Below are 1,153,433 nucleotides of genomic sequence, written 5' to 3'. Positions count from 1 at the left end.
ACATGGGAGACCCAGATGGAGTTCTTGGCTCCTGGCTTTGGCCTGGCCCAGCCCCAGCCATTGTGAACATTTGAAGAATGAACCAACAGATGGAAAATCTCTCTCTGTTTCCAATGTCTGTCTCCCTTCCTCTCTCTCTCTGTGTGTTTGTGTGTTTCTCTCTCCTTCTCTCTCTGTCCTCTTTCTGTGTCACTTTACCTGTCAAATAAATAAATATTTTAAAAAGTAAAAGGGATTAAGAGGCCAGGTGGGTGGAATGATGGCTTTGGGTTTGTGTATGAGGCTACTTGGAAGGTAAGGATCAGTGAGGCATCCCCAGGATTGACACCTAAAGCATCCACTGGTCTGCAAGTCAGTTCCATTAGAAAGATTTGAGATCCACTTCCCAAGAGCTGATGTGGTTTTTTTTTCCCTGATGATCAACTTCTTTTTATCTTTTTCTTAAATCATTAAAAAATTTTAATTAACATATAATACTCATACATTTTATGGGATAATTATGAAATATTTCAACACATATACACAGAATAAGCTGATAAACCAGACCACTAGCCTTTCTTTGTTTTCCCCAAGAAACCTTTTATTTAAGCTATACAAACTTCACACATTTCATAAGTGCAACTTTAGGAACATAGTGATAGTGATTCTTCCCATTGCACCCACCCTCCCACCCTACTTCCTCCTTCTCCTATTCCTATTCTTATTTTTTAATAGGATCTATATTAAATTAACTTTATACACAGAAGATTATACTAAGTAAAGAGTTCAACAAACAGTATGATAAAAAACTCTTCCTCTATAGTTTTTTAATTTATCTTTTGATTTCTTTTATGACCCACTGTTCATTCGGGAGCATGTTATTCAGGCTCCATGTGTTTGTATGTATTCTAGAGATTCTTGAGTTGTTCATTTCCAGCTCCATTCCATTGTGGTCAGAGAAGATGCATGGTATGATTTCAATTTTTTTGAATTTGGTGAGATTTGCTTTATGGCCTGGCCTGTGGTCTATGCTAGAGAAAGTTCCATGTACTGGTGAGAAGAATGTGTATTCTGCAACTGTAGGATGAAAAGTTCTGTAGATATCCATTAGGTCCATTTTGTCTATAGTGTTGATTAACTCTGCTGTTTCCTTGCTGACTTTCTGTCTAGTTGATCTGTCCATTGCTGAAAGTGAAGTATTTAAGTCCCCCACTACTATTGTATGGGAATCTGTGTCTTCCTTTAAATCCATTAACATTTCCTTTAGGTAGCCAGGTGCACTGTAATTAAGTGCAGATACATTTATTGTAGTCACATCTTGTTATTGAATCGGTCCCTTAATCATTGCATAATGCCCTTTTTTGTCTCTTTGTACAGTTTTCGTGCAGCTAGCCTTTCTATTTCCTTATCGTTTCTTTGCGTTTGGAGTCTACCAGCTCCCTCCTCCCAGCCCTTTTCCAGTATATAATACATTCTTTTTAAAAATATTTATTTATGCATCTGAAAGTCAGAGTTAAACAGAGAGAGAAGGAGAGGCAGAGAGAGAGGTCTTCCATCCACTGGTTCACTCCCCAATTGGCCGCAATGGCTGGAGCTGCACTGATCCGAAGCCAGGAGACAGGATCTTCTTCCAGGTATCCCACATGAGTGCAGGGGCCCCAGCACTTGGGCCATCTTCTACTGCTTTCCCAAGCCATAGCAGAGAGCTGGTTAGGAAGTGGAGCAGCCGGGACTTCAACTGGCGCCCATATGGGCTGCCAGCACAGCAGGCAGGGGCTTTACCCGCTACGCCACAGCACTGGCACCAAGTATATAATACGTTCTTGTGAACTACGTTCAGCCTACTGTGTTTTTTTTTTTTAACTTTTATTTAATGAATATAAATTTCCAAAGTACGACTTATGGATTACAATGGCTCCCCCCCCCATACTGTCCCTCCCACCCACAACCCTCCCCTTTCCCACTCCCTCTCCCCTTCCATTCACATCAAGATTCATTTTCGATTATCTTAATATACAGAAGATTAGCTTAGTATACATTAAGTAAGGATTTCAACAGTTTGCTCCCACACAGAAACATAAAGTGAAAAATAATAGATGATTTTTTTAAAATGATGATGAAATCATATCAGACCTATTGTCATGTTTAATCCCAGTAAGAGTCAAGTTGGGAATTGTCACTGTGCACTTACTCCTCATGTAGGATCTCAATGTGCTGTGCATTGAGATTTAATGCTATAACGAGTACTCAAACAATATATTTCACTTTGTGTTTCTATGGGGGTGCAAACTGTTGAAATCTTTACTTAATGCATACTAAACTGATCTTCTGTAAAAAAAAAAAAAGAAATTATCAGTTCCCAGCCTACTGTGTTTTTGATTATGTGTTTCAGCCTACTTGTTACTTCTATGTTTTAGCACCTGTAATCCAACCTCTCTTGAACACCACTCCCTCCTTTCCTAACTTCTAGTAATCACTATTCTATGTTCTGATTAATTTTGTTTTTTAAACTTCCACATGTGAGAGAGAACATGATATTTGTCTTTGTGTGTCTGGCCTGCTTCACTTAACATAATGAGCGTATGTATTTTTTCAATGACTTTGACTGGGACCAGTTCCTTATTCTAAGAGTGATATCCCATGAGTCCCAGGCGTAGCAGAGATCACAAATCCCTAGAGCATACGCACTGTGTTACTTCCTGCCATTGCAAGCCATTCCCCTAGGCCCTGAGTCCATTCTTCTGGGCCCAGCTGGGAGCGGAGTGATGGCTGACAGCTGGTGACCATGGACAGCAATTAAGTTTTCAGTCATGGACCTGAGAAAGTGAGGGTTTGATTTGTTCTTCCCAGAATATCAGTTGGCCCCATTTCTTCAATTTTCCTTCATGCCTGACACACATTCCCTTCTCTTGCAAACTATTAGCAGACTCTTGAGATAAAAACTGAAGAATAACATGAATGGGTGACTTATAGATGCTGCTACAAGAAGCAAATTATCCAATCTAAATGATATTTTAGGCTTGCACAAAGCATAATTGTCAAGACTTTCAAATATAGAAGCAAATTCTTAAATATAGATGCTGAGTAAGTGGAATCATAGCATCATGCAGGTGTTATTAAGGTATATTCAGTGGAATAGGTGTAATTCATTGATTCATTTGATAAACAGTTATTAAGACTCACATGTGCATATGCCTTAGTGTTGTAAATAAACCTAGCAAGTGGAGGAATTCAATACTTTTTTTTCTCTGAGAGGTAGAAAGAGCTCACATTTGCTGATTCATGCCTCAAATGCTTTCCATGGCCAGGGTTGGGTTGGGTTGAAGCCAGGATCTGGGAACTCAATTGCAGTCTCCCGTGTGGATGGCTGGAATTCAGTTTCCTGGGTCATCGTTGATGCCTCTCAAGGTCTGCTGGAGTCAAGAGCCAGAACTGGGCATCAAACCTAGGCATTCCACTATGGGATGTGGTCATCTTAACCAGCATCTTAACTCCTAGGCTAAACACCTGCCACCACTCCCCTCTACCCCCCCACCTCAATCCCCCCCAATTCACATTCACATGATCTCCTTTTGATACCTAGGGACTGTTGACCTGAAGCACCAGCTGCAATTGTTTATTTTTCCCCCAGCAATGTAATTTCTTTATTTACTCCACACACCCCCCATCCCATTGATTTACTTTAATGTTGTGGCTATGTAAGAGAGGCTTAGTGGTTGAGAGAGCAGTGGAAAGAAAAATGTATATTTGATGTAAGGCATTTGTGTGCACATCTAGCTGTTGCTTTAATGAGATGACATCCAGATCTGCAAATTGAATGAGAAGCAAGAGAGCAGGGATTTACAGACTGGCTGGGTGATTACCGATTTGTTTAACTGTCACTAGAATTCCATTTCATGGGTTTGTTTTCATAATTAAAATTATTTCAGCACCGGGTTAAAACCTTATATCTTAAGTGTCAACCAGAGCATACTTTTGTGATTGAGTTATTCCGGAAAGCCTTTGAAATGCCAGGTTAACCAGGGAAATAATAAAACACAGGCACAGGAAATACAGAGGGGCAAACTCAAGGTGGTTGATTAACATGAAAGGATTATTGAAGTATGCAGTGAAATATGGGGCAATCTAGTGGACATGGTTTACTGGTGGAAATTTTAAAACACAAGGTATTTTAAAATAAATAAAACCCAGTGCTGATTAGTGTGTGCACTTTCAGTTACAGCATACATAATCTTGAAAAAATATTGGAGTTCCTTTTGAAGTACAATGGTTTAGCACAGATTTTTCATTTGAAATCGGTGTTTACTCTCAGCCACAGAAAACTCCCAGATGCTTTTTCCATTAGGCTGTGCTTTTAACTAGAAGCCATAATTACAGAACACTTTGCAATGTTCAGGGTGCTATTCCTCATATATGCACCTTGTACTATTATTAATAATCCTCAAATATTCATTAAGGATTTGTCTTGTGTTTGGCCCTGTGTTAAACACTTCGCAAACTCATTTAATTCTCAGAAAATCCCTACGGGTATTATTATATCCATTTTATAAATGAGGAGCCTGCTACCAAGTGAAGTTTGTAAGCACCTTGCCTGGGGTTATGGAGAGGGAGAGCTGAAGTCCTGGGCTGTTCTGATTCCAGAGCCTGAGCCCTTCATTGCTCCCCCTGCCCCGGTTTTTGAGTGAGAGATGGTTGCACAGGGATCTGCCCTATGCTTTGCCCTGTGTGTTGACAGTGTGCAGTGTGGCTGGAAGGAGCACCTGGGTTTCATACTCTGTAAAATTCGATTCTAGTCAATTTCAATTCCTGTTATTTACAGGGTTATTGTGAGTCTTAACTGTATTGATATAGGAAAATTAATTTTTTTATTATGTACCGAATTCATTTTTCTAATTTTGTTTAAGGAATACAACTTCATGCATTCAATATATACAGATTTGGGAACATGATGATTCTCCCCCCCATCACTCCCACCCATACTTCCACTTTTCTTTCTCCTTCTTCTTCCTTTCCCATTCTTATTTTTTACAGAGATTAATTTTCAGTTAATGTTTATACTCATAAAATTAACCTTACACTAAATATAGAGTTCACATTTAAATTTTAAGGAATCACATAAATGTCAGCCATATTCAATGTGTTATGACAATCCAATTAATCAGGCAATCCTCACTAATTCTGTGGACACAGTTATCATTCCTATATTCCAAGAAGGGTGAAGGTTTGCTGGCTTAAGAATTATTATGATTTTTTAAAAAAATCTATTTTAATTATTTGAAGGAGTTACAGGGAGGGAGGGAGGGAGGGAGGGGAGAGAGAGAGAGAAAGAGAAACAGATGTTCCATTTGCTGGTTCTGGTGCTCAATCCATGTCTCCCATTTGGGTGGCAGGACCCACCTACTTGCTGTCTCTCAGAGTCTGCATTAGCAGGAAACTGAAATGAGAAGTGGAGTTGGTAGTTGATCCTAAGTTTCTGATATGGGATACCAGCATCCTAATCCATGTCTTCACAGCTAGGTCACATGCTTGCCCAATTTTTTAAATTAACATACAATATTCATAATTCTTTTAAAAAAGATTTATTTGTTTATTTGAAAGAATTATAGAGTGAGAGGGAGAGAGAGATATATCTTTCATCTGCTGGTTCACTGCCCAGAAGGCTAAAAAGGCCAGGGATAAGTCAGGCTGAAGCCAGGAGCCAGGAGTTTCTTCTGGGTCTCCCATGTGGGTGTAGGGAACCAAACACTTGGACAATCTTCTGTTGCTTTCCCAGGCCATTACCAGGAAGCTGGATGTGAAGTGGAGCAGCTGAGACATGAACCAGCACCCATTTTGGATGCTGGCATCACAGGCTGCAGCTTTACCTGCTATGCCACATGCTATTTTTACAACTTTATAGGGTACGGTACAATATTTCAACACATGTGAACAGCATAAATTGATAAAATCAGACAATTAATATTTTTAAAATTTGAGAAGTAGGAATGCATTTATGGGTCAAATCCTTTTACCTGTCCTCCCTTCTTCCCCTGTGTTCACATTGGAAGGTCCAGGCCTCCCTGGACATGGAGAGTTTGTTTAAATGAAAAATGACTTGTTATCTGGAAAGCATTCTTTCCACTGCCATGAACATTTAAAAGCTCTGTTGTCACCGGAAGAACTTTGAGTGTCTACCACTGCATCCAGCCCTCATCCTGTGGGGAGCAACTGGGAGCAACTCGGACTAGACTGAGTTACTGGAATTAAGACTTATTCTATGCATCTGCTCTCCCACAATATGGCGCTGGGAGAGGAGGAAACAGCTTCTACACAGCTGCCTCCAGTTCAACCAATAAACTGTAGGACCTACTCCTGATTGGAGGAGAGCAGCGTACTCGGCGTGTGGGTAGCAGAGTTGGGATTGGCGGAAGAGGACTATAAAGGAGGAGAGAGACAACATGCACCAGGAACATCTAAGGGGAACATCTATCTGAAGGAACACCTGTGCAGCCCCCGAGAGAGCCGGCCGGCGGTGTGCCGCTCCCCCGCGGAAGTGGGGAAAGTGGCTAGGGGGAACCGCCCTTCCACGGAGGTGGAAGGGACGGTAGCCAACCCGGGAAGGACCAGCAGCAAACCCGGGAAGGGCCGAGCAGACGAAAGAACAGCGCAGGGTCCTGTGTCGTTCCCCCACGAAGACGGGGAGCGACACATCCTTTTTATTTTCCTTTTCCCTCCAACAACTCTAGGAATTTTAAAGAGAAATTTCAGGACTTTTAAAAAAGATTTACTTTTTTATTTGAAAGGGAGAGTTAGAGAGAGAGAGACAGACAGACAGACAGACAGAGAGACAGAGAGAGAGAGATCTTTCTAAATGGCCAGGGCTGGGCCAGGCTGAAGCCAGGAGCCAGGAGCCAGGAGCTCTTCCAGGTCTCTAACATGGGGACAGGAGCCCAAGCACTTGGGCTATCCTCCACTGCCTTCCCAGGCACATTAGCAGGGAGATGGATCGGAAGTGGAGTAGCCAGGACTCAAACTCATGTGCACATGTGATGCAGGCAGCAGCTTAACCTGCTATACTACAAAGCCAGCTCTGAAATTTGTCTCTTTCTTAAAAAAGAATACTTAATTTATTCTGAAATGTCAAATGACTCACTATAGCTAGAAGAGAGCCATTTAGGATAGTTGATGCTGTCCTCCTAAATAAATAAGAGGTGGTACTTCTGGAACAAATTCTCTTAGCATGAGCAGGCCTACAAAGAATCTTTACTCAGAGTCTGAGGTCTAAGTCTCTCAGGTCTCAGAAGCAAGAAACAAGGTATGAAGTATATATTCTTGGAACCAACTTACTAAGTGAAAAAACCACCTAAGAAGCTTCTGGACATTAATATCAATTCAGTAAATATTTTCCGAGGCCCAATTCAAAGAAAAGCACTATGTTAAGGGACTAGGGGATGCAAAGATGAGTAAAATGCAAGGTTTATTTCCAAGATGTTTTTATATTATTATAGAGGAAAAGATCAGAGTACCAGTAAGTATAAAATACAGTTCAGCACATGCTTCCTCAGACTTAACCCTAAGGGTAAAGCTAGAAACTTGCCATGGGATTCCAAATCCCATTAAGTTGGCAGGTACCAATGCCATCTCACTAGTTTAAATGATCAGTTTAAGTTCATAACTTATCATAAAGATAGGATTAATTGTCAAAGGAATCACATAAATAAGACCAGTGTCTGCTAGTAATAATTGATAGAATTAAAAAGGACAGAACACCCAACATGGGAAGTGGGATACACAGCAGACCCATAGAATGGCAAATGCCCTAAACAGCACTCTGGCCTCAGAATCAGCCCTTAAGGCATTCGGATCTGGCTAAAAAACCCATGAGAGTTTCTCAGGCATGGAAAGCCAAGACACTGTGGCAAAAAATGACATAAATAAAAGATCTCTGTAAGTGAGATCCAGGTGGAAAGAAGGGGCCATCAAAGAAGGCGGTACCTTTCAGGGAAGAGAGAACTTCCACTTTGATTATAGCCTTGTTTAAATAAGGTCAGAGTTTGTGAACTCAAGAGGCTTCCATAACCTTGGAAGCTCATGAAAAGAGCCTTGGGTGATTACTGACGTCATAAATAAGAGTGTCAATTGTTAAATCAACAACAGGAGTCACTGTGCACTTGCTCCCCATGTAGGACCTCTGTCCTTAATGTGTTGTACTATGCGAGTTAACAGTAAAACTAATCTTCAAACAGTATTTTATACTTTGTGTTTCTGTGTGGGTACAAACTGTTGAAATCTTTACTCAGCATAGAGTTATCTTCTGTATATAAAGATAATAATTAAAAATGAATCTTAATGAAGAATGGGATGGGAGAGGGTGTAGGAGATGTTGTGGTTTGTGGGTGGGAGGGTGGTTATGAGGGGAAGAACTGCTATAATCCAAAAGTGTACTTATGAAATTTATATTTATTAAATAAAATGTTTCTAAAATATTTCAATCTTTTAAAAAAACGAGTAGTAGATAATACATTTCTAAGAAAGATATGCATAGGATTAAGTGTGGTGGGGCTAGAGCTTATTAGGGTAAACCAGAGACTTCATGAAGGGATTGGGACACTGCAATAAGGAGTGGATCATCTGGTCTAGTGTGTTGGGTTCCTGGAGGGAAGGAGTGTGAAACAAGGTAGAAAGACGAACAGTTCAGGTAACCTCAGGTAGGCAATTAGTTGTAGGCCCAAGAGGGAGACTGAAAGAAGAGTTGGTCCCTAGAAGCAATAATTTTCCATATTCACTTTATGTTCTTACATAGGTAGAAGGGAGACAGGAATTTATCTTTCCCTTCTCTGAAGTTTCAAGTCTTTAGTCCTGTTGAAATAAACTGGCAATAGACCTATTAACATGAGAAATAACATACAGCTTTACTTAATGTGTGTATGTGCATGGGAGTCATATAATGAAATCAAAGAAGGGCCAGATGGTTGACATTTAAATATCCTACTCCCTGGGGAGGAGGAAATGGAAGGCTGTAGGCAATTTTGGAGAGGTAGTATGAGGAAGTCCATCTAGATGTGGTGACATTCTTCAGTCCTTCTTGTGATATGAGTTTAATCTTCCCTAGTTAGTGAGGTTTTAGGAGGGAGGTCCAAGATGATTGCATTTCTTTGATGAAGGGTTTTTTTGAGTCAGACAAGGAAACTTCAGAGATAATCCCTCACTGTGCTTGGGGAGAAACAAGAGAAAGCTAGAGAGACCTTCATTCTGAAGTAGTTTCTTAGGCCTTCCAATTTCCCTTAATTCAAAGTGCTCTGCATATCAGAGCACCACACTTTGGTGTATCATCCCCTGAGCCCCAACATAGGGTTATAGTAAACCTCTGTCTTTTGTGGGATACCTTGGGGGAGACTCCTTGTATAAGATGAGCATGACCAAATGCTAACTTTCCTTTGCTATTTTTCCTCCATTTATTATATCTAGCCTTTCCCATGCTTCAACACCAGAGCTATGGGTGTTTGATAATTGGGCTATGACTGTTGAAGGCAAAAGCATTCCTTGCTTAGCCCACTCAGAATCTCTTAATCTTGACTGCACAATCCTGTAATGATTAGAATGGATCATAGCTCACTTCACACAGCAGAAAGGAAGTTCCTTGGACTATGGGTTCACAACCTTAACTTCACATTAGAGTCACTGAAGGAGATTTAAAATATTTTGACCTTTTAGCCCTGTCTTAGGATCACTGAATTAGAATTCCTGAGGTGGATGCTAGACATTGGAATTCTAGGAAATTTCTCTGGTTGGTCCAATGTGTTGAGTTAGGAGTCAAATTTAGATAATTTCTGTCAGGAAACATAAAATTCAGTGATCAAGGAGCCTAACGTTTTCCATTGTGATATCTTTTCCTGAATTCAGGGTGAAATTCAAAGTGTAATTTCTCTGCCTGAGTTTCCATCTAAGATTTATCTAGAAGTTATGTCCAGCAGCTTTCCTGTAGGGAATAACAAAGATAGTGTGTTTGACCAATGTAGGGCCCAGGCAGGCTAATACAGCATTGTGATTTTAGACAAATCAACCTCTGCCTTTTGTTCCTTAACATTGTCTAACTAGACAGTGACTTTAGAATCTGCAAGGGAGCCAGCATATCCCTCTCCCAGCATTTAATTTTAGTCAAGCAAGTGGGATTTCTGAGCCTAGCGTCTTGAAATAGATTTCTCTGCCCAAAGAAAGACTTTTATTCAGCATGTCACAACAAAATACTAGACTCTTCACACAACTCTCTTTCAAGGCCCTCAAAATAATCAGTCTGGTTTCCAAGAGCTTGATGGGTTTTCTTTGACTTATCTGGGTAATTCCTTTAAGTACTATAGTCTGTGTACAGACATTTCCCTAGGTTGAGAAATCCATATCCAAAAATATGAAATGTCATATTTTATGTATATCCTGCTTCCTGGAGTTATAAAACGAAGGGAGTACTACTCACAAAAGCCAGCTCATGACAAAAATGTGGTCCAAAGTCACAAATTGTTTTGGCTTCACAGTTGTCATATGGGAAATTACCTTGATGTAATGGTATCATAAAAGTGCAAGCTATCCCAGAGTAATGCCTCTTCTTCCTAGACTCCTTTGCAGCTAGGTGTGGCCATGTCACTAAGAACTGGTCAATGGGATATAAACCAAAGTGATAAGGTGACATTTCCAGGTCATAAACCTTGGAAGGAAAGAGTATCCCCTTGCATCCTTCTTCCAGGCTGGGATGAGGCCATCATGAAAAGTCACCTGGGGCTGTGTGGGTGAGGTCAAATTTCATGGGATAGAGAAATACGTTTGTATCTGTTCAAAGCAGTGGTATTTTGAGTTTCTGACACACACAACTTGAGCTCATATTCCAACTCATACATTCTTCAGAGTCTTAAGTACTATCACAAAAACATTCCATAGGTACTAGGTTCTAGGAAGGGGAATTAGGATGAAAACAATGATTTTATTGACAACATTTTTGTGAAAAGTAGTCTGATTTGAGTACATCATAAGAAAACCAAATAGTTCAGAGAGGCTGCTGAAGCATAGGTGCCCTGGACTGGAGAGCCTTGAACATTCTGGAAACCTCAGCTAAGTAGGAGAGAGAAACGGATCCAAAACCAACTCTATCCCATTGAGAAGAATGGAGTGATCATCACGTTCTCAGGATTCTACAAAGGAGACATCCTCATGCTTCATGCCCAATTCACTGACCATCAGTTATTTAAAATAAGACATTAGTTAAGTCTACATGTTCAAAAATGTATCTCAGAAAAAAAAAGATCGACTTTCTGAATTACGTGCCTCAGTTGCTTTGCTGAAGTCATAAATACAAAGGAAAGAGCTAAATGTGAAAGGCGGTAAAATCCTGGGAGCACTTGTTGCCCGGACAGGGAGTCCCACACCATTCTTTATTGAGTGTGACCACCATTTGTCTCAGTATGAACTCCCTGAGCAATGATCTTTCGGCATGTCTGCTGAGAGGAGTGGCTTGACTCTATATTTCATAAGATTCGCTTCATTTTTCTCAACCCCAGAGAAGGCAGTCTAGCATATAGCCCTTTTAGGAAAGAAAGTAATGAGCTGTCAGAAAGGGCAGATTAGAAGCAAGTCACTGATTAGTCAGTATCTTCAGCCATGTTCTTGTCAAGTAGGCAAGGTTTTCTGTCCATGAATTCTTAGGAACTCGTGTGTTACCCTCCAGGTAATGTGTCCTGGCAAGTTACTTGGGTCATTTATTTCATTCACACTGGCTCCAGTTTTCTCGACACACAGGAACTGAAGACACACTTGATGTATATACATATTGCCCCGAGCCAACTCCTGTCCCCTAAGCCATCTCTTGCCTCCACTCCATGGCAAACACAGACATTTCAAAAACATAAGGCTGAAGAAAACAGATGATGCTGAATTACATGAAATGTGTTTAATTCCACCCCGAACTTTATTTGGTGGTAGTGTGGAGTTTTAAAATAATATAGTAACACAAAAATATGTGTTCTTACAATTGTTATATCTTTCCCTGTGTGCTACCTGGTTGACTCATTGTTAAATGAGAAACCCTGATTATATTGCTGTTACTCATTAACACTTTGGTGCAGGATGAATGGGGATGTCCGTCTCAGAGCTCTGAGTATAGGTCTGATACGATGGCTTGTAGACATCGGGGGTTGTGGGAGGAACATGTCCCACTGTTGTGGGATGATGAAGATAATCTCAGTTCTTGTCTCACTTTGAAGAATTTCCACAGGGACAGGGACAGTGATCAAAGTGAGATTTATTCAAAGTGAGAAGCTTCCTACTGCAATAGTCAGGAGGGAGACTTCAAGGGAGAAGTTGCCAAAGAAGCTTGCAAGTGATGACTCTTATATACATAGTAGTCCTTTCTGATTGGCCCCTTTTGGAAAAGTGAGTTCAGATTTAGGGGAGAGCAGGATAACTGAAAGTATATGCAAATGAGACATGCTGTGCAAACCAATCAGGGAACTGATATTGGAGTAGCCTGTTTTGTGCAGAAGTGTTCACAGTGCTCAATCAGGCCTGCTAGGCAGACTTGACAACACTGGATTATGTTGTATATGTTTCTCCCTTTTCCTGTCTTCCCCTCTCTCAGGGCTCTTTTTTTTTTTTTTTTTTTTTTTTGACAGGCAGAGTGGACAGTGAGAGAGAGAAACAGAGAGAAAGGTCTTCCTTTGCCGTTGGTTCACCCTCCAATGGCCGCCGCGGCCGGCGCTGATCCGATGGCAGGAGCCAGGAGCCAGGTGCTTCTCCTGGTCTCCCATGGGGTGCAGGGCCCGAGCACTTGGGCCATCCTCCACTGCACTCCTGGGCCACAGCAGAGAGCTGGCCTGGAAGAGGGGCAACCGGGACAGAATCCGGCGCCCCGACTGGGACTAGAACCCAGTGTGCTGGCGCTGCAAGGCGGAGGATTAGCCTATTGAGCCACGGCGCCGGCCTTCTCTCAGGGCTCCTAAACAGTTATACCATGTGTTTTCTTCTTTGCTGTGTTTTTCTTTCCTTCCCAGGGGCTCCTGGAGTCCCTGCCACCAGGAGGAGAGGGGATGATGAATTTACTGGTTTTTAGGGTGCTATGTAACCAATCTTCATGGAAGGATGTGGAGCTTTTAGGAAAAATAACTGCTGAGATCAGTGTCAGTGAGGTTCTCTCAGATCTGCTGGGGGCACCCAAGGTACTTCATAGGCTCCTGACACCAGCCTGCCCCCTACACTGAGAATCTCCATCCAGGGCATATTGTAATGATGCCTTCCTCTGTACCCCATAAGGAAGGAGTGGGGTGAAGGTTCTGAGAGAGAAAATGCGGGCTGTGTCTTTGATGACAAGGGGGACAGGGTCTGGGAGCTAAGGGAAGAATGCATCAATAGGAAAGGCAACTTCCATCTGGGTGACAACAAGCTGGTGGGCATGAGAGAGATTTGTTGCTTAACTGCTGTCAAAGCACCCTCAGCTGATTGTGGAAACCAGAGGCTGCTGGGAAAGGGTTCTAATGGGCAGAGGCCAGAGATTGTGCTGTGCCAACTTAGCTGATTTAGTACCCTGGGGATGGCCTGCTTGAGTGGATGGGGAGAAGTCCAAAGGCTAATGATTGAGTTTATTATTACAAATTGCCCTGAAGGCTACATGTTCTTTGCTTCATTTGATCTTTACAAATTAGTCTTTAAGGTAACTATTATTATCTCTATTTTTTTCCAAGAGGAACTGGGAAATTAAGTACCTTTGCTGAAGTTACTCATTCAGAAAGTAGAGAAATGTAGATTGATTCATTCATTCCTTCACTCATTGGCTTGTAGCTGGAGTCTCTAAGTTGGTTAGTAATTGCTAACATGAGGTAATTCCAAAAAGTTTATGGAAAGCAGAAATAAAAGATAAGTCTGTTTTGCTGTAAAAATATGAAATTAAAGCATAAGCTTTTCATGATATGTATTTTAAATATTTATTTATTTATTTATTTGAAAGGAAGAGTTCCAGAGGGCAGGGGGAAAGATTGATCTTCCGTTCTCTGGTTCACTACCCAAAGGGATGTAATAGTAAGGGCTGGGCCAAATAGAAGCTAGGAGCTTCACTGGGTCTTCCACATGGATGACAGGGGCCCAAGTACTTGGGCAATCTTCTGCTGCTTTCACAGGAGCAGAGCTAGATTGGAAGTGGAGCAGAAGGGCTTAAGGCAGCACCCTTTTGGGATTATGGTGTTGTAGGGAAAGCTTAACCCACTGTGCCACAGTGCTGGCCCCATGATATGCAGTTTTGAAGACCCCTTGCAGGGATTAAGAAGGCAGAGTAGGGAGGGAGCTTGCTGCTATAGTCTAGGAGAAGATAGTTTTAAAAAAGTAGAAAGAGTACAGTCTCATGGAAGGGTTAGAAAACAGCAGAGGAAACTCTAAGCAAATTAAAGGAACACAGTGGACCTACGTGGAGGGTAAGGACACACACAACTCATGACCCCAACAGCCCAGAGCCTCTGCAACAGCATTGGAGAGCGAGGTGAGACCAGACTGCAGCAGCTGAATCCACTGGAGAAAAAGCTGCAAGAAAAGCCTAGAGGGAAACCAGCTTGGAGCTCCATGGGGGATAGTGTACCTGCCAAGCTAGAGGAGAAAAAACAAAGCAAGGGGCACATTTTCTCTCTCCCTGGTCACCCTGCAACTGTGTCCTGTAACAAACTGATAGAGAGCAGGTGCCATTTTGGACATACATAACAGCTGCCCTACATTGTGTCTGCACCCAGCAACCAGTCAAGTAGAGACTCGGGAGGCTGATGGGGAGAACAGAGAGGGACTGGGTACTCATGTCTGCAGGAGGTTTGTGTGCCAGGACTGTGAAAACACTAAGGCTGCATGGGAGGACTCAGGGTGTGGCTGGAACTTTGGACAGTCACTGTGGGAGGCTCCACATGATCAGGGCTCCCTGGTTACTTGGTGAGGGACGTTGCTGGGGAATCTGAACATACTGAGGACTGCACAGATCCTTTTTGTGGTCCTTGTGGCAGAGCAGATGAATAATACATTCATTGGGGATAGCACCCAGGAACTGGTCTCCTTCAAGGAGAGGAACTTTGCTGAGTCTACACCAATAGACAAGAAGAAACCTCCCCTCTGATTAAAAAAAAGGAGATTTACCATGACAAACCTGGATGTGTCACCTCAGACGTGCCCTTCACCCTGGAGCACTGAACAGAGCTCCTTGGCCACACCTACCACACACCTCTAGGTATTCCTGAAAGCAGACACTCCATTAATCCACATAGACATAGTCCAAAGGTAAAAAAAAAAAAGAAACAAAGAAGAAACCAATGAGTATTTGCGAAAATGCCAAATAACAAGTACACCAATCCAAAAAACAAGAACAAGGAAGACAACACGACACCACCAAAAGAACACAAAACCTCAATACTATGTTGTGAAGATGATGAGATTGAAGAAATGCCAGAAATGGAATTCAAAACATTGATCATAGGATTACTTAGAAGTGATCAGAAGCAAATGGATGAAATAATGAAATTCATGCATGACATGAAAAAAATTTCTCCCACAAAATTGAGATCTTAAAGAGAAATCAAAGTGAAATCTTGAAAAATGAGGAATTCAATAGAACAAATGAAAAATGCATTAGAAAGCCTTAACAATAGAATTGGTAAAGCAGAAGAAAGAATATTCAACTTAGAAGACAAAGCAGAGGAAATTATGCAATCAGACCAAACACAAGAAGAAATTAGAAAACTAAATTGAAATTCAATTGAAAATAGATCTCAGTAAAAAATAAGAGTGGGAATAAGGGAGGAGGAAGTTTGTAACTGTACAGCTGTATAGTTCTGCAAACATTCCTATGTGCATACTTCTAAGGATACAGTTTAAAAACTTGTCATGGGACCCCAAATCCCGTTAAGCTGGGTGGTAAAAATGCCATCTTAAGTGTTAAAGTGATCATATTAAGTGTTAAAGTGAACATATAGATAGGATTAAGTATTAAAGTGATCACATAAATAGGATAAAGTGTCTGGTAATAATAATAGATAGAATTAAAAAGGAGAGATGGTTCCAACATGGGAAGCAGTCCACACAGCAGACTCATAGAATGACAACTGCTTTAACTAACACTCTGACCTCAGAATCAGCCCTTAAGTCTTCCTGCTCTGGCTGAAAAGCCCATGAAAGCATTTCAGGCATGGAAAGCCAAGACACTGTGGCAAAAAATGTCCTACATGAAGGATCTCATGAGACCCCAGCAGAAAGAAGTGGCCATAAAAAGGGTGTACTTTTCTCTAAAGGGAAGAGGGAACTTCCACTTTGCTTATGCCTTGTCAAAATACTGACGGATTTTGTGGATTCAAAAAGCTTCCATAGCCTAGGTAGCTCATTTCAAGAGCCTCAGGTGATCACTGATGTCATACTTAGGAGTGTTAATTGTTAAATTAACAACAGGAGTCACTATGCACTAAATCTCCATGCAGAACCTCTGTCCTCATGAGTTGTATTATAATAGTTAATTGTAAAACTAGTTCTCAAGCAGTTTTTTTTTGTGTGTGTGCAAATTGTTGAAATCTTTACTTGGTATAGAGTTGGTCTTCTGTGTACAAAGTTAATTGAAAATGAATCTTAATGGAGAATGGAACTGGCAATGGGAGGGGGAGAAGGAGGTGAGGTGGGAGTGGGGGTGAGAAGGGAAGATATGGTGGGAAGAATCACTCTATTCCTAAAATTATACTTATGAAATTTGTATTCATTAAATAAAAGATTTATTTGGGGAAAAAGACCCCTTATATGCACATGAATTTCAAAAATGTTTCTGTACCCTAATATACTGTCTTAATTTAATTCTTAAAAATTTTAAAAAGTTTTTTTTTTCATTTTCTTGAAAGGCAGTCACACACAAACAGAGAGAGAGAGAGAGAGAGAGAGAGAGAGAGAGAGAGAGAGATATCCATCGATCTTCTATCCACTGGTTCATTCCTCAAATGCTACAGTAGCCAGAAGCCTAGAAATTCCATCTGGGTCTCTCACATCGGTGGCAGGGTTCCAAGCACTTGCACCATCACCTGTTGCCTCCCAGGATGATTTAGCTGGAAGCTAACAACACCCAATTCTACATGAATTTTCTGAAGTACTTTCATATGTGCAGAGGAATATGTAGTTTCTTTTTTAAAAAAATTTAAAAACACATAAAATTGTGCATATGTATGGAATACTAGTAGATTCTTTATTGTCTATAACTCAGGACCTCTCACTGATGATCTGTGGCATGGGGTGCAGCTGAGCTACAGGGGTGCCAAGTTCTTGATGTCCTCTCTCTAGGGTGGTTGGGCAGGGGGTGGAGCCTGTCTTGTCTGATTCCCCCATGTTCTGCACAAGTCGTATCATTTTCTATCTGTGCCATGTGTGACAAGATTGGGAAGCCCTACTATAAAGTGATCTTGTGAGCCACCCTGCCAGATCAAAGGAGTGGGGAGGGTGGGAGAACACACGTATGTCCCAGTGGATGGGATGATGATCTCAGCCTTTTCCACTGGAAACTGCCCCTTTCAAGGGAGCTCGTTACCTTCCACAGAAATGCTGGGATTTGCAGACTTTCTCTGCTTTCTCCCTCTCTGCTCCAGGTTTGTTCCAAGTGCATGGGCACATGACCTTTTGGCTTGAGTTCTCTGGATCCTTGCTGGTGTTCGTTGAAGGATCTTGGCCTGTTGTCTCGGTGTCTAAGCTCTCCTTGCTGACCCACTGCTGGTGTCACTATTGCTGTCTGGCTTTTTTTTTTTTTGCACACTTCCATCAGTGGTTGCTGACAGTGGTTCTTGCTTTTGTCTTCAGATAAAGGTCCCTACCCTTGGAGGTCTCCTCTTTCTCAGCCCAGGATTAAGTCCTTCTTTCCTCTTTCCACCTGTGTCCCCCCCCCCCCCCCCAAGGGCACACGGGAACTTCTGGCTGCCTGCATGCCTTGCACTGGCCATGGGGACCCACCAGTCCTCCCTCAGGCTATGTCTAGGCCTTTCCCTGGACTTTCCTGGCTACAACCCCTCCCATAAGCTAGGGTCTATGGGTCCAAGAGGATGTGCTGTTTTGTTGGACCACACTTGAGATCAAATTCAGATACCAGGCCTCTGACTTTGCCTGTGCAAACGGCTCTCAGCCTGCTTCTGAGGCCTTAGCTGCCTTCTCCTAGGCCACCAGTGTGTGTATACCAGGACTGAAGGATGACCAAGGGGTAAAAGTTCATAGGGGTCTGTGGACACCTGATTTTGTTGCAGAATGGAACCAGGAGTGCGAAGAATCCAGAGTCAGGTCAGGGACCTTTAGGTGACTTCTTATCCAGGTGCCTCACCTGCTCCTCCCTCTGCCAAGGTGTGCTGATCTGGGTAGGACTCTGTGACAGAAGTGGGACTTCCCAGAAAGCCTGCAGCCTGCTGACAGTTGTGCTCAGGAAAGTTGGCCACATGTCCTGTGCTCTCTGCTCACTGCACGTGTGACCGTGTATTCCTACCACAGTCAGTGCCCCCTTTCCCTGCCCTGGGAGTTCAGCCTGGGGGTTATGGGTGGGTGGTACTAGAAGTGGCGGAAGTGGGGAGAATCAGGATTTGACTTCTTGTTTCTCCTTATGCTCCCCCCACCAAACCCCTACTCTTCCACTCCTTCCCAGAGTGATTTAGACCTTTCTTTGGCTCAAATTCAATCTCCCCAGACTTATCTAAACTTTTTGCTTTTGATAGCTTAAGGAAGGTGTGTAGAATCCTGTTTTATCCACAGTCTGATACCAAGTAGTGCAATTTGTCATTGCCACAATATGCAAGTATATGATTGGTGGGTGCATTTCCTTGTACTAAGTATTGACCTGTTTGATTGCTTTCAAATTCCTATGTTGACTCAGCTGTAGATACTCACATGTGAAGTAGACCACGTGGGATGTAGAGTGATAGGAAGAACAACAGAAATCACCAGTCCTTCCTCCATGGATGGTTGGACAAGCTCTTATAAATAAGACTTCAGCTTGGAGTCAAAATCTTATCTAAGATCCCTTTTCTAGGTGATATCAATCATTTCCCTACCGGGTAGAAGCATTATTGTTCCACGGCCGCTAAACTTATAAAACATAGAAATGTTTTCTTATATCAACCTAGTCAGTAATTATCACTGTGTATCAACTGTATTCCAGCCACTTCTGAGTACTTAGACTAGATGTATGTTATTCCAATGGCCATACTTATTTCTTTAAAGCTACACACCTCTGAGAATCAGGTCTACTGTAGTTCGCACTTTGTGTCTTAAATCAGATGCCTTTCAACTTTTCTCTTTTTATCTCCCTGGCCCATTTCTCCATCTGGATTGCCTTATCTGTCCTTAAACTGATAGTTTTTCCAGTCATGACCATGGCCTTTGTAGACCAGAGGCCCTTGGGTTATCTAAGAGGCTCCTGCTGTTTCCAGGTTCTGTTGTGGCACAACCACCACTGAACCTCGGTTTTCTTCCAGGTGAGTAAGTCATGTATTCCTATATTGCAAGTCAATCTGAAGATCGAGGACTCTCAATCTTAGGAGTCCAGCCCAGACCACTGGGCTTGAGATCAGATTCAGAGACTACTCTGGGCTTGGCTAAATCTGCTCTGTAGGACCCTGTACAGGCCTGTCTCCTTGAGGAAACAGTCTTTAGCCTCTGGGTAACCTTATCTGTGCAAAATAGTGTCATATAGCACAGTAGTGCTGTCTGTGCTCTCGTGGGTGCTCTGCAGAGAACTGTGGAGAGAACTGTAGCGCTGGCTCTGCCATGGTATGCTGTGCCCGCCCACCCTAGCCCAGCAGAGCAGCCATTCTGATGGTGGCTTCCATGCCAGCAGCATTCCCATTTCCAGGAAGCTGCTTAAAAATGTACACTCTCAGCCCCAGGACATGACAGGCAATGAGGATGGGGCCCCGCAGTCTGTGTGTTAACCAACCTTCCGGGCATCGTGGTGTTTCCAGTTTGAGAACTGCTCTGTAGGGAAATGATCTTGTCTGCTAGACTTGAGCTTCTCACAGGCGAGGATGAGTGGTGTTCATCTTTGTGGCCCCTGTATCAGGGAAGGTTCTTATGTGCCCAGCCTGTGATGGATAAGGACTTGGACTGTCCCTACGCTGATGGTTTCATCACCAGAGACCCAGCAGTATCCAATTTTTTTTTTTTTTTTTTTTTTTACAGGCAGAGTGGACAGTGAGAGAGAGAGACAGAGAAAAAGGTCTTCCTTTGCCGTTGGTTCACCCTCCAATGGCCGCCGCGGCCGGTGCACTGCGCTGATCCGATGGCAGGAGCCAGGTGCTTCTCCTGGTCTCCCATGGGGTGCAGGGCCCAAGTACTTGGGCCATCCTCCACTGCACTCCCTGGCCACAGCAGAGAGCTGGCCTGGAAGAGGGGCAACCGGGACAGAATCTGGCGCCCAATTCTAACCACCACAAGCACCTCTCGTCCTCACACTTGGAGAGTTTCTGAGAAAATGTTTGAAGAACTGGAGTAAAGAGCCCCTCTAGTAGTAGGGTTGTTGCCTGAAATCCAGAAGGAAGTTTGGCAAAGTCTGGGTTAGGGAACGTGTTTTGGTCTGGGACTTACGTGGTGCCTTGTACAAGGCAAAGAAAGTTTGTGGAAAATGGAATTAAAAGAGACATCTATTTGGGTGCAAAAAAGGTGAAATCCATGCCTAGTTATGTCATAATATACGTTTTTGAAGTCACCTCCTATTTAGCCCCAAATGCAGCCTGTGAGTCACAGCGCCCTCTGGCTGCTGCGAGGAGGAAAGATGTTTAGGAATGGGGCAGCAGGTAAGCCTGACAAAGGCCCTGGTTTAACCTGTCGTCCAGCAGCCCAGAAAAGTCTGGTGGCAGGGACAGGGCGGGCTGTTCTCTGGGAGTCCTGAGCCTTCTTTCCTACCCAGCTCTATGGACTCAAGGAGAGCAGAAAGAGTGAAACTCCTCAGATTAGGAGCTCACGTTTATGCAGCACTGGTTCTGTGCCAGACACTGTTCTAAATGGAGCAGAAGCAGTAATGCAATTGCCAGTTTTGTCTATGAGGAAACTGAGGCACAGAGCTCCTCACAGTTGGGGATGACCTTGTTCATCATTGAGTCAAGGTCACACAACTGGTAGGAGGCAAAGCCAGGCAGTCCTGGCCCAAAGCCTTATCTCATAACTGCTGTGCTGTAACTTGCTTCTTAGACAAAAGCACAGGGTGTCCCTGGCTGATTTTTGGGGCAAGTGGCAGGGTGTGTGTCAAGAACAGAAAAGGGGCAGGCAGACACACACACTCACACACTCACACAGGAGAGAATGAGGCCTGGGCCTCCTTGGGGCCCTGGAGTCTCCACGTCTGCCCTTCTTGTTCTAGAAGAGAGTGGTAGTAGTTGCTGTGCCCTAAGGGACCAGGTCCTGATTAAGCTCTTGAGCACACAGGAAGAGGCCAGAAGCTGGGCCTGAGAGAGAGGGGACCAGGGCCAAGGGCCTTTGATTTTAAGGCACTGAATGTCCCCTCCCACCACCTACATGGTAAACATGGCCCAGTGAATGTCTCCTGGCCAAACTGTGCAGGGGAGAAAATCCACCTCGCCTGATGAGGTGCTCAGAGGCACTGAGGCCTGAGGGAGCTGTGCTGCTGGCTGGCTGTCCTCTTAGCCACAGGAGCACAGGAAGGGAGGAGGCTCTCTGGGTAGGAGGTGTCTCAGGGGGAGTGCGCTGGGCTGAGGCTCGAGGGATTTGTCTGAGTACACTGGGAAGTAAGTTGGGAGAAAAGGTGGAAACATGGTTTGTTACCTAGTTCACATTTGGATGCTTTCAGAACTTCTGTTAAGAGGGTAAATGACAGTGGACTGCATAGAGTTTTTTTTTTTTTTTTTTAAGTAGCAAAATTTAAAAAAAATTAAGGTGAACAAATTTCATGTATGTCATATATACAGATTTAGGAGCACAGTAATACTTCCCACCCTACCCTCCTTTCCACCCATGCTCCCACTCTCCCTTCTCCTTCTTTTCCCATTCCCTCTTTAATTTTTACAATAATCTACTCTCAGCCTATTTTATACTCATAATATTAACCCTACACTAAGTAAAGAATTCAACAAATAGTAAGAAGTAAAAAACACCATTCCTCAACAGTAGAAACAAGCGCTGTAAACAATCATTGAACCTCAAAACGTCAATGTCATACACATTGCATTTTTTTGTACTCTATTAGTTACCACAGACCAGGGAAAACATATGATACTTGTCTTTTATGGGCTAGCCTATTTCACTATGGATAATGATTTCCAGTTGCATTCATTTTGTTGCAAAAGATAGGATTTCATTGTTATTATTATTTTTTACTACTGAGTAGTAATCCATACTGTATATTTATTCCACAATTCTTTATCTAGTCATCCTTGATCTGGGTTGATTCCATTTCTTAACTGTTGTGAAATGAGCTGTAAATAAATGCTGATTTCATTTCCCTTGGGTAAATTCCCAGGAGTGGGATGGCTGGGTCATAGAAGATCTATTTTCAGCTTTCTGAGGTATCTCCATACTGTCTTCCACAATGGCTGTACCAGTTTACCTTCCCACTAAGAGTGGATTAGGGAACTTTTTTTTCCCCACATCCTCGCCAGCATTCATTGTTTTTTGATTTCTGTATGAGAGTCATTCTAACTGGGGTGAGGTGAAACCTCATTGTGGTTTTGATTTGCATTTCCCTGATGGCTAGTGATCCTGAGCATTTTTTCAGGTGTCTTTCGGCTATTTGAATTTCCTCTTTTGAAAAATGTCTGCTTAAGTCTTTGACCCATTTCTTAACTGGGTTGTTTGTTTTTTGTTGTTGTTGTTGAGTTTCTTGAGCTCTTTATAGATTCTGGTTATCAATCCTTTGTCAGTTGCATAGTTTGTAAATAATTTCTCCCATCCTGTTGGTTGCCCTTCACTTTGCTTAGTGTTTCTTTTGCAGTGCAAAAGTTTTGCAGTTTGATGTAATCTCATTTGTCTATTTTTGCTTTTTTTAAAAAAGATTTATTTATTTATTTCAAAGTCAGAGTTATATAGAAAGGAGAGAGAGAGAGAGAGAGAGAGAGAAAGAGAGAGAGAGAGAGATCTTCCATTTGCTGGTTCACTCCCCAAATGGCAGCAATGGCCGGAGCTGGGCCATACTAAAGCCAGGAGCCAGGACTTTCTTCCAGGTCTCCCACATGAGTGCAGGGTCCCAAACACTTGTGCCATTTCCTGCTGCTTTCCTAGGCCATTAGCAGGGATCTAGATCAGAAGTGGAGCAGCCAACATTTGAACTGGTGCCTATATGGGATGTTGCCATTGGAGATGGCAGCTTAACCTTCTGTGCCACAGTGCTGACTCCTATTTTTGCTTTGATTGCTTCTGCTCTGGGATCTTTTCCTTTGCTTTTGCCTTGCAGAGTTTCCCCAAGATTCTCCCTTAGTTATTTGATGGTATTAGGCCATAGATTTAGATCCTTAATCCATTGTGAGTTGATTTTTGTATAAGGTGTAAGGTAGGGGTCTTGTTTCATACTTCTGCATTAAGAGAGCCAATTTTCCCAGCAGCATTTGTTACAAGATAATGATTGATTTTTTTAGCTCCTTTTTGAAAGATCAGTTGGTTGTAGATGCGTGGATTGATTTCTGGAGTTTCCATTCTGTTCTATTGGTCTACATGTCTATTTTTGTGCCAGTACCAGGCTGTTTTGATTATACTTTCCCTGTAGTATGCCTTGAAATCTGACATCGTGATGCCTCCAGTTTTCTTTTTGTTGTTTAAGATGGCTTTATATACAGAATCATGTCTGGCTGGCACCGCGGCTCACTTGGCTAATCCGGCGGTGCCGGCACCCCAGGTTCTAGTCCTAATCGGGGTGCCGGATTCTGTCCCGGTTGCTCCTCTTCCAGTCCAGCTCTCTGCTGTGGCCCGGGAAGGCAGTGGAGGATAGCCCAAGTGCTTGGGCCCTGCACCTGCATGGGAGACCAGGGGGAAGTGCCTGGCTCCTGGCTTTGGATTGGCACAGTGTGCTGGCTGTAATGGCCATTTGGGGGGTGAACCAACGGAAAAGGAAGACCTTTCTCTCTGTCTCTCTCTCTCTCTCTCACTGTCTAACTCTGCCTGTCCAAAAAAAAAAAAAGAATCATGTCATCTGAAAATAGGGAAATTTGACTTTATCCTTTACAGTTGTATCTCTTTGATTTTTTTTCTTGTGTAGTGGCTCTGGCTAAAACTTCCAAGACTATGTTGAATAGCAGTGGTGAAAATGGTCATTCTTATCTGGTTCTAGATCTCAGTGAAAATGTTCCAACTTTTCCCCATTCAATGAGATGCTGGTTGTGTCATAAACTGATTTGATTTTTTGAGGAATGTTCCTTTTATACCGAATTTTCTTAAGATTTTCATCATGAAAGGATGTTGTATTTTATCAAATGCTTTATCTGCATCTATTGAGGTAATCATATGGTTTATATTCTGCAATTTGCTAGTGTGATATATCACATTTATTGATTTTCATAGGATAAGTCCCACTTGATCCAAGTGAGTGATCTCTCTAATGTATTGTTGAATTTGATTAGCTAGTATTTTGTTGGGGATTTTTGCATTTATGTCCTTCAGGGATATTGATCTATAGTTCTCTTTCTCTGTTGTTTGTTTTTCTGGTTTAGGAATTAAGATAATGCTGACTTCATATAAGGAGTTTGGGAGGTTCTCCTCCCTTTCAATTGTTTTGAATAGCTTGAATAAAATTGGAATTAATTCTTTTGTAAAAGTCTGATAGAATTCAGCAGTGAAGCCATCTGGTCCTGGGCTTTTCTTTGTTGTGAGGGCCTTCATTATCAATTCAATCTCCACCTTGTTTGTTTGTTTAGGTTTTCTGTCTTCATGACTCAATTTGGTAGATTGTATGTGTCCAAGAACCTATCTATTTCTTCTAGATTTTCCAGTTTGTTGGAATGAAGCTGTTTGTTGTAATTCCTGATGCTTCTTTTTATTTCTGTGCTATCCATTGTTACATATCCTTCTTCATCTCTGAATTTATTAATTTTGGTTTTCTCTCTCTTTTTTTGATTAGTTGTGCCAATGGTGTATCTTTTTTTTTTTTTTTTTTTTGACAGGCAGAGTTAGACAGTGAGAGAGAGAGAGAGAGAGACAGAGAGAAAGGTCTTCCTTTTTCCATTGGTTCACCCCACAAGTGGCCAGCGCGCTGCGCTGATCCAAAGCCAGGAGCCAGGTGCTTCCTCCTGGTCTCCCATGGGGTGCCGGACCCAAGGACCTGGGCCATCCTCCACTGCCTTCTCGGGCCACAGCAGAGAGCTGGACTGGAAGAGGAGCAGCCGGGACAGAATCTGGTGCCCCAACCGGGACTAGAACCTGGGGTGCTGGTGCCACAGGCGGAGGATTAGCCTAGTGAGCTGCGGTGCCAGCCTCCAATGGTGTATCAATGTTGTTTATCTTTTCAAATAACCAGCTCTTCATTTCACTGTTATTTTGTATTTTTTGTTTTGCTTCAATTTTGTTTAGTTCTTCTCTTACTTTATTTTATGTTTTTCCTCCTACTAATTTTGGGTTTGAGCTTTTAAGTCAACAAACATGACAGTTAACTCCTTCATCAGTGTTTTCCTGCAGAGGACTTTTAAAAGTATATTTATTTATTTATTTGAAAGGCAGAATTTCAGGGAGAGAGAAGAGAAAAAGAGAGAGCAAGGGAGGAATAGATCTTACATATGCTGGCTCACTCCCCAGATAGCTGTAACAGTGAGGGCTGGGCTGAGTTGAAGCCAGAAGCCAGTAGCTTCTGGGTGTTTCACATGGGTATAGGGACTCAAGAACTTGGGCCATCTTCTGCTGCTTTTCCCAGGCCATTAGCAGGGAGCTGGATTGGAAGTAGAGCAGCTGGAACTCAAACCAGCTGCCATATAGGATGCTGGTGCTATAGGCAGCAGCTTAACTGGCTGTGTCACAGTAATGGCCCCTGCAAAGAACTTTTGATATTATAAAAACTTTTCTTGTTCAGCAAAACCACCAGTATTGGTGTTTCTGTTTGCAGTAAAGATTCATAAGTTTTCTGCCGAGCTATTAAGTTGAAAGAGAATTCATTTGGTTCACTTATTGATGTCCCATTTGAAATAGCAGGGCATGGAAAACTGAATTGCGTTATATTATAATATTTCCCAAGTACTTGAAGTGCATTAGGTGGATGGTTGAGATTTTTCTCCTTGCATTACAAATGAGGAGATAAACTTGAGGCTCAGTGCTGCCTGTGGGTGATCAGTCAGTGTCAAGGGCAGGATGAGGTCTCATTTCTCTTCTTGTGTTTCTGGCCAGCATGTTTGCCCTTGGGGATCCCCAAAACTCAGTCTTCGCCTGTGCTTTGGGGACAGTGACCTATTTCTGAGTGGGTTCATCACAGGCAGGTTGTTATTGAATTCACCCCCTTTGTGAGGGGTGAGCTCATTTCCTCTCCTTCCAAGACACACATCATAAGGGTGAAGTGATAATATCACCAACTTAATTATCCCTTTTTTCACTTGGGAGTGCACAACACTGGTGGCACTGGCTTCTACTGAAAAAAAAAAAAAATCTTTGCAGTGACAAGAACCTCCCAGTATACCCTGGAAGGGATGCAACAGAGCCAGCACATGGCCTTCAGAGGTTGCTAGCCCCCTCTAGTAGCTCAAACTGTGCATCCAAAGCAACAGTGCATTGTAGGGTGGCTCTGTTAATGCAGGAGCCTGGGTTTTCATCTTCTCCTACTTCCCAAACTTTATGAAGCACAGGGGAGTCCCTTTTGGATTTCAGAGGTTGAATGGTAGTGAGGACAAGGTAAACCACAAAAACTGAATTTATTTGAAGGGACATAAACTAGAGGCAGGAACTCCTATTCATGGCCCTGGACTGATGCACAAACCCTGGACTGAGAGCTGGATTTAAGGCTGGCTGTGAAGCTGCCGGATACTGATCTATAAATGAAAATATTCTAGAATACAGTGCTTTCCATAAGTGTTTCAATGTGAATTGATTCTAATCCCATGGCATCAGTCCAATCTCTGAGTGTCTGCAACATACATGTGAAAGTTGCATGCTTGTCTGTTCCATTGACTCTGAGACCAGCTGCTGTTGACAGTTGTGGGAAGTTGGCATCTGCTGTGATTGTAGTCTTTAGAATTCACTAATACTTGATATGGTCCTGATTATGGGAATTAGTAATTTATTTTATTTTTGTTGTTTTATGCCACTAAACCTGTGCCCCCCCACAAAAAAAAACCTTTTAGTTAAAGAATATAAACATAATGCATTTTGTAAGTACAACTTTAGGAACATAGTGATTCTTCCCACCCCTCACTCCAACCCTGCTTCCTCCCCCCACTCCTATTTCCATGCTTATTTTTTCCTAAGATCTATTTTCAATTAACTTCATATACTTGATTAACTCTATACTAAGAGCTCAACAAATAGTATGAGAAAAAAAAAAAACTGTTCCTCAACAGTCAAGACAAGGGCTGTTCAAAGTCATTGCGTCTGAAAGTGTCAATTTCACTTCTGTAGATTACCTTTTAGGTGCTCTATTAGTTGTCACAGATCAGGGAGAACGTATGCTATTTGTCCTTTTGGGACTGGCTTATTTTCACTAAGTATGATATTTTCCAGATTGATCCATTTAATTGAAATGACTGGAAACTAGGATCTAACAGGAGAGGTCAGAAAATTAGGAAAGGAGAAGGATGAGTAAAGAGTCAGGAGGAGGAGTATGCTAAGCACACTGACACCCTCCCTGCCACTTTTATGCAAAAAACTAGCCTAGGGGGCAGCTATTTATGTGAAGGTGGTGCTTTGCCGTCTTGGGGGAATCATGACCTCCTTGGAGAGAATCTGGATAAGCACAAACCCCAATGATTACGGATATATTATTTCCCTGTGTTGAATATGGGAATTATTATTTGCAGTGGATTTTTGCATTTTTCTTTTGCCGTTTACAGATTGTCAAATGTGTTTTTCAACCCAAGAAAATTCTTGAAGCCCTTCACAAACTAACATTGTTTACAGAGCAAAAACTCAGCTCCCATATTTGCAACTTAATGATGTGTTTCTATAAACCTTGGAATTTTTGTATAAAACAGGTGTCAGCTCAGGATATGTTCCATAGCTCTGTTAGGCATCTACCTTTCCCTTGAAATGACTCCCCATGTTATGTGACACAAAGACACTGAAGTGGTCATTTATTTTAAATTAACTTAATGCTGGGCTGGAAAACAGAGTTCCCAGATGATGGCAAAATTATTCCAAGAAGGTTGCCTTAGGGACTCTGAACTATAAAGTGATCTTCAGAGGCCAGTATTTTTCATACCAAGCTGCTGTGCTATGACTACATGAAAGCTAAGCATCTGGCACCAGGCAAAGGGGATGTTTGACCAGTGGGTTTTATGGGCCAAACTTCTTCAAAGTCCATTTTTTCCCTTTCCTCGCTGTATTCGCTCTTGGGACATGTGGAAAACAGACACATGGAGCGGAGCAGACATTCAAAGGTCTCCCTGTTCCAGGGGGCAAAATGTAAACAAACATGCTGGTCACTGGTTTTCAGAATTTCCCATTTATTACTTCCATCACATTCGTGTGATTTCACTACAAGATTTAGTTCTGTCTCCCATTCGGGGCTTCTGTTTAGCTGAGTGAATAAGCTGATGAGTAGAGTTCTCAGCATCAAAGGTCTTCTGACTCTGCTAGTTCATGTACTGCTTTTCCTGGAGTTTGGTTCCAAAGTCCTCTTACCCAGCACCTCTGCTTCTTGCCAGAAGAGCCCCTTACCAAGTGCTTGCCTCTTTGAGCTGTGGTGTTGGCTTTTATGACTGTGGCTCATTTTTTCTGGGTTTGCTCCTGATCTTTCTCCCAGGGTTCCCTACCTCCTGACTCCTAATTCTTAGCTCAGCCAAACAGCAGTGTGTATGAGTAGCTGAGGATAAGGGGAGAAATTGCACATCTTTCTTTATGTGCACTCTCTCCTCTTAATGTGGGTGCTCTCCCTCAGGCTGGGGTGCTTGATACTAGGTGTGCCTAAGAGTCACCAATTTAAAAACTCTTGATGCTTGGGCTGTCTTTAAGACAAATTACATTGGAATCTCTAAGGTAGAATGTAAGCATCAGTGTTTTTCAGAGCTTTTTATGCAACTCTTAGCCAAAGTTGAGAACCATGCTCATTGGCTTAGCTGTAAATTCACCTACAATCAATACTCTTCCATTCTAGGGTCATCAAAGAAGGAGACACTCTTCTCTGAAGGGAGAGGAGAACATTCTCTTTGCTTATGGCTGTGTCCAAATGACGACGGAGTCTATGGTCACAAAAGTCCTCCATTGCCCTGGCAGCTCACGACAAGAGCCTTGGATGATCACTGTCATCATAAAAAAAGAGTGTTAATTGTTAAAGGAACAACAATAGTCACTGTGTACTTGCTCCCCAGTTAGGACCTCTGTCCCTATTGAGTTGCAATATGAAAACTGACTGCAAATTCTCTCCCAAAACTGTGCTCTATATGTTGTGTGTGGGCGTCGGGGCAAATTGTTGAAATCTATGATTAGCATAGAGTTGGTCCTCTCTACATAAAGTCATACTAAAATTGATCCATAATGAAGAAGGAGATGGGAGGCGGGAAGGGAGCAGGGTGTGGGGCATGGGAGAAAGAACCACTGTATTCCTAAAGTTGTATCTATGTAAAAATGCATTCATAAATAAATAAAAATAAAAAATACTCTTCCACTCTAAAGCCAAAATGAACAAAGCAAAAAAAAAATCCAGGAAGTGTTATTTCAGCTTAGAAAGTTGTTTGACATTAGACAATTTCAAATATACTCAGATGCAGCCATGTTAGTGATCATTCTTTTTTTTTTTCTGTTGTGATTGAATTAGATTTTCTGTCAGTCAGGTTGTCAATTTCTTTATCATCATCTAAAGGAGGCTTGTAGTAGATTTGGTCTATCAAACAGTCAAAATAAATATTTGAATCCTTGATTTCCAGACAGTAGAACAAAACTTTTTGGCCAAGTGACTGGGTAAGCACAGGTTGGTTACATCAGTGTGGGCTAACGCATTGCTTATCAGCATTATTATGATGACATCACACCAGTTTTCCACCAGTTGAATTGTGAACTCTATTATCCATTCTTATTGCAAGAGGAAATCTCAGATTCAAAGAATTTTGGATATGGGACCCAAGACTAACCTAATCCTAATGGTAAAAAGATCCCAACCCGTGTGCAATGTGGAATCATTGATAGTGGTCATTGGATGATGTGTTGAGAGAGTGAACAGCAACCTCTGGGCTTAACAGGAGGAGCACCTCTAGCAATAATGGTGCCTGCAGTGAGTATGAGACAGGGGGTCTGTGGCAGAAGATGAGTCAGTTTTTCTACTTTATCCAGCCAAACTCCTTCTCCTGTAGCAATGGTTCTCAATATGGTTGTATGCTGCAGTCAGTGTTCAGGCTACAGAACATTTAATTAAAGCAGAACATTCAAGTGTAGGACCAAAGTAGTTTCAGGATCCCCCCATGGATGCCAAAATCTAGATGCTCCAGTTTCTTATATGAAATGGTAAAGTATTTGCATTACAGGGGTGGGAAAACTTTATTTTGCCAAGGGCCATTTGGGTATTTAGGACATCAATCATGGGCCATGCAAAATTATCAGCTTAAAAATTAGAGTGCTATAAATTTATTGAATTTTGAGTTCTGCCTGTCATTTCCTTGACAGGGTCAGACACAATGATTTCATGGGCCTCATATGGCTTGTTGGCTGTTTGATCCCTACCCATGTATCTTCCCAAAGACTTTAAATCATCTCTAGAGTACTTATAATACCTAATGCTATGTAGATTCCATGTAAGCCATTCTTGTATTTTTTTAAAAAAGATTTATGTATTTATTTGAAGGCCAAAGCTACAGAGAAGAGAGGGAAAGGGAGAGAGAGAGGGAGAGGGAGAGGGAGAGGGAGAGGGAGAGGGAGAGGGAGAGGGAGAGGGAGAGGGAGAGGGAGAGGGAGAGGGAGAGGGTAGGGGGAGAGGGAGAGGGAGAGGGGGGGGAGAGAGAGAAGGTAGGGGGAGAGGGAGAGGGAGAGAGAGAGGAAGAGAGAGACAGAGAGGGACAGGGAGAGAGAGGGCAGGGGGAGAGGGAGAGAGAGAGAGGGAGAGAGAGAGGGAGAAAGAGAAAGAGAGTGAGAGGGAGGAGGAAAGGGAGAGGTAGAGAGAGGGAGAGAGAGAGGGAGAGAGCTGTGGCATGCCAAAGCAAGGAGATAGGAGCTTCATCTGCGCCACCTACATGAGTGCAGGGGCCCGAGCACTTGGGCCATCTTCTGATGCTTTCCCAGGCACATTAGCAGGGAGCTGGATCAGCTGGGACTTGAACTGGCACCCAAATGGGATACTGGCATTGCAGGTAGCAGTTTGACTTGCTGTGCCATAATACTGGCCCCGATAGTTGCTGTATTGTGACAAGAGAACAATGACAAGAAGAAAGTCTGTACATGTTCAGTACAGATGCAGTTTTTTCTCAGTATTTTCATCCAAAGATTGGTTGCATTTGTGGATACAGAACACACAGATATTAGATGCCCACCCCACCTGTTCTTTGTTGAGTTCTAAACAGGGGTTCCCGACCCGTGAACAATAAGCTGTGATGTTTTAGACTAAATGAATTCACGCTTCAAAATCACAGTTTTGAAAATATAGGTAGAACTCATTCTGGTGGGTACAGCACAAATTTATTTAGAAACGCTGGTGAATCCAGAGCAGCTTTTTCATCTTCTGTGTTTTCTCAACAGATGATGCCCTCTCAGTGCTGTCATGTTAGAGCTGGGCAACACTGATTCAGACCTAAGGGGTGCAGGAAGCAGGGCAGCTGTGAGGAGCTCAGATTTTCACCAGGACTAATTAAAAGGCTCCGTGATTGCCTGCAGCAAGCTTTGACACCAGTGTTGCTGGTGTGCCTGATGTTGTTGACATCCATTAGAATGAGAAGGTTCTTTCAGGACTGTGGCTCAGTATAAGTTGACTGCCTAGATACCAGAAAATGACACACTTGGGTTTGATCCAGTGACGATGCCAGTGATACGTCAGCCTGCAGGTGTTCTGAACCCCTTTCAGATCAGCAACAAGTCACTCAATAGAGAGGGTGGCAGAGTTTGTATGTGGTTTGCCATCATTATTTCCTGTGCTTGTGCAAATGTTCATTTAGACAACTCCATTTGGATCTCGCAGGAAAACCTGTGTCAGTCATTTTCACTCTCTGTGATCTAATTTCTAAAAGCGAAGAGGAAGACATCAACGCTCCTTATCCTTAGAACAAATCATCGCCATAGTTGGATGGTCATTATTTTACAGAAAAGGACATTGGTGCCTGGAGGTGTGAAGCAACTTTCTCCAGACTACACTTAGTTATGAGAAAATGTTGGACTAGAATTAGGTCTCATGAGTTACAGATCCATCTTCTTTCCATCACCAAAGCTAAATGAAGACCCCTGGGCTTCAGTAAAATTTATCAGGATCTCCCGTAATTCTCTACACCCTTCCTTTGACCACTTAGGAACCCCGGATGATGCTCTGAAGACTGGATATGAACCCCAAAAGCATACACACTTTTGGTGATCCCAGATGTGTGTTCTTCCCATGGCCAGTGGGGCTATGGCCTGGATAATGGGACTATCCATAAGACTTTGTAGCTCATCCCTGGGGGGTCAACCCTGGAGAAGGAGCTGGGGAATGGGTTAATGCTGTAGAGCACATATTAATTGAACTCCTGTTTCTCTATGTGTCGGGAACTTTGGAGATGCAAACCTGAGGGAGAAGGGGTTTCTTTGCCTGATTAGTGACAGAGATAGTCATGTGTACAAATGATGACTGTCAGGCACACTGATTGGCCATTTAGAGCCCATATCCAGACCCCTCACCTGCCATGGTTCAGAGAAACTTTTTCTTGTTTCCCAAGCAGAAAGGTAATCATATGAATAATCTTATCAATGAGATATCAGGGGAAGTATGAGGATGTCTTCTGGGAAATTTTTAGTCTTTTTTCTTGGTAAAAAGAGAAGAAACTCATCACTAATGTCACTTCTTCTCCTTCTTATTGACTTGAATATACATGTGGTATCCTGTAGTTCAACCTCCAGGTATTTTGTAATATGAGAATGCTAAAGTTGGATTTGTTTTAGTCACTTAGGTTGGAATTGCTATTACTTGCAACTGAATGCATTTCCAGCAGATAGATATAAGGATATGCAAAGTGTTCTTGGAAGAAGTTTCTATCTTTAGAGGGATGCAGTGAAGGTGGTGTCTAAGGTCAGGGACTTGGGAGTCAGTCAGGACTTTCCTGCTTATGTACCATGTGACCTTTTGGCAAATCACTTAAACTTTTAGCTTCATTCTCTGCATTTGAAAATGTGGAAAATAATGTCAATCTCACAAAGGAGTATAAGGGTAAAATGAGTCTAAAATGTGTTTACTGTAGTGTTTGGCACATGAAAAGTGCCTGGCCAGCTTTTATTGTTAGTATTCTTGATTCCTCTTAGAGGAACTGTTAGGGAGAACTAGATTTTTTTATGGGCTTGCTGAAGCTCAGTGTTGATTATATAATAGCTGTTTAAGGAAGTTTTGTTGGAAAAGTAACCTAGCATCTAATGAATAAGAGTCTCTAACTGGAGGCCAAGTCCAAGTGTGGCTGGGAAGCAGACTACAAAGGGATCCTTGAAGTAGATGCTATTGAGCATCACCCTCATCTTTCTCTCTCAGGACTGAGACAATCATTCCCCAGCTGCTGGCCAGGTTGGCAGCGTATAGTGCCCAGCTGAGTTTTTGTTTGAGAATTGTCCTCAGCCAAAGAGAGGCACTTCACCCAAGGTCATGTCCCCTTCCCAAGGGCAGCCTCATTCCAATGATGGTCAACACAGTTTACAAAGGTCAGGCCCTTGGTTTAGTTCAAAAAGAGCCCCAAAGTCCCATTTCAGCTCTAGAGCTCCCCTAAGTTCCACTATCCACTAGGCCTCTTTTAGGCTGCGTTCAATTGCTGTTTCTGCCTAGTTGTGTCTTTCTCACTCTCTTTGGGATGTTGACCCTGAGAGCCATCCCAATAGCATTTCTGCAGGCAAATCTCTATCTCTGAGGCTGTTTCCCAGGGTAAGACTGCAACCATCTCTCTGATCCCACTGTACACACAGAAATGTAGCCAGTGGCAGCAACAACCTTGAGGAAGAAGGACAGCCTAGACTCTAGTTGTTCTCTTTGTGAAATCTCTGGCTTGCACGTGTGCAAATGTTGTTATTTATCATTCATTGGTTCATCATTCACTCCATTCATCAAATACATATAAGATTCCTGCTATGGGTAAAACCTTGTGCCAGGCTGTGCCTTCAAGGAGCTATTGGATTACTTGGGAAGATGGACACCAATCAATCAGTCACACACATTATTCATGAAACCCAGTGAGACAAGTCCTATGAAGGAGTAGGAAAGCTTTCCCAAGGATGTGATGTTCCAGATGAGAGCTAAGGGATCCACAGGACTTCACTGGCTCCCAAAGAGCAGGTAGGGACATTCAGTGACCTTGTGGTGTAGAGGAGGTGATTATAAGGAGCTGAAAGGATGCAGTGTGGCTAGAGTGAAGAAGTGAGTGAGGTTTGCATGTATCTGTATAGGAAGGTTTACTCCCATATCGCCAGGGGACTCAGCCAGGGGACTGAGAGGCTGGTCTGGGAGCACTCCTAAGGGGAAGCAGCATTTGAATTGAGTCTTGAAGACTGAGCAGGGATTTGTCAGGCACCCAAGGGAAAGAACCACATCCCAGGAGGTGAGAAGAATGTTTAAGGACAGAGTTATAGGAAAACATGATTGGGGATGGGAGAGAGAGAGAGAGAGAGAGAGAGAGAGTTGAGAGTTGCTTCCATGGCCTTTGGCTCAGGTTCTATTCCCCCATTTCATGTTTTCTTTCCCATGTTTTTGTCAACCAGGGAGGGGTGTCTGAATGTTTTCGCTGAAAATAAAGCTCAGGCTGTTTTATTTACTGCTCATGCTATGAAAAGCCTTTCGTGCTAAGCCAGATTTGGCAGAACTCAACTAGAACTGTCCCCAAAATATTTATTTCCATGGCCTGTTTTTTCTAGGTGTAGAGACATGTTTTGCTGGCACAGAGATGAGAAGCTGATCCAAGCAACTGAATGCTACATGGGTCATGCTGACTTCCCCAGGCCAGGAAGTCAAGAGCTCATCCGCAAAGAGGAGTTTAGAATGAGAGAGCCTCCAGAATAAGTCAGACCAGAAAGAAAACACTTGGGCTTCTATTTATGCCTCTGAAGAGAACTCTTGCTTCTTCTCCCTAATGTTCCCCAACCCTGTACTCCCAGGTCAGCCCCTATTGTAAATAGCCACCCCATATATAGCCGCTTAAGACTCATTTCCCATTGAACTCTAGCCACAGCATGGTGGTGTATCTCAGAAGCCATAAGCAACCCAACATTCCAGGCAGTCTCCCTCTTGTGGCCTTTATCAACATTCTCAAATTCAAGCACAACTCTCTCCAGCCCTACAAACCCTTCTACTGAGCTTTCAGTGACATAAGCAGATCCCCTTAGTTTCTTTCCTTTCCTTTTCTTTTTTTTTGACAGGCAGAGTGGACAGAGAGAGAGAAAGAGAGAAAGGTCTTCCTTTTCCATTGGTTCACCCCCCAATGGCCGCTGCTGCCGGTGCACCACGCTGATCCGAAGCCAGGAGCCAGGTGCTTCCCCTGGTCTCCCATGCAGGTGCAGGGCTCAAGGACTTGGGCCATCCTCCACTGCACTCCCGGGCCACAGCAGAGAGCTGGCCTGGAAGAGGAGCAACCGGGACAGAATCCAGCGCCCCAACCAGGGCTAGAACCCGGTGTGCCGGCACCACAGGCAGAGGATTAGCCTAGTGAGCCGCGGCGCCTGGCTCCCCTTAGTTTCAATCTATTTCTGGAATATTTTCCTCCTCTTCTTGCAGCCTACTCAGTGGTGTATTTTTCTCTCCTACTTTCTTCCTAGGTTCTACCTGGAAGCAGGAGCTCTCCACCTTTCCTCCCCCAGATGCATCCAGGACTTTGTTCTTATAATTTTCCAAAGTACCCAGTAGCACATTTGGAAGCCAGATCATGGGGCTCTGCTTAATTCTACCAACTCTTTTTTTTTAGGATTTATTTATTTATTTATTTGAAAGGCAGAGTTACAGAGAGGCAGAGAGAGAGAAAGAGAAAGAGGAAGAGAGAGAGAGAGAGAGAGAGAGAGAGTCTTCCATCTGTTGGTTCACTCCTTAATTGGCTGCAATGGCTGGAGCTGTGCCAATCTGAAGTCAGGGATTTCTTCCAAGGATCCCACATGGGTGCAGGGCCCAAGGACTTGGGCCCTCTTCTACTGTCCTCCCAGGACATAGCAGAGAGTGGATCTGAAGTGGAGCAGCTGGGACTTGAACTGGGGCCCATATGAGATGCTGAAACCGCAGATGGCAGCCTTAACTGCTACGCCACAGCACCGGCCCCTGCTCACTCTTTTGCATGGTTGACTTTCCTCCTCTTTCTACCCCTCATTTATTGATAAGTTTAGCACCACCACTTTGCTCCTTGTTTTCTGTATTCTGAATTCCTCTTGATGATTCATCCACCACTTGGCCTCTCAGCTGAGGGATCTTCCCTTTGGACCCAAGTCAGACTTTTACTCCATGGTCATATCCTAGGCTTTGTGAGTACTGCCTATTCCCTCAACATCTCAGTTTCCATTCACATCACATATTTTCTTCCCAACATATCCTATGCCAGCCCATTCCTTTTGGTATCTCAACTCCAACAAATCTTTGACTCTTCTCAGATCTTCAATCTCATTTCTTCCTATCCAGTGGACAGTCTTACATACATTTTCTTGCACGTCACTCAACCTCCTTGTCTCCCTTCTTTGTACTTGTTGGCAGAGCTCCAACCCTGTTTCAATCCAACTTTCACTGTTCTGCACCTGTGCCCAAGCAGTTGCATGTGACTTGCCAACAGCATATGGCCTGGTTGATCAGCCTTTCTTTAAAGACCTGAAGTTGGCTCTCATTCCTTCCTGGTAGAGTTAATTTACCCACCTTGTCAATTAATTCCCCACTCCCCAGAGAACTATTTCACTCTTATCCTTCCTCATCCCACTGATGATTCCTCTCCACCACTCTAAGCCTTGCTTCCTCCTTCACTGAGAAAATGAAAACAACTGAAAGAAGGGTTTGGTAGGCTTCCACTACCAAATCTATGATACTCCCTGCATCTGAACTTCATGCTTTACCTCCTTCTTTTGCTTGAATGAGAAGTCTTGCTCCTACTTATGGCTGATTTTCTACCTGTACACTGGATCACATCCCCTCTCACCTGTTACAGGTTTTACTTCTGCAATTTTCCTTGCTTCCTTCTGTATAACTCATCTCTACTATACTGTCCCAGCAACATTTAAGCAGACTGCACTACCTGCTAGGTTAACCCCATGCCTTGCTCAGCTCTATCTTGTTCCCCTTTGGAGAATAAGCTCCTTATAAGAGTTGACTCTGGTTGTGTCTCCATTTCCTCATTTGTTAGGTTAGGGTTAGGGTTAGGGGTTAGGGTTAGGGTTACTAGTCATTTGTTATTCTCCTTTTAATCTACTCTCATCACTCTCAGTACTCCACACAAACTCCACATCTACAGTGTTCATCCAGTGGAAACTCTGAGGCTTTATCTTAGCTGTTGAGCAGAGTTGCCACTTCACTCTTTCCTTCTGAGACATGATTCCTCTGGCTTGTGGAACACCACACTCTTCTGGTTCCTTTCTTACCCCACTGCCCATCCTTCCCGGTTTCACCTGCTGGATCCTTCTATTCTGAATCTCTAGCAATTAGACTTTGCTTCATCCTGTCTTGAGCCTCTTTTCATCTTTGGCTGTACTATCACTTCCTGGGCATGACTTTCAAGACTATCTAGAGGCCAATGACCTGCAAATGGAGCTCATGATGGGACTTCTCCCTGATCCTCTTTTCTTTTTTTTAACTTTTATTTAATAAATATAAATTTCCATAGTACAGCTTTTGTATTAGAGTGGCTTTTTCCCCCCATAGCCTCCCTCCCACCTGCAACCATCCCATCTCCTGCTCCCTCTCCCATCCCATTCACATCAAGATTCATTTTCAATTATCTTTATATATAGAAGATCAATTTAGTATATACTAAGTAAAGATTTCAACAGTTTGTACCTACACAGAAACACAAAGTATAAAATACTGTTTGAGTACTAGTTATACCGTTAATTCACAAAGTACAATACATTAAGGACAGAGGTCCTACATGGGGAGTAAGTGCACAGTGACTCCTTGTTGACTTAACAAATTGGCACTCTTTTTTTGTTTATGGCATCAGTAATCACCTGAGGCTCATGTCATGAGTTGCCAAGACTATGGAAGCCTTTTGAGTTCGCCAACTCCGATCTTATTTAGACAAGGCCATAGTCAAAGTGGAAGTTCTCTCCTCCCTTCAGAGAAAGGTACCTCCTTCCTTGATGGCCCATTCTTTCTGCTGGGATTTCACTCACAGAGATCTTTCATTTAGGTGTGTGGTTTTTTTTTTTTTTTTTTTTTTTTTTTTTTTTTTTGCCAGAGTGTCTTGGCTTTCCATGTCTGAAATACTCTCATGGGCTTTTTAGCCAGATCTGAATGCCTTAAGGGCTGATTCTGAGGCCAGAGTGCTATTTAGGGCATTTGCCATTCTATGAGTCTGCTGTGTATCCCACTTCCCATGTTGGATCGTTCTCTCCTTTTTAATTCTGTTAGTATTAGCAGACACTAGTCTTGTTTATGTGATCCCTTTGACTCTTTTTTTTTCATTTTTTTAACTTTTATTTGATCCCTTTGACTCTTAATCCTATCATTATCCTGATCTTATTTTCTGCCCACAGTCACATTTATGGTTGTACTAGCTGTGGTTTTCACAAATCCAGGAGCACTACTCCAGACAATTTTTTGGCAGTTTAAATAAAGTATTTGGGGGAGTAATGTACCAGGAAGCTTCAAAAATTTGTGGTAAAGTGGAATGGAAAGATAAGTTTCTTTTGGTGCAAAAATTTTGAAATCCATGCATAAGTTTTTCATGATACACATTTTCTATGAACTTTTTGAAGACTCCTAGTATTTTTCTTATTTGCACAAAGTCATTTCATGGGCTGTGGGCAGGGCTACAGCTTTATAACTTTTTCCTTTCATCAGGCTGTACCCCAGCTGTCTTCCTTGTTGGGTGTTATTTAAATGAGCCTGGTACATAAATGCCTATTCCTGTCCCCTACTCTCCCTGCCTGCACTCTGCCATCCAGGAGTATGCTTGGTTTTCCTGCTTGTTCACATGGATCTGTTCAAATATTATCCCTCTATATGGACCTCTAGCCCTATCTCCCTTATACTTTACTATTTTTAATAGAAATTCTTTTTTTCCCTTTGAACTATATTATTAATACGTTTTTCTCATTGATTTTTCTTCCTTTTCCACTAGTCTTAAAACTCCATAGGGCAGAGACTTTGTCCAGTTCATTGTTGACTTCCCAGAACCTAGAACATGGAATGGAATGTAGCAGGGGCTCACCAAACACATACATGCCAAATGGATAAATGGACAAATGAATGAATGGGCAACATTGCTTTACTTCTTCATGTCACTACATTATGTTTTGGTATTATAAAGTAGGAGTGATAATAATTCTAAACTCATGGGACTTTTGTGGGCCCTGAATCAGGTAATGGTTGTGCTTTGTGAGCTATCTACAAAGAATCTTATTGTTGCTCACACTGCAGAGAGATTAACTGGTGTATGTAGAAATTTGAATTTAATTCATCCATGTACTCTACAGTAAATTCTGATCCCCTCTTCTGTACTGTGTTCAGGGTTCTGGGAATACAGCAACGCACAAGCAAAGTCCCTGTCTTCCTGGAGCTCAAGAGCTCTGAGAAGCCCATGTTTCTTTTTTCTCCTGCTTTGCTCCATTTTCACTAGTGGAAGAAGGAACATTTAACACAGGAGTAGGTTGGTATAGAGTGCTGGGATAGAGCAGTACATGTGAGCTATCAAACCCACACACAGGGCATGGCATTTTCAAATTTCTTAAAGCTTAACAGATGGAAAAACTACCCAGTCTCTATAATATTCAATTGTCTCTCTAGTAAAATGTAGGAACTGATTGAAGCTACCTTGCTGGGCTGTTGTGAGAATCATTTATGTGATGCACTTAGCATAGAACCTAGTGAGAGTGAAGTACTCACTATACGAATAGAGCCCTTTTTGGAGAGGTTAAAGAAGTAGCAGCTCCTAGGGGAGGGAGTTTTGGATCCCAATGGAAAGAGAAAGGAGATTTTTCAGAGTGGTCTTGACTGTGGGTAGATTTGTTCACAACAGAGTATTACAAAAGCACATTGTGGCAGGAGCTAGAGTGAGAATGAGCAATTAATTAGGTCTGAGAATTTGAGAAGTGGCTCCCTAAAGATATATGGTGGAGGAGATAAATTCTGAATTCCAGGGATAAAGAAGGGTAGGGTGGATAGATGCTTGGGGCCCAAGAATGTAAAGGAAGATGGATCTGCTAGAGGGAAGTGGATTTGAGTTTATTCAGTGGACACCTTGAGTGGCTTTGGATATGCTAAGGTAGACATGAAGATGATGGTGGGAAGTTGATAGACTGAGCTTAATAGAGTGATATGAATTTGGAATTTCTGGGAGAGATTTGGAGAAATGTTTCATGGGTGTTACGAGGGGTAGGGATAGAAAATGGAGGAGAGAAACCAGCAGATGTGTGGAGGTAGAGGTACAAATGAGATCCATGATGATTGAAATAATTTAAGAACAATGAAAATTACAGTGCAATTTCAAGATGATAACCATATGTCGTGGTCATGTAACCCCTTAGCTATACAGAGTCTCATGCCTATTTGGATGCTGGCAACACACTTATTGTTCTTTTCTTGCTAGTTTTTTCTTTTTTAAAAAATGTTTTGGTTACTATAAAGAGAACAGATTTAATGTATTTCATAAGTACAGTTCTAAGAAGATAGCCATACCTCCCTCCCTCCCCTTCACATTCTCTCAATCATCCTTATTTTCTTTTTTTCTTTAATTTTTGCAAAGACACACTTTCAATATACTCTATAATCACAGGCATAATTCACCACTAACAATATTATACAACGGGTAAAAAGTAGGAATACTATACTTCCATAGGAGTATAAACAAAGGCTAAAAGCAACAATCATATAATAAGGTATCAATTTCATTCCTATACATTATTTTTGGTATTCTACATTAATTACCACATATCAGAGAAAACATAATATTTGTCTTTTTGGGTCTGGCTTATTTCACTAAGCATAATGGTTTTCAGTTGCATCCACTTTGTTGCAAAAAACAGGATTCCATTCTTCCTTTTATTGCTTACTTGTATTCCAGATTATATGTATATACCACAATTTCTTTATTAGCTAATGGACATCTGGATTGATTCCATGTATTAGCTGTTGTGAATTGAGCTGCAATAAATATGCAGGCACAGATAGCTCTTACATATGCTGATTTCATTTCATTTGGGTAAATTTCCAGGTGTAGTATGGCTAGGTCATATGACAGATCTAGTTTTACATTTTGGAAGAATCTCCATACCATCTTCCATAATGGCTTTATGGATTAGGATTTTCCCCACATAATCTCCAGAATATATTTTTTTTAGGTTTTGGATGATAGCCATTCTAACTGGGATGAGGTGAAACCTTCTGGTTTTCATGTGCATTTCCCTGATGGCTAGTTAACCTGAGCATTTTTTCATGTCTATTGGCCATTTGAATTTCATCATTTGAAAAATGCCTGTCATGTCCTTTGTCCATTTTTTAGCTCGATTATTCTGCTGTTGTTGAGTTTCTTGAAAACATTATAGATCCTGGATATTAATCCTTTATCAGTTTCATAGTTTGCAAATATTTTCTCCCACTCTTTGCTGAGTGTTTTCTTTGCAGGGCAGCATCTTCTTAGCTTGATGTAATTCCATTTGTCTATTTTTGCTTTGATTGTCTGTGCTTCTGTGGTCCTTTCCAAAAAGTCATTTTCTATACCGATGTCTTACAGAGTTACCCTGATATTTCCCTCTAGTAATTCAATGACACCAGATCCTTGATCTGATGTGAGATAATTTTTGTATAAGGTATAATGTAGGTGTCTTGTTTCATATTTCTGTATGGGTAGACCAGTTTCCACAGCACCATTTGTTGAAGAGATTGTCCTTGCTCCAGGGATTGATTTTAGCTTGCTTGCTAAAGACAGCTGGTTATAGATGTGTGGATCAATTTCGGGAGTTTCTATTCTGTTCCATTGGTCTACTAATTCGTTTTTGTGCCAATACCAGGCTGTTTTGATGATAACTGATCTGCAGTATGTCTTGAAATCTGGTATTGTGATGCCTCTAGCTTTTCTTTTGTAGATTAAGATGGCTTTATCTATTTGGGGACTCTATGTTTCCATATGAATTTCAGCATTTTTTTTCTAGATCTGAGAAGAATGTCCTTGGTATTTTAATTGGGATCACATTGAATAGGTAATTTTTTGCATCCATTTTGTTACAAATGATACAATTTTTCATTTTTTTTAACACTTATAGTATTCCATGGTATATATATTTCCATTATGACTTTATCTAGTCTTCAGGTGGTAAATATCCAGGATGATTCTATATCTTAGGTATTATGAATTGAGCTACAATAAATGTGGGCATACAGATAACTCTTTCATCTCCTGATTTCATTTCTTTTGGGTAAATTCCCTGGAGTGGGATGGCTGATTCATATAGTAGGCCTATATTCAGATTTCTGAGTTACCTCCATACTGTCTTCCAGTATGTACTAGTTTACATTCTCACCAAAAGTGGATTAGGTACTTTTTCCCCACATACTCACCAGCATTTGTTGTTTGTTGATTTCTATTTGAGAGCAATTCTAACTGGAGTGAGTAGAAACCTCATTTTAGTTCTGATTTTCATTTCCCTGATGGCTAGTGATCCTGCGTATTTTTTAAAGTGTCTGTTGGACATTTGAATTTCCTCTCTGGAAAAATGCCTGTTAAGTCCTTTGCCTATTTCTTAACTGGATTGTTTGTTTTGTTGTTGTTGAGTTTCTTGAGCTCTCTATAGCCTCTGGATGTTAACCCTTTATCAGTTGCATAGTTTGCAAATATTTTCTCCCATTCTATCAGTTGCCTCGTCGCTTTGCTGAGTGTTTCTTTTGCAGTACAGAAGCTTCTCAATTTGATGTAATCACGTTTATCAATTTTGGCTTTGATTGCCTTTGCTTTTCCAAGAAGTCTTTACCTATGCCAATGTCTTTCAGGGTTTCCTCAATGTTCTCTAGTAATTTGGTGTCACTGAGTTGTAGATTTAGATCTTTGATCCATTTTGAGTTGATTTTTGTGTAAGGTGTAGGTAGGGGTCTTGCTTCATACTGCTGCACATGGAGATCTGGTTTCCCCAGAATACTTGTTGAAGAGATTGTCCTTGCTTCAGGGATTGATTTAGCTCCTTTGTCACAGATAAGTTGGCTATAGATGTGTGGATTGATTTTGGGAGTTTCTATTTTGTTCCATTGGTCTACATGTCTATTTTTGTGCCAATACCAGGATTTTTTGACGATAACTGCCCTTTAGTATATCTTGAAATCTGGTATTGTGATGACTCTAGCTTTGTTTTTGTTTTATAAGGTTGCTTTAGCTCTTCTGGGTCTCCATATGTATTTCAGCATAATTTTTTCAATATCTGAGAAGAATGTCCTTGGTATTTTGATTGGGATTACATTGAATCTATAAATTGCTTTTGGTAGTATGGACATTTTAATGATATTGAGCCTTCAATCCATGAACATAGAAGATTTTTCCATTTCTTGTATTCTTCTATTTATTTCTTTAGTGTGTCTTAAAATTTTTATCATAGAGATTTTTGACATCCTTGGTTAAATTTATTCCAAGGTGTTTAATTTTTTGTAGCCATTGTGAATGGGAATGATATTAGAAGTTATTCTCTGCCTCTGAAGGGAGAACTTCCACTTTGACTATGACCTTGTCTAAATCAGATCAGAGTCGGCGAACTCAAAAGGCCTCCATAGCCTTGGCAACTCATGACAAGAGCCTAGGGTGATTACTGACTCCATAAACAAGAGTGTCAATTTGTTAAATCAACAATAGGAGTCACTGTGCACTTACTCCTAATGTAGGATCTCTATCCTAAATGTGCTGTACATTGTGATTTAATGCTATAACTAGTACTCAAATAGTATTTTACACTTTGTGTTTCTGTGTGGGTGCAAACTGTTGAAATTTTTACTTAATATATGCTAAGTTGATCTTCTGTATATAAAGAGAATTGAAAATGAATCTTGATATGAATGGAAAGGGAGAGGGAGCAGGAGAGGGGAGGGTTGTGGGTGGGAGGGAAGTTATGGGGTAGAAAAATCCATTGTAATCCATAAGCTGTACTTTGGAAATTTATATTCATTAAATAAAAGTTAAAAAAAAGAAGTTTTTCTCTGCCATGTCATTGTCTGTGTATATAAAGTCTATTGATTTCTGTGTCTTAATTTTATACCCTGCCTCTTTCCCAAACTCTTCTGTGAGTTCCAATAGTCTCTTAGTGGAATCTTTAGGATACCCTATGTATAGAATCATGTCTTCTCAAATAAGGATAGTTTGACTTACCTGTTCCCATTTTGTATCCCTTTGATTTATTTTTCTTGCCTAATGGCTCTGGCTAAAACTTCCAGGACTATAATGAATAGCAATGGTGAGAGTGGACATCCTTGTCTGCTTCTGGATCTCAGTGGGAATGCTTCCAACTTTTCCCCATTCACTGAGATGCTGGCCATGGGTTTGTCATAGATTGCCTTGATTGTATTGAGGAATGTACCTTCTATATAACCAATTAGCTTAAGATTTTCATCATGAAAGGATGTTATATTTTATCAAATGCTTTCTCTGCATCTATTGAGTTAATCATTTAATTTCTGTTCTTCAATTTGTTAATGTGATGTATCATATTTATTGATTTTTGTATGTTGAACTATTCCTGAATACCAGAGATAAGTCCCACTTGGTCCTGGTGAATGTTCTTTCTGATGTGTTGTTGGATTTGATTGGCTATATTTTATTGAGTATTTTTGTATCTGTGTTCATCAGGGAAACCTGTTTCAGGTTTGGGCTTTCAGGTGATGCTGGATTCATAGAAGGAGTTTGGGAGTATTCCCTCCCTTTCAATTGTTTTGAATAGCTTGAGAGAATTGACATTAATTCTTTAAATGTCTGATAGAATTCAGCAGTGAAGCCACCTGGTCCTGGGCTTTTCTTTGTTGGGAGGGTCTTTATTTATTTACTTATTTTTAATTTTTTAGAAGATTTTATTTATTTATTTGACAGGTATAATTACAGACAGTGCAAGAGAGAGAGACAGAGAGAAAAGTCTTCCCTCCATTGGTCCACTCCCCAAATGGCTGCAACTGCTGGAGCTGCCCCGATCCGAAGCCAGGAGCGAGGTGTTTCTTCCTGGTCTCCCATGTGGGTACAGGGGCCCAAGCACTTGGGCCGTCTTCTACTGCTTTCCCAGGCCACAGCAGAGAGCTGGACTGGAAGAGGGGCAGCTGGGACTAGAACCAGTGCTCTCATGGAATGCTGGTGCTGCAGGCAGAGGATTAACCTAGTGCACCGTGACACCAGCCCTGGGGAGGGTCTTTATTACTGATTCAATTTTCATCCTGGTTATTGGTCTGTTTAGGTTTTCTATGCTTTCATGGCTCAATTTTTGTAGACTGTATGTGTCCAAGGAAAGTATCCATTTCTTCTAGGTTTCGCGCTTTGTTGTCATACAGCTCTTTGTAGTAATTCCTGATGATTATTTTTATTTCTGTGGTGTCTGTTGTTGTATTTCCTTTTTCATCTCTAGTTTTATTGACTTGGGTCCTCTTTTTTTTGTTAGTTGGGCTTAAGATGTATCAATTTTGTTTATTTTTTAAAAAAACCAGCTCTTTGCTTTGCTGATCTTTGTATTTTTTGTTTCAATTTTCTTTACTTCCATATTTTTAATTATTTCTTTTCCCCTACTAATTTTGGGTTTGGTTTGCAGTTGTTTTTCTATGTCCTTGAGAAGCATTGATAGCTCATTTATTTGGTGCCTTTCCAATTTCTTGATGTAGGTACCAATTGCTATAAACTTCCCTTTTAACACTACTTTTGATGTATTTCATAAGTTCTGATATGTTGTATTTTTTTCTTCATTTCCAGAAATTTTTTGATTTCTCTTTTGATTTCTTCAGTGACCCACTGTTCATTCAGGGGTGTGTTGTTCAGTTTCCATGTGTTTACATATATTCTAGAGATTCCTGAGTTACTGATTTCCAGCTTCATTCTATTGTGATCAGAGAAGATTCATAGTATGACTTCATTTTTTTTGAATTTGCTGAGGCTTACTTTATGGCCTAGCGTATGTTCAATCCTAGAGACAGTTCCATGCACTGGTGAGAAGAATGCATATTCTGCAACTGTAGGATGAAAAGTTCTATAGATTTCTGTTATGTCCATTTGGTCTATAGTATTGAATAGCTGTGTTGTTTATTTTCTGATTTTCTGTCTGGTTGACCTGTCTATTGCTGAAAGTTGAGTTTTGAAGTCCCCATTACTATTGTATTGGAATCTATTTCTTCCTTTAGATACATTAACATTTCTTTAAAATAGCCAGGTATCCTATAATTGGGTGCATATATGTTTATTATAGTCAAATCTTCCTTTGAATTGTTCCCTTAATCATTACATATCTTTTAATGTTTTTTGTGTTAAAGTCTATTTTGTCGATTTTAGGATGGCTACACCAGCTCTTTTTTGGTTTCTGTTAGCATGGAACATCTTTTTCCATCCTTTCACTGTCAGTCTGCATGTATCTTTGTTGGTGAGATGTTTCTTGTAGGCAGCAAATAGATGGGTTTGGTGTTTTTTTTTTTTTTAACCCATTCATCCAGTCTGTATCTTTCAAACTGGAGAGTTGAGGTCCTTTACATTCAAAGTGATTATTGATAAGTAACAACTTGGTCCTGCCAGTTTATCATTTGTATTCCCTTTATACTATTACTGTGAGATTTTCTGCCTTTACTTTCTTTCACAGTGATGATCATATTTTTGTGTTTCTGTGTGTAGGACATTCTCAAGCATCTTTTTGTAATGCTGGTTGAGTTGACAAATTCTTTCAATTTCTGTTTGTTATGGAAGGTCATTATTTCACTTTCATTCATAAATGAGAGCTTTGCAGGGTACAGAAAGTATTCAGGGTTGGCAGTCTTTTTCTCTTAAGACTTGGAATATATCTTGCCATTCTCTCCTAGCCTATAGGGTTTCTGATGAGACATCAGCTGAGTCTAATTGCAGATCCTCTGAAAGTAAGCAGGCATTTCTCTTGTGCACATTTTAGAAACTTTTCTTTATGTTTTACTGTGGGGAGTATGACTACAATGTGTTGTGGCGAAGAGCTTTTCTGGTCATTTCCTTTTTTTTTTTTTTTGACAGGTAGAGTGGACAGTGGAAGAGAGAGACAGAGAGAAAGGTCTTCCTTTGCCGTTGGTTCACCCTCCAATGGCTGCCGTGGCCGGCGCACTGCAGCCGGCGCACCGTGCCTATCTGAAGGCAGGAGCCAGGTGCTTATCCTGGTCTCCCATGGGGTGCAGGGCCCAAGGACTTGGGCCATCTTCCACTGCACTCCCTGGCCACAGCAGAGAGCTGGCCTGGAAGAGGGGCAACCGGGACAGAATCCGGCGCCCCGACTGGGACTAGAACCCAGTGTGCTGGCGCCGCAAGGCGGAGGATTAGCCTATTGAGCCACGGCGCCGGCTCTGGTCATTTCTATTAGGAGTTCTATGTGCTTCCTGTAATTGGACATCCCTTTTTTTCCTCCAAATTGAGAAAGTTTTCTGTATTTATTTCTCTAGAAAGATTGTCTAATCCATTCTTTCTCTCCACACCTTCAAGTAATCCTAAGGCCTTTATTTTTGGTTGTTTCATGGTATCCCATAGATTTCCAACACTAGTTTTAATTTTTCTAATTTCTTCTTCTTTTATTTTGATCTGATTGTAAACTTTCCAGAGATTTGTTTTTTGACTCAGCTATTCTTCTTCTGTCTTACCAAGTCTGTTGTTAAGGCTTTCTATCACATTTTTTATTTCATTTATTGAATTTTTCATTTCCAATACATTGTTTTGATTTCTCTTTAAAATTTCAATTTCATGGGAAAATGTTCATTCATGTCATGTATAGGTTTCTTTAATTAATGGATTTGCTTCTGATTACTTGTGAGTAGTCATATGACTAATTTTTTGAATTCTGTTTCTGGCATTTCTTCAATATCTTCATCTTCACATTCTTGTATTGAAGTGTTGTTATATCTCTTTGAGGGCATATCATGTTGTCTTCCTTATTCTTGTTTTTTGAATTTCTGCATTTATTTTTAGGTATTTATGGAGACACTTATTGGTTTTTCTCCCCCTGTGATGGCTTTTATCTTTGGACTATGCCCCTGTGCCTTACTGGAGTGTCTTGTCTTTCAGTGAATACCCAGAGGTGTGTCTTGGTTATGGCCAAGGAGCTCTGTTCTATGCTCCATTGTTTGGGGAGTGTTCAAGGTGACACCTATGTTGGGCATGGTAAATATCTTCTTCTTTTTTTTTTAAATAAGAGGTGAGGGTTTGATTAGCTCTTTAGCATAGTCTCACCTCCTCTCCTCCAGGGTGACCAATGCCTGGGCACTAGCCCCAGTGGGCATAATATTCATCTGTGCTTCCACAAAAACCACACAATGGATCCATGTAGTCCTTGGTGTGAGCACAGATCCTGTAGCAATGACACTTCCAGGAAATCAGGGAGCCCTGAGCGTGTGAAACCACCCACACTGACTGCCTGGAGACCCAGCCACACCCTGTGTCCTCCTTTGTAGCCACAGTGTTTTCATAGTCCCAGCACACAAGGCTCCCACAGTCATGGAAAGCTGAGGATCCACTCTTCCCTGCCATTCTGTCCTGTCTACAGAGAGGTGGAAGACACTACCAGAGCCAGCTGCCTGTGGGTACTTTGCCCAGGCAGCCTAAATCCCAGAGCCCATGATGTGCTGGGAGTCTGGGGGCACCTCATAGTCCTACGTGGGCACCTAGCCCCCTATCAATTCTCTCAGCCAGACTCAGGCATCACTTCTCTGTCCATCAGGACTATAGTCAAGGGCTATAAACAATAATCAAATCCTAAGATATCAACTTCAATTATATGCATTATTTTTTGTATTCTCTATATTAGCTACCACACATCAGATAAAATATGTGATATTTGTCTTTCTGGGTCTTGCTTATTTCATTAAGCATAATGGCTTCCAGTTGCATACATTTTGTTGCAAAAGATTGGTTTTTTTATGGCTGAGTAGTATTCAGTCATGTATATATATATTTTCTTTATCCAGTCATCAGTTGATGGTTAAGAAGGTTTATTATATGTCTTTGCTATTGTGGATTGAGCTCCTCTAAACATGAGGGTGCAGATAACTATTTCATGTGCTAATTTCATTTCATTTGGGTAAATTCCCAGGTATGGGATGGCCAGGTCATCTGGTAGATTGATTTTTACATTTCTGAGGAATGTCTTCTGTGATAGTTGCACTAGTTTACATTCCCATCAGCCATGTATTAGGCTACTCCACATCCTCACCAGCATTTGTTATTTTTTGATTTTTGGATGATAGCCATTCTATCTCAGGTGAGGTGACACCTCACTGTGGTTTTTATATACATTTCCTTGATGGCTAATGATTCTAGCATCTTTTTATTTGTCTATTGGCCATTTGAATTTGATCCTTTGAAAAATGCCTGTTCATATCCTTTTTCTATTTCTTAACTAAATTGTTTGATTTGTTGTTGAGTTTCTTTTGTTCCTTATATATTCTGGATATTAATCCTTTATCAGATGCTTAGTTTGTAAATATTTTCTCCCATTCTGGTTGTTGCTCTCCATTTTGTTGAGTGTTTCCCTTGCTGAGCAAAACCTTCTTATCTTGAAAAACATAAGTCTGGTAATTGCTCTTGAGTTTGAATGACTAAAATAAAACAATTTTCTCCTTTTTGGACAACACCAAGTTAAGCTCAACCATCGAATCAGGGTTTGGAAAAGAAAATGGATTTGTAATCCAAGTGGTTTTTCTTTAAATATTTCAGTGTCTCTTCCAGAAAGTTAAAAATTACAGGTTTGGAGCAGAGGGAACTGGTAACAATAGCTCTAATTCTATTTAAGTTGGCCTATATTTATTAGTAATGTTTTCTCTAATACACTATAACACCATTGGGAACATTTAGTAGATAGAGAGATTACTTAAATCTTACTTAAGAAGCAAATCAAGTCTTCTGAAATCCCTATGTTGAGTATTTTGTTGGCTTTTCTCTATGGTTTCAAATTTAGCTTGTTAAGAATGCTGAAAAAATCAGTTAGATATACCAATCTTGTTAACCAACATCACCTTTGACACAATTGCCAAATGATTTGCTTTTTATCTAGAAAAATATGAATCTTATTACAGAGTTCATATGCGCTGCTTAGCACCCTGCCTCATAACAACCAGTAAATTTTGGAATGATACAGTATGTGGATATGATTATCTCTAATCTCTAAATAAAGTATCACCTGTCCCATGAGGTACCTTTAATATTCCTTTTGTCTGTGATACTTGGGAGAACATGTTTAGATGCTCACACCCAAGACACATAAAATGGATTCCATAAAGCACCACTATAAATAGCATCCAACTCCACCAAGTTTTCCAGTTGTATTTATTGTACTAGACTTTTTCATCCCTTACAGTGCTGTTGATTAATTCATATTGATCAATAATGTACTCTTATCTTTTTGTAACTGTTTTTAAATCAGTTATGTGATATTAAACTTATTAAATTCACCATGAATTATCTTACCACATATATCTGATATAACTGAAAGTATTGATTCTCTTGTAGAGTCAGTAGCCTCACGTTGGATTTCAAAATCTATAGCAGCCCGCTTGTTCTGTACAATGATACCGTGTTTTCACTAAGAGGAAGAATTTTAATTTTATCTTCTAATTTTTACTTAAAAATTATGCACACTGGGGTCAGCACCGTGGTGTAGCAGGTAAAGCCGCCACCTGCAGTGCTGGCATCCCATATGGGCGCTGGTTCTATTCCCAGCTGCTCCTCTTCCAATCCAGCTCTCTGCTATGGCTTGGGAAAGCAGTAGAAGATGGTCTAAATCCTTGGGCTCTTGCACCCAAGTGAGAGACCTGGAAGAAGCTCCTGGCTCCAGGCTTCGGATCATCCCAGCTCCGCCGTTGCAGACATTTGGGGAGTGAATCTCTCTCCCTCCCTCCCTCCATCTCTCTGTCTCTGTCTCTCTCTCTCTCCCTCTGCCTCTCTGTGACTCTTTCAGATAAATAAACAAATCTTTAAAAAATTATACACACTATATATATCTATACATACAGAAAGAATAATATTTTTTAGGAGCTGCATGTTCCATTTTCTCTTTTGCCATCCAATATGTAACTGTGTATGAGAATAAGGCTTCCTTATTACATGTTGTAGAATGACTAACAATATAAAAAACAAACACCGGCCGGCGCCGCGGCTCACTAGGCTAATCCTCCGCCTTGAGGCGCCGGCACACCGGGTTCTAGTCCCGGTTGGGGCGCCGGATTCTGTCCCGGTTGCCCCTCTTCCAGGCCAGCCCTCTGCTGTGGCCCGGGAGTGCAGTGGAGGATGGCCCAGGTGCTTGGGCCCTGCACCCCATGGGAGACCAGGAAAAGCACCTGGCTCCTGGCTCCTGCCATCGGATCAGCGCGGTGCGCTGGCCGCAGCGCGCCGGCCGCGGCGGCCATTGGAGGGTGAACCAACGGCAAAGGAAGACCTTTCTCTCTGTCTCTCTCTCTCACTGTCCACTCTGCCTGTCAAAAAAAAAAAAAATAAAAAAAAATAAAAATTAAAAAAAAAAAAAAACACCTATACATAATGCTATATGTAGCATTCCTTGTGGATGAGCTCTTTTCTAGAGGCTTCAGATACGCTCTCATTACAGCAACACTCTGAGCTAATTACCATTATTATTTTTATTTTATAAATAAGGAAATGAGGTACAGAGAGTAATTTTGTCCAAGGTCTCACGGGCTGTAGGAGGAAGTCCTAGAGTTCAAACCCTATGAAAATAACTTCAAAGTTTCATTCTTAACCAATACATTGAACACATCTCAAATTAGAAATTTTGTCAATAGTTGATGTCTTTTCCTCCTTATTCAAAAACTCTTGAGGGATTTATTGAAAAAAAATATAATTAAAACATCCACTGGATTCTGTCATTTCAAAAGATTTGTATGTTAGATAAAGCCCATATTTTAAGTAATCTTCATCATTAAAGTTTAAACTGACTTTTTATTTTTTAGAAAAAAACTTCAAATGAAGTTCTACTTATTGACCAGAGTCAACGTTTTGCTCACATTTTTAATTTTTAACATCCAGAGTCAGTAGTTGAACTGGCACATGGGCCCCTGTTTTTTTCATCTCATCATTGTTTTATCTTCTAATGATAAAGTAATCCATTCAAAGGACAAGTTATACTGTTTCAAAGAAAAAGTAATGATTGTTGAGAAATTTTCAAAAAATGTCCTGATGGTATCCTTTCTAAAAGATACCTTGCAAATTTGTAACCAAACCTCTACTTAAAATCTCTATAATTTTGCTGACAGGCAAAATGCAAACTATGATACAATAAAACAAAAGTACATCAAATTACCACCCCCCCACCCCACAGAACAATGACAGTCAAATTGACCATGGTAAGCTAAGGACAGGAATGAAAGGTCATTGAGCAAAAGAACAAATGACCCATTGCTAGCCATTGTGTGCATACATCATACATTACCATGTCTCTCTCATATGGGTGGGAGCAACGGGCCACAGGATTTTGTCACACTGTTGTCAGAATCACACTCAGGGGCTGCACAGCCACGTCCAGGAGTTGTGGTAGCTCCATTTCCTCAGATCTGAGGTCATACCAAAGAATGTCAGTCATCATCCTTGTCAATAATCCTCAGTGAGTAGCAGATGAGGTCATGGAGAGTCTTTAGGAACTTGGTGTGTAGAGGAAAAACAAGTTTTCTCAATATTAAACACCACTCTCAGTACCTCACCTCTGACCCCGGAGATGGGGAAGATTTTCCCACCCTGACACTTCTCCATCACCAGCTGGATGTCTGACAATTGAATTCAATTTTGACACCATCTCCCCTGAGTTAATGTGGGATCCCGCAAGTTAAGGCTCAGGCCCACAAGGCTGCTCCTATTTAAGTTGTCAGTCACAAAGACAGGCCATCCCCTGTTTTCCTAACAAACAGGCTGTACATCAGAGGCCCTACAGCCCCTCCTTGGGATCTGTCATTTGCTAGGGTGGCTCTTAGAGCTCAGAGAAGCATTTGCTGGGCTCACCAACATAGAATAAAGGATCCTATAGAGGGTGCAGATAAACAGGATGAACAAAGCATTTGGCAGAGGGTGCAGATGACGGTTCTGAGCACCACAGTCCCCCTGGTGCAACTGGGTGTGCAACTCTGCTGTCCTGTGAGCATGTCGCCAGCCGAGAAGCCCTCCATACCCTGTCTTCTTGATTTGTATAGAGGCTTGATTGGCTATTGGTAGTTCCCTCATCCCCTTCTCTGTGCCCAGAGCTATGTGAAGCAGCAAGTCCCAACCCTCTCATCACTGGCTGGTTCTCCCATAACCAGCACCATCCTGGGATACCCAGAACCCTCTGTCTCCTCATCAGCAAACACAAGACACCTCACTTCGGACAGTCCAAGGGTTTAGGAGCTTCGTCAGGGAAAAGTGCTGGTGTGCAGAGACCAATCTATGTGTTTTACGGTGTCTTGGTCTCATCTGTAGACTTCCTGTGTCTACAGGTGTGCAGATGCCGACCTGCAAACCAGAAAGAGAATTCAAGTCTTCTGCTTTCCAACACGGGAAGACGATGAAATAGGGGGAGTGGGAGATGCTGCTCTCCCAGGAAAGTTTGGATATTATTTGGAAGGCTGAGCTGATAAGAAGCTGTGGAGAAGGTGCGGGAAGACATCCTAGTGGGGAGGAGCAGCACAGGTCTAGTTTGGGGTGGAAGTGGTGAATAACTCAAGTCTGGCCAGCACAAGGAGAAGATGCAAACTGAGAAACTAGAGGGGCAGGGGCGTCTAGAAGGGGTAGTGCGGACAGATTCTCTGAGCCTCTCGGGGTGCCTAGGGATTGGGAACATGACAGCAGGAGCCCACTAAAAGCATTTCACCAACTCAGACCGGTGGAGATCGTCAGGGAGGGGCAAAAGTTTGTCACTTGATATAAGATGACTCAAGGATTGACAGCAGTGCCTGCTACTCTGATCAGATAGGTTGTGGGGACTCCCTGTTGCTGCTTTGGTGTGGGGGTGGGGCAGAGGCAGGCGATTGGTCAATGTTGAGTCTGCGGGCTGTCGAGGCAGCAGAGAGGGGATGTGCATGCTGCAGGGTGTGAGATTGCAGTTTAAGGAGGCTCAGGGATTGAGGTCTTAATTCAGTGGGAGAATGAGTGAAAGGGAGTGAGGCAGAGCTGCAATGCAAGGAGGTGAAGGATAGAGTTCAAGGTACCTGCAGTAGAGGAAAGACGTTAAGGGTGTGAATGGTGAAGCTGAAGAGGAGCAGCCATAGGTGGGGCCGGGGGGCTTGGAGCTGAAGGCAGTTGCATTGGAAGTAGCCAGGAAAGGTGAGGCATGGGACTTGGGTGTATCCTGGTGGGAGGCTGAGGTCACCAGAAGTGAGAGGGAAGATTAGCAGGCAGATGCCCGAGTCAGGGACGGTGGGAGGCCCTGGGAAGCGGACAGGTGAAGTGATGGAGATGGACACAGAGTGGTGAGCTTCCAAGGACAGGGGTTCCTATGGGGGGGAGCAGATCAAAGAGGTCTGGAAGCAACATGGGGTTACCATGCAGCCCCTGGCCTGGGCGGGGAATCCTGGGTAAGGGAGAAGAGTGCTCTGCTTTGGGAGGACCACAGGGAAGGTTGTTGTTTGAAGGGCTTGGCCTTGCAGGAGTGCAGGGGTGATGCTGTTAATGGCAGGATGCAGGTTCTGAAGGCAGGAGGAGGCAGAGGAAGCAGTGGAGGCGCATGGGGCAGGGAGAGGGGACACCTAATGGTCTTCAATTTCTGCCATTGGAACTTGATGAACTGTCAGTGCTGGAGCGGGGTGGGGTTTTGCTTGTGCACCGCTGTGGCTCCTCCTGTCAGGGACCTTAGCCCATTTGGGGCCTGTCTGGGGCATCTCGGCTGGGGGCTTTGCACAGTACCACAGGGCTCGCACAAGGGCGGGTAGGGGGGCCTCTGCCGGGAGCTGCTCCAGGAGGGCTGGGGGATCCATAAGCACTGGGTTGGCTCATGGGGGCTCACAGTCCTCGCAACACATGCCCGCCCCTTCCTTCCTTCCTTCCTTCCTTCCTTCCTTCCTTCCTTCCTTCCTTCCTTCCTTCCTTCCTTCCTTCCTTCCCTCTCTTTCAAGATTTAATTATTTTATTTGAAAGGCAGAGTTACAGAGAGGCAGAGGCAGAGAGTGAGTGAGAGAGAGAGAGAGAGAGAAAGGTAGAGAGAGAGAGAGAGATCTTTTATCTGCTGGTTCACTCCCCAGTTGGCTGCAATGGCTGGAGCTGTGCCGATCTGAAGCCAGGAGCCAGAAGCTTCTTCCAGGTCTCCCGCGTGGGTGCAGGGGCCCAAGGATTTGGGCCATCTTCTACTGCTTTCCCAGGCCATAGCAGGGAGCTTGATTAGAAGTGGAGCAGCCAGGACTCGAACCAGCGCCCATATGGGATGTGGGCACTGCAGGCAGTGGTTTTACCTGCTAAGCCACATTGCTAGCCCCTCCACTGTCTTTCTAGCCTTGAGGACAGCATTCTCTTCCCTCTTCCATGCAGGGCTTTCTCTTTTGATTTTCAGGAGTCTAGTTTGGAAGGGAAAGAGTCAGACCATCACCAGTGTCTCTCTGTGTCCATGTGGCTCAAGGACCTGCAGGTGTCCATGGCTCCTTTTAATCTCTGCTGTGACCTCAACTGTAGTTCTGCTCCGCTCAGGGCCTTCTGCTCCCTGCCTGGTCAGCAAATGAGAGCAGAAAGATAAAGCTCCAGGACTCATCTCTCAGGAATGTATTTCAACACAGGCACTATTGTTCAGGAACTGATTTCGAAGGGCTGTGCTGGCATAGGCCCTGGGAGGGAAGGGACCTTATGGTCCAGCTGCTGTCTTCATCAGGACTTTTTTAGATACAAGTGTCAAAAACTTCCTGGGGAGCATTCTTAAAGGATACAAGAGCATCTGCCTGCAATCAGGAGCATGGGGTCGGCTGGCCCCAACAAGGTCTTGTGCTTGGACCTGGAAGGCTCTTCTGGGGCATCCTCTTTGGGTCAGCTGCCTACTTTCTTTGTCCCTCTGGCAACCTGGCAGAACCTGGCCACTGGAAAGTCTTCATGTTTATATGATTTATATGATGTGGGGTCAGCCACTTAGTTGTTGCCTACCGCCCAGGATGGAATATCTGACAACTTTGTTTGGCTTGGGCACCTGCCCCTGTTTGATCATGGAGCTAGGGCAGGGGTGAGGGGAGGAAGAGGGCTCAGACAATACGGAATGGTTGTAGCGAGGCCTTCTCTGTGAGTCGGGAGGTGCCAAGCACATCATCCACTAAGCTGGGGCATCATCGCGCACAGGGCTGGTGGCCGCCACCTTTTCCAGGTGCCTTCTGCTCTCTGGAGGCCCCTTGGCAACACTCTGCCGTGCAGGCCCCTCCTGTAAAGGACAGTCCCTCTCTCTCCCACTCTGACTGCTGGGCCAAAGGCTGTGTCCTTGTACGTGCCAACCTCTGGTACTTGCTCAACCCTATGACCATCTAAAGTAAATACGGTCCCTTTTCCACTCACAGGCCCTTCTGGTATTGGAGGAGTTGGGTGAAGTGTCTTCGTCAGGGACTACTTGTGGTTAATCCCTTCAACTTTCCGTGTGGATGGAGTTCAGGTTCCTTTGCTGGGGTGAGCTCCCTCCTCTGACTGAGCTCCTGACTTGATCGTTTTCACTTTAAAGCAAAAGCTCCCACATGAATTGTTCAAGCCTGGCCCTCCGGGCTGGCTGCCGTTGTGCTGTGTGTGTAGCCTGGTGTGACACAGGGCAGAGTGGAATGCATGGGCTTCGTCTGGAAACATACAGGCCACAGTTACACCAGGTGTTTAAATGGCCTCCTGCGTGAGTAGTAGGAGGATGCTACAGCTCAACACTCTTTCCCCCACATTTTAAAGAAAAGAAACAGAGAGGGGAAATAGTGAGCATTCTTGGGCTACTAGTATTGTGTTGTTCTTCATTTGGGTGTTGGTTGTGAGTGCTCAGAAGATTTAAAAGCAATCACTGATTGGAACACTTATATGAATTTCTTGATATGTATACTGTATTTCAATGAAATGTTTGAAAAAATAATGACGCTAAGTTGCACGCCGTCTTTATAGAATCATTGCTGTTACACTGAGACAGGACAATGATCTATGCTTTCACAGGACCACTCATCGCTCAGAGGCTCAGGATGTCAGAAATGATGTGAAAGGTGGCACTTGGTCAAAACCAAAAGTCCGTTCACAGATTCTGGTTGAATTTTGAAGCTGAACTCGAACTTCAATGTGTAGTTTTTATTTGGTCATTATATAGCAATCCCACTGTAACAATATATGTGTTGTAAAACACACAAAAATTAAAAAAAATAAAGCATAAGATAAAAACTGTGAAAAAAAATAAGGTTGCACAGGTTCTCATCCTGGGGCTGATATTTACTCATGGGAATTGCAGAAAATCACAGTTTTAAATTTTAACAAATCACTTCAAAGATCTCTAAAAGTTCTCACTGGAGAGAAATCATATAAATAGGGGTAATGTGGAAACAGGATGCAAATTAGTGAAATGCTCCAGAAAACTCATAACGTGAGATGAGACAAATGTTGTAAAATTATACTGTCATTATTGGTGGCTCATTCTTAGAGGTCATCTCTGGACTAAAGATTCCTACTTCAAACTTCACACAGATAGAAAGGTGAGATAATTCTGAACAGTTTAAGGGATAGTACAAAAGTTTAATAGGTATTTTTCCATTAAATCAGTTAATAGACATTTTTCTATTTTCATTTTGAAGTTTCTTGGGTGCATGGGTGAAGTATGTTTGTTATATGTAAATAGGTTTCATATTATCATGGTTTTTAAATTGTTCTCTGTGTAAATGACCATTGAAAAACTGCATGCTGATCACTGGAGAACTTTTGGAGACTCTGTTTTCCTGCTTTGTAAACTGGGCATGGTAAGGGCCCTAACCTTATAAGATTATATATTAGATTTAAATGGGGGATAAGGTAGTCATTTAGCATAGTGCTGGTAGCTAGTACATGCTCAACAGGAGTTAGCTGTTGGTACCATAATTCTAGTAATGTTGTAAGTACCAATGCTGATGAAGCCCTGGAGCGTTTCTCACCATGGTCTCCCAGCCATCTGGATTTATACATGTGGAGTCGATTGTAAGGCTTTTTCCTTGTTACATTCCATCTTGTTAGAGTCTTCTCATTATCCTAACTCTAGCCTGCTAATTTTAGTCTCTGGCACACTGAGCCACTCTATTCTATGTCTTTCTCAAATTTGCACCTTGCCCAAAGTTCAGGGAGTTTCAGCACCAATAGGAGGGCAGCTTATATTTTTCCTTTTCCTCTCTGAGGGGTCTGGTGAGCGGAATGGAGAATGTGAATGGAGGCACACTCAGCTCTAGGAGCTCGGAAGTATAGAGTGACAGTTAGGGGGCCCTGGGCTGGAGCAGCAGCCTGGGGCTCAAGTCCCTGTGTGCTAGCTGCACAATGGCATGCCAGCTAATGGAACTCTCTAAGCCTCAGTTCCCACTTCTAAAGTGTGTGAATGCTAAGGGAGTCTACCTCCGAGGCGTGTGCTAGCATTACATGAGATGTCATGTCGGGCACATGGGTAGGGAGTGCTAGGTGTACCCAAGCTGCTGGATTCACCTGGCTGTTGTTATTCTCAGTGGCCCTGGGTATGACTGAGCAGCTAAGAAGCAGGGGTTTGGAAGAGGACTCCATGTCTGGGGTAACACCAGAGTGGTCCTTGGGAGAAGAGGGGAGGGGATGGAATGAGAGCAGGGGGCCAGGTAACAGGAACAGCAGCCAATGTCCAGCTCATACAAGTGCTCCTTTGTTCAGCCCTCTCCTGGCATGTTCTCCTCGAACACTGAGTCCATTATAAGGCAGGCCTCCCAAACAGCACGCACCATCCCCAGCTGCCAAGGTCGGGCGCACGGAGCCAACCTCCCCAGCTGTGGGCTGGCCAGCTCCCAGCTCATCAGTGGGTTAGGTGCTCAGCAGAGGAAGGGCCAGGCTGTGCCAGGCTGTGTGGAATTATGAAGATTGGATCTTTGTGTGGAAGACAGAGAAATATGAAAAAGGTATTTATTTTGAGATCTCCCACTTTCAAGCTTGGAGGTGAGGTCTCCATGGAGAGAGGTCATAAGATGGTGCTGTGACTGGCAGAGGTGGCGGCTGCTCAGGTTTCTGAAAGGTAGTTTGGCTTATTGGATAGAAGCAGTTTGTTGGGGACTCTGTGCCCTTGGAAAACTAGTGAAGTGATTGAAATCTTTGTGTAATGAAACTCCTTTATAGGGATCAAAGGAGCCTTGACAGGGAAGACATTAAGACAGGGAAGCTCCTGGCATGCACATTCCAGAGATCGGGAAGATACTTCAATGAGGCTTGCTTTGTCCAGGCTTAACAACAATGAAACTGAAGACAAATGAGACAACAGCAGAGCAGGTGTCCGAGTCTGATTCTGAGTGCCCCACAGTGGTGGGCTGTTGCTCCAGCCCTCCCACGTGGCTCATGCAGCTAAGATTCTGCTCCCAAGTCCAGCTGCACCCCAGGCCCAGGCCTCCACTTCAGGGCCTGTCCAGGTACTTTGTCCAGGAAGCAGTGGCCTGCCAGACCAACTGTGGCCTTGGGGACAGATGGAAAAACCCCGTTCTAGGGCCACAGCCAGAGGCCCTCTGTTTAAAAAGAAAAAGCAAGGTAAGCCCTTGGTTTTGCTTCTGGGCCACTTTGTAACTTCTCCAGTGGTTCATTTTGCATAGTGGTAACATCTTCTTTTCAATCTGTTCCAAAAACCACAACTCCCTATGCCTTCTGGGTTCCTGGCACTGCCTCCTCTTCCTGGGTGGCCAAGACTGCACCTGGAGAGGACTCCCCTCTCCACTGCCGCCCCACCTTCAGAGCCTCTTGCTGGAGCCCGAAACAGTTCTCTTTTCCTAGGTCTTAAGACGTCCCAGACTCTTCGGGTACTGCACATGGATTGTTACTGCAGCAAAGCTTCAACTGTATGCCCTCTCTTCTTTCTCCAGCCCGTATTTCACACTGAAACTGTTTTTCTTGAGCACAGATCTGACGGTGTTAAGCCAGGCACAAAAATCCACAATGGCTTGCCATTGACTATAGCACAATGCTAAAATTTTAAAAACAGCTTATTTATTAAAAAGAGAGAGAGGAGAGAAAGGAGAGAGAGAGAGAGAGAGAATGAATGTCTGTTGTTTTACCTCCCCAAAGCCTGCAAATGCTGGAACTGGGCTGTCTTGAAGCAGAGAGTGGGGAATTCAACCCAGATCTCCCACATGGATGGCAGGAGTGCAATTACTTGAGCCGTCACCTGCTGCGTCCTAGAATCTGCATTAGGAGTCTGGAGCTAGAGCCAGGTATAGAACCCAAGTACTTGGATACAGATTGCAGGCGCCTTAACTGCCATGCTAAATGTCTTCCCGACACAATGTTTAATTGTTGAGTCCAAATGTTCATCAGCTCCCTTAGGCTGACTCCATTCCCCTTTTTTCCATTTTCTCACTGTCGGCTTCTCTTCTTTTCTACTTTGTTCCAGCTGTGTCATGCAACTCAGTTCTATGAACCTGGAATGCATTTTCCTGCTTTATGTTTTTGCTTCTCCTAGTCTCTCTGCCCTTATTTCTCCACTACAATCTGACTTATCCTTCCAAAGATCTTAAGTACCTTCTCTGTGAAATCTGCTAAGATCCCCCCAATGTAGAATTATTTGGCCACTCTCTTTGCTTCTGCAGAGCTTTGATCGTCCCTCCTCTTTTTTGCTTATTTTTTTTTTAAAAAATATTTTATTTATTTATTTGAGAGGTAGAGCTACAGACAGTGAGAGGGAGAGACAGAGAGAAAGTCCTTCCTTCTGTTGGTTCACTCCCCAAATGGCCGCAACTTCCAGAGCTGCGCCGATCCAAAGCTTAGAGCCAGGTGCTTCTTCCTGGTCTCCCATGTGGGTGGAGGGGCCCAAGGACCTGGGCCATCTTCTATTGCTTTCCCAGGCCACAGCAGAGAGCTGGACTGGAAGAGGAGCAGCCGGGACTAGAACCCAGCGCCCATATGGGATGCCGGTGCCACAGGTGGAGGGAGGATTAACCTACTGCACCCTGGCACTGGCCCCTTATTTTTCTTTGCTTTGCATTAGCTTTTCTGCTTGCCCTCCTTTCCCTACTGTAACGTCCTTCAGGATTGGACTTTGTCCTATTCTTCTAAGTGGCTCCCAAGGTAGTGCTTTGTTTGTCTGTGGTGTGTGCTAAATATCTCCATGTTGAACTGAACAGGACTGAAGTCAGCCTGCTTCTTTTTCAATACAAATAATCTGTGGCTTTCCAAGTTTTGAATCTGCTATGAGTTCAGATTCTCCAAGTTGATACCTAACTACATTCTCATTGTTGGAGTTTGAAGGTGGCCAATTATTCACATCCATCTCCTGGCTAATTGCTGAACCTATTGAGAAAAAGATGCAGCAATCAGATTGGAATCAAAGTATGAAATTTATCTCTGATAAAAACAGGATTGGAAAATGCTATTTGTGGGCCGGTGCCGCGGCTCACTAGGCTAATCCTCCACCTAGCAGCGCTGGCACACCAGGTTCTAGTCCTGGTTGAGGCACCGGATTCTGCCCCGGTTGCCCCTCTTCCAGTCCAGCTCTCTGCTGTGGCCCGGGAAGGCAGTGGAGGATGGTCCAAGTGCTTGGGCCCTGCATCCCATGGGAGACCAGGAGTAGCACCTGGCTCCTGCCTTCAGATCAGCATGGTGCTGCCGGCCGCAGCGTGCCAGCCGTGGCGGCCATTGGAGGGTGAACCAACAGCAAAAAAAAAAAAAAAAAAAAAAAAAAAAAAAAGGAAGACATTTCTCTCTCTCTCTCACTATCCACTCTGCCTGTCAAAAGAAAAAAAAAAAAAGGAAAATGCTATTTGAACTCAAGGCTAACATGCTTCTTGGGTTGAACTTGTCCAGGCAGGCAGGGATGGAGCTATTAGTTGGGCATTGGCAGGTCCATGGTCCTGTGTCTATTCTGAGGTAGAGTTTGGCTTGGTGCTTGTTACCTGGAGGAAAAAAGAACAAATGTGTCCTGCAGGTGGTCTGGATCTAAATTCTAGTACAGAAAAGGAACACTGGCTGAGCCACACATTCTCTTGTCTCATTTCTCTGTCTAGGTAATCAGATAAATCACTTCCCCTTAGAGGTAACATTATTCACTACTTAGCAAATCTTTACAGAACTCTTCATTTACTATAATAGATTTATATACATAGGTGCATGTATACTCAGATTTTCACTACTGTAACAAAATACCTGAGTCAGGCTAACGATATAAAGAAAAGAGATTTATTCCCACTCATGGTTCTGGATGTGCAAGGTCTAGGGCCTCTCTAGCAGTGGCTGGGACTTGAACAGAGGGACTCTGATATGAGATGTGGGTGTTCCAAGAAATGACTTAATTGCTAAGCCAAATGCTCCCTTCCATTACTTTTTGACTGATGATGCCCATATCTAAGTTCTTTTGGTGTCATTTTTTTGCCTCTTGTTTCAGTAGCTTCTCATTCTTGGTGACAGATTGTGTGTGTGTTTAGTGAATTATTGGAGAAAAACTTAGCTACCTTGTGTGTGTGTGTGTGTGTGTGAGAGAGAGAGAGAGAGAGAGAGAATTCTTGAGCAGAAATAAGGTGATTCTTCCAGTGCATATTTGCTTTTGCAATGCATCTGAGGGCATCACCAGTTCAGACTATTTTAAACTACATACTTGTTATGAAACTCAAGCAAATTGTCACTTTTAAATGTATTCATTTTCAATTGTCAAAAATTTTATATACCTATCATCTATAGATAAATTATATATTTTGAAATGTATACATTGTAGAATTGTTAAGAATTTTTTTAGACAATTTCAAACATTGTGAATTTGGGCATAAAATAGTGTGTGGAAGTGGCTGGTGGGTATAACTTAAAAAATTGTTTTTTCTTTCTTCTGGGAGGATAGCCCTTTGGGTCCCTAGCTTTATGGGATGAGATTTTTCTGTTCCTCCATTTTTGGTGGATCTTGGCATTTCTCAGTTTGTAAAAGTGAAACTCAAGTAGTCTTGGTCTGGGAAACACCTTCAGGGTGAGATGCAGCATTGCCTCATCTTCTCCCTGCCCTTTGTAATTTGTCATCTGTCTCATGTTGAATACAGCTCCTTTGGTACTTGGTGCTCTTGAAAGTTATAACTCTGGTTTCCTTTTCTTGTCTCATTGCATTGACTACGATTTCGAATACAACGATGCCAGTAGATATCTTTGTCTTCTATGTGAATTTAATGGAGGGAGGCATTTAATATACAGTTTATTAGAGATTTCTGATAATTTTTTCTTGTTTAGTAAGTTTTCTTTCAGTCCTAGCTTTCTAACGTGTTTTTCTCCTATTACATCAGAATATAATTTTAATTTATCCAATATTATTTGGAATCTGTTTTTTTTTAAATGGCTTTTCATCATTAACCTTACACTGAGTTAAGTTAGGGCCCACTCAGACATCCCAAGAAAATCTTCTCATTTTACTTAATATCTTCAGCTTGGTTACCTCTGAGAAGAATTCACTACTTTATAAGGTAGCATTCACAGGCTCCAGAGATTAGGATCTGATACCTTTGGGAGCCACTAATCAGTGTACTACACGAGGGCCACTAATTACATGCAAAATAGTATTGCAGTGATGGTGTGAGGATGACAGTCTGTCTGTCATTATATTACACAGTCATTTTCAAGAGGCTCAAGTGAGAAATTTTCAGTACGTTTCAGTACCAGGACAGAGAAGGTTTTCCCCTGAGCACCTAGCTTGTTTCTGACTTCACAGATGCTGTACAGCATGCAAATGAATACATTTCCTCTTTCACTGAAAACATGTAGAACCTAATTTGCTGCTTTCTTCTACCAAGTGCTCAAGACTTCATGGGTGTATAATTCTAACTTCATCTTATTTATTTCTACCTTAATTTCTCTCTTTACTTCTTTAATGTTCTGTTTTCTTATGTACTGAATGTGATTTTTTAAGTCACCTTAAATATTTCTTGAAGTAGGGAAATTGGAGAAGCGTACAATGGTTGAGGAGTATGAACTGTTATGTCAAACTGAGTTGGGGTCAAATTTCTGTCCTCCCACTTTATACTTGTGTGACCTTAGATAACCTATTTGACCTTGTGAAACCTCAGCATCCTCATCTGCAGAATGGGAATAACAAGAGTACTGGCTGTTTAAGGCTGCCGTCAATAATTAATGGAAACATACTACAGTGACTGGCACATAGTAAGTACTGAGCCAATGCCATATAATCTGTATTCTAGGTACTAGAACCAGTGAGAAGATAAAGAAATACATGTATAAATGAATAAACCTATTTGAGGAGAAAAAAAATTGGTTCCATTTTGCTGGGGTATTTCATCTCCTTCCAAGGGTTAAAGCATCCTGGGGTATATTTTTCTATATTTTATATTTATTTTTTGGCTTAATTTCTTCAAAACTGGACATATTTGTGGGGTATAATGTGGCATTTCATAGCCTGGAATATTAACTATGGACACTCTAATGATGTTGACCTGAAGTCCTATAGAAGCTCACAAATCCCTAAGCCTCTCAGACGAATTTTTATTTTTTATTTTTTAACTAGAAAGAAATGAAGAAAGGGTTATAAAATGTTAAAGTATATTACTGACTATATTGCTGACCTGCATTATTTTCTAACAATAACTTCTAAAATTATTACCATCGCAACAATTGCAAAAAATATTGTAGCTGGTGCATATGCTGTCATCAATTTAGAAAGGGTAATGCTAGCTGCTGGTCACATATTCCAAAAACTTAAACAATAAAACAAAAATGGAACAGTAGAAGACTACAGTATTTCCGGAGAGACTGTTAATGTTACAGTGAGTAAAAATCAGATGCATTTGAGATAGCACAGTAATAGTAAGGTAGTGTCTTTATTAAGGCACTTTATAAACATGAATGCATTATGCCCCCAAGGAACTCTATGAACTAGCATAAGCACCAAACACCAGACTGAGAGCTCATTTTGATCTGGACAAGTGCTTAGCTTGTCTTTGGCTTTATTGTAGCATAACATTTACCTGGCACAAATGCTTGCAGACAGAACAAATGAATGAATAGGTTGCCTTAAGCTGTGCATGAGGTGGGGGGCACCAATGAGTAGACAATTTCCCTGGAGTCACCAGAACTGCTGGGGGATCAGTAAAGTACAGATTCATGAGTAAGCAACTGGGGCCCTTTAATTCAAGAACATGGCAGCAAGGACTGCATTCATTCACTTATTCACTCAACACACTGCCGTGGTCCTCACGTTATACTGGCTACAGTGGATCTAACAGACAAGGCAAATTCAGGTTCTGTCCTCATAGTACTGACTGTACAATAACAATGCTGTGTTGCAGGTACAACAAGGCATTCTGCAGGATGGCAAAGGAAGGCTATCAAGTCCAGATCTGGTAGCAGTCTATGAAGCTTTCATGAGGAATGGACATATGAGGGCTGAGTCTTGACCAGGTTAAAGGTAAAAGGGAGTAGGAAATCAGGGACAGCCATAAAACAAGACAGAATGGCACATGGGAAACACTGGCCATGCTATGTCAGTGTGGTGGAGCAGAAATGATGATAGGAGGATAGTGAGAGCTGAGGCTGGCAAGGAAAAGAGGGGCCATGGCAGCAGACCTTGATGCTATGATAAGGGATAGCATCTTTCTGCTGAGAGCAGTGGGAAACCACTGAATAATTTTGAGATCAGAAGCAGAAAGCAGAAGAATTTCAAGATCAGATCTGAGTTTAGGATGCTGTGGAGAATGGGATTCAGAATTGGACACTAGAGGCAGAAGACCACTGAGTATGGAAGCTGTTTCATGGATCAGCCAACAGAGGATGGATCTGAAAGGTATTTGGGGGAGAACTTAATGATTGGTTGCCACTGGGGAGAGAAAGGGGAAAGAGACCAGAGCTATCTGGAAAAGAAGGACAGTCAGATGGATGCTCCCTTTGAATACTGGGTGGATATTTTCCTCCTTTTAACTCTTTGCAAAAGTCAGCTTGTGATCCTCTAGGGAGGGTAGTGGGATCTCTGTCCGCACACAGGAAGCTAATCACAAAGTTCTCAGAGCTCTTCCACGTCATCGTCTTGCCATCATGGTGGTCTTGCAGCTGCAATCAGACTGATTGGCCTGGAAGGCTGAAGTTCCCTCTGATAGGCCTTAAGATCTTCTGACATCACTTCCCATAGGTGGGTGAGGGTTAGGAGCTACATATGAGGGCTTCATAGACAATGGGTAGAAGCCAATAAAAGGTGTAGCTGTAGCATCGGATTCCTGTGATTTGAAGTAAAAAAACCTAAATCCATTCTCTATCTGGTGTGATCTTGGGCAAGTCATTTAAATTCCAAACCAAAAAAATCATTAAATGGCAACACTAAAATTTATGATGCTCTACACAAGCCCACGAATCATTTTCTCTCCATGAATTTCCATTTTCTCCATTATAAGATGAGAATTAAAATGGTTCATAATGATTGAAATAATTCACACATGTGATAGTGCATAGGAAACTATATCATCACTATCCATGTGTTGCGTGAGACTGTGTCATTGCTGTCATGAGTACAGGGACATTATGCTAGTCAGACAGACATGGATTTGGGTTCTAGACATACTACAAATTAGTTGTTGACAAGTGTGGTAGGCTGCTTCTACAATGGCTCCCTGGTATCCCACCTTCTGATATTTTCTCCCTGTGTAACCTTCTCTTTTTGTGTGTAGGTGGGCTGTGCCTAGTTACACTAATGAACAGAATATGTTAAAAATGATGGGAGGTCACTTTGAAGATTAGGTTTAAAGACTTGACCTTTGGCCGGCGCTGCGGCTCAATAGGCTAATCCTCTGCCTGCGGTGCCGGCACACTGGGTTCTAGTCCCGATTGGGGCGCCGGATTCTGTCCCGGCTGCCCCTCTTCCAGGCCAGTTCTCTGCTGTGGCCTGGGAGTGCAGTGGAGGATGGCCCAAGTGCTTGGGTCTTGTACCCCAGGGGAGACCAGGATAAGCACCTGGCTCCTGCTGGATCAGTGCGGTGCGCTGGCCGGCGCAGCATGCGGCCATTGGAGGGTGAACCAAAGGCAAAAGGAAGACCTTTCTCCCTGTCTCTCTCTCTCTCTCTCACTGTCCACTCTGCCTGTCAAAAAAAAAAAAAAAAGACTTGACCTTTGCCTTCCTTGCATTCTCCCTCTGATGAAGCAAGCTGGAGATGCCACAGTGACAAAGACTGAGGATGGCCTGCAGCCACTGGGTATGGCACTGAAGTCTTCAGTCCAATAGGCCTTGAGGAAGTAAATCCTGCCAACAGCCATGTGAGTGAGCATGAATGCAGAACCTCCTGCATTTGAGCCTTGATGTAACTATGGTTCCTGCTGACACTTTGATTACAGCCTTTCAAGAGACTCTAAGCTGGAGGACCACTCTAAGCCCTACTGAGATTCCAGAAAGTATGAGAAAATAAATGTTGCTTTAAGCTGTTAGGTTTTGGGGGAATTTGTTTCATGGCAATATGTGACTACTAATATATCAGGTTACTCAATCTCTATGAGCTCCAGTGTCCTTGCCTTTAAAATGCAATCCTAATGTAAAATTTTGTACATTACTCAGTTGGGGTAATATTGAGATTTCATTTAGAGAATGGATCTAAGCCAAATGCAATGCCTGGCATATAGTAGGTAGGCACTTGAAAAACAATTGCTGTTGTTATTTAAAAGTCAATAAAACCTAGGGACAGTTGAATAGTACAGATGATGAGTACACTGAGTTTAGGCCAGTGGCTCCCATGGTTGCCCTGTTATGGTATAATCACAGTCCAATACTTAAAAAATTTCTTTTCAAAAATTTGTTTTTTCAAGAGGTAAGAGACAAGGGAGACACAGAGTGAGAGAGCTATTTGTTGGTTCACTCCCCAAATGCTTGTGTTGACTCGGGCTGGGACAGGCTGAGGCTGGGAGCTGGGAATTCAGTCTGGGTATTTTAAGCAGTTGGCAGGAGCCCAACTACTTGAGCTATCACCACTGCCTCCCAAGGTGTACATGAGCAGGAAGCTGGACTCGAGCTAGAGGCAGTTATCAAACCCTGGAACTCCGACATGGGATGTGGGCATCAGCTGCCAGGCTAAACACTTGCCCCCATACTCTAGTGCTGATGCTTATTTAGTTGGGTTTCTTTTCCAGGTGACTATGATTGGGTGAGGATGGAAGTGTGTATCACTATCACCATTGTATTTCCTGTGCCCAGAAAAATCAGACAGGGCTTCTTAATGAATGGATAACTTCTTGAACTAATGAGAGGGCTGAGCAATTCCTTGTCCCCTTGAGATATCTGCTACTCAAAGCAGCTGGCTTTTGTCCCAGGAGACAGCATGGGGGAGTGGATAGGATGCTGAGGTTGGAGTGTAAGGACTGACTTAATGGTCATTAGCAGACCCTCCCCTGCTGTGCAGATCACCCAGGCACAAAGCCACTCCTTCTTCCAAACCTCAGTGTTCTCATGTGTCAAACTGGAATGACAGAAGCCCCCACTACTTCATAGGATTACTGTGAGGATCAGGTGAGGACATGAATACAAGAACAATTTGTAACCTGCCAATGTAACACACAATTCGCCATTCGGAGTATTGGTGGTAACTGACTCCAAGATGGACATTCTTCTCCCATGGCCTGTTACTCAGTGAAGCATATTTTTTTTCCCTTACATACTTTAGTGCATTACTTATTGAATCCTCACAACCATTCTGCAAGTTAGGAAATCATGACTCCCATTTCCAGAATCTCAAAGAAATTAAAATGTCCAAGGTCACACAGCTATGGGCTGAGATGGGATTAAAATATTAGCTTTAATGTCATACAGACAGCAATAGTACAACTAGAATTCTTTTCATTCTCATTTCTCTGAATAGGAATAATTCACAGACACACCCTCCTTACCCTTAGCTACAAGTATGTAATAATGGAAAAGAATTACAGAAACAACTGCAAAACTTATTTCTGTTTATGTGCGAATGTACTAAATCAGCTTTTTTTTTTTTTTTTTTACAACTCATTAGGGACAGAGGTCCTATATGGGGAGTAAGTGCACAATGACTTCTGTTGTTCCTTTAGCAATTAACACTCTAATTTATGACGTCAGTGATCACCTGAGGCTCTAGCCATGGGCTACCAAGGCTATGGAAGCCTTCTGTGACCATAGACTCTATCAGTATTTGGACATGGCCATAAGCAAAGTGGATGTTCTCTCCTCCCTTCAGAGAAGAGTGAGTGTCAGGCATATTTTGCCACAAATCTGATTTTTAAAATGTGTTTGGATCATAAATAAAATTCATGAAAAAATTTCACACAGAAAGCAATATTCTGACAAGTCTGACTTTTTTTTATCTAGAATATCCTTTTTTCAATGGATAGAATACTTTATTATTCTTTTATTTTTATTTACCTTTGTGATGGCATATCTGGAGTTTATAAATGGGAACCATGTCTTTTGGTCAACGAGCAAGTAGGGGCACTGTGGTTTTGCCTTTGTAACATGTTGTTGGTTAACTTTGGCTCCAGGCATTTGTTTGGTGCTCACTGACATCTGAGTAAACATGTTTACTGGCTAAAGGAAACAGGGTTTTGAAAAGGGCCCTCACAATGTATTCAGATGGGGTTAATGCCCCCACAGAACCATTTCTGCCTCCTGTGAAACAGGCAAGCTCTGACCAGACAAGCACTTCTGCCTCAGAGAAACCCAAATGCAACAAAGAAGGCCAGGCCAGTGTCCTCATATTGGGAAATTTCAAAGTGTCTTTCCATCACACCCTACCTCCCTTTTCAAACACATCGTCCTCTGTACCATGGAAGTGTTTTCCCAGCATTTTCCAAATGGAGTTTAACGAGGGGATATCGGCTCACCATAAACCAAGGCACCATGCACCATGACTAAGAGATGGAAATCATGGTGTACTATTACTCTGCCTTGGAAAATCATAGAGCCTCTATCAGACAATTAACCTTAACTACACACTATCAACTCAGAGCTCTATGCTTACTTTGTTCTTTCTTGTATCTCTTTTATAACAATCATGCCCTTCTTTCATGATTTTGTGTTATCCACTTGGATATTTCCGTTATGAACCTAATATTATTGATAGTGGTTTTCCACCTTTGTACTTCTCCTGGGCCAAACCAGTGCTATGCATGAAACAGGTGTTTAATAAAGGCTTTTGGAATAAACCTGTAGAGTAATTCATGTTGAATCATCTAGAGTAGTCTAAATAACCAGAACTCAGGAGCAAAGGATACAGGGAGCAAAATGAGTCAACTTTTTTAATGGGCTAGAATTACAGGGATGAGGTAAAAATCTCACTTTATTCAGCTGCCTCAGGCAGGAGCTAATATCCGGGGACTCTATTTAGTCATGGCTCCAAACCATTTATTATAACCCTCATTCAGGGTCACATAAGCCTGGCTTGTTTATAGTTTCCTGTGCAGGGACAACTCTTCATCCACAAACATCCTCTTCATTTCCCCCCCAAGAGACACTGAGTTTGTTTACTGGTGGAAAGCAATTTAGAAACTGCTCATCTTGATTTGGATTTAATGAAACCAAATGCATGCCAATTTTAAATTACCAATCAGATGATCATTTCACAGTAACACTGATAGTCTGTGGCCAGGTACCAACTCAGGCTATGCTTTAAACATCTGTGTCACCAGCCACCTCTCTTGCATGGTGGGCAGAAGGTCAGCATTGGAGGCTTTGGGTACTCTCAGATTCCCCACTGCTCACCAATTTCCTTTTGCTGTAAGGACAGACATATTCAAGTGGGAAAAAGGACTTTAACTCAGACTCACCCAAGAGTCAGAATAGTGTATGTTGGATGTTGGTAATTCTCTTGTATACATTCCATCAATGGAGATTCTCTATTCTTAGTTAGCTCAGCCACATGTACCTGGGGGTCTACTATGAAAGAAAGAAACTCACTTTTCAGACCATAATTCTGGCTATCAAAACACGGTCCTTGCTAGAGGAAAGGAGGGCAGGACTGTTAGGTTGCTTCATAACCATAGTGACCCCAGGCTAACAGTGTGCATTCTGCAGTGGCTCTGACTTGAGAAGCTCAGGACACGGTTGAGTCCGCTTTCTGAAACCCGAGTGTTTTTTAAAGATTTATTTATTTATTTGAAAGGCACGGTTACAGAGAAAGAGGGAGAGGGAAAGAGGGAGAGAGAGAGAGAGAGCACTTCTATCCATTGGTTCACTCCTCAAATGGCTGCAACAGCTGGGGCTTGGCCAGTTTGTAGCCAGGAGCTTCATCTGGGTCTCCCATACGGGTGACAGGAGCCCAACACTTGGGCCATCACCTGCTGATTTTCCCAGGTGCGTTAGCAGAGAGCTGTAATGGAAATGGAGTAGCTGGGACTTGAACCAGTGCCCATAAGGGATGCCAGTGCTGCAGGTGGAGGCTTAAGCCATTATCCCACAATGCTGGCTCTACCTGAGTGTTTTCTATTCCATCTATTCCATTGTAAAGAGAGTAAGTCTAGAAGATAGGACCAGAGGAATGATAGGATCTTGCATGTATTTATCAAGGGCCATTCAGAGAATCTAGCTGTGAAGGCAGAATTGGTAAAGATGATCTTTATTAAAAGGTACACCTATTAAATTGCTAGTTATTGACAGGGATTGATAAGTGATGCCAACAACAGAAGAATCAGACTTTCTGTTTGTTGTTGCTTGCATTTTTTGACTCCATGTTGGACGGCAGTACTGGAAAAGAAGAATCAGAAACACCAAATGTCAAAGAAGAGAAGGAAACTGGAGCTAGGGACAAAGGGAGGCTTCAAATGGATAAATCAGACAGTGAATTCCTCAGGCAGACAAATGAAGCACTGAATCATTTTATGCTGAAGTTTGGTTGGAATGACTGAAAGGAGTCGAGGAGGCAAGGCAGAAAATCATTAGCAGAAATTAATCATGCACCACTTTCAACACCAAACATTATACTGACCTACCCAAACCGAGAAGAAAAGCCAGCAGTACTTCTCTGGGGCCTGTGGGTTCCTGAAGGGGCGCCATTTCCTGGCAGGGAGAGAAAGGCTGTGGCTGGTCGGGAGTTGGCCCATGATGCTCTGAAGGAAATAACACTGCCACAGATATTTGTGTCATTTTAAGAGAGAGGACTCCTGAATTCATACAAGAAGAGGAGATCAACACTGGTGGAGCCCAGAACCTTCTCAAATAACTGTCCATGAGCTCAGCTTCTGGCAAGGAGAGCTGTTTGGTTTGGTTTCCCACGCATACCCACATGGGCAGAGAAAAGGCACAGACTGAAATCTGGGGAACAGGCTGACTGTGCCAGAGGTACAGTACCATAACACCAGGAGCTAGACACGATGTGACAACACTGTATTCCTTGAGCCAGAGCCCAAAGCTGCCATATTCCCTCCAGAGTTCAGTTTCAGGATTTTGCTTGGTTGCTTTTTCTTTGGGTGTCTAGGCAGTACCTTTGTCATGAGGATCTGTCTGATAAACCGTCTTTGGGGCTGGAAAGGGTTAGGGTGGGGAGAAGCTTGGGTCCTGGCTGTCTCTCTGGACACGGTCCTGGTTAGTATCAGTGCTAGCTCCAAAATGACGGGAAGGAGTTGCATAAGGTACAAGATGTAAGGAGGCACTCATTCTCAGGATTGTGTGTGTCAAGCTGGCACCTCCTTACATCTTATGTCCTAGGTATCTCAGCTCACACTACTGCCAGCCATCATTGAGGTTAAGTGTTCTGTACTTGGTAGTGATCATGCAGTCTGGAGCCCTTGTATCTGTCTGGCATCCAGAAAATCTGTGGCCCAACCTGGAATGCAGCAGAAAGCAATCATCAACCAGTGTGAGCTGCAGAGAATCCCAAAAGGACACTGATCAACTTATTTTTTTTTTAAAAGATTATATTTTTGTAAAGAGTTATTTTTTTATTTGAAAGTGAGAGTTACACAGAGAGAGGAGAGGTCTTTCCAACTGATGGTTCACTCCCCAGTTGGCCACAACAGCCAGAGCTGTGCCCATCAGAAGCCAGGAGCCAGGAGCGTCTTCCGGGTCTCCCACATGGGTGCAGGGACCCAAGGACTTGGGCCATCTTCTACTGCCTTCCCAGGCCATAGTAGAGAGCTGGATCAGAAGTAGAGCAGCTGGGACTAGAACCAGTGGCCGTATGGGATGCCGACACTTCAGGCCAGGGCGTTAATCTGCTGTGCCACAGTGCCAGCCCCTACAGATCAACTTTGAAAAGTACTATCTATTTTTTCTCTAATTGGGAAAATAAATAAATGTTCATTTCAGATAGAGATAAAAAGTCACCTGTAATTCCAATTCCCAGAGTTACCCATTATTTTCATGTCAGTTAGTTTATTGATATTTTCATCTTCAATCATAGTCCTGGTAATGACAGCAGCAGATACGAGAATGATGCCATAACAATAAATTCTATGCTCATTGCTTTACATTCATTGTCCAATATGATGCAATTTATTCCTTTTGACAGTCTCATGAGACCAGCAGTACTATCCTCATTTTGCAGGTGAAGACCCAAGGCTTACAGATTTGAAGTAACTTGCCAGAGTGACTCAAGAGAGGCAGAGTTGGGAATTCATATCCAGATCCACCCGATCTCACAATCTGAAAGCAAGAAGATGGATTATGAAGGGTTCCTTGTTCTTCTTTACTCTGAATTCTGATTCTTTCCCATCCTCTCACAAAGGAAGCACAGATAATGAGAGCAGATCTTATTCTGGAGGTTCTTCAACCTCCCAGGAGAGTCCTCCAAATAGCAGGTGCAATATTGGTCCCTTACTTCCCTCCCCTCCAACTTCTGTAGTATCCATTGAGCTGACTCAAATCATATGATTCAAGACTTCGAAAGAAACTTCTTGGTCACTTTTGTATGTGCACTTTGATTTTCTAGCTTGTTTTGCATCTTTCTGACGCTGCATGAAGCTCAAAGCAGTGGAAAATGCAGGAGTGCATTGCCCATGTCAGATGAAAATGAAATCTAAGATGAGAAACACTCTGAATGAGATTAATAAATGATTAGAATAAAACATTACTGAGCTTGAAGATACAGCAGTGGGCAATATCTAAAATAAAACATAACAAAAAAAAAGAATTAAAAAAGCAAGAGTCAATGTTTAATGCTCTAATACGTGTGTAACCGCAGTTTCTGAAGGAGGGGCAGAGATACAGAAAGAATATTTAAGAAATAATAGCTGAGGCTGGCGCCGCGGCTCACTAGGCTAATCCTCCGCCTTGTGGCGCCAGCACACCGGGTTCTAGTCCTGGTCGGGGCGCCGGATTCTGTCCCGGTTGCTCCTCTTCCAGGCCAGCTCTCTGCTGTGGCCAGGGAGTGCAGTGGAGGATGGCCCAAGTGCTTGGGCCCTGCACCCCATGGGAGACCAGGATCAGTACCTGGCTCCTGCCATTGGATCAGCTCGGTGCGCCGGCTGCAGCGTGCCGGCCGCAGCAGCCATTGGAGGGTGAACCAACGGCAAAGGAAGACCTTTCTCTCTGTTTCTCTCTCTCTCACTGTCCACTCTGCCTGTCAAAAAAAAAAAAAAAAAAAAAAGAGAAGTAATAGCTGAAAAATTTCTGAATTTGTTGAGAACTCTAAATCCAAGGATCCAAGAAGCTCAACAAGCCTCAAGCACATGAAACTCGAAGGAAGTTCCACCAAAGGATGTCATTGTCAAGTTACTTAAAATTTGTGATAAGAAGGCAGTATTGGCTGGCACCGCAGCTCACTAGGCTAATCCTCTGCTTGTGGTGCCAGCACCCTGGGGTTCTAGTCCCGGTTGGTGCACCAGATTCTGTTCTGATTGCTCCTCTTCCAGTCCAGCTCTCTGCTGTGGCCCGGGAGTGCAGTGGAGGATGGCCCAAGTGCTTGGGCCCTGCATCTGCATGGGAGACCAGGAGGAAGTACCTGGCTCCTGGCTTCGGATTGGCGCAGCTCAGGCTGTAGTGGCCATTTGTGGGGTGAACCAATGGAAGGAAGACCTTTCTCTCTCTGTCCTCTCTCTCACTGTCTAACTCTGCCTGTCAAAAAAAAAAAAAAAAAAAGCAGTATTAAAATCAGTCACAGAAGAAAGATGTATCAAGATAAAGATGAGAGGAAATTTATTGGCAGAAACATAAAGAATTAAATATTTGAGGGAAATTTACAGTTGTGCAATTTACGTCATAAAGTACTAAAGAAAACAAAACATATCAATCTGTAATTCCATACCAATAGAAGCTATCTTTTAAATAAGACAGTGAAGTAAAGATGCTTTAATAAATGCAGGAGAAAGAGCATCAGCCAGTGTGAGCTACAGAGAAGGTAGAAGAACACATCGCCGGCCGGCTGTGCAGCAAAGCACCATCTTAGGAAATTAAATAGATTTAAGTCCATTATTTGACTTCAAGAACCCTTTGTTGAAATGAGAGAGATGAGATAAATGTGGCTGAAACCCTCATGCCGGGGTTGAAATCCACTGGGAAAGTCTAGGCGAACAGCCCACCACAATGTCTATCAAAACTTTTTTTTTTTTTTTTTTGATTAATCCAGGCAAGAATGAAAACCTGGAGAATTTAGCATCTGGGAGAAGAGGTGTAAGGTTATTCTCTTGGGAAATTTGGACAAACTGGCCTCCACTTTTCATCTCCTCTACAAGGTCTTGTTTGAGATCTTTACCCAGGGAGGAATATAGACCTGCTTTGGTGAGGCTGGAGAACACAGATTGGGTCAACTCCATAGGAGGCTGAGAGTCTTGCTCTAGTTTAGTGTTTTAAAAAATTGAATTCTCAACAGTCAAATACTGGAAGATTTTACGTAAAACTCTCGATTTCTGGCATTTCTTGAAAAATCAGACCTAGTAACTCTGGCTTGCAATGCTGTTGCTGGCAATCGGTTAGAACTGTATGGTGGCTGCCCCCTTCCGAGTAGCACTCAAGCTCTGATTGCGGCAATGTAATTGCTTCAATTATAGCATCCTTCTGGCACTCATGAGTATCTGAGTTTGTATCCTATGCCACGGGGCTGGAGCATATGGTGTGGCCCTTTTGAGAGTCCCTTGCTAGGGTTGATAGATTTAGCAAATAAAAATACAGGATGCCCAGTTACATTTGAATATCAGATAAACAATGTATAATTTTTTTTTAGTGTAAGTAAGTCCCATGCAATACTTGAGACACACACACTTAAAAAATCATTGTTTATTTGAAATTCAGCTTAACTGGGTGTCCTGTAATTTGGAGCCAGAGTAGTCTGAAGAGTGAGACTGCTGCTGTGGGAAGGCCGGATCTCTCTGCTCTCCCACTGGAAGGTCTCTTCTCTACTTCAGCCTGAGGTCTGGTGAAAGGGCAGCCTGGACCAGGTTGCCTCCTGATTTTGGAAGGAATTTCTCTCTTCCTTTCTACTTTCTTCCCCTCCATCCCGGACTGCTGTGACTGCCATCAGCTTTCCCCTGTATTGCCTTTAGCAAGATTAGAGACTCAAAGAACAATTGGGAAAAAAATGGCCAAGGGCTTGCTTTGGTTCAGTCCTACCTGGCATAGGAAGAAAAGATTCCTCCATGTGACCTAGCGTTATTGAGCTTAAGCTCCTCACTCAAAATTTTTGAACTCAAATCTTCAGCCAAAAGTAAAGCACTGTTTAGCCTTAGTTTGCTTTCCCTCATCTGGAGGCTTTGCTCTTCCTTGGGGACCTTGAGTGGAGAATTCAGAAAAATTATTCAGAACTTGGAAATAAAGCAAAAGGATTACTTCATGACCTTTCAATGTCATCTGAGGTCATGTTACTGAAAGTGTGGTTTGCTGGCTGACAAGGTCACCTGGGAGCTTGCTAAAATACAAATTCTCAGGCCTTGCCCAAGATCAGAATTTCTGGGGCCAGGGCCTTGGAATCTGCATTTTCGAACAGTTTGAGGAGGAGTTTTGATATAAAGGGCATGCCCGAGGGTCCTCTCACTCTCTAAGGGGATGCAACATAGCTTGTACCATTGGTTGGGCTCAGACCTTTTACTATACTAATAAGACAGTGATGATTTTTAATTTTCTGTCCAAATATTATGGCTTTGCTGGGCTCTTGGACATTAACCAGCCTTGCATCTGGATTTGCAATATTACTTCTTCATTCTGTTCCTCCTCATTGATGATAGGCATCCTGTTTTTTCATATTCTCTTTTGTACCATTTTGTCATCCTGCTGCTTCCCTCATTAATGAGCTGAATAAAATGTTGACATGTGCTTACTTATCTATCTATATGAAAATTAGATTCTTAATATTTTGAGAATTGTACTTCAACAGAGGATAACCACAAGACGACAGGATTCAACTCTTTTTCAGATTTCTGGCGAAATACTGTCATAACACACTCTGCCTCAATCAGGGTCTATTTGGTTACAAACAACAGAAGCCAACTCAAATTAGCTCAAGTGTAGGGGGCTTATTGGAAGCCCATGGGGAAGGCTCATTGAACTCATTTTCAGGAAGGATAGCAAGACCTCTAAAGGAGCAGGAGTGGTGAGGTGGTTTCCCTTTGCTTTTTTCCTTTCAGATGCAGAGGCTCCTGCCTCCCTCCAGACACGTGCATTGCTCTCTAGTCTCTCTCTCTCTTAAAATATTTACTTAAAAAACAGAGTTATGGGGGACACACACACACACACACACACAGAGATCAGGGCTGGGCCAGACCAAAGCCAGGAACTTCCTCCAGGTCTCCCGCATGGGTGCAGGGGCCCAAGGACTTGAGCCATCTTCTGCAGCTTTTCCCAGGCACGTTAGCAGGGAGTTGGATCAGAGGTGGAGCAGCTGGGACTCAGTTGGTGCCCTTATGGGATGCTGGTGGTGCAGGCACAGCTTTACCTGCTACACCACAATGCCAGCTTCTCTCAGCTTCTCTTTGTAGACTGGTTTCCTCGGTTCTTGTTTTCTTATTGGCATGGATGTGACTTAAAAGGGATCTGAATGACCTTCGAGCCTTAGAAGGGAGACTCTTAGTTGTCTCTGATGAACCAATAGTCAGCCGGCTTTGGGTCACTCACTAGCTGGGCAAGGTGGAGGATCACAGGATCGACTGTTGGTGCTGCAGATTAGAGCAGAAATTCTAAGAGCACCAGTGGGCCAGGGAGGCAAATCTCTGATTCTGTGCCCTTTAATAGGACGGTTCTGGAAGTGAAGGAAAGCAGATGGTGAAAGAGGTATTCTTCCGTTGGTTTCCTCCCTTGGACAGGAGAATGGCCTTGGGACCACTCTGGCTCAACCTCTCCTTGAGGGAAGATTCTCAGCCTGATGAAAGGAATATGGTGAAAGCTGGAGAAAGGGAGACTGATTTTTAATTAAAACCTTTTTAAAAAACCTAATAAAAACCACAATTTAAGGGATAGACAGTTAATTGATCTCTGAAAAAATAAGGTTACAGTGTGGCACAGTGGGTTAACACCCTGGCCTGAAGTGCCGGCATCCCATATGGCCACTGATTTGAGTCTCTGCTGTTCCTTTTCTGATCCAGCTCTCTGCTATGGCCTGGGAAAGCAGTAGAAGATGGCTCAAGTCCTTGGGCCCCTGCACCCATGTGGGAGACCCGGAAGAAGCTCCTGGATCCTGGCTTCGGTTTGGTGCAGCTCCAGCCATTGTGGCCATCTGGGAAGTGAACCAGCTATGGAAAACCTCTCTCTCTCTGCCTCTCCTCTCTCTGTGTAACTCTGACTTTAAAATAAATAAATAAATAAATAAATAAATATTTAAAAAAAGAAAATAAGGTTACATTGACTTGCATTTTCAGCCTAAACATTTGTTATTTTATATATATGTGTATATATGTTATATATATATATTTCACTAACATATCTCACAAATAAATCCCTAGATTTCATTGGTTTAGCATGAAAGAAGTTTATTTTTGTCTCAGAGTAGTAAAAAGAGTAATCCTGCCTGGTGAATGTGATTATTTTGTTTGCCTAAGTCTTTTGAAAATTTGTCAAGAATTCTTTGTGCACTTTTCCTCAAATTTACAGATATTGTGTGATTTCGATACTACTATGTAATCTTTTAAAATTTTTCATTTTCTCCTTATTTGTGGCTGGAAATTAGAAATAGAATTTAGTTTTCATATTGATTGGGATATGTTTATCTACCAATCTTGCTAAATCCACTTATTTATTTTAATAATTCAAACATGCATCCTTTTGCATTTTCTATATAATCATTTTATAGGAAGAACTGTCTATATTTTCTAATCTTTTTACTATTTAATTCTTTGTCTGGTCTCACCATACTGACTGGGACCTCCAGTATATTTTATAGAAGGATCATCTGTGGTAGTCTTTTTTGAAAAAGATTTATTTTTTATTCATTGAAAGGAAGAGTTACAGAGAAAGGAGGAGGAGGAGGAGAGAGAGAGAGAGAGAGAGAGAGAGAATGTCTTCCAACCACTGGTTCACTCCCCAAATGGCCACAATGGTTGGGGCTGGGCCAGGCTGAAGCCAGGAGGCAGGAGCTTCTTCTGGGCCTCCTACATGGGTCTAGGGGCCCAAGAACTTGGGCCAACTTCCGCTGCTTTCCCAGGCACAGTACAGGGAGCTGGACTGGAATTGGAAAATCTGGGACTTGAACCAGTGCCTACATAGGAGATGCCAGCACCACAGGCAGAGGCTTAACCTGCCACAATGCTGGCTCCAGTTTCAATTAGGACACAGAAACCACACTAGGTATTCTGAGATAGGATTTGATTTGAAGAATTGTTAACTAACTACTTGTTGGAGAAGAAGAAAGGTAAAGAGGAGATTCTAGAGATCCCAGAGGTGAAACCACTATTTTGGAGCTGGGAAAGCAAAGGGAAGAGGTTGATACTAATAAAACCGAATAGCTGTGCCAGCGCTGTGGCACAGCAGGTTAACGCCCTGGCCTGAAGTGTCGGCATCCCATATGGGCACCAGTTCGAGTCCCAGCTGCTCCACTTCTGATCCAGCTCTCTGCTATGGCCTGGGAAAGCAGTAGAAGATGGCCCGGGTCCTTGGGCCCCTGCACCAATGTGGGGGACCCAGAAGAAGCTCCTGGCTCCTGGCTTCGGATCGGCACAGCTCTGGCCATTGTGGTGAACCAGCAGATGGAAGACCTCTCTCTCTCTCTCTCTGCCTCTCCTCTCTCTGTGTAATTCTGACTTTCAAATAAACAAAGAGACAAACAAACTGAATGGCTTAGGTGAAAGTCTTCATGGACTTAGGTCAGAACTCCTGGGCACAGGTCATTACCTGACTGGTGCTGGTGCCTGGGGACCTTGAGGAGGGTCCCCTTGGAACCTGGTACAGTCCTCTGAGGAGGGGGCAACTCCAGGGCTGGTCTTAGTATTTCTGAAGGGGTAATTCCACAGCAGGGAAAAATTGCAAACTGGAATCAACAGATGCCATTGGCAACAACTGTCACCGCCAGGATGAACTTCGGATGTGTGGATACAAACAGGAACTGAAGAAAACGAGGGAGAAGGCTCCGTATTTCTTCTGTAGCCTTGCAGCCTCTCTCTCGTGCCCCCTATTAGTGCAGCTTAACCCAGGACCAGCTGCCAAAGTGAAATGGGGTTTGCAGGGTCCCTGTCCTCCATCATGCAGTGAAGAAGGGTGGGTTTGAAATTTCCAATAATCAAATAGCTTAACAACGTTAAACAACAATGGTGCTTCCTGTATATACTGTTACTAGAGAAGTCCTCTTTACAAGGAAATTTACTTCTGTGCCTAGTTGTTGAGTTTTTATAATGAATGGATATTGATTTGTATTAAATGTTTTATCTGTTTTCCATTGCGAGTAACATATAACTTTCTTCTTTATTCTGTTAGCGTGGTGAATTATGAAGACTGATTTGAAATGTTAAATCAACCTTTCATTCCTGAAATCATTCAAACATAATCATGTTGTATGATGTATTTTACCTATGCTAGACTGGATTGGCTAATATTTATGATTATATCATAGAGTGATTTTGTGTCTTATTGTTCTCTGTTAGATTTGGTATTAAGGTTATCTTGGCCTCATAACACACACACACACACACACAGTTTTTAAATTATTATCTGGAAGAGTATGTAAAAAATAATTGTTATTTTGAAAATGTTTAGATGGGCAAGTGTTGTAGTGTAGTAGGTTAAGCCTTTGATGCTGACATCACATATAGGTGCCAGTTTGTGTCCTGGCTGCTCTACTTCCAACATAGCTCCCTGCTAATGGCCTGGGAAAGCAGTGGAGGATGGCGCTGGCACCCTGGGTTCTAGTCCTGGTTGGGGCGCTGGTTCTGTCCTGGTTGCTCCTCTTCCAGTCCAGCTCTCTGCTGTGGCCCGGGAAGGCAGTGGAGGATGGCCAAAGTAGTTGGGCCCTGCACCCACGTGGGAGACCAAGAGGATCTTGGCTTCGGATCAGCGCAGCACGCTGGCCGTAGCGGCCATTTGTGGGGTGAACCAACGGAAGGAAGACCTTTCTCTCTGTTTCTCTCTCTCTCACTGTCTAACTCTGCCTGTCAAAAATAAAAATAAAAAATAAATAAACAGATCTTTAAAAAATATTTAGAAAAATTTGTTCTATCCTTCATTTAAAAATTTTGTTATATTTTTAATTTACTTATTATATAAATGAAAGGCAGAGAGGCAGAGAGAGATCTTTCTACTGCTGGTTGACCCTCCAAATGGCTCCAACAACCAGGGCTGTACCAGGCAGAAGGCAGCAGCCTAGAACTCCATTGTGGTCTCTCATGTGGGTGGCAGGGACTCTTGTACTGGAGCCACACCTGCTGACTCAGGAAGTGCATTAGCAGGCAGGTGGATCAGAAGCAGAGTGGCCAGAACTTCAACCAGGCACTCCAATATCAGATACAGACACCCCAAGAATCTCATTGTGGCACCAAACAACTGGCCCACTTCTTAAATGGGAATTTAAAAATTGTTTTATCACTTGATTTCTTAACTAAATAGAAGGCTGTTCATTGTTGTATTTTTATGTCTTTTTTGAGGGGGTCAGTTTGGTGAGTTAAAATTTTTTAAAGATTTATTTATTTATTTGAAAGAGTTACTCAAAGAGAAAGGGAAAGGAGAGAGAGAGGTCTTCCCTCTGCTGGTTCACTCCCCAGATGGCCACAATGGCTGGAGCTGCACCAATCCGAAGTCAGGAACCAGGAGCTTCTTCCGGGTCTCCCATGTGGGTACAGGGGCCCAAACACTTGGGCCATCTTCCACTGCTTTCCCAGGCCATAGCAGAGAGCTGGATCAGAAGTAGAGCCGCTAGGACTCAAACCAGCGCCCACAGTGCCAGCCCCTGCATTAAAATTATTTAAGGGCTTCATTCATCTAAATTTTCAGTTGCATTGCCATAAAGTTGTTCATAATACATTCCTTCTGCCTTTTACATGTCTATAAGCTCTGTAGTGCTGTTTTTGTTTCCATTCCTGTTAGTGGTAATTTATATTTCTTTTTTATGTTTTCTTCAATATTGCTCTAAAATCTTGCTTTATGGAGTTCATAAAGTTGTATTCAAAAGATCAACTTTTGTCCCTGTAAATTTTCTCTATTGCATACTTATTTTCTATTTCATTAATTTTTTATCTTTATGACTTTTAAAATGTTCTTGAGTTGGATCTTCAGATCATTACATTTCAAGCTTTATTCTTTTCAAATAAATGAATTTCAAACTATAGATTTCTCTGCAGGTACAGCTGCATCTTGTGAGATTTGATATAATTCTATTATTAATCAGCTAAAAATATTTTTTCTGATGTCCATTTTAATTTCTCCTTGACCCTATGGGTCAATTATAAATATATAGAGATAGTTTAATTGTATTTTTATTATTGACTTATAGCTTGCTTATATTGTGGTCAGGGAACACACTTTATATAATTTTAATTCTTAAAATGTATTGATACTTTCTTTGTAGTCCTTCTTATGGTCAATTTAAGTAAATGCTTTATATATATTTTAAAAACAAGTATACTTTTCAGATGTTGGGTGACATATTCTATATGTGCCTTTTGGATCAAATTAGTAACTGTGTTGTTGCAGTGTCTCTTATATTTACTAATTCATTATTATTGTTCAGTCAGTTACCATAAGAATTGTATTAAAGCATCCACTGTGTTGTGAACTTTTCTGTCTCTCCCCTAGGTTTTAAAGTTTAAATGTTTTGAGCTATGCTATCAAGGGCATACAAATTTGGGACTGTTATGTCTTTTTCATGGGTTGGCACTTTTTATAGTTGTAAAAGGTCTCTATTTTTGGTAATTTCATTGCCCTAACTTACATTACCTAGCATTAATAAAGCAACATCTGCTTTTATTTCATGCTTGTTTATTTATTTATTTATTTATTACTTCCATGGTATACTTTTACTTTCAACTCTATTTAATGTCATCAGCATGTAATTGGTTATTGACAATATGTCTAACAAGTTTTACTTCTAAAATATTTCATATATTACAATTAGTGTAATTGATATATTTATATTTTTTGTCTTTTTTATATTACTGTTTGTTTTCTACCTGTCTATATGTTCTTCTTCTTCTTTTTTATTTATCTATGGCCTAACCAAAGTTTTTAATTATTATTTTATTCTGTTAATGATTACCCAATAAACTACAACATAAGCAATTGACTTATTTGAGTATACTATAAATGAATACCTTTAGCACATCTCAGAGATGGAAGGAAACTTGGTTTATTTTAATCTTTTGCCACTTCCTGCCTTTGCTATTTTTGTCAAACATTTTAATTATCCATATATTCTATATCAAACATCATTATCATCTAATTTTCATTTAGATTCATTCATAAAGTTATCCTTTCCATATGTTTATTTCTATTTTTTAATTTTTTCCAGAAACCTCTTATTTAAGGAATACAAACTTCATACATTCATAATTACAACTTTAGAAACATGGTGATTCTTCCCACTGTACCTGCCATCCCCCCGACTCTCCCACCCCTCATCCTCTCCCCTCTCCTAGTCCCCCTCATTTTTTACTAATATCTATTTCCAATTAACTTTATACACATATGATTAACTCTGTGTTAAGTAGAGAGTTCAACAAATAGTATGGGGAGAAAAAAAATAAAACCTGGGGGCTGGTGCTGTGGCCCAGTGGGTTAAAGCCCTGGCCTATAGCACTGGCATCCCATATGGGCACTGATTTGAGTCCCACCTGCTTTACTTCCTATCCAGCTCTCTGCTATGGCCTGAGAAAGCAGTGGAAGATGGCCCAAGTCCTTGGGCCCCTGCACCCACATGGGAGACTGGGTAGAAGCTTCTGGCTTCAGATCAGCTCAGTTCTGGCCGCTGCAGCCATTTGGGGGGTGAACCAGTGGATGGCAGACCTCTTTCTCTCTGGCTCTACCTCTCTCTGGAACTCTGTCTTTCAAATAAGTACAATAAATCTTAAAAAAAGAAAATAAAAAAACAACCTGTTCCTCAGCAATTGAGACAAGGGCTGTTCAAAGTCATTGCCTCTCAAAGTGTCAATTTCACTTCAACAGATTGCCTTTTAGGTGCTCTATTAGTTATCACAGGTCAGGGAGAAAACATTGTATTAGTCCATTTGGGACTGGCTTATTTCACTAAGTATGATGTTTTCCAGTTTCATCCATTTTGTTGCAAATGACCGAATTTCCTTGTTATTTATCTATTTATTTTTTACCACTGTGTAGTATTCCATGATGTACAGATCCCACAATTTCTTTATCCAGACTTCAGCTGACGGGCATTTAGGTTGATTCCATGTCTTAGCTATTGTGAATTGAGCTGCAATAAACATGGGGTACAGAAACTCTTTCACATGCTGATTTCATTTCTGCTGGGTCATGTGGTAGGTTTATATTCAGCTTTCTGAGGTATCTCCGTACTGCTCCACAGTGGCTGTACTATTGTATTTACACATTCCACCTACAGTCATTGTCCTCTGCCTCCAGAATTCCCTTTATTTCTTCCCTTACTGTAGTCTGGTGACAATCCCATTTCTCTTTCTCTTTGCATGAAAACATTTTTGTCTTGGTTTCACTTTTGAGGGACACCTTTGATTTTGATTTCCATAGTTCTTTTTATGATGTGCTTAAGTATGACTTTCTTTATCCTACTTGAAATATGTTGAGCTTTAAAAATTTGTGGCTTGATGTCTTCAATTTGTTTTAGATATATCTCAGCCATTATCTTTTCAAATATTGCCTTTTCTCTATTGTCTCTATCTTCTCCTTGTGGGGGGCTAATTACAATATTTAAGCACATCGCATGTTTCTTATCCTCTGGCATTTTCTATCTTTTTTCCTTACTGTACTTCAGTTACACATTTTCTTCTGATGTGTCATTCATTTATGAATCTTTCATTTTGTTGTTTCTAATCTATTGTTAAGTTCAGTATTAGGTTCTTCTTAGTTATTGCATTTTTAAGTTCTCGAATGATCATTTTACATTTTTGTGGTGAAATTTTATATTCTATTATCTATTATCTATTTTCTCTCTTTTTTTTTTGACAGGCAGAGTTAGACAGTGAGAGAGACAGAGAGAAAGGTCTTCCTTCAGTTGGTTCACCCCCAAATGGCCACTACAGCCAGAGCACTGTGCCAAGCCGAAGCCAGGAGTCAGGTGTTTCCTCCTGGTCTCCCATGCGGGTGCAGGGCCCAAGCACTTGGGCCATAACTCCTCTGTCTTCCTGGGCCTGGAAGAGGAGCAACCGGGACAGAATCCGGCGCCCCAACCGCAACTAGAACCCGGGGTGCCAGTGCTGCAGGTGGAGGATTAGCCTAGTGAGCTGTGGCGCAGGCCTATTATCTATTTTCTTGAAAATATCAAAGGTGGTTATTTTAAAGTGTTTATCTGACATATCTAATACCTGTAGCATTGGTGCCTATGTTTCTATTGCCTAATTTTCCCTTGGATTTCAGTCATTGAGTCCTTTCCCCTGCATGTATACTAATTTTTCTTTTTATTACATGACAAAAGACATATATGAAATTTTAAAAACTCTGGTTGACATTATTGGTTTTCGAAGAGGATTAACAGAATGATCTTGATCCAGTTGGGAGTTATGATAATTCCAATTTGGATTTCAGTCTCTTTGAAGGTTAATGTTTTTCCAGTTTTCATCTACTAAAGAATGTAGCCCCAGTGGAGTCTCAATGGAAGGTCTCTGAGCTCACCAGCACCTCTTCAGCCAGGAACTCCTTCCCTCTACTGCTGTGTTCCGGCAATGTGAGTATCCTAAAAGTTCTGCTTAGCTTTTTATCTCTCAGCAGTTGTGTTGTGTATGGTGCAATTTGGGAATCAGCAAATTACTCACTGAGGAAAGTCACTCAGCTCACTTACCCAAAGTTTCCTTTTCTTCAGGATCTTAGACTTGAGGTACTGACTTATTTGTCACCTAAAACATAGACTTTAGCTTTTACAGTCCCATCGTGACATGCCAAGAGCTCTGAGAAGTTACTTTCAGCTTGGCCTCTTGCCCCTGCTTCGTTTACAAATTGGCAGAGGAGAAGTTTAGGCTCACAGAAGTACCTTTCTCTTGTGCCTGGGGTCCTGGCCTAGCAATTTTTGGCTGACTTGACTAATGATTGCTATCTTTAAGCAGCTGTGTCTAATACTATATTCAGCATTTACAATTGTTCTTAGCAGGGGAGGTGGTCTGGTAAAGGATAAGCCAGCATAGCTGGAAGTGGAGGCCCTCTCTAACCCACTGCTTGGAGTGCAGGCAGGAGGGAGGCACTATGTTCCTAAATCTGTATATATGAAATACATAAAATGTGTACAACTTAAATAATATTTAAAAAATTAAAGTTTTAATTTGTGGAGTTCAAGGTTCCAGTCAATGATGAGACAAATTTTTGATGTATGCCTCTGGGCATGCCAACTTCAAGTGTAAGGAAACAGTATGTGCAAGAGGGCTCCCTGTCTTTGTTTCGTGGAGGATGGAATGACTGCACTGAGTTTTGTGCTGCTTGGAAAATGGCAGCGATGGCTTTCATCAGGAGACCATTTCCTAAATTGCTTTGGGGAACACAAATGCTCCGTGCAGTTTTAACATGTGTTCTGTGGCAGAAGATTTTTTTTTTTTTTTTTTTTGGCTAAATGATTTGGAAAGTGATAGTACAAAGGATTCTTTACTTCACTGTATCTGTGAACCCTGGATTGTATATGCCTTGTTTGTCTCCAAGGAGTTCTAGTAGGCAGAAATCCTTAAATTTGTTTGATCAGAGAACTCTTTGAGGGACATCTCATGAGAAAACTATTATTCCACATATTATAGCTTGAAAAACACTAGTTTAAAAGGAAGGAAGGCAAAGCTAGATGATCTTTGGCTGTGGTGCTGCCATTTATAATTGGTGTGATCTGTTACAAGATATTACACCTCTGGTTGTTTTTTCATTTGTAAAGTGAAGCTATCTAAGGTCCAAGTTTTTCTCTTCTATGGAATTACCGAGCACATTTGCTGTGTCACACAGTACTCTCAACTTGCTCCACCCACCCCCATCCCACCATATCAGTACCATCTCCTTTTCTTTTGTTGTTGACAGGCAAAGTTAGACAGTGAGAGAGAGAGAGAGAGAGAGAGAGAAAGGTCTTCCTTACAGAGAGAAAGGTCTTCCTTCCATTGGTTCACCCCCCAAATGGCCACTATGGCTGGCGCGCTGCGCTGATCCAAAGCCAGGAGCCAGGTGCTTCCTCCTGGTCTTCCATGCGGGTACAGGGCCCAAGCACTTGGGCCATCCTCCACTGCACTCCCGGGCCACAGCAGAGAGCTGGACTGGAAGAGGAGCAACCGGGACAGAATCCAGCGCCCCAACCGGAACTAGAACCCAGTGTGCCGGTGCCGCAGGTGGAGGATTAGCCTAGTGAGCCGTGGCGCCGGCCAGTACCATCTCCTTTATATTTAACCATGAAACCCTTAAGTAGCATTGCATGATCAAAATAAATAAGCCCCCTCCAAATCTGAGTCCAGTACTAAACAGATTATGTCAAGAAAATCTCTGCCTAAGGTACACAGAACAGTCACTGTCAACGCAGAATGATGTGGTCTCACTCATTGAGAGCCATTGGAGGGCTCATGAGGTTTTCTGCAGAGTTGTCCATCCTGGTGAACTTAATCTTCGTTAATTCATAGCCTCATAGAAAACAGAGACCAGGAGAAAACCCAGTGTGGATGGAGCAGGGAACTAGGAATGGGACTCTCTCTTTAAAGGCTGAAATCATAAAGGGATACCTGTTCTCTTCCTCCCTCTCAGCCCAAATTGCAGAGAAAATGAGTTGTCTCAACACTTGATGCTCATCAGGAGAAAAGTCCTCCAGAATTCTTAGCTATGAGTTGGACCCTGTGCAGATTTGAAGCCTGGATTCATATGGAATTGTCAGACCAAAAAAATTAATGAAAAATTTAATTTAAAATCAGACTTGTAATGACAGATCTCCAGAAGCAAGATAGATGCCAATGTAAATTATTCCTAGAGGAGGCCATGTTCACCCTGGGCCTCAAACATTTCCCAGAAATCAATCGCTAAGAAAACTGATTAGCTCATAGCAAAAACAAAAACAAAAAGACTCCCACAAGTATACTATGCAGTAGTAGAAAAAACAAACCGCAGAAGCAGACCTATAAATAAAGGTCTAGATATTCGTAACTATGATTATTTTGTTTAAAGAAGGAATAGACAAGCTTGAAAATATGAGCTGCAGGAAACAAACTATAAAAACAGACATGCAAATTTGAAGCAGATAAGCTAGCACTTCTCAGAATAATATTATAATTTAAATTTCCATATGAATTGTATGTTAACAAATGCATTAGATATAGCTGAACAGAATTAGTGAGCTGGAAGATCAGACAGAAGATATTCTCTATTATGCAGAAGCACATAAAAGATGGGGAGAAAAAAAGAGAGGTTAAGAGGTATGATAGATAGAATTAAAGTGACTAAAATAAATTCAAATAGATCAGTGATTATAAAACAGGAGAATGAACTAAACATTCCAGTTAAAAGACAAATATGATCAGAATAGAACATAAAATCTGGTTTATTCTATCACTAGCTAGGCAAAAGTTTACATTAGGCAAATGCTAATTAAAAGAAAACTGGTTCATCTTTATTAATATAAAAATAAACCATAGGAGGAAAAGAATTCCTACTGAAAGAATATCTGTTCATTCTGAGATGGTTAGATTTAATAGAAAGACACAATAATTCAAAAATTATATGAATCTGAATAATATAGCCTCAAAATAAAGTGAAAATTTACAGAATTTCAAGCAAACACAGACAAATTCCCCATCATGCTGGGAGACTATTTTATAAAGATTTATTTATTCATTTGAAAAGCTGAGTGACAGGGAGGTGGTGGAGAGAGAGAGAGAGAGGTGTTTTCCATCCTCTGGTTCATTCCCCAAATGCCACAACAGACAAGGCTGGGCCATGCTGAAGCCAAGAGACAGAACTCCTTCCAGGTCTCCCACATTGGTGGCAGGAACCCAAATACTTGGGATATCATCTGCTGCTTCCTAGGCACATTAGCAAGAAGTTGGATTGGAAACACAAAGTAGCCAGTGACTCCAATTAGCACTCTGATATGGGATACAGGCACCCCAAATGGTGGCCTAACCTGCTGTGCCATGACACTCACCCAGGAGATTTTAATATGTCTCCTTTAGGAATAAGACAAGCAGTCTATAAAGTAAATCACTAAGGACAGATATAATTTGCATAACACAGTGAAAAAGTTCCATTTAGTTATAACTCATTTCCATAAATGGAAATTGCATCAGTTATAAGAAGCTCATTCTTTAGAGGAACACAAGGAATATTTATAAAAATCAACCACATTATCAGTCCCCAAAGAAATTTCAAAAAATCAAAGAGATTTTTATCATACATATAATATTTTCTAATGAAAGCTTATTTAAGCTAAAAATAAGAAAGAAAAATTTGACTCAAATTTTTAATTTATTTAGAAATTAAAAACCATTGCTCCCAATTCCAAGGCCAAAGGAGAAATAATGAAGAGAATGACAACATATTTAAAACAGAGTAGTGTTGAAAATAATGCTTGAGGTCAGCGCTGTGGCATAGCAAGTAAAGCTGCTGCCTGTAGCACTGTCATCCCACATGGGCACTGGTTCAAGTCCTGGCTGCTCCACTTTTTTTTTTTTAAGATTTTTTTTTATTTATTTGAAAGTCAGAGTTACAGAAAGAGAAAAGGAGAGGAGGAGGAAGAGAGAGAGAGAGAGAGAGAGAGAGAGAGGTCTTCCATCTGCTGGTTCACTCCCCAAATGGCAGCAATGGCCGGAGCTGCACCCTTCTGAAGCCAGGAACCAGGAGCTTCCTCTGGGTCTTCCCATGCAGGTGCAGGGGCCCAAGGACTTGGGCCATCTTCTACTGCTTTCCCAGGCCATGGCAGAGAGCTGGATGCTGGCACTGCAGGTGGCAGCTTTACCACTTAGCCACAGTGCCAGCTGCTCCACTTTTAATCCAGCTCCCTGTTAATGCACCTGAGAAAGCAGCAAAAGATGGTCCAAGTGCTTGGGCCCCTGCACTGATGAGGGAGACCTGGAAGCAGCTCCTTGCTCCTGGCTTCAGACTGGCTCAGCTCTGGCTATTGTGGCCATCTGGGGAGTGAACGAACAGATGGAATATCTCTCTCTGACTCTCCTCCTCTTTCTCTGTAGCTCTAACTCAAATAAAATAAACAAATCTCTTTTTTTTAAAAGGAAAAGAATGCTTAACAAAACTTCCAGGTTCCCTCTGAGGGGATAAATATATATTCTAAAAAACAGACAAGAATTAAGGCAGAAAATTAATGAACTAAGTATATATCTTAAGAAATTATAAAAAGGGCAGGAAAATAAACCAGAAGAAAGTGGAAGGAGAGAAATAACAAAGATAAAAGCAAAAAGAATATATAGTGAGGAGTAAACAAAGCCCTTTTTAAAGAAAGGCTAACAAAATTGGCACAATGAAAAATTAAAGAAGGGTGACATGAATGATCATTGCACTAGAAATGTGCAAGATATGATACTGATGCTGCAGACATTAAGAAAAAATAAGGCCTTTTGAACACCTTGATGCAAGGAGACTTAGAAATTTAGGTGAAATCAACAAATGTTAGAAAAATGTAATGCACCAACATTGATTCAAGAGAAAACAGAAAGTATGATTAGTTGTACAAGCAACACAGATACTTAATCAGTAATAGGAAATGGTCCCATGAAAAGTAATTCAGGTCTATGAAGTACTATTAAGTAGTACTAAACATTCAATGAGTAATTAATTTCAATTTTATAAAAATTATTCTAGAATATGAGTCTAGCATAGTGTTAACACAAAACTGGACAAAGGCAGTTTAAGAAATGCGAATTATACTCCAATGTCATTTATGAACATATATGCAAACAATCTACACAAAATCTTAGCAAACTGAGCAATGCATGAAAGTAATTTATCTCATGAATAAAATGGATTTATCCTGAAGATGCAAGGTTAGTTTAACATTAAAATGCCAAATACTATGACTCACTACATTAGTAAATTAAAGGGGGAAACTATAAACTTATCTCAGTACTTACAGAAAACCTATTGCTAAATTCAGTTTGTACTCATGATGTAAATTCTTAGCAGACTTAGGAAGAAACTTTATTGAATAACCTCATAAAATCTACCAAAAATATCCAAAACATAAGAATTGAAGAAATAGTGAGGATATTCCCTTTAATATCAGAAGTAAGACTACAGTGCTTATATCTCTACTTCTATTTCATGTTTCAATAGCAGCCCTAACTAGTTTAGTAAAGGGAAGAAATAAGGTTGGAAAGGAAGGATCCTAAGTATCAATATTAACAGAATATGAAATTGTCTATAAGGAAAATAAAAAGAATCTACAGATGAATGATCAGGATTAATGAACAAGGTTAGCAGTGTGGCTAGAAAAACTGAACAAAAATAAGCTCAAGAATGAGCAATATAAGGGGCTGGCAGCGTGATACAGTGGGTTAAGCTGCCACCTGTGATACTGGCATTCTATATGAGCCCTGGTTCAAGTTTTGGCTGCTCCACTTCTGGTACAGGTCCTTGCCGTTGGGCACGGGAAAGCAGTAGCTGATGGCCCAAGTACCTGGGCAGCTGCAATCCATGTGGGAGACCTGGATGAGAGCTCTGGGCTCCTGGCTTTGGCCTTCCCTAGCCTTCAGCTGTTGCAGAAGTGAGCCAGCATATGGAAGATCTTGCTCTTTGTCTCTCCCCCTCTCCCTGTAACTCTGCCTTCCAAATATAAATAAGTCTTTAAAAATGAATAAACAAGAGAATGAGCAAAACAAATGAATTTATATACACCAGCACACCCTTAAAATGGAATATGAAAATCAAAACAACACTCAAAGTTAATAGATATATAGTGGTAACTTTAATACCATGCAAAATTTTATGGAAAATATAATAAAAATGCATTGAAAGACAGTTAAAAAAAAACCGAGAAGAGAGATGGATAAGGATACGCACACACACATACCAGTGTGGGTCACTTTGGTAATGAGTGACAGAATCTTTTAACATTGCCTCTGCATACATGAAACAGTGGCAAATAACTTAAAACTGGCTGACTTGGGCTCTTGACTTTCTACCAGGGATACTCTTGGGCAGCAGAGAGACTCAGTGACCTTTGGGGGAAAGCCCCAAGAAGTTAAACATCTAACTTAACATTGTGTTGTCCCAAGCGTCTGAGCTATGCAAACCCCAAGACCTTACAGAATATTGGGCAGAATCCAGGTTTTACATCTGCCTGGAATAAAGTGTCTCTCTCCTTTCTTATAGAAAAAGAGATGCTTAGTCTTGGACAAATAGAAAATAATTTTGCAAGAGACACTACACAGAGACACCTTAGCTTTATGGCTTGCTTTCACAAGGCTGAATTAATCAAGGCAAGCATCAAAAATTGAAGGCTTAATGTTTACCTTTAGTTACTGTCAGAAAAGGTTTCATCAGGCACCAAGTTCTTTGCATCAAGCCACCTGATGAAAGGAACCCCTGCCATATGAGTGCAAAAGGGGCTCACATAAGTATCAATTTAATAAGACAGGGCCACTGTCAGGGTGAACACAAGCCTGGTTATGGTGGGCATCAAAGTCCTCTTGTGCCCTTGTGCTCTCTTCCTAGGTGGAAGTTATCAGTGTGTTATTATTACTCATTGAAAATCATCAGGAAAAAAGCCAGGAACCCAAAGCCTGAAGCCCGTTCAGACTAATCATCTCACTTGCATTTAATCATGTGTCAGCTGTAGTGTAACTGCATTCCGCACAGGCGGCAAACGGCATTTCAACAAACTTACTGTCAGGTCCTGCCTTTTCTCAGTCTCAATTGCTCATTTTCTCCCACAGCTGAGATGATCTGACCCCCACCAGGAGGCTTGACCCCCACAATAGCTTCTAGGAAAATATTACAACTATGCTTGCCATACTTCCTGCTTTCCTTTTCAAGGTTGACATCCTTAATAGACCACTCTCCTTATTTCTGCTAAACCAACATAGATACATCCTTAGGATCTTTCTCAACTCAGTTCTCCATGCAGTTATATTTAACAATCTAGGACTGGCATGCAGGAGGGAACCTATTTGGCTTCCTTGCTTTTGGAAATCCGATATAGGAAAACATAAAGAGAGCCAGCTGAAGATTGGGGCTCCCATATGCAGCCATCCATACAATATGTGTTGCCATGTTCTTAATTTTTTATGAATTTTATTAAAATATTGTATACATACAAATAAATGAACATAACTGTACAGAGTGAGGTTTTTATGTTATCACACTCATAACCAACACCCAAATTAAGAACATAACAGGGGCTGGTGCTGTCGCATAGTGGGTAAAGCTGCTGCCTGCACACCAGCATCCCATAATGGGCACCGGTTCAAGTCCTGGCTGCTCCACTTCCAATCCAGCTCCCTGTTAATGCACCTGGGAAAGCTGCAGAAGATGGCCCAAGTGCTTGGGCCCCTGCACCCATGTGAGGGACTGGAAGAAGCTCCTGGCTCCTGGCTTTAGATCAGCCCAGCTCTGGCTGTTATAGCCATTTGGGGAGTGAACCAGTGGATAGAAGATCTCACTCTTTATCTCCATCACTCTCTCCCTGTAACTCTGCCTTTCAAATAAATAAATAAATCTTTTTTAAAAAAAGAACAAAATACTAATGGTAGGCCAAGAGTCCTCAGTATTCTCCACTCTCCATTTCTGTTTTTTAAAATGGTTAAATAGGAGTATATTGTTGAACTGGTGCCCATACAAGATGCTACTGTTATATGCAGAGGCTTTAACTGCTACAGCACTTCAAATTTCACTTATTGAATATTTCATTTCTAATATTTCTGTTTGATTTTCCTTCAATATCTCTATCTGCAGAATTTCTCATTTATGTCATATACAGATTTCCTTATTTCATTTAATTGCTTCTCTATGTTTTTGAGTAACCTTGCAGTCATTCTTTTGAATTCCTTTTCAGGCATTTCATCAATCTGCCCTTCTTCACAGTCTAATATTAATGTATTATTGTGTTCTTTTTGGGGAGTCATATTGCCTTCCTTGTTCATGTTTCTTGTGCTTTTACAATGAATTTTATGCATCAAGAACTTTTCTCCTCTGGGGGATGGGTTTTTGTTTTTTGATTGAAGGCTTTATTCTTGGAAATGCACCTCTGTGGCTTGGTGGGGTACCTCACACCTATATCGGAGTTTTAAGTGTGTGTACTGGGTGCAGCCAGGGAGGTCTGGCTACTGTTTGTGGGTGGGGCAAGGTTCCAGAGTGACACCCAAGTTGTACATGGCCTAGCATTCCTGACTAGACTGTAGGGAGAGAGTATATTGGAGTTGGCTAGTGTGTCCACAGTCCCAGACCTTCTCTGTATCAAGGTGAACCAACTGATTCATAACCTAGATTGAGCTTATGGCACCTGCACTCCCAGCCACCCAGGCATGTGTTCCATACAGAGCAATGGCACATTCTGCAGTATGTTCCCTGAGACCTTGATGAGATCTATTCCAAGTGCACAGGGAAGTCTGAGTTTCTGCAGTCAGACTGCACAGCGACATAGGAACTCAGCCACATACTGCATCCTCTCAGCTCCATGACCTACGCCCAGAACTCTCACAGTCACAGGGTGCAGGGGGCGCTGCTCTCTGCGCTGTGAGCTGCTTTGTCTCCACCACAAGCTGCTTGCCATCCTGTGAGTCAGGACAGAGATCAGTTGCAGCTCCACCTAAGCAAATTAAGTCTGGCACTTTGGTGGAAGAAGGAGAGCAAACCAATATGGACTCCCTTCAAGGAGCAAAGTAGTCACTCAGGCCCTTGCCAGCTCCCCAGCTCAGACTCAAAGCCAATGAGTACTGTGAAATTATCCCTCAGTTAAAGCTGCTAGTGACTGGGACCACAGCAGCCACCTCTCCCTTTGCCCTGAGAAGATGGCAGTTCCTAGTCAGACCCCAGCCACATATATGCAGGAGTCACTGGAGGTTTGCAGCCAACAGCTGTGTGTCTGCCCTCTCACCTTATTGCTCCAGAGTCTGTTCTGTTCTGTCCATTCTCCATTGAAAATTTCTCTCAACTGGTATCCTGGGAATGTGGTCCTTCCTTTGTTTTCTTGATATTTTTCTGTGGCTGTGGTCAGGGAGGCTTCTCCATCTTCAGCCATCTCAGATCTCCTGTGAAGCCATTTTTTTTTTTTTGACAGGCAGAGTGGACAGTAAGAGAGAGAGACAGAGAGAAAGGTCTTCCTTTTCTGTTGGTTCACCCCTCAATGGCCGCTGCGGCCCGCGCCCTGCGGCCAGCGCACCACACTGATCTGAAGCCAGGAGCTAGGTGCTTCTCCTGGTTTCCCATGCAGGTGCAGGGGACAGGACTTGGGCCATCCTCCACTGCATTCTTGGGCCACAGTAGAGAGCTAGAATGGAAGAGGAGCAACCGGAACAGAATCCGGTGCCCCGACCGGGACTAGAATATGGTGTGCCGGCACTGCAGGCGGAGGATTAGCCTATTGAGCCGTGGCGCCGGCCTGTGCAGCCATTTTTATAGTGAAGCTCAGTTCTCTGCATCACCCATCCATCCACCATCCACCCATCAATCCACCCACCATCCATCCATCATCCATCCACCATCCATCCATCCATCATCCATCCACCATCCACCAACTATCCATTCATCCAATTAGCAAATATTTACTGTACACATCATCCTATAGATATGCTATTACTCTCAGCCCTAATAATATAGCATTTATATTCTAATAGAACTTATATTCTGATGGCAGAGACAGATAATAGAAAAACAAATAGGTAATAAACGCTGAGAAGAAAATTAAAGCAAGATAAATTGCCATGCATATGTGAAGACTGATTACATTAACAATTTTGATATGTATATTTTGTTCTACTTCAATTGTATCTCAATAAAGTTGAGGAGGAGGTAATTTCAGAAGAAAATGAGAGCAGGTAGCGAGAGAAGGGGGAGGTATTTCAGGCAGAATGACCATGGAAATATCATAGCTGCAGTAATCTAAGAGCAGAGCTGTGTGAAAAGAAGGAATAGAACAAGAAGACAGCTCAAAAAGAGCATCCCAGGTTGTAAAAATGGTAAGAAATAATTTGAATATGCCGGCGCTGCGGCTCACTAGGCTAATCCTCCACCTAGTGGCACCGGCTCACCGGGTTCTAGTCCCGGTCGGGGCGCTGGATTCTGTCCCGGTTGCCCCTCTTCCAGGCCAGCTCTCTGTTGTGGCCCGGGAAGGCAGTGGAGGATGGCCCAAGTGCTTGGGCCCTGTACCCCATGGGAGACCAGGAGAAGCACCCAGCTCCTGCCTTTGGATCAGCGTGGTGCACCGGCCACAGCGCGCCAGCTGTGGTGGCCATTGGAGGGTGAACCAACGGCAAAAGGAAGACCTTTCTCTCTGTGTCTCTCTCTCTCACTGTCCACTCTGCCTGTCAAAAAAAAAATCTAAAAAAACAAAAAAGAATTTGAATAACATTTATCTGTTTTTAGATAACATTTAGAGAGATAAGTAATTTTCTAAGTTATTGTATTAGTTAAGGTAATATGAGCTACTGTAACAGATAAAACCCCTCAAATCTCAACGATTTCACACAATATAAATGTATTTTTTTGCTCACTTAAAATCCAGAGCAGGTGCTCCAAGCTGTGATTCAAAGCCCAAGCCTCATCTGTCTCAGGGTTTTGCCACCCAATGGTGTAGCAGAATTTCCCCAAGTGGAAAATTCGAATGGACCCGTGCTGATTGCTTCTACTCACCTTGAGTCACATTGGTGCAATGGCTACAATGCAGTCACATTTAGTTAGTGTACACAACTAACTGCAAGGGACAAGAACTCAGGGGGAAGAGGAATCAGTTTCTTCAATAGCCACGTAGAGGTAGGCCTAGGATTCAAACTCACAGATGTTTGTTTCCAGAATCAGTTTTCCAATGCCGCCTTTTCTCTGTCCCTACTGTGAGCTTCTTGTGTTCCCATTTGAGGGCCTGCACTTACCCTGGGGCTTGGCCTGGCCTCCATGTCTGTCAACAGCCTTGTGCCTGCCTGCCTGCCTGCCTCTTTCTGACTGCAATCTGTTCCCAGACGGGTTCCCTGTGTTTTGGTCAAGGATCAGCATTCTGACTCTTTTCTTGTCTGGGCCTAGTACTCTGGATGACAAGGGTCTGTCTGCAGAGTGGTCCTGCACCCAAGGCTTGCCTTCCCTGTCCAGTTTTTGCTCCATTCTAATGAGAAGGTTTCCCTATCTGGCTTTGTAGTAGTAAATGGGCTATTTGTTCTCAGTGCTAAGCACTGACCCTGTATTTGGAAAACAAATGGTTTTGAGCTGCACAACTGGTTTGACCATTGAGGTAAAAGCAAAGGTAGGTTTTGTGTGTGTGTGTGTGTGTGTATCTGTATGGAATAAAAACAGACAACTCTGAGTTTTAAATGAATTGAAATTCATCAGAATCCCTGTATGTGGAAACTCAAGCCTGTAGTATATGAGCAAAGGAGTCCCACAATACACTGATGGCACACACACAGGACAAGACAGAGCCCAAGGTGTGGAATTATGCTCCCTTCCTATTCCGCCATCTTGCCTCCTGACCCCGACTTGCGCAGTTATTACTACAGGCTTTTTTTTTAATCTAATGTCATCTTTATTTAAAAAAATATTGTTATTTTTAAGACTGACAAAGAATTAATTTCTAGTTGCATTGAGAGGAAAAAAATTAACAGACTAACAAAATTATAACCTTAACATGATTGAACTCATTACTCTTTTTTAACTTTTATTTATACTACAGGCTTTTTAAAATCTCTCTCTCTCTCTCTCTCTCACACACACACACACACACACACACAACAGAGAGAGAGAGAGAGAGAGAGAGAGAGAGAGAGACTACTGTTTCTGAGACACTAAATGACTTCCTTCCCTCATTCTGCCTTCCTGGAGTTTTCCTTTTCCCAGCTGATCCTGGAATGAGATGGTTTTTATTATGGCGTGAAGACTCCAGAAGAAGAGGCTAAGATGGAAAAAATAAACCTCTTCTTGGAGACGATGCTCAGGTGACCTTGTGTGTTTTCATTCCTGCAAGGTGTTCTGTTATCGGTAATCATATTATTTGAGGATGTCTTAATGATAGATGAGCAAGGAAGGCCCAAAGAGCCATGGACTTCTCTACTGCCTCTCACACTGTGATTTTACCTGGAAACTAGATTTTTTAAGATGTATTTATTCACTTGAAAAATATATATGTGTGTGTGTATATATATATATATATATATATATATGAGAAGAGGGAAAGAGAGAGAGAGAGATCTTTCATCCACTTCACTCTCTAGGTGACCTCAACGGCCAGGGCTGAGCCTGGCTTTCCTATCATCTCTCTGTCTTTGCACTGGGGTGATACAGAGGCTGTACAGCAGGGGCAGAGTAAGTGCAGAATCAGGAAGCTAAAGCTTCAGGGTCCTGCACTTACCCTACCCCTTCTAAGGGTTTCAGATGGTCTCCAGCTTTGGTTTCCTATAAGTTTTTGTGAAATTTTCAAAACAGTATTTTAACCTCAATTAAGAGTACTTTCTTCTTTCTGATTTTCTCTTGGGTCAGGTGATTTTATCATGACTGTGAACTGTTGGGGATCTTGCTAAGGGGACATAAAGTCAGAGAGTCATTTAGTTTGATTTAGTGGTATATTGTTCTTTCTTTCTTTCTTTCTTTCTTTCTTTCTTTCTTTCTTTCTTTCTCTTTCTTTTTTTTTACAGGCAGAGTTACACAGTGAGAGAGAGAGAGAGAGAGAGACAGAGAGAGAGAGAGAGAGAGAGACAGAGAAAGGTCGAGAAAGGTCTTCCTTCCATTGGTTCACCCCCCAAGTGGCCACTACGTCTGGCACACTGTACCAATCCAAAGCCAGGAGCCAGGTGCTTCCTCCTGATCTCCCATGCGGGTACAGGGCCCAAGCACTTGGGCCATCCTGCACTGCCTTCCCAGGCCACAGCAGAGAGCTGGACTGGAAGAGGAGCAACCGGGACAGAACCAGTGCCCTGACTGGGACTAGAACCCAGGATGCCAGCGCTGCAAGGCGGAGGATTAGCCTAGTGAGCCACGGTGCCGGCCATGGTTTAGTGGTATATTGTTACATGGTTCGCAGGCATTTGCATGGATGGTTAAGGCCCTGTTAGAGTTCTAGGTGTTATGACTTTCTAGAATCCTCCTCTCAGGGAAATGACATGAAGGTATAAGGCCAGTGACCACACCACATTATGTATTAGATGCACGGTGTACTTTGGTGCTCAGGGTGGAGAAGCACGGTTTGAAGTGCATTCATACCCTATTCTGTGAAAATATCTTTGACTCACTAGATGTGTAAAATCATACTTAGAGAAACTAGGTGCTCATTAGCTATTAGTCAGAATGTAAGTTCTCTTCTGTCAGAAATATACTTCAGAGGCCGGTGCCATGGCGCAGTAGGTTATTCCTCTGCCTGCGTGGCTGGCATCCCGTATGGGCGCCTGTTCTAGTCCCAGCTGCTCCTCTTCCAGTCCAGCTCTCCGCTGTGGCCCGGGAAGGCAGTGCAGGATGGCCCGAGTGCTTGGGCCCTGCACCCACATGGGACACCAGGAGGAAGCACCTGGCTCCTGGCTTTGGATCAATGCAGTGCACCAGACGTAGCGGCCATTTGGGGGGTGAACCAACGGAAGGAAGACCTTTCTCTCTGTCTCTCCTTCTCACGTCTGTAACTCTACCTCTCAAATAAATAAATAAAAATCTTTAAAAAAATTTAGTTCAACAATGTAGCGTGTATGCTTATAAATACTTCTCACATTTTCCTATTGTGATGGGAATCTCTTAAGACAGCATTTATCTGAATTCCTTTGTATGACACAAACCTGCGGCAGTACTTCTAACAGCTTGTTCAGAATGTAGAATCGTGTGTCTTCTGCATGCAAATCAGATGATGTTTTTGTGAGTTTAATCTATCTTGTCCTGATAAAGTTGAGTGGTTCCAGATGAAACAGCATGCAAGGAACAGCCTGAAGAAACAAGTGTTCCACTGAATGAAACTCCTGCGTATATTCATCTCTGAATCACTGGGGTAGCATAAGAGTAATTTGTTATACAATTATGTAGCTCATTACAATATAGTGACCATTTGAAAGTGTATTTTCTCTGGTGAATGTGTGTCACGAATTCTTAAAGTATTTAAGATTAAGCAAGAAATGCACTGAAATCCAATAGTGCATTATAAAAGTAACTAGGTTAAACTTTTTCCCAAATATGACAACAACCCTGAAAACTTACATAATATTATCAATTAGAAGCTATGAAATAGAAAGTAACTTTTCTAAATTATTAATAATACAAACCATTTTTTGCTTGAAGACAAAATTTTCTGTTTTTTCTCTAGAAATGATTATTTAGTTGTTGCTATAGAAAGAGTTCATCCAAGAGCATGAAGCCAAAAACTGTAATGAAAGAGGTATTACAGGATGTGACAGGCAATTATTTGATAAAAAATATTATATATTTCTAGATTGTGTGATTCTTTTCATCAGTTTTCTTATATTTGTAATTTTAATGCTTTCTTCTCTAGTTCTAAATAAATATAGGCTTTGATGTTTAATTTTATATTTCTCACTTTGTAATCTTTTTTAAGAAGGCCTTTCCCCAAAATTATAGGCTCTGCATCACCAGAATGCGTCCATGACAATACATAATTATGATGCATATTATTTATTCATCAAGTGCTACTGAAAACTAACTTTAGGCAGAGCAATGTGGTAGAGACCTTAGAGTTGTGTGTGTCAGTGTTTTTATTTATTTATTTTTGACAGGCAGAGTTAGACAGTGAGAGAGAGAGAGAGAGAGAGAGAGAAAGGTCTTCCTTCCATTGGTTCACCCCCCAAATGGCCGCCACGGCCAGCATGCTGCGCTGATCCGAAGCCAGGAGCCAGGTGCTTCCTCCTGGTGTCCCATGTGGGTGCAGGGCCCAAGCACTTGGGCCATCCTGCACTGCCTTCCCGGGCCACAGCAGAGAGCTGGACTGGAAGAGGGGCAACCGCGACAGAACTGGTACCCCAACTGGGACTAGAACCCGGGGTGCCGGTGCTGCAGGCGGAGGATTAGCCTAGTGAGCTGTGGCACCAGCCCTGTCAGTGTTTTTCTTTTTTTTTTTTTTTTTTAAGATTTATTTATTTATTTGAAAGGCAGAGTTACAGATAGGCAGAGGCAGAGAGAGAGAGAGAGAGAGAGAGAGAGAGATGGGTGTCTTGCATTTGCTGGTTCACTCCCTAAATGGTCGCAATGGCCGGAGCTGGGTGAATCCGATGCCAGGAGCCTGGAGCTCCATCTGCGTCTCCCAGTAGGGGCCCAAGGACTTGGATCATCCTCTGCTGCTTTCCCAGGTGCATTAGAGCATGGAGCTGGATTAAAAGTGGAACAGCTGGGTTTTGAACTGGCACCCATATGTAATGCCAGCACTGCAGGCAGTGGCATTTACCTGCTATGCCACAGCACTGGCCCTGTGTCAGTGCTTTGATTCTATCATGAAACACCTGAACTGGCAAACTTACAGATAGAAAATATTTATGTATCTGACATTTCTGGATACTCAAAGTCCAAATGGCATGGTGCAGGCTTGGGCTTGGGTGAGAAGTCCATGGTGGATGATAGAAAACGTGTAGAGGAAAAATCAAAGATCACTTGATGAGCAAGGAAAAGAGTGGGTGGGTCCAAACTCAGGCTTTTATAACAACATTCCTGTGAGAATTACCTTCCAAAACCTAAGGGCCTCTCCCCACGCCCCACCTCCTTAAGGTTCCCCCTCCCTTTCAATAACACCACCCTGGGGACCAAGCTTTTATTATAGGTACCTTTGGGGGGTATTTAACATTCAGATCATAGCAATGGTATAGTGTTAAAGTGAGAAGAGCCTTGCGTAGGAGTCAGGGGTCCATGGGTCCAGTCCTAACTTTCCCAGAGGGCTACATGAGGTTAGGCAAGTCCCTTCCCCTCTTTAAAACTTGGTTTCTTCTTCAATTAGATAAAGAATTTGGATTAAATGAAGTACTAAAGCTCATCATCACTCAGTGATTTTATGAACATGCCTTTCAGAGTCAACCCAAATATTAAAATTATTTATGAACAATATAATTATCTGGCTGTTGCTGCCCTCCAGGAGTTTATGATGCAGTGAGCCAAGGTTGGCCTTAGGTTTGTTGTGACAGGCAATGTTTTTGCTGGCAGTTCTATTTCTTTGTTTCATCGGTTGGTTTACATTTTGAGCCAAATTAGCCCCTTTTCTAATGGTTGAATTGTTGAAACTGCTCCTGCTCACGTCCTCATAAGGATGAGGTTGCCTATACCAGCAGGAGTCACCACCCCTAACAGCCATGTTTCCATCTCTATCTCATTGATCCTCTGACAAGCATTGCTCTGGGGACCTGTGTCAAGAAGTGCTCTGACTGCCTGTCTGGTGCACAGTCCCATGACTGTTTTCATGGATTCTAACTTCTAATAGAGCATTCTATTTGATGTCTCCACTGTTCTGTGAAATCCTATGATTTCTGCCATGGGAATAATCTTTATTGTCACAAGGGATATTGCCATGACATTACACTGTAGTGCTTTGGTTCGTTATGGAACCATCTTCCATATAACTGTCAAAAACAAATTTCCCACCAATCAGCTAATGTCCATCCTGTATAAGAAAATTAGCAAAGGATTAACTTCAGTTGACTCTTAGCCTCTTATTTTCATGCCAAAGTTAATTCTTTGCTGTTTGATTTATTATTCATTTATTAACTTGATTCATGTCCCTCCTTTTTCCAACAAGAATCTGAGTTGGATTTCTGAATGCAATAGAAAATTCAGGCCCCATGAAAATGGCAGTTTTTGAAACTTGTAAGATCATAAACTGTATTTGGGTTTGATTTTGGTTTCCAAAGATAACTTAAGAAGGTAGCAATGACCCTTAATAAGGTCAGTTACATAAGCACATGATTAATTTGAGAACAGAATGTCAACATTGATAAAAACTGGTAATTTGGTTACTTTAAAAGGTGTTTTAGCTGTGGCACATACCTTTTAAATAAGAACTCTTGTTTGCTATGACTGTTTTTGAAGTTTACTCACAAGTCAATCAAATGATTCATGCACTGATTCCCTCAAAAAATATTTGTTAAGGCATGGGATTAGAAGCTGTCAGCCACTTTGCAGAGCTTATGCAATTGCACAGACTGAGGGTTACCATGAAGAAGATAGCAGTTGCTGGTCGAGTTGACCCAGAGAAGTTCTACCCCAAAGATAGACAGCTTGTAGATGATGCTGGGCTTGTTGGCTTGGTTGGGCATTCATGAATCAAGAGAAAAACGACTCAGTAAGATCCTTTTGGGGACCAGGAAACAATGACTGTAATGAGGAAAGTGGCCCTTTGGTTGCTGCTGCAATTGGTAAAAGACCCATTACAAAAGTAGTAAGACAAAACTTATCACAAAAGTAGTAAGACAACAACAGAAACTGCATAAAGCAAATAGTACAAACTGGCCATATAACAGGGTATGGAAGGGTAGAATTATTGGCATTAATGCAACAGTTCTAGACTATGCAGAAAGTATCCTGGACATTTTACTAAATAACTAATTCAGTAACTGAGTCATTCAATAAATTTTATTGAGCATTTGCTATACATTAAAACTTTACTAAATGTCAGATCTTCAGTCTTTTGAGGGAATAAAGGTGAAGAAAATAGCACTTGGGGCAGGCGCTGTGGCGTAGCAGGTAAAGCTGGTGCCTGCAGTACTGGCATCCCATATAGGCATCAGTTTGAGTCCCAGCTGCTCCTCGTCCAATACAGCTCTCTGCTGTGCCCTGGGAAAGCAGTAGAAGACGGCCCACGTGCTTGGGCCCCTGTACCTGCATAGGAGACCTGGAAGAAGCTCCTGGCTCCTGGCTTTGGATGGGTGCAGCTCTGGCCGTTTTGGCTGACTGGGGAGTGAACCAGCACATGGAATACCTGTCTCTCTCGCTCTTTGCCTCTCCTTCTCTCTGTGTGTAACTCTGACTTCAAATAAATAAATAATTCTTAAAAAAAAAACAGTACTTAATCTTATGGAGGTTAGAATAGGGAGACAGATATGTAAATAAAGTCCCAAAGTACAACTGGAAAAGCATGGAGTACTTAAAAGTCATGTGACTCACTCTGGTGAGGCAGTGGTGAATGAGGGACAGTATTTGAAGAATCCACGGTCAAAATTGTTTTTTTTTTAAGATTTATTTTATTTATTTGAAAGTCAGAGTTACACAGAGAGAGGAGAGGCAGAGAGAGAGAAAGGTCTTCCATCTGCTGGTTCACTCCCCAGAAGGCCACAATGGCCAGAGCTTCACTGATCCGAAACCAGGAGCCAGGAGCTTCTTCCGGGTCTCCCACGTGCATGCAGGGGCCCAAGGACTTAGGCATCTTCTGCTGCCTTTCCAGGCCATACCAGAGAGCTGGATCAGAAGAAGAGCAGCCGGGACTAGAACTGGCGCCCATATGGGATGCCGGTGCTTCAGGCCTAGGCTTTAACCTGCGCCACAGCGCCGGCCCCTCAAAATTGCTGGTAACATTATTCCCCATCCTCAAAGAGAAAGGGAAAATTGAGATTGACATATAATATTTATTATGAGGCATTTATTTGCATTGATTTGCATGATTGTGGAGGCTCAGGGGTTCCAGGAAAGGTGGTGGTGTAGATCTAGTCAAAGCCTGGAGGCCTGAGAATCAGAGGTGGGGTAGGGTGAAGGAGGGCAATGGTGTAAGGTTCAGTCTGAGTATAAAGGTTGGAGAATCAGGAGCATTGATGTCTGAGGGCATTCTAGCTAAAGAACCCATAGCAAATTTGCCCTTCCTTTGCCTTTCCCCCCCCTCTAGTCAGGCCCTCAACAGACTGGAAGAATGGTCACCCAGATTGGTGAAGATGGGTTGTCATTACTGAGTCTACCAGTTCAGATGCTAATTTCTTCAAGAAAGAATGCAGATGCATTTAAAAACAATGTTTTACCAGCTACCTGAGTGTCCCTTACTCCAATCAAATTGACAAATTAAAATTAACCATTATTGAAGAATGATGTGTACAGAGAGATTTATAACTCTAAGGAGGGGAGAAAGTTGAGGGAGACCCCTCTTTCAGGGGTGGGAATATTTTTTTCTGCCAAGGATATTTGATTATTTATAACATCATTTGTGGGCCACACAAAATTACCAACTTAAAAATTAGCCTGTTCTAGATTTACTGACTTTTGAGACATGCCTGTGGTTGGCTTGGTAGGGGTAGATCAAATGGTTTTGAGGGCCTTAAGTTCCCCTCACCAATCTAGCTTTTCTTGTTTGAGCTCATTGGGGGACAGGGAGTTGTCATTTGTGTGGTGAATTGTCTAATATGTCTGTCTCTCCTACTATACTGTAAGCTCCATGGGGACAAAGACTTCACTTGTTTTGCTCACCATTGGATTTTCAATGATAAATTTACTTTCTAGACTCTAATAGGAAGCTCTTGAAACACTTATGAATGGATTTATAAATTATTTATTTACCTTGGTATGCACAGTGGTGATCAGTAAAATGCTCAAAAATATGTTGAGGAGGCCACAGAGGTCACAGTTCATCTAGTCCTGACTTGCTTCATTAATATCACAGAGCCTAGAGACAGAAAATGGAGTGATCAATGGGTAGCCACAAAACCCTTTTACTCCTGTGGGCTAAAATGGGACCCTAGAGAGAGGAAGGAGGGTTGGAGTGGAATGTGAAGGAAGCAAGCATAATTCCAAATTTGCAAATGAGATTTTATACTCTTCTCAGCTGAACAGACCAACTGACTCATATTATCATACAGGCAACAGAAAGAAGTAGATTAACAAAATCCAGTGTCTGTTTCTTCTATTGGGTTAGCATGTGCCTCTTTGGGCATTGTTTAAACTTGTTGGTCTACTCCACCCTACCCCTCACCCACTTCACTAGAGTGTAAACTTCTCTAGATCTGCACCTGACTTTCAGTAGATATTTATTGAATGAATGAATAAGTGAGTGAATCTCACGTTATGCTTTGGCTGCTACCCCAGCACACTGTAGATTCCCTATTTGACTCCTTGGCACTTTCCCTTTCACTATAGACTTTAATCACATCTCTCTGTCATGATGCTTATGCTGGGTGTGTGTACCTTTTGTAGGTCCAGGACTCCATGAAAGTAGAGATTCCATAGAATCTCCCTCTTGAATTGGCTTTAGTAGGTGTCATAGCCCTAAGTGCTTAACAAACTGTTGACTAAATGCAGAACTCATTTGTTCAAAAAGTGTTGGCTGAGTATTTGCTAGTCCAGGAGCTATGCTAGGACCTGTCAATACTATATTGAATAAGATCCAGTTCCCTACCTCCTACCTTCAATCAGGCAGGAGGGCTGACTTCCAGAATCATATTGATGGCACTGTTAGGAGTGAGGGTGACTGTACAAAGAAGAGCAGGAGGGGTCATAGACAATGGAGCACTTCAGTCTTTGGGGTTTGGGTGTAGGATGGTTGTGTGTGGAGGGGTCAGAGAAAGCATCTTAGAGGAGGCTTTACTGGAGCAGGAAGAAAGGAGAATACCTAGTTGGAAGGCATGGTTGAGTAGGGAAGAAAATTAATTACTGTGGTCATTATGATCTCATCTCTCTCCACTCCTGCATATTTTTGTCTGATTCTGATCTATGTGAATCTGCTCTTCTCTTAATATTGACCTGTGTTTATGGCACAAGATATACTTTCAAATGATAAAGCTTGTTTTCATTGAGATAAAAAGGGTTGGAAAAGAAATTGACTATGGTGTCTGCTGAAGCAGAAAGGAAATAAACATTTTGGGATAAACATAGACATTGTAAGCCCTAAACTGTGATGTATGAGGGACATTTATATCCAAAAGGCAGCCTTGAAGACAGCAAGTGAGCAGATAATGTTTGGACTGCGAATAGTAAATGCTTCATAGAAAACATTCCTCTTTTAAAATAATCAAATTCAAAGGAAAGAGAAATGAAACTAAATCCTATTTTTTATATGTGCTAAAATCCATGTGATCAAAGTATACAATCTATGAATGAAATTGTCTTTGGCTTCTTGAACTGATATGATTACCTTCCTTAATTAAAACAGGAAAGGGAATAACCATTTTCTCAGAATACATTTCAGCCCTGAGTGGGGCCTCTGTTTAATTGGTGAGATTTTATTCCTCTAACTTAGCTCAAGTCACTTTCCTTTCCTTACAATGCTGTCCATACCAGAGAAATGGGTGCTCTGTAATGCTTCTCAGAGACCAAAAATAACAACAATAACAAAATCCAACTATGCAGGAAACCTCCCAATGCTGAACAATGAAGTGGGTTTGAAGTATGTAGACATACGTGATATGAATGGATAGGGTCCATGAAAATCTCTCTATATCCTGTAATATAAGTCATTCCCACAATTCTGCCATGGTGTCCAGAGTTCCTGTTTGATTCATTCATTTTTTAAAGATGTGTTTATTTTATTTGAAAGGCAGAGTTAGAGAGAGGGAGAGAGCAAGAGAGTGAAATCTTCCATTTGCTGGTTTATTCCCCAAATGGTCACAACTGCTGGGGCTGGGCCAGGCTGAAGTCAGGAGCCAGGAGCTTCAACTGGGTCTCCCACAGGGATACAGGGCCCTAGGCCTTGGGCCATCTTCTGCTTATTTCCCAGGCACATTAGCAGGGAGCTGGATTGAAAGTGGAGCATCAGGTACTCAAACCAGTGCACATATGGGATGCTGGCAGTGTGAATGGTGGCAATGCAAACATAATTCCAGCACCTTGATTCATACTTTTAGCAGAACATATGAGAGGACTTCAAAGAGTCTGTGGGAAAATGGAAATAAAATTCAAGTTTATTTGGTGCAAGAAAATTAAAGTCCAGGCATAGTGTTTATTTGTAAAGAGCAGAGTCAAACAGAGAAAAACATTAATTGGTTCACTCCCCAAATGCCTACAACAGCCAGAGCTGGACCAGGCCAAAGTCAGGAGCCAGGAACTCAACAAAGATCTCTCTCAGGGGTGACAAAAACACAAGTACTTGAGCCATCACCAGGATGTACATTAATGGGAAACTGGAATGGACAGTTAAAAATCAGAACTTGAACCCAGACACTGATATGGTAGGCAGAAATTAAAATCAGGCCTAAACACTATGCCAAACACCCACCCATGCCAGCCACAGTTTTTCTTTTTTTAAAATTCTACTCTTTTTGTGAACTTTTTGAAGACATTTTATACATCAGAATTTTAAATTCTTCTGTTAGAATGGTAATACCATTAGCTGTAGATGGCAGGGGCTGTCTTAGGCTTGTTTGGAACGTCCCCTTGGCTGGCTGTACAATCTTATACATGGTAAGTATTCAAGAATGACACAGGGAGAGCCAAAAGTAAGCATAGTCAACCATGAAAATTATGAGATGGTTCATCCTCCAGGGGCCAGCATTGTGGAGTTGAGGGTAAAGCCACTGCCTGTAATACTGGAATCCAATGAGAGTCCTGGCTGTTCCACTTCTGATCCATCTCCATGCTAATGTGCCTGGGAAGGCAGTGGAGGACAGCCCAATTGCTTGGGCTCCTGTCCCCATGTGGGAGACCTGGAAGAAGCTCCTGGCTCCTAGTTTTGGCTTAGCCCAGCCCTATTGTGGCCATCTGAGGAGTAATCAGTAGATGGGTGATCTCTCTCTCTCTCTCTCTGTCTCTCCCTCTATCTTTCTCTAACTCTGCCTTCAAATAAATATTTTAAAAACAAACAAGAAACAACAAAAAACCCTCCAATGGAAAGCAGTGAAATCTTAAGCTTATACAGAGAAGGAAAGTTAGATTGGGCTGGGTACTTTAGTGACTAGGAGCACGGAACAGTGGAGTCAGATACCTAGGTATGGGCCAATAGGTCAGTATGTATTAGAAATAAAAATATGAAATTAAAAATTTTCTAGTAGGCACATTCTTAAAAGGTAAGACAAAGGAGAAATTTTTTATATTATGTTTAACCACATTTATAAACATGATCATTTTCATATGTACTCAATATGCAAGTTAGTGAGTCTTTTTTTATGCAAAAATCCAGTATGCATTTTAATTCTTAACAAATCTCAATTTAGAGGAGTTGCATTTCAAAAGTTCTCAGTAGCCACATGTGGCTACCATCCTGGACAGCACAGATCTACAGGGCTATTTGGCAAAGAGGTAGAAAGGGAGGACGGGGGCCTGCTGCAGTGGGGGAGGCTTGGGGAGCCAAGGGAAGAAGAAAAAGTGGCTTGAAACAGGAGAATGGGGAGTACAGGGAAGGGGAGAGGCATCAAGGCTTACTAGGGCACTAACAATCAGCAACTACTTTCTTCTAGAACAAATCACCATCTTTTAGATGAACATGAACAAATTATCTTCTAGTTCAGGTATCCCTGGCCAAACTATATCCCCACAACTCTTTATGTTTAATGCCATGGAGATCATAGTAGAGACTGGACAAGAGTGAACAGAGAAATTTTCAGTTTTTCCTTTATCAAAATGCCAGTCATGGGGTTAGCATTTGGTGGAGCCGTTAAGAAGCTGCTTGGGATGCCTGCATCCTGTATCAGACTGCCTGGGTTTCACTGGCTGATTGCAGCTTCCTGCTAATGTGTGTCCTTGGAAATAGCAGAAGGTGATGACTTAAGTAATTGGGTCTCTGCCACTCCTGTGGGAGAATCTGATTGAGTTCTGGGCTCTTGACTTTGGGTTGGTCCAGTTCTGACTGTTGTAGTCACTTGGAAGATTGAACCAGTGGAAAGGAGTTTTCTCTGTGTTCCTCTAACTCTAACATTTAATAAATAAAATAAATAACATGAAATTTTAAGAATGCCAATCAGTCTCTCTAGGCCACTTGTCTGTAATCTACAGATTGTGAAATTAAATTCAATTGGGAGACATCTTCTATAAAAAGTTACTTATGTCCCTACTTAACAAAATTGAGGGTGGGTGTGGAACTTACACATGAAAATCATTTCCTTCATTAGAGACTGAACGTTGAAATGTTCCTGGCTTTTTTGCCAAGTTTAGAAATCTACAACAGCATCAGCCCCAGACACCAAGCCTAATTCAAAGTCTATTTTTCTCCCATCGAGCAAATTAAAACTTTGAAATTTTACAATTGTCTGTTTGTTTTTCTATTCTACTTCTCTAGATTTTGACTTCAGGGGTTTCTTATGCAGAGAGCTGAGCAGTCAAAGATTTTTGGATTTTCCCAGCACCCATTGTTCGAACAGAGTTTTCCATCTTCACTTCCATGAGGGGAACATGCCAACCTATCAGATACAGTCCCATTAGGCCAACATGTAACCCGAGGCCTACACCTGGTCTATTTTTGTCCTGCTTTCTTTCCTTCTGAAAGGTCTGTGGCTTTTTTGGTCTGAATTCCATGGGTTTCTTGGGTATGTTCTTTCAGATCACAGGCAATACTTTCATCTTCACTTACAATTAGAGTTCTACCTTGAAACTCAATAATTTTTAAGTATTTTGGTTGGATCTTTCCCTGCTGAATCTGTCTAAAGTTTTGTAATTATCTGGCAGAGCTGTTGCAGGCTCCTGTATGTGGTTTCTCTAACTTCTCCCATTATGGGCTCTTCTTGTAGCTTTAAGAGAATCCTCTCAATGGTCCCTGAACTGAGGATACCTTATTGGGTGGGGTCATCCAGATGGCTCTGTTAGATTTTATCACTTTTCTCCCTAATCTTCCTTTTATGATTAGTTAGAGCTGGGTATGGCTTCATAGCCCCTTTATATCCACCCACCTTGTTTTTAAAAGTCCAATATTTCTCCTAAGGAAAATTTTCCCTTCCTCCTGCTTAATCAGGCCATCTGGTTTTATTTGTCTTTTATTCTCTCTCTGGTGTTGTTTAAATAATAAGACAGAAACATATTTGGACAACTATTCCAGTTTCTGCCAGAGTTTCTAAGCAAACCTGCTCTCAGAAACACTGTTTATAGGCTTAGACCTACATTTTTTCTTTGATTTTGAGTTTTTAATAATTTCATTGAACTTTTCTGAGGGAAATTTTGTTTTGTTTGCTTTTCTTTATCTAAACCCCAAAATATAGGATATTCTTTTAGAAGTATATATTTCTAATTTTTTGATTGACACATAGTAATGCACATATTTACAGGGTACAGTATTCTGTTTCAATACATGGATACAATGTGTATCCAATGAGATATTCTTTATAAACAATGACTCATTCCTTTTGATGTATTCTTAGTGAAGTCCACCACCCTTTCTGAATGTCACCAAAGTTGGGGGACTCTTGTATGTAAGTTGAGGGACAAAATGTATGTAATTAACAAATTCAGAATGAACTTGAGGCCCAGTGGTTGCGGTGATTTGAGGCCGTGGATCAGCCACCTCTTTCCACATTTCCCTTCTTTGTTTTGAACACAGCTCTAAACAACAGAAATAAATAGAATGTTGGGTAGCTGAGCTAATACTGCTTACCTAAGACTGGCATGTCCTTCCCTGCTTTTCCATTTAAATTCATATTTTCAGAAACTGTTGGCTGCCCTTTCCTACCATGCTTCCAGAATGCATTTCCTTGCAAATGAAAATAGCACAAATGAGTAAGAAGGGGTGGATGGATGGGGGTAGGGGTGTTCCAGATGGAGGTGGGAAACATTGAAATGATGTGCTGTGTCCATAAGTCAGCAGATGTGCCCTGGCTCCTGGTGACAGACACCCCCATTTGCCTTATGGACAAACTGTGCTTTGGCTTCACTGAGCTAGCATGGAAGCTAAACTGTCTACCACTGAGTCAGTGACCCAGAAGGAGGGACTGAAACGATAAAATCAAGCAAAACAAAATCAGATCCTGTGCTGCAGTGGGAAAACAAGAGATGTCATCTGCCTGTTTCTGAAAATTTCACAGGCTACTGTTGCCTGGGAATGGATTTCCAATGACTGGAGAGGTAGAGAGGTGATTCTCCAAATGCATGGATTGTAAAATCTGTCCTTTTGCCAAGGAGTAAATGAAGCCAAGGCAGAAAGAATCATCACCAGACAACCTTCATCTGCTATTTATGCTCAAAGTAAAGAAGAAAAGGAAAGCCCCTGAGGTTACAAATGCTGACAGCTCAAGTAATGGAGGGAAATTTAAGGCAAGTCCTCGTAATCCTCAATTTTCTACCCTTTACTGATGCAGATAAGCTTGGAGATCATTTGAAATGTGTTGCTTTTTCATGCAAATATGAACCAAGTAAGTCTGAAACACTGTAATATGAAAATAGTAACAAAGCCTCTCTTTAGGTACTAGCCTTGAGAGAATGTGAAATTCCCTGTATCTGTGTGGTCCCAGCAGAAAAGAGATAGCATACTTAAAGCGGATGAAAGCACTATTTATGAAAGTGTGGCCAGCTGTGGATACTCTAGAAGAAACAGCACTTGTACCCCCTCCTAACTAAAGGGACAAATGGGGTAAGTGGTTAGGAACCTCTAGGAGGGTGATTGTGTGCCTTCTGGGAGCTGAGGCCTTAGGTAGAGCAAAACTAATGTTAGCAAAACTAATATTACACGGCAGAGATGGAGTCTTGGAATAGATACTCTGACCTCTGGCCTCCCACTGGAAGTTGGAAGGTAAGGGATCCTTTTGAGGTCATCCATACAGACTGACTGCTGAGGGGAGGCGAACAGAGAAGAGTAGAGAAGAATACAGAGGGCCAAACAGGAGAAATCCAGCCTACTCTCCAACTCCCCAACTTCAGTCAGGCAGGATTCATTGTAAATAACGGGTATGCTATCACCACATGGCAATGCCACTGCAGCATCCAAATGATTTTAGAACTGCTCTTGAATTGTGTGGAATTTGGGTTAGGAACCATGTCTTCCATTATGTTCAACCTTCCCTGTTGTTTTCCCTAAAATGTGACTCTTGTTTGGGGTCTCCTGTAGAAGATTTTAAACCACCAATTCACTACCAGGCTATGGAAAGAATTCTGGCTTACATCTTTTTATGCAGTTTCCGTGCTCTTGAAACAACACAAAACTGAAACTTTAAAAGTATAATTCTGTTTTTATTTTGAGGCATGAGGTATTTGTAGAGCTAAGCAGACTTCTTTTGTCCTACAACTGATTGATGGTCCAGAAAATTAATTTAAACAGAATGAACAGCTGTGTTTTCATTGTTAGGATGGTTATAAAAATTGTGGTTGCTAGAATGTATGCTCCCTGAGGGCAGGGGATGTGCCTCACTCAACAACATATCCCATTAGCTTCCAGCATAATGCCTAACTCTTCAATAAATATTTCTTGAATGAATGAATGAGTTTTAAAATTATTCATTAGATCTAAAAATGAATCATACCAACTTTTAACATATTACTTCTGTATGTTTTACTAAAAGATTTCAGAATCAGGAAACAGGATATTATCAAGACTGACTGCTTTCTCCCTGCCACTAGAATTCTGGGAACCTACAAACTAAGTATTAGTACCCAGTACTAGTACTTGTGTTATAGTCAATCATTCTGAGAATTCTCTAAAATACAAATATAATCAATAGAAAAATTTTTTCAACCAAGACCCAAAGAAAGTCAGTCATCCTTTGGGATTCCTGCCCATGTAGAAATCCCCGAATCTAGATCACATCCTGGAATCTAACCCAAAAGGTCTGGGAGTTGCTTTGGCAGTAGGTCCATTTTGCTAAGTCACCTGTTTCATTTAAACAAAGGCAAGTCTGCATTTTACCACCACAAAAGTTCAGCCCTAACTTGCTTGAAGCCTCTCTAGGATCCAACCTACATTACCTCTAATAAACAGGTATGTGGTGAAAGGGTGCTAGGTAGAAATAGGAAAGCTTTGTCCTGTGATACAGTGCTTTGCTTGGACAGTCTCTAGTCTGGCATCTCCTGATGGCCTAATTTGGGATATTTTTAATCTAGGAGATTAAATCAAGCCATTCATTAAGAAGGTAATCCATGCACTTGATTTCCATAAAGGGAAAGAGGAAAGGGTAAGTTTCTCTCCCTTTTTTGGTCCCAATTTCCCCCTTCTTTATGCTTCCCCTCCCCTGCTTCATGATGTCACTAACTTTCATGGGCTGGCTGTGGGCGTGGGTGTGAGCAGCTCCCTCTGCAAGCATTTCTGATTCATCTCAGTGAATCATCTACTTGGGTCTCTGGGCTGGGAGTGAGTGATGTCACTGTATCCTCCTCCTCCCAGACCCCCTCTCGAAAAATCTGTATGTTCACTGCAGGGGTGCTCAGCTGGGACTACCCAGGAGCCTGGGAACTCACTAATTCCCAAATTCTGGGTGATTCCAGAGAGGTAGCCCTGGGGTTCTCATCAGTGTAGGGCTGAACTCTGTCACCCTCCTCACCATAAAGCCATGTATAGATCCAAATAGCTCGGAGGGGACCAACTCCATCCACCCAAGGCAGTCTGACAAGTCAAGCTGCTCAGCCCTGGTCTGCCTCCCTGCTTTGAGGTCAATTATTATAAACTATCGTTTTTGTAGGAATGCTCTTAATTCAACTGTTACATAAACTATGGGTCTGTTTCTTGCAATTTTAATTCAGAGCCTTCCAGACAACAGTAATCCCTAGTTTGATCTTTTTTTTCCTCTCCCTTTCTTCTCTTTTCTTCTACTTCATCCCCAACCCCACCCCCAACTTAACAGTTTCCAGCTGTGTATCATTTGGCTCTGTTTCCAAGCCAGCTTTTCCTATAATATGCAGTTGGAGCCCCACCAGGTCCCAGATGTGTGTTTATTTATGCTGAAGCATCTGGCCCTCCACACAGTCCTGTCACTGCAATGTGGCAAACTTGTGAAAGATCCGACTGGCAGCTGGCTAGCAAGCTGAACCACTGTGGCAAGACAGAGAAGCATTTCAAAGGAGTAGGCAGCGAGGGATGTGAGGGACAGTGGGAAGCCAGGGGGAGCCAGGAGCTCACATTCTCCCATGCTGGGGCTTTTATGGCTACTGATGAGCCTTTGTAACATGGGAAGATGAAGGTTGGGTTTCTTTCCAAGCAGGGTGGTGCTGCTGTAAAATCCAAATAACTCCCCTGCCTCCATCAGGGAACTGGAAGTGAGGTTATCCAGTGGGAGCAAAGGGTTGCTCCCTGTCACTAACGGGCCTGTGAGTACTAAAGATGGGAACTTAGGAGCTGAGGGGTATCAGGATGCAGTGGAGGGAATACTGACTGGGAGCCAAAAGTCCTGGTTCTGATTCTGACTTTCTACTTGTTCTCTTCGTGACTTGAGACAAGCCTTTTCATATGGGCTTCTATTTCCTTTCTATGAAATAAGAAAGTTGGGTTAAACTGGGGCTTTCAACTTTTGTTTCACAAGTTTAAATGAAATCTGGGCTGGTGTTGTGGTATGGCAGGTAAAGCCTCCACCTATGATGCAGGCCTCCCATGTGGGCCCCAGTTCATGTCCCAGCTGCTCTACTTCCAATCCATCTCCCTGCTACTGGCCTGGGAAAGATGGTAGAAGATGGCCTGAGTGTTTGGGCCCCTGCTATCCATGTGGGAGATCCAGAGGAAGCTCATGGCTTTTTTTTTCCTTTAAAAAAATTAATTAATTAATTTGAAAGGCAGAGTTACACAGGGTGGGGAGGTGGACAGGAAGAAGGAGGGAGAGGTCTTCCATCCGCTGGTTCACACTCCAAATGGCCTCAAAAGCCAGGGCTGGGCCAGGTCAAAACTAAGAGCCAGTAGCTTCATTTTGGTCTCCCATGCGGGTGCAGGGGCCCAAGGACTTGGGCCATCCTCCACTGCTTTCCCAGGTACACTAGTAGGAGCTGGATCAGAAATGGAGAAACTGAGATTTGAACCAGTGCCCATATGGGATTCTGGCATTGCAGATTGTGGCTTAACCTGCTACACCATGATGCTGGTCCCATGCAGCTCTTTAAAGAGATATGATTAATCAAAACTTTGTGTGGCCTTCAGAGTCCCGGGCCCATGACAGGAATAACTTGGAGGGATCTTGGAGAAACATACATCTTGCTTGGGCCAATTCAATAGTATACCTATTTTATTTTTAATGTGAAAATTAGTGGGTTTAGTGTAAGAGATTTAAGTACAAATTCTTGTAGATAACAGGTCCAGATAAGAGCTCCTGGCTTCTGACTTTTGCCTGGCTCAGTCCTGGCCATTATGACCTGGAGAGTGAACTAGTAGATGGAAGATCCCTCTCTCTGTCTCTCTTTCTCTCTCCCTCCCTTCCTCTATAACTCTTTGAAATAAATAAACAATTCTTTTAAAAAAAAAAAAAACTTTAAGTTAAATCTGAGGTGGAAGTCTTTTAAGCATGTGCACTCAATACTGTCATGATAGAAAGTCATGGTACTTACTGCAGCTACTTACTTATTGGTAGCTAGCTATTCAAAGGACAGTGGGGTGTGCCTTTCCATATTCAACCATCCTCACCTCAGGAGTCATGGGGCTCAGTCACATGGTCCTTCCTGGGGTCACAGAGAATGCACCTTCCCTCTGTCTCTCTCTTTTGTCCTCCCCTTGTGCTTGGACTTCCTCCATCCCTTCCACTACATGGTCACCATATTCTAAGCTTCCTGCATGATCAGTCATCCGGTCCCATTTCTGAAGGAGCCTTGCAGAGTAGGGCAGGGGCAGAACCATTTATAACCTAGGGGCAGCAAATACCTGATGGATCTTCTAGACCATCAAGTTGGTGCCCTTCCTTTACAAGACAAGGAACTCTTTTATCTACTTGAATCTCATAACTGAAAGCCCCATTTCATGCTCTAGCCCTAGCTTCTGTGTATATCAAGCCCCAGCAAGGAGGGTAAGGGTGTATATGGTATATGTCCTTCTCTCTGGCTGTGTCTGAACGTTTTTATAGAACAACCAACGTTCCTTGGAGCACAGGTTTGAGAAACACTCATTGCATCTTGAGTGAAGATGTACCAATCTTTGAGTCTGAAGAACTGTCTCAGAGAAGAGTATTCTTTATCTGGATTAGAATTCTAGACTCGGGGCTGGTGCTGTGGTGCAGCAGGTTAACGCCCTGGCCTGAAGCGCCGGCATCCCATATGGGCGTTGGGTCAAGACCTGGCTGCTTCACTTCTGATCCAGTTCTCTGCTATGGCCTGGGAAAGCAGTGGATGATGGCCCAAGTCCTTGGGTCCCTGCACCCACATGGGAAACCCGGAAGAAGCTCTTGGCTCCTGGTTTCGGATCGGCACAGCTCCAGCCATTGTGGCCAACTGGGGAGTAAACCATAGGATGGAAGACCCGCCCCCCCCCCCCCGCCTCTCCTCTCCCTGTATAACTCTGACTTTCAAATAATAAATAAATAAATCTTTTTTTTTTATCTTTTATTTAATGAATATAAATTTCCAAAGTACGTCTCATGGGTTACAATGGCTTTCCCCCCCATACCGTCCCTCCCACCCACCACCCTCCCCTTTCCCACTCCCTCTCCCCTTCCATTCACATCAAGATTCATTTTCGATTATCTTAGTATACAGAAGATCAGCTTAGTATACCTTAAGTAAGGATTTCAACAGTTTGTTCCCACACAGAAACATAAAGTGAAAAATAATAGATGATTTTTTTTTAAATGATGATGAAATCAGATCAGACCTATTGTCATGTTTAATCCCAGTGAGAGTCAAGTTGGGAATTGATAGTTTCTTTTCTTTTCTTTTTTTTTTTTTTTAACAGAAGATCAGTTTAGTGTACATTAAGTAAAGATTTCAACAGTTTGCACCCCCATAGAAACACAAAGTGAAATATACTGTTTGAGTACTCGTTATAGCATTAAGCCTCAGTGTACAGCACATTAAGGACAGAGATCCTACATGAGGAGTAAGTGCACAGTGACTCCTGTTGTTGACTTTACAAATTGACACTCCTGTTTATGGCATCAGTAATCTCCCTATGCACCAGTCATGAGTTTCCAAGGCTATGGAAGCCCCTTGAGTTCTCCGACTCTTATCTTGTTTAGACAAGGTCATAGTCAAAGTGGAGGTTCTCTCCTCCCTTCAGAGAAAGGCACCTCCCTCTTTGAAGACCTGTTCTTTCCACTGGGATCTCACTCACAGAGATCTTTTTGCCAGAGTGTCTTGGCTTTCCATGCCTGAAATACTCTCATGGGCTTTTCAGCCAGATCCGAGTGCCTTTAGGGCTGATTCTGAGGCCAGAGTGCTATTTAGGACATCTGCCATTCTATGAGTCTGCTGAGTATCTCACTTCCCATGTTGGATCACTCTCCCCTTTATTTATTCTATCGGTTAGTGTTAGCAGATACTAGACTTGTTTATGTGCTCCCTTTGACTCTTAGTCCTTTCATTATGATCAATTGTGAACTGAAATTGATCACTTGGAATAGTGAGATGGCATTGGCACATGCCACCTTGATGGGATTGAATTGGAATCCCCTAGTATGTTTCCAACTCTACCAATTGGGGCAAGTCAGCCCGAGCATGCCCCAAATTATACATCTCTTCCCTCTCTTATTCCCACTTTTATGTTTAACAGGGATCACATTTCAGTTAATTTTCAACACTTAAGAATAACTGTGTGATAATTACAGAATTAAACCAGTCATATTAAGTAGAACAGACAAAAAAAATACTATGAGGGATAATGTATTAAGTTGTCCATTAGCAGTCAGGGCTATGCTGATCAAGTCACCATTTCTCATAGTGTCCATTTCACTTCAGGAGGTTTCCTTTTTGGTGTTCAGTCAGTTGTCACCGATCAGGGAGAACATATGGTATTTGTCCCTTTGGGACTGGCTTACTTCACTCAGCATGATGTGTTCCAGATTCCTCCATTTTGTTGCAAATGACTGGATTTCGTTGTTTCTTACTGCGGTATAGTATTCTAAAGAATACATATCCCATAATTTCTTTATCCAGTCTACCATTGATGGGCATTTAGGTTGGTTCCAGGTCTTGGCTATTGTGAATTGTGCTGCAATAAACATTAGGGTGCAGACCGCTTTTTTCTTTATCAATTTAAACTCCTTTGGGTAAATTCCAAGGAGTGGGATGGCTGGGTCGAACGGTAGGGTTATATTCAGGTTTCTGAGGAATCTCCAGACTGATTTCCATAGTGGCTTAACCAGTTTGCATTCCCACCAACAGTGGGTTAGTGTCCCTTTTTCCCCACATCCTCGCCAGCATCTGTTGTTGGTAGATTTCTGTATGTGAGCCATTCTAACCGGGGTGAGGTGAAACCTCATTGTGCTTTTGATTTGCATTTCCCTGATTGCTAGTGACCTTGAACATTTTTTCATGTGCCTGTTGGCCATTTGGATTTCCTCTTTTGAAAAATGTCTATTGAAGTCCTTGGCCCATCTCTTAAGTGGGTTGTTGGTTTTGTTTTTGTGGAGTTTCTTGATCTCTTTGTAGATTCTGGTTATTAACCCTTTATCTGTTGCATAGTTTGCAAATATTTTTTCCCATTCTGTCGGTTGTCTCTTCACTCTCCTGACTGTTTCTTTTGCAGTAAAGAAACTTCTCAATTTGATGCAATCCCAATAGTTGATTTTGGCTTTGACTGTCTGTGCCTCCCGGGTCTTTTCCAGAAATTCTTTGCCTGTGCCAATATCTTGAAGGGTTTCTCCAATGTTCTCTAATAACTTAATGGTGTCAGGACGTAGATTTAGGTCTTTAATCCACGTTGAGTGGATTTTTGTGTAAGGTGTAAGGTAGGGGTCTTGCTTCATGCTTCTGCACGTGGAAATCCAGTTTTCCCAGCACCATTTATTGAATAGACTGTCCTTGCTCCAGGAATTAGTTTTAGATCCTTGATCAAATATAAGTTGGCTGTAGATGTTTGGGTTGATTTCTGGTGTTTCAATTCTGTTCCATTGGTCTATCCATCTGTTTCTGTACCAGTACCATGCTGTTTTGATTACAACTGCCCTGTAGTATATCCTGAAATCTGGTACTGTGATGCCTCCGGCTTTGTTTTTGTTGTACAAGATTGCTTTAGCTATTCGAGGTCTCTTGTGCCTCCATATGAATTTCAGCATCATTTTTTCTAGATCTGCGAAGAATGTCTTTGGTATCTTGATTGGGATTGCATTGAATCTATAAATTGCTTTTGGGAGAATGGACATTTTGATGATGTTGATTCTTCCAATCCATGAGCATGGAAGATTTTTCCATTTTTTGGTATCCTCTTCTATTTCTTTCTTTAAGGTTTTGTAATTTTCATCGTAGAGATCTTTAACGTCCTTGGTTAAGTTTATTCGAAGGTATTTGATTGTTTTTGTAGCTATTGTGAATGGGATTGATCTTAGCAGTTCTTTCTCAGTCATGGCATTACTTGTGTATACAAAGGCTGTTGATTTTTGTGCATTGATTTTATATCCTGCCACTTTGCCAAACTCCTCTATGAGTTCCAATAGTCTCTTAGTAGAGTTCTTTGGATCCTCTAAGTACAGAATCATATCGTCTGCAAAGAGGGATAGTTTGACTTCTTCCTTCTTGATTTGTATTCCTTTGATTTCTTTTTCTTGTCTGATGGCTCTGGCTAAAACTTCCAGAACTATGTTAAATAGCAGTGGTGAGAGTGGGCATCCCTGCCTGGTGCCAGATTTCAGTGGAAATGCTTCCAACTTTTCCCCATTCAATAGGATGCTGGCTGTGGGTTTTTTATAAATTGCTTTGATTATATTGAGGAATGTTCCTTCTATACCCAATTTGCTTAGAGTTTTCATCATGAAAGGGTGTTGAATTTTATCAAATGCTTTCTCTGCATCAATTGAGATAATCATATGGTTTTTCTTCTGCAGTCTGTTAATGTGGTGAATCACATTGATTGATTTGCGAATGTTGAACCATCCCTGCATACCAGGGATGAATCCCACTTGGTCTGGGTGGATGATTTTCCTGATGTGTTGTTGTATTCTGTTGGCCAGAATTTTATTGAGGATTTTTGCATCTATGTTCATCAGGGATATTGGTCTGTAATTTTCTTTCAGTGCTGCATCTTTCTCTGGCTTAGGGATTAAGGTGATGCTGGCTTCATAGAAAGAATTTGGGAGGATTCCCTCTTCTTCGATTGTTCTGAATAGTTTGAGAAGAAATGGGATTAGTTCTTCTTTAAATGTCTGGTAGAATTCAGCAGTGAATCCATCTGGTCCTGGGCTTTTCTTTGTTGGGAGGGCCTTTATTACTGTTTCAATTTCTGTTTCAGTTATGGGTCTATTTAGGTTTTCGATGTCTTCATGGTTCAATTTTGGTAGATTGCATGTGTCCAGGAATCTATCCATTTCTGATAGGTTTTCCTGTTTGCTGGCATACAGGTCCTTGTAGTAATTTCTGATGATTCTTTTTATTTCTGTGGTGTCTGTTGTTACGTTTCCTTTTTCATCTCTGATTTTATTGATTTGGGTCTTTTCTCTTCTTTTTTTAGTTAGTTGGGCCAATGGGGTGTCAATTTTGTTTATTTTTTCAAAAAACCAGCTTCTCGCTTGGCTGATTTTTTGTAATTTTTTTTGGATTCAATCCTGTTAATTTCTTCTCTGGTTTTAATTATTTCTCTTCTCCTACTAGATTTGGGTTTGGTTTGCTGCAGTTTTTCTAGGTCCTTGAGGTGCGCTGAAAGCTCATTTATTTGGTACCTTTCCAATTTCTTGATATAGGCACCTATTGCTATAAATTTGCCTCTCAGTACTGCTTTTGCTGTATCCCATAAGTTCCCCCCCCCCCCCCGCCTCTCCTCTCCCTGCATAACTCTGACTTTCAAATAATAAATAAATAAATCTTAAAAAAAAAGAATCCTAGCCTTTTGGGACCTCTTTGTTCCTTCTCCCCTGTTGCTTTGAGGGAACTCCATATTAATCTAGAGTCTTACTACCTGCCAGAAATTCCCTTTGAAGAACAAATCATAACTCCTAGTAGCACACACTGTCCTTAGGTGGTATAACATTCTCTCTAAAATTATGGAGTCTTAGATGCTTTGAGCACCTGGATGAAGGAAATGTTCAGGATCTGAGAATCTCTAACAGGTGGTTTTAGTTATTTATTTATTATTTTTATTTTTTGACAGGCAGAGTGGACAGTGAGAGAGAGAGACAGAGAGAAAGGTCTTCCTTTGCCATTGGTTCACCCTCCAATGGCCACCGCGGCCGGTGCGCTGCAGCCGGTGCACTGTGCTGATCCAATGGCAGGAGCCAGGTGCTTCTCCTGGTCTCCCATGGGGTGCAGGGCCCAAGCACTTGGGCCATCCTCCACTGCACTCCCTGGCCACACAGAGAGCTGGCCTGGAAGAGGGGCAACCGGGACAGAATCCGGCACCCCGACCGGGACTAGAATCCAGTGTGCCGGTGCCGCAAGGCGGAGGATTAGCCTAGTGAGCCTCGGCGCTGGCCCAGCAGGTGGTTTTATATAGATAGGTCCAGGAGGCTGGCTGACCTGGAAGTGCGTGTTGTGCCATTAGGAAAATTCCAAATCATCTTGACTCTTTACGATAATAATAGTAATGGCAGATTATTACTTTTCCTCCCATCTCTGATGAACACAGTAGTTAAGAGCCACGGTGGAGTGTATTATTGTTTGCTGCCTTGAATGATGTTGGGCTTGGTCTTTCACTTGCTTTGGCCAATGCAATATGAGCAGAAGGGATGCACATCACTTCCAAACAAATACTCTAAAAGCTAATGTGAAGTTCCATCATCTCTCTTTGTTCTGCTGACAAACGGAAACATGGGAAGGGCAAATATCCCAGATTAGTAACTGCTTCTTCAGCCTGGGTCTCAGAATGATGATATGGACCCAAGACAGACCTCTAATGGACATGGGGCATGGGCAGAAAAGAAACCCTCATTGTTGTAAGCCTCAATATATCTGGATTGTTTCTGACTGTTTAGGAGCCAGACCGACCTAGGTTTGAATTTCAACTGTGTGACCTCAAACAACTTAATTTCTGTAAGCATTAGTTTCCTCTTTGATCAAATGGGGATGATAATGGTGCTTTCCTCATGGATAATTGGGTTGATTGGATATGAAAATGCAAGTAAATTGCTTATCACAATGGTAGGTACTAACAAAACAATAAATGCTGGCTATTGTTACTTTAAAATAAATTTAGGGCACAGGAATAAAAAGTTATGTGTGTATATGTGAGACAGAGGTGAACAATTATAAAACTTGACAATTAATCATGAATCTTTCAGCACTGCTCATTTAGAAATAACATATGAGACATAATAATGACTCTCAAAGCTGTCCAAATCCTAATAATCCTCAGATGTTGATCAAATTAAGGGTTTTGATGTGGACATTTAACCCTGGACTACCTAGGTGGACCCAAAGTAGTATCAATGATCATTGTTAAGTGAGAGGGGGAGACGTGAGCCTCTGAGTGCATGGAGGATGAATGAGCCAAGGAATTTGCACAGAGATGGAGGAGCCCAGGGGACAGATTTTCCTCTAGAGTCATCCTCAGGCACATGGGTTTGCTGATACCTTGGTTTTAGTCCAGTGAGACCATTCTGGACTCCTGATCTCCAGAAGCATAAAACAATACATTTATTTTGTTATAAGCTAATTCAGGCTATAGTTCCCTTTTGTGCTTCTTTTCAGCAGGCAGCCTTATTTTTCTGAGTTCAAAATGGTAAAGACGTCAATTGGATTTCTTTCTATCCTAATAAATACTGGCTCATAAATTAACCCCCTTGCTGTAACCACCTTTTCCTGCCCCTTCCTAACCCCACAAATAAAATATAATTTCAGAGAGCCACCAAGATGGTAGAATAGGGAGGGAGCATATTACTCTAGTCTAGGGGAAGATAGTTAAAAAAATGTGGAGAGAGTGCAATCTCAGGGAAGAGTTATAGAGAAAACAGCAGAGGAAACTCCATACAAATTAAAGGGACACTGTGGATATACATGGAGGGTGTGAACGCACACAGCTCAGGACCCCAGCAGTTAAGAGCCTCAGTACCAGCTTTGGAGGAAGGTGAGACCAGACTGCAGCAGCCCAAGCCACTGGTGTTAAAACTATGGGAAGAACCTGGCACGAGTCTGGCTTGGAGTTCTGTGGGGGAGAGTATACCTGCCAACCTACAGGGGGAAAATGGGGCATGTTTCTCTCTCCCGGACCACTGGACACTGGTGACCTGTAACTAGCCAAGAGAGGGTATGTAACAGCTGTGCCAGCTCATGTTCATATGTCCAGCAACAAGCAAAAAGGAGACACCTGATTCTGGCTGGGAGAATTGACAGAGTTGAGTGCTCATGACTGTGGGAGCCTTGCGTGCTTGGACTGTGAAAACACTGTGGCTGTGTGTGAGGACATAGGGTGTGGCTGAGTCTTTGGGCAGTCACTGTGGGTGGAAGCCCATGTTTAGGGCTCCCTGATTCCCCGGTAAGGGTCACTGCTGTGGGATCTGAGCTGAACTGAGGACTGCACAGATCCTTTGTATGGTTCTTGTGGCAGTGTTGACGAATATTGCACCCACCAGGGCTAGTGCCCAGGCATTGATCTCCTAGGAGGAGAGGGGGTGAGTGGGACACTGCACCAAAAGAGCTGAACAAATCTCCCCTCTGATAAAAAAAAAAACAGTTTTATCACACCCAATTTGGGAGCCACCTTGGATACTCCCCTTACCCTGGAACACAGAACAGAGCTCCATAGCCAAACCACAACATGCCTTGGTATTCACTGAAAGAGCAGAGTCTACTAATCCACAGAGGCATAGTCCAAAGATAAAAGTCATCACAGGAAAAAACAAAAAACCAACAAGTATTGCCACAACTGCCTAAAAATAAATGCAGCAATTCAAGAAACAAGAATAAGGAAGACAACATGATACTCCCAGAAGATCACAACACTTCAATACTAGAATATGAAGATGAAGAGATCGAAGAAATGCCAGAAATGGGGCTCAAAAAAATTGATCGTAGGATTACTCTGAAGTAACCAAAGTGAATCCATGAACTAAAGAAATCCATACATGACATGAAAGAACATTTTTCTCATGAAATTGAGATTTTAAAGAGCAATCAAAATGAAATAGTAGAAACGAAGAATTCAATTCAAAAAATAACACAAAGAAAAAATGTGGTGGGAAGCCTTAACAACAGAATCGGTGAGGCAGAAGAGTATTTGAGTTAGAAGACAAATTAAAAAAAGAAGAAATTAGAAAACAAACACAAGAGTGTTGGAAATCTATGGAATACTATCAAATGACCCAACATATGGGTCTTCGGAATTCCTGAAGGTGTGAAAAGAGAGAAAGGATTAGAAGGCCTTTTTAGTGAAATTACAGAAAACTTCCCTAATTTTGAGAAAGAAGAACAGGAAGCATATAGAACTAATAGACATGACCAGAAAAGATTTTCACCGTAACACATTGTAGTCAAACTCTCCACAGTAAAACATAAATAAAAGATTGTAAAATGTGCACAAGAGAAACACCAGATTACTTTCAGAGGATCTCCATTTAGACTCACAGTGGACTTCTCATTAGAAACCCTATAGGCTAGGAGAGAATGGTAAGATACATTCCAAGTGTTAGGAGTAAAAAAAATGTCAACCCTGAATACTGTACCTTGCAAAGCTCTCATTTATGAATGAAGGTGAAATAAAGATCTTCCATAACAGAAATTGAAAGAATTTGTTATCACCTGTCCAGCCTTACAAAAGACGCTTAAGGATGTACTACACATAGAAACACAGAAACATGGTCATCACTATGAAAGAAGGTGAAGGCAGAAAATCTCCCAATAAAAGTACAAAGGAAATCCAAAGTAAACAATAGGAATATTTGTGGAAAAATGGCAGAGTCAAGTCGTTACCAATAGTCAACCTTGAATGGTCTCAACTCTCAAGTTAAAAGATACAGACTGGCTAAATGGGAAAAAACCAAAGCCATCTATTTGCTGCCTACAAGAAACACATCTCACCAACAAAGATACACGTAGACGGAAAGTGAAAGGATGGAAAAAGATATTCCATGCTAACAGAAACCAAAAAAGAGCTGGTGTAGCTATCCTAATATCAGAAAAAATAGACTTTAACATTAAAATGGTTAAAAGAGACAAAGAAGGGCACTATTCAATGATTAAAGTATCAATTTAACAGGAAGATGTGACTATAATAAGTGTATATGCATCTAATTACAGGGCACCTGGCTATTTAGAAGAAATGTTAATATATCTAACGGGAGACATAGAGTCCAATACAGTTTCAGCTATGGACAGTCCAATACACTTTCAGCTATGGACAGATCAACCAGGCAGAAAATCAGCGAGGAAATAACAGTTAATTGACACTATAGACCAAATGGACCTAACAGATATCTACAGAACTTTTCATTCTACATTTGCAGAATTCACATTCTTCTCACCGGTGCATGGAACTTTCTCTAGGAAAGACCACATGCTAGGCCATAAAGCAAGTCTCAGCAAATTCAAAAAAATTGAAATCATACCATGCATCTTCTCTGACCACAATGGAATGAAGCTGGAAATTCGTAACTCAAGAATCTCTAGAACATATACAAACACATGGAGCTTGAATAACATGCTACTGAATGAACAGTGGGTCATAGAAGAAATCAAAAAATTATTGAGGAACAGTTTTTTGTGATATTAATTGTTGTACTCTTTACTTAGTACACAGTTAATCTTCTGTATATAAAGTTAATTGAAAACAGATCTTAGTAAAAAAGAAGAATGGGAATAGGAGAGAGAGATGAGAAAGAAGGGTGGGAGGGTGGATATGGTGTTCTTAACATTATGAAATGCATGAAGTTTGTATACTTTAAATAAAAGGTTTCTGGGGAAGATATAATCTAAAAAAAAGAAATTTTCAATTTTGATCTTAAAATGACATTTTAGCTAGTGAACTATAGGTAGTTCTGGAGGTGATTTGTCATGACAGTTTCCAGTCACTATTGAATGACAAAATCAAGGCCAGAGGCCACGCCCTTAGACAAACCAGAATTATGCCAGCATGATTCTTAGCATGCCTTTTCCCAGAAATCTCTTCTAGTATAGTAATCCTTTCATCATCAAATGAATGTCATACAAACTCTCTTGATGTGGATAGAATTCATTTACCATAATAATACACGGGGCACATGGCAGTCATTTTTAAAAATGTTCTTGGATGCTGACAGCTTGTTTGGTTATAAACAGGGAGAACTGATTGCTGTCATTTAATTCTTGTTGGTAATTTTGTTTTACTTTTTAATGGGTTTCAGTGATAGGAGGCAAGAGTCAGAGGAATGTTTGTCCTGTCTTTAGAGGCACTTTTTTTATTTTATTCCAACTCCCCCTGTAGTCAGAAGGATACCCAGGTAATTCAGGAGCCTCCAAACATTGTAAATGTTCTGCAGAAGTCTGCTTGGGGTTCACTGTCATTTTCAGGACTTTTCCTGTTGCTGTGGGATGCTGGGATTTGGAGTTAACAGAGCATATCACATAGGGAGCCATAAATCTCCTGGCCTCTGTTTAGCCACACTGGCAAGTTTTCTCTTTCTTTCTAAATAAAATAATAATCCCATGCTTAAAATGCTACTTGCTTTGTTTTTCTTCTATTGAAACAGGGCTGCGGTGTGGGAAAAATACCTAATACATTTGGGTTCCAGAAAATAGTTCTTGCAAATTTCCTTATACTTGGCCTCCTATTTTCTATGTCTTTGTGTTCCAACCATTTCAGCACTCATAGCTACGAGGCTTCCTGGATGTTAGTGTTTCCTATCTTCCTAGAGAAGGGTGACAGTTGTGGTGTATACATCTCTCTCTCAGGGTGTCTGTAAAATCCTGGTGTGCTCAGAAGATAGTATTCTCCCATTATATTTTTACCATTGTGTTTCAATTTGGATTTTGTGGTATGTGCTGTTACAAATTTCTGCTACATAATTCACTTTTATCTAATATTTTGTCTAAATATGGTTATACCCATTTTCAGCTAGACATTGTATGAATTAGTGAACCATGCCCAGGACCAGATGGAGTTTGCTTTTTCTGAGGAAGACAAAGTGTTAGGCTTTCTTGTTTTAGTTATGAAAAATGCCAGCTTGAGCAATTACCTGGCTTGTGTCCTAATTGTCTTAATGTGTGAATCAGAGGGGCCATATGGCCCACCTGATCAGTTATATAGGTATTGATTAATATGGAGGGGAAAGAATAATCTGAAGAGGCACAGTTAGTCACTCAGGCTGCCATTTGTGCTGGCGGCATGCTCGTGGCTCGGCAAAGATTGAGTTGCTGCTGCTGAGGACAGTCAGCAGTGTGGCTGGGACTCTGGACTGGCCTTGAAAAGCCTTCATATTTAGGGTTCAAGAAAATGTGTGTAGAGCCCAAATTATACATGGCAGGAAATCACAGGTAACACAGAGCCCTGTGTGTGAGAAAATAAAATACATTAAAAATAGTGATCATCTTTGAAGTTTAAAATGAAAAAAGATAAAAATCTTGACAAAAACATAATCTCTTCCTTTTGAAGGCTGTCTTCCAGCTCCTGACTGTTCCTACTGGTTTTAACAACTCCAGGCAGAGTCCTACCTTGAGCCATATTACTTCCATTTGTTTTCAAAAGCTATGTGGGAGTCATAGGACAAACATCTCTCTTCTTTGAGGGGTTCAAATGATTACCAGATATTTGTTCATTAATTCTTTTTAAACCTTAGGCTTCAAAAAAACAAGAGCATGGGACCGGGGTTACAAACTACAGCCCATGAGCAGAATTGTTTTGTTTGGCTCTCACAAGATTTTAAAAAGTCAGAAATTTTACATAAGGATGAAGATTTTTCCAAGGCAAACATTGGCAGGAGCTGAGTGACAACTGCCAGTCTTAGTTGGTGCATTCCCCATTGCACCTTCCTAAGGGTGTACACCTGCCTGCTACTGTTCATGCATACACGTGCCAGACCCTGCACCTTTACCTTGCCCTCAACAACCATCTCTGACACTATGGAGAAACTGAGGCACAGAGTCATTCTGGAAGGAAAGGAAAGCTTAACTCCATTGGGACTCAGCTTAGCCTGCAGGTGGATCTGGAAAGACTTGATGTGGCAAAACATTTTTTAAAGTGACTGAAACCATGTCTGAATACAACATCTAACATCTGTGAGGACAGCAGAGAGGGGAAATTGAAGAGACAAAAAGATGGGTCATGGGGAACAGAGGATTGTGGAAAAGAGGATTAAGCTGCCATTTGTGATGCCAACATCCCATATTGGAGTGCCTGGTTCAAATCCCAGCTACTCTGCTTCTGTCCCAGCTTCTTGCTAATAAGTCCAGGAAGGCAGTAGATGATGCCCTGAGTGCTTGCGTCCCTGTCACCCATGTGAGAGTTCCTGGCTCCTGGCTTCAGCCTAGACCTGGCTGTTGCAGGCATTTGGGGGGCGGGGGGGTGAACCAAAGGATGGATGATTTCTCCTTTTCTCCCTTTCCCTCTTGCTCTGCCTTCCAACTAACAAACTAACTAAATCTAAAAACAAAAAATATGAGCAAGAGAGGCATGGCTCTCAGGGTAGCTCTGTACCTGTTTGGTAGTAGTGAAGATAATGAAATTCACCTGTGTATTCCTTATGGGATGTTTCTGATCATAGACAATGTCCATGCCCAAGTATCCAGGCTCAGGCAGCTGACATGGAGAAAAATGTACATGGAAGAGGGCAGAGTGTGCAGAGGCTGACTCTGGGCTACATGTGCACCTTTCTCTCGAAATTCTAACAAGTGTTCCCTGAGGACAGACACATGCTGCAGAAGTTAACATTGCTGCGTGGTATGCATACATCTCATGTTCGGATGCCTGATTTGAGTTTCGATTCCACTTCTGATTCCAGATTTCTGCCAATTGTGCACTATGGGAGGCAGCAGGTATGGCTCAAATACTTGGATCCCTGCCACCCACCAGGGAGACACTCTTGTATTCTATCTGTCACAGCCTTGGCTGTTGTGGGCATTTCAGGAGTGAACCCATGGGTGGGAGATCTCTCTGTCTCTGCCTTTCAAATAAAATAAAAATAAATTAAAAGTTTCCTGAACCATGATAGAACTGCTTTCACAAAATGGTACTCACTCTCTATCCTGTGCACCAGCCTCTAAGGTGGGTGTGACAGGACATGGCCCACAGTGCTGGATTCTGTGGATTACTGGCATTTTCAATCCTAGATTTAGTATTCCTCTCTGGAGTCAGTATTGCAAATATATTTTTTTCTGAGAATCTGCTTTTTTTCTTTCCTTCTTAATATTGTGAACATCACAAATGATAGCACACAACTGATTTCTTTCTGCACTGGTGGATAAAAGGTCAGAGTCAGATCTGTGGCCTGCCTCTAGCAAATATATCAGACACAATGGAATGGAATGCATTTGGGTAATTCACTGTTTTTTTTAATACCCTGGATTTCCAAGCCCTTAATTTTCTTTTGTCCTTTTTCTTGACTATTAATTTCTAAGTGCTTTAAAAATGTCTTATTGCTACCAGGTGTTACACAAATATAGAATGAATAACCAAAGCAGGCATTGCAGAGGGCAAGCAGTGTCTTCAGTCAAATTAGTTCAGCTAAAACAAAACAGAACAATAAAACCTCATGCTTGTCAGTACCAGTTGGTTACAACATCAAATGGAACATTTTAATTCTGTAATGTTTGCCCATTAGTTTAAAATTCAACTTAGTTTTTTTTTATTTTTGCTCATTTTCCTCATGTCCTCCTCATCAATTCCTAGCTCCACAAAAACTAACAGCTTGTTTGATAAGGGAGGGAGAGTCTGGCTGCCTGGCTGGGGTCTCAGATGTGCTGAGTTATCTCAGAGGGTTCACTTCCATCATCCCCACTCCAGGACCAAACTTAATTCAGGTCCTGGCCATTTGCATCAGTTATATATTTTTTATTTTCAAAGCTGGGTGTAATCCATGCAAGATCTTACAGTGTATGGCACAGAGGTGATTAATTTTGTTTTCCACATTATCTTTCTTGTGACATCTAGAAATACCCTAAGACCCATTTTCAAGTCTTACTGGAATCTTTCTCTCCTGTTCTAGACCTGGTCCAGACCTGGCTGTTGTGGCCATTTAGAAAGTGAACAAAATTGGAGAGTGAAGCAGCAGATGGAAGACCTTTGTCTGTTTCTCCGCCTGTCTCTGTCATTGATCCCAGGCATTGATCACCTTGGAAGAGAGGAGGTGATGTGATTATGTAACAGGCATGATCATACCCTCCCACTGCTGACAACAGAGGAGATCGATCATGCCAAAATTGGGTGTCACCATGGATTCTTGCTCCACCCTGGAGCACTGACCAGAGCTCACTGACCCACCCAGCATGCACCTCTAGGCATTCCCTGAAGGAGCAGACACTCATCTAAGCCACAGAGCCATAGTTCAAAGATAAAACCCACAGTGGAGAAATCCAACAACTGTTTCCACCAATGCCTAAAAATATACACAGAAATAGAAGATAAACAAGAACAAGGAAGACAACATGACTCTGGAAGACAATAACATTTTAACATTAGAATGTGAAGATGAAGAAACTGATGAAATGCCTGAAAAGAAATTCAAAACAATGATCATAGGATTACTCAGAAGCAAATTCATCAGTTAAAGAAATCCACACATGACCAGGATGAAAAAAATTCCTTTGAGATAGAGATTCTGAAGAGAAATCAAGCTGAAATATTAGAAATGAAGAATTCAATAAGTTGAATAAAAATACAGTGGAAAGTCTTAATAACAGACTTGGTGAGCCAGAGAAGGAATATCTGAGCTAGAAGAGAAATCTTTGGAAATACATCAGAACAAAAACAAGAATAAATTAGAAAAATTAAAAAAAGTGTTGGAGATTTTTGGGATACTATCAAATGATACAACATATGGATCTTAGGAGTTCCTGAAGGTGTGGAAAGACAGAAGGGATTAAAAGGCCTATTCAGTGAAATACTAACAGAAAACTTCCATGATTTGGAGAAAGAAAGAGACATACAAGTACATCAGGCATGCAGAACTCCTAATACACATGCCCAGAAAAGATCATCACCATGATACATTGTAGTTAAACTTTCAACAGTAAAACATAAGGAAAAGATTCTAAAATGTGCATTAGAGAAATGCCAGACTACTTTCAGAGAATCTCCAATTAGACTCAAAGCTGATTTCTCATCAGATACCCAACAGGCTAGGAGAGAATGAAGAGACATAGTCCAAGTCCTAAAAGAACGAAAGTGTCAGTGCAGAATACTGTACCCTGCAATTCTCTCATTTATTATGAAGGTGAAATAAAGATCTTCAATAAAAAACAGAAATTGAAAGATTTTGTCACCACTTGTCTGTCCTTACATATGATGCTTAAGGGTGTGCTACACACAGAAACACAAAAGATCAGCTTCTGCACTGCAAAAGAAACACTCAGCAAAGTGAAGAGGCAGTTGACAGAGAAATTATTGCAAACTATGCAACTGATAAAAGATTAATATCCAGAATCTATAAAGAGATCAAGAAACCCTAAAACAACAAAACAAACAATCTAGTCAAGAAATAGGCAAAACACTTGAACAGGCATTTTTCAAAAGAGGAATTTCAAATGGCTAACAGATACATGAAAAAATGCTCAGGATCACTAGCCATCAAAGAAATGTAAATCAAAAGTACAATGAGGTTTCACTTCACCCCAGTTAGAATAGTTTTTTTTTAAAGATTTATTTATTTATTTGAAAGTCAGAGTTACACAGAGAGAGAAAGAGAGACAGATAGAGAGGTCTTCCATCTGCTGGTTCACTCCCCAATTGGCTGCCATGGCCAGAGCTGCGCCAATCTGAAGCCAGGAACCAGGAGCTTCTTCTGGGTCTTCTGCATGGGTGCAGAAGCCCAAAGACTTGGGCCATATTCTACTGCTCTCCCAGGCCATAGCAGAGAGCTGGATTGGAAGTGGAGCAGCCAGGAATTGAACCGGCACCCATATGGAATGCCGGCACTGCAGGCATTGGCTTTACCAGCTACATTACAGCACTGGCCCCTAGAATAGCTTTCATACAGAAATAAACAAACAACAAATAATGGTGAAGATGTGGTGAAAAAGGAACCCTAATCCACTGTTGATGGGAATATAAACTGGAACATCCACCGTGGAAGATGACATGGAGATACCTCAGAACTCTGAATATAGATCTACCATATGACACAGCCATCCCATTCCTGAGAGTTTACCCAAGGGAAATGAAATCAGCATTGGAAAGAGTTATCTGTACCCTAATGTTTATTGCAGCTTAATTCACAATAGCTAAGATATGGAATTAACCCAGAGTTCCATCAACTGAGTGCAGGATAAAGAAGTTATGGTATATATATACCATGGAATACTACACAGCAGTAAAAAATGAAATCCTGTCATTTGCAAAAAAATGATGCAACTAGAAACCACTATACTTAGTGAAATAATCCAGTTCCAAAAAGACAAATATCATGTTTTCCCCTGTTCTGTGGTAACTAATAGAGTACCTAAAAGGTAATCTATCAGAGTGAAATCAACACTTTGGATGTGATGATTTTGAACAGCCCTTGTCACAACTGTTGAGGAACAGTTTTTGTTTTCCATACTATTTGTTGAACTATTTACTTAGGGTAGGGTTAATCTTATGAATATAAAGTTAATTGAAAATAGGTCTTTGTATAAAATAAGGATGGGAATAGGAAAGGGAGGAGTAAGAAGGATGAGAGGGAGGGTAGAGTGGGTGGGAAAAATCACTGTGTTCCTAAATTTGTATATATGAAATGCATGAAGCTTGTATACCTTAAACAAAGGTTTCTAGGTAAAAAAAAAGTCATCATTATGAAAGAGTGTGAAGACAGAAAATCTCCTAGTAAAAGAGCAAAGGAAATCCAAAGCAAAGAATAGGAATATTTACAGAAAAGTGGCAAGACCAAAAACTACTTATCAATAGTAACATTGAGTGTAAAAGGCCTATATTCTCCAATTAAAAGATACGGATTGTGGGCTGGTGCTGTGGCGTAGTGAGTAAGGCTGCTGTCTGCAGTGCTGGGATCCCATATGGGCGCTGGTTCAAGTCCCAGCTGCTCCACTTCCAGTATAGCTCTCTGCTATGGCCTGGGAAAGCAGTGGAGGATGGCTCAAGTCCTTGGGCCCCTGAAGTTGCGTGGAAGACCCAGAGGAAGCTCCTGGCTCATGGATTTGAATTGGTGCATCTCTGGCCTCTCTCTCTCTCTCTCTCTCTCTCTCTCTCTCCCTCCCTCCCTCCCTCCCTCCCTCCCTCTCCCCTCCCGCCTCTGCCTCTGCCTCTCTGTAACTCTGCCTTTCAAACAAATAAGTAAATCTTTAAAAAAAGATACAGATTAATCAAATGAATAAAGAACAAGACCCATCTATTTGTTGCCTACAAGAAACACACCTTGCAAACAAAAATATATGCAGACTGAATGAAAGGATGGAAAAAGATATTCTATGCTAACAGAAAGCAAAAATGAGCAGGTGTAGTCCTACTAATATCAGACAAAATAGACTTTAAAACAAAAACTGCTAAAAGAGACAAAGAAGGACTTTATGAAATGATTAAGGGATCAATTTAACAAGAAGATATGATTATAACAAATGTCTATGCACCCAAGGCCAAGGCCCTTGGCTATTTAAAACAAATGTTAATGGATCTAAAGGGAGACATAGACTTCAATACAATAATAACAGGGCACTTTAACACCCCCATTCATCAATAGACAGATAAACTAGACAGAAAATCAACAAAGAAACAACAGAAATAATCTGTGGACCAAATGGACCTAACTTAATCCACAGATCATTATATTCCACAGTTGCAGAATATATATTCCCTTCATCAGTACATGGAACTTTCTCTAGGATAGACCATAGGCTGGGCCACAAAACAAGTCTCAGCAAATTCAACACAACTGAAATCATACCATGTATTTTGTATGACCACAATGGAATGAATCTGGAAATTAACAACCTAAGAATCTCTAAAAAATATGCAAACACATGGAGACTGAACAACATGCTCCAGAATAAACAATGAGTCTTGAAAGAAATCAAAAGGGAAATAAAAAAGTTCTTGGAAACGAATGAAGGTGACAATACAACATATCAAAACATAGCAAAGCAGTGTTAAGAAGGAAGTTTATAGCAATTGGTGCCTACATCAAGTAATTGGAAAGACATCAAATAAATGAGCTATCAAGTCATCTCAAGAACCTAGAAAAAAACAACAAGCCAAATTCAAAATTAGTAGGAGGAAAGAGATAATTAAAATTAGAGAATAAACAAAATTGAAACAATCAAAATACAAAAGATCAATGAAATGAAGAGCTGGTTTTTGCAAAAATAAACAAAATTGGTCCAACTAATCAAAAACAAAACAAAGAAGAGGCCAAAGACCAAAGTCAATAAAATCAGAGATGAAAAAGGAGAACTAACAATGGGTACTGCAGAAATGAAAAGAATAATCAAAAATGACTATAAACAGTTATATGTCAACAAATTAGGAAACCTAAAAGAAATGGATAGATTCCTGGACATGTACAATTGACCAAAATTGAATTATGAAGACAGAGAAAACTTAAACAGACCAATAAACAGATGGGGATTGAATCAGTAATAAAGACCCTTGCAACAAAGAAAAGCCTAGGACCAGATGGCTTCACTGCTGAATTCTAACATACATTTAAAGAAGGACTAATTACAATTCTTCTCAAAATAGCCAAAGCAATTGAAAGGTAGGGAATCCTCCCAAACTCCTTATATGAAGCCAGCCTCACCTTAATTCCTAAACCATAAAAAGACACAACAAATAAAGAAAACTATAGATCAATATCAATGATGAACATATATAAAAATCTCCAATATATACTAGCTAATCAAATTGAACAACACATCAGAAAGATTATTCACCTGGACCACGTGGGATTTATCCATGAGATGCAGGGATGTTTCAACATATGAAAATCACTAGATGTTATATACCACATTAACAAACTGAAGAATAAAAGCCACATGATTGCCTCAATAGATGCAGAGAAACCATTTGATAAAATATAACATCCTTTCATGATGAAAACCTTAAGCAAACTAGGTATACAAGGAACATTCCTCAATACAATCAAGGCAATTTTTGACAAACCTATAGCCAGCATCATATTGAATTAGAAATGATGAATGCCTTTCCATTAAGATCTGGAAACAGACAAGGATGCTAACTTTCACCATTGCTATTCAACATAGTTACGATAATTTTACCCAGAGCTATTAGGCAAGAAAAAGAAGTCAAAGAGATACAAATTGGAAAGGAAGATTTTAAATTATCACTGTTTACAGATGACATGATTCTAAATATAGGGGAACCAAAAGATTGTACTCAGAAACTATTGGAACTCATAAGAGAGTTTGGTAAAGTTGCAGGATATAACGTTAACACACAAATACAAATAGCCTTTGTATACACAGACAATGTCTTGGCTGGGAGTGAATTTGTAAGTTCAATCCCATTCATAATAGCTAACACAATTTAAATACTTGGAATAAATTTAACCAAGGAGATGAAGATCTCGACAGTGAAAATTACAAATCATTGGAATAAATATAAGAAGACTCAAAACTGGAAAAATCTTCCATGTTTGTGGACTGGATGAATTAATATCATCAAAATATCCATACTACTGAAAGCAACTTACAGATTCAATGCAATTCCAATCAAAATATCAAGGACGTTCTTCTCATATATAGAAAAAATGATGCAAAAATTCATTTAGAAACAAAAGAGACCTGAGTAGCTAAAGCAGTCTTAAACAACAAAAACAAAGCTGGAGGCATCACAACACCAGATTTCAAGACATACTACAGGGCAGTTATAATCAAAACAGTCTCATACTGGCATAAAGATAGACATATAGACCAATGGAACAGAGTAGAATCCCCAAAAAATCAATTGACGAACCTACAATCTTTGAAAAAGGAGGTAAAAATTAATCCCTGGAGAAAAGACAGCATCAAATGGTGCTGGGAAAATTGGATCTGTGTGTGCAGAAATATGAAACTTGACCTCAATCTTACACCCTATACAAAAATCAACTCAAAATGGATCAATGGAGCAAGGATCTAAATCTATGACCTAATACTATCAAATTACTAGAAGGAGAACTTTGGGGAAGCTATTCAAGGCATTGGCATAGGCAACAACTTTTTGGAAAAGACCCCAGAAGCATAGGCAATCAAAACCCAAATAGACAAGCAGGATTATATCAAACTGAGAAGCTTCTGCACTGCAAAGGAAACACTCAGCAAAGTGAAGAGCAACCAACAGAATGGGAGAGACTACTTGCAAACTATTCAACTGATAAAGGATTAATACCCAGAATCTAGAAGGAGCTCAAAAAGCTCAAAAACAACAAAACAAACCATCCAGTTAAGAAATGGGCAAAGGACTTGAACTGGAATTTTTCAAAAAAAAGAAATTTAAATGACCAACAGATAAATGAAAAAATGTTCAGGATCACTAGCCTTCAGGGAAATGCAAATAAATCACAACAAGGTTTTACCTCACCCGAGTTACAAGGACTCTCATACAGAAATCAACAAATAACAAATGCTGGTGAGGACGAGGGGAAAAAGGTTCCCTAATTCACTGTTGGTGGGATGGAAACTAGTACAGGCCATTGTGGAAGACAGTATAGAGATTCCACAGAAAGCACAAAATAGATCTACCATATCATCCATCCATCCTACTCTTGCTAATTTACCCAAATGAAATGAAATCAGCATATGAAAGTGTTTATCTGCACCCCCATGTTTAATGTAGCTCATTTCACAACAGCTAAGATACAGAATCAACCCAGATGCCCATCCATCAATGACTGGATAAAGAACATGTTGTACTTATACACTCTCAAATATTATTTAGCCACATAAAAGAATGAAATGGGGCTTTCACAACAAAGTGAATGCAACTGGAAACTATAATACTTAGTGAAATAATCCAGTCCTCAAAAGACAAATACTATATATTTTTCCTGATCTGTGGTAACTTATAGAATACAAAAAAGTAATGTATATGAGTGAAATTGATATTTTGAGAATTAATTATTGTTTACAACTCTACTGTTGTAGAACGGTGTTTCTTTTTTTCTTGCTTTTTGTTGAATTCTTTTTGTAGTCATGGTTAATCTTATGATTATAAAGAAACTTAAAGTATGTCATTGTAAAAATTTAAATAATAATAAAGGGAGGAGGAGGGGTGAGGGCACTGTTGGGAGGGAGGGTAGGGTGGGAAGAATCACTATGCTTCTAAATCTATATATATGAAATACATGAAATTTATTCACCTTATATAAATAAAAAATTGTTAAAAAATAAAAGGAAAAAGAAAAAAGAAAAACAGAACCTATGCCAACTATTTACTTTCTGAATCTTCCCCGAACTCCTCAAGCCCAGACCAGAGAAGAATCTCACTTCCCATCTGTGTGGCAAAGAAGCGGCTTTACATGTTTTTTTCTCTTTCCTGTTTTGTGTTAGAAACTCTACTCTTAGTATTCCAGGATTAACTCTGAAGAATGAAAAAATATGGATATGTATATGTGTGTGTGTGTGTGTGTATTCTTTCAATGCTATTATATGTATCTTTCCCTTTTAAGAGCCTATTTTGGGGGCCGGTGCTGTGGTATAGCGGGTAAAGCCGCTGCCACCTGCAGTGCTGGCATTCCACATGGGCACCGGTTGGAGTCCTCGCTGCTCCTCTTCTGATCCAGCTCTTTGCTGTGACCTGGAAAGGCAGTAGAAGATGGCTCAAGTCCTTGGGCCCCTGCACTTGCGTGGGAGACCTGGAAGAAGCTCCTGGCTCCTGGCTTCGGACTGGTGCAGGTCTGGCCATTGCAGCCAACTAGGGAGTGAACCAGCAGATGGAAGGCCTCTCTCTCTGCTCTCCTCCTCTCTCTGTGTAGCTTTCAAAAAATTAAATAAATCTTTTTTTTAAAAAAGAGCCTATTTTGGAATTCAAAGAGAAGAATTTGACTTGCTGAATTCTGCTTGCTGGGTTCTTTCATATTTGTCCTTTGCTAGGACAAAAGCCTTGTCCTAAAGATCTTTATTTTTAACAATGAAAACACTACAAGCAAAAAAGGAAAGGCTAAGGAGGAAGAGTACATGTGAAGATATTTTAAAATATTCAACAGTTACTTACAGAATTGAAATGACTTAGGTGGTTGACTATAATATTTTTGCTCTTTTGGGCAAAATCTTGGAAGAAGCTACGTATGCTTCTCAAGATGTTATGTTAAGTCTTGAAATTGACCATAAGAGGCAAATTTTTCCTTCTCTACATCCTTGGCTTTGAAAGTATTTCCTATGACACTACCTTCTTTTCCATGCACTTCCATAATCTGGGAGGGCTGGCTGGCAAAATTCCACACAGTAAGCTACATCACTGCCATCTAATAGACTCAAACTATCTCCTTGGGGAGAAAGAAAAAGCTCCTCGTGGCTAAAATTGTCAAGTATGAGATCTGAAATCTCTGCAAGGAAAACTGTGGGGAATGTTATTCCCTTGGATGGGAGATAGGATGGGTGACTGGAATGTCCTTGTCCCAGCTTGTTAATTTCTACTATTGAGGAAAACAGACCTTAAAAGGAACAGACGCAGCACAATTTTCAAAGAACAAAAGTGAACCCAGCTATTTTAATATTTTGAAAAGTGTTTTATAAATTCCTTCATTTTAATGACTTATTTGCATTTATTTGAAAGGCAGAGGGAGAGACAGACAGACACACTGATGTCTTCCATCTGCTGGTTCACTTCCCAAATGGCAGCAATAGCCAGGCCGAAGCCAGGAGCCTGAAGCTCTATCTGGGTCTCCACATGCACTGTACAGGACCAAGCACTTGGGCCATCCTCCACTGCTCTCCCAGGTGCATTAGTAGGGAGTTGGATTGGAAGTGAAACACCAGTCCTCAAACCAATGATCCAATATGGGATGCTGGCATTGCACGCTGCGGCTCAACCTACTGCTCCACAACTCCAGCCCCGATTTATGAATTCTTAATAAATATTTGTTAATGATAAAATATCTGCACATCAAAAAGAATCAATTAAGTGCTAACATTATCACAGATTTAAGCCCTAGATATTGGGAAAAGGTACCTTAGATATAGGAATTTATGATAGTAAACTTACATTTCTTTCATAATATCCACAGAATGCTTATGACAAATTCCATGCAAATGGAGCGGACTTATTCCTAACATGAACTATTGAAACTAAACTCATTTATGCTGAATACTGCCATGTCAGGTGTATAATATACCTCAGAGATAATTCATGATGCATCAACATACCTATGTATGTATGCACATATGATTATATGTATATAAATGCATGTCTATATATACACATATGTGGAGTATGGATTAAAAGCATGGCATTGGAGCTGGATAGCCTGAGTAGTACCATTTATTAGCTGTGTGACTTTGGGTAGCTTACTAAGCCACTCTGTATCAGTAACCTCATCTCCAAGATGGGAGCAATAATTCCACCTGCACCATGGAGTGGCTGCAGAAATTAAATGAGTTAAGACATGACTGCATAAAAGTTTATAAAAATGTGAATTTTATTATGAGAGTATATAAAGCCCTATGTTGGGTGCTTTGAGAGATAAAAATTAAGAGACATAGTTTCTACCCTTACATGTTTACCATCCAATTGGGAACCTAAGCTACATTCCCACATACATTTAAATATTAATCCCTGCAAAGAAAGCCAAGATTCAGTTCAGCAGCTCCACTCTCATAAATACAAAATTCATAGGGAATTGGTGACCTGGGCCAAAGAAGTATTTCTGCAAAAGGTATTAAGTCTTGCATTTGTTGTTTTTTCACCTGATGTTTATCTGCTTGATATGAAGACAGACAGACTGTATAACAAATGCTGTTTGCATTAACCTAGCAGATGCTAGTCCTGCAGTGGCTTAGCCATGGGTGAGCACTGAATGGTGCAGACGCTGATGCTGTATTAAGACTCCCAACAACAGAGGAGAGTTGAGGCTGAGTCCTCTGAGAAGTGGACCAGCCTGTCAAGGCCTGTAGGGGATAGAGGCATGGGACTACTGCAGCTCATTTTATTTTCTATTTTATGAGATTTACAGTGAGTTCCAGACTATGATGATCCAGCTTAAGAGGCAATTTTGCACAAGAATGGGTATAAAACAGTATGTGTCTAACTGCCTAAACAACAGTACAGTTACCAAGTGCTCTGTGAGGTCAGGATAGGACTGCTTGGTGTGGCCTGGGGTGATCATGGAAGGCCTTGGGAATAAGAGATTATAAAGAGACTTTAACAAGAATATAAACTAATCCTCAGATGAATTAAAATCCCTTTAAGGTCAAATGCTAATTCCCTAAACTTAATGTGCCACTCTAGACTTTCATCCACGGACCCTCTCTAATTGGTCTTCATGGCAAAAGATAATTTTATGACTAACTTGCGAGTTTAATAAGTATCTATGGATTGATCTGAGAATACAGCCCTCAGCTATGATATTGATTCTGCAGATGGGGAAAAAGAAGATATTATGAATTTCAGACAATTTGCAAACCCATTTTTAAAAACTGCTCTGATTTGTTCTTTCATTCAATAACTATTTATCAAGTGCTTTTGATGTGTCATGCACTACTGTAGGGACTGGGGATACATCTGTGAACAAAATAAGGATCTCAAGAGCAGGCATTTGGCGTAGCAGTTAAAGATACCACTTGGGATATCCACATCTCATACAGGAGTGCTGAGTTTGAGTCCTGGTTGCTCCACTTCCAATTCCAGCTTCCTGCTAATGCACACCCTTGGGAGCATTAGGTGATCGTTCAAGTACTTGGGTCCCTGCCATCCACATGGGAGACCTGGATTGAGTTCCAGGCTCATGGCTTCAGTCTCACCCAGCCCTGGCTATTGCAGACACTCGGGGGAGTGAAGCAACATATGCACGATATTCTCTCTCATATTTCTCTCCCTCTCTCTCCCTGTCTCTTTCTCTCTCGATCTCTCCCTCCCTCCCTCCCTTCTTCTCTCTCTCCCTGCCTTCCAAATATATTAAGCAAACCAAAGCAAAATCAAACCAGCATCATTGCCCTCATGAGGCTAGAGTTTAAAAAAAAAAGCAACAGTTAAACAAAAGCATAATAAACAATTTGCACAGTGTGCTGGTGATAAATGCTATGGATTGAAAAAGAGCAGGATAAAGGGGTGAGGGTGGGTGGCAATTTTAAATAGGATGGTCATTGAGAAGTTGACATTAAACAAAATGTGAAGAGAATTGGCCAAGGTAACTGAATACATCTGAGAAAAGAGCATTTAAGGCAGAAGAGCCAGTGCAAAGGTCCTGTGGCAGGAACTTATCTAGAGAGTATAGCAAGCAGGCTAGTGTAGATGGAGGGAGGATGAGATAAGAGAGGTAAATTGTGCAGGGATGGGGGGGGACACGCCAGAGCATATAGAACCTCGGAGGCTACTGGATAGTTTCTGAAAAAGTCAGAGATTTCTTGTATGAGACTGGCTTAAAGTAGGGGCTGCCTGTATCAAAATAATTACTCCCTTTCTCTGTCTCCATCATTTAAGCTTTAATGTGCATACTGATAATCTGAGATGTTGCTGAAATCCAGATCCTGCTTTAGCAGGCCAGGGGTAGGGCCTGTGATTCTGCCTCCTCAGCAAGGTTCTAGGGGAAGCCAGTTTGCTGGTGCACAATGACACCTGGAGTAATGAGAGTAAAGAGGCACTGAGTTCCCAGGAGCTGTGGGGCTGACCCCCTTTCATTAGCTGCCTGTAAAGGCCTTTTGGTTCCCTTTGAACCTTAAAGGACCATCTCAAAAGATTTTTTTGCTTCTAATTTCCCGTTAGCCTCGAGTTTCCTCACTACTCAGGGTCGGATCATCAGGCTAGCTCTTTGGGAACATGAGGCAGGATGTCTGGCTGCTTCCAGGATGACAGAAGCTTCTAAGCCACCCTCACCGCCACTTCGAGGGCTCTGTGTCTGCCAAGAGGCGGGGCTGACCTTTTGAAGGGAGGCAGCAAAGGAAGCTGCAGAGAGCAGGCCTGCGATGACATAGCGAGTTGTGGATATAAAGCACAGGCTATGGAGCCAGATGGACTTGGGTTTGAACTGTGTAATCTCAGAAACGGCCCTGGGTGTCTCTGCGCTGCCGTTTTCTCACTTGGAAAGTGGGAATGATAACAGTATCTCCCTCGTAAATCGAGAAAACACATAAAGCAAAGCGCCTGGTACACACAATGCGCACAAAATACTGGTTGCCTTTTTAAAAATATGTAATTTCTGTGAATAATTTCTATGTATTTATGTTTTCGTAATTTATATCGACTGAGGAGTTTGCTTGGAGGCGTGGCGTGATAGCACCCACTTTCACCCCTCGAGTGAAGGTATAGCGCTAGTACCTCGGCAAAGGTGTCCAGAGGTGAGACAGCGCGGCTAACTGCAGTTTCATCACGACAGACGTCAGAAGAGATGAGCGAAGGGAGTGAAGACGGGATGGTAGGTTAAAAAAAAAAAAAAAAAGGTGGTGGTGGGGTGGTAGTGATGGCTTCTGGCTCAGGTTGTCGCGAATGAGAGGAAGCCAGGGGCTCTAAGAGACCCTGAGGCTACATCTGAGGCCGATGGGAACGGATTTCAGTCGCGCACCTTCCAGGCCCGCCTCAGGGGAAACTTGCTAACAGGGAGCGCGAGTCAGGCAGAGGTGGGAGCGGGTACCTCTGAGGGGGGGTGGGCTCCTGCGCAGCTGCGGCGGCGGAGCCAATCACGGGGCGCAGCCCGTCCTCGCGCGACGGTACAGTCGTACAGTCGTTACGTCGACGGTTGCCATGGAGAGGCCCGCTCGGTTGGAACCGCGAGCGGGCGCCCGGAGCGTCGGGGTCTGAGCGTGGGTTTGAAGCCGCGTCCGCTACCGTCATGAGCGGCCGAAGCCGGGGTCGAAAGTCCTCCCGCGCCAAAAACCGGGGCAAAGGCCGCGGCAAGGGCCGAGGCCGCCCTGCTCCCGACGACGCCCCCCGCGACCCGGACCCCCCACAGTGCCAGCGGCTCGGGGACGACGCCGAGGCGGCACAGGTGCAGGCTGGCGCGGGTTGGGGTGGCCTGGAAACCGCTGCGCCGGCGCCGCCCCTCAGGCCGGCTGAGGAGGCCGCCTGTGGGCTCCCCCTGGACTGTGGCCTCGCGCTCCGGGCCCGAGCTGCGGGGGACCGCGGGCTGGCCGCTACCAGGCCGGCCCCCGGGCAGACTATGTCTCTATCAGAACGCCTGGCAGCAGACACGGTCTTTGTGGGAACCGCGGGAACGGTGGCAAAGCCAAAAAACGCCCCCCGCGTTGGAAACCGGCGTGTCCCTACTGGGAAGAAGGCCTCAGAGACCTGTAGTGCCGTGGGCCGGGGGCCGCAGGCCGTAGCTGGCGGGAAGACGAAGAAAGGTGCGGCCGCCGCGGAGTGTGCCCCCGCGCCAGTGGGCGAGGAGAGGAGAGCGGAGAAGGAGCCGGGGTCAGGCCCCCCGGCCACCGACGGCAGCATGGATACGCTGGAGACCGTGCAGCTGAAGCTGGAGACCATGAACGCGCAGGCGGACAGGGCCTACCTCCGCCTCTCGCGCAAGTTCGGGCAGTTGCGACTGCACCACCTGGAGCGCAGGAACCTCCTCATCCAGAATATTCCCGGCTTCTGGGGTCAGGCGTTTCAGAATCATCCGCAGCTTTCCTCCTTCCTGAATAACCAAGATAAAGAAGTGCTCAGTTACTTGAATAGCTTGGAAGTGGAAGAGCTGGGTCTCGCTAGATTGGGCTACAAAATCAAGTTCTACTTCGGCCGCAACCCCTATTTCCAAAATAAGGTGCTCATCAAAGAATATGGGTGTGGCCCATCGGGTCAAGTGATATCTCGTTCTACTCCAATCCAGTGGCTCCCCGGGCACGACCTCCAGCCCGTAAGCCAGGGGAACCCAGAAAACAACCGTAGTTTCTTTGGGTGGTTTTCCAACCACAGCTCCATTGAGTCTGACAAGATTGTTGAGATAATCAACGAGGAACTGTGGCCCAACCCCCTGCAGTACTACCTTATGAGTGAAGGGGCCCGCGGAGAGAAAGGAAGGGAGGTCAGGCCAAGTCCCACAAAGCAGCCAGGCGAGACCCCTGAGCCTGGGGTGAAACAGTCCAATTGATCCTGCCCAAGTTTCCCTACTACCTCCATGCCGGGCGCGTTGCTGGCTGACTACATGTGTGTTGGGCTGTCTGCCGTTTCTTTACGTTGGCCTCTTTGCACTGTAGCCCGTTTGGACTTTAGCTACAAGAATATGGCACTCATGATCATGTTCTTTTGCCTCCCCACGGCCTTTGCTCGTTTACAGTAGTGTCACATGTTACGCGATTTTGTCCGCACACATACTTTTCAGTTGTGTGCTGCCTTTCTCTGTACTGCTTGGACTCTCTTCTGGGCTCTGGCCTTTCCGACTTGTCTTTAACGTGGACACTCGTGGGTCATCATCCAGGAGGACCAGTTCATTTTCAAGCTCTACTGCTTCAGGGCCAGTGACTTACTGGGCTTTGTGTTCACGGTGGCCATGCGTGTCATCCATGGCACACTTTTCCATTGCCATGCCAACATGTGCCAGTGCACATGGTAGTGACCATTAGCCAGAACTCAGTGTTCATTACTCTGGGGTCACCAGCCAAGGTGCCAACTACTTTATCTCCAGCTTTGGCCTGTGATCTGTACTGCCCTGCTGGACACCCAGCAGAATGGCCCTTGACTGACGGGCATGGAAGAGGTTAAGGTCAAGAAGCAGTACGCCCTGTGTTTTATGTCATCATACGTCTCTTCTTGCGTCACAGCCCTTCTGCTGGTGAACTTTCATCAAGGTTTGGCCACTGAGTTTTGTCTAGGTTGCTGTTGACCCTGATTAGCTTCCTGATCAACAAGGACTTCGAGGATTGCCTGTGGACCTGGGCCCCTGCCAGTGCATGAAACACACTACCCTTCCCAGCTTTCCAGGAACTCTACTGGCTACCAGACTGATGGGCGGGCTGGTATGTGTGGACATGTACTCACTGTCATCCTGCTGTGGCGCCAGGTGAGGGTGGGGAATCGGGTGCACATGGAGTCCAGGTACTTTTGTCCACTTTTCTTATCCCCTCCTAGGACCTGACCACAGTGGGGTCATTGCGGAAGAGGTGTTTCTGATCTGTGAACTTCTGTCTAACTTTATTTCACAGCTCCATGCATCTTTACTTGACCTTTCTTGTTCTCCCTCTTTTTCCCCCCTTTGCTGTCACAACCCTCTCCCCTTCCATGTGGTTTTTGTTTAAATAGTACTGCAACTCATACAGAAAACAGAAAAACCCAGAGTTGTCTACATGCAGCGAGGGAGACTTCTGGGGACTTGAAATAGGCTAGAGGAAACCAGAAAGCCAGACAGGTCTGTGGTCAGACCCTGGGTGCCATTTCCTTATTTTGCAGTTTTGAAGTTGAAAATCCTTTTCAGGCCTGTGCATCCGCTGGAGTTAGAAACCCCCAGGCAGCTGTGTTGGAGAGTAGTGTTTACTAGTGTTCTGACTTTTCTGGATACTATCTTGAGACCAGATGCGTCCTGCCGTTTCCTCCTCTTTGTCGCCTCTCTGTATCCTCAGCCCCCAGCTTTGCTACTCTATGTGGTCCTTTGTTCTCATTTCTTCTGCCTTCAAATACCCATAAAAGTAGGCTTCAGTCTCCAGCATGGGGGTCCCTTGGCTCTCCTGAGGCACGGGGATGAAGGTCGTCATTCTCCACGTTATTTTCAGTGGGTATGAAAGCCAGCTGGGCTCTCTTTCCTGCTGTCATCCCTGTGGCTGGGAAGTAGGGCTTTCTACAACATGCCCTCCTCCTAACTTCCCAAGTTCCCATGCAGGGCCTCATTCTAAGTTCCACAAGGGGGTCTTTGATGCAGTTATAGTGAGGATGTACTAGCTAGGCAGAGTCAGAGCAAAAATGTGTGGGAAGCATGATCTTGGTGTGGAGTGTCCTCGAAAAAGACACATGGCTTGAAACGTTTTAGGGAGAGCAGGCCTGTCTCTGAGCGATGGAGGGGACACGCGGGTCGTCTCCCAGGGTTGAAAAAGGAGAACTAAGGTGTGCTCAAAGTTTTTTTTTTTTTTTTTTTTTTTTCCCTAATCTTTATCATCATTAGTGGGTTTTATGAATCAGACATGGACCAAAAATGATAATGTTGCTTTGGATGCTTTCTCTTTTGTTCTAGATGTGGCCTTGGGTATATGGAAGATTAATGCTATTTGCTGCCTATTTTGGCTCTAGGTAAAGTCTTACCACTTTTCCCATTTTTTGCCTATTGGGAAAACAGAGCTGTTTAATTTGCTTTTTTTTAAAGACTTGTTTTTGTTTATTATGGGCATTTTCAGACACACACAGAAATGGAGTAGGTGGTCCCTAGACCTAGTGTGCCCATCAGAATATCTTTATATGCGTGTGTGTGTGTATGTGTGTGTATATAATATATGAAGACTTGTGTGACTGTTAGGATTGTTATCAACTTGTCCTGGTTTTATAACTCTGGTCTTGGAAATATAATTGGGAAATTTTTGCTGTGTTCTGTGAAACTGAGCTCCCAAAAGTAATCAGTAACCGGTTGTTGTACTTGATAATTTGACATCCTGGTAATAATGCACTTATTTCTGTGTTCCTAAATAGTATATATAGTTGTAAACTTGCCTGCATGATGGAAAAAATAAAAACCTCTATCTCTGTTATATTTCTTATTTTCAAAAAATAATTTGAAGTGTATTAGGCAAAGACTGGGCAGTGGAGAGGAGATTCATAGATACGTATATTCATACATACATACATGCATTTTGAGATAAGGGATTCCCAAACCTGAGACTGCTGTGTGATTGGCTACACAAAAATACAAAAGAATTACATAAAATTCTGATCCTCAGGCCTTTCTCAGCGATTGCGACTCCGTGGTTCTCAGAGGAAGCTGGTTTTTAATAAGCTTTTAGCAAGGTGGTTCTAGTAGAAATTCAGTGCTTCTCAGAGTTTCGAGTGCATCTGAATCAAGTGGGGAATCCTGTTAAAATGTGGTCTATGATTTAGAAGTTCAGGGCAGTACCTGAGAGTCTGCATTGCTAATATGCTTCCAAGTGGTGACAGTGTGGTGGTTTGTGAATTGCATTTTGAGTTGCAGGGAGGTGACCTTGAAGGCCCTTTCAAATTAGAGAAACAGTGCTCAGACTTAGTTGCATGTTAAAATTATGTGGGAATCTTAACAAAGTACATGGTCCATGCTCCTCACAGAGACCAACTCTGATCAGAATAGGGGAGATCAGAATAGTGGAGTTGTTGCTTCAGGCACAGATATTTTAAAAGCTGCCCAGCTGATTTGATGTATAGCTGGAGCTGAGAACTAGACTTTGTGATAACTCTTAGTTTCAGAACCATAACAAGGATCATTTTCTATTAGTCAGGGGAAGCTATGGCTGATAACCAAGTATCCTATAAGCTGCCCAGCAGAAATTTGTTGGAACAAAATAGAGGGGTTTGTTCATTGATAAGGAAATAAAATGTGTTTGTTGGTGGAGGGCATGAAAAAAATAAATGTGCAGTGAGGACACTGTAATCTTGCCGCTGAATGAATGAATTCATTTAAAATAGGGTTTCTATTCAGATACTTCAGGGCTAGGTTGGTCAATAAATTTGTTGGGTGGATCAAGTTTGATAAGGATATCAGTATTAGTTGGCTGAGGCTCCCATACCCAGATACCGCCGACTGGGTGGCATAAACAACAGAGGTTTATTTCTTTTTTTTTATTTTAAGATTTATTTATTTGGAAGAGTTACACAGAGAAGGAGAAGGGGGGGGGTCCTCCATCCGCTGGTTCTTTTTCCAGTTAGCTGCAACAGCTGGAGCTGTGCTGATCCAAAGTCAGGAGCCAGGAGATTCTTCCAGGTATCCCATGTGAGTACAGGGGCCCAAGGACTTGGGTCATCTGCCACTGCTTTCCCAGGCAATAGCAGAGAGGTGGACTGGAAGTGGAGCAGCCAGGACTCAAACTGGTGCCCATATGGGATGCTGGCACTGCAGGGGGTGGCTTTACCCCTTTACCTGCTACGACACAGCACCAGCCCCCACAGGTTTATTTGTTCAGGAGGTGTGGAAGGGCTGGAGGTTCAGAGGTGGGTAGGGTTTGTTTCTTCTGAGAGCCTCTCCTTGGCTTGCAGATAGCTTTCTTCTCTCTGTCTTCATGTGTTCTTTCTTGTATGTGTCTGTGTCCTAATCTCTTACAAAGATACTGTCCATCTCAGTGGCCTCATATAACTCTTAGTACCTTTTAAAGACCTTGTTTCCAAGTACAGTGACATTCTGAAGTACTGGGGATCAGGACTTAGGCGTAAAAATTTATTTTGGTGGGGGATGAGGGAGACATTTCATTTCGTAGCAACATCTTTCATCGTACTCTTTGGACACATACACGGCACATGTTAGAGTAGTTAATTTTATTGAGGCTTATGGTGTACAAAGCACTACTTTACAAGGAGAATTCATTGAAGTCCTATAAGGCAAGTGATGTTATCCCCAGTGAGGGGAAAGAATGAAGAAAAGGGGTGAAAACATGTTAATTGTTCATATTCATGCTGATAATGGAAGAAGCCAGGCTTTAAACTGAGGCTTTTTGAAGAATTTACATTCATATGAGTTATACTTCTTTTTTTCCCCAAAATAAAAGATTTATTAATTTGAAAGGCAGAGTGATAGAAGGGGAGATTCTCATCTTCTGGTTCACTCCCCCAGATAGCCACAATTGCAGGGACTGGGCCAAGCCAAAGCCAGGAGCTAGAAACTCCATAGGAGACCCCCATGAGGGTGATGGGGCCCAAGTATTTGGGGGCATTTTCTGCCACTTTCACAGACTAATTAACAGGGAGCTCGTTTGGAAGCGGAGCAGCTGGGCTCCCAGCAGTGCTCTGATGTGGGATGCTGGGAGCAGCTTAACGCACTGTCACAATTCCAATCTCTGAGAGCTCTTGATTAAACACAGGAATAGTCTTTAAAATAAATAGGTCCTCACCCATTTTCCATTGTTATATGGAACTGTGTTGTAAGAAGTAGTTTCTAATATAAGGATAACAATCCAAGCCTGATGCTCAGAGGCCCAGTAAGGGGTGTGTATGTGTTTGCACACATGTGTGTGTTTGGGGGGGGGGGTTGTAAATTAGGGGCAGTGGCTCTGCAGCTCCAGCTTATTGCTTCCTTGGGGCAATGCAGGCCTGGTGTAGCTACATCTGCAAAGATGAGTACAGAGTCAGGATCTTTATGTAGAATCTCATTTTGAGCCAAAAAAACAAATTTTTTTAAACACCTAAAGTTTTTTCTCTTAGCTTGTATGTAGTGTATAAAAGGAAAGGGAGGTCAGCTTTTTTTTTTTTGGCCTGGAGTTATCAGTCTGTTTCTTTCCTGCACAGGACTGGCCAGTACTTTAGATCTGTGTATCCGTATGGATTGAGGATGGGCTAAAGGAAGCCTCCCTCACCCTTGACTTTAGGTCAGACTTCACAAAGCACTCAGACCTTTCATAACCTGGAGAGTGAGGGCCTGTGGGATCATTTTAGTTATACTAAGATTCCCTGGCCCTTTTTTCAGCTTTGAGTTTTATTATAAAAGTCCCTTTTCTGTTTGCTTGTTACCTGCTGGGCTTTTTGGAAAGTGTAGTTGGTTAGTACTATGCAATAGATGAGAGAGGAGAGAGAAAAATAAATGGTCCTACTACTTTTGGCTTATAAAAATCTCTTCCAGCTTCTGACTGTACCTTCTTACACATTGGGGTTTCTCCCTTTACTATACTGAAGTGATTTTCAGTAAAGGAAAGAGACATGCTACCCCAAGGGGGCGTGTTAGAATCACTGAGGGAGGGAACTTGGACAAATATGTTTGCCCCTCTAAAAATTGAGGTCCTCAGCCATGAGATCCAAAGCCTTGCTGAACCACTTTAACTGATAAGTAGAGTCATATCCTCAGGTATCAGATAACAAGAAAAGTATATAGTCAAGGGTATCCAGTCCATGGTTTCTTTTTTAAAAAAATGTTTTTTAAAAGATTTATTTATTTATTTGAAAGATTTACAGAGAGGCAGAGAGAGAGAGAGAGGTAGAGGTAGAGAGAGAGAGAGAGAGGTAGAGGTCTTCCATTTGTTGGTTCACTCACCAGATGGCCTCAGTGGTTGGAGCTGTGCCAATCTGAAACCAGGAGTTTCTTCCAGATCTCCCACGTGAGTGCAGGGGCTCCTTGAACTGGCACCCATATGGGATGCCAGCACTGCAGGTGGTGACTTCACCCACTGTGCCACAATGCTGGCCCCCGTCCATGGTTCTATCCCCGTTTGCTCTTAGCATCTGTCTTACACTTTTGGAAACTTCTCCAGCTATCTTTCACCATCCAGTTCCAGAACTTACCTTCTGCTGACTCATTTTCACAAACTCTCGCCTCACATTAGTTTTACTTCTCTATCCCAGATCTGCACCCTTGCTCAGGTGTCCTGCTACAAGTTATTCAGGACTCCAGCCTTGACTTTCTTCCTCTTCCTGTCTACCACTTAACAAGCTGGTTCTTAGCTGGTGTTTGACAAATATAAGTCAAAATATCTTCCATACATGTGACACTTCATTGTTTACAAAGCACATTCACTTGCATGATCTTGATTGTAATAATTGTTCAATAAGAAGGCTCAAAGAGGTCATATGGCCAGAATCACCACAAAATCAGGGGCAGGCATTGTGGTACAGCAGGATACGCTGCTACGTGGGATGCCCATATCTGATATGGAGTGCTGCTTGCTCTGCTTCCAGTTCAGCTTCATGCTAATACACCTGGGAAGGCAGCAGGTGATGTCATGAGTGCTTGGGTCCCTGCCACCCGTGTGGGTGACCCGGATAAGGTTGCAGACTCCTAGCTTTGGCCTGAATCAGCCCTGACTGCTGCTGTGGGTAGTTGAGTGAGCGGACTTATGGTTGGAGGATCTCTCTATGTTTCTTCCCCTCTGTCACTCTACCTTTGAAATATGTACATCTTTTTTAAAAAAATCACAAAATCAGTGAGTAGTAGATCTAGGACCAAATACAGGTTTCCTGATTCTTAATTCCATCCATTCATGGGATGGTGAATGTGTGGCCCAGGGCATATCTCTGGCACTATGACTGTAGGCATGCCACAGCACAGAACCTGAAATTAACCCTCTGCACTTGCCCATTAGCCAATTGCCATGTGACCATGAACCTTCCTTGCCATCCCAGATTGCAGTATATATGCTATGGAGCTCAGGAGCAGGACCAACTTGACTCAAGAAAGGCTCTTGAACTGCATTGTTCTAAGGTTAGAATGGTTCTAGACTGAGTACACCTGAAGATGGAGGTTGGATGGGGAAGGTTTTGCCTGTAAGTGTTGATACTTGCATGTGAATAATTTGGAAATGGGACATTTTCCTAGTGTTACGAGAAGCCTGGTGATAGGAGGTTACAGGCTTGCTACAGGAGATTCAGTAATATTAAGGCCTTATGCCTGCCTCTTTGCCTCTCGGCTTTTTGCTCTCGATTTCCTAGCTCCAAGAATCATATCCTCACCCAGCTGCACTTAAAGGCAGGGAAGAAAAGCTTCTTACAAGTCCCTGTTTTTATTAGGGAAGAAAATCTTTGCTATGAGTCCCTAGTGGATTTCAAACCCGAGTCAGGTCCCTTGGGCTAGAAATGGGTCAGACTCCCAGACTGTGCTTCAAGGAAATCAGCACTTTTTCAGCAACTTTCATGGGAGTGGGTTCTGTTATTAAGGAAATAGGAAAGGTCAAGGAGCTAGAGCTTAGGTGCAATTCTTAGTTCCCTGTAGGTTTTGCTCTTTTTGAGATAATTTTGCTGCCTTTGAACACCAGATAATACTCAGAGGCACCATGCTTTTGCCACCTCATCCCCCTCCAGAGCTCCTAGTTGTCTCGAGATAAGAAAGCTTTACCTTGTTGTACTCAGTGCTTTTGCATCTCCTCTATTACATGGTAAATGCTTTTCCAGCCAAGAAATGCCATTTTTGCCATTTTTTGGTTTTTGTATCTCCCACAGCACCTACCTCAGACTCCACTCAGCATGTGATGTAGGTGGTCAGTAAATGCTGGCTGAGTGAATGTAAGACACCAGTGAGTTTCTAAAATGTCAATTTGGTCATGTCAATCACTGTTCAAAACATTCAGCAGTAAGATCCAGAATCCTAAGGAGCTCACAACATGCCCTCCATTATCTGACTCTGCCTTTTTTTACTTTGAAATTTTCTATTATGAAAAACTTGAAATACACATGAAAGTTGACAGAAGGATGTAGTGATCACCCGTTTACCCACTGCTTACATTGCATGATTGTGAACTTTTTATAAAAAATAGAAAATAGTCATATAAAATATGCTTTTCTATGAAATCTGAAGATCATGATCAGATCACAGAAAATTAGTTTCCAATATCTAGTCCATATTTAGATTCCTCTGTTCTCCAGATTATCTCACAGTATTAATTTTAAAATCAGGATCTAATAATTAACATCACATTTGGTTGTTATATCACTGTAATATTTATGAAACAGATATAATCTCCTACCATTTTTTAGTTTTGAATGATAAAATATAAATAGCATCACATTAATGTCAATTTAGAGCATACAAATGTCTTTAAAGAAAATCTGTAAAAATCTTTCTGTTATAGCAATTTCAGTTTGAAAGACAATGCTCTCCCATACTTCATTTTTATTTTTCCCTCTCAATGAAGAAGTTAGGGCAGGCCGGCACCGCGGCTCACTAGGCTAATCCTCCGCCTAGCGGCACCGGCACACCAGTTCTAGTCCCGGTCGGGGCACTGGATTCTGTTCCGGTTACCCCTCTTCCAGGCCAGCTCTCTGTTGTGGCCAGGGAGTGCAGTGGAGGATGGCCCAAGGGAGACCAGGAGAAGTACCTGGCTCCTGGCTCCTGCCTTCGGATAGGCGCAGTGCGCCGGCCGCAGCGCACCGGCCGCGGCGGCCATTGGAGGGTGAACCAACGGCAAAGGAAGACCTTTCTCTCTCTCACTCTCTCTCTCTCTCTCTCTCTCACTGTCCACTCTGCCTATAAAAAAAAAAAAAAAAAAGAAGAAGAAGAAGTTAGGGCAGTTGTCACAAAGAGTGTCCCACATCTGGACTTGTCTGTTTCCTTTTGGTGTTAACTTTTCCCTCTATGTTCTGTATTTCTTGTAAACTTAAGATTTGGGGAAAACCTCTGGCCTCACCTTGGGGAGGCTTTCCACTTCATAATACACCACACGGGTGGTAGATACTATCAGATTGTCCACTGCTGTGCCCTTAAGACAAAGAGCACCAGCTCATCCTTTTGTAAAGCTAGGTTTCCTTTTCCAGTTATCAGGGACCTCTGGGATGACACTCTGTCACTGGTTTACTTTTCCAAAACTTCTCATACAGAGGTTTTAGCAATCATTGGTGATATTTGCCCAAATCAGTTCTCTCACTGATGTTCTATTCTTGGCATTCCTTTTTTCTGTTTTAGCTGGTGGGCCAGTATAAGGAAGACCTCTCATCATTATCTAACTAAACTTCCTCCTCCTAAGAAGGCAGTGTAAATGCTTCATTCCTTCCCTTTAGTTACCGATTATTGGAGCCAAAAGCTGGTGAAATAATCACTCCCAGTGGTTTCAAATAAGGGTCATTTTCCTTCTCCTAACTTTGAACTTAGATGCTTTATTTATTAATAGAGTATAGTTAACTATAGTCATCTCTCTATTTTTTTAAAAAAGATTTATTTATGTTATTGGAAAGAGTTACAGAGGGAAAGAGATCTTCCATCTGCTGGTTCACTTCCCAGATGGCTGCAATGGCCAGGGCTGGGCCAGGCTGAAGCCAGGAGCCAGGAGCTTCATCTGGGTCTCCCATGTGAGTGCAGGGACTCAAACACTTGGGCCATCTTCTCCTGCTTTCCCAGACCATTCATTAGCAGGGATCTGGATCACAAACGGAACAGCTGGGACATGAACCAGGATGCTGGTATCTCAGGTGGTGGCTTTACCTGCTACACCATGTGCTGGACCCCATTGTCTCTCACTGCTCCATTGGCTATAACTTTCATCAAACTTTTCTCATCCTTGTCCCTATCTTCTGTTGTCCCACGTACTAGTCTTCACCCATCTGAGCCACTCCTGGTTCTCTGAACATCCACACTTACACAAGCGATTCACTCAGCAGGAAAGCTCATTCAGATGTGGCTCAGACAGACTTCTCTGATGCTGTTTTTAGTCTTTTAAGACTGAATTGAGGGAGACCAGGATAAGTACCTGGCTCCCGCCATCGGATCAGCGCGGTGCGCTGGCGCCGGCCGCGGCGGCCATTGGAGGGTGAACCAACGGCAAAGGAAGACCTTTCTCTCTGTCTCTCTCTCTCACTGTCCACTCTGCCTGTCAAAAAAAAAAAAAAAAAAAAAGACTGAATTGATTCTTTCTTTCTGTTTATTCCCACACTATTATGTCCGTACTCATTTTTAGGACCTAATCTGGTAACTTGTGCTTCTCTCTTTACCTACTTTCTCCCACTGGAGACTGAGGTCCTGAGGTCACAGAATAATAATAACAAACAGTATGTCTTTGTCATTTTTGTATTGCTGTGACTCGGAAGCTTATGCGCAGTAGGTGCTCGTTAAACACTGAAAAAATGAGCAGGTGGATGGTCCCTAGAGATTTATGAAGGCATCAGTGACAAACTACAGAGGTTAGAAGTGCCCAGGAGCAGAAAGGAATAATTTTAAGCAAAGGAGAAGCATAAACCTAATACAAATAGGTTAAAAGGCATCTGGGGCGATTGAGGGGATGGGGCAGAGGTAAAGGGGTTAGGGGAGCAGTTACCTGCGTAAAGCCTCAGGCAAAAAACTTAGTGGCACCAAATCACTCTCCCAGCACACTGGACATCAAGTGGAAAAATGGGAGAGGGCAGGAAGCAAGTGAAAAATGCTGGAAATGCGCCGTGTACGCTGTGCTTTAGTAATGCTCCCCAGCACAGGAGTCTAACTGAAAACAAGAAGAAGCAAAGCTGGTGAGAGGCTGGACGATGGGGTTCCCAGGGATCTGTCTCTATCTGTTTATACACAGATGCATATATATAGTCTGAGGCCTCCGAAGAGGTCTCTGCAGTTTAAATGGGTTAGAGCAAAGGCAATCTCCGAAAGAGTGATATTGTTGAAAAGCAATCCAGACATCAGATTAAACCTGCAGAATAAAACTGAGCGAGCAGAGCTAGGGGAGAATTACCTTGAGCCTCAGCACTAAATAGCCTGAATTCCAGGGTTATGGAGAAAATAGCCATCAAAACCCAGTACTACTGTGCTCAGCACTGTGGCACCATATACTTCACAAAAAAGTTCAAGACACTTTGGTGGTGGTGGTGAGGTACAAGGGTGCAAGACGAGGCATTTGGCTTGCAGGGACATTCTGGAGAAGGTACCATCATGGAGCAGACTGTCCCTTAGGAAGCAACGTTGTCAGGCCTTGGCGTGTCATCAGAGAGCACTTTATCTTCTCCAGGAACCCATCTCACTATCAGTGCCACTTCTGGCACATTTATTATTCATCTAACATTTAGGTGAGGGATCCTGTGCTCCTGTAAGTTCACATGTCATTTTCTCGCAAGAGGTCTTAACTGACACCTCAGTAAAAGAATATTCCTACCGCTACTGGTCACTCTGCATCCCTTCCCACAGCTCCCTCTTCTACTCCTTTAGAGGATTTATCACAGTTCATGACTATGATGGTGTCTGAATTTGTTTCTTCCCTCAGGGATCCTTGCTCACTGCTGGATACCAACTGCTACATATAGGAGGTATTTGAAAAATATGTTGGACTTGTGGAAATGTTAGGCTCGCAAGCAAGCTAAGATGGCACATTGGATAGGCCATGCCTTAAAGTTGTCCTTTAGCGAGAGGAGATGTCTCTTCCTTACATGCAGTGGGATTTAGGGAGTCCATTGTATTGAATGGCTATCACATATCAAGAATATTATAGGCACTATCACAACAATTCTTTTATTATACTCATTTTTCAGATGAAACAAAAGAGCCCAAGACAGTGTAGGCAACTTGCCCAAGGTTATGTAAGTTGTGATTCCCAGAGTTAGGGCTGAGCCCTTTACCTGCTGTTCTGTGCTGCTGTCAGGCGGGGGCTTGCAGCATGCGTTGGTGAGTTAGGCTAATGTGTGCACATGCTTTCAGAAGAGGGGGGCCGACTGCAGCCATGGATGGGTTTCCAGCTTTCCAGAGTGTGAGGTACAGTGTGCCTAATTGTCAGGAAAGAGAAGTGTGTGTGTTACAGGCACATATGCAGTGTGTGTCCAGGGGAGCCTTGAGGGGAGCCAGCAAGCTGGCTGCCTCGGAACAGGGAGTACAGGCTGCCTGCTGCTTGTACCTGGGTCCATCCTGCCCTAAGGCTGCCATTTGGGCATCACTGCCCAATGAAACAGTTGATGAGGGCAGCCTGTGGGGAAGGAGACCTACCTAGACTGAGCCAACCCAGAAGACAGCAGCCACTCTGAGTAGAGGAATTGAGCAGATGGTTAGATGAGGAGGCTAAGTCATAGGCAGCATCAGGCTCAACCAAAGGCAGGAGCAGCTGCTAAGTGAGGGTGTGTGTTTGTGTAAGGCAACATAGGTGGGCTGCTAAACAGAAGCTGTGCTTGAGCTCTAGCCTCCCACATGGATAGCTGTCTCCATCGTTTCTCTTGTATCTGCATCAGGAGGGTGACGGAAAATTGTGGTTTCTTGACATCACCACAGGGGAGAGATTCCCTCATCACAAAAAAAATCACCCTTCTGCTCTACCCAGAGATTGTGGGCGAAGAAAGGAAGGCCAGGTTAGCACTCATTGAGCCTCTATTACATGCCCTACTAACATGACATATAGTCAGTCAGTATTGTATATATATATAAAAATATATATATAAAGATGTATTTATTTGAAAGAGTTACACAGAGAGAGGAGGCAGAGAGTCTTCCATCCGCTGGGTCACTCTCCAATTGGCCGCAATGGCTGTAGCTGTGCCGATCCAAAGCCAGGCGCCAGGAGCTTTTTCCAGGTGTCCCATGCAGGTGCAGGGGCCCAAGGACTTGGGCCATCCTCTGTTGCTTTACAGGTTGTAGCAGAGAGCTGGATTGGAAGTGGAGCAGCTGGTACTTGAACGGGTGCCCATATGGGATGCTGGCACTGCAAGTGGTGACTTTACCTGCTACACGACAGCGGCAGCCCCTATTGTATATATTTTTACAGTATCAAGCTTATTTAGGCTTTATAACTTCCTACATTTTATGGTGGACAATACTGAAAGTTAAGAAATTTACTCAGGGTTCCTCAGGCGCTGTCTCACTGGAGTACCATACTGTCCTTCCTAGCTGAAGGAAGACGCCATTGTTGCTCATCTTAAAGAGAGTGATATGAACCCATTAGAAATACTTTCAGCTGAAAGTACCTGAAACCCTAAGTAATGAGGCCCAAGAATAGGGCAGTTACTGTGTTCATAAAAAGGGGCCTGGTGGTAGTGATTCCATGGGGTTAGTTCTAGCCCCCAGAGTCTTTCCATCTTTCCAGGCCTCCTCTATCATCTGCTGTAGAACTTGACTCATGGCCTCAAAGTGGCTGCTTATGTTCCAGGCATCATATCCTTAAAGACAATGTCCAAAACAAGAAAGTAAGGAAGGGAGTAAATAGGCCTTCTCCTATACAGTCTTCTCTCTCTTTTGTTAGGAAGGAAAATATTTCCTGAAGCTTCCCAGTGGACTTTCCTTTGCATTTTATTGGCTGGAAATGAGTCCACCCTTAGATGAAGAGGCTGTCTCCCTGCCATGACCTGCTTGTGCTGGCCAAGACCAGTTCCTTGAGAATGCAGTGAGGAAGGGGCATGACTGTTAGGACATGAAACTAAAACCAAGAGCGCATAGGCTTTGTGACCATGATGGCATGAATGGAATCCCTTAGAGACTGAGGATAGGCACAGTTTACTCACAGGTGTAGACAGCATGTAGTTTAGCAGCACCTTGGATCTCAGGCTGAAGTCAAGAGCGCCAGGCATGGACGTACTTTATCGTCTGAATGGGACAGGGCTACATAGACGTGTAAGCAACCCAAGGAAAACAGGAAACAAAACTTCAAAGCCGGCGCCGCGGCTCACTAGGCTAATCCTCCGCCTAGCGGCGCCGGCACACCGGGTTCCAGTCCCAGTCGGGGCGCCGGATTCTGTCCCGGTTGCCCCTCTTCCAGGCCAGCTCTCTGCTGTGGCCAGGGAGTGCAGTGGAGGATGGCCCAGGTGCTTGGGCCCTGCACCCCATGGGAGATCAGGAAAAGCACCTGGCTCCTGGCTCCTGCCATCAGATCAGCGTGGTGCACCGGCCGCAGCGCGCCGGCCGCGGCGGCCATTGGAGGGTGAACCAACGGCAAAGGAAGACCTTTCTCTCTGTCTCTCTCTCTCACTGTCCATTCTGCCTGTCAAAAAAACAAACAAACAAAAAAAAACACACACACACACAAAAAACAGGAAACAAAACTTCAGTAGCAGCCAGCATATGATCAGGTGGTCTCTGGGTCAATGCAGTAGACTCTGTATTTTATGAGTTTCTTTGTCCAACTCATGATTGGACAGAAGCACTCTACATCCTTTATAACCAGCATGATTTATTTTATGTTCTCTGTTTTTGTTACTTCCTACCAAAGAAAATACATATATTTCTCGGTGATTTGGGGGCTGTTTTTGGCCAAGGAAATTACTGTTAGGTGACAAATACAATATTACTAGTTCCCTTGCAGAATGCACTTGGTGCTTCATCAAGAGAAGTGAACCAACCTGATAGCTTTACTATAGCTTTACTGTGTGTTCTTGACTTTTAATGATTTTCTTTTTCTTTTTGGTGGGCACCCTGTGAATGTAGGCAGGATTGAAATGAAGTGGTGGCACCTCCCATTCAAATTAAGTGCAAACATTTATTCAAAAGTTACAGTTGAGGCATTGAAATAATGCAAAATGCCACAGCAGAAGCTAAAACTTTAATTTGGTCTCTCATTAAAGCCAATCTTCTCCATCTGGCCTTAGTTTCTAGCATAATCCTATAAACACAGACACATGCTTCACTGATAATCATGTTTTAGGACTAGAGGTTATCATTTGAAACCCCAGATTCTACAAATGCTAACCCAGAATGTGGACTTTAATTCCTCTGCACCTCCAGCTGCAGAACGTTGCCCGTGGTCCAGCAAGCTTGCTAAGACCACCATTTGGTTGACTCATCCCTTTGTTGTTGGACTTTTGTGATGTGATCGTCCAAGCCAAGTGTAACTTATTTATCCCACTTTTTTGACTGGGGGATGAAGAGAGCAGGGAGGGCTTTTCCTTACATGGCGTGGCCCAGGCATTCTGGGAGCTTCCCTTTCACGGGGTTATTCCAAGTAGACTTGGGTGTAAGAGTTTTGCAGCCTCACTCTACACTGTTGGGTATTTTAAACGTTCCTCAGATAATGGCTGTATTGGAGCCACGGTGACCTGAGCTAACGCAAAAAGAAACGACTCTGCCAAGCAGTTGTCCATGGGTAGTTCACTTCCCTGAGTGCTCCAGTGGTTTCTAACAGGCAACTGGGGGAAAACTCTGGATCTCTTGAAATAGGGTAAAAAGCAGATTGCAGAACGTGCTCACCTTGTTGTTCACTCGAGGTCTGTGTTCAAAAGCCCCAGCCTTCTTGACCTAAACTCAAATTCCACCTGGAACTGAGGAAGGGCAGTGTGTATGGATTGTGGTCTAAGCATGGCAGGCGAGAGTCACTGGCTTTGGGTCCTTGACAGTGATGTCAAATGTTCTAGAATGGTCGATGCTAAAAAAATTTTGATCAAAGTTAGGTCTAGAGCACATTGAGGAAATAGGAGTACACTGAGAGATTGTAGAGTATGACTACCAAGACTCGAAATCAGGCATCTGTGGTTCATATCCAAAGTCTGATGCTGCCAGTGAGGGTATATGTCCTTGGTAGGACACTTAGCTTCTCTAAGATCCTGTCTTTTATCTGTAAAACAAAGATATAAGTTTGGAGTTGGGTGGAAGTCATAAAAATGCCCAAATTACAAGAATAAAAAGATTATGAATGTGTACAACTGAGATGTCTTGTGAGAATCTGGGTTCCAGATAGGGCTTGATCCAGGAGCAGATAATGCTCTCCTCATGGCAAGATGGCTTCTCCATGGTTTAAGCTCACTCATCTTACCCGTTCATCAACCTTAATAAAGAAAAAAAGTATTTCTTCCCTGCCAGTACCCTCCATTTCCTCCCACCCCGCACAATCTGACTCTCTTGGCTCATTAGGTCATTATTACGAACACTAGAACCAGTTACTAAGAACTGGGTCACTGCCCAGTCCTGGAGCCAGGAATGGGGTCAGCCTTTCCCCGCCTGCCCCAAGCTACAAGGACTGACAATAGGGAAGGGATTTTTTTCTTTTTTCTTTTTTCTTTTCTTTTCTTTTTTTTTTTTTTTTTTTTTTTGCTCTAAATGAAAAGGAATCATAGTGCTAGTATCACAGGAAGGGGGGATGGATTCTGGGCAGGCCAAAACAATAGATGCCCACTGGACCAGCAGTCCATTCCTAGGTCACCCTTGTTAACAAGGAAGCGGGAGGGGCAGGAACAACACAGCACTGTTATTTATGAGGCTGCAGGCCAGGGTCAGGCCTCGAGTACCAACAGCTCCTGCCCTGCCTTTCTTCACTGCACACCAGTGTTCGTGCCACAGAAATGCGGTTGCAGCTCGAATGTATGTGGCTCACAGCCCACGTCGCTTTAAACTCTCAAGGCATCCAGCCTTTTAAAGTTACTCTTGTTCTTCCTTTGGGGTTTTGGTATTTTTCCTCCATATTTTCTGATGTGCCCCTGGCTACAGATAATCTAGGCAGTGATCGCTGTGGACACGTGAGGTTGAGAATTCTAAGAATTGGGGCTGCAGCTGCCACTACTGACAGATGAAGAGGGCTTCCTTCAGGGGCAAAGGCGCAGGGCCAGGCAATACAGGCTGTGCTTCTGAGAATCTGCTAATAGGAGTTTCCCGGGCTCCGTAGCGCTTTCCATGTACAGTCATCCCTGGGTGTCCATGGGGGATTGGAGCCCCTCAAGGTTGCTGAAATCCGGGGATGCTCAAGTCTCTTATAGACCCAGTAGCATAGTATTTGCAGACAATCTGTGGTCATCATCCTATGTACTTTAAGTCATCTCTAGGTTGCTTATAATACCTAAACCAGTGTACCTGCTGTGTAGATAGTAGTTATACTGTATTGTTTAGAGAATAATGATAGGGGAAAAGTCTGTACAGGTTCTTTCTAGATAGGTTTTTTTCATCCAAATTTTTTTTAAATTGAGTGAATCTGTGGATAGGGACCTGCCCCTAAGGAGGGCTTGTGGGTGCTTCAGGAGAGGGTTAGGGGCTTCGCCTGCCCATTTCCAGGCCAGTGTGCTCCCCTTCTGCCCTGCTCACAGCTCCTACCCTGAGGCACACATTTGTGCAGCTCCTTCCTGGCTTCTCTGTACAGCAGCTCTGTGCCTCTGGGGAAAGCCACAGCAGGCTGCCCCTAAGCAATGCAGCTGCCATAGAGGGACACGCAGCGATGGGTGACTTCCAACACTGGACAGTGCCAATGAAGGGAGGGATGTAAGACAGGCCCCAAGGGGCAGTCCCCAGGGCTCAGAGACATGGCCGGTTTGGTGGAGCAGGCCAGAGCCAGAAGGATTTCTAACACTGTGACAGGGTTGGCACACAGGATGCGTCCCAGGAAGAGAGGAGCTGCACTTAGTAGTGGTGGTGAGCTCTGTGCCCTGGGCAGTGTTGAGCCCCGTGCCCTGGGCTGTGGTGAGGGGAGGGGGGTCAGAGGGAGTCCAGGGAATTTTAGATGAGTTCCTTAATATATAGGGGTTTGGGGTCATCTTTGAGTGGGGAACTAAGAAAAGGAGAGCCCCAGTGGGAGGACATAGAATGGGTAGAGGCTGACTGGGGTGGACTGTGTGGGTGTCCACACAGGAGTTGTGGCCCACCCCCATGCCCAGGCAGAGATGTTTCCTTCTGCAGCAGTCAAAGGAGCCAGAAGGAGGAAGAGGGAAAGATTCGCTCTGCACGTGGGGGTAGCGTGCAAGGCAGCAGAGGCCGCCCAGGAAGGGGAGCCTTCCCTGGGCCACGGCTGGAGACCCCAAGCACCGTGTGGTTATCTGGGCCTCTTGGACGCCTCGATGCCCCACGTCTGTGGTGGAGCTTCAGCTTCGCTCTGTCCTGGAGCTAGCTGTAGGAGGGCAGGCGATGAAGTGATCCTGAGGGAAAACGAGGGCCCCATGCGGGAAGCCCAGGACGCAGGACCAAGGCCTCCAACAGAGGATGCCCCTCGCCCCCTTCACACTGGAGTGGCGGAAGTCAGAGCCAACTGGGGAACCCACTGGTCAGCACTAGGAGTGGCTCCTGTGTGCCTTCCGCCTGGGGAGGGCTCAGCCTGGCCACAGCTGGGCCAGGTTCTGTGTCCCGTGTCCTGGCCTGCCCCAGGACCATTGTGGGGGGCTCCCTACACCCCGCTCCCAACCTCATACACACTTTAGTCTCCTGCTCCTGCCAAGGGCATGATTTGTTTTCTGAAGCTTTATTCTGATGTCTATAGTACAAAAAGGGGAAAAAATGGTCCAGCACAAAAAGTCAAACCATTTTTAAACAACCAAAAGTTTTGTTTGGTTATTTCTGGAAGGGCGTGTACTGGCGGGGGTTGGGGGGGGAAGCTGTCAGGGGACTGTGCATCTCTGAGGAATCCAAATCAATGAAAAGGAGGTGAAAAAGTGGCTTCTAAGGTTACACAGAAACATCTCAACCCAGAATAAATTGTGAAAGCGACATTTTCAGCAGGAAACATGAGGGCTTGCTAATGGGACTGTCCTGCGGGCTCTGTGGCCCGGCCCTGGGCGTGGCCACGCGGCTGTTCCTGGGAGGACTCCAGTGGAGCTGGAGCGGCCCTTCCCGAGGAGTGCAGTCTTTGCAGCGCCAGTCTGAACCTAAGGTACTCTTGCTGCAGCTCAGTCCTGGTGTCTTCCCTGAGCCCTCTGTATCTTTGAAAGAAGGTGCTGCTGCCTTTCAATGCCTGCCTGGGAGGCGGCCAGGGACTCATTGAAGTGAGCGGTGGTGCTGCAGCAGGTGCCTGCCCTTGGGACTTGCCTGCCGGACCCTGACACCTGCATACCCCAGCAGCGGTTTTCTGCAGAGTGGGAGCTCGGCTTCTCCAGCTGCACTCGGGCCTGGAGGGATAGCCATCTTGTTGCAGAATAGAACAAAGGAGGATGTGTGGGACTAGCAGCCAAGAGGTGGTGGGAAAGGGGAAGGGGACTAGGACAGTGTGAGGAAGTGACTGGGAGTTACTGGGTTTGAACCTGGGCCCCAGGACTAGCTGGCTGAATGGGTCTGAGGCCAATTTCCTTTAATACAGTGCAAAGCATATGTAGTCCAGATAAAGGCTCAGGACCTCTTGTGCTTCACAAAATATTGTATGATTGTGAGATCAAGGCCATGGACTCAGACCTACAGGCTGTGGTTAAGAAGACCTCAGTCTTCCAGAAGTAGGGCTTATGCTCTCGGAGACCCCTCTGTCCCAGCTGCTGGTTTGTGCTGGAGCCTGTTTTACCTCTCTATCAGCCCTCACTCAAAAACCAAGTCCTTCAGCACTTTCCACAAAAATCGGCTCATAGTGTTGCAGGATGATGAGGGTGATCTCCATTATTGCCTATGTGGACAGGGACAATGAGCAAAAGTGAGATTTATTGATGAGAAACCTCTTCCTGCAGCAGTCAGGAGGGAGAGTCCAGGGGAGGAGTTGCCGGAGAAGCTTGCCAGTGCTGGCTCTTTTATACAAAAAGTGGCTCTCTCTGACCCCTTTCTGAAAAGTGAGTACAGATAAAACCAATCAAGAGGGGCAGAATAACAACCCATCAGGAGGCCAAAAAGCCATAACCAATCAGAAGATAGGAATGACAGCCAATCAGGTAAGGAAAGTGTATGCTCCTAAGGCATCCTATGCAAACCAGTCAATGAACTGATATTGGAATAGGCTGTTTTCACAGAATTGTGCACAGTGCTCAGTCAGATCTAGTCAGCAAACTGAATAATATCTAAAGATTACATTGTATGTATTCTCTGATTTCCAGTCTCCTCCTCCCTCAGGACTCCTGGAGAGTTACACCATGAGTTTTTTTTTTTTCTTTGCTGTGTTTTCTCTCTTCTTTTCAGGGGTCACTGGAATCCCTATGGATAGCAAGAACTTGGCAAGTCTGCCATACCTATCTGGGGATATGGAACAAGTGGCTTATTGTCTCATTCTTGCTTCATCCCCCCTACATCTCTTCACTCCTATTCCCCTAGATTCCTCAGAATTGGAAATTCTGTTCACAAAGCAGTCCAACTCTTCCAAGCTCCCATTTCCAACATTACAAACCCAAAACTTTAAAACATTGAAAAAACATTATTTTACCAAATCTGAATGTTTTTGAAGGCGAGTGAAAAACCTGCCCCTAGAAAGCACCTATTTCTGAACATTTTCTTGAATACTAAATAGATGAAGTAACATGATCACCACCATGTTCGTCTGTTTTTTGTTACTCTAAGCAAAATGCCTGAGAAGAGCTAATTAGGAGGGAAGAAGGTTCATTTCCACTGATAGTTTGGAGGTTTGAAGTCCAAGGTCAGGTGGCTCCATTGGTTCAGGCAGCTGACGAAGCCAAAGGTTGGCAGGGGATTGATCACATATGTAGCCAGGAAGCAGGCACAGGAGGCATGCACTCCATCTATTCTCTGTGTGATCTCCCCTTACAATGCCATCATGATTCAATCATGGGCTCCACCCTGGCAACCTAATCCAATCCAATTACTATCCAAGTACCCACCTTCCGACATGTTGATTGCATCAAACTTCTGTTTGGAGCCACCAAAAATTAACCTGTACCCATTAAACCTTTTTTTTTTTTTTTTTTTTGACAGGCAGAGTTAGTGAGAGAGAGACAGAGAGAAAGGTCTTCTTTCCTTTGGTTCACCCCCCAAATGGCTGCTATGGCCAGCACGCTGCGCCGATCTGAAGCCAGGAGCCAGGTGCTTCCTCCTGGTCTCCCCTTCAGGTGCAGGGCCCAAGCACTTGGGCCATCCTCCATTGCCTTCCCAGGACACAGCAGAGAGCTGGACTGGAAGAGGAGCAACTGGGACAGAATCCAGCGCTCCAACTGGGACTAGAACCTGGGGTGCTGGTGCCGCAGGCAGAGGATTAGCCTAGTGAGTCACGGCACCGGCCCAACCCATTAAACCTTAACATAAGGCTTTGGAGTTTAAACATCTTCATGAGTTTGGGGAGACAAATCCCATTCCAACCCCAGCAACCACAACAGCTAGCCTATATATAGGTGGTGATCTATAATCTGTAACCACTTGACAAAAGCCAGGTGAGTATATTTGAGAATCTAAGAAAGGATATTCACATTTTGGTAGCATCAACACATCCTGCTTTAATTTCAGAGGCATTTCTGTGTCGCATCAGCACTCTGTGGTGTGGGTAGGGTAGCCTCATCATGCAGGGAGGCAGAGAGCCCTGCCCAGATTCTATGAAACCTGAACACCACACAGGTTGGGGCCTGCTGGGCATCTACCCAGTACCTTTTACCTATGTCTGTAATGATTCCTTAAGTTTTTAGCTGGAGAATATGGCTGCCCAGAAGACAGACATCATTTCCCATCCCTCTTTGACCATCTGATGGAGTTTGCCTATTGGAATGAAAGCAGTGATCCCAGTGACAGCTTCCAGGAGCCCTGCTTTATACATGGTGGTGAACACTCTGCGCTCCCTGAGTGCCTTCCCCTTTCCCTGGAGGAGAAATGGATGTGTGGATGCAAGCTATGCCCCAGCCGCTGGCAGAGCAGGAGCTGGAAGAAGTCCTGGCTCCTGAAGACTCTAGAGTCACCATATCCATCCCACACTGGTTTCCTCCTCTGGATCTTTATGTCAGAGAAATAATCACTTGCATTTAAGCCACTGCTATTTGGGGTGTCTGTTACTTGTGGCTGGGCCCTCTCCTGTCTGCTGTAGCAGATTAGCTGACCCCTGGCCCAGGGCTCCCTTATCATCACAGGCCGCCTGCAGGCCTGGTGGATGGTAGACCTGGTTCCCAGGTTCGTGTTGTTGAATGTTGAGAAGCCTTGAGTTACTTGTAACAGTTGAGATTGCTGGCATCAGAGGGGGTTTGTCCTCCAGGATGCTGCTTTTGGAGGAGCCTGGAATGGGGCAGAGGGCAAAGCTGATGCGTAGTCCCTGTGGGCAGCCCCAAACAGCCCTGTCCCAGGCCTTTCTACCCCTGCCAGTGCCGTGGAAAGGGGTGCCCTTGGGTGGAACAGATCTCTGTGGCAAGCATCTGAAGGGGACTGGTAGCTGGAGGCAAGAAGTTCTCCCTTCCGGAAGGGGAATTTGGATCACACATCTGTTCCACACATCCTTGTGTGCACAGTGTGGGGTCACAGTGGCACCAGCCTCACAGCCTCACAGCCTCACAGGGTTTATGTGAGGTAGCATGTGTGTGTCCTCCGTAAACCACTGTCAGTTATCTTCCAGGCGCTGGGAGCGCTCCGCCTGCCGGGCAGCCCTGACTGTGGGAACCCTTCCCGGCAGAGCTGGCCCCAGCTTTTTTCTGATAGGATTAACTCCCCAGGAATGTCAGGGTGGTGAGTCCAGAGCCCTCAGAGTTGGATGAGAGAACCCTCTTACTGGGTCTCCATGACCCTTCATTCAGCTGTTTCCCATTAAGTTGTAATCAGCATTCACAGCAAGAGGCCTCTGATCCAAAATAGTGAAATCAAATATGACAGAAGTCCAGGAAAAGAGGAATGCTGAAGGAAGTCACAATTCATTCCATTCTGAAGATTTAGAATATTATAGAAGGCCTGCAGCTTCCTGTTCTGCACCAGTCAGGATGGAGGAGCCATATTGGAGCCAACTCTTGAGTCGGAGTGGACCATTAGCATGGTGCCTGTAGAAGGTTGTCACAGTGATTGCCCCCCCAAGAATAGGACTCCCAGGATCATGCCTCTCTGTGGCTCTGTCACATGGGCAATGGGGCATCAGCAAATGTAGCACAAGTGCAGGTGGGGTAAGTGCCTGTGCACAGGGATCTCCTGAAGCCGACTCGCCTCCTTGAGAATGAAAGACCAGGTGGAAGAGAGGTCCCACCCTCCCAGCCACATTTCTGGCTGAATGGAACCTTGGTGAAACCAGCAGAGACCCCCAGGTTTCCCACAGGATCACTAGAGTAATAAATTGCTGTTCTTAAGATTTTTAAATTGAATTAAAATTCACATGATGTAAAATTAACTCTTTTAAAATATACACATCCATAACTTTTACACATCCATAAAATATACACATCCATAACTTTTAAAATATAACACATCCATACTGTTGTGTGTTTACCACCTTTTTTTTTTTTTAGTTCTGAAGCATTTTCATCACTCATTAAGCAGTAACTCCTCCCAGCCCCTTCCCTCTGGCCCCTGGCAACTCCAGTCTGTTCTCTGTCTCTATGGAGACAGACTTTTGCAACTGGCTTCTTTGACTTAGCATGATGTTTTTGATCTACCTTGTGGCATGTGCCACTACTTCATTCCTTTTTGTGTCCAAGCAAATGCTTGTGTGCCAGTGTTCATAGGAGAACTATTCCCAGTAGCCAAAAGGTGGACACAACCAAACATCTATCAAGGAAGGAATGGATAAGTGCCATGTGGTATAGTCTTGGGATGGAATATTATTCATCCTTCAATTGCTGTTATTTTAAGACATTAGGTTTCAGGGTAATTGTTGCTATAGTAATAGGTAGCAGAGTTTATAAAGGGGTTGGAGAATAACAAGGGCTAATAATTTTTTTTTGATAGGCAGAGTGGACAGTGAGAGAGAGAGACAGAGAGAAAGGTCTTCCTTTTCCATTGGTTCACCCCACAATGGCCGCTGCGGTCAGCGCACTGCGGCCGACTCACCACACTGATCCGAAGCCAGGAGCCAGGTGCTTCTCCTGGTCTCCTATGCGGGTGCAGGGCCCAAGGACTTGGGCCATCCTCCACTGCACTCCCGGGCCACAGCAGAGAGCTGGCCTGGAAGAGGAGCAACCGGGAGAGAATCCGGAGCCCTGACCGGGACTAGAACCCGGGGTCCCAGTACCACAGGCACAGGATTAGCCTATTGAGGCGTGGAGCCAGCCAGGGCTAATAATTCTTACACAGTCCTATGGACATGCACTTTGCATACATTGTACTTTAATCCTCACAAGAACTCTGTGGCTTGGGTACTAATATTGATGCTATTTAATAGATAGGAAAATGAGACATTGTGTAATTTGCCTAAGTTAACCCAGATAGTCCAGTTTCAGAGCTTATCCACTCACTGTACCGTGGACCAGCCCTAAATGAAAGGCCTGCTCTGGAGGATCTAAGGACACAAGTGTGTGAAAGAGACACCAGGCTCAGTGTTTTGTTTCTCATGATGAATATCACTATTAGAGATAATTGACAGCAATTAGATTCAATTGTAGTTAAAATCTGTAAAATATAAAATTCTCATCTGTGAAGTCTGACTTAGGAACATTGAACTTTGTAGAAGACATGTAAAGTAAGTGTTCAGGGCAAAAGTTATAACCATAATTTTTGATATAAATAAAGCAAACTGATCTATAGTCAAAGCTCTCTCTAGAATTTGCATGGGAAAGAATGAATACCAGTGAAAATAATTATTATGAAATTCAATACAAGGGGCTGGCATTGTGGTGCAGCAGGTTAAAGCCCCAGCCTGCAGCGTCGGCATCCCATGGGGGCACCGGTTCGAGTCACAGCTGTTCCTCTTCCGATCCAGCTCTCTGCTATTGCCTAGGAAAGCAATAGGAGATGGTCCAACTCCTTGGGCTCCTGCACCCATGTGAAGACCTGGAGAAAGCTCCTGGCTCCTGGCTCCTGGCTCCTGGCATCAGATCAGCTCAGCTCTGACCATTGCGGTCCTCTGGGGAGTGAACAAGCGAAATGGAAGACCTCTCTTTCTCTCTCTCTCTCTCTCTCTCTCTCTCTCTCTGGCTCTACTTCTCTCTGTAACTCCTATTTTTCAAATAAAATAATTCTTAAAGAAAAGAAATTCAATACAAGTAAAACTAGGAAGAATTAGAAAGGATTTAACTGGGGTATTTTTAAAAGTTGTACAAGAAATTAAATTAATGGAGTTTTCTCTAGAAAATTCTTTCAGTCCAAAAATATATCTGTGATAATATAAATGTGGTTTAAATGGGCATTATTCTTAGTTAAAATATCCTTAGGACAGAACACTTTTTTGAGTCAAAATATATTTTGTCATTCAAAAAGATTATTTAAAGAGTGAAAAATACTATCAAAATGCAGATGTGGGTTATTCTGCTGTATCAAGCCATTTATAAAATCTGAAACCCTCTGGAGAGTAAATGCATCGGGACTGAGAAAATACTAGATTCTGGAATTGGCTTATGATGCAAGGGGAGGCAATGAAGACTGCCCAGGGGAGTCAAGAATTCACTTCAGTGCAGGGAGGGGCAAGTCTAGGTGTCCCTTCTGAGATGTATGTTCTGTGGTAGGGAGGAAAATGGTACTGGAGAAGGCCGGTGCTCAAGGATCTTGTTAGAAACTCTCCACAGGGGAAGCCTAATCTGTAAGAGAAGAGTTCATTGAGGGTGTTGTCATCTCAAGGAATCACTGGACCCAACTCAACAGCATTAAGACCCAGTAGCAATATCTGCTAGATATAGCAGATCTGAGACCTGCTAGAAAGGGGATTTGGGACTGGTTAAGAATGGATGGGGAGAGAGTACAGAATTGTTTATTCATTAGTGTCGCTCCCCCTCTTTGCGGAGGAACGACACAGGACCCTGTGCTGTTCTTTTGTCTGCTTGGCCCTTCCCGGGTTTGCTGCTGGTCCTTCCCAGGTTGGCTGCCGACCCCTCCACCTCCGTGGAGGGGCGGCTCCCCCTGCCACTTTCCCCCACTTCCGCGGGGGAGCGGCACACCGCCGGCCGGCTCTCTCGGGGGCTGCTCAGATGTTATCCGGATGTTCCTGGTGCATGTTGTCTCTCTCCTCCTTTATAGTCCTCTTCCACCAATCCCAACTCTGCTACCCACACCGAGCACGCTGCTCTCCTCCAATCAGGAGCAGCTCCTGCAGTTTATTGGTCGAACTGGAGGCAGCTGTGTAGAAGCTGTTTACTCCTCTCCCAGCGCCATATTGTGGGAGAGCAGATGCATAGAATAAGTCTTAATTCCAGTAACTTAGTCTAGTCCGAGTTGCTCCCCACACATTAGTCTCCATATCTATAACCTATAAGCCTTTCAGATACTATATATTTACTAGGTATTACTATGAAAAGATTCAAAGCCAGAATTAACAAATGAGCAATTAAATTTGGTCATGTCATGATGAATTATATGTAGGTGTCAAACTAAAAACTTTGGATCATAAAAATAAAAAAATTTCTTAAGTTGCAATTTATGAAAACTGCTCATTTTCAGTGAATTATAGCAAAACAATGTTGTACCGTAGGCTATAGATACCTATATACAATTGTGTCTACGACTATCTTTCCCTGTATCTAGGCATCTGTAGATGAAGGCTGTGCTTATATTTGCATGTGGCTGACATGGTGTAGGAGTGGTCAGAGGCCTTCAGAAGTGTTCATGTGGCATCAAGAAGGCTGTGGCCCATGACTGAAAGGTACGGTAAGGATAGTTAGCCTGGTAGCAAAACTGGATGGATCTAGAGCCAGTAACCCCGTTAATTAGCCACAGTGCTTGATTATTTTTTCTTGAGGCTGGTGTGGCCATGACAACAAAAGATGAGCATTATTAGAATTCAAAAATTATTAGAAAAATACAAAGTGTGGAGAAAGAATAGATTTGGGTTTTAAAATTAAAGATGAAGACTGTGGTGCCCAATGGAATTCATAATAAAAGCCCCACATCACATTGTGGGGCCTGTGTGTGACTGGAGTACTCGAATTGGACAGCACAGTGACCCTGCCCCATGCTTGGAATCATGGAGATAGCACGTTCTGCGTTCCCTCCAAGAGGAGAGGATTCTGTGCAAGGTGTAACAGGTAGGAAGTGATCACAAGGAGAAGGAAAGAGATCCCGGGGGAGACGATGTCCCCGGGCCATGCTCATTGTGAGCTGGGGGTGACGCAGCTCTCCCTGTTCCCAGAGTTGCTGACCAGATCTGGGCAGTTGGCTGTGGGCTTAGCAGACAGGAAAGCAGAGGGCACTAATTTGTTAGGGAATCCCTGAAGCCCCTCCGTCACCAGTCGTTCCTGATGTCCTGGAAGCCTTCTTCGCAGGGACTTTTCTCTCACCCAACAAGCACATCTATAATCTTAATGCCTTTGTGTTTTAAGGGGAAGGAGCGTCAGTCAAAGGCTGTGGCTGTGGCTCCTGTCTCCCCACGTTCCACACACTGTCACTGTTTATCTTGTTTCATGCCGGCAGGTGGAAGGAAGCAATTAACTAGTGTAACTGCACTTGGGAGGGAAGTTGAAAGTTCCAGTTTCCTGCTTCAATGCCAGTTCCTCTGCGACAGGAATCCTTCCCTCTGATACCTTAAGTGCCAAATGGATAATAGAACTGCTTCCCTGAAAGCTGGTGAGGACTCGAACCCAGGCACTCCAGTTTGGGAGCAGCATCTTAACCAGTTGGACAAAGACCCATTCTCCTCCTCCTGCTGAATTTTGACGGCTGGCATATCAGGCCTGAGAAGAATGCGGAGACTGCCTTATCTGACCCCTCATTCCTCCCCCAGGGAGAAGCAAAGCCCAGAAAGATGAACAGCAGAGCTACTGGTTGTTCAGCTTAGCACTCGGTTGTGGCTAAGAGTGGTCTGTAGTGAGCAGGGCTGTTTCCATTAGGGCTTTGGGCTGCTATTCCTTGTTTTTCACCTAAGCAACTGTGGTGAAAGTCCTTTACTGAAACACAGCTAAATCCCAGACTCCTACTTAGAAATGAGTAGAGATGAACTGTTTTCCAAACTCATGGGACAGATTGACTAGGATCAAGCTTCACTGGACACAAGCCTTGCTGTGTGGTCCAAGTATGGTATGTGTATATGTGTGTGTGTGTGTGTGTGTGTGTGTGAGAACAGCTATGTGAGATCTTCAAGAAGTTCGTGAAAAATGTGTGTTATGAAAAAGCTGCATGAACTTCAAAAAAAAAAGTACCAAAATAGACATCATTTAGTTCCCTTTTCCACTAACATTTTGAAGAAAACCTTATATTTGGTGAGCACAAAACAGTTGAAGTTAAAGGAATTAAAGGAATCCTGTGAAGCAGGCTAGCATTTCTGAATCTTGTATTGGTGATAGATCTGGGTTTGGATGAAGCACGAGAATCTGTGTATTTGGATAGCATGTGAAACCTTGATCAGGTAACCTCTCCGTGTCTTTTATTTATGATAATTGCTATTCCTCAGCACCCCCCAACAACACAATTGTGAAGCTATGAAAGCGGTGTCAGTTCCACTGCCTTACACCAGTATTATCAGCAGTTTTTATGCTGCCCATAGCCTTTTGCTGATGCTCCTTGGGAAGCGGCTGCCCCGAGATCTCGAGTATAGATTCGAAGTGTGTAGCAGAGGGCCCTGCAGGTGGTTTCCCCGGTACAGAAAGTATTGCCAGTTAGAATCCCAAACAGAAAGTGTGAAAACCCAACTCCATTTCATTTGTGACTTGAACACTTGTATGCCAGGAGCTGTCCCGTGTGTGTGCAATGGAGAGCTCAGTGACGAGCCTGCCCTCTGGTGAAGGGATAGGCACAGGTGGTCCCTGTCCCAGCCCTGCCTGGCAGCAATGTCTTGACTCGGTCGGTCCATTGAGGGTAGAGCCGTTTGCCAGTAACGTCCTTTTTTTGTACTGAGGTGGTTCCAGCAGAGTCAGTCACATGTATCCTGAAGGATAAGAGGGGCAAGAGAGAGAGAGAAAGGAGTAGAAATACACAGTGACGTGGAGCTGGGATTCTGTGATGCTTAAGTCAAGAGCCTTCTTTGGAACAGTTCTTACCAAGCTCTCACTCAGCAAACAAGTGCTGCTAGCTTTCGTCTAGCCCTTGAGGCTGCATGTTCTGCAGGTGAGCTCAGGTCTTCATATTCTTCCCCTCCCCTCCGTGGCTCCCACAGTGCTGGTAACCATGGAGGCAGCACCTGGCTATGGCAACAGTCTAATATTGTAGAAAATCCCATCTGGAAAGCGCACCCTGCTTAAAAGGAGCATTGACAGATAAGCAGCCTTCAGGATGCCGTTCCTGAAAATCCGTCTCTAACGAGGCATAGCTAACAAAATGTGTATGGTGATTATTTATTCTGCCAGCGAGTCCCAAGGTGGTGGAATCGGTTGCATGTGAAATTTGCTTTGACAAAGCATCCCTGATTATGTAAGCCCTCCTCTGTGCTGTGGACTGGGGAAGCTGCACTGTTGATGGAAGCTTCTGATCAGCTCCTCCTGCACATGGCAGGCTATAGATCTTCAGTCACACCCTGTTTCCCCAGGCCCACAGTCAGAGAAGCAAGCTACTGGATACTCGGGAGTGCAGGGGGCAGCAGGATTGCTCCCCTCCTGAGAAGCAGGCTGCTGCCTCTGTGGGCGACATGTGGGGAGGCAGAGAAGTCTTGGCACTGGTTGTAGTCTTTCCAGGGTCTTGGAGACTTCTGTGAAAGCACAGCTCTGTCTCTCTGTGGGTGCCCCGGTTTCCCCCGTTTCATACTTGTCCTAGAAACCCTGGAACCTCAGCATGCTCCCGGTGTATCTGACATTACCTGTTGGTGTTTAGAGAGCAATACGTTGGGACTTGATGGATTCAGTGTTGTGATACAAAGATGCATTATCAGATATCCAGGACAGAGAGCCTGGGTCAAGGGGTAGTTTACTTTATTCAATATAATAATGTCTTTCTTAAAAGAGCTCATTTGTCTCATACCACTGTGTCTGTTAGGGTTAGATCCAGCTTCTAGGAAGAGAGACCAGAAATATCAGAGCTTAAATAACACAGAGCTCTGTCTCCTCATGCATAAACACAGCCTGATGCCTAGATAACTTTAGAGCTCAGCTACAGGTCTCTGGCTTCTGTGACCCAGACTGGCATCTGGAGCACCAGCTGTCACATCTGTATTCTAACCAGAAGGGGAAGGGAGAAGGACCAGAAGATCGCCTCTTATGGAATTCATTTTCTGACTTTTATTGGCCATTCTTAGTTGTCAAGGAAGCCAAGTTATATATTGCTTTAGCTAAACACGTTGCTGTTCAGAATATATCGGGCAGGCAACAGGCAGGCTCTGCCATGTCATCTTTTAGGGACAGCCTTTGAAGTGTAGATGGGAGAATAGCGCTTTTGCAGCTAGACATAACTGCATGTGAATCCTGGCTCCATCACTTTTTAGCGGTGTGACGATGGACAATTTATTTTTGATTTTCTGGACCAGTTTCTCTGGCTGTAAAAATAAAGATATTAATCCTATGGTATGGGGCTGTTACGAGAATTAGATGGTACAGCTGATGTGAAGTGCTCGACACCAGGCCTGGCATCTGAACAGTGGCTGTTCAGTAAACATTAGTGTCATTTCTTCTTTCCTGTCCATTTGAATAAATTATTTACCCACATGGAGGCTTTGACCAGCAGCTCCTTGGCTATGGCCCATAATGCAGATTCTGTGGCCCAGAGAGCCTCAGAGCATGACAGTTATGTTTCTAAACAGTTCCAGCAGAAGTGAGAGCTGGCGTGAATCTTGTGCCACACCACTTCGGCACCAGGCACTGTGCTGGGGTTTGACACAAGTGGTCTCATTGAACTACGACTGTGTCAGACCCCATTCTTGCTCTGTCCAGGTTCTAGGGTCTCTCCCAATGGCTGGCACCTGTGCCTGTGGCCAAGGGTTCCTGTGACTCCTTTGCCCACCCTGAAGAGAGAAAGAGAGCGAGGCTCGGCTCTCTTGCACACGAGCGACCAGTGTGGGAGTGTGGAAGCCGAGCCCTCTCGCTTGAGCCAGGATGTGAGGAACAGCTCACCCTCTGGAGTGCCTTGTGGGTTCAGTCTTGCTTGGCTTCACCTGTCCCTGGCGCCGTCCACTCCTCCCTTGGGAGGGCATGTCCTAAATAAATCACTGCACGTGAATCTTCCCCTGGAGGGCGGCTCCTGGGAAATCTGAGCAAAGGTGCACTGCAGGCCCCAAGGAAGCAGAGCCATCAAAAACCCTTGCCTGGTTTGCGGAAGGGAAAACCCGTGCTCCCACAGTTCACACAACAAGGAAGGCGGCGGAATTAGGATTTGAACGCAGGAGATCTCATCTCCCAGCTGCGTCTCTTCTCTGAACTGGGGTCTAGGACCTGGCAGGGCAGAGTAGTGGGCAGTGGCGTGGGAGGGCCTCCGCCCGTCTGCTGCTGTCTGCAAGTGCTTTGTGAAGCCTCCGGTGAGGCAGTCCTGAGGTTTGGTCCTCTCCTCAGCTTGGGGACGGAGCAGTGGTGCCATTGGAGAGAAAAGGGCACATATGTGCCTGGCAAGCCGGAGCAGCCTGTCCCCACCACGCGGTGGTGGGATTAAGAGGTGTCTGCGGTCTCTCCCAGTGCACCCTGCGCCTGGTTGGCCCCGCCAGTGTCAGTCCTGCCCAGGGAATCGGGCTGATGGCCCGGTGTTTACTGCCCGGTTGTGTTGGCCCTATCTCCTGAAGACGACGCCCCGGGCTTTGGCATCGCAGAGGGCCTAGGAGCTCACTCCTGTCCCTCCCTGGGGCTTACGGAGTCTGTCAGCACCATCTCCATGGAAGGATGTGAGGAAAGGCATTAAATTAGCAGTAACAATTCAGTAATTGTAAGAGGTCCTCGTTACCCAAGAACACTTGATATCAGAAAAAATAAACAAACCCGATGAGAGTGAATCCACTTAAAGTACTGCCCAAAGATTGTGGCAAGTAGCAAAAAAAAAATAGGGGGAAAAACTCCAAACCTCAAAAGACTTGTTTATGATTTTGCCTGGAATAGCAAAGTAAAACCTACAAAAATAAGTTTATCTGAAGTTGACAAAACTGAGGTCATAATATCAACTATCAGCAAATTCTTGAAGAATGAGTAAAATAACTTTCTGTTACATGTAGGAGAACTTTCCAATAAAATTGGGATTGCCTTATACTAAATTTTTCACATTTAACTTTTTTTTTTACTTTTTACTAATTTTAATTAGTTTTTAACAGATTCAATGTGACTTGTAGACACAATTCTAAAAACATAGTGCTATTCCTTTTCTTCTCTCCTTCCTTCTCACTTTCAGTCTGTTTTTTCTAGTTTTTGAGATAACATATTATTAAAATTACATTACAGTAAAAAGGATTAACACTTCACTGAATAAGAAATTTAACCAGCAAAAAGCAAATTTTAAAAAACAAACAAAAAAGGAAAAAGAAATGTCTGTATTTATCAGCAGTGCTGCAACTAGAGTTTTGTAAGACTTTGTCTTACACCTTTGTCAAACCGGTGGTTAAGAATGTTATACTGCTTAAAAAAAGGGGGGGGGGGCAGTGTTGTGGCTCACTTGGCTAATCCTCTGCCTGTGGCGCTGGCATCCCATTTGGGCATCGGGTTCTAGCTTTTCTTCCAGTCTAGTTTTCTGCTGAGCCGTGGCTCACTTGGTTAATCCTCCGCCTGTGGCGCCTGCATCCCATATGGGCGTCGGTTCTAGTCCCGGCTGCTCCTCTTCCAGTCCAGCTCTCTGCTGTGGCCCAGGAGGGCAGTGGAGGATGGCCCAAGTGCTTGGGCCCTGCACCTGCATGGGAGACCAGGAGAAGCACCTGGCTCCTGGCTTCGGATCGGCGCAGCGCCAGCCGTAGCAGCCACTTAGGGGGTGAACCAACGGAAGGAAGACCTTTCTCTCTGTCTCTCCCTCTCACTTTCTATAACTCTACCTGTCAAATAAATAAATAAAAAATCTTAAAAGAAAAAAAGAATGTTATACTGGGGCTGGCACTGTGGCACAGGTTAATCCTGTAGCACCGGCATCCCATGGGGCGTCGGTTCAAGTCCCGGCTTCTCCTCTTCTGATCCAGCTCTCTGCTGTGGCCTGGGAAAGCAGTAGGGGATGGCCCAAGTGCTTAGGCCCCTGCACCTGCATGGGAGACCTGGAGGAAACTCCTGGCTCCTGGCTTCGAATCAGCTCAGCTCTGGCCGTTGCGGCCATTTGGAGAGTGAACTAGCAGATGGAAGACCTCTCTCTCTGTCTTTCTCTCACACTGTCTGTAACTCTACTTCTCAAATGAATAAATAAAATCTTTTTTTAAAAAAAGAATGTTATACTACTATAGTTTTAATGATCTATATTTTTAACATTTAACTCTGGGAGTACAATCCAACGAGTCATTTTTATAAAATACTTGAGTTTCTACCATTTTCCCTGAGAGCCTCTTTTAAAGCTGTGATAATCTGATAATCAAGTCCCTTTCTTGGAGGCATCACCAGCCTTGTGCTGCTTCTCACTGTATCCAGCAAGTGGCTGCCTCTGCCCACATTCACTCACTGGTCAGTGGCCTAGCTGTCCGGATTGGGCCACCACCAACATCACTTTCATTGACCTCAGAAGATTCCTTGTTTCTTGCCAGATTTGCAATTTTATTTTGCCATACATTTGCACATATGGTCAAATTTTGTAGATCTTATCGTATCAGGAAGAAGAAGGCCTCTGTGCTTCTCAGAGGAAGGTATATTGGCTTGTACCCACTGTAAGCAAGTTTGGAGTGGGGAGTAATTGCATAAGCACTGTGCTTCAGCCCTGCATGTTTGTATAGTGGTGCCGGCATTGTGGTGCAGCAGGTTAAACCACTGCTTATGACACTGGAATCCCAGATGAGTGCTGATTCCAGTCTGGAGTACTCCATTTCCAATCTGGCTCCCTGCTGATGGCCTGGGAGAGCAGTGGTAGATGGCCCAAGTGCTTGAGCCCTGCCACCCAGGTGGGAAACCAGGATGGAGTTCCTGGATCCTGGCTTCAGCATGGCCCAGCCCTGGCTGTTGCTGGCATTTGGAAAGTGAACTAGCAGATGGAAGAGATTTCTCTCTCTCTCCGTCTCTGTCTCTCTCTTTGACACTCTGCCTTTTAGATAAATACAGTAAATGTCAAAACAAAATGTTTCCAGTATAAAATCTTTGCTGTCTAGTACCGCTCTGTGTTTTATCCATTTGCATTATGAGTCTCCCTCCACCTGTACAGTGTTTCAAAAGCTTTGTGAAGCATGGTGGCATTCCCTTAGAGCCTCGCCAGGCAGCCATCATTTTCCACATGGCCCTTCTGAGAGCCAAGGAGGTAGAGTGATTTGCCGAAGGTCCTACAGCCTGAGCGGCAGGGCTGGGGTTCGAACCCAGGCATGTTCTCTGTCAGTCCTGGCTTTTATTATTTTTTTTTCTCATTACAGTGCTGAAATCAGAGAAGACCCTCTAAAATTTACCCTGAAATGTGGCCCCTTAAAGTTCCCTAGAAATGCTATACAGGGTGCCACATGTGCTACCAGAACTTGGGGTGCCTTACGATTTCACCACGGGCTTATTAATAAATCCCTGATATTAATAAGCCCGAGAGGGTTCTTTCCTAACATTTAGAGGAGAATTCTAAATACCAGCACAGATAAACGAGGCAGCGTGGTACGTTTTAAGCTTTTATTTAGTGAGAAAGATGCATAGGAGAGTGAGAGGTAATTAGGGGTTCATACCAAGCACCAGGAACCAGCCACGTGGAAGAGCATCTAGGCCAGGAAGCCTGGAGCACATGGCCCGAAGGCCATGCGCCCTGGAGGTGCAGGGCTACAGCCAGCCCCTTCCTAGCAAGAGGCCAGGGAAAAAGAGCAGGCTGGGCACACTGTGCTCCAGGCTTTTAACCCACTTCCAAAGGGGAGTGGTTAATTAACCTGATTGGCTGGTTGGCACCTAGGTCTGGCCAGGTAGGGGGATGAGGACACACAGGGGCGTGGCGAAGGCGTGGTCTTCCAGCTCACAAACCTAATCGATTTTAACCTATATGCCTGCCCACTTCAGTGCTACGTTACTAAGAGGGGCCCTGAAGCGTGCTTAAGTCACACCTCCAAATGTTTCTTAAGAAAGACTTTGATATTTTTAAAATTTATGTCAAAATCTTCAGGGTGGGAAACATCAGAACATGTTAGAAAAACTTACGTGAATTTTATGGGGTACTACCATGTGAGGGTACTTCAAAAAGTTCATGAAATGTGGAATTAAAAGATATTTATCTGGTAAAAAATTTTTTGAACTCCACTCATATGAGGGGTCTTCAGAAAGTCTGTGGAAAGTGTGTGTTTTGAAAAAAAACTGTGCATGGATTTCAGGATAGACTGATCTTTTAATTCCATCCTTGAAGTGCCCTTCCGTTTTAAATCACGTGTTATGGACAGGCTGTGTTTTTCTGGTGTTCCCTTTCTCTAGACATTCCCACAGCCCTGCTCACCTGGGCACCCAGTAGAATAAGCACAGACCCCTGGAAACCCAAAGAGGGAGGCCCCCTTCCTGTGCCAGGAGGACTAGTGAAGGCAGAATCAACAGAATTGACACTAGGTCCTGCTCAAATCCCAGCTCTGCATCTAGGTTAAACAGCTCAGATAGCAAAACACATCCCTTAACTCTACCAAGTCAGAGTTAGCCCCTCTGCTTGGAGAAGAGTGCACCGTGGGTGGGAAGCTCTCTCTGTGCTCTGGAAGCGCTGTTTGATTCACCCTGGTAACATCACTTCAGTTGGGGTCAACAGCCCTCTTAATTATGCACTGGCCCTTAAGAAGGAAGTAATTTTATCGTCAGAATTTTATCTTCTAGTTATACTGATAGGAGTCCCTTGGGCCTCTCCACTTAAATTTTCAATAAGAATAAATCTGAGAGATCGATACTGCGGCAGCCCCATCCATTCATTAAGGCTTGTTTTATGAGTCTCCTGCAGTTGGGAGCTACAGTACGTGGGCAGTTGGCTGACCACAAAGGCTGACCTGCTACCAGCAGCCACCCAGAGAACAGTGGCCAGGCCTGTGCAGAGAGGCAGCCAGGGAGGGAGGAGGTGTTTCTTAGGAGGGTCCTGGGGGAAAGGCCTGGGGTGGGGTCCCAGGGGAGGTACAGTTAAGGAAGCCGTTTTCTCTTCCTGCAATCACTTCTAGCACTTCTCTTGCATTTCTTTCCAAGGGTGTGACCAGAGAGGCCAAGGATGCCCAAGAATCATCTGGTTCACTCTCCTGCCTCTAAAATGCTGGCTCCCACATGCCAGCCTTGAGCCTTAGGAGGACAGAGAGTTAGTGCAGGGGGTCTAGGAGGCTGGGAGTGCATTACCCAGTCCTGTAATTCTTCAGATGTTTCCAGATGCTTCTGGAGCAAATGAAATAAAAATGGTATGAAATAGGAAAGTGATGGAATTCACAGTAGTTCTGTCAGCAGCCTGCTTGAGGGGGTGGTTATCTCTTGAATCACTAAGATCGATATTCTTGGAGAACTAAGCTCCTCCAGCAAACGTGGATTCCTGGGCCTTGTTTGTACCATGTGAACTGTACCCACCCCCCTTTTTTTCCCAAGTCACCAACACTTGGAACCTGGGGCAGAAACCTTGCCTGAGCTCAGCTAAGCAGAGTCTCCATTTAGAAACTTGGGACTGGGGTTCCTAGCTAGCTTTTGGGTGCAGGTGCCTGTCCCTGAAGCAGTTGTCACGAGGAACAGTGGGATGGCAACGTTCCACCTCTGTCCCACTTTTAGCACATGGAAAGTCATGTGCAAGGGCAGAAAGGTGTTGCAAACACATGGAGAGAAGCAGAAATGGAGGCAGTGCACAGTCGGACTGGACAGCTCTCCAGCTCCGTCTTCCTACTTCCCAGAGCCCAGACGCCTGTGGGCATCCCAGGAATCCTTTCAATACATGACGAATTGATGGGCAGTAGCTTACACTCATTTCTGTGACTTCAACCCAAGAAATTTTGATTAAAAAAGTGGCTTTTTGATATTATGTGTTTTCTCAGGCAACAGATATTACAATATAACTTATTCTGATTTTTTTATACACCATAAAGGAGCCAACAACAAGAAGTTTATAACAATGTTTTAGGGGGCCTGCACTGTGGCTCAGTAGGTTAATCCTCTGCCTGCAGTGCTGGCATCCCATTTAGGCGCCGGTTCTAGTCCCGGCTGCTCCTCTTCCAGTCCAGCTCTCTGCTGTGGCCTGGGAAAGCAGTAGAAGATGGCTCAAGTCCTTGGGTCCCTGCGCCTGCATGGGAGACCTGGAAGAAGCTCCTGGCTCCTGGCTTCAGATCAGTCCAGCTCCAGCCTTTGCAACCATTTGGGGAGTGAACCAGCAGATGGAAGACCTTCCTCTCTGTCTCTCTCGTTCACTGTCAGTACCTCTACCTTTCAAATAAATAAACAAAATCTTTTTAAAAAGATGGTTTGAGAAGGTTGCGAGTCCCTGCCTTGCCTGGAAGCTCCCCAGAGAAGGAGCATCGGCTGCAGATGACGCATGCGCGGCAGGCCGCACAGTCAGGTCCTCAGGACGCGTCTGCTGTCGTCTTCTTCTCGCCAGAGTGCTCAGCTGCCAAGCCTGGAAAGACCTGCTCATGTTGATTCTCTGGCCAGCAAAGGCACTCTTCGCAGCTCTGCCTTTAGGAGAATTGCTGATGGGCATGAGGTGGTCTCCCAAGCATCACCCGGAGAGTGTGGGAAGTTAAACTTCTCCCTGCCTCGTCTCAGACCCATTGAACAGAAACTCGGTGGAGGAGCCTGGGAATCCACATGCCCCAGGTGATTCCCTTCAGGGGAGTGTGCAAAGCACCGATGTAGTAGGATTAGAAACCCTGTCTCCAAGTGGACAAGCCACAGCCGTGGGAGACATCTTAGAGGTCAAGGAATCATGCCAGGGTTTTTAATCCTAGAGATATTGTTGTTCCCACAATTACACAGTATCCAATTGCCTACCTCCTCCCACCCCAACAGCACCAAGATTTTAATTCTATTTGCTTCTTTTTCCCTAAAGGCCTGAATGCTTCTGGGAAACTGACCCTGCTACCAAGTAGCTGATTAAACCAAAAGCAATCACATTAATTTCCTGGTTCAAGTGTTTGGGCATGTGACCCCAGGTGGTCTCATATTTTAGGACTTCTCGCTTTGAATTGATGGTGTGGTATAAAGATGTGAGGTGTGACATTGCTGCAGCTATTTTGTAACCATGAGGGAAATAGCTTAGTCTGACTCTGAGATTGGAAAGCAGAGCAAATAAAAGAAAATAAATCAAGACCTTGTGGGCATTATTAAGATGCCAAAGCTTTTTACCTCTGGATTTTCCATTTATGAAAATCAAAGTTTCCTTTATTGTTTGAGTTACTGTGAATTGAGTATTTACTTGCAACAAAGCATGCTAATAGATATATTTCACAGCATCTTAAATAGGCAACCAGCATGTTTATTTTACATATTGATATAAATTGATGCAGGCATTAAACACTTGGCTGTTCCCTAAACAAGGGGAACTGGATTTGAATTTCAACATGAGGGACTTGGGTTGTTAGAAGGAAGTGAAACTGTTCTGCCCATGAAGTTTGTGAGATCTTTCAAGGCGCGTTATCCAGGAAGCTTCCCAGCCCATCCTCATCTGGAGATTTGCAAAAAGACAAGTGAATGTTCTAGGATAATCTCAGTGTTGTCCTTAGGTTAATTGACCTTGAGATCTCTTTGCCCCGTGATTTCATTTTGTCCAAACTTTATTCTGGATCCGATTCCTGATTTCAGTTACGAAATTCATCATCCCACTCTGTTGCAGTCGCTCAAGTGACACTTCGCAAACATTCTCAGGGCAGACCCACCCAGATGCCTTCTCCTGGGCGGCTCAGGAATGAAAGAGTTCTTTCTCCTCCGGCCCATTGACTAACCAGATGTGTCACTTGGCCAGCCAGGAGTATTTTTATTGCAAACGATGCTGTTTCCACTGCCCACAATTCCAAAGCCATTAGGACAAAAACAGAAAAAGAGATCACATTCTGGTTTGTTTGATTTTCTGATGTGGACTTGATGAGGTATACATGATTCCAGGCTCTTAAATCTTCCCCCACTGAAATGTCCCACGGTGTCCAAAGCATGCTCCTTGACACAATGAATATAGCAGTCGTGCAGCAGGGGTGACTTTGCCAAGAGAAAGAGTCTTTTCTCCTGTATGGAATGCAACAAGGACCAGGGTACTCTTGCTGTGTTGGTTTGGGGCAGCCATGGGCTGTAGCCCCAAGTTCATTCCTTCCTTTGACATTTTTTGTGCTAGGCATGGGCTGGTTGGAATTGACTCAGACATTTTGTCCCTACCGCCAACAAACTAAGTCTAGGATGGAGTCACACGTACAGCAGTAGGACCAAGAGGAGTGTGAGTCAACCTCTCAAGGAGTGAAGGGGACAGAGCCATGGATGTGCCAGTGCTAGGTGGCTTCCGAGAGGCGCCCTGCCCCTGTGGCCCCCCGCAAATGCCATTGGCTGCAGAGAACGGCCAGTACCTGTGGAGTTAGCACCGTGAGGCCTGTGTCCCTCCTCTGCTGGTTTTTAACTTAAGCGAGTCACTAAATGTTATTGAGCTTGTTCCCCTGACGGGGTTGTGCAGGGCTTGCAAACCTAACTTAGCACAAGAAAGTAGTTTCTAAACTCCGCCGCGTCACCGTCACCTTGCATGAGGTGCTGCCGGGAGGGGGGAGGGGACTGGGTCGGGAGACCCCTGCCATGAAGAAAGCCTGAGCTGATGGCAGAGCCTTGCATGGGAGGGAGGTGGCTTTGGGGAGGGCCCTGGGCCACTGTTGACCTCTCCTGTCCACCTAAACAGCACAAGCACTCAGCTGTCCCAGACGAAGGGGCCAGCCATTTCCAGGGGCTAGAATCAGGAAAATCAAATCTTGATTTTCCAATCCGGCCTCCCTGGTCCTGCAAAAAAGGCTCAGTTTGTCTGCCTGACTATTTTTCCACTCTCTGAGAGCTCCGTAATATTTGACAAACCAGGCTGCGTCACCATGGAGACGTGAACCTGCCAGGCAGCTGCTGGGCAGGACAACAGGCACCGTGGATGCCTGGCTCTGTGTGGCCATTTCCGAGACACCAGGAAAGTGCTGATTTCTTGCTTTCTCCAAGGCCCCGGAGGCCGGCTTTCCACTTCCTTCCCTAATCTGTTCAATAGTGTATACGTTTCCTTTAATGAGGATAAAGCACTTCACCCCTTCATTTACTCCAAGGGCTTCAATGCCATTGCCCCTAAGGGAAAAGAGGCTGACACTGACACGGAGACAGAATCCATGCCCTTGACATTCTTTGAGGAGGGTGTTGGTAGCTAGAGGACCCCAGAATGCTCCGTGATTGGAAACATAGAGCAGGACTCCCCTCCCCAAAATCTGCTGTTAGGCTGCTGCTCCCTCACAGTGTCCTCCGAGGTTGGTCTTACCAATGGTGCCTGCTCTTATTTGTGGCTGCTACCTGTCTTCTGTCAGAGACTGGCATAATGGTGACCATAGTTTGGTTTTCAAAATGGAGAAATGTTGATTTTGGAAAATGTGGTGTTTGCAGTTTGATCTCGCCTGCATGCTGGAATAGATTTCTTTGGAAGAGGTTTATGACTCCTTTCAGGGGACCCAGGGCTTGCAAGTTAGCCGACAGGGTTTGCTTAGGCGTTCACAGCTTGTAGCTCTCCTTCTTCCAGAAGTACTATCCAAAGGAAGCAATGAAGAGACATTTATAAATAAATGCATGCATATTTGGTGTGGTTAATAATAGTAAAACTGTACCCTAAAATTGAAAATTAGGGATAAGAAAGAAAAAATGTTGAAGACAAAAAAAAATGAAAAGAAAAAAATACTTTAGTATCTGGGATGATTGAATGACTACAAATAAACATGAAACTTATACCCAAGATTCCTGGGAACCAAAGCTAAAGAGTGATTGTTAGGCTCTCCTATTCTTTCCATATTTGGCAAAAAAAGAAAAAAAAAACATAGAATTGCACTGAATAGATGTTTTTAAATTTTTTTCTGGCACTAAATTCTATATGAAATTTATTGCATGAAAATTTTGTTTTACAAGGAACAGCAAGCAACAAAGTATGTTTTAAAAGGTGTAGACAAATATAATACTGATTCTCTATAAAAGCTGAAGACTTTATATTGAATCATAACTCAGTTAAGACAATTTTACAGGAAAGTGTTGTAATACAGACTAGATAAATTTCTTCAGAGTTCCTGAAGGAAATAAGTAATGTGTCCTTTGGTGCAGCTCTCTCAAATAATATCAGGTATGAAGCGGAGCTCTAGATCAGATACCCCTGACAGACACCAGGAATGCCCAAAGTCTGTATTTTTGATGATGGAGAAAGCTAAATGTTTTAGATACCAGACACATGGAAGCCAGTTTGACTTTTTTTTAAATAAAACCCCGGAAGTCCGAAAGTTCTTACCCAAAGAGGCAATGTAGTATAGCAAAACAAGAGTCCAGGATACCATTTAGATAGATGCTGTTTTACCACATCATTGTTTCAAAAATGATTGTTTCAAAAATGATGTGTCAGCTAAGTTTCTTCACTTTTCTTAACCTTGGAATTCTATTTCTGAAGTTGAACTTTGAGGCTAGTTTAAGTTCATGAAAATACGTACGCTTGGTTAAGACCGCAGAAATCAGTGCCATATGAGTAAAAGAGAAAAATGTGGCCTGAATATTAGTAAAAGCACTGTCCTTTTTAACTCCAAAGTGCTCCATCTCACCTGCAAAAAGCCCATTCTGAGCGCAGCCGTGAGCTAGTGGACCTGCTAACTGTGTTGGAGGCAAGGGCGCCTTCACGTGGTAGAAGAGGCCTGTGGGTATGGTAGGGGGAGAAAAGGGTCAGTGGACCAAACGTTTGTGCCTCCCCCAGATTCGTATGTTGAAACCTGACACCCCCAGTGATGGCATTAGGAGGTGGGGCCTTTAGGCATGAGTGTGTCCTGAAGGTGGAATTCTCATGAATAGGGTTAGTGCCCTTGTGGGAAGAGGCCAGAGAGCCAGCTTGCTGTCTTTCTGTCAAGGGAGAATACAAAGAAAAGGGGGCCACCGGGAAGCCAGAGGAGAGCCCTCACTGGAACCAGAACCAGAACCCTAGTGGCACCCTGATGTTGGACTTGCGGCCTCCTAAACACTGAGAACTAAACTTCTGTTGCTGATACACCACCCCGACTATGGTGTGCTGTTGTTGACCCAGACAGGAAGTATTTAGTCTGTTCCTTCCACACTGGCCCTCCACTGCAAATGTTTTCACTTTCACATGTTGGACATGAGAGTTGTTCATTCTACCCATAGTTAACCAAATGTCCCAGTTTCTTTTCAAGGCCACTCTGAGTTTCTGACCATAAAATTAAGTCATTAGCAAAATGGAAGAAGTCCACAAACTCTGTCACAGAGGGAGCACGAATTCATCTCAGTTAAGAGTAGAAGTATCTGGGTTTAAGGGCAAGTGGGACTAGGAGAGAGTCCTGATGTACAGAATTTAGAATTAGAATTTGCTCTGTGAAAAGACTGCTCTTAGCAGCAAGACTGTGGTAAAGGCTTTGATAAAGAAATAGCGGCCTGTAGTCTGTTAAAAATGTCAGATTTGCCCATGCTGAGGTTTTCAGATTGGCAGTGGCCTCTGAGCTGTCTGTCCTTCTGTCCCCATGCAGGCCACTCTTCAGAGTGGCAGCTCTGTATAAACTCTGTCTGAAACTCCAAAGGGCTTCTCTTTGTTAGATTAAGCCAGGCCAGCCTTTATTGTTTTACCACGCTGCAGGGGTCTGAATGGTACGCCCAAAAGATACATACACTTGCCGATTCCCTGAACTGGGAACATCATCTTACTTGACAAAAACATGTCACCGAGTTATGGGTCTTGACCAGACAAGCTTGTCCTGGATTCCACAGGTGGGTCCTAAAGGCGGTCACAGAGAAGAGGAGGAAGCCATGTGATCATGGGCGTGGAGATTGTAGTGACACAGCCACAAGCCGAAAACACCTGGACCACCAGAGACTCCCTGAGAGCCTTTGGAGGGGGGTCAGCACTGCCACTTTAATGCTGGACTTGGGGTCACAGAGCCAGGGAAGCATCAGGTTCTGTTTCAAGTCCCCCGGTTTGTGGTGATTTGTTAAAACAGTCACAGAAAGTGAATATACCCACTATGACTGTGGCAAATCAGCTGAGTTGCTGTTGTAGTCCAGGCTCTGCTTAAATGTCCCCTCCTCAGATGTGCCTCAGCTGTCTGCCCAGTCTTTGGCAGCTCCTCTGACTCTCCCAGGAAGGGGTTTTCAGGGGGAGGGAATGGCCAAGTAATGACATGCTACCAATAGGGAAGGTAAGATAGGTCATGAGAACCGAGGAAATGAGGCGCCGAGAGGGTGAATTCTATGTCCACTGTGCACAGTACATGGACAGGCCAGGAACTAAATCCAAGGCATCTGATCCCAGAGCTCGTATCCTCTTAGCAGTGTGGGGGAGATTCTGTACACAGTCATTTGAACAGGATGGTAGATGTTCTTTGGTTCCCTAGTCTACTTATAAAATCTCAGACATCCTTGCTACCTTTTATCCCTCTTGCCCTCCTCCCCATCAGTCTCCTCTCCTGTCATGCCTGTAGGCAGAGACAGGAGGCATCAGTGGAGAAAGACCACTCACTCTCATTCACAGAAAACAGCCATTCTGGAGGTTGAAGAAAGCAAAATGGGGCCCGTGGTTATTAAATCATAAAAACCAATGGCCTGTAAGGTGCATAATTGGACCTGACTTATGTGTTGGTGTGCCGCTTAGCCGTGATGAGTAAATAATGGAAGTGACACACACGTATGAGCTGGGTATTTTCTTTGCTTCAGGCAGCTAATTTTTTCTGAACAAACTGTCTAAAGAGAAGCAAGATTCGTGATCCGTGTTCTCATGATGGCTGTTTGATGAGCCACTGTCAGTTTTGGCATGCACATGCCCTTAAACTACCTGAGAATCAACATGTATTTTACAGACTTCACACTCAGAAGCATGGCGGATGATGGGGTACCCATAGTTCTAGGATGTGTGTGTGTGTGTGTGTGTGTATATATATATATATATATATTTTAAGGTAAAGGACAATAAGATGCCCTGGGAGTGGGATTGGTATTAATACTTAGAGGTATGGGTTCCCAGTTATGCAGAGTTGATCCATAATTTTCAGAGAACAGTACATTGATTGAGAGAACAAAGAGAATTTCTCCCACTGAGGGAGGGACTCTTATTGCTTTCTTTGAATCTGAGCTGCCCACAGTTACTAGCTCAAATAACTATGGTCGAAAATAATATTCTAGGACTCATGAGGTTAGGTCATAAAAAGCATTACACCTTCTACCTGTGTCTTCTGGAATGCTCACTCTCAGAGCACCCCCTATTAGAACTCTATGCCATGCTGTGAGAAACCTAAGTCCCATGGACAGGCCACCTGGGTACTACAGTTGAGCTCCCAGCCCATAGCCAGTGTCAGCTGCCAGTTATCTGAGTGAACCATCTTGAACGTGCAAATCAAGCTTCGGACAGGTACAAACCCACCTGAATTGAGCACAGTCATATGAAAAACCCCATGAGAATCACCCAGCTCTGATCTCAGTCAACCCATAAAACCATGAGAAACAATGATTGTAGTTTTAAGCCTCTAAGTTTGGGGTGGATTGTTATATAACTACAAATACTTAGAACAGGATGTAGTGACTGGAAGGTGAATGCTGTCTTAATAACATGTAGGGTGTTGGCTTTGAACCACAGCAGCAGGAGGAAGCCAGAAAGGCCCTTGAGGAAACTGTTAATAAGAACTGGAGGGAAAAGGAGGAAATTGTTGTTGGAGGCTGGGAAAAACCATCCCTTGTTTTGTAATGGTGGATAATTAGGTGCCACTGATGCTGGTGGTGATGTGAAAAAGAGAAGCTGTACCTGTGAAACGGAGATTCGGTGAAGGAGACTCCAGGGCAGAGTGTTGAAAGTGCCTACTGGTTTCTTTTAGGCAGTGTGAAAAGATGTGACTGTAGAGACATGAGCCAAAAACAGTGAACTATTGGGTTTCAAGCAAAGCTGAGATGAAATATAAAGAAGTCAGGCTCATTGGGCTTAGAAATAATGCTGCGTTTTGTTTGCAGCTGCTCTGGTCAGAAGAAGGCTCTCAAAGTGAAGCACAATACAAGGGCAATGACTATCTCAAAGCATGTCTATAAGACACTGACAGAGCTTTTAGTAAGTTTAAGGGCCTACCTTCTGGGCCATCTAACTGGACAGAAAGGCTTTGCTTGGATCTAAAGGACATTGTTCTACAGCACCTGACTCTTAACCCAAGGCAGAATTGTGCCTATCTTAAAGAGATTTGCAGCTGGTGTAGTTTGTTGTAGAGTGAGCCCCAAAACATCCTTAGGAATATCTGTCTCTCTCTCTCCTCTCTCCTCTCTCTCTCTTCTCTCTCTTTCTCTCTCTCTCTCTCTTTCTCACACACTCACACACACACATGCACACAAACTGTACATGTGGAAGCACCATAAACTTGGACTAAATAGGAAGCAGACAGTGTAAAGTGCAAACACCCTTCTATGTGTAGGAAACAGGATAAGAAGCTACTGAGCTGAAAACATGGGCATTTCTTATAGAAAAGGAAGAATGATTCAGAGAGCAGGATCAAAACCATGATGTGGTTGGGGGGGTGGGGGCAAAAGCCATAGAGCATCGCTCCAAACAGCAAGGCTGGGCACACACTAACCAAGTATCTGGGAACATGTGCCTGACTGGGTTGCAGAATTGCTGTGGGCCAGTGGTGGCCATGTGCCTCCATTTCCCTCCTTTTTTTGAATGAGAGTTTAGTGAGTTTATCCTGTCTCCAGATCACCACTGTATGTTGTATATATGGGGAACAGTGGACAGCTTGTCTTCATATTGAGAGGAGCTGTACTTAGGGAACTGCAAGTACAAGGAGTCTCACCTGCATTAGGATTTGCATGATAAAGTCCTGGACTCAAGCCCAAGTAATGCAATAATGGGATTCAGCACTTGGGTCTCAGGAGGAGAAGTGTGTATTTTCCATGTATACACTCATAGGAATATAAATAATATTGGGTCAGAGGGAGGACGAGGATAGGTTAAAGATGACTGAAAATTCTTTGGCCCTCCTAGGGGAAGGGCATATCTAACCCCCTTGCCTTGAAATCCAGGCTGGCCTTGGTGAATTGATCAAGCAATATAATCTACAGGAAGTAAATTTCTGGGACTTCTGTTGTTAGGGCAATTGGAAGCTTGCAGTCTCTACTTCAGTCTCTTCGCAACATTTGCTCTTAGAATACTCCACTTTGGAACTCATGTCATTCTGTACGAAGCCCAAATTATACAGAGATCACATAGAAGTGTTTAATCTGTGGCCCAGAAGAGCTCCTAGCCAATAGGCGACATTACTGGCAGCCATATAGTTGTCATCTTGGACATCCAGGTGAGTTGAGCCTCCAGAGGACTGCTGTCCAGCTGCCATCTGACTGCAGCCACAATGAGAGACTTCAAGTGCAAATCCCCACCTGAGCCCAGGCAGCCTATAGAGCCATGAGAGGTAACAGTATATTGTTTTCTGTGCTATTACACTTTGCAGGTGAATTGTTGTCCAGCAATAGATAAGCAGATAAGATTGAACTTTAGAGGTCAGTAGTCATGGTTTCAAATCTCAAGTTCATTGTCAGTTATGTGCTTGTGGATAAGTCACTGAAAATCACTGTCTTCCTTTTCCTTATCTATAAAGTGGGACTCAAAATAGGACCTACCTAATAGGTTTTTGTTAAAATTTATTCATTTTCATTTTTTTTGAAAGAGAGAGATCTTTCATCCACTCAAATGTTTACTTCAGTCAGTGCTGTACTGGGCTTGAAGCCTGGAGCCAGGAACTATAGTGCAGGTTTCTCATGTGGGTGGCAGGTACCCAAGTACTTGAGCCATCATCTGCTGCCTCCCAGAGCATTAGCAGAGCTAGGGCTTGAACTCAGGGACTCTGATTTGGGATGCAGGTATCCCAGGCAGCACCTTAACCTCTGCACCACACGCTCACCACTAATAGTTTTATCATAGGGATTAACAGAAAGAATGTATGAAAAGCCACAGACACGGTGAGAGGGAGAGTGTGGGTCAATAGATGTGTTCTATAGTTCATAAATCAGTGTGAGTCCTCTGCATTTGCCTAAAAGGTAGATGAAGATTGGTGTAGATTAAGATCTACACCAGGTGGAAGTAATCTAAGATTCTGGTAGTTTACTAATGACCTGAGAGTAAGGTCAGGTTACCAACATATTTGCATTTGCTATCCATTTAGCTATAAGCCAAGAAGGGATGTTGAGTCATTGGAGAAGTATCCCAAGAAAATTCTAGGGCCAGAAGAAACTTAGCCAGTTCACTTTATGATTCCATAGATGGCACTTAACACCACCATGTGAGCTGAAGCAACGACTTACTAAATAACTTGAGAGGCCAAGCAGACCTGGTCCTTATCACAGTGAGATCTGCAGGCTTCCCACCTGCAGTGGGGGAGAAGGGCTCTAAAACCCCCGGAAGCATAGCATTGTGCTGTTGTCCACTGTGTGTGTGTAGGGGTTTGAGTAGGTGGTGCTGGAATGAATGAATGAATGGAATGAACGGCTGGACTCCCATGGAGAGAATTAAGGGAATATCATAATGATTTTAACACATCATCCTTCTTATATGTTCTGTGGGAGTTCTGTTTCTCAGTCTTTTGTCCATATAGGCATTCATTTGTTCAACCATTATTTAGTGCATACCTCGATGAACCCAGTCACTGGGCTATGCTGTGGGGACCCATGATGCATATAAGTCAGTTCCATCCCCAAGGGGCTCTTGATCCAGGAGGGGAGACAGACAAGTAAACAGGAAGAATGACTAGAGGGCAAATATACACAGTAGAGGGCAGTGTGGGAGTTCAGAGGAGGGGCTACAGACCTGGCAGGCATCAAATCTGCTCCACTTTAAGATGAAGTTCTGAAAGGGAGGCAAGTGGGGCATGAGCTGTGCCTGGAAAAAAGGAGTTGATAAGGAGTGAGCAAGCAGAGGCCACAGATCAGAGGCACCAAAGGACAAGCCCACATCGCCTCCAGGGGCCATAGCACTGGCCACTCTGAGGCTCAGCTCCTAGAATCTGGCCTGTCTAGTGCATGTCTCCCGGGGGGCCTGTGAAGAGATAGCATCTCTCAGGCACAGATACAAGCAAAGCATCTCTTACTCTTTCTTGGCTCTGAAGATGACTTCTGTATTGGCGAACTGTTTCTGCATGTGTTCTATTACTTCTGTTATGCATGCTCTAAAAATATATTAAAAAAAAAAAAAAACGAAAAAAATATTCACCGGGTTCAAAATGGCAGACTGTGACTGGAGCCAATGTCCTTTTCCTCTGACACTGTCTTGTCTGCCCAGTGATCTCATCTGTACTTGGACAGACTTTGCCTCCTACACTCCCATCTTCTTCCTCTCACCTCCCCCAGTTCCCAAAGATGAGAGTTCTCATCAACATCAGCTGAGCTCAAAGGGTTAGACAGGGCTGAAACCTCACTGAATTCTCTTTGAGGCTTGGCTAAGCTACTTGACTCATATCACTCACATCTCTATTTGGAATTTGAATAGCCTACATAGGGTGGGGACTCTCGGTGACTTCTTTTTTTCTTTTCCTTTTTTTTAAGATTTATTTATTTATTTGAAAGTCAGAGTTACACACAGAGAAAGGGAGGCAGAGAGAGAGAGAGAGAGAGAGATCTCCCATCCACTGGTTCACTCTCCAGTGGACTGCAATGGCCGGAGCTGTGCTGATCCGAAGCTAGGAGCCAGGAACTTCTTCCCGGTCTCCCACGTGGATGCAGGGACCCAAGGACTTGGGCCATCTTCTACTGCTTTCCCAGGCCATAGCAGAGAGCTAGATTGGAAGAGGAGCAGCAGGGACTAGAACCGGCGCCCATATAGGATGTCAGCACTGCAGGCAGCGGCTTTCCCCACTACACCACAGTGCCAGCCCCTCACAGTGACTTTCTGTCACAGACAGTCTAAAGCTCTCTTTATTTTCCCAGCTGATTGGCTAGCCTGAGACAACATGGGCCAGGCATGACCAAGTACATTCTGAGTGTAGTGTCTGATGTCAGCGGGTGAGGGGCCCAGTTCTGGTCTGAAAGCTCCTTCGGGCAGAACCCTAACCTTCCTTCCCCATTTTCCAGTACCCAACAAGCTCCGTGACATCTGGATGGGGCTTAGCATTTGTTGAGTTTAACTCAGAAATTACAAAGGCAGGCAACGGCTCTCAAATTCACCTTATTATGGGGACAAGTGTCTTCTATACCCAAATAATAATGATGATAAAATTATCTCATGAGAACTATTAGTGTATATTGAGTCCTAATGCTTTATCAGGTCCTAGGAGAACTAGTACACATCCCGTACAATATCTAAGACTCAGAATGGCCCGGTGTATAGGTATCACCATATTTATTTTGCTGGTGGAGAAGGAGAATCTCAAAGAAATGAGAGCGGTTGCAGCAACCCGATTGATGGGGTTTGAACCTGAACCTAGGACCGTCAATTCTAAAGTCAACTCTGCAGAATTCCCTAGTTACCAGGGGGACACATTTATACCTGGGTTTCCCTTTGTCTAGGGCAGACATCCACTTCTCTCCCCCTTGTCAGGAGAAAGCCTGGGGAAGCAGGGGCTGGGCTTATGCAGTGGGAGGGCCAGTTTTTGTGTGCAAGGAGCAAGCAATAAACAGAAGTCATCTTTATTCCCAGTGAAAATAAACAAGCAGCCCTGGGGCTCATGTGAACCCAGCAGGGGCTGAAGGATTAGGTAGGTCTGTTTGTTTCAGTCTGCACTTGACCTTGCACCACCTTCTCCAAGCATCTCCCGGTCAAGGCAGAAACCTTTCCCTGCCCCGGGAGCATTTCCATACAGACAGGAACGCTTCGCGGATGACAAAAGATTAAGATGTTACAGTCCAGCTCACCTTGCTGCATTATTTAAAACAATTACTGTCTGATTTTCCCTTCACATAGCCATGGAAACCCTGCAGAAAGGATTTAATACAATTTATTGTGTGAGGCTTAAGAAGAAATCTGCTTCTTCCAAGCTGGAAAACAAAGCCAGCCGGTTCCTCCCCACCTCCCAGGAGGTGTGATGGGTGCAACTTGTGGACGGGTGATCTCACCCAGCAGGGACGAGCTTTCTGGGATGCATTCTGGAGATAAGTGAATCTGCTTGTTTTGTTTTGTTTTGTTTTGAAAGATTTATTTATTTATTTGAAAGTCAGAGTTACACAGAGAGAGGAGAGGCAGAGAGAGGTAGAGACAGAGAGGTCTTCTATCCGATGGTTCACTCCCCAGGTGGCCGCAATGGGCGGAACTGTGCCGATCTGAAGCCAGGAGCCAGGAGCTTCTTCCAGGTCTCCCACGTGGGTGCAGGGGTCCAAGGACTTGGGCCATCTTCTACTGCTTTCCCAGGCCATAGCAGAGAGCTGGATGGGAAGAGGAGCAGCCGGGTCTCAAACTGGCACCCATATGAGATGCTGGCACTTCAGGCCAGGGTGTTAACCCGTTGCACCACAGTGCCAGCCCCGAATCTGCTTGTTTTTAAGCCACCAAAGAACAAAGCAGGTGCCGAAGAACAACGGTCTCTGATGTGCCCGGAGCTGATGGACTCTTACAGGACCACAGAGCTTCGCCTGTCCTCTCACAGGCTGCCTGTACAGGCGCTTCAGGCCTCAGCCATGGGACCCTAGGGAGGAGGGTGGCTTCACACTGGGGTCTCATGAGAGGGTGGGCTCACATGGAAGCTTCCAGTGCCTGTTAGAAATGCCAGAGGAGCTTCAGAAAACTCTGATGCGGAAGCCCCAGACCTGACTGATCAGACGAGAGCCTGAGGCTGACACAGCCGTTGGTGTTTTTAAACATCTCCACTGGTGAGTCAGATGTGCTCCTAGGGCTCACAGCCACTGCTGTGGGCCTTGAACTTCTTTGGGCTGAACTTTTTTTTTTTTAATCTGCTTCCTTTCTGGTTCCCAGCAAGAGACCCAGTGCCTGACAATATATAAACCTAAAAAGGGCTCTTCTAGCATAAATTCCAGTCTCTGTGGCTTAACTCTATCCCCAGATTCAGTGGGTGGTAGGGAGAACATTTAATCGCAGAAGAATTTCCTAAAGTTGCAGAAGGATTCGCTTGACTGCTGTACTACCTTTAAAACTTCCTGTGAGCCTGTAATAATCTCCAAAGAGAACGTTCCTAAAAGACTTGAATTCAAATTCTGGATATGCTACTCTTTAAGCATGGCACTTTTGGAAAGAATAGACTCTGAACATTTGGAAGAGAAGGATAATTATTTCTGTTTGTTGTCTGATCAAATGAGATAATAGAGGTGTAAAGCCTAGATGTTAATTGGGATGTCTTTGATAGGGACTTCAGGGGACCCTGGAAAAGAAAGGATAAACATAGGAAAGAAAAAACACATAAAAAAAAAAAAAACCCACATCACTTAACTCTCCAGGAGCCTATAGGGAAAGGGAGACAGGAGATGGGGAAAATATATACAATGTAATCTTTTTTTTAAAAAAGAATTATTTTATTTATTTGAAAGACAGAGTTACAGAAAGAGTAGAGCCAGGGAGAGAGAGGTCTTCCATTCCTCCAGTTGACCGCATTGGCTGGAGCTGAACTGATCCAAAGCCAGGAGCCAGGAACTTCTTCCCAGTCTCTCATGTGGGTACAGGGGCACAAGGACTTGGGCCATCTTCTTCTGCTTTCCCAGGCCATAGCAGAGATCTGGATTGGAAGAGGAGCAGCTATGACTCGAACTGGTGCCCATGTGGGATGCCAGTGCTGCAGACTGGGGCTTTAACCCACTGGGCCCAGCACTGGCCCACAATGTAATTTTCAGATGTTGTTGAATGTGCCGGAGGGAGCTGACTGAGCACTCTGCACACTTCTGTCCAGAACAGGCTTCTCCAATGGCAGTTCCTTGATTGGTTCACATAACGTATCTCATTAGCATACATATCAACCAATCAGGGAAAATTTCCTGCTTTAGAAACTCATAAATGTCTGAGCCAGGCAGTTTGAGAAACAGCTCAGGGCAAGTAGCCCTCCGGGGCAGCCAGCCCTTTAGGACAGTTAGTCCCTTGCAGGGCTGGCCCTTCCGGCTGCTGGAGAGCTTTGCTCATTCCTTCCTTCTCCATATGCCCCATTCTTTGTGGTCATGAGACAAAGAACCCAGCACAGCCTAGAAGCAGCAACCCAGAAGAGAGCAGCATTCCTTGACGGAGCCAACAGAGAGAGAAGCTGTGACCCAGAAGGCAGCAACACTCAACAAACCTGGCAGAGGGGAGAAGCTGTGACCCAACAGAGAGGAGGGAGCTGTGACACTGAGAGCTGTCACATGAGAGCTGTGCAAACTATGCAGCTGCTAAAAGATTAATAACTAGAATGTATAAAGAGATCACGAAACTCAACAATAACAAAACAAACAACCCAGTTAAGAAATGGGCAGAATACTTAAACAGGGGCCAGCGTTGTGGCTCACTAGGTTAATCCTCTGCCTGTGGCACCGGCATCTCATATGGCCACTGGGTTCTAGTCCTGGTTGCTCCTCTTCCAGTCTAGCTCTCTGCTGTGGCCCAGGAGGGCAGTGGAGGAGGCCCAACTACTTGGGCTCCTGCACCCGCGTGGGAGACCAGGAAGAAGCACCTGGCTCCTGGTTTTGGATCAGCGCAGCTCTGGCCATAGCAGCCATTTGGGGGGTGAACCAACAGAAGAAAGACTTTCTCTCTGTCTCTCTCTCTCTCACTGTCAAACTCTGCCTGTCACATAAAAAAAAAAAATACTTAAACAGGCATTTTTCAAAAGAGGAAATCCAAATGGCCAACAGATACATGAAAAAATGATCAGGATCACTAGCCCTCAGGGAAATGCAAAGGAAAACCACAATGAGGTTTCACCTTACCCCCATTAGAATGGCTTCCATACAGAGATCAACAAACAGCCAAATGCTGTTAAGGATGTGGGAAAAAAAGGTTCCCTAATCCATTGTTGGTGGGAATATAAACTGGTACAGCCTTATGGAAGACAGTATAGGAATAGCTCAGAAATCTGAATATAGACTAAACATACGACCCAGCTATCCCACTCCTGGGAATTTACTCAAGGGAAATGAAATCAGCATGTGAAAGAGTTATCTGCACCTCCATGTTTATCCAGCTCAATTCACAATAGCTAAGACATGGAATCAACCCAAATGTCCATCAACTGAAGACTGAATAAAGACATTTTGGGATATGTACAGTATGGAATACTACACAGCGGTCATTTGCAACAAATGGATAAAACTGGAAACACCATAAGCCAGTCCCAAAAGGACAAATACCATATCTTCTCCCTGATCTGTGATAACTAATAGAGCACCTAAAAGGTAATCTATAGAAGTGAAATTGACACTTTGAGATGCAGTGACTTTGAACAGCCCTTGTCTTGATTGTTGAGGAACAGTTTTTTCTTTTTTCTTATTATTTGTTGAACTCTTTACTTAGTATAAAGTTAATCATATGTTCATAAAGTTAATTGAAAATAGATCTTAGTAAAAAATAAAAATGAAAACAGGAGGCTGGTGCCGCGGCTCACTAGGCTAATCCTCCGCCTTGCGGCGCCAGCACACTGTGTTCTAGTCCTGGTCAGGGCACCGGATTCTGTCCCGGTTGCCCCTCTTCCAGGCCAGCTCTCTGCTGTGGCCAGGGAGTGCAGTGGAGGAAGGCCCAAGTGCTTGGGCCCTGCACCCCATGGGAGACCAGGATAAGCACCTGGCTCCTGCCATCGGATCAGCGCAGTGCACCGGCCACAGCACACCAACCACGGCGGCCATTGGAGGGTGAACCAACGGCAAAGGAAGACCTTTCTCTCTGTCTCTCTCTCTCTCACCACTGTCCACTCTGCCTGTAAAAAAAAACAAAAAAAAAACAAAAAAAAAAAAAAACAAAAAAAAAACAGGAAAGGGAGGAGGAAGAGGGGTGTGAGTGTGAGTGGGAGGTTGGGTATGGTGGAAAGAATCACTATGTGCTTAAAATTGTATTTGAAAAGCATGAAGTTTGTATTCCTTAAATAAAAGGTTTCTGGGGGAAAAATGAAAATAGTGGCATTAACTGATTCATTTTTTTTTTAATTTATGAGTTTATTTGAAAGGCAGAGTTACAGAGAGAGAGAGAGAGAGTGAGAGCGAGAGCGAGAGCGAGAGAGAGAGAGAGAGATCTTCCATCTGCTGGTTTATTTCCCAGATGGCTACATTGGGCCAAACTAAAGCCAGGAATCAGGAGCTCCACCTGGGTCTCCCACATGGAAGGGGGGTTCCAAGCACTAAGGCCATGCTCTTCTGCTTTCCCAGGTGTATTAACATGGAATTGGCTTGGAAGTAGAGCAGCTGAGAATTGAACCAGCACCCATATGGGGTGCTGGCGTGGCAGGCCACAGCGCTCATCCCTCATTGACTTTTTTACAGTGGCATTAATCCCACCATCTAATACTGTTGCATTGGGCTACACTTTCAACACGAGCTTTCAAAGGGGAGAGGACACTCAAACAATGTTTTCTTGCATGACAGATTATGGAATATTCAATTCATGGGAATTTCTGAGTAATTTACATGCCTGTGGTGACCCGAGGTTGTGAGTTCCTGCTTCCACTAAATTCATTAGTTTAGGCGTTGTCTCACCCAAATGTGGAACTTGGTCATTAATTTTTCTCCCACAAACCTCTCACACAGGCATTTTTGTGTGTGTATAGATGACTTCACTGAAGGTTTGAGAAATGAAATGATTTATACCATAGCATCAGAAAAGGATTCAAAGCACAGTGTGATACCGTCTTGTTTCTGAATTATTTGGCTGCTTCCACGGGGCTTGGTCCTCCCCTTTCCCACGCCAAGCTTCTCTCCTGTGTTGTTCCTTTATCCCCAAGTTTCCGTCCATTTCTAACGTGGACCTCTTTAGCTCTGTCCTTCGTTTCCCTGGCTCTAATCCTTCCTCCAGGAAGCTTATCAGAAAGTTTCCCATCATTTACACCCTCTGCAGAACTCAAGATTCAGTAAGCAACAAAGGCTAAGGCAGGTGTGACGGTCGCAGTCAGCTCCAATTTGCTGTCCACTTCACTCCTGCACTGTTATACCGTCTCCTCACCAGCCCTGGGGAAATCACAGAGTCAGAGATGGCAGTGTATGTGAGGGCACTGCAGAAAGTTCACGGAAATAGAAGTTAAAGATAGGTTTATGTTGGTGCAAAAAATTTTGGAAATCAAGGCATGTGAGGAGTCTTCAAATAGTTAATGAAAAATGTATATTATAAAGACACTATGCATGGATTTCCATTTTTTTGCACCAAATTAAATTTATTATTAATTTATTTTTTAAGATTTATTTATTTGAAAGAGTTACAGAGAAAGGTAGAGACAGAGAGAGAGGTCGTTCATCTGCTGGTTCACTCCCCAGATGACCACAGTGGCTGGAGCTGCGCCGATCTGAAGTCAGGAGCCAGGAGCTTCCTCTAGGTCTCCTGTGTGAGTGCAGGGACCCAAGGACTTGGGCCATCTTCTACTTCTTTCCCAGGCCTTAGCAGAGAGCTGGATCGGAAGTGGAGCAGCTGGGACCAGAACCGGCACCCATATGGAATGCCGGCACTGCAGGCCAGGGCTTTAACCCGCTACACCACAGCGCCGGCCCCAAATTTATTATTCAAATTCCGTTTCTCTGTGCATTTTTTGAAGCACCTTGTATAACTCAGACTTTCTCTGATTTTCCAGGTTCAGATCTGGATCACATTTTGGACTTCAGGGATTCAAAACTCTACCATCCTTGGAACGAAAAGCATCTGGAGGCTCCTTGTACCTTGAACGAAGAGTGGCATTTTGAGGAGTGTAAACAAATCAGAAACCCAAGAGTTACAGTTCATCTAAAGTGAAGAAGCATGCAGGCAAGAAAAATACGCTGCCAAATCCCACACATTCAAGAGGAATCTGGAGGCACGTTGTTGCCCACGAGCCTCCTACTGAGAAGCCCTGGAGATAAGGAGGGACTGATGTTCTACACACAGTCCTGTCTGTTCTCCTTCCAGGGAGGGGACCAGGGTGGGCCTGCATGCTCTCTGATGACAGGGGACTCAGGGACTTGAAGCAAACAACTTGCAGCCAGAAGGGGTGAGATTGGCTCCACCTGCCTATGCATAGCTCCAGACAGTCTTCTCTCCCTGGAGGTTCTGGGGCAGACTCAGCATGACCTTGTTGGAAATGGTGTCCCTGAGAATCTGTGTAGATCAGCCTGCCCCGGTGCTGCTGTGGGCCGCTGTTCCTGTCTCCATCAGGGCTGACCAAACCCCCTGCTTGCAACTCTCGGCTTGCATATGGGCATTCCCTTTCCCCAGACTCCCTGCAGTAGCTGATAAAGTCTTCAAAGGCCAGAACCACGTCTTTGCCAACATGTACCACAGTCCCTGGCGCAGAGAAGGCAGGCGTTAGACAAGAATCAGTGAATGAATGAGGTCTCACCAAACAACAGCTCTGCACTTGCTAGGATTATTTATTTTAATATTATGCAAACCACAGCACGGGCATCCTCAACTCCTGCTCCTAAATCCTTTGTGATTGGTTAATCAACAAGGTATGTCTGAAGATCACTACAGCCTAAGGACCAAGTGAGACAGATGCAATGGTGACTGCCCGCTTTGAGAGAACTATTAATCAGCTGCATAATAATAATGCTAGCCATTTTACTAGAGGCTGCTTCTTCTAGAGCTCAGGGTTAATCTTACGGAGTGCTTTGCTTCATTAAAAAAAATCCCAGCAAAGTTAAAGGACAACCCAATTTCTAATTACTCACCAGTAATCACCAGCTGGCCTGTAATAGGGCAGGATTAAAATTCAAATCTTTAAGACTTCAGGCTCTGCTCTCATATGTTTCCTTGGAATAATACATTTCTGCATAGAGGAGCTAATTAGTTGTAATGGCAAGGGAAGTGTCCCAGCGGCAGAGAGCAGGGTTCAGTTTTCAGGCCCCACTGACTCTAGAGTCCTCTGCATCTGGCCTGTGGCATCCCAGGGCTTCCAAGTTTCCCTGTCAATGCTGGCAGTGAGGATGGAGATGGACAATGGGGAGCTGCTGAGACAGGAAGGTGCTTGGAAACATTCTGGGAAAATGGAACTTAAAGGCAAGTTTATTTTGGTGCAAAAAAAATTTGAAATCTATGCCAATGAGGTATTTTCAAAAAGCTCATGAAAAATGCATAGTATGAAGAAAACATAGGTGGACGTCAAACTTTTTTGCACCAAAATAAACTTATCTTTGCATTCCATTTTTTTTAAACAAACGTGACAATGTACCCTCACACTTGCAAAAACCTCAGTGTTCATGCCTGTTTAGTGACACCAGATCGAGATGGTATGACGTGCACTCATACTTCATGGAGAGTCAGTCCATACACACCCACGGAGTGCTTCTGTAAGCAGGTGCTGTTGCAAGTGTTGAAGATGATAGTTAAGTGGGAGAATCATGGTCCCTACCCTGATGACCTAGTAGAGAAGATGGACATTTAGCAAACAAAGGACTACAGAAGTGCGCATTGCTGTGAAACAGGAGTGCACTGAACATCCGGGGTGTAACGGGGGTGTGGTGGAGGCTGAGAGCAGGACCACCGGGAGAGGCACATGGCACAACCTGTCTGCTCAGTTCAGCAGACAGGCAGAGGGAGGCCGTGAGATACAAATTGAAAAGGAGGATGGCGATTGGCTGGGTTCAGAAAGGGAGACAAGACTCCCAGGAAGAGGGAGTGTATGTGCGTAAGTCCTGAGGCAGAAGGGAGTTGAGCATGGCCAAAGAACTGGAGGAAGACTAGTGTGGCTAAACAAAATCTGAGTGGTAGGCACTGCACAGGGCTGGGAAGGAGGGGTGGCGTCAGACAGGATCCCATTGATTACACTTGCCACGGGAAAACAGTGGAGGGTTTTAGAACTGAAAATGACATGATATGATTTAAGTCATTTTGGGTGTCACTGGGGAAGGTGACAAGATTGAAAGTGTAGAGAAGGGGTCAGGAAGCTGTTGCCAAGAGACAACTTGCAAGGGGTCTGAGCACACAATAAAACTTAGCTTCATTTTCCATCTTTCTCATAATTGTTTCATTCCTGATATGTCTCAAGGCACTTTTTATTCATTATTTCATTTGATTTCCATAATAGTCCTGGCATGAGCTTGGTCTTATCAACCTCCCTTTCACACCTGCCGTAACTGAGGTTTGAGCAGAAAAATGGTTCTCCCAAGAGGCAACAGCCAGTAACTACTGAAGTTGGTTCTGAAATCAAATCAAGGAACTTGGCCAATCCTCAACTGCACTATAACACACAATATCGAAAGCAAATATTTTTTTTCTTGCATTATCACAGTTTTATTGCAGTAGCAAAAGAACAAACTCATTTCTATCATTTAATCAAAGATTTCCATGACCCATTTTTCATTACTCCAGCTGGACCATGTATACAGCTCTATGTATCTAGTGCTCAGTTCAGGTCACATGTGCACTCCTTAGCCAATAGGGTAATATCAGGCCCCCATGACTTTTGAGATAACAAAATGTGATTTTTTTTTCCAAAGGAAAAACCAAATGCTCTTTTTTTTACATTTTGTTAAGTCAAAAATATATAATATTGGCAATTTCATATAGTTCTACCTAATATTCATTTTTTTTTGACAGGCAGAGTGGACAGTGAGAGAGAGAGAGACAGAGAGAAAGGTCTTCCTTTTTTTTTTCTTTTTTTTTAACTTTTATTTAATGAATATAAATTTCCAAAGTACAGAATATTGATTACAATGGCTTCCCCCCATAACATCCCTCCAACCTGCAACCCTCCCCTTATCCACTCCCTCTCCCCTTCCATTCATATCAAGATTCATTTTCGATTCTCTTTATATACAGAAGATCAGTTTAGCATACATTAAGTAAAGATTTCAACAGTTTGCTCCCACGCAGAAACATAAAGTGGAAAATACTGTTTGAGTACTAGTTATAGCATTAAATCTCAATGTACAGCACACTAAGGACAAAGATCCTACATGAGGAGTAAGTGCACAGTGACTCCTGTTGTTGACTTAACAAATTGACATTCTTGTTTATGGCATCAGTAATCACCCTAGGCTCTTGTCATGAGTTGCCAAGGCTATGGAAGCCCCCTGAGTTCACTGACTGATCATTTTTAGACAAGGCCATGGTCAAAGTGGAAGTTCTCTCCTCCCTTCAGAGAAAGGTACCTCCTTCTTTGATGACCCATTCTTTCCACTGGGATCTCACTCGTGGAGATCTTTCATTTAGGTTTTTTTTTCCCCCTAAAGTGTCTTGGCTTTCCATGCCTGAAATACTCTCATGGGTATTTCAGCCGGATCCACATGCCTTAAGGGCTGATTATGAGGCCAGAGTGCTGTTAGGACATTTGCCATTCTATGGGTCTGCTGTGTATCTCACTTCCCATGTTGGACCATTCTCTCCCTTTTTTATTCTATCAGCTAGTATTTGCAGACACTAGTCTTGTTTATGTGATCCCTTTGGTTCTTAGTCCTATCATTACGATCAATTGTGAACAGAAATTGATCACTGGGACTAGTGAGATGGCATTGGTACATGCCACCTCGATGGGATTTAATTGGAATCCCCTGGTATGTTTCTAACTCTACGTTTGAGGTAAGTCAGCTTGAGCATGTCCTGAATTGCACATCTCTTCCCTCTCTTATTCCCACTCTTATATTTAACAGCAATCACTTTTCAGTTAAGTTTCAGCACTTAAGAAGAATTGTGTATTGATTACAGTATTCAACCAAAAGTATTAAGTAGAACAAACGAAAAAAAAAAAAAAACTAAGAGGGATAACATATTAAGCTGCTCATCACCAGTCAGGGTGAGGGCTGATCAAGTCACAGTTTCTCATAGTGTTCATTTCACTTTAACAGGTTTCCTTTTTGGTGCTCAGTTAGTTGTCACCTATCAAGGAGAACAAGTGGTATTTGTCCATTTGGGATTGGCTTATTTCACTCAACATAATGTTTTCCAAATTCCTAACAGGGATCACTTGAAAGCAAATCTTATAATCACTTTTCAAATGCTAAGAAGTAATTTAAAATGTCCAGGGCCAGGCGTTGTGGCACAATGGGTTAAGCTGCTGCTTGAGATGCCAGCATCCCATTTCTGAATGCCTGGTTTGAGTCCCAATTCCTCTGCTTCCTTTTGAGCTTCCCGTTAATGAGCCTGGGAGACGGCAGACAATGGCTGAAGTACTTGGGTCCATGCCACCCATTGGGGAGACTCAGATATGGTCCTGCCTCCTAGCTTCAGACTGCTCTGGCTGCTGTGGACATTTGGGGAACAAACCAGCAGATGGAAAAGTCTCTCTTTCTTTATCTCTATGTTGTGCTGCCTTTCAAGTAGATGAAGATTTTTTTAAAAAAATTTAATTTCCAGGCATCATGATTTGCAAGAAGAAAAAAAGAAAAATCCCAAGGAAAGAGCTGATATTTCCTAGGACTAACCTGAGTCATCCACATTTCTGATCAGCTGAGTTGAGAACACTGTATTTCATCTGAGCCACAATGGGCCTCTCTGCTTTTCATCTTTATTTATCCCAGCGTGGCCCACTAAAAAGAATTCAGTGTGCTCCCAGTCTTACATGATATATTTTTGCTCATTAAGCACCAAACAGAGGTTAAGACATAAACAAATCAACATTATTTATACTGAATGAGACAAACATTCCTCTCAAAGACTTTCATTTCCTCTGGGAAGCAGTGCTACCTGAGCCTCAGCCACCGAAGCAAGTATTTTCTTTCCTTCAGAAGGAAATGCCTCCTCCTTGCCAAACCTCCGACACAGCGTTCCCCTTGGAAGGTGATGCTTCGGAGGGCCGCGGGGAGAAAGCTCAGACCGAAGCTCTTCGCAGCCCTCTCCAGTGGGAGCCCTATCCAGAACTGGCTGTGGGTGGTGCTTAATGTTCTGTAAATCTTATATCAAAAAGAGATGCTTGGCACAATCGCATTGTAACGTTTTCCTCCAAGACCCCTCCTCGTCTGGGAGCTAGCAGCTCGAACCTTGAACAAACCCTTCCTAGGCCTTGCTTCCAATGCCTGGTGAAGGAGGAGGCAGGCGTGGACCTATCCTGCCTTTGTCCCTGACGGCTGTGGACCACCAGACAAATTACTGTCACCTCTGCTTTGTGCTATAAGGATTATAATATGCAGTTGGTTCTCTTCCCTATTTTTTTCCTTTTTTTTTTTTTTTTTTTTTTTTTGCCAGAGTTTTGTCAGAAACAATTTACTTGGATTTGTTGTTTTGCTCAAATCTCTATGGAAATCACTAATCCGGAGCATTCCAATCACGGTCCCAATGAAAGCATGAAGCTCAGATGTGGCCACTGTGGCCCAGCAGGAAATGGAGTAAACATCAAAGTGGGATTTTTTTTTCTTTTAGTAGGCTGGGCTGGGGAGGGGGAAAGGGACTTGGAAGCCAAAGCTGCTGTGCACCCAAGGTGTGCCCCAGTGGCAGGTCTGGGCTTGGACACTCAGGGGAGGCCGCTTGTGAGGGTACGAGGCAGCCGGAGGTTTTCTTTGGCTTTGCTTTGTTCTCAGCACTTGAGATACCCCATCCTGTTTCCCCATGGCTCCTGCCCAGAGGTGGGAAGGAGGTGGTGTGCGCTGGCTTGTGCAGGGCTGCATCTGGTGATGTCAGAGCATCTCCATTCTGGAGAGGAAGCTGAGTCGGGACCTGCTCTGGCTGTCATGAGGCAGCAGCAGCGGCAGAGGGGGAGCTTGGGATGTGTTCTGCCCTCTTCTCTCCTTGCACCTGTTCCACTTGCGCCACGGGCACCCTGTCACTGTGCTTGCTCGAGTGTTAGGTCGTTTGCTGACCCCGTGAGTGCTTTTTCCAATCCTGAATGTCACCTTTGTGCCAGCTCCTTGGACCCTGCTCCTGTAGGTCGCCCCACCTCCAGCCCATTCACCATTTTTCCTCTCTTGGTGGCACTAGGTGATGCCTTTGGGCTTGGCCACATCTGCTGAGGATTATCTGTGCAGACATTCACATCCTCTAGGGTTCCTTGGTTGCAAGCAACAGAAAGTTAGGGGAAAGAAGTTTTGAGAAATGGTTCAGGCACTTGGAATTGAAGGAAATATTGGAAAACCAAGCTGGAGAGCAGGCAGGGGGTGAAGGGGCCCCCGAGGGCTGGGAACGAGAAGCTGCAGGGGTGGATTCCAGCAGGACTGTGTGCTCAGGGGCTGTCGTGGAAGTGAAGGCACCGCGTGCCTCGAGTCTTTGGGACGTGCACTCAAGACCCAAGAAGGAAAAAGTAGCTATTTAGTGAGTGTCGTCCCATGCCCATCCCCTGCAATACTGGGACACTGAGAGAAAGGAGCTTTTACAAATTTATTCTGATTTTTACTTTTTGGAAATTAGGAGAGATGGCATGAGAGAGACGTAGAGAGAGTTTCCGTCCACTGGTTCACTCCCCAAATGCCTGAAACAGCCAGGATCAGGCTGTGGATACTCAGGAAATGGGACAGAGCTTCTAGGAACCCCTGTCTCTCTCAGATCTCTGGCTGTTGCCAATCCCAGCTGCCCAGCCAATACCCAGGAGCAAGGGAGATGCAGGAGTTAGAGCAGTGGGGAGCCAAGGAGCCCACACGGCAGCTTGACCTCCCCTCGGGAATCCCATGCTATCCTAATGGCAAATGAGGCTGCCCTTATCCAGTGCCCCCCTAACAGCCCCACCCCCCAAAGCGAGGAGGATTGTGTGATTTTATTTCTGAAGGAATTTTTAAAAACACAGCACCTTGTGATGATTTAGCCCAGGGCTGAGAGCTATGTCCTAATGAGACAGCACTGGCTCTGGGATGGTGGGGCAGGCGGGTCATCTCTCTGGGCCCCAGGTCCCTCCTCTCTAAGATGGTGCAGATAGGGGGGGCAGCTCCAAGTGTCTCCCTTCTCCATGCTAAAGGCGTGATCCCACCACACAGGGTGCACAGAGCCTCATTTAGTTGGGGCTGCTCAGAATCGAGAGGCACAGCTGGTCTCCTAGGTGACTGTCACACAACACTGCAGTCATCGGTCCCCTCTGCCTGTTTGTTCCTGAAACAAGGTCTGGTAGAAGAACCTAGAGCCACTGTGGAGGGAGGAGAAGCTGGGGCTTTTCACATCTGTGTGGTGTCATTGAGGGCCCTGTCAGCACCTCCAGCCCGAGCTGAGTAGTCAGAGATGATGTCTTTGGCTCAGGTTCTGCTTCAAAACAAGACAGAAATCCCTCAGGAATCCGAACTGTCCCTCAGCAGCAAAGGAGAAACACCTGGGACAGTCAGGTGTGGTGTGGAAGGGAGGGAGATTACCATGGATACTCAGCTTGATACCCGCATCTCAGCATATGAAAGACTCCTCCCTCCAAGTCCTGTATAGACAGAGGTTCCACGTTTTATAACTGAGCACTGCCAGACTGACTTGGGCAGGCAACAGTTTCTTCTTGTGGAGTCTGTGCTAACTGCTGGCAACCTATGCTTTGCAAATATACTTCTGCCTAGGGTGGGGCACCCCAGGTAAACTGACTGCAGATCTCAGGTGCTCTCCGCACAATGCAGACACGTTTGGCAGCCTGTAAAGAAGTGACTCAATTAATAATAAGGTCATCTGGGGCCTGCGCTGTGGCTCACTTGGTTAATCCTCCGCCTGCGGTGCCAGCATCCCATATGGGCGTCGGTTCTAGTCCAGCTCTCTGCTGTGGCCCAGGAGGGCAGTGGAGGATGGCCCAAGTGCTTGGGCCCTGCACCCGCATGGGAGACCAGGAAGAAGCACCTGGCTCCTGGCTTCGGATAGGCGTAGCTCTGGCTGTAGCGGCCATTTGAGGAGTGAACCAACGGAAGGAAGACCTTTGTTTCTCTCTCTCACTGTCTAACTCTGTCAAATAAAAAAGAAAAAAAAGGGTCATCTGATACTCTTCATAAGCTCACCATGGACCAGGCAGTGTACTGGATATAAAGAAGATAAGTTTGAAAAAGAAAAAAAGTCATGATCTCTTTCCTTTTAGAAGTTTGTGTAGTCTAGTAAGAGAGACACGTGGAGAGTGGGATCGGCTTCTGGGTGGCAAGCGTTCGGGTGCAGGAGCCGATCCCCCGGGGCCAGCTCACAGGATGACCTGGGAAGGGTAACGGCTGCTCTTGGTAGCAGAGCTGGGCCAGGCACAGGCCTGTGGGCAGGTGTCCAGTCTGTGGCACCCCGAGCAGATCTAACCCTGCATGAGCAGGAAGAGGGAACAGGAAAGGCTCCGGCTGCTGCATGGGAGGGAGGGCCTGCTCAGGCAAGAGCAGAGAATGTGGAGTCAGGGAAGTGTCAGGGATGACAGCTGCGGTGAGCTGTGCCTGAGGCCTGCTGCTCACTGCCCACCCATGGGGCCACCTGTGAGCTCTGCAGGCCTTGGGGAGCCATGTCACATCTCTAGGCCTCAGGTCTTCATCGCATACATCTAGATGGCTTGAATGCTCTGGAATTACTTGGCCCTTGTATTCATTTCCTAGGGGTGCAGTAAGAAACTACCACAGGGTGCCAGCACTGTGACATAGCAGGTAAAGCCACTGCCTGCAGTGCTAACATCCCGTATGGGCACCAGTTCGAGTCCCAGCTGATCCACTTCTGGGATGGAGCTGCCCTAATCTGAAGCCAGGAGCCAGGAGCTTCTTCCGGGTCTCCCACACGGGTGCAAGGGCCCAAGGACTTGAGCCATCTTCTACTGCTTTCCCAGGCCATAGCAGGGAGCTGGATCAGAAGTGGAACAGCTGGGACTTGAACTGGCACCCATATGGGATTCTGGCACTGCAGGTGGTGGCTTTACCCACTACCCCATGGTGCCGGCCCCTCAGCATCATCTTTTTTTTCCTTATGTAAAAGCTTTTATTTTTCTTGAAGTTAGAAAACACACACATATCCACACAACTCCCAGTTACAGCAGATGTTTCATTAAGATACTACACAATTTAGAAGCTGATGAGACCTTTTCAAATTCAGAAATTAAAAATGGTAACTTATTCTGTTTCATTATTAGACTACTAGTTGGCATTAATCATTTTTATAATTATAATATGGATTTTTTAAAGTAATGGTTTTCAATAGCATAATCATATCCAGGGTAAATGGATTCTATAACAATATTGAGAAATAATATATTAAATATAAAATTCTGGCAAAAGTATGCCACATATGATCCATATAACACTATGTATGTTTCAGAATACTGACTAATTAGTAACAAGTTACTAACGCTAATACATCTAACATAAGAAATTTTTCAGTTTTTAGTGTTTGCCATATGGGTATGCCTAAGCTACATTGCAATACTAGTGATGGTTAAGAGTAAGGGCCCTAGAGGTCATTGCCTGAGTTCACATACCAGCTCTCTGGCTTTAGGTTTCTGACATAAACTGTGTATATCCCACATTGCCTCAAATAAAAATGAGTAAAACTACTCACAGAGTTGATATGAATATTAAAAGAGAATATATGTGTAAAAGGCTTAGTATAATGTAGTTTAGACCAAGTGGTTACTAAATATTAGGTATTAACAATGTTTTAAGCATAGTTTCATAATTTTCTTTGTGAAAATCAATTGTGTAAAGATGCATGAGGATACTTTAGATAGTTCATGGAAAATTGATTAAAAAGTTAGTTTATTTCTTTATAACTTTTATTTATTTGAAAGAGAGACAGAAGAATGGAGTGCTGGCTCACTCCCCAAATGCCTGCTGTACCCAGAGCTGAGCCGAACCAAAGCTAGGAGCATCATCTTTTAAAAATATATTTAGTTATTTTATTTGAAAGGCAGAGTTATAGAGAGGGAGACAGATATATACCCCCCATTCCATGGTTAACTCCCCTAATGGCTGCAATGGCCAGGGCTGGGCCAGGCCTAAACCAGGAGCCAGACATTCTACCCAGGTCTCTCATGTGCGTGCAGGGGCCCAAGCACTTGGGTCATCCTCTGCTGCTTTCCCAGGTGCATTAGCAGGGAGCCAGATCACAAGTGGGACAGCCAGTTCTTGAACCAGTGCTAATATGGGATGCCGGCACTGCAGGCTACTGCCTGTCCCTCTGTGCCATAGCGCCACTTCCTCCACACATCTTCTAGGATAAGAAGATGGAGACACAAGGAGTCAGCTCACCCAAAGCTGTTGAATCACCTTCTAGAGATTGTCAAAAGACCAAAAAGATTGATCAATATTAGCCATATTTGCAGACAGTATGCAAGTGGGAAAGTATGGCTTTAGCTCCTTATAATCTCCGTGCTGCCGGTTTCACACTGTCTTGTCCATTCTGTCCATTCTTCTGTCTGTGCTCTGTAAGGACTGTAATAGAATATACATCTAAGTATGCAACTCCTCTGTTCTAAGTTCCTGAGTGTCTCCACCTTGCCCAAATCATAAACACTTAACCCCCCTATACAACATGCTACCCCTTCATGGTTTGGTGCTGTCCAGTCCAGTGTGAATTCATGCTTTTGGTCCTCCAACTGACCAGAGCACTGGGAAGAGATGTCCAGGGGCACAGACAGGTAGGGTAGGAAGACAGATGCAGAGAACAAGGGGGTCGAGAAGAGCAGTCACCAGTGGAGGACAGATGGGTGGGGACCACGGTTGCCTGCAGAGGATGGTGGTACAGTGGGGACAGCAGTCATTAGTAGAGGACACACACGGTGGGGACAGCAGTCATTGCAGGGGACAGATGGGGTGGAGACTGGTCACCTACATAGCACTGATGGGGTGAGAGAGGGGTCACCTGCAGAAGACAGATGGCAAAGGGACTGGAGGCACCTGCAGAGCACAGATCGTTGGGGGCTGCAGGTCTGTGGAGGCTGAAACATAAAGGAGCAAGGAGGTTTGTGCAGTGGACAGCAGTAGGGTTCGTGCAGTGGACAGCAGAGGGTTCGTGCAGTGGACAGCAGAGGGTTCTGCCACAGAATCTCAACACTGAGCAACTGATGCTCAAGGTGTTGCCGGAGGTGTGGCCCCCTGGTCGGGAGTGTGTGGCCTCACCACGGTCACTAGGTGTGCAGACAGTGAGTTGAATCAGAGTGGTGGCTGTTGGGCTGGCGTGATGCCAACAACCTGGACATGGGCACTCATGCAGGAGGTGCCTCCCTACTTCTCCCTGCAACAGAAGGTGAGCACCTAAGAGAGGCATCAGAGGGTAATGGAGATTCGGTCCTGACCCGCCCTTGCCCAAGGCTCTGAGCTAGGAGCTGCGAGTCCAGTTAGCGCTGAACAGGTAGTGAGTGGGAGAAGAGCTTGGAAGCAAACACGAATGTGCCATTTAAAATAGATGGCATCAAGTTCTAATAGAGGAAAACAACAAAGAAGAGAAATCTAAGGGCTCAGAGTGACAGAGTGTGTTGCTTACAGTTGCTGACATAAACAAAACTGTGTTGTGTTCATGTCTAACAAGCGGAGACTTCCAACAGTCTTTCAGTTGGGGAAACTGGGGCAAAAAGATATTAAATAATGATCCCATTTGGTTTTGAGAAAAATTGTGCATGATTCTTGGCTCATTACCAACTGCTCAGTAGATCTTAGCTGCTGTTATGTCAAAGGGGGAGAAAAACACGAACACAAAAGCACTGCCATCAAGCAGCCGATGTCCTGAGCCTTGCCTTGCCTTTACGTTGGCAGTCATCGCGTGATGTTGCAAGGGTTGCTTAGCCTCTCTGCTTGCCTGCCTGACCCCATGAGCTGTGCCTGGCTCAGAAATGAAAGATCAATGAATAAGCAAACGAATAACGAATAAACAGACTTGGTAGATCAAATGGCATTCCTTTTTCAAGTTGCAGGAGTTAACAGGAACCTGGGGGTAGGTTTAGTAAAAATTGTGGGGACCCTGAATGAAGACAGCAGAAAGCTCAGGGTTCAGAGCCTTCCTGCTGAGGTGTGCATCATAATACACCTGGGGTTTGTGAGAGAGGAATGACAATGGTCTGCAACCTTTAACTCAGCTTGACTGACATGGGGTGCAACAGTGGGTGTGGAGGAAGGGGTGTCTCTCTGGTTCCCAGGGAGCTTTAGGATTAGATGGTGATCTGTGGCAACAGGGATGCAAAACTACCCATTTGCTTTTGGCACTTTCCTGTTTTCAAGTAATTGTGCATTAGATCTGGTTTTTAAGGGATAGACATTACATGAAAGGCAATGTTCCATGTGGGCTTATTCTGCTGCAGTAATAAATACGAAACAGCAGGAGCCCAGCTTAGCAAGGCAGAGAGCTGACTGAGCAGGCAGTGCTGGTCCAATCTGCTGAAATTCAGCAAAGCAGGGCGCTTGCTCAGAGTTTTAGACATCCTCCCAAATCCCCAAACAATGGATTCCCAAGATAGATTCCTGGAAGCAAAGGTCTTTTCTTATTGCTGGGACCCACGTCTTGCAGGCTGCACAGATACGATGGAGGAGAACCGTGAGTGGCTGTTCTACTCAGGCCTTCCAAGTCTGGCATGTGGAAGGAAGCTGCTCAGTAACTACCCATGGATTGGACTAGAAAGGAATCTGGAGTCTTCACAGAGAAAGTAGCTGACTCGTATAGGGCAGAGCTCATGGGGTGGTCTTAAAGGACTGAAGCAGTAGCAAATCGAGGTCATGACAGTGCAGAATTAAGAGGAGACAGCTCGTGCTGCGGGTGAGTCTGCCCTCGGGCCTCAAGCTTGGCCTGGTTTCAGATTTGTACAATCAGTCCTTCCCTAAGGTGAAGTGCTTACGTCCGGTCACCTCTCTCCCTTCAGCTGCTGAAATTTTATTTTGACCTTACTGTGGTACTGAAACATATTTATGTGGTTGTGGGATGAGAGCGATTTCAGTTCTTATGTCAAAAAATAATTTCCATATGGACAGGGACAGTTAGGAAAGGGAAATTTATTGAAAGCAAGAACCCCCCCTCCCGTCACAGCAATCAGGAAGGGGACCCCAAGGGAGGGGCTGCCAGAGAAGCTTGCAAGTGCTGCCTCTTTTATACTCAAAGTGGCTTGCTCTGATTGACCCCTTTCTGAAAAGTGAGTACAGTTATAACCAACAAAGGGGAGAGGAGGAAGAACAACCAACCAATCAGAAGGCAGGGATAGCCATCACGTGGGGAACTGCAAACGTATGCTAATGAGATGTGCTCTGTGAACCAATCAGGGAACTGACATTGGAGTAGCCTGTTTTGCACAGAAGTGTTCAGAGTGCTCCAGCAGTCCCCCAGGCAGACTTAACAACATCAGAAGACTACACTGTGTTTCCTCCTCCAGTCTTCCCTTCCCCCAGGGCTCCTGGAGAGTTACATCATGTGTTTTTCCTTTCCAGGGGCCCCTGGAGTCCCTTTCAGTACGAGGCTCTGTGTGGCGGGTGCTAGACAGGTGGTGTCCCCGTGTTTGCTGGGTTAGCTCTCTGGTCTGGGAGACATATGCATAAGCAAAAACAGCATAAAAGCGAATGCACAAGGAACTTGTGGCTATTTTAAATCTTCATCCAGGACAAAAATCCGTGGCCACCCAGAACCCAGCCTCATCCAAGCAGCGCCTTACCCTCGTAGCCATGCTGTTGTGTATGGCACAGTATAAAACAACTGCACGAAAGCTGAGATCCTGTTTTCAAGGCTCCCTAGATCACCCCTGCAATTACTCTGTTGGCTCTCAACAGCCCTTTGGCTCCATGGGAACTGCCAACCTTAGTCCCAAGCCATCTTTCAGCAACCAGCAATCTGTGTTCTCAGTTCCTCCCTTGCTGGCTTAGAGTCCAGGGGGCCATGTCGCCCCCTTGCCTCTCTTTCCCTCTGCTACACTCCCAGGGCAGAACCTCAGCCATGATCACTGAACCCCGCGCTGACCCTGTGCTGGTACCACACGGCTCAGCCTCCCCGGACAGAACTAAGGTTTGATCTGCGGCCTTGGGTCTGAGTGCGGGAGGGCTGGAGTTTCGGTCAGTGGAGATGAGCGTGACTTTAGAAGGCACAGTGGAGAGTGGAGCGCAGGAGTTCAGTTTTGGAGATGTGCAGTCTGAGATGACAGACACTTGGATTTCTGAGGCTGTAGCACAGAGGAGAGACGCACATCTGGAAGTCAGCAGTGCACAGATGGTCTCTAAAGCATTGAGACGGATTGGAGTCACCCAGGGGGTGACCATAGTAGAGAGCGGAGGAAGGTTCTGAGGCCTGAACCCTGGGACGCCCCTGATGGTCAGGGGTCGGGGAGATGAGGAGGAACCTGCCTGGGAAGTGAAGAATGGAAGCTCGGGAGGGGAGGGAAACCAGAGAGCATGGAGCCGTGAGATAAGGAAGAGGAGATAAAGAAGGGGAGGGAGGAGCAATCAGCTGGGCGAAAAGTGGAATGGGCTGTGGGGGCAAAGACTGAACGTGGACCTTGGGTATCACTGGAGAACAGCTTCAGCGGGAGGCCACGGCCCGCCCCGACAGCGCCCTCTGCAGGAGGAGAGGCCTCCCCTTCCCAGCCTCTTCCCACCTCTCTCTGCAGCCACATTTCACACCCAGCTTCTCGGACCTCCTCTTTGGGCATGGCTGGGATGACGCCCGACTTGGAGAAGGAGCTCCGGGTGCTAATCCTTCCACACACTCACTGGATGGCCTTACACGCTCTGTTGGTAGACGGTTGTCCTCCGGCGGCTGAATGTCAGGAAAATCCAGGCCAAGGATCGTCTTCTCCTACCCAAGGGCTGTCAGTCATCACGGTTAAGGGCACCAGCTTGGGGAATCAAACAAGCAGAGACACAAATCCCAGCTCTGCCTCCTTCTGGCCGTGTGAGGTCTCACCCAGACCGTGGCAGCCTCCGGGTCCTTAGTAGCTTAGCCCAGAGGCAGGCGACGACATTCCGCACACAGCTCCATTGTGAGACTGAAGTGAGCTAGGTAGGGCGCTCCCAGCGCTCAGTAAGCGCTGCGGAAATTGTAGCCATTATCACTACTTAAGACCACAGGATCAACATGGCACTTTTTTTTTTTTTCAGGAAAATAATTTTACTGGAAGAGAAGTTAAAGAGTTTTGAATTTTGATTAGCTTAATGGAGCAATCACATTATGCAAATCTGTTATAAATTTAAAGTGAAAATGAGAGCTTTCAGAGAAAATAAAATTGTGCTTTCTGTTTTGTCCTTTCTGAACTCGACACCCTGCTTCCTGGCCTGAGACTGGAAGATCACTCTCCTCAAGGGAGGAGGGGTGCTTTCAGTCTCCACACCAGCCCCCACCCCCACCCCCAACGCCCTACAGATCTGTAACACACAGCCTCCTGGACCCCTGATCTGAGATCCCACACAAGGCGAGCGCTTAGAGGACTTCCCCCTGGGAACCCCTAAACCAACACGTCATCTGCAGCCTCAGACCAGAGCTGATCCCCCAGGGAGGCATCAGGGAGGTGATACTGTTTCCCCACCCCGAGGATTTTCCGAGCTCCCGAGTCCGTGTTTGTGTCCCAGCATCCACACTCCCCCCATGTCCTCTGCATTTGAGCTTCCATCTGGGAAGGTGCACAGAAACGCTGAGAATGTGACCAGGTCCTGCCCCGTAGCTCTACAGCTGCATTTGTGACAAGGCCTGAACGTAAGGTTTTTGATGGCTCTTTCAGGGTAATTGGATATTAAAAGGCAAGTGAAATATATGGATGCCGGCCGGATAGCTGCTCTGTCACGCATCTCTGGGGGCTGCGCTGACAGCTCCTTACGCTAATACAGAGGGTCTGCGATGACTCAGTCTGTCGTCGCCTGGGTCTTCATGGGTCTATTTAAGGTCAATTATGACAAGCTCCAAACAAAGGCCTCATATCAATCTGACAAATCAGGTTAGAAAATGTACTTATTTTGTCAGATTTCCTGAGTGGTAGCCTTTTCCGGTTCAGGCTGAATGATGGCACTCAACATGCCTCCTTACTCATCTTGACAGCTAACAAGATAAACACGCCAGCACACACATTGCCAAATGCTTCCCTGTGCATTGCAGTTAGAGATTGCCTATGGAGCACGCTTTGGAGAAAGGATGAATGTCACATTCAAGGTAGTGGCCATGAAACACTGGTCTCCGCCTGCTCTGCCAGGGGGCGGAACCAGGATGAAGATGGCGGTGCTGGATGGCCGCTGGCAGGGGGCTGACTGTGCACAGTGGGTGCAGGCAAAAGGCGCGGCTGCTCTGGCACCTGGGGCCCTTTCTTTAGCTACGGCATTTATGAGGCCAAAGGGGTGCCAGGAAATGCGGCTCAGACAGGGCCTGGAACTGACCACCTCCAGCCTGGAGAGGACCTCCAGCATCTTGGTGGGAGAGGAAGTGTGGCCACAAAGTGGCAGTATTGCAGACAGGCATCCCCCAGGGCAGCTCCTATGATTCTTTGTGTTACCTGGCCTGCATTGGCTTGTCAGCCATGAACCTGCTCAGTTCCCCTGCATCAGGGCCACAGCAACAAGACAGGGCACTTCTGGGTTTGCTCCTTTTGCCTGACCTGTGGCCCCTATTGAGAAGTCTCTAGAGGCATTGGACGCTTCCGAGTTCTGTCCCAGTCACTGGACCTCAGGCTTCATCACTGTGCCTGATCACTTTTCTTTTCTTTCTTTTCTTTTTATTTATTTGAGAGATTGTGTTACAGACCGTGAGAGGGAGAGACAGAGAGAGGTCTTCCATCCATTGGTTCACTCTCCAGATGGCCTCAACGACAGGCGCTGAGCCAATCCAAAGCCAGGAGCCAGGAGCTTCTTGTGGGTCTCCGTACAGGGGCCCAAGGACTTGGGCCATCTTCCACTGCTTTCCCAGGCCATAGCAGAGAGCTGGATTAGAAGAGGAGCAGCCGGGACTAGAACTGACGCCCATATGGGATGCTGGTGCCACAGGTGGAGGCTCAGCCTACCTCGCTGCAGTGCCGGCCCCCGCCTGGTCACTTTTCATGCTGACCTTAGCCCACCTGTCAGCTGGGTTCTGGCAGCCCCAGAGACCCTTCCGTGGTTACAGCTCAAAGGCCTGAGGCCGTGGGCTCTGGCAGCCCTGAAGTCTTGGCTCAGGTGGAGTAATTCACAAAGTCCCACGAACCCCCAGGGGAGAGTAAAGAGAAGCAGATGCCCTGTGGGTATGGATTATTTCAGACGTAGCTTGGAGGTCCCTCTGTCTAGACCACACTGGCCACAGGTCAGAACCACCGTGGCTTCAGTTTTAAAGCATGAATGGCCCTGCGTAGGGGTGTGTGTATGGGGAGAGGTCACGGCCTTCATCAGCCTTCGCTGGCTCAGTGATGCGGTTCCCAGGGCTCCCCCACTGGGGAGTGTGGGCATGACAGGGAGATAGTGGGGGTGCAGGGACGCTGGGCAGAGAGAGGCATCCTGGGGCTCTGGGAGACAAACGCCAGGTGGGAGGTAAAAGAATCAGAAATAAACTACACTGCCTCCTTGGTTTTGCCAGAGCCCGATCTGGCCTGGGAACTCCTGGAGGGGAGAGGTGGTGAGATTCCCCTGGCTTACAGTCAACCCCTGGGGAGGTTTTGAACACACACAGAGGGTCGAGTCATAGAGGAGAACTCTCCTCACCTGGCTCAGGGCTGCAGTGCGCCTCGCAGCCCTGGGATCCCACAGCCACCTCAAGGCCTGTCCCAGCTGTGCGGCGCTCCCACGGATCATTGGTGTAGGGGGTTGGGGGACAGGCACGGTGGCAGGTGCCCCAGCAAGAGCAGCCTGGCTGGCTGTTTCTACTCCGCTGCGTAGTTCTCAAGTCGGCCAGCAGCAGGTGCTTGGAATCGCATGGGGTGGTTTGAGAGGTTGCGGTGACACAGGCGGTGGCTACAGGCACTAGGGATGTGGGCCAGAATGCTAATGCCTGGGCAGCCTGTTAAGGACAGGCTGTCCTGCCAGAATCCCCAAAGTGACCCCATGGAGAAGCATTGCTCCCTACTTTAAAGGGACAGCAGGGAGAGGGAAAGAGCACTTCCTGCCTTAACTGATCCACAACCTGGGTCAACTCTGATACTGGCAGCTTAACCTTTCTGAGCCTCCGTTCTCATTTGTGAAGTGGGGTTGCTCAGACCTCACAGGACCCCTGTGTGGCTTCCTGAAGGGGCTTGAGCCTGGACAGGCCCTACCGGGAACAACTGCTCTTATTCCACATGGCAGGAGGAGAGACCACTGGCTGCTCGCTTTGGAAGTGACCGGGGACTCGGCCGCTGCCTCTGAAGGGCACTGATGGTGACTGGCCATGTGAGAGGCAAAGCTGCCCCCTCACGCGAGCCCTGAACTGCCTTACATGGGGAAGCAGGGCTGACCCGCTGGGCCTGGGAAATGGGTGTGTCCGCGAGCCTGCCGCACCCTCCACCAGCTGCGCAGGTGGGAAAGGGGGTGGCAGGCAGTGGGGCTACGCAAGCAGGGCCTGCTCCCTTGTGTTGGCACTGACATCATTCTGTCCTGGAATGACCCTGGAGTCCGATCAGCTGGTGATCATAGCCCTTTCCAAAAGCAAGACCCGCCTTCTGCGGAGGAAGCGCCACTTGGATTCACCTGGGCGTTTCTCAGTTCCGAGAGAAGCTCTCGGGTACCTTCATCAGATGAGCCGCAGGCAGCGCCTCCACAGCATTTGGTTTCAGCTCAGTTCAGCCTCCAGTTCTGACCTCCGTGGAGAATGAATGTCCCCTGAGAGCCCCACGTTGTGGCACAGCAGGTGAAGCGGAGGCTGGCGTCGCCGGCATCCCATACTGACGTGCAGTTTTGAGTCCCAGCCATTCCACTCCTGATCCAGCTCCCTGCTAATGTGCCTGGGAAGGCAGCAAATGAGGGTTGGGTCCCTTGGGCCCCTGCCACCCTCATAGGAGTCCCAGATGGTGTTTTTAGTCCAGATGGAGTTTCAATAACCCAGCCCTGGCTGTTGGGGCCATTTTGGAAGTGTACCAGTGGATGGAAGATCTCTTTCTCCCTCTGTCTCTGTCAGTCTTTTCACATAGATACATCTTTGTAATGAAGAAAGAATGGATGCCCATTGAGCCCTGGGCACCGAGCCCTGTGGCTCCTCAGATTCCACAGCATTACTTAGGGAAAGCACTGACAAATCTCCCACCTATTTGGGCCCACTCTGGTGTGTGTGCACCCTGGCCTCCAGCTGTGGCTCTTGGAGAAATAGCTCCTCACACCTATCCCTCTCTCCTATTCAGTTGTGTGCTCTCCCTGTACACACAGGCATGCAATTTCATACTGGGCTGGCAAAAGCCCCTGGGACACATCTCAGGGGAATGTGTGTCATGTGGTGATTGGCTGAATCCAGGAATTTAGTGGCAAAAGCCCACTGATGTCCATGCCACAGAGAAGCCCATTCACCAGCCATGTTTCTGGTGCTTTTCAGTACAGTTTCTGACCTTGTTCATCTCAAAGTGGAGTCAGGCTCAGCTGGGCAGGGGCTGAGATTCACCTTGTCTCCATTCTTAGACAAGGTAGGGGAAAGCTGTGCCTCCAAGGAGGTTGTCAGTCGGTGGGTGTGCTCTCTGCTTCCTTCAGACTTCTTTTACTATGTTATTTCTGTATTTCAAACCTGAGAGAGGAGGATCAGGTTGGCTGTTATTTGTTCGCTCCAAGTCAGGTGCTGGTGTAAGGGCTTCCCATGAACTCACTGATCCTCATCTGTGCAGAGGTGGCTATTATTTTTATATCTACTTTGCAGACAGGGGATTGAGGCCCAGAACAGTTGATTGATGTGACTTTTAAATTGTGGCACTGGGACCTGGAGCCAGGGACTCCAGTTACAGGACCCATGTTCTTAACTGTGGCACTGCGCTGCCGATCAAAGAGCCCCACATCTTCTTTCTCTTTAGATTGAAGCCCTAAGTGTTTTATTCTAAATATTCCCTCAGGTGTCTATAAAACATATACGGCTTGCCAAGCACCATGATATTGCTTGTTTTTTTAAAGGATTTTTGTGTGTATGTATTTGAAAGGCAGAACAACAGAGAGAGAGAGAGAGAGAGAGAGAGAGAGATTTTCCATCTGCTGATTCACTCCCCAAATGGTTGCAACAACCAGAACTGGGCCAAGCTGAAGCCAGGAGCCAGGAGCACCATCTGGGTCTCCCACGTGGGTGGCAGGGATCCAAGTACTTAGACCATCATCCATTGCCTTACTAGGTACAGTAGCAGAAAACTGGGTTGGAATCAGAGCAGCCAGGATTCAAAAACCAGCACTCTGATATGGGATGCTGGTAACACAAGCAGCACCTTAACCTACTGCATCCATCATAATGCCAGCCCCATGCTTGTGGCTTAACACTGACCAAGTAATGCGAAGCATGTCTACCAAGAGCAAGGTCAGAATTTCAACTTTGGTGGAGCTAGACAACCACGAGGTAATGAGGATGCCATAAAGCTACACATTCACAATTTACATAAGCTCGAGTACACAGTTCACAAGAACTCATTACCATGCTGATGATCAGAGATACAAGGTTGGTGTGCTCAAGCCCTTCCGAGTCCCTGTGGCACCACCACCTTTCTCTCATGGGGAAGACAGCCGGGGGCGATTACATGCACACACACACACAGGGCCAGGAAGCCCTGGGGCCAGGTGTGGAGTCGGCATTAAGGATCTGGAGGCCCCAGCACATTGTGGAGATACTGCTGTGTGACACGGGAAGAAGCCCTAGTCCAGATCCTTGGCAGAGAAAACTCAGGCCAGGACAGGAAACAATCAGTCAGGGATGAAGCCAGGCATGACTAGAGAGTGCAGGGAGACCTGGGAAGATATAGCCTCTGTACTGCCTTTCTTCCTCCAGACACATTTCTTGGAGTGGCTATGGGGAAGCACATATGCTGCTTGTATGGTAGGAATTAGCAATGCTTGAGGCACTGACCTCTGCCCTCCAGGGGGCATTTGTGTTAAATAACCAATTGAGAGAAGGCTGGAGTTCATGCGTGTGGACATCACGGCACTACTTAGAAGTCTGGAATTGACCACCGAGCAAATTAATCCCAAATCTGAACGGCCAGCCCTCCCTGTGTACAGTCCGCTCAAATGGATGTCTCTGTTGGTTAGCAGGCCCATTGGTGATGCTTCACCAGCTCACTGCAAAGGGCAATCCAAGTCCTGCAAACAGATAGATTGTTTTAGTGAAGCTGATTACAGGAATGTTGGAGAATTTGCTGGGATCACATAGCAAACCGCTAACAAGCATTGTTTGCCAGGGTCAGGACGGTTAACAATTAAAGAAGAGAAACTCAGCAAGGGGGATGTTGTGGAAGGCGGATTAACAGAGCTGAGTATTGAAGAGAAGAGAGGCCCCTGGGACTGCAGGCCTCAGATATCCGTGCAGTGCTCTTGCAGGGGTCCTCATTATCACTGGGCTGCAAGGCAAATGAGAAGGCGCAGGTGCTGTGTTCCCACACTTAGCACACTCCCCTGATGGGCAGACTCCTGTACTCTTGTTCTCACCTCTGCTTACAGCCAGGGGTGGGACCGGAGATGGGTCCTTGTAGGGCTCCACGCTGTAGGCCCCCTACCCTGTGCTTCCTTCCTGGGCTTCTCTGGCGCTGTAGACACCAGCACTGCTCCCGAAACAAGAGTGGGTCAGAAAGGCTGGGAGTGTCAGAGGCCCCATAGACAACGCCAGCGACACAGGACAAGGCGCTGTTGGAGAGTCCTCTGGTTGGTCCCAAGCAGGATAACTCTGAGGAGCATTGTCTTCCTCCTCAGAAGGTTGCAAGAAGGCTTCTCCCAGTCATCACCCGGAGGGACCTTGGTGATGCACCCTGCATGGCATTCCTCCTTTCTCTCCTTGTCCTTGATCCCTCCCCCATGCCACTTGGGATCTCTGCTCAGCCCACTAGGGGCACACGAGGCCTCGACTCAGGCCTCACTTTATTCTCAAGTCACTCTTACATCATTTGTCAGAAAGATCTTTTCTACCATCTTTTCAGTTTGAGTTCTGACAATTAGCTCAAAGTTTTAGTGGTAAGCTACATAGTGCTAAATATGAGAGAAAATAAAATGTTTAGTTTAATTTCAACTCTACTCAATCTTTTGCTGCTATTTGTTATGGAACTTATTTGTTGGTGTTTTCAATGGATTTACTTTGGGTAATCATTTCCTATCAGATAACGGGAGCCCTATATATAGTCCCCCCCCCCCCAGAATTCTAGAACTGGTTTTTTCCCACCTGCATATCTTTCCTTTTCATCAAACCATCTTCTGAAACATACTTTCCCTCACACTGGCTATGCTGCCATTTGTATCATTGACCACTATCAGGAAGTTATTCCCATTCTTATAAATATAAATAAATGGGAAGACAGAAAGGTCCATGTAGGAACCTAGGGTAAGTTTTTAATTCTTGTGCTTCAATTTCCTTATCTGTCAGATGTGGACAAGAAGGCACCAACCTTATAGAGCTATGGTAAGGATTAAATGGATTGATAGTCAAAACAGTGCCTCCCTTGATGCAAGGGTCTGCAAAGACTTGTGTGGATGGCGCTGAAGATGACGCCTGTGTCAGTGAATAACACGGTTCACCTGTTCCCACAACTTGTAGGTTTTATGTCTTAATTTTTTAAAATACTGTGGGGACCAGGGCCCTGTGGGGAGCAGGGCCAATCTCCCACAACATGGCGAAATAAGTACTGAGACTATCGAGACTAGACTAGACTACTGAGACTATTGAGATTAATTCTATGCACCTGATCTCCCACCATATGGCACTGAGAGGGAGTAAACAAATCTTACACAGCTGCTTCGTTAATCAGCTGATTCCGGATCCAACCTCTGATTGGAGGAGAACAGCGTGCTCAGCACGTGGGCAAGCAGAGCACGGATTGGTGGGAGAGGACTATAAAGGCAAGATAGAAGCAGCGCGGGGGGGATTCGCTTATGCGCCGCAGACATCTCACACCGCGCGCCGAAAGAATAACAAGAATATGGATACACACCAAGGGAAATGCGGTTAGAATGCGGTTAGAACAGGAGCAAACTTGAGCGCACAACGCAGAGTCATTCGCTTAAATAACAGCGTCCGGTCCGGTGCCGCTCCTCCTCCGCGAGCGACAAATACATTATTGGAAAGGCAGAATGACACACACACACACACACACACACACACACAGAGGTATTTTCAATCTGCTAGTTTATTCCCCAAAAGGCTGCAACAGCTGGTACTGGGCCAGGTGAAGCCAGAAGCCAGGAACTTCATCTGGGTCCCCCACATTGGTGGCAGGGACCCAAGTACTGGAATCACCACCTCCTGCCTCCCAGGTGCATTAGCAGGGAGCTGGATTGGAAGCAGGGCAGCCAGGACTTGAACTGGCACTCTGATGTAGGATGCGGGGATCCAAGAGGCAGTTTAAGCCATTGTGGCACAATGCCTGCCCCACCTTTTAATTTTATTGACTTTCTTTACCCTTCTGCCACTACCCATTCAAGCCACTTTCCTCTCTGACTATAGTCCTGTCCCCTTATCGATCAGCCCTTGGATTTTGCCTCCTTCCAATGCATGCCCCATCTTGTAGCCCAAGTGCTTTTGGCAAGACTCTGAATAGGAACTAGCATTGTATGAGAATACTCATTTCCCAAACCTTCACTAATCTTGTCTATAATTATTTTTATTTTTAAAAGATTATTTGCTTATTTATTTGAGAGGTAGAGTTGCAGACAGAGAAAGGGAGATACAGAGAGAAAGGTCTTGTATCCGCTGGTTCACTCCCCAAATGTCCACAATGGCCGGAGCTGGGCCTATCTGACGCCAGCAGCCAGGAGCTTCCCCTGGTTTTCCATGTGGCTGCAGGGGCTCAGGCACTTGGGCCATCTTCCACTGCTTTCCCAGGCCATAGCAGAGAGCTGGATTGGAAGAGGAGCAGCCAGGATTTGAACCAGTGCCCATATGGGATGCTGGCATGGCAGGTGGAGGCTTAACTTACTACCCCACAGTGCTGGCCCCCTATAATTATTTTTAAAACATTTTAGAAAAATGATAAGCATTTTTATTTCATGTTTTTATAAGAATCAAACATTAAATAACATGCTTGCCATTTTTACTCATTCTCTTTGTGTATAGTGTCTATTCATTTCCTTTGCCTTAAAAGGTCTTTAATATTGGGTCCGGCACTGTGGCGCACTGGGTTAAAGCCCTGGCCTGCAGTGCTGGCGTCCCTTATGGGCACTGGTTCTAGTCCCAGCTGCTCTTCTTCCAATCCAAATCTCTGCTCTGGCTTGGGAAATCAGTAGAAGATGCCCCAGGTCCTTGGGCCCTTGTACCCACATGGGAGACCTGGAAGAAGCTCCTAGCTCCTGGTTCCTGGCTTTAGATCGGCTCAGCTCGGGCCATGGCGGCCATCTGGGTAGTGAACCAGTGGATGGAAGATTTCTCTTCTCTCTCTCTACCTCTCTCTGTAACTCTGCCTTTCAAATAAATAAAATAAATATTTTTTTAAAAAAAGATCTTCAATATTGTGACATTGTAAATGCTATGTGTGGAATTCATTTTTTTAAAGATTTATTTATTTGAAAGTCGGAGTTAATCAGAGAGAGAAGGAGAGGCAGAGAGAGAGAGAGAGAGAGGTAGAGTCAGAAAGAGGTCTTCCATCTGCTGGTTCACTCCCCAGATGGCTGCAAAGGCCGGAGATGCGCTGATCCAAAGCCAGGAGCCAGGAGTTTCTTCAGGGTCTCCCACGTGGGTGCAGGGGCCCAAGTACCTGGGTCACCTTCTACTGCTTTCCCAGGCCAGAGTAGAGATCTGGATCAGAAGTGGAACAGCTGGGACTCGAACCGGCGCCCATAGGGGATGCCGGCGCTTCAGGCCAGGGCGTTAACCTACTGTACCACAGCGCCGGCCCCTGGAATTCATTCTTTTTAAATGAAATTTTTATAAAGATTATTTATTTATTTGAGATGTAGATTTACAGACAGAGAGAGGGAGAGACAGAGAGAGAGAGAGAGATCTTCCATCTGCTGGTTCACGCACTACATGGCTACAATGGCCATAACTGGGCAAATCCGAAGCCAAGAGCCAGGAGGCAGGAGCTTCCTCCAGGTTTCCCATGTGGATGCAGGAGGCCAAGCACTGGGGCCATCTTCTACTGCTTTTCCCAGGCCATAGCAGAGAGCTGGATCAGAAGAGGAGCAGTCCAGACATGAACTGGTGCCCATATGGGATGGCGGCACCACAGGCAGAGGCTTAGCCCATTATGCCACAGCACTGGTCCCTAAAATAAATTTTAAAATTTATTATTTCTTTGAGAGACAGCCAGAGAGCTCCCACCTGCTGGTTACTCTCCAGATGCCTGCAACAGCTGGGGGCCAGAAGCCAGGAGCCAGGAAATCAATGTGGGTTTCCCACGTGGGTGGCAGAGACCCAACTTCTTGAGCCATCACCTGTGGCCTCCTTGATTGTGCCTTAGCAGGAAGCTGGAATCGGCAATGGAGTGAAGACCCGAACCATGGCACTCTGGTGAGAAATGGGAGCCTATTAACAAGTAGCCCAATTGCCTGCCCCCATGGAGCTCAGTTTTGGAGCAGGGTGACACTTGTTCTGGCCAGCCTTGGCTGTGGGCCTGGGGCCATACAGAAAAGCCCTGGGATTGTTCGCTATCATGTGTCCATCTGTTCTCATTTGGCCCAGCCCTGGAGGACTGCAGAACTGGACCCCCTGAAGCACATAATAACCATTTACTCCAAGTGGCCCAGTCCTTATCCCTGGCCGGCTTTCCACATCCAGCTCCTTCCGGGTTTTTAGCCAAGATGACCACGCCATTTTGAAGCCTGCGCTCGCTCAGAGGCTAAATATAATTTCTCCGGGAATGGGGCCAACTGTGATGGTTGATTTCCATTTAGCCTGTGTTTTCAGGCAAGACTGAATGTGAGAGGGAATGTGGAGCCAGCCTGGGGAAACAGCAAGGCTCTGCGGAGCGCCAGGCGCCCCTGCACACAGCCTGGTGTCCAGGGGAGCTGGAGTAGAGGTGTCTTCCCACTCTGCACCCCCTAGAAGCTTTAGGCGACTACGTGGGGACGTGCAGTCGGCCAAGCTCTTTTAGTCTGAGATGACAGGGGTGGCTGGGCGAGTGCCTATGCCTACCCAGATCTTACTGGCAGGCTCTGCCTAAATTCAGTTTCTCACGCCGCTCGGGTGAACTGGTAGAGGCCTCTGTGATCAGTGTCCCGAGGCTAATCCAGTCTTGCTGTCCCCTCCATCTAACGACTACTCTCCCCTCTGCAGCCACAGCAAACCAATCAGGCTCCCCCAGCTCTTCGCGTCCTCTCCACTTTTGCATGCGTGATTTTCTTGGCCTGGGTTTCAGCTGGAACACGTCTAGGCTTCTTTTACAACCCAGACCCGCTGCCCCTCCACCCACCCAAGCAGGGGGAGGTAGTCACTCCCGTGTTTCATGCGGTTCCCAGTTCATTTCTTTCTTGTGTTATTGCTGAATTTTCCACTCTTGTGTCTCCTCTATCGAAGCCTGAACATCTTGGGGACAGAGACTGTCTTTATTCATCCAGCCATGCATTCAACAGGCATTTTGCTGAGCCCTCCTGTGTGCTGTGTGGCACTCTGACTTAATTTTGATCTCCTCTGTGCAACAGGTGCTCACGATGGGTGGTGAACGGGATGAGGTTCTTGAGAGGGGCTACTTGACGCAGCCCTGCCATTGGTGTGCCAACCTCCAGGATTGCGTCATTGCTGACTGCAGGTGGGGTTTCTTCATGTGGACTCACTGCATGGGAGAGACGTGGCTGTGTGTCCAAGAGCTGCCAGGAAACACCAGGAGAATCACCTGAGTTTTCAACTTCTTCCTCTACGACTCATCGGCTTTCCCAGTGCAAACTGTCATGTTGCCCCCAGGAGGCGTAAAGTGTGTCCATTTCATGACACTGCTCTGGCTAGGGTCTTGGAAGCTGAGCCAGGACACCACGACACCCATGCTTGGCCCAGGCATGGTCCCCATATTTGCAGAGGCCTGCAGATGGGGACCCGTGAAGGAAAGGGAGGGAATGTATGTGTGGAACAGAGAAACCTGCCACCCGCTCTGCCCGTGTGCCACCCACAGGGGTGTGGGCCGTGCCTTGTCTTTGCACATACTTACCATCCATGTTTTCATTTTCCCTTTTGCAGACTCCTGACCCCTGTTCCCTCCCTGTATCAGATCCCTCGCTCCTTTCTGGGCCTGGACTGTTTGTTTTACAGCTTCAAAATATCCTCACTAAAGTAAACCTTTTGTCTAGAGTCTGGGCTGTGATTGTGTCTCATCTAGCCACGAGGCACAAAACAGTGTGCTATAACCATTAACTTTAGTTCCTTATTCTTTTAAAAGAATTTTGGGGAGTCTTTTAAAAGTTGTTTTTATTTGACATATGTTTTATGTTACTTCTTTAAAAAATATATTAAATCTGTCCTAATATCTGGTTATGTACTTCATTTTAAAAAGATTTATTTGAAAATCATAGGAAAGGCAGAGAGAGAGAGAGAGAGAGAGAGAGAGACAGAGAGAGGTCTTCCATCTGCTGGTTCACTCCCCAATTGGCCACAATGGCCAGAGCTGAGCTGATCCGAAGCCAGGAGCCAGGAGCTTCCTCCTGGTCTCCCACGTGGGTGCAGGGGCCCAAGGACTTGGGCCATCTTCTACTGCTATCCCAGGCCATAGCAGGGAGCGGGATTGGAAGAGGGGCAGAACCGGCGTCCATATGGGATGCCAGTGCCACAGGTGGAGGATTAACCCACTGCACTTTGGAGCTGGCCCCAATCCATTGGCTTTTGTTAGCTTCCTTCCAACTGAATGTGTGTGTTTATTGTGTGCTAATCCTGTGCCTACATCATGCTCAGTTCTCAAACTAAATGCTCAGAACTCAACAAACCCATTGTAGTGAATACATCTCTCATAACTGACCATAATTAGATGCACATTATCTCTTTCAATCTTAACCTCAACAGTACAGGTAGACTTTGTCATTCCTATTTTACACATGAGGAAACTAAGGCTCACATGGTTATTTAACTCCTCTAGGGGGGCTGGTGTTGTGGAGTATGAGTTACGCTGCTTTCAACACCAGAGTGCAGGTTCAAGTCCTGGCTACTCCACTTCTGATTCAACTCCCTGTTAATAAGCCTGGGAAAGCAATAGCAGATGGCTCCAGTGCTTGTGCCCCTGCACCCACATGAGAGACCTGGATGGAGTTCCCATCTCCTTGCTTTGGCTTGGCCAAGCTCTGTTCATTGTGGCCATTTTGGGGAGTGAACCAGTGGATCCTCATCTCTCTCTCTCTCTCTCTCTCTCTCTTGCTCTCTCGCTCTCTCTCATCTCTGTCTCTCTCCTCTCCCCAACTGCCTTTCAAGTAAATCAATAAAACCTTAAAAAATTTTTTTAAATTTCTCTAGGGTCACACACTGAGCAAAGGATAGGCCTGAGACATAACCCAGGATTGTAGGATTTTGAAGGCCAGCTGCTTTGCACTGGTCTCTGGGGTTTCCATTCACACACTGAGCTCGGAATCATCTAGACTCATGTGCTGGGCAGAAAATCAGATCTGAAAAAGCAGGGACTTAAACAGTGACTTCACTTTCTTCTAAACTCAGTCAAGGGCTTCTCCAGAGATTTGGGTCCTGAGGGGGACCACTGAGGAAGTTTGATGGGATCATCAGCAACTGGAATAGCTATTTATACTTGGTTTTGTTTTCTTAATCACACTGAACAGGCAGTACTATCGGCCAAGAGTTGGTGGCCACACACAGTGAGAGACTCTCAGGTTGGAGCAGAAATTCCTGAGGTCACAGATCTCCCACAGGATCCAGCTGGTGTGGGGCTCTGCTCACTGATAGAATGTCAGTCAGCTGAGACAGAACCACTGGGGATGCATTTCTAGCCTGTCTGCATTAAAACCATGCCAGCTACACTGACAGAGTGGGAGGCCAGAAAGCAGATTAAAATCTTTGGAAGGGGCTGATGCAGGGAGCTGGGTTCCTGATTTGATGGAGTAGCAGAGGGCGGCTCCCCAGCAGAGCCATCCTCCTGCCTCTGGCTTGGTCGAGGAGGAAGAAGGGCAAGTATGAAGGTTGAGATGCTCAGCCCAACCTGACAAGCACTGCAGGGAATTGCTGGGTGGCATCTGCTCTCTCTCCGTATTGCAGCAGTGTCCAGGTTTCAGGCTGTGAACCCGTGAGAGTGGGCATCATTATGTTGCTCCTCCAAGGCACCATGTCCCTGGGTGCTGGGGAACACAGGTGATCCCCGAGATGACAGGAGGATCTCCTAGCTCATAAGTCTCCTAGAAGCAGACCCTGAGACAAGAATTGAAGGGTAAATAGTTTTTTGGGAGGTGACTGCAAGAAACACTGGGGGAGAGGAGGGAGACAGACAGGAAGGCAGCCAATTACATCATCAAGTAAGTGACCACTGTGACAAAGCAAGCTTAATCCCACCCAGGAGGCCTGGGAGTCACTGTGCTTGGGTGTTTGGTCCCATCTGCCATCTGTGGGTCCAGAGCTTTCCCCTGTACAGTATGTGGCCATTGCCTTCTGGTAGGCTCTCCAAGGCACAATGGACAGAGAAGGTGTTAGGAGCCACACAGAGGCCTTGGACAGAGCAGGTGCTCGCTAGTAGCTGGGAGCTGGGCTGGTGCACGTGGGGAGAGGGTTGGGGCACTGACAGCATCTTCTGCAGGGCACCTCTGGGAGGAAGCATCGGAAAGTGCAGATTCAAAGGTGATGGGTCACATGGCCACTCGTGCCTGGCAAAAGAGGAAGGGGACCAGGGGAGGGAAGAGAAAGAGGGGCTGAAGGGATGGAGCAGGAAGCTACAGAGAAGGAAGCCAGGCCAGTGCAGGCCACCAGTGTCAGGGCAGAGCAAGGGTGCCAGAGTCTAGAGTTTTCTTGCCAGTTGCCCATCAATTCTCTGTGAAAAGAAGAAAGTGCAGTGGTCCATCTGCTCAGTAACTCAAGGACTCCGTGTTCTCACGCTGAGCCTTGTACTGGCCAGCGTGAAGATAGATGGCGTGCTCCTGCTTGGGAGTGGAGCTGGACATGGGAGAAAGAGTTTGCTATCTAAAAAAAATTAAGCTGCTTTTGTTGGCACAGTAAGTTCATAGATTAGGGGAAAAAGAATCTCTGAGGCCTCCTTTTAAGTGGTCTGGTAGTCAGACTGTTTTTCCCCAGTGAATTCCCAGGCCAGTGTAAACTTCTGCTGGGCCGAGTCTGGCATTCCTGCCCCAACCCCATTCCCCTAGAAGAATGAGCCCAACCGAGGCCTCTTCTGATACAAGCTCAGCTTCTGGAAGGCATCCAGCAGTCAGTGTTGGGCAGGGGCAGGGCGTCTCCCTTCAGCTCGCACCCTCAGGAGTTCATGGTAAGTCCTCTCTTCCTGTTGGTGGGACTTTGCTGTTTGCTGTTACCAGAGCATGATGTAAACTCCTCTGAACTCAGGGCATCAGCCCAGCCCTGGGAACTGGGTTACAGAAGACTGAATATGTCCCTTAAGAATTCAAGACTGGATTCCTGGAACTTGTCAATGTTACCTTCTTTGGAAAAAGTGACTTTGCAGATGTGATTAAGTTAGGTAACTTGAGATGAGAGTGTGCTACATTTTCCAGGTGGGGTCTAAGTTCCATCATCCAGGTCCTTCCATGAGACAGGCAGAGGGAAATTAGACACACACAGAGGGGCAGGTGATGTGGCAAGAACTGGAGTGGTGCAGCCACAAGCCAAGGAATGCTTGAAGTAGAAGGGGTGAGGATTACTTTCTCCCCCCAGAGCCTCATGGATTGAGCACAGCCCTACTGACTCCTTGATTCTGGCCTTCTGGTCTGCAGAACTGTGTTACAGCAGCCACAGGACACTAATACACAAGTGTGTAAGCTGACCTGGTTACAGCCACCTGTGGGTTGAGTCATGTCATGTCCTTACTGGAGCCAACACCTTAGCAGGTAGTGATGGTAGGGAAAGAAGGAGGTAGCTGTTACAGCATCCCTGGGTTGCAGACTCACTCCCAAAGGCTCATGGAGACCAAGCAGCTCCTTGCTTTGGTCTCCCAAAGGCCGTGCTGCCACCCAAGGGTCAGGATGACCCAGGTGGGGTAAATGGGATGTGGATCTGGATCTGGGATCCCACTCCAGCCTCAATAGGTCCTCATTCTATGGCAAAGTGACCAGCTCAGGATCTGGACTTGGCAAAGTCTAGATCTCCTGGACCTGCCACGGACAACACAGAGACAGGAGTATTTCTGTCTGCCAGTGAGCTGGGAGGAGCCTGTTGGTTGAGCATCCTGTTCTCTGGGGAAGCAAGGATCTTTTATGGGTGATGCTGACTGTTTATAGCACACCAGTGCTCTGAGAGCCTCACATATGGTAGTCAGGGACACATATCTGAGTGTTTTGAGAGTGAACAGTTATATCTCAGAGAGAGAGGACCTGGGTGACATAGTGGTGGAGCCCAGGCAAGTCCAAGATCTGCAGGGTAGGCCAGCAGCCTGGGCCCCAGGGAGATGTTGAGGCTGCTGCTCAAGTCCCAGCACCATCTGCTGGCAGAATTCCCTCCTCCTCTGGAGCGTTAGGTCTTTTTTTAAGCCTTCAACTCACTGGAGGAGACCCACCACATTACAGAGAGTAATCTGCTTTACTCAAAGTCTACTGATTTAAATGTTAGTCTCTAAAAACACCCTCACAGTAACATCCAATATATTACTTAAGCATTCAGGCACTGTGACCGAGCCAAGTGGACACCAAATTAACCATCACACTCCCTCCAACTCCACTTAAAAAAAAATAAAAGGAAGCTGAGGCTTAGAGAAATATAACACCTTGTTTAATATCACGTAGCTGGTGTGTGATCCAGCCCCAATATTATGCCTTAAGCACCCTGTTGTGGACATGTTGAAGAGAGAACTCCAGCTCGGCTGTGCAGGAGTCTCCCAGGTCTTCGAGCAGGCTGGTAGCGCACTCCTCCTCCTTGGTCACACCCAGTCTGGACAACAAGCCGAGAGACCTTAATCAACTGCCGTTCTTTCCCCTACTGCTGGCTGCTCACCCTTAGCTTGCCGAGATCTTGCCTTCAGCCATCTCCTGTAGCTCCCTACTTCTCTGTCCCCTGTCTGAGATCCCCGCGGTTGCTTGCTCTTTCCCACTTTCCCCATTTGCTTCTGGCACTTCTTAAAGTTTCCAGGTAACCTGCATTTACCGAAACAAATGTCTTCAGCTGCAGCAATGAGTTAAGAGAGAACATGTTCAGTTGGAGCTGATGAGGCAGCTTCTCCTCCTTCCCCCATCAATCACAAAGAAGTAAGGCAGGAGCTCCTGTATTCCTGCTTGGAAGGGCAAGGGCTAGACCTCAGCAGATTGGGAAAGTGGGACCACCTCTTAGACATATTTGCACCCTGTATCAGTGTCCCAGCAGGAAAACCAAAACATGAGAGAGTTCAAACAGAATTCAACTTGGGGAATTGCTTGAACAATTTGGAAGCCATAAAGGGAAGAGTGAGGGAAATCAGATTGGTGACGGCAGGGAGCTGCCAGTGTTGCTCAGGTTGGGGAGCAAAAGGGGAGACCGTGCACCCTGAAAGCTTCCTGTGCACAGTGACAGCTGCTGTTAGGGCCGCGTTTGTGTTGTCGCCGTCTCATCATCATCTTCACTACTGGGGCCTGTGTCCTCATGATGGTTATGGCCCCAACCAAGGGTGTTTCCATTAGAATCTAGACAGTGCAGCTTACTCCCTGGGTTTGGGGGTGCTTTCTTAGGGTCCGCCTGAAACTGATGCAGAGCAGGCGTGGTACTGAGTGAGAGCTCAGTGGATGTGCGAATATCAGTGACTGTGTGTGACCATTGCCTGCACATCGCCCGAATTCCAGTGGGTCTCCATGGCCCACTGTTCTCCCTCATGCACATGGTGCATAACAAGTGTCCCAGTAACCATTCCTAATCATTAATTTTAGTCATTGCCCATCTAGACCCCTGGTTCTGTGAAGTAAGGTCTGTATCCCCCTGCTTCCTCTTATGTCCCCTGCTCCTGGCAGTCAATGGCCGCTCAGCACACTGTATTGACCGGCCACCCAACTGGGACCTCAAGAGGTAGCATGTTTTCTTCTCAATAGAGAAGAAACTCAAGGGGCCTTGCGGGAGAGCCTGGCTTTTGAGAGGAGAGCTAGGTTTGCAGGCTGTGTTTCCACGCAGCCACGGTTGTACTTATTTAGCTTTTCATGGAGAAAAGGTGGTGAGAACAGGAAAGCAAAGTGCAGTAGACATAAAATCTGGTGGGGGGGCACACAGTCCCTTCCGGAGGTGTCTCAGAGCAGAGGCAGGGCAGTTGCTAGAAAGCAAGGGCCTCCAGGAGCCAGACCGTAGGTCCAGTCCTCACCCATTCCCCCTCAGCCGTTACTTCCAGCTGGCTGCCGCCATCCTGCAAACTCATCTTCACTCCCAAAGCGAGGAGAAGCAAAAGAGATGCAGAGAGTGCTTTCATCTGCCCGGGCATCGCTGTGTTCTGTCCATGAGCCCCCTGGGAGTCAGCATTCAGAGAGCAGCTACCAAGCCCCCAAAGAGGAGACCCCATGGTTTGGAGCATGGATCCCTGCCAGAGAGCTGCTCTGTCTCCCTCCTGACTGTAAGGGAGCAGATCGACTCCTGTCCCAGAGTTCAGCTCTAACACTGAAAGCTTACGGGTGTGACGTCAGCTCTCACTGGTGACCACAGCTTTGGCTACCCTATTTCCACGTGCATTTTAACCTTACCCCTACAACTGCAGTTAGCAGACCTTACATTTGTCTGAAGGGCTGCCATCCATCTACAAATTACTTGACCACTACAGCATAATTTTGAGATGCCCCTAAGGAACTAGTTTTTTTCAAACCATGATATTCTTTTATGTGAAGGATATAAAATGCATTTTATCCACTTGGATCATTTATTGGTGACTTTCTGGGGCATTATGTTGTGAAGTATTCTGAAGTTTCTTTCTTTCTTTTACTTTCTCTCTCTCTCTCTCTCTCTCTCTCATCCACTAGTTCACTCCCCAATGGCTGCAACAGCCAGGGCTGGGCCAGGCTGGAGTCAGGAACCAAGAACTCCATCCAGCTTTCCCATATGGGTAGCAGGGACCCAAGTGCTCGGGCCGTCTTCCGCTGCTTTCCCAGGTGCATTATGGGAGCTGGATTAGAAGCACAGCAGCTGGACTCAAACTGGTGCTCTGATATGGTATGCCAGTGTCACAAGCTGCAGCTTAACCTGCTGTGCCATAATTCTGGCCCTGATAACATAGTTTTGAACTCATTAGTTTAGGGCACCAGAATACTATTATGACTCCCTTATAAGAAATATGCAAGGGGCCGGTGCTGTGGTGCGTAGGTTAATCATCTGCCTGGGGTGACAGCATCCTATTTGGGTGCCAGTTCTAGTCCTGGCTGCTTCTCTTCTGATCCAGCTCCCTGCTAGTGGCCTGGGAACGCAGTAGAAGATGGTCCAAGGGCTTGGGCCCCTGCACCTGTGCGGGAGACTTGGAAGAAACTCCTGGCTCCTGGCTTCTATCGGCTCAGCTCTGGCTGTTGTGGTCACTTGGGAAGAGAAACAGCAGATGGAAGACCTTTCTCTTGGTCTCTCTCTCACACTTTCTGTAACTCTACCTCTCAAATAAATAAGAAAATTAAAAAAAAGAAATATGCTAGCAAGGAAAGGCCTGACAGTATGCATTCTGAAGAGTCCCGGGAGGACTTCAGCGGCTTCTCTAGAATGCACCAGTAGCTCCCTTTCTTCTTTTTGTTAGAAGCAGAATTTCCCTTCCCCTCATGCCTGCCTGTCACCGGACATGATACATTTCATGGTAGCATCAACTATTAGAGCTGCATGGTTCTTCAGACAGCATTTAGTATAGGCGTCTTGTTTTACAGAAAGTTAAAATGAGGCCATAGGAGGCTGATTTTCCAAAGGGCAAACAGCTCGTTAGTGCAGTTCCTCCTCCAATATCTTCTTTGGTCCCCCTTGCTTCCCAGGCGGCAAATCTGTCATAACCTTGGCGCTCTGCTAGTAACATTCATGGAGTTGTATAGGACTGGCACTGATGGTGTGCCCTAAGTTTTTTTTTTTTTTTTTTTTTTTTTTTTTTTTTTTTTTTTTTTTTTTTGACAGGCAGAGTGGACAGTGAGAGAGAGAGACAGAAAGGTCTTCCTCTACCGTTCACCCCCCAATGGCTGCTGCGGCCGGTGCACCGTGCTGATCCGAAGCCAGGAGCCAGGTACTTCTTCCTGGTCTCCTATGCGGGTGCAGGGCCCAAGGACTTGGGCCATCCTCCACTGCACTCCCTGGCCACAGCAGAGAGCTGGACTAGAAGAGGGGCAACCGGGACAGAATCCTGCACCCTGACCGGGACTAGAACCTGGGGTGCCAGCGCCGCAGGCGGAGGATTAGCCTAGTGAGCCACTGCGCCAGCCGGTGTGCCCTAAGTTGTAAGGACACCACCTTTGAACCACATAGCCTGGCTTTTGTCACTTGCTAGTTGAATAACCAGGAATAAGTGGCTCACTCTTGCTAAGCGTTGGTTTTCCCACCAGTAAACCAGGAATGAGGGATGTGAGGAGTAAATGAGATAATGAATGTAAAGTGGGTAGCACTGTGTCTGGCCTAACAAATGGTACTTCTATCGGCTGTAGATAATTTGGATGGCTTCAATGATGCCTTCTCGTTCTGAGAGTCTATGATTCTCAATGTCAGCTGAGAATACCCCCTCTGATGAGCTTCATGTTTCTAGGAGGTCTATCAGGTGACATCATGTGTAGCGAGTGAGCTCTGGGCTAGCAAGAAAGCATTACTCATTGTTCGTTTCAGATAGCATTTGCCACCCTTGTTATTACCATTGCTTTTAATACTGCCAAGGGAGATCTGTGAGTGTGACTCTGATTCCAATGGCAAGGTTTAAATTCACCAAGAACTCTATGAAATTCTCAGCTCCCCTAAAGAAACCGATTTTTGACCTTTTTTTTTTTTTTTTTGAGAGAGAGAGAGAGAAAGAGAGAGAGAGAGATGTTTCACTAGCTACTTCATTCCCCAAATGCTCTCAACAGCAAGGGCTGGGCCAGGGTGGTGCCAGCAGCCTGGGAATCTGGGAATCAATCCAGGTTTCCCAGGTGGGTGGCAAGTACTCAAGCACTTGAATCATTGCCCGATGTCCCCACCCCCACCTCAGGGTTGCTAATTACTAATGTGCAGTAGCAGGAAGCTGACTCAAAGCACAGGCTGGACACAAACCCAGTCACTCCCATATGGGATGCAAGCACCCCAAGTGTACCTTGACTGCTTCACTCAATTCTCCTCTTTCTGCCAAGCTTTATATTCTGACCTGTATCTTTAAGTGGACTCCTCTCAACAAGTTGGTATTTTTAGGGTGATCTTTTTATCCTTAATTAGCATCATATTTATATCTGCTTTTTACTGCTATCATGATTCTGGGCTTGCATTTATAGTCATTTTCTAAAGGATACAGAAAAAATTATCTAATAATTAAAGTATGTGTGTATATATGTGTGTGTATGTATGTGTGTGTGTGTGTGTGTGTTTACACTGAAGTCAGCACTTGCTTCTGAACAATGAGCTTTAGGCATTCATGAAGATAATGATGTCTTAAGGCAGAATCATCTCTTGTGCCTTGTGATGTTGTCTGGGCACAAGTCCCAAAATATGTCATTTCTCTGCTAATCTACACGGTGTGACCATAGTGTTCTCCATCCAATCTTGTGTTCCCAATCCACACCATCTGTATCAGGAAACTGGCTGGGAAGAGGTGATCAACATGAACTCACCCAGTGTCCCACGATAAGGTATCTCCATGAGCTTCCCAGGCTGAACATCACCCTGAACTTGTTGGAGATGAGCACGGCATACATAAATTCCACAGAGGAACTGGGAAGCATCCTGACAAGGCCTAGGAATCCCAGTTGTCCATTACAACTTGAGTTCATGAATCCATTAGGGAAAACTCACTGAGGCTCAGGTCTATTATGTTTTCTTGAAAAGGAGGCATAAAGGTAAAGTAGAAAAGTGAAGGCTGTGTGATGAGGGGCTGAGTTTGGATCCTGGTCAGACCCTACTGCAAATCAGTCATCTGCCCCCAGGGCTGGTTCCTTCATCTCCCGAGTGTCAGTTTTCTCATCTATCAACTGGAGAAGGATTTTCTTACCCTGATGATTTATGGGTTCTTAGTAAAATCACATGAGATAATAGATAGTGGAGAATGTGTACATTCTTCAGCTATTTTCAAAAATAAAGTCCTCACAGTCATCAAGATTCAAGGAAAGCCCTGCCCTATAATAAAGATCCAAGAGCAGGGGGAGAAATAGAAGAGACGTCATAATTTCTACTCTTATAAAGCCGTAGCCAGGCTGAGTGGGTGGGTCCGCTGAGAAGCCACCAACAGAGCCTGCAGCTCAGGGTTCAGTGTGGCAAGTCTCTCAACTGTGATGACAGCAGGCGTCAGCGGAAAAGGACCCATCTCATCGGGATCCAGAGGTTTAGTGTCATTAGGACTAGGTTCCTTACCCAATCTCTCAGGTCTGCTTTACTCTTTATTAGCTTTATTCTCAGAAAAAAAATCACCCGACAGTTCTTTTATCCATCCCAGCAATAAAATAACCCATTCCCCACGAGAGTCCCAGGATGGAATCTTCTCAGTCTGGCCTGGATCTCATGGGTGATATTTTCTAAAGCCAGCCCTTGGGGACAAGAGAACAGAGGATGCTAATTCATTTATTTGTTTAGTACATAATTGTTGAGCCTCTGATGTGTTCCTAGTACTTTCCTGGGAGTTGAAGATATAGCAGTAGCCAAAACCAGATAAACAAGTAAGCGCATATAAATAAAAGATAACTTCAGGTACAAATTCAAAGTCAGAGGTTCTGCATGGGAGCCAGGCCCTTGCGTTTTTAGCAAGCTCTCTTCTGCGTCAGCTGCCGGTGATCCGTGATCCACACTTTAGAGGAACCCAGCATAAAGGACAAGCTCTAGAGAGAAAGCAGCAACATCTAACTGTGAGCCCCGCTTTCTTGTGTCAGGAACGTTTTCAGAAATGAACACACTAGACAGTGACATACCAGTGAGAGGTCCAGGGTGGGCAGGAGGCAGGCTGCTTGCCTGAAGGGTGAGTATGTGAACTATGATTGTTCAAGGCATCCTTTCTCGCCTGGGAGGTCCCATTGCTTCCCCAGCCGGAGCTCAGCTCTTTCCTGCAAATATCAAAATGGGAATTCATTTCCTTTCTCTCTTTCCATCTGTGTGGGAACTAACCATTTTGTGCTCTAAGAGCAGATCTACGTGTTTAGGGTCCAATATTAATTTATGATGGCGAATTATTATTCTATTAGCTGTTCCCACTCCTTCCTGCCATCCTTGCCTTCAGCATGGCCTATGATACCCTGTTTCCTTCTTACCCCTAGGATGCAATGCCTTGTTGAAACGTTTCCATATGTGAAGCCTAGAGGCTTGTTTCTCGGAGGCAGAGTCAGAGATGCTTTGAATTTTGATGTTACAAGGCTCTCAGCAAGCTCCCAGTTTTACCTGAGGGAAGAAACCAAAGTGGAGACAGAGCACTAGCCAGACAACACTTCTAGAGCCTTTCATGTGCAAATGTCCGGAGGTTATTTCTGTGGATTCTTCCTACTCCTTCACCAGCTTCTTCTGTTTGCCTCCCCAGGAAAAAAAAAAAAAAAAACAACTTTGTGCTATGTTGAAGTTGATTTTGTTCCTGAGATGATTCGTTCTGAGAGGAGGAGCATGGTGGCGGCAAGAGGTGTGGAGTCATCACACAGACCCCCGGAGTCGGGTGAAAGCAGGCCTGAGGCGAGCAGCCTGCAGACTCATTTATTTCAGTTGGTACAGAGGCTTATATAGCCAAGGCAGCCAATCCGGTCAAGGGGTGGTTTATGCTCTAACCAATCACAGCCTGTTGCCAGGCAGGCTCTGAAACCATCCAATCACAGTCTGTTTCCAGGCAGGCTCCGTTTGCCATGTGGTTTCCAAAACCATCCAATCACAGCCTGTTGCCAGGTGGTATCCGAAGCCATCCAATCACAGCCTGTTGCCAGGTGGGTTTCAAAGCCATTCCTGAGTAACTGACGCTCGCTTGCCTGCGGCCATCTTGGTATGGCCTTCTCATTCCACCACAGTGCTATGTGACCTTCACCCACTCTGGACTTTCTATCCTGCATTTGGCCTTTGGCTACTACCTCTCCCTTTCTTGAAAGTCAGAAACTGAGCCTTCTCAGGTATTGAACATAGAATCGTTCAATAGATGTCCAATCAGCAAATGAATAATAGCTGTGGCTGGGTGTGGGAGGAGGAGGAAGGTGACTGTCATGGAAGGCATAAAGGGAGGGCATGGTACAGTTCCCAGCTGAGGACACAAGGAAGTAAGCAAATACCTGTTGATTGCATCAGGTACTACAGATGTAGAGAGGGCAACTGGTGTGATACCACTTCTGAATAATAGCGCAAGGGAGAATTTGAACTGTTGTGGGCTGGGGCTCCTGGTTAGTCATATTGCAGGATGTGCCCTCTATGTGTGAGAGAATTCAAGAGCATAGGCATAAAGATGTACAGCAAAGCAGGATTTATTTACAGCAAGACAAAAGTGCATACTCAAGAACCAAGTAGCACATGAACTAACCGTCAAAAACACAAAAAGTCCCCAAAGAAAGAGAAAAGCACCCAACAGCGAAAAAGTCCTCTACAAAGGAAAATGCCCCAAGCAGCAACAAGTCCCCTCAACAAGGTTAGGCCTTCCCTTTATACTTCTCGAGCCCTGGGGCTGATGTCCTATGTGGAGCACAATTGAATACTCAAAAGGGGGCAACTCATTTCCAAGCACTTTTTAGAAAATATGGAGAGTGTCATGGTGTCAGGTGCAATGGGAACGGGAGTACCTCTCATGTAATTTCATTATAATGATATTCTAATGACCTAAAGGTCATGAAGGGGACACATTTTGCATCCACGTTGGAGATAGTGTAGTTTGCACTACTCAGAAGGGGTGGGGGCTTGGTGGTACAGGCTGTCATATGGGCTGAATGCAGCTGTCCCATGGTGGATTGGCTGTGGCTGTCAATCACTAGCCCGCACAAGTAGGCAATGAGCTGTCCAACAGTGCTTTGGCTGGCTCTGTCAATCACCGGCCTGCCCTGCTGCATACATTGGCAGGGAGCTGTCCAGCAGCAGTATGGCTGGAGCTGTCAGAACTCAGTGCCTCCCCTAACTTTCTACATTCCCACAGCAGAATCACTACTTTAGAAGCTTCTTCTGGATTATTAATTGGAAACAGAGATTGAAGGTGGAAGCTTTCAGTCTATAAGAAAGCGTGGGGCAGGTGATGTCATGCAGCATGTTAAGTTGCCACTTGGGACTCCCACATCCCCTATCAGAGTGCCTAGGTCACACTTCTGATCCAGCTTCCTACTAATACCCATCCTGGGAGGCGGCAAGGGATCATTCAAGTACTTGGGTTCCTGCCACCCACATGGGAGACCCAGATGGAGTTTCTAAGCTTCAGCCTGCCCTAGCCATCACTATTGCCTGCATTTGGGGAGTAAACCTGAGGACACAAGATTCCTGGCAGAAAACTGAGTGTCCCATCAGTGTTCAGGCTGGGGTTTTTATGGGAATGGGGCTAACTTCTTCCCTCTGATGCCCTCCCTCTCGCAGATTGTTACTGGCTGGAAAGTCTCCTGGGTTCAGTACCTACACTACAATGTCACCTGTCACGATGTTTGATTTACAAATGTTAGGTTGCTTTGAAGACATCCAAGCATCTTCCCTCATTTAACTGCACAAACTTCCCTTTTTTCCTCTCTCTCACATACCTGGGCTCAGGTCTGTCTCACTGCCTAACAAGCTCGTGTGTGGGCCTCTGGTTTGTCCACAGTGCTGGTGGCCTTCCTATGACTGGTCAGGGATAGAGGCCAGTGTGTTTCCTTTGGAGTGGCAATGTTGGGCTCCAGCCTGTCTGCATCAAGGGGTAGCTTGTGTATTGGTTTGTTTGATCATGGGCTGTGAGTTCCTGAAAAAAAATCTGAATTAAAGTCTAATACAGGGGTGATAGATGAATTTCAAGGCTAGTCCTGCCTGTGAATACTAGCAAAAATCCTCAGACCAGAGGCTGTTATTGAGATGTTAACTCTAGGGGCATCATGTCACTTGTGAAGATCCCACCCTTTACAGAGGACTTTCAGGCTGAAGAAGAGATACTGGGACTTGATAAAATCTCCATCAAAGGCTACTGGGATGGGGCTTGGTTACACCATCTGCTGGTTCACTTCTCAAACGCCCACAACAGTTCGACTGTGGCCCCAAACTGAAAGCCAGGAACTCAACCCAGGTCTCCCACGTGGATGGCAGGGATCCATCTACTTGCACCATTACTGTTGCCTCTTAGGGTCTGTGTTATCAGGAAGCTGGGGTCAGGAGCCAGCGCCAGGAATTGAACCCAGATACTCTGATAGAGGGTGCAGGCATCTTAATCATTAGGCTGACTGCCCACCTCAGGCTACTTTTAAAAATCCTAATAATTTTTAAAATGAAAAGGTGAATATTAGTTCAAATCATATGTCATTTCCTGCTCTCAATCCAGGTAGGCCTTTACCTGGTCTACCATGTCTGCCTCTGGCTTTTCCCCATCAGTCCAAGTTACTGGTATCATTCTCTCTCTAAGATTAAATTATGTATATGAATTCATCAAGTCTGGGCAAGTGGGTTATCTGTTTTAGTATGTGAGAAATCATCTCCTTTTTCTTTTTTCTAATGGCCAGATGAGCTATTAGAATTAATGCCTCCATTATGAGATTTGAATCCAAATGAAACGGCCTGGGGAACACAGGGGAAGAAATACAGTCAGACATCCACTTTAAAAATATTGGTTTGACCTTGTGTGTGTAGGTGAATGGGGGAAGGAGTTCCTGAATCCAAGTTTGGATGTGACATCCTTTCCTAAAGGGGCCCAATTCAGACCAGACATCAAGTCTGATTTGCATGTGAAAAGGCACAGCTGTGGACATACTGGATACTTTGCACGGCAAATCATAAGGAAATGTTCTTCCTTCTGCCATCAAGCCACTGCTTCAGCTGTCTCACGGGCTGGAAAGACCTTGTTACCATTAATAATATCTGGTCCAAACCAGAAGGAGTGGAGACAGATTGGTAGTAAAATAGAATGAGGCAGAAAATCTTGCAGAAAATCTTGCCTGCAGAAAGTGCCGGAAGAGAGCAGGCTGGGGATTGCCTGTGAAGGGAATCTAGCTCTTGCGAGGGCTTGCCCTTGCCTTCTCCTCTCGTCCCCATGGGGACTGTAGTGTCTGGTGCCATAATTTCTCCACCTGTGCCTTAAATTATTAGATCTCTCTGCCTGCCCCTCCCCCCAAACCATCAATATGGTTTTTTTGGTTCCTGGTTTCTGTGGCTGATAGCACTTAGAGAGACCCATTCTAGCCGAGGTAAGAACTTGATAACCACTCAGTAAAGTCTCCAAGAGAGAGACTTCTAAAAATCCTGAACGCCAGAGCTCACTGACTGAGTGCCCAGTTTCATTGGTCTAGGTGGGTGTAGATGTCCACTTGTCTGGTTTTGCTTTATAGCTCTCCCCAGCTACGCAATGTATGGGAGGAGTGGAAACCGAATATTGTAGGGAGGTTGCTTGTTTTCCCATCACTGTGCTTGGTTCAGCTGAGAGGCCTTGGACCTCTCCCTCTGGGAAGCACACTGGACGGAGGAAGCCTGATTGCTGGGCTCATCACTTCCACTGGCCAAGAGTCTCAGCGACAGCAGGTGCAGGTGATACGCGGTAACCCAGGCTGGGAGTTAGGTCCAGGTGAACTGGAATTCTTGCCAGGTCTGCAGTGTTACTTTTTTCCTTCACCTGTCAATCTAAAAGGCTTAGCTTCCCAGGAGGAGATCCCATGATGATCACAGGGAACATAAATTCCCTGCAGAGGTACTGTAAAAATCCCAGATAGCCTCAGGTCTGCTGGATCCCACTCTGTTTGTTTTCTCTATTAAGGCACCACGTCCTGCCTCATAAAAGAGGCTGAGGACAGGAGAGAGGAGTCTTCTTGCCCCTTGGAGGTGCACTTGGGCTTACCCTTCTTTCTCTCTCCCTACAGGCAGTGCCCTGGGTCAGTCATGACAGATATTTCTCTGTGTGGGGTTGCCCACACTCACGTGTAAATGTATGGTTAGCTTCTCACTTTAAAATAAATCCTGTTCTCACTTGTGCACTTCATGCATGCCTCTGCTTTGAATTCTTCTCTCTGTGGGGGTGGGAGGACGAAAGCCTGGGTTAGGGATGAAAATACTCAGGCCCGTATCACAGCCAATTCATGGATGAAGCTAGAAAGATGGGCTGCGTTTCCACTTCCTCCAGGTATGCCGGGAGGTGATGGGTGGTGACACTGTGACCACTCCCCAGAACATAGGTTCCTGTGCCTGACCGAGGTGCAGTTAGAAAAACAGCTCTCTCACTCTGTGCTGCGTTTGGCTTAGTCAGGCTGGCAAAATGTTTAAAAGTGACCCCACTTTGCTTTCTTTTCATTTGGATTCCACTTTGGGCATCATTTTTCCTTGGTGGGTTGCATTCTGTAATCAGGAATTTGTTCCCATCTAAGTTCAAGTTCTCCTGAGATGGGCATCACCCACCCCGATGCAGGAAGAAATTATCAGGATATTAGATCCCAGCTCACAAGGAAATGCGGTCTCACCTGAGCAGCATACCTGAAACAGGTTCCTAGACCCGCGTTCTCTAGAGCCTGGCCTTCCAGATACTCCCGACTCTTAGAAACTTCTGCACTGAAAACAAAGCTTCAACTTTTTGGAGGTGCCCCTCATACCATCCCCTTCCACCACCCTGCAGCAAATCCCTAGTGCCAGCGCAAAAGGCACAAATGTCTACTTTGCCATAGAAGACTGAGTTGGTAGATAAGAGGCATTGCATGAGTTAATAAATAATAGATGGGCTAATAAATCTTGAGGACAAAATTGAAGTCAGATGAATTAGGAAGATGCAGATGACATTTTCCCTGAAATGTAGCACAGGATGAAAAATAAAATAAAAAAGGGTCTTGGGGATGAAATATGCGAAGGGCTTGCTGAACCCCAGCTGTGCACAAAGCAGTTCAAGATACTTATGTATGTGTGTACATGGTTCTTTTTTTTCCCTCTCCCTGAGCCTGCTGCTGGAATCCATCGTCCTGTCCTTTTTCATAACCTTCTCGGCGGGGTAGATGTACTCTCTCAACTGGGGCTCTATTTGCTCTGCCAAATCCCATCCTGAAAACTAGCTCTCCAAGCAGCAGCTTTAAGGGGACACAGACAAGGCTGAAAGCTAGGGAGAATCCTAAAGAAATGGCTTGACTTAGGAAATTAAAGAGAATCTGAGAAGCCCCATGGTGCGAGCTCATATATCCTGAGGATCCTGCTGGCTTGTGCCAGTTGAGGTGACCGGCCTCTCCAGATGGGATGTGTGACTTTGTGCACTGGACTGTAATTGCCCATGTCAACTGCAGTCTACTTAATGCACCAAGGAAAAAAAAGAAATAGCAACAATAGCATCCAGAGACCCACACTGCTTGAAGCAGATGTCCTATTAAAACTGTAATTGTCTCCATTAGAGAAATTCCCTACCACGTTCTCATTCTGTGTTTCATGTACTTATTTTTTCAGAAGTCCTCTGTTACCATCTTCCCCAAGTAGCCTGATGCCTCTTTTTGTGCAAGAGAAGCAAAGTTTCTCTAATCTTGACTAAACTATCCTTGATTCCTCCCACTGTTTGGAGCATAAGAAATATTTTTCTTGTGAGTTTCTCATCCTAGAGACGCTTGTCTTGGGCACTGTATTTTTGCATGCATTTATCCATCCATCCATCCATCCATCCATCCAATGTTCATGTATTCCCTGAACTCTATCAGAATTTCAGTTGTTTTTGTTTAATCCTAGCTGTTTCCTCTTCTTTTGTCAGTAACTCCATTTTCCTTTGGGGAAATGAACCCCATAAGTTTCAGTCTATATGCATCAAGAAGGACTGACCACAGTACCAGCACAAAGGGTGGGTACATCACTAGGACCAGCCACTGACCTGCCTCAATGGCTGGTTCACTGGGCAAATTCAAGTAATTCTGAGTCCTTGATCTTTGATTGGAACTCTTGGGAGAGAAAATATCTCAGATATCTGGGACTGCCAAGCAATAGACACATCATGTTAGAGTTGCCAATAGCCAACAGAGAAGAGTGTAGCCAGCAGAGCTGAAACAGAAATGGAATAGGAGTGGGTAGCCAAATCCTGGTGGCCTGGTTGAGCCCCTGGATACAGCTGCTTCAGTTCTATTTCTAGAAATTTTCAGGCATGTAAGTGAGTAAATATCCCTTTTCACTAAAGTCATTTTGAGTTGGGTTTTTGTCACTTATAGATGAAAGAGCTGTGCCTACTCTGTGTCAGGCCCTGGGAACAAGACACATCAATTCGAAGCAGCCTAGTGGAGTGGTTAAGAGAGTGAACTCCATCACTTGCTTTTGGGCTCTGGCTCCACCATTGATGAAACCTATGACGTCATACTAGTTCCTTTGTGCCCCAAATGGTGAAGATATAAACAATAGCTCCTTCCTAGGTTGCTGAGAGGATAAGCCTATCTAGAGTTTTTAGTATGGCACCTGCTCCATAGTGAGTATTTACCAAACATGAGCTATAAGCTGATTGTGATCAGTGGTACCATGAAACAATGAAAAGATTGTGGCCAAAATAATACTCTTACAAATTTGTTTTCTTATGTTTCCCCTTCTTCTATGCCACTATTGTAGATGACATCACTGTTCCTGATTCATAACAAACCTGGTCATAAGCACAGGTACTATATTGCTTGTTCCTGCGGCATTTATCAACAAAAGCTGACCAATACATCTCCTTTCTCCAGCAACCACCATCAAATGATGAAGGCAAGACATGTAGTGTAAGAAATTAGTTCCAAGAATGTGAAATGGTAGCCTCCAAATACACTATCAAGCAAGCTGTCCTAGAAAGGCTTACTGAGCAAATTGTAAATGATCAAATCACAACGTTTGTAAAATCAATTTAAAATGCCTAGCAAGAAGCAAGAAGAGAAATGTGGGGTAAATTAATGCATTTAGGATAGGGTACAAGTAGGGTGGAATAAACCTAATTTTTAGTAAAGAGTTAACTCAGTGGGTTCAAGCCCCGTACATTCCAAAGAAAAGACTGGCCCTTGACCAGCTGCTGCGAGGTAACTCTTGAGCCTTGGAATCTTGCCTGGTAAGAGTGCCTTTGGGGCCGGCACCGTGGCTCACTAGGCTAATCCTCCACCTTGCGGCGCCGGCACACCGGGTTCTAGTCCCGGTCGGGGCACCGGATTCTGTCCTGGTTGCCCCTCTTCCAGGCCAGCTCTCTGCTGTGGCCCAGGAGGGCAGTGGAGTATGGCCCAAGTGCTTGGGCCCTGCACCCCATGGGAGACCAGGATAAGCACCTGGCTCCTGCCATCGGATCAGCGCGGTGCGCCGGCCGCAGTGCGCCGGCCGTGGCGGCCATTGGAGGGTGAACCAACTGCAAAAAGGAAGACCTTTCTCTCTGTCTCTCTCTCTCACTGTCCACTCTGCCTGTCAAAAAATTAAAAAAAAAAAAGTGCCTTTGTTTGCCTGGCACCTAGACCACCTAGACCAGTTTATGCTAACAACGTGATTTAGGTGGGAGCTTTGGACCATGTGATGTCAGTTGGACCTCTAGGGGGCTTGGTTCTGAGTAGTTAAGGTAAGTTACATGGGCACTCTGTGCCTATGTGTCTGAATCCCTATGAAAACCCTGGTCACCAAAGCTTGGCTGAACTTCTTTGGCAATCATCTGTATGTGGTGTCATGCATAATTACTGAGAGGATGAAAAGTTGTCCAGACAAATGCACTGGGGGAGGACAAGAGGGAGTTTGTGCCTGGTCTCCACCAGACACTGTTCTGTGCACCTTTTTCATGTGCCGAGTTTAGTACATGTGCTTTTGCTTTAATAAACTGTAATCATGACTAGTACTACTGTTTTTCTGATTTTCATGAGTCCTTTCAACAAATCCTTACATATAAGGGTGGCCATAGTGTGCCCTGACATAGGGGTTCACAGAGGTATTGTTCTCAGTCAATAGCACATATTTTATCTGTCAGAGATATGCAGGGACAATTATATCTGACCACATTTATAGCTTGCCAGTTGGCCAAATAAGCAGCTAAGGGTCTAGAAGTATATATCTAATGTGTTATCAAATTAGGAGATCATGAATATTAAATACTAAATATATTATGCCTATCTGATGTATTATGATTGTTTAATATTAGGTGTATCATAAATGTTAGGTATTTTTGACTCTTTTGTCTGCCTCTATCTGGGTGTAACATATACATATTCTACTTGCTTACTACTTATATTATACTTAACATATACCATGAATTTTGCTTATGACAGTCAAACATTTTGCTTACTACCTATTTATTTACACTTAAGCATGTCAAGGTGGCTTGGCTTCCTTTTGTTAACTACATGCTTTTAATAGAACTGAGTATTTTGTTTTTTTTTTTTTTATTTAAAAAAATTTTTTTGACAGGCAGAGTGGACAATGAGAGAGAGAGAGACAGAGAGAAAGGTCTTCCTTTGCCGTTGGTTCACCCTCCAATGGCAGCTGCGGCTGGTGCACAGCACTGATCCAAAGCCAGGAGCCAGGTACTTATCCTGGTCTCCCATGGGGTGCAGGGCCCAAGCACTTGGGCCATCCTCCACTGCACTCCCTGGCCACAGCAGAGAGCTGGCCTGGAAGAGGGGCAACCGGGACAGAATCCGGCGCCCTGACCGGGACTAGAACCCTGTGTGCCAGTGCCACAGGCGGAGGATTAGCCTATTGAACCGCGGCGCCAGCCAGAACTGAGTATTTTCAAAATACTCATAGAGTAAAACCCAAAAGGAGAGTTAGAGAAAGAGAATCATGAACGGATCACCTACTCTAAGTAGTTCCCGAAGGTCATAGTGGTGAGAACATCTTGATTCTGAGGGTAGCTGCCTCCCCAATTTTTTAGGTGCTATTTATTATTCTTGTTGAATAATAATAATAACAGTAATCACTTATATAGAATTACCATGTTCCAGCGATTGTTATAAAAATTTACATAAATTAATGCTTTACAGGAATCTTACGAGGTAGAGGCAATTTTAATCTCATTGTTACAGAGAGCATAAGATGTAGATGAGTGATATGACTTGCTCAAGACCAACAAAAGAAGTAATGGTATACCAGGAATTGGACTCAGGAACACTGGCTTCAGAAACCATGCTCTTAACCACCATATTCTTTCCAAAAAATTTATTTATGTATTTCTTTGAGGGGGAGAAAGCAAAGGGGAGAGAGAGGAGAGAAAGGAGAGAGAGAGGGAGAGAGAGAGACAGAGAGAGAGAGAGACAGAGATTCCATCTTCTGATTCATTCCCCAAATGCCCAGAGTGGCTGAAGATGAGCCAGGCCAAAGCCTGGAGCTGGGAACTCAATCTAAGTGTCCCACGTGGGTCCCAGGAATCAAGTTACTTGAAACATCGCAGCTGCCTTCCCAGGGTCTGCTTTAGCAGGAAGATGAATCCGAAGTTAGGGGTGGGTATCAAACTCAGGCACTCTACCATGGGAAGTGGGCATCCAACCAGTGGCTTAACTGCCATGCAAAATATTCACCCTAGCCACTCCACTCTGCTGACTCCCAAGACAGTATAAGCCCTCATCTGTGCACTGCCTTGGCTGAACTCAAGTGGAAATGCCTTATAAATATTGCTAAATGTAAAATATTTGAAAGCTAAAAGTGCTGAGGCTGAAAGTTAACAAGAAATTAAAGAGTGGGGGTAGAAATGCATTAATTTTTATTAACCTGTGACAAGATTGTCACTCAGTAGGATGTCATATAATTACCTTAATTGCCAGATAGACATGAGGAGCAGAGGTTACAAAAGGTAGAATTTCATCCAGAGTTAGTGCAGAGAAGTGGATATTCTTAAAAGATCGTTTGCTTTGAGGTGTTACGAGAGAAGAAGTAACTTATCTACAGAGATATTGAAAACATAGGAGGAAAATGGAGCATCAGCACACACACCCCATTGCAGGTTGACCTGGCATTTGCTGCAAGGTTCCTCTCTGCTCTCGCTGCAAAGCTGGGAAGATTCAAAGCGCACAGTTCAGATGCATGCAGAGGGGGGGTGCGGTTGGAGGGTGTCATCCTCAGAAGCTGTAGTGGTTCTCATTTCAATGACAAGGAACCATGCAGGGATTCTGTTGTGGCACTGTTGAAGGAGGGGAAATGAGCAAAGGCAGTCAAAGGACTTGCACAGATACTAGCTCTTCTCTTGGGAGTCTGTGAACCCCAGTCTCATCATCCGCACAACTGGTGACTGTTCCCCATCCCAGGGAGGGATGAGCACTGCGGGAATTGTAGGACCAGGCTGGGAAAATGTAGCATGTGCTCGGGTAAGCACAGTGCAATCTGCAGTGTACAAATATGTTGTCAAAATGTCCCTTTTGGAGAACAGCTTCTGAATTTTATCCATTCTGAATCCTTATCTGTCCTCAGAATGTTGACAGGGATTGGGGGCTATGTTAGGAATTGAGTTTTTGACTCTAAGCCCACTTTTTGTTGACAAAATGCAAAGCTTTGTTTTCAAGTATTTCTGAAAAGAAAAAAAAAAAAAAACCTTGCATTTTTCTTGGAAATCAAGCACGTCATACAGGAGCCAGCATGTGTTAAGGCACAGCTGATTGTGGAATCACCTGGAGTAGCTGCAGGTGGGGAGGAAGGTCTTGTAAACCGCCGTCTACTCTTCATTCTAAGCCAGGTGGCTCAGGAACTCGGCCGTGAACAAAGCCTCTTTGGAGTTTTCATCAAGATCCTCATTTTATAGAATGAGAGGTCTGGCTGAATCTTGCCCACTCTTGCCCCTGTCCCTCTCCTCTCCCACTGGTTAATGAATCCCCAGGGGCAGTAATCCCTGAAGCTAGTGAACCGAACAGGCCTCCTGGTCCCCACATAAACCCAAGCTCTGCAAATGGTGTTAGACTTTCCCATTAAGCCCTGGCCTGGGAGAGGGTTGCCAGCACCGAACGTGGCGTGCTGATCAGCCCTCTCCCTGTGAGTTCCTGTGACTCCCTCTGCCTAGGCCTAGGCCATGGCGTTCTCCTCCTAATTAACCTCTCTTTTTATAGCTAATGGTTCTTACAGATAGGCCTCTAATGTAGGGCAGCTACTAATTTACCCCGAGGGCTTCTTTCCACGTAGGAAACCAAAGCATTTTTTTAAAAGTCTTTCTGCAGCACAGCAGTGGCCTAAAAGTTGCTTAGAAAGCTAATGGGAAAGGCCTTTATTGCTCTGAGCTTGGTCCCACTGGACCTGCATTTGATTTCCTTCTTTTTCACCTTCATTTATTTTTCTTTTAAACAGAAACAGTAATAAAAACCAAGTCCATCCCCATTTAAATGTGGCCTGTGCTCACAAACAATGCTCTGCCATATTCCTGGCAATCTCTGTGTAGGGATGTCCTCTCTGGGCCAATGGTGAGTGACACACTGACCTACCTCATTGTATAAGGCAGTTGATGTGACAAAAGACAATTGCAGAGTATCACATCCTTAGGAAATGTCCCTCTCCTAAGCCTGCCTCTCCAGTCTGTTCCTATTTGCCTCTCTTCAATCCTGTTGGTTTCTACATACAAATCCTTCAGCTGTGTGCAGCCAAGGGGTGAGTACGAGAGAGCATCGCTAAATGACCATGCACTGGGCTCTTGCAACGGGGAGGTCCCTGGGATACAGAGATAGAAAAGCCAAGGTCCTTGGGTTCAAGAACTCCACAGTGTAGTATTGGAGACAGATAAGTAAATAGATAATATTTACATCAAAGGCTATTTTAATAGATACAAATAACATTTTATTTTTTTTAAAGATTTATTAATTTGATAGAGTTACACAGAGAGGAGAGAGGCAGAGAGAGAGAGAGAGAGAGAGAGAGAGAAAGTCTTCCATCTGATGGTTCACTCCCCAGTTGGCTGCAATGGTCAGAGCTATGCCGATCCGAAGCCAGGAGCCAGGAGCTTCTTCCAGGTCTCCCATGTGGGTGCAGGGGCCCAAGTACTTGGGCCATCTTCCACTGCTTTCCCAGGCCATAGCAGAGAGATGGATCAGAAGTGGAGCAGCCAGGACAAAAACCAGCGCCCATATGGGATGCCAGCGCTTCAGGCCAGGGCATTAAACTGCTGAGCCAAGCACCGGCCCCAGATATAAATAAAATTTGACTGGTATCAGGTACTGTTAGCATGTCTCATAGGAATTCCTCACTGAACCCTCACAACCATCCCAAAGAGCAGTTATGGTTAATGATCTAAGACACAAGAGATCAAGCAGAGGCACAGAGTTGATGTGACTTACCTGTAAGTGCAAGAGCCAGATTCTGGGTCAAGACAGTTTGGCCCTGGGCTGACCCCAAAGACTGCACTTTTAACCCCAGTGATCCATTGTTTCTGTCCTGATGGAGACAAGCAAAGAGGACCCTGGGAGTACAAAGGAGGGATATTCTACCAAGTCTACAGGTATCAAGCAGGGAGAAGCATCCCCTGAGTTGGGGGAGGTGGTTGGGAATGACCTGGCCCTGGGGTAGCCAGGTGATCTGCATGATAAAGGAGGTCCTTTCACCTCTGTCAGCCCAGGGAACAAGCTAGTCCACGGCTAGACAAGAACAGGCTGGAGAAAAGCACACACTTCTGACAACTCACAGATGCATGGCCACAGGGTAGACCTTATGAACATAACACTGAGTGATAACAGGAAGACCTGGAATGGGACCTGTAACCTCGGGTCACATATGCAAATGAAGAATGAAATGTTTGCACACAAAACAACAGACCTTATATAAGAACACATAAAAGTAAAATGATCCCCAGCAAAGTAGAATGGTTGCCTTTGGGAGTAGGGAGGAGAATGGGAGAGAATAGGAATACAATGAATAAATAGACAAATGGATGCATTGTTATGATAATGTGAACTAAGCAGAATGATTCAGTCAACCTTGGTCCCTGAAGGAGGAGGGACAGAAGGAAGAGGACCCTTATGCGTGACCATCAAGTGCTCTTTTTGCAGGATCTGCCCTTCCCCTCACTTTTCACAGGGCATAGCAGAAGCACTTAGTTGCTTTCTTCACAGGTGATTGGCCCAGAGGTAGGTACCTAACTCATGCTCAACCAGTCCTTGTCCTGTTATAGAGGCCTTCACTGCCTTCTATAGCTGGGGCATTTATAGCTGAACGTTAAGGGCACACAGGAGCCAAATTGGAGTCAAAGTTTCTTCCACCACACATTTCATGACCTTGGGCACAATGCTTAGTAACTGTTTTTCTTATTTATAAAACGTGAAAACCCAATACCTGACTTTTAGGATTGTGTTAGGATTTGATGAAAGTGTGGAAGGCAGACATGACGCTTACAATAGTGCTTACCACACAACAGGATCCCAATAGACATCAGCCAAGACTGTTTCCTAAGCTTGGGAACGGGGCAAATAAAGAAATAACTATCTGGAAGATTGATCAGCATGCCAAGGAACAAGTTATTTTCAATTGCGTGGAGCAACCTCATGATTTCATCCCTTTGGGCCTTAGAAATATCATTTCCCATAATACTTGTGAGGTGTACAATGTTGGGAAGCACTGGGAATTGGCATCAGTCTCTGGTTCAATTCCTGAAGCCTCACTGCGTTGGAGACCTTGAGTCCATGTGATACCTCAGTTTATTTGAAGATATTTTTGTTGTTTATCTATAGAGTTCTGATTAACAGGGCCATAGAAACAGAGAAGACCCCGAAAGCAGCAGCCTCTGCGTTCATCTCCACACACAGCACTCTGCACGGTGTTTCTCATGTAGCAAGAGTCACTCACTAATGTTGACTACTTACTTAAAAATTGTTGACAATTGCTGTCACGGTGGGAAGGCCCTTGTTCATACAAATGGTAAGGTAACAACCTCAGGCCCTGGACTTTACACAGAATATGCTGGTGCAATGATGATGACACACTCGTGATTTTATGAGCTTTAAATATGTTGGTAAATGAATCAGTTCTTGCCCTTAATCATTTTTTGCAATGGCAGTAAATTCTATTTACCATTTCCTAATAAAATGTTTATACAACTCTTGAAAGTAATCATTTTCAGTCTTTAGAAATATCAGCCAAGTCTTTATGGGAAATTTAAACTTGCATATCAAACAGGTAAATTATGGATTTAAATTTCCTGGAACAGAGGTACCTCGCAGAGAATGTGAAAGTGTCTGGAAGGATGAGAAAGCAAAAAATCCCCCCTGACCTTTGGGAGTCAGAGAATAGTCAACAAATGGATTTAGGCAATTTCATCACTTTGAGGGGTTTCAAAGAAGACCAGTTTCTATTTGTTCAGCCTGCATTTGGAAGTGCAAAGATCAGGGACATCAAAAGCTTTATCTGAGCATTTGAATGTGTTTGTGAAATCACTAATGTGTCATGGAAGCACTTCCCCCAGAGCTGAGAGCATGCAGTGGCTTTTATCTATGTCAGTTGGGCAGGTGCCATCTGATCAAGTGAGTGGCCTGGGCGGCAGGCCAAACACCTTCCAAAAGCACACCAGGGAGATCAGAAAACCAGCAACTTCCTGTGATTAGGGTCGGAAACAACCAAAGGGATCTGGGGTGACTTCCTGAGATTGCTTTATTAATCACTACCATGGCCAAAACCTTGTACATGAAGCTTGTCATCTACACTTGACAATTAGTAACAATCAAACTTCAGAATGATAAAGAAGTCCAGGCACCCTGCCATAGAAAGTCGGACTTCAATGATGCTTATCTCAGGTAGTCAGTCCAGGGATGGAATGGTCTACTGTATGGAATCATGGACCCCCGTCCCTTCCTCTGAACTTCTCCAGGGTGTTACTTCCATTCCCAAATTCACTTCATTGCCCAACTCTGCTGCTGATGTGGAGCTTTCCAATACGGAGGAGAATGGGGATGGAAACATGCACTCTCAGACTCCCAAATCCCTTTCAGGAACTTTTCTGGAAGCTTCTCTTGTCACTTCTGTTAGGTAGGAAGTCAGAAACTTAGCCTATGTGTGTTTGTGAAAAAGGCCTGAAGACCAGCACCTACTGTGGAAGCTCCAGAAGCCCAGCATTTTGCACAAAGTCAAAGTCCTGGCCAGACCCTTAAAACCGCCCAGGTGGTCCCAGCCCTTCCCCCCAAGGAGAGCTCCCAGGAGAATTCTCTCTCCTCAGCACCAAATGGGTTACCTGACCTGATAACACGGGGCACTAAAACCTTCTCAGACGCCCTAAGGGAAGCCCCCTTTCTCTGCCCAGGCACCAGCAAATCTGGGAAGGAATTTGCTAAATTTTCACCCAACAAACCCCTCCACCAGGACTCTCCGTCCTTTGTTCTGGAGGAGAGGGGGAGGTGGATAAACAGACTCCCTTAAAAACCTAGGGAGTCCAAACAGACTGTGCGCTCAGCTTTCTGCCTCTCTGCTGAGCCGCCTGCCTGGATTGCCCAGGTGTATTCTCTCCACTCAACCATGTAACCTCGCAATTCTTTCTCGCGTGAAGACAAGAACCCCACAGCTTCCATGGCCTTCCCTCCAGTAACACTTCCAGCTATGATCCATTCACCAAAACTTAGCCACATGGCTATACCTAATTGCAAGATAGGATGGGAGGCCAGTGCCGCGGCTCACCTGGCTAATCCTCCGCCTGCGGCGCTGGCACCCCAGGGTTCTAGTCCCGGTTGGGGCGCCGGATTCTGTCCTGGCGCCCAGTCTGCTGTGGCCCAGGAAAGCAGTGGAGGATGGCCCAAGTGCTTGGGCCCTGCACCCGCATGGGAGACCAGGAGGAAGCACTTGGCTCCTGGCTTCGGATCAGCGCAGCGCGCCGGCTGCAGCACGCTGGCCTTAGTGGCCATTTTGGGGCTGAACCAACGGAAAAGGAAGACCTTTCTCTCTGTCTCTCTCTCGCTCACTAACTCTGCTTGTCAAAAAAAAAAAAAAAAAAAAAAAGATAGGGTGGGAGACTATAGTCTTACTCTAGCTATAATTTAGGGCCTGCATTATTATGAAAAAGGTTGGATTTTGAAGGACCAGTAGTGACTCTGTCTCATCATCCTTCAGGACTCAGCTCAAATGTCTCTCTAAAGAGACTTTAGAGAGACCACTTGTGGGGTCGGTGCTATGGCATAGCGAGTAAAGCTGCCGCCTGCAGCACTGGCATCCCATATGGGCGCCGGTTCGAGTCCCAGCTGCTCTACTTCCAATCCAGCTCTCTGCTATGGCCTGGGAGAACAGTAGAAGATGGCCCAAGTGCTTGGGTCCCTGTACCCGTGTGGGAGACCCAAAAGAAGCTCCTGGTTCCTGGCTCCAGATCGGTGCAGCTCCAGCTGTTCTGGCCATCTGAGGAGTGAACCAACAGATGGAAGATTTCTCTCTCTGCCTCTCCTTCTCTCTCTGTGTAACTCTTTCAAATAAATAAATAAATCTTTAAAAAAAAAGAGAGAGACCACTTGTAGTAATCCTGTTAGTAGTAGAATTTCTCCATGTAGGGAGCCAAGATGGCGGAATAGTGAGGGCGCGCACCGATAGTCCGGGAAAATTTAGTTTAACACAAGGGGAGTTACGGTAGCCTCAGAAAAAAGAACCAGGAAAATATTGCAGACAAAACTCTTCTGGATCCAGTGGGCGTGAATCGGAGGACCTACTGGGAGAACAAGGTCGCCCACCGCGCGCGAAAGCCGAGCCGCAGGACCGAGCCGCGGGACTGAGCCGCGGAAGACGAGCCGCGGGACTGAGCTGCGCAAGCTGCAGGGTCTGCGCGCAAGTGCTCGAAGGGGAGTGCAACAGCGGGGAGACTTGGGACGTCCAGGGCTCCGAGTCCACACATCGGCGCTGGAAGGGGAGCAGACCTGCGTGGAGAGCGTGGGAGCCCACAGTTCGGGACACCAGCGGCAGACTCAACACACCAGCGCTGGAACGCGAGGTGAGCCGAACCTCAATAACCCGAGACACCGGCAGGCAAGCGGAGAGAGGAGACTAGAGGGAACGACCCCCGGGGCGGGGGGGACTTCACCAAGCTAACTGGAAGAGAGAGAGAGGGAAAAAAAAAAAAAGGTGACTGGTACGGACACGGGTTTCTCTCTCTCCGCTCACCTCTCAAGGGCGAGCAAGACAAAGAGCAGGCGCCATCTTGGACATACGTCATAAGCAGAGCGACCTCAGGTCTGCACCGGCCCTGAGCCTAGCAGTAAAACCTGACTCTGGGTGGGGCGAATTAACAGGAGATTAGGACCTAGTAAATTTATGGTGCTACTGAACTGAGACTGTGAAAAAAGAGACGGTGGGGGAGAGAACTCACGGAATTCACGTGAGCACTCTCCAGAGACGCTACAATTCCGTAACTTTGGCAACCCAGTGGGAGACTGAAGGAGAATTTGAGCCCACTCTAAGGGCCGAACAGATTCCCTGTGTGGTCCTTGGGAAAGAGCTTCTGATCTCTGGCTCCTGTGGGTATATCATTTGCCTGCTAACTACCTCCAACTTCGTTCAGCTGTGCAGAATAACTTCCCTTTTGAATCAAAAAAAGAGAGAGAGAGAGAGAGAGAGAGGTTTACCACGCCTAACCTGGGAGTGTCACCTTTGGCACACCAAACAGAGCTCTCAGGCCACACCCATCTCAAGCCCTAAGGCTCCATCAAAAACAGATAGTCCACTTAATCTAGAGTCATAGTATAACAAGAAAAAGCACCACAGTGAAGAAACCAAATATCTCCAATATGACAAATAACAAACGCAAAAACCAAGGTAATAAAAACAAGGAAGTCACCATGAAGCCCTCAAATGAAAAAGACACCCCAATTCAAGATTATGAGGATGATGACATAGAAGAAATGCAAGAAGCAGATCTCAAAAAATTGATAAGAACATTAAGAAGTTCTCAAAAACAAATTCTTGAACTACAGAAATCCTTAATGGACAAGATAGAAAATCTCTCTCGTGAAAATGAAATATTAAGGAGGAATCAAAATGAAACGAAACAACTAGTACAACAGGAAACTGGGATAGTGACTGAAGTGAAGAATTCAATAGATCAAATGAAAAACACAATAGAGAGCCTTACAAACAGAATGGGAGAAGCAGAAGAGAGAATATCGGACTTAGAAGACAGAGAACAGGAAAGGATACAGTCAGACCAAAGAAAAGACGAGGAAATTAGAAATCTAAAACATATTGTCGGGAATCTTCAGGATACTATTAAAAAACCCAACATTCGGGTTCTAGGAGTTCCTGAAGGCATGGAGAGGGAGAAAGATTAGAAGGCCTTTTTAGTGAGATATTAGCAGAAAATTTCCCAGGTTTGGAGAAGGACAGAGAAATCCTAGTACAGGAAGCTCACAGAACCCCTAATAAACACGACCAAAAGAGACCCTCACCACGACACGTTGTAATTAAACTCTCCACAGTGAAACATAAAGAAAAGATCCTAAAATGTGCAAGAGAGAAACGTCAGATTACTCTCAGAGGATCTCCAATCAGACTCACAGCTGACTTCTCATCAGAAACTCTACAAGCTAGGAGGGAATGGCGAGATATAGCCCAGGTACTAAGAGAGAACAACTGCCAGCCCAGAATATTATATCCTGCAAAGCTATCATTTGTGAATGAAGGTGAAATAAAGACTTTTCATAACAAACAGAAATTGAAAGAATTTGTTGCCACTCGTCCAGCCCTGCAAAAGATGCTTAAAGATGTGTTACACACAGAAACAAAGAAACACGGTCATCAATATGAAAGAAGGTAAAGGAAGGAAACCAAGGAAGGAAAGCTCACAGCAAAAGATCACAGGGAATTCAAAGCATATATTAGAACTTATCTTTGGCAAATGGCAGGGCAAAGTTACCACTTATCATTAGTCACATTGAACGTGAATGGCCTGAACTGTTCAGTTAAAAGACACCGTTTGGCTGATTGGGTTAAAAAACAAAACCCATCTATTTGCTGCTTACAAGAAACACATCTTTCCAACAAAGATCCATACAGACTGAAAGTGAAAGGCTGGAAAAAGATATACCATGCCAACAGAAATGAAAAAAGAGCAGGCGTAGCCATCTTAATATCAGACACCATAAACTTTACCACAAAAACCGTTAAGAGAGACAAAGAGGGACACTACATAATGATTAAGGGATCAATTCAACAGGAAGATATAACAATTATCAATGTATATGCACCTAACTACAGGGCACCGGTTTATCTAAAAGATTTGTTAACGGACTTAAAGGGAGACTTAGACCCCAATACAATAGTACTGGGGGACTTCAATACTCCACTCTCAGAAATAGACAGATCAATAGGACAGAAGATCAACAAGGATACAGTAGATTTAAATGACACTATAGCCCAAATGGATCTAACAGATATATACAGAACTTTCAATCCTACAGCTAAAGATTATACATTCTTCTCAGCAGTACATGGAACCTTCTCTAGGATTGACCACATACTAGGCCATAAAGCAAGTCTCAGCAAATTCAAAAGAATTAGAATCATACCATGCAGCTTCTCAGACCATAAAGGAATGAAGTTGGAAATGAACAACTCAGGAATCCCTAGAGCATACGCAAACACATGGAGATTGAACAACATGCTCCTGAATGAACAATGGGTCATAGAAGAAATCAAAAGAGAAATCAAAAACTTTCTGGAAGTAAATGAGGATAACAGCACAACATACCAAAACTTATGGGACGCAGCAAAAGCAGTGTTAAGAGGAAAGTTTATATCAATAGGTGCCTACATCAAGAAATTGGAAAGGCACCAAATAGATGAGCTTTCTATTCACCTCAAGGATCTAGAAAACCTACAGCAAACCAGACCCAAATCTAGTAGGAGAAGAGAAATAATTAAAATCAGAGAAGAAATCAACAGGATTGAATCAAGAAAAACATTACAAAAAATCAGCCAAACGAGGAGCTGGTTTTTTGAAAAAATAAACAAAATTGACACCCCATTGGCCCAACTAACTAAAAAAAGAAGAGAAAAGACCCAAATCAATAAAATCAGAGATGAAAAAGGAAATGTAACAACAGACACCACAGAAATAAAAAGAATCATCAGAAATTACTACAAGGACTTGTATGCCAGCAAACAGGGAAACCTATCAGAAATGGATAGATTCCTGGACACATGCAACCTACCTAAATTGAACCAGGAAGACATCGAAAACCTAAACAGACCCATAACTGAGACAGAAATTGAAACAGTAATAAAGGCCCTCCCAACAAAGAAAAGCCCAGGACCAGATGGATTCACTGCTGAATTCTACCAGACATTTAAAGAAGAACTAACTCCAATTCTTCTCAAACTATTCAGAACAATTGAAGAAGAGGGAATCCTCCCAAATTCTTTCTATGAAGCCAGCATCACCTTAATTCCTAAGCCGGGAAAAGATGCAGCACTGAAAGAGAATTACAGACCAATATCCCTGATGAACATAGATGCAAAAATCCTCAATAAAATTCTCGCCAATAGAATGCAACAACACATCAGAAAGATCATCCACCCAGACCAAGTGGGATTTATCCCTGGTATGCAGGGATGGTTTAATGTGCGCAAGACAATCAATGTGATACACCACATTAACAGACTGCAGAAGAAAAACCATATGATTCTCTCAATAGATGCTGAGAAAGCATTTGATAAAATACAACACCCGTTCATGATGAAAACTCTAAGCAAACTGGGTTTGGAAGGAACATTCCTCAATACAATCAAAGCAATCTATGAAAAACCCACAGCCAACATCCTATTGAATGGGGAAAAGTTGGAAGCATTTCCACTGAGATCTGGGACCAGACAGGGATGTCCACTCTCACCACTGCTATTCAATATAGTTCTGGAGGTTCTAGCCAGAGCTATTAGGCAAGAAAAAGAAATTAAAGGGATACAAATTGGGAAGGAAGAACTCAAACTATCCCTCTTTGCAGATGACATGATTCTTTATTTAGGGGACCCAAAGAACTCTACCAAGAGACTATTGGAACTCATAGAATAGTTTGGCAAAGTAGCAGGGTATAAAATCAATGCACAAAAATCAACAGCCTTTGTATACACAGACAATGCCATGGCTGAGGAAGAACTGCTAAGATCAATCCCATTCACAATAGCTACAAAAACAATCAAATACCTTGGAATAAACTTAACCAAGGACGTTAAAGATCTCTACGATGAAAATTACAAAACCTTAAAGAAAGAAATAGAAGAGGATACCAAGAAATGGAAAAATCTTCCATGCTCATGGATTGGAAGAATCAATATCATCAAAATGTCCATTCTCCCAAAAGCAATTTATAGATTCAATGCAATACCAATCAAGATACCGAAGACCTTCTTCTCAGATCTGGAAAAATTGGTGCTGAAATTTATATGGAGGCACAAGAGACCTCGAATAGCTAAAGCAATCTTGTACAACAAAAACAAAGCCGGAGGCATCACAATACCAGATTTCAGGACATACTACAGGGCAGTTGTAATCAAAACAGCATGGTACTGGTACAGAAACAGATGGATAGACCAATGGAACAGAATTGAAATACCAGAAATCAACCCAAACATCTACAGCCAACTTATATTTGATCAAGGATCTAAAACTAATTCCTTGAGCAAGGACAGTCTATTCAATAAATGGTGCTGGGAAAATTGGATTTCCACCTGCAGAATCATGAAGCAAGACCCCTACCTTACACCTTACACAAAAATCCACTCAACATGGATTAAAGACCTAAATCTACGACCTGACACCATCAAGTTACTAGAGAACATTGGAGAAACCCTTCAAGATATTGGCACAGGCAAAGAGTTTCTGGAAAAGACCCGGGAGGCACAGGCAGTCAAAGCCAAAATTAACTATTGGGATTGCATCAAATTGAGAAGTTTCTGTACTGCAAAAGAAACAGTCAGGAGAGTGAAGAGACAACCGTCAGAATGGGAAAAAATATTTGCAATTATGCATCTGATAAAGGTTTAATAACCAGAATCTACAAAGAGATCAAGAAACTCCACAACAACAAAAAGAACAACCCACTTAAGAGATGGGCCAAGGACCTCAATAGACATTTTTCAAAAGAGGAAATCCAGATGGCCAACAGACACATGGAAAAATGTTCAAGATCACTACCAATCAGGGAAATACAAATCAAAACCACAATGAGGTTTCACCTCACCCGGTTAGAATGGCTCACATACAGAAATCTACCAACAACAGATGCTGGCGTGGATGTGGGGAAAAAAAGGCACACTAATCCACTGTTGGTGGGAATGCAAACTGAAAAAGCCACTATGGAAGACAGTTTGGAGATTCCTCAGAAACCTGAATATAACCCTACCACATGACCCAGCCATCCTACTCCTTGGAATTTACCCAAGGGAAATTTAATTGGCTACTAAAAGAGCTGCCTGCACCTCAATGTTTATTGTAGCTCAATTCACAATAGCTAAGACCTGGAACCAACCTAAATGCCCATCAACGGTAGACTGGATAAAGAAATTATGGGATATGTACTCTTTAGAATACTATACCGCAGTAAGAAACAACGAAATCCAGTCATTTGCAACAAAATGGAGGAATCGGGAACACATCATGCTGAGTGAAATAAGCCAGTCCCAAAGGGACAAATACCATATGTTCTCCCTGATCGGTGACAACTGACTGAACACCAAAAAGGAAACCTGTTGAAGTGGAATGGACACTATGGGAAACGGTGACTTGATCAGCATAGCCCTGACTGTTAATGAACAACTTAATACATTATCCCTCTTAGTAGTTTTTTTGTCTGTTCTACTTAATATGACTGATTTAATTCTGTAATTAATACACAGTTATTCTTAAGTGTTGAAATTTAACTGAAATGTGATCCCTGTTAAACATAAGAGTAGGAATAAGAGAGGGAAGAGATATATAATTTGGGACATGCTCAAGCTGACTTGCCCCAAATGGTAGAGTTAGAAACATACCAGGGGACTCCAATTTAATCCCATCAAGGTGGCATGTACCAATGCCATCTCACTATTCCAAGTGATCAATTTCAGTTCACAATTGATCATAATGAAAGGACTAAGAGTCAAAGGGAGCACATAAGCAAGTCTAGTATCTGCTAACACTAACCGATAGAATAAATAAAGGGGAGAGTGATCCAACATGGGAAGTGAGATACTCAGCAGACTCATAGAACGGCAGATGCCCTAAATAGCACTCTGGCCTCAGAATCAGCCCTAAAGGCATTCAGATCTGGCTGAAAAGCCCATGAGAGTATTTCAGGCATGGAAAGCCAAGACACTCTGGCAAAAGATCTCTGTGAGTGAGATCTCAGTGGAAAGAACAGGTCTTCAAAGAAGGAGGTACCTTTCTCTGAAGGGAGGAGAGAACCTCCACTTTGACTATGACCTTGTCTAAACAAGATAAGAGTCGGAGAACTCAGAGGGCTTCCATAGCCTTGGAAACTCATGACTGGAGCATAGGGAGATTACTGATGCCATAGACAGGAGTGTCAATTGGTAAAGTCAACAACAGGAGTCACTGTGCACTTACTCCTCATGTAGGATCTCTGTCCTTAATGTGCTGTGCATTGAGATTTAATGCTATAACGAGTACTCAAATAATATATTTCACTTTGTGTTTCTATGGGGGTGCAAACTGTTGAAATCTTTACTTAATGCATACTAAACTGATCCTCTGTAAAAAAAAAAAAAAAAGAAAAGAAAAGAAAAGAAAAGAAACTATCAACTCCCAACTTGACTCTCACTGGGATTAAACATGACAATAGGTCTGATCTGATTTCATCATCATTAAAAAAAATCATCTATTATTTTTCACTTTATGTTTCGGTGTGGGAGCAAACTGTTGAAATCCTTACTTAATGTATACTAAGCTGATCTTCTGTATATTAAGATAATCGAAAATGAATCTTGATGTGAATGGAAGGGGAGAGGGAGTGGGAAAGGGGAGGGTTGTGGGTGGGAGGGACGGTATGGGGGGGAAGCCATAGTAATCCATTATTCGTACTTTGGAAACGTATATTCATTAAATAAAAGTTAAAAAAAAAAAAAAAAAAAAAAGAAGAATTTCTCCATGTACTCTGTATTGCAGAACTTGTTCAGTTCTACCATAGAAAGTGAAACTGGAATTTAGGGTGTGATACAATATCTCCATATGCTTATTAATAAATTCCCAATATTAATAAGCCTGAGTGGGTTCTTGCCTAATATTCAGAGAAGAAATCGGAATACTGGATTCTGAATTCTGAATAAATGAATGAAGCAGCGTGGTACATTTTAAGCTTTTATTCAGTGAGAAAGATACATAGGAGAGTGAGGGCCCTGTCTAAAGGAGAGAGGTAGATCTGGGTTGATACCGAGTACCAGGAACCAAACCAGCCACGTGGAGGAGGAGCATCTAGCCAGGAAGCATGGGGCAGGTGGCCCAAAGGCCACAGGGGCTGCAACAAGCCCCCTACTGGCAAGAGGCCAAGGAATGGAAGGGACGGACACACTGTGTCCCAGGCCTTCAATCTGCTTCCAAAGGGGAGTGGTTAATTAACCTGATTGGCCAGTAGATGCTCAGGTGTGGCCAGTTAGGGCATGAGGTCACACAGAGATGTGGTGAAGGCATGGTCTTCCAGCTCACAAACCTAATCAATTTTAACCTGTATCAAAAGGATCCTGTTCATTTTGATGGTATCTCTTTCCCACTAGGACAAAATTCCTTGAGTGCAAGGACTTTATCTATCTTGCTACTCACCATTATACACCCAGTGCCTTGCAGTGCCTGGTACATTCTGGAAACTTAATGACCATGTGGGATGAAAGAACAAATAATTAACAAGGAACTGTTATAACAGAAAATCAATGTCATTATAGCTAAATTCATGGGCTCTTGACTGAAATAGTCTTGACTGAAAGACAGTCTTTACTGAAATCTTAGTCCGATCTCTAACTAACAGTGTGACCTTGGGTAAATGATTTAACTTTTCTAAGTTGACTTATTTATAAAAATGGAAGTGGGTGTGTGTGAGAGAGAGAATTACAAGTGTAATATATGTTAAGGAGAAGAGCTTACTTCTTTGGCTCTTGGACAGAAAACACTAAATAAATTTTAGCTTCTACCCATGGCTATTATTATAATTAGTTTTGTTACCTGTTGAGATCTATTGTACAAAGATTCAAAGGAGGCTGGGGAGAGGGGAGAAGGGACCTTGGAGATGAGTACAATAGATAGGAAGCAATTAACTAAACCAAGAAAGGAGTGAGGGAGTGAATATCACTGGGAGAGACAAGCACAAGAACAAAGGCCTTGCTTGGGGCAGGAAGAGATAGAAAAAGGTCTGTGTGGGCAGAGTGAAGAGGAAGGGAGCTATGGCATAGACTGAGACTAGACAGAAAGGCAGAGCCAGCACACGCTGGGCCTTCCATACTATGAAGTTTATTAGAAGTACAAAGGGAAGTTACCCAAGGGTCCAAGCAGGGGAGTGCATATACAGATTTGTATATACAAATATCAGTCTGGCTTCAAAGTAGAGAGGGTATTATCTCACCAGAGTGGCTCTTGTTGGGAAGAAGCCTACAGCATTACTTTCCAACCCAAGCCTGCACCTAAGGTTTGTGTTGGGCAAGGAAAGCATCAGAAACAGACCAGCCCAGGCTGTCTTTCTAGTCATTGCAAGAGAAAAACTTAAATACTTGAAAGTAGTAAGAGAAATTTAACAAAGTTAAACTACTTGTGTTTCAGCATCTTGCTTTGATAAATGTCCCTTCATAATGACCAAAAGTCAGAAAGTTATCAAAGATAGTTGAATTTAATTATTATTGCCTATACCTGGGTGGAGTTCTATTGCTGGGTCAGTAGTGTTTGTATGAATAACAAAGTTATGTAGAATTCAAACATTATTTTATATGTATTCTGTAAAACTTTATTTTCTTTATCATTTCAGAAAAATTATAAATTGTTTTTCACAAAATTTGTATTCTGTTCAAAGTAATAGAAAAGATTGAAAATAAAATGCCTTGGGGCCAGTGTTTTCATGTAGCATCTAACCTATGATACCAGCAACCCATATGGGCAACAGTTTGAGTCCTAGCTGCTCCTTGTCTGATCCAGCTCCCTGCTAATGCACCTGGGAAAACAGATGAAAATGGTCCTAGTGCTTGGGCTCCTGCACCCATGTGGGAGACCAGGAAGAATTGTGGCCATTTGGAGAATGAACCAGCAGATGCAAGTTCTCTCCCTCTTTCTGTTTCTCCACCTCGCTCTGTAACTTAGTGTTTCAAATAAATAAATCTTTAAAAATAATACAATATCTTTATTATCCCTATTAGTATTTTTTTGTTCTACTTAAAACTATTGGTTGAATTCTGTAATTAACACACAATTATTCTTAGGTGTTTAAATTTTTTTTTTTTTTTTTGACAGGCAGAGTGGACAGTGAGAGAGAGAGAGAGAGACAGAGAGAAAGGTCTTCCTTTTGCCGTTGGTTCACCCTCTAATGGCTGCCGCGGCCGGCGCGCTGCGGCCGGCGCACCGCGCTGATCCGATGGCAGGAGCCAGGAGCCAGGTGCTTTTCCTGGTCTCCCATGGGGTGCAGGGCCCAAGCACCTGGGCCATCCTCCACTGCACTCCCTGGCCACAGCAGAGGGCTGGCCTGGAAGAGGGGCAACCGGGACAGAATCCAGCGCCCCGACCGGGACTAGAACCCGGTGTGCCGGCGCCACTAGGCGGAGGATTAGCCTAGTGAGCCGCGGCGCCGGCCTGGTGTTTAAATTTAACCGAAAAGTGATCCCTGTTAAATATAAGAGTAGGAATAAGAGAGGGAGGAGATGTACAATTTGGGACATGCTTAATTGGACTTGCCCCAAATGGTGGAGTTAGAAATGTGCCAGGGGATTCCAATACAATCCCATCAAGGTTGCATGTACCAATGCCACCTCACTAGTCCAAGTGATCAATTTCAGGTCACAATAGACCATAATGATAGGTCTAAGAGTCAAAGGGATCACATAAACAAGACTAGTGTCTGCTAATACTAACTAATAGAATAAAAAAGGGAAAGAATAATCCAACATGGGAAGCGGGATACACAGCAGACTCATAGAATGGCAGATGTCCTAAACAGCACTCTGGCCTCAGAATTAGCCCTTAAGGCATTCGCATATGGCTGATGAGCCCATGAGAGTATTTTAGGCATGGAAAGCCAAGACACTCTGGAAAACAAACAAACAAACAAACAAAACACACACAACACCTAAATGAAAGATCTCTGCGAGTGAGATCCCAGTAGAAAGAACAGGCCATCAAAGAAGGAGATACCTTTCTCTGAAGGGAGGAGAGAACTTCCACTTTGACTATGACCTTGTCTAAATAAGATCAAAGTGGGTGAACTCAAAAGGCTTCCATAGCCTTGGCAACTCATGACTAAAGCCTAGGGAGATTACTGATGCCAGAAACAAGAGTGTCAATTTGTTAAGTCAACAACAGGAGTCACTGTGTACTTACTCTTCATGTAGGATCTCTGTCCTTAATGTGTTGTTCAATGTGAATTAATGCTATAGCTAGTACTCAAACAATATTTTACACTTTATGTTCTGTGTGGGTGCAAACTGATGAAATCTTTACTTAATATATACTAAATTGATCTTCTGTATATAAAGATAATTGAAAATGAATCTTGATGTAAATGGAATGGGCGAGGGAGCGGGAGATGGGAGGGTTGTGGGTGGGAAGGAAGTTACGAGGGGGAAAAGCCACTGTAATTCATAAACTGTACTTTGGAAATTTATATTTACTAAATAAAAGTTTTTTAAAAATACAATATCTTTATTCAAATATAGAAAATGTGAATATTTGATATTTAAATTAAAATAAACATCAAAAACATTTTTGTATATATTTCAAAATGTTATTTTTCTTCTAAAATATTCAAAACTAACTATTGAATCAGAGAAATTAGCAAGATGAAGAGGTAAAAGGCATCCAAATTGAAAGGGAGCAGTGAAATAACCTATTCACAGATAACATGATCTTATGTATAGAAAATCTTTTTTTAATAGATGTATAGAAAATCTTAAAGATTCTATAAAAAAATCTGTTAGAACTAATGAAGAATTCAGCAAACTTGCAGGATACAAATCAACAGAGAAAACTATTTGAAGTTCTACACACTAACAACAGCCAAAAAGGAAATTAAGAAAATAATTCCATTTGCAATAGAAGAAAAAAAGAATTACTTAGAAATAAACTTAAAGAAGAAGGCAGAAGACTTGTACACTGAAAACTATAAAACATTTTTGAAAGAAATGGACAAAGACACACATATATGGAAAGACATACCTTATTCATGAATTAAAGACTGTTAAACTATCAGTGCTACCCAGTGTTATCAACAGAGTCAACTCAATCTCCAACAAAATTCCAATGTTTTTTACAGAATTAGACAAATCCATCCTAAAGTTCATACGGAAGCTCAAGAAACACCAAATAGCTAAAACAGTCTTGAAAAAGAACAAATATATCACAATTTATGATTCCAAAATTTATTGTAAAGCTACAGTAATCTAGGGTGGGTTTGTGGCACAGTAGCTTAAGCTGTCACTTGGGGTGCCTGCTTCCCATTTCAGCATGTTAATTCAAGTCCCACCCACTCTGCTTCTAATCCAGTTTCCTTCTAATATGCTTGGGAGGCAGTGGATGATGGCTCAAGTGTTTGGGTTCTTGCCAGCCATGTGGGAGACCCAGATGGAGTTCTAGGCTCCATACTTTGTCCTGGCCCAGTCCTGGCCATTGTGGGCACTTGGGGGGAATGAACCACAGGACGGAAGATATCTCTCTTTCTCTGGTTATCATTTTGCCTTTCAAATTAATGAATCAATCAGTCAATCTTTAAAAAAGCCACAGTAATCAAAACTGTATGTATTGGTATAAAGACAGATAAATAGATCAATAAAATAGAACAGAAAGACCAGAAATAGAAAGACCATAAGCTCATGTATGCATGATAAAATGATTTTTGACAAGGATGCTTAAGGCATTTGGTTGGGCAAGGACAAACAATAAATACTGGAAAAGCTGGCTATCCACAAACAAAAATTGAAGTTGAATCTTTCTCTATAAAAATTAATTCAAAATAGATCAAAGATTTAAACATAAGAGCTGAAACTATAAAGCTCAAAGAAGGAAACATAGAGGGAAAGCTTCATAACTTTGGAGGTTGGCAATGATTGCTTGGATACAATGGTGAAGGCACAGGAAATGAAAGAAAAATAAATTAGATGACATCACAATTATAGACTTCTTTGTATCAAACGACACAACCCAGAGTGAAAGACAGCATTTGGAATGGAAAAACAGCTGAAGATTTCATTTTTAATAAGGGGATAATATTCAGAATATGTAAAGAACTTCTGCAACTAAAAAATAAATTAAAAATTGGCAAAGAACTTGAACAGAAATTTCTCCAAAGAAGAGGTACACATTGCCAATAAACACTAATCATTAGGGAAATGCAAACCAAGACCAAAATGAGACAATATGTTACACCATTTAGGGTGGCTACTATTCAAATGATAGAAAATAGCCGGTATTGTAGAAGTTGAAATCATTGTATACTGCTGGTGGGAAACAAAGCAGTGCAGCCACCATGAAACACAGTAGGTGGTTTCTCCAAAGTTAACAATAGAATTATCATGAGATCCAGCAATTCCATTTCTGAGCACATATGCAAAGGAATAGAAAACAATATCTCAAAAAGATGTTTAGACACCACATTCATAGAGGAATCATTCCTAACAGTCAAAAGATGGGAGCAAACTAAGTGTCCATCAGTAGATGAACAGATGAACAAAGGAATATTAGTCAGTTTTAAAAAGAAAGACATTGTGATACCCTAGCTCATGGATGAAACTTGAGGAAATAATGCTTAGTAAAAGAAGCTAGTCACAAGAAGACAAATGGTGCATGAGTCTACTTATATGGGGTGTTTAGAGCAGTCGACTTCATAGAGAAGGAAACTAGAATTGCTAGGGGTAGGGGGAAAGGGATGAATGGGGAGTTACTGTTGAGTGGGTACAGAGTTTAAGTTTTGCAAGATGATAAGAGTTCTGGAAATGGGTAATGGTGATGGCTATCCCACTTGAATGTACTTAATCTACTAAACTGTATACTAAAAATAATTCAGATATAAATTTTGTTATGTGTATTTTAATTACTTTTATTTCATTTAAAAATAAAGATTAACTATTGGTTGAAAGGGAATTATAAGTTATAAATAAAAATATTTAAATAAAGCAAACATTTCCTACTTAAGTTTAAAAATGTTGAATTAACAGTTTTGGCAGGAAATGTCTCCTTGTTTTTTGAGAGAGAGATTGATTTATTTATTTGAAAGGCAGAATTACAAAGAGGCAGAAGCAGAGAGAGAGAGAGAGAGAGAGAGAGAGAGAGGTCTTCCATCTGCTGGTTCTCTTCAGATGGCTGCAATGGCCAGAGCTGCACCAATCCAAAGCCAGGAGCCAGGAGCTTCTTCTGGGTCTCCCATGCAAGTACAAGAACCTAAGGACTTGGGCCGTCTTCTACTGCTTTCCCAAGCCATAGCAGAGAGCTGGATTGGAAATGGAGCATCTGGGACTTGAACCGATGCCCATATGGGATGCCAGTGATACAGGTGGTGACTTTACCTGCTATGTCACAGTGCTGGCCCTGGGAAATGTCCTTTTAATTGTCAGTGTAAGTTATGGATATTACATTAAGCCTAGACCAACACATACATAAGGAATACACATTATTTACTGATATAAACATTATATAACACAAATGCCCCCATGTACACATGTTGTGAACATTATGCTAATTCAACCTTCAGAACCGTAAATTAAAACGCCAGGAGAATCAGAAAAAGAGGTGTTTAACACCTCTGGGAAACGATACCTCATTATGCGAGAATCTCTTTCAGAGAGGGCGGATGTGAGAAGTTAATGGATTTGCCTTTCTTCTTGAGTACCTCTCTTGCTCCTCACATCTTCATGCTCTGAAGCAGCGTCTGTCCTCAGGACACTGGGACAATCTTCTCTCCAAGGAGGACCCGAGCAATAGCCTTTCTTTGGAGCCTAATTGGTATCAGTGTGAGTGTGGACCTTGGAGCCTTACCTTACTCTGTGCTGGCCCTGAATGCCAGGTCCCTGGTAATTCCTCAATAGCTTTAATGTTGGTGTGTTGTGGGGAGCCCTCTAAAGACAGGGCCCAGAGCAGGGTCCATTTTCATTTGATCAAAATGTGGTCTTATTCCTTTCAGATTCCTAGAAAGGAAAATGCATCCGTTAGACTGCATATATCCACATGGTGAAGGTGAGAAGGACCACTATCCAGAGAATTGACACTTCTTTGAGGACGTGAGTGTTAGGTCTGAATTTTCTAATTTTAACAGTTCTGGGACTGTAAAAAAATAACTCAGAAGCTGTATACCCAGGTTTTCTCACCTCTAAAGTAGGGATTAAAATAGGACCTACCTCATGACACTGGATGAGGAGCAACAAGAAAATGCATATGACTGGCCCAGGGTGGGTATTAATGATAATGGCAGTGATGATTTGGATGGCAAGGCAGAGCCTCAGAGATTATCTTGGCTAGGGAAAATTCAGGTCCCATTACAACCTCTGGGTTATACTGGCTGGTACTTATAATTAAGGGAACTAATTAGACATTATCATCAAGGTCTAAGGCATGCCTAAAAGTTCTTTAAATCTGGAAAACCATGTGGCTGGGTGGGCAGATCCAGAGTGACCGCTGTGATATTAAGAACGCACTGGTAGCTGTCAGAAATGCAAATGAAAACCACAATGAGGTATCACCTCACTCCAGTTAGAATGGTTGTCCTCCAAAATAAAAATAAATAAATAAATAAATGCTGGTGAGGATATGGGGAAAGGTTACCCTAATCTGCTGTTGGTTTGAATATAAACTAGCTCAACCATTATGGAAGACAGTATGGAGATTTTTCAGAGATCTGAAAATAGTTCTACCATATAACCCAGCATCCCACTCCTGGGAATTTACCCAAACGAGAATGAAATTAGAATATGAAAGAGTTATTTGTACCCCCATGTTTACTGCAGCTCAATTCATAATAGCTAAGATATGGAATCAACCCAGATGTTCAATGACTGATAATTGGATAAGAAAATGTGGTATTTATACACTATGAGGCCGGCACCGCGGCTCACTTGGCTAATCTTCCGCCTGCGGTGCCGGCACCCTGGGTTCTAGTCCCGGTTGGGGCGTGGAATCTGTTCTGGTTGCTCTTCTTCCAGTCCAGCTCTCTGTTGTGGCCCGGGAGTGCAGTGGAGGATGGCCCAGGTACTTGGGCCCTGCACCCACATGGGAGACCAGGAGGAAGCACCTGACTCCTGGCTTCAGATAGGTGCAGCACGCCAGCCATTTGGGGGGTGAACCAATGGAAAGGAAGACCTTTCTCTCTGTCTCTCTCTCTCTCTCACTGTCTAACACTGCCTGTCAAAAAAATAAAATATACACTATGGAATACTACTCAGCCATAAAAAATGAAATCCTGTCTTCTGCAACAAAATGGATACAACTGGAAACAATTATGTTTAGTGAAATAATCCAGTATCAAAATGCCAAAGATCATGTTTTCTCTGATATGTGGAAATTAATATAGAATACAAAAATGTATTGGAATGAAATGGTCATTTTGGGATATAATTATTATTTTTAGTCCTTGTCTCCTGTGGAACTGTGATATTCCTACTTTTTAACTGTTGAATATTATGGTTAGTGGCAAATTAAACCTATGAATATAGAGTGGATTAAAATCATGTCTTTTCAAAATCCGATGAAGGAAGGGGAAAGAGGTATAGGGGTTAGGGAGATCAGGGGAATGAGGGACGTGTGGTTGTCTTCTTGGAACTGTAGCTATGGAATGCATGAAATTTGTTTTCTTTATATTAATAAAATTTTAAAAAAGAATGTTGGCCGGTGCCACAGCTCACGAGGCTAATCCTCCACCTTGCGGCGCTGGCACACCGGGTTCTAGTCCTGGTCAGGGCGCCAGACTCTGTTCCAGTTGCCCCTCTTCCAGGCCAGCTCTCTGCTGTGGCCAGGGAGTGCAGTGGAGGATGGCCCGAGTACTTGGGCCCTGCACCCCATGGGAGACCAGGATAAGTACCTGGCTCCTGCCATCGGATCAGCGTGGTGCGCTGGTTGCAGTGTGCCAGCCATGGCGGCCATTGGAGGGTGAACCAACGGCAAAGGAAGACCTTTCTCTCTGTCTCTCTCTCTCACTGTCCACTCTGCCTGTCCAAAAAAACAAAACAAAACAAAACAAAACAAAAAAACCAGAATGCAATCGGAGCATTTTTTAATGATGTGCAGCAACATGAATCTTATCTGTTAAGCTTTAAGGCCACAGAGAGGCCCTAATGTCCAGGGAAAAGGTCTTTGCCTGGAGTTGAGTAATTGATTGGTTGGGAGATCTGATTCGATGAGCTCTAAGTTCATCTGCATTCTTTTCTATTTTTTAAAAATTTATTTATTTGTTTTTTTAAAAAAGATTTATTCATTTATTTGAAAGTTAGAGTTATACACAGAGAGAGGAGAGGCAGAGAGATAGAGAGAGAGGTCTTCCATGTGATGGTTCACTTCCCAAAAGGCTGCAAAGGCTGGAGCTTCACTGATCTGAAGCCAGGATCCAGGAGCCTCCTCCCAGTCTCCCACGCGGGTACAGGGGCCCAAGGACTTGGGCCATCTTCTACTGCTTTCCCAGGCCACAGCAGAGGGCTGGATTGAAAGTGGAGCAGCCAAGACTTGAACCAGCACCCATATGGGATTCCGGCACTGGAGATGGTGGCTTTACCCACTGCGCCGGCCCCCTGTGTTATTTTCTGTACAAGACTTCATTAACCACTGCCTTCCACTCTTCTTTTGATTAACTGTGTATCATCTAAGGGAAGGGGAAAAATAAAAACAAACTTCAAAGGTAATTTCTTTCTGTTCCAAAAACATTCCTGGGTTTTCTGGTGTAACAGAGAATTGAGAAGTAAGCATGCGCCATTAATTTCTATGCAGTATGCATTCTTCACTTCAAATGGCAATTAGTGATAACATTTCTATCTCATGTTGTGATGAGATTTTTATGCTAATCATCACACAGCTGTAAATTAATCATTTGGGCACAGTTAGAGAAGATGTATATTTCATAAGGCAGATATAGATATCAAGATCTGTTTGATATTTACTCAAGGTAAATGGAAGCATCTGAAATTATTACGAAAGGAGCACACTGAGCAGACAGGGCTGCATGGCAAGTAATGTAAGCGGCGTAGGCACGTGAGACATTTCCAAACACTCTTGGTGTCATTATCGTAATTATCATGAGGAAGGTGGAACACTCCAGGGAGCTTAAACTCCGAGTCACTCACCAGCACACAGAGCCCTCCAAACCACATCCTAACAATGCGAAGGGCACTCTCTTTTCTTTCTATTTCCTCCTCTTTCTGGTACAGAATTCACCCTTTTCATATTACACAATATTTAAATGGGCTTCTCTTCTCAATTTGCACTCCAGTCTACTCAGCCACATGAATAGAAAAGCAGCTTGCCCCAAGTCAAATTGGAGAGTGGCTGCCTGCACAGGAAGCAGGCCACCACTCAAATGCTAAAATGAATACATCTTTTAAAAAAAAGATACACCTTTTCTTAGCAACAGTTCCTTTGACAACGTTTATGGAAAATAAGAGGATTACAACTTCAAAATGCCTATTGCTATAGTTACTCAATAGCACATATCAGGCTCCAAGGCTGCTAATAGATCCTAGCAATTACAGAATGTGGGTGGAGTTGTCATGAGAAACAAACACTACCTACCTGTCTCTTTCTGCATATTTTCTTCTCCCCCCTTTCTATGTTTCCAACTCCTGCATACTTCTTCATACCTCTCCCAGTATTACTGCTGCTGATAACCACTGACCAAGACACTGCCCGTCCCCACCTATACACATTTACCTTGTCCCCTGACCTAGGCACCCCCCATACTCTTCCTGTAAGGTAGAAATACAGAGCTGATGCCAGAAATGAGCCATTTTATTGCTATTCCTTGACTTATACAATAATAATAATAATAATATCTTGTCAATACAACAGACAACTTTGTGAGGGAGAAGCAAAGAGACAAAGTAAGATCTCTTTCTTCAAGGCACTTCTACGACACAGACGACCCTAGAATTGCCCAAGTCTGTGCTGAGGGTGGCGGTGGACAAAGGGTTCAGCTTCCCAGAGGGTCTAGATGGCTGCAGTGACTCAGGTGGCGGTTTGTGCAGGAGATAAACAATCGTGCCAGTTGGTGAGAATTTGAGTTGTTCCCTTTGAAATTGTCCTGAAGTTTAAAGTTCTGGGATGAGTGTGGGGGTGGTGGTGGTGGCAGTGGGTGGAAAGTACAAACGGAACTTATTTTGGCTGCCACAACCTGCAGGGTTAATCTTAAGACAGCTCTTGGTCAAAGGGTCAAAGCTCCTGAGTATGGCGGTGTTTTTGTAAGAACCTCCTCTCTGCTATTTCTGAAGGAAATGGAAGAAACTTGATCCAGTAGGACGCAGGTGCCCCATCTTGAAAAAGAAGCAGTCAATCAACTTAAGTGTCTTCAGAGGAAAGTATGAAACTGTATAGTCTCCAGCTTATGATGGTTTGACTTATACTTTTTCAACTTTTTGATGGCGTGAACACATTCAGTCAAACATGTACTTTGAATTTTGGTCTTTTCCTGGGCTGGCAGTATGTGGTAGACTATTCTTTTGTGACGCTGGGCAGCAGCAGCTGCAGCTTCCAGCCAGCCCTGTGAGTACAAAGGGAACAACGTTTGCTCTACAGAATACCGTGTTGGATGCGCTATAGTATATCATGTGTTGCTAAGCTGGGATCTTCAGTAGGTTAGGGTGTTGAATTCACTTTAAAAAAATTATTTAATTTTGCTTGAGTGGCAAAGTTACAGAGAGAGAGGAAGGACAGAAGGGAGGGAGAAAGAGAGAGAGAGGGAGAGGAAGAGGGAAGGGGAGAGAGAGAGAGAGAGAGAGAGAGAGAGAGAGAGATATCTTTCATTTACTGGTTCACTCCCCAAATGGCTGTGACAGTCAGAGCTGGGCCAGGTAGAAGCCAAGAGTCTGGAACTCCATCAGGGTCTCCCATGTTGATGCAGGTACCCAAGCACTAGGGCCATCTTTTGCTGCTTTCCCAGGTGCACAAGCAGGGAACTGGATCAGAAGAGGAGCAACTGGAACTCAAACAAGATCTCATATGGGATACTGGTATTTCAGGCTACTATGTAGCCTGCAGAGCCACAATGCCAGCCCCTTAAATGGCTTTTGACCTGACATTTTCAGCTGACCAATGGGTTTATTGGGAAAATACTCCATTGTAAGTCAAGGAGTGCCTGCTTATCTTTTCTTAAAAATAATCTCTAAAGTCCAAGAATGATAACTGTATAAAACATGGATTATTCTTGGACAATCATAGATTAGATGAATTTTAGTTTATTCTGAACTTCCTGAAAAGAGAGAAAGTAATGAATCAAACTGTAAGTATTTAAATAAAAGTTTAAATAAATGTAAGAAAGAACATGAGTGTATGTATTAGAAAAAAAATTAGTGACCTGACATCAACTTCTAACCAGGTAGGAGTAACAGGCACCAGACTTGCCTTATGCATAAAATAATTGAAAATCTGACTAGAATATATGAAATAACAGTATTCAGGATGCTGGACATCAGGAAATATAGGACAATAATGCCAAAGAGACAGAAAGGAAATGAGGTGAGCCCTGCAATGGTTCCAACTTACTTTCTTGATAGAGTTTCCAGTTGCAGTGCAGGCCAGGGAAACCCTGGAGGAGTGCAGCAACCACTGAGTTGAAGAGAGGAATCTGCGTGGTAGGAGGCCGAGGCAGCTGGCACTCACGGCACAGTCTCAGGGAAGAGAGAGCTTTGCCGAGAGACTGGAGATCTGCAGAGGGACTCCCTACTCCATGCTCATGTCTTCAGCTCTGACTGCATGCACTCAAGGGCATGATCCAGCTGAGAGGAATGGAAGAAACACTACTAAGAACTCACACTAGGAAGATATGATTCCTGTTCTATCATTCAGAGAGGAAAACCTAGGAGCATCAGGTAGTGTTTTCTGAGGGTGGATTGAACCTTAGCACTGGGGCAGAATTAGCTGGAGACTACACAGGATTGTAGTTTCACCTCATGGAGCTTAGTGAAAGAATCCAGACATGCGATGTTTCTCCATCCAGCATGAACTGATGGTCTTTGGACTGAATCAGAAGGCCCCAGCTTGTAAGCTTCATGACTGATATATACCCCTTGGTGTCTCTCAAGGGCTACAGTGGCCAGAATTGCCCCTGTGAGTTACAGAATGGTGCTTTCCAATCCAAATCTCCACTTATGGCCACTTACCTGCTTTTGTGAAGATGGGATATGAATCGTACCACCCAAAGCACAACTGTGATAATGACTTCCCTCCTAGGCAGTTTCCCTATTCCCTGCTTTAGTGTTTTCCCTCACTTGGGAGAATTCCCAGGATTTGCATGCTGGCATTCAGGCTAGTACACTCTTGAGAGGACTCCACATCAGAAATTTTCTTGTTTCCATTATTCCTTCAAGGAAGGGAAGAAGGGAGGAATAGAAACTGATAAATACATTTGACTTAATGTAAAACTGGCCGACATCTCCCAAACGGAGGGCATTTATTGTGGATTTACTATGTACTGGGCACAGTACTTGCTGCCCTTAAATTAGGGAAACATCCTTTGTCAGCAAATGACTTGGCAGTGGAGACAGGAGCCCAATTTAATTGTTTATTTATAGTTGCTTTAGCATTTATTAAAGTCAACTTGTTTTTTTTACTGATCTTTCAGACCAACCAGATCATTAATCAACTCTTTTTGTATGTGGCCCTGGATCTGAACTCTGCTCTGATCATTGGGTCCATTAATTTATTCTTATGCTAATGCCAGGCCATCTTCAAAACTAAAGGTTGTTAATAAGTTTTGATCTGTCAAGACAGGATTAAAAAAATAAATATTGGCTACACTATGTTGTGGTAGCATATCCACAAATTATTAGTGGTTTAACACAACAAAGATTTATTTCTTGTTCATATTTTATATTTATTGTGAGTATTAGGCCATCATGCTTGGTCATTACTCTGAATCTAAGTTCATAGAGCAGGTATCATGTAGAAAATTGCCATTTACAATGTAAAGGAAAGAGTAGGTATGAAAAAACATATAGTGTCTTAGAATTTCTACTGACGTGTATAATCTGTTTGAAACATGAGTTTTTGCTCCATAGTAGGACTTTTCTCCTTTTTTAAAAGTTTCGTGGGATCCTGCAGAGAAGCTGTTTCATTAAATTGAAGTGAGGTCCAAAAAATCTGCTCAAATGCATCTACATTTCTTTGTCAAAGGTACACAGTAATAACAAACTCTGTGGGGTCAGAAAGTGCAATCTTGCCTTCAAAGAGACTGGAACTAAGGGGCAATCACATTGATGACTACTTTGATTTTCATTCTCATGAATGTTTGGCTGTTCTTAGTCCTTTGTATTCTGATTATTTCTAATTTGGAAATAGCTTTGCACATTAAACAAACAAAAAACAAACCATAAGCATGAACTCAAACCAAAAATTTCCATTGTGAAATTTTGGTTGAGAATCTATCAACTATGTAGATAAATTTGGAGAGAATGGATATCCTTTCTATTTAGTCTTCTGAAACAGGAATGTGGCATATTTATCTAATTATTTAGTTCTATCTTAATGTATTTCAATAATGCTTTATAAATTTTCTTTGTGAAAGAACTTCATAATTTTTTGTAAAATTTATTTTTATTCGATACTAATGTAAATAGTATCCTTTTAGTTGCATTTTCTAATTATTTCTATAGAAATATTTCTCATTTTTATTAATTCCTTTTTGATTAAACTTCCTAAACACTGTTTTTAACTATGCAATTTTATAGATTCTTTTGAATTTTCTTCATAGATAATCATCTTTAGCTACAAAAAACCATTTTCTTCCTTTCTACTGTGTATACTTCCTCCTACTCCTGTCTTCTATGGCAGCTAGAATGGCCTAGTACAGTATTCCCCCCTCCCAGGGGATAATATTCCAAGTTCCACAGTTAACTGCAGATAGTACTACGGATGACACTGAACTGTGGATAGTACTGAACCATATATATGCTATTTTTATAGTACTACAGACTATAAAAACATGAAATAGTACTGAAACACAATTTTAAGCATTATAATTAATAAAATGGGTACTCTGTCTTCTCTACATTACCTGTATATTAGACAATTGACAATTATCTCAATTCTTGGATGATCCATTTTTGCATTTTTTCCCTTTTCTTCTATTAGAGTTTAAATTTGGATAATTTTTACTGACTTGTATAAAAGCTCATTGATCATTTCCTCAGCTGTGTACAGTCTGAGATGAGCCCAAAAAGACAATTTTTATCTCTGACACTGCACAAAGGGCTTCAAAATGTTTGTGGAAAATGTATGGATCTCAAAACCTTTTTCTGCACCACAATAAACTTGTAACAGCTTATTACATCACATCCCAGTAGGATCTAGTTTGAGGCACTAAGGAGGATAAGACATCAGTTTGTAAAGAGCCCCTATCAGAGCAATATTAATTATGTCAAAGTTGAAGCAAGAACATCAAATTTGTGGTTAACCTTGGGTAGAAAATGGTGAAATCACTGATGCTGTATAAAAGTTTGTGGAAACAATCTCCCAAAGAAATCTACAATTTACAAATGGATAACTTGTTTTAAAAAGTGATAATGCCCTAAAGGCATTCGGATCCAGCTGAAAAGCCCATGAGAGTATTTCAGGCATGGAAAGCCAAGACACTCTGGCAAAAAAACAAAACAAAACAAAACAAAACAAAAACAAAAACAAAAACAAACAAACAAAAACAACCTAAATGAAAGATCTCTGTGAGATCCCAGTGGAAAGAACAGGTCTTCAAAGAAGGAGGTACCTTTCTCTGAAGGGAGGAGAGAACTTCCACTTTGACCATGGCCTTGTCTAAATATGATCAGAGTCAGTGAACTCAGGGGGCTTCCATAGCCTTGGCAGCTCATGACAAGAGCCTAGGGTGATTACTGAGGCCATAAACAAGAGTGTCAATTTGTTAAGTCAACAACAGGAGTCACTGTGCACTTACTCCTCATGTAGGATCTTTGTCCTTAGTGTGCTGTACATTGAGATTTAATGCTATAACTAGTACTCAAACAGTATTTTTCACTTTGTGTTTCGATGTGGGAGCAAACTGTTGAAATCTTTACTTAATGTATGCCTAACTGATCTTCGGTATATATAGAAAATTGAAAATGAATCTTGATATGAATGGAAGGGGAGAGAGAGTGGGAAAGGGGAGGGTTGCGGGTGGGAGGGAAGTCATGGGGGGGGGGAGCCAATGTAGTCCATAAGCTGTACTTTGGAAATCTATATTCATTAAATAAAAGTTTAAAAAAAAAGTGATAAGATAATATATAAAGTGAGCTCCACAGTAGCAATCAACATCAATTTATAAGGAAAAACTCATCTTGTTTATGCTTTAATTAAAGGGAATGATAAGTCACAGCAGAAACAATAGCCAGCCATAGGCATCTTAATCGGTTCAGTTTACACAATTCTACCTAAAAAGTTAAATTGGAGCAAACTTTCTGCTCACTGGGTATCATCATTGTTGCATCCTCCTGCAGAGAAAAACAGAGCTTTCAACAGAAGTTTTAAATAAGTAGGGTCAAGAATATAAAGCATCTTTTCCAAGAATTGTGACAGGAGATGAAATGCATCTTTGCCAGTATGATCCTGAGTATAAAACACAACCAAGGAAACGCCTAGTCTAGAAAATGCAAAAGTTAATTGGTCAAGAGCAAAAATCATATCAACAGTTTTTTGGGTTGCTCAAGGCATTTTGTTTGTTGACTTTCTTGATAGCCAAAGAATAATAACATCTGTTATTGAAAGTGTTTTGAGAAAGTTAGCAGAAATTTTAGCAGAAAAATGCTGGGGAAAATTGGACTAGACTCCTTCTCTTCCAAAACATTCTCCTGTCGTTGCCCTCATCAAACAAGGGCGCATTGGTGAGTTTTGAAAGGGAATCATTTGGTTTACATCTTAGGGGCTTGATTTGGCTCCTTATGACTTACTTTTTGCTCCTAATCTTAGAAAATCTTTAAAGGGCATCCAGTTTTCTTGAGTTAAAAATGTTAAAAAGTGAGCTTGCACTAATGTTATTAAATTCCCAGGACTCTCAGTTCTTTAGGAGCAAACTAAAAGGCTGGTATCATCACTTACAAAACTGTCTTGAACTCAGTGGAGCCCATGTTGAGGAGTAACATTAACAAACATTTCTTTTTATCTTTTAATTCCATTTCCCATGAAACTTCTGAAGTCTCCTCATGTATTTCTAACATTTGCATTAGACTCCTTTGCAGTTTTCACTTCTTTCCTGATTTTGTCTGTCTGTTCATGTATGTGACCCATTTTTCCTGCTGTATGTTTAATGTATTAATTGTAGTTATGGCAACACAGCATAGCTATATTAACTCCATGATAGTCCCAACTTTTGGGCTATCTCCTAGCTAATAGCTTTATCTGTTGAAAATGAGTTTATTTTTTCTTGCTTTCTTTGGTGTGTTTTGTAGTTTCTTTATCGAGTATTAGACATTGTGTAAGAAAGAATAGTAGAAATTGTATACAGGGTCAATGAGGATCAATGTCTTTGCTCTATAGGACACTGAATATTATTTACCCTTTTTAGCTTCAATCTCAGGAAATTGTGAAAATACCCCAACTTCATGGAAATGTGTGAAATATATAAAATGTAGATGTAAAACGACATTATTACTTATTTACGTATAGATCCTTCTACTCATCTTTACCAAGGCAATTGGATTATACAGATGATATATACTCATGGTTTAGAAACTATTGCAAACCACTGATCAAGCTCTGCACTGCCTACTTTGTGTGAGGAAGTATATTTTTTCCCAAATGAAAGAATATTTTCCCATTAAAAAGTTTTCACAATTATAAAAATGTACAAATTAGAAAGTCAAATGCTTCCACACATTTAACTAAAATCTTACAATGTTGGGTGTTTCTTCTACTTATTCATTAAATAACATAAACCACAAAACTGCTGTCATTGTACACAAATGAACACGTAACAAACCAGAGGTCTTTCAAATATTTATTCAGTGTTTATTTTCAAAGTAGAAACACTATTTTCAAACGGCAGTATAAAGAAATGTTCCCACCGTGACCCCTACTGTATGTTGATTCTATTTGGTGGTAAGATCATTACTCATTCTAGAAATAGAGAGTTTAAAAAGTATAAAGACAGACAATAATGGAGGATATGATATGAAGGGTTGTGCTTTGAAGATGAATCGGAGGAAGCTGTTAGGTGAAAAGTGGTCTCCCGAAGCTGCCGAGCCAGGATTTTTGGCTAGCATGCATGAAAGTGCCCTCTTCCTCGCTCTTGCTAGCTCCTGGGCAGCATTTCTTCCAAGTCTGCAACGACATAGGAGACAACTGCCCAAACAGCAGCAGCAACATTCATCTGCTTTGGATCCATGACAGTCATGGTGTCTCCTTGGGAATGATGGAAGGCGAAGTATTTGTATAAGTCATCTTGTAGACTGGCTCCTGGGGAGAAAGGAGGAAGGATTCTTAGTGGGGTGTTGTGACAGACACTGCTAATAATTGCCCACAAACAACTGTTGCTTTTACCTCCTCACTTTTGCCTGCTCCTACCACAATGATTACAATGGCAAAATAATTACTTTCCCAAGAAATCTTGCTGCAAACAAAGTTCACATGACACCATTATGATGACTAGACTTGGAGTGCAAGGTTGTGGGAAGTTCTAGGAAAGCCTTTAGTTTGCTGACAAAGAGTTGGGAAAATGTGCCTGATGCTGTGTTAGAAGTTGATGAGAAGTTCAGAGCTGCACGGGGTTGACAACACACAAGCTAAAAATGGCAGAGTGAAGACAGAAGGAGCCTGGATTTAGAACCTATTGCAAACCACAAGCTCTGCACTGCCTACTTTGTGTGAGGAAGAATAAATTATTATGTATGTAAGTAACTGAAATAAATGTCCAAATATTCAGAAAAAGACAGTATCTTCTGTGTATCTGCAAAAGTGCAAATGTTCTATCTCTCTGGATACAAAATAAAGTTCAGTACTCCTTCGCTCAAGTTTTGCTTCTCAAATCACTGACTCTGTCCCATGGAAAAGCTTTCTTCTCACTTTTTACTAGTTTGAGCTGTCAATCACAACCTCAGGTTAAGTTCACTGTCTCCTATTCCTCCTTGAACATCTATTTGGCCCATCCCGTAGATTCTAGTTGCATTTCTTTAGCCTTTAGCTAGCAAATTGACTGCTTCATTGTGAAATGTACTACACATATATAAGATTATAGAGAACGCAAACTTTTATTAAGAGTGGCAATAGAAAAATACACATATTCTCACAATTCAATGCAAGAAAGATATTTCTAGCAACTCTGAAGTCCAATTTATGATTTTCCCTTTGCTATCGTTGATCCTTTCTGCCCTCCAAAGGAACCACACCACGTCCTGCTGTGTTAATAGTTTGCTTTTCTGTATAGTTTGCTACATACACCTGTTTATTACACTGCCAGCATTTGGACAAGTACTCCAGTTAAATATCAACTTTCCTGTTCCATTCAAATATATGTAAGGTTTATCTTATGTTACCGGGTACAGTATTTCCATTTTTTATCGCTGCGCACCATCTCATTGTCTGTGTTTATACATTTTCCTGACAGGAGGTATTTAGACTATTTCTGCTTTGACTCCCAGTCCCTTCACCATGACCAACTGTGAACTGAAACTGATCACCTGGAACAGTGAGATGGCATTGGTACATGCCACCTCGATGGGATTGAATTGGAATCCCCTGGTAGGCTTCCAACTCCACCACTTGGGGCAAGTCAGCCTGAGCATGTCCCAAATTATACATCTCTTCCCTCTCCCATTCCCACCACCATGTTCAACAGGGATCACATTTCAGTTAATTTTCAACACTTAAGAATAACTGTGCATCAATTACAGATCTAAACCAGTCATATTAAGTAGAACAGATAAAAAAACTACTAAGAGGGATAATGTATTTAGTTGTTCATTAACAGTCAGGGCTATGCTGATCAAGCCACCGTTTCCCATAAAATGCTTGTTCATTCCTTGTGCCCATTTTTCAATTAATTGGTTTGTTTCTTGTTGATTTGTAGGAGTTCTTTATATATTTTCAACACTCACCTTCTGTTGGTAGTAAGTTTGTACTTATATTATTTCCTACTTTGTGGCTTGCCTTTTTACTCTGATAAGTGTGTGTTTTGATGAATACATGTTCTTACTTTTAATGTAGTCAACTTATGAATTTTTACTTTATGATTTATAGTTGTTATGTCTTGTAAGAAGTCACTTCCTACTCTAATATCATAAATATTTTTTATGTTCTATTCTAAAAATTTTAACATTTTTATTTCCATTTCCATCAATCTAAAATTGGAATTGATTTTTGTATGGATGTGAGCTAGGTTTTCATTTTATTTTTTGGCCATCCAGACATATTTATCAACTACTATACTCTCTTTCCCCACTCATTTGCATGATCAATTTTGCTACATATCCAGTTTCCTTATATCTGGACATCTGTTTTGGGGCTAATTCTGCTCCAGTGGTCTATCTGTCTGTCTCAGTGGCAGCACCACACTATCTTAGTCATTACTGTTTTCTAATCCTTGGCGTCTGGAAGGGTAGGTTCTTTCACCTTCTCTTCCTTCTCCTTTGGGAGTGTTTTATCACTATTAACCATTTACTCTTCAAGATAAATTTCAGAATCATTTAAACATTCCACAGAAAATATGATTCGATCTTGATTGGAACTGTATAAACTCATATTTGAATTTGGGGAGAAACATATTTTTATTAGAATATTATGATCTAATCCATGAAAATTGTATATTGGTATGTTTCTATTTATTTGTCTTCTGTAATGTCATTTATTTTCATAATATGGTTTTTTTTTTTTTTTTTTTTTTTTTTTTTTTACAGGCAGAGTTAGACAGTGAGAGAGAGAGAGAGAGAGAGAGAGAGGAAGGTCTTCCTTTTCCATTGGTTCAACCCCCAAATGGCTGCTACGGCCTGCGTGCTGTGCTGATCCGAAGCCAGGAGCCAGGTGCTTCCTCCTGGTCTCCCATGCAGGTGCAGGGCCCAAGGACCTGGGCCATTTCTACTGCCCTCCCAGGCCACATCAGAGAGGTGGACTGGAAGAGGAGCAACAGGGACAGAATCCAGTGCCTCAGCCAGGACTAGAACCCAGGGTTGCCGGCACTGCAGGCGGAGGATTAGCAAAATGAGCCATGGCGCCGGCCCATAATATGGTTCTTGAGCACCTTTTGTTCATGTTCTTTTGTTGGAAGCTTAAATTTTGTGTTCCTTTCGTAAATGATACATTTTTAAAAATCTGCCTTTTCCATTTGTTGCTATCTAGCTTTATTATCAAGGATATATCTGATTCATAAAATAGTGTCTGGGCCATCAAAGAAGACAGTACCTTTCTCTGAAGGGAGGAGAGAACTTCCACTTTGACCATGGCCTTGTCTAAATAAGATTGGAGTTGGTGAACTCAAGAGGCTTCCAAGCCTTGGCAGCTCATGACAAGAGCCTCGGGTGATTACTGACATCATAAATAAGAGTGTCAATTGTTAAATCAACAACAGGAGTCACTGTGCACCTGCTCCCCATGTAGCATCACTGCCCTTAATGTGTTGTACTATGAGAATTAATGGTAAAACTACTACTCAAACAGTACTTTATACTTTGTGTGTCTTTGTGGGTGCAGTCCGTTGAAATCTTTACTTAGTATATACTAAGTTGATCTTCTGTATATAAAGATAATTGAAAATGAATCATGATGAAGAATGGGATGGGAGAGGGAGTGGCAGATGGGATGGTTGCTGGTGGGAGGGAGGTTATGGGGGGAAAAGCTGCTATAATTCAAAAGTTGTACTTTGAAAATTTATTAAATAAAAGTTGAAAAGAAATAAAATATTGAAAAGAATATTCAAAAATGAAAAAATAGTTGTGGGGAGCAACTCGGACTATACTGTTACTGGAATTAAGACTTATTCTATGCATCTGCTCTCCCACAATGTGGTGCTGGGAGAGGAGTGAACAGCTTCTACCCAGCTGCCTCTCACCAACTTGACAAGCTGCAGGAGCTGATCTTGATTGGAGGAGAGCAGCGCGCTCAGCGTGTGGGTAGCAGAGCACGGATTGGTGGAAGAGGACTATAAAGGAGGAGAGAGACAACATGCACCAGGAACATCTAAGGGGAACATCTGAAGGAACACCTGAAGGAACACCTGTGCAGCCCCCGAGAGAGCCAGCCGGCGGTGTGCAGCTCCCCCGCGGAAGTGGGGAATGTGGCCAGGGGGAACCGCCCTTCCACGGAGGTGGAAGGGATGGTAGCCAACCCGGGAAGAACCAGCAGCAAACCCGGGGAGGGCCAAGCAGACGAAAGAACAACGCAGGGTCCTGTGTCGCTCCTCCACGAAGAGGGGGAACGACAATAGTGTTCTTTCTTTTTCTATATTCTGGAATGGTATGAGTAAGACTAGGCTTATTTATTAGTTATTTTGTAGAAATTTTTACAGAATCATCCAACTTTGATGCTTGCTTTATGCTACCATTTTTGACTAATGATTTCATTTCTTTCAAGGTTAGGGGACTATTTGGGCTTTACAGTTCTTGAATTAGCTTTGTAATTACATTTTGCTGGGGATTTGTGATTTTTGACTAACTATTAAAAATAATAAGAATAAAATTGCCAATGATATCCTGCTTTTATTTCTGTTAATGTCTGCCACATCTGTAGTGATGCCTTCTTTTTCCTTCCTGTTATTGTGTCTTCTTGGTCTTTGCTTATTAATCTGGCCAGCAATTTGTCACTTTTATCATTAGTCTTTTGAAAAAAAGACAGCTCGAAGGTTTCTGGGTACCTTCTATTATTAATAGTAGTCTTTCTTTCATTGAATTTTGCTCTTAGATTTTTAAATTTTCCTTCCTCTTTGGATTTATTTACATTTCTTTTTGTAACTTCTTGAACTGAATGCTCAGTTTATTACTTTGCACACTTCTCTGTCTCTGGCATAGGCAGGAATGCCCCAACCTTTCCCCTAATATAGCTGCATCACGCAAGTTTGAAAATTTTTTATTGACAATAATTATACATATTTATGGGCTACTAGTGACATTTCAATACATGTATACAGTGTATAGTGATCAAAGACAAATACTTCATGTTCTCTCTTACATGTGTGAATTACAATAAAGTCAATCTGAATATTAGTGTTGATTACTAGGAGCTGAGAGGAGGGGGAGGGGTGAAAAGAATTTGCTTACAAAAAATAGGGAAAGCTGGGTGTGGTTCATTTACTACGACAAATTAATATTAGATGTTATGGCTCGAGGAGTGTGTGGGAACTCATGGTAGTGACACCTCACAATTTTTCTTTTGTAAATTTAAAAGTAATAATTAGAAATAAAAAAAACACAGGGGCCGGTGACGAGGCTCAATAGGCTAATCTTCCACCTAGCGGCGCCGGCACACTGGGTTCTAGTCCTGATCGGGGCGCCGGATTCTTTCCCGGTTGCCCCTCTTCCAGGCCAGCTCTCTGCTGTGGCCCGGGAAGGCAGTGGAGGATGGCCCAAGTGCTTGGGCCCTGCACCCCATGGGAGACCAGGAGAAGCACCTGGCTCCTGCCTTCAGATCAGCGCGGTGCGCCAGCCGCGGCGGCCATTGGAGGGTGAACCAATGGCAAAAGGAAGACCTTTCTCTCTGTCTCTCTCTCTCACTATCCACTCTGCCTGTCAAACAAACAAACAAACAAACACAGGGTAACCAACATTTATTCTTCTGTGACATTATTTTTTAGAGGCTTGGCTTGGGGCCTCTTTCTTCTACTTGTTCACACAATAAAGGCTAACTATAGACTCCACACTATGCTGTGTAACACTAGGAACTTGATTTAATTCTGACTTGGTACCCATTATCCAAGCTCCCTTTATTCCCTCCAACCCCTCACAGCCTCTAGTTATCACCATTCTGTGTTCAAGTTCAAGTGAATGGTTGGTTTGTTAGCTTTCATGTATGGGGAAACACATGATGTAGTAGTTGTCCTTTCCTTGTTCTGGAATGGGGTTTGGGCTTCCCTCTTATTCATTAATAGCACCATGGCTGTGGGGATATGAAACAGGACACAGGCTAGTCAAGTCAACAAAACAAAAACTCAGCAATCAACATTGACAATTGATGGATTCCGTGCCTATTGGCAAATATCCCAATCACGGTGCATTAAACTGACAGTATGTATCAAACCCTTCAACTGTGTTTAGGGGCCTTTATCCCAGCAATGATTTTTTTTTCTGAACTAGCAAAACATGTTTTTAGTTACTCCAGTAGTTCAGAAAGGTTGTTTTCATCATTATAGAGCCGGGGAACACAAAACCTTTCAGGGGGTGGGCTAGGGCTGAGGTCCATAACTGTTCTGGATGTTCAGTCCAATTCAACTATACAAGTTTTGAGTCCCTACAAAAATATTACAGGCAGCAGGTTAAAGCAGGCATGAAAAAGGTGAAAAAGAAAGTCTCTCTGCTGTCTGCATGTCAAGGAAGATAAAGTGGAATAACACTGGAGTTGGGAGGCTCTAGTTAAATAGGTCTAGGGCACATCCACAGCTTAACTTTTGAGCTGAGCTACATTACACAATTGAACCTTTGAGCTGAATGTTTGAACTGTAAGTACATACCCACCTGGGTACGTGCTGACCTTGTAAACTGGGCCTAACTGCAATTTCTGGAATGAAATTCACTAAACTTTGTAATTTTTGAGTTCAACCCCCTTGCTTTCTAAAACTATACCCAATCCCTTTCTTGCAAACTTTTGCTGCACCAATCACAACTCTTGATAAACAACAAATGTAATTAACAACTTTCTTGCAGTGTAAGCTATAAAAACACCATCATCTTACAAAACCTAAGAGCACATTTTCAAGGCTGCTTGAATTTTGTGTCTCTAAGGCTGCAATTCCAATAAGCCACAAATAAATGTAATTCTTCTTTGTTCTTGACTTGGTTGATTTTATCTCAGCTGACATACTGTAGGAGCACAGCAGATGTGTACATAAGTAAGAACAACACAATCAGAATCGACTGTAAGAGCTACAAAGAAAAGGCAAAAAAATGGCCGGGTGTTCATGTCACTGAATGATCATGCTGATCCCAAACTAGTTTCCTTGCTGTGTGCTCACCAAATGTCTCCTTATCAAAATCTTCACCATCTTTTATTATAACTGCTTATTTCACATGTTTTTCCCATGATATCATAAGCTCCCTAAAGTCAAAGCCTCTGTTTTGCTCCTCATTCTGTCATCAACCCTAAAAAGTAGCACCAAATAGCACCAGATGCTATAAAGTAGCAACATTCACTGACCAAAAGAATTAAATAGCAAAAGTTATGAGAAAACTGGATCCCAAGGCTGTTGTATAAGTAAGGGTTCTTGTGGGAAACAGACGGGACTCCAAGAAGGTAACTTGGAGAATTTAATGAAAGGATTATTTACTAAGAGTGGTCAGGGCTAAGTAAAAGTAATAAGACATGCCGAAGCACCCAGAGTTCGCAAAAAATGGAGAGCTATTACCATCACCAGACCTAATGGAACAAAGGGAGAGGGAGAGGGGGAGGGAGAGGGAGAGGGGGAGGGAGAGGGGGAGGGGGAGGGAGAGGGGGAGGGAGAGGGAGAGGGGGAGGGAGAGGGAGAGGGAGAGGGATGAGGGAGAGCGAGAGGGATGAGAGGGAGGGAGAGGGATGAGGAGAGGGATGAGGCGGAGGGATGAGGGGGAGGGATGAGGGGGAGGGATGAGGGATGAGGGGGAGGGATGAGGGATGAGGGGGAGGGATGAGGGAGAGGGATGAGGGAGAGGGAGAGGGATGAGGGAGAGGGAGAGGGATGAGAGGGAGGGAGAGGGATGAGGAGAGGGATGAGGCGGAGGGATGAGGGGGAGGGATGAGGGATGAGGGGGAGGGATGAGGGAGAGGGATGAGGGGGAGGGATGAAGGATGAAGGGGAGGGATGAGGGAGAGGGAGAGGGGGAGGGAGAGGGAGAGGGAGAGGGATGAGAGAGAGGGGGAGGGGGAGGGAGAGGGGGAGGGATGAGGGGAAGGGAGAGGGATGAGGGAGAAGGATGAGGGGGGGGAGAGGGAGAGGGATGAGGGGGAGGGATGAGGGAGAGGGAGAGGGATGAGGGGGAAGGATGAGGGATGAGGGGGAGGGATGAGGGATGAGGGGGAGGGATGAGGGGGAAGGATGAGGGATGAGGGGGAGGGATGAGGGATGAGGGAGAGGGATGAGGGAGAGGGAGAGGGAGAGGGAGAGGGCAAGATGTCACACAATTACTAGAACCCAGGGAGAACAGCTATAGCTGCAGTTGTAACTGTAGGAAAGAAGCTGTGGGTGTCTGCAGAAAAAGGCAGGGACTCATCCCCTATTGGTGCCTCTCCATAACCTACTGGGCCTCTTCTTGCCCAAACTCCATCATAAGCCAGAGGGTATGGATGACTCACCAACGCAGTCCATCACAGTTCACCTTCAGAGGCACAGTGTAGGGCAGAGAAAGGTGAGGAATGACAGAGGGTGGTAAAAAAGAATATTCAGCATAGGTGCTTAGGATGTCAACTGACAGATATGAGAATAGGTATTCCAGGTAAATAGAATATATGGACATTCTACTTTGGGTGATATGGGGGTCATACTGGCCTAATGGTTAGCAGATCAAGTTACAACTGACTACTGAAGGTCCCAGGGGTAAGGCTGAAAACAAACTGAATGTAGTTCAGCATGGAGGACCAATGGACAGAAAGGTGGGGTGACTGAAGCTGCACCTTAGGAGGATGCCCCTGAAAAATGGGGAGCAGGAACTGAGTTAACAACCAGGCAGGTGGGGGAGATGGCTGGGGAAGCGGGGTGACAAGGACCAGCATTAGGAGACGGCATCTCAGTCTCTGAGATAACCACCGCACTTCCCAGTGGGAAGGCCAGAAGTCCACCTTATAATCAAAGGTTTTTGATGCCATGAGCCACAGCACACAGAGGACAGACAAACTTGCGTGTTTACTTTGGTGGGAACTGGAAGCATTCTAACAGAAAACGTGACATCGGCAGATCAGCGGAAGCCGGTGAGGAGCGCATGCTCTCCAGACTCCAGAGAGCACCAGGTGGATGCCAAATTAATGCACAAATTAAGGACGGAGTCAAGAAACTCCAAGAATGGAGGTCACAGAGGGTACGTGAAGGATGGATTGGAGTTGCGCGCGTCAGGAAACAGGAAGGGACATTTAATTCCAGGAGACAGAGCGTGGCTCACTTGGGGCTGTTTTCCTCCCTTTCAGAGCTTCTCAAGGACGCTGCACTGTGGCCAACAGAAAAGGCTCACGAGTCCATGCTGATCAAAGAGAGGCAAGAAGTGTTTGTGCATGCCCCAGTCAGGCCTCCAACATTCCCTCTGTGTCTCAGACTGAAGGAATCTGCCTGCCAGATGGGTGGATGCTTGGCTGCCCTCCCTCAGAGCCAGGCCTGTCCTCAGAGGTCAGCTAAGTTCCCATGAACGGGCCCCAGGAGGAAAACTTCTCCAGAAGATCTGACGTCACCACGGGAGTGTGAGGGTGGGCCTGGTGGCCTCCTTTCAGCACCGACTCTGCAGTTCCAAGGAGACATTTTATCAGCGACAGCCCACAGCCCCGATCGATTACTGATCTCACAGACCGCTGCGGAGAGAGATCCTGCCTCTCCGTTTCTCGGCATGCCTGACAGTGTAGGGTGGCGGTGGTGGAGGTGGGGGGGGGGGGGTGTTAACTATCCCTAGGGAACACTGCATGGTATCCTCTGACAGGCTGATGAGCTCTGAACAGGAACCCACACGCAGAGATACAGAAAGCTGCTGAAAGAGCTTTCTCTGAAGGCTGATACTCATCCCTGGAAGCAAACTAGGGCATTCTTAGGGCCGTTCCTGCTAGGAGATTATTTCCAAGCGAGATGTGGAGTTTAAGGATGTGAACACTTATCTTTTGAGAAGCAGGAACCATGCAGGGAGAAACAGTGGACAGAACATGCAGTTGGAGACAGACAGGCCTGGGTTAAAGTTCAAACTCTTTTACTGAGTAACTGGATGACTTTGAAAGAGTCAGGTAAGGCCATTCAACTTCACTTCCTCAATCATGAAATGGGGCTAATGATACTCAACTTCCAAGATGCTTGTAAGGATTAGTGAGTAGTCATTTAATTCTTCATTATCACTGTTAGGTATCTATCAGGATGGTTCCGTGATCAACTAAATACAATTTGGAGGATTTGAAATTGTAAATTTAATAAATCCAAGTTCTCATTATTCTTCTGATTGTTCTTCTGCAAGATGGAATAAGTGGATCACGAAGTCTTTTTCCTAAGGCCCCACCTTGGTTGTGGTTTGGATTATTTTCCCTCCTCCTTGTTTCTTTCTTTTGCCCCTTCCTCTCTTTCCATGAGGCTCTTTTCTTTTTCCTTTCTTCTCCTCTCCTCCCCTACTCTCCCCTTCCCTCCCCTCCCCTCTCCTCTTCTCTTCCCTCCCCTGCCCTCCCTTCCCCTCCTCTTCTTTTCTCTTTTCTCTCTTCTCTTTCCTCCCCTCCTCCCTCTCCCCTCCTCTCCTCTCCTCTTCTCTTCTAGTAAATACTCATCTCATAGAAAATACTTTCCAGCTATGTGACTGGGTGAATACTGTGAGAAATACTGAAGCTGCCCCATAAAGCTCACAGTGCATTTCAGTCTTCACAAGAATATACCACTGCACAAGATACTGGAACAAGAGACTGCATGCCTGCTAATTCCTGAAGGGATGGTCAGGCAAAGACATAGAGATCCACATAGCCCCCTCTTACTGTATGTTGACCTTCATCCGTATGCAGTCAGTGGGTTTTCATGTACACAAATTAAACAATTTGTGTTATGGGAAGTTTTTGAAAGACATCTGAAAGTTTAAATTCAGCTCTGTAACTTCAGCGCATACACTGGCTGCTGCAGAGTATGAAGGGTGCACTCACAGGCAAGCAGCTGTGGAAAATCCATTTCTCCTTTATAAACAGATCTTGAACAGTCTGGGGTATGCAATTTAATTGCAATGGAATGTATTACAGACATTCCCCTGATCATAATAATTATGGGGTTAGAGAAGAATGTTATAGTCTCAATATACTCCTTGCAAGAAAATGTAGTCTCCCTAGAATCCATAAAATGCTATAAATACATTTAAAATTTAATTAAAATTATTATTTCTTTCAGCAACATTATCAAATGAAAAAACATTATTAACAAAACAATTAGAAATTCAACTCATAGAAATTAATTCCTGACTTTTAATCTCTCTTTTCAAGGGGGCAGTTTAATCCTCACTAAATCCTATTGAAAATTAGAATCAGGAGCAGCTAATTAATAGCCTTCTAACCCATAGCTCCCCAGAAGAAAATGCAACTCACAAGAGGGGAGAAGAAGGAAAGAAAACAAAGGACAGCAAAGGAAAGAACATCTCCAATTAAACCTCCAAGAAAAGTATTATAATTTAGTTTGTAAACTTTAACCCACTCTGGAATCCTCAAATTTTAAGTTTAATATGTGACACTAAGCCCATGGAGCTTTGATCTCTTTGGAAAATTTGGATTGGCTGTCAGGATAATTTCAACCACATAGCTTAGGTCAATGTTAATGCATCTGGGGTATCTCCAGGTCACAAGGTACCTGAACTCTGATAATGAGTTTTCTTTCCAAAATGCTGAATGGCTGTATCAAGACAAGCCAATCAGTACTACGTGAAGACGGTATTGCAGGCTCTCCATATGAAGGAATAACAAAAATAACAGCATTTGTCGAGTATTTCCTATGTACTGAGGGCTTTTTGGAGAGTATTTCCATTTATTTCTCCCAGTGACCCCATGAGGGAATGATCGTCACATGTCATTAGCGGATGGAAAGCAGATTAAGCAACTTGTCTCAAGTTAGAGTAGTGAGTGCCATGCAGAGGAGTCAGATTCAGCTGTCTCTGATCGGAAGCCCATGCTCTGCACCTTCCCTCGTTGCCCTGTCCCAGCAAATGTGCTTTTTTTTCCCTTCGGGAAATGGCATGACTCACTCCACTTGCTGCTCTGGGCTCCCACTCCCATTCCAACAAGCAGCTGGAAATTTGGGTTGGAGGTGTCTTGGGACCATTTCAGAAGGTGAATGACAGTCACCAATGCTGCTACTCTGATTGGACCACACTCTGGGTTGGCCAACCCTCCTGGGATGTCCAGCCAGTTCATCTAAAGTCCACCCCTCCCTCTAGTTAATGATTACCTCCCTTACCCTGCTGCCCCCCCTCCCATTTTTTTCTCATAGTAGTTTCTACACTCTAAACTATACTATTATAGTGGCTTAATATTTGTTAACTAGAATGTGAGCTCCCTAAGAGCAGAGACTTTATCTTTTTCACTCCATGTCTCAATGTCTGGTACAAAGCAGATGTTCAACAGATATCTATTAAATCACTGAATGGGTAAATGAATGAATAATGAAACACTTAAAAGGACAGAAGTAGAGAGAAATATTTGTCTCTTTCTCCTTCTCTACAGCAATTTTTAGAAAGTAGATCCTATTTTCTGGAGATTCTACTCTCAGCTTCTGACATGGAAATAAGAAGTGGGTGCCCCTTACCAAAAAACATGTAACAATGCATTTACACATATAAGCGGAGGTCCAACACTCTGTGCAGTACCACTCAGTATATTTTTATACTTTTCACCACCATTTTTCCATAAGGCAGAAAGGTAGGCAGGACATCTTTTCAATGTGATTCAGGAGTGAAGTCCACCAAAGATTATTTAGGAGCATATTCTTCTATGGACTCACTGCTTCCTATTAATGAAAGGTCCTAGATTTAGTGAAGTCACATATGTGTTAACTTCCGGATGTCCAGAAGAGATGAAAATGATTTTTTCCTTATAGAACAGATAACCCCAGGGGCTGGTGCTGTGGCACAGTGGGTTAAAACCCAGGCCTGCAGCTCTGGCATTCCATATGGGCACTGGTTTGAGTCCTGGCTACTCCACTCCTGATCCAGCTCCCTGCTAATATGCCTGGGAAAGCAGCAGAGGATGGCCCAAGTCCTTGGGCCCTTGCACCTATGGAGGAGACATGGAAGAAGCTCCTGGCTCCTGGCTTCAGACTGGTTCAGCTCTGACCATTGTGGCCATTTGAAGAGTGAACCAGCAGATGGAAGACCTCTCACTCCCTGTAAATCTGACTTTCAAATAAATAAAATAAATCTTAAATGAAACCCATATAATCTCAAAAATTCACTGGCCTCTAAGACATTAACCACTGTATTTTTTTTATCTAGCCCAATAAGTATTTTTAGTCATATATATATGTATATATACACACACACACTTAAGTATATATATTTGTGTATATATATGTATATATATTTAAAGATGGCATTTTGGTTTTCATTGGCTTTAGCCATTTGTCTTTTTCTGTTTTAAAGATTTTTTTTATATTTCATTTTTTAAAAAAGATTGATTTATTTATTTGAAAGGCAGAGTTACAGCGAGGCAGAGGCAGAGAGAGATCTTCCATCTGTTGGTTCACTCCCCAAATGGCCGCAACGGCTGGGGCTGGGCCAATCTGAAGCCAGGATCCAGGAGCTTCTTCCAGGTCTCCCACGTGGGTGAAGAGGCCTAACGACTTGGGCCATCTCTACTGCTTTCACAGGCCATGGCAGAGAGCTGGATCAGAAGTGAAGCAGCAGGGTCTCGAACTGGCACCCATATGGGATGCTGGCACTGCAGATGGCGGCTTTACCCGCTATGCCATAGTGTTGGCCCCTAGCCTAATATTTTTATTGTAGTGTATAAATTTAGTTTATCAAACATCATTTGAATTGGTTTTAACATCTTACTCATTCTCTCAATAATTAAAGAATTAAATCTATGATTTGTGTTCAATTTGTATTTTCACAAAAAGTCATGATTTTACCTTTTAGAACATTTAACTTTATCACTACCCATCTACAAACATAAAAGGATAATAACTTTCATATATTCCTTTGCAAAAGTTAAATGACTCACAAAGTCATATTCCATGATTTTATCCATGATTACCCTAATGAACAAACTGGTTATCAATATAATGACTGGCTTTCAGTTAGAAAGTTTGCCTTTTCTCTGTACGGTGTGAATCATCTCCAAGTATGAGGAGAATTGAGGGAAACATATATTTAAATATATATATATATAAACATATATGTGTGTATGTATGTGTGTGGGTATATATATACACATACACATAAACATATGGGTACTTTGAAAAATTTGTGGAAAATTTCTTTAAAAATATGAGCTTATTCTGGTGCAACATTTTCCATAATATGTGGAAAATATATATTGTGCATGGATTTCAAAAATTTTTTGCACCAAGATAAGCTCACACTTTTAATTGCATTTTTCCATGACCTTTTTTCTTTTTTTTTTTTTAAGATTTATTTATTTACTTGAAAGTCAGAGTTATACACGGAGAGAAGGAGAGGGAGAGGGAGAGGGAGAAGGAGAGAAAGAGAGGTCTTTAATCTGCTGGTTCACTCTCCAAATGGCCACAATGGCCAGAGCTGCACCCATCCAAAGCCAAGAGCCAGGAGCTTCTTCCATGTCTCACACTTTGGTGCAGGGGCCCGAGGACCTGGCCAGTTTCTATTGCTTTCCTAGGCCACAGTAGAGAGCTGGATTGAAAGTGGAGCAGCCAGGACTCGAACTGGCGCCCATAAGGGATGCCAGCACTGCAGGCAGTGGCTGTACCCGCTACGCCACAGTGCTGGCCCCTACCATGACCTTTTTTCAAGTACCCTTGTGTATGTTTATATTTTGAGAAAAATACATGAGGGATCTTCAAAATGTTCACAGAAAATGCATTTATGACTAAAACACTCTGCATGGATTTCAAAAGCTTTTGCACAAAATAAAATTGTAATTTCTTTTTTTGTGAACTGTTTTGAAATGTCCACGTTTATATGTAGGTATGTGTGTGTGTGTCTGTATTTGTATAAAATTTGGCTCTTCCTCAATAGGTACCCACCCCTTGATACACTACACTCCTCCCTTGATCTGCCTCACGTCTGACTCTAGATTCCTTATCTTTGAGTTTATGATTTTATGTGTGCACATGTGTGTCATAAACATGCACAGCTGTAAAGAAATGCTCCTAGCTCCTTCCCACTAGCCTCTTACTTACTACCACAAGCAATGCTTCTGCTATAGGGGTGGTTTTGAATCATACTCATGTTTATATATCAGTCCTAATTTATCGTTTTTTGTTTTGTCCATACAGAATCTATCACCCACCCTTTCTTCATGGTCTCACGTCAGTAAAGTTCTTCACCTGTTTGAACCAGTGTGACTCCTTGTAAATGCTTTACTGCAGGTCTCTTCACCTGGGAATTATGAATTATGTTCACTAGGAAAACATTAGGAAAAATTGTTTCTGATAGAGCATATGTGAGAACATTCAATGCACGTGGGTATTCAGGTCTGCAAAGACTCAAAAATTTTTGTAGGATGGAATTTATAATGAAAGTTTCACAATAATCATGGTTTTGAAAATTATGTTCATAAACAGTTTTTGATTTCTTGCTACAAATATTGGGATGATACAAAGCCACTGTGCAATGGAAGGCATTTTTTTCCAGCAACTTTGATATTTGAACTGCTCCTTCTCCCTTACCCATTGATCCCCATCTCTTGTTATGTGGCAAGGAGAAACAAAGACAAGTGGAATACATTACATGGGCATACTGTTTTTGAACTAATTCTTATCCTAAACATAGAGAATTGGGCAAGGTTGGCTGACAGGTGTACTGCAGATATACTTGGGTGGCAAGGAGTTGAAGCCTCAAATTTTGCAGCCATTGTTCAGTGTTTATGGTGTTGGAGGCCAACTGGTCGGTTATGTCAGAGAGGTCATAAGGGAGCATCTATAAATCTCTGACTAGTGATTTTCACTTCTATAAGGCAAGATGACCAATTTATAAAAATCTAAGGTTCATAATTATGCATTCAAGCACATAATCCATCAAAAAAGAAGAGGTCCATGGCTTTTATAAGAGGAAACCTTGACTTCCCAATAATTTACAATCTTTGAAAAGATAAAGATAGTAGACAAGGAAGTTCTTAAAGTTCAAAAAAAAAACTTTGGATACAACTATACTAATACAAAAGGATGAGTTACCATGGGATTGAATAGCTTGCTTTGCTATTGATAGGGATCTGACTGGATATATGACAAAGATAAGAAGCAACACGCATTTCTTTTTATGAAGGTCTACTTGAGGATTAGTATTTTTTCAAATTAGAATCAGTCTTGAGAACCTGTAAAAGCCCTTCCAGTTATAAAATGTTGTGAATCTCCATTACTTTTCCAAAAATTACAGCAGGCTAAAATTGTCCTTTTAAAGGACTCTAAAATAAATTCACAGTGGTTAAATTGTACTTGGTTATGAAGAGAAATGATATTATTTTGGAGATGATACATCTAATAATTTTAGGGGTGATATCAAAGAGGGCAGCTAAGCTCTCCACAAAATGTCTCTTGGGGGCCATGGTTCATCACAGAAATATGGGTAGGATGGACCAAGAGTCTGAACCAAAATGGGTTTTCAATTCTGCAATTTCAATTCTGTCAAGGTCACAAGAAGTCATATCATACATAATAGGAGATAAATATATAGAAGAAAGTTTCACCATTTAAAAATATCATCTGAAAAGATGCATTTAAACATGACAATAGGTCTGATCTGATTTCATCATCATTTAAAAAATCATCTATTATTTTTCACTTTATGTTTCTGTGTGGGAGCAAACTGTTGAAATCCTTACTTAAGGTATACTAAGCTGATCTTCTGTATATTAAGATAATCGAAAATGAATCTTGATGTGAATGGAAGGGGAGAGGGAGTGGGAAAGGGGAGGGTTGTGGGTGGGAGGGACGGTATGGGGGGGGAGCCATTGTAACCCATGAGTCGTACTTTGGAAATTTATATTCATTAAATAAAAAAAAATAATCAGAAAAGACGCATTAAGATAAAAGCTTAAGAACCAAAGGATGACATGCATCATGTTCAGAAAAATGAGGACAGTGTCATGTGAACCGAAGTAGAGGTAGCTCAGTCCAGTGAAGAAAACTGACCTGTGTATGAGTGTCTCTTGATTCTTTTATATTTTCTGGATTTGTTTATATGTCGGATAGCATGAATTTATCCAAAATAAGTATGTCTATGCTTTTGTGTAGGGCAGCTGGTTACAAAAAAGATCACAAATTACTTGGCCAATGTCACAAAATTTCAGCTTTCCCCAAGATCAGCAAGGAGTACAAAAACAATGGTGAATACAGTCCATGCTTGAAGCCACAATTGTTGAAAATGAAAAAAAGGTTAGATGCTGGCAATGGCAGACACATCGGTGAATGTTTAACTGAATTATTATTATTTACTTATGTAAATACCCCTTTTCTTTCTTGGTCAGCTGGCAGTTCCCAATTTGGCAGCAAAATCCAACCCCTGTAACTGACTATCTGATAATGGGATGTGATTTTTTTTTTAATATCAAACCTTATAAATTATAACCTTCTAAGAATAATTAAGCAGTGAGGGAATAGGTGACCTAAACATGAAAAGCTCTGTGAATTTCAGAACAGAGGAAAAGAACTGTATAAGAAGGAGTTTGGGAAATGACTATGTGTTTAATGCAAATATATTTCACTTAAAGTAGAAGGTTGGTTCAAGGAATATCCATGAAAGGCCTAGGCCCACAAAAAGCTCCCAGCCCATGGCAATCCATTTATAGAGATGACACAAAGATGAGATGCAAATTTAACATTGAAATGCAGCTCAATTCTCAAAGCTCTTTATGATTGACCCTCATTAATGTAATTTTTAGGACAATGCTTGTAATGAAGAAACAATGATTATTCTTAGTAGCCACCCAAAATTTAATTATAGTACAGTTGATTAAATGCTTCTGTGGCAAGATAAACTGCAATTTATACATTTCTGTGTGTTCTTTAAAATAAAAAGAGAAAGGCTGCTGATGATAAAAGATGCTAATGGCTACTTTGTGGGGGTAATGTGCTTATTAGCTGTTTTGTCACTCATACTCAAACTGCAGAATGATGGGGTAAAGTAAATGGGGCTGAGATTTGCTGCTGCAGACCCTGAAAGAGTTTCCAGTGCAGAGTTTATAAATAACTCCAGGAGTTCTGCTGGTTCTCCTCATGAGTTATTTTTCCGTAAAGCATTTGGAATTCTTGACAAAGGTGGATGGGAAAATATGCTGTCTTTCACTAATTAAACTGCTAAGAAAGGCTCATTATGGAGGACATGGAACACGAAGCACGAATTATTTTCTGTTTAATTTCATGCAGTTGAGAAATAATCTTCAAGTTGTTGTGAATCAGCTCAATGTGTACTCATTTAAGGCAAGGTAGCCACTGGCAGATTCTTTCAAACATGACTTGCATACAAAGGCTGTTGAAAAGGGATCATGTTCATTCAAACTGACATCTATTTACTGTGAAGTACCAAGGGGCCTTGATGGACTCTGGGAATATAGTGTTGAACATCATTTCTTAGGAGGTACCTGCTCTCATGGAACTTTCAATCTAATGGAATACATCCTTGTAGAAACGAAGTTGACCAGGAAATAAAAGGACAAATCTAACATGGCTTGAGATTCTGCAGATGAAGATTAAAAAGAAAAAAAGGCTAATTTCCAACCAGTGGCTGATTTAATGTAATCAAGGTGTGCAGGGTGTGTCAATGGATGGACTGGGCTATTTCTATGTGAGCATGGAACAGAGATTGGAAAACAGTATTCCTTGTTTGTCTCTGAAGAAAATGCTGAAAAAAGTAACAGAATCAGAACTGCAGTCACAACCAGAATTTGCTAAATACTTTCTGTGAGCCATGGCTTGTACTAAATGCTTAGATGCATTATCATCAAATTCTCACTATGTCTTATAATTACTATTCTTTCTTTTACAGAAGGATGGACGACAGGATGTATAGACTTTTTGCCCTGTGAGGATTTCAAACTCTTTCCTCTTGTGGATGAAGGATTTAGGAGTGGGAAGCCCCAGCTTCTGGACAGAACAAGAAGGCAATTCAATGAGGCTGTCATCCTCAGATGGTCCTCAACCACACCAACATCATCTTTTCTCGCCCAGGAACTTCTAACATGAGCCTGTGCTTTTGAAATTCCTTGTACTGATTTCATGTTAGATGTGTATATTTTCAAAATTGTATCCTTCATGGCTTCCCTCCCTACTGATTTTTAGGATTATTTCTCTCTGTAGAGAAATCCTTAATCCTTTTGGGAATTTTATTTTCACAAATATCATGTTTTTTGAAGAGAACTTCTCTGGTCCATTCATCACCCAGCATATGAATCATTTCATTAAAATGAAATAAAAAACTCATGTTTCATGTTCCACATCCTTTATCATGAGGCCTTCTTAGCAGTTTCAGTAGTGAACATTCCTAATAGATGGTTGTTCCTGTTGTCTCTTGAATACTTATGTTCACAGAGAGAAACAGTAATTTCCACAGTATCTTATGCTATCCAAAAATGCATTCATTCAGTAGTAACTACATTCATAGAAGGCACTGATGGAAAAATTTTAAGCAAAAAACTACGACAGTTGCTTCAAGCCTCTGTCCACAAGGAAGCCCCAAAATGGAGAGCCAGGACTTACACACCAAGAGCTAGAACATGAGATCCAACGTTCTGTAAGAGTTTAGGGGACAGAAAGATCCATTTCAATTGTGATGCCCAAGAGATCAAGACAACCCATGCTATTGATTCATTCTCTGATTAACCACTGGAATTCACTGTACTGCAAAACCTTGGAAAGAGTAAGATGACAGCAAGTGTTAATATTGCTAATTTTATTTTGTATGAGTGAGTGAGAGTGAGAGTAAGAGAGAGTAGGAATAAGAGTGAGAGTAAGAAAGAGAGTGAGAGCGAGAGAGAGAATAAGAGAGAGAGAGAGAGAGAGAGAGAGTCTATTCTCTGGCTCACACCCCTACCCAAATGCCCACAACAGTTGATGCTGGGCAGGAGCTTGGAATTCAATCTGAATCTCCCATGTCACGGAAGGGACCTGAGTACAAGCCATCACCTGCTGCTTCCCAGGGTCCAGGACTTGGAGCCAGGCCTTCCAGTACTGGATGTTGACATCCTAAGCAGCTTCCTAACTGCTGGATCAAATGCCTATCCTGTTTCTTCTTTTTATGTATAATTTGCATAGGATAAAAAATATTCATTTTAAATGTAACTTTGAGACATGCTTTGACAAATGCACACACCTGTCTAGCTAGCACAGCATTTAAGACATTGATTTTAATTTATTAAACCAACCTTAAATTTCCAAGATAAATCCCATCTGGACATAGTGTATTATTGATTTGCTAATATTTTGTTAAGGATTTTTGTGCTTATGGTCATGAAAGATGTTGGTCTGTAGTTTTCTTAGTCTGGCTTTGGAAACTTTGTAATACTGGTCATAGTGAATGAGTTGGGAAAGATTTACTTCCTCCTCTGTTTTCTTCAAGTTTGTGTAATAGTGTTATTATTTATCTCTTAAATATTGGATAGAATTAGCTAGGGAACCACCCTGGTTTGGAGTTTTATTTGAGTGGAAGTGTCTACTTATAAATTCAATTATTTAATCCATGGGACTATTTAGGCTTTTTATTTCTTCTTGAAATAATATTAGTAATTTACATCTTTTAAGGTATTTGTGTCATCTAAGTTGTCAAATTTATTGGTGTGTTTGCTCATTCATGATTTTTTAGTATTTTTTAAATGACATGATGTAATGATGCCCTGTTTTATAACTGAAATTGGCAATTTATATCTTCTCTTTCTTCATGACCAGTCTAATAGTTTATCAGTTTTATAGACTCTTCTCAAAAACAGGTTCAAAATTCGTTAATTTTTCTCTATCATTTATTGTTTTCTATTAATTGGTTTTCAGTCTTTCTGATTTCCTTCCTCTTAGTTAGGGTTAATATATTTTTTCTTTTTGGAAACTAGATAGTTGATTTTAGAACATTTTTCTTTTTTAATACAAGCATTAAAATTGTAAATTTCCATTTAAGTACTGCTTTAGCTTCATTCCACATATTCTGATTTGGTGTATTCTTATTATCAACAAAGTTTAAAAAATTCCCAATTTCCTTATTATTTCTTCTTTGATCCCTGGTTTATCAGAAATGTGCTAATTTCCATATTTGGAAATATTCTTGATATCTTAATGATTTTCATTTTTTACCTAATTCTGTAGTGGTTAACAAACATACTGTCTATGATTTCAACTCTTATATTTACTGAGACTTCTTTTATGACAGCATATGGTTCATCATACTGAATGCTTCATGTCTACTTAAATTTTCTTTAAGATTGATTTTATTTATTTGAAAAGCAAAGCTACAGAGAAGCAGAGGCAGAGAGATAGAGGTCTTCCATCCGCTGGTTCTGTCCACAGACAGCTACACTGGCCAAAGTTGCACCGATCCAAAGCCAGGAGCCAGGAGCTTCCTCCGGTCTCCCACGTGGGTGCAGAGGCCCAAGCGGGCTCAAGTGGGCCCAAGTGGGCCATCCTCCACTGCTTTCCCATGCCATTGTAGAGCTGGAATGGAAGTGGAGCAGCTGGGACTCAAACAGGCACCCATATGAGAGTTGGCACTGCAGGTGATGGCCTTACCTACTACGCCACAGTGCCAGCCCCTCATGTCCACTTAGAAAGGATTATATACTGCCATTGCTGTATGTAGAACTCTCTGCAATATGAGTTGATCAAGTTGGTGGATAGGATTGTTTGAATCTTCCACAATCAGACTGACTTTTCATCTACCTGTCCTAACAGTTGCTGAGAAATGAGTATTTGAAAACTATTGATTTGTCTAGTCTTTCATCCTCTCACATATTTTCTCCACATATTTTTGAAGATCTGCAATTAGGCACACTCATAATTAACAGAACTATGTCTTATTGACAAATTGTTATTATGAAATCTCCTTCATACTGTTAATAATATTAATTTTGAAGAATACTTTTTCAGATAGTTCAGGTATGGTAAAATTTGTATGTTCAAAATTTGCTGTACATCCCGATTATTTACTTGCAAACTACCTGTGTTTTGATATTTAAAAAGCATTCTTTTAATAAACAGCATATAGTTGGATCTTCCTAATTATATTCTTTTTGACATTTTCTCTCTTTTAACTTGGTGGCACTTAATCTATATATGCTTAATTTATTAATGTTATGCTTGAGGTTAAGCCTCCACCTTGATACCTATATTGATTTTTTTTGTTCTGTTACCTACCTCCCATATTTTTTCCAAATTCTACTTTATCTTCTTTATGGTTTATTTATTATATCTTTTAAAGTGATTATTCTATCATTTACCATACATTTTAAATGTGTGGTAAATAGTTATTATGCACTTCATGTATTTAAAAATTTTGTAACAATATACTTATATTTTTTCTCTTTGACCTTTAAACTGTTGATATTATACATTTATCTGTGCATATTTTGCTTTTTAGAGGTATTTTAAATAAAATATCTTTTATATTTCTTTTCATTTGTCAATTTACAACTCCCACCCCCCTCCATTTTTTTTTTTTTTTTTGGAGATCTGAGTTTCCATTTGATGTCATTGTATTTTGACTTGATAAATCTTTTTTAACTTTCCTATAGTTCAGTTCTTCAGATGAATACTTACTCATCAAATTTTCATTTGACTAAAATATTCTTAAATTTATTCTCTTTTTTGAAGAAAATTTTTTGCTGATTATGAATTATAGGATGTGAGTTTTTCATTTGAGCACTTTGAAAATGTCAATCAATGTCATTACTTGATATTATATTTTCCCACAAAAACAATGATTATTTTTATCTTTTTCTTTTTAATGAAAAGTTTTTATTATCTCAAAAGCTTTTAGGTTTTGCTTTTTATTTCTCGTTTCCAGCAAGTTGATGATAATGATTTTCTTGCTCTTTATATGTTTTGGATTTTATTGAGTTTCTTGGATATGTGAGTTTATAGATTTTTTTTATTTTTTTTTTTGACAGGTAGAGTTTTAGACAGTGAGAGAGAGATACAGAGAGAAAGGTCTTCCTTCCTTTGGTTCACTCTCCAAATGGTCGCTATGGTCCGTGCTGCACTGGACCGAAGCCAGGAGCCAGGTGCCTCTTCCTGGTCTTCCATGCAGGTGCAGGGGCCCAAGCACTTGGGCCATCCTCCACTGCCCTCCCAGGCCACAGCAAAGAGCTGGACTGGAAGAGGATCAACTGGGACTAGAACCTGGCACCCACATGGGATGCTGGCCCTTGCAGGCGGAGGATTAGGCAAGTGAGCCATGGCGCCGGCCCAGATTTTTATTATATTTAGAAAACAGTTGAAATTAATTCTTCAGTTTTTTTCTGTCAGCACCCTACTATTTTCTGGGACTCCATTTACATATATGTTAAACTGCGTGATGTTCCCATCAAACATGTTTCTCAACAGTATAGATAAGGGTTTAAAAATAGTCAAATCTCAAAATGTCAACTTAGCTCACATACATTACACTTTTTCTATGCTATTAGTTACCACAGAACAGGGAAAGGGCTGTTCATCCATATTAGTTTCTTGGATTTTATCTTCAGTTTGAATTGCTTCTATAACTATATTTCAAGTTCAAGTTCAATCTCTTTAATTTCTTATTTGTATTTTTTCTGAGATAGATTTGTATTTGACACTTTATAAAAAGTTTCCATTTCTCTTTTCATTATGTTTATTTTCTGCTTTAATAAAAATTTTAATTAAAATATTTAATTGAAATATTTATTTTTTGAGGTAATGTATTTTTTTGACAGGTAGAGTGGACAGTGAGAGAGAGAGAAAGGTCTTCCTTTTCTGTTGGTTCACCCCTCAATGGCCGCTGCGGCCAGCGTGCGGTGGCCAGCGCACTGCGCTGATCTGAAGCCAGGAGCCAGGTGCCTCCCCTGGTCTCCCATGGGGTGCAGGGCCCAAGGACTTGGGCCATCCTCCACCACTCCCAGGGCCACAGCAGACAACTAGACTGGAAGAGGAGCAACCGGTACAGAATCCAGTGCCCCAACTGGGACTAGAACCTGGGGTGCTGGTGCCACAGGCAGAGGATCAGCCTATTGAGCTGTGGCACCAGCCGAGGTATTTTAAATTTATATTTATATTTATATATGAATATAACAGCAGTTTATATTCCTTATCAATCAATTTCATCATCACTATCATTTCTTGGGCTGCTTTTAAAAAGTTTTCATTTATTTATTTGAAATTGAGGGAGAGATAAATACAAATGAGAGACAGATATATTTCTATCTATATGTATATAGCTATGCATATAGATACACATATGTATCTATATATGCACATGTATATGTATATAAATGTATATCTATATATATCTACATATAGATATATGTATATGGATATATCTATATGTATATAGATAGAATTGTAGAAAGATAGATAGATAGGTAGATAGTTAAACTCTATGTCTCATCCATGAGATCACTCCCAAATTTCTACAACAGCCAGGGGTTGGCCAGACCAAAGTCAGGAGCTGGAAACTCAACTCAGGTCTCCCTTGTGAGTGTCAAGTACCCAACCACTGGCCATTATCTGCTTCCTCGGTGTACATTAGCAGGAAGCTGGAATCAGGCGAGGATTCTAGATTGTACCCATAAGGGATGCAAGTATCCCAGGTAGCATCTTAACCATTATGCCAAAAGTTCACTCCATGAATCTGCTGCTTTTTTAAAGGTGAACAAATATTGTGTATTTCATATATGCAAATTTAGGAGTATAGTGATACTTTCCACCTTAACCTCCCTCCCACTCTACCTCCTCCTTCCTTGCTTATTCTTTCTTTTAATTTTTATAATGGCATATTTTTAGTATATTTTATAATCATAAGCTTAACACTCTACTACATAAAGAGCTCAACAGATAGCAACAAGAAAAACAAAACAAATCAGAACAAAACAAACTAAAAAACACTGCTTCTCAACAGTATAGACAAGGGTTTTAAAAATAATAAAATCTGAAAATGTCAACTTAGCTCATATACATTACACTTTTTCTAAGCTATTAGTTACCACAGATCAGGGAAAACATACAATATTTGTCTTCTTGGGACTGGCTAATTTCACTAAGTATAATGGTTTCCAGTTGCATCCTTTTTGTTGTAAGATACAGGATTGCATTTTTTCTTACTGCTGAGTAGTATTCCATTGTGTATATATATATATCACATTTTCTTTATCAAGATGGACATCTTGGGTGATTCCATACCTTAGCTATTGTGAATTGAGCTGCAATAAAGATGGGGGTACTCCTAAATCTTTCATATGTTGATTTCATTTCATTTGGGTAAATTCCCAGGACTAGGATGGCTGGGTCACAGGGTAGATCTATTTTCTTATTTCTGAAGGATCTCCATACTGTCTTCCATAATGGCTGAACTTGATTGTTTTCCTAACAAGAGTGGATTAGGGTAACATTTTCCTCACATGCTTGCCAGGATTTTTTTTAAATTTCTGTATGAGAGCCATTTTAACTGGGGTGAGGTGGAACCTCATTGTGGTTTTGAATTGCAGTTCTCTGATGGGTAGTGGTCCTGAGCCTTTTTCATGTGTCTGCTGACCATTTGTATTTAATACATTGAAATATGCTTGTTCAACTCCTTTGCTCATTTCTTAACTCTATTGTTTGTTTTAGTTGAGTTTCTTGAGCTCTTTATAGATTCTGGATATTAATCCTTTATCAGTTGCATTCTTTGAAAATATTTTCTGGGGCTGGCGCCATGGCTCACTTGGCTAATTCTCCACCTGCAGCGCTGGCATGCCATATGGGCACCAGGTTCTAGTCCCGGGCTGCTCCTCTTCTAGTCCAGTTCTCTGCTGTGGCTTGGGAGGGCAGTGGAGGATGGTCCAAGTGCTTGGGCACCTGAACCAGTGTAGGAGACCATGAGGAAGCACCTGGCTCCTGGCTTCAGAGGACCTTTCTCTCTGTCTCTCTCTTTCACTGTCTAACCCTGTCAAATAAAAAAAAAATAAAAAAAAATAAAATATTTTCTCCCTTTGTGTTGGTTGCCTCTTCACTGTTTTGAATGTTTGCTTTGCAGTGCAGACGCTTCTTAACTTTATTAATCTTCTTTGTGTATTATTGTTTTGATTATATGTGTTTCTGGGGTCTTCTGCAAGAATTCTGCTTATGCCAATACTTTGCAGAGTTGTCCCAATGTTATCCTCTAGTACTTTGATGATATCAGGTCACAGATTTAGATCCTTGATACATTTAGAGTAGATTTTTGTATAAAGTTAGGGTAGGTGTCTTGTTTCATATTTAGCACGTGGAGATCCAGTTTTCCCAGCACCATTTGTTGACAAAACTGTCCTTCCTTTAGGGACTGATTTCAGCTCCTTTGTCAAAGATTAGTTGGTTGTAGATGTGTAGATTGACTTCTAGGGTATCTATTCTGTTCCATTGGTTTACATGTTTATTTTTGTGACAGTATCAGGCTGTTTTGTGTATAACTGCCCTGTAGTATGTCTTGAAATCTAGTATTGTGATGTCTCCTGCTTGTTTTTGTTGTTTAAAATTGCTTTAGCTATCCAGGGCCTCTTCTGTTTCCATATGAATTTTTGGCATATTTTTTCCTAGATCTGAGAAGAATGTCATTGGCATTTTGATTGAGATTGTACTGAATCTGTAAATTGTTTTGGTAGTATGGATATCTTCCAATCCACAAAATGGAAGATTCTTTCTTTAGTTCTTCTTCTATTCTTTTTAAAATATTTTTTAATTTTCATTGTAGAGATTGCTTACCTCCTTAAATTTATTGCAAGGTATTTAAAATTTTTGTAGCTATTGTAAATGGTACTGATCTTACAGGTTTGTTCTCTTCCATAGCACTGTCTAAATATACAAAGGCTATTGATATTTTTTTGTTGATGTTATAACCTGCAACTTTACGAAACTCTCTTATGAGTTCCAATAGTTGCTTAGTAGAGTTTTTTTGGTTTCCCTACATATAGGATCATATCATTTGCAAAAAGGGATAATTTGATTTCCTGCTTTCCAATTTTTATTCCACTTAATTCTTTTTTTTCCTAATTGCCCCGGCTAAAACTTCCATAACTATATTGAAAAGCAATGGTGAAAATGGACATCATTGTCTGGTTCTTGATCTTAGTGGAAATGTTTCCAATTTTTTCCCCATTCAATGTGATTCTGGCTGTGGGTTTGTTACATATTGCCTTGATTGTGTTGACAAATATTCTTCCTATACCCACATTACTCTGGTTTTTATAATGAAAGGATGTTGTATTTTTTCAAATGCTTCCTTAGCATCCACTGATAGAATCATATAGTTTTTATTCTTCAAATTGTTAATGTGATGTCACATTTATTGATTTGTATATATTGAACCATCCCTGCATGCCAGGCATAAATTGCACTTGGACTGAGTGAATGATCTTTTTGATAATTGTTGGCTTTGATTAGCTAGTATTTTGTTCAGGATTTTTGCATATATGTTCATAAGTGATATTGATCTATTATTATCTGCTTTTTTTCTAGTTTTGGAATTAAGGTGATGGTGGCTGCAAAGAAGGAGTTTGGGAGGATTCAATTGTTTTGCATAGTTTGAGCATAGGAATTCAATCTTTAAAAGTTTGGTAGAATTCATCAGTGAAGCCATCCAGTCCTGGGCTTTTCTTTGTTGGGAAAGACTTTATTATTGATTCAGTCTGTGCCTTGTTTATTGGTCTAGTTAGGTATTCTATGTTTTCATGATTCAATTTTGGTAGATTGTATGTGCCCAGAAATCTATCTATTTCTTCTAGATTTTCTAATTTCTTGGCATATAACTGTTTGTTGTGATTTGTGATGATACTTTTTATTTCAGTATTATTCATTATAACATCTCTGTCATCTCTAATTTTATTAATTTGGGTCCTTTCCCACTTTTTTTTTTTGGTTAGTTGGGACAATGATGTATCAATTTTGGTTATCTTTTCAAAAGGTCAGCTCTTCATTATGCTATTTTTTTTTGTATTGCTTTTTGGTTTCAATTTTGTTTATTTAATTTGAATTATTTACTTCCTCCTACTGATTTTGGGTTTGGTGAGTAGTTTTTTTTCCTAGGACCTTGAGATGCACTGATAGATCATTTACTTGATGACTTTCCAATTTCTTGATATGGGCAATAATTGCTATACACTTCCCTCTTCACACTGCCTATGCTGTATCCCATAGGTTATGACATGTTTTGTTGTTATGTTCATTCATTTCCAGGAATTTTGATTTCTTTTTCTTTTTTGACAGGCAGAGAGGACAGTGAGAGAGAGAGACAGAGAGAAAGGTCTTCCTTTGCTGTTGGTTCACCTTCCAATGGCCGTCATGGCCAGCGCGCTGTGGCTGGCACACTGTGCTGATCCGAAGCCAGGAGCCAGGTGCTTCTCCTGGTCTCCCATGGGGTGCAGGGCCCAAGCACTTGGGCCATCCTCACTGCACTCCCTGGCCACAGCAGAGAGCTGGCCTGGAAGAGGGGCAACCGGGACAGAATCCAGCACCTTGACCAGGACTAGAACACGGTGTGCCGGTGCTGCAGGCGGAGGATTAGCCTATTGAGCCACGGCGCTGGCCAATTTTTTGATTTCCTTTCTGATTTCCTTTCTGATTTCTTCTATGACCCATTGTTTATTCAGACCCATCATTGTTCAGTCTCCTTGTATCTGCATATTTTCTGGGGTTTCTTAAGTTGTTCATTTCCAGAATTTCATTGTGGGCAGAAATACTACATGGTATGATTTCATTTTTTTTGAATTTGGTGAGGCTTGCCTTATGGCCTAGCATATGGTCCATTGTAGAAAAAGTTCCATGCACTGATTAAAAGATTGTGAATTCTTTATCTGAGCAATGAAGTCTTCTCATAGATATCAATTAAGTCCATTTAGTTCATAGTGTCAATTAGCTATGCTTTTTCCTTTTTTTGCTTAGCTGATCTGTCCATTGATGAAAATGGGGTGTTGATGTGCCCAACTATTGTACTGGAGTCTATGTCTCCCTTTAAATCCATTATCATTTCTTTTATTTAGCCAGATGCCCTGGTAATGGGTGCATATACATTTACTATAGTCACATCTTCCTTCCCTTCATCATTACATGGTGCCCTTCTTTTTCTCTTTTAACAGTTTTTGTGTTAAACTCTATTTTGTCTGATATCAGGATGGTTACCTCTGTTGTTGTGTTCTTTCTACTAACATGGAATATCTTTTTCTATCCTTTCACTTTCAGTCTATGTGTATCTTTGTTGGTGAGGTGTGCTTTTGGCAGACAGCAGATTGATGGGTCTTGTTTTTTAGTCCATTCAGCCAGTCTGTATCTTTTCATTGGAGAATTTAGGCCATTTACATTCAAGGTTATTACTGGTAAGAAATAACTTAGCTCTGCCATTTTCCCACAAATATTCCTATTGTTTGCTTTGGATTTCCTTTGTACTTTTACTAGGAGATTTTCTGTCTTTTAATTCTTTTATAATGACGACTATCTTTTCATGTTTTTCTGTGTTGCACATCCTTACGCATCATTTGTAAGGCTGTATGAATGTGATAAATTCTTTCAATTTCTGTTATGCAAGGTCTTTATTTCATCTGCATTAATAAATGAGAGCATTTCAGGGTTGACAGGATCTTTTTAATTTTATTTTAAGCATTGGAGTATGTCTCGTCATTCTCCCCTAGCCTGTAGAGTTTCTGATGAGAAATCAGCTCTAAGTCTAATTTGAGATCCTCTAAGGTAATGTGATATTTCTCTGGTGCATATTTTAGAATATTTTCTTTATGTTTTACTGTTGATTTAAAGTATGACTATATTGTATTGTGCTAAAGATCTTTTCTAGTAATTTCTGTAGGATTTCTATGTACTTCCTATGCTTGGACGTCCCTTTCTTTCTCCAAATTAGGGAAGTTTTCTATTATTTTTTTTTTTTGACAGGCAGAGTGGACAGTGAGAGAGAGAGACAGAGAGAAAGGTCTTGCTTTTCCGTTGGTTCACCCTCCAATGGCCGCCGCGGCCCGCGCACCACGCTGATCCGATGGCAGGAGCCAGGAGCCAGGTGCTTTTCCTGGTCTCCCATGGGGTGCAGGGCCCAAGCACCTGGGCCATCCTCCACTGCACTCCCTGGCCACAGCAGAGAGCTGGCCTGGAAGAGGGGCAACCGGGACAGAATCCGGCGCCCTGACCGGGACTAGAACCCTGTGTGTCGGTGCCACTAGGCGGAGGATTAGCCTATTGAGCCGCGGTGCCGGCTGAAGTTTTCTATTATTATTTCACTGAATAGGCCTTCTACTCCTTTCTCTCTTTCCACATGTTCAGGAACTCCTAAGATCTGTAATGTTGGATCATTGATAGTAACTCATAAATCTTGAATACTCTTTCATTTTTCTTTTCTTATCTTTTCTTTCTTTCATTCTTTTTTTTTTTTTTGGTCTGACTGAAAGATTTTCAAAGATTTTTCCTCTATCTCTGATAATCTTTCTTCTGCCTCATCAAGTCTGTTGCTGAGGCTTTGCACTGTATTTTTTATTTAACATATTGAATTCCTCATTCCTAATATATCAGCTTAATTTCTCTTCAATATCTTTATCTCATGGGAAAATTTTTCATCCATGTCACATATGGATTTGACTCTTGAATTTGCTTCTCATTGTTTTTGAGTAATCCTATAATCATTTTTTTAAAAATTTCTTTTTAGGCATTTCAACAACCTCTTTGTCTTCACATTCTAATATTGAAGTGTTGTTGTTTTCCTTTGGGGAGCTATATTGTTTTCCTTATTCATGCTTCTCATGTTTCTATGTTTATTTTTTTTTTTTTTTTGGTATTTGTGGGACTGCTTGTTGGCTTTTTCTTCTGATGGCTTTCATCTTTGAAACATGTCTCTGTGGGTTAGTGGAAAGTCTGCTAACCCAGTGCTATTCACAGGTATGTGGTGGGTGGGGCCAGGGAGCCCTGGTGAATTTGGGTACAGTCAAGAGTCCAGGGTGAGACCCATGTTATGCTTGGTAGATCTCCTTTTTCAGCAATGTTAAGGTATGATCTTGTCAGCTAATGTGACCCCTGCCTCACCCCCTCTCTGCCAAGGTGATCAATGCCCAGGGTGAGCCCACAGTGACTGCACACTTCACCCTTGCATTTGCAAAAACTACACTAAGGATCTGTATGGTCTTCAGTGTGAGCACAGAACCATCTGTCCACACGCAGTGCAATCTAAGCCTCCGAAGCCAGACACAATGATTGCCCAGAGACCCAGCTACATCTCATGCTCTATCTGTAGTCACAGAATTCCCACAGTCATAGTGTGCAGGGTTCTCACAGTCACTGGGATCAGTGGATTTACTCTCAGCCCACAATGCTGCTCTGTCCATGGAGATAGCCTAGGCATTCCCAAATCCAGCTGCCTGTTGGTGTTCCATCTTGGCAGTTTCAGTAGAAATGCCAGTGATAAAAGGAAAAGGGAGAGCCTCACAGGCTTAAGTGGGCACCTTGCCCCCTGCCAAACTTCCAGGTCATACTCGTCCAGTGGGGACGGTGGATTTATCCCTCACATTGAATCTCTTAGCCACCTGTGTAGGAGTCATGGCAGCCTATATTCATCTTTTAAGGTAGTGCTTCTTCTCTATGATTTGCTTGGAGCCCTTGTGGGGAGGGGGGATGGGAAGCAGGCAATGTGTTCTCCCTTCCAGAGTTTAGGTGGGCACCCTGCTCCCTACTCGCCTCCAGGCCTTATTCAAAGTCTATGTTGTCTGCAAGATTCTCCATCGTGCAATATCATCAGGGACACTGGCTGCTGCAGTCTCCTCTCATTTTGCTTTAAGAAGATGGTGTCTTCTCCTGGTGCTGATTCTGATAGTGGTAGGGGCCGAACAGAGGAGCACTGGCCGACTTTTTGCTGCTGGACAATGGTGCTCTGCAGGAATGGGTGAGGAAAAGAAGCTAACAGACTTTCCTGCTCCAAGACTGGCAGTTGCTCAGACCCCAGTCAGCTCTCCAGGCTGAAGTAAATGTCTGTGGGTGACTGTGGAATTCTCTGTCAGCTAAAACTGTGAGTGGTGGAGTGTGCAAGGCATGCAGTAATTTCTGCATACCTTATTGAGGTATGAGGCAGCTCATAGCCTGCAGCTGGCTGAGCTGCACCCGACTTGATGCAGTGGTGTTCCTATCCTCTCTCCTCCTGTCCCATGGAGTCTTCACTCCTTTTTCAGTTCTTTGCTGAAAATTTCTGTCACTGTCACTGACGTCCCTGGAAATGTTGTCCTCCCTTTGTTCTTTTCATATCCCAGAGCAGCTGAAGTTAGTGTGGCTGTATCCTATTCTGTCATCTTGGACCTCAATCTGCTTTTTTGATGAGTGTTCTGACTATGGGTCACATTTTCTTGCTTCTTCACATATCTAGACATTTTGATTGAATGGTAGATATAAATTTTATACTATTGAGTGTCTGGGTTTTCCTTTCCTCCTTTAAAGAGTCTTGAATATTGTTTAGGCAGTTATAGATATGTTTGGTTCTTTTAAGGCTTTTAAAAATAAGTCTTCCTGGAAGGGTTATGGTCTAGTACAGTCTTGATCTAGGGCTAGTTTTGCTGGGATTCTGTTGAATGTAGGACATAATCAACAAGTTCTTTCTATTTTGCTAAAAAGACCTCATGATTTTTTCCAGCCTTGTAGACTCTTTCAGCCTCCAGTTCTCAGCTCACTGAGTTTCACAGAATTTTATCCAATGTTTGCTCAGTTTAGTATTCAGCATAAGATTTAAGGGGACCTTGATGAGGATTTCTGGAATTTTTTTTTCTATGTAGCTCCCTCCTCTCTTGTACTCTGTGCCACAAAACAGTTGTCTCAGACTTGCTGAACTCTAATCTCTGTTTCTACAGTTTAATAATAAGACCACTGTGTTTTGCTTGAATTTCCCTTCTCTGGGGCATGGCCTGAAATGTGCCTCCAGGCAGAAAACCAGGGCAACTACAATGGTCATCATTTTTTTTTTTTAATCTCAGGGATCAAAGTCCTTTATATTCCTGTTGCTCAATATATGAAATTAGCTGTTTGACATATTTTGTCCAATCCTCTCACCCCTTATTTTTGGCAAAGGACAAGTTCAATACCACTTTCTCTCTTACAGCCTGAGGCAGAAATTCTTATTAGCTTTTTAATGGTCATATGTTGTTCTTGCTACTATATTTTAGCACCTGATAGTTGTTTTACTTGTCAATGTAGCACTGTGGCTAATTGCACAAATTATAGAGCAAGCCTTGCTGAGTTTGAATCCTGACTCTGCATGTATTAGCTTGTGACATGGGATTGGATATTTAACTTCTTTGTGCTGTAACGTCCCCAACTATAATAGAATATAGGAATGGTAATAATTGTACCCACCGCTTAGGTTTGTGTTTCAGTGAGTTAATGAGTTATAATGTTGTTTGGCACATGATAGTGCTCAATCTGGTAGTTATTGCTAATATTATCACTAGTAATAGTCAAAAGTCCATAGCTTATGCTTCTGTGACCCTTCATTTTCTTCTTAAAATCTCATACAATCAGAACAAGTTAGCCATTGAATCATGTAATGTTTTTAAATTGTTATTTTAAAGAATCCTATACCCTGAAATCAGCATGTGAAAGAGTTATCTGTAACCCCATTTTTATTGCAGCTCAGTTTACAATAGCTAAGACATGGAATCAACACAGATGTCTGTCGGCTGAAGACTGGGTAAAGAAATTATGTTTTATATACACTATGGGATACTATACAGCATTAACAAAAATGAAATCCTGTTATTTGCAACAAAATGGAGGCAACTGGAAACCATTATACTTAGTGAAATATGCCAGTCTCAAAAAGACAAATACCATATGTTCTCTCTAATCTGTGGTAATTAATAGAGTACTGAAAAGGCAATCTATGGGAGTGAAATTGACACTTTGTGATGCAATGATTTTGAACAGCTCTTGTCTTGACTGTTGAGGAACAATGCTTTTTGTTTTTACATTTTTCTTCATACTATGTATTGATCCCCCTACTTAGTGTAGGGTTAATTTTATGAGTATAAAGTTAACTGAAAATAGATCTTTGTAAAAAATAAGAATGGGAATGAGAGAGGGAGGAGGAAGAAGGGTGGAAGTATGAGGGGGAGAGGAGTGATAGAGTGGGAAGAATCACTATGTTATTAAATTTGTATACATGGAACGCATAAAGTTTGTATTCTTTAAATACATTTTTTATAAAGGAAAAAAAAAAAAACAGGAATCCTATACCCCATTTTTTTCCAGACAGTCATAGGTAGAAAGTAACGTTAAGCTCTCAGGCTTAGAACAAAAGATTTTGACTAAAGCCACATCTTAAAATCTAAGGGGATTATAGGTTTATCCTGCTTTTTATCATTCTATACAGGTTAGCAATGAAGAAGTTATGTGTGCACTGGATCTCTAACAATGAGATTTTATTGCCTGTGCAAGTAACAATATCACATAAAGAAACATTGAAGTGAATCTGCTTATAAACTGAAGAATCTTTTTATAAAGAAAATTATTACCTACTAATTTACTGTACCATGAATCTTGAGTTCAGTATGGGTCTTTAAATGGGTTGCACCTGGGCCAATGTCACTTTCAAAGACCAGGTATGGTCTCCATATGGCTGCTTTTAGTCATATGAAGGGCTGTTCCTTCAGAGAGATCCTTCATGGAGGATCGAGGGGGCTCTTGGGACTGAAGAAGTCCTAATATTTACATGTGTTAGGCAAAGGTTTGTTAATCACTGGTATATGTGCTTAACTAGCCTGGGTATCAGTCAGGCACCCAAGAATCAAATATAAATTAAAGTTTTAACATAAACAAATGTCTTTGGTATTTGCTCTGCAAACCACTGCTGCCACCACCACTGTTCTTCAGTCTTGGGAGTAATTCTTCCTCATGTGCCCAGAGGCCCCTCTGTCTTGGTCCTGGACTAAAATGGCCAGCTGCCAGGTGACCTCAGCAGAGATGTTTGCATAATCTGAAGTTCATGTCTTGTAAATGTTTAATGACATTCTTCAGAGGATACAGGGATAAAAAAGCAATTAAAACTCACACTCCTGAGTGGATACTGTGATTAAATTAGATTCTTGTGCAGCATTTGAGCTTTTGATGTAGTACCACAGTGTAGAGGTCTATGTGCTATCACTGATCTAAGTAATCCCCCACTGAGGTGCAGGAGAGAACTAACAGCAGAGAAGAACAATGCATTAGTCACCATCTCTGCATCGCCTAACAACATCCACCATGCGAATAGCACTTTAAATTTCAATAATCTTCTCTGCAGAAAAAAAATCAATGCTTTTATTGTCTTTTTTCCCCTTATCTTTCTTAAAAACATTTCTATGAGAAAAGAAGGAGTTGGATTTGTATTCCCCTTGTATACAGTATTAGAAGACAGAGCAGAGAGAGTAAATGATTTGCTTGACATCATGTACTGACACAGAACCCAAGAGAACCCTGGACCTTCGATACCGATTTGCAACCCTTTTGCCCAACCAGGGTCAGCCGAGTATTTTTGAGAAGGGCCAGAGACCAATTATTTTAGGTTTGGCAAGCCACACAGTCTCTGTTACAAGAGCACTACTCAACTTTGCCGTTGTAGCATGAAAAAGAAAAATCAAAGAATGTAGAATCATAGACAGCACAATAATAGTGCAAATGTAGCTGGCACAACCATAGATAGCACATGTGTAGACAGTACAGCCAGAGACAGCATGAGCATAGCACAACTGTAGACAGGAGACAGTATTGTTATAGCATGATCACAGTATAATTGCAGTTAGTAAAAATGCAAACAAGCATGGCTGGACATAAGTCTAAGTCTATATATTATATATTTATGTGTATGTTATGCTGTATATGTTTACATGTGGTGTATTTGTGTATATATGTAGTTCTATACAACATACATTTGGAAATATATATAAAATACAAATACATTTTTTTCTTTTTACAAAACAGGCAATAGGCCAGATTTGGCCCGTGGGCCACAGTTTAATAACCCTTGTACTAAATTATAATGTAGGCTAAATGCTACCTTAAACTATAATAGCCATTAAATTTCAGTAGACATTTGTACATACTTCCCACATTATCACTTGGTCTTACAAAAGCTCTGCTTATACAGGCTTTTAATGAGTTTCCACCTTATACATGAGGCCTCTAAGAAGCTCACAAAGGCCTTATGGTTGTAAATGAAGTATGAAAGCTATAGCACGAGTCTCTTGACTTCTAATATTTCTCTTCTTCTAGCTGCTCCATGGGAAATTATTGCTTATATTTTTGATAGTAAGTCCAGTGTGGACCATTGTTTCAGTTTCCTGAAATGATACAATTTTTAAAAAGTTCAGTTGTTTATTTGAAAGGCAGCATTTGGGGGGAGAGTGAGTGAACTTCCATCCACTGCTTCATTTCCCAAATGGTTGCAATGGCCAGGGTTGGACTAAGCCAAAGCCAGGAGCCTGAAACTCCATCTGGGTTTCCATTGAGAATGGCAGATCCCCAAGTACTTGGGTCATTTTCTGTTTTCCAGGGCATATCAGCAGGGGCTAGGTCAGAAATGGAGATGGGACTCAAACTGGCACCCTGATAGGATGCCAGCATTGTATGTGATGGTCTAAACCACTCTGCCACAACACCAGCCACCAACGATACCATTTTATAAATTATCTCTTTGATGTTCTAAGAAGTATCCAGATACAAAATATATGATATTTTATTTACTCTTTTTGACTATCTAATTTTCAAATTCTAGCCTGTATGATAAGATCCTTATTAGTACAATATAATACATTAATTTTATTGCACATTTTTACATTTATTTATTTATTTACTTGAAAGTCAGAACTGGGGGGAGGAGATACAAAGGTCTACCATCTGCATTCCCCAAATGGCTGCAGTGGCTGGGGCGGAGCCAGGAGCTTCCTCTGGGTCTCCCATGTGGGTGCAGAGGCCAAGCACTTGGGCCGTCCTCTCCTGCTTTTTCAGGCACATTAGCAGGGAGCTGGATCAGAAGTAGAGCAGCCGGACCTCGAACCAGTGCTCATATGGATTCCCATATGTGTTCCCAGCATCGCAGATGTCTGCTTAACCAAGTATATCACAATGCTGGCCCCTAATTTTATTCTTTAATATAGTCTTCAGATAAAATCTTTGATCATAGTATTTAATTATCTTCTAGTACAAGGAATGTGTGAGTCACAAGAAAAGTGAATTGATAAAGAGGACTCCCGGGCTTCAGCCAGGCCTTTAAAATGAGTGGATGGGATCATTATGATTTGTAGGGACTTCTCCAACTCTAGCAGAACACAATAAATGTCAGGGTGACCAACTGTCCTGGTTTATTTGGGACTGAGTGTGGATTGATGGGATTTGGCTCAAGCAGGTGTTTAAACTATGTAGTCTCATGTTGATGGTTGACGGGTTAAGGGTGGATGGCCTCTGAGAGGTGGGCCTGGTGGAAGGTCTTGGGTTCACTGGGGCTTGTCCTCAGAAGGCAGTTCTCAGGAGCAGATTGACTATTTAAGTCAAGTTCAGCCCAGCCTCTCTCTCTGCTTCCTGACTTGCTAAGAGATTGTTCCTACACACAACCTCTGCCATGGCCAGCCTTTGTCAGATACCTGATCCTCCAAACTGTCGTCCAGAATAAACCCTTTCCTCACAAGAAGCTCCTCTCAGTATTGTAAGTTATCAAGAAGCTGACTAATACACCTGGCACGTGGAACGCTCACTGCTGAACTCAGAAGCATCCTAGGTGAACTGGAATGAGCTGGTCACTCTCCCCGTTGAATGAACCAACCATTGTCATGACTCTGCACTCCTGGAGGTGAGGATCCTTATCTGGAACAGTGACTGAGGAACGGGAGAGGGGAACAGAGGGGCTGTCTAGTTTCTAGCAACACTTGAGCCTAAAAGGGCTTCATGGTTTTTTAGAAAACCAGGCCAGACCCAATTCTATTAAATATATGAAAGACCGCCCAAACACAAATATAAATCCATCTGGATAATTACTGCGCCGTCTCCCACTCACTGTTGAAGATCACTTACCCTAAGAAACATACACAAATGGGGCATATTCCAGCCACGGCAGAAGGCAGCTGAGGGCGCGTAGCTGCAGTTAGTGCTGACGTGGAGAACTACCCATAAGTGCCTGGTGAGCATCAAGTCCTGCCCTCAACAGAGCAGGCCTCAGAGGCGGAGCTGTTTCCAGACTCTGGTCTGAGCTCACAGGCCAATGACACTTTCCCTGGATTCCTTCGAGGACTCGCATCCTGTCTGCTTCCTCAGAGAATGTTGGTCTTGCAAACTGGGATTGGTTGAGACGACCATCTCTGGATTTCCCAGCTCTGGCAGAAGGAGTTGCTGCTGGTCCTTTACAAGTTCCTTTGTTTCTGATAAGGTAAGGACACTGTCCATGTTCCTGCCAGAGGACTTCATTCTCCCAGCCCAGGAAAGGGTTAAAAGTAAATACCAAGAGGAGCCTCATCATCCAGCAAGGCTCAGTTGCTCACATACTAGCTAGCATCAAGAACCACAAATGACTGAAAATTTTGGGAAACAGCAAGAGGAACGATTTACAGACTTTTCCTATAGAAACAGTCATCAGTGCATTCTAATTTTTAGTTACAGTTTGTGACTGTATTTAAGACTGGTTAACAACATTCAGTTTAAGTATGCATCAGCGAATTCTATTGCCATTACAGGCTGGCCAAACACAGTAATGAGTCTGGCTAGGAGTCTTAATTATCATACGCAGGGGACACTGTCCTGAGGAATCCAGACCTCCAGCGTCATAAGGGATGTATCTAGCCCCTCTCCACTTCCTCCCCTGGCCACTGACAACCTGTAATTGTTAAAGACCTAATGTCTCTGACTTTTCCCTCCATAATTCTTACACTGAATCCATTACTCAAGTCCATGTCATTTCTTTTTCTTTCTCTTTCCTTCCCTTCCTTTTCCTTGACTCCCTTTCCATTTCCAACCTGACAACTTCTGTCAACCTCATCCATTTTTCCTTGTTAGTCTACTCTCTCAAGAGTCCTTTGTCTTTATTCCCTAATTCTTCTTCCTCTTTGGCAACGTGTACCTTGTTTTTCACTTGGAATTTCCTTAAGCATTTTTACAACCAATTATTACCATGCCATTTTATTTTTTCATAAACTTGATTCTTAGAGTAGAAATTCAATTTCCTCCTTGTGCTACAGCACACAGGTAAAGGCATAAATTAACTAGAGTTGCTGAGATGGGAACAGAGAGCCATTTGTAGCTCTGCGCCAGAATGAACATGAAGCAGGTAGCAATGGGCATGAGCACATATCTACATCAGACTTAGCACACAGTGTCCCCACCAAATGCGCACAGCCTGTCCATGCTCAGAGAAAATCAATTTATCTTCCACTGAATGCCAAATGAAAGCTAAGTCAGCAAATGATCAACCATTTGGAGAACAAATTCAACATTGGCATGGAGCTTTTTTGAAACTGCCGTGAAGTCCAGTTTCAGCAACACGAGCGCTAGACAAGGGTCAGCTGAGGAGGTCTGTACCCGGTGACTCATGGCTCTGTGCTCGCCAAGCTGCTCCGGTGTTTTCTCCAGATCCTCAAACAGCCTGGTAACAGACTCTGTGCAACACAGGCCCAGTGGCTGGAGTAAAACTGCCTCAGGTTGATAAGCCTTCAGTAGCTTCCCTGAGTTCCAGCGGGTTCAGACTCACACCTGCCAATATAGTTTTGATTACAAAGCACAACAGTTGGGCAGTGCAGGTAACAATAATTATCTCGGTAATTAGATTCTGTCATGCACTGTGTGCTCAGGGCCTTGGGCTTTGTGCAAATAGGAGGGGCACCCTGGCATCTTTTAGAGCTCTCGGTCTCTTTCAGTGAACAGGATGGTAATAAGCTCTTCCTGAAACAATGAGGAGGCAGATTGCTGCTCTTCTCATACCTCTTTCCTCCCCTTTCTGGTTCAGCAAATTTCAGACGTGTTGCAAATGGAAAAGAAGGGAGAAGGCTGTAAAGGAGGGCTGCGGATGGAAACTGCCCAGGAAGAAATCCAAGTTCTGCCTTCTGCTCTGTGCATTTCAAAAATGGAAATGCTACACTCATTAAACTGCCCATTAAGCAAACAATACAGGGAAACAAGAAGAGGTTTAGGAAACAGGGAAGGAGGAGGAGAGACAGGTCAGAGAGAGGAAACAAAACGAGGGCATTGTTTTCACAGGAGATTGCAAAATGTTCAGCCAGAGAAAAGAAAAGGCCTGCACACATTTCACTGCCAAGTGAAGGAGTGCACCAGTTCAGTAGTGACAGCCAGCAATAACGTCTCTATTGCAGTCACCCAGAGCTCTCCTGGTGCCTGAAAAGACAGCAACGGGTTTGGGTGATGGTATCACATTCATGCAGTGGGGGATGACTGAAGACTTGACTTGACAGGAGGAAATTTATGAACATTGTTATCTAGTAGTCAAAACAGGGACACAGGTTAGGGAGCAGAAAAAACACTGCATACCTACTGGGTGCCCGGCACATCCACACACTGTCTAATTCAGTCCTGAGTCGGTGAACTCATAAGGCTTCCATAGCCTTGGAAACTCATGACAAGAGCCTAGGGTGATTACTGATGCCATAAACAAGAGTGTCAATTTGTTAAGTCAACAACAGGAGTCACTGTGCACTTACTCCTCATGTAGGATCTCTGTCCTTAGTGTGCTGTACACTGTGATTTAATGCTATAACTAGTACTCAAACAGTATTTTTCACTTTGTGTTTCTATGTGGGTGCAAATTGTTGAAATCTTTACTTAATATATGCTAAACTGATATTCTGTATATAAAGAGAATCAAAAATGAATCTTGATGTGAATGGAGCGGGAAAGGGGAAGGTTGCGGGTGGGAGGGACGTTATGGGGGGGAAGCCATTGTAATCCATAAGCTGTACTTTGGAAATTTATATTCATTAAATAAAAGTTTAAAAAAAAAAGACACACTGGTTGGTGGCAAGCATCAGGCTTCATTCACAGGTGAGTACAGAAAGCTCAAGACGATAGGTCAAAGCCCCAGTTCAAATGGTTGCTCAACAGTAGAGTCAAAAAGTGAGGGCAAATTACATGTTCTTATGGCTTCCTCCCTACCATATTGTTTTATGAGAATATAGTCTTGGCACCTTCCAGAAAGGAAACCAGCACTTAGGGGTCACCAACCATGTGCCAGCTATTTCAGAACATACCCTTGCATTTCTCTTCTCCTATAATTTCAGCTCCACTGACATGGACATGTAGGTGTTTGACAAACACATGAGGCCTCTTTGGAAGACAATTCAAATCATCACCACTGCAATTACAAAGAGCTGGCGCCTGAGGTTGGGAGCGCTGTGAAATTCTCAGCATTTGGCATCCCTCCTGAACAGGGACATCTCATTTGAAAACCAGATGGAAAGCTCTGGAATGAAACAGGGTAGGAGCCCAAAAGACATTTCTTGGTTGTGCATGCACCATACCGCCTTCATGATGGATGCTGTGTTGCCAGTGCTGGGGCCAAACAGGACAAACAGAAGTGTTTCTACAGACGGAGCTGGCAGGTCTGGCTCATAAGGACAGATCTGAGTTTCAACAACTTACAAAACAACAGCACAAGGTCATGGTTTCAGTATCTTTAGCAGCCTGGTTGAAAAGTTCCCAGCTAGTTTCTTTCCCTCTACTTTGGGCTCTGATAGATGATGAAGGCTAACAGTTCCTGAGGATCTGCCTCACTGGGAGGCAGGTGGGATTCTCTCCATTTCTTGTGGAGAGATTACATAACCTGCCCAAGGCCACCCTTAGCTAGCAAAAGAAAGCAGGGGTGTGCTCTAGGACCTGCCTGCTATGCTGCCTCCACCACATGGAACTGAATTGTCTCGTCTTTTTCCAAACTGGTGTTTGGCCCACTGTCATAGACATCTGTAATTAAGTGTTCATATTCTATCATATATCATGCCTATATTCTCAGTATTTGCTTTGTATCCTATTTAGCTTTTCACCACAAATTTCAATCATTCATCCTTTTACCTCATTCTGAAACTCATTAAGGTTTTGCCTATGTTTCTTGTATGTTTAAAAAAGCATTCTTTTATTCCATGCTGTTCTTAGCTATTGCTCTTTATGTCTCCTCCCTTTACAGTCAAACCTTTTGAGTTTCCTTGCTTGCTCTCTCCTCTTCCTTATTTCCCACTCATTTTTCAATCTGTTTCACCCTCATTATCCCCTGCAATTCCACTTGCCAGCCTCACCTTTAAATGTGTCCATCTGGGAAACTGGACTTGGTTAGCCATCTGAGCTCCCCTGAGCTCCCACCAAGATGATTTCTTCTCCTGGCTGCCCCTGCTTCCTGGCTGCCCCCCTTCAGTCTTCTCTCTGGGCTTCTCTCCATCTGCCTGTTTCTCAGTGGTCTTGGGCCCTTTCTACTCCTAGGGTACCCAATCCACTACTAGGGCATCACTGCTATCAAAGTACTGATGTCTTATGACCCCACTAGCCCAGACCTCTGCCAGGCTCCAGATCCATATCAAACTACTTGAAGGATGGCTTGCCCCCACCCCCAAACCTGAAGCTCCTTGTTTTCCCTACTTCTGTGAATTCTCCAGAAAGCCTGAGAGGTGAGCTAAACCCTCCACCTTCTCCTCTCCCGTGACCTTGCTCGTCCATCCATCTTCTTCTGCCCTGTCTCCTCCAATGAGGACATCATCTTGTCTTTCCTTGTCTTCCTGCCTGTTACACGTTTTATTTTTAATATTTATTTACTTATTTGAAAGTCAGAGTTACACAGAGGGAGAAGGAGAGACAGAGAGAGAGAGAGAGTGAGAGAGAGAGAGAGAGGTCTTCCATCCGCTGGTTCACTCCCCAATTGGCCGCCACTGCCAGAGCTGTGCCGATCCAAAGCCAAGAGCCAGGAGATTCTTCCAGGTCTCCCATGTGGGTGCAGGGGCCCAAGGACTTGTGCCACTTTGTACTGCTTTCCCAGGCCATAGCAGAGAGCTGGATTGAAAGTGGAGCAGTCGGGACTCGAATCCGTGCCCATATGGGATGCTAGCACTGCAGGCGGCAGCTTTACCAGCTATGCCACAGCGCCGGCCCCTGTTCCATGCTGTTAATCCTACTTTCCAAGCACCAAACAGGCCCTCTTGCCTCCCTACTTAAGCTTCTGAATGGCTGCCCTTCGCTATGTCAAGTTCAGAACTTACCGGAAGACCCAGTATGGCAACATGTTTTTAAACATACTTGCTTTCAAGCTTCACATTCCCCATTCCCTCCTGTGTTCTGCTTTCTAAACACAATAGATTGCTTTTGTCTCCTTCCTGTGCCTTGTTCTCATAGCTTCTGAGTGTCTCCACCTATGAGAGTACTTCAAAAAGTTCATGAAAACTGTGTATTACGGAAAAAAAAATCTATGTAGGATTATCACAATTATTTTGCACCAAAATTAACTTATCGTTTAATTAGAATTTTCCGTGAAGTTTCTGAAGTACCATTCATTGTACATCCTCTGCATGCACTACCCCACTCCACCTTCCTGTCTCTTTGGAGTTCTGGCAACTCTTCTCAGCTGATAGGCCACCTCTTTTTTTTTTTTTTTTTTTTTTTTTTTTTTTTTTGAGGCCTCCCCAGACCTCCTGAGCCTGGACACAATGTTCTCTCTTGTGTCCTCACAGATCCCACACTTCTACTAGGGAGCAATCTAGACAGCATTTTCTAGTTGCCTCTTTGTGTTTCCATATTGCCAGTAAAATACAAGTCCCAGAAGTACATGTTATATCTGTCTTGGCTATTTTTTGACTTCTAACTCCTACCAGAGTGTCTAGCAAAAAAACTTGTGAAATATTTTTTAATGAATAAATGGATTTTTGTGGTGAATAGGAGGTAGGGAGGCAGTGGAGGACCATAATGAGAAGGGCAGAATAAGGAGACATGGGAAGGTGCATTTTCTAGGATTAAAGATGCAGGATTTTCTGGAGTCCAAAGTGGACAATGGGAGTTGTAAGAAAAGACTCTACTTTCAGTAAGACACCTGGGATACCAGACAGGGTGCTGGCTGGTTTTGAGAGAGCAAGAGAAAACAAAAGCTGTGTGTTTGTACCCCACCCTGGTCTTGTTCAAGATATTTGCAAAATGTAAGCCAAATATTTCTGTGTCTCCTTTGGAAAATGAATTGCCCATGCTGACGACATAAGGCAGAGCCCTATTACTCAGTGCCTTCCCACATGCCCAGAGATCTGAACATTTTAACATGTGCTCTTGAACACAACTTGGGCTCTTGACCAGCTGGTGAGTGATGAAACATGGTCTGAAGCAATTTATTGCTTCAAGATGATGGCAGGAGGCTGATGGTGCTGGCAAGAAGTGGAGTGGCTCATTTTGAACAAGGGACATCAAAAGAGAGGCTTGAATTGCAGCTGGCTCTCTGGGACACAGCCACATACATTTTAGGGTACACTTGTCATGTAAGGAGTTCTCTTCTGCCCTGGGGTGCTTCTATTATTCTGGAGACCCTGGAAGATAGGATGGGTACCATCACCCCGGCCTGGGAAGGTTCTAATAATTCATGGGTGAGAACAGTTACTGAGAGACAAAGCAGCTGGGAAAGCTTCAGAGAGATATTGCATTTGTGCCAGGCCTTGGTGATTTAGCATCTAGGAGTGAAAAAGGGAGGGCATTTGAAGCTAGGATCTTCCTCATCCTGTAGGAAAGGCATGAAGGAGGATATGGGCAAGAAACGTGCAGGGAATGATGATTGGGTCAGCATGGCTGGAGAGGCAGGCTCTCATCATAGAATATTGGAAGTTAAGACAGGACAAAAATACCCTGCAGTGTTCCACAGGTAAGATCAATGGCTCATTTACCCAGTTTCAAAAGGCTGCAAATAGCTATTTTTTATGTTGGAAAAGAAATCCAATAATTTGTATCACTTGCCACTATGAATCTGATAAAAAGCCTTTCCTGAAGACTGTAACGAACGGCCACAGGAGCCAGGCATTCAAACTGCAGTACTGTAATACACTTCCAGAGGAGTCCGACCATATTGATTTTCTTGGACCACTCAGCTGTCTCTACAGAATTCTCTGGCCCTGGCTCCCTTATAGGGTTCCGTTTCATTCTGTTCTATACAGATTTAGGGGAACCATCCCTTGAGGAGGACCAGTCATGGGGTACAAAGATGATGGAGGCTCAACTGCAGCCTTCCAAAGTTCAAGTGGAGGAGGAGATGAAGTAAGATGCTGCAAGCTGCAGGAAGACAGAGCAACAGTGTCCAAGAAAAGCATTAAGTGAGGACACACAATTAAGAGGCACGCAGAGGAACTAGAATCCACACGCACCGCTGGTGGGGAGGCAAAGAATGAAAACAGGGTAAAAATCACCTTGGAAAACAGCTTGGCAGATTCTTACAGAACTAAACATACATCATCCTCTGACACAGCAATCTCACCTCTAAATATTTTCCCAAGAAAAAAAATTAAAACATATGCCCATGGAGACCTTGGATAAGAATGAGCTTAGCACTTCAATGCATAAATGCTGAAACGGGGAAAACAAGCTACACAGAAAACTGGGAAAACAAACTGTGGTATATTTATACATTGGGATGGCACTTAGCAATCAAAAGGAATGAAGTACTGACAAATGCAAAACCATGGGTGAATTTCACAGCCAGGATACAGGGCTGAGACATGACAGAGGGGGCCAACACTGTGGTAAAGCCACTACCTGCAGCCCTGGCATCCTACACGGGTATCAGTTTGAGTCCTCGCTGCTCCACTTTTGATCCAGCTCCCTGCTCATTTGCCTGGGAAATCAGTGGAAGACGTCCCAAGTCTTGGGGCCCCTGAACCCACATGGGAGACCCAGATGAAGCTCCTGGCTTCGGTCTGGCCCAGCCCTGGCCATCGCGAACCAGGGAATGGAAGATCTCCTTCTCTCAGCCGCTGCCTCTCTTCTATAACTCTGTCAAATAAATAAATAAATAGATAAATAAATAAATAAATGGAACATGACACAATGAACCACGTAGGGTTCCATCTATGTGAAGTTCATACACAGGCAGTATTGATCTCTGAAGATAAATATCAGAATAGAGGTTGCCTTTGGGTGAGATTAGGGATTGATGGGGAAACAGAATGAGGAAAATGTCTGGGGTGCTAGAGGTACTCTATTTTGGCTGGAATTGTGGGTACACAGCCCACAAGATTATCAAATTGGGTGCCAATTGTTTCTCAGTAAAAAAGAAATGGAGGAAAAAAACACCTAGGAATTGGGTAGAAGGACAGCATTGCTTTGTCGAAGGGCGGGGTTGAGTAGGCCACATAAAGAGTGACCCTTAGAGAATGGCTGAGGGAAAGACAGTGGGGGCATGAAACAGAGGGAGAAGGCAGTGAACTGGGAAGTTCCTGTAGTTTGGGAAGGGTTGTGTGGGGAATGAGAGGTAAATCCAGAAGGGTAGGCCGGGGTCACAAGAGTGAGTGGAGTAAGAGGAGCCAAAGCTCTGACTACAGATTCCATAGGATCTACCAATGATCTAGAATCATTTAAGGAGACTGAAAAGCAGAGAGAATTTTCTGAAAATAGCATTCCTCTGCAGCATGTTGTAGACCAAAGGCAGAATCACTGAGGAAGAGATACGGAACAGAGATCATTCACAGAGCAATATTGTGGTAGCCCTGGGCTGTGCACCGTTAGGAGGGGGAAGGAGCATGGAGGACTAAGTGATTCTGTGAAGGCCAGTGGAGAGAAAAGCATGAATGCTCATGAAGGCTGTTCTGAATGTCTCAATACATCAGGAGGAACATGGTACAGAGGTGGGGCTGTGCTGTGAGGAGCATGACGTGGCACAACAGAGATCTGGAAAGGGGGTTTGCCTGAGATGGATGGAGAAATTCCGAGTGTTATAAAGCACAGACCAATAATGCAGATGGTTGCAAGGCTGGGGACTAGCGAGGTATGGAGAATAAAAGTATGTGGTGGCTATGAGAACATTTGGAATGGGTCCTGGCCAGAGGTGGGGATGAAGTGAGGGGGAGGGTCAAGGGTGTGGAAGTCAGAGAAAAGAGGATTAGGTTCTGGAGGCACAAGAAAGTTGATCATTGTAAGTCCACATTGGTCAATAAAAGGAGTTTTAGAGCAGAAACCTTGGAGCCTTTTTGGAGTTAATTTTCACTCTTCCAGTTTATCAGGAAACATCAGCTCTGTATACAAATATATCCAAACATGACCATTTCTTTCTTTCCACTTCCACTGCTATTGCACCCTGTTCCAAGCTCCAATCAGGTCCTCTGTGGACTATGCAATAGTCTTCTTGCAGGTCCCTCTAATCAGTCTAGTGCCATCCCAACAGGACAGCTCATGTCACTGCTCTGCTCAAATCCTGCAGTGGGCTGCCTTGTCACTCAGAACTGTAAAAGCCATTAACTGTGTTCGATGGCCTACACTGACTAGACCCTGTAACTCTGCTCTCTTCTTTTGCTATGTTTCTTCCCTTGCTCACTCAGTCGAGCTATTTTGGTCCATTCCTGAAACATGTCAAACACATTCCTGACGTAGCATGTTGCTCTGGCTGTTCAGTCTCCCTGGAACACTCCTCACTCAGTATCTGCACAACTGACACACTAGCCTTCTTTAAGTCTCTGCTTAAATCTCACCTTCTCAGAAAGACCTACACTGACCACTCTGCTTAATACTACAACCACCCTTGCCACTCTGAATTCACCTTATCCTTTTCCTCTACTTTTCTCATTTTTTTATATCATTTTCAATATTGCATACTTATTACCTGTTTTCCCCATATCATCATCCAATAGAACTTTCGGTGATGACAGAAATGTTCCGAATCTTCACTGCTCAAGAGAATAGCCATCAGTCACATGTGGCTACTGAACACTTGAAATGTGGCTAGTGCCAGAGAAAAAAATGAATTTTTAAAAATTTTACGTAATTTTAATGAATTTATATTTTAATTTCTATAGCCACATGTGGCTAATGGCTACCATATCAGAAACAGCCTTAGATTCTGAGAGCCATGAAAGCAGGAAAGTTTGTTCCATTCACTTGGGCATCGTGTGCCCCTTAAGAGTACCTGACACATAGTACATTCTCTCAATAAAACTGTTAATCAATGTATGATCAAAGTCAAGGCCTTTCAGTCCATCACTGGAAGAGACAGGGTCAGAACCCAGGAACTCATCTGGAACATGCCAAGGACAGGTCCAGAAGTCTATGCAGAGGCTTTCTGACAACGTGTACGTAAGCACAGTGCCTTGCCCTTGGTTTTCTTAATATCGCAGATACATTTATTCACACATGTAAATCAAAGAAACAGCCAATCTGTGGTGTGCAGAATCCAAACCCTCCAATGTCTGCTGCCATGCAATCCATGTGGTTCATTTCTAGCCATCACCAGAGTCCAGGGTCAACACTTTCCGCAGTCATGGTCTTACAGGGAGAGATTAATATAAATCTAGACTATTGTGCCTTCTGAGCAGTGAGGAAGACGAGGTCACATTTCAGCACATAGTGATGAAGGTTGAGGGTTGCAGAACACACTATTTAATGCAACTGTATCCTGGAAACCAAGCACAATGACCAAATATCTGTGGAAATTTGTCTGATTCTTGCAGCATGAAAGTGCCTTATGGGAACCTAAACAGCTATAGGATGAATAATATTTTTAGAAAACTATTTGGGATCTGAAATATAAAATCTGTCTTATAATGCTAACAAAGAATTTCATTCAAACTGTTTCTTTCTGAAATCCTGTTAGACAATGTTTTCAGCTGTACTGAAGTACAGAAGTTACACGTGCCTTACTAAACTGCAATAATACTAAGTGTGAGGCCATATTCTGCTTATATTATCTGCCTAGTTACTTAAGTTCCTAGTAAAATCATCAGATTTTTATGTTTGCAATTTCCTTCAAAATTTTTCAGCATGTATTTGTACACCAGTGTTTATAGCAACTATTCTAATGCTCATTGATAGATTAATAAACAAAATGTGGCATTAACATACAATGGAGTATTATTTAGTCTTGAAATGAAATTCTGATACACACTACAACATGGATGAACCCTGAAGACTATACTAAGTGAAATAAGCCAATGGCTAAGAGGGTAAAATGTATGTCATGTATATTTCACTGCAATTAAAAAAACACTAACACTTCAGTATTTGAGTGTGATACTATTAAGTCATTACTTAGGTTAAGCCACAACCTGGAGGTACTGCCTACATGCTAATCAGGAAAGCAGAAAGAAAGGGTGGTTTTGCTAATTGCCTGCCATGGGTTTCTGTTATCTGTATCTCAACCCCCAAGCAATGCTTTGCCAATTAACATATTAAAAATAAAATTTTTTTTCTGATGAAATTAATAGTCTGTTGTGTGGCTGAGTGAATGTTTGAAAAGGGCTCTCGTTAGTGAAATTGAAAGTATTCATTATATGTGAATTGGCCAGAAGTATTTCAGAGACATTCTCCATAACAGCTTCACCAGGGCAGAAGAATCCAACTAGTCCTGTAACCTTTTCTCCCAGGGATCGTGACCTGGGCTAAATCCCTAAAAGGTCCTGTGCCCAGCCAAGAACATTGGATCCTGAGCCCCTGATGCTAGCCATAGGGACAGAATCCTGTCCCTGAAATCTGCATGAAGGTCATCAGTGACTATTTTGTGCAATACAGGGGTCAGAGCCTCTAAAAATATAGACCTGGTTGGCCGGTGCCGTGGCTCACTTGGCTAATCCTCCGCCTGCAGCACTGGCACCCCGGGTTCTAGTCCCGTTTGGGGCACTGGGTACTAGTCCCGGTTGCTCCTCTTCCAGTCCAGCTCTCTGCTGTGGCCTTGGAGGGCAGCGGAGGATGGCCCAAGTGCTTGGGTCCCTGCACCCACATGGGAGGCTGGGAGGAATTACCTGGCTCCTGGCTTTGGATCGGCACAGCGCCGGCAGTGGCGGCCATTGAGGGGGTGAACCAACAGAAGGAAGACCTTTCTCTCTGTCTCTCTCTGTCTATAACTCTCTCTGTCTCTGTCTCTCTCACTGTCTAACTTTGCCTGGCCAAAAAAAAAAAAAAAATTATAGACCTGGCGAAGGCTCAAGTTTACTAAACAAGTCACCTCTATAATTACGCTCACTTGCTAATAAATGCTTACTTAAATGGATGCCTTACATGTGATAATCTTTGTCTGAGATTTCTGTTCATTATATCCTAGGTAAAGAAGTTGTCAATCAACTAAGTAACTTACCTCAAAACTCCTTCAGAGGCTACCATCATTTGCCAAAAAGGACCTAACAGTCACACATGAGATCAACTGAAGTCAGCTCATGATCAACAGCACAGAGACCAGTGGGAAAGTCTAGTACCAGAGGACTTGAGGAAGCAAACCATGAAGTAGCAGATTATTGATCGTAAGAATTTACATGGAAATGACATGGATTATTTACCATCCTCCCTGATTTTAGAGAGAAAAACTTGGGCATAGAAATGTCAAGTCATCATTCCAAGTGCAAACTAAATTCACAAGCAGGAATCAAAAGGAAACCTTCAATATCATCATTTAACTGCCACCAGATATTGAGTGATTACTGTGTGTCAAATATACTATTAAGTGTTTTAATACATGATCAACGATTCTCATGAAAATCCCTGCTGGTGAGTATGAAGGTCCTCTGTTTTCAGAGCAGTCAGCCAGCAGAATCCAGGGACAGTCCACTCACAGGCCTGGGGAACTCAGCGTTCATCCCAGAAAGCTGTACATCCTTGGGGCAAGTGGGGAGCAAGCTGGAAGTGCCGGAGACAAGGCCTTGGAAGACAAGTTTCCCCCCTGCAGGTGGAGCACCTTTGAGGCTGTACTAATGTCGCTCCCCCTCTTCATGGGGGAACGACACTAAACCCTGCCTAGGCTTCCTATCCGAGTCACGGCACCATTATGTCGCTCCCCCTCTTCGTGGAGGAACGACACAGAACCATGCCTAGGCTTCCTATCCGAGTCACGGCACCATTATGTCGCTCCCCCTCTTTGTGGAGGAACGACACAGAACCCTGCCTAGGCTTCCTATCCGAGTCACGGCACCATTATGTCGCTCCCCGTCTTCGTGGAGGAACGACACAGGACCCTGCGCTGTTCTTTTGTCTGCTCGGCCCTCCCCGGGTTTGCTGCTGGTTCTTCCCGGGTTGGCTACCGACCCTTCCACCTCCGTGGAAGGGCGGTTCCCCCTGCCACTTTCCCCACTTCCGCGGGGGAGCGGCACACCGCCAGCCGGCTCTCTCGGGGGCTGCACAGGTGTTCCTTCAGATAGATGTTCCTCTTAGATGTTCCTGGTGCATGTTGTCTCTCTCCTCCTTTATAGTCCTCTTCCACCAATCCCAACTCTGCTACCCACACGCCAAGTACGCTGCTCTCCTCCAATCAGGAGCAAGATCAGCTCCTGCAGGTCATCACTCAAGTTGGTGAGAGGCAGCTGCGTAGAAGTTGTTACTCCCTTCTCAGTGCCATATTGTGGGAGAGCAGATGCATAGAATAAGTCTTAATTCCAGTAACTTAGTCTAGTCCGAGTTGCTCCCCACACTAAGCTGTTTCCCAGATCCCATGGCCCCCAGGAAGAGTCTGCTTGATAGCACTGTGTGTTTGCTTCCTTCTATTCCTCTACTCATTTCCTTACTCCCTGACAGTGCCTTCTCAGATCCCTCAAAATGCTTCTGGGGAATAAACCCAAGGTAACCACGCAATTTTTCCCAAGATAACCCAGATAGTCATCAGGTTGCAGAGTTGGAATGTGAACCCAGGTCAATCTGAGTTTTAGGATCATTGTTCTTCTATTCCATGTTATTGAATTCCATCTTCTTTCCTAAAGAAGTAGAGATAAGATAGAGGTGGAAAGAGAAAATGGATGTTACAGAAAAAAGCTCTTGGGATTTCTAAACTCATTTGTTTATTAGCATCTCAAGCTCTCATGTCCTTGGAGTTTATTCTCACCACTCTTCATGATAGCAATATGGAGGTTATATTGACTGTGTTCTATGATCTGATTAGTCAATGTTGTATGATGGCTCCCAATGATGTTTATGTTCTAATCCTCAGAGCCCATGAATATTAGCTTATCCTTTTATGACAAAAGGGACTTTGCAGATGTGATGGTTAAAAAGTTTGTGATGAGGCCCCTTTGACTCTCCTCCCCCACCACTCCAGGCCCTTTTGATTACCTGCAGTGTCTTGTACCATGGCAAAAAGAAGGTCTGGTTGGACTCCAATGAAACCAATGAAATTGCCAGTCCCAACCCCTGTCAGCCCATCTGGAAACTGATCAAATACAGGATGATCATATGCAAGTCTGTGACTGTTCGAGGAAAGGCTCAATGCTGGAAAAGCATCTCAACACAAGGAAAAGGCAGGGATGTAGGCATAGGTTAGAGAAAGGGAACAGCCAATGCTCAAATGCCAGATGAGGAGGATGCAGATTCTGCAGCAGCCACTCAGAAGGTACTGTGAATTTAACAAGTTTGACAGCCACGTGCCTCACATCCTGTATCTGAAGGTGAAGGGAAACGTGTTCAAAAAGAAGTGGATTCTCATGGAAAACAACCATAAGCTGAAAGCAGACAAGGCCTACAAGCAGCTCCTCACTGACCAGGCTGAGGCCTGCAGATCTAAGACCAAGGAAGAACACAAGTGCCATGATGGGAACCTTCAGGCCAAGAAAGAGTTCATCAAGACTCTGTCCAAGCAGGAGGAGAGCAAGAAATAAAGTTCCTCTTCTCCTGTCTGTACATAGGGCCTCAGGGATTGAAGTGGAGCAAGTACCTAAATAAAACAAGTCTTTAAAAGTTTTTTGAGATGGAGGATTATCCTGGGTTATCTGAGTAGATCCACTGTATCCACAAGGGTTCTTAAGAGGGACTTAGGAGGCAAAGAAGGCGGCGATGTAATGATGAAATCAGAGATTGGGCCGAGGCACTGGGTATGGAGGGAGGGGCACAGACATCAGAAGCTGAAGAGGGCGTAGAAATGGATTTTCCCTCAGGCTCTCCAAGAATCTACCCCAGCTAACATCTTAATGTTAGCTCAGTGAAGCTGTCTTCTGACTTGACCTTCAGAACTGTAAAGCAACAAATTTGTGTGATTTAATGCTCCTGTCTGTGGTGATTTGTTGCAGTGGCAACAGGACACTAGCACAGTCAGCTGAGCTTACGAGTAATCATCCTGGACAGAATCTGCCCAGCCCTGACCATGTCTAGGCACAGTGCTGGTACTCTGTAGACCATCTGGCTTATCCCCCTCAACCCTCTTGAAGAACCAAGACGGCAACTGAGTAAGAGGCTCTGGTAACCTCCTTCCTGGAGAGACACCAATGTGAACAGCTGTACACACACCATGGCACTTTCACAAGAGCTAAAAGAAGCCAGGTGAGAAACCAGTGCCTCTCTTTGTGATAATCACAAGAAAAGTCATTTTGAAGAAAGCAAGAAAGAAAGGTGCCTGTGGCACCCCTGCCAAACTCCAACAAACACAACGTGGAAAAGGAGGGTGAACTGAAATCCCTAACCTGGTCCACTGAGAAAAATTTCAGTCAGGCTGGGCCTCCCTGCCTCTGCCTCCACCCCCAGACCCACACTTGTGGAGCGAGTACTTAGAGCCTCCACTGCCAGCTGGCCTCTGCCATCCCTGCCCTAATGGTTCATAGAATGTAAAACTCCAGCCAGGTAGAAGATGTCTCTGAGCTCAGAGCTTTGCCTACCATGCTGAGATTGGGCACTGATAAAGTCAAAAGGCCTCTGGCCCCCAGCTGGTGCTACAGCCTGAGCTTCCAGACTTGCCTGGCATCAGGCTGAAACGTAGGCTCTAGGGGGTCAGACTCATTTTGACATGGGTCACTGTGGGCTTTTAATGGGCTTGCTGTACCCTCTTGAGACTTCGTAGGGACCTACACCTAAGGAAACCTGGTGTAACCAGCCTGGGGTCAATTGGAATGACCAGAGGGCTGCCTTTATCACTCTCCAAACTTATGAAGACAGCAAAAGGCCATGGGACTGTGCCTTAGTACTCAGTACTGAGGCCCAGTTGAATATTCAATAGCAGGTGTTGGGACAGGGCTGAGCATTGCTCTTTTTCATTTCCTTTTTAGGAAAGGTCTGGTACATGATGGGAGTCAGTGTGTCCCTCAACAGTAATGTTATTACAATGACCAAAAAGGTTATCAAGGGGACACGTCCTGCAGTCATGCTGGATATTTCCAGTTAGGCTTGTTGGAAGTTCTCAACACTGTGGAACTTGGGTTCCCACTACTCAGAAAGGGGTGGGGCTTGTATGGGAGGTGGGCTCGCATGGTGCACAAAATGGGAGGTTTGGCTTGTGCAAAGAAAGGGAAGGGAATTTGGATGTTTCACAGAAGGGGATTTGTCACGTGGGCTGAGCCAGGCTATCCTGTGGTGTCAGCTGAGGCTGTCCAAAAGCGAATTGCTTGGAGCTGTCAATCACTGACCCCCACAGGTCTATGAGGTGCTGTCAACAGCAGGTCTGACTGCAGCTGTCAATCACGATTGTTGGTTGGCAAGGAGCTGTCCAGCTGGAGCTGTCAGACCTCAGCTTGGCTGGAGGTGTGAGTCATTGACCCATGAAGTCCTGGGGGTTGGTAAAGAATTTAGTTCCTTCCCCAATTACCTATGTTCCTGTAATGTAATGAGGACTCAGGTGGAAAGAATTGTGATTGATTAGCGATGCCTACTTTGGACTCAGTATAGGGAAGCGATAGGAGTGCTTTATATTTGCTTAAACTGTATCCAATTTGATCAACCATGGGCAAACTGTACTGACCAAATTTGTTTTAAGACAATGCCATCATTTCCAACCATCTCTACTTTATAAATATGAGATTTCCACCTCTGCTTCTTCAGTAGTTTTTTTTTTAATGTGACAAGCAGCAAATCTTTCTGCTTTTAGGCATACTCGGAAACAATGACTTTAATTTGAGAATATGCTTGAAAAGTAGTTTAAAATCAATGCTTGTCAAGTTCTCTGAAGATGAGGAATATCACACATGCCAAGAAACATTAATAATAAGGCTTTGCCTAACTTTCCTTAAAAACCCAAATGTAGTTGAGTATTATTTTAATCAAGTTTCTTTTTGCTGACTCAGTGAATGAATGGATTCACTTCCCACACAATAACTTTGTGAAATGAATGCATACAGTTCACAATAATTTAAATTAATTAATCACACAAATTTAACTTGAGTTGTTACTAATACTTAAGAATCTTAAAAATTTTTCTTACTTGTCCTGTCTTGAAATTATCCAATAAGCACTAAGTCACTAGATTTCATCTTTTTAACATATTTTTTCCCAAACATGCATCCCAGGGCCATTTTATGTACCATTTTTTTCCTCTCAGATAACCACAAGGATCAAAAGGCCAATCAGAATATTGTCATCATAAATTATAGCAATAATAATGCCATTTTAAAAATAAGGCCATTTTAAAAATAAGGCCATTTTAAAAATAAGACTTTTATACATTTTCACCTGTAATATCCTCTGGATTTTTATTTGATATATGTTTGATGTATTTGCTCCAAATTATAGATATGAAATGATGCTAAAAGAGGTTATTTATCTATTTCCTCAGTAAATGACAGAGTGGGATGCCAACCCAGAAAATGTGTCTAAATTTATACCCCAACACTGGACCTACTGGTTTCTAATTCTCTACACAGGAGTCAAGCCCATCTTCCCACTGCATGCTGCTCAATGCTTCCAGAGCCACTTCTTCCATCTTTTGTCTTTGCTTGGTTTCCCCACTCTTCTGCTCTCTACCATTCTTCATGGCTCTGCTCAACTTTCCCATCTTGGGAGAGGCTTGGATATTCTTGCTATCCTTAAAGTTTTAACACTTGATGACACATTGCTCCGTGCTTTGATCTCCATTCACTCAACAAATTGTTCTTGAGGACTTTACCATATAACAGATACCGCTCTAGGCAATAGGGATTGAGTGGTGAATGAGGCCGCCTCAGGTAGAGCTTACATTTCAATCAGAGCTTCTAATTCTAGATTGTTAGCTCATTGACAATAGTAATTATGCTTGTGTTTGCTTTATGTCTAAGAAGGGCGATGTAATTTCACTGTTGTGCAGTTTATCACTAAACAAAGTGGTTGTCTTGGTGGTGTAAGTATATAGATAGCTAATGTTGGGACTACACAAGTAAACATTCTCGAGATACATGCTCATGCCATTCCCCCATAACTTTCTAACTGGGAAATCTATATGCCTCTTGAGTAAGGTACTTTAGGAATTCCTGAGGAGGAAACTTGTAAAGGAATTATAAGAAGGAATACCTGGAGATTGGTTTCCTGTGTAAGATAAAGCAAGATCAAAAATATCCATTTCTCAGAGATTTTCCTGGAAAGTCCCTCCATACTTGGGGACATTTTAAGAGGTTTTGAATTATATTGTACTCATTGATAGGTTTTTCCCTTCTTTGATCTCTTCCTTGAGGACAACTGTAGCTTCTCTTATAATACTTTAGATGTAGTGAGAATTTAGCATTCAAAGGAATTATGCAGAAAAAGATATTTTAAGAATTTTTAATATATTCAAAATGAAGAAGGGTAGAGGTACACTCACTGAAATAAAACATCTCCTCCTTCCCAGTTTGATAGGGAATGATTGGAGACAAAGTTTTGAGACTTCTTCCAGAAAATTCATTTGGAGATACTTGGCATCTTTAGTGTTTTAAAGACTTTGTTTAAAAAATGTGTGTTGCTCTGGTAAACTTATTTTAAACAGGCTTAAGTCATTCTGTTAAAAATGCTTTACAATTTCTTGTTTCATGTATATGAGCATATATAAAATAGAAATAAATAAATCTATACATGTGTTAAATTTACATATAAATTTTCATTTTACACATCCATATACACATATACAGTCTGTGTTTAAATGAAGATGATAGCTACATTCACACACATATACACAACCTCAGGTTATTACAAACTTTAGTTTGCATTTCTCCTGTGGGGAAAAGAGGTATCAGGGGCTGGGTTGGGAACCTGATTTGCACTAAGTGCCTCTTTTCTCTAAGGGGAACTTAGGGCTGTTGAAAAATCTAGTTACTCAGGAACAGATTCCCTTAGAAAGCATGCAACGACTTTCACTGTGAGCCTCAGGACAATCAGAGGAACTCAGGAAATAGGAGACTTTCCCTTGTGCTAGGGAACACCAGTGAGACTGGGTCACACCTTAGGACACAATCTAGAGAGAACCTCCGTAACATGAAGGATGTTGTGCTGGGTAATGTTATCTAGACTTATCTCTCAGAGTTAATTCCAGTGATATTTGAAGAAGGAATTTGGAAAAACTAGTGTTGTTGGAAAAACCATTAGGACTCCACTAGCAGAGAGTTGCTGTGTAGAGCTGGTAGGGAAAGAGATGACCTATTTTCTCTGAAGGAGCTTGGAGATGTTAAGAGGGGGAAAACACCAGAGAAGACCTTTGGAGTCAATGTTTGGTCATGGGTAGGAGAGGATCACACTAGACTGGGCATCTTGAAGACAGAGACTGTCTTACTCATCATGGATTCCACAGGCCCTAGGACAGTGCTTGGATTGTGGTAGGATCTCAATGAATGTTTTCAAAATGAACTGAATAGGAAACAGCTACAGAAAATCATGGGCAAGGAAAAAGTGGGCAGTGCAAGATGTGAAAACTGCTATTATTTGTGTATCCCCAAAACTCTCCTCTGACCTAGTATGCAGCTCCTTGACATCTAAGAATTGTAGAGGCTTTGAAACTTTCAAAATACTCACACTAATAGAAATAAAGAAGGGGATAAAGGCTATAGTGGAGACAATGGTATACATTCACTAAATCATTTCATTTTTCTGCTGGACACACAAGAAAACAGCATTTCCTGGCTCCCTTGCACTTAGTGCCATATAACTCGTTCTAGCCAATGGAATTTGGGCAGAGGTCATATGTGCTACTTCCAGGCCTGGTTCTCAAAATCTCCCTTGCTTATTCAAATTCATTTATTCTCATAATCTCTCTCTCTCTCCCTCCCTCCCTGCCTCCCTCTCTCCTTTCCTCTACTTGTCTTCTCAACCACATGCTGAGTTTCAAGTGGAGGACTTCAAAACTTTGAAGCCTTATGCAAGCAAGGGCAGTAGATGGAAGAAGTCTGGGTTCCTGAATAACTATGTGTTACACAACATACTCCCTCCCAAAGTCCTCTCACACTGATCCGTGTTGAACTGTAGCAAGAACAAGAAGCAAGTGTTTGTTTTGTAAACCCTCTGAGATCAGATTTGGTTTGTTGCAGCTGCCAGAATTACTTATACTGAATAATACAGAGGAATCTTTAATTCTCTTATTCCTAACAGAGAGTAACACTAGAAAAGGAAGTTTTCAATCAAATACTTATTTGTATGTGTGTTTACTGAATTACAAATGCTATTTATTAAGCATCCTCTATATGCAAGGCATCAAAAAAGTGGTAAGTCAGATTATTTCAATACAATTTTTATGTACTCATAAATTAAAAGGCATTTTTATGAGGTTGACATATTCATTAAAGTAGCCACATTGGAGCTGGCCACTTCAGATCGTCTATGATCATTAGTTATTTTACCTAAAAATATATGCAAAAATAGTTTTATATTAAAATAAAGGGATATAAAAACTGAATACAAGCATTTGAGTATTCCGAAAAGTCTGCAGAGAGTTAGGGTTACTGCTCTGCTGTCTGGGCAGGAGCAGCACTGAATAGCCATTTCAAGACTAGAACCACACTGTGTTCAAATATAAAGCATCAGGATAGCTGACTCTAATTTGGGTTATTAAGCTACCATTCAAAAGACTCAATTCTTTGTTCATATAAGTAGATATAGATAGAGAGTACCAACTAATATGAGAATGGGCTGAACTTGGTGGAGAGAAACATGTCAGTTTGAAGCTTGTTGGGCATCCCTTTCTTAATTCCACAGATGCCTGCATGCCAGCAAAGAGATCATGAGTCACAAGTCAATGTACTCCCCTCTTCCCTTCCTGTGGGAAGAAAGGCTCTGCGGAGGTCTCTTGCTTTTGTTTTCCTTTACCATGAATCTTTGTAATAACAGGTTGTTGCTCTATTCCCTACATGTACCTTTCAAATCCCATACACTCTTCATCCTTCTGCTATATTCACCCATTAGGACTCAGATGCTCAGGCACATATCAAATGCTATCTCCTCCAAAATAAATTCCCTGGGCTTTCCTAAGCAAGTCAAACTCTATCTTTTCAATTTTCACAGCAGTTGTAAGTTTAAGCACTTAAACTTGTAAATTTAAGCATTTATAATGTCTTTCCTAGTTACTGAGGTATGCTCATATATTATTTCCTTTTCTAGGAGGTTAACTCAAGGGAAGACTATTTTAATTCAAATACCTAATTCATGGGGCCGGCACTGTGGTGTAGCAGGTAAAGCTGCTGCTTGTGGTTCCAGCATCCCCTATGGGCACTGGTTCGAGGCTTGGCTGTTCCACTTCCGATCCAGCTCTCTGCTATGGCCTGGGAGAGCAGTAGAAGATGGCCCAAGTCCTTGGGCCTTGCACCCACGTGGGAGACCTGGAAAAAGCTCCTGGCTCCTGACTTCGGACTGGCATGGCTCTGGCCTATTGCGGCCATCTGGGGAGTGAACCAGCAGATGGAAGATTCTCTCTCTCTCTGCTTCTCCTCTCTCTGTGTAACTCTGACTTTCAAGAAAAATAAATACATCTTTTAAAAAAATACCTAATTCAATCCGAAGCAAAGTGTATAAATAATAAATGTTTTGAATTGACATTCCAGGCTTCCTCCTTCATAAAGTAATAGGAATAGGGCCAATATCAGGACATGGAGAGTAAGTTCCCTATTTTGTGGTCTCTAAAGTCCTAGTTCATGTATTCAGGTCCTGGCTCCACCAATCATAATGAACTAGGTGAATTGGCTATGGTTCTTAACTTTCTTGGTTTTAGTTTCCCCAACCATTAAATTACATTAGTAATAAGATTATAATGGAAAACATTTAGAGGATACCTAACACATAGAACTTAATAAATGCAGCTGTCAGTGTTGTTGTTTTCATCATCATCATCATCCCCAACATTGCCATCATTTTACTGGAAATTGCTGATTATTTTAAACAGAAATTATTATTATTATTTTAAACAGAAATGGCAAATCCAAATTCCCTCAGGGTCTCGAAAGATAAATGCAAGTGAGAAAAGCAGAATTCTGATCTTGTTGGTAAGAAAAACCACAGCGCGCCGGCCACGGCGGCCATTGGAGGGTGAACCAACGGCAAAGGAAGACCTTTCTCTCTGTCTCTCTCTCTCACTGTCCACTCTGCCTGTCAAAAAAAAAAAAAAAAAAGAAAGAAAGAAAGAAAAACTGGTAGTCAATTACAATATAGTACGATGAATGCTGTGTTACAGGTTTAGTATGAAAACGCAGAGGAAGGGTACCAAATAGCCTGAGATACTGAAGGGGAGACAACAACAAAACAGCAATAATAATGACTGCTAACATTTCCTGAGCAATCTAAGTGTATTAAGAAGCTATCAACTGAGCCAGGGGAACTAGAATGGAAGAATATTAGAGAAAGAGGGAATAGCACATAAAGTGAGGATCTGTGTAATAATCTGGTGCTTTAAGCAACTTCCAGTAAGCTGCTATGGAGTGAAGTCTACATGGAAAACTGCAAGAGATGATATTGGAGAGCTTTGCAGTTGTCAGGGCACAAAGAACCTTATATTCTGGCTCAAGAATTTGCCTTGAAAGCAATGGGAACCACATTTTAGGAAGATAACTAGGAAGGCTGCAATAATGAGAAATTATGAGTGCCTCACAAAGAGAGTAGCACAAGGAATAGAGGAAAAGATGGACAAATCTTAGAATATTATTGAATGAGGAAGCATTAATGAGAAGGTAAGAGCTAAATCAATGCCAAGCTTTCAAGTTTGAGTGACCAGGACAATAGTTTGCTATTCTCAGAGATGGGTTGGAATAAGGTTGAGAGAGAAGTTCAGCTGGAGATGTGTTAACTTTAAGTAACTATAGGACATCCAAATGGATTTTCTAATACCTGGAGATACAGATTGGAAATCTATATACAGGGTTGTTTTATGGAAACACTGACTTGAATAAATAGTCCAAGGATGATACTCCAGCATGCAGTAACACTTAAGGGAGGGACTGGTGCAAAAAATGGAAGCTACAAAGTCATGAGCAGAGGGAGACACAATACCAGGGAAGAGCAGTGTTCAGAACCAAGGGAGTGAAGTTTCAGGAGGTGGGTAGTGGTCAGTGGCACCCATGTTTCTGAAAAAAAAAAAAAAGGAAGGAAAAGACTGAGATGGGCTCATTTTATTTGTCAAAAAGGAGGACTTTTTAAATCCATTGAAAAGCAATCCAGGTGGAATTGACACTGTAGTATGCAGGGGGATGAGTGAGAGGAGAAAATGTGTGGCAGCAAGGAAAAGAGTGAGCTGAAGATCATGAAGTTAAATGAAGGTGTTTATATTCCTTAAAGAAAAAGACTTGAGATTTTTATATTCTTGAGGGAAAACTTTAGTGAAGAGAGAATTGAAATATCAAGTTTGATGTAATTACCAGTGTCAGGTGCTTGAGGGCATAGAGGAAAACAGGATCAAAACTATAGCCTTAGAAGAGAAGGGACACACATCCTGGCACTCGAAAGGCCCTGGGGATAGGTAGGGAAGGACTGCCTTTTTGCTGAGCAGAGGGCAAAATGGAAGGTAGGAGAATAACCTAAGTGTGACAGTTTGGGAGAGGCACTGACTGAAGACAGAGCAGGATTATGAAGCTTCATTGAGGCCAGCTGAGGTTTCAGGTCATGAATTTGCAGTGGCCCCAAGCTACCAAGCTACTGTGTATGTGACTTTCTCAGACAGCCCTTGGCTGTCTGGGATGGTAGAGGCAGATGAGGTAGATGAGTGCATTGATCCAAGATGTCCAGACCTCTGGGTGGAACGCTCACGCCATGAGCTGTTTAGTGATTTCCTCAGCCTGAGATTTCATTATGAGTCTGAACAATTTGCAAACTTGCAAATCATCGGAGATTTTCCTAAAGCTGTGTTGAATACTAATTTATCTAGATAGACAGTGTAACCTGCAAGGGAATTGGAGCCTTTAAACTCAATTCTCTCTTGACACTTGAGAAATGAATGGAGAATTATGTGTTCAATTCTTAGTCTTTGGAGAGTCAAGCATAGAAGCATTGTATAAGAGCTATCAGAGAAGACATTTGTTCTTGGCATGCTCATTATGAAAATAGAAAAAAGAAAAGAGAGGAAGAGAAAAGAAGAATCAAGGAGGTTTTCCCATACCCTTAACAGGACAAGACCTGGGACTGGCATTGTGGTGCGGCTGGTTAAGCCACCACCTGTAACACTGACATCTCATATGGGTAAGAGTTTAAGTCCTGGATGCACCACTTACAATACAGATCCTAGCTAATGCACCTAGGAAAGCTGTATAAAACGGCCCAAGATCTTGGGCCACTGTACCCATGTGGGAGATCCAGATGGTGTTCCAGGTTCCTGGCTTTGGCCTGGCTGAGTGCATGCTGTTATGGCCATTTAGGATGTGAAGAGTAGATATAAGGTGTCTCTCTCTCTCCCTCTCTCTGTGTAACTCTGTCTTTCAAATAAATAAAGAAATCATTTTAAAAAATCAAGACAAGACTTACAAAGGGCATTCCCTATTTTGTGATACCTCAATCTATAAGGGGCTCCTACAGTAAGTAACATTCCGTGGACTTTAGTGCCTCAAGTACGGCCCCACTCATGACACAGATTCAGAGTACTGGCTATGACAAACCTTTCAGTCTAAAGTAAAAGACAAGAAAATAGCAAGCACATGAGTTTTCTCAAAGATTTCAGATTTTGAATGATGGTTTAACCTCTCAGTAGGCCTAATCTTTACAAAGAATATAGAAAGCAAGTGTTTTCCCTATCTAATTAGTAAGCATCAACTGTGAGTTCAGCTTCAAAGTTAGCTATGGCATTCATGCGTAACAACTGGGTCCTCTCCTAGACCTCAGTATATCCCTCTCTATTGAGTGGTTCTGCAGAAACACCTATTGACAAACTCTGACTCCACCCTATGTTTATATGAAAATGGACATTTCATAGCCTTTAAACCTTATGATTATGAAGATTACTACAACTGACAACAGATTCCTGACAGATTTAAATGGGAGTTAATAAATGTTGAGGGGCTGGCGCTATGGCACAGTGGGTTAAGCCATGGCCTGCAGTGCTGGCATACCATATTGGCACTAGTTCATGTCCTGGCTGTACTACTTCCGATTCAGCTTCCTGCTGATGTGCCTGGGAAAGCGGTAGGAGATGGCCTGAGTTCTTGGGCCCTGCACTGATGTGGGAGACCCAGAGGAAGCTCCTGGTCCCTGACTTTAGCCTGGTCTGGCCCTGGCCATTGTGGCCATTTGGGGATTGAGCCAGTGGATACAAGACATCTCTCTGCTTCTCCCTCTCTCTGTATCTCTGCCATTCAAATAAATAAATACAAAACATAAATGTTGCACACAGTTTTCTATGGAGTTTTTATCCCACATATTCCTCCCTCTAATATTTATGAAGCAATGAAACTCCTGATACTTTAGCTGTACTTTAACAAAATTTTAGCAGTCCATAATTTCAGTATTATGTGTCATACAGGTACAATACGTATACAGCTATGTTTAGACATGCAAACATAAATACATAATTGAATGGAAGGAATCATATGCTCTGTTGGTTAATGGTTCTACATCTATTCACAATAATTGCAGTTTCTCAGGGGGAAGAAGTTCAAAGGAACCTGATATTTCTTTCTTTCCTCTCTCCCTTCCTCCCTCCCATCCACCATCCCTCCCTCCCTCTCTCCTTACATTCCTCTGTTTATATATCTAGTTAAATAGCTAGCTCTCATCCATCCACCCATCTATCACTTAAATGAATAGACTTTGGCAACCATTTCATTCCATTTGCACTACATTCTCACTTCCATAATGACCTGTTACTTCATAGGAGAAGACCTTATTCACTGTTTTTTATGTTTTTTAATCCCTACATATTCCATTGTATAATTTCTGAAACGCTAGGGATCTGCATCTGGAGGTCAGGTCAATCAATCATAAATAAACAATGGTGAAGTTGAAGGCTAATTTAAAACACAGAACCTACCAGGAGAAGCTGAAATGTTCACTATGAAAAATCAAGCAGCCTCAAAACTGATTTTAGATTATAAAGACATGTGATCTAAAAAGAAGAATTTAGTCCCTGACATATGGGAGCTGGCCTGACATTAACAGGAAGTCTCCAGTGCTATTAAAGACACCAGGTCATCGTGTTCTCCTGCTGGACACATAACCCATCTCAGGAACACCAGCATTAGAGAGGGTCACTGTTACTGTGGAGAATGATGGAGTGAGTCAAAACAAGCAACTTCATAATTTTGTCTAAGCACAGTCTCTGTACAAGACACAAAACATCAAACATCCTCTTTTCTGACTGGTAAGAGTGGGTGTTGCTTCTTTATCGATTATAACTTTAGTCTTTACCTGGTCTATCCTCCTTGTAGATGTCATTTATTAAGCCAGCACTTCTTAAGATATACCACTTGCTGATAGCACCCAATCGAGAGCAAACCCTGGCTTCCTTGGACCCTCCCCCAATCCCTCCTCTATTTTGAAAATCCATACCCTCCAAGTTCTCTCTAACTTTCTAATACCCTTTTGCTGAGATGCCTCAGGGTTTCCCATGGTGCATGCTCTCCCTCATTGCATAATAATCCCCACTTGTTTAACCACAGACATGCTTCTGGTCATACACAAAGTACAGGTTCAAGGTCTATGGGCTCCTTTGTTCACTGTTCTAATGTGAAGGTGCATCACAGTGTTCAAAGATGAGGTGGATCAAAAAGAGAGAGGTGTCTCTAATGAGGCAGGGCAGAGATGCTTCCTTGCAAAAATTTTGATTATAAAGAACGACTTGAGGGCTTTTCCCAACTCAGCATCTTCTGCTCTTGTTTGAGTTCTTGCATGGAGGCACCCACACACTGACTCATTATTGGGAAAGGTTTTGTGGTTTAACCTGATTTTTTTATCCCATACATTATCCCAGGCTAGCTCAGCAGCTGGTTGTTATTTTCAGCAAGTCAAATATGGTTGACCTCCTGGGTTCTGAGTGTGGGAAATGTAGGATTTTCAATGACAGGCGTTAGAGGGTAGTTTAAAAATGTGACATTTAATCTGGCATCTCAATATCTTTACAGAAATGAATTGAGACAGGATGAAAGTAAAGTAGAGAGTTATAGGAAAGTCTCTGAGGAAGTGATTTTACAAACCATCATGTAAAACTGAGGGAAATGAATATAAAACAAAGAGATTGCTGGGTTTTCTACTGGTGTTTGTTTTCTGGAAATCTGTTACTTATATAACTATACTACCATGTAGAAATGAGCTTATTTTAAAGATCTGGATCAATATGTGTCAGAGCATTGGCATTATGTGGGTAGGAGGCAAAGATGATTACCTCCGCTCACACACTGGAAAACCAAGTCATGGTAATAATTGTATAACATTGTCAGAACATTGGCAACAGGGTTTTGGACCTCATCCAGGTCTCCCTGCTCCACAGTACTCCTTGTACCTACCACACTGCTCAACATCTTGTTCTGAATCTGCTAATATTGATAAATCTTGGAAATCACTGCCTGGATCACATAGTTCTTGGGTGGTTATGAAAGTTCTATGTGAATAAACAAGGACTCAGAGCCCTCCTGTTTGTCAAAGAAAGGTTCCCAAACACCTTGCATCTTAATTACCAGGGGACCACAGGAAAAATGAAGGTTCCAAGTCCCACCCCAGACTCAGTATATGGAGCATAAGACTTAGGAATCTGTACTTGCAATAAGCTTAACTATACTGCTTGAATATTATTGGTCCAGGATAAAGTTCATACTTCCAAAAGGCTACTCAAAGTAAGAGAAAGGGTCAGCTCTCTCCATCTTATCCTAAGTTGAGTTCAATACCCATAAGAGATATGCTGGTGGCAAACATTTAGGAGTCAGCATGCAAATTTTTCAGAAGGGGTCTTCTTAGTCTTTACTGACTGCAAAAATAAAACATCTTGAGCCTAAAGAGATTCGAATTCTCTTTTTCAGATCTTTTTATAACAAAGCTGATGCTCTTACGCCCTTTGGAGTAAGGGAGGGGAATCTTGTACTCAAAGAGGGTGAAAGGGAACCAACAGACCATTCTGATGTTAACAGCATCTGTGGCCTTAGGTCTGGTCTGGCTTGAAAGGGAGACTGTACCCTGGTCATTAGAGGTGCTTCTAAGTCTGGGCTTTGGGAGAGATGTAAAGACATCCAAGAAAAGATAGAAGGAATGTGATTTTCTTAATAGCAATAGCTACCTAGGCATTTTAGGAGTGGTAATATACTTTTTTTTTTTTTTAACTAGGCAGGTCACCTATAAAAGTTATTTCAAGCTCAGCTTGGATTTCCTGTTTTATAGCTAAGCTACAAGCAGTCTACTTCTGTTCTTATGGTATATGTAATCATTTTAATCAAACTGTTCTTTTACACTACCTGTGGATAAAATTAATCAAGTTTGATAAAAATAATGCTACAAACCAGTCTATTACCATAAAGGAGAATTTTTTGAAAGTCAGGCCATAGGTTTTAAATGCGAAAATCTCCCATAAATTAATAAAGGCCACATAGGGAGTGAGTGTCCTGTGTAATACAACACATAGGAGAACCATTAGCTGCCAGCCACTCAAGCACTTAAATCCCAATTATTTTCATTTTCACTGTAGAAACTGATAAGTTTCAGTTCTTCAACAGCTGAATAGCATTTGAAAACTCATAGTGAAATCACACATGCTGGTTTGTAAGAAGCCGTTCTAGGTTATGCAGCATATAATAAGCAAAGGTAAGCAATCTGTGTAAAATTTCTTTTTAGGAAGGTCCCATTTGGGATTTGAAGGAATATATAGAACCTAGCAACGCATATTAAGTAAAGCCAATAAACATTTTCCCAAATGGTCATCTTGAAAACAGATGTTTAAAATGTGCTACAGATGTGTAAGTCAAGGCATACAGCAATTTATACAATTAAAATTCCATTGATCAAAGATGAAACACATTTTTTTTCCTCTACTAACCAGCTTGGCAACTAGCTTGGTGAAAATGAACTATACTTAGATGAAACTTAATACCAGTGGTTTCATCACTACCATTTCTTCTCCACTATTAACATTTCTAGGATAAACACAAAGTGTGAAACATTATCAAAGAAGCACTTTCTCCTCTTTTGAACTTATATCATGAAGAGAAAGGGTGGAAAAATACCTTCCAGTTTCTTCTGTTTCTCTGTAACTTCTGTTTGGATGTTAAATCTTTATTAACTGGAAGTCAGATATCCTTTGGTAACCAAAAAATTTCCATATTATCTTATAAACTGTGCTTGTAGGTAGCAAAAACAAATGATAATATTTCAATTTGATCAAATGCTTTAAATGTGTGACTTCTTTTTAACCCAGATACTGTAAGTAGCCTTGTTTTAAAAACCATGTACCAGCTATGAATATAAAATATCCCCTGTTAACAATAACATTTTGTATTTTTTAGTGAGATCTTTTCAAATTAATCTTTCAGCACTCACATTGTGAAATCCCAGTTCTTGTCAGTTCTCAAATTTAATGACAGCTTTCTGCATTTGTGATGGTGAAGATCAGAATGAAGTAATGAAATGCATAAAGTTGGTTAATTTAACTCACCTTCAGTTCACAAAATTAATGCAATTGGAGATTGGATTCTTAGCAGGAAAGTGTTTTAAATTTAAAATTCTTTTTGTATTTCTTAATTTACTATTCAAGATATAACGCCAATCACTATAACAGCAAAAAACTACAATAAAGGCAAGAGCCCATCCTTCACTGGGGAGGCGATGACTTGCTGAGGGAAGACTGCCCCTTGGGCAGGGGGTTGCCTGTGACCTCAGCACCGGCATCTGGAGGAGGTGAGCTCAGCAAGGCAGCTGCCTGCCAGAGCAAGGTGCCATGGGCTGCCTTGCTTCCCCTTCTGGTTTTCACAATGTAAGGTCAGTGCTTCTGAACCATGTCATCTTGTGGCTATTATCATGGATTTAGACATGGAAAGAGTTGGCAGGTCACCTAATTCCTCAGCTTTTCCACGGAATGATCCTGTTGAATATTTATGAGGCAGTTGTTAGTCGAAGCCTGAGGAAGTCAGTCCATTAGCCATCAAGTTCATTTACTATCAGGGGGAGAGGAGGGAAGCACAAATAACAAGAAGAAAAACTTAAAACATTACCTATAAGTGGAAAAAGAAATAGTGAAGAAATGCCATATTCTAGACAACTGACTAATTGTCAAATAACAAGGTTTATTAAAAACTTCCATAGAGACAGCCAGTGGGGCTCGATCGAGTCTGAGTACGGGCTCCTCCCGGGTTTGGAGTGTGGGAGTCCGTCCCCCCCACCCCCCGCATCCTGCCTGCTCCCACCAACAGGGTCGATGAAATGACCAGTAAGAAGTAGACACCCAGATGCAACAGTGATGAAGCAGCCCATTTGTCACAAAGTAAGATTCAGCTGTGGCTTTTCAATCAGATTAGAGCAAAACTCTGTCTGCTTTTCTGAGAACGCCACAAGGTTAAGTCAGCAAACAAAGCAAATGTTGTATTTCGAAGTATGATTCAACTCCTAATGCTGCAGCAGAGGCTAAGAATATTAATGGCCAGATCTAGTGCTCACATGGTCTTCTCAAGAAGCCATGGGGAGCTGCTGTAGCTGTCCAGATAAAGAGGCTGTCCCAGATAACCATCAGAACAAATTTAAGATGCTCAGCAGGCTAAGACTTCTCCTTACATGAAATCTGTGCTGACACTATTCTGGTCTCTTTGAAAGGTCATTAATGTGGATGATGATGAGAATGAATTAGCTTCTGGCATAATGGAACTTACAGACAGAAATATGACTTTATATACTCGCAAACGGGATTCCGTCAAATGGCACTACCGCTGCCTGTGACGCTATGGCTTTGAGTCCAATCTCTTTTCTTTTGAAAGTGGTCGAAGGTGTTGAACTGGACAAGGAATCTTTTTCTTTAAGTGTGCCCAAGCAGAATAGTTATTTAACACGTTGCAAGAGATTATGCAAAACAATAGTATAAACGTGGTGGAAGAGCCAGTTGTAGAAATAATCATTAGACAGCATTGGAAGTCCCCAGAACACTCGAACACCTACAACTCTAGGGTTTGCTGCTCAGAACTTACCTAATGGATATCTCCACTACCCCTCCTGTGGATGCTTCATCCCACCCTTCAAGCCAGGATCCTTCCATGGGTAGTGCTTGCCTGCCTTTGGTGGGGAAAGAATCCACACATCCAGGGTTTGTGGCCGAGAATGAAGTATGTATCTATGTCAACACTACAGGTGTGCAGTGAGAGCCGAAAAACTGCACCAGCATGCATGTCCCATTGGAGGCAAGGGTTTTTAATGCTGAAAGCAACACACCCAAAGAGGAGCCAAGTAGTACTGAAACCCAGGACCCTCAGATCTTTCTTGAACCCAAAGGAGTCAAGTTTATTTTGGGGCTATCCCTGTTCAAAAGCAATTAATGGATAAAGAGAAATTGGAGCAACTTGGGAGAGATTAAGTTAGTGGCACTGGTGTGAATAACACAGAATGAGACACTGGCTATGACAGTGATGATCAAGAGACACACCTTCTGTTAACTGGTATATGAAAATATAAATGGGCTGTCTATACTAAGGGCCTCAGGGGTCAGGAGGGGCTGTCTGACATCCACTAGTGCCTCAGATACCCAGAATATCAACAACTCAGCTCAGAGAAGAACTACATTATTAAATTATGAAAATTAAAAAAATCTTCTTTAGAAAGCATATTCTGTCAACAATAGGAGTCACTATGCACTTACTCCTCATGTAGGATCTCTGTCCTAAATGTGCTGTACATTGAGATTTAATGCTATAACTAGTATCAAACAATATTTTATGCTTTGTGTTTCTGTGTGGGTGCAAACTGTTGAAAGCTTTACTTAATATATGCTAAATTAATCTTCTGTATATAAAGATAATTGAAAATGAATCTTGATGTGAATGGAAGGGGAGAGGGAGTGGGAAAGAGGAGGGTTGCGGGTGGGAGGGAAGTTATGGGGGGAAAGCCATTGTAACCCATAAGCTGTACTTTGGAAATTTATATTCATTAAATAAAAGTTAAAAAAAAGAAAGCATATTCCTCTTTTGCTTTGGATCAGCTGAAAGGACACTGAATGGTACCTTGAGGTGGTTTTCTTTACTTTTGTGTAGGAAAACTTCAAAATGGGATCTTCCCGTGTCAGAGATATAGCACGCTTCAAAAGCCAATCTGAAGGATTCTTGATTTAGTTTTTGCAAATTTAATTAACATGAAACTCGCAGAACTTATTTGCTCAATGTGAGACAACATTCTTAGTATTCTTCTGGGACAATGTGGGCTTTGAGACATGGCATTTTAAGTTGGCTACAAAGCAGGGACTGGAGAGAGGATCTAGCACTATTCGATATATGGGATAATTCAGACACAAATCCAGGTAATTCAGCCCACAGTGAATTTTGGTGTGTGAGGCAGAGTGTGTGTCTTTGGTGAATCAGCTGCACTGACTGCAAAGGCTTCATGTGTAAGAAGCTGCCGCTCTTTGCTCTGTTTAACATGATCCCAGAGAGGTAAAGACAGCGGAGAAGAAAAACAGGCTTTATAGCCAAACAGAGCAGGTTTCAGATCTACCCTGCTCTTCATCCCACTTGCATAACTGCTCCTAGCTGGTCTTAGCCTGTTTCCTCATCTGTAAATCAGAAAGAGCAATGCCTACACATATGGGTGGTCAGAGGAATAGACAAAATAAATAATGCAATATATGTTGTAGCTCGTAGTGAAGCCTCACTTTCTCCTCTGAGCTCTCTATAGCTCATTTAATTTTTACTTCTAGAAAGCATGAGTTAGGCACCCAGAAAAAAATTTATTACAGGTAAATTTGTGTGGCTCTAAATGCAATCAAATTTTACAAATATTTCTAACTCATTGAACAGTAGAGTAGGCCTTTTAAGTGCCAAGCAATTAAAATTGCTTCCTTCCCATATCCTTGAGTTTAATAGCAAACCGGTGTGAAATTTAATGCTGGAGAAGAGACAACTCATCCTATTTTTCCCATTTGAAGGACATCATAGCCTAGAATTTAATAGCTTCCTCTCTTCTGCAGAATTCTCAAAACCCCTAAAGGTTCTCCTTCCTTCAATAAACACTAAAGGACTTGTAGGTCACTTCCTCTTTTCTCCAATATGGTGGTAACTCATTTAGATATTCAGGATAATTAAATATTGCAACACACTTGGTACTTAAAGATTAAGAAACATCATTAACCACCATGATGAAACCACTGTTGTCTTTATCCTCATTCTCAACATTTTTCCGTCATTCAATAACTCCTTCAGGTGGTTCTTCTACTAGAATTCAGTTAATTATCCCTGCTGTTACTAAGAGATGCTCACCATGTCCAAAAGCATTACCTCTCTTTTAAATGAAAAAAAAAATAAAGTTTCTATGGTCATATATACCCAATATTAACCATTTGGATGTAAATGGAGAAAATGGTCAATATTCTGGATATTGTGATATATCTCAGGTGTTAGATTAAATATCTGGATGGATGACTTAGATCCAGCTTTGTTTTTCCAGGTATTAGATAAATACTTCCTGAACAGTACAGCTTGGCATGAAAATGCTGTGTGGGGAGCAACTCGGACTAGACTGTTACTGGAATTAAGACTTATTCTATGCATCTGCTCTCCCACAATATGGCGCTGAGAAGGGAGTAACAACTCCTACGCAGCTGCCTCTCGCCAACTTGAGTGATGACCTGCAGGAGCTGATCCTGCTCCTGATTGGAGGAGAGCAGCGTACTCGGCATGTGGGTAGCAGAGTTGGGATTGGTGGAAGAGGACTATAAAGGAGGAGAGAGACAACATGCACAAGGAACATCTATCTGAAGGAACACCTGAGCAGCCCCTGAGAGAGCCGGCCAGCGGTGTGCCGCTCCCCCGCAGAAGTGGGGAAAGTGGCAGGGGGAACTGCCCTTCCATGGAGGTGGAAGGGTCGGTAGCCACCCGGGAAGAACCAGCAGCAAACCCGGGGAGGGCCGAGCAGATAAAAGAACAGCGCAGGGTCCTGTGTCGTTCCTCCACGAAGACGGGGAGCGACATAATGGTGCGGTGACTCGGATAGGAAGCCTAGGCAGGGTTTAGTGTCGTTCCTCCATGAAGAGGGGGAGCGACAATGCTGTATTCTTATTAAGAAGCTATCCTGATGAAAGAGTTCATAGCTCCATAGAGGGTCCCAATACCTTATTATCACATTATATATCATACTGACAAAGCTGACTCAAGTGTTGACTGAAGAACATGAGGATATGAATTCAAAATTAAACAACAGTCAAATAAACACAAAATATCGAGAGAAGCCAAGAAATACACTGTTAACAAAAGATAAATAAAAAATAAAACAGCAACTTGCAAGTATTTGCAGGTGAATAGAGGAAAGTCTTGATGCTCATATTCTCTCTCTCTCTCTCTCTCTCTCTCTCTCTCTCTCTCTCACATACACACACACACACATACACACTCAAAGGGAAGGCAAAATGGAATAACTAGCTCCTTTACAAGTCACATAAACACATTCTCAGGCAAAATTAAACTCTTTAGTTCCAGGACAGTTAAAAAGTACACACTTTGTAAATGACCCTGAGGGCCTCTGAACCAAGGCACAGGGACACATGCCATGCTATGAATGGCACTGTATGTTCCTCTGTAATTGTCACCAGATGTGGCATGCCAAAGACAGGAAACTCAGTTTCCACTTACCAAATGCTTTCTGGTAACTGACAGGTTCGGAGTCTGAGAAAAATGAAGGTTTGATGAATGAGGCACCTTGCTTAATTGTGCTAAACTGTTTAGTTCAGATTTTCATAAATAGATTCAACAGTTGGGAGAAATAGGAAACCTCTTCCTGATTCTCTCAAGAAAGACATTGGAGAGAAATATGAATGAAATAAAAAAAGAAGCAAAGATAATATTGCTATGGGATACATAACTCATAAAAAGCATATATTTATGAGGTTACATTGGCAGAAATTGAAACAAAATTGATTGCAAGACCACATGTTAAAAAAATCAATGAAATATGTTCCTTTGCATCCATGATATTCCCTTCAATTTGATTCTTATATTTTAGTGATGTTAAGTATGAACCTTCTGAACGATTTTAAGGCTATAGTTGACCTTTATTCATGTTTGCTTGAAAGAGGCAGTTTTGTGCTATTTTATCTCTTGCTCTTGAAATGTAGGAGTTCATGATTAGACTCATATTGAAAACACTCCTGTTTTTCATGGAAAGAAATTTTCACTTATGGAAAAAAATATGAGCTTTGATTATAAAATTTTTACTCTGAAGAGTCTTACTGAAGTAATTGTCCTATTTCCAGGTTAGAAAAGATGCACACTATGTGCTGCCTTTTGATATGTACTGTTTACTATCGCTGCTTGCGATGGGACTCCTTGCATATAGAGAACACAGTCAGACCATAATACATAATCTAGAACTCAGTTACCAAGCTCTGTCCTTGGCTGTGCATGTTTATACATTCACTCACACAATCCTTCCACCAACTGCTGTCACCCACAGTCAACTTATGCTTCCTGAATAAAAATTATAAAGAGACTCAAGATCCTTAGAAGCATGTTAAAATAGAAGATCCTGTAATATTACTAATCCTTCATTCTCTGAGGTGTGGCCTCACTGTGGTGAAGTGAGTCAGGGTGCTTTCCTAGGTGAGGCTACTCACCAGGACAGTGGCAGGGTATTTAGATGAATGCCAGCAGCTTCATCTCTGATGTCTATATCCACAAAGTGTTCTGAAGACTCGAAGGTCAGTGACTGCTAATAATTCTCGGGCATCTTTTACAATGTTTCTTAGAATAGCCAAGTATATGCTCAGTAATCCTCTCTACTGGGATAAACACATGAGGTGATATTCATGGCAAGCCTTCTTTGATAATTTTTAATGCATAAAATTATTCAAAAAAAACAGATTGCGTATCAACTGTAGAGCATATAATTGACTTTCAAATACATTATTAATTTATCAAATATTTTCAGTTCTCACAATTGACCTCTGAAACATTATTGTCTTCATTTTACAGATCAGGAAAGTGAAGCTCCAAGAACTTAAATAATTGATCAAAAACACATAGGTACAAAGTGATGAGCTCTGTTTCTCTTTCCCAACATTTGCTGCCTCTCCACCACAAATGTAACTAAGTGGTTAGAACAACTCCAATGTTGCAGGGCGTCTCTGGGCATTTTGTGTTTGTTTCTCCTTTTTTGCTTTATTGCTGGATAATGCACACAATAGAGTAGCTGTAGAGTGTTTCTATAAATAACTCTGCTTTATTTTCCCACTTGTATGGGCATGGAGGGACTTTAGGGAGGAAAGGGAAGAGAAGGCACTTTTAGAGAATATAGACTGCTGAGGTTGGGGCAGGAACTGGTCCAATTTCTCATCCGCCTGCCCATCTTAATATCTATGGTAAACTGCCCTCCAGGAGATGAGAAATGCTCTTAGTATTGTGAGCTCATCTTAGGGCATGGCCATCAAGTATCAGTTGTAACTGAGAGAATTCAATTCCCTAAAATTCCCATGATTTTCTCAGCTGGATGTCCCCACTGGTGCAGCAGAGCCTCCAGTCTGCACAAGCCCAGGGGGTCTCGTTCATACAGAATCCTGTTGAGTTGTGTCCGGGAGGCTGTGGTGCTACTTGGCAAATGGTGCTTTATAGATTTGTGTGACTGTTGTGGCCCTTCAGCCCGGCAAGTTAAATCTGAGTGATTGGGAGTGAGGTCCCAGAATTGAGACAGTTTTAAAAGCCTCACAGGTGATTTTAAAGTGCAGTCAAGATTATGAACTAAAACTCAAACCTAAACATACATAGTGGGTTTATATGGGCTTTGACTGGGCCTATACTAGCACAAAATAAGACAACTTGAGCTTATGGGAGACAACTGAAACAGACATGCTAAGTAAATACAATTATAAGGTAAAATCTTCTGTGAGAGGGCCGGTGCTGTGGTGTAGTGGGTAAAGCCTCTACCTGCAGTGCCAGCTTCCCATACGGGCACCTGTTTGAGTCCCAGCTGCTCCACTTCTGATCCAGCTCTCTGCTTTGGTCTGGGAAAGCAGCAGAAGATGGTCCAAGTGCTTGGGTCCCTGTACTCATGTGGGAAACCTGGAAGAAGTTCCTGGCTTCAGATCTGTCCAGCTCCAGCCATTGTGGCCATTTGGGGAGTGAACCAGTGGATGAAAGACCTCTCCCTCTCTCTCTCTCTCTCTCTCTGCCTCTACCTCTCTGTAACTCTCTGCCTTTCAAATAAATAAATAAATAAATCTTTGAAAAACAATCTTCTGTGAGTCTGGTTTCACTGATCTATCTGGATAACGGCTTTATTCCTGTAGTGCACTTTGCAGTATAGAGCAAACATGGAAACAATGTCTATGAATAGCTTCATTCTGTAAATATGACTTTAGCAATATTTAATGAACTACTTCTGAGAAAAATGTATATTTTCTAAAGATGAGTTCAGCAAACATTTCTCACCTAGGCTTATACCTCCAAAAGCTGAACAATTTCGAATGCATGTCTGACTCCTATGCAAGATCCTATTGTATCATATGCCAGGGAATTACTTAAGCTATTAAATAACGAAAGAAAAGAGAGAAAGAAAAAAAGGGGGGATAAATAAATACTGAAGATGCACTTCATATATAGTCCTGTTTTAGGCAAATCATAGGTCTCAAGGGATTCAAAAGTAATAGATTTAACAGAGCTCAACCATATTTGATTTGTACATTTTGAACTGGAAAGATAATTAAGATATCAAATGTTACATGAGAAAATAAACTTTAGTTACTATGAATTAAGCAATACAACATTTTATTATAAATAATGGGATAATATGGAGACTTAAAAGTTCACTGTTACAAATCTGCTTGAGGAGAATATAAAAGAGTGTCAGGTTAGGGGCTGGAGTTGTGGTACAACTGCAGCCTGAAATGCCTGCATCCCATATGAGCACTGGTTTGATACCGGCTGTTCCACTGGTGATCCAGTTCTCTGCTAATATGCATGGAAAAGCAGCGTAAGATGGCCCGAGTGCTTGGGCTCCTGCTTCCTGGGTGGAAGACCCAGATGGAGTTCCAGGTTCCTGGCCTGGCCTGGCACTAGCCCCAGTTCTTGAAGTCATTTGCAGAGTGAAGCAGCTGGTGGAAGATCTTTCTCTCTCTGTGTCTCTAATTCTAACTTTCAAATAAATAAATAAATTTTAAAAAATAACATCAGGCTATGTTGTCATTTTTTAACTTTAATACTGAGCAAAAGAAGATCTGAAACTATTGAAATGACCCAAACTAGAGTGTATGTTGCACACATTGAGATGTAATAATAGAGATGTAACTCATCTTAACAGCAAAAATCTTTACCTAATATGAAATCAATTTTGCCAGAATTTCTTCCATTGTGATGTTTTGCATAATGTTTCCACAATCCCATAACTACTAAGGTAATTAAATTGATAAGCATATTTTTAGATTTCTTATAAGAATTCAATGAAATGTAAAAATACTCTAAGACTTCTTTTGACTTAAAGATTTAGCAAGCAGATTGGGTTTGTCCAATTAGTCAGACTTGGTTTGTTGATATCTGAGAATTTAGTACAGCCTCTGCCAATCACAGTACAAAGATTCATGGGACTATTTCTTATCTTTCCAACTGGAAGGTTTAATTTGGCAAAATTTCTAGTGGCAAAACATCAAAGAAAATGAAATGAACCAAGAAATTCCTAGAAGATATGCAAACAGTGAGATCTGTGGATCCACGAAGCTTGAGTCTCAAAGAAGCGGGATTTGCATGAGATGGAGCTGCCCAATGGTTGGGACTGGGTCTCACCAGTCTCATTCTTGCTTAAAATCTTCAAACATTTTTGGTTGTCCTAAATCCTCACAATGGCATTTAGGCCCCAACTGGGGTCCCAGGCAACTTTTTCAGTTTTATCTCTATCTCCCTAAATTATCCTAAACTTTGGCCAAACCAGACTACTTATCATTTCAAAAACCCATTAAATGTTCTTATTTACAGAATTTTACTCATCCTCATCTTTTGGCATGGAATGCATACTGTCCAGCCAACAAAATTCTATTCTTGACTGTAAATCCAGTGAAAGTCCAACTTTTTTTTTGTTATGCCAGCAATGTAATGCCTCTCTTTCCTAAGCTTTTGTTAAACTTTACTTTTCCTGTGTCTATGCCCTTCATTAGTCCCTTATTATATATAACATTGAGGTAAAATATGCCTTATGTGCTAATTCTGATTTCTCCACTTAATATATTTGATCAAAAGGAACCACCTGAGCACCACTTGCTTCATCTAAAATTTGGTTATAGAATACTAATGTATACTTCAAAAGTTCCTTATTAAATATGTAAGGTAAAGTACGTAAAACACCTCGTAATATCAGACACACAGGAGACATTCAATATACATTAAATTCCCTCCTTACACTTCTTGTCTAGTTGCCACATAGAACTTGCTAGGTATTTATTAAATGCATGAATGAAATTGTGAAATGTTCTGAGTCATATTTAAGAAAAAAGAACAGGCAATTTCATCATGTGGACACAACGATAACACTCTAAGGTCTTTTCTTTAACAAACTCCATGACCCTTGTTATTTGCAATTTCTCTCTCTCTCTAATTTTATAAATAAAAATTAGAAATGGGCATTTAAAAATGTGAGTAATCCAGTTTCAGGTTTTAGAACAAAATACAAAAAAGGTAAATGATGCATCATAAGTTATCAGAAATTTGTATATCACACTCTAAAAAATAAGCTTATTTTAAAAATTGTTTCCTTTTATTTGAAGGGAAGAGGGGGCGGTATCTCCCATCTGCTGGTTCATTCCCCCAAAGCCTGCAACAACCTAGGCTGGGCTGGGCTGGGCTTAAGCCAGGAGTCTAGAATCCAAATACAGGTCTCCTATATTGGTAGCAGAGCTCCAATTATTTGAGCCATCACCTGGAATTGGAAACAAAACCTAGACTTGAACCCATGTACTCCGATACGGGTTGTGAGCATCCCATGTGGCATCTTAACCACTGTGCCAAATGCCAGCCCAAACACTAGCTGAATATACATACCAAAGACAAAAATAACAGAAAAACCAAATTTTTTTTTCAGCATTCTGTTGGTGATGATGTTGGTATTCTTTTTCAGAGACTACTACATGTATTGTGGGACACAGCAAATGAGTGATTATGTTGTCTCATAAACAACCAGGAGTTTTGGCAAGGGAAAAAGCAGATACAGATAAAACATCAGTGAGGTTAGGTACAAATTTGTAGTCCTGAACTTGAGTTGGAAACATGATATAATTAATAGATCTTTTGAGATAAAATTCGTATTTCCTAATTCCGTCTGCTGAAAAGACCTAGGAACAACGACCAATCAGGTAGTAATAAGCCCACTGGATGCTCAGATTGTGGACTCTAAATACCATGACCAAGTTAAAGAAACTGGGCTCATTGGGGAAACAGCCAGTTCCAGATCCGGCAGGAAATATACAACATGGCCTGGAACAATCTTTCATATCAGAAAGTTAGGGCTCTATCAGCCACCATGAGGACCCTGTCAAAAGGGATAAGGAACCAACTTAAAGAAGCTTCTACTGGCCAAAGATGAGACAATTTGAACATCAATAAAAATAATCACTTCAATGGAATTAGAAACATCAAATATTTTTAAATCCATTAATTAATAATGACACAAAAAACCACAAGTGATCATCTCTGGAGGATGTCAGGGAATGAACTGGTGCATTTTAGGATAGGTAAGTAAAGGGAAAGAACAGAATGCTAATCCTATCTTTTTACATGGAAGTATCTAAGAGTAACCATACAGTTGAGGAGGGGAAAGTTCTTTTCTATAGAATTATTTCAGGGCCAGTGTTGTGGTACAGCAGGTTGAGTCACCACCTGGAGCACTGGCATTCCACATTGGAGGGCAAGTTACTGCCCTTCTGATCCTGCTCCCAGCAGATGTGCCTGGGAAAGCAGCAGAGGATGGCCTGAGTGCTTGGGCCCCTGCCACCAACGAGGGAGTTCCAGGCTCATGGCTTTGGCCTGGCTCAGCCCTGGCTATTGCAGCCATTTGAAGAGTAAACCTGTGAGTGGAATGACTCTCATCTCCATCTCTTTCTCTGTCTCTGTAGTTTTTGAATAAATAAATAAATCTCAAAAAATAAAGGTTCAGAAAGACACCTATTGTAAACTTTCCATCTTCATTAAAAAATTATTTCAAGTAATTAACAAAGAATGAGTTATAGAATTGAAATATACCATTTATAATACAGTGAAATGAAATGATGGAGCTAGGCAATAAACTTCAAGCTGCTAACATCATCAAAGAGAGACAAGTGGACATTACTAATGGAAATAAAGAGCAATATTTAGAGAGTATTCTTGTTCAGTACCCCTTGACTCCACATCAAATTTGAATCAGAGTAGCCCTTATAACAACTAATCCACAGGAAATACAATGGTAGAGGCACATGGTCAGTAATGCCATGGGAATGGATTTAGGACAAATTTCTTGGTCTCTGTAGCACATAAATGTCAAGAAAAAAAAGATTAAGGCAGAAACTATTTATTGGAAAAGACTGAAGAGAAATACTAACAAATTACATTATTTGAACCTCAGTGGAATCTAAATTTAAATTAGAAAATTATTTTTCAAAATGTGGAGACAATTGGAAATATTTTAAAGCTGGCCATATATCATAAAAGATACTAAGAAATTATTGAAAAACATTTTATGTAGATAAATAGTATTAGAGTCATGCATATAAAATGAGTCATCACTTTTTAGAGACAGAAATTAAAATATTTACATTGATATGATGTGATCTTGGTGATCTACTTTAAAATAATCTGGTGTGTGGGGGGGTCAGGCTGTGGTGTAGTGGGTAAAGCTGCTGCCTGCAGGGCTGGCATCCCATATAGGCGCCAGTTTGAGACCTGGCTGCTCCACTTCCCATATAGCTCTCTGCTATGGCCTGGGAAAACAGTACAAGATGGCCCAAGTCTTTGGGTCCCTGCACCCATGTGGGAGACCTGGAAGAAGCTCCTGGCTCCTGGCTTTGGATTGGTTCAGCTCAGGCTATTGCAGCCAACTGGGGAGTGAACCAGCAGATGGAAGATTCTCATTCATTCTCTCTCTCTCTCTCTCTTTCTCTAACTCTGTCAAATAAATAAAGAAATTTTAAAAAAAGAAAACCTGGACTGTGTTCTGGACTCCTGGTTTAAAAAAAATAATCTGGGTGTGGGAGAGAAGTTGAAGTATAGGTGAAATGAGACTGCTCTTGGGTGAAAAATTTCTTAAGTAGATCAGTGAGGGTTCATTATACTATTTCTCTACTACTGTATATATTTGAAGTTTCTATAACACTTTTAAAATTGTACTTATAATCACCTGATATAATAAAACAGGTGAAATTAAACTTTATATTCTCTAATTATTTAAAGCTGGGATAGAGAATGTTCATATGGCCAACAAGGAAACAAATTTTGAAATCTTACTTCCTTACAATCCACTGGCTTTTGAGTAATTTTATATTTTTTTTAGAAATTTTTTAGAATTTCAATATAGCTTTATTTAGTTTTCAATAATGAAGCATTCTTGCCCAGAATATTATATCCTGCAAAGCTATCATTTGTGAATGAAGGTGAAATAAAGACGTTTCATAACAAACAGAAATTGAAAGAATTTGTCGCCACTCGTCCAGCCCTGCAACAGATGCTTAAAGATGTGTTACACACAGAAACACAGAAACACGGTCATCAGTATGAAAGAAGATAAAGGAAGGAAACCTCACAGCAAAAGATCACAGGGAATTCAAAGCATATATTAGAACTTATCTTTGGCAAATGGCAGGGCAAAGTTACCACTTTTCATTAGTCACATTGAACGTTAATGGCCTGAACTGTCCAGTTAAAAGACACCGATTGGGATTTGCTTTTTAACCTGATGCAATTTTAAATGATGCTTAATTTTGTTTTTAAATTTCAAATCCTAGCTCTTACCCATACATGGAACAACAATTAAATTGTACATGTAATTCGCCACTTTGCTACACTAACATTGTTCCAGGGGTACTTATGATGTACTTTTGAATTTTCTATACATGCAATAATGACATTTGCTAGCAGTTTTATGTCTTCCTTCCCAATATGTATGCATTTTGTATCCTTTCTTTGTGTTACTGCACTGTCTAGTAATTCCACCATAATATTGAAAAGTAGTGGTGAGAAAAAGACACTTCCCCCTTTCCCCAACTTAAGGGAAAACTGTCCAATTTCACTATTAAAGTTGGTTTTGGTAGATATTCTTTATCTAGATGAGGAATTTCTCTTCTGTTTCTTGTTTGCTCAGTTTTTTTATGCCAAATATCTTTTACAAAAGTTGATGTAACCATTTAACATTTTTGCAGTTTGTGTAGTATGTCCAATTTATTGATTTTTTAAAATGCTGACAGCCTTGCTTACGTGGGATAAATACCACTTGCTTGTACTACATAAAATTGTTGGATTTTACCTATTATTTAAAAAAAAGAGAGATTTCTAAAGGCAACCCAGAGGAATCCTTAATCCAGTTCTTCATTAGAAGAGATGTGCAATTCGGGACATGCTCAAGCTGACTTACCTCAAACGGTAGAGTTAGAAACATACCAGGGGATTCCAATTCAATCCCATCAAGGTGGCATGTACCAATGCCATCTCACTAGTCCCAGTGATCAATTTCTGTGCACAATTGATCATAATGATAGGACTAAGAACCAAAGCATCACATAAACAAGAATAGTGTCTGCAAATACTAGCTGATAGAATCAAAAAGGGAGAGAATGATCCAACATGGGAAGTGAGATACACAGCAGACCCATAGAATGGCAGATGTCCTAAACAGCACTCTGGCCTCAGAATCAGCCCTTAAGGCATGCGGATCCAGCTGAAAAGCCCATGAGAGTATTTCAGGCATGGAAAGCCAAGACACTCTGGGGAAAAAAAAAATGAAAGATCTCCACGAGTGAGATCCCAGTGGAAAGAACGGGTCATCAAAGAAGGAGGTACCTTTCTCTGAAGGGAGGAGAGAACTTCCACTTTGACCATGGCCTTGTCTAAATATTATCAGAGACAGTGAACTCAGGGGGCTTCCATAGCCTTGGAAACTCATGACAAGAGCCTAGGGTGATTACTGATGCCATAAACAAGAGTGTCAATTTGTTAAGTCAACAACAGGAGTCACTGTGTACTTACTCCTCATGTAGGATCTTTGTCCTTAGTGGGCTGTACATTGAGATTTAATGCTATAACTAGTACTCAAATAGTATTTTTCACTTTATGTTTCTGTGTGGGAGCAAACTGTTGAAATCTTTACTTAATGTATGCTAAACTGATCTTCTGTATATAAAGAGAATCGAAAATGAATCTTGATGTGAATGGAAGGGGAAAGGGAGTGGGAAAGGGGAGGGTTGCGGGTGGGAGGGACGTTATGGGGGGCAAGCCATTGTAATCCATAAGCTGTACTTTGGAAATTTATATTCATTAAATAAAAGTTTAAAAAAAAAATAATGAAGCATTCTTATCTTCATGATCATTAAGGGACACAATCACAGTTCTGGATTGTGAGTTTTTAGAGAGAATCATTTTTTAATTTTCACAACATTCATAACTTTTAGATAACAAAGCTACCTGTTGAAGGAAGGGTATACACAGGGTCAGTTAGAGTATCTGTGTACAGTACAAGTGAAATGGATGGAGAGTCAAGTGCCTAGGAAGGAGAAGTCACAAAAGCTAACCTTGGGATGCTGAAAGGAGCAGATAGAGGAGTAAAACTTTTCTGAGCTACATTGTTAGAAGGTATGGGAAAGGAAGGATAGAGAAAAGTTAAGTCATAGTGTTTTGTGGGTCATTACAACACATAAAATAGACAAAACCTGTAATTCCATCCTCGGATCTTTCACATAATTGTTTCTGATCCTCGGCTACATCCTGAGGTTCCCATTTCACTGCAGGTGCTGCTCTCACTTGAGGCTCCCCGCTGAGTGATCTGACATCCCTTGGCATGAAGTTTATGGACTCCATCCTAGAACACAGTTTTCATCAAGTCCCTCCCCTTAAGATTCCTGGTGGTTTTGCATCATCTACAAGAGTTTTCTATCTGAAATTTATGGCTCTCCTTCCTTTGGCTCAGAGATACTCAACTGTTCTTACCGCCCACTGCTCTCCAAGATGAATTGCACAGTGAAGTCACTTCCCTAACTGTCCTCCACAAGGACACCTGCCTTGTTCATATTATTTCTCACACCAGGAAGGCCCTCCTCTATCCCTCCTGTCCATTCCGATATGACTTATCTTTCAACATCTACCTTGAATTCTCCTCTTAACAGGTCTTTCCTGTCTTCTGTCCTGTGAGTTTCTGCAGTTAATCTGAATGTTATTTATCTTGGTACTATACTTAAAACCACCTTTTACTGTCACTTAATCTTCAAATCAATACATTTAATCAGTAAATATTTACTGTGCCTTTAATGTGCCAGCTAATAACAGATATTGTGGGTATATAAATAAGAATAAAATAGCTTCTTGGTCTTCAGTCCAGTTAAGAAGATAAAATACAAAATATGCTACCTTTAAAATAAAGGGTGTGTTTTAAATAGCAGTTAAAGGTATAATACAAGACTTCCCAAAGCAAGGTGTGGTCAACAGCTCAAAGGTATAAACAATGTCCTCTCTTCCTCCTAGTCTACAGTCATCCTACAAGGAATGAACCAGGTCTACTTTGGGCAAGATGCTCAATGGATTCTGTTCAAGATGAAGGAGGTCTACTGAAATGGAGAAGTGCAGGAGAAGCTTATTAGCTATTCTTATTAGCAAATTCCAATAATGATCATTGATGAGGAGGTTACACATACCTATCTAGCATATAGAAGTCATGGAATATTAAAACAAGAGCTCTGACCCATATGACTTTAAAGAGGTAAGTGGCAGCCACACACTAAAATCAAAATAATTCTCTAATGTTTTTAAAGATTTATTTATTATTTGAAAGGGAGAGAGAGAAAGAGAGAGAGAGAGAGACAGAGAGAGTCAGTCTTCCATCTGCTGAATCACTTTTCAAATGCCTACAACAGCCAGGACTGGGCCAGGCTGAAGCCAGGAGCCTGGGACTCCATCCAGGTCTTCCCTGTTTACAAGGGACTCAAACACGTGAACCATCACCTGCTGTCTCTTATCTTAGAGGGACATTAGTAGGGAGCTGAATGGGAAGTACAGAATAACCAGGACTTGAACCAGGCACTCTGGTTTGGGATATGGCATCCCAAGTGGAAATTTAACCTGCTGTGGCACAATGCCTGATCCTACTAATGTGTTTCTCTGTTCATGGTGTATTTATTTAGTTGCTGCAGTCTGTCTCCTCCCACATCTTATCCCTTTTCTACAATATAAACTCCACAAGAGCAGATACCTGCTAAATCTTATTCATGCTCCATCCTCATGTCTAAACAGTGTGTTGTTTATGGTAGGCATTCAATACACGCTTGTTGATTAAATGAAACTGCTACAGATCTTTAAATGAGGGTTTGAGGGCGAGAGTCACAAGTAAGAGTGCCCTTTTCACATTCCCTGTGGGGTGAGGTCTGCTCACCATGCAGCATCGATCCCTTCAAACACCACTGCACAGTGTTTTTCCTGTAAGGGAGGCATCTTTAAATTAGGGACAGCAGGGGACACAGGACTGCAGTATTCCATCTGGTCATCAGAAAACAAGTGAGTCCCGAGTCCAGATGCTGAACATTTGATTTACTTTACATGACCATTCTTGTGTTATGATCATTTCTATTTCTTGGAACATTTTAGAAGATATGCAGAAAAGGAAAGTTTTCATTTAGTTCTGCCTATTGCCATATGAAATATTGGACAGAAATAAGCAAGCTGGAAAATATGTGAAAATCTGATAAATCTGTATATTTGGTACTTTACCAGGGAATCTGAACTATTAGGAAAAAGATAGAAGAAAACTAAAATATGGCTTTTAAAACATTATAATCTTTTTTAAAAAGATTTATTTATTTATTTGAAAGTCAGAGTAAATAAAGAGAGAGGGAGAGGCAGAGAAATCTTCCATCCATTGGTTTACTCTCCAGATGGCCACAACAACTGAAACTGGGCTAGGCTGAAGCCAAGAGCCAGGAACTTCTTTGAAGTCTCCCACATGGGTAGCAGCAGCCCAAGGCCCTGGACCATCTTCCACAGTTTTTCCTAGGCCATCGGCAAGGTGCTAGATCAGAAGCAGAGCAGCAAGACATGAACCACTGCCCAAAGGGGATGCTGGCATCACAGGCAGTGGCTTCACCCACAATGCCACAGTGCTGGCCCTGAGCAGTATTATTTTTAAAGTAATAATAAATTATGGCTGTGTAGTACATTACAGTTAACAAACTTCTTATATTATCTTCTTATTCTTCCTAAACACTTAGACTCCACTTCCTCAGCATTTGATTCTTAGACATCTTGTCATGGCCAGATACTGCTTCTCAGGTACTGAGACTTCTCAAGAATCCACAATTGGTCAAAGTTATAAGAGCAGGGTAAATGTTATAGAGACGTAAGCATAAGGAATGTTGGGAATACAACCAACGGACACTTGTCCAGGTTGTAGGAGATTATAGAAGCCTTGTGAAGCAGAAAAAGGAGATGCATCATTGAAGACAGGGGAAAAACGAGGGCAAGTTTAATGGGAAGGAAGAACAAAAGCGCGCGCTAGGAGTTGATTTCAACTAGAACTGTATGACTGGGAGATGGGTAGAAAAGAGTGGAGAAGTTGTGAAGGAGGAGGCAGACAGAGAGAGCCTTGAAGCCTAGGATAAGTAAACACTTTAGTAATGCATTAATAACATACGGGCCATGGAGAGACACTGAAGGATTTTAGGTCAGGAGGAGAGATGATTGGATGTTACAGGCAATTCTAATTTTTGCATAACAAAATCTTCATCTTCTTTCTAAAGAATCTCAATTTTTCTCATATCAAGAACTATGTTTTTCAAGGGAGAATAGGCCAATCCTAGGTCCAGAGAGTCAATCTTGGTAGTGCCACTCCATTGCTGCTGCATGGTTTAGGCACAGATAAGTGTCACACTTTTGATTAATAAAACTGAGGAGAAACTGGTCTTAAAGTTCCTAGAAAAGATTTCTTACTCTTTTTAAAAAAATATTTATTTGTATTTTATTTGAAAGGCAGTGTTACAGAGAAAGAATGAGAGATGCAGAGGGAGAGGGAGAGGGAGCGAGGGAGAGAGAGAGAGAGAGAGAGAGAACTTTCCATCTGTTGGTTCATACCCCAAATGACCACAATGGCCTAGGGATGAGCCAGACTGAAGCCAGGTGGCAGGAATTCTTTCAAGTCTCCTACATGTGTACAGCAGCCCAATAACATGGGCCACCCTCTGCTGCTTTCCCAGGTGCATTAGCAAGGAGATGGATAGGAAGTGGAGCAGCTGGGACTTGAACCAGAGCTCATATAGGATGCCAACATTCTAGACAATGGCTTTACCTGCTATGCTACAATGCCAGCCCAGGATTTCCTACTTTTAAAAAGGCATTTAATGCTGGCACTGTGGCATAGTAGGTAAAAAGGCATTTAAGTATGGACATTTTATCTTCTGCTACAGCATAATATGTGAGAATGTGTGGCTTGGAACAACTACAGACATCTTGGGACCATGAGGGACAAGCCTGAAGACAAAAGTCAATATGCCAAAGACTGCAATGTGTCAGGATATAAAGAACCAAGGTCCTTGATGTGGTTGGATGACGAAATTAAAGCATTCTGCAACCATCCACTCCAGAATTCTTTTAAAGTGAATTAAAAAAAAAAACTTACTGTTGTTCTTAATTTTGGAATTCCATGTTCTTTTGCAGACTAAAGCATCCAGACTGATAACATTGATTTTCCAAAACTCTGGAAGCAGTGAACGAGTTGGTGGAAAGCGACAAGGAAAGCAGGTTGGTCTATTAGTAGGCAGGTGCAATAGGTATCAGTGAGACAAGGTCTGTGGGATACAGAGGAGGGAATGGGTTCCAGAAATAGGAAAGATTCGGAGTAAATAATAACTGGAAAACATTTGATTGCATGCCCTGGATGATTCTGAGGTTAATGGATCATGGTACAGTTAATGAGACAGGGGACAAGGGCGGAGAAGGAACCCAGTGAACGCTTAGTGGAAATACCTGGGGGGTTACCATTCTCATTTTGTAAATGAGATAACCAAGTCTCACCCACTGGACTGTGTTGTCTGTGCAGACATTATCCCATCTATCTTTCTTTGCTACTTATTCCACAGGGTCATATAGTAGTTGATTACTAAGGATGCTTGATAATAAATGAGTGAGGCTTAGAAAAATTACATCATTTGCACATATAAATATACTTAGAAGTTGGGCCGGCACCGTGGCTCACATGGCTAATCCTCCACCTGCGGTGCCGGCACCCCGGGTTCTCGTCCTGGTTGGGGCACTGGATTCTTTCGCAGTTGCTCCTCTTCCAGTCCAGCTCTCTGCTGTGGCCTGGGAGGGCAGTGGAGGATGGCCCAAGTGCTTGGGCCCTGCACCCACATGGGAGACCAGGAGGAATACCTGGCTCCTGGCTTTGGATTGACACAGCGCCGGCTGCAGCGGCCACTGGGGAGGGAATGACAGCAAAGGAAGACCTTTCTCTCTGTCTCTCTCTCTCACTGTCTAACTCTGCCTGTCAAAAAAATATACTGTGAAGTTATGAATCCAGAACAGATATTCAAAGCCTCTGACTCTTTCCAAGACACTATCTACTGCAAACCAACAGCATCAGAAGACAGTTCAGTCTCAGATTCTGAGGCAGAGAGGAAATTCTTATTGGCAGTTATGGAATAAGAGTAGGCTCACCTCCTTAGGTCACTTTAAGAGGATATCTAAGGGGCTGGTGCTGTGGCTTAGTGGGTTAAAGCCTCAGCCTGCAGGGCCAGCAACCCATATAGGTGCCAGTTTGAATCCAAACTGCTCCACTTCTGATCCAGCTCCCTGCTGATGCACCCGGGAAATCTGAAAATGACAGTCCTAGTGCTTGGGCCCCTGTACTCATGTGGGAGACCCAGGAGAAGCTCCTGCCTCCTGGATTCAGCCTGGTTCAGTCCTGGTTGTTGCGGCCATTTGGGAAGTAAACCAGCAGGTAGATTTCTCTCCTCTCTGTAACTCTGTCTTTCAAATAAAATAAATATTTTTTTAAAGTGGGTATCTAACTTTTTCCCACCAGTGTATATTTCATGGAAGAATTTCTAGGGGCCTGCTCTGTGGCATAGCCGGTGGGGCCACTGCCTGCAGTGCTGACATCTCATGTGGGAGCTGGTTCAGTCTAGACTGCTTCACTTCTGATCCAGCTCTATGCTGTAGCCTGAGAAAGCAGTGGAAGATGGCCCAGGTCCTTGGGCCCCTGAACCCATGTGGGAAACCTGGAAGAAGCTCCTGGCTCCTCGCTTTGGATCAGCACAGTTCCAGCCATTTCAACCAGTTGGGGAGTAAACCAGCAGATGGAAGACTTCTCTCTCTCTCTCTCTCACTCTCTCTCTCTCTCTCTGCCACTCCTTCTCTCTCTGTGTAATTCTTACTTTCAAATAAATGGATGGATCTTTAAAAATAAAGAGAATTTCTAAAGAAAGGTGTTCAAGAATAATACATTTTGGGACATCTGAATGCCATGATTATACCCCATTAGTGACATATTCAGAATGAAATGGACTCTAGTCTTCTGTATCTGAAGCTGATATTTAGAGAATCAGGCATTTACACAGGGAGCCTTTTCAGTATTCTGAATTGAATAGAGAGTACACAGCACTGCAAATCATTTCTGGCATTGTTTTTGGAAGTGTCAGGAAACTGCTGCTTACCATTTTATGTGTGGGAATCACAGGGTACTAGAAGTCTTATTCAACACCTTCTCTTAGTCTTTGGGCTTTTAAGAGAAATGATCCTGATTGCTCTTCCTAAGTTATATAATTCTTCCAACATTTTTATAACTTTGTGGCTCTTTTCCCAACATTCTTTATTTTCTCTATGCTTAAGTGGAGGGACCAAAAGCTTGCAATGTTATTTTCAATGTTTTATTTTCCTTCTCTCAGGTCAGATTTACAGAGATGTAAATATTACCAACCATTAAACTGAAAGTGATGCAAGAGACAAACAAGTATAAATCATTGACTTTGACCTCAAAGAAGCGATCATAGGGTATAGGAGTCAGGATGCACATATAAATAATAATTCTAATAACCCAAGAGCACAATCACAGATTTAACTCAAGTGCCAGATTTCCAGATATAGACTAGAAAGTGTTCTGGAAAATTAAAAAGGCAATAGGGCCCCATGTGGGTAAAGTAGGATTCATCAACACCAGTAAATATAATACATGGTGTGCCTCAAGGAATATCCAGGCTTTGGAGGGTGAGGAATATTGAAGGAGATAGAAATGGGAGCAGGCTGGGGTATAATGATATAGAACAGAAAGTTTACAGAACAGAGGTTTTAATGGCAAGTATATCCAAGATACTTAGTTTCAAATATCCTCTCAAGAGATTCCAAGATAGTGGAATAGGGACAGGGTGGTCTGCTCTAGGCTGGGGGAAAATAGTAAAAATAAAATAAAATAAAATAAAATAAAAGTGGAGAAAGTGCACTCTCAGGGGAGAGTCGGAGGGAAAACTACAGTGGAGATTCTGCAGGAGGAGAGGTGCTGTGGATCAATGTGGAAGGCACAGACCACAGCAAGGAGCACAGACATAACACATGCCCTGAGCAGTCCTGAGCCAGAGGAAGTGCCAGCTTTGGAGAGCAAGGTGAGATAAGACTGCCACAGTCCATGCCTTGGTGATGTACCTGGAGGGAGAGAATGGCGGTCTATACTGTATTTGAGTCTGGCCCACAGCCCTGAAGGGTATGGGGTGACCGCTCACCCAGGGAAAAAGAAAAAGGGCACATCTCTGTCTCCTCCCATCCCTCCCACAATAGTGCCCAGAGGTTTTAATGGCAAGTTCATCCAAGATGAGAGAGGGCGGGTGACATTTTGGACATAAGTAGATAGCAGCTGCTGCAGCACTTGTACAAAGCCAGCAAGTTGCAAGGCAGTTGCCATTTTGTCGGCAGAGGTAACCACAGCAGCTCTGGTACACATGCCTGGCAACAGGTGGGGAGAAGAAGCCATTCTGACATTTGTACCGGCTGCAGAGATTCTTATATGCACACAGCACAACTGTGAAATGAGTAGGGCTGCAGCCAATGCGTATTATGCACATATGTGATCCAGGGATTTTACCAGAAGGAAAAGTCGATATTCCCTATTGAATTTTAGTCTGGTTTGGCAGATTGACAGAGGGCTGGGTACACCCATATGACTGTGAGGTGTCCCAAGCCTCTCAACACATCACAGGCTCCGGGGTTTCAGGGCTCAAACCACCTAGGTAACCACAGGCAGCTGGCTCAGGGAACATCTCAGCCTCTGTGGACAGGGAAAGCTAGTAGGATGAAGTGGATACTCTACACCCTGTTACTGTGGGAGCCTTGAGTGCTAAGACCATGGGAACTCTGTGACTGCATAAGAGGGCACAGGGTGTAGTGGGTTCTCTGGCAATCACTATGTGCAGCTCCACTTGCTCAGAACTGATTGCCTGGGGTGGGTCACTGCTGCAAGATCTGAGCTCACACTGAGGGCTGCACAGATCCTTTCAGCCGTTCATGTGGAAGCATGAATGAGTACTGCACCCACTGAAGGCTAACACCCAGGCTTTGATCACCTTGGAAGAGAGGAGGTGAGGGTATTATTACACCAACAGGGGTGACCATGCCCCATCTCCTGTTAACAAAAGGAGATCTAACATGTCCGACTTGGGTGTCACCTTAGCGCACATTTAGCACACACCTTTGAATATTCACTGAAAGAGCAGACATTCTACTGAGGTATAGTTCAAAGATAAAAGCCATCAGAGGTAAAAACCAACAGGTATCTCCAAATGCCTAAAAATAAAATCATAAATTCAAGAAACAAGAATAAGGAAGACAACATTCCTGCCCCTCAAAGGAACATAACAACATTTCAATATTAGAATGTGAAGATGAAGAGATTGATGAAATTCTGGAAAAGGAATTCAAAAGACTAATCATAGGATTACTCAGAAACAATGAGATGCAAATCCACAAATTAAAGAATACATATATGACATGAAAGAAAAATTTCCCCACAAAATTGAGATGTTAAACAGAAGTCAAAATGAAATTTCAGAAATGAAGAATCCAATATGTCAAATAAAAAATGTGGTGGAAAGCTTTAACAATAGAATCAGTGAGGCAGAAGAAAGAAAATCTGAACTAGAAGACAAATTTTTTGGAAAATTTTCAGTCAGACCAAAAAAAAAAAAAAAAAGAAAGGAAATTGGAAAAATTAAAAGCAGTATTGGAGATTTATGGGATACTATCAAGAGACCCAACATATGAGTCTTAGGAGTTCCTGAAGGTGTGGAAAGAGAATAAAGTAGAAGGAAGAGAGTGAAATAATTACAGAAAACTTCCCTAATTTGGAGAAAGAAAGGATGTCCAAGTACACAGAATTCCTAATAGACAAGACCAGAAAAGATCTTCACCACGACCCATTGTAGTCACACTTTCAACAGTAAAACATAAAGAAAAGACCCTAAAATGTGCACAAGAGAAATCCCAGATTACTTTCAGAGGATCTCCAATTAGACACACACAGATGACTTCTCATCAGAAACTCTACAGGCTAGGAGAAAATGGAGAGACATAAGTCCAAGTCTTAAGAGAGAAAACTGTCAATACAGAATACTATATCCTGCAAAGTTCTCATTTATGAATGAAAGAGAAATAAAGCCCTTTCATAACAAACAGAAATTGAAAGAATCTGTCACCACTCATCCAGGCTTACAAAAGATGCTTAAGGATGTGCTATACACAGAAACACAGAAAGAGAATCATCATTATGAAAGAATGTGAATGCAAGAAACCTCCCAGTAAAAGTACAAAGGAAATCCAAAGTAAAAAATAGGAATATTTAAGGAAACATGGCAGGGCCAAATCATTACTTATCAATAGTAGCCTTGAATATAAATGGCCTAAATTCTCAAGTTAAAATGGCTAAATGCATTAAAGTTCAAGACCCTATTTGCTGCCTACAAGAAACACACCTTACCAACAGAGAAACATACAGACTTAAAGTGAAAGGATGGAAAAAGATATTCTATGCTAACAGAAAGCAAAAAAAGAGCAGGTGAAGTCATCCTATTATCAGACAACATAAACTTTAACACAAAAACTGTTAAAAGAGACAAAGAATGGCACTACGTAATGATTAAAGAAGCAATTGAACAGGAAGATGTGACTATAAAAATGTATATGCACCTAATTACAGGGCACCTGGCTATCTAAAAGAAATATTAATGGATCTAAATGGAGACACAGACTACAATATGATAGTAATGGGGGACTTCAACATTTCATGTTCATCAATGGACAGATCAACCGGACTGAAAATCAACAAAGAAACAACAGAGCTAATAAACACTATGGAGCAAATTGATCTGATATCTGCAGAAATTTTCATCCCACACTTGCAGAATACACATTCATGTTTATTGCAGCTTAATTCACACTAGCTAAGATATGGAATCAACCTAGATGTCCATCAGCTGAAGACTGGATAAAGAAATTATAGTATATATACACTATGGAAAACTACCCAGGCATTAAAAAAAATGAAATTTTGTCATTTGCAACAAAATGGATGCAACTGGAAACCGTTATACTTAGTAAAATAAGCCAGTCCTAAAAAGATAAATACCATGTTTTCCCTGATCTGTGTTAGCTAATAAAGTACCTAAATGGTAATCTGTAGGAGTGAAACTGACACTTTGAGATGTGATGATTTTGAATAGCCCTTGTCTCAACTGTTGAGGAACATTTTTTTTTTTTTTCTTCACACTAATTGTTGAACTCTTTACTTGGTGCAGGGTTAATCTTATGAGTATAAAATTAATGGAAAACAGATCTTTGTAAAAAATAAGAATGGGAATAGAAAAGGGAGGAGGAAGAGGGGTGGGAGCACAGGCAGTGGAAAGTATCACTATGTTCTTGAATATGTATATAGGAAATACATAAAATTTGTACATATACTTTAAATAAAATTAAAAAATAAAAGAGCACGGTGGAATATAAAAAAATTTCCCCCAACAAAGCCTTACATTTGTTTTGATAGCTATACTATCTGTTATAGATTTCACCTAGATGAGTGAAGGCTAACCCTCCTTCTTCAAACATTATACTTTCAGAAATTAATGTTTGTCTTTTATAATTAATGAAAATCATGTTGAATTTTAATTCTTTATGTGCTCTCAATTAATGTGTCAGTATTCAGTATAAAAGGAACATCAAAAAAAATTGGGACCTGGTCATCAAATACTCCATATGGTGACCTCAGATTGCAGAAATGTAATAGGCATAGAGTATGATAGGCACTCAATAAATGCTTATTGAATCAATGGAATAAAGAACAGAAAAAGGAAAAAAAGGATGGATGGGATTTGGAAATATCATTTATCACTAACTTTTCAATGGTTAACTGCAGTTATTTAAATCATAACTTATTAAGTATTTTGGATCTTATCCTCAGGTTTAAGTTCTAATGATGTGCCTGGTATTCAAGAGTACAGAGGACACAACAGGTTTATTCTTTTCTTTTTCAGATCAACTGTGGGTCTTAGTATTTTCTAAAGTTCATGAAATGTTCAGTAAGTAACAAGTCATAGCACAAACAGCTTTATTGTTTCTTCTAGGAATGGTCAGAACTTGAAATATCAAAATATAGCCCAAAAGCAATAAAGAGAAGACAGCAATAATTGGGTTCTATCTTATAATCCTCTAACGGAAATAAAGAATTCCAGGAAACATTCCTGGTAGTCTAAATGAATTACTGACTTTATATAACCCTTTCTGATCTACAGAGGTAGAGAGGGGAGTGGAACAAGGAATGTGGGAAGAAATAAGAAGTTATTTACAATAACAAACTCCTTTCTCCCAGAGGTAAATTATTCTTCTGGAATAGGAATGAACTTAAATCCTTTGCATAAGCAATAGCTGAGTAAGATAAACATTTCAGACACTGCCAGAGACTTGGAAGGCCATCTTCGCATTCCAGACTCCCCTGTGTTGTTGCATATTGTGGGAAAAGGGCCACCAGCCTGGAGGCCCAAATGGCCCATTCTCAGGCTGATTTCTGCCCTAATATCAGGTAGTTATTTATTACCCACCCACCAGTCTGTTTATCTGCAAAATAGGGCTACTTGTATCTCCTTCATAGGATGGCTAACAAAAATACATTGTCTGCAAAAAACTCACTGATCAGACTAAATCAGTTTATGCCCAATCTCTTGAAAGGCATCTTTACATTAAGAAAAAATAATTAGCAGGAAATACCCCTCAACCCCTGCAAAGAACGTGTCTTTAATGGTTACATTTCAGATAATACAGTATCTGGTTAGGAAACGTATTTATGCATAGCACAGGGCTAGAACCAGAAGGATATCATTAATAACAGTTGCCTCTACTTTATTTTCCAAATGGTTGTGAGGCCACTTGTGCTAAAACCACAAAGGTACCTCTTACAACAAACAACACATATTATGATAAGTGCTTTTATCCCAAATTTGGAAATCATCAGATTATACATTATAGACAAAAGCTAAAGATTTCTGCATATGAACTGGCTCCCTGGTATCCATTGTGCTATAGAATGAATAGAAATAAGATAGAAATTTTATTTTAAATCAGTATATTAAGAGCGTTAATTTCATCTTTTGTCCTTACCAGGTACTCCATCTTGGATCCAAAAGTTAATGTCTGCACCTTCTCCACCACTGAAGACCTGGGTGATGTTGAGGGGCTGCAGCAGGCTCATGACCTCCTGCATAATGGCTCTGGCTTTTTCACTGCCAGTGAATTGCAGCCCAGTGGGTAAAAAAGTTCCTGAGTCAGACTCCATCACAAGACTGTAGTTGGAAATATTTACCTAAACAAAAGAGAAAAATGTTTTATTCCTATCTGTATCTTCTGTGCTTTCTCCTTGGGAATGATCAAATACCCAAGGCCAAATACCTGTCTCCTCATAAGTTGTTGTCAGGACACATGTTGCTCTGCCTGGTTTTGAGTCTGGTCTGTGTATTACCTAACAAGTCTGAGATGCACATTTACTCATGTTAGGATTTGCCAAAATCAGAGTTGACTTATAAGCATTTAAAATCTATAATGAAGGGGGAATATAAAGCTTCTTATTAAAGTTGCTTAAGCATTTCTACTAACAATAATACTCTTTCAACTGGTTTTCTTATGTGTTCACTGGGTGCTAGTATACAACTCCTTCAGAATGGCAGGGATCTCCAAATTGTGTTAGTCAGCTCAAACAAAAGGGGATATGCTCTGTGGATTTACTTCTTTGCACCTTTTCCTTCTAAACAAACATTGTATCTTATTTTAATTGTGAATTCTGCCAAAGCTTAAAGACATCAAACTGGCAGGTTTGTCTTGGGTTTCTGATTTTGTTGCTACTCCATCTGCTGAATCCCCAGGGAAGGTGGTAATAGACCAAGACATGAAACACTGCTCTCCCTAGTGTAAAACCACAGCCCCCTAATCCCAGGCAACTCTGCCAGGCCACTAGTTTGTAAACCCTTTCTAAATAAAGTCTGGTAAAATAGTACACAGTGATTTCATGTAGCTGGTATTGTTAACCCAAGAGTTTAGAAAATAACAGGCTGTTGACAGGTTGCACAGATAAATTACTACCCAGTTATAAGACTTGCAGGTTTAAGGCCCTTCAAGCTAGCCAGATCATCTGTTTCCCTGGAGCCATGCCTTTCTTCAAGTTGAGTTATTCCCAAGCTCTCCTTGGTCAGCTCTACAACTCATTCCTCATTATTCACCTAGTAAAAATCAATAATAACATTTGTACAGTACTTCCAGAGAGCTTTCACAATTGCAATATCCTTTGGTCTTCTTTGACAACCCATAAAATAGACAAAGCAGGTTTACGGTTGATGTTTTACAGGGAGACTGGAGAATCAGAGTGGTCAACTGATTCGCTCAGTATCACATATTTGGCAAATGGTAGAGCTGGCTCTGAAATTCTGTGCTTTCCAGAAGTCCACATTGCCATTGCCAGTATGGGACTGAGTGGTAAGTAACACTTGTTTTACATTAAAATGGATTTTCACTTACATAACAACTTGAAGCTTACATAAGTAATTTTTTTTCTAAAGCAGATTTCCTTTTACAAGGATTTCCTAACTCCTTGTGGTGCAGGAAGAAGCATACTGCGATTACAAAGGCAAGGGCAGTGAGGGTTCTAAGGAAGGATGTTGGCAGCATTTAAAGGTCAGAACCCAGGGCCCCAGGACACCACCACGTTGTGGTGGTGTTATTAATGATGAGAAAGTTAAAACAGCAGAAGTCTGCTCTCATTTCCACTCTTGCTTCTAAGGGATTTCTGTCTTTGTGATGATTTTCAGTCAAAGACTCAAGACATTCATAATAAAGGGCCACCCCAGCTTTCAGCTGTGGCTACTGCATTATGTAGCATGATTAGAGTTAGTAACATGCAAGATGTCTGCTTTCATGTCTTCCATTCAGTGCTCATCTAACAAGATCATGGATGCCAGGTCAGCAAGTAGACATGTGATTTGGCAGTCTTTCTCTTTACTGTATGCCTTGCTATACCACCCACCCCGCAACCCTGAACTCTTCCTCTCCCCTACAAAAAACAGAAAAAAATTGCAATTGATCTTGCAAATGAAAACAGAATTGGGAAATCTTGGATGTGAGGTTTCCCATACCACAGAATCCATCCTTGCAACAAGAACATCAGGCAAAATGCTCTTAATTATGTATTATTTTGGTTAAAAGGGGAGCTAGTTAGCAGTTTGGCTGTCAGATACAACAGTATTGCATTTCTTGGTTAGATGGACACAACCCTGGACCCCTGTTTTATTCCTGACTAAGCTACTGACATACTAGGCTACTGAGGTGGGTGACTGACCTCTCCCTCTGTCCCCAAGGCATTTAACCTTGGCCCCTGCTTCCTCCACTGGTTGGGATGATGCTGTTTCCAAAGTCTGAATGAGCTTTGTGCTCATGAGCCTGTGCTTATGGAGCACTAGACACCTTTAAAGAAAAGACTTTTGTGGACCAAAGTGAACAGGGACTGGGGAGTCTGCAGTTTGTGAATGTCAATGTGCACTGTCATAGGATATTGATAGGAACACAGTGAATAATTTGAAAAAAAAAAAAAAACTTTCAAAGGCACATAAATATGGCACCCATTTTAACAGGGAGATAAAGAATATTGGCTTCAGAATTACCCACACTGGGTTTGATCCTCCTCCAAACCAATTTTTAGCTGTGTGACTTTGTGGACAGTCCCTGTAGCCTCTCAGTTTCTTCATGAAATGGGTATGACCATGGGGCTTAGCTTATTGGAGTTGAAAGAAAGAGTGCATTGTAAAGCCTAACACACAATTAGTGCTTGATAAACAGCAACATAATTTCCATTACTATTGTTATCACTAAACATCAATATTGTTCAGATGGTCAAGGATGCCAATATACACCACAATGTTTCCTGATTATAATGAAGATAGGAAGCATTTTTGTAGTGCTTCCAACAATCCAGGCATAATTGTGAAATGCTTTTTTTACTCAAATGCTCATTCCCTTCAATTTTCACAGTTGTTCTATGAGATAAGAAGTATTATATGAGTGTTTCTCTTTTCACAGATGAAGCAACTTAGGTTTAGTCAGGCTATATAACTTTCCCAATGTTACCTAGTGTGCAGCCAGAATTCAAACCAACAGGTCTGCCTCTACCAGTGTGGACATTCAGCCCCTCTACCTACTGCCTATCTCTTAAGGGTCATTCCCAACCATCTGGTCACAAGTTTTAATGTTTAATTCTGAAAGAGGGAGACTGTCATTCAACCGATGTAGGGATTAAATTTTTTTTCATGATCATAACAGAAGTTCTTCTTGTACAGAATTAATGGTCTTCATTAACAAAGCAATTTAATTAAGCAGAGAGGAATGAAAAAAATACAAAAAAACCCTCCAATTTCCTACCAAATAGGAATAAAACACCTAAAATAATAAACCATCTTTTCAAGCCAAATGAAACAGAATGTGTGGATATCAGTAAATCAGAATGCTGGCATAGGTGGAGAAATGTTGCATTTCCATTCACATAGAATAGTATTAGCTGCTGCTAATGTGACGGCAGCATTCTATTGCTTTCTATTTATATACAAACATCTCCATATGTTTTCAATAAAGAGCTAAGGAAACAAACCACCCACCGTCCATGACACTGCCTTACTCCACATTTACGGAGTCATTATCTAATTGCTAGCACATGGTGAATGAGTTGGGCAAACAAAATGTTTCTGCACAAAGAAACTGGAAAGAACAGCCAGGGCCCTGGGCTATTAGAACTGCTGCTCCTCCTAAGGGATGTGTTGTCACAAGCATCCTGTACTTTAGTTTGTCATGAGTTGTTGGGGACACACTCAACGTGGATTTGAAATGCTGATTGTAGCTATTGACAGGGCGCTGAGCTGTGCTCCTTTTATTCAACCCATTTTAGCAATTGGAATGAGATACACATCCTCTTGTTTACTGTGTATGGGAAGAAACCTGCTTCTAGAGACTCAGTGTTTTGTGGCTGAGATAACAGCACAGAGACAAGCTGAGGCAAATATGAATAGAAGAGGAGGCTCAGCAGCCCCATTTTTTGTGAAACCCCCAGTTTGTTTTCTTAATAAAGAAACACCCCTTTACTAAGGGCCAAGGGACTGCCTGTCATCCATTGCCAGATAATGGGCACAATGTGGTGTAGAGGAATGCTCTTAGGTAACCTCCTAGTTAGGATTTCAGATCAGTTAATATCTGCTCAGTGTTAAGGATTCATAACTATGTCTTTTGTTACAGTCACATCTTACAACACTTCTCTTTATTTTACCCTGTTTTTAAAGGGTCAGGCTACTCTGCCAAAAAACAATTTGGTAACCATTAGCATTCTTTGAGTACAACGTAAGATTTAAAAGAAGGGAAGTATTTAAAATACATATTGCATGTTCTAAAATGTTTGCTTGTTAATGTAAACACACGGATAATGTTTGTGTTCTTTACTTTTTGAAAATCCCAGAAACATGGATCCAAGTTCAATAACATGTATTCTCCTAAGTTTGGTTTCTTTGTTTAAAAGCTCTTATTTTCTCAAGACCCAGAAAAAATAACCTATGAGCATACCACGGGAAAATAAACTCATGAATATGTCATTGGTTTTGGCCTAGAGTGACATACACATTCCAAAATTATGAAAAAAGACATTCCTAATTATTTTAATTATTCATGTAGCCTCCTCAATTCAGTATTCAAGGAAGTACACTCCACAGTGACATAGGGCCAAACCTCAGTACCACTTTTGTGCCCCAGAAAAATGTTACTATTTTACAGATGATGGTGGTGATGTTGTTTGGTCAGGTGTAGGTTCAAAATAAGCTCTCAGGAGCAAATCATCTTATGATGGGTATACTAAGTTGCTGCAATCATATTTTGCAGCTGTGCCAGTGAGGGTGGAATCCCAGTTTCTGGGGGTAAGGGTCATGGTTCTTCACAGAGCTTCAGCTCAAACAACTGTCATGATTGGATTATAGATGGACCTGTTTCTCCTGAGGTACAAAGTAAAAAAACAAAAAACAGAAACCCCAAAATGACTTTCCTGTCTGGACAGGTCTACCCTGAAGTTCAGGCTTTTATTTCTGACAGTGAGCAGCATTCAGTTTTGAATGGCCTTGAGTATACCCAAAGGAGGGTCAGGAAAGGGATGATGACAAGGTGGGGTGCCATAAGTTATTTTTATTTGACAGCTAAACTGGCTGTAGCCTGGGGAAAAAGGGCAGTCCTGGGCCAGTTACATTAGTACTAAAATTACAGACAACTATCGTGGTTCCATACCATTGTGCCTGAAGAGGGGAACAGAGTGAGTATCTTCTGGAGATCCCCTGAAGCCCTATCATTCAGGTTGTGTACAGAGGCATTCTGTTGAGAGACAGATCTGTGCTCTCAGGCCACCCAATTTTTACAATGTCTTTGAAGCACTCTAGATCTCAGAGAACTTTCTTTCTAGGCTAGTTAATGTCCAGGGTTAGCTCTTAAGCTTACTGAAACACATGATTCTGCTATAAATGTCACCATGGTAATGACAGAGCTCAAGAAGGCTAAACATATGACATGAGTATTGGTTAAAAGAAGTATTTCATTTATATCGTATAGGAAATACCACTGTATTTACTTTGCTTTTGGGGAAAGCAGAATGCCATATCCAGGGTATCTGAGGAGCCAGGAGCTTCATCCAGGTCTTCCATGTAGAAGCAGGGGTACAAGTACGTGGGCCATATTGCATTGCTTTCCCAGGTGCATTAGCAGGGAACTGGATTGTAGCTGGAGCAGCTGAGACTCGAATTGGTACCCATATGGGATTCTAGTGCTACAAGAGGAGGTTAACTGGCTGCACCACAGAGCCCCCCCGCCCCCACATTTCTTTCTTTAATGTTTTATAATTTTCATTGTGGAAAATTTTCACATCATTTATTAAATTTATTCCAAGTTATTTAAATTTTTTGTAGCTCTTTTGAATGCCACTGATATTACAGGTTTTTTCTCATCCATGGCACTGTCTGTGTATATAAAGGCTATTAATTTTTGTGTGTTGATTTTATACACGGCAACTTTACCAAATTCTATTATGAGTTTCAATAGCCTCCTAGTAGAGTCTTTCAGTTTCTTTAGAAAGAAAATCATGTCATTTGCATACAATGATAATTTGACTTCCTGATTTCAAATTTGTATCCCACTGATTTCTTTTTCTTTCCTAATGGCTCTGGCTAAAACTTCCATAAATATATTGAATAGTAATACTGAGAGTGGGCAACCTTATTTTATTCTAGATCTAAGTTGAAACACTTCCAACTTTTCCCCATTCAATAGGGTGCTGGCTGTGGGGTTGCCATAAACTGCCTAGATAGTGCTGAGAAATGTTCCTTCTCTACCCAATTTGCTTAAGGTTTTTATCATGAAAAAATGTTGTATTTCATCAAATGCTTTCTCTGTATCCACTGAGATAACCATATGGTTTTTGTTCTTTAATTTGTTAGTATAATGTATCACAATCATTGATTTACACATGTTGAATCATCCTTGCATACCTGGGATAACCCCATTTGGTCCAGGTGAATGATCTTTCTGATGTGTTGTTGGATTTGATTAGCTAGTATTTTCTTGAGGATTTTTGTGTCTATGTTCATCAGGGATATTGGTCTATAGTTCTCTTTGTCTGTTGGATCTTTTTCTGGTTTAGGAATTAAGGTGATGCTGGCCTCATAAAAGGAATTTGGAAGGATTCTCTCCCTTTCAATTGTTTTGAATATTTTGAAAATAATTGGAATTAGTTCCTCTATAAAATTTTTGTAGATGTTAGCAGTGAAGCCATCTGGTACTGGGCTTTTCTTTATTTGGAGGGACTTTATTACTGATCCAATCTCTGTCTTGGTTATTGGTCTGTTTAGGTTTTTTATGTCTTCATGACTCAATTTTGGTAGATTGAATATGTTCTGAAATCTATACATTTCTTCTAGAATTTCAAATTTGTTGGCATGTAGCTGTTTGTAGTAATCCCTGATGATTCTTTTTATTTCTGTGTATCCTTTGTATAATTTCTTTATTCATCTCTGATTTTATTAATTTGCATTTTCTCCTCCCCCCTTTTTGGTTAGTTTAGCTATTGGGGTATCAGTTTAATTTTTTTTAATAAAAGGCTCATCATTTCACAGATGGTTTACATATTTTTATTTCAATTTTGTTTATTTTCTATTTTAATTCTTTTTCTTTTCCTATTAGTTTTGGGTCTCGTTTGTTCTTGCTCATCTAGATCCTTGAGATGGATTATTAGATAATTTATTTGATGTCTTTCCAATTTCTTGATGTAAGCAGCAATTGCTATAAAATTCCATCTTAGCACTTCTTTTTGCTGTATCTCATAAGATATGATATGTTGTGTTGTCTTCATTTTTTTCCTGGAAAATTTTTTTGATTTCCTTTATGACTCACTGTTCATTCAGGAATGTGTTGTTTAGTCTTCATCTACTTGTATGTTTTCTAGAGTTTCTTAACTTGTTAATTTCCAGGTTCACCCCATTGTGGTTAGAAAAGATACATGGTATGATTTCAGTTTTTTTTTAAGTTGTTGAGACTTACTTTATGGCTTAGTGTATGGTCTATCTTAGAGAAAGTTCCAGGTACTGATGTGTATTTTTCAATTGTGGAAACATATTCTGTAGATATCAATTTGTATCAATGCGTATTTTTCAATTGTGGGAACATATTCTGTAGATATCAATTTGGCCTATATGGTCCATAGTATAGATTAGTTCTGTTGTGTCTTTGTTGAATATTTTATCTAAATTCATGTGCTCATTGAGAAAATGGGGTTTTGAAGTCACCTATTATTATTGTATTTGAGTCATGTCTCTCCTAGATCCATGAACATTTGTTTTAAGTAGCCTGGTGCTCTGGTATTGATTGGGTATATACACATTTATTATAGTCACATCTTCTTGTTGTATTGATCCCTTGATCATTACATAATGTCCTTCTTTGTCTCTTTTAACAGTTTTTGTGTTAAAGTCTATTTTGTCTGCTATTAGGATGGCCACTCCTGTTTATTTTTGCTTCCTGTTAATCATGGTACATCTTTTTCCATCCTTTCACTTTCAGTTTGTGTGTATCAATGTTTCAATGTTGATTTTTTTTGCAGGCAGCAAGCAAATAGATGAGTCATGCTTTTTAATCCATTCAACCTATCCATATATATTTTTTTTGACAGGCAGAGTAGACAGTGAGAGAGAGAGACAGAGAGAAAGGTCTTCCTTTGCCGTTGGTTCACCCTCCAACGGCCGCTGCGGCCGGCGCGCTGTGGCCGGCACACCATGCTGATCCAATGGCAGGAGCCAGGTACTTATCCTGGTCTCCCATGGGGTGCAGGACCCAAGTACTTGGGCCATCCTCCACTGAACTCCCTGGCCACAGCAGAGAGCTGGCCTGGAAGAGGGGCAACCGGGACAGAATCCAGCGCCCGACCGGGACTAGAACCCGGTGTGCCGGCACCGCAAGGTGGAGGATTAGCCTAGTGAGCCGCAGCGCTGGCCCTTGTCCATATATTTTAATTGGAGAATTTAGGCAATTTACTTTCAAGGTTATTATTGATAAATAATGAATTGGTACTATCATTTTTCCTATTGTTTGTGTTGGAATTCCTTTGTACTTTTACTAGATTTTCTGCCTTCACATTCACTCATAATGACTATTTTTCTCCATGTGCATAGCATGTCCTTAATATTTGCAAGGCTGGACACATGGTGAGAAATTCTTTCAATTTCTGTTCGTTTGGAAAGGTCTTTATTTCACCTTCATTTATAAATGAGAGCTTTGCAGGATATAGTATTCTGGACTCACAGCATTTTTCTCTTAAGATTTGGACTATGTCTCTCCAGTCTCTCCTAACCTGCAGGGTTTCTGAAAAGAAACAGTTATCAGTCTAATTGGAGATCCTCTGAAGGTAATCTGGCATTTATGTTGTACATATTATAGAATCTTTATATTTTACTGTTTAAAGCTTGACTGTAATGTGTCATGGTGAAGATCATTTGTGGTCATGTCTATTAGGAGTTCTATGTGTTTCCTGTACATGAATATCCCTTTCTCTCTCCATACTAGGGAAGTTTTCTGTTATTGTTTCATGGAAAAGGCCTTATGATACATTCTCTCTTTCCACAGCTTCAGTAACCCCTAAGACTTCTGGTGGTGTTTCCTCAAATACTATCACCTCTATTAAATCTTCCTTGTGTTCTCAATCAAAAATCAGTCACCTTCTCACATACCCCACCTATGCTTCCCATATTATTTTTCTCTTTAGTAGTTATCTTCACATAACTTACTTTTTTAATCCAATGTATGATCAATCTTGATCTACTAGAATGGAAGTAAGAGGAGGGCCGAGCTTAAATCAGTGTTTACCATTTATAAGACTGTTAATAAACTTGTGCTGAATGAATGAATGAATATGTATACATATGTTCAATCTTGTGTGAATATTTATAAAGGTAAACTCCAATAGGCACACAATTAAATGCCATTTTGGTTGTTGATGGTGAGACAATGACGCAGTGTTGGTGATCATTTAACATCAATTTTTCAGAAGCTATTTTTGTCTTTTTCAAATTTTCTCAAGAAAGCAGAGTTTAGTTCCTAACGGTGAAAGCTTAATCTTTAGTGTACCTTTTATAAAGCTCTTAAACATATACAAGTTTTTATAACATTCATTAATAAATACCAAAATAAATATTCCCCAGAAGGCCATATAGAGTGAGTGATTTTTTTTTTAAATGGCCATAAGTTTATCAAAACACAAGTGAAACTTCTAAGGTTCCTTCTACATAATAAGAAGATATTCTTATTTTGAAGTCTGTGTAGCAAAAGCAATGTCCTCCTTAGGGGAAGACAGGGATGAATACTTCCTCAGTAGTCCCTCTGTCACCCTCTTGCCAGAATGTAATAATAGATGCCACTGATAGGAGGAGAAGGGGTGGGTAACCATAACTGACTTCCAAGTTGACTTTCAAATAGCATATTTAAGATATTAAGATATTATATATCTCTCTAGATATCCATATTTAAAAAAATCTTAAATTTTTTTTTGCTAAAGTTAGTGCAACATGAGGCTAATAATGCATGGTGTAGTCAGTAAGACTCAATTACAGAAACTAATAAATGCATTCTAGGACTACTTAGAGCTCTAACAATTGCTTCACATACATTTTAAGTTCTAACGTATTCAGGCAAAATGAGGGAAAATAATAAACAGATGAGGCAATTTAGCTTTGAGAAGAGTTAAGATAATTTAATAGGCATAGTTTAGATAAAACGAGGCTAAGGAATTATAGCTATTACAGGGAAAAAAAACTAAATAGCTACCTGCAATAAGCTAAGGGAGGTGAAGAAAAACAGTTTCCCTCATCTGAGAATAGTAATAACTAGCAGCAGTAATCACCAAAGATAGAAGGGGAAAATAGCTATGGTAGGAAATAGCATCAAATATGTTGGAAATAACGATCATTCTAGGAAGCCACCTGAGGACCACTTACGGGAGACTGAACACGAGAAATGCTCAAGCAAGTTAAATAAAAACAAACTTGCAACAAACCTCTCCCCCAATTTCTCTTTGGCTATCTGAAGAATGTGCAGGCTATAAGGTAACAATACTGAAGAGGCTGTCAGATTATGGTGTACATGACAACTCCCACTTCTAGACTTAGAAAGTTTCTGTGAACTTGAGTAGGAAAAACTACATTTTCATTTTCACTAACCTCTAGCTGAAATTTAGAATCTTCAATTATGACTCTAAGCTAAAAACCACAGCAGTATTAGCAGAATGTTTAGCTTCATTACCAATGGAAATCACCAACATTTTCCTATCGTGTTAGACTTATTCTAAGAATCTTAAAATAATCTTTATGCTCCTCACTATTTGGAAATTATAATGATAATTAAATAGTACTTCAGGTTGGGGTAGGTGCTGTAGTGTAACAGGGTAAAGCCACTGCCTGCAGTGCTGGCATTCCACATGGGCACCAGTTCTAGTCCCGGCTGCTCCACTTCCAATCCAGCTCTCTGCTACGGCCTGGGAAAGCAGTAGAAGATGGCCCAAGTCCTTGGGCCCTGGCACCCACGTGGGAGACCCAGAAGAAGCTCCTGGTTCTTGGCTTCGGATTGGCACAGTCTTGCTATTGCATCCAATTGGAGAGTGAACTGGTAGATAGAAGATCTCTCTCTCTCTCTCTCTCTGCCTTTCCTCTCTCTGTGTAACTCTGACTTCAAATAAATTAATGAATCTTTAAAAATAATACTTCAGTTTATTATCTAATATATTTAAAAAACCACATATATAACTATTTCCCAAAGTTAGTTTAGAACAATGTGTGAACTGTCCTTTTAATAATATGTATTTTATGTCCTTGTAATAATATGTATTTTATTTTTCACAGTCAAAAAATATTGAGAAGAGGTCCACAGGTTTCACAAAATTGCCTAAGTGGTCATGGCCCAAGCAATGGTTAAGAATGTTTTTGGGCAAATGGTAACTTTATTAGTAAGATAATGTGATGATGATGATGATATTGATTCCTAATATTATTACTGTTAATAAACTCACTAGAGTTAGTTTGCTCTGGACATCTGGATTGGACTCCTGTTCTGTAACATAGTAGCTAAATGACCCTGGCCACCATGTAATATCACTGAGCTTGGTGTTCTCTTCAACAATGGAAAGACTTACTTAATAGGATTGTTCCGAGGGTTGCATGGATTTATTATATGTATTCACAGGTATATCATATGCCAAGCTATTCTTACCAGTAACAGAGACTAATCAGTAGACTAATCATTTAAATTAACCTCCGAGCCAGGGCACTTTGAGAGTGAAAGTGGTTGCTATCAATAATTATGGCAGGACAATGGATAGACACTAGACTACATCAGGCAACTCTAAAACCAAAAGTCTGTTTAACAACTATATTTTGGATTTTTTAATTCTTATTTTTATCACTATAAAATTCAACAGAAAACATTGATTATAAGAATCACATGTTCTCCTATTTTAACGTTTTGCAAATTGGACTGTATCTTGCTCTTAATGCATTCCATAAGAAACTTGCCAAATACAAGGCAAAGAAACAAATTGTGCCATAAATTAGTTGTCATGCTTGTTCAGATGCAAACTTGATTATATAGAAAGGGCCTCGCATAATTCATTTTACACCTCACTTAAGTTATTTGCCCTGGTATCCCCATGGATCATTAAATTTAAAATTCTAGTCCCTAATTATTTATTAAAATTCTTCATAAAGTTTTGATGCACACAGAAGATTGATTTTCATATGTGAGACAAAACAACTAAAAGTGGTAAAAGTCAGCAAATCTTCAGAATAGATCCAAGACTGTTCAAGGTTAGCAGAGACTGGTGTCAACACCTATATATTATGGAGGCCTTCACTTAAGTTACTGAACAATCTGTCAAAACCTACTGTAGAATTTCTGAAGAATTTAAATGACATTTAAAAACACTAAAATTAAGGTGGAAAACTTACCTAAACTGAAGAAATAACATTATATTCAATATGCCTCATGATCATGCTATCAATCCTAAATGTCCATCTTTAGCACTTTTCAAAACAAGGAGCACAGGTTACACAAGGTGGACTCACAGCCTGATACTGAGGCTTCTATGCTAATGACAAGAAGGTATGCAGAACAACCATGTGACTCTGAATTGAAGATATTTCAGACATAGATTCGAAATAAAAAAGTGTTTGATATTACATGCAACTGGCCCTTTTTAAAACTTCACTTAATATAGTTTTATTTTCTTGAAAATCTTCATAACCCTAATTGCTCTCCTTAGAACTTATATTCCCTAAATCAAAAAGAGAAGTGAATACTTTCTAAGCAATTTCACTGTGTCTCTCCTCCCTCAGGCTTCACTACATTGTTTGCTTAAATCAGAAAATGCAATATTCGACATTCTGTTGTTCTAGCTGTCCATGTGTCAGCAGTTGTGTTTTTCAAAATTAAAAGGGAGTTTCTTTCACCACTCATCGTGAGTCAACTGTCTGAACCACGTTTAAGGAGAGGGGTACAGGTTGTACTGTTGCAGCTGCTGGTAGCTCTAGCCTCCCTCTCACCCTCCCTCACGTCCATTAGGTTTTCTAGTCAGTATATTTTACAGGAATTGCACTATCCTATTTTCACAAAAAAGATCAGCTAAAGTGGGAGGCAAATGATACACATCAATATAGAAGGCATTTTTCATTTATAGTCACAAGAAAAATGCACTTCATTCCAGCTGAAGATCTCAATATTAAAGTCCACAATTGCTAGCTCTTCTGAACACAATGTTATTACTGTACACATCACTTCTATATAATGAAATAATTAGCTAAGAAATTATATTTGCATTCTTAACATTTCTGTACAACAGAATTGTCAGTCTAATTAGGCATTAACTACCATTTTCAAGAATTGACAGAGGAGCTTTGTGTACTAGGGGATTTTTTCCATATTCATTTGCACCATTCTTATCTAGGTGATTCACACAAAGATAATTAAATAGAGCCTTGCCATGGCAGCTATCACTACAGTGTGCCATATTAAGGTAATTACTTAAAAGATGAGAAGATAAAAATCACATGGGTGGTCAAGGCCTTTCTGCCAACTTCTTTGGAAGCCAATAGGCTTAGTGCTATAAGGCGTCAACACTTCGTTATGCTCCTGGGTTTGTCTTTCATTCTCATCTCCCACTCTACTGTTGAATTAGATGTTGGCAGGCTGAAGGAGTCAAGGGAGCAGCTCTTGATGATGGACACTTTCCACTGAAGAAGATCAAACACCAATCCATTTTGGCAGCTGCAATTTTCCAACACATTCAGAAAACAGTTGGCCAGAGGAAGTACTGAGAAACCGAGCTTTCAATTATGAAGAAAAGAATATGTTAGAGGTTACAGCTTATTCTATCTCCTAGCCAAGGAAATAACAGAGTCCACTTTCTTAAAAGCAAAAACAGAAAGCCAGAGCAAGTGTTAAATCATTTATGCTTTTGGCTTACAAATAATGTTTAAATTTCTCATTTGCAATTCATCGTTCATGCCCCTGGCCCCAGTTTGTGTTCACATAGAACTCCTCAGGCAGGTGGGATTAAGGGACATTAATCCTGTGGAGACTGACAGCTACTTCTTTTATAATTGTTCTCCTAGTTTTCTACGTTGCTTTCTTAAATTAAAACTTCACTAAGTGGCTCATTGTCTGAAAATATGGGCCCAAGTGAAATCTTTGTACTAAGAAATCTTTTAAAATACAGCAGGCCCCTAGAGATCCATCCTTACGTATCCCTGCATTTGGTATATTAGGCACAGTTACCTTGAAGAAGAAAGCTGTACTCAATTTTTGGAGGGTCTTGAATATTTTCCTAGGTATAGTTTCTTAGTTCTACAAATATAAAAAGGATACAAACAGACATATGCACATGTTATTTCCATCTCTCAAGGCTTAGGGTTCTGTGTGGCTTTTTAGTTTGTTTGTTGGTTTTGTTTTTGTCTTTTAAGATCAAGGCAGTGGGAAATGTCCTTTGGTAGAATTCTGGGTGTCCTCTGACCTAAAGATATTATTTTAAATAATGAGATTTGAAATTTATTTCTATGAGAAAGTTTCACGTAATTTAAAGATTTGTATTTTAAAATTTTTACCTATTGTTTGACTAAATTTACTTAGAAAATGTCTCATCTAAAGAAAAATTATACTTAAAATTGAATTATTGGGCCGGCACTGTGGCGTAGCAGGTAAAGCTGCTGCCTGCAGTGTGCCATCCCATATAGGCGCCAGTTCGATTCCCGGTTGCTCCATTTCCAATCCAGCTCTCTGGCTATGGTCTGGGAAAGCAGTAGAAGATGGCCCAAGCCTTGGGCCCCTGCACCCACATGGAAGACCTGGAAGAAGCTCTTAGCTCCTGGCTTCTGCACAGCTCTGGCCATTGCAGCCAACTGGGGAGTAAACTTGCGGATGGAAGACCTCTTTCTCTCTCTCTCTCTCTCTCTCTCTCTCTCTCTGCCTCTCTGCATCTCCTCTCTCTGTGTAACTCTTTCAAACAAATAAATAAATCTTTAAAAATTGAATTATTATTATTATTACTACTGCTACTACAGTATTGTTGTAGCAGGATTTGGAAAGTTAATATCATGAATAACTCCTTATATTTATTTTTATACTCTCCAGAAAAGGTACTAATAGAAACATTGATAATTCCTAGGGAAAAGTATTGTCTGCATGGTTATACAATATTTATTGACTTTTTATTTTTTAAAAGGTTTATTTATTTATTTGAAAGTCAAAGTTACAGAGAGGGAGAGTCAAAGGCAGACAGAGAAAGAGAGAGAGAGAGAGAGAGAGAGAGGTTTTCCATTTGCTGGTTCACTCCCCAGATGGCCACAACAGCTAGGGCTATGCTAGGGCGAAGCCAGGGTCCAGGAGCTTCTTCTGGATCTCTCACATGGGTGCAGGGGCAAAGGATTTGGGCCATCTTCTGGTGCTTTTCCAGGTGCATTAGCAGAGAGCTAGATTGGAAGTGGAGCAGCCAAAACTTGAAATGGCACTCAGATGGCATGCCGGCACTATAGGCAGTACCTTTAATCACTATTTCATAGTGCCAACCCTGGCTTTTTATTCTCAAAGCATATGAGATTTATCCTGTGCTATATGTGTTTTAATTTAACCACCTTGAAGTTACTTCTCCATTTACCTATTCGTGTATTCCTGATTATCCAGTATTCCTCAATATATTGGTGTTTATATCCTTCTGCCTATAACAAATTGTATACCTCTGTTCAGGATAGGTGACAGAAACATGCATGATCATAGAGGCCATTATGGCTAAAATCTGGAGACAGGAACGCTAGGCTCCAGTTCAGTCTCTGTAGCCCACTGGGTACGCTCTTGGTTCTTTGAGTCTCTGTTTCTTCATGGGTAGAATAAGAAAAATAATGCATGGCTGGCAGCTTCCAGAATCATTACATTTATCAATTAGATGATGTCTGTGAAAATATACTCTACGATCACAAAGATTTAAGAGATTACAATGAGATGTTGTAAGCAGTAAGATCTTGATGTGTATTTGGGGAAGAGATTTCAAAATTTTTAATGGTTTCATTTCTCTCTATAAGCCCATTTAAATATATTTCTCTATAGGTCCATCTAAAATATTTCTAGTATTGGATTTTCCGATTTAATGAAAAGAACAAGTTACTTTGCCTTACATAGAAAAAATGGACAATTTTTTACAAAGCACATTTCCCTCTTGTCTACAATTATGTGTTCTTCCCTTTGACCTTTCCTAATTCAAATGACAAAACAGCTTGATTGCCTTCCATTTGGCTCTGCAGGGTATAACATTTTCTTGGTGAAGAAGAAAAAAATAAAGTAGCCAAGGTGGTGAGGGAGAGATAGAGGCAGGCTCTGCATTCTCTCAGCCCTCAGCTAACACCTGGAGAGTTGCCTGGGACTTGTTTACAAGTATTTACCACAGCCTTGCTTCTGGTTTCAGGAGTCCTGCATATCATTCGGGGAGTTTTACTAAATGAAACTATAGGAATCCATAAAAGCAAATTACATTCCTGTTTTTAACTCAGAACAGAAACTCTACTTAATCTCAAAATAACTCATGTTATGAAACCACTTTAAACCTTTGTTGAAAGGCCTTGTTAAGCTCTCTAAATTTGTATTGTTGTTTATGTATGTCTGGCTGTGTGGGGTATAAAAGCTCCTTAGAAATTGATTTTGAGGAACTCTCCTTTAAGAGAACTCTGGAACTCCAGCAGTTTAGACAAACTGCTAGTTGCTAGGGGCAACCTTAGCTTCTAGAATGAGTAGTTGTAAATGCAGGACAAGAATCTGATAAGTTCAAACAGGTGGGACCTCTTCTGAAAGAAAATAAGGAGCAAAAGTGCTAATCTTCTGGTTAGGAAAAGAAATTACACCTTTGTGTTTTTTATACCAATAAGTGAATCAGCAGAAACAATAGATGTGATGTGATGGGTAAATCACAATTGTGTTTCACAATTCTGCTACTCAGTTCCCTGCCAGATATCGCACCCTTATGGTGATGTGGCTTCAGTACTGCCCATTGACTTCGGGACCCTGCTTCTCGGAGGACAGGATGAACTCACCACTCAGGACTGACCTTGCAGGCAGACCTGGCACTTTACTCTGCCCACTCACACCACTAAGCATGCGGGAGGGACCATTCTTTCGGGTATATGTGTTAGAGTAGTAGAATTATAAAAACACTAATGTATCCAGAAATAGAGGATAAACTTCCATAACAGCTATTCTCAAAATATACAATATTGGGGGCCTGGCATTGTGGCATAGTGGCATAGTTGGTGCCACCTGCAACACCAGCACCCTACAGAGTCCCAGCTGCTCCGCTTTTGATCCAGCTGCCTGCTAATGTGCCTAGGAAAGCAGTGGAAGATGGCACAGTGCTTGGGCCCCTATACCCATGTGGGAGACCCAGAAGAAGCTCCTGGATCCTGGCTTCAGCCTGGCATAGCCCTGGCTGTTATGGCCATTGGGGGTCTGAACTAGTGGATGGAAGATTTCTATCTCTCCCTCTGTCTCTCTGTTAACTCTGCCTTTCAAGTAAATAAATAAATTTAAAAAAAGATCTAATATTCTTTGAAGCTCTTGCATAGAGTCTCTCCTGGACAATAATCCAGGTTAAAAAAAATACTGTAGGGAAGTATATGGATAAAACTAGGATGTGGTTAAATAGTGAATGACAATTGCTAGGGGTCAGTAGGAAAGTTGACAAGAGGTACTAAAACACCCAATTCTTTCAAAGATCCTTTTATATGTCTAAACATTTAAAAATAGACCCTGTGAAATATATTTGCAAATATTGTTACCTTTAGCCATCTTGATAAAGGGTTCTGTTCTTCCTTTAAGAAATGTGGGAGAAATATGTGACCCTTTCCTCTGATCAAATAACTATGTCTGTAGTATGGGTCACTGGATTATACCTAAGAGACCCTAGATTGACCTTGTGATGGTTTGTTTTGATGGCCCGACACCTCAGAGGAACCACTGCAACCTCATGAGTGTTGAATTTGCAAACAGTCATATGATTAGGTCACTGAGACACAATCTTTAAATGCTTTATTCTAACCAAGCACCACAAATCTCTTTAACACAAAACTATGATTTGGGGGCCAGCACTGTGACACAGCAGGTTAATGCCCTGGCTTGAAGTGCTGGCATCCCATATGGGCGCCAGTTCTAGTCCTAGCTGCTCCTCTTCCGATCCAGCTCTCTGCCATGGCCTGGGATATCAGAAGATGGCCCAAGTCCTTGGGCCCTTGCACCTACATGGGAGACCCGGAAGAAGCTCCTGGCTCCTGGCTTCGGATTGGCGCAGCTCCAGCCATTGCAGCCATTTTGGGGAGTGAAGATGGAAGACCTTTGTCTCTTTCTACCTCTCTTTGTAACTCTGTATTTCAAATAAATAAAATAAATCTAAAAAAATAAGAAAAGGCTTCAGAAGAAAGTTTTCTAAACTTATGCCCAATAAAATTTAGAATAAGGGTCAGCAAAGTATTAAATCTGTTTTTTTTTTTAATAAAGTATTACTGGAACATAGTTCTACTCATCTGTCTAGTATTGTCTATGACTGCAGTATACTGGCAGAGTTGAGTAGAGAAAACATACGGCTTGCAGGCCAAAATATTTTCTATCTGTATATTGCAAAACATTTTTGTCAAAGGCTGGTTCAGAAGGCAGAGGTAGAAGACAGCTGCAGGCAAATTAAAAAAGTGCTGGTAACTCAAAAGTGGTTTGCTGACCCTGTAACTTACTAAGGCTCAAGACGTAACAGGATAATTTATTCTCCAAGGCTCTGATCTATACAGGTCATTTGTGAGCCCAAGGAATGACACTGCAGTTCAAATTGTGTATGTATTCTTATATACTATGATTTCCTTAGAATGCTCATGCCCTAGATATGCTATGGGTCCTTCAGGGCCAGATCATGACTTGCTTAGGAATAGGAAGGTACTGAGGCAGAAAATATTTGTGTGTAGTAGGAAACCTTTGGTAAGCTGAAAAATGGACTAGCTACAAAATGAGTATAAATGAGATAAGAAACCAATCACTATAATTCACAATTAATCTCAGTTACGGTCCCTTGTTTTCAGAATGAGTTTTATAAGGTAATTGCACTCTTTAGGTTGGTAATTATGGCAGGTAAGTCAGGATGTGTTTCTGAGCACTGGGCTAAAACCAACACTCAAGCCAAACTTGCCTTTCATCTCCAAATTATAAGACACTATGTGATGAATATTACCACAAGATGGGAGGCAATGTTTTGTCATCTAGGAAATTGGAAAAATTCTACTCTATTTGTCACAGATTATCTTTTTATAGGAAACATTTCTTGTATACAGAAAATAGCCATAAAAGCCAATGGGATCCCTTACAAAAAACATATTAAAGGAAAGAGATGAGTAGAAGTGTACTCATGTTCATTCACAGGTGGAATGTGGGTCTCCTACCATCAAAGGAAATATCTGAATAGCTCTGCCCAGCTAACATATATCTATATATAATTACCAAACATACATAAGATCCAGAGTTCCCATAGTCATTGAACTAACAGGAAAAAGCAAACAAATGCAGAAGACATTTCTTTCTTTTTAAAAATAAAATCTACAAATTCTAATAATTTCCTTAAGAGTTCCTGGGTGTGCTGTATAAATCATGTGAATATTGGAACTACAAGGGATCCACACCAAGAAAACACTGAGATAAGTGAAATTTAAACCAATTTTGTGATATGCCTTACAGATTAACACAAACTTCTAGGTACTGAAAGAAAAATATAGGGTTCATAAAAGCCCAGCAGTAATGATTGTGATCATAACCTCTGATTACTATGTCTATATTGCACGGGACATAAAGGTATAGGAAGACTTCGCTGGAGATGCAGACCAGACACAGTTATGCTGAATGAACACATCAGCTCTATATTTTTATAATCATAGGTGAACATGAGTGCAATGCTGTCTCATTCTAGCAGTGTCACCTTAGCTGCATTAGCATATTATAGAAACAAGAGGGTTAGCAAAACAAAAATGGCAAAGAAACCCATTTGCCCAGACGACATGAAGAAGTCTCATAGTATTTCTAATATACAAGAAATTCTCAAAAATTCATGGCAAGTGTGTATAATGGAAAAACCATGAAAGAATTTCAAAAACTTCTGGCATCAAAATAAACTTACATTTAGTTCCACTTTTTCCCATGTGTTTAAACATTTTTAAATTTAAGAGGCAGAGGGAGAGCAAGCTCCCATGTACTGGTTCACTCCCCAGATGCCCACAATGATGGGACCAGGCTGGGGCCAGAGGCAGGAGCAGAGAACATAATCTAATTTTCCTGTGCGGTTGGCAGGAACTCAAATACTTGAGCTATCACTGCTCCCACCAAGGGTTTGCATTACCAGGAAGGTAGGTTTAAGGAACCAGAGTTGGGACACAAACCCAGGTACTTTTATGTGGAACATAAGTGTCCTAACCACTAGGCTAAATGCCCATCTCCCATGAACTTTTGAAAGTATTGGTAGTAGGTATCATAGTATTAATACCATCATATTCCTTTATTTTATAGTGAGACATGAAATTTAATGTGGGGTGAAAAGTTGTCAAGAACTTTACTACTAAAATAAGGTAATGTTTTTGTATATTTATATCAGTAAATTGGGAATTTTGTTTCTCAACATGGCAACCAACACAGGACATTCAGAGAAAATATTATACATACTCATTTTAACTTCTTCTGCTTTAGAGTGAGCTGGAATTCAGATAAACTGATGTATATAGAATGATCATACATCCCATCCCTCATTTAATAAAGCCTATTTAAAACCTTGCCCTTATTAATGACTATCAGAACACAGCAGTGTTCATTATCCTGCTAATTCAATTGCCAGAAGTTTGTGCAATAAATCAGAAAAAGGTTAAAATATTTTTCATGCCACAGTAGAACGTATCAATCTATTTTATTTGATTACCTTGTGTAATGAGGCTTTCTCAAGGCCAGATTACCTTACTCATTATAATTATGCCAAATCATATTTTTGCTTAAAATGGAAGAAGATGAAAAAAAAATGCCAGAAATACAGTTGAAACTAATCTAGGATTTTTTCTTCTCCTTTGTAGATTTCAGCAAAATGACATCCTGCTCTCTTTCCAAGAGAAGGGAAGAATGTCACATTGTTCCCATGAAAAGCAGATTAGGGAAATGGCATCTGGACAACCCTCATTTTATACAATGATTTAAAAATTCAATAAAATAATCTGTGATATTTTTAACTCAAAATTCTAATCCTTTAAGCAAACTCTTTTTCACTAGAGCACAATAAGATGTGTCTTTGTGTGGTGACATTTCCTTCTAAGTGAATGCATTCTGAATTCAATCAATCAAGGAGCTAATTATTTCTAAAAATAATTTTATCAAGAAATAATGATAGGTATTGCCTTAAGCCTCCCCTCTCCCCCTCTAAAATTACCTCTTTTCAAGCAGAAGACAAGTTTCCCTCCTTGTGCCCTCTGAGATCATCTACCCCATTTGGGCTCCAGTTAAGTTCCCAGAGCCCCACTCTGTGCTTTAATCAATCGTGGTCATTTGCAGGGTGGCATTTCTGTGTCCTGCTCTTGCCAAGCATTCCTTCTAATTGAACAGTCACTCCTACCTCAGCTACACTAGGAGGGCCTGTGGTCTCCCTTATGCACTAAAGCAAAACACCAGAATGAAAGTGTCCCAGGAAAGGATTCAGAGGAGGACAAAGGATGGTGACCACTAGAGATGGAGGCAGAACTTGTCTTATAATTCATCAGAGTCGTACCTTGAAAAACAGAAAAATGTAACACTGACAAGATGGCCAAAAATACAGACTAACTGCCATATACTGGGAAGGATGAGGAGCAACTAGGACTCCCATCCTGCTGGTGGGAATGTAAATGGCACAACTTCCCATCTCTGCAGCAGTTTCCAACATAGGTAAACATGACCCAACATATGACCCAACAAGTATCATTCTAGAAAAGAAAATAAATGTATAATCCATGAAAGGATTTGTCTAAAAAGTTCAAAGAAGCTCTACTTACAATAGCTTAAAATGCAAAGAGCCTTAAAGCCTATCAACAGAAGTCTCACACACCCTTTGTCCAGGAGGAAGGATGAAGAAATTATGATGTGTTCATATAACAAAAAACTACCCAGCAATAGGAAGGGACAAACTACTGTTAAAGCAACAACATGGATGAAGAGTAATGCCATCAATCTGTGGACAGAGAAGGCTCCTTGTTTTTGTGGGTGCACTGGGTATTATGACTGTGGGGATTTTGTAACTGCATGATAAGGTGTGGGGTATAGCTGGGTCTCTGAGAAATCATTGTGTCTGCTCCAGAGGCTCAGAATTCCCAAATGCTTGGGGTATGTCATTAAAGAGGGTTCTGTGCTCACACAGTTCTGCAGAGATCCTTTGGCGGGATCATGCAATTGTATGGTGTGGTATGTAGCCAATGTGGGCTTGCCCTAGGCATTGAGAATTACGGTAGAGAGAGGATGAGGCAGTGATCACACCAGCTGATGTGATCATACTCTGCTCCCTGCTGTCAATAGAACAGATATACAATGTCCACTTGGTTGTCACCCTGGACCCTTGCACCACTCTAGAGCACGGACAGGAGCTCCTTGGCCCAACTTAGCTCATACCTCTGTATATCCAATGAAGGAAAAGATACTACATTAAGCCACAGAGGCATATTTCAAAGATAAAAGCCACCAGAGGAGAATCCCAAAAAGTAGTTCCAAAAATGCTTACAAATGTAGAAATATGAGAAGCTTAAACAAGGAAGACAATATGACTACCCCAAAGGAACACAACAATACTTTAATATTAGAATGCAAAGACCAAGAGACTGATGAAATGCTTAAAAAGGAATTCAAAAGAATGATCATAAGATTAGTCAAAGACAATAAAAAGCAAATTTACAAGTTTAAGAAATCCATACATGACATGGATGAAAAATGTTGCCAAGAGATAGAAAGACTGAAGAGAAATTGTTCTGAAATATTAGAAATGAGTAATTCAACACACTGGATATCTGGAAAGCCTCAACAACAGACTTAGTGAGTCAGAAGAAGGAATATCCAAGCTAGAAGAGAAATCTTTAGAAATATGTCAGTCAGAAAAAAGACAAAAACAAAACAAAATAAAACGAAAATAACAACAACAACAACAACAACAACAACAAAAAAACAGAACAAGAAGAAAGAGGAGGAAGAGGATATCAATTAAAAACAGTGTTGAGATTTATGGGATACCATCAAATAACCAAACATATGAGTCTTAAGAGTACCTGAAGGCATGAAAGAGAGAATGGATTAGAAGACTTTTAGTGAAATAATTACAGAAAACTTCCTCAATTTGGAGAAACAAAAGGATGTATAAGTACAGAAAGCACATAGAATGCCTAATAGACCTATAAGAAAAGATATTCACCATGACACATTGTAGTCAAACTTTCTATAGTAAAACATGAAGAAAAGACTCTAAAATGTGTCTGAAGAAATTCCAGATTACTTTCAGAGCATCTCCAATTAGACTCACAGCTGACTTTTCATTTAAAACCCTACAGGATAGAAGAGAATGCCAAGATATAGTCCAAGTCTTAAGATAAAAATACTGTCAATTCAGAATACTGTAACCTGCAAAACTCTCATTTATGAATGAAGATGAAATAAAGACCTTCCATAACAAACAGAATCTGAAAGAATTTGTCACCACTTGTCCAGTCTTACAAAAGATGCTTAAGGATCTGCTACACACAGAAACACAGAAACATAGAAACATAGTCATCTCTATCAAAGATTGTGAAGGCAGAAATCTCCCAGTAAAAGTACAAAGGATATCCAAAGTAAATAATAGGAACATTTATTGGAAAATGGGGGGCCAATTCACTACTTATTAATGATAACCTTGAATATAAATGGCCTCAACTTTCCCATAAAAAGGTACAGACAGGCAGAATGAATTAAAAAACAGTATCCATCTATTGCTGCCTACAAGAAACACATCTCACCAACAAAGATACACACAGACTAAAAGTGAAAAGACGGAAAAAGATATTCCATGCTTACATAAACCAAAAAAGAACAAGAATATCCATTTTAGTATCAGACAAAATAGACTATATCACAAAAACTGTTAAAAGAGACATAGAAGGGCACTATGTAATGATTAAGGGATCAATTCAAAAGGAAGTTGTGACTATAATAAACATATATGCATCCAATTACAGGGCACCCATCTATTTAAAAGAAATGTTAATGGATCTAAAGGTAAACATAGACTCCAATACAATACTAATGAGGACTTCAACACCCCACTTTCAGCAATGGTCAGATCAAAAAAAAAAAAAAAAAACACCAAAAACCAAAAAACAGAAAATCAGCAAAGAAACAATAGAGTTAATTGATACTATAGACCAAATGGACTTAACCAGATATATACAGAACTTTCCACCCCATAGTTTCAGAATACACATACTTCTCATCAGTGCATGTTATTTTCTCTGGGATAGAAAACACAGAGCAAATCTCAGCAAATTCAAAAAATATAAAAGTCATACCATGCCTCTACCCTGACCACATGTAATAAAGCTGGAAATCAACAACTCAAGAATCTCTAGGACATATACAAACACATGGAGACTGAACAACATACTCCTAGATGAACAGTGGATCATAAAATAAATTAAAAGAGAAATTAAAAAATTTCTGGAAATGAATGAAGATGATGATACAACTTATCAAAACAGGAACTTGATGTAGGCACCTATTGCTATAAACTTTCCTCTTAACACTGCTTTTGCTGTATCCCATGAGTTTTGGTATGTTGTGCTGTTATCCTCATTTACTTTCAGAAAGTTTTTGATTTCTCTTTTGATTTCTTCTATGACCCAGTGTTCATTCAGAAGCATGTTGTTCAATCTCCATGTGTTTGCACATGCTCTAGGGATTCCTGAGTTGCTAATTTCCAACTTCATTCCCCTATGGTCTGAGAAGCTGCATCGTATGATTCTAATTCTTTTGAATTTGCTGAGACTTGCTATATGGCCTAGTATGTGGTCAATCCTAGAGTAGGTTCCATGTACTGCTGAGAAGAATGTAAATTCTTTAAGTGCAGGATGAAAAGTTCTGTAGATATCTGTTAGATCCATTTGGACTATAGTGTCATTTAAATCTACTGTCTCCTTGTTGATCTTCTGTCTGGTTGATCTGTCTATTTCTGAGAGTGGAGTATTGAAGTCCCCCAGTACTACTGTATTGGAGTCTAAGTCTCCCTTTCAGTTTCTTAACATATCTTTTAAATAAACCTGTGCCCTGTAATTAGGTGCATATACTTTGATAATCATTATATCTTCCTGTTGATTTGACCCCTTAATCATTATATAATGCCCCTCTTTGTCTCTCTTAACAGTTTTTGCGGTAAAGTTTATTTCGTCCGATATTAAGATGGCTACGCCCACTCTTTTTTCATTTCTGTTGGCATGGTATATCTTTTCCCAGCCTTTCACTTTCAGTCTGTATGCATCTTTGTTGGAAAGATGTGTTTCTTGTAAGCAGCAAATAGATGGGTTTTGTTCCTTAAGCCAGTCAGCCAATCTGTGTCTTTTAACTGGACAGCTGAAGCCATTAACGTTCAGTGTGACTATTAATAAGTAGTAACTTTGCCCTGCCATTCCCCAAAGATATTTTCTAATATATGCTTTGAACTTCCTGTGATCTTTTGCTGTAAGGTTTGCTTTCTTCACCTTCTTTCATATTGATGACTGTGTTTCTGTGTGTAGCACATATTTAAGCATCTTTTGCAGGGCTGGATGAGTGGTGACAAATTCTTTCAATTTCTGTTTGCTATGAAAGGTCTTCATTTCACCCTCATTCACAAATGAGAGCTTTGTATGATATAATATTCTGGGCTGGACGTTTTTCTCTCTTAGTACCTGGGCTTTATCTCACCATTCCTTCCTAGCCTGTAAGGTTTCTGATGAGAAGTCTGCTATGAGTCAAATTGGAGATCCTCTGAGAGCAATCTGACATTACTCTCTTGCACATTATAGAATCTTTTCTTTATGTTTCACTGTGGTGAGTTTGATTACAACGTTTCATGGTGAGGATCTCTTTTGGTCATGTTTAGTAGGGGTTCTATGAGCTTCCTGTACTAGGATGTATCTGTCCTTCTCCAAACCCAATCAAAATACCATGGACATTCTTCACAGATATAATCAAACTATTCTGAAATACATATGGAAACACAACAGACCCCGAATAGTTAAAGCAATTCTATACAACAAAAGCAAAGTTGGAGGCATCCCAATACCAGATTTCAAGACATTCTACAGGGCAGTTATAATCAAAACAACCTGCTACTGCCAAAAAATATAGACATGTGGACTCATGGAACAGAATAGAAATCCAGAAATCAATCCATTTATCTACACACAACTTAGCTTTGACAAAGGAGCTAAAATAAATCCCTGGAGCAAGGACAGTCTCTTCAACAGATGATGCTGGGGAACTGGATCTCCACGTGCAGAAGCATGAGGCAAGACCTCAACTTACACCTTACACAAAAATCCACTCAAAATGGATCAAAGACCTAAATCTGTGACCCAGTAACATCATATTATTAGAGAACATTGGGAAAATCATGCAAGATCTTGAATAGGCAAAGTTCTTGGAAAAGACACCAGAAGCATAAGCAATCAAAGCCAAAACTGGTTACATTAGAAAAGTGAAGGTGGAACCCAAGGAATGAGAAAAAATTAGCAAAATATGAAACTGATAAAGGAGTTTTAGCCAGAATATATAAAGGGCTCAAGCAATTCAAGAAGAACAAAACAAACCAGTTAGGAAATGGGCAAAGAACTTGAATAGGTATTTTTCAAAAAAGGAAATTCAAATGACCAACAGACAGAGGAAAAAATTCTCAGATCACTTGCCATCATAGAATTGCAAATCTAAATCACAATGAGGTTCACCTCATCCCACTTACAATGGCTTTCATACAGAAATCAACAAACAACGAATGCTGGTGAGGATGTAGGGAGAAAGCTACCCTAATCTGATGTTTGTGGGAATGCAAATTCATATAGTTACTGTGGAAGACAGTATGGAGATATCTCAGAAATCTTAATATAGACTTACCACATGGGCCAACTATCTCACTCCAGGAATTTACCAGAAGGAAATGAAATAGGCATATGAAAGAGTTATTTGGATCCCCTTACTTATTGCAACTCAATTCATAATAGCTAAGGCATGGAAACAACCCCAATGTTTATCAGTTGAAGACTCGATAAAGAAAGTTTGGTATATGTACACCAAGAATACTACACAGCATTAAAAAATGATATCCTGTCATGTGCAACAAAATAGATGCAAATAGAAACCATTATACTTTATGAAATAATCTAGTCCCCAAATGACAACTACCATATATTCTCCTTGATCTGTGGTAACTGACAGATTACCTGAGAGATATCAATAGAAGTGAAACTGACACTTTGAGATGCAAGGATTTTGGACTGCCCTTATCTCCACTATTGAGATACAGTTTTTTATTCATATTATTTGTTGAACTCTTTACTTGGTGTAGGGTTAATCTTATGTGTATAAAGTTATTTGAAAATAGATCTTTGCAAAAAAATAAGAATGGGAATAGGAGAGGGAGGGTAAGGTGGGTAGAATCACTACATTGCTAAATTTTTATGTATGAAATACATGGAGTTTGAATACCTTAAAAGGTTTCTAGGTAAAAAAAAATGATACAGGCTGGCTAAATGGATTTTTTTTTAAAAAAAGACCAACCTATTGGCTGCCTTAAGAAACACACCTCACTGACATTAATACACACAAATTGGAAGTTAAAGGATGGAAAAACATATACCATAACAACAGAAAGCAAAGAAGAGCAGGAATAGCCATTCTGATATCAGACAAACTAGACTTTACCACTAAAACTGTTAAAAGAGACAAAAAGAGGCATTAAGTAATGATTAAGGGATCGATTCAACAGGAAGATGTGATAATAATAAATATATGTGCATTCAATGCCATTTTCCAGGCTATTTAAAATAAATGTTAATGGATCTAAGTAGATATCTAGACTCCAATACAGTAATAATGGGGGACTTCAACACCCTACTTTAATCAATGAACAGATAAACTAGACAAAAATAATCACCAAACAACAGAGCTAATCTACACTATGGACCACATGGATTGAATTGGTATTTTCAGGACATTTCATTCCACGGTTGGAAAATATACATTTTTTTATCAGTGCAGGAACTTTCTCAAGGATAAACCATAGGCTAGGCCATAGAGCAAGTCTCAACAAATTTAAAAAATTAAAATCATACCAAGTTTCTTTTCTGACCACAATGGATGAAGCTGGAAATCAACAACTTAAGAAACTGTAGAAAATATGCAAACACATGGAGACTGAATTCCATTCTCCTAAATGAACAGTGGGTTACAGAAGAAATCAAAAGGGAAATTCAAAAATTCCTGGGATTGGTAAAGCTAACAACACAATATATAAAAACTTATGGGATACAGCAAAAACCATGTTAAGAGGGAAGTTTATAGCAATTATTGCCTACATCAGGAAGTTGGAAAGGCATCAAATAAGTGATCTAACATTGCATCTCAAGGACACAGAAAAAAAGAAAAAACTAGATTTAAAATTATTAGGAGAAAATAAATAATTAAAATTAGAGAAGAAATAAAATTGAAGGAAAAAATGATACAAAAGATTAGTGAAATGAAGAGTTGTTTTTTTTTTGAAAAAATAAACAAAATTGATGCATTTCAATCCAACTAACCAAAAAAAGGAGGTGGGCAGACAGAAGAAGAAACAAATTAATAAAATCTGAGATGAAATAATAGATGTTACAACAGGTATTACAGAAATAAAAACAATCATTAAGAATTACTACAAATAGCTATAAGCCAACAAATTAGATAATCCAGAAGAAATGGACAGATTTAATATATAATCTATAATTGAATCATGAAGACAGAAAATGTAAATAGATCAATAACTAAGTCAGAGACTGAATTAGTAACAAAGTCCTGCCAACAAAGTAAAGACCAGGACCAGATGGCTTCACTGCTAAATAACACCAAACTTTTAAAGAAGAACTAATTTCAATTCTTTTTAAACTATTAAAAGCAATTGAAAGGAAGAAAATCTTCCCAAACTCCTTCTATGAGTCCAGCATCACCTTAATTTCAAAACCATAGATACAACAAAGGGAACTATAGACCAATATTCCTGATGAGCATAGATACAAAAATTATTAATAAAATAGTGGCTAATTAAATCCAACAACACATCAGAAAGATCATTCACTTGGACCAAGTGGGATTTATCATTGGTATGTAGGTTGGTTCTACATATGCAAGTCAATAATATGAGGCATCACATTAACAAATTAAAGAATAAAAACCATATGATTATCTCAATAGATGCAGAGAAAGCATTTGTCAAAATACAACATCCTTTCATGATAAAAACCTTAAGAAAATTGTGTATAGAAGAAACATTCATCAACACAATCAAAGCAATATATGACAAATCCACAGCCAGTATCTCATTGAATGAGTAAAAGTTGGAAGCATTTCCATTAAGATCCCAAACCAGGCAAGGGATGCCCACTCTCAAAATTGTTATTCAACATAGTTATGGAAGTTTTAGCCACAGCCATTAGGCAGGAAATTAAATCAACGGGACACAAATTGGACAGGAAGAAGTCAAAATATCCCTATTTGCAGATGAAGTGATTCTATACCTAGGGAAAACAAGACTCCACTAAGAGACTATCAGAACTCATAAAAGAATTTGGTATAGTTGCAGTCTATAAAAACAACAAACAAATATCAATAGCCTTTATATACACTGACAATCCCATGGCTGAGAAAGAACTTGTAAGATCAGCACCATTCATTACAAAAAATGTTAAATATTATGCAATATATTTAAACAAGAATATGAAAAATATCTACAATGAAAATTAAAAAAAATTAAATTCACATTGTACATGTGAATAAGATTTGCCAGTTATTTTGGAAAAGGACTGCTGTGGATAGCCGGGTCAAGTATACCTGTCTTCTTTAGAGACCAAATATGAAAAATCCCTGGGAACTTGAAGCCTATAGTGAAATGGTATTATAAATTTTTAATAAAGAATGCTTAATTTTAAATTTAAAAGGAAATAGAAAAAGACACTAAAAATGGAAAAATCTTTCATGTTTGTGGATTGGAAGAATAAGTATTATCAAAATGTTCATATTACCCAAAGCAATTTACAGATTCAATGCAATCCCAATCAAAACACCAATGACAGTCTTCTCACATCTCAAAAAAATGATGCAAAAAATCATATGGAAACACAATAGACCTCAAATAGTTAAAGCTATTACTGTCTTCCATAATGGTTGTACTAGCTCACAATACCAGATATCAAGACTACTACAGAGTAGTTATAAACAAAACAGCCTTGTGCTATACATGTAGAATAATGGAACAGAATAGAATCCCCAGAAAATAATCCACATATCTACAACCAACTGATCTTTGACAAAGGAGCTAAAATCAATCCCTGGAGAAAGGACAGTTTTCTTACAAAACGGTGCTGCGATAATTGGATCTTTGCATACAGAAGTATGAAACAAGACCTTTACCTTAAACCTCACACAAAAATCAACTCACAGTGGATCAACAACCTAAATCTATAACCTGATACTCTCAGATTGCTACAGGAAAACATTGGAGAAAGTTTGCAAGACATTGGCATTGGCATGCCTTACACCTTACAAAAAATCAACTCACAGTGGATCAAGAATCTAAATCTACGACCCTCAAATTGCTAGAGGTAAGCATTGGAGAAAGTCTGAAAGATACTGGCATAGGCAAAGACTTCTTGGAAAATATGTCAGAAGCACAATTAAGGCAAAAAATAGACAAATAGGATTACATCAAGCTAAGAAGCTTTTGCACTGCAAAGGAAACAGTAAACAAAGTGTGGAGGCAACTGACAGAATGGAAGAAAATATTTGCAAACTATGCATTCTAGAAAGAGCTCCAGAAACAAAAACACAACAAAACAAACAATTCAGTTAAGAAATGAGCAAAGGACATGAACAAGCATTTTTCAAAGGATGAAATTCAAATGGCTGGCAGACACATGAACAAATGCTGAGGGTAATTAGCCACCAGGGAAACGCAAATCAAAACTACAGTGAGTTTCACCTCCAAAAATCAAAAAACAGTAAATGCTGGTGAGGATGTTTGGAAAAAGGTATCCTAATCCACTACTGGTATGACTATTATGGATGACAGCATGGAGATTTCTCAGAGATCAAAAATACATTTTCCATATGACTTGGCCATCCCACTCCTGGGAATTTACCCAAAGGAAATAAAATCAGCATATAAAAGAGTTATCCCCATGTTTATTGCAACTCAATTCACAATAGCTAAGATAAGGAATCAACTCAGATGTCCATCACATGAACTGGATAAAGAAAATATTGTATATATATACTCTGGACTATTATTAAGCCATAAAAAGAATGAAATCCTGTCTTTTACAAAAAAGTGGATGCAACTGGAAATCATTATGCTTAGTGAAATAAGCTAGTCCCAAATATCATATGTTTTCCTGGTTTGCTGCAACAAATATACAGAGTACAAAAAATGCATGTATATGAGCAAAATTGACATTTTGAGATTTGATTACTGTTTAAGCCCTTGTCTATACTCTTAGGATCAGTGGTTATTTTCTACTTACTACTTGTTTAATTCTTTAGTGGAGGGTTAAACTTATGATTCTAAAATAAACTGAAAATATGTCATCATAAAAGTTAAAAGAACAGATAAAAATGGAGGGGCTAGGAGTTTAGGCAGGCTGGAGGGTAGGGTGGGAAGTAACATTATGCGTTTAAATCTGTATATATGAAATATCTGAAATTTGTTTACTTTATATAAATTAAAAAAATAAGAGATTATAAAGCCACGTGTTCAGTTAAGGAAGACAGATTCAAGATTATATACTGTATGATTCCATTTATATGAATTTCAAGAACAAGAGATGTGATAATAATAATAATAATAAAAACATAGTTCTCCTGGTGGAGTCAGTTTGATTACAGGAGGTATAAGGAAATTTTCTAGGATAATGGGAATGCTTTGTGTTTTCATCTGTGTGATAATTTCCCATATTCATTTTCCACATATACATTTAGAAGTATATTTAAAATCTCTGCATTTAAAGAATGCCAATTAAATATCAAAAGTAGCATGAAAAATAATTTACTATATCTGAAAAATCAATAAGCATAAAGCAAAAGCAATGTCCATATAGCTAATCCTCAAGTCATGTTCTAACGTGGACAGTGAGAGAGAGAGAGAGAGAGACCTTAAAACCAGGAGAGAAAATTTTATCTTTTATCAAAAATGAAACTTAGCTCTTTTTTAATAAAAGAAAAATACATATATAAATCATTTATGAGATTTTTCTGCCATGAGCAATAATGGGCTTGGTGGATGGACTTCAAGGATGATTTTTGTTGTAATTAGTCCAAAATATAGTGAAAAGCCCATTTCTTTTTTCAATTATTTTATCTAGTAACTGCCACCAAAATACTTATCGATCTCTGAGAAAAAGTTTGTTTTCTTGGAGAATGTGTTTTAGACATTATTATACAGTTGCATATAAGCTTCAAAATGTGTACACAGCCACAAATAACTTCACATATTTCACTATAATTCAGAAAATTGCTTAGTAATTGTTTAGTATGTTTAGCAAATTCTAGCAGTTGTTATAATAATTGAGCTAGTATTTACAAGAAAGCATAATTATGAAGTAAAGGTAGCTATTCATCTGAATACAATTTTGAAAGGTAGTTTGACAAATTTTGTCATATAATTTTAAACCATGTTAATTTATATTTTCTTTGCATATATTACTAAAAGTATATTATAAACAAAGATGTATTTAGGAAGAAATAGGTAATGAATATTAATGTTAATTTTATTCCCACAAAAGTTTAGTTAACTATGTCCATTAAAATCAATTTTGTAGAAATTTTATTGTCGAAAAATTCTGTGAGGGTGAAAAAGTATACTTCTAGAGCAACAACAATAAGAAATAACAATTTTCTACATACCGTTTTCTCCATAGCATGCACCATGTAAGTTTAGTGAACTTTACTATAAATTCTATCAAATTAGAATGCAAAAAATTATTCATGCATGTTTCTATTAGTATAATCAAAATGCTTCCTGAAAAAATACTTATACTTGAAAACTATATGGCTCAAAATAAAATTTATCTTCTATGTCCTACAAGATCATAAAGAGATTATTGTATGTAATGTGAAAGTATGATTTTTATAATATAGATCAGAGGTCAGAAAACATTTTCTATAAGGAGCCAGATAGTTAATATTTTAAGCTTTGTGGTCTACACAGAATTTCTATTGCATAACCAGCAAACAACATATAAACATTCTTAGATTGTGTCTATGCATAAACAAGTTGCAGACTGGATTTGGTCTATAGGCCAAAATTTGTTAATTCCTGATGTAGATCACTATAGCCATCACTGTAACATGAAATCACTGGAAGAATCATCTAAAAATTTCAAGCCTTTCATTTTTACAGTCACCAAAATAGATTCTCCCCTCTAAAATTTCTTTTCTTGTTTGGTATCACCACTCTGACGCCAAGGGCAAACCTCAAGACTCAGTCACAATCAATATGAAGGGGAGGGGCTGTCCCTTCTCTCCCCTCCTGGTCACTCCTTCAAGTCCAGTTACTTTGCAAAACATCAGACCTCAGTCCTCCCTCATGAGTAACATGCCATAGTCACTTCTCCCTTTTTAGCCTCCTTTATTCCATTCAGCACTCTGACAATAACTGAGTCCTTCAGAAGAATAAAACACTGTAAGTAAATAATTTAGAATTTCTCTGTATATTGCTTGTTATACTAGATTTCTTCTGTTTGAGTTTAAAGTGAGTTTTGAGTACAATGTAAGGGCCTTATGGTCAAGGACTGGCTTCTTTTTTTCTTCCTGTGTACTGACGACAGCAAATGTCTCCTGCTCATGCTGGCTGTGTGCACTTGCAGGCAGCTCATGGAGCTGATTTCACTTTGAGCGCCATGGGAGATGAAGACTGCAGGGCAGTTGGTCTCTTGTGCTGTTTGAAGTATTTGGGAAGTGAGAACAAAGTGAAATGGAGACCTCAGAGTGGGCTGCCTCTGCCAAAGATGTGTGCTCCCCTTGTGTGGTGCAGAGCGGATGCTGTGAAGTGGCCGCACAGCCAGGAACTGTATTTCCCAGCCTCTTATGAACTTGAACTATGTGACTAGTTGTTACTAATGAAATGTGAGTGGAAATGAGGTAAGCCACTTCCAGAGCTGTCCCATGAAAGGCTCCCCCTATCCTCCCACCTGCCAGCTGGGTGTTGATGTTCAGGCCATAGTGAAAATCATGTTGGTGAAGAGTCCGTCAACTTGGATCCCTAAATAACTATGTGGAGCAGAGCTACACTGTAGATTGGGTGTTAAATGAGGAAAGAATCAATTTTTAATTGTGTTGAGCCATTAAATTTTGCAGGCTTATTTGTTTCAGCAGTTATCATTACCTTACTTAGAACAAAGGTTCTCTCTGTTACCACTGGAATGAACAGGACTCTGTTAGTCTGTTGGCTTTCAATAATGCTACAGAAAAGTCTAGAGACAATCTCATATATTTCTCTAGTTTGGGACTTGTTATATATTTACTTTTTTATCTATTTTTTTTTTTGACAGGCAGAGTAGACAGTGAGAGAGAGACAGAGAGAAAGGTCTTCCTTTTCTGTTGGTTCACCCGACAATGGCTGCTGCAGCCGGCGCACCACGCTAATCCAAAGCCAGGAGACAGGTGCTTCTCCTGGTCTCCCATGTGGGTGCAGGGCCTAAGGACTTGGGCCATCCTCCACTGCCTTCCCAGGTCATAGCAGAGAGCTGGCCTGGAAGAGGGGCAATTGGGACAGAATCAAGCACCCCAACTGAGACTAGAACCCGGGGTGCTGGTGCCACAGGTGGAGGATTAGCCTATTGAGCTGCGGCGCTGGCCTAAATATTTACTTTTAAGTTAAATTCACTTCCCTAGAAATAACTGGGGTCTTGACAATGCTTTTATCAACATGTTAATCATAAAAATGCTTAACAAATCCTTTGAAATCGGCTGTATCATGCACAACATGCAGTTTTTTTTTTTTTTTTTTTTTTACAGGTGAGATAAGGAACAACTGTAAAACAAAAAGCTGGTGTTTCGCCTTTCTGGGGATTTGTTCTTTCTCTCCCTGAGTATGCAGTGTAGACTCGCCATTTGCATGGAGGCACAATTGTATGAAGGCTACACGGATATCAGCAAGATGAACCAGTTCTGTCACTGTGTATGTGTATCTCTGCCAATCTTTTAGAAGTTTAAAATCAAGTCATTTCTGATTTCATCCATGTATTTGATATGCTACAATGAATGTCAAAACCTTATGGAGAAATCAACCTTCTTTCAGATCTAGGAATTTCAATGGTGAGAAAATTTCAAGTTGGAGCCACTGAAGTTTAAATCCAACCAGACTTTGGAGTAAAGTATATTACAGTGAATGAAAGAGCTTTAGAATACTTCTTTTAGATATTGTAGGGTTTTTTTTTATAAAGTCCAAGATATATAGAATTCAAAACTCTTCCTTAAAAATAATTCAGTTACTCTTTCTGCCCTGAGGGCGAAGCCCAAACTTCAAAGCAAGATTGATATGCCCTGTTCAGACCCCTGTTCACCCCTCTATAGTCTATGCCCCTGCCATCATGCATCTTGCCTTCCATGTAGTCACCCTCAGTTCTTTCCTGTTGCACTAGGATGCAGTATTGTCTCTCATCTCCAGCTGTTGCACAGACAGTTCCCTCTACTAAGGTGTAACACTCACCTCCTCCCTCCTGCCTCTTTTCTTTAGCTTATTTCTACTCAGTTTTCAGGTATCAGATTGCGTGTCACTTCTTCACTTGAGAAGCTTATTCTGATTGTTCTTCAAAGCCAGGTTAGGTAAGCTTCTGGTGTCTTCCAGCAATATTTTACATGATCAGAAGATTTAACATCTTATATTATAATTCAGTTGGTCCATAATATTTCTGATCTCGTACATTTTGCTCTATTAATGATTACTCTTGGGGCTGGTGTTATGGCACAGTGGGTTAATGCCTGCAATGCTGGAATCCCATGCCAGCATCTCATGTCGGTACTGGTTTGATTCCTGGTTGCTCTACTTCTAATCTAGCTCCCTGTTAATGTATCTGAGAAAGCAGCCGAAGATGGCCCTAATCCTTGGGCCCCTGCACCCACATGAGAGAGCCGGATGAAGCTCCTGGCTCTTGACTTCAGTCTGGCCTATCCTTGCTTTTGTGACCATCTAGGGTGTGAATCAGAAGAGAGAAGATCTCTGTCTCTTCCTTTCTCTAGAACTTTGCCTTTAAAATAAATAAATACATACAAAAATAAATCTTTTTTCAAAAGTTCTTTTTGTGTGTATGTGCTATTATTCTCCCTGTCCCCTATGTTAGATATGGTCTTGTATTGCTGAACATGATCCTCCACAATCACCTTTTTGCTTCAGGCTACACACTTGCCTAATGCTAGTCTGTATCAAGCCAGGCTCTCTCTCTATTTTCCCAGGTATGAGACCCCTGGATGCTGCCACTCTCAGCACTGTTACAGCAATGATCTTGGTCGACGCAAGGCCTCATGACTTGGTTCTCAAATTTCAGGACTTCTAGGGAGATCTGGGACACTGAGGTATGGAGGAATGGAAGTGGGCTTAGTGGGGAGACACGATGTTTACCTATTAGTAGTTCCATGTTACACATGGGTACAGCAAAACTAGAAAGACTAAGAAAGAGAGAGCTTGGCAGCTGGGATTTTCTAAGGCTACAGAGAGAGAATTAGAAGTGAGAAAGCCCTTAGCTCCAAACTGCAGAATCCTCAGTTTACCAGTGTAGTCACGGTTACAGGGCCAGAGGAAGCAGTTTTATGTAAGGGGTATTTGCCAGGGTCAGCCAACCCCAAGTATTGTTGAGAGTCTCAACTGGGATAATTAATGGGAAATTTTTTATGCTGATATGACAAGTGCAAATGCCCAGTGAGCCAGGGCAGAGTTTTTACCTTGTGTAACTGATAATACTGGGAAGCACCAATTCCACCTTGTTCCTCTGCGGTCCACAGCACCAGGCGCAGAGTCCTCTTTGGACGCAGACCTGGGAAAAGTAGTAAAAAAAAAAAAAGAAGGCATATTTCAGTTGATTTGATTTTTTTAAACAGCAGGGTCTCTCATCTCTTCCTGCTTCAGAGTAAAGCTGACATAGCAGGGGAGCAACTTCAGGGCTGATGTCCACGGCAGGTTAGTGGTAAAAGAGGTTGTAACAAATGCTATCTGCAGGCCATGAAGAGACAGCATCAAATCCTATTCTTAACTGAGATTTCTGCTCAGCAGGACCCAATGTATGGTCAAGTTCAGTGAGATATTAGAATTGTATCCAGAGCCGGTGCTACGGCTCAATAGGCTAATCCTCTGCCTTGCGGCGCCGACACACTGGGTTCTAGTCCCTGTTGGGGCGCCGGATTCTGTCCCGGTTACCCCTCTTCCAGGCCAGCTCTCTGCTGTGGCCAGGGAGTGCAGTGGAGGATGGCCCAAGTGCTTGGGCCCTGCACCCCATGGGAGACCAGGAGAAGCACCTGGCTCCTGCCTTCGGATCAGCGCAGTGCGCCATTGGAGGGTGAACCAAAAAGCAAAAAGCAAAAAGGAAGAGCTTTCTCTCTGTCTCTCTCTCTCACTGTCCACTCTGCCTGTAAAAAAAAAAAAAAAAAAAAAAAAAAAAAAAAAAAAAAAGAATTGTATCCAGAAGATACAGTTAGGAGAACCCTAAGCAGACCATGGGACCTTCCAATGATCTTAACTGAAACCAAATCATTTAACTGTACTTTAAAATAAATAGTCCGAGTCCACAAGTATAGCTATCTGTCCATGCTATCCTCAGGAAAGTAATAACTGAAAAACAGATGAAACATTTATGCTTACCTAAGTCAGCTTCTACTTGGAAATATAAGGTCATTTGTGTAAGGTCAATGAAAATTAATTGGATGGGGATGACATTTATTCACCTTATTATTGCACAAACAGCTTGGTGGCAATTTCATTGACTTGTGATAAACAAATTTGTATAGACAGTCACTAAATTATTATGGTTCAATTTACATTTTTTAAAACTTTAGGATGGTATGAAAGTCAAACACATTCAGTAGAAAGTATACCCGAGATTTGAATTTGAATCATTTCCTAGGTTAGCAGTTTGTAGTGCCACAGCTCCTACTCAGCCTCCAGCCACAGGAGGACACAATGACTCCCTGCAGGGTACTGTGTTGCTAAGCAGGGTGTGCTGTACGTTAGGTGTATTACAGGCATTTTTGACTCATGATATGTTCAGTTAAGAGTGGGTTTATCAGGATGTAATCCCTATCGGCAGCAGAGGAGCATCTGTGTCTTGAGTTATTGAAGTTAATGGCAAATCTGGAAGATCTAGAATTATTCTTAAAATAATTATTTTATTATCATTGTTGAGTAAAAGTTAAGTATAAGGAAGCTATGCTTTCTGAATATAAAATATCTGGTAAGACAGTGCAGTAAAAATGCCCCTTTGTGACCAAGAATTAAAATGTGCTCTATTCAATGGGTCATCAAAGAAGGAGGTACCTTTCTCTGAAGGGAGGAGAGAACTTCCACTTTGACCATGGCCTTGTCTAAATATGATCAGAGTCAGTGAACTCAGGGGGCTTCCATAGCCTTGGCAGCTCATGACAAGAGCCTAGGGTGATTACTGATGCCATAAACAAGAGTGTCAATTTGTTAATTCAACAACAGGAGTCACTGTGCACTTACTCCTCATGTAGGATCTCTGTCTTTAGTGTGCTGTACATTGAGATTTAATGCTATAACTAGTACTCAAACAGTATTTTTCACTTTATGTTTCTGTGTGGGAGCAAACTGTTGGAATCTTTACTTAATGTATGCTAAACTGATCTTCTGTATACAAAGAGAATTGAAAATGAATCTTGATGTGAATGGAAGGGGAGAGGGAGTGGGAAAGGGGAGGGTTGCGGGTGGGAGGGACGTTATGGGGGGGGAAGCCATTGTAAAAAAAATGTGCTCTATTCAGATTGGATGATGTCATTTCTGAGAAATATCAAAGGCAGGAAAGGTGAAGCTGGACTTAAATCTTCAGAAGAGGATCTATCTTCCCACTCCTTACTAAGGAGCCTTTGGGAAAGACTGAAAAGTGATTTGACTGGATTTGAGATGGACACCCCACAAATCTCAAGGATAACCTGTACCTGCTGGGAACTGTGGCCTTAATGGCAAATACCCCCAAGACATGGAGCTCTCGTGCTGTCCACTCTAGGCACTGACAGACATTCTCCTTTCATAACCCTGGTACCAGGGAGCTGCAAACAGGAGCTACGTTTTTCACTACATTAAATATAAGTCATGAATCACATTATGCTGGAGCCCTTTAGCATCACTGAAAGAGCACAGGTATGGGACACAGGCTGGCCCATGTTCCAGTTACAGCTTTGACAAGTCCTTTCTACCTCCAATGCCACAGCAAATCCCACTGGCTTTTCTGAGTAAGTCCAAGCAGAATCCAAGTTCTCAACGTTGTTATCACTTTTTTCCAGGCCTCCACTCTCTGTTGCCTGGACTGGACTGGTGCAGCTGCCTCTTAACTGAACTGGTCTTGCTATATCCTCTTCTCTCTGCAGGGGATGTTCCACGCTAACAAGAAGCACCTTTGTGAAGCTTAAGTCAGATCCTTAAGTCAGATTCCTCCCTTTTCCTTTTTTTTTTTTTTTTTTTTTTTGTTAAAAAAGATTCTATTTTTATTTTATTTGAAAGGCACAGTGACATAGATGGGGGGAGGAGTGGTAGATCTTCCATCTGCTGTTTCACTCCCCAAATGGCTGCAATGGCCGGGGCTGGGCCAAGTTGAAGCTAGGAGCCAGGAATTCCATTCAGGTCTCCCATGAGGGTGGCAGAGGTCTGAGTACTTGGGCCATCCTCTGCTGTTTTTCTTAGGCACATTACCAGGGAGCTGGATTGGAAGCAGAGCACCTAGGACTAGAACCAGAGCCAATATGGATACTGGCATTCCAGGCAACAGCCTAACTACTGTGCCATGATGCTGGTCCCCCAGATCATGCCCTTTCTCAGCCCAAGAAGTCCAACCACTAGAAGTAAAGTAGCTGAAAGGCAAAGATTTATGCGTTCTAATTCACAGGGATGTATGCTCAGTATCTAGATTGTTTGGCACGTATTAGGTGCACCTGATGAATAGCTACTTACAAAATAAATGAATACAAAGCTTGGAATCTTGACTAGAGTAAAATTCAAAGCCATTTCCCCAACCTCATCTCCTAAAACGTCTGATACCTCATTCTCAGGCAAGGCGTTATATTTGAAAAAGGAAGACAGATCTGGTGAATCCTTCTGTTATCAGAGACTAGCTGTGTAACCGCCACATTATTGATCTACCTATGTTTCAGCCTCCTTATCGAAGAGTGGAAATATTAAAAGCCTATGCCATAACTCTTTCATGGGGTGGTTGTGAGGATTAAATGAGATGTGATAATATATGTAAGACAACTTTGTGCCTAGCATGCAATCAACACTGAATAAATGAACTACAAAACTACATGATGAATATCCAGGCACAGAGCACACTTTTGCATGTACAGAGAAGGGGCATCTACCTGCCCAGGCAGGAAATCCTTTCAAAGGCCTCTGAGCACGTGGAGAAGACTCTAGGAGTGCCCATTCTGCTCTGCATTCCCATTCCTAGCACAAACTTCAACAATCATTTGAGAAAGGAATCTAATCAGGTTTTCTACAGATCTCTAACTTTGTTTTTTCTAGAAGAAATCTGCTTAAAGTTGATTTAAATCAAATGATGTTTGTGGCACTTGAAAAAATGGCAAAGGATAATGCACAATTGTCATACGCCATAAATGAAAATTCTAGGCAATTAAAAAAATCTGTAGGAAAGAAAAAGAAAAAGACATACTTTTCTTTTACATATCTCTGCACCTACCAGCCAAAGAGTACTGAAGTACTACAGTGATGGAATTCTCTAAACAAAGACAAACGGTTCAGGCCATAAAAATCTACTTTTTAAAAGCAAATGCGTTGACTATTTCTTTAGATTTTGTGTGCTGCTTGACAGTCATTATCACCCAGGAATACTCTCCTTCACCTTTCAAATCTTCCAGGTGGCATGATGTCATTGTAAGACAACAAAGAAGTAATTGACTTGTAGTGGGGAACGCTGCAGCCTCCAAACAGCAACAGCCTAACTGTCAGGTGCTAGAGACTAACAGAGCCTCTCAAACCCATGAGAACCTCAGCACCCATAATCTCCTACTCCATGAAGTGAGGTGCTTGGCAGAGGTGAGGAACCCAGTGGTTTAGCAAATACTTAGCTGAGCCCAAAGTCTCTCTTTTCACTCTGACAAACTCATTGTCCCAAAACTTAAGAGAAATCTGACTTCGTTCAAGGACCAGACCCTAAACCTAGTGTGGAGGTGTGGTCCCCAGGCCTTCAAAGTCCACAATGACAACATGGATCTTAGAAGCATAGGCCATAGCGTCCCACTGAGCTGTGTTTCATTTGTGGCTCTGTCACTTCTGGTTTTGCAACATTGGGTTAGGTAATCCATCTCTCTTGGCCTAAGATTCTGCAATTATACATTAAGGAAATTGAAAACTGCCTCAATGGAATGTTAAGAAATTTAAATGAGACAAGGTATGTAGAAGGCACATGGGCGCAGCAGGTTAAGCTGCCACGTATGATGCCCACATCCCATACTGGAGAGCCAGTCCAAGTCTCTGCTGTCTGCTTCCTATTCAGCTCCTTGCTAATGTCTCTGGGAAGCAGTGGATGATGGCTCAAGTACTTGAATTCCTGCCACCTCCCTGGGAAACCTGGACAGAGTTCTTGGCTCCTGGCTTCAGACTGACCCAGTCCCAACTGTTATAGCCATTTAGGGAGTGAACCAGCAGATAGTTCACTTTCTCTTTCTGTTGCTCAGCCTCTCAAACATATAGATAACAAATAAATTTAAAAAACAAATGAGATAAGGCAAAAATAGATATATACTAGCACAGTGGCACACAGTAGATTTTCAAGAATTGTTTATTATCTCCTCGCAATATCACTGTAGACAACTTTTCAGTCTGTGCCAACATCACCAGAGAGAGCTTGTGGGAGGAGAAGGACGGGAATCATGCTCCTGCTGCTTCCTTTGCAGGAGCTCAGAATACCTCTGTTTACACAGAACAGAGAAAGACATGCGACCTCTTTCAGTGTAAAGTGTTCCCTCATTCCAGCACATGGCATATCCAAATCCACATACACTGGGGCAGACTCCTCACTTCTCAAGTGAGAGCCAAGACGACGTTTTATTTTCTGGATTAACTGAAAGACTAACTATACTGGAAAATTGAAGGAAATCACTGTAAGGATATTAATATTTTAAAATGCTAAACTTATTGTGTAGCTGAAATTTGAAGTGTTTTTTTTTTTAAGATTTATTTATTTATTTGCAAGTCAGAGTTACACAGAGAGGAGAGGCAGAGAGAGGGAGAGAGGGAGAGAGGGAGAAAGGGAGAGAGGGGGAGGGGGGGAGAGAGAGAAATAGAGAGAGAGAGAGAGAGGGTCTTCCATCCGTTGGTTCACTCTCCAATTGGTTGCAACAGCTGGAGATATGCTGATCTGAAGCCAGGAGCCAGGAACTTCTCCCGGGTCTCCCACGCGGGTGCAGGGGCCCAAGGACTTGGGCCATTTTCTTTTGCTTTCCCAGGCCACAGCAGAGAGCTGGATCGGAAGTGGAGCAGCCAGGACTCAAACCTGCGCCCATATGGGATGCCGGAGCTTCAGGCCAGGGTGTTAACCTGCTGTGCCACAGTGCCGGCTCCTCTAAGTAGTTTTAAAAGTCAGGAATTTTAGGTTTATAAATAACAACAAATATAATAATAAAGCAATAACAGTAGCAAAAAAGCAAAAAACCAAATTGATAGGAGCTCCAATGAAGGGAATTCATTTTGTGGTAGGATTGGAGTACATAAATAGCTCAGTAGTAATTCTAGTTCCTACACCTGGCCCTGGGTTGTGTGATAACAGGTCCAGTCCAAGGTATGCACATGAAGGAAAGCTTTAGAATTGGAGGAGAGGGGGAGGCCCTACCTAGTTTTAGCTGGTTAGGAGTCAGGTTTCAGTGAGGTTAGGCTAAGGAAAAGCAATTTGTTTAATAGAATAATGAAATTACCCAGAGAGCCCTTGACTTCATGAAATTTCTATTAAGACAAACAGTTCATGGCATCATGATTCTCCTCTAAACAAACAAAAACTACCAATAACATGTCTGACCTTTGTTTTGGTTTATGAAATATGATGTATGTGCATTTCATTCACATTTCATCCAGAAGAATAACAATGCTGGGGGCAAACAGTGCCTATGAGATAAGATGAAAAATAAGTTGAGACTTTTTTTCCTTATGCTTGAATTTAAAGGCAAGAGGCTAAGAGAAGACTATAATTAAGCTGATAAACTGGAAAAGCCAGTTGATTGCCTTACCCTTTCACCAAGAGAAGGCAAAGCAACATAAACTTGACTTACAGCAGGAAAACTCCTATTAATCCTGCCATGTAGATCATTTTCCCTAATCATGAATTCTAAAGAACACTATTTGTTAATGCATATTGACTCACACTGCCATTTACTATTACATTTCTAGCACTCTAGAACTATGTATAAGTTCTGTTCTCTCCCTTTTGTGACTTAAGTTTGCAGAGAAAATGACTTTTCCTTAAATATACTCATTTTCCACAAAAGTGCACTAATTCACAAATACATTTGTTGTCCAACCCTCTTTTAACAACAGTTTGGAAGAGAATGCCTACATTTAAAGAGAGTTCTATTCCTGCTATAAACTTGACTAATACAAGTGTGTCATCTGAGTTACAGAAATTAATAATGACATGGTGGCATATGAATTGAATGAGAAGACATACCAAGACATACTGGTTAAATGTGTCAGGGTTGAGACCTATTTCCACTTTGGGCAAGTTACATTATTTGTCATATTACATATGAGCCCAATATCATTGATTTTTTTAAATAGGGAGGCATGGTTAAACAAAGATTATTTTGGTGAAGTAAATTTCAAGTATTTCTCTTTATAGGCAAGAACAAAAAAATCACATCAAAGAAGACCTTCATTCGTGGAATCAGTATCTTTCTGAGTTATACAAATACAAAGAAGCTAGGCATTTTTATGGGAGCACTGGGCTCCCATATCAACAAGTGTTTTCGAAAGTCCTTTGTGCAGAGGTAGGTATTGTGGTTCAGCGGATTAAGCCCCTGTGTTCCATATCAGAATGCTGGTTTGAGCCTCGGCTACTCCACTTCTGATCCAGCTTCTTGATAGAAGCTTCCTGTACCTAAGAAGGCAGTAATGATAGTCCAAGTATTTGGGTTTCTGCCACCCTTGTGGGAGAGCCAAATGGAGTTTCAGATTCATCGCTTCAGCTTGGCCCAACCCTGACTATTGAGGCTATTTGAGGAGTAAACCAAAGGAAATAAGATCTCTTTCTCTCTTTTTCTGCCACTCTGCTTTACAAACAAACAAATAACTCTTAAAAATAAAATGAAGCCTTTCTTGCAAGCTGCCACTCTTGGGTCCCCTAGAGAAACTACCTAGACACTGGGCAGGAGAACAGTGTGACAAAGGAGCCTGGCATCTTCTGGGAAGACACTTGTTTCCTAGCATTGTGGGCTGGCGATGAGAGACTTGTTGGGTCTGGGTGACGTGGACTAGTTGACAGGCAGCCTGTTTACTGGACAAAGACTCAGCTTTTTTCCACAACAGAACAAACACACACACAAACACACAAAGATTTATTTCAGAAGCTCAACCGGCTTGTGGGGGGGGGGGTAGAAGTGGGAGAAGAGAGAGGTGTGGGGGTGACAGCTCTCCCTTCACCCACCTAGTGCATTCTTAATGGGTGTGCCCCTGACAGACGTGGCCAGGAAGGGGCTCTGGACCCCACACCACATGTTGGTCTGGGCTGTTGACCCAATCATGTTTAACATGATTGCCTAAGTTTCTAGGGGGAGGACTAATTTCGGCCTAGCCCAAGGCAAACTCCAGAAGCAGCCACCCTGACACATGGATTATGATTTAGGAAACAATGGCAGAGGACAGAAATATAAACAAAGGGGGTTGTAACCCTGTTGTTCCAAATAGGCACCGGTGTGACATGGATGTAAAATGATGCCATGCCAAAGCCAGAGACCTTCAGTCCCAGGTGATACGGGGGGAACTAGGGAGGATGGTAGGGATAAATAAGCAAGATTTTCCTACAACTTCTGTCTCTGCAGCCTTGTACTGTAACTCTATCCCCTTATGTGTATGTCAATCCAGTATGCCTATTTTTCCATGATGTACTTGAATTTCATCCAGGATTGAGAAAGAGGGGACACCAGGATGGTCATGTGCCAAAAATCTCCCAGAAAACCCCACCTCAAACCTACTCCCCACCCCATAAAGAGAACTGTTACACAAAGGGGTGGCTCTTTTGGTTTTTGGCTCTTCCTTTGCCTCCTCCCATGCTCTCTCCTCATAGGCAACTCCCTGGCACTCTCATGGGTGTCTCCTCATGGTATTTCCTCATGGGGTTGCTCACGCCCATGTGTAAATGTGTTGTGACTCTCTCTCTTTAAATAATTCTTGCTGTCATCTGCGCACCTTACTTAATGCATCTGCTTTGAATTCTTATCTCATATGTGGGCAGGAACTTGGAATAAAACCGAGAATCACATTCCCATAATGCAGGCAGATCCAGCTACAGATTCTGGAGGACAACTGACCTATTTGGCTTGAGTTAAGTCCCAGGGTTCAGGGACAATTCAGAGGCAGAGGGAGGGACCTTGAGAGGAGATAACAGACTTCCTGTTAATAAGCCCTGTGGAGGCTTGTGTGATTAACTGTAAAGTAGATTAAAGAGATGTGATAATATTTATAATCTATGTTTGTGGAACAGGTCATAACCATTGTAATTTCCATAATTCAAAGGGAACAGTCCTACCTCATTATGATGATGAGGATTCTATTAGCAAGGAAAATCACTGTTAATCATTAGTGAAGCAGAAACACTGTGATTATAAGTATGTGGAGGCCATTCTGGCCTAACCCAATTTTCCACACTCTTTTGCTTCGGCCTCTCACCCTGAGCTCTATCTATACACTTCCCTCCTGACGGTTCCTGAACATGGACGCTAACTTAGATTTTTGGTCCTTTATCTCTGCTCTTCTTCCATCTAGAATGTTGCTCCGCCTTTTCCCCCTGGCAAAATCTTACCATTGCAGTATCACTTTCTCTGCTGAGGCCTCCCTAACTCAAAGGCAAGGCAGGCTGCTTCTTTCTCAGTGATCTAGAAATTCCCACACACCTCTCTTCATTTTCTAGCAGACTGAAATGTTGCTCTTCCCACTAGACCATTAATTTTTGGAGATGTACTCACTCCTCTTCTTTAATAATCTGGACCAGTACCTGACATTTAACATGTGCTGGACAGACGTTTATTGATTGACTGACCGAATGAACATGAATGCATTTATATAAGCATAAATAAAAAGTACTACTTTTCATCTAATCTATCGCATACTGGTACCTATACAGTTCAGAGAGGTAGGTAAGACACGTTCTTTTTGTAAGACTAAAGCCCAATAGCACAAGTGAAAACACAGCAGTAAAGATAATTAAATTTCTTTCAACTTCAACGTTTGCTCAAGTTACTATTACATTGCCTACTTTTGTAGCACAGCTTGGGTCTTGTCAAACTTTAGTACATCACAGCTCTTGTTGAGAGAGTCATTAAATAAACATATAATAGTTACAGAAATCTTTCCAAAAGCTAACTGAATGAAATTATAGGTATCTGTATTTGTCTGACAACTCTTTTGGTACTTTGAAAATTTTCTGAATATAAAAATAGCATATGCTTTTAAAATATAAAACTAAGAAATAACAAGGAAAAATAACCTATAAGCATATTGTATTTCCTTATAGTTTTGGCATACAAACATATGCATACAAATATGTTTACAGAAATTATATATATATACACATATATACACAGTGACACTTTTTAAAAAATATTTATTTATTTATTTATTTGAAAGTCAGAGTTACACAGAGAGAGAAGGAGAAGCAGAGAGAGAGAGGTGTCTTCCATTCACTGGTTCACTCCCCAGTTGGCCATACTGGCCGGAGCTGTGCCCACCGAAAGCCAGGAGCTAGGAGCCTCTTCCCAGTCTCCTATGTGGGTACAGGGGTCCAAGGACTTGGACCATCTTCTACTGCTTTCCAAGGACACAGCAGAGAGCTGGAGAGGAAGTGGAGCAGCCAGGACTCGAACCAGCGTCCATATGGGATGCTGGCACTGGAAGTGGTGTCTTTACCTGCTATGCCACAGTGCCAGCCCCTCAGTGATACTTTATAAATAGTTTTGTATAAGGGAACTTTTAAAACTTCATGAAAAAGTGCATTTTATAGAAAAACTGCATGGTCACAAAATTTTTTTGCACTAAAATAAGCTTATTTTAAAATTCCATTTTCCCATTAATTTTTCAAATTATATTTGTACCAATTTTTTCACTTAAAATCATGTCAGTATGGTCTTTCTATACTATAATCCATAACCAGTTATATAATATTATATACTAGTGCATATAATACTTAATCAATATATAATAATAAATTATACTCAATAATCAATTAAAAATGGTTCTTAATTTTTTTACTAGTCTCTTATTATTGGACATTTCAGATTTTTATTGTTAAGGTGAGTTTTTTTTAAGATTTTATTTATTTATTTGAAAGGTAGAGCTATAGACAGAGATAGGGCAAAACAGAGAGAAACATCTTCCATCCTCTGGTTAACTCTCCAAATGGCTGCAACAGCCGGAGCTGAGTCAATCTGAAGCCAGGAGCAAGGAGCTTCCTCCTGGTCTCCTATATGGGTACAGGGGCCCAAGTATTTGGACCATCATCCTCTGCTTTCCCAGGGCATAGCAGAGGGCTGGTTTGGAAGACGAGCAGCAGGACAGAAGCTGGCACCTATATGGGATGCTGGCAAGGCAGGTGAAGATTTAATCTACTGTGCCACAGCACCAGCCTCTAAGATGAGTCCTTAAACAGAGAATTACTAAGTCTAATGTTATAAGCATTTTAAGGCTCTTGACACATGTAACCAATACACTAAGAAAGGTTACCATTTTATAATTTTTTAAAAGATTTATTATTTATTTATCTAAAAGGTATAGTTACTAATAAGGAGGAGGAGGAGGAGAAAGAGAGAGAGGAGAGAGAGCGAGAGAGCGAGAGAGAGAGCCTCCATCTGCTGGTACACTCCCCAAATGGCTGCAATGGCCAGGGATGGGCCATGCCAAAGTCAGGATCCTGGAACTTCATCCATGTCTCCCACATAGATGCAGGGGCCCAGGTACTTGGGCCATCCTCTTCTACCTTCCTAGGTACATTAGCAGGGAGCTGGATCAGAAGTGGAGCAGAAAGGTCTGGAACCAGTACCCACACAAGATGCTGGCATTGTGGGTGGAGACTTAACCTGGTAAGCCACAACACCGGTCCCCAATTTATATTCTTACCAGTACTTTTACTTATTGCAGAGCTTTAAATATTATTGCTTTTGTTTTAAGTGTCATATTTTATATTTTTCTCTACTACATTCTACTCATTTTCTTTTTATTTATTTATTTTTTTGACAGGCAGTGTCCACAGTGAGAGAGAGAGACAGAGAGAAAGGTCTTCCTTTTCCGTTGGTTCATCCCCCAATGGCTGCTATGGCCGGCGCACCATGCTGTTCCAAAGCCAGGAGCCGGTTGCTTCTCCTGGTCCCCCATGTCATCCTCCACTGCACTCCCGGGCCACAGCAGAGAGCTGGCCTGGAAGAGGGGCAACCGGGACAGACTCTGGTGCCCCGACCGGGACTAGAACCCGGGGTGCTGGTGTCGCAGGCAGAGGATTAGCCTATTGAGCCGTGGCGCTGGCCCATTCTACTCATTTTCAATCAAGACAATTACATATGCACATGCATATACAATCTACAGTGTATTTTAACTTGAGAGAAATGTTAAGTTTATATCTTATGCCTGATTAGAGTTAAGACATGTAAACTTATTTTTCTTAAATTGCCTGAGTAGGGATCTTTTATCAATAAATTTCTTATATATAGTTAGATTCATGTAGTGATCGCAAGCCTGATCTGGTATGTATGTATGAGTTTATTTATTTTTAAAGTTTATTTACTTGAGAGGTAGAGAGAGAGGAGATAGAGTTCCCACCTGCAGCTGTTGGGGCTGGGATGGGGCTGGGTTGGGTCAAAGATAGGGGCTTGAAAGGCAACCCGGGTCCCTGACACAGGTAGCTGGGACTCAGTTATTTAAGCCACCACTGCCTTCCCAGGGTCTGCACTGGCAGAAAGCTGCAATCAGGAATTAGGAGCAGAGACAGGAGTCAAACCCTGGTACTCCAACATGGGATGCAGATGTTTCAGGACTTCAAAATATATTCTTTTTCCCTGTCATTATTTATAGTGCTTTTAGGTGGAAGGAGAAATTGAGAAGGCTGGTAAATGATAGATTTGAACTCCAGTCACACTTTTATTAAGAGCAAAAACATCTACTACTGAGAAGTTCAAATAAACAGTGCAATTTTTAAGAAAATGATGGTAAATCAAGCACAAGTAGTATCTAACCCCCTTTTAAAAATTTACATTCACCAATGTGGCCCTTTAAATTGTATTTCTTGTGAAAATGGAGCTGTGTGAGGAAGAATAACAATGATTGTACTTGAATCAGGGGTTATCAAAAAGTAATGCATCTCCAACAAGCAACTGAGATGAGAAATTTTCTGGGATCCCCTTTTCAATGCCAAACAACAGATGTGAAGCATCCACTGTTTTACAAACAGCCTCCATCATTAAGTTGCTTCTCTTAATAATTTGAAATGTTCTTTTTTTGTGGCTATAGTGGAGAAGTTGTCTACATTTTGAAAGACTTTCCATATGTTTAAAATTACTAATGAGGTAATTGATACATTACATGAAGCTTACGATACTTTATAATAAAGGATTAAACCTTGAGTCCTGTATTATTTTGAGTAATAAATTGTAATCTTTTTTGTTGTTGTTTCCATTTATGTTTCTGTTTTCAGATCACAACACATTTGGCAGTACTAATCCACTTAGTTTTGAACAAAAAAACACATTTTCTTGAACCCTGCTCCATTCTTATCTCTCAAAGTGATGGCTGAATACACTTGCTAAGCGAAAATGTCCCTGTGAAAACAGCAAAATCATCAGAATGTCTCTAGAACTTCCCCCTTCCTCCCCATCCCTGCTGTGGCTGCCATAATTTAAGCTTTCGAGTTGCAGCAAGTGCCAACTAACTGCTTCTTCCAATCCTGTCCATGAAACACAGCCAGATTCAGCTTAGAATCTGCTTTGGACATGTCAGTGGCTGCGTGGAAACCTAGACGCACTCCCTATCTTCTATGGTAATAGTTGGCCTCCAACTTTTTGAATATGCATTTCTATCAATAAAACAATTTTGAACATGAATCACAGATGTATACTTATATATAAAATAACACATACACTATTAGTATACAAGAAATTACCGGTAAAATTGAATGCTTTTATGTAAAGAAGAAGTATTTTTCTATACTCAGATTTTCCTATGCTCTGGGAGGCTACTGCTCTCTGGGATAGACCTTCCTGTTCAGTGTGGCATTTCAAAGCCCTGTTGCAATCTGCCTCTCCAGATGAACTTCAGTTTAACTACTCCCCTTCCCAGGGCCCTATTCCATGTAAGTTGGCCCCCTCACTTGCTTCCCATTTTTGTGTGTGTTTTTTTTTTCTGATTATTTTTACCTCCTTGCTTGTCCTTCCTTTTTATCTCAATTTTCTTAAATACTAACTACCATTGAAGATCTAGTTCTAATTTCTCTTGCTCCTCTCTTTCCTTCCTCTGAACTTCAAAGCTGTCATTTTCCCTTTTGTTCATTGGGAAGTTAATCATGATTAATGCACTCTCTGCTTTTGGTATTCACACACAGCCCCTGGCAAATCAAAGAGCCCTATGTATATTATAGTCATTTTATAGATTAGAACACCTAAGAGAAATTGTTTTAAGCTGCAACAACAGAGATACAGATTAGATAAACAAAAAGAACTTGTGGGCAGAGGATGTTTTTAAACATTAAACCAGTGATCAGTTTCATTTGTCACAGAGTAAAGCCTGGAAATGAGGCTAGCCTTGGGAGGTGGGGTGGTGGAAATACACTGGGACATCTGAATCCTTGTGAGACCTGCTATAGTATACATGGTCAGCCTACCAATACCAAGCTCTGCCCACAGGGATGTGGGGCAAGCATTTCTTCAAGAGAAGTATATAACCTCCCACAGGTTTATCTCAAACATTTCATTCTTCAATTATTGAAAGTGTATTTTCAAGGTAGATGAAAACTTAGAGCAAACTCAGGGGTGTTTACATGAAACTTCAATGGTTCAAAGTTTGTGACTCACATAGGCAAGGTAATGGGTTCTCCAAACTGTGGGGCATTAGCTTTTTCAGGTCATTCTGACCCATCTTATTTATAAAAGTGATTAGGGTAAGGCAGAAATGTTATATAGTCTGTTGAAAGTATTTATGGAAGCTTGTAAAACTTAACTTAAAATCTCCGGGGATTATTGCTTTAGAGAGACTCCCCAAGTTTATCTGCTGCCCTCCCAGGGTCACGTTTACAAGGGTGTCTTCAAGTATGTGGACATTCCACTTTCAAAATGAACCCAAGTCCATGCAGAGTTATGGTTTTAGTGTGGGAAGGAATGTAATGTCTCCATTCTTAGCATTTTCCCAGGACCCCCTGTCCTCAAACCTCAAAATCAATACACTAGACTTTTCCCTGTATAGACACTAACATTTCAAGAACATTATTTCCCACATTTACACTTAGTAAAACATATCTCTGTCCATCTTGAATGCAAAAGCACACACTTAAAACTTTTACTCCATAAAAGAAGTAAAAAAAAAAAATGTAATAGGACACATGAACCCATAAACCAACAATATCCATTTGAACTAACTGAAATTAAAAAATCATTAAAAAGAAATAAAAAAGATTAAATGGAATGAAGTTACTCAAAATATCAGATTCATTTATCCAACAACTATTCCTGGTCCAAGAACTGAAGGATCTGGGGCTCTAGAGAACAGAGAGTAAGAAGTGCCCACATTATCTTACCATTACCATCACAGTTATTGTTGTTGTAGATGCTTTGAATTCATCCAAAGGAAAGGTGATTGTTTAAAAATTCAGTCACCATGTTCTGGAGAGGGGGAGGGACACACACACAGAGAGAGAGGGAGAGGGAGAGAGAGAGAGAGAGAGAATGAATGAGTGGGGTTTAAGAGGAAAACGGAAAAGTAGAGGTAGAATAGAAAAGCAATAATGAAAAGGATTGGAGAGCAACAGCATAGTGGGGAAAGCACATGCAGCCTCATCAGTGCAAGTTTAGAGATGACCAGCATTCCGGGCAAGATGAGGGGAGAAGGAAACAAAATGGACCACGCATTTGGTACCTGGCCAGCTACAGTTCTGTGATGTTTCTGGACACTATCTCATGTAATTTAGAAACAGTAGCTCATTTAATTCTGCAAAGCAAATAGTATTGGTTGCTCTCTTAGAAATTATGAAACTGAAATGCGGAGAAACTGAGTCATTTGCCCCATTCTACGTGGCTCATAGGAAGTGACAGAGCTGGGAGGCAAACTCGGACTGTCAAAGGTCTAACGCATTCCCTCAACTGTTTCATGCCACTGCTTTTACAGAAGAGAAGCTGCATGGAAGGTTCTGACCAGTCCTGTGCAAGCTCTACCTTCCTCTGTCATTTGTATTTGAAACTCTCACATTACAGACTGTCAAATCACAAAGCCACTGTATCTGTCCCTGTTACCCAGGAGGCCATGTTAGCGCCTATTAGATTCCATACTAAACTGTCCAATTTGAAAGAAACAAAGTAGCAAGAATATGACTTGTAGATATTAGGTTGGGAGTATGTGTTTGAACAGTGGGTTGAAAGCTGGGAGCAACAAAGGATACTTTCCATGATCATGAAAATTAGCAATCAGTCCCCAAAACACTCAGAAGTTGACCACTGGAACATCTAGACTTACAGCCACAAGAAGGACAAAACCTTGAATCATTAGATCTAAAAATTATTAACTTAAAGTAAGTAGGAGACAGAGAAGACCTATTTTCCAGCTTGGTTTTTCAAGACTCACTTGCATTTCAGCAGATTGAGCTCCAGAAAAAAAATTAAAAATGAATCTATAAACTGGTAAGCCTACCATCTACTTAGAACAATCAAATGCATTCTGGGCACAGAAAAATCATAGAAATACTATTGTCAAGATTTGATCAAGCTCAAAATAAGCTCCAAAGGGGTGCGTATATATAAAATTCATTGTCAAAAACAAATCCCACTGGAAGCCCAAAACTTGTCATAGTAAGATTATAGGGGACTTCAATTCTTTTTTTTTTTTTTTTTTTGGACAGGCAGAGTGGATAGTGAGAGAGAGACAGAGAGAAAGCTCTTCCTTTTTGCCGTTGGTTCACCCTCCAATGGCCGCCACAGCCGGCGCGCTGCGACCTGATGCACCACGCCGATCCGAAGGCAGGAGCCAGGTGCTTCTCCTGGTCTCCCATGGGGTGCAGGGCCCAAGCACTTGGGCCATCCTCCACTGCACTCCCTGGCCACAGCAGAGAGCTGGCCTGGAAGAGGGACAACCAGGAAAGAATCCGGCGCCCAGACCGGGACTAGAACCCGGTATGCTGGCGCCGCTAGGTGGAGGATTAGCCTATTGAGCTGTGGCGCCGGCCAGGGACTTTAATTCTTCTAAGGAAAAACTAATTTTGAACATCAAGGTTTTACTTTTCTCTGCCAAGAGGGAATTATACTAAAGGTAGAGTCATCACTGAGTTTAGGAGCAGATCTTGAAGTAAGGCAGGTGCTCAAGGAGTGGACTTATGAAGAACGACCTAACTGTTAAGGTATTTATGGTTCCACCGATGCTGCACTGGATGCAGCTGGCCAAGTGGAGAGGAGGTGAGGCTGGAGGGAGGAGGATCAGAGTTTACTGGGTACTTAACACTATGCCAGACACTATGCTATGTTCTTTCCAGACATTATCTCATTTAATTTTCATAACAATTCTCTAATACTTGAGAGTATTATGATGCCTGGGGGTATTACCCCCATGTTACAGAGAAGGTTAAAACTGTACAGTGTCACAGAGTTAGTCAGTGCTGGAGGCTGGATATGTATCCCAGTTATCCCAGTACCTGCACCCTTCCAACTAGACAACCCTGACTCAGGTCCCGTTAAACAGAGAATATTCTCTGACAGATGACTAGAATAATTTAGGACAAATACTAAGAGATGGGTGGACCATAGGGGCTGGACTTTAGAACAATGAGGAGGTACAGGAATGAATTACTGTACTGAGACATCAGTGTCCGATCACAAGGCAGCAGCAGCAGCTCAGCAGGCCACAGGCTCTGTTCTCAAGTCTCTTTAATGGAATTGATCATGATCCCACCTTCTACCCCTCCTCATGTGTCCAAGACAGTCTTCCCAGGGAAAATTGATGACTGAGGATAAGGCATAGTGTGAGGAAGGAAAGAAGCAGTATGAAGGCAGACACAAGGTACAGCACAGCAAAACAAATTCCACCATACTGTGACATGTAGAAATCACAAAACTTGTACAAATAACATTGTGAGCTGAGGCCATAAGGCCATTATCTCCCTTCCTCCACTACACCCTATTCACAGCCTTCTTATGAAAGCTCTCAAACTGTTCCAAACTGAGCAGGGTCACTCTCTGCCCAGACTGACTGACTGAATGAAGGAAAATTGGGAAGAAAATTCACAAAGAAAAATGACTTGAGATATAGATGATATAAATACAATATAGACATGCTTAAGACCTATTTCAAATGGTGAAAGGGAGCAATCTGTATCTTTTCAAAGAATATATATAATAAAGATAATCTTTTTAAAAGGATATTAAAAAGAGGATTTTTTATATAGATGAATAATCCTTCATATAAAAATCAGTGGCCATACACAGCACTACCACAGACTGAAGGAAAGGTATGGACCCCTTACTCTGCTACTTCCTGCACTTCTTGCCAATACCACTCTGGTAGACTAGACTCACTTCTCAGACTCTACCCACCTTCTACATAAGGAAAAATCAGATACAAAATGGAGGAGAGGTGGTGGAAGGTAGTAAGATGAAGTAGAATGAATGCTGGAACTAAGACTAAGCATAGAATCAAAGAATCCAGAGAGGAAGGTGTCAATTTTGCCTGGCTCTCTGGGGCAGCAACAGGTGCACTGTGGTTGCTAGGGGCTAGCACAGAGTTCATGCCGAGAGAAAATAATGCCACACAGTGGATGCACTGGGACCTCAGTGGCAGGCTGTGCGGAGGCTGCTGGTACAGACTGAGCAGAGTCTGTCATGGATGGTAAAGCAGTCTTGCCACTGACACTGTGTGTAGGATCAGATGGGATCAAAAGCCGGGGTCAGTACATGGCTGAAACCTCAGTAGACCAAGCCAGCAGCAAAGAAACAGTCATGTGAACAGCAGACAACAAAACAAACCCGACCTCATGGTGTCTTGCTGACCTGGATGCAGACAGGAGGATAAAGACATTCGGTAATAGGAAAAGAAGGATAGCGTTTGCTGAGTACTAGTACATGCCAGGCCCTATGCTGAATTCATGGCATGAAGTAGTTCCTTTAACTTTTCTTGGCTGGATTTCACAATAATATGATAATGTAGTTTTTACTATTTTTGGGACTTTACTGATCAGGAAGCTGAGGCTCAGGGAAGTGAGGTAACTCAGTCATGGACCCATACATAATAACAGGTAGAGACAGGTCTTGAACCTGTGTCTTCCGAGCCCCTGGTTTAAGCCTCTATTCTCCATGTGGGTCTCCTCAGTGGGATGACTCATGTGGGGATAAGTCCTGTGGGAACCTGGCACAGAGGAAGATGATAACAATTTCACTGGAGTCGCACCCACAAGACTCCAATGAGAACAAGTTCATTCTTGGCCAGTCACAAAACTGGAAAATGAGGAATCCAGTCCAAAGGAAGAGCTATTCTTTTGGCACCAGGTTCATTCTGGCTGCAAGTTGAAGATACATGTGTTCACATTTGTATAAACAGATACTGTAAAGTGTCCAAGCATAAACTGACACATTATCAGAGATGACTGGGCTGTCAATTCCAGTTTCCTGCCTCTCCTTGGCTCGATTCACCACCACATTGCTTAAATCTATTTCTGAGTACTGGGGATCGATAGCACCAAGCATCTAATTGTTATGAGCAAATGATTTCATCTTTAAGTTCTTCAAATGATGGCTAGCATTAAAAAGAGTTTTAAATAATAAAGACATCAGATCATTTCCTCAAGCCTTGGACTTCACAAGAAACTAACACCCCACCCATCCCAACACACATATGTTCAAGTACTCTGTACAGTAACAATGTTGATTTATTCATTTGTGAGCCTTGAACCTGGAGTATTTTGGGTCAACTGCCTAATCTAATCTGAGCCAGACTATTTTACTGTTCCAGTACGAAATAATAGCACCAGAGTAAGCCTCATTGTGCCTAAGAGACTGCAGGTATTAAATGTTAAATAAATAAGACTTAACCCCACCAGTGTTCCTCAGCCCACTTATTTTTAGCATTAAAATTGTTCCTTCACTCTCCTGAAGTTCCCAAACAAGAAAAATGGCCCGTTCTTTATTATAAGCAATAAGAAATTCTTCTCCCAGCTAGAAACGCATGCCATCACCCAAAGTGAAGTTTTATTTCAAGAATTAGATCACCATATGCTCTAAACCACAACTGTGTCCTGGCTGCCTGTGTTTTTTTGGGGGAAGTAATAGTGCTTTGAAACTTTACACACATTTATCATTTGAGAGAGAGTTCATTGCGTTGGCTTTTGAGTAAGTAAAGGATTTTTCTAAAGACAGTGTCAAATAGCCCGTGATTACTCCCATTCTGCAGTGCTAATCATTATCTGCCATTACCAGGCTACAACAGTGTCAGCCTTGAAAACAGCCACTTTATGAGTCAGGAGGCAAGCAGGTTTGCAGTGGCATTTGCATGTGTCATTTTATTGTGGGCAGTACCTGTGGCATCTCTGCATGGCAGGCCTGCTTTTATCAGCTGCCAGGGGCTTTGTGGGAAGTTACCAGCACTCAAGGCTCTAACTGAAAAAACACTACACAGCTTCTGTTAAAATAGCCAGACGTCAAAAATCAAACCATGCAGAAAACTGTTGAGCAAAACTCCAAATGAAATGGAAGATGCATTTCTCTTAATAGAAGCTCTGCTTTGTCTGGAACTGGCTGTTAAAGACATTGGTGTCTTTGGGGCACATACAGAGTTCTACTGAAGAAAACTCTTCAAACAAATAAACTTTTGGAGGGATGGGAGAAAGCAAGATTGGGAACAGTAGTGTGCTTTTTAATGATTGAGGCTGAATATGCCTTCCTCCGGTTTTCTTTTATGTGTTTTCATAAAACATTTTTCATGTTCTCCTACTATTTTGCAGAGGCTTTTTTTTTCTAATATACTTAGGATGCCAAACTAAAAAGAGACTCTCTGCCCCCGTGTACTCTATTTAGTTGAAAGACAAGTTTCAACTCTTCCACACAGGAAAGTGAGCCAGCAAGCTGCCACAGGAGTCAGGTAACAAAGGGCTCCCTTCAGAGCCTGTCAATTTCCAGGCTCCTGGGCTTCATGACCAGATAAGTCAGTTCTGGTGCACCTGGGTCCTCGTGGGCTGCCAACAAGGACTCTCCAAAACACATCAGAGATCCAGCCACTGCATTTACATTTTAATAAGTATTTTGTTCTCATTACTTTTTTCCTATTCGTTCACAGGGCTTCTAAGAAAGGGAGAGACAGTAATAATCAACTTAAATAGCGTAATCAGATAGGGCCAATTTTTAAAATGCTACAAATGTGTTTGGTATAATTTTGATTTCTCTTGCAATTTGTATACTGAGCAATGAAGGTACAGTAGGGTAAGAATCCCCTCTAAGCGTATCCAGTGAAGACTAATTCCTGAAGTCCTTTCCTGTGATCAAGGCTGGGTAAGTCTAAGGAAAAGTAGCACATGTACAAGTGAAGAAACTCTTTGCAAAGGTAACTCTGGTGCTGGTGTCGTTGTTAATGTGCTGGTTGTGCCTGCAATGCTGACATCCCATATGAGCATGGGCATGGGTCCTGTCCACTCCATTTCCAATCCGGTATCTTGCTAATGTGCATGGGAAATCAGAGGAAGAAGGCTCAAGTATTGGGCTGCTGCACACACATGGAAGATCTGGATGGAGTTCTAGGCACCTGGTTTCGGCCCGACCCGGCCCTTGTGTTATGGTCACCTTGGGAGTGAACCAAGGTATGGAAGTTCTCTCCCTCTCTCTTCCTAACACTTTCAAATAAATTAAAAAAAAAAAGGCAATTCAACTTTTAGATTTTTTTCATCCTATTTTAATCCCACTTCTATGCCTTATGCAAAGCATAACAGTTTCTCAGTTTCAAAACTGCCTCCTCATGTTCCCTGGGATTTCTAGGGCATCTGACAGGGACAAAATAGCCCCTCAAAGCACCACAGAGCCACGTACTCACCCAGCTGGCAGACGGAGCAGACTGAAACCTGAAGACCTCCAACTTGCTACCCTCAGCACATGTTTCTGAGGAAAATGTTGAGGATTCTAAACTGTGGAGGGTATGGGCACACTGGTGGTTACTGACAGCACATGTTGGTGAGCATATAAAGTAGGCAGTATTTTTTCTTTTTTTAATTTTAGGTCTTCAATATTCAGTGTAGTTTTGTGTGCACATGTGGAAAAAATATATTTCAAGTGAGAAGATTAGCCCCAGAAGGCTACAAATTTAGATTAATATTCAGAACAACAAAGCACAATTATATACACTCATACACATTTGGATTTCATCCAATTAAACTGATAACCTCTTCAATGAAGAGATAAAGTTCATTGGAAATTAGTACCATTTAAACACAGTTTACAGGTTAAAGCCCATCACCAACCTGCTTAGCATAATTTAAGATCTAAGCTATGAGAAAAACGTGGCTTGCAATCATCACACTGTTAAATGCTAGCTTAGAAATTGTGTTTGCTGGCTATTCAAAACAGAGTGTAAATCATTCCACATGATGATTTATTTATAAATACTCAGTTGCAAGAGAAAAAAGTCACAAGTCACATTTATAGAAACCCTTTTTCCAGACCCATAAGAAATAGGTCTGATTATATCTTTCTTACTTTAAAAAATAAATTTCTTTTACTACTAAAATACATGTGATCTTACCCAAAAGGCCAAGAAGTAATTTACTATTTAAACAGAAGCAACCACATTCATTCTCATGAAAAATTTGGAAAATTAGAAAAAATAGTTAAACTCCTCTTAACAAGAGATGATCGGCCGGCGCCGCGGCTCAATAGGCTAATCTTCTGCCTTGCGGTGCCGGCATACCGGGTTCTAGTCCCGGTTGCCCCTCTTCCAGGCCAGCTCTCTGCTGTGGCCAGGGAGTGCAGTAGAGGATGGCCCAAGTACTTGGGCCCTGCACCCCATGGGAGACCAGGATAAGTACCTGGCTCCTGCCATCGGATAAGCGCGGTGCGCTGGCTGCAGTGCGCCTGCCGCAGCGGCCATTGGAGGGTGAACCAACGGCAAAGGAAGAGCTTTCTCTCTGTCTCTCTCTCTCTCTCACTGTCCACTCTGCCTGTCAAAAAAAAAAAAAAAAAAAAAAAAAAAAAAAAAAACAAGAGATGATCTTTGTTAGTATTTTAGTATTTTCAAACTTTTCTTTTAAATCATAGTTTTAAATTTATTAAAGTTTATCCAGGGGTGAGCATCAGGCCTAAGCTGTTAAGAAACCCATGTTGGATTGCCTGGGTTCGATTCCTGGCTCCAGCTCCTGAGGCCAGTTTCCTGCTAAAGCAGACTGTGGGAGGTAACAGTGATGGGTTCAGTCATTTGGTTCCTGGAACCCACATGGGAGCTCTGGTAAACATGGATTGTGTTCAAGGCTCCAGGCTCCAGCCCAGCTCAGCCTGGGACATCACATCCATTTGAGGGAGTGAACCAGTAGATGGGAGTTTTTTTCTCTCTCTCCCTTCCCCACCAATGTCTTCAGATAAAGCTGATCCATTGCACGTATTATGTATGTATATTTCTTAGTTCACATTACAACTAAGATAAAACTGTGCTATTGCACAGTCTCCCTAAATTTCTATTTGTATTATCTGCTACCTATTCCATTTGAAGGATGAAGCAAATTTTAACTGTTCTTCAATTATTATACTTTCATTTGTTTACCATTTTAAATACTACAAATATACATTGGGACAACTAGCTTAAAACATACACCTTTTTCAGATATTTGAAATTTTTTGAGAATAGATAATGAAAAGTAAAATTAGTCAAAAGGTAATTTTAACAGCTCTTTATATTGCAAAACTGCTCTCCAAATACTTGGAAATAGATTTTTCCCACTGTATGAAAATGTTCCGAAGAGCTTTGTAGTTTGTTTAAATCACTGATTTAAAAGACTTTTTAGATTTTCATTGTTTTAAATTGACTATACTTCATTGCTACTGGGGTTTAACTTTTTTTTTCTTTTTTTTTGCAAACTAAGTATTATGGAGGCTTCTTTCTTTGACTACTTGATGTGTTGAGGAAATTATTGATTATAATTTCATTGGAATTTCTTAATGTATTTTAAATAAAATTTATGACTTCCTTTTTTATTTCTTAATCCTCTGTCTTTCTGCTGACATTTCAAAGGATGACCTTGAATCTAAACATATTAAAAGTGAATAGGGGCCGGCGCCACGGCTCACTAGGCTAATCCTCTGCCTTGCGGCGCCAGCACACCGGGTTCTAGTCCGGTCGGGACGCCGGATTCTGTCCCAGTTGCCCCTCTTCCAGGCCAGCTCTCTGTTGTGGCCAGGGAGTGCAGTGGAGGATGGCCCAAGTGCTTGGGCCCTGCACCCCATGGGAGACCAGGAGAAGCACCTGGCTCCTGCTTTCAGATAGGCGCAGTGCGCCAGCCGCAGCGCACCAGCTATGGCGGCCATTGGAGGGTGAACCAATGGCAAAGGAAGACCTTTCTCTCTGTCTCTCTCTCTCTGTCCGATCTGCCTGTCCAAAAAAAAAAAAAAAAAGTGAATAGGAGAATCAAAGGAAAAGATGTCAAGATAGTTGGATCCAAAACACAACTGTACCTCTAAGGTAATACATTCAATATTGTTATTTCTGAATACATGTCAAAATTTCACCCTAAGTTTGAGTAGTAAAGATGGTGCACATGTTCTAGAGGATACTGATGGTAGTCAACAAAGCTTACAATAATTCTTGATTTTGTGATGAGACTCAAGGTATCAGATACTCCATAAACGTCAAATGAGAAGCATCTTCAGCCATCCACGCCCTGCCAGTTGGTGTGGCATGGTGAGGATGAGTGCAATTTAAAGTGTCTACCCAAGCAAAGGATGTCACCATGCACCTCAGGCCCTTAGACCCTTCTGCCATCAGAGTCACCTCCTCTCATTGAATTATTGTTTCTCAGGTTCTGCAAAAGTTCTTCTGTATCTAAAACCTTGGTTGTTATAGAGTTAATAAAAGACTACCTTTCCCTCCAAGCACGTTTCTGGTGGATATGCATCTTCTATTGTGTCTTTCTGTATGACCCCAGCTAGCCTGTCCTGGCTTAGGGGAACCTCCATGGAGAGCTGCACGGGGGTGGCTATAAGCAAGGAAGTCTGTCCCCAGTCTGTCGTACTTGCCTGATGACCAAGGAAGTATGGCCTTCTCTGGTCTACAGTCTCTCCAGAAATCAAATCTGAATTGTAAAATTCAAAAGTGAACCAGCATCTGCTTTCTAGAGAAAGACATATGGGTAACCTGGACATGTCTCTCTCTTAGAATCCACTGGAAAGCTTGGGAGGGCCTACAAATTCTTGTAAGAGAAAATTCCTAGGGCTCTACAAAAGGCAGGGAATTTCTATGCCACAGAAGTCTGAAGGGTTTCTGATTGTCTCAGAAAAATATCACAGGGATAAGAAGACTGGCTCAGAAAGTATTTAGGATTATGCAACCCAGAGGGTCTTGGCCACACATGGATCTGAAAATGTTAAACATTTATAAAACAACCAGTCACCTGTCTAAGGATCTGAATTCCATCAACTATAATATTCCAGAATATTACCCCACAGGGATGGGGCATTTGTCTTAGCAGTGAAGATGCCCACATTCTGAAACAGAGTACCTGGGTTCAAATCCTGACTCCAACTCCTGACTTCACCTTCCTGCTAATGCAGATTATGGGATTCAGCAAGTGATAGCTCAAGTAATTGGGACTTCGCCACCCCACTGGAGACCTGGATTGAATTTTCAGCTGGGTCATTTCAGCCAAGTCCAGCTACAGGCCACTGTGGATGCTTGGAGAATGAACTAGGTGATGGGGAGCATCTCTCTCTCTCTCTCTTTCTCTCTCTCTCACTCCTTCCCTCCCTCCCTACCCCCCCAATTCCATGCAGAATACAACCCTATAGGAGAAAGACTGCTGATTAAAGACTGCTCAAAGCTACAGTAGCTTTCCTTTATAAAGTATTGTCTTTTTCATAAAAGAAAGCATCATAAAATAGTCATGAGGAATCTGAGCTTCGGAGTTGACTGTTAAAATCTAGGATGTAGCACTTAATATATCAACTAAAACACTGTGACCTTGTACAAGTGATTCTACTTCTCTAACTTACTCTCAGTTTCTTCATCTGAAAAATGGGGACTATGCAATAGTAACAGCCTTATGGTGATATTGTGAGGGTTAAATAAGAAAAACTTTGTAAAATGGTCTAGTAGAAATATCCTGAGGTATAATATTTTGTTATGTTAGTAATATCATATATCTGTTTCAGATTCAATCCTTTATTCTTTATTTATGGGAAGTCTTTCAATAGGGATAGTTTTGGTGTTTCCAGCACACAGCAAAGAAGAGCAGTAACTAAAATGAGTTGGACATCAACACAGAGACTGCACAAGTGACAACAGATAATTAAATCAGTATAGAAGAAAGCTGTATCACAGTAAAATGCAGTAATAGACTTCTGTAACCCAAGAAGGCTTCAGCAGTATTTCATATCTCCCCATTCCAAAAAAAAAAAAAAAAAAAAACAAACATTTTGTCCTTGGTGATCTTTAACTTCAACAGAATATAGACATAGAAAGAGGTTTTTAAAATGTAATCTTGATTGTTCTTTTTTGAATGTAAAATTTCTAATTTCACTCTAATTCAAGAGAATGTTCAGAAATTTCCTCCCACTACAACTAGTTACTGATGCTTAACAGAACTTATGTTTTGAAATCTTTGATATTTCAATGATCTTTTTTCTCTTTTACACACCTCAGTAATTTTCTCATTTCTGTGATTCATTTCATAAAGTCTCTCTTTGACAGTATTCTCTCTTATACTATTCCTTCCAATACTATTTTTTAAAAATTTAAATGTCTGAACATTTTTTATTCCTAGTAATTTAAACCAGCTCTCTTTGGCATCTGTATGTCATAATTTCATTTTTTAAAACTTTTATTTAATAAATATAAATTTCCAAAGTACAGCTTTTGGATTACAGTGGCTTTTCCCCCCATAACTTCCCTCCCACCCGCAACCCTCCCTTTCCCACTCCCTCTCCCATTCCATTCACATCAAGACTCATTTTCAATTATCTTTATATACAGAATTTAGTATATATTAAGTAAAGATTTCAACAGTTTGCACCCACACAGAAACACAAAGTGTAAAGTACTGTTTGAGTACTAGTTATAGCATCAATTCACATTGAACAACACACTAAGGACAGAGATCCACATGGGGAGTGCACAGTGACTCCTGTTGTTGACTTAACAAATTGACACTCTTCTTTTTGGCGTCAGTAATCACCATAGGCTCTTATCATGAGCAGCTAAGGCTATGGAAGCCTTTTGAGTTTGCCAACTCTGATCATATTTAGACAAGGTCATAGTCAAAGTGGAAGTTCACAATTGTGAAGTTTCAGTTCACAGTTGATCATATTGATAGGATTAAGAGTCAAAGGGATCACATAAACAAGAATAGTGTCTGCGAATACTAACTGACAGAATTAAAAAGGAGAGAACAATTCAACATGGGAAGCAGTATACACAGCAGACTCATAGAATGGCAGATGTCCTAAGTAGCACTCTGGCCTCAGAATCAGCCCTTAAGGCATTCAGATCTGGCTGAAGAGCCCATGAGAGTATTTTAGGTATGGAAATCCAAGAGATTCTGGCAAAAAAAAAAAAAAAAAAAAAAAAAACTTAAATGAAAGATCTCTGTGAGTGAGATCCCAGTGGAAAGAACAGGTCTTCAAAGAAGGAGGTACCTTTCTCTGAAGGGAGGAGAGAACTTCCACTTTGACTATGACCTTGTATGTCATAATTCCATTACCACATAGTTACTTAATAAACTAGTTTTAAAAAATTTATTTTAGAATATAATGATATTCCCTTCCTCCTCCCTCCTCGTCTTCCTACCTTCTCTCCTCCCTATCTTTCTTTTTTAGTTTTCTGATAAAATTTTAAATTTATATTACAATAAAAAGGCTTAATACCTCAACAAATATGAAGTTGAACAAGAAAAAAGTAAAAAAAAAGAGAGAGAGAGAAATCCTAGTTTAATGGGAATATAGGCATCAGCTATAAACAATAATTGAATGGAAAATGCCCATTTCATCCATGTGCAATAAATTTTAAAGTTAATTACAGATCATTAAAACTATACTTTTAATGGATGTTATTTAATCTTTTTAAAAGATTTTTAAGCATACTTCTTTTCATGTTTTCTCTATCTTAATAATGCTGATCCATAATGAGTGATTTGGCATAGCATACCATGATAGACATAAACTTTAGTTGATGAACAGTAAAAGAATGAAAGACTGATGTTACAGTGTAAAGGAAAGAATGAGGTAATGGACATTATGGAAAAATTCCATTTCTACTTTAACAAGTTATATTTGAGGACAGAGAAAAATCTTGAATCCCTTTAAGAAATATGGTAGATTAAATCAATTAAGACATAATGATAAATGTCTCAATCATTCAAATTCCAAATGCTTACTAGGACCAGATAGGCTTCATTGTCCATTGTTTGGCCAAAAAGCTTAAGACTTATTACTGTTCTCAGCTGTGAGCTGAATGGATGAATCAATGTTGCTCTCAATAACTGTAAGCTGCAGAATAATAGATGAATATTAAATAATGCTGAATCTTACAAACAAAAAGGCACAATCCAGTGAACTGACCATTGGTGCCACTTCTCTTCAACCCCAAAAGCATTTCTAAAACTATAGTGATCCTATGATCAATATATATATTTATTGAGAAGGGATTTTTCTCTTGAAACTCTTCTCTCATATCAAAGGTGTATCTTTATGTTATTTGGAATGAAGCAGGATATTTAATATAATTATGAAAAAGTTTTGAATATATACAAAGAAACAAAATGAGAAGAACAGTTTAGGAATTTTAAATTAAACTGGAACAACAGAGATCAAGCCCTAACTGAAATGGATAGCAAAAATCTGAGCTTGGTCAAAACCAGAGGAAAATTAAATTATTGGACTTGAACTCTTTGGAGAAAAATAACCTTTTCCTAGTTCCCTAGGGTTGGTCTATATGAAAACTTTGACTCTTCTAGCTCAAGTGAGTTTTCTAATAAACCAGGAAAACCAAGTTTATGAGCTTTAATCTACCCAGCTAAGAGGACCTTAATTGGTAGAGAAAAAAGTAAAAGGGGACTTGTGAATGCTTTTGATCAAAATTGAGGTATATCTTGGAGAAACTTTTCCCTTGAGGCTAAGAAAACATTTGAAGAGGCTTTCCAAACAGAAGATCCCAGATGAAAGGCTGTAGCACAGAATTATGATGCAGTTATAAATTCTGGTTCTCTTATGCACTAGCAAGACTGGGGAGGTGAGTGATAGGAGACCTGGGACTTTTCAAAAACAAGGCCATTGGCTCCTCCTGGTAGAACATTTCCAGATGCTTAGCCTACCCTGCCTTATTGCACTTGTAGCAAACTAATTTTTCTATAGTCAATAAAACAACCAAAGCTCCAGGGAGAAATGTTAAAGTCTTTGAAAAGAATTATCATTAAGCAAAATTCCTCCAAAGTTATAACCCAATGATTTAATAATTATTCTTTGGGAGAAGCTGGAAACAGGTATTAAAAAAACATGGAAAGATATATTATACACACACACACACACACACACACACATATATATATATACAAGCAACTAGTTGAAAAGGGGAATCAATTACAACATAATTTATGAGGAAATTCAATGTCAGTGATACTAAAAATTAGGAACATTATTCATAAATATACTATGTATGGATATACATGTTGACCCCTGAAATACATTTTATTATAGACTTGCATTATGACATTAAACTGTAACTTAAATTTGTCAGGATGACTGTTTTATGCTTTGTCTACAGATATCAATCTATGAAAAAAGAAAGCCAAATCTAGGCACTTATTTAGTAGAGAATTACGAATAATAAAACACTTTGAAATGAGAAGACTAAAGGTCACATAATCCAAAACGTTTCCTGGTTGGCAAATTTTTGTGCAACTCTGGGACCAAATGATCATGCAGACTTCTTATTTTAAAAAGCTCACAGGGCCAACGCTGTGGCGTAGTGGGTAAAGCCGCCACCTGCAGCGCCAGCATTCTATAGGTGCACCAGTTTGAGTCCCGGCTATTCCACTTCTGATCCAGCTCTCTGCTATGGCCTGGGAAAGCAGTAGAAGATGGCCCAAGTCCTTGGGCCCCTGCACCCACATGAGACTCAAAAGAAGCTCCTGGCTTCAGATTGGCGCAACTCTAGCCGTTGTGGCCACTTGGGGAGCAAACCAGCAGATGGAAGTCCTCTCTCTACCTCTCCTTCTTTCTCTGTTTAACTCTGACTTTCAAATAAAATAATCTTTAAAAAAAAAAAAAAAAAAAAAAAAGCTCCCAGCCACTAGCTGGCTCTTTCTTTCCTTCACAATCAAGCATTTTGATTAAAAGATTAATATTTTGTGAACTTACCTGTCCTCTTTTCTCATTTTCACCTCTACCTTTCATGATCTGATCAGATTTCCACCTTCCCTAATTCATTGACTTTATTCTTACTAAAATCACCAATAGTCTCAAATTGCTAATTTGTGGAACTATTTTCTGTTCCTATATCCTGGTTTTTCTTTGGTATTTAACATAGTTGGCCAACTCTGTTCTTCATGACTTCTTCTACCTTGCCTTCCTGCATATCGCCTGCATGCTTGCTTCTGTTTCTATGGTTATTCCTTCTTGTATTTTCATGCAATTCTATTACTCTGCTTTAAATAGTGGTTTACCCAGATATCTGCTAATGGCCCCTTTCATTTCTCACTCTGAACACTTTAATTGATCTCCTTTGTTTCTTTGGCTTCGACTACCATTTATATCTTAGAAATTCACAAATCTAGATTTTAGCTCAGAACTCTGTGCCCAGAAACAAGATACTCAGTTGATTATTAAATACTGTCATTCGTATACTTCAGAGGTCTCCTCACTCAATATAATCAAACCAAATGCATTACTTTCTGTATTTAAATTGGATTTTCTTATATTTACTGTTTTAATAATCCAAACAATCTGCATTATTTCCCCCATATAAATCAGCTTTCCCTGCATTTATTATTTTACACAACCTTAAATCAAAGCATCTTGTCAGATCTATTTTTCTGAAGACAGTTATCTGATATTCAAACATTACCAAAAAATGTAACAATTTCTCACCCATCTCTTTACTTTCCTTTCCTCCTTCTTTATCCTGTCCATAACCATCAATTTAGTATTTACTATTCATTAAGCACTCTTACAAGCTTTCAAGCACCTTGCTGCCAGTCACTCACTTTGGTGCTATGGGCAGCTGAGATTATTGATGACCGTATCCTCTAATTCCTGGGCTTCCGCATTTTCTGAAGACTAGTAGTTGCACCCCTGATTTTCCCTCTTTGAAGCCTTTCAATGTTTTTATAAGTCCCAGTATTTGTAAGGTAATTAGCCCTACCTGCCTCAATAGATAAAAATTCCAAATTTCCCAGTGAAAGTTGACTTTCTGCTCCAGTGAAATCGATGCACTTTGGTGACTCAGATGACCAGGATTCAGCTAACTTGTTATTTTTCAACATAGAGGTCCCAAGGTTGCTCCCGTGGGAGTATGGGTTGGAAGAAGCACATAGACCATAGTCAGACTGGCTGGAGAATTTATACTTCACTCCCTTCACAGTCCTTCAGCCAGGACCATCATAAGGTCCCAAACAACAAGAGCTTACTGTGTTTTGATAAACGTTAACTATTGCTGCCATAGTCTCCAATTCCTTAAATTCAATTTCTTCCTAGTTGAAATAACTGTAGTAGTTTCTGGTCTTACTGATATGCTATGAGATAATACATAATTATAGGTATTGTATATATTAACATTATGAAACAAACACTATTTGTTTCTACACCTAAATATGTAAAACTTGGGTTTTATAGGAATATAAGCATATAATCTTATATAAAATTCCACAGAAATGATTAGTGTTTAGCTCATCTACCTACTGATAGATATTATTTGAAATAGATTGATGGCCGGCACCATGGCTCACTAGGCTAATCCTCCGCCTGTGGCACCAGCACCTCGGGTTCTAGTCCTGGTCGGGGCGCCGGATTCTGTCCCGGTTGCTCCTCTTCCGGTCCACCTCTCTGCTGTGGCCCAGGGCAGTGGAGGATGGCCCAGGTGCTTGGGCCCTGCACCTGCATGGGAGACCAGGAGGAAGCACCTGGCTCCTGGCTTTGAATTGGCACAGCGCACTGGGCGCAACATGCCAGCTGTAGCGGCCACTTTGGGGGTGAACCAACAGAAAAAGGAAGACCTTTCTCTCTGTCTTTCTCTCTCACTGTTTAACTCTGCCTTTCAAAAAAAAAAAAAAAAAAGAAATAGATCGAATACTAAAGTCTAAATTGGGACTAATGTTTTTAACCAAGAGAACAAAAATTTGTTGACTAGAATCTATTAATACACAAATCTAATAATATTTACATGAAAATAACTTACATTTTAGTGAGTGAAGTGCTTTTGAAATTTACAGTTATAGGACTATCACCTATGGAACCTATAAATACCAGAGCCCATGCCATTATTTTCACATACACCATGCCTGATGATGCTTAAGTTTGTATTAAAGTAAGAAAGAGTGGATATGAAATAGGACATTGAGTCTTGAATTTGTTAATCATATATTTTCACATAAAACTATTAGCTTCTCTTCAGCTCATATTCAAGAAACAAATAGTACATACACAAATCCACTCATGCAATACAGTATTTTAAAACACTAAGCCATAGAGTTAGAATAAAGCAACATTTCACAGTGTTACTGATGAGGATGCACAGTGGACCCTCTGCTAGACTTCCAGCCTTTCCATCTGAAGGTGATTTTCAGTGGATATGTACTTGCTTCCATTCCAATGACGATGGTGAAGATGCGTTTATTTTCAGGGATGATGTATCATCAGCGCAGGTGGCAGAGTCAGCCTACCCAACAAGCAACATTCAGTTCCTGCCTGAATTGAGACATTCATCACTGTGTTCTGCCTATTTGTGTCTGTCAACAAATGAAGGTCATGTTACTCCCTCCAATTTGTGTTAACAGGTGATATGGGTACAATGAGCAATCTGAAAGATGGATATGAATTGAGAGGATGTGCTTTGGGTGAGCCATTATAGGACTAAAGTCTAATTCTGCCATGTTTCATTTCTTGTTAATTTATGGAAAAGAGACTGAAAGGAAGAAAGTAGATGAAAACTCACCCTTACTGAATACTTTCTGTGGCCAGATTTCTGGGCCAGAATCTGTGGCCAAATTTCATGTGTATTTTCTTAAGGATTCATTGCAACATCCTTTGAAGAATGCACTATTATTGCCCCTGTTATACAATAATAAGGCCTAACTCTGTCACTTTTTCAAAGACTTTGAGCATAGCTTCTTGTCTCTCTCAGACTTGGCTTTCCCTTCTGTTAAATGAGAATAATGCTTTATCTTATTCAGGCATTCTTCACCACACATTTTCCATCCCTACTAGATTTATAGTTACATGGGATTTCAAAAGCAGTGCTGTCTTATGTCAATGGTCCTGGTCTTTCCTGTGCTCCTTGGACCTACCTGTAAAAGTGGTTTTAGAACAAAGCTCACCTGGACTATCCATCACCTGGACTATCAGTGCTCCTCAGATGCACTACATCGTTAGGCAGAAGTCACATTTAGAGCAGTATCATTAAAACTTAGATTTGCAACTAAAAATACACACACATCAAAGACCAAACAATGAATTTACAGAAGAAAAGTGGCCAGGGATGATACACAGAGAAAGTCATCTTGCTATTGATGATTGTTAATACACATCCAGCAAGGTACACAGAATAGTCTTATGTAAAGATCAAACCCATCCAGTGTGTGTATTGGGTACTGAGATTAGGAAAGAATCTACAAAGAAATACCATGAACTTCTGAAGTAACCCATATCACCAATGTCAGTAGTTGGGATCAGCTGACTCAATGTGGGTGCTACTATTTTTTTCTCACTCAGTTTCTTCTTGCTAGTGGAGACAGAAAATGAAACCCAGCTAAAACTACCATGTTCCAGAGAGCTAGAACAGTAAGAGCAAAGATGACAAAACTCTTGCTCTAAATGTCTCCCTGTCACTCGATCAACCAGCCAATGAACGGAGCATATGCCTTATGATGGGCCAAGTTCTGGAGACGTAGTAGCAAATAAGACATATATAGGCCTTGCCCTCATATAACTGACAATCTCTAAGTGAAGGAAATCTTAAAGAAAGCATTGCACTTGTCAAGGGTGTCTATATGCAGGGAAGTTGCCATTACTCACATTTAACAGCCAAGAAGTTGGAGTTGGAATCATTAAGAGGCTTTTCACCAAAATTTTGAGACAGTAAGTGGCACCGTCAGGCCTCAAACCTGGGTCCTTGTATTTCCAGCCTAGAGTTCTTTCTACATTTTTACATTGCTCAAATGGAATGTGGTAAATGGAGAAAGATTAAACAGATGACAAATGATATTACAGAGGTGACCTCAAATCATCTTTCTTAACTTTCTATGAGTGGAGAACGTCTGGGTCATGGGCCATATAAGGCCTGTGGAAGCATTTGATCTATCCCTACCAAGACAACCAAAAGCAGGATTCAAAATTCAATAAATCTATAGCAGGTTAATTTTTAATTTGATAATTTTGTATGACCTACAAATGATGTTATAAATATCCAAATAGCAACTGGCAGAAATGTCATGGGGCTATTTTTTTTTAAAGATTTATTTATTTGAGAGGCAGAGTTTCAGAGAAAGTGAGAGAGGGAGAGACAGAGAGAGGTCTTCCATCTGCTGTCTCACTCATCAAATGACTGCAATGGCCAGAGCTGGGTTGATCCAAAGCCAAGAGCCAGGAGCTTCTTCAGGGTCTCCCAAATGGGAACAGGAGCCCAAGCACTTGTGCCATACTCTGCTGCTTTCCAGGCCATTAGCAGAGAGTTGGATCAGAAGTCGAGCAGCTGGGACTAGAACTGGTGCCCATATGGGATGATGGTGCCACAGGCAGGGGTTTAACTTACTATACCACAGTGCTGGCCCTTTTTTTTTTTAGATTTATATTTATTTAAGATGCAGATTTACAGAGAGAGAGGAGGAGAGACAGGGAATGGTATTGTTTTAGGAGAGATTTTAAAAAGGAACTAGAAAGCATGTCTATGAATTGCACCATGAGTCACAGGAGCACCTTTTGTTAGGATAGCTGTGGTTATAGTTTTGAAAGCTATGCTTTTCCTAGAGCTCGCCTGCTACCGTCAGTAGATGTTTGTGTTGATATCTATCAGGAAACCCATCCTGTGGGTTCCATACTTCCTAAATGCGGAGCTACAGATGAAACTGTGAATCTCAAAACTTTAATACTGGCATATTGTTTGGGAGTTAGGAAGTTAACTCTTGCTTGAACTGCCTCTAGAGAAAGGATAAGTAGAGAGGACCACTGGTGCAGGTGCTGGAAACACTGACTCACTGAAAGCTAACTCTGAGGGATACCCAAGTAGCTGTGCATTCGAGTTCTGTGTGCTTGTCTTTCTTTGCCCTTCTACTTGCTCAAGAGCTCAGAGTTCCCAAACAGAAGACTGTTCAATATGCCTGTCAGTGAACTGGGCGTCTGTTCATGTACTTAACCTGGCATTTTGTGCCCTGCAGACTGAAGTGAAGTGACAAAGCCTTAGATTTAGAAGAGCACAGTCTGGTTGGAAAATTGAGATAAAACACAAAACCGAGAATGAAAAGGGCCTTGAACGACTTCAAGGAGAGAGAGGTCAATTGGGTTGGTTATCCTTAGACATGAGATTTTGCTGAGCACTGTAGGATGTGATGGGATGAGGAGAGCAGCTGGAGAAGAAGGGCACACTATGCAGGGCACACAGCATTGGTGGAGGTGCAGAGCTGAAAGTGAGGGTGGCTTGTGGTTGACACAGTGAGAAGTACTTGTAGCAGAAGATGTATCTGGAGAGCATGAGGTTCATTTGACTTGTGAGTGCTCACCTGGGCCTGAAACCAACTGTAGTATATGTCCATACATTAGCCACATTCTCTCTGGGTTTCAGTTTATTCACATGATTAGACTGTTCCACCAAAGGACCTTTGCCATCTTTCTGGCTTCAGCAACAAAGATTCTTTGATCCTCATAGCAATTGGGAAAGAGAGCTAAAGACTAGGGGAGACAGAGAACCAAGGGCGTGGAGAACAAATTGAAATATGTCCTATGAATTTTAGCACAGCTGAGATCCCCTGGAATGCCTTAAACCAGAAGGAATGCTAACTTCTGTAGGTGGTTTAATGCTAAATTCTGAGGCCATTATTTTGTTCCCTGGTCCAAGGTTGCTGTGATGTGAGGAAATCTAGTTCACATGTCCATTCCTTTTCCCTTCTTCTGTACATGGTTTTTATAGGGAGGCAAGCCCCACCAGTCACATAATATCACACCCTATAAAACTGGTCATGCACATTTTTTTCTTTAGAATCATTTCCTGTGGAAGATGCTTCCTCTCAATCTCGGTACTTGATGGTTACTGTGGCAGCTTTCCTGCAGTGTCTCAGTGCCTGGGCCTGCAGAGGGCCTGGCTCCTATGGGCAGCCCTCACAGTGACAGGAATACCCTTTGCCTCCTGGAAGACGAATAGAATCAATGTGCAGAAGGCATGGCGAGAGCCTCTCTCCCACAAATGTAATTCACACAGCAGATAATCTTGTCTGAGTCACAACAAAGCTAGGGCAAACATGGCATCTCAAACAGGCTTTTATGAGTCCAGTGTTTTACAAAATATATTATCATGTAGATGTGTTCCCCTCAAAGAGAATAAATACATAAGAAAATTAATCTTTGAAGAGCAAATAAAAATAAGGAATTATATACACATTATCAAGGGAAAGCTTCTACGACTTTGATTTTATTACTGCAGTGCATAACCTAAGCTCATATTTCAATGGAGGAGGAGGCAGGCCTGTTTGATCATTTTTATCTCCTCCCCCTTAACAAGTGTCTGTGTTTTACATTGCCAGCTGTTTTTAACAAAATGCAGAACGACCAAAGTTTCCTATGCCTGATGGTGTCTGAGGAGGTTTTAACTGCTAATATTATGGCTTCCACCATTGAATCACATAAGATAAATCTTTCTAGGTTTGTGAGGTCAACACACAAGGTTTTGTCAAAGCCAGAGAAGACTGCCTGTACTTGAATGTTTCTCATGGTTTCAAGTAGTAAATCACAGGGAGAGAGAGAAATAAAAAGGCACTTATCCAAATTAAATCATCTGCTTACAAATAGTACATTTTCCTAAAGTCTGTAAGATGTTAAAAGAAAATAAATTCCTTGGATATGTATTTAGTAGAAGGGGAAAATGTTGATCAATCTCAAGACATATAAATCAAAATTGTCAGAAGTAAGAATTGTGTGGAGGACTAGGTATCCAATTTATTAAAAATGAATGCAAAATGTTAATATCACTAAGGAGCAGTAAAAGTTTATTTTCCCTCTGTATCTTTCAGTAAGTCAAGGGCAGGAAAAAGGATATGTATAAACTGCATATGAATGTAAAATTTCAGTGCAGATCCACACAAAACTATTCCACAGTGGACTAGTGAACAGCAACCAGATCCCCCAAAATAACCAAAAAATGTTTGAATTCCTGAGTTGTAGATCAACTAATCTCACACATTTCTGAATCTAAAACAAACCCAACATAGTTGCTGACAGACAATGTGGAAATAAATAACACTTTCAAAGATGATCATAGCAATTCACAATGACTGGACAAGTCCCATCATGGGAATTCAATATGCAGTTACTCTTTTATAGAACTTGAAGAATTACTAAATATTTTCCACTGTCACCACAAGTCATCTCTCCACTTTAAAAATTATTAAATAAAATCTGTCTTCCATAAGAGGAAATAACTGTCACTTCAAATATGGGTATATCCAAAGGGACTGAGGGTAGCTTACCTACAGACTTCCTGGCTAAAAGTTTTCTGAATTAACACTAATTTGATGTCTGGATGATTCTAAGAGGTAGATTAGGGAATGACATACTGTGCTAGGCTAGGGATAAATAGTTTTTAAAAAAAAGTGTAGAAAGTGCACTATCAGGGGAGAATTGGCGAGAAAACCACACTGGAAATCCCACAAGAGGAAGAGGAACACTGTGGACATGTGTGGAGGGTACAGATGCAAAGCATGAACACAGGCATAATGCATGGCTGCTGCAGCTCAGATGAAGATAGAAGTGAGACTGGACTGCAGCAACATTTGGTGATATAGCCAGAGGGGGAAAATGGCTTGAGTCTGGACTGGAGTCCTAGGGACTAGCGGTTGCATGTAGACCCAGTAGAAGTAGAGGGGGCACATTTATCTCACTTAAAATTCCCCAAAACAGCACCTGCTACCTGGCTGAGAAAGGGTGGGAGCCATTTTGCATTTGACTGGGAGCTGCAGAAGCTTTTGTGCACATGTAGAGCAACTGGCTGGGACAGGATGCCATCTGCTCAGCAGCACTGGTGGCAGTGGCAGGACAGGGCAACATTCAGCTGGTGGCTCTTGTGTACACATGTGATCCAGAGATTCTAGTGGAGGTAAAAATCCACAGTCCCCACTAACTTTGAGCCTGGCTGGGCACCCATGTAAGACCATAAAACCTAGTGGATAAAAAAGATCTCCCTATTTGCTGCCTACAAGAAACACATCTCACCAACAAAGATATGTACAGACTAAACATGATAGGAAGAAAAAAAGATATCCTATGCTAATGGAAAGCAAAAAAGGTCAGGTGTTGTCATCTTATATCACAGACACTAAAGAAATAAATAGAAAAAGACATACACAAAATGGAAAAATCTTCCATGTTCATGGTTTAGAAGAATAATGGCATCAAAATGTCTATACTACCAAAAGCAATGTGATCCCAATTAAAATATCAATGACATTCTCCACAGTTCTAGAAAAAAATGATGCTAAAATTCATATGGAAACACAAGAGACCCCCAAATAGCTGAAGCAATATTATACAATAAAACAAGGTCAGATGTATCCCAATACCTGATTTCAAGACAAACTACAGGGAAGTTATAATCAAAACAGCCTGATGCTGGACAAAAACAGACATATAGGTAAATGGAACAGAATAGAAACTCCAGAAATCAATCCATACATCTATAACCACCTTATTTTGATAAAGGAGCTGAAATCAATTCCTGGAGCAAGGACATCTCTTCAACAAATTATGCTGGGACAACTGGATCTCCATGTGCAGAAGTATATAACTAGACCGCTACCTTACACCTTATACAAAAATCAACTTACAATGGATCAAAGATATAAATAAATGACCTGATAACCTCAAATTACTAGAGGAGTACATTGTGGAAACAATGCAAGACACTGGCATAGGCAATGACTTCTTGAAAAAGACCCCAGAAGCACAGGCAACCAAACCTTAAATAGACAAATGAGATCACATCAAGCTGAGAAGCAAAAAACACTCAGCAAAGTGAAATAGCAAAGGAAAGAATGGAGAAAATGTTTGTAATGTCTGCAAATGAAAAAGAATTAACACCCAGAATGTATAAAGAGCTTAAGAAATTCAACAACATAAAACCAAACAATCCAGTTAAGAAATGGGCAACAGATTTGAATAGCCATTTCTCAAGAGAGGAAGTTCAAATGGCCAACAGAAACTTGAAAAAGTGCTCAGGATCACAAGCAATCAGGGAACTGCAAATCTAAACCATAATGCAATTTCACCTCACTGCAGTTGGAATGGCTGTCATATAGAAATGAACAACATTCTCTTTAGTCATATTATTCAGATTTAAATATAGTAACCATAAGTGCAGTCATTAATAACCTCATCCTTAACTTAATGTCTGTTTTTCATAATGTAAAAAAAAAAAAAATAGAACACAGGAGTAGATGAGGTAAGTGAAAGGCTAGAAGTGTGATACAAAGGTATAGATAATAGAACTGTATTGTTGATCACTCCAGCAAAATCTATTCTAAAAACATGTTCCCTCTAACTATAGATAGCAAATTTATCTCAGATATTTCCAAAGATTTGTCTTTTAGTTTGGATAGTCTTTCTTCTGCTTCACCAAGTCTGTCGTCACAGGGTTCTACTGTATTTTTATTTGACATATTGAATTCTTCATTTCTATTCATTTCTCATTCATGTCATATGTAGATTTCTTTAATTCATGTATTTGCTACTCTGTGTTTGTGAGTAATCCTATGATCATTCTTTAGAAATTATTTTCAGGCATTTCAACAATCTCTTCATAGTTTAATATTGAAGTGTTTTGTCCCTTTTAGGGAGTCATATTTTCTTCCTTTTTCATGCTTTGGTATTTCTATGTTTATTTTATGCATCTGTAAAAACACTTGTTGGTATCTCCTCTGAAGGCTTCATTCTTTGAAATGTGCAACTATGGCTTAGTGGAATCTTGTTCTGCTCCTTCTGAGGAAATCCAGAAGTATGTGCTAGCTGGGGCCAGGGGACTCTGGCTGATCCTTGATGGTGGTGCATGAGTCCAGAGTGACACCCACATTGGATGTGGCAAATGTTCTTTATAGTCAGCAGGGGGGAAGGTATGATCATGCTGGCTGGCGTGTTCAGGGCCCCAGTCCATCTGCCAAGGAAAAACAACTGCCGAGGGTGAGCTCTGCATACCCCACCCACTCAAGCGCACATGAACCACACAAAAGATCTATGTGTTCCTTATTGCGAGGGCACAGCGCTCTGTGATCGTCTTCCCTAGCATTCACAGAGTCCCAAGCTTCTGGAATCAGACCTAGTGGTTGCCCAAAGATCTAGCCACACTCCATGCCTTTCTCAGTTTTAGTCTATCACACATTCACAGTGTGCAGAGCTACAGTTACAGGAGGCAGGGGATGCACTCTGCCTGTGAGCCTCTCTAAGAACAGAGCACCCTGTCTGTGGAGCTAGCTACCTGACTGACAGAGTATGTCAGTGCTCCATCTCAGCAAGCTGAGAATGTGATTTTCGTGAGGGGAGGGGAGGGGGGCGGTATGACCACCATTCATGAACCTAAGGGGGCACCCTGTACCCCCTAAATTCTTCAGTCCAGACTTAAAGTTAGTGGGGGACTATGGATTTATCTGTCAGATAAAATCCACCAACTGCTTGGACCCTTTCCACCCATGAGGGAGGCCTGAATAAAGTTCTAGGCTCCTGGCTTCAGCCTGGCACAACCTTGTCCATTGTGGACATTTGCATAGGGAACCAGCAGATGAAAGATCTCTCTCTCTCTCTCTCTCTCTCTCTCTCTCTGAGTTCTCCTTCAGGGAGAAGGCTATTTAACCAGAAGAAAGGAATAATAATAAATAAAATTTCAGTAACTGTTGAAAATTTAATAAGCCTCAACAAAATAGCAGCTAGAATTCATTGAATAGTTATTAATTGCCATGAATTGAAACAGCTTACATAATTATCATAATAAACCTATAGGTAGATAATATTGCTACCTCCATTATATATGTATATATAATGAGAACTTATATATATATGTGTGTGTATATATGTATGTGTGTGTATATATATATATATATATATATATGAGAACTTTAAGGCATAGGTATACTTAATCAGCTTGTAAGATAACAGAGCTGGTAAGGGGCAAAGTCAAAACAAACAAGTACTCCCCAATCTGGGGGGAGTTTTTAAACAAAGGTATGATGAAATCACTAGTTAACAATAATATATAAGATAATATGTGTGGTGGAAAGGGATATTTTTGAGTAATCTCTGCTTGCTTTGTAATTTAATGAACACAAATGTAATATTAACACAATATTCTACTAGTAACTACTTAAGAACATAAATAAAACATGTAAGTTTCCAAACACTGAAAGGAGAATGAATGGAGAGGAAAATAAGAACCAATTAACCCAATGGAAAGCAGAAAAGGAGAAAAAGAATCAAAAGCAACTTTAGTAGAAAAATTTTATCAGGTTGTTAAACTATAAGAAATCACAGTAAAAAGAAAATAAATTTCATGTCAATTGTTCTTGAATATTACAAAAATCTAACTCTACACTGATTGCAAGATAATCAACTAAAATGCAATGATATAGATAATTCTGAAAAAAAGAATAAGAAAAGTAATCAAAGGAATTCATTCTGTGATATTAATATAAGATAAAACGGACATGCAGGGAAAATCATTATTAAGGATAAAAGAAGGTCTTTGGGCTCAGCTACATAAAACAAGAAAGCCTCAGACTACATAAAGCTAAGCTGATAGAAATTCAAAGAGAAATTTATAAAATCACACTCCTAGTGGGATATTTTAATTCACTTCTTTCAAAAATTGATAGATCAAGTAGATAAGAAATTAGTAGGGATATAGAAGTTTTGAATAGCACAATTAATAAGTTTTGCATTGATAAATATATGCAGAACCAGATTCCCAGGAAAATGAAGTTATCTATTCTTTTCAAGTCAACACAAAACATTTTTAAAATTTCAAAGTATTAAACCATAATTAGCTCTGAATAAATAAATATCAAAGGAGTGATATGAGTATTCTGTAGACCAGTAACTTAGTAACTTAATAGACTCAGTAACTAAGCATAACTCTGTATATTTGGAAATCTAAAGAATGTTGTGATAGAGTTAAAGATGAAATCATAGTGAAAAATTCATAATATTTAGATTTAATGGACTGAAGGCAATCTTTCAAAAATTGCAGAATACAGCTAAACCAGTGTTTGGAGACGGAAATGAAGCTTTGAAATGAATGTTAGGGAGAAAGGCTGAACATTAGTGAACTCAATGTTCACCTTAAGAAGATAGAAGTTACAGACAAACCTAAGTATAGAAGAAAGTAATAGTATTTTTGTAAATTAAAAAGTCATAAAAACATATGATTCTGGTTTAGGTTATCTAAACCTACAGAGTAACGTTAAAGTAATCTCAAAGCATTGGATATATCTGCACAGGAAGAAGTTAATGGATTTTGAGGAGGTACAAATCAGGTTTCAATCATATCTGTAATTTTTTATTTCATTTAAATTAAGGATCCAAAATTATTAACACTCATGAAACCTGGATGAGCATCTACATGCTAATTATTCTATGTCATTTTAAAATATCTGAAATATTACCTAGCTTAAAAAAAAGGGAAGTGAATTGAAGAGCTGGTTTTTGAAACAGTAAACAAAACTGCTGCACCACTGGCCCAACTAACCAAAAATAGGGGGAGAAGACCAAAATTGATATAGTCAGAAATAAAGGAGATATAAATGGACACCAAAGAAATAAAAAGAATCATCAGAAATTATTACAAACAGCTATATGCTAACAGATTGGAAAACCTAGAAGAAATGGATAAATTCCTGGACACATACAACCTACCAAAACTGAGCCACGAAGACAGAGAAAACCTAAACAGACCAATAAACAAGACATAAATTGAATCAGTAATAATAAAAACCCTCCAACAAAGAAAAGCCCAGAACTGGGACAGCTTCACTGCTGAATTCTACCAGACATTTAAAGGAGAATTAATTCCATTTCTTTTCAAGCTATTCAAAACAATTCAAAGGGAGGGAATACTCCCAAACTCCTTCCATGAGGCCAGCATTACCTTAATTCCAAAACCAGAAAATGATACAACAAAGAAAGAGAACTATAGATCAATATCCCCAATGAACATAGATGCAAAAATCCTCAACAAAATACTAGCTAGTCAAATCCAACAACATTTCAGAAAGATCATTCACCTAGACCAAGTGGGATTAATCCCTGCTATGCAGGGATGGTTCAACATCTGCAAATTAATAAATGTGATGTATCACTTTATATAAACTGGAGAATAAAAACCAAATGATTATCTCAGAGGATGCAGAGAAAGCTTTTAACAAAATAAAACATCCTATCATGATAAAAATCTTAAGCAAATTGGGAATAGAAGGAACATTTCTCAACACAATTAAGGCAATTTATGACAAACCCACAACCACCATCATATCAAATGGGGGAAGGCTGGAAGCATTCCACCTAAGATCTGGAACTAGACAAGGATGCTCACTTTCACTACTGTTATTCAATATAATCCTGGAAGTTTTAGACAGAGCCATTAAGAAACAAACAAAAAAAAAAATCAAAGGAATACAAATTGAAAAGGAGGAAGTCAAACTATCCCTATTTGCAGATGACATGACTCTACATATAGGGGAACCAAAAGATTCCACTAAGAGACTAAGGGAACTCATAAAAGAGTTTGGTAAAGTGGTAGGATATAAAATTAACACACAACAATCCATAGCTTTTGTATACACAGACGATGCCATGGTTGAGACAGAACTTCCAAGATCAATCCATTCAAACTAGCTACAAAAAATTAAATACCTTGAAATAAACTTAACCAAGGTTGTCAAATATCTCTACAATGAAAATTATAAAACATTGAAGAAAGAAATATGAGAAACACAAAACATGAGAATAATCTTCCATGTTCATGGGTTGGAAGCATATCATCAAAATGCCCATCTACACAAAGCAAATTAAAGATTCATTGTGATCCCAACCAAAATACAAATGACATTCTTCCCAGATCTAGGAGAAACTATGGGAAAATTCATATGGAAACACAAGATAACTTGAATAGCTAAAGCAATCCTAAACAATAAGAACAAAGCTGGAGGAATAACAATACCATATTTCAAGAAATACTACAGGGCAGTTATAATCAAAACAGATTGGTACTGGCACAAAATAGACATGTAGACCAATGTAACAGAATAGAAACTCGAGAAATCAATCCACACATCTATAACCAACTAATCTTTGACAAAGGAGCTAAAATCAATTCCTGGAACAAGGACATCTCTTCAACAAATTATGCTGGGAAAACTGGATCTCTGCATGCTGATATCTGCTTGTCTGAAACAAGACCCCTCACCTTACACCTTATACAAAAATCAACTCACAATGGATCAAAGATCTAAATGTATGACCTAATAACCTCAAATTACTAGAGCAGTACATTGCGGAAACTATGCAAGACACTAGCATAGGCAAAGACTTCTTGGAAGAGATCCCAGAAGCCTAGGTAACCAAAACTTAAATAAACAAATGGGACTACATCAAGCTGAGAAGCAGAAACACTCAGCAAATTGAACAGGTAACCAACAGAATAGGAGAAATTATATGCAAACTATGCAAGTGATAAAGGATTAATATACAGAATCTAGAAAGAGCCCATGAAACTCAGAAACAACAAAACAAACAATCCAATTAGGAAATGGGCATAGGACCCAAACAGACATTTTTCAAAAGAGGAAATTGAAATGGCCACCAGACACATGAATAAATGTTCAGGATTGTTAGCCAACAGGGAAATACTAATCAAAACCACAATGTGGTTTCCCCTCACCCCAGTCAAATGGCTCTCATACAGAAACCAACTAACAATAAATGCTGGTGAGGATGTGGGGGAAAAAGGTATTCTCATCAACTGCTGGTGGGAATGTAAACTAGTACAGCCATTATGGAAGACAGTATGAAAATATTCTGAAATCTGAAAACAGGTCTACCATATGACCCAGCAATCCCACTCCTGGGAATTTACTGGAAGGAAAGGAAATCAGCATATGAAAGAGCTGTGAATATTCCCCATGTTTATTGCAGCTCAATTCATATCAGCTAAGATATAAAATCAACCCAGATGTCCATCAACTGATGCCTGGATAATTAAGTTGTGATAGATAGATAGATAGATAGATAGATAAAATGGAATACTGCTGGGCTGCTAGAAAAAATGAAATCCTGTCTTTTGCAATAAAATGTATGCATCTGAAAATCATTATATTAGTAAAATAAGCCAGTCCCTAAAAGACAAATACCATATGTTTTCCCTGATCCGTGTCAACTAAGAGGGTACCAAAAATGTAATGAATAGGAATGAAATTGACATTTTGAGATTCAATGACTGTGTAGAGCCCTTGTCTCTACTGCTGGTGAATAGTGTTTTTTTTTCTTCATAACTATTCATTGAACTCTTTATTTAGTGTAGGTTTAATCTTACAAGTACAAAGTAAAATGAAAGTAGATCATTATAAAAATTAAGAGAGAATAAAAGGCCGGCGCCGCGGCTCACTAGGCTAATCCTCTGCCTTGCGGCGCCAGCACACCAGGTTCTAGTCCCAGTTGGGGCGCCGGATTCTGTCCCGGTTGCCCCTCTTCCAGGCCAGCTCTCTGCTGTGGCCAGGGAGTGCAGTAGAGGATGGCCCAAGTCCTTGGGCCCTGCACCCCATGGGAGACCAGGATAAGTACCTGGCTCCTGCCATTGGATCAGCATGGTGCGCCGGCTGCAGCGCGCCAGCTGCGGCGGCCATTGGAGGGTGAACCAACGACAAAGGAGGACCTTCCTCTCTGTCTCTCTCTCACTGTCCACTCTGCCTGTCAAAAAAAAAAAAAAAAAAGTAACCTTAAGAAAAAGGGCCTTAGGCCCTTCATGCATAGATATATAATAAGTTCTACATTCTAGATCCAATTAAAATCATATATCTAGCACTTAGTTCAGAGCTAGGAACTGCATGTTCAAGAATGCTAACTGCCATTGTTACTTCCTCCTGAAATCAGAACTACACTACTCTCATACTCACATCTATATTGGAAAATCTGGGTGGGTAATCTTATTTGACCATATTTCATGTATGCTAAAGCAAGGAATAAGTATTCAATGCTACTATCCATCTTAAAAAAAGAAGTCATGAAATTTTATACATTTGCAATTAGTAAAATAATGCTACTCTTATCAAATGCTGTAGGACACTGAAGAAGTTTTTCCTCGTCATAACCACTATAAAGTTTGTCTTGCCTCCTTATATACCACATCATTATTCCACCAAGTGTCTCCATTTGCACCCCAAGCCAGTGAAGATGAGCACGGTGAATGGCAGCAAAGCCATCGTTTCCTTCAACATTATGTGCCATGTGTTTTCTATCTTTGCAACTCTGATGGATGTATGTTTTGTTCATGTTATGTTTGAGCCACATAACTGCCAGTCAAGTATATTGTCTTCTACTTACTGATAAAGATCTAAGGCCTAGGTAGTACAGTGGCCTACCAGAGGTAATAATGCATGTTTGAGAGGGCTGTTGGGAGTACTTGAAAAGATCATGGAAAGTAATGAGCATGTAGAATATATTCAATAAACATTGTTCTTTTCCTCTTTCTCCCAGGTGTTCAATTAATGTTTGTTGGAAATAAAAATGAAAATATAGGACATGAATCCTATATCTGGTAAGATACTTTGCATTCATCAAAAACCTACGCTTTACAATAAGTTTAACAACTTTTTTTTTACAACAGATTGTAAGATACCAGAAAGGTAATCAGTTCAAAAATTCCTCCATCAAATTCATTTGTGACCAAAAATAGCATTCAAATGACTTGAACTAAAATCATTTAAGTATAAAAGGTTAATTTACAGTTCCTTCTTTCAGAAAAGTAATAATTCCATTATGAAGCACTTCATAAAATATTTCTTTGTTCTATAACGTGCTGCCTGAAACAAGTGAATATGGGTTAGCTAAATGTATCTATGGCAATGGTGATGAGAGCAGAAACACAACCTTTGAAACATTTCTTTATGTTTTTCACACACATTCATCAAAGAAATAACTCAGGGTAGTTGCAATTACATTTTAAATATATTCCTTTTCAAATATGTCATTATTACAGAATCCTTTTTTAAAAAAGATTTATTTATTTGAGAGGCAGAGTTACAAGGAGGCAGAGGCATAGGCAGAGAGAGAGAGAGAGAGAGAGAGAGAGAGAGAGAGAGAGAAAGAGATCTTCTGTCCTCTGGTCACTCCCCAAATAGACACAATGGCTGGAGCTGGACTGATCTGAAGGAGCCTGGAGTTTCTTCCAGGTCTCCCACGTTGGTACAGGGGCCCAAGGACTTGGTCCGTCTTCCACTGCTTTCCCAGGTGCATTAGCAGGGAGCTGGATCAGAAGTGGAGCAGCCAGTACTCAAACTGGTGCCCATATGGGATGCTGGTCCTGTAAGCAGTGGCTTTACTGTAATACTACGCCACAGTGCCGGCCCCATAAAAGGACAATTTTACAAGCACTGGGGTCCACTATCCTTGGTCTTTCATGCATGAATATCTTCTGGGAATGCTGGAAACTCAGGTGTTTTGACTATACTAAAAGCAGAGGGATTTCTTGGGAATTTAGTAAGAAGGGTAAACAGTAAGCACTAGGTCTGATTCTTTGTTTCCTCTATCCCAATTTTTTCTACATGTCAAAGAGTTTACTTTGCAGTAAATTATGCTCCCCTCTACAGCTATTTCCTGTTTTTACTAGTCATTTCTTCAGGAATATTATAAACCTTCCTATATCTAGTGTTACTTAGGTTAAAGACATAGAGAGAGCAAAGAGGATGGGAAAAGATGAAGATCTTTCCATCTCCCTGTCTCAGGAGTGTTCTTTTAATTCTGTGTAACATGTATGAAGTGTCTTTTACATATACTCATGATGGAATCTATATAGGGGTGAAAGCCTATGAGTTTGGTTCATCAGAACCAGCTACTGTTCTTTTCTTACAAAGGATTCTCTGCTGTGGGAATGGCCCTGATGAAGCTGAACTGTGCAGTGGGTACAGATGCGAGAGTTGAGTCACATCTAGGGACTGACAGCATGTTGTACCAGGTAAAACCACTGCCTATAATGCTGGCATCCCACATGAGCACCAGTTTTGTGTCCCAACTACTCCATTTTTCCAATCCAGATCCCTGTTAATGGCCTGAGAAAGCAGTGGAGGATGGCCCCAGTGCTTGGTCCCCTGCACCCATGAGGGAGACCGATAAAAGCTCCTTGCTCCTGGCTTTGGCCTGGCCAAGTGCCGCCAGTTGTGGTCATCTGTGGAGTGAACCAGCAGATGGAAGATCTCTCTCTCCCTGTCTCTCCTTCTCTTTATGTAATTCTTTAAAGAAAAATAAATAAATTTTTAAAAAAAAGTATCATGTCTGAGATTATGTCTCCTGGAACATTGCAGACTCATTATTTTGGCACAATTAAAAATTAATAATGATTACTGTATTACTTAAGGTTTAATGGTGATCTGGTGCTGTCTAAATGATCCTACAAACTATTTAATATAAACTGTCCCCACAGTTAAGAATAGGAAACTGAGATTTAAAAAACTGAATGATTTGGAACCATCATTGTGATGTAATGGGTAAAGCGACCATCTGTGATGCCAGCATCCTATATGAGTGCTGGTTTTTGTCCTGGCTGCTCCACTTCCAATCCAGCTCCCTGGTAATGGCCTGGGAAAAGCAGTGTAAGATGGTCCAAGTGCCTGGGTCATGCTACCCTCGAGGAGACCTGGATGGATCTCCTAGTTTGTTATCTGGCCCAGTCCTGACCATTGGGGGCCATCTGGAGACTGAACCAGCAGATGGAAGATCTGTCTCTCTGTTTCTCCCTCTCTTTCTGTAACTGAGTTTCAAATAAATAAATAAATCTTTAAAAAATAAAAAAATTTAATAATATTTCCAAGGTAACACAGCTACTTAATACACCCAAAATTTTGAACGGAAGATATTTCCACATATAGTGCATGCTTATTCTACCATCCATGCTGCCGCTTATTTATCTCCAGATTTGAATTAGGGTTAAGAGAGTAAGATTCGCAATAAGATCTAAGTCACATCTTACAGGCTGGAGATTCTGGTATCAAGAGGGGTGTTGTGGGGAGCAGCCTGGACTAGACTGAGTTACTGGAATTAAGACTTATTCTATGCATCTGCTCTCCCACAATATGGCGCTGGGAGAGAAGTAAACAGCTTCTGCACAGCTGCCTCCAGTTCAACCAATAAACTGTAGGACTTGCTCCTGATTGGAGGAGAGCAGCGTACTCGGCGTGTGGGCAGCCGAGTTAGGATTGGCGGAGGAGGACTATAAAGGAGGAGAGAGACGGCATGCACCAGGAACATCTAAGGGGAACATCTAAGAGGAACACCTGTGCAGCCCCCAGAGAGCCGGCCGGCGGTGTGCCGCTCCCCTGCGGAAGTGGGGAATGTGGCCAGGGGGAACTGCCCTTCCACGGAGGTGGAAGGGATAGTAGCCAACCCGGGAAGAACCAGCAGCAAACCCGGGGAGGGCCAAGCAGACAAAAGAACAGCGCAGGGTTTTGTGTCGTTCCTCCACGAAGAGGGGGAGCGACATAATGGTGCCGTGACTCGGATATGAAGCCTAGGCAGGGTTTAGTGTCGTTCCTCCATGAAGAGGGGGAGCGACATAATGGTGCCGTGACTCGGATATGAAGCCTAGGCAGGGTCCTGTGTCGTTCCTCCATGAAGAGGGGGAGCGACATAATGGTGCCGTGACTCGGATATGAAGCCTAGGCAGGGTCCTGTGTCGTTCCTCCATGAAGAGGGGGAGCGACAGGTGTTAGCAGGATCACAAATATGTATTCTTATAATAGTCAACTTCTTTTAGTACTTGTTAGTCTGTTGTTTCTGTCTCACATTCAGTAGCTCTCTATTGCTAGTGTTTGCTGTAGAGAATGTTCACAAGAGTGGAGGGGCCCAAGAATGGACTAAGTCAAATCCTTATTCTACAGGACAATTTTTAAAACCCAGTTAACCATAAAGGTCGGATCAGATGTACATAGGATGTTTTCTTGTTTCTTTGCAGATCTCTGCTTTTATGCAAGTTTACTGGAACAGAATTCTTTGGAAACTGGGTAAACCACAACTTTTGCAAAATGCAAGATTAGCATGATGCAGAGAAGTATGTAGGCAAAGAACACAGCATCCCTGGAAACCCCATAACTTCCTCTTCGGTATATTTAGCATACAGAGGTAGAAGCTGCTTCATCCACCACAGAGCAAATAAAATTTACTTAGTAACTCTAAGGCTGTGGTTTTCTAGGCTCAGTATAACTGGAAATTCATCCACTCTGTTTTTCTGCGTGTCTCCCTTCTATTTACCACACTACTTTACAAGTTAAAAGAAGACATAGCATAATAATCTCATGAATCTCATGCTTAGATTGTCAATAGCACTTGTTGCCTATGGCATCAGCTCCAGATTTTAGCTTTCATTCAATGACCTTCACCTCTCATAAGATTCACTTTCTCTTAATCCTCACTCCCTTACTGCTACAGATTTACTAACATTCTCTACTCCTCAAACTATACTTTCATGAACACCAATTTTGTTCTTTCTTGTCCCACTTTCCAAGCATTAGCTCTATGTCTCTGTCCATGTGAATCCACTGCTGCTGCTCCATAAGCTCCTTGATGTCCTTCTATCTATAAAAGAGTTGTTCAACACTTATCATCAAAATAGCACAGCTCATGTGAGCCAAGTCATGCAGAATTAAATGATACTGTTTTAATGAGGTGGTCCAGGTTTGCTCTTTAGACTTGTATGTATCCCATTCTTGCATGGAAGGAAATCTACTGGGGCACTAAGGATAACGTTATGTACTCTTTTCCATGGCCCCATTTCTCCAGGATAAATAGTATCAGCCTCTTAATATTCCAGTTCCTTTATAACCCAATTTCCAGATTTTATTGGGTCGTATAGGCCAAATCAGACTAGATGTGGGCGTGGGGGGATCTGAGTATGCTATGAATAAAAGGGGCCTGGAGATTCTTCCTCTGCCAGCCTTCATCTGCCACCCCTCTAGACTCTACCAGACAGGAAGCGATTGGTTCTGGTGCTCTAAGCTCCTAGGTCTAAGCTGTGTCTGCCTTTGCACAGAAATGGTGTATCTCAACTAGCAGATAAAGTAACAACAGTAATATTCATGGTGCCTAACGCTTTAAAATAATTAAGGAATCTCCCATACCACATCCAAACTAAAAATCAAACCACATTTTATGTGATTCATTTTTAAATCTTCATCTCATGGATATATTTTGCAAATAAATCTGCATGCCATTTGTCTTTTTATATATGCCAGTAGAAATCTCCCATGTTAGCTAAATGAGATATAAAGGTGCTAAGGACATTTGTGAAATTTAAAAATACATTCATATCTCAGGGAAAATTCTCAAATGAGGGAAAAAAAAAGCCTGTTTTCCTTCCTTCCTTCCTTCCTTCCTTCCTTCCTTCCTTCCTTCCTTCCTATCTATATATGTATCCAGTTTGCCACTAGAAAGTATTTTTTTTTTGACAGGCAGAGTGGACAGTGAGAGAGACAGAGAGAAAGGTCTTGCTTTTCCGTTGGTTCACCCCTCAATGGCCACTGCGGCCTGCACACCACGCTGATCCGAAGCCAGGAGTCAGGTGCTTCTCCTGGTCTCCCATGCAGGTGCAGGGCCCAGGGACTTGGGCCATCCTCCACTGCACTCCTGAGCCACAGCAGAGAGCTGGACTGCAAGAGGAGCAACCGGGACAGAATCCAGCGCCCAGATCGGGACTAGAACCCCACCGCAGGTTGAAGATTAGCCTATTGAGCCCCGGCGCTGGCCGAAAGTATTTTTAAAAATACTCAGGACCAGTGATTTGAATCAAAGGTTTCTTCAGGGCCATCAGTCTCCCTACTTGTGTTCAAAAAACAATTGCAGGCCGGCACCGTGGCTCACTAGGCTAATTCTCCGCCTGCGGCACCGGCACCCTGGGTTCTAGTCCCAGTTGGGGTGCCAGGTTCTGTCCTGGTTGCACCTCTTCTAGTCCAGCTCTCTGCTGTGGCCCAGGAAGGCAGTGGAGGATGGCTCAAGTGCTTGGGCCCTGCACCTGCATGGGAGACCAGGAGGAAGCACCTGGCTCCTGGCTTCAGATCGGCGCAGCGCACTGGCCATAGCAGCCATTTGGGGTGTGAACCAAGGGAAGCAAGACCTTTCTCTCTGCCTCTCTCTCTCACTGTCTAACTCTGCCTGTCAAAAAAAAAAATTGCAAAGGAAGAACATACAAAATGGGAGTAGGGAGAGTTCATAGACTGTTTTAAGATAAAAATTCCTTCTAGAAAAAAAAAATCTTACCAAATTCAATTTCATGTGAGGCCGCAGAAAAAAATGACAAAATCTTCAACAAAATTCACATATTTCTGATAATACTACATTGATTTTTCAATAAAAAGAATCAGATATTGTGGATTAAAAAACAGGTTGTTGTGCAGAGTTTGCACCTGAATGAACACAAGAGCTCATCAAAAAGAAATATAAGAATAATAGCTGTAACACCAAGGAACTCTCGCATGGTTCTACCTTCTCAATATTCTGACAACCACAAGTCCCTAAAACGTATCTGACAATCTATAATGAAATCAAATCCAAGGCCATTTGTACTCAGTTCCATGAATGCATCCAAGCAAGTATTCTTGGATTCTTCTTTAATCTGCCACCACTAAAAAGTATGTCCCTAAATGTACCCATGGAACATTCTTCCAAATAATGTTTTTGATGAATAAATTATGCAGAATGAATCTCCCAACCTTATTTGACTGTAGGGTATTTTTCTTTGTTTCTATATAGGATCTCTTGTTATCCATAGCATGAGTGTTCCTAAAGACAGACTGGGATGCTGTTCCAATAAAACACTATTCATAAGTACTTAAGTGAACAAGTTGGAGTCAGGCTGCCTGGATTTACATTTTTCACATAATAGTTGTTGACAATGTCAACAACAGTTCACATTGGGTGGGGTTTTTAGCTTTTCTCTGCTTCAGTTTTCTCTTTAGTAAAAAGGACATAACAAAAGTTAGCTACTGCTTGGGGTGTATTTTGGGGACCAAAGAGATCCTATATATGGTGGAGTGCTTAGCACAATGTCAACACCACATTAATATTCAGTGACTGATAGCTAGTGGTAATTTTATTATACCCAGTGGTATGGCTAAGCCCTCCGTGGGAGATGTTGTTTCTAACTGGGGTCTCCTTTCTGGAACTAGGCTAACCCTAAATTTTTTTTCGGGGCTCTTGCTATTTCTAGCTTTACCCATATGTCTCCATTTCCTTAGAAGCTGGTCATTTCCTTTCCCCCAGTTATTCTAGATTGGATTTTGTGGGACTTTTCCAAGCCAGACTTGATCAGGGTTTGTGAGAAGCAAACCCTCTTCTGCACCTCTAAGAGAACCCACTACATGGCAAGTGGATGAATAAAGCTGTAGGGACAGTGAAAATTTTAAGAACATTTTCTTGATCACTCAAGTAACACACCCACTGAATAAAAATCCAACATTATGTAAATATGTCAAGTAAAAGTAGGCGTGTCCTATAATTCTGTACCATTTCCTCCCCTCACAATCTCAAGACTGCTACTGTCAACAATTTTCTCCCAATTTTAAATATGTGCTGGACTAAAAGCTCTTTCCTTTGCTGCAAACACTTTCTCCATCCCCTTTTTGTTTCAAGAGTTCCTATTTGTCTACATAAAAGAAAGTTCAAATATCACCTCAGTGAAGTTGCCCTGATCTAGCCAAGCCACGCAGGTCCCTCCTTCCACCAGATGTCCCAAATAATTTACATACACTACATTGAGAGAATTTATAACGATTCATTTCAATGCTTGCAAGAAATGTCTGAAATGCCTCTCCCAATTCATGAAATCTAGGGCTATGTCTTCTTCCTCTTTGGTAGAAAGCATTTGGTATACATATATGCAGCCCACGCAGAACAAGCATTTATTTGGTGAATGAGTGAAGGAATATACAAAACATAGTTTTTTCCAAGAGATCTTCAAGCTCTATAATAATCACACTTAGCATGCTCACATTAAATTTCTGTAAAAAGCTGTTTCTTTTTTAAACATATTGATTTAATTGAAAAAGTTAGGAGGAGAGAGAGAGGAGAAGGGGTGGGGGAGAGAGAGAGAGAAAGAAAGAAAGAGAGGTCTTCCTTCTGCTGGTTCATTCCCCAGATGGCCCCAACAGCCAAGGCTAGGCCAGGCTGAAGCCAGGAGCTTCTTATGGGTGTCTCATGTGGGTAGCAGGGCCCCAAGCACTTTGGCCATCTTCTATTGCTTTTCCCAGGCCATTACCAGTGAGCTAGATCAGAAGTGGCACAGCCAAGACTCAAATTGGCACCCATATGGGATATCAGCATCACGGGTGGTGGCTTCACCCACTAGGCCATAACACCAGCCCCAAAAGGTGTTTCTTATGCAACCCATATTCCAACAACCAAGTGATACTTTTAATTATATATCTTGTCATTTTGCTAGGTCTAAAAACTCGAAATTCTAACTTCACATAAAAAATAAAGTTGGGAAAATTTTGAAAGGGAGAGTAGTTTATTCTTCAAGTGCCAAATTAACATTTTGAAGCACAACATCTTCAGCCATAGGTTTTGTCCACTAACGCTAGAACATTCCAGGAAATGTCATTTCAAATAAACAGTTTCATGTCCAGTAAACCACAAATACAAAAAAGTATTCAACAGCACTTCACAGCAAATAGCCTTCTGGTGACAGTTGCTCAGGAATGACTGATTATATTTACAAAGCACAAATATCTTTTCTGTTAGGTTAATTGAATCTAATTTAAGCTGATGACTTGAGCATAAGAGTGAATCAATAAGAGTGGTGAAAGAGGACAACAAAAGAGCAGATACCAGAAGGATGAATCTTAAAAAAAGATTCCCAAATATCAGAAAGCCCCGCTGGACCAACACTTCAAATTAACAAGCTCCACTGAGGGCCTCTGACATGCATGCTGCATGACACATCATTCAAGGAACAGCATCCAAAAGGAATCTCATTACTCTTGGAAAAAGAGATTGCCAGAGAGCCTTCATATTTCATCAATTAAAAAGTTTGTGCTTAATGTAATTAAGTAATACAATTATGAGTCCATTTCTTGGCCTTAAGCCCAAGATCCTATTTCTTATTTAAGTATATCAAAAAATGTTTTCCCAGTATTTATATGTCACTTGTTGGAACTTCTTTTCATCTTAAAATATACAGGCAATCTACAAATAGAAATCCACAATCAACTTTAAAATGAGGAGTAAGGCTCAGTGGGTGAGCTCACAGGAAGTGTGGACAGAGTCACCACTCAACATCAGCAGAACATGGGTATAGAAGTGAGTATGAGAAATTCAAGACTCCATAAATACAGTATGAAAATGGAAACACAGAGGTGTCTCTGAGTTTTCTTTACACAAAGGATGGTTATAGGGATACCAGAGAAGTTGGCTCTGAGTTAACTAGTGTCACTAACATACTCAGTTAGGAGGCAAACTAATCACTAACGGGGGTGGAGGTAAAACACCCAACACCACCAACAACATAGCCATGTCTTCTCATATAGAAAAAGTTCTGTGTCAGAAACGTCAGAATCACATACATTATGTGAATAGCTCATTTAATTTACAAAGCAACTCCATAAGGCAGAAACTATTATTACCCTCACTTCACAGATAAGAAAACTGAGGCACAGAGAAGCAAAGTAACTTACCTGAGACCATACAGTTATAAAGTTGCACAGCCAAGATTTGAACCCAGGTAGTCTGGCTCCAGAGCCCTGTGTTCTATGCTTACTATGCTGCTTCCTTACACTAATTTCAAGGGCATTACTCTTTATTTTAGAGTTTTATTCATATGTTTATGTAGGTTTTCAGAAATCTTCTGGAGATTTGAGCCCTGAATTGAAAAGATTGATTGCTATCAAAAGCAACTGAAGTTCATGAACTTTCAGAGCTGGAAAAAGATACTTAATTCACCTTTGCCTAGTGTTTGACATTTATCCATGCAATTGAATTCAACTCAATTAACAATGATTTAAGGGTCCCATGCTGAGTGCCAAAGCAGTGAGATTCAAAGCATAGAGAAGACACAATTTTATCTCAATGTAAAGCAAATGAAGTCCTCTGGAAGCTTGCAGATGAATAGAGATGAGGACACTGATGTCCAGAGTACAAAAGACCTGCCTGTGGCCAAAAAAGGAGCTTGTAACACAGGGACCCCGATTGAAATTCAGATGGGCCTAGTGTCTGCTTTTACTTCACCTTTCCAAGCTGATTGAACATACTGAAGTAAAATTAATTTCCAAAGTAATTTTTTTCTCTCTTCAGAAGAAAAATGTTTACCTTCTGCCTGCTTTACTCTAGAACCCACTTCATTCAGGAATGAAATGAGAAACGGAAGACAGTCCAGGGATATTTTGAACATAGTGAAAGAGGAAAGAATTTAAATAGTGTCTCTCAGACCTGCAAAATAATGCTATTTTTTGGTCTTATGTGTTGGACAATTTCTCTCCAAAACATTACCCAATATTAAAAGTGGGAGCCGGCGCCGTGGCTCACTAGGCTAATCCTCCGCCTTGCGCTGCCGGCACACTGGTTCTAGTCCCGGTAGGGGCGCCGGATTCTGTCCCAGTTGCCCCTCTTCCAGGCCAGCTCTTTGCTGTGGCCAGGGAGTGCAGTGGAGGATGGCCCAGGTGCTTGGGCCCTGCATCCCATGGGAGACCAGGAGAAGCACCTGGCTCCTGCTTTCGGATAGGCGCGGTGCGCTGGCCGCAGCAGCCATTGGAGGGTGAACCAACGGCAAAGGAAGACCTTTTTCTCTGTCTCTCTTTCTCACTGTCCACTCTGCCTGTCCAAAAAAAAAAAAAAAAAAAAAAAAAAGTGGGTACTGACTATGTCAGTGCTGATAACCATGTGTGTGCACAGGTGTATGTGTAGGTCTACAGCTGTCTTCTGAAGACATGCTTTAACCTCTATGTTCCAGATTTTAAAAATTGTTCTATAAGAACCAAAGAAGGTGCTTAGTGCATCTTTTCTGTCATGTATGAAAATGATACTAAAATATAAAATCTAAGATTTTCAATGAGTTTGTTTTCTTGTTACATAAAGAATTTTTATTAGTGTATTTTAGTGGTTCTCAAACTGGTGTAACTCCTTCTCTCTCCTCCCTAAGGGCACATCTGCTAACGTCTGGTACATTTTTGATTGTCACAACTTGAGAGGTTTAGGGGAGAGAGTGCTATTGGTATCAGTGGTTAGTGGTCAGGGATACCCCATGTCATCCATGGGATAGATTTTACAAGGAAGAATGATCTGATCCAAATGTCAATAGTGCCAACATTGAGCAACACTGGCACTATTTAAAAATAAAAACATGGGAGGCCAGCATTGTGGCTCACTTGGTTAATCCTCTGCCTGCGGCGCAGGCATCCCTTATGGGTGCCGGATTCTGTCCCAGTTGCTCCTCTTCCAGTCCAGCTCTCAGCTCTCTGCTGTGGCCTGGGAAGGCAGTGGAAGATGGACCAAGTGCTTGGGCCCTGCACCCACACAGGAAACCAGGAAGAAGCACCTGGCTCCTGGCTTCGGATCAGCGTAGCTCCGACCATAGCGGCCATTTGTGGGGTGAACCAACGGGAGACTTTTCTCTCTGTCCCTCTCTCACTGCCTGACTCTGTCAAAAAAAAATAAATAAAAGTAAAAAACATGGATGACCACCTTTCTGTATCTCCATTTTAAAACCCACATAAGGTTTACATTAGAAAGTTTTGCCCCAAACAAGAGAACTTCCACAACCACCGTTAATAAGATGAGTTGTTTACAGAATTCGAAGGATGGGAGGACAAGCATGACTTTAAACACTTAATGGCTTAATAAGTGATGGAATGTCCTGATCTTAGCACATCTGAAACTGGGATTATTTCATAGTATGCTACAAGACAATCTATTGATGAGATATTTTTCAAATCACCAATGGCTTGATTCAGACATGGAACTGTCCCTTCAGACTATCTCATTACTTTTAATAACACCCAAAATTCAACTTTTTGAACAGCATACAAAGGTAATGTATGTTGTTTTCTTTTCAAATATGGTCAGGAAAATAAATTGCGTTTACTATTAGCCCTTCCTTTTTTTATTTTATTTTTTTAACTTTTATTTAATGAATATAAATTTCCAAAGTACGGCTTATGGATTACAATGGCTTCCCCCCCATAACGTCCCTCCCACCTGCAACCCTCCCCTTTCCCACTCCCTCTCCCCTTCCATTCACATGAGGATTCATTTTCGATTCTCTTTATATACAGAAGATCAGTTTAGCATACATTAAGTAAAGATTTCAACAGTTTGCTCCCACACAGAAACATAAAGTGAAAAATAATAGATGATTTTTAAATGATGATGAAATCAGATCAGAACTATTGTCATGTTTAATCCCAGTGAGAGTCAAGTTGGGAATTGATAATTTCTTCTTCTTTTTTTTTTTTTTACAGAAGATCAGTTTAGTATACATTAAGTAAAGATTTCAACAGTTTGCACCCCCATAGAAACACAAAGTGAAATATACTGTTTGAGTACTCATTATAGTATTAAGCCTCAATGTACAGCACATTAAGGACAGAGATCCTACATGAGAAGTAAGTGCACAGTGACTCCTGTTGTTGACTTTACAAATTGACACTCCTGTTTATGGCATCAGTAATCTCCCTATACACCAGTCATGAGTTTCCAAGGCTATGGAAGCCCCTTGAGTTCTCCGACTCTTATCTTGTTTAGACAAGGTCATAGTCAAAGTGGAGGTTCTCTCCTCCCTTCAGAGAAAGGTACCTCCTTCTTTGATGACCTGTTCTTTCTATTGGGATCTCACTCACAGAGATCTTTCATTTAGGTTTTTTTTTTTTTGCCAGAGTGTCTTGGCTTTCCATGCCTGAAATACTCTCATGGGCTTTTCAGCCAGATCGGAATGCCTTTAGGGCTGATTCTGAGGCCAGAGTGCTGTTTAGGACATCCGCCATTCTATGAGTCTTTTAATACCTTTCCATCTTCCCCAAATCTAGTTTTACTCTCTGATTTCTATCAAGGAAAAACCACTGACCTTGATGAATTATCCTCCTGGACTTATAATGTCTTATGATGAATAAGGAAAAGGAAGCAGGAGGGTGCTGATCTTAGTCTGTGTTGATCTTGACTTCTTTACATAGTCCTTACCTGATGCAGCTACATTTGCTTCAGTTTCAGTTGCTTGTTCATTTTCCCCAGTGGCTGATAATATTTGATACTCTGAATACCTGGAGTACACTTGAGTAAAAATTTCTTTCTTTAAGGGGATAAGTTGGTTTTTTGTTGAGAACAAACTGATAAAAATTATATATATATAGACCTCGTGAGGGTATTTGGATACACCACAGTAAATAATGTGTTAAGTATTTTGTGTATTGAGTTAAACACATCACTTCTGAGATTCTCACACCTGAGTTAATTATTTTCTAAATATTTACCGAGATCTTTAATAAGCGAGAGTGCTTCCCAGGATATAAAGGCTCCACCACCATCATCCATGGCACCCTGCCCAACATCCCAGCTGTCCAGATGTCCACTGACCAGTACAACCTAGGACAAATAACAAAAGAGAAAACCAAAAAAAAAAACTAAACAAAATGACATCAAAGAAGAATGATTCATAGGAATTCCAAATACAAAAAAGACACTTTTCTATTTTCTGGGTTTTTTTGAATCTTTTAAGATATATGTCATTTCTAGTGAAAAAGTTGGATGTACAGACAATACCCTTAAAGGGTCTCAGGCCATTCTTTTTTTTTTAATATTTATTTATTTATTCAAAAGTCAGAGTTACAGAGAGAGAGGAGAGGCAGAGAGAGAGAGAGAGAGAGAGAGAGAGAGAGAGAGAGAAAGGTCTTCCATCTGTTGGTTTAGTTCCCAATTGACCGTAATGGCCACAGCTGTGCTGCTCCGAGGCCAGGAGCCAGGAGCTTCTTCCGGGTCTCCCACGCAGGTGCAGGGGCCCAAGGACTGGCGCCATCTTCTACTGCTATCCCAGGCCATAACAGAGAGCTGTATCAGAAGTGGAGCAGCCAGGTCTCGAACTGGCACCCATATGGGATGCTAGAGCTTCAGGCCAGGGCGTTAACCTGTCTGTGCCACAGCGCAGGTGGCCCCTCAGGCCATTCTAATAGTGATAAAAGTCCTCTGCTTGTGCTTCTCTCTTTTAAAGCAGTGAATTTAAATTTTTACTTTTAGTTACCTTTAAAATATTAAAAATTTATTAACAATAATTGAATATGTTTCTAGGTTATGAGCAACATTTCAATGTATGATTACAGCCTGTGTTGATCAAATCAGGGTAATTAACACTTTCCCTTCTTTGTCATTACTTTATGACTGGAGCCTTGGAATTCCTCTCTTTTATTAATACAATTTTAAATACTGACGATGTTGGTTTATTACTGACAGATGTTAGATTATTATATGGCTTAAAATCTAAATGATATAAAAGTGGAGTTCAAAATTTCAAGCATATTCTCAATTGTCCCAAATTCTAGAAGACATACAATAAACATGTGTTAGATTAAATTCAATTGAAAAATAAAAATAATTTATTTTTTACATGATTTTTGGGCACTGTAAATTATTCTGAAGTTGAATAAATAAATATTTCTGTTTAAAAACTAGATCTAATTGAGCAAGAGAGCTTTTAAACGAGGTTTTAATTTACATTAGTGTTAAATAAATCTAGAGCTATTATAAATTTTAAATCACCATAGGTTTAAATGCTTTCCAATAACTCTTCCTAAGAAAATATAAGCATATATTTTACTGGACCGAAGTTACATGGACACATTTCAAACAAGTTAAAAACTAGTTTAGGTGCCGGCGCTCTGGCACAGCAGGTTAACGCCCTGACCTGAAGCGCCGGCATCCCATATGGGCTCTGGTTCTAGTCCCGGCTGCTCTTCTTCCAATCCAGCTCTCTGCTATGGCCTGGGAAAGCAGTGGAAGCCCAAGTGCCTGTGCCCATGCACCCACGTGAGAGACCCAGAAGAAGCTCCTGGCTCCTGGCTTCGGATCGGCATAGCTCTGGCCATTGCAGCCATCTGGGGAATGAATCATCAGATGGAAGCTCGCTCTCTCTCTGCCTCTCCTCTCTCTCTGTAACTCTGACTTTCAAATAAATAAATGAATCTTTTAAAAAAACTAGATTAAAATGATGCTGGGGCAATGTAACATCAAAATGCAAAAAGAAGTACTTTGATCCAAACATAATATAATCAATATAAAATTTTGAGTCTGATGGATTACAAATCTAAATAATTTGAAATTTAATAAAAGAATAAAAAAAACTTTAGAAAAAGGACACCTTTGCCAAGTTGCAGTAGGCAAAGATTTTTTTTTTTTTTTAATTTGGACACAGGGAGTAGCATTGCAGCATAGTAGGTAAAGCGCTGCCTGCAATGCCAGCATCCCATATGGGTACTGGTTTATGTCCGGGTTGTTTCACTTCTATTTTTTTATTTTTTTATTTTTTTTTATTTATTTATTTTTTTTATTTTTTTTATTTTTGATAGGCAGAGTGGACAGTGAGAGAGAGAGACAGAGAGAGAAAGGTCTTCCTTTGCCGTTGGTTCACCCTCCAATGGCCGCCGCACCTGGTGCGCTGCGGCCGGCGCACCGCGCTGATCCGATGGCAGGAGCCAGGATCCAGGTGCTTTTCCTGGTCTCCCATGGGGTGCAGGGCCCAAGCACCTGGGCCATCCTCCACTGCACTCCCTGGCCATAGCAGAGAGCTGGCCTGGAAGAGGGGCAACCGGGACAGAATCCGGCGCCCCGACCGGGACTAGAACCCGGTGTGCCGGCGCCGCAAGGTGGAGGATTAGCCTATTGAGCCACGGCGCCGGCTACACTTCTTATTGAGCTCTCTACTAATGGCCATGGAAGATGGCCCAAGTACTTGGGTTGCTGCTACCCAAGTGTGAGACCTGGAAGAAGCTTCTGGTTGCTGTCTTTGGTATTGCCTGGCCCCGGCCATTACAACCATCTGGGGAATGGACCAGTAGATGAAAGATCAACCTCTCTCTCCCTCTCTCTCTGTAACTCTGGTTTTTAAATAAATAAATAAATTGCTTAAAAAAATAAAGCCAGACACAAATAGCACAAAGCAGAAGAGAAAAAAATAATAATAAATTGGACTGTTTAAAAATTCGGAATATCTGTTTTTCAGAAGACTCCACTAAGATGGTTAAATTGTTGCCTATGGTGGCAGGCAAAAGTATTTACCATACATATGAGGATATATGATATACACTGATATCCAAATAACAAAAAACTCCTATAGCACAGTAACAGAAAGAAACAACTGATTTAAAAAATGGACAAAAGACTTGAACAAGAAAATTCACCAAAAAAGACAAATTACTAATCATCATGTGAAGAGGCAGTCAGGTTCATTATCACCAAGGAAATATAAATTATACCATATTCCCTACCTATTCAACAGAATGACTAAATGAAAATGACAAAATTCCAAATATTGGTAAGCAGGTAGAGCAACTGGAACTATCAAACATTGTCAATGTGAGTGTAAATAGCTACAATCATCTTGGGAAATTCTCTTACCCATTATATTTGCACACACACATGCACACACACCATGACCCAGAAATTCCACTTCTAGCTATATATTTAACAGAAGAGTGTGTGTGTGTGTATGTGTATGTGTGTGTCGGTGTGTGTGTAGGGCTGAGTAGAAGCTGCTTCCTCAAACCTCATGCAGATGTTTAAACTCTGATGTCTTAATGTTAATAGATCAAGGGTAGAGTCTTGATCTAATTATGGTGCCTGAAAGTGGGTCTAGTGGGTGGTCTGTAGCTTGTGGGGCTGTACCATTGGAGGGTGGTGCCCTCAAGAGCATTGGTTTTTAGTTGTTGTCTCTCTTTCCTGGCTCACCATGTTATCATTTCTGTGTATCCACTCTGACATGGCCAGCCTCCACCACATACTAGATTAATGGAGCCACCTGATCCTGAACAGTGAACCTCCAAATCATAAACAAAATGAACCCCTTTCTTCCCTAGAATCTTCACTTGGTATTTTACAGTAGTGAAAAGTGGACATATATACTACACTTTATCCAAAAGAGATCTACTAGAATATTCATAATACAGTATTTATAAAAGTGCTAGCTTCTGCCAAAAGGAAACAATTTAAAGAAACTATTCTATTTGAAAGTAGAATGAATAAACTGTGTTGTATCTCTTAGTGGAACACTGCACAGGGGTAAGAATGAACAAATATAATACATGATAAATTTGGAAGAAGCTCATAAATATAATGAAGAGTAAAAAAAAACTGACACAAAGTAACACCTCATGTATAATTCCACTTACATGGTGGGTGGTCTTCAAAAAATTCACAGAAAATGCATATTATGGAAAAAATCCAGCATGGATTTTAAAAAAAATTACACCAAAAATAAACTTATCTTTTCATTCTCCTTTCCATGAGCTTTTTCAGCAGACCAGGAGAGTGACCTTCCCCTTATTAAGGATGGCTAGTGACAGGAAGGGAGATTCCTGGGTGGCAGTTACGCCCTGTTTCCTGATCTAGGTACTGGGTAGGCAGATGTGCTCAGTTCTATCAAAGTCTATCAAATCATGCACTTAGCCACTGTGCTCTTTCTCTGATAATACCATACCTCATTGAAGTTTTTCTAAATATTCAATAGATGGTTAATCTGTACTCAGCACATAGTAAGTAAACCAAAGTTGAAACCTTTTTCTTGATAGCTAAAATGAAAATTCCCAATGACTTCGGGAAAGCAGAATCTTCGGTCTAAAATATCAGTGTGACCCTTTGTACTGCCTGCTTCACTGAACAGCTGCAGGATCTCTTGACTTATACCCAGACCCAGCCTAGTATGACTTCATCACAGTCACAAACAAGCACAATGCCCCAGCCTGATAAATGGCCATGTAATGAACCCGAGTGGATTGTTTCTAAGGATAACAACAACAACAAAGAATAAAGAAAAAACATGTTGTAATAGCAGGAACTTTTGATTTACAAAGTGGTGTAATCCCATGGGGGACAAAGGGCTCAATTAGTCAACATTCTCACTGCTCTCAGAAGCATTTTCCCAATGAAGTTCCATTGGATTACAGTGCCAAAATTGTTTTGATGAACATATCTTTCTTATATAACACATATGTGTAACTCAATAAGGTAGCTATTATTTTAGCCTTCAGACTCCCTTCAGAATAACTGAGATTGTTTTATAATCAGACTTTTTTGTATTTTCTTAAATCCTCAATTTTTTCAATCTAAAATTAATACTTAAGAAAAAATAGGCAGTTTAATGATAGAAAAGATGATTTGAATGATATGGAACTAAATGATATACCACAGGATAAGGTATTTGGCACAGTGCTGTGGAAGAATAATTATCTATTGTTTGGATTATGATACTTTAATACTTTTTTCAAATCAGAAAAACATTGGGAGCCATAATGACAATGTAGTTGTAATTTTAATACCTATTGACTAATGACAAAAGACACTTCTAATTCAATAGCATTTTAAATGAAATTGAATTTTTCTAATCAAAATAGCTTCTTCATTCACTTAGAAAACAGTAGAGCAGGAGGTCTTATTGTAGCATTCCTTAATGCAGCCTCACAAAAGATAATTCAGAAAAATAAATTCACATGGCTATTGAGAATCTGCCTTATGACAGGGTTAGGCATAAATGAACAATAATTATTGCAAAATCGGATTGGATTTAAGCAAACTGAACAAAAACAGATTACCCAAAGGTATAGTAAACTTATTTCATAAAAATATAAAAGACAGGAAAATACATAAGTCCCTTCACTGCCTCTGTTGCCAGTTATGGGGCCCCTGGAGTAAAAACCTGACTGGAACCAACAGAGATATGGGCACCTGTTCATCTACTTGCCTCATGTGGCGCTGCTTGAGGCAAGCAGAGCACTGACCTATTCCTTTCCCTCAACCTGCTTTCCTCATCATCTTTTCTAAGTTCAATAAAGAGTAAAAACCATTAAAAACAATGGCAATGGCAATGGCAACAGCAGCCACCACAAAATGAGCAAGGAGACAGAATGGGAACTCCTGTGCTCTGAAATGTAGGGATCCTTAATTGTGACAAATATGTTAGCACTAAACAATAAAGGCCCAGGCCTTGGGAATGGGGAAAGCCCCACATAGCAATGCAGAGATGTACTGCATTTGAGAGCTAAGATCACACGTTAGCTGGCAATGGCACACAACACAATGCAGGCTAGCTAAGGGTCTGTGAAAGGAGATGGACAAAATGCAAGGTGAACAGAGAGTAGCCCCAGGACAAGCCCCTCATTTCTGCATCACCCACACCTAACACTGAGTCCAAATGAATCCAGATGGGATGGATGAAAAACATGCCAGAACAGGGGAGAGGAAACAGCCTCAGAGAAGGCACCTTCTTAGAAAACAAGCTGATGCAAGATACTAGAGAACATTTTATAACGCTTGGCATTCATTCGTGACTTCTTCCAACAATTTTTTCAAAGTTCCCATTATGTGCCAGAGATACAGAAACGAACAAAACAAGCACATATTCTGCTTTAATGGAGCGTATGTTCCAATGTGGGAGACAGAAAATAAACATGGTATAATGATCGTTTTCAGTACTATGAAGAGAAATAAGCAAGAAACAGAAAGACTATAGAGAGTGACAGTGGCAGGAGGGGGATGGAAAACAAAGTTATTTTCGTTAGAATTGTCGTGGAGGAGTGGACAACTGAGTAGAGACCTGAATGAAGACAGGAAGTGAGGCATGTGAAATCTTGGCAAGGATCATTCCAACTAGTGAGAAAACACATGCTGAAGCTCTTGGTGGGGACAATCATGACATGTTTAATGACAGGTGAGCTGGTCTGCCTACGGCTGAGATGGTGGTGAGGCAGGGAGCGGCCACAGAGGCTGGAGGAGCTAGCACAAACCTGTGGGCCTCGGGGAGGAATTTGGATTTTACTTTCCCTGCAATGAGCAGCTGGGGGAATGACAGGATCCAGCCCACGTCTTTGAAAATCACCAGAAATAGAGAGAAAGAGTGAAGGATGAAAGGAAAATGGGCTGATTTACTGAAACAATACATCAAAGATCAGTCTGCAAGGAAAAAAAAAATCAGTCTACTACCTCTTGAAATATGGATAGCCACAGTCTGCCCCCAACAATGAGGGGAAGTTGGATAACCTATAAAATTATACCTTCTTTTTTAAAGCCCATCAAAGATTTGAAACAGTATTTCCACTAAAGGAGCTGAATTCCAAGGGATGACAAGCCCCTCCTAGAAGTGAGATACACGAGATGTTGTGTTTTGCAGTGAAAGAAGTGAAATATGGCAGTCATAAAAGCAGAAATAAGGAAACTGAAATGTTAACAAACTCATTAAGGACCATGAAAGTTTACGATCCCTGGAAACCTCCTGCATAAGCACATTAAGTGCCCACCTTTTGGATTTTCTCCACAAGTCTTCAGTGCGTGTTCCACAGAAAATCTAGGTGCAGGGCACAAGTCCTGAAAAAGCCCACCTCAGTGGCATGAGAGTGCAGATTGAGGACCGGATGCTGCTGGGAGTTAGGCTACAAACATGCCTGCCTCTGGGGCCCCTTCTTTATGTAGCAGGAACCACCTCCCTTGGGGAAGAAAGCAGAAAACTGTCCTGCGGGTCACTTTCAGGAAAAGTCAGTGACTGTGGGGAGAGGGGTAGAAAACTACACTCCTACCCTGTACTGACAACAGGAAAATCACCCCTGTCTCTAAGGCAGAGCAGGATACCCACTCATGGCCCATATCCTGCATTGATACAACACAGAGTTTTACTGTCAGTGGGTGATAAAAGACACAGGCTTCCGCAGGAGAAGGAGAAGAAATGTTAAGAAAGCCTCATTGTGAACTCAGGCACACAGGGCCTGGCTAAGACTGAGTGGCAGCAGAACCAAGAAACCAGGAGAACGAGCAGCACCTTCTCTGGTGCAGATATACAGTCTGATGAAACATGAGGGGGAAGCAAGGGTACTGAGGCAACTCTTCCAGAAACCCAGACCCTGTACGAAACACAGAGTCAGCTCCAGCCTGTGAAGTAGGGGATCACTCAAGAATGGAAACAACAAATCCAAGGTAGCTCCATGAGGAAGCTGCAAACAGTTTGACTCAACAACCTCACATGAATAGCTTGACAAAAGAAGAGGCATTCTCATTTTTGGAATACTTGTCAATACTATTTATCTCAGGCTATTTTGTTCTCTTACATACAATGTCTAGGATCTAATAAAAGTCACAATATACAAATGGAGCAAAAAGTAAAAAAAATATATTGCAAAACATAGTATCGAACATAACGGATCCAGATATTGTCCAGATGCTTAAACTAGTAGACAAGGAATTTTTAAAAATTATGATTAAATGTTAAAGGATCTAGTTAAAAAGTTGGCAAATCTCGTTGAATGTATTAGAACTATAAAAAAGTTAAATATTAAATGTAAAATTGAAAAGTACAATACAGTTATTTATAAATGAACTAAATAACTATCAAAGTCAAAAGTTAAAACTTCTGAAATAAAATTAAAACTTCATTGCTAAGTTTAGAATAGAAAGTTTTTTCAAGAAGTTATAAAAAATATAAAGAATGAAGAGAATAAACATAAATTTAGCTATAATAAAATGAAACCTTTACAATCATTAAGATAAACCATAGTATCAGAAGAATGGCTACAAACTGGGAGAACATATTTTCAATATATAATCAAAAAGTGATTTATATTTAAAATGGATTGATAATTCCTGTAAACCAACAAGATAAATACAAGCAACCCAAGTGTCAAATGGACAAAAGATATAAATAGATATTTCACAGAAAAGAACTTGTAAATACATATCAAACATCTGAAAGATTATCTGTCATTATTAGCAGGGAAATATAAATCAAATCAAGAAGTACCACTTTACATCTATCTAACTGGTAAAAAATTAAAAATCCGATAATACCAGGTCTTAGCAGGGATGCTGAACAACAGGATTTCTCATCTACTCTTTGCAGGGGCAAAAAGTTGTTAAAAATCATTTTGGAAAACAGACATATATTTGTAAAACTGAACAAAAAATCAAGTTTCATTTTAGGTGCATAAATTAAAGGACTTCCAGCAGTTCATTTCCAGTAGACCCATACCAAAATGGTCATATAGAAGCAATACAAAGATCTCAGATTGAAAACCCAAATGTCGGGGCCGTCGCTGTGGCACAGCAGGTTAAAGCTCTGGCCTGAAGTGCTGGCACCCCATATGGGCACAGGTTCTAGTCTTGGCTCCTCTTTTTTTTTTTTTTTTTTGCGGCCCGTCTGCCGCCGTCATGGGTCACGTGCACGTCCTGTGAAGGGCCTGTCCCAGTTGGCCCTGCCCTGTCCCCACCTGACTGAAGCTGACGGCTGAGGATGTGAAGCAGCAGATTTAGAAACTGGCCAGAAAGGGCCTGGCTCCCTCACAGATTGGTGTGACCCACACAAGTGCATTGTGACAGGCAATGAAGACTTTTTTTTTTTTTTTTTTGACAGAGTGGACAGTGAGAGAGAGAGAGAGAGACAGAGAGAAAGGTCTTCCTTTTGCTGTTGGTTCACCCTCCAGTGGCCGCCGTGGCCGGTGTGCTGCGGCCGGCACACCGTGCTGATCCGATGGCAGGAGCCAGGCCCTTCTCCTGGTCTCCCATGGGGTGCAGGGCCCAAGTACTCGGGCCATCCTCCACTGCACTCCCTGGCCACAGCAGAGAGCTGGCCTGGAGGAGGGGCATCCAGGACAGAATCCGGCGCCCCGACTGGGACTAGAACCTGGTGTGCCGGCGCCGCTAGGCGGAGGATTAGCCTAGTAAGCCGTGGTGCCAGCCTGCTCCTCTTCTGATCCAGCTCTCTGCTATGCCCTGAGAAAGCAATAGAAGATGGTCCAAGTCCTTGGGTCCCTCTACCCACATGGGAGACGCAGAAGAAGCTCCTGGCTCCTGGCTTCAGATCAGCGCAGCTCTGGCCATTGCGGCCATCTGGGGAATGAACCAGTGGATGGAAGATCTCTCTCTCTGTCTCTACCTCTCTCTGCAACTTTGTCTTTCAAATAAATAAAATAAATCTTTAAAAAATTGAAAAGAAAAGAAAATCTAAATGTCCATCGACAACAGAGTGTATAAATAAATTGTGAAATGGATAGACAGAGTAAGGTATAGTCTACAGAATACTATAAAGGAGTGAAAATTACCTATAGTTTCACTAAATAAAAGTGACTCTTGAAATAAAATATAGAAAAAAATAAAATTTCAAAATAAAAGGACATTGTAACAAAAATTTTGGCCGAATTAAAAAATGTAATCTATAATAACACATATGAAAATGATAAAACTAAGAAGAAACAAAAAGTACATAATGGTAAACCCAAATTAGCATGATGTTTATATGACATAGGGGATGTAGCAGATAGGAGAACGTGAGGAGGGGAGGATATGTGGAGGGCTTCTGAGGCATTGATAGTGTTCTGCTTTTCACACTGAGAAGCAGGAACTGTGTAATTGCTCCCATTATTGCCTGTAGATTGTCCTTAGATAAATAAGTAAATTCTATGGTATGTGTGCTATATCAAACAATGGCAAGAGTAATCAAGGGTCTATTTTGGCCTGAGGCTCAGATTCACTAGTGAATTCAACCCAACAGTAAAGGTCAGATTTAGCTCACCCTATTTTAAATGCTCTAAAACAAACAAAAATATATATGAAAATAGGTTTACATTAACTTACAAAGATTTAATAACCTTGATGCTACAACATGACAGAGTATCACCTATGAAACACAGTTTTATCTAACTGATATTGTAATAGTAGCTGAATACTCTCCACTAGAAGCTATCTATGTATGGGAAATACTAAGAAAGGGCCACTGTTGGATCATGCTTACCTTCTTGGGATGTCTAGCATTTAACATTCTTCATTTAAAATTATGTGAGTTGTATGGGTGTTTACCTAAACCTTATTACATTCTTCTTGGTCAACTGTCAGTACAGGATGTGCATCTGACAATAAAGCAGGCTTAATTTCCCAAATATCTTGCTCAATCAAAAACCAAAAAGACTGTTTGTGTTTTTCACTTTTGTGATGTTTTATTTGCAGTTGCTTCACTCTCTTAGTCTTAATTTTATTAGATGCATTTTAAGAGGTGGCACAGTAAGTCTCAAGGCTACAAATTTCAAGGCCTAATGCATTTCCAGACACAGGAAATCCCCATTCAAATTTTCAGCAACCAGGATAATTAAATGATTGAAAAATATGACATATAAAAAGGGTGAAAATATGTCTCATTATTTAGTCTTAGAGAAAAGGCCAAAGAGTGATTTAATAATGTGCTTCAGCTAAAACAGGTCCCCTTGTGAAGGATATGAACATGAATAGCTAAGAAAAAGCCAGGGAAGCCAGCCTTGGACTATGCAGTGAGCATCAGGGTTATAGAAGCCGATAATAATTTTCTGACAGGCTCTTGTAGAAGTTAAGAAAAAAATAATAGGGGAAAAGTTATGGAAGGTTTCCTTTCTTGAAGGGTTTCTAAACAGGATACAATCTTAGGTATTAGATGGAAAGCTCAAAGAGAAAGGATAAATAAAACCTTTCAAGGTTCTATCTAGTATAATATTCCATGACAGCGCTCAAGAATTCCTCTTCTAAGCACTTTAAATGGGTAATCATTCCTTTGGACAGTCTTTGTAACCTCAACAGAATTTTCCCGGGGCACCTCCTTGCTGGTTGCCATGCATCTTCCCACAATATAGAACCCAAACCTAGGTGGGCAGTCATATCTCACTGGAGCCAAAGGCTTGGCTTTCAGGGAGCAGTTGATGAACATATTGTGCTATTGCCCAGCACCACTAAAAGGGGACTATGTTTGAACAAGCATCTTCCTCCTTAACAAATCAGACCGTGTTTTTCACAGAATAAAGCTAAGCTTCTGATAAACAGAATGCGTTCAGACAGAACACAGCACATATCTGGACACCTCTTGAACTGATTTATCTTCAGTTTTTTTTTTTTTTCTTTTAGTATTGGATGTTAGCCTGTAGGACACAGACTTCTTTCACAAGAAAAGCAGCCGTAAGTCCAAATGCTCACGTATCACCACAGCTGCTCCTGAAAGGAGTTGTTTGTACTCCCAGGCTATCCCTTTTGTACTTATGCAGGGACACTCAGATTAGATCAATAAAATAAAGACCATACCTATTACTGGTAGAATTTTCTGAACACATTACTAGATTGACATGCGAGGATAAAACAAGGAGGGCCTAATTTTTCTGCAGCCCATAAAAACCAAACCCTGTGTAGATTATAACATGTGATTGCAGTGTCTTTGGAAGAAATGGCTGAAACTGACTAAACATTTATTTGAGGATAGTAGCACAACAGAGAATGTCTATAGGAGGCAGGCATTCTGAAGAGAAGGATGTAGTGAGGTTTCATCCAGAAGGCATGCAGTGGTTGAAACCAGAGATGAACTATTTTTTAAGTCATAGAACCATACTTCTGAATTCCTTCTTCTTTATACTGAACAACCAAGGAACAGGTTTTCTCATTTGAGAAGATGAGAGGTATAAAGCAGTTACATTACAATATTGCATTTGAGCTTCTTGAGGTGAGTAACGTACACAGAGTTTAGCTAACTTCTGTCTCAATAATGATCATCTTTCCCACAGTTAAATCTGAGCATGGTACAGTACTCAGCCATAGGTTACTTTTTCTTACAATCATTTACTCACTACTACATCTCAGACTTTGGAGATATTGGTAATAGGATTTTTAACGAATTTAAGCCTCTAGTATCCTACAAACCCAATTATAGTTCAATTTAAATAAGCTAACAGTGATATCATCAACGTTTCATTGCAGAAAATGGGGGTCAAGGGTGAAGGTACTTCCAGCAAAAGAAACTTTCTTTAAGATTTTGACCACTTAGGTTTATAAACTGAAGGACTTTATTCATCCTTAATGGTTTTTAAAATCTTAGAAGTCTACATAGCTTTGAGAAATACCAAGTCACGATAGTCTGCATAGTTCAAAGTTTACTTAAAGCATTTCAACCTCAATCATTCAAGTTATTCCATTGATTCCTGTCTGCTGTGTCTCTGGAACACTGAAGTCATGGGAACCTGGACATCAAAGATCTGGAGTCCCAAGACTTGACAGTGAATTTTGGGGTAGCTGCATGGCTTCTGATGATGGCAGCACTTATAAGTTTTTGATGCATAATTCTAGCTTATATAGATGGCAGTCAACCAATATTGCAGACGTGCCTAATCCAGGACTTCTCAATGACCAGATTCCCAGCTTCAACAGACTTTCAAGGAGCCAAGCTTACTTTGAAATTTCCATGTCGGCCGGCGCCGCAGCTCACTAGGCTAATCCTCCACCTAGCGGCGCTGGCACACCGGGTTCTAGTCCCGGTTGGGGCGCCGGATTCTGTCCCGGTTGCCCCTCTTCCAGGCCAGCTCTCTGCTGTGGCCAGGGAGTGCAGTGGAGGATGGCCCAGGTGCTTGGGCCCTGCACCCCATGGGAGACCAGGAAAAGCACCTGGCTCCTGGCTCCTGCCATCGGATCAGCGCGGTGCGCCGGCCGCAGCGCGCTGGCCGCGGCGGCCATTGGAGGGTGAACCAATGGCAAAGGAAGACCTTTCTCTCTGTCTCTCTCTCTCACTGTCCACTCTGCCTGTCAAAAAATAAAAAAAAAATAATTAAAAAAAAAAAAAAGAAATTTCCATGCCAACACAAGCAGCAGGCTTGCTATCCAAGGACAGTACCTTCAAGTCTTTAATTTGATCTCATTATCATCTAGGCCATTACAATTAATAATCTCTGTATTTAGACTGTGCAGAACATGCCAAATTTTCATCTGTACACTTTGTCTTAGAACAGAGATGCTACAAATTTTAAACATTTCATTTCTTATATCCTTGTTCAAAGGATATTGTTTTTCTCATTAAGTCTGATCTTATTTTTATTAGAATTTACATGGGAAAAAAAGAATAGACATATTCACTAGTATTCACTAGTACCCAAGAGAAATACTATGTTAGCCAAGGAAAAGTACAAGGGGACTTAAAAAAATTTCGTGGAACATGGAATTAAAAGATGTTTACTTTTTTACTTTTTAAAGAAATATTTTAAAATTAATTCTTATATAGTATCTTCAAAACGTTTATGGAGGGGCCGGCGCTGTGGCGCAGCAGGTTAAAGCCCTGGCCTGAAGCACCGGCATCCCATATGGGCACCAGTTCTAGTCCTGGCTGCTCCTCTTTTAATCCAGCTCTCTGCTGTGGACTGGGATAGCAGCAGAAGATGGCCCAAGCCTTTGGGCTCCTGCACCCATGTGGGACACCCAGAAGAAGCTCCTGGCTCCTGGCTTCAGATTGGCTCAGCTCTGGCCATGCGGCCATTTGAAGAGTGAACCATTGGATCTAAGACCACTCTCTGTGTGTCTCTACCTCTCTCTGTAACTGTCTTTCAAATAAATAGATTAAATCTTAAAAAAAAAAAAGCTCATGGAGAGGGCATATCATGAAAAAAGTGCATGAGCGGTACTATCTTGCTGAATAGTTCCACATCTACCTTGAATTATGATTAGAATTTTTAAGATGATAAAAATACAAAAGCAGGGGCTGATGCTGTGGCATGGTGGATAAAGCCACCACCTGCAGTACAGGCATCCCATATGGCAGCCAACTAGGGTCCTGGCTGCTCCATTTTTTTTTTTTAGGATTTATTTATTTATTTGAAAGGCAGAGTTACACAGAGAGAGGAAAGGAAGAGAAAGGGAGAGAGACAGGCCGTCCATCCAATGGTTCACTCCCCAATTGGCTGCAACGGCCGGAGTTGCGCCGATTTGAAGTCAGGAGCCAGGAGCTTCTTCCCGGTCTCCCATGCAGGTGCAGGGGCCAAAGGACTTGGGCCATCTTCTAGTGCTTTCCCAGGCCATAGCAAAGAGCTGGATTGGAAGTAGAGCAGCCGAGACTTAAACTGGCACTCCTACAGGATGCCAGCACTTCAGGCCAGGGCATTAAGCTGCTGCACTGCAGTGCCAGCCCAAGCTGCTTCACTTTTGATCCAGTCCTCTGCTGTGATAACCCATGATGAACTGTCATTTATACATTTACCTAAATTCTCTCCAAGTTATTTTTACATTTTCCCATTCATGGGTAGAACATTCCATAAATTTATCACTCAGAACCTGTGAACAGAACTCAGAACTCCTTATACAGAGTTGAGGGTTATTTCTATCATCTACTTGTGCTTGCTTTATAAAATACAGTGCAGAATCTACTTTTGATTGCTCTTCTTTAACACATTACCTTCTATTCGACTATAATAAATAGTAACCTGCCACTTTTTGCCTACATACATAGTGTAATAGTGATCCCAACAATTTATCCCTATCAGCTTGCTCTAAACCTTGTTTCCTAGTATTGAATAATACTAATAATACTGTATTGAATAATCCCTGTATTGAATAATAATACTAACTTACCTTCAAAGTGTTGTATGAACTCAATGAGATGACTTGTTTATCACTGTCATGTTCTCTGGCACATAGCACAAACTCTTTAAATGCTTGCCATTATGGATTACACCATAATTATCATAAGACGACCTCAAATCATGCAAGCAATTCTCTCTATGAAAGATTAACTTGGGAAGTTGGAGAGCATAAGTAGATTTCACACACTGCTTCAGGAGGCATTGGTTTAGGGTACTATGTGCTGCCAGTTTGAATTAGAGGGAGTATCAATCATAAGCACATGCTATTTAGAAATGTGAAAAATATTCTAAAAGTGTTGTTTGGTGAGCCTAATTTAAAACAGCATGAACTTATTCCATTTGAAAACATGCATACACCACGGAATAGCAAAGTTACATTTTCCTTTCAATAATAGATTGCAAATGGGAAAAAAGTTATAGCTCAAGCAATGACATATAAACAGCCTCTCTAAATAAGTTTAGAGTTACTAGGTAACCAGGCAGCACTGGGTGAAGATGAATTCATTTGCTTGAACTGAAGCTTCCCACACACCTGGGATTAGTTTTGACCTGGTGATGGCTAATCTTGTGAATTATTCTGCTGTCAAATGCATTTACAGATTGGATAATGCTGGCCACAGAATGGCTCCCTAGGAGGGCCTTGAATACAGGAAGAGGGGTCTAAAATAGGGCTTGGAGAAAGCATCAAAAGTCCAGAATATTTCATATAGAAATGAGAAGCTTAAGCCATGGACAAAAAGCATTTCTTTACATCATACTTGAGCATAATCTCTCTGGTGAAGGTGTTAAGAATGCAAAGAGGAAGATAAAGAGCAAATTTCAATTTTTCATGCTATTTTAGGTAAGTTTAAGTATAGCATTGTTAATGATAAAAGGAGAAATCAGAATGGCCTGTCAAAGGGACATCATTTCATTTGTTTTAACCCTATACTCTAAGAATTTATGAATTTTAATCCCCATCTGTTCCTTCAGTAAACTGCGCCATAAGGTAGGGAAGTTTCAACCTTGTGTTTGTCCCTCTATTGCAACAGAGCAAGACCACTGACTTTAAAGGCAGATAGATGATTTGAAGTCCACCTCTTTCATTTACTAGGAACTGTCAGCAAGCTGTATATCTATTTATAAATGAACTTCAACATCAGTTCATGGTGTTGTAGCAATGGTGATTGCATGGAAGTGCATGGTGCATGGCCTAGCATCTAGTCCATGCTCTCTATCCATCTAGTTTCCTAAACCGTATTAGAATTTTATTATTTATTTCATCATTATCACAATACCCAGCTGATATGGGGCATGCTTGCAATAAATTGTGATCGTCTCTGTTGGCAATTGTCAAGCAGTTAGAGGGCTCAAATAAGGACATAATGTGCATAATTTGAAAGTAAAAAGCGTTCCATCTTGGATTCTGATAGACTTATTTCTAGTAGGTCTTCCATTCTCTGCCTTCAGCTGAGAAACACAAGATTTCCTAGTGCCAAAGATCTTTTTTTTAATTTTCTTCCATGCATTTCTTATGAGACCTGGCATATAGCAGAGTCAATAAATCACATTTGTTTCTGTTTGGTAATAAAGTATGATTCAGAGTCAAGCTTGTTTAGTCCTTTAAAGAAAATAATATTACTTTTTGTGATCAATGTACAATCAAAACTAATTTCCCAATAATTATTGTGACCTTTACAGGTTTAGTCACATAAATCCATTAAAGAAGTTTACATTCAGCTACTGAATGTAACTCACTTTCTGTCAGTGATGAGTATAAACAATGAATACATTTTAAAGAGATTAACTATTAGTGTGTTCTTCAAAGGTCAAGACCATATAGAGCTATGTACAAGAAATGAGAACCAGAAATAAAATAATTATCACTTAAAAGTAAGTGATAAGATTTCTAATCAACCTGGCACAGCAAACTCACATTGTTATGGGGTTCTTCTGTTCCAGACATATAGCAATTAGAAGCGAAATGTAAAAAGTGAAAACCAAAAGGTTATAATTTGGTTCCAAGACCAAGATAAGCTTTTCTGTGTGATGGAAATGGATTAAAAACCCCAAGTAGTGAGTAGGTCTGATGCCAGGGGAACCATAGGACCCCAGATCCAGAAGCCAGTGCTGACTGCTGGGCATTCTGGTCCCACAGAGAAAGAGAATCTAAAATGTTTCTGTGCAGATAAGGATCCTAAGCCTGGTAAACTACAATAACAAGCACAAGGTTGAGAAGGATAAAAACCAACCAAGTTGGCAAGAGGCAGACAGAGCTTTATAAAAAGTCTGAGCCCGTGGAAGAAAAGTAGAAAAAGATATCAAAACCAGATACTGCATCAAGCCACCTACTTGGTAACAGAATGTGTGATATCTCCAATATTGGTACTGTCAGTGGTGGATGATACAGCATAGTAAAACCTTGTTCTAGACTAAAACTGTCACAGAATAGGTGAAAGTGATCTCAAAACTTCTAGAGAAAAAAAAGAGTGAGTCCAAATGGAGAGAAAATAGCACCAAATGAAAACTTTAAGTACTCAAGTAAGTCAATAAACTAAAATTCCAAAACATATAAAGAAGTCCAATAGTTAAAATATCAAGAAATACAACAAAGAGCAATACAAAAACATCAGGCATGGAAAGCCAAGACACTCTGGGGGGGTGGGGGGAACACCTAAATGAAAGATCTCCACAAGTGAGATCCCAGTGGAAAGAATGGGTCATCAAAGAAGGAGGTACCTTTCTCTGAAGGGAGGAGAGAACTTCCACTTTGACTATGACCTTGTCTAAATATGATCAGAATTGGTGAACTCAGGGGGCTTCCATAGCCTTGGCAGCTCATGACAAGAGCCTAGGGTGATAAACAAGAGTGTCAATTTGTTAAGTCAACAACAGGAGTCACTGTGCACTTACTCCTCATGTAGGATCTTTGTCCTTAGTGTGCTGTACATTGAGATTTAATGCTATAACTAGTACTCAAACAGTATTTTTCACTTTATGTTTCTGTGTGGGAGCAAACTGTTGAAATCTTTACTTAATGTATGCTAAACTGATCTTCTGTAGATAAAGAGAATAGAAAATGAATCTTGATGTGAATGGAAGGGGAGAGGGAGTGGGAAAGGGGAGGGTTGCGTGTGGGAGGGACGTTATGGGGGGGAAGCCATTGTAATCCATAAGCTGTACTTTGGAAATTTATATTCATTAAATAAGAGTTAAAAAAAAAGAAAGTAGCAAGAAAGAAAAAGACAAAAGGAATACAGACTAACAGAGGAAAATAAACAAAATGGCAACAGTCTTTCCCTTATCAATGATTACATTAAATGTTAACAGATTAAACTCCCTCATCAAAAGACAGAGAGGCATAATGGATTAAGAAAACAAGACTGAATTATATACTGTCTACAAGAAACTCACTTTAGACTTACTGATATACACAGAATTAAAAAAGTAAGGGGACAGAAAATGATATTCTATCCAAATAGTAATCAAAAGTGAGCATGAGTGGTTATACTTATCAGACATAATAAACTTCAAGTCAGAAGCTATCATAAGAGATACAGAAAAACATTTATAGTGATAAAGAGCCAGTCTACCAGAAATATATAACAATTATGAATATATATGCATCCAACCTCATATCAGCTAAATATATAAAGCAAATATTGACTGATGTGAAGGGAGAAATAGAGAGCAGCACATAAAAAAGGAGGCTTCAATATCCTACTCTCAATAATTGACAAAACATTAAGTTAGAAGATCACCAAGGAAACAGAGGAGTTAATAACACTACAGACCGAATGGTCCTAATAGATATATACAGAACATTTTAACCCAGTAACAGTAGACTACTCATTTCTTCTCATGTGCAAATGGACCTTCCTCTGGGGTTGATCATATGCAAGGTCACAAGACAAGTCATACCAATTATCTTTTCATGTCTGATCACCATGAGATGAAACTATAAATCAATAGCAAAAGGGAAACTGGAAAATTCAAATGTATTTGAAAATCAAACAACACACTTGTGAACAATCACTGGGCCAAAAAAGAAATCAATAAGAAAATTAGAAAATACATATAAATAAAATGAAAACTCAATAAATTGACATTTAGTATAGTCACATCTTGTTGTTGAATTGATTCCTTACGCAATGACCTTCTTTGTCTCTCATAGGTTTTTACTTAAAATCAGTTTTGTCTGATATGACTACAGCTATTCCTGCTTTTGATTTGCCATTTCCATGGAATAGCTTTTTATATACTTTCATTTTCAGTCTGTGTGTATCTTTATTGGTGAAGTGGTGAAGTGTGTTTCTTGTAAGCAGAATACAGATGTGTCTTTTTAAAAATTTTTTAATTCCACTGGGATCTCACTCACAGAGATCTTTTGCCAGAGTGTCTTGGCTTTCCATGCCTGAAATACTCTCATGGGCTTTTCAGCCAGATCCGAATGCCTTTAGGGCTGATTCTGAGGCCAGAGTGCTATTTAGGACATCTGCCATTCTATGAGTCTGCTGAGTATCTCACTTCCCATGTTGGATCACTCTCCCCTTTATTCCATCGGTTAGTGTTAGCAGGTACTAGACTTGTTTATGTGCTCCCTTTGACTCTTAGTCCTTTCATTATGATCAATTGTGAACTGAAATTGATCACTTGGAATAGTGAGATGGCATTGGTACATGCCACCTTGATGGGATTGAATTGGAATCCCCTGGTATGTTTCTAACTCTACCATTTGGGGCAAGTCAGCTTGAGCATGTCCCAGATTGTACATCTCTTCCCTCTCCCATTCCCACCACCATGTTCAACAGGGATCACATTTCAGTTAATTTTCAACACTTAAAAATAACTGTGTATTAATTACAGAATTAAACCAGTCATATTAAGTAGATCAGACAAAAAAACTACTAAGAGGGATAATGTATTAAGTTGTTCATTAACAGTCAGGGCTATGCTGATCAAGTCACCGTTTCCCATAGTGTCGATTTCACTTCAGGAGGTTTCCTTTTTGGTGTTCAGTCAGTTGTCACCGATCAGGGAGAACATATGGTATTTGTCCCTTTGGGACTGGCTTATTTCACTCAGCATGATGTTTTCCAGATTCCTCCATTTTGTTGCAAATGACTGGATTTCGTTGTTTCTTACTGCAGTATAGTATTCTAAAGAGTACATATCCCATAATTTCTTTATCCAGTCTACCGTTGATGGGCATTTAGGTTGGTTCCAGGTCTTAGCTATTGTGAATTGAGCTGCAATAAACATTAGGCTGCAGACCACTTTTTTGTTTGCCAATTTAAATTCCTTTGGGTAAATTCCAAGGAGTGGGATGGCTGGGTCGAACAGTAGGGTTATCTTCAGGTTTCTGAGGAATCTCTAGACTGACTTCCATAGTGGCTTGACCAGTTTGCATTCCCACCAACAGTGGGTTAGTGTCCCTTTTTCCCCACATCCTCTCTAGCATCTGTTGTTGGTAGATTTCTGAATGTGAGCCATTCTAACTGGGGTGAGGTGAAACCTCATTGTGGTTTTGATTTGCATTTCCCTGATTGCTAATGACCTTGAACATTTTTTCATGTGCCTGTTGGCCATTTGGATTTCCTCTTTTGAAAAATGTCTATTGAGGTCCTTGGCCCATCTCTTAATTGGGTTGTTGGTTTTGTTTTTGTGGAGTTTCTTGATCTCTTTGTAGATTCTTGTCTAAACAAGATAAGAATCAGAGAACTCAGAGGGCTTCCATAGCCTTGGAAACTCATGACTGGAGCATAGGGAGATTACTGATGCCATAGACAGGAGTGTCAATTGGTAAAGTCAGCAACAGGAGTCACTGTGCACTTACTCCTCATGTAGGATCTCTGTCTTTAATGTGCTGTGCATTGAGATTTAATGCTATAACGAGTACTCAAACAATATATTTCACTTTGTGTTTCTATGGGGGTGCAAACTGTTGAAATCTTTACTTAATGTATACTAAACTGATCCTCTGTAAAAAAAAAAAAAAATTATCAACTCCCAACTTGACTCTCACTGGGATTAAACATGACAATAGGTCTGATCTGATTTCCTCATCATTTAAAAAAAATCATCTATTATTTTTCACTTTATGTTTCTGTGTGGGAGCAAACTGTTGAAATCCTTACTTAATGTATACTAAGCTGATCTTCTGTATATAAAGAGAATCGAAAATGAATCTTGATGTGAATGGAAGGGGAGAGGGAGTGGGAAAGGGGAGGGTCGTGGGTGGGAGGGACGGTATGTGGGGGAAGCCATTGTAATCCATAAATCGTACTTTGGAAATTCATATTCATTAAATAAAAGTTAAAAAAAATTTTAATTGATATATTTACATATAGAGTTAGATAGTGAGAGAGAGAGAGAGACAAAGGTCTTCCTTCTGTTGGTTCACACCCTAAATGGCTGTTACAGCCAACACGCTGCACCAATCCGAAGCCAGGAGCCAGGTGCTTCCTCCTGGTCTCCCATGCGGGTGCAGGGCGCAAGCACTTGGGCCATCCTCCACTGCCTTCTGGGGCCACAGCAGAGAGCTGGACTGGAAGAGGAGCAACTGGGACTAGAACCCGGCGCCCAGATGGGATGCCGGCACTGCAAGGTGGAGGATTAACCAAGTGAGCCACAGCTCCAGCTCCCTTTATTATTTTTTTAAATACATCAGCTAGTCTGTATCTTTTAATTGGAGAATTCAGTCCATTTACATTCAAGTTTATTATTGATAAGTAATAACTTGGTCCTGACATTTTTTCATAAATAATCCTATTGTTTATTTTGAATCTTATTTATTCTTTTATTAGGAGATTTTCTGCCTTCACATTCTTTCATGATGCTCATTGTCTTTCTCTGCTTCTGTATGTGATGTATCTTAAGTATCCTTTGTAAGGCTGGCCAGATGGTGACAAATTAGTTCAATTATTGTTTAACTTGTAAGGTCTTTATTTCATCTTCATTTACTAATGAGAGCTTTAATGGGTACAGTTTGCAATTGTGGTTTTTTTGTTTTGTTTTGTTTTGTTTTTTTCTTTTAGCACTTGGACTATATCCATTCTTTCCTGGCCTATAGAGTTTTTGTTGATTTATCTGCAGTCAATCTTATAGGTGTTCCTTTAGAAGTGATCTGGCATTTCTCTCTTTTTGGGATACTCTTTTTATATTTTAGTTTTAACAGTCTGACTATAACTTGTTATTCTGAGAATATTTTCTGATCATACTTATTTGGGGCGCTATGTACTTCCTGTATGTGGATATTCCCATCTTTCTCCAAATTGGAAACATTTTCTGCTATTTCACTGAACAGGCGTTCTGAGTCATTCCTTTTTTTTCCCATACCTTAGGAACACCTAAGACTCCCATATTTGATCATTTTATGATATCCTATAGCTCTCAAACACTGTTTTTGGTCTTCCTAATTTTTCTTTTATTTTGTCTGAGACATTTCAAAAGATCTGTATGCTAGATCAGATATTCTTTCATCTGCCTTGCCAAGTCTATTGTTAGAACTTTCCATTGTATTTTTATTGGGCTTATTGAATAGTTCATTTCTGATATTTCTGTTTAGTTTTCAGTATCTCAATCCCTTTGTAGAATTTCTTGTCCATATCCATGTGTTTCTTTAATTCACTTAAGTGTTTTTCTGTGTTTTTGAGAAACCTTACAATCCATCTTTTGAATTACTTTTTAGGTATTTCATCCATCTCCCTTTTTCACAGCCAATATTAATATATTGTTGTTTTCCTTTTGGGGAATCACATTGCCTTCTTGTTCATGTTTCTATGTTGTTTTTTGCACATCTTGAAGATCTCTTGTTTCTATCTCTTCTGAGGGATTTTTTTTTTTAATTGAAGGTTTTATTCCTGGACATGTGCCTCTGGGGCCCAAATGGAGTGCCTCAGGCTTCTATATAAGCTCCAATGGTGTATGCTGGGTGGGGCCAGGGAGTTCTGGCTACCATTTGTGGATGAGGCAAATCCAGAGTGACATCCAAGATGGGCTTGGGGAAGTTCCTCTGGCTATATTCAGTGGGGAGACAGTACAGTGACAGTGCATCTCACCCACCCAAACATACATACTGTCCAGAGCACTAACTCATTCTGCAGTGTGTCTGTTGACCCCATCATGAGATCTGCCCTCAGTGTGCAGGGACTCTCAATCTCTGCAGTTAGACTGGGCAGCTGCAAGGCAACCTAGCCACAACCCATGATCCTTTAAGCTTTGTAGCCGACATCTGTAACTCCCACAGTCATAGAATGCATGGGGTCTACTTTCTGCCCTTCAAAGTGCCACATCCATGGCCCCAGTGGTCTCAAAGCAGCAGGATTTCCTGCTGTTCCCTGAGTTGAAGCAGAGTTCAGCAGTGACTTGACTCTACCATAGCAAACTGAGTCCAGTGCTTTGGTAGGGGGAGGGGAGTGAGGGAACATGGTCCCCGTTCACTGACTAAAGTTGTTTCTGAGACTCCCAGCAGCTTCCCAGGTCAAATTGAAGACAGTGGGAACTGTAGAATTCTCCCTCAGTGAAAGCCATCAGTGGTAGGGCTGCAGCAGACTCCTCCCACTTTACCCCTCCAAGACAGTATTTCCCAGCCAAGAGCCAGCCGTAAAGATGCAGGGGTGGCTGGCAGTGTGGCCAGCAGTGGCTTTCTGTCCTTCCTCTTTGCTACCCCATGGGTTCTGTTCTGTCTTTTCTCCACTGAAAACTCAGTCAGTCCCCTGGAATGCGGTAATTCCTTTATTTTTCTGGTTTCTTTCTGTGGCTGAGGTCAGTACAGCCTCTTAGTATTCGGCCATCTTAGATCTCACCAAGGAATTAATCTTACAAAAAGAAAAAAAATAAGCCTGAAGTTTGGAGAAAAGTGATATAACAAATATCAGACATAAGCAAAATAGAATCTAGAAAAACATTAAATTCAACTATTATGGTTTTTTTTGAAAAAATAAAGTTTAAAATCTCTCAAACTAAGAAAAAAGACTCCAGTAAAATCAGCAATGAAAGGAGAACATTAAAACTAATGCCATTTTTTTCTTTTTTTGACAGATAGAGTTAGATAGTGAGAGAGAAAGAGACAGAGAGAAAGGTTTTCCTTCCATTGGATCACTCCCCAAATGGCTGCTACGACCAGAGCTACACCGATACAAAGCCGGAACCAAGTGCTTCCTCCTGGTCTCCCATGTGGGTGCAGAGGCCCAATTACCTCCCAGGCCACAGCAGAGAGCTGGACTGGAAGAGGAGCAACCAGGACTAGAACCTAGTGCCCATATAGGATGCCGGCGCCACAGGCGGAGGATTAACCAAGTGAGCCACAGTGCCTGCCCCACTAATGCCATTTTAATAAAAAGGATAGTAAGAGGCTATTATAGCCGGCGCCGCGGCTCACTAGGCTAATCCTCCGCCTAGCGGCGCCTCGCTGAATTCTTTCCCAGTTGCCCCTCTTTCAGGCCAGCTCTCTGCTGTGGCCAGGGAGTGCAGTGGAGGATGGCCCAAGTGCTTGGGCCCTGCACCCCATGGGAGACCAGGAGAAGCACCTGGCTCCTGCCTTTGGATCAGCGTGGTGTGCCGGCCGCGGCGGCCATTGGAGGGTGAACCAATGGCAAAAGGAAGACCTTTCTCTCTGTCTCTCTCTCTCACTGTCCACTCTGCCTGTTTAAAAAAAAAAGAGGCTATTTTTTGTCTGTTCTACTTAATATGACTGGTTTAATTCTGTAATTAATACACAGTTATTCTTAAGTGTTGAAATTTAACTGAAATGTGATCCCTGTTAAACATAAGAGTGGGAATAAGAGAGGGAAGAGATGTACAATCTGGGACATGCTCAGGCTGACTTGCCCCAAATGGTAGAGTTAGAAACATACCAGGGGACTCCAATTTAATCCTATCAAGGTGGCATGTACCAATGCCATCTCACTATTCCAAGTGATCAATTTCAGTTCACAATTGATCATAATGAAACTTCTAAGAGTCAAAGGGAGCACATAAACAAGTCTAGTACCTGCTAACACTAACCGATAGAATAAATAAAGGGGAGAGTGATCCAACATGGGAAGTGAGATACTCAGCAGACTCATAGAATGGCGGATGTCCTAAACAGCACTCTGGCCTCAGAATCAGCCATAAAGGCATTCGGATCTGGCTGAAAAGCCCATGAGAGTAAGAGTATTTCAGGCATGGAAAGCCAAGACACTCTGGCAAAAAAAAAAAAAAAAAACCAAAAAACAAAAAACAAAACAAAAAAAAAACACCTAAATGAAAGATCTCTGTGAGTGAGATCCCAGTGGAAAGAACAGGTCTTCAAAGAAGGAGGTGCCTTTCTCTGAAGGGAGGAGAGAACCTCCACTTTGACTATGACCTTGTCTGAACAAGATAAGAGTCGGAGAACTCAAGGGGCTTCCATAGCCTTTGCAACTCATGACTGGTGCATAGGGAGATTACTGAGGCCATAAACAGGAGTGTCAATTTGTAAAGTCAGCAACAGGAGTCACTGTGCACTTACTCCTCATGTAGGATCTCTGTCCTTAATGTGCTGTGCATTGAGACTTAATGCTATAACGAGTACTCAAACAGTATATTTCACTTTGTGTTTCTATGGGGGTGCAAACTGTTGAAATCTTTACTTAATGTATACTAAACTGATCTTCTGTAAAAAAAAAAAAAAAAGAAGAAGAAGAAGAAGAAGAAATTATCAATTCCCAACTTGACTCTCACTGGGATTAAACATGACAATAGGTCTGATCTGATTTCATCATCATTTAAAACATCATCTATTATTTTTCACTTTATGTTTCTGTGTGGTAGCAAACTGTTGAAATCTTTACTTAATGTATGCTAAACTGATCTTCTGTATATAAAGAGAATCGAAAATGAATCCTCATGTGAATGGAAGAGGAGAGGGACTGGGAGAGGGGAGGGTTGCGGGTGGGAGGGACGTTATGGGGGGGAAGCCATTGTAATCCATAAGCCGTACTTTGGAAATTTGTATTCATTAAATAAAAGTTAAAAAAAAGAGGCTATTATAAATAATTTCACATTAATCTAGAGAAATATAGATAAATTCCTAGAAATGTACAAACTACTAAGTCTAAATATGAAGAAATATGAGCCTGAACAAATTTATAAGTAGTAGAGAGACTGAATTGATAACAGAAAACCTCCCAACAAACAAAAACTCAGAACCAGATAGCTTCACTGGTGAACAATATCAAACATTTAAAAAATTGATGTGGGCTGGCGCTGTGGCTCACTAGGCTAATCCTCCGCCCTGCAGCGCCGGCACACCAGGTTCTAGTCCCTGTCGGGGCGCCGGATTCTGTCCCGGTTGCCCCTCTTCCAGGACAGCTCTCTGCTGTGGCCAAGGAGTGCACTGGAGGATGGCCCAAGTCCTTGGGCCCTGCACCCCATGGGAGACCAGGAGAAGTACCTGGCTCCTGCCATCAGATCAGCGCGGTGCACCGGCCGCAGCGCGCTGGCCGCGGCGGCCATTGGAGGGTGAACCAACGGCAAAGGAAGACCTTTCTCTCTGTTTCTCTCTCTCGCGCTGTCCACTCTGCCTGTCAAAAAAAAAAAAAAAAAAAAAAAAAAAAAAAAAAAAAAAAAACTTAAAATATTGATGTGATCCTTTCCAAAAAAAAAAAAAGCTTCCAAAAACTGAAGAGAAATGAACATGCAAAATTTAGTTTATCAGGCCAGCATCACCTTGATACTGATGCCCGGCAAGATACCACAAGAAAAATGGGAACTATAGGCAAGCATATGTAAAGACCATGGATGAAAAAGTCCTCAAAAATACTAGTAAACTAAATCCAACAACATATTAAAAAGATCACACATCATCACAAAGTGAGATTTATCCGTAGGATGCAAGGAAGGTTTAATAAACAAAAATCAACTATTATATCATATTAACAGAATAAATAATAAAATCTGAAGACTCCATTAAAACAAACCTAAGTACTAAAAATGAATTCATTAAAGTTTTAGGATACAAAATCAATATACAAAATTCAGTAGTGTTTTGGGCGTTTGGTACAGTGTCATGACTTAGGACACCCACATCTCATGTCAGAGCACCTTGTTCAAGTCCTGGCTCTTCTGCTTCCAAGCCAGACTCCTGTTACAATACATTCTTGGAGGCAGCAGACAATGGCTCATGGAGTAGGTTCCTGCCACCCACATCAGAGACCCAAAAGTATTTCCAGCCTCCTGGATTCAGCCTAGCCCACCTCCCACTGTTCAAAGAATTTGGGGCGTAAACTAGCAGATGGACGATTTCTCTCTCACACTCACTCTTTCTCTCTGTGTCTCTATCTCACATTCTGCTTTTCAAATTAATAAGTCTTTAAAAATGAACATACACACAAGTTCTTTGAAAAAAAAGAGTCCTAATGCAGTTTCTAAATCCCATGGCATATTTAAAAAATACATTTGAAATAATCCTAAAGTTCTTATGGAACCACAAAAGACCAAAAGTAGCCAAACAAATCTTGAGGACAACAAAGCTGGATGCATCATGCTTCTTGATTTAAAAATATACCACCAAGCTACAGTAATTAAAATAGTATGATCTTGGTACACAGAAAGATGTATTGATCAAAGGAACAGAATACAGAGTCCAGAATCACTGGACATATGGATTTTCATTAGAGGTGCCAAGAATACAGACTGTGGAAAGGATAGTTTCTTCAATAAGTGGTGTTGGGAAAATTGGAAATCCACATGCAAGAGAATTAAATCCTTCAGCTTCACTACCCAAATCTAGAAAGCTTAATAGCATTTTACCCTAACACTATAGTTTGAAGACTAGTTTTACCATTAATTCTCATAGCACAACACATTAAGGACAGAGATCCTACATGGGGAGCAAGTGCACAGTTACTCCTGTTGTTGGTTTATCAATTGACACTCTTATTTATGATGTCAGTGATCAACAGAGGCTCTTGTCATGAGCTGAAAGGCTATGGAAGCCTGTTGAGTCCACAAACTCCGACATTATTTAGACAAGGCCATAATCAAAGTGAAAGTTATCTCCTCCTTTTCAGAGAAAGGTATCTCCTTCTATGATAGCCCTTTCTTTCCAGTGGTATCTCACTCACAGAGATCTTTCATGTACGTCATTTTTTTTTTTTTTTTTTTTGCCACAGTGTCTTGGCTTTCAATGCTTGAAATGCTCTCATAGGCTTTACAGCCAGATCCAAATGCCTTAAAGAGTGACTCTGAGGCCAGAGTGCTATTTAGGGCATTTGTCATTCTATGAGTCTGCTGTGTGTCCTGCTTTCCATGTTGGATTCTTCTCTCCTTTTTAATTCTATCAATTATTATTAGAAGACACTTGTTCTTATTTATGTGATCCCTTTTTAATCCTATCTTTATGATCAGTTAAACTTAAAATGATCACTTTAACTAGTAATATGGCATTGGTACATGCCACCTTAATGGGATTTGGAGTCCCATGGCAGGTTTTTAGCTTTACCCTTAGGGGTAAGTCCAAGTGAGTGTGTGCTGAACTGTACATCTCCTCCCTGTCTTATTCCCACTCTTATTTTTAACAGGAATCAATTTTCAATTGGATTTAAAAACCTAGAAATAATTCTGTATTAAGTAAAGAGTTCAACCAATGGTATTAAGAAGAAAAAGAAAGTACTAAAAAGAATAAAATAGTAAGCTGTTACTCAACATTCAGGACAAGGGCTGATCAAGTCATTGCTTCTCTTAGTGTCAGTTTCACTTCTACAGGCTTGCTTTTAGGTGCTCAGTTAGTTGTCACACATCAGGGAGAATATACAATATTTTCCCATTGGGACTGGCTTATTTCACGCAGCATGATGTTCTCCAGATTCCTCCATTTTGTTGCAAATTACCTGATTAAATTTTTTACTGCTGTGTAGTATTCCATAGAGTATATATCCCATAATTTCTTTATCCAGTCTTCCTTTGATCGGCATTTAGGTTGATTCCATGTCTTAGCTATTGTGAATTGAGCTGTAATAAACATTGAGGTACAGATAGCTTTTTTGTTTGCCAATTTAATATCCCTTGGGTGAATTCCAAGGAGTGGGATGGCTGGGTTGTACAGTAGGGCTATATTCAGATTTCTGAGGAATCTCCAAACTGTCTTCCACAGTGGCTTTAACAGTTTGCATTCCTACCAACAGTGGATTTGTGTGCCTTTCTCCTCATATCCTCACCAGCATGTTGTTAGCTGATTTCTGTATGAGAGTCATTCTAACTGGGGTGAGGTGAAACCTCATTGTGGTTTTGATTTGCATTTCTCTGATGGCTAGTGATCCTGAGCATTTTTTCATGTGAAGATTCTCTTTTATTAAAATGGTCAATGAGGGAAAACTGGAGAAGTATTGATTGCTGAAAATGGGATAAAATCAAAAAGGAGTTGAATAGCAGGGTACATAGCAGAGATATATATTTTCACAAAGGGTTCTGGGAGGTCAACATCATGGGAAGTGACTCTGATATGAGCAGTTGATGACAACTAGAAACACTAAAAAGTCAGCATGACCCAGGGATACTGCAGCACATAAAATGAGCAGCTACTGCTTAAGGAAAGTCAGCCTGGAAGTCACCTAGGCTGAGTAAAACTCTTAGTGTCACCATTTGGGGCAGACAATTCAGGGGACTCTGAAGAAGCCTTCCTCAATAAGAGGGCATGGTTTAGGAGCAAGTGGAAAGCAGTTAAGGGATAATTCACAAGAGGCAAATATGATTAAATGGGGACAGGTAAACAACTTGGTAAGGGGGGTCATGTTTTAGTTCTAAATGGACTATCATATAATTATAACAGATTTTTTTGCAGAAAGTTAAGTAGCTCCAATTTCAAATCTTGCTAGAAAGAGTTGCTAAATTGGGTATTAGTGCTGTTGGATGCTCTTTCATCTTGAGAAAAAATAGACTCAATCAAATCTTTTATGGAATTAAGTGTTCTGATTAATTGATTTCCTGATTAGATAGATTAAATTTTAAAAATGTAGTTGTCAATCTTTCTTAAAAACATCAGTTAAGATCAAGGGAGGAGAATACACAGCCCTGAAGCTCACCTATGCATGAGTACAAAATAATTAGGTTTATTATATAAAAGATGTAACATAATACAAATATACCTTGTGTGTTATGAAACATCCACAATAGAAATTTAAAGTGAGATAAACTTTATTTTTATTCACAAATCCTCATAAATCTCCCCATATTGGCAGACCATTATACTAGTCTGCTCACATTGGTTTTGGCTAGACTGCTACTGTCACCCCCAGGAGGACAGGGCCCACGGCTGCCTTGCTTATCATCCGATGCCCAGAGCCTACCAGTGTTGGTGACTCCGAGTCCTTTTCTTCCTAGGAGGCTGACGTTGAAGATACAGATATACAGATAAACTTCTCTATTTGCTTAAAGCAATCCAATTCTATACCCTCTGAAAACATGGAAGAGAACTTGACACTGTTAAGAGAAGGATGAATGCTGAGGTATAAAGTTGAGTCCCTTAGCCCAAGGCTACTGCAGGAAGAGAAGGGGACTTTTTTATACCATTTTTGAAATATAATCCATGAAAAGAAGAATTCAAGGTATTTCCCCACTACCCATGCCACAAGAAGAATTCTTAAAGTTGGAAAGAGTAAATATGTGAACACTATAACCTTTTAGAAGTACAAATGTTTAAAAAGAGTACACTGGCAAGCTGCTCAAATATTCTGAAACAATGGGAAGCTTGACATTTTTCAAACAAATACTTTAAAACAGGTCCACATGTGCACTGGAAATTAATGCCATTTGTTCTACAATAATAGACTTTTGATTCATATCCACTCTCATATAGTGGATTATATTTGCTGATTTCATTAAACCTTCAAAAGGTTACAGCTGGTTGACATATGAACAACTCCACACCTCTAGAAGAGGGAATTTTGTGCCAGTCATTTTTTATAAAACTACTGCTCACAAAGAAATGGTACGACACAGGGCTCTGCTCTTGATCATCACTGACTATATATACAAAACTTATTATATCAGGATAACAAGGTGACAGAGCAGGTTTTTGTGGACAAACTTGAGACCAGGCCCATGAGTGATACCTTTTGGAACTCTGGAATTGCTTTGGGGGACTTGGTGGGAAGGCATGGAGATCTGCAGCTCTGCATGTCTGCATCACAGAATTCAAACCTGGGCATGAACAGTAACGAGACCACCTCTGTACTCTTGGTTGATGAATTAGGGGATATTTTGATCATAGACAGCACTGTGGAATTCAGTCTAAGTAGTTTCAATTGTCTTTTTCTTATCAGGAACATACATACGCATGTGTGCACATCCACACAAATTCTCCAAAAGGATTCTACCATAACTAACAGAAGGGATCTGTACCCTCAGACAGACTGAAGTTAGTCTTAAATACGCTTTGTAAAACTCCTTGAATCAAGAAAGAAACCTCTTGACCATGCCAAAAATGTGAATAATCAATGTGGGTTAAACAGAGCTTCTGTAATTATGACAGAATTTCTGCAGTAAGATCTTTAACAGCTACTAATGTACAATCCTTCTAGCCTAAAAGATTTTGTGACACAAATAGCCATTACATTGTCAAATCCTGGGTGACAATAAAAGTCCTGAGATTGACCTCAATACACATTAGAGGCTAAAGCTGGTGTGCCTAGATACATTTCTGTAAAAGTTTAAAAAAAGAAAAAGCTACAATATTTCTCACAAGTAGCTGTGTTTCCCTAAAATGCCCTTAACATATTTACTTCCTTTCTTTTTTAAAAACAGCAATATTTCAGACTCCTTGCTTCCTCAATGATTACATTTTACTTATAAAAACCAAGCCTAGTTTGTTATATTTTTTGCTGTAAAACATTATGCAAGTCACTTAATTTCCCTTTGCCCTGATTTCTTATCTATAAAGGTAGGATTATAATACTTAAAATATTGATAATTATGAGAATTAGCTGAATATATACCAATCATGTACAACAAGGCCTAACTCATAGCAGTTAATTATAAATTATTTGTATTATTTCAGGGGCATCTGTCGACTGTATGAAAACAGACTCTATTGTGATATACAAGGGAACCTTTCAAATTTTTGATAATTTAGTTCCAGGTGTTCAACTATCCTTTCCAGTGTGTGAGTAGCTCTTATTTTACATTGGTGTGCTACAGGGGTTTTCAGATGAAGAAGATCTGTGGAGGTCTGAAAAGCTAGCCCTGATTCCAGGTTTCTATAATTCACACCACTGGATATTACCTGAGTGGGAATCTTCAAGAAAGCTGAGTCTTCAGAAGAAAAATTCCCTAAAGTCCTCTCAGATAAAGTTCAGCCAGATCATATCAAAGTCCATCATAGGAATTTCTGGCTCCAGGTCCAAGCGGTGACATTAAAACAGTCACTTTATGAAGCAGAGGGAAGGAGCCAAAGAGATGGCAAGAGGCACTACATTGCTATTTCTCAAGTGTAGTCCTCAGAATACCAGCAGAAGAAATATCTGTGCTATCTGCACAATGCAGATTCCTGGGTCTCACCACAGACCTACTAAATCAGAATCTGAATATGGGTTCCAGAAATCTACATTTTTATCAATCACTCAAATAAATCTTCTAATTCAAGAATTGCTCTAGGAAATTCGACTCAGGTCATGGGACTGAGTTATAAACCTGTGCTGTTGGTGATGGATTTTTCACTTAGATACAGGAACTGGAGGCTATTTGATCTTTGGTTCACTTCGTTTACGCCCACTGGTATTTCTCATATTTGCTTTGCACCTACACTCCAACTAAACCTCAAACAGAGAACACACCTTTACAGTTCACATTGTGACCAAAGGAGGCGTCTGGGCAGAACTGACTACCCTGAGAACTTGGCTCCAAGAACACCGCCTTTGTAGGATTCCTTCTTTAATGTGGCATCTGGTAAGATTATCCAATTCCCATTTAAAAACAACTAGGTGGTTTAGGCTAAGACTAAGTTTGCAATAAGTGATTCAGTCCTTTATTATGGAAATAAAAGAAATGAAATATGACAAGAGGCATCAGATAATTGCTTTTTGTGGTTTATTTGGAAGAACAGTGCTATCTGGGCTTCTGCTAACAAGGATAGTCAAACTGTTTCTTTAAATTATGAATCAGTATATACCCTTCTCAGTTATTTAGACATAGTAAAATGTGTTAATCTTTAGAGAAAACAAAGAGGAGAAAAGATAAGGATTAGTATTCGAATATGTGTGAGTGTATATGTGCATGTATTGCATCATTAAAGAAATTCAGCATTTCAAGTGGTTCCAAGATGGCAGAATAGGGAGGGAGCTTACTGATCTAGTCCGGAGAAGATAGTTTAATAAAACCAAAGATAGTGTAGTCTCAGGTAAGAGTTAGGGAAAAACCAGCAGAAAAATCTCTTCCATAATTAGAGAAACACGGTAGACCTATGTGGAGGGCATGGGTACCCCACGGCTCAGGACTCTAGCTGCCAAGAGCCTCCACACCAGTGCTGGAAAGTGAGGTGAGATGAGACCGCAGTAGCCTGAGACACTGGCAGAAAAGCGGCAGGAAGAGCCTAGAGGGAACGAGGCTTGAAGCCCCGTGGGGGAAAGTACACCAGCCTAACTAGAGGAGAGAAAAAATAAAAGGGATGGTACAGACATGATTCTCTCTCTCCAATTACCTTACAAAGGCATACAAGCCAAAAGAGCAGGTGCCATTTTGGACATATGTAAAAGCTGCACCAGCTCATGTCTGCACCCTGCAATCAGCTAGGTGGAGAAACTTGACTCTGCTGGGGAGTAATAACAGGAGGCTAAGACCTAGTGACTCTCTGGAGCTTCTGAACTGGGACTGTGAAAAAAAAAAAAAAACTGAGGGTGTGTGGGAGAACTCACAGTGTGGCTGAGATGTGAGTAGTCTCAGTAGGAAATGCCACAAGCTCCGGCAGCCCTGGGTACCCAGAGAGAGACATTGCAGGGCAATCTGAGCTTACACTGAGGACTGCACAGATCCTTTATGTGGTCCTTGGGACAGAGCAGACAAATATTATACCCACTGGGGCTAGTGCTCAGGCACTCATCGCCATAGAGGAGAAGAGCTCAGCTGAGCAGAATTACTTCCCTTCTGAATAAAGAAAAGAGAGAGAAGATTTACCACACCAAACCTGGGTGTGCTGCCTTAGTCACACCCTTAACCCTGAAGAACTGAACAAAGCTCTCTGGCCACACCCACCACAAGCCTCTGGAGATACACTGATAGCAGACAGTCCGCTTATCTACAAAGTCATAGTATAACGAGAAAAGCCACCACAGCTGGGGGGGGGGGGGGGGACAAATGAGTATCTCCACAAATGCCGAACAACAAACGCAAAAACCAAGGAAACAAGAACAAGGAAGACATCATGAAGCTCCCAAAAGAACATGATACTTCAATACAAGATTATGAAGACGATGAGATAGAAGAAATGCAAGAAACAGAACTCAAAAAATTGATAAGAATACTTAGAGGTAATCAAAAGCAAATGCATGAACTACTGAAATCCATGCAGGACATGAAAGAAAATCTCTCATGAAAATGAAATCTTAAGGAGGAATCAAAATGAAATGAGAAATTTAGTAGAACATGAAATTGAGATACTGAAGAGAAATCAAAATGAAATGAAGAATTCAATGGAACAAATGACAAATGCATTTGAGAGCCTTAAAAACAGAATCAGTGAGGCAGAAGAGAGAATATCCATCCGACTTAGAAGACAGAGCACAGGAAAGTATACAGTCAAACCAAAGACAACAAGAAGAAATTAGAAATTAAAAAATATTGTTGGGAATCTACAGGATACTATTTAAAAAACCAACATTCAGGTTCTAGGAGTTCCTGAAGGCATGGAGAGACAGAAAGGATTAGAAGGCCTTTTTAGTGAGATACTAGCAGAAAACTTCCCAGGTTTGGAGAAAGAAAGAGTGGCTTGGAAAATTTTCCAAGGTACCACAGGGTATATGCTGGGAACTATTCAGGCTTGAGCTGCCTCAATCACTCCATCTACTAAATTTCATACTGAACCTCAATAACAACTCATTACTATGAATAGCAACTACATTGTGCAGTGTTAAGACCTGCTGCCTCACTCTGGACAGGCGCCTACAAAGAAAGAACTCTTTACAGAGTGTGAAATGGGGCAATATACGTCTGAAGTTGATTTCCATGTAAGCCAACCAGGACAAACCATAAAGAAACCAGGGGCCCAGCAAAATTCAGCTGAACTCTGGCATGCAAATAAAGTTTACAAATGAGAAAGACATCAAGATTATAATAGTAAGAGTGCAAGGCCAGCATAAGTTCAGCCAATCCCAGCAGCTTGTTAAATCAGTTCTCCCTTTCCCCACTGAATCTGCTACCTGATATCAAAGTTACATAACCCCATCAGCAGCAGCAGCAGCAACAGCACCAGGCACTTCATCCATTACATTCCACCCAGCTAATTACCAAGCACAGCCAAGCTTCCACAGGAGAAGGCTGAGAGCAATTTTGTAAGTCCCTGTGTTTGCATTAATGTGAATTTCTCAACCTTTCTAGGTCATAGAAACATTGGGTGATTACAAGCTTATACTTCTATAAAAGGGGGATGAGCATGTTGGTATTTTAAGGGGTTGATGTCAATTTTCAAGATTTGGGAAAAGAAGTTGGAACACCAGAAAAAATGAAAAAGGTGTTTTTAAAAAGCAAATCAGTAGAATGTTTTATATCTACTAAAGGAATCAACCAAGAGATTATATAAGCCACTCTGTGCATTATATTACCAAAGAACACTAACTACAGTAATAAAAGATGAAGAAGTTAGTTTATAGGAAAAAAATTCCAAATAGCTCTTTCTAAATCACAATCAATACAGAACTGAAACTTCTTTATAGCACTGATCTACTTATTCATTTAGCAAAACTCATTGTAAGCTACTCCATCTTGGGACTGAAGTGGACTCAAGAAACACAGAGGTCAAGACTTCTTCTCTGCACTCCAGATCCCATCTGTCCATTCTTTACCACCCCATTTGAAGGCCTTTAAATATATTTAGAATGTGTCATGATAGATGATAAAGAACTCCAGGCAACAATGAGTCACATAAAATAGAGGGAAAGGGAAAACAATCATTACAGAGAAAAAAATAGTACTCATTTTTTGGGATAGGCAGGTTAAAAATATTATAACAGAGTCAGACTCTTGTTAAGCTTTCACTTGGCATCCCTGAAAAGAATATTAGACAGCTATTATTAATTAATTAAGACATCTGGAAATATAAAGCATTGAAAAGGACAAGAAAGAACACAAACTCATATGTATTTATGGTGGGAATGTAAATTGGCACAATCCATTGATAATAATTTGGCATTACCTACCAAAGCCAAATATGTCTAAACTCCATAACCCAGAAATTCCACTCTAAGGTATATGTCCTAGAGCAACTCTTGCATGTATGTTCTAGGAGACATGGACAAAAATATTCATAAGCAGCACTGTTTGAAATAGCATAAACTGCGAAGGATCTAAGAGTCCTTCAACAGTTGAAGGGGGAGGTGAGTTGTGGTATAGCCACACAATGGAATATTATAAACCATGAAAACAAATGGAACACAGCTGTACCCAGCAAAAAATGGATGCTGTGTTTTTCAAAAAAGAAAACTGTAGAAGACTCTATATAATTAAATAAAATTTAATAATTCTTTATAAAAGTAAAACTGTATAATACATTATGGATATATTTATACATATATATGTATATGCACACAGGAATACAGAAAAACTATTTTAAAAACATAAGGGTAAAAGAAAAAAGACCCAGACTAGCATTTCCAAGATATGAAGACACAAGTAAGACAATATAGGAGAGAGAACTGAGTGATGATCTTGGGTTTAGAGGTGAATTTAAGGATGATAATTTTTAGGCTTCATAATATCCATATATGGTGCATAGTGTCGCTTCCCGTCTTCGTGGAGGAACGACACTAAACCCTGCCTAAGCTTCATATCCGAGTCACGGCACCATTATGTCGCTCCCCCTCTTCGTGGAGGAACGACACAGGACCCTGCACTGTTCTCTTGTCTGCTCGGCCCTCCCCGGGTTTGCTGCTGGTTCTTCCCGGGTTGGCTACCGACCCTTCCACCTCCGTGGAAGGGCAGTTCCCCCTGCCACTTTCCCCACTTCTGCGGGGGAGCGGCACACCGCCGGCCGGCTCTCTCGGGGGCTGCACAGGTGTTCCTTCAGATAGATGTTCCTCTTAGATGTTCCTGGTGCATATTGTCTCTCTCCTTCTTTATAGTCCTCTCCACCAATCCCAACTCTGCTACCCACACGCCGAGTACGCTGCTCTCCTCCAATCAGGAGCAAGATCAGCTCCTGCAGCTCAGTCAATCAAGTTGGCGAGAGGCAGCTGCATAGAAGTTGTTGCTCCCTTCTCAGCGCCATATTGTGGGAGAGCAGATGCATAGAATAAGTCTTAATTCCAGTAACTTAGTCTAGTCTGAGTTGCTCCCCACACATAGTCTATTGTATGCATCAACTATCACATATACAACATTTTAAAAATCTGAAATAGCATAAGACAAAATATTACACAGCCAATGAATCAAATAAATTAAATCCACATGTAGTGATAGGAAAAGATTTCAAGACAAATTGTTTAAGCCAACAAAAGAACAAATCATAGTACAATACCATAGTACAATCTCATTTCTGTAACAAGCAAGCAAATAAAGTAAAAACTCATGAAACCATATGACATATCCACATTTGTACTGGAAACCATGTGTTTGCCCATTCAACCCATTCTCCAGCCTTCTCCACACTGCTTTTGGGCCCAGGAGGCAGCCCCATGTGCATTACATCAACAGGTTCTCTTACACCATGGCTTCCTATAGGGTTCAGTCAACATGTAGCTTCAACAGGGGAATGGAAGCAGTGTGCTTCTCCCCATGTACTTCCCCATAGTCTACAGGACTGGTTGTATCCACCAGAGGGCCCTCCTCGTTTCTGTGGTCACTCCCTTTCTGTGCCCTTCAGATCTAGGCCTAGTACACACAATCTCCTTACATCCTTCCCATCACTTGTAAACAGTTCTCTTGTTAGACTCACCTTAAATTTTCCTTAATTTAAATGCACCCTCTGCTTCCTACTAGGACTCCAATTAATAGACCTGTCTATGTATTTGCAAGCATAGAAAATGGATTAGATAGGTACACAAGGAAAGGTTATCAGTGACTGATGCTAGTGAAAAGAGTCACATCAAACAGAAGAAAGAAAATATTATTGGCCTTTATCTGTACTACTGCAAAACATTTCTAAGTGGAGAGTAGTCATGTATTATTTAGGCAAAACAAAATATTTTAAGAGTAGCAAATACACACACACACACACACACACACACACTGTTTAGTTAAAAGAACAAACTAGGAATTTTAGTCTCTATGCCTAGCATAGTACCCAAGGATCAGAGCATAACAGGTGCTAATAAGTGATGCTGGCACTGTAAGCTAATTAATCTGAAAGGATTTCTCAGAAGCAAGGTTAGCTTATATGAGGGCTAGTAATGAGAGAGAAAGGAGAGATATTTCCTAACTCATCAAAGGCCTCCTATACTGTTTGGCAATGGAGATTCCTATTGACTGTAGGTGAAGAAACAATTAGGCTGTTAGCCTGGCTCCTGGACTATACTATATACACATGGCTGAGGATTCAGACCCTCTGCAAGCATATGGCTGGGGATTCAGATCCTATGCAGGCTGAACTGCAGCATGGTCTCTGGGTATGACAGCACTCATATATATATATATCTCTACTAAGGTCTGAGAGATACCCAGTTCTGCTATAACCTTTCTTGCTAGGAATAGCCTGTATGCTTCTCTAGACTATAAACCCCACAGCTAAACCCTTAGCTACCATACTATGACTACTGGATTGGACTCTAAACATCTATAGCTGAGGGGTGGCTACCAACACCTGTCTTACATCATGGAGCATTAACACTAGGCCAAGGCTCTTCCCATCTAGCCCACTCAGCCATGGAAAACTAGATCTGCTTAACTTGTTCTAGGAAACTCAAACCACATGACCCTTCCTCTAAGAAGCGTCTTCTCTTGATTTCCCCAGTTTTAGTGCCCAGGCATGTGTACTTCCTTCATCACAATATTTATTATCCTATATTGAAATTACCCATTACTTTGCATTTAACCTTTCCATGAACTCAAGTTCTTTGAGGCAAGGACTACACCTTATTTACCTATGTATCTTAAGGCACACTGACACACAACAGGGAATTCATTAAGCACTGGAAGGAAAAATGAAGGAAGAAAGAGTTGGAGAAAGAAGGGAGAATTGTCCAAGGAGAAGGGAAAGGAGGAGGGATAAAAGGAAACAAAGGAGGAAGGAAATACATTAGATGCTGCTGGGTCCATAAATATGATAATGTATTAGTCAGCTCTCATTACTTTAATTAAAATACCTGAGAGGAGCTAATGTATCAAGTTGGGTTCACAGTCCAAGAGCGGGAGGCCCCTTTGGTCTGGCATCTGATGAGGGTGAACACTGACAGAGAAAGAAGCCATTGCATAGCCAACCAGGAAGCAGAGAGAAAAGAGCCAGGACAAGCTTAGTTTATATAACCAGAACTACCTTCCAAGGGTAGGCCTGAAATGACCTCAAGAGCTCCCTAGGCCTGCCTCCTTGAATCCCAGGACTGGATCAAGCCTCCACAATTAATCCATCAACCACTGATATTAATTTACTAACTGAAAACATAAGACTTTGGGGACCATGTCTCCCATCCACAGACCTCTGTGGGACACCCAAACTATTATTTAAACCATAACACAATACAAATGGACCACTCTGTTTTACCTGCTGTGATGATCTTTAAAGTCATGGATCTACAAGAATCAATGCCCAAATGAGGTCACATATTCATCATATAATTATTGCGAACCTTCTCTTCACCAATTGTTGTACTAGGGGCCAGCCATGTAATAGTGAGAAAAAAAAGACTATAGTCCCTTCCCTATTTCGATGCTTATTTGTGAGAATACTTTGTTTCTCAAACATCTGATGTTTCTAAATGTTCTGAAACATTTTCCAAAGATCTCTTGTATGACTTTGGAGTATCAGATATTTTTGTGTATTTCTACTAATTGTCAGGCAAGAGATTTTGTGAAAGTGAGTTAATGAGCACTAGGTACAGCTATCAAAGATCTGTACTGGTTCTTCTGTGCTGAATTATCTCAAAAAGCCTTTGCCAAAATAATGAAAATGAATGTTTAATGTTGGCCCCTTCTGTCTCTCTGATGGCTTTACAGAATTCTATGGCATTTGAAAAGCATCAGAGAAAGTAAATAACAAAGATTCCCTATTCCCTTTTTAAATACAAATGAAACCATTAAGCAAATGAGTTAGAAATCATGTAAGAGAAATTTAGGAACTAAAACAAACTGTAGAAGAATTTCTAAAAGGCGTTAGGTGTTTGGTGCAACAGTTACTACACCTCCAGGGGCGACACCTATATCCCATACTGGAGTGCGTGGTTCAAGTTCTGGCTCCTGGTTTTGGCCTGGCCCAACCTTGGCTGTTGCAGGCATTTGAGGAGTAAACCAGGGGATGGAAGATATATCTGTCTGTCTGTCTGGATGCCTTTATTAAATAAATAAATAAATAACCCAAGACAAAATTTCTATGCAATTCAGTCCACTGTGCCCCATCCCCATACTGCAACTGGGTGAGGGTAAGCAAGCACTTAATTCCAAAAACCCTTCTCTACCTACACGGGCACTATCCAAAAAGACTGAAAAAGGAGAAGGAATGTACATAAATAATTTCTTATTAGGTGTTCACTACTTGAGTTGAACTCATCAAACCTTGGTTATGTTTATGAGGAGATAATATATAGTAAAAAAAGAGATAGATCAAATTGAGATGCATAGTTGCGAGGATGACTAATTAGCATCAACTTTCAACCATCCATATGTGGAAACCTTTTCATCACAGACCAACTGCCTAGTGAACATCAGTATAGGGTTTGTGAATAGAGAAGACAGTTATTTTGTAGTATGATTTGGTGGAGCCTAAACAAACCTAAAAATCCAAATTCTCTACCTTGTCCAATCTCCTTGGCCCTTCATGGGATGAAAAAATTTCCACATTATCATGATACGGAAATTTCCATGTTAAACTGTTATCAGTTTGTGGTGGGTTCTGTGTGAGTGATGTGTGTATGGAACACACAGTAGCTCAGCATCTCTTTCTTTTGAAAACAGAAACTCAGTTACTTCTTGGGAGTCACCCATTCCCCATCCTTAATTTGTGACTCTTGGTTCCCAGCAGTGAGTACCTGACCTAGTTCTAGGCAGTCACAACTCTCCAATGCTGACTACAATGAAAGTGGGCTCATGGCTCCAATCAAAAGAATTGTGCAATGGTTCTCTTTTCTCTACTCCTCACCAGAAGTTGTTACATTTTGCTTTTTTAAATGATGATATCCAATCTAACTGGAATGAAGTGACACCTCACTCAGGTTTTAATTTTTCTGTCCCTGATGATGAGTGATGCTGAGTTTTTTTCCATGTACCTGTTATCCATCTGTATGTCTTCTGGAAAATATCTACTTATATCTATTGTCCATTTTAAAATTGGATTATTTTGTGAGTTTTTTTTCCCTATTAAGCTGTTTGCATTCTTTATACATTCTGGTAATTCACACTTTGTTATATGTATAGTTTACAAATATATTCTCCTTTCTTTTATTTATTTAATGCTATTTATGTGTTTTATATTGGAGAGACAGAGAAAAGAAAGAGAGGGAGAGGGAGAGGGAGAGGGAGAGGGAGAGGGAGAGAGAGAGAGAGAGAGAGAGAGAGAGAGAGAGAATATCTCTTCCTATCTCTTCCATTCATTGGTTCATTCTCCAAATTGCCCACAACAGACAGAGATGGGCTAAGCCAAAGCCAGGAGCCAGGAAATCCATTGATGTTTCTCACATAAGTGTCTGGAACTCAAGTCTTATCATCTGCTGCCTCCCAGGCACATTAACAGGAAGCTGGACTGGAAGCAAAGGTGGAAGTGGGACTCAATTCCAGGCACTCTAATTTGACATGCAGGACTCCCAAGGAGCAGATTAACACTATCACACTGTGCCACAACATCTACCCCTCTTTTTGTTTGCTTGTTTCTTTATTTGAGAGCCATAGAGAGTGAGAGCTCCCACTGACTGGTTCACTCCCCAAGTGCCCACAAACAGGCAGAAATTGGCCAGGGTCAAAGCCAGGAGGCAGAACTCAGTCCAGGTCTTCCATATGGGTGGCAAGAACCCAATCACTTGAGTCATCACTGTTGCCTCCCAGGGTCTGCCCTAGCAAGAATTGGAGTAAGAAACTAGATCTGAGCATCAAACCAAGGTATTTCAAAATGCCATATGGGCATCAACTGGCATCATAATTGCTAGGCTAAATGCCTGTCCCTGTTCTCCCATTCTGTGGGTTCTCTCCATTCTGTGACCATTGCCTTTGCTATACAGATTTTTAGTTTTATAAAATCCCATGGCACTAGGAATGTGTTTGAAGATGGCAAGAAGAATCATAAAATAGCTGCTATATTACACAGGACACATTGGCTTGCAAAGTGGACTGTGAGTTGGGGGTTTGGTTAGCCAAGCTGGCAGGAACACACAGGCAAAGGAAGGCAGTTGCTGACATGCTCCTGTTGCTTTTTTCCAAATGTTCACTTCTACTCTATCCTTCAACTCTTAGTGAACGCTCCCCATATGATAGGCACTACATTGAATTCCTTATGAGAAGGTTCTGTGGCTACTGTGATTATCTGGACATACCCAATACCATTCCAATTCTACAAATGTGGCCAGAGAGGCTGGCTGACTTGCTCAAAACCATAGAATTAGGAATAGAAAAATCTGAGATTTGAAACCAGGGCTTTCTAGTTGTGAAGTCAGTTTTTTCCTTCTCTATCGTATCACCACCAACACCACATTTCATCACTGCTCTTACTAAGGAAGCAACAAGAAATGTAAAGACATTGATTAAGTTCTCTCTACCTTGCAATGTGAGTACTGATGTCATTTAACAGATAAAGTCAATTCCTCCAGGAAGTCTTTGGTGACCTCCACATCTTTTCTGCAGTGGGCTGTTGTTCCTCGTAAGTGCTCCTACACCATCCCGTTTTTCTCCCTACTTGAGTATTTATCCAGTACCTAGAAAACCAGCTTTTTGTCTCCTCTTCTATAAGAAGCAGCTTAAGAGTGGTGCCAATGTGCTATTAATTGCTTGTTCAGTAAATAATTGTTGGATGAATCAGATTGACAAGCCCACAAGGAGACTTTACCATAATGGTATAGAATCACTTTGTATTTCACTCTGGCCCCTCCAACCCACCACATCTACTTCCAAACAGACCATGAACAAACTGGTCCTGGGCTGCTAAAAAAAAGAAAAAAAATGCATTGCAAGCAGGAGATAGTCTCCCATTGACTGGATCTACACATTTGGCATTTTCTCAGCCAATATGGCATGGGTGACCTTGTTAGGCCTTCTCAAAGCCAAATCAAAACTATTTCCAAGAGACAGATGGCAAGAGTATAACATCTGCCAGGCCTTTCAAATCACCTGTTCCCCATGACAGTTTTCAGTGGCTCTTTACAAACATCCAGGGGAGTCTAACAGACTTTAGAGAGTTGATAGAAATTATCTCTTTAATTTACAGAGGAATTTCTTGAAGAACCAACCAACAAGCAAGAAATCAATGGTTACTGGAGGTTGCTTTGAGTATTTTAGGACAGTTCTTAATATCCTCTTTCATGCCCTTGGAATCACGGCATTAGAAGTTTCTTGCACAATCATGTGCTCTCCCTAACACAGGCATTCAGCCAACAAGTATTTATTACAAACCTATTACAAATCAAGCACTCTCCTAGGAACTGGAAAGACAATGGTGAATAAGGAAAATCTGGAATTTTGAACTCTTACCTAGAAGAAGCTACTCATGAGGCTATTTGTGCTCACTGGGGTCAAAACACAATCAATTTACCAGATTAAATCATTATTTATTATTATTATTATTATTATTATTATTATTATTTGGAAAAGCAAGACTTAGTGGGAATGGGTCCAAAAACATGCAATTCATGATGATTGGAAAGGAAATTATGGGCCAAGTTGTAAAGACAAATGGAAGAGCATAATCTGCTTTGTAAATAAGGTGGTATTTAGAGCAAAAATGTTTAGTAAACTTTGGTTGGTTCATATAGTTGAAATGCATGGACGAGAACTAGATATACAATATAAATGAGTATTTCAAAATTAGTAATGGTGAATAAAATGAAGTTTCAAAAGGATGCATACTTTATAATACTGGTTTGTTTAAATCATAATACTAAAAACCAATTGCCTGTGTGCTTTATAGGAACATGTATATATAATAAAAAATAATCAAAATATGCATGGGAACAATAAACACAAGTGAATTCTATGGGGAAGAAAGGGAATAAACTAGGGAAATCTGAGCAGATTTTTAACTATATATACATTATTTTTGTTTAGTTTGCCTTCCTTTCTTCCCATCTTCCTTCCTTCCTTAAGGAGGACTCTAAAGCAGACACAGCAAAGTATTACAGCTCTTCAATCTGGGTAGTGAATATATCCATTCATGTCCTTTTCTGACTTTTTTTAATGCATTTGAAACATTGCTTTAATTAAAAATGATAAAATTTAAAAAAATTCGGACAGATTATAAACCCAGAAATCCAGAGTAAAAGAGCCCAAGTTTTTCCCTGGGGAAGGTACTGATTGGCTAGAAGGAAATAGTTCAGGAAGACCTATAAGACTAGCTAGGCAATAGGACTAAATTAGCACCAGGAAGATCTCAGTTATGATATACCTCTCACCACACCCAGACACAATCTGGGCCTCTTTACCCAGTCCTACCAAATAAAGCCATCTTGCTTCCAGAACTGTTTCTGGAAATGAAGTAAGCAGGCATACAGCCTAAAATTGATTATATTTGTGAAACTTGGAAGACCACGCCTTCGCCACGCCCCTGTGTGACCGCATACCCCTAACTGGCCACACCTGGGTGCCAACCAGCCAATCAGGTTAATTAACCACTTCCCTGTGGAAGTGTGTTAAAAGCCTAGGACATGCTGTGTCAGGGCCACTTCTCTTCTTCCCTGGCCTCTTGCCAGGATTGAGCTTGCTGTAGCCCTGAGTCTCCAGGGTACATGGCCTTCAGGCCATGTGCTCTATGCTTCCTGGCCTAGATGCTTATCCACGTGGCTGGTTCCTGGTGCTTGGTATGAAACCTGATTTACTTCTCTCTTAAGAAAGCTCTCACTCTCCTATGCATCTTTCTCACTAAATAAAGCTTTAAACGTACCATGCTGCCTCGTTTATCTGTGCCGGTATTTAGAATTCTTCTCTAAATATTAGACAAGAACCCTCTTGGGCTTACTAATATTGGGGATTTATTATTAAGCATATGGTGAAATCGTATGGTACCCCAAATTTTGTAGCATATGTGGCACCCTAAATGGCACTTCTAGGGAACTTTAAAGGGCCACATTTTTGTATAAATTTTAGGGGGTCATGTCCAATTTTAGAAAGATATGGAGGGTATCTGGGGTTGGCACAGAGAATAAAGCAAGCCACAGAAACTCAGACCACTACCTTGTTAGTCCCAGGGCTCAACTATGACAAGTTACAGCATAGGTGGAGGGAAGTCCTCTAGTTGAGGAAAGGGAGGTCAAACTAAAGGGAGCTGTATCCTTCTGCTATGTCTACCCTTTCCGCAGATCCAGTTTCACTCAGCCTAGGTGATCATAGGAACTGCATAGGACCCAGGAGAATTAACATTTCAAGTTGGTAAATAAATGAAAAGCAAAAAAAAAGAGTGAGACTATAGTAAAAACAAACAAGTAAGCAATGGTGTTATAGAAACAATAAAGCAATTCTCTAGTGCTACTAGAACCAAAAACTTCACTTTTGTTCCAACTTCTTTAGATAAGCAAGAGACATACTTGTCCTTAGTGGCTTAACAGAAAAGTAAAAGAAGGAAAAAAAAAGGAATGAAGTTAAATACCAAACCCTTTTAACTTTTCATGTTTGAAACTTAGAAAGCTATACGGTTAAAAGGTCAGCCTTAATCCCTGCGATATTCCAGAAGTGAAAGCCTGTTTTCTACTTGATTCAACAAGTCATCTGTGGGGAAGGCAGGGAAAGTGGCCTCAGGCCTGCATGTGTATTTGATTAAAGGTCAATGTGCCTTTGGTGTATAAACAACCATACAAAAAAGACAGAGGAAGAACACTCTTGCATTGCGTCTCAATCCTGTGCCTCAGATGGTCAGCACATCCTGGAGCACCAGTCAAGATAGTCAACGGAAAGGAAGTTCACAAGAGTTTGCATATTAATGTCCATCTTTGCTCTCTGATCCCTCTGTGTGGGGCAAACATTCCATTTCCTGGCAGTGCAGAAAGACCCAAGACCAAGGAGAAGTACATCCATCTGACATCCCAATTATTCACCAACATTTCTTCCTTATCCTGGAGTGCAGCCAGATATAATTATCTCCATTGCTACCCTTCCTCAGGCATTTGAGCACCTATCTGTTTGTGTTCCTGTGAAGTTCCTATGATCTGAGAAGTCATTGGTGGGAGAACCAGGAGAGTAACAAGACTTTCTATACTATCACTGGGAAATAGGTATATACAAATTATGCCTCCAGTAAATTATGTGGCTTAAAATTAAAAATCTCCAAAGAACACCATCCTTGCTGCCAGGAGTAAACTTTCGGTAATAGCGTTTGTAAGGGTTTGGCGCATATTTTGCAAATGTGTAGTCAAATAATCCAATTTTTGAAATAGCAATTCTATAGGCTTCTTTTTTTTCTAAGATTTATTTATTTATTTGAAAGGCAAAGTTACAGAGAGGCAGAGGCAGAGAGAGGGAGGGAGAGAGAGGGGAGAAAGAGAGAGAGAGAGAGAGAGAGAGAGAGAATCTTCCATGTGCTGGTTCACTCCCCAAATGGCCGCAACGGCTGGAGCTACAGCGATCTAAAGCCAGAAACCAGGAGCTTCTTCTGGGTTTCCCATGTGGGTGCAGGGGCCCAAGGATTTGGGTCATCTTCTACTGCGTTCCCAGGCCATAGAGCAGAGAGCTGGATCGGAGTGGAGCAGCCAGGACTCGAACCAGTTCCCATATGGAATGCAGGTACTACAGGCGGCAGCTTTACCCGCTGCACCACAGTGCCGGCTCTTCTATGGACTTCAATCCTATACATAGCTAGCAAATAAGAAAATTCTCTATTCTAAACAAAACTGCACAAGTGAACAGAATTACCATTTCTTTCTAAAAATTTCTGTAGAAAAATAAAGAATTATAACAGTTCTCTCTATTCCTTATCCAGTGAAGATTTTTCTAAGCAATTGCAGCTTCTGGCCATGTGTAGGGCTAAAAGAACCTATGTAATTCTTTGCCCAGTGATTTTTCTACATATTTGATTCCTTGATCATGGGCTCATGTGAAGCTGAGGAAATTTAAGAAAATGACACTATATTTTCATTTCTTTTGCCATAGAAACTCCTATAGTTTCTGAATATATCTCAGAGCAGTGAGACATATTATCCCTCTGATCTCCCAATGGTGAGATCAAGATAAGATTCTCCCCTCTTGGTTTTATTTATTTATTTGTTTTTATTTATTTGACAGGTAGAGCTATAGACAGTGAGAGACAGAGACAGAGAGAAAGGTCTTCCATCTGATGGTTCATTCCCAAAATGGCAGCTACGGCTGGAGCTACACTGATCTGAATCCAGGAGCCAGGTGCTTCTTCCTGGTCTCCCATGCAGGTGCAGGGCCACAGCAGAGAGCTGGACTAGAAGAGGAGCAACTGGGACTAGAACCTGGCACCCATATGGGATGCCGGCACAGCAAGTGGAGAATTAACCAAGTGAGCCATGACGCCGGCCCCGACCCTCTTGGTTTTCAGCTGTCCCAGTTAAAGATATTTCTTGATATACCTCACCCCGAACTTTGACCTGAAAGCAGTGTCTTCACTTTAGTTCCCAATACATAGAAAAGGCTGTTTTCAAAGCATAGCCTTTAACAGAAAGAAACTGTTGCCTACAAGATGCTCTAACACACAGAATTGTTGAATTCTCCAACCAATTTTCAGCATATGCTTTTAGTTAAAAGCAAGCATGGGCAATCGTCCCTCACAGTGTAATACCATCGGATGCTCACATATATATTTATATATTCCTGAAAATAAGGGATGCTATTGAGAGTATATTTTCAAGCCAAACTCCATGGTATAAAGTTAGGTATATGAAAATGTAAGTATATTTCAAAGAGTCAGTCAGTATTGGTGAGAAGGCATGATTTGAACTGTGCTGAAAACACCTGGTGGAAATATCTAACTAGATTTATGAAATTAAGTCACATAGGTATAATAGGAGAGGGGCCCCCGTTCAGTCACTCTGGAGCTGTGAAACCTGCACTGAGGGACACATATAAGAAAGCCTAGAAAGACTAGTACCTTTGTTCAATCTTATAAAGCAGGTCAAAGAGTCAGGAGCAAATTTTCTTTACAGAATGGCATTGCTAAAAATACACATTGAAGCAGAGCAAAACGTCTTATCTTCCAGCACTCCTACTAATACATTTGCTCACCAAGACTTAAAGAACACCTTACTTATGCTGAAAAAACACAGCGTTACAAGCCATGTTTATTCCTTTGACTTTGAAAGGTTCTCTCCACACAGTTTTGGTCCTTCCTCTGGTCTACATCAACAGACATAAATAAAGCACCTGAGATTTTAAACTATCACTCATTTAAATCAGGACAATCTTCCATCACTCAAAAGCCCAAGCAAACACTTAATATAGATGCTTGTCAACAGCTCATTAGAAAGCCATGTACAAACGAAGTCAGAAGTGGAGAATTTTCTCATTGGGAGAAAGGTATAATAAAAACACAGGTTTATGTCATATGTTCCTTAAAAGAGAACTGGGTTGAGGAGTTTGGGTCCTGCTTGTTTTCAGGCTCCAAACTCCTGAAATTAAAACCAGACCCAAATCCAAACAAATTATTTCTTCTCATTTGCAGCCCTGAGATCAGAAGTATAATTCATCAGAGTGTGAAATTCGGAACCCATCCTGCAAGCAGCTTTCAGTCCACAAGCAAAGTGAACATGTCTCTGCTTTGCACTGGGAAAGCCAGTGATGTGGATAATCTGGCAGCTCTATAGAGCATAGTCTGGCGGGTGCAGTCTAAATACACTAGGCTGTTTGTTTTCTGTTCAGGAGCTGTTGAGCACAGAGGTAAACTGCTTACTGTGTTTGCCTGCTCAGAATACCACGGGCAGGAGGACCTGATTAAGAAGAGACAGGCATGTGATAAACATGCTTCATCCACAAGTCGCAAGTCTGCCTATCGGCTGCTAAATACAAGGTCAGCCTCCCCCATCCTCAACCCCTCATTTATACTAGTGCCACATTTTTTACTTATTCCTAATTCAGATTAGGCAGATTCTGGAAGTTCATGAGAAAGGGATGATAGTCTGTTAATACTGAGTTTCTTGACATTTGATTTACACTACCATGCCAATGTTAACTCCCTTTAACTTAATTGCTTTGGCTTACAATCTTTTGAAAAGCAGAAAGGAGGGCGGTTATTAGTGCATAAATGCCCTGGGGTTTGGAACTGAAAGAGTACATCCCCCTAACTCCCTGTCTTAGGATATTAGAAAATTCTTCCTGCGAGTAAAAGATGGACACAGTCAGCCCATAAAACGAAGTGAGTAATTGCTTGATTGTAAAACACCATGATGAACTTGAGCTGTATGAGACCTGATGGTTTGACCCTATGAATTTGCAGTGATTGGGTCCGCTTTAACACTGATGCACTTTTGGGAGGGCACAAGTAAATCACAGTATAATGTATGCTACAAGATAAGACAGGGTAGAGTGAAGGAATAAGCCAGCACTATTAACTAGAGTCAAAATTTTTCACCCTGAGATTAGAAGGAGCTCAGATCATTTCAGGACTGGGTATATTTGAAAGAAGAGAGGATATGAGTCTAAGCAGACAAAAGAGGGAGGTGGGAATATCTTAGCCAGTTTTGTGCCTGGAGTATAAAAGACCTATCTGATGTCTATGTTGGAGTAGTCAGAAACATTTCTAGGTCCCAGGAAAGAGTCACCAGGATCCTGTCCTTTCCCTCTGATGGGACAACACAGAGCTCCTAACACTCTAGGACAAGTTCTTTCATAATGTGCTCAACTCCAACTGAGTCCCAGACCCAGGGCCACCTCATCAAACTCCTGCAGGCATCATTGCTAGTGACGTCTCTGAAGTCTACAAAAGCAACCACTGGGAAGCACAACAATGTGAACAGAGTCCCTGGAACTTGGTGTTCCTCACTTTAGAAAACTACATACGCTTCGAGTTCCACACTTGATCTGCTTTTATACCCCAGTGACCCTTCAATTTCAGAGGAAAGGCCCAACCAAGCACTGTTAAACCAAGATTCTCCCCATATGGCTGCTTGAATTATGGAAGACAACAATAAGAAAGCAACTATGTTCATTTTCCCCAAAAAACATCATCAGGAAGTCACATAAGCATCTTAATCGCTCACTCTGGCTTTCCCAGGGCTGTCTCACTTACAGACTTGGAATGACTCAGAAGGAATTCTGAGAAACACTGTAGGGTATTGCCCTCTGTCCACAAGCAGCATGTAAGAGCAGTCAAATGAAAGCATGTCATATTTAAAGCCTCAAGAAAAGATTCCACAACATTACTCAGAAAATGGTTCTAAAAGTTTAATAGTCATCGCTCTAATACCTAACTTTCCCATGTTGAATTTTAAGCCCATTCGCTTTTTAACTGTTACAGCTTGGGATAACTTTTTATGTTAGGAATGCTGCAGATTAAATAAAACATCAACAAATAGAATTTATTTATAGAAATCACAATTGACTTTCAAATTCTCCTAGGAATCTATGACTTTATTTCTAATGAGGCAGTTCAGTATCTAATATGGTGTAAGCATTCCACAAATGTTTGTTGAATAGTTCAAACATGTTTAAAAACTTGTTAGAGGGGGAGGTCCAAGATGGCAGAATAGGAAGGGAGCTTACTGATAGTCCAAGAAAAGATACTTTAATAAAAGTGGAGATAGTGTAGTTTCAGGGAGAGTTAGGGGGAAAATGGCAGAGGAAACACTTCTGGAATTAGAGGGACACGGTGGATATACGTGGAGGGCACAGGTACCCATGGCTTGGGACTCCAGCTATCGAGAGTGAGAGTCTCCACTGCACCAGTGCTGGAAAGAGAGGGGAGGCAAAACCGCAGTAGCCCAAGACAAAAAGTGTCAGGAAGAGCCTAAAGGGGACGAGGCTTGAAATCCCATGGGGGAAAGTACACCAGCCTAACTAGAGGGAAAAAAATAAAAAGGATGGTACGGACATGATTCTCTTTCTTCATGCACCTGACAAAGGTGTGTGAGACAATAGAACAGGCACCAATTTGGACATATGTAACAGCTGCACCAGCTTGGGGCTGCGCCCGCCCTCAACCAAGCAGAAAAACCTGACTCTGGTGGGGAGTAATAACAAGAGACTAAAACCTAGTGAATGTGTGGAGCTTCTGAACTGGGACTATGGAAAAAAAAAAAAACTGTGGGAGAACTCATGGTGTGGTTGAGACTTGAGTAGTCTTAGTGGGAGATGCCACAAGCTTGGGTGGCCTTGGCTACCCAGTGACATTGCAGGGCAATCTGAGCTTACACTGAGGACTGCAGAGATCCTTTGTGTGGTCCTTGGGACAGAGCAGATGAATATTATACCCAGTGAGGTTAGTGCTAAGGCACTGATCACCATCAAGGAGAAGAGCTCAACTGAGCAGAATTACTTCCCTTCTGAATAAAAGAGACAGAGAGAGAGAGAGAGAGAGGGAGAGATTTACCATGACAAACCTGGGTGTGTCACCTTTGGCACACCCTTAACCCTGAAGAACTGAACAGGGCTCTCTGGCCACAGCTACCACAAGCCTCTAGAGATTCACCAAAAGCAGACAATCCATTTAATCTAGAGTCATAGTATAAACGAGAAAATACCACAGTGAAAAAAAAAGAAAAAAAAACGAGTATCTCCACAATGCCGAACAACAAACACAACAATGCAAGAAATAAGAACAAGAAAGACATCATGAACATGAAACTCCAATACAAGATTATAAAGATGATGAGATAGAAGAAATGCAAGAAACAGAACTCAAAAAATTTATGATAAGAATATTTAGAAGTAATCTAAAACAAATGCATGAACTACTGAAATCCATGCAGGACATGAAAGAAAATCACTCCTGTGAAAATGAAATCTTAAGGAAGAATCAAAATGAAATGAAGAATTTAGTAGAATATTGTTGAAGAGAAATCAAAATGAAATGAAGAATTCAATAGAACAAATGAAGAACACATTTGAGAGCCTTAAAAACAGATTCAGTGAGGGAGAAGAGAATATCGGACTTAGAAGACAGAGCACAGGAATGTATACAGTCACACCAAAGATGAGAAGAAGAAATTAGAAATCTAAAAAATATTGCTGGGAATTTATAGGATACTATTGAAAAAACCAACATTCAGGTTCTAGGAGTTCCTGAAGGCATAGAAAGAAGGAAAGGATCAGAAGCCCTTTTTAGTGAGATACTAGCAGAAAATTTCCCGGGTTTGGAGAAAGAAAGAGACACTCAAGTACAGGAATCACATAGAACTCCCAATAAACAGGATTAGAAGAGATCCTCACCACACTACATTGTAATCAAACTCACCACAGTGAATCATAAAGAAAAGATTGAAAAATGTGCAAGAGAGAAACGTCAGATTACTCTCAGAGGATCTGCAATTAGACTCACAGCAGACTTCTCATCAGAAACCCTATAGGCTAGGAGGGAATGGCAAGATAAAGCCCAAGGACTAAGAGAAAAAAACTGCCAGCCTAGAATATTATATACTGCAAAGCTCTCATTTGTGAATGAAGGTGAAATAAAGACCTTTCATAGCAAACAGAAATTGAAAGAATTTGTCACCACTTATCCAGCCCTGCAAAAGAGGCTTAAAGCTGTGTTACACACAGAAACACAGAAAAATGAAAGATGGTAAAGGAAGAAAATCACTCAGTAAATGATCACAGGAAGTTCAAAGCATATATTAGAAATATCTTTGGGAAAATGGCAGGGCAAAGTCACTAGGTATCAATAGTCATATTGAATGTAAATGTCCTCAACTCTCCAATTAAAAGACACAGACTGGCTGAATGGATTAAAAAACAAAACCCATCTATTTGCTGCTTACAAAACCACAACTTTCCAACAAAGATGCATGCAGACTGAAAGTGAAAGGTTAGAAAAAGATATTCCATGCCAACAGAAACCAAAAAAGAGCTGGCGTAGCCATCTTAATATCAGACAAAATAAACTTTAACACAAAAACTCTGAAGAGAGACAAAGCGGGGTACTATATAATGATTAAGGGATCAATTCAACAGGAAGATGTAACTATTATGAACGTATATGCACCTAATTACAGGGCACCGGGTTATTTAAAAGATACACTAAAGATCTTAAAGGGAGACTTAGACTCCATTACAATAGTATTGCGGACTTCAATTTCAATATTCCACTTTCTTTCTTTTTGTTTTCTTCTTTTTTTTTTTTTTTTTTTTTTTTTTTTTTTTGACAGGCAGAGTGGACAGTGAGAGAGAGATACAGAGAGAAAGGTCTTCCTTTGCTGTTGGTTCACACTCCAATGGCTGCCACGGCTGGCACGCTGTGGCTGACGCACCACGCTGATCCAATGGCAGGAGCCAGGTGCTTCTCCTGGTCTCCCATGGGGTGCAGGGCCCAAGCACTTGGGCAATCCTCCACTGCACTCCCAGGCCACAGCAGAGAGCTGGCCTGGAAGAGGGGCAACCGGGACAGAATCCAGTGCCCCGACCAGGATGAGAACCCGCTGTGCCGGCGCCGCAAGGCAGAGGATTAGGCTATTGAGCCGCGGCGCCGGCCCCAATATTCCACTTTCAGCAATAGTTCAAACTAGACAGAAGATCAACAAGGAAACAGGAGATTTAATTGACATTATAGACCAAATGGATCTAACAGCCATCTATAGAACTTTTCATTCTACACTTGAAGAATACACATTCTTCTCAGCAGTACATGAAACCTACTCTATGACTGACCACATACTAGACCATAAAGCAAGTCTCAGCAAATTCAAAAGAATCAAAATCATACCATGCATCTTCTCAGACCACCATGGAAAAATTTTTGCAGCTTATGAAACCAATAAAGATTAATAACCAGAATCTACAAAGTGATCTAGAAACTCCACAACTACAAAACAAACAACCCACTTAAGAGATGGGCCAAGGACCTAAACAGACATTTTTCTTTTTCTTTTCTTTTCTTTTTTTTGACAGCAGAGTGGATAGTGAGAGAGAGAGAGAGAGAGAGAGAGAGAGAGAAAGGTCTTCCTTTTGCCATTGGTTCACCCTCCAATGGCCGCCACGGCAGGCGCACTGAGGCCGGCGCACCGCGCTGATCCGATGGCAGGAGCCAGGAGCCAGGTGCTTCTCCTGGTCTCCCATGGGGTGCAGGGCCCAAGCACTTGGGCCAACCTCCACTGCCCTCCCGGGCCACAGCAGAGAGCTGGCCTGGAAGAGGGGCAACCGGGACAGAATCCAGTGCCCCAACCGGGTTAGAACCCGGTGTGCCAGCGCCGCTAGGTGGAGGATTAGCCTTGAGTCGCGGTGCCAGCCCAGACATTTTTCAAAAGAGGAAATATAAAAGACCAACTAACACATGAAAAACTGTTGAGGATCACTAGCCATCAGGGAAATGCAAATCAAACCACAATGAGGTTTTACCTCTCCCTGGTTAGAATGACTCTCATACAGAAATCAGCTAACAACAGATGCTGGTGAGGATATGAGGAGAAAGGCACACAAATCCACTGTTGGTGGGAATGCAAACTGTTAAAGCCACTATGGACGTCAGTTTGGAGATTCCTCAGAAACCTGAATATAGCCCTACCATACAACCCAGCCATCCCACTCCTTGGAATTTACCCCAAGAAAATTAAATTGGCAAATAAAAGAGCTGTCTGCACCTCAATGTTTATTGCAGCTCAATTCACAATAGCTAAGACATGGAATCAACCTAAATGCCCATCAACAGAAGACTGGATAAATAAATTATGGGATATGTATTCTATAGAATACTGTACAGCAGAAAAAAAAAAAACAAAAAACAATGAAATCTGGTCATTTGCAAGAAAATGGAGGAATCTGGAAAACATCATGCTGAGTGAAATGAGCCAGTCCCAAAGGGACAAATATCATACATTCTCCCTGATTGGTGACAACTAATTGAGCACCTGAAAGGAAAACCATTGAAGTGAAATGGACAATATGAGAAACAATGACTTGATCAGCCCTTGCCCTGTCTGTTGAGGAAGAATTTACTATTTTCTTCCTTTTAGTATTCTTTTGTTCTACCTAATACTATTGGTTGAACTCTGTAATTAACACACAATTATTCTTAAGCATTTAAATTTAACTGAAAAATTATCCCTGTTAAGTATAAGAGTGAGAATAAGACGGGGAGGAGATGTACAGTTCAGCACATGCTCACTAGGACTTACCACTAATGGTAGAGCTAGAAACATGCCAGGGGATTCCAATTCAATCTGATCAAGGTGGCATGTACCAATGCCATCTCACTAGTAAAAGTGATCAGTTTCAGTTCATACTTGATCATAATGATAGGATTAAGTCTCAAAGGGATCACATAAACAAGACTAGTGTCTGCTAATACTAACTGACAGAATTAAAAAGAAGAGAACAATCCAACATGGGAAGCGGAATACACAGCCGACTCATAGAATGGTAGATGTCCTAAATAGCACTCTTGCCTCAGAATCAGCCCTTAAGGCATTTGGATCTGGCTAAAAAGCCAATGAGAGTATTTTAGGCATGGAAAGCCAAGACACTGTGGCAAAAAAAAAAAAAAATGACCTAAATGAAAGATCTCTGTGATTGAGATCCCAGCGGTAAGAATGGGGCATCAAAGAAGGTGGTACCTTTCTCTGAAGAGAGGAGAGAACTTCCACTCTGATTATGGCTTCATCTAAATAAGGTCAGATTCTGTGGACTCAAGAGGCTTCCATAGCCTTGGCAACTCATGACAAGAGCCTCGGATGATTACTGACGTCATAAGTAAGAGTGTCAATTCTTAAATCAACAACAGGAGTCACTGTGCACTTAATCCCCATATAGGATCTCTGTCATTAATATGTTGTACTATGCGAATTAATGGTAAAACTACTACTCAAACAGTACTCTATACTTTGTGTGTCTGTGTGGGTGCAGTCTTTTGAAATCTTTACTTAGTATATACTAAGTTGATCTTCTGTATATAAAGATAATTAAAAATGAATCTTAATGAAGAATAGTACTGGAGAGGTAATGGGTGATGGGATGGTTGCGGGTGAGAGGGAGGATATGGGGGAAAGCCGCTATGATCCAATAGTTGTATTTTGGAAATTTATATTTATTAAATAAAAGTTAAAAAAAAAAAAAACAAAAAAAAATTAAAAAAATATAAAAACTTTTTAGGGAGGTCCCCTCTTTCCTATCCCACAGTGGTAGAGACAGGAAACATAGCTTGAAACTACAAAAAGTCTTGTAACTAAATTAGTAAGAGTCATCCAAGGATGGCCTAGGCTACATTAGGGAATGATTTCAATGTCTTTTTTTGTTTTTTTTTTTTTTAAATTTTTCATTTAGTAAATATAAATTTTCAAAGTACAGTTAATGGATTACAATGGCTTCCCCCCCCATAATCTGTGGATAATCAGTCTGTACTGTCAGAGACTGGCAGAGGTCATGAAATGCACTAGTTGATTTTCAGAGCACCTCAAACTAGAACACAAAGTCAATTACAACTTTCTTTAAGAAAGACAATCAAGTTTTTCTGGATCTTCAGAGAAGACAGCAATCACATCCAGGCAGGGTGTTAGTTCTCAACCTTGGTTGTACATTGTAGCTACCTGAGTTTTTAAAAATGCAGAGGCCTAAAAAAATGCTGAGGCCTGAATGCTACCCTCATATAGTCCTTCTGAATTGATCAGAATATAGTCTGGGCAAAAGCATTTTTAACAACTCCCCAACAGCAGTCAAGTACAGGAAGCCTCGAAATGGAAATGGTAGGGAAGCTTCATAAAGAAGAAATTATCTCTGGGCCTTAAAGGTTGAAAACGATTTGAATAGAGAGAAGAGAGGCATTCTTATCATAACTTGATATGTATTAAATAAGTAAATATAGAGCAGCTACAAGTGAGCCCCAAAGAAGCTTAAATTACTAATTGTTATTATAGTTCATAAGCATTTGCTCTTAGATGTAAACCTTAAGTGAATTTCTCTCATTCATTCAATAATGTTTTCCATAAATAGACCACTCATTTTATCCCCAGCCTATGGAGGTGTAGAGTAGAAAGAATTATTCAAAAGAGTTTTTTTCTATGTAAAAAGCAGAACAAAGTGAATTTAATTATGATGGGCTAATGGAGATCTTTTTAATGAACCAAAAGTAGATGGCATTTTGACTTGATTATTGAAATTATTTAAATCAAGAGAAGTTTCTTTATTTTTCAATCAATTCAATTCTACCTTGTAAATTAAACCCATCAAATCAAGTACACAACAGGTTACAATATCTAGTCTGCTTTTATACCCATCTGCTTTTCTCTTAAAGATGGTCTGAATCAAATGCTTTCTCTCCACTTTACAGGTACAGTGTCTGCTTACTAACACACCATAATTAAGGAGTGAATTGGTGATGAAACAAACTGCACTAGTCATTAGAAGAATTATGCTACATGGATGCAATCATTCTTGGTTTTTGGAAAGATCATTGCACAAAACTTGCAAAATCTTCTTTTCAAATGATAGACAGTAAATCAAATGGGTATGTTAAATGTCAGTAGAGTCAAATTTCCAGTGGTTCATTGGGTTACAATATTTTTCTTGCCTGCATAAATCTGCTGAAAAGAGACTGAAGAGAAAGAGAAGCGATATATAGCCAAGAAATGAGTAAGTCTAATTCTAAACATGGTGCTGTGTTTCTGCACACAAAACAGAGTAAATACCTACTCTTATACTCTTCATTTAAAAATGGAAAACTACAATGTGCTTCCATTGAAGGCAGCTGAGATGGCCATAGAGGTTGAAGAAGGGCTATGAATGCCCTTTGAGACCAAATCTGAGTTCACTTGCAGCCTGCATGAACACAGCCTGTGCTTGCCCCTATACTCTGTCTTAGGCCTTTCTTCATTGTTGAGGCTTGCAAAGCCTACTGGTAGGGCATCCCAAAAATGCCAAGCATTTAATACCCTCAAGATAATTCTCAGTCAACGAGGATAGGAGTTAATGGATAAACATGACTTTTCCCTTTCTTTCAAGGTAAAATTCAGAGCCATGATCTATATAGCTTCTCAAAATATCCCCAACAGTACTGAGCCCAGTTGCCCACAGCACTTCCCCATTTCTTAATGCATCCTTTATTATTGTTTTCCACCCTTCTCCATCTTTATCTCACTTTTGCTTCCTAAAATCACCTATCAAATAATCTACTTACATCAAATTTCTCACTATAGGATCTGCTTTTGGAAAAACAGTCTAAGTGGGGGTGGTGCTGTGGCACAGCGAATTAATGCCCTGGCCTGAAGTGCCAGCATCCCATGTGGGCGCCGGTTCTAGTCCCAGCTGCACCTCTTCCAATCCACCTCTCTGTTATGGCCTGGGATAGCAGTAAAAGATGGCCCAAGTTTTGGGCCCCTGCACCTATGTGGAAGACCTGGAAGAAGCTCCTGGCTCCTGGTTCCTGGCTTCAGATCGGCGCAGCTCCGTCCATTGCGACCATCTGGGGAGTGAACCAGCGGATGGAAGACCTCTCTCTCTGTCTCTACCTCTCTGTAACTTTGTCTTTCAAATAAATAAAATAAATCTTTTAAAAAAAGAAAAAGTAAAAACAGACTAAGAACATCTAATCTTTTATTATCTTCCTTCACTTAACAGGGAAATGGTGCTTTGAGAATATGCCTTCCATGCACATAATAAATGCTCAATAATGGTTGGTTGGTTGAGTGTATAGATGGATGGACAATGGAAAAATAAGAGTGTGTTACTGGGGAAGATAGACAAAATAGGAAGAAGATTAAAACTAGATCCATGAGAAACAATCACTTTTGAAGGAGGTGGAGGAGAAAAATATAGTTGAAGGAGGAACTGAATTATCATCATTGGCCAGGTTCTAGGGTATAACTGAATAAATCTGATAAAAAGATATATGCCAATGTAAGGATGCAAAGGATATATTTCATCTCCAGACCATTTGTTTAACTATGTAGTCCTGAGGATGTAATCTCATATTTCATTGTTTCGTTATATGTCTTTGTATTATCATCTCAAATATTTCATGTTAGTGCATTGCTTTTAATCTCCAGGTTAGAATTAAAATTTGAAGAGAGATATTTTAAAAATCAGCAAGGATAGTATAGAGGCCAAAAGGAAGAGAGAATACTAGAAAGACAATCTGGCTCAGTGCTAGTATTAGGTCTGGAATGATCTTAACAACAAAGTCATTATCTCTGCATCTGAACCCCATCCCTGCTAAAGTGACTTCCATCCAGTGGCAAGAGCCTATAGAGATATGGTTAAACAGTTTTCAGCTCACTGCCTTCTATTTATTGATGGCCCAAGGGTAATTGGAGCTAATATGGGAGGCAGCTCTTACAACTTTCCTATACCTCCAGGGAATTAATTCCCAATGAGACAGATGAAATTAGATTGAGGGGAGAGGCCAATGTTCAGGTGCTGTCAATTGTGCAGTCCTGCCTCTGCCTCTGTCTTGAAGACCATCTAGTTTCATGGAATATGCCACTCAATTAAGTTCTAGAGGACTATTCTGATGCTGCTTTGGACATCTTCAGCTTTGGGACACAATGGTTTAATCCAAACCAATCATGTACACATTCATTCTAAAGACATGAGCTGTTTAAATACATTAGGACATTTGTTATGTATTCACTTTAGAGGAGTTTCTGCACTGGAGTGCAGGGAATTACAAGGAATTTGTTTAACATTGCTACAGAGAAGTAACATCATTCTGTTCTATCAGAAAAGGATACCATAAAAAAAACTTTCAGATTGATGGAGATATCAGTTTAAAAATTATATTTCATTTTCTTTTAAACAAAATAAGATAAACCATATCAATTAGGGTAATGAGGAACAGTAAAACAATGTCTTGTCTATGCCTCATATTTCAGCCACCAGTCAATCAAACAGTTTCCAATCATTGGCAGTTCAGGCTGAGTATATGGGAGTCACAGTACTCTATCTACTTCCAAAAGTGAAATGAGAAACAAATTAGGGGGTTAATCCCTGCTGTCCGATGAACTCCCATTGTCTGAATCACATGCTGCTTAACAAACAAACTTATAGGCTTTGTTTGCAAAAAGCATTTGGTTCTCATCCAAAGGTTTTTTTTCTTTCCTTTCGTTTTTGTTCAAACCCTCTATTTATGACATCTTGTAAAAACAGACAGTTGGGAAAGTATTGGGGGTTGAGCATGGTTAAGAAGAATGGGTTGTCATAGTTACTGTTTATAAACATAGGCTCTGGACCAATTCCAATGCTGATCATACTTTGAAAACATCTTTCTAATTAGATGGTCAGAAACCTTAAAGTTGCATACTCTGTGTTGTCACAAAAGAACAATCAGGGTCTCTGAAACTACAAGTTTAATTTAACTTAAAAACATAACTATAAAATTATTGTAATTCTAATGGGGAAAAATTGAGAACATTTTCCATCCCATGAAATAAATTTTTTGGTGAAACAATATAAATTTATTTAAGTTGCAGTCTGAAAGTAATATAGAACAAATCCCAAATTAAAGTTATTAATTGGACACTTCTTCCTAATCTATTTACTTTGTCCTCAAAATACTTCCACATATCAGCAAACATTTATAACTTTAGTTGTGAAAAAGTATGACAATAAACTAAGATTACATAAAATCAATCATGTAAGATTGCTGACAATATTATTTTAGGAAAACTTTTCAAGATTTCTATAAAAAATATTCTAAGAATGAAAAAGAACACTAAAAGTTGAACTTGGGGGTGGGGAAAGGTACATTTTCAAAATAGAAAAAGATGCTACATTGCTCACACAAAGGCTTTCCTGGGCCAACACCAATAGATTTTTTGCTCAGCTCCCTGCCTCAAAAAGTGGTGTCCAACCTCTAAGATCATAAGAGGTATTCAGTATATATTTGTGGAATTAATAAACACTTAAAAGTTGATCAAACCACTTGGAATCACTTAAAAGCAAGGAAAAAAACCCAAGGGTGTATCAACATTGCATTTTTCGCTTTCAGTGAAAGTTGAAATGCACTAGATTCTGGAAACAGAGCAATAAAAATGCTGTCCTTTCAGATTTCACAAATTTTCTGTTTTCTTCAGCCTAGCAATAAGTAGCAAGTCAGTGTCCAGTGGTAACTTGTGAGTTACTTTAAGTCCATAACCTATCTTAGGAAGAAACAGGTGCAGACTCTACATGCATGGCAAGGTCAGGGAGAAGTGAGAAAAACAATGGAAAAGTAAAAAGAGAAGAGGATTAAAACCAAATAGTGTTGGCTTAAATTCCATCTTTCACCTGAACAGCTATTTGTGTAGATTCTCTCTCCATTGCTTCATATGCAAAATGGAGTTAATAACCCTCTATAAGGCTGGGTGGAGTACAGGGGATCTGCGTGATAAACAACAAAGGATCAAATAAACTCAGAAATTCCATTCTACATTTTGCTCCTCAACGCAAGCTTTTTAGGGCTGTCCTAACAAAATGCCATAGGCTGTTTGCTTAAACAAGACATTTATTTTCTCACAGTTCTGGAGGTTGGCAGCCAAAGATCAAGGCGTTGGTTTCTACTAAGGTCTCTCTCTGTGACTTGCAATGGCTGCCTTCTCTCTGTCTCTTCACATTATTGTCCCTCTGTGCTCACTCATCCTATGTGTGCTCAACTTTCTTTTTCTTATAAGGACAACAGTCACATTGGATTATGGTCCACCCTAATGGCCTGATTTAACTTAATCACCTCTTTCAAGACCCCCATTGCTCAATACACTCTTATTTTAAGGTACTGGAAGCTAGAGTCTTTATGGATTTGAAGAAAACAAAATTCAACCTATAACACCAACTCAATATAAGCTTTATATGGGATATTGAAGCAATGCTAACGGCTGATTTGACTAATTAGCAGAATGCCACAGTTAAATTATAGCATCTAGAGAAAATAATATATTACAATTGTTAAGAAAACAAGTCCATTACCAAATAACACATTTATTTACAACAGTGTCCTCACAAAATTAACAGCTAAATAGAGTAGCTAATGGACATTAGATCACAAGAAATTATTCGTAGAGCTTCTTTTCTTGTATGCTGGAGCACATTCTTTCAATTTAATAGGACTCAGTGAAGAAAGCACCATTGCTACTCTAGATGGCTAACTTTTTTTTCTTTTTTTAAATTAATTAATTAATTTATTTGACAGGTAGAGTTACAGACAGTGAAAGAGAGAGAGACAGAGAGAAAGGTCTTCCATCCAATGGTTCACTCCCAAATGGCTGCAACAGCTGGAGCTACGCTGATTCGAAGCCAGGAGCCAGGTGCCTCTTCCTGGTTTCCCATGTGGGTGCAGGGGCCCAAGCACTTGGGCCATCCTCCACTGCCTTCCCAGGCCACAGCAGAGAGCTGGACTGGAAGAGGAGTAACCAGGACTAGAACCCAGTGTCTATATGGGATGCCAGTGCTGCAGGCGGAGGATTAACCTAGCGCACCAGGGCACTGGCCCCAGCTAACTTTTCTATGCCCAAGCCCATCACCCCACCCAATTTTTTTTCACAACTTTTTCAAGTGATTTAAGACAACCATCAAATGTTTGCTTGACATTTTATTGCCACCACAATAGATAATAACAAATATAGTTAATCTTATTGAAAGCTTACCCATGAAAGGAAATATACATATGTTATCTTGTTTAATACTTGTATAATCCAACAATGTAGGTATTATTATCCCAATTTTAATATAGAGAAACAGAAGCTCAGAGAAGCCATGACATAATGACTTTCATAAATGAAAGAACTAAGAGTAAACTCAGATCTAATTCCAGAATGCATATTGTTTTTAATTATTTCTTCTTTTAATATATATACTTTATTTATTTTTATTTTATTTGAAAGGCACAGAGATAGAGAGATAAAGAGAGATCTTCCATCCACTGTTCACTTCTTAAATGTGCATAATAGTGATGGTTGGGTCAAGCCAAATCCTAAAGTCTAAAACTTCATCTGGCTTTCCCATTCAGGTGGCAGGGATCCAAGTACCTGAGTCACCACGTGCTGTCTCCCTGGGTGTGCATCAGCTGGAAGCTGGATGGGAAGTCAAGTATCTAGGATTTGAACCAGGTAGTTCAAGCACTCTGACATGGGATGAAGCATCAGCAGCAGCATTTTAACTGCTCCCTGCCCCCCGCCCCAGAGTACATATTGTATGTCATTATTCCATGTGGCCTTTTTATGTTAACATCAACTGGCTTTCTTAATTCCATTGCTAAAATCATTATTTCAAAATTTGGCCAGGGTAAGGTCACAGCAAATCTGAACAGAAATAAAATATGACAGGTGCTTCGATCTAATTGGAAAAACTTTTTTTTTTGGGGGGGGGAACCTCCTAAATTACAGAGTCTTCAATTTCCTCTAATTCTTCCAGATCAACCAAAAAAACCATTACAGGCAACATAGTTGTCAGGCATAAATTTAGGCTAAGATTTGGAAATGTGAGATTCCAAATCAGTTCAACAACATTAAGTAACAACTAAAATGTATCAGAATTTTCAATGTCTTTTCAGAGTTATTATAACAAATGGTGCTTTTAACTCATTCTTAGATTCACTAAGCAGGTACTAGTACACCTGACAGATTCAGGCCAGCATAAGTCTGGCTCATGGTACGTATACATTAGTTAGATGTGGTCTCTGCCCTAGATGGGCCCATAGCCTAGTGGGGGAAATGAACAGATGTCTTGGAGTAGAGTGTGGCATGTGTCCTAATGGTGGAACTGACAGAAAGCAGTGGAAGCAAAGGACAAAGCAGCTTGCTTTGCTGGGAGAATTCAAGGTTACCTCCTCCAAAGAGATTAAGTAAATTGAGATTAACAAGGGTCACAGAAAGTGCAGATTGGGCATGAAACTTCAGGAAAGGGTGTTGGAACACCCTTTTCTTTCCAAAATCACCCCTTCAACAACCAATAGCACAAGAAATATAGGCTCCATCTATAATGAAATTTACAGCCATCACTAATACTGAACCACACAAGGTGAAGACTGGGAAAAAAGAAAACATGAATTCTTATTGACTCAGCATATAAAAAATAACCCATGTGCCCAAAGAATATATGCCTAGGAGAAACAAACCAAATACTGCAGAGAAACTAAGGGAAGTACAGAAATTAGAGGTTCCACAGGATTGAAAGCAGAAAGTTTGTTGAAAGTACCATGAAAGAGTACATAAACCCTCACATCTCTACTCCCTACATGATCACCTAAGCAACTGCAACCCACAGTCTCCCTATTCTGGGAGTTATAAGTCTCATAAGAATTTGATGATTCCAAGATGGTGGAAAAGGGAAGGACATCCTGTACTAGGTTAGGGATACATAGTTTTAAAAAAAAGTGTAGGAAGTGCACTCTGAGTGGAGAATTAGAGAGAAAACTGAAGTAGAAATTCTATGGAAGGAAGAGGAATGTTGTGGACCCGTGTCAAAGATGTGGACACACAGCATAAACATGGGCACAACACACAACTCTAGCAGCCAAGAGACAGATGGCTCCAGCTTGTAGATGGAGAAGAGGTCAGACTGTAGAAACCTGTGGTGATATAGCAGGATGGAGAGTACAGCATGAGTCTGACCTGGAGCCCTAAGGGCTGGAGGGCCTGCGGACCTAGTGGAAGTAAAAGGGGCACATTTCTCCCATTCCGTTCTCCCCACAATTGTGGCTGGCACCAAGCTGAGAGAAGGCGGATGTCATTTGGGGCAAAAGCAGGAGCTGCAGAAGTCCTTATACATGTGCACAGCAACTAGCTGAGACAGGACTCTGTCTTCTCATCAGTACTGGCAGCAGCAGTGGGTAGAGGGCAACATTTGACCAGTGGCTTTTGTGTACATGTGTGATACAGAGATTCAAATGGAGGGAAAAATCCTCAGTCCCCACTGATTTTGAGCTTGGCTGGGAGGATTGACAGGTAGCTGGGAACCCACATAAAATGTGAGACACACCAGTTTCCCAACAGACCACAGACTCTGGGGCTCAAGCCACCTAGGTAGAGTACCCATACAAGATATGAATGAAAAATTTTCCCATGAAATTGAGATTTAATCCATTCAGCCAGTCTGTGTCTTTTAACTGGAGAGTTGAGGCCATTTACATTCAAAGTTACCATTGATAAGTAATGATTTGGCCCTGCCATTTTCCCATAAATTTGCCTATTGTTTATTTTGGATTTTTTTTGTGCTTTTACTGGCTATTTAAAAGAAGTCTAAATGGATCTAAATGGGGACAGAGACTTTAATACAATCTTAATGGGGGACTTCAACACCCCACTTTCATCAATGGATACATCAACTAGACAGAAAATCAATAAGGAAGCAACAGAGCTAATTGATATTATGGATCAAATGGACTTATGATATCTACAGGCCATTTCACCCCACAGTTGCAGAATATACATTCTTCTCAACATTGCATGGGACTTCTCTAGGATGGACTATATGCTAGGCCATAAAGCAAGTCTCAACAAATTAAAAAAAAAATTACACCATACATCTTCTCTGACCACAAAGAAATGAAGCTGGAAATCAACAACTCAAGAATCTCTAGATCATATGTAAACACATAGATACTGAATAACATGCCCCTGAATGAGCAGTGAGTCATAGAAGAAATCAAAATAATAATCAAAAAATTTCTGGAAACAAATGTACATGACCAATCATGATATCAAAACTTATGGGATACAGCAAAAGCAGTGTTAAGAGGAAAATTTATAGCAATAGGTTCCTACGTAAAGAAATTTGAAAGGTACCAAATAAATGAGCTATCAATGCATCTCAAGGATCTAGAAAAACAACAACAATCCAAACCCCAAATTAGTAGGAGGAAACAAATAATTATAATTAGAGAAGAAATAAACATAATTGAAACCATAAAACAATACAAAAGATCAGTGAAATGAATAACTGGTTTTATGAAAAAATAAACAAAATTGATATATCATTGGCACAACTGAACAAAAAAGAGGGAGAATATCAAAATCAATAAATTCAGAGAAGAAAAAGGAGATGTAACAAGAAATACCAAAGAAATAACAAAGAATCATCAGTTATTACTACAAAGCTGAATACCAACAAATTGGGAAACCTAAAAGAATTGAATAGAATCCTTAACACATACAACCTACCAAAATTGAGTCATGAAGACAGAAAATCTAAACAAACCAATAACCAACTGAATATCACTGAATCAGTGATAAAGACCCTCCAAACAAAGAAAAGCCCAGGACCAGATGGTTTCACTGAATTCTACCAGACATTTAAAGAACTAATTCCAATTCAAAACAATTGAAATGGAGAGAATCCCCCCAAAGTCCTTCTATGATGCCTGTGTCACCTTAATTCCTAAACCAAAAATAGATACAACAGATAAAGAGAACTACAGACAAGTATACCTGATGAACTCAGATGCAAAAAACCTCAACAAAATATTAGCTAATTGAATGCAACAACACATCAAAAAGATCATTCACCATGACAATGTAGGATTTATCCCTCGTATGAGCATTCAGGGATGGTTCAGCACTCACAAATCAATAAATGTGATAGTCACATTAACAAACTGAACAAAAACCATATGATTATCTCAACAGATGCAGAGAAAGCATTTGATAAAATACAACATCTCTTCATGATGGAAACTCTAAGTAAATTGGGTATAGAGAGAACATTCCTCAACACAATCAAGACAATTTATGACAAACTCACAGCCCACATCTTATGAAAGAGAAAATGATGAATGCATTCCCCCTAAGATCCAGAACCAGACAAGGATGTCCACTCTCACCATTTCTGTTCAATATAGTCCTGAAAGTCTTAGCCAGAGCCATTAGGCAGGAAAAAGAAATCAAAGGAATACAAATTAGAAAGAGGAAGTCAAATTATCCCTATTTGCAGATGACATGATTCTATTCATAAAAGAACCAAAAAACTCCATTAAGAGACTATTGTACCTAATAAAAGAGTTTGGTAAAGTTGCAGAATATAAAATTAACAAACAACAATCATTAACCTTTATATACACAGACAATACTACTATGACTGAGAAAGAATTTCTACAATCAATCCCATTCACAACAGTTAGAAAAAAACTAAATAACTCAGAATAAATTTAACCAAGGATGTCAAAATACAATGAAAATTACAAAACATTAAAGAAACAAAGGAAGACAAAAATGGAAAAAATATTGCATATTTCAGGACTAGAATAGTCAATAACATCAAAATGTCCATACTACTGAAATCAATGTATGGATTCAATGCAATCCCAATCAAAATACCAACAACATTCTCAGACCTAGAAAAAATGAAGTTAAAATTTATATGGAAGCAAAAGAGACCCTGAGTAGCTAAAGCAATCTTATACAACAAAACAAAGCCATCACAATACCAGATTTCAGGACGTATTACAGGGCAGTTATAATCAAAACATCCTGGTATTGGCACAAAACCAGATGGATATACCAATGGAACAGAAACTCCAGAAATCAATCCACACATCTACAACAAGTTTTTCTTTGACAAAGGAGCTAAAATCAACCCTTGGACCAAGGACAGTCTCTTCAACAAATAGTACTGGGAAAATTGGATCTCCACATGCAGTAGTATGATACAAGACCCCCACCTTACATCTTACACAAAAATCCACTCAAAATGGATTTAAAAAATGCTCAATAACTCTCGGGTATGACATTTGTTCACAGTCATTTCTATGATCTGTCCAGTGTATACTATCAGATGACTGGGAATCATGCATCCTAATACAAAGATGCTCAGCTAGTGTCCTTTCATGTCCCCTGCCTTGCCTGGGGGCAGCATTTCTGTAGTCAATGAAAGTGGAGGCTAAGAAGATGTGCATTGAATTGGGGTGGGTTGGGATCCTGTTCTTGCTGTAAAAACAGGACTGTCAATGGTGGGTCCTGGACACAGGGAAAAGCTCATGTTGGGGTCTCCTAAGCCTGCAGTGGTGGGGTAGAGGGTCTCCTGGTCTCAGGAGAGCAAAAGTGTGAATGCGCAGCAGTGGCCCTTGAACGAGGATACCAACCACTGAGGTGGGTTTCCATCTGCATCCCCCTGTGTGCATGTTTTTCCCAGTGTCCTCTGGTAATGTTCCCACAATAAATACCTTTGCTGTGTCAAAAAAAATGCTGGTGAGGATGCAGGGAAAAATGTACCTGAATCCACAGTTTGTAAGAATGTATAATGGTGCAGCCATTAAGACAATATGGAGAAACCTCAGAAAACAGAAAATATTACCCCAGCAATCCTATCTCTGGGAATTTACCCAAACAAAATAAAATCAGCATATGAAAGAATTATCTGTACCACCATGTTCACTGTAGCTCAATTCTCAATAGCTAAGATATGGAATCAATGCAGATGTCCATCAACTGATGATTGGACAAAGAAATTATGGTGTGTGTGTGTATGTGTGTATATATCTCCTGTGAAATACTACTTAGCAGTAAAAAAAAAATTGCAATCCTGTCTCTTGCAACAAAATGGATGCAACTGTTAATCATTATATTTAGTGAAATAAAGCAGTACCAAAAAGACAGATATCATACATTTTCCCTGATCTGGGGTAATTACTAGAGTACCTAAAATGTAATGTACTGGAGTGAAATGGACATTTTGAGATTCGATGATTGTTACAGCCCTTGTCTCTTGTGTTGAGGAACAATTTTATTTCATACTATTTTTTAAGTCTTTACTTAGTGTAGGGTTAAACTAATGATCATTAAATAAAGTGAAAATAGATCTACATAAAATTAAGAGTGTGAACAGGAAAGGTAGGAGGAAGAAGGGTTGGCAGGGTAGGGTAGGAAGTATCACTATGTTCCTTAATATGTATATATGACATACATGAAACTTGTATAACAAATATTTTTTAATTAAAATAAAAAAATTTAAAAAAATAAGTTCACTCAGAAAGCTTGGGACTCAGTGAGTTGAGCACAGTAGAAGGAGGAGTAAGGCACTGCTCTGAGAAGAGGAAGATTAAATGAAAGCCTATGTTACAGGTTGAGCAGGAGATCTTAAAAATCACACAGATGTTTAAACTCTGATTTCTTAATGTCAGTGGTTGATGGACTAAGGGTGGAAACTTGATCTAATTATGGTATGAGAGAGGTGGTTCTGGTAGGAGGTCTTTTGGTAATTGGAGGTGTGCCCTTAGAGTATGATTCTTTTGACAGGGTGGATTATTTGAGTTCCAGTTCTGCCTAGTTTCTCTCTTCCTTCCTCTACAATCACCATGACCTGCCTTCAGAGACTGCAGACTATGGGGCTATCTAGACCTGAACTACAACTTCCAAGCCATAAGCTGAAATAAACATTTTCCTGCCCAACAAGTTCCTTGCAGGTAGTTTAAAGTAATGGAAGGAGGACTAAAACAACCTGCATATAAGACAATGAGACCCTGAAACTCCTCCCCCATTCATTCTCAAATGCCAGCAGCCTCTTTACTGGCTATACATACTGATTCTCAATAGAACAGCTCAAGAAAACAGGGAGTCCTGAGAGAAAGGAATAAAAAGAAACTGAAAACTAGTAGGTTCGATCATGTGGGGATAAATGTAGAATGGGAGATAGTAATAGCTACAAAAAGTAAGGTAGCTATTGATTCCAGGATTTTAAAAAATCATCAATAAGGTAAGTAATATAAACATTAAAATGTTGATTTAATAAAAAAGATGAAATAACTATGTTGGGAAGAAAGATCAGGGGAAGGAGGTGTAATAAACCTAAATCCTCACCTATAATAATAGGAAATCAACAGATAATGTTTAAAATTTATATTTCATGAAACAGATAAAAGTACATTATTTAGATTTTAATTGAATACATGTAAACAGCTAAAAAGTAAAAGTGTCACTCTTGGAACAGGCCAAAGTGGTGTGAGAATGAGAGAAGGGGGCTGCTAGTTTTCACAGTATGCTTATCAACAGTATTGTCTTCTTTTGCAATGTTTATCCCCTGGATAAATAAAAATATTTTTAAAGATAATGATATGAAATAACTTTACTGCAGAGGAGAGGGACATAGGGTTCTAATCTAAGTAACTCTGGGAATGACTAGACTCGCTAAGGCTCAGGGTAAAAGGAATAGTATACTAGATGCTCTGTAGCCTAGTTGGTAAAGTTGTTTCCCCTGGGGTATGAGTTAATGATTCTGAAATGATGCTTATATCCTGAAATTGAACAATCAAATAAACAGAACTAGAAAATATGTAAATGGGTGGTAGGTGGTAGACTCCGGGCTTCTCACTGTTGTGGTAAAAGGTTACAGACAAGCGACAGGACAAGGCTAGAATGTGGTAGAGGATTAGAGTTGGCGACACCAGTATGGGCTTGTATTTAGCTCAACACAGATACAGATGTTGCATACAGAAATATTTATAGACATGTGTATACAAATGGATTAGCACATACACATACATCTCCTTGCTCCGCTTGCCAAGAGGACCTAGATGCAATGACACTCTGATAGTAATGAGCTTCCTTAGCACCAGATCTTTTTTTTCTAATGTCATTCTCCAATTGAAAGAACTAGTATTCCTACAAGAAATGCTTGATTGCAGGACTGGGCAGAAATATTCCATATAATTTAGTAGCATCTTAGAAGGCTAGAAAGTAAAAAAAAAATGTTACAGACAACAAAAATACTCATAGTAATAGGAATATGTCAAATGGACACAAAAGCCAACTGAAAGAGCTCCCAACAGCCAAAGCTGGAACAATTTAACAACATAATAAATAAACTAGTATAGGTTTACCCAAAGTATAGATGTTTATGTAACCCTATGAATATAAACAAGTGGTTAAATAAAGGAAAATACACACTTTTTTGTACAGAAGAATTACAAGTAATTTAATATAGATGTCACACACTTAAGGAGGTAGGGAATAATTCTTCAATTCTTTAATTGTGGGTTGTATGTAGTGACTTCCTTCCAAAGAGTACACCATGTAAAGAGAAAAAAGAAAGAATAATTTTACAGTAGAGACATTTGACAACACTCCCTCAGTCAGGTGAGCTAGGTTAACATCTCCAGTGATCAAATGTATCCTTGATAAGGTACATATCATATGAGAGTGACAATTTACTTCTGTGGTCTTCCTCTCCAAAATATATTACCCCAGTTCAATCATTAGAAAAACATCAGACAAATCCCAAGGGGAGGTGCTCTACAAAATACGGGTACTCATCAAGACAGTGAAGGCTGTCAAAACCAGGAAAATCTGGGAAGCCATCAGGGTCCCAAGAGATGTGATTTCTAAACAGAATGTGGTGTCCTGGATAACATCTCAGGAAAGAAAAAGGACATGGGGAAACCCAGAAGTATGAATAAAGGATGAAATTTAAAGTAACGCAAGAACAGTGGTTCATTAACTCTGAGAACTGTACCATATTGATGTAAGACGTTAATAATAGGAAAACTTGGGTGTGGGGTTATGGGCACTCTGCAGCATTGTCACAATAATTGCACAAACTTAAAAGTTTTAAAAATTTAAAAAGTACTTTATAAAAGGTAGTAGTCATAAATTTCCAGCTAATTTCTGCTCTCTCAATTTTAAACACACAATTTTCTAAAACTCCAGGAAGAAATGAAGTATGATACAGAATAATTTTTGTTGTGGTTCATATCTATAATTCAATTCTAGAACTTTCTGAACCTTAGGCAACAACTTTCACTATACTTTCAAACTGCCACAGACCACCGTGACACACAGAGACTAAAAGAGGCTGTTATCAGGATATTTTGTCTGCCATTAACTTTGGACAAATGAGACAAAATAAAGCAATCTTTTGGAAAGATAGGTGGCAACTTACAGAATTAAATGAAAGTTACCAGCCACACCTCATAAAAGATGCCAAGTAGGTACACTGAAGGCAGGCAGCAGGGTATCCTGCCTTGTCTTCAGAGAATTCCTTTGAGAAGAATCAGCTGTAGCTCTTTTTCATTCTTAGAGAGGTTGTGCTCAAAGCTCACATTCCCAGATCAGCGACTAGGAATCTGGATAGCCTCACTGAATCATATGACCATCTGCCAGCAGAGAACACAACATCTTAATTGGAAGGCCTCATGAGATGGCATGCAGAGCGGGAGAGTCCATTCTCCCCAGTGAGGAAGGTACTGTTTCCCAAAGAAGACAAAGCAGCTCCTGGGTAGGCCAAAGCATCAGGTAACTTACAACCCAAAGGGAAGATCAAGACAAGCAGCATGTTGCGATCCAAATATACTGAATGAAATAAAGGACAGAGAAGGCAAGTTACAAAGCAAAGAGGGGGCTGACCTAAAGAAAGGAATATTCAATTCCTGCCTTCAATACTGGGAGTGCTGTGACGGAGGACACGAGCAGACACCTGCACAGTCTTCTGGGAAACAAGTATGCAAAAACTTAAAATTCATGACAGTAAAGAACCCACTTTGTGTATGTGAGTGGATGTCTAGTTTTCTCTTATTTTCTGTGATGCAAATCTTATTTTTAGAGTGTTTTTTAAGAATATACACAAATCCATGAATGAACAAGGAAAAGTATGTCAAGTCTCGGGCATGCTTCCACTGATCAGCTATAATTATTCTGGTTTTCAGCATCTATACACCATGTACATGAAGCAGAAAGTTATGGATGCCTCAGCAGATTTGGACACAGTAGAGACACTGACAAACTTCCCAAGATTCGAACTCCAAAAAGAAAAAAGGCTCTGAAGTGGCAGGGCAGAAAGGGCATTTGCAAGACTCAGCTATCACTGGGCAATTAGTGTCAAGAAATACTGACATCTTCCTCAATCTTTTGTTCCTCCCCTATACAAAAAGGTTTCACATCATGTGAGACAGGTAAAACAGGTAACACAGAAAACCAGCATCTTATGTCACAATCTATCTTTTCTGATAAATTGGAACACTTCTCTCTGATTATTCCATCAGTGATTTTAATGCCAAAGAGCCAGCTGCAGTAAGTCATTTTCCCATTTTTGACTGTATCATGGACCATAATATGCAGAAATGCATCCCATAAGTCACTCTCTAACCTACAATTTCAGTTTCCATCAACAAATTCTTCCAAACTGCCAACTGTTATTCCATCTGAGCAATCGCCTGACTCCTGGCTTCCTAACATGCCACTTCCTGTTCTGCATGCTGGAGGTGGGGATCATTTATGGTTTAGTTGGAGTCAGCAAACTCAGGTTGAAATTAGCCTGGTGGAATTCTGACCCCAAAGCCCTTATTATAATTTTAAAATAAATCATCCCTAAATGTCAAAGCAGGATAAAGGTGATATAATCCTCAGTGAAAACTAAGATGTTTAATGGAGAGAAAAATGTCAAAGCTGCAGGAAAAATTTCTATTACAGAACAACTGTATTTCAGGTTTCTGAGCACAAAGTCAATTATATTTCCTAAACCTGTTCAAGGAATAGATAAGATGCCAGCCAACCTCGTGGTGTTTACATGTATTAATTTTCTACCAACAATACTGCTGAAAGTACTGCAGGAGAACTCTTGCAGCTCTGTAGAGTGCCCTATTCTTTTCCTTTAACAATCTTACCACTATTGCTATAACCTGCTCTGAGGGAGACATTCAAAAAAGGAATCAAAACTACTTTTTTTCTCATATCCAAGTTGTAGTGAGTAACCACACTTTTTATAACTGAAAATTTTTTGGTTGGTGTCTCCTTTCGAAAAAAATTAAAAACTTCACACTCAAAGAGAGGTGATTTCCTTATGACACATTGGCAGTACTCAATAATTGTTTTCAAATTGACTTTAAAATGAAAGTATATGAGCTATTAAAATCATTTTGTTTATTGGACAACAACTGAATCTGTTTTGGCCATGACCCTCACATCACTACCACAATCTCCCAACACATATGTGACAGTTATTTAGAGGAGCTTGAACACAATGAAAGGAATAGGAATTACTTGCCTTAGAAGCCATTTATAGTTACTTTGTAAACCCAACATGTATTTATGAAGAATTATCCTGCCATTTCTTTTCAGTGGTATTCAAAGTAATCATGTGGGTGTGAAAACAGTGAAGTGATGGCTGAGAACAAAATGACCATGATAACCTAGGTTTTTTTTTTTATTGTAAATTGTTCATCAATCAAGACTCTTGAATGAACAATAATAATAATTTATAAGTAGCTAGACAATCAAAACAACTTTCCTTAAATTGGCTCTTTGAAAACTTGAGCTGATAAGGAATTGAGAGATGGGAAACAGGCTGCTTACAAAACACAATTAACTCCTCATCCTGAAATCACATGTTGGAGCCTCGGCCAGAAAGAGAATTACAGAGTATTGTCCCATGAAGCTGAAAACCTTATAATGGGTCAGTGTCCAAAACACTGAAAAGAAAAAGCAAAGTCTAACCTCTTTAATGTCCTCTTCCTACACATAGCATCTGCCTGTCACCCTTACTCCTAGTGAATTCACTTATCCACCACCTTCCACACGTGGAAACACATAGAGTTCACAACTCAAGAGCAGACAGATACTTGCTATCTCAGAAGCATCACAGTGATAATACGGTTGAGTCAGCTTTGGAAGGCTTTGGAAACCAGAGCAAAAAGCAAGTGACCATATGTGTCATAACAATTTTTTTTTTAAATGGCACTAGTCCCACCGGCAGTGAACAGTAGTCCATATGTGTGATACATCTGCAGCTAAATGTGGTGGCCTGATTGCTTTGCACAGTGCTTCTGCATATCTAGAGTTAAGGGAGATAATATAGATTCCTCTTCTTGTCAGACAGTAATGGTACTTCTCCCCCCAAGAACATCCTTGATGAGTGCAATGATTCACAGGAGCTCCTGGGTGTGTGTGTGTGTGTGTGTGTGTGTGTGTGTGTGTGTAAGTAAGGCAGAGGTTTAAAGAGGACAGAACCAAGGAGAAAGGAGAAGAGCAAGCAGCTGGCCATAGCCCCTCCAGAAATGAGGACATCAGTGTCCCATGCATGTCTATGTGGTGCATTTTGTGCATTCTCTTCTGCAGATGATTTCTGTTCTGCTGCTCCCCTTACCTAGGCTCTCAACAGCCCCATTTAGAGATAAACAGAGCACTTTAGGGGAAAGCATATGGAATCACTCTGTGTAGCTGTGGGAGGTTTGGTCTTTGAGACTATCACAAGATTATAGGCTCAGAGCACTATAACTGGGTTGTTTCTCTTTCTGAAAGTTTGTTTATTTGAAAGACAAAGTGTCAGAGAGAGGAGACAGACAAAGAGATTTTCCATCCACTGGTTCACTCCCCAAATTGTTGCAAAAGCTAGGACTGTGCCTGGCTGAAGCCAGGAGCCTGGAACTCTATCCAGCTCTTCCATACAGGTGGAAGGGGCCTAAGCACTTAAGTCATCTTCCACTTGCCTTCCCAGGAACATTAGCAGGAAACTGGATTGGAGGCTGAGTTGCTAGGATTCAGACCAGTACTCTAATATGAGATGTTGGCATTGCAAACAGCAGCTTAACCTACTGCTCCACAACACTACCCTTTGAGGTTTATTTTTTTTTAATGCTCCTCTTGGTAGCTAGATTCTACCTTTACTTTTAAAGAACTGGCAAAGGAATTTACATTCTCATTTTAGCATTATTTCTATAAAACTCAAAAAAGAACTATATAAAGTCATGCTTTTGGTTAGTGCATGCCTAATTTAATACAATTATGAAAAAATAATAACTTTATATGCCCCTGAGTCATCAAAATAGCTTTATTGTTTTATGTACTTTTTAATAAGCATTTTTAGTCATTATTATTTTACTGGAACTTTGAGATTCTTTTTGATGTTAAAAGGCTAGATTAAAACAAACAATATGCTCACAAGATGTACTTGGCACATACAGGATATTTTCACATGCATATGGAAGATAACGGAACCCCATGCCTTTCTGTCATCTCACAATGAAAGGATGAGAAATTAAAGTAATCTGAAGTGAAAACTTACTTCTAAAGTAAGTTTAAACACAATATTTCTTATCTCTTTCAATAAAGTGAAGGCATTTCATATGTTACAGGAATCCTGAATGACCTCTGTCTAGTTAAAGCTTCCTAATGAGGGAAAAACACTGCAAACGAATTATTCATGTGGTTCTGGGGAGGGCACTCAGGAAACACTGCTCTGTAACTAAGCACTTCACAGGTGGTGGCTCATTTGCTCCTCACAGCTCCAGCTCTTGGGTGAGCACCATAATTGTCACTTTACAGAAACGGCCAGGGAGGCCCAGAGAATTCCTATGTGGTCACATAGTAAAGCTGCGGAGCCAGGACTCAACCCAAGGTCTGGCTGACTCTGCAGTAGAGTTCTTCCCTTTTGTCCCATGCTGCTCTAGAAACCTGGACTCAGCAATAACAGGACCACAGAAACAGCAGGAATAATGGGCAAATCAGACTAAATCAGGTTACATGGGAAAACCTCGGAATGTCAATATTTACGTTTTTAAAATTTGCATGGTTTTCTACGCATGGTCAATGGTAGTGCTCCTGAGATTAAAAGATTTGGTTTATTGCCGGAAAGGATTGGTTTTCAGGAAGCCTGCTTATTATATAGTGGGCCTGGCTGGCTCAGCAGAGGGATGTAAGTCAAACTCCTTGTGATGCTATTGTCACCAAGAATCATGAAACCACACTGGAAGGAGCAGACAACACACACAGTCCAGAGGCTGGGAAAGTGCAAAGGGGACTGCTCCTTTGGATGGGGCTTTGTATGGAAAGACTGGCACAAGGCCCACAGAGCTCTGAGGCCCCTATTTGAGAATATGCACCCGTTTAGACCCTTACTAGCCTCAGCGTGAACTTGGCTAAAACAAATAATTCAAACGGTCTCTTCATTTATGGGCTGCATTTTTTTAAAGTAGCAGACTACACACCTATATATTGAAATTAGGGGCCTTTTTTCATTGTTGCCTTTTATGTTTTGCTTTGTTTCCATTCCCAATGTGAACCTCCTGTGTCTTATTCCACCTCTGAAACTACACAACACAAGGGAATCTTCTGGTTGCTAAAAACCACATGCATCGCTAAAATATTAATATAAATCAGGGAAACTGTTTTGGTGTTACCGTGTCCTCATCCTAAAAAATCCTAATTGCAACTACTAAATTATAGATAATAATCTTGGCTCCTCTCTCAGTCTTCTCCCACACGTACTGGTTTAACAGTGACAGTCCACTCAGAATACAGTGAAGCCCACACAGCTGAAGTTTTACAAGCCTGGATTCAAGTCCTGACTCAGCCTTCAGTCTGACCTCAACAGGATGTATGACCTTTCAGGGTTTCAGATTCATCAGCTATAAAAAAGGAGCAAGGATACCATTATAACACTGCTTCAACCACTGCATGTTAAGTAGAAATAAATGTTTTAAAAAGTACGTTAGAGATTTTAAAAGCACCATAAAATGCCAATTATTATGGTAATTTATTGATAGAAAGTCCAATGGATGACAAGGATGGAGAAAGATAACACAGGTCTAGAAATGACTCAATATGAAAACGTCCTGAAGAAGAGTTTTAGAAAACATTACTTGTAGTTCCAGGGTGCCTATTAACTGGATGGATGACCTTGAACCCAGCATGGAACCCCTGTGGACCAACATTTCTTCATCTATCATAAATGTGAATGGAGAGAAAGGAAGAAAACCATGGCCATACAATGTCTGGGTCTGACTTGTTCTCTCACGTAGAATCCAAACAGTAAGCTTCTTCTTTTTTTTTTTTTTTAATTTTTTTGACAGGCAGAGTGGACAGTGAGAGAGAGAGACAGAGAGAAAGGTCTTCCTTTGCTGTTGGTTCACCCTCCAATGGCCACCGCGGCCGGCACGCCAATCCGATGGCAGGAGCCAGGTACTTCTCCTGGTCTCCCATGGGGTGCAGGGCCCAAGCACTTGGGCCATCCTCCACTGCACTCCCTGGCCACAGCAGAGAGCTGGCCTGGAAGAGGGGCAACCGGGACAGAATCCAGCGCCCCGACCGGGACTAGAACCCGGTGTGCCGGCACCGCAAGATGGGGGATTAGCCTAGTGAGCTGCGGCGCCAGCTCACAGTAAGCTTTTTGAGAAACGTTATGCTGTCTACTATAATTCATGAAGACAACTCAGAGCACACAGTTACGGGTCAAAATTCAAACTGTGTTCTATCAACTCCAAATCCCTTGTTGGACCTGGTTAAACATCATGCAACAGACAGAAGAATGACCACAGCTTTCATCAAGGTGATTTCTAAGGGATTCTTTTCACTCTGAAATTTGACAATTCTAGGATTAGTTTATCCAGTTAACCAAAAACAAAAGCCTAAGTAATGTGATTTAAAACTTCACTTTCTACATGACCTCCCTCTACAAATGTTGCCACATTTTTCTCAGGCAGGCTGGCTACTAAAGTTCCTTGGATGTCCACTCCCAGTTCTTCCCTGGGGGTGGACATGACTCATGTCATTGGGTATTGCAACTCATCTTTCTTTTCACAAAAACTCAGGCCAATAACAGCAGGACAATCACATCACTGATTTCCAGTACTGTGAGAAAGAGCTGCCCACACATCCACAGCTCCATGAACAGAAAACAAACACAGCTCTCCTTCTCATTAAAAGGCAATTGTTGAATTTGTAGCATAATACTTTTATGGTAAGTATATTTAGAAGGCAGGGAAGAAACTGCTAAGAGATTCTTCTCTCTGACCAATGCCTGCAACAGAAAAAAATATTAGAGGAAGGCTGCCTTATGTTAAGTACAAGACCTCTAACTCCGTTTTATTTCCACCGTTGCTGATGTAATTGTGAATTCCTGCTGCATTTATAATTAAGAAAGAAACAGATGTTAATGCTTAGTATTAAGCAATAAGGAGTGGCCATTAAAACAATCTAGGATGCCAGTAGTTTATATGATATCAGAGGTTTAGTTTACCATAACAAAATTTTATATCCATGGGAAAAGGGAAGAGGAATTAAAGCCCTTTTTTTCTCCAAAAAATCCATTCACACCACAGCTGTACGCTCATTGAAGGCATAGTACACATCACAGGCAAACTCCAACTTTTTCTATTTCTGGTCACCAAACAGGTCCTATCATGATTTTATTATAAATTGTATCACAAGTGATAAAACACGAAAACCAAGGCAGAACAGTCACCATGCTGTAGAAATGCAGTTGGTAAGCTAGTGGAGAATCACTAAAGTCACACTTGGATGCTGGGGCAGACTAAGCACAGAGGGAAAACTCCAGAATCCTGTGAGAACATAGCCAACACCCTAGATCTCCTGGAAATATGAGAAACTATTAAATAATGATACAAGAGTGAAACATAAACTTCTTTCCCAAATTATATGGGTATGTGAATGTGTATGCATGCACTGCAAAACACAAACTGGCTGTATGATTTTTCTAGTAAAGCAAACTTTAGTTGACAATGTCAACTACCTTCCATTCACCCACTTACACACGGAACTGTTTTTACCTTTCATAATATGAGCTTTCTAAACAATTTCTTAGCCCTCAAATCTGACTTAAATTTTTGAGGTATTTCCTCTCACTGGAGTTGTTCACGGGTATTTAGTTCTCATGGTGAGAAGACCACTCTCCAAGCAATTTATCTAACCCGCTAGCAGCTCTCACTGATCTCAGTCGGCTTGTATCCTCTTCAGTCTCTGCCACCTGCCACCTTCCTGTTGACATCACTGATCTGGCAAGATGCCTTTAGAACACCCCAAGGCAGCTAATTATTAGAACATTCTGTTGTGAAGCATGCTATACATCACAGAATAATGCAGAGGAAGCCTTAAGAATTCTGAAATATATCGTCCAGTGGGACATTCTTTCCCTTAACATCACTCCCACCCCCATCTCTCTCAGTCTCTCTCTCTCTCTCTCTCACACACACACACACACACAGAGCAGGAAATCATGGAAGAAAGAGACAGAGAGGGAAAGCAGGATAGAAAAAAATAAATAAAAAGGCAGCATAGAACAAAGTGAGTATAGGAACAACTGGAGTCTTGGGAACCCTCAGTAAAAATGCTGAAAATCTAAGAACTAATTTTCTGTCTGGATGATCCTTAAGAAAATGTTCTTAATGTTCAGGGCTTCTGATTATGTGACAATAGTCAAACTTGAGATTCTTTATGTCACAACTGTAGTAAAAGCAAATGGAAGATAATTCATACAGGCACATTTGCTAATGTTTCAGCCAATAGCACACTCATTAACTATATAATAAGACAAGACTTTGCACAGAACACAGGAGGAGAACCCCAAAATGGAGAGGAGGGAACAGTAACATCCACATTGCCCAGCATAACTCACAGGCCTAGGTGGGTACCAGAAAAAAAGCTCTAGAGCCAGTGTGAAAATAGCATACCCAAGAAAATGCTGATACCCCACAGCATATTAGTAGCTCTGGCCAATTAGTGAAGTCATGAATGGTAGATATTAGCTACATTTCAAAGTCCCATATGTCCTTCCCATGGTACAGATGGCCAGCTAGTCACCAACTGTCCCTTTCTCCTTCTTTGACAGCTTTAATAATAGAGGATTACAGTTGGTTTAAGGACAGCCAATGAAATTATGTTTCCCAATTCCCCTTTCACCTAGGCATAGGAATGAATGGTTTGTGAATGGAAGTGATCTGTGGCATTTCCAAGCCTGAAATATAAGGTGTTCTATGTTCTCTTTCCCTTTTCCAGGTGACAAGCCAACTTTCACCATGTAAATGCTGACAGTATAGGAGGTGACAACAGAGCAACAGGGAGGAAGGAACATGCCCTGAATGCCCATGAGGAACAGAGCTACTCATCAGGCATAGACAACTTGTACCATGACTGAATAAGGGAATCTATAAGTCCATTAGTATTTGAGACACTATATTGTTGAGGCTCTTAATTATAGCAGCTAGACTTCATCCTAATACATTTCCCAAATAAGAACAAAATGTACTACAAATACAAAATATATCATGAATAGAATTCATTAGTCAATATTTGTCTTTATCTACTGAGCTCTATCAATATACCTGGATAAATTGTCCTTCTATAGTACTTTGGCAGATTTTATTTTCCAACAGGCACCAACAGCAGTTCTGTCATTTTGATTTTCTAGAAATCTTTCAAAGGTTCTGCTATGGTCTGAATGTTTATGCCCCTCCTCCCAAATCATGTTGAAACCTAATCACCAAGGTGATGATATCAGGAGGTGGGGCCTTGGGAAAGTCTTAGGTCATGAACACAGAGCCCTCACGAATAGGATTAATGTCTTTATAAAAGAGACCCAAGAGAGTTGCCTTCCCTTTCCACTATATGAGGACATGGGAAGGTGCCATCTATGAAATAATAGGGTCTAAGCAGACACCAAGTAAGCCAGTGCCTTGGTCTTGGACTTCCATGCCTCCAGAACTGTGAGAATGTTCTATGTTTATAAGCTACCCAGTTGACAGTATTTTATTATAGCAGTTCAAATAGACTAAGACAGGCTGCTTAGGAACCTCTATCAGACACATACAGGGTACCTTCCTGTGGTAGAATGAGAAGATTGTGCCAAGATGGTGCTGGCAAGCGAGAATCAGTTACTCAGGAATGGCTTCAGAACCCACCTGGCAAAGGAGCCTGCCTGGCCACAGGCAGTGATTGGTTAGGGCATAAACTGCCCCTTGACCAGATTGGCTGCCTTGGCTATATAAGCTGCTGTACCAACTGAAATAAATGAGTCTGCTGGTTGCTCGCCTCTGGCTTGCTTTCACCTGACTCCCGGTGTCTATGTGGTGACTCCACACCTCTTGCCCCCACTGCGCTGCTCCTCCTCTCAGAATGAATCCACCTCAACACCTTCCTATGCATATTCCTGTGGTAAGTGCTGGGATGGAGATGAGTTTACAGACATCCATGACTATAGATCTTTAGTAATGTAAGGGTCTATTCTAATTTGCACCACCTCTTTATATCCATGCAGTTTGGTTTGAGTTATTAATCTGAGAAAAGTATCATTATCTATATTATAGGAAGGGAAACGGTCTTAGAAGATTCCATACAGTTCCCAAGGAACTCAAGGTTCTATTTTGAGAGAGTTCTCCATTTTTACATTCAATGTCTAGGATAGCATTCTCAAAGTGAGGTACATGGATGCTCACATAAAATGCAAAGAGAACAGGCACATTCTCCACACCCAGTGAGTCAGAGTTGACTGGAGGCAAGGCAGGAATTTGCATTTTTTGACAAGTACCTCAGTTGATTATCATGTAAATTGAGCAAAGTATTGTTCTAGAAAATAGACATATCTCAAGTCAGCTCAGTAACATCTCACTGTCTTGTAAGAAAAATTCATTTATAACAACCCCAACTCTCTTCCCCCAGAATTTTAACATTTTATCTGCCTAAATACTTTCTACTCTTTTCCAACATTTTACCAACATAATCTGGCTTCTGGTAACTTCTGTAACATTGCTGTATAGGTTTACATGTGAACAAATATTTTCTTTTTTCTTTGATTTAGTTTGTGAACTATCAACCATCTCCTACCAAGGAGAGGGTACATGCTCTTAGGCACCAAGGAGCCTACAAGCTCTAGCAGCTATGTTTGCTTTTGGAGCAAATTAGAACAAAGGAAATAAGACAATCTTGTGCTGTGTTTTCTCTGTTCCAGATAGCTTCTTTTGCAAGAGAACTTAGCAGAAGTCAGCAGTTTTCAGTTTTGAGTACAGGCTTCTGAGTTAGGCAGACCTGGGTTTGAAATCACTCAAGTATTTGGCAGTCACTTCTCTGAGTGCCAATTTTCTGTCCCAAAGTAAAGACGAAAACACACAAAAAGTACTTATCATGATGTGAGGCATGTGTTTGAATGTTTAGAAAATGGTGGTCATTTTTGCTACTGGTAACATGAAGAAGGAAACAGGTGTATTAGGCAGCAAGCAAATCTGATATACAGTCCAATCAGAGAGTTCTTCCCTCCTAAAATTGCCTCCTCCTTCTTTATTAACACTCACATTAGGGTAACTTTTTATTAACTATTGAAACTTACCCACTAGTCATAATATCAACTTCCATCTTACTCTAGATTTATTTTTCAAACAATCTATGTCCTTTCTTGCATCTGAAGAATGAAGTGTTAACACCTGTGTCCACTACTTCATTTGTTTCTACTTTTTAGCAAAGACTCACTTTTTTCAGTTTGGGCTTTAATTATTAATCAGGGCAATTCCAGGGCAGCAAGGATTGGAAGGAAGAATAGCCAAACAAGCAGGCCAAGTGAAGCATCACTGTGCCACCTACTGTTTCCCAATAAGCCATAGCTACTCAAAGGTGTATCCACTAGACACAAGAAAAGGATGAGCTGAAAAGAAAACCCTTGGCTCTGAGTAGTTAATGGGGAACAAGAAGATGTCGAATTTATTTAGCCACTGCCCCCGTTCTCTGTTTTCCTCTGTTCAAATTTCACCCCACAGGAAGTTAACTCTTCTGGAAGTTTACTTTCCAAGTTGTTTCACTTGGCTTCTTCTGATATCTGTGGGGCCATATGCCATGCCCCATGGCTTCATATCTCTTCCAAGTCCTAAACTGGCAAGAAAGCAGGAAACTCCAAGCAGGAGACTGACTACATAAATTAGACAGGGGTAGGATAGGGCAAGAGCCGTGTGCTCACAGGGTAAGTGATTGGGTATTTTCCTGGGTGGGCTAGTACTAGATGCAGTTGGCCCACATCTTAGCATATAAAATGAATTTATGTTAAATCCTTTTCCCCTCAACCACACATACTGAGCCAATCTTGGTCTTTCACCAAGAAAATTTATAGTAGATAAGAACTGGCCATATAAGCAATAAGCAGTTTTCAGAAGACCTTGAAGGTCTGGAAAATCTGACTTGGATTTGAGCCAGGCTCAGCCACTTACTATGTGACACAGGACAAATTATTTGACCCCTTTGCACCTCAGTTATTTCATCTTCTAAAGAGGTTTGATAATAATAGCACCTACTTTGTAAACTTTCTGTGAGAATTATTTTTAAACATATGAAATTATCAGAACAGCACCTGACATATAATGTGACACATAATACATATTTGTTACAACCTAATCTCTGATTTCCTAGGTTCTCTGGCTTGGAGTCCTCAACTCTTTCTGCTCAGGATTCTAACTGGATTCTGACCCTGAGATGAGTTTCCTGAACTAAACTCAATCCATCACTCTATTCCTCTTTGCCCTACCTGACCTTCCTCTCTCCATGCTTTGGACATCTTGTCTTGAAGTATAGCTCTCACCAGCCTCTTCCTTTTTTTTTTTTTTTACCAATCTCTTAATCTTGGTATTCCCAGTCCTATTAAGCCAAATTCTGGAGGTGACAAGCATGAAATTGTTGACATGCTTTGCTGGACAGTGTAAGTACTACCAGGACAATTTCATGAGTATCAGGACTCAGAGCTCTTCCAAAGTAAATAGAAATGCTAATTTTCTGTCTGACTACATTGCTCAACTCTCTTGGAGAAAGCCCATAGTTCTGCTACTTGGCCACCAAAGAAAAGCTCATTAGAAATCTTCCAATGAAGAACTATGACCAATCATTTCAGTGGCTAAGTCACACATAAGGGACAGTGATTCCTACAGAGAATATCATGCTATAAAACTGTCTTTGTCCATACAATAAAAGGTGGTCCTTCATTTGGATTCCAAGACAAGCCCAAGATCCCTCTTGCTTCACATCTCAGTTTCCTAATAAACCATTACATGGATTACCACCATAAGTGTCAAATCTATGTGACATCTAATATGCAGTGGACACAGTGGGCCAGATAAACGAAAATCATTCAATAACTCATACACAAACCATTGTCAAAATACTTGGTAACAATTATCCACTCTTGTTAGAAAAGCCTAAGGGTACGTGGGCTTTTCTGTAGTGCTTTCTGTGATTTCTCCTTGTGATATTCTACTGTATGTAAATTTATCTAGCCAAGATCAGTAATTCATTCATGAGTGAGCACAATGCTTCACTGAATCAAATCAGAAAAGTCTAATCATCAGAAAGTCTCTATTTCTCATGATCAGATGAGTTTGGCAATAGTTCTGTAGACATGTTAGGAAAGAATCAGGTTCAATGCATTTTGCATTTTGCCTTTCATGAAGAAATTCCTAGAAACATAATGTTACTGTTTATGGCTATCCCCTTATATCAGTCCCCTCTTATGCCCTGTCACATCCTCTCGGTCCAACTTTTTACTCTAACCATTGCTGCAGCAACCACTTTCGCACAGAGGTAACCTGAAAATACCTTGCCTTGGCATCTTTCATTTTCTGCAGAGATTTCTGTCAGGTACTCAGCTGTTCTGAGCCATGTGCAAACTTGAAAATGCAAGAAAGTGAACACTTTGTGGGGCAATGCTTGGCCAATTGGGATAAAGAGCTGATGGATAAATACTTTCCTCTTCCATTCTATGGCAGACAGTTCTACATGACTTTTCATAATGTCCTAAGTGGAACAGTATCCCAACTGCCCTCAGCACTAAGTAGCTTAATAAGAGACTCAGATTAGGTTTCCTTCCTCTGCTCTTTCCATACTTTCACTTCTACTCTTTGGGAAGATTTCTAGAAATAACCACTTATATGTAAGTTTTTGTCTCAAGCTCTACTTTGGAGGAGAAACATAAGTGAAGATGCCCCCACTGAAAAATTTTCTTCTTCTACTCTATGAGTTTTACATTGAGGGCTCATAATGATGAAGCTTAATTTAAAAAACGAAAGGCATTATGATTACATAGGACATTACACCTAGGAATCCATGTACTCAAACAGCCAGATCAGTATCTTAATCCATAAACAAACTGGAATGGTTTCATGGGAGACTTGAAGCCAAATGTTACAAGTTGATTTACCCAGGAATCATATTCTGAACTGGAGTTTGGCATGCGGAATGTTTAGGCCCTTGAGATGAACATAGGAGAAAGAGGATTGGGGGGAAGGACACAAGAAGGGACAAAAGTGGAAGTCAAGTTGTAATGCAGTCTAACAACAGCTTGGATGACCTCATGAGAAGTTGATACTGGTTTATCAGAGTTGTCACTAAGTGGATTGAAATGACCTGAAATGACTGGGCTTTGGCATCCCTATGTGAATCAGTCACTGGGTGTGGACCACAAGAAAAATAGCGTGAGCTTGGATGAGCAGATCTCTGTCAGGGAGAAAATGACTGTGGAAGATGACAGTGAGCCTTTGCTAAGTCTCTTCCTAAAACCCGGGCCAAGGAATCGTTCCCTGAGGGAAGATACCCCTGAAAGAACCAGTGAAGAGGTGGAGCAGAAGTTCACGCTAGTGAAGAGAAAACCAAAAGATATGGGTACTGTTTGCAAAAGTGCAATGAGCTCTCACGTAGAAGAGATACTGGGATTTGTCTTTTGTGGGTAGAACTAGAAATAACTGGTGAATACCTGCTACAGGGAAGAAGAACTTACCTCAGAAGTGAAGCTTTTCATATAGGGGGAGCTAGTTAAAGTACTAGAATGGGTCAGTCAGGACCTCATCAAAGTGAAAAGCAAAGTCTGATTATAGAACAAATCCAAGAGAGAATATTTATTAAGTCCCCACCTAACCTTGAGATTCTATGATTCTGAGTCAGAATAATGCTCATAATACAAAATTGTCACTTATGCATCATTCATAGGCAGCACTATCAGCCCTTAGGCATAAAAATAAATATGAAAGTTCCATTTGTCATGGCTGCAAGAGGAAATAAAGTTGCTAGGCAATAGGAATACTGACTGGCGACTGCAGATGTTTCCCAATTTCCAAACACCCAACCTACTAACGATCGTCTGTGTCTGTTTTTGTACCTACCTATTCTTCACTAAATCTGTAGCAAATAAGACACTCAAAGTTTACCCATCTCAAGTACTGGGCATAAAGCCAAGATTTCTCTTCAAGTGGACAGCAAAACATGGTTATCCCAAGGCAGTCCAAAATCAACATATCTAAAACCAAGTTCATTTTCCCTGCTCCATATTCCTTCTGTGTTTATTTATTTTGTTTATGTTTTATTAACATATTCCAAACCAAAAATGTTGTAGTTCATGAGTATTAGAGACATACTTGATTATGAACTTGGCTTCCTGTTGACTTTTTATATGGACATGAGCAAGCTACATGAGCCCCTCTAAGTTTTATTTTTTCTCAACAATATCAGAATAATAACCATCTCATCAAGTTGTTTTGCAACAAGAGATTTCCATTAGGAAGAAAAGTTTCAGGAACTGGGAGAATGGTACAAAAAAAAGTGTCATTAAAGGCAATATCATCTAATTTGTTCTTCGTTTTGCAAAGAGTTGGCCCAAAGTCCCCAGATGATAGAAGAAAAGTCTCTTCCTCCATCATTGTGTCCCCCTCAAACTGACTCTCTTACCTTTATACTCTGTTGAGGCACACCTGATACTAGAATGAATTAAACTGATATTTGTAGCTCCATGTCTATGTGAAAATGAATCCCAAATTCCAAACATTTTGTGTGACTGACAATTATTCAAACTTGAAATCACGAAAGTAGTATTTTAAAATAGATACTGTTGGGGCCAGCACTGTGGCATAGTGGATAAATCTGCCTCCTGCAGTGCCAGCATCCCATATGGGTACCAGTTCAAGTCCTGGCTGCTCCACTTCCAATCCAGTTCTCTGCTAATGCACCTGGGAAAGCAGTGGAAGATGTCCCAAGTCCTTGGGACCCCTGCACTCATGTGGCAGACCCAGAAGAAGCTCCTGGTTCCTGGCTTTGGCCTGGCCGAGCCCTGGCTGTTGCAGCCATTTAGGGAGTGAACCAGCGGATGGAAGATTGCTTGCTTGCTCTTTCTTTTTCTCTCTTTCTCCCTCTTCTCTTTAACTCTCCCTTTCAAATAAACAAATAAATAACATTTTAGAATAAAATAAAATAGGTACAAGGCTGTACCTATGGCTTTTAATCCCACCCCCCATATTAAATATCAAAGACACAGTCTTTGTCAGAACTCTCCCACCTCCAGCTAACAGGATCCTTTCTTCATGTACTGTGGCACTCTAATTTTACCCACACGCTTTCATTGGCTAGAATGTACATCTCATTTATAACTCTTTATCTTCTCCTTATGAAATCCAATATGCACTGCTTCACTTTTGAAGTTTTCACCATCCATAATGGGACATGTATTAATATGATAGACCCTCATCATAACTCTGTTCACTAAAAGAGGGACCTGTTGGATAGCTGGATGTCAGTTCCTTAATAGACTATCACCACCACCACCCCCTGCCGTAATCCTTCCATATCTACCATCAGCTTCCCCACAATGAGTACTGAGTTTCTTTAGTACCATTGATTTCTTTCAGAATGAAGCACTATGGATTTCAACAGCTGCATTTGAATTAAGCAGCATTATCCCACAGTTCACAATCTCCTCGTTATCTTTTGCTAGTTCATCATTTTATTAGGTGGATTTTTTTCTCAAGTACCTTCAGTGATTTTGCATTTGCTACCACCTCAGTGGAAATTCATACTTTTGCGTTTCCTTCTTTTAGGGTAGGAAGGAAAAGTTGTTCCAAGGATTACTAACCTTAAGGAATGGAGACTAGAATATACTGTGTAACAATACTGTGTCAGATCTGTCATCATAACCCTGATCCTCAAACAACTCAGTGAGGCATATGATTCCCATTTTGCAGAAAGGAAACAGAGACTCAGAGATCATGAACCGCCCAAGGCTTACTTGTGGACGATTTAGGCACCGTGTTCCTCATCTCTGTCTCTGTTCAAGATTCTTGTTCTTAGGAGGGGGAGTTGGCAGCCCACCAGAAGAACACATGTTGGGACAGGGGCAATTTCCAAAGGAAGGTCTACAGTTCTGTCATTCCATATGAGTTACAATTTGAATCCTGACTGCTCCAGTACTAATCTCACTTCCTTCTAATGCATCTGGGAAAGCAGAAGATAGCCCTAGGGCTTGAGGCCCTGCCACCCATGTGGGATATTTGGATGGGGTTCCAGGCTCCTGATTTAGGCCTGGCACAGCCCTGGTTGCTGTGGCCATTTGGGGAGTGAACCAGTTGATAAAAGATAGCACTCTATCACACTCTCTCCCCCTCTCTTTTTGTAACTCTATCAAATAATATTAAAGAAAATTTTTTAAATAATCAAATTTAAAATATAAAATTCAATGCAATATAAGATTTTTAAAGGATCTCTTGAGAACAAGAGTCATTTTTATTGTGCTTCAGAATATTGTGCAGATTAGAAAGAGAGATCCAAGATGGCTGAATAGGGTATACCCACACTAACTTCAGTTGCTCAGGGGTATGAAAAGAACAAAGGAAGGACTAAATTTCCAGGGATCTGACTGATGGAAATTTTCAACTGAAATGTGATCCCTGTTAAACATAAGAGTGGGGATAAGAGAGGGAAGAGATGTACAATTTGGGACATGCTCAAGCTGACTTGCCCCAAATGGTAGAGTTAGAAACATACCAGGGGATTCCAATTCAATCCCATCAAGGTGGCATGTACCAATGCCATCTCACTATTCCAAGTGATCAATTTCAGTTCACAATTGATCATAATGAAAGGACTAAGGGTCAAAGGGAGCACATAAACAAGTCTAGTACCTGCTAATACTAACAGATAGAATAAATAAAGGGGAGAGTGATCCAACATGGGAAGCGAGATACTCAGCAGAATCATAGAATGGCGGATGTCCTAAACAGCACTCTGGCCTCAGAATCAGCCCTAAAGGCATTCCGATCTGGCTGAAGAGCCCATGAGAGTAAGAGTATTTCAGGCATGGAAAGCCAAGACACTCTGGCAAAAAAAAAAAAAAAAAAAAAACACCACTAAATGAAAGATCTCTGTGAGTGAGATCCCAGTGGAAAGAACAGGTCATCAAAGAAGGAGGTACCTTTCTCTGAAGGGAGGAGAGAACCTCCACTTTGACTATGACCTTGTCTAAACAAGATAAGAGTCGGAGAACTCAAGGGGCTTCCATAGCCTTGGAAACTCATGACTGGTGCATAGGGAGATTACTGATGCCATAAACAGGAGTGTCAATTGGTAAAGTCAACAACAGGAGTCACTGTGCACTTACTCCTCATGTAGGATCTCTGTCCTTAATGTGCTGTACATTGAGGCTTAATGCTATAACGAGTACTCAAACAGTATATTTCACTTTGTGTTTCTATGGTGGTGCAAACTGTTGAAATCTTTACTTAATGTATACTAAACTGATCTTCTGTTAAAAAAGAAAAAGAAGAAGAAGAAATTATCAATTCCCAACTTGACTCTCACTGGGATTAAACATGACAATAGGTCTGATCTGATTTCATCATCATTAAAAAAATCATCTATTATTTTTCACTTTATGTTTCTGTGTGGGAGCAAACTGTTGAAATCTTTACTTAATGTATGCTAAACTGATCTTCTGTATATAAATAGAACTGAAAATGAATCCTCATGTGAATGGAAGGGGAGAGGGAGTGGGAAAGGGGAGGGTTGCAGGTGGGAGGGACGTTATGGGGGGGAAGCCATTGTAATCCATAACCCGTACTTTGGAAATTTATATTCATTAAATAAAAGTAAAAAAAAAAAAGAAAAAAAAAGGGAAGACTCCATGGGACAAGATGAGAGAAGACACTGCTGCAGCCAGCAGCATGGCGTAGCCAGCTATTGGCTGTGAGCTGCCATCTTACAACAAAGTAGAAAAAAATTGCCACATGCTCTGCCACTCACAGCTTTAGCTCAGACAGAACTCCACAGTCACCGACTGACTTTTTTTTTGGACAGGCAGAGTAAACAGTGAGAGAGAGACAGAGAGAAAGGTCTTCCTTTTCCGTTGGTTCACCCCCCAAATGGCCGCCACAGTCGTTGCACTGTGGCAGGCATGCTGCACCAATCCGAAGCCAGGAACCAGGTGCTTCCTCCTGGTTTCCCATGCGGGTGCAGGGCCCAAGCACTTGGGTCATCCTCCACTACCTTCTGGGGCCACAGCACAGAGCTGGACTGGAAGAGGAGCAACCGGGACAGGACCGGCGCCTCAGGCGGAACTAGAACCCGGAGTGCCAGTGCCGCAGATGGAGGATTAGCCAAGTGAGCCAGGGTGCTGGCCCACCCGCTGACTTTCACTTCAGCTGGAGAGCTGACTGGGGTCTGAGCAACTGTTGAGCTTGGAACAGGGAAACTGACTTGCTTCCTTCCCCTCCCCTACTCCCACAGAGTACTACATTCAGCTGCAGAAAATCACCCAGCCTGCATCTGTTCAACTACAAGCATCAGAGTCAGAGACGGGGCAACGTGTGGGGTAAAGAACAGATCACTTGGATCCTGGAACTGTGGAAGTCTTCGGACATTTGCCTCAGAGCTATGGTAATGCATTCTCTGAGAAAGGAGGAATTTACCTGAGCTTCTGGGGGCTAACACCAGAAGCAGCCATTAAAAAAAGCCACTCCCAATTTAAGACATCTGGGTAATGACTCCACTATACCCTGCAACACTATGACTTTAAAAATACGTTCTAAATTTCTTCATGCCACTGAAATCTACCTGGTGGACATAAGGAAAAACCCTCCTGTATTCCATCTCTCTTGACTCATGAGTAAAATCTGTATATCTTGCAGTCACCCTGTAGGAATAGAACAGGGTTCAGTTCACACCCTCTAGCTCTATGACCAGAGTTAATGGTACTATAAGCCACAGTACCAGTTAGACTCTCATAGTAGGAACTGAGGAAAGGTCCATCCATCTCATAGTCCTAGAGCCATAGCGATTGGTGCCACCGACCCTGACATCACTCAGCCTCCCTTATCTCACTTAGCACCAAGAACAAGGCCCTGGCTACCACAATTGTCATGGAGACTGACACCAACCTCTTTGTGGACTAAAGACACACATCCAAGGAAACCCTTATTTATCTCAAAGTCACACTTCTATCCCTATGAACTGGAGAGACTACAATCCTGAGATTATGCAAAGCCAAAGCTAAAGCAAGAAGCCAAGTGGTATCTTGTATTCTAGCTACACCATAAACTATTACACAATAAAACTACCCATAAGGAAGGGATATGGAAGACATGAAGAAGCAAGGTAGCATGACGCCTTCAAAAGAACACAATACTCCTCCAGAATTAGATCTTGAGCTGAAGAAAATCTATGAAATGACAGATATAGAATTCTAAATAATGATTATAAATAAATTCAATGAGATATAGGAGAATAAATATAGGCAGATTAAGGAAATGAGGAAATCAATGAATGACATGAATGAAAATACTATTAAGGAGACAGAATTCATTGAGAAGCATAAAGTAGAAATGTTGGAGATGAAATCTTCAATCAGTGAAATAAAAAATATGATTGAGAGCTTTAACAGCAGAATAGACCAAATGGAGGAAAGAATTTCTGAACTTGAGGACAAGAATTTTGAAATAGCCCCATCAGACAAAGAAAAAGAATTAAAAAGAATGAAGAAAATCTACTCAAAATATTCAATGACCAAATATTCATAGTATAGGTATTCCTTAAGGAGAAGAGGAAAAAAGCATTGAGAACCTGCTAAATGATATAATAGTTGAAAATTTCCCAGGTCTTGAAAGAGACAATGGCATCTGATACAAGAAGCTCAAAGAGCACCAAGCAACTCAATCAAAAAAGGTCTTCTCCAAGGCATATTGTTGTCAAATTGTCAAAAGTTAAGACAAGGACAGAATCCTAAAGACAGTAAGAGAAAAGCATCAAGTTATATGTAAAGTAAAATCAAATTAACATCAGGCTTCTCAGTGGAAACGCTACAGGCCAGAAGAGAGTGGGAATATATATTGAAAGTCTTAAAAGAAAAACAAAAAAACAAAAACTTCCAACCAAGAATATTATATCCAGTGAAGCCATCCTTTAAAAGTGAAGGAGAAATAAAGTATTTGCCAGATAAGCAAAAACTTAGAGAATTCATCACCACCAGACCAGTCTTACAAGAAATTCTGAAGGGTGTCCTGCATTAGCAATAAATATAATGAAAACACATGACACCACCAAATTCACTAACAGAGCAGGTAAAGTCATTATCCAATCAATAAAATGACAGGTCTTACTTCTTATCTATCAATACTAACCTTAAATGTAAATGGATTAAATTCACCAACCAAAAGACTTAAGGTGGCTGAATGGATAAAAAACTACCACCGCACTATATGCGGCCTACAAGAAACTGACTTCACAAACAAAGATACACACAGACTGAAAGTGAAGGATTGGAAAAAGATACACCAGGAAAATGGAAGCCAAAAGTGAGCAAGTATAGCTATCCTGATGTCAGATAAAACATATTTTACATCAAAAACTGTAAAAACAGATAAAGAGGGACATTATGTTTTGAAAAAAGGTTCAATTTAGCAAGAAAACAGAGCATAAATATATATGCACCCAACACAAGACTATCTAGATATATACAGAAAGTACTGTTAGACCAAAACGGAGAGATGAAGTCCAATACAATGATAGTAGGTGACTTCAACACCCATCTCATTAATGGAAAGACCCAAAAAAAAATAACTAAAGATGCATCAGAGTTGTATTATCAAACAATGATACAATAGACATTTACAGGACATTTCATCCAACAGCTACAGAATAACACTCCTCTCATCAGCACATGGAACATTTTCTAGGATAGGCCACATATGAGGCCACAAATCACGTCTCAGCAAATTTAAAAAGACTGAAATCATACCATGTATCTTCTCAACCCATAAAGGAATAAACCTAGAAATCAACAATAGAACACTCATAAATAGTTGGAAATTAAGCAACAAGCTACTACATGATCAATCTGTTATTGCAGAAATTAAAAAGGAAATTAAAAAGGAAATAAAAACTTTCTTGAAGTAAATGAAAATGAAAACACAAGATATCAAAATCTGTGGGATATACCAAAGGCAGTATTTATAGGGAAGTTTATAGCATTAAGCACTTACATTAAAAAAGAGAAATGTTTCAAATGAAAGATCTAATTATGTATCTTCAAGATAGAAAAACAAGGGAAAAAACCAAACCCCAAATCAGTAGAAGGTGAGACATAATAAGGATCATAGTAGCAGTAGATGAAATTGAAACAACAAAAACAAAAAAAATACAAAAAAAACAAAAAAATAAAAATTTGGTTTTTTGAAAATATAAGCATTTGATAAGATTTAGCGCCCTGTCATGATAAAAACCTTCCACAAATTAGATATAGAAGGAATATTCTCCAAAATTGTATGTTACATATAGCAAAACAACAGCCAATATCATACTGAATCAGAAAAAAATGAAAGCATTTCTCCTCAAATCGGAAACTTGACACGGATGTCTATTTTCATCTTTCTTATTCAATATAGTAGTGGAAGTTTTAGTTAGAGCAATTCTGGAGGAGAAAGAAACAAAGGGCATCAAAATTGGAAAAGAGGAAGTCAAATTATCCATGTTTGCAAATGATATGATGTTATAGAAGGAAAAACCTAAACACTCCACCAAAAGGTTATTAGAATTGATAAATCAATTCAGTAAAGTTGCAGGTTATAAAATAAACATACAAAAAAGAGTAGCTTTTCTGCATGCTAATGATGAACTCACAGAAAGAGAAATCAAGAAAGAATTCTCATTCACAACAGCCACAAAAAATATTTAGGAATAAATTTAACTAAAAAATTAAAAGATCTCTATACAATGAAAATTACCAAACATTGATGAAAGAAATCATCAAGGACACAAAAAGGAGGGCTATTCCTTGCTCATGGATTGGCTCAATATCACTAAAATGTCTACTACCTAAAACAATTTACAAATTCAAAGCAACCCCCATCAAAATACCAATGGCATTCTTTACAGAATTAGAAAAAACAATCCTGAAATTCATATGGAATCACTAAAGACTGAGTAGCCAAAGTGATCCTGAGAAGAAAAATCAAGCTGGAGGCATAATACCTGATTTTAAAGCATAGTACAAAGCTATAGTAATTAAAACAGCATGGTGCTGGCATAAAAACCGATGCATAGATCAATGTAATAAAATAGAGAACTCAGAAATTAATCCACATACATACAGCCAACTGGTTTTCCACAAAGGTGATCAGACCATACATTGGAATAAGGAGAGTCTCTTCAACTGAACTTATATATGTAGAAGAATGGAATTAGATCCATACCTTTTACCCTATATAAAAACCAACTCAAGATGGATAAAAGATCTAAATTTAAGTCCTGAGACTATGAAGCTGCTAGAAGAAAATGTAGGGAAACACTCCAAGATACTTGTATAGGGTCGACTTCTTGAACAAGACCCCAAAAGTACAGACAACAAAAGCAAAACTAAGAAAATGGGACTATATAAAACTCAGAAGCTTTCACAGCAAAGGAAATGATCAATAGAGTGAAGAGACATCCAACAGAATGGGAAAATATTTCTAAATCCTATATGACAAAGCATTAATATCCCAAATATATCAGGAACATAAAAATCTCAACAACAAAATACCAACCAATCCAGTTGAGAAATGGGTAAAGGACTTCAATAGACGGTTCTGAAAAGAAATACAAATGGCCAACAAATATATGAAAAAATGCTCAACATCACTAGCAATCAAGGAAATGCAAAATCAAAACCACAATGAGATATCACCTTACCCCTGTCAGAATGGCTAAAATTCAAAACACAGAGAATAACAAATGCTGACGAGGATGCTGATAAAGGGGAACACTTATACACTGTTGGTAGGAACAAAAATTAGTGCGTCCATGGTAGAATTTAGTGTGGAGGTTTCTTAAAAACCTAGAAATAGACTTGCTACATGATCAAGCAACCCCATTACTGGGTATATACCCCAAAGACTTGAACACAAAGTATCAAAGAGATACCTGCACCACTATGTTTACAGCAGCACTGTTCACAATAGGCAAAATCTGGAACAAACCAAGGTGTCTATCATCAGATGAATGGATAAAGAAAACACACATATACATATACATATACATATACATATATATATATATATACACACACACACATATAAATATATACACAATGGAATATTGTTCAGCTATAAAAAAGAATGAAATTCTATCATTTGCAACAAAATGGACTCAAACTGTAGGATATTATGTTGAATGAAATAAGCCAGACCTAGAAGACAAATATTGCATGTTCTCCCTTGCATCTGGGAGCTAAAATTTAAAAACAAAAACAAAAAAAAAAGAGAGAGAGAAAAAATGTCTATTTGTATCAGTAATGATGTAAATACATTTTTGTAAAACAGTTTTCTACCTTTGTCAAATCAATGGTTAATAATATTAAACTACCATACTTTAATGATCTGTAATTACTTTTTTAAAACATTTATTAATTTACTTGAATGTCAAGAGTTACACAGAGAGAGAAGGAGAGGCAGAGAGAGAGAGAGAGAGAGAGAGACAAAGACAGAGAGAGAGAGGTCTTCCATCTGCTGGTTCACTCCCCAGTTGGCCTCAACAGCTGGAATTGGGCCAATCCAAAGCCAGGAGTCAGGAGCTTCTTCCGGGTCTCCCACTTGGGTGCTGGGGCCCAAGGACTTGGGCCATCTTCTACTGCTTTCCCAGGCCAGAGCAGAGAGCTGGATCAGAAGAGAAGCAGCCGGGACTAGAGCTGGTGCCCATATGGGATGCTGGCACTGCAGGTGGCAGCTTTCCCACTACACCACAGCTCCAGCCCTGATCTGTAATTACTTTAAAACTTGCTGTATTTGGATGAAATAATCACATTCCCAATCAATCATTGTTTACTGCCATTGTTTATATTCCCACTAAACTAGGGTCTGTTTGCTTTTTACTTGTGAAATTTACTTGGTGAACTCTTGAGCCTTTTTAACTGTAATGTAAATTTTAAAAATGTGATCTCAAAAACTAAAAAAAAAGAAAAAAGAGAAGGAATGAGTGTGGAAGGTGGCAGAGAGAAGAGGGACAAAGAGAGGGATAAAGAGAATATTATGGTTTTCTTTTTTTAAGATTTATTTCATTTATTTGAAAGACAGAGTTACACAGAGAGAGGAGAGGCAGAGAGAGAAAGAGATCAGTCTTCCATCCGCTGGTTTACTCCCCAACTGGCCACAATGACCAGAAATGTGCAGATCTGAAGCAAGGAGCCAGGAGCTTCTTCTGGGTCTCCCACATGGATGCAGGGGCCCAAGGACTTGGGCCATCTTCTACTGTTTTCCCAACATAGCAGAGAGCTGGATCAGAAGCAGAGCAGCTGGAACTCGAACCGGCACCCATATGGGATGTTGGTGCTGCAGGCCAGGGCTTTAACCCACTGTGCCACAGCGCCGGCCCCAAGAATATCATGTTATTAGAACTGTGCCTACAATTCATGACTAGAGCCTAGGGAGATTACTGACGCCATAAACAAGAGTGTCAATTTGTTAAGTCAACAACAGGAGTCACTGTGTACTTACTCCTCATGTGGGATCTGTCCTTAATGTGTTGTCCAATGTGAAGTAATGCTATAACCAGTACTGAAACAGTATTTTACACTCTGTGTTTCTGTGTGGGTGCAAACTGATGAAATCTTAATATATACTGAATCGATCTTCTGTATATAAAGGTAATTGAAAATGAATCTTATGTGAATGGAATGGGAGAGGGAGCGGGAGACGGGAGGGGTGCGAGTGGGGGGGGGAAGTTATGGGGGGAGGGAAGCCATTGTAATCCATAAACTGTACTTTGGAAATTTATATTTACTAAATAAAAGTTTAAAAAAGTATTTAACACACAAAAAAAGAAAATTTTATGTTAACAAAAATTCACCCCTCCAAAAAAATAAAGACATTTATTGAAGTTTAAAAAAAAAAAAAAGAACTGTGCCTACAAAGCACATTGGCTCTGTTAAAAAATAATTAAAAATAAAATAAAAAATTTTAAGAAGAGAACTTCAGAGCAGGCATTTAGCCCAGTGGTTAAGATAGCACATTGCATATTAGAGTACCTGGGTTTAATACCCAGCTCTGGCTCCTGATGCCAGCTTCCTGCTAATACAGACCTTGGATGGCAGCAGGTGACATCTCAAGTAGTTAGGTCCCTGCCACCCACACAGAGACCTATACGGAGATCCTGGCCCCTGGCTTTGGCTTGGCCCAGTCTTGATTATTGTGGGCATTTAGAGTGTGAACTAGCATATGGGAGATCAATTCTCTCTCTATTTCTGTTTCTCAAAAAGAAATTTAAGGAAATTTCCAGCCACTGGAAACCATACATTTTTTTAAATGTCCATTCTCTGTGGTTTCAACAAACTCCTTCCCTCACCCTGCTGCCCAATTTCAGGGTCTAACATTGTGGTACAGCAGGCTGAGCTACAGATTGTGACATTTGTATCCCCATATCAGAGTGCTAGTTTGAGTTCTGGCTCCTCTCTTCCCATTCAGCCTCCTGCTAAGTCATCCAGGGAGTCAGTGGACAGTGGCTGAAGTGCTTGGGCCCCTGCCATCCACATAGGAGACCCAGATGGAGTTCCAGGCTATGTGCTTCAGGTTGACCTAGCCATGACTATTCTAGACATTTGGGGAGTGAACCAGCAGATGGAAGATCTCTCTGTCCCTCCCTTTCACCGAGATGAAACTAAAAAATAAACATAGTTTAAAAATTAAACCCCAACATCTTTTTCCTCTTTTAAAGAGCTAGTGCAGAAACAACTAAGTAAGTAGAAATCCTTGCAGGTATCACTGTCATAGTCCACACATATTCCAGTGTCATGAAAAGATAAAGAACAACACAGAGGTTGCACTCCCAGGCTCTGGAGATGGAATGACTAAGTTTGAGCCTGCTCAGCTCCAACATTTAAAAGTACCACCATTGGCACAGACAAGATAAAGCCTATAGAACTACCCAATTCAAAGAGCTGTTTTGGATATTAAATGAAAACCTGGACAACAAAGTCCTTAGTATATGGGAAGGACAAGCTGCTTGTTCTGATTACTGTTTTGCTGGCTGATTTCTGCCAAGAACAAATCAAGGTCTCTGTCCTTAGTGTTTAAAATAGATGATCTTTCAAAATTTCTTAATCTGCTGAGCTTTTTCACCCCTCAGGTTTAGATTTTTTTTTCCCTCTTGAATGTTAAAATAAGTTATGGGACTCTGAAAGCAGCAGCTTCCTATTTAATGATGTCCCCAAACACTATATCTTATAATGAAAAGCAATGACAAAGTTTAATACTGCCTTTGATTTTGTTTTTAAATAGGGAAAACTAAAACAGCTTGTGAGGAAAGAACAATGATCTGGGGTGGGGGTTCAGAATATGAGGATTCCAGGCCCTTCTCTGTTGGATGATATAATAAGTACACAACACCCATAACAGTCTTCAACTTCTATTCCACTTCAATCATTTTACTTTAGTGATTTCCTTCTGCTGGAACAGAAGGCATTACTTGTATTTCATTCATTAGTTCTTTCACCTATTCATTCATTTTTTTCTTTAATTTAAAGGGTATTTTGAATGCCTACAATCTGAACAGACATATGAAACTTGTAACAAAGGAGAAGAATAAAATAGGCAAATTGAAGTCCTGAAGAGAGAAACATCGTATGTGGGTGAGTGGTTAGGAAAGGCTTCTTGGGGGCAGTAGCATTATTTTAAAAATATTTATTTCATTTATTTGAAAGGCAGAGTAACAGAGAAGGAAAGACAAAAAGAGAAAGAAGTCTTTCATCCACTGGTTCACTCCCCAAGTAGATGCAATGTCTAGGGCTGGGCCAGGCCGAAGCCTGGAGTCTGGAACTCCATCTAGGTCCCCCACATTGATAGCAGGGCCCAAGCACTTGGGCCGTCTTCTGCTGCTTTATCAGGTTCATTTAACAGGAAACTGTATCAGAAGCAGAGCAACAACAGGAGTCACTGTACATTTACTCCCCATGTAGGATCTCTGTCCTTAATGTGTTGTACTATGAGAATTAATGGTAAAACTACTACTCAAATAGTACTTTCTTTATACTTTGTGTGTCTTTGTGGGTGCAATTTGTTCAAATCTTTACTTAGTATATACTAAGTTGAACTTCTGAATATAAAGATAATTAAAAATTAATCTTAATGAAGAATGGGATGGGAGAGGGAGTAGGAGATGGGATCGTTTGCAGGTGGGAGGGTGTTTATGGGGAGAAAAACTGCTCTAATCCAAAAGTTGTACTTTTGAAATTTATATTTATTAAATAAAATTTAAAAAAAATAAGCAGAGCAACCAAGACTCAAACCAGCATTCTGATGTGGGAAGCCAGTATCACAAACAGTGGCTTAGCCCACTGTGCCACATTATCAACCCAAAAGGAGGTGGTATTTGAGCAGACCACTGATCAATATCTGACATGAAATAAATACTTAGCAAACACTTACTAAGCAAATGAATTTAACTGAAACAGTCAACAAATAAATGAACAAAGAGAGTGTAGGTAATATTTTAACAGATATAGAAAATAGATCAGTATAGGAAGGCACAGTAACAGGGAAGCTTATTGAACAGAGTCATCTGGGCTTCTGGAACATAAGCTGGCCAGTATAGTAATAACTTGTAGATGATGGGCTTTGGATGCCATATTTAAAGAGTAATGGTTATCCCTAATAAGAACCACCATTGGAATTAAAATATAGGGTTGGGGTGGGTGTTTGGTATAGTGGTTAATATACACTTGATCAGCCCTTGTCCTGACCATTAGGAACAACTTACTACTTTATTCCTTTTAGTATTTTTTTTTGTCCTACTTAATACTATAGGTTGAACTCTTTCCTTAACACACAATTATTCTTAGGTGTTTAAATTTAACTGAAGGGAGCTCCAAGATGGTGGAATAGTGAAGAAGCACATTGATAGTCCAGGAAAAGATAGTTTAATAAAAGTGGAAATACTGACTTGCCCCAAGTGGTGCAGTTGGAAGCATACCAGGGGATTCCAATTCAATCCCATCGAGGTGGCATGTACCAATGCCATCTCACTATTCCAAGTGATCAATTTCAGTTCACAATTGATCATAATGAAAGGACTAAGAGTCAAAGGGAGCACATAAACAAGTCTAGTACCTGCTAACGCTAACCGATAGAATAAATAAAGGGGAGAGTGATCCAACATGGGAAGTGAGATACTCAGCAGACTCATAGAATGGCGGATGTCCTAAACAGCACTCTGGCCTCAGAATCAGCCCTAAAGGCATTCCGATCTGGCTGAAAAGCTCATGAGAGTATTTCAGGCATGGAAAGCCAAGACACTCTGGCAAAAGATCTCTGCGAGTGAGATCCCAGTGGAAAGAACAGGTCTTCAAAGAAGGAGGTACCTTTCTCTGAAGGGAGGAGAGAACCTCCACTTTGACTATGACCTTGTCTAAACAAGATAAGAGTCGGAGAACTCAGAGGGCTTCCATAGCCTTGGAAACTCATGACTGGTGCATAGGGAGATTACTGATGCCATAGACAGGAGTGTCAATTGGTAAAGTCAACAACAGGAGTCACTGTGCACTTACTCCTCATGTAGGATCTCTATCCTTAATGTGCTGTACATTGAGATTTAATGCTATAATGAGTACTCAAACAATATATTTCACTTTGTGTTTCTATGGGGGTGCAAACTGTTGAAATCCTTACTTAATGCATACTAAACGGATCCTCTGTAAAAAAAAAAAAAAAAAAAAAAAAAGAAATTATCAATTCCCAACTTGACTCTCACTGGGATTAAACATGACAATAGGTCTGATCTGATTTCATCATCATTTAAAAAAAATCATCTATTATTTTTCACTTTATGTTTCTGTGTGGGAGCAAACTGTTGAAATCCATACTTGATGTATACTAAGCTGATCTTCTGTATATTAAGATAATCAAAAATGAATCTTGATGTGAATGGAAGGGGAGAGGGAGTGGGAAAGGGGAGGGTTGTGGGTGGGAGGGACGGTATGGGGGGGAAGCCATTGTAATCCATAAGTCGTACTTTGGAAATTTATATGCATTAAATAAAAGTTTAAAAAAAATGAAATGAAGAAATAAATGGAACAAATGACAAATGCAATTAAGAGCCTTAAAAACAGACTCAGTGAGGCAGAAGAGAGAATATCAGACTTAGAAGACAGAGCACAGGAAAGTATACAGTCAAACCAAAGAAAATAAGAGGAAACTAGAAATCTAAAAAATACTGTTGGGAATGTACAGGATACTATCAAAAAACCACAAAATTCGGGTTCTAGGAGTTCCTGAAGGCAAGCAGAGAGAGAAAGGGTCACAGGGCCTTTTTAGAGAGATATTAGCAGAAAAATTCTCAGGTTTGCAGAACAACAGAGACATCCAAGTACAGGAAGCACATAGAACCCCGAATAAACGTGACTAAAAGAGATCCTCACCTCGACACATTGTAATCAAACTCACCACACATAAAGAAAAGATTGAAAAATGTGCAAGAGAGAAACATCAAATTACTCTCAGAGGATCTGCAATTAGACTCACAGCAGACTTCTATCACAAACCCTATAGGCTAGGAGGGAATGGCAAAATAAAGCCCAAGTACTAAGAGAAAAAACTACCAGCCCAACATATTATATCCTTCAAAGCTCTCATTTGTGAATGAAGGTGAAATAAAGACCTTTCATAGCAAACAGAAATTGAAAGAATTTGTCACCACTCGTCCAGCCCTGCAAAAGATGCTTAAAGCTGTGTTACACACAGAAACACAGAAACATGGCCATCAATACGAAAGAAGGTAATGGAATAAAACCTCCAAGTGAAAGATGACAGGAAGTTCAAAGCATATAATAGAAACGTCTTTGGAAAAATGGCAGGAAAAAGTCACTACCTATCAACAGTCACGTTGAATGTAAATGTCCTCAACTCTCCAATTAAAAGACACAGACTGGCTGAATGGATTAAAAAACGAAACCCATCTATTTGCTGCTTACAAAACCACAACTTTCCAACAAAGATGCATGCAGACTGAAAGTGAAAGGTTAGAAAAAGATATTCCATGCCAACAGAAACCAAAAAAGAGCTGGCGTAGCCATCTTAATATCAGACAAAATAAACTTTAACACAAAAACTCTGAAGAGAGACAAAGAGGGGTACTATATAATGATTAAGGGATCAATTCAACAGGAAGATGTAACTATTATAAACGTATATGCACCTAATTATAGGGCACCGGGTTATTTAAAAGATACACTAAAGAACTTAAAGGGAGACTTAGACTCCATTACAATAATATTGGGGGACTTCAATATTCCACTTTCAGCAATAGACAGTTCAACCAGACAGAAGATCAACAAGAAAACAGTAGATTTAATCGACACTATAGCCCAAATGGATCTAACAGACATCTATAGAACTTTTCATCCTACACTTGAAGAATACACATTCTTCTCAGCAGTACATGCAACGTACTCTAGGATTGACAACATACTATGCCATAAAGCAAGTCTCAGCAAATTCAAAAGAATTAGAATCATACCATGCAGCTTCTCAGACCACAGTGTAACGAATATGGAAATTAGCAACTCAGGAATCTGTAGAGCATATGCAAACACATGCAGACTGAATAACATGCTCCTGAATGAACACTGGGTCGTAGAAGAAATCAAAAGAGAAATCAAAAACTTTCTGGAAGTAAATGAGGATAACAACACAACATATCAAAACTATGGGATACGGCAAAAGCAGTGTTAAGAGGAAAGTTTATATCAATAGGTGCCTACATCAAGAAATTGGAAAGGCACAAAATAAATGAGCTTTCAGTACATCTCAAGGATCTAGAAAAACTGCAGCAAACCAGACCCAAAACAATTGGGAGAAAAGAAATAATTAAAATCAGAGAAGAAATCAACAGGATAGAATAAAAAACATTACAAAAGATCAGCCAAACGAGGAGCTGGTTTTAGAAAAAATAAACAAAATTGACACACCATTGGCCCAACTAACTAAAAAAAAAAGAGAGAAAAGACCCAAATCAATAAAATCAGAGATGAAAAAGGGAATGAAACAAAAGACACCACAGATAAAAAGAGTCATCAGAAATTACTACAAGGACTTGTATGCCAGCAAACAGGGAAATCTATCAGAAATGGATAGATTCCTGGACACATGCAACCTACACAAAATGAACCATGAAGACACAGAAAACCTAAAAAGACCCATAACTGAGACCGAAATTTAATCAGTAATAAAGTCCCTCACAACAAAAAAAAAGCCCAGGACCAGATGCATTCACTGCTAAATTCTAACAGACATATAAAGAAGAACTAACTCCAATTCTTCTCAAACTATTCAGAACAATCAAAAAAGAGGGAGTCCTCCCAAGTTCTTTCTATGAAGCCAGCATCACCTTAAATCCTAAGCTGGAAAAAGATGCAACAGTGAAAGAAAATTACAGACGAATATCCTGATGAACATAGACGCAAAAATCCTCAATAAAATTTTGGCCAATAGAATGCAACAACACATCAGAAAGATCATCCACCCAGACCAAGTGGGATTTATCCCTGGTATGCAGGGATGGCTCAATGTTCACAAATAAATCAATGTGATACACCACATTAAAAGACTGCAGAAGAAAAACCATATAATTTTCTCAATAGTTGCAGAGAGAGCATTTGATAAAATACAACACCCTTTCATGATGAAAACTCTAAGCAAATTGGGTATAGAAGGAACATTCCTCAAAACAATCAAAGCAATTTATGAAAACCCACGGCCAGCATCCTAATGAATGAGGAAAAGTTGGAAGCATTTCCACTGAGATCTGGTACCAGACAGGGATGCCCACTCTCACCACTGCTATTCAATATAGTTCTGGAAGTTCTAGCCAGAGCTATTAGGCAAGAAAAAGAAATTAAAGGGATACAAATTGGGAAGGAAGAACTCAAACTATCCCTCTTTGCAGATGATATGATTCTTTATTTAGGGGATCCAAAGAACTCTACTAAGAGGTTATTGTAACTCATAGAAGAGTTTGGCAAAATAACAGTATATAAAATCAATGCACAAAAATCAACAGCCTTTGTATACACAGAAAATGCCATGGCTGAGAAGGAACTTCTAAGATCCATCCCATTCAAAATAGCTACAGAAACAATCAAATGCCATAGAATAAATTTAACCAAGGACGTCAAAGATCTCTACGATGTGAATTACAAATTCTTAAAGAAAGAAATAGAAGAGGACACCAAAAAATGGAAAAATCTTCCATGCTCATGGATTGGAACAATCAATATCATCAAAATGTCCATTCTCCCAAAAGCATTTATAGATTCAATGCGATACCAATCAAAATACCAAAGACATTCTTCTCAGATCTGGAAAAAATGATGCTGAAATTCATATGGAGACACAGGAGACCTTGAAGCTAAAGCAATCCTGTACAACAAAAACAAAGCTGAAGGCATCACAATGCCAGATTTCAGGACATACTACCGAGCAGTTGTAATCAAAACAGCATGGTACTGGTACAGAAACAGATGGATAGACTAATGGAACAGAATAGAAACACCAGAAGTCAATCCAAACATCTACAGCCAACTTATATTTGATCAAGGATCTAAAACCAATTCCTGGAGCAAGGACAGTCTATTAAACAAACAGTGCTGGGAAAACTGGATGTCCAAGTGCAGAAGCATGAAACAAGACCCCTACTTTACACCTTACACAAAAATCCACTCAACATGGATTGAAGACTTAAATCTACGACCTGACATCATCAAGTTATTAGAGAACACTGGAGAAACCCTTCAAGATATTGGCACATGCAAAGAGTTTCTGGAAAAGACCCGGGAGGCACAGGCAGTCAAAGCCAAAATTAACATTTGGGATTGCATCAAAGTGAGAAGTTTCTGTACTGCAAAAGAAACAGTCAGGAAAGGGAAGAGGCAACCGACAGAATGGGAAAAATATTTGCAAACTATGCAACAGATAAAGGATTAATAACCAGAATCTACAAAGAGATCAAGAAACTTCACAACATCAAAACAAACAACCCACTTAAGAGATGGGCCAAGGACCTCAATAGACATTTTTCAAAAGAGGAAATCCAAATGGCCAACAGACACATGAAAAAATGTTCAAGATCACTAGCAATCAGGGAAATGCAAATCAGACCACAATGAGGTTTCATCTCACCCTGGTTAGAATGCTTACTTACAGAAATAAACTAACAACAGATGCTGGCGAGGATGTGGGGGAAAAGGGACACTAACCCACTGTTGGTGGGAATCCAAACTGGTAAAGCCACTAGGGAGTCAGTCTGAAGATTCCTCAGAAACCTGAATATAACCCTACCATACAACCCAGTCATCCCACTCCTTGGAATTAATCCAAAGGAACTTAAATCGGCAAATAAAAGAGCTGTCTGCACCTCAATGTTTATTGCAGCTCAATTCACAATAGCTAAGACCTGGAACCAACCTAAATGCCCATCAACGGTAGACTGGATAAAGAAATTATGGGATATGTATTCTATAGAATACTATACAGCAGTCAAAAACAATGAAATCCTGTCATTTGCAACAAAATGGAGGAATATGGAAAACATCATGCTGAGTGAAATAAGCCCGTCCCAAAGGGACAAATATCATATGTTCTCCCTGATTGGTGTGCAAATAACTGAGCACCAAAAAGGAAATCTGTTGAAGTGAAATGGACACTATAAGTAACAGTGACTTGATCAGCCCTTGTCCTGACTGTCGAGGAACAACTTAGTAATTTATTCCTTTTAGTATTTTTTATTCTACTTAATACTATTGATTGAACTCTGTAATTAACACACAAATATTCTTAGGTGTTTAAATTTTACTGAAAATTGATCCTTGTTAAATATAAGAGTGGAAATAAGAGAGGAAGGAGATGTACAATTTGTGACATGCTCAATCGGACTTACCCCTAATGGTAGAGTTAGAAACATGTCAGGGAATTCCAATTCAATCCCATCAAGGTGGGATGTATCAATGCCATCTCACTACTCAAATTGATCAATTTCAGTTCATACTTGATCATAATGATAGGATTAAGTCTCAAAGGGATCGCATAAACAAGACTAGTGCTACTAATACTAACTGATAGAATTAAAAAGGAGAGAATAATCCAACGTGGGAAGCGGAATAGAATGGCAGATGTCCTAAACAACACTCTGGCCTCAGAATCAGCCCTTAAGTCATTCGGATCAGTCTAAAAAACCCATGAGAGTTTCTCAGGCATGGAAAGCCAAAACACTCTGGAAAAAAAAAACTAAATGAATGATCTCTGTGAGTGAGATCCCAGCAGTAAGAACGGGCCATCAAAGAAGGAGGAACCTTCCTCTGAAGGGAGGAAAGAACTTCCACTTTGATTATGGCCTTGTCTAAATAAGATCAGAGTTGAAAAACTCAAGAAGCTTCCATAGCCTTTGCAACTCATGACAAGAGCCTCAGGTGATTACTGACATCATAAATAAGAGTGTCAATTGTTAAGTCAACAACAGGAGTCACTCTGCATTTACTCCCCATGTAGGAGCTCTGTCCTGAATGTGTTGTACTATGTGAATTAACGGTATAACTAGTACTCAAAGAGTACTTTACACTTTGTGTGTCTTTGTGGGTGCAAACTGTTGAAATATTTACTTAATAAATACTAAATTGATCTTCTGTATATAAAGATAATTGAAAATGAATCTTGATGTGAATGGCATAGCAGAGAGAGCAGGAGATGTGATGGTTGTGGGTGGGAGGGAGGTTATGTTGGGGAAAAGCCACTATGTTCCAGAAGTTGTACTTTGGAAATTTATATTTATTAAATAAAATTTTTTAAAAAAATTTAGAAATGATATACTTGGGATATCCACATCCTGTAACAGAGCACCTGGGTCTGAATCCTGGCTCCACTCTTGATTCCATCCTCCTGCTAATGTACACTCAGTAAGACTGCAAGTAGCTGGGTCACTGTCACCCATGTGGGAAACCCAGGAGGAGTTTTGGAATCCTGGCTCCAATTTGGCCCACCCCCAGCTGTTGCAGGCATTTGAGGCATGAATCAGAATATGGGGGTTCTCTGTCTCTAACTCTCTGCTTTTCTAATAAAAATAAATAAATGCCAGTAAGATATCGGATTTGTATAACCGTACTTCTACACAATTGCAAACTTAAGAAATATTGGTTGGGTGGTGGTATGCAAGACAGATGGTGAAGGAAAAGGCTCCAACAGAGTTTCTTCAATGGCACCTGAGTTGTCTACATAAGGTCCCTTTAAGAATGAAGAAAGTTTTTCATCCAGTTCCCTAATTCACATGGATTCTAGCACCCTTACATCAGGATAGTTTCTTTGGATTTATTATGAAAATACAAAAATGAAACTTTACAGTATAAACTCAAAGGTTTTCTGATATAAACACAGAGAGAAAATAAAGAAATGCTACCTACAAACCTGGTTAGAAAAAATTTGGAGAAATGAGGCATGACTAAAGAAGAATATGCATTAACTGCCCATAATTGCTGCTAAAATATTCACTCGACACTAAACTAATTTAACTTTAAATTAAAAATGAAGAATGTACATAGAATATCTCATTCTTCATCCAATGATTCACACTTAATTTAACTCACAGCACAACTACTATGCCACATTGGGCTCATGGGCTCAAAGGTCATCTTGTAACTTTACAAAGGTACTCCTGGGAGGGAGAGAAACCATGTTAACTTCTTCCTAAACTTCTCATTGATTACTCCATAAAATCATTTATTCATTACAAAGTTCATAAATGGTTCAAAAGACAAATTCAAACTTCACTGGATATGTTTGTATTTAGATGAGACACCATTTAAAAATTCGATTAATACCGAGAGAACAGATTTCACATATTGCATAGGTACAAATCTAAGGAAATAATCATATTTCCCTCCCTTCCTCTTCCCCTTTCTTCTTTTTTTAAATTTTTGCAAAAACATAATTTTAGTCCACTTTATAATCACAGGCTTCATGCACCACTAACAATAATATTCAACAAGTAAAAAGCAGAAAAACAACAGTCCCACAGGAGTATAAACAAGGGCGAAAACAACAATCAAATTACAAGATGTCTGTTTCATTCTGATACATTGTTTTGTATTCCATATTAACTATTATATATCAAAGAAAACATATATTCATCTTTTGGGGAATGAATTCTTTCATTAAGCGTAATGATTTCTAGTTGCATCTATTTTGTTGCAAAAGACAGAGTTGCATACCATAGTGTATATATACCACATTTTCTTTATCCATTCATCAGTTAATAGACATTTGGATTCATTCTATATCTTAGCTATTGTGAATTAAGCTGTAAAAAACATGGGGATGCAAATAACTGTTTCAGACACTGATTTCATTTCATCTGGGTAAATTTCCAGGGGTAGGATGCCTGGGTCATATGGTAGATCTATTTATAGATTTCTGAGGAATCACCATACTGGCTTCCATAATCCTTGTACTAGTTTACATTCCTACCAACAGTGTATTGTGGTACCTTTTTCCCATGTCATCGCCAGCATTTATTGTTTTTTAATTTTTGGATGACAGCCATTCTAACAGGTTAGGTGGAACCTCATTGTGTTTTTTATTTTCTTTTCCATAATGGCTGGTGGTCCTCAGGATTTTTTCCTGTGTCTTCTGGCCTTTTGAATTTAATCCTTTGAAAAATGCCCATTTCATAACTGGGTTGTTCTGTTGCTGTTTTTTGAGATTTGTATGGACACTGAATATAAATCCTTTAACAGTTCCGTAGTTTGCGAATATTTTCTCTCATTTTATTGGTTGCTCTTCTCTTTGTTGAGTGTCTCCTTTGCAGTGCAGAAGCTTCTTAGGTTTGATGTAATTCCATTTCACTATTTTTGCTTTTATTGCCTGTGCTTCTGGGGTGTCTTTCAAAAAGGCTTTGCCTATGCCAATGTCTCGCAGAATTTCCCTGGTGTTTTCCTCTAGTCATTTGATGGTATCAGGTAATAGATTTTGATCCTTGATTCAACATGAGTTAAATTTTGTATAAGGTATAAGGTAGGGGTCTTGTTTAATACTTCTGCACGTAGAGATCCAATTTTCACAACACCATTTGTTGAAGAAACTATCTTTCTCTAGGGAGTATTTTAGCTCATTTGTCAAAGATCAGTTGTTGTAGATGCATGGATTAATTTTTGGAGTTTCTATTCTGTTCAATTGGTCTACATGTCTATATTTGTGCCAGTACCAAGCTGTTTTGATTACAACTGCCCTGTAATATACCTTTTTTTTTTTTTGGACAGGCAGAGTGGACAGTGAGAGAGAGAGACAGAGAGAAAGGTCTTCCTTTGCCGTTGGTTCACCCTCCAATCAGCCAGCGCACCGCGCTGATCTGATGGCAGCAGCCAGGTACATATCCTGGTCTCCCATGGGGTGCAGGGCCCAAGCACTTGGGCCATCCTCCACTGCACTCCCTGGCCACAGCAGAGAGCTAGCCTGGAAGAGGGGCAACCGGGACAGAATCCGGCACCCCGACTGGGACTAGAACTCGGTGTGCCGGCACCTCAAGGCGGAGGATTAGCCTAGTGAGCCGCGGTGCCAGCCTGTAATATATCTTGAAACCTGGTATTATGATGCCTCCAGCTTTGATTTCGTTGTTTAAGATTGCTTTAGCTATTGGGAGTCTCTTCTTTTTTCATATGGACATTAGCATTGTTTTGTCTAGATATGAAAGGAATTTCTTTGGTATTTTGATTGAATCAGTAAATTGCTTTGGGTAACATGGACATTTTGATTAAATTAATTCTTTCAGCCCATGAACAGAATGATTCTTCTATTTTTTTCATCTTATTCTATTTCTTTATTTAAGGTTTTATAATTTTCATTGGTGAGGTCTTTCACATTCTTGGTTAAGTTTATTATTTACATTTTTTCTAGTTATTGTGAATGGCACTGATCTTACAAGTCCTTTCTTAGCCATAGTATTGTTTGTGTATACAAAAGCTATTGATTTTTGTGTGCTGAGTTTATCAAACTCTCTTATGTGTTCCAACGGCATCTTAGTGGAGTTTTTTGGTGCCCCTAAATATAGGACCATGCCATATGCAGAGATAATTTGAATTTCTGCTTTCCAATTTCTATCCTTTTGAATTCTTTTTTTCACCCAATGGCTCTGGTTAAAACTTCCAGAATGAAATTGAATAGCAATGGTGAGAGTGGGCAGCCTTGTCTGGTTCTGGATCTTAGTGGAAATGCTTCCAACTTTTCTTCATTCAATATGATGCAAGTTGTGGACTTGTCCTATATTGCCTTTTTGTGTTAAGGAATATTTCTTGTATACCCAATTTGCGTACGGTTTTCATAATTAAAGTGATGTTGTATTTTATCAAATGCTTTCTCTGCATCTATTGAGATAACCAAATGGTTTTTATTCCTCAATTTGTTAATGTGATATATTTATTGATCTGCATATGTTGAACCATTTCTGCATACCAGGGATAAATCCCACATGGTCCGGCTGAATGATCTTTCTGATGTGTTGGATTCTATTAGCTTGTATTTTGTTGAAATTTTTTTGCTTCTTTACTCATCAGGGATGTGGGCCTACAAGTTCTCTTTCTTTGCTGCATTATTTCCTGGTTTTGAAATTAAGGTGATGGTGGCCTCATAGTAGAGTTTCGGAGGATTCTCTCCCTTCTAACTGTTTTGAATAACTTGAGAAGAATCGGAATTAGTTCTTCTTTATAAATTTGGTAGAATTCATCTGTGAAGCCATCAGGCCCTGAGCTCTTCTTTGTTGGAGGGTCTTTATTAATGATTTCATCTCTGTCTTAGTTATTGGTTTCTTTAGGTTTTCTGTGTCTTCATGATTCAATTTTGGAATATTGTATATGTCCAGAAATCTATCCATTTCTTATAGATTTTCCAATTTGTTGGCATGTAACTGTTTGTAGTAATTCCTGAAGATTCCTTTTGTTTCTGTGGTATCCACTGTAACATCTGCCTTTTTAACTCTTTTTTATTTATTTATTTTGGCCCTCCCCCACTTTTTTTGTTTAGTTGGGCCAATGGTGTATCGATTTTGTTTATTTTTTCAAAAAAATCATCTCTTCATTTCATTAATCTTTTGTATCACTTTTTTGTTTTCAATTTTGTTTATTTCTTTTCTAATTTTAATTATTTCTTTCCTTCTCCTGATTTTGGATTTGGTTTGTTGTTGGTTTTCTAGGTCCTTGAGATGCATTGTTAGACCATTTATTTGTGTCTTTCCAATTTCTTGATGTACATCAGTTTTTACCAGAAATTTCATGTATAATCAAAATACCTAATAGCCAGTGAAGAGAATTGAAGAATATCCATTTCATACAGCAATCGATATATTAAAAATGCTGTTCAAAATTATACTTTTTCTGATGTTAATTACAAAGACAAAATATGATAATTATTTAAAAGTATTTATAGAGGAAAACAAAGTGAAGCAATGTAGCAAGATGGTAAAAACAACTTTCTTTGAGTTAGTGCATTTCCTAGTAAAAATTATTTTCATTTTTCTCTATCTTTTAAATGAGTAGCTATTAATTTTCTATTAAAAACCTCTAACAATAAGTATATTATTTTTACCAGCAACTGCTATTAACACTAGGAAACAGTAGAGCTGGGACTGGGATGCAAAGAAATTTTTGCAGCTATAAAAGCTTGGTTTATAGGCCTATCACAGTGGGTAACACATAGAAAGCACTCAATAAATAGTCAGTTGATGAATGAGGTATGGCATAGAATAACAAGTCAGTTTGGGCAATTCTTTCTGAAAAATTCAGTTGGTTAACATGATGCCAAGTAAAACACATAATTGGTTATAAAATGTTAATTTCTACCTGATTGTTATAGCAGAACTGATGCCATGAAAGCCTGGGGAAAATTCAGGTGTTCTTCATTAGTTATTTCTTGGCTCTATATTTAAGCCGAAATACTCAAAATGTGGGCCCAGACAGTCTAGTGAAGTAACGTCACAAGGAGATTTCTATTCTGGATATCCTTGACTCCACAGTGAAGATTTATGCAGTACTTTGTTAATTTATAATTTTTAACTAATAAAATTTTGCATATTTATGGAATATCATGTGATATTTCATTGTGTATCTACAACATGTAATGGTCAAGGCAAGGTAAATATATCTCCAAACATTTCTCATTGCTTTATGATGAAAGCATACAAAAGTTTTCTTCCATCTTGTTTGGGATACAAGTATATAGTACATGATAATTATATATAAATTATCTTACTGCACAATAGAACACCAGAATGTCTTTGCCCCATTCATTTGGGACATTATGTATGGAACTGGATGTGATTATGTTAAGTGAAATAAGCCAGGCACAAAAAGACAAGAACCACATGGTTCATTAATAAGTGGAATACAAAAATTTGACATTATAGAAGCTGAGTATAGAATGGTGGTTACCAGAGGCTGGGAAGAGGAGGGAGGGAGAACCAGGGAAAGGCTGACTAAATGGATACTAAGTTACAATTAAATAGAAGGAAATTCTGGTGTTCAATTATACAGTAGAGTGGCTACAGATAACGATAATGCATTGTGTATTTTTGTATGAATGTTGAAAGTTACTATTTCATAGAATTTTTAATTTTTTTCCTGCCTTCTTAAATAGTCCATATGGAACTTAACTTCTTGCAACCTCAAAGTCACTCTTACTAACATTAGTTGTTACATTATGGTATCATAAATTCTTTGTGAGAATTTCAGACTCAAAATACTATGCTCTCTGTGTTGTGTGATTTTTTTTTTGCCCTGTAGTGCGCTGTTTCTTTCTGAAATGTGCCACATGACTCACTGTTCCATGCATTCTTGATACTCTTCGCCTGAAACATCTCCCAGTAAATTCTTTGTCTACTTATTAAATTGCTACTCATGTATCCCACTTATTAAGGACTCAGTTTTTGGGACAGCTCAGAAACTGTTATACCTTTCTGGATACCTTGTCCTCTTTGGTTGCTATACTAGTTCACCCCTAAACTTACTGGCTTGAAACAGTAAACATTTATTAGCTCACAGTTTTTGCAGATTAAGAATCAGAGTGGCTTAGTTGAATGGTTTCGGCTCAGGGTCTCTAACAACGTTGTAGTCAAGATTTTGGCCAGGATTGACTTATTTTCAGAATGCACTGAAACTGTTATTTATTTGTTGGCTAGTTTGTGCTTTTGTGCTGGGTGACAACAAAAAAGTCTCAGTTCCTTCCCAAGTGAACCTCTCCAAAGGGCTGCTTGGATATCCTCACAACACAGCAGCTGGATTCTCCCAGAACAAGTTATTAAAGATAAAGAGCAATAAGGAAGCCACACTGTTTTATATTCTGATTTTGGCCATCAAACACTATCATTTCCACCACATTCTGTTATTAGAAATAAAGTACTAAATGGAGCCTACATATAGAAGAAAATTCTGCCCCATTTTTAAAAGGAGGTCAAGAAACCTGTGGACATAAAACCACTAGTAGTGCTATTTATTTCCATTTGTCATTTTCTAGGTTGTGTCTCAGGACATCTTTAGAGCATTTATTTTATGATACATAAAATTGTAGGACTCTGGGCATTAACTATAGCAAGTTATAGAGGAATCACACTTTGAATCTCATCTCCTATCCATTAGTTCTGTGTCTGAGTTTGGTCCAGTTATTTAAACCCCCTGAATCTCATCTTCCTCATCTTTAAGGTGGAAATTAAAATTATCAGACCTATTTTGGAGACTAAATGTTACAAAATAGGCAAGAGTACACTGCAAATTGTTAAGGACTGGATGCATATCTCAGTACTGAGCTAGCCAGGATCCAGCAACGCAAGTTCTCCAACAGTACTGTAGAGTCTTGAATTCCAGAATTGACTGCCTAACTAATTTATGTGCCAACTATGGTTTCTTATATCTTCTTTCTTTTCTGCCTCAGAATACTTTCCAAGTTTGGGGGATAACATCCTATACACAGCCATGTTCAACAATCATTTGTTGCTATTGATATTGGTAGTGTTTTCATTAAGGGTAAAACAATGGAGAAACCCTTTTGGTAGCAGTACTTCAAAGTGGAAGAGAAAGGGATTAAGAAATCTAGAATGATACATTGTTAAGAGTACAGGTTCTGTGAAAGGACAGGCTTAAGTTTAAATCCTACTCTGCTCCTCAGAAGCTCTGTGAAGTTTGTGATGTCTCTAGGCCTCAGTTTCCTCATATGTTACAGGGATAACAGCATTCATTGCTTACTTGACAAGGTTGTAGTGAGGATTAAAGGAGATAATGTATGAGAGGCATCTAGAATACTGACTGTCACAGAGTAAATATATATGCACATTATCCTTCATCTTATGATTCTGATTATTAAGTAGCTCCATTTTATTAATAAGGGCAAGGTGTCCAAATCTATTAAAGATCACTAGGATACACACTAACATGACATGAGTCCAGGAAAAAGTATCACCAAAGTTGGCCTTGCCTCCCTGGGTGGCTATCTAGCTAAAACAACATGTCTGGCTTGAGCTATTTCCATTTGCTGTCTTTATGAGCCCAGAGGCATGCACAACTATGAGCATGTTTCACAAATCTGAAAAATCAACAATGACTGTCTCATGCTTGCCACACATGTATTTTTCCTTCCATGGTTTATGTTGGCTGGTTCTAAGCCATAAAAGTTTATAATGAGAAAGAAAAAATAAAGAATGTATTTGCCTGCTTAAAATCTTTTAACTCCATCCCCCCAAACTTTATGAGGGTTAGGATGTGAACAAATGTTTCAACCAATGTGTTCATGAAAGATTTAATAATTTACTTTGCTTATGAAAGTTTAAACAGCTGCTTAAGTTAGTAAAAAAGGTTCCCACCCAGGCAGAATAACCTGCTGTCCCCACTAGGAAGGTTTTACAAAGCCACAGACAACATATTCAGATGGAAGGCAAAGCTGCATTTGGTGAACACCCTCTAACTACTCAATTATGTATGGAATGAGGTTTGTCTACTAGGTCAATCAGGTTTTGTTTATTCCTTTGACAAGTATCTTGATGGCATCAACATTAAAGCAGTTTCCATAAGAATTGCTGAGCTTTTCAATAATTTATTTTTAAAAACACTTATACATAGACTAGGACATGCCTTTTTCCTAAGATGTTTTGTGACATAACTCTATGACAACAGGGTTCATTATCAAATGGATCTGGATATTACAGGTGGTCACATCACATTCCTTAATAAAGCCTAACAGTGTAGATTTTCATATGTACCACTTCCTCTGCCTGGACTATATACCCCATCCCTATACCCTTTGGCAAAGGTAACTTCTGCTGCTGGAGGAAGAAACTGAACCTCTTCAGAAAACCTTTGGCCTCCCTGACTGGTATGCTCATTCCTGAAATTAATCCCCGGAGAACCATGTAGCTTCCATATGGCAGCACTGACCATTGTATGTTCTATTTGCTTGTTTGGATGCCCAAGCCTACCATGCCTCTCTCTGTGCTATAAGAGCAATTTGATCCACCCAGGATATAATAGGGACTCAATAAATTCTCATAGAATAAATGAAAAAAAATCCCCTAGACATTGAAACCGTACCTCTCTCTATCCTTTTCTCTCCTATATCCAAACTTTGACAAGTCCTGCCAATTTTGTTTTCTAAACATTCCTGATACCTTCTCCTATTTTCCAATACGATTTCAGTGGACTCAGTTCAAGTTCTATTATATTCCTACTGAATTGTGCTCTTTGCCTACTTGAATGCATACAGTGAACTAAATGCAAATCTGCTACTAAAATTTTTCAGTGACTCCCTGTTATATACAGGACAAAGCCCCAGCCCTTCATGAGACATGCCAAGTCCACTGTGGTCTGCTCCTCTACTGTGTCTCCTACTTCTCAACCCTTTGCTTTTACACAAGCTCTCTCCTCTCCAGGAAAAGCTAATATCCAGAAAGGCGAAATAACCTACCAACAAAATATATGAGACAAGATTTGTATTCTATGTTCCTATGACGGAGCTATACTGCTCATCCAAGGCTATTGCATTAACCTTAGTGTATGACACATATCAGGTACTCATTAGCTGCGTGGGGAATTAATTAGTGAGTAACTGAAAACAATATAATAAAAAATATCAAAACATAACCTACCCAGTGAATCTCATGTCTCTACCCTATTGTTTCTCAAAATGTTAAAACTCTTGCTGATCTCTGCTGTGGTCCAGGAAGGCAGTGGAGGATGGCCCAAGTGCTTGGGCCCTGCACCTGCATGGGAGACCAGGAGGAAGCACCTGGCTCCTGGCTTTGGATCGGCATAGTATGCCGGCCGTGGCAGCCATTTGGAGGGTGAACCAATGGAAGGAAGACCTTTCTCTCTGTCTCTCTCACACTGTAACTCTGCCTGTCAAAAAAAAAAAAATAAAAATAAATAAAAATAAAAAAACTCTTGCTGAAAAAAATATCCTGCAATCAAAAGTTTGGGGAATACTACCCAGCTACCTCTTAAAGATTACCAATTCACACCAGCACATGAAAGGCCAAGGAAGTGCAGATGCACGCGTGCACACCCACAGTCATACAAAGAGTCTGGTTAACTTTTTGAATAGGAGAGTTCCTAACTATATTTGAACATAGAATTGTTATAAACAGCAACACTTCTACCCTGTGAATTATGCTCTGCTCCAGCAGTAGCTTTAGACAAGGCCCCTACTCTGTCTTGTTACTATCTAACAAGGCAGTGAGTACCACTAGTATAATGATAAATTTCATCTCCAAAGACTTTTAAATTGCTTTAAGTTATTTGTTTTATTTATTTGAAAGGCTGAAAAAGAAAGAAATCTTCCATCTTCTGGTTAATTTTCCAAATGTATGCAACAGCCAGAGCTTGGCCAGGCAGAAGCTGGGAACCTGGAACTATATCCAGGTGTCTCACATGTGTGGCAGGGATCAGAGTAATTGAGCCCTTATCTACTGCCTCTCAGGAAGCTAGAACAGCCCAACTCAAACCAAGCACGCTGATAGACCAGCTCCCAAGGGGCAACTTAACAACTGCACCAATATAAGGTGCACAGTACCCATGTCCCAATTACTTTCTTTAAATAATGGAATTTTAGGGCAGGCAATGATCTAACTTTCCTTAACAAGGTCCCTCCTTCTATAGACAACTGTCCAGTTAATTTGTAGCAGAAATAATATCAGAACCAATGTCTCATAATACCCAGCCGGCCTTCTTTCTATTATTCTGCATCAGTGATTCTCAGTATGGGGTGACTTTTGTCCTTCGGGGGCATTCAGCAATTCCTGGAGACATTTTCAATCGTCAAGACCTTGGGAGGTGGGGTGGAGAGTGATCCTAGTGGTAAAAGACCAGCGGCATCATTAAACATCGCACAGTGCACAGGACATCCCACACAACACATAATCATCTGACCCCAAGAGCTGACAAGTGATAATGCTGAGAAATTTTACACCACACTAAAGAAAAAAGAAAGAAAGAAAAATTGAAACATTCACTTATTCAGAGCTTTGTTTTGATGTTTCCCACTAGCCTTCATTATGCTGCATTATATTTGAAAGAATACTGCCATATGAAACTGCAATTGTGCTTTGGATCCACGAAAATAACTTCTTTAGGAAAAAGGTATGTATACATTAAAAAAAATTCCCTCATCAAGGCTTTATCAAAATGGATTGTGACATAATCAACTCGCCCAAAAATAACTAAAACACTTCTCTTTTCCATATAATCCCCTCAGAAGAATTCTTAAAACTTTAAAATATTGCACATGCTAAGCTACCTCAGAATAAGACTGGGACACCATTGATGATCAAAAGAAACGGGTCTAACTCAAGTGTCAACAATTGCTGCTGATGAGAGAGTCTCTCCTACAAGTGTAGTTAAACTGTAGTTTAAGGTTAGTCTGCCCTCTCTCTGGTTAGGCCAGATGGAACCCAGCTCTCCGTGTGTGTGTGTGTGTGTGTGTGTGTGTGTGTGTGCGCGCACGCGTGCGTGTGTTGCAGAACCATAAACTAAAGCCTGGAAAAAGATTAACTGAGTTAATGTCAGAACAGGGTCCATCCTACTCTGGGTACACACAGAAGATGCCAAGAATTTTCAAATGCAAAGTAGTTCTTTCCTAAATGGTAGTGGAAATAACATTGCTCTTTTAGTGCCCATGTTTTGTTTGGTTTTGTTTTCCTTCATACTATTTGTTGAACTGTTTACTTAGTATATGGTTAATCTTCTGAGTATAAAGTAAACTGAAAATAGAACTTTGTAAAAAAATAAGAATGAGAATAGGAGAGGGAGGTGGAAGAAGGGTGGGAGAGTAGGTGGGAGGGCAGGCACAGCGGGAAGACTCCCTATGTCCCTCAATCTGTATAAAGGAAATATGTGAAATCGGCGAACTCAAAAGGCTTCCATAGCCTTGGCAGCTCATGACAAGAGCCTAGGGTGATTACTGATGCCATAAACAAGAGTGTCAATTTGTTAAGTCAACAACAGGAGTCACTGTGCACTTATTCCTCATGTAGGATCTTTGTCCTTAGTGTGCTGTACATTGAGATTTAATGCTATAACTAGTACTCAAACAGTATTTTTCACTTTATGTTTCTGTGTGGGAGCAAACTGTTGAAATCTTTACTTAATATATGCTAAACTGATCTTCTGTATATAAAGAGAAATGAAAATGAATCTTGATGTGAATGGAAGGGGAGAGGGAGTGGGAAAGGGGAGGGTTGCGGGTGAGAGGGATGTTATGGGGGGGAAGCCATTGTAATCCATAATCTATACTTTGGAAATCTATATTCATTAAATAAAAGTTTTAAAAAAAAATAAAAAAATAAAAAAAAGTATTGAATGTAAAAAAAAAAAGTCAGCTTAGAATTCAAAAAATTCATTCTCATTTGCTCAGACTCAAATACAGCTGAGCCTCAAAGACACCTAGAAGTTCCAGGGGTTCACAGGGAGAGAAAGGAGTTCAGAGGCCAACTGTGAGATACGCCAGAGGAATCCAATGAATGGCACACACATATCTGGACTCCAATGACTCTAGACACACCTCCAATGAAAGGCACTCCCTCCAAAGTCCAAGGTGAGCCGACACCACATACCCACATCCCAGAGGAGCACTTTCTGACATGGTCGGGATAGAAAGAAAATTCTAGGCAGGGAGGAATCAAAAGGTGCTGTTGTGGGCTCTTTGGAAACAGAGTAGGGTTTGTGTATATAACACCCTTGCAACCTGTACATATTGAAACTCAATACAGTATTTGCATTATTGGCAGTTTTTTAAAGTCTGTGGTTGATTCACTTCAGGCTTGCGGCTGGATTATGCAAGAGGGATTTGAAATGCGCCAATACTTCATCAAGCACATATATAGCTTTCCAGATCTGAAGTTCATCAAACCTTGTCCATGGTCTGCGGGCAAAAACTGAGGGATTCTTAGTTTGGCAACTCGTTTAGTTTGATTAAGGTTCTATGCACACATGAGATGTGAGCAGCTGTGCTGGCATTATCACTGGGGAATCCCAATCAGCCCTGCTCAGTGCGAGCCCACCTTCCTACCCCTGCCTGCCCTCAAGTCACCCAGGATGCTCTACCTGTGGCAGAAGAACAGTAATCTTAATGCACCTTCTTATTTCTCAAAGATAATTTCCACTGCAAGTAATTTGCTAAGGGTTATTATGTAGAATCACTTTTAGCATGCTACAGAGCAAAGCAGCAAGGATGCTTTGAGCATAACTTAGTCAACTTAAACTAGCAGAATCAACATCTATGTCATCATTAGCATTACTGATAATTTTTAAAAAATAGGTTGATGATTTTAGGAATGTTTGCCAGTCTAGGAGAGCCACTGGCCTATGAAAGAACAGCTGTTATTTGGCCTTGAATCTCCAACCTACATTTCCTACCCCCTTTCCTCCCACCGTTTTTCTGTCCACTTATAGACAGACCCATATCCCTTATTCTAACTGCCTACCATGTAACCCTCCCAAACACTCCTCCTCTTTGTCTTCATTTCTTCTGACTTCTCATCTCTGACCACTCACCCTAGCATTTATTTTCATCACAATCTTTATAGCATATGGAATAGGAGAAACAGAGAACAAGGAAACATCTCAAGATCATTGCTTTAAAAGATAACTTTGAGGGGCAGGCATTTGGCCTAGCAGTTATAACACCCATGACCCACATTGTGTGGCAGGGTTCAACTCCCAGTTCTGCTTCTGATCCAGCTTCCTGCTAATATGCACCCTGGAAAGGAGCAGGTGATAGCTCAAATACTTGTGTCCATACCACCCACATGTGAGACCTGGATTGAGATCCTGACTCCTAGCTTCCATGTGGCCTAGCCTGGAATGTTAAGTGCATTTGGGGAATGAACTAGTGCGTGGGAGTTCTCTGACATCCTTTCTCTGTCAAATACATACATACATACATACATACACAAAGACTTGGAGCTTCATTGCAGAGAACAGAAGAAAAAAATTATGAGGGGAATAGTAGACCTGAATTAGGGCAGTAACCAGCAGTATAGGCAAGGTAAGAACAGGCTTTTTCAAAGATACGCTGAAAATAGACTCAATAGTATGTGATACCTGACTTTAAGATAGTGGCAAAATGGAGGGATTAAAAAATATCTTGAAGTTTTGTAATCTGTTGATAGCTAGATATGGTTCTATCTTTTACATCTTGGTAACAAAGTATTTATGCCAAACTCTTTAAATACTAAACAAAACTATGGCAGAAGTTAAAAATTAATTCTGAGAGTCAAGATCTCTGAAATTGTCCATCCACACAGCTGGAGAATGAGCTACTCCCAGAGAATATGGGAATACAGAGAATGTGGCACTTCATCTAGGGGGCTTAAAAAATCTAGGTTGATTGAACAATTTCAATTCAAGGCATTTACCCCAAGTAAATAAAACACAAATCTATCAAAAGACTAATACAATAATGTTCATAGATGGCTTCTTCATAACACGCAAAAAGTAGAAAGCACCCACATGTCCACCAACTTCTGAAGGGATAAACAAAGTGTAGAATATCCATACAATGAAATTTGCAGAGCAATATAAAGGAATGAACAATGAATATCACAGCCCAAATAAATCTCAAAAGCATTATTCTGAGTGAAAGAAGTCAGGCAAAAGAATTCAGATTATATGATTCTATTTATATATGAAATTCCACAAAAGGGGGGAGGAGGCAAGATTGCGGAATAGGAAGGGAGCACACTGATAGTCTGGGGAGAGACAGTTTAATAAAAGTGGAGATACTGCAGGTTCAAGGAAGAGTAGGGGAGGAAACAGCAGAAGAAACTCTTCCGGAACGCGTGATTCACAGTGGACCTGCCGGGAGAGCGTGGGGGCCCACAGTTCGGGACACCAGCGGCAGACTCAACACACCAGCGCTGGAACGCGAGGTGAGCCGAACTTCAATAGCCCGAGACACCGGCAGGCAAGCGGAGAGAGGAGACTAGAGGGAATGACCCCCCCGGGGGGGGGGGAGTTCACCAGGCTAACTGGAAGAGAGAGAGAGAGGAAAAAAAAAAAGGTGACTGATACGGACACGGATTTCTCTCTCTCCACTCACCTCTCAAGGGCGAGCAAGACAAAGAGCAGGCGCCATCTTGGACAAAGGTCATAAGCAGAGCGACCTCAGGTCTGCACTGGCCCTGAGCCTAGCAGAAAAACCTGACTCTGGGTGGGGCGAATTAACAGGAGATTAGGACCTAGTAAATTTGTGGTGCTACTGAACTGAGACTGTGAAAAAAGAGACGGTGGGGGAGAGAACTCACAGAATTCACGTGAGTACTCTCCAGAGACGCTATAATTCTGTAACTTTGGCAACCCAGTGGGAGACTGAAGGAGAATTTGAGCCCACTCTGAGGGCAGAACAGATTCCCTGTGTGGTCCTTGGGAAAGAGCTTCTGATCTCTGGCTCCTGTGGGTATATCATTTGCCTGCTAACTACCTCCAACTTCGTTCAGCTGTGCGGAATTACTTCCCTTTTGAATCAAAAAAAGAAAGAAAGAGAGAGAGAGAGATCTACCATGCCTAACCTGGGAGTGTCACCTTTGGCACACCAAACAGAGCTCTCAGGCCACACCCATCTCAAGCCTCTAAGGCTCCATCAAAAACAGACAGTCCACTTAATCTAGAGTCATAGTATAACAAGAAAAAGCACCACAGTGAAGAAACCAAATATCTCCAATATGCCAAATAACAAACGCAAAAACCGAGATAATAGAAACAAGGAAGTCACCATGACGCCCCCAAATGAAAAAGATACCCTAATTCAAGATTATGAAGATGATGACATAGAAGAAATTCAAGATACAGATTTCAAAAAATTGATAAGAACATTAAGAAGTTCTCAAAAACAAATTATTGAACTACAGAAATCCTTAATGGACAAGATAGAAAATCTCTCTCATGAAAATGAAATATTAAGGAGGAATAAAAATGAAACAAAACAACTACTACAACAGGAAACTGTGATAGTGACGAGAAATCATAATGAAGTGAAGAATTCAATAGATCAAATGAAAAACACAATAGAGAGCCTTACAAACAGAATGGGTGAAGCAGAAGAGAGAATATCGGACTTAGAAAACAGAGAACAGGAAAGGATACAGTCAGACCAAAGAAAAGAAGAGGAAATTAGAAATCTAAAAAATATTGTCAGAAATCTTCAGGATACTATTAAAAAACCCAACATTCGGGTTCTAGGCATGGAGAGGGAGAAAGGATTATAAGGCCTTTTTAGTGAGATATTAGCAGAAAATTTCCCAGGTTTGGAGAAGGACAGAGAAATCCTAGTACAGGAAGCTCACAGAACCCCTAATAAACATGACCAAAAGAGATCCTCACCACGACACGTGGTAATTAAACTCTCCACAGTGAAACATAAAGAAAAGATCCTAAAATGTGCAAGAGAGAAACGTCAGATTACTCTCAGAGGATCTCCAATCAGACTCACAGAAGACTTCTCATCAGAAACACTACAAGCTAGGAGGGAATGGCGAGATATAGCCCAGGTACTAAGAGAGAAAAAATGCCAGCCCAGAATATTATATCCTGCAAAGCTATCATTTGTGAATGAAGGTGAAATAAAGACTTTTCATAGCAAACAGAAATTGAAAGAATTTGTTGCCACTCGTCCAGCCCTGCAAAAGATGCTTAAAGATGTGTTACACACAGAAACACAGAAACACGGTCATCAATATGAAAGAAGGTAAAGGAAGGAAAGCTCACAGCAAAAGATCACAGGGAATTCAAAGCATATATTAGAACTTATCTTTGGCAAATGGCAGGGCAAAGTTACCACTTATCATTAGTCACATTGAACGTGAATGGCCTGAACTGTCCAGTTAAAAGACACCGATTGGCTGATTGGGTTAAGGAACAAAACCCATCTATTTGCTGCTTACAAGAAACGCATCTTTCCAACAAAGATCCATACAGACTGAAAGTGAAAGGCTGGAAAAAGATATACCATGCCAACAGAAATGAAAAAAGAGCGGGCGTAGCCATCTTAATATCGGACAACATAAACTTTACCACAAAAACTGTTAAGAGTGACAAAGAGGGACACTATATAATGATTAAGGGATCAATACAACAAGAAGATACAACAATTATCAATGTATATGCACCTAACTACAGGGCACCGGTTTATCTAAAAGATTTGAAAACGGACTTAAAGGGAGACTTAGACCCCAATACAATAGTACTGGGGGACTTCAATACTCCACTCTCAGAAATAGACAGATCAACAGGACAGAAGATCAACAAGGATACAGTAGATTTAAACGACACTATAGCCCAAATGGATCTAACAGATATATACAGAACTTTCAATCCTACAGCTAAAGATTTTACATTCTTCTCAGCAGTACATGGAACCTTCTCTAGGATTGACCACATACTAGGCCATAAAGCTAGTCTCAGCAAATTCAAAAGAATTAGAATCATACCATGCAGCTTCTCAGACCATAAAGGAATGAAGTTGGAAATTAGCAACTCAGGAATCCCTAGAGCATACGCAAACACATGGAGATTGAACAACATGCTCCTGAATGAACAATGGGTCATAGAAGAAATCAAAAGAGAAATCAAAAATTTTCTGGAAGTAAATGAGGATAACAGCACAACATACCAAAACTTATGGGACGCAGCAAAAGCAGTGTTAAGAGGAGAGTTTATATCAATAGGTGCCTACATCAAGAAATTGGAAAGGCACCAAATAGATGAGCTTTCAATTCACCTCAAGGATCTAGAAAACCTACAGCAAACCAGACCCAAATCTAGTAGGAAAAGAGAAATAATTAAAATCAGAGAAGAAATCAACAGGATTGAATCAAAAAAAAAAATTACAAAAAATCAGCCAAACGAGGAGCTGGTTTTTTGAAAAAATAAACAAAATTGACACCCCATTGGCCCAACTAACTAAAAAAAAGAGAGAAAAGACCCAAATCAATAAAATCAGAGATGAAAAAGGAAATGTAACAACAGACACCACAGAAATAAAAAGAATCATCAGAAATTACTACAAGGACTTGTATGCCAGCAAACAGGGAAACCTATCAGAAATGGATAGATTCCTGGACACATGCAACCTACCTAAATTGAACCAGGAAGACATCGAAAACCTAAACAGACCCATAACTGAGACAGAAATTGAAACAGTAATAAAGGCCCTCCCAACAAAGAAAAGCTCAGAACCAGATGGATTCACTGCTGAATTCTACCAGACATTTAAAGAAGAACTGACTCCAATTCTTCTCAAACTATTCAGAACAATCAAAAAAGTGGGAGTCCTCCCAAATTCTTTCTATGAAGCCAGCATCACATAATTCCTAAGCCTGAAAAAGATGCAGCATTGAAAGAGAATTACAGACCAATATCCCTGATGAACATAGATGCAAAAATCCTCAATAAAATTCTCGCCAATAGAATGCAACAACACATCAGAAAGATCATCCACCCAGACCAAGAGGGATTTATCCCTGGTATGCAGGGATGGTTTAATGTGTGCAAGACAATCAATGTGATACACCACATTAACAGACTGCAGAAGAAAAACCATATGATTATCTCAATAGACGCAGAGAAAGCATCTGATAAAATACAACACCCGTTCATGATGAAAACTCTAAGCAAACTGGGTTTGGAAGGAACATTCCTCAATACAATCAAAGCAATCTATGAAAAACCCACAGCCAACATCCTATTGAATGGGGAAAAGTTGGAAGCATTTCCACTGAGATCTGGCACCAAGCAGGGATGCCCACTCTCACCACTGCTATTTAACATAGTTCTGGAAGTTCTAGCCAGAGCTATTAAGCAATAAAAAGAAATTAAAGGGATACAAATTGGGAAGGAAGAACTCAAACTATCCCTCTTTGCAGATGATATGACTCTTTATTTAGGGGACCCAAAGAACTCTACTAAGAGATTATTGGAACTCACAGAAGATTTTGGCAAAGTAGCAGGGTATAAAATCAATGCACAAAAATAAACAGCCTTTCTATACACAGACAATGCCATGGCTGAGAAGGAACTTCTAAGATCAATCCCATTCACAATAGCTAAAAAACAATCAAATACCTTGGACTAAACTTAACCAAGGACATTAAAGAACTCTACGATGAAAATTACAAAACCTTAAAGAAAGAAATAGAAGAGGATACCAAGAAATGGAAAAATCTTCCATGCTCATGGATTGGAAGAATCAATATCAACAAAATGTCCTTCTCCCAAAAGCAATTTATAGATTCAATGCAATCCCAATCAAGATACCAAAGACCTTCATCTCAGATCTGGAAAAAATGATGCTGAAATTCATATGGAGGCACAAGAGACCTCGAATAGCTAAAGCAATCTTGTACAACAAAAACAAAGCCGGAGGCATCACAATACCAGATTTCAGGACATACTACAGGGCAGTTGTAATCAAAACAGCATGGTACTGGTACAGAAACAGATGGATAGACCAATGGAACAGAATTGAAACATCAGAAATCAACCCAAACATCTACAGCCAACTTATATTTGATCAAGGATCTAAAACCAATTCCTGGAGCAAGGACAGTCTATTCAATAAATGGTGCTGGGAAAACTGGATTTCCACGTGCAGAAGCATGAAGCAAGACCCCTACCTTACATCTTACAGAAAAATCCACTCAACATGGATTAAAGACCTAAATCTACGACCTGACACCATCAAGTTATTAGAGAACATTGCAGAAACCCTTCAAGATATTGGCACAGGCAAAGAGTTTCTGGAAAAGACCCAGGAGGCACAGGCAGTCAAAGCCAAAATCAACTATTGGGATTGCATCAAATTGAGAAGTTTCTGTACTGCAAAAGAAACAGTCAGGAGAGTGAAGAGACAACCGACAGAATAGGAAAAAATATTTGCAAACTATGCAACAGATAAAGGGTTAATAACCAGAATCTACAAAGAGATCAAGAAACTCCACAAAAACAAAACCAACAACCCACTTAAGAGATGGGCCAAGGACCTCAATAGACATTTTTCAAAAGAGGAAATCCAAATGGCCAACAGACACATGAAAAAATGTTCAAGATCACTTGCAATCAGGGATATGCAAATCAAACCACAATGAGGTTTCACCTCACCCCGGTTAGAATGGCTCACATTCAGAAATCTACCAACAACAGATGCTGGCGAGGATGTGGGGAAAAAGGGACACTAACCCACTGTTGGTGGGACTGCAAATTGGTTAAGCCACTATGGAAGTCAGTCTGGAGATTCCTCAGAAACCTGAAGATAACCCTACCGTTCGACCTAGCCATCCCACTCCTTGGAATTTACCCAAAGGAATTTAAATTGGCAAACAAAAAAGCGGTCTGCACCCTAATGTTTATTGCAGCACAAGTCACAATAGCCAAGACCTGGAACCAACCTAAATGCCCATCAATGGTAGACTGGATAAAGAAATTATGGGATATGTATTCTTTAGAATACTATACCGCAGTAAGAAACAACGAAATCCAGTCATTTGCAACAAAATGGAGGAATCTGGAACACATCATGCTGAGTGAAATAAGCCAGTCCCAAAGGGAGAAATACCATATGTTCTCCCTGATCGGTGACAACTGACTGAACACCAAAAAGGAAACTTGTTGAAGTGAAATGGACACTATGAGAAACGGTGACTTGATCAGCATAGCCCTGACTGTTAATGAACAACTTAATACATTATCCCTCTTAGTAGTTTTTTTTGTCCGTTCTACTTAATATGACTGGTTTAATTCTGTAATTAATACACAGTTATTCTTAAGTGTTGAAATTTAACTGAAATGTGATCACTGTTGAACTTGAGAGTGGGGATGAGAGAGGGAAGAGATGTACAATTTGGGACATGCTCAGGCTGACTTGCCCCAAATGGTAGAGTTGGAGACATGCCAGGGGACTCCAATTTAATTCCATCAAGGTGGCATGTACCAATGCCATCTCACTAGTCCAAGTATCAATTTCAGTTCACAATTGATCATAATGAAAGGACTGAGTCAAAGGGAGCACATAAACAAGTCTAGTACCTGCTAACACTAACCGATAGAATAAATAAAGGGGAGAGTGATCCAACGTGGGAAGCGGGATGCTCAGCAGACTCGTGGAGTGGCGGATGTCCTAAACAGCACTCTGGCCTCAGAGTCAGCCCTAAAGGCACTCTGATCTGGCTGAAGAGCCCATGGGAGTGTTTCAGGCATGGAAAGCCAAGACACTCTGGCAAAAAAACAAAACAAAACAAAACAAAACACCTAAATGAAAGATCTCTGTGAGTGAGATCCCAGTGGAAAGAACAGGTCTTCAGGGAGGGAGGTGCCTTTCTCTGAAGGGAGGAGAGAACCTCCACTTTGACTATGACCTTGTCTAAACAAGATAGGAGTTGGAGAACTTAAGGGGCTTCCATAGCCTTGGAGATTCATGACTGGTGCATAGGGAGATTGCTGATGCCATAAACAGGAGTGTCAATTTGTAAAGTCAACAACAGGAGTCATGGTGCACTTACTCCTCATGTAGGATCTCTGTCCTTAATGTGCTGTACATTGAGGCTTAATGCTATAACGAGTACTCAAACAGTATATTTCATTTTGTGTTTCTATGGGGTGGAAACTGTTGAAATCTTTACTTAATGTATACTAAACTGATCTTCTGTAAAAAAAAAAAAAAGAAGAAATTAGCAATTCCCAGCTTGACCCCCACTGGGATTAAACATGACAATAGGTCTGATCTGATTTCATCATCATTTAAAAAATCATCTATTATTTTTCACTTTAGGTTTCTGTGTGGGAGCAAACTGTTGAAATCTTTACTTAATGTATGCTAAACTGATCTTCTGTAGATAAAGAGAATTGAAAATGAATCTTGATGTGAATGGAAGGGGAGAGGGAGTGGGAGAGGGGAGGGTTGCGGGTGGGAGGGACGTTATGGGGGGGAAGCCATTGTAATCCATAAGCTGTACTTTGGAAATTTATATTCATTAAATAAAAGTTAAAAAAAATAATCACAATAGCTTAAAAATATGTCATAAGCCCTTGTTTGATTTTAAAATAATCTTTACCAGTTTCTACAAAAAAAAAAATTCCACAAAAGATAAAACAGCAGGTCTATAATGGAGATCAGTAACCAGCAGTGGCCAGGGAGATAGAAGAGAAGATGGACTACAAAGAGGCATAAGGAGAATATAGAAACAATTCTAAATTACAATTGTGGTATAGGTTACATTACAATACACATGTTCAAAATTCATCAAATTGCACACTCCAATTTGGTAGATTTACTTTATATAAATCATACCTCAACAGAGCTGATCTTAAAAAAGAAAACATTCAAATTGAGTTGAGATAAAGAATAGACCTGAGCTGACTCTCAATAATTTATTTTTAATCTAAATGCTTCCGCCTCAGATCCTGATACCCCAACTGCTTCATGTTAAAGATCCCAGTAACTCATGCTCACCCTGCCACCCATCCCCTGAGAGCAGAATTAACTTGCCCCACCCCCAAAGCTGACACTACAAAGGTACTTTAAAAAGTTCATGGGAAATGGAATTAAAAGTAAGTTTGGGAAAAGCATTGTGGTATGGCAAGTTAAATTGCTGCTTGGGGCCCCACCATCCCATAGCAGAGGGCTAATTTGAGTCCTGGCTCTTGTGCTTCTGAGCCAGTTCTTGCTAACGTACCTGAAAAAGCAGTGGAATATAGACCAAGTACTTGGACCCCTGTCACCCATGTGGAAAATCAGGATGGAATTGCTACTCCTGGCATGGACCTGGCCCAGACCTGGCTATTGTGGCCACTGGGGAATTAAACAGCAGATGGAAGCTCACTCGTTTTTTATATCTCTTCTTATCTCTTTCACTCTGCCAAATAAATAAACAAAATTTTAAAAAAATTGAATATAGGGGGCTGTCATTGTGGCACAGAGGGTTAAGCTGCCACCTGTAACATCAGCATCCCATATGGGCACTGGTTCATGGTCTGGCCACTCCACTTCCAATCCAGTTCCCTGCTATTGTGCCTGGGAAGGCTGCAAAGGATGGTCCAAGTCCTTGGGCCACTACACCTATATGGGAAAACCGGATGAAGCTACTGCTTTCTGGCTCCTGTCTGGCCAAGCCTTGGCCATTGTGGCCATTTATGGAGTGAACCAGCGGATGGAAGATATCTCTCTCTCTGCAACTCTGACTTTCAAATAAATAAAATAAATCTTTAAAAACATTTAAACCTAAGTTTATCCTGTTGTAAAAAAAATTTTGAAGTCCATGCATGTTTTTCTCATAGCATGCATTTCCATGAACTTCTTAAAGATCCCTCCTATATAATCCTAAACTCCAAACTCTGGACTAGGAACTTGAAGATCACAAAACTTGATCTTGGAACTGCTCACTCGGGAAAATACCTGGTTAGGAAGGCACTTTAAGAATAGAGTCCGAATAGTGAGTCAGCTCTTTTCTTGTTACTAGTTTCCTAAAGGAGTGAAGGTCCTGGCTTATTTGTTTTCTCAGCATTGAAATCATAGCTATAGCCTTCTGCCTCCCTAGATCTACTGGGGGGTCTTTCTTTTCCATGATTCCTGTGGTCACAACCCCACAGTTGATGATGCCCATGCACTGGAAGTAGGAGATTTGGGAAGGTACAAAATGGTCCTGAACTGAAAATGTACTTTGAGTATGGGACAAGTCCTACATCAAGACTTGTTTTTCCTTCCTCAAACTCCATCACTATGCACTTGTTACTTCCTCTCATTGATGTCATTAAACAAGATAAAAGTCTGAAATGCCTGAAAATTTATTTTTAATTTATATTTTCAGAATTTTTATAACTAAGGGAGATTTTTCACCAGAAATATTCTAAACATGTTTTTTGGCACATTTTATATTGTATCAGTGAGCACCCTGGGATGTACCAAAGGCTGTACTAGGCTATTAGACTGATATGCATTATTTAATCTAGTCCTAAGAACAATTCTTTTGTCCCATATACTATGGCTTTCTAGGCAGATAACTTTTCTGAGATTCAGAGAATATGTAACTTGCCTAAATTATTCAACATTTAGCTAATATAGAGATTGGATCTGCCTCTAAGACTATTTTAAAAAACTAGCAATTGCATGTCAACTATGGTTTAAAATAAAGCTTGATTTAATATTTACAAGGTGAGTTTTTGCAAGTAAGTTTCCCTCTAGGTGAGATCCTACTTCATTGAACTTTCAGGATAAAATAGATAATTCACACAATAAGCACAATATTAGCTACTGGTACGATCTCAAATATGAAGCCAGCTGCAAATGTAATAAATATAACACATAAGTACATATACTTCTTTCAACATTCAGAAGTTTAATTTCTACACCATGGATCCCATTCTTCCCTTCAATTAGCCTTTCTCTTCTTCAGTCAATGCAGAAAAAATTTTGACGGGGAAAAATGCATAGTAAGCATGTGTGCATTCTGTATCCATGTATCAAAATAACCATATATCAAAAATATCTGGGGAAAATTGTGTCTGTACAAAAAAGGTGCTGACACTCTTTCTTGCAATTATTCCCTAAACAGTATAGTATATTAACTATCTACATTGTATTAATGATTATAAAAAAGCTGCACATGATTTAAAGTACTTGGAGGATATGAGAAGGTTATATACTAAGCGACTTAAGCAGCTATGGATTTGGGCATCAGAAAGGGATCCTGGACATGGTACCCTGCAGATCCTAGGAGACAAACACATGAAGCTTCTCATTTAACGCAGGGCCATCTCTGCAGATTCATGTTCTCTCTTTGTAAACTATCTCTTAAAAACACAAACTTCATCAAAACTTACTTCCATTATTGGAAGACCCATCCCCCTCCGTCACTCACCTGCTCTGGAAACTTGCTCCCAGTGATCTCAGCTACAGTGTTGAAGGACTCAGTATCACAGTAAGTCTTTGCATCCATCTTTAACTGAATGACAATTCTGACCCCTCGAGAAGCTAGTCTTGACATCATTTCTGCATCTTCCACTGTAATACAGGCTGTTGGGATCTTGGGCACGCCATCCTGGTATTCCTGAATACCTGTGTGAGGACTTGAGAAAAGAAGCCACCAGTTACCTTGAAAGTAAAATATGACCCATATATATTTTTAAATGTCCCTGTATATTGACATTTCATTTTCACTAATATTTGGTCATCAGGAATTGGGGATGGGCAGTATTGGTTTGTTTTTGTTTTTGTTTTGTTTTTTTGCTTTTGATGTGAATACAATTTTTAGCTTTGTCAAAAAATTTAGAAGCATCAACTTCACAATCATCTCACTGAAAACATTACACAAAATTTCTTTTTAAAAATATGCAGGTGATCCTTTAAATTAGCAAACTGTCATGAACTATGAAGGATACAAATAGTGCCTCCATGTCCAAGAGGTAAGCACATCTGTACAAGGAGACAAGGCAGTTCTCAAGTCAATGAAAGCTACAAGCCAGAAAGTTCTTAATCTGGAAGAAACTGATCCAGATACACTCAGCTCTGTGCCCACTGATAGACTTCTCCTATCTAAACACAGAGATCCAAATAAATGGTCCTGCATCACAGGTAGAACTCTGTGCAGGAAAACTAGAGAATAACGTCTAGGGAAACAGCTATGCTCCCATGAGGAAAAGTGCTTAATAAACCCACATCCATAATTTTGTTGCCGTAAGAGAAAGAAAACTAATACAATCTTGGCACTGAAAGAGACACTATTCCAACTGGTCAAAATTTTCCTACTAATCTCCAGATGCTTCTTTAAATGGATACACTTACAGCTGACATTTATATTAATCCACTGTTAACTCAACATCTGTATCTGCTAAGAAGTTTATTAAAAAAAGATTTTCTAAAATTACTTTTATATTCTTTTTTTTTTTTTTTTTTTTTTGCAGGCAGAGTAGACAGTGAGAGAGAGAGACAGAGAGAAATGTCTTCCTTTGCTGTTGGTTCACCCTCCAATGGCCACTGCAGCTGGCGCACTGCGGCCGGCGCACCGCGCTGATCCGATGGCAGGAGCCAGGTACTTCTCCTGGTCTCCCATGGGGTGCAGGGCACAAGCACTTGGGCCATCCTCCACTGCATTCCCTGGCCACAGCAGAGAGCTGGCCTGGAAGAGGGGCAACCGGGACAGAATCCGGCGCCCCGACCGGGATTAGAACCCGGTGTGCCAGCGCCGCAAGGCAGAGCCTAGTGAGCCTAGTGAGCCGCGGTGCCAGCTTATATTCTATTTTTTATAATTTATTTCTTTTACATTCTTAGAATTGCATCACTGGCCAACATTGAATCTGTTCTCTTTGTATTACTATTACATTAACATAAAAATAAATATAAGCAAATTTCAAAAAAATAGGAGGCCTCACAGACCCAGTGAACCTCAATAGTAAGCTCTAAATGTTGGCTGTGGCATCCCTTAGATAGTTTTTAATATTTTTTAACCTAGAAGCCTGTTATTTAAAGTATACAAATGTCATGCATTTCATACATAAAAATTTAGGAACATGGTGATTCTTCCTAACCTAACCTTCCTCCTGCCCTCACTCCTACCCTTATTCCTCCTCCCTCTCTTATTCCCATTCTATTTTTTTTACAAAGATCTACTTTCACTTTACTTAATGACCATAAGGTTAACTCTACACTAAGTAAAGGGTTCAACAAACACTTAAAAAAATGTTCCTCAACAGTTGAGGCTAGGATTGTTCAAAAATCATCACATCTCAAAGTGTTAATTTCACATCTATAGATTACCTTTTAGGTACTCTATTATTAACACTAGACAGGTAAGAACATGTGGTATTTGTCTTTAGGGGACTGGCTTATTTCACATTTGCACATTGGGTGCATATCCATTTATTATAGTTACATCTTCCTGTAGAATTGATCCCTTAATCATTACATAGTGCTCTTCTCTGTCTCTTTTAACAGTTTTTGTGTTAAAGTCTATTTTTGTCTGTTATTATGATGGCTACACCTGCTTTTTTCTGGTGTCCATTAGCATGGAATTTCTTTTTTTATTTATTTATTTATTTATTTTTTTATTTTTTGACAGGCGGAGTGGACAGTGAGAGAGAGAGACAGAGAGAAAGGTCTTCCTTTTGCCGTTGGTTCACCCTCCAATGGCCGCCGCGGCCAGCGCGCTGCGGCCGGCGCACCGCGCTGATCCGATGGCAGGAGCCAGGAACCAGGTGCTTTTCCTGGTCTCCCATGGGGTGCAGGGCCCAAGCACCTGGGCCATCCTCCACTGCACTCCCTGGCCACAGCAGAGAGCTGGCCTGAAAGAGGGGCAACCGGGACAGAATCCGGCGCCCCGACCGGGACTAGAACCTGGTGTGCCGGCGCCGCAAGGCGGAGGATTAGCCTAGTGAGCCGCGGCGCCGGCGGAATTTCTTTTTCTATCCTTTCACTTTCAGTCTGTGTGCATCTTTGTTGGTGAGATATGTTTCTTTTAGGCAGGAAATAGATGGGTCCTGCTTTTTAATCCATTCAGCCAAAAAATCAACTATGTTCCCATCAAAAATAAAATTCCTCTTTCAAACTGCCCATTTTTACCCCCGAGGTACATACAGCACCAAACCCTTCCAGACCACGACATCCTCCAGATCACACAGTCATACCACAGCCTAACAATTTCTATGAGTTAAACTCTTCCCTTTAAAATGTTATTTTCTATTTCCAAATTCATTTTGGTTTGTGTTGCATTTACAGGACAGCCTTTCTCCTCCTATCTGCCACAACACATTTCTCTCTACGTGATAGCTTAATGCTTCTCTCTTACAGTGGTGACTCCAATCTCCACATGCACAAACACAATTATCTGGTCTTAACTGTCACTGCTTTGTTGATATGACAATACCATGTGACTGTATTTCAGGTGACTGTTCACTTAAAGAAACTGCATAGTTAATTGGCTAATAACAGAGACTCTGAAGTAGGACTGCTTGGGTTCCAATCTGTACTATACCATTTATTCCTAAATGGTCCTTAAGCAAGTTACCCAAATTTTTTTGCTGCAGGGGCTTCATATATAAATACAGGTAATAATAATAACTATCTCATAGAGTTATATTAAAGAATCAATTAATTTATTCGAGTAGATCATTTATCCTGGAACAGAGTCATCACTTAATAAATGCTAAATGTTTCATTCATTTACTTGCCAATTACATCACCTCTGGAGAGGCTACCTAAGCTCAAGTTGTTGGTGCCATCTGAGTACAATATGTGTGGGTATTTCTTAAACATTGAATATCAATTTTATTCTTCATAATAACAGATACCAAAGGCTTACAAACTCAGAATATGGAATACAGAGATCCTGAATCTGAATCTCTGCAACTTAGATTACCTTCTTGTTTCTGTTTCCTCCTTTGTAAAGCAGAGAATATTAGCACAAACTATAATATTGCCATGAGGAATAAAATACTATATATAAAGAATTTAAAAGTGTTTGGCACGTACTAATTATTTAGTAAACATTAGTTATTGTTATCTTTTCAGTGCTAATTTTTCCCACTGAGTTGGCAGAGTGATTAATGACCAAAAAATGTCTTGCAACATGTAGGGAGACAATCTAAAGATGTATTACTCAAATTACCTTACGTGATGTCTGAGATTCAACAAACTCTCATTGTTCTCACACTATAACTCAAGGAAAGGTCAGTATGATACTTCTCAATAGGTTATCTTAAATACCATTTAAGACAAGCTTGCATTAATAAGTTACAGCTAAGAGTTCTTAAAGTGGAGACTTTGCTGCAGGTATGCACCCATGGCTCCACTTGGGGGAATAGCACTGAAAGGGATCTTCTAACTGTAGTTCTAAATTCAAAAAATAAAAGGCTTTGAATTTATTTCTACAATGAACCATGCGATCTAGTGGTGGAGCATCCATTATTGCTTGGCAGATGGAGGCAAAATGAACACTCAGCAGTTTTACTTAGAATCCTGAAGTAAAATTGTCCTGGAAGAAATAATCAACATATATTTCACCTCCCACTACTCAGCATTGAAAGAAAAAATAAAATCCTGTCATTTGCAACAAAATGGATGCAACTGGAAACCATTATACTTAGTGAAATAAGCCAGTCCTAAAAAGACAAATACTATATATTCTCCCTAATCTGTGGTAACTAAAAGAGTACCTAAAAGGCAATCTATAGATGTGAAATTGACACTTTGATTTGAACAGCCCAGGTCTTGACTGTCGAGGAAAAAAATTTTTAATACTATTTGTTGAACTCTTTACTTAATGTAGGGTTAACCTTATGAGTATAAAGTTAATTAAAATAGATATTTGTAAAAAATAAGAATGAGAATAGGAAAGGAAGGAAGAAGAGGGGTGGGAATGCAGGCAGGCAGGAGAGCAGGGTGGGAAGAATCTGTATTTTCCTAAATTTGCATATATGAGATACCTGATGACTGCATATTTTAAATAAAAGGTTTCTAGGCAAAAAAAAAAAAAAATCCACCCACAGTTAATACCATACTAATGGTGAAAAACTGAATGCTTAGGCCGGTGCCACGGCTCACTAGGCTAATCCTCCGCCTTGCGGCGCCGGCACACCAGGTTCTAGTCCCGGTCGGGGCGCCGGATTCTGTCCCGGTTGCCCCTCTTCCAGGCCAGCTCTCTGCTGTGGCCAGGGAATGCAGTGGAGGATAGCCCAAGTACTAGGGCCCTGTACTCCATGGGAGACCAGGATAAGTACCTGGCTCCTGCCATCGGATCAGCGCGGTGCGCCGGCCGCAGCGCGCCGGCCGCGGCGGCCATTGGAGGGTGAACCAACGGCAAAGGAAGACATTTCTCTCTGTCTCTCTCTCTCACTGTCCACTCTGCATGTCAAAAAAGAAAAAAAAAACTTAATGCTTTTTAATGCAATCAGGAATAAGACAAAGATGTTTCTTCTCCTCATTGCTATTCTAGAAATTAAACAAGAAAGAAAGGAATCCAAATGGGGAATGAATAAGTAAAACTATTTCTAGCTACAGGAGAAATAACCTTGTATGTAAAAAAAAATCTAAGTAATCAAAAATGACAAAAAACTATTATAACTAATTAACAAGTTCAGCAATGTTGTAGGAAACAAGATCAATATACAAAAATCCATTGTATAATGGCAATAATCAATAAAATACAGCAGTAAGAAGCAAAGGTTAATCTTAAAATTAATTAAGGAATTCCATGTACATTAGTAACTAAACCAATGAAAGACTACAAATACATTTAACAAAATGAGTATAAGACTTGTACATTAAAAACAATAAAAACTTACTGAAATAACTATCTAAATCATATCTGATAAGGCACCTGTAACTAAAATATATGGAATTCCTATGAATTCAATAATAATAAGGCAACCAAACTAAAAAAACAGACAAAGAATCTAAATGGGCATTTCTCCACGGAAGACATATAAACAGGTTGTAAGCACAAGATGCTGAACACCCTCAGCCAAAAGGGAAAAGTACATCAAAACCACAATGAGATGCCTCTTCTCAAGTAGGAGGATGACTACATCCAAAAGAAATTTAAAAAAAAAATATTGCAATAGAGGAAGAGACATTTAGACCCTTCCATAATGCTGATGGGAATGTAAAGTGGTATATAGCTGCTTTGAAAATTAATTTGACAGTTCCTCAAAACATTAAATATGCACTTACCATATTAGCCCAGCAATTCTACTCCTTGGTATATCCACAGGTACTTCAAAGAGTTCATGTACAAATGAAATTAAAACTATGTTTTCTCTGGTATGAAAAATCTTTGAAACCAATGCATAGTTTTCTCAATATTCATTTTCTATTAAGTATTTGAGGATCCCTTATATTATCAAGAGAAATGAAACATATGTTCACACAAAAACATGCACATAGCAGCACCATTCATAATAGTCAAGAGAAGGAAACAATTCTAATACGAATCAACTGATAAATGGATAAACAAAATGTAGTATAGATGTATAATGAAGTTATGCTCAGTAATTAAAAAAAAAATCTACAACACAGATGAACCTTGGAAACATCATCCTAAAGCCAATCACAAAAATTCACATATTGTCAGAGTATATTTATAAATGTGGAACAGGTGAATCTCTAGGGACAGAATGTAAATTTTAGATTGCCCAGGATTGGTGAGAGAGATGGGGATGGGACATCAACATTAGTAGGTATGAGATTTCTTTTATGAGTAATGAAATGTTATAAAATTAGATAGTGATGATAGTGATGGTTGTAAAACCTACAGAATTCTGCAAGCTGAAAGAAGTAAATTTTATCGTATGTGAATTATATGCCAAATAAAACTGCTATACAGAATATCAGGTTCCAGATTTTCTTTAAGGAGTGAATCTTGGTGTCCTCCTCATTCAAAAATCATGCTTCCATATACCTGGGTTTATGAGATATCTAAAAACAAAACCTACTGGTGTTTCTGCTTGCAAGACAGACAGTATGCTTCAAATATAATTTGAACACACAGAGGAAAAATATGGTATCTGTAAGCATTGAATAAGTCTTTCCAATTTCATCAAATTTCTTGTGTGTTTATGAAAAGCGATGCAACTTGAAGCCAGCTAAATAATTTACTTTTATGTACATAAGGTAAGTGCAATGTTTAAACTTATTTATTTGAAATTTCCCACCTGATTACCACACTTCAATCAAAACTCTTTTTATTTCTAGTCACTTCTGACTAGCTCTTTATAAAAGACACCAGGCACTTCACATTTCGGAATATTTCAAAATTTGCAAAGCTTAACTTAATACCTGAAAGCAGGTGTCAGCTCATACGTTAAGTATCCAGCAAGAGAACAGTTATGTATTTCTATGAGGAATATGGAGGTTTTTGCAAGGACATTGACTAAAATGAAAATCACAGCACTAAGAAGTCACAGAATATCTACTAAAGACAGGGTCTAGAGGTGAGAATGGCTGTGAGGACTGTGAGCCTATGAAGCCTACAGTCCACTGTTTCTATAATTTTGTAAACGAATCTTCATTAGTAATTATTATGTTTATTAGTAAACCTGGTTTGATTTTTTTAAAATCAGTTTGAAAATAATTCTATTGGAAAAAATTACAATTGATTATATTAATTTCTTTTAAATTGCTTATTTTAAGAATTAATTCTCCTTAGATTTTCACTGTCATTAACAAAAAGAGCAAATTCATCTCAAATGATTGTGCTGTCACTAACCACACTGAGGCAAAGCATTTAATTTATGTAATAATGTCACAAAATGGTAACACTAAAATAGTTCAACTCACAGGTGAAGAACAAAAACATCTGCTTGAGAAAAGAGACGGAGGCATTAATTTTCATTCCTAAGTTCTAAGATTCAGGTGAAATGGCAGGAGAAAGATAGGGAAAAGTCAAATTTCCGAATTCTGTTCCACATGGATGATCCGTAGGAATAGAACCCAAGCAATGTGTTCATGATCTCATGCTCATCTGAAGAGATGAGTGAGAAGGCTATCACAGACCTGTGACAAAGAGATGCCACCTCTTCCAAAAGAGAGGAACACGCTCAGCGCCACATGAATGTGGGCAAGAGAGAAGACAGAAAAATGCCCAGGGGAACAAAACTGATTTTTTTTTCAACTTTTATTTAATAAATATAAATTTCAAAAGTACAACTTTTGGATTATAGTGCTTTTTCCCCCTATAACCTCACTCCTACCCACAACCATCCCATCTCCCACTCCCTCTCCCGTCCCATTCTTCATTAAGATTCATTTTTAATTATCTTTATATACAGAAGATCAACTGTCGCTCCCCCTCTTCGTGGAGGAACGACACAGGACCCTGCGCTGTTCTTTCGTCTGCTCGGCCCTCCCCGGGTTTGCTGCTGGTTCCTCCCGGGTTGGCTACTATCCCTTCCACCTCCATGGAAGGGCAATTCCCCCTGGCCACATTCCCCACTTCCGCAGGGGAGCGGCACACCGCCGGCCGGCTTTCTCGGGGGCTGCACAGGTGTTCCTTCAGCTAGATGTTCCCCTTAGATGTTCCCCATAGATGTTCCTGGTGCATGCCGTCTCTCTCCTCCTTTATAGTCCTCCTCCGCCAATCCTAACTCGGCTGCCCACACGCCGAGTACGCTGCTCTCCAATCAGGAGCAAGTCCTACAGTTTATTAGCTGAACTGGAGGCAGCTGTGTGGAAGCTGTTTACTTCTCTCCCAGTGCCATATTGTGGGAGAGCAGATGCATAGAATAAGTCTTAATTCCAGTAACTCAGTCCAGTCCGGGCTGCTCCCCACAATCAACTTAGTATGTAATAAGTAAAGATTTCAACAGTTTGCACCCACACAGAAACACAAAGTATAGAGTACTGTTTGAGTAGTAGTTTTACCATTAATTCTCATAGTACAACATATTAAGGACAGAGATCCTACATGGGGAGTAGGTGCTCAGTGACTCCTGTTGTTGATTTAACAATAGACACTCTTATTTATGACATCAGTAATCACCTGAGGCTCTTGTCATGAGCTGCCAAGGCTATGGAAGCCTCTTGAGTTCACAAACTCTGACCTTATATAGACAAGGCCATAGCCAAAGTGGAAGTTCTCTCCTCTCTTCAGAGGAAGGTACCTCCTGTGGGGAGCAACCCGGACTAGACTGAGTTACTGGAATTAAGACTTATTCTATGCATCTGCTCTCCCACAATATGGCGCTGAGAAGGGAGAAGCAGCTTCTACACAGCTGCCTCCAGTTCAACCAATAAACAGCAGGACCTGCTCCTGATTGGAGGAGAGCAGCGTACTCGGCGTGTGGGTAGCAGAGTTGGGATTGGTGGAAGAGGACTATAAAGAAGGAGAGAGACAACATGCATGAGGGAACATCTAAGGGGAACACCTGTGCAGCCCCCGAGAGAACCGGCCGGCGGTGTGCCGCTCCCCTGCGGAAGTGGGGAATGTGGCAGGGGGAACCGCCCTTCCACGGAGGTGGAAGGGATGGTAGCCAACCCGGGAAGAACCAGCAGCAAACCCGGGAAGGGCCGAGCAGACGAAAGAACAGCGCAGGGTCCTGTGTTGTTCCTCCACGAAGAGGGGGAGCGACACCTCCTTCTTTGATGGCCCGTTCTTACTGCTGGGATCTCACTCACAGAGATCTTTCATTTAGGTCTTTTTTTTTTTTTTTTGCCACAGTGTCTTGGCTTTCCATGCCTGAGAAACTCTCATGGGTTTTTAGATGGATCCAAATTCTTTAAGGGCTGATTCTGAGGCCAGAGTGTTGTTTAGGACATCTGCCATTCTATGAGTCTGCATTCTATGAGTCCCACTTTCCGTGTTGGATCATTCCCTCCTTTTTAATTCTATCAGTTAGTATTAGTAGACACTAGTATTGTTTATGTGATCCCTTTGAAACTTAATCCTATCATTATGATCAAGTATGAACTGAAACTGATCACTTTGACTAGTGAGATGGCATTGGTACATGCCACCTTGATCGGATTGAATTGGAATTCCCTGGCACGTTTCTAGCTCTACCATTAGGGGTAAGTCCTAGTGAGCATGTGCTGAACTGTACATCTCCTCCCTCTCTTATTTCTACTATTCTATTTAACAGGGATCACTTTCCCAAAACTGATTTTTAACACCCATACATACAGGAAAGATTTTTTACTTTTTTTCCCTCAAAAACATGACACACACACACATGTAACGAAGATTTAAAAACATAAGGATTCATCAGCCTGGAAGATACTTAGAGATCAGCTAACCCAGATCATCATCCTTTCATTCAGAAATTTCTGTTAACTCTGCTATTCTATGCTGTTCTCTCATTACCCTCAGAGCCCAATATCCTCCTGTTAGAACAGACATGAACTATAATTTATTGCACATTTAATTGGAAATGAAGCAGGATAAAAACACTGGAAATGAAGCAGGATAAAAACTTAACAGAATTCTTAATTGTAACTGGAAAAATTGGAATTATTTCCTTCTTGAGATAAAGAAAGCGTATTTCAAACAAAGCAGCGGTTACATGCTTAATGGAGAAACACTGGAGCTGTGTTTTCAGTGTGTGTGCCACAAAAAATAGACCTAAGAAATACTGTAGGAGGGAGAAGATTGATTGTTAATAAATTAATAAAACACTGGATACTATTTCCCAGTGTCTGGGGGCATCATACTGTGTATTCGCCTTTCGTAGACTCTGAGAATAACACCGTTAAGCAGAGTACTTGACTAAGAATTCTTCAAACTTTACTGAATAGAGAACCTGTTTTCATAGATCACTCTTACTGTCTCACAGGCTAATATGAGGAATCCATTTTCTGAAACATTGTTTACTCTTTTAAAGAAGACCAAGACAAGAACACCACCCGCGAGTGTCACAATACAGGTTATCAAAAATAATGCTTGTATCAGTATTTCCCACCAACTCATTGTAAAGTTCTTCTGGTCCCCTGCTACCAGAAAGGAAGTTCCAAACCTAAGTGTCCAGTAGAAAATCTTATAGTCTGGCCCTGTTTTGTTTCTTTCTTAGAAAAAATGTTTATTCATTTTAATTTATTTGAAAGGCAGAATGACAAAGCGAGATATATTCTATTTTTTGCTTCACTCCTCAAATGACCATAATAGGCAGGGCTGGGCCAGGCTGAAGCCAGGAACCAAGAGCTCGGTCTAATTCTCCCATAGCAGGAACTCTGAAGAACCTTAAAAATCAAACCAAGATGGAGTGACCTAAGCCAATACCATTAAAAACAAGAAGTCACCTTTGCCCCAAATAAAAATTAAAGTTTAAAAATTATAGCCCTAAACTTTTTCCCCCAAAGCTAAAATTAGCTGCAGCTATAAAAATAAGGGACCCTATGCTTAGCTAGCTGCGACACTTGTGCCTGGCTGTGCTAAGACCTAACCCAGTTTGTATGCCTCCTAATACTCAAATAACGGTGTGGGAAGCAGGACACCGCTCTCCCACAAGGGGAACAAAGGGAGCGAGACGTCATCACCCTCAGGGTGAACAAGATGGCGCTGGCAGGGAAAGGAACTACTAAAGAAGTAAACAACAAAATGGCGACGAGGTGCATGCCTCCCATGTGATCCCGTAGCTGAATGGATAGAAGACGCATGCCCTTCACATGATCAGCTCGCGGATTGGACTGCTGTGTGCATGGACACAGCACTTTTGATCAGTCACTGCGGGTATATAAACCATGTGGCTTTGTACTGGGGGCACTCTCTGGACTCCCGAGTTCAGGAGGCCCATCTGCGCAGATGCCAAATAAATCCTCTTGCTTTTGCATCAGCTGGTCTGGAGTCTGAGTTTTTGGGGTGTGCCTCTCGACATGTTAGCATCCTCACTCCGAGGGTCTAACAACTCAAATATTTGAGCCATCATTTTCTGTTTCCCAGGACCTGTGTTAGCAGGAAATTGGATGGCAAGTGGAGCTGAGATTTGAGCCCAGGCACTCTAATATGGGGATGCAGATTGCAGACATCACAAGCGGTGACTTAACCCTCTGTGCCACAACACCCTCCCGATTCATTTTTTTCCTCATCTTGTACTGCTGACCTGAATCCTAGTATATTCCTCTAACAGGCACTGACTTCTTAGCATTCTCAGAGGACATCTTTCTGTTTCCCAGCATGGGCCTTGACTCATGCTGCTCCCTGAATGAACTGCTAACTCCTGCGAATTGCAGCACCTGGCCATTTTCCTCCAAGGTTCATTGCGATCCAAAAGCCTTTCAAAGCATCTGAGCAGAGCTGGAGACTCATTCCCTTCGGTACCCCTGCTTCCATGTCCACAGCTCTGTCTTCAGCCCTTAGTACAATACGCTATATGCATGTGTTGAGAAGCCTGTTCCAGATAGCAGCTCCTCAAAAGTCAAGACTTGTCTAATTCTTCTTTGTATAGCAAGAACTTACAAATTAGATGTGTTTTAGGTGTTTATAGGTTCTACTACATCTTTGTGTTCAACAAATACTGTATTTGATATGAAATGCATCCAAAGAATACACAATAAAGAATCTTTTAATATAGTAGCATTGCCTTGTTGGATTGTAAAATATGTTACAATTATTGAAATACTATAATAAACAAAATATAGATTCCAGAAATAAGTTTAAATTATAAGACTAGCTAGAAAATGCACAAAAGGAAAAGAGTAAGTATATAATAATGATGGATATAATTGCATTTATTTTAAAATGTAAAATATAAGCAAGGACATAATATATGAGACAAATTGAAATAAACTGTTTTTCACATCGCTGCAGCCATTTGGGGAGTGAACCAGCAGATGGAAGATTGATCTCTCTTTATTGTTCTGCCTTTCAAATAAATAAATAATAAAATATGTGATATTAAAGTTTCTAAAATAATGTAATATCATAGTATAAGTATAAATTTGAGATTTGTAGCTAATTAATAATTAGCATACAAAATATTTTGAAAAACAATATACAAAATCTATGCTTGCATTCTACTTGGTTAGAAGTTGTGACAAACAACTCTAAGGTAATTCATCCCAAACTTTGTCCTTCACCTTGTCTAAATAAAGGTTGAATAGCTACTTAGTCTCCCAGTTTCCCTGGGAAGTAGAAGTTGGGCAGATGACATTCTCCATCAGTTTTTCTGGGTCTCCAGTTTGCTGACTGCAGTTCGTGGGATCTCTTAATCTCCAAAATCACACAAGCCAATTCCTTACAATAAACCCTTTCTTGTTCTCTTTCCTCATATGAGGTTATTTCAAAACATTTAAGGAAAAGTGAAGTTAAAAGATAAATTTATTTTTATCTATCCATGGGCTTTTAATAGTATGAATTTTCCCAAGCTTTTTGAAGAACCCTTGTTTATATAGATGTTAGTTTTACTTTACTAGAGAACACTAAAATTTGTCATAACTAGTCAAATTTTCTTTTATTTCCAGCCAAATGTATTCCCAATGTTTACCTAGATTAAAATAGAGAAATCTGTGCATTATATTCAAAAATTATAGATATTAGGCCTTATCTTTTACAAATACATGGTTTCACATAAAGTATATGAATCTTAACTTAAATTACTATACAAGGCCATTTACACACCTAAATTGAAACTAAATCTACTATTGTATTAACTGTGGGGAAAAGAGTACTTATATCCCATGGTGATGGTACTACAAATCAGTTTGATCTTTTCTGAGATCTCATTTCCCCATATGTAGCAAAATCTATAAAAATTCTTTCTTACTATGTTGTGCTTTTTGTACTTCAGAGAAAAAATTCCTTGGCAATAACATAAAAAAATAAAAAAGTATACTTAGATGTTCTTTGAATTTCTGTGTATACATGTGAAAATTTAGAAGCAATCCAGCAGATGGCCTTCAGGAGATGTAGCAGGAAAATGGAAGACTTCTATAGTATACAAATGCACAAAAACAATATATGAAGCCATGCTCATGAAGTAAGGTACAGTTAAAAGAACTAACACAAGTATGCATATGATAAAGATTGAACATGAATTTGCAATGAAATAAGCTGAGTTAATACTCATTTGGTTTTTGAGAAACTAGTCATCTTGTTAAACTGTAATCAAGAAAATTGCAATAGGACCAATAAACAGAATTATATTCTTAAAAATATGTGCCACAACCTATAAAAACCAGGAAGGAAAGCCTGAAGCTATCACAGTAGTGATATGAATCCCTGAAATTTAAGCACTTGCGACAAAATAAAAATTAAAAAAAAAATTGTTGAATTTTTTTTTTCTTCCATCATCAGTTACATGAAATACTTGCAGGTGAATCCTTCTGTGGTGCCAGTTCATCAGTGGCACATCTACGCAGAATTACACAGCTAACATTTTCTTGATGTCAATCGCATTTGTGCTCAAGGATTCTCCCTATACATCTGGTAATGTTTAAAATGTTTATCCATATGTGTGTACTTTTTCTAAGCCTCACAGGCAGGAGGTACATTTTTTAGTCTTCTAATCATGTATGTGGTCATACACAGGGTCTCTTTCCCACACAGTAACATAGAGGGGCACAGAAATCATTCTGAAAAAATTGCTGGCACAGATAAGAAATCGGTATTGAGTTTTCAAATGAGGAAAACAGTGTATACAAACAGCATCTGTGCATAATTATCAGTATTTTTGCTTATATACTTCCATGAAATTTAAACAGATGAGCTTTGATTTTTAAAGTTTCTGCCCCTTACCATTTTTTATGCATTAGTGTAGTATCAGTGTTTTTTTTTCTTCTTAGTCCTACACACCATGTAAAAGCCTTTACCCAATTATCTAAGGAGCCCTAAACCCCACAGAATTAAGAAAGGTGATATACTTGTTCCATAGACCCCTCAATCACACACCATTCCACAAATCCACAAAATAATGCAGAGAAATATTAATATTTCTGACAGAATCCATAGAATAGTCCAGAGAAATTAATGACAATCAGAGCTAGCACTTAACTGAGCATTTACTATGCACCTGCTAGTATACTGTTTATCTGTACCCACTCATTTGCCAGTTACCACTATACTATGAAGTAAGGACTCTTGCTGTCTCCATTTCACAGATGAGGAGATTGAAACACAGAGTGGCTAAGCCTTTGGTTTCACAGCTAGAAGTTGACAAAGCCAGGAGGGAACCCTGGAGCCCTGGGAAGCTGGTTCAAGTCATACTCCTAGCCTCAACATCTATGATATTTTGCCACCCACCACTCTAGTAACAATGATGATGAATACTGTCAGTAGCAGTAAAAATTACTATCTATGAAATACTGATGTCATACAATAACTAATTTCACACACAACCTTATTGAATTTCCGTATCATTTCTGAGGTAGGTGCCAATATACCATTTCTGAAGTGAACTAACACAGAGTCCACAAAAAAGTAAAGTTCTCTTGGCAAGAAATAGTGAACTTAGAGACCAAGCTTTTATTTTTCCCACAGTTAAGAGAACCTATTCTAGCCACACAGTATTTTTCAATTGTTTATATCTGTGACTAACAGAGATGCATGGTTATAAATGATAATTATTATCACTACTCAAATTTTGCATACATGTATATTTTGAAGTACCATCCAGCACTGAGTTTATTCACATATTTAGCATCCATTATATATCTGTATCTCTTCTAGCCCATCAGCTCCTTGAGAACAATAACACTTTTTTACCTTTGTGTACTTAGTGTTTAAAGCACAATTCACGATTCATAGCAGGTGCTCAGGAAATAATTTTTGAATGCGGTAACCTGTGACCTATAACATTAACTTTCTTTTACCATCTTGTCATTTTATTTCAGTTTCCCCCCACACTTTGCCATTTACTGATCTTGTATTATGTATGTCAGAACAACAGAGAGGGCTTGCTGAAGCAGATTTCTGGTCCAACCTCTAGAATTTGCGTTGTCCAGGGTGGAGCCAGGAAAGTATTTAGTCAGTCAGTCAGTTAGTTAGTTAGTTTTCAAAGAGTTACAGAGAGAAGGAGAGACAGAAAAGGGAGGGAGGGAGGATGGAAGGGAGGGAGAGAGAGAAGAGAGAGAGAGGAAGGGAGGGAGGGAGAGAGGGAGAAGGAGGGGGAGGGCAGGGGGAGGAAGGGGGAGGGGGGAGGGAGGGAGGGAGGGAGGGAGGGAGGGAGAGAGAGAGAGAGAGAGAGAGAGAGAGAGAGAGAGAGATCCTTTATCCACTGGCTCACTCTTCAAATGGCTGCAATGGCCTATACTAGGCCAGGCTGAAGCTGGGAGCCAGAAGCTTCATCCAGGTCTCCCATATGGGTGGCAAGGGGCCAAACACTTAGGAACAGGTGTTCATTGTTACAGAACAAATCACAAATATGCATTTATGGAGGTGCCATGAGCTAACCAGTCCCTGTTCTCAAGGAACTGACATTTATTTGGAACAATGTTAGATTCATGACAACAATGACTATGGAGTCATGGACTCAATGGCTATAGTAAGAAACCTACTGAAGCCACCTTACAAAAGGAGTATTATCCCTCCAAACCAATCACTGCAGTGGGCTGCACAGTTACTGCAGTAATTGCCTGTTGCTCTAAATAATTTTGGAACTTTTCCTCTGAAACTGCCTTCAAAGCACTTCGCAGGCTTATAGATGGTCTCAATGGAGGCAAATTTGGTACTTTAAAATTAGAATTGATTTTTGAAACAGTCAAAATATGAATAAAAGTAATAAATAATTTGGGGTCCAAACTAAAATACGTTATAAAATAATGAGACTAATTTCTAATTTGTGGCTCATCAATCGGTCCTAAAGACAATCTCAAAATGTAAGTCCAAGATATGATTATGTTCAATGGCACCTGTTTTAGAATATATGTTAAGACTTATTACTTATACATTATTTATACAGTAATACTGATTGTATGTATACATTCTATCATTTTTGCAATGCTTCAAAGGTTATTTATCTCAGCAGTATTTTTTTTTAAAAAAGTGCATATGGTAGGGGCGGATGTTCTGGTGCTGTGGTGTAGCGCATTAAGCTGCTGCTTGGGATGCCTGACTCTCAGATCCCAGTGCTTGTATGTGCCCAGGCTTCACCATCTCTGATTCAACTTCCTGCTAATGCATGCTGGGAGGCAGCAAAGTACTTGCGTCCCTGCCACCCACATGGAAAACCCATATAGAGTTCTAGCCTCCTGGCTTTGGCTTGGAATAGCCTTGGCTGCTGTAGGCATTTGGGAAATGAACCAGATAATAGAATATCTGTGTGTGTGTGTGCGTGTGCATGTCTCTCTCATTGTTTTTCAAGTAGATGAAACTAAACATTTGAAAAAATCTCCTTGGACCCTTTCCATTTAAAACAAACATGCCAAAATCTGAAAATTCAATAATAAGGAAATTTTGGTATTAATTATAGTGTCCTATTTCAATGGAACCTTAAAAACCATTAAAATATGAATTAGGAAGGCTAGAGAATAACATGAAAATTTATATAATAGAGAAATTTTATAATGCTATATTAACTATGATAAGCAATATAACATTTATGCATATGAAGTAGAAGAAAATTTAGGATAGTAGAAATAGGTTTAGATGGCAGGGAAAATGACAGAACATTTTTCCTTTGAACTTCTAATTTTCATAAATTTAAAATAATCTATTTTTACCTTAAAGGTTATTTTTAAATATTTGTCAAGGCAACAAGAAGATATGGACAAGACGAATCATAAATATTGTGAAAATTAAAGTATGAGAATGTTTATATATGTATATATATATATATATATAATGAGTTATCAATCATGGTTTAAGTCAGCTAAAGGAATACTGTTAAGACAGATGCATGGGGTAAATATTCCGATGTGTAGAAATCTGAAGGCATGCACAATGACCTGATACATAATTCATGGGTACAAAGGTGAGCATGAGTTCACTTGAGGACCAAGTTTCTTATCGAAATATACTTGTTCAGTGTATCAGTCAAGATAAGCTAACATAGCCTATAACAAACAGCTCCTGGGATTTCACTCCTTAAAGCAGTGAAGGTTTATTTTTGGTTCAAGTTATCTGTCCATCCCAGGTCAGCTAGGTGCTCATCTTGGCTTCACCCTTACTCAGAGATCCAGACTAATGGAGCAGCCACTCTCTGGAATAATGTCAGTTACTGTAGCACACAGAAGTTCTCTCCGAGCAGTAATTAAATGCTTCACCCACATTTCAATGACTAGACAAAGCTACATGGCCTTACCCAAACCCAACAGGACCAGGAAGTACAGTCTTGTTTTATGTGCAACAAGTGAAAAGCCAAAAGTACCCAGTGACCAACGCAAATGACTACCATACTAAGAGTAAGTGAAGGCCAAGTGCATGGGAATTGTCCTGAGACTGAGACCGGGTACCTTAAAAGATAGGAAAGACCAAATAAATTACTGTAAACTCATAACAGATAATCTTGTAGCTGCTGAAATCATTTTTAAAAATATGTAATGCCGGCCGGCACTGCAGCTCAATAGGCTAATTCTCCGCCTGAGACGCCGGCACACCAGGTTCTAGTCCCAGTCAGGGCGCCGGATTCTGTCGCTCCTCTTCCTGTCCAGCTCTCTGCTGTGGCCCAGGAGTGCAGTGGAAGATGGCCCAGGTTCTTGGGCCCTGCACCCGCATGGGAGACCAGGAGAAGCACCTGGCTCCTGGCTTTGGATCAGCGCGGTGCACCAGCCGCAGCAGCCACAGGGGGGTGAACCAATGGAAAAAGGAAGACCTTTCTCTCTGTCTCTCTCTCTCACTGTCCACTCTGCCTGTCAAAAATTAAAAAAATAAAAATAAAAATATGTAATGCCACAAGAAAATGGTTAGAATATATTTCAAAATGGGACATATACACCACCCCATTTTTTATATAGGTAAATTTATGCATTATGAAAATGATTAAAAAATAGAGGAAAATGTAAAAGTGATTTTGACTATGTGGTAGAATAACTAGTGAGTTTAATGTTCTTCTTTATGTTTCTATATTTTCGAAATTTGTAAGGAGAGTAACTTTCAGAAAATCAGAAAAATATGAGCCATTCATAAATTAAAGATTTCAGCAATCTACATAATGTCCTTAATTTTTTTAAAAGCTGCAAGTTTAGCTGCTATTTAAATCTTCCAATCTGAATGAAAAAAAATGCCAGCTTTATTTTTAAAAACAGTTATTTAGATTTTGAAAGGCAGAGTTAGAGAGGAGGAAGAGACATGGCAGTGGAGTTGGGCGGAGATCTTCCACCTACTCCCACAATAACCACAATGGCCAGGGTTGGACAAGGCTGAAGCCAGGAGCAAGAAGCTTATCCCAGGTCTCCCATGTGGGTGTTTGGGACATCTTCCACTGCTTTCCCAGGTGCATTAGCAGGGAGCTAGAAAGGAAGCGGAGCAGGTGGGACTCAAACCAGTGCCCATACGGGATGTCAGCATTTTAGGCAGCAGCTTAACCCACTACACCACTATGCCAGCCCCAAAATATCACCTTTAATACTGATTTATAACCCAAGTTTTATCTATGGAGGTACTCCAGTGAGTTTATGCAAAATGGAATTAAAAGTTTATTTTGCCCTGATTGCACATTACACAATGTATACATGTACCAAGATAACACAAAGCAACCCCTTAATATGTACAACTTTAAATGTGTTAAATTTTTCAAAAATGTTAAAAATAAAGTCTATTTTGGTACAAAAAATGAAATCCATATAGTTTTTTATAAGATTTGACATGTTCATGGACTTCACACTTTCTTGCACTCCAAATAAACATTTTCAGTTCCATTTTTCCAGATTTTCAAGCATGTTGTATTTCTTTTTCTCAGTATCTTTTTCTAAAATAGCCTTACACTGATGGGCAGTGATGAGTTAAACACATTTTCAAAGATTTGACTTGCTGCTAAGTTAGGTGGAATTGGCTGATATCCCTCCATTTTGCTTAGTTTTAACTAATAACCTGCTGCAGGAAATAAATGAAACATCTTTCAAAGATAAATTTTTTAGGCAAAATGAAAGATTCAGGAGAAGCATAAGAAGCATTGACGAGAACTTAATATTCATATGAAATTCCAGAACACAGACTGAATTCTTGTCACATATCATGGAGAAAATAGATGATGAGAGAGAATAAGTCTCTTTCAGGCAGAAGAGGTGGAGGCAAAGGGCTGTTGTTGGACAGCTCAAATGTAATATTTAATTGATGTAAAATACTTTCTTCTGGTACTCTGAAGTAGGCAAATGTTTTGTTTTGTTTTGTTTTTAACCACAAAGGCCAGGTATGAAAAGGACATTAGTAAAATGGAACTTTATAAACATCTGGATAATGTACTCTTAGGACCTACGCCTAAAGATTGGGGAATCAGCTGGCAATGAATCCAAACTGACCACTGATTAAAATACTTTCCAAACATCAAACCTCCATTACTTGCTATAGTTTCTGATTGCATTTGATCATTCTATAAGATTTAATCTGCTTCATAAACACTATGGTGAGGGATAGCCTTAAATTTAGAGTTTGAATTTTAAGAGGAAAGTGTAAGTAAAATCACCTAAAAATAAATGAAAACTCACTCTAAAAAATTTTAGTAATCAAATGGAAATTACTATTTATACATTAAAAGCTATAATTTAACTTTTGTGAGAAGTTAGAGAAGTTAACACCATAAATATTTATGGATCATATAAAAGTGTCTTCAAATATCTAATCAATTCTCCATAACCAGTTCACTTTCCAGGTAATTTGTACTTTTAAGTAGCAAAATGGATGTAATTTTTAAAATTATTTTCCTTGCAAGAATATTATAAACCCTAACAGTTTTCATTTACTGAGAAATTTTCTTAAGCTACCCTGGTGTAATATCTTAAAACTGCCAATAGATTTGCTGAGCTTGTCATGAATTTCCTTCTTTTATTAAAAATAAATCATTCATCAAAACTGTGACTAAGCATGTTCACCAGGTACCAGAATTTAAAAATTTGGTTATCAGGTTGATTTTGGCAACCAAAATTTTCAGGTTCAGTGAAAGGAGTAAAAAGGACTCATGAGTTAAATTAACTCATTGTGGCCACATAATCATGCAACTAAAAATACTAAGATAATTTTTTTAAAAAAGAAAAATGTCTACTGAGTGCTTAGTGGAGCTAGATTCTGTGCCAGGCAATAGAGATATATTATATCTATGAATAAAACAAATGAAATTTATGCCTTATAGAAAAAATTTCAAATTTTTTCAAAAGCTCGTTGAGATTTATATCCCAGATGAGCCTCTCTGCCACCACAAGACTCTCCATCCCATCCCCTAGTACACGCATGATTTATATATCTCTCTCTTGTCTATGCACCATATTATATACAGAGTAGGCTCTTAAACATTTGAGGACTGAATGAGACGTGATGACATGTATTATTTTTCCACTATTAACATCCATTACTGGGGGTTGATAACTTTAATACTCAGAACTTGAGTTTAGAAAAAATGTGACCTCCTTCTCATCTGCACTCTAACTGTTCTCATGCCCTCAAAGATCTGTATAAAATCAATACCATCTGAATTTCTAACTAAACCTGACAAAGAATTAGTCACAGAACAACTCTAGGGGAAGCTCACCTTAAGAGGCAAGGGCGTGTTGTGAGCCCTCCAAAGTAGAATGAAATGAAGTTGAATGGAATAGGAATTCAATAAATGGCCACCCTTGGTAGAATGATGTATCGACCAGACACACCTGGAAGTGATCTGCTGGGCTTCTGCTGGATTCACTTGCATAAGGAGTTAGACACCTTAATATGTATCTCCTATGTGCAGCTCAATATTAAGTCAAACTGGAGCACAGAGGCTCCTTCTATGCTCTTCTCCACAACAGAGACAGCTGCAGTGGTTTAATCGCAACACCTGCATATCCACTCCACATAGACCCACAGGGTCTCACTGAGAGAGGCAGCTAGCCTTTTCAAGCATTCAGACTGTTTAGAACTCAGCTATTATTCAGAGAACTGTTGACTTGTTGTTGAGTCCTGTAGATACAGGATGACAGTATGAGGCCGAGAAACCAATGTCTAAATCCAGCTTTGACACTAAGTCTTCATAACAAGGCTAAGTAAGCCTCAGAGTCTTTCTCTGCAACATGGAGATGATCTTTAGCTCAAAGAATTGCTAAGTTTTCCAAGTAGCTTACACAAGATAGCTGGTATGCTGTAATTACAAATTAATTAATGCTAGACATTATTAATAATCTTTGTGGGGTCAACTGACTTTCATCTATGCATTCAGAGGTCCGGAGCACATATATTCTTACTACTACTTCTACTCATATCTTCTTCCACAGACCCTCCACACCAATTCTTACTATTATGATCACTACATATCAATAATAACACCAAGCACTTTAAGCTGTCCCTTTGGTTTTAAGATTTATTTCTTTATTTGAAAAGAAATAATTTGAAGAGAAACAGAGAGATGGGGGGGGGGGGTCTTCCATCCGCTGGTTCACTCCCCAAATGGTCACAACAGCTGGAGCTGGGCTGATCTGAAGCCAGGAACCTGGAGCATCTTCCAGGTCTCCCACACGGGTGCAGGAGCCCAAGCACTTGGGCCATCTTCTACTGCTTTCCCAGGCCATAGCAGAGAGCTGGATTGGAAGTGGAGCAGCCGGGACTCAAAACAGTGTCCATGTGAGAGGCCAGCACTGCAGGCAGCGGCTTTACCAGCTACTTCACAGCCCCGGCCCCTATGCTGTCACTTTAAATTTACCACACATTCTCATAATTTTTTTTTTTAATTTTCACAACAATCTCATACAAGTAGGTAATGTTACTCAGATTAACATGAGATACTCTGGCTCAAATTTAAGTAATTTGCTCATGTCCTTCTAAGTAACATCAAAAGAATTGGAATTGGGATCTGGATTTTACCAACACCTACAATAAAGGTATGATGTGACCTACATGCTGTCTCTGACTCCTCTCCCCAAGCTATGTTTCACACCCCATCCTATGCCTCCGATTAGTTATTTGTGTTTATTTCCTTGCCGAAAAATACAGATGCCAGGCAAATTTAGGACACATTTTAAATACTATGCCTCCCCCCCAACACACACACACACACACACACACAAACACAGATATTTACTTAAAATTTCTTAGCAAGAATTTATTCAGGCACTGTCCTGGGTCAGCAGATATCACAGTAGGTATGATATTTTGTTATCAAAGTTTGTGCCTTTCTGGGATTTTTTATGATCCTGTACTCAGTATTGTTTTATCTTCGAAAATATAGCCATAGAAAATGTAGTTGGTTTTGATACCATTGCTCTGGTCAGCACCTGGTCCTAGATTCCTATAACCTGTAAGAACTTAGACCTGACTGTTTACACTCCTCATGAGCCCAGACAACCATCCTTGAAATGTCTGTGGTCTTCATCCTCCCTCTCTCCTGTTGGGAAGAAGAAGCAGCTTTAGATGGGATCTCAAAGAATTTCAGGCGATCAAAGAAACCCAGTGGCAGAGAGGATATCTCCTTTCCAATGGAGAAGATACGGCCACATGGCCAGTGGATTTGCCAGCCCTGCAGAGTGGCAACTGGAGCAAAGTAAATACACTAGAAGCTAGGGTCAGCTTGACAGGGGAAAGGCCCTCTATGCCTCAAGCTCCAGAACAAGGAAGGCTATACATGTCACCTCAACCCTTGCTCTTGGTATAAACTATTCTTTACATTCCTCAATACCGTTCTTACAGCTATACTCACAAATGTCCAGGTAAAAGTAATCCTGGCCATTACTATAGTCCATTGCTATATGACCTCTAATCATGAAGAAAAACAATACTTCTGCATACTATTAAAATATGTCACATCCATTCATCAGTTCAGTCTTCAAAGTTTGTTTCTTAAGTAGCATGATCATTTGCTTACCAATATGAAAGCCATTAAGTGACTTTCCAACCGGGACCACAAATTCCCGAGGAATTCTGTCACTGAGACACTTTGTTGTACAGTTGCTCACCTGAAAACAGCCTAACAAAGCTATAACCAAGCATTAAAAGTGTAAAACTCTATGAACTAGAATCAAAGCTTAGTCTAAACTACTAAATCAAATAGCAAAGTATTAATGAAACGGACACATATAATCACTCCATTCTTGAGCATGAGAAAACTGGAATACATTTTCCTCATCCACATTTCCTTCCATGTGCAAAATAAGCTTCTCTCATTAAGTTGAACACTTCTTCCTTCTACTCTTCACCTCTGACATGTATTTCCTCCTAACTTCACTATCTCTATTTTCTCCTTTCTCTGTATTAACAGACACCTAGCCCAGGCAAATCTTCACTTTTTTGAGCTCTTTTACACTTTTATCCCTGGACAATTTCTTCCTCTATCATACATTCAACCATCAGAGCTATTAAGGCCTGCTTCCTATCTGAATTCTAAACCTCCAACATGGGCCTCTCTGAAAAGTTCCTAACACTTGTTTCTAATCACCAGACACGTCTACTTGGATTGGACCCCAAGCCCAAACCATCATTCCTCCTTACTACAAACATGTTTCCTTTATATTCCTTGTAAGGAGGCATACTATTGTAATTCTAGAAACTAAGATTCTATTCATTTACTCATATTTTCTCTACCTCTAAATCAGTGAAGATTAGATTCTACTGCTATTATCAGGCTCTCAAAATTTCAGTGGCTTCAACAACAAAGTAATTTATTCCTCTAACACATAGCAGTCTGGTGGAACTTGATCTAGGGACGACATTATAGTTCTGCTCCATGGAGTACTCTGGGATGTAGGCTTCTTCCAGCTCATCATTCCAATATTCCAAGTTCAAGATGGCAGATGTTGGAGGCACCAATATGAAATAAGTAACAAATAAAAAGAGGTAAAGATGTGTGCCAATCACCTTTCAGGTATGCTGTTGCATGATACTTCTACACAGAACATAGGCACATAATCAAGCAAAGATACAAGGAAAGTAGGGAAATATGATTTATATTTTAGATACCAATGTTTCCTGTTAAAACATCAGGGTTTTTATAATTGTGAAAGGGCACCTCACATCATGTTTCATATCTAATTATCCTAGCCTCTTTTGTTTTTATCTCAACAATGAGGCTAGTCAGTGCTGCTATCAGAATGTAAGCCAGGGAAGAGAGAGACCAAAATGGTGGGACAGGAAAGGAGCATACTGTACTAGTCTAGGGGAAGATAGTTAAAATTGTGGAGAGTGCAATCTCAGAGAAGAGTTGGGGAGAAAATGTCAAGAGAAACTCCACGCAAATTAGAAGGATATTGTAGATCTATGGGGACGGTATGTACATGCACAACTCAGGACCCCAGCAGCCAAGAGCCTCAGCACCAGCTTTGGAGAGTGAGGTGAGACCACACTGCAGCAGCCTAAACCACTGGCAATAAAACTGCAGAAAGAGCCTGGTGGCATTCCAGCTTGGAGCCCTGTGGGGACAGTGTAGCTGCCAACTTAGGGGGGAAGAAGAGGCGGGAGACACCTCTCTCTCTCTCTCTCTCTCTCTCTCTCTGACCACCCAGCACTGGCAGCCTGTAACTAACCTAGAGGGAGGCAGGTGCCATTTTGACATATGTAACAGATGTGCCAGCTTGTGTCTGCAGGCCCAGCAACCAGCAAAGAGGAGATACCTGTGTCGAGCTGGGAGAAGTGACAAGGGGATGGGTACTGTGACTGTGGGAGCCTTGTGTGCTTGGACTCTGAAAACACTGTGGCTGCATATGAGGACACAGGGTTTGGCTAGGTCTTTGGGTAGTCATTGTGGGTGGCTCCACACTCATTGCTACAGGATCTGTGCTCACACCAAGGATTGCATGGATCATGTACGGTTCTTGTGGCAGCACAAATGAGTATTATACCCACTGGAGCTAGTGACCCAGCATTGGTCTCTTTGAAGGAAAGGAGGTGAGTGTGAGACTATGCCAATAGACCAGCTTAAAACTCCCCTCTGATAATGAAAAAATTGAGACAGTACCAATTTAGGTGTCACCTTGGACACTCCCCTCACCCTGGAGCACTTAACAGAGCTCCTTGGCCACACCCAGCACACACTTCGGGGTATTCACTGAAAGAGTGGACACTCCACTAATCCACAGAGGCATAGTACAAAGATAAAAGCCACCACAGGGGAGAAAACAATAGCAACAACAAGAAGTATCTCCACAAATGCCCAAAAAATAAACATAGCAATTCAAGAAACAAAAATAAAGAAGACAACATGATGCCTCCAAAGGAACACAACAACACTTAAATACTGGAATGTGAAAATGAACAGATTGAAGAAATGCAGGAAACAGAATTCAAAAAATTGATCACAGGATTACCTAGAGGTAATCAAAAGAAAATCTATGAAATAAAAAATCCATACATGATATGAACGAACATTTTTCACATGAAATTGAGATTTTAAAGAGAAATCAAAATGAAATATTAGAAATGAAAATTTCAATAGGTAAAATAAAAAAATGCAGAAGAAAGCCTTAATAATAGACTCAGTTGTTAACAACAGACTCAGAGGCAGAACAAAGAATATCTGAGTTAGAAGACAAATCTCTAGAAATTTTATAGTCAGACCAATAAAAAAAGAAGAAATTAGAAAACTAAATTAAAAAAACAGTGTTGGAGATTTATGGGATATTATCAAATGATCCTACATACGGGTTTTAGGAGTTCCTGAAGGTGTGTAAATAGAGAATGGATTAGAAGGCCTTTTTAGTCAAATAATTACAGAAAACTTCCCTAATTTAGAGAAAGAAAAGGCCATCTAAGTACAGGAAGCACATAGAACTAATAGACATGACCAGAAAAGATCCTCACCAGGACACTTTGTAGTCAAACTCTCCACAGTAAAACATAAAGAAAAGATTCTAAAATGTGCATGAGAAAAACACTGGATTACATTAAGAGGATCTCCAATTAGACACAGCTAACTTCTCAACAGAAACCCTACAGGCTAGGAGAGAATGACAAGATATATTCCAAGTCTTAAAAGAAAAAAAAAAAAACTGTCAACCCAGAATACTATACCCTGAAAAGCTCCCATTTACTAATGAATGTGAAATAAAGACCTCCCATGACAAAAAAAAAAAATTGAAAGAATTTGTCACCACTCATCCAGCCTTACAAAAGATGCTTATGGATGTGCTACACATAGAAACACAGAAACATGGTCATCACTATGAAAGAAGGTAAAGGCAGAAAATCTCCCAGTAAAAGCACAAAGAAAATCCAAAGTAAACAATAGAAATATTTATGGAAGAACATCAGTAACAACATAAGTCGTTACTTATCAATAGTCACCTTGAACGTAAAAGGCTTTAACTCTCCAGTTGAAAGACACAGTCTAGCTGAATGCATTAAAAAACAAAACCCATCTATTTGTTGCATACAAGAAACACATCTCACCAACAAAGATACATACAGACTCAAAGTGAAAGGATAGAAAAAGATACTCCACCCTAACAGAAACCAAAAAAGAGCTGATGTAGCCATCCTAATATGAGACAAAACTGTCGCTCCCCCTCTTCATGGAGGAACGACACTACACCCTGCCTAGGCTTCATATCCGAGTCACGGCACCATTATGTCGCTCCCCGTCTTCGTGGAGGAACGACACAGGACCCTGTGCTGTTCTTTTGTCTGCTCGGCCCTCCCCGGGTTTGCTGCTGGTTCTTCCTGGGTTGGCTACCGACCCTTCCACCTCCGTGGAAGGGCGGTTCCCCCTGCCACATTCCCCACTTCCGCGGGGGAGCGGCACACCACCAGCCGGCTCTCTCGGGGGCTGCACAGGTGTCCTTCAGATGTTCCCCTTAGATGTTCCTGGTGCATGTTGGCTCTCTCCTCCTTTATAGTCCTCTTCCGCCAATCCCAACTCGGCTGCCCACACGCCGAGTACGCTGCTCTCCTCCAATCAGGAGCAGGATCAGCTCCTGGAGGTCATCACTCAAGTTGGCAAGAGGCAGCTGCGTAGAAGCTGTTTTCTCCTCTCCCAGCGCCATATTGTGGGAGAGCAGATGCATAGAATAAGTCTTAATTCCAGTAACTTAGTCTAGTCCGAGTTGCTCCCCACAAAAACAGACACAAAAACTGTTAAAAGAGACAGAGAAAGGCACTATGCAATGATTAAGAGATCAATTCAACCAGAAGATGTGACCATAATAAATGTATACATTTAATTATAGGGCACCTGGCTATTTAAAGGAAATGTTAATGGATTTAAAGGGAGACACAGCCTCTCATACAATAGTAATGGGGTACCTTAATGCCCCACTTTCAGCAGTGGATAGGACATCCAGACAGAAAATCAGCAAGAAAACAACAGTTAATCAATATTATAGACCAAATGGATCTAACAGATATCTACAGAAGTTTTCATCCTACAGTTGTGGAATACACATTCTTCTCACAAATGCATGCAACTTTCTTTACAGTAGACCACAGGCCAGGCCATAAAGCAAGTCTCAGCAAATTCAAAAAATTGAAATGCACTGCTAGTCATTTAAAAAAGCTGCTCTTTTTCATGATTTTCCCCATTCTATTATTTCATCCAAGGTGCCTGTATCTTCCATCCTGCTGAGATTTCATCACTGCAGACATTTAAACTATCTTTGAAGGTCAGTTACAATACTCTCCTTCATGAAAGCTTACACAAATTGTTTCCTCCTTCTCTCTGTTCCCATCCCCCTAAACCAAAAAAAATTCCCTAAATACTCAAAATATTTTGTTTGTGTTTCCTTAATGTCTTAACCATATTCTATCTTCTCTCATGGTTGGCTCCCTCCCAGACTGCTCTCTAGGCTTCTTACTCCAGTGTGCTTGTCATAAGCATGCCACTGTGGGCAGCACTTGCTGTCAGGTATTCTGAGTAATCATCTAATTTTTGTTTAATGAATAAATCTGAATTTAAGCATATCACATTTATTAAGAATAGACACATCTGTTTTAGATATCTCTCCACACTCTGTTGAGCATGTCCTCTGCAAAAACTTCTACTGCCAGAATTAGCAAAGGGAAGTGATAATGTGAAGGATTTGTCACATCCTAGTGATATCCTCGTCATGTACTTACATCTTCAAGGTCATAATGTACTAATCGAAAAAAAAAAAAAAAAAAAGATTTGGCATGTTTAGAGACCTAAACCACCTTCCTCAATCTTTGCTGCTTTTTCCCTCTTCCATTCAAATGTTATTCTTTCAGTTCTGACCACATTCTATTAACTTCTTGCCCCTTTCACTGCTCTTCCCAATTTTCTACTTAGTCTTTGTCATAAGCTTCTAAATTAATGGTAACAAAAAAAGTACTTTCTTAGGAATCAGTTTTGCTCCTAGCTATAATATTTGATCTCAATTTTTACACTTTAAAATGTTCAGCTGGTTTAGAATTGCAATCTAGACAATTTATATCATGCAACACCAACAAAAATATCACAATTTTGTTCAGTTTTCTATTACCAATACAAATTCCAATATCAAATGCAATTGCTTAATGAAGAGTGAATAAATGAACGAGTTCAGAAGATTGCTTTGTTTTTGACCTGCCCCCCACCGCATCCCATTATATTTCAAAGGGTTAAACTTGCAGCACAAAATCAAAACAGAGATTTTTAAATCAAAATAAGCCAGCACTAATTATTAAGATATTCACCTTGGGGCCAGCACTGTGGTATAGCGGGTAAAGCCGCTGCCTGCAATACTGGCATCCCATATGGGTGTCAGCTCGAGTCCCGGCTGCTCCTCTTTTGATCCAGCTCTCTGCTATGGCCTGGGAAAGCAGAAGAAGACGGCCCAAGGACTTGGGCGCCTGCACCCGCGTGGGAGACTGGGAAGAAGCTCCCGGCTCCTGGCTTTGGATTGGCACAGCTCCTGCCATTGCAGCCATCTGAGGAGTAAACTAGTGGATGGAAGACTTCTCTCTCTCTCTCTGCCTCTCCTTCTCTCTCTGTGTAACTCTGCTTTTCAAATAAATAATTAAATCTTTTAAAAAAAGATATTCACCTTACAAATCCATTTACTAGTTTTGAAAATAAGCACTACAGCTCCTTGATTCAGCAAAATTGATAGTATATTAATACTGCTTAAAGGTAAGCTACTGAAAAGACAAAAAAAAAGAAAAAGAAATTTTACTTTAAAATTTTAGGCTAAATGTCCAGAGATCTAAACTTTATCTTTTACCTACTTACTTAGCCAACAGCTTAATTCCAACCTAGATGAAAGGAGCACCACGACCATCCCAGTAGTACTAACCTATGAACATATTTGCACACCCCATATTCACTAGCTCCATCCCTTCCCACTGCTCCGTACCCATAAATGATTATCTAGAAAAAGAAATCTTCCTACACCCTGTGACCTGGCAAAAGGGAACTGCTTCTGGATAAGGAGCTTCAGGGAGTTGGAAAAGGAATTCAGGGGCTGGCACTGTGGGGCAGCACGTAAAGCTGCCACCTGCGGTGCCGGCATCCCATATGGGCACTGGTTCTAGTCCCAGCTGCTCCACTTCCAATCCAGCTCTCTGCTATGGCCTGGGAAAGCAGTGGAAGATGGCCCAAGTGCTTGGGCCCTGTTACCCACATTAGAGACTCTCTCTCTCTCTGTCCTCTCCTTCTCTCTCTGTGTAACTCTGACTTTCAAATAAATAAATAACTCTTAAAAAAAGGTATTTAAATACACAGAGTGACCATCCCAGGGAATGATTTTATACATACAAAAGGGAGAAATCACTGATGTTAATTAAAAGCAGGGACCATAATTTTGAAGCTGTGGTCAGTATTCTCACAGTACAATAACAGCTAAAATTTTGAACTGGTAAACTGACTATATGGAAAATATGCTATTCTTGGTGTGTGTTTTTTCTAATAAATGTCTCCTTGGTGCCCACAACACTACTCTGAGGTCTGAGAGAATTAGTTGAACTCTTATAATCCACTATGTCATCATTTAACACATTAAAAGTCTAGATGTACCATTGAAAAGGCCTCCTGATGACAGTGGAAGGGGTAATATGGCAGGTAAGCCATCAGTGCCTTCAGAGACTCTGAAACATTAACAGGCCTCCCAGTTCCTAGTATAACTGCTTGGTGCTAGGTCAAAAATACTACAGCAAACACAGACCTACATTGTAATGGTTAATGGTTAACTTGAAGAGAAGCCTCAATCATTCAGATGAAAATTTCTTAAGATTCATTTACTCATCTGAAAGACAGCTGAGAGAGAAAGAGAGAGAGAGCTTCTATCCACTCCCCAAATGGCCACAATGGCCAGAACTGGGTTGGTCCAAAGCCAGGAGCTTTCTGTGGGTCTCCCACATCAGTGCAGTGGACTAACAACTTGGGCCCTCCTCCACTGCTCTTCCAGGCTTGCCATCAGGGAGCTGTTTGGGAAGTGGAACAGCCAAGAATTGAACTGGCAACCACATGAGATTCTGGTGTCACAGATGATGGCCCTACTGGCTACACCATAACGCCAGCGCCAGAGATTGAAATTTAAGCCTATTTTTGAAAAAAGTTTATCAATCTCTGCTAAAATCAAAAATTTTATCTTTTCAATCTGGAAACTCCAATTTTAGTAATTATCATAAATGAGTGCACAAATACGCATGTGCTTACATTTTAATAGCAAAATTGTAGTGAAAACTGGTAACAGCATGTTCATAAATATGGAAATTGTTAAATGAACTACCATATATAATACATTACTCAATAAAAATCTATAGGAGTTACAAACAATGAGGGAGATGTTCAATTAAAATGGAGTGTTCACTGCAGGCCAATATTCACACTATAAAAAAGAAATGACAAAAATATTTTTTAAACCATGTATTTAAATAAATTAAAGAGTTATTGAATCAAAGAGAATTAAAAGTAGATTCCAGAAAGAAGAGCATTCAGAGGTGAGCCGAGGACAGGCAGCTACTCAAGGGGCCATTGGCCACTCATGAGCTGGCTCACTCTGAAGGATACAATCCAGGACAGACCCAGGCAGAGGGAAGCTGTTCAGACTGAGAATCCAGCATATCCTCTGGCAGCCACGTGGAACTTCAGGGACACAACTGGAGGTGCAAGGGGCCTGGAACACAGAGTTGATCTCCCTGTCGAGTTATTTATCAAGTCCTGAAGCTACCCTTGGCAGATGAGCTAAACCAGAACTCTGTCAAAAGCAGCCCAGTAATTCTGCATCCTCTCCGTGCTGAGGAGACAAAGACCAACAAGGCTTTCAATCAAAAGCCCTGGAAGGCCCTGCTCCAGAAATAAGAAAAACCAGCAACAGTCTTCTGACAAAATCGTAACCTAGCCTGCTGCAACTTAGTTTGTAGCTGGACCAAGGTGATCAGATCCTCAATTTGATCTACCTAGCAGAGAAAAGGAGCCTCTATAGTTTTTTTTAAAACTATGTCTAGCATTCAAACAATAATTTTTAGGTACACAAAGAGAAATACCTGAATGACAGTCAAGAGAAAAAAAAAAAAAACAAGAAATTGAAGTAGTGCCATATATTAACATAAAAATATTTCTAATCTGAATTGTTAGATAAAAACACAACACAACATACACAAATGTATACATATGTCAGTGCATGCTGGTGGAGGAGTCAAACTCATGTCATTGATTGTATCTAAGTGTATTAACTAGAAGAAGTTAGTAGGAGTTAGTCAAGGAAAACATTTATCTGTGTTGTTAAATTCTTTTATTTTTACTTTAAAAGTAATTAACACTTAAAAAAACTAGCTGAATGGTTCAATCACCTTTGTGGCAGGAAGATACACAAAGCTTTCTACCTCACAGGGAATGAGGCACTGATTGCAACAGCTGGGAAATTAGTGAGCCAGCAACCTATTTGCCTTGATAAGACAGAAGCTATGAGACTAGTAGGAGCAGAGCAAGTGGACAACCTCTGCTTATTAACCACCCCAGCAGTTGTTAATTTATTCTTATCCATTTTACTAACATAATTTTGCATGAGTGATTTTCAGCTGAGCAGAAAACAAACAGGATGAGCATTCAGGGTATCTGACTGCTGTGCAAATAAATCAGAAGCAAGGAATTAGAAGCAAAGGGTAAATTCAAAGCAGGCAGGGGACTATCTGATTAGAGTAAATATAGACACACAAACCAGTCCTGATGAGACCCTCCTTGAGACAGAGAACACCAATAATCCAAGAGGAAAACTCAAATTTAGCTGCTTGGAGGAAGTACACAGAAGGATCCTTAGTAATTCCTGGATTCCTCCAAGAAGTATTAATATTTCCCTCCTCTGTGGCTTCCACAGGATGTTTTAATTCTATTATTAATATTTGCACAGTATTTTTTTGAGATATAATCATCAGGTACTCATCTTAACACTGAGTCCCTAGAGGACAGGCACTATACAGAATTGGGTGTACCTCAATATCATATTTTACTCTCAGCAAAGTATCCACACACAGTAGGTCCTCCACACATATTTATGCTCTAAGCCAAATGGAACAGGCCTCTGATTGTGATGCTTGTTAACAAGTAAACAATCAGATGTTCACATTGATTGGAACTGAAGTTTACAATTGTAAACCAAAGTTTACAAATCTGAATTGAGTATCTACTGTCAATTTAGCATTATGCTAAACTCATTTTTTCACAGCAAAACAAACATCACAACCCATCTCTTCCCAGTCTGCTTCCAGGTCAACCTTGCTTTTCCATACCTCCTCAATGGGTCAGCAGTTTTGACTCATGAGGAACACAGGAGCATGAAAATTAACAAGATGGCAAACCTTTAGGAATATTTCCCAAACTGGAGGACCAGTATACAGAAAGTATATACTAAATGTTTATTGACTACCTGAAAACAAAAAGTCTTTTCTCAGCTAAAACAAGTGCAGTATTTGTAAAATGATGACTGAACACTGCTGTGCTATGAAAGCATTCTACACTTACTCCAGTTAGAGAAGATTTCACATTTTTCATTTTGATAGCCGACCGACAACCCAGTGAATTCTTTCCCTGATTGTTCATCCTTATCTGAGAATAAAACTGCTTAAGGGCAAACAAAGATCTTTTGAAAATCTTCTGTTCAAAGCAGATGCTGTGGAAGAAGTGACTTCATAAGAGGAGATCTAAATGTGTTCCTTAAGTAGAGGAGGAGGCAGTATTTTCTATTTTTTAATAAACATGCAGATGCTCCTCAGAGCCCTCTGGGCACTGCTTTCTGGAATTCCATGCTTATTGGCCTTCGTTTATTCCCTGTACACAGTTAATTCTTCCCCAGTGACCTTGAGGCACTATCTGCTGCTAAATTTGCAGCAAAGCTGTGTGTAGCTGTGCAAATCCATAGGTGGGCTGCCCAGGCTTATTAACAAGCAGAGCCAGGGGAGCAGTTAAATTACAGGCCTGCCTAGGCAGAGGCCCATGATCTAGGCATTTGCAGCCTACACAAGAAAGGAGGGACTTGGACAATTTTCAATGCAGATAACAAAGCATCACCCAGATAACAAAGCAGATACAGAAGGTACACCAGGAGCGCAGCATGGCTTGTAGGCATGGCCAGCCTACCATGGTCTCCTGGGTACACACTATCTTCACACTATGCAAAGAAAATAAGACCTTGTCACAGAAGTTACAACCTAGTACATACATGGACAACAATGGAACAAATAGAGGAGAGGTTTGTCCTTAACCACTCTCTGTCCTTTTCCAGCACAGTGTTTATCAGCATCTCAAACACCCTGGTTCATGGGTCTACTTGCTATCTCCTCCACTAGGATGCTGGCTCCGTTACTGTTTCTGCCTTGCTCTCCTCCCCCTTAGCAAAGGCCTTGTCTATACTAAGTAACCTATCAGTATTTATATACCCATGCAACCATGATGCCAGTCAATGCTCTAGATATTGAAGCTAAAGTTCCTTCTCTCACTGTACCTATAAACTAATGGGAGGATATAGACAGCAAATACATACCCATTAAATAAGATAACTTAAAATCAGTGCCATTGAGAAAACAAAAACTAGTTACCACCCTTGAATCCTTTATTTTTCTCACCCCCATCACTAATTCACCAACAAATCTTGAAGGCTCTACCACTAAACAGTCAAATGTGCCCACTGCCCACTACTTCCATTGCTAGTCCTCTCTTCCAACTATCATAACTCCTCACCTGGACCCTCGAAACAGTCTCTTTTATTATTTCTATTTCTGTTATCTAAAATCTGTGTCCCACCCGATGGTCAGTGATCTTCCTGCAGCATAAATTAGATTATGTGATTCTGCTGAAAATTCACTTCCTTTAGGAGAAAATGCAGTCTCTGAGTCACGGCCTATACAAACTTCCATGAAGATCTGGCCTTGCCAATCCCTCCACTCATTTCTCTCTCCCCTTGCTCACACTGTGCACCCACACTGGCTTTCATTCTGTCTCTAGAACAGGCCAATTAGTTCTCTGTGTTGTCAAACGAGCTGTCCTTTGTCCAAGAGGCAATGGACAGTTCCTCCTCATCATTCAGACTCAACCTGAGTGTGGTCATCCAGAAACAACTTCCCCACCAGCACAGCTAGTGTAACTATTCCCTGACTTAATCTCAGCACTCTATTGCATTACTCTTGTAATTTATAATAGTTATTGCTATCTAAAATTACCTTTTTTATTTGCTAATTTAGTTCCTTTCTGTACCTAGTAGTAAGGAAGAGATTTTGTTACTTGCAGTCATTTCTGAGTCTTCAATGCCCTTAAGAGAGTCAGACCTTAATAAATTTTTGTGAATAAAAGAAAGCTGCTGAAAAGACTACTTTAGACAATTTCTAGGAACATTATTCTGCCTTATAAAAAAAGGTAGCAAATTTGATATTTGGATTAAAAACTGAGTGGAAAAAAAATCGATGAAAGAGTTATGGCCATACCTTGGAAGTTATTTCACCTATTTCTGAGAACCAGGCATTCTCCAACCAGGGCTAGATTTATTGTCTCTACCCTGTAAACATGAGCCCATGACATGATGCAATCAATGTTCTATTCTTGGCCTTTATCAGCAGTTACCTACTGTCTACAGATAGGAAAAGTATCTTCTTTCAAGTGATTTGAAATAAGGCTGCATGATTAATTTTATTTGTCAACTTGACCACAGGGTGCCCAGATATTGCTCAAACATTCTGGGTGTTTCTGTGGGTATGTTTTTGCATGAGATTAATACTCAAATCTCCAGACTGAGCAAACTACATTGCCCCTCCTCATACGAATGAGTCTCATCCAGTCACAGGCCATACTAGAACAAAAGCCTGATCCTCTTCCAAGTAAAAAATAAATTCCTTCTGCTGACTGCTTTCAAACTGGGACACCAGCTTTTTCCTGTCTTTGAACTCCAACTGAAACACTGGCTCTTCTTAGTCCTCAGACTGGAACTACAATGGTCAGCTTTCCTGGATTATAGGCCTTCAGACTCAGACAGGAACGAAGCCACTAACTCACCTGAAAGATCTTGGGTCTTGCCATCCTACTCAAATGAAGAGAATAAAACTTTTCTGGGTGACATAACATTATCCTAATGAATTTCTAACACTGTAGGCTATGACAATCTAGTCTGGTAGCTACATTTTAGCTTTTTCTGACTCCTGCTTGAATGATAAATGTCCTGTAGCATTCCTATATATGATAACTTGATATGTCCTCAAAATCCAGAAATGCTAATATGTTAAAAATGTGCTAAAGCACCAAAAGATTTTGGTTGGAAGTGCAGAAGTCCTATGTACTACCTTGCTACCTAGAGGGTTATACATAACCAGCTCAGAGGTTATGGCTGGCCCAGAATCCTTTTTCTCTGTTTTTCACCTTAAGTTGTTGATGAATCTTCCACCTCCAGATAAGTATGGCATTGCCATAATTGATTTTTCCCTAATTATAGAATTTCTAACACCAAGAACACTGGATGATTTAATAGAAAATTAAATAACAAAAATGTGTTTGCTTAAATGATTTGATACTTTCCTTCTTCACTTGAAAAAAGCCATTTCCATGAATAGTCTTCATCATTGAATTATCAATAATATCAAACCCTCAAGACACACGTAAATTCAGAATCAAAGCATACAGGCTAGAAAAAATAAAGCTTCACATGTGAACCAATGTTGACCAAGAAACAGAAAAAATATCAATCAATGCCCAGCATCATAAACATCTGCCTTGTTTGTGTTCCCAAAATATCAACTGCGGTTCTCTTTCAGAAGATCTGTTAAGTGACCAGTAACAGCTTGACAGGAAAAATTTCACTGCAAACATAAGCAAACAGTGAATGTCACATAAATAACCAGTGCTCAGAGGAGAAATTCTGTCTGTGTCTATAAAGGTTGATCTCTCTCTTCCTGTTCTCAGGGTATGTTAAGAACATAATGATCATAGATTAGATCCTGCCACAGTGCCCTGGCCTTGAAATTAAAATGTTTTACATGAACGACAGAAAAAAAAAAATCTCACCTTCAAACCAAATACCTTCCATGGCATTTATGGACATAGGTTCCTTTTCTTGCACGTGAGAGTCAACAAAATCAGTCACGCTGAGTGGAAAATGGAGAATGTTTAAGAATACTTCTGTTCCTATAAGCAAGAATTTCCAAGCCTTAGTTGAGGCTGGGGACAAATTTTTTGCAGCTTATGTAATAGACTCTTTATTAAACAACTACTAAAGCTCCTAATTGTGGCCTCTTCAAATGTGTACCCAAATAGGTCTGGGAAACATGAAAATTAATAAGCACAAATAATAGTATGTAAGTGCTGGTTATTCTTTTGAAGGGAATTTAGCCATCTTATGCTGAGTCACTGTCAACTATTTTATTGGCAACTTCCAAGAAGAACTTCATTTGTGTTTCAAGGTTTCCATTTGGATCAACCATGAGCAAATAACAAGGGACAGAGACAGAGAAAGAGGCCACCTGGAACGTGAGCTGGGAGGCTGATAAGAATTTCTCCAGGAGTACCATCTGGTATATCATGGCACTTGTCATCCAAATTGCTCTTCTCCTGAACAAATTTAGTTCCCCAGACAGTTCAGCTTAAATGAGCTCATACTGTCTATCTGACACCTGTCAAAAGAAGAGTGAAAGATTTCTCTGTGTTCTGAATTGAATGAGAGATGAAGGGAGAGAGAGAGGTGAGAACAAATAAGGAAGAGGGCAAAAAGATGGGATGTATCCAGAGCAAAAAGAACTCTTTCTTGGAGGATCAGGGTATTTTAATATTCACCTATAAACCCAATGCTATAAGATGGAGAAGGAAAGAAAAACACCACTTCTAATGATATTTTCTAAGAGAAAAATGACAACATACGAAATATGAAAATGATACAAGCTACCTTCACCTTCATGTAGTGTCAAATGTTTTTGGTCTATTTGTTGTGTATGTGTGGTGTTTTGTTTTGTCTTTATTTAAGAAGGAAGGAAATAGCAGTGGTGAAATCTGATCTGCTCTTGACAACATGACCAATTCGCTTTTTTCATCCCAGCTGGAACAGGATTCAGTGACAGGCAAGGGAAAGTGGAGCAGTGATTTCACCTACGTCTTGGTTTTGAGGTTTGTGTATCTGCAGATCTTTTTCTTCCCTGGGTATTGGGGAATTGCCAGTGTGGGCAAAAGAAGCAATGATAATGGATTGAAGCTGCCATAGGGCAAATCTCTGGAAGGAGAAATATCATAAATTACTGCCAGGAGGGTACTGCCTGTGCTTTGCTTTTCAAGATGGAAAGGAACAGAGAACCTAATTTAGTAACTGCTGTTTGCCACTGGAAGGAACTGAAGAAAGGGAGAAAAGCAAGATGAAGGAAGGGTAGGAAACAAAAAGGCCTCAAAAAAGATGCCTTTCTAACCCCACCTTCCAGATAAAAGGGCTCAAGCTTGTAGATTTCTCTTCTTACCCACCCAAATGTTAATTCTGCTGCTGGTGCGTTTGTTGGCAGTTTTCCTCCTTTAATTTTCTCTCTAGTATGGCTTGCCTATGTCCTCTTCAAAATTCAGGTACTGTAATGTAATGGCCAATGTAATGGTATTAAGAGGAGACTGGGTGATGAGGGCTCCTCTCTTCACGAATAGGATTGAGGTCCTTTCCATCCACCTCGCAGCGTGTGAGAACCCACAGTCCTCCTCCCCCATAGATACAGCATCAAGGCTCCATCTGGAAACAGCAGTTCTTACCAGACAACCAAATCTCTAGCACCTTGATCTTAGACTTCCCAACCTCTGAAATCTGAGAAATAAATTACCTAGGCTGTAACATTCTATTATAGAAGCACAAACTAAGACACTCTACCTGGTCTTCTCAGTTGAAATACACTGTGTAGTTTTGTTTGCAAATCTTACTAAAACAGTCTTACAAAATATTTTATATTTCTGGTTTTTTTTTTCAATTTCCAATTTAGTTACACCAAGACTCTTACATTTTAAAACAAATTATCAAAAATATTTTTAAAATGTCCTACAATACAATCTTGATCAAGTTACTCAAATATAACTCATAGCTAGAGCTTCTTGTCACCTAAGACACTGGTAAGAATTCAATTGAGATGATATTTATAAAATATCTAATACTAACAAGCTGTTGAGAAGTAGACATTTGGTGCAGCAGTTAACACACCACTTGGGATAGAGGAGTGCCTGGGTTCCAGTCTTGGCTCTGCTTCTCATTCTAGCTTCCTGCTAACATACACCCTGGGGGAAAAGTGGGTGACAGCTCCTTGGGTCCCTATCACTCACATGGGAAACCTGGGATTGAGTTTCTGGCTCTTGGCTTTGACCTGGACCAGCCCTGGCAATTACGGTCATTTAAGGAGTGAAATAACATAAGAGAGCTCTTTCTGTCTGTCTCCCAAATAAAATATGTAAATAAAATTTTACACAATTGCATATGTGTTAGTTCTTTCCTCTTCTCAAATTAAAAGATTCTTAGAATTTATAGCATAAAAATTCAAATCCATTATGGTCAATATTTAAGCACATATCTGTAAACTTTAGTTTTCTAAAAGGAGTAAATCTTATTAAGATAAAAGTGTAACATCACAATGCCTCTTGGGGGTATTAATGAGCATCAGAATTGCTTGTACAAAGTGTTCCGAGGAGCAGCATTTTAAACACACCAGGGTATTACGGATCCAGCCAGCACTGAGCAACTTGAGGCACGGAAGCAATGAAGAGCTATTTCACAGCTTCCTCCCTTAGCAGGCAAGCAGATGACATTTTGTAGGCCTTGCCTCCCTGGAGTTTAAAAACTGAGTCCCAGAGGAAAGCCAGACACCTTACACAGAGGCGCTCCCCCTGCTGAGGAAAGGAAACCACAAAGCCTGTGGAAAGCTTGCTTTTCACTAAGTAAGTTTCTATCTCCTGGGAGAGCGTTCAGAATACAGTTCCCTTTGCTAAAAGTTTGATCAAAATGAGCAAGATAACAGTAATTCACAGCATTTTAGAAGCATAATGAGTTTTCTCACTCTTAAAACTTCAGCGGGGAAGGGGGGCTCAAGGATTAAATAAATGTGTGCCTAAATTAACTCAACGTTTAATCTTGGAGGCTGAGTGGAATCTGATGGTGCTCTAGGCTCCCAGACTTGAGAGAAAAGAAGGAAGCCTATCCTTATTCTGTCTTTAACCAGCTGAAGGACTTTCAGCCCCCAACTTGTTCATCCGTACAATAAAGGGGTAGAACAGGTATTCTAAGAGCTCATCCAGCTCAGATATTTTGGAAATTTGGGTTCTAAAAGTGAAAGGTTGGTAGGCATTGTGGCACATCAAGTTAAACTGCCACTTGCCACGCCGTCATCCCACATCAGAGTTCCTGGTTCAAGTCCTGGCCACTCTGTACTTCCAATCTAGCTCCCTGCTAATGCACCTTGAAAGCTTTTGGTGACTGCTCAAGTACTAAAGCTCCTCCACGTGGGAAACCCAGAAAGGTTTCCTGGCTCCTGGCTTTGGCAGCCATCTGGGGAGTGAATCAGTAGATGGAAGATTTTTCTTTGTCTCTTTATATTTTCTTTTCTTTATAGACAATAAACTAATTTGAATGTTGTCAATTCACTGTCAATGTACAACAAAACATAATGTCCTGAAATTTTATGGCTCATACATGAAAGAAACTTGATAGGAGCTTCCCAAATTTTCACATTAATCTCAAAAATGTATATGATATTGCAAAGGAAAACATATATGATCATACCAATAGAAAGCTATAAAGCTGAAAAAAGCCTTTCCAAATTATAATAAAAATTAAATTTTTATTAATTAGACTAAATTCATTTTTATTCTTTAGAAAACAGAGCACAAAAGCATTATATAAAAACAACCACAGAATATGCAAGCAAAGAAATATAGGAAAAAACATAGTGGCTTGACAGGTAATAATTTAATAAAAGCAAAATTTTTTTGAATGTTGTAATATTTGTAGTATTTGGTAGGTTTTTTAAATTTGCAATTTACCACAATTTCTTATTTCAAATAAATGTTGATTTTCTATCTAAAAGCGTATGTGCAACTCTATATTCTTTTTATTAAAGAGGCCCAAAATTATATAAGCACCTCCTTCAACCAAACTTGGGTCCTCTCCTGGCCTGGACACTTAATAAGTGTTTATTGAATCAATGAATGAATAAATCTGGAAAATGTTAAAAATTAAGTTATTCTCCTAGATGTCAAATATTTACTTTACTGAGTAGCAACCAGTGCAGCAACAGCTATTCACTGAGCTATTAAACTACTGATTCCCATCTGATTCCCTGGCAGAGGTTGGTTACCCATCACAGTTACTGATGGTGTGTGGGGAGGATGGAATAGGTGGGTAACTTTTTAAAAAAAGATTTATTTATTTATTTACTTACTTACTTTTTTACTTACTTACTTATTTGAGAGGTAGAGTTACAGACAAAAAGAAAGATCTTCTGTCTGCTGGTTCACTCTCCAAATGGCCTCAATAGCCAGTGCTGAGCCAATCCAAAGCCAGAAACTTCTTCCAGGTCTCTCTTGTGGGTTCAGGGGCCCAAGGACTTGTGCCATCCTTTGCTTCCTTCCCAAGCACACTGACTTATTTCACTAAGAATAATGGTCTCCACATGCATCCATGTTGTTATAAAAGACAGGATTTCACTAATTTTATGACTGAATAGTATTCCATCATGTATACATGCCACAATTTATTTATCTAGTCATCAGTTGATGGACAACTGGGTTGATTCTATATCTTAGCTATTGTCAGGTGACCTGCTATTAACACAGGGTAGGGATAATTCTTTAATATGCTTATCTCATTTACTTTGGTTAAATTTCAAGAAGAGTGAAGGCTTGGTCATATGGTAGATCTATTTTCACATGTGGTAATATATAGAGTACAAAAAATGTAATATAAATGAGCTAAATTGACATCTTGAGATTTGATTATTGTTTATGGCCTGTGTCTATACTTTTGGGGAACAGTGGTTTTTTTCCATGTTTTTTTTTAAAGTTTGTGGAATAATTCCATATTAAAAAAGAATAAAGCCATATGGCAACTAAATGTAATGTCATTGATTAGGTTATAGAATCTAAAATGAAAAGAGCAAAGAATCAAGGAATCCAGAACATAAATGGTCTAGTTAGGATTTATATAACAATGCTACATTTCTTAGTTTAGATAATGATAACTACAGTTATCTTAGAGAAGTCCTTGTTCTTCCAAAGTATATATTTATAATGGGTTAAGTATCTTCATAGCTGGACCAATTTTACTGTCAAATTATAAAGAAAGTGAGAGAAAGAAGAGGAGAGCAAGAGAGAGAGAAGGTAAATATTTGGAAAAATGTTAAATAATGAATGTAAATGAATATAAATGAGTAAACACAGAAAACAACTAAAGATTGACAAATTAGATTTCATCAAAATTTAAAATTTCTACCCTTCAGAAAACACTATTAAACAGAGGTATAATTATATAAAAGAATAATCAACAGTTAGAAGTAAATATTTGCAAAACATGTATATCTGACTATGGAATTGTATTTAAAATACACAAAGAATGCTTACTACTCAATAATAATAGTAGTAGTAGTGATAATAATAAACAACTCCAGTAAAATACTCCTCACAAAGGAAGATTAAGAATTTAGGAAAATGAAAATAAAAAATTCAGTGAGACATTAAATATACTCAGAGTGACAATGTGGAACACATGCTGATGGGAATGTAAATCACATAACTCTCTGGAAAAAAGTTGGGCAACTTGCTACAAAGAGTATATGAGTTATTAAAGATTCTTCCTGATTCACCATAGATTGATATTATTCCACAAAAAATGGAAATAAAGTATGTGATGCTTCAGAATATGAGAATAGCCATGTCATAACTTTATTTATAGTTGGTTTTATATTTTTAAAAATATTCATTTAATAAATATCTTGAGTACCTATCATGTACCAGGCAATATCCTGGGTACCAACAATATAATGTTGTACAAGCCAACTGTTGTTCCAGTCTCCCTTGCAACATATTAATCTCCTGAGGAAGTATATGTAAACAAGTAGAAAGGCGATAGAAGATACCAAACATCATTGGGTCTCTAAGTCTACAGAGAAGTTATATAAGGGAACTTGAAGGAGAGGGCTACTCAGGAGAGTTGGGAGAGTCCTTTGGAAGAGAACCTTTGAGATGATATCCAGTTAAGAAATGGGCAAAGGACATGAACAGGCGTTTTTCAAAGGAAGAAATACAATGGCCAGCAGACATATGAAAAAATGCTCAGTGTCACTAGCCATCAGGGACACGCAAATAAAAACCACAATAAGGTTGCATCTCATCCCAGTCAGAATGATTATCATTCAGAAATCAAAAAATAAAGAAATGCTGGTTAAAATGTGGGGGAAAAAAAAAGATACCCTCCTAATGCTCTGTTAGTGGGAATATAAACTACTACAACCATAATGGAAGACAGTATGAAGATGCCTCAAAAATCTGAAAGCCATCTCACTCTCGGCAATTTACCTAAAGGAAATGAAATCATTATATGGAATAGTTTTATGTACTCCTACATTGGTAGCAGCTTAATGCACAGTAGCTAAGATATGGATAAAGAATAATGTGGTACGTATACATGATGGAATACTACTAAGCCATAAAAGAAGAATTAAATCCTATTTTTTGCAACAAAATGGATGCAACTGGAGACCATTATGCTTAGTGAAATAGTCTAGACATAAAAAAAAAGACAAGCATATTTTCTCTGAGTTGTAGTAGCTAAAATATAGAGTACAAAAAATGTATATGAGTAAAATTAAGATCTTGAGATTTGATTATTGTTTATAGCCCTGTCTATACTCCTGTGGAATAGTGGTCTTTCAACTTTCTACTTGTTGAATTCTTTAACTAGTTAAGAATTAGGCCTTGGGGGTCCAGCACCGTGGCGTACTAGGTTAATCTTCCGCCTGTGGCACTGGCATCCCATATGGGCGCCAGTTCTACTCCCAGTTGCTCTTCTTCCAGTCCAGCTCTCTGCTGTGGCCTGGGAAAGCAGTGGAGGATGGCCCAAGTGCTTGGACCCCTGCACCCATGTGGGAGACTGGAAGGAAGCACCTGGCTCCTGGCTTCAGACCAGTGCAGCTCTGGCCGTTGCGGCCACTTGCGGAATGAACCAACTGAAGGAAGACCTTTCTCTCTCTCTCTCTCTCTCTCTCTCTCTCACTGTCTGTAACTCTGTCAAATAAATAAATAAAATCTTAAAAAAAAAAAAGAATTAGGCCTGTGATTATAAAGTGCATTGAAAGTATGTTAAAACAAAATTTAAAAGGAAAAAAAAAAGGAAAAATCGGGGGAGGGTGGGAAATATCCTAATGTGTTTAAAATTGTATATCTGAATTTCATGAAATTTGTTCTCTTTATAAAACTAAAAAGAAAGATGAGATCTGTTGTAAAAAATGGAGGAGTCTGGGAGTAAAAGGCACAAGGTGAAAAAAAAGCTCGATAGTGCTTAAAATAAAACACTTGCTGCATTCTGGTGAGCTGGCCACAATCATTGGTTTGGCTCATCACAGCTTTAGTATTGCCTGCGAGAACAGCTCTAAGCATTTAACGGGAAGCCAGAGAGAGTGGCAGAGACAAAGGGGTGTTATCATTTTAAGTCAAAGACTGAAGGAAACTAAAGACAGCAGGTTCCCGAGGTTGAGAGATAAACGGAACTAAGATCTCTGGAGCCCACACTGAGAAGACATCTAGAGCTGCTGCTTTTTCAGATAAATCCATTCTCGTCAACCTACCCATTACCTAATGATACTAATGATGGTAACCATCACTATTAACATGTCAGTTACAAGTCACTGATTGCTACCATGTGTCAGGTTTTGAATTAAGTATTTGATACGTTATTTTCTCAACAACTCCATGAGGAAAAAATACTCTCCAAGTATTACAGATAGGAAAACAGACTCAGCATGGTTAAGGAAGGCGCATAAGGTCACAGTATCTAACTGGCGGAGTCAGAATTAGAATTCAGTCTGTCTGATTCCAAACGCCACTCCATGTGTTGTTATTCTTGTTAGTCTCCAAATTTGCCTGGTAGTACTTTCGGTGGAGCCTTTTCTTAGGGGGTTAAAGAAACCAAAGGGTCATGTGGATGCAAGAGGATTTTAAGAGTCATCTTTAACCTGATGAGACAAATGAGACAGACAGATACACACCCACACCCACACATATACCGACACGCGCGCGTGCACGCACAGAGAGAGAGAGAGAGAGAGAGAGAGAGAGAAAAGAGTATGTAACAGATTGGCTTGAAATGACCCAGGATTCTTGTGGTTCATATGTTCCACTAGACATTTTTCAAAGGGAAATGCATAAGCAAACAACATCGTCATAATCCTGAAACCTGAATTCAAAACACATTAATTTCTTTTTACCACTAGAGATTCAGAAAAGTATGCCATGGTGATATGATTCTTAAGCTTGTACCTTCAATAATCAAAAAGCTGCAAAATAGAAAGTGAACATTTATACATATATTCTAAAATTATGAATGCAAAATAGAAGCCAAGAATAAATATTTATATCAAGGTTACAGGCAGATGAAACATGCAGTCTGTACCAAAAATGCAAACAGACTATTAATTATAGAAACCCCACAAAAACACCATAGTAATATGCAGTTTGCAATACTTTACCAAAATTTACATAACTATACAGTCTGCTCTCAGATTCCAGAGATTCTATTTTTGATAAGTGGCAATTCAAAAGGTTAGCCCTCATCCATATTATTCAACATGTGTGAATGCAAAATGGTGAAACCTGGAATTTACAGGTTAGTAAACTTGATGGCCTGTTTCTGACTCTGTCCATTCATTCCAGCACTACCTGTGTGCACAGACCTGGGGATGCCTAGATGAATAAGACATGCTGGCTGTATCTAGGAAAGCTGCCAAGCCAGAGACAGAGAGAGAGACTAGTAAACACATAACCCCAGCAGAATCTGACAAACTAAACACACAGTGATCCAGATGGGTTTGTCCTTACAAGAGTGGCATGAATAAATTAACCTCTTATTTCTTCTTCCTTCCTCTCTTCTTCCTATCCTCCCCTCCTTCTTTCTCACTTTCATTCAAAAGGTCATTAGTTAGCAAGACTATAATTATAGTAATTTACATATATTGAAAACTTACTATGTGTCAGGCTATAATATCATCTCACTTAAGCCCCACAAAACTCCAGGAAGAAGGTCCAGTCATTTCCTTCATCTTACAGATGCTGAGGCATACAGAGTTTACACAATTTGTCTCTAATAAGTGGCCGTATAAAAACCCAGGCGCTGTGACTGCAGAGTACCTTGGCCTGGCCCAGTCCATTATGAGGTAGTATGCCTGTCACACTACATGAAGCAGTCAGTATCAGCAGTGGGAGAATATTTTGGAATTTCTAACAAAGGCTTTTCAAATAAACACTCTTTCAAACATTGAGCAGGGTGGGGGCGGGCAGGGGAGAAAAGGCTGATGAGAATAAAATACTGCAGTATGCAGTGTGTGGGTCTTCTCTCGCTTTCTCCATCGGGAGCACAGTGGCCCTCCACCTGCACTGATGATGAGAGCTGGCAATCTGCTTGATTACTGGGCATCTGTTAGGAGCCTCGAAGTGAATTAAGCCAAAACAAAATAAGAGAAGGAAAGAGTCTACTCAAAAGAGTCTTCTTATCGAGGCTGGCCTGGTTGTACTGTTTAGAGTCACAGTGCTCTTCTTGTTTTTTACTCTCCCTCCCATTGATACAATATTTCAAAACAATTTACAACAAGCTTGATAGCTAATTATCCTAAGGTCACACTGAAGAACCATACCACCAGGACACCAAAAAATCCAAGATGACCTAAATGTGTAGCATGCAGCAATACTTTCCTGTTTAGAATGGGACAGGGGTAGAGGGTGCCTTTTTTGTTCCCTTAGAATAACTGGCTTTCAAAAATCATCCAAAATAGACCTCGTAAGACATTTCACCTCTGCTCTGGATGTTTTAAGCTGGCCCTCTGATTACAAAATGTTCATGTAAAAATCTCATCAAGATGCTTTCTTAACATGAAGAATGTTCCATAAATTATAATGGCTTTAATCAGAGCCCCCTTTGAAACTATTTAATGCCACGATGTAGCCCAACCAGTGCTTCAATTATGTCATTTATTGACTCTGTATTAATTAAGTATCATTATGGAGATTGATTTATATACTTTGTCACATCTCTCTCAGCAGATGGTATGGCATTCTCCCGCCGTGACACTCCACAAACATCACCTGGATTCCCTTATCTCTCTCCTCATGAATGCTTAATCAGTTTTCAGTCATCTTCAAACCGATTGCTCTGTTCCTCCACCTCTTCACTACATCAACACAGTGCACAGGGCCAAGCGATGTAGAACATGAGCCAGTAGTATTCACAAAGCCAACCCCAAGGTGTGCTGATGCGACTTCACAGTAAAGTGAAGGGAGAGCCTTTTGCGTCCCTCATTGAGTAAAATTTACAGTCTGCTCAATTATCGAGGGCAACAGAGAAAACAACTAGGAAAAAATGTGTGTTTGGCAATGGGAGTACAGCAGACAGCCTGACCCTCATAGAGTTACCTTCAGAATTATATTTCACTTGGACTAATATAAAAATCACTTTGCATTCTCGCAGGAGGCAGCAGTTCCAAAATTTGCTACATTGTAAGAAAGGCAGCCTAGAATTTAAAATTGGCTTTGGATGATCCAAAAAGTGGATAAGAGAGATGAAAGTTCCAAAATGGTTTTCTCACAACATATAAAGACCAGACTAATGTGATTATCTCACAGTCACCTCAAACTCAAAACATCTAAAAACCAAACTGGTCATTTTCCCCTCAACACATCTTCACCCAACCTCCATATTTCTCATTACTTTTCAGTCCCTATGTTGGGATCTTTACAGCAGACATCATGAGCTCAAATTCCTATGGGGCCCAAATAGGTAACATAAGTGAATAAAGCATAAGAAAAATGGGGGGAGTAGGGGTTGGTAAACTGTGGCAAATTAGAGAGAACACATCCCAGCAACAACAAGGATTTGAAGACTAACGTGCTTGACTACCGTTTGCCCTACACAATATACTAGACATGCCAACAGATCTGGCTTTTTCTCCAAACTCTGTAAGCCCATACTGTTATCTAAAACATAAGATTTTCAATATTGTACTGAACTGAACATAGGCATCCCATACATTTTGATCCCTGTTAGCATTTGACTCCTCCTCACTCCCCCTTTGAATCCAACCAGTTCCCAAGTTATAATACTTTTTTTCATACTATCCTTTTTGCTTTCTCTTTTTCCCATTCTCATTGTCAACTTCTATGCCTTCATCACTTCACAACTGTTAGAGGGGATCCTATCTTTCCTTTGCCAATGGCTGCTATGCACAGATATGAGACTGATCTTTCTAAAACAGTTCTTAAACTTCAATATGTGCCAACGTCACATAGAGGAATTATTGAATCACCCCAACCCTCTCTGATTTTACTGGTCTCCAATGGGCCCTAAAATCTGCAATATCAGGAAGCACGCATGTAAGGGTGATGATACTGTTCTAGGAATCACAATCAGAACCACTGCTCTCAACTATCACCCCCCACCTCTAACATACTCCATGGTTTTCCATTTCTTCCATAATGAACTTAAACCTCCCTAATCTGGTACCCTGGATTCTTCAAACCTAAATTGTTTCCCTGATCCCCTATGAGACCTGGTTCCAGTCAAACTTTTCTACTCATGTTACTGAAATACATCATATACTCTTACCTTCTTGCCTTAATCTTGTAAAGAATGTCTTCTCTTTTCTCTTCTTCAATTTCTACCATTTCATTGAATACATGTAAAATCCACATCCTCAATGAAACCAGCCCTAAGTACACTTCTGTTAACCCTCTAGACTCCTACAGCACAAGCTCTCTAGGTTGTTAGGTGCAATGAAAAGAACATGCAATTTAGAACCAGAGACTCTGAGTTTGAATACCAGTTCCTCATTAGCTGTGTAACTTTATGAGCCATTTAACCATTTGGAACATATTTCCCTTCAGTAAAAGAGAGATACCAATATCTATCTCTACTGAGTTACTTAAAATTAATTGAAACAAATTCTTTAAGCCTTTAGAGAAGCAAAGGCAAAGCATGTGCTTAATAAATAGTGATTTTCTTCTCTCACCCATTTTCTGCAGCCATGTATTTCACAGTAAATATAAAATATATTTTACACTCATCACTTACATCCTAACTTTACTTCCTTCTCTACTGCCCAGATAGAAAATTTCTGAAGGACAAAAACCAAACCAAACCAAAACAAACAAACAAACGAAAGTTTCTAATTCATCTTAGCATCCCTAGTGTCTGGAAACTTCTGAGCAATTGGTGAGCTCTCACTAAATATTTATTTATAAAAGTGATGGATTTGAGAAATAATGGAAGACACATGGTTCCATAAAGAAGCTTTCCTCTAGATATGAAATATCTAATTATCTTTATTCTTAAATTATTCCCAAGACAAAGGCAAGAGGTATTTTATGTTCAGAAAAACTGAAATACCACAACAGGTGATATTTAAGAGTGAATGAGTGGGCCAGTGTGGTGGTGCAGCCGGTTAAAGCCCCGGCTGCAGCACCGGCATCCCATATAGGTGCCAGATTGAGTCCTGGCTACTCTGCTTCCAATCCAGCTCCCTGCTAATGTGCCTGGGAAGGCACAGAGGATGGTCCAAGTCCTTGGGCCCCTGCACCCACATAGGAGACCCAGAAAAAGCTCCTGGCTTCAGATAGGCTCAGCTTCAGCTATTGTGGCCATTTGGGGAGTGAATCAGCGATGGAAGACCTCTCTCTCTCTCTCTCTCTCTCTCTCTCTCTCTCTCTCTGCTTCTCCCTCTCTCTCTGTGTGTGTGTGTGTGTGTGTGTGTGTCTACCTCTCTCTGTAACTCTCTTAAATAAAACTAATCTTTTTTAAAAAGTGAATGAAAGAATGATCATTATAAATACATCAATAAAGAAAACATCTTCTATCTGAAGTAAATCTTAGCATAAAAAAACATTAATAAAGACAATACAGGAAAATCATAGTTAATAACCTGGAGATAACATTGACAATAAGTAGTGGATTTTATTTTTGAGTTCATATGTCATGACCACATTATTTTTGCAATCCAAAATTGATTATCTTGATGCTGACACTGATAAGTGTCAACTCAAACTAGTAAATCAAACTGTCCCCCAGGGGTTCTCTAGTTTTGAAGGCAAGCAGAAACAGGTTAAATATACGTTCTTTTAATTTTTTTTATTTGACATGTAGAGTCATAGACAGTGAGAGAGAGAGACAGAGAGAAAGGTCTTCCTTCCGTTGGCTCACTCCCCAGATGGCCACTATGGCCGGTGCTGCGCCAATCTGAAGCCAGGAACCAGGTGTCCCTACCTGGTCTCCCATGAGGGTGCAGGGGCCCAAGCACCTGGGCCATCCTCCACTGCTCTCCCGGGCCACAGCAGAGAGCTGGACTGGAAGAGGAGCAACCAGAACTAGAACCCGGCGCCCATATGGAATGCCGGCGCTGCAGGTGGAGGATTAACCTAGTTATTCACAGCACTGGCCAATATATATTCTGATCTCTAGTGTTACTGACTTCCTCAAGTTTGCCAGACAGATCCAGTATCACCTCCTCCTATGTAGATAATGGTCAAATGTTTGCCAGGAAGAAGGAAGCTATTTTCTTTAATCATCAACTCAAAACATCATTATTTATAAATGTTATAGCAGAAGAAATACATAATTTGGCATATTGGGAAAGTGAATATTTTCTTCTGTATATAGATTAAAATGCTCTAAAAGTTCAAGTTATTTTAAACTTGCGATTTGTTTGGTCAGAGAGCATAAGGAATGAGGTCACCTGGCTTCTCATGAGAGCATTACCACAATTTACTAATCAAAATTCAAAAAAGCTCATTCCTTAAAAAGACATTTCCTGAGTGACTACTATGTATCAAATATGAAAGGAGTACAGAGGTAAAATATCTGTATGTACAGAATCAATGTCTTTCAGGAAATTATAGTCCAGTGTATATAGTCAGGTAACTGGGAAGACTGGATAATTTTTTTTAAACCAATCCTATTTTCCTTTCATGTTGGGCATTAAAATTGATCAAATTTCCCAGCCTCCACATAATAGCATTCTGGCCAGTAGCATGAGAGCAGAAGTGAGGTATTCCCTATACAGGCCTGGAAATGGATAACCATGGGCAAAGCTCCCTTTCGGCTCTCCACAGCCTATTTCTTTGCTAGATGGATGCAGAGGACTCTGAGATGTAAAGGAGCAGAAGGGCATTTGCAGAACACACCCTTGGAGCTATGAGGGGATTCCAAAAGGCTCAGCGGAAAGAGAATCAAAATGTTTGTTTAAGTGCAATTTTTTAAATACACACATGACATTTTTCATAACTGTATTTTCCATGAATTATTTTAACTCACTTTAGAACAAAAAAGTGATCCTTGTGTTAAATTCTAAGATTGAAGTTGTTTATTAAAACAGTTAATCTACCCTGCAAAAGCAAAAAACCAAAACTACCTCCAAGAAATTATGATACAATAAAATTACATGTGAACACCGCCCACTCCCCTTCCCCAAAAAAAAGCATACCCACCTGGGCTGCAATAACTCCTCAGAAGAAACTCTTTAGATGGCTCTCCAAAGAGAATGAAGGGTAGCAAAATAGAACACATATACCAAGTTATGGAACCTGGAGGAAATGTAGTGTACACTGGGAAAGTGTTAATGCTTCCTAACTACTGGAATGTGCTATGATGCTAGGAAACAGAATGTAAAAATACCTGCTGGGGCTGGTGCTGTGGCACAGCAGGTAAAGCTGTCACCTGCAGTGTTGGCATACCATATGGGTGCCGGTCTGTGTCCCGGCTGCTCCACTTCCAATCTAGCTCTCTGCTATGGCCTGGGAAGGCAGTGAAAGATGGCCCAAGTCCTTGGGCCCCTGCACCAATATGGGAGACACAGAAGTAGCTCCTAGCTCCTGGCTTCAGATTGACTCAACCTCGGCCATCTGGGGAATGAACCAGCGGATGGAAGACCCCTCTCTCTCTATGCCTCTGCCTCTCTGTAGCTCTGCCTTCAAGTAAATAAATAAATACTTTTTAAAAAAGTATTTGCTGTAATTCAAAAGAATTAGAATCATACGATGCAGCTTCTCAGACCATAGAGGAATGAAGTTGGAAATTAGCAACTCAGGAATCCCTAGAGCATATGCAAACACATGGAGATTGAACAACATGCTCCTGAATGAACACTGGGTTATAGAAGAAATTAAAAGAGAAATCAAAAATTTTCTGGAAGTAAATAAGGATAACAGCACAACACATCAAAACTTATGGGATACAGCAAAAGCAGTGTTAAGAGGACAGTTTATATCAATAGGTGCCTACATCAAGAAATTGGAAAGGCACCAAATAGATGACCTTTCAGTACATCTCAAGGATCATTTCCACTGAGATCTGGTACCACAGGAATGCCTACTCTCACCAATGCTATTCAATATAGTTCTGGAAGTTTTAGCTAGAGCTATTAGGCAAGAAAAAGAAATTAAAGGGATACAAATTGGGAAGGAAGAACTCAAACTATCCCTCTTTGCAGATGATATGATTCTTCATTTAGGGGATCCAAAGAACTCTACTAAGAGACTATTGGAACTCACAGAGGAGTTTGGCAAAGTAGCAAGATATAAAATCAATGCACAAAAATCAACAGCCTTTGCATACACAGGCAATTACATGGCTGAGAAAGAACTGCTAAGATCAATCCCATACACAATAGCCACAAAAACAATCAAATACATTGGAATAAACTTAACCAAGAATGTTAAAGATCTCTATGATAAGAATTACAAAATCTTAAAAATAAGAAATAGAAGAGGATACCAAAAAAATGGAAAAATCGTCCATGCTCATGCATTGGAAGAATCAACATCATCAAAATGTCCATTCTCCCAAAAGCAATTTATAGATTCAATGCGATACCAACCAGAATACCAAACACATTCTTCTCAGATCTGGAAAAAATGATGCTGAAATTCATATGGAAGCACAGGAGACCTCGAATAGCTAAAGCAATCTTGTACAACAAAAACAAAGCTGGAGGCATCACAATACCAGATTTCAGGACATACTACAGGGCAGTTGTAATCAAAACAGCATGGTACTGGTACAGAAACAGATGGATAGACCAATGGAACAGAATTGGAACACCAGAAATCAACCCAAACATCTACAGCCAACTCATATTTGATCAAGGATCCAAAACCAATCCCTGGAGTAAGGACAGTCTATTCAATAAATGGTGCTGGGAAAACTGGATTTCCATGTGCAGAAGCATGAAGCAAGACCCCTACCTTTCACCTTACACAAAAATCCACTCAACATGGATTAAAGACATAAATCTATGACCCGACACCATCAAGTTATTAGAGAACATTGGAGAAACCCTTCAAGATATTGGCATATGCAAAGAGTTTCTGGAAAAGACCCGGGAGGCACAGGCAGTCAAAGCCAAAATTAACATTTGGGATTGCATCAAATTGAGAAGTTTCTGTACTGCAAAAGAAACAGTCAGGAAAGGGAAGAGGCAACCGACAGAATGGGAAAAAATATTTGCAAACAACACAACAGATAAAGGATTAATAACCAGAATCAACAAAGAGATCAATAAACTCCACAACATCAAAACAAACAACCCACTTAAGAGATGGGCCAAGGACCTCAATAGAAATTTTTCAAAAGAGGAAATCCAAATGGCCAATAGGCACATGAAAAAATGTTCAGGATCACTAGCAATCAGGGAAATGCAAATCAAAACCACAATGAGGTTTCACCTCACCCCGGTTAGAATGGCTCATATTTAGAAATCTACCAACAACAGATGCTGGCGAGGATGTGGGGAAAAAGGGACACTAACCCACTGTTGGTGGGAATGCAAACTGGTCAAGCTGCAATGGAAGTCAGTCTGGAGATTCCTCAGAAACCTGAATATAACCCTACCATACAATCCAGCCATCCCACTCCTTGGAATTTACCCAAAGGAAATGAAATTGGCAAACAAAAATGCTATCTGCACCTTAATGTTTATTGCAGCTCAATTCACAATAGCTAAGACCTGGAATCAACCCAAATGCCCATCAACAGAAGAGAGGATAAAGAAATTATGGGATATGTACTCTCTAGAATACTACACAGCAGTAATAAAAATGAAATCTGGTCATTTGCAACAAAATGGAGGAATCTAGAAAATATCATGCTGAGTTAATTAAGCCAGTCCCAAAGGGACAAATATCATATGTTCTCCCTGATCGGTGACAACTAACCGAGCACCAAAAAAGAAACCTGTTGAAGTGAATTGGACACTATGAGGAACAGTGACTTGATCAGCCCTTGTCCCAACTGTTGATGTACAATTTAATATTTTATCCCTTTTAGTATTTTTTTTATTCTACTTAGTACTATTGGTTGAACTCTATAATTAACACACATTTATTTTTAGGTGTTGAAATTTAACTGAAAAGTGATCCCAGTTAAATATAACAGTGGGAATAAGAGAGGGAGGAGATATACAATTTGGGACATGCTCAATCGGACTTGCCCCAAATGGTGGAGTTAGAAATGTGCCAGGGGATTCCAATACAATCCCATCAAGGTGGCATGTATCAATGCCATCTCACTAGTCCAAGTGATCAATTTCAGTCACAATTGATCATGCTGATAGGTCTAAGAGTCAAATGGATCACACAAACAAGACTAGTGTCTGCTAATACTGATAGAATAAAAAAGGGAGAGAATGATCCAACATGGGAAGTGGGATACACAGCAGACTCATAGAATGGCAGATGTCCTAAACAGCACTCTGGCCTCAGAATCAGCCCTAAAGGCATTCCGATCTGGCTGAAGAGCCCATGAGCATATTTCAGGCATGGAAAGTAAGACACTCTGGCAAAAAAAAAAAAAAAAAAAAAAGGACCTAAATGAAAGATCTCTGTGAATGAGATCCCAGTGGAAAGAACAGGCCATCAAAGAAGGAGGTACCTTTCTTTGAAGGGAGGAGAGAACTTCCACTTTGACAATGACCCTGTCAGAATAAGATCGAAGTCAGCAAACTCAAAAGGCTTCCATAGCCTTGGCAACTCATGACTAGAGCCTAGGGAGATTACTGTCGCCACAAACAAGAGTGTCAATTTGTTAAGCCAACAACAGGAGTCATTGTGCACTTACTCCTCATGTAGGATCTCTGTCCTTAATGTGTTGTTCAATGTGAATTAATGCTATAACTAGTACTCAAACAGTATTTTACACTTTATGTTTTGTGTGGGTGCAAACTGATGAAATCTTTACTTAATATATACTAAATTGACCTCCTGTATATAAAGATAATTGAAAATGAATCTTGATGTGAATGGAATGGGAGAGGGAGTGGGAGATGGGAGGGTTGCAGGTGGGAGGGAAGTTATGGGGGGAAAAAGCCACTGTAATTCAGAAGTTGTACTTTGGGAATTTATATTTACTAAATAAAAGTTAAAAAAAAAGTATTTGCTGAACTGATTGATAAAGAACTGATCCTAAGAGACTTAGTAACTACTAGAAATGATAGACAAGAGGATAGAAAAACAATCAAGACACATCTAATTGACAAGTCAGAACAGATTGTTACCTTCAATGAAACAGAAAATAATGAACAAAGTGTTGAAAGGATGAGTTCAATTTTGAACAAAAACCTAAAACTGAGATCCATGGAATACCGTCAAAAGGAATCAACAAAGAATTGGAAATACAGGCTTAGAATTCTCAAGAGTGGAATGGAATACTGAGTTGTGGGGAGAGGCTAGTGGTAAATTGCCCAAGTAGAAGGTGATCAAAGCCACAGCATGATGAGATTACTCAGACAGAACTTTCAGAGTGGAAAGTAGGAGAAATAGGGATGAGAGAGAGAAAGTACTACATTACAAGAGGGAAAGCAAGAAACAGACTAAGAAGAGACCATTTCTCCCTTTTCCTGCACCAAGAAAACAAGAGAAAAGTCAGGGAAGCTAAAGTGAAGTACTGAACTGGCAGTCAACAATGATGAATGTGCTTGTGTGCTTTGGGGCAGGGGGCAAGTAAGATGATGGCCTGAAAAGTGTCCATTCCATTTGAAAACCAGATAGCACGAGGGTACCTCACAAAGTTTGTGGAAAGATGGAATTAAAATATACGTTTATTTTGGTTTATTCATTTTTTTTTGAAATCTACGCATAGCATTTTCATGAACTTTTTGGAAACTCCTTGTATTGGAGGTCTTAATAAGTATTATTAAGATTTCAGTATTAGCAAAAGTCAGTTAAAATAGTCTGCAGAGTGACTGAGAGATTTGCAATTACAGACAGGAATGCAGAATACTCTGAAAGGAGACTTGGTTCTAAAAACAATAAGGTAGAAATGAACAAGAGCTTCATTTTGCTTTTTATTTTTCAGGATATAGGAATTAAGCATGTAAATATTGCTGGTTCTTTAAATTTTTATTTCACTGTGTAAAAATAAGGACAATGATGCTCCTCCATGCGTGGCTCATTAGCTTGATGTGAAAACAACTAAGATGATGTATATTGAAGATTCTAATGTACTATGTAAGAGTCAATGTATGTTTTATAAATATTCAAAGAATGGAGTTATGAAAGTTAGCAGTGAAATACAGTTGGTTATAAAATCAGTGAAAAATTATGGTCTCGATCTAAAAATACTAAGAAGTCCTTTTAACACTACAAGTTGCTGACCCCAAAGCTTAGATGCTTACAGAGATTTTAAGTTACATGATAGACCATTCTTCTGGGACTTCTAGGTTGAAGTCTGGGTTTCCAGATGTCTTCATTATGCCAAAATAAAAAAAAATGCCAATGAACCTTGGCAGATCCTATGCATTTGGGAATTTATTAGCCCTATAAGTAGTAATTCTTAAATAAAGATTTTTGGCAATCCCTCAGTTTCACAATGCACCAGACTAGCTTTATAATTGAAGTCTCATGACCAATGAAATCATGGTAAAAGGCCACAGCTTGCTGAGTATGTTATTCCAAGGGATGACTGAGGTATTAAGCTGGGAAGTGAGTTAGCCATTTTAGGGCTTCCCTCATGGGAAGCTGAACCGTCCAAAAGAATATGATCCAATCATTATTTCACCAGTCAAGAAACCTTTAAAGACTTTACAAAGAATGCTATTTTTAACATTATGACATCAGTGTAACTAGCTTTTCTTCCATCAAGCTTCTAACAAGTAGTTTCAACATGCCCCATCTTTCTCCCCTGGGAAGCTATCTTATCCCTCTTAAAGTTGTCTCTTTCCTTTACACTTCTGTATAACTCCCTCTCACTGGGTTTCCTGGCTGCTGACATCTCCTCAGTTATTTTATTTTCAAGAGCATAGGGTGTTAATTAAGGTCAAACAGCTGTGTCTTCAGCTCCAAGCAATGGGGCAAAATAAACTCTCCCTTACAATAGATACCAGAATTCCTGTCTCAAGACCCTCCCTCCCAAGAAAATCTTATCTGAAATTATTTTTTAAATTTTTAAAATCTTAAACTAGACAACAACATGAAAATGGTGTTTTCATCTATATTTTTGAAATATTTTAAAGTTATTGTGTGACACTACCATGTATAGCTATTAAACTAGGCCCATTGTCTACGAGCTAACATTTAGGCCTTTTATCCACTGCAATATTGAATTTCATTCTAGGACTGAGGATCAATAAAGCACTTTGGTATTTGCCTCAAACAGGACTATAAAGAAAAAGACAAGTCTCCTGTTGACCTTAAACAATACCACCAAACATTTATATGGACTTACACAGTTAAGTATATTAAAATAATTTTATACTTTTTTTATTCTTGATCAATACTGGTTGGTAGAGAAGAATTATGAGACCCAGAGATAAAACATTCCCAGGAATGGGTGTTTTGCCTAATTGTTAAAGATATCTATGTCCTGGGGCCGGTGCTGTGGTGTCGCACCCACAGGGTGCTACCTACAGTGCCAACATTCCATATGGGTGATGGTTCGAGACCTGGCTGCTCCACTTCCAATCCAGCTCTCTGCTATGGCCTGGGAAAGAAGTGGAAGATGGCCCAGGGCCTTGGGTCCCTGTACCCGTGTGGGAGACCTGGAGGAAGCTCCTGGCTCCTGGCTTCGGATCAGCACAGCTCTGGCCGTTGTTGCCAATTGGGGAGTGAATCAGTGGATAGAGGACCTCTCTCTCTCTGCCTCTCCTTCTCTCTCTGTGTAACTCTGACTTTCAAATAAATAAATAAATCTTAAAACAAGATACCTATGTCCCATATCAGAGTGCCTGGGTTTGATTCCCAGCTCCAACTCCTGTCGCCATCTTCTTCCTCATGCATCATAGGAGGCAGTGGTGATGGTTCCAGTAATTGAGCTCCTGAAACCCACACAGGAGACCTGGATAGCATTCCTTGGTCCTAGCTTTGTCACCAGCCCAGGTCTAGCTACTCCAGGCATTCAGAGAGTGAACCAGAAGACGGAAGCGCTCTGTCGCTGTCTGCCTCTCAAATAATCAATTAGTTAATTAAAAAGAAGCATTCCAAAGTCCACACAGTTTTTCAGAAGCAGGGCTAGGACCATATCCACAGAACTTCAATTCCATGACTTTTCTCACTACACCATATATGGATTCCATTATGGTATCCACTCTTTTTTATTTCACCTCTCTAGCAACATGGAAAACGCCTGGCTTCTTCTGAAGTCATTAGGAATATTTGAGGAAACACAGCTGTGTACTCAGTTCTACCTCCAATGAAAATACATAATACATTATTTATATAAGGAATGTTATGGGATCACTGTTGATGCGTAAAGTTTTTTTTAAAGAAATACACACATGATGCTTGGAATTTTGAAAAGGACAAAGAAGATCTTACAAATAAATAGTCAAAGGTGCAATGAGAAGAAATGCTATGAACAATCTGTATTTTCATTGGAATAGCTTGTTTTTTTTTTTCATAAGGACTTCCCTTTCATGGAAAACCCAGGCATACCAGCTTTAAAGGATTTCAAATGAACAACATGACCAACCTGTAGATGGAGAAGGAAGCCACCGATCGAATGAGGGATGCCAAAGCCCCAACCTTAGCAGCTTCCACAGCACCCCGGACACGGTATTGTACTGTCATAGGGTAGTTGACATAGGGTTGGTTATAAACTACAATCTTCCCTCTTGCTTCTGGGGCCCTTTTCTGCAGTTCTTCAAAAGAGGTCACCACCAGAACTTCTGCTGTAATGCCTAGAAATAAAAGTCATACAAGATTAACTTATAGTTTGCCAATAGCCAGGTAGAATTAACGCATAAAAGGTCACACATGCTGTATTTGCCACATCTGGTTTTAGAAGATCAAAGTTTTAGAGCCACTTAGCATGGGAGAAAGCTTGTGGGGTTGGCCAGCTTCCCAAAAGAGAGAAAAGGTATTCAAAATAATAACATACAACTTAAAGTTTTTCAACTCACTTAACCAGCTGGCATTAAATCACAAATTGCTTGAAAAGATAGCTTCTTTTCTTTTCCTTCTTTCCCACCCTAAGGAGTCATGAATCTCATAGAATAACCATTCACTTAAAAATGCATTTCAGAAAGCTCCCCCTTGGGATTAATGAAACACATGTTTATCTTTTCCAGGAACTATGGATATTTTGCTAAACAAACTTTAATGACATCACACAAGAATGGCACTGTATGATATATACTCATAGAAGCAGCATTCTTTATAAATTCAATTTTTAATAAATGGTTAATGTTAACATCTTCTAAGACCACAAAAAGCTTATTTTTTCCCACTTGTACAAAAATACTCTGGAAGGATGTGCAAACTTCCTATGCCTCTCAATTTTCTGTACTTGCTTACCACTAAACATAGTACTACTCTTCACATAAAAATTCTTAAGACATGTATAAGTGTCCTATAGTCCTGATGCCTTGCTTAACATGTGCTTTCTTTCTTCATACAAGACTTTCCCAAATCTTTCTGATTAGGGAACAGAGTTTCACATCTTCCAAGAAGTCATTTAAAAACTGCCAGACCACTAAAGATTCAATTTGATTGAGTACTTAGAGTGACAAGGAACAAATATTTAGTAACAAAAGCTAAATGCAGTGGCTAAATATAACTATCTAAAAGAAAGTGGTGCCTACTGTTTTGTGGTTTTAGCCATGCAGTCATGAAATTTGTCAGTAAAAACTGAAGTATCAACATACACTTTACATTTTGGCATACTTCCTTAATATTGCAAACTAGAGGACTAGTTTTTGTGGTTCTTTTTTTTTTTTTTTTGGAAACTTGACAGATGTCATTAAAATATTAACTGTTGCTTAGAAAATCCTTATAAAATGCACTGTAGGTTTTAGATAATTCTTACTTTCAATATTTGACCCTATCATGATGGACCCTCTAGGCTGTCTCCTCTCCTACTTCTGGTCTCACCATTCAGACTGATTTTGTACTTTTACTTTAAAGTGATTGGGTACAAATCCATAAGCATGCTTCCACCAATACTCAGAACACAGAACTTAATTTATAATCTTAAAAAAAGTAATGTACAGTTATGGAAAGTGTGAAAACTTCTAGCTTTTCATATAAATATCCATAAAAACCTAAGTAAAGATTTGGCTAGACAGTTTTGAGATTCATAACTTTTTGAAACCTATAGATACCTTGAAATTTGACTGGTGTTATTGTTGGCATAGTATGGGAATTTTACTGATGGTTTTCAGTTCTTTCTAATGAGTTACAGGTTCAATGGTCCACCCAAGAGATGTCCCAACAATGGAGTAATTTGGGTGTCTGGATTGGAACCATTGGAAATGAAGCCAAATTTCTTTAAATTTCTATAGACCACTGCAAAATTAAAGTCATACGAGGGTGGTACTATGGTCTACACTTCAAATTCTTTTAACAAATAAGAGAATGTAGCTCTGAAGAGAACAAACCTAACTTAGACACCACAATCACCAATGCATAGCAATAGTACCAGCTATAAATCAAAATCTATCACCATGAACTTGTATATGTTTAACTTACCCTGTTTTTTCTGAAAGCTTAGAGTCATCTCTGATTCCTCTGTCTCCTTCATCCCCTATATCTAATTAGTTGTCAAATACTGGTGATTTTATTCCTTAAAAATCAAAATTGATTGGACCCTTGTCTTCCATTCCACCCCATTACACGGTCTCACGTCAGACCCTCTCTTTTGGACTGTCTCTCCTCCTCAATTGTTCCACAGCTGCTTGCATCCCAGCCTCCAGCCCAGCTCCCTCAAGTTTAACTCCTATAGAGGTGCCAGAGTGAATTATCTGAACTTCTGAAAAGTCATGTCTGCCTACAGCAACAACCCTCCCTCCCCTTGGTTCTTTATTTTTTTTTTTAATTTATTTGACAGGCAGAGTTATAGACAGTGAGAGAGAGACAGATAGAAAGGTCTTCCTTCCGCTGGTTCACCCCCAAAATGGCCGCTATGGCCGGCGCTGTGCCAATCTGAAGCCAGGAGCCAGGTGCTTCTTCCTGGTCTCCTATGCAGGTGCAGGGCCCAAGCACCTGGGCCATCCTCCACTGCACTCTTGGGCCACAGCAGAGAGCTGGCCTGGAAGAGGGGCAACTGGGACTAGAACCCTGTGCTCATATGGATGTCAGTGCTGCAGGCAGAGGATTAACCAAGTGAGCCATGGCGCTGCCACCCCTACCCCAGTTCTCCCCTCTCTGCCAAAAAATCCATCATTTCAACATATCCCTCAAATCCTGTCTACATCTACAGCCACTGGCTCCTTTTGGTTGTACACTTCATCAATACTAAATTTAAAGTTCTCATTTTCATACCATGCTATTTCATCCCTCAGTCTTTGTTCACATTATGGTACACTGTGTCTTGTTGACTCCATTCTACTAACTTCATTAAGTGCCTAACACTTATTCACCCCTCAGGAAGCACTTCAAAAACCATTCAAGAACCACTTATTGGGGTTGGAACTGTGACACAGCGGGTTAAAGCCCCAGCCTGCAGTGCCAGCATCCCATATGGGTGCTGGTTTGAGTCCTGGCTGCTCCACTTCCAATCCAGCTCTGCTGTGGCCTGGGAAAGTAGGGGAAGATGCTCAAGTCCTTGGGCCTCTGCACCCATGTGGGAGACCGAGAAGAAGCTCCTGACTCTTGGCTTCAGACTGGCTCAACTCCGGCTGTTGTAGCCATTGGGGAGTGAACCAGCAGATGGAAAACTATCTCTCTCTCTCTCTCTCTGTATTTACCTCTCTGTAACTCTGTCAACTAAATAAAATAAATCTTTTTTTTAAATGAAATAATCACTTCTTTATGGCACATACCCTACCATCTGGACTCCTGTCCCTTCTCCCTATCCCTACCTTTGGGAGGACTGAGTCATGAAACATTCTCTTTTGGACTTTCAGGGTGCCCATGGAATGTCTAGGCACTGCACAAACGAGTCTCCCACTATTTATGGCTCCCCCTACCAAGAAAATTGCAATCTCCGTGTTTCCAACTATATCCGTTTTGTTTTGTATCTCCAGCAACTAATACAACTCTTGGCGTTTGTGTAGAGTCGGTCACTAAATACTCCCTGAATGGCACTGCTCCAAATAAGGAATGATTGACGGAGTTCAGAGTTTTCCATGAATGTGCAATTTTTACCTTTAAAGCCTGATAGGTTTTTCTCCCATAGTAACTCAGCAGTCTGATTCTTTTGCCACTTAGAGTACAGTTGCAAAGCAATAACCAAGCAAAGAGACCTTGAAGCAATCAGAATATAAATCTAAACACCAAGTGTGAAAACTCAGGTACTCAAATATAAGAAAGCTCTTCTGCACTCCCTTAGAACTCAGTTATTCTCACTGTACACAAAATTCTACCTATAAACTATGATAAACACAAATCAAAACAAGGACATAGGCCTGAAAATGGACAGCAGCACCACACACACACACACAAAAAGAAAACAATCTCAGAGACAGAAAACCAACTAATAGAACTTTCTGCAATGATGGAAAGGTTTTCTTTTTTTTTCTTTTATTTGACAAGCAGCAATATCATGTTTGTCATTTTAATGTAGATACAATTATTAGGTTATCTGTCATATTACAATATTTAAGTTTTTATTTTATGTCCTTTAAGATACATTAAAAAAAAAAAAAAAAACACACATCAACTGCAAACATGAAGGGGAGAAGAAGCATGGCACCCAACCAGATTTCTACACGTCAGCGACGCTTCATTCCCTTTTTCAATAAAGTTTTAAGAAATGTCCTAATGACATGAGCCTCAAATATTCTCTAGGCATTTTCTTGGACGCTCATGACGTGGCACTGGTGATGTTGTAAACAGCAGAGAAACAGGGGCTGCCGAGTGACCGGATGATGGGGCCTTCCCACAGGACACACCCAACGGCGACGTCCACCCTCACGCAACGTAGCTGTACTCGTCCGCAGATGCCTGGCTGCGCTCCATGTACTGCCTGTCTTTATGAGTGCGTTGGATAAGGCCCTCACGTCGGTTGTCAACTATAGAGAACCCAAGTCTGTTTGCAGAGCTCCTGAGCTGCTTGCTAAGTACTGAGACAGTTAACTGAAGAAGTCAGTGAAAGGGATGACCGAAATGTTTTCTATCAGTGCTAATTAATTCAGTAGTCAGTTGTTAGCCACACATAGCTAAGAGCATGTAAAATGTAATCTGTTTGAGAAACTATATTTTAATGTCATTTTATTTTGATTATTTTACATTTAGATTTCAACAGACAATGTGGGTAGAACTCACAATAACCACCAGCTCAGATCCCTGCAAAGGAATTGCTGGCCCTCATTACAGTCCCAACAATGGATGCAGCAGTAGTGGTGATAACTTCAGCGGTCACCAGCCAGGTGATGGCATTCAGCAGCCATCATTTGGGAAGACAGGGCATGTTTAAAACATTCTTGTAAGATTTTTGCTCAAATTCAATAAAATAAAACAAGGCCATCTGGAAAACTTCACCTTTCTGTATTGGTTTGTGTTTTGACATGCTACACCAAAGAAAATCCTCATGCTCTCCCACAAGTCAGAAGGCATTTATTCTTGGCCGGCGCCGCGGCTCAACAGGCTAATCCTCCGCCTTGCGGTGCCGGCACACCGGGTTCTAGTCCCGGTCGGGGCGCCAGATTCTGTCCCGGTTGACCCTCTTCCAGGCCAGCTCTCTGCTATGGCCTGGAAGTGCAGTGGAGGATGGCCCAAGTGCTTGGGCCCTGCACCCCATGGGAGACCAGGAGAAGCACCTGGCTCCTGGCTTCGGATCAGCGCAGTGCGCCGGCCGCAGCACGCTGGCTGCGCCGGCTATTGGAGGGTGAACCTACGGCAAAGGAAGACCTTTCTCTCTGTCTCTCTCTCTCACTATCCACTCTGCCTGTAAAAAAAAAAAAAAAAAAAAAAAAGAAGAAGGCATTTATCCTTTTCTAACTCTCCCCCTTATTCCTATGCCTCCATTCTGAAAGGCAGTCCACAAAAACCTCAAAGAACACAAAACCAGTGTCATATTCACAATAAGGCCTACATTGACATTTCTATTTATAATTGTAACCCAATCCCAACCTCCTCTCCCTCTTAGTTTGCCAAATTTTCCACAGCATTGATCAGTATCCAGCTCTATCCATCACAATAACATAATATACACAAGGAGGAGAGGAATACAATTTTTGTCTGTTTTATTCATTAATACTACCCAAATATCTGAAATGGTGATTAACATATCCAACACATACACATGCTGAACAAATGAAGAGAAACAATAAAAAGGATAACACTTCACCCCTATGACTCTTCTGAAGTGTGTACTTTCAAGAAACATGCATATTTCTATAGGTCAGAATAATTGATGATAATCCCAATAGACATATTTGAGTGTCCAATGTTCACAGTAACTCCACAAAGTAGTCGTGGGGACACTAAGATGGAGAAAATTCAACTAAGACAGCTACCGAGTGCTGTAGTTGAGAAGTGAACTACTGGTTGTCTGAATCTAAGAGCCATGATCTTAATCACATTGCTATCTTCTCTTACAAATGTAATATATCAAATGACAGAGTCAGTGTTTTCATTTTGTGAGGAATAGAAGAGAAAGTAAATGGGTCTATAAAATCCTGCCTAATTATCAGTTATTATCCTTAGTCTACCCAGGATCTTGCTCATAAGCCAGGGTGCTATCATCATCTTGGGTCCCAGACTACTACAAGGGAATTAGTAGGGGGTCTCGTCTAGGAAAAGAGACTCATCCGACTCTGTTAGAGTAATTCAAAGGATTATAGTAGTTAATTTCTGAAGAGAGCATGATACTGAAACTAAAAATATCCATAAAGTGACTCCTTTATATAGCCTATTATATCACAAAAAGAGCACAAAAATCTCCAGATTCCTTTTTATCTTCCATATCTCCCTTTCAGAATTAATCAATTCATTTGTAAGCTACTTGCCCTATGCATAATTACCACTGCAGTGTCCTTGCAGAGACAACAGATGCTGACTACTGTGGAACTGGCTCAGATAAACCATTCTATGATGAGTTTGATAGAGACACCAAGCCCACTATTCCCTTCTTACTGATTCTTCATAAGAACAGTTAGGAATAAGAAGATAGAAGAGGGATAGTGTTGTAATGTTTTCCACCATTAAGAGTAAAAGAATACAGACAGAAAAATGTGTCTCTGGGGTTCAATTCAAAGTGGCATGCTTTAGGAAATTGGTTCTGATTTCAGAAAAAGGTTTAACCCTGAACAGGAAATAGTCTGGCCATAGGCAAAAAGCAGCCAACTTCTTTTTCTTATCACATAATCTTCCACTGTGTGCAAGATAACTAGGTCTTTGGAATGGTTGATTTTTCCTGAATTCAGAGTTACAGAGAAAGGAAAACAGTTGTTCTTGGAAACTCAATGTTTTGGCCTGAAGTGGTAAGGAAATTGCAAATTCGTGGTAAGGCAGATAAAAGAACATCAGAGCAGTTCTTTCTGAGTCTGTTTATGGAGAACATTGCGAATTGTGCAATGTCCTCTGCATGGAAGAGCAAGTCTTAAAGACTCACATAAATTCAACAAATATACAGCCCTCCTTCTGGGCCAGGACTCCATAATGGCATTGAGAACAATCTGAAGATGACTAATTTCCAGTCCTGTTCTCAAGGCTGCATTGTTTAAAAGTAAACAATAACTTGTAAAAGAACACAGAATGTCACAAGCACTAAATGAAGTACAGAGTAAAATGTCATGAAATAATAACATAAACCAGTATTAATTCTGACTGAAGGAAGCTCAGGAAATTTCCTAAAAGACGTCAAGTAGCATTTCGAAGACCGCAGTCACCCAGAAATGAAAGTCCTTCCCAGGTAAAGACTAAAGAAGGGAAGAGACAAAGGGATGAAATATCTACTCATTCACAGCGAACAAGAGGCTTCCTGCCAGGCCCCAAACAGACAGTAGGACATTCTGCAAACTTCCAGTTTGTAATCAAAGTATAAATGGTCCTCTATGCTCATTTTGTGAATTCCAGGAAGGGAAGTAGAAAACAGTCGCCTTGAAGAAATTTTCAGGGAAAAATATTAAAACTCATTGATTGAATCCAAGTTAGACGAACAAGGAGCAAAGCACAGCTCTAAATGACAAGCCAGAAGCATGGGGCCCATCCTCTCTACACTGTCAGCTGAGATCTGGCTCAAATTAAACCCGGTCAGTCAGCCCTGGAACGGAGCCTGAACTGACTGCATTGCCATCCACAGGCACATTGAATTATCACCATCCTTAGACAGGCAGCTGTCTGCCTGCCTGAGAAGGTGTGCCAAATGCCATCCTTCCATCCTGATACCTGAGGACCAGACACAAAGCAGCTGATCTACTTTGACCTCTAAGATGTAGAACTTATATGGAGATGTTTGTTGTTTAGTGGAGAGGTACCCACCACAGGACCATCATGTTTAACTCAACAACAATGCAGGACACTGAGGTTTTACAGGGATGCAGCTCAGTGACACGGACACGCAACAGCAATAGGCACAGAACAGTCTCGTCCCTGTCTTAGCACCTAGGCCGCTTTCACTGTTCCTGCAGCAGCATGGAGAGGCAGTCAGACTCTGGGCATCTTGATTACTTTTAGCAGCTATCACAGAGAACATTTAGCCTTTACAGCGTGAGGTGGGCCCTTTTCAAAAACAACTTGGATGCTTTGAAATGTGGTTCTTTTGAACATGCTTCCTTTCTCTCAGAACCCTGGTGTTCCTCTGTAATGGCAAGCAGCATAGGTGAGTGAGGGCTTTCACAAAAACCACTGTCACCTAATATGAGGAGACTTCAAAGAGTTCATAGAAAATGGAATTGAAAAATTAGTTTACTTGCACTGATCTCAAAATTGTTTTGCACCCACAGTTTTTTCACAATACACATTTGTGCATGAACTTTCTGAAGACCTTTTTGTACGCCTATGTGACAGTCAATAGCATACAATAGAGCAGCTGAGGCAGGGTGGATGTTTCTTCATCAAAGTTAACTTTCCATTCTGGGCATACAACAGACCAAGCTTCCCAGCCTCCATAAAACAGCATTCTAGGAGGAGTGAGGTAGTCCCTGTCCATACCTGGATATGGATAATCATGGAAAAACCTCCTGCTGGTATTTGACTTTCTACCACTGATTTGCCAGCAGGAAACAGAGGACCCTGCAGGGGACCCTGAGACCTCAGAGTCCAGGAGATGGAAGGCAGCAGAAGGCCACTTGGAGAATACCTCCATAGAATCAGCACGAGCTGTGAAAGTGGTCACAGGAAGACACGATGCACCTCAGTCATCTTCAAGTGGTATTGAAAGGGGACAATCCATGGACCTTACTGATGGCCAGGATAATACACAGGAGAGTTTCCTATACAGTAATCACAGAAACGTGGTTTAGGAGCCATGGGCAGCTTCTCTGGGAAGGTGGACTATAAAACGTGAATGGTAATTGACTAGGAGCCATTGGCAGGGAAGGCGGAGAGGAGAGAGAGGACTGAGACAGAAAATGACATGAGAGAAGCTAGTACAGTTAGCAGGGAGGGAGCACTGGATCTGTATTAAGGAATTTGGTTATGGATAGAGAGGTCAGGCAAATTCAGAATCACATTTTGAAAATATCACTAGTTTAGTGTTATGCAAGGCTTGGAGGAGGTACAGAAAGGTGTGGAAGGCTGCTTAAAGGGCTATTACCACATTATGGAAGAAGAGATTACAGGGGTTTAGACTAGGGTGCAATGGAAGGTGATAAAGCCTAGTGGACCACTTTAAGGAGCAGTGTGAATAGCAAACAATTTACTGTGGTGAGGAACTTGGCTGTGTGGACATTTGTGCCCACAAACCACAAAGCCAAGTCTGTGTCCTGATGATTTTCCTGGGGAAAGTTTTATGTATACTGAAATTTAGTGATCAGATTGTTCAAAACAAAGAAGACATTTTAAAAAGTTTAAGGTGAACCTTTACAGTAAAACGATCAACCATTTTATCTATTTCTTTAAAAAAAAAAACAAGGTATTTATTATATTGCATAATGTATTCTTCAAGATATGCCTAAAGCAGGGCGTTTCTTCATTAGTAATAAGGAATGTCTGTCATTACAAATGTTGGCTATAAAAATCACTAGTTTTAGATTGTGAAAACATTGCTTAACTTTCCCTAGCTATAAAATGAGAATCACAATAATGTTGGCATCATGGCTTCCATTGAGCATCTTAGAAGATAAGGGTAGTGAAATTACCCTGCGTGTTATAAAGCACTAAAAAACAGAAAGGATGAGTAAGGATGGACATTCACTTAATAGGTACAAGCAGAAATATGGTTTATTCAAAATTTCACTTCAACTCAAATTACCAGGAAGAAGAGAGTAGATGTGACTTCAGTAAATAGTGAGCTTCTCAGGTTCAGAGAAGAGCTAGTTCCCTAGTGCCATCAGACATACTAGCTTTTCCTCAAACAATAATGAGGGCACCATCTCAGAAAGGCCCCACGTCAGAGTGCATGTAACCACCAAGGAGGCTCCACAGATGTACTTGGCAGCGAAGGAGGGAGGGTGAGAGAAGAGGGAAGGGACTTTTTGGAAGCAGTAGCAGAACATGGCATGAGAGCAAAAGACACAGGGTCCTGTACAAAATAGACCTATGAAAGATTGTCTTCACACCTCTCCCCTTCCTTCTAAGAGCAAAACACCTGCTGCAAATCACCATGGAAACTACAGTGTCTCTGTTGAAGACACTGATACTGGACTTGGCCAAGTGACACACTCTGGCAGACAGGATGTGAATTGGATATGATATGTGGTCACAACTGAGCAGGGGCTTTAAGAGCCATTGCAAGGTTTGATTTTGTCCCTTCAGAGCTTGTTGCCTTCAGCCATGAGAATGGGTCATCAGGATCAGAACAGCTCCTTCAGTCTGGGTTATAGCGTAAAAAAGACACTTGAGGCCGGAGCTAAAGTACTAACAACAGACAGCTGATACATATATATAACGTGAACAAGAAAGAAACCTTGTAAGTCACTGATTTTGAAGGTTGGTTGTTACCACATCATGACTGAGTGAGAACTGATGAATACAGGGGCCCTGAATTTAGTTTCTATCAGATTATTCACAATCTGTGGCTGATAGATAAGATACTGAATGAACATATTTGATACCTTAGAGAAGATTGTTCAGAGATAATTAGATAACTACTTTCCTCTTCCTGTCATATATCAAAGTGATCAAATGATTAATACCAAACAGCAGAAAATAAACAAATCTGAAGAATTTAGCAAGTGTCAGTGAATGAACACATGCAAACCAAATATCAAAGAATCTTAAATAACAGAAAAACTCTAAAGATCATTTAAATACGGTTTTATTAGCTTTACCTAGCTAATCCATTGGATGTCATCTCTAAAGAAAACAAGCAGTCATGTCATAATGTTAAATAATTCTGTGCACTTTCAGTAGATTTCACTATTTCATCTCTAAATGCATTTTCTCTGTAAACTCCATCTTTACAAACCAAGGGCAGAAATGACAGCAACTAGTGTGTTTATACTTGTATCAACAACAAAATAATGACATTGCAGTGTTATATCAGAGAGATAAGATAGCTCTGTGACAATCTGGTATTCCAAAATGGGCTTCTTTATTTGGCTGTGTTTTGAAAAGTATCCTATACTCTTTTGAGAGAAGTGAAACTAGATTGAAAATATTGTAACATAACAAAATTCCTTCCTCAAATAATAATAAACTTGGTTCAGTTTCCTGATTCAAGTTGACATAATTTGCCACTAGAAGATTCTGGAAACATGTAAATATCAGAAGCACATGACTTTCATAATACTTTACAAGGCAGCTCAGATGCCATTTTATGACAAGCCACTAGCTATACGGACAAAAACCCAATGACTGATGTTATTCCATCATAATGAAAAGCTGTCACCTTATGGGTTGTAAGGACTTAGCCACATTTCATAAGGGAGAAAACCAAGGCACAGGAGGGCTCAAGCATCTTACTAGAAAGTGGCAGTGTTTGGGTTAAATGATTCCAAGCTTATTTCAATAAATGTTTCTCATTGATGAATTTGTTTCCATAGTAATTTCAACTCCAGAGTCAAGTTTTATTATAAATATTAATCAGTATTCTAGAATAATGTAACACTTGACTTGCAACTATTATAAATCCTTTTTCAAAACTGCTAAGATCAATGAACAAGTGGACTCTTGCAAATGATAGAAAATGCCACTTCAATGGGCATGGGAATGTACTGGGGCCATGTGACCATTCGCAGGGCTAGCTTCAGGCACTTTCTGGTGCCACGCATCACAGTGTCACCTTCATCTTCAGTGTCTGTGTGGTGTTTGACTCTCCCAGACCTCACATCTTTACTATGCTGCCCGGGGAAAGAGAAATTGTCTCATCCAGCAGTTCTCAGGGCTAAGACAGAGAAAACTTCATTATTTCAGAGGCCCCAACAAACCAGTCCATTGAAACTAAATTAAGTTAAACTAAGTGAGTTAAATTTGCCTGCTCAGGATCCAATGCTAAAGCCATGTGGATGGGCTATGCTAACAACCTTACAACGTCCAAGGCCCACCCACCTCTAGACCTGGATAAGGACCTAAACCTATCAAAACACATGGCTGTGAATGGTCAAAGGTTGTAATTCCCAGAGACAAGAAAATGGATCTTGGGTAGCAAACAGATCAGATCACCAGAGAGATATCCCTTGACATTGCCACAATACATAGTGCAATGTTTTTTCCCATATTCTGAATGTAATATGTTTGCTGAATTGCACTACATTGACGACATTATTCATGATATATTTTAGCAGGGTGGTTCCCAAAAATTCATGTGAGCCATTTCATAGTCTTAAATTGTAATTGAAACTACTATTCTTGCCAGCGCCATGGCTCACTAGTCTAATCCTCCGCCTTGTGGCGCCGGCACACGGGGTTCTAGTCCCGGTCGGGGCGCCGGATTCTGAACCGGTTGCCCCTCTTCCAGGCCAGCTCTCTGCTGTGGCCAGGGAGTGCAGTGGAGGATGGCCCAAGTACTTGGGCCCTGCACCCCATGGGAGACCAGGAGAAGCACCTGGCTCCTGGCTTCAGATCAGCGTGGTATGCTGGCCGCAGTGGCCACTGGAGGGTGAACCAACGGCAAAGGAAGACCTTTCTCTCTGTCTCTCTCTCTCACTGTCCACTCTGCCTGTCAAAAAATAAAAAAATAAAGAAACTACTATTCTATACAACTTTAAGATAGAAAAATAAAACATCTAAGCATTTGCAGAATTTCCATCATATTGTATGGCAGAGTTTTCAAATATTTAAAGAAGAAAACCACCAGATTAATATAATCTCAATATAAGTCCAACAGTCAAAAGATGCTAACTCTTCAGTTTAAAAGATATGTATGAAACTATGATAATAGGAATAACCACTATTTGCACACTCTGCACAGGCTTCATGAAAAATTCCTTATTGAATTAGTTCATTGACTCCTTAAGACTCTGTGGTAGACATCATTGCTGCCCCATCAGTAAATACACCAATGTGAAAAAGTAAAACTTGCCCAAGGTCACAGCATTTGGTTAGCTTTAGAATGAAGATTTCTAAACCCAGACCTATCACTAACATAGAAAGATGTGGAGAGTAAACAATAGTCTTTCTGGTTATTGACTCTTCATCTGCTTAGTCACCCATATATTTTATCTATAAGATATCCACATATCAGATGTATTAAGTGTCTTAGAGATTATCTCTAGTAAGATTTCTAACATGTTATCTTGCATAGCATAATGTATTTACTAGCTGATATATGGGTTATAATATGCATAGAATAATTGTTGTCAAGTTACCCTCAAGTACATTTTTATTTTTTCCTTCATCATTTAGCATTGTTGGAAAGAGTTAGTGAGACTGTCACTTCCAATAGGTTTATCTGATGGTCACTTCATTAAGATTTGATTCTACAATGAAAATAAAGAACTAAAATTCATACAGGTCTTAAAATGTGCCAACCAATGGTTAAAACGCTTTTTTTTTAATTTATAGACATCAGCCTCTCAAAAGCAATATGATGTAGGAATTTTGATAATGCTCATTAAATACAGGATATTTTATTTATTTATACTTGTGTTTTACTTATTTACTTCTTATTAGCAAAAGAATTAGCAGAAATTTGGAATGAAAAATGAAAAAAGTTAGAATGAAATGAAATGAAATGAAAAAAGTAAGAGTATATGTAGAAAGAGAGTAAATACAGGTATATTAAGATAAGATATAAGATAATGCTATTGTTAATACTATCGGTAAAATATGTTTCAGAAGATTTATACAATTGCCAGAGAGGGCAATAAGTTTAGCCACAAACTTCCTGGAAAACAAAGCAAATGTAAAATCTTAATCAGGCACAAAATACACAGTGTCCATAATAGGAAGCAAGCCATCTGCTCGTAGAAGCACACATTCCCTACAGAAAAGTAATGTTGTAGCTCATTTTAAAGAAAATGTTACATGTTACAATAATAAATTAGAGTCTATTGTATAAATAAATATAACATATAGAGTCAGGATTTCCCCAATCTGGCCCACCATATCCATTCTATCCACCAGTAATAAAACTTTTTAATCCTACTAGTAGCATGACTATGTAGAAAAAAAAACTCATTTTCGAACTGCTATGTAGTTATATGTAACATGTTACTAAATAGAGAGGCATATTTTCACTCTTTCCTGGTCACCCACATGCAGATGATCACTCCATACCACCATTATGGAAAACATGGGGGTTCCTCAAAGAATTAAAAATAAAACTACTACATGATCCAGCAATCTCGCCACTGGGTATATATCTAAAGGAAATAAAATCAACATACCACAAAGGTGCATGTACTCTTCTGTTTATTGCAGCAAAACACATGATAGCCAAAATATGGAATCAACTAAGTATCTAACAAGAGATGGCTAAAGAAAATGTAGTACACATTCACAATGGATTAAGTTCACTCACAAAAAAGAAGAAAACTATAATTTGAAACAACATGGATGACCTGGATGCCATTATGTTAAATGACATACGCCAGGCACAGAAAGACAAATACCACATGATCTTATTTATATGTGGAGTCTAAAAAATTCTAACTCATAGAAACAAAAATGATGGTTACCAGAGACTGAGGGATGATGGTATTGGGGAGATGTTGGTCAAAGGACAAAAAAATTGAGTTAAATGAGAGAAATGTATTCAAGAGATTTTATAAAGTATATTATGGTGAAAACAATTAATGAAAATATATTGTATACTTGAAAATTCTGAGTGTAGATTTTAAATGCTCTCACCCCAAGAAACAATATGTAAGTTAAGGTATATGATAAATTGCCTGATTTAGCCATTCTATAATATCTAGGTATATCAAAAACATCACACTGTTTTACTTGTCAGTTTAAAAAAAAATGAATTAACTTTAAAACCTGTAAAACCCAAGACTAAAAGGAAAGAAGTTAGAATATGTTCTATAGCCAATGAAAGAACAGCATCCAGCAAAGAGTAAGGCCCTCATTTGCAGAATGAGTTTTTAGGATATATTTTAAAAGATTAGTGTGTGATAATTTTTTAGGCAGGAGAACCTACAGGGAACCATAAGATAGAATGATCAGCTCTTGTCCTGACTGTTGATGTACAATGTAATACTTTATCCATGTTAGTATTTTTTTTGTTCTAGTACCATTGGTTGAACTCTGTAATTAACACACAATTATTCTTAGGTGTTTAAATTTTAACTGAAAAGTGATCCCTGTTAGGAATTTGGAAAACATTATGCTGAATGAAATAAGCCAATCCCAAAGGGACAAATACCACATGTTCTCCCTGATAGGTGACAACTGAGCACCAAAAAGGAAACCTGTTAAAGTGAAATGAACACTAGGAGAAATGGTGACTTGATCAGCCCTCGCCCTGACTGTTGATGAACAACTTAATACGTTATCCCCCTTAGTATTTTTGTTTGTTTGTTCTACTTAATACTTTTGGTTGAATACTATAATCAATACACAGTTATTCTCAAGTGTTGAAACTTAACTGAAAAGTGATCGCTGTTAAATATAAGAGTGGGAATAAGAGAGGGAAGAGATGTGCAATTCGGGACATGCTCAAGCTGACTTACCTCAAACGGTAGAGTTAGAAACATACCAGGGGATTCCAATTCTCTCCCATCAAGGTGGCATGTACCAATGCCATCTCACTAGTCCAAGTGATCAATTTCTGTTCACAATTGATCAGAATGATAGGACTAAGAACCAAAGGGAGCACATAAACAAGAATAGTGTCTGCAAATACTAGCTGATAGAATAAAAAAGGGAGAGAACAATCCAACATGGGAAGTGAGATACACAGCAGACCCATAGAATGGCAGATGTCCTAAACAGCAGTCTGGCCTCAGAATCAGCCCTTAAGGCATGCGGATCTGGCTGAAAAGCCCATGAGAGTATTTCAGGCATGGAAAGCCAAGACACTCTGGGGAAAAAAAAAAAACTAAATGAAAGATCTCTGCGAGTGAGATCCCAGTGGAAAGAACAGGTCATCAAAGAAGGAGGCACCCTTCTCTGAAGGGAGGAGAGAACTTCCACTTTGACCATGGCCTTGTCTAAATATGATCAGAGTCGGCAAACTCAGGGGGCTTCCATAGCCTTGGCAGCTCATGACAAGAGCCTAGGGTGATTACTGAGGCCATAAACAAGAGTGTCAATTTGTTAAGTCAACAACAGGAGTCACTGTGCACTTACTCCTCATGTAGGATCTCTGTCCTTAGTATGCTGTACATTGAGATTTAATGCTATAATGAGTACTCAAACAGTATTTTTCACTTTATGTTTCTGTGTGGGAGCAAACTGTTGAAATCTTTACTTAATGTATGCTAAACTGATCTTCTGTATATAAAGAGGATCGAAAATGAATCTTGATGTGAATGGAAGGGGGGAGGGAGTGGGAAAGAAAGAGGAGGGTTGCGGGTGGGAGGGACGTTATGGGGGGGAAGCCATTGTAATTCAGAAGTTGTACTTTGGAAATTTATATTCATTAAATAAAAGTTAAAAAAAAGAAAGAAAAAAAGAATTTTCATGAAAAAATTATAATTATCACAACTGTGAGGTAGAAGAGAGATCAACATGAAAGCAGTGAGATCAGCTGAGAATATGAAAACAAAGATGGGTTAGCCTGTCCTGATTTCATACTAAAGGAAAAATAGGTGGTTAAATTCACTATGTATTTTAGAAACAGAATCAACAATACTCACCAAATCATTTGGTATGAGAAGGTATGTGGGTTGCAATGAGAAAAAGGAAAGAAGGATTTTATGAGAAATGAATAGGATAATTCAAGGATGGACTCTCAAAAACTAGGGGTGAATTTGTATTCCATCTCATCAATTTGGTGGAGGCAAGACATTTTGGCATTGCCACTAATATCCTCTTTTGTGATTAAGAGACAATTAACAAAGACATATGTCTGACTCTGTGGCCACCACACTTCTACTTGTTGTTTTCCAATAAGTTCAGACTTTTCTTGGAATACAGTTGCCCAGCATGGGGAAATAGGTAGTCAACTCCTCAAACACACCCCTAGAAGAATCAGAATGATAGACATCCTTTCCAGAGTAATCTAAAATATAAATACTTAATTAGTTTAATATATTAGCCCAGAAAATAATAAAAGTAAACAGTGTTAAAATAGGATTTAGATTGTAAGAGCTTTTAGGATCATAAAATTCAAAATGATCATGTCTTCACCTTGTCCTTCTTCCTAAAATTTCAGTAGACAACGTTTCCCCCTTTTCTGATTCAACCCCTCAACTGTTCTCTGCCTTCCTAAAGCCTGAGCTAAATTATACATTCTGTGCCTTAAGTTGTATGACTTCTGGCAACTCCAGTTCTCCAAACTTGTTTGTTTTGTCTGTATAATAAATAAATCACAGCAATATTCTGAGATTAAATGAAAAATCTTCCCGAGACTATTGTATAAATTAGACAACCAACATAGAACCAAAACACCCTAGTACTTCCCCTAAGTGACAAATATGTGAAAGGTCTATCTACTTACTCTATTACTTCTCTCAATATCTCCCTCTCTCTCTCTCTCTCTCTTTCTCTCTCTCTCTTTCTCCCCATACTTTTAAAATAACAGTTTCGCTTAAATTAAATTCACATACAATTCACCCATTTAAAGTTCACAATTCAATGGTTTTTAGTATATTCATACAGTTATGCAACCATTACCACAATTGATTTTGGAATATTTTCATCTATGCCAGGACAAACAATGACCCATTAGTAATCACTCCCCATCTGTCCTCTTCATCCCAGACCCTAAGACTCTGATCTAATTTCTGTCCCTATACATTTGCTTATTCTGGACATGTTATACAAATAGAATCATAAAATCATAAAAATGCTGAGATTGCCCACACTCTCATAATTAGTTTTTCACTTATCCTAATGTTTTTGAGCTTCAACTACAAAAGGGACTTGAAAAATTTGTAGAAAATTTAATTAAAAGTTGAGTTTATTTTGGTGTGAAAAAACTTGAAATCCATGGGGTTTTTTTTTCATAATATGCATTTCCATGAAATTTGTGTTTTTTAGTGTACATCCGTATTCAATTCATTTTTGTTGACAAATAATATTCTATTGAATAACTCTATCACGTTTAAATATCCATACATCAATTGCTTATGGATTTATCTTTATTTTCTATGTAGCAGTTTACATGATACCAGTGAGTCAGCAACTATGTTTTTACTCACTTCTATATGGATAGTACCCACACCTCAAATGGCATGTAGCAGATGTTCAATGAAAGTATGTTGAATGAACAAAAGAATGGTGGCTCAAAAATAACTTATTAAAATAATACACATGCAGGCACTAGTGCTGTGGCATAGTAGGCTAAGCCTCTGCCTGCGGCGTTGGCATCCCATATGGACGGTGGTTGTGTCCCAGCTGCTCCTTTTCTGATCCAGCTGTTTATGGCCTGGGAAAGCAGTGGAAGATGGCCCAAGCGCTTGGGCCCCTGTACCCACACGGGAGGCCCAAAAGAAGCTCCTGGCTTCAGATTGGCTCAGCTCTGGCCATTGCGGCCATTTGGGGAGTGAACCAGCAGATGGAAGACCTTTCTCTCTGTCTCTCCCTCTATTTTCTGTAATTCTACCTCTCAAATAAATAAAATCTTTAAAAAATAATATACATGTGGAGAGTAAAATTTATTTAGAGAATTGCAATCATGTAGTTTCAAATAAATATACTTTACTCATTAACTTTTGAAACTAATAATTTTCCAATGCAAATAGATTACTTCCTTCAATGTAGCCTGAATTTTTTTTAATTTTTATTATAATTATTTGTGAGGGAGAGACACAGACACAGAGGGACCTCCTATCTGCTAGTTCCCTTCTCAAATGCCAACAGAGCCAGAGCTGTCTGTGGTCCGGAGGCAGGAATTCAACTCCGATCTCCCACAAAGGTGGCAGGGACCCAATTACTAGAGTCATTGCCTGCTGTTTCCCAGGGTGTGAATTGGCAGGGAGCTGGAATTGGAAGCAGGGCAAGATTCAATTCCAGGCACTGTAATATGGGATGAAGGTATCCCTGCCTGGCCTTCAAAGCTGCACCAAAAGCCTGATCCTGAATTTCTTAGCTTGGAGTATAGGTTCTCCTAGAGCATCTGTTTTTTCAGAGTCTCTGCACAGTTTTACCAAAAGACTTTGACTTTCCAGCTATCTGTTTCCAAGATAATCAGAAAAGGAAAAGGCACTTAGCTGTTTTCAAAGTATTCACGATTCCCAATCTGAGTGATAAACAGTTCCTGTGGACTTGTATTCCACTGACAAGGAAGAAAATAGAGCTCAAAGAAACTAATCAATTGACTTTCTATCCACTGAAAAATATTCGAAACACAAGTTATCTGAAATTGGGTTTATTGTTTGTATCATGTCTTATTCATTCAAAAAGTGCTTTATACTTTGGTAAGAGAATAATTGACAAATAAATAAATATAGGACATTTCTCAGTCTGAAGAAACATAAATTAATTAGGATTGACAAAAATTAATCACATGCACCATAAAGAGGCCTGTAATAATGTTGACGGAATTCAGAGAAAGCAGATGTCATTCCCTAAATAACTTGTTCTGCCCAGCTGTCAAAATAGAAAGCCAGGGCCAGCGTTGTGGCACAGTGGATTAAGCTGCCATTTGCAATGCAGGTATCCCATATTAGCTCTGCAGTTCAAGCTCCAGTTTCTTCATTTCTGATTCAGTTCCCTGCTAATGCACCTGAGAAGGCAGATGATGATGGCATGCCACACACGTGGGAGACCTGGCTCCTGCCCTCAACCTGACTAGCCCTGACTGTTGCTATCATTTAGGGAGTGAACCAGCAGGTGAAAGATAATTTTCTCTCTCAAATAAGCAAATATATATTTACAAAATTAAAAACCTGTTACCTATGGCTTTTGCCCTACCCAGAGTCCTTGGAGTATGCCAGAGAAATCTCTAGAATAGAATGTTGCATGTTTTCTGGTTTCTGATAAGCCATGATTATAGTAATAACACTGTGTGTACAAACTGCATTGCTATGTATGGAGTGCTTTCAAATATAACCTCTCATTTATATCTCATAGCAATTTTATCTGGTAGATAAAACTATTTTCCTCATTTTTTATCTGAGAAAACTGAGACCGATACATTAACCAGATCTGCCTAAGTTGATACCCTAACCCCAAATGAGAGGTTGGAATTCAAGTTCATCTTCCTCCCCTTTCTTTCTTGCCTTAGTCTCACATGGCCTCACCTCTCCCTTCAGGATTCCCCATTCATTTATTCTTTCATTCAACATTTCTTTATTGACTATCAGCAACGTATTAGGCACTGGGGATTAAAAGTATAAGATATGGTTCCTAATCTCTAGAAGATTATGGGTTTATCTTCCTGAAAAAACTATAAAGAGCTAACTATAATGTAACCTGGCAAATATAATGATAAAGCTAATGGCCAAGAATGCCCAAAGATGCCCAAACATACAAGGAATGGGCAAGAAATCAAGGAAAGCCTCCCAGAGAAGATGAATTCTAAACTGATCCTTCAAGCATAAGTAGCTAGATGGGGAAAAGAAGTGGGAGTCCCAGGTAGGAGAACAGAGGAGGGAGCTGTCCCAGGCAAGCTGTCCCAAGTGTTCTGCATTTGCAAATGATAACACAGAGAAACAATAAGGTATGTATAGAGGATTGCTTAGCAATTTGGGTTACTAGAGACTAACGTTCAATGCAAGGGATGACACTGTAAAATTGATTACCCGAAAGCTAAACATATAACCTATAAATAAGATTATTTTGTCTCTTTCAACATCACATTTTCTATTTTGTTCATGAACAAACTTTTTATCTTTCATTTTTTAATCAGCTTTTATTGTATAATTTGCATATAGCAAAATAAATTCATTTCAGTTTTATCAAATAGATATATAAACATATATATACTCATGTAGTCACTACCACAATCAAGATATAGAATATTTCTATCACATCATAAAATTCCTTCATATCTCTTACAACCCCTCCCCCAAATCCCTGGCCTCTAGCAATCAACTGTCCACTTTGCTTCCTGTTACTAACATTTTATCTTATACAGAATTTTACATAAATGGAATCATATGGTATGCAATGTTTTATAGTTTATTTCACTTAGCATGATGATGATGATTATTATTATTTGAGATGCAGAGAGATACACAAAAGACAGAGATCCTATCTGCTGGTTCATATCCCAAATGCCTGCAATGGCCAGGACTGGGCCAGGATGAAGCAGGAGCTGGGAACTAAAGCCAGATCTCCTCTGTGAGTGGCAGGAACCAAAACACTTGGTTCCTGCAGAGCATCGTCTGGTGCTCTGCATTGGCAGCAAACCAGAGTCAGGAACCAGAACTAGGAACTGCACCCAGACACTCTTATGTAGCATACATGTTATTCACTAAGCCAAACAACGACCCCATCATGATGCTTCTGAGGTTCATCTCTGCTGTTGAGTCCATTAATTTGTTTTTGTTTTACAACTGCATAGTATCCCAATGTATGGATACACCACAGAATATTTATTTACTCACCAGAAAGTGGAAATGGGAATCCCTTACCATATTTTAGCTCTTATAAATGAAACTATAATGAATATCCACATACAAGCCTTTGTGCAGACAGTGTTTTCATTTCTCTCAGGTAAATACCAAGTTGATAAATTGTATAATAAGCGTATGTTTAAATTAACTGACATCATGGGCCAATAATTTTTCATTCTCAGAAAATTTTAGGGGTTGAACAGCTCAAAGCACTTCTCAAACGTCCTGAATGCTAGGCCAGCACCACAGCTCACTTGGCTAGGAAGACCTTTCTCTCTCTCTCTCTCTCACTAACTCTGTCAAAAAAAAAAAAAAAAAAAAAAAAAAGTCCTGAACGCTCCATGTAGTTTGCATTAAAAGTACAAACTTATGTCATCTCCTCTAAGTTTTCAAAGCACATTCACATTCATGATCTGTTTTTACCCTTAAACAACCCTGGTTTACAATCAACTGTAAGCATTTGGCACAACCTTACAGGATGCAAATGCCATCTGTTGGATGACAGCCAGGTCATATTCCTGTCAGGTATTTGGAATTTCAATTCTAGGCGATACTATTGGACTCATTTGACAATAAGGAAAACAAGGCTTAAAGAAGTTAAAATTGTGACCACCATGTGACCTCAGAAAAGGATCAAGGACAACACCTAGAAACTGTGGAGCCCCTGCCCTTCCCACACTTATGGGCACCAAGAAGGAGTGAACAGATGGATAAAGGGCACATTTGAAACATAGCTAGATTGATAAAAAGGATGTTTTTCCTCTCACATGTTTTATAGGATTTTTGTCCTCTGATGTTCCCAAAGTCAACTGTAGAGACATTTTGAGAGTAGCAAGCTGCAAGCCAAAGACTGTGATGACAGGGATGAGGGACTGTCCAGGCTCTTCACTGTGCTCCCAGATCAAACCCCTGCTCAACCACCAAGCTCCACCCCACTATTTCATGGATTTTATTTTTCTTTTTTTAGCTCGATAAAGAGCTTAGTCACTTTATTTTTAATGTTTTTAACACTTTAAATTATTTAAGAGAGAGAGAGTGTGTTCCCATCCTCTGGTTCACTCCACAAATGCTAGCAACAGCTGGGTCTGGGCCAGGCCAAAGCTGGGAGCTGAGAACAGTTCTCCGGTCTCCCACACAGGAGTCAGAGACACAACTATTTGAATCATCACTGCTGCCTACCAGGGTTCACATTAGCAGGAAGCTGGAGTCAAGAGCCAGAACCACGAATTGAAACCAGGCACTCAGATGTGGGATGCGGGCACCTAAACCACTAGGCTAAATGCTAACTCCCCAGGTTTAGGTATTTAAAGGGACAATATTTTCCTCAATTTTTTCATAAAATATAGCTATACTGTCACAATATTACTAACCTTCCTAAAAATCAGCAAGTAATAAGCATTTATATGGCAAAAACTGAACAGAATACAAAGGTGGACAAAACTAATATGTGGATTCAACAACAACCCAAAGGTGCAGTTATGATCTTGTTAGGTTGATTTGTAAAAGAAGTAGCAGCACTAAATCCCAGATTTTCCCAAGGTCACAGAGAGTATGCTTTTCTTTGGCGATATGACTCCCTTACATATGTTCACCCTGACATTGTTTCTGGTTCCACGATTAATATATTCAACTGTTGACAAACTGAAATGAGAAAATAGTCTTCAGGTATGAATATAAATATACTTTGTCTCAAGATGGGTCTGGATCTAAGTACAATCTGTCCTAAAAATTTACTACCTAAAATTGATTCTCCATATTCTAAAGTACAGATTTCAAGAAAAACTATGCTTATATTTTCTTCATTAAGCAAAACTTTCTCAAGAAAATAAAGTCAGATATTTTAGGAGGAATGATCTTTGAGATATATGAGGGTACTTCATAAAGTTCATGGAAAATGGAATTAAAAGTTTAAAGGCAGACATTTGGCCGGCGCCGCGGCTCACTAGGCTAATCCTCCGCCTAGCGGCGCCGGCACACCGGGTTCTAGTCCCGGTCGGGGCTCCGGATTCTGTCCCGGTTGCCCCTCTTCCAGGCCAGCTCTCTGCTGTGGCCAGGGAGTGCAGTGGAGGATGGCCCAAGTGCTTGGGCCCTGCACCCCATGGGAGACCAGGAAAAGCACCTGGCTCCTGGCTCCTGCCATCGGATCAGCGCGGTGCGCTGGCCGCAGCGCACCGGCCGCGGCGGCCATTGGAGGGTGAACCAACGGCAAAAGGAAGACCTTTCTCTCTGTCTCTCTCTCTCACTGTCCACTCTGCCTGTCAAAAATAAAAAAATAAATAAATAAAATAAAATAAAATAAAAATAAAGGCAGACATTTGACACAATGGTTAAGATCCTGCCTCCAACTCCCACAATCAATATCAGAAAGCCTGGAACAGGTCCCAGCTCTGCTCTTGACTCCAGTTTCCTACTAATGCACAACCTGGAAGGCAGGAGTTGATGAATCGAAAATGAGTCTTGATGTGAATGGAAGGGGAGAGGAAGTGGGAAAGAAAGAGGAGGGTTGCGGGTGGGAGGGACGTTATGGGGGGGAAGCCATTGTAATCCATAAGCTGTACTTTGGAAATTTATATTCATTAAATAAAAGTCAAAAAAAAAAAAAGAGTGGTTTTCTTGGGCAATGGGAACAATGGACCAGGGAGTATGGTACAATAAAGACTTAGTTCCCCTTTCACTGATAGAATTTCTCATTATTGTGGCCATGTATAAATTTCCTCTGCTCCTATTTTACAAAGTCATAAAATATGTTAATCATATAAAATAGAAAAAAAAGTTTAGTCTCCTGAAATCTCAATATTTTGTCAATGCTGCACTAGCATTTTTTCTTAAATAAATACCCATAGAATACAAATATTTGATATTTTATCATGTCATTTTCATTTTGTTTCTTCTCTAAAAATCATACTAATGACTTAAATGTAGTATGCAAAATATGCATGCATTTAAACTTTCACTACATATAAATTCATAAATATTATTTGCATGTTCTTTGACTTAACATAAATTATTTTCACTGTACCAATAATCCCTCAACTCACAACTTATGATTTTTAAATAAAATACTGTTTAATTCAGGCTGATATTTGTAGATCTAGTTCATCCACTTTTAACTGCTTTCTGGTATTTCATTGTGTAAACCTGACTTAATTTACTTACCACTGTCCTGTAGTAATAATTTCTAATTATTATAAACAATACTGCAGTAAGTAATCTTTCACAGGTTTCATTAAGTACTGTGTGAGAGCTTTTTAGGGTGTGTGTCTAGAATCAGCATATGCTCATTTGCATGTAGTAGCTCTGTGAAGTGTTGCAGTAACAACTCAAACTCACAGGAGCACTTACAGTTTCTGCTGCTTCGAAACACTTTGCCGGAGTTAAACTTTTAATTTTTTAAATCTTAACTGTGGTGGAATGAGAAGGCCATGCCAAGGTGGCCACTGGCAAGCGAGCATCAGTTACTCAGGAATGGCTTTGAAACCCACCTGGCAATGGAGCCTGCCTGGCAACAGGCTGTGATTGGATGGCTTTGGAAACTGCCTGGCAACAGGCTGTGATTGGATGGCTTTGGAAACTGCCTGGCAACAGGCTGTGATTGGATGGCTTTGGAAACTGCCGGGCAACAGGCTGTGATTGGTTGGGGCATAGACTGCCCCTTGACCAGATTGGTTTGTCTTGGCTATATAAGATGTTGTACCAACTGAAATAAACGAGTCTGCGGGCTGCTTGCCTCAAGCCTGCTTTCACCCAACTCCCGGGGTCTGTGTGGTGACTCCGCGCCCCTTGCCCCCACCACGCTGCTCCTCTCAGAAACAAATCCACTGCAACATTGTTGAGAAATCAACAGCAACACTTAACTACATCAATTTTATAATATTTTCATTAAGTTGGAGAACACAGTAGGATGAGATTCTATGATATCACCAAGACACAAGAAGACAAGCATTGCTGAATCAATATCACCAACTGAAACACTAGCCAATTCATTAAAGCTGTACTAGCTTTATCTTCTCATCAGTTCCACCTTGAGCTGATGACACCTGAATACCTACTTGAAATCCCAATGTGTTTCATCTTCAGACTTCAGTATCCTGTTTAAAAGAGCCCCAGAGATCACACATAAGAAATCCTATGGCTAATCCCACTGCCAAAAGTAACCAAGAATCACATGCTAGATTTTCCCAGAGGGTTCTATGAAGGTGTTATCAGCCCCATTCAGTCAATTTTCATTCCTACCTGGTCCAGTTGTAGAGGGCATGTGGACAGTGTCATCTCTACAAAAATAAACCTCGTGGCAATCAAGTGAGATCATCTAGTGTGACCAAAAGCACATATATGGGGGAACAAATGATGGAAACAAAGTTTCAGAAACCATGGAAAAATGCACTGAGGATAACTAATCAGAGAGTGAGAGACTCAATAATCTTAGTGCAATGGAACCAAACTCACGGATCAATAATCGAATGGTAATGAATTTGATAGTACCAACTGTGCACAACTTAGCAAACACCTCATCCAGGAATGACTGCAATATTCAGTAATGTAAGTAAGGACTCATATAATAAACTGTCATGTGCTAAGCATTGGATAGTTTGAATGATTATCTTATTTTGTGCTGACTCTAACCCAATTAAGTAGACACTATTATTTCCATTTTACAGAAAACCAGAGGCTTTGATAGGACAAATAGGTTGTGAGGGGATGGAGTAACTACATTTTGAAAAAGCACCTCCATCTTGAGAGGCAGGCCTGACTTCCTATAAAAGCAGCCGTCAGGCTGGGGAAACCGAAACTTACACCAGAACTCGAAACTTACTACAGAACAGCTTGCTAGCATTCACCATGTAAGGAAATCCCCTGGGTCCAAGCCAATCAGGAATGACCGCGGTGACCCTAGCTAATCGGCTGTTACCCCACACCCCTCGATGACATAACCCTGCTTTAAAAGATGCTCCTGAGCACGGCTCAAGGCCTTCCCCTGCCTACCGCTGCGTAGTTGGTTAAACAGGGTCCCTGTCGTGCAGCTTGTACTTCTGAAATAAAACCTAAACCTTGTTTTTGCTTTTCAGTGTGTTCAAGCCTCTGGCGGCGTTTGGGGATCCAACTATCTGAGCATAACATCTTGGGGGCTCGTCCGGGATCCCCAAAAGCCCCCCAGAGACCTCGAACCCAAAGGTTTGCTCCAGTCGACTGGGTGAGTTTGTTAGTCTCTTTGTTGTCCAAGTGTATTTTATTGTTAACTGTTCTGTAGTGTGGCCATCGCATCTGAAGTCTGAATCTGAGGGTTTTGCCCAAGTGGATGAGCTCACAGGGCAACCCTGGAGGAAACAGGAGATGTCCTGACTCCTCATCTGGGCGAGGATTCCAGTCTCAGAATCCTCCCATCCAGGACCTGGGAAGGTCCACTCTGTAACTCTGGGGAGAAAGAGGAAACTTTGTTGCAGCTGCAGAGTTCTCATCCCATCCATAAGGTCTTTGGTCTCCTTCAAACTCCCGGAGGTTCACCCTCGGAGACTCCTGGAGGTTCGCCCTCAGAGGCTCCCGGAGGTTTGCCCTCGGAGCGATCGAGATCTTCTGTAATAAGATCATCTGAATCTGTCCACAGAAATTCTGTACAGGCCCAGTGTCTAATTGTCTTTTCGTTAATTAGTGTTTGTCTCATTCTATTTTTGTGGACGATTGAATCAACGGGATGGAAAATGGGGGCAACTCCTTCCTCTCCGTTAGACCTGACCTTTGTACATTGGAAAGATGTTTAAAAGGTGGCTCATAACAACAGTGTAAATGTTAAGAAAAACAATTGGGTTAGTTTTTGCACCTCGGAATGGTCCACTTTTGATGTGGGCTGGCCGCAAGAAGGGACGTTTAACTTGACTATTATTTCCAAAGTTGAAGATTTGATCTTTCAGCCTCGAACCAGACATCCAGAACAGGTACCCTACATTGTAACCTGGAGGAGTCTTGTCGAAGGGGTAGACGGACCCCTCCCCTGGCTCCGATCCTTTCTACCAACTTCCCTAATACTGGTTTCTAATCTGTCTACTCCCTCGCAGGTGCTCCCTGATAAAACAAAAGAAAAAGAAGAACAAAAACCACCTGTTTTCCAAGGAGGAATGGATGAGTCCAAACTTTTTCCCCCACCCTACTCCCCTCTGATGGGGAATGCACCCCCGCCCCTAGAGGAGGAGGGGCAGTGGGAGGAGCTCCCTCAGGGGCTGACTCAGTCCACCCAGAGCCACAGGGGAGCCCCTCCTCAGCCCGACACCACGGTAACCCTGCCCCTAAGACTGTCAGGGCTGGCAGACGCCGATGGCAACCAACTCCTCTGGTATTGGCCGTTCACAACCATTGATCTGTACAACTGGCGAATACAAAATGCCCCTTTCTCTAAGAATCCCCAAGAGCTTATTAACCTTTTAGAAACTGTTTTGTTCAACCACCAGCCCACCTGGGATGATTGTAACCAACTTTTAAGTATCCTTTTCACCACGGAGGAGAGGAACCAGACCCTGGAGGCAGCCCGAAAAGCAGTGCCAGGACCGACCAGGGCCCCTTTGAAAGATCCTGCGATCATTAATGCTTATTTTCCCGCCACCCGTCCTGATTGGGATTACAATATGGCACAAGGTAAGGAGACTCCAAGTCTATCACCAGGCTCTGCTGGCGGGTCTCAAAGCAGCAGCACGCAAGCCAACCGACATGGCCAAATTTTATGATATAAGGCAGGGAGAAAACAAGAGCCCCACAGCTTATCTAGAAGGGCTGTTAGAGGCTTTTCACCAATATACGCCTTATGACCTTGAGGCAGAGGAATCGGCCCAAATTATAATGTTTGCATACATCAATCAGGCAGCGCCAAACATAAAAAAGAAACTACAGGCACTAGATACATTATGCGAAAAACACCTTCAAGAACTAGTGGCAGTGACAGAAAAAGTTTTTGACAAAAGAGAAACAGGAGAACAAAAAGAAGAGAGACAAGAAAAGAGACAGGAAAAGAGCTTAGCGAGGCTCCTAGGACAGCAACAGGCACAACACTGGGAGGAATTACTCGAGATTCTCATTCATGCCAGCACTGGAACAACTAAGCCACCTTCAGGAGAGAGCAAAGGACCACAGAGCCGTAATCCTAAAGTGGGGAAAAATCAATGCGCCTATTGTAAGGAGGAAGGGCACTGGGTCAAGGATTGCCCCCTAAAAAAGGGGCAGCCCCTGCCAGCTTGGGTCCTCCCAGCAACCCTGGAGGAGGACAGTGACTAGGGGAGACGGGGTTCATATCCCCTCCCTGAACCTAGGGTAACCCTAAAAGTGAAGGGGAAGCCAGTAAAATTCATGGTAGACATGGAAGCTGAAAACTCAGTTCTCTTAACTCCTGGATAGCCCATGTCTGATAAAACAATTGGGGTCCAAGGGGCCACGGGCACCAAGCCCTATAAATGGACTACCCGAAGAATGGTGGACTTGGGAGTGGGACGGGTAACCCACTCGTTCCTGGTCCTACCTAAATGCCCCTACCCCTTGTTGGGCCGTGATCTCTTGTCTAAAATGAAAGCTGAAATTCACTTTTTGGACCATGGGGCGCGACTGCTCCATGGTGATGGGCAGCCAATTCGGGTACTTGTTACCAGTGACTTAACTGAAGAATACTGACTTCACCAGGAGTCTCCCACCCCGGAGACAAAAATAACAAACTGGCTCCAAGGATTTCCATTAGCGTGGGCCGAGACCGGGGATATGGGACTGGCCAAGCACCAACCTCCAGTTTATGTGGAGCTCAAAGCAGGTGCCAACCCGGTAAAGGTCCGCCAGTACCCAATGCCACTACAAGCAAAGGAGGGAATAACTCCTTACATCAGGAGGTTGCTGAAATTGGGGGTCTTAAAGCCTGTGCATTCCACCTGGAACACCCCCTTGCTGCCGGTAAAGAAACCATACTCCAATGACTACCGGCCAGTCCAGGACTTACAAGAGGTAATTAAGAGAGTAATAGACATTCACCCTACAGTTCCAAATCCTTATACTCTCCTTAGTACTCTGCCTCCAGACAGGAAGTGGTACACCGTCCTGGATCTAAAGGATGCCTTCTTCAGCCTGCAATTGGCTCCCAAAAGCCAGTTGTACTTTGCTTTCAAATGGCAGGACCCTGAGATTGGTATAAGTGGCCAGCTGATTTGGACAAGATTACCCCAAGGATTCAAAAATTCTCCGACTATTTTTGATGAGGCCCTACATGAAGACCTAAGTGAGTATCAAACCCTAAATCCTAATGTGAGTCTGTTACAGTACGTGGATGACCTGTTAATAGAGGCTGCAGACCGGGAAACCTGCCTGACAGGAACTGAGAACTTACTGCAGACTTTGGGGGACTTGGGATATCGAGCCTCTGCCAAAAAGGCTCAGATTTGCAGATCTAAGGTGACATACTTGGGATACTTGCTTGAAGATGGCTGGTGGTGGCTCTCCGATGCGAGAAAAGAAACAGTGTTAAAAATTCCAACCCCCACCACCATCCAGCAGGTAAGAGAATTCCTGGGCACAGCAGGGTTCTGCCGCCTCTGGATTCCTGGGTTCGCAGAAATAGCTAAGCCCCTGTATGAAGCCATCAAGGAGGGGCTGTGTTTTAGTTGGACTCAGCAACAACCAAAAGTGTTCAACCTCCTCAAGAGAAAACTCCTGGAGGCCCCTGCCCTGGGACTCCCTGATGTGACTAAACCCTTTTACTTGTTCGTGGACGAGCGAAAGGGTGTCACGAAAGGGGTGCTTACCCAGACTGTGGGGCCATGGAAAAGACCAGTGGCCTACTTGTCAAAAAAACTGGATCCGGTAGCTGCCAGATGGCCTCCGTGCCTCCGCATCATAGGCTGCAGTGGCCCTCTTGGTGAAGGATGCTGATAAATTCCCTCTGGGACAGAATTTAACTGTGGGCACCCCTCATGCCTTGGAGGGCGTCCTCAAACAACCACCAGACCGGTGGCTAAGTAATGTGAGGGTAACTCATTATCAAACCCTGTTACTTAACCCCGCTAGAATAACTTTCCAGGTTCCCGCTGCTCTCAACCCTGCTCAAGCAATACGACCTGAGAATACCTGATGGCAACGACCTTATCAAAGAAATTGTTTCCAAGTGCGGCGCCTGTCGGTTGACTAATGCTTGCTTGGCCCCCAACAGTTCGGGTACAAGAATTAGAGGAACCCGACCGGGTACATATTGGGAAGTTGACTTTACCGAAATTAAGTCAGGAAAATGTGGCTATAAATATTTATTAGTGTTCATAGATACTTTCTCTGGATGGACTAAAGCCTTCCCCACAAAACATGAAACTGCCAACGTGGTAGCAAAAAAACTGGTTAAAGAGATCATGCCCAGGTATGGATTTCCCACCATGATCGGGTCAGACAATGGCCCAGCCAGGGAACAGAACTGCACTGGGGGCAAATTGGAAATTACATTGTGCATACTGGCCCCAAAGCCAGTAAAAAGAATGAACAGAACTCTAAAAGAGACCTTAACTAAACTGGCCTTAGAGACTGGCGCAGACTGGCTAACTCTCCTTCCCTTTGCTCTATTCTGGGTTAGAAATTCCCCCTATCAGCTAAGCCTTACTCCTTTTAAAATTATGTATGGCAAACTCCCTCCCCGATACCTAGTTTACAGTCTGATTTGATTGCTACTCTAGATGACCCGGATGTCCTGGTCGGCCCCAGCTAACACACCAGGATATTTGGCCTAAATTAAAAGCTGTATATGAAACTTCTTCTCCTCCTACCCCTCATAGATTCCAACCAGGGGATTGGGTTCTGGTTCGGAGACATCATCGCAAGAATCTCGAGCCTCGATGGAAGGGCCCCTTTGTCGTCCTCATGACAACTCCCACGGCTCTCAAAGTAGACGGGGTCGCCGCATGAACCCACTACTCTCACGCCCGGCCAATGGACCTGCCCGCTCCTCCAACAACGGAGCCTCAAGGAGAAACCTGGAACATCCTCAAACATCTGTCTGGCCCACTGAGACTCAAATTGCACAGAGATGGGGGCCAATCCCAAAACCCTCCCAGCTAGCTTTGATTTTGCTTTTGCTCTTGTTTTTCTTTTCCTTCTGTCAAGCTTCGGCTGTAAGTAACCCTCATCAACCATACCCATGGGTGCTGAGTAGAAACAGCAAAGTTGTACAATCACAGACCAGACCACTTGGTGGGCCAGCGACACATCTTTTGTAACGACCCTTTGTGCTCTAGCCCCTCTTGACTGCTGCTTAAATGCTAAGGACTTCTATATGTGCCCTGCTTCAGGACTGACCCACTGTAACAATCCCAGTCACTACTGCTGTGCCTATTGGGGTGTGAAACATAGCATCAAACTGGATACTGAAACCAGGAAAAGATCCAAATATCAAGGTACAATGGTGGCCGGAAAATTGTATACCTAACTGCCCTTTTGGGAGTGCAAGGTGGAAACAAAATCACAAGGTCGGCAACCGGCTATGTAAACAAATCCAAATTAATGTAACCGACCCCAGTGACCCTAGATGGGCCTATGGAAGGAGCTGGGGTGTTAGATATTATATGGAAGGTACGGATCCAGGAGGGATATTTTCCCTCAGAGGTTTCTGACAGAGGAGTCAGTGGCAATAGGCCCCAATCAGGTAGTAAATCCTCAACCAACCCAAAAGCTGACCCCCAGTATGGCAGGCCCCATTATCGCCTCTAAACCAATGCAATAAGCCCTACCATTTGCTCTGGACTCACAAGGGTTACTAATGCCCCCAACACCCTTGATCTTCAGTTTCCCATAAAACACCCGCTATTAGATTTGCTTGCCCAGTCTTTCCAGGTCCTAAATGTCACCAACCCAAATTTAACAATGGCTTGTTGGCTTTGCTATGATATAATCCCCCCACCCCTTATTATGAAGGTTATGCAGTAACCACCGTGTTTTCTAACTCTACCTCCTCTGCTAACTGTAGATGGAAAAGCTGTAACCAGGGTTTAACTTTAGGACAGGTTACGGGGCAGGGACTCTGCTTGGGAAAAGTCCCCCACAGAAAAAAACATCTCTGTAGTTCTATTCTTAAAGTATACCCAGCAAACCGGTATGTCATACCTCACAATGATACCTGGTGGACTTGTTCTACCGGTCTTACCCCTTGTGTCCATCTCCAGGTCTTAAATCAGACTGATTATTGCATACTGGTTAGATTGGTCCCCAAAATTCTGTACCATACAAATAGTGAATTCCTAAATAGAGTCCAAGACAAACAGGAAATAAATAAAACCCACAGATATAAAAGGGAGCCCATAACTGCCCTAACTCTGAGTTTACTAATAGGAGCCAGCCTGGGGGTGGGGGGCGCTGGGCACCGGGGTGTCAGCCCTAGTAACCCAAAACCAATAGTACTCCAAATTAAGGGCAGCTATAGACATTGACATAGAATGCATAGAAAACTCGATTACCCACTTGGAACAATCCCTCTCCTCTCTGGCTGAAGTTGTGTTACAGATGAGACGGGGACTCAACCTAGTGTTTTCACAACAAGGAGGGTTGTGCGCTGCACTTGGGGAAGAATGCTGCTTTTATGCCGATCACTCAGGCCTAAGAAAAGATAATATGGGACAGCACCATTGCTCAATAGGCTAATCCTCTGCCTGCGGCACTGGCACACCAGGTTCTAGTCCCGGTTGGGGTGCCGGATTCTGTCCCAGTTGCCCCTCTTCCAGGCCAGCTCTCTGCTGTAGCCCGGGAGTGCAATGGAGGATGGCCCAAGTGCTTGGGCCCTGCACCCGCATGAGAGACCAGGAGAAGCACCTGGCTCCTGGCTTCGGATCAGTGCGCTGCTACCTACAGTGCCAACATTCCATATGGGTGATGGTTCGAGACCTGGCTGCTCCACTTCCAATCCAGCTCTCTGCTATGGCCTGGGAAAGCAGTGCAAGATGCCCCAACTCCTTGGGCCCCTACACCCACATAGGAGACCTAAAAGATGCTCCTAGCTCCTGCCTTCCGATCAGCACAGCTCCAGCCATTGTGGCCAATTGGGGAGTGAACCAGCGGATGGAAGACCTCTCTCTCCACCTCTCCTTCTCTCTCTGCGTAACTCTGACTTTCAAATAAATGAATCTTTTTTTAAAAAAGTCTATATGGAACTTCTTATTTGCACATCATTTTCTACTGTTTATTCAGACCAGGTAGATCCACAAATAAGCTTAATAAATGTTCTTAAGGCTGAAAATAATGTGTAAAGGCAGTGTGAAGACAGATGTCCTATTCTATGAATTGAAGGAGAGCCAAAGAGCCTTCTCAGAAAACAAAGCACTAGATGTTTTGGGGCAATTTCCCTCAAGTTAAGTACAGAAAATACACTCAAAAGGAAGGTTCAGGAACAGCAAAATAAGGCAACAGGAATTTTTAAAAACTGCAAATAATTAGATCTGTCACTAAAAGCCTTATTTGCTTTATAGGTATTTGAATCACAGTAGGACTGACATCAATAGTTTAGAAAATGGTAAAGGGAAGAATGAAGGTAGAATTTGTAGGTAGTGAGGTTCATAGGCCCTGTGAAGGCGAGACTAGAAATTATTTCATTAATGCCAATATGATCAACCAAGAATGGACTGTAATTTGGTTTGATTTTTAAAACTCAAAGAATAAAAAACTCACAATATAACTTGCTGAAAAACAAAGCTTTCAGAAATTCTTGTATCAAATATAAAACATACTCATAATAATACACTTCTAAGTAACATAAACTGACTCCATTGAGTTCAGAGAATTTTTATGCATTTGTCCTAGACATATTATTTAGTGGCAAAGATTAAAACTCAAAACTCCCTATCTACAGTTTTATGATCTTCTACTAAAGGATAACAAACTGAATTACTCCAAATCTCCCTCTTTTTCTTTTCTTGCCCTAGAAATAATTTCTGTCCGAAATAACACATAAGGTAGGTAGCCTGAGGAAGGTTTTTTAGAGTTCACACTTGTATCCTCCAGCTGTATCACCATTCACTTATTTCTCCTCCCTGTGAAACAGTTCCTCCAGTCATTGGGCAAACATATCTAACTATCTCACACTGTCATACCTTTGCTATTCTTTCTCATCCTCCAATACCATGACAATTTAAATTCTCATTCAACTTCTAGACAAAAATATGTCTCCCTGTCCCATGTTTCTACCTTATTACACCAGTGCTTTCTCTCTGTCTGATCCATCTGTGTATCACACCACCACCTGACCATATTGTGGTGCGCATAGAGTGGACACCAGTGTAATAGCCAAACAGTTATTAACTGCTATGTGTGAGGTGCTATCTTAGAGACTGGAGAGACAGAGTATAGACAACTGTCGTCATAATCAAACTCACAGAATGTAGTTATGTGACCAGATAAGTAAACAGGAGTCACTATTACGGCAATACCAGTAGAGGATATTGACAAGCTTGTATGATTTAACTGTAGAAAATGATAAATGTCACTTGAGTAGGATCAGTGACTACTCTGGTCCATTGTTAGCTAACACTTTGTGATGTGTGGGGTTGTTGTATAAGCACCAACCTGTTTTGATTATAACTGCCCTGTAGTAGATCTTGAAGTCTTGTATTTTGACGCCTCCAGCTTTGGTTTTGTTGCTTAAGATCACTTTAGCTTTTCAGGGTCTCGTGTTTTCATATGAATTTTAGCAATACTTTTTTCCAGATATAAAAAAAATGTCATTGGAACTTGTATTAGGATTGCACTGGGCCAGCGCCGTGGCTCAAAAAGCTAATCCTCCGCCTGCGGCACTGGCACCCAGGGGTTCTAGTCCCGGTCGGGGTGCCAGATTCTGTCCCGGATGCCTCTCTTCCAGGCCAGCTCTCTGCTGTGGACAGGGAGTGCAGTGGAGGATGGCCCAAGTGCTTGGGTCCTGCACCCCATGGGAGACCAGGAGAAGCACCTGGCTCCTGGCTTCGGATCAGCGCGGTGCGCCGGCCGCAGCGCGCAGGCCGCAGCAGCCATTGAACCTATAAATTGCTTCAAATAAAATGGACATTTTGATGATATTTAATTCTTCTAATCCATGAATATGGAAGATTTTCCCATTGTTTTTGCCTACTATTTCTTTAATGTTTTGTAATTTTCATTGTAGAGATCTTTCACATCCTTGATTAAACTTATACCAAGGTGTTCCTATGGTGAGTGGCACCGATTTCACAAGTTATTTTTCAGCAATGGCATTATTTGTGTATACAAAGGTGACTGATTTTTGTGTCTTGATTTTTTATCCTGCAACTTTACCAAGCTCTCATATAAATTCCAATAGTTTTAGTCTTTTGATTCCCTGCATATAGGATAATTTCATCTGCATTCAGGGATAACTTGACTTCCTCTTTTTCTGGCCTAATGGCTCTAAAACTTCCAGCACTATGTTGAATAGCAATGGTGAAATTGAACATCCTTTTCTAGTTCTGAATCTTAGTGGAAATGCTCCCAACTTTTGCCCATTCCATATGATGTTGGTTGTAAGGTTGTTGTTTATTGCCTTGATCATATTGAAGAAGTTCCTTCTATACCCAATTTCCTTAGGTTTTGATAAGGAAAGGTGGTTGTATTTTTATCAAATGCTTTCTCTGCATCTATTGAGATAATATGATTCTTTCTTCATTTGTTAATGTGATGTATCACATTTATTGATTCGTGAATGTTCAACTATCCCTGCATACCAGGGATAAATCCCATGTGCTCTGGGTAAATGATCTTTCTGATGTGTTCTTGAATTCTATTAGCTCATATTTTGATGAGGATTTTTGCACCTATATTCATCATGGATATGGATCTATAAATTCTTTCTTTGTTGTAAATTTTCCTGGTTTTGAAGTCAAAGTGATAATGACCTTATAGAAAGCATTTGGGAGGATCCCCCCCTTTCAATTATTTTGGGTAGTTTCAGAAGAATAGGAATTAGCTATTTAAAAGTTTGGTAGAATTCAGCAGTGAAGGTGTCAAGCCCCGTGCTTTTCTTTTTGGAAGGGTCTTTATTAACAATTCAGCTCCATCTTGGTTATTGGCCTATGTAGGTTTTCTGTGTCTTCATGATTCAATTTTGGAAGACTGTATGTGTCCAGAAATCTTTCCATTTCTTCTAGATTTTCCCATTTGTTGGCACACAACTGTTTGCAGTAATTTGTGATGATTCTTATTCCTGTGGTGTTCATTGAAACATTTCCTTTTTCATCTCTGATTTTATTAGTTTGGATCTTCCCTTGGTTAATTGGGCCAATGTTGTATCAATTTTATTTTTTAAAAAAGCTTTATAATTTCACTGATCTTCTATATTTTTTGTTTCAATTTTTTTTCTTCTCTAATTTTAATTTCTTCCTACTAACTTGGGGTTTGGTTTGTTCTTATTTTTTATGTTTTCAGATATATTATTAGATAATTTATTTAATGCCTTTCCAATTTCTTGATGTAGGCGTTAATTGCTATAAATTTTCTTAACACTATTTCGCTGTATCACTTAAGTTTTGAAAAGTTGTGTAATAATCTTCATTTATTTCTAGATATTTTTTGATGTCTCATTTGATTTCTTCTATGAACCTCTGTTCATTCAGGAGCATGTTGTTCAGCCTCTATGTGTTTGCTTATTTTCCAGAGTTTCTTATGTTGTTAATTTCCATCTTCTTTCCATTGTGGTCAGAAATGATACATGATATGATTTCAAAATTTTGAAATTTGTTGAGACTTGTTTTATGGCCTAGAGAAAGTTACAGGCACTGATGAAAAGAATGTGTATTCTAACAGCTATGGGATGAAATGATCTGTAGACATCAATTAGGTCCATTTGGTCCATAATATACATTATCTGTGGTTTTTTTCTTTGATGTTTTACCTAATTTATCTGTTCACTGATGAAATTGGGGTGTTGAAGTCCCAAACATCCTGGTACTTGCACAAAAATAAACATGCAGGCCAACAGAACAGAATAGATAACCGAGAAATTGATGCAGCTACAACCAACTTATCTTTGACAAAGGAGTTAAAATCAATCCCTGGAGAATGACAATCTCATCAACAAATGCTGTTTGGAAAACTGGATCTACATGTGCAGAAACATGAGACAAAATCCTACCTTGTACCTGATACAAAATGTCAACTCACAATGGATCAAGGATCTAAATTTATGACCTGATTACATCAAATTACTAGAGGGAGACCTAGTGGGAATGTCTGCAAGACATTGGCATAGGCAATCAAAGCAAAAACATAGGCAATCAAAGCAAAAATAGGATTACATCAAGCTAAAAGACTTCTGAAATGCAAAGGAAACACTCAACAAAGTTAAGAGGCAACCAACAGAAGAAAATATTTGCAAACTATGCAACTGATAAAGGATTAATATCCAGGATCTATAAAGTACTCAAGAAACTAAACAATAACAAAACAATTCAGTTAGGAAAGGGGAAAAGGATATGAACAGGAATTGTTCAAAGGATGAAATTCAAGTAGCTGACAGACACAGGAAAAAATACTCAGGACCACTAGCTATCAGGGAAATGCAAATAAAAACCACAATGAGGTTTCACCTCACCCCAGTTAGCATGGCTATCATCCAAACTTAAAAAAAATCAATAAATGCTAGCAAGGATGTGGGAGAAAATGTACCCTAAAACACTGTTGGGAATATAAACTAGTACAACCATTATGAGTACAACATGGAAATTTCTCAGAAATCTGAAAATAGATCTGCCATATGACCTGGCCATCCTACTCCTGGGAATTCACTCAAAAGAAATAAAATCAAGGCTGGCGCAGCGGCTCAATAGGCTAATCCTCCACCTTGCGGTGCCAGCACAGCGGGTTCTAGTCCTGGTTGGGGTGCCAGATTCTGTCCCGGTTGCCCCTCATCCAGGCCAGTTCTCTGCTGTGGCCAGGGAGTGCAGTGGAGGATGGCCCAAGTGCTTGGGCCCTGCACCCCATGGGAGACCAGGAGAAGCACCTGGCTCCTGGCTTCGGATCAGCGCGGTGCGCTGGCCGCAGCGTGCCAGCTGCGGCGGCCATTGGAGGGTGAACCAATGGCAAATGAAGACCTTTCTATCTGTCTCTCTCTCTCACTGTCAACTCTGTCTGTCAAAAAAAAAAATTATGGGATATGTACTCTATAGAATACTATACAGCAGTAAAAAAAAATGAAATCCGGTCATTTGCAAAAAAATGGAGGAATCTGCAAAACATCATGCTGAGTGAAATAAACCAGTTCCAAAGGTACAAATATCATATGTTCTCCCTGATTGGTGACAACTAACTGAGCACCTAAAAGGAAACCTGTTGAAGTAAAATGGACATTATGAAAAACAATGACTTGATCAGCCCTTGTCCTGACTGTTGAGGAACAACTTACTATTTTATTGCTTTTAGTGTTTTTTTTTTTTTTTGTTCCACTTAATACTATTGGTTGAACTCTTTATTTAACACACAATTATCCTTAGTCATTTAAATTTAACTGAAAAGTGACCCTTGTTAAATATAAGAGTGGGAATAAGAGAGGCAGGAGATGTACAGTTCAACACATGCTCACTCGGACTTACCCCTAATGGTAGAGCTAGAAACGTAGCAGGGGATTCCAATTCAATCCGATCAAGGTGCCATGTACCAATGCCATCTTACTAATAAAAATGATCAGTTTCAGTTCATAATTGATCAAAAAGATAGGATTAAGTGTCAAAGGGATTACATAAATAAGACAGTGTCAGCAAATAATTGATAGAATTAAAAAGGAGAGAATGATCCAACATGGGAAGCAGGATACACAGCAGACTCATAGAATGGCAGGTGTCCTAAACAGCATTCTGGCCTCAGAATCAGCCCTTAAGGCATTAAGATCTGGCCAAAAAGCCCATGAGAGTTTCACAGGAATCAAAGCCAAGCCACTGTGGCAAAAAAAAAAAAAAATGACCTAAATGAAAGATCTCTGTGAGTGAGATCCCAGTGGAAAGAACGGGCCATCAAAGAAGGCAGAACCTTTCTCTGAAGGGAGGAGAGAACTTCCACTTTGAATATGGCCTTGTCTAAATAAGATTGGAGTTGGTGAACTCAAGAGGCTGCCATAGCCTTGGCAGCTCATGACAGGAGCCTCAGATGATTACTGACGTCATAAATAAGAGTGTCAACTGTTAAATCAACAACGGGTGTCACTGTGCACCTGCTCCCCATGTAGGACCTCTGCCCTTAATGTGTTGTACTATGTGAATTAATGGTAAAACTACTACTCAAACAGTACTCTATAATTTGTGTGTCTTTGTGGGTGTAGTCTGTTGAAATCTTTACTTAGTAAATACTGAGTTGGTCTTCCGTATATAAAAATAATTGAACATGAATCATGATGAAAAATGGGATGGGAGAGGGAGTGGGAGATGGGATGGTTGCAGTTGGGAGGGAGGTTATAGGGGGAAAAGCCACTATAATTCAGAAGTTGTACTTTGGAAATTTATATTTATTAAATAAAAGTTGAAAATAAATAAATAAATGAGATGTTGTCCTATCTCCTAGAGGTTAAGAAACTAAGAACTGCAATGATAAAGATACATATTAACTGAAAGCAAAAGAATATATAATTGGTAAATAAATTACATTGTAATTATTCTGTAAAAGCTAAATCTAAACGAATGTCTTAAAATGGTGTGTAAAGGGAATTAAATTTTTTTAAAAGAGTAAAAGACAAGTTGCTGCTTTTTCTCTTAAAAAGATGAAAATTCTCCAAATATCTACTTTAACCTCAAGACAGCATGGATTTTCTTTAATAACTGATACAATGTGTTCAGTTAAATAGGCTTATTAAAGTACAAAACCATCATTAGCCTATGCAAGGTCTCTTTCCTTCAATCGAACATTTTAAATATTTCTTTATTTTCCTTTATCCCCATTCCATACTCCCTCCTCCCATGTCCTAAGCAGGTAATCATTATAAGATGCTTTTTGTTGATATGCCTTCTTGCAAAATATGAAATATTTTTGTGTTAATTTAAAATACCTTTTATATGTAAGCAACTATGTAACATATCATCCTTTTTTTTTACTTTCTAAAACATGGTTTTATGTCTAATGAAATTCATCCAGATTGCTTTAAACTGCTGCATAGTATTCCATGGATGGGGTGCAGCCACCACATTTCACATGTCCACTGTTCTAGTGATGGACTATTAGCTGGATCCTGTTCCCACAAAAATGTCATCAATATTTACCCTTGTATATGTTCCCTTGGGGAAATGTGTGACAATTCTTTGGGAAATTACCTGGAAATGAATTACTGAGATACAGAGTATGAAAATATATTGGAGTGACCAACAGATCACTCTCCAGAATAGCAGCACCAGACTTCATGTCCATTTATCAGTGCACAAGGGCACCAATGTCCTCCCAGCTCCACCGACACATTTTACATTTCTGCTATAAAATGATCTCATTCTTTTTTTTTTTTTTTAACTTTTATTTAATGAATATACGTTTCCAAAGTACGAATAATGGATTACTATGGCTTCCCCCCCCATACCGTCCCACCCACATCCCTCCCCTTTCCCACTCCCTCTCCCCTTCCATTCACATCAAGATTCATTTTCGATTATCTTAATATACAGAAGATCAGCTTAGTATACATTAAGTAAGGATTTCAACAGTTTGCTCCCACACAGAAACATAAAGTGAAAAATAATAGATGATTTTTTTTAATGATGATGAAATCAGATCACATCTATTGTCATGTTTAATCCCAGTGAGAGTCAAGTTGGGAGTTGATAGTTTCTTTTCTTTTCTTTTCTTTTTTTTTTTTTTTTTTTACAGAGGATCAGTTTAGTATGCATTAAGTAAAGATTTCAACAGTTTGCACCCCCATAGAAACACAAAGTGAAATATATTATTTGCATTTGCACTGCTCTGATTATTAATGAGTTAAAAATCTTTAGACACTTGTTAGCTTTTAGGCTTCCTCTTTTTTAAGCTGCCAGTTCAGAGCCTTTGCTCATTTTTCTGTTAGCGTCACTGCCCTTTCCTTATTGATTTTTAATATTTTCTAGATTATATGTTAATCCCTTAACTATTTTAGACAATGCTAATATCTTATCCCATTTTGCTATCTTAACAACACTGTTCATATTATCCTTCAAGGAACAGAAATTCTTGATTATTCATTAAATGCTTGCTTATTTTCATTTTATGTGAACGAGACAGAGACAGAGAGACAAAGATAGATCTTCCATCTGATGGTTTACTCCTCAAATGCCTGCCACAGACAGAGCTGATCCAGGCTGACACCAGGAGTGCAGAACTCAATTCAGATTTTCCACATAAATGACAAGGACACAAGTACTTACATCATCACCTACTCCCACAATGTTAAAGGAAGCTTGCTTAAGTATGAATGAGTTTTCAAAGATCCTTTTTAAATTTGCAAACCTTCTTCAATCAGTCATCATTTAATCAGTAAATATTTAATATGCACCTATTATACACCAGGCATGAAAGTACACCCTTAATAACTGAAAACATTAAGCAGGGAAGTGACATAACAATATCCACATTTTACATAGATAACTAAAGCAGCATCATGAAAATAGATTAAAATCAGACTGGAGTCAGTGATATCAGTTAAGAGTAAATTATAACACTGCAGGCAGGAGATGTTAAGTCTTGAACTGATGTGATGGCAAAGGTGGAAATAAAAGTATGACTACATTTGGCATTTCATGCCTGGTTACCAACTGAATGTTGCAGTGAGATAAATGGATATTGCACAAATATTTCTTGAAACTCTTCTGCATCAGAGACACTATGCTAACAACTGTGACAGCATTTTGCAGTGCCACAATTGTTGCCATTACGGAATGGATAGTTGTCTATTAGAGGGCTGGAGTGGCATGTCTTATGTATTGTAGGATGTTTAGAGCACTCCTGACTTCTACCCACTGGAGGCGAATAACACCCTAGTTGTGGTCATTGAAAACATATCTAGACTTTGCCAAATTTACCTTGGGGAGGAAAACTGCCTCAATTTTTGAACCTGAACATACTGGCTATGACTTTAGGAGGTTTAGAATCTAGGAGATAAATACTTATGATATAATCATGTTCCAAGTACAGGAAAACGATATGGGAGGATGTGAGTAATACCTCTTTAGGGATGAACCAGTATAGTAAAAGCTTCTATAGAGGAGACATTTGAACTGAATATTTAATCAAGTGTATTCCACACATAGGACAAAAACATGAAAGCAAGATATCATATCAGATATTTGGAAAATGTTATTTCCATTTAGTTCCAGAGTGCATAACAATGACATTAACAAAGATGAGAAACATAAGAGAAACAGGATGCAGAGTTTGTTGGGACATCCAATAGTTCATATAAACACAAATAAATCAATGATACATAAACACACACACACACACACTTAAAATCATAAATATATAATTGATTCTTAGAGTCACAGGGCAGGGGCTGGCATTGTGATACAGCAGGTTAAACAAACTCTTGCAATGCCAGCATTCCATATCAGAGCTTCTAATCCAGCTTCCTGCTAATGTGCTTGGGAAGGTATCAGAAGACAGCCCCTACTACATACATCGGAGACCAGGGTGCAGTTCCTGGCTCCTGACTGGCCTGGCCAAGCCTTGGCTATTGCAGCCAGTTGGGGAGATCTCTGTCTCTCTGGACCTCCCTCAGTCTCTGTGTCACTCTGCCTTTCAAGCAAATAAATAAATCACTAAAAACAGTCATGGGATTGTATCATGTCATTTAAGGAGAATGTTCATAAATAGAAGATAGAAACTGAAAATGCCAGCCTTTAAGGTAAGGTCTAGTAAAGAGAAGCATGAAAAATAAATCAGGGGAGGAAGATAGAAAAGATTAAGGACAATCCACTTTTAATTGATTTGGAAAACTTCACATATAGCATAAAACAATTTTCCTTCAATCTATCAGGATGCCCATGGACATGGGGCCTCCTCCATTTCATGATTACTCTCTTTTGTATTCTTTTTTGCACCATTAAATCCACTCTAATCCAAAGCTACAGAGAACCAAAATGCTAGTGGTGGTATTATTAAACTATGTACCCAATAGCTATCTTTTCTAACTTGTTGTTTACAGATACAAAAATCATATACTGTTGATAAACAGGCATAATGAAATTATCTTCTTTTTAGATGTGGATATCTGGCATTTAGTATCCAGTCCTTAAAATGTGCCTTTCTGTATTAAAAAAAATTTTAAACCTAAAATCTACATTTCTGGAATTCCTACAGCTAGGGTTCTGGAAGTAAATTAAGCATCACTAATTGGATACCCTGGACAAGATCTGGAAGGCAAAGATGAGGTGGAGGCTGTTGCTGTTTCCAGGGTTTCAGAGACAAAGCATCATTGTAGAAATGTCTGGATTTTTCTACAGCAGCTTTCTGATGAAGGCCATTGCTTCATGGCAATCTCAGGCACCTCATTTTACAAAATTATTCTCACATTCATTGCTGAAAACCCTCAATTTAAAGGTCTTCCTTTAAATGATTAGTCTTCCCAATGATTTTGTAAGCCAATTAAAATCCTGTAAGATGCACAGTTCAAATGTATTCTACACTCTAAAGGTAGGCATTAACTATTCAGTCAATTACCTCTAGCAATCACAGTGTAGTGCTGTCTCTACCTATTATTCCTCCAACTCGAAAATCATTGCCATAAAGGAAATTCGTGATGTACACATTCTTTGACATGAACCAGAAATACCAATCAATACACACAAATCAAAATACAAATCCCGCTAGACTGGGACCATGTACAAATGCAGTTTCAAAAGGATGCTGCCTGCCAAGCTGCAAACAATGATAGTGATGTTCTGAAGTCCTAAGACAAATTTAGATCTCAGTTTCTTAGAAGCACTTTGAGAGGGTAGAGGATGAGAAAATTACTTTACTTTGCTATTTTTCACCCTTAAGCACACTCCAGTAATCCTGTTTTAGAAATATGATTTTAAGAAATGATGAAGGAGATGGACCAATGTAAACCACAGCAGATTTTTTTAAAAAAACAATCAAGTAAAATCTTTAATATATAATGTTCTCTTATACATCAATCAAAATCATTAAAACACAGACAGAAAAATGGGCAACTGATATGAATAAAAATTTAAAGAAGGAAAATGTAGGCAACCAGTAAACATAAGAAGGAAAATGCAAGCAACCAATAAGCATGAAAATATTAACCTCACCATCAAGCAAATGAATGCAAAGTAATGACAGTTCATCAAGTTAGCAAAGATGAAGAAAAATATCTTTGCAGGTAGAGATGCAGGGACTGGCAGATAAGAAGCAATTAAGAAGCAGATGTGAATAAGCTTTCTGGAAAATAATTTAAGAAAATCTATCAATAGCCCAAATATACCAATATTTATATTAAATTTTAAATAATTAAAATATCATTAATTTATTTGATATCACAAGTAACAATTTTCTATGTAATTCTTACACTAACATTTTGAATAACCAAAAATATTAAACAGAAAAATGGTTTCTAAGATTTTTTACTGGCATTTTTACCACTATAGAAGCAATTTCAAAACTATTTTGCCATCCTCCTACACCTCCTTAGAATATACTGATAATTCCTCCTTTTCTATGTTATTGATTAAAAATTTTAAAACTATTCCCTTTAAAATGTATCCTATTTTAAAGGATTTTTCATAAGCTATGCCATTTAAAGGAAGAAGAAAAAATCTATATTTGAACAACAGGGCTTTGGTTATATTATTGTATATCTGAATTTTGTAACCATTAAAATTTATTGGCCGGCACCGCGGCTCACTAGGCTAATCCTCCGCCTTGTGGCGCCGGCACACCGGGTTCTAGTCCCGGTCCAGGCGCCGGATTCTGTCCCGGTTGCCCCTCTTCCAGGCCAGCTCTCTGCTGTGGCCCAAGAGTGTAGTGGAGGATGGCTCAAGTGCTTGGGCCCTGTACCCCATTGGAGACCAGGATAAGTACCTGGCTCCTGCCATCGGATCAGCGCAGTGCGCTGGCTGCGGCAGCCCTTGGAGGGTGAACCAACGGCAAAAGGAAGACCTTTCTGTCTGTCTCTCTCTCACTATCCACTCTGCCTGTCAAAAAAAAATTTATTTACAATGCTCTTTATTAGTATGTGATAAATGTTCATGATACATATAAAACAGTGATACATGTGACATCTACTATGATATGCATAGTAGAAAAAGAAGTGATAGCAATGACCCTCTGGAGAAAAAGGTTAGATTATTTAATTATTTTTGTATTTATATACATGTTTTTCATAACATGCAGGTATTATATTCATAATCAGAAAAATCTCTAAGCAATGATGGTGAAACAGTATCATCCTTCACTATGTAAAAGAAAGCACTATTTTAAAATTGCAAAAAATCCCCCAAAAAAGAGCTACCTAAAAAATAGACTGTTCCTCAAATACTGAATGAGTGACTACTACTTATCAAAGTGCTAAATGATAAGGATACAGAAATGGACAAGATTGAGCTGAAGCCTTCATAAGCTCTCATACTAATATAAAACATAAAAATTTACAACACATATTTTGGGAAAGCCCATACTTTTCTGTGATGTGTTTCACAAGGATTAATATGTACTCAGTGATTTGAGGTGTGGTCTTGGAGACCACTAAGACTCAGAGTTACGTCTGCACACATAGAGGCCACACATTCTAATCAAGTTCCTCTTTTTTATGTATGTTTGATTTTTTTTTCCTGAAGAAAACTTTTATTTAATGAGTACAAATTTCATAAGTACAATGTTAAGAATATAGTGATTCTTCCCACCATACCCGCCCTCCCACCTCTACTCCCACCCCACCTTTTACTACTTCTCCCATTCCCAGTTCCAATTTCCATTCAGGAAAAAAAAAAAAAAAAAAAAAAACCTGTTCCTTGACAGTCAAGATAAGGGCTGTACAAGTCATTGTTTCTCGAAGTGTCAATTTCAGTCTATAGATTTCCTTTTAGGTGCTCTATTAGTTATTACAGATCAGAGAGAACATATAGTATTTGTCCCTTTAGGACTGGCTTATTTCACTAAGTATGATGTTTTCCGGATTCATCGACTTTGTTGCAAATGACTGGATTTCATTTTTTACTGCTTTGTAGTATTTCATAGAGTACATATCCCATAATTTATCCAGTCTTCAGTTGACAGGCATTAGGTTATTTCCATGTCTTAGCTATTATAATTTGAACTGCAAAAAACATGGGGGTACAGATAACTTTTTATTTGCTTATTTCATTACCCAAGGGATGGTAGGTCTATATTCATATTTCTGAAGTATCTCCAAACTGACATCCACAGTGGTTACTGACCATATATCAACCTGTTCTGAATCTGATCATTGATTCTGATTCTTTTATTGGTCCAATCAAATCAGATATTTCCTCAGGTCTGACTGAATTCTCCTGCCTCACTTCTAAGATTAACCATAACTTTGCATCTCTTCTTACTTGGCCTGCTCATATATATACCTTCTTCAAATTCTCACAGATAGCTGACAAACCTTCAACCCATCACACAGATAAACATATACTGTAATACTCAAGCCTAGAATTCGAAAGTTGGAAAATCACCTTTGGTTATACAAGGAATCTGCTCCATTTCATGTGCTTGGGAGAAACCAGATCTTGTGATTTCTAGCTTCTCCAATCCCATGTAGAGTCTCATAATATCACTTTTTTCAATGTGGAAAAGACCTTACAGTTTCACATTTCAACCAATCTCAGACATCACTCATTCTACAGGTCACAAAATTAAGGCTGTGGTGATAAAATGACTCAGCCACAATAATTCAACTAGTTAGTGGTTAAGCCAAAGTCACAGCATGGCTTCCTGGGAGCATAGCTAGGAGATGGCTCTGTATTTGCCTACCATTCAACTAGAGGTCCTTTTGTACAGACTTTATATTACCTCCTGTGGGAATTTTCCACACCTGGCCCAGCCTTACTCTCTAGTCTCCTCAGAGCTTAAAATAGTCAAGTTGCCAGACAACTGTTTATCTGCTTTGAGCACCGTGGAATGAGGGGTGCGGTGAAAGCCAGTCCTGGAACACCAGAACATATTCCAGGGAGTCAAACTCACTTTCCGGGGGTCTTAAAGGCCCCAGGAGCAATCAGTAACTTGGCTTAGTTTTCTTTTTTTTAACTTTTATTTAATGAATATAAATTTCTAAAGTACAGCCTATGGATTACAATGGCTTCCCCCCTCCTGTAACTTCCCTCCCCACCTGCAAACCTCCCCTTTCCCTCTCCCTCACCCCTTCCATTCACATCAAGATTCATTTTCAATTCTCTTTATATACAGAAGATCAGTTTAGCATATATTAAGTAAAGAATTCAACAGTTTACACCCACATAGAAACACAAAGTGAAAAATACCATTTCAGTATTAGTTATAGCATTAATTCACAATGTACAGCACATTAAGGACAGAGATCCTACATGAGGAGTAAGTGCACAGTGACTCCTGTTGTTGACTTAACAAATTGAAACTCTTGTTTATGGCGTCAGTAATCTCCCTAGGCTCTTGTCATGAGTTGCCAAGGCTATGGAAGCCTTTTGAGTTCTCCAATTCCGATCTTATTTAGAAAGGGTCATAGTCAAAGTGGAGGTTCTCTCCTCCCTTCAGAGAAAGGTACCTCCTTCTTTGATGGCCCGTTCTTTCCACTGGGATCTCACTCGCAGAGATCTTTCATTTAGGTTTTTATTTAGTTTTGTTTTTTTTCTTCCCCAGAGTATTTTGGCTTTCCATGCCTGTAATACTCTCATGGGCTTTTCAGCCGGATCCGCATGCCTTAAGGGCTGATTCTGAGGCCAGAGTGCTATTTAGGACATCTGCCATTCTATGGGTCTGCTGTGTATCTCGCTTCCCATGTTGGATCATTCTCTCCCTTTTTTATTCTATCAGCTAGTATTTGCAGACACTATTCTTGTTTATGTGCTCCCTTTGGCTCTTAGTCCTATCCTTATGATCAATTGTGAACAGAAATTGATCACTGGGACTAGTGAGATGGCATTGGTAAATGCCACCTTGATGGGAGTGAATTGGAATCCCCTGGTGTGTTTCTAACTCTACCGTTTGAGGCAAGTCAGCTTGAGCATGTCCTGAATTGCACACCTTTTCCCTCTCTTACTCCCACTCTTATATTTAACAGTGATCACTTTTCAGTTAAGTTTCAACACTTGAGAATAACTGTGTATTGATTACAGTATTCAACCAACAGTATTAAGTAGAACAAACAAAAAAAATACTAAGAGGGATAACGTATTAAGTTGTTCATCAACAGTCAGGGCAACGGCTGATCAAGTGACCATTTCTCATAGTGTTCATTTCACTTTAACAGGTTTCCTTTTTGGTGCTCGGTTAGTTGTCACTGATCAGGGAGAACATATGATATTTGTCCCTTTGGGACTGGCTTATTTCACTCAGCATGATGTGTTCCAGATTCCTCCATCTTGTTGCAAATGACCAGGTTGCCTTGTTTTTGACTGCTGTATAGTATTCTATAGAGTACATATCCCATAATTTATTTATCCAGTCTACTGTTGATGGGCATTTGGGTTGGTTCCAGGTCTTAGCTATTGTGAATTGAGCTGCAATAAACATTAACGTACAGACAGCTTCTTTGCTTGCCAATTTAACTTCCTTTGGGTAAATTCCAAGGAGTGGGATGCCTGAGTTGAATGGTAGGGTTATATTCAGGTTTCTGAGGAATCTCCAGACTGACTTCCATAGTGGCTTAACCAGTTTGCATTCCCACCAACAGTGGGTTAGTGTCCCTTATTCCCACATTCTCGCCAGCATCTATTGTTGGTAGATTTCTGAATGTATGCCATTCTAACCGGGGTGAGGTGAAACCTCATTGTGGTTTTGATTTGCATTTCCCTGATTGCTAGTGATCTTGAACATTCTTTCATGTGCCTGTTGGCCACTTGGATTTCCTCTTTTGAAAAATGTCTATTGAGGTCCTTGGCCCATCTCTTAAGTGGGTTGTTTGTTTTGATGTTGTGGATTTCTTGATTTCTTTGTAGATTCTGGTTATCAACCCTTTATCTGTTGCATAGTTTGCAAATATTTTTTCCCATTCTGTCGGTTGCCTCTTCACTTTCCTGACTGTTTCGTTTGAAGTACAGAAACTTCTCAATTTGATGCAATCCCAAATGTTAATTTTGGCTTTGACTGCCTATGCTTCTGGAGTGTTTTCCAAGAAGTCTTTGCCGGTACCTATATCTTGCAAGGTTTTTCCAATGTTCTCTAGTAATTTGATGGTGTCAGGTCGTAGATTTAAGTCTTTAAGCCATGTTGAGTGAATTTTTGTGTAAGGTGAAAGGTAGGGGTCTTGCTTCATGATTCTGCACGTGGAAATCCAATTTTCCCAGCACCATTTAATGAATAGACTGTCCTTACTCCAGGGATTGGTTTCGGATCCTTGATCAAATATGAGTTGGCTGTAGATGTTTGGATTGATTTCTGGTGTTTCAATTCTGTTCCATTGGTCTATCCATCTGTTTCTGTACCAGTACCATGCTGTTTTGATTACAACTGCCCTGTAGTATGTCCAGAAATCTGGTATTGTGATGCCTCCAGCTTTGTTTTTGTTGTACAAGATGGCTTTAGCTATTCGAGGTCTCCTGTGCTTCCATATGAATTTCAGCATCATTTTTTCCAGATCTGAGAAGAATGTCTTCGGTATTTCGGTTGGTATCGCATTGAATCTATAAATTGCTTTTGGGAGAATGGACATTTTGATGATATTGATTCTTCCAATCCATGAGCATGGAAGATTTTTCCATTTGTTGGTATCCTCTTCTATTTCTTCTTTAAGGTTTTGTAATTTTCATCATAGAGATCCTTAACGTCCTTGGTAAAGTTTATTCCAAGGTATTTGATTGTTTTTGTAGCTATTGTGAATGGGATTGATCTTAGAAGTTCTTTCTCAGCCATGGTATTGCCTGTGTATACAAAGGCTGTTGATTTTTGTGCACTGATTTTATATCCTTCTACTTTGCCAAACTCTTCTGTGAGTTCCAATAGTCTCCTAGTAGAGTTCTTTGGGTCCCCTAAATAAAGAATCATATATGCAAAGAGGGATAGTTTGAGTTCTTCCTTCCCAATTTGTATTCCTTTAATTTCTTTTTCTTGCCTAATAGCTCTGGCTAGAACTTCCAGAACTATATTGAATAGCAGTGGTGAGAGTGGGCATCCCTGTCTCGTACCAGATCTCAGTGGAAATGCTTCCAACTTTTCCCCATTCAATAGGATAGTGGCCATTGGTTTTTCATAGATTGCTTTGATTGTGTTGAGGAATGTTCCTTCCATACCCAGTTTGCTTAGAGTTTTCATCATGAAAGGGTGTTGTATTTTATCAAATGCTTTCTCTGCATCTGTTGAGATAATCATATGGTTTTTCTTCTGCAGTCTGTTCATGTGGTGTATCACATTGATTGTCTTGCGCACATTAAACCATCCCTGCATACCAGGGATAAATCCCACTTGGTCTGGGTGGATGATCTTTCTGATGTGTTGTTGCATTCTATTGGCTAGAATTTTATTGAGGATTTTTGCGTCTATGTTCATCAGGGATATTGGTCTGTAATTCTCTTTCAATGCTGCATCTTTTTCAGGCTTAGAAATTAAGGTGATGCTGGCTTCACAGAAAGAATTTGGGAGGATTCCCTCTTCTTCGATTGTTCTGAATAGTTTGAGAAGAATTGGAGTTAGTTCTTCTTTAAATGTCTGGCAGAATTCAACAGTGAATCCATCTGATCCTGGGCTTTTCTTTGTTGGGAGGGCCTTTATTACTGTTTCAATTTCTTTCTCAGTTATGGGTCTGCTTAGGTTTTTGATGTCTTCCTGGTTCAATTTAGGTAGGTTGCATGTGTCCAAGAATCTATCAATTTCTGATAGGTCCATGTTTGCTGGCATACAAGTCCTTGTAGTAATTTCTGATGATAATTTTTATTTCTGTGGTGTCTGTTGTTACATTTCCTTTTTCATCTCTGATTTTATTGATGTGGGTCTTTTCTTTTTTTAGTTAGTTGGGCCAATAGGGTGTCAATTTTGTTTATTTTTTCAAAAAACCAGCTCCTCGTTTGGCTGATTTTTTGTAATTTTTTTTTTTGGATTCAATCCCGTTGATTTCTTCTCTGATTTTAATTATTTCTCTTCTCCTACTAGATTTGGGTCTGGTTTGCTGTAGGTTTTCTAGATCCTTGAGGTGAATTGAAAGCTCATCTATTTGGTGCCATTCCAATTTCTTGATGTAGGCACCTATTGATATAAACCTTCCTCTTAACACTGCTTTTGCTGCATCCCATAAGTTTTGGTATGTTGTGCTGTTATCCTCATTTACTTCCAGAAAATTTTTTATTTCTCTTTTAATTTCTTCTATGACCCATTGTTCATTCAGGAGCATGTTGTTCAATCTCCATGTGTTTGCATATGCTCTAGGGATTCCTGAGTTGCTAATTTCCAACTTCATTCCTTTATGGTCTGAGAAGCTGCATGGTATGATTCTAATTCTTTTGAATTTGCTGAGACTTGCTTTATGGCCTAGTATGTGGTCAATCCTAGAGAAGGTTCCATATACTGCTGAGAAGAATGTAAAATCTTTAGCTGTAGGATTGAAAGTTCTGTATATATCTGTTAGATCCATTTGGGCTATAGTGTTGTTTAAATCTTATGTCTCCTTGTTGATCTTCTGTCCTGTTGATCTGTCTATTTCTGAGAGTGGAGTATTGAAGTCCCCCAGTACTATTGCATTGGGGTCTAAGTCTCCCTTTAAGTCTCTTAACAAATCTTTTAAATAAACTGGTGCCCTGTAATTGGTGCATATACACTGATAATTGTTATATCTTCCTGTTGAATTGATCCCTCAATCATTATATAGTGCCCATCTTTGTCTCTGCTAACAGTTTTTGTGGTAAAGTTTATGTTGTCCGATATTAAGATGGCTACGCCTGCTCTTTTGTCATTTCTGTTGGGATGGTATATCTTTTTCAAGCCTTTCACTTTCAGTCTGTATGCATTTTTATTGGAAAGATGTGTTTCTTGTAAGCAGCAAATAGATGAGTTTTGTTCCTTTACCCAATTAGCCAATCAGTGTCTTTTAACTGGACAGTTCAGGCCATTAACGTTCAATGTGACTATTGATAAGTAGTAACTTTGCCCTGTCCTTTGCCAAAGATATTTTCTAATATATGTTTTGAACTTCCTGTGATCTTTTCCTGTGAGTTTTCCTTCGTTTACCTTCTTTCATATTGATGACCGTGTTTCTGTGTTTCTGTGTGTAACACATCTTTAAGCATCTTTTGCAGGGCTGAACGAGTGGCGACAAATTCTTTCAATTTCTGTTTGCTTTGAAAGGTCTTTATTTCACCTTCGTTCACAAATGAGAGCTTAGCAGGATATAATATTCTGGGCTGGCAATTTTTCTCTCTTAGTGCCTGGGCTATATCTCGCCACTCCCTCCTAGCTTGTAGGGTTTCTGATGAGAAGTCAGCTGTGAGTCTGATTGGAGATCCTCTGAGAGTAATCTGACGTTTCTCTCTTACACATTTTAGGATCTTTATGTTTCACTGCGGTGAGTTTAATTACAACATGTCGTGGTGAGGATCTCTTTTGGTCATGTTTATTAGGGGTTCTATAAGTTTCCTGTACTAGGATTTCTCTGTCCTTCTCCAAACCTGGGAATTTTTCTGCTAATATCACACTAAAAAGACCTTCTAATCCTTTCTCCCTCTCCATGCCTTCAGGAACTCCTAGAACCCGAATGTTGGGTTTTTTAATAGTATCATGAAGATTCCCAACAATATTTTTTAGATTTCTAATTTCCTCTTCTTTTCTTTGGTTTGACTGTATATTTTCCTGTGCTCTGTCTTCTAAGTCTGATACTCTCTCTTCTGCATCACCCATTCTGTTTATAAGACCTCTAATGTGTTTATCATTTGATCTATTGAATTCTTCATTTCATTATGATTTCTCTTCAGTATCTCAATTTCATGTTCTACTAAATTTCTCATTTCATTTTGATTCCTCCTTAAGATTTCATTTTCACTAGAGAGATTTTCTATCTTGTCCATTAAGGATTTCTGTAGTTCGAGAATTTGTTTTTGAGAACTTCTTAATGTTCTTATCAATTTTTTGAGATCTGCTTCTTGCATTTCTTCTATCTCATCATCTTCATAATCTTGAATTTGGGTGTCTATTTCATTTGGGGGCGTCATAGTGTCTTCCTTGTTCTTGTTACCTCGGCTTTTGCGTTTGTTGTTTGGCATATTGGAGATATTCTTTGGTTTCTTCAGTGTGGTGTTTTTTCTCATTATACTGTGACTCTAGATTAAGAGGACTGCCTGCTTTTGATGGATCCTTAGAGGCTGTGATGGGTGTGACCAGAGAGCTCTGTTTGGTTCTTCAGGGTTAAGGGTGCGCCAAAGGTGATTCACCTTGATTGTTCTCTTGCTAACTCTCGCTCTCTCTCTCTCTCTCTCTCTTTTTTTTTTTTTTTTTGACTCAGTTGGGAAGTAATTCCACACAGCTGAGTGGAATTGAGATTAGTTGATGTATGAAATCTGGTCCCTGTGGGTATCCCTTTGCTTACCGCTGGGACCACACAAAGAGTTTACGCAGCCTTCAGTGTGGTCTCAGATTTCACCACTGTCTCTCACCAGGCTGCCCAGGTTACGGAGTTTCTGTACTTGGTGAGTTCTCTCGCCCCCCCTCAGTTTTTCACAGTCTCAGTTGGTTAGCTCCACACTTTGATTAGGTGTTAACCTCCTGTTATTTCTCCCCACCAGAGTCAGGTTTTCTGCTTGGCTAATGAGGGGCACCCGCTTTACATATGCAAAATGGCACAGGGCTGCTTTATTTACGTAAAATGGCACCTGCCCTTTGTCTTGTTCAGCTTTGTAAGGTAAGTGGAGAGAGAAGCTAATGTCCGTGCTGGTTCCCCTTATTTATTCGATTTTTTCTCTCCTCCAGCCAACCTGGTGAACTTTCCCCAGTGGGGTTTCAGGCCTCGTTCTCTGCAGGCTCTTTCTGCCTTTCCCCGCCAATGTCTCGGGTTACCGAGAGGTTTTTGTCTCACCTCCCCTTCCAGCCCTGGCGCGCAGACTCTGCGGCTCCCATGGCTCCAGCGGCTCCAGCGGCTCGGCTTCCATGCGGTGGGCGACCTTGCTCTCCCCGTAGGTCCTCCAAGTCATAGCCACTAGATCCGGAAGAGTTTCCTCTGCAACTTTTTCCTGATCCTTTTCCTGAGGCTACCGTAACTCCACTTTTATTAAACTATCTTTTCCCGGACTATCGGTGCGCGCCCTCACTATTCCACCATCTTGGCCCTGCCTCCCCCCCCCCTTGGCTTAGTTTTCAATTCCAGGCAGACACATATGGAAGAGCAGGCCCAACTTTAGTGTGAGAAATTAGTATAAGAAATCAGAAAGAATAAAGAAACATGTCCGAAGAGAAGATGCAGAAACTAATATAGTCTGCTATCAGCAACCTTTGTTTTTAATTTATTTTTAAGGAATACAAATTTAATAACTACAGTTTTAGGAATATAGTTATTCTTCCCATCATACCTGCCCTCCCTCTCCACTTCCACCCCTCCTCCTCCTCCCTCTCCCCTTGCCAGTTCCATTCTCCATTAAGATTCACTTTCAATTAACTTTGTACACAGAAGACAAATGCTTTTTTTTTTTTTTGACAGGCAGAGTTAGACAGTGAGAGAGAGAGACAGAGAGAAAGGTCTTCCTTCCATTGGTTCACCCCCTAAATGGCCACTACAGCTGGCTCTGCACCCATCCAAAGCCAGGAGCCAGGTGCTTCCTCCTGGTCTCCCATGCAGGTGCAGGGCCCAAGGACCTAGGCCATCCTCCACTGCACTCCCGGGCCACAGCAGAGAGCTAGGCAGAAAGAGGAGCCAACGGGACAGAATCCGGCACCCCGAAAGGGACTAGAACTTGGGGTGCCAGTGCCGCAGGTGGAGGATTAGCCAAGTGAGTAGTGGCGCCGGCAGAAGACAAATTCTATACTAAGTTAAGATTTCAACAATTTGCATACACACACACACAAACTGAGAACTAGTTTTACAGTTAACTCTAATAATACAACTCATTGAGGACAGAGGTACTACATGGGGAGTAGGTGTACAGTGACTCCTGTTGTTAATTTAATAAATGAACAATTGAAAAATCTCCTAAATGAAAGTAACAATACAATATTTGTATGTAAGGCAATGTAGTCTAAAGATTATGAGCATAAACTCTAGAGTTGGACACTGGTCCATCCTTGAACATGACCTCTTCCTAATTGTGCAACCAGTGTAAATTACATAAACCTTTTAGAGTCATGTTTTCTCATATGTTAAAAAAAGAACAAGAACTAGGTCTATATTTCAAGGCTGTTAGGAGGACTTAATGTCTGACAAAATAGAATTTAACACAAAAACTGTTAAAAGAGAAAAAGAAGGGCACTATCTAATGATTAAGGGATCACTTCAACAGAAAGATTTAACTATAATAAATATATATGCACCCAATGCCAGGGCATCTGGCTATTTAAAAGAAATGTTAATGGATCTAAAGGGAGACATAGACTCCAATACAATAGTAATGGAGAAAACGGGCAGATCAACTGGACAGAAAATCAACAAAGAACCACAAAGATAAAATACACTCTGGACCAAATAGACCTGATATTTACAGGACCTTTATCCCACAGTTGCAGAATACACATTCTACTCATCAGTACATGAAACTTACTTTCTTTTTTGTTTTTTTTGTTTTTTTTAGGATGATATTTTTTATTTTTTTAACTTTTATTTAATAAATATAAATTTCCAAAGTACAACTCCTAAATTCAGTGGCTTTTCCCCCCCATAACCTCCCTCCCACCCACAATCATCCCATCTCCCGCTCCCTCTCCCACATCCCATTCACATCAAGATTCATTTTCAATTCTCTTTATATACAGGAGATCAATTTAGTATGTACTAAGTAAAAATTTCAACAGTTTGCACCCGCACAGAAACAAAAAGTGTAAAGTACTATTTTGAGTACTAGTTATAGCATTAAATCACATTGTACAACACATTAAGGACAGAGATCCTACATGGGGAGTAAGTGCACATGACTCCTGTTGTTGACTTAACAAATTGACACTCTTATTTATGGCGTCAGTAATCACCCTAGGCTCTTGTCATGAGTTGCCAAGGCTATGGAAGCCTTTTGAGTTCATGAATTCTGATCTTCTTTAGACAAGGTCATTGTCCAAGTGGAAGTTCTCTCCTCCCTTCAGAGAAAGGTACCTCCTTCTTTGATGACCTGTTCTTTCCACTGGGATCTCACTCACAGAGATCTTTCATTTAGGTTTTTTTTTGTTGTTGTTGTTGTTGTTGTTGTTGTTGTTGCTGTTGTTCTTTCTTTTTGCCAGAGTGTCTTGGCTTTCCATGCCTGAAATTCTCTCATGGGACAAAGAAAAGCCTAGGTTCACATAAATCCTATTAAAATTTTAAAGAATTAATATGAATAATTCACAAAATTTTCCAAAGAATAGCAGAATGAGGAAATACTTTCTGATGGATTCTATGTTTGCCAATATTACTCTGATAACAGACAAATATATGAGAAGAAAAGAAAGCAACAACCCTTAAGAATATAGATGCAGAGGCTGGGGCTGTAGCATAGCGTTAAAGCATTCCATATGGGCACTGGTTCAAGTTCCAGCTGCTCCACTTCTGATCCTAGCTCTCTGCTGTGGCTTGGGAAAGCAGCAGAAGATGGCCCAAGTCCTTGGACCCCTGCACCCATATGGAAGATCTAGAAGAAGCTCCTGGCTCCTGGCCTTAGCAGTCATTTGGGGAGTAAATGAGAGGATGAAGGACCTCCTTCTTTCTCTTTTCTCTTTCTCTCTCTGCCTCTGCCTCTCTGTAACTCTGCCTTTCAAATAAATAAATAAATCTTTTTAATACAAATGCAATCTACTCAGCAAAATAACAGCAACTGAGGGGGAGGGATGTAAAGTGGTGTGAGGGACATAGGATTTCTTTTTGTTTTGTTTTGTTTTTCTCCCAGAATCCTTTTATTTAAGGTATACAAACTTCAGGCATTGCATAAATACAGCTTTAGGAATGTACTGATTTTTCCCACCCTCCCACCCACACTTCCATCCTTCTATCTCCTCCTTCCCCTAGTCACATTCTTATTTTTCACTAAGATCTATTTTCAATTAACTTTATGCAGGTAAGATTAATTCTATACTAAGTAAAGAGTTCAACAAATAGTATGAGGGCATAATATTTCTTTTTGAAGCAATTCAAATGCCATAAGATTAAATTTTGTACAGCTCTGTTAATATACTTTACATTTTGAAAGAGTACAGTGTAGAGAATTTACTAAGCCAATGGTATGTGAACTTATGCTTTCCTTCCTAACTATAGTATGAGTCATGCATACTGTGATGAATTATTTCAAATAATATTAGTTTTATAAAAGACACATGAATCTGAAAAGACAACAATACCTTCTGGGGGAGTCCCAACGCTGCTACCGAGACCCAAAATAGCCATCTTGTGCATTCGTGGTGCCAGCATCATAGCAGATTCTTCTCCCCTTTCCCAGTGGGGTATTTTGACTGGTTCCAGGTGGACATTATCCAGCCCATTTTCCTGAAGGTTTCTGTACATGATTTGGATGGCTTTTTCGAGGTTCTTGGAGCCACTCAGTCTGGGTCCAACAGTATCTACCAGAAGTGCCAGTCGCTCATAGGATCTGTTCTGGGATTGACCGTAAACAGCAAGATTGATGATTTTTTTAGCAACATCTTTGTAGCTGGCTACTTCTTCTTTTATTTCTTGAAAATTCCTCTGAGGGATGTTATTCTTGTGTATAGCTCTCCCAAAGCCCAGGGACACCAGGTGAACAACGCCAACAATTGTGAAGATAAAGAACTTCATTTTTTTTAACAGTTGATTTTCTTCCTAAAATAATCTATGAAAGTAAGAAAACATGTTTTAGGAAAAAAGAATCTCATAGTCTCTAGTCATAACCCAGGGACTGCTTTTCAAGGAACACTTCTCTTTCCTTCCCAACTGGTGCCAAACCTCCACAATCAAATTCAGGTACTGTAAATCCCATGAATGACAAATAAACAGCACTGATTGGCCTTATTAATAAAGAAGCATTTATGGCCGGCGCCGCGGCTCACTAGGCTAATCCTCCGCCTAGCGGCGCCGGCACACCGGGTTCTAGTCCCGGTCAGGGCGCCGGATTCTGTCCCGGTTGCCCCTCTTCCAGGCCAGCCCTCTGCTGTGGCCAGGGAGTGCAGTGGAGGATGGCCCAGGTGCTTGGGCCCTGCACCCCATGGGAGACCAGGAAAAGCACCTGGCTCCTGGCTCCTGCCATCGGATCAGCGCGGTGCGCCGGCCGCAGCGCGCCAGCCGCGGCGGCCATTGGAGGGTGAACCAACGGCAAAAGGAAGACCTTTCTCTCTGTCTCTGTCTCTCACTGTCCACTCTGCCTGTCAAAAAAAAAAAAAAAAAAAAAAAAAAAAAAAAAAAAAAAAAAGAAGCATTTACTAAAACCATAGAATCATGTTACCTAGCAACAATTCCTGCTTAAAATATTCCAAACAGTAAAATGATAACTAGGAACAGGGAAAAGAAGTAGTGGCATCAGCAATAGGATTAAGTATTCTCTGCTGCATCTCCTTTTTTTCACTTTGATTTAAAAAATATAAATTTTCAAAGTACAGCTTATGAACTACAATGGCTTCCCCCACCCCCATAACTTCCCTCCCACTCACAACCCTCCCATCTCCCACTCCCTCTCCCATTCCACTCACATCAAGATTCATTTTCAATTCTCTTTAAATACAGAAGACCAATTCAGTATATACTAAGTAAAGATTTCAACAGTTTGCACCCGCACAGAAACACAAAGTGTAAAGTACTGTTTCAGTACATGAATTCACATTGGACAACACAGTAGGAACAGAGATCCTACATGAGGAGGAAGTGCACAGCGACTCCTGTTGTTGACTTAACAAATTGACACTCTTGTTTATGGCATCAGTAATCACCCTAGGCTCTTGTCATGAGTTGCCAAGGCTATGGAAGCCTTTTGAGTTCGTCGATTCCGATCTTTTCTTTTTTTTTTTTTTTTTTTTTAACTTTTATTTAATGAATATACGTTTCCAAAGTACGAATAATGGATTACTATGGCTTCCCCCCCATACCGTCCCACCCACATCCCTCCCCTTTCCCACTCCCTCTCCCCTTCCATTCACATCAAGATTCATTTTCGATTATCTTAATATACAGAAGATCAGCTTAGTATACATTAAGTAAGGATTTCAACAGTTTGCTCCCACACAGAAACATAAAGTGAAAAATAATAGATGATTTTTTTTAATGATGATGAAATCAGATCAGACCTATTGTCATGTTTAATCCCAGTGAGAGTCAAGTTGGGAGTTGATAGTTTCTTTTCTTTTCTTTTCTTTTTTTTTTTTTTTTTTTTTTTTTTTACAGAGGATCAGTTTAGTATGCATTAAGTAAAGATTTCAACAGTTTGCACCCCCATAGAAACACAAAGTGAAATATATTATTTGAGTACTCATTATAGCATTAAATCTCAATGCACAGCACATTAAGGACAGAGATCCTACATGAGGAGGAAGTGCACAGCGACTCCTGTTGTTGACTTTACCAATTGACACTCCTGTCTATGGCATCAGTAATCTCCCTATGCTCCAGTCATGAGTTTCCAAGGCTATGGAAGCCCCTTGAGTTCTCCGACTCTTATCTTGTTTAGACAAGGTCATAGTCAAAGTGGAGGTTCTCTCCTCCCTTCAGAGAAAGGTACCTCCTTCTTTGAAGACCTGTTCTTTCCACTGAGATCTCACTCACAGAGATCTTTTGCCAGAGTGTCTTGGCTTTCCATGCCTGAAATACTCTCATGGGCTTTTCAGCCAGATCTGAATGCCTTTAGGGCTGATTCTGAGGCCAGAGTGCTATTTAGGGCATCTGCCATTCTATGAGTCTGCTGAGTATCTCACTTCCCATGTTGGATCACTCTCCCCTTTATTTATTCTATCGGTTAGTGTTAGCAGGTACTAGACTTGCTTATGTGCTCCCTTTGACTCTTAGTCCTTTCATTATGATCAATTGCGAACTGAAATTGATCACTTGGACTAGTGAGATGGCATTGGTACATGCCACCTTGATGGGATTAAATTGGAGTCCCCTGGTATGTTTCTAACTCTACCATTTGGGGCAAGTCAGCTTGAGCATGTCCCAAATTATATATCTCTTCCCTCTCTTATTCCTACTCTTATGTTTAACAGGGATCACATTTCAGTTAAATTTCAACACTTAAGAATAACTGTGTATTAATTACAGAATTGAATCAGTCATATTAAGTAGAACAGACAAAAAAACTACTAAGAGGGATAATGTATTAAGTTGTTCATTAACAGTCAGGGCTATGCTGATCAAGTCACCGTTTCCCATAGTGTCCCTTTCACTTCAACAAGTTTCCATTTTGGTGTTCAGTCAGTTGTCACCGATCAGGGAGAACATATGGTATTTGTCCCTTTGGGACTGGCTTATTTCACTCAGCATGATGTGTTCCAGATTCCTCCATTTTGTTGCAAATGACTGGATTTCGTTGTTTCTTACTGCAGTATAGTATTCTAAAGAGTACATATCCCATAATTTCTTTATCCAGTCTACCGTTGATGGGCATTTAGGTTGGTTCCAGGTCTTAGCTATTGTGAATTGTGCTGCAATAAACATTAGGCTGCAGACTGCTTTTTTGTTTGCCAATTTAAATTCCTTTGGGTAAATTCCAAGGAGTGGGATGGCTGGGTCGAACGGTAGGGTTATCTTCAGGTTTCTGAGGAATCTCCAGACTGATTTCCATAGTGGCTTAACCAGTTTGCATTCCCACCAACAGTGGGTTAGTGTCCCTTTTTCCCCACATCCTCGCCAGCATCTGTTGTTGGTAGATTTCTGTATGTGAGCCATTCTAACCGGGGTGAGGTGGAACCTCATTGTGGTTTTGATTTGCATTTCTCTGATTGCTAATGACCTTGAACATTTTTTCATGTGCCTGTTGGCCATTTGGATTTCCTCTTTTGAAAAATGTCTATTGAGGTCCTTGGCCCATCTCTTAATTGGGTTGTTGGTTTTGTTTTTGTGGAGTTTCTTGATCTCTTTGTAGATTCTGGTTATTAACCCTTTATCTGTTGCATAGTTTGCAAATATTTTTTCCCATTCTGACGGTTGTCTCTTCACTCTCCTGACTGTTTCTTTTGCAGTACAGAAACTTCTCAATTTGATGCAATCCCAATAGTTAATTTTGGCTTTGACTGCCTGTGCCTCCCGGGTCTTTTCCAGAAACTCTTTGCCTGTGCCAATATCTTGAAGGGTTTCTCCAATGTTCTCTAGTAACTTGATGGTGTCAGGTCGTAGATTTAGGTCTTTAATCCATGTTGAGTGGATTTTTGTGTAAGGTGTGAGGTAGGGGTCTTGCTTCATGATTCTGCACGTGGAAATCCAATTTTCCCAGCACCATTTATTGAATAGACTGTCCTTGCTCCAGGAATTAGTTTTAGATCCTTGATCAAATATAAGTTGGCTGTAGATGTTTGGGTTGATTTCTGGTGTTTCAATTCTGTTCCATTGGTCTATCCTTCTGTTTCTGTACCAGTACCATGCTGTTTTGATTACAACTGCCCTGTAGTATGTCCTGAAATCTGGTATTGTGATGCCTCCGGCTTTGTTTTTGTTGTACAAGATTGCTTTAGCTATTCGAGGTCTCTTGTGCCTCCATATAAATTTCAGCACCAATTTTTCCAGATCTGAGAAGAAGGTCTTCGGTATCTTGATTGGTATTGCATTGAATCTATAAATTGCTTTTGGGAGAATGGACATTTTGATGATATTGATTCTTCCAATCCATGAGCATGGCAGATTTTTCCATTTCTTGGTATCCTCTTCTATTTCTTTCTTTAAGGTTTTGTAATTTTCATCGTAGAGATCTTTAACATCCTTGGTTAAGTTTATTCCAAGGTATTTGATTGTTTTTGTAGCTATTGTGAATGGGATTGATCTTAGAATTTCTTCCTCAGCCATGGCATTGTCTGTGTATACAAAGGCTGTTGATTTTTGTGCATTGATTTTATACCCTGCTACTTTGCCAAACTCTTCTATGAGTTCCAATAGTCTCTTGGTAGAGTTCTTTGGGTCCCCTAAATAAAGAATCATGTCATCTGCAAAGAGGGATAGTTTGAGTTCTTCCTTCCCAATTTCTATCCCTTTAATTTCTTTTTCTTGCCTAATAGCTCTGGCTAGAACTTCCAGAACTATATTGAATAGCAGTGGTGAGAGTGGACATCCCTGTCTGGTCCCAGATCTCAGTGGAAATGCTTCCAACTTTTCCCCATTCAATAGGATGTTGGCTGTGGGTTTTTCATAGATTGCTTTGATTGTATTGAGGAATGTTCCTTCCAAATCCAGTTTGCTTAGAGTTTTCATCATGAAAGGGTGTTGTATTTTATCAAATGCTTTCTCGGCATCTATTGAGAGAATCATATGGTTTTTCTTCTGCAGTCTGTTAATGTGGTGTATCACATTGATTGTCTTGCGCACATTAAACCATCCCTGCATACCAGGGATAAATCCCACTTGGTCTGGGTGGATGATCTTTCTGATGTGTTGTTGCATTCTATTGGCGAGAATTTTATTGAGGATTTTTGCATCTAGGTTCATCAGGGATATTGGTCTGTAATTCTCTTTCAGTGCTGCATCTTTTCCCGGCTTAGGAATTAAGGTGATGCTGGCTTCATAGAAAGAATTTGGGAGGATTCCCTCTTCTTCAATTGTTCTGAATAGTTTGAGAAGAATTGGAGTTAGTTCTTCTTTAAATGTCTGGTAGAATTCAGCAGTGAATCCATCTGGTCCTGGGCTTTTCTTTGTTGGGAGGGCCTTTATTACTGTTTCAATTTCAGTCTCAGTTATGGGTCTGTTTAGGTTTTCGATGTCTTCCTGGTTCAATTTAGGTAGGTTGCATGTGTCCAGGAATCTATCCATTTCTGGTAGGTTTCCCTGTTTGCTGGCATACAAGTCCTTGTAGTAATTTCTGATGATTCTTTTTATTTCTGTGGTGTCTGTTGTTACATTTCCTTTTTCATCTCTGATTTTATTGATTTGGGTCTTTTCTCTTCTTTTTTTAGTTAGTTGGGCCAATGGGATGTCAGTTTTGTTTATTTTTTCAAAAAACCAGCTCCTCGTTTGGCTGATTTTTTGTAATGTTTTTCTTGATTCAATCCCGTTGATTTCTTCTCTGATTTTAATTATTTCTCTTCTCCTACTAGATTTGGGTCTGGTTTGCTGTAGGTTTTCTAGATCCTTGAGGTGAATAGAAAGCTCATCTATTTGGTGCCTTTCCAATTTCTTGATGTAGGCACCTATTGATATAAACTTTCCTCTTAACACTGCTTTTGCTGTGTCCCATAAGTTTTGGTATGTTGTGCTGTTATCCTCATTTACTTCCAGAAAGTTTTTGATTTCTCTTTTGATTTCTTCTATGACCCATTGTTCATTCAGGAGCATGTTGTTCAATCTCCATGTGTTTGCGTATGCTCTAGGGATTCCTGAGTTGCTAATTTCCAACTTCATTCCTTTATGGTCTGAGAAGCTGCATGGTATGATTCTAATTCTTTTGAATTTGCTGAGACTTGCTTTATGGCCTAGTATGTGGTCAATCCTAGAGAAGGTTCCATGTACTGCTGAGAAGAATGTATAATCTTTAGCTGTAGGATTGAAAGTTCTGTATATATCTGTTAGATCCATTTGGGCTATAGTGTCGTTTAAATCTACTGTATCCTTGTTGATCTTCTGTCCTGTTGATCTGTCTATTTCTGAGAGTGGAGTATTGAAGTCCCCCAGTACTATTGTATTGGGGTCTAAGTCTCCCTTTAAGTCCATTAACAAATCTTTTAGATAAACCGGTGCCCTGTAGTTAGGTGCATATACATTGATAATTGTTATATCTTCCTGTTGAATTGATCCCTTAATCATTATGTAGTGTCCCTCTTTGTCTCTCTTAATGGTTTTTGTGGTAAAGTTTATGGTGTCTGATATTAAGATGGCTACGCCTGCTCTTTTTTCATTTCTGTTGGCATGGTATATCTTTTTCCAGCCTTTCACTTTCAGTCTGTATGGATCTTTGTTGGAAAGATGTGTTTCTTGTAAGCAGCAAATAGATGGGTTTTGTTTTTTAACCCAATCAGCCAAACGGTGTCTTTTAACTGGACAGTTCAGGCCATTCACGTTCAATGTGGATTCCGATCTTATTTAGATAGGGTCATAGTCAAAGTGGAAATTCTCTCCTCCCTTCAGAGAAAGGTACCTCCTTCTTTGATGACCTGTTCTTTCCACTGGGATCTCACTCACAGAGATCTTTCATCTAGGTTGTTTTGGGTTTTTTTTGTTTTTTTGTTTTTGTTTTCGTTTTTTGTTTTGCCAGAGTGTCTTGGCTTTTCATGCATGAAATACGCTCATGGGCTCTTCAGCCAGATCGAGTGCCTTAAGGGCTGATTCTGAGGCCAGAGTGCTATTTAGGACATCTGCCATTCTACGAGTCTGCTGTGTATCCTGCTTCCCATGTTGGATCGTTCTCTCCCTTTTTGATTCTGTCAGTTAGTATTAGCAAACACTAGTCTTGTTTGTGTGATCCCTTTGACTCTTAGACCTATCATTATGATCAATTACAAACTGAAATTGATCACTTGGACTAGTGAGATGGCATTGGCACATACCACCTTGATGGGATTGAATTGGAATCCCCTGGCACGTTTCTAACTCTACCATTTGGGGCAAGTCAGATTGAGCATGACCCAAATTGTACATCTCCTTCTAAACAGAGTATAATCCAAATTGGTGCCAGTGCTCCTCTGCTCCATGTGCTCTTCTCTCTGCCTGTCAAACTCATGAGGCCTACTTCGATGTCATCTTTTCTCCATTGTTTCCTTATTACCCTTTTCAATAAAATAATTTTTGTTTTACCTGTGCTCCAAGAGCAGGTGTTTTTTTTTTTTTTATTCTACCAAAGCAATGTGGTTCTTTCCAAAAAATGTTATTTATTTACTTAAGGGAGATGGAGTGAGGGGGAGGGTACAATCCCACCCACTGGTTCACTCCACAAATGTCCCTAACACCTCAGACTGGTGTTATTTTGAAGCTGGAAGTCTCAAACTTAACCTAGGTTGCCTTTAGGTGTCAAGGACCCAACTATTTGAGCCATCACTTTTGCTTATCACAGTGCAAATTATTAAGAAGCTGGAATTACGAGTTGAGCCAGGACTTGAACACAGGTACTCCATTATGGAATGCAGCGTCTCAACCCCAAGCATCCATCCCTGCTCCAAGAGAAATTTACACCTATGTTCAAAAGATATTGAGGAACCGATGTCATGGCACAGTGGGTCAAGCTACTGCTTGTGACACCAGTATCCCATAGGAATGTGAGTCTGTGTCCCACTGGTACTCTTCCAATATAAATCCCTGATAATACACCAGAAAAGCAACAGAAGATGGCTCAAGTACTTGGGACACTGCACCCACATAGGAGACCCAGAAGCAGCTCCCGGCTCTTGGCTACAGCCTAGCCTAGCCCAGGCTGTTGTGGCCATTTGGGGAGTAAACCAGTGGATTGAAGATCTCTCCCTCTCTCTGTAACACTGTCTTTCAAGTAAATAAATCTTCAAAAAAATTTTATTATGTTTCAACTATATATCAGGGACTGTGAAACAGTTGTAGAAGGAAGAAGTCTAAATTACTACAGAAAGAATTTTGTTGCTATTTAACTATGTGATATTCATCACCAATAACAGGAAACACTTCTACTGCTTGGTATGTGTGAGACAGTGTTCTAAGTACACTGCATTCATTAATGCAGTTAATCTTCATAACAGCTCTATGAAGTAGTTTCTTATTACATTTATTTTACAAATGAGCAACCTGGAGCACCTGCAGATTAAGTAACTTGCCAAAGACTCACAAAGGTTTTCTAGTTCTATAGTCCCAAGTTCTAAACAGTGCTATTTAAACTATAGTTCATGGACCAATGCCAATCCACAAACTGTTTCATTAGTCCACAAGGGGTAGTATAGATATTCAGAATAAATGTATCCATTGTTATTCAATCTAGTACCCAATAGTCTTGTGTGCCTACTTAAATTAATTAAACTAAACTAAGGACTCAGTTTATCAGTCACAGATTAAGTGCTCAAAAGCCACAGGTGGCTAGTGAATGTCATATTAGGTAACACAGGTAGAATGTGCCTAACATTAAAATGTTCCATTGTTTAGCTCTAGATTAGATGTTTTTACAAACTGTACATCAAATACAGTTTTAAATGTTTATCTATTGTAAAACTCATTTTGTAGTTTAATTGCCATTGTGATGGTATTTGGAAGAGGAACCTTTAAGAGGTGTTTTAGATGTTTCTGTCATGATATTATGCAGCAGAAAGGTCATCACGAGATGAGGCCCTTTGATCATGGACTTCCCAGCATCAGAACTTTCAGCAAATAAATTTCTGTTCATTGTAAATGACCCAGCCTGTAACACTCTGCTATAGCAACATAAAATGAACTAAGACAACATTTGTCAAATATAATGACTTAAAAATGGAACCTTTTTTGTAAGCCTTTTTATTTCATTTTTCAAATTCATTGTTAGCCATATTTTATATAAATATTAGTACCCAACTAATGAAAAAACATTTTAGAGATTTATTTGAAAGAGAGTAATAATGAGAGACGTAGATATCAGAGAGAGAAAGAGAGAGAGAGAGAGATTTCTTTCATCCACTGGTTCACTCCCCAGATGGCCACTACAGCCAGGAAGGGGCCATGCTGAAGTCAGGAGCCAAGATATTCTTCTGGGTCTCACACATGAGGAGCATCTTCTGCTGCTTCCAAGGCACTTTAGCAGGGAGCTGGATAAGAAGTGGAGTAGCCAGGACTTGAACTGGCACCCATATGGGATGCTGGTGTCACAGGCAGTGGCATTACCCATTACGCCACAACACCAGACCCAAGTTCAAATTCTTTAGAGTAGCCCTCAAACTACTTGCTTTCTTTCTCTCATCTTCTTTCTCTAGCCTTGGTCTCAGTCTTGAGCTCTTGTTTGTCATGATGATCTTTTCCAATTTATCAAATGTACCACGATCTTATTCGCCTCCTTGCCTCTGCACATATGGGATTCCAGCATCAAAGTAGGGGCTTTACCTCCTATGCCACAATGCTGGCTCCTTATAGTAAGGAAATTTTAAAAGCTGATTCACCACAAAAACTTTTGAGAAGTACAGTTGTAAACTACAAACTTTAAGGATAAATTCCAAATTCAGCTGTCAACCCAGGGCTTTCAAATCATTGTTCCAACAACTACTTTTGCCTTAGCACTCCTCTTCTCCTATAGAGCACACATTTGCATCGTTGTTCTCATTCTCTACCTCTCTCTTCCTCATGTGTACGTATTCACATGCACACACGCACACCAACATTCACTCTTAAGTTGCTAGATATTGAGTACCTGAAATGTGTTTGGTCCAAATTGGGATTTTTTGGTAGTAAGTAAATATATACATAATCTAATACTTAAGTATTAAAAAAACAACCTGAACACTCAGATTTATTGAGTTAAATATATATTAATTTTCTGTTTCTTTTTACTTTTTAAATATGGTTATTATATTTATATTTATATTGGACAATAATGTTCTAGTTGCAATTGAAACTCACATTTACTTTCAAGTTCCAGGTGCTTCATAACTCTGGGTCTCTATCTACATGCAAGGCTTTTCTCCTCAACCTACTCTCATTTTTCTGGCAAACGTCTTCACTCATTCTCAAAAATGCCTTAAAACTCACCTCTTCTGTGGTACCTCAGCAAAAACCATGCCAGAGCTATCTGTGCCATCTCTATGTTACCACCATAGCTATGTTATTAGCTCATATATTTGCTTACAAATCTATCTCCCCTTATTGTGTAGTCAAGGAGGGTAATTTATTCACCTCTGCCTCTTCGATTGTTGTACTGAAAAATAGGGGTTCAATGCATTTTATTTAAGAAATGTATGAGTCTTTAATATCTCACATCTTAGCTTCTCTAGAGCATAAGAGTACCAGCCTTGCCTTCTTCACAAGGAAACTGTAAAAATAAAAAGTTGCTATCATATTAAAAATTTTTTTAAATTATGCAAACTATACCCTGCTGTTGTTCACCTTTCTATTACAATCATTTATGTGAATAGGTTCTTGCTTTCTACAGTTGCCATAGGGATGCTTGTTTTTAAAAGCTAAGTTTAGTTAAGCAACCAAAATATTTCACCAGATTGCAATTTATTCTTGAGAGTACTTTTTTAAGGTATTGTTAATGAAAAAAATACAAAGAAAAAATAAAGATGCATAAGCCATCTATTCATTAACACTAACCACAAGTATCTACTTCTCATTAAAAATTCTGTAGGCAATCTGCAAACATTAATTAACTATTTCACAATCCATTTCTAGTGAGAGATTATAATCATAATAGAAACAACATCGTAGAGATACAGGCAAGCTAGAAATTTTTAGACCATACCCTTTTTTGTAGAAAGTTAATCAAGCCTGTATCGTGATTCCCAGGTGGCAGATAAACAGGCAACCATAATAAAACAAGTAACTGGACTGACAGACTTCTTAGAGGATTAAAAAAAATTGTAAGAAGCTGTAGGAATTTACATATAATAGAAACTCAATGAAAGATAACAAAGTTTGAGAAGCAAACAACTATAATAAAATCTACATGCATAGAGTTCCATGGGAACACAGAAGAACAAAGGGGATCATAAAAATCTATAAAGACACCTCATCTGAAGACAATCTCAAAGAACAACTCAGCAAGAAGGGAATAGAGAAAAGTATCCCTCACAGAGGAACCACCAGAGAATCTCTCTCAGGTTCTGGTCTAGTTTTTTTTAACTTTTATTAAATAAATATAAATTTTCAAAGTACAGCTTTTGGATTACAGTGCCTTTTCCCATCCTCATAACTTCCACCCACAACCCTCCCATCTCCTGCTCCCTCTCCCATTCCATTCACATCAAGATTCATTTTCAATTCTCTTTATATACAGAAGATCAATTTAGTATATATTAAGTAGAGATTTCAACAGCTTGCACCCACACAGAAACACACTTAGGGAATCCAAAGAACTCTACTAAGAGACAATTGGAACTCATAGAAGAGTTTGGCAAAGTAGCAGGGTATAAAATCAATGCACATAAATCAACAGCCTTTGTATACACAGGCAATGCCACAGCTAAGAAAGAACTGCTAAGATTGCTAAGATCAATCCCATTCACAATAGCTACAAAAACAATCAAATACCTTGGAATAAATTTAACCAAGAACATTAAAGATCTCTACAATGAGAACTACAAAATCTTAAAGAAATACAAGAGGATACCAAAAAATGGAAAAATCTTCCATGCTCATGGATTGGAAGAATCAGTATCATCAAAATGTACATTCTCCCTAAAGCAATTTACAGATTCAATGCAATACCAATCAAGATACCAAAGACATTCTTCTCAGATCTGGAAAAAATGATGCTGAAATTCATATGGAGACACAGGAGACCTCGAATAGCAAAAGCCATCTTGTACAACAAAAACAAAGCTGGAGGCATCACAATACCAGATTTCAGGACATACCACAGGGCAGTTGTTTATCAAAACAGCATGGTACTGGTACAGAAACAGATGGATAGACCAATGGAACAGAATAGAAACACCAGAAATCAATCCAAACATCTACAGCCAACTTATATTTGATCAAGGATCTAAAACCAATTCCTGGAGCAAGGACAGTCTATTCAATAAATGGTACATAATTACTTTAAAACAGAAACTTATACCCATAGATAGAAGATAACTAAACTTATCTTCAATTGTCACAAATGGAATGCTTATTTTAAAAGTAGTTAAATTTAAAAGATGATGGTATAATGGTTAAAATGTTATACTACTATAGTTCTAATGATCCTGTGATTGCTTTAAAGTTTACAGAATATAGGTGAAATGGTTATTTTTTCATTCAACTATTATTTATAGATATTGTCTATACTCCCACTAAATTAAGGTATTTTGCTTTTAACTTGCTAAACTTCTTATTCAGTTACGTTTTAAGACTTTTTATGGTAATGTAAGTTTAAAATATATTATTTCAAAAACTAAAAAATTAAAGGGAGAAGAAAGGAAAGTGTGAGGAAGATGGGGAGGGGGGAAGGGAATAAAATTCTGTTCTTAGAATTGAACCTACAAACCACTTTGAATCTGTTAAAAACTAATTAAAATTTCAAATAAATAAATAAATAAAAGTGATGGTTTGTTACCTTTTAAAGGATCAGTTTTTCCCTTAATGTAACATGTGCATTTTAAAATTACTGAGATTAAAGGCACAAAGCAATGAAACTACATGAGAAATCAACCAGAACCCTGGCTTTAGTAAATACTGAATACACATTAGCAGGTTCAAAATCTAGTTTTTCCTGGAACATAATTTGAAAATTGCTGCTGTAATTCTTGACTAGAATGTATAATTATATATCTCTCCACCAAAGAACTATAATCTTTTATTAATATTATTTTTAGAAAGTTATATTAGCCTAAGATGATTTTTCATTAGTAATATAAAATAGCAATTATTACTAACAGTCTATATTTAGGTAAAGAAATCAAATCATGTTGATATCATATTCCACTTAAGAAAAATACTATGAAATACATTATGTAATTTTAAAACTTGGAAACTAAAGTCTACTATTTGTGCATTCTAAACAAGGAATAGACTTATAAATTAAAATAATGAAGTATATACAGACAAAATAAGCTCTGGGCTCCCTGGTTGCCTGGGGCAGGTCATTATCGTGGGATCCGTGCTCAGAGTGAGGACTGCACAGATCATTTGTGTGGTTCATAAAGTGCAGTGGATTAGTGTTGCACCCACTGGGGGCTAATACTCAGGCATTGATCACCTTGGAGGAGAAGAAGTGAAAATTCCCCTCATCCTTCTGTTAACAAGTAGAGATCAATCATGTTCCACTTGGGTGGTTCCCTGTATACTTGTTTTGCCTGAGAGCACTGACCAGAGCTCCCAGGACACATCTAACACATACCTCTTGGTAATCACTGAAAGTGAAGACACTAAACCACGGAGGCATAGTTCAAAGATAAACTACATCAGAGAAAAAAAACAATAAGTATCTCCACAAGTGCCTAAAAATAAATGCAGACATTAAAGAAACAAGAATAAGGAAGATATCATGACTCCCCAGCCCCCAAAGGAACACAACCACATTTCAATATTAGAATGTGAAGGTGAAGAGATTGATGAAATGTCAGAAACAGAATTTAAAAAGTTAATCACAGGATTCAAAAGCAAAGAGAAGCAAATCCATGAACTAAAGAAATTAATTCATGACAAAAATGAAACTTTTTCCAATCAAAATGAGATTTTAAAATTTCCAATCAAATTGAGATTTTAAAGAGAAATCAAAATGAAATATTAGAAATGAAGAATGCAATGCAAATTTTAAAATGCAGTGGAAACCCTTAACAACAGACTTGGTGAAGCAGAAAAAAGAATATGCAAACCAGAAGACAAATCTTTGGAAATCTTTCAGTCACAACAACAACAAGAAAAAAAAGAAATTTCAAAAATTTAAAAACAGTGTTGGAGATTTATGAGACACTATCAAATCTAACAAATGACCTAACATATAGGTCTTAGGAGTTCCTGAAGGTGTGGAAGAGAAAGTGGACTAGAAGGCCTAATTAGTGAAATAATTACAGAAAAAAAATTGCCAATTTGATGAAATAAAGAGACATCCAAGTACAGAAAGCACATAGAACTCCTAATAGACATGACCAGAAAAAGATCTTCACTACAACACACGGTAGTCAAACTTTCAACAATAAAACATAAAGAAAAGAATCTAAAATGTTCACGAAAGAAATGCCAGATTACTTTCAGAGGATCTCCAATTAGACTTACAGCTGACTACTCATCAGAAACTCTACTGGCCAGGAGAGAATAGAAGGACAAGTCCAAGTCTTAGGAGAAAAAAAACTGCAAACCCAGAATACTGTCCATGCTAAGCTCTCATTTATGAATGAAAGTAAAATAAAGACCTTCCAACAGAAATTGAAAGAACCTGTCACCACTGGTCCAGCCTTACAAAAGTTTCTTAAGGATGTGCTACACACAGAAACACAGAAAGATAGTTATCATTATGAAAGAATGTAAAGGCAGAAAATCTCCCAGTAAAAGTACAAAGGAAATTCAAAGTACACACTAGGAATATTTATGGAAAAATAGCAGGATTAAGTCATTACTTGTCAATAGTAACCCTAAACTCTCTAGTTAAAAGATATAGATGGTCTGAATGGATTAAAAAAGAAGACCCTACAACAAACACACCTCATCAACAAAGATACACACAGACTGAACGTGTGAAAGGATGGAAAAAGGTATTCCATGCTAATGGAAAGTAAAAAAGAGCAGGTGAAGCCATCCTAATATCAAACAAAATAGGCTTTAACAGAAAAATTGTTAAAAGAGACAAAGAAGAGCACTATGTAATGATTAAGGGATCAATTCAACAGGAATATGTGACTATAATAAGTGGATATTCATCCAATGCTTGAGCACCTGGCTATTTAAAAGAAATGTTAATGAATCTAAAGGGAGACATAGATTCCAATTCAATAAGAACAGGGGGATTCAACACCCCACTTTCATCAGTGGACAGTCAACTAGACAGAAAATCAGCAAAGAAAAAACAGAGCTAATCGACACTTTGGACCAAATGGACCTAACTCACATCTACAGAGTGTACCCCACAGTTGCAAAATATACATTCTACTCATCAGTACACAGAACTTTCTCTATGGTAGACTATATTTTAGGCCATAAAGCAAGTCTCAGAAAATTCAAAACAATCAAAATCATACAATGCATCTTCTCTGAACACAATGGAATGAAGCTGGAAATCAACAACTCAAGACATTCCACACTATATGCAAACATATTGAGATTAAACAACATGATCCTGAATAAACAATGGGTCATGGAAGAAATCAGAAGAGAAATTACAAAAAAAAGCTATGTTAAGAGGGAAGTTTATAGCAACTGGTGCCTACATCAAAAAACTGGAAAGGCACCAAATAAATGAGCTATCAATGCATTTCAAGGACCTAGAAAAACAACAAACCCAACCCAAAACTGGTAGAAGGAAAGAAATAATTAAAATTAGAGAGGAAATTAACAAGATAGAAACAAAAATTGCAAAAATCAGTAAAACGAAGAGCTTTTTTGTTTGATAAACCAAACAAAATTTATATATCATTGGCCCAACTCATCAAAAAAAAGAGGAAGAAATGGATAGATTACTGGACACATACAATCTGTGAAAACTGAGTAACGAAGATACAGAAAACCTAAACAGACTAATAACCAAGGCAGAGACTCAATCATAATAAAGACTCTCCCAACAAAGAAAAGCAAAGAACCAGATGACTTTACTGCTGCATTCTACCAGATATGTAAAGAAGAACTAATCCCAATTCTTCTCAAGCTATTCAAAACAATTGAAAGGGAGGGAATCCTCCCAAACTCCTTCTATGAAGCCAGTATCAGCTTAATTCTTAAACAGAAAAAGATACAATAGAGAAAGAGAACTGTAGACCAATATGCCTGATAAACATAGATGCAAAAATCCTCAACAAAACACTACAATCAAATCCAAAAACACATCAGAAAGATCATTCACCCTGATAAATTTACATTTATTCCTGGTATGCAGGGTTGGTTTAACATTCACAAATCAGTGTAATACAGCACATTAACAAACTGAAATACAAAAACCATATGATTCTCTCAACAGATGCAAAGAAATCATTTAATAAAATACAACATCCTTTCATGATGAAAACTCTAAGTAAATTTGGTATAGAAGGAATATTCTTCAAAATAATCAAAGCAATTTATGACAAACCATGGCCAGCATCCTATTGAATAGAGAAAAGTTGGAAGCTTCCTCCCTAAGATCTGGAACCACACAAGGATGTCTGGTCTCACCATTGCTATTCAAATAGTCCTGGAAGTTTTAGCCAGACCCATTAGGCAAGAAAAAGAAACCAAACGGATACAAATTAGGAAGGAGGAAGTCAAACTATCCCTATTTGTAGATGACATGATTCTATATATAGGGATCCAAAAAGATGCCACTAAGAGACTATTGGGGGGGGGGGGGCTGTGCTGTGGCATGGCGGGTAAGGCTGCCACCTGCAGTTCTGGCATCCCATATGGGCACTGGTTCAAGACCCAGCTGCCCCACCTCTGATACAGCTCTCTACTATGGCCTGAGAATTCAGTGGAAGAGAGCCCAAGTCCTTGGACTCCTGCACCCACATGGGAGAGCTGGCAAAGGCTCCTGGCTCCTGGCTTCGGATCAGTGCAGCTCCAGCGACCAGTTGGGGAGTGAACCAGTGAATGGAAGACCTCTCTCTCTCTCTCTTTCTCTCTCTCTGCCTCTCCTTCTCTCTGTGTGTAACTCTGACTTTCAAATAAATAAATCTTTTTAAAAAGAGAGAAAGACTATTGGAATTCATAGACTTTGGTAAAGGAGCAGGATATAAAATTAATACACAAAAACCAATAGCCTATGTATACACAAACAATGCCATGGCTGAGAAAGAACTTTAAGATAAATCCCATTCACAATAGCTCCAAAAAGAATTAAATAACTAGGAATAAATTAAAGCAGGTATGTCAAAGATCTCTACAATGAAAATTATAGAATATTAAAGAAAAATAGAAGACATTAAAAATGGAAAAATCTATGTTCATGGATGGGAAGAATCAACATCATCAAAATGTCCATACTACCAAAAACAATTTACAGCTTCAATGCAATCCCAATCAAAATACCAACGACATTTTTTTTTCACATCTAGAAAACATGCTGAAATTCATATGAAGACACAAGAGATATCTAGGGCAATCTCATACGAAAAAACAAATCCAGAGGCATCAGAAAACCAAATTTAAAGACATGCTACAAGGTAATTATAATCAAAACAGCCTGGTCTTGGCACAAAAACAGAATGTAGACCAATGGACCAGAACAGAAACTCCAGAAAACAATCATTGCATCTACAGCAAACTTACCTTTGACAAATGAGCTAACTCAATTCTTCAAGCAAGAACAGTCTCTTCAACAAATCATGCTGAGAAATTTGGATCTCCACATGCAGAATTATGAAATTAAACCCCTACCTTTACCTTACACAAAAATCTACTCAAACTGTATCAAAGATAAACCTATGACCAGATACCATCAAATTACTAGAGGAGAACATTGGAGAAACTCTGCAAGACATTGCCATAGGCAAAGACTTCTTGGAAAAGACCCCAGATGCATAGTTAATCAAGCCAAAATTGACAAATGATATAAAGCTGGAAAGCTTCTGCACTGCACAGGAAATACTCAGCAAAGTGAAGATGTAACTGACTAGAATGGGAGAAAATATTTGCAAACTATGCAAATGATAAAGGTTAATATCCAGAATTTATAAAGAGCTCAAGAAACTCAAGAACAATGAAATGTGCCAGGGGATTCCAATACAATCCCATCAAGATTGCATGTACCAATGCCATCTCACTAGTCAAAGTGATCAATTTCAATTCACAATTGATCACACTTATAGGTCTAAGCGTCAAAGGGATCACACAAACAAGACTAGTGTCTGCTAATACTAACTGATAGAATTAAAAAGGGAGAGAACGATCCAACATGGGAAGCGAATACACAGAAGACCCATAGAATGGCAGATGTCCTAAACAGCACTCTGGCCTCAGAATCAGCCCTTAAGGCATTGGGATATGGCTGAAGAGCCCATGAGCGTATTTCAGGCATGGAAATCTAAGACACTCTGGGTAAAAAAACAAAAAAAACAAACAAAAAAAACCACACCTAAATGAAAGGTCTCTGCGAGTGAGATCCCAGTAGAAAGAATGGGGCCATCAAAGAAAGATGGAGGTACCTTTCTCTGAAGGGAGGAGAGAACTTCCATTTTGACTAGGACCTTGTCTAAATAAGAGCAAAGTCAGGGGAAGATGGTGGAATAGAGAGGGAGGGAGCACAGCGAAGCTCCACTAAGGGAAGGTTCAAAGAGGGATGAAAATTTGTAGTTTTTAAGCCCTTCCTCAAACTGGGGTGTTAGGGTGGATACGCGAGGAGGACGCGGACGCCTGAGACTCAGGACACCAGCAGGAGCGTGTACGCACCAGCGCTGGAAGCCGAGGTGAGACGGGGCGCTAGCCCAGCACCGCGGCACAGCTGCCGCCGCCCCTCCCCAACACACCCTGGGACGGACACTGAGACATGCACGACTGAGTGGGGGAGGAAATAGAAAACGGAACAGAGTGAGTGGCGCCGGCGGAGAGAGTGCACGATTCAGGGACACTAACTGAGAGACTGAGTAAGCCAGTATCTCTTGGCGCCTCCCCGGAGCTCCAGTGGGCGGGAAGCAGCCATTTTGTTTGTTTACATTTGGGCTTAAAGGAGAACTATCTTTGCCTCCACACTAACCTTCGGAGGCGGAGCCCAAAGGTGGAGCTGAGGGTACTCGAGGGAGGGCAGCCCAAAGTCCTGAGACCCGACTACTCAAGTTACTGAATAGCGCCTCCTGGTGGGGAAAAAGCGCAGGATCCAGAGCTGCAGTGGACAGAGAGCAGCCATCCTGTCTGTTTACCTGCGGGCTGTGTAGAGCAGCCTGGTTACACTGGATATTGGTAGAGACTCACAGCAGCCTATAGTAGAGGGAAATCAACCCGAAAAATCACCCAGACGGAATGCCAAAAAACAAAACCAAAAACCAAAAAAATATAGAAGATAATATAAATTTGCCAATGGAGCAGGCTAAACCAACCATAACAGAGGCAGAAGAAGAAGAAGTTGAAAACATGCCAGAAAAAGAATTCAGAAAATTAATAATCAGAATACTTAGAAATAATGAGAAACAGTGTCAAGAGCTGAATGAAAAACAAGCCCAAGGATTAGAGATCTTAAAGAGAAGCCAGAATGAGATACTAGAACTGAAAAACTCAATTGACCATATAAAAAACACCGTGGAATCCCTCAGAAATCGAACAGATGAAATAGAAGACCGAATATCAGAATTCGAAGACAAACTTCCAGAAATAATACAGTCAGTTCAATCGCAGGAAGAAGAAATTAAAAAATTAAAAAACACGGTCGGAGACCTACAAGATTCAATCAAACGGTGTAATGTTCGGATAATAGGAGTCCCTGAGGGGGTGGAAAGAGAGAATGGATTAGATGGTGTCTTCAACGAAATAATATCAGAAAACTTTAAACAAAGGCAGCTGTATAACAACACACAAATACAACAGATAACCAGGACTCCGAACAGAGTAGACCAGAAGAGAAATTCACCACGACACATTGTGGCAACACTCAGTTCAGTGACACACAAAGAACAAATCCTAAAATGTGCCAGAGAAAAGCGACAAATCACATTCAGGGGTAAGTCAATCAGACTCACCCCAGACTTCTCATCGCAAACACTACAGGCAAGGAGACAATGGCATGATATATTTCAAGTTTTAAAAGACAAACAATGCCAACCTAGAATACTATATCCTGCAAAGCTATCATTTATGAATGAAGGGGAAATAAAGATCTTCCACGACAAACAGAAACTGAAAGAATTTGTATCCACGCGTCCAAGCCTACAACACTTGCTCAAAGACGTGCTGCACACAGAAATACAAAAACAAGAACTTCACTGCAAAAAAAAGCGAATGTAGAGTAACCCACAAACAAAGTTCAAAATACATAAACAGCTCGTTTCAGGAAACATGAAGGGAAAAAGACAGTACTTAACAGTAATCACATTGAATGTGAATGGTCTTAATTCCACGACAAAGAGGCACAGACTAGCGGATTGGATAAAACAAGAGGATCCAACTATATGCTGCCTTCAGGAGACACACCTCATCAGCAAAGATGCACGCAGACTGAAAGTGAAAGGATGGAAAAAGATACTCCAAGCTAATGGAAATCAAAAAAGAACTGGTGTGGCCATCCTAATATCAGACAAAATAGACTTTAACATAAAAACTATTAAAAGAGACAGAGAAGGGCACTATATAATGATTAAAGGATCTATCCAACAGGAAGACATTACTATTATAAATGTATACGCACCTAATTACAGGGCGCCTGGCTACCTGAAAGAATTACTAAAGGATTTAAAGGGAGATATAGACTCAAATACAATAGTAGCAGGGGACTTCAACACCCCACTCTCACCAATGGACAGATCAACCACACAGAAATTCAACAAGGAAACAACTGAGCTAATTGACGCCATAGACCAAATAGACCTAATAGATATCTTCAGAACCCTCCACCCCACAGACACAGAGTTCACGTATTTCTCCCCAGTACATGGAACATTCTCTAGGTTGACCATATACTAGGCCATAAAGGGAGCCTCAACAAGTTCAAAAAAATTGAAACTATACCATGCAGCTTCTCAGACCATAGTGCAGTGAAACTTGAAATCAACAACCCAAGAATCTCTACACCATATGCAAATATATGGAGAATGGACAACATGATCCTAAATGAACAGTGGGTCATCGAAGAAATTAAAAGAGAAATCAAAAGATTTCTAGAAACAAATGAAAATGATAACACAACCTATCAAAACCTGTGGGACACAGCAAAAGCAGTGCTAAGAGGAAAGTTTATAGCAATTAGTGCCTACATCAAGAAGCTGGAAAGGAACCAAACAAATGAACTCTCCATGCACCTCAAGGAACTAGAAAAACAGCAGCAAATCAAGCCCAAATCCAAAAGGAGGAAAGAAATACTAAAGATCAGAGAAGAAATAAACAGAACTGAAACCAAAAAAACAATACAAAAGATCAACAAAACCAGGAGCTGGTTCTTTGAAAAAATAAACAAAATCAACACACCATTGGCCCAACTAACCAAAAAAAGGAGAGAGAAGACCCAAATCTGTAAAATCAAATATAGTAATGGAAATGTAACAACTGACACAATAGAAATAAAAAGAATCATCAGAAACTACTACAAAGAGATGTATGCTAACAAATTGGGGAACCTGGAAGAAATGGATAGATTCCTGGACAAATGCAACCTTCCTAAACTGAGCCGTGAAGATATAGAAAATCTAAACAGACCCATAACCATGGAAGAAATTGAATCAGTAATAAACGCACTACCGAAAAAGAAGAGCCCAGGACCGGATGGCTTCACTACTGAATTTTACCAGGCATTTAGAGAACAACTAACCCCAGTTCTTCTCAAATTATTCCAAACGAATGAAAGAGAGGGAATCCTCCCAAATTCCTTCTACGAAGCCAATATCACCTTAATTCCTAAGCCCGGAAAAGACACAGCAGAGAAAGAAAACTACAGACCTATCTCCCTGATGAACATAGATGCAAAAATACTCAATAAAATTCTGGCAAACCGAATCCAACTACACATCAGAAAGATCATACACCCGGACCAAGTGGGATTTATCCCTGGTATGCAGGGATGGTTCAATATTCGAAAGTCAATCAACGTAATCCAGCACATTAACAAATTGAGAAACAAAAATCATATGGTTATCTCAATAGATGCAGAGAAAGCATTTGACAAAATACAACACCCCTTCATGATGAAAACCCTAAGCAAATTGGGGTTAGAAGGAACATTCCTCAACACAATTAAGGCAATCTATGATAAACCAAAGGCCAGCATCATATTGAATGGGGAAAAGTTGGAGGCATTTCCATTGAGAACTGGCACCAGACGGGGATGCCCACTCTCACCATTGCTATTCAATATAGTCCTAGAAGTCTTAGCCAGAGCCATCAGGCAAGAAAAAGAAATTAAAGGGATACAAATGGGAAAGGAGGAAGTCAAACTATCCCTGTTTGCAGATGACATGATACTATATATAGAGGACCCAATAAACTCCTATAAGAGGCTACTGAAACTCATAGAAGAGTTTGGTAAAGTAGCAGGATACAAAGTCAACGCTCAGAAATCAACAGCCTTTGTATACACAGACAATGCCAGGGCCGAGGAAGAACTACTAAGATCAATCCCATTCACAATAGCCACAAAAACAATAAAGTACCTTGAATAAATTTAACCAAGGAGGTCAAAGACCTCTATGATGAAAATTACAAAACACTAAAGAAAGAAATAGAAGACGACACAAAAAAATGGAAAAACCTGCCATGCTCATGGATTGGAAGAATCAATATCATCAAAATGTCCATTCTCCCAAAAGCAATTTACAAGTTCAATGCAATACCAATCAAAATACCAAAGTCATTCTTCAAAGACCTAGAAAAAACGATGCTGAAATTCATATGGAGAAACAGGAGACCCAGAATAGCTAAAGCAATCCTTTACAATAAAAACAAGGCCGGAGGCATCACAATTCCAGACCTCAAGGCATACTACAGGGCAGTTATAATCAAAACAGCCTGGTACTGGTACAAAAACAGATGGATAGACCAATGGAACAGAATAGAAACACCGGAGATCAATCCAAACATCTATAACCAACTCATATTTGACAAAGGACCTAAAACCAACCCCTGGAACAAGGACAGCCTCTTCAACAAATGGTGCTGGGAAAACTAGATGTCCACATGCCGCAGTATGAAGCAAGACCCCTACCTTACACCTTATACAAAAATCCACTCAACATGGATCAAAGAACTAGAGTTGCGCCACGACACCATGAAACTAATTGAGAGCATAGGGGAAACCCTCCAAGATATATCGGAATAGGCGAAGAATTCCTGGAGAAGACCCCACAGGCACGGGTAATCAAAGATAAAATAAACAAATGGGATTACCTCAAATTGAAGAGTTTCTTAACAGCAAAGGAAACAGTCAGGAAAGCGAAGAGGCAACCAACAGAATGGGAGACGTTATTCACAAACTACACAACAGATAAAGGATTAACAACTAGAATCTACACAATGATCAAAAAACACCACAGAATCAAAACAAACAACCCAATAAAAAAATGGGCCAAGGACCTTAACAGGCATTTTTCAAAAGAGGAAATCCAAATGGCCAACAGGCACATGAAAAAATGCTCAGGATCCCTAGCCATCAGGGAAATACAGATCAAAACCACAATGAGATACCACCTCACTCCGGTTAGATTGGCTTACATACAGAAATCAACCAACAACAAGATGCTGGCGAGGATGTGGAGAAAATGGGACACTAATCCACTGTTGGTGGGAATGCAAGCTGGTAAAGCCACTATGGAAGACAGTCTGGAGAGTCCTCAGAAACCTGAACATAGCACTACCACAGGACCCAGCCATCCCACTCCTTGGAATATACCCAAATGGAAATAAAGGGGTGAAAAAAGCCATTTGCACCTCAATATTTGTTGCAGCTCAATTCACAATAGCTAAGACATGGAATCAACCTAAATGTCCATCAACGGATGACTGGATAAAGAAACTATGGGATATGTACTCTATGGAACACTATACAGCAGTAAAAAACAACGAAATCCGGGCATTCACAACAAAATGGAGGAAGCTGGAAAACATCATGCTGAGTGAAATAAGCCAGTCCAAAAGGGATAAATATCACATGTTCTCCCTGATCCATGGCAACTAAACGAGCACCTAAAATGATACCCATTGAAGTGAAATGGACACTATGAGAGACAATGACATGAGCAGCCCTTGTCTAGACTGTTGAGGAAAAACTTACTAGTTTGTTCCTTTAGTATTTTTGTTGTTGTTGTTGTTGCTCAGTATGCTCTACACAAGACCACTGGTTGAACCCTGCAATCAATGCACAACCATTCTTAAGCGTTTAAAAATTAATAGGAAATTGATCTCTGTGGAACATGGGAGTGGGAATAAGAGAGGGAGGAGATATATAGGATGGCACATACTCACTCAAACCTACCTCCAATGGTGGAACTGGAAATGTGCCAGGGGATTTCAACTCAATCTTACCAAGGAGGCAGGTACAAATGCCAGCACACAAATATAAATATAACAAATATAAATACACAACTGATCCAAAAGATAGGGTAAGTGTCGAAGAGATTACACAAATAAGACCAGTGTAAGCAAATAATGAAGGATAGAATCAAAAGGGTTGAGAATGATCCTGCGGGGGAAGCAGGTCACACAGCAGACTCATAGAATGGCAAATGCCCAAAACAGCACTCCTGTCTCAGAATCAACCCTTGGGACATTCGGATCTGACTAAAAGGTCCATGAGAGTCTCTCAGGCATGGAAAGCCAGGACACGGTGGCAAAAAACAATCTAAATGAAGGATCCTGGTGAACAACACTCCAGCAGAAGGATCAGGCCATCAAGGAGAGAGGCGCCTTTCTCTGAAGGGAGGAAGGAACCTCCACTGTGATATGGCCTTGACTAAACAAATTCAGAGTTGGTGAACTCAAGGGGCTTCCATAGCCTAGACAGCTCATAGCAAGAGTCTCGGGTGATTGCTGACGTCATAAATAAGAGTGCCAATTGTTAAATCAACAACGGGAGTCACTGGGTTCATGCTCCCCTCGCAGGATCTCTGTCCTTAATATGTTTATCTATGAAACTCAAAAACACTACTAGTCGAACAATACCCTATACCTGGTTCGGTTGTGTGAGTGCAACCTGTTGAAATCCCTGCTTAGTATATACTAAATTGATCTTCGGTATATGAAGGTAACCGAAAATGAAACGTGATGAAGGGGGGGGAGGGGAGAGGAAGTGGGTGAGGGGAGGGCCACGGGAGGGAGGGAGGTCGGGGGGAAGCCACAACAATGCAAAAGATGCATTTTATATTCTACTTAAAACTATTGGTTGAGCTCTGTAATTAATACACAATTACTCTTAGGTGTTTAATCAATGCTATAACTAGTACTCAAATAGTATTTTACACTTTATGTTTCTGTGTGGGAGCAAAATGTGGTAATCTTTACTTAACATACGCTAAATTGATCTTCTGTATATAAAGATAATTGAAAATTAATTGTGATGTGAAGGGGAAGGGGAGAGGGAGTGGGAGAGGGGAGCGTTGTGGATGGGAGGGAAGACACGGGGAGTGGGGGGGGGGGAGGCTATTGTGGTCCATAAGCTGTACTTTGGAAATTTATGCTCATTAAATAAATTTAAAAAAAAAAAATAAGAGTGAAGTCAGCGGACTCAAGAGGCTTCCATAGCCTTGAAAACTCATGACTAGAGCCTAGGGTGATTAGTGACGTCATAAACAAGAGTGTCAAATTGTTAAGCCAACAACAGGAGTCACTATGTACTCACTCCTTATGTGGGATCTCTGTCCTTAATGTGTTGTCCAATGTGAATTAATGCTATAACTAGTACTCAAACAGTATTTTACACTTTATGTTCTGTGTGGGTGCAAACTGAGGAAATATTTACTTAATATATACTAAATCAATCTTCTATGTATAAAGATAATTGAAAATGAATCTTGCTGTGAATGGATTGGGAGAGGGAGCGGGAGAGGGGAGGGGTGCGGGTGGGAGGGAAGTTATGGGGGGGAAAAGCCATTGTAATCAATAAACTGTACTTTGTAAAATTATATTTACTAAATAAAAGTTTAAAAAAAAGAACAATCCAGTTAAGAAATGGGCAAAGGATGTGAAGAGACATTTTTCAAGAGAGGAAATTCAAATGGCCAACTGACACAAAAAAAAATGTTCAGGGTCACTAGCCCTTAGGGAAATGCAAATCAAAACCACAATGAGGTTTCACCTCAACCCAATTAGAATGGCTTTCATACACAAATCAACAATGGCTTTCATTGAGCAAACTGTTGAAATCCATACTTAATGTATACTAAGCTGATCTTCTGTATATTAAGATAATCGAAAATGAATCTTGATGTGAATGGAAGGGGAGAGGGAGTGGGAAAGGGGAGGGTTGTGGGTGGGAGGGACGGTATGGGGGGGAAGCCATTGTAATCCATAAGTCGTACTTTGGAAATTTATATGCATTAAATAAAAGTAAAAAAAAAAAAAAAAGAATGAAAAAAAAAAAAAAAACAATGGCTTTCATACACAAATCAACAAACAACAAATACTGGTGAGGATGTGGGGGGAAGTATCCTAATCCACTCTTGGTGGGAATGTAAACTGGCGAAGCAACTGTGGAAGACACCATGGAGATACCTTGGAAATATGAGTTGGCAAACTCAAGAGGCTTCCATAGCCTTGGCAGCTCATGACAAGAGCCTTGGGTAATTACTGACGTCATAAATAAGGGTGTCAATTGTTAAATCAACAACAGGAGTCACTGTGCACTTACTCCCCATGTAGGATCTCTGTCCTTAATGTGTTGTACTATGTGAATTACAGTATAACTAGTACTCAAAGAGTACTTTATACTTTGTGTTTCTGTGTGGGTGCAAACTGTTGAAATCTTTAGTTCTTATATACTAAATTGGTCTTCTGTATATAAAGATAATTGAAAATGAATCTTGATGTGAATGGAAGGAGAGAGGAAGCGGGAGAGGGGAGGGTTGCAGGTGGGAGGGAAGTTATGGGGGGAAAAGTCACTATAATACAAAAGTTGTACTTTGAAAATTTATATTTATTAAGTAAAAGTTTTAAAAAAGTGAAAAAAATAAAATATTAATTATTAAAAAATGTATTGTGCCCCTACAAAGCACTTGAGACATAAATGTATAGTATAATATTCAGGCTCTCAAAGAGCAGTCAGAAGTAAACAGCTCTGTAAATGCAGTGGCCACAAGGTTTTATGATAACAAAGAGAGGAGGGGATTCAGAGAACATAATGCTTGAGCTGAGATTCGAATTGTAAGCAGGAGACTACTGATGGGAAATGGAGATGGTAGAGATGCCACTGGAGAAAAGATAACACTAATCAAAGAGACTTTTAACACATGGTCCTACAGAACATAGGGAAACAACTAGTAGGTGAATGGTGAGTGGGAAGGATGGTGGAAGACACAGCAGCAACAGGAAGGAAGAATTTCCTAAGTTTTGCCTGAAAAGGCCTGCTGTGCAAAGTGGCAAACCCTTAGGAACAACTACCCAGCAGTGCAGTGACAAGGGACACAATGAATGCTTCCTGCTCCCTCATGTAGCCAGAAGAAGGAAGGGGAGAAAATTTTCTGTCTGATATTCTCTACTCTCTGTGTCTTTAGTGCAGAGAATATACCCCATACCACATGAGGACAAGGACAGCATGTGAAGTTCTTCAAAATCCCCATATGAGCCATTACTTATCATCTATCTGGTGATTCCTTAAAATTTTTACAAATTGATGAAAATAATGCCACAAAAGTAATCCATGTCTACCAAACATGCATGAATCAAGCAGTTTATTTACAAAGACACTCCAGATTTCCTCCTATTTAAAATTCCTAAAATACTAATAGCCTGACTGACAAGAATTCTAGCACTCCCTCAAGCAGTTATAGGACTATTTCAAATGTCTTAACTTAAACTGTGAAACATTTTTAAAATGTCTTTATTCTCATATAAAAAGGGTTAAAGTCATTGTTCCTTCACTTGAATTCAAACTATGGAAATATTAAACATTATACACTTCAAAATGTTAAACAACCATTTAAAAACGCATGCTATATCAGGCCTTTGAATTTAGAATGTTATATATTCAAAGGCAACTTAAGAGCCTGCTTGAAAATTCTTTGCTTTTCATGTATTGTTCTTCACAGTCTATAGCTAGATTTTTTTACAAAGAGATAAAATTATTTATAATGTCTTTTTTCCTCCTTTTCTACTTAAATCTGGAAGCAAAATAAATGTTTTTCATACTGTGGGTTATATTCTAATAATAGGTTTATATTTTGGGGAAAAAAACCTTTGTTTCTATTCCTAAATATTTTTCCTGAAAAAATTATTGTTTGAGGGGCCAGTGCTGTGGTGTAGCATATAAACCTGCCCCCTGCATTGCCTGCATCCCATATGGGTTCCAGTTTGAGTCCCAGCTGCACCACTTCTGATTCAGCTGTTATGGCCTGGGAAAGCAGTAGAAGATGGCCCAAGTGCTTGGGCCCCTGCACTGCATGGGAGACCCACAAGAAGATCCTGGCTCTTAGCTTCAGATCAGCCCAACTCCGGCTATTGTGGCCATTTGGGGAGTGAACCAGAAGGTGGAAGACCTTCCCCTCTCTCCTTCTCTCCCTCTCTCTCTCTGTGCCTTCTCCTTCTCCTCTTTCTCTGTGCCTCTGACACTCTGTAACTCTGCCTTTCAAATAAATATTTTTTTAAACTTTTATTTAATGAATATAAATTTCCAAAGTACAGCTGATGGATTACAATGGCTTCCCCCCCATAACGTCCCTCCCACCCGCAACCCTCCCTTTTCCCACTCCCTCTACCCTTCCATTCACATCAAGATTCGTTTTCATTTCTCTTTATATACAGAAGATCAGTTTAGCATACATTAAGTAAAGATTTCAACAGTTTGCTCCCATTTTAGTATTTTTTTGTTGTTCTAGCACCATTGGTTGCACTCTGTAATTAACACACAATTATTCTTAGGTGTTTAAATTTTAACTGTAAAGTGATCCCTGTTAGGAATTTGGAAAACATTATGCTGAGTGAAATAAGCCAATCACAAAGGGACAAATACCACTTGTTCTCCTTGATAGGTGACAACTAACTGAGCACCAAAAAGGAAACCTGTTGAAGTGAAATGAACACTATGAGAAATGGTGACTTGATCAGCCCTCACCCTGACTGTTGATGAACAACTTAATACGTTATCCCTCTTAGTATTTTTTTTGTTTGTTCTACTTATTACTTTTGGTTGAATACTGTAATCAATACACAATTATTCTTAAGTGCTGAAACTTAACTGAAAAGTGATCACTGTTAAAAAAAATAAATATTAAAAAAAAAAAAAACTATTGTTGGAAAATGACTCAGGTTAAGATAGAAATGCCAGAATGAATAGACTAACAGAAGTGGGAATGAATAGAATGAAAAGAAAATGTGTTAAAAACCAAGAGAAGTAAGATTTAGGGCCTGAGATTTTTACTGACTTTTTTATTGTGTTAGTTATTTTTTCTTCTAAAGATTAAATATACTATTTACATGAAAACTTAAATATTTTCACCTAGACATTCCCTTGCTGCATATATATATGCTGATATAAATTGATTTATGAATGATATAAATTTATAAGTTTTAGTCTTCAGTTTAGAGCTTTTAGCAAAGCTAAAGATCAGAAAGGCTAAATCTTAACACAGACACTGGTACATCAAAACGTATTCCCAACTCCTGATAATATTCCTGAATTGGCAGTTAGTTCTTAAATCATCTTAATGAAGATTTTGGCTTTTATTAACTTTGAAGGTCAAGTAACAATAAGTTTCCATTTCCCATAGCTTATACTCCATTATTTTCAGCTATTCAAGAATGCTTACTGATAACCTACTATATGCCAGCAACTGTGATAACTGTGTGGGAAGGATACAAAAAAAAAAAAAGATCCAGTTCTCACTATTAGCAGACACTGTTAATTATCTACCCACTGTCCTGCTTCCTTGTCGATCAAACCTCAATTCTGTTTGGAGTATAATGTGTCCAGTATCATTAATCTAACTGGCTTTTCTCAATATGGTTCTAGGACATTTTGAATATGTGTGGTAGGGAATTTTCGGTTGTCAAGAGGTGTGAGGATCCTATTGGTGATTAGTTGGCAGAAGCCAAGGACACTAGACATATCGCTACCTAGAGGACAACCTGTGTGTGTCCTAAAACCTCTCCCACATGCCACACAGCTTTTGTAAATGCGAAAATACTGTTATCTGAGACTTGAACTTAACTCCTACTATAAATACAAATACAAAATAGTTTTTTGGATAGTTTTCATGCTAGTTGACCTTTTCAAGAGGCAACTACCATGTGTATGAAGGGAAGATTATCCTGTATTTTGATCAGAACTTTGCCAAGACCTAGTAAAACACCACAGACTACTATGCTTTTGGTATTGAAAGCACAAATACCACTCCTGTGTGCCATCTGCATTTGTTGCTGTCACATTAACAATACAACCATCTAACTACTTCATTATGTCTTCTACTGAAGTCATACCAATGCAATTTACATTTTTAATACTTTATTACAAAGTGCTTCCATTAATTCTTTCTGCATATTATACTTAGGAAAACACATTGATTTATTAGAAAAAACATATGGGTATATATAAGCAGATTGTCTATGATATTTATTTCATAATAATAAAGCAGGCATTATAAATTATTTGTTTTAAGGGAGCATGGAGCTACTGATTTAAGTGAGTTCTGCAATTCTCTCCCTACTCTTACAGCCAACCACAGCCAGAGAAAGCACTTGACCCAGTTCTCCCAAAGAAAACCAGATAGAAGTACCTAACGGGAAAGTAGCCGCAATCTAGAACTGCATCTCTCATTTGCAGCCAAGAACTGGTCCTGCCACCCTGAGCAGCTAAACCAAGACCATACCACCAACCTTCCTGTTAGGTGAGAAAACATCTTTTTTAGCCATTGCCTGCCAGATTTTCTGTTTCTTGCATCTCTAAATATTTTTCCCAACTGATACACCATTTTAGGTGCTTCTTGGGGATCCATATGATAGATATAGTACATATTAAATAACACCAATAGCAAGGCCTAGGATATCAAGTATGATATTCCTGAGCTTCCCAATGCACCCAAAAATGTAGCATCCAACACTAAACTCAGACTCTTGCCTCACTATTCTTCTTTCCCTTTATTCCTTACCCCTCGAAAGTTGGAAACTGCAGTATTTTAAGAGCTTCTCTCTTCCTCAGGGATAACAGGTTAACCGGTGGCAAACACTGCCTGTAACCACACTTTCAAATTCTTACTGTCTAATTCCCCTCCTCTCTACCCTTATCATCACTTCCTAGCTCCAAACCTCATTAACCCTCATTGGAAACACTGCCTCACAAATCTCACTGCATTAAACCCAGGTGCCTTTCCAACTCATCTTCTGTATTGTCACTAGATTTCTCGTAAGCTCCAAATAAGTGATTCCTTGGCTTAAAGTATGTTTCCCCACTATTTACTGTCCAATGTTAGGGCAATACACCCCTCATCTCTCTGTCTTTCCCTCTCTCTCTCTCTCTCTTTCAAATAAATAAATATTCTAAAAAATAGATAGATGTGAGGCCTTTGGGATGTGATTAAGTCATAAGGGCTCTGCGCATGGGATTAACATGCTTTGAGTTCAGAGTTGAAGGGAGCATTCCACTGCAGGTCCACCAGTTACACATATTCTTTATACTTCTGACTTGGCTCATATTGTTCCCCTCTGCCAAAAAAATGCCCTTTCATCCTTTCTCCATTTGGGGAAGTCACAATCACTGAGCAAGGTCCAGCTCATCAATCTCCAACCCTTTGGCAGAACTACTCACTGCCTTTTCAATAACACACTGTAACCTACTCTTTTTGTGTCTGTAACCCTGGTAGACTACAGATCACTTAATGGTGATGATATTTTACTTTGATAAAATTGACCATGCATATTACCTGCAAAGAATGTGGTTTGTCTTTGTATACTAAGTAAATCACATAATACCTGTCAATAAATATTTATGGAATATATGACTAAATTCATCAAACAAGTAATTATGCTTCATAATAGAAATATATAGCTCTGGCCGGCGCCGCGGCTCACTAGGCTAATCCTCCGCCTAGCGGCGCCGGCACACCGGGTTCTAGTCCCGGTTGGGGCGGCGGATTCTGTCCCGGTTGCCCCTCTTCCAGGCCAGCCCTCTGCTGTGGCCAGGGAGTGCAGTGGAGGATGGTCCAGGTGCTTGGGCCCTGCACCCCATGGGAGACCAGGAAAAGCACCTGGCTCCTGGCTCCTGCCATCGGATCAGCGCGGTGCGCCGGCCGCAGCGCGCCGGCCGCGGCGGCCATTGGAGGATGAACCAACGGCAAAGGAAGACCTTTCTCTCTGTCTCTCTCTCTCACTGTCCACTCTGCCTGTCAAAAAAAAAAAAAAAAAAAAAAAAAAAAGAAAAAAAAGAAATATATAGCTCTAATTCACCACATCAACAATTACTTTTTCTGAGTAACACATCAGTTTGCTCCTTTAAACCATAGTACACTCACAAGTTTCTTTTATGAAGGGAGTCAAAAGGCCTGGCTGTTCCTCTCCAGATGCATGACTTTGAATAATTTATTTGAAGTCCCTCTTTATATGTAAAAAAGGGGGTGCCTTTCATCTCTAACATTTTACTATGGATTTCCTTAAACATTCAATATCAATTGAACTTCTCTCTACACCCCATATTAGCACTAAACTAAATCAGCATATACCAAACCCTTAATTGGTTCATATTTTTAAATTCACTACTCAATCTACTATTTTGGAGGGTGTCTCCTCCAGTCAGTTGAAATTCAACTCACAAAGGCCATTAAGGACGCCCTTGTTCCTAAATGCAATGAAATATTTCAATTTCTATCACATCTGAAACACTGGACATTGTTGACAACCTCTCTTTTCCAAACACTGTTCTTCTCCTATGTCTGTTCCCTTTTCCAGTTTTTCAGGGCCCTTTCCTCCATCTGTCCTTTAAATTTCATGGACTCCTAGGACTTTCTCCTTGACCCTCTTGTCCTACTTACACTCTTTAATTCCAAGGTTTCATTTACCATCTGTAATTAGAGCTCATCTCTGGGTAATGAGTGCTCTCAGTTTTGGCATCCTGTGGGCTCCTCAGACTCAATGTATCCACACTACTCTCCTGCCTGAACTCCACTTATGGTGCACAGCGTTTCCACCACCACATCCTCTAAGACCATTCTGGATACTGCAGCCAGTTAGTCAATACACATTGTCAAGTTTATCTCCAAGAGAGCCCTCAAAACCATCCTTTCCATCTAAGCTTTCCTCACTACCTGGGTTTCTGGATGTCTTACCTACAAAAAAAAAAAAAAAAACAAAACAAAAAAAACAAAAAACTGTCACATGACAACCTCCTATCTGTTCCCTCTGTCTCCAGTCTTTTTTCTCTCAAACATTATCTTGTTATAGCTGCTATTTTTCTGTAAAAGAAATTCTACCACTTCCTAACTCTGTTAAAATCCTTCAGTAGCTCCCCACAGCCTTCAAGTGCCAAACCCAGTATGCAACATCTCTGCCTCCTTCTCTAGGTTCATCACTTGTTTCTCTTCCCCCTATAGTCTATGGACCACCAAGATAACAGCCCAAAGCTCCTCAAACATACCCTTGTTTACGGCTTTGATGCCTGGATTAGTTTTGGAAAGCTTTCATAGAGTTATCAGGCACAGGAGTTGGGCAAGAGGAATGGATGTATATTCTTGACTGAAGAGGAGGTTTTTTTTTCTTTATAACCTAAAGAACTGTGCTGATATATCTATGTACTTTGTAAATATGTACTGTCTGGCACTGAACCTTTCTGTATAAGCAGATGATTCCCAGATGAAGAAATTTTTTTTATTTTAGATATTCATATCCTCCTTGCACCTGTCATACTGTACTTACTTGCTGATATAACTTGCAGAGTATGCTTCACACTGGACTTATTCATGTAACCTTTCTTATACCTATTTTTTTTTTTTTTTGACAGGCAGAGTGGACAGTGAGAGAGAGACAGAGAGAAAGGTCTTCCTTTGCCGTTGGTTCACCCTCCAATGGCCGCCGCTGCAGCCGGCGCACCGCGCTGATCCTGGCAGGAGCCAGGAGCCAGGTGCTTTTCCTGGTCTCCCATGGGGTGCAGGGCCCAAGCACCTGGGCCATCCTCCACTGCACTCCCTGGCCATAGCAGAGAGCTGGCCTGGAAGAGGGGCAACCGGGACAGAATCCGGCGCCCCAACCGGGACTAGAACCCGGTGTGCCGGCGCCGCAAGGTGGAGGATTAGCCTATTGAGCCACGGCGCCGGCTGTCTTATACCTATTTTTGATATGCTGGGAGACTGGAGGGTAACTGAGGAAGAAAAGGAAAAGATCAGATAGGAACATTTGCTCCCTCTGCACATGCTATTCTATCTGCTTAAAAGAAAAAAACCATAGAATTTGGAATTCATAGAAAGTCCCAACCAGCAACAGCTAGTGAAACCTGAATAAAGTATATAGATTGACCCAATGACAGCTTCCTGGTTTTAACATTATGCCATATTTCTAGAAATGGGGAAGGCTGAGAGCACAATAGAATCTCACTGTAATGATTCTGCAACTTCCATGCTTCTGTAATTATTTTAAAAGGAAAAAGTCCAACCTACCTGACTTTTTGCGGAGTTCTAGAAGTTAGTACAGTGAGAGCAGGCTGATGAGATGAAAAGAGCAGGGTAAATAGTATACCAATTCCTCCTCAGAGGGAATCCCAGGAACTCTGGGTGAAGAGGTATGAGGGTGACAACCTGTTGGGAGAGATCCTATAGCAGGACCCTCTCTCACTGGCCACACCAAATGGCTCATGGCCTCTTCCTCTGTGAACGTCAAGAGACCTTCTCTCTGCCTTCCCTCTTCATCCCATTAGCACGAACCCCTAGGCTAACTCATTTTGTGTTCCTCACATTCTACTGTCAGTGAGAATTTCTGAGTTTACCTTCTTAGAGAATTAATTGGGATCATTTTGCTACTCTTTTTTTTTCCCATATACCTTTTATGCTTCTCAAGGCTCCTGAAACAAAACCTAAATTCCTATTGTTTAAAAGGTGGCACCAATGTAGGTAGACATTGACTTCCTAAGATAAATACATATGAAACTGCTTGAGTAAAACAATATGCTGCTTGAGTGATATACTGTGATTAAAATTCCAGGCAACAAAAATCAACTACGGACCCAAGTACACACTCTGTATTCTTGGGTTATGAAACCTATACAGAAATTCAAAGCAGATACGAGATAGCTTAGGCTCGCTATGTCAACTGAGTATTCTGGGCTGACCATGGTGGGGTGGGGGGCTGACCCTGACAGCAAGGCTATTTGATCTGTGATTGTGTCAGAAGTGCAAATACACACAATCAGTGGCCATAATCAAGCACACATAGTCAATCACATCACACATAAATCATGAAAAATGAAGTTTACACTCTTAGGAGCCAATCGGCAATTCTAGGCATGAGCATTTCTGAAGTTCCAATATCTGAAAGAACATAAAAAAAAGAGGAGAAATGAAATTCTAGCCTCACAAACTGCTAGTTTTCCAGGACTTGGAATCCCCCAACATAAGAGTAATAGGAAGTACTTTATGCCTGCCAATAAAATCAGTGAATCATTTGTCTTCAATCTGGCAATATTAAAAAGCTATTACAAGGCATAGCAGCTCTTCCAGAGGCAGCAGAGAGAATATGGGCTTCCTTGAATCGACAAAGTGCAGAGGCCTTCCAGAGATTCTGCTGCAGAAAACTGTGAAGCTGGAAATATATAGGTTTAATTACCACTCAGCAATATAGGGTTACAGTAAGCTGACAGTATTCGTGTATTTTTATTGCTAAACAGTATGTTTCCCCATGTTATCTTCCCCTGAACCAGTTAACAAGTTCCAAGGAACACACTGGTAGATATATTAGTAGTTTCCTTTGGAACACGCCTTTCAGTTTCCCTCATTTTAGCCACGCTCTGCCATAAACACAAAAGCAGAAAGAGCCTCAATGAATCATGCTGCAAACACAGTTCTTGTTACAGCTCAAACCAGGAAGGCCTGTGCAGCAAGGCACTACAAAATTTGCTTTTAAACCTGTCAAACAGGCATATATGAAAATACTGCTTCACTAAACAGCTGTTAAGTTTCATGAGCTTAAAAAGAAAACACCATCTAGCTATACACTGTTAACTCAACAGAAATTCACCGTTCAGTTTTAAAATCTGATATGCCTGTTGCACTTCTTTCTAAATCCTAACATTTGCTCTTGGCTATGAAATGGCTGGTCCCCAGCACCATCAGCAAACAGTGGCTGTGAGCGCACCCACACTTATTTGCAGCAGTGTGCACCACCCTCCTCTTCTGCAATGGGAGCACAGAGCATCTGTTGCTTCAGGCTCCTACACAGGCAAGAGACCACTTCTCAGTGGTGTCAAGGGGAAATTAATGTGCTGATTCCTCTCTTTCCCAGTGGTCAGACATTAATCAAAAATTACAAAAGGAAAATGTTAAGGCGAATAGATTCACAGTAATGAAGCTAAAACAATTACTCAAAATGCTTCATCAATGTAAAATAAAACCATTGTCGAACTACATCAGTGCACAGCCAGCAAAATTACACTGAGGAGAAAGAACATTCATAAAACAAGTTTGTTATGAAGTAGAGGACGCAAGGTGATAAAAACAGATGCCTGACAGTGGGGAATTAAAAAGATAACTAAAAAAAATTAAAAATGAAGTAGGGAGCCACGTGGAGAGACAAGCTTGGCATGTGGAACGAAGACCATGGTGAAAAGCACATTCCAGGCCCAGAGGTGAGGAGGCATAAGAAAAGAACTAACAAGAGACACAGGAAGTCAACAGACCATGATTTTTCCTTATGGTGCAATCTCTAAATCTAAAATGCAATTCTTGAAAAGAAAATCACATTTATCAGATTACTTGTGTATCTAAAAGATTCCAAAGATGAGCCTAAAGAAAAAGCTTCCTAGATCCCAGGGAGAGACTGTAAAAGAAAGGGGAAAAGAACTTGCTACCTCTGGGGAGAGACCAAAAAAAAAGGCTTGGGAGAGAGGTCAGAGAGAAATCAAAGGTAGCACAGCTCATCTTGATTTTTGTGATTTATTTCCGCTTGTCTCACTTGAAAGATGAAAAGCTCATAGTCAGGTCACTCCAGTCGTTGTTTCGGGAAATGAGGTGAGGAAACACTAAGTTCGGAATAATCACCCCATAATTGCCTAGAGGTCTACTAAATCTGTGAAGGATAGTCCTATTTCCTAAACTCAGTGCGTTTGATTTCCCTCCAGAGAATGCAGGAAATTGTACCCTTTGAAACAGATGAGAAGTTTTGGATAACATCAGATTCTATTGGAAAGCCCCGGGGTAATGAGTCGGCAACTCGCAGCCTGCACAACAGTGTCTGATACATTTAGTAGCAGATGAGGGGAAGTTTGTTGTGACAGCTGTGCAGAAAAAAAATCTTGACTGTTGGGTGGATTTGCAATATGAGAAGGTGATTTGGAAAAAGCAACGTCTTCTTAGGAAGGGAGAGCGCAGGGAAAATGAACAGTATAGAGCTTCGGAAAGCAAAGTGACCCAGCTTTTGGCAGAGTTTTCGGCACTGCTTCTCTGCACAGTCAATGCTGGCTGGCCAGTCAGAATGCCCCCTATAAGTAGCTGCACCATCTGCTTCTAGAGCAGGTGAGGCCTGGCCAAGAATAGGAGTGAGGTATTAATTGCATAATATAGATATGGAGTAAACCTGAGTTATACTTGAATGTGATTGTATTCTCTTTGTCCTCCCCAGAGAGGACACATTCAGCTCTTATTTCTCAGCTCAGTTACTGAAGCCTTCCTCTCTCCCGGCTACCCACACACATAGGCCTTGACGATAGAGGATGCCCGCACTCACACACACCCAGGGCCACACAGGTGTTCCTGTCAACACAGTCCTACAGATGGCTGCATTTGTTTCCCATCCTCCATCAGCCTCCACCACTTGCTCAGAGGGCAGCCACCTCCCCTAATGAAGTGTCACAGGCAGCACATGAAAGACATGAGACAAGTCAGGCCATCATCAGAGGGAAAAGACCCTAATGAATCGGAAGCAGCAAGATAAACACCAGTGACAGAGATGACGAGTGAAAACCCTGTGACGATGCCCTCCACGTAGTCTGCTGTGGAAGTCACATTCCACACCTGATGGAGGCGGCAGGGGCGGAAAAGACAACCCCTAGCTGGTGAAGGACCAAATGCCTTCATGTGTCTCATCTGATTTCATCTGCACGAGCAACCAATCAAGGGCATCATGAGTCCAAAACAGGCTCAGAGAAAAGTGTTTTGCTCAGTCAGAGGTAATTAGATGTAGAAGCCTTTTCCCCATTTTCTTGAAGAGGTAACTCTGATTCATCCTTTGGGAAGCCTTGCCTGACAGTGGGGCTAGGTGGTCCTCCTATTGGTCCCAGTACTACTCTGAGTACTTTCTCCGTGGTACATGTCATTTAATTTAACTAAGGGCTTAGCAAAATGAAAACGAGTGTTGAGAAGACTACAGATTTCCAACTTTGACAATCCTATTGGATGGTCTCCATGGTACTAATGCTAATATGTGGAACGTGGTTATGGACTTGTTAGTAAAACAGGATGTTTAAATGCAAGTGACTCTACAGCACTGTAGTATTCTCTATGCCTTGATAGGAAATGAATTTCAGGCTAAAATGTGCATGTCTCATGGCAGGCTTTTTTCCAGGTTCTTTTCTGTTTAGTAGTAAGAAGCACCGGTAAGCTCTGCTTTCACCCTCAGTGTTCCATAGACACCAATTATTCACACTCAATGTCATCACTTCAAAATATTTAAGATGTTCTGAACTTGAGAGGTTTTTTTTCTAGAGATGCGAATGAAACATGGGCCAAGCCACTGTAGCCCATGTTTTTGGAAGTCACTGCGGTTTCTGCATCACAGAACCCTGCAATCCTGTTCCAATGTCTGTCTCCATATTAGAAAATACACGACTTCACCACGAGGAATGTTTGTACTAAGTCCAATTCCAGAGCAGGGCAATGTTTCCTGGGCTATCACCCTGATGTCCCTCCAATTAGCAAAAAATCATCAACACACAAATCCAGCAAAAACAGTCAGCCAAACAACTAAGTCCAGACTGTAATAAATATGATTCTAGTTACTTTTTTTCTCTTGTTCCAAACACACACAGGTACATGTTTTGTTTTTTTTTTTAAAGTGTAAAAGTTGATTTTATTAAATTTCACACCCAATGGGTAAGAATCAAAAAAGTAGCCTCTAACAACTAGAACCAAAGAAGAATATGTATTTAATTCAAAAGTACTGAACTCTATGAAAAGTCAACCTTTCTCAATTTTTCACGGCCTCTGTGTGGTCCCAGCCTGCGTTTTTAGGGCTACCAACACTGTAAGGAGTCTCTTCTGAGTCTCCTGACTGCCTGCATTGTATACTTCATAAAGTATATAAGAATAATTGCTGATTAAATGTTATAGGATAGTAAAAATCCTAATAGGCATGAAAGTTGATCGTTAATACTCTTGCATTTTTTCACTTTATTATTTGATTTTTCTTACTACTGGTCCAACTGTTTTCAACCACTATTTATACCACCTTTGTCAAAGTATAAGTAACATATGGTGGACTGCACTTATTAAAAATATTTAATTTGATAAATTTTGACATACGTTAACAGCCATGAAACCATTACCATCGTTAACATATGTTCATTAGCCTAATTAGTATATATTCATTAAGTAAAGATAAGGAATATAATCATGAACACCCCCAAGTTTGGTAATCTCTTCCTCCTAACACTCCCATGTACACTTCTGCCCCTGGCACAAGGAAACCATGGGTCTGTTTTCTGTTACTATATATAGTTGGCATTTCTTGGAATTTTATATTAGTGGATTCATACAGTATGTACTCCTCTTCCATCTGGCTTCTATCATGCAGCATAATTATTTTGAGTTCCATCTAGGCTGTGACAGGTATCAATGGTACACTGGTTCCTAAATTGCTGAATAGTATTCCATGGTATGAAATGCATTCACCTATAGATTGATATTTGAATTGTTCCAACTTTGGAGCTATAAAACTCTTATGAACACTTGTGTACAATTCTTTGTATAGAGATATGCATATGGTTGGGCTACAACATATGATATCACACAACTGGCCCATATGATAAATACACATTTAGCTATTTTTAAAAACTGAAACTTTTTTCAAAGTTTTTGTGCCATTTTTACATTCCCCCCAACAGTGCATAAAAGTCTTAGTTCCTCTATATTCACCAACACTTGATATGGTCAGTCTTTTTATTTATCTACTAGGTTTTATTAACATTTCCCTAACGACTGCCAATGTTGAGTGTATTTTCATGTGCTTATTTGCTATTCACATATTTATGGCAAGTATTTATAATTTCTTATTATTTAGATATTACAGTTATTTAGTTCTTTATATATTATGAATATAATTCCTGTATCAGCTATATAATCTCCATATATATATGTATATATATATATATAGAATTTTTCCTTCCCATCTGTGACTTGCCTATTCATTCTTTTAATGTCTTTTGAAGAGGATTTTTCAATTTTAAAGAAGTTCAACTTATCAATTCTTTCTAATGCATATAATAAAAGTAAAGTAATGAAGAAAGTATGTTATTGAAAGAAAGATTGATCACAAGAACAGAATGAAGAGTCAGAAGTGTCAGTCCATTTATATGGACAACTGCTTTTTTTAACTAAGGCACAAAGGCAATGTAGCAGGAATGGAGATTGTTTTCAGCAAATGGTGCTAGAATAAATGAATATCCATAAAGAGGAAAAAATACTTTGATACATATGTCATAGGCTCAGTCATATCCCCCCAAAATTCATATATATGTTGAAATCCTAACTCCTATTATTTATAAATGTGATTATATTTAGAGACAGTCTTTAAATTGGTAGTTAATTTAAAATGGGATCACTACAAATGGATAGGAACAAGTGGTAAAGTGACCATATAGATAGGATCAAGTGTTAAACTGATCATACAAATAGGACTATGTGTTTGGAAACAATAATAGACAATTAAAAAGGAGTGAAGGCTCCAACATGGGAAGCGGTCCATTCATTAGACTCATTATCAAATGACAATAGCGGCTCACTTGGCTAATCCTCCACCTGTGGCACCGGCACCCCGGATTCTAGTCCCAGTTGGGGCGCCGGATTCTGTCCTGGTTGCTCCTCTTCCAGTTCAGCTCTCTACTGTGGCCCGGGAAGGCAGTGGAGGATGGCCCAAGTGCTTGGGTCCTGCACCCGCATGGGAGACCAGGAGTAGGCACCTGGTTCCTGGCTTCAGATCAGCACAACGCACCAGCTGTAGCAGCCATCTGGGGGATGAACCAAAGGAAGGAAGACCTTTCTCTCTGTCTCTCTCTCTCACTGTCTAAACTCTGCCTGTAAAAAAAAGAAAGAAAAAAAAAAGAATGACAATAGCTTTAAGTAGACTCCAACCTCAGAATCAGCCCTAAAGGCATTCCAGTCTGACTGGAAATCCCAGGAGGAGCATTTCAGGCATGGAAAGCCAAGACACTCTGGGAAAAAAAAAAAATGCCTACATAAAGGATTCCTGTGGGTGCAACCCCAGTGGGAAGAAATGGCCACCAAAGAAGGATGTACTTTCCTCTGAAGGGAGGAGAGAACTTCCACTTTGCTTATGGCCTTGTCAAGCCAGTGGATCCAAAAGGCTTCCATAGCCAAGGCAGTTCACATCAAGAGTGATTACTGATGTCATACATAAGAGTATTATTTGTTAAATAAACAAGAGTCACTGTGCACTAACTTCCAATGCATGACATCTGTCCCCAAAGAATTGTATCGTGATACTTAATAGTAAAACTTGTTCTCAAGAATCACTTTGATTTACTATGTCTCATAAGTTTAAGTTATGTCTAAGAGTTCACAAGATATGTACAATCCTTGAGTTCTTCTTTAAAGACAATTAAGTTCTAAAAGGAAAGATGAGGGAAGAAGGAAGGGAAAGAGGAAGGGGGCTAAAAAAAGTCAAATCACCTTTGAGAAGCAATAACACGGAACAGACCTTGTCTGGAGTGATGAGGAACAGTTCTCTTAGTTCTTCTATTCCATTTTTTCTTTTTCTTCTCTTTCTTTCTCAAACTAAACAGGAGGGGGGGTAGGAGGGTAGGGACGGTGGAAAGAATTATGTTCCTAACATCATAGTTATGAGATTCATACAAATATAAAAATAAAAATAAAAAATTGGATCACTAGGGTGGGTTCCAATCCAATATGGCAGGTATCATAAGAAGAGAGGATTAGAATACACACAGTACAGAGGGAAGAGACCTCTGTATGTATGTATGGCAACACAGGAAAATAATGACAATGTTTAGGAGTGCGTTAAGGTTAAACAAATAGTGAAGAGACTGGGCCCAGATTAGGCTTAAGGTATAATGCCATTACTGGAGATAACAGTTATATCTAAACCCTATCATGTCATAACAATTTAATATTATCTCAGTTCATTCCCATGATAATCTTGAGTTTCAACTATCAGTAAAAGTGTTAAAGATGAGAAAAAAAGGCTTAAGATATGACAAATATAGTCAAAGTCACACAGGAAATAAGATACACAGCCACAATATGCACTGAGATCTGTGACTGTAGAGCCAGTTCTTCGATCTACCATGGTAATCTACTACTACTCAGAAGAGCAAAAAAAACCAAGAAAACTCTGGAACCTGCCTCCTCTTTAAGCCCCTCTTCCCTGCCCCCGCCCCTGACCACTCCTACCAAAACCCCCACCCTGTTTTCAGTTCTCTGGAACAAGGCAATCACTGTATCCATCACCTCCTGAGCCTGACAACAGGGTATCCTCCATAGAGAAATCAATCCAGTACTGCTGGGAGAGGAAAACTTGGGGTGCTCAGACCACAGGTGCCGAAAATACTGGCTCCCAGAGGAAGCAAAGCCACATTTGTAAGGCAACTTTTCTGTATCTGTATCCAATGAGAATCATAGAGCTCAGGCAGGCTTTAGCATGTCAGAATCTGATGTGCAGCTTTCTTCCCAGGAGCGAAAGCACAACTAGCACAGCCTTCCACATTCAGAATCATCTTGGTCCAAGAAGGCTCAGAAGGAGAGAATGCTCATCGTGCACCATTTCTGTAATTTGGCATCGGGGCATTGAAGATTTAGAAGGAAGGTGTTTACCTGAAAGTCATTAAAAACCACTCATTCCCTATTAAGTGCCAGGCAAAATACTAAGTCACACAATAGTTTAATCAACACACATCCTAACTGAGATTTTACAGCGTTAGTTTTTCTAGTTACAGGATTTTGCCTCTCTGACATAATTACAAGTTCCATATTTTTGCCCTAAGGCTAAAATGTAAATCATTTCCTGGTATATCAAAACTTCCCAGCACTGACTATACAAGGCAAGGCTGCATAGCATTTAAAATTAAAAACATCATTTTCCTAAATGTGTGTGTCATTATGATGTTTACCATTGTGTTTTTGCTGGTTAAGTCCCAGTTCTCGTATATTTCAGTCAAATGCCTGCTGGCATTGTGATATAAGCTAAGTAATGCAGCCTAAAACATGCCAGTTTTTCTGTTATTTGGGTTCTCTTATGAGTTCCTTCACAGCATACTTTGTGGGATTTCAGAATACCCATTATAATGCCTTATACCAGCAGGAGCCAAATTCATCTCTATTGATTAAAGTCTTCCTTAGGCCCCTGAGACATGAATACCGTTCCTCCTCATTAGCCCTCAGAACATTGCCATCCAGTCTAGTACTGATGCAGCAGAGGAGAAAACATAGGCTGTGAGATCTGACAGACCAGAATAAAAACCCTCACCCTCTAAGCAGTATTGCACAAATTTCTTCACCTCTCTGAACCTGTGCTTCCTCCTCCATAAAGCAATTTAAAAGGTTCTTGTTGGTTTCTAATAACTCCTGGGCATTTAGTAAGTGTTCAGTAAAAGTTAATCCCCTTCACTTTCTCTGCCCATCTTATCTATGCAGCTCTGTTCTATCACTCACAATAGACTCCAGATTGGGAAGAGTCACAAGGAGGAAGATGAGGTTTCTAAGCAAAGCTCAGAAAATCATAAGAAATGGAAGCCATTTAAAAGCTATGCTGTGTTGAACATCTTTATACATTCAGTCCAACAAAGCTAAGAGAGCGCCACGTCACTGGGAGCTGGGTTTCTAAAACAAGAGAAACTTGGGTTCCAATTGCAGCTATACCAGAAACAGCTGTTTGACCTTATTCAAGTTATCTAATACCTCTAAATCATAGTTTCCTTGAGTGTAACTGGGGGAGGCGAGAATTTGGTGGTTACTTTTCAGGGTTATGAAGAGTATTAAATGAGAAAAGGTACACAGTCACTAATACAGTTGCCGGTGTGTTGTAAATACTCAATCATAGTGATCATTTGTTTTAACAGTTACCAGAAGGGTGTCCTTGCCATAACAGCCAAAAACAGGGCTCCTCCATCGGCATTCAGCTGCCTTACTCACTGCATGACTGCAGACAAGTCATGGAAATGATCTGCACTATGGTCTCCTCATCAACAACAAAGGAATGATAACAGACTACCAACATGCTTTGCACCATTATTGGGAGCATCAAATAAAGTAGAGAGTGTGAAACCACCATGAAAGATATTGTGTAAAGATTTTCAAGGCTGGCGCCACGGCTCAGTAGGCTAATCCTCTGCCTTGTGGCGCCAGCACACTGGGTTCTAGTCCCAGTCGGGGCGCCAGATTCTGTCCCGGTTGCCCCTCTTCCAGGACAGCTCTCTGCTGTGGCCAGGGAGTGCAGTGGAGGATGGCCCAAGTCCTTGGGCCCTGCACCCCACAGGAGACCAGGATAAGCACCTGGCTCCTGCCATCTGATCAGCGCGGTGTGCCGGCTGCAGCGCTCTGGCCACGGCGGCCATTGGAGGGTGAACCAACGGCAAAGGAAGACCTTTCTCTCTGTCTCTCTCTCTCACTGTCCACTCTGCCTGTCAAAAAAAAAAAAAAAGATTTTCAAAAGATATTATTGCGATACAGAATTGCTAGTGGATGCTTAGCCTAAGGTCCTTAAGTCCATCCAAAAAGCAAGTTAGCTTCAATGGGACTTAATTGAGTGAAAGAAAAAAAAATCAGCCCAGAAGCATCCGTTAGCCAGGAAATCACACTTCAAAGAAGGGTTTTAACATTTTGTACATATTTATGTAGTCTATTTCTGATTTTGGAATTCAACAGCCCATTTATCTAAGACTAAATTCTCTTCTCTCACTGAGGTTTGGGGGAAAGGGAAGAATGGAAACGGGAAAATAAGTTGATGCTCCTGAAAGCAGATGAAAGGTAGGGCAGAGATAGAACAAAGTGTGTAGGTGAATAAGTCTATTGTACAGAGCCCTGAGCAAAACATTTATATAATGGCATGGTGGCAGGAGATAAGATCAGGTAGCTCATTGATTACCACACTACCACATGGGTAGACCAAGGAACCAAGGGATGAGGCCCCCAAAGTAAGCATCTAGATTGCAAATTCTCATTAGAAAACACTACTCAAATCTTGCTCTTTTCTAAGGTTTACCTTCAGTGGAACAAAGAGGATTAGACCTCATACTTATCCCTTCCATGAAGCTGACCAACTTATCAGTAGATATATATTGAATGTGTACCATGCGGGGAATACAAAGAGTAAGACTTGGCTCTGCCATCAAGGAAGTGACTCCCAATCTAATTGGTCATACAGTAGTTGAGATAATTATCAATGTAGGAGGTAACATGGATAGAGACAGTAAGAAGATTCATAAAGGAATTCCAGTGCAAAAAGGCTGGGAGAAAACACAAGATGAGTTAGAGAATTCAGCCCCCATTGAATTAAAATAATAAAAATAACTATAAAACAGTAAAAATAAAATAATAATAACTACACAGAAAACAAAAAGGGCCACTTTAAATGTCCAGCTCACCAAAATTCATTAACAGTTGGACATTTTACCAGCAGGCTAGATATACGTGACAGGGGTTCTCTCTTGCTTCCCAATTAAAAACAACAATAACTCACACACACACACACACTCTTTAACAAAGTACAAAAAAAAAGATAAGAAGTCATTTACTTTGAGTATGAAAACATGCATTCAATATAGCATTAATGGGAAGGAGCTGGGAAATGCTTTTTCAGACACATAATTTATCTCTACAACCAGACAGAAAGGTGGCCCCAAAGAATGCACAATGGGATCTTGACCATCCCCATAATCTACACCAAGTTTCAGAACACAGGGGTTGTAGTGATCACAAATGTGGTGACCAGCATTGGCTTTTTTGTTTTTGTTTTGTTTTGACAGGCAGAGTGGACAGTGAGAGAGAGAGACAGAGAGAAAGGTCTTCCTTTGCCGTTGGTTCATTCTCCAATGGCCACGCGGCCAGCGCGCTGCAGCCAGCGCACCATGCTGATCCAAAGGCAGGAGCCAGGTGCTTCTCCTGGTCTCCTATGCGGGTGCAGGGCCCAAGGACTTGGGCCATCCTCCACTGCACTCCCGGGCCACAGCAGAGAGCTGGCCTGGAAGAGGGGCAACCGGGACAGAATCCGGCGCCCCGACAGGGACTAGAACTCGGTGTACCGGCGCCGCAGGCGGAGGATTAGCCTAGTGAGCCGCAGTGCTGGCCCAGCACTGGTCTTATAGGAACTTTCTTTCCTACTGTCATGGACTCCTACACCAATGAGTTTTCCTATTCCTTATTCTCTTTTGCTAAGTTCTCTTAATGAACAAACATAATGAGTACAGGGGGAAACACACTTTTTTTAAGAAACAACTTCAATATAAACAGGAACAATGAGCTCACATTCTTGGAGCGCATGTGACAGGGTTTTTAACATCTTACACGATTAAAATATGTTCAAACTGCATTCAATCTTACAGTTTAATGATGCAATGATTGTATTAAGAGGTTGCTATCTGCAAGACAAATGAATTCTTGATAAATTAATGCCTATTAGACACAAAAAGAAGAAAGAGTATCAAATTAAGTTTTTAGTTTAACTTTGAGCAGAACATGTGAACAGTAGTAAGAAGGGTAAAAGAAAGATTGATCTACTTTTGTTTTTAAATAAAGACAAAACCTGAAAGATTTCATACAATTCAAGAATAAGGCAAAAAAGAACCAACAGTGGAATTATGGGGAGAAAAAGGTACTCTAGCAAAAAATGAAAGCAGATAACAACCTAAAATCTCTATGAAAAACCTTTTACAAGTGAAAATTTAAACCATATTTTGTTTTCATCTTCAAGGATGTAAAAGATTGCAATCTCTATGAAACAAGATCAGAACAAGAACAAGCTGGCAAAAGAATTAGCTAAAATATGAAAAAATAAGGAAATGCAAATGCAACCAGGAATTTAAAGCATATTAACAACAGTGAACAGAATGAAACTGGAAAATAGAATTTGTAACTAATCATTGTTTCTCAAAGTTTTGTGTGTTTATAAATCATTCAGTAATCTTATTAAACTGTAAATTCTGATTCAGCAGGTTTGGCATAGGGCCCAAAATCTGCATTTCTAATAAGCTGTGCTATTGATACTGAAACTACTAGCCCCTGGACCATGAGTGTAGTGAAAAGAGAACAAGCTTGAGTTAGCGCTCCTAGAATGTAGAGAGGCAAAAACTATGAGCAGTAGAATGAAAAACAGGATGAATTTATATATATATATATATATCAATTGTATAGGTATGCTAGGGGAAAACAAATAGGATTAACAATAAATACAGCATTTATCAACTTAAAAAGTTGATCAAATGAATAAACAGTGTTCCAATTTAAACAGAAACATTGAGAGACTCATACTAGAAAAATAAAGAATTTCATTGTAAAACACACTCACAGAACCAAGGCAACAAAACAATTGCTACACTTAATGCACACTAAACCGATCTTCTGTATATAAAGAGAATCGAAAATGAATCTTGATGTGAATGGAAGGGGAGAGAGAGCTGGAAAGGGGAGGGTTGCGGGTGGGAGGGAAGTCATTGTTGGGGGAAAGCCATTGTAATCCATAAGCTGTACTTTGGAAATTTATATTCATTAAATAAAAGTAAAAAAAAAAAAAAACAATTGCTACAAAGGGAAACAGGGAGGAAGAAGGGAAGAATGAAACAAAAGGTTGATCTCACACACTAAACACCAAGATGAAAGGGTATTACTTCTGTACATATTTTAAAGGGGGAAAAGAGCTATGCCCAAAGAATCTCATACTCAGTCAAGTTACTGTGCCTGTTCTGATATTATATCATATATAAATATACCATTATATCTATATATAATTAGCTACATATATATAACTATGTGTACATGTATATACATACATGTTACTGGGGTTTTCAAGAGGGAAAAGAGTTATAAATGAATATCAATATGCTCCCTGAATTAGAAAGCTACTTTATAAATTTTTATAAATATTTGATCACTCTCTTTTTGCTATTTAATTACCTTAGACTTAAATGTCCTTATGTTTTTCATCTCAAATATCTTCTTTTCCTTATTTTTGTCTCCTTTTCCCTGTTATAGTTTTGTTTAATATTACTTAATTTATACTTTATTCATTTAGGTTTGTCATTTCAATGTAGTGTTGAATTAAATTTAATGCTCCTAGCCAGTCCTTTAATACTGTAACTTTCCTAATTAGAGGTTCTTAATTTTGATTAAACTCTCTAGGCAGAATGTCATTAAGAAATATTATCAAGAATTGTGGAATGTGGCTCACTTGGTTAATCCTCTGCCTGCAGCGCCGGCATCCCATGTGGGCGCCGGGTTCTAGTCCCAGTTGTTCCTCTTCCAGTCCAGCTCTCTGCTGTGGCCCAGGAAGGCAGTGGAGGTGCTTGGGACCCTGCACCCACATGGGAGACCAGGAGGAAACAACTGGCTCCTGGCTTCGGATCAGTGCAGCACAGAGGCCATTTGGGGGTGAACCAGTGGAAGGAAGACCTTTCTCTCTCTCTCTCTCTCTCTCTCTCTCTCACTGTCAAATAAAATAAAAAAATTTTAAGTTAAAAAAAATTGTAGAATATCATAATCGTTTCTGAGTATATTTACATTTGAAAATATATACATGAAAATACATGTTTCATATGTATTGTATATATGCAGAAAACAAAAGAAGAAAAAAACTGAATATATAATAGAATAAAAATTTTGAAACCAGAAGATATCAGTCTTCGGATGGAAAGAGTTGCTGGAAAATTCATGAGGACAAATAGAAAAAACTAATTCTTAGACATATTTGGTGAAATTTCAATGTACTGCTGTTAAAAAAAAAAAAAAAACTTAGAAACTTCCAGTAGGAAAAATCAAATTATCTATAGAATAAAGAGACTTAACTTGGCATCAGACTTTTATCAGGAATGATGAATGCTAAGAGACAATGGAGCAATACCTCCAATGCCTCCAACTTGCTAAAATGAAATTAAATCTAGAATTCTATACCTAGCAAAAGTATCAAACACTAAGCCAAAATAAAGACATCTTCAGACAAACAAGGAGCCAGCAGGGTGACCTTCTATGTATCTTTTCTGGGAGGAAAATTACTTAAATAAGTACTGAGAGGAAGCAGGGGAAGGGAAAAAGGGAAGTATACAGAAAGCAAGAAACAGAACTGATTCAGAAATGAAGAGACATTCCAGGAGGGTATCTCTCAGAGAGGTCTAAAAATAGGGCAATACTAGGGCATTCAATAAATACTATAATTAAATAGTAGCAAAATATGGATAATATAGTAGTAAGGCATGTGGGTTTTTCTGGTCAAAAGAAGACAATTAGAAACAAATAAAAAAATTGATCCATACAAATATAAAACAAGTTAAATCATGGAATGCATCTGATAAATAGATGAAATTAATATTAGAAGAAAGTCCTGGGCCAGCACGGTGGTGCAATAGGTTATGCCTCCACCAGTGGCGCCAGCATCCCATATGGGCACCAGTTCCAGTCCCAGCTGTTCTGAATCCGATCCAGCTCCCTGCTGATGGCCTGGGAAAGCAGCAGAGGATGGCCCAAGTCTTTGGGCCCCTGCACCCACGTGGGAGACCCAGAAAAAGCTCTTGGATCCTGGCTTTGGATTGGCCCAGCTCCAGCCACTGCAGCCATTTGGGGAGTGGACCAGCAGATGGAAAACCTCTTTCTCTGCCTTTCCCTCTCTCTGTCTGTAATTCTGTCTCTCAAATAATTAATAAATAAAATTTTTAAAGAGAGAGGATCCATTTTTTTCTCTAAATGGTCAATATTCCTACAAAATATTAAGTGACTACATAATAATTATATTAAAATCCAATTTATCAGCTTTTGATTTCAGAGTTAACCTACAGACAAAGCATAGAAGTTTAATTAGATTAGAGAACAGAATTCTCTAAACATTCCTCACATAAAAGTGATAATACAGCTACTAGAAGTTGGGTAGTAGAGAAAGGGAGACACAAAAAATACTGAATCAGGAAATTAATTTTCCCATCCTAAATAACAAAAGTCAAAAAACATTTAAAGCTGATGAATCAAGAAATTTAAATTAAAATAATACTTCCAAAAATTACAAACATACTTAATGTAAGAAAAATATCAAAATTGGGAAGGATTTGAAAAGGAAATGTAAGGATAATACATATAACTTAACACTTGGTCTTTCATATTTAAATAATATTCACAGTTAATAATTTAAAAGTGAAATATATAAATATATTATTCAGAATTACACAGGTAACCACCAGAAGAAATAAAAATAATAAAAAATATTTAAAGTAATTCCTACTGACATGTGAGATTGGAGGGGGAGAGTCTAAAGAAAGATTTTACTTTTCTTTTGACATCCTTCTGGACTTTTCCAATTCTTAAAACCAAACATTTCTTACTCTTAGAATATTATATTTATTTACTTATTTTTATTTGAAAGGCAGAGTGACAGGCCAGAGGTGGGGAGACGAGGAAGAAAGAAAGAAAGAAACAGAGATCTGCCAATAACTAGTGCACTCCTCAAATGTCTAACAGCCAGGGCTGGGCAGGTCTGGGCAGGAGCCTGGAACCCCATCCAGGTCTTCACATGGAAATCAGGAACCCAAGTACTTAAGATATCATCTGTTGCCTCCAAGGATAAGTAAAAAAAAGGGGGGGGGGGCTTGAATCCAGGCAGTCTGATATGGAATGCTGATGTCAAACTACTAAGCAAAATGCTCAACCCAAGAATTTTTGTAAGCAAAAGTTATAATACAGAGTTAATGTATGATAATCATATATTTAGGCCATAATATATAAACCACAAAAATAATCAAGAATATAAATAAAATGAATAACATTTCTATTTGAAAAGGAAACAAATCTATCACCTTCTGTAATGCATCAAGAAAGCCACAAGACATAAAAATTATTTTAGGGGCTAACACTGTGGCGCAGCATGTAAAGCCACTGCTTACAAGGTGGGCATCCCATAACAGAGTACTGGTTTGAGTCCTGGCTGCTTTGTTTTTAATTTAGCTCCCTGCTAATGCACCTGAAAAAGCAGCAGAAGATGACCCAAGTACTTAGGCCCCTACCATACACGTGTGAGACCCCAGCGAGTTCCTGGCTCCTGGTATTGGTCTAACCCAGGCCCAGCCATTGTGGCCATTTGGGTAGTGAATCAGCAGATGGAAGATTTCTTTGTAGCTTCCTCTCTCTGTCTCTCTATCTTTCAAATAAATAAATATTTTTTTAATTTTAATTAAAAATTAGGTGTTTTGTACCCTTTAGCAATTATACATTTTAAGTATATATGAAATATGTATAAGACATAACCATGTAATTGATTACATTATAAATTTCAGGATTTTCTGTAAAGTAAGATTATAGATGATATTTTCTAATCAAGATACCATAAAACTAGGAATTAATAACAAAATAATTTGATATTCAAAAAATATGCATTAAAGCTACATTCCTAATTATTGTGTCAAATGAGAAATTAAATTAAAAGTAAAGCCTATTTTAAAACAATGAAAATAAGAACCAAAAAAAAATGTATGCCCTATTGACAACACCATACTGAAAAGTCAATTCTACTTAGAGTAGCTCTGGAAGGAAACACAGGAACCTGGTAATTGTGGTTACCTCCTGGTGAGAACTGGCTGGCTGACCATGGAAATACAGGAACTCATTTTTCTCTGTAAGCTCTTTAGGATACTTTGAATTTTGTACCATGTGCATAAAGGACCACAAAATACATTGCTTGGAATCAAATTGGCACACTTAAATGTTTTCATTACTAACCAAGAGTTTTGTTTTAGATGAACTCTTCAATAAACTCAAGAAGCTAGAAAATGAAGAAAAAGCAACTGCAAATAAAGCAGGAAGAATAAACTTAAGATCTAGGGAGAAAACTAATAAATTTTTAAACAATAAAATAGATAATGGATAGATAAGTAAGTAGGTAAAAAGGTAAAGAAAAGAGGTAGTTATGTGGGGGAGTGGGAGATTCTAAGTTGACATAGTTTTGACATTTCTAAATAAAAAAAAAAAAAGTAGAAAAATGGTATAGAATAAAGGAGTGCCCCATTTACTACATGCGTGTGCTGTTTTTCAATCATTTGCACACAACAGCTTATCTCATTTTACTTACTAATTAGGACATATTTTAATAATTAAAGAAAATTATACCCATAATTATACCTTAATAAGTTTAGAAATGTCAAAAAAACACTTTTCTAGAAATATGAAATAAAATTGATTCGATGGGAGCCATGACAAATGTCTGAAAGGATGATGTGCAAAATCAGTTCCACTCCCAGACAGTGCCATGGGCAAGGCCTTTCAAGTTTTCAAGAAATTGATAACATCCTTGCTGTATAATCTATTCCAGAGCACATAAAATTATAAAAGGCTACCCTAACTCACTTTATGAGGTTAACACAATCCTGATACCAAACTATGATAATGACTAGCATTTTCTTAAATGGGCTGTGTGGACATTAGTGTCACTTTGCTGGTGATGGTGGGGGTCTCTGGTGGACTTATTTAAAGAGCACTGAAATTTCTGCATCTATTAATCTTACAGTCTCTGTGAAGCCTGAAGCAAAGAAAGTTCTTAAGATGTTTTAAATCTGCCTTTCTCAAATGTTTTCAACTATGGAGTAGTTTTTCCCATAATAATCCTTTCTAAAATACACTTCAAGAAGTGCTGCTCCAGACAAACTTCCTAGATGAATACCGTTGTGAGAATCCTAAGTAAAGAACCAATAAAGTTGTTAAGAGTATATGCCCTTAAGGCATGCGGATCTGGCTGAAAAGCCCATGAGAGTATTTCAGGCATGGAAAGCCAAGACACTCTGGGGAAAAAAAAAAAAAAAAAAAAACCTAAATGAAAGATCTCCGCGAGTGAGATCCCAGTGGAAAGAACGGGTCATCAAAGAAGGAGGTACCTTTCTCTGAAGGGAGGAGAGAACTTCCACTTTGACCATGGCCTTGTCTAAATATGATTAGAGCTGGTGAACTCAGGGGGCTTCCATAGCCTTGGCAGCTCATGACAAGAGCCTAGGATGATTACTGACACCATAAACAAGAGTGTCAATTTGTTAAGTCAACAACAGGAGTCACTGTGCACTTACTCTTCATGTAGGATCTCTGTCCTTAGTGTGCTGTACATTGAGATTTAATGCTAAAACTAGTACTCAAACAGTATTTTTCACTTTATGTTTCTGTGTGGGAGCAAACTGTTGAAATCTTTACTTAATGTATGCTAAACTGATCTTCTGTATATAAAGAGAATCGAAAATGAATCTTGATGTGAATGGAAGGGGAGAGGGAGTGGGAAAGGGGAGGGTTGCGGGTGGGAGGGACGTTTTGTGGGGGGGGAAGCCATTGTAATCCATCAGCTGTACTTTGGAAATTTATATTCATTAAATAAAAGTTAAAAAAAAGAGTATATTAAAATAATAGAAGCACAATCAAGTAGGGATTATTTCAGAAATGCAAGGCTTATTTAACATTAGAAAATATATCAGTATAACATATTGCATCATTAGGTGAAAAAAAGGGCACATAATTATTAAAACATACAAAAGATCATTTGATAAAATTCACACACTTTTTGATTTGTAAGCCTTCCCAGTGAAGGAGGGAACACACCTTATGTCCTAATGTCTTTCAGACCAATGACCAGTACCTCCCTGCTGCAGAGTACTAATGCTGCTCCCATTAAAATCAGGCAGAAGGTTAGAATGTCCAGGAACACTTCCAACAAGAAAAAAAAGACAAGACTATTTGAAAGGTGGATGAAAATTCTAAGTAGTTGCACAAAATGATATGTTCAAAAAAATTTAAGAGAACCATAAAACTATTAGAATACTAGTATTCAACAAAATAGCTAATTATAAAATATATATTCTATTTTCCATACACTAGAAATAATCAGAAAATATAATGAGAGGAAAGTCTAATTCACAATATTTGTGAACCACCAATTAAGCAAAATCTTGAGAGATGAAAGAAGAAAATTTAAACAAATGGAAAGATCAAACATACTCCTGGAGGGATAGACTAAATAATGAAAAAATGTCAATTATTCCCACATTAATTAATATTTGAGACAATGTTAAGAATTTTTCTTGGCAAATATTGTGTGTAGAGACAGCTTAGTTAAAAATATACAAGTAAAATCAGCGGAAATATACCCAAGCTGAATATTAAACAGCATTTTAATCCTTCAATAATTAAGTCTAATGTTGGCACAGGAATCAATAGATAGGAATCAACAAAATCAAAGGAATCAACAAAACAGGCCTGAAATAGACCCTTGTATGTAATATAACTTAATATTTGATACAGTAGATCTCTCAATGGATTACTCCATTAATGGTTTGTATAAAACTGGTTAAGTATTTTGGAAGAAAAATATTTATAGTCTCATTTACAGCACAGAAAAAAGGATTTCAAATAAATTTCAGCATTAAATGAAAATATATTTTAAATGCAGAATCAGTAAACATTTGCCAAATTTTAGAAAGGAAGAGTTCTCTTAACATAATAGAACTGGAAGTACTCCCAGTATAAAATGGTGGAAAAAAATTGTAATGTGACACTTGGCATTCAGAATCCTCCAGCCAGAAATTCACCAGCAGCACTGAGACAGAGGAAGGAGCATCACATCACACCAAGGAAGGGATGCAACTTCAAAGCATGGAGTCTGGAAAATGAAAGCCAGGGTGGGCATTGTGGCAGATGGCTAAGCCACGACTTGGGACTCTGGCATCTCATATTGGAATGTTTGGGTTCAAGTCTAGGCTATTTCCTGCTAATTCACACCCTGGAAAGCAGCAAATGGAGGTACAAGTAGCTAAATCCCTGCTACCACATAAGAAACTTGCATGGAGTTGCTAGTTCCTGGTTTGACCTGCCCCAGCCCTGGCTGTTGCAGAAATTTGGGAGAGTGAACCAGTGGACAGATCTCTCTCCCTCACTACTCCCAGCCCCCTGCGTGTGTGTGTGTGTGTGTGTCCCCTTCTCTCTGCCACTCTGCCTTCTAAATAAATGAATAAACTTGCTTTTCCTTTTTAATGTACAACTGAAACATCTTTCAGATGGATAAGCAAATCTTAAAAAATAATAAAGAAGAAGTGAAGGGCAAGTGTGTGACATAGCAGATTAGGCTAGCTTGTGACACCAGCATCACATACTGAAGTGCTAGTTCGAATCTCATCTGCTCTATTTGCAATCTAACTCCTTGCTAATGGCCCTGGGAAGGCAGCAACAGATGGTCCAAGTAATTGGGCCCTTGTCACCCATATGGGAGACGTGGATGGAGTTCCTGGCTCCTAGCTTCAACCTGGCCCAGGCCTGGCTGTTCTGGCTACTTAGGGAGTGAACCAGTAGATGGAAGATCTCTCTCTCCTTCTCTTCCTTTCTCCCTCTCTTTCAAATACATCTTTTAAGAAAATGAAAGCCATAGAAATAGAAAGGATCTCAGGAATCAAAAAGCAGCTATTTCTCAAATCAGTTCCAATGGAAGAAGACATATGGAGAAAATTCTTTCCAGAAAAACCTAACACCACCAAGTCTGAAATTTTTTGCCTACTGTTCATATACAACACTTGTACCCTTTTTTGCTCAACCAGGAAAATACCAATCTAAGGAATTGTGCTTTCTATAGATAATTTTTAAATAATTATTTAATAATTCAAGTATGTTCTCTAAGAAAATTTTTGACGTCAAGACAAACAAAAAACTCTCAGTAACAAGTCTTATTAATTTTTGTTGCATATACCTATGTTTTATACAACTCACAATATATGATTTCATAGATAGCTTTTGTAAACTGACAGCATATCATGTACCTCTTTCCTTTTCTAAAGGAAATATCTAAAGAACATATCTCCATATCATCATCTGAATGTTTGTGTGATATTCCCTTGTACAGATGAATCGATTTGATCAGTTCCCTATTTTGGGACCTTTAAATCAGTTCTAAATAAATATCCTTATACAAACAACTTAATACACTTGTCAGATTATATCACTAAGAAAAACTTTTAGAAGTAGAATTGCTTAGGAAACAAAGTATAAACACCTTTAATTTTTTTAACTTTTAATGCGTATTTCAAAACTGCACTCCATAAAGATCACCAATTTATATGTCTATCCTCCTCGCCAACAGTGTTAAGTACCTGTTTCTTTATACCCAAGACAACTCCCAGGACAATACTATTTTCTTGATTATTGTGCCCTTGTATTTCTCTTATTCTCAAGTTCTTTGTCAAGCATGAGCTAAGGTTCTTTCATAGTTGACATTCCCCAGGTGATAGAAGTCCACCCCTTCTAAGCCCTAGGCTTCTTCTCTTACATCCAACCCCAGAAGGTCTTTGTTGTTTATTAACAAATCATTTCAGCAGTTTTCAGAGCAGAATGAAAGATTCTGAATTCCTGACTTGTCATCCTTGCTGACTGGGACATCAAAGCACTGGGCCTAATCCATATTTGAGATTGACACAGACTATTAGTCTAAAAGGGTAGTTCCAAGTTTTTCAAATAGCCATCATCATATCACCCTCAATAAATGAACATTTCTTGACTGTTCTTTGACAGAGTTGAACTACTTCCCAGAGCAGAGAAAAAAAGCATACTGGGCCAGTCATCACTAAACGGATGCATAAAAGATCCTGTGTTCCGGGTGCTACAGAACAAAGAAAAGGAGGAGGAGGTTCTTGAAGAACACGTATCTTTGTCAAAATGAGACTTTCATGAAAACATCAAATACTGAACATCAACATTGCAACAGGATCTGCATAAAGGCACATGAACGTAAAACTGAATGAGATAAAACCTAGCAAAAAGAGACAATAATGATTACTACTAAGTCAAATATAGATGACGAAAGAGTACAAACATCCCAAGTAACATGAGAAAACACAGGAGAGCAGTTTGTTAGTAGTGTAGGAACCAGAAAAGGCTTCACAGAGCTGGCAATTATTTACATGATCTTAAAAAATTAGTAGTTTTCCAGTGTGCCACCAACAGTCAAGGTATTTTACTGGGTAAATCATATAATTTCAAGCTGTTATGATCAAATCCTTTCTAAAACATACGACATAGTTTCTTGATCTAAATTATCCTTACACAAACATGCCTTTGTTATGTGTCTTCACTTTTCTAACAAGAGGCAGCAAGCAATAAGAAAAGACAGAAAAATCAAATAAAAATTCTTAAGGAGCCAAACTAAATCCATTCTTATTTTCCTTACTAATAAGATGCTTTGGTATAAAGTTTTATCACATTGTCATTTTTATCGATAATACTTGTCCTGATCATACAACAGAATAAAATAAAAGCTATTTCAAATTAAAAACCAACCAAACAGGAACAAGATGATTCTAGGCAATCAGCTAGCTAAATTCAGAAGGGAAATGCAAACAGAGAACGAGATGACAGAGGCGCTCCCTGTTACCCCAGCAGTGTTCACAGAGAACACCACTGTGCCACCAACAGTCAAGATATTTTACTGTGAAAATCAGATAATTTCAAGCTGTTATGATCAAATCCTTTCTAAAACATATGACATAGAGTTTTCTTAACCTAAATTATCCTTACACAAACATGACTTTGGTTTGTGTCTTCACTTTTCTTTTTTTTTTTTTTTTTTTTTTTTTTTTTTTTTTTTTTTTTTTTGACAGGCAGAGTGGACAGTGAGAGAGAGAGACAGAGAGAAAGGTCTTCCTTTGCCGTTGGTTCACCCTCCAATGGCCGCCGCGGCCGGCGCGCTGCGGCCGGCACACCGCGCTGATCCGATGGCAGGAGCCAGGAGCCAGGTGCTTTTCCTGGTCTCCCATGGGGTGCAGGGCCCAAGCACCTGGGCCATCCTCCACTGCACTCCCTGGCCACAGCAGAGGGCTGGCCTGGAAGAGGGGCAACCGGGACAGAATCCGGTGCCCCAGCCGGGACTAGAACCCGGTGTGCCGGCGCCGCAAGGCGGAGGATTAGCCTAGTGAGCCGCGGCGCCGGCCTGTGTCTTCACTTTTCTAACAAGAGGCAGCAAACAATAAGACAGAAAAATTTAAATAAAAATTCTTAAGGAGCCAAGCTAAACCCAATCTTATCTTCCTTACTAGTAAAATGCTTTGGTATAAAGTTTTATCAAATTATTGCTTTTATTTATAACACTTCTCCTGTTCATACAATAGAATAAAATAAAAGTTATTTCAGATTAAAAACTAACCAACCAAACAGGAACAAGATGATTCTAGGTTATCAGCTAGCTAAATTTGAGAACTAAAAGATGGGTAAGAGTGAATATTTGGGACATAAAACTACAAAGATATGATCTAATACTAGGAATAACCTAGTAAGTTATTCTGAGAAATTAAGGAATTTGTAATGCAAAGAAATAACAATTGAGGATGAGAGTTTTCTTGCATTTGTTTTTACAGGCCCCCTAACTTCCCCTCCAAAAAAACTCTGATGATAATATAAAAGGATGGACTCAATTGAGAAGGATTTGAAAATTGTTGTAGTAATGCAGGAAAGAAACTGAACCAAAGTAGATATAAATAAAGCAAACATAAATAAAAAGCAAACATAAATAATGAAAATAGCATATTGTCATCACATGCTAATTAGTTGATCTCTGACAAATTTAAAATCACTGGAGGCTCTGACATTAAAGAATAGTAAAGAAATGAGCCAAAACAAAGTCTATAATTGCTGTCTTTCTATGTTTTGCTCAGAGTCTCACAGGCCATCAGCAAAAGGAACCCTAGCAATTACATCCTCCAAAGGCGCTCAAAGGTTAGTGCGCATTATTGGCCAACTTGCCAAAAGGCAGAAGCATGAGTGCCACTCCTAGAGATTCCAATTCAGTAGGCCTCTGGGAAATCCAGGAATCCAGACTTTTAACAAGTTCCAGAATCAGACCCCAGGGCTCCTAATCTCCAGTGATATTTATGCTACACATCTCTGGTCTTCCCAGAATATCTACAGTCAGCTTGGGGCCCACTGGATATCTAAAATGCATGGCCAAAGTCTAAAAGCAAGAGTTCTTAGTGTGTTTTTCTGGCCTTAAATATTCAAATTACAACACACTCACCTTAGAAGTAGGTCCTTTTCAAAGACTATTAACATTCTATTAGGGATTTAATGTCCTCCTTTGCACTAAGTATTGGTTATCACTAGCTTGACCCATTTAAATAACAAGGCAAGCCAACTGGAAATATACCAAATCTCAAGTATCTGGTATGTCATATAACTTAAAAATGCAAGAGTCAGAAACCCACGGGAAAGATTTTGAAACACAACAACATTTGGCTGGATGAGCTGTGGAGCTGAAGGATGCTAAAACCCTACCACTAAATACACAGCAGGTCACAACTTCTTTATGCCTCAGCTTCTTCATGTGCTGCTTGCTAGGCTATAATGAGATCTTCCCTACCCACCTCAGAGAGATGATACAGAAAGCAGTGCAAAACTGCTTTTACAAGGTTTAAAAGGACTACTCAACACAAAAGTAAAGATTATGCTGTGTTTAGACTGAGTTGCATTTTGTTTTCTTTTAGCTTCCATTTATGAGGGAGAACATATGGTATTTGTCTTTCTGTGTTTGGCTTCTTTCACTTAACAAAATGTTCTCCAGTTCCATACATTATGCTGCAAATGACAAAATTTCACTATTTGCTATGATGAAATAATATTCCATTGGGTCTGGCATTGCATAGTGGGAAAGGATGCTGCCTGCAGTGCCAGCATCCCATATGGGCACAGGTTCGAGTCCTGGCTGCTCCACTTCGAATCCAGCTCTCTGCTGTGGCCTTGGAAAGCAGTAAAGGATGGCCCCTAAATTCATGTGGGAGACCCAGAAGAAGGTTTTGGCTTCTGGCTTCAGATTGGCAAAGCTCTGGCTGTTGCAGCCAACTGGGGAGTGAACCAGCGGATGGAAGACCCCCCTCTCTCTCTCTCTCTCTCTCTCTGCCTCTCCTTATCTCTCTGTGTAACTCCGACTTTCAAGTAAAAATAAATCTTTTTAAAAAATTCCATATATGTATCATTCACATTTTCTTTATCCATTCATCTGAAGGTAGGGTGACTGTAGTTCACAATAAACTGTTATATACTTTATGAACACACAGAGGAGAGGAGCTCTATCATAAAATATCACAGGGAAATGCTCACTACCTTGATTTGACCAGCATACATTATATACATGTTTTGAAATGTAACACCACATCACATAAATATGTATAATCATTATTAACAATTTTTTAATTAAAGAGTACTTTTGTTTTCATATACTTCAGCAGCCACTATTGGATATTTAGAGAGGCACAATACAGGGAAAGGCACAGGACAATGGAAGCATCTAACAAAAATGTGCTTTTACTTGGACTTTATTAAAAGGAGAAGTGGTCATGTATAGAGTAACTATGGGGATAAATAAAAATACACAGTCAGAGATAGAGGTTACAGAAGGGCCAGCCTGATGAGACCACTGCTAACAGAAATGAACTTTTTGTAAAATTCTTACAGGCTCTTGGCTTTCCGAGGGTAGAATGTGTCAGCAAAGCAAGGTATAAAGAACATACTCCCCCTAGTGTACCCACTCTAGTGAATTCTGTCTATTCACTAATAGTTATCTATAAAATGGGATTACATTTTTAGAATATTACTTATACTTAAAATTAGCTATTAATTTATTAAAGTTTTTAATACAAGGGCTGGCATTGTGGTGCAGCAGGTAAAGCTGCTGCCTGCAACACTGGCATCCCACATGAGTGCCAGTTTGAGTCCCAGTTGCTCCACCACTGATCCAGCTCCCTGCGAATGCAGCTGGGAAAGCAGCAGAAGATGGCTCAAGTGCTTAGGCCCATTGCTTCTCAACCTTTTGGCTAAGATCAAGTCAAGTGCTTAGGCCTACTACCCACATGGGAGAACTGGATGAAGTTTTAGGTTCCTAGCTTCAACCTGGCCCAGCCCTGGCATTACAGTCATTTGGGGGAGTGAACCAGCAGATGGAAGATCTCTCTAACTCTGCCTTTCAAATAAATAAATAAATCTTTAAAAGAAATTTATAATATGATATTAAATGGAGTCATTTACCTTTTGTATTTCTTGGTTCAATCATTTCAAATTAATGACCCTTATGCCTCTCTCATGTTATCATTTTATTATTTTTCTCCTATATAAATAGGCCAGACTTTCATCAAGTCATCATCAAATAACACTAACTACACATCTGTAGACACATTCTAACACTGCAGTAAGATAAGGGTACCAATGAAGAAAGGACAAGTTCAAATGGCCCTCAGGAAGAAGAGAGAGTTTGAAAAGCACATACTTGTTAAGCTCTAGCAGTTTCAGTAAGCTGATGGAAACTGAACTAGACCTTAATGGTCATCTGATCTAAGCCCTCTGTTTCACAAGACAACTTCCCAGCCGAAGTAAAAGGACAAGTATTACAGCCCTGGCATGACCACACTGTCTCTGCTTGGAAATGTCCAGTGAAGAAGTACTAAATAACTACCTCAAATAATAATTCATTACATTTTTTATCAATTTTAATTATCAGAGGGCTCATGCTTTCTTTGGTATTATCAGTCCATTTCCCTATGATACACTTCTAATTCAATGGAAAGAGCAGAGTTTGAGAGTCATATAGAATGGCGTACGATTCTCCATTCTGCCATTTACTAGTGGTTTGACTGGGAATATCTTCTGAAATCTCTCTGAGCCTCAGTTTCCTCACCTATAAAACAAGGATAATAAACCCTTCCCTCAAAGGATTGCTGTATTCAGTTATTTGTGAAAAGTATGCAGCAATTTTCCTGAAATACAACAGTTGCTCATTTGTTCTATCTCTGTCACTTCCTGCTTACATTTTAATTCCTCTTTACTATGCATGTGACAGACATTTAAATATGGGATGATGGTGACTTCTTTCTTCCCGAAACTGCTCCTTACTTTGATAACTATATCTCTAATTCTTGCACCCTTTTATGGGTTCTGGTCAACTTCAAGTCACTATGCTTTTCAAGGGTCAAAGGTAAAGTCCAACATAATAGGTTATACATGGGGGGCCAGCACTGTGGCAGGTAAGGCTGCCTCCTGCAGTGCCGGCATCCCCTTTGGGCTCTGGTTCAAGACTCAGCTACTCCACTTCCGAACCAGCTCTCTGCTATGGCCTGGGAAAGCAGTAGAAGATGGCCCAATTCCTTGGGCCCCTGCACCCATATGGGAAACCCAGAAGAAGCTCCTGGATCCTGGCTTCAGATCAGCACAACTCCGGCCATTGTGGACAACTTGAGAGTGAACCAGCAGATGGAAGACCTCTCTCTCTCTGCCTCTCCTTCTCTCTGTATAACTCTATATTTCATTTTTTTAAATTTTTTTTAACTTTTATTTAATGAATATAAATTTCCAAAGTACAGCTTATGGATTACAATGGCTTCCCCCCCATAACGTCCCTCCCACCCGCAACCCTCCCCTTTCCCACTCCTCTCCCCTTCCACTCACATCAAGATTCATTTTCGATTCTCTTTATATACAGAAGATCAGTTGAGCATACATTAAGTAAAGATTTCAACAGTTTGCTCCCACACAGAAACATAAAGTGAAAAATACTGTTTGAGTACTAGTTATAGCATTAAATCTCAATGTACAACACACTAAGGACAGAGATCCTACATGAGGAGTAAGTGCACAGTGACTCCTGTTGTTGACTTAACAAATTGACACTCTTGTTTATGGCATCAGTAATCACCCTAGGCTCTTGTCATGAGCTGCCAAGGCTATGGAAGCCCCCTGAGTTCACTGACTCTGATCATATTTAGACAAGGCCATGGTCAAAGTGGAAGTTCTCTCCTCCCTTCAGAGAAAGGTACCTCCTTCTTTGATGACCCGTTCTTTCCACTGGGATCTCACTCGCGGAGATCTGTCATTTAGGTGTTTTTTGTTTGTTTGTTTTTCCCCAGAGTGTCTTGGCTTTCCATGCCTGAAATACTCTCATGGGCTCTTCAGCCAGATCCACATGCCTTAAGGGCTGATTCTGAGGCCAGAGTGCTGTTTAGGACATCTGCCATTCTATGGGTCTGCTGTGTATCTCACTTCCCATGTTGGATCATTCTCTCCCTTTTTTATTCTATCAGCTGGTATTTGCAGACACAGGTCTTGTTTATGTGATCCCTTTGGTTCTTAGTCCTATCATTATGATCAATTGTGAACATAATTGATCAATGGGACTAGTGAGATGGCATTGGTACATGCCACCTTGATGGGAGTGAATTGGAATCCCCTGGTATGTTTCTAACTCTACCATTTGAGGTAAGTCAGCTTGAGCATGTCCTGAATTGCATATCTCTTCCCTCTCTTAATCTCACTCTTATATTTAACAGGGATCACTTTTCAGTTAAGTTTCAGCATTTAAGAATAATTGTGTATTGATTACAGTATTCAACCAAAAGTATCAAGTAGAACAAACAAAAAAATACTAAGAGGGATAACATATTAAGTTGCTCATCAACAGTCAGGGTGAGGGCTGATCAAGTCACCGTTTCTCCTAGTGTTCATTTCACTTTAACAGGTATCCTTTTTGGTGCTCAGTTAGTTGTCACCTATCAGGGAAAACATACGGTATTTGTCCCTTTGGGACTGGCTTATTTCACTCAGCATAATGTTTTCCAAATTCCTAACAGGGATCACTTTTCAGTTAAAATTTAAACACCTAAGAATAATTGTGTGTTAATTACAGAGTTCAACCAATAGTACTAGAACAAAAAAATACTAAATTTTACATTGCACATCAACCGTCAGGACAAGAGCTGATCAAGTCATTGTTTCTCATATTGTCCATTGCACTTCAACAAGTTTGCCTTTGGTACTCAGTTAGTTGTCACTGATCAGGGAGAACATATGATATTTGTCCCTTTGGGACTGGATTAATTCACTCAGCATGATGTTTTCCAAATTCCTCCATCTTGTTGCAAACGACCAGGTTTCCTTGTTTTTGACTGCTGTATAGTATTCGATAGAGGACATGTCCCATAATTTCTTTATCGAGTCTACTGTTGATGGGCATTTGGGTTGGTTCAGGTCTTGGCTATTGTGAATTGTACTGCAATAAACATTAGGGTGCAGACAGCTGGGTTGAATGGTAGGGTTATATTCAGGTTTCTGAGGAATCTCCAGACTGACTTCCATAGTGGCTTAACCAATTTGCATTCCCACAACAGTGGGTTAGTGTCCCTTTTTCCCCACATCCTCTACAGCATCTATTGTTGGTAGATTTCTGAATGTGAGCCATTCTAACTGGGGTGAGGTAAAACCTCATTGTGGTTTTGATTTGCATTTCCCTGATTGCTAGTGATCTTGAACATTTTTGCATGTGTCTGTTGGCCATTTGGATTTCCTCTTTTGAAAAATGTCTATTGAGGTCCTTGGCCCATCTCTTAAGTGGGTTGTTTGTTTTGATGTTGTGGAGTTTCTTGATTTCTTTGTAGATTCTGGTTATCAACCCTTTATCAGTTGCATAGCTTGCAAATATTTTTTCCCATTCTGTCAGTTGCCTCTTCATTTTCTTGTTTCTTTTGCAATACAGGAACTTCTCAATTTGATGCAATCCCAATAGTTGATTTTGGCTTTGACTGCCTGTGCCTCCCGGGTCTTTTTCAGAAATTCTTTGCCTGTGCCAATATCTTGAAGGGTTTCTCCAATGTTCTCTAATAACTTGATGGTGTCAGGTCGTAGATTTAGGTCTTTAACCATGTTGAGTGAATTTTTGTGTAAGGTGAAAGGTAGGGGTCTTGCTTCATGATTCTGCACGTGGAAATCCAGATTTCCCGGCACCATTTATTGAATAGACTGTCCTTACTCCAGGAATTGGTTTTAGATTCTTGATCAAATATGAGTTGGCTTTAGATGTTTGGGTTGATTTCTGGTGTTTCAATTCTGTTCCATTGGTCTATCCATCTGTTTCTGTACCAGTACCATGCTGTTTTGATTACAACTGCCCTGTAGTATGTCCTGAAATCTGGTATTGTGATGCCTCCGGCTTTGTTTTTGTTGTACAAGATTGCTTTAGCTATTTGAGGTCTCCTGTGTCTCCATATGAATTTCAGCATCATTTTTTCCAGATCTGAGAAGAAGGTCTTCGGTATCTTGATTGGGATTGCATTGAATCTATAAATTGCTTTTGGGAGAATGGACATTTTGATGATATTGATTCTTCCAAACCATGAGCATGGAAGATTTTTCCATTTCTTGGTATCCTCTTCTATTTCTTTCTTTAAGGTTTTGTAATTTTCATCATAGAGATCCTTAACGTCCTTGGTTAAATTTATTCCAAGGTATTTGATTGTTTTTGAATGGGATTGATCTTAGAAGTTCTTCCTCAGCCGTGGCATTGTCTGTGTATACAAAGGCTGTTGATTTTTTGTGCACTGATTTTATACCCTGCTACTTTGCCAAAATCTTCTATGATTTCCAATAATCTCTTAGTAGAGTTCTTTGGGTCACCTAAATAAAGAATCATATCATCTGCAAAGAGTGATAGTTTGAGTTCTTCCTTCCCAATTTGTATCCCTTTAATTTCTTTTTCTTGCCTAATAGCTCTGGCTAGAACTTCCAGGACTATATTGAATAGCAGTGGTGAGAGTGGGCATCCCTGTCTGGTACCAGATCTCAGTGGAAATGCTTCCAACTTTTCCCCATTCAATAGGATGTTGGCTGTGGGTTTTTCATAGATTGCTTTGATTGTATTGAGTATTGTTCCTTCCATACCCAGTTTTCTTAGAGTTTTCATCATGAAAGGATGTTGTATTTTATCAGATGCTTTCTCTGCGTCTATTGAGATAATCATATGGTTTTTCTTCTGCAGTCTGTTAATGTGGTGTATCACATTGATTGTTTTGCGCACATTAAACCATCCCTGCATACCAGGGATAAATTCCACTTGGTCTGGATGGATGATCTTTCTGATGTGTTGTTGCATTCTACTGGCCAGAATTTTATTGAGGATTTTTGCATCTATGTTCATCAGGGATATTGGTCTGTAATTCTCTTTCAATGCTGCATCTTTTTCCAGCTTAGGAATTAAGGTGATTCTAGCTTCATAGAAAGAATTTGGGAGGATTCCCTCTTTTTCGATTGTTCTGAATAGTTTGAGAAGAATTGGAGTCAGTTCTTCTTTAAATGTCTGGTAGAATTCAGCAGTGAATCCATCTGGTCCTGGGCTTTTCTTTGTTGGGAGGGCCTTTATTACTGTTTCAATTTCTGTCTCAGTTATAGGTCTGTTTAGGTTTTCTATGTCTTCCTGGTTCAATTTAGGTAGGTTGCATGTGTCCAGGAATCTATCCATTTCTGATAGGTTTCCTTGTTTGCTGGCATACAAGTCCTTGTAGTAATTTCTGAGGATTCTTTTTATTTCTGTTGTTTCTGCTGTTACATTTCCTTTTTCATCTCTGATTTTATTGATTTGGGTCTTTTCTCTTCTTTTTTTAGTTAGTTGGGCCAATGGGATGTCAGTTTTGTTTATTTTTTCAAAAAACCAGCTCCTCGTTTGGCTGATTTTTGTAATGTTTTTTTGGATTCAATCCTGTTGATTTCTTCTCTGATTTTAATTATTTCTCTTCTCCTACTAGATTTGGGTCTGGTTTGCCGTAGATTTTCTAGATCCTTGAGGTGAATTGAAAGCTCATCTATTTGGTGCCTTTCCAATTTCTTGATGTAGGCACCTATTGATATAAACTTTCCTCTTAACACTGCTTTTGCTGCGTCCCATAAGTTTTGGTATGTTGTGCTGTTATCCTCATTTACTTCCAGAAAATATTTGATTTCTCTTTTAATTTCTTCTATGACCCATTGTTCATTCAGGAGCATGTTGTTCAATCTCCATGTGTTTGTGTATGCTTTAGGGATTCCTGAGTTGCTAATTTCCAACTTCATTCCTTTATGGTCTGAGAAGCTGCATGGTATGATTCTAATTCTTTTGAATTTGCTGAGACTTGCTTTATGGCCTAGTACATGGTCAATCCTAGAGAAGGTTTCATATACTGCTGAGAAGAATGTAAATGCTTTCTGTGTAGGATGAAAAGTTCTGTATATATCTGTTAGATCCATTTGGGCTATAGTGTCGTTTAAATCTACTGTCTCCTTGTTGATCTTCTGTCCTGTTGATCTGTCTATTTCTGAGAGTGGAGTATTGAAGTCCCCCTGTACTATTGTATTGGGGTCTAAGTCTCCCTTTAAGCCCCTAACAAATCTTTTAAATAAACCGGTGCCCTAAATTTCAAATAAATAAATATTTTTTAAAAATGGGTTACAATTGTGAACTGAAATTGATCACCTGGACTAGTGAGATGGCATTGGTACATGCCACCTTGATGGGATTGAATTGGAATCCCCAGGCACATTCCTAACTCTACCTCTTGGGGCAAGTCAGCTTAAGCTTATCCCAAATTGTACATCTTCTCCCTCTCTTATTCCCACTCTTATATTTAACAAAGATCACTTTTCAGTTAAATTTAAACACCTAAAAATAACTGTGTGTTAATTACAGAGTTCAACAAATAGTATTAAGTAGAACAAAATAATACTAAAAAGGATAAAATATTAAGTTGTACATCAACAGTCAGGAAAAGGGCTGATCAAGTCATTGTTTCTCATAGTGTCCATTTCACTTCAACAGGTTTCCTCATAATGAGAGATCTAAGAGTCAAAGGGATCACATAAACAAGACTAGTGTCTGCTAATACTAACTGATAGAATTAAAAAGGGAGAGAACGATCCAACATGGGAAGCGGGATACACAGCAGGCTCATAGAATGGCAGATGTCCTACACAGCACTCTGGCCTCAGAATCAGCCCTTAAGGCATTCGGATCTGGCTGAAGAGCCCATGAGAGTATTTCAGGCATGGAAAGCCAAGACACTCTGGGAAAAAAAAAAACAAAAACAAAACAAAAAAAAACACCTAGATGAAAGATCTCTGCGAGTGAGATACCAGTGGAAAGAATGGGCCATCAAAGAAGGAGGTACCATTCTCTGAAGGGAGGAGAGAACTTCCACTTTGACTATGACCTTGTCTAAAGAAGATCAGAGTTGGCGAACTCAAGAGGCTTCCATAGCCTTGGCAACTCATAAAAAGAGCCTAGGGTGATTACTGATGCCATAAACAAGAGTGTCAATTTGTTAAGTCAACAACAGGAGTCACTGTGCACTTACTCCTCATGTAGGATATCTGTCCTTAATGTGTTTTTCAATGTGAATTAATGCTATAACTATTACTGAAACAGTATTTTACACTTTTTGTTTCTGTGTGGGTGTAAACTGTTGAAATCTCTACTTAATATATACTAAATTGATCTCATGTATATAAAGAGGATTGAAAATGAATCTTGATGTGAATGGAATGGGAGAGGGAGTGGGAGATGGGAGGGCTGCGGGTGTGAGGGAAGTTATGGGGGGGAAGCCATTGTAATTCATAAGCTGTACTTTGGAAATTTATATTTATTAAATAAAAGTGAAATATAAATAAATAAAAAATGGGTTACAGATGGGTGACTGGGTGACTCAGTGGTTGGAATATCTTTCAACCAAGGATGTGGAACAATCCAAATAAACACTTCCATCCAAATCTTCACAAGATGATATAAATGAACCCAAATATAACATTAATCACAATCAATGTAAATGGATTTGATTATTTCCTTGAAGACAAATATCAGATTGGTTTAAAAATAAAATACAATTTTAAGTTATTTGCAAGGAACACATCTAAAACTTAACACATGAAAATTTAATGTGAAATGTAGGAAAATTTGCATCAAGAAAATATTAATAAAAAACTGGTAAAATTTTATGAGTATCAGACAAATTAGACCTAAAAGAAAAAGGATCATTAGACATAAAGAGGAGCATATAGTTCACCAAGAAGTTATAACAATTTCACATGTGTATGCACTTAACACAGATTCACAGAGAAATGGACAAAACTACGTTAATAATGGGAGATTCTAACATATACCATCCATAAGATACATCAAGCAACAATAATAAAAAATTATTAAAAATTTAGGGATTGGGATTGTAGCACACGGGCTAAGCCTCGTCTTGGGATGCCCATATCCCATACTGGAGTGCAGATTCAAGCTCTGATTACTCCAATTCTGATGCAGTTCCCTGCTAACATGCTGGGGATGGATGCAGCAGATGATGGTTCAAGTTCTTGGGTTCCTGCCATTCAGAGTGGAGACCCAGATGGAGTTCCTGGATCCTGACTTCAGCCTGGCCCAATCCTGGCTATTGTGGCCATTTTTGGGAGTGAACCAGCAATCTGAATCCCTCCCTCTCTCCCTTTCAAACAAATGAGTTTTTAAAATAAATTTGAACAAAATCTAAAATGTATCTATGAAACAATGAACCCAACAACTTTAGAATAAGCATTCTTTCCAAACATACTTTATGAAAATTCACTATATCAGGTCATGAAATAGATCTCAGCAAATTTCAGAGAATCCATATCTCAAGTTCTACATTGTCTGACCAAAAAATGGTTAAATCAATCATCAGCATCTAAAATAACTATCAAAGAAAATTATATACTTGAAAACTCAAAAACACACTTCTAAGTTACTCCCAAACAATGGCATAAAAATTAGGCCAAACACAGAAATGAAAGCTAACAAAAATACCAACAAATCAAGCAGCTGGAGATGGATTTACAGCTCTTACAACTTAAATATGTACAATCCTAAAAATCTAAAGGAAAAAATATTTACAGCCTTAAATACCATTAACAAGAAATAAGAAAAGTTGAAAATTAATGTGTTAAGCATCTATTTTAAGAAATTGGAAAAAGAACCAGAATAAACATAAAGATTGAGAAGGAAAATAAAGATAAATAAAACAGAAAGCAAAGTTACAATAGAAAGAAACAACAAAACTAAGCGTTGGTTCTTTGCAAAAACTAATAAAATTGATATACCTCTGGCAAAAGTGAATGAGAAAAATAGAAACAGGGCACAAGTAATATTAGGAGTAAAAAAGGGATACAACTATAGATGTAGCAAATATTACAAAGTTAATAAGAGAAAGTTATGAAATCCTTTTGATTAAATGAACATATTTCTAGAAAAGTATAAAGTACCAAAAACAGACTCAAAGATTTAGAAAATCTCTAATGCCTATCAATTATTAAAGAAACTATAACATTCTACAATAACTAAGTAATAGCCACAATTGCTGCTACTAATCCAGATATAGTACTTTGCTACGGCAGATTAACACACCTGGGATATGGTATGCAGCCATTTAATTGGCAAATGCATTATTCTCTATCCTTAATAAGGAAAATCACAAGTACCCATTTACATAGGTTAGGTAACAGTACACATTTGCTATCTATGAGTGGAGCTCAAAACAGCAGCAGGTCCAGGCTGTGGAAAAAAGCCTCACCTGGTAGAACCTTTGTTATTGAGGGTTTTTTTTTTTTTTTAAGTTTTATTTTTATATTTAGAAGGCAGAGACAGAGAGGCAGAGGCAGAGAGAGAAAGGTCTTCCATCCACTGGTTCACTCCCCAAATGGCCACAACAGCAGGAGCAGGGCTCAATCCAAAGCCAGGATCCAGGAGCTTCTTCCGGGTCTCCCACACAGGTACAGGGGCCCAAGCACATAGGCCATCTTCCACTGCTTTCCCAGGCCAAGGCAGAGAGCTGGATCAAAGCAGAGCAGCCAGGTCTTGAACTGGTGCCCACATGGGATGCCAGCACTGAAGGCAGTGGTTTTACCTGCTATGCCACAGCACCGGCCCCATGTTGTTGAGGGTTTATGATATGAAAAGACACTACGGGGCCGGCACTGTGGCATAGCAGGTAAGGCCACCACATGCAGTGCCGGCATCCCATATGGGCGCCAATTTGAGTCCTGGCTGCTCCACTTCCTATCCAGCTCTCTGCTGTGGCCTGAGAAAGCAGTGAAAGATGACCTTGGGTCCCTGCACCTTTGTGGGAGACCTGGAAGAAGCTCCTGGATCCTGGCTTCAGATCAGCGCAGATCAGGCCATTGCAGCCTATTGGAGAGAGAACCAGTGGATGGAAGACCTCTCTCTCTCTCTGCCTCTCCTTCTCTCTGTGTAACTCTGACTTTCAAGTAAAATAAATAAATCTTTAAAAAAAAAAGATACTATACGGATTTTACAGAAAGAAGCAATAGGAGAATAAAATATAATTTAGTGCCATTTGTTTCTAAAATAAGGCCATATCATCTTCAGCAAAGAACTACACACCACTCAAAAAGCATCTCATGGATACTATTGAGCCCTGGTAGAGACTGACTACACAGGACATCAAGTTACCCTATGGGAAGAGATGGCCATCATGATCAGAGTTCTATACAATCCACAAAATCATACGGCTAGACTGGGCAGTTTCTCGTCATAAGATCCAGGATTGGAAAAAGCAGGGAAAGTGCACATGAGCAAACTGTATGACCCTGAAGCCCATATCAACCACTTCTCTCCAAATACCTGACCACATGGAGGATCTCTAATGAACAGCTGGAAGAAAACCAGTTCATAAATGAGTCAGTTCAGTATAACACTGTCCCCCTAGAATGGACTGCTGCCATACAACAATCCTGCTCAGAGATGGGCTCAAAGGGCAACAAAAAGGAGAAATCCTCCCAGTGCACAAAGCTCCAGGCAATGTGTGTAGTTATGTGGAAAAGAAGTGGCCTGCATTGGAAGATAATAAGGATTAATACTGTGAAGAACAGCTTGGCTGATTGGTCAATGGTCTGTAAGAAAGAAGACTGAATTTTAGGCATGGAAGCCAAATCAATCTAGAAAAAAAAAAAAAGAAGACAACCTAAATGAAAGATCTCTGTGAGTGAGATCCCAGTGGAAAGAACGGGCCATCAAAGAAGGAGGTACCTTTCTCTGAAGGGAGGAGAGAACTTCCACTTTGACTATGACTCTGTCGGAATAAGATCGAAGTCCGCGAACTCAAAAGGCTTCCATAGCCTTGGCAACTCATGACTAGAGCCTAGGGAGATTACTGACGCCATAAACAAGAGTGTCAATTTGTTAAGTCAACAACAGGAGTCACTGTGTACTTACGCCTCATGTGGGATCTGTCCTTAATGTGTTGTCCAATGTGAAGTAATGATATAACTAGTACTGAAACAGTATTTTACACTTTGTATTTCTGTGTGGGTGCAAACTGATGAAATCTTTACTTAATATATACTAAATCAATCTTCTGTATATAAAGATATTTGAAAATGAATCTTGATGTGAATGGAATGGGAGAGGGAGCAGGAGATGGGAAGGGTGCAAGTGGGAGGGAAATTATGGGGGGGGAGCCATTGTAATCCATAAACTATACTTTGGAAATTTATATTTACTAAATTAAAAAAAAAAAAAGAAAAAGAAAAATAGTTCATCCACCATTAAAAAAAAGAAGAAGAAGAAGAAGAAGAAGGAAGACTGAAATACCAGGCACAAGAAAGTCTGGAATAAAGCCCTGCCTATATATGGACCCATGGAACTGACCACAAAATATGAATATTTTTACATCACATGTTAAGATTCACAAAAAAGTACCTCACAGTGAAAACACTCAAGAACAAGGAAGGCCAGCGCCGCGGCTCACTAGGCTTATCCTCTGCCTGCCGCGCCAGCACACTGGGTTCTAGTCCCGGTTGGGGTGCCGGATTCTGTCCCGGTTGCCCCTATTCCAGGCCAGCTCTCTGCTGTGGCCCGGGTGTGCAGTGGAGGATGGCCCAAGTGCTTGGGCCCTGCACCCGCATGGGAGACCAGGAGAAGCACCTGGCTCCTGCCTTCGAATTAGCGCAATGCACCGGCCGCAGCGGCCATTGGAGAATGAACCAATGGCAAAGGAAGACCTTTCTCTCTGTCTCTCTCTCTCTCACTGTCCATTCTGCCTGTCAAAAAAGAACCAAGGAGACAGAGCAACACAGTCAGTTGACAGGACCCAGGCTCTTTGGACACACCAGTACTAACAAAGTATACGTTCAAGTAACTATTGTGGCAGGGATAGGGACAATCAAAGGATCCAACTACATGAGTTCTCAACAAAGTTGATCTAGATATGATTATTGCTGAGTGTCCAATCTTGCAAGCAGGAGAAATCAACCCTGAGTAATCCTAGAAACCTTTTGCCAGGCATTGAGATGCTGATCACAAAGTCATCAATTAGCCTTTCAAAGTAAGCCTATCTTCCCCAGTCTCTCCTACTAGCTTATGTCTGTAGCTCATAGGTATATGCATGTTCAAATGTTACCAATTAATTACAAATTGGTTTTGCCAATTGTGTAGGAATTCCTGTTTTGTGTCCTCCCCCATACTTATTATACTTTTTTGTTTCTTAATAAAGAGATACAATCTAAAATCTTTTTTTTTTGTTTCTTAAGAAGAGATACACTCTAAAATCTTCTCAATGAAACAGATGTTTCTAACACCTTGAAAAGCCTTTTAAAGCTATCAAACAACCTGAGCAAGTGGCTCTATGGATTCAGCTGGAATTTACTGAAGTCTTACTCTATACCAGGTGCTAGACTGGTACAACAGATTTAAAGGGCAAAAACAAGGGACTTTCTCACGAAGTTTACAGTAGTGGAGATAGGTAAGATATTAAAAGTACACAATAATCATATAGATAAAATTATGATAACCGTTGTGAAGGAAACACAGTGGAACTATAAGAACACATAGGATGAGATCCAAGCATCAAGGAAACTATAGAAGGTGCTCCTGAGAGAGTCACATTTAACTAGGATGATAAAAAGAAGACAGGAGCACTGCAGGTAAAAGTAGGAGTGTGTGTGAAAATCTTCCCAGGAAGAGAGAAGCATGGCAACACAAGGAAGGAAAGAGCAATAGATTGACAGGAATCAGATCACAAAGTTCGTATAGGCCACATAGGATTTTGGAAAGCCTGGGGGCCAGTCCTGAGAAGCAGTAGGTTAATCCTCTGCCTGCAGTGCCGGCATCCCATATGGGTGCCAGTTCTAGTTCCTGCCACTCCTCTTCTGACCCAGCTCTCTGCTGTGGCCTGGGAAAGAAATAGAGGATGGCCCAGGTGCTAGGTTCCCTGCACCCGTGTGGGAGACCCAGAAGAAACTACAGGCTCCTGGCTTCGGATCAGTGCAGCTCCAGCCATTGTGGCTCTTTGGGGGAGTGAACCAGCAGATGGAAGACCTTTTTCTCTGTCTCTCCCTCTCACTGTCTGTAACTCTACCTCTCAAATAGTCTTTAAAAAAAAAAAAAAAAAAAAAAAAAAAGCCTGGGAAGCTGTTAGATGATTTTAAATAACAGAGTTGCATGCTCAGCTTCCCTTTAACAACACAGGCTGCAGCAGAAGATGGCCCAAGTACTTAGGCCCCTACCATCCATGTGGGAGACTGTATGTAGCTCCTGGCTCCTGGCTTTGGCCTAACTCAGCCCTAGCCATTGCAGCTATCTGGGGAGTGAACTAGTGGATGGAAGATGTGCTTCTCTCTCTCATTCTCTCTGTAACTCGTTCAAATAAAACAAATAAATCTTTTAAAAAAAACACATTTGACCTGCTGGATTAAAAAGGAATATATTTAAAAATATATTTAATCTATTTCTATTTTTAATGTGGCTACTAGAAAATTTAAATTATATATGGGGCTCATATTTCTATTGAGCAGGGCTATTCGGAGAAATAGCTAAACCATGCATTCATTGGTAACTTTATCTTCATTAAATAATGATGGATTGAAAATGTTCATTGGTAAAACGGAGAGAGGGAAATAAAGATGTTACTCAGGCTGAAAAGTCATATAAATGAAGTAATTTATTAACTGAATGCAATGGGAAGAACTGAAATCTCTAGTCTACTAATTTTACCTCTTTTCCAATACCAAGAAGTTACTATTTAGGCAGGAGATGATAGGAATGGAAGGGACTTTTGAGTGTCCTGGCAATGAGGAGATAAGAAAAAGAGAAATCAGTGATATTAAGGTGAAACTTAGATAGTTATAGTCTTTAGATTAGAAATGAGTAATGATTTGCATGAGATTTAAGGCAGGTCTATGTAAAAGATTATACACCATTCTGCCCCAGGCACCAAATCTATACCTGAAATCCTTAAAATGACTTTGTGTTTATATGAGCTTGGATTTACATGAAAACCCTTTTGAAATGTACAAACTTGGGGCTGGCATTGTGGCAAAGTGGGAAAAATCTCCACCTGCAATACTGTGATCCCATATGGGAGCTGGTTCATGCCCCTGCTGCTCTACTTCTGATCCAGCTCCCTGCTAAATGGCTTGGGAGCTCAGAAGATGGTCCAAGTTCTTGGGCCTCCACTACCCACATGGAAGACTAGAAGATGCTCATGGTTCCTGGGTTCAGCCTGGCTCAGACCCAGTTGTGTGGCCATCTGGGGAGTGAACCCGCAGATGAAAGATACCTCCCTCTCTCTCTCCCCCGCCTCCCTTTCAAATAAATAAATAAATAATTCTTTTAAAATGTACAAACTCATATCAGGGAGAAAAAAATCAAGTCCTACTATTGATAAGTCTCTCAAATATGTCTTTACTTCCCCTACATGCATCAATTTATTTCCTCAGCTCACCGACACTGAAGCCTAAAAAATATACAGAAATTTGGAAATTTTCATCAGACTGGGAAATAAAATACGACATAGAGTTACAGGTGGTACTCTCAGTGGCATCAGACAAGCAAACTCTGAGGAACACAGAGCCACATGGGACCTCCACTCAACTCCTGGTTATGCATGGAGGCATACCAAAAAAGAAAGCAGACAGACAGTATTCCTATATCACCATCAATTCTATCAGTCTCAATTGTAAACTGAAAACTTTATTGTCACAAATAAGCATTTTTAACTTTTTACTTATGGGGAGTTTTTTGGGTTTTTTTTCCACATATGTCTATTAAGAATGTAAATTAAAAATGCTTCCAAATTAAAATGCAGTAGCAATAAAATCCAGTCATATTTTAGATAATAAAATGTAAATAAGATAATCCCCTTCCAAATTCTCAAATCCTAAGGATTACCCCCACTGAGCCCATCAAACAATCCTAACTGGTCCAAACACCTACTCCTGGGTGCTATACCTCCGTTTATGCAGATACCAGAAAACAAAATGCTTCTTTGGAAATTTCTTCACCATGAATGTTGAAGAAACTAAAAAGCGTTTTTCATTCTGTAGGGGTTGAGAGTGTGCAAAGAATATGATGTGAAAATTAATTCCAAGTTTGTGAAAGATAAATAGGAAATACCAACTATGGCCATTTTTAATATGAATCACTAGTTCAACACCAGACACAGAACAGTTGTACCTCTAACAGATTTTAGACCACTTATGATTTGTGCATTCTACTTCATATTCCTCAATTACAGATCATCTACCTGTGTCATTTCCTAAGCCTCTGACTTCTCTGCTGTTATCTCCCTGAACATTGGTAATCACTTCACTATTTACTCATGTCTGAGTGGGAAAAGGAGAATGAAAAAAAGATTTATATCAATCAATTTCACTTCTTACCAACACTGATAAAATATCAGAAAGGGGAAAAGCGAGGTGTCTGTATTATCTGGGCCTTTTGCTTAAACATATTGGAACATCAAAATGGGAAAATATATGCTCATGTTTCACCAAGTCTGCTTAAAATTCCACTGTTCTTAAATATCAAAAATTCCTCCCTTAGTCATGAATCTGCCCCTGAAACTCTTTCCACCTCAAACTCTCAGCCCCTCCAAAACCACATTACAGACCTTTGTACCACCTTCATTGAGTCATTTTCCTAACAACGGACTTTGGTTTGATGCCCTCTCTATTGATTGTCCCAGTTGATATGGGTTATACAGCATTTTTTGAAAGCCTTTATTTAATAAATATAAATTTCATAGGAACAACTTTTTGGAATATAGCAGTTCTTCCCCCTATACCCTCCCTCACACCCTTAAACCATCCCACCTCCTACTCCCTCTCCCATTTCATTCTTCATTAAGATTTATTTTTAATTTTTATATACAGAAGATAAACTCTATACTAAGAAAAGATTTCAGGCCGGTGCCGCAGCTCAATAGGCTAATCCTCCGCCTGCGGCAGCAGCACACCAGGTTCTAGTGCTGGTCGGGGCACCGGATTCTGTCCTGGTTGCTCCTCTTCCAGTCCAGCTCTCTACTGTGGCCCGGGAAGGCAGTGGAGGATGGCTCAAGTGCTTGGGCCCTGCACCCTCATGGGAGACCAGGAGAAGCACCTGGATCCTGGCTTCAGATCAGCGCAACGTGCCAGCCTTAGCGACCACTTGGGGGATGAACCAACAGAAAAAGGAAGACCTTTCTCTCTGTCTCTCTCTCTCACTAACTCTGCCTGTCAAAAAAAAAAAAAAAAATTTCAACAGTTTGCACCCAGACACACAAAGTATAAAGTACTGTTTGAAGAAATGTTTTACCATTAAATCTCACAGTAAAATTCATTAAGGGACAGAGGTCCTACATGTGGAACAAGTGCACAGTGACTCTTGTTGTGATTTAACAATTGACACTCTTATGTATGACATCGTAGAGCATTTCTTGAGTCATTTCATGGAAGCTCCTGGCTTTTCCCTTATCAATCATTAGTGAACAAACTCCCAACCCAATCTTCTCCCATGATGTTGGGAATCAATCTGGAGTTTTTAGAACCAAAATGGATGAAAGCAAATAATCTTCACCCCATAAGATAAGTACAAGTGTAATGAAAGCTTCCCCAATTAAACCAAACCATTAGTTCTATAGTAGAACCAATGTGACAGCTTAGAGCAGCCTCAAGGAAAGCCTGACTCCAAAGAAACTAATCTCTGTCGAGTACACTAATCTATCATACTTTAGTCATCATTACAACTTGTGAGATAGGTATTCTCTCCAATTAAGATATAAGTGAACTGCGGCTGAGATTTTAGGTGACAGAGCCAAGGTTCTAATCAAGGTCTAGAAAGCCAAAACCCAATAAACCATAGACCAGTCATTTTTCAAATGGTGCTCCTCTTAAAACCCACTTCTATAAAGATGCCGCTATAGAGAGAACGAAAGGTTCTGGAAGGAATGGGAAATGGGGGTGGTAAATGAGGCCCACCAAGCAAGGTTGTAGGACCATCTTAATTAAAGCACCTTCATTTTTATCTTTTTTAGGCATTGTGCTTCCATAGGTTTAATTGGGAGGAGGTGGGGCAGGGGAGGGGAGTTTGAATGTATCTTTAAATATATCTATAGCCATATATGCACATACATACATATATATAATTGATATAGTCAGTGGCTCTCAAACTTACATGATCACAAGATCATCCAGGTGTCTTTAAAAAGAAAATAAAAAGACTGGAAGCCAGCACTGTGGCACAGCAGGTTAAGCTGCTGCCACCTGCAATGCATCCCATATGGGCACTGGTTCAAATCCTGGCTGTTCCAATTCCTATCCATATCCCTGATAATGTGCCTGGAAAAGCAGTGGAAGGTGATCCAAGTGCTTTGGTGCCTGCTACCTACCTATGTGGTAGATCCGAATCAGGGCCCTGGCTCCTAGTTTCAGCCTGGCTCAGTCATGGCTGTTGTGGCCATTTTTGGGAATAAACCAGAAGACAGAAGATATTTCTTCCTCTCTCTGTCACTCTTTAAAATAAACAAATAAGTCTTTAAAAAAAAAAAAGATAGATTGAATATGTGTGTGTGTGTGTGTGAGAGAGAGAGAGAGAGCGAGAGAGAGAGAGATCTTCCATTCATTAGTTCACTCCTGGTTACAACAGCTAGGTTTGTGCTAGGCCAAAGCCAGGGATCCAGAACTATATCAAGATCTCCCTTGTGGCTGGCAGGTTCCCAAGTATTCGGGCCATAATTTGCTGCCTCTCTGGTGCATTAGCAGAGAGCTGGATCTGAAGTGGAGCAGCAAGGACTCAAATAAGCACTCCTATATATGGCATGCAGGTGTCCTGAGCTGTGGTTTAACCCACTGCACCACAGCACCCATCCCTGGGAGTCTTTTTTAAAATACTTACATATTTACTTGATATGCAGGGAGAGAGAATCCCCATCTGCCTATTCACTCTCCCAAATGCCAGCAGCAGCAGGCACTAAGCCAAACAGAAGCCAGGAGCCAGGAATTCAATCCAGGTCTCCTACGTGGGTGGCAGAATCACAATTACTTGAACCACCACTGCCTCCCAAGGTCTGCATTAAGCAGAAATTTGGAGTCAAAAGCAAGAGCTGGATATTAAATCTGTGTACTCTTCTAAGATACTCTCACTAGGCCAAATGCCTGCCCTTGGGAAGTCTTTTAAACAGCCTGTTGCCTAGCCACACCTGAGACTAATTACATCAGCATTTCTGAGGACCCAGGTCCAAGACCCAGCTATCAGTGATTTTTAAAGCTCCCAGATGATGTCAATGTGTACTGAACTTTCAGAATCTGTGCTCCAGATTAAGCATGCTAAAGACTGAGTCTTCCAAAACACCTTTAATTTCATAAACGATTTGGCTGGCGCCACGGCTCACTTGGCTAATCCTCCTCCTGCGGCGCCAGCACCCCGGGTTCTAGTTCCTGTTGCTCCTCTTCCAGTCCAGCTCTCTGCTATTGCCTGGGAAGGCAGTGGAGGATGGCTCAAGTGCTTGGGCCCTGCACCTGCATAGGAGACCAGCAGGAAGCACCTGGCTTCTGGCTTCGAATTGGCACAGTGCACCAGCTGTAGTGGCCATTTGGGGGGTAAACCATCAGAAGGAAGACCTTTCTCTCTCTCTCTCTCTCTCTCTCTCTCTCTCTCTCTCTCTCTCTCTCTCACCGTCTAACTCTGCCTGTCAAAAAAAGAAGAGATAATCTGGCCACTCTCACTGTTTCCTCCCTGTACTAAGTTTCCTTCTATGCTTGTCTTCTTCCTGAATTTATCTAGTGCCTGTCATCAGCTTCTCTCAAGACACTTGGTTCTCTCCAGCTGTTGATTTCAAATCTGTTGTCTCTGTACGCCTCAGAGAGTGGAATGGATTTTAGGATAGGAGAACAAATGTAAGATGTCAGGTCACTGGGAATGTTCTATGACCTTCCTATAGTCTTAGTTTCCTTTAATTTTCCTTTTGTGTTTACCTTGTTTTATTCAAGATGCATTATTCAACGGAATAATCATATCCTTAAGCTGTGTTACGGCTTAGCAAAGAGAAAAAGTGACCTGGTTCTTTTGGAAAGGACAATGGCCTTTGTGTTCACAAGACTTCATGTCTGTCAGCCCTGGTGGGAAGCAAGACATAGGAGCACAGAACACTCCTTTTGTATTTGTGTTTACTTTTTTATTTTTGGAAGTTTATTTTTGGAAGCCCTCTTTGTATGAGGCCATTTGATCATTCCCAATTTCCAGACCCAAATTCATTTTCAACACCAGTTGAATGCATCAAACCTCACCCTACCAAACCAGATGAGATATATTACAGAACAACTGGATTGTCTATTCAAGAAGTCCACATCACATGTTCACACACACACACACACACACACACACAGCAGAGGTGAGGAAAAATCAGTATAAGATAAAAGTGACTTAAGAGACAAAGCCACCAATAAAATGCATTGTCCTTGATAGGATTCTGAATAATCTTGGAACAACTGGAAAATTTGAATTTATACTAAATATTAGGCAACATTAAGGAATTATAATGAGTGATAATAGTATTGTGTCTATGTAGGAAATTTTTTTAAGAGAAATACATATGGGTGATATAACACTAGCAAGTATTAATAATAATAATAATCAAGCAGGAGTAAGCATTTGGCACAGTGGTTAAAGCTGCTGCTTGGAACATCCATGTCACATTTGAGTGCCTGGAATTGAGTCCAGGCTCCACTCTCAACTCCAATTTCCTACTAAAGTGCACCCTGGTGGTGGGGTAGGGAGGCCCCACAGGTGATGGCTCAAGTACTTAGGAGACCTAGACTGGGTTTCCACTTCATGGTTTTGACCTGGCACAGCCTTAGCTGTTGAAAACAGCTGGGGAGTGAACCAGTAAATGGGAGACATTCTCTCTCTCTTTTTAAAAAAAAGGGATTTTTAATTAATAGTGCCAAATGTTGACAAATGTTAAACCCAGATAATATGTAGATTGATGTTCATTATTCTATCCTCATTACTTTGGAATTGTTCATGGTAAAAAATAATTTTAATATCTCAAAATAGGTTAAAAATAGGTATAGTTAGAAAGTACTACTCATCCCATAATGAAGATTTCCATGGCAAAGTATTGAGGAAATGTGAAACCAGAGTGTGCTTACAAGGTACATAAGACAGCCAAAGGAAAAGTGTCCACAACCTTAGGCTCACACACAGTCCTCTCAGCCTGTGTGAGATAAAATTGTCCTAGGGTACAAGGGTGTGGCTTCACACCAAATAAGGAATCATGACACCACCCTAGCTCTGTTAGCTATAAGACTTCTTTCTTTCTGTATTTTTTGGAAACCACCACAGTTCACATTTGTTATTTAACCTCATATAATATATGTTTGGAGATTTCCTGGTATACAAATGTTCTTTGTACATGTAGGTAATACAGGTGTTAATTCCAACCACAGATGATGTTATTTACAATTTCCTACACACATGTGCTTTGTGTTTTGTCTTTCCCTGACGATAAAGGATTTGCTGACTCTCATCTAATCATCTTTGCGCCTGAGACTATACATTTTCCAAACAGGATAAGCCAGGAGTTCCTTCTTGAGCTAACAGACATGTGTGAAGATCAAGTCCATAATCCTTTTCTCTCTAAGCACTCTACTAGCTCAGTCTCAGAGAACTAACCCAAACTCCCACACCTGGCAGACCAGCAGGCCTGACTCACAAAATATCTGTGTCTGATACTGACTTAAGAACAGAGAAAATTGTGATTTGTAAAGCACCTTTTGGTTTCCCAACTTGTTATTGTCAAATAACCCCAAGGAAAGCAAAGGTTATCAATTTAAGAAAGGACATGATCAAAGTGCTAAAAAGCTTAAAATCCATAAATAAGAAAGTAGTGAACATTTTTAAGACAGTGGAAGGTCAAAATCAAAACACTGAGTACTGTTTTAGCCCACAAGTCTATTAGAATGGATGGGAGAGTGGTGAGGGGGTTTGGGGAGGGGGGGGATCCAGCATCTAATGGAGTCAGGACCACTTGATTAATATTAGCCAGAACAAGACTTAATGAAATGGGTTTGAGAGTCACTAAATAATAAAATGTTGGACTCCTGTTATATTTACTTTTTCAACAGGAAAAAAACCCTTCCATATGAAATTTTTCTTCTATTAAAATTATCCAAACAAGGCAGGCCTCTGAAGTGCCAATGTTTGACAGAAGCATTTAACGCAAGTCATGAGGGCAAGCCTAAGTAATCAGGCATTGCCATGCCTGCACTCAGTGAGATCACTTAAAAGTCAAGGCTAACCTGTCAGGCAGTACAGTGAAGTGTTCCCCTAAAGAGTTGGTGACACCTGGTAAGAACAGCCAAATGAAGCAATTTCCAAAGTAAAAAACAAACAAGCCAAGCTTGAGGCAAAGTTCACAAACAAGTGATCTGTGGGCTGCTTCAGGTCGGGTATATTTTGTTTGGCCTACACAGTGTTTTTCCAAACAGCAAGTAAATTGCTGACACTAAAAGGTCAAGATATATATATAAAAAAAAAAACCCACCTAGATTTCTATGTGTTTTTTTTGTTTGGAAAAATCAGAAGATCTGGGAACAGCCCAAAGAAAAGAAGCTACCCTGCCATCAGGCCACTGTAGTTCCTCTCCAATAGTGTTATACTAATCCTAGGATCCTGAGTTGCTCATTAATGTTCCCATAATGACCTACATAAGCATTTGTAGCTGCCAAAGAAGAGAAAAGACCATTGCTTCTCTGCCCTTTGGCTAACATCAAATGAAGAAAACAAAAGACCAGGGGCATAGAAATCAGAGAGCCCAAAGAGTTATCTTTCTTCAACATTTAGCTGCAAGCTTTGGGTCTTAAAGCCAGAAAGCTAGATAAGACGTACAGGACGTGTCAGAACTCAAGCAGATGGGAAAAATCAAGATGGCAGCACCACAGAACACAAGGCTGAGATGAGACTAAACCTGAAGTAGCCCTGACAGTGATGTTATACCTTATGTCAGGAGCAGTAACTCCTAACCAGGCAAATGATAACTTAAGGTGAAGCAGGTGATGGATCACACCTGGGACCTAAGAAGCACTTTAATGCAGGTCCTAGCAGAGGAAATGGAATGGGGATTTTAGGGACAGACCTAAATAAAAAAGAATTTGATATTACTTCCAAAATTGGAAAACACCTATTCTATGACCCAATAATACAGCTCTTAGAGTATATACTCCAAAGAAACTCTTACCCATGTACAAAAAGAGACATGGTCAAGAATAAAAGTAGCTATCACTATACTCAACAGAAAGAACCCAGAAAAATCTTGATTTCCCATCAACAGGATAGTGGATGAATAAACTCTAATATTAACACAATGGATTATTACATAAAAGTCAAATGATTGAATGCTGTGAGACAAAACAGATGATTTTGAGAAAGATACTGAATTTTAGAAAACACAGAAAAGATTGTAAGAAGTACTATGCCCTATTTTTTAGTTAAAATAACAGAAACAGAAAGTATCCATTCAGAAATAATAAAAACATATACAAATAAAATCAAGGGAATGAGAAAAAAGACTCAGAATGATGATTAGTTCAGATGGGGTAGGCAGGGAGAAAAGTTAGTAAGTGGGCCGGCACCGCGGTTCATTTGGCTAATCCTCTGCCTGCGGCGCCGGCACTCCGGGTTCTAGTCCCGGTTTGGGTACCAGATTCTGTCCTGGTTGCCCCTCTTCCAGTCCAGCTCTCTGCTGTGGCCCAGGAAGGCAGTGGAGGATGGCCCAAGTGCTTGGGCCCTGCACCTGTGTGGGAAACCAGGAGAAAGCACCCATTTGGGGGGTGAACCAACTGAAGTAAGACCTTTCTCTGTTTTTCTCTCTCTTACTGTCTAACTCTGCCTGTCAAAAAAAAAAAAAAAAAAAAAAAAAAAAAAAAAAAAAACAACTTGATAAGCATAAAGGTATATTACTGTCCAAATCCCAGCTTTAGTTTTGTGTGTTATGGTTTGGGGTGCTTATTATTTTATTAAAATTTTAAATTAAAAAGTAAAAATGCTGAAAATGCTCTTTGGAATGTACTTAGCTATGAATTATGGGGTCTTAATCTAATGTAAGAGATATCGGGAATAATAGCATGTTGAGTGCCTTAGAATTATTTTTGTTTGAGATTATCCTTCTTTTTCAAAGACCTGGCACACAGGTTGATTGTTGTCCAGTACTTCCATATTGTTCTGTACTGTTATCCAACACCTACGAAATAATAGCTAGATTACAGCAGGTATTCCCTATATTCCCTTTGAGTCCTAGACACCTGTGCTTCTATAATTCAAAATTCCACGCTACAGACATCTTAAAACAGTGATTTTTCACTCCTCAAGGATACTACAAAGGTGCTCATTTAGGAAGGGAGAAATGGGGGTAATAAAAGAGAGAATGGGTCTAAATCTAGTCCTCTTCAACCAGAGAAGCTCCCTTCTGTTTTTTATAAACTGAGATTTCTCTTAAGATTTCATTGATTGAAAGGGTTCCATTGCTTAAGGTAAACAACAGCAAGAAAAGAGCACTTAAAAGCTACTTTTCTATAATAATTTCCCATTAGTAGGACAAGTGTTCAGTCTACATGGAAGGGTTTATGAAAAGGATTCCCTTGTGTCAGGGAGATCCTTCAAGCCATTCAAAATATGGCTATATTTCATTTACTTTTGATGACTGATATATTCTCAAACAATTATGTCAATGGAATACCTTAAAATGAAATAAAATCTTTAAAAAGCAGGGGTCTAAAATAAAGTAGTTCTGAATTTTCTTTTTAATAAAAAGCCCTTCTTACTTTTAATGAATTTCAATATTTTGAATATAGTTCCTATAAAACAAAACACAGTTTTAATGTGGGGCCCAGGAAGAGTACATCTTCAAAATAACTGAAGCTAAAAATGTTAAGTTGAAAAAATTTCACACAAAGTATTTTTAAATTGTTTTAATGCAGTGTTTTTTGTGACAGAGACACTCACTATTCAGCAAACACCTATGTACTCTTCCTCGTTTTCCAGCCCCCTTCCACTGGGGGTGGATGGTGTTTATGACTACTTCTGGCCAGCGGGCTATGAGATGAAGTGATACTATCACTTCCAGGACAAGAATTACAGGCCCTCTAGCTTCCTCTGCCTGCCAGGGCAGTCAGGAAGGTGGGTGCTTTGATGGAAACAAGAAGGAAGCTGCCTGCATCTCTGGGTCGCGGTATGAAGAGTGGTATCCTGGAAAATTGTCCAAGCAGCACAGGAATTTGCATGAAAGAAAAATAAATCTTTATTGTGCTAAGCCACTGAGATTTCAAGGTTAATTTCCTACCTCAAATTAGCCTAGTAAATCATCTACAAGATCTCCTCTAGCATGGGTTCCCTTGCTTCCCCATGTAAATAAATTGAGGATGCTGTATACTAGTGCTCAGCAAAAAAAACTTCTGTAAAAGATCACAAAGCAAATACTTCAGGACTCAGAGGTCCTTTGTCTCTGACATAACCACTCAACTTTGCCGACATAGCACAAAAGCAGACATAGACAGACAATGTGAAAAGAAATGAGCATGACAATCATTATTTTATTTATTTTTTTACAAAAGTAGATAGCAAACCAGATCTAGCCCAAAAACCATATTTTTTCCAAGCCCTACTACAGACATTTAATTCTTTCTTTTATGATCTCTGGATACATAGCCTAGAGTAGTACAGACTAAGGAGCCAATAACAGTTATATATTTGCAGAGTGGTCTTATGTAAAAGGGAGCAAACCTGATTTCTGCTTCCTCATTCAGTTAATAAATAGTAATAGAAATACTAAGCATTGTACTATGGAAACAGTTCGAAACATATAAAATCCTTGCCTTTATAGAGTTTATTCCCTGAGTATAAGGGAAGAAAAAGAAAACTTTCAAATAATTATACTAGGTTAGTGTACAGAGCAAAAAGCAAGGGCTCTATCCTGGTACAGGCCTCTCAGAAAACTTAAAGTCTGTGCTGTAACCTAAAGGATGAACAAGAATTAGCCAAGTAACACAGGGAATCAGAAAGTGGGGATTCCAGGAACAGAAAAATAAATGTATAGAAGCAAGGAGGCAAGTAAGATCATTGTACATTCGATAAACTGGAAAAGATCTGCATGACATACAAGGGCTCAAGACTAGAGAAGGAGATGGGACAAAGATCATAGGAGAAATTTTGAGGGCAACTCTAAAGAATTTGAACTTGGGCCCAGCATTGTGTTATAGGAGGTGAAGCCACTGCCTGTGAAGCCAGTATCCCATATGGGTGCCAGTTCAAGTCCCAGCTTCTCTACTTCCTGCCCAGCTCCCTTCTAATGGCCTGGGAAAATCAGTGAAAGATGGCCCAAGTGCTTGGGCCCCTGCCATCCATGTGGGAAACCCAGATGAAGCTCCCGGCTCCTGGCTTGGGCCTGGTGCAGCCCTGGGCATTGTGGCCATCTGGAGACTGAACAAGCAGATGGAAGATATCTATCTATATCTGTTTGTGTGCACTTATATGTGTGTGTCTGTTTCTCCCTCTCTCTGTTATTCTTTCAAAAATATAAATAAATCTTTAAAAATAAAAGAATTTTAACTTTATCCTAAAGGCAAAAGAATGCCAAATAGGGGAATGGTAAGATGAGATGTTTCAGAAGGTTCACTATGGAGGCGCAGAGGCTGAAAGTAAGGAGACCTGTTACAAGATTGCTGTGATTCTGATAGGAGAGTTATCACCTGTGCTAAGTATGGATGGGAACTAGAATAAGAAGACTTAAGTATCCCAATAAAAGAAAGACTGGAGTTGTTGGTATAGGGCTAACCCTTTTACTGTATATGACCACAGAGCCATAAAACTAGACTAAAACAGGCAACTATGGTAAGGCATTGGCAAGGAGGCAGCGCAAGACTGCAATCTCTGAGAGAACAAAAGCTCGAAGGTGATCCAGTTGTCCAGCTCTTGGCCTCAGGACAACTTCCTAACCACAATCAAGTTGGTTGGGTCTAAGCAGAGCACAGCAGTTTCACTGAGCTGAGAAGGCAGAGCTGAAATATGCAAGGCAAGACATCAGAAAAGTGCTACACAATCTGAGGTCCCCTGAAAGTCCATTGTGTAGGATAAGGGTGACTTCTATAGGGTTGAAAAAGGAAAGGTATTGGTGGAAGATACTGGCATTCTGGCATAGCCACGGAAGAAAAAAGCAATTCCATTACTGCCTCATTAATCCCATGGGCACCCAGGAGAGATTAGAAAGTCCTTACCTGAGGAATAAGGACCATACCCTAGAGCATGAAGGGGTGATATCATCCCCAAAGGGGTAACAATTATTTAATTATTTCTTGGTGGAGAGGGGTGGAGTAAAAAGAATCTTAGCTATTACAATGCTTTGTAGCCCTCATAGTGCATAAACAGATACACAGATGCTCTTCAACTTATGATGAGGTTACATCTCAATAAACTGATCATAAATTAAAATTAAGCTAAATCTGCATTTAATACAGGTAACCTACCAAGCATTATAGTTTTTATTATTTTTTTGTAGCAATACAACACTGTAAATTACTGGTTGTTTGTCGCTCCCCCTCTTCATGGAGGAACGACACTGAACCCTGCGCTGTTCTTTCGTCTGCTCGGCCCTCCCCGGGTTTGCTGCTGGTTCTTCCCGGGTTGGCTACTGTCCCTTCCACCTCCGTGGAAGGGCGGTTCCCCCTGGCCACATTCCCCACTTCCGCAGGGGAGCGGCACACCGCCAGCCGGCTCTCTCGGGGGCTGCACAGGTGTTCCTTCAGCTAGATGTTCCCCTTAGATGTTCCTGGTGCATGCCGTCTCTCTCCTCCTTTATAGTCCTCCTCCGCCAATCCCAACTCGGCTGCCCACACGCCAAGTACGCTGCTCTCCTCCAATCAGTAGCAAGTCCTACAGTTTATTGGCTAAACTGGAGGCAGCTGTGCAGAAGCTGTTTTCTTCTCTCCCAGCGCCATATTGTGGGAGAGCAGATGCATAGAATAAGTCTTAATTCCAGTAACAGTCTAGTCCGAGTTGCTCCCCACAGTTGTTTACTTTGAGATTGAGCGATTGCCTGGAAGCTTCATCTTGCTGCCTCTACCCTGTGCCATGACAGAGCACAATGCTATATATTACTTGCCCATGAAAAGATTAAAATTTAAACTATGAGGTGTGCATTGTAGCACAATGGTTAAGATACTACTTGAGATGCTTGCATCCCTTACTGCTATGCCAGGGTTTGAGTTACTGCTCCATTTCCAACCCAGCTTCCTGCTAATGTACACCCTGGGAGATAGCAGGTGATGGCTCCAATATACTTAAATCACTGTCGCTGATGTGGGAGGTCCAGATGGAGCTCCAGGCTCCTGGTTTCAGCCAGGCCCAGGCCAGCTGTTGCTGGAATTTGGAGAGGAGATGGGATCTCTCCCTCCTCCCCTCTCCTTCTCCCTCTCCCCCCTCCTTCGTCTTCTTCTTCTCCCCCCTCTCTCTCCTCTCTCCCCTTCCCTCCCTCTCCCTCTCCCCCCTCTCTACTCCCTCTCCCACTCTTCTTGCTCTCTTTACCCCCTCGCCCCATTCCTCTCTTTCACTAACTCCCCCACTCTTCTCTCCCTCTCCTCCCTCTTCCCCCTCCTCTCTCTCCTCTCCCTCTCCCTCTCACCCCCTTCCTTTCCTCCCTCTACTCCCTCCCTCTCCCTTTCCCTCTCCCTCTCCATCTCCATTGCCCTTTCCAAAAATAAAAATAAATTTAAAGAATTTTAAGTGGAATAAAACTAGAAGAGTCAGAAAGATGTTACTATGGGAGAAAGGGACAAAGAGATACAGCACTGATGTCTTCCAAGATGAAGGAAGAGGACAATTAAATAAGGAACATGGGAACCTGTTAAAATCTCTAAAGAGCAATGAAATGAACTCTTTGAATCCTCCAGAAAAGAGCAGCTCTACTAGTACCTTGATGTTAGCCCAATGAAACCTATGCCAGTCTTAACAAATCAATCCACAGCACTGTAAAATAAATTGTGTTTAAGCCACTAATCTTGTGATAATTTTAATAACTGCCATAGAAAATTAATATAATGATCTAGAACTGTGTCATTTAATATAGTAGCCACTTTCTGCATGTGATTATTTAGCTTAATTAAGCTGAAATAAATTCAGTTTCTTAGTTTCAATAGCCAATTAAGTTAGCTATTTCCAGGGCTCAGTAGCTACCTGTCACTAATGGCCACAATACCAGATAGGGCAAAGGAACACTTCCACCAGTGCTGAAATTTCTATTCCACAGTAGTGATCACTTCAGTCCCTCTCCTCGGTTATGCTTTAGGACCTGTTACTTTGTGCAAGGCTATTTTTATAGCTATAATCCTCCTTTCCTTTCTGAGATCAAAAGTAAAAACTGCAGGTTGCCAGGAGAAAATAAATACAATGCCACAGAGATAACTAAATCAAATGGGTTCTAGGCCTATAATAAGACAGAGATGCCATTCTGATTTTACTGAGTCAAGTTGTGCTCTTTGTGGAAGGCATTCATACTGAACTTAAAGGCTTTTTACTTCAGCTTACTCCTACCTTTGTGTCTATTCCATACGATTATAGTTTTACAAAACAGGAAATGTGAACAGCAAGATCATTACTATAAAATCTGCAAAACTGTAAAAGAATATAAATAATGACTATTGAACTAAAAATTCAGAATCATTTCCTCCTCTTTATCTTTTCTGGGTTTTATTCATAGTGCTAATACAATGAAACCTAAGGAGCTAAAGCAGCTCATGTCAACGAATAAGGTCATGTTACTCAAAATTATACTACTGCTTGTGAATCATAACTTCCCATTTGAACATTAAGCTGTCATCTTAAATGTATGGCTTCAGATGTCTTAAAAATTGGTCTTCACTCATGTAGACAGACTGTCACATTCGACCTGACTTGGAATTAATGAAATTCTTTTGTTGAAAGTCTCCCTCCAACTTAGCCCCATCTCACCTGGACTCTCCACTGTGATACCTTCTATTCGCTCACCCGTGAACTTCAAGAGCTGAGCCCACTAGTCTCCAGTCACATGCAGGTCATGCTGATGCTTTTCCTTCCCAAAGCTAACAAAATGTTCAGTCAGTCACGTCAGTTGGAGACGAGAAAAATAACAGGCAGCACAAAAGATAACAGACACCAGCTAGAAAGCATAGCTACCTTAAAATAACAAACCCATTGGCTCAAAACTAGAGACTTAAGAAAAATTCCACAGGTCAAGAAAGCATAAAATTCCACAGGTCAAGAATAAACAGTAAGTCCAGAAAAAAAGAAAAGGCAGGCAGCAAAGATCATGAATCAAAGCAGAATCCAGGCAACAAGGGCTGGATCACCAACTGTCAGTAAGGCTTTAACAGCTCAGCCCTTTACCTCATCCCAGGGATAAGAACCAACCCTCAGACTCAAGGGCAATAGGCTAACCTAGCAGAGGCCCCCAGCGGAATCAGAAATGACACAGAGGAGAGGAAGGCCCAGTGACCTTCACACACTGGTCACATTAGCATTACATCTATCATGAAAGAGAATACAGAAACCTCATTAACAAAGATAAAAGTTATAAGAGATGGGAAAATGTATTTCAGAATGGGAAATGGGGAAGAAAGGTGGTAAATGTATGACAATATTATTAAGTTCTGAGTAAAATAATGGTAATAATTATGAAACATGCCCGTGGGATTCTTTAGGAAGAGGAACAGAGTGATTGGGATGAAGTTAGGGGAGGTGAGTAGTAGGCAATCAAAAAGGAGAAGAAAGACAGGGAAAGGGCCTATTGGCAGACCTGGGCAGGCTAGCTCCAAGCCGGTGAGTCAAATGTGAATTCTCAACTACCGTAGCTTCTGGAAATAAATTCTAGCATCCACTGGTCTAAGGGTAGGAACAAATCCATGAACAGATACCACTGGCTGGGGCCTGCACTGTGGCATAGCAGGTTAACGCCCTGGCCTGAAGTGCAGGCATCCCATATGGGTGCCGGTTCTAGTCCAGGCTGCTCCTCTTCTGATCCAGCTCTCTGCTATGGCCTGGGAAAGCAGTAGAAGATGGCCCAAGTCCTTGGGCCCCTGCACTCGGGTGGGACACCCAGAAACAGGTCCCGGCTCCTGGCTTCAGACTGGCACAGCTCCAGCAGTTGCAGCCATCTGGGGAGTGAATCAGCAGATGGAAGACCTCTCTCTGTCTCTACCTCTCTCTGTAACTCTTTCAAATAAATAAAGGGACAAATATCATATGTTCTCCCTGATCGGCGACTACTAACTAAACACCAAGGGGGAAACTTGTTGAAATGAAATGGACACTATGAGAAACAGTGACTTGATCAGCTCATGTCCTGACGGTTGATGTACAATGTAATACTTTATCCATTTTAGTATTTTTTCTTGTTCTAGTACCATTGGTTGAACTCTGCAATTAACACACAATTATTCTTAGGTGTTTCAATTTTAACTGAAAAGTGATCCCTGTTAGGAATTTGGAAAACATTATGCTGAGTGTAATAAGCCAATCCCAAAGGGACAAATACCACTTGTTCCCCTTGATAGGTGACAACTAACTGAGCACCAAAAAGGAAACCTGTTAAAGTGAAATGAACACTAGGAGAAACGGTAACTTGATCAGTCCTCACCCTGACTGTTGATGAGCAACTTGATATGTTATCCCTCTTAGTATTTTTTTTGTTTGTTCTACTTAATACCTTTGGTTGAATACTGTAATCAATACACAATTCTTCTTAAGTGCTGAAACTTAACTGAAAAGTGATCACTGTTAAATGTAAGAGTGGGAATAAGAGAGGGAAGAGATATGCAATTCGGGACATGCTCAAGCTCACTTACCTCAAACGGTAGAGTTAGAAACATACCAGGGGATTCCAATTCAATCCCATCAAGGTGGCATGTACCAATGCCATCTCAATAGTCCCAGTGATTAATTTCTGTTCACAATTGATCATAATGATAGGACTAAGAAACAAAGGGATCACATAAACAAGAATAGTGTCTGCAAATACTAGCTGACAGAATCAAAAAGGTAGAGAATGATCCAACATGGGAAGTGAGCTACACAGCAGACCCATAGAATGGCAGATGTCCTAAACAGCACTCTGGCCTCAGAATCAGCCCTTAAGGCATGCGGATCTGGCTGAAAAGCCCATGAGAGTATTTCAGGCATGGAAAGCCAAGACACTCTGGGGAAAAAAAAAATAAACCTAAATGAAAGATCTCCACGAGTGAGATCCCAGTGGAAAGAATGGGTCATCAAAGAAGGAGGTACCTTTCTCTGAAGGGAGGAGAGAACTTCCACTTTGACCACGGCCTTGTCTAAATATGATCAGAGTTGGTGAACTCAGGGGGCTTCCATAGCCTTGGCAGCTCATGACAAGAGCCTAGGGTGATTACTGATGACATAAACAAGAGTGTCAATTTGTTAAGTCAACAACAGGAGTCACTGTGCACTTACTCCTCATGTAGGATCTTTGTCCTTAGTGTGCTGTACATTGAGATTTAATGCTATAACTAGTACTCAAACAGTATTTTTCACTTTATGTTTCTGTGTGGGAGCAAACTGTTGAAATCTTTACTTAATGTATGCTCAACTGATCTTCTGTATATAAAGAGAAACGAAAATGAATCTTGATGTGAATGGAAGGGGAGAGGGAGTGGGAAAGGGGAGGGTTGCGGGTGGGAGGGACGTTATGGGGGGGAAGCCACTGTAATCCATAAGCTGTACTTTGGAAATTTATATTCATTAAATAAAAGTTTGAAAGCAAAAAATAAATAAATAAAATAAATAAATAATAAAAAAAGAATTGATGCAGAATTTAGACTCCTTTGCCCTTAGAAAATTTCCCATCTTTTTGCTGATACCTCAAAGCAACCATTGCATGGACAGAGTCTTGAACCATCTTCCTTAAGAAGGATCTTTATTCCCACTCAATCACAGGCACATTCTGTGTATACTAAACAGGCAGTTGCCAGATGCTAGGGTTTCAAGCAAGATTTTTAAAAGGAAAGTCCATGCTTTCAAGGACAACAGGAAGAATAAAGAAAATAAATGATTAAAAGATGACAAATTAAATAGAATCTATTAGAAGGATATGCTTGGGCAATTGACAGAAAAGAAAAAAAAAAACATAGAAATAAGCATAAACAGTATAGCTCGTCTGCTTTTCCGTATTTACCCTTCTTTATCAAGTCTTTAAAGCTGAAATTCCTCAAGGCTCAGTCTGAAAGAAGCCCTCTGCTTTTCTTACTCTATATTCTCTCCCTAGATAATTTCATCAATGTCCTTGAATTCAAACACTATTTACAATGCTGTCACTCAAATATGTATATTCATTTCAGACCTCAACTACTTGACATCTCCAATTGTATGTTTCACAGGTACTTTGAATTCAAGATTTCTTAAACTGAATGTCTAACTTCACAACTAAGAATAGCTGCACTATCCACTCAGTAGTCACCTTCCAGTGCATACAGCACTTGTTCTTTAGAGTTTTACTCAATCAGTATTTCCTTAAAGAACTATTCCTGATACCCTGCACTAATTCAAAATCTCCAGGAACACACTTCATAGCATTACCCTTAATTAAATGAGAACAAGTTTTTTTTTTTTTTTCACAATTAAAAAGTGAAAGTTTAATGGGCACTAAAGTTTGATTCAATCGAAGAGACAGAAATTTCAATACAAGAAGTCTGAAATGTTTTTCTAGAAACCCATGTCATGATTTATTTATTTATTTTTTGTTGTTACTGTGATTGTCTTTTTTTTCTTTTTATTATTTAATAAATGTGAATTTACAAAGTGCAGCTTTTGTATTGTCGTGGCTTTCCCCCCTCCAACCTCCCTCCCTCCCATGGCCCTCCTCTCTCCCACTCTCTCTCCCATCCCGCCCTTCATTCAGTTTCATTTTCAATTACCTTCATATACAGAAGATCAACTTGGTATATACTAAGCAAGGATTTCAACAGGCTGCCCTCACACAATCACACAAGGTATTGAGAACAAATATTTATTAAGTAGCTATTATTGAACCAAACACTATTGTAGGTGACAAGAGATTCACCATCAGGAAGATAAACCAGATCTTTGCTCCTTTGGAACTACATTCTTGTCACGAGGAATGGCAGACAGGAAGAAAATAAGAAAAAAAAAGATCATTTCATACAAGAATAGGTAATATAAGGACAATATAGTAGGTGCTAGAAGGTGGCTGGGTAAGCAACAGGCCAAAGAGGAACGTTCAGAAGGGGAAACTGCTTCATGACTGCTTTTCCTGAACAGGGGCTTTGTCTTACTATTATATTCCAAGTAGCAAGGACATTAATGGGTGTCCCATGAATATTTACAGAAGGAAGATGCTGCTTCTAAATAGGACTAGTTTCCAGTATGCCAAAGAACCAGCTCAGTACTGTCACATTTTTATATTACAAATTACATAATCTACATTTTTAAAATAACTGTTGAATAGATTAATAAATAAAAACCTACTAACATAGGTCCTCAGGAATATGAAAGACCCTCAGTGGATCAGAATCCTCTTACACAACATAAGCCTCCAGGTCTTTGATTCTTGTTTTCTTAACCACACTACAAACACGCTATAAAGTACCCACACAAGTGGCTGATAACCTCTTTGTATATCAAAGTACTCTTGGTAAATAAACAGTACATGCTTATACAAGACAGATAGATTTTAATCTTATTAGACAGGAATAAGGAAAATAAATAATCTATATACCAAAATTCCTGTTTGAAAATTCTAATAGTTAGTGTTCCATTAGAAGTCAGCTTGGAACAACTTGCTTTTCTCACAGGTTTTATGGCTTTACTCAAAGAGTAAGTAAATACTGCTTTCCAGGTACAAATATTTCTTAAAATGTAAAACACTATATTAATTATATATTTTCTCATTAATTTAATCATTTATTCGCTCACTAAGCATGTTCTGAGCACATATTATTTCCCAGGCATCATGTAAGATACTGTGTACAGGATTTTACAACCTCAAGAAACCAAACTGAAATGCAGAGTGATAGTGTTTAGCAAGTGGGCATGCTGCTTAGAAAGATGACTGTGCATCTACCAAATTCACATGACAAGAGATTTTATTATCATATTTGGCCCCTAAAATACATGATTGAGTCTCATTATTCATAGTAGTTACATTCCATGAAGTTGCCACAACCACTAAATTAGAGAATACTGAGTTATGGCTCCTAGGGTAATATACAGTTAGGTTCCTACAGACCTGTGGTCACAATATTTTTATCATCTTACCAAGACATAACCTTGTTTGATATGTGCTACTATTATAGACACCATTTTAACATCTGTTGATTCATTACCATTGCACTCACAGCCAACAGGCCTGTAACTCAAGCCTAAAATAAAGCTTATCTAAAACACATACTTTCTGGGGCTGGCCTTATGGCGTGGTGACTTTAAGCCACTGCCTAAATGCCAGCACCCCATATGAGTGCCAGTTCATGTCACAGCTGCTTCACTTTTTATAAAATTAATTTATTTATTTGAAAAGCAGAGTTACAGAGAGAGGAAAGACAGAGAAAGGTCTTCCATCTGCTGATTCACTCCCCAAATGGCCGCAATGGCCGAATCAGGGCCAATCTGAAGCCAGGAGCCTAGATCCTCTTCCAGGTCTCCCATGTGGCTGCTAGGGGCCCAAGGACTTGGGCCATCTTCTACTGCTTTTCCAGGCCACAGCAGAGAGCTGGATTGGAAGTGGAGCAGCCAGGACTCAAACAAGCGCCCATATGGGATGCCAGCACTGCAGGCGATGGCTTTACCCACTGTGCCACAGCACCAGCCTTTGCTCCACTGCTCATCCAGCTCCCTGCTAATATGCCTGGGAAAGCAGTGGACGATAGCCCAAGTACTTGGGCTCCTGCCACCTTGTGGGAGAACTTAAAGAATCTCTTGGATCCTGGCTTCGACCCGGCCCAGTCCCTGCTGCTGTGACCATTTCTCCCTCTTTCTCTCTCTCTCTATAACTCTGTGTTTTAGATAAATCTTTAAAACACATACATTCTTCACAAAGCACATCACAATCTTCTTGCACTTAGGAGCACTAGACGGCACTTCAGCACTTCACTTGGGGACCATTTCAAACAGCAAAATCATCCAAGTAAGGCACGAAAAATGCAAAAAAAAAATGTCACTAAATGGCAAAAATGATACTTGCTTATAACATGAGAGAAATGGAGAAGAGGAGATGGATGAAGAGGTGGAAAAAAAATACAATTCCTGGTTTTGAAACATGACTCTACCACTTATAAGCTATGTAGTCTTCAGAAAGTTAAATAACGGTTCCATGCTTCAGTTTACCCATCTCCAAAACCATTACCTACCTCATGACTTTGTCATGAAGATTTAAAGACTTCTTACATATAAAGTGCTTAGGACATTACCTGGGACATAATAGGTACTATTTTAAGTGTCAGCTATCAGAAAAACAAAACCAAAACAAAGGGTATTATCTTAAATTTTCTGTGAAAATACGATACATACACAATGGATACTGAATAGCTATAGTTTTCATTCACCTTTCCCCTCTTCCTTCCTTCCTTACTGCCTCTTTTCTTCCTCATCTTCACTGCTTCCTTCTGTCCCATGTCTCAGACCCCCTGGAGACTCAGACAAGGTGTTATTAGATCCCCCTCTCTCAAAGAATTTGCTCCGGAGGAAATTTGCTATCATTGTAGAATTAACATGACATTTCCCTCAAGTAAAGACTTGACAGCTTCTGGAATGAACACCCTTTCCTGCTGTAATCCTGCTGGCTGCTGCCAAAGATAAAGGGACCATATGCATACAGAAGGGGCCTTCTCAATAGCTCTATGACTCTGAGTAACTGCCTCTTGTCAAGCCACCAAGGAAATATATGGTCTCCATATTGCTAACACAACTTTAGTTTTTGATAGGTCACCAAAGAAGGGAGGCTTGAACAAAGTGACAGAAAGACCGGGGGCCAGATAAGAAACTGATAATGACAAAGCTGGAGCTTTCTCAAAGCAAACCTCCCATGAGCATATCCAAGTTGAGAAATATGAAGAGAATGTCAGGGCCAAAGCCAGTGAGTATAAGGGATGAGATACAATGGTTGTTGCACAAACAATAGCTTTTTCAGTTGGGGATAGAGAAGAAATTGGGAGCAGAGACCCTGAAGCAAGCCCAGAGTGGCAGGGCTTTGGCTGGGTGCATGAAAACCACTTCCTGCCCAAGTCTCCAAAGAACATACTCACAAGGCTGAGGGTATGTTATTCAAAGCATCTTCCCAGCAAAATGTGTGTGGCACACTTTGGGGCTGAGGGAGGCTTGCCTCAGATCTCTGTGGAGCTTCTTCATCTTTCTGATCAGGACAAGAAGTCCTCCCTCATGGCTTTCATAGTAGCAGCTTCCAGCTGAACTTCTAAATTAATCCAAAAAATGCTTAGAAAATGTACTGACTTCATTGAAAATATTTGTATTTAAAAAATATCTAATACTTATCAGCCTTAATGCATCTAGTCACTGCAAATTACATTTGATAGTGACATTGGCCATCACCAGATTCGTCTCCAGTTGAAGTTACAATCATGCTCCCTTTAAAGGACATATACCTCAGGCATCAGTTAGACACTTCTTAGAATTTACTTCATTTTATTTTTTCCCAAATCCCTGGGAGACTTATGTCCCCCATTCTACAGTTAAGGAAACTGTGGAAAGTAATTTGTCAAAATTCCTATGGAAAGTAAGCAGCTGAGCAAAAATTCAAACCCAAATCAGTATGTCTTTAACACTTATATTCTTTCCACTACTTTGTATATAACCAAGGTATTGTATTGTCTGCATTCAATAGAATATCAACTTGAAATGGTTATGCTTTCCCCAATTCCTGCTGCAAGCTGTGTTACACTGAATCACATTTTACTGTCCTTTAATAACATCTGGGAGATTCCACAACTTTCTAATCACTTTGTTTTTAAAATACTCTCATTATAGCCAGCGCCACAGCTCACTAGGCTAATCCTCCACCTGCAGCACCGGCACCCGGTACTAGTCCCGGTAGGGGCGCCGGATTCTGTCCTGGTTGCTCCTCTTCCAGTCCAGCTCTCTGCTGTGCCCCTGGAAGGCAGTGGAGGATGGCCCAACTGCTTGGACCCTGCACCTGCATGGGAGACCAGGAGGAAGCACCTGGCTCCTAGCTTTGGTTCGGCGCAGGATGCCGGTTATAGCAGCCATTTGGGGGGGGGGGGGGGGAACCAATGGAAGGAAGACCTTTCTCTAAAAAAATGAAAGTATAAAAAATAAAATACTCTCATTGCAGTATTTAAGACTCTAACCTATTTATTTAGTATTAAAGAGGTAGAGAGAGAGAGAGACATTCCCCTGTTCATTCACTCTTCAAATGTTCACAACAGCCCCCAGCCAGGGCTAAAGCTGGGAGCTGGAAACTCAGTTCACATCTCCCACATGGTTGGTAAGAAACCAATTACTTGAGCCATCACTACTGCCTCCGATATCTGCATTAGCAAGAAGCTGAAATCAGGAACCAGAAATGGGTATAGACCCAAGTACTCCAAAATGGGTCACAGGTGTGTTAATCAGCATCTTAACTACTAGGCTAAAACTCACCCCTTCGAATCTATTTTAAACTCAACATTAGAATATAAATACGGTTCAGAGCTCATCTTCCTTTCTCTGAGGCCAGACAAGCTTCAGGTCAGAGCTTGGAAGGAGGAATGGGAAGATCCTGCCCTTCTCTCCCGATTCTTCCATAAGAGAGAGGTGCTCTGTGTCTGATGTACCTCCTTCCTTCTCCATCTTCTGGTTCTTAAGTCTACCCGTGCACTACAGCACAGAGGTGGCAGAGGTTGGTCTATGAGACTGGCTGCCTAGGAGTGGTCGGGGCTCTTCTGGTTTCTCACTCTACTAGTTCTGGTTCTCTCTGATACATGGTGGTATTTCCTAATTTGGTGGTTTCTACCCATGTGATTTACCTGGAGAGATGTTCTGCTTCCCTCTAGCTCCAGGACTGAACTCCATTTGTTGTCTCTGCCACTGATTCATGCCCTGAACTCTCTCACCAGATGGGTCATCTGGTAGCTACATGCCATCTGATCAGTCCCCAAACCCAGGCTCTACATTCTACATTCTATTCAGTATCTGCAGCACCATGGGAACCAGGGAAATTCTTTAGGTGTCTTCATCTTAGCTTGCCCTTGAGTCCCTTCCCTGTCAGCTTTGGCAGACTCTCACAGCCAGGCAAGAAGCAAGAGCCAATCTCCAGGCTTAAATATGCCCCTACACATCAGGGACCCATGTCAATTTCTCTCCTTCCCTCAGCACATTTAGTTCCACCTCATGCTAATGACAGCACAAAGCAGAGATTCTCCTGTCTCACCTTACCTAACATCTACCCAGGAGCAAGAAACCAGTCTTTTATAGACACTCTTGTCTATAGCCTACTTTCTGAGAGCTTTCAAGTCCCCGTGAGAAAGGGAGGAAAGGAGGAAAATTCCTCCTCCTTTCTACTTTACATGTTTTATTAATAGGGAAGGGATTGGGGAGGCCTCTAGTCATAGTTTAGAGTAGAAATAACAATTTGGCAACCTTTAGTAACCTTTGGGAGAGGTATCTGACACCAGTTCTTTGCAGCTCCCTTTGGAATAAGTGCATTCCATAGTTCTTTGTTCTCATCTTGTACCCTGATCTATAATTCAAAGGCAAATAGGAAAAGTCTCACTCACTACATTTGCAACATGAATTCTGTACAATTGTCTCATAAGTCTAGTACCTCAGTGAAAACTCACAACCTATAGAAAGCTCACCCTTTATTACAAGCTACAGTTTTATTCAGAATAGTCCTATTACACACTGACACACAAGGTACATCTTGCTTGTACTTCTACTGGAAGCTTGCCACAGACTACTCCCTTGTCTCAAGCTTATCCTAGGTAGATTCCTGTCTTTACCCATGCCATGCCCAATGATACAATGCTCTCTTTCTCAATCACATCCCATCCTGTCTTTAAGATTCAGTCAACATGCACTCCCCAGAGACAACTCCAACTATAGAGACCTTCCCATTCTTCAAAACTGTGCCATTTATTAATAGCATTGCTATCTTTTTATATATTTCATTATTTTTTACTTATTTAAGATGACATACAGTAATTGTACATACTTATGGGATGCTTCAACACATGTATACAATGTATAATAAAATCAGGATAATTGGCATACATATCACCTCAGATATACTCATGGTATATAATGTATATACCCATGGTATATAGTATATACGGTAGCTCAAAAACTTCATGGAAGAATAGAATTAAAAGATAAATTCAGGGGGAGGCACTTGGTTTAGTGGTTAAAACGTTGCTTGGGAAGCCTACATCCCATCTGGAGTGCCTGGTTGGAATTGAGGCTCCTCTGTCTATGATTCAGTTTCCTGAGAATACACACTCTTGAGAGGCAGCGAAAATGGTTCAAGTACTTGGGTCACTGCCACCCATGTACATGACCTAGACTGAGTTCTTGGTTCCTGGATTTCGTTGGCTCAATTCTGGCTATCATGCAGTTAAGGAGTGAACTAGTGGATGGTAAATGGAAAAATCTCTCTCTCTCTCTCTCTCTCTCTCTCTCTCTCTTTCTCCCCTCACTGCTTTTCAAATACAATAAAATAATTAAAAATTTTTAAAGTGTATGTATTTTGCTACAAAGAAATTTTGAAATCCACCTGCGGTTTTATAATAACATATATTTTATAGATTTTCTATTTGAGGACCTCTCATATAATTTATTTTGCTGGTAACATTCAACATCCTCTCTACTACCGATTTTTAAATATTCAATTAATTATTATTATACATAGTTATCCCACTATGCTATAAATATTACAGGTTATTTATCCTGCCCAGCTAAACTCTGTACCCAATAACTATTCTCTTTCTATCCCTCCCTCCCTCACAGCCTTCTCAGGCTCAGGTAACAACTATTCTATTCTCTACTTCTATTTTCTACTTCTTTGAGATCAACTTGTTAGCTATCAACTATAAGTGATAATATGTAACTTTTGACTTTCTGTGCCTGACATTTCATTTAAGATAATGTCTTCCAGTTCCATCTATGTTGCTGCAATTGAGAAAGTTTAAATTTTTATGGCTGAGTAACATTCTATTAAGTGTAAAAGTGTGACATTTCAATACATGTGCACAGGGACTGGCACTGTGGCATAGTGGGTAAAGCCACCACCTGCAGTGCTAGCATCCCACTTAAGAGATTAACTCAACAAGAGGAAGCAACAATTGTAAATATGTATATACCCAAATCTGGAACACACAATTATATAAAACTAATATTATTAAACATAAAAGGAGACACAAAAACATCAACTAAGAAACACTGGGGGCCAGGTCTGTGGCGTAGCAGATAAAGGCACCACTTGCAGTACCTGCATCCCATATGGGAGCTGGTTCAAGTCCCAGATACTCCACTTCTGATCCAGCTCTCTGATATGGCTAGAAAAGCAGTAGAAGATGGCCCAAGTCATTTAGCCCCTGCACCAATGTGGGAGACCCAGAAGAAACTCCAGTCTCCTGGCTTCAGGTTGGCCCAGCTCTGTTCACTCGGCTATTTGAGGAGTGAACCAGAGGATGGAAGACACCTCTCTCTCTCTCTCTCTTTCTCTCTCTCTGACTCTGCCTTTCTGTAACTCTGCCTTTCAAATAAATAAATAAATAAATATTTTTTAAAAATACATGTATACAATGTGTACTGATAAGATCATGGCAATTGACACAAACATCACCTCAAATTTATAAAACAGTACTTCAAAAATTTCATGGAAAAATAGAATTAAAAGTGGTAGGCACATTTTGTGTGTGTGTGTGTGTGTGTATAATCACATCTGTATTCATTCATATATCAAAGGACACTGATGTTGATTCCATATCTTGGCTATAGTAAATAGTGCTGCCATATGCACATGCAAATGTAAACTGATTTCTGTTTCTTTGAATATATACCCAGTAGTGGAATTGCTGGATCATACAGTTCTATTTCAAGGTTTTCTGAGGAACCTCCATACTATTTTTCACAAGTGTTTTATTAATTTACATTTCTACCAACACTGTATGAGAGTTCCTCTTCATCCACATCCTCATCAGCATTTCTTATTTTTTGACTTTTTAGCTTTATTTATTTTTGTATGTATTTATTTGAAAGGCAGACTGACAGAGAGGGAGGGCCAGAGAGAAAGAGATTTCTTCTACCTAATGGTTCACTTCTCAAGTTGCTACAACAGCCAGGGCTGAGCATACAAATTTTCAATTTTTGCTTTTGTTGCCTGTGCTTTGGGGGGTCATATTTGCCCAGATCAATCAATGTTCATCAAGGCTCTCCCTGTATTTTCTTATAGTCGTTGCTTAGCTTCATATCTTATATTTAAGCCTTTGATGGTCCATTTTGAGTAAAAATTTTTATATAGTGAGAGAAAAGAATCTATGTTCTCCTGCATGTGGATACACAGTTTTCCCAGCACCATTTATTAAAGTGATTTTCCTGGATTGTATTAAGATGGTGGAGTAAGGCAGGCGCTTGCTGCTCAAGTCTAAGAGAAGATAGTTTTAAAAAAGTGGAAAGAGTGATGTCTCAGGGTGAAGTTAGGGAGAAAACAGCAGAAGAAACTCTACATAAATGGAGGAACACAGTGGACTTACGTGGAGGGTGAAGACTTACAATCCTAGCAGCTGAGAGCCTCCACAACAGCATTGGAGAGTGAGGTGAGACAAGACTGAAGCAGCCCAAGCCACTAGCAAAAAAGCTACAGAAAGAGCCTAGAGGGAATCGGGATTGGAACCCCATGGGGGATAGTGCACCTGCCAAACTAGAGGAGAAAAAACAAAGCGAGGTACATTTCCTCTCTCTCAGATCACCCTGCAAAGGCATCCTGTAACAAGCTGACAGAGAGCAGGTGCCATTTTGGACATATGTAACAGCTGTGCCAGCTCATGTCCACACCCAGCAATTAGCCACACAGAGACTCCTGAGTCTGGTGGGGAGAACAGGCAGGGGGCTGGATGCTTGGAACTGTGGGAGGCTTGTGTGCCAGAACTGTGAAGACACTGAGGCTGCGTGGGAAGACTCAGGGTGTGGCTGGGACATTGGGCAGTCACTGTAGGAGGCTCCACATGATCAGGGCTTCCTGGTTACCTGGTGAGGGACATTGCTGGGGAATCTGAGCTTACAATGAGAACTCCACAAATACCACAGATTCTCTAAATAACTCAGAAAGGTTAAAAATGAAATGAAGGGCAAAGGCTCTAACAGGAACTAGCAAGCAAAAAGAAAACAAAGTTCATATACTAATATGAGATGAGTTTGAATGCAAAGTAAAATACATATACATTAAATGAAAAAGATAGATAATGTGGACAGAGATTCCAAGATGGCAGATTAGGGAACAATATACTGTGCTAGGCTAGAGATAAACAGTTAAAAAAAAAAAAAGTGTAGGAAGTGAACTCTCAGCAGAGAATTGGAGAGAAAACCACATTGGAAATCCTACAAGAAGAAGAGGAATGCCGTGGGCCTGTGTGGAGGGTGCAGATGCGCAGCACAAACATAAACATGATGCACAACTGCAGTAGCCGAGAGTTGGAGTGGGCGGCAATTTGGAGACAGTGGTGAGACTGGACTGGAGCAAACCATGGTGATATAGCCAGAGGGAGAATGTGGTGTGAGTCTGGACTGGAGCCCTGGGGCTAGTGGTTGCTTGCAGTTGCCCACAGACCCAGTGGAAGTAGAGGAGGCATGTTTATCTCACACCAACTTCTCCACAACAGTGCCTGCTGCCTGGCTGAGAAAGGGCGGGAGCCATTTTGGGTTTGTAGGGGAGCTGCAGAAGACTTTGTGCACATACACAATAACTGGCTGAGACAGAACACCATCTTCTTAGCAGTACTGGCAGCTGTGGTGGGGAGAGAGCAACATTTGGCCAGTGGCTCTTGTGTACTTGTGTAATCCAGAGATTCTAGCAAAGGGAACAATCCACAGTACCCACTAACTGAGTCTAGCTGAGAAGTGGCTGGACAAGTATGCAGGACGGTGAGGCACCTGCAGCCTCCAAGGATCACGATACCTAGGTGGAGCTGTCTTGGGGAACATTTGCCTCTCTGTTGACTGGATAGGCTGACAGGGCAGAGAGAAACTTCTGCAACCAGTGACTGTGGGAGCCTTGTGTGCTGAAACTGTGGTGCTGAAACTTGTGTGCTGAACTTGGTAGTTACATGAGAAAGTGCTGGGTGTAGCTGGGATGCTGGGCAATTACTGGGTGGTGCAGTTCCACATACCCCAAGCTCCTTGGTTGCCTACAGCAGGTCACTACAGTGGAAACTGTGCTCACAATGAAGACTGTGCAGATCATTTGTGTGGTTCATACAGTGGTGCAGAACACACTGGGGGCTAACACTCAGACATTGAAAACTAAAATATCCACCTTGGGTGTTACCCTGGATACTTGCCCCACCCTTGAGCACTGACCAGAGCTCCCTGGCCACATCCACCACACATCTCCTGGTATTCCCCAAAAGTGCAGACATTCCACTAAGCTACAGAAGAATAGGTCAAAGATAAAAGCCATCAGAGGAAAAAAAAAAAAAAAAACAAAAATCAACTCCACAAATGCCTGAAGACAAATGAAATTAAAGGACCAAGAATAAGGAAGACATCATGACCCTCCACAAAGGAACACAACAACATTTCAATATTAGAATGTGAAGAAAAGAGATTGAGGAAATGCCAGAAATGGAATTCAAATAAAAGATCATAGGATTACTCAAAAGCAATTAGAAGCCAATCCACAAACTAAAGAAAACTATACATGACATGAATAAAAATTTTTCCCATGAAACTGAGATTTTATAGAGAAATCAAAATGAAATACTAGAAATGAAGAACTCAATAGATAAAATAAAAATGCAGTGGAAAGCTTTAACAGCAGACTTGGCAAGGCAGAGGAAAGAATATCTAAACTAGAAGACAAATCTTTGGAAATCTTACATTAAAAAAAAAAGAAGGAAATAGAAAACTTAAGATGGTATTGGAGATTTATGGGATACTATCAAGCAACCCAACATACATGTCTTAGGAATTCCTAAAGGTGTGGAAAGAGAGAACAGACTAGGAGGCCTATTTAGTCAAATAATTAGAAAAAGCTTCCCCAATTTGGAGAAAACAATATATTTAAGAAATGGACAAAGGACTTGAACAGGCATTTTTCAAGAGAAGAAATTCAAATGGCCAACAGACACTTGAGAAAATTCTCAGGATCACTAGATGTTAGGGAAATGCAAATCAAAACCATGGTGCAGGGCCAGTGCTGTGGCTTACTTGGTTAATCCTCTGCCTGTGGCACCGGCGGCATCCCATATGGGTGCCAGGTTCTAGTCCAGGATGCTCCTTTTCCAGTCCAGCTCTCTGCTGTGGCCCGGAAGAGCAGTGGAGGATGGCCCAGGTGCTTGGGCCCCTGCACCGCATGGGAGACCAGGAAGAAGCACCTGGCTCCTGGCTCTGGATCGGCGCAGCGCTGGCTGTAGCAGCCATTTGGGCAGTGAACCAACGGAAGGAAGACCTTTCTCTCTGCTTCTCTCTCTCACTGTCTATAACTTTGTCAAATAAAAATAAATAAATAAATAATAAAAACCATGGTGCAGTTTCACCTCACTCCATTTAGAATGGCTCTCGGGCCGGCGCCGCGGCTCACTAGGCTAATCCTCCGCCTAGCGGCGCCGGCACACCGGGTTCTAGTCCCGGTCGGGGCGCCGGATTCTGTCCCGGTTGCCCCTCTTCCAGGCCAGCCCTCTGCTGTGGCCCGGGAGTGCAGTGGAGGATGGCCCAGGTGCTTGGGCCCTGCACCCCATGGGAGACCAGGAAAAGCACCTGGCTCCTGGCTCCTGCCATCGGATCGGTGCGGTGCGCCGGCCGCAGCTCGCCGGCCGCGGCGGCCATTGGAGGGTGTACCAACGGCAAAGGAAGACCTTTCTCTCTGTCTCTCTCTCTCACTGTCCACTCTGCCTGTCAAAAAAAAAAAAAAAAAATAAAAAAAAAAAAAAAATAAAAAAAAAAAAATAATAGAATGGCTCTCATACAAAAATCAATCAACAAATGCTGGCAAGGAAGTAGGGAGAAAGGTACCCTGGTCCACTGTTGATGGGAATGTAAACTGGTACAGCCACTGTATAAGACAGTATGGAGATATCTCAGAAATCTGAATATAGACCTACCATATGATCCAACCAGCCCACTCCTGGGAATTTATCCAAAACAAAAGAAATCAGCATCCGAAAGAGTTACCTGTACCCCCATGTTCACTGCAGCACAATTCACAATAGCAAAGATATGGAATCAACCCAGATGCTCACCAACTGTTGACTGGATAAAGAAATTATGGTATATATACACTATGAAGTACTACTCAGCTGTTAAAAAAAAATACATAATCCTGGGGCCAACGCTGTGGCATAGCGGGTAAAACTGCCACCTGCAGTGTGGCATCCCATAAGGGTGCCAGTTCAAGTCCCAGCTGCTCCACTTCTGATCCAGCTCTCTGCTATGGCCTGGGAAAGCAGAAGATGGCCCAAGTCCTTGGGCCCCTGTACCCGCATGGGAAGACCCAGAGGAAGCTCCTGGCTCCTGGCTTCAGATCGGCACAGCTCCAGCCATTGCAGCCAACTGGGGAGTGAACCAGCAGATGGAAGACCTCTCTCTCTCTCTCTCTCTCTCTCTCTCTCTGCCTCTCCTTCTCTCTGTGTGTAACTCTGACTTTCAAATAAATAAATAAATCTTTTAAAAAAGAGAGAGACACAGAGAGAGAAAATTCCCATCTTCTGTAACAAGATGGAAAATAACAACTGGAAATTATTATACTCAGTGAAATAAGCCAGTCCCAAAAAGACATATATCATATATTTTCCCTGATCTGAGGTAACTAATAGAATGCCTAAAATGTAATGTATAGGAATTAAATAGACACTTTGAGATTCAATGATTGTTTACAGTCCTTGTCTCTTCCATTGAGGTACAGGTTTATTGTTGTTTTTTGTCTCCATACTATTTGTTAAACTCTTGTACTTAGTTTAGGGTTAACTATATGATCATTAAATAAACTGTAAATAGACTTCTATAAAAATTAAGAATGGGAATGTGACAGGGAGGAGGAGGAAGAGTTGGAGCACGGGCAGAAGAGAGGGTAGGAGGGGAAGTGTCACTATGTTCCTAAACATGAAATACATGAAACTTGTAGAACTTAAATAAAATTTTCAAAAATAAAATAAGTAAAAAAAATGTTTTGTAATGTTAAAAGACACAATCCAAAATGCAAATTGTAATGAATATGTAAGTACCAAATATTACAGCATCAATAACAATACAGAAAAATGTACAAGAAACACAACTCTTAAACCAGGTAATAAAATCTCCACAACAGAAAACTAATCCTTTCCTCTCCATACCTGACAGAACAAGCAAATACAATATATGTTTGAATATAGAAAACCTAAGTAAAATAAAGTATTTCCAAGCAATATACACTGAAAATAGAAAGTACACCTTCTTTCCAAACACCCATGGAACATTACAAAGCTATTTAGGAACAAAGGAAACTACAGCAAATTCCAAAAAGAAGAATCAATATAGGCATATATGCTCATAATGCAATAAAACTCAAAATAACAAACTAGAAAATAAAAAAAAACCTACCCTGAGGAAATTTTTAAATTCTATGAACTTTCGCATCAAAGAGAAAATCAAAACTGAAACTGCAGGATCTGAAAATAATGATCAAGAAAAAAATGAGACATGTATATCATTATCTCAGGGATACAGCTAAAATATTAATGAGAAAAGAATGAAAGAGATGATTTAAACACCCAATAGAATAGAAGAAAAGAAAGGGAAGACCAAAGGAATAAGTTAACAAAACTAAAAATGATAATGAATTAATTAGACAAACAGAATATGGGAGAATTAATAAGCAAACCGGAGGGATGTCTCATGGGTTAAGATGAAGGGAGGAAAAGAAAAGACTTACCCCACCAATACTTTTTATTTAAGAAGAAAGAAAACACAAACAAGACACAATGATGAAGAAAATCACAGAAACAGAAGAAATTAAAAGAATCCTAAAATACCAATTTCCTCAATGCAATTTGAGTAAATTTATGAACAAAGATGAAATGAGTTATTTTCTATGAAATCTCACCTTGGATGAAATAACAAATGTAACATACCAATGTCCATGGAAAAAATAGGACACATTATCAAATATTTGCTCCTAACAATATAGTTCAACACACATTTGGTTTCACAAGAGGAACCCTGACAAATCTTTAAGAAACAGATAACCCTAATGGCATTCAAAGTGTGTAAGGCATAGAAAAAAAGAAAAATTATATTGAAGACATAAATCCTTCAGAAAAATAACACAGAAGGCTGTATTCCAAATTCACTTATGAACATTGATGAAAAAATCCTGAATAGGGGCCGGCGCTGTGGTGCAGTGGGTTAACGCCCTGGCCTGAAGCGCTGGCATTCCATATGAGTGCCGGTTCGATACCTGGCTGCTCCACTTCCCATGCAGCTCTCTGCTATGGCCTGGGAAAGCAGTAGCAGATGGCCCAAGTCCTTGGGTCCCTGTACCCGCATGGGAGACCAGGAAGAAGCTCCTGGCTCCTGGCTTCGGATCAGCACAGCTCTGGCCATTGAGGCCATCCGGGGAGTGAACCAGTGGATGGAAGACCTCTCTCTCTCTGCCTCTTCTCTCTCTGTGTAACTCTGACTTTCAAATAAATAAATAAATCTTTAAAAAAATTTTAAGAAAAGAAAAAATCCTGAATAAAAATTTGCAAACAGAATCCAAGATCACATTAAAGAATAATATGCAGCCGGCGCCGCGGCTCAATAGGCTAATCCTCCGCCTAGTGGCGCCGGCACACAGGGTTCTAGTCCCGGTCGGGGCACCGGATTCTGTCCTGGTTGCCCCTCTTCCAGACCAGCTCTCTGCTGTGGCCAGGGAGTACAGTGGAGGATGGCCCAAGTGCTTGGGCCCTGCACCCGTATAGGAGACCAGGAGAAGCACCTGGCTCCTGGCTTCGGATCAGCGCGGTGCACCAGCCGCAGCGTGCTGGCTGCGGCAGCCATTGGAGGGTGAACCAACAGCAAAGGAAGACCTTTCTTTCTGTCTCTCTCTCTCTCACTGTCCACTCTGCCTGTAAAAAAAAAAAAAAAAAAAAAAGTGTTTTTAATTTAAAAAAAGAATAATATGCCATTATCAAGTTGTATCTATTCCCAAAATAAGAGATTCTATAACAGCCTATTAATATAATTTTCCACATTAATTATAAAAGGAAAATTAACATCTCCATAGATTTTGAAAAGGTTTTGAACAAAAGAGAAAGACAAGAAAGTAATAAAATTGCTTTTTTTAATTAATTAATTTATTTATTTATTTGACAGATAGAGTTAGACAGTGAGAGAGACAGAGAGAAAGGTCTTCCTTCCGTTGGTTCACCCCCCAAATGGCCGCCACGGCTTTTTGAGGTTACTCAGCCAAAAATTTCTCCAAGGTACAAAGCAAGTTTGTCAAGTTACAGAGCAATCTCTAATGACAGGGATCTCTTTCTAACTACACAAAAGGTAAAGTCCCTTTAACTCCAGTGTCCAGTCACAACTGAACCAAATTAGCAGAAGAACTATCATCCCGCACCATTATACAAAGATTGCTACCAAATGCCAAAGACATCTCCAAATTCCAAACCAAATTCAGACCTAGTTTCTTCTAACTGTAAAAACATCTTAGGCCAGTGATGCATGGCCAACAGTTAGAAACTGTCCCTAAGGCTAACAGGCACTCAGGCAGCTGCAGGAAGGCTCACAAGGGCGTCTGCTAACTAGGGCCCTGTGTGCCACAAGCAAGACATCCACTTGGGACTAGAACCCCTTCATGGCTGCCTAGAAATTCCCAAAACTGATTGAAGGCATTTCTACAGACCACCAAAATGATCTGTTTACCTGATGTGCAAGAAGCCAATTAATGACAACCAAGACGTAGAAGACAGTAGGAGTTTATTCACCATACAAAGAACGAGGAGTCAGGCAGCTACCACTCAGCTTCCAGACTTCTCATTGCATAAAGATAAATGGATTGTTCCATTTCATGACAAAATAATTCTACTTCATCTCAAAAGCCAGCATATCATGTTTCATGGAAAGACTATTAACATGCCTATTAAAGCCACGTCAAAGAAATATACATCTACTATGACCATCGTTAGTTGTCTTGAAGGTCTTAGATAACATAACTAGGCAATAAAAATAGGTATAAAACTTAAAGAATATGATAAAATTATCATTATTTGCAGACAATATGATTGTTTAACAGTAACACACAAGAGAATCAACTGAAACACTAGAAATAAGAAAAATATTCAGTAAAGCAGATGAACACAAAAATAGTACAAAATACAAAAAATTAAGACTTCTTGAGTCTTCATATACACAAACAACATTCATACGAGATATTAAGAGAAAGGAGCTTGCATTTACCACAACAACCAAAATATTAAGACAGCTAAAAATGTATAACAAAAAATATATATAAGCTATATGAAGCAAACTTAAGCACTATTGGCGGACACACAGGAATTGAAGTTTTCCAGGTGAAGCATGTCTTGGGTAAGAAAATCCATCATGTTTAAAATGCCCTTTCTCCCTAAGTAATTCTATAAATTTAACATAATCATACACAATTAACATAGTTTGAAGCTAGACACATTAATTTCATTCTGAAATTCACAGGAAAAATAAAAATAGCCAGGAATATCCTATAAACAAAGACAAAAGCACAGAGAATAGCAGTGCAAGATATTTTAATAATCTACTTCTGAATATACTGAACGAAAAAACAAATTAAACTCAGTTTCCCCTAATATAACCCATTTACAACACAGATCACTATGATACCAGATGTGTGGGGTGTGACCCCAGGCGCAAAGCAAGCAATCAATTCTGTAGTATGCACACCAGCTAGATGTCTTTGAATCTAATTAAGTTCTAACATTAAGTACTAGGAGATAGTGTCAGATCTCACAGGTTGAGGGCTCAGTCCCCAAAGCTGCTCCCTTCCACTTTAGTTGCTAGTCACAAGCCCAGGTTGTTTTACCTATGTTCTGACCTACCCACTAAAAATCAGTGTTCCCACAAGCCCCTCCTTGAGCTCAACTAACTTGCTTGAGCAGCTCACAGGGATCAATGAAATAAATATTACTTACATTTTCTGGTTTTTCTTAAAGGGTATCATAAAAAAAAACAGATGAAGAGATGCTTAGGGTGAGCTATGATGGCAGGGGCACAGTGCCTCTGTGTCCTCTGGGCACACCACTCTTCAAGCACCTGCCAGTGTCCAGCTGCCCAGAAGCTCTCTGAACCGTGTCCTTTGGGTTTTTATGAAGACTTCAATGCATAGTTATTGAAGCATGGACAACCATGTAGAAATGTTACTGGACAAAAGCGTATTATCTAATGTTGACAGACTACATGGGGAACCCAGTAAGGCCTGTCTGTTCAGATTCTTCAGCATTCCTTCTCAAGGGCACGGAGAAGGATTGCTTCTCTTATGGGAGTTTTACGATCTATTTTCAGACAAGGATGGTCAGAGAATTTCTTCATGGCCAGCTCAGAGAGAAGGAAGAAGGGTTTTTATGATCTGCCTTCAAGAAGGTTGTAAGCTGGGAACCACGGATGAAACTAACAGAATATCATACTATGTAAAGCTATAATATTTTAAATGGTAAGCTACTGGTTCATAAATAGACAAACAGTTCAATGAAACAGAATAGAAGGTCCAGAAATACACCCAAATACAATTATAAATTCCAACTGTGACAAATGAATTTGAATCTCACAAAGTAAACTGTTTAGTGATATAAAAGCCAAAAAAAAAAAAAGTACCTGATAGCACAAAAGAAAAAAAAATAAGTTGGATCTTATCTCACACCCCACACTAAAATAAATCCCAGACAAGGCAAACATGTAAACATAAAAGCCAATAAAGATAACTAAAAAAATATTTACACCAGCTAACTTATGAATTAAGAATTCTCACAAATCAATAAGAAAAAAGACCAATAATGTGTTTAGACAGAGACAAAGATATAAACAGTTCAAAGAAAATATAAATGACTCTGTAATTAACACACAATTATTTTTTTATTCTTAGGTGTTTAAATTTAACTGAAAAATGATCCCTGTTAGGAATTTGGAAAACATTATGCTGAGTGAAATAAGCCAATCACAAAGGTACAAATACCACATGTTCTCCCTGATAGGTGACAACTAACTGAGCACCAAAAAGGAAACATGTTAAAGTGAAATGAACACTATGAGAAATGGTGACTATATCAGCCCTTGCCCTGATTGTTGAACAATTTAATATGTTATCCCTCTTAGTATTTTTTTTTGTTTGTTCTACTTAATACTTTTGATTGAATACTGTAATCAATACACAATTCTTCTTAAGTGCTGAAACTTAACTGAAAAGTGATCACTGTTAAATATAAAAGTGGGAATTAGAGAGGGAAGAGATGTGCAATTCGGGACATGCTCAAGCTGACTTACCTCAAACGGTAGAGTTAGAAACATACCAGGGGATTCCAATTCAATCCCATCAAGGTGGCATGTACCAATGCCATCTCACTAGTCCCAGTGATCAATTTCTGTTCACAGTTGATCATAATGATAGGACTAAGAACCAAAGGGATCACATAAACAAGACTAGTGTCTGCAAATACTAGCTGATAAAATAACAAAGGGAGAGAATGATCCAACATGGGAAGTGAGATACACAGCAGACCCATAGAATGGCAGATGTCCTAAACAGCACTCTGGCCTCAGAATCAGCCCTTAAGGCATGCGGATCTGGCTGAAAAGCCCATGAGAGTATTTCAGGCATGGAAAGCCAAGACACTCTAGGGGAAAAAAAAAGAAACAAAAAAAACCTAAATGAAAGATCTCCGCGAGTGAGATCCCAGTGGAAAGAATGGGTCATCAAAGAAGGAGGTACCTTTCTCTGAAGGGAGGAGAGAACTTCCACTTTGACCATGGCCTTGTCTAAATATGATCAGAGTTGGTGAACTCAGGGGGCTTCCATAGCCTTGGCAGCTCATGACAAGAGCCTAGGGTGATTACTGAGGCCATAAACAAGAGTGTCAATTTGTTAAGTCAACAACAGGAGTCACTGTGCACTTACTCTTCATGTAGGATCTTTGTCCTTAGCGTGCTGTACATTGAGATTTAATGCTATAACTAGTACTCAAACAGTATTTTTCACTTTATGTTTCTGTGTGGGAGCAAACTGTTCAAATCTTTATTTAATGTATGCTAAACTGATCTTCTGTATATAAAGAGAATCGAAAATGAATCTTGATGTGAATGGAAGGGGAGAGGGAGTAGGAAAGGAGAGGGTTGCGGGTGGGAGGGACGGTATTGGGGGGGAAGCCATTGTAATCCATAAGCTGTACTTCGGAAATTTATATTCATTAAATAAAAGTTAAAAAAAATAAATTAAATGACACATGGCAAAAAAAAGAAAATATAAATGACTCAAACTTAGGAAATGTTGTTCAACTTCATGTATGATAAAAATGTAAACTAAGACATTTCCTTCTAATAGATTGTTAGACATTAAGTTTTGATATACATTGTGGTGGCCAGGGATACAGGGAAATAGACACATTTAGAAATCACTGCTGAAAGTGTACAATTTCTATGGGAAAGCACTCCACAAACATGCATGTATTCTTTTTTTAAGATTTATTTATTTATTTGAAAGGCAGAGTTACAGAGAGCAGAGGCAGACAGAGAGAGAAGTCTTCCATCCACTGGTTCACTCCCCAATTGGGCACAGCAGCCAGAGCTGCACTGCTCCAAAGCCAGGAGGCAGAAGCTTATTCCCATTCTCCACACAGGTGCAGGGACCCAAGGACTTGGGTCATCTTCTACTGCTTTCTCGGGCCATAGCAGAGAGCTGGATTGGAGGTGAAGCAGCCAGGACTCGAATCAGCACCCACACGGGATTCCACTACTTCAGGCGGCAGCTTTACTCACTATACCACAGTGCTGGCCCTGCCTGTATTTTTTTTTTTAATTTTCTTCTAGAAGTTACCTCACAAATATATTCACACAAAATTATCTATGTACAAGGATTTCATTGTTATATAGTTTGTAACAGCAAAATTTTGGAAAAGCCGAAATGTCTATGGATAATAGACTGATTAAGTAAATCATGGTACATCCTTAAGTTAGAGCATAAGACTCACAAAAACTAAATAAATAAATAATGAAGTGGCTTTCTACATACAAATATCAAACAACTTCCAAGATAAAATGTTAGGAAAACAAAATGCAGAACAAAATGTATAATAGTAAGCTACTGTTTTAACTAAAAAGAAAAAAGAATAGTTTATCTCTTGAAGAATACACAGAATATTATTAGCAGTGGTTTTCTCTATGGAGGGTAACCAGTGGCTTAGAACAAAGAAGGAAGAAAGGGAAACCAACATTTAACTACATGTGCCTCCCCCACCATCACCTTTCTGAGTTGTATTCTACTTGCACAGATTACCCCAAAACTATTAAAAACTTTTTAAAGCCTTTTATATGATATCTTTTATCTGTCTCATATATTCTCAGATTCTCAACAAATATTCACTTAGTGTTGATAAGGGTACTTCAGAGAGTTCACAAAATTAAAATATAAGTTATTTTGGTGCAAAAACATTCTAAATACATCAATGTTTGTTCAGGACATGTATTTTCTGTGAATTTTTTGAAGGAAGGCCTGTCATATTCTAAAGAGAGTATCACATCTGTGGGTATTCTGGCTTTATAGTAAGGACAAGCAAGGTAAGTTGAGCCTTTAAGGATATCAGTGCTTCCATTTTCAATGATTATGATCATTAGGAAAAAAAACAGACAACTCTTTTTTGTTTAAAGTCTTTTTTTTTATTGCTAATGACTAGATTTATTTATTTATTTTTTACCACTGTGTAGTATTCCATGGTTTACATGTCCCATAATTTATTTTTTTTTAACTTTTATTTAATGAATATAAATTTCCGAAGTACAGCTTATGGATTACAATGGCTTCCCCCCCAATACCGTCCCTCCCACCCGCAACCCTCTCCTTTCCTACTCCCTCTCCCCTTCCATTCACATCAAGATTCATTTTCGATTCTCTTTATATACAGAAGATCAGTTTAGCATACATTAAATAAAGATTTGAACAGTTTGCTCCCACACAGAAACATAAAGTGAAAAATACTGTTTGAGTACTAGTTATAGCATTAAATCTCAATGTACAGCACGCTAAGGACAAAGATCCTACATGAAGAGTAAGTGCACAGTGACTCCTGTTGTTGACTTAACAAATTGACACTCTTGTTTATGGCCTCAGTAATCACCCTAGGCTCTTGTCATGAGCTGCCAAGGCTATGGAAGCCCCCTGAGTTCACCAACTCTGATCATATTTAGACAAGGCCATGGTCAAAGTGGAAGTTCTCTCCTCCCTTCAGAGAAAGGTACCTCCTTCTTTGATGACCCATTCTTTCCACTGGGATCTCACTCGCGGAGATCTTTCATTTAGGTTTTTTTTTTTTTTTTTCCCCCAGAGTGTCTTGGCTTTCCATGCCTGAAATGTGATTGGAATTAAGTCATAGAACAAATGACAGCCTCTTTTTATCCTTTTCAACGTTGGATCATCACCATATTTAACCCACATTTATCTACCTTATTGGCAGTCCAACCCAAGCTATGGTCTTGTACAACTAGCACACCAGGGAGAACATTTTTGATGAGAGAGAACACAGACACCCAAGCAGCATATTCAATCACCAACAAATGCACATGTCTAGTCAGACAGTTAACACATTTGAAATAAAAGTAGATACTCGTGAATAAGAATAGAGCCAGTTAAATACCAAAGTCATAGTAACCAAGAATCCACAAATTAATTTAATACCAAATCTTTTGACTTTGTATTCTTAACACTGAATACTAAGGTGCCAGCATTGTGGTGTAGTGGGTAAATGCTCTGCCTGTGACACCAACATCCCACATAGGCACCTCATGTCCAGCTGCCCCACTTTCAATGCAGCTCCCTGTTCATGGACTAGGAAAAGCAGCAAAATTTGGGTCAATTGGTTGGGCCCCTGTTACCTACACAGAAGACCTAACTGAAGCTTTTGGCTCCTGATTTCTCTCTGGCCCAACCCTAGCCATTGTGACCATCTGTGAAGTGAACGAGTGAGTGGAAGATATTCTCTCTCTTTCTCTCTCTCCATCAATTAAATAAATATTTTTTAAAAACCTGAATATTGAATATAGGCTTATTTGGGAACACCCAACATAGGAGCATTTTTTGCTTCTTGTACATTTTTCATACATGTTAGCATAGTTGCTTTTATTTTAAGTCACTAAGCTTTAATCAAATAAATTGAAAGACATATATTTCTTGAAAATTCCTATTTTCCTTTTAGCTCTCATCAACAATTTTTTGGTTTGCTACATCTACATACTCCATTGCTTCTGAGGAGATGGTTACTTCCGTTCTGCAATACTCTCATGGGCTTTTCAGCCAGATCCGCATGCCTTAAGGGCTGATTCTGAGGCCAGAGTGCTGTTTAGGACATCTGCCATTCTATGGGTCTGCTGTGTATCTCACTTCCCATGTTGGATCATTCTCTCCCTTTGTTATTTTATCAGCTAGTATTTGCAGACACTAGTCTTGTTTATGTGATCCCTTTGGTTCTTAGTCCTATCATTATGATCAACTGTGAACAGAAATTGATCACTGGGACTAGTGAGATGGCATTGGTACATGCCACCTTGATGGGATTGAATTGGAATCCCCTGGTATGTTTCTAACTCTACCGTTTGAGGTAAGTCAGCTTGAGCATGTCCCAAATTGCACATCTCTTTTAAATCATCTTTTCTTAAGCAAATCTGTTACCAAACATCAAAAGGTTTTTATACCCTTTATACCCAAAGATAAACTGTTTTTCAAAGGCACTTCTTATTATACTGAAAACAAAACTAACATAAGATTCCCGAAATTTTATAAGATGCAGCTGAATCAAAGTATGAAGGGAATTTCTCCTTCAAACATAAGGAAGAAAAATTTTGTTCATATTTTGTTTAAACCTCTTTCCCCTTTAGAGCCACTATGCCAAGTTTCAACCTGCAAATATGTGCCTGTAATGGAGGTGCTGACAGACCTTTATCTGAAGAGGTGGGAATGTCATACAATCATTGCTAGCCAGGTGTGTTACATACTTTTCATGATTTTTAGGTATCCAAAGCATTTCTTAAGGAAATGTATACTCTTACAGACACTAATTCATGATAATTTACTCATGAAGTCTTCCGGATTAGAGACCATCAAAGTATTCTATTCAGCCATGTAGATCTCACATTAATGAGATATAAATGGCTGTATTTATTAAATAAACCCACAAAAGTGTGTTAAGCACAATAACATTAAGGAAAGGGCAAAACATTCAGGAAATACATGCATTTCAAGTCCTTTGTTTCTCAGAGTCCCTCCCTCTTCAACCTTCTCTGTTTCCAACTGGTTCTTCCAATGGGAGGAATCTCTAATATCAGATTTGTGTATTTTTTTTCAGTGTTGAAAAATTCAAGATACCTTGACAATGGTTGATATATTGTGTTACTCACAAAAACACGTCCTCTGTGATCAATTTTATTGTGCCCAGACAAAACAAGCACCTTTTAGAAATAAGACTGAGCTTTTTTTTTTTTTTTTTTTGCAAGGATTATTTTTATTTATTTTTTTTTTCTTTTATCTTTTATTTAATGAATATAAATTTCCAAAGTACGACTCATGGGTTGCAATGGCTTCCCCCCCCATACCGTCCCTCCCACCAACAACCCTCCCCTTTCCCACTCCCTCTCCCCTTCCATTCACATCAAGATTCATTTTCGATTATCTTAATATACAGAAGATCAGCTTAGTATACCTTAAGTAAGTATTTCAACAGTTTGCTCCCACACAGAAACATAAAGTGAAAAATAATAGATGATTTTTTTAAAATGATGATGAAATCAGATCAGACCTATTGTCATGTTTAATCCCAGTGAGAGTCAAGTTGGGAATTGAAAATTTCTTTCTTTTTTTTTTTTTTTTTTACAGAAGATCAGTTTAGTGTACATTAAGTAAAGATTTCAGTCGTTTGCACCCCCATAGAAACACAAAGTGAAATATACTGTTTGAGTACTCGTTATAGCATTAAGCCTCAGTGTACAGCACGTTAAGGACCGAGATCCTACATGAGGAGTAAGTGCACAGTGACTCCTGTTGTTGACTTTACCAATTTTGTTGCCTACAAGAAACACATCTCTCTAACAAAGAGGCATGCAGACTGAAAGTGAAAGGTTGGAAAAAGATATTCCATGCCAACAGAAACCAAAAAAAAGCAGGTGTAGCCATATTAATATCAGACAAAATAAACTTCAAAGACTGAGCTTTTATACAATATTCTCCCCTGTTCCACCTCCACCCTTTCTAAAGGATAGAAAGTCTTATCAGAGGGTTTTGTTGGTAAGTTGTTTGGTCGATTGTTTGTTCCTAACCACTTTTTTCCCTCAGCTGCAGTTTTTTATTGGGATTGTACATCAATTTAATATTTAAGCCACTTCCTAACTAATCAGGCAATGTAGTACTCATATTACGGTTATCTGATCAGATCATTATTCCCCATCTACATCCCTCAAAATGTGTTCCATCTTGCTCTAAAAACAAGTCAAGTCCTCTGGACAAAGACAGCCCACAGGCCCCTGCTACATGCACACCTCATCTCCACCACTCCTTCCTTTGGCTTCAGCCCCTCTGGCCTCCTTGCTGAAGTGCAGCATTCTCACTTCAGTATCTTGCACTAGACTTTCTGTTCAGATCTCCTACCTTAAGAGAATACAGCACCTTCCAGTCTTTGTTCAAAATTCACTTCTTCTTTTTCTTCCTCCTTTGCTTTATCTGCATTGAACATGTCACCTCCAAACATACTACAGGTTGAGCATCCCTACTGTGCAAATCTGACACTCAAAATGCTTCAAAACAAAAACCTTTTGACTTCCAACAAGTAGGAAGTTCTACACAAGGAAACTTTGTCTCAAGCACAAAATTATTGAATACCTTATCTAAAATTACCTTTAAGGGGACTGGCGCAGCGGGTTAACTCCCTGGCCTGAAGCGCAGGCATCCTATATGGGTGCCGGTTCGAGACCCGGCTGCTCCACTTCCTGTCCAGCTCTCTGCTATGGCCTGGAAAAGCAGTAGAAGATGGCCCAAGTCCTTGGGCCCCTGCACCCGTGTGGGAGACCCCGAAGAGGCTCCTGGCTCCTGGCTTTGGATCGGTGCAGTTCTGGCCTTTGTGGCCAATTGGGGAATGAACCATCAGACAGAAGATCTCTCTCTCTCTCGCTCTCGCTCTCGCTCTCGCTCTCGCTCTGCCTCTCCTCTCTGTGTAACTCTGACTTTCAAGTAAAATAAATAAATCTTTTTAAAAAAATTACCTTTAAAGTCAGTGTATTAGGTATATATGAAGCACAAATGATTTCATGTTTTGACTTGAGCCGCATCTCCAAAATGCCTCACTGTGTTTATGCAAATATTGCAAAATCTGGAGAATAAAAAAAAACCTCAAACTTCAAAACACTTTCGGTCCCAAGAATTTGAAATAATGGATAGTCAACCTGTGTGAAATTACCTACCTTACCTGTGTAGCTCACCATCTCTATTTGCAGTCTAGAATGGAAACTCCATGAAGGCAAGCTGGGAATTTTTTCCATGTGTTTTGTTCACTGCTGCATTTCCCAGTACCTGGTATTGTGTCAGACACTTAGTAGGTGCCAGAGCTGTTGCAAAGAGTCCAGCTAACGGTACACTACCCAAACCCAGAGGATAACATTCACATGGTATTGGAGAGGTTTGATGATGCAGCCCCATCAAGGTGCAAGTATTTGTTAATGACCTACTTTGCAATCTGTAATATAGCAACTTTCACAAATGGCCTAAAAAGCTTGAGCTGCTTTATTTTTAATTCCTTTTCACTTCCATGGTTTCATTTTTACTACATTGTAAGCTGGTATCAGACAGTGCATAGAGCTTAATTATCTGATTCAATTAAAGCAGAAACCCTCATCTATTTCAGCTAACTCTGTAAGAATCCTCTAATCTATAAGATCAGATGGGATCTATTTTCCTGCCAGTCTCCCAAATTCTATTAATGAACTATCACTTAAGCTAAACACTTTTCTTAGATGTCACAAATATTAAGTATTTTCCTCAAATTCACATAAATGTGAAAATAGTTCTTCAAAGAGATTCTATAGGCAGATTGTTGGATAATTAATAATTAACTGGAAAGAATCTAAAATACCAAGCTTTCATATGCTGCATGAATACAAACCAAGGGAAAATCAGAAAGATTTTTTTTCTTTCTTGTCCAATCTCTTGGAAACGAGTTGCAAGCTCTTTGTATTATTCAGTCATTTCAAACACTAAAATTACTTGAAGACTATCCTTTTAAATTCAATGCACTACAACAAACCTCAAATTGATAGGTTCCTTGTTGCAGCTGCCAAATCTTAGCAAGGCCATTTGTTTTTCTTTTGTTTTGTATAATTCACATGGATTTGACAATACAATGGTTGGTAGTGTAGTAAAGCTACATATCCTGAGAGAGGATATGCTTCTTGGCAAGTTAACAGTTGAATAGGATTACAAATGTCAGTTTACACTACAGTTCTTACAATTTACAGTGGAACATTAGAAATATTGAAAGAGGAGAGTTATGGCCTCTTCCTTAGACATGCTTACACATGCATTTCATTCATATACACACAGTTTTTTTGGAATGCATTCTAAACCTTGTGTTTTTCTATATTCCTAATGATTCCAGTCAACACACAGTGAAACGCAGGAATTCAGAATAGTATTTGTAGACCATGGTATCACGGTTGACAAAAAGATTTAAGATGTCAACCACATGGCAAAAAGCAGCACTAAAATAAGCTAAGTTTTTTTTATCACTGTTTTTATTTTGAGAACTCTGTAGGTTCACATGGAGTTATAAGAATACAGAGAGAAGCCAGGTATTCTCTCCCCAGTCTCTCCCAATGTAACATATTACACAGCCACAGGATCAGAACCAGGATAGCACCATCGAACATTTCCACCACCACAAGGATCTCTCTTGCTGTTCTTTTACAGTTACGTGACCACTCCTCCCATCTTTCACCGACCCATTCCTTAAATCTTGGCAACCACTAATCTATCCCCCATTTCTACAATTTCAAGAATTTTAAAGAAATGGAATCATACAATATATGATCTTTTAGGACTGGCTTTTTTATTTATTTTTTTTATTTATTTTTTTTTTGACAGGCAGAGTTAGACAGTGAGAGAGACAGAGAGAAAAGTCTTCCTTTTTCCGTTGGTTCACCCCCCAGTGGCCGCTGCGGCCGGCGCACCGCACTGATCGGAAGCCAGGAGCCAGGTGCTTCTCCTGGTCTCCCGTGCGGGTGCAGGGCCCAAGGACTTGGGCCATCCTCCACTGCACTCCCGGGCCACAGCAGAGAGCTAGACAGAAAGAGGAGCGAACGGGACAGAATCCGGCGCCCCAACTGGGACTGGAACCCGGAGTGCCAGCGCCGCAGGCGGAGGATTAGCCTATTGAGCCCGCGGTGCCAGCCCTTAGGTCTGGCTTTTTAAGCCTCATCAGAATTCCCCAGAGATGCATCCAGGTCATCACCTCTGTCAATAATAATTGACTATTGCTCCTTTATAATAATGCTTTAAAATAATGCTCCTTTATAATGCCAAGTAGTATTCTATAGGATGAATATTCCATGGTTTATTTAGCTACTCACCATTGAAGAATGTCTGTGTTGTTTTTAGTTTTTGACTATTACAAATAAAGCTTCTATGAACACCAGTGTATGAGTGTAAGTCTTTATGTACTGGAGAAATCCACAAGAATATAGTTGCTGGGTTTCATGGTAGTTGCATGCTTAGTTGTGTGTATGTGTGTGTGTGTGTGTGTGTGTTTAACAAACTGCCAAATTCTTTTTCTAGAGTAGCTCTACCATTTTACATTTCCACCAATAGTGGATGAGTGATCTGGAGCCTCCACATCCTTCCCAGCATTTAGTGTTGTCACAATTTTTATATTAGTCATGGTCACAGGTGTGCTGATTTCCCAACTGCGTTATTTTCTTCAGTAAAATGTCTCTTCTCAACTTTTGCCGAAGTTGTAACTGGATTATTTGCTTCCTAATTGTTTAAGAATGTATGTATTCTAGATACTAGTTGCTTTGTTAAATATTTTATCTCAATCTGTATCTCATCTTTCCATCTTCTTAACAGTCTCCCAATGAAAAAAGTTCTGAATTTTTATTTAGTCCAATTTATCACTTTTTTCTTTCATGGATCATGCCCTGTTGTCATGTCTAAGAACTCTTTGCCCAGCTTTGGATGCTGAAGATTATCTCCTTTGTTCCTTTGGGGTTTTTTCTAAAAGTTTTCCATTTTACATTTATGATTCATTGTAAGTTACTTCTCATATAAAGTATGAGACTTAAGCCAAGGCTCATAATTTTGCTGACTGTATCCAATGTTCCAGCACTAGTTTTTGGAAAAAGTCATCTGGTGGGACAGCCTCATTACTACTGGAGAATGATGACAGTCCTGACTCTCCTTTAGGTCTTCTCTAACAATATATCAGCAGGGAGGGGGAGAAGTGCATTGTTTCCCAATAAACTACAAATTTAAACTCCTTAAATTGTCTCTACTGATACCCCAGAAGGGATGTGGTAGAGCTGAGAGAAGGTTCATGACTGGCTCATAGGTGTGAAAATCCTGGCAGGAATATTGGGAAACTCATCACAGCCTCATTAGGGTAGAAGTCTAGGGCACCTGCTCAGTCTTGGTTAGCTTAGGCACTTTTTCTCTGGTGCTTGGAGGAGAGTGGTTACTTCTAAAAGTTTTCTGTACAGGATGATATTGTGGTATAGCAAATTGAGCCATAGCCTGCAATGCCAGCATCTCAAGTGGGCATTGCTTTGAGTCCCAGCTGCCCCACTTCCAATCTGGCTCCCTGCTGATGTGCCTAAGGAAGCAACAGAAGATGGCCCCGTTGCTTGGGCCCCTGCTAACCACATGAGATACCTGGATGAAGCTCCTGGCTTTGGCCAGGATCAGCCCTGGTTGTTACAGCCACCTGGAGTTGGAGCAGATGGAAGAGCTCTCTCTATGTCTCTCCTCTCTATATAACTCTGACTTTTAAAATAAATGGAAAAAGCAAGAAAGCAAGAGAGAAAGAGAAAGGAAGGAAGGGAGGAAGGGAGGGAAGGAGGGAGAGAGAGAGGGAGGGAGGGAGGGAGGGAGGGAGGAAGGAAGGAAGGAAGGAATCTCTTGGCCTTAATAGAAACTGATGCGTAACCATAGACCATCAAAAAAATTTAATTAAGTAAAAAATAATAATAAAATTTTCTGTCTTTCTATAATATTCATTTTCCTGTTCCTTTGGCCAGAATGACCAAGCTTTTCATGGGGCTTCTTCTTGTATTTATTTTTGTCTGCACTCATTGGCCTTTCCAAGTTGCCAGCTTCTTCAGTCCCAAGTATGAGACACACAAGACAAAAAGAAAACCCAGGGAACTCACTAACATGTCATTCCTCATGTACCAAGATCCCCAGCTGGTCTGCCTCCTTCTTTCCCATCTTCCAGATATTTGTTTTGTATGTATAATGTCAAGGGGTTTTAGTTGTACTTAGTGAGATGAATAATGGAAATTGTACATACTCTGCCTAGAAATGGAAACACTGTGGCATGCTAATTTTTAACAACACCCTACATAAATTTTCACAAAGAAAACATGAACATCAATACTTCCTTCCTGACTGCTTCAGTTTCTATGAACCCTTTTATGAACTAGCTGAATCACAGTGAGTTACTCTTTCTTCATACATGCAGAAGCACACCCCTCACCTTTCTGTAATGTTTTATATTCATCCAATTGTATCATAATTGATCCTGTAAGTAAAGCCAATTAAAGATGAGGACAACGTCAGATTCATGTTTAGATTTTCAACATTTAAATCTCTACTAGTAGTAATACCCTGCATGGAGAAAATAGTGGGCATTCAATAAGTATTTATTGACTGAATAAGTGAGCAAATGAATACTTATTTAGCACTTATGCATATGCTCTGGATTTTGATAAGAATTTGTTTAATCGAACAAAATTGTTTCAGCATCTGTCAGTCTAATCAGTCCAAAACTATTTTTACCATGGGGAAAACAGAAGCTAATAAAATACACCTAAAATGAAATTCTTGCAAAATAATATTTTCCCAATTAATCAACTGGCAACTGTTTATTTAAAATTATATGCCCAGAACTGTCCATGGTACAAAATAACTTCTGTTCTCAGAAGTCTAAAACATCGAGATTAAATGGTATGTAATACTTAGAAAATAAATAACTGGTACTGAAACAGAAATGTAAGGAGAACATGAGTGATCCGAATAAATCAGAAGACTTCATCAAAGAGGCTGGACTTCAGTTACACTTTGAAAGTCAGTTAAAATTTAGTTGGCAGGGCCAGCTCTGAGGCGTAGTAGGTAAAGCCACCCCCTGCTGTGCCAGCATCCCATATAGGCACTGGTTCAAGTCCCAGCTGCTCCACTTCCGACCATATGGGATTCCGACACTTCAGGACAGCGCGTTTAACCTGCTGTGCCACAGCGCCGGCCCCATGAACTTCATGACACTTTATAAATAGTTGTCAAGCATGCATTTTTCTCATATAACCCATTTAATATCACTAATAAAACACAGAGGAGGAATACGAAGTGACTTGAAACTAGGTCTGCCAACATTCACCCTGTGCAATGTACATACCAATCTCCCTGTGCAGTGTTCAAGTGACTGGGCTATTCGGGGGGAGAAGGGGGGAACCTGACAATGTTAAGAAAGATGGATTTAAAAGGAGAGAATAGAAAGGTAACAGCTAATATGGTAATGGAAGGAGAAAATCTGAAAAATAATTCAGGGAAAAAATACAGATGATAGAGGGAGAAGCAAGAGAGCCTAAGAAAAAGCTAAGGTTTTTCTTACAGACATTGAGGAAAACACTGACACCTCTCAGGGGAACTGGAAAACTTAAGTGATACCGAAAGCTACAGTTTGCTTTTGAACACTTAAATTTCAGGAACTGTAGGTTTGTAGAAATGCAGAACAAAAGACAGACAAAAAGTCAAAGAGCAGAGAATGTTGTGCAATGAAGCTGCTATGCAATGAGCCCTAACTTCTCTGACGTCTAAACATCAAGAACTGCATTTGGAGTCCCACCTGCGCATCCCAACCCAAATGTCTCCAGGAGCCCTGCAGTAGACTGCAAGATACTTTCCGACTTGCCAGCATACTCCCCATTTTCTGGTTTTGGTTTTTGGTTTTTGTTTTCAGCCTCCATGATTCCCACAATGGGGTCTAGACTGACGGTCAATCACAGTACCATTCCTCACCCCACACTCCACACCAGTCTATAGAGATGTAATGACCCACAGAAGGCCAAACAGAATCTTAACTGTTACTGATATAAGGTATACTAACCATACTTTTGATTTTCTATATTCCCAATGAATTGGTATCTGGGGCCTAATTGGCCAGGAGAGACTCTCCCTCCCAGTGTTAGCTAATACCTATAACAGGACGTGTGCCTTTCATATACAAACAAGCCAATCCAAAGCCCTTGCAGCCCTAGTCACTTCCCATATCAAACCCCCACATGCCAAACCCACATTGTTTTCCTGCCATAACCACGGAGGAACAGATACCAGAAAAATTCGAACAGCCTCCACATACCCATAGGCCACTAAAATTATTTAAACTAACTAATCCTAAACCTGCTTGCCCTGCCTCATCCTTTCCTTTTCTGCAAAAAATAAAATAAAATAAAAAATATATAAGGCATTGCCTGGGACCTCCTCTTCACTTGCTCTTAACCCCGACTGACCATTGTGCTTCCTATATACGGCATGCTGCCCCTCTTCTTGGAAACTGTAACAATTTTTTCGATGGCAATTATCTCCTGATCTGTTGGGCTCACCATATATGAATAGTAACAAAACTATATCTTAAAATATGGATGTTGCAAAGAAAAGTTGTTTCCACTGGAATTGCTCAAATGTGAACCTGGAACATGCCAACAGCCTGTCTTCCAAACGAAATCAAGCAAGACAAGCTGAACCAAAAGACACAGAAATAACAGGGAAAGAGGCCCATATTCAGTCATTTGAAATCAGGATCAAACCATGCCTATATAACCTGTCCTTTTATGAATGTTAAAATTTTTTGGTTTTTTTAATTTGTATTTATTTATTTTCAATTTATTTGAAAGGCAGAGAGAAACAGAGAGATACATATAGAAGTAGAGAGACATTTCCATCCACTGGTTTACTCCCCAAATGCTCACAACAGTAGAGGCTGACGCAAGCTGCATCCAGAACCTGAAACTAAGTCCAGGCAGGGCCATGTGGGTGGCAGGGCCCCAAACACTTGGGCCATCAACACTGCCTCCCAAGGTGCACATTAGCAGGAAGTTGGACTTTGAAGCAGAACCAAGACTCAAACCCACACTCTCTCATGGAATGAGGTGTCCCAGGTGGTATCTTAACCATTCCTCAAATGTTCACACTTCTCTTTGGGTTTAATCTCATGTTAGTTAACTTTTATTTGTAACCAATGTTCTGATTCAACATCACCAAATTCATCATCCTCCCCAAAATCTTCTCTAACTTAGGATTCCTCTCTTCCATTAGTGAAACCATAACATCCCTATCATTCAGGCTCAAAGATATAAAAATCACCTATTCACTTCTCCACATGTACAATCAGTCACGGAATCTCATCATTCTCTTCTCCTAATGTCTCTTTTCTTCTGTTCCTATGAATAACAATGTTACAACTTCAATTCAAGTCTTCTCTCTCTCTCCCTTAGCAATAGTATCATATGCAATCTATCTTGATTGTCACCTTGTCTAGAAAATCCTTTATCAGCTATGGCCAAACCAATCCCTTAATCTGCTTTTTCATTCCTCTGTTCCTTGCCTTGTCATCTCCCTTCTGGCTTTCCTCATCCTCATCCCATTGTCTGGCAATCATGTCCATTCAATTCAAGTAAGATCTTTCCCAGGATGCTTTTCCCATCTGGCTCTCTACTCCCCCAGGTTGTGTTAAATGTCCTCGTCCGTGGTTTCCTAGCACCTTCTGCTTCTCTCTTTCAAAATACTCCACAATCTGAATCTAAATTACTCAGAGGGGCCGTGACACAGTAGGTTAATCTTTCACCTGTGGTGCCGGCGTCCCATTTTGGGTTCTAGTCCCTGCCACTCTTCTGATCCAGCTCTCTACTGTGGCCTGGGAAGGCAGTGGAAGATGGCCCAAGTCCTTGGGCCCCTGCACCAGCATGGGAGACCAGGAGGAAGCATATGGTTCCTGGCTTCAGATCAGCGCAGCTCCAACCATTGCGGTCATTTGGGGAGTGAACCAAGGGAGGGAAGACCTTTCTCTCTGTCTCTCCCTCTGTAGCTCTACCTCTCAAATAAATAAATAAAATCTTTAAAAATAAATAAAATAAATTCTTCAGAGTATGTCACTAAATTTAAAGGGAAAGATCACTGTCAAACGGATGATCTACCCAGTATATACTAGGAACTCAATAAATGATTATGAGCTTCTAATGTGAAATGTTTCCTTCATTCTTGTAATCCCATCATTCAGCATTTGTGTGGTACACAGTAGAATCTAAATTGATACTGGCTCAGTGAAGAGCTCCTCGTGTCCAGTCTGCCTGCACTTCTACACACCAAATCACCATTTCAGATTAATCTGGGCTCACAATCTATTTATGGCTAATGCTTCCAATAATATTTTCATTTGCACTGTTGAATGTCTTCGCCTTTCCTCCTCATCTTCTTTCCTATTCCTCAAAATTTTTCTGCACTTCTTCCAGAGTGTAAAATCCCACTGTCCAACATTCACATAATTATGACTAACATCTCACTAAAACTAAGGTTACCTGATTTCATATGTATCCTCTACATTACTGGGCAACCCTTAAATTCACCTTCGGTTTACTCCTATCAAATTCCCCACAGCAGCTGCTACACAATTCTTCCACTCTCCTTAAGCCCCAAATTCCACCCCTACTCCTGCTCATACTCCACAAAAGCCCTCCTCTTCTACTTAACCAAGGAGATAATTGGATGCCCATGGGATGCTCTGTAGTTCATCATCATTTTAAAACTTTTCTATCCCTTTTCTATACAGTCCTTCTCAGCACCTCTCCCAGTGAAAGAGCTGCCAATCCTCCTTTCTAAGGCCAAATTCTCTATCAATACTATTCCAATTTTTTTTTGTTTTTTCTCTCTCTCCTTTGTACCATAAGAATTATTGAATTTCCTGAGTCCAGTAAGTTATGAACATTTCATTCTTATCTAATATTTGTTAGATATCTTCAGTCGAGCAAGTGCAATTGTTAGCAGCTTATATAGATCATTATATTTAATCCTGATAGTAACTTTTGTTCTTGATATTTTATTTCCTAATTTATAGATTAGAAAATTGAGGCCTAATATAACTTGGAAATTGCTCAAGGGCACAGAGTTTTTCCTTCTTTATACCCTACAACTTAATCAAAGAATAACCAAATTCTTTTAATTCTTCTCCCCTATCTCCTTCCTCTTTTCCTCTGTTTCAACAGCTTTAGTAGCCTAATGTATCCCCAGGGCCCACAGCTTGGCACAGTCTCCATGGCTTTCAAGAGGAATTTTGTCTTAACAAGGACAAGATCAGACCCAGAAAGCAAGAGCATACAACAGTATCAGCTGAAACTACTTCCCCATTAGAAAGACCAAGGCTGACACCAGGTCAGCTGAGGAAGCAAACATTTCTTCCATTGACAAGTGTTTAATTGGACATTTTGAGAATCTAATGTCATGTATGCAGATGCAAATGCTTGAAGAGCTGTTTACAGAGTAGTTTGTGCCAAATAAGATCCAATGCCAAGGCAGCACACAGCGTTCTATTCTTCTGCTGGATTCAGCTTCTAAAGACATTTCAGACTTCTTTGAGCTCTGTAAATTTCCACATCCAAAGACTCATCTGTGCTTTCAAAGCAGAGCCCTTCTTCCCTCCAAAGTAGATAACAATCCTTCTCCTGCCAATATTTACTACTGCCTCTCCTGATTCAGAACAGGCTTTGTAGAAATGACGCTTGGAGAGGTAATTACTCCCACCTCTAGAAAGTTGGGGTTGAAATTTTAGTAGTTTTTGGAAAACCAACAAAACGTAAACACCAGATTCCAATTCCAGGAATTGGTTGTTAGGAGAGTTAATTATTTTAAGAATGGTTTCTAATAGATCCATCTTAACAGGCCAGCTGTACAGAAGCAGTTTTTGATTGGAAGTGTTAGGTAGGAAGTCATATATGAGCTTATGTGTGTGTAACAGGCCTAAAGAGAAGATGTCTATGTCCGGCATATGCATCTGCATCTCAAAGTCATCCTGTATCCCAGTATCTGCATCCTGCCCTGTCCCCTTCTACCCGATAACATGCCAGGTGGGGGGTCCCCACCCCTTCTGCCTGACAGTCTTCCACAATCTCCCAGATGCAGCCCAGTATCTGCATTTCAAATACCCTGCTCCAGATCCGGATTCTCCAGGGGGTCTTACTCACCCTTCCTCTAAACTCAGGACTGTGGGGAGCAACTCGGACTAGACTAAGTTACTGGAATTAAGACTTATTCTATGCATCTGCTCTCCCACAATATGGCGCTGGGAGAGGAGGAAACAGCTTCTACACAGCTGCCTCCAGTTCAACCAATAAACAGCAGGACCTGCTCCTGATTACAGGAGAGCAGCGTACTCAGCGTGTGGGTAGCAGAGTTGGGATTGGTGGAAAAGGACTATAAAGGAGGAGAGAGACAACATGCACCAGGAACATCTATCTGAAGGAACACCTGTGCAGCCCCCGAGAGAGCCAGCCGGGGTGTGCCGCTCCCCCGCGGAAGTGGGGAAAGTGGCAGGGGGAACTGCCCTTCCACGGAGGTGGAAGGGACGGTAGCCAACCCGGGAAGAACCAGCAGCAAACCCGGGAAGGGCCGAGCAGACAAAAGAACAGCGCAGGGTCCTGTGTCGTTCCTCCACGAAGAGGGGGAGCGACACAGGACGGCTCCAGCTAGGCTTCCTCCTGTCTGATACCTTCAGGGGAAAACTCAGATAGGAGCTTCTTAATATCTACATCCACAAAATCCTTTGTTTCAGGAGGAGATGTGTGAAGACAAAGACCCATCTCCTCAAAAACCCCCGGCCTCAACCAGACTATGCGCTCAGCCCTCTACCTCTATACTGAGCCACCCGCCTGCCTGCCTGCCCAGGTGTAATCTCTCCACTCAACCATGTAACCTCGCTCCTCCCCCAGTCCCAGCGACTGCGCACTCTCTCTCAGGTCCTGTCTGGAGAGGTGCCCATCCATTCTTATGGATGTCCCTTCCCTAATAAACTTTGCTATTTTACTTTTCCACTACTCTCTGTCTCACGCCTGAATTCTTTCTTGTGCAAAGACAAGAACACCACCATTCTCCGGTAACAGGAGGATAAAAAGGATATACTACATACGGACATTGAGGAGTCCATGTATCTTTAAGAATTAGATCACTAATACTGTGCCTTGAAAAACACAACACAGGAAAAGATGCAATTATCACAAATTGTTACAATACTTTTATTCTGTCCTCCTATTGTCATACAGCTTCTTTTAAAATTTTTTTACTTATTTTTATTTATTTGAAAGGCAGAAAGTGAGGAATCTTTCACCTACTCTTTTACTCTCCAAATGCCCACAACAGTCAAGGCTGGGCCATATTATACAAATAACTCTTAAAATTCAACAATAAGAAAACAAATAGTCTTACCTTATTAAAAAGATGTATCAAACATCAGCAGATACCTCACCAAAGAATACATATAGATAACAAGTGAGAAAGATGCTCCATATCATATGTCACCAGGGAAATGCAAAAGAAAACAACAGTGAAACACCACCACATACCTATTAGGATGAGCAAAATCCAGAACACTGCTAACATTAAATACTGGCAAGGATATGGAGCAACAGAAACTCTCAAGCACAGCTCAGCGGAATGCAAAATGGTACAGCCTACTCGGAATACAATGTAACAGGTTCTTTAAAAACATACTCTTAACATACAATCCAGCAACCAGGTGCCTTGGTATTTTCCCAAAGGAATTGAAAACATGCCCACACAGAAATCTGCACATAGGTGCTCAGCAGAATAACTTCAAAATCTGGAAGGAATCAAGACAATCTTCAAAAGTGAATGGATAAATAAATTGTGGTATTTTCAGACAATGGAATATTACTTAGCATTGAAAAGAAATGAGCTACTAAGCCAAGAAAAGACATGGAGGAAACTGAAATACATATAACTAAGTGAAAGGAGTTCATCTAAAAAGCAAACATACTATATATGATTCCAGTATTAAGACATTCTGGAAGGGAAAAAATTATGGGAAGAGTTAAAAAAAAAATGAGGTTCACAGGGAGGTATGAATAGGCAGCGAATGGAGGATTTTTAAGGGAGTCCAAACACATAGAGTACAATATTAAGTGAAATCTAATGTACACTATGGACTATAGGTGATTATGATGGGTCATTGTAGGTTCACCAACTACAAGAAATGTACTACTTAGTGGAAGGTGATGAATATAAAGGAAGATTTGCAAGTAAATTGCAGGAAATATCCTGTACCTTCCTCTCAATTTTGCTGTAAACCTAAAACTGCTCTTAAAGTCTTTAAAAAAAATCTTCTACTTGTTTTACATTCAATAATCTTAATTTTTAATCCACTATCTCCACTGTATTAAGATCATAAGAAAAATATCAGCATTTATTAATGCATTCATTCATTTATTCATATTTCAAGCATTTGATTGATTGCCTATTATGTTCAGAGTAATTGCCATGGTTTCAGATATAAAGAAATAAAGAAGATGTCATAGTTGGCCTTAGGAAGCTAGCAAATGAGGAAGACAAATGACTATCATACAAAAGGAAATTAATTCTTAAGTTCTGATAATAAAGTTATGATAAAGTACTATAGGTTTATCTTTAAAGAGAATAAGGAACAATTAAGACAGATTTTGGCTTTGAAGCTTCTAAGATAAACCTATTTTCATAGTTATATAGCAGGAGGGCTATTTTCAGTTACAGGACAATCATGAATAAAGGTATGAACATCTAGGACATGTATCAGAAATAATAAGGAGTCTGCTGGTATATTATAAAAGACTGGAGACGCACACAAACACACATACACGCACATACGTAAACCCAGACCCATTTCAGACCTACTGATTCAGACCCTATAGGGAGCTGGGCGGAACCTAGGAATCAGTACTGTATAAATCTTCCTATGTGAGAATGTCAGATGTCCTGAACGGCAATCTGGCCTCAGAATCAGCCCTTAAGGTATGCGGATCTGGCTGAAAAGCCCATGAGAGTATTTCAGGCATGGAAAGCCAAAACACTCTGGCAAAAAAAAAAAAAACCTACATGAAAGATCTCCGCGAGTGAGATCCCAGTGAAAAGAACGGGTCATCAAAAAAGGAGGTACCTTTCTCTGAAGGGAGGAGAGAACTTCCACTTTGACTACGACCTTCTCTAAATATGATCAGAATTGGTGAACAAGACTTTCATAGCCTTGGTGACTCATGACAAGAGCCTAGGGTGATTACTGATGCCATAAACAAGAGTGTCAATTTGTTAAGTCAACAACAGGAGTCACTGTGCACTTACTCCTCATGTAGGATCTCTGTCCTTAATGTGCTGTACATTGTGATTTAATGCTATAACTAGTACTCAAACAGTATTTTTCACTGTGTGTTTCTATGTGGGTGCAAACTGTTGAAATCTTTACTTAATGTATGCTAAACTGATCTTCTGTATATAAAGAGAATTGAAAATGAATCTTGATGTGAATGGAAGGGGGGAGGGAGAGGGAAAGGGGAGGGTTGCCGGTGGGAGGGAAGTTATGGAGGGGGGAAGCCATTGTAATCCATAAGCTGTACTTTGGAAATTTATATTCATCAAATAAAAGTTAAAAAATATCTTCCTATGTGATCTGTTATGCATTCATGAGTTTAGAATGCATGGATTGATACATTAGGTGTCAGGGGATGAATTGTGTTCCCCAAAATTCATATATTGAGGCCCTATCCCCAAATATCTTAGGATGTGACTTTTGGAACAGGGATTTTAAAGAGATAATAAGGGCAAAATAAGGCCATTAGAATGAGCCATGATATAATCTGACAGATGTCAACACAGGAAAAGGAAATTTAGACACACAAAGAGAAACCAGGAATGAGTGTGTACAGAGAAAATACAACAATACAAGGTCACAGCAAGAAGTTGATAAACTGCAGACCAAAGAGACAGGCCTCAGGAGAAACCAAACCTCCTGACACCTGGATCTTGTGTTTCTAGCCTCCAGAACTGAGGAGATAAATTTCTGTTGTTTATCCCATTCTACTGTATTTTGTTATGGTAGCTAGCCAACTAATGTAGCAAATGCATACACCAAGAATGCCCCTAGAAATACACTATAACATCAGCTCTCTCAGAACTTTTCATATTAGGAGTTTAGACTATTTTCCACAGATAATTCTTAAAATTTAGGTCTTTTGAAAAGATAAGTAACATAGCTCAGCTTAACATGATCCAACTCTTGAGTCAGTGTAGAGGATGAACTGGTTTAAGAGATTCTGCCTGGCCAGCGCCGCGGCTCAATAGGCTAATCCTCCGCCTGCAGCGCTGGCACACCGGGTTCTAGTCCTGGTCAGGGCGCCGGTTTCTGTCCCGGTTGCCCCTCTTCCAAGCCAGCTCTCTGCTGTGGCCAGGGAATGCAGTGGAGGATGGACCGAGTCCTTGGGCCCTGAACCCCATGGGAGACCAGAAGAAGCACCTGGCTCCTGCCATCGGATCAGCATGGTGCGCGGGCCGCAGCACACCGGCCGCAGCGGCCATTGGAGGGTGAACCAACGGCAAAGGAAGACCTTTCTTTCTGTCTCTCTCTCTCACTGCCCACTCTGCCTGTCAAAAAAAAAAAAAAAAAAAAAAAAAAAAAAAAAAAAAGATAGAGAGAGAGAGATTCTGCCTGACTACAGCAAATGAAAACAAGAGGTAGGTCTAGGGCAATGACAGAAAGGAAGGAGGGAAAATAACAGGCAGATACAACAAACAGGATGTGGTGGGATCAATTGTAGAGGATAAGGAAAAGTGCAGAGTTAAGGATAATCTCCCAGAGTCGGAGCCAGTTCTGTAACCCCACATTTGCAACACATCACATTACCTACTATCTCATAGACTGAGATGTCATTAGCCAAAACAGAAAACACAGAAGTATTTGGGAATGAAACTAGTAGAGTGAAAACTAGAGAACAGAAATCATAAGGAAATGAAATGTAGAGGGATTATCTTACAAGTACAGATCATATACTGAAAGCTATGGAGAAAAGAAAGTATTGCCTGTACTTCCAATGCCAGCCCCAACATACAAAGAGCTTGCAAGTCATCACTCCTATCCTCACAACAAGTAAAATGGAACAAACCGAAAATCAAAAACTTCCCTTTGACTCATCAAAGAACTGAGGTCACAAAGCAAACCACTACCCTAAAATCTAGAGAGAGGCGAATCCAGAGTCACAGCACAGCTGCTCATCTAGAACCGCAAGGACAATGGCAATTTTGACAAAACAATGGAGACTGAGTATAAACTACTGTAAGAGTGAGAAATTCCTGGAACCACAGTTTCAGTTGGGCCTGTTTTTATAATTTTGGGTACTTACAAGACAACTACAAAAAGAGGGGCAAGTACAAAGAGAAACTAAAGTATTAATGAATAATAATTGTGATTAATATTGACCCAGCACTCACCATGTGGCAGACTTGTCCTAAATCTTTATATGTTTACCCTTTACAGCAAAACTATAAGGCAGTGTATTTGTTTTCTATTGCAACTGTAAGAAATTACCACAAACTCTGTGTGTTAAACAGTACCAGTTTATTATCTTACAATTCCATAGGTCAGAAGTTCGACATTGGATCCAGGTCAAAGCAAGGTTCAGCAGAGCTACATCCCTTCCTCAAGACTATGGGAGAAGATCTGTTTCCTTGCCTTTCCCAGTGTCTAGTGGCCACTAACATTCCTTGGCTCACGGCCCACTTCCTCCACCTTCAAAACCAGCACCTCTGTGACTATTCTTCCATAGTCACATTTCCCTGCTTTTCCTCCCCTTCTGCATCTCCCACTTTTTAAGAACCTTTGTTCTGAACCCATCAAGACAACCTAGCATATCCTCCCTATTTTAAAGTCAAAAGAAAACAATATAACTCCATCTTCAAACTTAATTCCACAATGCCAGGTAACCTAACATATCAGTTTCCAGGAATTAAGCCATGGGCACCACTGGGGTTGGAGAACAGGTATTACTAGGCCTATCACAGTTATAATTATTATCCAAACTTCATAGATCAAGGAACTGAGGCATAGAGATGATATGCAATTTCCTGAAGTCACACAGGTGGTGGTGGCAGAACTCAGATTGAACACAGAACACTGGCTCTCAAGTTCATGCTCTTAAGTACTATACTAGAGAAAACATGTGTCGCTCCCCCTCTTCATGGAGGAACGACACTAAACCTTGCCTAGGCTTCCTATCCGAGTCACGGCCCCATTATGTCGCTCCCCCTCTTCGTGGAGGAACAACACAGGACCCTGCGCTGTTCTTTTGTCTGCTCGGCCCTCCCCGGGTTTGCTGCTGGTTCTTCCCGGGTTGGCTACTGTCCCTTCCACCTCCGTGGAAGGGCGGTTCCCCCTGGCCACTTTCCCCACTTCCGCGGGGGAGCGGCACACCGCCGGCCGGCTCTCTCGGGGGCTGCACAGGTGTTCCTTCAGATAGATGTTCCCTTAGATGTTCCTGGTACATGTTGTCTCTCTCCTCCTTTATAGTCCTCTTCCGCCAATCCCAACTCTGCTACCCACACGCCGAGTACGCTGCTCTCCTCCAATCAGGAGCAGGTCCTGCTGCTTATTGGTTGAACTGGAGGCAGCTGCGTAGAAGCTGTTTGCTCCTCTCCCAGCGCCATATTGTGGGAGAGCAGATGCATAGAATAAGTCTTAATTCCAGTAACTTAGTCTAGTCCGAGTTGCTCCCCACAGATCCCCCTTTCTTTTTATTTTTGGCGTTGATACGCGCCTGTCTTCGGTGCCCCGTGGCACACACTCTGCTCTGCTTGCTAGAGTTGCCCACAGGTGCTTATAAGCCCTACCAATCAGGCAAACCGAATCCGGGTCCTCTCTTCACCATGTTGTGAGGAGGTTTTTAGGCGCTGATGCGTGCCTGTGTTCGGTGCCCTGCAGCGCATGCTCTGCTCTGCTAGAACTGCCTGCAGGTGCTTACAAGCCCTAGCAATCAGGCAAACCGAATCCAAGCCTTCTCATTGCCGTATTGTGGGGAGACTTATTGGTGTTGATTCGTGCCTATCTTCGGTGACCTGCAGCTCATACTCTGGTTGAGCTGCCTGCTGGTGCTTATCGCCTTACTAATCAGGCAGACCGAATCCAAGCCTTCTCATTGCGGTATTGTGGGGAGACTTATTGATGTTAATTCGTGCCTGTCTTCAGTGACCTGCGGTGCATAAGCTGCTAGCCGCCCGCAGGTGCTCACCACCTCCTTAATCAGGCAGACCGAATCCAAGCTCTCTCATTGCCATGTTGAGGGGAGGCCTTATTTTTCTCTATTTCTCTATCTCCGGGCATTCCTATCTCTCCCATTTTACTTCTACCTGCCAGCATTCCTATTTCTCTCATTTTACTTCTAAATTTCTGTTTCTCTTATCCCTGCGGCTTCCCGGCGCCCGCCCCGAGGCTGCTTCTCGGCGGCTTCCCGGCTCTGAGCCGCTTCAGCCCGCGCTTCTCTCATCTGCGCGGCTTCCCGGCGCCCACCCTGCTGCGGGCTCCCGGCTCTGCGCGGCTCGGCTTCGCACGCACACTCCGCGGTCTCCACGCCCTTCGCGCCCGCACCACGGCCTCGCGCCAGCCCCGCGTTCCCTATCTATTCACGCCCCGTGCTCTCTCTGCACGCAGCGGCTTCCGCGAATCACACAGCGTAGCTCACGTTTCCGCCGCCGGCATTCAGTCCAAGTTGCCCGGACTAACCTGGCGAATTCCAACCTGGCGGCCCACGTCTCTGCCTCTGGTTCCAGATTTTCGCCTTTTGCTCCCTGGGCTGACTTGAAGAATTCCAAGCTGGCTTACGTCTCCGCCTCGGCCTGCACTCGCGGCTTCATCCTCCCTAACATTTTTCTCTACCCGGTATGTTTCCCTAAGTTTTCTTCCAACAATATTCCTCCCTCATTTCTCCTGGCCTCTCCCCACAGTCCGTATCCAAGTCTAAGTTTCTTATAGGTTTCACTTTCACTTTCAACCTGCAGTCCGTATCTGAGTCTAAGTTTCTTCTTGCTTTCACTTTAAATCCTAACTTCTTTCCCACAGTCCATATCTGAGTCTATGCCTAGGCTTTCGATAGCTTCTTCCGGCACCTTTTCTGTCCGGCTTTTCCCTAGGCTCTTTGCTAGTCTCTCTCTCCGGTATTTTCCACTTCTTCCCGTTTCTTCCCTCCTAAGTTTCCTATCCCTCCTAGGTTTCCGATCCGAGTCACGGCACCATTATGTCGCTCCCCCTCTTCGTGGAGGAACGACACTGAACCCTGCCTAGGCTTCCTATCCAAGTCACGGCCCCATTATGTCGCTCCCCCTCTTCGTGGAGGAACGACACAGGACCCTGCGCTGTTCTTTTGTCTGCTCGGCCCTCCCCGGGTTTGCTGCTGGTTCTTCCCGGGTTGGCTACTGTCCCTTCCACCTCCGTGGAAGGGCGGTTCCCCCTGGCCACTTTCCCCACTTCCGCGGGGGAGCGGCACACCGCCGGCCGGCTCTCTCGGGGGCTGCACAGGTGTTCCTTCAGATAGATGTTCCCTTAGATGTTCCTGGTGCATGTTGTCTCTCTCCTCCTTTATAGTCCTCTTCCGCCAATCCCAACTCTGCTACCCACACGCCGAGTACGCTGCTCTCCTCCAATCAGGAGCAGGTCCTGCTGCTTATTGGTTGAACTGGAGGCAGCTGCGTAGAAGCTGTTTGCTCCTCTCCCAGCGCCATATTGTGGGAGAGCAGATGCATAGAATAAGTCTTAATTCCAGTAACTTAGTCTAGTCCGAGTTGCTCCCAGTTGCTCCCCACACCATGGTCTGCAAGTGGGTGATTAGTTTAAGCAATAAACTCTAAAATTGGGACTGAGTAGGCACTAAAATGGAGTACAGATAGTACTGAATCTGCTTCTCAAAGAACTTAACTGCCTCCATTCCTTTTCTAGCCTTCCTATGGTCCTCTAGTGTTCTTTAAACTTTAGCTCAGGAAAGCAAATGAAAAGAAAATTCCTGTGAAAAAGCAGCCAGATGTTTTACATAGTAAATTTTGTAATACAATACATAGCATTAATGATTTAAAATACTCAAAGAAATATAGTAAATACAGCTTCAGATTAGCTGTGGAAAACACAGATCCAATATATTTTGATAACAAAAAAATAATCTCAAAATGATCCTCTGGGCACAAAAGGGACAAATTTATATGTATATGCACATGAAAGGTTAATAATACAAGCAGACTGAGAGCATCTTGAAATAAGGAGATATGATTGCTTTATGTTCCATCCAACCTACTACAAAGCTAGCTGAAAACACGGGCTAAAAAAGAGGACTAAGGCACAGGGCCAGTAAGAACAGCAGCAAAAAACTGCAATTCACAGAAGTCTTCATTTAACTTTTTTTTTTTTTACAGTCTCATAAATATCACAATGAGAATAAATTTTCTACTAATATACAGAAGTGAAAACAGCAAGATGGCAGAACAGGAGGAAATCCCAGGCTTCACTCCCCACCACATGAAGTCCAACTAGCAACTACCCTCAGATCAGAATACCTTCGTGAAAACCCCTCAGTTTGGGAATGAGACCAAGACACTCTTCAAGGACCACAGACTGGATAAAAAATGCATTAGAAAAGTTAAGAGGACATCATTTTGACTATAACGCCCCACCTCAGATCAGCACAGCAAAACCACAGGGGATTTCCCGAAGTCCATAGTTTCTATAGTGAGATAAGAGAATCAGAGGTGAATGTTCAATTTTTAGAACATTCCAAGACACTTCCCCATTAAGTTCACTCCTGTTTTGTTTCATAGGTAACATTAGTGGTAACAGTGAGGCTAGACCTCTTGTTTCAAGTAGAAACAAAGAATGAAAAGAAAGCTGACAGCAACCAATGTGCAAATCTTGGCAGTAACTTTTTCTGTCAAGGGCAGCATCTAATCAGATGTACCAGCCAATGATATAGCTCACCCACAAAGCTGGTCACTCCCAGAAGTCAACAGTGGGAAATCAGTCTGGCTTGAGTCCCTTGAGATCATCCATGATCAGCTTCTGTGGTCACCCCAAGGCCCTTCCTAATCTGGGAGACCTCCATCTCAGTAGCATGTATGGACTAAACGTGTCTGACCTAGGAATCTAAATAGTGGTCCAGCTCCAGCTTAGTGCATACTCCAACATCCCACCCAGGAATCAGGGCATTTCTATGAAGCACAGGGGTTGGAAACGCCCAACCCAGGAGTCCAAACAATAGCTCATCCCAGAGGCAGAGTCTACTCCAAGGCCTAGCCCAGGAAGAAATGCAAGCCTCCATTGTGTAATTCTATGTGGCATAGCTTCTGGACACACGTTTCCAAAGCAGTGAGTCCACTTAACCTGAGTCCATCTTGTGGTCTCCCCTTCCCCACCACCAAATGCAGAATCCAAACAATTGTACCAACCAGCCAGGGAATATACCCTGAAACCCTGCCCAATCAGAGTTTATCTCAGTGCACAAACAAAAGATCAAATTTCAGAACCAAGCCAGGAGATTTGCCTGGAGAGGAGCCTACAGAGTGGCCTGCTCAGCCAATTAGAGAACCCAATAGCAAGTCCTGCCTGCCTGGACTGTTATCAGTCAGCCTGACCAGAAATCAAGGCAAAACTAAGTAGTACAAAATATCTCAAATACACAACCTAAAGTTCCCCCGCAAGGAACTAGAAGGAAGGAACTGGAAGGAAGGAAACAATAAGCAGAAATAAATAAAATAGGGGCCAGCGCTGTGGCACAGCTGGTTAAAGCCCTGGCCTGAAGCACAGGCATCCCACATGGGCACCAGTTCTATTCCTGGCTGCTCCTCTTCTGATCCAGCTCTCTGCTATGGTCTAGGATAGCAGTGGAAGACAGCCCAAGTCCTTGGGCCCTTGCACCCGCTTAGGAGACCCAGAAGAAGCTCCTGGCTCCTGGCTTCGGATTGGTGCAGCTCCGGCAGTTGCAGCCATCTGGGGAGTGAACCAGCTGATGGAAGACTTCTTTCTGTTTCTACCTCTCTCTGTAACTCTGTCTTTCAAATAAATAAAATAAATCTTAAAAAAAAGAAATAAAATAATAGAGACTAGAAAATGAATAGAAAAAAATCAACAAAGATAAAAGTTATTTTTTTTGAAAGAATAAACAAAACAGACAAATTCCTAGTTAGATTAAGGGAACAAAAGGGGAAAAGAGTTTGAAGGAGGAGACATTACAATTGGTACCATAGAAATGTAAAGGATAGGAGATAACCATGTTAGATTATACATCAACAAATTGGATAACCCAGAAAAAATGTATAAATTTCTAGAAACACATGATTACCAAAACTAAATCATGAAATAAAAGATTTGAGCAGTGCAACAACAAGCAAGGAGATTTATTAGAAATAAAAAATATCCCAACAAAGAAAAGTCCAGGACAAGATGGCTTTGTGGGTAAATGTTATCAAACATTTAAAGAAAAACTAACACTATTCCTTCTCAAATTCATCCAAAAACCAGGATAGTATCCAAAATCATTTTACAAGACCAGAATTACACTGAAAGCAAAGCCAGACAAAGGCATTACAAGAAAAGTAAATTCAGGCCAACATTCCTGATGTACACAGAAACAAAAATGTCAACAAAGCACTACCAACCTGAACTCACCAGCACATGAAAGGGATCATTCAATATGATCCAGTGTGATTTCCCTCCAGAATGCAAGGATTGTTCAACATGCACAACCAATAAATCTGATGCATCACAGAAAGGACAAAAACCATGATCATAACAGGCATTTAGTCTAGCAATTAAAAACCACATAAGGAGTACCTGGTTCAATTCTTGATTCTGGCTCTTGACTCTAGTTTCTTGCCAATGCAAAACATGAGAGGCAGCAGTGATGGCTCAAATAACTGAGTTCTTCTCACTCACAGAGGAGATCTGGATTACATTCCCGTATCCTGATTTCTACCCCGGCTCACTCCCAGCCCCAGCCATGGCAGGCATTTGGGGAGTGAACTAGTGGATATAAGTGCCTCTCTCTGTTCCCATCTCTCTCTCCTCTTCTACCTCTTCTTTTCTGTCTCCAATAAATAATTTTTAAAAATCCATGTGGTTATCTTATTAAATGCTGAAAAAGCATTTGACAAAACTCAATATTCTTTTGTGATTGAAATTCTCAACAGATTAAGTACAAAAGAATGCACCTTAACACAATAAAGGCCATGGATAGTAAGCCCACAACTAACATTTCACTAAACAGTGAAAAGTTAAAAAACTTTTCTTCTACATCAGAATGAAACAAGGATACTCTCTCTTGCCACTTATAATCACACAGCAGTGGAAGTCCTTGACTGAACAATTTGACAAGAGAAAGGGGAAAAAAAGCATCTGAATAGGAAAGAAAGAGCAACTGTCTTTATTTACTAATGACATGACATTATATGGGGGTATTTCAAAAAGTATGTAGAAAAATATAATTAAAAGTTGTTTATTTTGGCACAAAAAGTTTAAATCCATGTTTTTTTTCATAATACACATTGTCCATGAATTTTTTTTTACATCTCACATATAAATACATATGACCACTAAAAATCCCACCAAAAAAACCTACTAAACTAATAAATTAATACAGTAAAGTGTAGGACACAAAACCAACACACAAAAAGCAACAGTTTTTCTATATATTTAAAACAAGCTATCTGAAAGAAAAATCAAGAAAAAAAATCCAATTTTCAATAGCCAAAAACTAATCCAAAGAGGTAACATGTCTATATAGAGAAAAGTACAAACTTTTCACCAAAGAAACTGAATACACAAATAAATGAAAAGACATGTTGCACTCATGAGCTGAAAGAATTAATATTGTTAAAATGTTTATACTATCCATAGCAATCACATAATCAATGCAATTCCTAGCAAAATTATAATGTAGGGGGGAGAGCTTTGGGTACAGTGGTTAAGATACCACTTGGGATACTTATATCACATATTGGAGTTCATCAGTCAAGTACCAATTCTGCTTCTTTTTTTTTTAGAGTATTTTTTTTTAATATGACAGAGTTAGACAGTGAGAGAGAGAGAGACAGACAGAGAGAAAGGTCTTCCTTCCATTGGTTCACCCCCTAAATGGCCACCACAGCCGGCACTGTGCCGATCAGAAGCCAGGAGCCAGGTGCTTCTTCCTGGTCTCCCATGCGGGTACAGGGGCCCAAGCACTTGGGCCATCCTCCACTGCCCCCACCCCAGGCCACAGCAGGGAGACGGACTGGAAGAGGAGCAACCAGGACTAGAACCCAGCGCCCATATGGGATGCCAACACTGCAGGTGGAGGATTAACCAAGAGAGCCACGGCACCAGCCCCCCAGTTCTGCTTCTAATACAGCTTCTTGCCAATGCATACCCTGGGAAGGGAGCAGATAGTGCCTCAAGTAATTGGGTCCCTGCCACCCATGTTAGAGACTCATTGAGTTCCTGGCTCCTGGCTTCTGTGTAGTTTAACTCAGGCTTTTGTAGGCATTTGGGGAGTGAACCAGCAGACAAAAGATAGATCTCTCTCTCTCTCTCTCTCTCCCTCCCTCCCTCTCTCTCCTTCTCTCTTTCTCAAACAAAAAAAAAAATGGAAATAAATAATTTTAATTATAATTTTTATAAAGTAGAAAAAACAAAAATCATGTGGAACAAAAAACTCAAATACATAAGACAATCTTGAACAACAACAACAAAAACAAAGCTGTAGGCAAAATACTACCTATTTTCAAACTCTAATTTTTTTTTTTTTGACAGGCAGAGTGGACAGTGAGAGAGAGACAGAGAGAAAGGTCTTCCTTTTGCCGTTGGTTCACCCTCCAATGGCTGCCGTGGCTGGCGCGCTGTGGCCAGCGCACCGCGCTGATCAGATGGCAGGAGCCAGGTACTTATCCTGGTCTCCCATGGGGTGCAGGGCCCAAGTACTTGCTAACTATTGAATTTAGTTACTAAGGACAGTAATTAAAACAGCATAGGACTGGCATTAAAAATAATCACATCAACCAATGGAACAAAATAGAGAGTCTAGAAATGAATGTCTGCATTTTAGGTCAGTTGATCTTTTTAAACAAGCCTTATTTATGTTTTTAGGAATTCTGTATGTATGTATGTATGTATTTGTAAGGCAGAGTGATAGAAAGGGTGAGAGAGAGAGATCTTCCATTTGCTGGTTTACTCCCCAAATGGCCACAACACCAGGTCTGGGCCAGGCTGAAACCAGAAGCCAGGAACTTCATCCTGGTCTCCTAGTTGGTCAGCAGGGTACCAATTACTTGGGCCATCTTCCACTGCCTCCAGTGTACATTAGCAGGATGCCAGATAGGAAGCAGAGCAGCTAGGACTCCAAGTAGCACTCTGATATGGGATGACAGCATTGCAAGTGGTGGATTAACCTGCTGTGCTACACCATCAGCCCTAGGTCAGCTGATTTTTTAAAAAGGCATAAGAACACTTAATAGAATCTCTTCCAGAAAGAAGTTGAGGAAACTGGATATCCACATGCAGAAGAATGAAATTGGATCTTTCTTTCACACCATGTATTAAAATCAATTCAAAATGCATTACAGTCTTAAACATAAGATACTTGAAGGAAACACAGAGGGAAAGCTAAATGAGATAGATCTAAGCAAAGAATTTGTGGATTTACCCCAAAAGCCCAGGCAAAACAAAAACAAAAACAAAACAGAAATAGACAAGTGGGATTATACCAAACTAAAATCTTCTACACAACAAAAGAAACAAGAGAATGAAGAGACGATCTATAGATTGGGGGAAAATATCTGCAAGCCATACATCTGAAAAGGGGTTAATATCCAAAATATATAAGGAATACAAACAACTCAATAGCAAGAGGATAAATAACTCAATTTAAAAATAAACAAAGAGCCGGCACCGCGGCTCACTAGGCTAATCCTCCACCTTGAGGCACCAGCACACTGGGTTCTAGTTCCGGTCGGGGCGCCGGATTCTGTCCCGGTTGCCCCTCTTCCAGGCCAGCTCTCTGCTGTGGCCCGGGAGTGCAGTGGAGGATGGCCCAAGTGCATGGGCCCTGCACCCCATGGGAGACCAGGAGAAGCACCTGGCTCCTGCCATCGGATCAGCGTGGTGCGCCAGCCACAGTGGCCATTGGAGGGTGAACCAATGACAAAGGAAGACCTTTCTTTCTGTCTCTCTCTCTCACTGTCCACTCTGCCTGTCCAAAAAAAAAAAAAAAAAAAAAAGATAAAGAACCTGAATAAACATTTCTCAAAAGAAGATACACAAATAGACCACAGATACCTAAATAAAAAATCAGTATCTCTAATCAGTAAGGAAATGTAAATTAAAGCTATAATGATTTATCACTTCACATTTGCCAGAAAAATATTATCAAACAAGAAGAAAAAGGGGTGGGCAATCGGCCTATTGGTGAAGCTGCCACTTGAGATACCCACATCCTATATCAGAATTTCTGGGTTCAAGTCCCAGCTCTGCTTCCAAGTTATATCCCATATTCCTGGTAATGTGCAACCTGGGAAGCAGCAAGTAACAGCTCAGGTAGTTGGGTACTTGCAGCTCACGTGGGAGACCTGGATTGAGTTCCCAGCTCCCAGTTTTAACTTGGCCCAGCCACAGCCATCTCTTTCTACCCCATCCCATCTTTTCCCCTTTCTGCCTTTCAAATGAATAATTAAAGAAAAAAAAAAAAGATGAGGGGCTGGTGCTGCGGCATAGCAGGTAAAGCCACCGCCTCTGGTGCGAGCATCCCATATGGGCGCTGGTTTGAGACCTGGCTGCTCCACTTCCAATTCAGCTCTCTGCTATGGCCTGGGAAAGCAGTAGAAAATGGCCAAAGTCCTTGGGCCCCTGCACCAATGCAGGAGACCCGGAAGAAGCTCCTGGCTCCTGGATTCAGATCCGCACAGCTCTGGCCATTGCAGCCATTTGGGGAGTGAACCAGCAGATGGAAGACCTCGAAGACCTCTCTCTCTCTCTGCCTCTCCTTCCCTCTCTGTGTAACTGTGACTTTCAAGTAAAATAAATAAATCTTTAAAAAAAAAAAAGATGAAAAATAAGTGTTGGTGAGAATGTGAAGAAAAGGATATCCTTATACACTACTGGTAAGGATATAAATTAGTACAGCCATTATGGAAAACTGTATGGAGGTTCCTAAGAAAACTAAAAATAAAATTGCCATATATCTGTGGGGAGCAATCCGGACTGGACTGAGTTACTGGAATTAAGACTTATTCTATGCATCTGCTCTCCCACAATATGGCGCTGGGAGAGGAGAAAACAGCTTCTACCCAGCTGCCTCTCACCAACTTGACAAGCTGTAGGACTTGCTCCTGACTGGAGGAGAGCAGCGTACTCGGCGTGTGGGCAGCCGAGTTAGGATGGGCGGAGGAGGACTATAAAGGAGGAGAGAGACGGCATGCACGAGGAACATCTAAGGGGAACATCTGAAGGAACACCTGTGCAGCCCCCGAGAGAGCCGGCCGGCGGTGTGCCGCTCCCCTGCGGAAGTGGGGAATGTGGCCAGGGGGAACTGCCCTTCCACGGAGGTGGAAGGGATAGTAGCCAACCCGGGAAGAACCGGCAGCAAACCCGGGGAGGGCCGAGCAGACAGAAGAACAGCGCAGGGTCCTGTGTCGTTCCTCCACGAAGAGGGGGAGCGACATAATGGTGCCGTGACTCGGATATGAAGCCTAGGCAGGGTTCAGTGTCGTTCCCCCACGAAGACGGGGAGCGACATATATCCACAAATCCCACTTTCAGATACATATCCAAATGATTTTAAATCAGTATGTCAAAGAGATACCAGTTCCAGATTTATTCACAATAGCAAAGTGGTAGAAACAACCTAAGTACCCACAAACAGATGACTAGATAAAAAGAATGTGCTATATATACACAAAGGAATAATATTCAACCTTTAAAGAATAGGAAATTCTGTCATTTGTAACAACATGGGTGAACCTAAAGAATATTATGTTAAGTGAAATAAGCCAGGCATAGGCACAGAAAAGCTAACAATGACATGATCTTTGAAATCTAAAATAGAAGAACTCAGAAGCAAAGAGTAGGACTGTGGTTATTAGAGGCGAGTAAGCAGGGGCAATGGTGAAGGTCAAAGAGCATAAAGTTTCAGCTATACAGGAAGAGTAAGTTTTTTGACATGTCTTATACAACATGGTGACTATATTTACTAATGCTTTTACATTTCAAAGAGAAAATAAATTGCCAATATTCTCACCACAAAAATAAGTAATTTAGATACTGGGTATTCCCTAGCTTAATTTAATAATTCCACAGTTTACACACATAATATCACTGTGTACATCATGACTATAATTATAATTTGTTAATTTACAGTAAAAAGAAAACACACCATATACAAGGAGATTTAAAATTTTATGGAAATGTAATTAAAAGATAAACATAAAAATATAAACTTTCTCAACATAAGCTCCAACAAGTTCAGGACAATTTTTGTACATGATGGCACCGGCAATTTAGTCCTTTTCTTAAAAATGGAGTGTCCTGGAATTTTAACTAGTCAATGCAATTCTTCTTATACTATTAACTGAATTAAAATGGGTGCCTTTAAAGACTCTTTAAGAATAGGAAACAAAAAGAAGTCAGCAGGAGCCAAATCAGGACCATAAAGTGGAAGCTTAGTGATTTCTCTTCGAAACTGCCAAAATTGCCCTTATTTGATGAGGAAGGAACAAGAACATTGTCATGGTAGTAAAAAACTGTGTGCTGAAGCTTCCCTAGGGGTTTTTCTGCTAAAGCTTTAATGAATTTTGTCACAACACTCTCATAACAAGCAGATGTTATTATTCTTTGGTCCTCCAGAAAATCAACAAGCAAACTGCCTTGAGCATCCCAAAAAATGTTGGCCATAACCTTTGCTCTTGACCAGTCCACTTTTGCCTTCTTCTACCTCTTGATAATCACTGCTTTAATTGTGCTTTGCATTCCAGGATGTACAGGTAAAGCCATGTTTCATCTTCTGTTGCAGTTCTTCAAAAAAATGCTTCAAGATCTTCATCCCACTTGTTTAAAATTCCCATTGAAAGCACGGATATTGTCTACAGCTGATCTGGATGCAACAGTTTTGATACTCATTAATCAGAAACTTTGCTCCACTTTAATTTTTCAGTTAGAATTAAGTAAAATACACCAATTTAGATGTCTATGGTGCTGCCTATTGTTTCTGCTGCTAATCATTGGTCTTTCTCAATTATAGTACACACACATTGATTAATAATTCTTTCCACTCAAATTGATATGGATGATCTGTTATGGGCTTTATCCTGAACACCATGTCTTCCCTTTAAACAAGCTATCCATTCATAAACTAATGATTTCTTTGGAAAATTCTCTCCAGAAATTTCATAAAGCATCAATGATTTCACCATTCTTCCACCCAACTTTCACCATAAATTTGATGTTTGAACTTGCTTCAATTTTAGCAGAACTCATGTTGCTCTGATAGGGGCTCTTTGATGTCTTATTTTTCTTATTGCCTCAAACTAATTCCTGTTCAGACAAGTTACAACAAGTTAGTATAAGTTTATTTTGGTGCAGAAAGATTTTGATCCATGAAGATTTTTATCATAATATGCATTTCCACAAACTTTTTGAAGACCCCTCAGATATATCACACAATATATATTCATATATAATATCTAAAATAGCATTTTGTATTAATGTTAACATGGCATACCACTGAAATGTTTCATATTCCTATTCACTCTTATACATTACATTCTTCAACCTCATTAGTTATATTACTCTAATCTTTTGTATGACCATTTGGCTTTATCTACTTGATCTGTCCTATAAAACAATAGATATAAGTTCTCCTACAAATTGATTTGCTTATATTTTCATATTTCTAATCACTCACTTATATATTTTGAAAACAGGCATTTTTAAAGTTTGACCCACAAAAAGTCACAACTATACCTTCTTCCGTATAGATTTTATATTTCATCAACACAAAATAACCTTGGATCTAGTATAATGACTTCTGATTTGAAATATACTTGGTTTCATGTCAATCCTTATGGGGAACTCAATTCTGGGGTCCAGCTTCAGATCTCCCTCTTAATATTCAATACCAATGTTAGAAAAAAATCACATAAAATAAAATGTATATACAGCCTACTATGGTATGGATGTGTCTAATTTTAGGAAAACCTCATATTTGAAATTTTAGATTTACTGAGGAAATATATCAAATGACTGTTCACTTTAAAAAGGAGTTATTTGCCTCATAGATTTATTCATAAGATTGTTTAGATTGCGAACACAGATACTCTCTAAATACAACCCTTCATGAAGATCCCTACTGCGTGTAGCAGAGCTCTTGCTAAGAATCCTTCCTATCTCTGCTTCTCTCCTCAGAGACCTGGGCTCTGTTGGCCTTCAAATATCATCTGCCTTACTTTTATTTTTCCTTTCATGTGACATGATATGGTGGGAATGGAGGAGACACTACAAAGGGCCAAGGACGCAAGGCAAAGCAAAGCTCTGATACAATGGACAGAGTAGAAGACTAAGAGTCAGAAGGCTAGAAGTTCTTGCCAGCCTGGGATGTGATGCAAACTATAGCTACCTTACTATCAGACTTTTAGTTGATAAAAGAAAGGTAATAGTGCCAGACTGCACCTATTTCTGAGGGTTCATGTAATAATCAATTATAAGATGGTTTTTAAGACTTCAAGTTCTGTGCTAATATCTCCATACCAAGGCAACACTGCATCATCCACGTTTTCTCTGTTTATCAACTATTTGTCTTAGAATTTGTTAAATATTTTGCAAAAAAAAGTTTCTCCTAATCATTACCCTTTTCATGTTTATCTTACTCTCCCTGTTATTTTTCATTTATTCCAAAGTGTGGGGAGCAACTCGGACTAGACTAAGTTACTGGAATTAAGACTTATTCTATGCATCTGCTCTCCCACAATATGGCGCTGGGAGAGGAGGAAACAGCTTCTACGCAGCTGCCTCTTGCCAACTTGAGTGATGACCTCCAGGAGCTGATCCTGCTGCTGATTGGAGGAGAGCAGCGTACTCGGCGTGTGGGCAGCCGAGTTGGGATTGGTGGAAGAGGACTATAAAGGAGGAGAGAGACAACATGCACCAGGAACATCTAAGGGGAACATCTATCTGAAGGAACACCTGTGTAGCCCCCGAGAGAGCCGGCCAGCGGTGTGCCGCTCCCCCGCGGAAGTGGGGAATGTGGCAGGGGGAACCGCCCTTCCACGGAGGTGGAAGGGACGGTAGCCAACCCGGGAAGAACCAGCAGCAAACCCGGGGAGGGCCGAGCAGACCAAAGAACAGCGCAGGGTCCTGTGTCGTTCCTCCACGAAGAGGGGGAGTGACATAATGGTGCCGTGACTCGGATATGAAGCCTAGGCAGGGTTTAGTGTCGTTCCTCCATGAAGAGGGGGAGCGACATAATGGTGCCGTGACTCGGATAGGAAACTTAGGAGGGAAGAAACGGGAAGAAGTGGGAAAATACTGGAGAGAGAGACTAGAAGAGCCTAGGGAAAGCCGGACGGAAAATGTGCCAGAAGAAGCTATCGAAAGCCTAGGCATAGACTCGGATATGGACTGTGGGAAAGAAGTTAGGATTGAAAGAGAAAGTGAAAGCTTTCATAGACTCGGATGCGGACTATGGCGGGGAAGCTAGGAGATTGAAAGCGAAAGTGAAACCTGGAGGAGGCTTGGACTCAGATGCGGACTGTGGGGAGTAGCCAGGAGAAATGAGGGAGGAATATTGTTGGAAGAAAACTTAGGGAAACATACCGGGTAGAGAAAAATGTTAGGGAAATTGAAGCCACGAGGGCAGGCTGAGGCAGAAACGTAAGCCAGCTTGGAATTCTTTAAGTCAGCCCGGGGAGCAAAAGGCGAAAATCTGGAACCAGAGGCAGAGACGTGGGCCGCCAGGTTGGAATCCGTCAGATTAGCCCGGGGAGCAAAAGACGGGAAGCCAAACCATAAGGCGGAGACGCATAAGCTAGGTTGAATTTGCCAGGTTAGCCCGGGGAACTTAGATTGAATACCGGTGGTGGCGGAAACGTAAGCTACGCTGTGTGACTCGCGGAAGCCGCCACGTGCAGAGAGAGCACGGGGCGTGAATAGATAGGGAACGTGGGGCTAGTGTGAGGCCGTGGTGTGGGCACGAAGGGGCACGGAGACCGCGGAGTGCGTGCGCGAAGCCAGGAAGCCGCGCAGATGAGAGAAGTGCGGGCTGAAGCAGCTCAGAGCTGGGAAGCCGCCGAGAAGCAGCCTCGGGGCGGGTGCCAGGAAGCCGCAGGGATAAGAGAAACAGACATTTAGAAGTAAAATGAGAGAAATAGGAATGCTGGCAGGTAGAAGTAAAATGGGAGAGATAGGAATGCCCGGAGATAGAGAAATAGAGAAAAATAAGGCCTCCCCTCAACATGGCAATGAGAGAGCTTGGATTCGGTCTGCCTGATTAGGGAGGTGGTGAGCACCTGCGGGCGGCTAGCAGCTTATGCGCCGCAGGTCACCGAAGACAGGCACGAATTAACATCAATAAGTCTCCCCACAATACCGCAATGAGAAGGCTTGGATTCGGTCTGCCTGATTAGCAAGGCGATAAGCACCAGCAGGCAGCTCAACCAGAGTATGAGCTGCAGGTCACCGAAGATAGGCACGAATCAACAGCAATAAGTCTCCCCACAAGACGGCAATGAGAGGGCTTGGATTCGGTTTGCCTGATAGGGCTTGTAAGCACCTGCAGGCAGTTCTAGCAGAGCAGAGCATGCGCTGCAGGGCACCGAACTCAGGCACGCATCAGCGCCTAAAAACCTCCTCACAACATGGCGAAGAGAGGACCCGGATTCGGTTTGCCTGATTGGTAGGGCTTGTAAGCACCTGTGGGCAACTCTAGCAAGCAGAGCAGAGTGTGTGCCACGGGGCACCGAAGACAGGCACGTATCAACGCCAAAAATAAAAAGAAAGGGGGATCTGTGGGGAGCAACTCGGACTAGACTAAGTTACTGGAATTAAGACTTATTCTATGCATCTGCTCTCCCACAATATGGCGCTGGGAGAGGAGGAAACAGCTTCTACGCAGCTGCCTCTTGCCAACTTGAGTGATGACCTCCAGGAGCTGATCCTGCTGCTGATTGGAGGAGAGCAGCGTACTCGGCGTGTGGGCAGCCGAGTTGGGATTGGTGGAAGAGGACTATAAAGGAGGAGAGAGACAACATGCACCAGGAACATCTAAGGGGAACATCTATCTGAAGGAACACCTGTGTAGCCCCCGAGAGAGCCGGCCAGCGGTGTGCCGCTCCCCCGCGGAAGTGGGGAATGTGGCAGGGGGAACCGCCCTTCCACGGAGGTGGAAGGGACGGTAGCCACCTCGGGAAGAACCAGCAGCAAACCCGGGGAGGGCCGAGCAGACCAAAGAACAGCGCAGGGTCCTGCGTCGAGCGACACAAAGTTTCCCAACACTTTGCAAAACAAAATAAAGCCCTCTGCCCAGCACCCATACCTCTAAACAATCTCCTGTTTGTTTTTTCCTAACAAAATGAGTATGATGAACATTCAAAGCTTGTGATATCCATACCATTAAAGAACTAGTTATTTGGAAGTCAGCTCAAATTTCTTCTTTGTATTCCAAATCAGCCTATACCCGTGTCCTTAGCAATCCTTTGTGTTGCACTCCTATCATTTCCCTATCATTGTTTCTTCGAACTACTCCTGTCTGTTTCTCAACTTCAGTTTCTCTTGGTGCCATATAATAACCCCTCACTGTTTGAGTCTCCAACCTTTTTATATTCACTAAAACTTACATAAGGATCAGAGTTCTAAGAACTCACCTGAAAAACTGATGTATCAGTCATTATCCAAGTTAAGTGAGGGTTTTCAATTCTAATTGACTTATTAAATTGATGTGTCTTTTTAGACTGAGGACCTGTCATAATGTTTGGCAGAGTCTCAACAATGAGACATCTTAGCACAGCTAACATCAAGGCAAGATCCCGGGGATCCCCAGCTGCTATTTCAGCTACCTCTACTTACTGTCTTCTCCCCAAACCTCTTCCACATCATATTCTCATCATCCTCATTAGTGGCATCTTCATTCGGCCAGTTAAGTAATTCCAGAACCTCAAAAGTATTTTCAACCTATTTCTCATAGCCAACTTGTCATTAAATCCTGCCGTATTTTCTAAAACCTCTCAAATGCATCCTGGTTGAGAGCCCTGTCCTGTCTCATCTGGACTACAGCAACAGCATCCTCATTTTCTGCTGCCCTTCTGGCTCTACCCTCTCCAACTCCTCCAAAACATTATTGCTTGAGCTGTTTTCTAAGGGAAATCCAATCATACGGCTGCTCTGCTTAAAATTCAGCTTCCAAACACTAAACATGATTCTCTCTGCTGTGATAAAGCTGAAATAACATGGCACTCAAGGACCTTCACCGTCTGGCTCCTGCCTCACCAGATATCTCACCACGGCCTCAGTGAACCTGTTCCTCCTCCCTGGGAATGCCAGAGTCATACTCACCTGCTTTCCCTCACCCTTGCAGTTATCTCTGTTTGGAATTCTCTTCTCTTTCCTCTTAGCCTTTAGGTATCAAAACACAACTCAGAATTCACCTGTTCTTCCTAAACTCTCACTGGGAGAGCGAGAGGCCACTACTTCTATATCGCCTGCGGCACAGTTCTTTGTGGTGGGGACTCTCCTACTTAACTGCTGTCTCTCATTCATCTTTATCTGGCACATGGTACATGCCACTCAATAAGTGGTCATTGAAATTAATGTTTTCTGAATAAAACAATAATTTTAAAAAAATTCCAGAGACCTAGAAGTCCTCCTATTTCAGTGCATTAAAGACATGGGCCCAGGAACACAGAAAGGACTAATAATCTAACTGCAGCAAACCAATGAATGGGTGGTTTGTTTTTAAAAGCTAAGTGGTTTAGGGAGGGTAGAGGGGAGAAGAAAGTACATTTTAAAGCTCTAGCTCCAGGGCAAGTAATAAAAATTGTTGCTTTAATGTTTTTTTCATAATATTCCAGCAATGGGAAGGTCTATTCCATCAAACCAGCCTTCAGGGCAGAAAGTTTCAGCCTCTTGAGCTAAATCAAACTGGCATCAGCTCTCAGTTTTTCAGGCAACCACAATTGGTCTCTGCATTCTGTGAGGCTAAACCTGCCTGACAATTATTTTTTGGGCCCCTCTTTTCCTCTTTTGCTCCTGTCAATTAACTGCAAGAGTCCTCGAACCCATCTTGCATTCTTGCCCCTGGATTACAGAGACGCAGGCATTGTACTTTGCACAGGGAGCTGCCCTCCTTATAAAGAAGGAGGCTGGACGATAGTGTCTTACCAAGGACACAAAGCCAGTTCAAGAAACTGCATTTCTTAGTACTTGTGGTTCAGAATCCTTAAGAAACACTCAGTGACGACAGCTCTCATTGCCACCCATTTTGTACTCCCTAAATTGTTAAATCTTAATATTTTAAAATTAGGGAGCAAGAGCATCTAGGTCAAAATAGGCCGGCCCCGCGGCTCAATAGGCTAATCCTCCACCTAGCGGCACCGGCACACCGGGTTCTAGTCCCAGTCGGAGCGCCTGTCCCGATTGCCCCTCTTCCAGGCCAGCTCTCTGCTGTGGCCCAGGAAGGCAGTGGAGGATGGCCCAAGTGCTTGGGCCCTGCACCCCATGGGAGAACAGGAGAAGCACCTGGCTCCTGCCATCGGATCAGCACGGTGCGCCGGCCGCAGCGCTCCAGCCGTGGCGGCCATTGGAGGGTGAACCAACAGCAAAAGGAAGACCTTTCTCTCTGTCTCTCTCTCTCACTATCCACTCTGCCTGTCAAAAAAAAAATATATATATATATATATCAGCACCTACTAGAATTCCAACTCCTCTTCTAAACTCACTTACCCACAGTGCCCTAGAATTTACATATATATATATATATATATATATCCTGGAACACACACATGGGTCACAGCCTTTAACGTCACACAGACTCCTAGCAAGGATCCTCTGTGTCTCTAGGAGAAACCCTGCCTCTCTGCTTGTGTTTTGAATCCTTATTTTCCCATTTTCCAAGCACTGTTTCTATTTAGGAAGGCCAAATAGGAATTCCGATTGTATCTATCCCTTACGTTTTTAGTGATAATTAAATGAGAGCAATATAAGTTAAAAAAGATTAAATATAATACTGTATGGTGATGGTCAGTGCCCTATAAATATCTACTCTATTACATCCCATGCCTTAATGACACATGGCCCCATAATCAGCTCCTCATGAAAAGAGTCTAAGAAAGTCAGCCTGTTTCACCAAGTAATGCATTTGATCCACACTTCCCAACAGACCTGAAATAACTGAAGTTGGTAATGTTCATTCTGTTTTATTCAACACATTTGGGGTTTTGTGTTTGTTAAATATTTTTTTCTAAGAACATTAGCATGCAAGAAATATTTTCAATACATATGTAAATGACTTTTTAAGTACTATTAAAAAATCTCCCAGGTACTCCCAGTTCCATATCATGATCTATGGTAACTAATTAAAGAGGCATGTCAATCACCAGTGGCTCACTTCCCTGGATGTACTGAAAATACATGGCATTGTCTGAATGAGTTGCACTGTTAACAAGTTAGACCCAGAACTGGAAGCCTATGACAAGGTAGAAGAAACTCTTCCTTCTTCTCCCCACCAGCCCAAGGTCTTCTCTTCTTATCTTGAGCTCCCAGGTCCCCTTGCTGCAGAAGTGAATAGGAAGGTAAAAGAGCTAGAATTGGCAGAGAACAAGGAAGAGACTAAACTCCACATAGTCCCAAGCTGAGCCTGAGCAGTGAAGTAAGCAGAACTCTATGAAATCATCTGCTGTTTCCCCTCCTTTAACTCTGATAAGAAAGAATCCCAGAAGTTTAACTCATGAAGCTCAAATTAAAACCCAAAAATATCAAGTGACAAGTCCAAGGTCATCCAGCTTTTCTGGAATCTGGGTCCAAAAAGCCTAAAGCTTCTGCAGTGACCAAGTATGTTACATCAGTCTTAATCTATATGTCCACACAGATAAATGTCTCTTTTCCTCTCTGGGCCACATTCTGGCTTCTTCTACTCCAAAATCAGCCAGCACCGTCTCAGGAAAACAAGATTTTTCACGATCTGTAATTCAAGAGAAATGCCTGATTCTACAAACAAGTCAAGAGTCATACCTAATATATTACGGTGGCAATGATTCTCTAAAAGTGCAAAGTAGAAAAGCACAAAACATGAGCAAGAAAAAACCTACGCATATTTTAAGCAAACGCAGATATCAAAATCCACTTAAAGTGGGAATACCAAGGGTTGTTTCTGGTGATTGATTTTAACAACTTCTTTTAAGAAATCATAGTCAGGATAACTCTTTTAAAAGGTGGGATTTTTTTGTTAATGCAACTTTTTGGTAAACTATCAGAAAGCAAGAGTTGAAAGCCTGTGTGTCCGCTGCCTCCACCGCAGGAGTATCGCTATCCATTCACAGATGGGTTCATTCAGCTCTTCGTATTTCTTACACACTCAATCCTTTACTCACTGGTTAATGCATTCAGTTTTATTCCACAGGTTCTCACTCATTCAATTACTTATTGAATACACAAGTCTGACCCGGCTGGACTCCAATGCGACTTAAAAGTCTAGTAGTGGGGCCTCGCCGCACACCAAAGAGGAAGTACCAGGCAAAATAAGAAAGAGGCCTCCAAAAAATGCCCCCATAAAACACCCTAGACGCTCGGGCGAGCCACGAATATTCCACAGGCGGGACAGAGAAGCTCCCTGGGACTCGGCGCTGGGCCTTGGGGCTGGGGGCAGGACGGCTGTAGGCTGCCCCCTACACCCTCCTCCAGCACCACCCCTGCCCCGGGTCCCATTTCTAGGCCCGGAGCCTCAGTGTCACAGAAGGGGCAGGGCCGCGGCCCGGGCTCCCCAGACCCGCCCTTCAGTCGCTCCTACGAATGAGCGCCGTTGGCCAGCCGCCCCTCCCCCGGGGCGGCCCCGGCCTCAGCCCGCCAGCCTAACCGCCGGCCGGGAGGAGCACGGCCTCGGCCTAACGCACTCGGGCCGGGCCAGGCGAGCGGCGAACGCACCTTGTCCGGAGGCTCCAGCGGCGGAGGCGGCGGCGGCGCTCGGGGCCAGGCTCGAGGCCGGCCTTAAAGTGCCGGCGGCGACCACACCCCGGGCGAGGCGCCGTCTCGTGACTGCGGCCCTGCCCCCCGGCACTGTGGGTCGAGAGGCGGGACGGGAAAGGCCCGGCCTCGGGGCCGGGGGACGCGGGCGCAGAGGCCTGGGTCCCACCTGCAGAGCCCCTGCGGGTCTCGCCTGGACTCTGGCAACCTCAAGGCCACAGACTGGGCCGGATGGGCTCCTCAGCTTCTCTGAGTTGTGATAGAAATTGAGGGTTACACCAGGGGCATGGGCACTTGGGGCCGCGGCGGGGATAGGCTCGCGGGCGTGGCGCCCAGTCCACCGTCGCCTTCCGGGCCTGGGCGGAGGGCTGTTCTGAAGCTGTGGGCTCAGGGCAGGCCCGCGCGGGGGCACAGGGCCGCGCCGGACTCGGGCCTAGGTGTCCTGTGGTTCAGAGGGTGGCTGCGCAGGTCGGGGCTGACGCGCCAACTTGAAAGGTTTGTGTCTGTTTCCAAACTGGCTAACTATGGCTACTCCACCCTTGGGAGCTGCGGCTCGCCTCTCACCAGGAGGCCCCGATTAAACCCTTAGGATCCTGACCTGCCCGTTGCAGGCAGTGCTGGACGCGGTATTGTTGGAAGGCAAACCAGGAGATGAGAACTTCTTCGCGTTCTTTTATGAGTTGGTTGGGTGCCCAAGAAGGCAGAAACTCACAGCTTTTGTCCACAAGTCACTCTCTGGTCTGCAGTATGTGCTCACGTATTTTCCATGTGCGACGTTTGCCCAAGTTTAATGGCTTTTTTTTTAACAGCGTTTAACAGATGTTGTGTTTGTGAAACATGGAGCAATTCTTAACCAAACATATACTAAACACTTTTCATTAAAAAAAAAAAAAAAAGAAAGAAAAAGAAAAATCACATGCTCACTAAAAAAAAAAAAAAATGACGGAAAACAGGCAAAGTCCACTCACCTGTGTCCGCCGAACATAGGTAACAACCACTGTAAATTTTTGCTTGCCTAGTTGCCTACCGAATACTGTCCATTCCATAAAGCAATCAAGGATCCCCACCATGGCCCCGGCCTATCTTTCCAGGCTCCTCTCCAACATGCCCTATCCAGCCCCATTTAGGGATTTTTTTGGAGTAAAGGGCCGTATTTTATTATTTCTAATCTGACATAGATGGTTATTTACAATTAAAAGCATGCCAACTTAAATGAAAAAAGACAAACTATAAACCCCAGTTTTTCTTAAGTATACAAATGTGCAACAAATATAAAATTCTCTTCTGATTTGTTTTTTAAATTTCTAAAAACTTACTCTCAATTTCTGTACTTAGCACAGCATGGGCCAATAAAAGGAAGGTTCCTAGGTTAGCACTGATGAGCAGACTTCAGGTTAAACTGACTTACTATTTTTTATGTATGTTCAAAGGCCTTTTGATCTCTGGGCCTTGTTTTTGTGAAATTCCTAATGTGATAATAATAGTGGAACATTATGTTTGTTTATGTTTATTTTCATCAGAATGTGTATATATGAAAAAGAGAGAGAAAGAAGCAGAGACTATATCTTCCGGTTCACTCCTCAACTGCCTATAGCAGCCAGGATGGGGCCAGGCTGAAGCCAGGGGCTAGAACTCAATCTGGGTGATAGGGACGCAATTACTTCATCCATCATCTACTGCCTCCCAGAGTACATATTAGGAAGCTGGATCAGAAGCAGAAGTGGGACTTGAACCCAGGCATCCAGTGTGGTGTGCAACATACCAAATGGCGGCTTGACTTGCTATGCCACAATTCCTGTCGCCTAAGAGTTTAATATTTATTGAGTCCTCTTTGCTGAGACTTTAGATAGATTAACTGGATTTTTATCAATCCTATACACTAAATGTTATAATTATTTCCACTTTACAGATGAGGCAGTTGAGGATTATGAGGATTAGCAAAATCAAGTCCCACAACTAGTGAGGTGCAAAGGCAGGGTTCTAAACTGAGTGGCCTTGATTCTGGAACCTATGCAGTCATTGGCCATCATGCTGGGCCCTTCTCACTGAAACTTCCTCTAGTATAACAGAAAACCCTTTGGTTTACACTCATGTCTAATCCATTCAAGCTGTTTCCAAAGCTGTAAGCTTCTGCTACTGTGACATTTCTGTATTTCCATGGCTCTTGGCACTGTCATCTCCCAACTGGAACATCCTTTATGTCCATGACTCCACCCACACAGGAAGCTGAGTTCACTATCATCCTTGGGTTATCAATATCCTTTGCACTTACTAATGCTATCATTATTTTACATCTGCATACCCTATCAGACCCTAGGTCACTCACTACACCCAGAGTTATCTAACCAAAGGTTTTTTTTTTTTAATTTATTTAATTGAACAAACACTTCTATAGCATTTATGATGTGCCTGATGTTCTAAAAGCATTATAACCTCACAAAGAGGAAAAGGGGGCACAGAAAGCTTCCTAGTGAGTTGCTAGCAACTTACTATTACTAGCAGAGCCAGAATTTCAAGCCAGGAAACCTAGATCTAGTGTCTGTTTCTGAACCACCTTTCTGTGCTGATTTTTTCTACGTTGTGTGTTCTTCCTGCCTAAACATTTAACAGCTTCCCACTATTCCTAGGATAAAGGCCAGTCTCCTTAGTAGAACCTGCAAAATGCTGTGCAAAACCCCTAGCTCTCTCGCTGTCTTCTAGCCACACTTGTTTTCGTTCCTTGCTTGAGGGAATCCCATTCCCTCTGACCACAGCATATGTTGTTCTTTTGGCTTGGACTGCTGTTTCCTTACCTTGTCCTTCCTGAACTCAAGATAATCCTTTGGATTTTAGTTCAGGAAAACTTTCCTAGACTAGGTCAAATATCCCATTATACATTTTTAGTCCTTAATGATAACTATTAGTTTATATTGCATTGGTGTGACTATTTGACTAAGGTTTGTCTCCCCTTCTTTATTATAAGCCCTGTAATAGCAAGAACTCTCTTATTTGCCCTCATTTATATGCCCAGCACCTAGTACAGATGTAGCAATCAATCAGTAAATACATTCAATGAACAAATAAAGAAATAAATTATATTCAGTGTGTTATAAAATTATCGGGGCAGATTGGTGTTCTGGTGTAAATGTTTACTAACCAACTAAAAATAACCCTCACTTTACCACTTGCTGATTTCTGTGGTATAAATATTTAAGCATGGCCAATTTCAAGATGCCAATGTGACATCACACAACGTGGTACCATGCTGGAGTTGAGAAGTACTGAGAGCCCGTACCAGCCGGCTCCAGCACACTGCGGGAAGGGCATGGAGATTGGTGGGGCAGAGAGGGACCCACAAAGCCAGGTACTTCCCAGTGATCTCAACTGAGCGAATACAAGTTTGGGAGATGGCAATGTGTATGGGGCAACAATGGGTAAGGACAGAGGAGGTGGAGGTTGGACAAGGAAGAGAGAGAAAGTTTAGTAGGGCTAAAGTGTGCATTTGAAAAGAAGGGCTTTGTTTTTCAAGAATAATGTATTTATTTTGAAAGAGTTACAGAGAGGGACAGAGAGAAGGATATCTTCCATCAGCTGGTTTTACTCCCTAGATGGGTGCAGGGTTGGGCCAGGCCAAAGCCAGGAGCCAGGAACTTCATCCAGGTCTCTGACATGGGTGGCAGGTTTCCAAGCACTGGGGCCATCTGCTGCTGCTTTCCCAAGCCCTTATCAGAGAGCTGGATCAGAAGTGGAGCAGCTGGAACACAAACCCCTGCCCATATGGGATGCTGGCATCATGGGTGGTGGCTCTACCCACTATGCCACAACGCTGGCCCCGGAAGGGTTTGGTAAACCTTGTTAAGAGGTTAGAACTTTATCCTCCTGGGAAGCACTGGACTGGCTTAAGCAAGTGGGTGGCACAGTGAGGTTGGCAATTTAGAGAGTTTGCTCGAACTGCCTTTGCTGAGTGGATTGGTCACCCAGGTAAGAGATGCTAGTGAGTGGAACCAGGAGAGAGATGAAGAAAAAGTACAGACAACTGTGGAGGGAGCCCGGTAGGCAAAGGGGAAGTCTGGCAAGGAGTGAGCCTAGAAACGAGGCCTGGTTTCAGGAGGTAGGGGTGCATACCTCAGGGAAGGGAAGCAACGCAAGGCAGTGCTCACCCAGAGATGAAACCTTTATTTCAAGGATGGGCTCAGAAACAAGGCCAGGGCTTGGGCTTTGGTTCATTATCTTACTTGTCATTTCTAGCCAAATTAAATTCTCTAGCCTTTCAATTTTCTTATCTCTTAAAAAAGTAAGGAGGAGGTACAATGAAAACATCTCACATGAGGGCAGGCATGTGGCACAATTATTAAAATACACACATTCCATATCACAGTACATAGGTTTGAATTCCAGTTTCCATTCCTGATTCCAGCTTTCTACTAATACACACCCTGGAAGGCAGCAGGTGATGGCTCAAGTAATTAAATACCTACCACTCACATGGGAGACCTGGATTGAGTTCTCACTCCTGACTTCAGCCTGCCCAGCCCCAGATGTTGCAGGCATTTAGAGAATGAACCAGCAGATGAAAGATGCTCTCTGTCTCTGTCTCTTTTTCTCTCTGAAATAAATAAAATAAATAAATTTTAAGTACCCACATGGTATTCTGATGACAATTGAGATAATATATGTCACAATGCCTAATATAATGTGTGGCCCATAATAGGTAATCCTATAAAGATTTACAATTTTTAAGCAGAGAAAAAGAAACAGGACATAATTCAGGCACCCCTTGGTTTATAAAAATGGTCTTTAAATCTTAACATATGTTCCTCTGGGGAACTGGAAGAGAAACTCAGTGGGGTAACCTATAATTTATCATCCAATCTGACCTACCCAGAGACAGGAGGTAGCAGTGACCAAGTGGAGTGTGAGACCATCTTAAGGCTCATGCACTTTCCAGAGGACAAGCAGGCCAGGAGAATTTTCAGGCACCAGTGTTCCTCTTGCACATCTCAGGAACCTGAAGTTTTGTCAGGATTTAGGAGTAATTCTTTGTTTACATATGTCACTCTTCTCTCTGATGGGGCCCCTTATAATTATCTCTTTCTGTTGCTAAATTTCCAACTCTTTTCATGTCACTACACAAAAAGAATATGGTATCTGTAAGGGTCAGTGGGATGAAGTTTGTGGCATCTCATTGCAGGAGGTCATCAGTACAGTGATTTCAGTACTAGCCAAGGTGGACTACTGCGATGGTCAAGTAGAATCCGTGCCTTCACAGTCATGTAATTCATTACCAGGGCCCAGCCTGCCAAGGCTCACAGGTTAGGGAGTTCTATACCTTCTGTTTCCTTTTATATGGACCAACAGAACTACCTGATGATCTCTTATTTTTCCAGTTATTCTGCTTAGCTTAGAATTACAGGAAAGTACTTTCTTGTCAAAGTTGATATGACCAGAATATTATAATTAAGAAAAGTATTGTAGTCAAAGCCTATCTCTAAGCTAACATAAGTCAATGGCACCTTAATCCACCTAAAATATAATAGGAAGTAGGGGCTGGTGCTGTGGCTTAGCAGGTAAAGCCACTGCCTGCAATGCAAGCACCTCATATGGGTGATGATTCATGTCCCAGTTGCTCCACCCCCTCCCTCCTAATGGCCTGGGAAAAAGCAGCGGAAGATCGTTGGGCCCCTGCCACCCATGAGGAAGACCCAGATGAAGCTCCTGGTTCCTAGCATCAGCCTGGCTCAGTGCTGGCTGCTGCAGCCACCTGGAGAAAGATGATGATCTCTGGGGATGGAAGAGTCTCTCTCTCTCTCTCTCTCTCTTTCTCTCTTTCTTTTTCTTTCTCTCTCTCTCTCTCTATATATATATGCATTGCTTTTACTCTTTCATTGCTCATCTCTAACTACTGTCCCAGTTATGTGAGAAAAGAAGTTTACCAGAATGTGAATGGCTAAACTTTCACTGAGATATTTATTTTCTACTAATTGTGATCCAGTGGGAAAAGACACATACACACACATACCCATAATATGAAATGGGCTTTGATCATATTTCTCTGTTGATATGTAACAGGTTTTAACTAAGATTGTGTTAGGTACCACAAAGATTCTGGTAGTACTTACAGTGCTAAATGTTTGTAAATAACTCAATGGATTTTCACAAAGTAAACACACACATATAATTAGCAGGTATATCAAGAAACATAATATTACCAATATCTCTCAAAGGCCTCTTCATATTGCCTATCCCTAGCCCCCTAGCCCAACTTTTAATACCATAGGTCAAATTTCATTTTTTTGAACTTTATATAAATAGAATCATATAGTGTTACTTTGTGCCTGAATTCTTTAGGTCAAAAATAACTTTAATAGCATAAAGGTAGACCAACAGAATAAACTGAAGCGCCCAGGAGAACAAAGAGCCCAGAAATAAACCCTTGTATATATAGTCAAGTGATTGTTTTTCTTTTTAAAGATTTATTTATTTATTTGAAAGAGTTACATAGAGAGAGGAGAGGCGAGGGTGGGGGGGTGGGGGAGGGTGTTCCATCTGCTGGTTCACTCTCCAATTGGCCACAACGGCCAGAGCTACACCAATCTGCAGCCAGGAGCCAGGAGCTTCTTCTGGGTTTCCCATATAGGTGCAGGGGCCCAAGGACTTGGGTCATCCTCCACTCCTTTCCCAGGACATAGCAGAGAACTGGATCAGAAGTGGAGCAGCCAGGACTTGAACCGGTGCAAATATGGGATGCCAGCACTACAAGCAGCGGCTTTACCTGCTATGCCACAGCGCAGATCCTCCAAGTGATCTTTAAGAAAGGTACCAAGACTATTCAATGGAAGAAGGACAGTCCTTCCAAAAATCATCTTGGGGAAACTCTATTTACACATGCGAAAGAATGAAGTTGGCCTCTCACCTTTCACTATATCCAAAATTACCTCAAAATTTATTAAGGAACTAAACAGAAGATGTAAAATTAAGAAACTCCTTGAAGAAAACAAAAGGGGAAATCTTCATGACACTGGGCTTTGTGCTTTCTTGGACAGGACACTAAAAGCACAGGCAACAAATGCATAAATAGCAAAAGGATGGATCCATCAAACTTAGAAACTTCTAGGCATTAAACTACATAATTAGCAGTATAAAAATTTCTCCCTATAGAATAGGAGAAAATACCTATTAAGCATACATCTGAAAAGATATTAAAAACCAGACTATAAAGGAGCTTCAGAAAGTTCATGGCAAAATGGAATTATGAGATAATGTGCATTATATAAGGAACTCCATAACTCAACAACAACAAAAAGGTTTTTTTAATTAGGCAAAGACTTAATTGAAATTTCCCCATAGATGATATGCAATTGTCCAAGAATATGAAGATGTTCAACATCACTAATCACTAGAGAAATAAAAATCAAAACCACAATCAGATTCTACCTCATAATCATTAAAATGACTATCAAAAGAAAAAGGAAAGAAAAAATATAGGGGAAGGCATTGTGGCACAGAAAATTGCCCTGCTGCTTAGGATGTTCACATGCCATATTGGGGAGCCTAGTTCAAGTCCTGGCTACTCCATGGTTCTGGTCCAGCTTCCTGCTGAATGCCTGGGAAGCAGTGGATAATGGTTCAAGTACTTGGGTTCCTGCCACCCATGTTGGAACTCCAGATGGAATTCCTGGCTCCTGGTTTTGATCTGGCTTATCCCTGCCTATTTCAGGCATTTGGGAAAGCTGGATGGAATAGATCTCTGTCTCTCCTGCTCTCTTTGTCACTCTTTCAAATCAATAAATCTTAAAAAAAAAAAAAACAAATGTAAAGATGTGGAGAAATCAAGATTTTTGTCTGCTGATGGTGGGATTGTTAAATGGTACAGCTACTATGGAAACACAGTATGGTTGTTTCTCCAAACAATATAAATAGTATTACCATATGGTCCAGTAGTCACATGCCCAAAAGAATTGAAAGTATGTCTTAATGAGATATTTGCACATTCATGTTCACAGCAACCTATTTGTAGTAACTAAGAGATGGAAGGAACCCAAAGACCCATCTACAGATGGATGAATGAAAAACAAAATATGTTATATACATACTATGGCATATTATCCAGCCCTGAAAAGAAAAGAAATTCTGTCACATGCTACATGGATGGACCTTGATCTTACATAAGTATAATAAACCAGTTATAAAAAGATGAATGCTGTATGATCCCACTTATATAAGGTATGTAAAGTAACCAAACTTTGTAATAATAAAAAATAGATTGGTGGTTGCTGGGGCTGAGGTAAAGGGGAAATGCAAAGTTGTTGAATGAGCAGGGAGTTTCAGTTTTGCAACATGAAAAGAGCTGGAAGTCTGTTGCACAATGAGGTGAAAATACTTCACATTACTAACTTTTACAATTAAAAGATGATTAAGATGGTAAATTGTATGTCATAGGGTTTTTTTTTAACCACAATTCAATTTTTAAATGGGAAGTATTTTTGAGAGATTCACTCATGTTATCATAGATAGTTATGTAAGACTCATTCTTATTACTTTGTTGTATTCCATTATGCATGCTTCATTTTTTATCCTTGTACAAAAGTATAAATTTTACCCTAAAAGGAATTTATTGCTTATACGATAAAAAATAACTTCCCTCAAACACATCAATAAGTTCAATTAGTCCTTGGAGGACTGGTGATGAATCCTGGAAAAGGAAGGTCAAGCTTCCGCATGTACTCTGCCTCTCGGGAGACAGAAGATGAAGAAATAGTCAATAGTCAATGGCACCATTCTTGGCTCCCTGCAGGGCTGGCTGGTACAGGAACCCATGAAGATTAGGTGTCAGGGAGTAGAGAGCACCAAAGAAGCATCATTGAATGACATTGAAAAAAATCTCCAAAATGCTGGAATAAGGCCTGAGCTCTGAGCATCCTACCAGATTCCCCTTTTGCACTTCTCTTTCTTGTGATAAGGGGCAGAAATATTGGAAGCAGAAAGGAGGACCAGGCTTTTCCTTATAGCAAGGAGGAAAGCCTTTTTAGCCACACAAAGGTAGCTTGTTAGAGTAGAATAGTAATTGGATTAACAATCAGAAGACAAGAGTGTTGACTCTAGTGCTAACCACTACTTGTATGGATCCAGCTCTAGTTTCAATTCTGAATTGCTCATAGTCCTCCAGCATCACACAGTGCTTCATGCCCCTGTGTCTTTCTTTCCCTAGCTTCTGGGAGTACTGCCAGCAAGACAATCAGCACTCAGTTGGTAGACCTCTTCCAGAATTTCCTTTGTTATAGGGTTGCTTCATTCATTGAAAACTTCTTTACTTTTCAACACAGGAAGAGGGTGTGATCCATTAGAAAAATACAGAGACAGTCAAACTTATAAAGACATTGGAATTCAGTGGCAGTACTGAGGCAATCAACAGTAGATGAGAGTGATTTATGTACAGTTAAAAAGCTAAGCATGAATGCTACAGAACTTCTTCAGTGGTGCATAAAGAGGCTTTCATCTCCTGCACAGAAAAGCAGAGGAAGCTAACAACTGTTCTTAATCATTAAAACAGAGTTTCAAAGAAGGCACAGTGCTCAGTCTAGCTAGTCTAATATACAAAGGCCAAGAACCTGGTTGGGGCTCTGCTATGTCTGATAAGGAAGATTATAATCCAAAGTTTCTACAGGATCTAGCTAACTGTGCATCAGCAGGAGTTCAGAAAACATTGTGAGCCTGTCCCTGAAGGTGGAAGATCAAGGGTGGTGGAACATATGGTTTGATAGGAGAATTTGCATGATATCAACTGGCAAGGACCTCAGGAGATGACACTAACATGTTCCTAAGTGGACTCATTGGGAAACCTGGAGAAAGTGATGTCCACTAGGTAAAGGTAGTACAAATGCCAGAACTTCCAAGGCCAGATGACTAGGAAATGATCAAATGCTTCAGGGATGTGGGCATACAAAATAGATCATCTATGGCTATAAAGCCTGCCAACCAACCATGAGAGGGTCCTATAGACACCTGAACCCTCCATTTATCAAAGCAGTAAGGAAGCATTTGTGTCAGAGAGTGATAAAAGGACTCTCTTATGTGAAGCTCAGAAGTTACTCTCTGTGGGCCAGATCTGATGGTTGGAAATGCTGTTACAGAACTGAGCTCCCTAAAAGGAATCCCAAGCTGGTAATAGAGACCAGGCAATAGTGATTACATGTCTGAAGAAGGAAGTACAATTATCACAATGTGTAAAGCATAGGGTCAGAATGATACTTTATGATTTATAAGAAGCAAGGATGATGGTCCCTATTCTCCATTTCATTTATCAGTCATGTCCCCTAAAAACTTGAATGCAGGGGCTGGCATTGACCACAACAGGTTAAGCTGTTGCCTGCAACACCAGTATCTCATGTGAGCACCAGTTTGAGTCCCAACTACTCCACTTCTGATCCAGCTCTATGATAACACACCTGGGAAAGCAGCAGAGGATGGCCTATGTACTTGAGGTCCTGTATCCATGTGGGAGAACTGGGTGGAGTTCCAGGTTCCTGGCTTTGATCTGGCCCAGCCCTGCCTATTGAAGCCATTTGGGGAGTGAACCAGTGGATGGAATCTCTCTTTCTCTCTGTGTGTGTGTGTGTGTGTGTGTGAGAGAGAGAGAGAGAGAGAGAGAGACTCTACCTTTCAAATAATTAAATTGTAAAAACAAAAAACCCATAAATGCAGTTAGAGGATGAGTGTGTACTCATAAATTCTACCTAATAGCAGTCCCCATTAAAGACACTGTTCCATATGGTACCTAACTAGAGAAGACTAACATGGCCCCACACATGGTACACTGCTATTAATGTGATAAATATATTTTCTTTCATCCACATTATAAAAGAGGATCTGAAATAAATCACATTCACATAAATAGTCTTTTTTAAAAGATTTATTTATTTACTTATTTAAAAGGCAGTGTTACAGAGAGATAGAGGCAGAGAAAGGTCTTCCATCTGGTTCACTCCCCATAATGGCCACAATGGCAAAAGCTGGGCTTGATCCAAAACCAGGAGCCAGGAGCTTCTTCTGGGTCTCCCACATGGGTACAGGGGCCCAAGCACTTGGGCCATCTTCCACTGCTTTCCCAGGCCTAGCAGAGAGATGGATCAGAAGAGGAGCTTCTGGGACTAGAACCAGCACCCATATGGGATGCTAGCACTGCAGGCAGAGGATTAACCTACTGTGCCCCAGCACCAGCCACAGAATAGATGGTCTTGCCCAGGACTATTTAACTTCTGCTATTCCCTGTCATAATGAAACTTGAGCCAGCTGGACATCCCAAGGAACATTACATTGGTCCACTACACTGACCACATGTTGCTAACTGGAATAGATGAGTGAACAGTGCCTCACAGAGATAAGATACAGGAGCTCCAGAGAATGAGAAATAATCCCTACTAAGATAGATAAAGGGACCCACTACATCAGTGAAGTGTTTAGGTATCTGCTGGAACATCCTTCCCAAGTAAAAGACAAACTACCGTATCTTGTACCTCCCATCACAAAGAATAAAGCACAATGCTTGCTAGGCCTCTTTGGTTCCTTGAAGCCAAATATTTCTATACATGGAGATTCTATAATTCATATACTAGAAGACAAAACATGCCGCCAGGTTGGGGTGGGATGCAAGGCAAGAAGAGATTCCTTGGTAGATCTGGCCTTCAGTAAATTAAGACCTGCCATTGGACCACAAAACCCAGCAGGCCTACTGGAACACATCACTGATTAGCAGTATCAGTAGGGGCCAGCACTGCCCCCGTGCAGCAGGTTAAGCCTCCACCTATAATGCTGGCATACTATACGGGCACCAGTTCTAGTCCCAGCTGCTCCACTTCCAATCCAGCTCCCTGCTAATGTGCCTGGAAAGGCAGAGAATTATGACCCAAGTGTTCAGGCCCCTTCCAGCCACATGGAGCTGTTGGCTCCTGGCTTTGGCTGGCTCAAAAGTGAGGAATACTATAGTAGTCCATTTTCTGTTACTATAATGAAATGTCTGAGGCTGGGTAAGTTATAATAAAAGAGATTTATTTAGCTCAGTTTTTGGAGGTTCAAGGGCATTGCGCTGGCTCTGGTGAGGATTTCATGGCAGATGATATCATAATGGCAGAGTGCATATCAGAGAGAAAGATCACATAGTGAGACAGGAAAGAGCTAGTCTTACTGTGGCCAAGAAAAAAGTCCTACATGAAGGATCTCCATGAATGCAAACCCAGTGGAAACAAGGAGCCATCAAAGAAGGAGGCACTTTTCTCTGAAGGGAGGAGAGAACTGCCACTTTGCCTTTGGCCCTGCCTAAAAATTGAGACGGTGGTCTCAAAAGGCTTCCTTAGGCCAGGCAACTCATGGCAAGAGCCTTGGGTGATCACTGACATCATACATAAGAGTGTTAATTGTTAAATTAACAGCAGGAGTCACTGTGCACTTACTCCCCATGCAGGACCTCTGTCCTATATGAGTTGTACTATGAGATTTAACTGTAAAACTTGTTCTCAACAGTTTTTTATATTTTGTGTGTGTGTATGTGTGTGTGTGTGCAAATAGTTGATATCTTTACTTGGTAAAGATTTGGTCTTCTGTGTATAAAGTTAATATAAAGTTAATTGAAAATGAATCTTAATGGAGAATGGGACTGGGAATGGGAGAGGGAGAAGGAAGTAGGGAAGGAGTAGGGGTAGGCAGGTGGGTATGGTGGGAAGAATCACTGTATTCCTAAAGATGTACCCATGAAATTTATACTCATTAAATAAAAGGTTTCTTAAAAAAAAAAAAAAAAAAAAAAAAAGAGCCAGTCTTGCAACTTCCTGCTAGGCCTCACCTCTTAAATGTTGCTCTAGCTATTGACATTGTCGCACTGAGGACCAAGCTTAATATGTGACCTTTGGTGGGGGACACATTCAAACCATAGCAGCCTTTCCAGCTTCAGAATTCCCCTTCCAGTTACCTTTTCTAATCCTCTAACTCCTCTGCCTTTTTTTACATAGGTATTTATCCCTTTAGCGTAGTATGACCTTTGTGCATGCTAATATCTTAGTGTTTGCTTCCCAGGAAGCCCGAGCTGAGAAAGGTCTTGTAGGTTTGTTTTACACATATTATATGATTTCATTATAACCTTGGCAAATGATTACAATTAGGACCTGGTTGAACAAACAAATGCATTTTGATTATTCTGCTTCCTTTCAGAATTCTCTATGGACACAATGCCATTAAGTCCAAATAAAGAAGTGTTTAAAATATAGTGGCAACTACCTCACACCCATGAGAATGGCTACTCTAAGAGAGAAGAAGAAAGGATAGAAGGAAGGAAGGGAGGAAGGAAGGAATTAAATAACAAGTGTTTGTGAGAATGTGAGGAAATTGGAATTGTTTTACACTGTTGGTGACAATGTAAAATAATGCAGTCACTATGGTAAAAATGTATAGTGGTTCTTCACAAAATTAAAACCAGAATGACCATATGACCCAGCAATCCCCTTTTGGTTGTATATCCAAAAGAATTGACATCAAGGATTCCAAGCGATGACTGTATATCTATGTTCATGCAACATTACTAGCAACAGTCTAAATGTGTGAACAATGGAAGTCCATCAACAGAAGAATGTACAAACCAAAAGTAGTGCATACATACAATGGAATATTAAGCCTTTAGAAGGTGAGAAATTATGGTGTGTGCTACACAGATGAACCTTGAGGGCAATAATCAAATCGCAAGCCAATCACAAAAGGACAAATATTATCTGATTCCACTTATATGAGATATCTACAGTAGTCAACCCCATAGGAATATACAATAGAATGGTGGCTTCTAAGTGGCAGTGGGGAAGGAAAATAGGGAGTTATTGTTTAGTGTGTTTCAAAGATGAAAAACACTCTATGGCTAGATGGTGAAGATGGCAATACAACCATATTTAATACTGTTGAGTTGTACACATAATTTTTAAAATTTTACGTGTTGGGACTGGTGCTGTGGCACACTGGGATAAAGCCCTGGACTGAAGCGCTGGCATACCAGATGGGCACAGATTCGAGACCTGGCTGCTCCACTTCCCATCCAGCTCTCTGCTATGGTCTGGGAAAGCAATAGAGGATGGCCCTACACCTGCGTGGGAGACCTGGAAGAAGCTCCAGGCTCTTGGCTTCAGATCAGCGCAGCTCCAGTCGGCGCAGCTCCGGCCGTTGCAGCCAATTGGAGAATGAACCATCAGATGGAAGACCTCTCTCTCTCTCTCTCTCTCTGCCTCTCCTCTCTCTGTGTTAATTCTTTCAAATAAATAAATAAATCTTTTAAAAAAAGTTTTATGTGTATTTTACCACAATTAAATAAATAAATAAAAAAAAAAACATAATGACAGCCCTTACCCTTACATAGTTGGTAGACAAAGATCTCTCTAGGGAACCATATATATAGTCAAAAAATCTTTCCTACTGAGAGAAAAGAGCCTTTTCTTGGAGAAATGGCAAGGTGTAGATGGATTTCTTAGTGTGGGAAGGTTTAAAATAATTGCTTGATTCTTCATGCTTTCATTTAATATCCATTTCCTATGGAGTGTGTCCTGTGCTAGATTCTAAGAATCAAAGATAAGTGAATCACTGTCTCTAATCTCAAGAAGTTTAGAGGTGGGTAGGAGAGACAGACATGCAAATGGATGGTTTTAACATGGAATGGTAAGAGCCAGACTACAAGTACACATATCTAATGGAATATCTAATCAGACTGGAGGGCAGAGAAAACTTCCTGGAAGAGGTAATGTTTTAATTTCATTTTGGAGACTGATTAGAATTAATGTGACAGAAGATGACAAGGCATTCTAAGAAGAGGGAACAAAGACATGGAGATACAAAACAGCATGACCTGTGTAGGGATCCAAAGTAATGGCTATGTGGCTATGCAGAGGAGATGAAGTAGACAATATTTATGGTCCACACATTGGCCAGAACTGGTGTAGGCTTGGTAAGGGTAGGCTGCTCTATTTCAATCTGGAGCTCAGTCTGGCCCTAGTTGCTTGCTGTAGGTTGAGCTCAGATCTGCTCCACATATGCTCAGCCTGGGGCTCAGGCTAAAAAGGAAGCAGTTCCCTAAGGAGCATTCATCTCATTCTCCTTGGGCAAGTGACTATCCATAGCATATTTATTCTCGTGGAAATGGTAAAAGCCCAGAGGGCAAGTAGAAATCATGATACCTATTAAGGAACAGGTTCAGAATAGGCATACAGTGAATTTCCCTCACATCCTGTTGAGTCAAAGCAAGTCATGTAGCTGAATCCAAAGTCAACAGCAAGGAAATACATGGTGCCTGCAGGGCACAACTGAAAACTCACTTGTAAGAGCATGGATAATATGGAACAGTGAAAAATTAGGACCAACAATTCAATCTATCATAGAGGCCATTGTTACTCAGTACTTCAAAGACCACACACTGTGGATTCAGACTATTACTTAATAAGTATGCCCTTCAAGTGTGACTTCTAATTTTCCAGATATAAGTTTTCTCATCAATAAAACCTATGTTGATACCCCACAACCACCATCTAAGTGATGGTAAGAATTACATATTACTTTGTGCTTTGGGTACCAGTCCTAGGTAGGGCTCCGCTGACTGCTAGTTCATCAAATATACCATGACTCTATTAGTAAAAGCTATAGGAGGAAAATCAAAGGTAAGATTTTGGTTCTGTAATGTCACCATATTGGAGAAAAAAAAACAAAAAAAACAAAAAACAAAAAACAAAAAACAATGTGGGGCCGGCGCTGTGGCGCAGCCGGTTAAAGCCCTGGCTTGAAGCGCTAGCATCCTATATGGGCACCAGTTCCAGGTCCCAGCTGCTCCTCTTCCGATCCAGCTCTTGGCTATGGCCTGAGATAGCAGTAGAAGATGGTCCAAGTCTTTGGGCCCATTTACCCATCTGGGAGACATGGAAGAAGTTCCTGGTTCCTGGCTTCAGACTAGCTCAGCTCCGGCCACTGCAGCCATTTGTGGAGTGAACCATCGGATGGAAGACCTCTCTCTCTGTAACTCTGTCTTTCAAATAAGTAAAATAAATCTTAAAAAAAAAATTAAAAAGCCACAATGTACTAGGACTCAGTATACAGCATTCCCTGTTAAAAGAAAACTGATGCCAGTCAAAATGAACAAAGTTTACTTTGGCAAGAAAAAAATTCTAGAATCAGTCAGCACTCCAGAGCAAAGAAGGTTCAAAAGACCTCATGCATTATATGTGCAGGTTATATTTACAACCAGAAAAAAGGAAATGATATGCAAAAACAATCTGATTGGCTGCAGTCATCATTTGTCTTATATGGACGTTGTGCAATCAGTTGGCAGTCTGTGTTTGGCTGAAATCTGATGGCTGTGATTGGTTGAGACTGAGTTACTTGGTTACAATGTATACTCTTACGGATAAATTACGTTTTGTTTATACATAAAGCTAGGGTACAGTTCACTATTAGGAAGGCTGCCCTGGGCGTAAGGAAACAGTCTTAGGCCAAAATTATTTAAATTTAATACCCCTTCCTTTGGAAACTACAGCTATTTGTCCTTAGGGAAATATGTGTCTCCCAGAAGACAGACCAGACTTTTGCTAGTATGCATTTGGCCTAACAATTATTTTCCATCAATTCTTTGCTCACTGGCAATTTGAATTTTTGGTTGATGGATAGGAGAGGTATTTTTCCCAAAAGGGCCAGGGACAAAACTGGGGAGGAGGCATGTGGAAAAAGTGCCCCTTGGCAAATCTTTAGAGTTTGTTCCTGATTGAAGTTGTTGCTCTGCCCATGTGGCTTCCCTTAGTTCAAGGATTGTGCCAAAGACAATACCCAAAGTATTCACATTTATCTTCTCAGATTGAAACCAACTTGCCCAACATCACTGCAGCTCTTTGAACTTCAAGCCTTTTGAGTGCCACATTGCTGTGGAATTTTAGTTTTCTTTTATCTTCTTGCTTCAATATCCTTAAGCCATCCTTCCCGGTGCAATTTTCTGGAAAGATTTAAGACTTAATGTTTTAAGGTATTCATTGTGGTAATTAATTAGCTTTCTTCCCACGTATCTAGAATAGTATAGCTTTGTCTGTCTTTGGAATGATGGAGACAAGAATTAAATCATTTTCTGTGAGGCTTCTCTTACAGGAACCCCAGATGAAAATATTAATCCCTACAGTTTGGTTTTTACCCCATGTTGGAAATTCTGGTGGACTCCAACACTCTATGCTTATATTCCAATCTATGGTATGTGGGACAGAAGTGGGGGCAGGGAGACTTTTTTAAATAATACGGACTTGAAAGTGCATATATTACTTCTGTTCACATCTGATTAGACAAAACATAATTGCATGGTCAAATGTAGTCAAAAAGTATACTGGGAAACATAATTTCTATCCTGGTAGCCAATTGCATAGTTAAAATTTTTAGGTATTCTATTAACGTTTACAGGAAGTTTAGAGTAAATAGGAGCATGGTTATCAATCTGTCTGATTTGACTACTATTAACAAGATAGTTTATGATAGTAGGAACTATGTCTCACTAAACACAAGCGAGTTGAATATATTTTGTAGCACATTATTTTCCAACATAAAAGACCCTTTATAATTTCAATTGAATTAAATTCATGTATATTACTTTAAGGTAATCCATACAAGTGTCTTGAATGACAATTTTCAGAAGACACAAGGACTAAACCCTTCAGAGAATACCTAAGTAACATTTTTCCTTCCTCCCTCCCCCTCCTCCCTGGCTAACCTTTATTAATTCTGAGCTAAGTTTCTCTTTGTTAGTCTTAATTGTTGATTACTTTGATTTTCAAATTTTCAGGACCAGTTTGTGGAATTTTATAAACATGCAGAATAAAATTTCTCTATTTAATGAGGACACTTAGGATATAAAGATTATGTAGCATAAAGAAATTGGTGTTTGAAAGAAAAAGGCATTTAGAATGGTTCCTGCATATAGTGAGGGCTATATAAGTGATATACATATGTTAAAGGATGATACATCATGGGGCCGGCGCTGTGGTGCAGCGGGTTAATGCCCATATGGGAAGTGCCGGCATCCCATATGGGCGCTGGTTCTAGTCCTGGCTGCTCCTCTTCCGATCCAGCTCTCTGCTATGGCCTTGGCCCAAGTCCTTGCACCCCTGAACCCATGTGGGAGACCCAGAAGAAGCTCCTGGCTCCTGGCTTCCGATTGGCGCAGCTCTGGCCATTGTAGCCAATTGGGACTGAACCATCAGATAGAAGACCTCTCTCTCTCTCTCTCTCTCTCTCTCTGTCTTTCAAATAAGTAAATTATAAAGGAAGAAAATAAAGAGGTCAATGCTATAGCAAGAACTCCAGGATGTATGATGGAGCCCTCAGGTCTCCAGTGTTTTAGGGTCATTCTCTTACATGTTAAGGCTAAGCTGGCATATTGAATAGTGCAGGACAGGAATTATCCTGGGCATAGAGAATGGATTCCCTGGTCTGGGCAGAAGTGTCTGGAAAGATGATGGTTTTTCCCACCATGAATTCACAGTCTCTGTTTCTGGTAACAGCACTTTGCTTCTTTCCTAGGGATATTCTGTTCTCCCTTTCCACATGATTCTGCTGCAGCTGCTCTCCATCCACTGACTCATAATGACCAATCAGAGCATGGTATCTCATTGACCATGTGGTTGGGTCAGAAATGGTTATATTACCCAATCTGAGCCAGAGCCTTCCTTAAGAATTATCAGAGACTCTGGTAGGAGAAGTAAAGGGGAAACTGTTTTGTTTGCAAACATCTTTCTAAATACCAGGAAAGTCACGTGTAGTGAAGGATGCAGCCAAACTGAGGAGAAGGGTAGAGCTGGGCAGATTGCAGACGGAAAGTGCTGATACCCTGTGAACCCCAGGATCCAGCTGAGCTTGGAGCTAGACTTGCTCCCTTCCCGCTACATGCACCAAAAGATTTCCTTCTCTATTTAGCTTGTCTGAATTAGTATTTGAGTCTTGATTTATAGAATGCCTGAGGTGGTTTGGTTATCCTAACACGTCCCTCATCACCCATAGCTAAAGCCCTGGAGGCCCTATAACAGCTAGTTATATCCAAGTGGCTCAGAAAATTGCTCCAGGTTTCACTTGGTACTCTCCTTACTAAACTGGTTCCTTATCTCTACTTCTGTGCAACAGCCTGGTAACACAACCTCTGGATAGACACTTCATGATACATTGAAACTCCTTGTTCAGTTTCACCTTGCATGCAGTCCCTGTAAAAACCTTGAGAGTCATGCTTTTTATCCCATTAGGCAGTGTCTCTGACCTTTGCTCCTAGCCTGGGCCCCCTGGACTGGAAGATGAGCAACTGGCACTAGAACCCGGTGCAACCAGCACTAGAACCCGGTGCCCATATGGGATGCCGGCACCACAGGTGGAGGATTAACCAAGTGAGCCATGGCGCCGGCCCCTAGATACCTTTCTATAATCAAGTACCCTAAGTCATAGTGTCTGCCATGTGGGCCCTATAGTGAACCTTGTAGGTCCCCTTAACAGACTCTTCTTTTCTTTTGCTGTCCTGTCCCTTGATTTTAATTTACATGGCTCAGAAAATTCAATGGTCAAAACTTGCTCTATAATTCACCAAACTATTCAATATTTTGCTGAGGTTTGGTAAGAGAAATTTTTGCTTGGGAAAGATAAGAAAGAATAAGATTTTCTAAGGTTACTCATTCAAATAAGGAAGTCCTAAAAACTTAAATTGCATAAGGCACTCTCATCACACAAGGAAGAATGCAAGGCTTTTTGCCCTCTGGGAATACTTTCTTGTTATGGACTGAATTATGTCTCTCCAAAAGCATTCATATGTTGAAGTCTTAACCTCAGTACCTCAGAATGTGGCTGTATTTGGAGATAGTTTTTAGAGAAGTAATTAAGTTAAGATGAAGTCATGTTGGTGGGCCCTCCTCCAATATACGTGGTGTTTTTAGGAGTATAGAAGGAAGGAGACACAGAGGGAGAAAACAGCCCTCTGCAAGCCAAGCGGAGACGCCTCAGAGGAAACCAGCCTCACCAACATTAATCTCAGACCTCAGCCTCCAGAACACTGAGAAAATGAACTTCCATTTTTCTGTATTTTTTTAAGACGTATTTTATTTACTTGAAAAGCAGAGTGACAGAGAGAGGGGGAGAGACAGAGAAAAAGAAAGAGATCTTCCATCCACTGGTTCACTTCCCAAATGGCTGTACTGGCTGGGGGTGGGCCAGACTGAAGCTGGGAGCCCAGAACTCCATCCAGGTTTCCCACATGGGTCCCACCGGGCTATCTTCTGCCACCGTCCCAGGAGCGTTTGTAGGAAGCAGTACCAGAAGTGCAGCAGCCAAGGTGCAAACTGGCACTCTGATATGGGATGCCGTTGTTGAAAGTAGTGTCCACTCATTGTGCCACAAATGCCAGTCTCCTGAACTTCTGTTTTAAAGCCCCCCCCCCAAGCTGCAGCCCTAGCAAACTCATAGTGCCTCCCACTAATTATTATCCAACTGAAATCACACCTTTGGGAAAGATCAATAGGAATCCCTTCCTGACTCCCTTGCCACCCACCCTCCTCCATAAAAGAGAAGAGTTTACAGAAAACAATCACAGTACTTGGGGAATTATCACTGCACACTTTCATATCCAGCCAATAATTAAGGAGTGGACCTGAGGGGCTAATGGTAAAGTGCCAGGGTGTTCTTCCTCAAGGGCCTACAATGATTCCTTTTCTTCTTTTTCTTTCCTTCCTTCTTTCCTTCCTGAACAGTTTGTGCAAAAGTCCTCAGATGGAGTTGAGCAAGCAAAATTTGTGTGTGTGTGTGTGTGTGTGTGTGTGGTGGGGAGCAGGGTGGGGGCAAGACATGCTGGCACTTAAGTGGAATGCAGAGGGCATCCACAAGGGTGGCTTGGCCCGAAGCCACCTGTCCCTAAGAGTGAAGTCATCTACACTCATGGGCTGCCTTGTGTGAGGTATTGAAGGCTAAGCAGGTTGAGACAAGTCTCCATGTGGGAGGGTGGTCCTATGCAGGTGTCAAAGGCAGACTGGGGCCGGCGCTGTGGCTCAATAGGCTAATCCTCCGCCTGCGGCGCTGGCACACCAGGTTCTAGTCCCGGTCGGGGTGCCAGATTCTGTCCCGGTTCCCCCTCTTCCAGGCCAGCTCTCTGCTGTGGCCCGGGAAGGCCGTGGAGGATGGCCCAAGTCCTTGGGCCCTGCACCCCATGGGAGACCAGGAGAGCACCTGGCTCCTGGCTTCGGATCAGCACGATGTGCTGGCCGCAGCACGCCGGCCGCGGCGGCCATTGGAGGGTGAACCAACAGCAAAAGGAAAACCTTTCTCTCTGTCTCTCTTTTTCTCACTGTCCACTCTGCCTATCCAAAAAAAAAAGGGGGGGGGGGCAGACTGGAATGACAAGAGTACAGCCTAGGATGTCCAAGCAGAAGGAAAACATCCACATGGCAGGGTGGCTCAGCAAGGTGTCAGAGGTCAGCGGAAGTGAGAAAGGCATCCACTTGGGATAGGGGAGCTAGCATGGTGTGTTGGAGCCCAGACTGGGTGATGAGTATTCTGTTTAGATACAGTTACCTGGCAGCTCTTGAGCAGGGTGAATAAGGCATCTACATGATAGATTGACCCAGTGTTGTATACTGGGGCCCAAGTAATATAAAGAGGGCAGATAGGAAGTTGGTTACATACAGGAGGATTAAGTGAATATATTAAAGAGAATGAGTGCAGCAGTTAAGATACTGCTTGGGACACCCACATCCCACATCAGAGTACCTGGCTTCATTTCCAGTTCCAGTTTCTGCTAATTCACATCCTGGAGGCAGCATGTTATGGCTCAAGTAGCTGAATCCCTGTCACCCATGTGAGAGACCTGGATTGAGTTCCAGGATCCTGGCTTCAGCCTGGCTCAGCCCTGGCTGTTGAAGGCATTTGAGGAGTTAACCAGCAGATAGAAAATTTCTCTGTATCTGTCTCTGTTTCTCTGCCTTTCAGATAAAATGAAAAGGAATAAATTAAATTTTAGAACATTAAAGACAATGAGAGCTACATATCTCATTGATGGAAAGTGAGTTAGAAATATGAAAAACAGAAAATTAGAATGAACCTTGTAGACTTGGAGATAATTATGTAAGTGTATAATTTTCAAAATGTAGCTATAGCTAGATTATAGATAGAAAGACAGGTGATATGTAGATAGCTAAAAATAAATATAAAGGAATCCACACAGAGATTCTTAAATATTCCCTAGCTCTATGTACTATGAAAACCTGGGAGCAATGACACTCCCAAAGTATTGAGTATACTAAGTGCCTGGATTTTGGTTTCTAAATGCCATTCTCCACTAAAAGATACCAGGAATCATTGAATAAATGACTGATGCCAGAGTTAAGCTATGGAAAGTACAAGAGAAGCCTATAACCTTATCGTTTTATAGGAAATAATAGCAAAGTGCTTAGTGAATTTAGAGATATGTCACATCAAATGATGCAGAACCAACATTAAGGGACTTCTAGGGCCAAATAGAGGACACTACAAGCATGAAAATCAATGGTGACAGTAATGAATTGTGATCCCTTAAATAAAATAGGAATTCATGAACCCCTGCTAGTAAAAATAAACAAAACAATTGAAAGCATGATAAGAAACAGATTATTGACATAGTCTCAGAGTACTTCCCCACAAGATACTTACTAGCTATAAAGGGCAAGACGCCTAGAAAATGCCACCTTAATCAAAGATCAATGTCAACATAATCAGTAATGAGACAAATCTAAATCCTATGCTCCCTAATGGGATGCAATGAGGATGTATTACAGCACCAGTTCTGTGGTATTTCTGCCAGAGATGCTTAGCTTGAGTTTGTCAGGGAACTCTAAGTTGAGAGACATTGTATGAAATAGCTAGCCTTTGATCTCCACAAGTGCCAAGGTCATGAACGTTAAGGAGAGACTGAAGAAGAATGTTCCAAATTGAAGGAGACTAAAGAACCAGGACAACAAAACTCAGCGCATTATTCTACAATGGCTCCTCTTGCTGAAGAACTCGACTGGGACAACCAGAAAAGCTGGAAGAAGTCTAAGGGATAGAGGGCAGTGATGATCAGCTTTAGTTCCCTGATTGGATGTCGATGCTGTGCTGATGTAGGCAAGTGCCCTTCATGCAGGAAATACACACTTAAAAGCAACTTAATCTCTCTCACATACTCCAGAAAAGAAAAACAACAACTTGTACGGAAACTTCTCTAGAAATTTAGGACTGTTTCCAAAATGAAAAAGAAAATGGTCAAAGGTGCAGGAGCAGTAGCCCTTCAATAAGTCTGTGTCAGGACAGGTTTTTGGCACAGCCATCAGGATGCTGCTTAGCCCACACCACATATCTGAGTGCCTGGCTTCCAGTCCAGTTCCACTCTCATTGCAAATTTCTGCTAATGTGCACCCTGGGAGAAATCAGTTGATGGCTCAAATACTTGTGCCCCTGCCACCCACATGGAAGACCCAGTTTGAAATCTGGGATCCTGACTTTGGCCTGCCCTAACCCTGGCTGCTACAGTCAGTTGGGGGATAAAGCAACAGATGACAGCGCTCTCTTGACTGTCACTGTTTCTCTCTCTTTTTCACTCTTGCTCTCTCACTCTGTTTGCATTTCAAATAAAATGAAAAATAAATAAAACTTTAAAAAATAAGTCTGTGTTATGAAAAAATGGATAGGTTTAAAGAGGCTTATGTGACATAAAAATAACTGCAAATGTGGTCTTGCAGAGGATTTAGGCTTGCATAAACCACTGATAAAGCACATTTTGGAGATAATTGGGAAATATATATATGATTTGTGATTAGATAAGATAAGATGTGTTGAAATGGAAAGGCGATCACTGAGTAAGATAAAAAGCTAATGGAACAGTAGTAGGCATCATGTAATCTCACTTTGTGGAAAAGAGAACTATAAATAACATTCTGGAAGGATAAATACTAATCCTCACACTGGTACTCACTGAGTGCTGGGAATACTTTTTTATTCTCTTGTTTTTGCTTAACTTTATTTTCTAATATATAACAATGTACATTCCCTGTTTCTGTATGGTAAAAGGTAAATTTTAAGGTAAAATGCAAAAACATAATTAGAGAAAAGGAATCAGTGAGGTCAGCACTCACAACCTTATTAACTCACACTTGTGCCAGCCAGGACAGGTCCGTGTTACCGAAGACTTCTGGTGCAGTCCCTGAAGCATCCCCCTGCTTGTGACCTAGGGTCACTGACTTTGCTACATGTTCCTGAGAGGTTTTTCAGGAGTTTGTATGGCTGCACCTGTGTCCTTTAACACCCCGTAGAAATGCCTCAGTCACTTCACCTGTAAGATAGCATCTAGTACCCTGCCTCAGAAGTCTATTGGGAGTACACGAGTTCACACATCTGCAAAGGATTACAAGTGATTAACAGATGCAAATAGCATATCACTTACAGAATAGAAAACTTGTGATTGTCTTTGTTTTTTTTTTTTTTTTTTTCATGAAAGGGACTAAGGAAACACATAAAGCCTCCCAGTTCAGATTAGAACATGGAATTTCTCTGTTCCATAAATTCTTATCTTGTATCTGCTGTATGCCAGGTGCTGTTCTAAATGCTTTATAAACAATACATTTTAAAGCACCATAATAATCATATTACCTTCTCATTTTATAGATGAAAGAGGGAGCTACAGAGAGGTGAATTAACTTGCTGAAAGTCACACAGTCCTCAGAGGCCAGGCCAGGGTTAGAACAAGGCATCCTGTGCTCACAACCTGAACTCATGCTGTTGTTCCTACTCACATGGCCAAGTACAGAAAAAGCCCAATGTATGTGCCAATTGCTCCCTCAAGTTCCAAATGTGTTTCCCTCCCAAAGCAGTATTGCAGCTTAGATTTGGTTCTTTATGACAAACTATTTAAATAGACACATCCTATTTAGCTCACAACACGGCTGATCCAGGAAAACTATGGCTTCAAGGCTGGTGTCTCTCCAGGCAGAGAATGGTGAAGAGGTTTCACCTCAACCTGATTCTAACAGATTGTACAGGAGAGCACACTAGGATCAACTGATGATGTCTGCCAAGGATGGAGATAAGGAAGAGAGGACCAGGAACCAAGTCATTACCATCTCTGCTCCAGATCCTTTAAAACCCTGATGTTAAACTAGAAGGCAAGGCTCACAACCTTGTCTCTGAGTACCCCTCAATCTTTTGCCCAGAGGAGCACAGGGCGTGAGGGAAGAGGACAGGGCAGGGATTGCAAGAGTAGAAAAGAGGCTTCAGTGACAGTGTGGGAGGGCCTGATGAAGCTGCTGGCAGGAGCAGCTCTGATGGGGTGATAACAACTGCTCAGGACTGCGGGGGATTTAGAGGTCTGGTGTTCCCACGACACGGACGCCTGCCAAGCCAGTCCTCACACACCATGCACACCACCCCGATGGTGTTCTCAGTAGTGAGGTCTTAGTCTTTGTTGCTGTAACCGAATGCCCCAATTGGGTCATTTATAAAGAATAGAGGCTTATGGAGCCCACAGTTCTGGAGGCTGAGAAGTCCGAGAGCCTGGGGCTGTTGTCTGGGGAGAGCCTTCTTGCTGCTTGGTGCTGTGATGGAGGGTGGTCTTAGAGCAAGACAGAACAAGCCCACCAGTGCAGATCTCTCTTCTTATAAAGCCACCCATACCACTGTGGGAGGCCCGCTCCCATGATCTCATCCAATTACCTTGTGAAGGCCCCCACCTCCGAATACCGTTAACCTATGAATCTGGGGCTCAAACATGAAATTTGGGGAAAAATCAAATCACAGCAAGAAAGCATAAGGAAGGCATCAGCATCATCTATGCTGTTGCATTTCGAGAAGTTGGACTCTGAATGGTTAAAAGACTCTTTCTAGGTCACACAGTGAGGCCCAGAACGTCTGTCATGAGTTATATATAAAAGCAATGTCATAGTAGAATGAAAATAAGCACATACAACCCAGCAAGGCAGTCCCACAAACCACCAGCTTACGTGCAGGACTGTTAAAGGAAGGTTTGGGATGGGTGGATCCTTGTTCATACCGCTGAGGTTTTCAGAGGGGATGTGAGGATGCCAAATGGACTTTGCATGCGGTTTGCTGAAGACTTGTTTTTCAACATAAATGAGAAAAAAAAAATCATTTGAAGCTAAAAGGGAGTCCCAAGCTAGGTTGCAATTGAGAAAATACTGGAGCCCAGCAGGCCCCCTGAATGTCATGTCAGCTTTTGAAGGCCTTTCACAGTTGCTGCAACAGCACCCGTGGAACAAAGCCAAACCGCTTTAGAAGAAGCCCCGGCCCTTAGACATAGATGATGCTGCCAAGAGCAAAATAAAAAAGGGCCATTGCCTAGCTTGGCATCTGGGTCCTGCAGCTGCCAGATCATATCTACTACCCATGCCAAAGTAATCTGTGGAGAAATTCCCAGTGGGAGGCCCAGCTAGGAAATGGCCTATGATCTAGGCACGCAATGGTTTCTAGTTCACCAGTGTCTGTTGAGATTGCCAGGTAACTTCAAGCACATCAGCAGAAAGATTTCGGCTCTTGTCTCTTATTTGTAAAGTGTGCACTTTGTGTGTGTGTGTGTATGTGTGTGTGTGTGTAGGGAGAGAGAGAGAGAGAGAGAGAGAAGAAGCTGTGAGAAAAAAAGTCACTCCCTCATCCCTTCTCCTAGTATGACAGAACTGCAGAGTTGAAATGAAGGAAAGTCATGCCTACCCTGTTAGGGAGAGAGAGAGAAAAACAGTAAAATCTCACAAACCTTGGCCAAGCCAGACAGCCTCTCTTCTTCCACCTGCACATCTGCCTTGGGTCTTTCTTCTTTTCAGATTGTTGCTAGAAAACAGATGGCTGCAGAAGCCCGAATTTTAAATTTATGAATGGAAATTTAAACAGATGTTAGCAATCAAGATGGCATAGAAGAAGTTTTTTCATACCACGTTTACAGCCCAGCCTCCTTCACATAAATGAGAGTTTTTGATCTCAGGGACAGCCTGGATCCAGCAGGGTGATTATATGGCACAATAATGGAAATACTGAAAGAACAAGGGAAGAAAACACTAATCAGCTCCCTGTATAAATGCTAAATATTTATCTGCAAAATGCTAAAAAAATCTATAAGAAAACCTTCAACCCATCAGAGCACTGTCTATATTTTAAGGACATGAGATGGAAGCCCAAGTTTATAAGAAATAACTGTGGCCATCTACTGACTTGAATTTTGTTTAGACGTAAGACAAGACATAGGTTGTTTGCTTTGTTTCACTTGGATAGAGGTCTCCATATAGGGTTTTACCAAGTTTCACAGATGAATTAAGAGGCTAGTAAGAGCCATCTGGTGATGCATGCAAGACTAGGGAGGGACTGGGCTAGTTCTAAAGGCAGGCATGGGAGTGCACCATGGTGGGTGGTGGCAGAACGGATGAAACCTGAGCTTGGTTCTCATTGCACTTAGAACTGAAGGTGAAAGCAGGTAACTATTTAGGTATCTAGAACAGGAGTTCTTCTTATCTATGGTGTTGGTTTCAGTTACTCCTGGTCAATGGTAGTCCAAAAACATTCCTTGGAAAATTCTAGAAATAAACAATCCATAAGCTTTAAATTGTCATTCCGAGTAGCATCATAAAACCCTGCACTGTCTGGCCCATTCATCCCTTTGCCCTGTGTATCCACACTGTATATGATACCTGCCCAAGAGTCACTTAGCAGCTGTCTCAGTTATCAGGTTGATGGTCATAGAATTGTAGTACTTGTTTTCAAGTAACACTAATTTTATTAATAATGGCCACAAAGTATAAGAGTAATGATTCTGGTAATTTGGATATGCCAAAGAGAAGCCATAGAGTGCACAGTGTTTCTTTCAAGTAAAAAGATAAAACTTCTTGACCTAATAAGAAAAGATAAAATCACATGTTCAGGTCGCTAAGATCTACAGTATAAGGTATTTTGAGATAGAGACCACATTCACATAACATTGCATTGTAATTATTGTTCTATTTTATTATTAATTATTGTTAAGCTCTTACTGTGCCTAATTTACAAGTTAAATTTTATCATACATATGTATGCTTAGGGAAAAAAACAGTGTATATATAGGGTTTGGTACTACCCATGATTTCTAACATCCTCTGGCAGCCCTGGACTTCTCCCCTTGGCCCCTGCAGATGAGAGGTGCTACTGTAGATGTTGAAGGTTATAAGAGTGAAGACAAAGGAGTGAAGTTGATTGGGGGACCGGACAATTTGTGATATCTTGAGAAGAAGGGAGAGTTCTGGAGCTTGTGGCTGTCTGGAAGAAGAATCACTTAGGATTATAGTGCTGTTGATATACTTTCAAAAACTGATCATAAAATCTAGAAAAATGGATCTGCTATTTTTAACACATTGAATAAAAGATTTTATTTATTTTTTTGAAAGGCAAAATGATATGGAGGAACAGAGAGAGAGTGGGGGCAGGGTGGAGAATTTTTCTGTCTGCTGGTTCCCTCCCCAAATGGCTGCAATAGCCAGAGCTGGGCCAGGCTGAAGCCAGGAGCCAGCAACTCCTTCTGGGTCTCCCATGTGAGTGGCAGGGACCCAACCACTAGGGGCATTATCTGCTGCCTTCCAGGTGCATTAGTAGGGAGCTGGAAGAGAAGTGGAATAGCCAGTACTCAAACTGGCACTCTGATAGAAGTGCCAGCGTTGCAAGAGGCAGCTTGGCCTGCTGTGCCACAAGGCAGGTCCCACATTATCAGCTGTTGTAATGTAGTGTTAACAAACCATTTACCATGTTTTCACCTTGCTTTCCAGACCTGGAGGCTAGAGAGCTCTGTAGAATCTGACCAACTCCATCCACCATGCCTGTCTTTCTTGAATACTACAGTAGCGTCACTAGTTTCCTTGCTTTATTTGTGCCCACATGCACCACCCGTTAGAAATCATCACAAAAATCCCCGTTGAGGGGCCAGCACTGTGGCGCAGCAGGTTAACAAGCTGGCCTGAAGCACCGGCATCCCATATGGGCGCCAGTTTGAGACCAAGCCACTTCACTTCCGATCCAGCTCTCTGCTATGGCCTGGAAAAGCAACAGAAGATGGCCCAAGTCCTTGGGCCCCTGTACCTACGTGGGAGACCTGGAAGAAGCTCCTGGCTCCTGGCTTCGGATTGGTGCAGCTCTGGTCATTGCAGCCAATTGAGGAGTGAACCAGTGGATGGAAGACCTCTCTCTCTGCCTCTCCTCTCTCTGTGTAACACTGACTTTCAAATAAATAAATCTTTAAAAAAAAAAATCCCCCTTGAAACAATGATTCCTGAAGAGGAGTTTTCTGGACTAGCAGCTGCAGCCGTATCTGAGAAACTTATTGGATATGAAAGTTCTCAAATTCTACCCACTTACCAAATCAGAAACTCCAGGAGTGAATCCCAGAAATCTGTGTTTTTGCAAGTCCTCCTGGTGACTCTGTGCCTGCTGAAATTGAAGAACAAATTTTAAGCATGCATCAGATTGCGTTACTCCTTCACTCAAAATCCTGCTATGGCTCTCCAAGGTCATTGCAATGGCTATGAGGAGATGAATATACTATTACTCTTGGCCTGTGGGTGCTTCACTGACTGTCTACCACTCTACTCAGCTCACTGCTCCTCCCACCCCACCCAATGCCTTGCATCTTGCTGTTCCTTCTGCCAGGAATGCTTCTTAGATCCCCAAATCCCCAGCCTCCCCTCCTCCACCCACCATGGTTCAATCCCTCACCAACTCTGCTCAAATGTCACCTTCTCTCTGTTATTTTACATACTTTCTTATTTTGTGTCTCTTCCCAGTACCTACAACTGTGCCTGACAAACAGTAAGTGTCCAGGAAGCATTATAGGGATGAGTGAATGAGCTCTCTTGTGTAGAGGATCTCTACTGCCAAGTGCATCGCCCCATTGCTTCCTTGAAGTCCCACAAGTCAATGTGATAGGTGGTACTATCCTTCCCACATGTGAAGTAAAGAGTCACATAGAAAACAGGATCATGCTGTGGAGGTATCAGCAAAGGAAACCTCTCATGATCCCTACACAGAACCAAATCATCTATCTTTACTGCATTTCCCTCCAACTGCTCTTGACAGAGGAAATATAAGCTTACTCTGGTATTTACCTAAGCAGAATGTCATTAAGGAGACAAAAATCCTGCTTTCAATGACCTTAGGACAAGGCTACAAGTGGAAGAATTACTTATTGCTTTGCTTGCTGACATATTCCCATTGTAAACACAGATATTTCCTGGCTATGCACAGAGCTCTTAGTCTTCTGCCCAATTACTTCGTTCTGTTTTAAAAACAGTTCATATTTTATGTTATTAATGACCAGAAAGAAGTGGCTACTTTAATATGTTTATAATTTTTTTTCAAAGATGTGATCTGTGTGGTGCAGGCTTTGTTAAAGGCAGTCCCAGGACCATCCTCTTTCTCTGTCTCCTTAGTCTACAAATAATCTCATCCATTGTCATCGCTGTCTACATGCTGTTCATTTCTATGCTGTTAGACTGGGTCCAGGAAGGAAAATAGGACTTATGTTGTGTAATGCAATGGAGAGAATTAAATACCGGAGTCAGTTGCACAGGTGTTGGAAAAACTGTGATGAAAAACTGGAGAGACTCAAATGTCCCAGAAAACAGCAACACCAGGAATTTGCTACTGTCCCTATGGCTAGAGAGACAGCAAAAGTGGGGTGATGAGGGTTTAGAAACAGGGGGCTCTGGGACCATGGAGAAGGGGCTGAGTAGCAGGAAATCTCCACAGAGGAGATGCACTGATGCTGTCCACAGCAGAGGAAGGGGAAAGTGCCCTCTGGCTTTTCTCACTTTCTTGCCTGAAGTCTTCTGCCAGTGCCTCTCATTGGCCAAATTTTCCATAAGTCTGTTGACAAGGACTTGTATTGGTCGATCTTGTGAACCCCATGTTCCCTTCATTCCAACCCTCCTTCCCTCAACCCACACAAAGCAGAGCAGGGAGGAGTAGGGAATGAATCAATGCCAAGAGGCAACTGATGGACACTACTCCTAAATTACTATCAGACCTCATCCTTGAGTTCCAATTTCTTACATTCAATTGTTTACCTGTCATCTCCACTTGGGTATCCAATAGTTCTTCCTAATGTAACATGGGCCAAAATGAACTCTTGATTCAAGAGCCAATTTCCTTTGGTATTCCCCTTCTCAAAACATGAGTCACCACCCACTCAACCAAAAATGTGGGTGTCATCTTTGATTTTTTTTTCCTACTCCTTATAACCCTTTCACAAAACCCTACCCCCCTCAACAGTTCCTCTCCATCTTTACTGTGATCATCTTAGGCCAAACCACCATCCTTTCTGCCCTAAGTTACTATAATGACCAAAGTGGCCATGATGCCCTCTCTTAGTCCCCTTATCATACATTATCTGGAGGACAGTTACTGTAGACCAAGGATAAAGAAGCAGGGACTTTCTTCTAAGTGCTGGGGGAACCATTGATGAAAGAAACATAAACTGATTTATATAAGATCAGTCTAGATTCTTTATTGAAAAAAATATTTGTTAATCTGAAAGGCAGAGAGACACAGACACACACACACACACACACACACACAGAGAGAGAGAGAGAGAGAGAGAGAGAGAATGAATCTGGTTCACTTCCCAAATGCAATAGCCAGGCATGGGCCAGCCTGAAACCAAGAGCCAGATCTCCCATGTGAATGGCAGGAACTCAAGCACTTGAGCCATCACCCACTGCTTTCCAGGTGCATTATCAGGAAGTTGGGCCAGATATGGAGCAGCTGGGGTTCAAACTGGTTCTCCAACACAGGATGTTGGCTTCCCAAGCAGCAACTTAACCTGCCAAGACACAGTGCCTGCCCCAAATCCAGCTTCTTTGTGGGAATAAAAGGTAAAAGAACAAAAGTGGAAGAATGAAGACCAGTTAGGGAATGATTCGACTTTTTAATCCCTGTTTCCCCATTCACCAGCCACAGTCTTCTCCCTGCTCTTCAACATGCCAAGCTTGTTCCGCCCCTTAGGACCTTCCCATAGTGGTCATTGTAGCTTTCACAAATATCCTCTCTCTCTCTGCTAGGGCACAAAAGTAGGTTTGTACTACTTGGCCCCCTGGAACTTAGGTGTGGCCCCATGACTAGCTTTGGCCAATCAGTTGTGGGTGGGTGTGACATATATCAGATCTGCTGATGGGAGGAAAGTTTAAGAGCCACTGTGTATTTCAGAGCTTCTCCTTCTACCTCCGTGACTCACATGTTCCTGGAAATAGTTATCCCATTGGCCGGTGGCCCTATGGACATATAGTGAGAGTAAGAAAGCAAGCTTTGCAGCTCTAACTTACTGAGACTTTGAGATTGTTAGCACAGCACACCTAGTTCACCTGGGCTGTTACAAGCCTTCAGACCCTTACATCAGCCCATATTACGTCTATCCACAGCAATCACCACCAACTGGACATTTCCACTTGTTAGTTTCATTTATTTATTTCCCTAAATCCATGAAAGCAGAATGAAGACAGGGTGTTTGTTTATATATTCACCACTAAACCCCTTTCTTGAAGTGACCAGGGCATAATCAGTAGGCAAATATTTGTTGAACTTGTGATGTGCACATACAAACATTTGTGGCTTGAATGCTGTTTTGCCAACAGATGTCAGATGAATGTATCTTGTGCTTGGGGTATTTGAAGCACCAAAATCTAAAGCTTCATTTTGCTACTTGTGAGTCAGATGGACAGCTTGGGTTACCACTCCCAGTTACTCACAGGAAACCAAGTAGCTCCCACAGCCACTGCAATTCCTTGGTCAAAGCCCTGCTGAAGAACAGAAACAGCAGATAGACAAACAAAAAGGAATGCAATCTTAGCACCCTAAATCCTAAGGGCGACACCATCCAGAGTTAGGAGACAGACAGGGACAGGATTCATGTTGACAGTGTTTTTACCACTGAAAGGCAGACAGAGATTCTACCCATTTTAAAGTTTCCTATGCTGGCTGAACCTAACTCCCCAGAAACAGCCAAATCCCAAATGTCATTACTGACAGAAACTATCAGCACTGAAAAGAACTTCAGTGGTCACTCAGTTTAGACCACTCTGTTGACCTTTTGGCTTAATTAATTAGATCTCACTCTTGTGTGCTAGAGGCTCAGAACTTGGACGTTCACGCCAGGGACTGTGTGCCTTACAGTCATTACCCATTGCCGCCTTTAACCCAATGCTTAAAAATATTTTTTCTTACCACTCCATTATATAATAAGGGTTTTGAAGAAGCTGCTGGTTATAAAATTAAGCTTACAATTCTTTTAGCTTTTATATTTTTGTTCCTCACTTGAAAAGTTTCCTCAACATTTCAAAATGTCTAAGAAGCGAGTGCCTAAAAACTACAAAGTTATTATTGTCTTTTCTGGTAGGAACCAACCCCTGTGTAGGCATATTAATTTCTTTACCGCCATCTGAGTAAGGTAATTATGTTCTTATTTAGCTTATCTTCCTAGATTCTCTATCAAACAAACTACAGGGGTACTTCAAAAAGTTCATGGGAAATGAAATGAATAGATGTTTATTTTGGTACAAAATTGTTAGAAACCCATGAAATTTTTTAAGACAACCTCATATGCAGAGTTCAAAAAATTTTTTGCATCAAAAATAACTTATGCCTTAATTTCATTAACTTTATTGATGTGCCCTTGTATACCCTCAATAAGCAAGGGCATTTCATCTAATTTGCCAAGAAAAGAGTGCACTACCAAAAATCTTAATTCCCTAAACATCTGATGTGAAATAACCAACTTTTAACATTAAAAGGTTGGCAAGTTCTAAAATCATGTTCATCCTAAATTCACTTTCATTCACCAAGTTCTAACCCAAAGTTCAACTACTATGCATCTGCACACACAAAAAAAACCTTTTAAAAAATATAAAAGCTCATCTTATTTCCCCCATAATGGGTGGATTTTGAAAATCTCTCAAGCACAAAGCCATATGCACACAAGGGAAAGCATTTACATGTGGATAAGGAAACAGGACATTTTCACATTGAGTTTAATATTTATATTTTACCAAAATTTTCCTGGACTCAGTAATCATAACTAACACTTTTTATAGTATTTACTGAACCTAAGAAATCAAAATAAACTGAGCAAAAAACGTACAGTTGAAGAAAACTGGATGTCAGTCTATACAATGATTTACTTTCGGCATGACAGACTTTATTTTGGCACTTTAACAAATATTTTGCTTTACAGCAGTGACAAAATATTTGCCAGAAATTTTCTTTTCCTGGCATGGATACTCCAAGCAGTTGTTATTCTGTGAATTGAATTTCACTCTGCCTTTGCACAGTAAGAGGTATACCCACTACATTCTTCTCAGCCTCTGCAATTGAGGGACATTGTGTGGCTTTTAAAATCACTCTAAATAAAATGAATTGATTCTGTAAGTGATGGGGTGGGACTCTGAGATTTAAGGCCATTCAAGATTTAAGTAAACGCTGTTCCAAGTGTTGCCAAAAAAAAAAAAAAAAAAAAGGGTCATTTTAAAAATGAGTTCTGGGGCAATTCTAGAGAATGTTCTCTAAATGAAGTAGTCAAATTTTATTAAAGGCAAGTTGGAAAAGTTGCTGCTTTTGCTGTCTTCTTCCTATTACAGTGGCTCATAGTTGAAAACAAAATTAAAGGTAAAACAGCAAAAGGAAATATTCGGTACAGGTAAGTGCCCAGCCAAGGTGCCCTCACACTTCCACCTCCTCCTCAGGCATCACTCTTCCCAGTCACTTCCCTCCTACACAGCAAGGCCCTCATTTAAGCCACAGAGCTCCTCTGCCATCTCTCCTTCCCCATAATGTGAGCTATGGTATGCCATCTATTCGTTCTTCAGTTAAGCTTCAGGAGAGATTTGGAGCACAGGCTCAAAGGTAAATCAGTCTGTGAGACTGTCAGAGATTGGCTTCCAGAAAGTCTCCTGCAATTCTTTGGAATTTATGGTCTTCAGCGTGGTTTGCAAAAGCAGGCATCTGTCTCAACATTGCCATCAGCTATCCTATAAAGGTTGTAAACTTCAAAATTCCCTGGTAGCCTTCCCATAACTGTACCCAAACACACAGAGGATGATACACTCAGATTTCCTCCGGCCAGTCCAGAAGTGAATCTGGTAATAAACAGCCTCACTGATGGGCTCTTTGGTTTTGATTTACAGACACCATGGAACACTTAGAAATCAAACCCACATCATCCTCGAGGGCAGACATTCATTAGCAACAGGGAGTTGTACATTTGATCGAAAATGTACAAAATGTATAACAGTGACATTTTCAATATGAGGCCACATGATTTATTCAGTAGTTTTTATGTTCCCAAATTACAATTTTTGTCTATTCATAAGACTACAAAAGTTACCATTAGAATTGTCTGTGCTTATAAAATACCAACTTTTTTTTTAAACTGTTATATATACTCATTTAACACCAGTCTGCGACGAGTTACATAGAATCATAGGCACTTCAAAGGCTTAAAAAGATGTTTACAACTTAAATGCATTTTTTAGAACAAAAACTGGTTTTTTCTTTAAACCCCTACTCGTACCTTCAAATTGCAAGAAATTAACAAATACAGTGGCCAAAGAAATCTGCAGCAACTTCTCAAAATACTGTTAGCATCTTTGGATTTGCTGAGTAACTCCCATCCAATCCTCCCAAGAGAAGATCTGATTGGACAGATGTGACTAAACAGTTTTGTAGTAATAATCCAATTTTACACATTAACTTGCTCTTGCAAATCTGCCTGAAGCTACAGGTAATGAAAAATAAAGCAAGTGTAAAATGGACAGTCTGACACTGAAAAATTTACACAAAGTGGAAGTTAAAGTTTACATATTTGAAAATCACATATACACTAAATTACCATTATCTGAATTCTCCAAAGACAAATTGCACCATGACAGCTACAAAAGGCATAGGATTTGGTTTTGGTTTTAAGGGGACAGAGGGCAGGGCAGAGGAAAAGAGGGGGACAACAGATAAATTAACAAAATAAGACCCACTTGGTAAGGTCAATCCCAGACATGCTGACACAAACAAAAACAGCTCTCATCTTCAATCCATAGTATAAAAACAATCTTTTCATATTTGCACATAAAAGTTTAAACCAATTTCATGGACATCGAAGGTTTTCATAACATAATATTTTGCCACTGCTATTCACAGAACACTGCAGATGTTAAATTTTAATTTTATGTTGTTCTAAAGAAATACATGAAAAGTTTTAAATACAATGGGATTTTATCATTAAAGTGCCAGAATGGCTCTTTAATGAAAATAAAAACAAAAACAAAAAAACAAAGATCTTCATTATTCTATGCAAAAGCTTTATTTTGAAAAGTTCAGTGATCTCACAAATAGAGACACTAAGTGGAAGTTTTATGCATAAAACTCCTTAGTAGGTGCCTTCTGATAAGCAGCACTGGATGGTTTGCGTTCTCCAAGGTCATAGCTGCCTTCATCCTTCTTTCTCATGCGATACACCAACAGCAGGATAAGGAAGATTGCAAAGAGAAAGCCGATGACTCCCCCGGCAATGACAGCTGAAACATGCCAGAAGAAAGATTGCTTTTAGAAGAGATTCAAGGCTGCAGAACTTTACTTTGTCAAGCCCAATCTATTTACACTTTTATAAAAGGCTTAATTTGAAAATCTAAACTTTTTTAAAAACTGGATTCAGTAAAGTAACCAGGTAATTATGCAAATCTGACACTCCTCAGGAAGGTACAATACTTTCTTTGATTAGTATTAGTATTACCCAAAAGCTTCAATAAGAAAAATCTGCCTGTGACCTCAACTAATCCCGCACTTAAAATGCCGTCATCTTCTCAGTATTCACATTTCATATTTCCATCACCCCACTGCTTTTTCAGTGAAACACAACACAGGATATCATTGACTCAAAAGTTTTAAGTGTAAAGATGAAAAAAGCATGGAAATTCTTTCTAGTCTGGCTTCTGAGTCTATCCTTCCAAGGATTAGGTATTGCTTTATCTTGCAAATATTCCCCTTTGAAACCTAGTGTTAGTACTTATGCAGGCTACATATAGAGTCAACATTCTTAACACTTTGGGTTGTATTTCTGTCAACCACCTCCCACTTGTGCCCTCCACTCCCGAAGACCTTTATCTTTCTCTTTATTTTGAAATCAGGATGACCTGAAGCAAGACTGACTGGTCTTCATATCCTGCCAACCTGCTATGCCCTGCTGTTCTGCACCATTCAGTTCTTAACTTTCCTCTTTGTGACTTCCCACTCTCCACTCCTACCCAATGGGTGATGCTGCTGGTAGAAGACAAACAGGATGCTTGCCAAATCTTTCACCATGCAATAAAGGGCTCTCAAGACTGCATTCAGCAGGAAGGTGCCACTCAGCAAGCTTGGCCGCCCCTCTGAACATCACTTACTCAGCCTGTCCCCAGATGGCCACCAGCCACTCACCTGCAAGGACTTCTGTTCGTTTAAACAGATTGTCTGAGTGTTTCTCGGTGAACACGTTTGTGCCCTCTTCAGCTGGGTCCATTTTCCTTTCTGAGTCAGAGAGGTGAACTTTTTCCTTATCAATTTCTTCCGGTGACTGGGATGGGAGAAAGAGAAACATTATATCAATTTTTAAGCATATGCTGGAAAGAAAGGGCTACCAGAAGACTAGATTCTGGAGATCCCTTTCTTCCAGTCATGCACTTAGGAAGTCACTGGAATAATCACTTCATTGATGTTTACTCCAACGTGTGAGTTCCAAGGTGGATTCAAGGAGCCATGGATTTGCACGACACCCATCACATGAACAGGCAAGATGGACGGCCAGTGATTTTTATCATAATTCCAATGACATTGTTTGGTTGACATCTCCTATGATCTCTAGTTTCTTGCCACTCCTCTGACTTCAGGCTAGCGTCTCCCTTTGGCTGCTTTAATCCAATTGCATGGTGCTAATTTTCCTTACTCCTTCATGTCTTTGCTCCCCACAGCAGTGTGATGATAGTTCCTGTAGAGGCCCCCTCAGTCTTATTCTGTAAAGGTTTACTCTACTTAGTCCTGTACCTTCAGTGAAGCCTGGACAAGAACTTCAGGGGGACCTGGGCTCTCCATGTAGCTCTTGTGGGACTCTGACCAAACCATTCTACTTTTCTGCACCAGTTTCCTCATCTGAATAATTAAGGACATTCTCAGGCTTTTGGAAGTTCCACAATACAAAACTATAAATCTATGTAACTCTCACAGCCTCATCTCCAGTCAGCCTTTACTCCTACCTGGCCAGCAGCCCACAAGACATTTACCCTCAGCTGTATCACTTTTCACCCTACATGTCAAATCTAAAAAGTAATTTCTCAATCAGATCAGCTCTCTTTTCTAGTTCCATTAATGGGACCATATTTGAGGGGGTGGGGGAACTAATTATTCTCTAGCACATTTCATATTTTATGTTTTCCCATATCAATTTAAGAGAGTCTCTATTCTCTTAAATTTCTCCCTTGGAGTCTCATTTCTTTTTCTGTTCTTTTTTTTTTTTAAGAATTATTTTTTCCAAAGTGAGTTTTAAGAAAGAGAGAGAGAGAGAGATCTTCCATTGGCTGGTTCACTCCCCAAACGGTTGCAATGGCCAGGGCAGGGCCAGGCTGAAGCCAGGAGCTTCATCCGGGTCTCCCACATGGGTGAAGAGGCCGAAGGACTTTGGGCCATCTGCTGCTGCTTTCCCAGGTGCATGAGCAGCACTCCCCACAAATTCCCTCCCACCCATGCTCCAACTCTTCCTCCACCTTCCTCTCGAATTCCTACTCCTAATTTTTACAATGATCTTTTTTTTATAGTATACTTAATAGTCATATGGTTAATGCTACCCTAAGTAAAAGAGTTCAACAAATAATATGAAGAGAAAACAAAACAAAATATTGTTCCTCAACAAAAGAGACAAGAGCTAAAAACCATCATTGATTCTCAAAAAGTCTGTTTTGCTTCAATACATTATATTTTACCTCTAATCAGAAAAACATGTGATAGCTGTCTGACCATCTTTTGCAAAAGGCATGATTCCTTCCTTCCTTGCTTCCTTCCTTCCTTCCTTCCTTCCTTCCTTCCTTCCTTTCATAGATGAGCAGTACTCCACAGTGTATGTGTGTATATATACCATGATTTCTTTATCCAGTCATCAGTTGATGGACATCAAGGTTGATTCCATATCTTAGCTATTGGATGACACTGATTTTTATTAGCTATTTAAAGTTTTCCAAAACATTCTATGGGTTTGAGAATGACTGGGTGATGGAAGTCCAGTTCAAATGTGGTGTCTGTTCTCTACCATACTAAAGTTCTTATCGGCCAACACTATGGATGAAAACACTGTCAACTCTACTGGGCGGTAAAGACAATAATCCTTTTTAGCTCTACTATTCTTCCTAAGAGCATCCAATCATCTCCACTAGGACTTAACATGCCACAGCCCAGTCATGTGATTGATTTCTTGCTGAAGGCTGGAGTTCATCAAAAATGGTAGCCTGCTTCTTAAGTCTAGAGGGTTTAAGAACATAAGAAGACCTCACCTTCTTTTTTAAAGATTTATTTATTTGAAAGTGAGAATTACACAGAGAGAAGGGGAGGTAGAGAGAGGTTTTCCATCCACTGGTTCACTCCACAGTTGGTTGCAACGGCTGGAGCTGTGTTGATCTAAAGCCAGGAGCTTCTTCCAGGTCTCCCACATGGGTGCAGGGGCCCGAGGACTTGAGCCATCTTCTGCTGCTTTCTCAGGCCACAGCAGAGAACTGGATCGGAAGTGGAGCAGCCGGGAGTTGAACCGGCCAGATGGATGCAGGAGGTGGCTTTATCCACTACACCACAGTGCTGGCCCTGAAGACCTCACCTTCTTAGGTTGCTTTACAGTCAGCCTCATTTCTAGGAAGGATCACATTCTATACAAAGTATATTCATTTGAACTCTATGTATGCAAGAGCAGCAGGTCCCTGCCTCAGTGGATGAGAACCCAGGTTTCCACTGAAGATGGTGTATGATAAAGAATGCCTTTTTTCCCAAGCACAAGAAAACTTACACTGCCTAAACTTCAACCTGTCATGATTACAAAAAGCAGAACCCACAGAGGAATTGTCAATCACTGTTGCACAACATGAACCCAAAGTTTTACTGTTCTCTCTGTTACTATGATAGAATAAAATAGGAAAGGTAGTCTCAGGCCTTCATGTACTAAGGTAAATCAGAGGCCTGAGTTTTCTCCATTCTTTTCATGGAATGCCCATCACTAATTGGCTGTCCGGTAGGAGAGACGAGGCACCAGAGAATAGATTACCTGCATTCTAACCCAGGGAACTTTTCTCTGCTCATTAACAGTGCTTTGTAGGGCTGGTGCTGTGGCGTACTAGGCTAAGCATCCACCTGCAGTGCTGGCAACCCATATGGGTCTCAGTTTGTGTCCAGGCTGTTCCTCTTCCAGTCCAGCTCTCTGCTGTGGCCTGGGAAAGCAGTAGAAGATGGCCCAAGTGCTTGGGCCCCTCTACCTGTGTGAGAGACCCAGAAGAAGCTCCTGGCTTTGGATCGGCTCAGCTCTGGCCGTTGTGGCCATTTGAGAAGGGAACCAGCAGATGGAAGACATCTCTCTCTCTCTCTCTCTCCCTTTCTCTGTCTATAACTCTACTTCTCAAATAAATAAATAAATCTTTTTTTAAAAAAAAGCTTTGCTAGTAGAGATTAGGAAAAGGAAGAGAGAAATCAAGTGGTAGATGAGGTTTGTGAACAGGAAAGGGGGTATGCAAGTTCTGATGGGAAATGAGATGGACATAAATAACCTCTGTAACACGAGAGGTTTCAAAAAGTGCTTGGAAAATGTGTATCACAAAAAGTCTAGGCTAGGTGAAGACACCACTAGGGATACTTGCATACCGCATTGGAGTGCCCAGGTTTGGAGTCTGGGCTCCACTCCCAATTCCAGCTTTCTGCTATTATGAATCCTGGAAGGCAGCAGGTGGCAGCTCATGTAGTTGGGTTCCTGCCACCCACCTGAGATACTCAAAATTAGTTCTCAGCTCCTGGCCTTAGCCTGGCCCAGCTTTGGATTTTTGAAGGCATTTTGGGGGGCGTGAAACAACAGATGGGAGATTTGCGTATCTATTTGTCTTTTTACCTTTCAAATAATTAAAAATAAGCTTTAAAAAAAATCTGCATTTGGATTTCAAAAAGCAATTTTGCAACAAAATTAATTTTTATCTTCCTTGAACTTTTTGAAGTTGTATTTTTGTTATAAAAAAATTTAACTTTTTGAACTTTTATATTTGAGATTGGGCTTAATTTACCTGTATCATCTTTGTCCATTATTATGAAAAATCACATGGTATCATCTCAGATTTTTTTGAGTCCCTAAAGTCATTTAAGACCCATGTGATTCAGCTTTTGATTGAGTAGGAGGCTCAAAGAAGCATGCATCCTGGGGATCCAGGGCATGGATGGAAGGCTCCCCAGGGCTGGGGTCACTCCGCACTCGGAGGAATAGTCCACAGTGCACAAGCCTCAGGGTGCCTCATGGAACAATCATTTATTTTTTATTGAAAAGTTTTATTATATGGAAGCAGAGGCTTGACTAAGAAGAAATCATTCTACTGTAGAGATCTAATCTGAAATACCTTACATTTGTATACATGAACAAAATGAAATTTTACAGAGGCAGCACCAAACACTAAATGAAACTGATTAAAGATCTGTCATGTCCATGTCTGATTGTTTGGATGCCATGGACATGAGTTAGAAGTCAAAGATGACAAGTGATGATCTGCTTGAACCAATAATTGTCTCTGTTTAATTTTTAGTCACATAAATTTACTGCAGACTAGAGTATCTAGAATGGTGACATTAGTGTCACTGTGAGACCCATTCAACAGCAACATTTACACTAATGGTATCCTAGAGGCAATGTTTAATTCAGTTGTATCATGTAACTGTAAAATGGAAAATTGAATCCCTATCTTCATTTTTATTCATTATCAATATCATCCTAATCAGGGCCTAGAACAAGAGTTTGACACATAATGAAGAGCACTCAACAAATCTACCATGAATGGATGAATTTTTATTACTATACTGAACACAATTTGGTAGTAGGAATATAAATATATTAAGATGTTTTGGAATCTTCAATTTCTAAACTCATCTGCCAAATATCTTTTATTCTCCATCTTGATCTTATGCAATTACTATCTTAAAGCCAATTTTTAGAAAATTTAAATCAATTTCCAATTCACTGTCATAAACAAATCCACAAAACTCCATGTCAAATTAGGTTTTGCTTAGAATTCAGCTATATCACTAAAAGCCAAAATTCTCCCAGCAGAGTTCCTTGCCTCAAGCTAGGGAGTCCTAATGGTCACTGACTTCAAGAGATTTCATCATAAACGTGGTCAAACAAACGTCGTATATTTAAAAAAATGCATCTTTCAACAGCCATACTGCATAACTATACATATACACTCTGGCAGGCAGCCATCCTACTACGAGTTGCACTTGATGTTTCTCATTTCTCCACTTTTCCCCTCTTACACTGATTCAGTTTAGACACTGATGGAGGAGCTTCCATGCAGGGAGCCATCATCATATGCTAGGGATATCCGCCATGGTCCTCAAAGAGTGTTTCTTTCCCTATCTCCCAGCTTGTGAAATCAGTTTGCCACTAACACTGACTAACCCTTCTGAATCCTACAGAGAGCACACCAGTCTGGATAGGGCTGTTGCCCTGGCAGCTCCACATCAGCATAAACCCATCTGGCTGTGTCATTCATCAGGCTGGTCGCAGGCACTGGGGACACTGAAGATGAGGAGGGAGAAAAAAGGTTTGGGTAAGGGTATGAAAAGCCCACTTACGTTTCTGCCTGCAGAGAGGCACTCCCTGCTCCAGAGAAGGCCCCTCACTACCTGTATAAAACAGCCTTCCACAGACTTCCTGTCTAATCAGAAATATGGGAGCATTCCAAAAGAGGACACTTGGGTTTGTATGTTTTCAAAAGCAGTATGCTACCCCCGAACTGTCTGCAAACTCCACCACTGCACTTATCACACATGCTCATTTGGTGAACTGGCTTGGTCTCTTCTGCTCTACCAAACGCAATCAGTGCTTACAGAATGCTTACTAGGTCTCAAGTGCCAATGCTACAAGCACTCCCATTTAATCTTAATGACCCATAAGGAATGGCACAGAAGCTAAGAAATTTGACTGGACCCATGATGTAAAACTTAGGCTTTCTCCAGACTTTTAAAATGCATTTTCCAACTTAAATAGTCTACCTATTAAAAAATGGTCAGCTAACAGCAATATAATAAGGCCAAAATCTAATAAACTAAAAAGGCCAAAATCATGAACTCAGTTTTCATTTGCTTTATATTTGGTCTGTTCTAAGGCCAAAGACCTCATTCTTAATAAGTCAGGTCTCAAAGTACATTTATACAGATGTGCCCAGGTTCGTCATTATTGTAAGAGATCAAAGTTTCCAAACTGCTGATGGGGTCTCAAGGAAACTTTGAGAAATGACTTACTGAGGTAAGCACAATTTCAAGATGTAACTTGGAGTTTCATTCCACTGCCCACTTCAACATATGTAAAGTTCACAGTGGTTTAAATCAGAGCACTCTCTAGGAAATGGAGAAATGTTTTTTTCTTGGCTTAAGCCAAATCAACAAGGTTTTGCTTCTTAACTGGACTTAAGAAGGAGTGCCATGTGAAAAATATTCATATATGTTAGGCATGGGTGATAAAAGTAGTTAATTGGCTAAATGCCAAAATAATCATAAAGAATAAGAAAGAGTCATTTACACTTACATGAGGGTATTTCAAAAAGTTCATGTAAAATGGAATTAAAGACATTTATTTTTGGGCAAAAAAATTTTGAAATCCATGTATATAGGGAGTCTTCCAAAAGTTCATGAAAAGGGCTAGTGTGGTAGTACAGCAGGTTGAGCTGCCACCACCTGTGATGTCAGCAGTCCACATGAGTGCCAGTTTGAGTCCTGACCTCTGTTTCTGATCCTACTCCCTGCTAATGTGCTGGGAAAGCAGCAGTGGAGATGCCCTGAGTACTTGGGCCCCTGCAACCCATGTGGGTAATCTGGATGGAGTTCCTGGATCCTGGCTTTGGCCTAGCCCAGCCCTGGTCATTATGGTCATATGGGGAGTGAACCAGCAGATGGAAGATCTTTCTCTCTCTCTCCCCCTTCCTCCCTCTCCCTGTCTATCTCTACCTTTCAAAAAAAAGTTCATGAAAAATGTGTATTATGAAAAAATACTACATGTATGTCAAAATTATTTTGCATAAAAACTACCTTTTACTTCCATTTTTCATGAAGACTTTCAAAGACAGGTTGGGCCAGCATGTGGCACAGCAAGTTAAACCATTGCCTGCAATGCCAGATCTAATATTGGAGCACCAGTTTGAGTTCTGGCTGCTCCCTTTCAGATCCAGCTGTCAGCTAATGTGCCTGGGAAGGCAGCAGGTGATGGTTCAAATACTTGGGTCCCTGCCACCCACATAGGAGACCCAGATGGAGTTCTAGACTCCTGGCTTTGGCCTAGCTCAGCCCTGGCCATTGCAGTCCTTTGGGTAGTGAACCAGCAGATGGAAGATCTCTTTGCCTCTGTCTCTCCTCCCTCTCTCTCTGTTGTTCAGCCTTTCAAAGAAATAAAGTAAATCTTACAAAAAAAAAAAAAATCATTTGCCCCTAACTTTAAACAGCACCTTTTAAAAGGACTGTTCTATGCAATTAAAAAAAAAAAAAAGAAAGAAAAAAAAAAAAAGAGAAAAGAGGAGCATTTACAATGACCTGATGACCTGATGACACAAGGCAAGGAAAAACGCACCTTCGTCTGGGCGGGCATCTTGTTTTGTATCTTTAGTGTTGTGGTTTCCACTTTGGGAGCAGCACTAGTGAATGGTATCTTTAGAAATGGTCGAGATGTTGTCAGCTCTGGACTCTCTATGTCCTCATCAGCTCCTGGAAAAATAAGGGAAGTCAAGCTGATTTCTACATGATCGAAGGTTGTTACTGACAAAGCCATGTTCTTTGAAAATACTGACTCCTTAAGAAACTAGCACAAGCCTTTCTCTGGTCTTTACTGCCCTGAAGAAACTGACTTCAAAGGCAGCTAGAGGTGCCCTGGAGTTTTTTTCTAGAATGCTGTTATTCTGAACATCTCAAGTAGCTCTCTTTTCACTTGCCATGTTCAATTTCTCCTGTTCAATGAGATATCTTCTTGTCTATACTGACATATGCTCCCTTTCCCATTCTAAAAACACAACAAAACAAACATAGGAAAGGAAAACTTTCTCACAACTGACTCCTTGTCTCATGGTGAGCTCCTGCCCTCTCTCTTTTCCAATGAACATGTGGACACTGGTTTGCTCCTGTCCCCATCAACTGCTCCACTCTGCTTTTCTCCATCCAGTTGGCGTTTCCCTATCACCACACTGGTCATCCTGTTTGCCTAAAGTCACCAAATGTCCACTACATTGCCATATGTAATAGTAGTTTCAGAGTGCTCCCCAACTAATAGAATTTCCTGGACCACTGGACACTGCCAACTGCCATCTCCTTGACACTCCGTATTCCTCTGGGCTCCTGTGACTTCCTGGCTTTCCCCTACCTCTCTGGCTATTATAAGTCTCCTTTGCAGGTTTATTCCCTCTCTACCTGGACATCAGTTATCAGAGTTCCTGAAGGTTCAGCCATAGGCCTCTTATTTTATACTTTCTCCCTCACCCATGCTCACGGCTTCAATAAACCATCTAAAAACAGATTAACACAGATTCATATATCCAAAAGCCTACTTGACACTTTCACTTGAATGACTCAAAATATTATACACCTCTAACTTGTCCAAGACAGAATTTAGGCTCTCTCCTCCTCAACCCACACAAACCAGTCTTCTCCCCCTGGCAGAGGCTGGAACTCTGTTCTTACATATTCAGACTCTAACTTCCCCTTCACCCAGTCCTACTGGCTGTACCTTCTTAATATCTCTGCACTGTAACACCTTTCTACAGTTCTGGGACATGAATCTCCATATCTGTCTTCCACCTAACAGGCCCTTATAGTCCAGTTCACTGCTCACAAACTGACTGTGTGGCCCCATCACCCCCATTTAAAACTCTTACATTGGCACCCAATGGTTCTTAGGATACACAGAAAATGCTGCAGCCCAGCTTTGTGTAGTCTGGCCCCAGCTTCTTTATTCTGCTTCCTTGAGCACCACTGTCCTTGGTGTCGTCTAAGTTCCCTGATCGGCTGAAGCCCTCATTTAATTCATTCCTAATTCACACCAGATGTCGGGGAAGACCTGCCTTCTGTATTAGGTCAGAGTTCTTTATCATATCATTTTTAGCATTATCTTCCTTACCTTAATTGCATTTAACACAAATTTGTAATTACTCACTTATTTGTTTACTGATTAAGCAGTTAGACAAATAACTCTCCTACCAGACTGGAAACTCCATCAGGCCAAAGGATGGTTACCTGTTTTGCAGCTAGAGCACCAAGCACAATTTCTGAGACATAATGGACTCTGATCTGGTTTTTGTTCAACAAGTGATTAATTAATGACTTTTCACCCAGGCACTTTTTGATTTTTTACCAGAACAGCATTTAAGAATTCTAACATTCAAATAAATACAGCTTTTAAATTAATCATTTGTCAGAAATGTAACAACTCAAAATAAACTCAAACTAACCTGCTTCCTCACACAAGAATAAATAATGAATACCTCTAAATTCTTGAAAAGAATGAGTATTTTTCACAGAATCGCCTCAACACAATAAACAGTTTGGAAGCAAGAGATAACATGCTGGGAACAGTGCAATGGCCATGGTTCATTTCTTAATTTGTTGACTGTCTTCTTCACATTCAGAATATAGTATTTTTTATTATGTAGAAGAAATGGCAGGGCATATTGGAATAAATATAGGGTTTGTTATTAGAAAAAACAAATACAGTAATGGTTCTGGCATTTATTAGCTCTATAATCTTGGGCAAGTATTAATTATTTGAGTCTTAGTTTCTTCACCTGTAAAGTAGTATAATAACAACTCAGAGTTGCATGTTACCAAACAGACATGATATATATTTGGAAGTACTCTGTGCATATATAATGTAAAAACAAGTCATTAACGATAGTTCCAGAAATACACTGTTCTTTTTATATTAGCCTGATTATCCATTCACATTTTGGACATATATAACATACTTGACTTGTTCCTACAGTGAATGTTTTTCTACAAAGAGTGAAATTTCAATGAAAAATAAAATTTTCCAATTAAGGGCTCTTAAGAGCACATTTTATTTATTTAAGAGTGAAAGCAAGGGGTGGGACAGAGTGATCTCATCCACTGTTTCACTCTCCTAATGCTTCACTCCCAGGCCAAGGCTGGGAATTCAATCTAGGTCTCCCATGTGGGTGGCAGGGATCCAACTACTTAAGCCATCACTGTTGCCTCCCAGAGTCTATATTAGCATGAAGCCGGAGCTGGGTACTGAATGCAGGTGCTCCGATATGGGATGCAGGCATCTTAACTGCTAGCTGAACACCTGCTCCAAGGACTCCTTGCTGCCCAAGAGTTCCAAATGTGAGTCAGAAAACTAGGACTGGGGATGATCTATGTGCGAGAAGAGACCTGTAAAGCCAAAAATTCTTCAAGTTAGCCTTGTTAAGTTTGAGCCAGTGGAGCAATCTGCATCAAGGAGCTAGGCTACTGTTTTTACTAATGTTAAGAAGAAAAGTAACCCTCTTGCCCAAACCAGAAACCTGGGAGCCCCCCTAGATCACTTCTCCCTTCTCCCTATCTTCTAGCTCTTCTGTCTGAAATATTCACCACAAAGCCTGTCTTCCCCTTTGAAGTCCCTGCTCATCCCATCAAGGCAGCTCTCTCTGAAGCTTTCTGTCATCTTTCCAGCATAGAACTGCTCATTCTATTTCATCTCATTATGGTTTAAAAACATTTATTTATTTATTTGAAAGGCAGAGAGACAGAGGATCAGATGGAGATCTGGTTCAAACCCCAACTGCTCCAACAGCTGAGGCTGAAACTGAGATCCAGGAACTCCACCCAAGTCTCCCACAGGGGTTGCAGGGATCCAAGTACCTGGGACATCATCTGCTGCCTCCCAGGCACATGAGCAGAAGCTATGTTGGAAGTAGAGTAGATAAAACTCAAGCTAGGAAATCCCAATATGGCATATGCTGTACCACAATGCTTACCTCCTTTTTATTGTTTTTAAATAACATTTTCTTCTGCTTATGCTATGGTCTGAAAATGTTGGTGTCTGCCCAAAATCCACATGTTGAAACCTAATCCCCTTTGTAGTAGTATTAGGACCTAGCGCTTAAGACGTCTTCATCCCACATTGGAGTGCCTGGATTCAATTCCCAGATCTGGTTAATGACTCCAGCTTCCTGTTAATGCGGATAGTGGGAGATGGTGGTCAAGGTTCAAGTAATATGAAAGAGTTCTTGGCTTCAGTCTCTGTGCAGTCCCAACTGTTGTGGGCATTTGGGGACTGAACCAGCAGATGGGAATGCTTCTATCTCTCTCAAATAAATATTTTCTTAAATATTTCTGGAATCTTGGATAATGGAAACAATAATACCGGTTGGAGATCCCTCTTGCGAAAACCTCAAATGCTCCAAAATTTGATACTTTTTGAGTACCAGCATGATGTCACAATGGAAAACTGCATGCCTATCTTCATGTGACAAGTCATGGTCAAAACACAAGTGCACTAAAAGCATTGACAAAATACCTTCAGGCTTTGTGCATAATGTGTATATGAAACATAAATGAATTCTTGTTTAGACTGGGGTCCCAGCCCCAAGATATCTCATTGTGTACATGCAAGTATTTCCCCCGCCCCAAAAAAAAGACAACCAAATCTGACATACTTCTGGTTGCAAACATTTTGAATAAGAGATACTCAACCTGTAGAACCTACCCTTACAGGGATGCTTATAAGGATTAGAGCAGTGCCTGGCACACAACATCTCATGTATTATAGTCATAGCTTTGTAAGTAGTAAGCTGAAAAGCAATATCTGGCATACAGCACAGGTGCTTTCCAATGTCAAGGATGTTCACTTTTTCACAATCACCATCTGCCCTAGGCTAGAGCTGTAACAGAAGCAACCTTGGCCCACATGTAAGCCACAGGTTGATCTGACTACAAATCCTGGATTTCAAATGATCCACTCCAACTGCCTTTCACCTGCATGAGGGGGAAGGGCAGGAGAGTTTTCTTTAAATTAAACTTCAGAACATCAATAAAGTCATTAAAGTGACTTAGACAACCTTTACAGATCCCTAATAACTCTCAGAACCTAAGATTTAAGAAGTACCTGTATTTATTATTTCCTAAGATATTTTGAAAATGACAGTTACACAGCACTTTTGAGGTGATAAAATTAAAGAGGTGCCATGAGTGAAAGATATTAATAGGCTTGTGGGCAATAGAAAACAACTCTTCTCACACTCACACTCACTGCGTGTGTGATATATATCACTCTCCCAGGAATAACTGGGGCTATTTTTACATTAGGATTGCATTGTAAACTCATCGTTACTAGGTCAGCCACCACCACGCTTGTCTTTCTCAGACTTGCCATTTTCCAGCTTAAAACATTCATTTGTTATATGGTTAGATCTCTATCAAAGACACAGTTGTTTTAATTTGTTCTGGGTCATTCTGAGCCTAGGTCAATCTGGTTGCCAGACATCTAAGCTCAGACTAGCCTTTAGCATCTGTCAAATCTGTAATAAAAACCCCAAGTATGGAAGGTCTGGATAGGGGCCAGTTTGCGGCTCAGGTTAAGCCACCACCTAAAACACCAGCATCCCATATAAGTGCTGGCTGGAGTTCTATCTGCTCTACTTTTGATTCAGCTCCCTGTTAAGGTGTCTGGGAAAGCAGCAGATGGTCCAAGTGCCTGGGATCCTGCCGCCTACACTGAAGACCTAGGTGGAGTTCCTGGCTCTTGGTTTCTGCTTGGTCCAGCCCTGGATGTTGTGGCCATTGGGCAGTAACCAGCAGATGGAAGATATCCCTCACTCTCGCTCTGTCTCTCCTTCTCTGTAACTCTGCCTTTCAAATAAATAAACTTAAAAAAAGAGGAAAGTCTGGATAAACTTCCCTGGAATGCTGCTGACCACAAATTCCCAGCCTGACCACTAATTAAACAAGTGTACAAGCTCTCCCTTTTTCTCAGCTTCTTGGGGGCTGTTTCTGGCACAGGTAAAATATTTACCAAGTATGGTAGATGGCAAAATGACCAGAAGTCTTTATCCCTCCTGTACCCACTGATTCTACATGTGACTTTGTAGTGTCCTCCACTGAAATGTGGACCTTCCAACTTGCTGAGACCTATGAAACACAGCAGAAATGACACCGGGCCAAGTTATAAGCCCAGGCTACAAGAAGCTTTGCACACTTCCACTTGCTACCTTGAGGTACCCGCCTCTCTCCCTGTGAACAAATGGCTGGCCACCTGGAGGATGAGACACTATGTCGACCAGTGCCAAGTCTGCTCAGCAGTCCCAGGGATATGAGAGAGTCCGGCCAAGAACAGCAAGGCTGCATATCCGACCTGCAGCTGACAACCAGCATGTGAAGAAGCCCTGTGAGCCCAGCCTACATCACCAGCATGAAGAATAATGAATTAGATGAATGAATCTTGCTCTACGCCATGAAGTTCTGGGTGGCTTGTTCTGTAGCACTGCAAAGGTAACAGATACCTAATGTGATGGATACTTTAAAAAGTTCATAAAAATGTTTATTTTGGGAAAAAAATTTTTTGAAATCCATTTATTGTTTTTCCATAACATGTATTTTCCACAAACTTTTAAAAGATCATGGATTTCAGGGCTACTGTTGTGGGGCAGTAAGTAAAGCCAATACCTGCAACACATCCCAATTCATGTCCTGAGTGCTCTACTTCCCATCCAGCTTCCTGCTAATGGCTGGGGGAAAGCAGCGGAAGATGGCCCAAGTGTTTGGGTCTTTGTACCACATGGGAGACCTAAAGGAAGCTTTTGGCTCCTGGTTTCAGCCTGGCATAGCCCAAGTCATTGCAGCCATCTGAGGAGTAAACCAGCAGATAGAAGATCTCTCTCTCTCTCTCTAACTCTTTCAAACAAATAAATAAATCATTTTAAAAAAAAATAACACAGATGGCCAGTAACCCGCTGGTGCAGCGGGCTAAAGCCCTGGCCTGGGGCACCGGTATCCCATATGGGCGCCGGTTTGAGACCCGAGACCCGGCTGCTCCACTTCCAACTAGCTCTCTGCTATGGCCCGGGAAAGCAGCACAAGATGGCCCAAGTCCTAGGGCCCCTGGGCCCTTGTTGGAGACCTGGAAGAAGCTCCTGGCTCCTGGCTTTGGATCGGTGCAGCTCTGGCTGTTGTAGCCAATTGGGGAGTAAACCATCAGATGGAAGACATCTCTCTCTCTCTCTCTCTTTCTCTTTCTCTCTCTCTCTCTTTCTCTGCCTCTCCTCTCTCTGTAACTCTGACTTTCAAATAAATAAAATCTTTAAAAAATAAAAAATAAAAAAGATGACAGATTTCAAAACATAATTGCACCAAAATAAACTTGTATTTTAATTCCATTTTCCAGAGTTTTTGAAGTACCCTGGTACACCAAGCAAGTTGAGAATATCATTGTATTAACATTTTACTTGGCTGCTACATTTTCCCTCCTACTTTAGAGCATTGTACTATGTGTGTGTGTATATATATATATATATATATGCAATATGCAATGCATAATGTATAGGTCTCATCTATAATCTTTAACATAGGGTAAGTAAGTGGTTTTATGAAACTAGTGTTTGAGCCATTGCTTGAAGGGTTTCCATGACATCCTTCTGAAGTTCTCAATAATAAAATTAAAAGCTGGCACATGGTCTTTGCAGCCTAGTAGTTAAGATGCTTGCACCCTATGTTGGAGTACCTGGGTTCAAGCCCCTGCTCTGGCTCCTGATTCTGGCTCCCTCCTGAGGCAGGAAGTGATAGTTCAGGGAGTTGGCTCCCTGTCACTCATATGGCAGATCTGGATTGAGTTCATACATAGCTCTTGACTTCAGCCTGGTCCTGCTCCAGCTATTGTGGGCATCTGGGGTATGAAACATGGGACCGGAACTGTGTCTGTCTGTCTGTCTGAAGTTTCTCTCTCTGTTTTTCTCTGTTTTTCAAACCAAACAAACAAACAAAAAAAAAAAAAAAAAAAAAACCATAAAAAGCTAGAGCTAACATTGGTAGAAAACAGTGTACCAAGCACCCAAATTCTAATTCAATTCCTTTTATCATCGTAACAGCTCTATGTGACAAGGATGCTTATTACTTTCCATTTTATAAGTGAGAAGTCGGAGGATCAGTGAAATCCAGCCCAGAGAGGTGGAGAGCGAAAGTTCACTGCTGGCACTTTGGCAGTGCTTCCTGCCCGTCTCCCTGAGGGAGGGACAGTGAAATGTGTGTGCGTATAGACAGAATGGCGCCCAGCAGTTCGAAGGAGCCAGCCTTACCCGAGCCAGACGCAGAAGCATAGTCATCGTCATCAATAGGATACACTCCCGACGCTTCTTCAATGGAGCTGTTGTCAAGGTACATGTCTTTATCAGATGTCAGCTCTGCTCGCTGAGAAAGGAAAGATGAGGGATTCAGGATGGTGAAAGATTAAGGGACCTGCCTGTTTATCTCCCTGCTCAGGTGGAAACTGTAGTGATTTCTCTCCATTCCTCTGAATCCACATCTCCGATCACTGCCTTCCCCAGGACACCCTGACAACTGGCATTAAATCTAGGACTAATGCCCATGAGGCCTAACCCAGTGGAATGGAGACAGTGCGGAGACCGGAGCACCCACCAGGAGCCCACTCTGTTCCACTCCACTCCTCTCGTCTAAGTTTCTATCATCCCCATGCTGGTTATAAGCCAGCTCAGGCATTCTTTCTGTTGCAGATGGGGTTCCTTATCTGGAAACACTATAAGAACACTGAGATCGCTTAAGACTTTCTTGGGCATGGATATAAAGGCTAAATAATTACCTAGGGATCCAACAAGGGATACCAAAAGCTCCCGGGCCTGGCTATGCACAGGGCTTTATCACTACAGATGAGTGCTCCCTTGTTGCTCGGCAGTCAGGAGCTTTCTGCCACAGCCCAGATCCATGCCGACACCAGGCGTGACATGGTGTGCAGTGCCTGCAAGGCTCATCTGACAAGGGCAAGAGCCCTGGTAAGCCCGCATTAAGGGCTCATGAGCTTAGCGGAGCCTTAATGACAAAAACAGATAAACCCAGAGAGCACATTCTTCTTGCATTACTGGTACTTGGTCACTGCATATGAAGAGGGATCAGCTGCTAAGTAGAGCAGCTCCATAGTTTCTTTACTCTTCAGCAAGAGTTTATCGAAATTCAACCCAATCCTGCCAAAGGAGTCACTTCATTGAATTGCAGACAGAGGTATAATTTTTAAAGTCATTTTAGTAAGTACACTTTTATCATCAGAACCTCACAAGAGCCCAGAAACAAACAAAGCAAACTGGCAGCACTTAAATGACATTTGTGTTTAGAAACAGGCAACATTCATTATTGTCCTATTTTTAAAGACCATATTGAATGTGTATTCCTAATAGAAATTATTTTTAAAGTGTTTTCCTGACTACATTGGCATCGAGTAGATTTCTTCTTAAAATAAGACCTTCTGTTCCAGCAACGGTTGTAATTGGACCTTCCTGGGAGGATAGAGGCCCGGCCCTCCCACCACAGCACCACTTTATTCTCTCACTCTTGGGCAGCTGGCAAGACAGGCTGACATATCTTTAAGCCTGAGCCCACTAGGCTAATGACAGAAAAGCATGGGAGGCTATTTCGTTGGTGCTGTCACACCAACAGGTTCTTAGGGACTGCTGTTCTAGTGGCTTGGTTTGCAGCCACTGAGTGACCACCCTGAGCCAAGAATGTGCTGGAACAGGTGGAGCTCAACTCTGCAATCGGTGGCTGCCCTATGTGCCATTTCCAAGGATAGCACCATTCCAGACTGTAATTCCCAAAGCTTGTAAATGGAGACACCTGTGTTCCAAGATTGGCGACCAACTTAACTCACCCCTGTTACACTGTCAGCGACTTGGAGGCTGAGGACTGTACCTCATTCATCTTTAAAGCATGGTGCCTGCTGTGCAGTGGCTGCTCAGCAAACACTACTCAGATTGAACCACTGTTTGTGCTCCCATCTAAAAGCCAATCTCAGTGCTGCTTGCTTTGAACTGTGTCCTGTTGGGGCCAGCGTCGCGGCACAGTGGGTAAAACCACTGCGTGTGACACCGGCATCCCATATTGGAGTGCCAGTTCCAGTCCTGGTTGCTCTGATTCTGTTCCAGTTCCCTGTTAGTGTGCCTAGGAAGGCAGCAAAAGATGGGCCGAGTACTTGAACCCTTGCACCCATGTGGGAGACCCAGTTCCAGGTTCCTGGCTTTCAGATTCCTGGTTCATTCGGGGGGTGAAATCAGCCAATGAAAAATCTCTTCCTCTGTCTTTCCTCTATCTTTCTCTCATTCTTTCTCTGTCATTCATTAAAAATAATAAACTATGTCCTGTTACCTTCACCTGGAGGATCTTCTTGTTTTCTCCCTCAAATCTTGTCTTTCTCTCAAAACAGACTTCTGTAGCCCTGACATGTCCTGCAGTTACAAACTGTGCTAGTTCAGATTTTGTGCATATGAACAGTTTAAGACATAATCTTTCACTATTATTTGGAATTGTTTCATGTGTCTTTGTCTTGCCTCTTCGCCAAGATAACTCACGGACAGCAGGTCTGTGTTCTCTGTTCCTCTCAAAGTGCATGGCATGCAATAAATACTGCCATAATTGCCAGCTGCAATTACTTAAACCAAACTGGCCTTTGGCTTTGGCTTCTGAGTTGGCACATGTCCCAAGACTGCTAGAATTCCTACAGGTAAAAATCTCCCGATTTTTAAGTCAGAAATCATCTGTTCTGAACTTTCAGACGTTGTACCATATCTAATAAAGTAACCTAATCCAAATTAACAAGGGATTCTCTTTACATATTAGAAATCATTTTCCCCTGTCTTAACACTGAGTGACTTTATTTTCCCCTTGCTTCTGTCAAAGAAGCTGTGGCAAGGGTAACAATGAATAGTTAATCCCTATGTGTAGACTGAATTTCTACTCATCAGATGATCCAGTTGTCTGAACTAACACATTTGTTATAGCAACAGACAAATGGGCCAAAATGGCCTCCCAGAGAATTCTAGTCACCTCACACTTCAACCACACTGGGCATCCTGACAAGCCAACCAACTTCCCCAGGACAAGCGGCTCCTCAGGGGGTAACTGCCAAGCCTAGGGAAGCCAGCTGGCTGCTAGCCACTTAGGGTCTGAGGAGTTCCAGGGTGGTCCCGGGGCTGACTCTTACGTTTCATGTGTTTGAGGAAAGCTCCGTATTTGTTTCTCTGAATCCAATGCAGTGCAAATAATTTTGCCATCAAACTAAAAAAGTTCTCTCCCACTGTCATTTCAGGAGCACCAAGAACATGGCATCACCAAAATCATCCCCCAGGAAATCCAATTTAATAGTAAGCAGGGGCCTTTGCACTCTGAGCATACAGTGCTCAAAGAATAGCTCTGTTATCTTTCCCCTAACAACAACAACACTTTTCCAATCATGACAAATTCATTTTATGAAGACTGTGCACTCTGGACTGAAAGGATTTCTGTAGTTAACATGCTTGGAGAAGAAAATCATGCATCAACATTCCCTTGGGATAACAGGATGTGCCTTCCTGAAGGCCATAGACAGAGATGGCTCACAACTATTGATTTACACTTGGCCACATTTGTGGTTGGCCCCACCGAGCAGAAAACCCTGGGACACGGACTGCACTTTCTCACTTGTTCAACAGAGCATGGCTGCTGGACCAAAACAAGTGGGAGGAAACACTCAGAGGCACAAAGCCACAGCCCACCTGTAGGATTTCATAAGGAGGTTGTTTAATTTGGGACTGACTGTGACCATGAGGCAGTGCCAATACTGTTGGCTAACAGGGTTCAGAGTACAAGTTGGAAAAAAAACAAAGCTGATCTTTCAGACCTCCCCCAACCTTGGCTGATGCAAGACAGGAGTACAGGAGAGCAAAGGGAAGCTGTGGACAGCAGCAAGGCAGGGCAGAGAAGACAACCCAGTGCCGACAGAGAGAGGGAGCCCTGCTTTATGCCATGTTCAGCCCTTCCGTGCCCCTAAGACTACATTCCTCAGTCTTCTATCCCCACAACATCCAGAAAGATGGCGAGATACATATTTATCTCCTAATCCCACCCCTCCTCTGGACCCCACAGCATCAGCAATCTCATCATATTGGGCTGGACCATTGCTCAAGCCTTCATACTTAACTTCTGTCCAGGTTGCTGTCTTTGAATCCACTCTTAAATTCCAACACAGTCACATCAGCTCTTGTGACAAACCCTGTACTGGCTCCATGTCGCCTACAGGATGACATAACCTCCTTAGCTGGGAAGGAAGTTCTCTGACCACAAGGTAAGTTCTCTTACCTGCATTTTCAGTGTTGCCACTCCCTCTACCCAAGCCCTAATCTCCAAGTCACAAAACACTGAGAGATTTGGTGACACCAATATCCTTCACAACCTCCCCCCGCCAAGAGGAAATAAATTCCTTCAAGTATGGGAAATTAAGGAAAGCAAGGTGAACTAGGTCTTCCATGCTGCAGGATAAAACTAGGTTTTGATAAGCAGATTTTGACCAAACTTACAGGGTGTCTGTAATAAAAACAAAAAGAGAAAAAGTTGTTTCAATGCATAAAAGATCAAGTGTGCCTATTTCGGTTTTAGTGATGAGAAATATCACAATCCTGTCCATTTTCTCAGCAAAGACAATTTGTGGGAAAGCAACTGTACAAATCTAGTTTGATTTTTCTCATGTAGGTACAGCCTACTTAGAACAAATGTCATGTTTCCAACTGCCAGTGTGGAATTCTGTGTTTTAGAAATCTGAGGTCTTCCGTGAGAGGCATACAGCCTCTCCCACTCAGTAGATGCCCTCCAAATGCCTTCAAGACAGTTAAAGCTCAAAGCAGTAGCTGTTAAATTTACTTGATGGCTTAAACTTGGATTCAAAACAAAACCAGAACTAGAAAATCTAATATCGGAGACTGTAGACCCCAAGATCCAACATTCAGAAAATCTGCCTTTGAACCTAAAAATTAAATAACCATGTGGCCTAATAAAAAAAATTCTGCATCAGAGCAGAGAAGATGAGCCACCTAGATGATGCCTTTAGATTTAAGACAGAGACAGGCCCAGCCTTGATTTAGACTCAGCTATGAAAACTTCATGGTGATTAGAGTTCCAGGCAAGCTGTAACTTCACTTATCTTTCTATAAGTGACTTAGTAAACCATTTTACTAATAGCTAACATACATTATAAGGCAATAATGATCAGCTAAAATTTTCTCTTGCCCATATAGTCACCCAGAGAAAATATACCCACCCTTAAGCTGGACTTGCCTATACAGGCATTAAGTATAGCCCAAAGGAACATATAATCTTGAACTTGACTAGACAATGTGGGCATCAGGATTATCTCTCATTCAAAATGAACAAATGGAGCTGCATGGGGGCAAAGAGGTTGAAAATAATCTGGTCCAGGTCATGGCCAAAGTTAAAGCTTGGGCTCCTTCCGCTGCACTGCAATGGCCCACAACATGGGTGCTATGGGACTATTCAACCTCAGGTTCACAAGGATTAGCTGCAGCTAACTGTCAAGTGTTTATTATGTGCCAGGCACTTTATGTTAAGTGTTTTACAAGAATTGGCTCATTTAATCATCTCAGCAATGTCCACTGCAGACCAAGAGGGGAGTCTTGCCTGAAGTCACATAGCTCAAGAGTGAGGAGTCTGGACCTTGGAGTGTGTGCCACTGAGAATGTTCAATGCCCTGGACTCTACCTCCTTCCTGTGTGTTTTTGTGATTCACACATAGTCTTAATAAAGGCCCTGGAAGAACTGCAAGGAAGAGCCATGTTGAACTTTGCTTAATCCAGCATTTTCAAACTCTGACCACGGACGGAAATTCTCTCCCTGGACTATCCATTTAGCATCTTTCAGAATTAGCATTCTTGGCATCACAGATGGAGAAAAAAACCCTGAGTTATCTGTAGAGTTCTGGCTTAACAGTTTCTTCTCTGCCTCACATCTTGCACATTCCCCACATGGAGGAGGCCTGAAGCCAGCTACACCAATTGCCATTCATTAATTTTAGAAACGCCTTCATCTCCAACAAGCAGGTGCCCCATCCAAGCTGAAAAGGTAACCAAAGGAAAGAACCCTGTGTTTATTGTTCCTGACTATGGAGATAAGGCTGAGTTACCAGAACAGAAAGCTGTACCTACAGGCACTTATTTTAAGAGTTCGTTTACAGAGAATTATCTGGTACCTAACAATTTCCTTGGCTTACCCTACCGTCCTGGACGTGCTTGGACTACATTCAAATCATCCATGGAAAAAAGCCAAGGTCAAAGATGAGGTCACACATGAAAGAAAAATTCTTAAATCCCCTACTTAAGGAATTCTTAAGAGAGGTCTTAAGTTCAGAACTCTTTCAAATGACTGTAATAGTCCTTAATTAACTACCTAGAAACTGAATAAAGCCTCCTTAAGAAACACTTTATATACCTTCCAAGAAGTGGAGAATGACGTTCCTATTTACTCATACGCGTCAGGAAAATAAATCCAATTCTGGGGTGTGGGGAGGGAACCAAATAACCACAGGTTATATGAAGGCAGAATCCTATCTGGGTGTAAAATGTGAGGCACAAGGATGCCTGGACTAGCCATAAAAACATCAATTCATAGGCAATTTTGGAGAAATCTCATGACTTCCATGAAACTTTTGAAACAAACCATGGTCTGGAAGATGGCATAATTCCTACTGCATTTACAGAAATGCACTACGTTAATATTTCGCTCAATGGCAGACACACACATACAACAGTGGTTTCATCAGATTGTAACAGAGCTGAAAATGCTCCCAGTGACACTACAGCTAACATCATAATACCAAAATGCAATGTACTACACGTGTCTGTGGTGATTCTGGTGTAAACAAACGTATTTCTCTGCCATAAGTGATGCTGTACACTTGATAATGACAATAAATGACTGTGCTACTGGCTTATGTATTTAATACACAGGCACTTTTTAAAATCATTATTTTGAAAAAAAAAAAACCTGTAATTATTTAAAAAAACAAAACAGTATGCTGTGTTTTGCAGGCTGCAGCCCTGTACATCTTGTTCATGCATCTCTTGATTGTATTATGGAGCAACATGGAGTGATGGGCTCTATACCATCTAGACTGTCCTAAGAATACTTTGATATCTGTATAATGCATGAGATCACCTGAGGATGCCTTTCTCAGAATGTATTCCTGTCACCGAGAGACACATGAGTGTATTTACAGGCCTTAAAGTCTCAACTAGTCATTTGGAACTCAGCCCCGACATTGCATTTTCCTGTTGGATGCCTCACGCTCAGTAGGTGTCTTATCTCTCCTCTCACAGTGAGGGCTCCTCACAGAGGCTCCAGACGCAGGGGCAGGTCTGATGCCATGGGCCCTGTCCCCCCATCCTCTAGGAACCAGCATACAGCACAGAGTCAACAAAGAGCAGAAGTCCTAGCTCTCTGAAGGCTGAATCCAGGCTTAGGGAAACGAAAAAACCATGCCCTTTAAAGAAGTTACCTGGTTATCCCCCATCTGGCAAGAAGACATCAACATTCTCTCACTTAGTCTCTCTGAAAACTGCAAGCTGGAATTCAGCCTTACCCTGTAAGGAAGACTGCCAGGAAATTTAAGTGTGACCTTGGAACAAACTTCTGACTGCTTAAGAATGTCACCAGAGATGGCATGTGGCCTGGCTGTTAAGATGTCCGTGTACTATATTGGACTGCCTGGATTTGATACCTGGCTCCAACTCCTGACTCCAACTTCCTGCCAGTGCAGACCCTGAGAGGCAGCAGGTGATGGCTCAAGTAGTTGAATCTGCCACCCATGTGGGAGAATTGGATTGAATTCGCACATCCTAGCTTCTGCCTGGCCCAGCCCTGACTATCACAAGTATCTGGGAAACGAACTATCACACAGGGGCTCTCTTTGGCTCTCTGCCTTTCAAATAGATAAGTAAAAATTAAAAAGAAAAAAATAAAGTCCCCAGTGGGCTAGGCATGGCACTAGTCTTGAAGAAATTTAAGTGGCTCGTGTTTTAAAAAGCTAACACTGAGTTAGTGTACTTAACTGTAGAAAATTTCCTCTTTGTTTAAAAAAGATCTGAATTGGACCAAAGTGATCATATATCCTAAGCCAATAAAACTCAGAAAAAAAATCTTCCTTAAATAAAATGTTCAATGTAACAGATAGCACAGTAACCCCCCTCACCATAGAAAATCATGCCAGAGAATGTGGCTCATAAACTGGTATGGATGACTCAATATAATCAACTTCAGAAAAGGTGCCTCCCTGTATTTCTACTGGTGTATCTGCTACTACAAAACTATTTTCTTCAAAGCGTCTACATATTCTACAGAAAAATTTCCTGCTTAGTCAGTGGTTTGTAGGGTAATTTTAGAATGGTGTGTCAGATATGATGATCAAGACAGATTTTATACAGTTATGTAACAGAAGGAGGCATCCTTCTCCCATTCCCAAGTATTAAAACACACAAAGCGAGATGTGAATCACCCAGTCTCATTTCTCTGTAACCTAGAACTTGGTAACAATGAGCAGCCCTAATCACATACACTCACTGAGTATACAAGGGTACTTCAAAAAGTTCTTGGAAAAATGGAATCAAAACATAAATTTAGTGGTTAATACATCTTCATCTCACATCATACATGGATTCTACTCCCAGCACCACTCCTGACTCCAGCTTCCTGCCAGTGTAGAACTTAAACTTAGCAGGCAACAGGTTACAGCTTAAGTAACTGGGTTCGTGCAACCCATGTGGGAGACTTGGATTGAGTTTGGCTTTGGGACGCTGTCCCACTCAGGCCCACCTGTTGTGGGCATTTAGGCAGTGAACTAGTGGGGATGCAGCCTCTGTCTCTGACTCTCAAATAAATGAAGCTTTAAAAAAAAGTTTATTTCAGGGCAAAAAAAAAGTTTGAAATCCATGCCTAGTTTTTTCATAATATGCATTTCCATGAGCTTTTAAAAACCCTCTCATAAGCATGAATTTCAGATTTTTGCACCAAAATAAATTTTTAATTCAATTTTTCAGGAAATTTTTGAAGTATTTTCCTATGCTTATCTACTAGTAGTCACATCACTGGCCTAAATCCCTTATGATTCAGTTTCCTCATTTTTTACAAACCACCATCTCATGGTGAAGAGCTCTTAACTGAATAAACCAAACAGAAAGAAATCAAAACCTTTGCACCCAAATTCTTGACACATGTCATGCTTTGTAGCCTAGACTAATTACAGAGATAACTAATTAAAAGCAAAACATGCCAGCTGAAGAGAATTTCCACCTTCTGCTCTTTTGTAACTTTCAAATGTCAAAACAAGTGCATTACAAAATTCATCAATATGTATTTATGAACAAATACCCTTCCATAAATTGTTCCCCTTCAGCAATAAGGAAAAAGGCAACCACAGAAAATCCCCAAAACAAAAGTTGAACAGACTGACAATCCTGACTTCTGTGTGCAGTGTTGGACTCAGACTCCTGATCCAGAGAGAGGGGAGCAAGCTTTGTCCTGAATTAGGTTTGTTGGCAACAGAATCAGGACTCTCTGAAGCCACGTCTATTAAAACAAGCCCGGGGACTATGAGTGGATTCTGTGGAATATGCATGACACACAAAAAGAAAATGTTCATCACTTACAGATGTGTTCCACGTTGTGCCTTCTTCCTTTTTTGGAATATCAAACAGAGGGAAGCAAGAGGTTTTCAGCCATGTTATTACAAGCACTGCTGCCTCTCCCCCTTCCAAACTAGAATAGTCCAGCATTTATTTTGCTATCCATACGACCACAGTTTAGACTAGAGTAAAAATAGAAGCTGTATGAGCCTAACCTGAAAAGTTCCCAGTGCTGGAGAGGGTCAGTATTAATAAATTCTACCTCAAGTAATGAGATTCTGTTTCCTGGTGGAGTTTGGCAGGAGATGGGGGATGGGGGTGTGAGATATTTGGAATTTATTTCTTATTCAGTAGTGTTTTGTAAAAACTATCATAAAGGAACAGACTTCAAGTCAAAAGCATAGGAAGCCAATAGGCTCTGGCTTAGATTTAATAATTCACTCTAAGGGTTTTTCAGCTGCTACAATTCTAGGCTTCACAAATATTTGCCACATTAGGGTGGGGGAATGGGGCTGGCAGACTGCCACAGGAAACTTATGGGACAGGGAGCTGGAAAGGACCTTGGGTGCAGAGAGCAGACTGTGGCTTCACAGCTGGACAAAAAACCTGGGATTGAGGCTTGCCTTAGTCCTTAGTCAGATGGATGGAATCTCCAACTGGGCCTGAACGGCACAGGCTGAAAGTATAGGGACAGGGGACCCTCTACAGCTGGCCTGTAAAGACAAGCCTGATGATTTAAAAGATCTCAAATAATAGAAATTGGTACAGCCCCTTTGGAGATCACATTGGTAGTGCATTTTAAGAAGCTGTAAAAGATCAGCACTGTGGGCAGCAGGTTAAGCCTACAATGCTGGCATCCTATATGGGCACTGGGTGAAGACTTGATTGCTCCACTTCCGATTCAGCTCTCTGCTAATGCACCTGGGAAAACAGTGGAATTCGGTCTAAGTACTTGGACCCCTGCCACCCATGTGGGAGACTACAGTGGAGTTCCAGGCTCCTGGCTTTGGCCTGGCTGAGCACCATCCTTCCCAGGAACGCGGGGAGTGAACCAGTGGGTTGAAGACCTGACTCTCTGTAACTCTGCCTTTCAAATAAATAAATACACCTTAAACAAACAAACCAAAAAACAAAAACAAGCAGCAGCAGCAGCTATAAAATCTTTTATATCATTAGGCAAGCATTCTTCTCTCAGGTAGTATCCTACGGAAATACTCTAAAAAGAAGTGGGGTGGGCATTTGGCCCAGCAGTTAAGACATTGCTTGGGGTGTCCACATCCCGGACAGGCGAGCCTTGGTTCATGTCCTGGCTCCGCTCCAGATTCCAGTATCCTGCTAATGTGAACACTGGGAAGCAGCAGGTGATGGCTCCAAATAGTTGGGTCCCTGCCACCACATGGGAACCCAGAATGAGTTCTAGGCTCCTTGCTTTGACAGGCCTAGCTGTTGCTGGCACTTGGGGAGTAAACCAACAGATAAGAGATCTCTGTATCTTTGTGCCTCTGTCTGTTAAATCAATAAAAGCATTTTAAGTATTTAATTCCAGTTAAATAAATATTTTTTAAAGAAAGAAGCAAAGTTTAGGTGTTTACTACCACATTAAATTATTCAGACATCCTAAATATAGGGGGTAGCTATAGGTGATGATTAGGCCTAATACATTAATTTTCTCAACATGGTCATTAAAAATCATATACCACAGAGCACTAAGGAAAACCTTTATATTAACACATTAAATTTTAAATCATAAAAATATTTTCTAATATTTAGATTTCTTAAAAATTTGGCCAAGCATTAATCAGTGGATAGAAAATCTCACTGTGTCTCTCTCTCCCTCCGTAACTCTGCCTTTCAGATACATAAATCCTTTTAAAAGATGAAAAAGAAGAAAGGTAACTGGTTAGCGCAATAGGTTGTGGGTGACTTCTTTCATAACTGGTATAAATGTTATACTTTTGCAACATATAAGGGTACTTCAAAAAGCTGTTGGAAAATGGAATTAAAAGATGAGTTTATTTTGGTACAAAACCTTTTGGAAACAGGTGTGTAGTTTTTCATGGTGTACATTCTTCATATGACTCTTTTGAAGGTCTCTCACGTGTGTGTCTATACATACCTGTTGAAAGACTCAGAGGACCTTTTTTTTGGCTAAGGGCCATCTGGGTGTTTATAATATCATCTGCAGGCCATACAAAATTATCAACTTAAAAATGAGCCTGCTACAGATTTATTGAACTTCAAGTCCCGCCTGCGGTCGTCTTGGCAGGGCCAGACCAAATGATTTTGTGGGCTTTTTACGGCCCACGGCCCGGACACTCCCCACCCCTGCAAGAAACCATCATGGAAGTACATGGGTTATGGGAAGTACTTAACATAACTTCAGACTTCAGGAAAGTGCCAGTGAATCACAGAATAGTCCTCAGGCACAGCTGATCCATGTCCCCTGGGGTCACAAAGGCAAAAGGTCTAATAAAATGCACATTTAATCATAGGATTCCAGGTGCTACATTTTCCTGAGACTGATTACCCATCTTCACTGGCTACCCCCCTTGCTCCTGGATTATGCCAAGTGGAGGCAGCCACTCCAGTTCAAGGTGGGGTTGCTTGACTTCCCAGTGAACAAGCACTCTTCCGGCTTAACACCAGCCAGGAGAGGCCAATGGCTGCCCTTGAGCCCTGTGCCCAGACACACCTGCAGGTGTCACACACTGTTCCAGACGGTCCACTCCACTGACCTTGTCTGCCGGGAATGGGAGCCTCTCCTGCTGACCACAGGAAAGCCCGTAAGTTGACACAGTGACTATGTGAGCCAAGAGGGCTTTTAAAACAAAGAAGATAACATTTTCTAGTTGTTTCCTAATCCTCGAAGATTGAAAATGTGTCAGCACTTTCAACAAATCTTAAAGAAAAAAAAAAAAAAAAAAACAACTCTCGAAAACCCTAAACAAAAGCAACAAAGCTAGAACAGAGAGGATCAATCCAAAGGTGATGAGACCCTGATTTCCTGATTTCAAAGCTGGAGTTTAGAAAAACTGTGAATGGTGGGCCATCAATACCTGGTGCCAAGTCACCCAAAGATGTGCCCAAAGGATTACTCACATTCCTGAGATCTACTGGAAAGACACCCGGACTCTGCCCAGGACTCACAGCCCTAGGCCCTGCCTTGCCTCTTACTGAATAAAAGAATTGCCCTTGGGACCGTACTGTAGAGCAGTGGGTTAACGCCCTGGCCTGAAGCACCAGCATCCTATATGGGCAACAGTTCAAGTCCCGGCTGCTCCACTTCTGATCCAGCTCTCTGCTATGGCCTGGGAAAGCAGTAGAAGATGGCCCAAGTCTTTGGGCCCTTGAACCCACGTGGGACACCCGGAAGAAGCTCCAGCCATTGTGGCCAATTGGGGAGTGAATCATTGGATGGAAGACTTCTCTCTCTCTGCCTCTCCTCTGTGTAACTCTGACGTTCAAACGAATAAAATGAACCTTTAAAAAAAAAAAAAAGAATTGCTCTTGATCAAACTTTTAAACCAAGTAAATGAAGAAGGGCAAACAGCTTTTAAAGAAATGGCTTCCTTGATGGAGGAAGCAGAAAACTACGGACAGGGATTAGAGTCTGTTACGAAATCTATCAGAAATCCTGCATGAAATTCCCTGGGAAAGGGAACCTCCCTCAAGCTGCACTGCTGGGCTTGGGGGCAGGGCATAAACTCTTAGGCACATGGATGCTCTTCCCACGGAGGAGTTTATTGATAATCACACAGGATACATTACAAATGCCTCACGTCAAGTGCTGCTGTTGGTATGCTAACATAGAGAAATACTTTATCTGAAGATCACAGTTATGGGCTAGCCAAAAGAGAAGGAAAGGACAGTGGTGCACAACAGTATTTTTTTCCACCAACAATAAAGACTGGATCAGCTGTGCAAACTGGCATGTAGCCAAAGACTTCAAAAGTCTAAGGGGAACCCAATCCGTGCCAGCTCTGCTTTCTTTCTGATCCATCTGCATCAGAATGTACACACGAAGACATTTTGAAATCGTGGTGACAGAATTGTATACAGGTTGAATATGCCTTATCCAAAAACGTCGTCGCGACCAGAAGTTTTTCAGGTTTTGAAATATTTGCATAGACTTTACCAGGGGAGTATTCCTATTCTGAAGATCCAGAATCTGAAACGTCCCCAAATCTGAAACCTTTTGAGTATCCTATCAGTGGATTTCAGAGCATTTCAAACCATTTTGTAGCTCATATTTTGCTATTAGGGCAGTTCAACTTGCAATACTACTATCCTTAAGGGCTGCGGAGAATGATGGGGAAAGCGGAACTTGAACACAGAAAATCACAAGCTCAATTCAAAATTAATAATTAAGATGTATTTTTGACAACTGGTAACACAAAGAGCATGTAATATATCATTATTACTTTTCCCCAAATATAGCTGATTTATGGTAATTTACTAGTGATAGAAGTGTCCACTGAAACCCACATTCCTATGCACCATTTCATAAAAGACACATTTGTGTTCTAAATCCACGGAAGATAAAGAAAAGCAAACTGTTGTGAGTCCAAAACACATTCAGATCATCTCAAGGATTTTTTTCTTCATGGAAATCCAACAATAAAATACGATTATTCACTGATTCCATCCGTTTTGTAGTAAGCCATTAAGGCCTTTGTGGTAAACTGAATACCGTTTTCTACAAACGTCCACTGTCTAGGATCTTCATCCTTCCTAAATTAATGGACCATCCCACTCTTGTCTGTTCTGTAAAGCAACTAGTGGCAAGGTTTGCATGAGAAAACCCCTCTTTGGGGGGAATGCAAGCCACCTGGTCTACCTGCTATGTCTTAATTTCCTAGTGAGTGCACGGACTTACTGAGAATTCACCTGTGGCAGTCCGGTCCACACTAATGATCTCTCACTTGGGTCCCATCGCAGGGCTTGTGCTGATCAGACCAACTTCTAACAGACTTAAGTGCCCCGGGCACATTCACCTCTCGACAGTGCCTCTGCCCACAGAAAGGGGTTTACTATTTAATTGTCACAGATCAAGATGCAGCCTTAGAAGAACACGGAGCGGCCCTCATGTGCGTGATGCCAAATGAAGACACGTCCCATCCTCACGGGCTGCCAGGCAGCAGACCAGGGAGCTATCTGTGACTCTTAGCCCTGGTCATACCTGGCTTCGGCCGCTGCCCTGGAACAAAGACAGCCTTCCGACGCTCCCTTCCTGCTGCTTAACCTTACACACCACTTGCAGAAAAATGACTTGTTCTCGACCCTCCCGCTCTGAAGGCTGAAGAATGCGGCGGAATGACTGCAGCTGCCAAGGTAACCCCCTTGGCATGCGTGCCAGCAAGCCCTCACCTAAGAGCCTTCCCTGCCTCCCTGCCCTGGCCCACCGGTGAGGACCACAATCCCCTCAAGTGGTCACATTGCAGGGCAGCCCCCATGGAAACCCATTTGGAACTGCTCAAGCTCATACCAAAGAATGATGTTTTTAATACAGATTGTTCTTTTTAAATCCTTGACAAAAGCAGCTGTAATCAATCGTGCGGGGGGGGGGGGGTGTGCTCAGAAAAAAGCTGCCATTCAGAAAGCCCTAATATTGATTCTTTTCCTCTCCACAGCTTTGAAGAAAACAATCCCCCAAAAAGAAATCATCAATTTTTTTCTAAATTTTGCTCACACGAAACGTTATCTAAATTAAAATATATATTTTAAAATGACATGAAACAATGGCAGAAAAAAAGAAACCTATCTTTTACTGCCCTTAATTCAAGAGATAGCATATTTCTTTTTTTAAAGTCAATTGAACCAATTTAATAAGTAAATACTGATTAAACCTCAGCAGTTCTTGTAAGAGTTGTTTAGAAGGTGACACCAGTTTAAAGATCCAAGGGAAAAATCTGTCTTCATTTGAGGTCTGGCATTTCCAGTTCTTAATTTGCAAGATAATATACTATTTTCTCCGCGCCTATTCTTAGAGAAAACTATCAATTCTAAACCTGTGTTTATAGAAAGTCACAATTCCAAGTGGTCACATCCTGACTGAACTTCCAAATTCCTGAACTTTTTTTTGGCCTTTTCACAGGAATTATGGTAGATATATTATGCTGTCAAGTTTGCCTTTTCACACTAGACCTCTTGGAAATTCAAGCCTTTCAAAAAAAGCAAAAAGTCAATACTTAAAGCTACAAGGAACACACAGGACAACTGGGCATTTTCACTTAAAGCATTACATTAAAACCCCTCACCCGCACAAGCAGCCAATTTCCAGATTAGACATTAAGGAAAAGCATGAAATAACATAAAGGTTGTTATCAGTACCTCTATTTAGAAGTGGGGGGTAAGACTTTATTAAAATGCCAAATGCAAACTACATAACTGCAGTCCACGTAGACTGGCAACCCATAATATGCTGTGTCCGCATGGCATGTACCACGTGAATGAAATCAGATCCCACCAAATCCAAAGAGCTCTCAGAAAGCCAGAAGGCTTCACTGCAGCCATGGCTTCCCTCTCACATCAGGGTGATTTCAAGGGAGCGAGCTGCCGTGTCTGTGGCAAATATCTGATATGCATTCAGCTTTCACATTCCTGGGACTCGAGGACTGTGGGAGTTCACTGAAGGGATGGGTGGACAACTTGCAAATTTACTGGTGAAAAGTTTAACTCCCTCTCCACACCTCCTCCATCCCCTCAAATTAGGGAAGGCCCCTGCATTTTCACCAGACTAAATAAGCAAGAGCTGAGAGCTCTGTAAAACCCCTGAACACCAGCTGATCAAGGGCCTAAACCCTTGTCAACCCTACCTCCTGTGGCGGTCCTACAGGAGGCATTTCACTGCTCCACTGGCCTGGACAGCCTTTTGATCCCCAGCAGGTCATTTTAAGCAAATTTTTTTCCCCCAGCAAACAAATCCCTGGGCTTGGTCTCTCCCATTGTAAAATGGTCGTGGCACAAAAGAGCTCAGCACTAAAGAGAAACTGGAATCAGCCTGGTCGACTAATTTCAATCCCATCCTGCTTTTATCTGAATCAGGGCTGTCCAGGAACATTTTCTGCGATGACAGAAATGTTCTGCGTTGTCCAAATCGGTAGCCTCCAGCCACAGATGGCTATCAAACAGCTCAACTGTGGCTAGTGCAACTGAGGCACTGAATTATTGAATGTTACTTATTTTTTTTAAAAAAACTTACTTATTTGAAAGGCAGAGTTAGAGAGAGGCAGGGGGTGGGGGTGGGGGTGGGGGGTGGGGAGGTCTGCCATCCTCTAGTTCACGCCACAACAGCTAGAGCAGATCTGAAGCCAGAAGCCAGGAGCCTCTTCTGGGTCACCCGTGCAGTTGCGGGGCCCAAGAACTTGGGCCAACGTCCACTGCCCTCCAAGTCCACAGCAGACAGCTGGATCGGAAGTGCAGCAGCTGGGACTTGAACCAGTGGCCATATGGGATGCCGGCACTACAAGTGGCGGCTTTACCGTCTACACCAAAGCACCAGCCCCTTTATTATTTAATTTTAATCAATTTAAATTCACAGAGCCACCTGTGTCACTAGACAGTGTAGCTCTTTTTAAAAAATATTTATATCATTTGAAAGGCAGAGTGACAGAGAGAAAGGGAAAGAGAGAGAGAGAGAGTGAGATCCTTGATCTGCTGGTTCACTCTCTAAGTGTCCTCAATTGCTGGGGCTGTGTCAGACTGAAGCCAGGAACCAGGAGCTCCATCCAGGTCCCTCATGTGACTGACAGGAGGCCAAGCACTTGACCACTTTCTGCTGCTCTCCAAGGCACATCAGCAGGGAGCTGGATCCAAAACAGAGCAGCAGAGACTTGAACCAGAGCTCCAATTTGGATGCCAGCACTGCAGGCCCAAACAGTGCAGTTCTAAGAATTCTTAAACTGCTGCTGGAAGCCTGGACACATCAGGGCCACCTCCCTCTGCTGGACTAAGCTCCTTCTAGGCCAAACATTCTCTCCTTGAACAATACCTCATTTGCAAAATCAGCACCTAACAGCATAACTGCCTTTTCCATTTCAAGTCTCCCTTGGCTCTCGACATCCAGCAGAAAACTTAAGGCTTCTATCTAACTAGGTCACTGACTGACTATCAAACAACTGCTATACAGTTTGAAATGTTTGGTCCTTTGAAACAGCAAACCCCGCAACTAAACAAACGCTGGTCCAGCCATACAAAGGAATATTATTCAGCCACAGAAAATGAGCCATCAAGTCACTGAAAGACATGGAGAAAACTTAAATGCATGTTGTTAAGTGAAAAAAAAAATCACTATGAGAGGCTACATTCTGTATGATCCCAAGGATCTAACACTTTGGAAAATGGAAAAACACAGGAAGTAAAAAGATTAGGAGTTGCCAGAGGTTCAGGGGAAAAGAGGACAGCACAGGGGATTTTAGGGCCCAGAAACCCTTCAGCATGATGTTGATAGGGTGGCCATGTGATATTATGCTTTGTCAGAACCCCAGAATTGTACAACACACAGCGTGAACTTCGTGTAAACCATGAAGCCCGGCTAATAAAAATATTACCACCAATAGCAGTTCCTTGACTGCAACAAATGCACCACACCAATGCCAGATGCATTTGTGTATAAAAACAGAGGAAAAAGAAGAAGGTTGAGGCAGGTACATGGAACCTGATGTACTACCTGCACAATTGTTCTATAAATCTAAAACCATATCCTAAAAGAGTCTATTGATAATCACGAAGTCCAAATCCCCGGTGCACTCCTGGCGTTTGCCCATATTCTCCTCACTGAATAAGGGTCCCTTCTGCAGGGACAACGAGGTTTTTGGCATCAGAGTCCATTAGATTAGGCAAAGAAGTGATACAGTCTCGTACTTCTGGATGTTACAGGCAGCCCATTTACAGTCGAGAAGGGTGTTCCGCATCCATTTCCATTCATGCATTCTTGCCTCACTGCTGCACCACGCAAGAAACAAAACTGCCAACAGAGACAGGAAAGTGCCGTCTTCTCCAGGAAAAGAGTGCAACTGTCAACATGTCTTAACTAACAATCGTATCACTGTGCCATCCACTCTGTCAACACAAGCCCTGGGACAGTCTGATGCAATAGTACACTGCAGATGGCAACAACTCCAGCAGAGCCTGTTTCAGGAAGACAACTAGAGAAGACATTCTCGGGACATCTAGGAAATCTGTATATGAGCTGACTATTACAGAATATTATAGAATTATCACTATCTTAGGTGATATTGTGTTTTGTCCTTACTCATCGGAGACAAAGTCTGACTTTTTCAGGGGTGCAGCATTCTGATGACCACAACTGACTATAAATTAAACAAACAAACAATCACCTATTCCATAGATAGAACAAAGCAAATGCAGTGCTGCTTGAGAGGCCCACATCCCACATTTGAGGGCCTGCTTCCAGTCCCAGCTTCTCTGCTTCCAATCCAGCTTCCTGCTAATGCACACCCTAGAAGGCAGCAGATGATGCCTCAAGTATTTGGATCCACCCATGTGGGAGACCCAGATAGAGTTCTGGGCTCCTGGCTTCAGCCTGGCCCAACCCTGACTGTTGCAAGCATTTTGGGGAGTGAATCAGCATGTGGAAAATCTCTCTCTCTCTCTCTCTCTCTCTGTGTGTGTGTGTACACTTTTCACAATTATATACATTTATAAGACACAAAGCAGGTGGATCTTGTGTTCCTTTTCCTGGCACCCCTAGATACCTAAGCACCAAAGTTGGAATGGATTTCAACACTCAGGAAACATATTTAGAAGAGTCTACATTTTATAGGAGCCAAGTAAATTCTCACAAGTTTTCATGAAGGAGAAAGATTCGGATTTCCAGTTGTTTAGAATATACATGAACTGCAGTAAAACTGACACAGTTCTTGTGTTTTCCAAGCAAGTAAAGCACAAAATAATGGTGGAAGGTGTTAGATGTCTTCCTCACAGAACAAGAGCAAGGCTAGATGACAGCCTCAAGCCCTTCAATAGCTGTCAGATGACTGCGGACAGGTGTGAGTCCCATCACAACGCGGCAAGGTCCTGCCAGCTGTACAGACGACAGCCTGGCTTTGGCACTTCTCAGCTAATGGAGATTTTGCACTTGCAAATTACACATAACCACTGTTACCTCAATGCTGCTGCAGGGGAAAGACAGTTGTTTGCAGGGAATATTCAGAGGCAGTAACGTTTTAAATTCTGAATAGCCAAATGGCAGCTCTCAATACATTCCTGAAGGGACAGCTGCTGCTGCACACAACTGAATTCTTAAAAAGCACAGTTCGGCTTTCTTGCTGCTGATAAAGCCGATGGGTGGTGGTAATGAGGATCTCATTTCTCTTCGCCACATTTTCCCAGGGGCAGACTCCAGATTTGGATCTCCTGGTGGCTCTGCAAGCAGCCCAGGTCTTCCCCTGAAGATCTAGCCCGTGTCCAGCCTCACCAGTCCCCTTAGGGCTGGAGACTTGAGGGACTCTGGGGGCTAACGATGCTGGCCACACCTCACCCACTTGAGCCAAGAGGTAATGCGGTGTCGTCACTGAGCACCTCTGAAGAGCAGCTGACAAGTGAGAAAGCAGAACGTGCCAGCAGGGTTACTAGCCTCAGAATCAGAAATGACAGCTGTCAGGAATGTTTTCCCACTCATGTTCGCTTCTTGTAGTCTTTTTGGCCATGTGCAACATGGTAGTTGGAAGGCGTGGAGAAGAGAATCCAACCTGAAGTCAATACACCTGGACTTACTCTGGGGTTGAGGCCGTCTATACGCAAAATGAGAAAGGAGGCCAATCTCTTGGGTTTCATGTAAAGATTTAAGAGAGGAAATGTGCGAAGCAGTTAATACAAACTGCAAAAAGAAAAGAAAAGTTTTCCAACAAAAAACCCAATATTTATATTTGAACAGATGCTTTTGCTCTTAGGTAAGGTATCATGTCCAAAAAATTACAGTTTTTAGAACTCAACCCGCCTCCAAGGAGGCCAGTGTCATGAGTAAACCCGTGGTCACAATGATCTGGCTAATCCTAATGTGAAGAAAGTGAATGAGGGGAGCCAACACTGCGGTGCAACAGGTAACAGTTGCCGCCTGAGACACCAGCATCCCATATGGGCACCAGTTCACATCCCTGCTGCTGCGCTTCTGACTAGCTCTCTGCTAATGGCCTGATAAAATCAGAAGATGGCCAAAGTACTTACTTGGATCCTTGCCACCAACGTGGGAGACCCAGATGAAGCTCTTTGCTTTGGCCTGGCTCAGTCCCAGCCATTGTGATTATCTAGGAAGTTACAGTGGATGGATGATCTCTCTCCCCCAACCCCAATCCCTAACTCTGACCTTCATATAAATACATAAATCTTAAAAAAAAAAAAAAAAAAAAAAAAGAAAGCACATGAGGCTGATCAGGACAGAAAAGTAATGACAATATCCATAGCTAAGCCCAAACCTATCCCCACCTCCAAATAAACCTATGGAAATAAGCAGCTCCTTGAGATGAGAAAGTGTCTTGTTAATCTAGCTAACGACTGGCAGGACTGGATATGAAACACAGACAACATAACAGGTATCCTGTAGCATATCACAATACAGGCAGAACTGAGAAAGCTTCTAGAACTTGTAGACGGTTCCTGGGCATCCATTTCTGGCTTGTGGCTCAGATATCAATAATTACATAACAGGGGGTAGAACAAGCCTTTGTTGGTTTTAGCAAGTTAGCTTATACAGCACCAAGGTTATGAGGAAACAGCCCATCATGCCAGGGGAGCACAAAGGATCCAGGCAACGTTCAAACTCAACACAGCCTGGGAGGCTGCAGTCACATCTCCACTTCCTGCCACCTGAGGGGCCACCGGAACCATTTGCCTAGGGACAGAGCATCTCCACAAAAGACCAGAGCACAGGCACTGAGCCTTCTTGCTGGTTGCCTTCACTGGTCCCCAGCAGGCAGCCAGAAATGTTTCAAAGCCCAGAAAAGGTTTGTGTAAAATTAAAGATTTGAGGCACTCACTGTTTTCCCCTTTAATAGGATCAAACATTTTCTACCAGCAGCTCTGGAGTCAGAAATTATGAACCAGATTCGTTCTGCAGCACCGCCTATGGGGCTGCATCCCTTTGTCCCAGGCCCAGCGGTAATAACACACAACGAGGCCGCCTAGGTGGACTCAGAAAACAGAAACGGGTGGCAGCTGCCACCACAAGACTGCTTGAACCACACAAATGGCCTTTGACAGGATAAACAAACCCCAATTTACCTTCCTAACAAGCCTTCCCTGTTGAGAAAGTCAACCCTTCAATTTACTTCAGCCAAGACCTTCTCAGTATGAAAAAAAATCTACCTGTGCAATCATAATAAGCGGTCCCAGGGACTTGACAGGGCCTAGATCCAAAGGTGCTAACGACACTAGTGTCTCTCCTTCTGGGTTCCAAAAGCTACCAACCAAAGACGGAGCTCTGTGAAATAAGCCATGTTCCAAATACTGCCTTCGAGCTTTATTATCGCTGATGGTTGTAGTTTGTGAAAAGCTATGTTTCTATCCATTTCAACCCAGATTTGTGGTCGGGCATTGTGCCAGACAAACCAGCAGGATGCCCACCTGATAGCAGCAATTAGAAAACAAAAAATACACTCTTAATTAGCAGATAGGGCAGATCACAGGGGAAATGACTATTCGAATCCCCAAACTACAAACACAATTATTTGATTGAATCACATGAAATTGCCATTTTGTAGGTCAGAAATACTAGCAATTTCATATGATTTAGAACATAGGGGAATTTGAACTTTTTATTGCTAGTCTCAAGTTTAATGAAGAGCAGTAGTATCTAAACTCTTCACCATGGTCCACAAGACCTGTATGATCTGGACTCTGCCTCTTTCTACCCTTAAGTCATCCCATCTCCCTAAACATCCAAACTTTTCCCACTCCAGGATCTCTGCACTAGCTGAAACTCTTCCCTCAAACAAGCTCTTGTGTGGTCAGTTCCTTCTCATTGCATAGGGCACAAATCTGACCCCCTCCAAAAAGCCTTCTCTTGGTCACGTGTACTTTTACCTTCTATCCCAGCACAACCCAAAAGAAACAGAATTTTAGTCACATATGTGATTTTAAACATTTTAGCATTCACATTTAAAAAAAGAAAGTGAAATGATTTTAGTTTTTTAAAATTCTGATAAAATATACATAACATAAAATGTATTACTTTAACCAGTTTTAAGTGTCCAGTTCAGTGACATTAAGTATATTCACACTGCTGTGCAGCCATCACCACCATCTCCATAATGTTTTCTTTATCCCAAACTCAAAGTTTGCATCCATTTAATAAACCCTGCCTCCCTTCTTTCCTCCAGACTCTGGTAACTACAATTCTACAAGCCTAACTCTTTCAGGAACTTCACACAATATTTGCCCTTTGGATCTTGCTTTTTTCATTTAGTACTCATTTTACTAGATTCTACTTAACCCAGTATATTTTAATTATATATAATATATTATATAACAGGTTATATTATATAAATATTATATATTTATTATATATAAAAACCCATTCTAAAATGTAATCAATGTAACAAATTATTGATGAGGTCTCTTTATTTTTACACTCAGTCTCCAAATTCTAGTGTGTATTTTACTCCGACAGCCTTCTTCAATCTGGACTGGCCATATTTCACTCATGTATCATTGGACACATGTAGCTAGTAGTTTTCATAGTGGACATGGGTCTGTTACAGTACTTTGTTTTAGCTTTTTAATTTGTCTTTCTCCTCTATACAAAATTATTTTTTTAAAGATTTATTTTATTTCTTTGAAAGACAGAATTATAGAGAGAGGTAGAGACAGATAGAGAGGTCTTCCATCCACTGGTTCACTCCCCAAATGGCCGCAACAGCCGGAGCTGTGCCAATCCGAAGCCAGAAGCCAGAAGCCAGAAGCTTCTTCTGGTCTCCCACGTGGATTCAGGGGCCCAAGGACTTGGACCATCTTCTACTGATCTCTCAGGCCATAGCAGAGAGCTGGATCAGAAGAGGAGCAGCCAGGACTCGAACTGGTGCCCATATGGGATGCCAGCACTGAAGGCCAGAGCTTTAACCTGCTGTGCCACAGTGCCGACCCCATAAAGATTTGTTTATTTATTTGAAAGTCAGAGTTACAGAGAGAAAGGGAGAGAGACAGAGATTTTCTACCTTCCTGTTCACTCCTCAGATGGCTTCAATAGCTGGAGCTGGGCCAGGCCGAAGTCAGGGTCCAGGTCTCCTACATGGGTGGCAGGGACCCAGGCACTTGGGCCATCTTCTGCCGTTTTCCCAGGCCATGAGCAGAGAGCGGAATTGGAAGTAGAGCAGGAAGGACTTGAACTGGTGGCCATATGCAATGCTGGCGTTGCAGGCAGCAGATTTACCTGCTGTGCCACAATGCTGGCCCAAACAATTTTTTAAAACTGATGTTTTTGGAAGTGGAAAGATCTTTCTCCCAATACCACTGTGATTCTGTCTTATCTGGAACGGGAAACACCACTAGAGCCTAGTAGTAATCTAAGCAGCAAGGTGGAATACTAGTTAAAAACCTGGCATCAGACCAGCCTGACTTGGGCACCTGCCAGCTGTCGGACCTTTCTGAGCCTCAGTTTTCTCATCTAGAAAATGGGGATGAGAGTTACTAGTGTCTACCTCTTAAGACTGCAAAGAGCATTGAAGCCATTAATATTGTAAAGTGCTTTGAACAGGGTCTGAATTTTGTAAGTGTCCCATGTGTTTGCTGGATCAATCAATCACAGTAACACGTTTTATTGTTGCCATTTCAGGGGTGACTTTGTATTGATTGAGGTCACTCTCCCCTTCCTACAACCCATCAACACAGCTGAGTCACAAATCCCATCCCAAGGAACACATACAGGGTCCCTGTCAGCACTAGTGACAACCCCCACTGCTCCAGAAGCCACCTCTGAACTCCCCAGCAGGGTGCGCTAGAGGCAGGGAGCAAAGTAGATAAACTCTAAGAACACACTCAACTTCCGTAAGGTGGAGTAATTACAGTACTTGCTTTATGGGCTGTTGAAAAATTAAATGTGTTAATATGAGCAAAACACTTTTTATACTGCCAAACACTTAGTAAGTTCTCAACACATATCATTTTGTATTATTATGAGGCCCCTCTACAACTGGACTCCAACTTTACAGCTTCATTTTAATTCACTTAGCAAATATTTAAGTATTGCTGATGTCCTAGGTAAACTGTGTCTACATGGCTTTTCCTCTCACAGGAGTTTACAGGCAGGTGGGAGAGACAGGTAAGAGCCAGTTAGGATGCCTGAGGTAGATGCTCTATTAAGAGTGGTACACCACATTCAAGGATCCCACAGCAAGGGAGCCTAATCCAGCCCTGGGATGGGGGCTAGGGAAGGCAAGGCAAGGAGCAACAGGTATTCAGGCTGAGAGTATAAGGAGAAGAGAGGGGATGGAGCAAGAAAGACCAGTGTACCATTGGTGTCCAGGAACCAGCCAAAGAAACTCAACACTTGCCTGACTCCCAATGACTTTTCATTACCCTTCATGCCTCTTGTATCACACTCTGACTATGGCTGTCAGCCTACTTCAGATGGACGGGCCCCCATTTACCTGTTTCCTCTACCATGGGATAATAAATGTTTTTTGAATGAATTCCCTTTCTCCATAGTTTCCTTTAGCAGTAAAGACCCATATTCCCAAATGGTGGCCTGAGCTATGGTCCTAGACCAGGGCTGCAGTAATCAGCTCTTGGCTTCAGCAAACTCACATTCAATTTATGGCACAATGTGATCAGTTCACATTCTACAACTTGCAGATACAAGAAAGGATGGCTCAATGTCTGTCTCGGTGGTATTTATTTCTGACTACGAACCAAGAACTCCAAGCCAGATTTCCACCTCCAGGTTTTGCCGTCAGCAAGTTATTGCACCTCTTTCTCCCCCACGCATCACCTCCCTAACCAACTTGCCTGTCTGACTAACATGGACAGAGCTACGGGATTTCATCACCAGGCCCTATTAGGGCCATTTAAGCAACTAGACAGTTGTTTAGCATCTCTGTTTAGGTTCTGCTTCAAAGGCACATTATGAAAACCAAATTCATTCAAGTTGCTTCCCCTTTTTGTTTAACCCAACTTACAGGGCTGGCCAACAATTTCATTCATTATGGTTCACATTTCATTTGCCACCCCCACAAGACATATTCTTTCACCACCAGACATGCCAAGGGTAATTAACAACTTCTGAGGAAGAGAAGAAAACCCCGTAGGCTTTGCTGGAGACACAAGTTTTACCTGGCTCAGAACTCGTATAACTCTGTAACACAAAACAAAGAAAATTGAGGCAATTCTTCACGTTTATTGATGCTAAAACACAAGAACAAGCCTAACTGCCATTCACTAGGTAAACAGCTGGTAATTATGCCCCATGTGGAAACAGTCCAGAAAAATATGGACCTTATGCGTACAGCAGACCTGAGTTCAAATGACAGCAACATTTTATAGACGTTTTCTCTTCTAAAAAGTGAGAATACTACTGCTACCTTGTATGGCGGTTATAAACGCCGCCCACACGTGAAGTGTCTAAGTATGCCTGGCACTTAACAGGTTGTCTTAGTCAATTTTCTGTTGTGATAACAAAATACTTGAGAACAGATAATATATAAAATATAAAGCTTATTTGGCTGTGAGTTTGGGAGGCCAAGAATTCCAAGAGCATGGCGCCAGCATCTGCTTGGCATCTGGGGGCGGGGGGGGGGGGGCTTGCTCTATTGTCACACGGCAGAGGGCCCTGTATGATGACAAAGCAACCATGCTAGTGAAGAGCTCTCTTCTCCTTAGAAAGTCCCTCATGCCCTCATCAATTCCTGATTGCCTTCCAAAGGCCTCCCTTCAAATAGCATCAGTGATAAGAATTTGTGGCTTACGTTTCCAACACATGAACTTTGGGGGGACACATTCAGACCACAACACAAGATGTTATTTCCATTCTACTTCTCAGAATATTTGTGGGTAATGAGGCCTTTATGTTAAAAATAAATGTAGGGAAATACAGCTATGAAAACGAAATTACTGTTGTGAATTCTTATTCAGATTAAAGACAGCAGAATATGCCAATATTTATGACTTTTACAGTAAAATGCCATTTTCTTTTCAACTGAAATTAAGAAATGAAAATTCTTCCTTATCCTTCGGCTATAGAATTTTTGAACTAGGTTTTGATTGCTTTTTAATGGAAACTGTTATAACCATGGGAGCTTACTAAAGCAGCATCACAGGTAAACTCCAGGAAACAAACATATGCTTGAACATACATACACAAACATAAACATACCCCTTCCTCACTATCAATGCTTAAAATGGGATTAAAGTATGAAAATAGGGTCCATGTTTCTTAAATACCAAGGTGAGGACTATTTTTAAAAAGAAGGGGGGAAAAAGACCACCCATCTCAGAAAGAAACTAAGAAAAATCAGCAAAAAAATTTTTTTTGGTATGGGGTACATGCTTACTAATTTTATTTAATATAAAACTACTAAGAGCTTCTTTAGGGGCTGGGGTTGTGATGCAACAAGTAAGCTGTCACTTGCGATGCTGGCCTCATATCGCAGCAACAGTTTGAGTCCTAGCTGTTCCACTTCAGAGCTAGCTTCCTGCAAGTGTGCCTGGGAAAGCAGCAGACAATGGCCCATGTGTTTGGCCCCTGCAACCCATATGCAGTTCTGGGATGGAGTTCTGGGCTCCTGGCTTTGGCCTGGCCCAGCTCCAGGCATTGCAGCCATTTGGGGAATGAATCAGCACATGAAAGATCTACTTGTCTCTGTCTCTAAGTGCCCCCATCTCATCATTCTGCCAATAATCAACACGCTCAATTAAAATCTGTTATGGTTCATATTTAATTTTTCCCAGATATGCAGGGAATAGAATGTTTGAAAACCCTTGCAGAATATTCTTTATCTCTAATGAGTTAGCTGCAGTGCTTGCCTCCAGAGTTATAATACCATTAATGGTTTTATAACTCCATAACATTAGGATGAATTAAATGTTCTTAAGTAATCAAGAAATATTTAAAGGCCATGAGAGAGTTCAAGTGTTCAAACTCATGAATTTACCAAAGCCAATTCCAATATCCTTACATGAAATACATTTTTAAATTAAAACTCCACATTTCTTTAAGAAAAGCATTAAAGTAAGTCAACATCTGTAAGAATCATGATAAATCACCAGACACGGCAGTTTCCTGCTCCCCATGTCTGGCGTGCCTTCACAGCATTCCAGCTAACACTGCCTGTGCTAGGGCAGCCGGCATTAGTGATCATACTTTACAGATGGGAAGAGCATGGCAGGTCTCAGCCCTGCTCCAAATCAGGCAGCTAACAAATGACACAGGGGCAGGCAAACATGAAGAGGCAAGCCCAGGTCCACCGGGTGGCATGGCCACTGTATCTGTCACTCACAGCTTAAATTTCCGAGGGCCTAATGGGCCAAGCAATGTCAACCGACTGCAGAACTCTAATTCCGCAACTCCCTGGCCATGGATCACTCCACCGCCCGTCCCAGCACTGTGCCCCTTCCACCACAGCGGGAAACACCATTCTACCTGAATTGTACCCAGTTTCTTCGCTGCAGTAATCTGTGTGGCCTCTCCAATCAGACACTTCTGGGGCATGAGTAGGGAATGCAGTCTCTCTCAATCCAGATGCAGCCACAAAGGCCACATGCTCAACACTATGGCTACTGAACTTACAGCTACTGGGGTCCCCTCACGTCGTACTTTTCATCTTGTCCCTATTCTGGTACAGACCCCATATACATACAGTGTTAGGCTTTCTATGGTAAACAGTATTTATCCAAAGCCCCACCGAACTAGGACCTAAATTCATTTCTCCAGTGCCGATAAACAGTGCAGATTCTCTTCAGCACAAAGCTCTCAGAACCTTGAAAATCTCCTGAGGCCAGTGTGATTCAGCAGGACCTCACTTCATTCACCTATAAAATCAGAGTCTAGACTGGAAGATCTGCAATAAAACTTGCAACTCAGCAAATCGCTCTTAATCGAATTAATACTAAACAGACATCTTATTTCTAACTTCAGAATAAGAGCTTATACTACTCATGCTTATTCTTGTTTGAGGATAAGTATGAAACTAAACTACTCAACATGGTTCTGCTTTAAATGTACACTTTCAACATTGCAATTTTTCCTAACACTTACTTTTCTCCCCTCAATGTAAATTTTAGGGTTTTTTTTAAAACTCATTTATATTCATTTGAAAGGCAGAGAGGGAGAGAGAGAATGAAAGAGAGAGATTTTCCCATCCAGTGGTTCTCTGCCCAGATGCCTGTAATAGCCAGGGCTGCGCCAGGCTGAAGCCAGGAGCCCAGAAGTTCATCCAGCTCTCCCGCATGGGTGGCAGGGATCCAAGTACCTTGAGCCATCATCTTCTCTCTCCCAGGGTGCATAAACTTAGCAGACAACAGTGTCAGAAGCAAAGCTGGGACTTGCACCCAGGCACTCCAAAAAACAGTTGTTCAACTATACTGTGCCATAACACCCAGCCCTCAATTTAAAATTTTAAAAGAATAAATGCAGCAAGGCAGAAAAGGACAGCCAATTGCTAACTTACCAAAAATTATGAAGCAGAATGAAGAATGTACTAAAATGCAACAGCAGCCAATCAAGTTAATTTTCTCAATGACTACCAGGTTCAAGTCTCAGAACAGTGGGCAGGGTGGTTCCCCAAATCCCTGGCAGGGCGACTTCATCATCAACCCTTCTAAGATGCAGCACAGAAACACATCTGGAATCTCAAGGCATTTCTCTGGAAAGTTTTATTCTAGGTCAGATATCAAAAGTGCAGTAGAGTCTAAGGGAATCATCCATTTACCAATCAGAAAGCACTTCATACTTTCACTTTAGAACCCTTCATAAGAGATGTTCCATTAAATTAGAGTTCCTACCTCTGCAGGGCTACAACCCTGTGCCAGCGACACACACAGCTCCGTGCTCAAGGGGCTTTGCACAGAATGCAACCACAATGAGAAGTGAAAAATCTAGTAGGCACTGATTAGCTTCTAAAAGAGTTCCAAATGCCCTACTCAAATCACATGCCCCCTTAGAAATCCCAGATCTTGCAAAACTAAAAGTACCAAAGTGCCTCTAACAGGCTATGGCCCTAGGCAGAATTCATGTGCTGGTGGCCCCAGCAACTTCCTACCCCTCTCCCTCCTTCCTACCACCGATGGTAGAAGTGGCTGGCACATTTTGAACAAGGCAAGGAAATAACCCCTACATTGAATAATAAGACTAAAATGTAAAACCTCCTCACCAACACAGCTGGGAACATCTGCATCATTAGAAGGGTTCAATTACCAAGTCACCAAGCTACAAGACTACGCCTGGGCCTGGTAACAGGCAGAACAGCTGAGATGCTGGCAGAGTTTGGCTAAACCACCTTGACAACACAGGCCTGTAGCTTGGTAATTAGCAGTTGAGTGGCCACAGGGCCTATTGGTCTGTAATGACAGAGTGTAGCTACCAGTAGCTCACAGCTAAATATAGCAAGTGTCCTCATCTAACTTAGACAGGAAGTAGAAGTAGAACCCTCAATTCAATTGTGCTTTTATGGACATGGGCCTGTCAGCTGGAACAGAAGAGGAGCTCAAAATGTATTTAAATCCAAACCACAATTTTAGCCCTGCTGTACAAAAAACCCAAGGCACAGATCTGAATAACTTAAGGCCTCCTTATGAATTACATGTGTCTCTTAACCAAAAATGGCTTAAATACGGGCTTAACGCTGCCACACCGGCTTTCAAAATTGCTTAGGAGAGGTTCTCAAGGTGGGGTCCCTGGACGAGTGCATCAGCACCACTTGGACACCTGTTAGGACTGTAAATTCTCAGGCCCCATCCAGACCTCCTGAATCCAAAGCTCTGGGGCCTGGGCCCAGAGATCTATATTGTAACAAGCCCTGTAGGTGAGTCTGGGGAATACTTAAGTTTGAGGACCAGTGGCTTAGAAGTCTGAGAACAAAGACATGAAAGTGAAAAAGTGCAAAATATTTATAGGAAATGGTGAGATGAGAAGAGCACTCAGCTTAGGTAACAAAGAACCTGAGAGAAGATACTAAAAACAAGAATGAAAGTTAGGTAAAGGCCTGGAAAATTAAGATACTGAGTGCAGGCTAGGCAAGCTCTGATTCTAATAGGAAACTGGGAGCTCTTGAAAACTCTGGAGGAGATCATTAGAATGATGGGTTAGGAAAAGCTAGGAAGACTGGGTGGAGAGTTGACCCAGTGTATGGTGATAGATACAGCAAGGGAGAGACTGCATAAAGTTGCTGAATGGGAACCGTCAACAAGAGACATCACTCTTGGCAACAGAGACATCTTGCTGACACCATTTATAGAAATATCAGAGGCAAAGCTAAATATAAGAGAAACCCAGGAGAGCCTTCTGTTGGTGTCTGGGTAATAACAGGGTTACATCCATCCGGTGGGGGGAACAAGAGAACGAAAAATGGGGAGAAAAAGAATATACAGTCAGATAAACAGATTAGAGTTGATGTGTGTGTGTGTGTGTGTGTGTGTGTGTGTTTGTGAAAATGATAGTCTGACATCACCAAATAAATCAAGTGATATTGCCAAGGAAGAGGTCTAAAGAGGAAGAAAAAAAGAGTAGAACTCTACTGTGAACACGTCCCCTCTGCCACACAGGAGAGCCAGCCAAGTCCCCAAATGGGAAAGCAGAGATTTAGGGCAGCCTGGAGACAGGAGAGAGAAATGCAATCATTTTTGCACAAAAGCTCTGCTTGAAAACAATCCTAATTTTATTTTAGGTTTCACTGCAATGAGGAACTGAAAGTGAGGATTAGCAATTATAATTGTTTCAATGGGGTTCCTGGCTCTGGTAGTTACACCACGTTTTGCTCTAATTATCTTATCCATTAGAATGAGAGTATTGGGAATGAGGAGCCTGCAGAGGAGGAGAAAATGAGAAAAGGACTCACTGCTATTCCTCTAATTCAGAGCTCATCACGTTCACTCTGCTGATAGTGCGTCTCTTCCTCATAAACTCCCGTACCTTCCCAGATGAGTGTCCAGGTGAGTGCCCTGCACACCTGCTCCCTGCAATCCTGACTCCCCGACTGACCACAGCCTTCAGACACCCTACCAAAGGCAGGCGAGGGAGGCTGCTCCAGTGAAAGATGCCATCCCTTTTCATCTTTAAGTCACTAAAAGGTTGTGCACCAGAAATAGACCTGCATAAATATAGTCAATTGGTCTTTGACAAAGAAGCAAAGTCAATAAAATGGAGAAAGGATGAACATCAACAAACAGCACTGGAACACATGGACATACACGCAAAAAGACAAAAAAAAAAAGAATCTAGACCACGTTTTACATCCTTCAAAAAAAATTAACTCGAAATGGATCATAGACCTCCACATAAAAGGTAAAGCCATAAAACTTAGAAAATTAACATGCAGGAAAATCTAAATGACCTTGGGTATGGCAATGAATGATTTTTAAGATATGAGTGCAACAACAAATGCATGAAAGAAATAACTGATAAGCTAGACTTCATTAAAATGAAAAACTTCTACTCTGCAAAATACACTGTCAAGAAAATGAGAAGACAAGCCACAAACAGGGAGGAAATATTTGCAAAAGATGGATATCTGATAAAAGACTGTTACCCAGCCAGTCACTCTGTACAACAGTATTACTGAGCTCTCAACTCATTTTTTTCTCCCTTTCCCAATCTCAGCTGGTTCCTTGGACCACTGGGACCCAAATAATAATTAAGAGATATAACTAGGAAAACAGATTTGGTAAGGAGGGATGTGATTGTATGAGTATGATTTGTCCTCCACCAAAACTGGGGTTGCAGCTTAATCCCTCAATGCAGGCAGTGTTGGGTGGTGGGGCCTTTAAGAAGCATTTAGGTCACAGGGCCCCCAGGAACAGATTCATGCTTTTCTCCAGGACATGGGTTGGCTGTCATGGGAGCCCAGCCCCCTTTCCTCTCTTCTGCACCAGGCTCACCCTTCTGTTTTCCTAGCAAGCACAGAGCAGCATGAAGTCCCCTCATCAGGAGCTGAGCAAATGCAGCCACCTGGTCTTTGGACTTGCAGGCTGAAAAACAGGCAACTAAATAAATGTCTTCTCTTTATAAATCATCTGATCTCTAGGTCAGTCACAGAAAAGGGACTAATATTGCTCTTCAGACACCGTTAAGAACATGTTTGCTAACTGTATTGAGGGATGCCACCATTTAACAACTATGAAATAAACAACAGTGGTGTCAAGTGGCCTGTGAGTTAACAGCTGCCTGGAGACTAAGCTCCCACAAGGCTGCTCCACACACCCCGAACAGTAAGGCTGCCGTGAAGTCCCACATCCCCTAGGACCTTTGGGAATCCAATACTGTTAACAGGAGGGGTCTAACATGTGCAGACCCAAGTTGCCCCAGTTGACAGCTCTGTCTTTCAGGGGTGCCAGTCCTCCAGTCTACTCCAGGTAAGACACATATGCGACTTCATATCCAGAAGCAAATCTCCCTTGCGTGGGCAAGCACACACTGGACACACTCTCGCATGGACAACAGAACATTTGAAAATGGGAAGGTAAACAGACCTGCCTGAGGCTCACCGGCTGTGCTTTGCTGGCAACAGGTGGGGCTGTTTGGCCCAGCTTGGAGGAGCTGTTTTCTCTCTCTGTCTAGATGCAGCTGGGAGGACTGTATGGATAGATTTACAGGGCCCATGAACCTCCTGATTTTTTTTCTTTTGTAAAATCAAGTTATGTCCACAGTTTTCCTCAGATTCTAAAGGGATTCATGATCCCAGAATAGCTTATGTACTACTACACTAAGTCCTACAGGGAAATCCAGAATAACTCTTTCATCTTAAGTCAAGCCATAAAAATCACATAAATAATAAAACTATGGCCTTAAAAACATAAATTGTTCTTTCCTAACCAGACATTTATTATGCATTTTATGTTTCACCAACTGTTTGGAAGGATTAATATGGGACCATTTAATAAAATGATTCCGTTGCATACTTCCTGTAGAATAATTAACTCACACAGTATTTAACAAAACACTGCCACATAACTATCCTTTAATCTTCACAACAGGCTGTGAAGTAGATATAACAAGGGTACTTCAAACAATTTGTGGGAAAACAGATTTAAAAGATAAGTTTGTTCTGGTGTAAACAATTTTTGAAATCCATACATAGGACAGATCTTCAAAAAGTTCATGAAAATGGATATTATGAAAACAAATTACATATGGATTTCAAAATCTTTGCACCAAATTCTTTTATTTCTACTCTTATGCATGTTTTATAGAGACAAACTTTTCAAAGTTCAGAAATTTTCCCAAGATCCTAATACCCGTAAGCTGGTCTTCTGATGCCCAAATCCATGGCAACGTTCTGTAAAACACAGCTTAGAAAGATACTAACTGGACCACAGAGACAGAAATAAGACTAACGGTTGCCTGGGGCTGAGGGAGGCAGGTGCAGAGGTGAGAGGGCAGCTGAGAACTACAGGCTGGGAGGAGAGGTGACTGCTAACCGAGGTCTTCTAGGAAGGTACTGCAAAGCTCCACAATTAGATCGTGGGGATGGTTTCACGACCCTGAATATACTAAGAAGCTATGAACTGTAACACATAAATAAAGGATAGCACAGAGTATGAATTACATCACAATAAAACTATTTTAAAAATCAATTGAAAATTTAGGGAAAAATGAATTTAACATTTTTCTCATCTGTAGGAACACCAGCTTAAAAATGAACACTGTCCAGCTTCCTCTTCTGAGTGTTGACAATCCATTTCACATCAGGATGTCCAGGAGTAACTGGGAGAGGACAATGGGCTGACGGCTGCTGGTAGATTTCCACTCGGTTAGAATTCTGCAGAGGAACTCCTCAGCCTCACCTGCCTCCCTTTCTGCACAACGGGGACTATAATACACATTTCCCTTCTATGATTCCCAAGGGCAGAAAACTCAAGACAAAATCTAATACTTGGAAAAGTTTAATGACTAAATCATTACTGGTCATCCCCTTTAGGCTAAATAGGTAGGCACACATGAGAGTATTTCAGGCATGGAAAGCCAAGACACTCTGGCAAAAAGATCTCTGTGAGTGAGATCCCAGTGGAAAGAACAGGTCTTCAAAGAGGGAGGTGCCTTTCTCTGAAGGGAGGAGAGAACCTCCACTTTGACTATGACCGTGTCTAAACAAGATAAGAGTCGGAGAACTCAAGGGGCTTCCATAGCCTTGGAAACTCATAACTGGTGCATAGGGAGATTACTGATGCCATAAACAGGAGTGTCAATTGGTAAAGTCAACAACAGGAGTCACTGTGCACTTACTCCTCATGTAGGATCTCGGTCCTTAACGTGCTGTACATTGAGGCTTAATGCTATAACGAGTACTCAAACAGTATATTTCACTTTGTGTTTCTATGGGGGTGCAAACGACTGAAATCTTTACTTAATGTACACTAAACTGATCTTCTGTAAAAAAAAAAAAAAAAAAAAAAAAGAAAGAAATTATCAATTCCCAACTTGACTCTCACTGGGATTAAACATGACAATAGGTCTGATCTGATTTCATCATCATTTAAAAAAAATCATCTATTATTTCTCACTTTATGTTTCTGTGTGGGAGCAAACTGTTGAAATACTTACTTAAGGTATACTAAGCTGATCTTCTGTATATTAAGATAATCGAAAATGAATCTTGATGTGAATGGAAGGGGAGAGGGAGTGGGAAAGGGGAGGGTTGTTGGTGGGAGGGACGGTATGGGGGGGGAAGCCATTGTAACCCATGAGTCGTACTTTGGAAATTTATATTCATTAAATAAAAGATAAAAAAAAAATAGGTAGGCACAAAAATCCTGTTGGGGGCAACACCTGGTATACAGATACATAAACATCAAGTTCTACCAAGGGGATGTGGAGTACTCAGGAACTTGACAAAGCAAGCATTCTCCATGCCACAGTTTCCTTTCTTCTTCAGAAATCTTCACTGGCTCCCCAGGACCTGTTTTATGAAATCTCAACTCTCCTGCCTGACCCACAGCCCCACCTCATCGTCCATCCTGGACCAGCAGCAAAAGGTGGGTCCACTCTTCACCGTGCCACACTCAGCCCCAGCTCCAAGTCAGTACAGGTCCTACAGAAGCCCTGCCCATCTCCCCATAACTGTCAAAATCCTAACTCTTTGAAGCCACACTTTAAGTTTCACCTCCTCCCTGGTTGTTCAGCCCTGAATCTCCAGGGTCCCCATCCTCCACACATCCCAGGTGGCCTCTGTGCCAAATCTGGCAACCTTGTCTCCACCATGACTCCCCGGGGATATCTCAGTAGTAAGCACTCAGCCCAGAGTTAAGCATGAAGGAGGTGACTGAGTAAATTTTCTCCCCAGTTGAAGTGAGTCCTGCAAAAACAAGCCAGTTCCTGCACTAATAATCCATGAAACAATCAGGAAATTATCTAGATAAGGTCTGATTTAGGAGATTTTCATTCAGGCGCTTTACTGAACACATCACTTAGTTTACTATTCCACACTCACAATGAAAAGAACTGGTTCTTCTAAGCTGGGGTTTATTAAAATGCTTCAGAAATGGATATTGACTTACATGGGCTTATTCCATGTAAAAGTTACATTCAGTCATCAGCATGTCTGAGCATTGACTAAGGTATCAGGAACCCTACGCCAACCTCTGTAAAACACAGAAATACTCCATTGTTACACTTACCTTGAAAAGTTTTCCCCCACACAAGTCAAAGGCATAATTGAAGACAACAACCACACTCTCACCTACACAGACAACGCACTTATCAAGGAAGGCCTGTCAGGTGCATGCCACAAAACACCAGGAGCCACCTCCCTTGCTTATGCATCATTCTTGGCTACCCAAATTTGAGACAAAATCACAAATTCCCTTCTCCTTGTCCAAAAACCAGGGCAAATCTAGCTCCTTGCTCCCTCACTCCCATCTCCACCCACCAGAGAGGCAGCATGCCTGAGAGCTAGTGAGCCGCATCAAAATGACACACAGCCCTACCCCACACTTAGAATCTTCTCAACCGCCAGGAACAGAATGGATCCTCCTCTCATTCGGGTTTCATGCAATTAGAACTGCTCTAACTACTCATGTGTACCAATTATGGGCTTGGCTTGCAAAGAACACTGAATGTAGATGTGGGTTTGGCACAGCCTAACATCTATCTTCGGGATCAACTGAATGGATGTGTGCTCTTTCTGAACTTTTATATCGTCCTTAAAAAAAAAAAAAATAAATAAATCCTCCACCCAGAGTTCTAGGCCCTTCCTACCTCACAGCAGAGCTATTGTGCTCCTGGGTTTAGGACAAGTCATCAAAGAGAATAGAAATAAATAAGTAAAAATAATGAACAAAAATATTGTTCAGCAAGAAATAGCACCATGTGAGGTTGGCATTATGGTGCAGCAAGTTAAGCAGTCATCTGTGACACTGGCATGCCATGTGAGTGCTGGTTAGAGCCCTGGTTACTCCATTTCTGACCCAGCTCCCTGCTAATGTGCCTGGGAAGGCAGTGAGAGGGCCTGGACCCCTGCCACACATTTGGGAAACCTGGCTTCAGCCTGGCCTACCCCTGGCCATTGTAGTCACTTAGGGAGTGAACCAGAGGATGGAAGGTCAATCTCTCTCTCTCTCTGCCTTTCAAATAAATAAATCTTAATAAAAAAGAAATTTTAAAAAATAAATGGCACTATTCTCATTTGAAGACACCAACTGACCAGAAATGTGACAAAATATTTAACTGATAGAATCCCAAAAGTTAAGTGTGGGGTAGGGATGAAATGCCAGAGGAAGAGTAATTTCCCAAGTTTATTTCTTTGTCTTTTCAACATAATACAACCTCTCACTGAACCTATTTCAAAGCATTTGTGGAGAAATGGTATTAAAAGATTATTTTGGTAACAAAAATTCTTGAAATCCATGCATTTTCCACCAACTCTTTGAATTACCCTCATATGTAGTTAACTTCTCAAACTATCAGCCCAAAAGAAGGAGAATGTAAGATGGGAAATATGAAATAACATTATAAAAATAATCCAAATTAATAATCATAATCATAAATTTCCAGTCAAATTTAACTTTCAAGTATGTCATCTAATGACATTGAAGTACATGTATATGTGCAATATTGTGAGAATTCACTCTACCTATATTTTAGCAATCAAGCTTAAGAAGAAGTGAAAGGTATAACTTTCAGTAAGTTTAACAATTTATTATAGCTCAGGCTGGAAACAGCCTATTCTTAGACTAGGAGAAAATTTTCACTATCTTAAACTTCCCCTGCAGCAGGCAAAGAAGTTAAATACATGGATTTGTACATGTGCCTCAACTTGCAGGTTCAATAAAGGGAGCCTGAAAAATGAACAAAGGAGAAACACTGATGCTATGACATTTGAAGAATAAGTTTTATCTGAAGCTACGGAGAAATAGTCCCATTTCCTGAAAACTTTCAACACCATGAAGTAGCCCACATGCAGGGAACATTTTAAAATCCAGCCTGATCTATTCAATTCTGCCAGTGATCTATGGTCTGCATTTAAATGCCTGTGTAGCTCCCTCACTGTGCCATGTATCACCTGCACACTTGTACCTGGTGGCTTCCAGGGGCTACCTGCTCCTGCCTTGTATACAGGAACAAATCCTAAGACACAGAGATAAAGAAGGCAACAGAGCAAAAGCACTCCATGCCCTGCCTTGCACTCAAGGATCATTCATTGGAGTTGGGACAGAAAAAAAAAAAAACAAAAAGATTCATAATTTGTCCAAATCTAGCCAAGTGGTGTGCTGCGGCCGGCGCACCGCGCTGATCTGAAGGCAGGAGCCAGGTGCTTCTCCTGGTCTCCCATGGGGTGCAGGGCCCAACCACCTGGGCCATCCTCCACTGCACTCCCGGGCCACAGCAGAGAGCTGGCCTGGAAGAGGGGCAACCGGGACAGAATCCGGTGCCCCGACCGGGACTAGAACCCAGTGTGCTGGAGCCGCAGGTGGAGGATTAGCCTAGTGAGCCGCAGCGCCGGCCAATGGATGCTTCTTTGTAACACTCATTCCTTCATCCACCCCTCTGAATACAGAAACTCCTCTTAGGCATTGGTTTGCATGGTAGGAGCTGAGAATACAATGGGTGAAAAACTGGCCGAAGGCCCTATCCTTGCAGGGCCAGGTCTAATGCAGACAATCAAATTAAAATACAGGCAAAAAGGAACTCCCACAGAGAGGAAAGCATGTAATGGGGAGAGAGTATGTAATGGGGGGAGAGGAGGAAGCACCAAGAAGACTTTGACTTTGGCCTGCAATACCTGGGCCTGGAGTAGGGGAAGAAGGAATGAGGAGCAGGAAGAGAGAACGGTCTACTCTGAAAGAGGGGCTTAGGCAAAAGCACCTGGAGAGAGCAAGTGAGGCCCAGGGGCCAAAGTGCCCAGCAGCCTGTGCTGCACAGGGCAGGTCAGGGAACAGGGGAGACAGCACAGAGAAGTAGGCGGCAGCCAGGCCTGTAGCCCGGGTGAAGGATTCCTTTTTAATAGAAAAACAAGGGAAAACAAAACCTAAGAGCTTCCCGTGGCACAGTAGAAAGGGGACTGGATCCCAGACCAGCCAACCTGAACTTGAGTCCAGGTGCCAGTCCAGCCACTGGAGGGTGCCAGGCACCCTTGTGGCGCATCTAGGCCCCAACAGTGTGTCCACTGAAGACAGCAGCACCTACCACGGAGCGCCGCCAGGTGGTCTGGGTGAGATAAAACAATGTGAGATTGCTTTGTCAGGATGAAGTTCAGCAAATTAACAGGATAAGAAGAATATGGATTCCTTGAAAGAAAATTGATTTTTGAAAAAATAAAAACTAAATGCTGGAACATAAACCATGATCTTCTTAAAGACCTACTTTTTTCCTTATAAAATAAAAAACAAATTAAGAGACATACGCCAAAAGATAATAGCTTTGAATGAATACCCTACTACTTGAGTGTCACTGAAGGGAATGGCATTCACAAAACTCAAGACTTCATTAAAATTCAGAAGTTAACTTACAGTATAAGTTTACAGATGGCAGCTGCTCAGATACTCACATATTTCAACATCCCAGAATCTTACATGCTAAGCAATCACCACTTTCATTTCCTTAGGAAAAAAATATCCCTGGCCTGAATCCAGAATTATATGCCATCAATCAATTAACTTATCACACAGACAGCCTAGAGCTAAACCAGACAGATTAAAAATCTTTGTATAAAATTAAACATAAATGAAGTACAAGTGGTTCTCATGGTTTGAGGCAATAATAAAGCAAAAGAAAAGAATAAGCCTTATGGTTGTTTAACATAGAAAAATGGCTACTGGTGTGTGCACTTCTTGCTGCCAAAAACAAAACAAGAGCAAGGTAGTCTAAAACTAATGTTGGTATAAAATCAGCCTATTTTGTTAACTTCTCAATAAACTCATCTCTTCCTACAAAGAAGACACTAAAGCAATAAAATTAGCAAGAGTGATGACTCAGTAGGTTAAAAAAATTATAAAAATATTTAATTTTCTAAAACAAAGTATAACTTACTGGTCATGTATAATTACAATATGCTGTAGCTATTTTCAAAAGTTACCTTAAAATCAAATAAAATACTGAAATTCTGTAAAAATGCATTCTCAAATATAACCTGTACAGATAAAATATACGGATCAACTATCAGAATGGATCGCCTTAAATGAGTATCTTCTGAAATCGCCACCAACACCACATACACTGGTTCTTAGGGGTTGAGTCTTCCTTTTAAAGTGATGCCCCATAAACAAGTCCAGCCAAATGTGTATTAGCAAAACTTTTGTTTTTTGCCTTTAAGTAATTTCTCTTTCCAAGTCAAAGGACATTTGGTAAAGTAAGGGTATTAGCTTCTTGCATCATTTTTAAAGTCTGACACTCACATTACATATAAAACACCAAACCTAAAACCACTTTCTTTTCATGGGCCTGGTTATAAAACAGCTATTCAGGAATTCCTGAAATACCTACAATTCTTTTTCATTCAATAACAGAAAACTCTTAGAAGCTTAATGAATTGGAGAAACATTACTCTCTAACAAGATGCTTCAAGACACCACAGGAATTTCAACATTCAGAATTTCCTTATGGGGTTCAGGGGAATACCAGTCTATGAAATATTAAGTAAAAATACTGGAAAGATTGTAAAGCATCCTTTCTAAACAACAGCTTAACCAAGAAACAAAAATGAGTCTTCAAAACAATATGAAATATAAAACTACATGAATTATGTGCCATTGACCAGCGCCAACAACCTAAAATCTCCTTTGTTCTCCTCAGTCTTGAATGCAAGGAAGGCAGCCTGTACAAGGGACTATTAAACAGTGTTGCTAAATGTAAAATGGAGGACTTCCCACTGCTGCTGAGTCAAAATAAAGTCTACACAGGACACACACCAAATGTATATAACTGATCAATGGCTTAAAAAGGCAAAGTGTTAGGACAGGGATTGTGGCACTGCGGGTTAAGCGACTGCCTGCAATGCTGACAGCCCATTTGAGCACCAGTTTGAATCCCAGCTGCTCTGCTTCCAATCCGGCTCCCTACTAATGTGCCTAGGAAAGCAGTGGAGAATGGCTTAAGTACTTGGGCCCCTGCCACTCAGGCGGAGACCCAAATAGAGTTCCAGGCTCCTGATTTTGGCCTGGCCCAGCCCTGGCTGTTGTGGCCATTTGGGGAGTAAAAGAATGGAAGTTTTCTCTGTCTGTCTGTCTCTCTCTCTCTCTTTCCTCTCCCCACCCTCAAATCTGTAACTCTGCCTTTCAAATAAGTAAAATTAATCTTTAAAAAATAAAAAGGCAAAGCATAAACTGACTTTATATGAAAAGACTGGGGCTGGGAATAGAATCCCTTTCCTTTAGAGGCTAGAAATAATTCAGCCAACTGCACGGAAACAACATAGCGCCATTTCCTTCTCTCTCAATTCGGAAACCCACATTTGCCAAGATCAATAACGTGGGATATAATTCAACAACTTTAATATATCAAACAGCAGAGGCAAAGAAGTTTCTCAGTGCCTCCGGACAGAATATAGTCCCAGGATGGAGCCCAGATAAAAACAGGTTATGGTTTTATATTAGATACCACAATCCATATTTCGTTCATAATTTTACCTGGAGACCGAGAATGTTAACTCCAACATTTGGGTAAATCAGGGGTTTGGGCCCAGCCTAGTGAGAGAGGAACAACAACAAATCAGACACGAGTCATACACAAGCCAGTGGGACCCAGCTTCTACTGCGGGGCAATGTGTCTTGTGCTTCTACTCAAAGCTCCAGACGCTCAAGCCATCCAGGGAGCCTGAACCAGCCCCACTCCCCCACCCTCCCACCAAAAGTAAAGAGACTGATTGTGTTTCAGAAAAAGGAAAGAGGAATGGAAGAAAAGCTTAGAAGGAAGAGGGAGGTGTCTGAGAAAAATCTATCCAAGAAAAAGGAAATAGGAACAAGAGGCCTTGGCACTTAAGTTCCCAGGAGCAGAGTTCAGACGGCAAGTGGAGAAGTCCACAATGCCGAGGCCTGCCAATGGGCTGAGCTAGTGAGGTCTCTCTTGGTACAAGAGAGTGCTTCAAAAATTTCATGGAAAATGGAATTAAAAGATAATTTTTTTGATGCAAAAAGTTTTGAAATCTCTGCAGTTTTTCACAATATGCAATTTTCTTGAATTTTTTGAAGACTACTCATATACCTAGCTTTCAAAATGTTTTATACCAAAATAAATTATCTTTTAGTTCCACCTTCCACAAATTTTCAAAGTCCCCTTGTATCTCCTCCACAGATTCAGAAAACAATCTACCTGCTCTCATAAATGACCGAATGCAATCAACCTGAAAAAGCTATTGGAATCCAACATTAACCACCCTGAAATGACATAGCTCTTAGTGATAAGAGATAGGGGCAGAGCCTCGGAACTAGGAGGGTTATTCCTGGGTAAGTCAGACCTGAGCAAGTTACCAAACTGCTCTGTGTCTCTGGCTTCCTAGCCTGCAAGTGAGAGTCAGGAACAGTACAACTGCTTATGAGATTGTCCAGAAGACTCCCTGACAAAACACACAGAATGCTGACAGTAAGTGCTTGGCACATAGCAAGTCAGCGGTACATACCTGTGAGTTATTAGTCACTATTTACTGTGGAAGTGGACTGTTTTACACTGTGCTGTTAAAAAACAGTGAGTTTTGACTAGGAAAAGTGTCGACCATGGGCAAACTGAATCCCATAGTGTGGATGAGAAGTGGCTTTCTTGAGGCTTGCAAGAGAAATGGAATACAACTCACGGCAAGGAGGTGACAGGTATTTGGGCACCTACACCACCTGCCTAGGGGAGACGTGGACCAAAGAAATCCTCCCCCACAAATAATGGAGCTCGAACCAGGTCAAGCTCCCCAAGAAGAGCCACCTACCATTCTGGCAAACCCAACTGGAAGCAGGGACTTGTATGAACACGCTAACCACTGGAAGCGCAGGAGACAAGCCCCAAAGTCCCCTCCACAGTAGCTTGGGAGCTGTGGACACCTGCTGACCTTCTCAAGGCAGATGATCACAGAGACTGTGGGAAGGAATGAAGAGTTAATGATACTCAACATAGAAAAAAAAGAAAAAGATAAGAACACCCATCAGCAGGAAGCAATTTGACTTGTGCTGATGGACCTACACACAAGAGGCTCCTGGGACTTTCTCTATTAATGAAGAGCAACCACAGAAGGGCACTGGGCTAGTGACAAACTATGTCCATTTACCTAAAAATCGCTGTAATATACATGGGCTATCTTACTCAAGTATTTCCCCAGGGTCCTAGGGGTCTGTGTGTTGAATCAGCTCAAGCCACCAGACATGGGATACATATGTGCTGATGAACAAAAAGCTTGTTGGATAAGCACCTTTGAAACACTTGCTGCCTCCACAATGATAACAATACTGTTGGCCATTGGACTTTTGGGTACCTCTGGGAATTTGGCTACCTCTGGGAATGACCACTAGCACCTCATCAAGTGCTTAGATCATAATTCTTAATGCAAAATCCTTGAGAGAGATGGGACAACATCTGGTTTTCATTCTGATTTTATTTCTATATTTCACATTATAATTACACACTTATCAGTATGAGATCTTTGGGCCGGCACTGTGGTGTAGCAGGTAAAGCTGCTGCCAGCAGTGCCGGCATTCCATATGGGCACTGGTTTGAGTCCCAGCTGCTCCACTTCTGATCCAGCTCTCTGCTCCCATAGTTGAGCTGAGTTTAAGGTTCAACACTCAAAGCCAATGACTTAGAAAGGGTATTCTAACTATTCTTCCAGGTAGAGGAAGAGTACGTACTTGTGTATCATTACATTACAACAGCTTCTAGGTTCGAATAAGAGACAGTTTTTATTTAAAATATGTTCATTAAATTTTTGAAAATCAACTTCAACAGAAAATATTGAGTTCCTAAACAAAGGCACTTGGAGGTATGCAAAAGTAGGAGAAGAGAAATTGATATGAAGACTTTCAAAACTCTATTTTCCCTGATAGGAGGGACCACGGGAACATAGCCTGCACAAGGTAAGCTGAACACAGAAAAACAAAAGCCCAATTAATAAACATCCCCCAGATTCCTGGCTCCAGTTAGCCTACTAGGTGGAAGAACAACTGCTTCTATGTACCAGCTGGATTCTGCTCCTGTGGTACTTTTGTTGAGATCCAACTTTCCCCTTCTCCAACAGCTCAGAAGCCACTTACTTATTTTACAAAATGCTCAGTTCACAGCAGTCTGGACAGTTCTCAAAGACAAAGCCGGCAGCCCCACTTTCAGGGTTATCTGCTACATAGATAAGGTTTCTGTTACTCACCCTCCCAGGCTAGTAGGAGAGCCTCTAAGCCACCAGGCTGCTCAGGAGGCTGTAATTCAAGAGCAGAAAACGGGGGAGGAAATGTGAAGGACAAAAAAGAGGGGAAAAGTTTGGAAATATGCACAATTTTTAAAAAAGATTTATTTATTTGAAAGAGAGAGAGAGAGAGATCTCCATCCTTTGGTTCACTCACAATGGGAGGGGCTAGGCCAGCACACAGTCAGGAGCCTGGAGCTCCATCCAGGTCTCCCACCTGGGTGGCAGAGGTCCATGTACTTGGGTCATCCTCTGCTACCTTCCAGGCACATCAGCAAGGAGCTGGATCAGAAGCACAGCCGCCAGGAACTGAACCAGCGCTCCTATGGGATGCCAGCATCGCAGGCAGTGGCTTAAACTAGTGTGGCACATTGCCAGCCCCCCACCCACCCAATTTTTTAAATAGCACAATTATCTAACTTTTCCTGAGGTACTAGGTATCTCAATTTTAGTACAAAAATGTTCGATTAAACACTCGGTTTTTAGACTATATACTCAGACCACCCAATAAAACTGCTGCTGACAGACATTTGCTGTGGAAGAGATAAAAGGTACAGGGGCACATTTGAGCTCAATTTCCTGGAATACAGCAGTAAGAGGAAATTTTACACAGCATTATGCTGCCAAACCCCATTAAAGATGGCGTGTGCTACATGTGTACAAGATGTGCTAGGACACTCTCGCACACAGAATTAGGGTCAGTTATTATCTGTTTAATGCCATGGTCTTACTTACCACCAAAACTGACGTCAAGTCAGTGAAGTGCCCAGCCCTCAAGGCTGCCCATTCTTTATTTCACGTTTATTGCAAAGCAGCAACTCAGTATTAAAACTGGGATTTTAAGGCCGGCGCCACGGCTCACTAGGCTAATCCTCTACCTTGCGGCGCCGGCACACTGAGTTCTAGTCCCGGTCGGGGCGCCGGATTCTGTCCCGGTTGCCCCTCTTCCAGGCCAGCTCTCTGCTGTGGCCCGGGAGTGCAGTGGAGGATGGCCCAAGTCCTTGGGCCCTGCACCCCATGGGAGACCAGGAGAAGCACCTGGCTCCTGCCATCGGATCAGCGCGGTGCGCCGGCCGCAGCGCGCCGGCCGCGGTGGCCATTGGAGGGTGAACCAACGGCAAAGGAAGACCTTTCTCTGTCTCTCTCTCTCTCTGTCCACTCTGCTTGTCAAAAAAAAAACAAACAAACAAACAAACAAACAAAAAACTGGGACTTTAAACACAAGGCTCAGCCTAGGAATTTCATTGGTCCATTGGTGGTCATAGCCTCTTCCAGTAGCTCCTCGCTTGTCCCTAAGATTTGTGCCCCTCAGGGAAAAAGAAGGCACTGCAGTGATGGGGTAAAATACGGGTTAAAAATGAGCTGAAAGGGTGGTGCCTTGCTCACTCTGGTCTGAAGATGGAAGAATCCCTCCCAGGATGAACCAGAGCAAGTTTCTGTAGCAAAAACACTTGCAATTCTTAGGACATTCTTTCTCCTTTAGTCTTCATGTTTGAGGACACACCTAGCAAACGGGAGATTTCTAAAAGTCCCTTATTGTTTGTCATTATTATTATTATTATTATTTTTGGAAGTAATAAACATCTACAAAAGCTCAAGAGGCTAAAAGTATTAAGCCAGGAACCATACCAAGTCAGCTCAGATGTTAAGACAAAGAAAGCATTCTTAATTTTTTTAAAGATTTATTTTTCTATTTGGAAGGCAGAGTTACAGAGAGGCAGAGACAGAGACAGAGAGAGGTCTTCCATCTGCTGGTTCACTTCCCAAATGGTGGCAATGGCCGGAGCTGGGCCCATCCAAAGCCAGGAGTCAGGAGCTTCTTCCGGGTATCCCACGTGGGTGCAGGGGCCCAAGAACTTGGGCCATCTTCTACGGCTTCCCCTCTAACCGGCGTCGATATGGGATGCAGACACTGCAGGCAGAGGCTTTACCTGCTACAACACAGGACTGGACCCAAGAAGACATTCTTTAAACCTAGACCTTGCATTTTTGTACAAGAGCCACCCGTGTACCCTCTGCAGATAGGTAAAAACTCACAGCACTCAAGTACAATCAGACATGGTTTATCACCATCTGTAACTCTTATGAAGAGTCCAGATCAGCTTTAAGATTTGAATATGTGATGAGGCAAATGAATACATGCCATGTAGGCCAGGCATACAGAGCCACCTACCAATTCCTGATGACTTCTTCTGTAAACAGCCCTGTGGTGAGCATTGGTGGGGAGGTGGTCCCCAAGTTTACGGGTGAACTTGAGTCATAATTAAGCCTTCTGGATCCATATTTACTGACTGTGATTCACATCGTAAGTGGAACTACGGAAGTCATTTATAGTGTAAGGTAATGAGCCAGATTTTTACATGTATCACCAAGGCCTGAGATGCAAGGAGACTTTTCAACAAGAGGCAAGCATCCCCACTGAAACACTGTCAACTCAAAACTTTTAAGACACAATCATAAATGAAAAATAACCTGCATCTTTTCCCTCCACTCAGATATGAGACCATTCAACTTGACACAAAAAGGTTTTGCAAATCAATAGGCCATTTGGAAATAGCCTGTTTTCATTCTAGCACCGTGGCTTTTTAAAAATTGTCACACCCAATATAGCAGCCTACAGGCTGCATGGAAAGTGCCAGTTCAGGACAGCTCTGCTCATTGTGATGGCTACCATCAGCACACAGAAATCACAGCAGGCTGCTCTGCTGTGTTCATTAATCAATATATGAAAATGCAAACAAAAGGCTTATTTAGCCCTTCTTCCCCAAAGCATTTTTAATTCCACAAAGGAATCAGAAGCCAGAGACTGCAACACGGTTAGAGGGAGCAGCACTCTCAGAAATCTTTAATGAAACACTTGAGAAAGCATTCACACATGGTTCTGTTTCACACACCAGCTTGTCCTTCAACTCCAAACCCAATAGTAATCCACCTCCTTGTGGTTAAGAGAGAACCATTCTTCCTATGTCAGCCGACACCACTGAAATTGCTCCACAAGGAACAGAAAAATCTATCACACTCTCTACAAGAAGCTTTCCCATCCTTTTCCCCACTTTATTACCAACAAGGGCACGGCCACTCACACAGGTACACACGAGTCTATAGGAGAGTCTGGGGCTCTTCTATGGCTCCATCCAACAGACTGAAGCCTTCTGTGTGTGTGTGTGTGTGTGTGTGTTGTCGTTTTCCACTCGTACAATTTCAGAGAAGGCCAGCCCACAAACAAGCCAGCCGAACCCTGAATCCCATTAGGGCTCCTTTGGGAATATAATCAACACTATAGACCCTCTCCCCCCTGAAAGCTCATGTCTACCCAAAATTGTACAGCTTCAGAAAGAAAGATCCATGGGCCCTCACATCCATTCACAGGTCCCATGCCACACCCTCACCCTCCAAACCTGACTCTCTCTAGACCAATCTCTGATGGTAGGTAGCCCGGGTGTCTGAGTGGGAACTTTTAGAAAGGTTACTTTTCTAAAGAGTTGCAGAGGATTACAAGTGGGAGATATCTCAGCAGTTCACAGAAGGCTAAACTCTTTTCAAAACTGTCTAATACCTTCTTTGAGATAAAAAATTTGGGGGCCAGCACTGTGGTCCAATGTGTTAACCCACCAATTGAGATGCCAGCATCCCGTATCTGAGAGTTAGTTCCAGTCCCAGCAACTCCATTTCCAATCCAGCCTTCTGTTAATGCACCATGGAAGTGCATTAATGAAATAATGCAGTGGAGGATGGCCCAAGTACTTGAGCTCCTGCCACCCTATGGGAGACCAAAACAGGGTTTCCAGCTTGGCTGCAGCCTGACCAAGGCCTGGGCTGTTGTGGGCATTTGGGGAGTGAACTAGTGGATGAATGATCTCTCTCTTTCTCTCTCTCTCTCTCCCCCCACCTCTATCTACCTTTCAAATAAATAAATTAAACAAAAAACTAAAAATAAACAATTTTATTTGAAAGGCTGAGCGACAGAGAGACAGAAACAGATTTTCCATCTGCTGGTTCCCTCCCTAAAGGTTCTCAACAGCCAGGGCCCAGTCTTCCACATGAGTGACAGGCACCTAAGTATTTAATCACCTGCTGCCTTCCAGGCCCATCAGCAGAAAACTGGAGGGAAGCAGAGCCAGGGCTCAAAGCAGGCACTCAGATACGGAATGCAGGCATCCCAAGTGATGGTTTACCCACTGTGCCAAACACCAGCCTCTACACCTTCTTGTAGGGAAAAGTCCCACCCTTTCACTCCTTCCCAAGACTGTCCCTCACTGCTCAGATCGCCTCGCCGGGATTACTCAGCAGCCCTGCGACTAATCTTCCTGCTAGAGCTCTAGTCTCCCCAGCTGCTAAGGATTGAGCAGGGCTTGGCTCCCCAAACTCACACAGACACTTCAACCTGAAAGTCTTACATTAACTGTCGATGGATTAGGGTGGAGATTTGATCTAATTATGGCAGCTGGGAGGTGGGCCTGGCGGGAGGTCTTCAGGTCACTGTGGGCTTGTCCTCAGATGGCAGAAGCCGAGTTCAGCCTAGATTCTCTCTGCTTTCTGCCTCACCATGTAGTCAGCCCCCAGCACCTGCTCGTTGCCAGCCTCCAGTAATGGGGCCACCTGACTGTGAACTGTGAACCTTCCATCCGCGAGCTGAAATCAACCTTTTCCTTCCCAAGAAGCTGCTCTCAGGTATTTCAGCTAAAGTAATACAGCAGCTTAAGCCAGACTTCATCCCAGACTGTCAGCACTGCCAGAAGGCACACCTGCTAGCTGATCAGCAGAGCCTCCTCCCTTCCACCAAGCAGGGGCTCCGTCTTTCCAGTATTCAAGGCCAGCCGGCTGTTGGAAATGCAGATTCCCAGGCCACAACCCAAGGCTACAGAGCCTCCGAACTCACAGGCTCTCAGGCTGGGGGAGAAACACGGGGATGCAGCTGTTCAACAGGCTCACTAGACACTCCCAATGCACCCACAGTTTGAGAATATTTGCTCTGTAGTCACCTTCCAGTGAAACCTGGTTGGAATCCTTATTGCTGGGCCTCCCTCTAACCTAACAGGCTCCTTCTCATCTTACACTATGTTCTGTTTCTTATCTCTAGAAGGAAAAAAGTCTACCTGAATCTCGTGCATTTAAAACAGCCTATCTAAAAGTCCTTCTGGCCCCACCTCTGATCCAGTCTGGTACCTCTCTCTTGTGGCCAATTTTTCTCTGAACCCTGACATCAAAATTACTTTGTTGGAGGAAGGAAGGGTGAAGAGGTTAATAGAAACGTCAGTTCCTAGGCCAGCTCAAGATGTACAGAATTGAAAGAACAGGGAAATGTAAACACTTAGAAACCCAAATTTACATAAAATAGCACTCTGAAAACCACCCAAGTCTTGTCTACTTCTCAGAAATCCTCCAAGGTATTTCTGAAACTCAGGCAGGCAGAGAAGAGTTAAACTCTTAAAACCTGTTCTCCACACTAATGCAATGCGAGAGCTATAGGAGCAAAGCTAGTCAGGTGGGGACAGCTGTGCCCCGGCTTAGTCTAACTGGATATACTGACAGCACAAGGAGCCAGCTCATTGAGCTCCTGCAAAAGACCTCAGTTCTGTGCTTCTTCACTGTAGCATTCTCAAAAGCACCTGTGCACTTTCATTAACTGGCAGGACCATTAAAAAAATAGTATAGATACAGACGGGACATGATAACCTATTGCATAAAAATATACAATTATGTTTTTTAATTAGGCACAAACCAGGTGACGATTACACCAATATAAGGTTCCCTGTAATATCCACGTGCTTTAAAAATCTATAATCACCTTACATCTAATGAGTAGGCATAACCATCTCTCAACCCACTCATTTATTTTACAAATGAACTGCACATTTTCCTAAGGATATGGCACAGCGCTACGTGCTTCAGGGACTCCGAGATGAATGAGGAATGGCCACTACCCTTGAAGAGTAGGGAGGAAGACAATAAAGACAAACAGCTATGGTGTGAAGCAGTGTGGGAAAAGGGTTGCAAGGGAAATTCAGTAAGCAGGAGAGAGAGCGTGCAATTACTGGAATAAATAGAGAAACCATCACTGAGGCAGTCGTCCTTCAGCTGGCTCCTGAGAGGTGACGAAGCCTGGAGTAAAGCAGTCAGGAAGCAGGCAGGAAGGGCAAGGGCTGTGGAACACAGATGGGGGCAGGCATTTGGTGCAGGGTTAGGATGACACCTGGGACACCCACATCCCGTATCAGAGTGCCTGGCTTTGAGTCTTGGCTCAGGTAGTTGGGTCTCTGTCACCCACATGGGAGACCGATATTGAGTTCCAAGCTCCTGGCTTCAGCCGAACCTGGCTAGCACAGTCATCTGGGAAGTCAATCAGTGCACAAGATCTCTGTCTCTCCCCCCACCCCATCTCTTCTATTTCAAGTAACTAAATGAAAATTTAAAGAACCAGATGGAGAAATGCCAGTGCTAGCATGTAACAGAATAATGAATGAGGCAGAGATGGCTAAAAGAGGCGTGTCCTGAGACTCACTGGCTTCTCTCGGGTCCACCTGTGGGTGATAATTTTGAATCAAGAGTACACTTTGCAGATGTGTATACACATCCAGTCAGCCCAAAGGCACCCAGGTTCTTTCTAACAAAGAATAGTATGGCATAACCTCAGACTTCAATGGAAAGGAAATTGGGAAAAAAAAATTTCTGGAATACACTGGACAAGAAGAAGTAAAAATCAGCATGGCTAGAGCAATGGACATAGAGCCACAGACCTGGGTTGTCCAAGTCCGTCCTGCCATCTGCAACATATTGGATAAGTTGCTCACACTTCAGTTTTCTCATAAACAAACTACCAATAACTTCTACTCTGCAAGACACTGGTCCAACAAGCTGGATGTGAACATCCTCTGTAACCGTGTAAGGTTCTTTCAAAATCAACAGCAATATTATCAGACGACTTTAGAAAATACACGAGTAATGAACATCTCATAATACACCCACACTGTCATGAAGGAAAAAAAAAAAAACTCAGACAATCCATGGCACAAGGTTCGGGCTTACCACAGCAGAGAAATGGAGAGAAACAGTGTAAGGACTGTTGAGTGGCTGATCAACCAACCTTAAGAGTTTTCATGTATTTAAACCACCACATCTCCTTCCAACAAAACCAGCTCAAACCGGTTACAAGTGAAATTTGCCACATAAAAGAATTCCTTAATGATATCTGATTTTAAAAAGTACTTGTTTTGTTCAGATTAAATGATGTTCTCTTAACAAATATGAAGAAATTAATATGGACCTACCCAATTTCCTCATGACTAGCCTGGTTTTACTTAATAAAGCTCATCAATATTGAATATCCACCATACAATTTTCTAAACCAAATACATATGAAAAGAATTTTATCAAACTAGAGTTCATTTCATCATTAAAGGAACGAATGGGAGACATATACACATATTATAGAGAACTCTTCTATCATTAGTCATAAAAATGTTTGAAGCTCTAACACATTAACCTGTACTAAAAGATCCTATACAATGACTAATTGAAATAAATCTTCTGGGGCTGGTGCTGTGGCGCAGCAGGTTAACGCCCTGGCCTGAAGCGCCAGCATCCCATCTGGGCGCCAGTTCAAGACCAGGCTGCTCCGCTTCTGATCTAGCTCTCTGCTATGGCCTGGGAAAACAGTAGAAGAAGGCCCAAGTCCTTGGGCCCCTGCACCCATGTGGGAGACCTGGAAGAAGTTCCTGGCTCCTGGCCTTGGATTGGCGCATCTCTAGCCGTTGCGGCCATCTGGGGAGTGAACCATCGAATGGAAGACCTCTCTCTCTCTCTTTCTCTCTTTTTCTCTCTTTCTCTCCCTCTGTGTGTGTGTAACTCTGACTTTCAAATAAATAAATCTTTAAAATCTTTAAAAAAAAAAAAAGAAAGAAATCTTCCTTTGATCTCTCAACACTTCCAAATGTATACCATACTATGCTAGCAGGTCTATAATTGAAAACAATTTTTCCCACCCAAAGAACATCTACCATGCCAGACTACACAGCTACTTCCCAAATTCCTCACCTCCGGAATCTCTGGCAGTCCAGGATTCCTTTCCTCTTTGTCACCAGATTCCCTGATTCTTCATGTTCTCTCTGATAACTAGAGTAGCAATAAAATTTATCAACTAAACCAGGGCACTTGTGAGAGTAAAAGGGCTGCTATGTAATTAAGCCAGGCAAACACGTATTAAAAACAGAAACATATGGTCATCTTACTTAACAAGCATTATTTTAGGCAGACGAAAAAAATCTGTTCACTGAGAAGAGAAGGAAGATCTCATACATAAAAAGTACAAAAATATTGTGATCTAACCCCGTCCTGAATTCCCATCTTAGAACCATGCACATGGAAGGGAGGAATCTTGCCTTCTCAGTAGGATCAGCCCCAACTGCTTCTCTCATTCTTTCTGAGATGCTAAGTCCAGGTCAGTTTGTACAGTAATAGGGCAGTACCCGACTCAAAGTTTCTGGGACCACTGGAAAAACCTTAAGGGTTTGCCTGTTCTGTGATGTAAACAAAAGATGATCCTTCACTGCTAAAGAGGCATTAATAACCTTCAATTAAATAGGCATTAGCCATGTCAGCTTCCAACATCAGAGCCTCGTCTTCGCTCAAAACACTCATTAAGTATGGTTTACTGCGCCGGGTGCTGCAAAGGTCAAAATGCACAGCCCACATCCTCCCTGAATTTATAGTCCAGGTTGGAAAATGACATGCGCTGCCATGGGAGATACACACACACACACACACACACATCCCAAATGAGGGATTTAAAAGTGCAGGCCAAGTAATAGAACAGAAAGCAAACCAGTTAAAGGAGAAGCTGGTAAAAATGACCCACAAGCATTGGTTTGGGATGCGCTAATGAGGCAGTACTACATGTTGTGAGGGCCAAGCTGGGCAGAAGCAAGACTTACAAAAAGGATCATTTCTGATCTGAGGACCAAATCATCCATCCATAACCATGACATCACCTTGCGTTCCCCTTTCCAGCCGCATCACACTCTCCCTACACACTCATCGACCTAGCAGCTCTGTCAAATCTGGGTGTTTTTGTGTCAGTCACTGGAGTACAACTAGAACCAAAAAAGAGATGCTTAATCCACATTTGTTAATAAAAGGCAAGGGCATTTGGTACAGTGGTTAAGTCATCTGGGAGTGCTGGCATCCCCTATTAGAGTGCCTGGTTGGAGTCCCAGCTCCTCTGCTTCCTTTTTTTTTTTTTTTTTTTCTGACAGGCAGAGTGGGCAGTGAGAGAGAGAGAGACAGAGAAAGGTCTTCCTTTGCCGTTGGTTCACCCTCCAATGGCCGCCGCAGCCTGCGTGCTGCGGCCAGCGCACCGTGCTGATCCGATGGCAGGAGCCAGGTGCTTTTCCTGGTCTCCCATGGGGTGCAGGGCCCAAGCACCTGGGCCATCCTCCACTGCACTCCCGGGCCGCAGCAGAGAGCTGGCCTGGAAGAGGGGCAACCGGGACAGAATCCAGCGCCCTGACCGGGACTAGAACCTTGTGTATCGGCGCTGCTAGGCGGAGGATTGGCCTATTGAGCCGCGGCGCCGGCCTCCTCTGCTTCCAATCCTGCTTCCTGCCAGTGCATACCCTGGGAGGCAGCAGGTGATAGCTCAAGTACTTGCATCCCTGCCACCCACATGGGAGACCCACAGAGCTCTGGGCTCCTGGCTTTGGCCTGGCCTAGCCCTGGCTTTTGAAGCATCTGGGCAGTGAGTCAGCAGATCTCTCTGTGTATATCTCTATCTTTCCCTCTCTTTCTTTCAAATAAAATGAAAATTTTAAAAAAGTGATATATTTATCACATATGTATCATATTTATGATATAAAATTTACTATCCTATCCATTCTAAAGCAAGCAGTTCAATGGCATTAGATATATATTCACATGGTTGTACAACTATCACCATATTTACATCCAGACCCTTTTCATCTTGTAAGATGGAAACTCTGCACCCATTAAACATTGATTCCCTACTCTTGTCTCCCCCACTCCCTGGCAGCCACTGTTTTATTTCTTGTCTTTATGGATTTTTAAGTTTTTATTTATTTGCAAGGCAGAGAGAGACATGTCCTATTTGCTAGTTGACTCTCCAAATGGCTACAACAGCCAGAACTGGGCTAAGCCACAGTCAGGAGCCTGGAAGTCCATCCAGGTCTCCCATGTAGATGGCAGGAACCCACGTATTTCAGCCATCACCTGCTGTCTCCCAGGATGTGCATTAGAAGTGACCTGGAATCAGAAGCAGAGCCAGGACTCAAACCCAGGCACTCTGATAGGGATATGGGTATCCCATGTGGCATCTTAACCCCTGCACCAAATGCCTGCCCCTATCTCTATGAATTTGAATATTCCAGTACTTCATAGAAGTGGAATCATATAGCATTTGTCTTTTTATTTGGTTTCTTTCACTTAGCATGATGTCCTCAAGGTTCACCCATGTTGTAGCCCATGTCAAAATTTACTTCTTGTTTGAGGCTGAGTACTATTCTACTGTATGTATATACCACATTTAGTCTGTCTGCATTAAGTACCTTCTGAATCAATGAAACAAATATACTTCATAGACTAGTATACAATCTCCTTAAATGTAAAAGAATTTCAAGTCTCTTTCTTGGATTAGAACGTTTGAAATTTCTTACAGAGATGAACTGGCAATTAAAAAAAAAATCAGGTAAGAAAACCCTTCCCTGGGGCTCTCTTCTAATTCCTAACATTCAGCGAGACGGCACAATTCAATAACCCACTTGTTCCGTGCAAACTGAGACTTTCCCAGTAAACTGCCTTGCTTTTATCAGCCTATATTTTAACGTTTTCGTTTCAATGCCCGAGTAAAATCTATTTCGTGAAGGCAAGAGACTAGCCTCTTCACCTGGAAAGAGAAAGCCACTACAGAACGAATAAACACTGCTAATCTTTTCAAATCCCGACTTCCACAAACCACAGCAGTCTGAAAAAGAAGTGCATATCGCAGATGCGGGAGCCCAGGACAGCTGCTGACTCCACCCAAGGTCGGGAGTATTCAAGGCTGTGCCCATAGCAGCTTCCTTTTCCCTTCGTTCCCCCTTCCTCCCTGAGAGAATGAGCAAGCATCAGAAAGGCACAATCACAATGATCTTCACAAGGAACAATGCCCTTTGTCTTCCTATTCCCTAGACGTTCTCGGAGGCTTCACTGGATTATTTCAATAAAGCCAGAGTTGTTTTAAAGGCGTTTCTTCTGTCAGGATGGCCCCGTTTTCTCAACTGAGCTAACTGATCAGAACTGCTTCAGTTAATTTCCATCATATGATGGCCTCAGGGTAGGACAGGGCTAACTTATACCTTGCTCCAGAAATGACACCTTGGAAAATGGGAACCCTGAGTAGGGGAATGACCAACAAAGACTACAAGAAAATAGAACGAATTGGGGGAAAATCTGAGCAGACTGCAAATGAAAACCTAATTCACTCATGGCATGTTGCTTTTCACCTCTAATAAATGGTCAGGATATCAGGGGAGGCAACTTAATGCAGGAAGCATTTCTTACATTTCCCTTTGATCCTTGTGATATAGCACAAGGCACTAGAGCAAGGAATACATGTTGACTTGCCTACTGGCAATATTGACTGATGTTAACTTGACTATTGACAATAATGCAAGATTGTTGCTTCTCCTCCTTTCTTAACCTAATAATTTTTAAAAAAATTCAAATTCAACCAGAAAACAAGTGTCAACATATCATGAATCCACAAATACTTAAGTACATTACCATGTATGCAACCCTACAAAGCATCAAATCTAGTCAAGAAGATCAGTAAGAAAAAAATAAGTAATGAAAAATGAAGAAAATGCTTTTGAATCATCTCATCCACACTCAGATGTAGTTCATCTTTGAAAACGTGAGAGAGAAAAGGTCTTCCTTTGATGTCCTTTCTTTGGGAACTCCAAAGGTTCATGTAGCCATAGACAAAAATTCTATGCTCAGCAGTCCTGGTTATTGTGCAATGATGCCAGGCCCTGCTTTGTCCTGAAATAAAAAGTCTTCCTTTAATGTCTTTCCTTCGGGAACTCTGGTAGCTCACCTAGGCACAGAGACAAATTCTTCGTTCAGTCCTGGTTATTGTGTGATAATGACAGGCCTTGCTTTATGCCCTTATTTAAAAAGAAAACCAGAAAATGGTTATAGTATAAATTGGATCTTTTAGCCAAAATCTGTATTTTTACTTACTTTCATGAGACACATGTAAGTCATATTCCAACACCTACAGGTTTGAGGAACACATCCTAACGGTGTTCAGGCATCAAAGGCAACCAAAGACACTCAACCTGTGACTGTCTCTCTTGAAGTCATCCCAGAGATAAGCAAAACTGGACAGCTCCTAGTCCTAAGAATCATGTCCCAAGTTACTGGCTCAGTGAATAGATGGCAAGGATGACTTGGCTGGGGACAGGACAGGCTGCTCTAACTGCACTTCAGGCAAATGAATTTCTCTAGCAATTGCTCTTCACATTCTGGAGATCTGATCGAATTCTTAATATTGCATTCACAGCTCAGTAAAGAGGGATCCTTCTGAAGTATCAGTGCGCCTGTGGCTGAAGAGGTTACCATGGAAACTGCCCCTCCTTCAACTTCTAGCAATTAGGAAACTTAGCAGCTTCTCTACACTTTGCTAGGCCACAGAATTTGAGGCAGATAACTTCTTTTTTAAACACAATTTGAAGGTTCTTGAAATAATGGAAAAACGCTTTTATCTGCTTTAGGGAGATTTAACATTGGACTCTTAGAAGCTTCAGTCAATTCAGCCTAAGCAGAAAAGAATTCCCCCAAAGTAGTATTTACAGCAAAACTCATAATCTTTAGTATATTTGGTTTGAAATATTTAATAAATATTTGTTTTGAACAACTTCATTTGTATTTTTGTTTCATTTTCATTTGTTTTTATATTACAATAAAAACCTCCCAGGAATGGAAGCCCAATATACAACATATGCTTTACATATAACACAGCCTATAGAACATAAGAGTTTGTGTTACGGCTGTTCAAGACTAAATGTTCAGGAATCAATTAGGCCTGACATCAAGGGTCACTTGTATATAAAAGATGTTAAAGACAAAGCTGACAGATACGTTAAAGTGCATTTGCTCTTAAAGAATGGAAGAATGAATTTTTTTTTCCTCTAAATTATCCTTAAATTTCATGGTCCTACCACAAAATACTGGGCTCATTAAAATAGCATTTGAAACCAATTACAAAATAATCAAAATATTCTAAAGCTAAAGTCTTTCATAAGAAGAGTTATGTCTTTCAACTTCTCTGAACACTAGTCACTGATTTCTATACTGTCTTTTCGACATGATAACACCTCATTATCGCCTGGTTTGCTATTTCCCCAACAGAGAACTTTGTGACCCCCAAAGAATAGTATCCTGCATGAACTGCTCCTTGAGTATATTGTTTCTTGAATTTTATGAGAACTCTGTGATGGCTCTCAGACACCTAGACACTGTAAGATCCTGTAAACCATAGACTGGAGATCCCAAGCAATGCACAGAGCTTACAGAAACCAAGCAGGAGTTTACATTCCAAGGGGCTTCAAAATCAGGATGTTGGGTCTTATCTTTAAAAGAAAATGGAACTGCTCAAACCACTAGCCTTCATGCTCTTTCTGAACCATTAAGAAATTCTTTTAATAGGAGTGAAAACCTTTACTGCCACAAGATGATCTTTTTAGTCTCCTAAAGTTGATCAAAATGTCAATAGGATTAATCAAGTTCTACTATTTTTCACAACAGTAGACCCCCACACCAAGGTACTGACAATGCACCAATATTAGGAGGCCTTCTGTTGGACAAGAAATGGAATGTGAATTCATTATAAGATGGGAATGTATACTGATTGAATAACTATTTCACTAAAGCTTGCCATTGTCAGCTTGGATTGGCTACTCAAGATTCTGATTTGCAAACTCCTCAGTCAGGAACCTGAATAATACTATTCTAATGAGTTTTGCAAACAATGCAGTTACTGCCAGGAATCCAATCTCTGGCTAACAGTGGACTCTGCCTCGAATCACTGCAAAGGGAAAGAGTAGAAGTAGCTCCTAGAGGCCAAGGTTCCCTCCTACCTGTTATTTCTCTGTGTTTCTCAAAGCACCCACCAGGATACAGCAGGAGTTCCATACAGCAAGAACTGTGTCCTTCTCATTCACTGCACACACGAGCACATACAGGCACTCAGGTAGGAAGATGATCTACAGCCAGAAGGTACTCAGGAAACACCACTGAATGGCTCATGCATCCTCCACCTGGGAGTGCCCTGGTCATTACCAACCATCATTTGATTACTGCTATCCGCAGCTGCAGCTAGCCTAGTTTCTGTCTTGGGAAGGGGGTTGGGGATTAAAAGAAGAAGCAAAGAGAAGAAAAAAAAAATTTGGAGTATTTTCAAATTACTCACCCATAAATTAAATTCCCCTGGGAACAAGTCCATGTCATCTGATTACTTCAGCATTCCCATGTTCACAAGTGCACAAACACAAATCATTCTTCTTTGCTTTCCCCCCTTCAGCATCATGCCCCTGGGCTGCATGAAAAAGCCATTTCTTCATTTCATAAAGCTGCCTAACTTAAGACTTAACTGGTACGGCCATCTTGTTACATTACCTCTCAAGTCTCTACCCCAAAGACTCACACCCACCATCCTCCAAAGCAGATTTCCTGCTCTGTTCAGTTAATGCCTGTTCACTGGGGTTGTTAATAATATATGGAAGACAAGATTTTTCTGTTTTGTATTGAGGGGGAGTGGCAAGTAGATATAAAACGTCACTTTCACCTACATACAAGGTTGACATTCAGCCTAAAATACGGACACCCTACGTGTACCAAGTGACTTCCTGAGTCAAAGCCAATGCACGTCTACGCCTTGAAATCACAGAATCAGTCTAGGTTTCCAGAATCTCCTATGAACCTGCAGGCATTTTCGTTTTGAAAATTCAGCAAAATAGGACCTTGGGGAGTACCTGGGAAACCACTCTTCTTCCTTGTGGCATTTTTAAGGCCAAGTTATGCTGCTGTGGGAGTAAAAGTTGTAACAGCATAACAGGGACCTATAACTGTACCAATGCCAGACTTGCAAATAAAAACACAGGATGTTCAGTTAAGTGTGAATTTCAGATAATGACAAATAATTTTTAGCATGTCACAAAATGTACATGGGACATACTTGGGCTAAATAGTTTTTGGTACTTATCTGAAATTCCATTTTAACTATGAACTTTATTTGTGGTGGTTGGGGGAAAGCAAACCCACCCATGAGAGGGCAAGGAGCATGGTGAGGCTTAAGAATGTGATAGGGGCAGAAGTGACAGAAAAGTCTCAGATGACAAAAATGAAAGGATCTGAGCTAATGCAAAATGGAGCTGACATGTTCAGAGGGGAAGAGCTTTATTTCATTTATTTCTAATATGCCTTATTCTTAAGACTGCATTAATTTCCTTAATCTATGCTCCACTCCCAACTGATAGGTACTATGAGTATTATGCCCCACTATACAGCTGAGAAAATGGAGGCAAAGAAAAAGATTAAGGAACTTCTCCAAGGACACACAGCTGTTAATGCTAGGTCATATTCACTGTGGTTAAAAAAAAAAAAGAGAGAGAAAGAAAGGAAGAAAGGAAGAAAGGAAGAAAGGAAGAAAGGAAGAAAGGAAGAAAGGAAGAAGGAAGGAAGGAACCTAAATGAAAGATCTCTGTGAGTGAGATCCCAGAGGAAAGAATGGGCCAAAGAAGGAGGTACCTTTCTCTGAAGGGAAGAAAGCACTTCCACTTTGACTATGACCTTGTCTAAATAAGATCGGAGTTGGCGAACTCAAAAGGCTTCCATAGCCTTGGCAGTTCATGACAAGAGCCTCGGGTGATTACTGACGCCATAAACAAGAGTGTCCATTTGTTAAGTCAACAATAGGAGTCACTGTGCACTTACTCCCCTGTAGGATCTCTGTCCTTAATGTCTTGTATTATGTGAATCAATGGTGTAACTAGTAATCAAACAGTACTTTACACTTTGTGTTTCTTTGTGAGTGCACTGTTGAAATCTTTACTTAATATATACTAAATTGATCTTCTGTATATAAAGAGAATTGAAAATGAATCTTGATGTGAATGGAATGGGAGAGGGAGTGGGAGATGGGAGGGTTGTGGGTGGGAAGGAAGTGATGAGGGGGAAAAAGCCAGTGTAATCCAAAAGCTGTACTTTGGAAATTTATATTTATTAAATAAAAGTTAAAAAAAAATTGGTAGGTCATGTTAGTCTAGAACTACCCCTAGAGGTAATGGCACAATAAGTCAATCCAATGTTACAACCCTAGCACACTCTACACTGTCCTGGATTGGCACATGGAGTTTGTGATTCAAACAAGGCACTGAACACACATGCACGAACAAATATAAGGCTGACAATACATCAGAATCAATGAGTCATAGCATGACATTGAAGGAGAACTTAAAGGTGAACAGAACTGAAGTATGAAACCACACCAGGTAACCGTGGCCTCCCACTCTTAGTGGACTTAGTTGATGTCTAATTAATCTAAGGATGGTGTTACTAGTGGTTCATTATGATAAGGAAAAGTTTAATCTTCTTTTTCATCATATTTTCATCTCCTAAATTCGTAAAAGTAAGGTAACAGCCAGCATATCAGTTTTATATATTGTGAGTACATTCTTGTTTTAAGTAAATAAAAATATTTTAAAATGGTTCAGTTCTTTGTGCAAATACTAGACCATGTTTCGTGTGACAACCTAAACTTTTACTCAAATTTTGCTTTTTAGTCTTTGGGTTGTCCAAAAGATTTCTAAAATTTACTGCTTTTAAGCATAAACTTCCCATATAAAATAAAGAAACCAGATGAACCTTTTGGAGAAATACGGTTTTGTAAGGATTGTATGGTCTTTAATGTCCTAGGAGAAGCGCACTGTGAGGTATGCTATGTAAAACCGAGGTCCTATTAGCCGCCAGCTTGTGAAATGTTCAGATTCTATTTCCCACACCACCCCTAGCTCAGTGCATCTTTAGCAAGCTATTTCACCTGTCTGGGTCTCATGGGTAAATACAGATGTGACTGTCAAATGGGAAGGTTGCATTAGACCAGTTTCCCAGCAGGAATACCGTGACTCCGCTGTGGCAAGCTTCTGACAGTTTGCAGCCCATAATGGAGGCCCCAGATCCATCACTCTTGCTTCCCCGACAGAGCTCTGTGCAACCCTGTACAGAGCGTGCCACAATGTGAACATGATTGGGAAACTCTGGACCAGGTGACCTTGTGACACAAACTGGCTCTGAGACTGTGTCACCCTGTCAAGTCTTCCTGCCTTACTGCCTACAGAAAACTACAAGGTGGACCTATCATCCGCAACTTAAGTTAGTAAACACTTGAAACCTTGCTACAACCGCTCAAATTGCAAAAGCGTCACTAATAGAAGTCAAAAACACTCTCAACACTGAACAGAACTACAGTGCTGTTCACTGGTTCTCTATCGACTGGAAATTTCTATTTTTTCTTATCTTCACCTATTATCTGTGCTCAGGATAAGGCACAGTGTAAGATCCTAAAGTGTTATATAAATCAAAGTAATCTATATTTAGTACAGTTTTAATACAAACAATATTAGGGAAGGTTCTGAGGCTTATCAGTAATGACTATACAACACGGTACTCCAATTATTCATCATTCTAAAACTTTGCCAAAGAATTGTTACAGCACTTTAATTCTTCAGATGCCCTTCAGCGCCAGCACCAGGTCAAAACAATCACACTTCAGAGAATTAAAATGTTAGGAGTAAATGAAAAATAACTGTTTAAGCAGTCAGAGAAAACAGGGTATTATAACACCTTTGACGTGTATAGTGTTTACATCAAAGTAAAACAAGACCCACAAAGGGCAGAAAAAGCCCCCCATTCTTTCTCCCCAGATCTGGTTAAAACTAAGAGGTTGAAAAATTCTAGGCATCTCATCACCAGAAAGATGTAAATAGGCAGGAGCGGGGAGCTGGGGGTAGGGGGGCAACTACACTGAGTAAGGAGTAGATGGGCGGGCAGAGGAGGGACCAGTTGAAAACACCATCTCCATCACCTAGCTGAAGTGGGCACAAGGGTCATCTAATACAGGCTCGGGGGACTGGGAAGAAGAATCACTGGGCAATTCCTGGGAGCGCAAGGAAGGGAGAGCGAGGGGAGAAGGCTTCTCACTCACTCTGGAGACAGGCCTGCAGTTCAAAGGTTGTCACACCTGAACCCAGCCTTGAAAAGAAGCAGTGACTGAGAAACCCTGCGATGGAACGCCCCAGGTTGGTTATCTAAGGAGAACAGGGCCCATGTGTGGTGCCTGATTCTTGACAGATTCTTACCCCTGACAAGCCAGAGTGGTCACTCATACTCAGGGAGTGTTTTGGTTTGTTTTGTTTAACTCATGGAATTTTGGAATACAATGATGTGGACACGTGGGGATTTGCTTGCTTTTACTAACTTCTCTTATTTTAAACTTAGTAAGTCCTTAACCCAGGAATTTTAAAGATACAAAATATTATAAAATAAGAAAATAAGAGTTACCCATCAACCAGTCTCTAGAGATAAAAAGTAACATCTTGAAGTATTTTCTCCATTCACATTTTACCATGGCTACTGACTGAGTGGGAAGGATGGTGGCTCTTTGTATTTCAAATGATCTCCTCTCTGACCTAGCTGTTACCTCTTAAACATAAAACAAGTTGCTGTGAGATATATGTTTTGTACATTGTGATTTATGGCAGTATTTTCACAGCTCAGTGGGAAAACAGCTCTTGCTGGAAGTGACCGACCTGGGGCCTTCAACCCATCTCTGTCCAGCTGTGTCCCAGGTGGAAAGCCTCAGAATCTTGGCATAGCCGTGCCAAGTCATCCCAGGTGGAAACTGCCAGATCAGGGTGCAGGCACCACCAGACACAGGGAAAACAGTCAGGGGCCTCTTGTAGTATCTGGGCTGGAAGAGCAGTGACAAGGACAGTGGCAATGAAGAACAACGAATAATCTGAGCGGTATTTATGATATTGCAGTATTGCCCCTACCAGTACCAAGGATGCATTCAGACTCCAGAGGTGGAAATGGCAAAGCTCATGAACCTGTCCCTGAGCAGGGTCTCTCTCCCCACCAGGTAGGCTGTGCTGCCCTTTCCCCCTGCAGAGTGCATTCGCTCAACTGGTATTAACCGAGCATCTGTGATGGACCAGCCACCATGCTACCCGCTCAAATCAATCCTAGACAAGTCAAATTCCAGCACGAGGCATGGAGAATGAAAAACACAACCCTGACACCAAAAGCCAGAGCCAAGTAGCAGGAACCAGCGCCACCCAGACACCAGGAAAAGACGTTTTGTATGGAGCCACCTCCCCCCAGGGCTCTTACCTCTCCCCACCCCCCAGGCCAGTGGACAGGGCTCCCAACTCCCCGGCAGATGCAAGCCCCTCCTACATCACACAGCTGGATCATCTAAAGCAGCAAAAGCAGAAGCCTGGCCACAGCTACACACTTGGTCAGTAACGGAACCTGATTCCTGACTTCCTGCCTTGACCCTCCGTGCCTAATTTTTACTCCCCGGCCCCTCGGTGGGAGTTTCTACAGCTCTCTGGCCCAGTCCAGGCTGGCACCCCTGAAACCCAGAAAGACTTTCCTCTGTCTCCTGCATCTCACTCCAAATAACCTAGAGACATCTCACCCACCTTTTTAAATGTCAAAGATGGGAGAGAAGAAATTTCTGTAATTATAAAATATTTAGTTATGCCACTTACTGGGAACACACTGCATAAGAAGCAAACGATGTCATATAATAACTGAATGGTTTTTGCAGTGCCTTTAGGATCAGCCCTGTAAAACATGCATTTAAACTGCTGTTTTTCTTTTGCCTATGTATATAGCCAGCCCTCTGCATCTGCGGTTTACACAGCCACAAATTCAACCAACCATGGATCAAAAAATGTTCCCAAGAAAAGAAAAATTGCACCTGTACTGAATATATACAGGCTGGTTTTTCTGGCCATCATTTTCTCAACACTATGGTGTAACTATTTACACAGCATTTTTATTGCACTAGGTATTGTAAGTAATTTAAAGATGATCTGAAGTATATGGGAGGACGTGCTAGGTTCCATGTGAACACTTGCCCTTTTGAATAAAAGAATCCGGCATCCATGGGCAGTCCTGGAGCCACCCTCCCCCAACACAATAATCAATGACTGTAATGATTTTTAAGGCTTCCATTTTCTACAAAGCTTAAAAGTTAGCACTACCGTTAAAGATGCCTATGCTTAAATCCGGAATCACCAATAATTAGCATACATTCACAGAATTCCAACCTCCCTAGACTCAAAACAAACAAAAGGGACAACAGGGGAGGCCCCCAAAATTGAACCATCAAGAAAGAATTAGAAGGTGAAGACCTTGTTGACTTCCAGACAGTCTGGCAGTCATGTCGGGAAGCCCTGACTGTATCATTTGATGCTTAACACACATCACACCAGGGCTCCGTTTTGATAAGCCCCCTTCAGCCTCTCTGGGACTGACTTGCCTTAGCCCTGACAACCTGGGGCAGCGCTCCACAAGCTCAGCCTAGGCCCTTTCCTCTGGAAGCTCTCAATATCTTCATTTTCCCTGAGGCCATCCCCTTCGATCACCTTACCACCACCAAATGAGTCGTCTTCTCATTTTATACATGGAGAAGACACTTAACAGCCCAGCAATGCTTTTTCCAGGGCCGGGGAACACAGGCAACAAATCAAGGCAAAACCCTTAGAAATCAATAACAACTGGGGAATCCAGTTCACCAGTAAGGCAGGAGGTCAGACAAGTCTCCTAACCCTTCCAAGCCCCAGTTTTCTTATCTGAGCTCTGCCACCCTGCTTGGAGGGTAGCCCAGGTGAAGAAGGTATTGTAACCAGACAGCCTAATAGAAGACAAAGACTGGAGAAATTGGACCTTCTAGTCCCCAGGGCAAGAACATTCTCCCTGCTCCCAAAGCAGTTTACAAACCATAGTCCAAGGAGATGGAGAAAGACAAGAAGGAGTGCAGCTCACTCCAAGGGGAAAGGGTGACCTTGGCACACCACTGCAGAGTCTCAGAAAGCAAGGCCTGCTGGTATAACCCAACAGAGGTGGGAGGCTGAGGATGGAGTGCAAAGGAGGCCGCAGCAACACCCAGGTTTTCAAGGTGAGGAACAGCATTAGGACAGTGTGGCCAGGATCAAGACACTGTCCTTGGTGACATCATATGCTGCCCAGAAGCCTCATCACTTCTTGCCTAGGGACTGCCAAGAAACAGACAGAGAATACCATCAATTCCCTAAACCTAGGGAAGGAAACGAGCAGCCACAAACCCTCAGGAACACTTGCTCAGAGCCTGAAATCAGGACTGGGATTTGAATGCAGACATGAGGAAGAGCAAGGGTTCCAGGTACTTCTCTGGAGTTAGCCGAAGTGCAGACTACAATTCTGTCATTGGGATCTGAGTCAAAGCTCATGTCTATTAAATAACAGCGGCCAGTCTCATCCCACTCAACTTCTAGTTCCACACGTAACTTGTCATGATGGAGCAGAAAACCACACAAATGTAAGAATGACCCACCAGCGTGTACAAATGGCACTACATCAGGTGCCATGAAACAGCCCAGTGATGCCTGCAGTATCCAACAGGTGTAACCAAAGTCATGTCCCGACTTCCACTGGAAAGGGGAAAGAGGCAGGAGGAGTGATTTTTGAATATTAGTTGGGCACACTGACAACAAGCTCTGCAGCCCTGGTTCCTCTTCCCAGCCACGCTGCAATCATTAACATTAAGACAAAGAAACCTAGTGCCCTACACAAGGAGACTTCCTGATGCTGCCTTCCAGAAGAACTATAGGAAGCCATAACTTCTACATCGGAAACCAGAAGAGTTGTAAACTGGAATATCTAACTGAAATTAGTTCTGACTGGTTTTCATTAAATCTTTCCAGCCAGTTGTCAGTGTGCTTCAGAGGGAAACACACACACACACACACACACACACACACACATCACATGCTCAACAGATGTGGGTGGGAATCAAAGCAGAGCCAAGCAGTGCTGCACAGACAGTGAGCGGCAGCTCCCCCCAACAAAAGGTCAGCCGCTTATAACGACATCCCCAGAGTGATCTATGTGCACATTAGAAAGTTAAATCTCATGAAAAGAATGTCCAATAAAGTCATCAATTTTATTTGGGGTTCATCTGGCTGCAATTTCTGCCTGCAGTCATTTCACTCTGGAAAAACTCCGCACCGTGCAGGCACCTGGCTTCACTTCGGGGGTCTCTGGTCCGTGAACTCTAACATTCCACACATAGTTTCCCAAAGCCAGCACTGAAATGCCTGCTCCCGGCTTCCTAGCTCACTGTCTGTACACCATTCCCTGCCTTTGATGTGAAAGAAAAATACTCCATTCTAGAGCATTGCTGGGGCCTGGGCTGAGACAAGCTAAAACACCACCACCATTGTGGCCACCCTGAGTGTTCAGGGAAACAGCTTTAGAGAGAGGACTGACTACCTAACAGTCACAAACACGGTGATGGAGTTTCCTTTACCAAAATTCTGCTCCCCCCTGTAGTATTTTGAGAGACAAAGAACCAGGAGCAGAATTTCCCACAATTATCCCTAAAGAAAAAAAGCCCACTTCTTTGGGGGTGGGGAATGGATTCTTATACCAAACAGTTAAACTTCTTTGTCCTTAGAATGCCCAAGTAATTCATTCCTAAATTCAGTTTAAACCAATGTTTGATAATAGCAGCTACTGTTGAGTCTCCTCCCCTTCCTACCAGGCATTTGGGGCTATAATAGCTGTCGCACAGTCACCTCCTACTGAATAATTATAACAGCGGGCCAATTAAACTAATCACCTTTCCACATATTTTTATCCGGCTTACAGATGTAAATCTCCCCCAGAATGTGGGGAATGAAGGACTCCTCTCCAAAAGCACCTAGGACTGACTCCAGGAGTCCTCCTGGAAAAGCCCAATCCACAGAGGCGGGCTTAACTTCCAGCCAAATTAACACCACTGTCAAATATGTGATGTCCATGTATGCTGGGAAAGAGAATTAAAAGATAAGTCTGGATGCAAACATTTTGAAATGCATGCATGGGTGGGCGGGGGTGGGGGAGGGAAGGGGGCTTCAGAATGTTCATGGATAATGTGCTTTCTGAAAAAAAAAACGAAGCATGGGTTCCAAAATGTTTCTGCACCCAAATCAACATCTTATAATTCTATTTGTCCACTAGCTTCCTGTATTGCCCTCCCATTGTCACTATACATCCATCTTTCTTCTTCAAGGAAATCTAAAGCCCTCCCCCATTATAATTCCTGAGCTATTTTTCCACTTCCAAAGTCTCACTATCACATTAGCATGGTGTAGCTTAAGCAGCAAAATAGCAAATCCCATCAAAAGCGAGGACAAAGAATGACAGGGATATGTCATGTGGGATTTTAGCTGCTCAGCAACCCATCACACCCATTTCTTTTAAGGGAGGAAAGATTTTGAAAAGATTTCAGATTCAGAGGTTTATCACTGTAGTGTGAGTCATTTACTAGGGAACAACTGAATTAGCAACTCCTCGGAGAAAATGTTTTGATGAATCACACAGAACCCTCTGGCTCTGAAGAGGAGGACACATTTCTATCCAAACGCCAAGTGACAAGCAGTGAAAAGGAAAAATTCCAACCTCAGGCAAAAGCAGCAGGTGGGAAACACATTTCATCTGGGTACAGCCAACCCACCAACAGACAGCCCCTTCCTGGGGAAAGCATCCACTTGAGGCACATCGCTCTCAAACAGGTGGCAGTGTGGAGGCAGCTCATGGACCAGACCCAGCCCTACACCTTGCATCTGGAAATTGCTCCTTTTGCTCTCTCTCTAAAAAGCCAATTAGACAGCCTAATGACTAGTTCAAATACAGATCGCTGATCCTCAAGCTGTTTCCCTTACCCGAGTCGTTCACACAATCATCTTCCCCCCAAATTTTTAAAGTCTCACATAACTAATTGCCCACCGAGAAAATCACTTTAGTTGCCTCTAATGCCCTCACAGCATAATAAGAAAGCCCTTCTCAGCTGTGTGAAGACCGTGCTATCAATTACAGAAACAAAGAAGGAAGGGGTTAATGACCTTCTAAGACCTTCTCTTCCCAAAGAGAAGACATGGAAAACTGGGTCTTCAGTGACCGTCGTCAAAATGGCACATGGCTTTCCCTTCTGTCCTAACTGCTCAGGTAAGCGCTTGAAAAATTCACTTTCAGGCAAAAGGTCCTTCAAAAGCTCATCAATCAAGAACGGACTCGGCAGGTCCTGATGAGGCTACTAAATAAAATACAGCTCCCACGGCACAGCTCCAAGTGAAGATGCTCTGTTCTATTGGAATTTCTCATCCTACCTCACTCTCCAAGCCTGCCTTTCCCCTTTGTTTACAGCTAAAGATCCCACAAGAATCTCAGAAAAAGAACAAATACAAAGACAGACACTGCACTGTATCTCAATAGGGCAGCCCAAACAAAGCATTTTCTTCTAAGCTTTATGGAAAAGATGGTGAAACTACAGAAAAAGATACACACTCAGGTCACATGCAAGTTTTAAAACTGAGTAAAGCCATTAAAAACCCTATTACTAAAAAATGTAAGAATAGATTCCCAAACCACTTGGAATTTTAGCGCCCAAGACCATCCTGATTTTCATCTCTGGCCAAAACCCTTGTAAGTCAATGATGTTCAATACGTTCCTCTGTATCAAGAAAAACCCTACCAGCTCAATCCTTTAATTGGGCCAAAAAGAGAGCACATGTGTTTTGATGATATCTTTGGATTTAATGTGTTATTTCCTACAAGAAATTAGCCTCCCAACCTTTCAAAGGAAAAAAGCTGAGGATCTTGTTACAACCACAAAGCAGGGAAAATTTTCAATACCCAACACAGATGTGAAATAAACAGCAACATATTACTCAAAGAACTCAGCCATCTTTTTGCACAAAGCCTTTTGTTACCTGGACAGCCTTAGGCTCAAAGACCCCACACATGTTCTCAACACAGATAATGGGAGCCCACCTACCTTCTCCAGCCTGGAGGCCATAAATCCTGCAGGGTTGCAGTCCTGCTCCAGATATCGCCATGGGTGAACAAAAGTGTTCGTTCCATTAAACATCCTTCCTGCTTTCCAGGCCTGCTTCCCGCCCCCCATCCCCCCAGTCTGCCAATTCTGCCTTTAGGAATCAAACCCAGAATTTAAGGGAATGTTCTAGTTACTGGCCATTTATTAAGATGTCCACTCTGATAAATGCAACTTGAAAGGTGAATCTGAATAGGCTTGGACAGGCCATAAAAAGCGATGAATACGTAATTCCAAGGCGCTTTTTTAAAATTTGTTCTCTCTTCCCCCAACCTCACAACACATTATCTATACAACCAGGAGAATCATGTTCCCAGGGTTATGCCCCCCCACCCCCAATAGCTCAGTATCCTGGGAATGAAGAGACCCTGACAGCAGTGCTGACGGCTTCTCTTTGGGCAAATCACTTAACTGCTCCGGGCCCCTGCTTCCTCACCTGTGTAATTAAAGGGGGCTTAACAAGCACTTGCACTTCCAAAATCCTACATCAGTTTTCTTCCTAGCTGGTTCTCTCACAGCCAGTGTTCAAGGACTCCTTCTTTTAACCTCCATATTGTTCTGGCTTTTGCCCTTGGGTGTCCAGGAGAAGAGTCTTTTGTTTAAAAGACAGCCCAGGGGCTCCCCAGGGGCCAGCGGGTTAATGCAGGTCTCCTGAAGCAGGATGTGCAAAATCAAACTCAGACAGCAGCTGCTGCGTTGCAGCTAATCCTTAGAGGATGGCCCCAGACCTCCCTTCTCTCTCCAAGTGAAACTGCCTGGCACCACGCCTGCTCCGGCTGTTTGGACCTTATGTTTTCAGCACACTGCAAACAACATCTTCTGTAGATTCAACTCTCAAAATGCCAATGGGTTTTTCTGTTTTGCTTTTCCAGGCTAGCTCTCCAGAAGAAAGCCCTTCAAATAGAAGCAAGCACAGTGTTCACACACTGAACGTCGTCTACAAACAGCCTGAGCTGGGCCGAGAGTCCCCTCAGAGGGCAGAGAGGTACTTCTCCCCGTTAGTGGAGTCGCAGCTGCCCCTCTAGTCCCTCAGAAGGACCATGTGTCAGAAACAGTCCAAGAGAGTGAGATGGCAAACATCGCCAATTTAGAAGCCACTCCACTGATGGATCTCACACCAGTCTCTCCGACGGATCTGGGGCTTCCATGAAGTCGTAACCTCTCTCTGTTTCAATCCCATGGTCTACTTCAGTAAAACAACTACACCTTGTTTTCTGGGAAATATAATGTGACTAACAGCTTAGCTGTGGTAAAACGGGTTCCATTTATAGATTCGAGAGCATGTTTGGCAATGTGCACACTTTTAAAAGTAAAAAAGGCTGTCATTACAAAGTTTTCCAGGCAGCTTTCTTCTCCTAACCACAGCTTGTTCCAGAAAGTCCACAGAGAAAAGCAAAGAAGACATAGGATGAGAAATTCTTAGTTCCAGGTAATAACTATTTACTAAATTAGTGGCCGGCATAAACCATGAGAGGCTATCAACTTATTTCAAATTTGTATTTATTTTACAGCAGACCTCCCATCTGCTGTTTCACTCCCAAAAGCCGGCAACAATTGGGGCTGGGCCAAGTGAAAGCCAGGAGCCAGGAACTCAGCCTGGGTCTCCTACAAGGGTGGCAAGGACCCAACTACTAGAGTTATCACAGCTGCTCCTAGGGTGTGCATTAGTAGAAAGCTGACATTGGGAGAGGAGCCAGGACTTGAACCCAGGGACTCTGATATGAGATGCAGGTGTCCCAAGAGGCATCTTAACCCCTATCAACTTGTTTACGTAATCAATTGTATACTACTACTTCCAAATAAATAATATAAAGTTCATTGGAATCAAAATTTTTTTCACCTCAAGCATCAAATTAAGATTTTCTTCTTCCCATGTTACGCAAAATAAAAAAGCATCATTCAATAATGTGATATAATCACATGATATCATAAGACATCTATTTTGTTAAGTTTCCTAGAAAATAAGCTCCATTCATATCACTCTTGAAGAACACATGGTTTGTTCTTTGTGTTTATTCTCTAACAAATATTGATCACTTTGAAAAATTTATCTATGAGGGAACATTAAGAAACCAAGGAAACTCCACCAACAAACTGATTAATGCCTGGGAATTTGAGGACTTTACGAAAAATGAAATTAGCCCTCCCTGCTAACTAGGCTCCTCCCCCTACAGAGGCCCAGCCTGGAGACGGCATGCTCCCCAGGCACCACCGACACAAGCTTCCCATACTTGTTGCTTCTGCCCAAGGGCTCTGCAGGGAGGATGTCTGGGTGGATTTGGTTGAGTGTGGGCTGGCTTTTGTGTGTTTGTTTTAGGTGAAAGGCATTAAAATGAAACCATCAAAATCAATAACAAATTAGCAGGACAAGACAGACTCACACTTCCTGAGAGAAAACCAAGATGGATCTCTTCCAAAGGGTTCCACTTGAAGACTCTGCCAGACTTCAGATCAGAAACATGTAGTGGATTAAAATGAACAGCTTATGAGGCAAGCCATATTACTTCTAATTATTATTACCGCTCTATTCCTGCACCAGCTGTGAACAATTAGCAGCCTATACTGTATTTCTCAAACCTGCGGACCCAAGCATAAATCTGAGACATGTCTGCAAGAAGTTTCACCTATGGATCCATGGTCAGTCTCTCCATATCCATCTCTCCATATCGATAGTCACAGTCTCTCCAACTGTGTCCACAAACCAGAAGCACACGGTAACACAGCAAAGTCTACGGTTTTTCTTTTTTCTGTCTCAGGCATTTTATCCCTACAAATTAAATTTACCAAGGAACATGAGGAAGACCACATGGCTAGGACTTTTATATCACAAAACCAAATAACTTAAGAGATGGGCCACTTGAGGATGGAAGGCACTCACAACTCACTGAATAACTTAGCCAAGTCTTTACTGCAGGGCTAAGCTGAGGACTAGAGAGAGCTACAATGTGCTCCGCTCCCAAAGATTCTGTGAGGCCTTCCAGTTCAGGGAGGATGAGGAGAAAAAGAACTCACAACAAACCAACCACTCTACCATTTTACTCTTTGTATTCCTGTTGGAGGCAGGAGCTACCCCATGGCCAAGTCTCCTCATGTACTTGATGTCTTAAGTTCGTATTATTTTTTAAAAGATTTATTTATTTGAAAGGCAGTTTACAGAGAGAGAGAGAGAGAAAGGAGATCCTACAACTGCTGGTTCACTCCCCAGTGGCTGCAATAGCCAGAGCTGGACTGGTCTGAAGCCAGAAGCCAGGAGCTTCCTCTAGGTACCCCACATCCTCCAAGCACTTGGGCCATCCTCTACTGCTCTCCCAGGCACATAAGCAAGGAGCTGGATAAGAAGTGGAACAGCCGGGACTCTAACTGGTGCCCATGTGGGAGGCTGACATCGTAGGCAGAAGCTTTACCCACTATGCCATAACACCAGCCCCAAATTCCTATTTTTTAAAAAAGTTGTATTTATTTATTTATTTATTATTTGAAAGGCAGCAAAACAGAGATCTTCCATCCACTGGCTCACTCCCCAAATTCCCCTAACAATCATGGCTGGGCCAAGCCAAAGCCAGAGCCTGGAACTCAATCCAGGTCTCTCACATGAGTGGCAGGAACCCAGCTATTTGGGCCATCACCCGCTGCCTCCCAGGGTGCATATTATCAGGAAGTAGGAATCATAAGCAGAGCCAGTACTGGAACCCATGAATTCTGATATGACATGCAGGCAGTCCAAGCAGAGGTTTAACTGCTGCACAGCAGTACATGCTCCTTAAATTCCTACCTTTTATCTTGTCCCATCTCTCCAGTCACCTAAATTATGGCCAAAAGAAAACATCCATCACAGCCAAGTTTGGTTTTAAGAGTCATACATACACACAGATACATATACAGTAGTGTATATAATGCCACAGAAAAATGGGACAGAATTGAGAGTCCTTATATTTATGGTCAACTGATTTTCAAAAGGGGTGACAAAACAATCCAATGGGGAGAGACTATTCTTTTTTAGCAAAAGTTGTTGAACAACTGGACACCCCATGCAAAATCAGAAAAAAATGAAAATGCTCCCCTCTACCACAACATAGGCAAAAACTAATTTAAAGTAGATTACAGACCTGATTGTAAGAAATAAGACCATAAAATCCTTAGAAAGAACCCTAACAATAAACCTTTGCAACATTCAGTTAGGTAGTTACTTACATGATACCAAAAGCACAAGCAACAAAAGGAAAAAAAAAAAAAACAAACAGGTAAACTGGACTTAGAAATTAACAATCTTTGTGCACCAAAGGACACTATGAAGAGGATGAAAAGTCAGCCAACAGAATGAGAGAAAATACCCACAAACTGTGGATCCAATAAAGAACCTGTATTCAGAATAAAGAACTCTAAAAATCAGTAATAAGACAAATAATCCAATTTAAAATTAGGTAAAGGATTTGAATAGATTTTTTTTCAAAGAGGAAATACAAATAGCTAGTAAGAACACAGAAGACATTTGATCAACACCATCAGTCAGTAGGTAAATAAACTCCAAAACCACAGAGATGCCCCTTCACACTCGTTAGAATGACTCAATCAAAAGGATAATAACATGTGCTGATAAGGATGTGAAAAACTAGAACTCTTGTGCATTGTGGATGAGAATGTACAATAGTACAGCCACTTTGGCAAACAGTGTGGCAGGTCCTCAAAATCAAACAGTTCTCCCATGATCTAGATATTTCACTCCCAAATAGATACCCAAGAGAAATGAAAACAGCTGGACACAAAGGCTGTTAGGGCAACATTACTCCTAACAGCCAAGAAGTTGGAACAACCCAAATGTCCATGAACTAATGAGTGAACAGAAGGTGGTATATCAATAAAGTATAAGGAAGTACTGACATATTCCACAACACTGATGCACCCTGCCAACATCCTAAGTGAAAGAAGATGAACACGAATGACCATAAAGTTTATGATTCTACTTACACGAAAGGTACAGAACAAGCAAATCTGGAGAAACAGAGGTAAATAAATGATTCCTAGGACTTGGAACAGAATGAGGTTTTTGTTTGTTTGTTTGTTTAGGAGGCAATAGAACTGTCCTAAAATTCCATTGTGATGACTTTTACACAACTTTGTGAATACACTAAAATCCCTTGAACTGTGTGCTTCACATGGCTGGAATTTTGTGGTAGGAGAATTGTACCTCAACAAAGCTGTTAAATATTATATACACACACATCAACTGCAGGCGTAAAATATTTTTTGACAGTTAACCAACTGCAGGGCTAAATAAGTTATTTTAAAAGGAATAAATAATTTCTGGATAATGTTAAGTATATTTTGATCCTTAGCTTGGTGCTAAATTTTCCATTTTGTAGAGGACCTTAGATCTAGAACTAAGAACACCATTAATGTTAGCACAAAGGCAGAGTCTACAGAAAGTCCATCCAAGGTTCCTGGTTTCTCAGCCGATAACGGGGACTGTATATTTTCAGTATGTTTAGGTCACATTCAAATGCAGGGGACACCAAGAATGTGCCATTTTGTAAACAACTGCGCCTGGATTCTTGAGTTGCTCCTGGGACAATGGAGTCTGCTGATTGTGTCATGATCACTGTTAGGCAGCATTTTCCACCTGTCTCTAACAATTCTTGCCATCCATAGGCTTTGGAAATTCTTTTCAAATTTAAGGATTTCTGGATAGATCCTGCTGAATAAAAGATCAGCCTCCAAAAAGTTTCGATTCATCAAATGTTTGAGACCACCCCCTCCCCAGAATGCAACGCTCCCAGCCTCTTGATTCCTTTGGAGTGCACTCACTTGCTGCAGTTTGATGAGAACTCTTACATTCCAGGACAGCAAGACCATACATCCAGCGTGTAATATTCAGGATGTAAAATGCCAGAACAATCTGCTGGGAATTTTCATCCATAAAACATAGACAGCTGGCCTTCACACCTCAGTCGTTTCCTACCTCTGCCAGATGGACAACATTTTCCCTCACAGTGAGAACTTTACCTCCCACTCCAACGTCTATGTCCCGTATCAAAAGCAACCTCTGTCCTCCTGTCTGGGAGGAAGAAATCCCAGCCACAGCAGCTAGATGAGGTGGCATCTCTGAGAAAGGAAATGGATGCTTATGAAAGATGCCTGTATCCTAAGTAACAACTTCACTAACTACTTAGTTGGCAAAGGAGAAGGAGAATAGAGGATAATATTAAAGTCTGGCCTGCAATTTTAAAACCTTTATTCCAAAGCAATAGGTATAAGGTAGAGGGAAAAAAAAAAAAAACAACAAAGCATGACTTCCTTAAGAATAGCATTGCTATTGTAGAATTAGTCAATGTTTGACTGCAGAGAACTTCTGGTTTTTACAAATAGGAAAACTGAAGCCAAAGTGCTTGAGTAATTTGACAGAGGTCACCGCTGGCTACTGGCACAGAGGGGACAGCCTATCAGAACCTGTCTTCTGGCTTACCTGCTCAGCATCCTCTTGCATCACCCAGGATAAGGAAGGAAACACTCAGGGAGTCTACTGGGGAAAAAAGGAAAGTGGAGAGAAAACCGGTTTATAACCAAGAGTCCTCCTGCCCTTCATTTGCTTCAGTGACACACACTGAAGCCTCATAAGGAATGCTTTGCTCTATGACCCATGGGTCATAGGTGATCATGGCACACAGGTCGAAGAAGGTTACCTGCTCCATGTGCAAAGTGAGGAGGAGTAAACGCTTAGGAAACCGAGAACTGCCCGTGCCCCTTTCCCTTCATGCTCTTCCAGCTGGCTGGGAGACCTCCACCTTCCCTGCTCCAAGTCTCTCCTCTTTTTGCCTCCCAGCTGTCTTCCCACACTGTGTCTTGACATGGCAGCCTCTCTGGCTCACCCAGGCAGCACCGTTGAGTTGGCCATTCTACCCGACTGAAGTTTGAGGCAATGCCAAATCCCAATGGTTACACAGTGCCCTAAATTTGGCAGCTACAAAGTTGGTCCCTGACTGTCATACTCCTTGAACTGAGGACAGCAAAAGAGTTCCAGTCTGGGTCAGACCAAGTTATCAGGAAAGAAAACAAAATAAATGTTACGTAGCTCTACACTCAACTTCAAAATATTTTAAGATCAACAGAACCTTTGGAGGTTAGAAGGAAGCTGCGAAGGTTGGCCAATCTCCCCAGCCGGCTGACAGTTTGAGTCTCGCCTAAAGATCCCGCATGAGTGGGTCATCCACACAGGTTCCCTCCAGACATGGGCCTGCACCACTAATCTGGTGAAGGGGCCTCTTCCATCTCTGATGGCCTTTTACCAAATTCTTCCTTTTATTCAATCAAAATCGGTCCCTCTGGAAGACATTCATTATTGTCCAAAAGAATGCAAGACTTTGGATGACGAGGGGTCGGGTGGAAATCATTAAAATTTTATCTTCCTGGGGCTTTCGAGAAGGCGATACTTCCAGGCGATGTTTTTATTATTGTTTTTTTAAATTTCCAGTAAAGTAAAAATGGAACCTTTTGCACATAAAGAATACTAAAATAGCTTCACATTAAGCAAACTAAATGTCCTATTGAATGATTATTGAACACATCTGTAAACAGTTTATGGGATGGGACTTTCCTGAAACTTCCTGGTTTTCTGTCTCTATTTACACCTCAAGGCACAAAACAACAAAAGCAGGCTGGGGAAGACTCAGAGGAGACTCACAGCAAATGCCAGGAGGCAGATCACAAATGCTCTCTTCATATTTATTAAACCAACAATAGTGTTTTGGGTAAATCTTATTAACAGAATACACAACATTCCGGGTAAATGAAATTTTAATTCATTTATATCACATGTGCCTCACTCCACATTTTTATTGAAAGGACAATAAGTGTTCGGTTAAGAGGCTTGGAAATAGCATGCTATTTTGAATATTACGCATTAAATTTCTATCATTTAAGACTGTCAAAACCTTTTGTTAAAAATAAGACTGACAAAACTTTTTGTTAAAAGCATTACCCGGTATGCTTTTAGAGTGCTCTGGTTGCATACGTGTATAATTCAACCACTGATGTCATTTCTTTTAAGTTTGTGGACAAGGACTTCAGTTGTGGACATAACCACAAATACTTCGGGCGATAAGTTAGGTAGGAAAATGATATTAAAGGAAACCAAACCTTGGAAAGGATTTGGTAAACACAGGTCCAAGTTATCATTTATATACCAGTCATCATTGTTTGATGCACTACAGGCCTCTGTTTATATTTGGCTTAGCACTTAAATATTCAAATCATGGAATGTAGGACATTTTAAAGAAGAATTTACCCATCAACAACAATTCTCCCTTTATTCATGTGTATGACCCATTAAAATAAGAGATCAGAAGATCAAAAGTACATTACTGGGGCCGGTGCTGTGGCACAGTGGGCTGCCTGTGGTGTCAGCATCCCATAGGGATGCCAGTTTGAGTCCTGGCTGCTCCTCTTTAGATCCAACTCTACGCTATGGTTTGGGAAACAGTGGAAGATGGCCCAAGTGCTTGGGCCCCTGCATCTGCGTGGGAGATCCAGAAGAAGCTCCTGGCTTCAGATCGGCTCAGCTCCGGCCATTGCAGCCATTTGGGGAGTGAACCAGAGGATGGAAGGCCTTTCTCTCTGTCTCCCCTCCTGTCTGTAACTCTACCTCTCAAATAAATAAAAAAATAAAAAAATACATTACTAATCCCCTGTTTATAAAACTCAACAAATGAATTTTTCTCTAAATGCCTTTTATCTCATAAGATAATAATTTTCAAATATTCCATACTACACTAAGTTGACACCTCCACACTTTAGCCCCCCACATTCTCCACTTTCCTCTCTTGTCTCGGGTGCAGCTCACTCCCTATACACCTGCTACTTAATGTGTCAGCAAACAAATGGACACAAAAAGGGCAATGCCTGAACCCAAATCCAAGATGGGTCCTCAGGAGCCCAAGGTAAAAGGGCTTTGGCTATGAGTGCCAAACACTGTATCCTGGCAAAATCAGGTAAAGTTAAGATGTGTTGACAAGGAAAAGTTATAATGAGGCAGCCAGAGCCCAAATGATGGGAGGAGATGGGACATGGTATCCAGCCTCCACTGAGTCCAATCTCCTCCCTCAGCTGATAGTCCATTTCTCTTTAGGGAACCAGTCCTTCCCTATTCCAGTCCGTGGGATCAGGTGATGCTTCCTCCATGTGCAGCGAGAGAGTGCATTGAACCCAGGACTCGTCAACCACCAGTCAGTGAGAAGCTACTCTGGGATTCCTACTGGAACAGCAAGAAGAGAGAAACTCTTCCTGTGGCAAGTGCTGAGAGGAACACTGTTAGCCAGAGTTGCCAGACTCCACCTTGCCGTCAGCAGGGAGAGGTTGCCTCTGACTGTTGCCATTATCTAATATCCTCCTTTGTGCAGTCAGGTAACCTCTTCAGATTCCAGCTGGATACATGGCTGCCCATGTACAGACTACATTTCCTAGCCTGCATTGCACTTTAACTGGCCATATGACTCTGTTCTGACCAATGGGGCACAAGGCTTTGACCTTAAAGGGAATGGGTATATCCCCATGGATTCCTTCGCCTGGATGGGAGGTAGTAAGGGTGCAGCAGCTACCTGGATTCACAGGTAAAAGCTGCCTGCGGGCCAGCGCCACGGCTCACTAGGCTGATCCTCTGCCTAGCGGCGCCAGCACACCGGGTTCTAGTCCCAGTCGGGGCGCCGGATTCTGTCCCGGTTGCCCCTCTTCCAGGCCAGCTCTCTGCTGTGGCCAGGGAGTGCAGTGGAGGATGGCCCGGGTGCTTGGGCCCTGCACCCCATGGGAGACCAGAAGAAGCACCTGGCTCCTGGCTCCTGCCATCGGATCAGCGCGGTGCGCCGGCTGCAACGCGCTGGGCGCGGCGGCCATTGGAGGGTGAACCAACGGCAAGGGAAGACCTTTCTCTCTGTCTCTCTCTCACTGTCCACTCTGTCAAAAAATAAAAAAAAAATTAAAAATAAAAAAAAAAAAGCTGCCTGCGAATGAGCATGGCAGAGCTATCCAACCAGCCCTATCTTTGGACTCTTATGTCAAACAGAAATAAATCTATTTTAAGCCACTATATTTGAGGATCTCTTTTTAACAGCTTTCTGTTATCTTAATTCTATAAGGCCTGGGAGTGAATGGAACAAAGGGAAGTTGAGCTAAGAAAGATATAAAACCTGAGGTCTGATAAGATCACATAAGACTCTTGATGTAGCCAGACCTAAAGACAGCATTTCTCCAGGGACTTTCCATTATCTGAGCCAAAAATTCCTTTTTATTGCTTAGCCAATCTGATTTGTAATTTTGCTACTTGTACCTGAAAGTATCATCACTGATTTTCTTAATAATTTCTATTTATTTTGTTTATTTGAAAGCCATATAGAGGTGGGAGAGACATAGAAAGAGCAACCACTTGCTTGCTACCCAAATGCCTGCAACAGCCAGGACTGAGTGTGGCTGAAGCCAGGGACCACAAACTCAATTAGAGTCTCTCATACAGGTGACAAGCACCCAAGTACTTGAGTCATCACCTGTCTGCCTCCCAGGGTGTGCACTAGCAGAAAGCTGGAATTGGAAGTGGAGCCAGGACTGGAACCTGGTATGGGAAGCAGGCGTCCCAAGTGGCAGATTAACCTCTGCATCAAACACTTATCCTATCACTTATTCGATGATGGTTCATGGCCATTGTTACACACTTAATGGTCCTAGAGCCTTCCAAGCAGTGGCTATTGAAGCTATCCCTTTTCCCCCCAATCACTGCTTCCCTGAGTCACCACCAAGCAGAAGCCAAAGCAGCTACTTTGCCCCTTCACAAAAGTTTCCAATTAAGGGTATTCTAGGGATCGACTTCTACAAAGGAAACACACTATTTCTATAAAGCACTGTTTCACCAACTCATAATGTGCTTATGAGTCACTGGGAGTCTTGTCATAATGCAAACTATGATTCAGTAAATCTCAGGAGGGGCTTGAGATTCTAGGTTTCTAACAAGCTCCCAGGTGATGCCCACGCTTGCCGATGTGGGCTGCATTTTAAGCAGCAGGTTCCTACAACAGTGCAGCTGTGCATTAGAATCACCAAAGTGGCTCCAAAAATAGACACAACTGATATCTGGGCTCCTTGGCCAGACACTCTCGGGGACGAGAACCACTACCTGGCAACTTTCAAACTCTAGCGAGCAACAGAATCTCCTGGAAGACTTTTGAAAAGTCAGATTGCTGGGCACCCTCCCCACTCCTCTCTCCAGGCTTCTGCCCACCATTAAGACACAGTGGATCAGGAGTGAGGCCCACAATCTGAATTTCTAACAAGTACCTGGGGGACACCTGTCTCATCCATTTCCCTTTGAGAACCATGAGCCTCTTTGTAAGAGATCTCCATTTGCACTGAGAAAAAAGCCCTTCTATCTACCAACCGTGCCATTATCAATGTTCTGGAACCTCTATCTATCAGGGATGTGCTCCTGACTGTAGGCAGCAGGGAGAGAATTCACATTTCCAGTCCCTTAATTTCTAAGATTAGACTCCGTGTGCATACTGCAGGCTTTGTAAAACAGACTTAACCCCATCATCACCAAAGTAATAAGCAGTAATATTGGATTTTCTTCTAGATATAAGAGATTTATTGGGTTGAAAAGCTTATGTATCACAGTAAATGGATTGTTTTAACAGCTTTCTCAGAATAATCCGTCTTCCAATTCTACTGCAGGACAGATACATGTTGAGTGGCAGTTTCTAAATGGTCAGCATTTTAATGCTATCCAGTAGAGCAAATTTTAAAAGCTTTGAGAATTCTTAAACAAGGTCTCCCCACCCCCAGAGTCAATTAAAGATATTCCCCTTTAATCCCCTCCAATTCATTGAATGGAAAATTGTGTTTTTTAGAGTGGAGTGAGGGCAAGCCTGCTCCCAAATTAGATATCTGAACAAAGTAAACCATGGCTAGATTAGATAAAGGGCTGCTGCTTTTTTGCTCAAGCAAGAACTAAAGAGGACTCAAATGTCTTGTTCTCAAGACAGCCTAAAGCACTCTCTCTTCCTACTTTAAGCGGAAACAACACAGCCTACAGATTTAATGTCATTTGAACCAGGTCCAAGTTGCTAAACTCACGTGTGGTTATGTTAAGAGGACCACCATGAAGACACACATGCAGGACTTCCAAGTGAGCAGTAAATCCACACAAGTCCTAGAATACATTTCCAATCAGTCAAACACACAGTTTCTTGGTTCAAAGCATAAACGCTGGCAAATCTAATAAGCTGACCAAACACGCTTTTCTACAACCAGACCAAGAGGACAAGTGCCCTTTGTTCCACTAAGGCAAGTTTTCCTTCAGAAAGGAAATGGCTCCATTTTTTTTTTTAAAGACATTTCAGATTAAATTAATTTCTAGAAATCTAGTCTTTTGTCTGAAGAGCTCTCAAATATATCATAATCTACCAAAGCAATCAAAACAAACCAAAAATAAAAAAAAATGAGCCAGAAAAAGGTGCTGGAGAAAGGTTTAAAAGGGAGAAGACGGGGCTGGAGCTGTGGTTAAACCAGTTTCAGTCCCAGCTGCTCTACTTCTGATCCCGCTCTCTGCTAATGAGCCTGGGAAAGCAGTGGAAGATGGCTGAAGGCTTGGGCCCCTGCACCCACATGCAAGACCTGAAAGAAGCGCCTGGCTTCAGCCTGGCCCTGTCCTGGCTGTTGTAGCCATTTGAGGAGTGAACCAGTGGATGGAAGATCTCTCTCTCTGTAATTCTGATTTTCAGATAAATAAATAAATCCATAAATCTATTTTTTTTTTAAAAAAAAAAAAAAGGGTGGGGAGAGAAGCTGGAGGGGAGCACGCATTTCCAGGTTCTATACAGTCCGGATTGTGAGGGGCAGTGGATGAGTCCTACAGAGCCCCTGCAGTCCATAGGGCTTGGTCACCAGCAGTAGAGAGCACCTGCCAGTAAGAACTCTATTGGGCAGAAACTGCTTGGAACACCCGCATCCCATATCAGAATGCCTGGGCCGAGTCCTGGCTCTGTTCCCAATGTGTACCCTGAGAGGCAGCAGGTGATGGTTCAAGTAACTGGGTCCCTGCCGCCCATGGGAGAGACCCAGATTGAAATGTGGGCTCCTGGTTTCCACCTGATCCAGCCTTGTCTGTTGCAGGCATTTGGGGAGTGAATCAGCAGGTAGAAGATATCTCTCTCTCTCTCTCTCTCTCTCTTTCTGCCTTTCGAATAAAATAAAAACAAAAAGTAATAAATAAAAATATTTTTAAAAATCTGAAAATCTGTGAGCAGGAGTATTGGACCAACCAGTGCAGAAGAAGGCCTGACACTTTGTCACTGAGAGTCCTACCTAGGAGATTATATTTAAACAAGTTGAAACTTTTAAACACTTTCACTTTTTTCTTGAAAGATCACAGTATAGCAAGACTATTTAAAGCTGAAAAATCTGGCATCTAACATGTGTTGGGCCACATAAAATACAGCCTTGACAAATAATGCCACCTAGCAGTTTTGGGTCAATTATAGATAAAGAATGGAAAGTACCTATCATAAGTCCACTATAACTTGGATCAGAGTAGCAATTTTAATATTTTTTTTAGGTTCCAAGAAGGAAGAATAGGGAGGGAGCTTACTGCTCTAGTATAGGGGAAGGTAGTTTAAAAAAAAAATGGAGAGAGTACAATCTCAGAGAATAGTTAGGGAGAAAACTGAGAGGAAACTCCATGTGAATTAGAGGGACACTGTGGATCTACATGGAGGTTGTGAACACGCACAACTCAAGACCCCAGCAGCCAAGAGACTCAGCACCAGCTTTGGAGGAAGGTGAGACCAGACTGCAGCAGCCCCAGCCACTGGCAATAAAGCTGTGGGAAGAGCTTGGCGGGGGTCTGGCTTGGAGCCCTATGGGGGAAAGTGTACCTACCAACCTAAAGGGAAAAAAGGGGGCATGTTTCTCTCGCTGACCACCCAGCACCAGCATCCCGTAACTTGCTGAGAGAAGGTGGGTGCCATTTTGGACATACATAACAGCTGTGCCACCTTTTGTCAGCATGCCCAGCAACCAGCCGAGAGGAGACATCTGAGTCTGAGTTGGAGAACTGACAGGGGGCTGGGTGCTCATGGCTGTGGGAGCCTTGTGTGCTGGGACTGTGAAAACACTGTGGCTGCGTGAGAGGGCTCAGGGTGTGGCTGGGTCTTTGGGCAGTCACTGTGGGTGGCTACACACGCATACACGGGGTTCCCTGATTCCCGGGCGAGGGTCATTGCTGTGGGATCCATGCTCACACCAGGACTGCATATATCCTTTGTGTGGTTATTGTGGCAGCACGGATAAGAATTGTACCCACTGGGGCTAGCACCCAGGCATTAGTCTCCTTGGAGGAGAGGAGGTGAGCATGAGACTATACCAACAGAGCTGATAAAACCTCCCCTCTGACAAAAAAAAAAAAAAAGAGGAGATTTAACAAGCCCATATTGGGCTGGAACACTGTACAGGATTCCCTGGCCAACCCAGTCCACACCTCTGGGTATGCAGGGAGGGTTGAATATTTGCTAATCAATCAATGTGATACACCATATTAACAAATTGAAGAACAAAAGCCATATGATTCCCTCAAGAGCTGCAGAGAAAGCACTTTTTGAAATACAACACCCCTTCATAATGAAAACTTTAAGCAAATTGGGTACAGAAAGAACATTCCTCAACACAATCCAGGCAATTTATGACAAACCCATGGCCAGCGTCATATTGAATGGGGAAAAGCTGGAAACATTCCCACAGAGATCTGGTACCAGACAAGGATGCCCTCTCTCACCATTGCTATTCAATACAGTCCTAGAAGTTTTAGCCAGAGCCATTAGGCAGGAAAAATAAATCAAAAGGCTACAAATTGGAAAGGAGGAAGTCAAACTATCCCTATTTGCAGGTGACATGATTCTATATATAGGAGATTCAATAGACTCCACTAAGAGACCATTGGAACTCATAAGAGTTTGGTAAAGTGGCAGGATATAAAATCAATACACAAACATCAATAGCCTTTGTATACATAGACAATATCATGGCAGAGAAAGAATTTCTAAGATTAATCCCATTCACAATAGCTACCAACCAAGGTCATCAAAGATCTCTATGATGAGAATTACAAGATGTTAAAGAAACAGGAGACACAAAAAATGGAAAAAATCTTCAATGTTCATGAATTCAGTGAATCAATATCATCAAAATGTCCACACTATCAAAAACAATTTAAGATTCAATGTCATCCCAATCAAAATACCAAGGACATTCTTCTCAGATATAAAAAAATGATGCTGAAATTCATATGGAAAAACAGGAGATCCTCAAATAGCTAAAGCAATGTTATACAACAAAAACAAAGCCAGGGGCATCATTATACTGATTTCAAAACATACTACAGGGCAGTTATAATCAAAACAGCCTAGTACTGGTACAAAAACAGATGGCTAGAATAGTGGAACAGAATAGAAACTCCAGAAATCAATCCATGAATCTACAACCAACTTATCTTTGATAAAGGAACTAAAACCAACCCCTAGAGCAAGGAAAGTTTCTTTAACAAATAGTACTGGGAAAACTGCATTTCCACATGCAGAAGTATGAAGCAAGACCCCCACCTTACACCTCACACAAAAATCCACTCAAAATGGATTAAAGACCTAAATCTATGATCCAATACCATCAAATTTTTAGAGAACATTAGGGAAACCCTGCAAGACATTGGCGTAAGCAAAGAGTTCTTGAAAAGATCCCAGAGGCACAAGCAATCAAAGCTAAAACTGACCAATGGGATGACATCAAATTGAGACGCTTCTGCACTGCAAAAGAAACACTCAGCAAAGTGAAGAGGCAACCAACAGAATGGGATAAATTATTGGTAAACTATGCAACTGATAAAGGATTAAAAATCAGAATATATAAAGAACTTGAGAAACTCAACAACAAGAAAGCAAACTACCCAGTTATTAAATGGGCAAAGGACTTAAACAGGTATTTTTCAAAAGAGGAAATCCAAATAGCCAAAAGACACATGAAAAAATGCTCAGGATCACTAGCCATCAGGGAAACTGAAATCAAAACCACACTGAGATTTCACCACACCCCAGTTAGCATGGCTCTCATACAGAAATCAACAAACAATAAATGCTAGCAAGCTTGTAGGAAAAAAGGTACCCTAATCCACTGTTGGTGGGAATGTACTGGTACAGCCACTATGAAGACAGTTTGGAGATACCCCAGAAATCTGAATATAGACCTACCATATGACCCAGCCATCCCACTCCTGGGAATTTACCCAAGGGAAATAAAATCAGCATCGGAAAGAGTAACCTATACCCCCGTGTTTATTGCAGCTCAATTCACAATAGCTAAAATATGGAATCAACCCAAATTCCTGTAAACTGAAGACTGGATAAAGAAATTATGGGATATGTACACCATGGAATACTACAGAGGAATAAAAACAAAATGAAATCCTGTCACTTGCAACAAAATGGATGAAATTGGAAAACATCATACTTAGTGAAATAAGCCAGTCCCAAAAGGACATACACCATATCTTCTCCCTCATCTTTAGTAACTAGTACAGCACCTAAAAGGTAATCTATAGAAGTGAAATTGACACTTTGAGATGTGATAACCTTGAATTCACCTTGTCTCGACTGTTGAGAAACAAGTTTTTTTTTCATACTATTTATTGAACTCTTTACTTAGTAAAGAGCTAATCTTATGTGTATAAAGTTAATTGAAAATAGATCTTAGTAAAAAAATAAAAATGGGAATAGGAGAGGGAGGAGGAACAAGGTACAGTGGGAAGAATCACCATGTTCCTAAAGTTGTATTTATGAAATGCATGAAGTTTGTATACCTTAAATAAAAAGTTTCTGGGAAAAATATTTATTTATTTGAAAGGCAGAGGTACAGGCCAGCGCTGCGGCTCACTAGGCTAATCCTCCACCTTGCGGTGCCGGCACACAGGGTTCTAGTCCCGTTTGGGGTGCCGGATTCTGTCCCGGTTGCCCCTCTTCCAGGCCAGCTCTCTGCTGTGGCCCGGGAGTGCAGTGGAGGATGGCCCAAGTGCTTAGGCCCTGTACCTCATGGGAGACCAGGAGAAGCACCTGGCTCCTGCCTTCGGATCAGCGCAGTGCGCCGGCCACCGCGGCCATTGGAGGGTGAACCAAATGCAAAAGGAAGACCTTTCTCTCTGTCTCTCTCTCTCACTGTCCACTCTGCCTGTAAAAAAAAAAAAAAAGAAAAGAAAAGAAAGAAAGAAAGGCGGAGGTACAGAGAGAGAGCGGGAGATAAAGATAATGAGGGAGGGAGGGAGTGAGGAAGAGAGAGAGAGAGAGAGAGAGAGAGAGAGAATCTTCCATATGCTGGTTCACTCCCCAGAGATGGCTATAAGGGCCACAACTGGGCCAGGACAAAGCCAGGAGCCTGGAAAATCATCTGAGCTTCTCATATGGGTTTAGGGGCCCAGATGCTTGAGCCATCTTCTACTGCCTTCCCAGGTGTATTAGCAGGGAGTTGGAATGGAAGTGGGACACCAGGACTTAAATCAGCACTCATATAGGATACTGGCATCACAGCTGGTGACATAATGCTGGCCCCGATGCGATTGCCTTTTAATAAAATCTTTTTCTTAAGAATATCATTTTCTGAAAAAACTTGAGTTGACTCAAAGATATTTGTTATGATAAAATTTATAAAAGTGGTACTCAAGAGGAAATTCTTGGGGCCGGTGCAGTGGCGTAATAGGTTAATCCTCTGCCTGCAGCGTAGGCATCCCATACGGGCGCCGGTTCTGGTTCTGGCTGCCCCTCTTCCAATCCAGCTCTCTGCTATGGCCTGGGAAAGCAGCTGAAGATGGCTCAAGTCCTTGGACCCCTGCACCTGTGTGGGAGACTGGCTCCTGGCTTCGGATCAGCACAGCGCCAGCCGTAGCAGCCATTTGGGAAGTGAACCAACAGAAGGAAGACCATTCTCTCGTCTCTCCCTCTCACTGTCTGTAACTCTACCTCTCAAATAAAGAAAAAAAAGAGGAAATTCTTGGGAGAAAAGATGAATCTAGGCCCAATTGTGGCAAAAGGAATTGGGTAAAAAGCTCTTCCACTTTTAATCCAGCTCCCTGCTAATGGCCTGAGAAAAGCAGCAGCAGACGGCCCAAGTGCTTGGGCCCCTGCCACCCACGTGGGAGACCCAGATGAAGCTCCTGGCTCCTGGCTTCTGCCTGGTGCAGCACTGGCCTTTGCAGCCATGTAGGGAATGAACCAGCTATGGAAGATTCTCTCCCTCTCTACACCCCCCGACCTCCATCCCTTCAACCACCCCGCATAACTCTGACTTTCAAAATAAAGAAATCTTAAAAAAAAAAAAAAAAAAGAATAAAAATCCAAGGAATGCTCTTTATCCCTCAACCTACAATAGCAGCCTTTTGGCTGCCAGAACACACAGTATCAATTCATGAAGATTTTGCTTCTAGTCCTGATTCTTATCTCAAGGAAGCTTTTATCTCCTTTTCTGCCCACAAGTCTCCACAATCTTCCTAAGATGTACAAATCAACTTTATTTCAGTCTCTCATCTCTCCGGGTCCTCCAAATCTGGTGCACTGGACTCTCCCCATAATTAGCCAGAAGATTCAAATAAAGAAATTAGTGGGCACACAGTTTTTGTTGGAAATTGAGAAACTACCTCAACATCACCTTAAATTATTCATTTTGCACAAAACACATAAACCACATGGATGCTGAGCATATAAGCTAAATGCATGCTCCACTTAGAACTTCATTTATTCATCACAAACATGCCAGAAGTAAGTATATTATGTGCTAATCAATAATGTGAGGAGTACAGGAGAAGCAGGAGCCAGAAAACAATAAATCAGATGGCTTAGGTGCAAGTTCTATCTGCAGCTAACTAGTTATGTGAAGTGTTTCCCTTTAAAAATCAAACCCAGCTTTAAAATCCATTGTTAGAAGGATTGAAAAAGAATCCCTAAGAACTCAGTGAGAATCAGCCCTAGACTTTTACACCTGTATCATTACTCGGCTAGGGTTAATCTTCTCTGAACACAGAACTTAAGTTCCGGCTCTCAACCTTTGGGATCCCAAGGCTCACAGTGTGTGGGGAATCAGAGTAGATGAAATGTGAGGTTTCCTCTCCCCTGATACAAACACCCACAGACTGTTCAGGTTCTAAACAATTCTTGCTCTTTGTACTTTTGGACATTTTATTATTTAGAAATTTTACCTTGGAGAGCAGATGGGGAAAAAGAGAAAAATATGAAAACCAAGTCACTTCAAAACGAGATTTTGGTTTTGTTTTTCTAGAAAGCAGTTGCTTCTCTCCCCAACAAGGGCTCTTCCTATATTTCTTGATTATAGTTTTCATCAGTTTAGAATGCCAGATATATCCAACTAAATTCAGACAAAAAAAGGAGTCATATTTTACATATTATTCATATGTGACATATGGGCCAAACTCCTCTTCAAGCACCCTAAATAATTAAAGGGTAAGTAACAGTTGCTTGAAAGTAGGCAACACGTAGCCTGTTTAGCTTGCAAGACCAGCCAAGGGATTTGCCCTTGCTACTGTACAATGCTGTGAATCAACTGTTAAGTTGGTTCAATAACTAATCAGGAAAATTATAAAGTTTAATCAAATCTAACAAAATCCAATCAAAAACATTACTCTCACCTAAATGTGTTTAGAAGGGGGACGTAATTTAAGATTTTAATTCATTATTAAACTTAAGATTAATCAGTGTTTAAAATTTAAGGCTCCAGCATGGACTTTCTTCAAACATTTTGCAATAATTATCCCAAGTACTACCATAGATTTTCAAGTCTTCACTAAATGTCCAAGTTGTACAAAAAAAGTCCATTGTACACTTCACCTAAGCCTAATTCAGGAAGCCTAGGAGGTAGAGGGAAGGATATATTTCAGCATCACCCTGTCTGGTAAAAAAAAAAAAAATCAACTGATTTTAAATTTGTGAAATGCTATTTCCTTTCAAATCATCAATCAGAATGCAACTGAGAAATATGAAATGTATGCACACACACACATTAACATTTTAACATATTCCGGATCACAAAACCTGAAGCTGGAAAGAAAGAAAAATGTGTGAAACACTTACTATGGATCAGGTTTTATGTCAGAGGTTTTTTAGTCATTATTGAGGCTAATCATCAAAATAACCAAAATATTATAAACTCCAGTTTCACAATAAGGAAACTTGCTTGTGGATGATAAGAAACTTTACTAAGGTTGCAGAGGTTTTAAATGGTAACGCCACAAACTGAACCCTAATTTAGCTAATCCCAAAACCTTCAAACCATCCCCTGCATTATGTTAAGCCAGGGGAATATACAACTCAATCTTGACAACACTAGAACTTCAACACCATATAAATTAAACTCTATATATGTTGTGACCCAGACTTCACTAGGCTGTCACACACCTGTCACCCATGCAACCAGAGACTGTTGCCTAACAACTCAGTAAACAGTCGCCTTTTCGTTCCTAAACATGTCGAGAGAAATGAGTCTTCAGCACAGGTGCACTAGCCTTAATATAGTAAACTTTACTGAACAAGACTTAAAGACCTTTATATTAATATTTTATAGGCTTTTATCAGATGCTTTTCTGCATCTGTTGAGATGATCATATTATTCCTTTTAAACTGTTAATAACTGCACTGCTTTTCGAGGTTGAAGCAAATCCTACTTGGGTTCATCATTACTCTTTCTATAAGCTGTTCTATTCAATTTCATAATACTCTTTAAATTTTTGGTATCTATGATAAATGAAAATAACCTGTGATTTGCTTTTTGTGCTCTTCTTGTCTGATTTTGACATGGAGTAGCTAACTTCATAAAAGAACGGCCTTGCGGCAGGTATGTGGCACGGTGAGTTGCTGCTTGAGACACCCACATCCCACCATCACAGTGGCTGTTGGAGTCCCAGCTCTTCCACTTCCAGTCCACTCCCTGTTAATGCTTCTAGGAAGGCAGCAGACAATGGCCCAAGTACTTCAAGTACTTGGGTCTCTGCCACTCATGTGGGAGACTTGATTGGAGCTCCTGCCACCAGGCTTTGGGTTGGTCCAGTTCTGGCTGCTGCAGCCATCTGGGCAGTGAATCAGTAGATAGAAGATATATCTCTCCTGCTCACTCATGCTCTCTTTCTCTTTGCCTTTCAAATAAATAAATAAATAAATATATCTTTTTAAAAAACAGCTTTCTATCAATCATTTCCTAAGCTCTGGAACAACAATGATCTGTTCCTTGAAGGATCTCAGTAACTTATAAAATCATCTTGGACTGATGCCATTTTTTTTTAATTGAAACTGTTGTGGAGATAATAGTAGATTACATGCAATTGTAAGGAATAACTGAGAGATCTCTGACCGTTTACCTAGTTTCTCCTGACTAGGTACTCGTGTGCAGGTATGTATGTGTGTATTTAGTTCTACAAAATTCTATCACATGTGGAGGTTTGTTTATATATTATCTTTATATATATGTATATATATAAAGATATATATGTATGTATATATATATTAAGAGTCTTCTTGCTCATGATCTCCATATATATATGTATATATATATTTCATATAACCAAAGTTTTGCAATGCATAGTTCTATATCCCACTTTTACTCTATTATGTTTCCCAGTTAAAAACATCCTTCAAATATATTTGAATGGCTGTATGATATTTCATTTTTAAACTTATATGCCCTTCAACTATATTTGAATGGCTGTGTGATACTGAATGTGTGAATTAGAATCTTTTCTTTAACCACTGCTCTATTATTTTACATTCAGCTTATTTCCATTTTCTAAACTGTTGCAAGGTTTCAATAAACACTTTGTAAACACTGTTTATCCAGCAGTGACTGCTTCCTTTGGATAGATTTGTTGAGGTAAAATTGCCAGACAAGATGGGCTTTTCACACCCTAACACTTACAGCTTCGTCCAGTCCCCGTAAGGAAGCTTTCATCAGGCAGAAATAATGAATGGCATATTTCCTCACATCACCCTCTTCTAGAGAAGAGCTGAATACAAACACATGCCCAGTATCTTCACAGTGCCAGTCCACCCCAAGATGGCGAAGAAAGTGGCAGCTATGAAAAAGCCGGCTCTAGCACACATACCCTGAGCCACTTCCTGGGCTGGATGAGACCATGTAGTGTGTTTGTGCACCTACTTTTTAGGGAGGCAGAAAACCAGAAATTACAACCAACACATGACCTAGAGCATGGATACACCATGGTGCTCAAAGCTTTACCTATTTTCTCTCACATAATCCTCAGAATCCATTTTAGGATATTGCATCTTACAGATGAGAAAATTGTGCAGAGAGATGTGAAAGACTTATTCAGGGTCACACAGTATGTGCATTGAAATCCAGGCAGGTCTTAACTCCACAGGCCAGGTTCTGGGCCACCCTACACAGTACCTACTCACTTAAGAGTCTTCTTGCTCATGATCTCCATAATATTCAGACCAACTCAAGAGCTCTCAAGAGGAACCAACAGGAAGGCACCAGGTAAAAGGCCCCATTCTGGAAAGGGAGATCCAGCAGGAGCCCAAGATGATTTATGGGACTTAAGCTTTAAGGAGCCCTCCAATTTGAACAGTAAGTCGTGTTGTCTTCTCTGTAGAATCAAAGTCTTTCTGCTACATCAGCTGGCCTTGATGCTAAGCTGGTTGGTGTCAGAAAAAATATGGGAAAACACTAGACTGCATCACAAGTATCAGAGCTCTCTATCTGACCCTAGTACATGACAAATACCCAGCTGAAGTTAGCATCAGTTACTAGAAACAACTTACCATTCTGTGGTGGGAATGAATCTCTGGATTCATGATAAAATCAGAACTTTTTTATTTTAGGACAATAGGTTATACCTGATAAAGATATAAAATTTTTCTTCGTAATCAAAACTAAATGCAAGTAAATCTTTAAGAAATATTTGGCAGGGGCTTAACAATTACTTATGGATTTGGTTAATCATTACACTCCCCCAATCACAGCCTGAAGCACAGAAAAAAAAAAATATTAAACGCAAAACTTTCTACTCCATCATTTTATATATGCAAGAACTGAGGTCCTACAGAGGGTAAGGTAGTTCACTACATGTGTGCAAACCTGACTTCTGCTTGACTAAAAAATGTTATGTCTCTACTTTCTGTATATTTAATAAGTTACACTCCTTTTGGGAAGAACTTAAAAATGTCTAATGAGAGGGAGGAGATGTACAATTTGGGACATGCTCAATTGGACTTGCCCCAAATGGTGGAGTTAGAATCGTGCCGGGGATTCCAATACAATCCCATCAAGGTGGCATGTACCAATGCCATCTCACTAGTACAAGTGATCAATTTCAGTTCACAATTGATCACACTGATAGGTCTAAGAGTCAAAGGGATCACACAAACAAGACTAGTGTCTGCTAATACTAACTGATAGAATCAAAAAGGGAGAGAACGATCCAACATGGAAAGCGGGATACACAGCAGACTCATAGAATGGCAGATGTCCTAAATAGCACTCTGGCCTCAGAATCAGCACTTAAGGCATTTGGATATGGCTGAAGAGCCCATGAGAGTATTTTAGGCATGGAAAGCCAAGACACTGGGGAAAAAAAAAGAAGAAGAAGAAGACCTAAATGAAAGATCTCTGCGAGTGAGATCCCAGTGGAAAGAACGGGCCATCAAAGAAGGAGGTACCTTTCTCTGAAGGGAGGAGAGAACTTCCACTTTGACAATGACCCTGTCGGAAAATTTATATTTACTAAATAAAATTAAAAAATAAATAAAAGTTAAAAAAGAAAAATTTCCAAAGTACAGTTTATGGATTACAATGGCTCCCCCCCCCATAATTTCCCTCCTACTCGCACCCCTCCCATCTCCCACTCCCTCTCCCATTCCATTCACATCAAGATTCATTTTCAATTATCTTTATATACAGAAGATCGATTCAGTATATATTAAGTAAAGATTTCATCAGTTTGCACCCACACAGAAACACAAAGTGTAAAATACTGTTTGAGTACTAGTTATAGCATTACTTCACATTGGACAATACATTAAGGACAGATCCCATATGAGAAGTAAGTACACAGTGACTCCTGTTGTTGACTTAACAATTTGACACTCTTGTTTATGGTGTCAGTAATCTCCCTAGGCTCTAGTCATGAGTTGCCAAAGCTATGGAAGCCTTTTGGGTTTGCCGACTTCAATCTTATTCTGACAGGGTCATTGTTAAAGTGGAAGTTCTCTCCTCCCTTCAGAGAAAGGTACCTCCTTCTTTGATGGCCCGTTCTTTCCACTGGGATCTCACTCGCAGAGATCTTTCATTTAGGTCTTCTTCTTCTTCTTTTTTTTTCCCCAGTGTCTTGGCTTTCCATGCCTAAAATACTCTCATGGGCTCTTCAGCCATATCCAAATGCCTTAAGTGCTGATTCTGAGGCCAGAGTGCTATTTAGGACATCTGCCATTCTATGAGTCTGCTGTGTATCCCGCTTTCCATGTTGGATCGTTCTCTCCCTTTTTGATTCTATCAGTTAGTATTAGCAGACACTAGTCTTGTTTGTGTGATCCCTTTGACTCTTAGACCTATCAGTGTGATCAATTGTGAACTGAAATTGATCACTTGTACTAGTGAGATGGCATTGGTACATGCCACCTTGATGGGATTGTATTGGAATCCCCGGCACGATTCTAACTTCACCATTTGGGGCAAGTCCGATTGAGCATGTCCCAAATTTGTACTTTGGAAATTTATATTTACTAAATAAATAAATAAAAAAGTAAAGACAAAAACAAAAAATAAAATAAAATAAAAATGTCTAATGAACTTAAAAGTGTCTAACTTAAAATGACTTTTGCTTGACTAAAAATGTTATGCATCTACTTTCTGTATATTTAATAAGTTGCACTCTTTTTTGGGAAGACCTTAAAAAACGTCGAATGATTGGATACCTTATTCCAAGTGTCATTCTTACCATGAGACTAAATTCTACTAATTGTACATACTCCTTTGATATTAATACTATTTGTGTTGAATATATATAATCACAAAGAAAAAATAAACATGAAAATGCCTTAATTTTTACACATTTTTCACATTTACTGTATTTTTATAACATTTTTTCCTGCAACAGAGTCAATGATAGAAAAAGGAATGTGAAAACATACATCTCATCTGTATTTTTCTATAGCTTGGAGTACCAGATTACAAACTGGCCAAGCTGTCGCCAAAGACATACTAGCTGGCTGCACTGTGCTGCTGTGAAATTCAAGTGAAAAATCTCCAAAAATGTCAAGGCTTCTCTCCTCCACCCATCCTACCACTTTTTTCGGACACTTGAGAAAAACATTCACAATTCTGTTTCAACAATGTCCTTTCCTGTTCAGAAGCCATCACCCTCTCTAGCCTTGTTGCTAAAGCTAATGCCGCCCTAGAAACAGACTTGTCAAAATGCGATCAGGGTTTTCAATAGGAGGACTAGAAGCTGAAATGGCTTATTTTCATGCATTTGTACCCTGACAAAATAAAAATACTCCTTTTCTCTGTCCTCAGCCTGCCAATATTCACTCTCAACCCCCCCAGCCCCATTCTAGCGGTCCAGCAGGCTGGGACACAGAGCTAACCCTCTCCTGCCAATGTCCTGGCATCTCAATCCAGCCCAAGGAAGCAGGAGGAAGTCAGGTGTGCCCAGCTGATGTGCTGTGACTTTCCATCAACGTCATTCCCTGCAATGCTGATGAGGCTGAGTTTGAGAGGAGTCAAAACTAACAAATTTTCCCAATTCCATGAAGGGCTACTCGGATCCTAGAGCACACTGCCACCAGTGGCTGCCCGCAACAGAACTTCTAGTGGGAGTACCCTCTGACCCAGCAAGCCTAAGCCCATAAGTACCTGCACTTAGGATTGCAGCATCAACAGGTGTTAACCCAGCTCCTTGCATGCACTCAGCAATGCTCAGGGGTCACAGATCTGGAACCATGGTTCCTCCCCTCAGACAGTGCCAGCCTTGATCAGTGAAAAAATTCACCTCTTAGAATGTCAAGGAGGTAAAGAGGCCTTAAAGGACATCTTTTATAGCCAAGGAAACAGAGGCCTAGAGAGGAAAGGGAAACACACACACACACACAGTACCTGGTGTACTCAGGCACCATTCATCAGCTCTCTCATTTTATCCTTGCAACAGTCAGGCTGCAAAGGCACCCTCAGGTCCAATTTACACACACACACACACACACACACACAAAGTATACACAAGTGTGTGTGTGTACTTTTTCAAGCAACTTGGAGCTTCAAGTATCTTGTCCAAATTCTGACACACTAAGTGCAAAATACCACCATTGAAACCCAAACTTTTCCACCTTCCAAGCCTTGACCTATGTGCTCTAACCCCAGATACTGCTCAGATCTCTAGTAACAATACAGAATAGCATGTAATTAAGGGGTGACGAGTGTTCTAGAACAGTGACTTCCAAATGAGGCTGACTTGTACAATCATCTGAGATGCTTTATAAAATTACAGATTGTTCCCCCATCCTCCATTGTCATTCAGGCTTCTGATTATGTAGCTCTATGATGAGGCCCTGAAATCTACATATAACATATATATACTTCCAGTTATACTGATCATCCATCTGTCTGACTATTTGAAGAGGAAAAAAAAAAACAGGTTGGATCAGTCATGAAGAGTCACAGGGAGCTCAGATTAATGGACACAATTTAAAAGGGAAAACACTGAAGAGCTGACTACCTCCAGGGAGTGTTGATGACAGTGACCAGACCGTAAAGGCCAGGAGACATGACAGAGAGAGAACAAGTGGGATGACCAAGAGGGAACCCTCTTAGGGAACAGCTTGGAAATTCAGCACAGGCACACTCCACACATGGATAACAAGCACACTCTTCTGGGCCATTAACAAAGTGGGAGGGGACAAACCAAATAGGCAAATGTCTGGGCCAAAAATGGCCACTAAAAGGCTGATGACATACAGACACAAGCTGTAAGTTCCCAGGAAAGACAAAACAGAAGGAGGCAGCTCTCTGGGTCACTAGAATCTAAGTTCCAAGAAGGCAGGAGGGATCTGTCTGGTCTGCCGACTGCTGTATCCTGAGCAGGTGGATTTGGAGGCAAACGAATGTGGAAGTCAATGAGGGGAGTAAGTCAAGGTTTTCTTCAAGACTCAAGTCCAAAGGACTAGAATAAAATGACGGTGCTGGCACAGTTCACCCAAAAAGTAAAACAAGAGAAGCATGTTTTCAGCAAAAGCTCTTCTTCATGACTTCTTTTTTATCTCTAAGATTCTAAGTTGGCTTCTGGAGGAAGCATTTGGTGATTTGGAGACACTGGAATGTGCTGCTGGTGGTGGCATGAGTGACGGACACGGGTGGGTAAGATCTTTGGGTTATGTTTGGCAATGGAGGAAGGCCCATCTAGTAAGAATCCCAAGCAGAATGGCATCCCTCATAGGACCTACTGGGTCATGACAAGGAGATGTGCCAATAGCACAGTGGCTTGACCGGACTCCCTATAAATCTTAATGACAGAGCTAGTCCGGCTCTGTACGGCTGGGTCAGGAGCCTTGCCAACCCAAAGAGGCCCCGAGCCATCTGCAGCCGGCCAATATCTCCGAGGGCTTCTGGAACCCTGTGAACAAGTTCCACCAGGGAAAAATGAGCTGACCTTTGGAAATCCTTTTCAAAGTAATGATTCTCCAAGATGCCCTTTGAATCATCACATGACATGAGCCCTCGAGGCTGCCTTCTGAATGGTGGGCACCATTAAAACTAGACAAACCGAATCCCAGGAGCAGGAGGTGACGGGCATACTCAAATTCCTTCCTGGACACACATCTTCCCTGCCAGCCCGATCTACTAAGATCTTTCTTTCGTAAATGACATCTCCCTCCTGCTCATATCCAGCTGACAGAGAAAGGGCCCTTGTCTCTACACAATTCCCTAACAAAAGTAATTTGTTTCATAACCACCACAGCCAAAATATATTTTTTCAAATAACTGCAAAAGGTTATATGACTTCCATCTGATGTTCCCCTCTCATGTAAACTTTCCGGAGCCTGCCTTTTATAACACACTGAGAGGTAACGCATGGTTCCAAATGACTTGACAGTTTCTTTTAATTTACACACATCTAAGCATGTTTATAGAATTCCACTGGTTCAAAATGCTTCCTTTTCTTAAACATATTTCCAGATCAAATTAAGTGTTTATAGCAGTCTGCAATATATTATTTCTAAAGATAAACAGTCATGTTAAAAAAAAAAAAAAAGAAAAAGATCGAAAACCAGCAGCATATCGCTACTGCCACACTCAGTCTGTCTTTGCCTCTGCCCAGAGTTCCCGCAGAGTCCAGACCTGCCAGCAGAGAGCATGAATGGATCACTGTGAACAGGCTTTCCTGCTGTCTCCAGCATGCATAACGGAAGGGCCACACGTTCTTTCTCACAGCCCTGAGCCTGAGTCCCTGAGAACCTTTGTGCCCCTGAGCTAAGTATAATATTCAAGAATTCACAAACTGCAGACATTTCTCCTTTCTTCCAAAAAGAAGCTTTAGGATCAGACGATGTCCACCTCTAAATCCCCAGAAACTGTTGCTGTTTTCAAATTATGATGCAAAGGATTGGAAAGAACATTCTATAACAGCTAAATGTTTAGGAACCAAGTCTTGCAACTTCATGTACATTTATGCAATTATCCAGGAAATGCACAGACACTGAAAAGTAACTCAAATGGACTATTGGCCACGCTGGGCCTTGAAACAGCCTCTACTGAAAGACCAACTTACTGCTTCCCTGTCGATCTCCAAGTCAATGTGCTTTAAAGATCAAAATCACCTTTTGGGGCATTATTCAAATACTGAAAACCTGTGTCTTCCACAACGACGCACCTGACTTGGAAACCATCCGATCTGAGTTCAAATTAGGAAACATGAGAACCTCAGAGAAACATATTCGAAGGAAAGCTATCACGGGGAGACAGGTACAGTTCAGCCAGAAAACTTAGGGAGTACTGTCAAATTCATGCAAATATCCCAGAGGGGCAGGCGGCAGTGGGAAACACATTTTCTCTACAATTCCAAGCCAGTGATACTTCCTAGCAAATCTCCGGACAAGTCCGGAGAAACACACAAACCCTTCCTAACCCTTTGAAGGCAGGCAGCCTTTGAAAAGCGCACTAGATGAAATTCTCCCTTTGCCCTGTTTTGCAACAAGAGGAGCAATATTTTTTTTCCTGAAATAAACACGAGAATCCACTCCCCTTTGTGTACAATGAGTCAAAGTTCAGAACTGGTTGGGAGAATACTAACCCCATGAGATTCAGCCATCCTTTGCCAAGCAGAAGTGCTGAGAAGCAGAGGGTTCTACCTCCCAGCCGCCGCACTCCCTATTGCGATAGTTTCCTATCCTACTTGCTCTCCAACTCCAAGTCCTTACCGGGACCTGCCAGCATACACAGGGGCTCCCGCACTGATTACCAATGTCCTTCCGTGGCTCGACGCCAAAGGTTTCCCAATCCTAAACTGCCTGGCTCAAAAGTCAGTGAATAGATAAATAAGGAAGGGAAAAACAACTCACAAAACTAAAAATGACACACAGTAATCTGTCTTGGAAAAGACAGTTCATTAGAAATAGACAAGCTATTAGGTGGCAAAGAGAGAGGACATGGGGCACTAAAAAGGGAGTGACAGCCTTCCTGCCTGACCGAATGAGGGGTGCACTGGCTGCCGCCTGGCCTTCCAAAGCTCCCCGAGCCCAGGTAGAGGCAGCGGCAGCGGCGCACAGGGGAGGCCCGGGAGGCAGCTCCCATTAGAGGGCGCTCCTTAGGCTTCGTAAGGAAACAAGCTCCAGCCCCTGAAACGCGACCCAGAGGAGAAATCAAGTTCTCACTGCCAGGGCGGGGGAGGGAAGCCGGGTGCCCCGCAGGCGGCCCCGCCCGGCTGGAGACGCCTCCCGGCCCAGAGCGCAAAGGCGGGGCCGCAGAGAGCGAGTGCGGAGTGAGGGAAGCCCCTGAGCCCGCGAGGCCAGGCGACCCGAGGCCGAGCGCAGTGTCACACGCACCCCGCCTCGCCCTGGCGGCCGCGAGCCAGTGCAACCCGACTAAAATGTCCTCCTGCCCCCTAGGCCTCGCGGGCTGCCCTCCGCCCCTGCACGAGGGCCGGGGCGCTGCGAACCGGGATTTCAGCGGCCGGCGCCTAGGCATTTTGGAGGACGCACCCCCGCATCCTCCAGCGAGGCCGCGGACTGCACTTCCATCTGGTGTCGGTTACCTCGCCCCTGCCACAGGCAGCGTCAAACAAAAGAACTTTTGCAAACTTTCCTCTCCGGATACTCACAGGTTTCTTAAATCTGGGCCCCATCTCCCCAGAACTTGCATTCCACGTCGCGGGCGTGGGGGGATGGTATGCGGAGGAAGGGACCCCAAAGTTTCCAGGTCATCCCTGGGTCTCGGGGGACGCGCAGAGCGGATCCGATGCCTGGCGTGCCCTGCCCGGGCTCCTGTCCCGGGCCACCCTTTCCTCTCCGTCCCTCCGACCACGCAGCAAGACGCCCTGAGCCGAAGAAGTTGGGAGTGACTTCAGGGGCCCTCGCGGTTAGGTAAAAACTGCGAATTCTCACGGCTCCATCACTGGGGACCGCAGGGCAACTCCCCGCAAGCTGTGCTTTTCTGCGGGAAGGGCAGGAAGCTGCCCGCGGAAAGGGGTGGCGGGGCGAGCTCATTCGCCCCAGCAGCTCCCCAGGGACCGAGAGCAGTATCAGGACTGGGGGGCGGGGAGGGAAGGGTCCCCCAGGTGGCGCTCCCCATTCCCCGCGGGCGCCTCAGACTTCTCGCCTGGCCCCGAGCCCCCGAAACGGTGAGCGTGACTCCCGCCTGGCCCACTCACCGACTCTGCCGACACGCAGGCCACCAAGCCCAAGGTGAGCAGGATCCACGCACGCCGCATATTCCCCGGGGAACGGCTGCTCCCAGCCTCTGTTTTCAACCAAGGCGAAAAAAGCCTGCTGCCCAGCGCTCCGCGCAGCCCGCGCAGAGGGATCCGGAGCGAAGCACCGCAGCGACCGCGGCTCCTCGAGCTCGGGGGCTCGCGCTCGGGGGCACTCGGGGGGCTCGGGGGCGCTCGCTTCTTCCTCCGGCGCCTGCTCCCGCCGCCCGCGCTGCGCCCCGGGAGCGCGGCGCCCTCTCACTTGTTGGTTCCCGACGCGGAGTTGGTGCTCCCGGGGAGGCTGCTCTCTGGAGCTCTCCGGGCTCGGCTGTGGTTTGGACTCCCCCGCGGACTCCTTCCTGGTGGGGCGGTGCAGTTTCTGGATTTAAGGATGAAATGCGACGGCTCGAAATGCAGCTGCAGCTGAAGTTTGGGGTGGGAGGCAGAGCGGAGGGGGCGCGCGACTCGCGCGGCTGCAGCTCCCGGAGTATCTGGAGAGGAGCGCGTCCGAGCCGGGCTAGTGCCTCCGCCGCTGCGCCCCTCCTCCTCCTCCTCCTCCTCCCGCGCCGCCGCCTCCCTCCCCGAGCCCTCCTCCTCCTCCTCCTCCTCCTTTCCTCCCACTCCCCCCTCCCTCCCTCCCTCCCTCCCGAGCCTGCTTCTCCGGGCTCCTCCGGGTGACTGGGGGAGAGGAGGCGGCAGTGTGACTCCCAGATAAACCCGGGAGAAATTCCTACAGGATTACACCCCGATTGGCAGCTCCGAGCGCCAGTGGGCGCCAGGGGCCCCCGCGCTGGGTCTGCTCCGGGTCCGCGCGCCCCTACACCAGTGCTCCTTCGTTTTCTCGCTCCGCCTTGAACCTTCTCTGCCTTCTTTTTCCCGCTGTCCTCCTCCAAGCTCTTTTCTACTCTTTCTTGTTTTCTTTTTCTGTTGCTTCACTTTCACTTTTCTGAAGACAGATCGGAAAAGAAACGACCAGCGGACGAGTATTTCGCTTTTGTGCGCCTTTTGGAAGAGACAGCTGTGGAGGGTCAAGGGGGAAAAAGTTTCCTTGCGGTGATATGTTGATACCGCACCAGTTCGCCAAGACTGCATTGTATAAGAGAAGACAATAAATGTAGCAACCGCTTCTGGAGAGGATTTCCCACCGCTGAATCGCTCCCTAGCCCCCCGCACAAGGGAAGGGGAGGAGGGCTCCTATAAGCCCAGATGCAACAGTTTTCAAAGCTCCTCGTTTCATTAAGAGCTTAAATCCAGTCTGCCTCATACAGTTGTACGCCCCTAAAGCATTTTATAGGCTCCATTTCCGCACGGAGGTATTAACGTTTGGAAGCTACAAATAGGGCAATTTGATGAGAAATGGGATAGACTCGGAATAATAATAGATTTGAGAGAATTTCAAAGAAGAGAGGGATAAAGTAATTTCTAGTTTGAAGAAAATAATGAACGTGTATTTCCTGAATGGAAGAAACAGATCTGAAATATTTTGTCATGAAGTTCTTTTTTCTTTTAATCAGTGTCTATGTTCGCTGCAGGACATGGCAAATGCATATTTCTTTCCAATTTCTACCATCATTTTTTTTCTCTGACTCATGGAGTAAGTGAATTCTAAAGACATTCTACCCCTTCAATGCTCACTCCAAGAGGCTAAGCCCTCTGTCTTTTTTCACCAATTTGTTCTCACACAATAATTTATTTTTGAACAAATGCTTGTTCTAAAGTCCAGTGTGTGCTGCCGAAGTATTGTGAGCCTGTAGTATACACAGATCTAAATACAGGTATAGTGCCATTGCAATTTCTGAACTCAGTGCTAGAACAACACACGGGCCTACCCTAAGTGAGAATTAAAATGTCTTAGTGACATCATTGTAAGAAGTGTCAAAGAAGGAAAGTTAGAGAATTACAGTGCAAAGTTGGAGATATCCAGCTTTGCAGTTTTGTCTGCCAACTATCAAATACAAGGGCCCATGGGCGCATCTAAGTCATTAGCAACCATAAAGGTAATGTGGAGAAACAAGAAAGTGGGCAAAGGGAGAGAAGGAAGGTGAAAAGAGCAGGAGGCTGCTCTTTTTTTTTTTTTTTTCAATTGTAACATTGGCTTCTTCCAATTCCACAGCCATTGAGCTGGCACCTGTGCCAGTGTGGGTCTCACTTTGTTTTTGAATGAATGAACCATGGCCATGTTCCTAAGACGGACTCTTTGTGGATTGAAAAATTGCATGGTATGGGGAGAATTCTGAAAGAAGGTTCAAAACAAAAATGAGCAGCGTGGGAGAAATATTAAGAGCCACGCACACATCATCTCCAGCCCTAAAGGAAGCTCTGTTTCCAAAAGGGACCTGGTCCACTCTCCAGCCTTCTCCACATGCCTTTTTCCCCAAGAGTTAAAAATCCATCAAATGAATCAGAATTCCAAGAAAGTGGGGTAATGCACTCCCTCCCTGGCTGTCATGGTTATTGCTGTTTATTGGGGCATCTGCCTAACAAGAGGCCTGGTGTCTGTCTTCTGATTCAGCCTGAGTAGGCAGAGATGAAAAAGAATAAGCAGATGTGTCTGTTGAAGGGATGTATCTGTTCCGCCCCTGAAGATGTACCCAAGGCTCTAGGTCTTTATGAAACTCTCAGTGACTTGTTTCTTTAAGGATGATAATGCAGCATTGAGAATATACATAATCAGAGAATTGGTGCCATTTGGAGAGTCACACAATATCAAATATATAAAAGCAAATACATATGCAAGGTCTTGTGTTCCAGTGCATTGACAGGAGAGGCAACAAAGGTGCTGTCAGAGGATGAAGAGCACTTCCTCTCGGGTTGGCTACAAATCGATTGCCTGTGCTGAAAGGGGAAGGGAGGAGTGGATAGTAGGTGTCCACTGGTCTTAGTGGTGTGGCTAAATTTGTAACCAATTAAGTCTTGTTTGTGATTTGCTAATTTGACTTATTCAAAAACTGAGGGAAACTCAATTTTGGTAGAACTTTGTGGACCGTGTCTAATACACTAAGTATAACCTGTGACTGAACCAAAGCGTCTTTTCAAATACATTTTCGGGTACTCCAGTGTGATGGCTGTGCTTTGAGGGACACAGTAAGTAAAACAACTTCCCCATTATCTCCAAAGATTTCTAAAAGAACGAACACCCTACTTCAAGAATCTCAGAAGAAAATATATAAATGAGCAGAATATGGAGGCTACATTGGGGAAATGCAAAAAAAAAAAAAAAAGGAGTCAAAAACAGACAAATGAAAAAGTTGAAGTGAAAGCCACTGAAGACAGTTTTCAACCTAAGCTGACACGTTGGACTCTGTCAGGATGGGATCTAATGATATCCATTACAACCATGCACTAGCAGGTGCAGTCTCCCAAGGTGAGCCATCAGAATAGGGAAACCACTAAAGGAAACAGATGCCACTCTGTTGTTCTCGGTTGTTCTTCCACTGGCTACTACCTGGAATGTTATCAGGGTCCAGGCTGGAAATCAATTAGGTGGGATGTGCCTTGACTACATTCACTTGAAAGGTAATAGGACCTGAGGGTAAGAGGACAGCCAGCCAGCCAGCTATTAATTACCCACTGCTAATCAAGGCGAGTGAGCTGAGGCCATGACGAAAATCTACAGGCAATCCAGAAAGTATCTAATTTTAGCCTCAAACTTTCCACTTCATTCACCTCTAGCAACCTTTTGCCAGGGAAATTGGCTGATTTGAGTTTTGTAAATTGATGTGGTGCTAATGTTGAACAAAATTGCCACATTTTGGACAGCAGGGCACAGGAAAGTCAAAGAGCTATAGAACACATCAATGATCCCGTAATAAGACAGGACAAAGCATTTACATCAGTTTTCCTAATAGCATGGTATGGTGTTCAAAAGACTGGCAAAACTTGACATTCTTCCAGTCAACAAACAGGTATGGGTCACCTGCCACATGGCTGATACTCACTGGGTAGGTATGTGATTTTTCTTGAAATGTGTTGGACTTAAGGGACAAATACCATATGTTCTCCCTGATCGGTGACGACTGACTGAACACCAAGAGGGAAACCTGTTGGAGTGAGGTGGACACTATGGGAAATGGTGGCTTGATCAGCATAGCCCTGACTGTTAATGAACAACTAAATACATTATCCCTCTTAGTAGTTTTTTTATCTGTTCTACTTAATATGACTGGTTTAGATTTGTATTTGATGCACAGTTATTCTTAAGTGTTGAAAATTAACTGAAATGTGATCCCTGTTGAACATGGTGGTGGGAATGGGAGAGGGAAGAGATGTATAATTTGGGACATGCTCAGGCTGACTTGCCCCAAGTGGTGGAGTTGGAAGCATACCAGGGGATTCCAATTCAATCCCATCGAGGTGGCATGTACCAATGCCATCTCACTGTTCCAGGTGATCAGTTTCAGTTCACAGTTGGTCATGGTGAAGGGACTGGGAGTCAAAGGGAGCACATAGACAAGTCTAGCACCTGCTAACGCTAACTGATGGAGTAAATAAAGGGGAGAGTGATCCAACATGGGAAGTGAGATACTCAGCAGACTCATAGAATGGCAGATGTCCTAAATAGCACTCTGGCCTCAGAATCAGCCCTAAAGGCATTCGGAGCTGGCTGAAAAGCTCATGAGAGTATTTCAGGCATGGAAAGCCAAGACACTCTGGCAAAAGATCTCTGCGAGTGAGATCCCAGTGGAAAGAACAGGTCATCAAAGAAGGAGGTACCTTTCTCTGAAGGGAGGAGAGAACCTCCACTTTGACTATGACCTTGTCTAAACAAGATAAGAGTCGGAGAACTCAGAGGGCTTCCATAGCCTTGGAAACTCATGACTGGAGCATAGGGAGATTACTGATGCCATAGACAGGAGTGTCAATTGGTAAAGTCAACAACAGGAGTCACTGTGCACTTACTCCTCATGTAGGATCTCTGTCCTTAATGTGCTGTACATTGAGATTTAATGCTATAACAAGTACTCAAACAATATATTTCACTTTGTGTTTCTATGGGGGTGCAAACTGTTGAAATCCTTACTTAATGCATAATAAACTGATCCTCTGTAAAAAAAAAAAAAAAAAAAAAAAAAAAGAAAGAAAGAAATTATCAATTCCCAACTTGACTCTCACTGGGATTAAACATGACAATAGGTCTGCTCTGATTTCATCATCATTTAAAAAAATCATCTATTATTTTTCACTTTATGTTTCTGTGTGGGAGCAAACTGTTGAAATCCATACTTAATGTATACTAAGCTGATCTTCTGTATATTAAGATAATCGAAAATGAATCTTGATGTGAATGGAAGGGGAGAGGGAGTGGGAAAGGGGAGGGTTGTAAGCCGGCGCCGCGGCTCACTAGGTTAATCCTCCGCCTTGCGGCGCCGGCACCCCGGGTTCTAGTCCCGGTCAGGGTGCCGGATTCTGTCCCGGTTGCCCCTCTTCCAGGCCAGCTCTCTGCTGTGGCCAGGGAGTGCAGTGGAGGATGGCCCAAGTGCTTGGGCTCTGTACCCCATGGGAGACCAGGATAAGTACCTGGCTCCTGCCATCGGATCAGCGCGGTGCGCTGGCCACAGCGCACCGGTCATGGCAGCCATTGGAGGGTGAACCAACGGCAAAAAGGAAGACCTTTCTCTCTCTAGTAACCCATGAGTCGTACTTTGGAAATTTATATTCATTAAATAAAAGATAAAAAAAAAAAAAAAAAAAAAAAAAAAAAAGAAAGGGGAGGGTTGTGGGTGGGAGGGACGGTATGGGGGGGAAGCCATTGTAATCCATAAGTCGTACTTTGGAAATTTATATGCATTAAATAAAAGTTTAAAAAAAAAAAAAAAAAAAAAGAAATGTGTTGGACTTAATACATTTTGTAAAAGATTTTTTTTTAATTTGTTTGAAGGGGTGACAGAGTGTGAGACGAGAGAGAAAGAGAGAGAGACAGAGAGAGAGAGAGAGCGCATTAATCTGCTGGTATACTCCCCCGATGGCTGCAACTGCCCCATGTGTGCTGCGCCAGGTGCATTAGCAGATAGCTGGTTTGGAAGCGGAACAGTGCTTTAATATGGGACACCACCATCACAGGTGGCAGCTTAATCCACTGTGCCACAACTCTGGCATTGCTAGTTAATACATTTTTAAACTAAGAGTTGTTCTAAAATCATAAGTCTGTGACTAAGATACATGACAAATTTTATCCTAAAATCAGATATGATATTCTAAAGAAAAGCATTGTTTGTAGAAGACATTGTTCTGGAGCCGGCGCCGTGGCTCAATAGGCTAATCCTCCACCTTGCGGCGCCGGCACACCGGGTTCTAGTCCCGGTTGGGGCGCCGGATTCTGTCCCGGTTGCCCCTCTTCCAGGCCAGCTCTCTGCTATGGCCAGGGAGTGCAGTGGAGGATGGCCCAGGTGCTTGGGCCCTGCACCCCATGGGAGACCAGGAAAAGCACCTGGCTCCTGGCTCCTGCCAGGATCAGCGCGGTGCGCCGGCTGCAGCGGCGGCCATTGGAGGGTGAACCAACGGCAAAGGAAGACCTTTCTCTCTCTGTCTCTCTCTCTCACTGTCCACTCTGCCTGTCAAAAAAAAAAAAAAAAAAAAAAGAAGACATTGTTCTGGGCAGAAAACTCTTTCCTAGGAGTCATATATGGATATATAAATTTAGGGAGATGCCATAGATGTATCGTCAAGTTATTTGGGTTGCATTTGTGAATATCCAGTTGGACAAGGGAAGCTAAGATGTAGGATGGTGCTTTTCTAAAAATTGACAAATGCATGTATATATTTATGGTGCACAGCATGTTATTTTGAAATATGCATATATTGGAGGATGGCTAACTCAACCTAATTAACGTGTGTGTTACATCAGAAACTCATTATCTTTTTGATGATAAGAACGCTGAAAATATATTAGCAAATTTCAAGGATACAGTATGTAAGTATTATCATCACTTAAAGTCACCATGATGCACAATACATCTTTGGAACTTATTCTTGTCTAAAAAAATTTGGTATCCTCAACTGCCTCCTCACCCTCAGTATCTTATTAACCCCATCTAACTCTCTGCTTCTTTGTTTCCATGAGTTCAACTTTTTAGATTCCACATATAAGTGAAATCACGTTGCTTATTTCACTTAACATAATTTCCTCCAGGTTCATCCATGTCCTCACAAATGACAAGATTGCCTCCATTTTCATTCCCTTTTTAATGGAATTGTATTCCATTGTGTACGTATGCCACATTGTCTTCATAATCCATTGAGTGGTGCCATTTTTCTTGTTACTACTTCCTGTACACCCTAATAGCAGCCAGCCTTAACCCCATTCCCTGTTCTCAGAGATCCATGCAGGACCCTGGAAGGGATTCCTGGGTGTACTACATGCTAAATGACACCTGCCAGCCTCCTCCCCGTTCTCAGTGGTATAGGTCAGGGCCAGAGGTGGAGGGAAGCGACTTCTTAGCAGGCCAATAGCCAATCAGATTCACCCTTCAGATGACTTTTGAACCATGGAACTGAGTCTAACTTGATGGCACATTGACCAGGGAGTCATTGAAAACTGGTACGTGACCTTGTGTGCCAAATGGAAAAGGTTGATCTGCAGTGGAAAGAAGAAAGCAAGTGAATAGAAAGAGATAGCGAACGTGTGGGTCTAGAATAATAGGGTTTCTGATTTTTTTCTTTCCAATTCTTTTTCTAGCCTCTTTGGAGACCTAGATCAACTTTCTCCCTTCGGGATCTACAAGATACTCTGGTGTCCCGAGGGCCAATTTCTCATTTTTCATTCAGCTAGTTTGAGGACTTCTGTTTCTGGTAAATAAGTGATTCCAGACAAAGGCAGAGATGAAGACCTCCTTCCTCCAACTAGACTGGAATTCCAGCTCCTGCTTTATGAGGCAGGGACAGGTGAGGGACAGTCTTAGGGAAGATGAACTACTATGAAAATTATGTAGACTTTCAGAAAAAGGCACAAGTTTTAAAGAAAAAGATGTGTTAGTTATTGAATTACCTTGGGAGAAGTGTTTTCCATTTTAAAGACTCTAAAAGCATAATAGAATACAGAGGTACTTCTCTGAATACAAATGTGGTAAGGCAGATTTAGGGTTTGGTGTGGACACATGGGGAGAACTTGATATCCATGACTGGGGAGGGGCTGCCGCCTGAAAATACTGGCATTGCTCAGGTACCACTTGCTGGAGTTGCCAGAGGCCCCGGGATGGTGGGGCAGCAGGCAGAGGAGGACCATCTGGTATACCAATTCTCCAGGCTCCTACTGCATTGGCGGCCTCTGTCCAAGGAGTTTGGGGCATACCAGCAGGTAATGACTCCACAGGGAAGGGTACTGTTGCAGCTGCTCATGCTGCTGTGACTGCCAGCATGGCCGCGGCCTCAAAACAGTACCTATCAGGACAGGAGACTCCGTCCCCACCTGAAAGAAGAAAAATCCTACTCCCAGGCATGGTGGCTCCTCTGCCTCCTGTGATATACCTACAGGCCCACCAATTAGACACCAATAGGCACACCTCCTGCAATGAGACTCCCTCCCCAAGGAATGCACTCACCAAGACCCTAGGACACTGTTGACCCATCTCTGTCACTTTTTCTCCTGCAATATGTCTTGTAAATCTGTGTAGAATGAGCTCTTTGTCCCCTTTTGCCGAATTAATAATACCTACTATCAAATGCATAGGGCAATTAAACTGTGAAAAATGTATTAATACTGGAAGCATCTACAGGTTAATGCCGGGGATTGCTTCTTGAACACATTTCTAAAACAGCTAGAAGGCAAATTGCATGTCCAGGTGTGAAATCATTATTTAATTCTCTCAGCTAGTGGAATGAGAAACAGGTAGCATAGTCACCCCTGGGTGAGCTGTGAAGTAACCCAATATGTTAAGGAGACATAACGCAGGCTGGTGCACCTGCTGTTAAGGACGGTTGTACCCTGCAATGGTTAAAACCTCAGGCTTTGTCCACAGGCAGTCTGGGCTTTGAATCTTAGTTTTACCTCTTGCTGCACTCTAAAAGGCCTTGCCACCTAAGGGGTTGCTAAACAGAGGCCTCCCTTTCCTCATCTGTAGATCGGACATATCAGAGTTAATGTGTAGACTCTATGAGTTAGCAATGCGTGGAAAGTATTTAGCAAGTTACTTTTTCACATACTGAGCTTTTTGTAAATGCCAACTCTTGTAAACACCGGTTGTGGTTATTGGTATTTTCCCTCAATAAATGCCAGTTGTTACAGATGCCAATAGACTTGCATTTTCTCTTCCTGGAATAACCTATCTGATCTCTCTACTCTCTGAGCCTGCCTAATTTCTACATGCCCTGTAACAGTCAGCTTAGGAGTGGCCTTCATTAGCGAATATCTGACTGCCTGCTGTGTGTCACACACACCTCCTTCAGGAAGCCTTCCCTGATCCACATAGATTGGATAAATCTTTGTGACAATTCTCATCTATTCACTGCCACCTAGGAGAGAAGATTTGCATTGTTGTAAAATTTGCTCTTAGAAACACTTTCTATTGTAGGCAAAAGTAGAAACAAATCACTGAATAGCATAAAGAAAGGCACAGGAAACAAGAGTATATACCACTTTTTTTTTTTTTAAGTACCATAACAAGTTTAAGTCTAAAGGAGAAAAACTGAAAGAGTATAAAATCCTAAAATTGCAAATTGTGAAATAGAAGAAAAAAGAATTGAATTGTTTTTAAAAAATCACCCTTTTGAGTTTAGGTAGAAACAGAGGTACTTCTGGGAAGGAGGGAGGCAGTCTCTCACAGAGATTGTCACAACTCAAAATATCTGGGCCAGCACTGCAGCTCACTAGGCTAATCCTCTTTCAGCACCGGCACCCTGGGTTCTAGTCCCGGTCGGGGCGCCAGATTCTGTCCCTGTTGCTCCTCTTCCAGTCCAGCTCTCTGCTGTGGCCTGGGAAGGCAATGGAGGATGGCCCAGGTGCTTGGGACCTGCACCTGCATGGGAGACCAAGAGAAGCACCTGGCTCCTGGCTTCAGATCAGCCAGCCGTAGCAGTCATTTGGGAGGTGAACCAACAGAAGGAAGACCTTTCTCTCTGTCTCTCTCTCATTGTCTAACTCTGCCTGTCAAAAAAAAAAATATATATATATATATATATATATCTGCTCTCCGCTCTTTTTCTTGCAGTTATTAGTAAAGCAAATGACAAAGAACTGGAGCAAGGTCTCTGTGGACTTCATTCCAGTGTTGTGTCCTAAAAGCAGGTCTTCCCTCCAATCCCACCCCCACTCCTAAGCACCACAGCCCCACCCTCACCCCGGGATGTAAACAGCCCAGCATGAATCAGCTTTTTCCCCTCTACTCCCATGACCCTATATGGAGACACAAACATACATGACATTGTTTTGCTTGTTTGCTTTTATTTGTTTCACAAAAAGGGATCCCATGAAATACCTTTCTGGAATGGGCGTTTGGTGCAGTGATTTAAGTCATTTGGAATGCCTCTATCCTATATCAGGATGCCAGTTAAAGTTCCATTTCCTCTGCTTCCAATCCAGCTTCTTGCTAATGTGTACCCTGGGAGCCAGCAGATGATGGTCCCTGCCACCCACGTGGGAGATCAGGCTGGAGTTCTTGGTTCAGTTCCAGCTGTTGAAAGCATTTCAAGAATTAGCCAGCAGATGGAAGATCTCACTCTCCTCTCTCTCTCTCTCTCTCTGCCTTTCAAATGACACAAAAACAAACAAAAAAATCTTTAAATCATACTTTCTTTTATCTTGTAGAAATCCGTCCACATTAGCTGACAGAACTTGCATTCACGTTCCTAATGCCTGCCTCTCACCCCTGCGGTGGTACTTCATTCTTGATAAGCATTTCCTTCTAATGAGCACCCCTTCTGTTTCCAGTTGGGTTTCTTCCCCCACTCCAAAAATATCACAGGGAATACCTTTTGTGCATTTCCTTAATCACTAGCGATTTCCTTTCTGTGGCTAGATTCTCAAGACTGGGACTATTGGGTTGGACAGCGCGAATATTTTTCATATGATGAGATGTTGCTAGACAGTTTTACAGTCAAAGTGCTCACACTCCTACCAGTGACACTGGCCACATCCATTTCCTTTCTCCACACCCCTGCCAGCAGCAGGTGTTAGCTTTCTCCCTAGCCCGTGTGGAAACCTGAAGGGACAGCTCATTGCTCAAGTTATGTGTGGTTCCCTCACCACTCGGCCTGAGAGCACCAGTTTGTGTGTTTGTTTTATTTGGAGTGGGTCTTCTGTGAATTGTCAGTTCATTTCCTTTCCCCAGATTTCTTCTACATGCTTATAGTATTTGTCTTGGAACAGCTCTCGTACTATTGCTATTAATATTACTCTGCTATTAATCCATTTTACATACAAGGGGACTTCAAAAAGTTGAATGGAAAAACATGAAATTCAAAGGTGAGTTTGACACAGAAAATGTCAGAAATTCATACATAATTCTTTATATATGTATGCATTTTCTGTCATCTTTTTGAAGACCCTTATATATTCTACATCCTGCAACCATTTCCAGTGTCCTGTGCTATCCACTGATTTATTTGCTTGTTCCCATGTCACAGCGTGATATATCTGATTGTCAAGACCGCCGAGTCCCCTGTGTTTTCCAAAGTCAATCTCCCTACTCTCTCTAACCACACTCTACTTGGTGTTGTTTTTTTCCACGCCTTTCTTGGATATTTTTGGGCATTTTTTCCATACATATAAATTCTGAAAATATTTTAGACAATTAAAAGTAAACCATTTTAGGATACTACTTGGAATTGAACTAAATTTGTGTATTGGTTTGGGAACAATTAACTTTTTTTATGGTAGGACTTCTCATATCAGAAATGTTATTTTCAAATCTGTTCAGATATTTTACACACATCTATGCACAAGACTTTGCAGTTTTCCCATAGATATTGTGAATGTTTTATTAAATATTTTCTCCTATTTATATAGACTGTGTTGCTATTATAAATAGAATTTCTCCCACTTTCATTTAGGAGCGTACTGTTAGAGCAGAGAAACATTGTCTTTTAACCTTTACTTTATATACCACTGTCTTACCAAATTATGTAATGAATTTTGTGAGTGCAGTTTTTGCTAGGGCCTCATGGATTTCCACGTATATAATTATATCCTCTGCAACAAATGTACTAACATCCTTTCTAACGTGCATACCAGATATTTAATAACTTGTTCCTGGCTTTAATGGAAATGGTGTGGTGATTGTGTTTTCTAATTTGGATGGCATTTGTGCTTTGTTTGCAGATAGTCTTTAGTAAGTTAAAACATTTCATTGTTTATTCTGAATTTTTATTAGAAACAGTTGTTGAAATTTATCAGACTCCTTTCAGAATCCATTTGTCTAACTGTGGATTTGGCCCTTTGTTGAGTTAATGTAATAGGCTCTGTTGACATTCTCTGAGGGAGATTTTCTCATAGCAAATCACCCCCACATTGCTTGGAGGAACCTTGTTGGGGGACAGGTGTTCAGACACAGCAGGTGCCGTATCAGAGTGCCCGTTCAAGTCCCAAGTCCCAGCTCCTTTGCCTTTTTATTTTAATTTAGTTTATTTATTTGAAAGACAGAGTTACAGAGAGAGGTAGAGACAGAGAGAGAAGTTGTCCATCCGCTGGTTCACTCCCCAGATGGCCACAATGGCCGGAGCTGTGCCAATCTGAAGCCAGGAGCTTCTTCTGGTCTCCCACGCGGGTGCAGGGGCCCAAGGACTTGGGCCATCTTCTACTGCTTTCCCAGGCCACAGCAGAGAGCTGGATCAGAAGAGGAGCAGTGGCGCCCAAGTGGGATGCTGGTGCTTCAGGCCAGGGCTTTAACTCACTGCATCACAGCACCAGCCCCAGCTCCTCTGCTTCAATCCAGTTTCCTGTCGACGCACTGTGGTAGGCAGTGGTTGATGGCCTGAGTGCTTGGGTCCCTGATGCCCTGTAGGAGGCCCAGATGAAGTTCTGGGCTCTTGGCTCCAGCCTGGACCAGTTCCAGCTGTTGAGGGCATTTGGAGAGTGAATCAGTGGATGGGAGATCTCTGTCTGGTCTCCTGCCTCTGTCACTCTACCTTTCAAATAAATACTTAATTTCGTAACTCTTAAAACAAATGATACAAAGCACCTAAAAAAAACTTTCTTGGTTGTGGAGCATCATTTGGGGAGAATGTGCTGATGTCTACTTGCTAATATTTTGTTGAGAATTTTTCATTTTATTTGAAACTGATACATAGATTTACTTTTATAGAAATAAACTTTCGGGGCAGCGCTGTGGTGCAGCGGGTTAATGCCCTGGCCTGCAGTGCCGGCATCCCATATGGGCGCCGGTTCTAGTCCCGGCTACTCTTCTTCCGATCTAGCTCTCTGCTATGGCCTGGGAAAGCAGGAAGATGGCCCAAGTCCTTGGGCCCCTGCACCTGTGTGGGAGACCTGGAAGAGGCTCCTGGCTTCGGATCGGCACAGCTTCGGCCAATTTGGGAGTGAACCATTGGATGGAAGACCTCTCTCTCTCTCTCTGCCTCTCTTCTCTGTGTAACTCTTAAATAAATCTTAAAAAAAAGAAAAAAGAAAAAAAAACTTTCTTGTATGACTTAAACATTTCTCCCAAACGCTTTCCTTATTCCCTATCTTATCTCTTTGGCCCCTTTTCTCAGCAGGCTATGAAGTATTTATTCTTTTCTAATATTAACCTTTTTGAAAGATTTTACATGTGCTTATCCTTACTCGTTTTGTGTTTGTTTGCTCCTTTTTCTTTGTTAATTCTTATTCTTCTGTTTTTAAGTTGACCTCTTCATAATTCATAATTTCTTAAATGAAATAATAGGTTCTTTTATGTTTGTCTTTTTTAATAACTGCGTTTGAGGCTGTGTTTCTCTCGGACGTTGTTTGCTCTTTGTGCTTAGGTGCCTGAGGTGCCCGTGACTTCTCTTCCATGGGTCTTTCAGCTTCCACTCAGGGCTCTGGCTCTCTCGCCTAGTGCAAGCTTTCTTGTTTGTTTAGGGTTTTTTTTTTTTTATTGTTTTCTCAACAATGTACATTTTCTTTCCTGGAGCTCTTAGATATTTTTAATGGTTACTAATTGGAATTCCTTATCTTTTCTGTCATGATTTCCAACTTCTCCTATTTTTGCTCGATTATGTTGAACTTCCAGGTCACTCATTCAGATCCTGACCATAATGACCATTCTCTCCTTTAACTCACTTTCTGAATTTTCAATTGAGAAATTATATGCTTTTATTGTTCACTAGTGATTTTTTTCCCTGTATATGAACTTGGGCTCTTTAAGTGCTTCTATTTTGGTTTTGTTTTTTTTAGACTTATGTTTCCACCTGTCTAATAATTTTATTTCCTTGGATGTGTGTCCTAATTTTCTCTGTTCTCCCTCTCTCTGTCTTTGGGCTGTCAACAGAGGGGGTGTTATTTTATTTTAGTTTAGTTTTGGTTGGCTGGATGACACACCATTCCATTGTCCAGCTGCACTTGGTTTATCCATTCACCTACTGAAGACACCTTGGCTGCTTCCCAGTTTTGGAATTAGGAATAAAGCTGTTGTAAACATCCACAAACAGGTTTTTATATGAACATAAGTTTTCAACTCTACTGGATAAATACCAAGGAGTGTGCTTCTTGGATCATATGTTAAAAATATATTTAATTTTTTAAGAAACTGCCAAGCTGTTTTCCAGTGGCTGTACTATCTGTGTTCTTCCTGCTGAGTTTTAAGAATTCTTTTTGGCTGGAGCCACGGCTCAATAGGCTAATCCTCCACCTAGCAGCGCCAATACACAAGGTTCTAATCCCGGTCGGGGCGCCGGATTCTGTCCCAGTTGCCCCTCTTCCAGGCCAGCTCTCTGCTGTGGCCCAGGAGTGCAGTGGAGGATGGCCCAAGTGCTTGGGCCCTGCACCCCATGGGAGACCAGGAGAAGCACCTGGCTCCTGCCTTTGGATCAGCGCGGTGCGCCGGCCGCAGCGCACCGGCCGTAGCGGCCATTGGAGGGTGAACCAACGGCAAAACGAAGACCTTTGTCTCTCTCTCTCACTATCCACTCTGCCTGTCAAAAAAAAAAAAAAAAAGAGTTTAAGTTTTTTGTCAATATTTTGTCACAGTCTTTGGTTTATCTTTTCATTGTCTTGACAATGTCATTTATAGAGCAAAAAATTTAATGAAGTTCTTTGACTTTTTATCAGAGTTTTATAACTTTACTCATATAGATTTTCTGCATGTTTTTCCAGGTTTATACATAAGTATTTAATTTTGGTGGTGATATGAATGTTATTGTATTTTTAATTTCAAATTTTACTAGTCCCTTGCTGGTATGGAGGAGAGTAATTGACTTTCATATCTCAACCTTTTATCCTGACCCTTATTCTAATTACTTACCAGTTCAGGAGTTTGTCAGTTTATCATTTTTTTTTTTCTTTCTTGAATTGTATCTTTGGTGTTGCATCTGAAAAATCATTGCCACAGCCAGCTCTGTGGCAAAGTACATTAATCCTCCGCCTGGGGTGCCGGCATCCCATTTGGGTGCCAGTTCTAGTCCCAGCTGCCCCTCTTCCAGTCCAGCTCTCTGCTATAGCCTGGGAAAGCAGTAGAAGATGGCCCAAGTCCCTGGGGCCCTGCACCCGCATGGGAGACTGGGAAGAAGCACCAGGTTCCTGGCTTCGGATTGGCACAGCTCTGGCCATTGTGGCCATCTGGGGAGTGAACCAATGGAAGGAAGACCTTTCTCTCTGTCTCTCCCTCTCACTGTCCGTAACTCTACCTCTCAAATAAATAAATAAAATTTTAAAAAATTTTAAAAAATCATTGCCAAACCTTAGATTATCTAGATTTTCTCCTATGCTATCTTCAAGCAGCTTCATAGTTTTGCATTTTACATGTAGGTCTACAGTACATTTTTTAGTTAATTTTTGTGAAGAATATAAGGGTTGTGTCTAGATTTATTTCTTTTCACATGTGGATGTCCAGTTGTTCCAACGCTATTTGTTGAAAAGACTATTTTTTCTTCATTTTATTGTGCTTGCTCCTTTGCCTAAGATAAATTGGTTATATTTATGTGTAGCTATTTCTGAACTCCATTATGTTGTACCAATCTATTGTGTCTTCTTTCATCAACACCACACTGTTTTGATTACTGTAGCCTTACAGTAAGTCTTGAAGTTGAGTGTTGCCAATCCTCCAATTTTGTTCTTCCCATTCAATATTGTGTTGGCTGTTTTAGGCGTTTTCTTTCCCTGAATAAATTTTAGAATCAATTTGTCAATATCCACAAAACAAGTTGCTAAACTTTTTAAATTGGAATGTCATTGAATCCCTTTAAATCAAGTTGGGAAGAACTGATATCTTCATAGTATTGACTCTTTCTATCCATGAACATGGAATAGCTCTCCATTTTTTTGGTTCTTTTTTGATTACCCTCATCAGAGTTTCATAGCTTTCTTCATATAGATTTACTACATGTTTTTTCCATATTTGTACATAAGTATTTAATTTTAATGGTGCTAATGTGAGTTTTATTGTATTTTTTAAATTTCAAATTATACTTGTTCCAGGGCCGGTGCTGTAGCACAGCAGGTTAATGCCCTAGTCTGAAGTGCTGGCATCCCATTTGGGTACCGGTTCGAGACCTGGCTGCTCCACTTCTGAGCCAGCTCTCTGCTATAGCCTGGAAAGCAGTAGAAGATGGCCCAAGCCCTTGGGTCCCTGCACCTGCGTGGGAGACCCAGAGGAAGCTCCTGGCTCCTGGCTTCAGATCAGCACAGTTCCAGTCATTACAGCCAATTGGGGAGTGAACCAGCAGATGGAAGACCTCTCTCTTTCTCTCTCTCTCTGCCTCTCCTCTCTCTGTGTAACTCTGACTTCCAAATAAATAAATAAATCTTTAAAAAATTATATTTGTTCCTTGCTGATATAGAGAAAGACTGACTTTTCTGTATCAACCTTTTATCTTGCAACCTTATTATAATTGCTTATTAGTTCAGGCACTTTTGTTAGCCCTTCCAGATTTCCTACATAGATGATTATGTCATCTAAAAACTATTTTATTGTTTCCTGTTCAATATGCCTATCATGCTTATCAGTATACCTTTTATTTCCTGATGTTACTGCATTAGCTAGGAATTACAGTACAATGTTTGCTGCTTCACTCCCTAAATGACCACAACGGCTGCAACTGGGCCAGACTGTCAGGATCTAGGAGCTTCTTCTGAGTCTCCTACAAGGATGCAGGGGCCCAAGCACTTGGGCCATTTTCCACTGCTTTCCAAGGTACATTAGTGGGAGATGGATTGGAAGTTGGAGCAGCCAGGAGTTGAATTGACACCCATATAGGATGTTGGTGCTTTAAGGAGTTTTAATCCGCTATGGCACAGTGTCAGCCCCTTGAATTGATTTTTGTATAAGGCTTAAGGTAGGGATCTTGTTTCATACTTCTGCAGACGCAGATCCAATTTTCCCAGCATCATTTGTTGAAGAGACTGTTCTTTCTCCAAGGATTGATTTTAGCTCACGTGTCAAAGATTAGTTGATTGTAGATGAGTGGATTAATTTCTGGGGTCTCTATTCTGTTCCTTGGCCTACATGTCTTTTTTTATTATTATTATAACTGCCCAGTAATATGTCTTGAAGTCTGGTGTTGTGATGCCTCCAGCTTTGTTTTTGTTGTCTAAGATTGCTTTAGCTATTCAGAATTTCTTGTGTTTCCATATGAATTTTAGCATCATTTTTTCTAGTTGTGAGAAGAATGTCCTTGGTATGTTGATTGATATCACACTGAATCTGTAAATTATTTTTGATAGTATGGACACTTTGGTGATATTAATTCCTCCAATGTATGAACATGGAAGATTTTTCTTTTTATGTGTGTCTTCTACTTTTTTCTTTAATGTTTTGCAATTTTCATTGTGGAGGTCTTTCACCTTCTTGGTTAAATTTATTCCAATACCTTTAATTTTTTATAGCTATCAAGAAACATAATTTTAAATAACCAATGTATTCAGAAGAAATCACATGGTATATTAACATTTTTAATTGACTTAAAATGAAAATATTATATTGAAGCCTGTAAAATATAACTACAGCAGTGTTTAGAGAAAAATGTATAGCTTTCAATGCTTACATTACAAATAAAATTTCAATTCTACTCCCTAGATTTCCATCTTAAAAAGATATAAAAGACAAAAAAATAAACTCAAATAGATAAAAAGAAAGAAACAATAAAGTCAAGATTAATAATACAGAAAATAGACAGTAGAGAAAACAAACAATGAAAAAAGTCAGTTCTTGGAAATGATTGGTAGAAGTGTTAACTTCCTACTGACTGATAAGAAAAAAAAAGAGATAAAACAGAAATAACAAGAAAAAAATAGACATCAAGTAGATTCTATAAAGGAGAACAAGAAAATATGAACAGTTTTATGTCATAAGATTTATTAATTTTAAAAATGACCAAATTTCTTTTAAAAGTTACTATGACTCACAAAGAAATAGAAGTGTTAATAGACCTATATCTATTACAATATTAAAAAAAAAAGCTGACTTTCCCACAAAGAAAATTCTGGCCTAGATGGTTTCACTAGTGTATTTTATCAAACATTTCAGGATGTCATATAAATGTTACACAAACTCAGAAATTAGAAGGGAAGGGCCATTTCTCAATGCATTTTATGATGACAGCATATTATTCTTGATAACAAAACCTGGCAAAGACATTACAAAGAAAGAAGACTATAGACCAATATCTCTCATAAGCATCAACACAAAAATCCTTTAAAAATTTAGGAAATCAAATCCAGCAATATATTAAAATAAGAAAAAGGAATGCAAGGATAGCTTTATATTGAAAAAGCAATCTATACATGTTACTGAAAATAGATACTTAAATAATAGATTGTTTATTTTGTGTATATATATATATCGAATTTGTTTTTTTCCCTCGATATCATGCTGTTAAAATCCATCCATGATATTTTGGGTGCCTTTGCTCACTCATTCTATTGAGTGAATATGCATATAGTTTTTTCTAGTCCCAACAACAGGAATAATCAGATAGTGTACAAGAATATGCCTAGAAGTAGAATTGCTAGGTCTTAAGAAGTGAGAATGTTCCGTTTTACAAGATAATACCAGATTGTTTTCCCCAAAACAGAATAGCAATTTGTACTCCTACCAGCAATAAACACATTTTCTGTTGACTCACATCTCTCCAGTATTTGTTTTTGTCAGATGTCTTCATTTTTGCCACTTGAAAGGTACAAAATGATTCCTCACTGTGAGCCTGGCTTGTGTATCCCCTCTTACTGATAAGACTGACCATATTTTCAATTGTTTTTTGCTTGTGTTACCTCTTCTGTAAAATGCCTGTTCATTCATTTTATTTAGTTTTATATTAGATTATCTTTTTTCTTATTAATTTAAAGAAGTTCTTTGAATTTTCTAAAAATAGTATTTTCTGTTGTATGTGTTACAAATGTCTTTTCTCCACAGGAGACCTTGAATAGCTAAAGCAATCTTGTACAACAAAAACAAAGCCGGAGGCATCACAATACCAGATTTCAGGACATACTACAGGGCAGTTGTAATCAAAACAGCATGGTACTGGTACAGGAACAGATGGATAGACCAATGGAACAGAATAGAAACACCAGAAATCAACCCAAACATCTACAGCCAACTTATATTTGATCAAGGATCTAAAACCAATTCCTGGAGCAAGGACAGCCTATTCAATAAATGGTGCTGGGAAAACTGGATTTCCATGTGCAAAAACATGAAGCAAGACCCCTACCTGACACCTTACACAAAAATCCACTCAACATGGATTAAAGACCTAAATCTATGACCCGACACCCTCAAATTATTAGAGAACATTGGAGAAACCCTGCAAGATATTGGCACAGGCAAAGAGTTTCTGGAAAAGACCCGGGAGGCACAGGCAGTCAAAGCCAAAATTAACTATTAGGATTGTATCAAATTGAGAAGTATCTGTACGGCAAAAGAAACAGTCAGGAGAGTGAAGAGGCAACTGACATAATGGGAAAAAATATTTGCAAACTATGCAACAGATAAAGGGTTAATAACCAGAACCTACAAAGAGATCAAGAAACTCCACAACATCAAAACAAAGAACCCACTTAAGAGATGGGCCAAGGACCTCAATAGACATTTTTCAAAAGAGGAAATCCAAATGGCCAACAGGCACATGAAAAAATGTTCAAGATCACTAGCAATCAGGGAAATGCAAATCAAAACCACAATGAGGTTTCACCTCACCCCGGTTAGAATGGCTCACATTCAGAAATCTACCAACAACAGATGCTGGTGAGGATGTGGGGAAAAAGGGACACTAACCCACTGTTGGTGGGAATGCAAACTGGTTAAGCCACTATGGAAGTCAGTCTGGAGATTCCTCAGAAACCTGAAGATAACCCTACCGTTCGACCCAGCCATCCCACTCCTTGGAATTAACCCAAAGGAAATTAAATTGGCAAACAAAAAAGCTGTCTGCACCTTAATGTTTATTGCAGCTCAATTCACAATAGCTAAGACCTGGAATCAACCCAAATGCCCATCAACAGTAGACTGGATAAAGAAATTATAGGACATGTACTCTACAGAATACTATACAGCAGTAAAAAACAATGAAATCCGGTCTTTGCAACACAATGGAAAACATCATGCTGAGTGAAATAAGCCAGTCCCAAAGGGACAAATATCATATGTTCTCCCTGATCGGTGACAACTAACTGAGCACCAAAAAGGAAACCTGTTGAAGTGAAATGGACACTATGAGAAACGGTGACTTGATCAGCCCTTACCCTGACTGTTGATTAACAACTTAATACTTTATCCCTTTTAGTATTTTTTTGTTCTACTTAATACTTTTGGTTGAACTCTGTAATTAATATACAATTATTCTTTTATTTATTTTATTTTATTTTTTATTTTTATTTTTTGACAGGCAGAGTGGACAGTGAGAAAGAGAGACAGAGAGAAAGGTCTTCCTTTGCCGTTGGTTCACCCTCCAATGGCCGCCGTGGCCGGCACGCTGCGGCTGGCGCACTGCGCTGATCCAAAGGCAGGAGCCAGGAGCCAGGTGCTTTTCCTGGTCTCCCATGGGGTGCAGGGCCCAAGCACCTGGGCCATCCTCCACTGCACTCCCTGGCCACAGCAGAGAGCTGGCCTGGAAGAGGGGCAACCGGGACAGAATCCGGCGCCCCAACCGGGACTAGAACCTGGTGTGCCAGCGCCGCTAGGCGGAGGATTAGCCTATTGAGCCGCGGCGCCGGCCAATATACAATTATTCTTAAGTGTTGAAACTTAACTGAAAAGTGATCCCTGTTAAATATAAGAGTGGGAATAAGAGAGGGAAGAGATGTACAATTTGGGACATGCTCAAGCTGACTTGCCCCAAATGGTAGAGTTAGAAACATGCCAGGGGATTCCAATACAATCCCATCAAGATTGCATGTACCAATGCCATCTCACTAGTCCAAGTGATCAGTTTTAGTTCACAATTGATCATAGTGATAAGACTAAGAGTCAAAAAGATCACATAAACAAGACTAGTGTCTGCTAATACTAACTGATAGAATAAAAAAGGGAGAGAACGATCCAACATGGGAAGTGGGATACACAGCAGACTCATAGAATGGCAGATGTCCTAAACAGCACTCTGGACTCAGAATCAGCCCTTAAGGCATTTGGATCTGGTTGAAGAGCCCATGAGAGTATTTTAGGCATGGAAAGCCAAGACACTCTGGAAAACAAAACAAAACAAAACAAAACAAAACACCCTATATGAAAGATCTCTGCGAGTGAGCACAGGTCATCAAAGAAGGAGGTACCTTTCTCTGAAGGGAGGAGAGAACTTCCACTTTGACTATAACCTTGTCTAAATATGATCAGAGTCGGCAAACTCAAAAGGCTTCCATAGCCTTGGCAACTCATGACAAGAGCCTAGGGTGATTACTGACGCTATAAACAAGAGTGTCAATTTGTTAAGTCAACAATAGGAGTCACTGTGCACTTACTCCTCATGTAGGATCTCTGTCCTAAATGTGTTGTACATTGTGATTTAATGCTATCACTAGTACTCAAACAGTATTTTACACTTTGTGTTTCTGTGTGGGTGCAAACTGTTGAAAGCTTTACTTAATATATGCTAAATTGATCTCCTGTATATAAAGAGAATTGAAAATGAATCTTGATGAGAATAGAAGAGGAGAGGGAGCGGGAGATGGGAGGGTTGCGGGTGGGAGGGAAGTCATGGGGAGGAAAAGCCATTGTAATCCATAAGCTGTACTTTGGAAATTTATATTCATTAAATAAAAGTTAAAAAAAAAAACAAATGTCTTTTCTCCATGTGTGGCTTATCTTTTTCACTTTTGAGAGGCCTTCTTCATGAGCCAAAGTTCTTTACTTTAATGTAACTGAATTTATCAAACTTTTATTTTATGGCCAGCACATATGATATATTATATAAGAGATTCATGGTCAGAAAAATATTCACCTCTACAGCTCTGAAAGTTTTTAAAGTTTTGCATTTGACTTATAAATTCTTAATTCATTTAGAATTGCTTTTGTATTTGGTATGAGGTAGGGATCCAATCTCAATTTTTTTCTTTATAAGTAATTGTGCCTTATCATTGCTTTCAGGTAGGAAAAGTGACAAGGAGAGACTAAGAGAAAAACCTCTTGGGGTTTGGCTTTGTGGTATAGCAGGTAAAGCTGCCACCTACAACACCAGTATCCCATATAGGTGCTGATTTGTGTCCTGGCTGCTCTACTTATGATCCAGGTGCCTGCTAGTAGCCTGGGAAAGCAGCAGGTGATGGCCCAAGTACCTGAGCCTCTGCCACCCATGTGGGAGAACTAGATAAAGCCTGTGGCTCCTGGCTTCAGCCTTACCAAGCACTGGCTGTTGTGGCCATCTGGGAAGTGAAGCAGTGGATACAAGATCTCTCTCTCTCTCTCTCTCTCTCCCTCGCCCTCTCTCCTTCCTCCCTCTCTTTCTCCCCTCCCTCCTTCCTCCCTCCCTCCCTCTCTCTCTTTCTCTGTAATTCTGACTTTCAAAATAAATAAATAAATAAATAAATCTTTAAAGAAACAAACAAAGCCTCTTGACCTCTGTTTTTCTCCTTAGATTCCCAGGGGAGAAGGCCAAGTCACCTGCTTGTGAGGCCACAGGCCAATGTACTGCCCAAAGAGTTATCATCTAATTGTAAAATGGGAAGAGACTTCTGACTTACTGAATCCATCACAGAGAAGCTTCAGCTGAATCACCCAGGACAAACAAGCCCGGGGCTCATTTTTAGGTATCTCTGCGGAAAGGTTTTTTATTCCACCCCTTGACTGCTTTTCTTAGAATGTTGTCTTGCTATGGAATCATGCTTTCTTCTTTCACATTATAATAGCTTGTTACAGGGCCGGTGTTGTGGCGTCGCAGGTAAAGCCACTGCTTGCAATGCTGGCATCCCTTACGGGTGCCGGCTCAAGTCCCGGCTGCTCCACTTCTGATCTAGCTCTCTGCTATGGCCAGGGAAAGTAGCAGAGATGGGTCAAGTCCTTGGGCCCCTGCACCCGCGTGGGAAACCTGGAAGAAGCTCCCGGCTCCTGGCTTCAGATCGGCATGGCTCCAGCCATTGTGGCCAATTGGGAAGTGAACCAGCGGATGGAAGATTCTCTCTCTCTCTGCCTCTCCTTCTCTCTCTGTGTAACTCTGACTTTCAAATAAATAAATAAATCTTTTAAAAAATAGCTTGTTACAGTTATAACTTGCATGTGAATCCCAAACCTTTCCGAAGATTAAAAGCCAAAATACATTTGAATTAGTGTTGCAAATAAGGATTTTGAAGCTAGCTTTTACCAGCCTATAAAACATGAACCACTTTTTTTGGACCACATTGCAACATTGCTCTGCTCATGGTCAGGGTCCTTAAGCATAGAAAATATTGATAGCTTTTTTTTTTTTCTCAGTTTGAAAAATATCGAGTTCAGTTTCATGTTTTAAAGCTTACCCTAATCTAACTTTTACTTCTAATGAACATAGGGAAGAGAATAACTACACTGATGGCATTCTGAATAGGAATTTCTCTAAATAATAATAATAGCGATGGCAACCAAAAAACAAAATACCAACTGTGAATTAAAATCTAATTCTCAGGAATTTGAACTTCTTTAAGAAACAGGGAAGCAATGGGCAAAAATACTTAACTAGGCTATGGTTCAATTTTAGCAATTACATGCTAAAAATAGAACAACAGGAAGGCCCTACCAGCAGCAAAATCTCCAAAGGCAACATAGGGACAAGGAGAGAGAAACCTCACTACCTTGATTTTATCAGAACGCCCTGTCTACATTTATTCCAATATCATAAATATATCTACATTAAAATAAGAATAAAGAAACAAGGATGCCCTTTTATAATTCAAATACAAGATCATACTCTTGGATAGCTATTTTATCTGGTAATAAATGTGATAAGTGTCTTCTTATTTGTAAAGTATTAAGATGAAAATAGGAAATTTACCCAAACCTAATCTTCTTTAAGAAAAGTCATAAATGCTTTAATTTCTTCCTACTAGATTTGGATGCTCTTCTTCCCAGGTAAAATTTTCTTCTAGGTACCCATCAATTTGCTTGCCTTTAATATTCTCACCACAGACCCTTTGTTGTAAGCTGAAGGATATTGTTTTTCTAGGTAGAATTTGAGTTATAGTACTTCTTTTCCTCTTTAGTGGTCTCAAGGTGGATATCCAAGAGATGAATCAAAAAGACACACAGCAGTGTAGGTGGAAGTTGATGATGATGGCTTCACTGCTTTTATGTACAATAAGAAACAGTGATGCACATGTAGGGGTGCGGATGGGAAAAAGATATGTAAGATTTAATTTCTTGTTAGAAAATCTCTGGCATAGTAATGTCGCTAATAGAAATCTAGATGAAATCTTAATTGAAGCTAGGGTTAAAGCCACTGAAATGGTGAAACAGACTTTTAAACTAAAATTGGATGCTGCCTTCTTTAAGAATTAATCAATAGACTGGAAGTTATATTTCTGTTTTCGTTTTATGTTCAAAGATGTGTACTCACAATTCCTTTAAACTGGACGCTATAGAAGCTCTTTGGGGCTCAGATCAAAAAGTTCTCGGTTTCTTGCTTTGCCTATGCCACAAATGTCATGAATTTTGAACTCACTCTATTTTTTCTCTTTTTAAAAACATTTATTTATTTATTTGAAAGACAGAGTTACAGAGAGAGAGAGGCAGAGGCAGAGGCAGAGAGAGAGAGAGAGAGAGAGAGAGAGGTCTTCACTCCCCAAATGGATTCAATGACAAGGTGGCAAGGCCTGAGCCAGATGGAAATCAGGAGCCAGGAACTTCATCTGGGTCTCCCACGTGGGTGCAGGGGCTCAAGCACTTGGGCCAACTTTTGCTGTTTTCCCAGAAGCATTTCCAAGGAACTGGATCAGAAGTGGAGCAGTGGGGACTTGAACCAGTGCTCATGTGGGATGCTGGCACTGCAGGCGGCAGCTTAATCTGCTACACACAGTGCCAGCTCCGTTATCTGTTTTTTTTTTTTTTTTTATGTAGTAAATGGAGATTACCGACATATTTTTCAAGACTTTGTTAAAAATAAAAATAGTTCAATGTGATGAAATGTTCCGTGCTGTGTTTACTAGCCGAGTCCTTCACTTCCTCTGGATGTAATGCACAAGACATCTGGGTTCTGCTCTATGACCATGCTCAGCACAGACCTACAAAGCAGAAGGCAAGTGTTTACAGAAAACATTCTGCCACTGAAAGTCCCAAAGCATAAAAGATGAGAAGTCAGAAGAAATCAAAATATCTTTTCTGTCCTTTCCTTCCAACTTTCAACTTTATGCCCCCAAAAGGCAAAAATCAAAGAATTACTCTAGAGACCGCCCATGTGGGAGTGTTTATAATATGTATATGCTGCTGTGACGCTAAGTGGGAAGCCGGCAGAGGGTTGTGCCTTCCCTCCTTGTTCCACCTGGGGGGAAACGGCAGCTTGGCAGCAGGCCGTGGCCATGGCAGCATCTCCAGGCAGGGCCTGGGGAGCCCTGTTTCCTCAGTCGGCTCAGGAAAGTTCCCACAATTCAGCTTGGTTCGTGTCTCATGTCTGGTTCCTGGCAACTGTTCAGAAAGCTCAGAAAGGCAATGGGTAAAAAGGAAGGGGATAAAGAAGCAAATGGGTGGTGGAGAGTCCCTAATGGCCATTTTTCTTGTCCTCTTCAGGGGCGAATGATTGGTCATTGTTGGTTGCTCCTTTCATTGCACACTTTTATGTCCCTGGAGGATGCTGTCCTTTAGATTTATTGTCTGGACCTCCAACAGAACATAGAGTCAGTGTGTTTTTCAGTGAATCTGTCCAATTTTTCAGTGAATCCAAGAAGTGGTGTTCTTACAGCTCCCAGGGTAGTTTGCCAATGGCCATCGTTCTTTTGTTCTTTTAAAAGGAGGTATACGGGGGCGGGGCGGGTGGCATTTGTATGGATGGTGTGACAGAGGAGAGTTTAAAGGAGGCAGGAGTTGTCTGCAAAGTCGGGGAAATCAGGAAGGAACATAAACACGAGAACTACAGAGATGCAGTGAAGTAAAATCATAAAGCACCCAGACACAGTGGCAATAAATGCTTACATATTAAGCAATATATCACCTAAAGGGAGAAGAAGATATGGATTACTGAGCTGTCTCAGATTTAATGGTTTATTTGGTCTTTTACTTTTTTTTATCTTTTCAGTAAAAACTACAAGCATAATTTTACTTAGAAACTTTTCATTCAGTTTCTAGTGCACCGGAAATTTGAGCTTTTAAGTTTTACTTTTAAGATCCAAGACATAAGGAGGCCTTGAGGGGTAGAAGTCTTTTTTCTTTTTTCTTTCTTTCTTTATTTTTTTGGGGAAAAAAAGGTGGACTTTGTGACAACTAAGGTTGGGTTGAAAATAGCATTACATATTCTGTGTGCACAGGATGCAATGACATCTGAAGGTGGCTGATGGAACAAAGTCAATGTAAGCGAATGCTTTTTCCTTCAGGTGCATACATGGTAAGTGCTGGCTCAGCCAGTTTCATGAGGTCTTCCCTCATTCACTCCTAATCACACCTGTGGTGACTTCAGACTCACCTGGATTATCTATGCTAATCCCCTACCTCAAGATCTGTAACTTAATTACATATGCAAAGTCCGCATTTTGCCATCTATGATAACATATTCAAAGTTCTGGGAATTAGTACATGGGCACCTTTGGGGAGCTGTTATTCTGCCTACCATGGGGCAGCAAGGACTTGTCTTGGATTTAATTCTGACTCCGTGAACCAGCAGAAAAAAGTTCAAACACACACACACACACACACACACACACACACACATGTTTAACTATGTAAGGTATATGAACGTTCTTTTATATCTCAGTTGTTGAGCCAAGATTCATATCTGTTATTATGGTTTGTGTGAGTCAACTTATCTTATAAGCCATATACATTCATTCACTCATTTAAAAAACATTCGTTTATCACATCCCATGTACAGTGACACAAGAGAGAAATTATCCTCCATTGTGTTTTAGATATTCAAAATTTTTTTAGATTTATTTATTTGAAAGGTAGAATTACATACAGAGAGGGAGACACACACACACACACACACACAGAGACAGACAGAGAGAGAGAGAGAAATCTTCCATCCTCTGATTCAGTCTCCAAATGGGCACAACAGCTGTGGCTGGACCAAGCCAAAGCCAGGAGCCTGGAACTCCATCCAGGATCTCCCCTATGAGTGGCGGGGGCCCAAGCATTTGGGCTGCTTCTGCTGCTTTCCCAGGTGAATTAGCAGGGAGTTAGATCATCCCAGACTTGAACCGGTGCTTATATGGGATGCTGGCATCACAGCTGGCTTAATCTGTTGTGCCAAAATGCTGGCCCCAGTCATTTGAAATTTTAAGGTCAACTTGCTACTGGGCTCTAACTTAACTACTACAACCAAGTTTGAGAATATGCTTTTAAATGTGAACAGATGGAGGTTACTCAAAGTCAAGTCTTCTTCTGTATGGCAGATTGGCTCACGGGAATTTTAAAAATTATAGTAAGAGACACTAACATGAAAGTTACCATTCTAGCCATTTTTAAGTGTGCAATTCAGTGGTGTTAATTCACACTTTTGTGCAACAAATCTCTAGAACTTTTCACTTCACACAACTGAAATTCTGTATCCAATAAAAAATGATATCGTACTGTCTCCTCTCCCCAGACCCTGGAAATCACTCTTGTTCTGAGTCTTTATCAAATTTACTACTTAGGGACCCCACACTAATGGAATTGTACAGTACTTACCTTTCTTGTGACTTTCTTATTTCACTTAGCATAATGTACTCAAGGGCCATCCACACTGTAGCATGTGTTAGAATTTCCTTCCTTCTTAATGCTAAGCAGTGTTCTGAAGTATGTATATTTTATTTATTCATTCATCTGTGGATGGGCATTTGGCATGCTTATCTGTAATTCTTTGTTTTTAAAGATTTATTTATTTATTTGAAAAGCAGTTACAGAAGGAGGGAGGGAGGGAAGGAGGGTGGGGGAGAGAGAGAGAGAGAGAGAGAGAGAGAGAGAGAGAAATCTTCCATCTGCTTGTTCATTCCTCAAATAGTTACAAAGGTAAGGACTGGGCCAGGCTGAAAACAGGAGCCAGGAGCTTCATCCAAGTCTCCCACAAGGGTGCAGGAACCCAAGCACTTGGGCTATCTTCTACTGCTTTTCCAGATGCATTAGCAGGGAGCTAGATAGAAAGTGAAGCAGCTGGGACTCGAACCAGCACCCATATGGGATGCGAACATCACAGTCCGTGGCTTTACCTGCTATGCCCCAATGCTGGCCCCATCATCTGTAATTCTTTGAGTCTAGGATCCTTCTGTACAAAAGGAGGGCCCCATCAGCCTTGTATTTCTCCACCTCCAACTGACCTTCCCCTCCCATTTTGGAGAATAGTTGAATCGAAAGTACAAAAAGGTGTAAAGCAAGATAAGCACAGCACACACTTGAGGATTCTCTAGTACATTTCTCCCATGTTTTGCTGTACCGTGTAGAAAAAACAGCTGTAAAAATAAATTGAAAATAAGAATAATGAAGGATACTACTACAAGATGTAAAGCTTGATGCTGACACCAAAACACTGAAAATTATATTCATTAGTATGAAATTTTTTATTTGCCTTATGTTGAGGAACAGAATAGAATTTTATAGTTATGCTATGATTACACATAGTTCTTAGTCTACCGCCTATCTTTAAAAAGCTGTTTTTCATTAAAAACATACCAGGGGATTCCAATTCAATCCCATCAAGGTGGCATGTACCAATGCCATCTCACTATTCCAAGTGATCAATTTCAGTTCACAATTGATCATAATGAAAGGACTAAGAGTCAAAGGGAGCACATAAACAAGTCTAGTACCTGCTAACACTAACCGATGGAATAAATAAAGGGGAGAGTGATCCAACATGGGAAGTGAGATACTCAGCAGACTCATAGAATGGCAGATGTCCTAAATAGCACTCTGGCCTCAGAATCAGCCCTAAAGGCATTCGGATCTGGCTGAAAAGCCCATGAGAGTATTTCAGGCATGGAAAGCCAAGACACTCTGGCAAAAGATCTCTGCGAGTGAGATCCCAGTGGAAAGAACAGTTCTTCAAACAAGGAGGTACCTTTCTCTGAAGGGAGGAGAGAACCTCCACTTTGACTATGACCTTGTCTAAACAAGATAAGAGTCGGAGAACTCAGAGGGCCTCCATAGCCTTGGAAACTCATGACTGGAGCATAGGGAGACTACTGATGCCACAGACAGGAGTGTCAATTGGTAAAGTCAACAACAGGAGTCACTGTGCACTTACTCCTCATGTAGGATCTCTGTCCTTAATGTACTGTGTATTGAGATTTAATGCTATAACGAGTACTCAAACAATATATTTCACTTTGTGTTTCTATGGGGGTGCAAACTGTTGAAATCTTTACTTAATGTATACTAAACTGATCCTCTGTAAAAAAAAAAAAAAAAAAAAAAAAAAAAAAAAAAAAGAAATTATCAACTCCCAACTTGACTCTCACTGGGATTAAACATGACAATAGGTCTGATCTGATTTCATCATCATTTTAAAAAAATCATCTATTATTTTTCACTTTATGTTTCTGTGTGGGAGCAAACTGTTGAAATCCTTACTTAATGTATGCTAAGCTGATCTTCTGTATATTAAGATAATCGAAAATGAATCTTGATGTGAATGGAAGGGGAGAGGGAGTGGGAAAGGGGAGGGTAGTGGGTGGGAGGGACGGTATGTGGGGGAAGCCATTGTAATCCATAAATCGTACTTTGGAAATTTATATTCATTAAATAAAAGTTAAAAAAAAGCTGTTTTTCAGCTTTATATTGAATCAGAAAAAGGAATGTTTCAAAAGCAGTTCAGGTCAGAAGTTAGAGTTGTTTCATCAACTCAAAAATTAACAAATCTTGGACTTTGATTCTCTAGAAAAGAATTGTTACACTTTGCTTGTGGTGTCTGTCTTACAGGAACACTGGCAAATGCACACAAAGTTGCATAAACAAAGATGATCAATGGATTATTGTTTGTATAAAGAAAACAGAATGTCTTAAACATCCAATCATATGAGAATACTTCAAAAGTTTCATGAAAAATGCAATTAAACGATAAATGGCCAGCATTATGATATAATGGAGCCAATTAAGCTGCTGCTTGCACGCCAGCAACCTGGCTACTCTGCTTCTGACCTAGCTCACTGCTCCTGTACCAGGGAAGGAACGAATGATGGCTCAAATGCTTAACTTCCTGCCACCTGTGTTGGAAACCTGGCTGGAGTTCCTGGCTCCTAACTTCAACCCAGCCCTGATTGTTAGGGCAATTTGGGGAATGAGGCACCGGATGGTGGATCAAATGCACTCTCTCCCTCCCTACCCTTTTGTCTTCCATTTCCCCCTTTCTGTCATTCTAACTTTCAAGTAAAGATTTTTTTTAGGAAAAAAAAAAGAAGATAAATTGAAGGATGGGTGTTTGGTGGAGCAGTTAATCACCATTTGGGACACCCATATCCCATATTGGAGTGCCTGGTTAAATCCCAGCCCCTCCACTTCTGATCCACCTTTCTGCTAATGTGCAGCCTGGAAAACAGCAGATGACGACTCAAGTACTTGGCTCTCTGCACTCACATGGCGACCCAGATACAGTTCTGGGTTCCTGGCTTTGGTCTGGCTCATCCCTGGCTACTGCAGGCATTTGGGGAGTGAGCCAGTGTATGGAAGATCTCTCTCCCTGTATCTCTGTGTCTTTCCTTCTCTATTTCTCTGCCTTTCAAATAAGAAAGCAAAATAAAAGTTGAAAGAGAAGGTTATTTTGGTAAAAAAAAAAACCTTGAAATTTATGCATAGTTTTTTTCTTAAGCATTTTCCATGAACTTTTTGAACTCCCTCTTATAGGAAAATAGCCATATAAACCCTTATACATCAATTCTACAAAGTAATATGTAATCATTGAAAAGAATGTATCTGGGAATGGTGTTGTGGTGCAGTGGGTAAAGCTGCCGCCTGCAATGCTGGCATCTCATATGGGCACTGGTTCATGTCCTGGTTGATTCACTTCCAATCCAGCCTGCTAATGGCCTGGGAAAAGCAGTGGAATATGGCCCAAGAGTTTGGGCCCCTGCCACCCATGTTGGAGACTTGGATGAAGCTTTCAGTTCCTGGCTTCATCCTGGCCCAGTGCTTGCTGTTGCAGCCATTAGGGAAGTGAACCAGAGGATGGAAGATTCTGTGTGTGTGTTTGTGTGTGTGTGTGTGTCCCCCTCTCTTTCTCTCTGGTTTTCAAAATAAATAAGTCTTTGAAAAAAGAATGTAGCACATTACTATATAGTCACCTGAAAATATCGATATGTTAAATAAAAGGCAAGTCACAGATTAACAGATATGGTACTCATGGATAAAACCCATCTTTGTGGAAAGTCAACTACCTCGTAGCTACTTATAAGCATTCAACAAGGTATAATTCATGTAAAGCCTACTTAGAATACAGCTAAGCACATACATTAAGTGCTCCAAAGTGTTAGCTGTTTTACCAGATAATATTCTGCTTATAAAGTGAGAACAGTAAAATAAGCAGAATAATCTCCAAGAGTAAGCCTGTAAGATGTAGCTCTTCCATTTGCTTAAGCAGGGGCAGCCTCTGTGAGGTTATGGACTTGGTTTTATGCACTGCCTTACCCACTTTGCACACCTGCTTCTCTCCAGACTCCCAGAGTCCACAGACTGTCACACCCCTATCCCTTCATGTTCCATCACTCCACCCATGCAGGATGCCCTGTGTGGCCCTTATACAACCACAATATCTTTGTTCCAATTTTAGTATATGTGCTGCTGAAGTGAGCACAAGCCACAATATCTTTGGACAGAAGATAAAAATATTTGTCTGTCCTGCATCCCATCCCCACACGATGCTGACTGAATTACTGGCTAACCTGAAAAGCCAGTCTGTATCAGATCTAGAAGTCCTGGCCAAGGATCCTCATTTTCCATGGAAGTCTCCACTGAGCAGTGTGCTTTGGAGATTCTCTCCTCCCATGGCACTTGTGCTAGATGCCTTCCACACCTTGTGGTTCATCAGAGTGCAGGGACGACTGGCACGTGGTCTGGGTTCTGCAGTCGTGTAGCTTGGTGCAGAAACCCAAATCCACCACTTATTCTTAGCTCTGTGATCTGAGGCAAATTATTCACTTTCCCAAATTTCAGTTTTTCCAATTATAAGTTAAGAATAATCCAGTCTTTTAAAGATCATTGGAAGGATTACTGAGATAACTGATGTAAAACACTTAGGCTAGTGTGGGGCTCCTAGAGTGCACACACCAACTAGAGGAGAAACGGCTGTCTCGCTAAGTCAGTGGATATCTAGACAGTCAGCTTCATGTCCATGCTCTCGTTAATGTACATGCTGGTTTTATCTGTTGCTAACAGCTCTAAGCTCCTTGAAGATACCACTCTGCCTTATATTTAAAATTCTCCCCACTCCCCCACAGTCAAGGTGACTTGGTTCCAAGATTTTCCCTGGAATCTTTCCTGTTCTCTTTGAAAGACCATAGTCTGGACCATGCATTGGCTTTTCTGGGTTGAACAGTATGGTCTGCAGAATAACATGAAAGTTAAGACTTCCCTCATTGGAGTCTAAAAGACATAAATCTGTCACATAGTCACTGTGTGGTCTTAGGGAGATTGAGTAACACCATTAAGATCCCGTTTCCCAATATGTATGACTAGTTAAACATTCCTACTTCACACAGGTTGGCGTGATAATTAAATATGAGCATTGTGCAAAAAGGAAAGCAGGTCTCCTAGCATATAATACGTGCTGATAAATGTTAACTGATGATATCATCATCTTCTTCTTCCTTTTTATCTGAATGTGAGAAAATCTAACCCTAATGCTTAGTATGTGGTTCTCATTCCTTCATGTTGGCAGTTGCTTAATGAATGCCAATTCTAACAGCACCTGGGAAAGGTACTTTAGAATTAAAGATGAGCGTGTTCCTGTAATCCTATTGCTCATCACACAATGAAGGCAACCGACACCTAGGCAACGTGGTAACGTGGTAAGTTAAATAGTAGGGGTGGGGAAGCAGATGGGAGGAGAGAAGAAATAAACACATCTTCTGGATGAATTCAGCAGGCATAAATGTACTCATTGGAAAGGCTGACCCACCACTGCCTTTTCCTTCCAAATGGAGAAACTGAATTTTGTCCATGGAGAAAACAGTCTACGTTCACCCTCTGGCTGTTAGCAGACTCTGCTTGGCAGGGCATTCAGGGAAGGTGGGAGGGAACAATGACATCTTGACACAGGAAGAGAGGTTCCGGAACAGGCAGGACCCTGTGTTTACCCTTTGAGCCCTTATGCTGACCATGCTTTGCTTGGGACTGGGCAGATTCATTGATTGATTCATTCAGGGAGTGAATGAACCACCTCTGGGTCACTCTCCCATTATCCTACAAAAGCGTATGTATGCCTCGCATGTCCCATGTTCACAAACACTCAGAACCTTTGGACAACTACTTCCTTTTAAAGATTTGTGTATCTTCTATGTTTACATATTATGATGCTTTATGGGCTTTCATGTGTCGAGGAGAGAGTACATGATTCAAGTCATAAAGCTTAGGCTTTCATCACAGGCCTACCTCGGATGTCCCTTTAACTTTCTGAGCCACGCTGTTCTCATCTGTAAAATGGAAGTGATAAGACTGGCCCTACCCTATTCCCAGACCCATTTGAGAATTAAAAGAAGGTAGCATATTCCAGAAAAAGAGAACTACATCTGAATTGGTTATTGTTACTATAAAACAGAATATCTTTTAAACTTGTAGCTGTTTATTTTTCTGAAAGAACAGAAAGATCAGTAAAAAAAATCAACAGAAAATTCTTGCTGTTCCAGCTGCTTGTCAGTATGCGAGTTTGGCACACGCTGTAAACATCTTGTGCAAACCAAGATGCTCCCAATGTTTATCAAGGATGCACTGGGAGCCCCAGAGTGCAGGGAGACATTTGCCAGTGAGTGTTGGCATTGCATGGAGACCTCATGTGTGCAATGATATGGCACTTTGTTAATGCTAAATGGAAGCACTGATTAAAGACATTCTGAACGTAGTTTTTTAATAAAGCAGACAGCTGGCCTCTGTTAACCAGACAGGGGGACATGAGTGGGTGGTGACTTTGATCTTTGAAGAAATTTATAGAGAGGGATAAAAAAGGAAGAAGGGGAAGCAGCAGCAGTATTAAGGAAAGGAACAACAACTAACAAGAAATTAAGGCAAAAAAAACTGGATTTCAAGGTCTAGTTCCCTATGTCTGCCCAGAAAAACAGTTTTAAATGCAATCACAAAAGCACTATGGTGAGACATATTAATATTTTTGCCTTACCAGAGAACTGCTGTAAAAGTTGTAACTCTATCTACCTTGATTAATATATTAATTTTTGATCACAGAAAGGTTCAAATTATTTTTTATGTTTATATTACATACATATCCAATTATGAGATAAAATTTGTATTTGAGGAAATAATAGAATCTTATGATCTGGATTTTAATTCCTCTACAGTCTTCAGGTCAAGCCCACACTTTCCCCAGACCGCTCCCGAACCAATGCCTAAGCACAGAGGAGTCCCAGAGCCTGGTGCTTCCTGCCCAACAGGATCTCCTATGGAAAGTGCTTGCTCTGAGGCTCCCCCATAACCTTGGCTAAGTCTGAGTCTCTTCTTATTCAAGCTTCCTTACTTGCCCCCTACTTTCACAGGTACCAGATCAGACTCACAATCTGAAATAGTTCTCTGCTTAGCCCAGATTCCTCTCCTTTTTATCCTCTGTGATCATCCCCCTACTAAATCCATTGTGTGTCTAAATCCACCTGGACATCTGCTTCCTGATGAACACGGGTTGACACACATCCTCAAAAGTTCATTGTGAAGACTAAATGAAGCCATTCATTTAGAGTACTTGGCATGATATTGGACCCATAGCAAAAGCACATTGAAAACTAGTTGCTGGAATTTTGAGAAAGAAGGGTACAACTGGAGAAATCAACATTACTTGATTTTAAGATTTACTATTAAGTTGCAATAATCAAGACAGTGTGTGTGTTGGCAAAAGGATACAGACACATAGATCAATGGAATGGAATCAAGGGTCCAGAAAAGTACCCACACAAATAGAGTCAATTTTTGACAAAGGTGAAAAAGCCATTCGATGCAGAAAGGGTGGGCTTTTCAACAAATGCTGTAGAAACAACCAGATGTGCATAGGGAAAAAATTAGCCTTGGCCTAACTTCATATACCTCATACAAAAATTGCACATAGATATATATGTAAAATCTCGAAGTATAAAACTTTGAAAGAAAACACAGGGGCAATCATTGTAGTGCAGCAGGTTAAGCCACTGCTTGGGAGGCTCATGTCCCATATCGGTGTGCTGGTTCAAGTCCCTGCTCTTCTGCTTCTGGCCCAGTTCCCTGCTGTGGCTTCAGGGATGCCACCTATGTTGCCAATCCTGATAGAGTTCCAGGCTCCTGGCTTTGGCCTGGCTCAGCCCTGGTTGTTGTAGGCATTTAGGGAGATAGATCTCTCTTTCTGTCTCTTCCTCTTTCTCTGTCCTTCTGCCTTTCAAATAAATAAATAAAGCTTTAAAAAAATAAACACAGGGTCAGGCATTGGATGCAGCAGTTAATGCACTGCTTGGGACACCTGCAGCCCATATCACAATGGTTAGGTTTCAGTCCCAGCTCCACTTCCAATTCCACTTTCCTGCTAATGCACATGATGGAAGGCAGCAGGTGATGGTTCAAATACCTGGGTCCCTGCCATCCATGTGGGAGATCTGGATTGAGTTTTGGACTTTCTGACTTCAGCCTGGCCCAGCCCTGGCTGTTGTAGGCATTTGAAAAGTGAACCAGCAGATGGAAGAGTTCTATCTGTCTCTTTCTCTGTCACTCTGTCTCTGTGCCCTTCAAATAAAATGAAAATAAATAAACCTTTTTAAATAAAAAATGGGATAAAATATTTATAGCCTCAGGTTATTTCTTATAAATGACACAAAAGCATTATTTATGAAAAAAGACAATTATAAATTAGACTCCATAAAAATTTTGCCTATGAAAGACACTAGTAAGAGAATGAAAAGACAAATTACAGATTGGGAGAAAATATTGGCAAATAAATATTCTACAAATGACTTGTATCTGGAATATGAAAGAATATTTAAAAGTAAACAGTAAGAAAACACATGGGGTTGGCACTGTGGCATAGTAGGTTAAGCATCTGCCTGTGGTGTTGGTATCCCATAGGGGCACCAGTTCCCATCCTGGCTGCTCGACTTCCCATCCAGCTCTCTGCTGATGGCCTGGGAAAGCAGTAGAAGATGGCCTAAGTCCTTGAGCCCCTGCATGCACATGGGAGATCTGGAAAAAGCTCTTGGCTCCTGACTTTGGATTGGCCCAGCTCTGGACCATGTGGCCATTTGGAGAGTAAACCAGCAAATGGAAAACCTCTCTCTCTGTCTCTCCCTCTCTCTTTCTGTAACTCTGCCTCTCAAGTAAATAAATAAAATCTTTAAAAAAATAGAAAAGAAAACATATTAAAAATAGGCAAAGACTTGAGCAAATACTTCACTGAAGAAGATATAAGCACAGCAAATAAACACACAAAAAGATGTTCAACATCATTAACCAATGGGAAATGCCAATGGAAACCACAGTGAGATATCACTACACACTTAGCAGAAGGGTGAAATAAAACATACTGACAACATTGAGAGCTGCTAAGGGTGCAGTGCCACTAGAATTCTTCTGTGTAGCTGGTGGGAATGAAAAATAGAACAGACACTCTTGCACTTTTATATAAAGTTAGCTATAGGCTGATCCTATGACCTAGGAACACAACTCCTGGGCCTTTACCCTAGGGAAATGGAAATTTGTGATCATATAAAAATCTGTACTCAAATATTTATAGTGGCTCTATTCTCAATTACCCCAAACTGGAAACAGTTTCAACAAGTAAGTGCACAAATGATGGTACATGCTACAGTGGAATACTACCCAGCAATCAAAAGGAGCAAGCTGGAGCCAGCACTGTGGTGTAGCAGGTAAAGCCACCACCTCCAGTGCCAGCATCCCATGTGGGCGCTGGTTCACATCCCAGCTGCTCCACTTCTGATTCAGCTCTCTGCTATGGCCTGGGGAAGCAGTAGAAGATGGCCCAAGTCCTTGAGCCCTTGCACCCATATTAGAGATCTGGAAAAAGCTCCTGGCTCCTGGCTTTGGATTGGCACAGCTCCTGCTGTTGTGGCCAATTGGGGAGTGAACCAGCAGATGGAAGACCTCTCTCTCTCTCTCCTCTCTCTCTCTCTCTCTCTCTCTCTGTGCTTCTCCTTCTCTCTCTGTGTAACTCTGACTTTCAAGTAAATAAATATTTTTTTAAAAGGAGCAAACTATTAATATTTTCAACAACTTGGGTGAATATCAAAAGAAGTCTGCTGAGTGAAGCAAGTTAGCATCAAATGTGCTTATGTGCTGTATGATCTATTTATGTGGGATGTTTTAAAGAAAAGAAAGGTCTACAGGGATGGATGTTGGCATAGTGGTTAAGAGGCTGTTTGGGTTGCTGGAATCCCCTTTTGGAGTGCCTGGGTTTGAGTCCTGGCTTCTCTTCTAATTCCAGCTTCCTACTAATGTATACAGCCCACGCATTGGATGTATGTATGTACGCAGCCCAAGTATTGGATCCCTGACACTCATGTGGGAGACCTAAACTGAGTTCCAGGCTTCTGGCTTTGGCCTGGTCCAGCACTGATTCTTGTAGGTATTTGAAGAGTAAATCAGCAGATGAAAGATTTTTCTCTCTCTCTTAATATATATATATATATATACACACACACACATATGTGTGTGTGTGTGTGTGTGTGTGTATACATATAAAGTTTTTTAAGACAAAGCTGGCTGGCACCGCGGCTCACTAGGCTAATCCTCCGCCTTGCGGCGCCGGCACACCAGGTTCTAGTCCCGGTTGGGGCGCCGGATTCTGTCCCGGTTGCCCCTCTTCCAGGCCAGCTCTCTGCTGTGGCCAGGGAGTGCAATAGAGGATGGCCCAAGTGCTTGGGCCCTGCACCCCATGGGAGACCAGGAGAAGTACCTGGCTCCTGCCATCGGATCAGCGCGGTGTGCCAGCCGCAGCGTGCTGGCCGCGGCGGCCATTGGAGGGTGAACCAACGGCAAAAGGAAGACCTTTCTCTCTGTCTCTCTCTCTCACTGTCCACTCTGCCTGTCAAAAAAAAAAAAAAGACAAAGCTACAGTGGAGAGAACTGATTGGTGGCCGAGGACAGGAGTGGGGGAGGGTATGACCACAAATGAGTAGCACTAGGGACTGTACTGCGTTGATGGAATCGTTCTGTGTCCTGACTGTGGTGATGGTTCCATTAATCCATACATACACTAAAATTCATAATACTGTGCACCCCAAAAGTGCAATTTCACTACATGATAATTTAAAAAATTAATAAAATATATCATAAATATAGATATTGTTAACAATGAGTGTTTTCATGTAAACAGTAGTTGTTATTGATACCTAGTTGTTTTATGTATTCCTAGCTTTCATTCTGCCCACTCTGCTAAATCCCCCATCAAGTTCATGACAGCTCTTTCTTGCTGTTGCTATGCTGAAACTTCATTCAATTCCACAGTGAGTCTAGGAAGATTTTGTTCAGAAAATTGTTTCAGCAAAGGGTAGCTATAAAATGCCTTGAAGATTGCAGTCAATTTGCTTGAAGTCAGTAATGATGACAATGGTGATGATGATGATGCCAATTATGATAACAGCATTCTGAAACACTGAAGCAGTTCCTCAATGGTTTATCTGTGTGGGATGAGCCTAACAGATATTAACAGTAACTCCTCTCCTTGGCAAGAAAGTCAGCAAGTCATGGCTCAAAACATGGCGAGGACTTCCTGTGGGATGCCCAGAGTGACACATCACTGTGACTCTGAAGCGGCAGTTCAACTTCCTGGGAAGACTCTCAAAGAGTCTCCTAGGGAGAGAGACCCAGAGAGATACCTATGGGGCTTGTTTCACCCCCCCCCCCCTCATTTGCTGTTTGCTAAGCAAGCCCTGACTCTTCCTCAGTGGCTGACTCTGCTTCTGAAACCAGGCGATCCTGTCTGCCAGGTGTGACTGCCAGATGGTTGATGACCCTGGGTCAGTGGTGGAGCAAAAGGTAGCCATGGAGGTTCCTTGGACACAAGGTGCATGTGGCGAGTGTGGCCAGAGGGCCACCTTGCTTCCTTTGGAGAGCCAGTTTTTTCTCCAGAATCACCTACAGGAATGCTCTAACTTCTGAGTCTCTGTGTTAGGCTATCAGTTCTCTGGGGGGATGCAGAGTCGCACACACCTCATTTATGTATCCACTGGAGAAACAGCCAATGAACAGCCACTTCTTACAGAAAGATCACCAGATCTGGAACGTGTGACTTTGGTGTGTGCAGAGAACTCTGCGGGGGCCCCACTTGATGAATCATTCTCTATGGTGGATGACTGACAAGTCCATCAACAGTAATCAAATGCACACAAGTTAAATAACACTGATGTGCGTTCTTTTCATTTGTCAAATTGGCAAAGAGTATGAAATGCCTTTGTTCATGCACTTATTCTGCAAGTTCATGGCTGACTTGATTGGATTTATACTCAGGGCCTCATGTCTGATCTGTGCCTCTGTGCACATACAGACTCATATATTTTTTAAAGATTTATTTTTTATTTAGTTGCAAGGCAGAGTGACAGAGAGAGAGTGAGGGAGAGACAGAATGAGAAAGAGCTCTTTCATCACTCCCCAAAAGGCCACAAAAGCAAGAGCTAGGCCAGGTTGAAACCAGCGACCTGGAATTACATCTAGGTCTCCCGAATAGGTGTCAGAGGCTCAAGCAATTGAATCATTGTCCACTGCTTTCCCCGGGTGCATTAGCAGGGAGCTGGATCAGAAGCAGAGCAGCCATACCAGTGCTCTAATATGGGATAACAATGTGGTGAGCAGTGGCTTAACCCATTGCACCACAATGCCAGCCTCCCATATTAAAGTTTGTTGTTACTCTTATTTAATAAAGGTTATTGCTCTTCTATTGTGAAAGCAATATGTGTTCTGTCTAGAAAATGCTTGATCCCTAAAAATGCAAAAGCAAGCAAAACTACTAACCTGTTGTCTCAACACGTATTGATAATTCCTGTTGAAAAGTAGGTGACAATGGGGCTCGCACTGTGGCATGGTAGGTTAATCCTCTGCCTGTGGCACTGGCATCCCATATGGGTGCTGATTCTAGTCCTGGCTGCTCCTCTTCCAATCCAGCTCTGTGCTATGGCCTGGGAAATCAGTGGAAGATGGCTCAGGTCCTTGGGGCCCTGCACCTGTGTGGGAGACCGGAGGAAGCTCCGGCTTTGGATTAGCCCAGCTCTGGTCATTGCAGCTATTTAGGGAGTGAATCAGTAGATGGAAGACTTTCTTTCTTTCTCTCTCTCTCTCTCTCTCTCTCTCTCCCTCTGCCTCTCTGTAACTCTGCCTTTCAAATAAAATTAAAAAAATCTTTAAAGAAAAAAGAAATAAGAAGAGTTAGCAGGCTATTACATACAGTCTTCTACAGCTTACCCGTGTTTTACTTACCTGCATGGCAAACACAGCTTTCTGTTTGTACCTGTTCATTCACTTCATTTAAGCAGGGCAGTCCTCAGTTCAACAATTCTCATCTCAAATGATAGCTTTATTGCCCCATCATAAAAAAATACCACCGCTTATGGCGCTCCCCTGCCAGGGTACATTTCTTACTCTCTTAAAACTTCTGCATGTGCTGTCTCCCTCATTCTAGATCTCTTTTTGTCCTCTGCCATAGAGAACTCCAGGGAAAGAGAGAATCACTGTTTATGTGGGTTTTTTCATTTCTGGTCAAGAGCTGTATGCCTAATAAACCTCTCTCTATCTCTCTCTGAAAGGGCCTCTTGAGATCTAATTCTGTTTCTTAGAAAGCTTAGGATGTGTCCATGCAACACCCTGGATTTCTTCCAGTAACTTCCCAACTCAGACAGGAGAGACTCATCTGCTGCTAGTGTTACTGTCTTTATTAATCCTTCATTTCTTCTCTGGAATAAATCCACCTGCCACAGATTACAGTGTTGTCTTATAAACCCCTCCTCAATATTCCAGGAGTCCTTGAGGAAAACAAACACACAATTACCACAATCTTTCAAATCTGCTTCCACCCAAAGAACCACAGCAGATGGAACAGAGGGTGCCAGCTGCTCCACCACGTCTCAGAAAGGACCTACACTTTTGGAATCTCATTTAGACCTATGCTCCAGAATCAAACAAAGAATAAAATGATAAAACTTCACTGCACAAGCCCAAGATAGTTTAGAAAAACACTAAGCATCCTGAATTTACAAACAGGGTAAAGGATCCTCAAGGGCCAACCTAAGCATTCTCCTTCAGGTAAAGGCTTTGCCTTGGAAGAGGCAATTGCTCAACCAAGGTTTGAAGACTAAGCAGGTGTCACCCAGGATGCAGCAGGGGCAAAGGGTGGGGCCATCTTGACAGAGAATGAGACCAATAATGGCACGGAGACAAGAAGCTGGGAGATGTGTGTTCAGTGTTCTGCTGTCAAAGCTTCAAGCTCAAGTTGCTGGGGCAGGGACAGAAGGAATGCAGTAAAAACAGGCTGGAAAGCTAGGGAGGAAACAAGTCAGTGGGAAGACCCCCAACCAGCCCAGAGTGGAAGTCAAACATTGCTTCCTGCTGGAATCCTGCAACAGCAGAATCCCATTTTAGAGCACCAGTTCAAGTCCTGCTGTCCTGCTTCTGATGCAGCTCCCTGATAATGTGTCTGAGAAAGCAGTGGAAGATAGCCCAAGTACTTGGGCCCCTGCCACTCAACTGGGAGACCTGAATGGAGTTCCAGGCTCCTGGCTTTGCTGTAGCAGTCATCTGGAGAGTGAACCAGCAGATGGGAGGTAGCTTTCTGTTTCTGTCTCTGTCTCTCTAGGTGGCTCAGCCTTTCAAATAAATAGTTTTTTTAAAAGTTCATGCACTGTTAAAATCCTAACATGTAAACTGACCTAGAACCATGATTTTTTTAGCAGTGTTTACTCCTGAAATCCCTATTTCACTCTTCCTTCCCAATCAGAAATTATATCTGAATAGTTTCTATTCTTTGTTTTCTTTAATTTATAATTTTATTTTTAATGGATATGTAGTAATTGTATATATTTCTGAGACATTGTGTCATGTCTCAATACATGTGTACATTTTGTGGTGGTTAAATAAGGGTAATTAGCATATCCATCACCTCAAACATTTGTTATGTCTTTGTGGTGAGAACATTCAAAATTCTGTCTTCTTCTAGCTGTTTGGAAATATATAATGCAACCCCAATGGTACAAGCAAACACCAGAACGTATGCCTCCTGTCTAACTGTAACAATATCCATCAACCAAGAGGTTTTAGGTAAGTTTAGCTATTAGGAGCAGTCTCACCCTAACAGTAGAAGATAAACTGCTTATATTTGAATTATGATATATGTGTTTATACAGGTGTGGGTGCAAGGTGACACCATAGACATGCTTCATTTATTGAACCTCATTCCTTAAATCCCTTTTCATAGCCAATGCCATTTCCCAGAGCCAGAATGCCTTTCCTGCTTTGTCCTCGCATCTGATAAAAATTCTTGCTCATCTTTCAAATTCAGAACCTGCTCCTACTTTTTAAGGATTTATTTATTTATTTATTTGAAAGAAAGAGTTAGACAGAAAGAGAGATCTTTCATCTGGTGGTTCACACCCCAAAAGGCCACAATAGCTGAGGCTGGGCCAGGCCAAAGCCAGGAGCCTGGAACTGCATGCCAGGTCTCCTTGGCAGGGGTCCGAGTACTGGGGTCATCTTCGGCTGCCCTCCCAGGTGCATTAGCAGTGAGCTAGATCAGAAGTGGAATAGCTGGGACTCGAACTGGCACCCATATGGGATGCCGGCATTGTAGGCAGCACCTAAACCTGCTGCACCATGACATGGACCCACAACACCCATAACCTGAACCCATTCGCAACTGCTCAGGTGATGTCAGCTGTTCCCTCTGTCCTGCCAGAGCATTCTCTATCACCGTTTGAACACTTGAGAGAGTCATCTTCAACTGTAGCTGTGCTCTGAAACTGATTTGGGCAATGAATTTATCAATTTTCAATCCAGGGTCTTGCCTCCCGTAGAAATAGAAATGTTAAGTGGAGACCAGTATCATGTGTATATAGGAACAGAGTTTAAAGGACAGTGAGAGAATAAATGTATATTCACACATTGATGTGGGATGCCCCACACTGAGAAATACCCAACGTGAGAGGGCCAAAGAATTGTCCGTAAATGAGGGAAGAGAAAAATCGAAGACAGTGCCTAGAGAGCTTCACAGCAGAAGAGTAGTCCGTCTGAGTGCTCTGCAGAGGCAAGAGAGAACACAGGAGTGGTGCTTCTGAACAGGGTCCCTGGCAGAGGAGAAAGCTCTCCCCCTTCCACCTCTTTTTATAAGGAAGGAGGGGGTATCCCAATTGCATATACTAATGAGGTGGGGTCCCGGGTGTGATAGGTGCACCCTGTGATAGGGCGTAACAAACTGCCAGTTAAAGGAACAGCGTCACTACCCAGGAGTACAAGAGTTCCAGGTTGCCTAAGCTAACTTCCTGCATACTTATCCCACATCAAGACCATGGAGTTGCTTTGTAAAAATATTCTTGCCTTGGCCTCATCCCTGGTGATTCTGATGTCACTGGTCTGGGATGAGGCTCAGGAGCCCATGTTTTCAAACAGGTCCTCAGATAATTCTAGTGTGAGTCAAGATTGAGAATCAAAAAACAAAAACAGAACAAAGAAATGACTGTGTATGTCAATATTGCTGCAAATATGTCAAACTTTTATATCTTTGTCAAACCAATGGTTAAGAATGTTCTACTATAGTTTTAATGATCTTTAATTATTTTAAAATATGCTGTATACAGGTGAAATGGTTATCTTTCTGTTTGACTATTGTTTATTGCTCTTGCCTATATCATAGCTGAACTAGGGTCTTTTTAATTGTTGATCTCTTTATTTAGTGGGACATTAAGCCCTTGACCGTAATGTTAATTAAAAATCTGTTATCTCAAAAACTGGAGAAGAAGGAAGGAAGGAGGAAAAGTAGGAGGGAAGTGCGGAGGAAAGAAAGAAAAAAAAGAGAAGAAAGGAAGGTAGGGAATACCATTATATTGTTAGAATTATATCTATGACTTATATTGAATGTGTTCTCTTTGTATTAATATTACATTAACACGAAAAAGGTATCAGAAAAATAAATAAAAAAACCTAAATTACACCATGGAAAGAACCACCACTTATCTATCTGTTGTCTATCACACTTTGTGATGATAATTTGTTGTGTCAATTTGGTACAGCTATGGAACTTAACTATTTGGTCAAATACTAATCTAGATGTTGCCATGAATGTATTTTGTAGATGAAAATGAAGTCAGATTTTGAGCAAATCAGATTGCTCTCCATAATGTGGATGGCCCTTTGTCTTATCCCTAGTAACTCATTAACATGTCAAGTTACAGAGAAGTTAATGAGTCCCTGGTATTTGTCTGCCACATTACCATACGAATGGCATTTCAACACAATAATATTAAAGATTACATGTTTGGAAAACATTTAATTTACTGCTACTTGTAAGTTTCAGGGTTGGAATTTAATCTCCATTAATTCCTGTGGAACAACAACCTCAAGAAAGCTCCAGAGTCTCAGCTCCCATTATTACCACCCACCGCCCTCTTTTACATCTTGGCAGGTAACACGGGACTGGGTGTAAAAGAAACAGCCTACATCTCAATGCCAGTCTGTTTTATTTCTGTGACTCTATCAGTAGCCATGAGGCAAGATAGTGGCTGTTCCAGCATCAGACAGGAGGGCAGTAATAGCACTATGGAATTGAGCCTTCTCTCCCATAATTTGCAAGGTCAAATTCTTCATTGATATTGCCTGTTTGATATTTGTCAGGATTTTAAAATTTTATCTTCCATGTGCTTATCTTCTATATTTTTGATTTCTGCTCAATATTATGTTCTAGGTAATTTGATCATATCAGTCTTTTAATTTTAATTCTTCCTCAGAAGCAACTGAATCTAGTCTAATCCAGTCTTTTAAAGCATTTGTACTGTTGGATTCTCCCCAAAATAATAATGACTAGATGTTATCTATTCTAACAAAAACAAAGCATGGAGATCTCTCTACTAAGCATGTATTTGTTATTTCAAAATAGAAAAGTTGTAGGGTGACAACCTTATAACAATCAAAAGGAAACAGAATCAAAGCAATCATGTAACACTTTTTTTTCTTTTCTAGGAAACTAATCAATGCTAACAAGTATGTGTGTAAAATAGATATTTTCATATATATAGCTGATGCTGGCATAAATTAATGCAATGATGTTGAGAAGCAATTTAAATTGTAGTTATCAAGAAATTTCACCTACTAGTTTAAGCTCATAAGCTAATGTAACATAGTACTTTGGAAATAACATGAAGCATGAAAAGAAAAGAAAATATTTAAAATGAATTATTACTATGGAACATAAATTTGAAAAAAATACAAGCCATATTTGGTTTTGAGTGTGGATATGTAGGATAATGTTTTTTTCTTTGTTTATCTCCTTTTATAACTTTTCTTGTTCTTTTCATTTAGGTAGAATTCATAGAGCATAGAATTAAACATTTTTAAAGTATATAATTCAGTAGCATTAAGTACATTTACATATTGTACAACCATCACCTTTATAGTTTCAAAGTATCTCATTACTCCTTTAGAATCCCTGTACCCAATAAGCATTCTCTCCCACTTCCACCCACTCTCCAATCCCTGGCAATTAATCTACTTTCAGTCTCTCTGTATTTATCTGCTCAGGAAATCTCAAATGGAATCCTATAGTATGTGTTCTTTTGTGGTGCCATCTTTTACTTAGGGGTATGTTTTCAAGGTTCACCCTTATTGTAGCATGTATCAGTACTCCACTCTCTTTTATGACTGAATACTCTTCCATTGTATGGATATGCCAGATTTTTAGGTTATCTATCCAATTTAATTGAAAAGCAGAGATACAGAGACAGAGATCTCCCATGCACTGGGTTACTCTCCAAATGTCCACAACAGCCAGGGCTGGGCCAGGCTGAAACTGGAAGCTTAGGACTTGATCTGGGTTTCCCTTGTGGGTGGCAGGGACTCAACCCCTTAAGCCATTACCTGCTGCCTCCCCTGAGTGCAAATAATCAGGAAACTGGATCAGGAACAGAGGTGAAACTTGACCCCAGTCACTGTGACATGAGATGTGAGCCTCCCAAGTGGTATTTTGAATGCTGCACCAAACACTCATCATGGATATACCATATTTTGTCTCTTTACTCACTCTTCCAATTTATATTGTTTCCAGCTTTTGGCTGTGATAAGTAGTGCTGCTATGAACATTCATGTGCTGTTTTTTTCTTTGTAGCCTATTCTCAATTTTTTGAGATATAGTAGTGTTTCTAGAGAACTAGAACTAGTGTGCAGCATCTTGAATTTTATGAGTATATGAAAGGAAAAACAGTAAATTTTCATGTCACTGCAGTCCCAAGTGAAAGTCACAGTAAGGGGGTGAGCCCTTGTGGGCTGCAACCATGGCCCTAAGGAGCAGGTGCTGTGGACCAGTGATGCTCAGAGTGCAGTCCAGGAAGCATCCTGTGGACAATCTAATTCCAATCAATGGACTGGTATTTTGGGGAGTGCTGCTCAGCACTGATAACATGCTAAGCACTAATAAACATCAAGTTTTCTAACAAGATTAATAGAGGTCCAAGAATTGTTGAATGAGAGTTAAGGAAAGAGATGTCTTAGGTTGATAGGAACTTGACAGTAGGCTTCCCTTGATCTTGTATGGCAGCTGTGGGCCACATCTGGAGACCAGGAAGCACCACACGTGTGTGTGTGCTGCCCTCCATTCCAGCAGTCCTTCTACTCTCCCTGTTTATGACTCAAGGCTGGCTTGGGAGATTGATGGTTACCCTGGCAACACATGTTGTATGGCTCTCCTCAAAGGTTCTGCTCTGTGACAACTTGGTCAGGAACACTGGGCTTTGCAATGTTCTTTGGGAACAATTGGCGCTCTCATCTCTGATTTGCTTCCTTTTCCATTAGAAGAGAACTGATCCCAAAGTTAGAAATATGATCTGAATGTACCTCTTCTATTTCCTGCAATAAGAAGAAAATCCTAAAAAGATTGCAAATGGAGAAAACAACTCCCTCGATAAAATGGATAGAAGTTCATTTACATATTATTTTTTGAATGTCATATATTTAAGCCCACAGGAGTCCCTGGAAGGATATTACAAAGATATTGCAGACAGCAAAAAAACTACCTGAGAAAGAGTTGTTCCCCTTAACAGAATATGGAGATTAATCCCAATTGGGCATCAAACATCAGCCAAATGCTCAAAAACTGTTGAGGCAGAAAATGTTTCAGGTTTTTTTTTTTTTTTTTTTTTTTTTTTTGACAGGCAGAGTGGACAGTGAGAGAGAGACAGAGAGAAAGGTCTTCCTTTTGCCGTTGGTTCACCCTCCAATGGCCGCCGTGGCCGGCGCGCTGCGGCCGGCGCACTGCGCTGATCCGATGGCAGGAGCCAGGAGCCAGGTGCTTTTCCTGGTCTCCCATGGGGTGCAGGGCCCAACCACCTGGGCCATCCTCCACTGCACTCCCTGGCCACAGCAGAGAGCTGGCCTGGAAGAGGGGCAACCGGGACAGAATCCGGCGCCCCAACCGGGACTAGAACCCAGTGTGCCGGCGCCACTAGTTGGAGGATTAGCCTAGTGAGCTGCGGCGCCGGCATGTTTCAGGTTTTTAATCAAAGTTCTGACTGGGTCACAGGGTTGTTCCAGGTTAGTCCAGTCTAACATCAATGTTTGAACCAAAGTTGGATTGCCATTCACATTTTTCCTTAATGACACTCAGCACACTTTAATCAAAGAGATGAACAAAGCCAGTAGCTGGTGTGAATCTGTTTGGTTGTTACGTTTTCTATACAAAGCCCAGTTTTGAGCATTTCATACCATACTTTCAGGGCCATTCTGGAATCTAATGTGGCATAGTCAACAAATGTTTCAGGGTGGCTAATGGTGAGAGTCCAGCACCAGACAAAGAAAAGCCATCCTACCCTTGAACTCTGATCCTGTTCCTTGTGCAAGCATTCTCCTTAACATTTTTGCAGTCGAATTTTTAGGTTAATAAATTTTTCCTTCCTAAGGCAACTGAGAACTTAAGGAAAAGCATCCCTCATGAAGCCAGGTTCTTAGAGTCTCCTTTAGCATTCTGGTGGCTCTCCCAGATCTGTTCCCATGACCCCATCTAGCAGGTGTTTCGGCCTGGCTCCATGCTGGTCCTACAGTGCTGCTTGAGAACAATTCTAAGGCCCCTTCTAGGCTTGGTAACAGTGCCATGTGCTGCCACAGGCCTGGGAGAGAATTTCTACACTTGCTGTTTCTGTGAGTCTCTAACTTCACAGTTGTTTCCACCATGGGGCTGGGCTCTTCCCCTCATCTAAGATCCCACCCCCTACCCATCTGCCCAGCCCTGCATTGAGATGGAGTGGAATGGGTTTGGGTCCAAACTGACCTTGACTTAAACCCTAGCCCTGTTACTTATGTGTGACTTTGATGAGAGAATGAATTGGAATCATTTAACTTCAATATCCAGTGCAGGATCCAGTTTTTGTAGGAACTCAAGTATACTCTTTTACAATGAGTCTTGTGCTTGTTTTTGAAAGCTATTTCTTTATTTTAAAGAATATTTATTCACTTGAAAGGAAGAGTTACATACACACACACACACACACACACACACAGTCTGGGGGGATCCTCCATTCACTGATGATTCACTCCCCAAATGGACACAAGGGCTGGGGCTGGGTCAGACCAAAGTCAGGCACCTGGAACTCCATCTGGGTCTCCTACATGGGTGGTAGGGGCCCAAGCACCTGGGCCATATTCTGCTGCTTTCCCAGGTGCGTTAGCAGCAAACTGGATTGGAAGCAGAGCAGAAGGGACTCAAACTGGCAGTTGTATTGGTTGCTGGTATCACAAGGGGCAGTTTAACCTGCAGCACCACAATGCCAGCCCCTGTGGAAGCTGTTTCTTTCATTCTCAGCTCCCATGGTCTCCCACATACTCTCTTCTCCCACACAGTTTGCCAACTTTACCATGATGGCCATTTTTCCTCATTGCTCTCCCCCACTAGACTGAGTTACTGTTTTGTTTCTCTCTGTATCTCCAGCAGCTAACATTGTGTCTGGCATGTAAGAAATACTGCTTGCTGTTAAAGGCTTCTAAACTACAGGTCCTACCCCATCTGTTTTAACAAGTTAAGTTATTCCAGTTTGAGTAACAAAAGAAATTAGATCACAGGACTTCTTTCAACAATGTCAAGGACAAAGGAAGCCCAACAGTATCCACTCTCCCCAAAGAGAAATGAGCCAGCAACACAGAATGCAAATAGAGCCTTAGTCCTTTCCCAGACCATCAATCTACAGGAAAGTTCTTCCCAGCCACCACATGGCTGAAACCAAATGCATCCACTGGTAACACACTGAGCCATGCAACTCACAGAGTCATTGGTGGTCAACAGATAAGACTTTCAGTGTGGCTTGGGTCAGAATATTAAAGGAGTGTGGAAGTGGAATAGCTGGGTCTTGAACCTAAGTCTGAAATGGGATGCTGGTGTTGCATCAGGTGGGTTAAGCCATTGTACTACAATACCTGTCCCAGGAAAGTACTTTTGCTAAACTCATTTTACAAATGAGGAAATTGAGATACCAAAAGCCATGTAAACTTGCTCAAGTTTCCACTTTTAGTAAGGAACAAGGGTGGTATTTAGTCCCAGGCAGTGTGGTTCGCAAGCCTACACTGTCACTGCTGTGCTAACGACCCCATCAGCAATGCTGGATCGGCTATTCTCTGCCTGTGGCTGCTGATTCTTTAATTAGCTTGGGGTCATCATAGGCCCAGGCTATGGGCTTGATCTCTGATAGCAGTAGTCTGCACCTTAATCCTAACCAGATGTCTTGTGAGCATCTCACAGATCTAGGCCCTTAGTTACCAAGGAGACCAGGTGCGAGAGTGGCAATGGATCAGTATCAGTCAGCCAACTCTGCAGGGAAAACTGTGCTGTCGACAATAGGTCAGAACTCACTTCTCCATGTCATTGAAATACTCGTTGAAAACAAATTAGGCTTACTTGTGTCTCCAAACGCTAAACCTATCCCCGACTGGTTTTAAACACACAGAACATTGGCTCTCACAGCCATGATTTGTTGAAAGGGTCAAATTCCACTCTGTCCATTTCATCAGAAGGGTAAATACTGCATGTTTAGATATCTGATGTGCTCGACTAAGAGCATTTTCCAGTGGAAAGCTTCAGAGGTTTACAGGCAGAGCCTAGAGTCACAGGGACATGAGTGCTGCCAGGGGCTTTAGGGATCAAAGTCCAGCCCGTTTTTCCAGATAAGGGAGTCCAAATTGCCAGCCTGTATCCACATAGCTAGCAGTGGCAGAACTAGAACCAGGCCTACCATCTGCCACCAACAGGCTGATGGAGATTGTGAAATTTTTTTTACTCAGACCTCTTCTGAAATTTATTTTGGCTTTGTTGGCAAGGCTTTGGAATTTTTTTAAATTTAATTTTTTATTAACATAAACAACAGATTTCATGTCGTTCATAGATACAGTTCTAAGAATAAAATGATACTTCCCTTCCTCCTTCCCTCCTCATTCTTTTCTTTTTTAAATTTTGCAATAACATGTCATCACCTGTACATGTAATATACTGTATCATCACAGGCTTAATGCTCCACTAAATGAATTCAACAAATAAAAACTAGAAAGACCACTGTTCAGAGGAGTCTAGAAAGGTGTTATAAACAATTCTAAAATCTCAAGATGTCAATTTCAGTCATATGCCTTAAATTCTTTTTTTGTACTCCATATATTTGCTGCAACAGAGAAAACATTTGATATTTGTCTCTTGGGTCTGGCTTATTTCACTAAGCATAATGGCCCCTGGTTGCTTCCATTTTATTGCAAAAGACAGGATCTCATTCTTTTTATGGCTGAGTAGTATTCCATTGTGTGTGTATGTATCACATTTTCTTTATCCAATCATCAGTTGATGGACATTTGGGTTGATTCCATACCTTAGCTACTGTGAATTGAACTGCTGTGAACGTGGGGGTATGGGTAACTTCATATGCTGATTTCATTTCTTTTGGGTAAAATTTCCAGGACTGGGATTCCTGGGTCATATGGTAGATCTCTTTGTAGATTTCTGAGGACTCTCCAAGGTTATTCCACCATTAGCAAAGGAAGAAGAATGTGCTATTGGGCATTAACATCTCTACAGTCAGGTTGAAGTATATAATTAATCCACTTTCTGACTAATTTGATCAATCAAAGCAGTTAAAAGGAAATTAACTCAAATACCCAGGTTCTATATTTGAATTAACTACTACTCTATGTCTGCTAATTCTATGTAACCCTATGTAATTACTCTAGGTATTTTACTGTTTATTGGTAAAAATTATATTGAAATTTTCTTTGCTATAAAAATCTTAGTTATTAGGAAAATTGTCACACTACTCAGTAGATTTTGTACTCTTTTATAGGAGAACTGAGTCTGTCACCAGAAGTAAGTTTGTTTTACAGTCTCCATTTCTATGATGAAAAAGCTCTGGAACTAACTACTAATGGTGGCTGCACAACATCATGAATGTACTTAATGGCATAGAATTTACACTTCAAAATGATTAAACTGGCCCATTTTGTTACGTGTGTCTTCAATAAAAAAGTGAAAGATACCTAGTTATTGGAAATAGGAAAACATAAGCTCAGTAGCAAATATTATATTTTATTGATTTATTCAATAAACACACATAGAGGACTTGCTATGGGTCAGGTACAGGTATGAAAAAGTTCTGAAAATACCAAGTGTAAGGTGTTATGAAAATGTAGGGGGTGTGTGTGTGTTATGGGTGTGTGTGGAGCGTGTGGATGTTTCCCATTCCCTCCTGTGGTTTCACTCTCTACACTTCTCCACCTTGCGTTGTGTTTTCAAGGCTTCCCGGAATGGACTACAGCAACAGGTTCCCTTACCATCTAGCTTCCGGGTTTGGTCAAAGAAGGAGAAGAAAGACAGGGCAGAATGTGAAGTTGGGGAGCTTATTTCCTCATCCCCCTTCCGGCTGGGTGGTTGTAAATTGGTTGTATCCCTGGACTAATGGCCAAGCTCCCTGTGGTTAGCCTTCTCTGGCAGCTACTCTTGGCTCCCAGGAAGTGCCTTCTCTCCTTTCCCCTTCTGGCCTCACTGTGGTAACAGCCACCAGCTGCTGCTAATCACTGAGTGCTACAACAGTCCTTCTTAACTCCCTTTAGCTCTACCTACATAGTCACCAGTGAGTCTTTTCTCAAATTGTTTTCAAGTATCTTTAGTGAGTGTGCCACCTGATTCCTGCAGGAACTCTGAGCAGTCCGGTGCATATGTGTCTACTTGTGTGTGTATAATGTGCTGTGTGTAACATTTTATAGTGTGACTGCTGTCAGAATAGAAATATTCATGTTAAACCCTTATCAGTCAATCAGGCTGGGGGGGAGGGATCCTAAAGAGGGAGATCTCACACACATGTGTTTCATGACAAGAACTATCACAGAAGACTCCTCTGGAGCCGGAGCCTTGCACAAAGGCCACACCAACCTTACACAGAAAATACTTCCGCAAGGATGTCTGCCCAGCAACGCCTGCATAACCTTGGACTGGTGCCACCCTTGTTACGATTATGTAATTACAATTATGTAACCCTCCCCATATTGCCTTTATAAACTCCTTGCCTCAGCTTCCTTGAATACACTCATTGTTTACTATGTCACATGTATTCCCACTGCAATGTTCATTCCCAGATAAAATTATTATTTATCTAAAAGGCAGAGAAAGAGAAAGACAGGAAGAGATCTTCCATTCATTTGTTCATTCCCCAAATGCCTGCGACAGCCAGGGAACAGCCTGGCTAAAGCTAGGAACCCAGAGCTCAGTCTGGATCTCCCCTGTGAGTGTCAAGGACTCAAGCATTTGAGCCATTCCTGTTGTCCCTCAGGGTTCCCATGAGCAGGAAATTGGAATCAAAAAGTAGAGTCAGGACTTGAACCCTGGCATGAGATGTAGATATCCCAAACAGCAGCTTAACTTCTGTACCAAACACCCATTTCCCAAATAAACTTATTAATCTCTGGAGAATTTCTATCTGCTTGTTATTTAGGCTGACAGTAGCAAATAGTAGATATTTTCTTTGCCCCAATTCACCTTATCTAAAGTACTTGTAAATATATAAACTTTATCATACCCCAGAAACACAGAATAGAGAAAGGAGTTTAAAGATTGTCTACATAAGGTTGTTTCTAGGTTTTCTTTCTTAGTATTATGGCTCATGATTTAAAAACGGATCATCTCTCTAAGCAGGTTAATATCCAAAAACATCCATTATTTTAGAAAAAAATGGAGTTCCAATGAGTAGAATTTGGGGTATTCAATATAGGATTATAAAACAAGAAGGCACCACTTCAACTAGGGAATACGGGTTGCTGAAAACTGCACTTGTTTGAATAAACCTATATTAGTTTAATGAAGTTTTCCTGTGATTAGTATAATTTACTGCAGTTGTATTCAAACCCCAAATTATGGGTATTATACAGATGAAATACAGCACTGGTTTAAGGCAATTAGTTTAATCACTTTCCTGATGGGAAAGGCAACAGGGAGCCACAGAGCTGGGCTGCCCATGAGTGCTGATGTGAGGAGGTCGGCTCTCATCCCTGGTCGCTGCAGGGCGAGTCCTTCCTCTCTGGCCTGCCACTGCCCTGTCCTCCCGCAGCCCGCGGCATTTTACAAAGCCACGCCCCACACAGTGGTGGCTTGTTGTGTTGATCAATATCCTCAAGTTGTGCCGTCAGGCCTTCCCCATCACTTACCCCATGAATCATGGCTTTGCTTTGGGTGCTCGTGTGCGGTGTTCACTGCAGGAGGGGGCCTGGGTCCAAGGGAGAGCTAAATCAGCCTGCACTCTGCTCACCACACCTGTTTGGATTGCTTACACCCAGAAGGGACTTTTTGTAGCGTGTTCAAATTTGAAAACAGCAGCCCCATTGCCCACGTCTCTTCCTCTGCTCTTGCATTCTTCTTACTCATCCTCCTACTACTAGAACAAACTTCTCAAGTGTGGGTTTCACCATGCTGCTCCTGTTTAAACCATTCAATGGCTACCCATTCTAAACAGCAACTCCCCTCAAACTTGTATGTTCACGTGAATCACCTGGAGAGGTGGTGGGGGTGGATCTTGTTAAATACAGCTGATAATTCAGCAGATCTGGGGTGGAGCCTGAGAATGTGAGTTTCTCACCAGCTAATGCTGCTGGTCTTCTTACCACTGTGAATAGCAAGGGTCTCAGGCAGCACTGTCCAGTGGAAGACTCTGATGGGGGGAAGATTCTTTGTCCAAACTGTCCAATATGGTAGCTACTGGTTACATGCAGTCATTGAGCATTTGAAATGATTTAATTTTAGTTAATTTAAACTTAAATGGCAGCAAGTGACTGGTGGCTACCTATTGGACAGCTATAGATCATAGTATGACTTAAAGGTCCTCTGATGGTCTTTTGCTACTTCTTGCCCCTCATTTCCTACCCCTCCCTGTCTATTAGTTTGTAGTTTAACATCACAACACTACTGTAATTTTCCAAACAGGCCAAGTGGATGTTATGCTCCCACTTTGCTTGTGCACATTGCATACCATGCTAGGAATTCCTTTCTTCATGTTATGTGCCCAATGATGTGATACCTTCTTTTCTGGCCCAGGTACAGAGTCTCCTCTGTGAATCTTTTCCTGACTGTGGCCTTACTAACAGCAACAATTTTTCAGGGTTGTCTGTGTAATGCAAGGGTAATTCAGAATAGTTTATGGAAAATGGAATGAAAAGTTATGTTTGCTTTTGTGCATTAAAAAAAGTCCATGCATATGAAGGCTCTTCAAAAAGTTCATGGGAAAAGTATATTACGAGAAAACTAGGCATAGATTCAAACAATTTTTTTTACCAAAATGAGCTTATCATTTACTCTCATTTTCTATAAACTTGTTGAAATATCCTTATGTATAGAAGACCCTTTGCATACTTTATTTCATTCAATCTGCACATTAAGTTTGGTATATGGAAATGGAAGCTTTGATTGGCTTATCTAGGGTTGAAAAAGTAGAAAGTAGAAAATCAAACTCAAATTGAATCTGCCTGATTCTGAAGTCCGTTCTTTTTTGAAACAAAAAAATGTATTTATTTGCAAGGTGGAGAGACAGAGAGGGACAAGACATACAGAGATCTCCCATCCACTTACTTGCTTCCCAAATGCCTGCTGGGCTAGGCTTAAACTAGGAACTTGGAATTCAACCCAGGTGTCCCTTTCAGGGACAGGAATCCAAGTACTTGAGCCACTGCAGCTGCCTCCCAGGGTACCCATTGGCAGGACACTGTAATTGAAAGCAGAGGCTAGACTTCAACCCAAGTACTCTGAGATGTGGGATGTGGACAACCCAAGCTGCATCTTACCTGCTGTGCCAAATGCCCACTCCCTGAAGCTTTTTCTTTTCCCACCTCACCATGGTGCCTACTGTTTACACAGGAGCATGCTCTGTACAACATTAACTGTGTGATGGTGAAATTATTAGTCTATGTCCCAGTGTGAACCTTCCCTGTGGGAACATAAGTTCCTAGAGGTCACAAAGTCTATATTATTTATTACTGTAATCCTAGGGCTGAGAACATTATGAGTGTTTGATGAATGTTGTTGAAACATATATGCTTCTTCCCTCGAACTCCATTGCAACATCTTTGAGTGCAATGACTATATTTTATTTCACTGATGTGCTTTCTATTCAAAGGGCCCCTAATACAAGTTTGAACAAACACATGAATAAGCAAACAAGTAGTAGAGTATGGCAACATAAGCAAGGATTTTCTTAGGAACTCAAGGGTAGGGATTCTTGCTATGCAACTTTTGGACTTCAAAACTGTACTTCCCATTCTCTTCATTGAGTATTTTAATCTCTTGAGCTACTTTGGATCTATATTATACATTTTAATTCAACAAATATTTGACAAATGCACAAAGAAGTTGTGCTAGTCCATAAGGGGTATAGACAACATCAATTGGATAAGACCTGTTCCTTACCCTCAAAGTAGCTAAGACTTTCATTCAAGAGACAGATGGGTCCCTAAATAATGCCAAGGAGAAAACATGGGGAGAGGCGGAGGGGTATGAGAAGAGCTGAGCAGAGGAGAAACTGGAATGATAGGGTTGTGATATGTGTTTCCCTTCAGATCTGCTTAATCAACATAGCTGAAGTTGTCCTGAATTAACATCATGAAAGGTATACTTTATTGAAAAAGAGAGAAGATGGGACTGCTTCTGTGCTGCTAGTAGGACCCAGGAGTATGAATTGGGATGACCTTTTCAGGGGGAATTCAAAATACCATTCAAATTATTTAAAACAAGCATAACTTTGGTTTCAGCAATTCTACTTGCAGGAATTTATCCAAAAACAAACATCATGGCTATGTACTAAATTTTATTGACAAATACCTCATTGTAACATTATTTATAATGATTTAAAAATACAAAATGACAAGTTTCTAACCCATGGGGACCAAGTAAATTATTCCAAGTCCTTGTGATTGAATACCATTTAGTCAATAGATTGATACAAAACAATATGTGTTGGTCTGGAACATCATTATATATTTGTAAGCAATAAAAACAGGCTACAAAATAGAATACTCCCTATTATTTCTCAGTTTGGGGAAAGTTTGATACCATATGTGTATGCACAGTTGAAACAAAGATCTAAGGATATACCCAAAGAGGCTTTTAATGTGTGCTTGAGGATGGGAATAAAATTATTTTTGTTCTTATTTGTCTGTATGTTTCACTTTTTAAAATTTGAATAGCAGAGAAACAGAGAGAATGAGCTCTTCCATCTTCTGGGTTGCTCTGTAAATGCTCACAACAGCCAAGGCTCAGCCAGGTTGAAGCCAGAAGCCCAGACCTCTATACTGGTCTCCTACATGAATGGAAGGAACCCAGGTACTTGAGCCAGCATCTGCTGCATCTCAGGTGTGCATTACTAGGAAGCTGGAATTGGAAACAGAGCCAAGATTTGAACCCAGGCACTCAGAGATAGGATGCAAGCATCCCAAGCAGCGTCTAAACCATTCCTGTTCTACTTTTTATAACCAGAAAAATACATTTTGAAAAATGAAGAAATCAGTCTGTTCAGTGGTTCCATTTTAGCCCAGGACCTAATTATCAGTATCTTCTTGAAGATCAGAGTATCTCCCAGGAAATCTATAGGTGGCCAATTGCTTTGAAATGTCTCCAGCTTGAGGAAGTCACACTCTCTCATTGTCAGTCAATGCCCTCACTCCTTGATTTCCAATACCCATTATTTTCCTGACTCTGGTTTCCAACTCTGTTTAGGTTGGAGCCATCTCAGCTCTGTCTAGCTTTTACTTGATCAATGTCCCACACAGGTGGGCCCTCTGTAGTGGAAATGAAGCTTCTAGGGCCCAAAGGCCAGTGGCCCAGGTATACAAAGTGGTCTTTAAAATGATCATGGAAAATATGCAATCTTTTTCTTTTTTAAGATTTTATTGATTTATTTGAAAGGCAGGGGGAGAGAGAGGGAGAGGGAACCCACTCCTATTTGCTGGTTCAGCCCCAAATGTCCACAATGATCAGGACTGGGCCAGCTTGCAGCCAGGAACTGGGAACTCAATCCTGGTATCCCATGTGGGTGGCAGGAACCCAACCATTTAAGCCACTACTGCTGCCTTCAAGGTTCATTAGCTGGGTGCTAGAATAAGGAGACAGAGACAGGAAACACATCATCTTTTAATTCTACTTTACTAAGAACTTTTTTTGAAGTACCTCCATATTCCTTACCTCCCAGGTTCTTTTGTTTAGTGTGCATTCTTGACATTCAGCATCTTAATCCCTGTTGCCACTCTCATCACTTGCTCTTTTATTTGAGAGATGTTGTTGTCTTTCCTCTCCTCTGCTGTCCCTTCCTGAGCTTTATAGATGGTGAGGACAGGGATCATAGGTTGGGTTCTATGGAAATCCACTCACCAGGAGCCTGAAAGTCTTCAATGAAACACAAAAAAGTAATTAGAGCCTATTCTAGCATCTAGACATCACTTCTCCGTAAAGCAGAGCTTTAGAAAAAGGGAAACACACTACATAGTAGCTCCCTGGTTTGTTCCAACAAGCACAGATAGGTTTTAGAAGGATTATATGAAATACTTCAAGGAAAATTCATGTCATCATACTAAAGAATTTTTCAACTCTGCATTAGGAAGTGAGAGATTCTTAATAACAAAATTAAGAAGTAATTCAGTCCAATTTTTTGACTGCATGAAGATTGTGGATTAAGCTATCTGCATGCATTTTTACAATATTTTTATAATAGATTCTATCTCCCTAATATCTCTCTATCTTTCTGAGTGTGTAGCAAAGGCATCCATGAAATAGCAGCACACCATGGACATGAAAGAAAGCCGGGCACAGAGAAAGGACTAGAAAGACCAGAGGGGTGGGACCACCACCTCTTCCAGGGGCTCCTTCAATCAAAATAACCAGCAAATAGAAAGCAAGTGGGTAGAGAGAGGTGGTGCCACTTGAAGACAGCACAATCTGCCCTTAACAGGTGAACAGGTGCAGACAGGCTATCCCTCCCACAGTAAGTGCAAGCTTCTGCCTCACTCATCAGCCAACAGTCCTCGGCTTCCCATGTCTGCAGTCTCAGTTCTCTCCACGTTGCTCCTGCTGCCCACATTGCAACCAGTCCTCTGACAGGAGGCCCCATTGTGCAGGCTGCTTCAGAGCCTTGAAAGCGCCCTTCCCACTGTCAGCTATGCTCCTGTCCGTCATCTTCACCTGGGCAACTGCTACCCATCCTTCAGAATTCAGGTGCACCACCTCTACACCTGTGCCTATGTCTATGTCTACATCTAGCTTTATATCTAGATGGAGATGTTCCAGACAAGGTCATGAGCCCTGTTGTATGCCTCATGGTAGTCACTGATCTCCATTACGTGCTCATCACAGGATAATTAGAAATATAAGCCCTGGACCTGGTGCTGTGGTGTAGTGGGTAAAGTCACCACCTGCAGTGCCGGCATCCCATACGGTCACCGGTTCGAGTCCTGGCTGCTCCACTTCCAATCTAGCTCTCAGCTATGGCCTGAGAAAGCAGTAGAAGATGGTCCAAGTCCTAGGGCCCCTTCACCCATGTGGGAGACCTGGAAGAAGTTCCTGGCTCCTGGCTTTGGATCAGCACAGCCCGGGCTATTGTGGCCAATTGGGGAGTGAACCAGAGGATGGAAGACCCCACTCCCCACCTCTCCTCTCTCTGTGTAACTCTGCTTTTCAAATAAATTAACTAATTTTAAAAAAGGAAATATAAGCCCCACAAGGGTAGGGATTCACTGTTGTGTCCCTGGCATCTAGAACAGTTTGGCATAATCATGGATAAATGGTGCTGCCGTGTTGTTTGGATTCATAGCTATCTTTCCAGTCAGACAGTAAGTTCCCTAAGTATAGATAACATGTTTCTGGTCAGATTTGTTCCTGTACCTACTACAGTCTTGGCATGTAGGATGCATTCCACAAATATTTGTTGAGTGAATTACTAACCTCTCTACCATGCAGAAGAAACGGGCCCCTCAGCTTACCTGAAGCAGCCTGCAGGGTGGTGATGTAGTAACGACAATGATGAACTTTGTGCAATTTAGCGGGAAAATGACAAGTGGACCATGGCTAGCCAGCATGAACTGTGAAAAGAGATAGCAGGGCACTAAGGAAAACACAGGAGGGGCATCTTACCCCGTGAGGGTTTGGGGAAGGTGGATTGGGGATTGATGGGTTGGAGAAGACGCTCAGGAGGAGGTAGTATCCAAGACAAACAGGTGAGGGCAGGAAGACCTGGGCAGAGTGGTTCCTGGCTAAGGGAGCACCACTGAGACCCATAAAGAGAGCTGGGGCAAGGGGAGCAGAGGCCTAAGAGGTCAGTGACAGATGAACCCTGGGACATTGAGAGGCAGTGAGGTTCCCCCTTGATTCCATTTCTTTTGGGAGAGGGAGATCAAGTATTGCCTAATCCTTACAAAAATCCCACTGCATGAAGTAGACATTATCCATGAAAGCATTTCATCACCAAAAAATGTTTCAAGATTGGTTGAATACACCCAGTGCATAAGTGGGTGAGAGCCCACAAGGCCCCCTGAGAACATCCCCAGGCTCCCTTAAGGGTGTCTCATTAGACCAGTAGAGATTCTACTGTAGGTCCCATGGGGCTGGTACCCTCTCTCCCAGAGAATTGGGGCTGCTGGTTGGTGACAAGCAGTGGAAGGAATGCTTTTCTAACAGGATCAGCACTTGCCCACATTTCCTCCACCCAAAAGCCAGCTCTGCTCTTGAAGGGCCCAGGTCCTGTGCCTCTGCAGGTGATGACGGAAGAGCTACTGCTGGTTCTGCATTGCCTTGCTCAGGCCTCACAGTGGCCCTCATTCCTTCAGGAGATGTGTGTGGGCTGCTTGCTCCAGCTCCCAGTCTATTGGAGGGAAATCCACAGGATTTGAGTTCTTAGGTACTGGCAACTGGCTTAGCCCCTGCTATGAGAGATAGGAAGGAAAGTAAAAGACATAATCTTTCATGTCAAAGAGTTGACCAGTTAGTTGAGGATATAAGATGAATGTGCCTGAAACAACTAAGGTATGGTATTCATGAATTTTTTTGTTGTTGTTGTTTACAAGAAACAAACATCAGATCTTCCCTTGTAAGCTAAAAGGGAACTTTCTGAGTAGAGATAGCACAACAATAGTAGAGTTTGACATGCCAGATGTGGGATATAAAGAACCCAGGGCAGCTCAGAGATCTTAGCAGCAGAAATGTGTGGGTCTGTCATCCAAGGAATTCCAACAGAGTAGACGTGGACTGAGAGGTTACTCCATCAGGATTATAGGAAACTTGGAAAACATAAAGAAGAAAATTAAAAGCACACAATATACCATCTGTTGTCTTTGTTCTTTTCACCTAACATTGTGCCTAAAACTCATCACTAATGTTTTTTGAACATAAGACTTTTAGTGACTGGATAATTTTATCATGTGGATGCATTATAATTTTATTTACTAGTTCCCATGGTTTGTCATTTAAATCATTTTCAATGTTTCATTATTATAAACTACACTGTAATAAACATCACAGTCAGTCTGAATCATTGTCTGAATTTCTGATTAGGAAAAAGCCTTTGACCAAGGATGTGAGATTTTAAGTGCCTGCGATAACCTGAAAGATTCTACCAAGCCAGAATGCTGTTCCATTAACTGCTGTTTTATACGGGTGTTCACTCTTTCACACCACGAACAAGACATTAATCTGTAAATCACTGACTTCTTAGTGTTCCAAATAAAATGTCTTTGTCACTAGGAAGAAAGAGTGACCCCAAAGCCTTATCAGTATCAGGCCAGTGATTTATTCTCGAACCCTGGAGATGAATCTATGTCATGGAAGTGATAGAGAGTCAACTGAGGCATTCTGGTTTTAGTAGGCTTTTTTCCCACTGGGTAAGGAAAGGATGGGAGCAGATATATTCTGGAGAAGGGGATAAAACCTAGGAGAACATCAGCCATCCCAGAAGCCTCTAGTTTTCAATTTTTTATTCAATGCTTATCATATGTCAGGGACTGTTAGAAGAATTTTACAAATATTCAGACATGTGATCTCCCTGCCCATGCTGGAGGTAGGTATTATTATTATTCTGAATCACAGAGGTCAGAGTAGGGATAGAACTGCGACCTAAACTCAGGAGGACTGGCTCTCGACAACTTCCTCTTGCTTCCAGGAGTAATTAAAGATCACGCTTGGAAAGAGAATGTCAGAAAAATGCCCAAACACTACAATCAGCAAAGAGCATCATTTCGATTCAGGGATTGTTTCAGACCCAAGGAGTAGCCAAGGTCAAAACTTGCATCTTCTGCGTACAACATCCTGCTAAACAGCCCAGACTTTCTTGCGTTGTCTTATTTCATTCATCTTCCTGGGCACCTGACCCTCATCCTCTCTAGCTGTTCTTCCAGAACAAAATATCTTCATTTCATTTGCAAACTAGTTCAGCCGTCCTTTGTCCTGTCTTCTTCCTAACAAATTCTCTGTTTCATTTCCCAACCTCAATAAATAAATCAAGATGTTTTCCAGACAAAAATCTTTTAGCTCCTTAAATGAAATTCTATTGTGGCCTTCAGCCTTTAGAATTTTTGGCCCAACTTGCACAATTAAAGAAAATATGATTTGCCTTACCCCTCCAAAGGCCTCTGCCCTGAGTCCCACATCCTGTCAGCCAGGACATCCTACTGACTCACTGGAAACAAAGCTGATTTATCCACATGCAAAAAATGGAGTTGCCTCCTTACTTTACATCAAAAACCAAAGTTAATTAAAAATGGATAAAGAAACCTAAATATGAGAGCTAGAACTCCTACAAGAAAATTTTGGGAGGGCCGGCACCATGGCTCACTTGGTTAATCCTCCGCCTGCAGTGCCGGCATCCCATCTGGGTATCAGGTTCTAGTCCCAGTTGCTCCTCTTCCAGTCCAGCTCTCTGCTGTGGCCTGGGAGGGCAGTGGAGCATGGCCCTAGTGCTTGGGCCCTGCACTCACATGGGAGACCAGGAAGAAGCACCTGGCTCCTGGCTTCCGATAGGCACAGTGCTGGCCAGCCATAGCAGCCATTTGGGGAGAGAAGCAATGGAAGGAAGACCTTTCTCTCTGTCTCTCTCTTACTGTCTATAACTCTACTTGTCAAATAAATTAAAAAAAAAGAAATAAAATTTTGGGAAAAGATTAATTGACATTGAATTTGATAATGATTTCTTAGATATGACACCAAAATCATGAGCAGCAGAGAAAAACTAGATAAACTGAACTTCATCAAAACTGAAAACTTTTATATATCAAAGGACACCATCAACAGTGTAAAGGCAACCCATGGTACAGGAGAAACATTTGCAAATTACAAGCCTGGCACTAGAAATATTTAAAGAACTACAATTTAACACAAAAAACTTAATTTAAAGATAGTTGCTTAATATGTGTCTCTCTGAAGATACATAAATGGCCAATAAACACATGAAAAGATGTTCAATATCACTAATCACTGGGCTATACAAATCAAAACCACAGCAAAATACCACTTCATATACATTTAGAGAGCAATTAGGAAAAATATATATTGGTGAGGATATAGGAAAATTGGAACCTTTGTGCATTGCATGAATCACACAACGCCAGTTCAGTCTTGCTCTATTAGTTGCATGTGAGTAATTGAAGCTAGCCCACACTCAACAGGAGGAGCTTATTCAAGAGTGAATACCAGGGGCAGGGGTCATGGGTTGCGAGGGGGCAGCTGGGAGACTGGGTACCATGAGCCCACTTTGTGTTGGTACCTTGCTAGACACTTTCTGTTTGTCTAGTCCTCACAGCACTGCTGTCAGATAGATATTATTATCATTACTATTTCAGAACATAAAGAACAACAACTGCTAATGCGAAGGCCATGAAAATGCTCTGTTCAGACCCACTTCAGGCAATTTGTTCCAACAGGGGCAGCCACAAGCCAAGAAAAGCCTGACACCACCAGAAGCTTGAAGAGGAAAGAAAGGATTTTCCCCCTAGAGCCTTCAGAGACAGGCTGGTCCTGCCCAGTCACCTCAGCTTCAAATTTCTGGTCTCCATATTTGAGAGGATATGTTTCCACTTTTTTAAAAAAAGATTTATTTATTTAATTTGAAAGGCAGAGTTACAGAGAGGCAGAGGGAGAGAGAGAGAGAGAGAGAGAGAGTGTCTTTCATCCACTGGTTCACTCCTCAATGGCTGCAATGGCTGGAGCTAAGCTGATATGAAGCCAGGAGCCAAGAGATTTTTCTGGGTCTCCCATGCAGGTTCAGGGGCCCAAGGACTTGGGCCATCTCCTACTGCTTTCCCAGGCCACAGCAGAGAGCTGGAATGGAAGTGGAACTGCCGGGACTTGAATTGGTGCCCTTGTGGGATGTCCATACTGCAGGAGATGACAGCTTTACCCACTACATCACAGTGCTGGCCCCACATTTCCACTGTTTTAAGCCACCCAGTTTGTGATAATTTGTTATGGACCACACATAAACTAATATAATTTTTTAGTATCCCTCTTTAGAGTTATCATGATGCCTGGCATATATCAGATGTTTTAAAAGAGTGAATTAAGTACTTGATTAATACATGAGGATGATGAAACTAAGCTTTAAATTTTTCCCAAGTGTCTTGGATGGAACATTATAACATTGTACTTGATGATAGATTTTCCAGTTTTAGGGTTAGCTAAGAAGGGAAGTAATATTTGATGGCTTGCTGTGTACCAGGCACCAAGATAAGTTTCATTCATAAATCACATCACAGGGGCCGGCACTGTGGTACAGTGAGTTAAAGCCCTGGCCTCCACTGCGGGCATCCCATGTGGACACTGGTTCGAGTCCAGGCTACTCTACTTCCAATCCAGCTCCCTGCTAATGCACCTGGGGGAGACCAGCAGAGCATGGCCCAAGTCTTCGTGCCCCTGCACCAACATGGGAGACCCAGAAGAAGCTCCTGACTCCTGGCTTCAGATTAATTCAGCTCTACCCATTGTGGCCATTTAGGGAGTGAACCAGCGGATGGAAGACCTCTCTTTCTTTTCTTTTTTTAATAGAAAACTTTTATTTAATAAATATAAAATTCAAAAGTACAACTTCTAGATTATAGCAGTTCTTTCTCCCATAACCACCGTCCCACACACAAACCATCCCATTCTCCCATCCCATTCTTTATTAAGATTCATTTTTGGCCGGTGCCGAGGCTGACTAGGCTAATCCTCCGTCTGTGGCGCTGGTACTCCGGATTCTAGTCCCGGTTGGGGCACCGGTTCTGTTCCGGTTGCTCCTCTTCCAGTCCAGCTCTCTGTTGTGGCCCAGGAAGGCAGTAGAGGATGACCCAAGTGCTTGGCCCCTGCACCCCATGGGAGACCAGGAGGAAGCACCTGGCTCCTGGCTTCAGATTGGCGCAGCACACCGGCCGTAGTGGCCATTTGGGGGGTGAACCAACGGAAGGAAGACCTTTCTCTCTTTCTCTCTCTCAATGTCTAACTCTGCCTGTCAAAAAAAAAAAAAAAAGATTCATTTTTAACTAGCTTTATATACAGAAAATCTACTCTATACTGAGTAAAGATTTCAACAGTTTGTACCCACACAAAATATAAAGTACTGTTTGAAGATTGGTTTTACCATTAATTCTCATAGTACAACACATTAAGGACATGGGGAGTAAGTGCACAGTGACTCCCATTGTTGGTTTAACAATTGACACTCTTATTTATGACATCAATAATCAACCGAGGCTCTTGTCATGAGCTGCCAAGGCTATGGAAGCCTCTTAAGTTCACAAACTCCGACCTTATTTAGACAAGGCCATAATCAAAGTGGAAGTTCTCTCCTCTCTTCAGAGAATGTTACTTCCTTCCTTGATGGCCCCTTCTTTCCACCTAAATCTCACTCATAGAGATCTTTCATTTAGGTCATTTTTGCCAAAGTGCTTTCCATGCCTAAAATACTCTCATGGGCTTTTTAGCCAGATCTGAATGCCTTAAGGGCTGATTCTAAGGCCAGAGTACTGTTTAGGGCATTTGTCATTCTATGAGTCTGCTGTGTATCCCACTTCCCATGTTGGATCATTCTCTCCTTTTTAATTCTATCAGTTAGTATTAGCAGACACTGGGGAAGACCTCTCTTTCTGTCTCTCTGGCTCTACCTCTCTTTGTCTTTCAAACAAATAAAATAAAAATTTTTTTAAAAAAATCACATCACAGTGGGAGGAAGTATTATTCTAAATTATAACAGCAAAAACAAGGTCTTTGGAGTCAAATTTGGTCTCTGATTTTTAGTAACATGTTAATTAAGATTTCTTTGTCAAAATTTATTTATCTGGAAAGTGGAGCAATGATTCTGATTGTCCTGCCCTTTTTAGAAGATTAAAAGAGAAGATATATGAATTAGCTGAGCACAGAGCCTGAACCATAAAAAATATCCACAAACATGAATTATTATGAGTGAGCCAGGGTGGTAGATGCAGAGGGAGTGTTGGAAATGGGAATTAGGGCCCCCACCTGAGAACAAGAGGTGCTAAGCACCCCCACATCCCCCACTTTTTTTTTTGGATTTTATTTATTTATTTGAGAGGTAGAGTTACAGACAGTGAGAGGGAGAGACAGAGAGAGAGGTCTTCCATCTGCTGGTTCACTCCCCAAATGTCCGCAACAGCCAGAGCTGTGCCGATCTGAAGCCAGGAGCCAGGAGCTTCTTCCGGGTCTCCTACAAGGGTGCAGGGGCACAAGGACTTGGGCCATCTTTTACTGCTATCCCAGGCCATAGCAGAGAGTTGGATTGGAAGAGGAGCAGCTGGGACCAGAACTGGCACCCATATGGGATGCTGGCGCCGTATGTGGAGGATTAACCTAGTGCGTCACGACGCTGGCCCCAAGCACCACACTTCTAATAGCTCAGAGAACCAGGGTACTTGGGGCCAGCCAAGTTCCCACATCTCTGTCGAGTGGAAGAGGAATGGCAGGGTAGGGATTATAGTGAGTCCCTGCCTATACTAATTTGGAAACTGTAATTGTCATAGGGAAGTTGCCAAGCCCCTGGACTGGCAACTTTTCTGAGCTTCTGGAGTAAAAAGAGAAAGGAGAGACTTGGGAGAAGAGGTTCCTCCCTCCAAGCTTCAATATTTCAGAAAAACCCGAGAATCCTGGGAGTCAGTTGGGCCCTGCAGAAGGTTCTGGACTTTATGCTGTCTTGTCAGTATCTTCTCCATTCCCCAAACTTGCCCCTAATGGGGAATGGGGCTTTCAGCATAAAGAAATGGTAGGGGGGTTACTTCTAGCAGAGAGCACATCTGGGAAAGAAAATTGAAGTTTGCTCTCTCACACCAGGACCAGGCAGGAGGGAGAGCCTCACAGTGCCCTCCCAAGAACCAACAAATGGCTTCCCAGGAGAGCCCGTATTGGATGCCTGCTGTACACTGGGAGCAAATGGTCTGCTGGTGACAGAGGAGCTATGTTGACCAACAGAGAGGATTGCAAGCTTGCAAAAGGCAGTCAAGTCAGATGAGACCTGCTTTCCGTTCAACCTTTCAGGATTACATAAGAAAGAATGTGGAAGAATCAGGCTAACTCTCTACTCTGCCACATTGGAAGCTAGCAGAGTAATGTGGACCTTTGACAAGACATACATGCTAGCTAAGATTCCCATTGTAACCAGGATAACCTTCCTCCATCTGTGAGAAGGGGAGATAATGGAGGTATTATCATTGGGCAACATCCAGGGAATATATTATTCCCTTGCCCTAGCTAAATAAAATATTAAGTCAAAGACTCTAACCAAACAACATATGACTCAGAATAGAAAAGTCAAGATCAGGGAAGAAGAATGAAATAGGAGTCAGTAGTGAGCTATGATGCTTGCCATTTATGTAAACATGTATGATATCTAAACCCATAATGATAGACTGTCTGAGAATGTGTCATCTAAGTTCTAAAGAAGAATTTTGAAATAGGCAAGGAAATCCCAGTAATAATCTAGAATTAAAAGTTCTTGTATTCATTGGCAAAAGTTAGAAGTGGAAGAGGGATGGGGCAATAAAGCAAGAGTAATTTTATGTCTTCTGTGGAGAAGGAGGAAGGGAACGTGATCCAAAGGAGAATTAACAAGATGAAAGCTGAGTGACTAAAAGAGAAACTAAAAAAACAGGACATGCTGTAACCAAATCTAAAGGCTAGTTCTTAAAAACTACAACTGTACTGATAAACTCCTCTCTAGTCTAATTGAACAAAGGAGAAGGCAAAAAAGGGGAGGGGGGAGATTGGAAATGAAAAAGAGTCATTGTCACAGATCCAGAAGAGATTTGAATAATTATAAGAATTTATTATATGCTAACTCCATGACAATAAAGTTGAGGCTCTAGAGGAAATTACCAAAATTAATCAAAGAAATGGAAATCTGGAGCCGGCGCCGTGGCTCAATAGGCTAATCCTCCACCTTGCGGCGCCGGCACACCGGGTTCGAGTCCCGGTTGGGGCGCCGGATTCTGTCCCGGTTGCCTCTCTTCCAGGCCAGCTCTCTGCTATGGCCAGGGAGTGCAGTGGAGGACGGCCCAGGTGCTTGGGCCCTGCACCCCATGGGAGACCAGGAAAAGCACCTGGCTCCTGGCTCCTGCCAGGATCAGCGCGGTGCGCCGGCTGCAGCGGCGGCCATTGGAGGGTGAACCAACGGCAAAAAAGGAAGACCTTTCTCTCTCTGTCTCTCTCTCTCACTGTCCACTCTGCCTGTCAAAAAAAAAAAAAAAAAAAAAAAAAAAAAAAAGAAATGGAAATCTGAATAACTAATTACAGTGAGAAAGCAGAGAGATTATTAAAGACCTACCACTCAAAAGGGTATCAGGACAGATGGTGCCATAGCTCAGTTTTCTAATCTTCAAAGAATAGATATCAATGTTAATGTATTCTAGGCCATGGGAAAAAAAATGAAAGCCTCTCCATGTATTTTATAAAGAAACATAATTTTCATACTAAAATCTGATAGAGGTGGTACACAAAATGAAATGCAACTATAAGTCAAACTTACTTATAGCTATAGATGCAACAAATAAATAAAATAAAATTTTAAATAGAACCTAGCAATATGGAAAAAGAATAGTACAATATAATGAAGCAGAATTTATTCTAAAATTATAAAGCTAACATCAAGAAATCTATCAACATAAATGTCTTAATCAATAAGGCAAAAGGCCATATGATCATATCAATAGTTGCTGAAAATGTGCTAGATAAAATTTAAAGAATATTATTAATAAAACTTTAAGGAAAATTAGAATGGAATAAGTGGTTTTGGCTATAGTAAAATCTTTTTTTTTTTATTTGACAGATAGAGTTATAGACATTGAGAGAGAGAGAGAGACAGAGAGAAAGGTCTTCCTTCCATTGGTTCACCCCCAAAATGGCCTCCACAGCTGGAGCTGCGCCAATCCAAAGCCAGGAGCCAGGTGCTTCTTCCTGGTCTCCCATGCGGGTGCAGGGCCCAAACACTTGGGCCATCCTCCACTGCCCTCCTGGGCCACAGCAGAGAGCTGGCCTGGAAGAGGAGCAACAGGACTAGAACCCGGCGCCCATATAGGATGCCAGTGCCGCAGTAGGAGGATTAACCAAGTGAGCCACAGCGCCAGCTCCTATAGTAAAATCTTTTAATAAAAAGCCAACAGCCAATATAATTCTCATCATAAAAATACCAACATTTTAAATAAAATCTAGAGCTGAATAAGAATGCCCACTACTGCAATTTTAATGCAAGTTTCCTTAGATATTTAGAAAATCCAATAAAAGTAAAAGAAAACTAAGTGCTTCCTGTAAACATTTTAAAAAAGAGACAATATATTAGAATATTTCCTTTTGCTCATGATCTGTCTCTTCTCTTCCAGATTTATGCCTGCTAACACCATTACTATTAAACATTACCTTGGAGATTTTTAGGAAATACAGTAAGAATATGAAATTAAATAACTGGCATAAATATTTGACAATATTTTCTTTCACTAATGACACAATTCATAGAAAACCAGAAAACTCATTTAAAAAAAATAAGGAATTTGGTAGGATGGTAAGATTTATCAAAAATGCATGCAAAAGATTTCTCTCTAGGCTATCATGTTCATCTAGAAATAGGAATGATAAATTATTCAATTAATTATAGTGAAAAAATATAAAATATTGTAGGATAAATATAAGCAGGACTATGTGGAAATAATCTTATAAAAACATCAAACTATTGAAATTAACATTTATTGAAATTAATTTTATTGAAATTAATTTTACAACTTATTGAAATTAATATAACAAAATTCCTTCTCCCCCAAAATACAAATGTGATATAATCTTAATTAAAAAATTTTTTTTTATCGTTTATTTAATGAATATAAATTTCCAAAGTACGACTCATGTGTTACAATGGCTTCCCCCCCCATACTGTCCCTCCCACCCACAACCCTCCCCTTTCCCACTCCCTCTCCCCTTCCATTCACATCAATTCTTAATTAAAATTTCAGTGGGCTTTTAAAAAAGTTTTAGTTATTTGACCAAAATAAGTAGACAGACACATCTTCCATTTGTTGGCTCACGACCTAAATGCCCGAAAACAACCCAGGTGGACAGGAAGGGACAAGGTTGGGAGCCAGGAACTCAATCCAGATCTCCCATCAAGGGTGGTAGGAACATAATTACATGGTGGGCTCTTTGTATGAAAATTCTGTGCTGAATTGTAACATACATGCAGAAAAGTGCACAAGCCATAGAGTGCCCATGTGACTAGCATCCCCGTTTTTTAAAAAAGATTTATTTATGTATTTGAAAGGCAGAGTTACAGATGCAGAGGCAGAGAGAAAGAGAAAGAGAAAGAGAAAGAGAGAGAGAGAGAGAGAGAGATCTTCCATCTGCTGGTTCACTCCCCAGTTGGCCACAATGGCTGGAGCTGCGCCGTTCCGAAGCCAGGAGCTAGGAGCTTCTTCCAGTTCTCCCACATGTGTGCAGGGGGCAAAAGACTTGAGCCATCTTCCATTGCTTTCCTAGGCCATAGTAGAGAGCTGGATGGGAAGAGGAGCAGCCAGGACTTGAACCAACACCTATATGGGATGCCAGCACTGCAGGCCAGGGCTTTAACCCACTGCACCATAACACTGGCCCCAGCATCCCCATTTTAAACAAGAATATAACCAGTACCCCTGAAGCCCCTGAGTGCCCTTCCAGTCTCTGTCCCTGCCAGAGGGACCTACAATGCCATTTTCTAATACCACAGAGTTACTTTTCCCCAGTTTTTTCTCTAATTGGATAAAAATGTGCTTAAAACAAATGTCCAGGAAAGAGAAAAAATGGAGGAAAAAAAAAAAGAATAACAGTAAGGGAGGCCTAATCCTAACAGATACCAGAGCATTCCAAAAAAGCCATTGCAGTCAAACCATTGAATTGGAATAGGAACAGAACAACCAATGGGAGACTAGAAGACTGAACAGGAGATGAACAAATCAATCCCAGGACAGGGACATGAGCATTTCAAACATGATCAAGTTGACAGCTGGAGTCAGGGGGCAAGAATGGATTATAAATGATGCAAATGATGAATAATGCTAGCTCATCTTACTATTCCCTACAAGAAAAAGTTGAATCCTATTTTACACCATTACAGGAATAAATTCTAAACATATTAAGGAATTTTCACATTTAAATAAAGTTAAACAACAAATAGCTAAGATGAAAATCTAGGTTGGACAGAACTTATCAGTGTAGAAAATCCTAACCTCTGAAATAAGGATACATTTGATTTATTTAAATTAAAAACTCTTTGCCCGGGCCGGTGCTATGGTGCAGTGGGTTAAAGCCCTGGCCTGAAGTGCCGGCATCCCATATAGGCGTTGGTTCAAGTCCTGGCTGCTCCTCTTCCCATCCAGCTCTCTGCTATGGCCTGGGTTAGCAGTGGGAGATGGCCCAAGTCCTTAGACTCCTGTACCCACATGGGAGACCTGGAAGAGGCTCCTGGCTCCTGGCTTCAGATAGGCTCAGCTTCGGCCATTGCAGCTATCTGGGGAGTGAACAGGCAGATGGAAGACCTCTCTCTGTGTCTCTACCTCTCTCTGTAACTCTGTTTTTCACATAAATAAAAATAAATCATTAAAAAAAACCACTTTGCCAAAGATTATAGACAAGTGATTGATTTGGGGCACAGTGTACAGATGTACAGATATCCTCCTACAAATTGGCAAGGAAAACTAAATATCCTAATGGAAAAGTGGGCTGAGGATATGCATAGGTAATTCACAGAAAAACAAATTCCAATGCCCAGTGACTATGCTGAAGATGCTGAATCTCATCAGGAGTCAGCAAATTGCAAATTACATTTACAATGTGATGTGGCTTTGTGACTATCAGAATGGAAAAAATTAAAGCAGGAGGGATAGCAACTGTTGCTATGAGGAATGTATTCTCCATATTTTGCACTGAAAACATGCTTCAGCCCTTTTTAAAGCAATGTCAAAAATGCAATGAATTTTAAAGTACACATACCTTTCTACTCCAGATTCCGTTTGATGGAAGTCAAAGCATCAATATTTAAAACATATCTATGTGAATATGCTTTGTTTCATTGTTTGTAGGAACAGAAACTTAAAACAAAGGAAATGTCCATCAATAGAGACTAAGGGTTGGATAAATTATGAGACAGCCTTATCATGGATTATTATGCAGCCAACACAGATACTGAATGACAGCCATAGGAGGGGACTAACAGGGATTTCCATAAGGTAGTTTTGAAATAGGAATAAGAAATAAGAGAATGTGTGATCCATTTGTTCTGAAGTAAGCACCAAATCTTTAAAAAGAAAATCTAAACATATAGACACATACTTGCATGTGTGCGTGCATGTGCGTGTGTGTGTATGTGTGTGTGTGTGTTCATGCACATGCACTTAGGAATCTATAAAACATGGAGAAAGTTAGAATACTATTAGCCTTTGGTTACCTGAGGGTAAGGAACTGGGAGCAAGAGCTGGGGTAGACACTTGGAAGGAGAAAGATGGGAAGTTTCAGGGGATGTCTCGAAGAGAGTGAATAGTTCTGCTTGCTTCGGGGGTATTTCCAGGATTCTGGGTACCTCAGAGCTCATAGTGCAAGGTTGTCTTGGAGAACACTCAAAGCCAGACACTCCTTGAAGGATGTGGGTGCATAACACTTCACATTCTGTGCCTCCACGCCCTTCCACCATCTGACCTGGTGATATCAGGTCACTAGGAATAGCAAGGTTATCATAGAGAACCAGGGAGCGTAGAGCCTGTTGGTGTGCAGGTGAGCACTTCACAGGTCTCCATCCTGGGGTGTTGGGTAACCATAAGACCACTGTACAGAACCCAAATTAATCCCAGAATCCCTTGGCCCACCTTTGAAGGTCAACATCTTGACACAGTCTACAAGGCAGAAGTTATTAAGAATATTCTCCACATCTCTTTAAGGGACCCAATTCAAAATCTGTGTTAACTCTTCTGAAGATACTTTTTCTTAGGCTTTTACTTTGGAACAATGGAAGTGTTTTGGAATGAGATAAAGTGGTTGGTTGCACAATATTGTGAATATACTAAATATCCCTGAGTTATTCACTTTAATAATGATTAATTTCATGTGATTTTAATTCCACATCAATAAATGATTTAAGAGGGGGAATTTTTTTTTCTCTCCCAGCCTAAGATTGCTTTTGTTTTTCACTCTCAACTCCATAAAAAATATCCCTCAAAGCCCAGCCCAGAAGCCAAATTGGTTTAAGTCCCCTCTCCCTCCCCTCCTATATTTCTAATCCTATCTCTGCATCCATTCTTATCCTACATCTCCAAATCCCAGGAAACAGGCTGGCATATGGGCAAGGAAAAAGGGAAGCAGGCGGTGGGGGGAGGGAGATGGTTCTCTTTAACAGGTGGTGGAAATGGGCAAGGCAAAGAGACTGGCAATACTATTAGTAAGTTTTGTTCCTTTCACATGTGTGAGCCTAAGGTAATTTTTGGACTGGCTGCCTTCTGCAGCCTGTCTCCCCATATACCCTGACTTTCTGTCCCCACCTGTCATGACATCTGTTCTGGGTTCCTGAAAGCCAAGAACCTGCAGTTGGGACCCCCAGTTGAAGAGTGACTTTAGAGTGGGGACAGGGTCGCTTTCATTGATGCAGTCCCAAGCCAGAGTCTTCTCCAGCCCTCTCCTTGAAAACCAGGAGAGGCAGAGAGGGACGGGAGAGCTCCAAGCTTGGCAGCACATGGTCTCACAGAACAGGTGGTTCTGTTTATTTTTCTCCTTTTGATTTGCAAAATTGTACCCTTTACTGAAACAGCCTTGGGGCTTAAGCACAGCAAGTACAGGCACAATGAGATGACATTTAATTAAAATACAGCCAAAGACATCATGACAGAGCAGCAGAAATTGCCACCAAATAAACATTCAAGCAGCCACTGACATTCAGCTGCTCAGCAACTAAAGGACAAGGAGACAGACCTGTCTCTGGCTCAGCCTCAACCTGTCACCTAGGGATGGTGGCAAGGCCAGGAATGGGACCCACCTATTTTATAAGGGTCATTTTATAAGGGTGTCCATTTAAATAGGTTTCCTTCCCTCCAGTAAAATTAAGATTTTAGATTAACACACTTTTTTTCCTGTAAGTATGTCTCATACAATACTTTTATTTTTATTTGTTAAATTGGTGACCCTATACCTTCCTCTAACCACAAGCCACTACTCTGGCTTTAGAGAAATGACTTCAGAAAGTTCAGCTTTGTTTCAGGATATCAATGCACTGGTATTACAAGTTGAACATCTGAAAAAGTGAAATCCAAAATCTGGAATGTTTTGAGCACTGACATACCGCCACAAATGGAAAATTCATTGCTTCACTTCACAGAATAGGTCACAAACTGAAGATGCACTGAAAATATTGTTTAAAATTACCTTCAACTTATGTGTACAAAGTATATAGGAAACATAAATGAATTTTGTGTTTATACTTAAGTCCCAACCCCAAGATATCTCATTATGTATATACAAATATTCCAAAATTCAAAAATATCTGAAATGCAAAACAATTCTGTTCCCTAGTATATAAAATTAAGAGTACTAAATCTGTAGCAATATTAAAGTTTTGAAAGTCAATATGGTACAATAAAAGAACTTTGTATTTGCTTTTTTCAGAGTCAAATTGACTTGAATTCAGATCCTGATTCTGTCATTCTCCAGATGTGTTGAACTTGTACAAATCTCATAAATGTGTTCATCTCCCAGGCAAGGTTATTGGTCAACACAACGTAACTGGTTTACTGGCTGTCTCAACTCACCTGAGGCAGGCACATAAACTGGTTTTTATTTTCCCTGCAACTGTCCCCAACGTATGCTCATGTCAAATATCCCCATTTCTCACTGGTTAGTAATTCCTCTGGTGCCATGTTAACCCAATTACATAATATTTCAGTCATAGTTACTTTGGATCCCTAAGACTCTGCCATGTTTTCAATTTCAATCTTCTATCCTGTTCAAATATCTTTTTCCTCCTCTACCAATATTGTTAGATAAAATAAACTGCTCAGAAAACAGAATTGTGCACAAACAAGGGGTCAGCTTTGTGGTATCGTGGATTAAGCTGCTGCTTGTAACACGGACATCCCATTTCAGACCACCATTTGGAGTCCTGGCTGCTCTGTTTCCAACTGAGCTTCCTGCTGATGAACCTGGGAAAGCAGTAAAGATGGCCCAAGTGCTTGAGCTCCTGCCATCTATGTGGGAGACCCAGATGTATTTCCTGGCTCCTGTTTCAGACCTGGCCCAACCCTGGCATTTGCAGCTATTTAGAGGATTGAACCAGTAGATGGAAGATGTCTCTCTATCTCTACTTTTATCTCTACCTCTACTTCTATGTCTATCCTTATCTCTATCTCTGTTACTCTGCCTTTCAGGTTAATAAGTGAATCTTTAAAAAAAGAATTTTAGAGAAATAATTGGTACTCTAAGTGTATCTCATGCAGTAATTTTATTTTTACTTGCTAAATCTGACAACTGTACACCTGCCTCCAAGCACAGGTGATTTCCTGGGCTTTAGAGAAGTGGCTCTTAGTCACAGCTTCTCATAAGAAATATCAATGCCTGCATTCTATTCCAGATTGGTTATATCAGAATATACAGACATCTTTAGAATGCTTAGAAGTTTCCCAGATGCTTCCAAGGTACACCCAAGACTGAGACCACCGCAGAGCCTTGGAGGGTAGTCTGGCTTCTCTGGGTCTACCAACACCTCCTTTCCCAGCAAGCACTGCTTTGTGCCATTTTACTTCTTTTTAAAATTATCTATCTATCTTCACTATACTTGAAAGGCAGAGAGAGAGAGATCAGTATTCTACCCCTGATTCACTCTCCAAATGTCTTCAACAGCCAAGGCCAGTCCAGAAGCCAGGAACTCAATCCAGATCTCCCCTGGGGGTGGCAGGGCCCCAACTACTTGAAACATCACTGCTGCCTCCAACGAAGCTGGAATCAGAAGTGAAGTTGGTGCTTGAACACAGACACTCCAGGGTATGGGATGCAGGTGTCTCAAGTGGCAACTCAACCACTGTGCCAAAGGCCCACCTGTATCCTATTCTTCATTTAATTTAATTTGTTAGTAAAATAACAATGTGTCTTTTACAGGATTTTCTTAAATCTCTTCAATTTCTTGTTTTGTTTTGTTTTTTTTTTGGTACAGGTTGTTGACTATCTCCTCCAGTAGCTCTAACTTCTTGTAAGTTTTTAAATTTGAATTGCTTTATTTTTCTAACTGTTGCCTTTCTATGATGTATTATATTATTATTATTTCTGTTTACTCCTTGACTATAGCTGCTAAGTACCTTGTGCACTATCCTGCCAAGAGCAGAATGCCTGTGGTCTCTGTCCCAAGAGCCAGCAGTGAGCAAGTGGTAACGTTGGGGACCCTTGTGAAGACACCACAAGGAGGAAGCCTGCATGTTTTCCTTCATTTCATGAGTCCCCAACCTCAGGAATGAAACGACTCAACCTCCCTTTTCAGCCCCCAACGCAGGAGCTTCCCTTCCCGCTGCTGCAGATGCTTCGTGGGGGTGGGCAGTCTCAGGGCCAGATCTCCCAGCATTCGCCATACTCAGATCCTTGCCTGAGTCCTTCAGGCCTGAGTGCCCAGGCTCCCGCGTGGCCCAGGTGCCCCCTTCCCAGCCCCCCATCGCCTGTCTGGATTTGGTAAGACAGACATGCTGGAATCGTGGTTGTGAAGGAAAGGAGTCAGTACATCCTAAGCCCCTAGGCTCCCATATTCCTGTTTGTTTCCACAAGGCAAAACTAGCCATAGGAGCTGATTCCTGGTGTCTCCTTTCCTGATGCTCCAGTGGTTCTCTACCCTGGACGCACACTGGACTCTATGGAAGAGAGCTTTAAAAACTGCCAAAGCCTGGAGCTGGCGTCCCAGTGCAGGAGGTTACGTTGCTTCTTGCAACACTAGCAGCCCATATCAGGATACTGGCTGGAGTCCCAGTTGCTCTGCTTCTGATGCAACTCCCTGGGAAGCAGAAAATGGCCCCAGTGCCTGGGTCCCTGCCATTCATATGGGAGACCCAGATGGGATTCCAGGCTCCTGGCTTTAACCTGACCTCGCCCCTGGTCGTTGCAGTCATTTGGGGAGTAAACCAGTCGATGGAAAACTCTTTCTTTGTCACTCTTTCAAATAAATAAATTTTTAAAAACTTAAAAAAAAATCTGCCAAGGACTGGGTCTACTCTGACACAGCTGGCACCGCATGTCTGGGGGTTTTAACCTTTCCACCCCGCAGCTGATTCCAGCAGACAGCCAGGGCTGTGTCCTGATCTAAATTCCCGTGTTTCTCCCTCCCTCTCCCCCACAGTGTTCAGTCTTCTTGTATCAAACCTTCCTGCAACTTCTTTATCTTCCTTCTTGACCCCATATCCACTTATTCATTCAGTAAGTCAGCCATTCACTTCCTCACCTCAATCATTCATTCCACACGCATTTCATATCTAGCATACTCCAGGCAGCAGGCCCTGCAAGATTAAAAAATGAATAACAGTCCCTGCAGAAATGTATTTACAAACTTAGGTGAATTTAATTAATATTTTTCAAATGGAGATGATAATTTTTTCCCCCGTACCTTCCCTAAAATAAACCAAAAGAAACCTGCTATCAGCTGCTCACTCAGCCTGCCCTGAGAAGTGCATGCATGAAGAAAAGTGCTATGGCAAATTCAATTTGTAAAAATCCAGATGAATAAAACTGCAGCAGCCATTGTTGGCAGAGACAAGCAGGAAAAGCCAGAGACGTGTGAACAGGAAAGCTTCCAGAGTCACACGGCATGAGTGCATCTGCCGTTCTCTAACCTAGGATCTAAACTCCCCCAAAGAATCAGATGGCAGTCTCCTTTCGTGGCCAGGTTTCCCTTTTCTCCGGAACTACATGTTTTCATAGGCTTTCTGAAGTTATATTTGCTCTGAGACATGAAGATGAACAATTGCTTCCGGGTACAACATTCTTGGTGCCGTCCAATGCTTGCAGGTCACTGGTGACACGGACTGGGGGCAGGCGCATGGAGGGACAAGGGAAGCTACTCACCCTGCAGGCGTAAGATGCAGCCCTGCCCTTTTGCCACCCCTCTGACATCCTCCTGTAGGGTTCCCCAGCAGCCCTCAGGCATAACTGGAATCCCAGGCAATCTATTTTCACCCTGAATGAACATTTATATGAACAGGGCTTTCTGAAAATGTATGGCTTGGAGCCGTTACTGTGGCACAGTGGGTTAAGCTGCTTCTTGCAACACCAGCTTCCCAGATTGGAGTGCAGGTTTGAGTCCTGGCTGCTCCACTTTCAATCCATCCATCCCCTTGCTGATGTATCTGGAAAAGCAGCAGAAGATGGCCCAAGTGCTTTGACTCCTGCCACCCATGTGGGATTCCCCCCATGGTGCTCTAGGCTCCTGGCTTTGACTTGGCCCAGCACTGGTTTTGCAGGCATTTGGGGAATGAACCAGTGGATAGAATATTTCTCTCTCTGCACGTGTGTGTATATGAGTGTGTGTGAATAAATAAACCTTCTTTAAAAAATATACAGCTGAAATGCCACAAAAAAGGAGTGTCATTCTGCCTTCAAAAACTTTTTAAGTCTATTTGAAAGGTAGAGAGACAAATAGACATAGATCTCCCATCCCCCAGTCGACTCCCCAAATGCCCACAATAGTCAAGACTGAGCTGGGAACCGGGAATTCAGTCTGTGGCAGGGATGCAAGTATTTGAAGCATCACCTGCTGCCTCCCAGGGTGCACATTAGCAGGAAGCTGAAAGCAGGAGCAGAGCCAGAACTTGAACCCGGGATCCCCTATGTGAAGTACGGTGTCACAACCGGTGTCCGAACCGCTACCCCAATTTCTCACTTCTTGAGCATTCTATAAGCACCAAGAAGAGCAAGGGATGCTGAATTCTGAGTTAGAAAAAACAAATACTACCTAATTACAGGAATTTTTTCTCCCCTCTTAGCTTAATGTATTTAGAGCCACACCTTGCCTATCCAGAGCTTAGCTAAGAACCAAGAAGAAAATCAAAGGGCTTGACACACAGCTGGAGGTGGCCGAGTTCTAAGCATGGCACTGGGGCACTTTACATTTAGGAAGACCCAGCTCACATCCAACATCCATTTTCCTCTTTTCACACCATTGTAGCGAATTTGAGTAGCGTCTGGTTCTCAAATTTCCAACAGATGGATAGTAACACATGGGAAAGCCCGGGCCGATGCTATAGCCATCATGCTAACAACCATGCAGAGCAAGCAGGAGACAGACAAATGGCGATGCGTGCTCAGCAGCATGTCTCTGTTTCTCAGCCCTGTCCTATAAATATTAATGCCTCATCTCCTGCAGATTCTGATACCTGGCCAGGTAGATCCACCCTCCTCTCTGTGCTGGGGAAGCAGACTCAGGAGGACATCAGCATGCAAGTTTATATGAAGAGCCCTGGGGAGAGAGGCAGGAGTGAGTGGTGGAAAAAGCACAGCCACAGCCTGGCTGGCTCCATGGGAAGCCCGGGAGCCAGCAGCCCTTCTGAGCTGTCACCCTCAGGCCACAATGGACGAGTCTTGACGTTCTCCAGTCTTCAGTAAGTGGGCTGCCAGGGCTTCTTGGCAAGCAGGCTGTTTGCAGCTGAGGTGGTCCCTGCAAGGCTGACAGAAGGGGGCCCTCTGCCAGCAGTGTTCCCTGCAGCCATCCACAAGTCCTCTGCTGAGGGAGACGGGGACGACACATGGTGTACCCAGGCACACCGGGACTCTTGCGCTGCAGCGCTAGGAAACTTTCATCTCCCCCAGTGGCCCTGACAGGGATGGCTGATTATTCATCTACTCTGCGTCCCAGATTGGAGGAAGGCCCCCCAACTAGAATATTTTGCTGGTGTGCTTGTGTGTTTTGGGCAACAAGATATAAACAACAATATCGTGTGGAAGTTCTGGGAAGACTTCTATAAAGCTATTAACCCAGCTCCTCCCTTTCTTTCTCTTTTTAAAGAAGATGTATGTATTTATTTTGAAAGTCAGAGTTACAGAGAGAAAGTGGGAGACACACACATAGAGAGAGATCTTCCATTCCTGGTTCACTCCCCAAGTGGTCACAACAGCTGGGGCTGGGCCAGGCCAAAGCCAGAGACCAGGGGCTTCTTCTGGTCTCCCATGTAGGTGCAGGGGCCCAAACACTTGGGCCATTTTCTGCTGCTTTCCCAAGCATGTGATCGGAGAGCTGGATCAGAAGTGGAGCAGCGGACAGCGCCGTGGCTCAATAGGCTAATCCTCCGCCTGCGGCACCAGCACACCCAGGTTCTAGTCCCAGTCGGGGCGCCAGATTCTGTCCCGGTTGCCCCTCTTCCAGGCCAGCTCTCTGCTGTGGCCTGGGAGTGCAGTGGAGGATGGTCCAAGTGCTTGGGCCCTGCACCCGCATGGGAGACCGGGAGAAGCACCTGGCTCCTGGCTTTGGATCAGAGTGGTGCTCTGGCCGCACTGCGCAGGCCGCAGTGGCCATTGGGGGATGAACCAATGGAAAAGGAAGACCTTTCTCTGTGTCTCTCTCACTGTCCACTCTGCCTGTCAAAAACAAAACAAAACAAAACAAAACAAAAACAAAAACAAACAAACAAAAACAAAAAAACAGAAGTGGAGCAGCTAGGTCTTGAATCAGTGCCCACATGGGGTGCTGCATTACAGGATGCAGTTTTACCTGCTATACCACAGCGCTGGCTCCCACCTTCTCCCTTTCTTATTGCTTCCTTTCTCTCTGGTACCTGGAATCCAGACACAATAGCACAGTATGGTAGCCATATTGGACCAGGAGGTAACTTTAAGGATGCAAGCTGTGTATTAGCACTGGGTCCTGAGTCCCTGATAATGCTGAAGCTGCCACACCATACTCGAGATGCTGTCTGAATGTCTTTTTATCAGAGAGAACCAGACATCCATCCCATATATACTGCTGTTAATATGGAGATATCTCTTTTGCAGTTGGATTTGACCGTAATAGGTTCAGAGGCCCTGCTCCACTGGAGATTAGCACTAAGATAGTAATTCTTTTGGATCTTTAATAATTCTGGAATCCATCTTTTCTCCATTACCACTGCTGCCTCAGTGGAAGTCCTTGTTTCTCCCTCTACCCTTCACCCTATCCAATAAATTGCCTATGCTGCTACAGAGGGATCCCCTGCATGATAAATGAGAGCATGTCAATCCCATCGTTAAAAACCTTTCAGGGAACTCTTAAACTCTAAATTGTTTGTGATTGGGCGCTTTATCTTATGCATTGGGTATTAGGACTTGTGCACGCCTCCCTCCATGTCTGTGTTTATTCTTATGTTAATAAGTATCACAGAAGCATGGCTAGAAACAGCACAGGCAGTACCACAGGTTAGGAAGCCAGTGGCTGACACAGCATTCCATAGTAGCCAATGAAATAATGTAATTGTATTTGTTAGTAACTTGGGAGGTGGACAAGTCTAATTCTACCTTTGAACTAGAGTCCAGAAGCCACATTTTCTCCCAGTCACACAATTTTATTTTTTTAATAGAACTTCATTGTCATTTGAGTCATTCCTTTCTTCCTATCAATCAGAGCCATGGGCATACCCAGCTCTTTTGCAATGAAATACAGCTTACAGGCCGGCACCGCGGCTCACGAGGCTAATCCTCCAACTAGTGGCGCCGGCACACTGGGTTCTAGTCCTGGTCGGGGCACGGATTCTGTCCCGGTTGCCCCTCTTCCAGTCCAGCTCTCTGCTGTGGCCCGGGAAGGCAGTGGAGGATGGCCCAAGTGCTTGAGCCCTGCACCCACATGGGAGACCAGGAGAAGCACCTGGCTCCTGCCTTCGCATCAGCGCAGTGTGCCGGCCGCAGCAAGCCAGCTGTGGCAGCCATTGGAGGGTGAACCAACGGCAAAGGAAGACCTTTCTCTCTGTCTCTCTCTCTCACTATCCACTCTGCCTGTAAAAAAAAAAAAATACAGCTTACAAACCACCATGTGCCCATCAGATCCCAAAGCATCACAATATGAGTTGCTGTCTTTGGTTTTCAGAACCTGTCAGTGGGTTCCACTGTGCTGTGTTGCACTATCAATGTTTTCCCCTGATACAGATCTCTCTGTGTTTGTCTGTGCATACATTAAAATCTACACTTTTGTTTTGGGATAAGTGTAGATTCATATACAATTATAAGGAATAATAATAATAGGCTCAATTTTCCCCAGTGGTAACATCTTGCATAACCACAGTACAATATCACAAGGAAATTGACACTTAGACAATCCACATCAACTTCTAACATTTTTATTGTTTTCCTTTTTATATACATTTTATATTTAAAAGACAGTAACTGTTTTACTTTGAACTTATAGTGGAAGATACCTAATATACTTTTGAACTTCTGTTGATATGTAGTATATAGTCTGGATGCTTCCTGTGATTAAAATACACTTTTTCTTTATTAAAAATGAAAACTTTTCAAGAGTTCCTTTGTCCCCTTGAGGTAGTCTGGAATTCATTACATGGCTTTCAAACACCTCCAATTTCTAGCCCTAACTCCCCAGGCTTATCCATCACAACTCTTACCTAGTTTCCCCTGACCCAGCTCTACAGAGCTGCTCTACTGCCTGGAAAACCCTCCTCTACCAGACCTGGGTAATTCCTGTTCATCATGGAGATTAAGTGAAGTCTGTGACTCCCCCAGAGGCAGACCCTCCTTCTCAGTCTGGGTAAGATGCCTTCTTATTTTCAGTTTTTTGCTTCTTTAGTGCCTGGCACTCAGTAGATGGCCCCTACATATTTATGATATAAATGAATGAATAATTTTTTTACCAGTTTGAGCATTGGAATAGATCACCCTTCTCTTTTTCTGGTACCTAACTCTTGGTTCCACAGTTATGATAAATCCTGTTCAATTGCTTTGCCATGAGCAACACCTAGCCCACTGCCTTGAATAAGATGCTCACTACATGATGATTGACAGCTAGGAAGGAGGTGGGAATTGAGACCATAAGAGCAGAGTGAGCACAGGCATGGAGATACTGTGTTCCAGGAGGACGAATGGACCATTTGGCTCAGAAAAATCATTTTACAGCCCATTTAATCCATTTCAGCAGTGAGTCTGGCATCTCAACATGCAAGCATGTGTTGGGCCCATCCTGCGACTGTACTGCTAAGGCCCAGTGCAAAAGAATCTGCGGCTTCTACAACCCTGTGCTCTCTGCCCTGCATGAACTGCTCCTTGCCCCCTCCCTCCCCACCCCACCACCCCGAGCTCAGTTAGTGCCTGTTTTCATCAGTAGCTGTTCATGGACTCCAGGATCAAAAATCAGAGGGTGTTAGTGCATTCTATCTGTTCCATTCACCTTCAGAATTCTGTAAACACAGTATGGTCTGAATAGCTGTGCCTTTGGTAATAACTTACAAGGCAATTCTTACTCTCTCAGCACAGCATCTTATTTTAGGATACTGTGGAGTCCACACACCACACACAGTTTTGTAGCTGTGGCTTTGACTGCAAGTGTGCACCTGTGGCCACTCTCCTGCCTGTGACATATTCTTGCTTCTAGGGCCAGTGGGCATCCCCAGTGAGCCAGGGACAGAGTGCTAGAGCCACACTCTCCCAGCTTAGAATCCAGGTTGTACTCCCCACTCAGCCTAGATTTAGCCTCTTCAGTATTCACATCTGTAAAATAAAGACCCCTGCCTTGTGGGGGTAGTTGTGAAGATTCTGTGGGATAACACACAGGAACCTACAACAGGAGCAGGTACACAACACGTGCTAGATATATGTTAGCATTGACCATTGTTGTTATGACAAAAGAATCAGAATTGAACATGCAGGATGGGGGCTCAGGAATGAAGGGTGATGTTCTTATAGGCGTATCACTGGTTTTCCATTTTGCTAGGTCACTAGCATTGATACAATTAGTATTATTTTCAGTACTTGCAGTAGACTGTACTTCCCCCAAAAAAAGAGCCATGTTCTAATAGCTGAAAACTGTGATGCTACTTTATATGGCAAAAAGCTATTGTAAATATGATTAAGTTAAAATCTTGAAATGGTGAGATCAGCCACATGGGCTTGTAATGCAAACACCTGATTCCTTAAAAGAGGATGGGACAGGGAGATTTGATACACAGAAGAGGAGGAAGTACTGTGACCACAAGAAAAGGGATATCATTGGTCAATAGGAAGATGGAAGAGGCAAGCAAAAGTTGCTCCTCTAGATGGAGTGTGACCCTGCCAATGAGTTAATTTTGGCTCAGCAAAACAGGTTTTGGACCTGTAGCTTCCAAAACTGAAGTAATTTGATTGTAATAATTTGGTGCAGTAGCTACAGATAGCCAATGCACCACTTACTTTAATGATTTGGTATAATTATTACAATGGTTGTGGTAATAATTATTATTTTTACTCTTTGTGTTTAAGGCTATTTTCTTCATCTTTTTGTCTTGTTGGAAAAAAGAATGCAAAATTATTAAACCTCATATCCAAGTGAAGAGTAGAAATTTTGGATGTCTTTTTGTATTTCCTGGGTAGTAAAGAGTTATTTTGCCCAAAATGAATCTTCTAGTGAGTTTTATGGAGTTTCAGAACAATTTACATTTTAAAACATAATTTGCATTTTAACTTTTATTAAACAATCTAGATTTAGAACAGTTATAGGCTTGAGCACTAATTAAGAAATTGTTTTCCTCATCTTACATTGTTTAAGAAAAAAACCCAACCAATTACTAATTATGTTTCTGATAGAGTTTAAATGATGAAAACAATGCACAGCAGAAGACAGTTGGGTGTTTTTTTTTTATGTTTCTGGGAAAATGCGGTGAATGTTTTGAACTGTGGACTCAGGGGTGGAGCACGGGTTCAGGGACACTGGAACTGGCCACCCCTCCACCTTGTTTGTTGACTAAGTAAACCATTTGTTCCTAATGGTCAGAGGATCCCTCTGAAAAGAACCAGGTCACTTCTTACAAAATACAAATGCAGTTGATTCGCATGATTGCTAGCAGTGATGTTCTGGCAGTCTCCACCAGTTCTGAATGAGCCATTAACCCCGAGGGACACACAATCCTATGTCCTTGCCAGCCTCTGGTCTCAATGTTTTGATCAACCAAACCTTACCTTATGTTAGGTGTGTTTCTGTGGAGTACATATAGACATTTGTTCCCTTAACACTGAACTCAAGTCCAACAGCACCGGCAGGAAGCTTTTCTAAAACATGTGCTTTCTCTAAGGCACCACACAACCTTCTTTCCCTGAGATCACTGAATTGCTTTTTAGTACCATGCTTGAGGGCCCTTTAGAGCAGCAAAACCACCAACTAAAAGGGCAAACATGAAAAAAAGAAAAAAAGTGGCCCTAAGTTGACCACAAAAAGGATGCTTGTTTCTACTCTGTCAGCTGAAGAGAAAGACAGTGTTGTCTCGCTCGCCCTTGGTGGGAAACATGCATTAGCTGTGCCTCCACTCTATGTGAGTGTGTGACGCCTTGTGAGTATTGATTTTTGGGGTTGCAAATACATTTTAGTGAGTAGGTAAATTTGAAAATACAGAATCCACAAATAATGAGGATCAAATATACTCTGTATGAAGCTGATAGGCAGGCTTCATCAGTCCTGGGCACTAATGGGAAGTGACTTTATGTGAAATGATCAACCAAGCCTGGGCTCAAAGTGAGGCATGGGTCTTGTAGCCAAGTTGCTTAGAATCCAGCTAAGGGACTGGGCAGAGTCACTGATGTCTGTACCACTGGGCCTTCACAGAACTGAGTCCCAAGACCTCGGGCACACCCAAAGGACCAAATTGATTCTAGTGGTCAGGGAGAGCCACAGAGATCTGCCCCTGGCAGCAGGTCTTTATAAAGAAGAAGGGGAGAATATGAGGGTCCTCCACTCCCAGGAGAGGGGAACGTCTAAGGGAAGTGGCATGGACAAGGGAAATTGAGCAGCAATGAACTTCACAGTTGTGTTTGGTGTCTCCACTCCCTGTACCACTCACAACGGTAGCAGGTATCACAACATGAGCATAATCTGGTTAACCCTTCTTGACATAGTCACAGGAGGGAATGAAATACAACAAGGGGTCAGTTTGGCAAAGACAAAATGCTTCATACAATGATTTAAGTTCCCCAATATAATTTTTACTACACAGGTTCTAGAGCTACAGGGAGCAAGTGATTTTATCAAGTCCCATGCCTTTGTTTTTCAGAAAGGATTAAGTAATTTATCTCAGGTCTTAGAGTGGCAAGGTTACTATGTGTTTCCTTTATGTCAATGCACACTCAGCATCATTTTTTAAAAAATAGACTGCATTTTGTAGTGCAGTTTTAAGTTCATGGAAAAACTGAGTAGAAAGGATGGAGAGATTCCATTTCTCCTTTGCCCCCACACCTGCATAAGTCTTTCCTGCAATCAACAAGCTTCATCGGTATGGTACATTTGGGGTAATCAATGAACAGAGCCCTAGTTCACATTAGGATTCACTCTTAGTGTTGTACATGGAATGGGTATGGACAAACGTATAAAGACCTGTAATCACCATTATAGTATCCAACAGAGAAGTGTCACTGTCGAAAAACCCTCTGTACTCCATATTTCTCCACCTTCCCTTCCAACTCCTAACCTTTTTACTGTCCCAAAGTTCTGCCTTTTCCAGAATATCATATAGCTTAAATCATGCAGTGTGTAGCTTTTTTTTTAAGTTGACTTCTTTCACTTATTAATAGGCATCTGTTTCTTCCATGTCTTTTTATGATTGATCGCTCATTCTTTTAGCAGCTGAACAGTAGTCTGTGGTCAGGATGTACTATGGCTTAGCCTTTCCCTTATAGAAGGACATCTTGGTTGCTTCCAAGTTTGGGGAATTATGAATAAAACTTCTATAAACAGTGATATGCAGATTTTTTGTGCGGATGTAAATTTTCAGCTTCCTTGGGTAAATGCTAAGAGGCATGATTGCTGGATCATATAGCAAGTGAGTTTGGTTTTGTAAAAAGCTGCCAAGCTGTCTTCCACAGTGGCTGTGCCATTTTGCATTCTCAAAAGCAATGGATGAGGCCGGCGCCGAGGCTCAGTAGGCTAATCCCCCGCCTTGTGGCGCCGGCACATCGGGTTCTAGTCCCGGTTGGGGTGCCGGATTCTGTCCCGGTTGCCCCTCTTCCAGGCCAGCTCTCTGCTGTGGCCCGGGAGTACAGTGGAGGATGGCCCAAGTGCTTGGGCCCTGCACCCCATGGGAGACCAGGAGGAAGCACCTGGCTCCTGGCTTTGGATCAGCGCGGTGCGCCGGCTGCAGCGCGCCAGCCGCGGCAGCCATTGGAGGGTGAACCAATGGAAAAGGAAGACCTTTCTCTCTGTCTCTCTCACTGTCCACTCTGCCTGTCAAATAAATTAAAAAAAAAAAAAAGCAATAGATGAGAGTTCTTGTTGTTCTCCAGAATTTGGTGTTGATGTTTCTGTTTTTCCTCATGCTAGTAGGTATGTAGGGCTTCTCACTGTTATTTTAATTTGTAGTTTCCCAGTGACATATGGCACTGGACATTTTTTCATATGCTGTTGTGCCATCTGTACATCTTTTTCATGAAATGTCTGCTCATATCTTTTGTCTATTTGTAAATTATGTTATTCATTTTACTGTTGTTGAGTTTTAAGAGTTCTTTGTATATTCTGGATACCAGTCTTTGTTAAATGTGTTTTTTGCAAATATTTTTTGCGGGTTGTGTCTTATCTTCTCACTCTCTTGGCTCTGCATCTTTTTCGGCACAGTGTAGATGTCCAATGAATATTACTTAAATGAATTTACTAATGGCAACATCTCTGTGAAATTAAAACAGAAACTCGTGGTTCTCTTCTAGGTACTGGTTACATGTGCATATTCATTTGATTCATTCATCAAGATGTATACACTTTTTTCTACGTAGCTATAAACATCCATGAAAAGTTATAAAATACAGAAGTTCACAGGAAAGTGTTATTTGAAAGACAAATGACCATGTCTTAGGAAATGTATATCTCTGTGATGGAAAGTTAGAACTTTGAAGGGAACTTGGGAATAATCTAGCCTAACACTCCTACTTTATAGGTGAGAAAGCTAAATTATAAAAGGACTATTTGACCTGCACTTCAACTTGGACCTTACAATAGGAGCAGATTCCCAAGGACAAGACAACAGATCTAGAATCCATCAGACCTGTGCTTTGAGCATCCATTTCCTGATTTTAAATGATGATAAGAACAAACCAACCTTCTTGGATTGTTATGAAGATTAAATAATGTATGCGAAGCACCGTGGCTGCCTTGGTGCAGGGTATGTGCTAAATAAGTGGCTGTTGTTAGGCCACTGTCATTGTTACAGCCCCAAATACAGGACTTTGCAGAAAGGATTTGCTTAATAAAATATTACTGAATTCTATTCTATATCTACATTTTTTAAAAAAGATTTTATTTATTTATTTGAGAGGTAGAGTTACAGACAGTGAGAGGGAGAGACAGAAAGGGCTTCCCCTCTGCTGGTTCACTTCCCAAACAACTGCAGTGGCCGGAGCTGGGCCGATCCTAAGCCAGGAGCCAGAAGCTTCCTCTGGGTGTCCCAAATGGGTACAGGGGCCCCAAGCACCTGGGCCGTCTTCTACTGCTTTCCCAGGCCATAGCACAGAGCTGGATCAGAAGAGGAGCAGCCGGGACTAAAACATAGAACCCATGCCCATATGGAATGCTGGCACTGTAGGTGGAGGCTTAACCTACTGCGCTATAAAGCCAGCCTCTGTATCTTCATTTTTAAAGAGGGTGGGGAGGTAGTAGTAACTTTAGCCTTGGTATCCATGAACAAGTAAGATGACACCTGTTTAAAAAGTGTAAAAGGCAATGGAAGATGACCCAAGTACTTGGGCCCCTGCACCCACATGGGAGACCCAGAGGAGGCTCCTGGCTCCTGGCTTTGGATCTGTGGGGCTCCAGCCGTTGTGGCCACCTGCGGAGTGAACCAGTGGATGGAGGACCTCTTTCTCCATCTCTGCCTCTCCGTAACTCTGCCTCTGAAATAAAAAAAAAAATACATCTTAAAAAAAATCTGTTTGGGATCTAAAATAACAACCAGCTACCTGAGTGTGCATTTGAAATAAACGGATGGCAGTTATTTCCAGGATCTTAAAATGTTAACATTTACACTGTGACATTCGGTATTTACTTTGCATGCCAAGTCAGCACCAGTAGCATTCATGTTCTATCACCGAAACTAGCCTGGAGGAGATTGACAAGCTCAGGGCTCGGCTCCCAAGGCTCTCAGGGGAGCTCTCCCCAGCTTCCCAATCCCTGACCCAAGGCACTAGTGAGTTCTGTAGTGGAATGCAGGAGTCTCAGAACAGCTTCTGTGGGAAACAGCCTGGGGCTTCTCTGTTATGTCTATTGTTCCTGAAAGAATTGCATTGTAATTTTTTAATAAACATTTACTAGTATGAATTTGTTAAGTATAAACATTTAAAATACACTACACTTTTAAAAACCTTATATTAGCATTTTCTTATGTTTCTAGGAGCTTCAAAGAAACAGAAGTGGCTCAGCATGTCCTTTGGCCTCCTAAGGATGCTGTCACAACACTATGATAGCACCATCATAACAAGGGCACTCAACACCCCTGCTCCCTGAGTGCCCAGGGAAGAAGGTGGCTCTGGGATCTGATCACCCCAGCACTGCCTTGTTCTGGCTGCTGAACTCGGCCAGTACCTGCAGCTCTCACTTACTTTGAACCTGAGGATGTTGGAACCCTCTTTTCTCACTAAGGAAGTCCTGAGGAACAGGTGTTAAAATGAGGGGTGGTGGTGGTGGTGGTGTAGTGCAGCAGGTTAAACCTCTCCTTCAATTCGGATTCCATTCCCTGCTAATGCATCTTGGAAGGAAGCAGAAGATGGCCCAGTACGGGCCCCTGCCATCCATGTGGGAGACTTAGATGGAGTTTCAGGCTCCTGGCTTCCACCATTCCTAGCCCTAGTCATTCTGGCCATTTGGGGAGCAAACCAGCTGATGGAAAATCTCTCTCTCTCTCTCTCTCTCTCTCTCTCTCTTTCTCGCTCTGTGTGTGTGTGTGTGTGACTCTTTCAAATAAATAAATAAAAAAATCTTTAAAAAAATAAAATACTGGGGCTGGCGCTCTTGCATAGAAGGTTAAGCCTTCTCCTGCAGTGTCAACATCCCATATGAGTGTCGGTTGGAATCCCGGCTGCTCCTCTTCCGATCCAGCTCCCTGCTAATGTGCCTGGGAAAGCAGCAGAAGATGGCTCAAGTACTAGGGCTCCTGCACCCACAAGGGAGACCAGGAAGAAGCTCCTGGCTTCTGGTTTCAGTCTGGCCCAACCTGGTCCTTTGGAGAGTGAACAAACAGATGGAAGATTCTGTCTCTCTTTCTCTCCTTCTCTCTTCAAATCTCTGCCTTTCAAATAAATAAATACAAAAATCTTAAGAAAATACTATGCATTAACTCATAATAAGCAAATACATATGGAATTTTTAAAGACATATCTGTGGTTTCCCTGAGCTCTTCTAAGAACTTGATGAAGTAGGAAGGTAATTATGTAGATACTGAAAGTGAGGCTTGGAGAGTCGAAGTAGCTTGCCCATGGTCATACCACTAGGAAGCAGCAGAGAAAAAACCTAGGCCCTGATGGCCATGGCCATGTCTACTGCTCCTCTGCTAGCTGTGTGCATTATTTACAATTGCTGGAAATGAAGACACAACCAAAAATTCCAATAAAAATGAATGGAATGCACTGTGGAATAATTGATGCTTAGCATGCACATGGAATGACTGATGATGCCTGTACATGATGAAAAGCAGCCAATAAACATCACTTTTGCAAACCAGGCACCTTGACTCCAAGCTTTCCAGCACAGAAACTGTACACCAATTTGCTGATCCTTGCCAGGCCTGGGTTCACAGTGAGGACGCTGGGCACTGCAGTAAATTCTGTCCTGTGAGCCCTCCCTACTCCAACTCATGTCTTATTGAGGTTTTGAGAATGGAGGCCTCTGATGGAAAATGTCATCTTCTCTCTGAAATCCCCTCCCTCCTTTTCACCTCTTCCAGGAAGTCTGCATGGCCTCAGCTCAGGAGCCTCTCTCCTGCTACTATTCAAATGACTGTATTTGCGCTTGACCCTGGGATGGAACGCTCTGTGCCCCATGCCATCCACTTCCCTGCCAGAATGTGAGTGTGTGGAGGACAGGAATTGTGTCCTATTCTTTGCTCATTCTCAGGGCCTAATCCAGGGTGGTCAATGACTGTGTAATAAGAGCCCTGAGCTAAGCATTTTATGTGCTATCAGGAAGCAAGAATGAACAGAAGAGAAAGGAGAAGAGTATCCCCCTCCATCCACACCCTCAGAACAAGTAAGGAACAGAAGAGTCAAGCAAGTCCCACACTAAACAAGAAGGGCACAAGAGGAGCTCAAGATCTTTTGTCACTTCAGCCTCCAAAGCCATATTGAACCTCATTTGTAAAATGAGAATCAGTATTGGCGCCCACCACGTGGGGTTCTTGGGAGGATTAAAAGAGGTAGCATGCAGGTGTACTTTACATAGTTGTAAAGTGTTGAGCCCAGAGCCAGGCAGGAAGTGATCATTTAACAAACATGACCCTTATCTTGTTTAGACACGGTCATAGTCAAAGTGGAGGTTCTCTCCTCCCTTCAGAGAAAGGCACCTCCCTCTTTGAAGACCTGTTCTTTCCACTGGGATCTCACTCACAGAGATCTTTTTGCCAGAGTGTCTTGGCTTTCCATGCCTGAAATACTCTCATGGGCTTTTCAGCCAGATCCGAGTGCCTTTAGGGCTGATTCTGAGGCCAGAGTGCTATTTAGGACATCCGCCATTCTATGAGTCTGCTGAGTATCTCGCTTCCCATGTTGGATCACTCTCCCCTTTATTTATTCTATTGGTTAGTGTTAGCAGATACTAGACTTGTTTATGTGCTCCCTTTGACTCTTAGTCCTTTCATTATGATCAATTGTGAACTGAAATTGATCACTTGGAATAGTGAGATGGCATTGGCACATGCCACCTTGATGGGATTGAATTGGAATCCCCTGGTATGTTTCCAACTCTACCAATTGGGGCAAGTCAGCCCGAGCATGCCCCAAATTATACATCTCTTCCCTCTCTTATTCCCACTCTTATGTTTAACAGGGATCACATTTCAGTTAATTTTCAACACTTAAGAATAACTGTGTGATAATTACAGAATTAAACCAGTCATATTAAGTAGAACAGACAAAAAAAACTACTAAGAGGGATAATGTATTAAGTTGTCCATTAGCAGTCAGGGCTATGCTGATCAAGTCACCATTTCTCATAGTGTCCATTTCACTTCAGGAGGTTTCCTTTTTGGTGTTCAGTCAGTTGTCACCGATCAGGGAGAACATATGGTATTTGTCCCTTTGGGACTGGCTTACTTCACTCAGCACGATGTGTTCCAGATTCCTCCATTTTGTTGCAAATGACTGGATTTCGTTGTTTCTTACTGCGGTATAGTTTGACTATGACCGTGTCTAAACAAGATAAGAGTCGGAGAACTCAAGGGGCTTCCATAGCCTTGGAAACTCATGACTGGTGCATAGGGAGATTACTGATGCCATAAACAGGAGTGTCAATTTGTAAAGTCAACAACAGGAGTCACTGTGCACATACTCCTCATGTAGGATCTCTGTCCTTAATGTGCTGTACACTGAGGCTTAATGCTATAACGAGTACTCAAACAGTATATTTCACTTTGTGTTTCTATGGGGGTGCAAACGATTGAAATCTTTACTTAATGTACACTAAACTGATCTTCTGTAAAAAAAAAGAAAAAAGAAAAAAGAAATTATCAATTCCCAACTTGACTCTCACTGGGATTAAACATGACAATAGGTCTGATCTGATTTCATCATCATTTAAAAAAATCATCTATTATTTTTCACTTTATGTTTCTGTGTGGGAGCAAACTGTTGAAATTCTTACTTAAGGTATACTAAGCTGATCTTCTGTATATTAAGATAATCGAAAATGAATCTTGATGTGAATGGAAGGGGAGAGGGAGTGGGAAAGGGGAGGGTTGTGGGTGAGAGGGACGGTATGGGGGGGAAGCCATTGTAACCCATGAGTCGTACTTTGGAAATTTATATTCATTAAATAAAAGATAAAAAAAAAAAAACCATGACCAATTATCCTGGAGAAATCAGGGCTTCAGAGCAGAGTACAAGAGTGCCAGGCGCATGTGCCTTCTCTGCAGCCCCCACCTCCTACCCACAGATAAGCACAGGACAGGCTCCACCCAGCTCTGCCCTGAGTGCAGGCTGGAGGAACCAGAGGGAAACCACGCCCTGCAGCTGCCTCAGGTCTCCTCTCACTCCCCAATCCTGAAGCAAGGTACTGAGCCCTCTTCTCTGTTCGAACATGGTAGTACCTGTTCAGACCCTCGAGGGGGAGGCGGCACCAGATGACACCCTGCCCCCCACTAACCTCTCTGCTCCATACAGAGAGGTAGGTAGAGCAGCCAGAAGACAGCTGGATGTCTGAAGCTTTCCTGGGACAAGGCAGAGGAGGGACAAAGTGGGCAGAGATGAGAGCTGGACACCTTCCAGCTTGACGGCCCAACACGGATCTGCCACTGCACTCCTTCTACGCCACTGCTCCAAGCTTGGCTCCTCCTGACTCAGTTCACCCCCTGGCCGTGAGGGTGAGGCAGGTGCCATGGTTTCTATTGTAGCTTTTTGGGGGCAAGGAGGAAACTGAGGCCATCAAAGGCTTCAAAACTCACCGGCGCTCAGAGTTGGTAAGTGGTGTGACTGGGCCCTGATCCAGGCAGTGTGGGGCCGGAGCCGGTGCCCTTCACCCTGAGTGACAAAAAGGCGAGGGATAGGGGGTAGATTGTGAGTGGCTGGGGTAGCTACTTCCCTGGTGTTGGCCTCTTGCAGCACAGCAGGCAGCCGATGGGGCTTCCTCTCCCTGGCACCCTCACCTCTCTTTTTCACCGGGAGTGTCTCTCTCCACCCTCCTCCCTTCCCTGCATTTGGGTCAGGGCTACACTGAGACAGAGAGTGAGAACAAACTCTTATGAAGGTCTTCAGTTTTCATCCCATGGCAGAAGCTAAGCCTAGGAGATGGGTTCTGCCCTGACAGGTGCTTTCTAGTCTGGGTGGAAGGAAACCAGAGGGCAGTGTCTCATATTGATGGGTAAGAGATATCGGTTTCACCAAGGGACCAAATGGACAAATGCTCAACAAATATCCATGGGGCAGGCACTGTGGCACTGCTACTTGGGGATGCCACATCCCTTATTCGAGCACTGGTTTGAATCCCAACTACTCTGCTTTCAGTCCAACTTCCTGCTAATGTATCCTGGGAGGCAGCAGCTGATGGTTCAAGCACTTGGGACCCTGACACCCATGTGGTAGATCCTGATGGAATTATGGGCTCCTGGCTTTGTCCTGGTCCAGCTCTGGCTATTGAAGACATTTGGGTAGTAACCAATGAAAGAAAGTGCTCTCATTCTCCTCTCCCTGGCTCTCAAGTAGATGAAAATAAATAAATAAACTGACTTTGAAAAAACTCTATACTGCTAACAGTGCCCTTCCCTTGGCAACCCTAACATATGTCTACTGTCACATCTGGCCTGAGTTACTTTCCTTCCTTCCTTCCTTTCTTCCTTCCTTCCTTCCTTCCTTTCTCTTTTTCTTTTTCTTTTTCTTTTTCTTTTTTAAATTTATTTGACAGGTAGAGTTATAGACAGTGAGAGAGAGGGACAGAGAGAAAGGTCTTCCTTCTGTTGGTTCACTCCCCAAATGGCCACCACTGCCGGCACTGTGCCGATCTGAAGCCAGGAGCCAGGTGCTTCTTCCTGGTCTCCCATGTGGGTGCAGGGGCCCAAACACTTGATCCATCCTCCACTGCCCTCCTGGGCCACTGCTGAGAGCTGGACTGGAAGAGGAGCAACTGGGACTAGAACCCGGCACCCATATGGGATGCCGGTGCCACAGGCGGAGGATTAACCAAGTGAGCCATGGTGCTGGCTCCTTTCTTTCCTTTTTTGATTTATTTATTTGTTTGAAAGGCAGTTACAGAGAGAGAGGGATATTTTAAATCTGCTGTTTAAGTCCTAAATGGCCACAACAACAAGTGCTGGGCCAGGCTGAAACCAGGAGCCAGGAGCTTCTTCCAGGTCTCCCACATGGGTGCAGGAGCCTAAGCACTTGGGCCATCCTCTGCTGCTTTCCAAGGTGCAATAGTAGCGAGCTGGATTGGAAATGGAGCAGCCAGAACTCAGTGCCCATATGGGATGCTGGCGTCACAGGCAGCGGCTTAACCCATTATGCTATATCACCGGCCCCTGTGTTCCTTTGTTTTATTGGCCACGTCTTGATGGTAGCTCTTCTTTCTCAAGACTACTAGCTCTGTATGCTCTGAGAAGGAGCAGGGCTCATGAGATGGTAGAGAGAACTTCAGGAGCAGACCCTGTGTGGACATGTTATCTCATAGCTCATGTCAAGAGACATACGCCCCCATTGGCAATGGCTGAAAGGTAGGTGTGTGGTGGGGAGGGGAAAGAGAAGGCAGTGCAGCCATTCCTTGCTTGCCTCCACTTCTGGGGCTACGTGGGGCAAAGGGGCTCTATCTGCTCACCTACTGTAAAGAACAACAGCTCCAGTTCTCTTTCTAGCCGGAGTAGCACAAGGTCATCTGTAATGATGCTTGCCTTACAGCTGAAGTTGGGGTCCCTTTGACCCATTCTATTCTTATTACCTTATTCTCCTTCTAGCTCCCCATGGAAGGATAAAGGTTCTTGTCCACAGTACCTAGGACTACAGGCAAAGCCTGTGCTTTTGAACTTTTTGGCCTGAGTGCTTGCTGGGGTCCATTGAGAACATGCTCAGCGAATGCCCAACAAGGGCGCTAAGGGAACCTCTGAGCCCAGAAAGGGGACAGGAAACTGGACTTTATTCTAAGCAGTGCACCAGCTTAGGAACCCCCATAAAACTCCACATGGCAGCTCTTGTATTTCAAGTTGGATCAGTCACTCCAAATATGTATTTTTAAAAGGTTTATTATGAGGGGGTAGCTTTGTGGTACAGATTAAGCTGCCCCTTGTGATACCGGCTGCTTTTGCTTCTGATCCAACTCCCTGCTAATGCACCTGGGAAGAAGGCCCAAGACCCCTGCCACCCATGTGGCAGACTAGGATGGAATTCTTGGCTCCAGGTTTCAGCCTGGCCCAGTCCCAGCTGTTGTGGTCATTTGGAGAGTGAACCAGCAAATGGAAGTGCGCTCTCTCTCTCTCTCTCTCTCCACTCTTTTAAATAAATAAATAAATTTTTAAAATGTTTGCTATGAAATAGTTCAGATACACAAAAATGCAGAGAGACACACATCCACCTTCCTCGTGCTGAATTAGCCACTGAACTGGTTTTGGTGTTTACCATTCCCTTAGAGGTCTTCATACTTTCATAACATTTCTAAGAATCTCTATACAACCCACTCTGTTGCTTTGCTGATTTAAAAATGTTATTTAATGGGCTATTGTATGAATTTTTTTGAGATTGGCTTTCATTTTTAAACTTTTAAGCTGTATCAGACTAACACAAATAGTCCCACTTTGTTGATTTATTTCGTTACTGGAGTGTATCCTGTAATATGACAATATTATAATGTACTTATATGTCTGTTGATGAACAATTAGGTTTTTCATCGCTGGCTTTGTCAGTGATCACTTTGTGTTGGACAGAGGAACAAGAGTTTCTGGAAGATGTCTACGTAGGGGAGGGATTGCTGAGTCTTAGGGTTTAGCTCTCTGGAGTCTGTTTGGGCTTCTGTAACAAAATTCCCTGGACTGGGTGGCTTCTAAACAACAACAATTTACTTCTCATCGTCCTGTGGGTTGGGAAAGCTAATATCAAGATGCCAGCAGACCTGCTGTCTGGTGAGAGTCCCATTTCTAGTTCACAGAGGGCACCTTCTTGCTGTGCCTACATACAGTGGAAGGGGCAGACAAGCTCTCTGGGGTGGTCTCCTTTATCAGGACCCTAATCCCATTCAGGAGGACTCTGCCCTCATGACCTCATGACCTCCCAAAGGCCCCACTTCCTGATGCCACACACTTGGAGGCTAGGATTTCAATGCATGACTTGTGGGATACATCAACGTTCAGTCCATTGCAGTCAGACACCCGCCAGCGTGAGTTTTAAAGGGTTCTATACCAGCTACCAACAGGGGTAGGAGTTCGCATTTTTCAGATTCCAGCCAATGTTTAGCACTGTCGGACATTTTAAGTTTTGCCGCCGTGGAAGGTGTGAAATGCCTTGTGGAGGTGTTTGTTCACAGCTCCCTGGAGTTGAGGAAGCATGGCTGCTTATGATCACAGGGACTTTGTTTTGCATGCATTGCCTCTTTATGGGGCTTACGGATTCTTTACTTTCCCTTTTTGTCTCTTTTTACTTATTTGTTTGGCTTCTTGTATATTGTGGATACTCACGAAAGTATTTTTCTTCCAACTTGTAACTTTTCACTTTTTAAATAGTGTTGGAATGTCTTTCAAGCTACGGCAACACATACACAGCATTTTACCCATCTTTAGGTGCAGTTTTGTGGCATTAAGTGCAGCCATGTGGCTGTGCATCACCAGCATCTATGTCCAGGACTTTCTGGTCCTTCCCCACTGAGACCCTGTATTCATTAATACGTTGAGATTTCCATGATGTCACATTTATAAATCTTCTCCTTTAAGGGCTGAACTTTGTGTCAGGCTTCAGAAATTCTTCAAGAAGCTATTCTTCGGTATTTCCTTCTAAAATTTTTACAGATTTGTGTTTCACTTTTATGTCTTAATTCATCTGGAAATAATTTTAGGGGCTTTAAGGAAGTGAGGATCTCTTTTCATTTTTTTCCATACAGATTCCCAGTTATTCCAGCACAGTTTTACTGATTCAACCATCCTTTCCTCTCTCATCTTCGGTCTTAATTTTGTTAAATATTATTTCTAAAGATGCAAGGATCTCTTTCTGAACTCTCCATTCTTTGTGACTGCTCTGTTCTCTCTCTGTGGCAAACCACATTGTCTTAATTGCTGTAGGCAATTATGGGCACCTTCTTTCCTCCATGCTTTCATTTCCTGATTCTTTTTCAAAATTGTCTTGATTATTCTTGGCCCACTGTCTTTTCATCTAATTCCAGTATTAGCTTGTCCAATCCATAAAAATTTCTAGAATTTGGGATTGTACTGAGTTCATGAGTGTGGTCTATTTCTATTATCACTTAAGTCTCCTTCAATATCTTTTGATAAAACGTCTAAATTTTCTCCACAAAGATCTTACATAGATGTGTTAAGATGATTCATAGGTACCTTATATTGTCACATTGCTCTTATATCTTTTTATAGTTATAATTTAACTTATTTGTGGCTGGTCTAATTTTATTTTTTATGTGTTGGACTTATATCTAGAAATATAATTGAGGTCTCTACCAACTCTAAGAACTTTTATAATGAAAAAATAGGTTTAGAAATGCTAATTAATTTGCTCTAAATAACGTGTGTTGGTGGTGGGGAGAAAGATAATGTCAGGGTGATAATTTACATATTTTCTATGTCTCTGACTCATCTGTTCATAAATCTGAAGAAGTTTGCAGCAAGTCTCCTGAGTACTCATCTAAGAGCCCTCCTGAGACATCCAGGGAGGGGGTGGGGGGATAGACAAGAAGCATGGAATTACCTGATCTCAGAGAGAGTAGGGACCTTGGAGTAAACCTACCCAAAGACACTCAGAAATCTGAAAATGTCCCCACAACACCTTTTATTCATTTAACACATATAATGTGAACACCAAACAATGCAGGCCCCATGTTCGATGTAGGGAATAGCAGTAAGTAAACCCTCAAGGCCCTTAAGGGTTAGTGACAGACTGTAAGTATAGTAACTACACAAACACAAAACTGCAAATGGGGCTAATGCTATGAAGGATGTGAATGGGCCTCTGAGAGCAGGTAGGATGGCGTGAGCAATCTGACATTCTGTAGGGGGCAGATCCTCAAAGCTGTGGGCAGTGGTAGAAGTTCAGTGTGGCCAGAGCTGAATGAAAGGGAGTTGCTCTGGGCCAAGGCTAGAGACTGGTGAGCTGGGCCAGACCATGCATGATGTTTTGGGCCTTGCTAAGAGATTTGGCCATTATTTTAAAGTCAGTGGATGCTACTAATGTTTTTTTTAAACCTTTATTTAATGAATATAAATTTCCAAAGTACAGCTTATGAATTACAATGGCTTCCCCCCCCATAACTTCCTTCCCACCCGCAACCCTCCCCTCTCCCACTCCCCTCCCCTTCCATTCACATCAAGATTCATTTTCAATTCTCTTTATATACAGGAGATCAATTTAGCATATATAACGTAAAGCTTTCAACAGTTTGCACCCACACAGAAACACAAAGTGTAAAATACTGTTTGAGTACTAGTGATAGCATTAAATCACAATGTACAGCACATTAAGGACAGAGATCCTACATGAGGAGGAAGTGCACAGTGACTCCTATTGTTGACTTAACAAATTGACACTCTTGTTTATGGTGTCAGTAATCACCCTAGGCTCTCATCATGAGTTGCCAAGGCTATGGAGGCCTTTTGAGTTTGCCAACTCTGATCTTATTTAGACAAGTTCATAGTCAAAGTGGAAGTTCTCTCTTCCCTTCAGAGAAAGGTACCTCCTTCTTTGATGACCTGTTCTTTCCACTGGGATCTCACTCGCAGAGATCTTTCATTTAGTTGTTTGTTTGTTTGTTTGTTTGTTTTGCCAGAGTGTCTTGGCTTTCCATGCCTGAAATACTCTCATGGGCTTTTCAGCCAGATCCGAATGCCTTAAGGGCTGATTCTGAGGCCGGAGTGCTGTTTAGGATGTCTGCCATTCTATGAGTCTGCTGAGTATCTCGCTTCCTATGTTGGATCGTTCTCTCTCTCTTTTTTTATTCTATTGGTTAGTATTTTCAGACACTAGTCTTGTTTATGTGATCCCTTTGACTCTTAGTCTTATCATTATGATCAATTGTGAACTGAAATTGATCATTTGGACTAGTGAGATGGCATTGGTACATGCAATCTTGATGGGATTGAATTGGAATCCCCTGGCATGTTTCTAACTCTATCGTTTGGGGCAAGTCTGATTGAGCATGTCCCAAACTGTACATCTCTTCCCTCTCTTATTCCCACTCTTATATTTAACAGGGATCACTTTTCAGTTAAGTTTCAACACTTAAGAATAATTGTGTATTAATTACAGAGTTCAACCAATAGTATTAAGTAGAACAAAAAAAATACTAAAAGGAATAAAGTATTAAGTTGTTCATCAACAGTCAGGGAAAGGGCTGATCAAGTCACCATTTCTCATAGTGTCCATTTCATTCAACAGGTTTCCTTTTTGGTGCTCAGTTAGTTGTCACCGATCAGGGAGAACATATGATATTTGTCCCTTTGGGACTGGCTTATTTCACTCAGCATGATGTGTTCCAGATTCCTCCATTTTGTTGCAAATGACTGGATTTCCTTGTTTTTTTTTTTTTTTACTGCTGTATAGTATTCTATAGAGTACATATCCCATAATTTCTTTATCCAGTCTACCGTTGATGGGCATTTAGGTTGATTCCAGGTCTTAGCTATTGTGGATTGAGCTGCAATAAACATTAAGGTGCAGACAGCTTTTTTGTTTGCCAATTTAATTTCCTTTGAGTAAATTCCAAGGAGTGGGATGGCTGGGTTATATAGTAGGGTTATCTTCAGGTTTCTGAGGAATCTCCAGACTGACTTCCATAGTGGCTTAACCAGTTTGCATTCCCACCAATAGTGGGTTAGTGTCCCTTTTCCCCCACATCCTCTCCAGCATCTGTTGTTGGTAGATTTCTGAATGTGAGCCATTCTAACTGGGGTGAGGTGAAACCTCAATGTGGTTTTGATTTGCATTTCCCTGATTGCTAGTGATCCTGAACATTTTTTCATGTGTCTGTTGGCCATTTGGATTTCCTCTTTTGAAAAATGTCTATTGAGGTCCTTGGCCCATCTCTTAAATGGGTTGTTTGTTTTGATGTTGTGGAGTTTCTTGATCTCTTTGTAGATTCTGGTTATTAACCCTTTATCTGTTGCATAGTTTGCAAATATTTTTTCCCATTCTGTCGGTTGCCTCTTCACTTTCCTGACTGTTTCTTTTGCCGTACAAAAACTTCTCAATTTGATGCAATCCCAATAACTAATTTTGACTTTGACTGCCTCTGCCTCCTGGGTCTTTTCCAAGAAGTCTTTGCTGGTGCCGATATCTTGCAGGGTTTCTCCAATGTTCTCTAATAATTTGAGGGTGTCGGGTCATAGATTTAGGTCTTTAATCCATGTTGAGTGGATTTTTGTGTAAGGTGTAAGGTAGGGGTCTTCCTTCATGCTTCTGCACGTGGAAATCCAGTTTTCCCAGCAGCATTTATTGAATAGACTATCCTTGCTCCAGGAATTGGTTTTAGATCCTTGATCAAATATAAGTTGGTTGTAGATGTTTGGGTTGATTTCTGGTGTTTCTATTCTGTTCCATTGGTCTATCCATCTGTTTCTGTACCAGTACCATGCTGTTTTGATTACAACTGCCCTGTAGTATGTCCTGAAATCTGGTATTGTGATGCCTCCGGCTTTGTTTTTGTTGTACAAGATTGCTTTAGCTATTCAAGGTCTCCTGTGCTTCCATATGAATTTCAGCATCATTTTTTTCCAGATCTGAGAAAAATGTCTTTGGTATCTTGATTGGTATCACATTGAATCTATAAATTGCTTTTGGGAGAATGGACATTTTGATGATGTTGATTCTTCCAATCCATGAGCATGGAAGATTTTTCCATTTTTTGTTATCCTCTTCTATTTCTTTCTTTATTGATCAGATTTATATTTTAGGAAGTTCACTCAACTCTAGTATGGAGAATAAATTGGACAGAGTACAAATGGATGTGGGAAGACTAGTTAGGAGATCAGTATGGTTTCTAAGGAGTAATAATGTAGGGCTAAACTAGGTGATGGCAGAAGTAATCAAGCTGAAAACTCAATAGTTGCTTATTCTGTGCTATTGAAAGATGTCCATGTATCATCTCATTGAACACTCACAGCATGAGCCCATGAGATAAGTACTGCTGTCATTCCCAGCTGATAAGACATGGCGAAGTTAAGAGACACACCTAAGTTGACACAATGTTAGTGTAGATCTAGGACTTAAACTCAGCTTGCATAACTCTTTACTGTGCTGTATATCTGTGGGTGAAGGTGGGAGAAGAGGAGTGAAGAGGCCTGAGGGACCTCTGGCCCAGGGAGAATTTGAAATCTCCTAGCAAGAGGAATAGGCTGAAAGGACATGGGCTATAAGGTTCAAGCATGGGATCAGGAGGCTGGGAGAACTTCTGATCTCAAATCCATTACTCTCCCTCATTGTCTGGATGACTTCCTTGGTCTCTTCTAACCCTAAGACTCTGGGATGATTACATCACATTGGGAAAGTAATGGATGTCTCAGAATCTCTGTTCATCAGTAGCACAAGGGTAATATCTCTCCACTAAAAGGATACATATGAAAGCCTTATGCAAACACTAAAGAACATTAGCCAAACACAAGACTTTAGGTGTTGTCTGACAAGTGCTGAATAAAATGGATCCAGTTCCTTGTAAACCAAACTCTCCACTATCCTTCTTGAAGCCTGCAAAAGTTTAGGTTACAGACCCTGTTAGGTGAGAGAGGGTGCAGCTGTGGGTTTAAGAAGCTAATTTATTTTCACATTACCTCTTCCTGCCTTCTCCAAAGGAGTTTATGAGCTACCTATTCTTATAGTATTTTTAAAAAATTTTGCACACACACAAGTAAAGGGCCTTTTAGATGTTCCAAATAAATCATAAAGAACATATACAAGTAAATCTTGTTCCTTTCCTCATTGTCAAACTTTTGTGGCTTAATTTCATTTTTCAAAGTTTCTTGTATTTTGGGAAGTAGGATTTTACTTGCAATTTGACAAGTTTGAACAAAATGTGAAGTTGGGGCAAGGTGTAGGAGTGAAGAATGATGGGTAAAGTTAAGGCTGACTTTTATTGATCACAGAAAAAAATTCATTAAAATGATGTGCTGCTTCTTTTTCAAAATCACTTCAAAAATAAATTCCAAGACTGTGAATCTTCAAATTGAATGCAAGAGTCCTCAATAAAATAAATGTGTTGTGTAAGTTGAAAAACAAAAGTGAGAGAACACATTCCCTGTCTCCGTCAGCGAATTCCTTCTTTTCAACCTGAATTTGAGAAGGGAACATTTATTGAGTCTAAGGAAGGAATATTTCAGCTTTTTTTATTACTGATGCTTGCCACAAATCTACTAACTAGAAACCAGGATATTTGATTAAATTCTAGCCCAATGGAGTGCTTAGGTAGTTATAGACGAGGTGTACATAAAACCAACTGTGGTAGCCAGATACTTTTTATTGCAACATAAAACCCAGATGCAAGTAATGAAAAATTCCCTTTTGCTTCATTTCCCAACATGCTGTCTTCACATTAGATTTTGTGTGCACTTTCTTTTCTCCACTGGTAGCATTATGACATATTCTTTTCCATGTGTTCAAGATTTAATAGCTTCAAATACAACCAACATGCAATTGCTGAGAGACCAGTCTCCATTCTGTGTGTTCTTGGCTGGCAGAACAGACTACTTATAGGAGATGCCAAAGATGTGTGATGTTCACTCCGTGGAAATAGAACAAGATGCTCATAAACATGACTTTCACAAATGTTAGTCCCCCTGGTCTTAGTGATTTCAGTTGTGCAGCCACTGTTTTTGGATTTAGATTGGGGCAGGTTGTTGTTTTCCCTGGGCATTTTCACACAAAGAGACTCATCGGCTGGATTTCAAAGACAGGTTACTCCTTGCGGTGCTGACATAGGTATGTCTCCACCAATAAGTTAGGTGCTGTGGACTGTATTTTTCTATAGAAATATCAGGGATACTTTTCCAACTTGAGCCCTTGCAGATGGCTTCTTCAAAGAATGGCGGTAAGAAGAAGAAACATTCTGCCATCAATGAAGTATGTGCCAGGAGTACACTGTCAACATTCACAAGTGCATCCATATCTTTGGCTTCAGGAAGCATGGCCTTCAGGCACTCAGAAGTCTGGATATGTGCCAAGAAGAAGATGGGCACTCCAGGTGTATGCACCAGTGCCAGGATCAACAAAGGAATAAGGAACACCCCACAGCGCATCTGCACGAGATTGCCCAGAAAACATAATGAGGACTAAGATTCACCAGACAAGCAATATACTTTGGTTACCTACGTACCCATCAATACTCTCAAAATCCTACAGTCAATGTGGATGAGAACTAGCTCCTGATTGTCAAATAAAGTTATAAAACTATAAAAAAACAAGGGTAGTTCTTTCTAGCATAAAAAATATTTGAGAGGCAGATACACACACACACACACACACACTCAGAGGGAGAGGGAGAAGGAGAAAGGGGTGGCAGGGGAGAGAGAGAGAAAGAGAGAGAGCACTCTTTTCTGCTGGTTCATTCCTCAAATGCCTGAAGTGGCCTCTGGGGTAGAAGCTAAGAGCCAGGAACTCAATGTAGGTGTCCTGTGTGGGTGGCATGGGTGGCAGGAACTCAATCACTTGGGCCATTACCATGGGCTCCCAAGGGTCTACACTAGCAGGAAAAAGGAGTCAGCAGTGGAGTTAGGTACTGAACTCAAGCAGTCTGATGTGGGACACACACATCTTAACTGGTATCTTAACCACTAAGCCAAACTCCTCCCCTAGGGGTAAGTCTTTATTTATTTAGTTAATTCGCTTAATATCTGCTCAAAGCCCATTACCCACAGTTCATTTTGGCAGGAGTTGGAAAGGACTTTGGAAGTTGCTGTCTCCAAGTCCACATAGCTAATGATCTTCCAGGTCTCCCCTGGGACCAAAGTGATATTTGAAGAAAGCTACCATGGTCCTCTCATTCCTTTTTTTAAAAGAATTATTTTATTTATTTGAAAATCAGAGTTATAGAGAGAGAAAAGGAGAGGCAGAGAGAGGTCTTCCATTCCGCTGGTTCACTCTCCAAATGACTGTGACTGCCAAAGCTGAGCTGATCCGAAGCCAGGAGCCAGGAGCTTCTTCCAGGTCTCCCACGTGAGTGCAGGGGCCCAAGGACTTGAGCTATCTTCTACTGCCTTCCCAGGCAATAGCAGAGAGCTGGATCGGAAGAGGAGCAGCAGGCACTCGAACCAGTGCCCATATGGGATGCCAGCGCTGCAGTCTGGGGCTTTAACCCACTATGCCACAGTGCCGAAGCAAAGGGTCCTTGTCTTCACTCAAGGAAGAATTCAGGCGTGAGACAGAGAGCAGTGGAAAGCAAAATAGCAAGGTTTATTAGGGTAGAGACATCCATAAGAACAGATGGGCACCTCTCCAGACAACCTGAGAGAGGGTGCCGGTCCTCTCATTCTTGTCTTTTCAGGGAGTACATTTGATCAAGTGGTTAAGAAACCCACCTCTGAAATCAGAGTACTTGGGAGCAACGCCTGGCCCCAGCTCCTGACTCTGGCTCCCTGCCAGTAGAGACCCCGGGAGGCAGTCACAATGGTTGAAGTAACTGAGGTCCTGCCCCCCATAAAGGAGACCTGTGTTGAGTTCCCACCTCCCCTGGCCCAGGCCCAGCCATTGTGGGCATTTGGGAAGTGAACCAGATGATGGGAACACTGTCTCTGGCTGTGCCTCTCAAATTAGAGAAGTCGCATCTTTTTGCCAGCACTGTGGTGCAGATCAAGCCTTTACCTGTGGCACTGGTATCCCATACAAGCGCTAGTTTGAGTCCCAGCTGCTCCACCACTGATTCAGCTCCCTGCTGATGAGCATGGAAAACAACAGAAGATGGCCAAAGTACCCAGGTCTCAGCCACCCACATGGAACGCCTGGATAAAGTTCCAGGCTCCTGGCTTGGGCCTGACCCAGTCCCTGCCATTGTAGCCATTTGGGGAGTAAACCAGTGAATGGAAGACCTCTCTCTCTCTCTCCCCCTCCCTCACTCTGTGTGTGTGTGCGTGTGTGTGTATGTGTCTCCCCCCTGCCCCCACCTCTCCACCTTTCAAATAAGTAATCTTTAAAAACAAATAGAAAAAAAATCACATCTTGAGTATTATCTCATTAGATGGAATCTCCCACACTACTTCTCATTATAAAAAAAATACAAATAAAATCTTTCCTAAGCTGAACACACATAGTGAGTATGGCAGTGATTTTCAGACTCTGCTCTAAGAAGAGACGTCCTTTCCGAAATGTGAAGGTCAGAATTCATCATAAAGCTTGTAATGCTCTGTGTGGTTCAGAGAACACGTGGCCGATAGCTTCCTCTCCCCCGCGACTCTGCTCTAAGGAGGCAGCTTGAAAACCTATTTGCTTTGGAAGTCGTATTGCACATGGGGTCACTTCTAGTTGGGCAGCTCAGACTTAGGGACTAACAACATTGAAAGGAAAATATCTGACATGGCCCCCACACCTTGATATTTGCCTGTAGCAAGGAGAATCCATAATGGGAAGATGAGAAAGGGGGGAAGGGAACACACAGCAACTGGAGTCAGCCGTGTGCTGGCAGTCACGCTGAGTGCTCCATACACCTGTCCTCTGTGCTCACACCGTGCCCTGGAAAATATCACACTAGTTCCCATGTATATTTGTTCTGAATAAGATGAGGGAGAGAGAGATTTTTCTGGAAAAATAAGAAGTGCAGGGGTGGGCGTCCTGGGGCTTCCTAGGAGCTCTGGAGGCCATCAGACACTGGGCCTTTCCAACTTTCTTCTCTGCCAGCCTTGATGTTGAAGCCTTCATCTTCAGGGTTGCCACCTCATGATTTGGGATATGCAATTTCCAAGGGGCAAGGGGAGAAACAGGAGAAAAGGAAATGAAAATTTTTTTATTATTTTATTTATTTGACAGGTAGAGTTACAGACAGTGAGAGGGAGAGACAGAGAAAAAGGTCTTCCTTCCATTGGTTCACCCCGCAAATGGCTGCTACGGCCAGAGCTATGCTGATCCGAAGCCAGGAGCCAGGTGCTTCTTCCTGGTCTCACATGATGGTGCAGGGCCCAAGCACTTGGGTCGTCCTCCACTGCCTTACCGGGCCACAGCAGAGAGCTGGACTGGAAGAGGAGCAATCGGGACGAGAACCCGGCGCCCATATGGGATTCCGACGCCGAAGGTGGAGGATTAGCCACGGCACTGGCCAGGAAATGAAAATTTAATACAAGCCTAGCTGTTCTTTTTTTTTTTTTTTCTAAGATTGATTGATTGATTTTTGAAAGGCAGAGCATCATTGTGAAAGACAGAGACTAGTTCATGCCCAAAATGGCTACCAGCAGTCAGGACTGGACCAGGCTGAAGCCGGGAGCCTAGGACTCCATACAGGTGTCACATGTGGTTGGCAGGAGCTCAGGTATTTAAGCCATCCTCTGCTGCCTCCCAGGGTGCACATTTTGCAGGCAGCTGGATTGGAAGCAGAGCAGCCAGGACTCTAACCTGCACTCTGACATGGGATGCCAGCATCACCAGAGGCTGTGATGTGTGCCACAACACCAGCCCCCAGTCTGTTCTTATACAATCTCCCTGTTCACTCTCGTCAGTAATTTCTACCTATGTCTAGCTGGCCAGACTGTATGAAATGGCAGGCTGGGAAGATGATCGTTTTTATCTGAACACATTTTAGTGCCAAACAAAACCTTTCACTGGTTAAAAGTCTTTACTGGTAAAAAAAAAAAAAAAAAAAAAGAAAGAAAGAAGAAAAGAAAATGAAACAGCTACATGATAAGCAACAGCAGTCTGCCACTTGGTGTTACAAGGAGAAAACAGACCAAGAAATGGCCACACAGCTAGAAAATAGGCTGGGATTTGAAACCAGATCCCCTTCCCATCCCCCAGTCCAAAGCTCCTGCTTCCTTGACTAAGTTACTTGGCTTTGGGCAGAGTAGAAACAGATCTTTCTGACACAAATAGCCTTTCTCCTTGCTCAGCACTATTTTACTGCTGGGGAAATTGAGGCACGATTACAGAGTTGGTTGAAGACTCAGGAAAGAGGACTTGAACTCAGACAATCATTAGAAAGAAGAAACGCTATAGTAGCTACATGAGTCTCAAAACTTAATGTCTCTGGTGTGTGTGTGTGTATGCCATTGAGTTGATCTCAACATCATCCTATCACAGGGAATGTGGGGCAGCGGGGGCCTGGACACCCAACCTAGGACCCATGAAGGGGGAGTGACACAAGGCCAGAGACTGATATACTTGAAATACTTCTAGCCAATTATTGAAACTCTGCAGATAATTCCAAAGCTCTTCAGAGTGAGAAATATTTAGTAATTTTGAGGCAACCCATGTTGGCTTTAACATTTTCAGTGCAATGACCCTTACAGAGTAGTTTAGCTCAGAAACACTGACGGTTGTAAGGATCCCACCAATCAACTTGTCCTCCAAAGCCATGTCCGTGCCCAGAGAGGCGACGCTCATCACAGCAGGCTTCTATCCAGCGAGCTTAGGAAGTGCCCGGTACTGAGATGAATGCTTCATTTTGTCATCTTGTTTGACCCTCACGTCTCTGGAAGAGGTCTCCTGTTACCCTCACCTGCAAGGCGAGTCAAGGCTCAGAGAAGGAAGTGACTTGTCCCCGAACACACACATGTGTAAGGGCAGGGCCTGGCTGCAGTCCAGGTGGTCTGTCTGATCCCATCACCCCCCTGCCCCTTCCTGTTGGGGGGGAGTGGTAGGGCTGAGTTGGCAGAGTGAAAATCAGTGCAAGGGCCAGGGGACAGGCAAGCAGATGTCCCCCAAGTACACGAACACAACCGAATTTCTGGAACTCAGCAAGGGTTGTTCCATTCATATCCTCTAATTGTATTTGGTTTACTCAGTCCAACTCATAGCCCTGTTGAGATATTTTTAGACCAGAAAACCAGTGCAGTGCTGGGGATTAAACTATTTTAATTCTATTGCACATACCCACATCTGGCAGCCAGCGCATACCTTTATGTAAAACGCAACACCAATGAAAGCTACAATATTTTTTTTTAGTTTGGCAGTAAGGTTGCTTTCTTCCAGTTGTTCACAAATAAAACATGCTGTGCTTGGTTTCTCTGCTCCAAGAAACCTGGAGAGAAATTTATGACTTCAAAACAAAATGCAGAGGTTGAAGGATTTAGCAGTTTGCAAAGAACATAGCGCTAAGCCTGTGAGAAAGCCTGTGCAAAATGTCCCGGCCTCAAGAGTCAAGGTCTTTTTCGGGAGTCCCTGCAGAAGCTCTTAAGATCTGAAAGGGTGAAAATCGGAAGGATGCATTTTAAGGCATCTCCAGTGGCAGCCGCTGCTCGAGCGCCGATGCCTTTCCCACACCAACGTGCTCTGCCGTTATGTCAGCCGGGCACTTCCTGTGCACTGCTAGGGTGCTTTCCTCCTCTCTTTTCCTTCTCAGAGAATGATCTGAGAGTTGTAGCCAGCCGCCCCTACCACATTTTCTCTCAGCCCTCAGTCGCACTCCTATATATGGAAATCCTTATCGCGCAGCTAACTCCTTGGCTGGGACCTGCTATAGAAATGGTTTGGTGTTTTGTGTTCTTTACAAGCAAAGCCACCCGAAAGATGAAAGGCAGCAACCACAGCAGGCATGAGTGTGTGTGTGCACGTGTGTGTATGCATGTACACGTGTGCTCCTGTGTGCTCGTGCACATGTGTGTGTTTAAATAACTTAGAGTTCCACAGAATGCATCGAATAAGTTTAAAAGCAAGATTTTATCCGCCTCAGTAGTTCCTGGCTAACAAAGTGACATTTAGTTATTTAGAAAGGAACCGTTCATTATCGCCTAGAAGTACAGTTGAAAGGTATGATGGGAGATCTTCCCCCTCATAAAGAATTTTCAATCGCCTCCACATTTGGACACCTTCCCCACTCAGGCAGCTAGAGCCGTCAGAAAGAATGACTCAGTCACAAGGTTAGTCCCACTGAAATGAGCGGAAATAAAATCCACCCTTTGCAGACTGGTGGTCTGCAAGATGCTCTAGCCTTGTGAGGAGCGCAAGGACAGAAAACAGGAAATCCTAAAGATGGCTTAGATCTAACAGTCAGTTATGCCCTCTGTTCAAAGGGCCTGCACATCTTTTTGTGCTTGTGCAACCTGGGTCCTTTGCCAGCAACCTGAGGTTCCAAAGGGTAGGTCATTAGTTTGAAAAACAGGGAATACCGCTCCCCACTCAAAAACTCCCACGGGCTCCCATTGCCTGAATGATTGAGGCCAAGCTCCTTCGAACTGAGTTTAAGCTCTAACAGACATTTAATAAGCGGGTACCTGTGGTTAGGCACTGTGGGGACAATGCTGAGTAAGACATGCTCCTGGAGAGTTGTAATCTAAGTGGGGAAATCTGCCATCATACAGTTAGTGAACTTGCATAACTGACTTAGTCACTGTGGCTGCTGTAACAAAACACCAGAGGCTGGGCAGCTTAAAGAGCAGACACTCACTGCTCACAGTTTTGGAGGCAGAAGTCCAAGGTCGAGGCGCAGGCACATTTGGTTTCTGGTGAGGGTCCTCCTTCTGGTTTGTAGGCAGCTGTTGTCAGACTGTGTCCTCACCTGGCCTTCCCTGGGAGGTGGGAGCAGGAGAGGGAGAGGGAATGAGAGAGAGGAGGAGAAATCTGGCTTCCCCTTCTTGTAAGGGCACTAATCCCATCATGAGCTCTCCACCTTCATGGCCTCATCTAAACCCAATGACTTCCAAAAGTCCCATCTCCAGATACCATCACGTTGAGCGTTAGGGCTTCAGCATGCGAATTTTCAAGGGCGCAAACAGCAGCCATTGCCCTAAGCAAGTGGTGAGGGAGGATGGCCTGGTACTGGGCAGCACTGAGGTGGAACAGGCTTTGAAAACACCTCCTTCCTAATGCTGTCTCCCCCACCGACCTAAGAATAGCTTCGCACTACAACTGCTGACGCATGCATGCAGTAGGAGGATATGTGTGTGACCATTGTCAAGCTTTCACTCAAAGCATAAAAGAGAGGCAGAGTCATGGGTGAGGTCAGGGCAGGGAAAGGCAGGGGTTGAGGAGGGACTGGCACAGAAAACCAATGCACTACTAGGGACTGGAAAATAGTTGCTAAATTTCCCACTGAGAAAATGGTCTGTACATACGTCTGATACGTTGGATCCAGATTCCGTGTACTTTTTCCTGTGATGCTGGACTCCTTCAGTGCTTCTCCAAAGTCAGATCCCCGTGGTCTGTGAGGTGGCTAACATGCAAGTGATGGTGACTGACCTCCCGCACATGGTAGGCAATGTCCTTTTATGTATCCAGCCCCAGGTTCTGTGAGTTGTGGTTGCCCGTGGGCCCGTCTGCCATTAAAGGCTAGAAGAGGCCCCAGTATGGGTGTATTTGCTTTGCTGTGGGAGTAGCTGACTCCAGGCAAGCCGCACCTGTGCCGAGGGCCGACGTGGATAACTGACTGGGCTGAAGATACAATACATGGAGAGGACAGCCCTGTGTGACCAGTCCTTTGGCAGGGAGCCCGGCCACATAAACGCCCTCCAGGTGCACCACGTGCCAGTTCAGTGTGGGCACCCTTTGCCGTTAGGACTCAACAGGCTTTAAGAGTTTCAACAACCATTTGGAAATAATGAAGTCACCTCATACAAACGCTCTTAGCAGTGAAATGCTGAGAAGTGTTCGTGGAGCTTGATCAAGTCAGAACGCCACAGGTCAGCTGCTTCCTATTACAGGCCTCCTGCTTTGTTCTCTCTCGCTGCGTCTTCTCTCTTGCCTGCCTTCTTCCCTTGTTGACTGAACAACTGCTGCGTGCTGGCACTGCCCTCAAGCACAGGGAGTGTATAGAGCACCAAGGCATGGCATGGCACCTATCCTCGTTCGTTCTATGAATGCTTATTGTCTGTGCCAGGCCCTGTGCTAGGTACTGAGGGCACTGCATCAAACAGAATTGTGCATGGTTACTCTGTAACCTAGGAGGAGTGACACTGAATAATTAGGAGTGTCACAAAGGTCACTAGGGAAAAGAAAAGCATTCCGTGAATGTGTGTGACAAGGGAGCCAAATTGAGTTGATGGACTCAAACAGTTCTTGTATGGGGAGAAGCTAACAGGAAGTGCTTAAAACATAGTCTTAACTAAGTAAGCTCTGTTTCTAGCTTAGACACTAATTTCTTCAAATTTAGACAATTAGATTATAAGTAAAACATCTATTCACTCAAGTTATAACAATCACATGAGTCAAGCAACAGGTTGGTAAATGAATTAATTGGTCAAGATTTAGGTAGATTTAGTTTTTGGATTATTCACCCCAAGGCTGATTTAAATTTCTTAAGCTCCTATGACAACTGTGGTCAGAGGGCCTCCAATACTTCCACGCTCCTCTTCCCCAGCATACACTTCCTCCAGGTCATTTGGTCAAACACTAAGCTCAGCACTCTTGTGAAGAGATTTTGCAGCTGTAACTAAGGTGAGAAATCAATGAACCTTAAGATAAAGAGACCATCCTGGAGTTGGTAGGTGGGGTAGGTGCTGATCGAATCAGGTTAGCCCTAAAAAGTGAATGGGCTCTTCCTAGTGAGAGATTTGAAGAGTCAATGCAGGGGTGTTTTCCACAGCTGACTTTGATGTTGGATGGGAGGCTTGTAGCGAGGAGTGTGAGAGGAACTCAGAAGCTGAGAGTGCTTCCTAGCCCGACAGCAAAGAACAGGGGATCTCAGTCCTGTAACCGCAAGGAACTGAATCCTACCACATCCACAGGAACTTGGAAGAGAACCCTGAGCTCCCAGAGGGAACAAACCCTGCCAATACCTCTTGACCTCATGACTTCCTGAACAGAGAACCCAGCCATGCTACATAGGGCCCTCTGAACTATAGTGCCAAGAACTAATAGATGAGCATTGTTTTACGCCACTAGGTTTGTGATAAATTGCTACACAGCTACAGAAAACAAAAATTATTCTGTTTTACTGCTTAGCACCTTCCCCTCTGGCCCTACAACCCTCTGATAATAGAGTCAAATCCTCTTGACAAAAAAGACTGGGCATGTGAACAGGCTGGAAAATCACTGTGTCTCATGCCTCAGGTGTTGGGCATGTGACTCCAGCTGTGCAACCAGTGTCCTTCCTGTGAAATTTCAACCTTGAACCTGAGGAAAGCACTACATTCTCTTTGATTGTAAGCTGTAGGCATGAGAGCACAGATCTGCCCAGAATCATGATCCTCACCCATAGAGTAAGACTGATAGATCTGAGCCCTGACACCCAGAGAGTGTGGGGAGGCCTGAAAGCTTTTGAGATCCCTAGTCTGTTGTTCTTTGGCCACCTGAACTCATACCCTTCTAGAAAGTGTGCCTACTGAGTGCTGCACCTCTCATGATCCCTATGATATATTTTCTTTCCTTTTTACAAAACATTTATTTATTTATTTATTTGAAAGGTGGAGTTACAGAAAGAGAGGGAGAAACAGAAGAGATCTTCCATCCACTGGTTCATTTCCCAACCTGGGTTGGGCCAGGTAGAAGCCAGAAGCCTGGAACCCCAACTGGGTCTCCCACATGGGTGCCAGGGACACAAGTGCCTGGGCTATCCTCTGCTGCCTTCCTGGGCACATTGCATGGAACTGGATTGGAAGTGGAACAGCCAGGAATCAAACTGGCACCCATATGGGATGCCAATGTCACAGGCAACAGCTTAACCAGCTACACAACAATACTAGCCCCGCTATGAAATATTTTCAAGCTAGATCCTCCAGTGTCTGAAACTCTGGTGCAATCTCAATTTACCAGGATAAATTTTACTTCATTCTACTAAAGACAAGTGTGTCTTCTTGCCATACTGCAAGAAGCTAGCCTGGACACAACTTGCCTTTGTGAAGCTTGTAGGAAATAAAATCATAAATTATAATCTTTCTGTAAGTTACTTCTGTAGAGACTAGCTCATGGAGACTAACAAGAGAACCATTTCCCCAAGCCTGGCTGAGTGGCATTTATGACATGAAGTTACTGCCTTCTTAGCCCACGTGAACACAGCCTCACAGACCAGACAAACGGAATGATTTTAGCAGGTCATCAGATTCAATCTGTCTTTGATCAGGTAAGGACAATGGGCTCCTGGGAGTAGAAGACTCTTGAACAAGGACAGATTCTGGTTTTTTATTTTATTTTATTTTATTTTTATGACAGGCAGAGTGGACAGTGAAAGAGAGAGACAGAGAGAAAGGTCTTCCTTTGCCGTTGGTTCACCCTCCAATGGCTGCCACGGCCGTGGCGCTGCGGCCGGTGCACCACACTGATCCGAAGGCAGGAGCCAGGTGCTTCTCCTGGTCTCCCATGGGGTGCAGGGCCCAAGCACTTGGGCCATCCTCCACTGCACTCCCTGGCCACAGCAGAGAGCAGGCCTGGAAGAGGGGCAACCGGGACAGACTCCGGCGCCCCGACCGGGACTAGAACCCGGTGTGCTGGCGCCACAAGGCAGAGGATTAGCCTAGTGGCGCCGGCCCAGATTCTTTCTGTTTTTAAAACACCTGGGGGGGGGGGGGGGAGGCGGGCAGGCGCCGCGGCTCACTAGGCTAATCCTCCGCCTGTGGCACCGGCACCCTGGGTTCTAGTCCTGGTCGGGGTGCCGGATTCTGTCCCAGTTGCTCTTCTTCCAGTCCAGCTCTCTGCTGTGGCCCGGGAGTGCAGTGGAGGATGGCCCAAGTGCTTGGGCCCTGCACCCCATGGTGCAGGAGGAAGCAGGCCATTTGGGGTTGAACCAACGGAAAGGAAGACCTTTCTCTCTGTCTCTCCCTCTCTCACTGTCTAACTCTGCCTGTCAAAAAACAAAAACAAAAAACAAAACAAAACAAAAAACACCAGGGGGGATTGGCACTGCGGCTTGGTAGGCTAAGCTTCAGCCTGTGGCGCTGTCATCCCTTATGGGCACTGGTTCATGTCCTGGCTGCTCCTCTTCCAATCCAGCTCTCTGCTGTGGCCTGGGAAACCAGCAGAAGATGGGCCAAGTACCTGGGCCCCTGGGCCCCTG

General features: G+C 41.3%; 3 protein-coding genes, 2 long non-coding RNA genes and 2 pseudogenes across 17 annotated transcripts; 4 read left to right on the top strand and 3 right to left on the bottom strand.

Moving 5' to 3' along the window:
* Nucleotides 1–144,816: 144,816 nt before the first annotated feature.
* Nucleotides 144,817–203,144, top strand: TSPYL5 (TSPY like 5). 3 transcript variants are annotated; one of them, XM_008255776.5, is made up of 2 exons: nucleotides 144,817–147,093; nucleotides 202,018–203,144. In XM_008255776.5, exon 1 carries the CDS (start codon nucleotides 144,978–144,980, stop codon nucleotides 146,226–146,228), a length of 1,251 nt encoding a protein of 416 aa, XP_008253998.3. In that variant the 5' UTR covers nucleotides 144,817–144,977; the 3' UTR covers nucleotides 146,229–147,093; nucleotides 202,018–203,144. The 3 variants fall into 3 exon arrangements, with proteins under 3 accessions (XP_008253998.3, XP_089192482.1, XP_008253999.3); XM_089336356.1 differs by lacking the exon at nucleotides 202,018–203,144 and adding an exon at nucleotides 196,245–200,094 and having other exon boundaries at nucleotides 144,817–147,137; XM_008255777.5 differs by having other exon boundaries at nucleotides 144,833–147,137.
* An 80,445-nt stretch (nucleotides 203,145–283,589) lies between these two features.
* Nucleotides 283,590–885,187, bottom strand: CPQ (carboxypeptidase Q). 4 transcript variants are annotated; one of them, XM_089336354.1, is made up of 8 exons: nucleotides 884,895–885,187; nucleotides 726,416–726,882; nucleotides 668,254–668,461; nucleotides 609,098–609,305; nucleotides 476,145–476,256; nucleotides 416,134–416,225; nucleotides 378,907–379,108; nucleotides 283,590–284,061 (listed from the first exon to the last, which is right to left on the bottom strand). In XM_089336354.1, exons 2-8 carry the CDS (start codon nucleotides 726,846–726,848, stop codon nucleotides 283,898–283,900), a joined length of 1,419 nt encoding a protein of 472 aa, XP_089192480.1. In that variant the 5' UTR covers nucleotides 726,849–726,882; nucleotides 884,895–885,187; the 3' UTR covers nucleotides 283,590–283,897. The 4 variants fall into 4 exon arrangements, with proteins under 4 accessions (XP_089192480.1, XP_051700610.3, XP_089192479.1 ...); XM_051844650.3 differs by lacking the exon at nucleotides 884,895–885,187 and adding an exon at nucleotides 884,258–884,336; XM_089336353.1 differs by lacking the exon at nucleotides 884,895–885,187 and adding an exon at nucleotides 768,810–768,898.
* On the top strand, nucleotides 292,692–336,477 carry LOC108176545 (large ribosomal subunit protein eL19 pseudogene; annotated as a pseudogene).
* Nucleotides 352,501–353,682, top strand: LOC100338728 (fibroblast growth factor receptor substrate 2-like; annotated as a pseudogene).
* LOC103348094 (uncharacterized) lies at nucleotides 412,760–415,481 on the top strand. Its single transcript, XR_516530.5, has 3 exons — nucleotides 412,760–412,876; nucleotides 413,061–413,334; nucleotides 414,211–415,481. It is a non-coding gene; the product is annotated as an uncharacterized LOC103348094 (long non-coding RNA).
* Nucleotides 885,188–918,475: 33,288 nt separating the features above from the next.
* SDC2 (syndecan 2) lies at nucleotides 918,476–1,037,864 on the bottom strand. 4 transcript variants are annotated; one of them, XM_017341450.4, is made up of 5 exons: nucleotides 1,037,333–1,037,864; nucleotides 936,868–936,979; nucleotides 929,166–929,299; nucleotides 921,764–921,899; nucleotides 918,476–920,865 (listed from the first exon to the last, which is right to left on the bottom strand). In XM_017341450.4, exons 1-5 carry the CDS (start codon nucleotides 1,037,390–1,037,392, stop codon nucleotides 920,702–920,704), a joined length of 606 nt encoding a protein of 201 aa, XP_017196939.1. In that variant the 5' UTR covers nucleotides 1,037,393–1,037,864; the 3' UTR covers nucleotides 918,476–920,701. The 4 variants fall into 4 exon arrangements, with proteins under 4 accessions (XP_017196939.1, XP_089192477.1, XP_089192478.1 ...); XM_089336351.1 differs by lacking the exon at nucleotides 1,037,333–1,037,864 and adding an exon at nucleotides 1,036,784–1,037,200; XM_089336352.1 differs by lacking the exon at nucleotides 1,037,333–1,037,864 and adding an exon at nucleotides 1,035,758–1,035,934.
* A 9,897-nt stretch (nucleotides 1,037,865–1,047,761) lies between these two features.
* LOC138843185 (uncharacterized) lies at nucleotides 1,047,762–1,150,323 on the bottom strand. 5 transcript variants are annotated; one of them, XR_016236512.1, is made up of 4 exons: nucleotides 1,149,562–1,150,323; nucleotides 1,148,895–1,149,015; nucleotides 1,147,406–1,147,529; nucleotides 1,145,258–1,147,007 (listed from the first exon to the last, which is right to left on the bottom strand). It is a non-coding gene; the product is annotated as an uncharacterized LOC138843185 (long non-coding RNA). The 5 variants fall into 5 exon arrangements; XR_016236514.1 differs by lacking the exons at nucleotides 1,145,258–1,147,007; nucleotides 1,147,406–1,147,529 and adding an exon at nucleotides 1,047,762–1,047,975 and having other exon boundaries at nucleotides 1,149,562–1,150,316; XR_016236515.1 differs by lacking the exons at nucleotides 1,145,258–1,147,007; nucleotides 1,147,406–1,147,529 and adding an exon at nucleotides 1,117,739–1,117,811 and having other exon boundaries at nucleotides 1,149,562–1,150,316.
* Between the last annotated feature and the right edge of the window lie 3,110 nt (nucleotides 1,150,324–1,153,433).

Source organism: Oryctolagus cuniculus, chromosome 6 (assembly GCF_051225735.1).
Source record: "Oryctolagus cuniculus isolate XC-2025 breed Fujian yellow rabbit chromosome 6, ASM5122573v1, whole genome shotgun sequence".
Lineage (NCBI taxonomy): Eukaryota > Metazoa > Chordata > Mammalia > Lagomorpha > Leporidae > Oryctolagus > Oryctolagus cuniculus.
This window is presented reverse-complemented; position numbering and strand designations above follow the sequence as displayed.

Coding starts and splice junctions, on each gene's coding strand:
- TSPYL5 (XM_008255776.5), top strand. CDS start 144,978: ATGAGCGGCCGAAGCCGGGGTCGAAAGTCCTCCCGCGCCAAAAACCGG.
- CPQ (XM_089336354.1), bottom strand. CDS start 726,848: ATGAAGTTCTTTATCTTCACAATTGTTGGCGTTGTTCACCTGGTGTCC. Junction 379,109..416,133: donor AGTATTATCAGTTACACAAG/GTAAAAACTCTG, acceptor TCTTTTGTTTAG/GTAAATATTTCCAACTACAG. Junction 284,062..378,906: donor GATCCAAGATGGAGTACCTG/GTAAGGACAAAA, acceptor CTTTCTCCCCAG/GAGCCAGTCTACAAGATGAC.
- SDC2 (XM_089336350.1), bottom strand. CDS start 1,006,467: ATGGGGGGCGGGAAGCAGGCCTGGAAAGCAGGAAGGATGTTTAATGGA. Junction 929,300..936,867: donor TGCTTCTGCGTCTGGCTCGG/GTAAGGCTGGCT, acceptor TTATTTTTCCAG/GAGCTGATGAGGACATAGAG. Junction 920,866..921,763: donor ACGAACAGAAGTCCTTGCAG/GTGAGTGGCTGG, acceptor GGCATGTTTCAG/CTGTCATTGCCGGGGGAGTC.